The sequence below is a fragment of the Rutidosis leptorrhynchoides genome, chromosome 8, assembly GCF_046630445.1.
Source record: "Rutidosis leptorrhynchoides isolate AG116_Rl617_1_P2 chromosome 8, CSIRO_AGI_Rlap_v1, whole genome shotgun sequence".
Classification (NCBI taxonomy): Eukaryota; Viridiplantae; Streptophyta; class Magnoliopsida; order Asterales; family Asteraceae; genus Rutidosis; species Rutidosis leptorrhynchoides.
In genome coordinates, this window is record NC_092340.1 from 241,733,010 (window position 1) to 242,886,442 (window position 1,153,433).

The 1,153,433-nt window shown below is 34.3% G+C and overlaps 4 protein-coding genes and 1 long non-coding RNA gene across 5 annotated transcripts; 1 reads left to right on the forward strand and 4 right to left on the reverse strand.

Annotated features, from left to right (window-relative positions):
* Nucleotides 1–713,912: 713,912 nt before the first annotated feature.
* LOC139862465 (cationic amino acid transporter 5-like) lies at nucleotides 713,913–716,271 on the reverse strand. The gene is given in 2 exon segments (XM_071851070.1): nucleotides 713,913–714,984; nucleotides 714,987–716,271. Coding segments are annotated over 2 exon segments (1,770 nt in total). The 5' UTR covers nucleotides 716,242–716,271; the 3' UTR covers nucleotides 713,913–714,469.
* Nucleotides 716,272–718,779: 2,508 nt separating this feature from the next.
* On the reverse strand, nucleotides 718,780–724,155 carry LOC139861137 (DNA polymerase eta-like). Its single transcript, XM_071849436.1, has 15 exons — nucleotides 723,954–724,155; nucleotides 723,314–723,546; nucleotides 723,064–723,231; nucleotides 722,655–722,819; nucleotides 722,436–722,539; nucleotides 722,215–722,334; nucleotides 722,001–722,124; nucleotides 721,773–721,886; nucleotides 721,465–721,668; nucleotides 721,235–721,346; nucleotides 721,033–721,157; nucleotides 719,710–719,752; nucleotides 719,502–719,635; nucleotides 719,253–719,331; nucleotides 718,780–719,150 (listed from the first exon to the last, which is right to left on the reverse strand). The coding sequence occupies exons 1-15, from the start codon at nucleotides 724,027–724,029 to the stop codon at nucleotides 718,930–718,932; spliced, it is 2,022 nt and encodes a 673-aa protein (XP_071705537.1). The 5' UTR covers nucleotides 724,030–724,155; the 3' UTR covers nucleotides 718,780–718,929.
* Nucleotides 724,156–748,312: 24,157 nt separating this feature from the next.
* LOC139864059 (DNA polymerase eta-like) lies at nucleotides 748,313–752,187 on the reverse strand. The gene is given in 10 exon segments (XM_071852645.1): nucleotides 748,313–748,561; nucleotides 748,676–748,799; nucleotides 749,223–749,342; nucleotides 749,431–749,486; nucleotides 749,489–749,536; nucleotides 750,612–750,623; nucleotides 750,721–750,885; nucleotides 751,376–751,543; nucleotides 751,631–751,863; nucleotides 752,090–752,187. Coding segments are annotated over 10 exon segments (1,251 nt in total). The 5' UTR covers nucleotides 752,166–752,187.
* Nucleotides 752,188–919,922: 167,735 nt separating this feature from the next.
* Nucleotides 919,923–920,435, forward strand: LOC139864060 (ras-related protein Rab11B-like). Its single transcript, XM_071852646.1, has 2 exons — nucleotides 919,923–920,122; nucleotides 920,246–920,435. Exons 1-2 carry the CDS (start codon nucleotides 919,923–919,925, stop codon nucleotides 920,433–920,435), a joined length of 390 nt encoding a protein of 129 aa, XP_071708747.1.
* A 74,380-nt stretch (nucleotides 920,436–994,815) lies between these two features.
* Nucleotides 994,816–995,316, reverse strand: LOC139861672 (uncharacterized). The gene is made up of 3 exons (XR_011763873.1): nucleotides 995,275–995,316; nucleotides 994,968–995,109; nucleotides 994,816–994,865 (listed from the first exon to the last, which is right to left on the reverse strand). It is a non-coding gene; the product is annotated as an uncharacterized lncRNA (long non-coding RNA).
* Nucleotides 995,317–1,153,433: the final 158,117 nt, after the last annotated feature.

Consider the following 1,153,433-nt stretch of genomic DNA (forward strand, 5'->3'; position numbering starts at 1 on the left):
TATATATATTAAAATTATTTTTATAATTTATAATTGTAATACGTATATCGATAACTGATAAAAATTTATGTGTTTATAACTTAACTATTTTACACGTGGTGAAACTAACACAAGGAGAAAACATTCTGGCTCAACTGTTAATATATATATATATATATATATATATATATATATATATATATATATATATATATATATATATATATATATATATATATATATATATATATATATATGATCAATGGGGAAGTAATCAATTGGGGGGAAACGGGGGAAGCAATTTTTTTTTTCGTTTTTTGAAAAAACTTTGTTCACGAACATTATAGATTGGATGAAAATATGAACATTTAAAAAAGACACTTTGTGATAAATGTTTTTATTTTGGTGGGAAAACGCTCGAAGAAATAATATATAACGATTATCGTGTTTTTCGAGCGTATTTTGAAGGTTTAGAAATTGGGGTATAGATATTAGGGTTTAGATATTAGGGTTTAAAAATTTAGGGCTTAGGGTTTAGATTTAGGATTTAGATTGAGTTTTTAACACGAACGGTTTAGAGTTTAGGGTTTTGGGTTTAACATTAAACCATAAACTCTAAATCGGGCTAAATTTTGACAAAAAGTACTTCACAAAACATGCAAAAAACAACGTTCGAAGATTAACATCATTCACGATCAATATTATGTTGAATGTTATTTTTGTCGATCGTTTTCCAGCCTAGATAATAACATTCATCACGAAGTGTCTTTTTAAATATTCATATTTTCGTGTGATTTTAATGCATGAAAAAAAAATTAAAAAAAAAACCAAAATTTAAAAAGAAAAAAAGTTTACTTCACCCACTTCCCTCGTTCCCCCAATCTAATAAAAACAAGTACTATTTATGGAAATGTACTTATTTTGAAAAAATAAGGATATTATTCAAAATAACCTGCAAAAATCATAGCGACATGAAAAAAGTTAGTACTTTAAAATCATCATTATGAAAATTATAATAAAATTATAAAAGGTTATTTAAGAAGATAGCATGACTTATTTGTGAGCAAGCACATGACCATAGTTTATGCACCCAATATACACACATGGGTTCACCCATAGCTCAATTGAAGTTGCTCCAACTTTAGCAGTCAAAACGATTCGTAAGGCAAAGATTCAAGCAGATTGAGATGTAACTTTCACAACACTTTGAGTGACATCGACCTGTTTTACTCATTCAACATTCAAATTGAGAGAACTTTCAACAATTCCAGAATTCAGAATCCTTGTTACAATTGTAAGAAAAATATACATACGAAACTGATAATTACAAGTAACATACAAACATGCTATGTACAAACGTAATCACAAATAGAAAACATGAATATAGATATTCAATATTTAAGGATAAACATAAGCGTAAAACGATCAAACCGAATAGAAGAGTTGAACCGGGCTTGTGTTTGACACAATTCCCTTAAACAGATTCGATGTCTGTTTTCAGGGTACATCGGTTCGAAGGAGCGTGTACTGCCGGACGAAAGCACTTGCCTGAAAAAGAGACCAGAAGCGGGGTGACCGAAGTTGTAGTAGAAGAAGCTAGAAAACAAATGTAAGAAGGTTATGATTTTTGTTTGTGTTAGTTGATTCATGTTTCTCAATACCAAAGTTTGGTATTTATAGTTAAAACAAAATCCTTGGTTGATATTGTAAATCTTTTAGGATTTGAAAAAGGAAAGAGAAGATTTACAAAATCACGTTGATATTGTAAATCTTTTAGGATTTGAAAAAGGAAAGAAAAGATTTACAAAATCACAAAAAAGATTTACAAAATCCTTGGTTGATAGCTTCTACTTTGCACTTAAACTAACAACTTTGAGACGCGATATCTCATTCACCATTAACCCATTTTATCATAATATCACTTTTAGTAAATATAAATATTGAAATTTTTATTAATAGAATAATAATTATTATTATTACAAAATAATACAACTTTTACTTACTATTGTTATTATCGATATTATTTATCAAATAAATATGTGATACAAAGATATTTTACTGCGTGTAATATAACTACATTAATAATACCTATCAAATTATTTTTATGATATTAATTGAATTTTATAAATTTTATTATTTAAGATGTATAAAAGTATATTTTTATTACATAAATTTTAATATAAAATTTTATTTATTAATGAATGAATTATATTATTTACTCTATTAAAATCTGTTAAAAATATTTAAATATATTAAACGACTATATTTAAGTTATATAATAATAATGTATAGATTTTTGAAATCATTTAAGATTAAGTTGACTTTTGTTAACTTCTGCATATTAGTCTCGAGCATTAGGATTGTGATACACTACGGTTTAACCTAAATTGTTAGACAAATATTGACCAACATATAAATATATATAATTAATATAGGTTCGTGAATCCAAGGCCAACCTTGCACTTGTTCAATGACGTCATATGTATTTTTACTACGAAATACAGTATTGTGATTTCATTACTCCCTTTTTAAATGCTTTTGCAATATATATTTTTGAGACTGAGAATACATGCGCTGCTTTTATAACTGTTTTACGAAATAGACACAAGTATTCAAAACTACATTATATGGTTGAATGATCGAAGCCGAATATGCCCCTTTTTGCTTGGTAGCCTAAGAATTAGGGAACATCACTAATTTTTGAGAATTAGTGCACCCCTAATTGACGCGAATCCTAAAGATAGATCTATTGGGCCTAACAAACCCCATCCAAAGTACTGGATGTTTTAGTACTTCGATTTTTTATATCATGTCCGATGGATGTCCCGGAATGATGGGGATATTCTTATATGCATCTTGTTAATGTCGGTTACCAGGTGTTCTGAAATGCCTCGTTCATATTAATTGTAAACGTTTCATATTAATGTTCATATTAATTATAAATGTTTCATATTAATTGGTTTCTTTACGAGGTTCTGACCTCTATATGAGACGTTTTTCAAATCTTTCATTCGTTTTTAAAAACAACCATAACCTTTATTATTGAATAAAGGTCTTAATGACATAATTTAGATTGTCTATCAAAGACAATCTCCTCAAATAAATAAGTTTTTACACAACCCATTACAATATGATCAAATATATTACAACAACACTCCGAATGCAAGTTTAAACAATATAAACAATTATGCCGACTCCAAATCTTGACCTTGGGTTGGCATACGACAGCGGAAGCATTTTTAATATTCACCTGAGAATAAACATGCTTAAAAAGTCAACAAAAATGTTGGTGAGTCATAGGTTTAATTTCTATATAATAATCATAATATTTAATAAGCCACAAGATTTCATTTAATTAAATGTGCAGGATCATTACAACTGCAAAAATCATTCATACGATGAGTCGCCTGGTAACCGACCTTAACATGGAGCGCTTAAGATATCTGGCATCATACATTCCACTATTCAAATGTATGACAAGAACCCTTCGAATTACTAAAGCATTTCCACTATTCGAAAATGGGGGGTGTTGGTGCCCGTAGATCTACCTTTAGGGTTCGCGTCAATTAGTGTTTTTCACTAATTCTTAGGTTACCAAGCATAATAATAATAAGTACAGATATCCGGTATAACAAAACAATCGTAGAATGTAGTTTCATGAACTTGTGCTTATTTTGTAAAACATTTATAAATTTGCATGTATTCTCATCTAAAAATAATTTAGATAGTAAAAATGGGACAATAAATCACTTGTGATGATTTCCGAATAGATTTGACAAATTCACGATCCTAGTAATAATATTCTTGTGTCAAGATATATATAGAATTAATATTCCATACTTATGATACTTGTGATAATTTTAATTGTCCATTGTTAGTAGTCCAACGCTCGTAGTCCAATAGTCCGATAGTTCAACATTATAAATATATATATAAATATAAATGCGTATATTGTGTTAGAATTCACTAACACTATAATATATTGTCTTAATATAATAAGACACATAATATGTATATTGTCTGAAGCAATCCGCGACCCATTTTATACATGTCTCAGGCTCGATCACAACTCAAAGTATATATATTATGTTGGAATCCACTTCGACCCACAGCTAACTCGAGATTACTGCCAATGGTGTCTTATAGTTCGTTCCAATAATATATATAGAAGAAGTCAAAATGACATGTCAAAACTTTGTATACGAATCCACGGTGATCAAGTCATATATATATATAGTGCCTTACGATCTTTATTAAGACTATAATATATTGTCGTAGAACTTAATCACGACTATTATAAATTGTATTTCCATAAATTCGGGAACAAGACATGTATAAACATATGTAGGATACAAGTTAAGTTAGCTAGGATAAGGTTAGCATCCATTTTTATGAATCATGTCCGTAGCTAAAAATTAAGAAAAATATCCAATTTTGTTTTACCCATAATTTCTTCGTTACAAATCCGTTTTGAGTTATTCGAGTTGGCATGATTTCGTATCGAACTCAACATTATTAATCTTAACAGAAAAAGTATAGGTTTATAGTCGAAATTACAGCTTAGGTGTCAAATAAGAGAAGATAGTCATATCCGTCGTAAGAACGACATCTTGATGACCCTTTTGAAAAACATACTTCTACTTAGAGTTTAACCATGGATTTTGGATATATTTCATATCCATATAAAATAAGATTTTTCACCAAAGGAAATCATTTAATTCAAAGTTTAAGATAGGTTTTTAAAATTAAACCCAAAATAGCCCCCGTTCGACTAAGACGTCGTATATTCGATTTTAAGGTGTTCTTCGTATTTACAAGTTTTATACCCTTATGTTAGCTTGACATATAGTCATAATACATGTGTTGAAGTATTTTAAAAGTCAAGTTAGAAGGATTTAGTTTATTTGCAAACAAGTTTAGAAATAATTTAAACTATGTTCTTGTTGTTATTAGTTATAACTCAAAATAAGATAGCTATATGAATATGAATCGAACGAGATTTTGAATAAAGCTATTACCTCAACTTACTAGGGTAAAGCTACTAGAAAAAGATAGTAAATAATCTTTAGCTCAAAGATAGCTTTGATGGCTTGAAATTCTTGAAGTAGAATCATAGAATCAACAAAAGTTTCAAGTAAGAAATCTATCTTGATTTAAGATAGTTATGATTATATGAATTGAACCAAAGCTTGAATATGTTTATTACCTTGACTAAGAATTGAAAACCTATTGAAATAAATGAAGGTTTATTGATCCTCAAAGAGTTGTTGGAATGGATTCAAAAGATGGAAAGTATAGACTTGAAATGGATGATCTTCATGAAGTGTTCTTGAAAGGTTTTTCTTATGATGATTATAGATTGGTTTTTGATCTAGTTTTTGGTTTAAATGTTGAAGGTTTGCTGAATGGTTTGAGTATATAATTAGAGAGTGTTTTAGAGATATTAATTTGGAGTTAAAAATCAAAAACATGAAATGATATATAGAGAGATATGGGACGTGATATATGGATGTAAAAACAAGATTCTAATTTGTAATTTTGTATAATTATTGTATGCTAGAGGTTAAAAAGTGTTTCCCTCTCATTTAATACATCTAAATACACTACATGTATATACATTTTAACTGAGTCGTTAAGTCATCATTAGTCATTACATGTAAGTGTTGTTTTGAAACCTTTAAGTTAACGATCTCATTTAATGTTGTTAACCCATTGTTTATTATATATAATGAGATGTTAAATTATTATATTATCATGATATTATGATATATTATTATATCTTAATATGATATATATACATTTAAATGTCGTTACAACGATAATCGTTACATATATGTCTCGTTTCGAAATCCTTAAGTTAGTAGTCTTGTTTTTACATATGTAGTTCATTGTTAACATATATAATTATCATTTTATCATGTTAAATATAGTGTAACAATATCTTAATATGATACATATGTATTTAGTAAGACGTTGTAATAACGATAATCGTTATATATATCGTTTCGACTTTCTTAACTTAGTAGTCTCATTTTTATGAATATAACTCATTGTTAATATACTTATGGAGATACTTACTTATCATAATCTCATGTTAACTATATGTATGTATGTATGTATATATATATATATATATATATATATATATATATATATATATATATATATATATATATATATATATATATATATATCGTCATGTCGTTTTTACAAGTTTTAACGTTCGTGAATCGCCGGTCAACTTGGGTGGTCAATTGTCTACATGAAACTCATTTCAAATAATCAAGTCTTAACAAGTTTGATTGCTTAACATGTTGGAAACACTTAATCATGTAAAAATCAATTTCATTTAATATATATAAACATGAAAAAGTTCGGGTCACTACACAATCGAATGCGAATACGAGTATAGCTATCTTTGTTGAGTATAAGTATGTTTATATATGTATTTAAGTCTTTCAAAAGTGTATTAATACTTCTTAGTACAATACATATATATTCATTTTAATTTAGAAGTTATTACAACGTTAATCGTTATCTATATGTATATAGTCTTGAAGTCTTTAAGTTAGTAATCTCATTTTATGTATATAACCAATTGTTATTATATGTAATGAGATACTTAAATATCATTTTATCAAATCATAAGTATATATATATATCCATATATACATCATTATATAATTATTTTGAGTTATGACGCTCGTGACTCGTCAGACAGACTGGGTGGCCAAACATTTGCATAAAATTCATTTCAAATAACCAAATCTTAATGAGTTTGATTGCTTAACATGTTGGAAACATTAATTATGTAAATATAAATCTTCTATATGTTAGCGGAAAAATCCAGGTCGTTACATTACACACCCGTTAAATTAAATTTCGTCCCGAAATTTAGAATAGTACCTAGTTAACGTGCGATATCGGGAAACAAATGTGGGTACTCCAACTTCATTTGGTCTTCTATTTCCCAAGTAAATTCAGGTCCTCTATGATCATTCCATCGAACCTTAACGATTGGTATCTTACTTTGTTTGAGTCGTTTGACCTCACGATCCATAATTTCGACGGGTTCTTCGACGAAATTTAGTTTCTCTTCAATTTTAATCTCGTCTAAAGGAATAATGAGATCTTCGGTAGCTAGGTATTTGTTTAGGTTTGATACATGAAAGGTGTTGTGAATCTTTTCTAATTGTGGAGGTAGCTCAAGTCGATAGGCCACCGGCCCAATGCGTTTTTCAATCATGAATGGCCCAATGTATCTTGGGCTCAATTTCCCCCGCTTTCCAAAACGAATAACACCTTTCCAAGGTGATACCTTAAGCATAACCATATCACCTTCCTGAAACTCTAAAGTTTTCTTCTAACATCCGCATAGCTCTTTTGTCGACTCCGGGCTGTTTTCAATCGTTGCTGAATCTGAATGATTTTATCGGTGGTTTCTTGGATAATTTCTGGACCTGTAATCTGTTTATCCCCCACATCACTCCAACAAATCGGAGACCTGCACTTCCTACCATAAAGTGCTTCGAATGGTGCCGCCTCAATACTAGAATGATAGCTGTTGTTGTAGGAAAACTCAGCTAACGGTAGATGTTGATCCCAACTGCTTCCAAAATCAATAACACATGCTCGTAGCATGTCTTCGAGTGTCTGAATTATCCTTTCACTCTGCCCATCAGTTTGTGAATGATAGGCAGTACTTAAATCTAGACGAGTTCCCAACGCTTCACGTAATGCCTGCCAGAATCTGGAAGTAAATCTGCTATCACGATCAGAGATAATAGAGATTGGTATACCATGTCTAGAAACAACTTCTTTCAGGTATAATCGTGCTAATTTCTCTATACCATCCTCTTTTTTTATTGGCAGAAAGTGTGCTGACTTAGTAAGACGATCGACTATTACCCAAATCATATCATAACCACATGCGGTTCTCGGTAACTTAGCAATGAAATCCATGCTAATGTTTTCCCATTTCCATTCTGGGATTTCAGGTTGTTGGAGTAGACCCGATGGTTTCTGATGCTCAGCTTTGACTTTAGAACAATTCAAACATGCTCCTACATATGTGGCTATATCGGCCTTCATTCCTGGCCACCAAAAGTTTCTCTTGAGGTCTTGGTACATTTTCCCTGCTCCGGGATGTATTGAATATCTGGTTTTATGTGCTTCATCTAGTACCACTTTTCACAAATCCCCATTCTTTGGTACCCAAATTCTTTCAGCTAAATACCTGATTCCGTCTTCCTGAATATTTAGCTGTTTTTCTAATCCTTTGGGTATTTCCCTTTCAAAACTTCCTTCCTTCAAAACCTCCTGTTGTGCCTCTTTTATTCGAGTAGTAAGATTAGTATGAATAATCATGTTCATAGCTTTTACTCAAATAGGTTCTCTTTCCTTTCAACTCAAGGCATCGGCTACTACATTTGCTTTCCCCGGGTGGTAACGGATTTCACAATCATAATCATTTAGCAGCTCAACCCACCTACGCTGCCTCATATTTAGTTGCTTTTGATTTAAAATATGTTGGAGACTTTTGTGGTCGGTGTATATGATAAACTTGACCCCATATAGATAATGTCTTCCACATCTTTAATGCAAAAATAACGGCACCCAATTCCAGATCATGTATGGTGTAGTTTTGTTCATGAATTTTGAGTTGTCGAAAAGCATATGCAATCACTTTCTTTCGTTGCATAAGAACACACCCAAAACCCATTCTTGATGCGTCGCAGTAGATAACAAAATCTTCCATTCCGTCAGGTAACGATAAAATAGGTGCCGTAGTCAACTTCTTTTTCAACAATTGGAAGGCACCCTCTTGTTCGGAAGTCCATTCATACTTCTTCCCCTTATGTGTCAAGGCAGTTAAAGGTTTGGCTACTCGGGATAAATCTTGAATAAATCTCCTATAATAACCGGCTAAACCCAAAAATTGACGTATTTGCGTTGGATTTTTCGGGGTTTCCCAATTTTTGATGGCTTCGATCTTGGCGGAATCAACTTTGATTCCATTACTACTGACTACGTGGCCAAGAAATTGTACTTCATTTAACCAAAAAGCGCACTTAGAGAATTTTGCATAAAGTTGTTCTTTTCTTAACAACTCTAACACAATTCTCAAGTGTTGTTCGTGTTCTTGGTTATTCTTCGAATAGATAAGAATGTCATCAATAAAGACAATAACAAACTTATCTAAATATGGACTACATACTCGGTGAATGAGATCCATGAAAACTGTGGGTGCATTGGTTAGACCGAATGGCATAACCATGAATTCGTAATGGCCATAACGAGTTCTGAAGGCTGTTTTTGGTATATCGACTTCTTTAACCCTCAGTTGATGATAACCCGACCTTAAGTTGATTTTGGAGTATACGCTCGAACCTTGGAGTTGATCAAATAGGTCATCGATTCGGGGTAAAGGGTATCGGTTTTTGATGGTTACTTTGTTCAGCTCACGGTAATCGATACACATGCGAAAAGACCCATCTTTCTTTTTAACGAACAAAATTGGAGCTCCCCATGGTGACGTACTCGGTCGGATAAAACCATGTTCTAATAATTCTTGTAGCTGACTTTGTAATTCTTTCATTTCGGTGGGCGCAAGTCTATATGGGGCACGAGCTATTGGTGCGGCTCCTGGTACAAGATCTATTTGAAATTCAACGGATCGGTGTGGAGATAGTCCCGGTAATTCGTCCGGAAACACCTCAGGAAATTCTCTTGCAACAGGAACGTCATCGATTTTCTTTTCTTCTTTTTCAACTTTCTCGACGTGTGCTAGTATGGTATAGCAACCTTTTCTTATTAGTTTGCGCGCCTTCAAACTACTAATAAGATTTAATTTGGCATTACCCTTTTCTCCGTACACCATTAAGGGTAACCCATTTTCTCACGGAATGCGAATCGCCTTCTCATGACAAACAACTTCGTCTTTCACCTTGGACATCCAGTTCATTCCAATAATTAGGTCGAAACTTCCCAATTCCACCGGTATTAAATCAATTGCAAACGTTTCGCTAACTAAACTAATTTTTTGATTTCGGCAAATTTTATCAACCTTAATTAGTTTACCGTTTGCTACTTCAACTATACACTTTTTATCCAAAGGCGTTAACGGGCAATTTAATTTGGCACAAAATTCTCTACTCATATAACTTCTATCGGCACCCGAATCAAATAAAACATAAGCAGATGTATTGTTGATAAGAAACGTACCCGTAACAAGCTCCGGGTCTTCCTGTACTTTCTCCTCATTAATGTTGAAGGCTCTCCTACGGCCTTGCCTATTTCCATTCCGGCACTTGTTTATGGTATGGCCCGGTTTTCCACATCCATAGCAAACAACGCCGTTATTATTTGTTCCAGCATTATTTACTCCTCTGTTTCTATTTGGTCCGTAGACTTCACACTTTGCCGCAATATGGCCATTCCTATTGCACTTGGTACATAACTCTCTACAAAACCATTCCGGATGAAACGTATCACACCTTGGGCATATAGTTCTTTGCCTTTTGTTGTCGTTGTCGTTGTTGTTATTGTTGTTGTTGTTGTTGTTAGGGTTATTGTTGTTGAGACGTTTGTTGTTGTTATTGTTGGGATTGGGGTTGTTGTTGTTGTAATTATTATTAGGATGGTTGTTGCGGTTATTGTTGCAGTTGTTGTTGTGATTATTGTTGTTGTTGGGGTGGTTGCGATTCTTGTTGTAGTTGTTGTTTTGATTGTTGTTGTTGTACTGGTAACCCTGGTCACCGCTTTCTTCCCATTTTCTCTTTCCCTGTTTCATTATGGCCTCCTCGGTCGCCTCTTTCTTTATCCTTCCTGTAATTTGACCTATCAATTTGTGGGCTATACTTCTCGCTTTCTGCATTGTTTCAGGGTCGTTAGCACCTACATGCTCTTGGATTCGTTCCGGCAACCCTTTTATGAATGCTTCGATTTTAGCTTCCTCGTCCTCGAAGACTCCAGGACACATTAATGCCAGTTCATTGAAATGTCGCTCGTAGGTAGTGACGTCTAACCCTTGGGTTGTCAGTGCTTTAAGCTCTACCTTGAGCTTGTTGATTTTGGTTCTGGGATGGTACTCTTCCTTCATCATGTGCTTGAAAGCGGACCATGGAAGTGCGTAGGCAGTATTCTGTCCTATGTAGTCTATGTAGGTATTCCACCATGTCAAAGCAGTACCCCTGAAAGTATGTGTGGCATACTTAACTTTATCCTCTTCTGCGTAGTTACTGATTGCGAACACCGCTTCAACCTTCTCTGTCCACCGCTTTAGTCCAACGGGTCCTTCGGTTCCTTCAAACTCATTGGTTTGCAGGCCATAAAAGCTTTGTAGGAACATCCTATCCGGTTGCCATTGTTTCCTCCACCGCTGGAACCCGATTGGTTATTGTTGTTCATTGCATTCACCACTGCAGCCACATTTGCAGCGAAAGTTTGAAGTTCTTCTGTGTTCAATTGTTGTTGTCTAGTAGCTCGAGGAGCCATTTCCTTCAAAAATAGCCGAATGAGTTAATCATATAGAATTTTTAGAAGTAGCAAAAATTATTTTGTAGCTTAATATGAACTTATTATTATAAAAGTCTTTTCTTCATATTAGCGTTTTATAACTGTAATAATGTTCATACTTAGCAGCTAACACACAAATTAACTACTAAAATTCTAATATGAAAAACTATAGTAAATTATTACGTTACTACGTAATAATAAGTTGTAATAATAATAATAAACCTTCCATGCTTATTCTTATTATTATACAATCATAAGGAAAATTACATTGCGGATTTTCTTACAAACTTAAACACACAATATAATACATATTATACAATGCATGGAATATAGGGTAGCTGCCGATGGTTCAAGAACGGCGAGATTTCTTAGATGTTGACGTTGTTTCTTTCTCGGCCAAACGTTTGGATTTTCGTTTGGATTTTCGTTTGGATAGTTCTTTTTCCAATTCCTCCCAATTGGTTCTTTTGGCTAATTGTTTGGGAGCAAAACTAACAGTCGTTATACGAGCGGTCATTTTATAAACTGGTTTCTTAGGTGGTTCAGGTGGATAATCACAAACATTTTGGGTCATAATAGGTTCATCGGGTTTGGGATCGAGTATAACAGCCAAAGATTTTACCAAATCACGTTGTGGTTCGGATATATATATATATATATATATATATATATATATATATATATATATATATATATATATATATATATATATATATATATATATATATATATATATATATATATATATAATTTCCACAACTTCTTCAGGATCCTCTTCTTCGGATTCCTCCTCTGGATCTTCTTCCGGATCCTCTTCTGGAACCTCTTCGGGCAATTGTGAATCTTCCCAATTTTCCCAACAATTTTCCTCTTTAATGGTAGTACCAAAAGTTAACTTTTCCGTTGGTTCATAATTCGTATGCTTTAACTCAGCCTCCGAATCACTTGATAAGTAAATGAAATCTGAATTACTAGAGATGCTTATATGATCGGATGAAGTCATCTATCACATAATAGCAGGCATGTTAAGGGAATAATATATCTTAGAATATTTACATATTAATAATCTAATGTTTCCAACAATTATGTTAAGCAATCATTTTTAAAACAAATACGGTCGAAGTCCAGACTCACTAATGCATAAAAAAATCCGTTAGACACACTAATGAAAAAAAAAAATGTCTGGTTCTAGACCAACGCTCGGATACCAACTGAAATGCCCCGTTCATATTAATTATAAACGTTTCATATTAATTGGTTTCTTTGCGAGGTTCTGACCTCTATATGAGACGTTTTTTAAATCTTGCATTCGTTTTTAAAAACAACCATAACCTTTATTATTGAATAAAGGTCTTAATGACATAATTTAGATTGTCTATCAAAGACAATCTCCTCAAATAAATAAGTTTTTACACAACCCATTACAATATGATTAAATATATTACAACAACACTCCGAATCAAGTTTAAACAATATAAACAATTATGCCGACTCCAAATCTTGACCTTGGGTTGGCATACGACAGCGGAAGCATTTTTAATATTAACCTGAGAATAAACATGCTTAAAAAGTCAACAAAAATGTTGGTGAGTCATAGGTTTAATTTCTATATAATAATCATAATATTTAATAAGCCACAAGATTTCATTTAATTAAATGCGCATGATCATTACAACTGCAAAAATCATTCATACGATGAGTCGCCTGGTAACCAACCTTAACATGGAGCACTTAAGATATCTAGCATCATACATTCTACTATTCAAATGTATGACAAGAACCCTTCGAATTACTAAAGCATTTCCACTATTCGAAAATGGGGGGGTGTTGGTGTAACAACCTAAACCAAACCACGAACAACCCGCGTAAAAATAACAAATAATTTTTTTTTTTTTTTGCTGGAACAGCATATGGCGTTGCGCGCCAGAAGGCCGCACGGCGCGCCATTCTGGTCTGTCCAAAAAGTCTTGAAATGCTAAAAAGATTGGCCACTTCCTGACCTTATTAGGCAAAACGCTTTTAACAACATATTCAAATATGTAAAACTAACACATTCCATTAATAAAAATGAGTTTTACGAAGCGGGGCCCACATCGGCCGTTTTACTAGTTTAATTCAAAATATGAGTTTCGACCATCAAAAGTTTAAGTACCAAACTACACTACGAGCATGGTGTTTGAGATTAAACTACCCAAGTCTCGGTCAATAATCCAAAAGCTAAATAGCCCAAAAGCATTCTCTAGCAACGACGGGATCTCTAATCCAAGATGACGCCCTTACCCTTGTCCACAACCGAACCTATAAAAAGGTAAACAACGAGAGGGTAAGCAAAGCTTAGTGAATGCAATAATTATACACATACATATATAACTTACTTACTTGCAAACACTTACACCAAATCCGCATACATACTAGCTACATATTTAGCATACCCTTCACATGTATAACGCTAAGAACCACGAACACAAAGCTAGTATAACAAAAGCATATAACACAACAATACACTATGCTACAACGCAAATATAACGATGGTGTTCACAACATCCATAGTACTCAAGATCTCAAGGCTAGCCCAACGAATGGTATCGTCAACATCGAACTTTAATCCCATTCGCCTACATTAATGTGGTATCGTCAACACCGAACTTTAAACCCACATATGAGGTATAGTCAACAACGAACTTTAAACCCTCATCAACGTCACTACAATAATCGTATGGCATCGTCAACGTCGAACTTTAATTCCATACGTGAGGTATCATCAAAAACGAACTTTAAACCCTCATCAACAACATAATATACTCTAGGGTATGGTACCGTCAACATCGGACTTCAACCCATACCCCACAAGTAAATAAACTATATACATATATATATAATTATTCCACTAACCTCAACGCCTTGGTGAGAGATAACCGAGCTTTTAACTTCAATGTAACGCACCTATTACATAATACATAATATCAATCACAAAGCCAAGTTGGTTAACCCACTACAACTCCGTTCTAGGGTTATCTTGACCCATGGTGCAATTTTGACCCATTTGCAACCCTAACCCTAATATTTGGGTTAACATCCCCAAAACCCTAATCATTAGCCAAGTTAAGTCCTAAGACGCTTTCCAATACAAGGTTTATGCATCAAACACATACATTAACCCACTTAGGACCATTTTGACCCATTTGACCATTTAAAGTCAATACTCCCATTTCGGGTCATCCACTAACCCACTTAACACCCCTTTACATATATTTAAGTGTGCTAGTGATTTAACTAACTAATTTAAGCTCATAAACATAATTTGATACTTTGAAAACCCTAATTAGTCATCTTTGGATCTACATGACCCAAATTCACCCAAAACCCCCAAATTACTAGTAAATGGGTTTTAATGTTCATCACTTACACAAACCCTAACTCTTATACAATTAAAATAAGGAAGTTAGGTTTAGGGCTTACCACAACTATCAAAACGTAGCAAAAGAGGAGATGAACAACTTTAATACCCGAGCTCTAACCCGAAATGAGCTTCTTCTTCCTTAAATGGAGCTTTCTCACTCTTGAATCACTCTCTCTCACTAGAATTAATGGATGATGATAAAGTAGATGGAAATGGAGTAAAGGAGACTCCAACAACTGATTTGGGGCCTTAAAGTCGGACCTCAAAGTGATTTTACCAAATTGCCCCCAAAATATCTAATTTGAAAAGAAGGAAGAATCCGTCAGCCCATAATGGCGCGGCGCGCCATTAGGCTGCGCGGCACGCCAAATGCCCAGTTCAGCTTCTTTTGCATTTTAATCATGTACAACAAAACTTCCACTATAATAATCTTAAACACACGTATGTACAAGGAAAAATACACGGGTCTTACAACTCTCCCCCACTTATTCGGATTGCGTCCTCGCGATCCAAGCCGCATGACAAGAAGGAAGATAAACTAACACAAACTCTTCGGTCTCCCGGGTAAACTCGGAACCCTTACTCCGTCGCCATTGAACTTTAAAGTTCCTAACCTCTTTATGCCTCAACCTTTTGACCTTCTCATCGAGTATAGCAATCGGCTCCTCAATATACTCTAACTTATTGTTTAGCTCAATCTCGTCTAATGGCACCCAAGATGAATCATCCGCAAGACACTTACGGAGATGGGAAACATGAAATGTATTATGAATCTCCGCAAGCTCTTCGGGTAATTCCAAACGATACGCGACCTCACCAACACGAGCTAAAACCTTAAATGGCCCAATAAACCGAGTAGCTAACTTTCCCCATTTTCGAAATCGAATAATACCTTTCCATGGCGAAACCTTAAGCATCACCATGTCACCTTCTTGAAATTCGATCGTTCGTCTACGTTTGTCGGCATACAACTTTTGCCTATCTTGAGCCTTTTTCAAATGCTCTCGAATCACATCAATTTTGCTATTCGTCTCCAATACCAAATCGGTATCCCGCTCTCTCTTTGACCCACTTCACCCCAACAAATTGGAGTTCGACACCTTCGACCATAAAGCATCTCATAAGGTGGCATCCCGATACTAGTATGATAACTATTATTGTACGAGAATTCCACCAAAGGTAAGTGCTCGTCCCAACTACCACCAAAATCAATAATACACGCCCGTAACATATCCTCCAAAGTTTGATTCGTACGTTCGGTTTGACCGTCCGTTTGAGGATGATACGCCGTGCTCAATTTCAATTGCGTACCCATATCTTCATGAAACTTTTCCCAAAATCGAGATGTAAAACGGGTATCTCGATCCGAAATAATAGATATAGGAACACCGTGTCGAGAGATGACTTCCTTGATAAACAACTTAGCCAAAGTCTCCGACGATATCGCTTCTTTAATGGGAAGAAGCAAAGCACTCTTCGTCAATCGATCAACTATCACCCAAATCGAATCAAATTGGGTTCTCGCCGTTTTAGGTAACTTTGTGATGAAATCCATGATAATGTGCTTCCATTTCCATTTCGGGATTTCTAACGGTTGTAACTTACCATACGGCTTTTGGTGCTCGGCCTTAACTTGCAAACACGTGACACGTTGCTCAACATACTTCACAACATCACGTTTCATGCCCGGCCACCAATAATCCTTCCTCAAGTCAAGATACATCTTCGTCGCGCCCGGATGAATGGAATACTTTGACTTATGTGCTTCATCAAGTAGTACTTGTCGATAATCACCCATCTTAGGCACCCACACCCTTCCTTGAAAATACAACAAACCACGTGAGCCCATAGTGATGAATTCCGATTGCCCCACAATTCGCTCCGCATGCTTGTTGTGAACGTAAGCCTCTATTTGAATCGCACCAAGTTTTTCAAGAAAATCGTTAGTAATAATCATACGTAACAATCCCAATCGTAAAGCCGGGTGATGACTCTTTCGACTTAACGCATCCGCGACCACATTCGCCTTGCCCGGATGATAAAGTATTTCACAATCATAATCTTTCACCACATCCATCCACCTACGTTGACGATAATTCAAATCTCGTTGATTAAAGAGGTGTTTCAAACTCTTATGATCCGAATAAATCGTACTCTTGACACCATACAAATAATGGCGCCAAATTTTCAACGCATGCACAACTGCCGCCAACTCAAGATCATGAGTCGGATATTTCGTCTCGTGTTCCTTTAATTGTCGCGAGGCATAAGCGATGACTTTACCTCTTTGCATTAGAACACACCCGAGCCCATTTAACGATGCATCACAATAAATCGTCATGTCTTCCACTCCTTCCGACAACACTAACACCGGAGCTTGACACAACTTCTCTTTTAACAATTGAAAAGCAATTTCTTGCTCGTTCTCCCAATTAAACCTCGCGTTCTTCCTTATCAACTTCGTCAATGAAGAAGCGATCTTAGAAAAGTCTTGGATAAACAGACGATAATAACCGGCCAATCCGAGAAAACTTCGGACCTCCGTAGGCATAGTCGGTTGTCTCCAACTCTTCACCGTCTCTATCTTCCCCGGATCTACTTGAATGTCGTCTTTGTTCACAATGTGGCCAAGGAATTGAACCTCCCTTAGCCAAAATTCGCATTTGGAGAACTTATCATACAACTTATCCTTTCGTAAAGTGTTCAATACTTCACGCAAATTACGTTCATGTTCATTCATACTTTTCAAGTAGACTAGTATGTCGTTAATGAACACAATTACCGACTTGTCCAACATAGGTTGGTACACTCGGTTCATAAGATCCATGAATGCCGCCGGTGAATTCGTAAGACCAAAAGGCATAACTACGAATTCAAAATGCCCATAACGTGTTCGAAAAGCCGTTTTCTCGATATCTTCCTCACGGACCCGCATTTGGTGATAGCCGGACCGTAGGTCAATCTTTGAGAAATACGTCGCACCTTGGAGTTGATCAAACAAATCATCAATCCGAGGCAATGGATAACGATTCTTGATCGTCACCTTATTCAACTCCCGATAATCGATGCACATCTGCATACTTCCATCTTTCTTTTTCACGAATAAAACCGGAGCGCCCCATGGCGAAGCACTCGGTCGAATAAAACCCTTCTCAAGTAACTCTTGGGTTTGATTTAACAACTCTTTCATTTCCGTCGGCGCTAAACGATAAGGAGTTTTAGCAATGGGAATAGCTCCCGGAACCAACTCAATGCGAAATTCAACTTGTCTTTCTGCCGGAACACCCGGTAACTCGTCCTGAAAAACGTCTTCGAATTCACTAACAACTAAAATTTCACGAATGGGTGGTGGCTCATCACGAGTATCAACAACATGGGCAAGAAAAGCCATGCCACCACTAACAAGGAAACGACGTGCCCGTGCAAAAGTGCATATCGGCACAAGTCTTCTACGCTTATCACCGTGAATAATTAAATCTCCCCCACTTGGGGTCTTCACACGAATAAATTTTTCATGGCATGCAATATCGGCTCTATTATGATCGAGCCAATCCATACCCACAACAATATCAAAGTCGCCCAAAGTCATCGGAATGAGATCTATCTTAAAGTTTTCGGCACCAAACACAACATCACAATTTTTGCACACATTGACCAATAGCACCGTCTTGCCGTCCGCTATTTCGACTTCTACCGGATGACTTAACTTTGCTAACGGTCTATTAAGTTTTATCACAAATTTAGGAGACACAAATGACAAATTTGCACCGCTATCGAAAAGAATCCTTGCCGGATTAGAATTAACCATGAAAGTACCTAAGACAACTTCGTTCGATTGTTTGGCTTCATCATTCGTCATCAAATAGTTGCGACCCCTAGCCGTGCCCGCCGCTTTCTCTAGACGCTTAACATTATTGTTTCGCAAATCGGGACACTCCGACTTTCGGTGTCCTTCTTTGTTGCAATTAAAACAAGTGAGCTTGTTTGTTGAAATTGGCTTCGAACAATCTCGAACCATATGTCCACGTACCCCATAATTGTAGCAAGTAGGGACAAAGTTCCCAAAACCACCGGTAGCGCCCTTCTTCACACTATTGACACTTTCGGAACCCTTCTTGTTCTTGTTCTTCTTGTTTGAAAAGTTAGAATGACTAGAACCTTTAAATTTTCTTTTGGAAAACGTGAAATCGCTCTTTCTTGGAACTTCCGACTCAAAACCCCGAGCCAATTTGAATAACTCATCAAAAGACTTAGCCATACCCCGGCTAATCTTACCCTTGAACTCATCATTCAAAGTACGGTAGAAATCCTTCATTAGCTTGTGATCATCACCCACATATTCCGCGCAAAAACGAGTCTTTGCCAAGAAGGTAGACTTGAGAGTGACCAAGTCCATTGACCCTTGTTGCAAATTGTGCAATTCGTCACGGATTCTATCAAGATCGGAAGAAGTTCGGTATTCTTGGAAAAATTCCTTCTTAAACTCCTCCCATGTCAAGCTCATTCATTGCTCTTCACCATATAAGTTGATCTTATCGTCCCACCACAACTTGCCCTCCTCGCGCAACATGCTAGACCCATACCTTGTATTTTTCTCGGGAGGACACTCCGCTGTGCGAAAAGCCCCCTCGATATCAGAAATCTAACACGTGCTTTTCAACGGATCTCTCACCCCATTAAACATCGAAGGTTGAGTATCCTTGAAATTTTTGTAGTGGAAGTCCCGCCTTCCACCCCCACCATTACCTTCACCCCCTTCGCCTCGAGGATAAATGTTTCTAGCCTCTAAAGCCCCCTCTAATGCGGCTTTCATTCGATCATTGATCATTTCGGTCACTTGTCCATCGACCGACTCTTGTAAGACCTTTCGAACATCGTCAAGAAAATCCCTATTTAGCCTTTTAAAGATGGCCTCAACCTTGGCCGTGAGTTCAACGTCCTCACTCGTACCTCCGTCATTGGTGTCGTGTCCATTTCTCATCTTCATTCTATAAAACAAAGTAAATTAAGCAAAAAAACAAAAGGACTTAACCCATAAGTATATACATATACACCACACTACCCCGTCTTGCTCAACAATCGTCGTACATCACTTGTTTGACACGATTTGAACCCGTAACAATGGTAGCTAATCATTGTTACGCGAGCACATCGCATTAACTCACTAGTACCATGTCTATCTCGCTTGACGATTTCAAATACCACACAAAACAATAGCGCATGATTAGTTCACATAAACCTATGCACTAACCAAGACCCGATCCTACCCAAAGTCCTACAAGTCCCGCATAACGCGCATACATAAAAGTCTAAGTCTAGGCGCCTATCTCAAGTCACCTAAATCCCTTAGACCATTCTCTGATACCACTTGTAACAACCCAAACCAAACCACGAACAACCCGCGTAAAAATAACAAATAAAATTTTTTTTTTTTTGCTGGAACAGCATATGGCGCGGCGCGCCATTCTGGTCTGTCCAAAAAGTCTTGAAATGCTAAAAAGATTGGCCACTTCCCGACCTAATTAGGCAAAACGCTTTTAACAACATATTCAAATATGTAAAACTAACACATTCCATTAATAAAAATGAGTTTTACGAAGCGGGGCCCACATCGGCCGTTTTACGAGTTTAATTCAAAATATGAGTTTCGACCATCAAAAATTTAAGTACCAAACTACACTACGAGCATGGTGTTTGGGATTAAACTACCCAAGTCTCGGTCAATACTCCAAAAGCTAAATAGCCCAAAAGTATTCTCTAGCAACGACGGGATCTCTAATCCAAGATGATGTCCTTACCCTTGTCCACAACCGAACCTATAAAAAGGTAAACAACGAGAGGGTAAGCAAAGCTTAGTGAATGCAATATTTATACACATACATATATAACTTACTTACTTGCAAACACTTACACCAAATCCGCATACATACTAGCTACATATTTAGCATATCCTTCACATGTATAACGCTAAGAACCACGAACACAAAGCTAGTATAACAAAATCATATAACACAACAATACACTATGCTACAACACAAATATAACGATGGTGTTCACAACATCCATAGTACTCAAGATCTCAAGGCTAGCCCAACGAATGGTATCGTCAACATCGAACTTTAATTCCATTCGCCTACATTAATGTGGTATCGTCAACACCGAACTTTAAACCCACATATGAGGTATCGTCAACAACGAACTTTAAACCCTCATCAACGTCACTACAATAATCGTATGGCATCGTCAACATCGAACTTTAATTCCATACGTGAGGTATCGTCAATAACGAACTTTAAACCCTCATCAACAACACAATATACTCTAGGGTATGGTACCGTCAACATAGGACTTCAACCCATACCCCACAAGTAAATAAACTATATACATACATATATAATTATTCCACTTACCTCAATGCCTTGGTGAGAGATAACCGAGCTTTCAACTTCAATGTAACGCACCTATTACATAATACATAATATCAATCACAAAGCCAAGTTGGTTAACCCACTAAAACTCCATTCTAGGGTTATCTTGACCCATGGTGCAATTTTGACCCATTTGCAACCCTTGTAGTGACCCGAACTTTTCCATGTTTATATATATATTAAATGAAATTGTTATTTACATGATTAAGTGTTTCCAACATGTTAAGCAATCAAACTTGTTAAGACTTGATTAATTGAAACAGGTTTCATATAGACAATTGACCACCCATGTTGACCGGTGATTTACGAACGTTAAAACTTGTAAAAACTATACGATGACATATATATGGTTATATATATAGTTAACATGATTTTATTATAAGTATGTATCTCATTAGGTATTTTAACAATGAGTTATATACATAAAAATGAGACTATTAATTTAAGAAACTCAAAAACGATATATATAACGATTATCGTTATAACAACGTCTTACTAGGTACATATGAATAATATTAAGATATTGATACACTTGGTTAATTATGTTAAATGATAAGTAAATATATTATTAAGTGTATTAACAATGAAATACATATGTAAAAATAAGACTACTAACTTAATGATTTTGAAACGAGACATATATGTAACGATTATCGTTGTAACGACATTTAACTGTATATATATCATACTAAGATATATTATATATCATAATATCATGATAATATAACAATTTAACATCTCATTTGTTATAATAAACAATGGGTTAACAACATTCAACAAGATCGTTAACCTAAAGGTTTCGAAACAACATTTACATGTAACGACTAGCGATGACTTAACGACTCAGTTAAAATGTATATACATGTAGTGTTTTAATATGTATTCATACACTTTTGAAAGACTTCAAGACACTTATCAAAATACTTCTACTTAACAAAAATACTTACAATTACATCCTCGTTCAGTTTCATCAACAATTCTACTCGTATGCACCCGTATTCGTACTCGTACAATACACAGCTTTTAGATGTATGTACTATTGGTATATACACTCCAATGATCAGCTCTTAGAACCCCATGTGAGTCACCTAACACATGTGGGAACCATCATTTGGCAACTAGCATGAAATATCTCATAAAATTACAAAAATATGAGTAATCATTCATGACTTATTTATATGAAAACAAAATTACATATCCTTTATATCTAATCCATACACCAACGACCAAAAACACCTACAAACACTTTCATTCTTCAATTTTCTTCATCTAATTGATCTCTCTCAAGTTCTATCTTCAAGTTCTAAGTGTTCTTCATAAATTCCAAAAGTTCTAGTTTCATAAAATCAAGAATACTTCCAAGATTGCAAGTTTACTTCCAAGTTTTCTAAATCCATTCCAAGTAATCATCTAAGATCAAGAAACCTTTGTTACTTACAGTAGGTTATCTTTCTAATACAAGGTAATAATCATATTCAAAATTTAATTCAATTTCTATAACTATAACAATCTTATTTCGAGTGGAAATCTTACTTGAAATTGTTTTCGTGTCATGATTCTGCTTCAAGAACTTTCAAGCCATCCAAGGATCCTTTGAAGCTAGATCTATTTTTCTCATTTCCAGTAGGTTTATCCAAGGAACTTGAGGTAGTAATGATGTTCATAACATCATTCGATTCATACATATAAAGCTATCTTATTCGAAGGTTTAAACTTGTAATCACTAGAACATAGTTTAGTTAATTCTAAACTTGTTCGCAAATAAAAGTTAATCCTTCTAACTTGACTTTTAAAATCAACTAAACACATGTTCTATATCTATATGATATTCTAACTTAATGATTTAAAACCTGGAAACACGAAAAACACCGTAAAACCGGATTTACGCCGTCGTAGTAACACCGCGGGCTGTTTTGGGTTAGTTAATTAAAAACTATGATAAACTTTGATTTAAAAGTTGTTATTCTGGGAAAATGATTTTTATTATGAACATGAAACTATATCCAAAAATTATGGTTAAACTCAAAGTGGAAGTATGTTTTCTAAAATGGTCATCTAGACGTCGTTCTTTCGACTGAAATGACTACCTTTACAAAAACGACTTGTAACTTATTTTTCCGACTATAAACCTATACTTTTTCTGTTTAGATTCAAAAAATAGAGTTCAATATGAAACCATAGCAATTTGGTTCACTCAAAACGGATTTAAAATGAAGAAGTTATGGGTAAAACAAGATTGAATAATTTTTCTCATTTTAGCTACGTGAAAATTGGTAACAAATCTATTCCAACCATAACTTAATCAACTTGTATTGTATATTATGTAATCTTGAGATACCATAGACACGTATACAATGTTTCGACCTATCATGTCGACACATCTATATATATTTCGGAACAACCATAGACACTCTATATGTGAATGTTGGAGTTAGCTATACAGGGTTGAGGTTGATTCCAAAATATATATAGTTTGAGTTGTGATCAATACTGAGATACGTATACACTGGGTCGTGGATTGATTCAAGATAATATTTATCGATTTATTTCTGTACATCTAACTGTGGACAACTAGTTGTAGGTTACTAACGAGGACAGCTGACTTAATAAACTTAAAACATCAAAATATATTAAAAGTGTTCTAAATATATTTTGAACATACTTTGATATATATGTATATATTGTTATAGGTTCGTGAATCAACCAGTGGCCAAGTCTTACTTCCCGACGAAGTAAAAATCTGTGAAAGTGAGTTATAGTCACACTTTTAAAATCTAATATTTTGGGATAAGAATACATGCATGTTTTATAAATGATTTACAAAATAGACACAAGTACGTGAAACTACATTCTATGGTTGAATTATCGAAATCGAATATGCCCCTTTTTATTAAGTCTGGTAATCTAAGAATTAGGGAACAGACACCCTAATTGATGCGAATCCTAAAGATAGATCTATTGGGCCTAACAAACCCCATCCAAAGTACCGGATGCTTTAGTACTTCGAAATTTATATCATATCCGAAGGGTGTCCCGGAATGATGGGGATATTCTTATATATGCATCTTGTTAATGTCGGTTACCAGGTGTTCACCATATGAATGATTTTTATCTCTATGTATGGGATGTGTATTGAAATATGAAATCTTGTGGTCTATTGTTACGATTTGATATATATAGGTTAAACCTATAACTCACCAACATTTTTGTTGACGGTTAAAGCATGTTTATTCTCAGGTGAATACTAAGAGCTTCCGCTGTTGCATACTAAAATAAGGACAAGATTTGGAGTCCATGTTTGTATGATATTGTGTAAAAACTGCATTCAAGAAACTGATTTCGATGTAACATATTTGTATTGTAAACCATTATGTAACAGTCGTGTGTAAACAGGATATTTTAGATTATCATTATTTGATAATCTACGTAAAGCTTTTTAAACCTTTATTAATGAAATAAAGGTTATGGTTTGTTTTAAAAATGAATGCAGTCTTTGAAAAACGTCTCATATAGAGGTCAAAACCTCGCAACGAAATCAATTAATATGGAACGTTTTTAATCAATAAGAACGGGACATTTCAGTTGGTATCAGAGCATTGGTCTTAGAGAACCAGAAAAATTTGCATTAGTGTGTCTTATCGAGTTTGTTAGGATGCATTAGTGAGTCTGGACTTCGACCGTGTTTTCTTTAAAAATGATTGCTTAACATTTTTGTTGGAAACTATATATTATTAACATGTAAATATTATGTGATATATTAATCTCTTAACATGGTTGATATTATGTGATAGATGTCTACCTCTAGAACAAGTCCCATTGACTCACCTAATAATAATGAAGAGTCAAATGTAAATTGGAATAATTCGTGAACTGATTCACAAGTTCCCGAAGAGCAACCGGAAGAAGAGTCGGAACCGGAAGAAGAATCGGAACCGGAAGAAGAAATAGAACCAGTGGGGGAAATAATAAAACGGTTAAGTAGAAGAAAATCCTCAACCAACCGACCAAAGTTAATTATGGTCAATGGTGTTTCCGTCAAGGAAGCAAAGTATTGGAAGGATTACCAATTCTCCGATGAATCGGATCCCGACAAGGAATCCGATGATGTTATAGAAATTACCCCAACACAATTTAATAAGGCAAAAGAGAACAATAAGGGAAAGGGCATAAAAATAGAGAAATTTGATTCCAAACCCGATGAACTTTATATGTATCATCAACACCCGTATTTCTTAAGTTGTGACAATAACCCGGGAACCTCTAAACCACCAGGTTTTTCTAAACCAATGTGGAAAACGATGGCTCGTATTAGGGGAACATCATATATCCCTAGAAACTTGTCAAAACGAACCAAAACCGAAGAAGAAGAAACGAGCGAGTCGGAATAAGATAGTTGTATTCGTGTGGTGTAATATATGTAATATAGTGTGCTTATGTTTTATGATATATGTAAAAATTGCTTGTATTAATAAGTATTTTTTTTATGAATCTAACTCTTGTCTATTTTACAGTTTAAAAACACAAAATGGATAGACAACCCAATATTTTAAGAGACCTACCCGGAGACATGATTGATGAAATCTTGTCTAGAGTCGGTCAGAATTCCTCGGCACAACTATTTAAGGCAAGATCAGTTTGTAAGACATTCGAAGAACGTTCCAAGAATGCCTTGGTTTATAAAAGGCTTTCGTTTGAAAGATGGGGGATATCACATTGGAAAATCCATAAGTTACGATGTGTTTACTTTGACGCATATATTGCGGGGAACCCAAATGCTATTTTACGCAACGGGTTAAGAAATTATTTTGACTCAATATATCCGAATATAGGACTTCGTGATTTAGAAAAAGCGGCTAACATGCAACATAAAGAAGCATGTTATGCTTACGGGTTAGTAATGTTCGCTTCTCACCAAAGTGAGAACAAGAACATCGGGCTACAACTATTAAACAAAACGTTCCCACAAGTGACGGAGTCAGTAATTGGGGTAAGAAATGAGGTTTTTAGATTTTTACGGGACTGTTGGACATTACGTAACCTTCATCCTTTCGACGACGTTACAACACGTTGTCATACTATCGGTCACAACGGTTACGTTCCACAAGACCAAGGATGGGAAGTAGTATTAGTAAAACCAGAATGCATGACTTGTTTCTGGACGTATGAATTACGTGTCTTTGTTGCCTTTGCTGAGCGCCTTATTTATTAACTAGAATTATCTTCGCAACTACTTTGTATCAAAGTTTTATGTGCTATATTTCATGCTATATGTAAAATAGCAGTATTGTAAGTTTGCAAGTTATTGTATAAAGGTTTGAATATGATATATTTTTTTTTTTGTGATTAGTTTTTCATATAGAATTGTAGTAGTTGAAATGGTATGTTAGCTACTAAGTATAAACTTAACGGGTAGGTACTACCCGAATTAAAGAGTATAAAATGCTAATATGAAGAAAGAGCTTTTATAAATAAGTTCATATTACGCTACGAAATACTATTGACTACTCTTGATATTCTATATGATTAACTCATTTCATTTGACTATTTTGAAGGAAATGGCACCGACTAATCGACACACCTTGAATATGAGTGAAGAGGAATTTCGTGCCTTTCTTGCTTCAAACATAGCCGCAGTACAGGCCGCGCTACATACCAACAATAACCTTGGATCTAGCAGTATAGGAAATCGTGTAGGATGCACCTACAAAGAATTTACTGCCTGCAAACCTTTAGAATTTGATGGAACAGAAGGACCGATCGGATTGAAACGGTGGACCGAGAAGGGCGAATCGGTGTTTGCCATAAGTAAGTGTACTGAAGAGGACAAAGTGAAGTACGCTACGCATACCTTCACAGGTTCTGCGTTAACATGGTGGAATACCTATCTAGAGCAAGTGGGACAAGATGATGCTTACGCACTACCGTGGTCAGCATTCAAGCACTTGATGAACGAGAAGTACCGTCCTAGAACTGAGGTCAATAAGCTCAAGACAGAACTTAGAGGGTTACGAACCCAAGGATTTGATATTACCACGTATGAAAGACGATTCACAGAATTGTGCCTATTGTGTCCGGGAGCATTCGAAGATGAGGAAGAGAAGATCGACGCATTTGTGAAAGGATTACCGGAAAGAATCCAAGAAGATATAAGTTCACACGAGCCCGCCTCCATACAACAGGCATGTAGAATGGCTCACAAACTAGTGAACCAGATTGAAGAAAGAATTAAAGAACAGACTGCTAAAGAGGCCAATGTGAAGCAAGTCAAAAGAAAGTGGGAGGAAAACGGTGATAAGAATCACCAATACAACAACAACAGCAATTACAACAATAATCGCAACAACTATCCCAACAATCGCAACATCAATCGCAACTACAACAAACGGCCCAACAACAACAACAACAACAACAGCAACTACAACAATCATTCCAACAACAATAATAACCGCAACAACAACAACAATCAGAATCAGCTATGCTAAAGGTGTGAAAAGTATCACTCGGGGTTCTGCACCAAATTTTGTAACAAGTGTAAAAGAAATGGTCATAGCGCGGTGAAGTGTGAGGTCTACGGACCAGGGGTTAACAGAACGAAAGGAACAAATGGTGTCGGAACGAGTAATGGCGGAGCAAGTAGTGTCGGAGCAAGTTATGCCAATGTAGTTTGTTATAAATGTGGAAAACCGGGCCATATTATTAGAAATTGCCCGAACCAGGAGAACACGAATGGACAAGGCCGCGGAATAGTTTTCAATATTAATGCGGCAGAGGCACAGGAAGACCCGGAGCTTGTTACGGGTACGTTTCTTATTGACAATAAATATGCTTACGTTTTATTTGATTCGGGTGCGGATAGAAGCTATATGAGTAAAGATTTTTGTGCTAAATTAAGTTGGCCATTGACGCCTTTGGATAGTAAATTTTTACTCGAATTAGCAAATGGTAAATTAATTTCAGCAGATAATATATGTCGGAATCGAGAAATTAAACTGGTTAGCGAAACATTTAAGATTGACTTGATACCAGTAGAGTTAGGGAGTTTTGATGTGATAATCTGTATGGACTGATTGAGAGAAGTGAAAGCAGATATCGTTTGTTACAAAAATGCAATTCGCATTATACGAGAAAAAGGAAAACCCTTAATGGTGTACGGAGAAAAGAGCAACGCAAAGTTAAATCTTATTAGTAACCTGAAGGCATAAAAAACTAATAAGAAAAGGTTGCTATGTTGTTCTAGCGCACGTCGAGAAAGTACAAACTGAAGAAAAGAGCATCAATGATGTTCCCGTCGCAAAAGAATTTCCCGATGTATTTCCGAAAGAATTACTGGGATTACCCCCACATCGATCCATTGAATTTCAAATAGATCTTGTACCAGGAGCTGCACCAATAGCTCGTGCTCCTTACAGACTCGCACACAGCAAGATGAAAGAACTGCAAAGCCAATTACAAGAACTTTTAGAGCGTGGTTTCACTCGACCAAGCACATCACCGTGGGGAGCTCCTGTTTTGTTTGTCAAGAAGAAAGATGGTACATTCAGGTTGTGTATCGACTACCGAGAGTTGAACAAACTTACCATTATGAACCGGTACCCACTACCGAGAATCGACGACTTATTTGATCAACTACAAGGCTCGTCTGTTTATTTAAAGATTGACTTACGTTCCGGGTATCATCAAATGCGGGTGAAAGAAGATGATATTCCAAAGACTGCTTTCAGAACACGTTACAGTCATTACGAGTTTATGGTCATGCCGTTTGGTTTAACTAATGCACCAGCTATGTTCATGGACTTTATGAACCGAGTGTGTGGACCATACCTTGACAAGTTTGTCATTGTTTTCATTGATGACATACTTATTTACTCAAAGAATGACCAAGAACACGGTGAACATTTGAGAAAGGTGTTAGAAGTATTGAGGAAGGAAGAATTGTACGCTAAGTTTTCAAAGTGTGCATTTTGGTTGGAAGAAGTTCAATTCCTCGGTCACATAGTGAACAAAGAAGGTATTAAGGTGGATCCGTCAAAGATAGAAACTGTTGAAAAGTAGGAAACCCCGAAAGCTCCGAAACACATATGCTAGTTTTTAGGACTAGCTGGTTACTACAGAAGGTTCATCCAACACTTTTCCAGAATAGCAAAACCCTTGACTACATTAACGCATAAAGGGAAGAAATTTGAATGGAAGGATGAACAAGAGAAAGCGTTCCAGTTATTGAAGAAAAAGCTAACTACAGCACCTATATTGTCATTGCCTGAAGGGAATGATGATTTTGTGATTTATTGTGACGCATCAAAGCAAGGTCTCGGTTGTGTATTAATGCAACGAACGAAGGTGATTGCTTATGCGTCTAGACAATTGAAGATTCATGAACAAAATTATACGACGCATGATTTGGAATTAGGCGCAGTTGTTTTTGCATTAAAGACTTGGAGGCACTACTTATATGGGGTCAAAAGTATTATATATACCGACCACAAAAGTCTTCAACACATATTTAATCAGAAACAACTGAATATGAGGCAGTGTAGGTGGATTGAATTGTTGAATGATTATGACTTTGAGATTCGTTACCACCCGGGGAAGGCAAATGTGGTAGCCGACGCCTTGAGCAGAAAGGACAGAGAACCCATTCGAGTAAAATCTATGAATATAATGATTCACACTAACCTTACTACTCAAATAAAGGAGGCGCAACAAGGAGTTTTAAAAGAGGGAAATTTAAAGGATGAAATACCCAAAGGATCGGAGAAGCATCTTAATATTCGGGAAGACGGAACCCGGTATAGGGCTGAAAGAATTTGGGTACCAAAATTTGGAGATATGAGAGAAATGGTACTTAGAGAAGCTCATAAAACCAGATACTCAATACATCCTGGAACGAGGAAGATGTACAAGGATCTTAAGAAACATTTTTGGTGGCCAGGTATGAAAGCCAATATTGCTAAATATGTAGGAGAATGTTTGACGTGTTCTAAGGTCAAAGCTGAACATCAGAAACCATCAGGTCTACTACAACAACCTGAAATCCCGGAATGGAAATGGGAAAACATTACCATGGATTTCATTACTAAATTGCCAAGGACTGCAAGTGGCTATGATACTATTTGGGTAATAGTTGATCGTCTCACCAAGTCAGCACACTTCCTGCCAATAAGAGAAGATGACAAGATGGAGAAGTTAGCACGACTGTATTTGAAGGAAGTTATCTCCAGACATGGAATACCAATCTCTATTATCTCTGATAGGGATGGCAGATTTATTTCAAGATTCTGGCAGACATTACAGCAAGCATTAGGAACTCGTCTAGACATGAGTACTGCCTATCATCCACAAACTGATGGACAGAGCGAAAGGATGATATAAACGCTTGAAGACATGCTACGAGCATGTGTTATTGATTTCGGAAACAGTTGGGATCGACATCTACCGTTAGCAGAATTTTCCTACAACAACAGCTACCATTCAAGCATTGAGATGGCGCCGTTTGAAGCACTTTATGGTAGAAAGTGCAGGTCTCCGATTTGTTTGAGTGAAGTGGGGGATAGACAGATTACGGGTCCGGAGATAATACAAGAAACTACCGAGAAAATCATCCAAATTCAACAAAGATTGAAAACCGCTCAGAGTCGACAAAAGAGCTACGCGGACAGTAAAAGAAAAGATATAGAGTTTGAAATTGGAGAAATGGTCGTGCTTAAGGTTTCACCTTGGAAAGGCGTTGTTCGATTTGGTAAACGGGGGAAACTAAATCCAAGGTACATTGGACCATTCAAGATTACAGATCGTGTCGGACCAGTAGCTTACCAACTGGAGCTACCTCAACAACTCGCGGCTGTACATAACACTTTCCACGTCTCAAATTTCAAGAAATGTTTTGCTAAAGAAGATCTCACTATTCCATTGGACGAAATCCAAATCAATGAAAAACTTCAATTCATTGAAGAACCCGTCGAAATAATGGATCGTGAGGTTAAGAGACTTAAACAAAACAAGATACCGATTGTTAAGGTTCGATGGAATGCTTGTAGAGGATCCGAGTTCACCTGGGAGCATCAAGATTAGATGAAGAAGAAATACCCGCATTTATTTCCAGAAGATACGTCAACACCTCCAACTGCTTAAAATTTCGGGACAAAATTTATTTAACGGGTAGGTACTGTAGTGACCCGAACTTTTCCATGTTTATATATATATTAAATGAAATTGTTATTTACATGATTAAGTGTTTCCAACATGTTAAGCAATCAAACTTGTTAAGACTTGATTAATTGAAATAGGTTTCATACAAACAATTGACCACCCATGTTGACCGGTGATTCACGAACGTTAAAACTTGTAAAAACTATACGATGACATATATATGGTTATATATATAGTTAACATGATTTTATTATAAGTATGTATCTCATTAGGTATTTTAACAATGAGTTATATACATAAAAATGAGACTATTAATTTAAGAAACTCGAAAACGATATATATAACGATTATCGTTATAACAACGTCTTACTAGGTACATATGAATCATATTAAGATATTGATATTTGATACACTTGGTTAATTATGTTAAATGATAAGTAAATATATTATTAAGTGTATTAACAATGAAATACGTATGTAAAAATAAGACTACTAACTTAATGATTTTGAAACGAGACATATATGTAACTATTATCGTTGTAACGACATTTAACTGTATATATATCATACTAAGATATATTATATATCATAATATCATGATAATATAACAATTTAACATCTCATTTGTTATAATAAACAATGGGTTAACAACATTCAACAAGATCGTTAACCTAAAGGTTTCAAAACAACATTTACATGTAACGACTAACGATGACTTAACGACTCAGTTAAAATGTATATACATGTAGTGTTTTAATATGTATTCATACACTTTTGAAAGACTTCAAGACACTTATCAAAATACTTCTACTTAACAAAAATGCTTACAATTACATCCTCGTTCAGTTTCATCAACAATTCTACTCGTATGCACCCGTATTCGTACTCGTACAATACACAGCTTTTAGATGTATGTACTATTGGTATATACACTCCAATGATCAGCTATTAGCAGCCCATGTGAGTCACCTAACACATGTGGGAACCATAATTTGGCAACTAGCATGAAATATCTCATAAAATTACAAAAATATGAGTAATCATTCATGACTTATTTACATGAAAACAAAATTACATATCCTTTATATCTAATCCATACACCAACGACCAAAAACACCTACAAACACTTTCATTCTTCAGTTTCCTTCATCTAATTGATCTCTCTCAAGTTCTATCTTCAATTTCTAAGTGTTCTTCATAAATTCCAAAAGTTCTAGTTTCATAAAATCAAGAATACTTCCAAGATTGCAAGTTTACTTCCAAGTTTTCTAAATCCATTCCAAGTAATCATCCAAGATCAAGAAACCTTTGTTACTTACAGTAGGTTATCTTTCTAATACAAGGTAATAATCATATTCAAACTTTAATTCAATTTCTATAACTATAACAATCTTATTTCGAGTGGAAATCTTACTTGAAATTGTTTTCGTGTCATGATTCTGCTTCAAGAACTTTCAAGCCATCCAAGGATCCTTTGAAGCTAGATCTATTTTTCTCATTTCCAGTAGGTTTATCCAAGGAACTTGAGGTAGTAATGTTGTTCATAACATCATTCGATTCATACATATAAAGCTATCTTATTCGAAGGTTTAAACTTGTAATCACTAGAACATAGTTTAGTTAATTCTAAACTTGTTCACAAATAAAAGTTAATCCTTCTAACTTGACTTTTAAAATCAACTAAACACTTTTTCTATATCTATATGATATGCTAACTTAATGATTTAAAACCTGGAAACGCGAAAAATACCGTAAAACCGGATTTACGCCATCGTAGTAACACCGCGGGCTGTTTTGGGTTAGTTAATTAAAAACTATGATAAACTTTGATTTAAAAGTTGTTATTCTGGGAAAATTATTTTTATTATGAACATGAAACTATATCCAAAAATTATGGTTAAACTCAAAGTGGAAGTATGTTTTCTAAAATGGTCATCTAGACGTCGTTCTTTCGACTGAAATGACTACCTTTACAAAAATGACTTGTAACTTATTTTTACGACTATAAATGTATACTTTTTCTGTTTAGATTCATAAAATAGAGTTCAATATGAAACAATAGCAATTTGATTCACTCAAAACGGATTTAAAATGAAGAAGTTATGGGTAAAACAAGATTGGATAATTTTTCTCATTTTAGCTACGTGAAAATTGGTAACAAATCTATTCCAACCATAACTTAATCAACTTGTATTGTATATTATGTAATCTTGAGATACCATAGACACGTATACAATGTTTCGATCTATCATGTCGACACATCTATATATATTTCGGAACAACCATAGACACTCTATATGTGAATGTTGGAGTTAGCTATACAGGGTTGAGGTTGATTCCAAAATATATATAGTTTGAGTTGTGATCAATACTGAGATACGTATACACTGGTTCATGGATTGATACAAGATAATATTTATCGATTTATTTCTGTACATCTAACTGTGGACAACTAGTTGTAGGTTACTAACGAGGACAGCTGACTTAATAAACTTAAAACATCAAAATATATTAAAAGTGTTGTAAATATATTTTGAACATACTTTGATATATATGTATATATTGTTATAGGTTCGTGAATCAACCAGTGGCCAAGTCTTACTTCCCGACGAAGTAAAAATATGTGAAAGTGAGTTATAGTCCCACTTTTAAAATCTAATATTTTTGGGATGAGAATACATGCAGGTTTTATAAATGATTTACAAAATAGACACAAGTACGTGAAACTACATTCTATGGTTGAATTATCGAAATCGAATATGCCCCTTTTTATTAAGTCTGGTAATCTAAGAATTAGGGAACAGACACCCTAAATGACGCGAATCCTAAAGAAAGATCTATTGGGCCTAACAAACCCCATCCAAAGTACCGGATGCTTTAGTACTTCGAAATTTATATCATATCCGAAGGGTGTTCCTGAATGATGGGGATATTCTTATATATGCTTCTTGTTAATGTCAGTTACCAGGTGTTCACCATATGAATGATTTTTATCTCTATGTATGGGATGTGTATTGAAATATGAAATCTTGTGGTCTATTGTTACGATTTGATATATATAGGTTAAACCTATAACTCACCAACATTTTTGTTGACGTTTAAAGCATGTTTATTCTCAGGTGAATACTAAGAGCTTCCGCTGTTGCGTACTAAAATAAGGACAAGATTTGGAGTCCATGTTTGTATGATATTGTGTAAAAACTGCATTCAAGAAACTGATTTCGATGTAACATATTTGTATTGTAAACCATTATGTAATAGTCGTGTGTAAACAGGATATTTTAGATTATCATTATTTGATAATCTACGTAAAGCTTTTTAAACCTTTATTTATGAAATAAAGGTTATGGTTTGTTTTAAAAATGAATGCAGTCTTTGAAAAACGTCTCATATAGAGGTCAAAACCTCGCAACGAAATCAATTAATATGGAACGTTTTTAATCAATAAGAACGGGACATTTCAACCCTAACCCTAATATTTGGGTTAACATCCCCAAAACCCTAATCATTAGCCAAGTTAAGTCCTAAGACGCTTTCCAATACAAGGTTTATGCATCAAACACATACATTAACCCACTTAGGACCATTTTGACCCATTTGACCATTTAAAGTCAATACTCCCATTTCGGGTCATCCATTAACCCACTTAACACCCCTTTACATATATTTAAGTGTGCTAGTGATTTAACTAACTAATTTAAGCTCATAAACATAATTTGATACTTTGAAAACCCTAATTAGTCATCTTTGGATCTACATGACCCAAATTCACCCAAAACCCCCAAATTACTAGCAAATGGGTTTTAATGTTCATCACTTACACAAACCCTAACTCTTATACAATTAAAATAAGGAAGTTAGGTTTAGGGCTTACCACAACTATCAAAACGTAGCAAAAGAGGAGATGAACAACTTTAATACCCGAGCTCTAACCCGAAATGAGCTTCTTCTTCCTTAAATGGAGCTTTCTCACTCTTGAATCACTCTCTCTCACTAGAATTAATGGATGATGATAAAGTAGATGGAAATGGAGTAAAGGAGACTCCAACAACTGATTTGGGGCCTTAAAGTCGGACCCCAAAGTGATTTTACCAAATTGCCCCCAAAATATCTAATTTGAAAAGAAGGAAGAATCTGTCAGCCCGTAATGGCGCGGCGCGCCATTAGGCTGCGCGGCACGCCAAATGCCCAGTTCAGCTTCTTTTGCATTTTAATCATGTACAACAAAACTTCCACTACAAGAATCTTAAACACACGTATGTATAAGGAAAAATACACGGGTCTTACAGTTGGTGCCCGTAGATCTACCTTTAGGGTTCGCGTCAATTAGTGTTTTTCACTAATTCTTAGGTTACCAAGCATAATAATAATAAGTACAGATATCCGGTATAACAAAACAATTGTAGAATGTAGTTTCATGAACTTGTGCTTATTTTATAAAACATTTATAAATTTGCATGTATTCTCATCCCAAAATAATTTAGATAGTAAAAATTGGACTATAACTCACTTGTGATGATTTCCGAATAGATGGTGATAAGACTTGGCCTTTTGACAAATTCACGAACCTAGTAATAATATTCTTGTGTCAAGATACATATAGAATTAATATTTCGTACTTATGATACTTGTGATAATTTTAATTGTCCATTGTTAGTAGTCCAACGTTCGTAGTCCAATAGTCCGATAGTCCAACAGTATAAATATATATATAAATATAAATGTGTATATTGTGTTAGAATTCACTAACACTATAATATATTGTCTTAATATAATAAGACACATAATATGTATATTTCCTGAAGCAATCCGCGACCCATTGTATACATGTCTCAGGCTTGATCACAACTCAAAGTATATATATTATGTTGGAATCCACTTCGACCCACAGCTAACTCGAGATTACTGCCAATGGTGTCTTATAGTTCGTTCCAATAATATATATAGAAGAAGTCAAAATGATATGTCAAAACTTTGTATGCGAATCCACGGTGATCAAGTCATATATATATATATATATATATGGTGCCTTACGATCTTTATTAAGACTATAATATATTGTCGTAGAACTTAATCACGACTATTATAAATTGTATTTCCATAAGTTCAGGAACAAGACATGTATAAATACATGTAGGATACAAGGTAAGTTAGCTAGGATAAGGTTAGTATCCATTTTTATGAATCATGTCCGTAGCTAAAAATTAAGAAAAATATCCAATTTTGTTTTACCCATAATTTCTTCGTTACAAATCCGTTTTGAGTGATTCGAGTTGCCATAGTTTCGTATCGAACTCAAAATTATTAATATTAACAGAAAAAGTATAGGTTTATAGTTGAAATTACAGATTAGGTGTCAAATAAGAGAAGATAGTCATATCTGTCGTAAGAACGACATCTTGATGACCCTTTTGAAAAACATACTTCTACTTAGAGTTTAACCATGGATTTTGGATATATTTCATATACATATAAAAAAAGATTTTTCACCAAAGGAAATCTTTTAATTCAAAGTTTAAGATTGGTTTTTAAAATTAAACCCAAAACAACCCCCGTTCGACTAAGACGGCGTATATTCGATTTTAAGGTGTTCTTCGTGTTTACAAGTTTTATATCCTTATGTTAGCTTGAAATATAGTCATAATACATGTGTTGAAGTATTTTAAAAGTCAAGTTAGAAGGATTAAGTTTATTTGCAAACAAGTTTAGAAATAATCTAAACTATGTTCTTGTTGTTATTAGTTATAACTCAAAATAAGATAGCTATATGAATATGAATCGAACGAGATTTTGAACAAAGCTATTGCCTCAACTTACTAGGGTAAAGCTACTGGAAAAAGATAGTAAATAATCTTTAGCTCAAAGGTAGCTTTGATGGCTTGAAATTCTTGAAGTGGAATCATGGAATCAACAAAAGTTTCAAGTAAGAAATCTATCTTCATTTAAGATAGTTATGATTATATGAATTGAACCAAAGCTTAAATATGTTTATTACCTTGATTAAGAAGTGAAAACCTATTGAAATAAATGAAGGTTTATTGATCCTCAAAGAGTTGTTGGAATGGATTCAAAAGATGGAATGTATAGACTTGAAATGGATGATCTTCATGAAGTGTTCTTGAAAGGTTTTTCTTATAATGATTATAGACTGGTTTTTGATCTAGTTTTGGGTTTAAATGTTGAAGGTTTGCTGAATGGTTTGAGTATATAATTAGAGAGTGTTTTAGAGATATAAAATTGGAGTTAAAAATCAAAAACATGGAATGATATATAGATAGATATGGGACGTGATATATGGATGTAAAAACAAGATTCTAATTTGTAATTTTGTATAATTATTGAATGCTAGAGGTTAAAAAGTGTTTCCCTCTCATTTAGGGCAGTACTTTTGGTGATTAAAATTTTGATTTGATGTGTATATACCAATAGTAAATACGTATAGAAGCTGGGTATAATACGAGTATGAATACCGTATGAATACGAGTAGAATTCTTGATGGAATCTGAAATGTCCCGTTCATATTGATTATAAACGTTCCATATTAATTGATTTCGTCGCGAGGTTTTGACCTCTATATGAGACGTTTTTCAAAGACTGCATTCATTTTTAAAACAACCATAACCTTTATTTTATATATAAAGGTTTAAAAAGCATTACGTAGATTATCAAATAATGATAATCTAAAATATACCGTTTACACACGACCATTACATAATGGTTTACAATAAGAATATATTACATCAAAAATAAGTTTCTTGAATGCAGTTTTTATCATACAAGCATGGACTCCAAATCTTGTCCTTATTTTAGTATGCAATGGTGGAAGCTCTTAATAATCACCTGAGAATAAACATGCTTAAAAAGTCAACAAAAATGTTGGTGAGTTATAGGTTTAACATGTATATTATCAAATCATAATAATAGACCACAAGATTTCATATTTCAATATACATCCCATACATAGAGATAAAAATCATTCATATGGTGAACACCTGGTAACCGACATTAACAAGATTCATATAAGAATATCCCCTATCATTTCGGGAAATCCCTCAGACATGATAAAAACAACATCGAAGTACTAAAGCATCCGGTACTTTGGATGGGGTTCGTTAGGCCCAATAGATCTATCTTTAGGATTTGCGTCAATTAGTAGATCGGTTTACTAATTCTTAGGTTACCAAGCAAAAGGGGCATATTCGGCTTCGATCATTCACCCATATAATGTAGTTTCAATTACTTGTGTCTATTTCGTAAAACATTTATAAAACTGCATGTATTCTCATCCCAAAATATTAGATTTTAAAAGTGGGACTATAACTCACTTTCACAGATTTTTACTTCGTCGGGAAGTAAGACTTGGCCACTAGACGATTCACGAACCTATAACAAATATGTACATATATATCAAAGTATGTTCAAAATATATTTACAACATTTTTAATACGTTTTAATGTTTTAAGTTTATTAAGTCAGCTGTCCTCGTTAGTAACCTACAACTTCCACAATTAGATGTACAGAAATAAATCAATATAAATTATCTTGGATCAATCCACGACCCAGTGTATACAAGCCTCAGGCTAGATCACAACTCAAACTATATATATTATTTTGGAATCAACCTCAACCCTGTATAGCTAACTCCAACATTACTGCATATAGAGTGTCTATGGTTGTTCCAAAATATATTATATAGATGGGTCGATATGATATGTCAAAACATTGTATACGTGTCTATGGTATCCCAAGATTACATAATATATATTAGAATACATGAATAATACAATATAAGTTTGTTAAGTTATGATTTGTATAGAATTGTTACAATATTTCCTGTAGCTACAACAATCAGATAATAATAGTATTATGATGATAACTAAAGATTATGATGATGACTTAATGAGGTCGATGATCTTATGATGATGATAATAGCAATAAACGATGAAGGTTACGGGTATGATTATGATTGAGGATTATGATTCGTTAATGATAGGTGATATAGGTGATATAATGAGAATAATAATTATGGTTAAGGATATTATCGGGTTAGCGGGACGTCGCGGGTTCAAACCCGGACTTGGGCATTTTCTTTTAGGACTACATCCTTGAGGTAGTTGCCTAATACTCATTATTATTATTATTATTATTATTATTATTATTATTATTATTATTATTATTATTATTATTATTATTATTATTATTATTATTATTATTAATATTATTATTATTATTGTTATTATTATTATTATTATTATTATTATTATTATTATAATTATAATTATAATTATAATTATAATTATAATTATTATTATTATTATTATTAAGAAGAAAAAAAACATTCTTATTATAGATATTATAACTATTATTATAAATATTTCATTATCATTAAAATTATCAACATTATTAAAATTACCATGATTTTTATCACAATTAGTGTTATTTTTTATCATTTTTATTAGCATATTAAATAAAGATTTTCTATATTCAAATATATTTATGACATAAAATATAACTATAGTAATATTTTTGTAATAAATATTAATTAGTAATTTAAAGTATATATAAAAAAATAAATAAATAAATGTATCTAATTAAGTCACTAATGAAACGTATAATTTATTAAAATAACATTTATATCACTAAATTTGTTCGATCACAATTATATGTGTTAATCTATATATAATTAATATAGGTTCGTAAATTCGAGGCCAATCCTACACTTGTTAAATGACGTTATATGTATTTTTACTACAAAATACAGTATGGTGAGTTTCATTTGCTCCCTTTTTAATTGCTTTTGCAATATATATTTTTGGGCTGAGAATACATGCGCTGCTTTTATAACTGTTTTACGAAATAGACACAAGTACTTAAAAATATATTCTACGTTGAGTTAAGTTGCTGGCATACTTCCCTGTAGCTTGGTAACTACTATTTACACGGGGTAGTGTATACGCGAATCCTGTTGATAGATCTATCGGGCCTGACAACCCCAACCGGACTGGACGACCAGTATTCAACGGTTGCACAGTACTTCGTTTCGGTGACTACACTTGGTACGGTGTAGTGAGATTTCATAATAAAGGGAATATGCGACGTTGATTAATAGTTAAGTATGGTTACCAAGTGCTCAACCACTTAGAATGCTTTACATACACTTACGAGTGTATTATGTTTATAAATAATGAAATCTTGTGGTCTATTAATATATTGAAATGATTGTTATGATAAACCTATGAACTCACCAACCTTTTGGTTGACACTTTTAAGCATGTTTATTCTCAGGTACGAATTAAGTCTTCCGCTGTGCATTAGCTCATTTTAAGGACATTACTTGGAGTCGATCATCGCAATGGGACCAAATGTTGATGACTTCGTCCAGGTGGATAAGGACGGGTCTTTACAAGTTAATAGTATTTCGTAGCATAATATGAACTCATTTATAAAAGCTTTTTCTTCATATTAGCGTTTTATAAGTTTAAATGCGGGTAGTACCTACCCGTTAAGTTCATACTTAGTAGCTAATATACAATTCAACTACTACAATTCTATATGAAAAACTGATTATAATAATATTTCGCGTTCAAACTTTTATACAATATTTTACAAACTTACAATACCGCTTATTTTACATAAAGCATGAAATATAGCACACAATAACTTTGATACAAGATAGTTGTCAAGATAATTCTAGCTAGTACACAAGTCGTTCAGCAAAGGCAATAAAGACACGTAATTCATACGTCCAGAAACAAGTCATGCATTCTGGTTTTACTAGGACTACTTCCCATCCTTGGTCTTGTGGAACATAACCGTTATAGCCGTTGATAAGATAGCGTGTTGTAACGTCGTCAAAGGGACGAGGGTTACGTAATGACCAACAGTCTCGTAATAACCTAAAAACCTCATTTCTTACCCCAATTACCGACTCCGTCACTTGTGGGAACGTTTTGTTTAATAGTTGTAGCCCGATGTTCTTTTTCTCACTTTGGTGAGAAGCGAACATTACTAACCCGTAAGCATAGCATGCTTCTTTATGTTGCATGTTAGCCGCTTTTTCTAAATCATGAAGTCCTATATTTGGATACATTGAGTCAAAATAATTTCTTAACCCGTTGCGTAAAATAGAATTTGGGTTCCCCGCAATATATACGTCAAAGTAAACACATCGTAACTTATGGGTTTCCCAATGTGATATCCCCCATCTTTCAAACGAAAGTCTCTTATAAACCAAGACATTCTTGGAACGTTCTTCAAATGTCTTACAAACTGATTTTGCCGTAAATAGTTGTGCCGAAGAATTCTGACCGACTCTAGACAAGATTTCATCAATCATGTCTCCGGGTAGGTCTCTTAAAATATTGGGTTGTCTATCCATTTTGTGTTTTTATACTGTAAAATAGACAAGAGTTAGATTCAGAAAAAAAAAATACTTATTAATGCAAGCAATTTTTACATATATCATAAAGCATAAGCACACTATATTACATATATTACACCACACGAATAAAACTATCTTATTCTGACTCGCTCGTTTCTTCTTCTTCGGTTTTGGTTCGTTTTGCCAAGTTTCTATGGATATATGATGTTCCCCTAATACGAGCTATCGTTTTCCACAACGGTTTAGAAAAACCTGGTGGTTTAAAGGTTCCCGGGTCATTGTTACAACTTAAGGGCTTCGGGGGTTGACGATACATATAAAGTTCATCGGGGTTGGAATTAGATTTCTCTATTTTTATGCCCTTTCCCTTATTATTTTCTTTTGCCTTTTTAAATTCAGTTGGGGTAATTTCTATAACATCATCAGAATTCTCGTCGGAATCCGATTCATCGGAGAATTGGTAATCCTCCCAATATTTTGCTTCCTTGGCGGAAACACCATTGACCATAATTAACCTTGGTCGGTTGGTTGAGGATTTTCTTTTACTTAACCGTTTTATTATTTCCCCCACCGGTTCTATTTCCTCCTCCGATTCCTCCTCTTCCGGTTCTGATTCTTCTTCCGGTTCTGATTCTTCTTCCGGTTCTTCTTCAGGAACTTGTGAATCAGTCCAATATATATTCGACTCTTCGTTATTATTAGGTGAGTCAATGGGATTTGTGCTAGAGGTAGACATCTATCACACAATATCAAACATGTTAAGAGATTAATATATCACATAATATATACATGTTAATAATATATAGTTTCCAACAAAAATGTTAAGCAATCATTTTTAAAGAAAACACGGTCGAAGTCCAGACTCACTAATGCATCCTAACAAACTCGATAAGACACACTAATGCAAATTTTCTAGTTCTCTAAGACCAACGCTCGGATACCAACTGAAATGTCCCGTTCATATTGATTATAAATGTTCCATATTAATTGATTTCGTTGCTAGGTTTTGACCTCTATATGAGACGTTTTTCAAAGACTGCATTCATTTTTAAAACAACCATAACCTTTATTTTATCAATAAAGGTTTCAAAAGCATTACGTAGATTATCAAATAATGATAATCTAAAATATACTGTTTACACACGACCATTACATAATGGTTTACAATAGAAATATATTACATCGACATATGTTTCTTGAATGCAGTTTTTACATAATATCATACAAACATGGACTCCAACTCTTGTCCTTATTTTAGTATGCAACAGCGGAAGCTCTTAATATTCACCTGAGAATAAACATGCTTTAAACGTCAACAAAAATGTTGGTGAGTTATAGGTTTAACCTATATATATAAAATCATAACAATAGACCACAAGATTTCATATTTCAATATACATCCCATACATAGAGATAAAAATCATTCATATGGTGAACACCTGGTAACCGACATTAACAAGATGCATATATAAGAATATCCCCATCATTCCGGGACACCCTTCGGATATGATATAAATTTCAAAGTACTAAAGCATCCGGTACTTTGGATGGGGTTTGTTAGGCCCAATAGATCTATCTTTAGGATTCGCGTCAATTAGGGTGTCTGTTCCCTAATTCTTAGATTACCAGACTTAATAAATAGGGGCATATTCAATTTCGATAATTCAACCATAGAATGTAGTTTCACGTACTTGTGTCTATTTTGTAAATCATTTATAAAACCTGCATGTATTCTCATCCCAAAAATATTAGATTTTAAAAGTGGGACTATAACTCACTTTCACAGATTTTTACTTCGTCGGGAAGTAAGACTTGGCCACTGGTCGATTCACGAACCTATAACAAATATGTACATATATATCAAAGTGTATTCAAAATATATTTACAACACTTTTAATACATTTTGATGTTTTAAGTTTATTAAGTCAGCTGTCCTCGTTAGTAACCTACAACTAGTTGTCCAACGTTAGATGTACAGAAAAAAATTGATATATATTATCTTGAATCAATCCACGACCCAGTGTATACACGTCTCAGGCTAGATCACAACTCAAAGTATATATATTTTTGAAATCAACCTCAACCCTGTATAGCTAACTCCCACATTACTGCATATAGAGTGTCTATGGTTGTTCCAAATAATATATACACATGGGTCGATATGATATGTCAAAACATTTGCATACGTGTCTATGTTATCCCAAGATTACATAATATATTAGAATACATTTATAATACAATATAAGTTAGCTAGGATATGATTAATATAGATTTGTTACCAATTTTCACGTTGCTACAACAAGAAAAATTATCCAATCTTGTTTTACCCATAACTTCTTCATTTTAAATCCGTTTTGAGTGAATCAAATTGCTATGGTTTTATATTGAACTCTATTTTATGAATCTAAATAGAAAATGTATAGGTTTATAGTCGGAAATATAAGTTACAAGTATTTTTTGTAAAGGTAGTCATTTCAGTCGAAAGAACGACGTCCAGATGACCATTTTAGAAAACATACTTCCACTTTGAGTTTAACCATGATTTTTGGATATAGTTTCATGTTCATAAGAAAAATCATTTTCCTAGAAGAACAACTTTTAAATAAAAGTTTATCATAGTTTTTAATTAACTAACCCAAAACAGCCCGCGGTGTTACTACGACGGCGTAAATTCGATTTTACGGTGTTTTTCGTGTTTCCAGGTTTTAAATCCTTAAGTTAGCATATCATATAGATATTGAACATGTGTTTATTTGATTTTAAAAGTCAAGTTAGAAGGATTAACTTTTATTTGCGAACAAGTTTAGAATTAACTAAACTATGTTCTAGTGATTACAAGTTTAAACCTTCGAATAAGATAGCTTTATATGTATGAATCGAATGATGTTATGAACATCATTACTACCTCAAGTTCCTTGGATAAACCTACTGGAAATGAGAAAAATAGATCTAGCTTCAAAGGATCCTTGGATGGCTTGAAAGTTCTTGAAGCAGAATCATGACACGAAAACAATTTCAAGTAAGATTTCCACTCGAAATAAGATTGTTATAGTTATAGAAATTGAATTAAAGTTTGAATATGATTATTACCTTGTATTAGAAAGATAACCTACTGTAAGTAACAAAGGTTTCTTGATCTTAGATGATTACTTGGAATGGATTTAGAAAACTTGGAAGTAAACTTGCAATCTTGGAAGTATTCTTGATTTTATGAAACTAGAACTTTTGGAATTTATGAAGAACACTTAGAACTTGAAGATAGAACTTTAGAGAGATCAATTAGATGAAGAAAATTGAAGAATGAAAGTGTTTGTAGGTGTTTTTAGTCGTTGGTGTATGGATTAGATATAAAGGATATGTAATTTTGTTTTCATGTAAATAAGTCATGAATGATTACTCATATTTTTTGTAATTTTATGAGATATTTCATGCTAGTTGCCAAATGATGGTTCCCACATGTGTTAGGTGACTCACATGGGCTGCTAAGAGCTGATCATTGGAGTGTATATACCAATAGTACATACATCTAAAAGCTGTGTATTGTACGAGTACGAATACGGGTGCGTACGAGTAGAATTGTTGATGAAACTGAACGAGGATGTAATTGTAAGCATTTTTGTTAAGTAGAAGTATTTTGATAAGTGTCTTGAAGTCTTTCAAAAGTGTATGAATACATATTAAAACACTATATGTATATACATTTTAACTGAGTCGTTAAGTCATCGTTAGTCGTTACATGTAAATGTTGTTTTGAAACCTTTAGGTTAACGATCTTGTTGAATGTTGTTAACCCATTGTTTATTATAACAAATGAGATGTTAAATTGTTATATTATCATGATATTATGATATATAATATATCTTAGTATGATATATATATAGTTAAATGTCGTTACAACGATAATCTTTACATATATGTCTCGTTTCGAAATCATTAAGTTAGTAGTCTTATTTTTACATATGTATTTCATTGTTAATACACTTAATAATATATTTACTTATCATTTAACATAATTAACCAAGTGTATCAATATCTTAATATGATTCATATGTACCTAGTAAGACGTTGTTATAACGATAATCGTTATATATATCGTTTTCGAGTTTCTTAAATTAATAGTCTCATTTTTATGTATATAACTCATTGTTAAAATACCTAATGAGATACATACTTATAATAAAATCATGTTAACTATATATATAACCATATATATGTCATCGTATAGTTTTTACAAGTTTTAATGTTCGTGAATCACCGGTCAACTTGGGTGGTCAATTGTCTATATGAAACCTATTTCAATTAATCAAGTCTTAACAATTTTGATTGCTTAACATGTTGGAAACACTTAATCATGTAAATAACAATTTCATTTAATATATATATAAACATGGAAAAGTTCGGGTCACTACATCTTCATCTGTCAACTTTTCGGGTAGATGTTCTCTCCCTTTCAAAGCTAACAAATAACCTTGTTGGCTCAGTAGAGCCCGCATCTTCATTCGCCAAAGGCCAAAATCGTTCTGGCCATTAAATTTCTCTACGTCGGACCTTATTATTGTCATCTTGAATATTTAATCACAGCTACGCTCTGATACCAGTTTGTTGTGATTTAGCGCACTTTCAAGACTCAAGAAATTAATAGAACAATTAAGCAATAAATAAAGACACGAGGATTTACGTGGTTCGGCGTGAGGCCTAGTCTACGGGCGGAAGCAGAGATGGATTTTACTAGAAAATATGGCAAACCCGAGGTTACAATGTATCACTCAAATCTAGGCTCCGAAAATACTAATGAAGTATTTGGACCACTCATTAGATTATTACACTTCCCTCACTCTATAATGTTTCTCACAAGAACAAGAGTAATCAACTCTTTCTTTTAATACTTTTACAAGAGTTCTTTAAACTCTTTCAAGTATTGGGATATTTTGGATGATTTCTAAATACAATACATGACATCCTTTTATAGTTGAAGTAATGGCATGCATGGAAATAAGAATTGTCAGTAACCTACTCTCATTCATTTTTCACATACGTTGGATGAAATTTGAGCCACAATAAACATGTGGTCAACAATCATGGTAGGTGGCCTCCAAAGCAATAGTGAAGTAGACTTTTAATTCATCCATGGAACATGTGTTTTATTCCACCGTCCAACACTTCTGACAAACCGTAACAGCTTCGTCGCAACTCCGAACAGATTGTAGTGCAATTTCAGGCTGATCATGACGCCTTCGTGCCTATCTCAACGACATACGGCTTTGAACCTACTCGAAATACACATCACCAACGATATCTAGTTGATATGCGATTGGACTGAATGTCATTGAAAAATCGAATAATGCGTACGAATAACAAAAGATATATCGTATCACGCACTTTTATGACTTCCTGTTGGGGGAGTGATTTTATGGGATTGACTTGCACTTTTGGCAAGTGTATAAAATCCCTACATAACATTAGCAACTAGTGAAATGACCCGTGAGATCATGGGTTTGTTTAAACGTAACAATTAATTGATATGTTTTAGGTATTACGTGAATGTAAATGCTAAATTCATTTAATTTAATAACATGTGGAACCACAGATTCCGACAAAAAAACTTGATAATCAAATTATTGAAGTTTATAAAATGCATATAGCAAATAATGACAACGAAAGTGTACCATAAATATTTTTCCTGTAACATATGATCCGAAATAATCGAAGATTTTGAAAGAGAGAATGCTAAACAATTAATACGAAGATATGTGATATTGTTTTGAAATTTTGACTAAATAATATGCAGGAGAAAATTTTTTAAAATTAGAAACAGAATAATTGTTTAAGCTATCTCTTTTGCATTTATTTTTCATTATTATCATTTTACCTTTTATTGTTATTAATTAAGTGTATATAATTAAGATTAATTGTTATTTATGACATCATCATGGTGTTCTAAGAATTTTTCAATTTCTTTTTGAATTTTTTTTAAGCTTGAAAAATGTTTATTTATAATATCATCATTTTAGAATTTTAATTGAAACTATAGATACTAATGTGATTATTCCATAATACGATTGGAGCTGGTTTGTACGAAACGTGGAGCGTAAGGTACAATGTGGCACCAACATTTATGGAATGTATGTCACAAATAAAGAAACCGGATAAACCCGAAGTACGAATTTTACGATGTCATGGAAAGTGTATGCCGGTGCTTTCGATGGAAAGTGTATGAAATCTTTAATCGGATATTATTTATTCCTTAAATCACGTGCAGACTTGGCTCCAACATACAAGTTTACATCTAGAATATATACCATACATACTTTACGTATGTATAAATTAATCAGAATGCAATTAGGACGATTATGTAACCAAGATGTTGCACCGTCAGCCAAATCGTTTAACCAAGATGTTGCACCGTCAAGTGGTTATATTTAAATAAATTGAGTTGAGGCTTGCATTTAACATGTGATCAACCCAATATGATAGTGTTCAGACGATTATGTCATTATAATATCTAATATCTAGATTTCAATTTATAATGACTATACTTTAATCTGAGGGTCCAACTCATGGTTGATATACCTAACGCAAAGCTTGACTAGAGAAACTTATGTGACTCAATTTTTCAAAGCTTAATTCGCGAAGCTTATATTGTAATACATTATTATGCGAATTTGATTTGTATATAACTAACGTACCAAGTAAATTTCAACACAACTAAATACGGAGTATTCTAGTTATATTGAAATGGGGCAAGTATGGTAGTAGGGTATCGGTAATAAGAAAGAAGTGTTTTCTAACGTCGTGAGTAGTCACAATCAGTAAAACCTCTTGGGTTGAAAGGTAGGAATATGTCTTCCTGAGATGCTAAAATTTCGCAATGCTACTCTAAAGTGCCGCTACGTAATGTCCCCAGGCAGTGTCAATCACGTGATATCACATTCTGCACTATTTGCGTACTATATTAAGTCTATGGCTGCAACGCGTAAGACCATGGACAATTATTTAAAGACCATGGTCGCGTACGCGCGCCCATGGCATATTCATTAAATCCATGGCTGCAACGCGTAAGACCAGGGACAATTATTTAAAGACCATGGTCGCGTACGCGCGCCCATGGCATATTCATTAAATCCATGGCTGCAACGCGTAAGACCATGGACAATTATCTAAAGACCATGGTCGCGTACGCGCGCCCATGGCATATTCATTAAATCCATGGCTGCAACGCGTAAGACCAGGGACAATTATTTAAAGACCATGGTCGCGTACGCGCGCCCATGGCATATTCATTAAATCCATGGCTGCAACGCGTAAGACCATGGACAATTATTTAAAGACCACGGTCGCGTACGCGTGCCCATGGCATATTCATTAAATCCATGGCTGCAATGCGTAAGCCAATGGACAATTATTTAAAGACCATGGTCGCTTACGCGCGCCCATGGCATATTCATTAAATCCATGGCTGCAACGCGTAAGACCATGGACAATTATTTAAAGACCATGGTCGCGTACGCGCGCCCATGGCGTATTCATTAAATCCATGGCGGCAACGCGTAAGCCCATGGACAATTATTTAAAGACCATGGTCGCGTACACGTGCCCATGGCATATTCATTAAATCCATGGCTGCAACGCGTAAGACCATGGTCAATTGTTTAAAGACCATGGTCGCGTACGCACGCCCATGACATATTTATTAAGTCCAAGGCGACAACGCGTAAGACCATGGACAATTGTTTAAAGACCATGGTCGTGTACGCGCGCCGATGGCATATTTATTAAGTCCATGGCGGCAACGCGTAAGACCATGGACAATTGTTTAAAAACCATGGTCGCGTACGCACGCCCATGGCATATTTATTAAGTCCATGGCGGAAACGCGCAAGACCATGTTGGTGCAAGACCATGGACAATTGTTTAAAAACCATGGTTGCGTACGCGCACCCATGGCATATTTATTAAGTCCATGGCGGCAACGCGTAAGACCATGGACAATTGTTTAAAGACCATGGTCGCGTACGCGCGCCCATGGCATATTTATTAAGTCCATGTCGGCAACGCGTAAGATCGTGGACAGTTGTTTAAAGATCATGGTCGCGTACGCACGCCCATAGCATATTTATTAAGTCCATGGTGACAACGCGTAAGACCATGGACAATTGTTTAAAGACCATGGTCGCGTTATGCGCTCCCATGGCATCTTTAGTATAATCTGATGACTGCAACGCATAAGACCATGGACACTTATTATAATCTCATGGCAGCATTGCGTAAGTCCATGAGATCACTTTATTTGCTCATGGTCACATACGTACTTTTGCACTTCCCTTCTAAAAGTGGTTTAAGTTCCATTCTAGATTTCAACACCACTAAGTATTTTAGTACTATTGAAATGGGGGCTACCATGATATGAGCATAAATATTAGAAAGGATTATTTTCCTTTCAGTGGTTAACGGTTGCATGCAAAAAATCCTTTAAACAGGTAGGATAGACCCGCATACGCATCACATACCCGTAAAGAAAACACACTTATCGAGGGAATTGATCCACCCTCTGCAGTGTTTCTTATTTAGTGCGTCCAAAACACTATAAACATTAAGTATGTTGATTGCACGCACCGCTGCACAGGGAACGCTCCAAATCCCAAGTGGCATAGTTTAGTTTGGCTACTAAAACTATAAATAATGGTGACAATAGTAAAACATTGGTATGTTTCAAACACTTGTACACCGCGCAGGACGGAGATCTGCAAAGTCATGATGTGACGCCCCGTACAAAACCATCGTGTACGGATCATCAACAATAGGATCATTACAAGGTCAAACACTATATGCTGTTTGAAAACCGGTTTTGCATTCATGAAAATATAGCGTTTTACAAAAGATAACGTGCTTCCTATGAATAGAAACATAAACATAAGTACGTGACCCAAAGGTCGTTACAAAGCCATTGTTTGAAAATAACGTAATGTCATAACCCGTCCTTAACCATAAGAACGCGTTAGATAACGTATGATTTCATTGCGAGGTATTGACCTCTATATGAGACATTTTTGAAAGAAAACTGCATATATTATACATTACAAACCATAACCATTATTTTTGTTACAAGCTTAAGACAATAAAAAGAAGATTAACGTTTAGCGATAATCTTCGACTTACAAACTTTACAAATGATGACAACAACACGGTTTCTAGCATATTTTACAATACAACATCTTGGATATGCAGTTTTATTTTTGACACAAACATGCGTACGCAAGATCCTGGTTAGATCCAACATGATGCAGCGGAAGCTTTAGAAATCACCTGAGAATAGACATGTTTTAAAAGGTCAACATAAAGTTGGTGAGATATAGGTTTAATGCCGGCAGCAATATATATATAGACCACAAGATTTCGTATATAAACAGTTTAATAAAAGTATTCTAAGTGGTTGAGCACTTGGTAACCATACTTAACATTTTCACGTCGCATATTCCCTTTAATATGAAATCTTACTACACCGTACCAAGTGTAGTCACAAAACGAAGTACTGTGCAACCGTTGAATACTGGTCGTCCAGTCCGGTTGGGGTTGTCAAGCCCGATAGATCTATCAACAGGATTCGCGTTTACAATACCGCTGTAAATATTAGTTACCAAGCTACAGGGAAGTATGCCAGTGGTACAACTCAACGTAGAATATATTTTTCAGTTATTTGTGTCCATATTGTAAAACATAAAATACATGTATTCTCATCCCGAAATATTTAGAGTTTAAAAGTGGGACTATATACTCACTCTTGTCTTGATGATATATATAATTTGACTCGGTCTTCCGGTTGATATCACGAACCTATCCATATATAATATATCAATATGTTTTCATTTTAAAACAAACGTTATATATATATATACTTGTTATACTTTTAATACTTAGAATAATTCCTTAGTCCGTAGTTAGCATTTCTTTGTTAGTAACTCAATTTTAATGGTTCATTTTTAGATGTTTAATATACCCGCAATGAAATAAATAAAACCCCCAACGAAATCAATAAAACCCCATCGTATATGTGTTGGTCGAGATTAATCTTGACCCATGGTACCGGTGTTGTCAAATGACGTGTTGCGTACATAAAGTACCGGTGTTGTCAAATGACGTGTTGCGTACAATCATGGGATCTTATGATTAATCTTCTCGTGTTGCTTACGGGTGATCCTGAACCATATAAAATTGAATTATAAGTACATATATATAAAATATCATGTTATCTTAGAAATATGTGATTTATATCATTTTTTTCCAATTGATCCCGTAGTTGAAATGATCTAGGATAACCAATTTTGTTTCGGTCATAGTTTCTTCGTTACAAATCCGTTTTCGTTGATTCAAATTGCCATCTTCTTGGATCGAGTTCTTCTTTAAGACTATGAACTGTAAATACCTTGGTTTGTATTCAAAATCATACGGCATAAGTGAAACATTAGTGAAACATATGAAGTTAAACATTTTTGTTACAACAAAATCATTTAATGACCATTTTTCTAAAAATACTTATACTTTGAAAAACCAAGTTTTACCTTGTTAAATTAGCATATACATAAGTTATATTACAGGTCTTGAAGTATTTTAAAAGTCAAGTTAGAAGGATCTATTTAGTTTGCAAACAAGTTTGAAAACATTCAAACTATGTTCTTGTTGTTAAACTTTTGTACCACAAAATAAGATAGCTATATATATATGAATCGAATAAGGTTATGAACATAGATTCTACCTCAAGTTCCTTGGATGAAGTTGCTGTAAAAGAGAAGTAAGAAGCTAGAATCAAAAGGGTACTAGAGGTGGATGAAAGATTGGAAGTAAGTTGGTGTTCTTGGAGGGTTTTCTTGAAGTGTTTTTGTAAGAGTTTTCTTATGGTGTTTTAGTATGGTTTTTATGGCTAGATCTTCTTGGTAAGTTGCTGAAGTGTTATGGAGTTTAGAGTTCTTGAAAGAGTGTGTGTTTTTGCTAAGATAATTGAAGTGAAAGTGAATCAAAAATGGGAAATGAATGGAAGTATTTAAGGTGGTGATGGTGGCGTTTTTGATGGTGTACAAGGACAAAAGTTTTAGTTGTTTTCTTGTATAATTAGTCAAGTAATCATCCAAAAGTAATTACCTAGCTCTAAGGGCATGAATAATGGCTGGTTAGGTGGTGATTTTGATGTGTATTTACTATTAGTAAATACGTATAGGAGCTAGGTATGATACGAGTACAAATACTCTAGGTATACGTATAGAAATTTTGTGAAAAATGAAATGAGGATTCAAATATAGCTATCTTTTGTGAATACACTTATATGGTTTTATGTATTTAAGTCTTTAAAAGTGATTAAATACATTACTTATACAATATATGTATAACATTATAAGTCTTAAGTATTTATGTCAAATAACGTTACGTATAGTTATCGTTTTGAAAACTTAAGTTAGTAGTTTCAAAATACACATATAACTTGTTGTTATTAATACAAAATGAGATATTAAAACATTTATTAATCATGTTAAATATGTATATATACATTTATATACACAAACGTATAATTATCATATATTGTATAGTTCGTGATATCATCGGTCAAACTAGACGGTCAAACGTTGTGTAAAACTCTTTTCGGAAATATAAGTCTCGACAAATTTGGATTGCTTATCATGTTGGCAAGGTTTAATTTATGTAAATATTAATCTTATAAGTATAGTATGATCGAAAAGGTGCGGGTCGTTACATTACCTCCCCGTTAAATAAATTTCGTCCCGAAATTTTAAAATTGTACCTATTTTGCGTTATCGAGAAACAAGTGTGGATACTTTCGTTTCATCTGATCCTCGCGTTCCCAAGTAAACTCGGGACCTCTTCTAGCATTCCAGCGAACCTTAACAATCGGTATATTACTCTGTTTGAGCTGTTTAACTTCACGGTCCATGATTTCGATTGGTTCTTCGACGAATTGTAGTTTCTCGTCGACATGGATTTCTTCAAGAGGAATGGTGAGGTCTTCCTTTGCAAGACACTTCTTAAGGTTTGAGACGTGAAAGGTATTATGTACTCCGGCGAGTTGTTGCGGTAACTCGAGTCGATAAGCTACCGGTCCAATGCGTTCGATGATCTTGAACGGGCCTACGTACCTTGGGTTCAGTTTACCCCTTTTTCCAAAACGTATCACACCTTTCCAAGGTGACACCTTTAGCATAACCATGTCCCCGACCTGAAACTCTAATGATTTCCTTCGGACATCGGCGTAGCTCTTTTGGCGACTGCGGGCTGTTTTCAATCTCTCCTTGATTTGCACTATCTTCTCAGTCGTTTCATGTATGATCTCGGGACCAGTTAATTGTCGATCTCCTACTTCATTCCAACAGATAGGAGATCTACACTTCCTTCCATACAATGCTTCGAATGGTGCAGCTCCAATGCTCGCATGATAACTATTATTATACGAGAATTCTGCTAACGGTAGATACTTATCCCATCCGTTTCCAAAATCGATCACACATGCCCTGAGCATATCTTCAAGAGTCTGAATTGTTCTTTCACTCTGCCCATCGGTCTGCGGATGATATGCGGTACTCATATCCAAACGAGTTCCTAGTGCCTCCTGTAGTGATTGCCAAAACTTTGAGGTAAATCTACTATCACGATCGGATATAATGGAAATAGGTATTCCATGCCTTGAAACAACTTCCTTTATATACAATCGTAATAGTTTCTCCATTCTATCTGTTTCCTTTATAGGCAAGAAATGTGCAGATTTGGTAAGACGATCAACAATTACCCAAATGGTGTCGTATCCCCAGGCAGTCTTTGGTAACTTCGTGATGAAATCCATGGTAATACCGTCCCATTTCCATTCTGGAATTTCTGGTTGTTGAAGTAACCCTGACGGCTTCTGGTGTTCTGCTTTGACCTTAGAACAAGTTAAACATTCCCCAACATATGTTGCAACGTCGGTCTTTAAGTTAGGCCACCAATAACGTATCTTAAGATCTTGATACATCTTTCCAACTCCAGGATGTATCGAGTATCTTGTCTTATGTGCCTCGTTCAATATCAACTTCCTTAATCCACCCAACTTCGGTACCCAAATACGATTTGCAAAATATCTAATTCCGTCTTCCCGTATAACGAGTTGCTTCTCATACTTCTTCATTATTTCATTCTTTATGTTTTCTTTATTGAGTGCTTCTTGTTGAACTTCTTTGATTTGTGAGTTGAGATTCATGCGAATTTTTATATTCATTGCTCGAACTCGAATTGGTTCTCGTTCCTTTCTGCTTAAAGCATCGGCCACCACGTTCGCCTTTCCGGGATGATAACGAATTTCACAATCATAGTCGTTTATTAACTCGACCCACCTACGTTGCCTCATGTTCAATTGTTTCTGATCAAAAATATGTTGAAGGCTTTTATGATCAGTAAACACAGTGAATTTAACCCCATACAAGTAGTGCCTCCACATCTTCAATGCAAACACGACTGCTCCCAATTCTAGATCATGCGTCGTATAATTTCGCTCATGAATCTTCAATTGTCGGGATGCAAATGCAATAACTTTCTTCCGTTGCATAAGAACACAACCAAAACCTTGTCGCGAAGCGTCACAATATATTTCAAAATCATCGTTCCCTTCTGGTAACGATAATATAGGCGCCGTAGTTAACTTCTTCTTCAGTATTTGAAATGCGTTCTCCTGCTCCGAGGTCCATTCATATTTCTTCCCTTTTTGCGTTAACGCTGTCAACGGCTTAGCTATTCGGGAAAAATCTTGAATAAACCTTCTATAATAACCGGCTAAACCCAAAAATTGGCGTATCTGTGTTGGTGTCTTAGGAGTCTCCCATTTTTCAATAGCTTCAGTTTTTGCTGGATCAACCTGAATTCCTTCGCTATTAACAACATGGCCAAGAAATTGCACTTCTTTCAACCAAAAAGCACACTTAGAAAATTTAGCATATAGCTGTTCTTTTCTTAACAACTCCAATATCAACCTTAAATGCTCTTCATGCTCTTGCTCACTCTTGGAATAGATAAGAATATCATCAATGAAAACGATAACAAACTTATCTAAATACGGACTACAAACTCGATTCATGAGGTCCATGAATACAGCTGGCGCATTCGTCAATCCAAACGGCATAACCAAAAATTCGTAATGACCATAACGTGTCCGAAAAGCAGTTTTCGGAATGTCCTCTTCTTTGACGCGTAGTTGATGATAGCCCGATCTTAAGTCGATTTTCGAATAAACACATGATCCTTGCAATTGATCAAATAAGTCATCAATTCTCGGTAGTGGATATCGATTCTTGATAGTTAACTTATTTAATTCACGATAGTCTATACACATCCTAAAAGATCCATCTTTCTTCTTAACAAACAAAATTGGAGCTCCCCACGGTGAAGTACTCGGTCGTATGAATCCACGGTCCAGTAATTCTTTTAACTGACTTTGAAGTTCTTTTAACTCGGACGGTGCAAGTCTATATGGAGCACGAGCCACTGGTGCAGCTCCTGGTACTAAATCTATTTGAAATTCTACCGATCTAAATGGAGGTAATCCCGGCAATTCTTCCGGAAAAACTTCAGGAAAATCTCTTGCCACCGGCACGTCGTTGATGCACTTTTCTTTCTTTTCGACTTTATTAACATGTGCTAAAATAGCGTAACATCCCTTTTCTAAACACTTCTTGGCTTTCAAACAGCTAATGAGTTTTAGCTTTGAATTACCCTTCTCTCCATAAATCATCACCGGTATTTTATCCTTACCAGGAATACGAATTGCCTTCTTAGCACAAACAACTTCCGCTCCTATTTTGGACATCCAGTCCATGCCGACTATTACATCAAAACCTCCTAATTCTACGGGTATTAAGTCGATTTTAAACGTTTCTCCGGCTAGATTTATTTCACAATCACGACAAATTTTATCGGCTTTGATTAGTTTACCATTAGCTAACTCAATCAAGTACTTAGCATCTAGAGGTAATGATGAACAATTCAATTTAGTGTAAAAATTTATACACACGTAACTTCTATCGGCGCCAGTATCAAATAAAATAGATGCTGATAAGTTATTGATGGTAAACGTACCCGTAACAAGCTCCGGGTCTTCTCGTGCCTCTCTAGCATTAATAACAAACGCTCTTCCACGTGCAGGTCCGCCATTCTGATTCGGGCACTGGCTCTTATAATGACCTTGTTTTCCACACCCAAAACAAGTAATGTTAGCCAAAGCAGTTCTATTTGCGTTGGTGGCAGGAGTCTTGTTACCATTTGCATTTGTAACGAGAGCCTTACAATCTTCAGCAAGATGTCCCTGTCGATTGCATTTGGTGCACAACACACTACAGTAACCAAAGTGATGTTTGTGACAACGGTTGCATAAAGGACTTTGTCCTTTGTAACCAAAGCCTGAACCGCTACCCGCACCTTTCGGGGTTTCTGGTTTCTTAAAAGATTGCTGTTGGTAACCTCGATCATAATTTCCGTTCCACTTCCTTTTGTTACTCGATACCTTCACCTCAGTAGTGAATGCTTTCTTATCCAGAATGACCTGATCCATTAACTCGTTCGCCATGGTTATAGCTTCATGAATTGTCTTAGGTTTCGACGCCGTAACGTTTGCCTTGACCTTTTTGGGCAAACCACCTTTGTACATTTCAATCTTCCGTGCTTCGGTTGAAACCAATTCAGGACATAGTAAAACCAATTCCATGAATCGCTGATTGTAGTTGGTGATTTCAGTACCAACCACCTTCAAACTTCGTAACTCATCTTCTAACTTAATAACCTCATTCCTTGGACAATACTCGGTGATTATCATTGCTTTGAATTCTTCCCATGGAGTATCATAAGCTACATCTCCTCCTACCGCCTTCACATAATTCTTCCACCATGTGAGTGCACTATCTTGTAAAGTGCACGATGCAAACTTGGTCATGTCTTTTTCATCACAACCACTGATTTTGAACACCGTCTCCATCTTTTCTATCCATCGGGTTAAACCGATCGGTCCTTCCGTTCCACTGAATGATGATGGCTTGCAAGCTTGAAACGTCTTGTAGGAGCATCCTACACGAGGATTTGGATTAACTGCAGCAGCTCTTGCAGCCTCAACCCATAACATTCTGTCGTTCACTCGCTGGTTGATGAGTTCCTCGAGTTCTTGTTCCGTCATTCGATTCAATCGCGCCATTTCCTAATGAAAGAAAATAATTATTCACATGGATTATTATAGATGTAGTGTGTATTTATAGTACATTATAGCTTGTTAATAATATGAACCAGGTATTATTATAAAAGCCTTTTCTTCTTATTAGCGTTTTATAATTATATCTAGGGTAGTACCTACCCGTTAATGTTCATACTTAATAGCTTAGTACAGAACCAATTACTACAATCTAAATAATACTTAACCATGGAAAATTATTGCATTTCATACTTCGCTATTTTACATATGCTTATCTTACATCAAACTTTAAGCAAACCACACTAATAATATTATACAAAACATTATATGATTCCATGGCTTAATACGGTAGTGCATCGTTCGGTCTATTTTCTAGGGCGTTTAGTTCCAATGAATGGCCTAACGCTTATCCTAGCTGTCTGCCTACGTTTTGGCTGAGGAGCTGAAGAACTAGATGCGGGGATAGCACTAATAGGAATATCGGGAATAGGGGTGGTAGTGTTGAGTGGAATTGGTGCCACGTCATTCTTACTAAGTTCGGGATTTGAATTTTCTAATTCATTCGCTTTTCGTTTCTTTCCTTGATCGAATTTTTCTTTCGTAATTTCTAGTATTTCTTCCTCGGGTTCACTTTCTTCTTCGGGTTCACTTTCCTCTTCGGGTTCACTTTCCTCCTCGGGTTCACTTTCCTCCTCGGGTTCACTTTCCAATATTTCTATAGTTGGTTCATCCGGAAATTGTGAGTCTTCCCCAAAAATACCACTTTCGTCATCGGATATGTTAATGACTGAAACACCATCTGAAGGTTCTGATTCGGAGTCGCTGAATGTGATAATAAGTTTCGAGCCCGACATCTATCACATAACAACTAACCCATTAGTACTTACATAATATTTACCTATAAATTTTTAACCAACAGTGATAAGCAATGGTTTTTAAAATCAGACCCGGTCAAAGTCCAGACTTTACTAATGTATCCTAACGACTTCTCGGTTAGACACACTAATGCAAACCTGGTTCGCTAAGACCAACGCTCTGATACCACATGTCATAACCCGTCCTTAACCATAAGAACGCGTTAGATAACGTATGATTTCATTGCGAGGTATTGACCTCTATATGAGACATTTTTGAAAGAAAACTGCATATATTATACATTACAAACCATAACCATTATTTTTGTTACAAGCTTAAGACAATAAAAAGAAGATTAACGTTTAGCGATAATCTTCGACTTACAAACTTTACAAATGATGACAACAACACGGTTTCTAGCATATTTTACAATACAACATCTTGGATATGTAGTTTTATTTTTGACACAAACATGCGTACGCAAGATCCTGGTTAGATCCAACATGATGCAGCGGAAGCTTTAGAAATCACCTGAGAATAGACATGTTTTAAAAGGTCAACATAAAGTTGGTGAGATATAGGTTTAATGCCGGCAGCAATATATATATAGACCACAAGATTTCGTATATAAACAGTTTAATAAAAGTATTCTAAGTGGTTGAGCACTTGGTAACCATACTTAACATTTTCACGTCGCATATTCCCTTTAATATGAAATCTTACTACACCGTACCAAGTGTAGTCACAAAACGAAGTACTGTGCAACCGTTGAATACTGGTCATCCAGTCCGGTTGGGGTTGTCAAGCCCGATAGATCTATCAACAGGATTCGCGTTTACAATACCGCTGTAAATATTAGTTACCAAGCTACAGGGAAGTATGCCAGTGGTACAACTCAACGTAGAATATATTTTTCAGTTATTTGTGTCCATATTGTAAAACATAAAATACATGTATTCTCATCCCGAAATATTTAGAGTTTAAAAGTGGGACTATATACTCACTCTTGTCTTGATGATATATATAATTTGACTCGGTCTTCCGGTTGATATCACGAACCTATCCATATATAATATATCAATATGTTTTCATTTTAAAACAAACGTTATATATATATATACTTGTTATACTTTTAATACTTAGAATAATTCCTTAGTCCGTAGTTAGCATTTCTTTGTTAGTAACTCAATTTTAATGGTTCATTTTTAGATGTTTAATATACCCGCAATGAAATAAATAAAACCCCCAACGAAATCAATAAAACCCCATCGTATATGTGTTGGTCGAGATTAATCTTGACCCATGGTACCGGTGTTGTCAAATGACGTGTTGCGTACATAAAGTACCGGTGTTGTCAAATGACGTGTTGCGTACAATCATGGGATCTTATGATTAATCTTCTCGTGTTGCTTACGGGTGATCCTGAACCATATAAAATTGAATTATAAGTACATATATATAAAATATCATGTTATCTTAGAAATATGTGATTTATATCATTTTTTTCCAATTGATCCCGTAGTTGAAATGATCTAGGATAACCAATTTTGTTTCGGTCATAGTTTCTTCGTTACAAATCCGTTTTCGTTGATTCAAATTGCCATCTTCTTGGATCGAGTTCTTCTTTAAGACTATGAACTGTAAATACCTTGGTTTGTATTCAAAATCATACGGCATAAGTGAAACATTAGTGAAACATATGAAGTTAAACATTTTTGTTACAACAAAATCATTTAATGACCATTTTTCTAAAAATACTTATACTTTGAAAAACCAAGTTTTACCTTGTTAAATTAGCATATACATAAGTTATATTACAGGTCTTGAAGTATTTTAAAAGTCAAGTTAGAAGGATCTATTTAGTTTGCAAACAAGTTTGAAAACATTCAAACTATGTTCTTGTTGTTAAACTTTTGTACCACAAAATAAGATAGCTATATATATATGAATCGAATAAGGTTATGAACATAGATTCTACCTCAAGTTCCTTGGATGAAGTTGCTGTAAAAGAGAAGTAAGAAGCTAGAATCAAAAGGGTACTAGAGGTGGATGAAAGATTGGAAGTAAGTTGGTGTTCTTGGAGGGTTTTCTTGAAGTGTTTTTGTAAGAGTTTTCTTATGGTGTTTTAGTATGGTTTTTATGGCTAGATCTTCTTGGTAAGTTGCTGAAGTGTTATGGAGTTTAGAGTTCTTGAAAGAGTGTGTGTTTTTGCTAAGATAATTGAAGTGAAAGTGAATCAAAAATGGGAAATGAATGGAAGTATTTAAGGTGGTGATGGTGGCGTTTTTGATGGTGTACAAGGACAAAAGTTTTAGTTGTTTTCTTGTATAATTAGTCAAGTAATCATCCAAAAGTAATTACCTAGCTCTAAGGGCATGAATAATGGCTGGTTAGGTGGTGATTTTGATGTGTATTTACTATTAGTAAATACGTATAGGAGCTAGGTATGATACGAGTACAAATACTCTAGGTATACGTATAGAAATTTTGTGAAAAATGAAATGAGGATTCAAATATAGCTATCTTTTGTGAATACACTTATATGGTTTTATGTATTTAAGTCTTTAAAAGTGATTAAATACATTACTTATACAATATATGTATAACATTATAAGTCTTAAGTATTTATGTCAAATAACGTTACGTATAGTTATCGTTTTGAAAACTTAAGTTAGTAGTTTCAAAATACACATATAACTTGTTGTTATTAATACAAAATGAGATATTAAAACATTTATTAATCATGTTAAATATGTATATATACATTTATATACACAAACGTATAATTATCATATATTGTATAGTTCGTGATATCATCGGTCAAACTAGACGGTCAAACGTTGTGTAAAACTCTTTTCGGAAATATAAGTCTCGACAATTTGGATTGCTTATCATGTTGGCAAGGTTTAATTTATGTAAATATTAATCTTATAAGTATAGTATGATCGAAAAGGTGCGGGTCGTTACACGTAAGTTACGAATACAAAATAAAAGTTCCATGATTGAGACATCTCTAAGTAATGCAGCGTAAGTCTAACACAGTAAGTCTGTAACACCAAGACAGCAAGTCTAACAGCGGAAGCAACAACGTCTAAGCACCTGAGAAATACATGCTTAAAAAGTCAACACGAATGTTGGTGAGCTATAGTTTGTTTATAACCAGTAATGTAATGTAGGCTACGAGATTTCAGTGCTTCAACCGGCAGTTTAAGTCAGTAATTCAAATCAGTATGATAAAGTATATGCTTAACCGTGGGCACTTGGTAACTAACTTAACGTAAATATCACCCCGTAAAAGTACACTTGGCGAGTGCGTAAGTTTACGAAGTATTAAACACCCGTTAAATGCTAGCGCGACTAGCCTGAGTGGGGATGTCAAACCCTATGGATCCATATTTAAGATTCGCCTTCACCGGTTCAAAGACCAATGACTAAACGTTATCGAGCTAAGGGGAAATTTTATGCCGTTGTATAACCCACACATATATAAAGTTTAAGTACCCGTGCCTAGTATGTAAAACGTAAAACGCGCATGTATTCTCAGTTCCCAAAATAGTTAAAGTAAAAAGGGATGCTATAACTCACAGTGAAAAGTAGTAAAGTTGGTACGAGACAAGTAAGCAAGTAGTTGGTCCGAAAGGTACTCAACCTAAGTCAAAAGTTACTAAGTCAGTAAATCGTTCCCAAAGGTTTAAAAGTATGTAAATTAGGTCTTAAGTATCATCATCATTCATCATTAATCAAAAAGTGTAAAGTAAGTTTCAATCAAGAATAGAGTTCGAAACAAAGGCTGACGTCATTCAGTCGCCACGACCTCTATACAAACTGAAATGAGGTTAGACTAATGGCCATAGCTCCGTTTATGAGTCCCCTGGTTGCTGACCAATTTACAGAACCAAACTCGTCTTCGTTTGACCGTGGCGATGGTTTAAGTGCGAGTAGGTCAGAAATTTCATCACAACGTTAAAAGGGTGTAGTAACTTTCGGAAGGCTATAAATCCTAAACTGTAAGTTGGATTAAGGCGAGGCCTAAATGGAAAATCATATAATTGAACCGAACTAACTGGAAATAAACTTTCCAGTAGCCTAGGTGACCTGATCAGACCCATAAAACAGTAAGCAAAGTGTTCCGGTGGGTTCTTGGTGCTTGATGCTCATCACGGTTCTCATTCTTGATGCTTATAGCTTCAAGTGTACAACTCGTTGATGTGTTTGCATCATCTTTACCAAATTTTGACTATCATGACACTAGTGTATGTCTAAGATATGTAGCACAACTCATTTAAGGGTTGTATGAAGGTTGATAAACCAAAGTTACATCAAGATCTTAGATCCGACACATACATGAGTTCTAGTAGTAATATTAAGCTATAAACTTGAATGTAAACTAAATAAACAAGATCTTAAGTTGTAGAACTTAGTTCTTAGTTAGATCTTGAAGATACTAGACTAAAAGTTGTCATAACCCGACCTTAACCATAAGGACGAATACAATAACATATGATTTCATCGCGAGGTATTGACCTCTATATGCGACATTTTTCAAAAACTGCATTCGTTTTTACAATACAAACCATAGATTTTATTACAAATACAAGTTTTAAACAACTTTATAATGATTATCGTTTAGCGATAATCTTAGACTTACAAACTTTACATGTGATAATAACAATACGACCTCCAACATATTTTACATTACAAATCCTCCGATATGCAGTTTTATTTTTGACACAAATATGCATACTCAAGATCTTGCTTAAATTCAACATGTTGCAGCGAAAGCTTTTAGTTATCACCTGAGAATAAACATGCTTAAAACGTCAACATAAAGTTGGTGAGATATAGGTTTAATGCCGGCAGCGTTATTAATATAGAGACCACAAGATTTCATATATAAACATTTTAATAAAAATATTCTAAGTTGTTGAGCACTTGATAACCATACTTAACATTTAATCAACGTCGCATATTCCCTTTATTATGAAATCTTACTACACCGTACCAAGTGTAGTTACCGAAACGAAGTACTGTGCAATCGTTGAATACTGGTCGTCCAGTCCGGTTGGGGTTGTCAGGCCTGATAGATCTATCAACAGGATTCGCGTTTACAATACCTCATGTAAATAATAGTTACCAAGTTACAGGGAAGTATGCCAGTGGTACAACTCAATGTAGAATATATATTTTTAATCACTTGTGTCCATAACGTAAATCATAAAATGCATGTATTCTCATCCCGAAATATTTAGAGTTTAAAAGTGGGACTATATACTCACTTTTGTCTTGAAGGTATTTAACTCGACTTGGTCTCCGATAGATATCACGAACCTAACCATATATATAATATATCAACATATTTTCTTTTCAAGTAATCGTTACATATATATATATACTTATAATACTTTTAATATTTTCTTAGTCCGTAGTTAGCAGTCCGATGTTAGTGGTCCACAATTAGTTGCTTAAATAAAATAAATAAAGACCCCATCGTATTCGTGTTGATCAGAATTAATCTTGACCCATGGTACCATGTTGTCAAATGACGTGTTGCGTACATAAAGTACTGTGTTGTCAAATGACGTGTTGCGTACAATCATGAGGTCTTATGATTAATCTTCTCGTGTTGTTTACGGGTGGTCCTGAAATATATAAAATAAAATCATAAGTAAATTTATATTAAATATTATGTTAATTAGCCAAGATATGATTAATCCGATTTTGTCATAATATGATATATTACAGGTCTTGAAGTGTTTTAAAAATCAAATTAGAAGGATCTATTTAGTTTGCGAACAGGTTTGAAATCATTCAAACTATGTTCTTGTTGTTAAAAATTTTATAACACAAAATAAGATAGCTATATAAATATGAATCGAATAAGATTATGAATAAGGTTACTACCTCAAGTTACTTGGATAAAGCTACTGGAAAAGATAGAAAATAATCTTGGAATCAAAAGATTGGTGGAGTGGGATTGAAAGATTGGAAGTAATCTCCTTGAAATCGGATGACTATATTGATACGTTCTTGAGTAGGTAAATGAAGAGAGATTAGGGAGTGAATTAACTTGAAAGAAAATTGTAAATGAAATTGTATATGTGTGTGTGTGCAAAATAGCATGATTATGGGATGGATATATAGGAGATTTAGTTTGTTTTCTTGCACAAAAGTCACACATGAGGTTAAATGGCTGGTTCCCACATGTAACATCATGTCTAGTGGCTGATCATTGAAGTTTATTGTTGGTATATACCAATAGTAAATACGTATAGAAGCTGGGTATGATACGGTTACATATACCCTAGATATACTTGTAGAAATTTTGAGGAATCGGAACGAGAATTCAAATATGGACGGGTTTATAACTGTAAAAGAGGCTCAAAACTGGGCTTTTATTTTTGGGTCAAACCGGGCCAAAATAAAATTTTAAGACATTTTTAATAAAGCAATGTTAGCCCAACCCCAGCCAGGGGCTCTGCCCCTTGAACCCCGCCAGGGGTTGCCACCCCTTGGACCCCGCTTATCGGGGGCGCTGCCCCCGAACCCCCATCATAATCAAGATAAGTTCAAACAAGTGTGCACTCCACACTTCCCCAAACTTGTTCGATATTTATCAAGATTATTTTGGTTACAAATTAATCCTATTACACTTAAATCATATTGGTGACATAAATCACAACACATTATAGATTGTAAGTATATATGTCAAAAAACGTTACATATAGTTATCGTTTTGAAAACTTAAGTTAGTGGTCACAAAGTATACTTATAACTCATTGTTGTTAGTTCACAATGAAATGTTAAACCATTCTTAAATCATGTTAAATATGTATAGATATGTACATATACATAATTGTATAATTATCGTGTGTTATATAGTTCGTGATATCATCGGTCAAATTGGACGGTCAAACGTTGTGTAAAACTCTTTTCAAAAATATAAGTCTCAACAGTTTGGATTGCTTATCATGTTGGTAAGGTTTAATTTATGTAAATATTAATCTCATAAGTATAGAATGATCGGAAAATTCCGGGTCGTTACAGTACCTACCCGTTAAATAAATTTCGTCCCGAAATTTTAAAGTTGTACCTATTTTGCGTTGTCCGGAAACAAATGTGGATACTTTTGTTTCATCTGATCCTCTCGTTCCCAAGTAAACTCGGGACCCCTTCGAGCATTCCAACGAACCTTAATGATTGGTATGTTGCTCTGCTTGAGCCTTTTAACTTCACGGTCCATGATTTCGACTGGTTCTTCTATGAATTGTAGTTTCTCATCGACTTGGATTTCTTCAAGAGGAATGGTGAGATCTTCCTTTGCAAGACATTTCTTGAGGTTTGAGACGTGAAATGAATTATGTACCCCGGTGAGTTTTTGTGGTAACTCGAGTCGATAAGCTACCGGTCCGATGCGTTCGATGATCTTGAACGGGCCTACATACCTTGGGTTCAGTTTACCCCTTTTTCCAAAACGTATTACACCTTTCCAAGGTGACACCTTTAGCATAACCATGTCACCGATCTGAAACTCTAATGGTTTCCTTCGAACATCCGCGTAGCTCTTTTGGCGACTACGGGCTGTTTTCAATCTCTCCTTGATTTGCACTATCTTCTCAGTTGTTTCATGGATGATCTCGGGACCAGTTAATTGTCGATCTCCTACTTCATTCCAACAGATAGGGGATCTACACTTCCTTCCATACAGTGCTTCGAATGGTGCAGCTTTAATGCTCGCATGATAACTATTATTATACGAGAATTCTGCTAATGGTAGATATTTATCCCATCCATTTCCAAAATCGATCACACATGCCCTGAGCATGTCTTCAAGAGTCTGAATTGTTCTTTCACTCTGCCCGTCAGTTTGTAGATGGTATGCGGTGCTCATATCCAAACGGGTTCCCAGGGCCTCCTGTAGTGATTGCCAAAACTTTGATGTAAATCTACTATCATGATCGGATATAATGGAAATAGGTATTCCATGCATTGAAACAATTTCCTTTATGTATAATCGTAATAGTTTCTCCATTCTATCCGTTTCCTTTATAGGCAAGAAATGTGCAGATTTGGTGAGACGATCAACTATTACCCAAATGGTGTCATAACCCCAGGCAGTCTTAGGTAACTTTGTGATGAAATCCATGGTAATACCATCCCATTTCCATTCTGGGATTTCTGGTTGTTGAAGTAACCCTGACGGCTTCTGATGTTCTGCTTTGACTTCGGAACAAGTTAAACATTCCCCAACATATGTTGCAACATCTGTCTTTAAATTAGGCCACCAATAATGCGTCTTAAGATCTTGATACATCTTTCCAACTCCAGGATGTATCGAGTATCTTGTCTTATGTGCCTCATTCAATATCAACTTCCTTAATCCACCCAACTTCGGTACCCAAATACGGTTTGCAAAATATCGAATTCCGTCTTCCCGCATAACGAGTTGCTTCTCATACTTCTTCATTATTTCATTTCCTATGTTTTCTTTAGTAAGAGCTTCTCGTTGAGCCTCTTTGATTTGTGAGTTGAGATTCATGCGAATTTTTATGTTCATTGCTCGTACTCGAATTGGTTCCCGTTCCTTTCTGCTTAGAGCGTCGGCTACTACATTCGCTTTCCCGGGATGATAGCGAATCTCACAATCATAGTCGTTTATCAGCTCGACCCACCTACGTTGCCTCATGTTCAGCTGTTTCTGATCGAAAATATGTTGAAGGCTTTTATGATCAGTAAACACAGTGCATTTAACTCCATATAAATAGTGTCTCCATATCTTCAATGCAAACACTACTGCCCCCAATTCTAGATCATGCGTCGTATAATTCCGCTCGTGAATCTTCAATTGTCGAGATGCGTATGCAATAACTTTCTTTCGTTGCATAAGGACGCAACCAAAACCTTGTCGCGAAGCGTCACAATATATCTCAAAATCATCGTTCCCTTCAGGTAACGATAAAATAGGTGCCGTGGTCAACTTCTTCTTGAGTAATTGAAATGCACTCTCCTGCTCAACGGTCCATTCGTACTTCTTCCCTTTTTGTGTTAACGCTGTCAATGGTTTAGCTATTCGGGAAAAATCTTGAATAAACCTTCTATAATAACCGGCTAAACCCAAAAATTGGCGTATCTGCGTTGGTGTCTTAGGAGTCTCCCATTTTTCAATGGCCTCAATTTTAGCTGGATCAACCTGAATTCCTTTGCTACTAACAACGTGGCCAAGAAATTGCACTTCTTTTAACCAAAATGCACACTTAGAAAATTTGGCGTATAACTGTTCTTTTCTTAACAATTCTAATACCAACCTTAAATGCTGCTCATGCTCTTGCTCACTCTTGGAATAGATAAGAATATCGTCAATGAAAACGATAACAAACTTATCTAAATACGGACTACAAACTCGATTCATGAGGTCCATGAATACAGCTGGCGCATTAGTCAACCCAAACGGCATGACCAAAAATTCATAATGACCGTAGCGTGTCCGAAAAGCAGTTTTCGGAATATCTTCTTCTTTGACACGTAATTGATGATAGCCCGATCTTAAGTCGATTTTCGAGTACACACATGATCCTTGTAATTGATCAAATAAGTCATCAATTCTCGGTAGTGGATACCGATTCTTGATAGTTAACTTATTTAATTCACGGTAATCTATACACATTCGGAAAGATCCATCTTTCTTCTTGACGAATAAAATCGGAGCTCCCCACGGTGAAGTGCTCGGTCGAATGAAACCGCGGTCCAGTAATTCTTGTAACTGGCTTTGTAACTCTTTCATCTCAGATGGTGCAAGTCTATATGGAGCACGAGCCACTGGTGTAGCTCCTGGTACTAGATCTATTTGAAATTCTACAGATCTAAATGGAGGTAATCCCGGCAACTCTTCCGGAAATACTTCAGGAAAATCTCTTGCCACAGGCACGTCGTTGATGCTCTTCACTTTTTCCTTCGTTTTGACTTTATTAACATGTGCTAGGATAGCATAGCACCCTTTCTTCAAGCACTTTTGAGCTTTCAAACAACTAATGAGTTTTAGCTTTGAGTTACCCTTCTCTCCATAAATCATTAATGGCGTTCTATCCTTACGAGGAATGTGAATTGCCTTCTTGGCGCACACAACTTCAGCTCCTATTTTGGACATCCAGTCCATGCCGACTATTACATCAAAACTTCCTAATTCTACGGGTATCAAATCAATCTTAAATGTTTCTCCGGCTAAATTTATTTTACAATCACGGCAAATTTTATCAGCTTTAATTAGTTTACCATTAGCTAACTCAATCATGTACTTAGCATCTAGAGGTAATGATGAACAATTCAATTTAGCGTGAAAGTCTCTACACACATAACTTCTATCGGCACCAGTATCAAATATAATAGATGCGGATAAGTTATTAATGGTAAACGTACCCGTAACAATCTCCGGGTCTTCATACGCCTCTCTAGCATTAATAACAAATGCTCTTCCACGTGCAGATCCTTTATTCTTCTCTGGATTTGGGCACTGACTCTTATAATGACCCTGTTTCCCACACCCATAACAAGTAACAGTGGCCAAGGCAGTTCTATTTGCATTGGTGGCAGGAGTCTTGGTACCGTTTGTATTTGTAGCGGGAACCCTACAATCTTCAGCAAGATGACCTTTTCGATTACAATTGTTGCACACCACATTACAATAACCAGAGTGATGTTTGTGGCATCTGTTACATAAAGGATTTCGTCCCTTGTAACCTGAGTTCGAACCGCTACCGTCACCTTACGTGGTTTCTTGTTTCTTGTTGGATTGTTGATGATTACCTTCCCACTTTCTTTTGTTTCCCGATGTCTTGACATCGGTGTTCTTATCCAGAATAATCTGGTCCATCAACTCGTTCGCCATGGTGATAGCTTCATGAATAGTCTTGGGTTTGGATGCTGTAACATTTACCTTGACCTTTTTAGGCAAACCGTCTTTGTACAGTTCAATCTTCCGTTCTTCGGTTGGTACCAATTCGGGACATAGCAAAGCTAATTCCATGAATCGCTGATTGTAGGTGGTGAGTTCAGTACCAACAGCTTTCAGGCTTCGTAATTCAGCTTCCAACTTCCTAACCTCATTCCTTGGACAATATTCGTTGATTAGCATTGTTTTGAATTCTTCCCAAGGAGTATCATAAGCTACATCTCCTCCTACGGCCTTCACATAGTTTTTCCACCACGTGAGTGCATTATCTTGTAGGGTGCACGATGCATACTTGGTCATGTCCTTCTCAATACAACCACTGATTTTAAACACAGACTCAATCTTTTCGATCCACCAGGTTAAACCAACCGGTCCTTCTGTTCCACTGAATGATGAGGGCTTGCAACCTTGAAAAGTTTTGTAAGTGCACCCCACACGAGGATTTGGGTTAACTGCAACACCTCTTGCAGCCTCGACCCATAACATTCTGTCGTTCACTCGCTGATTGATGAGTTCCTGGATTTCTTGTTCCGTCATTCGGTTCAATCGCACCATAATCTTCAACAAGAATGAAAAAAAATAATTATTCACATGGAATATTATAGATGTAGTATGTATTTACAGTACATCATAGCTTATTAATAATATGAACCAGTTATTATTATAAAAGCCTTTTCTTCTTATTAGCGTTTTATAATTATATCTAGGGTAGTACCTACCCGTTAAAGTTCATACTTAATAGCTTAGTACGAAAATCAATTACTACCACCCAAATAATACTTAACCATGGAAAATTATTGCATTTCACACTTCACTATTTTACATATGCTTATCTTACATCAAACATTAAGCAAACCACACTAGTAATATTATACAAAACATTATATGATCCCATGGTTTAAAACAACAGCGCATCATTTAACCCAAAGCGTTTGTGTTTAAAGAAATCGCTTAAAGGTTATCCTGGTTGTTTCCCTGCGTTTTGGCTGAGGAACCGAAGAGCTGGATGTCGGGATAGAACTAATAGGAATAGCGGGAATAGGTGTGGAAGTATCTGGTGGAGTTGGTGCCACACCATGCTCTCTAGACTCGGGATTTAGATTTTCCATTTCAGTAGCTTTTCGTTTCTTTCCTCGTTCGAACTTGTCTTTCGTAATTTCCTGTATTTCTTCCTCCTCAGGATCACTTTCCGGTTCCTCTTCAATTGATTCATCCGGAACTTGTGAGTCTTCCCCAAAGGTATCGTTTTCATCATCAGCTAGATTAATGACTGGAACACCATCTGAAGAGTCTGGTTCGGAGTCGCTGAATGTGATAATAAGTTCTAAGCCAGACATCTATCACATTACAACTAGCACGTTAATAGCACATAATATTTACATATTAATTTTTAACCAACAAGGATAAGCAATAGTTTTCGAAATCAAACACGGTCAAAGTCCAGACTCACTAATGCATCCTAACAAACTCGATAAGACACACTAATGCAAATTCTCTGGTTCTCTAAGACCAACGCTCTGATACCACATGTCATAACCCGACCTTAACCATAAGGATGAATACAATAACATATGATTTCATCGCGAGGTATTGACCTCTATATGCGACATTTTTCAAAAACTGCATTCGTTTTTACAATACAAACCATAGCTTTTATTACAAATACAAGTTTTAAACAACTTTATAATGATTATCGTTTAGCGATAATCTTAGACTTACAAACTTTACATGTGATAATAACAATACGACCTCCAACATATTTTACATTACAAATCCTCCGATATGCAGTTTTATTTTTGACACAAATATGCATACTCAAGATCTTGCTTAAATTCAACATGTTGTAGCGAAAGCTTTTAGTTATCTCCTGAGAATAAACATGCTTAAAACGTCAACATAAAGTTGGTGAGATATAGGTTTAATGCCGGCAGCGTTATAAATATAGAGACCACAAGATTTCATATATAAACGTTTTAATAAAAATATTCTAAGTTGTGAGCACTTGATAACCATACTTAACATTTAATCAACGTCGCATATTCCCTTTATTTTGAAATCTTACTACACCGTACCAAGTGTAGTTACCGAAATGAAGTACTGTGCAACCGTTAAATACTGGTCATCTAGTCCGGTTGGGGTTGTCAGGCCCGATAGATCTATCAACAGGATTCGCGTTTACAATACCTCATGTAAATAATAGTTACCAAGTTACAGGGAAGTATGCCAGTGGTACAACTCAACGTAGAATATATATTTTTAATCACTTGTGTCCATAACGTAAATCATAAAATGCATGTATTCTCATCCCGAAATATTTAGAGTTTAAAAGTGGGACTATATACTCACTTTTGTCTTGAAGGTATTTAACTCGACTTGGTCTCCGATAGATATCACGAACCTAACCAAATATATAATATATCAACATATTTTCTTTTCAAGTAATCGTTACATATATATATATACTTATAATACTTTTAATATTTTCTTAGTCCGTAGTTAGCAATCCGATGTTAGTGGTCCACAATTAGTTGCTTAAATAAAATAAATAAAGACCCCATCGTATTCGTGTTGATAAGAATTAATCTTGACCCATGGTACTATGTTGTCAAATGACGTGTTGCATACATAAAGTATTGTGTTGTCAAATGACGTGTTGCGTACAATCATGAGGTCTTATGATTAATCTTCTCGTGTTGTTTACGGGTGGTCCTGAAATATATAAAATAAAATCATAAGTAAATTTATATTAAATATTATGTTAATTAGCCAAGATATGATTAATCCGATTTTGTCATAATATGATATATTACAGGTCTTGAAGTGTTTTAAAAATCAAATTAGAAGGATCTATTTAGTTTGAGAACAGGTTTGAAATCATTCAAACTTTGTTCTTGTTGTTAAAAATTTTATAACACAAAATAAGATAGCTATATAAATATGAATCGAATAAGATTATGAATAAGGTTACTACCTCAAGTTACTTGGATAAAGCTACTGGAAAAGATAGAAAATAATATTGGAATCAAAAGAGTGGTGGAGTGGGATTGAAAGATTGGAAGTAATCTCCTTGAAATCGGATGACTATATTGATACGTTCTTGAGTAGGTAAATGAAGAGAGATTAGGGAGTGAATTAACTTGAAAGAAAATTGGAAATGAAATTGTATGTGTGTGTGTGTGCAAAATAGCATGATTATGGGATGGATATATAGGAGATTTAGTTTGTTTTCTTGCACAAAAGTCACACATGAGGTTAAATGGCTGGTTCCCACATGTAACATCATGTCTAGTGGCTGATCATTGAAGTTTATTGTTGGTATATACCAATAGTAAATACGTATAGAAGCTGGGTATGATACGGTTACATATACCCTAGATATACTTGTAGAAATTTTGAGGAATCGGAACGAGAATTCAAATATGGACGGGTTTATAACTGTAAAAGAGGCTCAAAACTGGGCTTTTATTTTTGGGTCAAACCGGGCCAAAATAAAATTTTAAGACATTTTTAATAAAGCAATGTTAGCCCAACCCCAGCCAGGGGCTCTGCCCCTTGAACCCCGCCAGGGGTTGCCACCCCTTGGACCCCGCTTATCGGGGGCGCTGCCCCCGAACCCCCGTCATAATCAAGATAAGTTCAAACAAGTGTGCACTCCACACTTCCCCAACTTGTTCGATATTTATCAAGATTATTTTGGTTACAAATTAATCCTATTACACTTAAATCATATTGGTGACATAAATCACAACACATTATAGATTGTAAGTATATATGTCAAAGAACGTTACATATAGTTATCGTTTTGAAAACTTAAGTTAGTGGTCTCAAAGTATACTTATAACTCATTGTTGTTAGTTCACAATGAAATGTTAAACCATTCTTAAATCATGTTAAATATGTATAGATATGTACATATACATAATCGTATAATTATCGTGTGTTATATAGTTCGTGATATCATCGGTCAAATTGGACGGTCAAACGTTGTGTAAAACTCTTTTCAAAAATATAAGTCTCAACAGTTTGGATTGCTTATCATGTTGGTAAGGTTTAATTTATGTAAATATTAATCTCATAAGTATAGAACGATCGGAAAATTCCGGGTCGTTACAAAAGTCTAGATCTAGTGTTCTTAAGTTAAACCCTAAGTTATGGAACTTGGATCTTTACTTTAATGAAACCATAAGTTATGAAACTTAGATTTTAATCTTGTAAAATGTATATATGCTTATGAGCTTTTGTTTTAGACAAAATTGGAAGACCATAAGCTATAGAAACTTAGATCCAATATAAGTGTATGAAGTTATAACTAGAAATTTTAACTTCTATGTTCTTGAACTTACAAAGTTTAACTTTAGTTTCAAGAAAAATGAGATCAAGTTTAACTAGTAATACTTGACCAAAATAATAACATCACAAATTTAAAATACTTACAAAAGAAAGAAATAAACCAAAGTTACAAGTAACAAGTTCATGTTTGTTTCATACTTAAGAAGATTCAAGTCAAAGCTTGGATCTTAAGAAAATAAACTTTAAGTTTACAAAACATGAACACAAGTAAGATTTTAAAGCTTATGAACTTTAGATCTTTATAATACTTCAAGTGCAGAACCATAAGCTAACAAGCTTAGATTCTCGTTCTTGACTTCTCATCAAACAAAGGATGGAAGAAGCAAGATTCATGAAGATACAAACTAGAAAGTTTGATATTTAACAACAACAACAAACAAGTAAGTAACATGATGATGATGATACATGGGGATTTTAAAGGAAAAAGAAGAAAGAAAAAATAATGTTTCTTACTTACAATGTAGAGAGAAAAGATGAGAGAAAGAGTGGTGTAAGTATGTGTGTGTGAAAAATGAAATTCAAACTAGTAAATAAGTAACAAAAAAAAAAAAGAAATGGAACTCACCCTCCTAGCTTCCCAATGCCGACGGTTTTGGGTCCAAAAGGGGAAGTCAAAATGGTGCTTTCATGTGTGGGAAGGTGTTGTATGCTAGGAAGAAGTATAAGTCAAATTCATGGGAAAGAGGTGCTTGAATGCTTGAGACATCTTTCTCTCCAACTTAACTTAATTAATCTATGTTTAACCTTAAAGAATCATTAGCATAATAGTGGGCTTACTAGTTAGTCCATTAAGAAATGTAGGATGGGCTTCCAAGTCCAATAATATAAGCCCAAGTATAAGTAAGCAACAAATTAATAAAAAGCCCAAGTAATTAACTACATATATTAGTTAATTAAATATACTTAATAATAATTAATTATGTACGTAAATAATATTCGAAATATTATTCGTGAAAAGCGCGTGTCGAAAAGACAAGTCGGGACATGGAAAGTCAATTAAGGTGTTAAGTCCATTAAGGTAACTAGTAAGCATTAGTAAACACTAAGCTTAATTAAATAAGCCCTCAAGCCGAGTAATTGTTATAATAAATAACAATCAAGTCTACGCAGTCATAATATTCTAATTACGACAAAAGTTTAACGTGTACACAGTACGTATCTCGTTTAAAATGATAAGTGACACCAACGGTCGTAAAAGCATTCGGGGATAAAGTTAAGTGACTACAAACTTAACGAGAGTAATTAATCATGATTGAAGATCCCAGAGCATAAGCTAGCTCAGTACGCACAAATACGCAGTTTCGTGAAAGCACAAAGCACAAAAGCAAGTCAAAAAAGCCGGGTCGTTACATTACCCACCTGTTAAAGAAAATTTCGTCCCGAAATTTGAGGAGTGACCAACAATGGTACTGTATTTGAATAAGAAGGAGCGTATCAAAGTTCCGTGAGACTCGTAGGCTCAGAAGTGAGTTATTTACCTTGAAAGGTACTTCGGCGTATGAAAGTAAGAATAGGTATATGCCATTAATTAAGTCTCTTGTCCTATGAGATCAACAAATTGATTTCATTTTTGATTAACATGAGTATGTCATCTGAATAAATATCCATAAAAGGAAAGATGGTGTTTTTAGCCTTACAGGCATCTTCAGTAAGCTGGATGCGTGAAATGCATCATGAATGTTTCTAAACTCATCTAAAACATTGAGCGCTCATGTCGCAATACAAAGCTGACAGGTAGAATGGAAAACATGGTGATCACGACCATGCAATTTGATGTCTGGATAGTGTTAGCCACGGATTTTACTAACCCCTTGATTTCGGAAGGAGCCCCTAGGCATAAACAATCCGATATTTAAGAACGTTTCATTTGAATAAATGAATTGAAATTTTAGCTGGAAGTGACTGATCGAACTTATATGTAATGCAAGCCATAATTATTTATAGTGTCTTCAGGACGGTCTGAACGAACAATGAAGGATATCACCTAGTTTACCATACTGCAGGTGAACTTATCCTTAGATGTGATGAAAGCACAGTTCCGTAATGCAACTTCATCCTTTCAGTTACAGGTTGAAGTTAGGGTTAACATTAACTAGGACAACAGATAGTTGCAACCAACGAAGGAAGGAATATGTAGAGTATCCACATCAGTGTCGTAAGTGTTTTAAGTAGTCCCCTCCCAAAGGGATAACAAGATTTATAGGTTCTCAAAGTATCTTATATTACATTTCTGAAAGAAAGTCGCACGAAAGGTGTGATCTTTTAACGAGAGTGAACTTGTCGAGCGGTTCGTTCTGAATTTATCCGTGTACTTAACGGGATGTGTGGATGAGAAGATACGTGAACCCTTGGTCATAAAGAATGGTTTACTCTAAGTGAAAAGAATCTCAAAAATGATTTCTTGTACCTCTACATACAGATTCATATAGATGAGGTTTATGAGGGTGTTGCGATTTGCCGTGAAGTATTGAGAACAGAAACCCACCTAGTGCCTTTCCTACAATAGAGTGACCACTGAGTGTACCTCAGAAAACTGATTTATTGGCCCGCGTTTTTGTCATGTCTAACTTTAAAAGGAACATTTTATGGGTGCAAAGATTTTCTAACAAATTTTATAAAACTACCATCCAAAGTGGCTCAAGAGTTTTTAACAAAAATCTTAATAGTAAGCTTCATCCTTAACGGAGGGCGAGAAGAAGTGTGATCCATACATGGTGTAGTCTAATATGAAAACCTTTAATAAAATCAACCAAGGAAGTTTTGAAAAACCCTTAAACGTTTGATGCGACAACATAAACGGGACGAAGTTCCTGGTAAGTTTAGAAGTAGGTACAACGTGTACCATTTTGCACAAAACTATTTGACTTAAGTTAAATAACTCGATAAAGGAGCGATTTTTAAATAATTTAAAGATATAACTTAGTATGTACTAACCAAAATAAGTAAAGGTAAATTTATTAACTTAATTATATACATACATATATGATTTTATAACAAAAGTGACAGAAAATTTTTTATTACTTTCATTTGTCCATAAACCCATGAGGACCGCACGAATAATCAACGTGTAAAAATCAACGTCTAAATTTTTTGTTAAACATAGCTTTTCATATTTCAGAGGTTGCGATTTGAAAAAGATTGAGTGGAAAATATTTAAATCATAGGGTGACAAGTTACTAGGTAATGAAAAATAATGAATTAAATGTAGTTTTGATATTTTTTAGGACACAAGTTTTTGGGTCAAAAATGTTCACAAGCGAAGCCGTTGCTAAAAAGTGAGGTATGAAGGATAGAGCATGAGGACGAGAAGTTAATCGCTTCTTGACTTTGCAAAATGTCAAACAGGTTATGACTAATAATAAAGTCGTAATACTGATGGTGTTAATATCACTAAATGAGAGTTTCTTGGAATGAGTCAGGACTTAGAGTTATGTAAGAAAGAGCATTGTTCCAACAGGTGTGGCGAATAAGATCCATGGGATAACACAATAATTTTGAATGGTTTAAGTGTTAGTGAATGCCCAAAGGCCTTGCATGACGTGGTAGTTGAAGTGACCCGTCCCAATCCATAAGGACGAATACAATAACATATGGATATATTGCGAGGTATTTGACCTCTATATGATACATTTTACAAACATTGCGTTCATTTTTAAAAGACAAATTTTATTACATCGAAAGATGATAGGCATGCATACCATTTCATAATATCCAATCTATAAATGACCTAATCTGTCATTTGCTTAACAATAATCTTTATCGAACTCAACAACTTGAATGCAACGTCTTTTGAAATATGCCATGAAAGACACCAAGTAATATCTTTAAAATAAGCAAATGCACAGTGAAAGATTTCTTTCAAACCTGAGAATAAACATGCTTTTAAGTGTCAACCAAAAGGTTGGCGAGTTCATTAATTTATCGTAATCAATCATTTCTATAATTTTAATAGACCACAAGATTTCATTTATTCAATAATCATACACTCGCAAGTGTTTAAAATTCATTCATATGGATTGAACACCTGGTAACTGACATTAACAACATGCATCTAGAATATCTCCAAAAATAAAAGCGAAGTACTAAAGCAGTTCAAATTCTCTGACTAGGGCTTGTCAAGGCCCATAGATCTATCTTTAGGATTCGCGTCAATTGGTGGCAATTATAATAAACACCAATTCTTTGGCTACCAAGTTCAACAAGGGCGATATCCGGTATAACGATTCAACCATAGAATGTAGTTTTGATTACTTGTGTCTATTTCGTAAAGCATTTATAAAAGCGCATGTATTCTCAGTCCCAAAAATATATATATTGCAAAAGCATTTAAAAAGGGAGCAAATGAAACTCACAATACTGTATTTCGTAGTAAAATACATATGACGTCATTGAACAAGTGCAAGGTTGGCCTCGGATTCACGAACCTATATTAATTATATATATTCATATATTGGTCAATATTTGTCTAACAATTTAGGTCAAGTCATAGTGTACCACAATCCTAATGCTCGAGACTAATATGCAAAAGTCAACAAAAGTCAACTTGACCAAAATGACTTCTAAAATCTATACATATTTATAATATAATTTAAATATAGTCATTATATGAATTTACATATATTTATCAGATTTTATTAGAGTAATTAATACATGTCATTTATTAATAAAATTTATATTAAAATTTATATATGATAAAAATATATTTTTATATATCTCAAGTAATAAAATTTATTAAGTTCAATTAATATCACAAAATATAGTTGTATGTATTATTAATGTAATTATATAACGTGTGGTAAAAATGTCTTTGTATCACTTATTTATTCGATAAAATAATATTGATAATAATAATAATGAGTAAAAGTTGTATTGTTTTGTAATAATAATAATAATTATTATTATTATTCTACTAATAATAACAATAACAATATTTATATTTACTAATGATGATATTAATTATAATAAAATGATTATTCTAATCATGATAATTTTAATAATAACGATACTTTTTATTATTAACTGTAATAATAATAATATTTTATAAAAATAATAATTCTATTCAAAATGATAATTTTTAATAATGATAATAATAATGATATTTAATAATAACAATGATATTTCTATTAAAATCATAAAAAATGATAGTTTTAATATTAATGATTCTTTTAATAATAATAATAACGATAAAAATAATAAAATGATAGTTTTGATAAAAATATTGATTATTTTAATAATAATAATAATAATAATAATAATAATAATAATAATAATAATAATAATAATAATAATAATAATAATACTAATATTGATTATTAGATTATAATAATAATGACGATAATAACGATGATAACGATTACGATAACGATAATGATAACGATAACGATAGTAATAATAATAATCATTTTAACAATAGTACATAAAATTATAGATAATTCAATTAACTATATCTTTTAATCCGTTCATCGAAACCATTCGAGTTCTAAATGAAAAGTTCTTAATTTTTCCCTAGCTTTCCAATGACATGCATATCATATACCTTATCTCAGTAGCATATGTATCTAATTTAGGATTCAACATAACCTATCTAACGACAATATCAAATGTACAAGTCATGCATAATCCTATATACTCGAGCACTAGTCAGGGATACACTATTTATATATAAAAGTTAAGTTATGAGTGCTCACGTATCAATATTGAGATTCAATATTGCAGGAAAGTACGTAGACGCAATGAAAATGATAAACATTAGGTTGACCTCACGAGCAATACCCTCGAACAATACCCATAACCTCCATAGCTATAACCCATAATTTCCTTAGCTCTAACCCGTTTGAAAACTTATTTTGAAATCGCCTGAACATAACTTCGTCGTAGTATTTTATGTATACTAATAATATCTTGAAATAATACTGAGTAAATATATATATGTAAATCAATTGAGAGAGTTTAGAGAAATATATTTTCAAGTTTCTATGAAATAATGAAACCTATTGAATTCTATTTATAATAGATTTTTGAATTATAAAAGTATGAATTATTAAAGTGAATTATTAAAGTATGTCTTATTAAAGTGAATTATTAAAGTATGAATTATTAAAATGAATTATTAAAGTTAAAGTAAAGTAAAAGGTAAAGTTAAAGTATAGTAAAAGTATAAAGCTATGTACGTATAATACGCGTATAAATATATATAATATTAATTTAAATCGTTATATATACTTAATAAAATAATATATAAATATCGTTATCTTTATCATACTGGTTAAGAAATGAGTTGTCAAAAGTGGTTCTAGATATTTATAAAAGTTATATACGTTTTAATAATAAAGTTCTTTTTAAACTGAAAACGTTTTTGTACGTTTGGAACTAAATCAAATAAATATGATAATTTTGTTTTCCAAAACTATATATATTTAAGAATCATTTCGTTAAAAGGTTAAAATAATGAAAATCGTTATATCATAAAATGTTTTAGAAAAATAGAATTATATATATTCATAATAGGTTTCAAGTTTTAGATTACAGTCTGTTGGTGAAGCATGGGATAAAGTCCAAAGGTTAAATAAACGTATGAAATCATCTTAATGAAAAATGTCGAGTTACTTAACTTGTCGATATCCAACCTCTAAGTTATTTACACTCCACGTTCTTACTTTCACATTAAATAAAATGAAAGTTAACATAGTTATCTTATCAAGGTCACGAGAAAAATATTATAAAACATGAATTGGAAATTAATCAGGAATTTCCACTAACCCTTATCTAGTTTCCGTTAATTGACACATTTGTTCTTACTTATAAACCACTTTACTATTTTCCGAATGTTGTCAAAAAGAATAGATTTCTTAAATCACAGTGGACCTCATAACATAGACTCGTAATCATATCACAATGTATCTAATAATTCAATCATTTAATATTATCTTTTAATTCCGTCGATAAATATATTAAACATATATTGAAACAAATACGTTTATGTAAAGTATTATACATCTAATACTTTGTTAACGTTTTCAATTAATATAACTATATTTTATATATCTATATACACATAAATGTTCGTGAATCGTCGAGCACAGTTAAACGGTAATTGATTACATGAACACAGTTCAAAGTTTTTGAGATTTCAACATTACAGACCTTGCTTATCGTGTCGGAAACATTACATTATTTAAAGATAAAGTTTAAATTTGATCGGAAATTTCTGGGTTGTCACAGTACCTACCCGTTAAAGAAATTTCATCCCGAAATTTGATTGAGATCGTCATGGCTGACAATAAGTATGTTTTCATGACACATACAAGCTAAAAATTAGAGTTTTATCATCATCGAGTAATATAGATAAAACATTTTAATTTTTTGAAGAGTACGAGTGAAGTTATCACAAAAGAGTGAAATGAATAAATGTAGATTCGTCATATCTTTTGACGTAGATAGGATTGATTTTCGGAGTTCAAGGGATTTAGAGAAAATCTTCATAATAAGATTTGATTCTTCGGTAATTAAGAAAATTAGGATCTTCTTTGATTAAATGCGATAACCTGTCACGATTGCTCTGTCAGATTTTTCTCTATAAATCCACTCCCTTCGTTTCTTTATTTCCACAGCTCACCTTCTATTCTTCCTCCCTCAATTCATACTTTAAAGCATTCATCAATATGCTTCATCCAGTTCTGCTTCTCGATATATTTCTAACTTTCATATCTGTTATTCTTCTTTTTCATCTACCGCCAGAAGAATCTATTTACTTCTACTATACTCTTGGTTTTATAGTGTTTTTAGTTCTCCCGTGTCTTTATATTGCTATATGCATTGATATATATGGTTTGTAATTTTTGGGTTTTTGTTGGGTTTTATATCTTCCCTTATATTTCAAAGTCCCTGCTTCTGTCTTCAATAATCATTGTCATCCACAGTTAATGCTCTCTCCTATTTGCTGCGATTTATACTCCAATTTCTATTTCGGAGCTTTATTCTTTTGTTTTCTCTTCTTGCCATTAAGCACCGCATGTAATGGTCCAGAATTTGTAGATATGAATTTCGTAATGAACATAGTTAATGTTCTAAGAAGGAAATTGTAATGGCACGATCTTGATTTGTCAAATTACCAGAATACCTCGGAAAAGACCGAATCATGAAGAAAAATATTTTCTTGATATGTTTAGAGGTTAAGTAGAATACAAGAATCGTGTAATCATGGCACATGATGACGTTATGATCTGTGAATCATCACGTTCCATTTAAAAACTCAGCATGACTTACTGTAATATAATCACGTTTATCAAGTGTCATTATATTATACTAACTCATGCTTCAGTTCTCAACACTACTTCAAAAACATTCATATTTTAAGTTCAAATTTTTCAGAATTTAGAAACTAAAACAGTTTCCTTTATGATGTAATACAAATAGCGCGAAGAGATAATTGATTTCAGATAAGAAGGGTTATGAAAATATCTTCATAAATATCTAAGATATTTATAATGAAAGATATGATGATATCTTAGAATATCCAAGATCAGAGGATGATGAAGAATATTGTCCGCAAGGGTTTAGAGTCAGGAGCAAGGTATTCGTTAATGACTGCAGTAGACACTGAATCATTTGGATTCTTTAAAGGCAGGTTTAGTCTTTGTGATTTGTCCACAGCCTCCTTCATAGTTTGCTCAATCCGTTTTCCATTTCCAAACCTTATCTTTTTCTGAGCTTTGCCAACACACTATTCTTTATCATCAAATTTTGTTTTTTTTACTGTTAAGGTTGTTTATGGTTTTTGCTGCTTCATCAGCATTTTTCAAAATTACGAGAACTAAATCGTAGATTGCGGTGTTTTTTCAGAAACTTCACATTCGAAGTATGTAAGTTCAAGAGATACACGTTATATGTACACATATAACTGTTGGCGTAGACATGCTGCGAGATTTCAAAATACTGATTGCTGATTCTCAGTAATTGGTATGGCAATTATCGTTACAAAATGCAGATGAGTATATACTAGGGTTTTAATGAATAAATATAGATATTTTTCGGAGAGACTTTAGTCAAAGAGTAACGAAGTTGCTGATACATTTACTGATAATGTGGTGGAATATAAAAGGTTCTCCGGTAACAAAAAGATAATCGTATATATCAGGGTTATAATAAGGCTATTCCGGATGAAAAATCGAAGTTGACTTGCTGAAGCTGTTACAGAATTTGCTACTTTGAAAAGGAATTGTAAAGTTATTTTTGCTAATAAATGCCAAAGGATCTGACACGAATACGTGTTAAACTATGACTTTGGTTTCGAGAGTTTTTTTTAGGTACAAGACTGCGGGTAACATGTTGTTGGATCATCATCTCAATTGTTCTTATTTGAAGTGTCTTCATGAATTTTCGAAGGGTTTGAACACAGATTGTAATCGTTAATATACATATGATGTTTTAGAATGTTACGAATATTTTTCGGAGTAGAAGTGATGTTCTAGCACAATTTTGAAGTCAAAGTATAGCTTTGAAAGATGTAGAGATTTAAGAGTGATGTCTCCTGTTGAGTCTTGACTTGGATTCTGATTAGAATATGAAATTGAATTTGGATGAGAATTGTTGTTTTGATTTCTATAAAAGAATGTATATCGTTGTGAAAGTAGTGAGTATAGTTGATGATTTGCTGAATCAGAATCAAGGATTGTAACATATTAATTGTGAATTTATATATGTCTCGGGTATTACCTACCCGTTAAAAAAAATTTCACAGTTAATATTTTGTAAGAAAATTTTTATTACAGTCTTTATGAAAATATATATGTGTATATTTTCTTCAGATGTAACATAGATTTAATGAGTTAATATTAAATTAAACTCATTTGATTTACGGTTGAAATTAGAATTGAATAATCCCTAAAACTTTAGAAATTACATAAGTATTTCTTCAATGATATTGAAATTATGAATCAATACTTCGTTATTTGTTAATGCATGATGTTGGTTTTCGTGAAATTCTTGTGAACTTCGCAAGGTACGAATGATGTTATTTGAAAAGTTTCGAGTACATCGATGATGAAAGTGTAAAATCAAACATATATAAAATCAAACATATATTTGAATAATACACTTGATTTAATATGAGATGGAATTCATTGAATTAAAACAAAGTTTGTAGTTAACGATGGTTAAGTTGCTGACGAAGAATGTACATCACAGCATATTAGTAATATGAATTAACCGAGTAGTTAAGATTCTCACATAATAGCTTAGTACGAGAAGATTTATTATGGTTTAAAATTTTTTATATATAAGATATACATATAAATCCTTCAGTGAAAATGAGTTAATACTTCATAACTCGTTGATATGACATACTTGTTGTTGATTTATAATGATATCCACAGTGATTCTTGAACTGTCGGAGCTTGTGATGTTATAGGTGCTGCTAGTGTTGATGATGCTGATGGTACTGACGGTGTTGGTGACGCTAACGGTACTGTTGATGCTGCTGATAAAACAAGTCTAGCTCGTAAATCACGCACCATTCTTATCAGGATTTCTATTCTTCCCCTGTCATTTTGGTTCATTCATCTGATTTATGCTTAGGGCTAGAATAGATAATCTCTAAGACTTTGGAGATTACATAATAGCCATGGAGAGTTTCTCCAATGGAGTTATGAATCAATACTTCATCGTTTGTTGTTGTTGGTATTCCTTGGTATCTACAGAGCGTATGACATTGGTGCTCGTGGGACAGATTGTAAAGTTGAGATTTATGACGTGGTTGTGGTTGGGGGTGGTAATGGTACTATTGGCATTGATGATGCTGATACTGGTTATGCTGCTGGTGCTGCTGCTGGTGTTTGTAACCTTCGCACCATATTCTCCAAAGCCACTACCCAGCGTGAAGCTCGTTGACTTCTTCTATTACACCGGGGTGATTGTCGGTTCGAATGAGCGGATAAATAAGATCTAGAATTTGGTATAGTATATAATCGTGACGAGATACTCTGGAAATGAGAGAGAAAATGGTGTTTTCGACAGGTTCACGGGTAAGTGCTTCAGGTTCTTCGCCAAGAGGGCAATGTGGTGGATGGAAAGGATCGCCTTCTTCTTGTCTCCAAATATTAAGGAGACTAAGAACCCATCCCCAATTCATCCAGAATAGATGATGGCTGATTGGTTGATCCATTCCAGTTACACTGCTTTCGGAGCTTGAGTGGGATTCCATTTTGGAATTCGAGGGACTTGAACTAGTGGAGAGTTCCATTTGGTATGATTGAATAAAGGATTTTTCGATATGAAATGATTTATGTCTATCGGATGGTATTCTATATATATATATATATATATATATATATATATATATATATATATATATATAGAACAAAAGATTTAGTAGATTACTGAGGGATTTACGGGATATGTCAGGCAAAGTTTACAGTAACAGATACGCTAAGATATAAGTTAGCAGATACGCTAAGATATGAATTTTGTCTATACACTATCTATGCAATGAATTCAGTAAGACGCGTTTAGACTTAAGATGATAAGCAAATAATTTCCTACAAAAATGATAAGCAAAACTTTTGACATGCAGACACGGTCGAAGTCCAGACTCATTAATGAATCTTAATATCTATCAGTTAGACACACTAATGCAAGACCTGGTTCGCTAAGACCACCGCTCTGATACCACATGAAGCGACCCATCCCAATCCATAAGGACGAATACAATAACATATGGATACATTTCGAGGTATTTGACCTCTATATGATACATTTTACAAACATTGCATTCGTTTTTAAAAGACAACTTTTATTACATCGAAAGATGACAGACATGCATACCATTTCATAATATCCAATCTATAAATGACCTAATCTGTCATTTACTTAACAATAATCTTTATCGAACTCAACAACTTGAATGCAACGTCTTTTGAAATATGCGATGAAAGACACCAAGTAATATCTTTAAAATGAGTAAATGCACAGCGGAAGATTTCTTTCAAACCTGAGAATAAACACGCTTTCAAGTGTCAACCAAAGGTTGGTGAGTTCATTAGTTTATCGTAATCAATCATTTCCATAATTTTAATTGTGACGATCGCTCCAAATCCATATGGACGAACACATCATTCATCGATTTTATTGCGAGATATTTGACCTCTATATGATACGTTTTGTAAACATTGCATTCTTTTGAAAAGGCATACCATAAATGAATATAAAGGTTTTCGACATCTGATGATTTCTACATATAGGAAATCACCGTAAATAATAGTTTACAATAGTACTTCCATTGACAATGCAGTCAAAATAAGATACATGGTGATGATTTGGTGAATGCAACGTTTCCTTGGAAAAATATGCCATGTAAGACTCCATGCACATAGCTTGTCTAACATATAAGCAAACAGCGGAACACTTCTAGGGAACCTGAGAATAAACATGCTAATAAGTGTCAACACAAAGGTTGGTGAGTTCATAGTTTTAATGTTGCCCATAATCTGTATATAAAGGTGGATTACAAGATTTTCAGTTGTTTCATCCAGAAACGTTTATCAAAATATTCTACAAGATTGAGCACCCTGGTAACTAAGCTTTAACGTTATAATAAGTACCCCTGTTTTAACATACATGCAACCAACAAGAACAATACACGCAATCCAACGTGTACTAACCTCAAATAGCATACGTCTGTTTTATAGTTCAGGCTAAGTTTCTATACCTGGAACAGACGGGGATGTCAAGCCCTATGGATCCATATACAACTACTCGCGCCCACCAGTTCTTATAACTGGCAGTTACTAGTTACCAAAGCTAAGGAATTTTTGGTTTAAACTCAGTGTAAAATTTAGTATGTACTTGTATCCATTGCGTTTAAAATAAATTGCATGTATTCTCAGCCCAAAAATATAGATTGCAAAAGCAATTAAAAAGGGAGCAAATGAAACTCACCTTAGCAGCATATAAAGTTGTTCACCAAAATGTAACTGAAACTCAGATTAGCAAATAACCGTAGATCTCAACCTAGAGAACATATGTTGGTCAATAAATGTCTATAAAGCTAGGTCTGGTCATAGTGTATCACAATCCTAATGCTCGAGATCGACATAAAAAAGTTATCCAAAGTCGTTTCAAAAATTCATTTTATCAATCTCGTAAACAAGTTGTTTAAATCTTAATTGCAGATTCAAAAGCAATTTCAATTAACGTCAATCACTAGGTTTGACACAACGGAGATGATAAACACTAGGTTTGACTTGCGATAAACACTAGGTTTGACTTGCGAATAGTACCCATGAATATTACCCATAACCTTTATAGCTATAACCCAAAGTTTCCTTAGCTCTATCCCGCTTGAAAACCCATTTTGAAAGTGACACGCTTATGACCTCGTCGTAGTATTTTTTGTATAATACTAATTAATATTACTACTAATATTTCTAATAATAATATTAGAATTAATAATAATAATAATAATAATAATAATAATAATAATAATAATAATAATAATAATAATAATAATAATAATAATAATAATAATAATAATAATAATAATATTAATAATAATTATATAAATATAGAGAGTATAGATACAGATGTGTGTGAAAAACATTCGCAGAAAACTGGAGAATTTATAGTACATTTGCAGAATCTGAACCCCATGCGATCGCATGGGTTTTATGCCTATTTCTCATACGATCGCATGGCTCCAAAATCCAGCTCACAATTTTTTAACTTTTAGCTTGTCGACATATTTTTATATAATATATTTAATTTAAATAATTAATTACATATTATATTAAATTCACGTGCATAGTTGACTTGTAATTTTTGTTCCGATAAGTCGTACGTCATCACTCGACTCATGTCCCGGTTCCGGTTTCTCGAACGCATTTTCGTACGCTTAGAAAACTTGCATTTTACGTTTCGTGTCACGTACCTTTGTCAAAATATAGCCTTAAATTATCCCTAACCTATACTACTCAAAGTATATATTAAACTTTCGAGTGTTTTGGTCATTTACTTCTATAAATCATTGTCTCGCTATTTGTTAATATATATATATATAATAACAATTCGTTTTATGACTAGTTTAATATTATATTTTATATATTTTCAATATTAATATATACGTTTTAAAATACATATAACAAGTTATTCATATATCTAATTCCAACAGTTAATATTCCTTATTATTGTATGTCTCCAAATTACGTTATTTTAACAAACACTTTACCATTTATTTCGAATATCGTTAAAAATGAACGATTTCTCAAATCAACGTGGACCTCACAACAGAGACTCGTAATAATATCATAATCTTTAAGGGACTCAGTAAATATCTTTTAATTCAATCGTTTGGCATAATCTTTTAACTCTGTAGTTAAATATATCAATCAGATAATCAAACCAATAAGGTTAATGCACAGTATCGTTTTCATAACACTTTGTTACGTTTTCAAGTTATAGTATATATATGTATCTATTTACATATATTTGTTCGTGAATCGTTGAGAACAATCGAAGGGTATTTGAATAGTTCAAGAATTTTAGGATTCAACTTCATAGACTATGCTTATCGTGTCGGAAACGTTAAAGATTAAGTTTAAATTTGGTCAGAAATTTCCGGGTCATCACAGTACCTCCTCGTTAAAGAAATTTCGTCCCGAAATTTGAGTGAGGTCGTCATGGCTAACTGTGATGCCCCGTACAAAACCATCGTGTACGAATCATCAACAACAGGATCATTACAAGGTTAAGTACTATATGCTGTAATAAAAGAAGTTGCATTCACGATAAAAAGATGACGTCATAGCCGACGTCAATTGTTTTACACCAACAGTATGCTTCTACGAATAGCAAGCATGAATAAAAATATGTGACCCTTAGGTCGTTACAAAACATAGTTTCAAATGTATTAAAGTTTGAATGCAAGATAAACAGTTCATGCGGTGATAACACTAGAGCAGCGGGTGTCTACGGCAAGACTAGCACGACAGCGGAAGCAAATAACCTTAAGCAACTGAGAAAAACATGCTTAAAAACGTCAACACAAAGGTTGGTGAGCTATAGTTTAAGTATAACAGTAATGTAAGGTAGGCCACTAGATTTCAGTGCTACAAAGAGCGTTTCGAAACAGTAATCCAAATCAGTATGTTTAAGTATATGCTCAACCGTGGACACTCGGTAACTAACTTAACGTGTAATAAAAATATCACCCCCTGAAAGTACACTTGGTAAGTGTGTATGTTTACGAAGTATTAAATACTCATTGACTGCTAGCGCGACTAGCCCGAGTGGGGATGTCAAACCCTATGGATCCATATCTAAGATTCGCGTTCACGGTTCAAAAACCAATGATTAAACGTTACCGAGTTAAAGGGAATGTTTATGCCGTTGTATAACCCACACATACATAAGTTTAAGTACTCGTGCCTAGTATTTAAAACATAAAATCCGCATGTATTCTCAGTTCCCAAAATAAGTTAAAGTAAAAAGGGAATGCTATAACTCACAATGATAAAGTAGCGGTAATGTATGACTCGGAAAGTAAGCAAGTAATGAAGGTTGTCCAAACGGGTCCTCAACCTAAGTCAAATAGTACTAAGTCAGTAAATCGTCCGAAAAGGTTTAAAAGTATGTAAATTAGGTCTTAAAAGTCATCATCATTCATCATTAAACAAAAGGTGTAAAGTAAGTTTCTTTCAAGTATAGAGTTTAAAACAAAGGCTGAGTTTGGTCAGTCACCACGGCCTCTATACCTACTGAAATAAGGTGAGACCAGTGGCCATGGCTCTGTATATGAGTCCTTCAGTTGTGGTAAAAATTACAGAAGCAAACTCGTCTTCGTTTGACCGTGACGACGGTCTAAGTGCGAGTAGGTCAGAATTTTCAGCACAACGTTAAATGGACCTAGTGACGATCGGAGGGCCATAAATCCTAAACCGTAACTCGGATTAAGACGTGTCCTATATGAAAAGTTATCTACTCGAACAGAGCTATCTGAAAATCATAATTACAGTAGCCCAGGTCATACAGGTCAGACACAGAAACAGTAGAACAGTAGGGTCAGTAGGTTCCGGTGGTTCTTGGTGCTCGATGCTTATCATGGTTCTCATCCTTGATGCATATAGCTTCAAGTGTACAACTCGTTGATGTGTTTGCATCATTTTCACCAAGGTTTGACCATAATAACCCAAGTGTAAGTCTAAGACATGAAGCACAACTCACTTAAGTGTTGTAAGTGTTTTGATGAACCAAAGTTACATCAAAGTCTTAGATCTAACACATACATGAACTTTAAAACTAATAATAAGTTACAAACTTGAAAGTGAACTTATGAAATAAAGATCTTAGGTTGTAGAACATAGTTCTTAGTTTGATCTTGAAGATCCAAGACTCAAAAGTCTAGATCTAACATAAGTGTACAAAGTTATAATTAAAGAAAACTTACTTACATGTTCTTGAACTTTTAAAGTTAACTTTTAGTTCAAGATTAATGAGATCAAAGTTAACTAGTAACACTTGACCAATCTTAACCAACAAACATGAATTTAAAGTGCATACTATGAAGAAGTAAACTACGTAAACAAGTAAATAATTCATGGTGGTTCATACTTTAAAGATTCAAACCAAAGTTTGATCTTTAAGAAAGTAAACCTTAAAGTTTACTAACATGAATTACAAGTATGCTTTCACAACACATGAACTTAAATGTTTTTAAAACAACAGGTGTAGAACATAACTAGAAAGCTTATGTTCTTGATTGTTTTTGTAAATACAAGATAGAATGAAGAATTAAACTAAAAAGTTTGATTCTTGATAACTAGTAAGTAAGTAACAACAAATAAGTAAACAACTACAACAAGTAACAACAATCAAAGACAAGTGATGATGATGATTATGTATGTATGTAATTCGGTTTTGGGACAAAGAAAGAGGAGAGAAAAGTCTCAAGTCACTTACAAAATTGAGAGAGAAAAGAGAGAGAAGTATTTGCAATTAAGAATGTGTGTGAGAAATGAAATGAGCTAGTGAAAGAAATAATAAGTAAAATGAAAAGAACCCTCCCATTTACCCCTCTAAGTTGACGGTTTGCTTCAAAAAAAAGGGAAGGGAGTTGTCCACAAGATCATGCATGGTAAAGTCTTTAAAAGGTGGTTAATGGAGGTGTTTACATGGGAACTAGTTGTAAATATTATGTAACTTGATTCCTTTACACTAAACTAACTAGTTCCATATAAAAGTGATACTTACATGTGGTGATGGGCTAACTAGTCCACTTAAGGGTGTAGGGTGGGCTTATAAGCCCATGTTCAATCATAAAGCCCAAGTATGTATTAATTAACAAATTAATCCAAGTAAAAGCCCATTAACACTAATAAAGGCCCAAGTAATTAACTAATAACCTTAGTTAATTAAAATAATTAATAAAATTAATCATGAATGTAAATAATATTCTAAAAATATTATTCGTGAAAGTTTCGTGTGTCACAAAGACGTTTCGGGCATTTAAAGTCAAGTACGGGCATTCATGGCAACATGTAAATGTAATAACATACATTCGTTTAATCATAAGTATTAATAATATTAATTATTAATAAATAACATTGGAAAATCTAGGGTCGTTACATTACCCACCTGTTAAAGAAAATTTCGTTCCGAAATTTTAAGGAGTGACCAACAATGGTACCGCATTTAAATAAGAAGGAGCGTATCAAATTTCCGCGAGACTTGTGGTTCAGAAGTGAGTTATTTACCTTGAAAGGTACTTCGGTGTACGAAAGTAAGAATAGGTACATGCCATTAATTAAGTCTCTTGTCCTAAGAGGTCAACAAATTGTTTTCGTTTCTGATCAACAGGAGTATGTCATCTGAATGTATATCCACAAAAGGAAAGATGGTGTGTTTAGCCTTACAGGCATCTTCAGTAAGTTGGATGCGTGAAATGCATCACGAATGATTCTAAGCTCATCTAAAACATTGAGCGTGTATGTCGTAATATAAGCTGACAGGTAGAATGGAAAACATAGTGATTACAACCATGCGATTTGATGTCTGGATAACGTTAGCCACGGGTTTTACCAACCCCTTGATTTCGGAAGGAGACCATAGGCATAGGGAACCTCATATTTAAGAACGTTTCATTCGAGTAAGTGAATCGAAGTTTTAGCTCAAAGTGACCAACCGGACTTGCAAGCCATAATTATTTGTAGTGTCTTCAGGATGGCCGGAACGGAAAATGAAGGGTATCACCCATTTTACCACACTGTAGGTGAACTTATCCTTAGATGAAATGAAAGCACAGTTATGTAATGTAACATCATCCTTTCAGTTAAATGTTGAAGTTAGGGTTAACGTTAACTAGAGCAACATACAGTTGTAACCAATGAAGGAAGGAATGTGTAGAGTAACTACATCAGTGTCGTAGATGTTCTAAGTAGTCCCCTCCCAAGGGGTAACAAGATTCATAGGTTCTCAAAGTATCTTATATTACATTTCTGAAAGAAAGTCTCACGAAAGGCATGAGAGTGAACACTTCAAGTGGTTCGTTCTGAATTTATCCGCGTATTTAAGGGGATGTGCGGATGAGAGGATACGTGAACTCTTGGTCCTAACGAATGGTTTACTCCGAGTGAAAAGAATCTCCAAAAATGATTTTTTTTGTGTCATACTGATTCATAGAGATGAGGTTTACGAGGGTGTTGTGATTAGCCGTGGAACATTGAGAGTAGAAACCCGTCTAGAGCCTTTCCTACGGTAGGGTGACCACTAGGTGTACCTCAGAAAATTGATTTATCGGCCCGCATTTTTGTCATGTCTAGCTTTAAAAGAACATTTTTATGGGTGCAAAGATTTTCCAACAAATTTTATAAGACTGCCATCCAAAGTGGCTCAAGAGTTTTTCACATAAGATCTTAATAGTAAGTTTCATCTCTTAACAGAGGGCGAGAAAAAGTGTGGTCCACACATGGTGTAGTCTGATACGAAAACCTTTAATAAAATCAACTAAGGGAGTTTTGAAAAACAAAACCTTTAAACGTTTGTTGTGACAACATAAAAGGAACGAAGTTTCTAGTAAATTTAGAAGTAGGTACAACGTGTACCATTTTGCACAAAACTATTTGAATTAAGTTGAATAACTCGGTAAAGGAGCGGTTTTTAAATAATTTGAAGATATAACTTAGTATCAAAATAAGTAAGTATAATTTATACATATATGATTTTATAAATCGTATAAGGGACCGAAAAGTTTTTAGTATTTTCATTGTCTGTAAATCTTGTGAGGACCGCACAAATAAACAACGTATAAAATTTTTGATAAACATAGTTTTTTTTCGTATTTCAAAGGTTACGAGTTGGAAAAGATTGATTGGAAAAGCTTTGAATCATCGGGTGGCCAGTTACTAGGTAATGAAAACTAATGACATAAATGTAGTTTTGGTAATTATCAGGACACAAGTCTTTGGGCCAAAAATATTCACGTGCGAAGCCGTTGCTAACAAGTGAGTTACGAAGGATAGAGCACAGGGATGAGAAGTTAATCGCTTCTTGAATTTGCAAAGTGCCAAACAGGTTATGACTAGTATTAAAGCCGGAATAATGATGGTTTTAATACCACTAAATGAGAATCCCTTGGAATGAGTTAGGACTTAGAGCCATGTAAGAAAGAGCATTGTTCCAACAGGTGTGGTGAAATAAATCCATGGGGTAACGCAATAGTTTTGAATGGTTTGAGTGTTAGTGGATGCCCGAAGGCCTTGCATGACGTGGTAGTCAGTGTCTTTATCACATACACACGAATCTCTCGATTTCGACGGTTATAAGGCCTTTATGATGACTTGGATACGAATAACACGAAAAGTTTTATATAATAAGCAACAAAAGTTTTATAGAAATTGTTTATGTTGACAATGTAAGAGAAGAAACGAAGTTCTTAGTAGATTAGGGTTATGTACAACACTTACCGTTCAAAGTATAATATCTTTTAAATGAAAGATTTGATTTGTAAAAGTGAAAGTAAAGTTTCATATGTATTTGTCAAAAGTAATCATTTACTTTATTTTATATAACGGGTACGATTTCAAAAATTCGTATGAATGGCAAACAGAATAAATTTATTTTTATAAAGCCTTGAGAGGATAGCACAGTAAAATAAGGTGTGTAAAATTTTGGCTAACAAAATCTTCATATTTCGGAGGTTACAAGTTGGAAAAGGTTGATGAGAATTGAGTAAAAGACTTTTGAAAATTTCAAGTGATATTTGAGGTAATAAAAACCATTGAGTTTATATGTGTTTGACGACTATTAGTAGGGTATAAGTCCTTGACCAAAAATGTTTAAGTGTGAAGTTGTTGCTTATAAGTGAGATACGAATGGGAGAGTATGAGGATGAGAGTTAACCAATCATTGATTTTAGGAAAATTTTGAACTGGTATGACTAATATCAAAGTAAGAAGGATGATGTTGTGGTTATCATCGAATAAGCAATCTCTAGAAATAGGTGAGGGTTTAGAGTCGCGTAAGAATAAGTATCAAATGAGATTCTTGGATAATATTTAATATAGAATTTGAACTGCTGAAGTAACGGAATAGGATTTCCTTTAAGTATCGTTGTGCAAGTTTGTTCATTGTATCGGTTTCCTTCATGGCTGGAAAGTAAGCAGTTTTTGTGAGATGTTCAATAATAACCCAGATGATGTTCTAACCGCCTTACCGTCTTTGGTAGTTTAGTGATGAATTTCTTCCCATTTCCATTGTGGGATCTCGGGTTGTTGTTATGTAAATAATAAGGTTCAGTTTTCGGGCTACCTCTCTTTCCATAATAGTTTCACCTTTCTTGCGAGGTATACGAATAAATTTTCCTCATTATAAATAAATTCCGCTTTCATCCTTGAAAGTCAATTCGTTTCAACCAATCTTATCATACTGCTGTGAAAATTTTATCAATCTTCTCAAATAACATATGCCTGTACGTAGGTAACTAATCCTTTTCAACTACTACATTAAAACTCCCAAGTTTGGTTAATATGAGGTCAGCTCCAAATGACCCACCTGTTAATCTTAAAGTACTATCTTAAATTATTCCTCTATCTCTGCCAGCTTACCATTTACTGGTCCTATAGAATACTTAACTCTCATGGTTGTTAATGGCTTATTATTCATAACGCTAAGGTGCTTAGATATAAGGTTTCTATCATTCTAGTATTTAACAACTCCGAAAAAATAAAACGTTGTGATGAAACATTCCCTAACTAAAATCAGGATCCATGCGAGTTTCCATAACTGAGATAACGATTGCTCTACCGCAAGTCAGTACAAAGCTTTTCCTATATGAGAACTTTTTCCTTAAATGTCCAGGGTGTCGATATCTATAGCAAATTTTTGGGTTATCAATTCTGCAATCAAGGCCCTTCTTGTACAGTATTTTTGGCTACGTGGTTATTCTTTCTCTACCTTTATCAGGCTACAATGTGTATGCTCAAGTGATTCCTAACAAAATTTTCCCTGGATCACCCCATATTCCTCATGTAGTAACATTGAAACTTCTGCATGATCTACTTCAATATAATCACGCTGGCCTGGCGTCACTATATTGTACTAAATCGTACGTTCATTCCAATATCATTTCATATGGTCAATGTAACGTGATCACTTCCAATAATACACAATTCCATCCAACGGTGCTTTATCTATGTTATCTCAAAACAAAATCTACATACCTAATCTCACAGTTTCTTGATGTGGGTGCGTAGGTTCCGTAGATCATGTATTAATGCCTAAATGTCTCGAAGTTTCTTCAAAGGTTCAGATTCAGGTACGTTGTTAGGCTCCTTCTAGATATTCAATCCGGGTCTCGCGTTGGGTTGTACGTGTAGCAAGTAGTAATACGATGTGTCTCGAGGCGACTCCCAAGTCTTTGAGTATGGTTGAGCATCAGTAGAAGACACTACGACCTTGTTAAAGGGAATGCCTTCCCGACTTCTACAATGTCTAGGAGTGTTAGGGACCTAAGTCCAGAGGTGTCATTAGATCGTCGAGCAGTGGTGAAGCATGAAAGAGATAAGTGACGGTCATGAAAGTGTACAGGGTATGTATCAACTGAACAATCTTCTAGATTGCGTGAGATATTGTTTCAATCTCTGGAACGGTGGAGCAGTAGTAACAGGTGGAATACATTACTAGTTCTTAGGGTTAGACGAGTAGGAAAGTAGTTCAGGAAAACATCTGAACTGGGAAGGATAAGTTCTCCACGTCGGTACAGCGAATAATAGACATGTAGCAAGCGCGTAATCAGGCATAACAACTACAGCAGCCTAGATCATTTACAACAGCACGTAGCATGGAAATAGTAACAGTACCATACCGAAGTAACATGCTAAAAGCAGGTAGTAGCATGCAGTAACAAGAGTAAGCAAATGCATACAACGAGTTTACATAGCAGTAAAAGGAAACGGTAGCATGCAGTAAGTTCATACATCAGTAGGAGTAAGCAGTGACTTGCAGTAGTAGTAAACAGTAACATGCAGTAATATAACACAGTAGCATGTAGCAGGTTTCGCAGAAACAAGTAAACTAGCAAGTTGTAGATTAGTCCTATTAGTGAATCCTATTCGGGTCGGTCTTAGACTCACTAATGCAACCTAATTCCCTACAACCAATGCTCTATTACCAAATGTGATGCCCCATACAAAACCATCGTGTACGAATCATCAACAACAGGATCATTACAAGGTTAAGTACTTTATGCTGTAATAAAAGAAGTTGCATTAACGATAAAAAGATGACGTCATAGCCGACGTCAATTGTTTTACACCAACAGTATGCTTCTACGAATATCAGGCATGAATAAATGTATGTGACCCTTAGGTCGTTACAAAACATAGTTTCAAATGTATTAAAGTTTGAATGCAAGATAAACAGTTCATGCGGTGATAATACTAGAGCAGCGGGTGTCTAGGCAAGACTAGCACGACAGCGGAAGCAAATAACCTTAAGCACCTAAGAAAAACATGCTTAAAAATGTCTACACAAAGGTTGGTGAGCTATAGTTTAAGTATAACAGTAATGTAAGGTAGGCTACGAGATTTCAGTGCTACAAAGAGCGTTTCAAAACAGTAATCCAAATCAGTATGTTTAGGTATATGCTCAACCGTGGGCACTCGGTAACTAACTTAACATTTAATAGAAATATCACCCCCTGAAAGTACACTTGGAAAGTGCGTATGTTTATGAAGTATTAAACACTCATTGGCTGCTAGCGCGACTAGCCCGAGTGGGGATGTCAAACTCTATGGATCCATATCTAAGATTCGCGTTCACGGTTCAAAAACCAATGATTAAACGTTAACGAGCTAAAGGGAATGTTTATGCCGTTGTATAACCCACACACATATAAGTTTAAGTACTCGTGCCTAGTATGTAAAACATAAAATCCGCATGTATTCTCAGTTCCCAAAATAAGTTAAAGTAAAAAGGGAATGCTATAACTCACAATGATAAAGTAGCGGTAAAGTATGACTCGGAAAGTAAGCAAGTAATGAAGGTTGTCCAAACGGGTCCTCAACCTAAGTCAGATAGTACTAAGTTAGTAAATCGTCTGAAAAGGTTTAAAAGTATGTAAATTAGGTCTTAAAGGTCATCATCATTCATCATTAAACAAAAGGTGTAAAGTAAGTTTCGTTCAAGTATAGAGTTTAAAACAAAGGCTGAGTTCGGTCAGTCACCACGACCTCTATACCTACTGGAATAAGGTGAGACCAGTGCCCATGGCTCTGTATATGAGTCCTTCAGTTGTGGTAAAAATTACAGAAGCAAACTCGTCTTCGTTTGACCGTGGCGACGGTCTAAGTGCGAGTAGGTCAGAATTTTCAGCACAACGTTAAATGGACCTAGTGACGATCGGAGAGCCATAAATCCTAAACCGTAACTCGGATTAAGACATGTCCTATATGAAAAGTTATCTAATCGAACAGAGCTATCTGAAAATCATAATTACAGTAGCCCAGGTCGCACGGGTTAGACACAGAAACAGTAGAACAGTAGGGTTAGTAGGTTCCGGTGGTTCTTGGTGCTCGATGCTTATCATGGTTCTCATCCTTGATGCATATAGCTTCAAGTGTACAACTCGTTGATGTGTTTGCATCATTTTCACCAAGGTTTGACCACTATAACCCAAGTATAAGTCTAAGACATGAAGCACAACTCACTTAAGTGTTGTAAGTGTTTTGATGAACCAAAGTTACATCAAAGTCTTAGATCTAACACATACATGAACTTTAAAACTAATAATAAGTTACAAACTTGAAAGTGAACTTATGAAATCAAGATCTTAGGTTGTAGAACATAGTTCTTAGTTTGATCTTGAAGATCCAAGACTCAAAAGTCTAGATCTAACATAAGTGTACAAAGTTATAATTAAAGAAAACTTACTTACATGTTCTTGAACTTTTAAAGTTAACTTTTAGTTCAAGATTAATGAGATCAAAGTTAACTAGTAACATTTGAACAATCTTAACCAACAAACATGAATTTAAAGTGCATACTATGAAGAAGTAAACTAAGTAAACAAGTAAATAATTCATGGTGGTTCATACTTTAAAGATTCAAAACAAAGTTTGATCTTTAAGAAAGTAAACCTTAAAGTTTACTAACATGAATAACAAGTATGCTTTCACAACACATGAACTTAAATCTTTTTAAAGCAACAAGTGTAGAACATAACTAGAAAGCTTATGTTCTTGTTTGTTCTTGTAAATACAAGATAGAATGAAGAATTAAACTAAAAAGTTTGATTCTTGATAACTAGTAAGTAAGTAACAACAAATAAGTAAACAACTACAACAAGTAACAACAATCAAAGACAAGTGATGATGATGATTATGTATGTATGTAATTCAGTTTTGGGACAAAGAAAGAGGAGAGAAAAGTCTCAAGTCACTTACAAAATTGAGAGAGAAAAGAGAGAGAAGTATTTGCAATTAAGAATGTGTGTGAGAAATGAAATGAGCTAGTGAAAGAAATAACAAGTAAAATGAAAAGAACCCTCCCATTTACCCCTCTAAGTTGACGGTTTGCTTCAAAAAAAAGGGAAGGGAGTTGCCCACAAGATCATGCATGGTAAAGTCTTTAAAAGGTGGTTAATGGAGGTGTTTACATGGGAACTAGTTGTAAGTATTATGTAACTTGATTCCTTTACACTAAACTAACTAGTTCCATATAAAAGTGATACTTACATGTGGTGATGGGCTAACTAGTCCACTTAAGGGTGTAGGGTGGGCTTATAAGCCCATGTTCAATCATAAAGTCCAAGTATGTATTAATTAACAAATTAATCCAAGTAAAAGCCCATTAACACTAATAAAGGCCCAAGTAATTAACTAATAACCTTAGTTAATTAAAATGATTAATAAAATTAATCATGAATGTAAATAATATTCTAAAAATATTATTCGTGAAAGTTTCGTGTGTCACAAAGATGTTTCGGGCATTTAAAGTCAAGTATGGGCATTCATGGCAACATGTAAATGTAATAACATACATTCTTTTAATCACAAGTATTAATAATATTAATTATTAATAAATAACGTTGGAAAATCCAGGGTCGTTACACTAACAATAAAAATGTTTTCATGACGAATATGTGTTGATAAATAGAATTTTTATCACCGTTGAATAATATGGATAAAAAAAAATCCAATTACTCGAAGCGTATCAGGGAAGTTATCGTAATAGAGTGAAATGGAGATTAGAGATTCGTCTTATCTCTTGACGTAGTAACGATTGATTTTCGGAATTTAAGGAATAGAAAATTGTCATAACCCGTCCTTAACCATAAGAACGTGTTAGATAACGTATGATTTCATTGCGAGGTATTGACCTCTATATGCGACATTTTTAAAAGAACAACTGCATATATTTTACATTACAAACCATAATTCTTATTTTGATACAAGCTTTAGACAAAATAAAGATGATTATCGTTTAGCGATAATCTTAGACTTACAAACTTTACAAATGATGATAACAACACGATTTCTAGCATATTTTACAATACAAATCCTCGGATATGCAGTTTTATTTTTGACACAAATATGAGTACGCAAGATCCTGCTTAAATTCAACATGTTGCAGCGGAAGCTTCTAATTATCACCTGAGAATAGACATGCTTAAAATGTCAACATAAAGTTGGTGAGATATAGGTTTAATGCCGGCAGCAATATATATATATAGACCACAAGATTTCATATATAAACGTTTTAATAAAAATATTCTAAGTGGTTGAGCACTTGGTAACCATACTTAACATTTAATCACGTCGCATATTCCCTTTATTATGAAATCTTACTACACCGTACCAAGTGTAGTCACAAAACGAAGTACTGTGCAACCGTTGAATACTGGTCGTCCAGTCCTGTTGGGGTTGTCAGGCCCGATAGATCTATCAACAGGATTCGCGTTTACAATACCGCTGTAAATAACAGTTACCAAGCTACAGGGAAGTATGCCAGTGGTACAACTCAACGTAGAATATATTTTTCAGTTACTTGTGTCCATAACGTAAAACATAAAATACATGTATTCTCATCCCGAAATACTTAGAGTTTTAAAAGTGGGACTATATACTCACTTTCGTCTTGAAGATATGTAATTTTGACTTGGTCTCCGATTGATATCACGAACCTATCCATATATAATATATCAATACCTTTTCTTTTTAAACAATCGTCACATATATATACTTATAATACTTTTAATACTTTTAATAATTCCTTAGTCCGTAGTTAGCAGTCCGATGTTAGTAATTCAATTTTAAATGGTTCATTTTTAGGTGTTTAATAAACCCCCAACGAAATAAATAAAACCCCCATCGTATATGTATTGGTTGAGATTAATCTTGACCCACGGTACCGGTGTTGTCAAATGACGTGTTGCGTACATAAAGTACCGGTGTTGTCAAATGACGTGTTGCGTACAATCATGGGAATCTTATGATTAATCTTCTCGTATTGTTTACGGGTGATCCTGAACCATATAAAATTAAATTATGAGTACATATATATGAAATATCATGTTATTTTAAAAATATGTGATTTATTTAATTTTCTCCAATTATTTTCGTAGCTAAACTAGTCTTAGATATCCGATCTCGTTTTGGTCATAGTTTCTTCGTTACAACTCCGTTTTCGTTGGTTCAACTTGCCACTTCCTTGGATCGAGTCCCTCTTTAAGAATATGAACTGTAAATACCTTAGTTTGTATTCGAAATCACAGGTCATAGGTCAAACTTTAGTGAAACTTATGAAGTTAATCATTTTTGTTACAAAAATATCATTTAATGACCATTTTTCTAAAAACACTTATACTTTGAATTAAATCATGAAATTTTTATGTATTAACATATTCATAAGAAATATCATTTTTCCAGAATATAAACCTCTAATTCAAAGTTCAAGATGGTTTTTAATTATCCAACCCCAAACAGCCCCCGGTTGCACTCCGACGTCGTAAAAACAGTTTTTAAGGTGTTCTTTGAAAAACCAAGTTATACCTTGTTAAATTAGCATATATTTATGTTATATTACAGGTCTTGAAGTATTTTAAAAGTTAAGTGAGAAGGATCTATTTAGTTTGCAAACAAGTTTGAAAACATTCAAACTATGTTCTTGTTGTTAAAATTTTATACCACAAAATAAGATAGCTATATATATATGAATCGAATAAGGTTATGAACAAAGTTACTACCTCAAGTTACTTGGACAAGATTGCTGTAAAAGAGAAGTAAAAATCTAGAACAAAAAGTGTGATGGAATTGGATGAAAGATTGGAAGTAAACTTGTGTTCTTGGAAAGGATTCTTGAAGTGTTTTTGTAAAGGTTTTCTTATGGTGTTTAAGGCTTGTTTCTATGGCTAGATCTTCATGGTTTCTTGCTGAATGGTTATGGAGTTTAAGGCTCTTGAGAGTGTGTGTGTTTTTAGCTAAAGATTTGAAGTAAAAGTGAATCAAAAATGGAGTACTTCTTACTCCTTAAAAACGTGATCAAGGGGGGGACATGGACAAATTTCAAGCTTGTAATCTTATGTATTTAGTCAAGCAATCATACAAAGTAATTACCTTATACATAATGCATTGAACAAGGGCTGGTTGGTGGTGATTTGATGTGTATATACCAATAGTAAATACGTATAGAAGCTAGGTATGATACGAGTACATCTACTCTAGATATACGTATAGAAATTTTGTGAAAAATGGAATGAGAATTCAAATATAGCTATCTTTTGTGAATATACTTATATTGTTTTATGTATTTAAGTCTTTAAAAAGTGATTAAATACATTATATATACGATATATGTATAAACATTATAGGTTATAAGTATTTATATCAAATAACGTTACGTATGGTTATTGTTTTGAAAACTTAAGTTAGTAGTTTCAAAATATACTTATAACTTACTGTTATTAATACAAAATGAGGTATTAAAACATCCTTAGATCATGTTAAATATGTATATATACATATATATACACAAACGTATAATTATCATATGTTATATAGTTCGTGATATCATCGGTCAAACTAGACGGTCAAACGTTGTGTAAATCTCTTTTCAAAAACATAAGTCTCAACAATTTGGGTTGCTTATCATGTTGGTAAGGTTTAATTTATGTAAATATTAATCTTATAAGTATAGAACGATCGAAAAAGTGCGGGTCATTACATTACCTACCCGTTAAATAAATTTCGTCCCGAAATTTTAAAATTGTACCTATTTTGCGTCATCGAGAAACAAGTGTGGATACTTTTGTTTCATCTGATCCTCTCGTTCCCAAGTAAACTCAGGACCCCTTCGAGCATTCCAACGAACCTTAACAATCGGTATGTTGCTCTGCTTGAGCTGTTTAACTTCACGGTCCATGATTTCGATTGGTTCTTCGACGAATTGTAGTTTCTCGTCGACATGGATTTCTTCAAGAGGAATGGTGAGATCTTCCTTTGCAAGACACTTCTTAAGGTTTAAGACGTGAAAGGTATTATGTACTCCGGTGAGTTGTTGCGGTAACTCGAGTTGATAAGCTACCGGTCGAATGCGTTCGATGATCTTGAACGGGCCTACGTACCTTGGGTTCAGTTTACCCCTTTTGCCGAAACGTATTACACCTTTCCATGGTGACACCTTTAACATAACCATGTCACCGATCTGAAACTCTAATGGTTTCCTTCGAACATCGGCGTAGCTCTTTTGGCGACTACGGGCTGTTTTCAATTTCTCCTTAATTTGTACTATCTTTTCAGTAGTTTCATGTATGATCTCGGGACCAGTTAATTGTCGATCTCCTACTTCATTCCAACAGATAGGAGATCTACACTTCCTTCCGTACAATGCTTCGAATGGTGCAGCTTTAATGCTCGCATGATAACTATTATTATACGAGAATTCTGCTAATGGTAGATACTTATCCCATCCGTTTCCAAAATCGATCACACATGCCCTGAGCATGTCTTCAAGAGTCTGAATTATTCTTTCACTCTGCCCGTCCGTTTGCGGATGATATGCGGTACTCATATCCAAATGAGTTCCTAGTGCCTCCTGTAGTGATTGCCAGAACTTTGAGGTAAATCTACTATCACGATCAGATATAATGGAAATAGGTATTCCATGACTTGAAACAATTTCCTTTATATACAATCGTAATAGTTTCTCCATCCTATCCGTTTCCTTTATAGGCAAGAAATGTGCAGACTTGGTGAGACGATCAACAATCACCCAAATGGTGTCGTATCCCCAGGCAGTCTTTGGTAACTTCGTGATGAAATCCATGGTAATACCATCCCATTTCCATTCTGGGATTTCTGGTTGTTGAAGTAACCCTGACGGCTTCTGGTGTTCTGCTTTGACCTTAGAACAAGTTAAACACTCCCCAACATATGTTGCAACGTCTGTCTTTAAAATTAGGCCACCAATAACGTGTTTTAAGATCTTGGTACATCTTTCCAACTCCAGGATGTATCGAGTATCTTGTCTTATGTGCCTCGTTCAATATCAACTTCCTTAATCCACCCAACTTCGGTACCCAAATACGATTTGCAAAATATCGAATTCCATCTTCCCGTATAACGAGTTGCTTCTCATACTTCTTCATTATTTCATTTCTTATGTTTTCTTTAGTAAGTGCTTCTCGTTGAACTTCTTTGATTTGTGAGTTGAGATTCATGCGAATTTTTATGTTCATCGCTCGTACTCGAATTGGTTCTCGTTCCTTTCTGCTTAATGCGTCAGCCACCACATTCGCTTTCCCGGGATGATAACGAATTTCACAATCATAGTCGTTTATTAACTCGACCCACCTACGTTGCCTCATGTTCAGCTGTTTCTGATCAAAAATATGTTGAAGGCTTTTATGATCAGTAAACACAGTGCATTTAACTCCATACAAGTAGTGTCTCCACATCTTCAATGCAAACACGACTGCTCCCAATTCTAGATCATGCGTCGTATAATTTCGCTCGTGAATCTTCAATTGTCGGGATGCGTATGCAATAACTTTCTTCCGTTGCATAAGAACGCAACCAAAACCTTGTCGCGAAGCGTCACAATATATTTCAAAATCATCGTTCCCTTCTGGTAACGATAAAATAGGCGCCGTAGTTAACTTCTTCTTCAGTAATTGAAATGCACTCTCCTGCTCAGAGGTCCATTCATATTTCTTCCCTTTTTGCGTTAACGCTGTCAACGGCTTAGCTATTCGGGAAAAATCTTGAATAAACCTTCTATAATAACCGGCTAAACCCAAAAATTGGCGTATCTGCATTGATGTTTTAGGAGTCTCCCATTTTTCAATGGCCTCAATTTTAGCTGGATCAACCTGAATTCCTTTGCTACTAACAACGTGACCAAGAAATTGCACTTCTTTCAACCAGAAAGCACACTTAGAAAATTTAGCGTATAGCTGTTCTTTTCTCAACAACTCTAATATTAACCTTAAATGCTGCTCATGCTCTTGCTCACTCTTGGAATAGATAAGAATATCATCAATGAAAACGATAACAAACTTATCTAAATATGGACTACAAACTCGATTCATGAGGTCCATGAATACAGCTGGCGCATTCGTCAATCCAAACGGCATGACCAAAAATTCGTAATGACCGTAGCGTGTCCGAAAAGCAATTTTTGGTATATCTTCTTCTTTAACGCGTAGTTGATGATAGCCCGATCTTAGGTCGATTTTTGAATAAACACATGATCCTTGCAGTTGATCAAATAAGTCGTCAATTCTCGGTAGTGGATACCGATTCTTGATAGTTAACTTATTTAATTCACGATAATCTATACACATCCTAAAAGATCCATCTTTCTTCTTAACAAAAAAAATTGGAGCTCCCCACGGTGAAGTGCTTGGTCATATGAATCCACGGTCTAGTAATTCTTTTAACTGACTTTGAAGTTCTTTTAATTCGGACGGTGCAAGTCTATATGGAGCACGAGCCACTGGTGCAGCTCTTGGTACTAAATCTATTTGAAATTCTACAGATCTAAATGGAGGTAATCCCGGCAACTCTTCTGGAAAAACTTCAGGAAAATCTCTTGCCACAGGCACATCGTTGATGCACTTCTCTTTTTCTTTCTTTTCGACTTTATTAACATGTGCTAGAATAGCATAACATCCCTTTTCTAAACACTTCTTGGCTTTCAAACAGCTAATGAGTTTTAGCTTTGAATTACCCTTCTCTCCATAAATCATCACCGACATTTTATCCTTACTAGGAATGCGAATTGCCTTCTTGGCACACACAACTTCAGCTCCTACTTTGGACATCCAGTCCATGCCGACTATTACATCAAAACTTCCTAATTCTACGGGTATTAAGTCAATTTTAAACGTTTCTCCGGCTAAATTTATTTCACAATCACGACAAATTTTATCGGCTTTAATTAGTTAACCATTAGCTAACTCAATCATGTAGTTAGCATCTAGAGGTAATGATGAACAATTCAATTTAGTGTAAAAATTTCTACACACGTAACTTCTATCTGCACCAGTATCAAATATAATAGACGCTGATAAGTTATTAATGGTAAACGTACCCGTAACAAGCTCCGGGTCTTCACGTGCCTCTCTAGCATTAATAATAAATGCTCTCCCACGTGCAGGTCCGACATTCTTCTCTGGATTCGGGCACTGGCTCTTATAGTGACCTTGTTTTCCACACCCAAAACAAGTAACGGTAGCCAAAGCAGTTCTATTTGCATTGGTGGCAGGAGTCTTGGTACCATTTGTATTTGTAACGAGAGCCCTACAATCTTCAGCAAGATGACCCTTTCGATTACATTTGTTGCATACCACATTACAGTAACCAGAGTGATGTTTGTGGCATCGGTTACATAAAGGATTTTGTCCTTTGTAACCAAAGCTTAAACCACTACCCGTACCTTGCGTGATTTCTTGTTTCTTAAAAGATTGTTGTTGATTACCTCGATCATAACTTCCATTCCACTTTCTTTTGTTACCTGATACCTTCACATCAGTATTGAATGCTTTCTTATCCAAGATGACCTGATCCATTAGCTCGTTTGCTATGGTTATAGCTTCATGAATTGTCTTAGGTTTCGATGCTGTAACATTTGCCTTGACCTTTTTGGGCAAACCATCTTTGTACATTTCAATCTTCCGTTCTTCGGTTGGAACCAATTCAGGACATAGCAAAACTAATTCCATGAATCGCTGATTGTAGTTGGTGATTTCAGTACCAACAACCTTCAGGCGTCGTAATTCATCTTCCAACTTCCTAACCTCGTTCCTTGGACAATACTCGTTGATTAACATTGTTTTGAATTCTTCCCAAGGAGTATCATAAGCTACATCTCCTCCTACAGCCTTCACAAAATTTTTCCACCACGTGAGTGCACTATCTTGTAAAGTGCACGATGCATACTTGGTCATGTCCTTTTCAACACAACCACTGATTTTAAACACAGTCTCCATCTTTTCTATCCACCGGGTTAAACCGATCGGTCCTTCCGTTCCACTGAATGATGAGGGCTTGCAAGCTTGAAAAGTTTTGTAAGTGCACCCCACACGAGGATTTGGGTTAACTGCAGCACCTCTTGCAGCCTCGACCCATAACATTCTGTCGTTCACTCGCTGATTGATGAGTTCCTGGATTTCTTGTTCCGCCATTCGGTTCAATCGCGCCATAATCTTCAATAAGAATGAAAAAAAATAATTATTCACATGGAATATTATAGATGTAGTATGTATTTACAGTACATCGTAGCTTATTAATAATATGAACCAGTTATTATTATAAAAGCCTTTTCTTCTTATTAGCATTTTATAATTATATCTAGGGTAGTACCTACCCGTTAAAGTTCATACTTAATAGCTTAGTACGAAAATCAATTACTACCACCCAAATAATACTTAACCATGGAAAATTATTGCATTTCATACTTCACTATTTTACATATGCTTATCTTACATCGAACATTAAGCAAACCACTCTAATAATATTATACAAAACATTATATGATCTCATGGTTTAATACGGCAGCGCATCGTTTGGTCTATTTTCTAGGACGTTTAGGTTCAAGGAATGGCCTAACGCTTATCCTAGCTGTCTGCCTATATTTTGGCGGTGGGGCTGAAGAACTGGATGCCGGGATAGAACGAATAGGAATAGCGGGAATAGGGGTGGTAGTGTCTAGTGGAGTTGGTGCCACATCATCCTCACTAAACTCGGGATTTGAATTTTCTAATTCATTAGCCTTTCGTTTCTTTCCTAATTCGAACTTGTCTTTCGTAATTTCCTGTATTTCTTCCTCGGGTTCACTTTCCTCCTCGGGTTCACTTTCCTCCTCGGGTTCACTTTTCGGGTTCCCTATAGTTGGTTCATCCGGAATTTGTGAGTCTTCCCCAAAGATATCATTTTCGTCATCGGATAGGTTAATGACTGAAACGCCATCTGAAGATTCTGATTCGGAGTCGCTGAATGTGATAATAAGTTTCGAGCCCGACATCTATCACATAACAACTAACCCATTAGTACTACATAATATTTACATATAAATTTTAACCAACAATGATAAGCAATGGTTTTTAAATCAGACCCGGTCAAAGTCCAGACTTACTAATGTATCCTAACGACTTATCAGTTAGACACACTAATGCAAACCTGGTTCGCTAAGACCACCACTCTGATACCACATGTCATAACCCGTCCTTAACCATAAGAACGTGTTAGATAACGTATGATTTCATTGCAAGGTATTGACCTCTATATGCGACATTTTTAAAAGAACAACTGCATATATTTTACATTACAAACCATAATTCTTATTTTGATACAAGCTTTAGACAAAATAAAGATGATTATCGTTTAGCGATAATCTTAGACTTACAAACTTTACAAATGATGATAACAACACGATTTCTAGCATATTTTACAATACAAATCCTCGGATATGCAGTTTTATTTTTGACACAAATATGAGTACGCAAGATCCTGCTTAAATTCAACATGTTGCAGCGGAAGCTTCTAATTATCACCTGAGAATAGACATGCTTAAAACATCAACATAAAGTTGGTGAGATATAGGTTTAATGCCGGCAGCAATATATATATATAGACCACAAGATTTCATATATAAACGTTTTAATAAAAATATTCTAAGTGGTTGAGCACTTGGTAACCATACTTAACATTTAATCACGTCGCATATTCCCTTTATTATGAAATCTTACTACACCGTACCAAGTGTAGTCACAAAACGAAGTACTGTGAAACCGTTGAATACTGGCCGTCCAGTCCGGTTGGGGTTGTCAGGCCCGATAGATCTATCAACAGGATTCGCGTTTACAATACCGCTGTAAATAACAGTTACCAAGCTACAGGGAAGTATGCCAGTGGTACAACTCAACGTAGAATATATTTTTCAGTTACTTGTGTCCATAACGTAAAACATAAAATACATGTATTCTCATCCCGAAATACTTAGAGTTTTAAAAGTGGGACTATATACTCACTTTCGTCTTGAAGATATGTAATTTTGACTTGGTCTCCGATTGATATCACGAACCTATCCATATATAATATATCAATACCTTTTCTTTTTAAACAATCATCACATATATATACTTATAATACTTTTAATACTTTTAATAATTCCTTAGTGCGTAGTTAGCAGTCCGATATTAGTAATTCAATTTTAAATGGTTCATTTTTAGGTGTTTAATAAACCCCCAATGAAATAAATAAAACCCCCATCGTATATGTATTGGTTGAGATTAATCTTGACCCACGGTACCGGTGTTGTCAAATGACGTGTTGCGTACATAAAGTACCGGTGTTGTCAAATGACGTGTTGCGTACAATCATGGGAATCTTATGATTAATCTTCTCGTATTGTTTACGGGTGATCCTGAACCATATAAAATTAAATTATGAGTACATATATATGAAATATCATGTTATTTTAAAAATATGTGATTTATTTAATTTTCTCCAATTATTTTCGTAGCTAAACTAGTCTTAGATATCCGATCTCGTTTTGGTCATAGTTTCTTCGTTACAACTCCGTTTTCGTTGGTTCAACTTGCCACTTCCTTGGATCGAGTCCCTCTTTAAGAATATGAACTGTAAATACCTTAGTTTGTATTCGAAATCACAGGTCATAGGTCAAACTTTAGTGAAACTTATGAAGTTAATCATTTTTGTTACAAAAATATCATTTAATGACCATTTTTCTAAAAACACTTATACTTTGAATTAAATCATGAAATTTTTATGTATTAACATATTCATAAGAAATATCATTTTTCCAGAATATAAACCTCCAATTCAAAGTTCAAGATGGTTTTTAATTATCCAACCCCAAACAGCCCCCGGTTGCACTCCGACGTCGTAAAAACAGTTTTTAAGGTGTTCTTTGAAAAACCAAGTTATACCTTGTTAAATTAGCATATATTTATGTTATATTATAGGTCTTGAAGTATTTTAAAAGTTAAGTGAGAAGGATCTATTTAGTTTGCAAACAAGTTTGAAAACATTCAAACTATGTTCTTGTTGTTAAAATTTTATACCACAAAATAAGATAGCTATATATATATGAATCGAATAAGGTTATGAACAAAGTTACTACCTCAAGTTACTTGGACAAGATTGCTGTAAAAGAGAAGTAAAAATCTAGAACCAAAAGAGTGATGGAATTGGATGAAAGATTGGAAGTAAACTTGTGTTCTTGGAAAGGATTCTTGAAGTGTTTTTGTAAAGGTTTTCTTATGGTGTTTAAGGCTTGTTTCTATGGCTAGATCTTCATGGTTTCTTGCTGAATGGTTATGGAGTTTAAGGCTCTTGAGAGTGTGTGTGTTTTTAGCTAAAGATTTGAAGTAAAAGTGAATCAAAAATGGAGTACTTCTTACTCCTTAAAAACGTGATCAAGGGGGGGGGGGACATGGACAAATTTCAAGCTTGTAATCTTATGTATTTAGTCAAGCAATCATACAAAGTAATTACCTTATACATAAGGCATTGAACAAGGGCTGGTTGGTGGTGATTTGATGTGTATATACTGTAGTGACCCGAACTTTTCCATGTTTATATATATTAATTGAGATTGATATTTACATGATTAAATGTTTCCAACATGTTAAGCAATCAAACTTGTTAAGACTTGATTAATTGAAATATGTTTCATATAGACAATTGACCACCCAAGTTGACCGTTGATTCACGAACGTTAAAACTTGTAAAAACTATACAATGACATATATATGGTTATATATATAGTTAACATGATTTAATTATAAGTATGTATCTCATTAGGTATTTTAACAATGAGTTATATATATAAAAATGAGACTATTAATTTAAGAAACTCGAAAACGATATATATAACGATTATCGTTATAACAACGTCTTACTAGGTACATATGAATCATATTAAGATATTGATACACTTGGTTAATTATGTTAAATGATAAGTAAATATATTATTAAGTGTATTAACAATGAAATACATATGTAAAAATAAGACTACTAACTTAATGATTTCGAAACGAGACATATATGTAACGATTATCGTTGTAACGACATTTAACTGTATATATATCATACTAAGATATATTATATATCATAATATCATGATAATATAATAATTTAAAATCTCATTTGATATTATAAACATTGGATTAACAACATTTAACAAGATCGTTAACCTAAAGGTTTCAAAACAACACTTACATGTAACGACTAACGATGACTTAACGACTCAGTTAAAATGTATATACATGTAGTGTTTTAATATGTATTTATACACTTTTGAAAGACTTCAATATACTTATCAAAACACTTCTACTTAACAAAAATGCTTACAATTACATCCTCGTTCAGTTTCATCAACAATTCTACTCGTATGCACCCGTATTCGTACTCGTACAATACACAGCTTTTAGATGTATGTGCTATTGGTATATACACTCCAATGATCAGCTCTTAGCAGCCCATGTGAGTCACCTAACACATGTGGGAACCATCATTTGGCAACTAGCATGAAATATCTCATAAAATTACAAAAATATGAGTAATCATTCATGACTTATTTACATGAAAATAAAATTACATATCCTTTATATCTAATCCATACACCAACGACCAAAAACACATACAAACACTTTCATTCTTCAATTTTCTTCATCTAATTGATCTCTCTCAAGTTCTATCTTCAAGTTCTAAGTGTTCTTCATAAATTCCAAAAGTTCTAGTTTCATAAAATCAAGAATACTTTCAAGTTTGCTAGCTCACTTCCAATCTTGTAAGGTGATCATCCAACCTCAAGAAATCTTTGTTTCTTACAGTAGGTTATCATTCTAATACAAGGTAATAATCATATTCAAACTTTGGTTCAATTTCTATAACTATAACAATCTTATTTCAAGTGATGATCTTACTTGAACTTGTTTTCGTGTCATGATTCTGCTTCAAGAACTTCGAGCCATCCAAGGATCCATTGAAGCTAGATCCATTTTTCTATTTTCCAGTAGGTTTATCCAAGGAACTTAAGGTAGTAATGATGTTCATAACATCATTCGATTCATACATATAAAGCTATCTTATTCGAAGGTTTAAACTTGTAATCACTAGAACATAGTTTAGTTAATTCTAAACTTGTTCGCAAACAAAAGTTAATCCTTCTAACTTGACTTTTAAAATCAACTAAACACATGTTCTATATCTATATGATATGCTAACTTAATGATTTAAAACCTGGAAACACGAAAAACACCGTGAAACCGGATTTACGCCGTCGTAGTAACACCGCGGGCTGTTTTGGGTTAGTTAATTAAAAACTATGATAAACTTTGATTTTAAAGTTGTTATTCTGAGAAAATAATTTTTATTATGAACATGAAACTATATCCAAAAATTATGATTAAACTCAAAGTGGAAGTATGTTTTCTAAAATGGTCATCTAGACGTCGTTCTTTCGACTGAAATGACTACCTTTACAAAAACGACTTGTAACTTATTTTTCTGACTATAAACCTATACTTTTCTGTTTAGATTCATAAAATAGAGTTCAATATGAAACCATAGCAATTTGATTCACTCAAAACGGATTTAAAATGAAGAAGTTATGGGTAAAACAAGATTGGATAATTTTTTCTCATTTTAGCTACGTGAAAATTGGTAACAAATCTATTCCAACCATAACTTAATCAACTTGTATTGTATATTATGTAATCTTGAGATACCATAGACACGTATACAATGTTTCGACCTATCATGTCGACACATCTATATATATTTCGGAACAACCATAGACACTCTATATGTGAATGTTGGAGTTAGCTATACAGGGTTGAGGTTGATTCCAAAATATATATAGTTTGAGTTGTGATCAATACTGAGATACGTATACACTGGGTCGTGGATTGTTTCAAGATAATATTTATCGATTTATTTCTGTACATCTAACTGTGGACAACTAGTTGTAGGTTACTAACAAGGACAGCTGACTTAATAAACTTAAAACATCAAAATATATTAAAAGTGTTGTAAATATATTTTGAACATACTTTGATATATATGTATATATTGTTATAGGTTCGTGAATCAACCAGTGGCCAAGTCTTACTTCCCGACGAAGTAAAAATATGTGAAAGTGAGTTATAGTCCCACTTTTAAAATCTAATATTTTTGGGATGAGAATACATGCAGGTTTTATAAATGATTTACAAAATAGACACAAGTACGTGAAACTACATTCTATGGTTGAATTATCGAAATCGAATATGCCCCTTTTTATTAAGTCTGGTAATCTAAGAATTAGGGAACAGACACCCTAATTGACGCGAATCCTAAAGATAGATCTATTGGGCCTAACAAACCCCATCCAAAGTACCGGATGCTTTAGTACTTCGAAATTTATATCATATCCGAAGGGTGTCCCAGAATGATGGGGATATTCTTATATATGCATCTTGTTAATGTCGGTTACCAGGTGTTCACCATATGAATGATTTTTATCTCTATGTATGGGATGTGTATTGAAATATGAAATCTTGTGGTCTATTGTTACGATTTGATATATATAGGTTAAACCTATAACTCACCAACATTTTTGTTGACGTTTAAAGCATGTTTATTCTCAGGTGAATATTAAGAGTTTCCGCTGTTGCATACTAAAATAAGGACAAGATTTGGAGTCCATGTTTGTATGATATTGTGTAAAAACTGCATTCAAGAAACTGATTTTGATGTAACATATTTGTATTGTAAACCATTATGTAATGGTCGTGTGTAAACAGGATATTTTAGATTATCATTATTTGATAATCTACGTAAAGCTTTTTAAACCTTTAATTATGAAATAAAGGTTATGGTTTGTTTTAAAAATGAATGCAGTCTTTGAAAAACGTCTCATATAGAGGTCAAAACCTCGCAACGAAATCAATTAATATGGAACGTTTTTAATCAATAAGAACGGGACATTTCAGTTGGTATCCGAGCGTTGGTCTTAGAGAACCAGAATTTTGCATTAGTGTGTCTTATCGAGTTTGTTAGGATGCATTAGTGAGTCTGGACTTCGACCGTGTTTACTTGAAAAATGATTGCTTAACAAATTTTGTTGGAAACTATATATTTTTAACATGTGAATATTATGTGATATATTAATCTCTTAACGCGTTTGATATTATGTGATAGATGTCTACCTCTAGAACAAGTCCCATTGACTCACCTAATAATAATGAAGAGTCAAATGTAAATTGGAATGATTCATGGACTGATTCACAAGTTCCCGAAGAGGAACCGGAAGGAGAGTCGGAACCGGAAGAAGAATCGGAACCGGAAGAAGAATCGGAACCGGATGAAGAAGTAGAACCGGTGGGGGAAATAATAAAACGGTTAAGTAAAAGAAAATCCTCAACCAACCGACCAAGGTTAATTATGGTCAATGGTGTTTCCGCCAAGGAAGCAAAATATTGGGAGGATTACCAATTCTCCGATGAATCGGATTCCGACGAGAATTCCGATGATGTTATAGAAATTACCCCAACTGAATTTAAAAAGGCAAAAGAAAATAATAAGGGAAAGGGCATAAAAATAGAGAAATCTAATTCCAACCCCGATGAACTTTATATGTATCGTCAACCCCCGAAGTCCTTAAGTTGTAACAATGACCCGGGAACCTCTAAACCACCAGGTTTTTCTAAACCAATGTGGAAAATTACGGCTCGTATTAGGGGAACATCATATATCCCTAGAAACTTGGCAAAACGAACCAAAACCGAAGAAGAAGAAACAAGCGAGTTGGAATAAGATAGTTGTATTTGTGTGGTGTAATATATGTAATATAGTGTGCTTATGCTTTATGATATATGTAAAAATTGCTTGTATTAAATAAGTATTTTTTTTTATGAAGCTAACTCTTGTCTATTTTACAGTATAAAAACACAAAATGGATAGACAACCCAATATTTTAAGAGACCTACCCGGAGACATGATTGATGAAATCTTGTCTAGAGTCGGTCAGAATTCTTCAGCACAACTATTTAAGGCGAGATCAGTTTGTAAGACATTCGAAGAACGTTCCAAGAATGCCTTGGTTTATAAAAGGCTTTCGTTCGAAAGATGGGGGATATCACATTGGGAAATCCATAAGTTACGATGTGTTTACTTTGACGCATATATTGCGGGGAACCCAAATGCTATTTTACGCAATGGGTTAAGAAATTATTTTGACTCAATATATCCGAATATTGGACTTCGTGATTTAGAAAAAGCGGCTAACATGCAACATAAAGAAGCATGTTATGCTTACGGATTAGTAATGTTCGCTTCTCACCAAAGTGAGAACAAGAACATCGGCCTACAACTATTAAACAAAACGTTCCCACAAGTGACGGAGTCGGTAATTGGGGTAAGAAATGAGGTTTTTAGATTGTTACGGGACTGTTGGACATTACGTAACCCTCGTTCCTTTGATGACGTTACAACACGATGTCTTATCAACAGCCATAACGGTTATGTTCCACAAAACCAAGGATGGGAAGTAATCCTAGTAAAACCAGAATGCATGACTTGTTTCTGGATGTATGAATTACGTGTCTTTATTGCCTTTGCTGAACGACTTGTGTACTAGCTAGAATTATCTTCACAACCATCTTGTATCAAATTTATTGTGTGCTATACTTCATGCTATATGTAAAATAAGCGGTATTGTAAGTTTGTAAAATATTGTGTAAAAGTTTGAACGCGAAATATTATTATAATCAGTTTTTCATATAGAATTGTAGTAGTTGAATTGTATATTAGCTACTAAGTATGAACTTAACGGGTAGGTACTACCCGAATTTAAACTTATAAAATGCTAATATGAAGAAAAAGCTTTTATAAATGAGTTCATATTATGCTACGAAATACTATTAACTACTCTTAATATTCTGTATGATTAACTTGTTCCATTTGACTATTTTGAAGGAAATGGCACCGACTACTCGACACACCGTGAATATGAATGAAGAGGAATTCCGTACTTTTCTAGCTTCAAACATAGCCGCAGTACAGGCTGCGCTACATACCAACAATAACCTTAGATCTAGCAGTACAGGAAATCGTGTAGGATGCACCTACAAAGAATTCACTGCCTGCAAACCTTTGGAATTTGATGGAACCGAAGGACCGATCGGATTGAAACGGTGGACCGAGAAGGTCAAATCGGTGTTTGCCATAAGTAAGTGTACTGAAGAGGACAAAGTAAAGTACGCTACGCATACCTTCACAGGTTCTGCGTTAACATGGTGGAATACCTATCTAGAGCAAGTGGGACAAGACGATGCGTACGCACTACCGTGGTCAGCATTCAAGCACTTGATGAACGAGAAGTACCGTCCCAGAACCGAGGTCAATAAGCTCAAGACAGAACTTAGAGGGTTACGAACCCAAGGATTTGATATTACCACGTATGAAAGACGATTCACAGAATTGTGCCTATTGTGTCCGGGAGCATTCGAAGATGAGGAAGAGAAGATCGACGCGTTTGTGAAAGGATTACCGGAAAGAATCCAAGAAGATATAAGTTCACACGAGCCCGCCTCCATACAACAGGCATGTAGAATGGCTCACAAACTCGTGAACCAAATTGAAGAAAGAATTAAAGAACAGACTGCTGAAGAGGCCAATGTGAAGCAAGTCAAAAGAAAGTGGGAGGAAAACGGTGATAAGAATCACCAATACAACAACAACAGCAATTACAACAATAATCGCAACAATTATCCCAACAATCGCAACATCAATCGCAACTACAACAAACGGCCCAACAACAACAACAACAACAACAACAGCAACTACAACAATCATCCCAACAACAATAATAACCGCAACAACAACAACAATCAGAAGCAGCTATGCCAAAGGTGTGAAAAGAATCACTCGGGGTTCTGCACCAAATTTTGCAACAAGTGTAAAAGAAATGGTCATAGCGCGGCGAAGTGTGAGGTCTACGGACCAGGGGTTAATAGAACGAAAGGAACAAATGGTGTCGGAACGAGTAATGGCGGAGCAAGTAGTGTCGGAGCAAGTTATGCCAATGTAGTTTGTTATAAATGTGGAAAACCGGGCCACATTATTAGAAATTGCCCGAACCAGGAGAACACGAATGGACAAGGCCGTGGAAGAGTTTTCAATATTAATGCGGCAGAGGCACAGGAAGACCCGGAGCTTGTTACGGGTACGTTTCTTATTGACAATAAATCTGCTTACGTTTTATTTGATTCGGGTGCGAATAGAAGCTATATGAGTAGAGATTTTTGTGCTAAATTAAGTTGTCCATTGACGCCTTTGGATAGTAAATTTTTACTCGAATTAGCAAATGGTAAATTAATTTCAGCAGATAATATATGTCGGAATCGAGAAATTAAACTGGTTAGCGAAACATTTAAGATTGATTTGATACCAGTAGAGTTAGGGAGTTTTGATGTGATAATCGGTATGGACTGGTTGAAAGAAGTGAAAGCGGAGATCGTTTGTTACAAAAATGCAATTCGCATTATACGAGAAAAAGGAAAACCCTTAATGGTGTACGGAGAAAAGGGCAACACGAAGCTACATCTTATTAGTAATTTGAAGGCACAAAAACTAATAAGAAAAGGTTTCTATGCTGTTCTAGCACACGTCGAGAAAGTACAAACTGAAGAAAAGAGCATCAATGATGTTCCCGTCGCAAAAGAATTTCCCGATGTATTTCCGAAAGAATTACCGGGATTACCCCCACATCGATCCGTTGAATTTCAAATAGATCTTGTACCAGGAGCTGCACCAATAGCTCGTGCTCCTTACAGACTCGCACCCAGCGAGATGAAAGAACTACAAAGCCAATTACAAGAACTTTTAGAGCGTGGTTTCATTCGACCAAGCACATCACCGTGGGGAGCTCCTGTTTTGTTTGTCAAGAAGAAAGATGGTACATTCAGGTTGTGTATCGACTACCGAGAGTTGAACAAACTTACCATCAAGAACCGCTACCCACTACCGAGAATCGATGACTTATTTGATCAACTACAAGGCTCGTCTGTTTATTCAAAGATTGACTTACGTTCCGGGTATCATCAAATGCGGGTGAAAGAAGATGATATTCCAAAGACTGCTTTCAGAACACGTTACGGTCATTACGAGTTTATGGTCATGCCGTTTGGTTTAACTAATGCACCAGCTGTGTTCATGGACCTTATGAACCGAGTGTGTGGACCATAGCTTGACAAGTTTGTCATTGTTTTCATTGATGACATACTTATTTACTCAAAGAATGACCAAGAACACGGTGAACATTTGAGAAAGGTGTTAGAAGTATTGAGAAAGGAAAAATTGTACGCTAAGTTTTCAAAGTGTGCATTTTGGTTGGAAGAAGTTCAATTCCTCGGTCACATAGTGAACAAAGAAGGTATTAAGGTGGATCCGGCAAAGATAGAAACTGTTGAAAAGTGGGAAACCCCGAAAACTCCGAAACACATACGCCAGTTTTTAGGACTAGCTGGTTACTACAGAAGGTTCATCCAAGACTTTTCCAGAATAGCAAAACCCTTGACTGCATTAACGCATAAAGGGAAGAAATTTGAATGGAAGGATGAACAAGAGAAAGCGTTTCAGTTATTGAAGAAAAAGCTAACTACGGCACCTATATTGTCATTGCCTGAAGGGAATGATGATTTTGTGATTTATTGTGATGCATCAAAGCAAGGTCTCGGTTATGTATTAATGCAACGAACGAAGGTGATTGCTTATGCCTCTAGACAATTGAAGATTCACGAGCAAAATTATACGACGCATGATTTGGAATTAGGCGCGGTTGTTTTTGCATTAAAGACTTGGAGGCACTACTTATATGGGGTCAAAAGTATTATATATACCGACCACAAAAGTCTTCAACACATATTTAATCAGAAACAACTGAATATGAGGCAGCGTAGGTAGATTGAATTGTTGAATGATTACGACTTTGAGATTCGTTACCACCCGGGGAAGGCAAATGAGGTAGCCGATGCTTTGAGCAGGAAGGACAGAGAACCCATTCGAGTAAAATCTATGAATATAATGATTCATAATAACCTTACTACTCAAATAAAGGAGGCGCAACAAGGAGTTTTAAAAGAGGGAAATTTAAAGGATGAAATACCCAAAGGATCGGAGAAGCATCTTAATATTCGGGAAGACGGAACCCGGTATAGGGCTGAAAGGATTTGGCTACCAAAATTTGGAGATATGAGAGAAATGGTACTTAGAGAAGCTCATAAAACCAGATACTCAATACATCCTGGAACGGGGAAGATGTACAAGGATCTCAAGAAACATTTTTGGTGGCCAGGTATGAAAGCCGATGTTGCTAAATACGTAGGAGAATGTTTGACGTGTTCTAAGGTCAAAGCTGAGCATCAGAAACCATCAGGTCTATTTCAACAACCCGAAATCCCGGAATGGAAATGGGAAAATATTACCATGGATTTCATCACTAAATTGCCAAGGACTGCAAGTGGTTTTGATACTATTTGGGTAATAGTTGATCGTCTCACCAAATCAGCACACTTCCTACCAATAAGAGAAGATGACAAGATGGAGAAGTTAGCACGACTGTATTTGAAGGAAGTCATCTCCAGACATGGAATACCAATCTCTATTATCTCTGATAGGGATGGCAGATTTATTTCAAGATTCTGGCAGACATTACAGCAAGCATTAGGAACTCGTCTAGATATGAGTACTGCCTATCATCCACAAACTGGTGGGCAGAGCGAAAGGATGATACAAACGCTTGAAGACATGCTACGAGCATGTGTTATTGATTTCGGAAACAGTTGGGATCGACATCTACCGTTAGCAGAATTTTCCTACAACAACAGCTACCATTCAAGCATTGAGATGGCGCCGTTTGAAGCACTTTATGGTAGAAAGTGCAGGTCTCCGATTTGTTGGAGTGAAGTGGGGGACAGACAAATTACGGGTCCGGAGATTATACAAGAAACTACCGAGAAGATAATCCAAATTCAACAACAGTTGAAAACCGCCCAAAGTCGACAAAAGAGCTACGCTGACATTAAAAGAAAAGATATAGAATTTGAAATTAGAGAGATGGTCATGCTTAAAGTTGCACCTTGGAAAGGCGTTGTTTGATTTGGTAAACGAGGGAAATTAAATCAAAGGTATATTGGACCATTCAAGATTATTGATCGTGTCGGACCAGTAGCTTACCGACTTGAGTTACCTCAATAACTCGCGGCTGTACATAACACTTTCCACGTCTCGAATTTGAAGAAATGTTTTGCTAAAGAAGATCTCACTATTCCGTTAGATGAAATTCAAATCAACGAAAAACTTCAATTCATCGAAGAACCCGTCGAAATAATGGATCGTGAGGTTAAAAGACTTAAGCAAAACAAGATACCAATTGTTAAGGTTCGATGGAATGCTCGTAGAGGACCCGAGTTCACCTGGGAGCGTGAAGATCAGATGAAGAAGAAATATCCGCATCTATTTCCAGAAGATTCGTCAACACCTTCAACAGCTTAAAATTTCGGGACGAAATTTATTTAACGGGTAGGTACTGTAGTGACCCGAACTTTTCCATGTTTATATATATTAATTGAGATTGATATTTACATGATTAAATGTTTCCAACATGTTAAGCAATCAAACTTATTAAGACTTGATTAATTGAAATATGTTTCATATAGACAATTGACCACCCAAGTTGACCGGTGATTCACGAACGTTAAAACTTGTAAAAACTATACAATGACATATATATGGTTATATATATAGTTAACATGATTTAATTATAAGTATGTATCTCATTAGGTATTTTAACAATGAGTTATATATATAAAAATGAGACTATTAATTTAAGAAACTCGAAAACGATATATATAACGATTATCGTTATAACAACGTCTTACTAGGTACATATGAATCATATTAAGATATTGATACACTTGGTTAATTATGTTAAATGATAAGTAAATATATTATTAAGTGTATTAACAATGAAATACATATGTAAAAATAAGACTACTAACTTAATGATTTCGAAACGAGACATATATGTAACGATTATCGTTGTAACGACATTTAACTGTATATATATCATACTAAGATATATTATATATCATAATATCATGATAATATAATAATTTAAAATCTCATTTGATATTATAAACATTGGGTTAACAACATTTAACAAGATCGTTAACCTAAAGGTTTCAAAACAACACTTACATGTAACGACTAACGATGACTTAACGACTCAGTTAAAATGTATATACATGTAGTGTTTTAATATGTATTTATACACTTTTGAAAGACTTCAATATACTTATCAAAACACTTCTACTTAACAAAAATGCTTACAATTACATCCTCGTTCAGTTTCATCAACAATTCTACTCGTATGCACCCGTATTCGTACTCGTACAATACACCGCTTTTAGATGTATGTACTATTGGTATATACACTCCAATGATCAGCTCTTAGCAGCCCATGTGAGTCACCTAACACATGTGGGAACCATCATTTGGCAACTAGCATGAAATATCTCATAAAATTACAAAAATATGAGTAATCATTCATGACTTATTTACATGAAAACAAAATTACATATCCTTTATATCTAATCCATACACCAACGACAAAAAACACCTACAAAAACTTTCATTCTTCAATTTTCTTCATCTAATTGATCTCTCTCAAGTTCTATCTTCAAGTTCTAAGTGTTCTTCATAAATTCCAAAAGTTCTAGTTTCATAAAATCAAGAATACTTTCAAGTTTGCTAGCTCACTTCCAATCTTGTAAGGTGATCATCCAACCTCAAGAAATCTTTGTTTCTTACAGTAGGTTATCATTCTAATACAAGGTTATAATCATATTCAAACTTTGGTTCAATTTCTATAACTATAACAATCTTATTTCAAGTGATGATCTTACTTGAACTTGTTTTCGTGTCATGATTCTACTTCAAGAACTTCGAGCCATCCAAGGATCCATTGAAGCTAGATCCATTTTTCTCTTTTCCAGTAGGTTTATCCAAGGAATTTAAGGTAGTAATGATGTTCATAACATCATTCGATTCATACATATAAAGCTATCTTATTCGAAGGTTTAAACTTGTAATCACTAGAACATAGTTTAGTTAATTCTAAACTTGTTCGCAAACAAAAGTTAATCCTTCTAACTTGACTTTTAAAATCAACTAAACACATGTTCTATATCTATATGATATGCTAACTTAATGATTTAAAACCTGGAAACACGAAAAACACCGTAAAACCGGATTTACGCCGTCGTAGTAACAACGCGGGCTGTTTTGGGTTAGTTAATTAAAAACTATGATAAACTTTGATTTTAAAGTTGTTATTCTGAGAAAATGATTTTTATTATGAACATGAAACTATATCCAAAAATTATGATTAAACTCAAAGTGGAAGTATGTTTTCTAAAATTGTCATCTAGACGTCGTTCTTTCGACTGAAATGACTACCTTTACAAAAACGACTTGTAACTTATTTTCCGACTATAAACCTATACTTTTCTGTTTAGATTCATAAAATAGAGTTCAATATGAAACCATAGCAATTTGATTCACTCAAAACGGATTTAAAATGAAGAAGTTATGGGTAAAACAAGATTGGATAATTTTTTCTCATTTTAGCTACGTGAAAATTGGTAACAAATCTATTCCAACCATAACTTAATCAACTTGTATTGTATATTATGTAATCTTGAGATACCATAGACACGTATACAATGTTTCGACCTATCATGTTGACACATCTATATATATTTCGGAACAACCATAGACACTCTATATGTGAATGTTGGAGTTAGCTATACAGGGTTGAGGTTGATTCCAAAATATATATAGTTTGAGTTGTGATCAATACTGAGATACGTATACACTGGGTCGTGGATTGATTCAAGATAATATTTATCGATTTATTTCTGTACATCTAACTGTGGACAACTAGTTGTAGGTTACTAACAAGGACAGCTGACTTAATAAACTTAAAACATCAAAATATATTAAAAGTGTTGTAAATATATTTTGAACATACTTTGATATATATGTATATATTGTTATAGGTTCGTGAATCAACCAGTGGCCAAGTCTTACTTCCCGACGAAGTAAAAATCTGTGAAAGTGAGTTATAGTCCCACTTTTAAAATCTAATATTTTTGGGATGAGAATACATGCAGGTTTTATAAATGATTTACAAAATAGACACAAGTACGTGAAACTACATTCTATGGTTGAATTATCGAAATCGAATATGCCCCTTTTTATTAAGTCTGGTAATCTAAGAATTAGGGAACAGACACCCTAATTGACGCGAATCCTAAAGATAGATCTATTGGGCCTAACAAACCTCATCCAAAGTACCGGATGCTTTAGTACTTCGAAATTTATATCATATCCGAAGGGTGTCCCGGAATGATGGGGATATTCTTATATATGCATCTTGTTAATGTCGGTTACCAGGTGTTCACCATATGAATGATTTTTATCTCTATGTATGGGATGTGTATTGAAATATGAAATCTTGTGGTCTATTGTTACGATTTGATATATATAGGTTAAACCTATAACTCACCAACATTTTTGTTGACGTTTAAAGCATGTTTATTCTCAGGTGAATATTAAGAGCTTCCGCTGTTGCATACTAAAATAAGGACAAGATTTGGAGTCCATGTTTGTATGATATTGTGTAAAAACTGCATTCAAGAAACTGATTTTGATGTAACATATTTGTATTGTAAACCATTATGTAATGGTCGTGTGTAAACAGGATATTTTAGATTATCATTATTTGATAATCTACGTAAAGCTTTTTAAACCTTTATTTATGAAATAAAGGTTATGGTTTGTTTTAAAAATGAATGCAGTCTTTGAAAAACGTCTCATATAGAGGTCAAAACCTCGCAACGAAATCAATTAATATGGAACGTTTTTAATCAATAAGAACGGGACATTTCATATACCAATAGTAAATACGTATAGAAGCTAGGTATGATACGAGTACATGTACTCTAGATATACGTATAGAAATTTTGTGAAAAATGGAATGAGAATTCAAATATAGCTATCTTTTGTGAATATACTTATATTGTTTTATGTATTTAAGTCTTTAAAAAGTGATTAAATACATTATATATACGATATATGTATAAACATTATAGGTTATAAGTATTTATATCAAATAACGTTACGTATGGTTATTGTTTTGAAAACTTAAGTTAGTAGTTTCAAAATATACTTATAACTTATTGTTATTAATACAAAATGAGGTATTAAAACATCCTTAGATCATGTTAAATATGTATATATACATATATATACACAAACGTATAATTATCATATGTTATATAGTTAGTGATATCATCGGTCAAACTAGACGGTCAAACGTTGTGTAAATCTCTTTTCAAAAACATAAGTCTCAACAATTTGGGTTGCTTATCATGTTGGTAAGGTTTAATTTATGTAAATATTAATCTTATAAGTATAGAACGATCGAAAAAGTGCGGGTCATTACAAAAATCTTTATAATTTAAATAAGATTTGATTCTTCAGAATTTAAGTAAATTAGGATTTCCTTTGATTAAATACGTAATCTGCCTCGATTGCTATATCTGATATTTTGCTATAAATTGACCTCTTCCGTTTCATTTATTTTCACCACTCCTATAATCTTTTTCCTTATTTCATACTTACAAAAGATTTGTGAAAATGCTTCATCTAGTTCTGATTCTTGATATTTTCTTGGCTATCATATCATTCATTCTTCTTTTTCATCTGCCACCAGAGGAGGTTATTTTCTTCTACTATTACCTTGAGGTTATATTGTTTTTCATTCTCCCGTGTCTTTATATTGCTATACGCATTGATATACACGGTTTGTAATTTCGGTGTTGTTTTCGGGCTTTATAATTTTCCATTATATTTCGGAGCTTCATGCTTTCATTTTCTCTTCCTGACTTTAAGTCAAGCGAATAATGGTCCAGAATTCGTAGGTATGAATTTCGGAATGAACATAATTAATATTCTAAGAAAGAAACGGTAATGGCACAATCTGACTTGTCAAATTACCAGAATACCTCAAAAAAGACCGAATCATCAAGAAAAATATTTTCTTGATATGTTTAGAGGTTAAATAGAATGAAAGAGTTATGTAACATGGTTCATGATGAGGGTATGATCTGTGAACCTTTATCACGTTCCATTAGAAACTCAGCATGACTTACTGTAATATAATCACGTTGATCAAGTGTCATTATATTATACTAACTCATGCTTCAATTCCCAACACTACTTCAAAAACATCCATTTTTTTGAAATTTTCAGAAATTAGAAACTAAAATAGTTTCTTTTATGATGTAACACAGATAGCGTGAAGAGATAAATAATTTCGGATGATAATAGTTATGAAGATATCTTTAGAAATATCGAAGATATTTATAATGAAAGATATGATAATATCTTAGAATTTCTAATATCGAAGGATGATGAAGAAGATTTGTTCGTAATGGATTTTGAGTCAGGAGCAAGGTATTCGTTAATGACTTCAGCAGATACTGAATCATTTATATTCTTTGAAGGCAGGTTTAGTCTTTGTGATTTGTCCACAGCCTCCTTCATGGTCTGCTCAATCCGTTTTCAGTTCCAAACCTTCTCTTTTTCTCAGCTTTACCACCATACTATTCTTTATCATCAAACTTTTGACTGTTAAGGTCGTTTACAGTTTTTGCTGCTTCATCTGCATTTTTAAAAAAATTCGGAGAACTAGTTTCGCAGTTTAGGTGTTTTTAGAAACTTCACCTTTGAAGTAAATAAGTCTAGGAGATAGACATTATATGTATATATATAACTGTTGGCGTAGAATTGCTGCGAAATTCGAAATACTGATTGCTAATTCCCGGTAGTTGGTATGGCAATTACCGTTACAAGATGTGGATGAGTACATGATAGGGTTTCAATGAACAATTATAATGGTTTTTCGGAGAGACTTTAAGTCACAGATTAATGAATTTGCTGGTACATTTACTGTTAATGTGGTGGAACATGAAAGGTTCCCCAGTAACAAAAACGTATATGCCAAAGTTACAAGGCTGAAAGGTCGTCGTTGACTGTTTGAACGGTTGATAATACTGGATACTTTGAAAAGGAATTGCAAGGTTATTTTCGGTAAAAACAATGCTAATAGATCTTGCACAGATTTAAAATCAAAGTATAGCTTTGAAAGATGTAGAGATCTAAGAATGATGTCACCGGTTCAGAGTTATGACTTGGATTCTGATCCGTCAATATCAGAATATGTAATTGAATTTGTATGAAAACGATTGTATATCGTTGTGAGCATTGTTAATAATTTTTGAATCAAAGTTGAAGAATGTACAGTGTAACATATTAATTGCGAACTTATATATTTCCCGGGTGTTACCTACCCGTTAAAGATTTCACAATTAATACTTTGTACAAAAGAATTTTTATTACCGTCTTTATGAAAATATATGTATGTATATTTTCTTCAGATGTAACACAGATTTAATGAGTTAATAACATATTAAGCTCATTTAATTTTTGGCTGGATTAGAAATGAATAATCTCTAAAACATTAAAGATTTCATAATCTTCGTGGAGTATTTTACTAATTTAATCAATACTTCGTTATTCAGTTTTATTGATATTTCCTCAGTGTATCATGTTGGTGCTTATGGAACTCTTGCTAACTTCGCAAGGTAAAAAAGATGTTTTCTGGAAAGTTTCGAGTATATCGAAAATGAAAATGTAAAATCAATTATGTAATTGAATAATACACTTGGTTTATTATGTAATGGAATTCATTAAGTTGAAACAGAGATTGTAGTTAACAATGGTTAAGTTGTTAAGGAAGGATGTACATCATTGCATATTAGTAATATGAACTAACCGAGTAGTATCTACCAGTTAAGATTCACACGTAATAGCTTAGTACGAAAAGATTTATTTTGATTTCAAAATTCATATATATTAAATATACATAAAATTTCTTCAGGGGAAATGAGTTAATACTTCGTCGGTTATTGTTACTGGTATTTCTTGGTAACTACGGTGCGTATGACGTTGATGCTCGTGGGACAGATTGTGAAGTTGAGGTTTGCGATGCGGATGTTGTTGGTGGTGGTAATGGTACTGTTGGTGTTGTTGTCGGTGGTACTGTTGATGCCAGTGATGCTGCTGGTGCTTGTAACCTTTGCACCATATTCTCTAAAGCCACTACCCGAGCGCGAAGCTTGTTGACTTCTTCAACTACACCGGGATGATTGGCGGTTCGAACGAGCGGATGAATAAGATCTAGAATTTGAGATAGTATATTATCGTGACGAGATACTCTGGAAATGAGAGAGAAAATGGTGTCTCGAACAGGTTCGCCGGTAAGTGCTTCAGGTTCTTCGCCAAGAGGGCAATGTGGTGGATGGAAGAGATCGCCTTCTTCTTGTCTCCAATAATTAAGTAGGCTACGAACCCATCCCCAATTCATCCAGAATAGATGATGGCTAATTGGTTGATCCATTCCGGTTACACTGTCTTCGGAATTCAGGTGAATATCCATATCGGAATAGCTGTCAGAGTTTAAGGAATTTGAACTAGATACGGGATCCATCTTGTATATTTAGGGATATGATTTTTGATATAAATTAGATTATAGAATTTAGTTTGGTATTCTTTAATACATAATTTACATATGTATATATAATACCAAATTCCATAAATCACGGAGAAATTTTTGAAAGATGTTAAGAAAAGTTTACAGTAACAGATACGCTAAGATATGAATTTTTGTCTATACACTATTTATGCAATAAATGCAAGAAAACGTGTCTAGACTTAAGAATGATAAGCATGTAATTTTCGACAAGAAGTGATAAGCAAAACTTTTAACATGCAGACACGGTCGAAGTCCAGACTTACTGATGCATCCTAACAACTATCAGTTAGACACACTCATGCAAGACCTGGTTCACTAGGACCAATGCTCCGATACCAACTGTGACGATCGCTCCAAATCCATATGGACGAACACGTCATTCATCGATTTTATTGCGAGGTATTTGACCTCTATATGAAACGTTTTGCAAACATTGCATTCTTTTGAAAAGGCATACCATAAATGAATATATAAATTAAAGGTTTTCGACATCTGATGATTTCTACATATAGACAATCACCGTAAATAATAGTTTACAATAGTACTTCTGTTGACAATGCAGTCAAAATAAGATACATGTTGATGATTTGGTGAATGCAACGTTTCCTTGGAAAAATATGCCATGTAAGACTCCATGCACATAGCTTGTCTAACATTTAAGCAAACAGCGGAAGACTTCTAGGGATCCTGAGAATAAACATGCTAACAAGTGTCAACACAATGGTTGGTGAGTTCATAGTTTTAATGTTGCGCATAATCTGTATATAAAGGTGGATTACAAGATTTTCAGTTGTTTCATCCATAAACGTTTATCAAAATATTCTACAAGATTGAGCACCCTGATAACTAAGCTTTAACGTTATAATAAGTACCCCTGTTTTAACATACATGCAACCAACATGTACAATACACGCAATCCAACGTGTACTAACCTCAAATAGAATACGTCTATTTTATAGTTCAGGCTAGGGTTTCTATACCTGGAACAGACGGGGATGTCAAGCCCTATGGATCCATATATAACTACTCGGGCCCACCAGTTCTTATAACTGGCAGTTACTAGTTACCAAAGCTAAGGGATTTTCGGTTTAAACTCAGTGTAAAATTTAGTATGTACTTGTATCCATTGCGTTTAAAATAAATTGCATGTATTCTCTGCCCAAAAATATAGATTGCAAAAGCAATTAAAAAGGGAGCAAATGAAACTCACCTTAGCAGCATATAAAGTTGTTCACCAAAATGTGACTGAAACTCGGATTACCAAATAACCGTAGATCTCAACCTAGAGAACATATGTTGGTCAATAAATGTCTATCAAACTAGGTCTGGTCATTGTGTATCACAATCCTAATGCTCGAGATCGACATAAAAAAGTTATCCAAAGTCGTTTCAAAAATTCATTTTATCAATCTCGTAAACAAGTTGTTTAAATCTTAATTGCAGATTCAAAAGCAATTTCAATTAACGTCAATCATAATTCAGTTGATCATATCTCTTAATCCGTTCATCGAAACTATTCGATATCTAAATGAAAAGTCATTGATTTTTCGCCAGCTTTCCAAAAACATACATATCATATACCTTTTACCAGTAACATATGTATTTAATTCGTGATTCATCATAAACTATTTAACGACGAAATTTAGCATACATAAATATATATACTCAAGCACTAGACATGGATACACAATTAATATATAAAAGATATAATATGAGTGCTTACGTATCAATATTGAGACTCAATATTGTAGGAAAGTACGTAGACACAACGGAGATGATAAACACTAGGTTTGACTTGCGAATAGTACCCATGAATATTACCCATAACCTTCATAGCTATAACCCAAAGTTTCCTTAGCTCTATCCCGCTTGAAAACCCATTTTGAAAGTGACACGCTTATGACCTCATCGTAGTATTTTTTGTATAATACTAATTAATATTACTACTAATATTTCTAATAATAATATTAGAATTAATAATAATAATAATAATAATAATAATAATAATAATAATAATAATAATAATAATAATAATAATAATAATAATAATAATAATATTAATAATAATAATAATAATAATAATAATAATAATAATAATAATATAAATATAGAGAGTAGAGATACAGATGTGTGTGAAAAACATTAGCAGAAAACTGGAGAATTTATAGTACATTTGCAGAAACTGAACCCCATGCGATCGCATTGGTTTTATGCCTATTTCTCATGCGATCGCATGGCTCCAAAATCCAGCTCACAATTTTTTAACTTTAGCTTGTCGACATATTTTTATATAATATATATACTATATTTAATTTAAATAATTAATTATATATTATATTAAATTCACGTGCATAGTTGACTTGTAATTTTTGTTCCGGTAAGTCGTACGTCATCACTCGACTCATGTCCTGGTTCCGGTTTCTCGAAAGCATTTTCGTACGCTTAGAAAACTTGCATTTTACGTTTCGTGTCATGTACCTTTGTCAAAATATAGCCTTAAATTATCCCTAAACTATACTACTCAAAGTATATATTAAACTTTCGAGTGTTTTGGTCATTTACTTCTATAAATCATTGTCTCACTATTTGTTAATATATATATAATAACAATTCATTTTATGACCAGTTTAATATTATATTTTATATATTTTCAATATTAATATATACGTTTTAAAATACATATCACAAGTTATTCATATATCTAATTCCAACAGTCAATATTCCTTATTATTGTATGTCTCCAAATTACGTTATTTAAACAAACACTTTACCATTTATTTCGAATATCGTTAAAAATGAACGATTTCCCAAATCAACGTGGACCTCACAACAGAGACTCGTAATAATATCATAAACTTTAAGGAACTCAATAAATATCTTTTAATTCAATCTTTTGTCATAATCTTTTAACTCTGTAGTTAAATATATCAATCAGATAATCAAACCAATAAGGTTAATGCACAGTATCGTTTTCATAACACTTTGTTACGTTTTCAAGTTATAGTATATATATGTATCTATTTACATATATTTGTTCACGAATCATTGAAAACAATCGAAGGGTATTTGAATAGTTCAAGAATTTTAGGATTCAACTTCATAGACTTTGCTTATCGTGTCGGAAACGTTAAAGATTAAGTTTAAATTTGGTCAGAAATTTCCGGGTCATCACATTAATAGACCACAAGATTTCACTTATTCAATAATCATACACTCGCAAGTGTTTAAAATTCATTCATATGGATTGAACACCTAGTAACCGACATTAACAAAATGCATCTAGAATATCCCCAAAAATAAAATCGAAGTACTAAAGCAGTTCAAATTCTCTGACTGGGGCTTGTCAAGGCCCATAGATCTATCTTTAGGATTCGCGTCAATTGGTGACAATTATAATAAACACCAATTCCTAGGCTACCAAGTTCAACACGGGCGATATCTGGTATAACGATTCAATCATAGAATATAGTTTCAATTACTTGTGTCTATTTAGTAAAGCATTTATAAAAGCGCATGTATTCTCAGTCCCAAAAATATATATATATTGCAAAAGCATTTAAAAAGGGAGCAAATAAAACTCACAATATTTGTCTAACAATTTAGGTCAAGTCATAGTGTACCACAATCCTAATGCTCGAGACTAATATGCAAAAGTCAACAAAAGTCAACTTGACCAAAATGACTTCTAAAATCTATACATGTTTATAATATAACTTAAATATAGTCATTATATGAATTTACCTATATTTATCAGATTTTATTAGAGTAATTAATACATGTCATTTATCAATAAATTTATATTAAAATTTATATATGATAAAAATATATTTTTATATATCTCAAGTAATAAAATTTATTAAGTTAAATTAATATCACAAAAATATAGTGGTATGTATTATTAATGTAATTATATAACGTATGGTAAAAATGTCTTTGTATCACTTATTTATTAGATAAAATAATATTGATAATAATAATAATGAGTAAAAGTTGTATTATTTTGTAATAATAATAATAATTATTATTATTCTTCTAATAATAACAATAACAATATTTATATTTACTAATGATGATATTAATTATAATAAAATGATTATTCTAATCATGATAATTTTAATAATAACGATACTTTTTATTATTAACTGTAATAATAATAATATTTTATAAAAATAATAATTCTATTCAAAATGATAATTTTTAATAATGAAAATAATAATGATATTTAATAATAACAATGATATTTCTATTAAAATCATAAAAAAATGATAGTTTTAATATTAATGATTCTTTTAATAATAATAACGATAAAAATAATAAAATGATAGTTTTGATAAAAATATTGATTATTTTAATAATAATAATAAGAATAATAATAATAATAATAATAATAATAATAATAATAATAATAATAATAATAATACTAACAATAATAATAATAATAATAATACTAATAATAATACTAACATTGATTTTTAGATTATAATAATAATTACGATAATAACGATGATAACGATTACGATAACGATAACTATAACGATAACGATAACGATAACGATAGTAATAATAATAATCATTTTAACAATAATACATAAAATTCTAGATAATTCAATTGACTATATCTTTTAATCCGTTCATCGAAACCATTCGAGTTCTAAATGAAAAGTTCTTAATTTTTCGCTAGCTTTCCAATGACATGCATATCATATACCTTATCTCAGTAGCATATGTATCTAATTTTGGATTCAACATAACCTATCTAACGACAATATCAAACGTACAAGTCATGCATAATCCTATATACCCGAACAATAGTCAGGGATACACTATTTATATATAAAAGTTAAGTTATGAGTGCTCACGTATCAATATTGAGATTCAATATTGCAGGAAAGTACGTAGACGCAACGAAAATGATAAACGTTAGGTTGACCTCAAGAGCAATACTCTCGAACAATACCCATAACCTCCATAGCTATAACCCATAATTTCCTTAGCTCTAACCCGTTTGAAAACTTATTTTGAAATCGCCTGAACATAACTCCGTCGTAGTATTTTATGTATACTAATAATATCTTGAAATAATACTGAGTAAATATATATATGTAAATCGATTAAGAGAGTTTGGAGAAATATATTTTTAAGTTTCTATGAAATAATGAAACCTATTGAATTTTATTTATAATAGATTTTTGAATTATTAAAGTATGAATTATTAAAGTTAATTATTAAAGTATGAATTATTAAAGTGAATTATTAAAGTATGAATTATTAAAGTGAATTATTAAAGTTAAAGTAAAGTAAAAGTAAAGTAAAAGGTAAAGTTAAAGTATAGTAAAAGTATAAAGCTATGTACGTATAATACGCGTATAAATATATATAATATTAATTTAAATCGTTATATATACTTAATAAAATAATATATAAATATCGTTATCTTTATTATACTGGTTAAGAAATGAGTTGTCAAAAGTGGTTCTAGATATTTATAAAAGTTATATACGTTTTAATAATAAAGTTCTTTTTAAACTGAAAACGTTTTTGTACGTTTGGAACTAAATCAAATAAATATGATAATTTTGTTTTCCAAAACTATATATATTTAAGAATCATTTTGTTAAAAGGTTAAAATAATGGAAATCGTTATATCATAAAATGTTTTAGAAAAATAGAATTATATATATTCATAATAGGTTTCAAGTTTTTAAATTACAGTCTGTTGGTGAAGCATGGGATAAAGTCCAAAGGTTAAATAAACGTATGAAATCATCTTAATGAAAAATGTCGAGTTACTTAACTTGTCGATATCCAACCTCTAAGTTATTTACACTCCACGTTCTTACTTTTACATTAAATAAAATGAAAGTTAACATAGTTATCTTATCAAGGTCACGAGAAAAATATTATAAAACATGAACTGGAAATTAAACAGAAATTTCCACGAACCCTTGTCTAGTTCCCGTTAATTGACACATTTGTTCTTAGTTATAAATCACTTTATTATTTACCGAATGTTGTCAAAAAGAATAGATTTCTTAAATCACAGTGGACCTCACAACATAGACTCGTAATCATATCACAATGTATCTAATAATTCAATCATTTAATATTATCTTTTAATTCCGTTGATAAATATATTAAACATATATTGAAACATATACGTTTATGTAAAGTATTATACATCTAATACTTTGTTAACGTTTTCAATTAATATAACTATATTTTATATATCTATATACACATAAATGTTCGTGAATCGTCGAGCACAGTCAAATGGTAATTGATTACATGAACACAGTTCAAAGTTTTTGAGATTTCAACATTACAGACCTTGCTTATCATGTCGGAAACATTACATTATTTAAAGATAAAGTTTAAATTGGATCGGAAATTTCCAGGTTGTCACAGTAGTAAGTGCCTTCATTACATACACATGAATCTTTCGTTTTCGACGGTTGTAAAGTCTTCATGATGACTTGGATACGGACAAGCAACGAATAATTTTATAGAAATCGTTTAAGGTGACAATGTAAGAAAAGAAATGAAGTTCTTAGTAAATATAGGCTATTCCAAGTAAAATGTCTTTTGATTAAAAGAGTTGATTTGTGAAAGTGAAAGTAAAATTTCACATGTACTAGTCAAAAGTAAGTAATCATTTACTTTATTATATTTAACATATACGGCTTGTAAAATTCGTACGAATGGCAATAAAATAAATTTATTTTTATAAAACTTTGAAAGGATCGCACGGTAAAATAGTGTGTGTAAAATTTTGGCAAACAAAATTTTCATATTTCGAAGGTTACAAGTTGAAAAAAGATTGATGATGATTGAGTAAAAGATTTTTGAAAATTTCGAGTGATATTTGAGGTAATGAAAACTATTGAATTTAAATGTGGTTGATGACTATTAGTAGGGCATAAGTCCTTTGATCAAAAATGCTTAAGTGTGAAGTTGTTGCTTATAAGTGAGATACGAAAGGGAGAGTATGAGGATGGGAATTAACTACCCATTGATTTTGGAAATTTCGAACTGGTATGACTACGGTCGAAGTAAGAAGGATGATGGTGTGGTTATCATCGAATAAGGAATCTCTCGGAATAAGTGAGGATTTAGAGTCGCGTAAGAATGAGTATCAAATATGATTCTTGGGTAGTCTTTAATATAGAATCTGAATCGCTGAAATGACGGGATACAATTTCCTTTATGTATTATTGTGCAAGTTTGTCCATTGTATCGGTTTCTCACATGGCTAGAAAGTGAGCAGATTTGGTGAGATGGTCAATAATAACCCAGATAATGTTCTAACCGCCTACCGTTTTCGGTAGCTTCGTGATGAAATCCATTATTATTCCTTCCCATTTCCATTGTGGGACTTCGGATTGTTGTCGTGCAACTAATAAGGTTCAGCTTCGAGCTACTTCTCTCCTCGTAAACTATTAATGGCTCACCATTTTCGCTAGGTATATAAAAAAAAATTCCTCTCTATAAATAACTTTCGCTTCCATCCTTGAAAGCCAGTCCATCCAAACTATTACATCAAAGCTTCCTAACTTGATGAGTATTAGGTAAATCCTAAATTCCATTCCAACCAAATCTTATTATACTGTCGTGAAAAGTTCTATCAATCTTCTCAAATAACACCTGCTTGTGCGTAGGTGACTAATCCTTTCCGCTTCTACTTTAAAACTTCCAAGTTTTGTTGATATGGGGTCATCTCCAAATGACCCACCTATTAATTTTAAGGTACTACCTCAAATTATTCCTTTTATCTCACTCAGCTTACCATTAGCTTGTCCTATAGAATATTTAACCCTCATGGTTGTTAATGGCTTATTAGTCCTAACGCTAGGATTCTTAGATATAAGGCTTCTATCGCTCTAGTATTAAACAACTTCGAGAAAATAAAACGTTGTGATGAATCGTCTCCTAACTAAAATCAGGATCGATGCGAATCTCCATAACGATTGCCCTACCGCAAGTAAGTACAAAGTGTTTCTTATTTGAGAACTTTTTCCTTAAGTGTCCAGGGTGTTTATATCTATAACAGAATTTTGGGTTATCAATTCTGCAATCAAGGCCTTTCTTGTACAGTACCTGGGCTAAGTGGTTATTCCTACCTCTAACGGACCATAATGCGTGTACTCAAGTGATCCCTTCTAAAAATTTTCTGGATTACCTCATATTCCTCATGTAGTAACATTTGAACTTCTGCATGATTTACTTCAATATAATCACACTGGCCTGGCGTCATTATATTGTTCTAAATCGTACGTTCGTTCCAATATCATTTCATATGGTCAATGTAACATGATCACTTCCAGTTATACTCAATTTCATCTAACAGTGCTTTATCTATACCATCACAAAATAGAATCTACATAATTAATCTCACAGTTTCTCGATGTGGGTACGTAGGTTCTGTAGGTCATGCATCAATGCCTAAATGTCCTGAAATTTCTTCAAATTTGGGTTCAGGTAATGTCGTTAGGTTCCTTTCTAGAAATTCAATCTGGGTCTCATGTCGAGATGTACGTGTAACAAGTAGTAATATGATATGTCTTGAGGCGACTCCCAAGTCTTTAGGTATGGCTGAGCATCAGTAGAGGACACTATGAGCTTGTGAAAGGAGATGCCTTCCCGACTTCTCTAATGCCTAAGTACAGAAGTGTCGTTAGGTCGTCGAGTAGTGGTGAAGAATGAAAGAGATAAGTGACGGTCATGAAAGCGTACGGGATACAAGTCAAATTGCAGAAAATGAACATCCTTCTAATGTTCATATGATGTACGTGGCTAATTAAGGTGAGCTCGGGGTGCGGTTATTTCGATAAGTCCTCACATATCTCCTCCTTCGAGGATCAACTTTAGTGGGCGTGTAATCCGAGGGGTACTCCTCCTAGATTGCGTGAAGTAATGTTTCGATCTCCGAAACGGTGGAACGGCAGTTACAGGTGAATTACAATACAAATCCTTAGGTCTAGACGTGTGGGGAAAGGGTTCAGAAAAACATCTGAACTAGGAAGGATAAGTTTTTCCAAGTCGGTACATCAAAAAGCAGACGAGTAGCAAGCATGTAATCAGGCATATTAACTACAGCAGCCTAGATTGTCTACAGCAGCACATAGCAAGGCAGTAATAACAGTACCATCAGAAGTATCGTGCAAAACGCAGGTAGTAGCATGCAGTAGCAAGAATAAGCAAAAGCATGTAGCTCTGATACCAAATGTGATGCCCCGTACAAAACCATCGTGTACGGATCATCAATAACAGGATCATTACAAGGTCAAAAACTATATGCTGTTTGAAAACCAGTTTTGCATTCTTGAAAATATAGCATTTTACAAAAGATAACGTGCTTCCTTTGAATAGAAATATAAACATAAGTACGTGACCCAAAGGTCGTTACAAAGTCATTGTTTGAAAATAACGTAAGTTACGAATGCAAAATAAAAGTTCCATGATTGAGACATCTCCAAGTAATGCAACGGAAGTCTAACACAGTAAGTCTGTAACACCAAGACAGCAAGTCTAACAGCAGTAGAAGTAAGCAATGGCATGCAATAGTAGTAACCAGTAACATGCAGTAATAAAATACAGTAGCATGCAGTAGTTCGCAGAAACAAGTAAACAAGCAAGTTGTAGATTAGTCCTATTAGTGAATCCTACTCGGTCCAGTCTAGACTCACTAATGCAACCTAATTCCCTACAACCAATGCTCTGATACCAAATGTGACGCCCCGTACAAAACCATCGTGTACGGATCATCAACAACAGGATCATTACAAGGTCAAACACTATATGCTGTTTGAAAACCAGTTTTGCATTCATGAAAATATAGCGTTTTACAAAAGATAATGTGCTTCCTATGAATAGAAATATAAACATAAGTACGTAACCCAAAGGTCATTACAAAGCCATTATTTGAAAATAACGTAAGTTACGAATGCAAAATAAAATTTCCATAATTGAGACATCTCTAAGTAATGCAGCGGAAGTCTAACACAGCAAGTCTGTAACACCAAGACAACAAGTCTAACAGCGGAAGTAACAACGTCTAAGCACCTGAGAAATACATGCTTAAAAAGTCAACAAGAATGTTGGTGAGCTATAGTTTGTTTGTAATCAGTAATGTAATGTAGGCCATGAGATTTCAGTGCTTCAACCGGCAGTTTAAATCAGTAATTCAAATTAGTATGATAAAGTATATGCTTAACCGTGGGCACTTGGTAACTAACTTAACATAAATATCACCCCCTAAAAGTACACTTGGCGAGTGCGTAAGTTTACGAAGTATTAAACACCCGTTAAATGCTAGCGCGACTAGCCCGATTGGGGATGTCAAACCCTATGGATCCATATCTAAGATTCGCGTTCATCGGTTCAAAGACCAATGACTAAACGTTACCGAGCTAAGGGGAAAGTTTATGCCGTTGTATAACCCACACATATATAAAGTTTAAGTACTCGTGCCTAGTATGTAAAATGTAAAACGCGCATGTATTCCCAGTTCCCAAAATAGTTAAAGTAAAAAGGGATGCTATAACTCACAGTGAAAAGTAGTAAAGTCAGTGCGAGATAAGTAAGCAAGTAGTTGGTCCGAAAGGTCCTCAACCTAAGTTAAAAGTATGTAAATTAGGTCTTAAGTATCATCATCATTCATCATTAATCAAAAAGTGTAAAGTAAGTTTCAATCAAGAATAGAGTTCGAAACAAAGGCTGACTTCTTTCAGTCGCCACGACCTCTATACAAACTGAAATGAGGTGAGACCAGTGGCCATGGCTCCATTTATGAATCCCCTGGTTGCTGACCAATTTCCAGAACCAAACTCATCTTCGTTTGACCGTGGTGACGGTTTAAGTGCGAGTAGGTCAGAAATTTCAGCACAACGTTAAAAGGGTGTAGTGACTTTCGGAAGGCTATAAATCCTAAACCGTAAGTCGGATTAAGGCGAGGCCTAAATGGAAAATCATCTACTCGAACCGAACTAACTGAAAATAAACTTTTAAGTAGCCCAGGTGACCTGATTAGACCCAGAAAACATTAAGCAAAGTGTTCCGGTGGGTTCTTGGTACTTGATGCTCATCACGGTTCTCATCCTTGATGCTTATAGCTTCAAGTGTACAACTCGTTGATGTGTTTGCATCATCTTTACTAAATTTTGACCATCATGACACTAGTGTAAGTCTAAGATATGTAGCACAACTCATTTAAGGGTTGTATGAATGTTGATGAACCAAAGTTACATCAAGATCTTAGATCCGACACATACATGAGTTCTAGTAGTAATATTAAGCTATAAACTTGAATGTAAACTAAATAAACAAGATCTTAAGTTGTAGAACTTAGTTCTTAGTTAGATCTTGAAGATCCTAGATTAAAAGTCTAGATCTAGTGTTCTTAAGTTAAACCCTAAGTTATGGAACTTGGATCTTTACTTTAATGAAACCATAAGTTATGAAACTTAGATTTTAATCTTGTAAAATGTATATAAGCTTATGAGCTTTTGTTTTAGACAAAATTGGAAGACCATAAGCTATAGAAACTTAGATCCAACATAAGTGGATGAAGTTATAACTAGAAAGTTTAACTTCCATGTTCTTGAACTTACAAAGTTTAACTTTAGTTTCAAGAAAAATGAGATCAAGTTTAACTAGTAATACTTGACCAAAATAATAACATCACAAATTTAAAATACTTACAAAAGAAAGAAATAAACCAAAGTTACAAGTAACAAGTTCATGTTTGTTTCATACTTAAGAAGATTCAAGCCAAAGCTTGGATCTTAAGAAAATAAACCTTAAGTTTACAAAACATGAACACAAGTAAGATTTTAAAGCTAATGAACTTTAGATCTTTATAATACTTCAAGTGTAGAACCATAAGCTAACAAGCTTAGATTCTTGTTCTTGACTACTCATCAAACAAAGGATGGAAGAAGCAAGATTCATGAAGATACAAACTAGAAAGTTTGATCTTTAACAACAACAACAAATAAGTAAGTAACATGATGATGATACATGGTGATTTTAAAGGAAAAAGAAGAAAGAAAAAATAATGTTTCTTACTTACAATGTAGAGAGAAAAGATGAGAGAAAGAGTGGTGTAAGTATGTGTGTGTGAAAAATGAAATTCAAACTAGTAAATAAGTAACAAAAAAAGAAATGGAACTCACCCTCCTAGCCTCCCAATGCCGACGGTTTTGGGTCCAAAAGGGGAAGTCAAAATGGTGCTTTCATGTGTGGGAAGGTGGTGTATGCTAGGAAGAAGTATAAGTCAAATTCATGGGAAAGAGGTGCTTGCATGCTTGAGACATCTTTGTCTCCAACTTAACTTAATTAATCTATGTTTAACCTTAAAGAATCATTAGCATAATAGTGGGCTTACTAGTTAGTCCATTAAGAAATGTAGGGTGGGCTTCCAAGTCCAATAATATAAGCCCAAGTATAAGGAAGCAACAAATTAATAAAAAGCCTAAGTAATTAACTACATACATTAGTTAATTAAATATACTTAATAATAATTAATTATGTACGTAAATAATATTCGAAATATTATTCGTGAAAAGCGCGTGTCGAAAAGACAAGTCAGGACATGGAAAGTCAATTAAGGTGTTAAGTCCATTAAGGTAACTATTAAGCATTAGTAAACACTAAGCTTAATTAAATAAGCCCTCAAGCCGAGTAATTGTTATAATAAATAATAATCAAGTCTAGCAGTCATAATATTCCAATTACGACAACAACTACCATTCAAGCATTGAGATGGCGCCGTTTGAAGCACTTTATGGTAGAAAGTGCAGGTCTCCGATTTGTGGGAGTGAAGTGGTGGATAGACAGATTACGGGTCTGGAGATAATACAAGAAACTACCGAGAAGATCATCCAAATTCAACAACGGTTGAAAACCGCCCAAAGTCGACAAAAGAGCTACGTCGACATTAAAAGAAAAGATATAGAATTTGAAATTGGAGAGATGGTCATGCTTAAGGTTACACCTTGGAAAGGCATTGTTCGATTTGGTAAACGAGGGAAATTAAATCCAAGGTATATTGGACCATTCAAGATTATTAAGCGTGTCAGACCAGTAGGTTACCGACTTGAGTTACCTCAACAACTCGCGGCTGTACATAACACTTTCCACGTCTCGGATTTGAAGAAATATTTTGCTAAAGAAGATCTCACTATTCCGTTAGACAAAATCCAAATCAACGAAAAACTTCAATTCATCGAAGAACCCGTCGAAATAATGGATCGTGAGGTTAAAAGACTTAAATAAAACAAGATACCAATTTTTAAGGTTTGATGGAATGCTCGTAGAGGACCTGAGTTCACCTGGGAACGAGAAGATCAGATGAAGAAGAAATACCCGTACTTATTTCCAGAAGATACGTCAACACCTCCAACTGCTTAAAATTTCGGGACGAAATTTATTTAACGGGTAGGTACTGTAGTGACCCGAACTTTTCCATGTTTATATATATTAAATGAAATTGATATTTACATGATTAAGTGTTTCCAACATGTTAAGCTATCAAACTTGTTAAGACTTGATTAATTGAAATAGGTTTCATATAGACAACTGACCACCCAAGTTGACCGGTGATTCACGAACGTTAAAACTTGTAAAAACTATATGATGACATATATATGATTATATATATAGTTAAAATATATAATGATAAGTAAGTATCTCATTAGGTATTTTAACAATGAGTTATATACATAAAATTGTGTTTATTGAGTTAAGAAACTCGAAACGATATATATAACGATTATCGTTATAACAACGTCTTACTATTTACATATGAATCATATTAAGATATTGTTACACTATGTTTAATCATGATAAATGATAAGTAAACATGTCATTATGTATATTAACAATGAACTACATATGTAAAAACAAGACTACTAACATAAGGATTTCGAAACGAGACATATATGTAACGATTATCGTTGTAACGACATTTAAATGTATATATATCATATTAAGATATATTAATATATTATAATATCATGATAATATAATAATTTAACATCTCATTAGATATAATAAACATTGGGTTAACAACATTTAACAAGATCGTTAACTTAAAGGTTTCAAATCAACATTTACATGTAACGACTAACGATGACTTAACGACTCAGTTAAAATGTATATACATGTAGTGTTTTAATATGTATTTATACACTTTTGAAAGACTTCAAGACACTTATCAAAATACTTCTACTTAACAAAAATGCTTAAAATTACATCCTCGTTCAGTTTCATCAACAATTCTACTCGTATGCACCCGTATTCGTACTCGTACAATACGCAGCTTTTAGATGTATGTACTATTGGTATATGCACTCCAATGATAAGCTCTTAGTAGCCCATGTGAGTCACCTAACACATGTGAGAACCATCATTTGGCAACTAGCATGAAATATCTCATAAAATTACAAAAATATTAGTAATCATTCATGACTTATTTACAAGTAAACAAAATTACACATCCTTTATATCTAATCCATATACCAACGACCAAAAACACCTACAAACACTTTCATTCTTCAATTTTTTTGATCTAAATGATCTCTCTCAAGTTCTATCTTCAAGTTCTAAGTGTTCTTCATAAATTCTATAAGTTCTAGTTTCATAAAATCAAGAATACTTCCAAGTTTGCTAGCTTACTTCCAATCTTGTAAAGTGATCATTCAACCTCAAAAAATCTTTCTTTTTTACAGTAAGATATCTTTCTAATACAAGGTAATACTCATATTCAAACTTTGATTCAATTTCTATAACTATAACAATCTTATTTCGAGTGGACATCTTACTTGAACGTGTTTTCGTGTCATGATTCTACTTCAAGAACTTTCAAGTCATCCAAGGATCCTTTAAAGCTAGATCTATTTTTCCCATTTCCAGTAGGTTTATCCAAAAAAACCTGAGGTAGTAATGATGTTCATAACATCATTCGATTCATATATATAAAACTACCTTATTCGAAGGTTTAAACTTGAAATCACTAGAACATAGTTTAGTTAATTCTAAACTTGTTCGCAAATAAAAGTTAATCCTTCTAACTTGACTTTTAAAATCAACTAAACAAATGTTCTATATCTATATGATATGCTAACTTAATGATTTAAAATCGAAAATCACGAAAAACACCGTAAAATCGGATATACGCCGTTGTAGTAACACCGCGGGCTGTTTTGGGTTAGTTACTTAAAAACTATGATAAACTTTGATTTAAAAGTTGTTCTTCTGAGAAAATGATTTTTATTATGAACATGAAACTATATCCAAAAATCATGGTTAAACTCAAAGTGGAAGTATGTTTTCCAAAATGGTCATCTAGACGTCGTTCTTTCGACTGAAATGACTACCTTTACAAAAATGACTTGTAACCTGTATTTTCGACTATAAACTTATACTTTTTATGTTTAGATTCATAAACTTAAGTTCAATATGAAACCATAGAAACTTGAAACACTCAAAACGGATTTAAAACGAAGAAGTTATGGGTAAAACAAGATTGGATATTTTTGCTTGTTGTAGCTACGTGAAAATTGGTAACAAATTTATATTAATCATATCCTAGCTAACTTATATTGTATTATACATGTATTCTAATATATTATGTAATCTTGGGATACCATTGACACGTATGCAAATGTTTTGACATATCATATCGACCCATCTATATATATTATTTGGAACAACCATAGACACTCTATATGCAGTAATGTTGGAGTTAGCTATACAGGGTTGAGGTTAATTCCAAAAATATATATACTTTGAGTTGTGATTTAGCCTGAGACGTGTATACACTGGGTCGTGGATTGATTCAAGATAATATATATCGATTTATTTCTGTACATCTAATTGTGGACAACTAGTTGTAGGTTACTAACTAGGACAGCTGACTTAATAAACTTAAAACATTAAAACGTATTAAAAATGTTGTAAATATATTTTGAACATACTCTGATATATATATGTACATATTTTTTATAGGTTCGTGAATTGACCAGTGGCCAAGTCTTACTTCCCGACGAAGTAAAAATCTGTGAAAGTGAGTTATAGTCCCACTTTTAAAATCTAATATTTTGGGATGAGAATACATGCAGTTTTATAAATGTTTTACGAAATAGACACAAGTAATTGAAACTACAATATATGGGTGAATGATCGAAGCTGAGTATGCCCCTTTTGCTTGGTAACCTAAGAATTAGTAAACCGATCTACTAATTGATGCGAATCCTAAAGATAGATCTATTAGGCCTAACGAACCCCATCCAAAGTATCGGATGCTTTAGTACTTCGAATTCATTTTTATCATGTCTGAAGGATTTCCCGGAATGATAGGGGATATTCTTATATGCATCTTGTTAATGTCGGTTACCAGGTGTTCACCATATGAATGAATTTTATCTCTATGTATGGGATGTATATTGAAATATGAAATCTTGTGGTCTATTATTATGATTTGATAATATATAGGTTAAACCTATAACTCACCAATATTTTTGTTGACGTTTTAAGCATGTTTATTCTCAGGTGATTATTAAGAGCTTCCGCTGTTGCATACTAAAATAAGGACAAGATTTGGAGTCCATGCTTGTATGATATTATGTAAAAACTGCAATCAAGAAACTTATTTTTAATGTAATATATTCTTATTGTAAACCATTATGTAATGGTCGTGTGTAAACGGTATATTTTAGATTATCATTATTTGATAATCTACGTAATGCTTTTTAAACCTTAATCGATAAAATAAAGGTTATGGTTGTTTTAAAAATGAATGCAGTCTTTGAAAAACATCTCATATAGAGGTCAAAACCTCGCGACGAAATCAATTAATATGGAACGTTTATAATCAATATGAATGGGACATTTCAGTTGGTATCCGAGCGTTGGTCTTAGAGAACCAGAAAATTGCATTAGTGTGTCTTACCGAGTTTGTTAGGATGCATTAGTGAGCCTGGACTTCGACCGTATTTTTCTTCAAAAACGATTGCTTAACATTTTTTTTTGGAAACTATATATTATTAACATGTAAATATTATGTGATATATTAATCTCTTAACGTGTTTGATATTGTGTAATAGATGTCTACCTCTAGTACAAATCCCATTGATTCACCTAATAATAATGAAGAGTCGAATATATTTTGGAAAGATTCACAAATTCCCGAAGAGGAACCGGAAGAGGAGGAACCAGAAGAGGAGGAACCGGAAGAAGAGGAACCAGAAGAGGAGGAATCAGAAGAGGAGGAACCAGAAGAAGTAGAGGTTCCGGAGGAAGAAATATTGATACCTATAGTAAATCGATTAAATAAAAGAAAATCTTCAACCAACGGACCAAAGTTAATAATGGTCAATGTTGTTTCCGCCGAGGAAGCAAAATATTGGGAAGATTACCAATTTTTTGATGAATCGGATCCCGATGAGGATTCCGATGATTTTATAGAAATTACCTCGACCCAATTTAATAAAGCGAAAAAAATAATAAGGGAAAAGGTATAAAAATAGAGAAACCCGATTCCAACCCCGATGAACTTTATATGTATCGACAATATACGTATTTCCTAAAATGTAACAATGACCCGAGAACCTCTAAACCACCAGGTTTTTCTAAACCATTATGGAAAACGATGGCTCGTATTAGAGGAACACCATATATTCCTAGAAAATTAGGAAAATGAACCAAGTCCGAAGAAGAAGAAACCAGTGATTCAGATTAGAGGGTTGTAATCATGTTGTGTATTATATGTATTGTAGTGTGCTTGTACTTTTATGTTCTATGTAAAAATTGCTTGTATTGTTTGTTAATTATCTTTTACGAATCTAATCCTTGTCTATTTTACAGTATAAAAAAATGGACGTTAAGGGTAGACAGCCAAATATTTTAGAAGACCTACCAGAGGATATGATTGAGGAAATCTTGTCTAGAGTCGGTCAGAATTCATCAGCACATTTAGTTATGGCAAAATTAACTTGTCAAACATTTGAAAGACTTTCCAGAAATGCCTTAGTTTATTAAAGGCTTTCCTTTGATAGGTGGGGTATATCACATTGGGGAGACCGTAAGTTACGCCGTGTTTTCTTTAAAGCATTAAATGTGGGGAACCCAAATGCAATTTTACGCTACGGGTTAAGAACCTATTTTGACTCAACATATCCCAACATAGGATTTCGTGAATTAGAAAGTGCTTCTAACATGCAACATAAAGAAGCATGTTATGCTTACGGGTTAGTGATGTTCGCTTCTTACCAAAGTGAGAAAAAGAACATCGGATTGTAACTTTTAAATAAAACCTTCCCACAAGTGACGGATTCAGTAGTTGGGGTGAGAAACAAGGTTTTTAGATTATTACGGGGCTATTGGACATTACGAAACCCTCGTCCTTTTGACGACATTACAACATGCTGCCTAGCCAATGGTCATAACGGTTATTTTCCACAAGACCAAGGATGGTAAGTCGTCTTAGTAAAACCAGAATGCATGACTTGTTTCTGGACTTATGAATTACGTGTCTTTATTTCCTTTGCTGAACAACTTGCGTATTAACTAGATTTATCTTCAAAACTGTCCTGTATCATAGTGTACTATATTTCATGTTATATGTAATATAGAGAAGTTGTAAGTTTGAAGAATATTTGTATGTGATATATTATTATAATCAGTTTTTCATATGGAATTGTAGTAGTTGAATTGTATATTAGCTACTAAGTATGAACTTATCGGGTAGGTAGTACCCGAATTTAAACTTATAAAACGCTAATATGAAGAAAAAGCTTTTATAAATGAGTTCATATTATGCTACGAAATACTATTGACTACTCTTAATATTCTGTATGATTAACTCGATTCAGTTGGCTATTTTGAAGAAAATGGCACCGACTACTCGACACACCATGAATATGAGTGAAGAGGAATTTCGTACCTTTTTTGCTGCAAACATAGCCACAGTACAGGCTGCGCTACATACCAACAATAACTCTGAATCTAGCAATGCAGCTAACGGTGCAAGAAATCGTGTAGGATGCTCATACAAAGAATTCACTGCCTGCAAACCTTTGGAATTTGATGGAACCGAAGGACCAATTGGATTGAAACGGTGGACCGAGAAAGTCGAATCGGTGTTTGCCATAAGTAAGTGTACTGAAGAGGACAAAGTTAAGTACGCTACGCATACCTTCACAGGTACTACGTTAACGTGGTGGAACACCTATCTTGAACATGTAGGACAAAATGCTGCTTACGCACTACCATGGTCGGCATTTAAGCAATTGATGAACGAGCAGTACCGTCCTAGAAATGAAGTTAATAAACTCAAGGCAGAACTTAGAGAGTTACGAACACAAGGGTTCGACGTTACCACATATGAACGACGATTCACAGAGTTGTGCCTATTGTGTGAGGGAGCATTCGAAGATGAAGAAGAGAAGATCGACGCGTTTGTAAAAGGGTTACCAGTAAGGATTCAAGAAGATGTGAGTTCACACGAGCCCGCTTCTATATAGAAGGCAAGTCGAATGGCTCATAAACTCATAAATCAGATTGAGGGAAGAATTAAAGAGCAGGCGGCTGAAGAAGCCAACACGAAATAACTCAAGAGGAAGTAGGAGGAAAACGGTGACAAGAGTCACCAGTACAACAACAACAACAACAATTACAACCACAATCGCAACAACTATCTCAACAACCGCAACAACAATCGCAACAAGAACCGTAATCCTAACAATAACTACAACAAACATCCCAACAACAACAACAACAACTACAACAACCGTTTCAACAACAATAACAATACCAACAACAACCTCAATAACAACAACGGCAACAAAAACCAAAAACAGCCATGTCATAGGTGTGAAGTAAATCATCAGGGGTTTTGCACGACATTTTGCAACAGGTGTAAAAGAAATGGTCATAGCACGACAAAGTGTGAGGTCTACGGACCAAAGTTTAACAGAACTAAAGGAACAAATAATGTCGGAACAAGTAATGCCGAAACGAATAGTGTCGGAGCAAGTAATACCAACGCTTTTTGTTATAAATGTGGAAAACCGGGCCACATTATTAGAAATTTCCCGAATCAGGGGAATACTAATGGGCAGGGCCGTGGAAGAGTTTTCAATATTAATGCAGCAGAAGCACGGGAAGACCCGGAGCTTGTTACGGGTACGTTTCTTATTGACGATAAATCTGCTTATGTTTTATTTGATTTGGGTGCGGATAGAAGCTATATGAGTAGAGAATTTTGTGCTAAATTAAGTTGCCCATTGACACCTTTGGATAGTAAATTTTTACTCGAATTAGCAAACGGTAAATTAATTTCAGCAGATAATATATGTCGGGAGAGAGAAATTAAACTGGGGGATGAAACGTTTAAAATTGATTTAATACCAGTCGAGTTAGGGAGTTTTGATGTAATAATTGGCATGGACTGGTTGAAAAAGGTGAGAGCAGAGGTCGTTTGTTACAAAAATGCGATTCGCATTATGCGTGAAAAAGGAAAACCTTTAATGGTGTACGGAGAAAAGAACAACGCGAAATTAAATCTTATTAGTAGTTTGAAGGTGCAAAAACTAATAAGAAAAGGTTGTTACGTCATTCTAGCACACATCGAGGAAGTTAAACCTGAAGAAAAGAACATCAGTGATGTTCCCGTCGCAAAAGAATTTCCTGATGTGTTTCCGAAAGAATTACCGGGATTACCCCCACATCGATCCATTGAATTTCAAATAGACCTTGTACCAGGAGCTGCACCAATAGCTCGTGCTCCATACAGACTCGCACCCAGCGAAATGAAAGAATTACAAAGTCAGTTACAGGAACTTTTAGAGCGTGGTTTCATTCGACCAAGCACATCACCATCGGGAGCTCCTGTTTTGTTTGTCAAGAAGAAAGATGGTACATTCGGGTTGTGTATCGACTACCGAGAGTTGAACAAACTTACCATCAACAACCGCTACCCACTACCAAGAATCGACGACTTATTTGATCAACTACAAGGCTCGTCTGTTTATTCGAAGATCGATTTACGTTCTGGATATCATCAAATGCGGGTGAAGGAGGATGATATTCCAAAGACTACTTTTAGGACTCGTTACGGTCATTACGAGTTTATGGTTATGCTGTTTGGATTGACTAACGCACCAGCTGTGTTCATGGACCTCATAAACCGTGTGTGTGGGCCATATCTTGACAAGTTTGTCATTGTTTTAATCGATGACATACTTATTTACTCGAAGAATGATCAAGAGCACGAAGAACATTTGAGAAAAGTGCTAGAGTTGCTAAGAAAAGAAAAACTGTATGCTAAGTTTTCAAAGTGTGCATTTTGGTTGGAAGAAGTTTAATTCCTCGGTCACATAGTGAACAAATAAGGTATTCAGGTGGATCCAGCAAAGATTGAAACCGTTGAAAAGTGGGAAACCCCGAATACTCCGAAACACATACGGCAGTTTTTAGGACTAGCTGGTTACTACAGAAGGTTCATTCAAGATTTTTCCAGAATAGCAAAACCCTTGACTGCATTAACGCATAAAGGGAAGAAATTTGAATGGAAAGATGAACAAGAGAAAGCGTTTCAATTGTTAAAGAAAAAGTTAACTACGGCACCTATATTGTCATTACCTGAAGGGAATGATGATTTTTTGATATATTGTGACGCCTCAAAGCAAGGTCTCGGTTGTGTATTAATGCAACGAACGAAAGTAATTGCTTATGCGTCTAGACAATTGAAGATTCACGAACAGAATTATACGACGCATGATTTGGAATTAGGCGCAGTTGTTTTTGTATTAAAGACTTGGAGGCACTACTTATATGGGGTCAAAAGTATTATATATACCGACCACAAAAGTCTTCAACACATATTTAATCAGAAACAACTGAATATGAGGCAGCGTAGGTGGATTGAATTGTTGAATGATTATGACTTTGAGATTCGTTACCACCCGGGGAAGGTAAATGTGGTAGCCGACGCCTTGAGCAGAAAGGACAGAGAACCCATTCGAGTAAAAGCTATGAATATAATGATTCACGCTAACCTTACTACTCAAATAAAGGAGGCGCAACAAGGAGTTTTAAAAGAGGGAAATTTAAAGGATGAAATACCCAAAGGATCGGAGAAGCATCTTAATATGCGGGAAGACGGAACCCGGTATAGGGCTGAAAGAATTTGGGTACCAAAATTTGGAGATATGAGAGAAATGGTACTTAGAGAAGCTCATAAAACCAGATACTCAATACATCCTGGAACGGGGAAGATGTACAAGGATCTCAAGAAACATTTTTGGTGGCCAGGTATGAAAGCCGATGTTGCTAAATACGTAGGAGAATGTTTGATGTGTTCTAAGGTCAAAGCGGAGCATCAGAAACTATCAGGTCTACTTCAACAACCCGAAATCCCGGAATGGAAATGGGAAAACATTACCATGGATTTCATCACTAAATTGCCAAGGACTGCAAGTGGTTTTGATACTATTTGGGTAATAGTTGATCGTCTCACCAAATCAGCACACTTCCTGCCAATAAGAGAAGATGACAAGATGGAGAAGTTAGCATGACTGTATTTGAAGGAAGTCGTCTCCAGACATGGAATACCAATCTCTATTATCTCTGATAGGGATGGCAGATTTATTTCAAGATTCTGGAAGACATTACAGCAAGTATTAGAAACTCGTCTAGACATGAGTACTTCCTATCATCTACAAACTGATGGGCAGAGCAAAAGGACGATACAAACGCTTGAAGACATGCTACGAGCATATGTTATTGATTTCGAAAACAGTTGGGATCGACATCTACCGTTAGCAGAATTTTCCTACAACAACAGCTACCATTCAAGCATTGAGATGGCGCCGTTTGAAGCACTTTATGGTAGAAAGTGCAGGTCTCCAATTTGTTGGAGTGAAGTGGGGGATAGACAGATTACGGGTCCGGAGATAATACAAGAAACCACCAAGAAGATCATCCAAATTCAATAACGGTTGAAAACCGCCCAAAGTCGACAAAAGAGCTACGCCGACATTAAAAGAAAAGATATAGAATTTGAAATTGGAGAGATGGTCATGCTTAAGGTTGCACCTTGGAAAGGCATTTTTCGATTTGGTAAACGAGGGAAATTAAATCCAAGGTATATTGGACCATTCAAAATTATTGATCGTGTCGGACCAGTAGCTTACCGACTTGAGTTACCTCAACAACTCACGGCTGTACATAACACTTTCCACGTCTCGAATTTGAAGAAATATTTTGCTAAAGAAGATTTCACTATTCCGTTAGACGAAATCCAAATCAACGAAAAACTTCAATTCATCGAATAACCCGTCGAAATAATGGATCGTGAGGTTAAAAGACTTAAATAAAACAAGATACCAATTGTTAAGGTTTGATGGAATGCTCGTAGAGGACCCGAGTTCACCTGGGAACGAGAAGATCAGATGAAGAAGAAATACCCGCACTTATTTCCAGAAGATACGTCAACACCTCCAACTGCTTAAAATTTCGGGATAAAATTTATTTAACGGGTAGGTACTGTAGTGACCCGAACTTTTCTATGTTTATATTTATATATATATTAAATGAAATTGATATTTACATGATTAAGTGTTTCCAACATGTTAAGCAATCAAACTTGTTAAGACTTGATTAATTGAAATAGGTTTCATATAGACAATTGTCCACCCAAGTTGACTGGTGATTCACGAACGTTAAAACTTGTAAAAACTATATGATGACATATATATGATTATATATATAGTTAACATGATATTATGATAAGTAAGTATCTCATTAGGTATTTTAACAATGAGTTATATACATAAAATTGTGTTTATTGAATTAAGAAACTCGAAACGATATATATTACAATTATCGTTATAACAACGTCTTACTAATTACATATGAATCATATTAAGATATTATTACACTATGTTTAATCATGATAAATGATAAGTAATAATGTCATTGTGTATATTAACAATGAACTACATATGTAAAAACAAGACTACTAACTTAAGGATTTCGAAACGAGACATATATGTAACGATTATCGTTGTAACGACATTTAAATGTATATATATCATATTAAGATATATTAATATATCATAATATCATGATAATATAATAATCTAACATCTCATTAGATATAATAAACATTGGGTTAACAACATTTAACAAGATCGTTAACTTAAAGGTTTCAAATTAACATTTACATGTAACGACTAACGATGACTTAACGACTCAGTTAAAATGTATATACATGTAGTGTTTTAATATGTATTCAAACACTTTTAAAAGACTTCAAGACACTTATCAAAATACTTCTACTTAACAAAAATTCTTACAATTATATCCTCGTTCAGTTTCATCAACAATTCTACTCGTATGCACCCGTATTCGTACTCGTACAATACACAGCTTTTAGATGTATGTACTATTGGTATATACACTCTAATGATCAGCTCTTAGCAGCCCATATGAGTCACCTAACACATGTGGGAACCATCATTTGGCAACTAGCATGAAATATCTCATAAAATTACAAAAATATTAGTAATCATTCATGACTTATTTACAAGTAAACAAAATTACACATCCTTTATATCTAATCCATATACCAACGACCAAAAACACCTACAAACACTTTCATTCTTCAATTTTCTTAATCTAAATGATCTCTCTCAAGTTCTATCTTCAAGTTCTAAGTGTTCTTCATAAATTCTATAAGTTCTAGTTTCATAAAATCAAGAATACTTCCAAGTTTGCTAGCTTACTTCCAATCTTGTAAAGTGATCATTCAACCTCAAGAAATCTTTCTTATTTACAGTAAGATATCTTTCTATTACAAGGTAATAGTCATATTCAAACTTTGATTCAATTTCTATAACTATAACAATCTTATTTCGAGTGGAAATCTTACTTGAACTTGTTTTCGTGTCATGATTCTACTTCAAGAACTTTCAAGTCATCCAAGGATCCTTTAAAGCTAGATCTATTTTTCTCATTTCCTTTAGGTTTATCCACAAAACTTGAGGTTGTAATGATGTTCATAACATCATTCGATTCATATATATATAACTACCTTATTCGAAGGTTTAAACTTGAAATCACTAGAACATAGTTTAGTTAATTCTGAACTTGTTCGCAAACAAAAGTTAATCCTTCTAACTTGACTTTTAAAATCAACTAAACAAATGTTCTATATCTATATGATATGCTAACTTAATGATTTAAAACCGGAAAACACGAAAAACACCGTAAAACCGGATATACGCCGTCGTAGTAACACCGCGGGCTGTTTTGGGTTAGTTAATTAAAAACTATGATAAACTTTGATTTAAAAGTTGTTCTTCTGGGAAAATTATTTTTCTTATGAACATGAAACTATATCCAAAAATCATGGTTAAACTCAAAGTGGAAGTATGTTTTCCAAAATGGTCATCTAGACGTCGTTCTTTCGACTGAAATGACTACCTTTACAAAAACCACTTGTAACCTGTATTTTTGACTATAAACTTATACTTTTTATGTTTAGATTCATAAACTTAAGTTCAATATTAAACCATAGCAACTTGAAACACCCAAAACGGATTTAAAACGAAGAAGTTATGGGTAAAACAAGATTGGATATTTTTGCTTGTTGTAGCTACGTGAAAATTGGTAACAAATTTATATTAATCATATCGTAGCTAACTTATATTGTATTATACATGTATTCTAATATATTATGTAATCTTAGGATACCATAGACACGTATGCAAATGTTTTGACATATCATATCGACCCATCTATATATATTATTTGGAACAACCATAGACACTCTATATCCAGTAATGTTGGAGTTAGCTATACAGGGTTGAGGTTGATTCCAAAAATATATATACTTTGAGTTGTGATCTAGCCTGAGACGTGTATACACTGGGTCGTGGATTGATTCAAGATAATATATATATCGATTTATTTCTGTACATCTAATTGTGGACAACTAGTTGTAGGTTACTAACGAGGACAGCTGACTTAATAAACTTAAAACATTAAAACGTATTAAAAATGCTGTAAATATATTTTGAACATACTTTGATATATATATATATATATATATATATGTACATATTTGTTATAGGTTCGTGAATTGACCAGTGGCCAAGTCTTACTTCCCGACGAAGTAAAAATCTGTGAAAGTGAGTTATAGTCCCACTTTTAAAATCTAATATTTTGGGATGAGAATACATGCAATTTTATAAATGTTTTACGAAATAGACACAAGTAATTGAAACTACAATATATGGGTGAATGATCGAAGCCGAATATGCCCCTTTTGCTTGGTAACCTAAGAATTAGTAAACCGATCGACTAATTGATGCGAATCCTAAAGATAGATCTATTGGGCCTAACGAACCCCATCTAAAGTACCGGATGCTTTAGTACTTCGAATTTGTTTTTATCATGTTCGAAGGTTTTCCCGGAATGATAGGGGATATCATTATATACAACTTGTTAATGTCGGTTATCAGGTGTTCACCATATGAATGAATTTTATCTCTATGTATGGGATGTATATTGAAATATGGAATCTTGTGGTCTATTATTATGATTTGAAAATATATAGGTTAAACCTATAACTCACCAACATTTTTGTTGACTTTTTAAGCATGTTTATTCTCAGGTGATTATTAAGAGCTTCCGCTGTTGCATACTAAAATAAGGACAAGATTTGGAGTCCATGCTTGTATGATATTATGTAAAAACTGCATTCAAGAAACTTATTTTTGATGTAATATATTTTTATTGAAAACCATTATGTAATGGTCGTGTGTAAACGGTATATTTTCGATTATCATTATTTGATAATCTACGTAATACTTTTTAAACCTTTATCGACAAAATAAAGGTTATGGTTGTTTTAAAAATGAATGCAGTCTTTGAAAAACATCTCATATAGAGGTCAAAACCTCGCGACGAAATCAATTAATATGGAACGTTTATAATCAATATGAACGGGACATTTCAGTTACCGCAAGAATAAAAAGATTATGTCAGACATAGAGGGGTCGCTCCCGTCATGCAGCATAACATTTATTCTACGGTATTGTGCAAATAATGAAAGCTGGCTTTTTAATTTGCTATTTTGAAAATATTAAGGAACTAAGTTTTTTCTTTGCTCTAGCATATGCCAGAATAAACACTAAATGCAGAATAACGACGCGCGCATAAAAATACTATCAAAAATAAAAAAGGCATTAGTTTGCCTGCGTAAATATACGCAAATATAAGCAAATTTTGGCATTGAATTGCCCGCACAATTAAATACCCCTCACCTTTTGGTTGGGATGCCTCAAAATGACTGAGTACAGAGCTTGCAAGTCAGAGATGCCTTGAATGCAACATCGATCTCTGATTTATCGCATTGTTGCATCAAGAAGGCTCCTATGCGAATAGCTGAAGAAGCCTCGACGTGGCCTTGAGATTTGGAACTCAAAGTCACTAACGAGATGTCTTGAATGCAAACGGAAATTCCGAATAATGTTTGCTTCAGGAAAGCCTTACTTTACGATAAAACGTTTTATGAGTAGACCATGACTTTGTGCTATGGACCACTCTTTACTAAGTCCATGGTCGCATAAGAGCGCTCATGGCATATCTTTACTAAGTCCACTGTCGCGTAAGCGCGCCCATGGCATATCTTACTAAGTCCATGGTCGCGTAAGTGCGTCCATGGCATATCTTCACTAAGACTATGGTCGCGTAGGCGCTCATGGCATATTTTCATAAGTCCTTAGTCGCGAAATGCCCTTGGCCGTTATGCGTAAGACTATGGACGCATGTCAGTACTTTGTAAATCCATGATCGCGAAATGCTCATGGCCATTATCATAGTTGAACACAACTAAATACTTTAGTTATATTGAACAGGCGGAGTAACAATATACTAATATACTATTAGTATACTTTATCGGCATTAATATATTGGGTTTATGTTCCGTAATTGTCTCGCATAGACATAATTTTCTAAATCACACCTAAAGTATATCATTCATAAGTATAGGTGTTCGACATTGGAGCTGTCATGATCACAACGTCACTTGGCGCAATAGATGCTCATTACGCATCATTACTTGGTGCACAAGATGTGCATCAAATGCTTATTGCCACTTTATTAAACGTGATAGTTCTTTCAAGTTACATGTGATGGCATATATAATAAGTTCGATATAATACATTTGCTATATATCATACCGAACTTGGGGGACTTAGTGATACACATAGCGCATCAGGCTAATAATTGGTTTTATGCTTGAGCCTGGCCTGTTAGCGGTCCATTGACCTTTTCCCTTAAAACCCTAATATTGCCTTTATAAATAAAGGGCAGGACTTCTACCCTAAAGACACATACATCCTGGAAGCTAAAATGCTCTCCTCTCCCCTCTAGGTTTTTACCAACACAAGTGTAGGGCTTTCCCCTAAAATAGCCATAACCACCCTCCCGAATCATCATCTCGGCTAGGGTTATCACGGTAACTGGACTGGAGGTTAACGCCGCTGTATATAACAAATTCTCCTCTATTACACTCAAGCGTATCTCTAGCATTCGATGGAAATATGCTTGATCACTACTACAAGTTGTTCGTTATACTGTTTAGTATAAGCATTATGAACAATAGCACAAGCAGTTTCAGGTGGGGCCTCAGGTAAAGGATTTTCCAGATGGTGCAACTTCCTTTCAGACCTCAAGAAAATCTGAAGGTTTCGATACCAGTCAATGAAGTTGTTTCAATTCAATTTTTCCTTCTCGAGGATTGACCTTATGGTCATGTTGTTTACGGATTGAATTGTGTTTAATGTCATCTACAAAATAAACAAGGTTCTTTTAGTATCTTTAATAATTATCCTTTTATAAATTAACTACCCATGTTTTAAAAACTTTTAAAACTATTAATTTCGTAAAAGGCTAAGATCCACATTGTGCTTCCACCATCACATCAGTTGATTAGCTAGCAATGTTGGATTCAATCAGTTGATTAGTGTCTAACACTAGTGTCATGTTGACATGTTTAGTCACATCCTTTCCTCGGGTTGCGGTCTCACCTCTCAACTTGATTAAGTCATACAAGTGTGAAACGTGTAAAAAATAATCTAGATCTCACTCATAGATAATGATCACCTCATGGTTATAATTCAACTAGGTCTCACGCTTAGTCAAAAAATAACGAAAAGTGTTTTAAACGAATTGGGCTGCACGACATAAATTTCGACGGGTATATGATACAATTTTAATAATGCTTTAGAAAAATTGTGTTACGAATACTACATGCATAATATTCACCTCACAAGTTAAAAATGTTTTAACTTGATTTTAATTATGTTTTAATTTTAGTTGTCACATGGCAAATTATACACAATTACATAACATATAGCCCCAAAAAATAAAACATACTAACTATGTGCATAGCCTCAACCGATGAAAATCCTATCCTTGGTCTCACGAGCCATAATGAGAACCAAGCGATCAACTAAAGGGACAATCACAAAAGTAAACCATAGAAACTCCCACTTTCGTCAAGATCCCATGATGACCAAATGTGCTCCTTCACCGCATATCTCACAGCTTATGTCCAGCGACTTTACTGCAAGTGTGTCTTGATGGCCAAATTTTGTTCACTTCAAGTCTTTAATCCCATCATGGAGATTACATTTAATTATAAAATAAAATACCACTAATCTAGAATTGTAAATTACATAATTGGCTCAAAACGGCCTCCCAAAATAAAAGATTAAATTACATCAATAAATGGCCACAAAACAATGGCATCCATACAACCACAAACATTCAAGATTACAACACATACACACGGTCTAGGTTTTCATCGGCTATGTAAAATTAAATCATCACAATAATAACATGATCATGACAATAACTATGGCTTGCTCCATGGCACAAGATGCATGTCTTGGCCATGGATATAAAAAAAAATAAAGCATGTAAATTTATAAACAAGCCATTAACAAAACAACAACGCATGAATATTATTAACCGTATGAAAACATAAGAGGCTTTTGATACCACTGTTGGCGATTTGAATATTACTAACCGTATAAAAACATAAGAGACTCTTGATACCACTGTTGGTGATTTAGGGTTTTAGGAAAATGATTTTCTAATTAATTATTATCATGTACCTTCATATAATGATAACAATAATTTAAGCATAAGCATATTAATTAAATTAATAATAAATCACCAAAATGGATCCATATAACTTATACGGTTAAATAAATAAATGCAACAAGAGTTTAAAAGTTATATGCCTTTCTTGTAGAACCAAATTGATGGAAGAGAAACTAACAATCAAAAGTATGATTGCCGATATGGTAGTTTATACTACACTTCAAACATCGTTAAACTGATATGCTACTCCCGTCAAGTAACAATAAATAATCACTAGGATTATTTATTTAAATGTATAGACCTATATATATATATATATATATATATATATATATATATATATATATATATATATATATATATATATATATATATATATATATATATATATATATATATATATGTGTGTGTGTGTGTGTGTGTGTGTGTGTGTGTGTGAGTGTGTGTGTGTGTGTGTGTGTCAATATCGGTTGTAAATATGGAGTATCCATCCATAATATAAATCACGATACAAATGTGATTCTAAGTTATCAAATTTGTTTATTTTTCTTGTAGCATAAGTAATTTAATTTATTAATTAAATAACTATTAATTAATTAATTAATTTATATTTATTACTTGAATAATATATATCACATACATATTATTATATGACGTATAGGTGTATATGTGTGTCCCGAAGGCTCAAATGAATTCAGCTATATTGTTATGTATTGTATCGTACGTATTAATCCTACAGACTCTCACTTGTGCACGACACAACACCGAATAACTATACAAACAATGGTTAGCATCTAGCAACACACCATCGTCCCCAAATTCACGTGAGAATAGTTTCTCAGAATCTCTCATAGTAAGTGTTAAATGTCATTTATCCCTTTGTTTTAGATACTTTAGTTAAACTTGAGACATGGATCATCAGTCATGCTCATTTATTAAACAATTTTGTTTCTCGATTCTCAGAACTGAACTAGATCACCAAAATAATTAAGTATCATCTCAATTACATTTCGGTGTGACCACACAAATATCTTATTCATTCATTGAGGAGCTCAATAGTATCTAACTCCAAACTGGCTGGAGGAACAAATCTTATCTTGCCTACACGTGTCTATCACGAACTTTACATTACTCCTAATAATGGCCTTTATAATAGCCTTATTCAGGACAACATTTAACCATAAAAAGTATAATGCTTCACACATCAAAACCTGCGTGCATCTCAAGTCGAAGGACATTATGACATAACCACTTGCGAGTTTCACTATTGACGTCGATCCATGCAGTGAAATCTCGAAGGTTGGGTCATTCTAATATGCATTATATGGATACATGTGAGTTTGATAGTAACACATTACACCATATCAAACACTCAAATTTGTCTTAGTTTGATGTTAATCCCGTATCATCAATCGATAATGGAAAATTAAGAATAAGTCATTATTCACGGATTTAAACACGCAAATATAGAACACAATAATTATGAAGAAAACGATCATAACACATTATATCACTTCATTACAATTAAAAACTATTTTCATGTTCCAATTATCCAAATACTAAAATTACATAAGACCATTAGCTGGTCTAAGCCCAATGTTCCTAGAATGCTCAACATGCTTGGTACAAGACATTGGTTTTGTGAACGGTTCAGCTAGATTGTCTTCTGTTGGAACCTTTTGAATACGAACTTCACCTCTTTCTATAACTTCACAAATGGAGTGAAATTTATGAAGGATGTGTATGGCACCACATAGAACTCCTGGTTCATTTGCTATTACTATAGCACCAGTATTGTCGCAATACATATCCAACAGATTTTCAATGCTGGGGACAACACCAGGCCCAGATATGAATTTTCTGATCTGAACAGCTTCCTGAGCAGCTTCCTGAGCAGCTTCCTGAGCAGCTTCAGATGCGGCAATGTATTCTGATTCTATTGAGATAGACTATCATCTCCAGTCAACCGCGCCTCCATTCATAATGAAAATGTAGCCAGATTGTGATCGACTATCATCTCTAGTCAATCGCGCCTCCGTTCGAAACTAGCATCAGTGTAACACTTTATGCTTAGTTCATCGAAATCTCCGTAAACAAAGAACATATCTTTAGTGTTTCGAAAATACTTCAATATATTCTTTACAGCGGTCCAGTGACTATCACCTGGATTCTGTTGGTATCGGCTCGTCATATTGAGAGCGAAATAAACATCTGGTCTAGTGCACCTCATAGCATACATGATGGCTCCAATAGTTGAAGCATATGGAACTACAGTCATTCGCTTTACCACTTCGGGTGTAGAGGGTGCTTGAATCTTACAGAACACCACATTCGATTGCATCGGAGGACTACCACGCTTGGAATCTTCCATCTTAAATCGCTTTAATATTTTGTCAACATATGCACTTTGACTTTGACCTATTAACCTCTTAGATCTGTCTCTATAGATCTTGATTCCTAGGATGTACGTTGCATCTCCCAGATCTTTCATAGAGAAACATTTTCCAAGCCAGGACTTAACATCTTGTAGTGTTGGAATATGATTTCCCATGAGTAATACGTCATCAACATATAAGATCAGAAAGAATTTAACACTCCCACTAGCTCTCATGTACACTGTAACACCCTGTTAGAATACACTAACGGTGTATTAACTCCTGGTCCCACAGTTAGCGGTCTCGCCCTCTATATGAGACGTTTTTCGAAAAGCATTCGCATTAATTTCAAAAGACGTTGTAATTAATTGTAAAATAATTCAAAACAATTTAACATAAATGACAGAAGTAAATAATCCCCATATTATTTGAAAGAAATAGTTTCCAATGCGAATGTAATAATCTTGATAAAAGTCATGCTGGACTCCAATCTAGTGTATGCACCAACGAAGCACATAGTAATCAAAATTGTGGAAGAAAATACCTCTAAGAACCTGAGATAAAGCATGAAAATGGTCAACAAAATTGTTGAGTGAATCTACAGGTTTAGTAAATTAGTTATCGTTTGTTAGACCACGAGATTTCGTTCTAAGCAGTAAAAATTATACATCTTGTAACACCCTGAATTTTAATACATCAAAAAGTGTCACCAAAAAGTGTCGCCAGAAAGTGTCCTCAGAAAGTGTGAGGAAAAGTCTACTTATACTTATGCATTTTTAGATTTTACATCAGAATCAGAAAACCTCAGTCCCTGAACTTCAAATGAGAATCTATTACCAGTTAGGCTGCATCGCAGGGGTTTTGGGGTGTGCTGCGGCTAGCCTACGTTCAGGTGTTTTAAGTTTGGAAAAGTTCTGTTCGCGATTTTGCCTTAAGGCCGCGCCGCGGGCCCATATAGCCGTGCCACGCCATGTACTGGGCCAGACTCGATTTTCAGCCACTTTTAAGGGTTTTAATGAGGGGCAGTTTTGTCTTTTCATATGTGGACAAATTTTGGCCGCAAAAACTGATCCAACCCTATCCATAACTTCATTTCTTCTCATCTTCTTCTCCTCCTTCTCTTCCATCTCTCTAAAAAGAGAAAAACCATTTTAGAGTGAGAATGCTCCGATCTAGGAGGAAGGAGCTCGGTTCTCACCAAAGCTCGAGAGTTAAAGTTGTTCACCTCGTTCCTAGCTTCGTTTTGGTGGTAGTGGTAAGTCTTGAATCCGAGTTTCATTGTTATGATTATTGTTCAAATTAGGGTTTTGAACTTGCATGTTCTTGAGTAAACCCACTAGTTAATAAATGGGTAATTTAGGCTAGTGGCGGGTGTGGTTGACCCTCGTTGGTGGATTTTAGATTGGTTGATGATTTGGCCATGTTAGGGCTAGTAAATTGAAGTATAATCACTAGGATTATTGATTATGGAAGTATTGGAACCCATTTGGGTGTATTTGGAAGGCTAATTTTGAAATGGGTCAAAATTAGGGTTTATGGGTCAAATTGGGGAAGACAAGTATTTATTACTTTTGTTTTGGTTTAATTGGCATTTTATGTCCATTTTCACTAGTGTTAAGTGATTATTGGTTAGTTTGGGCATTGGTTGTGCTTGGAAGTGCAATTGGGTCAAAATTACACTAAGTGTTAATTTGGGTTGGTTTGTAATCCACCCTAATTGTGTTGTTTGTTATGTGATAAATGAAATAGGAACTTTCTATTGGCTGTTGCGGATTATTTGGTTTGCATTCTTCAAGGCGACAAGGTGATTGTAAATGTATTATATGTGTATGTATGCATAGGATGGGTGCGGGTGGGGTAGAGTGATCCTTGGGCGTTCGGGATCACTTTACATGTGCGTGGGATGATAGACTCTATTAGTTTTGGGGTCCATGTGGCACGTTTGTGCGATTTGGGTTACCATCCTTGGGGTAGTGAATCTCGGGCGTATCGGATTCACATTGACAAGTAGGTCAACCCCGTTGAGGTTGTTGAGGTGATTTGGGTAGTGATTCTCGTGTAGTTCGGCTTCACTAGTGAATCTCGTGTAGTTCGGATTTACAACGTCGCGTGTAGTTCGAACATTCCCATTGTTGTTGTTGCCCCTAGGGTAGTGACTCTCGTGTAGTTCGGCTTCACTAGTGAATCCCGTGTAGTTCGGATTCACAATGTCGCGTGTAGTTCAGACATCCCTATTGTCGTGTGGCTTGAAGTAGTGTATCACGTGAGTTTTTGGATACACTAGGACGCGTGAGGTTTTGGCCAACTTTTATGCGTTTAAGGTTAAGGGGTTAACCTTGTGGTTTTTGGGAATTTCGGATATCTATATATTATTGTGTTGTAGCTAATCTTGCGGATTGACTTGGTGGTACGATTATGTATAGCTTGCTATTTATACGTGGATGCGGTATGTGTTTATTACTTGTGTTGGTGATACGTATTCATTTTATGCATATGTATGTATATAATATGTTTATCCTCACTAAGCTTTATAGATTACCCGCTCGTTGTTTATATTTTTATAGATTCGCGTGGAAGAAGTGGCAAGGGTAAGCGCGGGGACTAGTGAACTATTGCGGGTTGCTTTAGAAAACGTGCTTTTAGATTGGACTTAGGATTGGGTAATGCAATCCCAATCACCATGTTCGGCTTTATATAGAATTTAAACGCTTTGGGTTGAAAGTATCTTTTGGGCTATGTTAAAACGGGTCATTATGTTCCCGGGGTCGTCGTACCCATGTCGTTAATTTAAAGTAATTAAAATTATGAATTTATGTTGTTGAACATGTCATGGGGTCAAATGATGTTTTGGTGGATGTTAAAACTTGGACTTGTGCATTTAAATTGAAAATAGCTTCAGATCTCGCCTTCGGCCGCGCCGCGGGTTATTTCTGCTGCGTCGCGATTTGCAGTGTAAATTGGTAACAGAATCTTTGAAGTTGTTGACCTTCTGTATCTGTTGGGGGCCGCGCCGCGGCTTGACCAGGCGCGCCGCGCCTTAATGCTGACAGAAGTGGTCAGGTATTTTTTTTTTTTAAAAAAGTTTACGTTTTAAATAACGGGTTGGGTCGTTTCACATCTGTTATGAGCACTTGAGTATAAAGCTTTAACCTGCGGATAGATTTTTAGCTACACGACTTCCGTTACCCTATATAGCATACACTGATCAAGCATATGGTTACGAAGTAATAAGCACTCGTTCGTTGAGTGAGGTTTGTCAGACCTAACGGATACGTCCCTATGCTTCGAGCTTACGTATGTAATTAATATATTCAAGCTAAGGTTTTTTCGATCAAACTCAAATGTATATTCAGTTTAGTACTTGTGTCTAATTCGTATAATAGTTTAAAAACTGCATGTTATCTCATCCCAAAACGTAAAAGTGTATGGGACTGTAAACTCACCTTGAGTGCACTTAAATAGAGTACAAGTAATGAGTAGTCGGATTACTATGACCGAGTAATGTAACTTAAATATTCCAATATAGTTACATAAGTCTATTTCAATAGAGTGACTCATAGTACAATTGTCCTATTGCTCAGACCGACGCACTTGTAAAGTAAAAGTCAACTAGTCATGCAAGTAGAACAAAAGTCAAACTTGGTCAAGTTGGTCAACCTAAGTCCACTACATCAGTAGGTCATGTCAATGATGTCACAAAGTCAAACCAAGGTCAACTCATAGGTTTCACACATTCGTTTAGCAATTTAACATTTACTAGTTTGGTTACCGTACGTGTTCACAAAAGTCATGCAATCGGACAAGCATTGTTCACAAATGACACATCAAGAAATTATGATAAACTCCATATCACAATTACATGTCATAAGATTTCTAAAAAGACCAATCACGCTATCATACGATTTCTAGAACTCATGTAGCATGCAAATCTTTCTAGTTCAGTTTTTGTTCGCACATTGGTTTCATAAAAATTCTCATTTAATCTAGAAAATAGTAAATCACAAACGGCCAAGTGGAGATGGTCACAAAAATCCCAAAGTACCAGTGGTCAAATGTTCTAAGCGTTCCATGTAGCCAATTTGTACAGTTTTGCCAGCTAAGCTGGACTTTCTGATTGAGACAGAATCCAGACCTTTGGTTTCAGCACACATATAACAGATAGAAATTAGAGTTTTCAGAAGCTCAAGCTCCAAAACAATTTCTACTTCATGCTAGACCATTATATGTACAACCGAGACAGATTCGACTCAGTTTAAGTAACGTTTTTCGGGTTCATTATCCGGACATCTAGAGACAATTAACACATGAGGTCTACATGAAAGATTAAGTACTAATCATGAAATTTTCAAAATATTAAAGCTTATATTCCAGACATTATGTTAAGTGGTCGTTTAACGAAAGATAAAATTGTTGTTTAGCAAGTTTTACCGTAATCGGTTAATCAATCATAAAATAAGTTTTACAAATTCAATCAACATGATATCTTAGTCCATGTTGAGTGTTTTTTAATTATCTATTCAATAGACATCAATTCATGCATCAATTCCAAACACAAAAATCTCAGTTTTTCAGAATAGAGCATAATTACACGTCAAAAATTCAATTAAGCATAACTAGAGCTATACATAACGAAATCGCGTGATTCTTGCGATCAAAGTTATTAATTTTTCGATTGCTTTTCATCTAGACACTTTTTATTTACAGATTATTTAGTCACCATATCAATAGCATAGCAATTAAATTCTTGATTTAACCCTAGCTTGTAAACAGAGCATTATAACGACTAGTAACGCATACAATCGCAATCAATTGAGCAATAAGACATCTAGAACTATGGTAATCATAATAGAATTCAGAATTTAACAATTAGGGTTTGAGAGATTTTACCACCAATCAAGCAATTACTTGTATCCACGCGTAGAGGAGAACGAAAGGAACACGAATCCGAAAGTAATTTAATGATCAAGCAATTTTTGAGAATGGTTGAGAGTGAGGAAGATATCGATGGTATGGTGTTTAGGGCTATATTAGGTCGTGGTTGGGATGGAGGAAAAGAAGTTGTTCCCTTTTTTTATTGTATTAGTGGACTAGGTTATCAATTTAAGTGAATTACCAAGTGGGTTAAGCTAGTAGGCCAAAGTTAATCAAGAGTTGACCATGGATGGAGGAAATTTCGACCAAAAGGACCTATAAGGCAGTCCATGGACTTATTTTGGATAGCTAGATAAATTCCTAGGCTCGTTCCCATAAATCGTTAACTGAAAACGCGAACCGAAGCACTAAACGTTAAATCCTTCGAATTCTTGAATTAAATTAAATTCTTTTAATTATAAAAGAATTATAATTTAATAAAATACTTGGAATAATTATTTTACTTAATAATTATTTATTCAGTTGCTTAGTGTCGTTAACCGAATACCGATAGCTGGAACGTTAACCGAGCGTTTTAGCGAATTCTACGCGTTTTAAATTTATAAAACTTATAATAAATTTAATGTATTTTAAAAACTTAATAATTATATAAAATAATTATTAAAAGTGAATTATCTTTCGTTTCGTTGCCTTAAAGACATTTTTTCGGTTTTCACTAACCGTATATTTTTCTTGCGTTTTCTAAGTCTCTCGCATACTTCTGAACCAAAGTATGAAATAAAGTAATATGTAGCACATACTAAAAATAGTATTTTTAAAAATAAAAAAAAAAGTTCTGGCGTATAAATTCATAGAATTTAACTAACGGTCGTTAAGTATTTAACAAAAGTAAACGAAAGTTAACGAAAAATAGTCGGGTTGTTATAATATTTCACCTACTTGTCTTCCTTTTTACGAGTAAGTGGTAAGTATAACTTAGGTTCGTATTTTTGTACGTTTGCTCAGTAATGTGGAATAAAAGTGCCTTGAAAGTCAACCCTAATGACAAGTGGTGATAGAACAAACTTTAACTAAGATGGTATGAAATTATAAATAAAAAGGGATAGGTATGTGAAATATTATACTAACCAGAAAGTTGTTAAAATAGTTTAACTTCCTAGAATGAACACTAAACCTCAATCAATTGGGTCATGAACCTAATCAATTTGTCACTAAGAGTTTAGCCTTTGAAAATTCTGGCTAAGACGAGTATACCTACCCGCAACGTTAACCTTAAAGGGTTTAAACGACCTTAAGGATGAAATCCTAGGAACATGAATAAAGTGGTATATCCCTAAAGGAAGGTCTCAACTTTTCTTAATTCTAGTTGGTTTAACTATAGTAACGCTTCTCCACTTGATACTGGGCTATGCCTTTACATTTACAGATGTTCAATCTTAGATATCCTAAGGTATTGCTAATTGGGTTAAAGGTCTCTCCTTTGTGATCACTTACTCAACTCCGCATCATCTTACAATATCTCTAGGACATTGCTTCTGATGTGAACCATGCTTTTGAGTAAGTTAGTGTTCACTAAACTCTTTGTTACCTACTCTAGTCACAACCTAAGTGGGCAGCTCTTCTTTGATGGATAAGTGATTATCCGTACGTAGGTACTATTCCCTATTGTGACGTTAAGCACATAAAACTACTTACCTTGTATCCTAGGGTTGATCAGGTACTAACACTAGGTTATATCCATGTGAGTAAATGGAAAGGGTGGTCCGTAAATTAGACTTCTAAACCCGACAAGGTTTTAGCAGAACAACAGTATAACTTTCAGATAAAATATTCAACATATAATAAACATTTGTAAAAGATAGTCAAGCATGCAAGATCAAAGCAAATTAAAATAATAAAGCAACTTTATTAAGTTAAGGAAGGCGTTCACCGTTTACAGACGAGATCTGGACCATTACAAGTGCTGACATGCTCTAGACCGCTCCTAGTACAATCTTTGGTGTTCGCCTCCGGGTAATTAATTTCCCGCTCGGAGGTGAGGCCTTGAAAGCTTCCAGTGAGAGAAAGTGTATTGTAGTGAGAGAGAGAGAGAGAGAGAGAAGAGATGTGTGTGGAAATGGGATGCCAAATGGTCCTTAAATAGAATTATTTTTGCTGGAAACGGCTGGTAAGTCAGCGTGGCAAGCCAGCGCTATAGCCCCGCGTGGGTACCTGATATGGGCCAAAAAGTCACGCTTTTACCCCTGATATTGAGCCCTAAATCCATAAAGTTCCAAACTTTATCTCCAAAATAATCGCTTTTTCGGTTAATTTTTTAGATCAAGTAATTACAAAGGCGATGCAAAAAGAATCAAGTAAAATGGAGCTAAAACGAAGAATCTAGAGCGAAAACGGTGAAAGACAAGTTACGACCAAGGAAATCAAGTTACGATCCAGGAAACAAGGCTGACCAGGGCAGGCCATCCGGCTTGCCATACGGCATGTCAGTGTAAAAAACAGCCTGCCATACGGCCATTGTAAATGGGCATGCAATCCAGCTTGCCAGACCAAACGGCCTGGTCAAACGGCCTGCCATACAGCCTGCCATACGGCCTGCCAGCCATATGCAGGCAATTTCCAAGTCTATTTAAAGGGATTTTTGCATTCATTTTTTACACACTCAATTTGTACTTCAATTTAGATTTTCAAGCTTTTTAATTAGTTTTTAGTAGTAGCTAGCTTAGCTTTTATTTTCCGGAGGATATCCAGGCGAGTCCCTGCGATCTTGGGCAGATTTCTTCAGCCTTTTCAGGTTTTTATCTGAAACGCTTGTCTTTTTAATTAAACATGTATTGTTATCATTTATGTTTAATAATGCATTTCGATATTACCATGTTAGCTTAATTAATCTGTATGTTGCCATGATAGAAGTTTGGGTTAGCGTAGTTATGTTAAATTAGTACGGTTACCGTTGTTATGCTGAACTTGTGAGTCCGATAGTTTTGTATGCTAGCATTTTAGGATTAACCAACCTAGGTTGTGATCAGGACTTGTCCACCTATATGAACTTAGCTACTTCATAGTATTAAGACCCCCGGTTATACTGTATCTGAAGATTCTATGAACTCGATATGGCCGGAGTTCCCGAGAGGCATCTAATGCACTTTTAGGACACGAAACTTAGGAATTGAGACATGAATGACCTAGTATGCCTATTGACTGTTCTGATGAGACCTCTTAGGAGCTGTTAAGATCTAGTTAGTGCCTAACTGTATGTCCCAAACCAATTGCATGTTCTTGTTTAATTGTTGCCCTAGTATTAAGTCATATCAACTATTTAGGTATCTATTAGGTTTCTATCTGCTTTACTTTCAGTATATCAACTGTAATGATGTATAATGTTTGGATTGGTATGATCTCATTAGTATGATGAAATGGTTGTTAGTTTTCATTTAAGGTTTTGTCAACTTAACTTGACGGACTCCTTCCGTTTGTGATCAGTGTTCAATCAACACGGCACGTTGTTATTCAGTTAACTAAACTGATAACAAGGGTTAGGATTAGAACTCAACTCACTAATAAACCTAGTGCTTTACTAAGGATAACCTCCAAGGTATAGTTACCTTTCAATTATACAACCAAGTGAAATACTTTTCATTACTTAACGAGAACTCTGAGAGTCTAGAGATAAGTAGGTCGGTATAATTGGCTCATCCAACTAGATCTACACCATTCTAATCTAATCTTTAACATAAACATAATTACCTTTCCCTAGCCCAAACTGATATCTTGGTTAACATTTCCCTGATCTGCATACACCGGATATCCTTCCATCATCTTTACTTTTCCGTAATTAGGACTATTAGCTTAAAACTAACTGCTATCCTTTATCTAGGTAATTTAACCAAAGACAATTATCCACTTGATCTTCAATTCATTAAACCATTCAAAAGTACGACCCTAGGTTAACTTACACCTTCTACCTTAGAAAGTTAAAAGTGAATTTAGGCCCCGCAAAATATAAATAATAAATCGCTGTCCTCTATCGCGATCGGCTGATCCTGACGCCTTGCGGCCTAAATGACACCGCATAAATAAAACCGTCCGTTTCGGTTATATCGATAGAGACGAGTTTTTGGCACCGCTGCCGGGGATCGAATATTTTTATTGAGAAAGATTTTAAACAGACAAAAGTATTGTTTGGTGGTGTCTAAGAAAGACAATTATACACGGACTTAGTTGTTGGATTTTCTGAACAGTCTCCAATTATATTGGAACCAAAAGGATCCTACCTCTCCGTAGTCGATCTGGCCACTTAGGTACGAAGTAATCTGTAAGAAGTCCTATTAATTAGAATATTCGATAAGGTTAGCGACCGAATTTCAAGAATAATTGTTCTAATTAAATTATCGATCCTTTTAGTTAATTAATATTTTCTAAAAGTTACTTTTAAGTCTTTTTAAACATAAAATCAAAAAAATGGAACAACAAAACACCCTTGCTTCTATGCGAAATTCATGCTTAGAAGAAAGAAGAGGACCAATCACCTTAGGAACCGAAGGAATTACTGAAATCAGTTCACACGTGATCAAACTGGTCAGTATGATCTGTAAATTTCAAGGATTACCGACTGACGATCCAAACATTCACTTAAATAAATTTATCATTCTGGTTTTAAGAAGGAAGAAAACTAGAAAAATATTTTAAAACTTCATCTTTTTCAATATTCTTTGTCTACACGCGATTTAACATAGTTTGATGAGCTTCAACCGAATTCAATACATTCATGGGAGGAATTAGCCACCAAGTTTTTAAACAAATTTTATCCACCCTCCCTGCAAACCTATTTAAGAAATGACATCACAAACTTTTCTCAAAAAGAAAACGAGTCATTATTTCTAGCATGGAATAGAGTCAAGGTGATGCTTAAAAGATGTCTGAATCATTCGTTAAGTAGGGCAGACATAATCTGCATGCTTTACAATGGTTTGACCAAGGATGATAAGTCCCTCCTATACATGCCCTAGCAAGGCAATTTCATGTTATGACCAGCAGATGAAGCATGGAATCTCTTAGAAACAATAGCTGCACAACAGGGAGATTGGAGTAATGAAGCTGCTGAGAAGGATGACGTCTTCGCTCAGACGATAAAAATGCTAGAAACCAGGTTACAAGATCTTACCCTCACTCTTCAAAGTTTACCAATTCCTAAAAGTTTCGATACTACTAGAACCAACCTAAGGTATCCTTACCCTAGATGGGAATATAAACAGCAAAATAGCTCAGACTCTAATATAATTTCCCACTACACCAACCCACTCTCCACTCTAAGGAAACTTAAGTCGAATTTATGAAAAAGCAGTACATGATAAACCTTCAAGTCATAGAATGCCAAAATAAGTTTGATACTTTGATAAAGACTTTTGAAGAATTAATAACTAATTTTCAGCTTATGCTTAAACGATTAACCACTAAAGTTGAAATAGAGTGTAATAAGTTTGATGCCCTAGTAGTTACTAGAGGTGGGAAGGAAACAACTGTTTACATACCCATACAAGATTTTTCCAATATGGAACCTGTGCCAATTGACCTAGTTGTCAATCCACCGGAACCTATCTCTCCTAAAGCTCCAAAAATTATTCCGCGAGCCCGGATACCTTTCCCGGGTAAGCTTAGGAAGGAAAAAACAGGAAGCGTAATTCGCTAAGTATTAGGATATTATTAAGAATCTGCATTTGAATGTACGACTAGTAGATGCTTTAGTAGAAATGCCAAACTATGCTAAATTTTTCAAAGAATTGCTTTCAAACAAAGGGAGATTAAGAGAGATAGTTAGCTTACCCTTAAGTGAGGAATGTTCATTAGTGTTACAACATGGTATTCCCCCTAAGGTAGGAGATATAGGAAGATTTAAGGTACCTTACTACTTACAAGATGTCCAAATCAGCACTGCGTTAGCAGACTTAGGAGCCAGTGTAATCCTAATGCCCTATTCATTATTCAAAAAGCTAGGACTTAATGACTTAAGACCTACCAAAATGACTATCCAACTCGCGGAAAGATTAGTTAAGATTCCTCAAAGAATAGCTGAGGATGTCCAAGTCAAAGTGGATAAGTTTGCATTTCCCGTTGATTTCGTCATTATGGATATTGAGGAAGACACGAAGGTCCCACTCATACTTGGGAGACCATTCTTGAATACTGCCAAAGCTATAATTGATGTACACGGGAAATCTCTGGAAATGAAGAAGTCACATTTAATGTCGACCAAGTCATGAGTCATCCTCGCGAGGAAGATCTCAATCTCGCTGATTCTTTTCAAGAACTAGTCAACAAATATCTGGAGGATACTATGGCTATATGCAGTCAAGATAAAATTTCTAAGGATCTGTTCTTTACACCTCCTGAAGGAAATGTCGACATCCATTCAATCATAGATCTTGGTCAACATACATCTCCCTTCTCCGAAAGTAACTTTCTCGGCAAGACTATCCAAATAGCACCGCTAGGTCAAGGCATTCCCCTACCTCTGTTAAGGAGAAGACCGAATGAAGAAACAGATTTCATTCCAGTATTTCAGGAACCATAGTTAAATGAGGATTGTGCTGAAATTCCTGAACCGACCTTCGAAACTATAGAAGACGTTTCTGAAGACGAAGCATTAAGAAGGACAATTTCCAAAACCAAAGAACAGGTAGCATCAGTGACTGCTATTAAGGAAGAAGAATCAGATTTCTAGGAGAGATATGACTCGTTAGATAGAGAGGAGGTAGCTAGAATAAAGCCATATATCGAGGAATCTCCGGAATTGGAATTGAAGAAGTTACCCGAACATCTGGAGTATGCATTCTTAGAAGGAGAATCTCAACTCCCTATTATCATTTCTAAGGACCTCAAGCCATATGAGAAGGCGAAATTGATTAAGGTTCTGAAATCACATAAGAAAGCAATTGCTTGGAAGATTTCCGATATAAAAGGAATCAGTCCATATTATTGCACCCACAAGATCTTCATGGAATCCAATGATTCAAGAAGTCATCAAGAAAGAAGTAATCAAACTTCAGGACGCCGGTCTAATCTATCCTATTTCCAATTCGCCATGGGTCAGTCCTGTTCAAGTGGTACCCAAGAAGAGAGGAATGACCGTAATCAAAAATGAGAATAATGAACTTATTCCAACACGAGAGGTCACCGGTTGGAGGGTTTGCATAGATTATCGTAAACTAAATGATGCAACCCGAAAAGATCATTTTCCATTACCATTCATTGATCAAATGTTTTAACGCCTATCAGGAAATGAGTTCTATTGTTTCCTTGACAAATTTTCCGACTACTTTCAAATTCTCCTCTATCCAAAGGACCAAGAAAAGACAACCTTTACCTATCGTTATAGAAAATTTTCCTATCAACGCATGCCTTTTGGGTTATGTAATGCACCTGCTACATTTCAGCGATGCATGGTAGCAATATTCCACGACATGATCGAACGTTGTATAGAAGTCTTAATGGATGACTTTTCCATCTTCGGTAGTACCTTTGAGTCATTCCTTTCAAACCATGAAAAGATGCTCACCCGGTGTGAAGATTCAAATTTAGTTCTACATTAGGAAAAATGTCACTTCATGGTAAAAGAAGGCATAGTTTTAGGACATAAGATATCAAAGTCAGGAATAGAAGTCGATGTAGCGACCCCGACAAATCGTCAAGTGACGGCGTCGGCTACGTGGGTCCCATTACCTGATTATAAGTCTTTAAGATAACGTTTGACCAAAATATGTCGCCTTCATTTCAAAATAAAGATTGTTTCAAAGTTTACAAGAATTGTTCAACCAAAAGTTAAGTTACAACGTTATAAGTACGATTGAAATCTAGGCGACACGGTTTAAAGTAAAGTCAAAAGACGCTCCATGAAAAGCATGTATACTCGACATCCAAAGCAAGTATCAAATAATGAGCGGAAGCATGTATCACATATCGTGCAAGACCTGAGAAAAACATAGAAATCTGTCAACGAAAAACGTTGGTGAAATCATAGGTTTAGTAAGTAAATTGTATTGAACCACAAGGTTCTTTAAGAATTGCTCAACCCGAATCATTCACATTCCAAAATAGTATTTGTATCACGAGCACCCAATTATCAAGGCTTAACCGAATCTTCCCTATGAATTTTTGAATTTAGTGTTAGAACTTACACTATACATTGTTGAAATTATATTTCATTCACTAACGGTAGCGAACCGTCTGAATGAGGGTTTGTTAAACCCGTATGGCCACACAACATAATTACACGCTTACACTTACACCCTGCAAGTGGAACTAATGATAATTGGATTGAGGACTTTTGTTCAAACTCGTATGCATCTTTGTATTCGTATTTGTTCACAATGTAAAAGCATGAAAAGTAAATAAGTATGAAATGTATGTGTTTCTCAGCCCACGATGTAAAGAATAAAAGTGATTGAAAAAGTGGGACTATGATCTCACCTTGAGTGCAAGAGTTAATAAAGTACTTCGACAAGTAAACGCGTGCAAAGACAAAGCTAGTCTTGACCTAAACATATAGGTTATATCAATAACGGTAAACACAAAACAGTCAAAGATGTTCAATTAGTCCTATGGCTCAATACGACTCGATTAATATAGCATGTGAAGCAAATTGTCAAGTTTCATGCAAGATACAAGTATAAAAGCATGTTAGGAAGATTGCATAATTAATTGGTTAAGTTTGACAAAAAGTCAAACTTGGTCGGGTCAAAGTCAACGAAAAAGTCAACATGTTCGGGTCGGGTCCCGGACTATTTTTCTATGCTAATTATTCATATACAAGTATATTAGAACAAGTTTCATGTGAATCGGAGGTCGGTAGCTAGTCAAACATTTCACGTGAAATGGGACAAAGTGGTCAGAATCTGACCAGGCCAATCCGCGCGCCGCGCGGGGATGGGGCGCGCCGCGCCACCATCTGGGCAGAGAATTCTGGTCAGTTTTTCAAAGTATGCACGAACCAAAACCTTTTCCAACCCAACTCTTGACCCGCAAACACTTATAATGCCTATCATATATCGTTGGAAAGGTATTTTGACGAGGAATACAACTAAGCACTTATGGTCCAACAATAACATCATTTACAATAGCCGAAATCTCGTCAATTGATCAAGAAAGGTTTATTTTCAAAGTTTCAAGTTCGTAAAACGTATTTTATGATTCGGGAATCCAATTTACACATACGATATGCCGTTTCGAAGGTAATTAAGCATACATTGCATCTAAACACTTACTAACAACATTAACAAGCATTCAACGCATCAAAAGTTCATTTCAAAGTCTAACAAACCCTAACCAAAATTCACAAAAATCAATAATCGGGTTTTTGAAGTTTTCTTAATCAACCTACGCATCAAAACGAAGCTAGTGATACTAGTAACACAATTAAAACATGAACTTTAACAATCAAACAACATTTAATCTTCCAAAATGCAAGATTAAGCAAACCCATTTCAAATGTTCAAACTAGTTACTCAAAACAACAAATCGAGCAAGTAAATCATATATTCATGCTAGACACGAGCCATAGACACTAACTAACACCATTTCAAATCAAAAACACGAATTTAGAGAAATCTAGAGTTTTAGAAATGTTACCCAAACGAGATGAAGTTGGTATCAAATTGTAGAGGATGAAGAGAGGATTCCAAATATGTAATTTGTTTTGTTGTAAGCCTCCTAGATCGAATTTAGATGATGAATGATTGAATTGGGTGTTTGTGTGTGTGTTCTTGCTAGAGAGAAAGAGAGAGAGATGGAGGTGATTGAATGGTGGTGATTGGGGTGGACTAGTTGACCTAGTCAACTAGTTTGCCCCGTGTCAATTTTAGTCCCTCGAGTTTAGAAGCGGGTGCGGAAAATACCTAAACGGAATATTCTAAAACGCGTATTAAAATCCGATAACGAGAATATTTAGAATGTTAGCTAACGGAGGTTACGAATCTAGATACGAGGAATATTATCTAAAAAGAAAAAGACGGCGTTAAAAAAATAATTTAACGGAAAAATGCGGAATGTTACATTATCCACACCTCAAAAGAAATTTCGTCCCGAAATTTAGTTGGAAGTAGTAGTCGATATCTCTTACTCGAGACTTAGAGTAGTAACTCTACGAATGAGTGAAGGTACTTTCTTGGACATTCCACGAATCCGGATAGTCGGGGTGTTACGTTGTATTGAGGTTCGATTTCACGATCCATGATTTCAACCAGTTTTCCCATGAAGAGGAGTTTGTCATCAATAGTTGGTGCATCTAAAAGGATTGCACATTCCTGTTCCGCATGACACGTTTCTAAGTTTGTTACACGAAATGTAGGATAAATGGAAACTTAATTGAGTCGGAAGTTCTAAACGGTAGGAAGCGGTTCTAATACGCCCCAAGGTTTCAAAAGGTTCAATATTGCGGTTATAACCTTCCTCGATTTCTCAAAATGGATTACACCTTTCCAAGGTGCGGGTTCTCAATATTACGCGATTACACACTGGGATTTGTGAGGTTTTCATCTAAGTTTGGTATAACTCTTCTGGCGACCATGGGTTGTCTCTAGCCCGCCTCGGACTCGAACGATCTCAATTGTTGTTTCTTGATGGAGTTCAGATTTGGCGATTTGCTTGCCGCATGCTTTGGTTAAATGAACAGGGGTATGACATTTGCGGTCATATAGGGTTTCGGAAGTGCTGCGTTAATATACGAGTGATAGCTGTCGTAGTAAGGGGAACTACTAAAGGTGACAATACCAGTCTGTAACATGTCTTTCCAAGATTGAATCTTACGTTTTCTCGGTTCGTCGGTTGTGGGAGATACGCGGTACATATGTCTAAGCGGGTTCCCAAGGTCTCTTGCAACGCTAGAGGTGAAACGAGTATTTCAATACAGGATAAATGACGAAGATACACCGTGTTGGAATAGAATTTCTTAAGATATGTTTGAACAAGTCAGTTAGGGTTCGAAAAATGTTCGTTAGGACTATTCACCCTCGTGGCGAATACTAATGTAATATGAGGAGTTTCTCTATCCATGGAGAAATGTTACAAGGAGTTTCCTTAACGGAAATGCGAGCGATGAGGATAGGAGTGAAATGAGGACTTTGAATAGGATGAGCTTACATCTCGAGGTTGCCATAACGTGCCTCTAGTTGAAAAAAAAAAATGAAGCCTGAAAGAGAAACGAGATAGTATACGTAATTGTATAGTTCGGGGTTGAATAATGGTTGGACAATTATCAGCAACGCAAGGGCGTTAAGTCAAAGAAGAGTGAAGTATCGTTGGATTGTGTCCTATCTTAAATTCCAGTAATATCAGACGGTGACGGTGAAATAACAGAGGTATGTAGTGTGGTACGTGATGACGAGAAGATTGATCGGATCCACAATTTAGTATTCGAATTCTTCGTGTAAAATAACGAATTTTAGTTATGTTGATTTTTGAGTCGAGAGAGTATGCCTTTCGGCGTCCAAGTAGAAATATTTCCATATTTGAGTCCCACCTGGTGCTATACGAATTAAGCTAGCAAGGTTGGTGTGAATAATCACGTTCAAGATTCGGGCACATAGAGGTTTAGATTTCTACCTTAATGAGTTATCGAGGGTAAAGAACGAGCATCACGAGAAAAAGTCGAAAATGAATCTGCGGTAAGTCTGAGTCATGAGAGTTTCCTGATTACATGTGGCTTGATTTGGAGATTGATTGTAATGCCTCGACCATTAACATCATGGTCTAGAAAATTGGACTTCGTTCAACAGAAATTCTCACTCGGAGAATTTGGTATAAAGTTGCTCTTTTCTCAAAAGTTCGAGCGTAAGATGGTGATGTTGTTCGTTTTCCTTCTTTACTTAAATAAGTTAAGACGTCATCTATAAATACGATAACAGATTTGTCTAGATAAGTTTGCATACGTGGTTTAGGAGGTTTATGGATACGGACGAGCCTTGGATAAATCGAATGGTACTAAGAGAGATTTACAACTAACGTTGCGAGTTCGGAAAAGACTCAGGAGACATCGTCTCCCTTAACCCCCAATTGATAATAACCGGAACGGAGGTCGATTTGGAACCTACGGGGTTCGTGCAAATAATCATGAGGTAATGGATACGAGGGAGAGGGTATCGGTTTCCAACCGAAAATTACTCAGTTCACAACAATCTATACAAGATGATGGGGAAACATTTTTTTTTTTTTTTTTTTTTTTTACGAATAGGTTTCGAGCTCCCTAGTTCTATAGGTGTCAAGTCAAAAGTCTTAACGTATATCCTCCAATAAAATTTATAGGCACACAATATTTTTCGTTGGTCACTTAAATCGTCTAAGTAATATCTAGGGGAAAAAAGTGGAATGTAAAGAGCACGAGTCAAAGACTTGGTTAATAAACATCTAGCGGTAATCGAATCGAATAAGTATGAAATATACTGTTTGTTGTGAAGAAACGTACCCGTGACTAGTCCATCGTCGTCTCGGGCATCCTAGGTGTCGATGTTGAAAGTTCAACGGCGTGCGTTGGGGTTGATTTTCTTGTTTGGGCACGCACTCCTAAAATGACCCGGTTGGCCACATTCAAAACAAACACCCGTCTTGGGTGCATTGTGCTCCTTTTGGGCGACGGGAGCGGTATTCCTACAATCGTGGGCTACATGGCCACTTCTTTGACACTTCAAGCAAAATGGTTTGCCACATTCACCTAAATGATGTTTGTAGCACTCGTTACAATACGGTAGGTGTCCGGTATAACCTTTCTTGCCGTTGGGGATGAAGGGCTTCTTGACGGGGTTGTTGTAATTGCTTGATTGGGGGGCTTCCCATTTTCTTTTGTTGTCACCCGACTTATCCTCGGCTTTACGTGCCGGCACTTCAATCTCGTCCACTGTTTCAATCAATTGGCGGGCCATATTCAAAGCCTCTTGGTGGTTAGCGGGTTTGGATGACATTACTCCTTGTTTGATGCTCTTGGGGAGACCATCCATGTAAAGTTCAACCCTTAAAGATTCGGGGTTCACAAGATTTGGGCACATCAAAGCAAGTTCGGAGAATCGTTGATTATAGGCCTTAAGGTCGTTCCCGACCGCTTTCAGAGCTCTTAGTTCTTGTTCGAGCCTTCGGGTTTCTTCGCGAGGAAAATATTCGGTGATCATCTTTCCTCTTAAGTCGGCCCAAGAGAGAGCGTGGGCTTCGTGGATACCCACCGATTGTACATACGAATTCCACCATGTGAGAGCGATACCGGCGAAGGTGTGAGTGAAATATCTAACCTTGTCTTGGTCTCGACAACCGCTTATGCTAAAGACGGCTTCCGTTTGCTCAAACCATCGGGTGAGCACAACCGGTCCCCCGGTTCCATCGAAAGTGTGAGGTTTGCACCCTATGAAATTCTTATAGGAGCATCCTTCGTTGGAATTTCTGGCTCCATTGTTGTTGTTATGATGATTGTTGTTATTGTTGTTGTTGGAGGAGTGACCGGCCATGGCCGCATCCACGGCAGTGGCTATCATACGTTGGAGGGCTTGTTCGGGAGTTTCGGGAGGAGCGCGTCGACGAGCCATTGTTCCTTCATGACACAAGAATATCGTTGGTTAGTATTTTCAACAATACTAACCGGAGTATGGATTAAGGATAGAGAGAAAATTTTCCTTGACTCGCCCTAAATTCTTTATGTCATAATGTCGGAACGTCCATGTGAATCACCGTAATATAATCCCGGAAATTATATTACCCTGATTCTCATGTGCATTTAACATTACTTCATAAAGTCAAGGTGGCGCATCAACAAAATTTATCAACGTAAGATCAAGATCGAATACGAGTTAGATATGATAGAAGAGTTCGAGTATAAATGCACAAATAGTCAAGTAATTCCTAATTCAGTCTATATGCCGGTTGTAGTCTAGATTCACCTATGTACCTTATGACTCGGGGTGGACACAAATGAACTCTAAATCCCTACAACCAAGGCTCTGATACCACTTGTAACGACCCCGACAAATCGTCAAGTGACGGCGTCAGCTACGTGGGTCCCATTACCTGATTATAAGTCTTTAAGATAACGTTTGACCAAAATATGTCGCCTTCATTTCAAAATAAAGATTGTTTCAAAGTTTACAAGAATTGTTCAACCAAAAGTTAAGTTACAACGTTATAAGTACGATTGAAATCTAGGCGACACGGTTTAAAGTAAAGTCAAAAGACGCTCCATGAAAAGCATGTATACTCGACATCCAAAGCAAGTATCAAATAATGAGCGGAAGCATGTATCACATATCGTGCAAGACCTGAGAAAAACATAGAAATCTGTCAACGAAAAACGTTGGTGAAATCATAGGTTTAGTAAGTAAATTGTATTGAACCACAAGGTTCTTTAAGAATTGCTCAACCCGAATCATTCACATTCCAAAATAGTATTTGTATCACGAGCACCCAATTATCAAGGCTTAACCGAATCTTCCCTCTGAATTTTTGAATTTAGTGTTAGAACTTACACTATACATTGTTGAAATTATATTTCATTCACTAACGGTAGCGAACCGTCTGAATGAGGGTTTGTTAAACCCGTATGGCCACACAACATAATTACACGCTTACACTTACACCCTGCAAGTGGAACTAATGATAATTGGATTGAGGACTTTTGTTCAAACTCGTATGCATCTTTGTATTCGTATTTGTTCACAATGTAAAAGCATGAAAAGTAAATAAGTATGAAATGTATGTGTTTCTCAGCCCACGATGTAAAGAATAAAAGTGATTGAAAAAGTGGGACTATGATCTCACCTTGAGTGCAAGAGTTAATAAAGTACTTCGACAAGTAAACGCGTGCAAAGACAAAGCTAGTCTTGACCTAAACATATAGGTTATATCAATAACGGTAAACACAAAACGGTCAAAGATGTTCAATTAGTCCTATGGCTCAATACGACTCGATTAATATAGCATGTGAAGCAAATTGTCAAGTTTCATGCAAGATACAAGTATAAAAGCATGTTAGGAAGATTGCATAATTAATTGGTTAAGTTTGACAAAAAGTCAAACTTGGTCGGGTCAAAGTCAACGAAAAAGTCAACATGTTCGGGTCGGGTCCCGGACTATTTTTCTATGCTAATTATTCATATACAAGTATATTAGAACAAGTTTCATGTGAATCGGAGGTCGGTAGCTAGTCAAACATTTCACGTGAAATGGGACAAAGTGGCCAGAATCTGACCAGGCCAATCCGCGCGCCGCGCGGGGATTGGGCGCGCCGCGCCACCATCTGGGCAGAGAATTCTGGTCAGTTTTTCAAAGTATGCACGAACCAAAACCTTTTCCAACCCAACTCTTGACCCGCAAACACTTATAATGCCTATCATATATCGTTGGAAAGGTATTTTGACGAGGAATACAACTAAGCACTTATGGTCCAACAATAACATCATTTACAATAGCCGAAATCTCGTCAATTGATCAAGAAAGGTTTATTTTCAAAGTTTCAAGTTCGTAAAACGTATTTTATGATTCGGGAATCCAATTTACACATACGATATGCCATTTCGAAGGTAATTAAGCATACATTGCATCTAAACACTTACTAACAACATTAACAAGCATTCAACGCATCAAAAGTTCATTTCAAAGTCTAACAAACCCTAACCAAAATTCACAAAAATCAATAATCGGGTTTTTGAAGTTTTCTTAATCAACCTACGCATCAAAACGAAGCTAGTGATACTAGTAACACAATTAAAACATGAACTTTAACAATCAAACAACATTTAATCTTCCAAAATGCAAGATTAAGCAAACCCATTTCAAATGTTCAAACTAGTTACTCAAAACAATAAATCGAGCAAGTAAATCATATATTCATGCTAGACACGAGCCATAGACACTAACTAACACCATTTCAAATCAAAAACACGAATTTAGAGAAATCTAGAGTTTTAGAAATGTTACCCAAACGAGATGAAGTTGGTATCAAATTGTAGAGGATGAAGAGAGGATTCCAAATATGTAATTTGTTTTGTTGTAAGCCTCCTAGATCGAATTTAGATGATGAATGATTGAATTGGGTGTTTGTGTGTGTGTTCTTGCTAGAGAGAAAGAGAGAGAGATGGAGGTGATTGAATGGTGGTGATTGGGGTGGACTAGTTGACCTAGTCAACTAGTTTGCCCCGTGTCAATTTTAGTCCCTCGAGTTTAGAAGCGGGTGCGGAAAATACCTAAACGGAATATTCTAAAACGCGTATTAAAATCCGATAACGAGAATATTTAGAATGTTAGCTAACGGAGGTTACGAATCTAGATACGAGGAATATTATCTAAAAAGAAAAAGACGGCGTTAAAAAAATAATTTAACGGAAAAATGCGGGATGTTACAGTCGACAAGGCTAAGATTGAAACCATAACAAAGCTTCCAGAACCTACCACAGTAAAACCGGTGAGGAGTTTCCTTAGACACACTGGTTTCTACTGACGTTTTATTAAAGATTTTTCAAAGGTCACACGACCTATTACTCATCTCATCGAAAATAAAGTTCCGTTTGTCTTCAATGAAGAATGTATTCAAGCATTCAACTATCTAAAGGAACAACTCACACATGCACCCACATGATAGCTCCTGATTGGAGCTTACCATTCGAAATCATGTGTGATGCGAGTGACTTCGCGGTTGGAGCCATACTAGGACAATGGAAAATAAGCACTTTCATCCAATCTATTACGCCAGCAAAACCTTAGCCGGAGCTCATGGGAATTACTCCACTACGGAAAATAAGCTGCTAGTAATAGTTTTCGCCTTCGACAAATTCCGTTCCTATCTCATCCTGTCCAAAACTACGGTTTACACAGATCATTCAGCCCTGAAATTTCTATTCACTAAGCAAGATGCTAAACCAAGACTCTTACGATGGATATTACTCCTTTAGGAATTCGATATTGAGATCAAAGATAAGAAAGGAGTAGAGAACGTCACAGCAGATCATCTTAGTCGTTTGGAGAACCCAGCGATGGAATAACTTTTTGAGCAAGATATTAGAGACAAATTTCCGGAAGAACAACTTATGAGCTTAGGACAAGCCAACATAGGATCACAATTCACTGTTACCCCTTGGTACACTGACATAGCCAACTACCTAGTTGCGGGAGTAGTACAAAAAGGAATGAGCACATCCCGAAGAAGGAAGTTCTTCAGGGATGCTAAGTACTAATACTGGGAAGACCCGTACCTGTTTAGAATTTGCCTTGATCAAATAATCAGATAATCAGGAGTTGCATAGATGAGAAACAAGCAACAGGGATTCTTCATCAATGTCACCACGAACCAACTGGAGGTCATCATGGAGCAAACTCAACCGCAAGAAAAGTCTACGAATCAGGATTTTATTGGCCATCTATATTTCAAGATGCGCAAGAGTTTGTAAGGCGTTGCGACACTTGCCAAAGACAAGGTATTATCTCTATGAAGAATGAGATGCCTCAGACTAATATCTTAGCTTACAAAAAATATATATGGGGATTAGACTTTATGGGACCGTTCCCCAAGTCTAATGGGAAAGAATATGTCCTCGTAGCAGTAGATTACGTCTCCAGATGGGTCGAAGCCCGATAATTTCTAACCAATGATTCCATGACCGTCACCAACTTCCTGAAGAGACTCTTCTGCCGATTCGTAGCTCCCCGCGCCATAATAAGTGATAGAGGCACATACTTCTGTAATACCCAATTTATGAAGGTGATGCAACAATATGGAGTTACCCACAAGATTTCCACTGCCTATCATCCACAGACTAACGGACAGGCAGAAGTCACTAAGAGAGCACTCAAAACAATTCTAGAATGCACCGTCGGCCATTATGAGAATAAATGGGCCAAAAAACTAGATGATGCTCTGTGGGCATTCCGGACTGCTTACAAGAATCCTCTAGGAACTACACCCTACAGTAGGATCTCCGGGAAAGCCTGTCATCTTCCACTGGAACTAGAGTATAAAGCTCTCTGGGCATTGAAAACCTGTAACCTTGATCCTTTAGTAACCGCTAGGCATTGGAAGATGCAGATGATGTAGCGACCCGACAAAATCGTCATTGACGGCGCTGTATACTTAGGTCCCGTTACAAGGTCATAAGTCTATAAAATGACGTTTGACCGAAAATATGTCGCATTCATTTCAAATGTAAAGATGTTTCAAAGTTTACATGGTAGTTCAATAACTAGTTACGTTACACGTTTTAAGTACAAATGAAACCTATGCGACACAGTTTAAAGTAAAGTCAAAAGATGCTCCATGTATGCATGTATACTCGACATCCAAGCAAGTATCAAAATAGAGTGTAGAAGCATGTATCACATAGCGTTCAAGGACCTGAGAAAAACATATAGAAAACTGTCAACGAAAATGTTGGTGAATTCATAGGTGTTGTAATAAACGTTGTTTTTGAACCACAAGATTTAATATAGTTAATTTTCCAAATCGTTTGCATTCCAAAAATACTTTCGCGAGCACCCAATTATCAAGACTTTAATGTTTGGTACCCTGTTACGTAGTGTTAGAACATACACTAAAATCGAAAATATATTTCATCCCTGACTGTAGCGAACCGTCTGAATGAGGGCACGTCTAGCCCGCATGGATCCACACAACATAAGTTCATGCTCACACTTACACCCTGCAAGTGTAACTAATGATAATTGAATTGAGAATTTTTGTTCAAACTCGCTGTGGAATGTTTGTTTTCGTACTTGTGTTCAAAGCAAAAAAAGTAAGTAGTACAAGATGTAACAAAGTATATGTTTCTCAGCACACGATTTAAAAGTATAAATGTTGTTGAAAAGGTGGGACTATGATCTCACCTTGAGTGCACGAATATAAATGTACTTCACAAGTAACCGTGTGCAAGAACGGATACTAGTCTTGACCTAAACAATTAGGTTGTATCAATATCGGTAAAAACGGTCAGTCAAAGTATTCAACTAGTCCTATGGCTCGTTACGACTCGATTATATATGACATGTGAATCACGTTGTCAAGTTTCATGCAAGATATAAGTATAAAAGCATGTTAGAATGATTGCATAAGTGTTTGGTTAAGTTTGAATAAAAGTCAACTTTGGTCAAGTCAAAGTCAACGAAAAAGTCAACACGTTCGGGTCGGGTCCTGAACTATTTTTCTGAGGTTTTTCATCATATATAAGCATGTTGGCCAAGTTTCGTGTTAATCGGAGGTGCGTAGCATAGTTAGAATTAAACGAACAAGTGAAATTTTGGACAGCCGGGTTTGGAGCGCCGCTCAAGGTATTGGAGCGCCGCTCCATGTATCTGTTCAGCAATCTGGGCAGTTTGAACACTTAATGCACGAATCCAACTTCAAACAACCAAAACTAATGAACCGTAAACATTCAAAATACGTATCTTATATCGTTGGAAAGGTAATTTAACGAGGAATACAACTAAACACTTTTCATCACACAAAAATATCATTTACAATAACCGAATTCTCGTCAAGTGATCATTAAAGGTTCATTATCAAGGTTTCAAGTTCACAAAATGCATAAGATGATTCGGGAACTTAATACACACATATAATACGCTGTTTCATAGGTAATTACGCATACAATACTACTAAACACTTACAAAAAAAATTGCAAGGCTTTTAATGCATCAAAGATCACATTTAAGGCCACCAAACCCTAACTAACAATCATAAAATCCTTAATCATGTTAACGAGGCTTTTCCAAGTCAACTTACATACAAAATTGAAGCTAGTGATGCTAGTAACACATTTAATACATGCGCTTTTAACATCTAACAACATATGATCAATCCAAACTCAAGATCAAACACACCCATTTCAAGTTTAAGCTAGTTACATCAAAATGACAAGAACAAGCATGCAAATCATATATTCATGTTAGACTTGAGCCATAGACACTAATTAACACTTTTTTAAGTTAAAAATATCAAGAACAAAGAATCTAGTGATTTTAGAAAGTTACCCAAACTAGATAAAATCGGTATGGAATCGAAGAGGAAGTTGGAAGGATTCTAAATATGTAATTTGTTTTGAAGAACACTTGCTAGATTGAGAATAGATGATGATTCTTTGATTTAGTGTTTGAGAGAAAAAGTTGAAAGTAGTAGAAATGGGGAAGATGAAATGAATGGAGGAGGGTGAAGGTTGACTAGTTGACCTAGTGAATTCTTTGCCCACTTTGCAAGTTTAGTTCCTCAAGTTTCAAAGTAGGTGCGTGAATTAACAGAACGAATTATTTTTAAATACACGAGATTAAACGGAAGATGTTATAATCCAATAACGAAAATATTAAGAATGTTAGCTAATGGAGGATACGAATCTAGATACGAACGATATTATCAAAATAAAAAGACGGGCGTTAAAATAATTTAACGAAAAAATGCGGGATGTTACATTACCCACACCTTAAAAGAAATTTCGTCCCGAAATTTAGCTGGAAGTAGTAGTCGATGTCTCTTCCTCGAGACCTTGCGTTGTCAATTCTACGAATAAGTGAAGGTACGTCCTTGGGCATTCCCACGAACTTTGACAGTCGGGATTTTACATTGTCTTAAGGTTTGTTTTTACGATCTATAATTTCAACCGATTCTCCTATGAAGTGGAGTTTGTCGTCAATGGTAAGCTCATCTAAAAGAATAACAAGTTCCTGTTCCGCAGGACACTTCTCAAAGTTTGATACCTGAAATGTAGGATAAACGGGAATTTAATTGAGTTGGATGATCTAAACGGTTTGCGGCGGGTCCATTACGCCCCAAGGTTTCAAAAGGATCAATATCGCGGATTTAACTTTCCCAGATCCCGAAACGAATTACACCTTTCCAAGGTGCGACTTTTCAATATTACACGGTCACTCACTTGGAGTTCGAGAGGTTTACGTCTAACATTGGCATAGTCCTTTTGGCGACTACGGGTCGTCTTGAGCCTTTCTCGGACTTGAACGATCTTAATGGTTATTTCGTGAATGAGTTCGGGTCCGATGATTTTCTTGTCACCTACTTCGGCCTAACGAAAAGGGGAATGATATTTGCGGCCATATAAAGTTTCGAAAAGGTGCGGCGCTAATACTAGAATGATAATTATCATTGTAAAAGGGATCAGGTAAAGGTAACAATACAAGTTTGTAACATGTCCTTCCAAGGTTTAAATCGTATATTTGCTTGGTCCGTCGGGTTGTGGATGGTACGCGGTACTCATGTCTAAACGTGTTCCCAAAGCTTCTTGTGAAACTAGAAGTGAAATGAGTATTTTGATCTAAGATAATTGACAATGGTACACCGTGTTGGAATAGAATTCTTTAAGATATGTTTGAACAAGTTAGTTAGAGCTCGAAAATGTTTGCTGGAACAAGTTTCTTATCGGCTACTGAAAACGTTCGTCAGGGCTACTCACCCTCGTGGTGAATACTAGTAATACGTGAAGAGTCTCTCTCTCTATTGAGAATTTAGATAAAAGGTTTCCTTATACGGAAGTACGAGCGAAAAAGATAGGAGTGAAATGATGATTTAAAATAGGATGAGTTTTCACCTCGATGTAGCCATATCGCGCATCTTGTGGCCAAATGTTGAGACTTGGTGTGAACGAGATAGTACACGTAGTTGTATAGTTCGGAGTTGAGTAGTAGTTGGCCGTATATCAGAAGCGTAAGGACGATAAGTCGAAGAAGAAAGAGGTATCCTTGGATTGTGTGTTATCTTGGGTCCCAATAATATCAGACGGTAATAGTGAAATAACAGAGTTATGTAACGTGGTAAGTGGTGATGAGAAAAATTGATCGGGTCCATAATTAAGTATTCAAATTCTTCGTGCAAAGTAGCGAATTTCAGTTTTCTTGATTTCGAGTTGAGAGAGTATGCCTTTTAGGCGTTCACGTAGAAATATTTCCATATTTGAGTTCCACCTTGTGCTACACGAATTTAGCTATTCAGGTTAGTGTGTATAATCACGTTTGAGGTTCGGACATGAAGAGATTTAAGGACGAACGATACGGGGAAAGTCGGAAATGAATCTTTAGTAATTACAGGCGAGATCCAAGATTTTACGAATACAAGTCGGAGTAGTGAGGGTTTCCCGATTACGTGTGACATCGATCTTTATGAGATCTACTTTAATACCTTGACCACTAATAACATGGTTTAGAAAATGGACTTCGTTTAACCGAAATTCCCACTTGGATAGTTTGGCATAGAGTTGTTCTTTTCTCAAGAGTTCGAGCGTAAGACGAAGATGTTGTTCATTTTTCTTCTTCACTTGAATTGAATAGGTAAGGACATCACCTATGGATATGAGGACGAATTTGTCTAGATAAGTTTACATACGCGATTCATAAGGCCCATGGATACGAACGGAGCCTTAGTTAAATTGAATGACACTAAAAGAAATTCATAACTATCGTAACGAGTTTGGAAAGCGGTTTTGGAGACATCTTCTCCCTTAACCCTCAATTGATGATAAACGGAATGGAGGTCGATTTTGGAATACACACGGAATCCTTGTAATTGATCAAGAGGTCATCGATACAGGGAAGAGGATATTGGTTCTTAACCGGAAGTTATTTAGTTCACGATAATCCGTACACCTTCGTAGGGAATAGTATTCTTCTTAACGAATAGGTTTTGAGCTCCCTAGTACTATAGGTTTTAAGTCAATTTCAAACTTCTTACCCCAAAAGTCTAACGTACACCCTCCGATAAAATTTGTCGGCACACAATAGTTTTCCGTTGGTCACTTGAATGCCATAAGTAGTCTTTAAGGAAAATGGTGGAGTGCAAGGATTAGGAGTCAAAGCCTTGGATACAAAACATTCATCGGCACTCGAATCGAATAAATAGGAAATATAAGAGTTGTTAGGAAGAAACGTACCCGTGACTAGTCCATTGTCATCTCGGGCATCCTTGGCATTAGTGTTGAAAGCTCAACGGCGTGCGTTGGTTTTAGCTTTATTCTTTGGACATGCATTTCTAAAATGACCCGGTTGGCCACATTTATAACAAACACCCGTTTTCGGTATATTGGGTCCCTTTTTAGTGACGGGGGCGGCACTTCTACAATCGTTGACCATATGACCACTTCCTTAGCACCGGTGGCAAATTAGCTTGTCACATTTACCAAAGTGATGCTTGTGGCATTTGTTGCAAAAAGGTAGGTATCCAGCATAACCTTTTTTGTCGTCGGAGGTGAAGGGCTTCTTGGTGAAGTTGTTGTTGTAGTTGATCGATTGGGGGGCTTCCCACTTCCTTTTGTTGCCACCCGATTGATACTCGGCCGTTGGTGCCGGCGCTTCAAATTCATCCACCGTTTCTATAAATTGGCGGGCCATCGTTAAAGCCTCTTGTAGGTTTGTGGGTCTTGATGGCATTACCCCTTGTTGAATGCTCTTCGGGAGGCCCTCCATGTAAAGTTCTACTCTTAGGGACTCAAAAGTCATGAGGTTTGGACACATTAAGGCTAGTTCAGCAAACCGTTGATTATAAGCTTCGAGATCATTCCTGATCATTTTTAAATTTCTTAACCCCTGTTCGAGCCTTCGAGTCTCTTCGCGCGGGAAGTATTCGGTGATCATTCTTTCTCTTAATTCGGTCCAAGAGAGTGTGTGGGCTTCATCGGTACCCACCGATTGTACATGCGTGTTCCACCATGAGAGAGCAATACCGGTGAAAGTGAGGGTGGAAAACTTGACCTTATCTTGGTCCCGACAGTCGCTTATGCTAAAAACGGCTTTCGTTTGTTCGAACCATCAGGTGAGAGCAACCAGTCCCCCGGTTCCATCGAAAGTGGGAGGTTTGTACCCCATGAAGTTCTTGTAGGAGCACCCCTCGTTTGGATTTCCGTCTCTATGATTGTTGTTGTTGTTGTTGGAGGAGTGACCGACCATGGCCGCATCTACGGCGGTGGTTATCATTTGTTGAAGAGCTCGTTCGAGAGTTTCAGGAGGAGTATTGTGTTGACCTTGGTGAGCCATTGTTCCTTGAAAACACAAGAATATCGTTGATTAGTATTCTCAATAATACTAACCGTGATATGGAATATGGATAGAGAGAAAATTTTCCTTGACTCGTCTTAAATTCTTTATGTCATAAAGTCGGAACGTTCATATGAGTCACCGTAATATAATCCCGACAATTATATTACCCTAATTCATATGTGCATTCGACATTATTTCACTAAGTCAAGGTGGGGTGTCAATCAAATTTAAACAACGTGGGATTAAGATGGAATAAGAGTTAGAGATGAATAGAAGAGTTCGAGTATAAATGCACAAGTAGTCAAGTAATTCCTACTTCAAGTCTATATGCCGGTTGTAGTCTAGACTCACTAATGTACCCTATGACTCGGGGTGGACACCAATGAAAACTAAATCCCTACAACCAACGCTCTGATACCATCTGTAGCGACCCGACAAAATTGTCATTGACGGCGCCGTCTCCTTAGGTCCCGTTACGCGGTCATAAGTTTTTTAAAATGACGTTTGACCGAAAATATGTCGCATTCATTTCAAATGTAAAGATGTTTCAAAGTTTACATGGTAGTTCAACAACTAGTTACGTTACACGTTTTAAGTACAAATGAAACCTATGCGACACGATTTAAAGTAAAGTCAAAAGACGCTCCATGTATGCATGTATACTCGACATCCAAGCAAGTATCAAAATAGAGTGCGGAAGCATGTATCACAGAGCGTTCAAGGACCTGAGAAAAACATATAGAAAACTGTCAACGAAAACGTTGGTGAAATCATAGGTGTTGTAATAAACGTTGTTTTTGAACCACAAGATTTAATATAGTTGATTTTCCAAATCGTTTGCATTCCAAAAATACGTTCGCGAGCACCCAATTATCAAGACTTTAATGTTTGGTACCCTATTACGTAGTGTTAGAACATACACTAAAATCGAAAATATATTTCATCCCTGACGGTAGCGAACCGTCTGAATGAGGGCACGTCTAGCCCGCATGGATCCACACAACATAAGTTCACGCTCACACTTACACCCTGTAAGTGTAACTAATGATAATTGAATTGAGGATTTTTATTCAAACTCGCTGTGGAATGTTTGTTTTCGTACTTGTGTTCAAAGCATAAAAGTAAGTAGTACAAGATGTAACAAACTATATGTTTCTCAGCCCACGATTTAAAAGTATAAATGTTGTTGAAAAGGTGGGACTATGATCTCACCTTGAGTGCACGAATATAAATGTACTTCACAAGTAACCTTGTGCAAGAACAGATGCTAGTCTTGACCTAAACAATTAGGTTGTATCAATATCGGTAAACACGGTCAGTCAAAGTGTTCAATCAGTCCTATGGCTCGTTACGACTCGATTATATATGATATGTGAATCACGTTGTCAAGTTTCATGCAAGATATAAGTATAAAAGCATGTTAGAACGATTGCATAAGTATTTGGTTAAGTTTGAATAAAAGTCAACTTTGGTCAAGTCAAAGTCAACGAAAAAGTCAACACATTCGGGTCGGGTCCCGAACTATTTTTCTGAGGTTTTTCATCATATATAAGCATGTTGGCCAAGTTTCATGTTAATCGGAGGTGCATAGCATAGTTAGAATTAAACGAAAAAGTGAAACTTTGGACAGCCGGGTTTGGAGCGCCGCTCAAGGTATTGGAGCACCGCTCTATGTATCTGTTCAGCAATCTGGGCAATTTGAACACTTAATGCACGAATCCAACTTCAAATATCCATAACTAATGAATCGTAAACATTCAAAACACGTACCTTATATCATTGGAAAAGGTAATTTAACGAGGAATACAACTAAACACTTTTCATCACACAAAAATATCATTTACAATAATCGAATTCTCGTCAAGTGATCGTTAAAGGTTCATTATCAAGGTTTCAAGTTCACTAAATGCATAAGATGATTCGGGAACTTAATACACACATATAATACGCCGTTTTGTAGGTAATTACGCATACAATACTACTAAACACTTACAAACAAATTACAAGGCTTTTAATGCATCAAAGATCACATTTAAGGCCACCAAACCCTAACTAACAATCATAAAATCCTTAATCATGTTAATGAGGCTTTTCCAAGTCAACTTGCATACAAAATTGAAGCTAGTGATGCTAGTAACACATTTAATACATGCACTTTTAACATCTAACAACATATGATCAACCCAAACTCAAGATCAAGCACACCCATTTCAAGTTTAAGCTAGTTACATCAAAATGATAAGAACAAGCATACAAATGGTATATTCATGTTAGACTTGAGCCATAGACACTAATTAACACTTTTATAAGTTAAAAACATCAAGAACAAAGAATCTAGTGATTTTAGTAAGTTACCTAAACTAGATGAAATCGGTATGGAATCGAAGAGGAAGTTGCAAGGATTCCAAATATGTAATTTGTTTTGAAGAACACTTGCTAGATTGAGAATAGATGATGATTCTTTGATTTGGTGTTTAAGAGAAAAAGTTGAAGGTAGTAGAAATGGGGAAGATGAAATGAATAGAGGAGGGTGAAGGTTGACTAGTTGACCTAGTCAATTCTTTACCCACTTGGCAAGTTTAGTCCCTCAAGTTTCAAAGCGGGTGCGTGAATTAACCGAACGAATTATTTTTAAATAAACGAGAGTAAACAGAAGATGTTATAATCCTATAACGAAAATATTAAGAACGTTAGCTAATGGAGGATATGAATCTAGATACGAACGATATTATCAAAATAAAAAGACGGGCGTTAAAATAATTTAACGAAAAAATGCGGGATGTTACAGATGAATGAACTCGCTGAATTAAGAGACCAAGCGTACGAAACGACATATATCTACAAGGAACGAACGAAGCTGACACACGATGCAAAACTGATACCTACAAAGTTTGCTCCTGGAGATAAAGTTCTACTCTTTAATTCTCGATTCAAGAAATTTACTGGTAAATTTAGATCACGATGGAGTGGACCATACAAAGTAATACATGCTTTTCTGCACGGAGCCGTAGAATTAGAAGGACCTACTGGTAACTTCAAAGTCAACGGCCACCGATTGAAAGCTTATCTAGAAGACCATGACGAGGAGGAGAATCTCTTCTCCTTTGATCCATTCTGAAGACACACCAGAAAAAGTCGAGTTGTAACGACTTGATAAACAAAGCGCTCTTGGGAGGCACCCCTTGCTTATCCTTTTAATTTCCTAATTATTATTTCAATTTATTTTTAGTCTACAAAATATTTTACTGTGCAATAACCCTAAGCGCCGTACTTGCACTTAGTACTTACTAGTTTGTTCAAATGTATCCAGGAAAAATGCCACGTTCAGGAGCTTCCTATTGCATTCCCATTCATAGGAGAAGTACTCCCCGGGTTTACCTATCGGAGAGCAGTACAGATCAGCACAAGCTATCTACGGGACAGCTAGGCCCTAGACGTTTGATTCTAGAGAGTGTTGAGGAGGATATCAGCACGACAGCGCCAGCTCCTCCAGTACGACGCTCTAGGTGTTTAGCTTCGAGACCCACTAAGTATCCAGAGCCGTTAGAGCCACGTGAGCCGCAGATTGTGATTCACCATGGATCCACCATGAGTGACCTGAATGTCACATGGGTGTTACTTAGAGATCATCAGAGACTCTATAGAGCTTTCAGAGCATATCTTCAGCGTGAAGGAATGCCCCGGAGCACTCTAGGCCCGTCATCATTCAGACTAGCATTTCACGTTCCACCAACACGACAAGCTACTCCCAGGCGCTCTACTCTAGTATCAGTTCATTCAATAGCCTCAGCCGCCATTCCAGTTCGTGCTACTCCTATCATGCCCGCTTTTCGCCTGCTCCAGTCATTGAGACAGTCCCTACTCATGAGCTATCCGAGGGCTGCCACTTAGTCACATTCCCTATTTCAGTTGAGCCACATATGGCCCAGGTCTTTGAGATCACCGGGAGCATCCCTGATAAGGTGCCATTCCCGAACATATCACACATGGAGATACCATCGGACCTTTGTCTAGACACACTATTGGGCCCTGAGTTAGATGCATGACAGCCGCTTGAGTATTTGCCGAGACTTGAGGATGATGATGATCTCTTCAGACCTAATGGATACTTTGCAAACACCGCGCTACAAACTGGCCAGGAGAGTATTTCGTACACTACTTTATTTTCTTCTACTATTATCTTTTAAAAGCATTGTATTAAAAAGTATACATATCTAGTGGAAATGCTACTCTATTTTGTTCTTCATGCAGAATGTTATCAAAGAGACTGGTCCTTTCTAGCATTAGGAGATGACCATAGGAAAGCCCAGCACTAGGAGAGTAACCTGACCGTAGGGAAGTAATCTTTCCTCAAACCTCTTTCAATCATTACACACTAAAATCTCTAAGTGTGGGGTCATCCCCTCAAATAACTTAGAGATTCTAGAAGATATTGTCCTTAATTAATCAAAGTATTAAAATATTCTATTTCAGAGAACATTAGGGATAATGTTCTTCTAAGTGTAGGGTATTGGGTAAAGGTTTAAGAACAAGTAACCGTAAACACCAAAATTTTGAAAAATTCAAAAAATTATTAAATTGTTTTACCCAAAAGTTTCTATAAAATTGCTAGAAATTAGTTTTTGGAACATTCACTAGAACGGAACGATTAAACTAAAACTCATGATTTGTGTCAAAAGATTTCTTTCGAAGAAATATGTAAAAGGCTACGCATGACCAAGCACGACCACTACTCCCAAAAAGTGAGGACTCTTGGACCCAAAGTATCTGTATGGCCCATCAAACCTATAGTACTTTGTCAATTCATTTGATGAGCGTGCCAGTGTACGGTTTAAATTATAACTTGGTTTTGACATACGTTTCAAAACTAATGGTTAGTAAAAACCACATGTGCTGTAGGTACGATCCACTTTCCGAAATCATTCTGAATAGAAAAGACAAAAGCCATCCGTTTTCGTTTCCACTCCACGCTTTTAAAACCGACCAACTCACACCAAAGAGTTGATGAATCAGAAAATACTCACCCAAAATTCACTCCCCAAAATACACTACCCATTCACCTTCATTCATTTACCACCTTTTAAAAGATCCAGAGATCAATGAAGAAATAGATCAAGCAAATTCGCTTCAAAAGCACTTGTTAAAAGATTTCGAACACCCGATTGTTTTTGATAGGTCAAAGACCTATTTTTGGTGAATTATCACTTCCTCTCTGGGAACCAGGAACAAATGATAAAAGTTAAAAAGAAAAGGGTATGCCAAAAAAAATTGATGAAAGAGCAAAGTCTCTAGAATAAAGGCAAAGAAAAACCCGAGAAGTTTCCCAAAGAAGGATTGACGGAAGAGTCGAAAAATATTCTAGACAAAAGTCTTAGCGAACTCCACATATTCCGAAGAAACTTATCGTGGAATTCAAGCTGTTCTCTATCTAAAATGGATGCTCTGAAGAATCAAAATATATCAATTCTCTTTAAAAATCAAAAGATCTGGATAACTTTCACCTTTCCACAAACTTCTCAACCAACCCTACAACCGTCTTCCTCTTGAAAGAATGCATAGGAAGAAGATCAGTGTCGTCGATATCTATGCTTTACCAAGCCTATGATGACAACTGTTACACGACTGACTTCTAATCGACAATACAACTAGATTAGGGCACCCTAAACACTTAAGTGATATGAGTGATCCGCTAGTGAGAAGCCTGGTCATGTATACTCTGCATCTGAGAGTTGAAAAGTACGCCTTTTTCACTATGGACGCGTTTGAAATCTAGCGACTAAAACCATCGAAGTCCGAAGATTTTTCTACTACTTTCAAAAGATGTGACGACTTCTGATGAAGGCATAATAAAAGAATCTAAGGGTGGGTGAGAGAGAATCTATTAGAAAAGAACCTAATATTCCCGCTTTTTGCTTGAGGACAAGCAAAGCTAAGTGCAGAGTATTTGATATCGGCCAAAAATTCACGTTTTTACCCCCGATATTGAGCCCTAAATCCATAAAATTCCAAACTTTGTTGTCAAAATAATCGTTTTTTCGGTTAATTTTTTAGATTAAGTAATTACAAAGGCGATGCAAAAAGAATCAAGTAAAATGAAGAATCTAGAGCGAAAACGAAGAAAGACAAGTTACGACTAAGGAAATCACGATCCAGGAAACAAGGATGACCAGGGCAGGCCATACGGCTTGCCATCCGGCTTGCCATACGGCCTACCAATGTGAAAAATAGCCTGCCATACGGCCATTGTAAACGAGCATGCAATCCGGCTTACCAGACCAAACGGCCTGGTCAAACGGCCTACCAGCAGTATGCAGGCAATTTCCAAGTCTATTTAAAGGGATTTTTATTTTTACACACACTCAATTTGTACTTCAATTTAGATTTTCAAGCTTTTTAATTAGGTTTTAGTAGTAGCTAGCTTAGCTTTTATTTTCAAACTTCGGTACTTCATAGGATTAAGACCCCTGGTTATACTGTATCTGAAGATTCTCTGACCTCGATATGGCCGGAGTTCCCGAGAGGCATCTAATGCGCTTTTAGGACACGGAACTTAGGAATTGAGACATGAATGACCTAGTATGCCTATTGACTATTCCGAAGAGACCTCTTAGGAGCTGTTAAGATCTAGTTAGTGTCTTAACCGTATGTCCCAAACCTATTGCATGTTCTTGTTTAATTGTTGCCCTAGGATTAAGTCATATCAACTGTTTAGGTATCTATTAGGTTTCTATCTGCTTTACTTTCAGTATATCAACTGTAATGGTGTATAATGTTTCAATTGGTATGATCTCATTAGTATGATGAAATGGTTGTTAGTTTTTATTTAAGGTTTTGTCAAATTAACCCGACGGACTCCTTCCGTTTGTGATCATTGTTCGATCAACACGGCACGTTGTTATTCAGTTAACTAAACTGATAACGAGAGTTAGGATTAGAACGTAACTCACTAATAAACCTAGTGCTTTACTGAGGATAGCCTCCGAGGTATAGTTACCTTTCAATTATACAACCAAGTGACATACTTTTCACTACTCAACGAGAACTCTGAGAGTCTAGAGATAAGTAGGTCTGTGTAATTGGTTCATCCAACCTGATCTACACCATTCTAATCTTAGCTTTAACATAAACATAATTACCTTTCCCTAGCCCAAACTGATATCTTGGTCAACATTTCCCTGATCTGCATACTCTGGATATCCTTCCATCATCTTTACTTTTTCGTAATTAGGACTATTAGCTTAAACCAACTGCTATCCTTTATCTAGGTAATTTAACCAACGAAAATTATCCACTTGATCTTCAATTCGTTTAACCATTCAAAAGTACGACCCTAGGTTAACTTACAACTTCTACCTTAGAAAGTTAAAAGTGAATTTAGGCCCTACAAAATATATAATTAATAAACCGCTGTCCTCTCTCGCGATCGGCTGATCCTGACGCCTTGCGGCTTAAACGAAACTGCATAAATAAAACGTCTGTTTCGGTCATATGAGTGCCCGGTTCAGGTCAAGCCGGCGTGTGTGCCTGATGCACTTGCCCGTTTTCTGTTTGATCTGGAAAGATGGCCCAGATGGCAAGCCGGCCTGGCAGGCCGTTTCTGGTGCTGGTTTGCTGTTTTGCTTGGATCGTCTTGCTTGTTCCCGGGATCGTAACTTGGTTTCCGAGATCATAACTTGTCTTTCACCGTTTTCGCTCTAGAATCTTCGTTTTAACCCCGTTTTATTTGATTCTTTTTGCATTGCCTTTGTAATTACTAAATCTACAAAATTAACCGATAAAGAGATTACTTTGGCGATAAATTTTGGAACTTTATTATTTTTGAGACTTAATATCGAGGTAAAAACGTGACTTTTTAGCCGATATCAGGTACGATGCCCTTCGTTTGGTATGTTCCATTTAGATTTCAGTTTCTTTTTACCACCATCGCCGACAACCATCTTCGCCATCTCCGATTGATTGATTATACGCCTTTTGCCTTCTTTGGAACCCAAAATTCGGTTTTCATCCATCGCAGCTTCACTACTTAGATTTTGCAATTGGTACGTGCGCGTTTCAATTGAAATTCACTTTATATGATATGTTCCTAATTCCTCTATAGCTTAAACATGTATGTACATGTTTAAATTCTTTTACTTTGCTTGCTTTAAACACTTTGGGTAATAATTATTTCTAATGTCATTTTTTGTAGGTTGTCTATGAAGATGAGTTTAATAGAACCCAAAATATCAATCATTTGTTTCACTTCTGTTGAACAAAACGATTCCAGTTACATGGAAGCTTCTTTGTGTTTCCTCACAAGTTAAAGTCGAGGTATATAATTTCTTTAACCAAGGATATGAGATGATGTTGGAAGTATAATTACTTCGTTAGGTGTTTATATGTACCCATTACTACGTATTCACTTATAAAATTGGTTGATTTAGGCGTATTTTTGTTTTTAGTAATCATTTTTTAAGGATTCGGGCCTAATTTACTTAAATGAAAGTTGTATCTAACTGTTATTTGGATGTACTCATTGGATTTGATCACTACTGACATAGTATTGTAATAAAAATTGACACATTAACTATACATATAGAAGATGGTTAAAAAATGGTACGTGGTTAAATACTTTTACCCAACTAAATGCAGCTTGCCCCATACTTTGTTCCACACATATTTTGCACTCTACTCACATATTGTTTTGTGAAGATAGTTGTTATGATATTGACACTCGTTTGGATACCTATATCAGGATATAGGCCAAGAGCAAGTGGTCATTCCTTCATTTCGACCGCCTTTAACAAATAAATGTATTAATCTGCATATTTTAATAAGCATTTAGTAATAGTATCTATTCTTTACGATCTGTATTCCCAGCGGGTATTTTGTTTTTTAGAATAGTATTTACGTTATGTATTTATCATACCAAATTTGTTTAAATTTAATATCTGGCACTATCTGTAGATATACGTGGCAATGGCTGGTCCTTCTCAAACAACTACGCAACTCTTAGGTGCCAATATGGGCAACCATCATCCACTCAGATATGAAACCTGATGATGGTAAGGTTGGTGAATCCGGCTATGTATAGGTAGATATTGTGTATTTTAGAGGTTTAACGTTTGACGTATTCTTAACATGTTAGTTTTTTTAGAAAATTAGCTTTAAAGAAAACTTTTTAGCTTTAAAATAAACATGATTTAAATAAACCTGATGATTTAAATATATTTTGAACAGCAAGTGTCGATTTATTGGCGACTTGACTGACTTTTAGAGTCTAAATTAAATTTCAGGCAGGATTTAAAACTCATGAAAATTTGATTTTACCATTTTCATGGCGTCTCAATTTTATTTTATTTTATCTTAAATTAAGAACTCTGTGTTGTTGCTTGCTCGGCGTAGTTGCTTCACTGATACTGATTTTTAGTCATCCCAGACTGTTTTCATACGAATTTCTTTTTCACTTTGCAGATAGTTAAATGCATTTGTGTAAAGGTTTTTTCGTGATTTATTTTATTAAAAACTAAGTTTTCGCTCAATCGTTGCTTAGTGTTAGTAAGTTGATTTGTAATGGCAAGTAGAAAATGGCAAAGAAAAATAAACGTGATGAGTGTGTGTCGGGTGATGTTTCTATTAGCAATTTTCCTACTTTTGGAATTGGCTACGCTTTTATGTCTTCGAGTATGTATCAGGTGATGTGCTTCGATTGTCCACTATAAGTGTTTTCGTATTTGTTTTATATTCCGTTTAACATATTTTTCCTTCATACGGATTGAATATTGTATTTCTTCTGGATTTATACATTTGTCCCCTATATAATTGTACTTATAATACCCAAGTCCGAATGGTACATATTTATGTATATAATAAAAAGCTGGCGGCTTCTGTTTCAACTTGGGGCCGCGGCGCGGCCCTTTAGAGCGCACGTCAGGTGGAAACTCTTTGTTTATTTAGATTGAAGAGGGGCATTTTGGTATTTTTCACGCGGTGGACGACTTTAAGGCCCCAAGAGCAGTTGGTGGGTGTCATTACTTCCTTTTCATCCACTTTTTCCTTTCTACTTCAAGTTTAGATAGAGCGAGAGATTTCTAGTGTGAGAAACCTCAAATCAAGAAGGAAGAAGTTCGATTCGGGTTTAAGCACAAGTATTAAAGTTGTTCATCTAGTCACTATCTACGTTGTGATTGTGGTGGTAAGCTCTAGTCTTAATTTCCTTAATTAATTAGTGATAAGGGTTAGGATTTGGGGTTAGTGATGAACATGAAACCCATTTGTTGGTGATTTATGGGATTTTGGGTGTGATTGAGTCATGAGGACTCAAAGATGACTAACTTATGGTTTTGAAATGAAAAATGAGTTTATGTGTCTTAATTTGGTTAGTTAATTACTAGCACACCTAGATATTAAGTAAGTGGGTGTTAATTGGGTACGTTGGTGACCCAAATGGGTGTGCTAACCTTGAAATGGGTCGAATGAGCCTTGGGTGACCTAAGTTGCTAAATGTGTATGAAAACACACTAACCTTGCGTTAATAAGTTTAAGGCCATGTTTGGCTAGTGTTAGGGTTTTGGTAAAGTTAACCTAATATTACGGTTAAGAGTGTAAATGGGTCAAAATTGCACTATGGGTCAAATAACACTAGGATGATGAGTAAGTTGGTTGACCAACTTGATTGTATGATTGATTACCCGTGTATTGAAATAGGTACGCTACATTGAAGGTTCCGAGCTTGATTATCTTTCACCAAAAGGCGTTAAGGTGAGTGGAATAAATATGCATTTATGAATATAATGTATTTGTTTGTGTGGCGTGAAATGTGGGGTAGTCGCGGTGTTAAGACACTACATAATACGTAACGAGTGGGTTAGTCGAGGTGTTAAGACACCACTTCGGGATTTAGTGAAACGTGGGGTAGTCGCGGTGTTAAGACACCACGTAATACGTAACAAGTAGGTTAGTCGCTGTGTTAAGACACCACTCCGGGGTTTAATGACATGTGGGTTAGTCGCGGTGTTAAGACACCACATTGTCATAGAGGATGGGATAGTCGCGGTGTTAAGACACCACCCGGGGGTTAGTGATACACGGTGTTAAGTACACTAATGGATGTTGTGAACTCCGATGGTCTTTTGCGAGCACCATCTCCTTGAATGATTGGTTAACCATGGTATTGTGTAGTGGTATAGCATATTATATTGTTTGGATTATATGCTAATAATTGTGCTAGTTCGTGGTTTGGGAACTTAGCGTTATACTTGCGATGATATGCTATTAGTTTGCTAGCGTGTATGGAATAATAAGTAAGTGTTTGCAAGTAGGTATATTATATATGTATGTGTATAATTATTTCATTCACTAAGCGTTATGCTTACCCTCTCGTTGTTTACCTTTTTAGGCTCCGGCGTGGATAATGGCAAGGGTATTTTCTTGGACTAGCGGACTCCTTAACGATTATACTAGTGTATTGCTTTTGAAGTTCGACCTAGGTTTGGGTAGTTTAACCCCAAACACCACTCTCGGGTTTTTGTTTGGTATTTAAACTTGTGGGTCGAAACTCTTATTTTTGAATTGTAATGGGCAAATGATGCCCGATGGTCGTTTACTCGAAAGGGAGTCTTAAAACTTGTAAAACTTGATTAAGTTATTTGGCGAGAGCCTTTTGATATGATGTTTGATGTTTAGCTTATCTTTCGGGACTTGTATAAATCTTTTACGTCGTAATCAGCAACCCAGGGGAGCCGCGCCGCGGCCCTATAGGGGCGCGCCGCGGGAAACAGTGTATCTTGGTAACAGTCTAATTGTAACGGACTGACCTTCAGCATATCTGAGGAGCCGCGCCGCGGCCAAAGAAGGCGTGCCGCGCCTTGGTCCTGACAGCTTGTCTGTTTTGAAAAAAACAAATTTGTGTCGATTTTCGGGTTGGGTTGTTACAAGTGGTATCAGAGCATGGTTTAAGGGATTTTGGCGACATGAGATATGTACCAAGACTTAGACTTTATTGTGTATGCGTTTTATGCAGGGCTTGTAGGAGACGGGTCGGACTGGGATTGGTTAGTGCCTAGGTTTGTGTGAACTAACCTTGCATTAATTGTTTTGTATTGTATTTGCAATCATCAAGCGAGATAGACGTTGTACTAGCGAGTTAATGCGGGGTGCTCGTGTAACAATGACTAGCTACCATTGTTATGGGTTCAAATCGTGTCGAACGAGAAATGTACGACGATTGTTGAGCAAGATGGGGCGGTGCGTGTCATACCCCGTCCTAATCCATCTAGACGAAGTCACCAACATCTGGTCCCAATGCGATGATCTACTCCAAATAATGTCTTTCAAATGAGCAAATGCACAGCGAAATGTTTCTTTCATACCTGAGAATAAACATGCTTTCAAGTGTCAACCAAAAGGTTGGTGAGTTCATAGGTTTATCTTAAAACAATAAAATTCATCATTTTGATAGACCACAAGATTTAAATGCTGCATGGTACAAATGGGCCCGAATCCTATACCCACCTGTAATGTACATGCGATATCTTTTAAATACATTACACCTTTCTCGTGTACGAAATCATCTTTTATAAATCTTAGTAACCGTACTCATATCTCGTGCACAAAAAAATAACATACACATAACTTGTTTATAAAATCATTCTCTCGATACATAACATTCACTTTTCATTGCTTTCATAGCTTGGCTTGGTAACCGACCTTAACATATAATGTGCATAATAATATCCCCAAAACAGAACAACTCGTCTGTATAATAATAATATAAACTTCGAAGTACTAAACACCATGCCCACTAGCCCTTCCGTCTAGTGAACATTCTGGGTGGGGGTGTTAAACCCGGTAGCTACCTTTAGGATTCGCGCCAATTAGGCGTGCACTAATTCTCAAAATTAGTGATCTTCCCTAATTCTTAGGTTACCAAGCAATAATAATCAGGGAAAAAATATGCATATCAATTGTAGCAATTATCACGTCCACATAATTCAATGGTGGCAATTATCACGTCCATATAATTCATTCGAGGAATGTTTTGCTTGTGTCTATCTCGTCAAACATTTATAAAAGCATTTCATGTATTCGCAGTTCAAAATGTATTTCAAAATCATTTAATAAAGCAGTTGTAAAAGTATCGCATGTATTCTCAGTCCCAAAAATGTAAAGAGTAAAAGGGAATCAAATGAACTCACCTAATGTATTTTGTAGTAAAAATACATATGACTATATTGAACAATGCAGGATTGGCCTAGGATTCACGAACCTATATCATTTGTATATTCATTAATACATATAATCGTAATCGATTAAATATATATATAATTGTTGAGAGAGTTAAGTTAAATATATTTTTATATGGGAATTACTTGTTTGTAATTAATAATTATGATAATACTAATATTAGTAATAATATTGATACTTTATAATATTGATAAAAGTGATAATAATAATGTTAATAATGATATTAGTAATAATATTAAATTGTATTAAAGTAACTATGATAATATTTATTATACTAATTCTTTTAAAACATACTTTAATTAAGATCTTAATAATTTTCATATTTTTAATCTTAACAATATTATTAGACTTGTATATTCATAGTTATAATAATCATAACTTTCGTGTTTAATTTATAAACTAATGACTATAGTTTCTTTTAATATTAATTTGTATTCATAATCATAATTTACATGTGTTCATATAATTATAATCAATCTCCTAATCTTTATCATAATACTTTTTATCATAAATTAACCTATTTAGTGTTCTTGAAATCCCAACGTTATTACTGGCAAAAATAACACAAATAATATTATAAATAATAATATTAGTGATGATAATACTAAATGATGGTACTAATATAGTTAATAAATATAACTAACTTAATAATACAAATGATATAACATGTATTAATATTACTAATAATAACAATTTACTTATCATAATAAATACATAATTAGTATTAGCAAAAATAATAATAATAATAATAATAATAATAATAATAATAATAATAATAATAATAATAATAATAATAATAATAATAATAATAATAATAATAATAATAATGATGAAAATAAAAGAGTTCAACCTTGAAGAAAAACTCAAAAAGAATGCCACCACCGGGACTCGAACCCATGACCTCCCGCTCCCCGCTAACACTCTTAACCATTGAGCTATTGCCCCTTTATCCGAAATATCCCAGAAACGTTTTATATTTAACCCGTATTGCCAGTGTTCATCTTCTTCATTTATATTTCAGGAAAAAATCGACCAGGGATTTTTAGAATCAGAATAACGAATTTTAATTTCATTTAAAACTTATAAACAACCAATATTAATCCTTTACTTCACTTAAAACGAAAAAAAAATAAAAAACAAATAGCAGCGGCTGTCGCTGATTATAAGAAAAAAAATTAAATGATTTTGAATTTAAGGCCGTTTTAGGCAAAAATTATAACACGAAATAGTTTGCTAATCATATCTAGAAACAATTAGAATCGTTAATTGAACTTGAAACACCAAAAAAAACTCAAATTTCACCAAGAACAAATCTGTTGACTTTTGAATTTTAAACTTTGACCTCAAAATTCGAATTCGATATCAAAAATTGGAACTTGAAACTTTGCAGATAGTTTAAACACATGATTTCTAGCTAAACTGCATTTTTAGATTTTTAAATGTTATTCGAATTCGTGATTTGGCTAAAAAGATGAACATACAGAGTATTGAGCTTTTTGTTCTTGATAATTTTGTTTAATTCATTTGAACTGAAGTAATTAAACTTGATAATTGACAATGTTGATAAAAGACTTGAATGAAAGTGTGAATAACAGCTAATACTTGTTTGCTTTATAATCAATTGGCATCGACAATTTTTTTCAATCAGGAGCAGGAGATAATAAAATATATATATATATATATATATATATATATATATATATATATATATATATATATATATATATATATATATATATATATATATATATATATATATATATATAATCTGAATAAGACCCTCAACTGATTTTGTCTGTATCTATGAATTGGAGATCGACTGGTACAAGATTACAGACAGGAATATATGATTTGATTATGATGCTTAACAAATTGTACGAATTTTCCTATTTTATAGGTTAAATTCCATTAATATAAATAATTAAATAATATATTAACATTAATTCTAATAATATTTATAATAATAAATAATAATAACAAATAAATAATTTTAATACTGTTATTAATAATTATTAATAATATTGTTCTTAGTGATGTTAAAAATAATAATAAAAATAATAATAGAAGTAGTAATCAAAATAATACTAATAATACTATTAATAATGAATAAAATAATAAATAATGATAATGATAGTATTAAATAAAAATGATACTTTTTAGTAATAATAATAATAATAATAATAAGCATAATAATAATTAAAATTATAATCTTTCTACAAAAAAAAATAGTAATAATAATGTTAGAATTTTAACACATTATTTGTATCAATTTCATATCTAGTAGTTTTAATAATACTGATATTAATATTAACATTAATATTATATTATTAATAATAATAATGGAGTAATAATAATATATTATAATATCAACTATATTTTTATCTTGTAATCACATTTAATATACTAATGTACAATTTATTAATTATCTAATATTTAGTAATTATATAATATATATTATATGATAACACTCATTGAATATTTAATGTTTATACATTTAATACTTTGTTAATCGTTGACCAATTACGTCCGAAATCCTTTATATTTAATTTACAAATAACAAGTTTTAGTTATTTTATGTTATCTTTCATAATAACTAAATCTTATAATAGTTGATTAATATAATACATTTAATTTATTATATAATTATTTACATATATATACATCCCTGTTTATAATTAAAGGTTCGTGAATCGTCGGGAATAGTCAATGGCCAAATGATTTCATGAATATAGTTCACAACTATTGAGATTCAATTAAATAGACTTTGCTCATCGTGTCGACAACATATAAAGATTAAGTTTAAATTTGGTCGGAAATTCCCGGGTCGTCACAGTGCGGTGTATGTGTATATTTATGTCATGTCTTTTCGTCTCGTTGTTTGACCTATTCCGTTTTATAGAATGAAGATGAGAAAAGGACACGACACCATTGACGGAGGTACGAGCGAGGACTCCGAGTTCATGTCCAAGGTTGAGTCCATTATGCAAAGGCGTCACACGACCTTTCTAGAGGACGTTAGGAAGATGTTCCTAGATTCGATTGACGAGCAAGTAGTCAATCTAGTCAAGAAACAAGTTAAGGTTGTTCTCCACGAAGATAATGTGGGAAGGCGAGACTTCTACTACAAGAATTTCAAGGATGCTCAACCTCCCACTTTTGATGGTGAACGGGATCCACTAAAGAACAATCGTTGGATCTCCGATATGGAGGGGGCTTTACATACGTGTGAATGCCCTCTCGATAAGAAGACAAGGTACAGAAGTAGCATGTTAAGGGGTAATGCCAAAATGTGGTGGGACGAAAAGATTCGACTTTATGGTGAGGAGCAATGTATGGAATTCACGTGGGATGAATTTAAGGCGAAATTTTTCAAAGAGTACCGAACTTCGGCCGATCTTTCTAGGCTTAAGGACGAGTTGCGTGCTTTGAGGCAAGGGTCGATGGATTTGAACACTCTCAAATCCACTTTCTTATCAAAGATCCAATTTTGCCGAGTATGTCGGGAATGATCATATGTTGAAAGAAGATTTCTATCGAACCTTGAACGACAACTACCAAGAGAAGATTAGTAGGAACTCGGTGAAAACTTTTGATGAGTTGTTTGACATGGCTAAGGGTTTTGAGTTGCTCAATTCGAAAAAAGTGGCTTTACTGTGACGCCCCGTACAAAACCAACGTGTAGTGATCATCAACAATAGGATCTTTACAAGATCAAACACTATATGCTGTTTAAAAACGAGTTTTGCATTCATGAAAGAGATAACTTCAAATGTTTTACAAAAGATAACGTGACACAAAAGTCATTACAAAACCAGTAATCCAAAATAACATAAGTTACGAATGTAAAATATAAGTTCCATGATTGAAACATCTCTAAGTAATGCAGCGGAAATCTAGCACAACAGGTCCTTAACAGCAAGTCTATAACAGCAAGTTTATAACACCAAGGCAGCAAGTCTAATAGTGGAAGCAACAACATCTAAGCACCTGAGAAATACATGCTTAAAAAGTCAACACAAATGTTGGTGAGCTATAGTTTGTCTGTAATCAGTAATGTAATGTAGGCCACGAGATTTCAGTGCTTCAACCAGCGTTTCAAATCAGTATTTCAAATTAGTATGATAAAGTATATGCTTATCCGTGGACACCCGGTAACTAACTTAACGTAATATTACCCCCTAAAAGTACACTTGGCGAGTGCGTAAGTTTACGAAGTATTAAACACCCGTTAAATGCTAGCGCGACTAGCTCGAGTGGGAATGTCAAACCCTATGGATCCATATCTAAGATTCGCGTTCACCGATTCAAAAACCAATGACTAAACGTTACCGAGCTAAGGGGAAAGTTTATGCCGTTGTATAACCCACACATATATAAAGTTTAGGTACTCGTGCCTAGTATGTAAAACATAAAAAAAAGCGCATGTATTCTCAGTCCCAAAATAGTTAAAGTAAAAAGGGATGCTATAACTCACGGTGATAAGAGCGGTAAAGTCGATAATGAAAGTATGCAAGTAGTAAGTCGGTTCGAAAGGTCGTCAACCTAAGTCAAAGGTTACTAGGTCAGTATGTTATCCTCATAAGTTCTAATAGTGCATAAAAGAAGTTTAAGTGTCATCATCATCATCATTCATCATCATAAAAGCTAAGTAAGTTTGACAAGAATAAAGATCGAAACAATAGGCTAACTTCGGTCAGCTGCTATGACCTCTACGTAAATCGAAAAGACGCGTAATCAGTGGCTATGGCTCCGTATATGAGTCCCCTAGTTGCTGACCAATTTCAAGAATCAAACTCATCTTTGTTTGACCGTGGCAATGGTTTAAGTGCGAGTAGGTCAGAAATTTCAGCACAACGGTAATAGGGTGTAGTGACTTTCGGAAGGCCATAAATCCTAAACCGTAACTAGGATTAAGACGAGGTCTAAATGGAAAATCATCTACTCGAACCGAAATAACTTAAAATCAACTTTCCAGTAGCCCAGGTTGTCTGATAAGATCCAGAAAACAGTAAGCAATGTGCTCAGGTGGGGTTCTTAGTGCTTGATGCTCATCACGGTTCTCATCCTTGATGCTTGTAGCTTCAAGTGTACAACTCGTTGATGGGTTAGCATCACCTTGACCAAGATTCTACCATCAACACACAATATGTTAAGACCAAGTAAGAATACAACTCATTTAAGAGTCTTATCTGGATGATGAACCAAGGTTACATCATATCCTTAGTCTTAACACAATTACAAGTTACATTTACAACTAAAGCTACAAACTTTACCTCAATCAAACAAGTATGAACATAATCTAAGTCAAATGAAGTGATGGAACCCTAAGCTAGAGAGCTTGGATCCTTTTCACACAAGTTATAAGGTCACAAAGCTAGAAAGCTTGAACCTTTAGTGTTCTTGAAGAACTTGAAGCATAAAGCTTAGATCTTTAAGTTATATGAAGACCATAAACACAAGTTTTGATCTTTATAACAAAATAATGAGATCATAAGTTAGAAAACTTAGATCCAACAAAATATATGAAGATTCAAGTTAGAAAGCTTGCATCTTGGTTGTTCTTGAAGATCTTGAAGCATAAAGCTTGGATCTTTAAGTTACATGAAGATTACAAACACAAGTTTGAATCTTTATAACAAAATAGCAAGATTAAAGTTAAAAAAATATAGATCTATAAAGTGGGTGAAGATTCAAAGCTAGAAAGCTTGAATCTTCCATGTTCTTGAAGGATTCAAATCCATGTTTGAATCTACAAGATGTAATCAAGATCAAAAGCTAAAAAGCTAGGCCCATGATGATGATGATGATGAATTCGTGATGATGAGAAGAGGAAGAAGAAGAGAAATTCAAAATACTTACACTTTTTAGAGAGAGAAGGACTAGAGAGAGAATTAGAGAGTGAGTGTGTGTGAATTACAAATGAAAGCAAGTGTAAAATGGATGGAATAAGGCTAGTATTTATAGGTGAATGGGGTGTGGGAGGGGTGTCATGGCCGTTGGAATAAGGGGGGACAAAAGTTTGCTTTTTGGTTAATGGTTGTCTAAAGTTGGTGCTTATGTTAGGATCCCATGCAACATTAAGGATAATACTTGACATAAATGCTAGTATGTTCCCTCTAATAAATGGGCATTTGTCTTACATATTAATGGGTCACTAGTTACTTATAATTGGGCTAATTAAATGGTCCACTAACTAGTGTAGGGTGGGCTAAAGTCCAACAAGGTAGAAAGTCCAACAAGACTAACTATTAAGCATAAGTAAATTACTAAGCGTAATTAAGCATCCAAAAACCCAAGTAATTGTTATTATAAAATAACAATTAATATTTCATAGTCATAATATTCCGATTACAACAAAAGTTAAACGTGTACGCAATACGCAGTTTGTTCGAAACTCAAGTGACACTAACGGTCATAAAGGCTTCCAGTGATCAAGTTAAGTAACCTACGTACTCAAAGGCATGTTTTAACATATAAACAAAAGTAATCCACGTGTAGTAAGATTCCAGAGTATAAGATAGCACAGTACGCACAAATACGCAGTTTCGCAAAAACAAAAGGCACAAAAGCAAGTCGAAAAAGTCGGGTCGTTACATTACCCACCTGTTAATGGAAATTTCATCCCGAAATTTGAGGAGTGACTAGGAGTGGTACCGTATTTAATTAAGAAGTAGCGTATTAAAGTTCCGTGAGACTCGTGGGCTCAGAAGTGAGTTATTTACCTTGAAGGGTACTTCGGCGTATAAAAGTAAGAATAGGTATATGCCATTAATTAAGTCTCTTGTCCTAAGAGACCAACAAGTTGATTTCGTTTCTTGCTAACATGAATATGTCATCCGAATATATATACCCACAAAAGGAAATAAGATGTTTTTAGCCCTACAGGCATCTTCAGTAAGCCGGATACATGAAATACATCATGAATGTTTCTAAACTTACCTAAAACATTGAGCGCTTGTGTCGCAATACAAAGCTAACAGATAGAATAGAAAACATGATGATCACAACATACTACGTGTGAACTTATCCTTGGATGGAATGAAAGCACAGTTCCATATTTTTACTTTATCCATTCAGTTACATGTTGAAGTTATGGTTATTATTAACTAGAACAACATAAAGTTGCAATCAACGAAGGAAGAAATGTGTATCTGTGTTATAGACGTTTTAAGCCGTCCCTTCCAAGAGGATAACAAGATTCATAGATTCTTAAAGTATTTAATATTACATTTCCGAAAGAAAATCGCACGAAAGGTGTGATCCTTAAACCAGAGTGAACTCTTCGAGTGGATTGATCCGAATTTATCCTTATACTTATGGGGATGCGCAGATGAGAGGATATGTGAACCCTTGGTCATAAAGAACTGTTTACTCTAAGTGAAAAGAATCTCAAAAATGATTCCTTGTACCTCAACCTACTGATTCATAGAGATGACGTTTACGAGGGTGCTGCGATTTAGCCGTGAAACATTGAGAGTAGAAACCCGCCTAGTGCTTTCCCTACGATAGGGTGACCACTAAGTGTACCCCAGAAAACTGATTTATCGGCCCGCATTTTTGCCATGTCTAACCTTAAAAGGAACATTTTACGAGCGCAGAGACTTCCTAACAAATTTTGTAAATCTGCCATCCAAAGTGGCTCAAGAGTTTTTAACAAAGATCTTGATGGTAAGTTTCATCCCTAACGGAGGGTGAGGAGAAGTGTGATCCATACATGGTGTAGTCTAATACGAAAACTTTTAATAAAATCAACCAAGGAAGTTTTGAAAAACCTTTAAACGTTTGATGTGATAACATAAACGGAACGAAGTTCTTAGTAAATTCAGAAGTATGTACAACGTGTACCATTTTGCACAAACTATTTGACTTAAGTTAAATAACTCAATAAAAGAGCGACTTTTAAATATCTTGAAGGTATAACTTAGTATGTACTAACCCAAAATAAGTAAGGGTAAATTTATTCATATGTGATTTTATAAATCGCATAAGTGATAGAAAAGTTTTTAGTACTTTCATTTGTCCATAAATCTCATGAGGACGGCACAAATAAGCAACGTGTAAAATCAACGTGTAAAATTTTTGATAAACATAGTTTTGTCGTATTTTAGAGGTTACGATTTGAAAAAGATTGAGTGAAAAATCTTTAAATCATCGGTTGACATGTTACTAGGTAATGAAAACTAATGAATTAAATGTAGTTTTGATGATTATCAGGGACTTAAGTCTTTGGCCCAAAGTTCACGTGCGAAGCAGTTGCTAAAAAGTGAGGTATGAAGGATAGAGCATGAGGATGAGAAGTTATGAAATGTCTCGTTCATATTGATTATAAACGTTCCATATTAATTGATTTCGTCGCGATGCTTTGACCTCTATATGAGACGTTTTTCAAAGACTGCATTCATTTTTAAAACAACCATAACCTTTATTTTATCGATAAAGATTTAAAAAACATTACGTAGATTATCAAATAATGATAATCTAAAATATACCGTTTACACACGACCATTATATAATGGTTTACAATATGAATATATTACATCAAAAATAAGTTTCTTGAATGCAGTTTTACATAATATCATACAAGCATGGACTCCAAATCTTGTCCTTATTGTAGTATGCAACAGCGGAAGCTCTTAATAGTCACCTGAGAATAAACATGCTTAAAACGTCAACAAAAATGTTGGTGAGTTATAGATTTAACCTATATATTATCAAATCATAATAATAGACCACGAGATTTCATATTTCAATACAGCCCATACATAGAGATAAAAAATCATTCATACGGTGAACACCTGGTAACCGACATTAACAAGATGCATATAAGAATATCCCCATCATTCCGGGACATCCATCGGACATGATTTAAAAACTCGAAGTACTAAAGCATCCACTACAACGGATGAGGTTTGTTGGGCCCAATAGATCTATCTTTAGAATTCGCGTCAATTAGTAGACTGGTTTACTAATCCTTAGGTTATCAAGTAAAAGGGGCATATTCGGATTCAATCGTTCAACCATAGAAAGTAGTTTCATGTACTTGTGTCTATTTTGTAAAACATTTATAAAGCTGCATGTATTCTCATCCCAGAAATATTAGATTTTAAAAGTGGGACTATAACTCAGATTTTTACTTCATCGGGAAGTAAGACTTGGCCACTGGTCAATTCACGAACCTATAACAAATATGCACATATATATCAAAGTATGTTCAAAATATATTTACAACATTTCTAATACGTTTTAATGTTTTAAGTTTATTAAGTCAGCTATCCTCGTTAGTAACCTACAACTAGTTGTCCATAGTTAGATGTATAGAAATAAATTGATATATATTATCTTGACCCAATCCACGACCCAGTGTATACACGTCTCAGGCTAGATCATAACTCAAAGTATATATATTTTTGGAATCAACCTCAACCCTGTATAGCTAACTCCAACATTACTGCATATAGAGTGTCTATGATTGTTCCAAATAATATATATAGATGGGTCAATATGATATGTCAAAACATTTGCATACGTGTCTATGGTATCCCAAGATTACATAATATATTAGAATATATGTATTATACAATATAAGTTAGCTAGGATATGATTAATATAGATTTGTTACCAATTTTCACGTAGCTACAACAAGTAAAAATATCCAATCTTGTTTTACCCATAACTTCTTCGTTTTAAATACGTTTTGAGTGAATCTAATTGCTATGGTTTCATATTGAACTTAAGTTTATGAATATATACAGAAAAAGTATAAGTTTTTAGTCAGAAATATAGGTTACAAGTCATTTTTGTAAAGGTAGTCATTTCAGTCGAAAGAACGACGTCTAGATGACCATTTTGGAAAACATACTTCCACTTTGAGTTTAATCATGATTTTTGGATATAGTTTCATATTCATAAGAAAAATAATTTTCCCATAAGAATAACTTTTAAATCAAAGTTTATCATAGTTTTTAATTAACTAATCCAAAACAGCCCGCGGTGTTACTACGACGGCGTACATCCAGTTTTACGTTGTTTTTCATATTTTCAGGTTTTAAATCATTAAGTTAGCATATCATATAGATATAGAACATGTGTCTAGTTGATTTTAAAAGTCAAGTTAGAAGGATTAACTTTTGTTTGCGAACAAGTTTAGAATTAACTAAACTATGTTCTAGTGATTTCAAGTTTAAACCTTCGAATAAGGTAGTTTTATATATATGAATCGAATGATGTTATGAACATCATTACTACCTCAAGTTTTGTGGATAAACCTACTGGAAATGAAAAAAATAGATCTAGCTTCAAAGGATCCTTGGATATCTTGAAAGTTCTTGAAGCAGAATCATGACACGAAAATATGTTCAAGTAAGATTTCCACTCGAAATAAGATTGTTATAGTTATAGAAATTGAATCAAAGTTTGAATATGAGTATTACCTTGTATTAGAAAGATATCTTACTGTAAATAAGAAAGATATTTTGAGGTTGGATGATCACTTTACAAGATTGAAAGTAAGCTAGAAAACTTGGAAGTATTCTTGATTTTATGAAACTAGAATTTATAGAATTTATGAAGAACACTTAGAACTTGAAGATAGAACTTGAGAGAGATCAATTTGATGAAGAAAATTGAAGAATGAAAGTGTTTGTAGGTGTTTTTGGTCATTGGTATATGGATTAGATATAAAGGATGTGTAATTTTGTTTACTTGTAAATAAGTCATGAATGATTACTAATATTTTTGTAATTTTATGAGATATTTCATGCTAGTTGCCAAATGATGGTTCCCACATGTGTTACGTGAATAACATGGGCTGCTAAGAGCTGATCATTGGAGTGTATATACCAATAGTACATACATCTAAAAGCTGTGTATTGTACGAGTACGAATACGGGTGCATACGAGTAGAATTGTTGATGAAACTGAACGAGGATGTAATTGTAAGTATTTTTGTAAGTATAAGTATTTTGATAAGTGTCTTGAAGTCTTTCAAAAGTGTATGAATATATATTAAAACACTACATGTATATACATTTTAACTGAGCCGTTAAATCATCGTTAGTCGTTACATGTAAATGTTGTTTTGAAACCTTTAGGTTAACGATCTTGTTAAATGTTGTTAACCCATTGTTTATTATATCTAAAGAGATGTTAAATTATTACATTATCATGATATTATGATATATTAATATATCTTAGTGTGATATATATATAGTTAAATGTTGTTACAACGATAATCGTTACATTTATGTCTTGTTTCGAAATCATTAAGTTAGTAGTCTTGTTTTTACATATGTAGTTCATTGTTAATACACTTAATGACATGTTTAATTATCATTTATCATGATTAAACATAGTGTATCAATATCTTAATATGATTCATATGTATTTAGTAAGACGTTGTTATAACGATAATCGTTATATATATCGTTTCGAGTTTCTTAATTCAATAAACTCAATTTTATGTATATAACTCATTGTTAAAATACCTAATGAGATACTTACTTATCATAATATCATGTTAACTATATATATAATCATATATATGTCATCATATAGTTTTTACAAGTTTTAACGTTCGTGAATCACCAGTCAACTTGGGTGGTCAATTGTCTATATGAAACCTATTTCAATTAATCAAGTCTTAACAAGTTTGATTGCTTAACATGTTGGAAACACTTAATCATGTAAATAACAATTTCATTTAATATATATAAACATGGAAAAGTTCAGGTCACTATAAGTTAATCGCTTCTTGACTTTGCAAAATGCCAAACAAGTTATGGATAATATTAAAGTCGGAGTACTGATGGTGTTAATATCACTAAATGAGAATCCCTCGGAATAAGTCAGGACTTAGGGTTACGTAAGAAAGAGCATTGCTCCGACTGGTGTGACAAATGAGATTTCTGGGTAACGCAGTAATTTTGAATGGTTTGAGTGTTAGTGGATGTCCGAAGTCTCTGCGTGACGTGGTAGTAAGTGCCTTCATCACATACACACACATACACATGAATCCTTCAATTTCGACGGTTGTAAAGTCTTTAGGATGACTTGGATACGAATAAGCAATGAAAATTTTTATATAATAAGCAATAAATTTTTTTTTATTATATAAAAACTGTTTAAGGCGACAATGTAAGAAAAGAAACGAAGTTCTTAGTAAACTAGGGTTATGTACAACATGCACTATTTAAAGTAAAATATCCTTTGAATAAAAGATTTGATTTGTAAAAGTAATAGTAAAATTTCATATGTATTTGTCAAAAATAAGTAATCATTTACTTTATTTTATATAAGATATACGATTTCAAAAATTTGCACGAATGGCAAGTAAAATAATATAAAACTTTGAGAGGATCGCACAGTAAAATAGTGTGTGAGAAATTTTGACAAACAAAATTTTCATGTTTCGGAGATTAAAAGTTGGAAAAAGCTTGATGAGGATTGAGTAAAAGATTTTGAAAATTTCGGGTGATATTTGAGGTAATAAAACTATTGAATTTAAATGTGGTTGATGACTATTAGTAGGGCATAAGTCCTTTAACCAGAAATGCTTAAGTGTAAAGTTGTTGCTTATAAGTGAGATACGAAAGGGAGAGTGTGAGGATGGAAATTAACTACCCATTGATTTTGGAAAATTTTGAACTGGTATGACTAATATCGAAGTAAGAAGGATGATGGTGTGATTATCATCAAATAAGAAATCTCTCGAAATAAGTTAGGATTCAGAGTCGCGTAAGAATGAGTATCAAATAAGATTCCTGGCTAGTCCTTAAGATAGAATCTAAATCATCGAAGTGACAGGATACAATTTCCTTTATGTATCGTCGTGTAAGTTTATCCATTGTATCGGTTTCTTTCATGGCTAGAAAGTGAGCAGATTTGGTGAGATGGTCAACAATAACCTAGATAGTGTCCTAACTGCCTACCGTTTTCGATAGCTTCGTGATAAAATCCATTGTTATTCCTTCCCATTTCCATTGTGGAATTTTGGGTTGTTGTCATGCAACTAATAAGGTTCAGTTTCGGGCTACTTCTCTCTCCGTAAACTATTAACGGCTCACCATTCTCGAGAGGTACACGAATGACCTTCTCACTATAAATAACTTTCGCTTTCATCCTTGAAAGCCAGTCCATTCAAACTATTTCATCAAAGCTTCCTAACTTGATGAGTATTAGGTTAATCTTTAGGTTCATTCCAACCAAATCTTATTATACTACCGTGAAAAATTCTATCATTCTCCCCAAATAACATCCGCTTGTGCGTAGGTAACTAATCCTTTCCACTACTACTTTAAACTTCCAAGTTTTGTTGACATGAGGTCATCTCCAAATGACCCACCTGTTAATTTTAAGGTACTACCTTAAATCATTCCTCTATCTCTGCCAGCTTACCATTAGCTTGTCCTATAGAATACTTAACTCTCATGGTTGTTAATGGCTTATTAGTCATAACACTAAGGTTCTTAGATATAAGGTTTCTATCGCTCTAGTATTAAACAACTCCGAGACAATAAAACGTCGTGATGAAACGTACCCTAACTAAAAATCAGGATCCATGCGAGTCTCCATAGATGAGATAATGATTGCTCTACAGTAAGTAAGTCCAAAGTTTTTCCAATTTAAGAACTTTGTCCTTAAGTGTCCAGAGTGTCTATATCCATAACAAATTTTCGGGTTATCAATTCCGCAATCAAGGCCCTCCTTGTACAGTATCTAGGCTACGTGGTTATTCTTTCCCTACCTCTAATAGACCATAATGCGTATACTCAAGTGGTTCCTACCAAGATTTTATCTGAATCACTTCATATTCCTTATATAGTAACATTGGGACTTCTGCATGATTCACTTCAGTATAATTACGCTGGCCTGGCATCATTATATTGTACTAAATCATACGTTCATTCCTATATCACTCCATGTAGTGACCCGAACTTTTCCATGTTTATATATATTAATTGAGATTGATATTTACATGATTAAATGTTTCCAACATATTAAGCAATCAAACTTGTTAAGACTTGATTAATTGAAATAGGTTTCATATAGACAATTGACTACCCAAGTTGACCGGTGATTCACGAACGTTAAAACTTGTAAAAACTATATGATGACATATATATGGTTATATATATAGTTAACATGATATTATGATAAGTAAACATATCATTAAGTATATTAACAATGAACTACATATGTAAAAACAAGACTACTAACTTAATGATTTTGAAACGAGACATATATGTAACGATTATCGTTGTAACGACATTTAATGTATATATATCATATTAAGAGATATTTGTACATCATAATATCATGATAATATAATAATTTAAAATCTCTTTTGATATTATAAACATTGGGTTAACAACATTTAACAAGATCGTTAACCTAAAGGTTTCAAAACAACATTTACATGTAACGACTAACGATGACTTAACGACTCAGTTAAAATGTATATACATGTAGTGTTTTAATATGTATTCATACACTTTTGAAAGACTTCAAGACACTTATCAAAATACTTCTACTTAACAAAAATGCTTACAATTACATCCTCGTTCAGTTTCATCAACAATTCTACTCGTATGCACCCGTATTCGTACTCGTACAATACACAGCTTTTAGATGTATGTACTATTGGTATATACACTCCAATGATCAGCTCTTAGCAGCCCATGTGAGTCACCTAACACATGTGGGAACCATCATTTGGCAACTAGCATGAAATATCTCATAAAATTACAAAAATATGAGTAATCATTCATGACTTATTTACATGAAAACAAAATTACATATCCTTTATATCTAATCCATACACCAACGACCAAAAACACCTACAAACACTTTCATTCTTCAATTTTCTTCATCTAATTGATCTCTCTCAAGTTCTATCTTCAAGTTCTAAGTGTTCTTCATAAATTCCAAAAGTTCTAGTTTCATAAAATCAAGAATACTTTCAAGTTTGCTAGCTCACTTCCAATCTTGTAAGGTGATCATCCAACCTCAAGAAATCTTTGTTTCTTACAGTAGGTTATCATTCTAATACAAGGTAATAATCATATTCAAACTTTGGTTCAATTTCTATAACTATAACAATCTTATTTCAAGTGATGATCTTACTTGAACTTGTTTTCGTGTCATGATTCTGCTTCAAGAACTTCGAGCCATCCAAGGATCCGTTGAAGCTAGATCCATTTTTCTCTTTTCCAGTAGGTTTATCCAAGGAACTTAAGGTAGTAATGATGTTCATAAAATCATTCGATTCATACATATAAAGCTATCTTATTCGAAGGTTTAAACTTGTAATCACTAGAACATAGTTTAGTTAATTCTAAACTTGTTCGCAAACAAAAGTTAATCCTTCTAACTTGACTTTTAAAATCAACTAAACACATGTTCTATATCTATATGATATGCTAACTTAATGATTTAAAACCTGAAAACACGAAAAACACCGTAAAATCGGATTTACGCCGTCGTAGTAACACCGCGGGCTGTTTTGGGTTAGTTAATTAAAAACTATGATAAACTTTGATTTAAAAGTTGTTATTCTGAGAAAATGATTTTTATTATGAACATGAAACTATATCCAAAAATTATGGTTAAACTCAAAGTGGAAGTATGTTTTCTAAAATGGTCATCTAGACGTCGTTCTTTCGACTGAAATGACTACCTTTACAAAAACGACTTGTAACTTATTTCTCTGACTATAAAACTATACTTTTCTGTTTAGATTCATAAAATAGAGTTCAATATGAAACCATAGCAATTTGATTCACTCAAAACGGATTTAAAATGAAGAAGTTATGGGTAAAACAAGATTGGATAATTTTTCTCATTTTAGCTACGTGAAAATTGGTAACAAATCTATTCCAACCATAACTTAATCAACTTGTATTGTATATTATGTAATCTTGAGATACCATAGACACGTATACAATGTTTCGACCTATCATGTCGACACATCTATATATATTTCGGAACAACCATAGACACTCTATATGTGAATGTTGGAGTTAGCTATACAGGGTTGAGGTTGATTCCAAAATATATATAGTTTGAGTTGTGATCAATACTGAGATACGTATACACTGGGTCGTGGATTGATTCAAGATAATATTTATCGATTTATTTCTGTACATCTAACTGTGGACAACTAGTTGTAGGTTACTAACGAGGACAGCTGACTTAATAAACTTAAAACATCAAAATATATTAAAAGTGTCGTAAATATATTTTAAACATACTTCGATATATATGTATATATTGTTATAGGTTCGTGAATCAACCGGTGGTCAAGTCTTACTTCCCGACGAAGTAAAAATCTGTGAAAGTGAGTTATAGTCCCACTTTTAAAATCTAATATTTTTGGGATGAGAATACATGCAGGTTTTATAAATGATTTACAAAGTAGACACAAGTACGTGAAACTACATTCTATGGTTGAATTATCGAAATCGAATATGCCCCTTTTTATTAAGTCTGGTAATCTAAGAATTAGGGAACAGACACCCTAATTGACGCGAATCCTAAAGATAGATCTATTGGGCCTAACAAACCCCATCCAAAGAATCGGATGCTTTAGTACTTCGAAATTTATATCATATCCGAAGGGTGTCCCGGAATGATGGGGATATTCTTATATATGCATCTTGTTAATGTCGGTTACCAGGTGTTCACCATATGAATGATTTTTATCTCTATGTATGGGATGTGTATTGAAATATGAAATCTTGTGGTCTATTATTATGATTTGATATATATAGGTTAAACCTATAACTCACCAACATTTTTGTTGACGTTTTAAGCATGTTTATTCTCAGGTGATTATTAAGAGCTTTCGCTGTCGCATACTTAAATAAGGACGAGATTTGGAGTCCATGTTTGTATGATATTGTGTAAAAACTGCATTCAAGAAACTGATTTCGATGTAACATATTTGTATTGTAAACCATTATGTAATGGTCGTGTGTAAACAGGATATTTTAGATTATCATTATTTGATAATCTACGTAAAGCTTTTTAAACCTTTATTTATGAAATAAAGGTTATGGTTTGTTTTAAAATGAATGCAGTCTTTGAAAAACGTCTCATATAGAGGTCAAAACCTCGCAACGAAATCAATTAATATGGAACGTTTTTAATCAATAAGAACGGGACATTTCAGTTGGTATCCGAGCGTTGGTCTTAGAGAACCAGAATTTTGCATTAGTGTGTCTTATCGAGTTTGTTAGGATGCATTAGTGAGTCTGGACTTCGACCGTGTTTACTTGAAAAATGATTGCTTAATAAATTTTGTTGGAAACTATATATTTTTAACATGTGAATATTATGTGATATATTAATCTCTTAACGCGTTTGATATTATGTGATAGATGTCTACCTCTAGAACAAGTTCCATTGACTCACCTAATAATAATGAAGAGTCAAATGTAAATTGGAATGATTCGTGGACTGATTCACAAGTTCCCGAAGAGGAACCGGAAGAAGAGTCGGAACCGGAGGCAGAATCGGAACCGGAAGAAGAATCGGAACCGGATGAAGAAATAGAACCGGTGGGGGAAATAATAAAATGGTTAAGTAAAAGAAAATCCTCAACCAACCGACCAAGGTTAATTATGGTCAATGGTGTTTCCGCCAAGGAAGCAAAATATTGGGAGGATTACCAATTCTCCGATGAATCGGATTCCGACGAGAATTCCGATGATGTTATAGAAATTACCCCAACTGAATTTAAAAAGGCAAAAGAAAATAATAAGGGAAAGGGCATAAAAATAGAGAAATCTAATTTCAACCCCGATGAACTTTATATGTATCGTCAACCCCCGAAGTCCTTAAGTTGTAACAATGACCCGGGAACCTCTAAACCACCAGGTTTTTCTAAACCAATGTGGATCACGACGGCTCGTATTAGGGGAACATCATATATCCCTAGAAACTTGGCAAAACGAACCAAAACCGAAGAAGAAGAAACAAGCGAGTCGGAATAAGATAGTTGTATTCGTGTGGTGTAATATATGTAATATAGTGTGCTTATGCTTTATGATATATGTAAAAATTGCTTGTATTAATAAGTATATTTTTTTTATGAATCTAACTCTTGTCTATTTTACAGTATAAAAACACAAAATGGATAGACAACCCAATATTTTAAGAGACCTACCCGGAGACATGATTGATGAAATCTTGTCTAGAGTCGGCCAGAATTCCTCGGTACAACTATTTAAGGCGAGATCAGTTTGTAAGACATTCGAAGAACGTTCCAAGAATGTCTTAGTTTATAAGAGACTTTCATTTGAAAGATGGGGGATATCACATTGGGAAACCCATAAGTTACGATGTGTTTACTTTGACGCATATATTGCGGGGAACCCAAATGCTATTTTACGCAACGGGTTAAGAAATTATTTTGACTCAATATATCCAAATATTGGACTTCGTGATTTAGAAAAAGCGGCTAACATGCAACATAAAGAAGCATGTTATGCTTACGGATTAGTAATGTTCGCTTCTCACCAAAGTGAGAACAAGAACATCGGGCTACAACTATTAAACAAAACGTTTCCACAAGTGACGGAGTCGGTAATTGGGGTAAGAAATGAGGTTTTTAGATTGTTACGGGACTGTTGGACATTACGTAACCCTCGTCCTTTTGACGATGTTACAACACGCTGTCTTATCAACGGCCATAACGGTTATGTTCCACAAGACCAAGGATGGGAAGTAATCCTAGTAAAACCAGAATGCATGACTTGTTTCTGGACGTATGAATTACGTGTCTTTATTGTCTTTCCTGAATGACTTGTGTACTAGCTAGAATTATCTTCACAACTATCTTGTATCAAAGTTATTGTGTGCTATATTTCATGTTTTATGTAAAATAAGCGGTATTGTAAGTTTGTAAAATATTGTGTAAAAGTTTGAACGCGAAATATTATTATAATCAGTTTTTCATATAGAATTGAAGTAGTTGAATTGTATATTAGCTACTAAGTATGAACTTAACGGGTAAGTACTACCCGAATTTAAACTTATAAAATGCTAATATGAAGAAAAAGCTTTTATAAATGAGTTCATATTATGCTACGAAATACTATTAACTACTCTTAATATTCTGTATGATTAACTTGTTCCATTTGACTATTTTGAAGGAAATGGCACCGACTACTCGACACACCGTGAATATGAATGAAGAGGAATTCCGTACTTTTCTAGCTTCAAACATAGCCGCAGTACAGGCTGCGCTACATACCAACAATAACCTTGGATCTAGCAGTACAAGAAATCGTGTAGGATGCACCTACAAAGAATTCACTGCCTGCAAACCTTTGGAATTTGATGGAACCAAAGGACCGATCGGATTGAAACGGTGGACCGAGAAGGTTGAATCGGTGTTTGCCATAAGTAAGTGTACTGAAGAGGACAAAGTGAAGTACGCTACGCATACCTTCACAGGTTCTGCGTTAACATGGTGGAATACCTATCTAGAGCAAGTAGGACAAGATGATGCGTACGCACTACCGTGGTCAGCATTCAAGCACTTGATGAACGAGAAGTACCGTCCCAGAACCGAGGTCAATAAGCTCAAGACAGAACTTAGAGGGTTACGAACCCAAGGATTTGATATTACCACGTACGAAAGACGATTCACAGAATTGTGCCTATTGTGTCCGGGAGCATTCGAAGATGAGGAAGAGAAGATCGACGCATTTGTGAAAGGATTACCGGAAAGAATTCAAGAAGATATAAGTTCACACGAGCCCGCCTCTATACAACAGGCATGTAGAATGGCTCACAAACTAGTGAACCAGATTGAAGAAAGAATTAAAGAGCATACTGCTGAAGAGGCCAATGTGAAGCAAGTCAAAAGAAAGTGGGAGGATAACGGTGATAAGAATCACCAATATAGCAACAACAGCAATTACAACAATAATCGCAACAATTATCCCAACAATCGCAACATCAATCGCAACTACAACAAACGGCCCAACAACAACAACAACAACAGCAACAGCAACTACAACAATCATCCCAACAACAATAATAACCGCAACAACAACAACAATCAGAAGCAGCTATGCCAAAGGTGTGAAAAGTATCACTCGGGGTTCTGCACCAAATTTTGCAACAAGTGTAAAAGAAATGGTCATAGCGCGGCGAAGTGTGAGGTTTACGGACCAGGGGTTAATAGAACGAAAGGAACAAATGGTGTCGGAACGAGTAATGGCGGAGCAAGTAGTGTCGGAGCAAGTTATGCCAATGTAGTTTGTTATAAATGTGGAAAACCGGGCCACATTATTAGAAATTGCCCGAACCAGGAGAACACGAATGGACAAGGCCGCGGAAGAGTTTTCAATATTAATGCGGCAGAGGCACAGGAAGACCCGGAGCTTGTTACGGGTACGTTTCTTATTGACAATAAATCTTCTTACGTTTTATTTGATTCGGGTGCGAATAGAAGCTATATGAGTAGAGATTTTTGTGCTAAATTAAGTTGTCCATTGACGCCTTTGGATAGTAAATTTTTACTCGAATTAGCAAATGGTAAATTAATTTCAGCAGATAATATATGTCGGAATCGAGAAATTAAACTGGTTAGCGAAACATTTAAGATTGATTTGATACCAGTAGAGTTAGGGAGTTTTGATGTGATAATCGGTATGGACTGGTTGAAAGAAGTGAAAGCAGAGATCGTCTGTTACAAAAATGCAATTCGCATTATACGAGAAAAAGGAAAACCCTTAATGGTGTACGGAGAAAAGGGCAACACGAAGCTACATCTTATTAGTAATTTGAAGGCACAAAAACTAATAAGAAAAGGTTGCTATGCTGTTCTAGCACACGTCGAGAAAGTACAAACTGAAGAAAAGAGCATCAATGATGTTTCCATTGCAAAAGAATTTCCCGATGTATTTCCGAAAGAATTACCGGGATTACCCCCACATCGATCCGTTGAATTTCAAATAGATCTTGTACTAGGAGCTGCACCAATAGCTCGTGCTCCTTACAGACTTGTACCCAGCGAGATGAAAGAACTGCAAAGCCAATTACAAGAACTTTTAGAGCGTGGTTTCATTCGACCAAGCACATCACCGTGGGGAGTTCCTATTTTGTTTGTCAAGAAGAAAGATGGTACATTCAGGTTGTGTATCGACTACCGAGAGTTGAACAAACTTACCATCAAGAACCGCTACCCACTACCGAGAATCGACGACTTATTTGATCAACTACAAGGCTCGTCTGTTTATTCAAAGATTGACTTACGTTCCGGGTATCATCAAATGCGGGTGAAAGAAGATGATATTCCAAAGACTGCTTTCAGAACACGTTACGGTCATTACGAGTTTATGGTCATGCCGTTTGGTTTAACTAATGCACCAGCTGTGTTCATGGACCTTATGAACCGAGTGTGTGGACCATACCTTGACAAGTTTGTCATTGTGTTTCATTGATGACATACTTATTTACTCAAAGAATGACCAAGAACACGGTGAACATTTGAGAAAGGTGTTAGAAGTATTGAGGAAGGAAGAATTGTACGCTAAGTTTTCAAAGTGTGCATTTTGGTTGGAAGAAGTTCAATTCCTCGGTCACATAGTGAACAAAGAAGGTATTAAGGTGGATCCAGCAAAGATAGAAACTGTTGAAAAGTGGGAAACCCCGAAAACTCCGAAACACGTACGCCAGTTTTTAGGACTAGCTGGTTACTACAGAAGGTTCATCCAAGACTTTTCCAGAATAGCAAAACCCTTGACTGCATTAACGCATAAAGGGAAGAAATTTGAATGGAATGATGAACAAGAGAAAGCGTTTCAGTTATTGAAGAAAAAGCTAACTACAGCACCTATATTGTCATTGCCTGAAGGGAATGATGATTTTGTGATTTATTGTGACGCATCAAAGCAAGGTCTCGGTTGTGTATTAATGCAACGAACGAAGGTGATTGCTTATGCGTCTAGACAATTGAAGATTCACGAACAAAATTATACGACGCATGATTTGGAATTAGGCGCGGTTGTTTTTGCATTAAAGACTTGGAGGCACTACTTATATGGGGTCAAAAGTATTATATATACCGACCACAAAAGTCTTCAACACATATTTAATCAGAAACAACTGAATATGAGGCAGCGTAGGTGGATTGAATTATTGAATGATTACGACTTTGAGATTCGTTACCACCCGGGGAAGGCAAATGTGGTAGCCGATGCCTTGAGCAGGAAGGACAGAGAACCCATTCGAGTAAAATCTATGAATATAATGATTCATAATAACCTTACTACTCAAATAAAGGAGGCGCAACAAGGAGTTTTAAAAGAGGGAAATTTAAAGGATGAAATACCCAAAGGATCGAAGAAGCATCTTAATATTCAGGAAAACGGAACCCGGTATAGGGCTGAAAGGATTTGGGTACCAAAATTTGGAGATATGAGAGAAATGGTACTTAGAGAAGCTCATAAAACCAGATACTCAATACATCCTGGAATGGGGAAGATGTACAAGGATCTCAAGAAACATTTTTGGTGGCCGGGTATGAAAGCCGATGTTGCTAAATATGTAGGAGAATGTTTGACGTGTTCTAAGGTCAAAGCTGAGCATCAGAAACCATCAGGTCTACTTCAACAACCCGAAATCCCGGAATGGAAATGGGAAAACATTACCATGGATTTCATCACTAAATTGCCAAGGACTGCAAGTGGTTTTGATACTATTTGGGTAATAGTTGATCGTCTCACCAAATCAGCACACTTCCTGCCAATAAGAGAAGATGACAAGATGGAGAAGTTAGCACGACTGTATTTGAAGGAAGTCATCTCCAGACATGGAATACCAATCTCTATTATCTCTGATAGGGATGGCAGATTTATTTCAAGATTCTGGCAGACATTACAGCAAGCATTAGGAACTCGTCTAGACATGAGTACTGCCTATCATCCACAAACCGATGGGCAGAGCGAAAGGACGATACAAACGCTTGAAGACATGCTACGAGCATGTGTTATTGATTTCGGAAACAGTTGGGATCGACATCTACCGTTAGCAGAATTTTCCTACAACAACAGCTACCATTCAAGCATTGAGATGGCGCCGTTTGAAGCACTTTATGGTAGAAAGTGCAGGTCTCCGATTTGTTGGAGTGAAGTGGGGGATAAACAGATTACGGGTCTGGAGATTATACAAGAAACTACCGAGAAGATCATCCAAATTCAACAACGGTTGAAAACTGCCCAAAGTCGACAAAAGAGCTACGCTGACATTAAAAGAAAAGATATAGAATTTGAAATTGGAGAGATGGTCATGCTTAAAGTTGCACCTTGGAAAGGCGTTGTTCGATTTGGTAAACGAGGGAAATTAAATCCAAGGTATATTGGACCATTCAAGATTATTGATCGTGTCGGACCAGTAGCTTACCGACTTGAGTTACCTCAACAACTCGCGGCTGTACATAACACTTTCCACGTCTCGAATTTGAAGAAATGTTTTGCTAAAGAAGATCTCACTATTCCGTTAGATGAAATCCAAATCAACGAAAAACTTCAATTCATCGAAGAACCCGTCGAAATAATGGATCGTGAGGTTAAAAGACTTAAGCAAAACAAGATACCAATTGTTAAGGTTTGATGGAATGCTCGTAGAGGACCCGAGTTCACCTGGGAGCGTGAAGATTAGATGAAGAAGAAATACCCGCATCTCTTTCCAGAAGATTCGTCAACACCTTCAACAGCTTAAAATTTCGGGACGAAATTTATTTAACGGGTAGGTACTGTAGTGACCCGAACTTTTCCATGTTTATATATATTAATTGAGATTGATATTTACATGATTAAATGTTTCCAACATATTAAGCAATCAAACTTGTTAAGACTTGATTAATTGAAATAGGTTTCATATAGACAATTGACTACCCAAGTTGACCGGTGATTCACGAACGTTAAAACTTGTAAAAACTATATGATGACATATATATGGTTATATATATAGTTAACATGATATTATGATAAGTAAACATATCATTAAGTATATTAACAATGAACTACATATGTAAAAACAAGACTACTAACTTAATGATTTTGAAACGAGACATATATGTAACGATTATCGTTGTAACGACATTTAATGTATATATATCATATTAAGAGATATTTGTACATCATAATATCATGATAATATAATAATTTAAAATCTCTTTTGATATTATAAACATTGGGTTAACAACATTTAACAAGATCGTTAACCTAAAGGTTTCAAAACAACATTTACATGTAACGACTAACGATGACTTAACGACTCAGTTAAAATGTATATACATGTAGTGTTTTAATATGTATTCATACACTTTTGAAAGACTTCAAGACACTTATCAAAATACTTCTACTTAACAAAAATGCTTACAATTACATCCTCGTTCAGTTTCATCAACAATTCTACTCGTATGCACCCGTATTCGTACTCGTACAATACACAGCTTTTAGATGTATGTACTATTGGTATATACCCTCCAATGATCAGCTCTTAGCAGCCCATGTGAGTCACCTAACACATGTGGGAACCATCATTTGGCAACTAGCATGAAATATCTCATAAAATTACAAAAATATGAGTAATCATTCATGACTTATTTACATGAAAACAAAATTACATATCCTTTATATCTAATCCATACACCAACGAACAAAAACACCTACAAACACTTTCATTCTTCAATTTTCTTCATCTAATTGATCTCTCTCAAGTTCTATCTTCAAGTTCTAAGTGTTCTTCATAAATTCCAAAAGTTCTAGTTTCATAAAATCAAGAATACTTTCAAGTTTGCTAGCTCACTTCCAATCTTGTAAGGTGATCATCCAACCTCAAGAAATCTTTATTTCTTACAGTAGGTTATCATTCTAATACAAGGTAATAATCATATTCAAACTTTGGTTCAATTTCTATAACTATAACAATCTTATTTCAAGTGATGATCTTACTTGAACTTGTTTTCGTGTCATGATTCTGCTTCAAGAACTTCGAGCCATCCAAGGATCCGTTGAAGCTAGATCCATTTTTCTCTTTTCCAGTAGGTTTATCCAAGGAACTTAAGGTAGTAATGATGTTCATAACATCATTCGATTCATACATATAAAGCTATCTTATTCGAAGGTTTAAACTTGTAATCACTAGAACATAGTTTAGTTAATTCTAAACTTGTTCGCAAACAAAAGTTAATCCTTCTAACTTGACTTTTAAAATCAACTAAACACATGTTCTATATCTATATGATATGCTAACTTAATGATTTAAAACCTGAAAACACGAAAAACACCGTAAAACCGGATTTACGCCGTCGTAGTAACACCGCGGGCTGTTTTGGGTTAGATAATTAAAAACTATGATAAACTTTGATTTAAAAGTTGTTATTCTGAGAAAATGATTTTTATTATGAACATGAAACTATATTCAAAAATTATGGTTAAACTCAAAGTGGAAGTATGTTTTCTTAAATGGTCATCTAGACGTCGTTCTTTCGACTGAAATGACTACCTTTACAAAAACGACTTGTAACTTATTTCTCCATCTATAAACCTATACTTTTCTGTTTAGATTCATAAAATAGAGTTCAATATGAAACCATAGCAATTTGATTCACTCAAAACGGATTTAAAATGAAGAAGTTATGGGTAAAACAAGATTGGATAATTTTTCTCATTTTAGCTACGTGAAAATTTGTAACAAATCTATTCCAACCATAACTTAATCAACTTGTATTGTATATTATGTAATCTTGAGATACCATAGACACGTATACAATGTTTCGACCTATCATGTCGACACATCTATATATATTTCGGAACAACCATAGACACTCTATATGTGAATGTTGGAGTTAGCTATACAGGGTTGAGGTTGATTCCAAAATATATATAGTTTGAGTTGTGATCAATACTGAGATACGTATACACTGGGTCGTGGATTGATTCAAGATAATATTTATCGATTTATTTCTATACATCTAACTGTGGACAACTAGTTGTAGGTTACTAACGAGGACAGCTGACTTAATAAACTTAAAACATCAAAATATATTAAAAGTGTCGTAAATATATTTTAAACATACTTTGATATATATGTATATATTGTTATAGGTTCGTGAATCAACCGGTGGTCAAGTCTTACTTCCCGACGAAGTAAAAATCTGTGAAAGTGAGTTATAGTCCCACTTTTAAAATCTAATATTTTTGGGATGAGAATACATGCAGGTTTTATAAATGATTTACAAAGTAGACACAAGTACGTGAAACTACATTCTATGGTTGAATTATTAAAATCGAATATGCCCCTTTTTATTAAGTCTGGTAATCTAAGAATTAGGGAACAGACACCCTAATTGACGCGAATCCTAAAGATAGATCTATTGGGCCTAACAAACCCCATCCAAAGAATCGGATGCTTTAGTACTTCGAAATTTATATCATATCCGAAGGGTGTCCCGGAATGATGGGGATATTCTTATATATGCATCTTGTTAATGTCGGTTACCAGGTGTTCACCATATGAATGATTTTTATCTCTATGTATGGGATGTGTATTGAAATATGAAATCTTGTGGTCTATTATTATGATTTGATATATATAGGTTAAACCTATAACTCACCAACATTTTTGTTGACGTTTTAAGCATGTTTATTCTCAGGTGATTATTAAGAGCTTCCGCTGTCGCATACTTAAATAAGGACGAGATTTGGAGTCCATGTTTGTATGATATTGTGTAAAAACTGCATTCAAGAAACTGATTTCGATGTAACATATTTGTATTATAAACCATTATGTAATGGTCGTGTGTAAACAGGATATTTTAGATTATCATTATTTGATAATCTACGTAAAGCTTTTTAAACCTTTATTTATGAAATAAAGGTTATGGTTTGTTTTAAAATGAATGCAGTCTTTGAAAAATGTCTCATATAGAGGTCAAAACCTCGCAACGAAATCAATTAATATGGAACGTTTTTAATCAATAAGAACGGGACATTTCACTCCATATGGTCCATGTAACGTGATCACTTCCAGTTCTACTCAATTTCATCCAACGGTGCTTTATCTATGCTATCTCAAAACAAAATCTACATAATTAATCTCACGGTTTCTCGGTGTGGGTGTGTAGGTTTCGTAGGTCAGGCACCAATGCCTAAATGTCCCGAAATTTCTTCAAAATGTTCGGGTTCAGGTAACGTTGTTAGGTTCCTTTCTAGAAATTAAATTTGGGTCTTGCGTCGAGTTGTACGTGTAGCAAGTAGTAATACGATATGTATTGAGGTGACTCCCAAGTCTTTGGGTATGGCTGAGCATCAGTAGAAGGCACTCTGACCTTGTGAAAGGAGATGTCCTCCCGACTTCCCCAATGCCTAAGAGTGTTAGGGTCCTAAATTCAGAAGTGTCGTTAGATCGTCGAGTAGTGGTGGAGAATGGAAGAGATAAGTGACGGTCATAAAAGTGTACGGGATACAAGTCATCTTGCAGAAACTGAACATCCTTCTAATGTTCATACGTTGTACATGGCTAATCAGGGTGAGCTCGGGGTGCGGTTACTCCGACAAGTCCTCGCATGTCTCCTTCTCCGAGGATCATCCTTAGTGGGCGTGTAATCCGAGGGGTAGTCTTCGTACATTGCGTAAAGTAATGTTTCGTTCTCCGAAACGGTGGAACAGTAGTAACAGGTGGATTACAATACTAGTCCTTAGGGTTAGACGAGTGGGAAAAGGGTTCAGAAAAACATATGAACTAGGAAAGATAAGTTCTCCAAGTCGGTATAGCGAATAGCAGACATGTAAAAAGAGCGTAATCAGGCATAACAACTAGAGCAGCCTAGATCGTCTACAGCAGTATGTAGCATGGCAATAGTAATAGTATCATACTGAAGTAACATGCTAAAAGCAGATAGTAGTATGCAGTAGCGAGAATAAGCAAAAGCATACAGCAAGTTTACATAGCAGTAAAAGGAAACGGTAGCATGCAGTAAGTTCATACAGCAGTGGCATAAAATAGTAGTAAGCATTAACATGCAGTAATATAACACAGTAGCATGCAGCAGGTTCCGTAGAAACAAGTAAACGAGCAAGTTGTAGATTAGTCCTATTAGCGAATCCTACTCGACTGGTCTAAACTCACTAATGTAACCTAATTCCCTACAACCAATGCTCTAATACCAAATGTGACTCCCCGTACAAAACCAAGGTGTACGGATCATCAACAACAGGATCTTTACAAGGTCAAACACTATATGCTGTTTAAAAAACTAGTTTTACATTCATGAAAAAGATAACTTCAAATGTTTTACAAAAGATAACATGACACAAAAGTCATTACAAAACCAGTAATCCAAAATAACATAAGTTACGAATGCAAAATATAAGTTTCATGATTGAGACATCTCTAAGTAATGCAGCGGAAATCTAGCACAGCAGGTCCGTAACAGCAAGTCTATAACAGCAAGTTTATAACACCAAGGCAGCAAGTCTAATAGCGAAAGCAACAACGTCTAAGCACCTGAGAAATACATGCTTAAAAAGTCAACACGAATGTTGGTGAGCTATAGTTTGTCTGTAATCAGTAATGTAATGTAGGCCACGACATTTCAGTGCTTCAACCAGCGTTTCAAATCAGTATTTCAAATCAGTATGTTAAAGTATATGCTTATCCGTGGGCACCCGGTAACTAACTTAACGTAATATTACCCCCTAAAAGTACACTTGGCGAGTGCGTAAGTTTACGAAGTATTAAACACCCGTTAAATGCTAGTGCGACTAGCCCGAGTGGGGATGTCAAACCCTATGGATCCATATCTAAGATTCGCGTTCACCGGTTCAAAAACCAATGACTAAACGTTACCGAGCTAAGAGGAAAGTTTATGCTGTTGTATAACCCACACATATATAAAGTTTAGGTACTCATGCCTAGTATGCAAAACGTAAAAAAAAAGCGCATGTATTCTCAGTCCCAAAATAGTTAAAGTAAAAAGGGATGCTATAACTCACATTGATAAGAGCGGTAAAGTCGATAATGAAAGTATGCAAGTAGTAAGTCGGTCTGAAAGATCGTTAACCTAAGTCAAAGGTTACTAGGTTAGTATGTTATCCTCATAAGTTCTAATAGTGCATAAAAGAAGTTTAAGTGTCATCATCATCATCATTCATCATCATAAAAGCTAAGTAAGTTTGACAAGAATAGAGATCAAAACAATAGGCTAACTTTGGTCAGCTTCTACGACCTCTACGTAAATTGAAAAGATGCGTAATCAGTGGCTATGGCTCTGTATATGAGTCCCCTAGTTGCTGACCAATTTCAAGAACCAAACTCATCTTCGTTTGACGTGGCAACGGTTTAAGTGCGAGTAGGTCAGAAATTTCAGCACAACGGTAATAGGGTGTAGTGACTTTCGGAAGGCCATAAATCCTAAACCGTAACTCGGATTAAGATGAGGTCTAAATGGAAAATCATCTACTCGAACCGAACTAACTGAAAATCAACTTTCCAGTAGCCTAGGTTGTAGTGACCCAAACTTTTCCATGTTTATATATATTAAATGAAATTGATTTTTACATGATTAAGTGTTTCCAACATGTTAAGCAATCAAACTTGTTAAGAATTGATTATTTGAAATGAGTTTCATGTAGACAATTGACCACCCAAGTTGACCGGAAATTCACGAACGTTAAAACTTGTAAATGACATGACGATATATATATGGATATACATATAGTTAACATGAGATTATGATAAGTAAGTATCTCTATAAGTATATTAACAATGAGTTATATACATAAAAATGAGACTACTAAGTTAAGAAACTCGAAACGATATATATAACGATTATCGTTATTACAACGTCTTACTTAATACATATGTATCATATTAAGATATTCTTACACTATATTTAACATGATAAAATGATAATTATATATATCATTAAGTATGTTAACAATGAACTACATATATAAAAACAAGACAACTAACTTAAGGATTTTGAAACGAGACATATATGTAACGATTATCGTTGTAACGACATTTAAATGTATATATATCATATTAAGATATATTAATATATCATAATATCATGATACTATAATAATTTAACATCTCATTAGATATAATGAACAATGGGTTAACAACATTAAATAAGATCGTTAACTTAAAGGTTTCAAAACAACACTTGCATGTAACGACTAACGATGACTTAACGACTCAGTTAAAATGTATATACATGTAGTGTATTTAGATGTATTAATATACTTTTGGAAGACTTCAATACATATATCAAAACACTAATACTTAACGAAAATGGGTACAATTACATTCCCATTCTTTTTTCATCAAGTATTCTAGTCGTATTCATACCCGTATTATACACAGCTTCTAGACGTACAAACTGTAGGTATATACCAATAGGAACTAGCATGTGACTCCACTCTTGATTATGTCATGTACGACTAATCAATTTTAACTTCTACCATGAACTAGTCAACTAACTAGAACTCCTTTTAACCCCACTCACCACTCACCACTTACCACTCATCATTCACTCTATTTCACTTCCAATTCTCTTTCTAATTCTCTCTCAACACACACACACACTTATGAATGAATTTTTCCAGTAACTAATCAACATCTTCAAAAAAAATTACTTCATGAATCAAGCTATAATCATCTTAGGAAGAACACTTCAAGAACACTTCGAAAATCCTTTCAAGTTTACTAGTTTACATCCAAGCTTTCTAATCCATTCCAAGTAATCATCTAAGATCAAGAAACCTTTGTTATTTATAGTAGGTTATCTTTCTTATTCAAGGTAATAATCATATTCAAACTTTGATTCAATTTCTATAACTATAAACTATCTTAATTCGAGTAAAAATCTTACTTGAACTTGTTTTTGTGTCATGATCCTACTTGAAGAACTTTCAAGCCATCCAATATCCTTTAAAGCTAGATCATTTCTTGTCACTTCCAGTAGGTTTACCTACAAAACTTAAGGAAGTAATGATGTTCATAACATCATTCGATTCATACATATAAAACTATCTTATTCGAAGATTTAAACTTGTAATCACTAGAACATAGTTTAGTTAATTCTAAACTTGTTTGCAAATAAAGTTAATCCTTCTAAATTGACTTTTAAAATCAACTAAACACATGTTCTATATCTATATGATATGCTAACTTAATGATTTAAAACCTGGAAACACGAAAAATACCGTAAAACCGGACATACGCCGTCGTAGTAACACCACGGGCTGTTTTGGGTTTGATAATTAAAAATTATGATAAACTTTGATTTAAAAGTTGTTCTTCTGAGAAAATGATTTTTCTTATGAACATGAAATTATATCCAAAAATCATGGTTAAACTCAAAGTGGAAGTATGTTTTTCAAAATGGTCATCAAGACGTCGTTCTTTCGACTGAAATGACTACCTCTTAGAAAAACGACTTGTAACTTATATTTATGACTATAAACCTATAATTTTTCTGTATAGATTAATAAAATAGAGTTTAATATGAAACCATAGCAATTTTATTCACTCAAAACGGATTTAAAACGAAGAAGTTATGGGTAAATCAAGATTGGATATTTTTTTGATTGTTGTAGCTACGGGAAATATTGTAACAATTCTATACAAATCATAACTTAACAAACTTATATTGTATTATTCAGGTATTCTAATATATATTATGTAATCTTGGGATACCATAGACAAGTATACAATATTTTGACATATCATACCGACCCATCTATATAATATATTTTGGAACAACCGTAGACAATCTATATGCAGTAATGTTGGAGTTAGCTATACAGGGTTGAGGTTGATTCCAAAATAATATATATAGTTTGAGTTGTGATCTAGCCTAAGGCTTGTATACACTGGGTCGTAGATTGATCCAAGATAATTTATATTTATTTATTTCTGTACATCTAACTATGAACAACTAGTTCTAGGTTATTAACGAGGACAGCTGACTTAATAAGCTTAAAACATTAAAACGTATTACAAAATGTTGTAAATATATTTTGAACATACTTTGATATATATGTACATATTTGTATAGGTTCGTGAATCGACCAGTGGCCAAGTCTTACTTCCCGACGAAGTAAAAATCTGTGAAAGTGAGTTATAGTCCCACTTTTAAAATCTAATATTTTGGGATGAGAATACATGCAGTTTTATAAATGTTTTACGAAATATAGAGGTCAAAACCTCGCGATGAAATCAATTAATATGGAACGTCTCATATAGAGGTCAAAACCTCACGATGAAATCAATTAATATGGAACGTTTATAATCAATATGAACGGGAAATTTCAGTTGGTATTCGAGCGTTGGTCTTAGAGAACCAGAAATTTGCATTAGTGTGTTTTATCGAGTTTGTTAGGATACATTAGTGAGTCTGGACTTTGACCGTGTTTTCTTTAAAAACGATTGCTTAACACTTTTGTTGGAAACTATATATTATTAACATGTAAATATTATGTGATATATTAACATCTTAATGTGTTTGATATTGTGTGATAGATGTCTACCTCTAGTACAAATCCCATTGATTCACCTAATAATAATGAAGAGCCGAATATATTTTGGGAAGATTCACAAATTCCCGAAGAGGAACTGGAAGAGGAGGAACCGGAAGAAGAGGAACTAGAAGAGGATGAATTGGAAGAGGAGGAACCAGAAGAAGAAGAGGTTCCGGAGGAAGAAATAGTGATACCTACTGTAAATCGTTTAAATAAAAGAAAATCCTCAATCAACGGACCAAAGTTAAAAATGGTCAATGGTGTTTCTGCCGAGGAAGCAAAATATTGGGAAGATTAGCAATTTTTCGATGAATCGGATCCCGATGATGATTCCGCTGATGTTATAGAAATCACCTCGACCCAATTTAATATAGCAAAAGAAAATAATAAGGGAAAAGGTATAAAAAAAGAGAAACCCGATTCCAACCCCGATGAGCTTTACATGTATCGGCAACATCCGTATTTCCTAAAGTGTAACAATAACCCGGGAACCTCTAAACCACCAGGTTTTTCTAAACCATTGTGGAAAACGATGGCTTGTATTAGAGGAACACCATATATCCCTGGAAAATTAGGAAAGAGAACCAAGTCCGAAGAAGAAGAAACCAGTGATTCAGATTAGGAAGTTGTAATCATGTTGTGTATTATATATATTATAGTGTGCTTGTACATTTATGTTCTATGTAAAAATTGCTTGTATTGTTTGTTAATTATCTTTTATGAATCTAATCCTTGTCTATTTTACAGTATAAAAACAAAATGGACGTTAAGGGTAGACAACCGAATATTTTAGAAGACCTACCAGAGGATATGATTGAGGAAATCTTGTCTAGAGTCGGTCAGAGTTCATCAGCACATTTAGTTATGGCGAAATTAACTTGTCAAACATTTGAAAGACTTTCCAGAAATTCCTTAGTTTATAAAAGGCTTTCCTTTGATAGGTGGGGTATATCACATTGGGGAGACCGTAAGTTACGCCGTGTTTTCTTTAAAGCATTAAATGCGGGGAACCCAAATGCAATTTTACGCTACAGGTTAAGAACCTATTTTGACTCAACATATCCCAACATAGGATTTCAAGAGTTAGAAAGAGCTTCTAACATGCAACATAAAGAAGCATGTTATACTTACGGGTTAGTGATGTTCGCTTCTTACCAAAGTGAGAAAAAGAATATCGGGTTACAACTTTTAAATAAAACCTTTCCACAAGTGACGGATTCAGTAGTTGGGGTGAGAAACAAGGTTTTTAGATTATTACGCGGCTGTTGGACATTACGAAACCCTCGTCCTTTTGACGACATTACAACATGCTGCCTAGCCAATGGTTATAACGGTTACTTTCCACAAGACCAAGGATGGGAAGTTGTCTTAGTAAAACCGGAATGCATGACTTGTTTCTGGACTTATGAATTACGTGTCTTTATTTCCTTTGCTGAACAACTTGCGTATTAACTAGATTTATCTTCAAAACTGTCCTGTATCAAAGTGTAATATATTTCATGTTATTTGTGATATAGCGAAGTTGTATGTTTGAAGAATATTTGTATGTGATATATTATTATAATCAGTTTTTCATATGGAATTGTAGTAGTTGAATTGTATATTAGCTACTAAGTATGAACTTAACGGGTAGGTAGTACCCTAATTTAAACTTATAAAACGCTAATATGAAGAAAAAGCTTTTATAAATGAGTTCATATTATGCTACGAAATACTATTGACTACTCTTAATATTCTGTATGATTAACTCGATTCAGTTGACTATTTTGAAGGAAATGGCACCGACTACTCGACAAACCATGAATATGAGCGAAGAGGAATTTCGTACTATTCTTGCTGCAATCATAGCTACAGTACAGGCTGCGCTACATACCAACAATAACTCTGAATCTAGCAATGCAGCTAACGGCGCAGGAAATCATGTAGGATGCACCGACAAAGAATTCACTTCCTGCAAACCTTTGGAATTTGATGGAACCGAAGGACCAATTGGATTGAAACGGTGGACCGAGAAGGTCGAATCGGTGTTTGCCATAAGTAAGTGTACTGAAGAGGACAAAGTTAAGTACGCTACACATACCTTCACAGGTATTGCATTAACGTGGTGGAACACCTATCTTGAACAGGTAGGACAAAATGCTGCTTACGCAATACCATGGTCGGCATTCAAGCAATTGATGAACGAGCAGTACCGTCCTAGAAACGAAGTCAATAAACTCAAGGCAGAACTTAGAGAGTTACGAACACAAGGGTGCGATGTTACCACATATGAACGACGATTCACAGAGTTGTGCCTATTGTGTCCAGGAGCATTCAAAGATGAAGAAGAGAAGATCGACGCGTTTGTAAAAGGGTTACCAGTAAGGATTCAAGAAGATGTAAGTTCACACGAGCCCGCTTCTATACAGAAGGCAAGTCGAATGGCTCATAAACTCATAAATCAGATTGAGGGAAGAATTAAAGAGCAGGCGGCCAAAGAAGCCAACACGAAACAACTCAAGAGGAAGTGGGAGGAAAACGGTGACAAGAGTCACCAGTACAACAACAACAATAATTAAAACAACAATCGCAACAACTATCCCAACAACCGCAACAACAATCCCAACAATAACTGCAATCCTAACAATAACTACAACAAACATCCCAACAACAACAACTACAACAACTATTTCAACAACAATAACAATCCCAACAACAACCTCAATAACAATAACGGCAACAAAAACCAAAAACAGCCATGTCATAAGTGTGAAGAAAATCATCAGGGGTTTTGCACGACATTTTGCAACAGGTGTAAAAGAAATGGTCATAGCGCGACAAAGTGTGAGGTCTATGAACCAAAGTTTAACAGAACTAAAGGAACAAATAATGTCGGAACAAGTAATGCCAAAATGAATAGTGTCGGAGCAAGTAATACCAACGCTGTTTGTTATAAATGTGCAAAATCGGGCCACAATATTAGAAATTGCCCGAATCAGGGGAATACTAATGGGCAGGGCCGTGGAAGATTTTTCAATATTAATGCAGCAGAAGCACAGAAAGACCCGGAGCTTGTTACAGGTACGTTTCTTATTGACGATAAATCTGCTTATGTTTTATTTGATTCGGGTGCGGATAGAAGCTATATGAGTAGAAAATTTTGTGCTAAATTAAGTTGCCCATTGACGCCTTTGGATAGTAAATTTTTACTCGAATTAGCAAACGGTAAATTAATTTCAGCAGATAATATATGTCGGGAGAGAGAAATAAAACTGGGGGATGAAACGTTTAAAATTGATTTAATACCAGTCGAGTTAGGAAGTTTTGATGTAATAATTGGCATGGACTGGTTGAAAAAGGTGAGAGCAGAATTCGTTTGTTACAAAAATGCGATTCGCATTATGCGTGAAAATAGAAAAGCTTTAATGGTGTACGGAGAAAAGAACAAAGCGAAATTAAATCTTATTAGTAGTTTGAAGGCGCAAAAACTAATAAGAAAAGGTTGTTACGTCATTCTAGCACACATCGAGGAAGTTAAATCTGAAGAAAAGAACATCAGTGACGTTCCCGTCGCAAAAGAATTTCCCGATGTATTTCCGAAAGAATTATCGGGATTACCCCCACATCGATCCGTTGAATTTCAAATAGACCTTGTACCAGGAGCTACACCAATAGCTCGTGCTCCATACAGACTCGCACCCAGTGAAATGAAAGAATTACAAAGTCAGCTACAGGAACTTTTAGAGCGTGGTTTCATTCAACCAAGTACATCACCATGGGGAGCTCCTGTTCTGTTTGTCAAGAAGAAAGATGGTACATTCAGGTTGTGTATCGACTACCGAGAGTTGAACAAACTTACCATCAAGAATCGTTACCCATTAACAAGAATTGATGACTTATTTGATCAGCTACAAGGCTCGTCGGTTTATTCGAAGATCGATTTACGTTCTGAATATCACCAAATGCGGGTGAAAGAGGATGACATTCCGAAGACTGCTTTTAGGATGCGTTACGGTCATTACGAGTTTATGGTTATGTCGTTTGGATTGACTAACGCACCAGCTGTGTTCATGGACCTCATGAACTGAGTGTATGGGCCATATCTTGACAAGTTTGTCATTGTTTTCATCGATGACATACTTATTTACTCAAAGAATGACCAAGAGCACGAAGAACATTTGAGAAAAGTGCTAGAGTTGTTAAGAAAGGAAAAACTGTACGCTAAGTTTTCAAAGTGTGCATTTTGGTTGGAAGAAGTTCAATTCCTAAGTCACATAGTGAACAAAGAAGGTATTCAGGTGGATCCAGCAAAGATTGAAACCGTTGAAAAGTGGGTAACCCCAAAAACTCCAAAACGCATACGCCAGTTTTTAGGACTAGCTGGTTACTACAGAAGGTTCATCCAAGACTTTTCCAGAATAGCAAAACCCTTAACTGCATTAACGCATAAAGGGAGGAAATTTGAATGGAAAGATGAACAAGAAAAATCGTTTCAATTATTGAAAAAAAGTTAACTACGGCACCTATATTGTCATTACCTGAAAGGAATGATGATTTTGTGATATATTGAGACGCCTCAAAGCAAGGTCTCGGTTGTGTATTAATGCAACAAACGAAAGTAATTGCTTATGCATCTAGACAATTGAAGATTCACGAACAGAATTATACGACGCATGATTTGGAATTAGGCGCGGCTGTTTTTGCATTAAAGACTTGGAGGCACTACTTATATGGGGTCAAAAATATTATATATACCGACCACAAATCAGAAACAACTGAACATGAGGCAGCGCAGGTGGATTGAATTGTTGAATGATTACGACTTTGAGATTCGTTACCACCCAGGGAAGGCAAATGTGGTAGCCGACGCCTTGAGCAGAAAGGACAGAGAACCAATTCATGTAAAATCTATGAATATAATGATTCACACTAACCTTACTACTCAAATAAAGGAGGCGCAACAAGGAGTTTTAAAAGAGGGAAATTTAAAGGATGAAATACCCAAAGGATCGAAGAAACATCTTAATATTCGGGAAGACGGAACCCGGTATAGGGTTGAAAGAATTTGGGTGCCAAAATTTGGAGATATGAGAGAAATGGTACTTAGAGAAGCTCATAAAACCAGATACTCAATACATCCTGGAACGGGGAAGATGTACAAGGATCTCAAGAAACATTTTTGGTGGCCAGGTATGAAAGCCGACGTTGCTAAATACGTAGGAGAATGTTTGACGTGTTCTAAGGTCAAAGCTGATCATCAGAAACCATCAGGTCTACTTCAACAACCCGAAATCCCGGAATGGAAATGGAAAAACATTACCATGGATTTCATCACTAAATTGCCAAGGACTGCAAGTGGTTTTGATACTATTTAGGTAATAGTTGATCGTCTCACCAAATCAGCACACTTCCTGCCAATAAGAGAAGATGACAAGATGGAGAACTTAGCACGACTGTATTTGAAGGAAGTCGTCTCCAGACATGGAATACCAATCTCTATTATCTCTGATAGGGATGGAAGATTTATTTCACGATTCTGGCAAACATTACAGCAAGCATTAGGAACTCGTCTAGACATGAGTACTGCCTATCATCTACAAACTGATGGGCAGAGCGAAAGGACGATACAAACGCTTGAAGACATGCTACGAGCATGTGTTATTGATTTCGGAAACAGTTGGGATCGACATCTACCGTTAGCAGAATTTTCCTACAACAACAGCTACCATTCAAGCATTGAGATGGCGCCGTTTGAAGTACTTTATGGTAGAAAGTGCAGGTCTCCGATTTGTTAGAATGAAGTGGGGGATAGACAGATTACGGGTCCGGAGATAATACAAGAAACTACCGAGAAGATCATCCAAATTCAACAACGGTTGAAAACCGCCCAAAGTCGACAAAAGAGCTACGCCGACATTAAAAGAAAAGATATAGAATTTGAAATTGGAGATATGGTCATGCTTAAAGTTGCACCTTGGAAAGGCGTTGTTCGATTTGGTAAACGAGGGAAATTAAATCCAAGGTATATTGGACCATTCAAGATTATTGATCGTGTCGGACCAGTAGATTACCGACTTGAGTTACCTCAACAACTCACTGCTGTACATAACACTTTCCACGTCTCGAATTTGAAAAAATGTTTTGCTAAAGAAGATCTCACTATTTCGTTAGACGAAATTCAAATCAACGAAAAACTTCAATTCATCGAAGAACCCGTCGAAATAATGGATCGTGAGGTTAAAAGACTTAAGCAAAACAGGATACCAATTATTAAGGTTCAATGGAATGCTCATAGAGGACCCGAGTTCACCTGGGAACGAGAAGACCAGATGAAGAAGAAATACCCGCACTTATTTCCAGAAGATATGACAACACCTCCAACTGCTTAAAATTTCGGGACGAAATTTATTTAACGGGTAGGTACTGTAGTGACCCGAACTTTTCCATGTTTATATATATTAAATGAAATTGATTTTTACATGATTAAGGGTTTCCAACATGTTAAGCAATCAAACTTGTTAAGAATTGATTATTTGAAATTAGTTTCATGTAGACATTTGACCACCCAAGTTGACCGGCGATTCACGAACGTTAAAACTTGTAAACAATATGACGATATATATGGATATACATATAGTTAACATGAGATTATAATAAGTAAGTATCTCCATAAGTATATTAACATTGAGTTATATACATAAAAATGAGACTACTAAGTTAAGAAACTCAAAACGATATATATAACGATTATCGTTATTACAACGTCTTACTAAATACATATGTATCATATTAAGATATTGTTACACTATATTTAACATGATAAAATGATAATTATATATATTATTAAGTATGTTAACAATGAACTACATATATAAAAACAAGACTACTAACTTAAGGATTTCGAAACGAGACATATATGTAACGATTATCGTTGTAACGACATTTAAATGTATATATATCATATTAAGATATATAAATATATCATAATATCATGATAATATAAGAATTTAACATCTCATTAGATATAATAAACAATGGGTTAACAACATTAAATAAGATCGTTAACTTAAAGGTTTCAAAACAACACTTGCATGTAACGACTAACGATGACTTAACGACTCAGTTAAAATGTATATACATGTAGTGTATTTAGATGTATTAATATACTTTTGGAAGATTTTAATACATATATCAAAACACTAATACTTAACGAAAATGGGTACAATTACATTCCCATTCTTTTTTTCATCAAGAATTCTAGTCGTATTCATACCCGTATTATACACAGCTTCTAGACGTACTTACTGTGGGTATATACCAATAGGAACTAGCATGGGATTCCACTCTTGATTATGTCATGTATGACTAATCAATTTTAACTTCTACCATGAACTAGTCAACTAACTAGAACTCCTTTTAACCCCACTCACCACTCACCACTTACCACTCATCATTCACTCCATTTCACTTCCAATTCTCTTTCTAATTCTCTCTCAACACACACACACACACATACACACACTTATGAACGGATTTTTCCAGTAGCTAATCATCATCTTAATAAAAAATTACTTCAAGAATCAAGTTATAATCAACTTAGGAAGAACACTTCAAGAACACTTCGAAAATCCTTTCAAGTTTACTAGTTTACATCCAAGCTTTCTAATCCATTCCAAGTAATCATCTAAGATCAAGAAACCTTTGTTATTTATAGTAGGTTATCTTTCTTATTCAAGGTAATAATCATATTCAAACTTTGATTCAATTTCTATAACTATAAACTATCTTAATTCGAGTAAAAATCTTATTTGAACTTGTTTTTGTGTCATGATCCTACTTGAAGAACTTTCAAGCCATCCAAGATCCTTTGAAGCTAGATCATTTATTATCACTTCCAGTAGGTTTACCTACTAAACTTAAGGTAGTAATGATGGTCATAACATCATTCGATTCATACATATAAAACTATCTTATTCGAAGATTTAAACTTGTAATCACTAGAACATAGTTTAGTTAATTCTAAACTTGTTCGCAAATAAAGTTAATCCTTATAACTTGGCTTTTAAAATCAACTAAACACATGTTCTATATCTATATGATATGCTAACTTAATGATTTAAAACCTGGAAACACGAAAAACACCGTAAAACCGGACATATGCCGTCATAGTAACACCGCGGGCTGTTTTGGGTTTGATAATTAAAAACTATGATAAACTTTGATTTAAAAGTTTTTCTTCTGGAAAAATGATTTTTCTTATGAACATGAAACTATATCCAAAAATCATGGTTAAACTCAAAGTGGAAGTATGTTTTTCAAAATGGTCATCAAGACGTCGTTCTTTCGACTGAAATGACTACCTCTTACAAAAATGACATGTAACTTATATTTCTGACTATAAACCTATACTGTTTCTATATAGATTCATAAAATAGAGTTCAATATGAAACCATAACAATTTGATTCACTCAAAACGGATTTAAAACGAAGAAGTTATGGGAAATATTGTAACAATTCTATACAAATCATAAGTTAACAAACTTATGTTGTATTATTCATGTATTCTAATATATATTATGTAATCTTGGGATACCATAGACACGTATACAATGTTTTGACATATCGTATCGACCCATCTATATAATATATTTTGGAACAACCGTAGACAATCTATATGCAGTAATGTTGGAGTTAGCTATACAGGGTTGAGGTTGATTCCAAAATAATATATATAGTTTGAGTTGTGATCTAGCCTGAGGCTTGTATACACTGGGTCGTGGATTGATCCAAGATAATTTATATTTGTTTGTTTCTGTACATCTAACTATAGCCAACTAGTTGTAGGTTATTAACGAAGACAGTTGACTTAATAAGCTTAAAACATTAAAACGTATTAAAAAATGTTGTAAATATATTTTGAACATACTTTGATATATATGTACATATTTGTATAGGTTCGTGAATCGACCAGTGGCCAAGTCTTACTTCCCGACGAAGTAAAAATCTGTGAAAGTGAGTTATAGTCCCACTTTTAAAATCTAATATTTTGGGATGAGAATACATGCAGTTTTATAAATGTTTTACGAAATAGACACAAGTAAATAAAACTACATTATATGGGTGAATGATCGAAGCCGAATATGCCCCTTTTGCTTGGTAGCCTAAGAATTAGTAAACCGATCTACTAATTGACGCGATTCCTAAAGATAGATCTATTGGGCCTAACGAACCCCATCCAAAGTACCAGATGCTTTAGTACTTCGAATTCATTTTTATCATGTCCGAAGGATTCCCCGGAATGATAGGGGATATTCTTATATGCATCTTGTTAATGTCGGTTACCAGGTGTTCACCATATGAAGGATTTTTATCTCTATGTATGGGAAGTATATTGAAATATGAAATCTTGTGGTCTATTATTACGATTTGATAAATATATAGGTTAAACCTATAACTCACCAACATTTTTGTTGACTTTTTAAGTATGTTTATTCTCAGGTGACTATTAAGAGCTTCTGCTGTTGCATACTAAAATAAGGACAAGATTTGGAGTCCATGCTTGTATGATATTGTGTAAAAACTGCATTCAAGAAACTTATTTTTGATGTAATATATTCTTATTGTAAACCATTATGTAATGGTCGTGTGTAAACAGTATACTTTAGATTATCATTATTTGATAATCAACGTAATGCTTTTTAAACCTTTATCAATAAAATAAAGGTTATGCTTGTTTTAAAAATGAATGCAGTCTTTGAAAAACGTCTCATATAGAGGTCAAAACCTCACGACGAAATCAATTAATATGGAACGTTTATAATCAATATGAACGGACATTTCACAGGTGGTCTGATCAGATCCCGAAAACAGTAAGCAAGGTGCTCCGGTGGGGTTCTTAGTGCTTGATGCTCATCACGGTTCTCATCCTTGATGCTTGTAGCTTAAAGTGTACAACTCGTTGATGGGTTAGCATCACCTTGACCAAGATTATACCATCAACACACAATATGTTAAGACCAAGTAAGAATACAACTCATTTAAGTGTCTTAGATGGATGATGAACCAAGGTTACATCATATCCTTAGTCTTAACACAATTACAAGTTACATTTACAACTAAAGCTACAAACTTTACCTCAATCAAACAAGTATGAACATAATCTAAGTCAAATGAAGTGATAGAACCCTAAGCTAGAGAGCTTGGATCCTTTTCACACAAGTTATAAGGTCACAAAGCTAGAAAGCTTGAACCTTTAGTGTTCTTGAAGAACTTGAAGCATAAAGCTTAGATCTTTAAGTTATATGAAGACCATAAACACAAGTTTTGATCTTTATAACAAAATAATGAGATCATAAGTTAGAAAACTTAGATCCAACAAAAGATATGAAGATTCAAGCTAGAAAGCTTGCATCTTGGTTGTTCTTGAAGATCTTGAAGCATAAAGCTTGGATCTTTAAGTTACATGAAGATTACAAACACAAGTTTGAATCTTTATAACAAAATAGCAAGATTAAAGTTAAAAAAATATAGATCTATAAAGTGGGTGAAGATTCAAAGCTAGAAAGCTTGAATCTTCCATGTTCTTGAAGGATTCAAATCCATGTTTGAATCTACAAGATGTAATCAAGATCAAAAGCTAAAAAGCTAGGCCCATGATGATGATGATGATGAATTCGTGATGATGAGAAGAGGAAGAAGAAGAGAAATTCAAAATACTTACACTTTTTAGAGAGAGAAGGACTAGAGAGAGAATTAGAGAGTGAGTGTGTGTGAATTACAAATGAAAGCAAGTGTAAAATGGATGGAATAAGGCTAGTATTTATAGGTGAATGGGGTGTGGGAGGGGTGTCATGGCCGTTGGAATAAGGGGGGACAAAAGTTTGCTTTTTGGTTAATGGTTGTCTAAAGTTGGTGCTTATGTTAGGATCCCATGCAACATTAAGGATAATACTTGACATAAATGCTAGTATGTTCCCTCTAATAAATGGGCATTTGTCTTACATATTAATGGGTCACTAGTTACTTATAATTGGGCTAATTAAATGGTCCACTAACTAGTGTAGGGTGGGCTAAAGTCCAACAAGGTAGAAAGTCCAACAAGACTAACTATTAAGCATAAGTAAATTACTAAGATTAATTAAGCATCCAAAAAGCCAAGTAATTGTTATTATAAAATAACAATTAATATTTCGTAGTCATAATATTCCGATTACGACAAAAGTTAAACGTATACGCAGTACGCAGTTTGTTCGAAACGTCAAGTGACACTAACGGTCATAAAGACTTCCGGTGATCAAGTTAAGTAACCTACGTACTCAAAGGCACCTTTTAACATATAAACGAAAGTAATCCATGTGTAGTAAGATTCCATAGTATAAGATAGCACAGTACGCACAAATACGCAGTTTCACAAAAAACACAAGGCACAAAAGCAAGTCGAAAAAGTCGGGTCGTTACATTTACTTTTGGCAAAAGAAAGTTTGAAGCTACTAGTCATTCAAACAAAAGGAGTAGGGGTGCAACCGGAAGTGTCGGTAGTGTGAAGAAGAGCATTTCCGGAAGTTTTCCTTATTCTTGTCACAATTGTGGGCAAAAGGGACATATGGCTCGTGATTGCCCGAAACCATCTTCAACAACCAAACTCACTTGTTTTAATTGTAATAAAGAAGGACACCGAAAGTATGAGTGTCCTGATTTGTGCACCGATCAAGTTAAAAGACTAGAGAAAGCGGCGGGTACGGCTAGGGGATGAAATTATTTGATGATGAATGATAAAGCCAAGCAATCCAATAAAGTTGTCTTAGGTACTTTCATGGTTTACTCTAATCCGGCATGGATACTATTTGATAGCGGTGCTAATTTATCATTTGTGTCTCCAATTTTTTGTGCCTAAGTTAAATAAACCACTAGCTAAGTTAATTCATCTGGTAGATGTCGAGATAGCGGATGGTAAGACGGTGCTAGGGGTTGATGTTTGTAAAAATTGTAATGTTGTGTTTGGTATCGAAACGTTCGAAATCGATCTTATCTAGATAACTTTGGGTGAATTTGATATAGTTGTGGGTATGGATTGGCTCGATCGTTATAGAGCCGATATTGCATGCCATGAAAAGATTATTCGTGTGAAGACCCCTAGTGGAGGAGAGTTAATTATTCATGGTGATAGGCGGAGAAGACTTATGCCATTATGCACCTCTGTATGGGCACATCATTTTCTTAGTACTGGTGACATGACTTTTCTTGCCCATGTAGTTGATACTCCGGAAGAGCCACCGTCCATTCGTGAAATTTCGGTGGTTAATGAATTCGAAGATGTTTTTCTGGATGAATTAACGGTGTTCCGGCGAAAAGACAAGTTGAATTTTGCATTGAGCTGGTTCCGGGGGCTACTCCCATCGCTAAAACTCCTTATCGTTTAGCATCAATGGAAATGCAAGAGTTGTTAAATCAAACCCAAGAGTTGCTCGAAAAGAGTTTTATCCGAACGAGTGCTTCGTCATGGGGCGCTCCGGTTTTATTCGTGAACAAGAAGGACCGTAGTATGCAGATGTGCATCGATTATCGGGAGTTGAACAAGGTGACGATTAAGAATCGTTATCCATTGCCTCGGATTGATGATTTGTTTGATCAACTCCAAGGCGCGACTTATTTTTCTAAAATTGACTTACGGTCCGGTTATCACCAAATGCGGGTCCGTGAGGAAGATATTGAGAAAATGGTCTTTCGAACTCGCTACGAGCATTTTGAATTCGTAGTTATGCCTTTTGGTCTTACAAATGCACCTGCGACATTCATGGATCTTATAAACCGAGTGTGCCAACCTATGTTGGACAAGTCAGTAATTGTGTTCATTGACGACATACTTGTATATTCGAAGAGTATGAAGGAACATGAGTAGATCGATTTACTAATTGACGCGAATCCTAAAGATAGATCTATTGGGCCTAACGAACCCCATCCAAAGTACCGGATGCTTTAGTAATTCGAATTCATTTTTATCATGTCCGAAGGATTTCCCGGAATGATAGGGGATATTTTATATGCATCTTGTTAATGTCGGTTACCAGGTGTTCACCATATGAATGAATTTTATCTCTATGTATGGGATGTATATTAAAATATGAAATCTTGTGGTCTATTATTATGATTTGATAATATATAGGTTAAACCTATAACTCACCAACATTTTTGTTGACGTTTTAAGCATGTTTATTCTCAGGTGATTATTAAGAGCATCCGCCGTTGCATACTAAAATAAGGACAAGATTTGGAGTCCATGCTTGTATGATATTATGTAAAATCTGCATTCAAGAAACTTATTTTTTTGGTGTAATATATTCTTATTGTAAACCATTATGTAATGGTCGTGTGTAAACGGTATATTTTAGATTATCATTACTTGATAATCTACGTAATGCTTTTTAAACCTTTATCGATAAAATAAAGGTTATGGTTATTTTTAAAAATGAATGCGATCTTTGAAAAACGTCTCATATAGAGGTTAAAACCTCGCGATGAAATCAATTAATATGGAACGCTTATAATCAATATGAACCGGACATTTCAGTTGGTATCCGAGCGTTGGTCTTAGAGAACCAGAAATTTTCATTAGTGTGTCTTATCGAGTTTGTTAGGATATTTTAGTGAGTCTGGACTTCGACCGTGTTTTCTTTAAAAACGATTGCTTAACACTTTTGTTGGAAACTATATATTATTAACATGTAAATATTATGTGATATATTAACCTCTTAATGTGTTTGATATTGTGTGATAGATGTCTACCACTTGTACAAATCCCATTGATTCACCTAATAATAATGAAGAGTCGAATATATTTTGGGAAGATTCACAAATTCCCGAAGAAGAATCGGAAGAGGAGGAACCGGAAGAGGAGGAACCGGAAGAAGAAGAACCGGAAGAGGAGGAACCGGATGAGGAGGAACCGGAAGAAGAAGCGGTTCCGGAGGAAGAAATATTAATACCTACAGTAATTCGATTAAATAAAAGAAAATCCTCAACCAACGGACCAAAGTTAATAATGGTCAATGGTGTTTCCGCTGAGGAAGCAAAATATTGGGAAGATTACCAATTTTCCGATGAATCGGATCCCGATGAGGATTCCGATGATGTTATAGAAATTACATCGACCCAATTTAATAAAGCGAAAGAAAATAATAAGGGAAAAGGTATAAAAATAGAGAAACCCGATTCCAATCCCGATGAACTTTATATGTATCGGCAACATCCGCATTTCCTAAAATGTAACAATGACCCGGGAACCTCTAAACCACCAGGTTTTTCTAAACCATTGTGGAAAATGACGGCTCGTATTAGAGGAACACCATATATTCCTAGAAAATTAGGAAAACGAACCAAGTTTGAAGAAGAAGAAACTAGTGATTCAGATTAGATGTTGTAATCATGTTGTGTATTATATGTATTGTAGTGTGCTTGTACTTTTATGTTCTATATAAAAATTGCTTGTATTGTTTGTTAATTATCTTTTACGAATCTAATCCTTGTCTATTTTACAGTATAAAAACAAAATGGACGCTAAGGGTAGACAACCGAATATTTTAGAAGATCCACCAGAGGATATGATTGAGGAAATCTTATCTAGAGTCGGTCAGAATTTACCAGCACAATTAATTATGGTAGGGTATATCACATTGGGGAGACCGTAAGTTACGCCATGTTTTCTTTAAAGCGTTAAATGCGGGGAACCCAAATGCAATTTTACACTACGGGTTAAGAACCTATTTTTACTCAACATATCCCAACATAGGATTTCGTGAATTAGAAAGAGCTTCTAACATGCAACATAAAGAAGCATGTTATGCTTACGGGTTAGTGATGTTTCGCTTCTTACCAAAGTGAGAAAAAGAACATCGGATTGCAACTTTTAAATAGAACCTTCCCACAAGTGACGGATTCAGTAGTTGGGGTGAGAAACAAGGTTTTTAGATTATTACGGGGCTGTTGGACATTACGGAACCCTCGTCCTTTTGATGACATTACAACATGCTGCCTAGCCAATGGTCATAACGGTTATTTTCCACAAGACTAAGGATGGGAAGTCGTCTTAGTAAAACCAGAATGCATGACTTGTTTCTGGACTTATGAATTACGTGTCTTTATTTCCTTTGCTGAACAACTTGTGTATTAACTAGATTTATCTTCAAAACTGTCCTGTATCAAAGTGTACTATATTTCATGTTATATGTAATATAGCGAAGTTGTAAGTTTGAAGAATATTTGTATGTGATATATTATTATAATCAGTTTTTCATATGGAATTGTAGTAGTTGAATTGTATATTAGCTACAAAGTATGAACTTAACGGGTAGGTAGTACCCGAATTTAAACTTATAAAACGCTAATATGAAGAAAAAGCTTTTATAAATGAGTTCATATTATGCTACGAAATACTATTGACTACTCTTAATATTCTGTATGATTAACTCGATTCAGTTGGCTATTTTGAAGGAAATGGCACCGACTACTCGACACACCATGAAAATGAGCGAAGAGGAATTTCGTACCTTTCTTGCAACAAACATAGCCGCAGTACAAGCTGTGCTACATACCAACAATAACTCTGAATCTAGCAATGTAGCTAACGGCGCAAGAAATCGTGTAGGATGCTCCTACAAAGATTTCACTGCCTGCAAACCTTTGAAATTTGATGGAACCGAAGGACCAATTGGATTGAAACGGTGGACCCAGAAAGTCGAATCGGTGTTTGCCATAAGTAAGTGTACTGAAGAGGACAAAGTTAAGTACGCTATGCATACCTTCACAGGTACTGCGTTAACGTAGTGGAACACCTATCTTGAATAGGTAGGACAAAATGCTGCTTACGTACTACCGTGTTCGGCATTCAAGCAATTGATGAATGAGCAGTACCGTCCGAGAAACGAAGTCAATAAACTCAAGGCAGAACTTAGAGAGTTACGAACACAAGGGTTCAACATTACCACATATGAACGAAGATTCACAGAGTTGTGCCTATTGTGTCCGGGAGCATTAGAAGATGAAGAAGAGAAGATCGACGCATTTGTAAAAGGGTTACCAGTAAGGATTCAAGAAGATGTGAGTTCACACGAGCCCGCTTCTATACAGAAGGCAAGTCGAATGGTTCATAAACTCATAAATCAGATTGAGGGAAGAATTAAAGAGCAGGCGGCCGAAGAAGCCAACACGAAACAACTCAAGAGGAAGTGGGAGGAAAACGGTGACAAGAGTCACCAGCACAACAACAACAACAATTACAACCACAATCGCAAAAACTATCCCAACAACCGCAACAACAATCACAACAATAACCGCAATCCTAACAATAACTACAACAAACATCCCAACAACAACAACAACAACAACAACTACAACAACCATTTCAACAACAATAACAATCCCAACAACAACCTCAATAACAACAACGGCAACAAAAACCAAAAACAGCCATGTCATAGGTGTGAAGAAAATCATCAGGGGTTTTGCACGACATTTTGCAACAGGTGTAAAAGAAATGGTCATAGCGTGACAAAGTGTGAGGTCTACGGACCAAAGTTTAACAGAACTAAAGGAACAAATAATGTCGGAACAAGTAATGCCGAAACAAATTGAAATGTCCCGTTCTTATTGATTAAAAACGTTCCATATTAATTGATTTCGTTGCGAGGTTTTGAACTCTATATGAGACGTTTTTCAAAGACTGCATTCATTTTAAAACAAACCATAACCATTATTTCATCAATAAAGGTTTAAAAAGCTTTACGTAGATTATCAAATAATGATAATCTAAAATATCCTGTTTACACACGACCATTACATAATGGTTTACAATACAAATATGTTACAACAAAATAAGTTTCTTGAATGCAGTTTTTACACAATATCATACAAGCATGGACTCCAAATCTCGTCCTTATTTAAGTATGCGACAGCGGAAGCTCTTAATAATCACCTGAGAATAAATATGCTTAAAACGTCAACAAAAATGTTGGTGAGTTATAGGTTTAACCTATATATATCAAATCATAATAATAGACCACAAGATTTCATATTTCAATACTCATCCCATACATAGAGATAAAAATCATTCATATGGTGAACACCTGGTAACCAACATTAACAAAATGCATATATAAGAATATCCCCATCATTCCGGGACACCCTTCGGATATGATATAAATTTCGAAGTACTAAAGCATCCGGCACTTTGGATGGGGTTTGTTAGGCCTAATAGATCTATCTTTAGGATTCGCGTCAATTAGGGTGTCTGTTCCCTAATTCTTAGATTACCAGACTTAATAAAAAGGGGCATATTCGATTTCGATAATTCAACCATAGAATGTAGTTTCACGTACTTGTGTCTATTTTGTAAATCATTTATAAAACCTGCATGTATTCTCATCCCAAAAATATTAGATTTTAAAAGTGGGACTATAACTCACTTTCACAGATTTTTACTTCGTCGGAAAGTAAGACTTGGCCACTGGTTGATTCACGAACCTATAACAATATATACATATATATCAAAGTATGTTCAAAATATATTTACAACACTTTTAATATATTTTGATATTTTAAATTTATTAAGTCAGTTGTCCTTGTTAGTAACCTACAACTAGTTGTCCACAGTTAGATGTACAGAAATAAATCGATAAATATTATCTTGAATCAATCCGCGACACAGTGTATACATATCCCAGTATTGATCACAACTCAAACTATATATATTTTGGAATCAACCTCAACCCTGTATAGCTAACTCCAACATTCACATATAGAGTGTCTATGGTTGTTCCGAAATATATATAGATGTATCGACATGATAGGTCGAAACATTGTATACGTGTCTATGGTATCTCAAGATTACATAATATACAATACAAGTTGATTAAGTTATGGTTGGAATAGATTTGTTACCAATTTTCACGTAGCTAAAATGAGAAAAATTATCCAATCTTGTTTTACCCATAACTTCTTCATTTTAAATCCGTTTTGAGTGAATCAAATTGCTATGGTTTCATATTGAACTCTATTTTATGAATATAAACAGAAAAAGTATAGGTTTATTGTCAGAAAAATAAGTTACAAGTCGTTTTTGTAAAGGTAGTCATTTCAGTCGAAAGAACGACGTCTAGATGACCATTTTAGAAAACATACTTCCACTTTGAGTTTAACCATAATTTTTGGATATAGTTTCATGTTCATAATAAAAATCATTTTCTCAGAATAAACACTTTTAAATCAAAGTTTATCATAGTTTTTAATTAACTAACCCAAAACAGCCCGCGGTGTTACTACGACGGCGTAAATTCGGTTTTACGGCGTTTTTCGTGTTTCCAGGTTTTAAATCATTAAGTTAGCATATCATATAGATATAGAACATGTGTTTAGTTGATTTTAAAAGTCAAGTTAGAAGGATTAACTTTTGTTTGCGAACAAGTTTAGAATTAACTAAACTATGTTCTAGTGATTACAAGTTTAAACCTTCGAATAAGATAGCTTTATATGTATGAATCGAATGATGTTATGAACATCATTACTACCTTAAGTTCCTTGGATAAACCTACTGGAAAAGAGAAAAATGGATCTAGCTTCAACGGATCCTTGGATGGCTCGAAGTTCTTGAAGTAGAATCATGACACGAAAACAAGTTCAAGTAAGATCATCACTTGAAATAAGATTGTTATAGTTACAGAAATTGAACCAAAGTTTGAATATGATTATTACCTTGTATTAGAATGATAACCTACTGTAAGAAACAAAGATTTCTTGAGGTTGGATGATCACCTTACAAGATTGGAAGTGAGCTAGCAAACTTGAAAGTATTCTTGATTTTATGTAACTAGAACTTGTAAAATATATGAAGAACACTTAGAACTTGAAGATAGAACTTGAGAGAGATCAATTAGATGAAGAAAATTGAAGAATGAAAGTGTTTGTAGGTGTTTTTGGTCGTTGGTGTATGGATTAGATATAAAGGATATGTAATTTTGTTTTCATGTAAATAAGTCATGAATGATTACTCATATTTTTGTAATTTTATGAGATATTTCATGCTAGTTGCCAAATGATGGTTCCTACATATGTTAGGTGACACACATGGGCTGCTAAGAGCTGATCATTGGAGTGTATATACCAATAGTACATACATCTAAAAGCTGTGTATTGTACGAGTACGAATACGGGTGCATACGAGTAGAATTGTTGATGAAACTGAACGAGGATGTAATTATAAGTATTTTTGTTAAGTAGAAGTATTTTGATAAGTGTATTGAAGTCTTTCAAAAGTGTTTAAATTCATATTAAAACACTACATGTATATACATTTTAACTGAGTCGTTAAGTCAACGTTAGTCGTTACATGTAAGTGTTGTTTTGAAACCTTTAGGTTAACGATCTTGTTAAATGTTGTTAACCCAATGTTTATAATATCAAATGAGATTTTAAATTATTATATTATCATGATATTATCATGTATGAATATCTCTTAATATGATATATATACATTAAATGTCTTTACAACGATAATCATTACATATATGTCTCGTTTAAAAATCATTAAGTTAGTAGTCTTGTTTTTACATATGTAGTTCATTGTTAATATACTTAATGATATGTTTACTTATCATAGTATCATGTTAACTATATATATATATATATATATATATATATATATATATATATATATATATATATATATATATATATATATATATATCCATATATATGTCATCATATAGTTTTTACAAGTTTTAACGTTCGTGAATCACCGGTCAACTTGGGTGGTCAATTGTCTATATGAAACATATTTCAATTAATGAAGTCTTAACAAGTTTGATTGCTTAACATGTTGGAAACATTTAATCATGTAAATATCAATCTCAATTAATATATATAAACATGAAAAAGTTCCGATCACTACAGTACCTACCCGTTAAATAAATTTCGTCCCGAAATTTTAAGCTGTTGAAGGTGTTGACGAATCTTCTGGAAATAGATGCAGATATTTCTTCTTCATCTGATCTTCACGCTCCCAGGTGAACTCGGGTCCTCTACGAGCATTCCATCGAACCTTAACAATTGGTATCTTGTTTTTCTTAAGTCTTTTAACCTCACGATCCATTATTTCGACGGGTTCTTCGATGAATTGAAGTTTTTCGTTGATTTGGATTTCATCTAATGGAATAGTGAGATCTTCTTTAGCAAAACATTTCTTCAAATTCGAGACGTGGAAAGTGTTATGTACAGCCGCGAGTTGTTGAGGTAACTCAAGTCGGTAAGCTACTGGTCCGATACGATCAATAATCTTGAATGGTCCAATATACCTTGGATTTAATTTCCCTCGTTTACCAAATCGAACAACACCTTTCCAAGGTGCAACTTTAAGCATGACCATCTCTCCAATTTCAAATTCTATATCTTTTCTTTTAATGTCAGCGTAGCTCTTTTGTCGACTTTGGGCGGTTTTCAACCGTTGTTGAATTTGGATGATCTTCTCGGTAGTTTCTTGTATAATCTCTGGACCCGTAATCTGTCTATCCCCCACTTCACTCCAACAAATCAGAGACCTGCACTTTCTACCATAAAGTGCTTCAAATGGCACCATCTCAATGCTTGAATGGTAGCTGTTTTTGTAGGAAAATTCTGCTAACGGTAGATGTTGATCCCAACTGTTTCCGAAATCAATAACACATGCTCGTAGCAGGTCTTCAAGCGTTTGTATCGTCCTTTCGCTCTGCCCATCAGTTTGTGGATGATAGGCAGTACTCATGTCTAGACGAGTTCCTAATGCTTGCTGTAATGTCTGCCAGAATCTTGAAATAAATCTGCCATCCCTATCAGAGATAATAGAGATTGGTATTCCATGTCTGGAGACGACTTCCTTCAAATACAGTCGTGCTAACTTCTCCATCTTGTCATCTTCTCTTATTGGCAGGAAGTGTGCTGATTTGGTGAGATGATCAACTATTACCCAAATAGTATCAAAACCACTTGCAGTCCTTGGCAATTTAGTTATGAAATCCATGGTAATGTTTTCCCATTTCCATTTCGGGATTTCGGGTTGTTGAAGTAGACCTGATGGTTTCTGATGCTCAGCTTTGACCTTAGAACACGTCAAACATTCTCCTACGTATTTAGCAACATCAGCTTTCATACCCGGCCACCAAAAATGTTTCTTGAGATCCTTGTACATATTCCCCGTTCCAGGATGTATTGAGTATCTGGTTTTATGAGCTTCTCTAAGTACCATTTCTCTCATATCTCCAAATTTTGGTACCCAAATCCTTTCAGCCCTATACCGGGTTCCGTCTTCCCGAATATTAAGATGCTTCTCCGATCCTTTGGGTATTTCATCCTTTAAATTTCCCTCTTTTAAAACTCCTTGTTGCGCCTCCTTTATTTGAGTAGTAAGGTTATTATGAATCATTATATTCATAGATTTTACTCGAATGGGTTCTCTGTCCTTCCTGCTCAAGGCATCGGCTACCACATTTGAAATGTCCCGTTCTTATTGATTAAAAAACGTTCCATATTAATTGATTTCGTTGCGAGGCTTTGACCTCTATATGAGACGTTTTTCAAAGACTGCATTCATTTTTAAAACAAACCATAACCTTTATTTCATAGAAAAAGGTTTTAAAAAACTTTACGTAGATTATCAAATAATGATAATCTAAAATATCCTGTTTACACACGACCATTACATAATGGTTTACAATACAAATACGTTACAATAAAATAAGTTTCTTGAATGCAGTTTTTACACAATATCATACAAGCATGGACTCCAAATCTCGTCCTTATTTAAGTATGCGACAGCGGAAGCTCTTAATAATCACCTGAGAATAAACATGCTTAAAACGTCAACAAAAATGTTGGTGAGTTATAGGTTTAACCTATATATATCAAATCATAATAATAGACCACAAGATTTTATATTTCAATACACATCCCATACATAGAGATAAAAATCATTCATATGGTGAACACCTGGTAACCGACATTAACAAGATGCATATATAAGAATATCCCCATCATTCCGGGACACCCTTCGGATATGATATAAATTTCGAAGTACTAAAGCATCCGGTACTTTGGATGGGGTTTGTTAAGCCCAATAGATCTATCTTTAGGATTCGCGTCAATTAGGGTGTCTGTTCCCTAATTCTTAGATTACCAGACTTAATAAAAAGGGGCATATTCGATTTCGATAATTCAACCATAGAATGTAGTTTCACGTACTTGTGTCTATTTTGTAAATCATTTATAAAACCTGCATGTATTCTCATCCCAAAAATATTAGATTTTAAAAGTGGGACTATAACTCACTTTTACAGATTTTTACTTCGTCGGGAAGTAAGATTTGGCCACTGGTTGATTCACGAACCTATAACAATATATACATATATATCAAAGTATGTTCAAAATATATTTACAACACTTTTAATATATTTTGATGTTTTAAGTTTATTAAGTCAGCTGTCCTCATTAGTAACCTACAACTAGTTGTCCACAGTTAGATGTACAGAAATAAATCGATAAATATTATCTTGAATCAATCCACGACCCAGTGTATACGTATCTCAGTATTGATCACAACTCAAACTATATATATTTTGGAATCAACCTCAACCCTGTATAGCTAACTCCAACATTCACATATAGAGTGTCTATGGTTGTTCCGAAATATATATAGATGTGTCGACATGATAGGTCGAAACATTGTATACGTGTCTATGGTATCTCAAGATTACATAATATACAATACAAGTTGATTAAGTTATGGTTGGAATAGATTTGTTACCAATTTTCACGTAGCTAAAATGAGAAAAATTATCCAATCTTGTTTTACCCATAACTTCTTCATTTTAAATCCGTTTTGAGTGAATCAAATTGCTATGGTTTCATATTGAACTCTATTTTATGAATCTAAACAGAAAAAGTATAGGTTTATAGTCGGAAAAATAAGTTACAAGTCGTTTTTATAAAGGTAGTCATTTCAGTCGAAAGAACGACGTCTAGATGACCATTTTAGAAAACATACTTCCACTTTGAGTTTAACCATAATTTTTGGATATAGTTTCATGTTCATAATAAAAATCATTTTCTCAAAATAACAACTTTTAAATCAAAGTTTATCATAGTTTTTAATTAACTAACCCAAAACAGCCCGCGGTGTTACTACGACGGCGTAAATCCGGTTTTACGGTGTTTTTCGTGTTTTCAGGTTTTAAATCATTAAGTTAGCATATCATTTAGATATAGAATATGTGTTTAGTTGATTTTAAAAGTCAAGTTAGAAGGATTAACTTTTGTTTGCGAACAAGTTTAGAATTAACTAAACTATGTTCTAGTGATTACAAGTTTAAACCTTCGAATAAGATAGCTTTATATGTATGAATCGAATGATGTTATGAACATCATTACTACCTTAAGTTCCTTGGATAAACCTACTGGAAAAGAGAAAAATGGATCTAGCTTCAACGGATCCTTGGATGGCTCGAAGTTCTTGAAGCAGAATCATGACACGAAAACAAGTTCAAGTAAGATCATCACTTGAAATAAGATTGTTATAGTTATAGAAATTGAACCAAAGTTTGAATATGATTATTACCTTGTATTAGAATGATAACCTACTGTAAGAAACAAAGATTTCTTGAGGTTGGATGATCACCTTACAAGATTGGAAGTGAGCTAGCAAACTTGAAAGTATTCTTGATTTTATGAAACTAGAACTTTTGGAATTTATGAAGAACACTTAGAACTTGAAGATAGAACTTGAGAGAGATCAATTAGATGAAGAAAATTGAAGAATGAAAGTGTTTATAGGTGTTTTTGGTCGTTGGTGTATGGATTAGATATAAAGGATATGTTATTTTGTTTTCATGTAAATAAGTCATGAATGATTACTCATATTTTTGTAATTTTATGAGATATTTCATGCTAGTTGCCAAATGATGGTTCCCACATGTGTTAGGTGACTCAAATGGGCTGCTAAGATCTGATCATTGGAGTGTATATACCAATAGTACATACATCTAAAAGCTGTGTATTGTACGAGTACGAATACGGGTGCATACGAGTAGAATTGTTGATGAAACTGAACGAGGATGTAATTGTAAGCATTTTTGTTAAGTAGAAGTATTTCGATAAGTGTATTGAAGTCTTTCAAAAGTGTATAAATACATATTAAAACACTACATGTATATACATTTTAACTGAGTCGTTAAGTCATCGTTAGTCGTTACATGTAAGTGTTGTTTTGAAACCTTTAGGTTAACGATCTTGTTAAATGTTGTTAACCCAATGTTTATAATATCAAATGAGATTTTAAATTATTATATTATCATGATATTATCATGTATGAATATCTCTTAATATGATATATATACATTAAATGTCTTTACAACGATAATCGTTACATATATGTCTCGTTTAAAAATCATTAAGTTAGTAGTCTTGTTTTTACATATGTAGTTCATTGTTAATATACTTAATGATATGTTTACTTATCATAGTATCATGTTAACTATATATATATCCATATATATGTCATCATATAGTTTTTACAAGTTTTAACGTTCGTGAATCACCGGTCAACTTGGGTGGTCAATTGTCTATATGAAACATATTTTAATTAATCAAGTATTAACAAGTTTGATTGCTTAACATGTTGGAAACATTTAATCATGTAAATATCAATCTCAATTAATATATATAAACATGGAAAAGTTCGGGTCACTACAGTACCTACCCGTTAAATAAATTTCGTCCCGAAATTTTAAGCTGTTGAAGGTGTTGACGAATCTTCTGAAAATAGATGCGGGTATTTCTTCTTCATCTGATCTTCACGCTCCCAGGTGAACTCGGGTCCTCTACGAGCATTCCATCGAACCTTAACAATTGGTATCTTGTTTTGCTTAAGTCTTTTAACCTCACGATCCATTATTTCGACGGGTTCTTCGATGAATTGAAGTTTTTCGTTGATTTGGATTTCATCTAACGGAATAGTAAGATCTTCTTTAGCAAAACATTTCTTCAAATTCGAGACGTGGAAAGTGTTATGTACAGCCGCGAGTTGTTGAGGTAACTCAAGTCGGTAAGCTACTGGTCCAACACGATCAATAATCTTGAATGGTCCAATATACCTTGGATTTAATTTCCCTCGTTTACCAAATCGAACAACGCCTTTCCAAGGTGCAACTTTAAGCATGACCATCTCTCCAATTTTAAATTCTATATCTTTTCTTTTAATGTCAGCGTAGCTCTTTTGTCGACTTTGGGCGGTTTTCAACCGTTGTTGAATTTGGATGATCTTCTCGGTAGTTTCTTGTATAATCTCCGGACCCGTAATCTGTCTATCCCCCACTTCACTCCAAAAAATCGGAGACCTGCACTTTCTACCATAAAGTGCTTCGCGCCATCTCAATGCTTGAATGGTAGCTGTTGTTGTAGGAAAATTCTGCTAACGGTAGATGTCGATCCCAACTGTTTCCGAAATCAATAACACATGCTCGTAGCATGTCTTCAAGCGTTTGTATCGTCCTTTCGCTCTGCCCATCAGTTTGTGGATGATAGGCAGTACTCATGTCTAGACGAGTTCCTAATGCTTGCTGTAATGTCTGCCAGAATCTTGAAATAAATCTGCCATCCCTATCAGAGATAATAGAGATTGGTATTCCATGTCTGGAGACGACTTCCTTCAAATACAGTCGTGCTAACTTCTCCATCTTGTCATCTTCTCTTATTGGCAGGAAGTGTGCTGATTTGGTGAGACGATCAACTATTACCCAAATAGTATCAAAACCACTTGCAGTCCTTGGCAATTTAGTGATGAAATCCATGGTAATGTTTTCCCATTTCCATTCTGGGATTTCAGGTTGTTGAAGTAGACCTGATGGTTTCTGATGCTCAGATTTGACCTTAGAACACGTCAAACATTCTCCTACGTATCTAGCAACATCGGCTTTCATACCCGGCCACCAAAAATGTTTCTTGAGATCCTTGTACATCTTCCCCGTTCCAGGATGTATTGAGTATCTGGTTTTATGAGCTTCTCTAAGTACCATTTCTCTCATATCTCCAAATTTTGGTACCCAAATCCTTTCAGCCCTATACCGGGTTCCGTCTTCCCGAATATTAAGATGCTTCTCCGATCCTTTGGGTATTTCATCCTTTAAATTTCCCTCTTTTAAAACTCCTTGTTGCGCCTCCTTTATTTGAGTAGTAAGGTTATTATGAATCATTATATTCATAGATTTTACTCGAATGGGTTCTCTGTCCTTCCTGCTCAAGGCATCGGCTACCACATTTGCCTTCCCCGGGTGGTAACGAATCTCAAAGTCGTAATCATTCAATAATTCAATCCACCTACGCTGCCTCATATTCAGTTGTTTCTGATTAAATATGTGTTGAAGACTTTTGTGGTCGGTATATATAATACTTTTGACCCCATATAAGTAGTGCCTCCAAGTCTTTAATGCAAAAACAACCGTGCCTAATTCCAAATCATGCGTCGTATAATTTTGTTCGTGAATCTTCAATTGTCTAGACGCATAAGCAATCACCTTCGTTCGTTGCATTAATACACAACCGAGACCTTGCTTTGATGCGTCACAATAAATCACAAAATCATCATTCCCTTCAGGCAATGACAATATAAGTGCCGTAGTTAGCTTTTTCTTCAATAACTGAAACGCTTTCTCTTGTTCATCATTCCATTCAAATTTCTTCCCTTTATGCGTTAATGCAGTCAAGGGTTTTGCTATTCTGGAAAAGTCTTGGATGAACCTTCTGTAGTAACCAGCTAGTCCTAAAAACTGGCGTATGTGTTTCGGAGTTTTCGGGGTTTCCCACTTTTCAACAGTTTCTATCTTTACCGGATCCACCTTAATACCTTCTTTGTTCACTATGTGACCGAGGAATTGAACTTCTTCCAACCAAAATGCACACTTTGAAAACTTAGCGTACAATTCTTCCTTCCTCAATACTTCTAACACCTTTCTCAAATGTTCACCGTGTTCTTGGTCATTCTTTGAGTAAATAAGTATGTCATCAATGAAAACAATGACAAACTTGTCAAGGTATGGTCCACACACTCGGTTCATAAGGTCCATGAACACAGCTGGTGCATTAGTTAAACCAAACGGCATGACCATAAACTCGTAATGACCGTAACGTGTTCTGAAAGCAGTCTTTGGAATATCATCTTCTTTCACCCGCATTTGATGATACCCGGAACGTAAGTCAATCTTTGAATAAACAGACGAGCCTTGTAGTTGATCAAATAAGTCGTCGATTCTCGGTAGTGGGTAGCGGTTCTTGATGGTAAGTTTGTTCAACTCTCGGTAGTCGATACACAACCTGAATGTACCATCTTTCTTCTTGACAAACAAAACAGGAGCTCCCCACGGTGATGTGCTTGGTCGAATGAAACCACGCTCTAAAAGTTCTTGTAATTGGCTTTGCAGTTCTTTCATCTCGCTGGGTGCGAGTCTGTAAGGAGCACGAGCTATTGGTGCAGCTCCTGGTACAAGATCTATTTGAAATTCAACAGATCGATGTGGGGGTAATCCCGGTAATTCTTTCGAAAATACATCGGGAAATTCTTTTGCAATGGGAACATCATTGATGCTCTTTTCTTCAGTTTGTACTTTCTCGACGTGTGCTAGAACAGCATAGCAACCTTTTCTTATTAGTTTTTGTGCCTTCAAATTACTAATAAGATGTAGCTTCGTGTTGCCCTTTTCTCTGTACACCATTAAGGGTTTTCCTTTTTCTCGTATAATGCGAATTGCATTTTTGTAACAGACGATCTCTGCTTTCACTTCTTTCAATCAGTCCATACCGATTATCACATCAAAACTCCCTAACTCTACTGGTATCAAATCAATCTTAAATGTTTCGCTAACCAGTTTAATTTCTCGATTCCGACATATATTATCTGCTGAAATTAATTTACCATTTGCTAATTCGAGTAAAAATTTACTATCCAAAGGCATCAATGGACAACTTAATTTAGCACAAAAATCTCTACTCATATAGCTTCTATCCGCACCCGAATCAAATAAAAAGTAAGCAGATTTATTGTCAATAAGAAACGTACCCGTAACAAGCTCCGGGTCTTCCTGTGCCTCTGCCGCATTAATATTGAAAACTCTTCCGCGGCCTTGTCCATTCGTGTTCTCCTGGTTCGGGCAATTTCTAATAATGTGGCCCGGTTTTCCACATTTATAACAAACTACATTGGCATAACTTTCTCCGACACTACTTGCTCCGCCATTACTCATTCCGACACCATTTGTTCCTTTCGTTCTATTAACCCCTGGTCCGTAGACCTCACACTTCACCGCGCTATGACCATTTCTTTTACACTTGTTGCAAAATTTGGTGCAGAACCCCGAGTGATACTTTTCACACCTTTGGCATAGCTGCTTCTGATTGTTGTTGTTGTTGTTGTTGCGATTATTATTGTTGTTGGGATGATTGTTGTAGTTGCTATTGTTGTTGTTGTTGTTGTTGTTGGGCCATTTGTTGTAGTTGCGATTGATGTTGCGATTGTTGGGATAATTGTTGCGATTATTGTTGTAATTGCTGTTGTTGTTGTATTGGTGATTCTTATCACCATTTTCCTCCCACTTTCTTTTGACTTGCTTCACATTGGCCTCTTCAGCAGTCTGTTCTTTAATTCTTTCTTCAATTTGGTTCACGAGTTTGTGAGCCATTCTACATGCCTGTTGTATGGAGGCGGGCTCGTGTGAACTTATATCTTCTTGGATTCTTTCCGGTAATCCTTTCACAAACGCGTCGATCTTCTCTTCCTCATCTTCGAATGCTCCCGGACACAATAGGCACAATTCTGCGAATCGTCTTTCGTACGTGGTAATATCAAATCCTTGGGTTCGTAACCCTCTAAGTTCTGTCTTGAGCTTATTGACCTCGGTTCTGGGACGGTACTTCTCGTTCATCAAGTGCTTGAATGCTGACCACGGTAGTGCGTACGCATCGCCTTGTCCCACTTGCTCTAGATAGGTATTCCACCATGTTAACGCAGAACCTGTGAAGGTATGCGTAGCGTACTTCACTTTGTCCTCTTCAGTACACTTACTAATGGCAAACACCGATTCGACCTTCTCGGTCCACCGTTTCAATCCGATCGGTCCTTCGGTTCCATCAAATTCCAAAGGTTTGCAGGCAGTGAATTCTTTGTAGGTGCATCCTACACGATTTCCTGTACTGCTAGATCCAAGGTTATTGTTGGTATGTAGCGCAGCCTGTACTGCGGCTATGTTTGAAGCTAGAAAAGTACGGAATTCCTCTTCATTCATATTCATGGTGTGTCGAGTAGTCGGTGCCATTTCCTTCAAAATAGTTAAATGGAAAAAGTTAATCATACAGAATATTAAGAGTAGTTAATAGTATTTTGTAGCATAATATGAACTCATTTATAAAAGCTTTTTCTTCATATTAGCGTTTTATAAGTTTAAATTCGGGTAGTACCTACCCGTTAAGTTCATACTTAGTAGCTAATATACAATTCAACTACTACAATTCTATATGAAAAACTGATTATAATAATATTTTGCGTTCAAACTTTTACACAATATTTTACAAACTTACAATACCGCTTATTTTACATATAGCATGAAATATAGCACACAATAAATTTGATACAAGATGGTTGTGAAGATAATTCTAGCTAGTACACAAGTCGTTCAGCAAAGGCAATAAAGACACGTAATTCATACGTCCAGAAACAAGTCATGCATTCTGGTTTTACTAGGACTACTTCCCATCCTTGGTCTTGTGGAACATAACCGTTATGGCCGTTGATAAGACAGCGTGTTGTAACGTCGTCAAAGGGACGAGGGTTACGTAATGTCCAACAGTCCCGCAACAATCTAAAAACCTCATTTCTTAGCCCAATTACCGACTCCGTCACTTGTGGGAACGTTTTGTTTAATAGTTGTAGCCCGATGTTCTTGTTCTCACTTTGGTGAGAAGCGAACATTACTAATCCGTAAGCATAACATGCTTCTTTATGTTGCATGTTAGCCGCTTTTTCTAAATCACGAAGTCCAATATTCGGATATATAGAGTCAAAATAATTTCTTAACCCATTGCGTAAAATAGCATTTGGGTTCCCCGCAATATATGCGTCAAAGTAAACACATCGTAACTTATTGGTTTCCCAATGTGATATCCCCCATCTTTCAAACGAAAGTCTCTTATAAACCAAGACATTCTTGGAACGTTCTTCGAATGTCTTACAAACTGATCTCGCCTTAAATAGTTGTGCCGAGGAATTCTGACCGACTCTAGACAAGATTTCATCAATCATGTCTCCGGGTAGGTCTCTTAAAATATTGGGTTGTCTATCCATTTTGTGTTTTTATACTGTAAAATAGACAAGAGTTAGATTCATAAAAAAAATACTTATTAATACAAGCAATTTTTACATATATCATAAAGCATAAGCACACTATATTACATATATTACACCACACGAATACAACTATCTTATTCCGACTCGCTTGTTTCTTCTTCTTCGGTTTTAGTTCGTTTTGCCAAGTTTCTAGGGATATATGATGTTCCCCTAATACGAGCCGTCGTGATCCACATTGGTTTAGAAAAACCTGGTGGTTTAGAGGTTCCCGGGTCATTGTTACAACTTAAGGACTTCGGGGGTTGACGATACATATAAAGTTCATCGGGGTTGGAATTAGATTTCTCTATTTTTATGCCCTTTCCCTTATTATTTTCTTTTGCCTTTTTAAATTCAGTTGGGGTAATTTCTATAACATCATCGGAATTCTCGTCGGAATCCGATTCATCGGAGAATTGGTAATCCTCCCAATATTTTGCTTCCTTGGCGGAAACACCATTGACCATAATTAACCTTGGTCGGTTGGTTGAGGATTTTCTTTTACTTAACCGTTTTATTATTTCCCCCACCGGTTCTATTTCTTCATCCGGTTCCGATTCTTCTTCCGGTTCCGATTCTTCTTCCGGTTCCGACTCTTCTTCCGGTTCCTCTTCGGGAACTTGTGAATCAGTCCACGAATCATTCCAATTTACATTTGACTCTTCATTATTATTAGGTGAGTCAATGGGACTTGTTCTAGAGGTAGACATCTATCACATAATATCAAACGCGTTAAGAGATTAATATATCACATAATATTCACATGTTAAAAATATATAGTTTCCAACAAAATTTGTTAAGCAATCATTTTTCAAGTAAACACGGTCGAAGTCCAGACTCACTAATGCATCCTAACAAACTCGATAAGACACACTAATGAAAAATTCAGGTTCTCTAAGACCAACGCTCGGATACCAACTGAAATGTCCCGTTCTTATTGATTAAAAAACGTTCCATATTAATTGATTTCGTTGCGAGGCTTTGACCTCTATATGAGACGTTTTTCAAAGACTGCATTCATTTTTAAAACAAACCATAACCTTTATTTCATAGAAAAAGGTTTTAAAAAGCTTTACGTAGATTATCAAATAATGATAATCTAAAATATCCTGTTTACACACGACCATTACATAATGGTTTACAATACAAATACGTTACAACAAAATAAGTTTCTTGAATGCAGTTTTTACACAATATCATACAAGCATGGACTCCAAATCTCGTCCTTATTTAAGTATGCGATAGCAGAAGCTCTTAATAATCACCTGAGAATAAACATGCTTAAAACGTCAACAAAAATGTTGGTGAGTTATAGGTTTAACCTATATATATCAAATCATAATAATAGACCACAAGATTTCATATTTCAATACACATCCCATACATAGAGATAAAAATCATTCATATGGTGAACACCTGGTAACCGACATTAACAAGATGCATATATAAGAATATCCCCATCATTCCGGGACACCCTTCGGATATGATATAAATTTCGAAGTACTAAAGCATCCGGTACTTTGGATGGGGTTTGTTAAGCCCAATAGATCTATCTTTAGGATTCGCGTCAATTAGGGTGTCTGTTCCCTAATTCTTAGATTACCAGACTTAATAAAAAGGGGCATATTCGATTTTGATAATTCAACCATAGAATGTAGTTTCACGTACTTGTGTCTATTTTGTAAATCATTTATAAAACCTGCATGTATTCTCATCCCAAAAATATTAGATTTTAAAAGTGGGATTATAACTCACTTTCACAGATTTTTACTTCGTCGGGAAGTAAGATTTGGCCACTGGTTGATTCACGAACCTATAACAATATATACATATATATCAAAGTATGTTCAAAATATATTTACAACACTTTTAATATATTTTGATGTTTTAAGTTTATTAAGTCAGCTGTCCTCGTTAGTAACCTACAACTAGTTGTCCACAGTTAGATGTACAGAAATAAATCGATAAATATTATCTTGAATCAATCCACGACCCAGTGTATACGTATCTCAGTATTGATCACAACTCAAACTATATATATTTTGGAATCAACCTCAACCCTGTATAGCTAACTCCAACATTCACATATAGAGTGTCTATGGTTGTTCCGAAATATATATAGATGTGTCGACATGATAGGTCGAAACATTGTATACGTGTCTATGGTATCTCAAGATTACATAATATACAACACAAGTTGATTAAGTTATGGTTGGAATAGATTTGTTACCAATTTTCACGTAGCTAAAATGAGAAAAATTATCCAATCTTGTTTTACCCATAACTTCTTCATTTTAAATCCGTTTTGAGTGAATCAAATTGCTATGGTTTCATATTGAACTCTATTTTATGAATCTAAACAGAAAAAGTATAGGTTTATAGTCGGGAAAATAAGTTACAAGTCGTTTTTATAAAGGTAGTCATTTCAGTCGAAAGAACGACGTCTAGATGACCATTTTAGAAAACATACTTCCACTTTGAGTTTAACCATAATTTTTGGATATAGTTTCATGTTCATAATAAAAATCATTTTCTCAGAATAACAACTTTTAAATCAAAGTTTATCATAGTTTTTAATTAACTAACCCAAAACAGCCCGCGGTGTTACTACGACGGCGTAAATCCGGTTTTACGGTGTTTTTCGTGTTTACAGGTTTTAAATCATTAAGTTAGCATATCATATAGATATAGAACATGTGTTTAGTTGATTTTAAAAGTCAAGTTAGAAGGATTAACTTTTGTTTGCGAACAAGTTTAGAATTAACTTAACTATGTTCTAGTGATTACAAGTTTAAACCTTCGAATAAGATAGCTTTATATGTACGAATCGAATGATGTTATGAACATCATTACTACCTTAAGTTCCTTGGATAAACCTACTGGAAAAGAGAAAAATGGATCTAGCTTCAACGGATCCTTGGATGGCTCGAAGTTCTTGAAGCAGAATCATGACACGAAAACAAGTTCAAGTAAGATCATCACTTGAAATAAGATTGTTATAGTTATAGAAATTGAACCAAAGTTTGAATATGATTATTACCTTGTATTAGAATGATAACCTACTGTAAGAAACAAAGATTTCTTGAGGTTGGATGATCACCTTACAAGATTGGAAGTGAGCTAGCAAACTTGAAAGTATTCTTGATTTTATGAAACTAGAACTTTTGGAATTTATGAAGAACACTTAGAACTTGAAGATAGAACTTGAGAGAGATCAATTAGATGAAGAAAATTGAAGAATGAAAGTGTTTGTAGGTGTTTTTGGTCGTTGGTGTATGGATTAGATATAAAGGATATGTTATTTTGTTTTCATGTAAATAAGTCATGAATGATTACTCATATTTTTGTAATTTTATGAGATATTTCATGCTAGTTGCCAAATGATGGTTCCCACATGTGTTAGGTGACTCACATGGGCTGCTAAGAGCTGATCATTGGAGTGTATATACCAATAGTACATACATCTAAAAGCTGTGTATTGTACGAGTACGAATACGGGTGCATACGAGTAGAATTGTTGATGAAACTGAACGAGGATGTAATTGTAAGCATTTTTGTTAAGTAGAAGTATTTCGATAAGTGTATTGAAGTCTTTCAAAAGTGTATAAATACATATTAAAACACTACATGTATATACATTTTAACTGAGTCGTTAAGTCATCGTTAGTCGTTACATGTAAGTGTTGTTTTGAAACCTTTAGGTTAACGATCTTGTTAAATGTTGTTAACCCAATGTTTATAATATCAAATGAGATTTTAAATTATTATATTATCATGATATTATCATGTATGAATATCTCTTAATATGATATATATATACATTAAATGTCTTTACAACGATAATCGTTACATATATGTCTCGTTTAAAAATCATTAAGTTAGTAGTCTTGTTTTTACATATGTAGTTCATTGTTAATATACTTAATGATATGTTTACTTATCATAGTATCATGTTAACTATATATATATCCATATATATGTCATCATATATTTTTTACAAGTTTTAACGTTCGTGAATCACCGGTCAACTTGGGTGGTCAATTGTCTATATGAAACATATTTTAATTAATCAAGTATTAACAAGTTTGATTGCTTAACATGTTGGAAACATTTAATCATGTAAATATCAATCTCAATTAATATATATAAACATGGAAAAGTTCGGGTCACTACAACATTTGCCTTCCCCGGGTGGTAACGAATCTCAAAGTCGTAATCATTCAATAATTCAATCCACCTACGCTGCCTCATATTCAGTTGTTTCTGATTAAATATGTGTTGAAGACTTTTGTGGTCGGTATATATAATACTTTTGAAGCCATATAAGTAGTGCCTCCAAGTCTTTAATGCAAAAACAACCGCGCCTAATTCCAAATCATGCGTCGTATGATTTTGTTCGTGAATCTTCAATTGTCTAGACGCATAAGCAATCACCTTCGTTCATTGAATTAATACACAACCGAGACCTTGCTTTGATGCGTCACAATAAATCACAAAATCATCATTCCCTTCAGGCAATGACAATATAGGTGCCGTAGTTAGCTTTTTCTTCAATAACTGAAACGCTTTCTCTTGTTCATCCTTCCATTCAAATTTCTTCCCTTTATGCGTTAATGCAGTCAAGGGTTTGGTATTCTAGAAAAGTCTTGGATGAACCTTCTGTAGTAACCAGCTAGTCCTAAAAACTGGCGTATGTGTTTCGGTGTTTTCGGGGTTTCCCACTTTTCAACAGTTTCTATCTTTGCCGGATCCACCTTAATACCTTCTTTGTTCACTATGTGACCGAGGAATTGAACTTCTTCCAACCAAAATGCACACTTTGAAAACTTAGCGTACAATTCTTCCTTCCTCAATACTTCTAACACCTTTCTCAAATGTTCACCATGTTCTTGGTCATTCTTTGAGTAAATAAGTATGTCATCAATGAAAACAATGACAAACTTGTCAAGGTATGGTCCACACACTCGGTTCATAAGGTCCATGAACACAGCTGGTGCATTAGTTAAACCAAACGGCATGACCATAAACTCGTAATGACCGTAACGTGTTCTGAAAGCAGTCTTTGGAATATCATCTTCTTTCACCCGCATTTGATGATACCCGGAATGTAAGTCAATCTTTGAATAAACAGACGAGCCTTGTAGTTGATCAAATAAGTCGTCGATTCTCGGTAGTGGGTAGCAGTTCTTGATGGTAAGTTTGTTCAACTCTCGGTAGTCGATACACAACCTGAATGTACCATCTTTTTTTTCTTGACAAACAAAACAGGAGCTCCCCACGGTGATGTGCTTGGTCGAATGAAACCACGGTCTAAAAGTTCTTGTAATTGGCTTTGTAGTTCTTTCATTTCGCTGGGTGCGAGTCTGTAAGGAGCACGAGCTATTGGTGCAGCTCCTGGTACAAGATCTATTTGAAATTCAACGGATCGATGTGGGGGTAATCCCGGTAATTCTTTCGGAAATACATCGGGAAATTCTTTTGCGACGGGAACATCATTGATGCTCTTTTCTTCAGTTTGTACTTTCTCGACGTGTGCTAGAATAGCATAGCAACCTTTTCTTATTAGTTTTTGTTCCTTCAAATTACTAATAAGATGTAGCTTCGTGTTGCCCTTTTCTCCGTACACCATTAAGGGTTTTCCTTTTTCTCGTATAATGCGAATTGCATTTTTGTAACAAACGATCTCTGCTTTCACTTCTTTCAACCAGTCCATACCAATTATCACATCAAAACTCCCTAACTCTACTGGTATCAAATCAATCTTAAATGTTTCGCTAACCAGTTTAATTTCTCGATTCCGACATATATTATCTGCTGAAATTAATTTACCATTTGCTAATTCGAGTAAAAATTTACTATCCAAAGGCGTCAATGGACAACTTAATTTAGCATAAAAATCTCTACTCGTATAGCTTCTATCCGCACCCGAATCAAATAAAACGTAAGCAGATTTATTGTCAATAAGAAACGTACCCGTAACAAGCTCCGGGTCTTCCTGTGCCTCTACCGCATTAATATTGAAAACTCTTCCACGGCCTTGTCCATTTGTGTTCTCTTGGTTCGGGCAATTTCTAATAATGTGGCCCGGTTTTCCACATTTATAACAAACTACATTGGCATAACTTGCTCTGACACTACTTGCTCCGCCATTACTCGTTCCGACATCATTTGTTCCTTTTGTTCTATTAACCCCTGGTCCGTAGACCTCACACTTCGCCGCGCTATGACTATTTCTTTTACACTTGTTGCAAAATTTGGTGCAGAACCCCGAGTGATACTTTTCACACCTTTGGCATAGCTGCTTCTGATTGTTGTTGTTGTTGCGGTTATTATTGTTGTTGGGATGATTGTTGTAGTTGCTGTTGTTGTTGTTGTTGTTGTTGTTGTTGTTGTTGTTGTTGTTGTTGTTGTTGTTGTTGTTGGGCCGTTTGTTGTAGTTGCGATTGATGTTGCGATTGTTGGGATAATTGTTGCGATTATTGTTGTAATTGCTGTTGTTGTTGTATTGGTGATTCTTATCACCGTTTTCCTCCCACTTTCTTTTGACTTGCTTCACATTGGCCTCTTCAGCAGTCTGTTCTTTAATTCTTTCTTCAATCTGGTTCACTAGTTTGTGAGCCATTCTACATGCCTGTTGTATGGAGGCGGGCTCGTGTGAACTTATATCTTCTTGGATTCTTTCCGGTAATCCTTTCACAAACGCGTCGATCTTCTCTTCCTCATCTTCGAATGCTCCCGGACACAATAGGCACAATTCTGTGAATCGTCTTTCGTACGTGGTAATATCAAATCCTTGGGTTCGTAACCCTCTAAGTTCTGTCTTGAGCTTATTGACCTCGGTTCTGGGACGGTATTTCTCGTTCATCAAGTGCTTGAATGCTGACCACGGTAGTGCGTACGCATCGTCTTGTCCCACTTGCTCTAGATAGGTATTCCACCATGTTAACGCAGAACCTGTGAAGGTATGCGTAGCGTACTTTACTTTATCCTCTTCAGTACACTTACTTATGGCAAACACCGATTCGACCTTCTCGGTTCACCGTTTCAATCCGATCGATCCTTCGGTTCCATCAAATTCCAAAGGTTTGCAGGCAGTGAATTCTTTGTAGGTGCATCCTACACGATTTCCTGTACTGCTAGATCCAAGGTTATTGTTGGTATGTAGCGCAGCCTGTACTGCGGCTATGTTTGAAGCTAGAAAAGTACGGAATTCCTCTTCATTCATATTCACGGTGTGTCGAGTAGTCGGTGCGATTTCCTTCAAAATAGTCAAATGGAACAAGTTAATCATACAGAATATTAAGAGTAGTTAATAGTATTTCGCAGCATAATATGAACTCATTTATAAAAGCTTTTTCTTCATATTAGCGTTTTATAAGTTTAAATTCGGGTAGTACCTACCCGTTAAGTTCATACTTAGTAGCTAATATACAATTCAACTACTACAATTCTATATGAAAAACTGATTATAATAATATTTCGCGTTCAAACTTTTATACAATATTTTACAAACTTACAATACCGCTTATTTTACATATAGCATGAAATATAGCATACAATAAATTTGATACAAGATGGTTGTGAAGATAATTCTAGCTAGTACACAAGTCGTTCAGCAAAGGCAATAAAGACACGTAATTCATACGTCCAGAAACAAGTCATGCATTCTGGTTTTACTAGGATTACTTCCCATCCTTGGTCTTGTGGAACATAACTGTTATGGCCGTTGATAAGACAGCGTGTTTTAACGTCGTCAAAGGGACGAGGGTTACGTAATGTCCAACAGTCCCGTAACAATCTAAAAACCTCATTTCTTACCCCAATTACCGACTCCGTCACTTGTGGGAACATTTTGTTTAATAGTTGTAGCCCGATGTTCTTGTTCTCACTTTGGTGAGAAGCGAACATTACTAATCCGTAAGCATAACATGCTTCTTTATGTTGCATGTTAGCCGCTTTTTCTAAATCACGAAGTCCAATATTCGGATATATTGAGTCAAAATAATTTCTTAACCCATTGCGTAAAATAGCATTTGGGTTCCCCGCAATATATGCGTCAAAGTAAACACATCGTAACTTATTGCTTTCCCAATGTGATATCCCCCATCTTTCGAACGAAAGCCTTTTATAAACCAAGGCATTCTTGGAACGTTCTTCGAATGTCTTACAAACTGATCTCGCCTTAAATAGTTGTGTCGAAGAATTCTGACCGACTCTAGACAAGATTTCATCAATCATGTCTCCGGGTAGGTCTCTTAAAATATTGGGTTGTCTATCCATTTTTTGTTTTTATACTGTAAAATAGACAAGAGTTAGATTCATAAAAAAAATACTTATTAATACAAGCAATTTTTACATATATCATAAAGCATAAGCACACTATATTACATATATTACACCACACAAATACAACTATCTTATTCCGACTCGCTTGTTTCTTCTTCTTCGGTTTTGGTTCGTTTTGCCAAGTTTCTAGGGATATATGATGTTCCCCTAATACTAGCTGTTATTTTCCACAACGGTTTAGAAAAACCTGGTGGTTTAGAGGTTCCTGGGTCATTGTTACAACTTAAGGACTTCGGGGGTTGACGATACATATAAAGTTCATCGGGGTTGGAATTAGATTTCTCTATTTTTATGCCCTTTCCCTTATTATTTTCTTTTGCCTTTTTAAATTCAGTTGGGGTAATTTCTATAACATCATCGGAATAGTCGTCGGAATCCGATTCATCGGAGAATTGGTAATCCTCCCAATATTTTGCTTCCTTGGCGGAAACACCATGGACCATAATTAACCTTGGTCGGTTGGTTGAGGATTTTCTTTTACTTAACCGTTTTATTATTTCCCCCACCGGTTCTATTTCTTCATCCGGTTCCGATTCTTCTTCCGGTTCCGATTCTTCTTCCGGTTCTGACTCTTCTTCCGGTTCCTCTTCGGGAACTTGTGAATCAGTCCACGAATCATTCCAATTTACATTTGACTCTTCATTATTATTAGGTGAGTCAATGGGACTTGTTCTAGAGGTAGACATCTATCACATAATATCAAACGCGTTAAGAGATTAATATATCACATAATATTCACATGTTAAAAATATATAGTTTCCAACAAAATTTGTTAAGCAATCATTTTTCAAGTAAACACGGTCGAAGTCCAGACTCACTAATGCATCCTAACAAACTCGATAAGACACACTAATGCAAAATTCTGGTTCTCTAAGACCAACGCTCGGATACCAACTGAAATGTCCCGTTCTTATCGATTAAAAACGTTCCATATTAATTGATTTCGTTGCGAGATTTTGACCTCTATATGAGACGTTTTTCAAAGACTGCATTCATTTTAAAACAAACCATAACCTTTATTTCATCAATAAAGGTTTAAAAATCTTTACGTAGATTATCAAATAATGATAATCTAAAATATCCTGTTTACACACGACCATTACATAATGGTTTACAATACAAATATGTTACAACAAAATAAGTTTCTTGAATGCAGTTTTTACACAATATCATACAAGCATGGACTCCAAATCTCGTTCTTATTTAAGTATGCGACAGCGGAAGCTCTTAATAATCACCTGAGAATAAACATGCTTAAAACGTCAACAAAAATGTTGGTGAGTTATAGGTTTAACCTATATATATCAAATCATAATAATAGACCACAAGATTTCATATTTCTATACTCATCCCATACATAGAGATAAAAATCATTCATATGGTGAACACCTGGTAACCGACATTAACAAAATGCATATATAAGAATATCCCCATCATTTCGGGACACCCTTCGGATATGATATAAATTTCGAAGTACTAAAGCATACGGTACTTTGGATGGGGTTTGTTAGGCCCAATAGATCTATCTTTAGGATTCGCGTCAATTAGGGTGTCTGTTCCCTAATTCTTAGATTACCAGACTTAATAAAAAGGGGCATATTCGATTTCGATAATTCAACCATAGAATGTAGGTTCACGTACTTGTGTCTATTTTGTAAATCATTTATAAAACCTGCATGTATTCTCATCCCAAAAATATTAGATTTTAAAAGTGGGACTATAACTCACTTTCACAGATTTTTACTTCGTCGGGATGTAAGACTTGGCCACTGGTTGATTCACGAACCTATAACAATATATACATATATATCAAAGTATGTTCAAAATATATTTACAACACTTTTAATATATTTTGATATTTTAAATTTATTAAGTCAGTTGTCCTTGTTAGTAACCTACAACTAGTTGTCCACAGTTAGATGTACAGAAATAAATCGATAAATATTATCTTGAATTAATCCACGACCCAGTGTATACGTATCTCAGTATTGATCACAACTCAAACTATATATATTTTGGAATCAACCTCAACCCTGTATAGCTAACTCCAACATTCACATATAGAGTGTCTATGGTTGTTCCGAAATATATATAGATGTGTCGACATGATAGGTCGAAACATTGTATACGTGTCTATGGTATCTCAAGATTACATAATATACAATACAAGTTGATTAAGTTATGGTTGGAATAGATTTGTTACCAATTTTCACGTAGCTAAAATGAGAAAAATTATCCAATCTTGTTTTACCCATAACTTCTTCATTTTAAATCCGTTTTGAGTGAATCAAATTGCTATGGTTTCATATTGAACTCTATTTTATGAATCTAAACAGAAAAAGTATAGGTTTATAGTTGGAAAAATAAGTTACAAGTCATTTTTGTAAAGGTAGTCATTTCAGTCGAAAGAACGACGTCTAGATGACCATTTTAAAAAACATACTTCCACTTTGAGTTTAACCATAATTTTTGGATATAGTTTCATGTTCATAATAAAAATCATTTTCTCAGAATAAAAACTTTTAAATCAAAGTTTATCATAGTTTTTAATTAACTAACCCAAAACAGCCCGCGGTGTTACTACGACGGCGTAAATCCGGTTTTACGGTGTTTTTCGTGTTTCCAGGTTTTAAATCATTAAGTTAGCATATCATATAGATATAGAACATGTGTTTAGTTGATTTTAAAAGTCAAGTTAGAAGGATTAACTTTTGTTTGCGAACAAGTTTAGAATTAACTAAACTATGTTCTAGTGATTACAAGTTTAAACCTTCGAATAAGATAGCTTTATATGTATGAATCGAATGATGTTATGAACATCATTACTACCTTAAGTTCCTTGGATAAACCTACTGGAAAATAGAAAAATGGATCTAGCTTCAACGGATCCTTGGATGGCTCGAAGTTCTTGAAGCAGAATCATGACACGAAAACAAGTTCAAGTAAGATCATCACTTGAAATAAGATTGTTATAGTTACAGAAATTGAACCAAAGTTTGAATATGATTATTACCTTGTATTAGAATGATAACCTACTGTAAGAAACAAAGATTTCTTGAGGTTGGATGATCACCTTACAAGATTGGAAGTGAGCTAGCAAACTTGAAAGTATTCTTGATTTTATGTAACTAGAACTTGTAAAATATATGAAGAACACTTAGAACTTGAAGATAGAACTTGAGAGAGATCAATTAGATGAAGAAAATTGAAGAATGAAAGTGTTTGTAGGTGTTTTTGGTCGTTGGTGTATGGATTAGATATAAAGGATATGTAATTTTGTTTTCATGTAAATAAGTCATGAATGATTACTCATATTTTTGTAATTTTATGAGATATTTCATGCTAGTTGCCAAATGATGGTTCCCACATGTGTTAGGTGACTCACATGGGCTGCTAAGAGCTGATCATTGGAGTGTATATACCAATAGTACATACATATAAAAGCTGTGTATTGTACGAGTACGAATACGGGTGCATACGAGTAGAATTGTTGATGAAACTGAATGAGGATGTAATTGTAAGTATTTTTGTTAAGTAGAAGTATTTTGATAAGTGTATTGAAGTCTTTCAAAAGTTTATAAATTCATATTAAAACACTACATGTATATACATTTTAACTGAGTCGTTAAGTCATCGTTAGTCGTTACATGTAAGTGTTGTTTTGAAACCTTTAGGTTAACGATCTTGTTAAATGTTGTTAACCCAATGTTTATAATATCAAATGAGATTTTAAATTATTATATTATCATGATATTATCATGTATGAATATCTCTTAATATGATATATATACATTAAATGTCTTTACAACGATAATCGTTAAATATATGTCTCGTTTAAAAATCATTAAGTTAGTAGTCTTGTTTTTACATATGTAGTTCATTGTTAATATACTTAATGATATGTTTACTTATCATAGTATCATGTTAACTATATATATATATATATATATATATATATATATATATATATATATATATATATATATATCCATATATATGTCATCATATAGTTTTTACAAGTTTTAACGTTCGTGAATCACCGGTCAACTTGGGTGGTCAATTGTCTATATGAAACATATTTCAATTAATCAAGTCTTAACAAGTTTGATTGCTTAACATGTTGGAAACATTTAATCATGTAAATATCAATCTCAATTAATATATATAAACATGGAAAATTTCGGGTCACTACACAAATAGTGTCGGAGCAAGTAATACCAACGCTGTTTGTTATAAATGTCAGGCCACATTATTAGAAATTGCCCGAATCAGGGGAATACTAATGGGCAGGGCCGTAGAAGAGTTTTCAATATTAATGCGGTAGAAGCACAGGAAGACCCGGAGCTTATTACGGGTAATTTTCTTATTGACGATAAATCTGCTTATGTTTTATTTGATTCGGGTGCGGATAGAAGCTATATGAAAAGAGAATTTTGTGCTAAATTAAGTTGCCTATTGACGCCTTTGGATAGTAAATTTTTACTCGAATTAGCAAACGGTAAATTAATTTCAGCAGATAATATATGTCGGGAGAGAGAAATTAAACTGGGGGATGAAACGTTTAAAATTGATTTAAAACCAGTCGAGTTAGGGAGTTTTGACATAATAATTGGCATGGACTGGTTGAAAAAGGTGAGAGCAGAGGTCGTTTGTTACAAAAATGCGATTCGCATTATGCGTGAAAAAGGAAAACCTTTAATGGTGTACGGAGAAAAGAACAACACGAAATTAAATGTTATTAGTAATTTGAAGGTACAAAAACTAATAAGAAAAGGTTGTTACGTCATTCTAGCACACATCGAGGAAGTTAAACTTGAAGAAAAGAACATCAGTGATGTTCCCGTCGCAAAAGAATTTTCCGATGTATTTCCGAAAGAATTATCGAGATTACCCCCACATCGATCCTTTGAATTTCAAATAGACCTTGTACCAGGAGCTGCACCAATAGCTCGTGCTCCTTACAGACTCGCACCCAGCAAAATGAAAGAATTACAAAGTCAGTTACAGGAACTTTTAGAGCGTGGTTTCATTCGACCAAGTACATCACCACGGGGAGCTCCTATTTTATTTGTCAAGAAGAAAGATGGTACATTCAGGTTGTGTATCGACTACCGAGAGTTGAACAAACTTACCATCAAGAACCGCTACCCACTACCAAGAGTCGACGACTTATTTGATCAACTACAAGGCTCGTCTGTTTATTCGAAGATCGATTTAGGTTCTAGATATCATCAAATGCGGGTGAAGGAGGATGATATTCCAAAGACTGCTTTTAGGACGCGTTACGGTCATTACGAGTTTATGGTTATGCCGTTTGGATTGACTAACGCACCAGCTGTGTTCATGGACCTCATGAACCGAGTGTGTGGGCCATATCTTGACAAGTTTTTCATTGTTTTCATCGATGACATACTTATTTACTCGAAGAATGATCAAGAGCACGAAGAATATTTAAGAAAAGTGCTAGAGTTGCTGAGAAAAGAAAAACTGTACGCTAAGTTTTCAAAGTGTGCATTTTGGTTGGAAGAAGTTCAATTCCTCGGTCACATAGTGAACAAATAAGGTATTCGGGTGGATCCAGCAAAGATTGAAACCGTTGAAAAGTGGGAAACCCCGAAAACTCCAAAACACATACGCCAGTTTTTAGGACTAGCTGGTTACTACAGAAGGTTCATCCAAGACTTTTCCATAATAGCAAAACCCTTGACTGCATTAACGTATAAAGGGAAGAAATTTGAATGGAAATATGAACAAGAGAAAGTGTTTCAATTGTTAAAGAAAAAGTTAACTACGTCACCTATATTGTCATTACCTGAAGGGAATGATGATTTTGTGATATATTGGGACACCTCAAAGCAAGGTCTCGGTTGTGTATTAATGCAACGAACGAAAGTAATTGCTTATGCGTCTAGACAATTGAAGATTCACGAACAGAGTTATACGACGCATGATTTGGATTTAGGCATAGTTGTTTTTGCATTAAAGACTTGGAGGCACTACTTATATGGGGTTAAAAGTATTATATATACCGACCACAAAAGTCTTCAACACATATTCAATCAAAAATAACTGAACATGAGGCAGCGCAGGTGGATTGAATTGTTGAATGATTATGACTTTGAGATTTGTTACCACCCAGGGAAGGCAAATGTGGTAGCCGATGCCTTGAGCAGAAATTACACAGAACCCATTCGTGTAAAATCTATGAATATAATGATTCACACTACCCGTACTACTCAAATAAAGGAGGGGCAACAAGGAGTTTTAAAAAAGGGTAACTTAAAGGATGAAATACCCAAAGGATCGGAGAAGCATCTTAATATTCGGGAAGATGGAACCCGGTATAGGGCTGAAAGAATTTGGGTACCAAAATTTGGAGATATGAGAGAAATGGTACTTAGAGAAGCTCATAAATCCAGATACTCAATACATCCTGGAACGGGAAAGATGTACAAGGATCTCAAGAAACATTTTTGGTGGCCAGGTATGAAAGCTGATGTTGCTAAATACGTAGGGGAATGTTTTACGTGTTCTAAGGTCAAAGCGGAGCATCAGAAACCATCAGGTCTACTTCAACAATCCGAAATCCCGGAATGAAAATGGGAAAACATTACTATGGATTTCATCACTAAATTGCCAAGGACTGCAAGTGGTTTTGATACTATTTGGGTAATAGTTGATTGTCTCACCAAATCAGCACACTTCCTACCAATAAGAGAAGATGACAAGATGAAGAACTTAGCACGACTGTATTTGAAGGAAGTCGTCTCCAGACATGGAATACCAATCTCTATTATCTCTGACAGGAATGGCAGATTTATTTCAAGATTCTGGCGGACATTACATCAAGCATTGGGAACTCGTCTAGACATGAGTACTGCCTATCATCCACAAACTGATGGGCAGGGCGAAAGGATGATACAAACGCTTGAAGACATGCTACGAGCATGTGTTATTGATTTCAGAAACAGTTGGGATCGACATCTACCGTTAGCAGAATTTTCCTACAACAACAGCTACCATTCAAGCATTGAGATGGCGCCGTTTGAAGCACTTTATGGTAGAAAGTGCAGGTCTCCGATTTGTTGGAGTGAAGTGGGGGATAGACAGATTACGAGTCCGGAGATAATACAAGAAACTACCAAGAAGATCATCCAAATTCAACAACGGTTGAAAACTGCTCAAAGTCGACAAAAGAGCTACACCGACATTAAAAGAAAAGATATAGAATTTGAAATTGAAGAGATGGTCATGCTTAAGGTTGCACCTTGGAAAGGTGTTGTTCGATTTGGTGAAGGAGGGAAATTAAATCCAAGGTATATAGGACCATTCAAGATTATTGATCATGTCAGACCAGTAGCTTACCGACTTGAGTTACCTCAACAACTCGCGGCTGTACATAAGACTTTCCATGTCTCGAATTTGAAGAAATATTTTGCTAAAGAAGATCTCACTCTTCCGTTAGATGAAATCCAAATCAACGAAAAACTTCAATTCATCGAAGAACCCGTCGAAATAATGGATCGTGAGGTTAAAAGACTTAAACAAAACAAGATACCAATTGTTAAAGTTCAATGGAATGATTGTATAGGACCCGAGTTCACCTGGGAAAGAGAAGATCAGATGAATAAGAAATACCCGCACTTATTTCCAGAAGATACGTCAACACCTCCAACTGCTTAAAATTTCGGGACGAAATTTATTTAACGGGTAGGTACTGTTGTGACCCAAACTTTTCCATGTTTTTATATATTAAATGAAATTTTTTTTTTACATGATTAAGTGTTTCCAACATGTTAAGCAATCAAACTTGTTAAGACTTGATTAATTGAAATAGGTTTCATATAGACAATTGACCACCCAAGTTGACCGGTGATTCACGAACGTTAATACTTGTAAAAACTATATGATGACATATATATGATTATATATATAGTTAACATGATATTATGATATGTAAGTATCTCATTAGGTATTTTAACAATGAGTTATATACATAAAATTGAGTTTATTGAATTAAGAAACTCGAAACGATATATATAACGATTATCGTTATAACAACGTCTTACTAAATACATATGAATCATATTAAGATATTGATACAATATGTTTAATCATGATAAATGATAAGTAAACATGTCATTAAGTGTATTAACAATGAACTACATATGTAAAAACAAGACTACTAACTTAATGATTTCGAAACGAGACATATATGTAACGATTATCATTGTAACAACATTTAACTATATATATCATACTAAGATATATTAATATATCATAATATCATGATAATGTAAAAATTTAATATCTCTTTAGATATAATAAACAATAGGTTAACAACATTTAACAAGATCGTTAACCTAAAGGTTTCAAAACAACATTTACATGTAACGACTAACGATGACTTAACGACTCAGTTAAAATGTATATACATGTAGTGTTTTAATATGTATACTTACACTTATGAAAGACTTCAATACACTTATCAAAATACTTCTACTTAATAAAAATGCCTACAATTACATCCTCGTTCAGTTTCATCAACAATTCTACTCGTATGCATCCGTATTCGTACTCGTACAATACACAGCTTTTAGATGTATGTACTATTGGTATATACACTCTAATGATCAACTTTTAGCAGCCCATGTGAGTCACCTAACACATGAGGGAACCATCATTTGGCAACTAGCATGAAATATCTCATAAAATTACAAAAATATTAGTAATCATTCATGACTTATTTACAAGTAACAAAATTACACATCCTTTATATCTAATCCATATACCAATGACCAAAAACACCTACAAACACTTTCATTCTTCAGTTTTCTTCATCTAATTAATCTCTCTCAAGTTCTATCTTCACATTCTAAGTGTTCTTCATAAATTCTATAAGTTCTAGTTTCATAAAATCAAGAATACTTCCAAGTTTGCTAGCTTACTTCCAATCTTGTAAATTGATCATTCAGCCTCAAGAAATCTTTCTTATTTACAGTTAGATATCTTTCTAATACAAGGTAATACTCATATTCAAACTTTGATTCAATTTCTATAACTATAACAATCTTATTTCGAGTGGAAATCTTACTTGAACTTGTTTTCCTGTCATGATTCTGCTTCAAGAACTTTCAAGCCATCCAAGAATCCTTTGAAGCTAGATCTATTTTTTCTCATTTCTAGTAGGTTTATGTACTAAAATTAAGGTAGTAATGATGTTCATAACATCATTCGATTCATACATATAAAACTATCTTATTCGAAGATTTAAACTTGTAATCAGTAGAACATAGTTTAGTTAATTCTAAACTTGTTCGCAAATAAAGTTAATCCTTCTAACTTGACTTTTAAAATCAACTAAACACATGTTCTATATCTATATGATATGCTAACTTAATGATTTAAAACCTAGAAACACGAAAAACACCGTAAAACCGGACATACGCCGTCGTAGTAACACCGCGGGCTGTTTTGGGTTTGATAATTAAAAACTATGATAAACTTTGATTTAAAAGTTGTTCTTATGAGAAAATGATTTTTCTTATGAACATGAAACTATATCCAAAAATCATGATTAAACTCAAAGTGAAAGTATGTTTTTTCAAAATGGTCATCAAGACGTCGTTCTTTCGACTGAAATGACTACCTCTTACAAAAATGACTTATAACTTATATTTCTGACTATAAACCTATACTTTTTCTATTTATATTCATAACATAGAGTTCAATATGAAACCATAGCAATTTGATTCACTCAAAACGGATTTAAAACGAAGAAGTTATGGGTAAAACAAGATTGGATATTTTTTGATTGTTGTAGCTACGGGAAATATTGTAACAATTCTATACAAATCATATCCTAGCTAACTTATATTGTATTATACATGTATTCTAATATATTATGTAATCTTGGGATACCATAGACATGTATGCAAATGTTTTGACATATCATATCGACCCATATATATATTATTTGGAACAACTATAGACACTCTATATGCAGTAATGTTGGAGTTAGCTATACAGGGTTGAGTTGATTCCAAAAATATATATACTTTGAGTTGTGATCTAGCCTGAGTCGTGTATACACTGGATCGTGGATTGATTCAAGATAATATATATCAATTTATTTCTGTACATCTAACTATGGACAACCAGTTGTAGGTTACTAACGAGGACAGCTGACTTAATAAACTTAAAACATCAAAATGTATTAAAAAGTGTTGTAAATATATTTTGAACATACTTTGATATATATGTACATATTTGTTATAGGTTCATGAATTGACCAGTGGCCAAGTCTTACTTCCCGGCGAAGTAAAAATCTGTGAAAGTGAGTTATAGTCCCACTTTTAAAATCTAATATTTTGGGATGTGAATACATGCAGTTTTATAAATGTTTTACGAAATAGACACAAGTAAATGAAACTACATTATATGGGTGAATGATCGAAGCCGAATATGCCCCTTTTACTTGGTAGCCTAAGAATTAGTAAACCGATCTACTAATTGACGCGAATCCTAAAGATAGATCTATTGGGCCTAACGAACCCCATCCAAAGTACCGGATGCTTTAGTACTTCGAATTCATTTTTATCATCTCCGAAGGATTTCCCGGAATGATAGGGGATATTCTTGTATGCATCTTGTTAATGTCGGTTACTAGGTGTTCACCATATGAATGAATTTCATCTCTATGTATGGGATGTATATTGAAATATAAAATCTTGTAGTCTATTATTATGATTTGATAATATATAGGTTAAACCTATAACTCACCAACATTTTTGTTGATGTTTTAAGCATGTTTATTTTCAGGTGATTATTAAGAGCTTCCGCTGTTGCATACTAAAATAAGGACAAGATTTGGAGTCCATGCTTGTATGATACTATGTAAAAACTGCATTCAAGAAACTTATTTTTTTGATGTAATATATTCTTATTGTAAACCATTATGTAATGGTCGTGTGTAAACGATATATTTTAGATTATCATTACTTGATAATCTACGTATTGCTTTTTAAACCTTTATCGATAAAATAAAGGTTGTGGTTATTTTTAAAAATGAATGCAGTCTTTGAAAAATGTCTCATATAGAGGTCAAAACCTCGCGACGAAATCAATTAATATGGAACGTTTATAATCAATATGAACGGGACATTTCACCTATACCCGGGTAATCTTCTGGACGGCTTAAGTGTCCGGGGGCATATTACCGGGTAGACGGCATTGTTATTCGGGTGGAAGGTCTAACATGTAAACCTGGCTTGAACTCTTCTCAAGTGTATGGGGTTGTTATTCGGGTGGAAGGTCTAACATGTAAACATGTAAACACGGCATACAAGAATATCCCCTATCATTCTGGGAAATCCTTCGGACATGATAAAAACGAATTCGAAGTACTAAAGCATCTGGTGCTTTGGATGGGGTTCGTTAGGTCCAATAGATCTATCTTTAGGATTCGCGTCAATTAGTAGATCGGTTTACTAATTCTTAGGTTACCAAGCAAAAGGGGCATATTCGGCTTCGATCATTCACCCATATAATGTAGTTTCAATTACTTGTGTCTATTTCGTAAAACATTTATAAAACTGCATGTATTCTCATCCCAAAATATTAGATTTTAAAAGTGAGACTATAACTCACTTTCACAGATTTTTACTTCGTCGGGAAGTAAGACTTGGCCACTGGTCGATTCACGAACCTATAAGAAATATGTACATATATATCAAAGTATGTTCAAAATATATTTAAAACATTTTTAATACATTTTAATGTTTTAAGTTTATTAAGTCAGCTGTCCTCATTAGTAACCTACAACTAGTTGTCCATAGTTAGATGTACATAAAATAAATTGATATATATTATCTTGACCCAATCCACGACCCAGTGTATACACATCTCAGGCTAGATCACAACTCAAAGTATATATATTTTTGGAATCAACCTCAACCCTGTATAGCTAACTCCAACATTACTGCATATAGAGTGTCTATGGTTGTTCCAAATAATATCTATAGATGGGTCGATATGATATGTCAAAACATTTGCATACGTGTCTATGATATCCCATGATTATATAATATATTAGAATACATGTATAATACAATATAAGTTAGCTAGGATATGATTTGTATAGAATTGTTACAATATTTTCCGTAGCTACAACAATCAAAAAATATCCAATCTTGTTTTACCCATAACTTCTTCGTTTTAAATCCGTTTTGAGTGAATCAATTTGCTATGGTTTCATATTGAACTGTATTTTATGAATCTAAACAGAAAAAGTATAGGTTTATAGTCGGAACTATAAGTTACAAGTCATTTTTGTAAGAGGTAGTCATTTCAGTCGAAAGAACGACGTCTTGATGACCATTTTGAAAAACATACTTCCACTTTGAGTTTAACCATGATTTTTAGATATAGGTTCATGTTCATAAGAAAAATCATTTTCCTATAAGAACAACTTTTAAATCAAAGTTTATCAAAGTTTTTAATTATCAAACCCAAAACAGCCCGCGGTGTTACTACGACGGCGTATGTCCGGTTTTACGGTGTTTTTCGTGTTTCCAGGTTTTAAATCCTTAAGTTAGCATATCATATAGATATAGAACATGTTTCTAGTTGATTTTAAAAGTCAATTTAGAAGGATTAACTTTTGTTTGCGAACAAGTTTAGAATTAACTAAACTACGTTCTAGTGATTACAAGTTTAAACCTTCGAATAAGGTAGTTTTATATATACGAATTGAATGATGTTATGAACATCATTACTACCTCAGGTTTTGTGGATAAACCTACTAGAAATGAGAAAAATAGATCTAGCTTCAAAGGATCCTTGGATGGCTTGAAAGTTCTTGAAGCAGAATCATGACACGAAAACAAGTTCAAGTAAGATTTCCACTCGAAATAAGATTGTTATAGTTATAGAAATTGAATCAAAGTTTGAATATGAGTATTACCTTGTATTAGAAAGATATCTTACTATAAATAAAAAAGATTTCTTGAGGTTGGATGATCACTTTACAAGATTGGAAGTAAGCTAGCAAACTTGGAAGTATTCTTGATTGTATGAAACTAGAACTTATAGAATTTATGAAGAACACTTAGAACTTGAAGATAGAACTTGAGAGAGATCAATTAGATGAAGAAAATTGAAGAATGAAAGTGTTTGTAGGTGTTTTTGGTCATTGGTATATGAATTAGATATTTCATGCTAGTTGCCAAATAATGGTTCCCACATGTGTTAGGTGTCTCACATGGGCTGCTAAGAGCTAATCATTGGAGTGTATATACCAATAGTAGTTGTGTATTGTAACACCCCAGCTTAACATGACCACAATATTGTCCGCTTTGCCTGCAGGCGCAAGGCTTTTTCTTGGCGACCACACACGAGAAGCACCTTCCCAGGAGGTCACCCATCCTGGTAGTGCTCTCGCCCGAGCACGCTTAACCACAACGTACTCACACTTCTGCTCAACCTGTGGTCCCAAAACGCGTTGTGTCATTTAAGCGTGAGTATTACCGTATAATCCCATGATCACTCATGTCTGTGGGCGATATGGGATTTGCCTAGGGTGTTACATTCACCCCCCCTTAGGGACTCATCGTCCTCGATGAGGTTTGCCCCACCACCCCCAACATCACATGAGTGGCTCAGATACCATTCTGTAACACCCCAGCTTAACATGACCACAATATTGTCCGCTTTGCCCGCAGGCGCACGGATTTTTCTTGGCGACTACACACGAGAAGCACCTTCCCAGGAGGTCACCCATCCTGGTAGTGCTCTCGCCCGAGCACGCTTAACCACAACGTACTCACACTTCTGCTCAGCTTGTGGTCCCAAAACGCGTTGTGTCATTTAAGCGTGAGTATTACCGTATAATCCCATGATCACTCATGTCTGTGGGCGATGTGGGATTTGCCTAGGGTGTTACATGTATTGTACGAGTACGAATACGGGTGCATACGAGTAGAATTGTTGATGAAACTGAACGAGGATGTAAATGTAAGAATTTTTGTTAAGTAGAAGTATTTTGATAAGTGTCTTGAAGTCTTTCAAAAGTGTATGAATACATATTAAAACACTATATGTATATACATTTTAACTGAGTCGTTAAGTCATCGTTAGTCGTTACATGTAAATGTTGTTTTGAAACCTTTAGGTTAACGATCTTGTTAAATGTTGTTAACCCATTGTTTATTATATCAAATGAGATGTTAAGTTATTATATTATTATGATACATGATGTATTAATATATCTTAATATGATATATATAAAGGTAAATATTGTTACAACGATAATCGTTACATATATGTCTCGTTTCGAAATCATTAAGTTAGTAGTCTTGTTTTTACATATGTAGTTCATTGTTAATACACTTAATGACATGTTTACTTATCACTTCATGATTAAACATAGTGTATCAATATCTTATTATGATTCATATGTATTTAGTAAGACGTTGTTATAACGATAATCATTATATATATCGTTTTTGAGTTTTCTTAATTCAATAGTCTCATTTTTATGTATATACACATTGTTAAAATACCTAATGAGATACTTACTTATCATAATATCATGTTAACTATATATGTAACCATATATATGTCATCATATAGTTTTTACAAGTTTTAACGTTCGTGAATCACCGGTCAACTTGGGTGGTCAATTGTTTATATGAAACCTATTTCAATTAATCACGTCTTAACAAGTTTGATTGCTCAACATGTTGGAAACACATAATCATGTAATTATCAAATTCAATTAATATAAATAAACATGGAAAAGTTCGGGTCACTACAGTACCTACCCGTTAAATAAATTTCGTCCCGAAATTTTAAGCAGTTGGAAGTGTTAACGTATCTTCTGGAAATAAGTATGGGTTTTTCTTCTTCATCTGATCTTCTCATTCCCAGGTGAACTCAGGTCATCTACGAGCATTCCATCGAACCTTAACAATTGGTATCTTGTTTTGCTTAAGTCTTTTAACCTCACGATCCATTATTTCGACGGGTTCTTCGATAAATTGAAGTTTTTTGTTAATTTAGATTTTGTCTAACAGAATAGTGAGATCTTCTTTAGCAAAATATTTCTTCAAATTCGAGACATGGAAAGTGTTATGTACAGCCGCGAGTTGTTGAGGTAACTCAAGTCGGTAAGCTACTGGTCCGACGCTGTGAAGACCCGTCCTAATCCACCTGGACGAAGTCATCAACATGTGGTCCCTTTGCGAGGTACTGACCTAAATATGCCATGAATGACTCCAAGTAATATCTTTAAAATGAGCAAATGCACAGCGGAAGATTTCTTTCATACCTGAGAATAAACATACTTAAAAGTGTCAACCAAAAGGTTGGTGAGTTCATAGGTTTATCATAACAATCATTTCAATATGTTAATAGACCACAAGATTTCTGTTTATAAATATATGTACACTCGCAAGTGTATAAAAGTATTCTATAAGTTGTAGGCACCCGGTAACAAGCCTTAACGTTCATGTCTTACCCTCTGAAGTACACCAGATCAGGTGTGTTTAAAATAACCTCGAAGTACTAAAGCATCCTATAGTCAGGATGGGGTTTGTCAGGCCCAATAGATCTATCTTTAGGATTCGCGCCTACCGTACATAGGCAAGTAGTTTAATGTTACCAAGCTAAGGGTATATATCTGGTTTAAACCCACATAGAATTAGTTTTAGTACTTGTGCCTATTTTGTAAAACATTTATAAAACAGCGCATGTATTCTCAGCCCAAAAATATATATAAAAAGGGAGTAATGAAACTCACCATACTGTATTTTGTAGTAAAAATACATATGACGTCATTGAACAAGTATAGGATTGGTCTCGGATTCACGAACCTATATCATTTATATATATATATTAACACACATAATGGTAATCGAACAAATTTATATATTATTAGTTATATACTTGTTATTTAATAAACTATGTGCTTCATTAGTAACTTAATTAAATATATTTATTTTATATTCTTTACATAAATAAAAATGTTAATATAGTTTAGTTAAACATATTTATATATGACTAATTTTTATTGTAGTAATGATAACAATATTAGTAGTAATATTGATAATAATAATAATATGGTTTTTATAAAAATAATAATGATACTAGTAATAATAAAAATTATAATAATGTAAAAATAATAACATTAATGTTAAAAATAATAATAATAATAATAATAATAATAATAATAATAATAATAATAATAATAATAATAATAATAATAATAATAATAATAATAATAATAATAATAGGGATAAAATAATGATAATGTTAATTCTAATAATAATAATGATACTTAATAATAATAATAATAATAATAATAATAATAATAATAATAAGTAAATAGTAAACTACCTCAAAGAAGTTGTCCTAAAAAAAATGCCCAAGTCCGGTTTTGAACCCGCGACGTCCCGCTAACCCGATAACATCCTTAACCATCGATCTGCTTATTGTTTTGCTGTTATTATTATTACCTTAAATATATTTAACCCGTCTAACAGTCTTTTTAATAAAACCATTTAACATCTTCATCATTATAATCCTAAAAACTATAATCATACATCATCATCATTTAATTACCATCATCATTCATCTTTTGTCAATATCATCTATCATCTATCATCCTTAAACCCATCGGGATTATTATAATCAACATTCCATGATCATAATCATTTATGATCATCATCATTTTCGTGATCATGATCATCACCCATCCACCACCATCATACTTACACGACATCAAATATAACACATAAAAATCACAATCATAATAATATCAACTCTTCTTTATTATCATAATCGATCATCATTCTCAACAACCCCATATTCATCGTCTATATTTATATCGTTTTGTATATCCTCGTAAACATCTTGATTGTTTTTAACAGAACCCACGGACGAGTCATGGCCCAACATTGCACAGGTTTTTACGAGCCAAACTTTCCTAGTCCAAAAAGACCACCTTCGGCCCATACAACAAATTAATTAATCAGCCCACTAGATTAAATTGTAAATCTCGGCCCAAGCAATAATATGTGGTTTTTGTTTGTTAAAAAAAATTGGATGGCAGCACAATTACAACATGGATACAGTATTATAATAAAAGGCAAAAGTCCTTCATGTACCTTTTGTCCCCCACTAACTTCATTAACAATAGAGTAACAACAAAATAAAATGCCTTTTTCTTCTTTTCCATAACTAAGTGGTTAAAACTAATGATGAATAAAAAAATGAGTTTTCAGTAATAGGAGAGATAGGTGGATGTTTAAATGGGTTGTTTAAAAGAAATAAGACAATTGGTGGGGTGATTCTAGGGTGCATGGCGTATGGTGAGGATTGGAAGGTGGTTGTGATTATTGTAACTAAACAAGAAATAAATCGAGCAAGTGGCTTACGGTTGCTTGTGATGATCCTTGTGGTTGAAACTGAAAATGAATGGAACATAAAATGGAGTTGGTGATTGAATAGTTGTGGTTTCGAACATCATCAAGCGGGAGAGAGATACGGAAAGAAGGAGAAAGTAGTAACTTGTTGTGATGGGTGGCGGCAGAGGGTGGTTAAAGGATATGGTGGTGGCGGATATGGTAAGTTCAAGAAGTGGAAGTGAGTTTTGATGAGCACGTTTAATTAAGAAGAAAAAGGAACGAAGAAGGAACTCAAGATTAGGAGAGGGAGTGAGTGAGGTAGTTTCCTGGTTACTAGTCTCCTGATTACATGTATACATATATACAAATTAAGATGAATCATGCATTATCATATAATCATATAATATTATAATATCAGAATATTAATTGATTTTAACAAACGTGTAATAAAGGAAATAGACTTCTGCCGACACCATTACTAACACTGGGTTTCGTGCTCCGTTGATATTTAGTAGCAGATAAAACTTTTTGGAAAATTTCCAAGTTTTTAAATTATCTATAATTATTTATTTTATTAATTTTTAATGACAACAATATATAATACTTCAATTTATATTTCGAATTATTATTTATATATACATACACTCATATCTATTTACAATTAATTGTTCGTGAATCGTCGAGAGCAGTTGAATGTCAATTGAATATATGAAACAGTTCAAAATTTTTGAGACTCAACCTAACAGACTTTGCTTATCGTGTCTAAATCATATAAAGATTAAGTTTAAATTTGATCGGAAATTTCCGGGTCATGACAGTACCTACCCGTTAAAGAAATTTCGTCTCGAAATTTGAGTGAGGTGGTCATGTCTAACAATAAAAATGTTTTCATGACGAATATGAGTTGAGAAATAGAGTTTTATCATTATTGAGTAATACAGATAAAACAAATCGATTATTCGAAACGTATGAGTGAAGTTATCACAAAAGATTGAGATAGAGATTTAACTTTTGATGTAGTCACGGTGGATTTCCGAAATTTAAGGAATTTAAAGAAAATCTTCGAAATCTATAAGATTTGATTCTTCGGCGAATAAGGAATTTAGGATCTCTTTAATTAAATGCGAAGATCTATCTTGATTACTCTGTCTGGTATTTCCATTATAAATTAAACATTTCCGTTCCATTATTCTCACCATTCCTATACTCTCTTTCTTAGTTCGTACTTTTAAAAGATTGTGAAAATGCTTAATCCAATTCTGATCCTTGTTCTTATCCTGACTATCGCCACAATCATTCTCCTCTTCCAACTTCCACTGGAGGAATCTGTTTTCTTCTACTTCGCCCTTGGGGTTATAGTGTTTTTAATTCTCCCGTGTCTTTATGTTGAGATAAACATTGACATACACGGTTTGTAATTTATGTGTTGTTATCGGGCTTTATATTCTCCCTTATATTTCGAAACTCTATGCTTTTGTTTTCTCTTCCTGACTTCAAGTCAAACAAATAATGGTCCAGAATTTGTAGATATAGAGTTTCGAATGATTATAATGTTCTAAGTAGGAATGAACGTGATAGCACGATTTGATTTTCAAATTTATCAAAATTACAGAAGATAGAACTATCAAGAATACATTTTCTTGATATGTTCAAAAGTTAAGTAGAATGAAAGAGTTATGTAACATGGTACATGATGACGTTATAATCTGTGAATCATCATGTTCCAATAGAAACTCAGCATGACTTACTGTTATATAATCACGTTGGCCGGGCGTAATTATATTATACTAATCCATGCTTCAATTCCCAACCCTTCTCCATACTTCATTCATAATTTATACTTAGATTTTACAGAAGTTTCCAATATAATGAATTACAGAAAACACGAAGAGGTAGATAATTTCGGACAAGAATATATATGAAAATATCCTCAGAAATATTGAAGATATTTATGATGATATTTTGGAATTTCTAAGATCGAAGGTAGATGAAGGAAGATTTTCCGCAAGATTTTAACATGAATCTGGAGCAAGATATTCTCTAAAGATTTCATTGGATCCAGAATTATTTGGGTTCTTTGAATATAGGGTATGTTCCTGATATTTGTCCTTGTTCTCCTTCATGGTGTGCTCAATCCGTTTTTCAGTATCAAATTTTCTATCGAGCATTCCTAACACTCCTTTCTTTATTATCAAACTTTTGGCCGTTTAGATCATCTGCCATTTTTCTGTTTCCTCTGCATTTAATGCTACAATATCTAAATCATCGGTTATCAATCCGAGGTGATTTCAGGAGAATTGTGTTTTTAGATGATTAAACGCTGATGGTAATATGGTGAAATATGAAAGGTTCTCTGGTAACAATAAAGTGCACGCATATATATCAAAGTTATAATAAGATTGTTTCGAACGAAATGTCGATGTTGATTGTGCTGAAGCTGTGACAAAATTTGCTATTTTGAAAGGGATTACCAAGTTATTTTGGGTAATAATAACACTAAAGGAATTGGCACTGCTACAGGTTAAATGTTCACTCAGTTTCTGAGAGTTTTTCAGGTGCATAACTATGTGCATCAATCTCTTCTTCCGTAGATGGAGTGCGGTTGGTTTATCCTCTCGATTGAGGTGTTTTCAAGAATCATGATAGATTTGAACGCTGATTGTAATCGTCAAGATACAAATGAGGTTTAAAATGAAATCAAGTGACAAACTTAAAGAATTGTTTAGTTTCATATGTTATAATCAATATTTTAATTCATTTTAAATTGTCCAATCTTATTAGTCCACAGTCAGTAGTCCACAGTTGACAGTCCAATAATTCATATATAGTTTAATATACAATATTCGAATTAATTAATACGTATCGTGACCCGTGTACATGTCTCAGACTCGATCACAACTCAAACTATATATATTATTGTAGAATCAACCTCAACCCTGTATAGCTAACTCCAGCATTACTGCATATAGAGTGTCTATGGTTATTCTAAATAATATATATAGATGTGTCGATATGATATGTCAAAACCTTGTATACGTGTCCCGATATTTAAAGTGCGTAAAATAAATACAGAAATTGAATGACGATAAATAAAATTGTGATAATTAAATTGCGATAAATAAACTGATATAAATAAAATGTAACCAGCTAGCTAGGAACAGTTAGCTAGGAACAGTTAGCGTGGATACTTAACAAAATTCTTGTCATAGTTAAATTATTTGTTTCTAACAAATTTTATTTTATCCAATGTTTTCTTCATTATGCCACTTGTTGGATTCTGATAGATCAAAATTCAAATATGAATTTGAATGAAAATGGTTATTCTGTGGTGAACGGATACGTATATCTGTGGATGTAAGTAAGATAGTAAATGACTGCTGAATCAGATTGGAAGAATGTACTGTGTAACTTATTAATGTGAAATTTAAATATTCCTCGGGTATTACCTACCTGTTAAAATATTTTCACCATTAACAGTTTGTACAAAAGAATTTTTAATTACAATCTTTATGAAAATATACTTACATATATATTTTCTTCAGATGTAATCATAGATTTAATGAGTTAATATAATATTAATCTCATTTGATTTACCGTTAGAACTAGAATACATAATCTCTAAAACATTAGAGTTTACATAATCGCCATGAAGAACGAAGATAAATGATGTAGAACGTCATGTAGAATGATTATTACGCTCGAGGTACATAATGAGATGTTGAGGTGTGAGATGTTGAACTTGGGTTGTTGGTGGTACTGGTATTGAAATTGATGGTACTGTTGGTGCCGTTGATGTTGTTGAAGCTGGTTCCTTTTTGCACCATATTTTTCAAGGTTACAAATCGGGCGCGTAGTTCGTTGACTTATTACTCCGGGATAATTTTCTGTAAGAACGGGCGAATGAATAAGGTTTAGAATCTGAGTTATCATATAGTCATGGCGAGATATTTGGGAAATGAGGGTGAAAATGGTGTTACGAACAGGTTCGCCGGTAAGTGCTTCAGGTTCTTCATCAAGAGGTGAATTCGATTAGTGGAAGGGATCGCCTTCTGTGCGTCTCCATTGATTAAGTCGATTACGAACTCATCAGATGAATTGAAGATGACTAGTTAGTTGATTCATTCTGGTGACGCTGCTTCCGGAGCTTAGGTGAACATCCATGTCAGAATAGCTATCGGAATAACTATTAGAATAGCTATTGGAATCTGAGGGACTCGAACTGGCTGAGGGATTCATCTCGTATGATCAGATGAAAGATTTTCGATAAGAAATAGATTATAGGATGTAGATTAGTACCCTGCAATACATAGTTTACATATGCATATATAACACTAAAATCCCATAAGTTACGGAGGAATCTACGGAAGCTGTCAGGTAAAGGTAACAATAATAGATACGCTAAGATATGAATTTATCTATACACTGTCTATGCAATAGAGGCAGTAAGACGTGTCTAGACTTTAGATGATAATCAAGTGATTCCCTAAGAATGATAAGCAGGTAATTTTCGACACGAAATGATAAGCAAAACTTTTGACATGTAGACACGGTCGAAGTCCAGACTCACTAATGCATCTTAACAACTATCAGTTAGACACACTAATGCAAGACCTGGTTCGCTAAGACCATCGCTCTGATACCACCTGTGAAGACCCGTCCTAATCCACCTGGACGAAGTCATCAACATGTGGTCCCTTTGCGAGGTACTGACCTAAATATGCCATGAATGACTCCAAGTAATATCTTTAAAATGAGCAAATGCACAGTGGAAGATTTCTTTCATACCTGAGAATAAACATACTTAAAAGTGTCAACCAAAAGGTTGGTGAGTTCATAGGTTTATCATAACAATCATTTCAATATGTTAATAGACCACAAGATTTCTGTTTATAAATATATGTACACTCGCAAGTGTATAAAAGTATTCTATAAGTTGTAGGCACCCGGTAACAAGCCTTAACGTTCATGTCTTACCCTCTGAAGTACACCAGATCAGGTGTGTTTAAAATAACCTCGAAGTACTAAAGCATCCTATAGTCAGGATGGGGTTTGTCAGGCCCAATAGATCTATCTTTAGGATTCGCGCCTACCGTACATAGACAAGTAGTTTAATGTTACCAAGCTAAGGGTATATATCTGGTTTAAACCCACATAGAATTAGTTTTAGTACTTGTGCCTATTTTGTAAAACATTTATAAAACAGCGCATGTATTCTCAGCCCAAAAATATATATAAAAAGGGAGTAATGAAACTCACCATACTGTATTTTGTAGTAAAAATACATATGACGTCATTGAACAAGTATAGGATTGGTCTCGGATTCACGAACCTATATCATTTATATATATATATTAACACACATAATGGTAATCGAACAAATTTATATATTATTAGTTATATACTTGTTATTTAATAAATTATGTGCTTCATTAGTAACTTAATTAATTATATTTATTTTATATTCTTTACATAAATAAAAATGTTAATATAGTTTAGTTAAACATATTTATATATGACTAATTTTTATTGTAGTAATGATAACAATATTAGTAGTAATATTGATAATAATAATAATATGGTTTTTATAAAAATAATAATGATACTAGTAATAATAAAAATGATAATAATGTAAAAATAATAATATTAATGTTAAAAATAATAATAATAATAATAATAATAATAATAATAATAATAATAATAATAATAATAATAATAATAATAATAATAATAATAATAATAATAATAATAATAATAATAATAATAATAATAATAATAATAATAATAATAATAATAATAGGGATAAAATAATGATAATGTTAATTCTAATAATAATAATGATACTTAATAATAATAATAATAATAATAATAATAATAATAATAAGTAAATAGTAAACTACCTCAAAGAAGTTGTCCTAAAAAAAATGCCCAAGTCCGGGTTTGAACCCGCGACGTCCTGCTAACCCGATAACATCCTTAACCATCGATCTGCTTATTGTTTTGCTGTTATTATTATTACCTTAAATATATTTAACCCGTCTAACAGTCTTTTTAATAAAACCATTTAACATCTTCATCATTATAATCCTAAAAACTATAATCATACATCATCATCATTTAATTACCATCATCATTCATCTTTTGTCAATATCATCTATCATCTATCATCCTTAAACCCATCGGGATTATTATAATCAACATTCCATGATCATAATCATTTATGATCATCATCATTTTCGTGATCATGATCATCACCCATCCACCACCATCATACTTACACGACATCAAATATAACACATAAAAATCACAATCATAATAATATCAACTCTTCTTTATTATCATAATCGATCATCATTCTCAACAACCCCATATTCATCGTCTATATTTATATCGTTTTGTATATCCTCGTAAACATCTTGATTGTTTTTAACAGAACCCACGGACGAGTCATGGCCCAACATTGCACAGGTTTTTACGAGCCAAACTTTCCTAGTCCAAAAAGACCACCTTCGGCCCATACAACAAATTAATTAATCAGCCCACTAGATTAAATTGTAAATCTCGGCCCAAGCAATAATATGTGGTTTTTGTTTGTTAAAAAAAATTGGATGGCAGCACAATTACAACATGGATACAGTATTATAATAAAAGGCAAAAGTCCTTCATGTACCTTTTGTCCCCCACTAACTTCATTAACAATAGAGTAACAACAAAATAAAATGCCTTTTTCTTCTTTTCCATAACTAAGTGGTTAAAACTAATGATGAATAAAAAAATGAGTTTTCAGTAATAGGAGAGATAGGTGGATGTTTAAATGGGTTGTTTAAAAGAAATAAGACAATTGGTGGGGTGATTCTAGGGTGCATGGCGTATGGTGAGGATTGGAAGGTGGTTGTGATTATCGTAACTAAACAAGAAATAAATCGAGCAAGTGGCTTACGGTTGCTTGTGATGATCCTTGTGGTTGAAACTGAAAATGAATGGAACATAAAATGGAGTTGGTGATTGAATAGTTGTGGTTTCGAACATCATCAAGCGGGAGAGAGATACGGAAAGAAGGAGAAAGTAGTAACTTGTTGTGATGGGTGGCGGCAGAGGGTGGTTAAAGGATATGGTGGTGGCGGATATGGTAAGTTCAAGAAGTGGAAGTGAGTTTTGATGAGCTCGTTTAATTAAGAAGAAAAAGGAACGAAGAAGGAACTCAAGATTAGGAGAGGGAGTGAGTGAGGTAGTTTCCTGGTTACTAGTCTCCTGATTACATGTATACATATATACAAATTAAGATGAATCATGCATTATCATATAATCATATAATATTATAATATCAGAATATTAATTGATTTTAACAAACGTGTAATAAAGGAAATAGACTTCTGCCGACACCATTACTAACACTGGGTTTCGTGCTCCGTTGATATTTAGTAGCGGATAAAACTTTTTGGAAAATTTCCAAGTTTTAAAATTATCTATAATTATTTATTTTATTAATTTTTAATGACAACAATATATAATACTTCAATTTATATTTCGAATTATTATTTATATATACATACACTCATATCTATTTACAATTAATTGTTCGTGAATCGTCGAGAGCAGTTGAATGTCAATTGAATTTATGAAACAGTTCAAAATTTTTGAGACTCAACCTAACAGACTTTGCTTATCGTGTCTAAATCATATAAAGATTAAGTTTAAATTTGGTCGGAAATTTCCGGGTCATGACAGTCGCGATCAATAACCTTGAATGGTCCTATATACCTTGGATTTAATTTCCCTCATTTACCAAATCGAACAACGCCTTTCCAAGGTGCAACCTTAAGCATGACCATCTCTCCAATATCAAATTCTATATCGTTTCTTTTAATGTCAGCGTAGCTCTTTTGTCGACTTTGGGCGGTTTTCAACCGTTGTTGAATTTGGATGATCTTCTCGGTAGTTTCTTGTATTATCTCCGGACCCGTAATCTGTCTATCCCCTACTTCACTCCAACAAATCGGAGACCTACACTTTCTACCATAAAGTGTTCAAACGGCGCCATCTCAATGCTTGAATGGTAGCTGTTGTTGTAGGAAAATTCTGCTAACGGTAGATGTCGATCCTAACTATTTCCAAAATCAATAACACATGCTCGTAGCATGTCTTCAAGTGTTTGTATCATCCTTCCACTCTACCCATCAGTTTGTGGATGATAAACAGTACTCATGTCTAGACGAGTTCCTAATGCTTGCTGTAATGTCTGCCAGAATCTTGAAATAAATCTGTCATCCCTATCAGAGATAATAGAGATTGGTATTCCATGTCTGGAGACGACTTCCTTCAAATACAGTCGTGCTAACTTCTCCATCTTGTCATCTTCTCTTATTGGCAGGAAGTGTGCTAATTTGGTAAGATGATCAACTATTACCCAAATAGTATCAAAACCACTTGCAGTCCTTGGAAATTTAGTGATGAAATCCATAGTAATGTTTTCCCATTTCCATTCCAGGATTTTGGGTTGTTGAAGTAGACCTGATGGTTTCTGATGCTCAGCTTTGACCTTAGAACACGTCAAACATTCTCCTACGTATTTAGCAACATCGGCTTTCATACCCGGCCACCAAAAATGTTTCTTGAGATCCTTGTACATCTTCCCCGTTCCAGGATGTATTGAGTATCTGGTTTTATGAGCTTCTCTAAGTACCATTTCTCTCATATCTTGAAATTTTGGTTACCAAATCCTTTCAGCCCTATACCGGGTTCCGTCTTCCCGAATATTAAGACGCTTCTCCGATCCTTTGGGTATTTCATCCTTTAAATTTTCCTCTTTTAAAACTCCTTGTTGCGCCTCCTTTATTTGAGTAGTAAGGTTAGTGTAAATCATTATATTCATAGCTTTTACTCGAATGGGTTCTCTGTCCTTTCTGCTCAAGGCGTCGGCTACCACATTTGCCTTCCCCGGGTGATAACGAATCTCAAAGTCGTAATCATTCAACAATTCAATCCATCTGCGCTGCCTCATGTTCAGTTGTTTATGATTAAATATGTGTTGAAGACTTTTATGGTCGGTATATATAATACTTTTGACCCCATATAAGTAGTGCCTCCAAGTCTTTAATGCAAAAACAACCGTGCCTAATTCCAAATCATGCGTCGTATAATTCTGTTCGTGAATCTTCAATTGTCTAGACGCATAAGCCATTATTTTCGTTCGTTGCATTAATACACAACCGAGACCTTGCTTTGAGGCGTCCCAATATATCACAAAATCATCATTCCCTTCAGGTAATGACAATATAGGTGCCGTAGTTAACTTTTTCTTCAACAATTGAAACGCTTTCTCTTGTTCATCTTTCCATTCAAATTTCTTCCCTTTATGCGTTAATGCAGTCAAGGGTTTTGCTATTCTGGAAAAGTCTTGGATTAACCTTCTGTAGTAACCAGCTAGTCCTAAAAACTGGCATATGTGTTTCGGAGTTTTCAGGGTTTCCCACTTTTCAACAGTTTCAATCTTTGCTAGATTCACCTTAATACCTTCTTTGTTCACTATATGACCGAAGAATTGAACTTCTTCCAACCAAAATGCACACTTTGAAAACTTAGCGTACAGTTTTTCTTTTCTCAGTAACTCTTGCACTTTTCTCAAATGTTCTTCGTGCTCTTGATCATTCTTCGAGTAAATAAGTATGTCATCGATGAAAACAATGACAAACTTGTCAAGATATGGCCCACACACTCGGTTCATGAGGTCCATGAACACAGCTGGTGCGTTAGTTAATTAAAACGACATAACCATAAACTCGTAATGACCGTAACGCGTCCTAAAAGCAGTCTTCGAAATGTCATCCACTTTCACCCGCATTTGATGATATCTAGAACCTAAATCGATCTTCGAATAAACAGACGAGCCTTGTATTTGATCAAATAAGTTGTCGATTCTCGATAGTGGGTAGCGGTTCTTGATGGTAAGTTTGTTCAACTCTAGGTAGTCGATACACAACCTGAATGTACCATCTTTCTTCTTGACAAACAAAATAGGAGCTCCCCATGGTGATGTGCTTGGTCGAATGAAACCACGCTCTAAAAGTTGCTGTAACTGACTTTGTAATTCTTTCATTTCACTGGGTGCGAGTCTGTATGGAGCACGAGCTATTAGTGCAGCTCCTGGTACAAGGTCTATTTGAAATTCAACGGATCGATGTGGGGGTAATCCCGGTAATTCTTTCAGAAATACATCGGAAAATTCTTTTGCGACGGGAACATCACTGATGTTCTTTTCTTCAGGTTTAACTTCCTCGATGTGTGCTAGAATGACGTAACAACCTTTTCTTATTAGTTTTTGCGCCTTCAAACTACTAATAAGATTTAAGTTCGCATTGTTCTTTTCTCCGTACACCATTAAAGGTTTTCCTTTTTCACGCATAATGCGAATCGCATTTTTGTAACAAACGACCTCTGCTCTCACCTTTTTCAACCAGTCCTTTCCAATTATTACGTCAAAACTCCCTAACTCGACTGGTATTAAATCAATTTTAAACGTTTCATCCCCCAGTTTAATTTCTCTCTCTCGACATATATTATCTGCTGAAATTAGTTTACCGTTTGCTAATTCGAGTAAAAATTTACTATCCAAAGGCGTCAATGGGAAACTTAAATTAGCATAAAATTCTCTACTCATATAGCTTCTATCCGCACCCGAATCAAATAAAACATAAGCATATTTATCATCAATAAGAAACGTACCCGTAACAAGCTCCGGGTCTTCCTGTGCTTTTGCCGCATTAATATTGAAAACTCTTCCACAGCCCTACCCATTAGTATTCATATGATTCGGGCAATTTCTAATAATGTGGCCCGATTTTCCACATTTATAACAAACAGCGTTGGTATTACTTGCTCCGACACTATTCGTTTCGGCATTACTTGTTCCGACATTATTTGTTCCTTTAGTTCTGTTCTGTTAAACTTTGGTCTGTAGACCAACTTTGTCGCGCTATGACCATTTCTTTTACACATGTTGCAAAATGTCGTGCAAAACCCCTGATGATTTTATTCACACCTATGACATGGCTATTTTTGGTTTTTGTTGCCGTTGTTTTTATTGAGGTTGTTGTTGGGATTTTTATCGTTGTTGAAACGGTTGTTGTAGTTGTTGTTGTTGTTGGGATGTTTGTTGTAGTTATTGTTAGGATTGCGGTTATTGTTGCGATTGTTGTTGCGGTTTTTGAGATAGTTGTTGCGATTGTGGTTGTAATTGTTATTGTTGCTGTACTAGTAACTCTTGTCACCGTTTTCCTCCCACTTCCTCTTGAGTTATTTCGTGTTGGCTTCTTCTGCCGCCTGCTCTTTAATTCTTCCCTCAATCTGATTTATGAGTTTATGAGCCATTCGACTTGCCTTCTGTATAGAAGCGAGCTCGTGTGAACTTACATCTTCTTGAATCCTTACTGGTAACCCTTTTACAAATGCGTCAATCTTCTCTTCTTCATCTTCGAATGCTCCCGGACACAATAGACACAACTCTATGAATCGTCGTTCATATGTGGTAACGTCGAACCCTTGTGTTCGTAACTCTCTAAGTTCTTCCTTGAGTTTATTGACTTCGTTTCTAGGACGGTACTGCTCGTTCATCAATTGCTTGAATGCCGACCACGGTAGTGCGTAAGTAGCATTTTGTCCTACCTGTTCAAGATAGGTGTTCCACCACGTTAACGCAGTACCTGTGAAGGTATGCGTAGCCTACTTAACTTTGTACTCTTCAGTACACTTACTTATGGCAAACACTGATTCAACTTTTTCGGTCCACCGTTTCAATCCAATTGGTCCTTCGGTTCCATCAAATTCCAAAGGTTTGCAGGCAGTGAATTCTTTGTAGGAGCATCCTACACGATTTCTTGCGCCGTTAGCTGCATTGCTAGATTCAGAGTTATTGTTGGTATGTAGCGCAGCCTGTACTGCGGCTATGTTTGCAGCAAGAAAGGTATGAAATTCCTCTTCGCTCATATTCATGGTGTGTCGAGTAGTCGGTGCCATTTCCTTCAAAATAGCCAACTGAATCGAGTTAATCATACAGAATATTAAGAGTAGTTAATAGTATTTCGTAGCATAATATGAACTCATTTATAAAAGTTTTTTCTTCATATTAGCGTTTTATAAGTTTAAATTTGGGTACTACCTACCCGTTAAGTTCATACTTAGTAGCTAATATACAATTCAACTACTACAATTCCATATGAAAAACTGATTATAATAATATATCACATACAAATATTCTTCAAACTTACAACTTCGCTATATTACATATAACATGAAATATAGTACACTTTGATACAGGACAGTTTTGAAGATAAACCTAGTTAATACGCAAGTTGTTCAGCAAAGGAAATAAAGACACGTAATTCATAAGTCCAGAAACAAGGCATGCATTCTGGTTTTACTAAGACGACTTCCCATCCTTGGTCTTGTGGAAAATAACTGTTATGACCATTGGCTAGGCAGCATGTTGTAATGTCGTCAAAAGGATGAGGGTTTCGTAATGTCCAACAGCCCTGTAATAATCTAAAAACCTTGTTTCTCACCCCAACTACTAAATCCGTCACTTGTGGGAAGGTTTTATTTAAAAGCTGTAATCCGATGTTCTTTTTCTCACTTTGGTAAGAAGCGAACATCACTAACCCGTAAGCATAACATGCTTCTTTATGTTTCATGTTAGAAGCTCTTTCTAATTCACTAAATCCTATATTCAGATATGTTGAGTCAAAATAGGTTCTTAACCCGTAGCGTAAAATTACATTTGGGTTCCCCGCATTTAACACTTTAAAGAAAACACGGTGTAACTTACGATCTCCCCAATGTGATATATCCCACCTATTAAAGGAAAGCCTTTTATAAACTAAGGCATTTCTGGAAAGTCTTTCAAATGTTTGATAAGTTAATTTCACCATAACTAAATGTGCTGATAAATTCTGACCGACTCTAGACAAGATTTCCTCAATCATATCCTCTGGTAGATCTTCTAAAATATTCGGTTGTCTACCCTTAATGTCCATTTTGTTTTTATACTGTAAAATAGACAATCATTAGATTCGTCAAAGATAATTAACAAACAATACAAGTAATTTTTTACATAGAACATAAAAGTACAAGCACACTACAATACATATAATACACAACATGATTACAACCCTCTAATCTGAATCACTGGTTTCTTCTTCTTCGGACTTGGTTCGTTTTCCTAATTTTCTAGAGATATATGGTGTTCCTCTAATACGAGCTGTCGTTTTCCATAATGGTTTAGAAAAACCTGGTGGTTTAGAGGTTTTCGGGTTATTGTTACAATTTAAGAAGTACGGACATTGCCGATACATATAAAGTTCATCGGGGTTGGAATCAGGTTTCTCTATTTTTATAACTTTTCCCTTATTATTTTCTTTTGCTTTATTAAATTGGGTCGAGGTATTTTCTATAACATCATCAGAATCCTCTTCGGTATCCGATTCATCGAAAAATTGGTAATCTTCCCAATAATTTGCTTCCTCGGCGTAAACACCATTGACCATTTTTAACGTTGGTCCGTTGGTTGAGGATTTTCTTTTATTTAATCGATTTACTGTACGTATCAATATTTCTTCCTCCGAAACCTCTTCTTCTTCCGGTTCCTCCTCTTTCGGTTCCTCCTCTTCCTGTTCCTCCTCTTCCGGTTCCTCCTCTTCCGGTTCCTCCTCTTCCGGTTCCTCTTCTTCCGGTTCCTCTTCGGGAATTTGTGAATCTTCCCAAAATATATTCGACTCTTTATTATTATTAAGTGAATCGATGTGATTTGTACTAGTGGTAGACATCTATCACACAAAATCAAACACATTAAGAGGTTAATATATCACATAATATTTACATGTTAATAATATATAGTTTCCAACAAAAGTGTTAAGAAATCGTTTTTAAAGAAAACACGGTCGAAGTCCAGACTCACTAATGTATCCTAACAAACTCGATAAGACACACTAATGCAAATTTCTGGTTCTCTAAGACCAACGCTCGGATACCAACTGAAATGTCCCGTTCATATTGATTATAAACGTTCCATATTAATTGATTTCAAAGCGAGGTTTTGACCTCTATATGAGACATTTTTCAAAGACTGCATTCATTTTTAAAATAACCATAACTTTTATTTTATCGATAAAGGTTTAAAAAGCATTACATAGATTATCAAGTAATGATAATCTAAAATATACCGTTTACACACGACCATTACATAATGGTTTACAATAAGAATATATTACATAAAAAAAAACAAAAGTTTCTAGAATACAGTTTTTACATAATATCATACAAGCATGGACTCCAAATCTTGTCCTTATTTTAGTATGCAACAACGGAAGCTCTTAATAATCACCTGAGAATAAACATGCTTAAAACGTCAACAAAAAAATGTTGGTGAGTTATAGGTTGAACCTATATATTATCAAATCATAATAATAGACCACAAGATTTCATATTTCAATATACATCCCATATATAGAGATAAAATTCATTCATATGGTGAACACCTGGTAACCGACATTAACAAGATGCATATAAGAATATCCCCTATCATTCCGGGAAATCCTTCGGACATGATAAAAATGAATTCGAAGTACTAAAGCATCCGGTACTTTGGATGGGGTTCGTTAGGCCCAATAGATCTATCTTTAGGATTCGCGTCAATTAGTAGATCGGTTTACTAATTCTTAGGTTACCAAGCAAAAGGGGCATATTCGGCTTCGATCATTCACCCATATAATGTAGTTTCAATTACTTGTGTCTATTTCGTAAAACATTTATAAAACTGCATGTATTCTCATCCCAAAATATTAGATTTTAAAAGTGGGACTATAACTCACTTTCACAGAGTTTTACTTCGTCGGGAAGTAAGACTTGGCCACTGGTCGATTCACGAACCTATAAGAAATATGTACATATATATCAAAGTATTTTCAAAATATATTTACAACATTTTTAATACATTTTAATATTTTAAGTTTATTAAGTCAGCTGTCCTCATTAGTAACCTACAACTATTTGTCCATAGTTAGATGTGTAGTGACCCGAACTTTTCCATGTTTATATATATATTAAATGAAATTGTTATTTACATGATTAAGTGTTTTCAACATGTTAAGCAATCAAACTTGTTAAGACTTGATTAATTGAAATAGGTTTCATATAGACAATTGACCACCCAAGTTGACCAGTGATTCACGAACGTTAAAACTTGTAAAAACTATATGATGACATATATATGGATATATATATAGTTAACATGATATTATGATAAGTAAACATATCATTAGGTATATTAACAATGAACTACATATGTAAAAGCAAGACTACTAACTTAATGATTTTGAAACGAGACATATATGTAACGATTATCGTTGTAACGACATTTAATGTATATAGATCATATTAAGAGATATTCATACATCATATTATCATTATAATATAATAATTTAAAATCTCATTTGATATTATAAACATTGGGTTAACAACATTTAACAAGATCGTTAACCTAAAGGTTTCAAAACAACACTTACATGTAACGACTAACTATGACTTAACGACTCAGTTAAAATGTATATACATGTAGTGTTTTAATATGTATTCATACACTTTTGAAAGGCTTCAAGACACTTATCAAAATACTTCTACTTAACAAAAATTCTTACAATTACATCCTCGTTCAGTTTCATCAACAATTCTACTCGTATGTACCCGTATTCGTACTCGTACAATACACAGCTTTTAGATGTATGTACTATTGGTATATACACTACAATTATTAGCTCTTAGCAGCCCATGTGAGTCACCTAACACATGTGCATCATTTGGCAACTAGCATGAAATATCTCATAAAATTACAAAAATATGAGTAATCATTCATGACTTATTTACATGAAAACAAAATTACATATCCTTTATATCTAATCCATACACCAACGACCAAAAACACCTACAAACACTTTCATTCTTCAATTTTCTCTTCAATTTTCTTCATCTAATTGATCTCTCTCAAGTTCTATCTTCAAGTTCTAAGTGTTCTTTATAAATTCTACAAGTTCTAGTTTCATAAAATCAAGAATACTTCCAAGTTTGCTATCTTACTTCCAATCTTGTAGAGTGATCATCCAACCTCAAGAAATCTTTCTTGTTTACAGTAAGATATCTTTATAATACAAGGTAATACTCATATTCAAACTTTGATTCAATTTCTATAACTATAACAATCTTATTTTGAGTGGAAATCTTACTTGAACTTGTTTTTCGTGTCATGATTCTGCTTCAAGAACTTTCAAGCCATCCAAGGATCCTTTGAATCTAGATCCATTTTTCTCATTTCCAGTAGCTTTATCCAGAAAACTTGAGGTAGTAATGATGTTCATAACATCATTCGATTCATACATATAAAGCTATCTTATTCGAAGGTTTAAACTTGTAATCACTAGAACATAGTTTAGTTAATTCTAAAATTGTTCGCAAACAAAAGTTAATCCTTCTAACTTGACTTTTAAAATCAACTAAACACATGTTCTATATCTATATGATATGCTAACTTAATGATTTAAAACCTGGAAACATGAAGAACACTGTAAAACCGGACATACGCCGTCGTAGTAACACCGCGGGCCATTTTGGGTTAGTTAATTAAAAACTATGATAAACTTTGATTTAAAAGTGATTCTTCTAGAAAAATGATTTTTCTTATGAACATGAAACTATATCCAAAAATCATGGTTAAACTCAAAGTGGAAGTTTGTTTTCCAAAATGGTCATCTAGACGTCGTTCTTTCGACTGAAATGACTACCTTTACAAAAACGACTTGTAACTTATATTTCTGACTATAAACCTATACTTTTTATATTTAGATTCATAAAATAGAGTTCAATATGAAACCATAGCAATTTGATTCACTCAAAACAGATTTAAAATGAAGAAGTTATGGGTAAAACAAGATTGGATAATTTTTCTTGTTGTAGCAACGTGAAAATTGGTAACAAATCTATATTAATCATATCCTAGCTAACTTATATTGTATTATACATGTATTCTAATATATTATGTAATCTTGGGATACCATAGACACGTATGCAAATGTTTTGACATATCATATCGACCCATGTGTATATATTATTTGGAACAACCATAGACACTCTATATGCAGTAATGTGGGAGTTAGCTATACAGGGTTGAGGTTGATTCCAAAAATATATATACTTTGAGTTGTGATCTAGCCTGAGACGTGTATACACTGGGTCGTGGATTGATTCAAGATAATATATATCAATTTTTTTTCTGTACATCTAACTTTGGACAACTAGTTGTAGGTTACTAACGAGGACAGCTGACTTAATGAACTTAAAACATCAAAATGTATTAAAAGTGTTGTAAATATATTTTTAACATACTTTGATATATATGTACATATTTGTTATAGGTTCGTGAATCGACCAGTGGCCAAGTCTTACTTCCCGACGAAGTAAAAATCTGTGAAAGTGAGTTATAGTCCCACTTTTAAAATCTAATATTTTTGGGATGAGAATACATGCAGGTTTTATAAATGATTTACAAAATAGACACAAGTACGTGAAACTACATTCTATGGTTGAATTATCAAAATCGAATATGCCCCTTTTTATTAAGTCTGGTAATCTAAGAATTAGGGAACAGACACCCTAATTGACGCGAATCCTAAAGATAGATCTATTGGGCCTAACAAACCCCATCCAAAGTACCGGATGCTTTAGTACTTCGAAATTTATATCATATTCGAAGGGTGTCCCGGAATGATGGGGATATTCATATATATGCATCTTGTTAATGTCGGTTACCAGGTGTTCACCATATGAATGATTTTTATCTCTATGTATGGGATGTATATTGAAATATGAAATATTATGGTCTATTGTTACGATTTGATATATATAGGTTAAACCTATAACTCACCAACATTTTTGTTGACGTTTTAAGCATGTTTATTCTCAGGTAATTATTAAGAGCTTCCGTTTATTGCATACTTAAATAAGGACAAGATTTGGAGTCCATGCTTGTATGATATTGTGTAAAAACTCCATTCAAGAAACTTATTTCGTTGTAACATATTTGTATTGTAAACTATTATGTAATAGTCGTGTGTAAACAAGATATTTAAGATTATCATTATTTGATAATCTACATAAAGCTTTTTAAACCTTTATTGATGAAATAAAGGTTATGGTTTGTTTTAAAATGAATGCAGTCTTTGAAAAACGTCTCATATAGAGGTCAAAACCTCGCAACGAAATCAATTAATATGGAACGTTTTTAATCAATAAGAACGGGACATTTCAGTTGGTATCCGAGCGTTGGTCTTAGAGAACTAGAATTTTGCATTAGTGTGTCTTATCGAGTTTGTTAGGATGCATTAGTGAGTCTGGACTTCGACCGTGTTTACTTGAAAAATGATTGCTTAACAAATTTTGTTGGAAACTATATATTTTTAACATGTGAATATTATGTGATATATTAATCTCTTATCGCATTTGATATTATGTGATAGATGTCTACCTCTAGAACAAGTCCCATTAACTCACCTAATAATAATGAAGAGTCAAATGTAAATTGGAATGATTCGTGGACTGATTCACAAGTTCCAGAAGAGGAACCGGAAGAAGAGTCGGAACCGGAAGAAGAATCGGAACCAGAAGAAGAACTAGAACTAGTGGGGGAAATAATAAAACGGTTAAGTAGAAGAAAATCCTCAACCAACCGACCAAAGTTAATTATGGTCAATGGTGTTTCCGCCAAGGAAGCAAAGTATTGGGAGGATTACCAATTCTCCGATGAATCGGATCCCGACAAGGATTCCGATGATGTTATAGAAATTACCCCAACACAATTTAATAAGGCAAAAGAGAACAATAAGGGAAAGGGCATAAAAATAGAGAAATTTGATTCCAAACCCGATGAACTTTATATGTATCGTCAACACCTGTATTTCTTAAGTTGTGACAATAACCCGGGAACCTCTAAACCACCAGGTTTTTCTAAACCAATGTGGAAAACGACAGCTCGTATTAGGGGAACATCATATATCCCTAGAAACTAGGCAAAACGAACCAAAACCGAAGAAGAAGAAACGAGCGAGTCGGAATAAGATAGTTGTATTCGTGTGGTGTAATATATGTAATATAGTGTGCTTATGCTTTATGATATATGTAAAAATTGCTTGTATTAATAAGTATTTTTTTTTGTGAATCTAACTCTTGTCTATTTTACAGTATAAAAACACAAAATGAATAGACAACCCAATATTTTAAGAGACCTACCCGGAGACATGATTGATGAAATCTTGTCTAGAGTCGGTCAGAATTCCTCGGCACAACTATTTAAGGCGAGATCAGTTTGTAAGACATTCGAAGAATGTTCCAAGAATGCCTTGATTTATAAAAGGCTTTCGTTCGAAAGATGGGGGATATCACATTGGGAAATCCATAAGTTACGATGTGTTTACTTTGACGCATATATTGCGGGGAACCCAAATGCTATTTTACACAACGGGTTAAGAAATTATTTTGACTCAATATATCCGAATATAGGACTTCGTGATTTAGAAAAAGCGGCTAACATGCAACATAAAGAAGCATGTTATGCTTACGGGTTAGTAATGTTCACTTCTCACCAAAGTGAGAACAAGAACATCGGGCTGCAACTATTAAACAAAACGTTCCCACAAGTGACGGAGTCAGTAATTGGGGTAAGAAATGAGGTTTTTAGGTTATTACGAGACTGTTGGTCATTACGTAACCTTCATCCTTTTAACGATGTTACAACACATTGTCTTACTATCGGTCACAACGGTTATGTTCCACAAAACCAAGGATGGGAAGTGGTATTAGTAAAACCAGAATGCATGACTTGTTTCTGGACGTATGAATTACGTGTCTTTATTGCCTTTGCTGAACGCCTTATTTATTAACTAGAATTATCTTCGCAACTACTTTGTATCAAAGTTTTATGTGCTATATTTCATGCTTTATGTAAAAAAAAAGCGGTATTGTAAGTTTGCAAGTTATTGTATAAAGGTTTGAATATGATATTTTTTTATTTTTTTTTTATTAGTTTTTCATATAGAATTGTAGTAGTTGAAATGGTATGTTAGCTACTAAGTATGAACTTAACGGGTAGGTACTACCCGAATTAAAGAGTATAAAACGCTAATATGAAGAAAGAGATTTTATAAATAAGTTCATATTACGCTACGAAATACTATTGACTACTCTTGATATTCTATATGATTAACTCGTTTCATTTGACTATTTTGAAGGAAATGGAACCGACTACTCGACACACCTTGAATATGAGTGAAGAGGAATTTCGTGCCTTTCTTGCTTCAAACATAGCCGCAGTACAGGCTGCGCTACATACCAACAATAACCTTGGATCTAGCAGTACAGGAAATCGTGTAGGATGCACCTACAAAGAATTCACTGCCTGCAAACCTTTGGAATTTGATTGAACCGAAGGACCGATCGGATTGAAACGGTGGACCGAGAAGGTCGAATTGGTGTTTGCCATAAGTAAGTGTACTGAAGAGGACAAAGTGAAGTACGCTATGCATACCTTCACAGGTTCTGCGTTAACATGGTGGAATACCTATCTAGAGCAAGTGGGACAAGATGATGCTTACGCAGTACCGTGGTCAGCATTCAAGCACTTGATGAACGAGAAGTACCGTCCCAGAACCGAGGTCAATAAGCTCAAGACAGAACTTAGAGGGTTACGAACCCAAGGATTTGATATTACCACGTACGAAAGACGATTCACAGAATTATGCCTATTGTGTTCGGGAGCATTCGAAGATGAGGAAGAGAAGATCGACGCGTTTGTGAAAGGATTACCGGAAAGAATCCAAGAAGATATAAGTTCACACGAGCCCACCTCCATACAACAGGCATGTAGAATGGCTCACAAACTAGTGAACCAAATTGAAGAAAGAATTAAAGAACAGACTGCTGAAGAGGCCAATGTGAAGCAAGTCAAAAGAAAGTGGGAGGAAAACGGTGATAAGAATCACCAATACAACAACAACAGCAATTACAACAATAATCGCAACAACTATCCCAACAATCGCAACATCAATCGCAACTATAACAAATGGCCTAACAATAACAACAACAACAACAACAACAACAACAACAACAACAACAACAACAACAACAACAACAACAACAACAATCATCCCAACAACAATAATAACCGCAAAAACGACAACAATCAGAAGCAGCTATGCCAAAGGTGTGAAAAGTATCACTCGGGGTTCTGCACCAAATTTTGCAACAAGTGTAAAAGAAATGGTCATAGCGCGGCGAAGTGTGAGGTCTACGGACCAGGGGTTAACAGAACAAAAGGAACAAATGATGTCGGAACGAGTAATGGCGGAGCAAGTAGTGTCGGAGCAAGTTATGCCAATGTAGTTTGTTATAAATGTGGAAAACCGGGCCACATTATTAGAAATTGCACGAACCAGGAGAACACGAATGGATAAGGCCGCGGAAGAGTTTTCAATATTAATGCGGCAGAGGCACAGGAAGACCCGGAGCTTGTTACGGGTACGTTTCTTATTGACAATAAATATGCTTACGTTTTATTTGATTCAGGTGCGGATAGAAACTATATGAGTAGAGATTTTTGTGCTAAATTAAGTTGTCCATTGACGCCTTTGGATAGTAAATTTTTACTCGAATTAGAAAATGGTAAATTAATTTCAGCAGATAATATATGTCGGAATCGAGAAATTAAACTGGTTAGCGAAACATTTAAGATTGACTTGATACCAGTAGAGTTAGGGAGTTTTGATGTAATAATCGGTATGGACTGGTTGAAAGAAGTGAAAGCAGAGATCGTTTGTTATAAAAATGCAATTCGCATTATACGAGAAAAAGGAAAACCCTTAATGGTGTACGGAGAAAAGGGCAACACAAAGCTACATCTTATTAGTAATTTGAAGGCACAAAAACTAATAAGAAAAGGTTGTTATGCTGTTCTAGCACACGACGAGAAAGTACAATCTGAAGAAAAGAGCATCAATGATGTTCCCGTCGCAAAATAATTTCCGATGTATTTCCGAAAGAATTACCGGGATTACCCCCACATCGATCCGTTGAATTTCAAATAGATCTTGTACCAGGAGCTGCACCAATAGCTCGTGCTCCTTACAGACTCGCACCGAGCGAGATGAAAGAACTGTAAAGCCAATTACAAGAACTTTTAGAGCGTGGTTTCATTTGACCAAGCACATCACCGTGGGGAGCTCCTGTTTTGTTTGTCAAGAAGAAAGATGGTACATTCCGGTTGTGTATCGACTACCAAGAGTTGAACAAACTTACCATCAAGAACCGCTACCCACTACCGAGAATTGACGACTTATTTGATCAACTACAAGGCTCGTCTGTTTATTCAAAGATTGACTTACATTCCGGGTATCATCAAATGCGGGTGAAAGAAGATGATATTCCAAAGACTGCTTTCAGAACACGTTACGGTCATTACGAGTTTATGGTCATGCTTTTTGGTTTAACTAATGCACCAGCTGTGTTCATGGACCTTATGAACCGAGTGTGTGGACCATACCTTGACAAGTTTGTCATTGTTTTCATTGATGACATACTTATTTACTCAAAGAATGACCAAGAACACGGTGAACATTTGAGAAAGGTGTTAGAAGTATTGAGGAAGGAAGAATTGTACGCAAAGTTTTCAAAGTGTGCATTTTGGTTGGAAGAAGTTCAATTCCTCGGTCACATAGTGAACAAAGAAGGTATTAAGGTGGATCCGGCAAAGATAGAAACTGTTGAAAAGTGGAAAACCCCAAAAACTCCGAAACACATACGCCAGTTTTTAGGACTAGCTGGTTACTACAGAAGGTTCATCCAAGACTTTTCCAGAATAGCAAAACCCTTGACTGCATTAACGCATAAAGGGAAGAAATTTGAATGGAAGGATGAACAAGAGAAAGCGTTTCAGTTATTGAAGAAAAAGTTAACTATGGCACCTATATTGTCATTGCCTGAAGGGAATGCTGATTTTGTGATTTATTATGACGCATCAAAGCAAGGTCTCGGTTTTGTATTATTTCAACGAACGAAGGTGATTGCTTATGCGTCTAGATAATTGAAGATTCACGAACAAAATTATACGACGCATGATTTGGAATTAGGCGCGGTTGTTTTTGCATTAAAGACTTGGAGGCACTACTTATATGGGGTTAAAAGTATTATATATACCGACCACAAAAGTCTTCAACACATATTTAATCAGAAACAACTGAATATGAGGCAGCGTAGGTGGATTGAATTGTTGAATGATTATGACTTTGAGATTCGTTACCACCCGAGGAAGGCAAATGTGGTAGCTGACGCCTAAAGTAGGAAGGACAGAGAACCCATTCGAGTAAAATCTATGAATATAATGATTCACAATAACCTTACTACTCAAATAAAGGAGGCGCAACAAGGAGTTTTAAAAGAGGGAAATTTAGAGGATGAAATACCCAAAGGATCGGAGAAGCATCTTAATATTGGGGAAGACGGAACCTGGTATAGGGCTGAAAGGATTTGGGTACCAAAATTTGGAGATATGAGAGAAATGGTACTTAGAGAAGCTCATAAAACCAGATACTCAATACATCCTGGAACGGGGAAGATGTACAAGGATCTCAAGAAACATTTTTGGTGGCCGGGTATGAAAGCCGATGTTGCTAAATACGTATGAGAATGTTTGACATGTTCTAAGGTCAAAGCTGAGCATCAGAAACCATCAGGCCTACTTCAACAACCCGAAATCCCGGAATGAAAATGGGAAAACATTACCATGGATTTCATCACTAAATTTCCAAGGACTGCAAGTGGTTTTGATACTATTTGGGTAATAGTTGATCGTCTCACCAAATCAGCACACTACCTGCCAATAAGAGAAGATGACAAGATGGAGAAGTTAGCACGACTGTATTTGAAGGAAGTCGTCTCCAGACATGGAATACCAATCTCTATTATCTCTGATAGGGATGGCAGATTTATTTCAAGATTCTGGCAGACATTACAGCAAGCATTAGGAACTCGTCTAGACATGAGTACTGCCTATCATCCACAAACTGATGGACAGAGTGAAAGGACGATACAAACACTTGAAGACATGCTACAAGCATGTGTTATTGATTTCAGAAACAGTTGGGATCGACATCTATCGTTAGCATAATTTTCCTATAACAACAGCTATCATTCAAGTATTGAGATGGCGCCATTTGAAGCACTTTGTGGTAGAAAGTGCAGGTCTCCAATTTGTTAGAGTGAAGTGGGGATAGACAGATTACGGGTCCGGAGATAATACAAGAAACTACCGAGAAGATCATCCAAATTCAACAACGGCTGAAAACCGCCCAAAGTCGACAAAAGAGCTACGCCGACATTAAAAGAAAATATATAGAATTTGAAATTAGAGAGATGGTCATGCTTAAGGTTGCATCTTGGAAAGGCATTGTTCGATTTGGTAAACGAGGTAAATTAAATCCAAGGTAAATTGGACCATTCAAGATTATTGATTGTGTCGGACCAGTAGCTTACCTCCTTGAGTTACCTCAACAACTCGCGGTTGTACATAACACTTTCCACGTCTCGAATTTGAAGAAATATTTTGCTAAAGAAGATCTCACTATTCCGTTAGACGAAATCCAAATCAACGAAAAACTTCAATTCATCGAAGAACCCGTCGAAATAATGGATCGTGAGGTTAAAAGACTTAAACAAACCAAGATACCAATTGTTAAGGTTCGATGGAATGCTTGTAGAGGACCCGAGTTCACCTGGGAACAAGAAGATCAGATGAAGAAGAAATACCCGCACTTATTTCCAGAAGATACGTCAACACCTCCAACTGCTTAAAATTTCGGGACGAAATTTATTTAACGGGTAGGTACTGTAGTGACCCGAACTTTTCCATATTTATATATATATTAAATGAAATTGTTATTTACATGATTAAGTGTTTCCAGCATGTTAAGCAATCAAACTTGTTAAGACTTGATTAATTGAAATAGGTTTCATATAGACAATTGACCACCCTAGTTGACCGGTGATTCACAAACGTTAAAACTTGTAAAAACTATATGATGACATATATATGGATATATATATAGTTAACATGATATTATGATAAGTAAACATATCATTAAGTATATTAACAATGAACTACATATGTAAAAGCAAGACTACTAACTTAATGATTTTGAAACGAGACATATATGTAACGATTATCGTTGTAACGACATTTAATGTATATATATCATATTAAGAGATATTCATATATCATATTATCATGATAATATAATAATTTAAAATCTCATTTGATATTATAAACATTGGGTAAACAACATTTAACAAGATCGTTAACCTAAAAGTTTCAAAACAACACTTACATGTAACGACTAACGATGACTTAACGACTCAGTTAAAATGTATATACATGTAGTGTTTTAATATGTATTCATACACTTTTGAAAGACTTCAAGACACTTATCAAAATACTTCTACTTAACAAAAATGCTTACAATTACATCCTCGTTCAGTTTCATCAACAATTCTACTCGTATGTACCCGTATTCGTCTCGTACAATACACAACTTTTAGATGTATGTACTATTGGTATATACACTCCAATGATTAGCTATTAGCAGCCAATGTGAGTCACCTAACACATGTGAGAACCATCAATTGGCAACTAGCATGAAATATCTCATAAAATTACAAAAATATGAGTAATCATTCATGACTTATTTACATGAAAACAAAATTACATATCCTTTATATCTAATCCATACACCAACGACCAAAAACACCTACAAACACTTTTATTCTTCAATTTTATTCATATAATAGATCTTTCAAGTTCTATCTTCAAGTTCTAAGTGTTCTTCATAAATTCTACAAGTTCTAGTTTCATAAAATCAAGAATACTTCCAAGTTTGCTATCTTACTTCCAATCTTGTAGAGTGATCATTCAACCTCAAGAAATCTTTCTTATTTACAGTAATATATCTTTCTAATACAAGGTAATACTCATATTCAAACTTTTATTCAATTTCTATAACTATAACAATCTTATTTCGAGTGGAAATCTTACTTGAACTTGTTTTTCGTGTCATTATTCTGCTTCAAGAACTTTCAAGCCATCCAAGGATCCTTTGAATCTAGATCTATTTTTCTCATTTCTAGTAGCTTTATCCAGAAAACTTGAGGTAGTAATGATGTTCATAACATCATTCGATTCATACATATAAAGCTATCTTATTCGAAGGTTTAAACTTGTAATCACTAGAACATAGTTTAGTTAATTCTAAACTTGTTCGCAAACAAAAGTTAATCCTTCTAACTTGACTTTTAAAATAAACTAAACACATGTTCTATATCTATATGATATGCTAACTTAATGATTTAAAACCTGGAAACACGAAGAACACTGTAAAACCGGACATACGCCGTCGTAGTAATACCGCCGGCTGTTTTGGGTTAGTTAATTAAAAACTATGATAAACTTTGATTTAAAAGTGGTTCTTCTGGAAAAATGATTTTTCTTATGAACATGAAACTATATCCAAAAATCATGGTTAAACTCAAAGTGGAAGTTTGTTTTCTATAATGGTCATCTAGACGTCGTTCTTTCGATTGAAATGACTACCTTTACAAAAACGACTTGTAACTTATATTTCTGACTATAAACCTATACTTTTTCTGTTTAGATTCATAAAATAGAGTTCAATATGAAACCATAGCAATTTGATTCACTCAAAACGGATTTAAAATGAAGAAGTTATGGGTAAAACAAGATTGGATAATTTTTCTTGTTGTAGCAACGTGAAAATTGGTAACAAATCTATATTAATCATATCCTAGCTAACTTATATTGTATTATACATGTATTCTAATATATTTTGTAATCTTGGGATACCATAGACACGTATGCAAATGTTTTGACCTATCATATCGACTCATGTGTAAATATTATTTGGAACAACCATAGACACTCTATATGCAGTAATGTGGGAGTTAGCTATACAGGGTTGAGGTTGATTCCAAAAATATATATACTTTGAGTTCTGATCTAGCCTGAGACGTGTATACACTGGGTCGTGGATTGATTCAAGATAATATATATCAAATTTTTTTCTGTACATCTAACTTTGGACAACTAGTTGTAGGTTACTAACGAGGACAGCTGACTTAATGAACTTAAAACATCAAAATGTATTAAAAGTGTTGTAAATATATTTTGAACATACTTTGATATATATGTACATATTTGTTATAGGTTCGTGAATCGACCAGTGGCCAAGTCTTACTTTCCGATGAAGTAAAAATCTATGAAAGTGAGTTATAGTCCCACTTTTAAAATCTAATATTTTTGGGATGAGAATACATGCAGGTTTTATAAATGATTTACAAAATATACACAAGTACGTGAAACTACATTCTATGGTTGAATTATCGAAATCGAATATGCCCCTTTTTATTAAGTCTGGTAATCTAAGAATTAGGAAACAGACACCCTAATTGACGCGAATCCTAAAGATAGATCTATTAGGCCTAACAAACCCCATCCAAAGTACCGGATGCTTTAGTACTTCGAAATTTATATCATATCCGAAGGGTGTCTCGGAATGATGGGGATATTCATATATATGCATTTTGTTAATGTCGGTTACCAGGTGTTCACCATATGAATGATTTTTATCTATATGTATGGGATGTATATTGAAATATGAAATCTTGTGGTCTATTGTTACAATTTGATATATATAGGTTAAACCTATAACTCACCAACATTTTTGTTGACGTTTTAAGCATGTTTATTCTCAGGTGATTATTAAGAGCTTCCGCTGTTGCATACTTAAATAAGGACAAGATTTGGAGTCCATGCTTGTATGATATTGTGTAAAAACTGCATTCAAGAAACTTATTTCGTTGTAACATATTTGTATTGTAAACCATTATGTAATAGTCATGTGTAAACAGGATATTTTAGATTATCATTATTTGATAATCTACGTAAAGCTTTTTAAAACTTTATTGATGAAATAAAGGTTATGGTTTTTTTTTTAAAATGAATGCAGTCTTTGAAAAACGTCTCATATAGAGGTCAAAACCTCGCAACGAAATCGATTAATATGGAACGTTTTTAATCAATAAGAACGGGACATTTCAAGATGTACATAAAATAAATTGATATATATTATCTTGACCCAATCCACGACCCAGTGTATATACGTCTCAGGCTAGATCACAACTCAAAGTATATATATTTTTGGAATCAACCCCAACCCTGTATAGCTAACTCCAACATTACTGCATATAGAGTGTCTATGGTTGTTCCAAATAATATACATAGATTGGTCGATATGATATGTCAAAACATTTGCATACGTGTCTATGGTATCCCAAGATTACATAATATATTAGAATACATGTATAATACAATATAAGTTAGCTAGGATATGATTTCTATAGAATTGTTACAATATTTCCCGTAGCTACAACAATAAAAAAATATTCAATCTTGTTTTACCCATAACTTCTTCGTTTTAAATCCGTTTTGAGTGAATCAAATTGCTATAGTTTCATATTGAACTCTATTTTATGTATATAAACAGAAAAAGTATAGGTTTATTGTCAGAAATATAAGTTACAAGTCATTTTTGTAAGAGGTAGTCATTTCAGTCGAAAGAACGACGTCTTGATGACCATTTTGAAAAATATACTTCCACTTTGAGTTTAACCATGATTTTTGGATATAGTTTCATGTTCATAAGAAAAATCATTTTCCCAGAAGAACAACTTTTAAATCAAAGTTTATCATAGTTTTTAATTGTCAAACCCAAAACTGCCCGCGGTGTTACTACCACGGCGTATGCCCAGTTTTACGGTGTTTTTCGTGTTTCCAGGTTTTAAATCATTAAGTTAGTATATCATATAGATATAGAACATGTATCTAGTTGATTTTAAAAGTCAAGTTAGAAGGATTATGTCATAACCCGTCCTTAACCATAAGAACGCGTTAGATAACGTATGATTTCATTGCGAGGTATTGACCTCTATATGAGACATTTTTGAAAGAAAACTGCATATATTATACATTACAAACCATAACCATTATTTTTGTTACAAGCTTAAGACAATAAAAAGAAGATTAACGTTTAGCGATAATCTTCGACTTACAAACTTTACAAATGATGACAACAACACGGTTTCTAGCATATTTTACAATACAACATCTCGGATATGCAGTTTTATTTTTGACACAAACATGCGTACGCAAGATCCTGGTTAGATCCAACATGATGCAGCGGAAGCTTTAGAAATCACCTGAGAATAGACATGTTTTAAAAGGTCAACATAAAGTTGGTGAGATATAGGTTTAATGCCGGCAGCAATATATATATAGACCACAAGATTTCGTATATAAACAGTTTAATAAAAGTATTCTAAGTGGTTGAGCACTTGGTAACCATACTTAACATTTTCACGTCGCATATTCCCTTTAATATGAAATCTTACTACACCGTACCAAGTGTAGTCACAAAACGAAGTACTGTGCAACCGTTGAATACTGGTCGTCCAGTCCGGTTGGGGTTGTCAGGCCCGATAGATCTATCAACAGGATTCGCGTTTACAATACCGCTGTAAATATTAGTTACCAAGCTACAGGGAAGTATGCCAGTGGTACAACTCAACGTAGAACATATTTTTCAATTACTTGTGTCCATATCGTAAAACATAAAATACATGTATTCTCATCCCGAAATATTTAGAGTTTAAAAGTGGGACTATATACTCACCCTTGTCTTGATGATATATATATTTTGACTCGGTCTTCCGGTTGATATCACGAACCTATCCATATATAATATATCAATATGTTTTCATTTTAAAACAACGTTATATATATATATATATACTTGTTATACTTTTAATATTTTGAATATTTCCTTAGTCCGTAGTTAGCATTCCGATGTTAGTAATTCAATTTTAATGGTTCATTTTTAGATGTTTAATATACCCGCAAAACAAAACCCCCAACGAAATAAATAAAACCCCATCGTATATGTATTGGTAGAGATTAATCTTGACCCACGGTACCGGTGTTGTCAAATGACGTATTGCGTACATAAAGTACCGGTGTTGTCAAATGACGTTACGTATAGTTATCGTTTTGAAAACTTAAGTTAGTAGTTTCAAAATACACATATAACTTGTTGTTATTAATACAAAATGAGATATTAAAACATTTATTAATCATGTTAAATATGTATATATACATTTATATACACAAACGTATAATTATCATATATTGTATAGTTCGTGATATCATCGGTCAAACTAGACGGTCAAACGTTGTGTAAAACTCTTTTCGGAAATATAAGTCTCGACAATTTGGATTGCTTATCATGTTGGCAAGGTTTAATTTATGTAAATATTAATCTTATAAGTATAGTATGATCGAAAAAGTGCGGGTCGTTACATTACCTCCCCGTTAAATAAATTTCGTCCCGAAATTTTAAAATTGTACCTATTTTGCGTCATCGAGAAACAAGTGTGGATACTTTTGCTTCATCTGATCCTCTCGTTCCCAAGTAAACTCGGGACCTCTTCTAGCATTCCAACGAACCTTAACAATCGGTATATTGCTCTGTTTGAGCTTTTTAACTTCACGGTCCATGATTTCGATTGGTTCTTCGACGAATTGTAGTTTCTCGTCGACATGGATTTCTTCAAGAGGAATGGTAAGGTCTTCATTTGCAAGACACTTCTTAAGGTTCGAGATGTGAAAGGTATTATGTACTCCGGCGAGTTGTTGCGGTAACTCGAGTCGATAAGCTACCGGTCCAATGCGTTCGATGATCTTGAACGGGCCTACGTACCTTGGGTTCAGTTTACCCCTTTTGCCGAAACGTATTACACCTTTCCAAGGTGACACCTTTAGCATAACCATGTCCCCGACCTGAAACTCTAATGGTTTCCTTCGAACATCGGCGTAGCTCTTTTGGCGACTACGAGCTGTTTTCAATCTCTCCTTGATTTGTACTATCTTCTCGGTCGTTTCGTGTATGATTTCGGGACCAGTTAAATGTCGATCTCCTACTTCATTCCAACAGATAGGAGATCTACACTTCCTTCCGTACAATGCTTCAAATGGCGCAGCTCCAATGCTCGCATGATAACTATTATTATACGAGAATTCTGCTAACGGTAGATATTTATCCCATCCGTTTCCAAAATCGATCACACATGCCCTAAGCATGTCTTCGAGAGTCTGAATCGTTCTCTCACTCTGTCCATCGGTTTGTGGATGATATGCGGTACTCATATCCAACCGAGTTCCTAGTGCCTCCTGTAGTGATTGCCAGAATTTTGAGGTAAATCTACTATCACGATCGGATATAATGGAAATAGGTATTCCATGCCTTGAAACAACTTCCTTTATATACAATCGTAATAGTTTCTCCATTCTATCCGTTTCCTTTATAGGTAAGAAATGTGCAGACTTGGTGAGACGATCAACAATCACCCAAATGGTGTCGTATCCCCAGGCAGTCTTTGGTAACTTTGTGATGAAATCCATGGTAATACCATCCCATTTCCATTCTGGGATTTCTGGTTGTTGAAGTAACCCTGACGGCTTCTGGTGTTCTGCTTTGACCTTAGAACAAGTTAAACACTCCCCAACATATGTTGCAACGTCGGTCTTTAAATTAGGCCACCAATAACGTGTCTTAAGATCTTGATACATCTTTCCAACTCCAGGATGTATCGAGTATCTTGTCTTATGTGCCTCGTTCAATATTAACTTCCTTAATCCACCCAACTTCGGTACCCAAATACGATTTGCAAAATACCGAATTCCATCTTCCCGTACAACAAGTTGTTTCTCGTACTTTTTCATTATTTCATTCTTTATGTTTTCTTCATTGAGTGCTTCTCGTTGAACTTCTTTGATTTGTGAGTTGAGATTCATACGAATTTTTATGTTCATTGCTCGAACTCGAATTGGTTCTCGTTCTTTTCTGCTTAAAGCATCAGCCACCACATTCGCCTTCCCGGGATGATAACGAATTTCACAATCATAGTCGTTTATTAACTCGACCCACCTACGTTGCCTCATGTTCAATTGTTTCTGATCAAAAATATGTTGAAGGCTTTTATGATCAGTAAACACAGTGAATTTAACCCCATACAAGTAGTGTCTCCACATCTTCAATGCAAACACGACTGCTCCCAATTCTAGATCATGCGTCGTATAATTCCGCTCGTGAATCTTCAATTGTCGGGATGCAAATGCAATTACTTTCTTTCGTTGCATAAGAACACAACCAAAACCTTGTCGCGAAGCGTCACAATATATTTCAAAATCATCGTTCCCTTCTGGTAACGATAAAATAGGCGCCGTAGTTAACTTCTTTTTCAGTATTTGAAATGCGTTCTCCTGCTCCGAGGTCCATTCATATTTCTTCCCTTTTTGCGTTAACGCTGTCAACGGCTTAGCTATTCGGGAAAAATCTTGAATAAACCTTCTATAATAACCGGCTAAACCCAAAAATTGACGTATCTGCGTTGGTGTCTTAGGAGTCTCCCATTTTTCAATAGCTTCAGTTTTTGCTGGATCAACCTGAATTCCTTCACTATTAACAACGTGACCAAGAAATTGCACTTCTTTCAACCAGAAAGCACACTTAGAAAATTTAGCATAAAGTTGTTCTTTTCTCAACAACTCCAGTATCAACCTTAAATGCTCTTCATGCTCTTGCTCACTCTTGGAATAGATAAGAATATCATCAATGAAAACGATAACAAACTTATCTAAATACGGACTACAAACTCGATTCATGAGGTCCATGAATACAGCTGGCGCATTCGTCAATCCAAACGGCATAACCAAAAATTCGTAATGACCATAACGTGTCCGAAAAGCAGTTTTCGGAATATCCTCTTCTTTGACGCGTAGTTGATGATAGCCCGATCTTAAGTCGATTTTCGAATAAACACATGATCCTTGCAATTGATCAAATAAGTCATCAATTCTCGGTAGTGGATACCGATTCTTGATAGTTAACTTATTTAATTCACGATAGTCTATACACATCCTAAAAGATCCATCTTTCTTCTTAACAAACAAAATTGGAGCTCCCCACGGTGAAGTACTCGGTCGTATGAATCCACGGTCCAGTAATTCTTTTAACTGACTTTGAAGTTCTTTTAACTCGGACGGTGCAAGTCTATATGGAGCACGAGCCACTGGTGCAGCTCCTGGTACTAAATCTATTTGAAATTCTACCGATCTAAATGGAGGTAATCCCGGCAATTCTTCCGGAAAAACTTCAGGAAAATCTCTTGCCACAGGCACGTCGTTGATGCACTTTTCTTTCTTTTCGACTTTATTAACATGTGCTAAAATAGCGTAACATCCCTTTTCTAAACACTTCTTGGCTTTCAAACAGCTAATGAGTTTTAGCTTTGAATTACCCTTCTCTCCATAAATCATCACTGGCATTTTATCCTTACCAGGAATACGAATTGCCTTCTTGGCACAAACAACTTCCGCTCCTATTTTGGACATCCAGTCCATGCCGACTATTACATCAAAACCTCCTAATTCTACGGGTATTAAGTCGATTTTAAACGTTTCTCCGGCTAGATTTATTTCACAATCACGACAAATTCTATCGGCTTTAATTAGTTTACCATTAGCTAACTCAATCAAGTACTTAGCATCTAGAGGTAATGATGAACAATTCAATTTAGTGTAAAAATTTATACACACGTAACTTCTATCGGCGCCAGTATCAAATAAAATAGATGCTGATAAGTTATTGATGGTAAACGTACCCGTAACAAGCTCCGGGTCTTCTCGTGCCTCTCTAGCATTAATAACAAACGCTCTTCCACGTGCAGGTCCGCCATTCTGATTCGGGCACTGGCTCTTATAGTGACCTTGTTTTCCACACCCAAAACAAGTAATGTTAGCCAAAGCAGTTCTATTTGCGTTGGTGGCAGGAGTCTTGTTACCATTTGCATTTGTAACGAGAGCCTTACAATCTTCAGCAAGATGTCCCTGTCTATTGCATTTAGTGCACAACACACTACAGTAACCAAAATGATGTTTGTGACAACGGTTGCATAAAGGACTTTGTCCTTTGTAAGCAAAGCCTGAACCACTACCCGCACCTTTCGTGGTTTCTTGTTTCTTATAAGGTTGTTGTTGGTTACCTCGATCATAACCTCCATTCCACTTTTTCTTGTTCCCCAATACCTTCACCTCAGTATTGAATGCTTTCTTGTCCAAAATGACCTGATCCATTAGCTCGTTCGCCATGGTTATAGCTTCATGAATTGTTTTAGGTTTCGATGCCGTAACGTTTGCCTTGACCTTGCCGGGCAAACCACCTTTGTACATTTCAATCTTCCGTGCTTCGGTTGGAACCAATTCAGGACATAGTAAAACCAATTCCATGAATCGCTGATTGTAGTTGGTGATTTCAGTACCAACCACCTTCAAACTTCGTAACTCATCTTCTAACTTAATAACCTCATTCCTTGGACAATACTCGGTGATTATCATCGCTTTGAATTCTTCCCATGGAGTATCATAAGCTACATCTCCTCCTACCGCCTTCACATAATTCTTCCACCATGTGAGTGCACTATCTTGTAAAGTGCACGATGCAAACTTGGTCATGTCTTTTTCATCACAACCACTGATTTTGAACACTGTCTCCATCTTTTCTATCCATCGGGTTAAACCGATCGGTCCTTCCGTTCCACTGAATGATGATGGCTTGCAAGCTTGAAACGTCTTGTAGGAGCATCCTACACGAGGATTTGGGTTAACTGCAGCAGCTCTTGCAGCTTCGACCCATAGCATTCTATCGTTCACTCGCTGGTTGATGAGTTCCTCGAGTTCTTGTTCCGTCATTCGATTCAATCGCGCCATTTCCTAATGAAAGAAAATAATTATTCACATGGAATATTATAGATGTAGTGTGTATTTATAGTACATTTATAGCTTGTTAATAATATGAACCAGGTATTATTATAAAAGCCTTTTCTTCTTATTAGCGTTTTATAATTATATCTTGGGTAGTACCTACCCGTTAATGTTCATACTTAATAGCTTAGTACAGAATCAATTACTACAATCTAAATAATACTTAACCATGGAAAATTATTGCATTTCATACTTCGCTATTTTACATATGCTTACATCAAACTTTAAACAAACCACACTAATAATATTATACAAACATTATGTGATTCCATGGTTTAATACGGCAGCGCATCATTTGGTCTATTTCCCAAAACATTTATGTCCAGGGAATCCCCCAACGCGAATCCTAGCTGTCTCCCTACGTTTTGGCTGAGGTGCCGAAGAACTAGATGCGGGGATAGCACTAATAGCAATAGCGGGGATAGGGGTGGTAGTGTTGAGTGGAATTGGTGCCACTTCATTCTCATTAAACTCGGGATTTGGATTTTCTAATTCACTAGCTTTTCGTTTCTTTCCTTGATCATATTTTTCTTTTGTAATTTCCTCGGGTTCACTTTCCTCTTCGGGTTCACTTTCCTCCTCGGGTTCACTTTCCTCTTCGGGTTCACTTTCCTCCTCGGGTTCACTTTCCGATATTTCAATAGTTGGTTCATCCGGAAATTGTGAGTCTTCCCCAAAAATACCACTTTCGTCATCGGATATGTTAATGACTGAAACACAATCTGAAGGTTCTGATTCGGAGTCGCTGAATGTGATAATAAGTTTCGAGCCCGTCATCTAACACATAACAACTAACCCATTAGTACTTACATAATATTTACATATAAATTTTTAACCAACAGTGATAAGCAATGGTTTTTAAAATCAGACCCGGTCAAAGTCCAGACTTTACTAATGTATCCTAACGACTTCTCGGTTAGACACACTAATGCAAACCTGGTTCGCTAAGACCAACGCTCTGATACCACATGTCATAACCCGTCCTTAACCATAAGAACGCGTTAGATAACGTATGATTTCATTGCGAGGTATTGACCTCTATATGAGACATTTTTGAAAGAAAACTGCATATATTATACATTACAAACCATAACCATTATTTTTGTTACAAGCTTAAGACAATAAAAAGAAGATTAACGTTTAGCGATAATCTTCGACTTACAAACTTTACAAATGATGACAACAACACGGTTTCTAGCATATTTTACAATACAACATCTCGGATATGCAGTTTTATTTTTGACACAAACATGCGTACGCAAGATCCTGGTTAGATCCAACATGATGCAGCGGAAGCTTTAGAAATCACCTGAGAATAGACATGTTTTAAAAGGTCAACATAAAGTTGGTGAGATATAGGTTTAATGCCGGCAGCAATATATATATAGACCACAAGATTTCGTATATAAACAGTTTAATAAAAGTATTCTAAGTGGTTGAGCACTTGGTAACCATACTTAACATTTTCACGTCGCATATTCCCTTTAATATGAAATCTTACTACACCGTACCAAGTGTAGTCACAAAACGAAGTACTGTGCAACCGTTGAATACTGGTCGTCCAGTCCGGTTGGGGTTGTCAGGCCCGATAGATCTATCAACAGGATTCGTGTTTACAATACCGCTGTAAATATTAGTTACCAAGCTACAGGGAAGTATGCCAGTGGTACAACTCAACGTAGAACATATTTTTCAATTACTTGTGTCCATATCGTAAAACATAAAATACATGTATTCTCATCCCGAAATATTTAGAGTTTAAAAGTGGGACTATATACTCACCCTTGTCTTGATGATATATATATTTTGACTCGGTCTTCCGGTTGATATCACGAACCTATCCATATATAATATATCAATATGTTTTCATTTTAAAACAACGTTATATATATATATATACTTGTTATACTTTTAATATTTTGAATATTTCCTTAGTCCGTAGTTAGCATTCCGATGTTAGTAATTCAATTTTAATGGTTCATTTTTAGATGTTTAATATACCCGCAAAACAAAACCCCCAACGAAATAAATAAAACCCCATCGTATATGTATTGGTAGAGATTAATCTTGACCCACGGTACCGGTGTTGTCAAATGACGTATTGCGTACATAAAGTACCGGTGTTGTCAAATGACGTTACGTATAGTTATCGTTTTGAAAACTTAAGTTAGTAGTTTCAAAATACACATATAACTTGTTGTTATTAATACAAAATGAGATATTAAAACATTTATTAATCATGTTAAATATGTATATATACATTTATATACACAAACGTATAATTATCATATATTGTATAGTTCGTGATATCATCGGTCAAACTAGACGGTCAAACGTTGTGTAAAACTCTTTTCGGAAATATAAGTCTCGACAATTTGGATTGCTTATCATGTTGGCAAGGTTTAATTTATGTAAATATTAATCTTATAAGTATAGTATGATCGAAAAAGTGCGGGTCGTTACAGATTAACTTTTGTTTGCGAACAAGTTTAGAATTAACTAAACTATGTTCTAGTGATTACAAGTTTAAACCTTCGAATAAGGTAGTTTTATATATACGAATCGAATGATGTTATGAACATCATTACAAATTCAGGTTTTGTAGATAAACCTACTGGAAATGAGAAAAATAGATCTAGCTTCAAAGGATCCTTGGATGGCTTAAAAGTTCTTGAAGCAGAATCATGACACGAAAACAAGTTCAATTAAGATTTCCACTCGAAATAAGATTGTTATAGTTATAGAAATTGAATCAAAGTTTGAATATGAGTATTACCTTGTATTAGAAAGATATATTACTATAAATAAGAAAGATTTCTTGAGGTTGGATGATCAATTTACAAGATTGGAAGTAAGCTAGCAAACTTGGAAGTATTCTTGATTTTATAAAACTACAACTTATAGAATTTATGAAGAACACTTAGAACTTGAAGATAGAACTTGAGAAAGATAAATTAGATGAAGAAAGTTGAAGAATGAAAGTGTTTGTAGGTGTTTTTGATCGTTGGTATATGGATTAGATATTATGGATGTGTAATTTTGTTTACATGTAAATAAGTCATGAATGATTACTAATATTTTTGTAATTTTATGGGATATTTCATGCTAGTTTCCAAATGATGGTTCCCATATGTGTTAGGTGACTCACATGGGCTGCTAAGAGCTGATCATTGGAGTGTATATACCAATAGTACATACATCTAAAAGCTGTGTATTGTACGAGTACGAATACGGGTGCATACGAGTAGAATTGTTGATGAATCTGAACGAGGATGTGATTGTAAGCATTTTTGTTAAGTAGAAGTATTTTGATAAGTGTCTTGAAGTCTTTCAAAAGTGTATGAATACATATTAAAACATGTAAATGTTGTTTTGAAACCTTTAGGTTAATGATCTTGTTAAATGTTGTTAAGCCAATGTTTATTATATCAAATGAGAAGTTAAGTTATTATATTATTATGATACATGATGTATTGATATATCTTAATATGATATATGTACCGTTAAATATTGTTACAACGATAATCGTTACATATATGTCTCGTTTCGAAATCATTAAGTTAGTAGTCTTGTTTTTACATATGTAGTTCATTGTTAATACACTTAATGACATGTTTACTTATCATTTCATGATTAAACATAGTGTATCAATATCTTATTATGATTCATATGTATTTAGTAAGACGTTGTTATAACGATAATCGTTATATATATCGTTTTTGAGTTTTCTTAATTCAATAGTCTCATTTTTATGTATATACACATTGTTAAAATACCTAAAGAGATACTTACTTATCATAATATCATGTTAACTATATATGTAACCATATATATGTCATCATATAGTTTTTACAAGTTTTAACGTTCGTGAATCACTGGTCAACATGGGTGGTCAATTGTCTATATGAAACATATTTCAATTAATCACGTCTTAACAAGTTTGATTGCTTAACATGTTGGAAACACTTAATCATGTAATTATCAAATCCAATTAATATAAATAAACATGGAAAATTTCGGGTCACTACATCAAAGGTCGTATTGTGAACACGTTCTTGTTTTAGGTAATGTTAGTAATAATTGGGACCGTGAGGACCGTGCCCCATCTTTCTTCAGGGCGGAGAGGTATGTGTTATTACTTTATCGTATTTCAGTTTTTCTACGTTTTTCTGACATCTTTCTCTTTGCAGAATTGTCGCTGAACAAGTTCTGTGTGCCGTGAGCTTGAATTTCATGGTTTTATATGTAAATTTCTAGACTGGCTGGACGTGGTACCGGAAAGACGTCGGATTGTTTGCTTCCCTGATGATTCCCAAGTGTCATCGACAGGTGATATTGTCTAGCGCAAGAGGCGTCGCACGGTAGTCCCCACAGTTGGTGAAGGTGTGTCATCATTTATGTCGGGTTTATTCTCTTGTATTTTTATTTATATTGTTCCGTGTCGATTTTAGGTACCTTTTCTGCTACCGGTCACGGAACTCCATTGGTTACTCGAGGCTCTCGGTTACAGTTGGGGTCTAACGTTCAGGAGGATATTGCTACTTCTCCACCAGTTACCGATGTCGAGCATACCAGAAGTACCCGTCTTGGGAAAGAGCTTGATGTTGATAAGTCTGGGCTTACTCCTCGCTACACGACCCGACCAGCGAGGATATTTACATCTTCCCTCCTCTTAATATTGAACCATTTTATTCTCTTATGAAGTGCTCATATTCGGATAACCCATTTTTTAAAGAGTACCTCGATGTTATAAGTGCTCCTTCGATGAGGGATGCATGGATGAACTTCCGAATGCCCAAGCTCGCCGTATACGTGCTCAACTTGATGTATTTGCACAACATGTGGCGTCTAATGAGTTGAGGCGTAATGAGGATGATGCCTCCCGTATTCATGTGCATAGTGAGATAAATGGCAAGAATAACCAGTGAATAGAGGAACTGTCGCCTGATAATGCCCGGTTGAAAAAGGAGTTAGTCGAGGCAAAGGAGTCTGCCATCGCTATCGAGTCATTATTGAAATGTGAGCAATCATCGGTGACGGATTTGAAGGGTAAGATTAATGAACTTACTTATGAGATCAAAAGGCATTCTGATATGGTGTCTGCCACTCTTGGCAGTTTGACTTGTCTGCAATTTGGTATTCCAAGTTTGTTCTCTAGGATTTTAGGCTCTCCGGCTGTTCGTCCACCGTTCTCTCCATATATTGATGCCATGAAGAAGTTGACTACTTTTAAGGTGTTGAGACATTTGTGCCATCATATGCCGGCAGGGAATGCTACCTCGAGGATGCTTGAGAAATTTGGGTCAGGTTGTCGCGAAGAAGCTGAGAGGGTTCATGACGCTCTTGGCCTAAAATTAATTTTGGTGACTTAGAGAGTGTTTGTATGGATGAGAATTCCTCTGTTGATAGCATATTGAACTTTCCAATGTAATTTTGCTTTTCCACTTGTATTGTTTTTACTTTGTTAATCAATGTGTGTTTCGTGTGTATGTTTTATTTGTACTTTGTAAGTGTTGTTGTGAAACTAGTTTCGTTTAGCATTTTACATGTGGTATCATGATGAACGTAGATATCTAGACTACGTGTGAGCTTGGTAGAGATTTTTATATTTGGCCAAACCCCCGTTTTATCCGCATGGTTCTTCAAGGGATATCTCCCTACCAACGAAGGCTAGAAAGCACTTATTAAGGCAGTAGGTCTGTAATATATTCAAAAACTTTGTGCCACTTGTTTTTGGGTTATATTCAGATTGTTATTGTAAGCACAAGAGATAATCTAAAGGTTTATTTGATTATCAACTTGTAATAAATTCTTAAACATAAATTTTTCCATTCAATTGTTGTCGTATGGGTGATCAGTCCTTTCAGCAACGGCTGGTTCTTGCATGATATTTCTTTAAATTGAATGCATGAAATGGTCGTGGCAAAATTGTTCCGTCTGGAATTTCTAGTGCGTAAGCACCAAATTCGTTGATGCCATCAACCTTGTATGGTCCTCCCATCTAGGGCCTAGCTTTCCTATGTCCTCGGCTCTGCTAGCATTATTGCTTCTTAGGACCAGGTCATTCAGTTAAAAAGCCATGAGTTTTACTTTTTTGTTGTAATATTTTGCTATCTTTGGTTTCTTCTCGGCCTGTCGAATTGAGGCTATTATCCTTCGTTCTTCGAGAGAATCCAGATTTTCTCTTAATGCGTTTTCATTCTCATCTTCATTGTAATCGCTAATTCGTAATGTCGGTATATTCACTTTAGCCGGAATTTCTGCCTTCGTGCCTATACGAGACTAAACGGTGTTTCTTTTGTACTATCTTTTGGTGTTGTCCTGTGTGTCGATAGTACCTGTGAGAGCTCATCCACCCAACATTTCCTGCATTTTCCCAACCTTGCTTTTATGCCGGAAAAATGTCTCTGTTTGTGACTTTTACTTGCCCGTTTTCTTGTGGGTGAGCTACTGATGTGAATGTTTGTTTGATATCCATGTTAATACACCAGTTCTTGAATGGATTATAGGCAAACTGGGTACCGTTGTCGCTGACTATCTCTCGTGGTAGGCTGAAACGACAGACGATGTCCTCCCACATAAAAGTTAGAATTTTTCCTCCCAGTAATTGTGCTTAATGGTTTCGCTTCAACCCACTTTAGTATTCGATTGCCACTATTAGGAATTTTCTATTCCATTTTTAAAATGGCCAGGCTGTCAAGACCGGGACCATGTTGTGTCTCGGTGAACTATTTACTAGTGCGTGTATTTGACATGCTTCGTAGTTTTTTATTAGCTCGTATGTGTCTTTGTACATTCCTTTCCAGAACTATCATGTTCTTTTTATTTTGTTGATTATCGTTCTGTAGCCTGAGTGTGTGAACTGATAACCTCATGCATTTCTTGAACTATTTCCTTCGCTTTCTTTAGGCCGACACATCTTAGATCGGGTTCCGTGAAGGATTTTCTATACAATATCCCGTCATAAAAATAGTACATTGGTGCCTGCATTTTGATTTTCCTGGCCTAAAAATTGTCTGTCGGGAGTTTCCCCTCGGTTAGATATTGCGTCAATGGAGTCATCCAGCAATCTTCATCTTATGTGATAACTGCCATGAGTATGTCTTCTTCAGTTGACTTATGTTCGAGAACTTCAACCATTACTCTTTTTGTGAAGTGGTCGTAGAGTAAGGATGCTAAGTTGCTCAAAGCATCTGCTTTTTTGTTTCGATTTCTTGGTATTTGCTTATTTCGAATGTATTGAACTTTTTCACCCAATTTTTTCCAACTCTAGATACTTTTGCATTGATTCGTCTCTTGCTTTAAAACTTCCACTGGGTTGGCTTGCTACTAGCTATGAGTCTACGTATGCGATTAGGCTACTAACTTCAACGCTTTTAGCTAAACGTAGACCTGCTAGTAGGGCCTCGTACTCATCTTCGTTCTTGGATGCTGCAAATTTCATCCTTATTTCGTAAGTGAATTCTTCTCCTTCCGGTCTTACGAGTATAAGACCTATTCCGGCCCCTTCTTCACTGGAGGTTTTGTCCATTTATAACTCACATACTTCATTGCTTCCTGTTTTTTGAGTGGTGTTCTCTTCTTGAGTGACTAGTTTCGTGTGGACTTCTATTAAAAAGTCTACCAGTATTTGCCCCTTCAAGGAACTTCTTGGAGTAAAGCTGATTTCATGCTCTTCCAGTTCTATTGCACATTTTGCCAGTCTTCCAGAGATTTCTGGTCTTGTCAATATTTTCTTTGTTGGTTGATCCGTCAGGACCTTTATTGGGTGTGCTTGGAAGTATCTCCTTAGGCGTCGGGCCGTGTGCACAAGTGCATACACTAACTTTTCTATGGCCGGATAATTAACTTCGTCGTTCTGTAAAATTTTGATCACGAAATATACTGACATTTGTATTTGGTCTCGGTCTGCTACTAACACTGAGCTTATTGCTTCTGATGAGGCTACTAGATAGACCGTCAGGGTTTCCTCGTTTATTGGTGCCGTGAGAGTCGACAATTCTTTCGGGAATTCCTTCATCCCCTTGAAGGCTCTCTCTGCTTCTTTCATCCAGATGAAATCTTTCTTTTTAAACATCCTTTTAGCGTCTGGAAAAATGGCAAAGACGTGTCTGTTTCTCATTACAAGAATCTCGTTAGTGCTGCCATTTTTCCGGTCAGGCTTTATACATCTTTTTTGATTCCCGGAGAATTCATACATTTGATCGTTTGTATCTTTTTGGGGTTTGCTTTGATTCCCCTCGGTGTTACCATGTAACCCAAAATTTTCTAGCCTACACTCCAAATGAGCATTTGGATGGGTTCGGTTTCATATTTATCTTTCTTAGGGAATCGAAGGTTTCTTTAATATCCAACATCATTTTCTCATCTAAATTGCTTTTTATAACAATGTCGTCAACGTATGCTTCGATGTTCCTTACAATTTTTCCCTGGAATGCTTTTGTCGATTACCTTCTGATACGTCGTTCTGACATTCTTCAGTTCGAAAGGAATTTTGGTGTAGCAGAAGATTCCCTTGTTCATGTGAAATGTTGTTCTATCTTCGTCTTCGACCGTCATCATTATTTGGTGATACTCTTTGTAGGCATCCAGGAAGCACTTAAATCTGAACCCTGCCAGAGACTCAACTTTCCAGTTAATTTCCGGCAAGGGATAGTTATCTCTAGGACAGGCTTTGTGATATGGCCGAAACGGACGGTTTTTATTCGCGCGGTGTCGTCGGGCCGCGGCGCGCCAGGATCAGCCACTCGAAGGAGGGGTACTGTTTTAAATTTATATTTAGTAGGAGCTAAATCTTACTACTCCTTATAAGTAAGGGAAGTATGACCTAGAGTCGTATTTTTGAGATATCAGTAGAATCGAACCTATATTTAAGCCTAAGATAGTTAAGACGGAGTAGTGATTACCTATTTCGGATTTTCTAATTTATAAGACAAATAAAGTAAATGCGATAAAATTCGTAATTTAGATAAGGTTAAAGTGAGTGCATATTATGACTTCATCAGTTATTCTGCCTAGATTATGGAATGTTGGCTCATGAATACGCAGAGGCCTTGTATTCATTACACTTGTCCTAAACGCCCCTGTCATAAGACATGTCACTGGGTACTACGTTAGGCTTGAAGATTCTGAATAGACAGCAACGTCCCTTACCCCCGACGCCCGTGCAGTCTGACTACAGGCATACACGTTCAGACGGCTCATCCAATTGAGCGACTCGGTTGGGTGACGTATTAACATTCCACAATGGTCTAAACTTTCTTAAGCATAATAGAATACATGGTTTACCATATCCGAGAGACGTGATGTGTTTCAATGCTTTCGTTAATGATTGGTTTTAAAAGAAAGTTAGGCCCTTAAAAAGAGTTCAACCATAAAGAACACCATGGTCAAGTCAAGCTGACTTCCATGAACACGTTCGGTTATCCTAACGGTCAAATCCTTTATGTTTCTAAACAAACAGATCCTTAATTAACTAAGAATCCCTCAAGCGGGGTGCAATGCTTGAGACCGCGTTATGGTGCAGTGTACTGGTCAACACTAACAAGGTTCCATGGCCTTACTTAGCAGAGATACAGCTTACAACAACCGTTGTGCTTCAGTGTGATCGCACGAAGTTTATATGCTTGGTGACTACACTAGCATGGTCTGGGACCGACAATGTACTAAGGGTCTAGTCAGATGTTTCACTACGAAAGAGTTCTCAGTCGGAATCCAAAGCTTGATAGACTTACTACAACCGGTGTGCCTCAGTCGATCTTACATTGTATCCGATAAACTTCTCTTACCAAGGGGTGACACAGATAGTGTACTCTGAATCGGGGTTCGTGACTTCCCAATAACAGAGCCTATAACTACATTCTATTAGTTGGAAAAGCGATTGAGTTTAAAGCATTATCGGAAAGCATTTCAACAACATACACAAACCATAATATTATTTCGGCATTATAACTGCTTACATCATAGCATACACTAAAGATAACTACTCGCTAATCATGGCAACAATATCACATAACATAATGATAGAAGACATTATATAATGATAAGGGATAGAAGTACCAGTAGATTAAACGAGTTCTGAACACAAAAGTGACAACTTCAAGACTCCAGACCGCTCCTAATACAATCTTCGGCGTTCTTCTCCGGATACTAGGTTTCCCGCACGGAGTCGAAGGCCTTGAGAGTATGACTAATATTGTACAAGAGAGAGAAAGAAGTGAATTGAAGTATGTGTTGGAATGAAAGACAAAGACCCTATAAATAAACAAGAATTTTTCCTGCAAACGGCTGGCAAGCCGTTTGGCAAACCGTTTGGCAGGCCGTATTTGGCAGGCCGTTTGCTAGGCAAGCCGTTTATAAAGCCCGTTTTCCTGACCGTTTGGCAGGCCGTTTGCCATACTGGCAAGCTGTTTGGCAAGACGTATGGCAGGCCGTTTTTGTGCCTGGTCAGCCTTGATTCACTGGATCGTAACTTGATTTCTTGTCTTTCACCGTTTTCGCTCTAGAATCTTCATTTTAGCTCCGATTCTCTTGATTCTTTTTGCACCGTCTTCGTAATTACTTGTTCTTCAATTCTAACCGACGAAGTAGGTATTTTACTGACAAAGTTCGAATCTTTCTTGTTTTTGGACCTTAATACCGGGGTGAAAACGTGACTTTTTAAATGATATCAAATATCCCACACTTAGACTTTGCTTGTCCTCAAGCAAACTCTCATTTCCTTAAGAATCTTTTCGGCATTTCTTTTCTAATAGCCTAAGTGGTTTGCTTTTATTATAAGAGCAAAAAGATAAGGTGAGTCATTTATGTTAGGATTGAAATTATTTATGCAAGCATGCGAGAAGGTTACATGACATAGGCTAGCTTTCACGGGTCACTCAAATCACTCAAGTGTTTAGGGTTCCCTATAGATCTAAGAAATGAAAGGACCCGTTCATATACATTATAAACGATTCACAATAGTTGATTACATCGCGAGGTAGTTGACCTCTATATGATACGTTTTACAAACATTGTATTCGTTTTTAAAAGACAAACTTTCTTTACATCAAAAATTGACGGCATGCATGCCATTTCATATTACATCCAACTATAATTGACTTAATATTAATCTTGATGAACTCAACGACTCGAATGCAACGTCTTTCAAAGTATGTCATGAATGACTCCAAGTAATATCCTTAAAATGAGCTAATGCACAGCGGAAGATTTCTTTAATACCTGAGAATAAACATGCTTTAAAGTGTCAACCAAAAGGTTGGTGAGTTCATTAGTTTATCATAATCAATCATTTCCGTAATAGTAATAGACCACAAGATTTCAGTTTCTATAAATATCCGTACACTCGCGAGTGTATAAAAGTATTCTATAAGTTGTAGGCACCCAGTAACAAGCCTTAACGTTCATGTTTTACCCTCTGAAGTACACCAGATCAGGTGTGTTTAAAATAACCTCGAAGTACTAAAGCATCCCATAGTCAGGATGGGGTTTGTCAGGCCCAATAGATCTATCTTTAGGATTCGCGCCTACCGTACATAGACAAGTAGTTTAATGTTACCAAGCTAAGGGTATATTTCTGGTTTAAACCCACATAGAATTAGTTTTAGTACTTGTGCCTATTTCGTAAAACATTTATAAAACATCGCATGTATTCTCAGCCCAAAAATATATATTGCAAAAGCAATTAAAAAGGGAGCAAATGAAACTCACCATACTGTATTTCGTAGTAAAAATACATATAACGTCATTTAACAAGTGCAAGGTTGGCCTCGGATTCACGAACCTATATTAATTATATATATTTATATGTTGGTCAATATTTGTCTAACAATTTTTGGTCAAGTCATAGTGTACCACAATCCTAATGCTCGAGACTAATATGCAAAAGTCAACAAAAGTCAACTTAACCCAAAATGACTTCTAAAATTTATACGTGTTTATTATATAACTTAACTATAGTCATTTTATATATTTAAATATATTTATTAGATTTTATAATAATAAAAGTCATTTATTAATAAAAATTTATATTAACGTTTATATATGATAAAATATACTTTTATATATCTTAAGTAGTAAAATTTATAAAGTTCACTTAATATCGTAAAACTATAGTGGTAAGTATTATTAATATAATTATATTACGCGTGGTGAAAAATATCTTTGTATCCCCTATTTATTTGATAAAATAATATTGATCATAATAATAATAAGTAAAAGTTGTATTATTTTGTAATAATAATTATTATTATTCTATAAAAAAATAACAATATTTATATTTACTAAAAATGTTATTATGATAAAATGATAATACTAACATAATAGTAATAATGATATTTTATAATAACAATGATATTTCTAAAATAATAACGACGATAGTAATAATAATCATTTTAACAATAATACTAAAATTTAGTTGACTATAACTTCTAATCCGTTCATCGAAACCATTCGATATCTAAATGAAAAGTTCTTAATTTTTCGCTAGGTTTCCAATGACATGCATATCATATACCCTATCTCAGTAGCATATGTATCTAATTCAGGATTCAACAAACCTATCTAAGGACAATATCGAATGTACAAGCATGCATAATCCTATATACTCGAGCACTAGTCAGGGATACACTATTGAAATATAAAAATTAAGCTATGAGTGCTCACGTATCAATATTGAGATTCAATATTGCAGGAAAGTACGTAGACGAAACGAAAATGATAAACGTTAGGTTGACCTCACGAGCAATACCCTCGATCAATACTCATAACCTCCATAGCTATAACCCATAATTTCCTTAGCTCTATCCCGTTTGAAAACTTATTTTAAAATCGTCTGAATATAACTCCGTCGTAGTATTTTATGTATACTAATAATATCTTGAAATAATACAAAGAAAATATATATGTGTAATTCGATTGAGAGAGTTTAGAGAAATATATTTTCAAGTTTCTATGAAATAATAAAACCTATTGAATTCTATTTATAATAGATTTTTGAATTATTAAAGTGAATTATTAAAGTATGAATTATTAAAGTGAATTATTAAAGTATGAATTATTAAAGTATGAATTATTAAAGTGAATTATTAAAGTGAATTATTAAAGTATGAATTATTAAAGTAAATTATTAAAGTATGAATTATTAAAGTATGAATTATTAAAGTTAAAGTAAAGTAAAAGTAAAGTAAAGGTAAAGTTAAAGTATAGTAAAAGTATAAAACTATATACGTATAATACGCGTATAAATATATATAATATTAATTTAAATCGTTATATATATTTAATAAAATAAAATATAAATATCGTTATCTTTATCATACTAGTTAAGTAATGAGTTGTCAAAAGTGGTTCTAGATATTTATAAAAGATATATACGTTTTAATAATAAAGTTCTTTTTAAACTGAAAACCTTTTTTTTGTACTTTTGAAACTAAATCAAATAAATATGATAATTTTCTTTTCCAAAACTAAATATATTTAAGAATCATTTTGTTAAAAGGTTAAAATAATGGAAATCGTTATATCATAAAACATTTTAGAAAAGTAGAATTATATATATTCATAATAGGTTTCAAGTTTTTAAATTACAGTCTGTTGATGAAGCATGGGATAAAGTCCAAAGGTTAAATGAACGTATGAAATCATCTTAATGAAAAATGTCGAGTTACTTAACTTGTCGATATCCAACATCTAAGTCATTTACAATCCACGTTCTTATTTTCATATTAAATAAAATGAAAGTTAACATAGTTATCTTATCAAGGTCACGAGGAAAATATTATAAAACATGCCTTGGAAATTAAACAGGAATTTCCACTAACCCTTGTCTAGTTCCCGTTAATTGACACATTTGTTCTTATTTATAAATCACTTTACCATTTTTCGAATGTTGTCAAAAAGAATAGATTTCTTAAATCACCGTGGACCTCATAACATAGGCCCGTAATCATATCATAATGTATCTGATAATTCAATCATTTGATATTATCTATTAATTCTGTCGATAAATATATCGAAAAAAATACGTTCATGTAAAGTATCATATATCTAATACTTTGTTAATGTTTTTAGTTAATATTATATATTATATATATACATATCTATATACTCATAATTGTTCGTGAATCGTCGAACACGGTCAAAGGGTAATTGATTACATGAATGTAGTTCCAAACTTTTTAAGATTCAACATTACAAATTCTGCTTATCGTGTCGGAAACATATAAAGGTTAAGTTTAAATTTGGTCGGAAATTTCCGGGTCGTCACAGTACCTACCCGTTAAAGAAATTTCGTCCCGAAATTTGATCGAGGTCGTCATGGCTAACAATAAGAATGTTATTATGACAAATATAAGTTGATTCATAGAGTTTTATCATGATTGAGAAATATGGATAAAATAATTCGATTACTCGAAACGTATCAGTGAAGCTATCGTAAAAGAGTGAAATGAGAAAATAGGGATTCGTCTATCTTTTGACGTCATCACGGTTGATCTCCGGATTAAGAAAATCTTTGTAATCTATATAGGATTTGATTCTTCGGTGATTAAGGAAATTATGATCCTCTTCGATTTAATGCGATGATTCATCTCGATTTTTTTTCCGGATATTTCACTATAAATCCACCTCTTTCTTTTCCTTTTAATTCACACCTTCTATTCTTTTTTTCTCCCTCAATTCTTACTTTAAAATTATTCGTCAATATGCTTCATCCAGTGCTGATTCTCGATATACTCCTCACTTTCATATCTGTCGTTCTTCTTTTTCATCTACCTCTAGAAGAATCTATTTACTTCTACTATACTCTTGGTTTTATAGTGTTTTTAAGTCTCCCGTGTCTTTATATTGCTATATGTATCGATATATACAGTTTATAGTTTCTGGGTTGTGGTTGGGTTTTATATCTTCCCTTATATTTCAATGTCCCTGTTTCTGTCTTCTATAATCATTGTCATACCCAATTAATGCTCTCTTTTATTTGCTGCGATTTATACCCCAATTTCTATTTTGGAGTTTTGTCCTTTCGTTTCTTCTTCTTGCGATTAAGCACCGCTTGTAATGGTCCAAAATTCGCATATATGAATTTCGGAATGAACATTGTTAATGTTCTAAGAAGGAAATTGTAATGACACGATCTTGACTTGTCAAATTACTAGAATACCTCGGAAAAGGCCTAATCATCAAGAAATATTTTCTTGATATTTTAGAGGTTAAAGAGAATACAAGAGTCGTGTAACATAGCACATGATGACGTTATGATCTGTGAATCATCACGTTTCATTTAGAAACTCAGCATGACTTACTGTAATATAATCACGTTGATCAAGTGTCATTATATTATACTAGTTCATGCTTCAGTTCCCAACACTACTTCAAAAATATTCCTATTTTAAATTCGAAAGTTTCAGAATTTAGAAACTAAAATATTTTCTTTTATGATGTAATACAGACAGCACGAAGAGGTAAATGATTTCAGATAAGAATAATTATGGAAATATCTTCAGAAATATGGAGGATATTTATAATGAAAGATACGTTGATATCTTAAAATTTCTAATATCAGAGGATGATAAAGAATATTGTCCGTAAGGGTTTAGAGTCAGGAGCAAGGTATTCGATAATGACTTCAGCAGACACGGAATCATTTGGATTCTTTGAAGGTAGATTTCATCCTTGTGATTTATCCACAGCCTTCTTCATGGTTTGCTCAATCCGTATTTTTCAGTACCAAATCTTCTCTTTTTCTGAGCTTTGCCAACACACTACTCTTTATCATCAAACTTTTTACTGTTAAGGTCGTTTATAGTTTTTGCTGCTTCATCAGTATTTCGAGAACTAGTTCGCAGTTTAGGGTGTTTTTCAGAAACTTCACATTCAAAGTATATAAGTCCAGAAGATAGACACATATAATTGTTGGCGTAGACATGCTGCGAGATTTCAAAATACTGATTGCTAATTTCAGATGATTCATTTGACAATTCTCGTTACAAGATGCAGATGAGTAAATGATGGGGTTTTGATAAATATAAAGATTTTTCGGAAAGTCAAAGATCAATGAAGTTGTTAATAAGTTTACTGCTAATGTGGCGAGATATGAAAGGTTCCCCGGTAATAATGATGAAGGGGTAATCATTATAATAAGGCTTATTCGAATGAACAATTGAAGTTGGTTTGCTGGAGCTGTGACAAAGCCGTCTATTTTTAGAAGGGATTGAAAAGTTATTTTAGCTAGTAAATGCCAAAAGGTCTGACATGGATACATGTTAAATTATGACTTTGCTTTCAAGAGTTTTTCAAGTACATAACTGTGGATAACATGTGGTTGGATCATCATCTCGATTGTTCATTATTTGAAGTGTCTTCAGGTATTTAGAAGGGCTTGAACACAGATTATAATCATTAATATACATACGATGTTCTAACACAGTTTTGAAGTTAAAGTATAGCTTTGAAAGATGTAAGAATCTAAGAGTGATGATACCGGTTATAACTTGAATTGAATTCGACGATTTCAAAATCAGAATATGTAACTAGATTTTTGAATGAGTATGGTTGTTTTGATTTCTATAAAAAAATGTATATTGTTGTGAAAGTAGGGAGTATAATGGATGATTTGCTGAATCAGATTCGAAGAATGTAACATATTAATTATGAATTTAAATATCTCTCGGGTATTACCTACCCGTTAAAAAAAATGTCACAATTAATATTTTGTACAAAAGAATTTTATTACAGTCTTTATGGAAATATATGTGTATATTTCTTCAGATGTAATATAGATTTAATGAGTTAATATTCAATTAAACTCACTTGATTTATGGTTAAGGCTAGGATAGATAATTTCTAAACTTTAGAAATTACATAATCGTCGTAGAATGTTTTCCCAATGAAGTTATGAATCAATACTTCATCGTTGTGGTATTCCTTAGTATCTACAGGGCATATGACGTCGATGCTCATGGGACAGATTGTGAAGTTAAGGTTTGCGATGCGGTTGTTGTTGGTGGTGGTAATGGTACTGTTGATGTTGTTGATGATGGTACTGGTTATGTTGCTGGTGCTGCTGCTGGTGTTTGTAACCTTTGCACCATATTCTCCAAAGCCACTACCCGAGCGCGAAGCTCGTTGACTTCTTCTATTACACTGGGGTGATTGTCGGTTTGGACGAGCGGATAAATAAGATCTAGAATTTGGTGTAGTATATAATCATGACGAGATACTCTGGAAATGAGAGAGAAAATGGTATTTCGGACAGGTTTGCCGGTAAGTGCTTCAGGTTCATTGCCAAGAGGGCAATGTGGTGGATGGAAAGGATCGACTTCTTCTTGTCTCCAATGATTAACGAGGCTACGAACCCATCCCCAATTCATCCAGAATAGATGATGGATGGCTGATTGGTTGATCCATTCCAGTCACACTGCTTTCGGAGTTTGAGTGAGATTCCATTTCGGAATCCGAGGAACTTGAACTGATGACGAATTCCATTTCGTACGATTTGATAAAGGATTTTTCGATACGAAATGATTTTCCGGCTATCGGGTGGTATTCTAACTACATAGAATATCTATATATATAGATCAAAAGATTTCATAGATTACAGAGGAATTTACGGAATATGTCAGGCAAAGTTTACGGTAATAGATACGATAAGATATGATTTAGCAGATACGCTAAGATATGAATTTTGTCTATACACTATTCATGCAATCAATGCAGCAAGACGTGTCTAGACTAAGAATGATAAGCAGATAATTTCCTAAGGATGGTAAGTAGATGATTTCCGACTAAAAATGATAAACAAAACTTTTGACATGCAGACACGGTCGAAGTCCAGACTCACTAATGCATCTTAACAACTATCAGTTAGACACACTAATGCAAGACCTGGTTCGCTAAGACCACCGCTCTGATACCAACTGAAAGGACCCGTTCATATACATTATAAACGATTCACAATAGTTGATTACATCGCTAGGTATTTGACCTCTATATGATACGTTTTACAAACATTGTATTCGTTTTTAAAAGACAAACTTTCTTTACATCAAAAATTGACGGCATGCATGCCATTTCATATTACATCCAACTATAATTGACTTAATATTAATCTTGATGAACTCAACGACTCGAATGCAACGTCTTTCAAAGTATGTCATGAATGACTCCAAGTAATATCCTTAAAATGAGCTAATGCACAGCGGAAGATTTCTTTAATACCTGAGAATAAACATGCTTTAAAGTGTCAACCAAAAGGTTGGTGAGTTCATTAGTTTATCATAATCAATCATTTCCGTAATAGTAATAGACCACAAGATTTCAGTTTCTATAAATATCCGTACACTCGCGAGTGTATAAAAGTATTCTATAAGTTGTAGGCACCCAGTAACAAGCCTTAACGTTCATGTTTTACCCTCTGAAGTACACCAGATCAGGTGTGTTTAAAATAACCTCGAAGTACTAAAGCATCCCATAGTCAGGATGGGGTTTGTCAGGCCCAATAGATCTATCTTTAGGATTCGCGCCTACCGTACATAGACAAGTAGTTTAATGTTACCAAGCTAAGGGTATATTTCTGGTTTAAACCCACATAGAATTAGTTTTAGTACTTGTGCCTATTTCGTAAAACATTTATAAAACATCGCATGTATTCTCAGCCCAAAAATATATATTGCAAAAGCAATTAAAAAGGGAGCAAATGAAACTCACCATACTGTATTTCGTAGTAAAAATACATATAACGTCATTTAACAAGTGCAAGGTTGGCCTCGGATTCACGAACCTATATTAATTATATATATTTATATGTTGGTCAATATTTGTCTAACAATTTTTGGTCAAGTCATAGTGTACCACAATCCTAATGCTCGAGACTAATATGCAAAAGTCAACAAAAGTCAACTTAACCCAAAATGACTTCTAAAATTTATACGTGTTTATTATATAACTTAACTATAGTCATTTTATATATTTAAATATATTTATTAGATTTTATAATAATAAAAGTCATTTATTAATAAAAATTTATATTAACGTTTATATATGATAAAATATACTTTTATATATCTTAAGTAGTAAAATTTATAAATTTCACTTAATATCGTAAAACTATAGTGGTAAGTATTATTAATGTAATTATATTACGCGTGGTGAAAAATATCTTTGTATCCCCTATTTATTTGATAAAATAATATTGATCATAATAATAATAAGTAAAAGTTGTATTATTTTGTAATAATAATTATTATTATTCTATAAAAAAATAACAATATTTATATTTACTAAAAATGTTATTATGATAAAATGATAATACTAACATAATAGTAATAATGATATTTTATAATAACAATGATATTTCTATTAAAATAATAACGACGATAGTAATAATAATCATTTTAACAATAATACTAAAATTCAGTTGACTATAACTTCTAATCCGTTCATCGAAACCATTCGATATCTAAATGAAAAGTTCTTAATTTTTCGCTAGCTTTCCAATGACATGCATATCATATACCCTATCTCAGTAGCATATGTATCTAATTCAGGATTCAACAAACCTATCTAAGGACAATATCGAATGTACAAGCATGCATAATCCTATATACTCGAGCACTAGTCAGGGATACACTATTGAAATATAAAAGTTAAGTTATGAGTGCTCACGTATCAATATTGAGATTCAATATTGCAGGAAAGTACGTAGACGAAACGAAAATGATAAACGTTAGGTTGACCTCACGAGCAATACCCTCGATCAATACCCATAACCTCCATAGCTATAACCCATAATTTCCTTAGCTCTATCCCGTTTGAAAACTTATTTTAAAATCGTCTGAATATAACTCCGTCGTAGTATTTTATGTATACTAATAATATCTTGAAATAATACAAAGAAAATATATATGTGTAATTCGATTGAGAGAGTTTAGAGAAATATATTTTCAAGTTTCTATGAAATAATAAAACCTATTGAATTCTATTTATAATAGATTTTTGAATTATTAAAGTGAATTATTAAAGTATGAATTATTAAAGTGAATTATTAAAGTATGAATTATTAAAGTATGAATTATTAAAGTGAATTATTAAAGTGAATTATTAAAGTATGAATTATTAAAGTAAATTATTAAAGTATGAATTATTAAAGTTAAAGTAAAGTAAAAGTAAAGTAAATGTAAAGTTAAAGTATAGTAAAAGTATAAAACTATATACGTATAATACGCGTATAAATATATATAATATTAATTTAAATCGTTATATATATTTAATAAAATAAAATATAAATATCGTTATCTTTATCATACTAGTTAAGTAATGAGTTGTCAAAAGTGGTTCTAGATATTTATAAAAGATATATACGTTTTAATAATAAAGTTCTTTTTAAACTGAAAACGTTTTTTTGTACTTTTGAAACTAAATCAAATAAATATGATAATTTTCTTTTCCAAAACTAAATATATTTAAGAATCATTTTGTTAAAAGGTTAAAATAATGGAAATCGTTATATCATAAAACATTTTAGAAAAGTAGAATTATATATATTCATAATAGGTTTCAAGTTTTTAAATTACAGTCTGTTGATGAAGCATGGGATAAAGTCCAAAGGTTAAATGAACGTATGAAATCATCTTAATGAAAAATGTCGAGTTACTTAACTTGTCGATATCCAACATCTAAGTCATTTACAATCCACGTTCTTATTTTCATATTAAGTAAAATGAAAGTTAACATAGTTATCTTATCAAGGTCACGAGGAAAATATTATAAAACATGCCTTGGAAATTAAACAGGAATTTCCACTAACCCTTGTCTAGTTCCCGTTAATTGACACATTTGTTCTTATTTATAAATCACTTTACCATTTTTCGAATGTTGTCAAAAAGAATAGATTTCTTAAATCACCGTGGACCTCATAACATAGGCCCGTAATCATATCATAATGTATCTGATAATTCAATCATTTGATATTATCTATTAATTCTGTCGATAAATATATCGAAACAAATACGTTCATGTAAAGTATCATATATCTAATACTTTGTTAATGTTTTTAGTTAATATTATATATTATATATATACATATCTATATACTCATAATTGTTCGTGAATCGTCGAACACGGTCAAAGGGTAATTGATTACATGAATGTAGTTCCAAACTTTTTAAGATTCAACATTACAAATTCTGCTTATCGTGTCGGAAACATATAAAGGTTAAGTTTAAATTTAGTCGGAAATTTCCGGGTCATCACAAGAAATGAATGCACTCATATCCAGTCATGCTGCACCCATTGTCATAGGCTTGATAAAGACTCAAATCCTTGCTGCTAATGCGAGAACGGTAGTAATCTCAGCTGTATAGGTCATTTTTCAATGATGGAAAAGGAATTTTGGAGTGGTAGTGAAGTTGTTTTTGAGGGGTGAGATAAAATGGTAATGTAGTCTTCATACAGACTTTTATTCGGATAGATAGGAGTGCTGAAGTATTTTTGAGAAGCACTTTTGAACTTTTCTTTATTTGATAATCATTTTTGGTCGAGTTTTCTTCGGCATTTCTCTTATTAAGTTCTGCTCCTTTTTTCAGAACAATTTTTTTTTTTTTTTTTAGAGACTTCATCTCGAGAAACTTTTTGCCGGTAAAATTTTTTAAGACCTTTTGCCATGATACTTGAGAGGTTCATAACATCGGGTTTTCAGAAGGAATCTCGTTTTCTGGATTTTTCGAGTAAATAGTAAAGATGATGTGGATGTGGCGGTGGAGTAGAAGTAGTGGAGGTGCAGAAGGCTTATTTTTGACAAATGGCTAGCTCTTTTAATTACAACCGAATCACGTTTCGCTGCTTGGAGATGTAGATCTAAACCAAGTTCTGATTCTGAGCACAGAGATCGGCACTCTCAATGAAAAATAGTGAAGCATTAAAGATAATGCTGGTCTTATTTGGGGTGCCTCACCATAATTAATTTAGGTCGATAATGCCTTAGTCATGCAATGCTCTATTAGAGATTTAGTTCAACCTAACAAGATTTCCACCTTACTTAAGCCTTATTTTTATTGACAAATGTTTTAGGTTTACAAAAATACTTTTTCGAAAAGGGTTTCTTTTGCACAAATTTTGAAATTTGACTAAAGGACTTAGAATCTTCGTAATAGGTTATTATAATACAGCATAAAAAGATTATACCAACATCCCACACTTAGACCAACATTGTCCTCAATGTTCCTAGTGTATCACACACTTAGGAGTTTTAGTTAAAGATTTGGGAGTATTTGTCTAGTGTTTTAATCTGGTGTTATCCCACACTTAATGATAAGCAAGGATGTGGCATAGTTTGAATCTTGAGCTAGTAGCGAAAAGAAAGAAATACCCCTAGCAGATGTGGCTGGCTTCCAATCCTTGCGTCTTTATTGAAATGTCCCGTTCATATTGATTATAAACGTTCCATATTAATTGATTTCGTTGCGAGGTTTTGACCTCTATATGAGACGTTTTTCAAAGACTGCATTCGTTTTTAAAATAAACCATAACCTTTATTTTATCGACAAGGTTAAAAGGACACCACCTAGATTATCAGAAATGATAATCTAAAAATATCACACTTACACACTGCCAATACGTATTGGTTTACAATATTAATATGTCACAACAAAGTAAATTTTGAATGCAGTTTTAAACAATATTATACAAGCATGCTGACTTAAAATCTTGTCCATATATTAGCATGTAACAGCGGAAGCTCTTAATAATCACTTGAGAATAAACATGCTTTAAACGTCAACAAAAATGTTGGTGAGTTATAGGTTTAACCTATATATTTATCAAATCGTAATAATAGACCACAAGATTTCATATTTCAATATACATCCCATACATAGAGATAAAAATCATTCATAGGGTGAACACCTGGTAACCGACATTAACAAGATGCATATAAGAATATCCCCATCATTCCGGGACATCCATCGGACATGATATAAAAACTCGAAGTAGTAAAGCATCCGCTACAACGGATGGGGTTTGTTGGGCCCAATAGATCTATCTTTAGGATTCGCGTTAATTAGTAGACTCGTTTACTAATTCTTAGGTTACCAAGTAAAAGGGGCATATTCGGCTTCGATCGTTCAACCATAGAAAGTAGTTTCATGTACTTGTGTCTATTTTGTAAAACATTTATAAAGCTGCATGTATTCTCATCCCAAAAATATTAGATTTTAAAAGTGGGACTATAACTCACTTTCATAGATTTTTACTTCGTCAGGAAGTAAGACTTGGCCACTGGTCGATTCACGAACCTATAACAAATATGTACATATATATCAAAGTATGTTCAAAATATATTTACAACATTTTTAATACGTTTTAATGTTTTAAGTTTATTAAGTCAGCTGTCCTCGTTAGTAACCTACAACTAGTTGTCCACAGTTAGATGTACAGAAATAAAGCAATATATATTATCTCGAATCAATCCACGACCTCGTGTATACAAGCCTCAGGCTAGATCACAACTCAAAGTATATAAAATATATTGGAATCAACCTCAACCCTGTATAGCTAACTCCAACATTACTGCATATAGAGTGTCTATGGTTGTTCCGAAATATATATATAGATGGGTCGATATGATATGTCAAAACATTGTATTCGTGTCTATGGTATCCCAAGATTACATAATATATTATAATACATGTATAATACAATATGAGTTAGCTAGGATATGATTAATATAGATTTTTTACCAATTTTCACGTTGCTACAACAAGAAAAATTATCCAATCTTGTTTTACCCATAACTTCTTCGTTTTAAATCCGTTTTGAGTGATTCAAGTTGCTATGGTTTCATATTGAACTTAAGTTTATGAATCTAAACAGAAAAAATATAAGTTTAGAGTCAGAAATACAGATTACAAGTCATTTTTGTAAAGGTAGTCATTTCAGTCGAAAGAACGACGTTTAGATGACCATTTTAGATAACATACTTCCACTTTGAGTTTAACCATGATTTTTGGATATAGTTTCATGTTCATAAGAAAAATTATTTTCCCAGAAGAATAGCTTTTAAATCAAAGTTTATCATAGTTTTTAATTAACTAACCCAAAACAGCCCGCGGTGTTACTACGACGGCGTATATCCGGTTTTACGGTGTTTTTCGTGTTTTCAGGTTTTAAATCATTAAGTTAGCATATCATATAGATATAGAACATGTGTCTAGTTGATTTTAAAAGTCAATTTAGAAGGATTAACTTTTGTTTGCGAACAAGTTTAGAATTAACTAAACTATGTTCTAGTGATTACAAGTTTAAACCTTCGAATAAGGTAGTTTTATATATATGAATCGAATGATGTTATGAACATCATTACTACCTCAAGTTTTGTGGATAAACCTACTGGAAATGATAAAAATAGATCTAGCTTCAAAGGATCCTTGAATGGCTTGAAAGTTCTTGAAGTAGAATCATGACACGAAAAAAAATTCAAGTAAGATTTCCACTCGAAATAAGATTGTTAAAGTTATAGAAATTGAATCAAAGTTTGAATATGATTATTAACTTATATTAGAAAGATATCTTACTGTAAATAAGAAAGATTTCTTGAGGTTGGATGATCACTCAAAGTGGATTTGCAAGATTGGAAGTAAGCAAGCAAACTTGGAAGTGTGGTTGGTGTGTTCTTTAGTAGTTGTTTTATAACTTGGTTTATGTATGGATTTATGAACTAGATTGAGCTAGATTTTGATGAATATGATGAATAACACTTAGAACAATGGAAGAACACTTGAGAGAGAGTAGTTTGATGCATGTAAGTTGAAAAATGAATGTGTTTGTGGACTCCCTAAATCACGTGAATATGGAGGTATCATATTGGCTCCATTAGTTTGTTATTTTGTGAGATTTTTCATACTAGATGTTAAATGATGGTTCCCACATGGTTAGGTAACTCACATGGGCTGCTAAGAGCTGATCATTGGAGTGTATATACTAATAGTAAATACATTTAGAAGCTGTGTATTATACGAGTACAAATACGAGTAGAATTGTTGATGAAAATGAATGAGGATGTAATTGTAAGCATTTTTTTTTTAAGTAGAAGTACTTTGATAAGTGTCTTGAAGTCTTTCAAAAGTGTATGAATACATATTAAAACACTACATGTATATACATTTTAGAGTCGTTAAGCCATCGTTAGTCGTTACATGTAAGTGTTGTTTTGAAACCTTTAGGCTAACGATCTTGTTAAATGTTGTTAACCCATTATTTATTATATCTAAAGAGATGTTAACTTATTACATTATCATGATAATATGATGTATTAATTTATCTTAATATGATATATATACAGTTAAATATTGTTACAATGATAATCGTTACATATATGTCTCGTTTCGAAATCATTAAGTTAGTAGTCTTATTTTTAGATATGTAGTTCATTCTTAATATACTTAATGACATGTTTACCTATCATTTATCATGATTAAACATAGTGTAACAATATCTTATTATGATTCATATGTAATTAGTAAGACGTTGTTATAACGATAATCGTTATATATATCGTTTTCGAGTTTCTTAAATCAATAGTCTCATTTTTATGTATATATCTCATTATTAAAATACCTGATGAGATACTTACTTATCATAATATCATGTTAACTATATATATAACCATATATATGTCATCATATAGTTTTTACAAGTTTTAACGTTCGTGAATCACCGGTCACTTGGGTGGTCAATTGTCTATATAAAACCTATTTCAATTAATCAAGTCTTAACAAGTTTGATTGCTTAACATGTTGGAAATACTAAATCATGTAAATATCAATTTCATTTAATATATATAAACATGGAAAAGTTCGGGTCACTACATTTATTGGCTCATTTGTCATCCTTTATTCTTCTACTCTACTTTATTGCACGGGTTGCCTCCCGAGAAGCGCTTTTGTTTAAGGTCGTTGGCTCGACCGTAGTGATGCTTTAAAAAGCAAACATTCCTCGCTGATGGTTGTGATCTTGGTCTTCTCAAGGAAATGTGAGTCTTGGCGGATAAATTCTGAGAAAGTGTCGGACTAATAGTGGTAGCAGATCCGGTACTTCTCTTGAAGATCTTCTGAAAGATAAGTAGTGCGCAGTTTTGGCTCTTGATAAGTCTTGAAGTCTGATGAGAATATGATCCATGGCTCTGCTGGTTGACCCATGAATGTCAATCATAGAAGCAGTGCTGGTGGTGATTGTTTCTCTGATGGTATGCTCATTTTGGAGGTCTTCAAACAATGTTAGAAACTGTATCTTTAGAATCTCGAAGTCTTCGGAATGGTGATCTCTATAGTAGGAGTTTGTAGCTTTGCATAGATTAGTTAACAGACAAAGCTGAAAAGAAGTGAACAGCAATCCTGATCCGAGCATTAATGTCACCATCTTTGAGTATATCTCCCGACATCCAGCTTTAAATGTGAAACTAGGATCTGTGGATTCGTGGAAGATACGTGATAGCTGCTTCGTAACATAGGTGGCAATGTTAACTCGATCTGGTTCAAGATGAGAGAACAGATTGTTTTGCCTTACTTCCTCCGTAACAGCGTCTCGTAACTCTTTGATAATCAGATCAGCATGGTGATCAATTGTTACGTAAATCACTAGTCTGTCTGGTGTGCTTTCGAAATTATCTCTTTCTAAGAGAGCGCAAAAGCTGTGATTATCGTCGATCATTTGCAAATCAGAGTGATAAGTTGGGAATCCGGTGGAAAGATACATATGCTTACAGATGAGAGTCAGTAGTGCTCGTTGGTTTTGTGAGAACGGAAGTGCAGATCCGGCTAAGGCGTTATAAACCCTAGAGTAAATGATCTTCTGATCTCGACAGAATCTTGGCTCGAGAATAGTGCGAACCACTGAATTATGCTCTCGTTGCCTTTCTTCTTGGTAAATATGATCGTGAAGAGATTTGATAAAGTCTTGAATGCGTTCTTCTAGGATTTCAACATCATTGTCTTCTCTTCGGAGATAGAGGTTGTGTTCTTCTCGGATAGCCATAATTAGTTCTGTTAAGCATATCGAAAAATCAATGGTTGATTTTCGGATGGCTTCGAGAATGTATCGAATCGGTATCATTGATGAAGGTTATCATGGCTGCGTGTGTAGATATGGCCGGAATCCGATCTGAAGAAGAGTTCGGCTCCCCTTGATCTGGTTCGGTTGGAGAATGTGATTTATTTAGAATGTCTTCACGTTGCTCTCCCTCGTCATCATCGATGTATTTTTCTTCTGAGGATGCGTCTGATGAACGGGTTTCTTCAGTATTCTGATTCTCCACTTTGACACTTGCAGGATCAATTTCTATATCCTTAACCTCAGTCTTGTCGGTCTTCTTCTTGAAGCGAATGATTAAACTGTGATCTTCCGTCTCAAGCCTCATTATTTCTTCATGACGCTCAATGCTTGGAGCGGGCATTGTCTGTAGTGACCCAAACTTTTCCATGTTTATATATATTAATTGAGATTGATATTTACAAGACTAAATGTTTCCAACGTGTTAAGCAATCAAACTTGTTAAGACTTGATTAATTGAAATAGGTTTCATATAGACAATTCACCACCTAAGTTGACCGGTGATTCACGAACGTTAAAACTTGTAAAAACTATACGATGACATATATATGGTTGTTAACATGATTTTATTATAAGTAGGTATCTCATTAGGTATTTTAACAATGTGTTATATACATAAAAATGAGACTATTAAATTAAGAAACTCGAAAACGATATATATAACGATTATCGTTATAACAATGTCTTACTAGGTACATATGAATCATATTAAGATATTGATACACTTGGTTAATTATGTTAAATGATAAGTAAATATATTATTAAGTGTATTAACAATGAACTATATATGTAAAAATAAGACTACTAACTTAATGATTTCGAAACGAGACATATATATATAACGATTATCGTTGTAACGACATTTAACTGTATATATATCATACTAAGGTATATTATATATCATAATATCATGATAATGTAACAATTTAACATCTCATTTGATATAATAAACAATGGGTTAACAACATTTAACAAGATCGTTAACCTAAAGGTTTCAAAACAACATTTACATGTAACGACTAACGATGACTTAACGACTCAGTTAAAATGTATATACATGTAGTGTTTTAATATGTATTCATACACTTTTGAAAGAGTTCAAGACACTTATCAAAATACTTCTACTTAACAAAAATGCTTACAATTACATCCTCGTTCAGTTTCATCAACAATTCTACTCGTATGCACCCGTATTCGTACTCGTCCGATACACAGCTTTTAGATGTATGTACTATTGGTATATACACTCCAATGATCAGCTCTTAGCAGCCCATGTGAGTCACCTAACATATGTGGGAACCATCATTTGGCAACTAGCATGAAATATCTCATAAAATTACAAAAATATGAGTAATCATTCATGACTTATTTACATGAAAACAAAATTACATATCCTTTATATCTAATCCATATACCAACGACCAAAAACACCTACAAACACTTTCATTCTTCAATTTTCTTCATATAATTGATCTCTCTCAAGTTCCATCTTCAAGTTCTAAGTGTTCTTCATAAATTCTATAAGTATAGTTTCATAAAAATCAAGAATACTTCCAAGTTTGCAAGTCAACTTCCAAGCTTTCTAATCCATTTCAAGTAATCATCTAAGATTAAGGAACCTTTGTTATTTACAGTAGGTTATCTTTCTAATTCAAGAACTTTCAAGCCATCCAAGGATCCTTTGAAGCTAGATCCATTTTTCTCATTTCCAGTAGTTTTATCCAGAAAACTTGAGGTTCGTGAATCGATCCGTGGCCAAGTCTTATTTCCGAGGAAGGAAATATCTGTGAAAGTGAGTTATAGTCCCACTTTTAAAAATCTAATATTTTTGGGATGAGAATACATGCAGGTTTTATAAATGATTTACAAAATAGACACAAGTACGTGAAACTACATTCTATGGTTGAATTATCGAAATCGAATATGCCCTTATTATTAAGTCTAGTAATCTAAGAATTAGGGAAAATACACCCTAATTGACGCGAATCCTAAAGATAGATCTATTGGGCCTAACAAACCCCATCCAAAGTACCGGATGCTTTAGTACTTTGAAATTTATATCATATCCGAAGGGTGTCCCGGAATGATGGGGATATTCTTATATATGCATCTTGTTAATGTCGGTTACCAGGTGTTCACCATATGAATGATTTTTATCTCTATGTATGGGATGTGTATTAAAATATGAAATCTTGTGGTCTATTGTTACGATTTGATATATATATATGTTAAACCTATAACTCACCAACATTTTTGTTGACATTTGTAATGACCCGGACTTTTTTGATCAATCTATACTTATAAGATTAATATTTATATAAATTAAACCTTACCAACATGATAAGCAATCCAAATTGTCGAAACTTATGTTTTCGAAAAGAGTTTTACACAACGTTTGACCGTCTAGTTTGACCGATGATATCACGAACTATATAATATATGATAATTATACGTTTGTGTATATATATGTATATATACATATTTAACATGATTTATGGATGTTTTAATATCTCATTTTGTATTAATAACAATAAGTTATAAGTATATTTTGAAACTACTAACTTAAGTTTTCAAAACAATAACCATACGTAACGTTTTTTTTGATATAAATACTTATGACCTAGCTTCTATACGTATTTACTATTAGTATATACACATCAAATCACCACCTAACTAGCCATTATTACTGCCCTAGATGAGAGGTAATTAGAGTTTGGATGCATGCATGAATTATTACACAAAAATACAACAAAGATCATGTCTTTGTTCCTCATCATTCACGCCACCACCACCACCTTAAGTACTCCATCCATCTTCAACTTTGCTACATCATTTTGCTAGTTAGGAACACCCTTTCATAACCCTTAAACACCTTAACCATCTCAGCCTATCACCATGAAAATCTAGCTTCAAGAACATCACTTAAACACCATAAGAAAACCCTTACAAAAACACTTCAAGAATCCTTCCAAGAACACAAGTTTACTTCCAATCTTTCATCCAACTCCACCACTCTTTTGGTTCTAGGTTTTTACTCCTCTTTTACAGCAATCTTGTCCAAGTAACTTGAGGTAGTAACTTTGTTCATAACCTTATTCGATTCATATATATATATATATAGCTATCTTATTTTATGGTATACAATTTTAACAACAAAAACATAGTTTGAATGATTTCAAACTTGTTTGCAAACTAAATAGATCCTTCTAACTTAACTTTTAAAATACTTCAAGACCTGTAATATATCATAAATATATGCTAACTTAACAAGGTAAAACTTGGTTTTTCAAAGAACACCTTAAAAACTGAATTTACGACGTCGGAGTGCAACCGGGGGCTGTTTTGGGTTGGATAATTAAAAACCATCTTGAACTTTGAATTGGAGGTTTATATTCTGGAAAAATGATATTTCTTATGAATATGTTAACACATAAAAATTTCATGATTTAACTCAAAGTATAAATATTTTTAGAAAAATAATCATTTAAGGTTGTTTACATGATGGAAAATGATTAACTTCATAAGTTTCACCAAAGTTTGACCTATGACCTGTGATTTCGAATACAAACTAAGGTATTTACAGTTCATATTCTTAAAGAGGGACTCGATCCAAGGAAGTGGCAAGTTGAACCAACGAAAACGGAGTTGTAACGAAGAAACTATGACCAAAACAAAATCGGATATCCAAAACTAGTTTAGCCACGAAAATAATTGGAGAAAAATTAAATAAATCACATCTTTCTAAAATAACATGATATTTTATATATATGTACTCATAATTTAATTTTATATATTTCAGGGTCACCCGTAAACAATACGAGAAGATTAATCATAAGATCCCATGATTGTACGCAACACGTCATTTGACAACACCGGTACTTTATGTACGCAACACGTCATTTGACAACACCGGTACCGTGGGTCAAGATTAATCCCGACCAATACGAATACGATGGGGTTTTATTTATTTCGAGGGGGGGTTTATTTATTTATTAAACACCTAAATATGAACCATTAAAATTGAATTGCTAATTACGGACTAAGAAGACATTAAAAGTATTATAAGTATATATATATGTGACGATTGTTTAAAATGAAAATATATTGATATATTATATATGGATAGGTTCGTGATATCAATCGGAGACCAAATCAAAATATATATATCTTCAAGGCAAAGTGAGTATATAGTCCCACTTTTAAACTCTAAGTATTTCGGGATGAGAATACATGTATTTTATGTTTTACGTTATGGACACAAGTAACTGAAAAATATATTCTACGTTGAGTTGTACCACTGGCATACTTCCCTGTAGCTTGGTAACTGTTATTTATTAGGCCTGACAACCCCAACCGGACTGGACGACCAGTATTCAACGGTTGCACAGTACTTCGTTTCGTGACTACACTTGGTACGGTGTAGTAAGATTTCATAATAAAGGGAATATGCGACGTGATTAAATGTTAAGTATGGTTACCAAGTGCTCAACCACTTAGAATATTTTTATTAAAATGTTTACATATGAAATCTTGTGGTCTATATTTATATTGCTGCCGACATTAAACCTATATCTCACCAACTTTATGTTGACGTTTTAAACATGTCTATTCTCAGGTGATAACTAAAAGCTTCCGCTGCAACATGTTGAATTTAAACAAGATCTTGAGTATGCATATTTGTGTCAAAAATAAAACTGCATATCGGAGGATTTGTAATGTAAAATATGCTAGAAATCGTATTGTTATCATCACATGTAAAGTTTGTAAGTCTAAGATTATCGCTAAACGATAATCATCTTTTTATTGTCTAAAGCTTGTATTAAAATAAGAGTTATGGTTTGTAATGTAAAATAAATGCAGTTGTTCTTTTAAAAATGTCGCATATAGAGGTCAATACCTCGCAATGAAATCATACGTTATCTAACTCGTTCTTAAGGTTAAGGACGGGTTATGACATGTGGTATCAGAGCGGTGGTCTTAGCGAACCAGGTTTGCATTAGTGTGTCTAACTGATAAGTCGTTAGGATACATTAGTAAGTCTGGACTTTGACCGGGTCTGATTTAAAAACCATTGCTTATCATTGTTGGTTAAAATTTATATGTAAATATTATGTAGTACTAATGGGTTAGTTGTTGTGTGATAGATGTCGGGCTCAAAACTTGTTATCACATTCAGCGACTCCGAACCAGAATCTTCAGATGGTGTTCCAGTCATTAACCTATCCGATGACGAAAATAATATCTTTGGGGAAGACTCACAAATTCCGGATGAACCGACTATAGAGAACCCGAGGAGGAAAGTGAACCCGAGGAGGAAAGTGAACCCGAGGAAGAAATACAGGAAATTACGAAAGACAAGTTCGAACTAGGAAAGAAACGAAAGGCTAATGAATTAGAAAATTCAAATCCCGAGTTTAGTAAGGATGATGTGGCACCAACTCTACTAGACACTACCACCCCTATTCCCGCTATTCCTATTCGTTCTATCCCGGCATCCAGTTCTTCAGCCCCACAGCCAAAATATAGGCAGACAGCCAGGATAAGCGTTAAGCGATTCTTTGAACCTAAACGTCCTAGAAAATAGACCAAACGATGCGCTGCCGTATTAAACCATGGGATCATATAATATTTTGTATAATATTATTAGTGTGGTTTGCTTAATGTTCGATGTAAGATAAGCATATGTAAAATAGTGAAGTATGAAATGCAATAATTTTCCATGGTTAAGTATTATTTAGATAGTAGTAATTGGTTCTGTACTAAGCTATTAAGTATGAACATTAACAGGTAGGTACTACCCTAGATATAATTATAAAACGCTAATAAGAAGAAAAGGCTTTTATAATAATACCTGGTTCATATTATTAATAAGCTATAATGTACTGTAAATATACACTACATCTATAATATTCCATGTGAATAATTATTTTCTTTTCATTCTTATAGAAGAATATGGCGCGATTGAATCGAATGACGGAACAAGAAGTCGAGGAATTCATCAACCAGCGAGTGAACGACAGAATGTTATGGGTCGAGGCTGCAAGAGCTGCTGCAGTTAACCCAAATCCTCGTGTAGGATGCACCTACAAAACTTTTCAAGCTTGCAAGCCCTCATCATTCAGTGGAACAGAAGGACCGATCGGTTTAACCCGGTGGATAGAAAAGATGGAGACTGTGTTTAAAATCAGTGGTTGTGTTGAAAAGGACATGACCAAGTATGCATCGTGCACTTTACAAGATAGTGCACTCACGTGGTGGAAAAATTATGTGAAGGCTGTAGGAGGAGATGTAGCTTATGATACTCCATGGGAAGAATTCAAAATAATGTTAATCAACGAGTATTGTCCAAGGAACGAGGTTAGGAAGTTGGAAGATGAATTACGAAGCCTGAAGGTTGTTGGTACTGAAATCACCAACTACATTCAGCGATTCATGGAATTAGTTTTGCTATGTCCTGAATTGGTTCCAACCGAAGAATGGAAGATTGAAATGTACAAAGATGGTTTGCCCAAAAAGGTCAAGGCAAATGTTACAGCATCGAAACCTAAGACAATTCATGAAGCTATAACCATGGCAAACGAGCTAATGGATCAGGTCATCATGGATAAGAAAGTATCCAATACTGATGTGAAGGTATCAGGTAACAAAAGAAAGTGGAATGGAAATTATGATCGAGGTAACCAACAACAATCTTTTAAGAAACAAGAAATCACGCAAGGTGCGGGTAGTGGTTTAAGCTTTGGTTACAAAGGACAAAATCCTTTATGTAACCGATGCCACAAACATCACTCTGGCTACTGTAATGTGGTATGCAACAAATGTAATCGAAAGGGTCATCTTGCTGAAGATTGTAGGGCTCTCATTACAAATACAAATGGTACCAAGACTCCTGCCACCAATGCAAATAGAACTGCTTTGGCTACCATTACTTGTTATGGGTGTGGAAAACAGGGTCATTATAAGAGCCAGTGTCCGAATCCAGAGAAGAATAATGGATCTGCACAAGGAAGAGCATTTGTTATTAATGCTAGAGAGGCGTGTGAAGACCCGGAGCTTGTTACGGGTACGTTTACCATTAATAACTTATCCGCATCTATTATATTTGATACTGGTGCTGATAGAAGTTACGTGTGTAGAGACTTTCACGCTAAATTGAATTGTTCATCATTACCTCTAGATGCTAAGTACATGATTGAGTTAGCTAATGGTAAACTAATTAAAGCCGATAAAATTTGCCGTGATTGTAAAATAAATTTAGCCGGAGAAACATTTAAGATGGATTTGATACCCGTAGAATTAGGAAGTTTTGATGTAATAGTCGGCATGGACTGGATGTCCAAAGTAGGAGCTGAAGTTGTGTGTGCCAAGAAGGCAATTCGCATTCCTTTTAAGGATAAAATGCCGGTGATGATTTATGGAGAGAAGGGTAACTCAAAGCTAAAACTCATTAGCTGTTTGAAAGCCAAGAAGTGTTTAAAAAAGGGATGTTATGCTATTCTAGCACATGTTAATAAAGTCGAAAAGAAAGAAAAAGAGAAGTGCATCAACGACGTGCCTGTGGCAAGAGATTTTCCTGAAGTTTTTTCGGAAGAGTTGCCGGGATTACCTCCATTTAGATCTGTAGAATTTCAAATAGATTTAGTACCAGGAGCTGCACCAGTTGCTCGTGCTCCATATTGACTTGCACCGTCCGAGTTAAAAGAACTTTAGAGTCAGTTAAAAGAATTACTGGATCGTGGATTCATACGACCAAGTACTTCACCGTGGGGAGCTCCGATTCTATTTGTTAAAAAGAAAGATGGATCTTTTAGGATGTGTATAGATTATCGTGAATTAAATAAGTTAACTATCAAGAATCGGTATCCACTACCGAGAATTGATGACTTATTTGATCAACTGCAAGGATCATGTGTTTATTCGAAAATTGACCTAAGATCGGGTTATCATCAATTACGTGTCAAAGAAGAGGACATTCCGAAAACTGCTTTTCGGACACGTTATGATCATTACGAATTTTTGGTCATGCCGTTTGGATTGACGAATGCGCCAGCTGTATTCATGGACCTCATGAATCGAGTTTGTAGTCCGTATTTAGATAAGTTTGTTATCGTTTTCATTGATGATATTCTTATCTATTCCAAGAGTGAGCAAGAGCATGAGCAGCATTTAAGGTTGATATTAGAGTTGTTGAGAAAAGAACAGCTATATGCAAAATTTTCTAAATGTGCTTTCTGGTTCAAAGAAGTGCAATTTCTTGGCCACGTTGTTAGTAGCAAAGGAATTCAGGTTGATCCAGTAAAAATTGAAGCCATTGAAAAATGGGAGACTCCTAAGACAGCAACGCAGATACGCCAATTTTTGGGTTTAGCCGGTTATTATAGAAGGTTTATTCAAGATTTTTCCCGAATAGCTAAGCCGTTGACAGCGTTAACGCAAAAAGGGAAGAAATATGAATGGACCTCTGGGCAGGAGAGTGCATTTCAATTACTGAAAAAGAAGTTGACTACGGCGCCTATTTTATCGTTACCTGAAGGGAACGATGATTTTGAAATATATTGCGACGCTTCACGACAAGGTTTTGGTTGCGTTCTTATGCAACGGAAGAAAGTTATTGCATACGCATCCCGACAATTGAAGATTCACGAGCGGAATTATACGACGCATGATCTAGAACTGGGAGCAGTCGTGTTTGCATTGAAGAAATGGAGACACTACTTGTATGGGGTTAAATGCACTGTGTTTACTGATCATAAAAGCCTTCAACATATTTTTGATCAGAAACAGCTGAACATGAGGCAACGTAGGTGGGTCGAGTTAATAAATGACTATGATTGTGAAATTCGTTATCATCCCGGGAAAGCGAATGTGGTGGCTGACGCACTAAGTAGAAAGGAACGAGAACCAATTCGAGTACGAGCGATGAACATAAAAATTCGCATGAATCTTAACTCACAAATCAAAGAAGTTCAACGAGAAGCACTTACTAAAGAAAACATAGGAAATGAAATAATGAAGAAGTATGAGAAGAAACTCGTTATACGGGAAGATGGAATTCGATATTTTGCAAATCGTATTTGGGTACCGAAGTTGGATGGATTAAGGAAGTTGATATTGAACGAGGCACATAAGACAAGATACTCGATACATCCTGGAGTTGGAAAGATGTATCAAGATCTTAAGACACATTATTGGTGGCCTAATTTAAAGATAGACATTGCAACATACGTTGGGGAATGTTTAACTTGTTCCAAAGTCAAAGCAGAACACCAGAAGTCGTCAGGGTTACTTCAACAACCAGAAATCCCAGAATGGAAATGGGACGGTATTACCATGGATTTCATCACGAAGTTACCAAAGACTGCCTGGGGATACGACACCATTTGGGTGATTGTTGATCGTCTCACCAAGTCTGCACATTTCTTGCCTATAAAGGAAACGGATAGAATGGAGAAATTATTACGATTATATATAAAGGAAATAGTTTCAAGGCATGGAATACCTATTTCCATTATATCTGATCGTGATAGTAGATTTACCTCAAAGTTCTGGCAATCACTACAGGAGGCACTAGGAACTCGTTTGGATATGAGTACCGCATATCATCCGCAAACCGACGGGCAGAGTGAAAGAACAATTCAGACTCTTGAAGACATGCTCAGGGCATGTGTGATCGATTTTGGAAACGGATGGGATAAACATCTACCATTAGCAGAATTCTCGTATAATAATAGTTATCATGCGAGCATTAAAGTTGCGCCATTCGAAGCATTGTACGGAAGGAAGTGTAGATCTCCTATTTGTTGGAATGAAGTAGGAGATCGACAATTAACTGGTCCCGAGATCATACACGAAACTACTGAAAAGATAGTACAAATCAAGGAGAGATTGAGAACGGCCCGTAGTCGCCAAAAGAGCTACGCCGATGTTCGAAGAAAACCATTAGAGTTTCAGATCGGTGACATGGTTATGTTAAAGGTGACACCATGGAAAGGTGTAATACGTTTCGGCAAAAGGGGTAAACTGAACCCAAGGTACGTAGGCCCGTTCAAGATTATCGAACGCATTGGACCGGTAGGTTATCGACTCGAGTTACCACAACAACTCGTTGGAGTACATAATACATTTCACGTCTCAAACCTTAAGAAGTGTCTTGCAAAGGAAGATCTCACCATTCCTCTTGAAGAAATCCATGTCGACGAGAAACTACAATTCATCGAAGAACCAATCGAAATCATGGATCGTGAAGTTAAACAGCTCAAGCAGAGCAACATACCGATCGTTAAGATTCATTGGAATGCTCGAAGAGGTCCTGAGTTTACTTGGGAACGAGAGGATCAGATGAAACAAAAGTATCCACACTTGTTTCCCGATGACGCAAAATAGGTACAATTTTAAAATTTCGGGACGAAATTTATTTAACGGGTAGGTACTGTAATGACCCGGACTTTTTCGATCAATATATACTTATAAGATTAATATTTACATAAATTAAACCTTACCAACATGATAAGCAATCCAAATTGTCGAAACTTATGTTTTCGAAAAGAGTTTTACACAATGTTTGACCGTCTAGTTTGACCGATGATATCACGAACTATATAATATATGATAATTATACGTTTGTGTATATATATGTATATATACATATTTAACATGATTTATGGATGTTTTAATATCTCATTTTGTATTAATAACAATAAGTTATAAGTATATTTTGAAACTACTAACTTAAGTTTTCAAAACAATAACCATACGTAACGTTTTTTTTGATATAAATACTTATGACCTATAATGTTTATACATATATCGTATATATAATGTATTTAATCACTTTTTAAGGACTTAAATACATAAAACAATATAAGTGTATTCACAAAAGATAGCTATATTTGAATTCTCATTCCATTTTTCACAAGATTTCTATACGTATATCTAGAGTATATGTACTCGTATCATACCTAGCTTCTATACGTATTTACTATTAGTATATACACATCAAATCACCACCTAACTAGCCATTATTACTGCCCTAGATGAGAGGTAATTAGAGTTTGGATGCATGCATGAATTATTACACAAAAATACAACAAAGATCATGTCTTTGTTCCTCATCATTCACGCCACCACCACCACCTTAAGTACTCCATCCATCTTCAACTTTGCTACATCATTTTGCTAGTTAGGAACACCCTTTCATAACCCTTAAACACCTTAAGCATCTCAGCCTATCACCATGAAAATCTAGCTTCAAGAACATCACTTAAACACCATAAGAAAACCCTTACAAAAACACTTCAAGAATCCTTCCAAGAACACAAGTTTACTTCCAATCTTTCATCCAACTCCACCACTCTTTTGGTTCTAGGTTTTTACTCCTCTTTTACAGAAATCTTGTCCAAGTAACTTGAGGTAGTAACTTTGTTCATAACCTTATTCGATTCATATATATATATAGCTATCTTATTTTATGGTATACAATTTTAACAACAAGAACATAGTTTCAATGATTTCAAACTTGTTTGCAAACTAAATAGATCCTTCTAACTTAACTTTTAAAATACTTCAAGACCTGTAATATATCATAAATATATGCTAACTTAACAAGGTAAAATTTGGTTTTTCAAAGAACACCTTAAAAATTGAATTTACGACGTCGGAGTGCAACCGGGGGCTGTTTTGGGTTGGATAATTAAAAACCATCTTGAACTTTGAATTAGAGGTTTATATTCTGGAAAAATGATATTTCTTATGAATATGTTAACACATAAAAATTTCATGATTTAACTCAAAGTATAAGTATTTTTAGAAAAATAATCATTTAAGGTTGTTTACATGATGAAAAATGATTAACTTCATAAGTTTCACCAAAGTTTGACCTATGACCTGTGATTTCGAATACAAACTAAGGTATTTACAGTTCATATTCTTAAAGAGGGACTCGATCCAAGGAAGTGGCAAGTTGAACCAACGAAAACGGAGTTGTAACGAAGAAACTATGACCAAAACAAAATCGGATATCCAAAACTAGTTTAGCCACGAAAATAATTGGAGAAAAATTAAATAAATCACATCTTTCTAAAATAACATGATATTTTATATATATGTACTCATAATTTAATTTTATATATTTCAGGGTCACCCGTAAACAATACGAGAAGATTAATCATAAGATCCCATGATTGTACGCAACACGTCATTTGACAACACCGGTACTTTATGTACGCAACACGTCATTTGACAACACCGGTACCGTGGGTCAAGATTAATCCCGACCAATACGAATACGATGGGGTTTTATTTATTTCGAGGGGGGGTTTATTTATTTATTAAACACCTAAATATGAACCATTAAAATTGAATTGCTAACTACGGACTAAGAAGACATTAAAAGTATTATAAGTATATATATGTGACGATTGTTTAAAATGAAAATATATTGATATATTATATATGGATAGGTTCGTGATATCAATCGGAGACCAAGTCAAAATATATATATCTTCAAAGCAAAGTGAGTATATAGTCCCACTTTTAAACTCTAAGTATTTCGGGATGAGAATACATGTATTTTATGTTTTACGTTATGGACACAAGTAACTGAAAAATATATTCTACGTTGAGTTGTACCACTGGCATACTTCCCTGTAGCTTGGTAACTGTTATTTACAGCGGTATTGTAAACGCGAATCCTGTTGATAGATCTATCGGGCCTGACAACCCCAACCGGACTGGACGACCAGTATTCAACGGTTGCACAGTACTTCGTTTCGTGACTACACTTGGTACGGTGTAGTAAGATTTCATAATAAAGGGAATATGCGACGTGATTAAATGTTAAGTATGGTTACCAAGTGCTCAACCACTTAGAATATTTTTATTAAAATGTTTACATATGAAATCTTGTGGTCTATATTTATATTGCTGCCGGCATTAAACCTATATCTCACCAACTTTATGTTGACGTTTTAAACATGTCTATTCTCAGGTGATAACTAAAAGCTTCCGCTGCAACATGTTGAATTTAAACAAGATCTTGAGTATGCATATTTGTGTCAAAAATAAAATTGCATATCGGAGGATTTGTAATGTAAAATATGCTAGAAATCGTATTGTTATCATCACATGTAAAGTTTGTAAGTCTAAGATTATCGCTAAACGATAATCATCTTTTTATTGTCTAAAGCTTGTATTAAAATAAGAGTTATGGTTTGTAATGTAAAATAAATGCAGTTGTTCTTTTAAAAATGTCGCATATAGAGGTCAATACCTCGCAATGAAATCATACGTTATCTAACTCGTTCTTAAGGTTAAGGACGGGTTATGACAACATTTAAAGCATGTTTATTCTCAGGTGAATGCTAAGAGCTTCCGCTGTTGCATACTAAAATAAGGACAAGATTTGGAGTCCATGTTTGTATGGTATTGTGTAAAAACTGCATTCAAGAAACATATGTCGATGTAATATATTTCTATTGTAAACCATTATGTAATGGTCATGTGTAAACAGTATATTTTAGATTATCATTATTTGATAATCTACGTAATGCTTTTAAAACCTTTATTGATAAAATAAAGGTTATGGTTGTTTTAAAAATGAATGCAGTCTTTGAAAAACGTCTCATATAGAGGTCAAAACCTCGCAACGAAATCAATTAATATGGAACGTTTATAATCAATATGAACGGGACATTTCAGTTGGTATCCGAGCGTTGTTCTTAGAGAACCAGAAAATTTGCATTAGTGTGTCTTATCGAGTTTGTTAGGATGCATTAGTGAGTCTGGACTTCGACCGTGTTTTCTTTAAAAATGATTGCTTAACATTTTTGTTGGAAACTATATATTATTAATATGTAAATATTATGTGATATATTAATCTCTTAACATGTTTGATATTGTGTGATAGATGTCTACCTCTAGCACAAATCCCATTGAATCACCTAATAATAACGAAGAGTCGAATATATATTGGCAAGATTCACAAGTTCCCGAAGAACCGGAAGAAGAGGAAACGGAACCGGAAGAAGAGGAACCGGAAAAAGAGAAACCAGAAGAAGAGGAACCGGAAGAAGAAGAGGTTCCGGAGGGGGGAATAGTAGGAACCACAGAAAACCAGTCAAATAAAAAAAATTCCTCAACCAATGGACCAAAGTTAATAATGGTCAATGGTGTTTCCGCTAAGAAAGCAAAATATTAGAAAAATTACCAATTTTCCGATGAATCGGATCCTGATGAGGATTCCGATGATGTTATAGAAATTACCCCGACCCAATTTAATGAGGCAAAAGAAAATAATAAAGGAAAAGGCATCAAAATAGAGAAATCTGATTCCGACCCCGATGAACTTTATATGTACCGTCAACACCCGTATTTTCAATATCGTGACAATAACCCGGGAACCTCTAAACCACCAGGTTTTTCTAAACCAATGTGGAAAACGACAACTCGTATTAGAGGAACATCATATATCCCTAGAAGATTAGGAAAAAGAACCAAGTCCGAAGAAGAAGAAACCAGTGATTCAGATTAGAGGGGTGTGAGCATGTTGTGTAATAAATGTATTGTAGTGTGCTTGTACTTTTATGTTCTATGTAAAAATTGCTTGTATTGTTTGTTTTTACGAATCTAATCCTTGTCTATTTTACAGTATAAAAACAAAATGGACGTTAAGGTTAGACAACCGAATATTTTAGAAGACCTACCAGAGGATATGATTGAGGAAATCTTGTCTAGAGTCGGTCAGAATTCATCAGCACATTTAGTTATGGCGAAATTAACTTGTCAAACATTTGAAAGACTTTCCAGAAATGCCTTAGTTTATAAAAGGCTTTCCTTTGATAGGTGGGGTATATCACATTGGGGAGACTTTAAGTTACGCCGTGTTTTCTTTAAAGCGTTAAATGCGGGGAACCCAAATGCAATTTTACGCTACGGGTTAAGAACCTATTTTGACTCAACATATCCCAACATAGGATTTCGTGAATTAGAAAGAGCTTCTAACATGCAACATAAAGAAGCATGTTATGCTTACGGGTTAGTGATGTTCGCTTCTTACCAAAGTGAGAAAAAGAACATCGGATTGCAGCTTTTAAATAAAACTTTCCCACAAGTGATGGATTCAGTAGTTGGGGTGAGAAACAAGGTTTTTAGATTATTACGGGGCTGTTGGACATTACAAAACCCTCGTCCTTTTGACGACATTACAACATGCTGCCTAGCCAATGGTCATAACGGTTATTTTCTACAAGACCAAGGATGGGAAGTCGTCTTAGTAAAACCAAAATGCATGACTTGTTTATGGACTTATGAATTACGTGTCTTTATTTCCTTTGCTGAACAACTTGCGTATTAACTAGATTTATCTTCAAAACTGTCCTGTATCATAGTGTACTATATTTCATGTTATATGTAATATAGCGAAGTTGTAAGTTTGAAGAATATTTGTATGTGATATATTATTATAATCAGTTTTTCATATGGAATTGTAGTAGTTGAATTGTATATTAGCTACTAAGTATGAACTTAACGGGTAGGTAGTACCCGAATTTAAACTTATAAAACACTAATATGAAGAAAAAGCTTTTATAAATGAGTTCATATTATGCTACGAGATACTATTAACTACTCTTAATATTCTGTATGATTAAATTGTTTCATTTGACTATTTTGAAGGAAATGGCACCGACTACTCGACACATCTTGAATATGAGCGAAGAGGAATTTCATGCCTTTCTTGCTTCAAACATAGCAGCAGTACAGGCCGCGCTACATACCAACAATAACTCTGAATCTAGCAATACAGCTAACGGCGCAAGAAATCGTGTAGGATGCTCCTACAAGGAATTCACTGCCTGCAAACCTTCAGAATTTGATGGGACCGAAGGACCAATCGGATTGAAACGGTGGATCGAGAAAGTTGAATCGGTGTTTTCCATAAGTAAGTGTGCTGAAGGAGACAAAGTCAAGTACGCTACGCATACCTTCACAGGTATTGCGTTAACATGGTGGAATACCTATCTAGAGCAAGTGGGACAAGATGCTGCTTACGCGCTACCGTGGTCAACATTCAAGCACTTGATGAACGAGAAGTACCGTCCCAGAACCGAGGTCAATAAGCTCAAGTTAGAACGTAGAGAGTTATGAACACATGGATTCGATATTACTTCGTACGAAAGACGATTCACATAATTGTGCCTATTGTGTCCGAGAGCTTTCGAAGATGAGGAAGAGAAGATCGACGCGTTTGTGAAAGGGTTACCGGAGAGAATCTAAGAAGATATAAGTTCACACGAGCCTACCTCCATACAAAAGGCATGTAGAATGGCTCACAAACTAGTGAACCAGATTGAGGGAAGAATTAAAGAACAGGCAGCCGAAGAGGCCAACGTAAAGTTAGTCAAAAGAAAGTGGGAGGAAAACGGTGATAAGAGTCACCAAAACAACAACAACTATCCCAACAATCGCAACATCAATCGCAACTACAACAAACGTTACAACAACAACAACAACTACAACAATCATCCTAACAACAATAACAACTGCAACAACAACAACAATCAGAAGCAGCTATGCCAAAGGTGTGAAAAGTATCACTCGGGGTTCTGCACCAAATTTTGCAACAAGTGTAAAAGATATGGTCATAACGCGGCGAAGTGTGAGGTCTACGGACCAGGGGTTAACAGAACGAAAGGAACAAATGGGGTCGGAACGAGTAATGGCAGAACAGTAGTGTCAGAGCAAGTTATGCCAATATAGTTTGTTATAAATGTGGAAAACCGGGCCACATTATTAGAAATTGCCCGAACCAGGAGAACACGAATGGACAAGGCCGCGGAAGAGTTTTCAATATTAATGCGACAGAGGCACAGGAAGACCCGGAGCTTGTTACGGGTACGTTTCTTATTGACAATAAATCTGCTTACGTTTTATTTGATTCGGGTGCGGATAGAAGCTATATGAGTATAGATTTTTGTGCTAAATTAAGTTGTCCATTGACGCCTTTGGATAGTAAATTTTTACTCGAATTAGCAAACGGTAAATTAATTTCAACAGATTATATATGCCGGAATCGAGAAATTAAACGGGGTAGCGAAATATTTAAGATTGATTTGATACCAGTAGAGTTAGGGAGTTTTGATGTAATAGTTGGCATGGACTGGCTGGAGGAGATGAAAGCAGAGATCGTATGTTACAAAAATGCAATTCGCATTGTACGAGAAGAAGGAGAACCCTTAATGGTGTACGGAGAAAAGGGCAACACGAAGCTACATCTTATTAGTAATTTGAAGGCACAAAAACTAATAAGAAAAGGTTGCTATGTTGTTCTAGCACACGTCGAGAAAGTACAAACTGAAGAAAAGAGCATCAATGATGTTCCCGTCGCAAAAGAATTTCCCGATGTATTTTTGAAAGAATTACCGGGACTACCTCCACATCGATCTGTTGAATTTCAAATAGATCTTGTACCAGGAGCTGCACCAATAGCTCGTGCTCCTTACAGACTCACACCCAGCGAGATGAAAGAACTGCAAAGCCAACCGCAAGAACTATTAGAATGTGGTTTCATTCGACCAAGCACATCACCATGGGGAGCTCCTGTTTTGTTTGTCAAGAAGAAGGATGGTACATTTAGGTTGTGTATTGACTACAGAGAGTTGAATAAACTTATCATCAAAAACCGTTATCCACTGCCGAGAATTGACAACTTATTTGATCAACTACAAGGCTCATCGGTTTATTCGAAAATCGATTTACGTTCTGGATATCATCAAATCTGAGTAAAGGAGGATGATATTTCAAAAACTGCTTTTAGGATGCGTTATGGTCATTACGAGTTTATGGTTATGCCGTTTGGATTGACTAACGCACCAGCTGTGTTCATGGACCTTATGAACCGAGTGTGTGGGCCATATCTTGACAAGTTTGTCATTGTTTTCATCGATGACATACTTATTTACTCAAAGAATGATCAAGAGCATGAAGAACATTTGAGAAAAGTGCTAGAATTATTGAGGAAAGAAAAACTGTACGCTAAGTTTTCAAAGTGTGCATTTTGGTTGGAAGAAGTTCAATTCCTCGGTCACATAGTGAACAAAGAAGGTATCCAGGTGGACCCGGCAAAGATCGAAACCGTTGAAAAGTGGGAAACCCCAAAAACTCCGAAGCATATACGTCAATTTTTAGGATTGGCTGGTTACTACAGAAGATTCATCTAAGATTTCTCCAAAATAGCAAAACCCTTGACTGCATTAACGCATAAAGGGAAGAAATTTGAATGGAAGGATGAACAAGAGAAGGAGTTTCAGTTATTGAAGAAAAATCTAACTATGGCACCTATATTGTCATTGCCTTAAGGGAATGATGATTTTGTGATTTATTGTGACGCATCAAAGCAAGGTCTCGGTTATGTATTAATGCAACGAACGAAGGTGATTGCTTATGCGTCTAGACAATTGAAGATTCACGAGCAAAATTATACAACTCACGATTTGGAATTGGGTGCTGTTGTTTTTGCATTAAAGATTTGGAGGCATTATTTATATGGGGTCAAAAGTATTATATATACCGACCACAAAAGTCTTCAACACATATTTAATCAGAAACAACTGAACATGAGGCAGCGCAGATGGATTGAATTGTTGAATGATTACGACTTTGAGATTTGTTATCACCCAAGGAATGCAAATGTGGTAGCCGACGCCTTGAGCAGAAAGGACAGAGAACCCATTCGTGTAAAATCTATGAATATAATGATTCACACTAACCTTACTACTCAAATAAAGGAGGCACAACAAGGAGTTTTAAAAGAGGGAAATTTAAAGGATGAAATACCCAAAGGATCAGAGAAGCATCTTAATATTCGGGAAGATGGAACCCGGTATAGGGCTGAAAGAATTTGGGTAACAAAATTTGGAGATATGAGAGAAATGTTACTTAGAGAAGCTCATAAAACCAGATACTCAATACATCCTGGAACGGGAAAGATGTACAAGGATCTCAAGAAACATTTTTGGTGGCCAGGTATGAAAGTCGATGTTGCTAAATACGTAGGGGAATGTTTGACATGTTCTAAGGTCAAAGCTGAGCATCAGAAACCATCAGGTCTACTTCAATAATCAGAAATCCCGAAATGGAAATGGGAAAACATTACCATGGATTTCATTACTAAATTGCCAAGGACTGCAAGTGGTTATGATACTATTTGGGTAATAGTTGATCGTTTCACCAAGTCAGCACACTTCCTGCCAATGAGAGAAAATGACAAAATGGAGAAGTTGGCGCGATTGTATTTGAAGGAGGTTGTCTCCAGACATGGAATACCCGTCTCTATTATCTCTGATAGGGATGGTAGATTTGTTTCAAGGTTCTGGCAGACGTTGCAACAAGCATTGGGGACTCGTCTAGACATGAGTACTGCCTATCATCCACAAACTGATGGGCAGAGTGAAAGGACGATACACACTCTTGAAGACATGCTACGGGCATGTGTTATTGATTTCGAAAACAGTTGGGATCGACATCTACCGTTAGCAGAATTTTCCTACAACAACAGCTACCATTCAAGTATTGAGATGGCTCCTTTTGAAGCACTTTATGGTAGAAAGTGCAGGTCTCCGATTTGTTGGAGTGAAGTGGGGGATAGATAGATTACGGGTCCGGAGATAATACAAGAAACTACCGAGAAGATCATCCAAATACAACAACGGTTGAAAATCTCCAAAAGTCGACAAAAGAGCTACGTGGACAGTAAAAGAAAAGATATAGAGTTTGAAATTGGAGAAATGGTCATGCTTAATGTTTCACCTTGGAAAGGCGTTGTTCGATTTGGTAAACGGGGGAAACTAAATCCAAGGTACATTGGACCATTAAAGATTATAGATCGTGTAGAACCAGTAGCTTACCAACTGGAGCTACCTCAACAACTCGCGGCTATACATAACACTTTCCACATCTCGAATTTGAAGAAATGTTTTGCTAAAGAAGATCTCACTATTCTGTTGGACAAAATCCAAATCAATGAAAAACTTCAATTCATTGAAGAACCCGTCGAAATAATGGATCGTGAGGTTAAGAGACTTAAGCAAAACAAGATACCGATTGTTAAGGTTCAGTGGAATGCTCGTAGAAGACCCGAGTTCACCTGGGAGCGTGAAGATCAGATGAAGAAGAAATACCCGCATCTATTTCCAGAAGATTCGTCAACACCTTCAACAGCTTAAAATTTCGGGACGAAATTTATTTAACGGGTAGGTAATGTAGTGACCCAAACTTTTCCATGTTTATATATATTAATTGAGATTGATATTTACATGACTAAATGTTTCCAACATGTTAAGAAATCAAACTTGTTAAGACTTGATTAATTGAAATAGGTTTCATATAGACAATTGACCACCTAAGTTGACCGGTGATTCTCGAACGTTAATACTTGTAAAAACTATAAGATGACATATATATGGTTATATATATAGTTAACATGATTTTATTATAATTAGGTATCTCATTAGGTATTTTAACAATGTGTTATATACATAAAAATGAGACTATTAAATTTAGAAACTCGAAAACGATATATATAACGATTATCGTTATAACAACGTCTTACTAGGTACATATGAATCATATTAAGATATTGATACACTTGGTTAATTATGTTAAATGATAATTAAATATATCATTAAGTGTATTAACAATGAACTACATATGTAAAAATAAGACTACTAACTTAATGATTTCGAAACGAGACATATATGTAACGATTATCGTTGTAACGACATTTAACTGTATATATATCATACTAAGATATATTATATATCATAATATCATGATAATGTAACAATTTAACATCTCATTTGATATAATAAACAATGGGTTAACAACATTTCACAAGATCGTTAACCTAAAGGTTTCAAAACAACATTTACATGTAACGACTAACGATGACTTAACGACTCAGTTAAAATGTATATACATGTAGTGTTTTAATTTGTATTTATACACTTTTGAAAGACTTCAAGACACTTATCAAAATAATTCTACTTAACAAAAATGCTTACAATTACATCCTCGTTCAGTTTCATCAACAATTCTACTTGTATGCACCCGTATTCGTACTCGTACAATACACAGCTTTTAGATGTATGTACTATTGGTATATACACTCCAATGATCAGCTCTTAGCAGCCCATGTGAGTCACCTAACACATGTGGGAACCATCATTTGACAACTAGCATGAAATATCTCATAAAATTACAAAAATATGAGTAATCATTCATGACTTATTTACATGAAAACAAAATTTCATATCCTTTATATATAATCCATATACCAACGACCAAAAACACCTACAAACACTTTCATTCTTCAATTTTCTTCATATAATTGATCTCTCTCAAGTTCCATCTTCAAGTTCTAAGTGTTCTTCATAAATTCCATAAGTATAGTTTCATAAAAATCAAGAATACTTCAAAGTTTGCAAGTCTACTTCTAAGCTTTCTAATCCATTCCAATTAATCATCTAAGATCAAGGAACCTTTGTTATTTACAGTAGGTTATCTTTCTAATTCAAGAACTTTCAAGCCATCCAAGGATCCTTTGAAGCTAGATCCATTTTTCTCATTTCCAGTAGTTTTATCCAGAAAACTTGAGGTTCGTGAATCGATCCGTGGCCAAGTCTTATTTCCGAGGAAGGAAATATCTGTGAAAGTGAGTTATAGTCCCACTTTTAAAAATCTAATATTTTTGGGATGAGAATACATGCAGGTTTTATAAATGATTTACAAAATAGACACAAGTACGTGAAACTACATTCTATGGTTGAATTATCGAAATCGAATATGCCCATTTTTATTAAGTCTGGTAATCTAAGAATTAGGGAACAGACACCCTAATTGACGCGAATCCTAAAGATAGATCTATTGGGCCTAACAAACCCCATCCAAAGTACCGGATGCTTTAGTACTTCGAAATTTATATCATATCCGAAGGGTGTCTCGGAATGATGGGGATATTCATATATATGCATTTTGTTAATGTCGGTTACCAGTTGTTCACCATATGAATGATTTTTATCTCTATGTATGGGATGTGTATTGAAATATGAAATCTTGTGGTCTATTGTTACGATTTTATATACGTAGGTTAAACCTATAACTCACCAACATTTTTGTTGACGTTTAAAGCATGTTTATTCTCAGGTGAATACTAAGAGCTTCCGTTGTTGTATACTAAAATAAGGACAAGATTTGGAGTCCATGTTTGTATGATATTGTGTAAAAACTACATTCAAGAAACATATGTCGATGTAATATATTTCTATTATAAACCTTTATGTAATGGTCATGTGTAAACAGTATATTTTAGATTATCATTATTTGATAATCTACGTAATGCTTTTAAAACCTTTATTTATAAAATAAAGTTTATGGTTGTTTTAAAAATGAATGCAGTCTTTGAAAAATGTCTCATATAGAGGTCAAAACCTCGCAACGAAATCAATTAATATGGAACGTTTATAATCAATATGAACGGGACATTTCAGGTGGTATCCGAGCGTTGGTCTTAGAGAACCAAAAAATTTGCATTAGTGTGTCTTATCGAGTTTGTTAGGATGCATTAGTGAGTCTGGACTTCGACCGTGTTTTCTTTAAAAATGATTGCTTAACATTTTTGTTGGAAACTATATATTATTAATATGTAAATATTATGTGATATATTAATCTCTTAACATGTTAGATATTGTGTGATAGATGTCTACCTCTAGCACAAATCCAATTGACTCACCTAATAATAACGAAGAGTTGAATATATATTGGCAAGATTCACAAGTTCGCGAAGAACCGGAAGAAGAGGAAACGAAACCGAAAGAAGAGGAACCGAAAGAAGAGGAACCGGAAGAAGAAGAGGTTCCGGAGGGGGGAATAGTAGGAACCACAGAAAACCAGTCAAATAAAAAAAAATTCTCAACCAATGGACCAAAGTTAATAATGGTCAATGGTGTTTCCGCTAAGGAAGCAAAATATTGGGAAATTACCAATTTTCCGATGAATCGGATCCTGATGAGGATTCCGATGATGTTATAGAAATTACCCCGACCCAATTTAATGAGGCAAAATAAAATAATAAGGGAAAAGACATCAAAATAGAGAAATCTAATTCCGACCCCGATGAACTTTATATGTACCGTCAACACCTGTATTTTCAATATCGTGATAATAACCCGGGAACCTCTAAACCACCAGGTTTTTCTAAACCAATGTGGAAAACGACGAATCGTATTAGAGGAACATCATATATCCCTAGAAGATTAGTAAAAAGAACCAAGTCCGAAGAAGAAGAAACCAGTGATTCAGATTAGAGGGGTGTGAGCATGTTGTGTAATAAATGTATTGTAGTGTGCTTGTGCTTTTATGTTCTATGTAAAAATTGCTTGTATTGTTTGTTTTTACGAATCTAATCTTTGTCTATTTTACAGTATAAAAACAATATGGACGTTAAGGGTAGACAACCGAATATTTTAGAAGACCTACCAGAGGATATGATTGAGGAAATCTTGTCTAGAGTCGGTCAGAATTCATCAGCACATTTAGTTATGGCGAAATTAACTTGTCAAACATTTGAAAGACTTTCCAAAAATGCCTTAGTTTATAAAAGGCTTTCCTTTGATAGGTGGGGTATATCACATTGGGGAGACTTTAAGTTACGCCGTGTTTTCTTTAAAGCATTAAATGCGGGGAACCCAAATGCAATTTTACGCTACGGGTTAAGAACCTATTTTGACTCAACATATCCCAACATAGGATTTCGTGAATTAGAAAGAGCTTCTAACATGCAACATAAAGAAGCATGTTATGCTTACGGGTTAGTGATGTTCGCTTCTTACCAAAGTGAGAAAAAGAACATCGGATTGCAGCTTTTAAATAAAACTTTCCCACAAGTGACGGATTCAGTAGTTGGGGTGAGAAACAAGGTTTTTAAATTATTACGGGGCTGTTGGACATTACAAAACCCTCGTCCTTTTGATGTCATTACAACCTGCTGCCTAGCTAATGGTCATAACGGTTATTTTCTACAAGACCAAGGATGGGAAGTCATCTTAGTAAAACCAGAATGCATGACTTGTTTCTGGACTTATGAATTACGTGTCTTTATTTCCTTTGCTGAACAACTTGCGTATTAACTAGATTTATCTTCAAAACTGTCCTGTATCATAGTGTACTATATTTCATATTATATGTAATATAGCGAAGTTGTAAGTTTGAAGAATATTTGTATGTGATATATTATTATAATCAGTTTTTCATATGGAATTGTAGTAGTTGAATTGTATATTAGCTACTAAGTATGAACTTAACGGGTAGGTAGTACCCGAATTTAAACTTATAAAACGCTAATATGAAGAAAAAGCTTTTATAAATGAGTTCATATTATGCTACGAGATACTATTAACTACTCTTAATATTCTGTATGATTAAATTGTTTCATTTGACTATTTTGAAGGAAATGGCACCGACTACTCGACACACCTTGAATATGAGCGAAGAGGAATTTCGTGCCTTTCTTGCTTCAAACATAGCCGCAGTACAGGCCGCGCTACATACCAACAATAACTCTGAATCTAGCAATACAGCTAACGGCGCAAGAAATCATGTAGGATGCTCCTACAAGGAATTCACTGCCTGCAAACCTTCAGAATTTGATGGGACTGAAGGACCAATCGGATTGAAACGGTGGATCGAGAAAGTTGAATCAGTGTTTTCCATAAGTAAGTGTGCTGAAGGAGACAAAGTGAAGTACGCTATGCATACCTTCACAAGTATTACGTTAACATGGTGGAATACCTATCTACAACAAGTGGGACAAGATGCTGCTTACGCACTACCGTGGTCAGCATTCAAGCACTTGATGAAAGAGAAGTACCTTCCCAGAACCGAGGTCAATAAGCTCAAGTCAGAACTTAGAGAGTTACGAACACATGGATTCGATATTACTTCGTACGAAAGACGATTCACAGAATTGTGCCTATTGTGTCCGAGAGCTTTCGAAGATGAGGAAGAGAAGATCGACGCGTTTGTGAAAGGGTTACCGGAGAGAATCTAAGAAGATATAAGTTCACACGAGCCTACCTCCATACAAAAGGCATGTAGAATGTAACGACCCGGAATTTTCTGATCATTCTATACTTATGAGATTAATATTTACATAAATTAAACCTTACCAACATAATAAGCAATCCAAACTGTTGAGACTTATATTTTTGAAAAGAGTTTTACACAACGTTTGACCGTCTAATTTGACCAATGATATCACGAACTATATAACACACGATAATTATACGATTATGTATATGTACATATCTATACATATTTAACATGATTTAAGGATGGTTTAACATTTCATTGTGAACTAACAATAATGAGTTATAAATATACTTTGAGACCACTAACTTAAGTTTTCAAAACGATAACTATATGTAACGTTCTTTGACATATATACTTACAATCTATAATGTGTTGTGATTTATGTCACCAATATGATTTAAGTGTAATGAGATTAATTTGTAACCAAAATAATCTTGATAAATATTGAACAAGTTTGGGGAAGTGTGGAGTGCACACTTGTTTGAACTTATCTTGATTATGACGGGGGTTCGGGGGCAGCGCCACCGATAAGCGGGGTCCAAGGGGTGGCAACCCCTGGCGAGGTCCAAGGGGCAGAGCCCCTGGCTGGGGTCGAGCTGCCAGGTCGAGCTGCCCGGTTGGACCCAAAATAAAAGCCCGATTTTGAGCTTCTTTTACTGTATCATACCCATCATCTATACGTATTTACTATTGGTAAATACACATCAAATCAATATCCTTATCAGCCTTAGATCTGCCCTAGATAAGAGGGAATGTTATTTGTAAGCTAGCATACATTATTACTCAAAAATTCAACACAATAATTTGTCCTTGTTCCCTCAACAACCAGACTGTCCTATAAGTATCACCATCACCTTGGTTTTTCATTTCATTCTTACAACCATCTTTCTCTAACCAAAAACACACTCTTAGGAACTCTAAGTGTTCTTCACAATCTCAGCAAATACTCATGAAGAACTAGCTTCATGAACAACCTATAATCATCATAAGAAAGTTTGATCAAGATTATTTTCTATCTTTTCCAGTAGCTTTATCCAAGTAACTTGAGGTAGTAACCTTATTCATAATCTTATTCGATTCATATTTATATAGCTATCTTATTTTGTGTTATAAAATTTTTAACAACAAGAACATAGTTTGAATGATTTCAAACCTGTTCGCAAACTAAATAGATCCTTCTAATTTGATTTTTAAAACACTTCAAAACCTGTAATATATCATATTATGACAAAATCGGATTAATCCTATCTTGGCTAATTAACATAATATTTAATATATATTTACTTATGATTTGATTTTATATATTTCAGGACCACCCGTAAACAACACGAGAAGATTAATCATAAGACCTCATGATTGTACGCAACACGTCATCTGACAACACGGTACTTTATGTATGCAACACGTCATTTGACAACATGGTACCATGGGTCGAGATTAATTCTGATCAATACGAATACGATGGGGTCTTTATTTATTTTATTGAGCAACTAATTGTGGACCATTAACAACAGACTGCTAACTACGGACTAAGAAAATATTAAAAGTATTATAAGTATATATATATGTAACGATTACTTGAAAAGAAAATATGTTGATATATTATATATATGGTTAGGTTCGTGATATCTATCGGAGACCAAGTCGAGTTAAATACCTTCAAGGAAAAGGTGAGTATATAGTCCCACTTTTAAACTCTAAATATTTCGAGATGAGAATACATGCATTTTATGATTTACGTTATAGACACAAGTACTTAAAATATATTATACGTTGAGTTGTACCACTGGCATATCTCCCTGTAACTTGGTAACTACTATTTACATGCGGTATTGTAAACACGAATCCTGTTGATAGATCTATCGGGCCTGACAACCCCAACCGGACTGGACGACCAGTATTCAACGGTTGCACAGTACTTTGTTTTGGTGACTACACTTGGTACGGTGTAGTAAGATTTCATAATAAAGGGAATATGCGACGTTGATTAAATGTTAAGTATGGTTATCAAGTGCTCAACAACTTAGAATATTTTTATTAAAACGTTTATATATGAAATCTTGTGGTCTATATTCATAACGCTGCAGGCATTAAACCTATATCTCACCAACTTTATGTTGACATTTTAAGCATGTTTATTCTCAGGTGATAACTAAAAGCTTCCACTGCAACATGTTGAATTTAAGCAAGATCTTGAGTTTGCATATTTGTGTCAAAAATAAAACTGCATATCGGAGGATTTGTAATGTAAAATATGTTGGAAGTCGTATTGTTATTATCACATGTAAAGTTTGTAAGTCTAAGATTATCGCTAAACGATAATCATTATTATCTTGTTTAAACCTTGTATTTGTAATAAAAGTTATGGTTTGTATTGTAAAAACGAATGCAGTTTTTGAAAAACGTCGCATATAGAGGTCAATACCTCGCGATGAAATCATATGTTATTGTATTCGTCCTTATGGTTAAGGTCGGGTTTTGACATGTGGTATCAGAGCGTTGGTCTTAGAGAACCAGAGAATTTGCATTAGTGTGTCTTATCGAGTTTGTTAGGATGCATTAGTGAGTCTGGACTTTGACTGTGTTTGATTTCGAAAACTATTGCTTATCCTTGTTGGTTAAAAATTAATACGTAAATATTATATGGTATTAACGTGCTAGTTGTTATGTTATACATGTCTGGCTTAGAACTTATTATCACATTCAGCGACTCCGAACCAGACTCTTCAGATGGTGTTCCAGTCATTAATCTATCCGATGATGAAAACGACACCTTTGGGGAAGACTCACAAGTTTCGGATGAATCAATTGAAGAGGAACCGGAAAGTGATCCTGAGGAGGAAGAAATACAGGAAATTACGAAAGACAAGTTCGAACGAGGAAAGAAACGAAAGGCTACTGAAATGGAAAATCTAAATCCGGAGTCTAGAGAGGATGTTGTGGCACCAACTCCACCAGATACTTCCACACCTATTCCCGCTATTCCTATTAGTTCTATCCCGACATCCAGTTCTTCGGTTCCTCAGGCAAAACGCAGGGAGACAACCAGGATAACCTTTAAGCGATTTCTTTGAACACAAACGCTTTGGGTTAAATGATGCGCTGTTGTTTTAAACCATGGGATCATATAATGTTTTGTATAATATTACTAGTGTGGTTTGCTTAATGTTTGATGTAAGATAAGCATATGTAAAATAGTGAAGTGTGAAATGCAATAATTTTCCATGGTTAAGTATTATTTGGGTGGTAGTAATTGATTTTCGTACTAAGCTATTAAATATGAACTTTAACGGGTAGGTACTACCCTAGATATAATTATAAAACGCTAATAAGAAGAAAAGGCTTTTATAATAATAACGGGTTCATATTATTAATAAGCTACGATGTACTGTAAATACATACTACATCTATAATATTCCATGTGAATAATTATTTTTTCATTCTTATTGAAGATTATGGCGCGATTGAACCGAATGACGGAACAAGAAATCCAGGAACTCATCAATCAGCGAGTGAACGATAGAATGTTATGGGTCGAGGCTGCAAGAGGTGCTGCAGTTAACCCAAATCCTCGTGTGGGGTGCACTTACAAAACTTTTCAAGGTTGCAAGCCCTCATCATTCAGTGGAATAGAAGGACCGGTCGGTTTAACCCGGTGGATCGAAAAGATTGAGTCTGTGTTTAAAATCAGTGGTTGTATTGAGAAGGACATGACCAAGTATGCATCGTGCACCTTACAAGATAGTGCACTCACGTGGTGGAAAAACTATGTGAAGGCCGTAGGAGGAGATGTAGCTTATGATACTCCTTGGGAAGAATTCAAAACAATGCTAATCAACGAATATTGTCCAAGGAACGAGGTTAGGAAGTTGGAAGCTGAATTACGAAGCCTGAAAGCTGTTGGAACTGAACTCACCAACTACAATAAGCGATTCATGGAATTAGCTTTGCTATGTCCCGAATTGGTACCAACCGAAGAACAGAAGATTGAACTGTACAAAGACGGTTTGCCTAAAAAGGTCAAGGCAAATGTTACAGCATCCAAACCCAAGACTATTCATGAAGCTATCACCATGGCAAACGAATTGATGGACCAGATTATTCTGGATAAGAACACCGATGTCAATACATCGGGAAACAAAAGAAAGTGGGAAGGTAATCATCAACAATCCAACAAGAAACAAGAAACCACGCAAGGTGCGGGTAGCGGTTCAAACTCAGGTTACAAAGGACGAAATCCTTTATGTAACAGATGCCACAAACATCACTCTGGTTATTGTAATGTGGTGTGCAACAATTGTAATCGAAAAGGTCATCTTGCTGAAGATTGTAGGGTTCCCGCTACAAATACAAACGGTACCAAGACTCCTGCCACCAATGCAAATAGAACTGCCTTGGCCACTGTTACTTGTTATGGGTGTGGGAAACAGGGTCATTATAAGAGCCAGTGTCCGAATCCTGAGAAGAATAATGGATCTGCACGTGGAAGAGCATTTGTTATTAATGCTAGAGAGGCGTGTGAAGACCCGGAGCTTGTTACGGGTACGTTTACCATTAATAACTTATCCGCATCTATTATATTTGATACTGGTGCCGATAGAAGTTACGTGTGTAGAGACTTTTACGCTAAATTGAATTGTTCATCATTACCTCTAGATGCTAAGTACATGATTGAGTTAGCTAATGGTAAACTAATTAAAGCCGATAAAATTTGCCGTGATTGTAAAATTAATTTAGCCTGGAGAAACATTTAAGATTGATTTGATACCCGTAGAATTAGGAAGTTTTGATGTAATAGTCGGCATGGACTGGATGTCCAAAATAGGAGCTGAAGTTGTGTGTGCCAATAAAGCAATTCACATTCCTCGTAAGGATAAAACGCCAGTAATGATTTATGGAGAGAAGGGTAACTCAAAGCTAAAACTCATTAGTTGTTTGAAAGCTCAAAAGTGCTTGAAGAAAGGGTGCTATGCTGTCTTAGCACATGTTAATAAAGTCGAAATGAAGGAGAAAGTGAAGAGCATCAATGACGTGCCTGTGGCAAGAGATTTTCCTGAAGTCTTTCTGGAAGAGTTGCCAGGATTACCTCCATTTAGATCTGTAGAATTTCAAATAGATCTAGTACCAGGAGCTGCACCAGTGGCTCGTGCTCCATATAGACTTGCACCATCTGAGATGAAAGAGTTACAAAGCCAGTTACAAGAATTACTGGACCGTGGTTTCATTCGACCGAGCACTTCACCGTGGGGAGCTCCGATTTTATTCGTCAAGAAGAAAGATGGATCTTTCCGAATGTGTATAGATTATCTTGAATTAAATAAGTTAACTATCAAGAATCGGTATCCACTACCGAGAATTGATGATTTATTTGATCAATTGCAAGGATCATGTGTTTACTCGAAAATCGACCTAAGGTCGGGCTATCATCAACTACGCATCAAAGAAGAAGATATTTCGAAAACTGCTTTTCGGACACGCTACAGTCATTATGAATTTTTGGTCATGCCGTTTGGATTAACGAATGCGCCAGCTGTATTCATGGACCTCATGAATCTAGTTTATAGTCCGTATTTAGATAAGTTTGTTATCGTTTTCATTGACGATATTCTTATCTATTCCAAGAGTGAGCAAGAGCATGAACAATATTTAAGATTGGTATTAGAATTGTTAAGAAAAGAACAATTATACGCCAAATTTTCTAAGTGTGCATTTTGGTTAAAAGAAGTGCAATTTCTTGGTCATGTGGTTAGTAGCAAAGGAATTCAGGTTGACCCAGCTAAAATTGAGGCCATTGAAAAATGGGAGACTCCTAAGACACCAACGCAGATACGCCAATTTTTAGGTTTAGCCGGTTATTATAGAAGGTTTATTCAAGATTTTCCCAAATAGCTAAACCATTGACAGCGTTAACACAAAAAGGGAAGAAGTACGAATGGACCTTTGAGCAGGAGAGTGCATTTCAATTACTCAAGAAGAAGTTGACCACGTCACCTATTTTATCGTTACCTGAAGGGAACGATGATTTTGAGATATATTGTGACGCTTCGGGACAAGGTTTTGGTTGCGTCCTTATGCAATGAAAGAAAGTTATTGCATACGCATCCCGACAATTGAAGATTCATGAGCGGAATTATACGACGCATGATCTAGAATTGGGGGCAGTAGTGTTTGCATTGAAGATATGGAGACACTATTTATATGGAGTTAAATGCACTGTGTTTACTGATCATAAAAGCCTTCAACATATTTTCGATCAGAAACAGCTGAACATGAGGCAATGTAGGTGGGTCGAGCTGATAAACGACTATGATTGTGAGATTCGCTATCATCCTGGGAAAGCGAATGTAGTGGCCAACGCTTTAAGTAGAAAGGAACGAGAACCAATTCGAGTACGAGCGATGAACATAAAAATTCGCATGAATCTCAACTCACAAATCAAAGAGGCTCAACGAGAAGCTCTTACAAAAGAAAACATAGGAAATGAAATAATGAAGAAGTATGCGAAGCAACTCGTTATACGGGAAGATGGAATTCGATATTTTGCAAACCGTATTTGGGTACCGAAGTTGGGTGGATTAAGGAAGTTGATATTGAATGAGACGCACAAGGCAAGATACTCGATACATCCTGGAGTTAGAAAGATGTACCAAGATCTTAAGACGCATTATTGGTGGCCTAATTTAAAGACAGACGTTGCAACGTATGTTGGGGAATGTTTAACTTGTTCTAAAGTTAAAGCAGAACACCAGAAGCCGTCAGGGTTACTTCAACAACCAGAAATCCCAGAATGGAAATGGGATGGTATTACCATGGATTTCATCACAAAGTTACCTAAGACTGCATGGGGTTATGACACCATTTGGGTAATAGTTGATCGACTCACCAAATCTGCACATTTCTTGCCTATAAAGGAAATGGATAGAATGGAGAAACTATTACGACTGTACATAAAGGAAATTGTTTCAAGGCATGGAATACCTATTTCCATTATATTCGATCGTGATAGTAGATTTACATCAAAGTTCTGACAATCACTACAGGAGGCCCTAGGAACTCGTTTGGATATGAGTACCGCATATCATCCGCAAACTGAAGGGCAGAGTGAAAGAACAATTCAGACTCTTGAATACATGCTTAGGGCATGTGTGATCGATTTTGGAAACGGATGGGATAAATATCTACCATTAGCAGAATTCTCGTATAATAATAGTTATCATGCGAGCATTAAAGCTGCACCATTCGAAGCACTGTATGGAAGGAAGTGTAGATCCCCTATCTATTGGAACGAAGTAGGAGATCGACAATTAACTGAACCCGAGATCATCCATGAAACTACTGAGAAGATAGTGCAAATCAAGGAGAGATTTAAAACAGCCCGTAGTCGCCAAAAGAGCTACGCCGATGTCTGAAGGAAACCATTAGAGTTTCAAATCGGTGACATGGTTATGTTAAAGGTGTAACCTTGGAAAGGTGTAATACGTTTTGGAAAAAGAGGTAAACTGAACCCAAGGTATGTAGGCCCGTTCAAGATCATCGAACGCATTGGACCGGTAGCTTATCGACTCGAATTACCACAACAACTCGCCGGAGTACATAATACATTTCACGTTTCAAACCTTAAGAAGTGTCTTGCAAAGGAAGACCTCCCCATTCCTCTTGAAGAAATCCAAGTCGACGAGAAACTACAATTCATAGAAGAACCAGTCGAAATCATGGACCGTGAAGTTAAACAACTCAAACAGAGCAACATACCATTCGTTAAGGTTCGTTGGAATGCTCGAAGGGGTCCTGAGATTACTTGGGAACGAGAGGATCAGATGAAACAAAAGTACCCACATTTGTTTCCCGAGAACGCAAAATAGGTACAATTTTAAAATTTCGGGACGAAATTTATTTAACGGGTAGGTACTGTAACGACCCGGAATTTTCCAATCATTCTATACTTATGAGATTAATATTTACATAAATTAAACCTTACCAACATAATAAGCAATCCAAACTGTTGAGACTTATATTTTTGAAAAGAGTTTTACACAACGTTTGACCGTCCAATTTGACCGATGATATCACGAACTATATAACACACGATAATTATACGATTATGTATATGTACATATCTATACATATTTAACATGATTTAAGGATGGTTTAACATTTCATTGTGAACTAACAACAATGAGTTATAAGTATACTTTGAGACCACTAACTTAAGTTTTCAAAACGATAACTATATGTAACGTTCTTTGACATATATACTTACAATCTATAATGTGTTGTGATTTATGTCACCAATATGATTTAAGTGTAATGAGATTAATTTGTAACCAAAATAATCTTGATAAATATTGAACAAGTTTGGGGAAGTGTGGAGTGCACACTTGTTTGAACTTATCTTGATTATGACGGGGGTTCGGGGGCAGCGCCACCGATAAGCGGGGTCCAAGGGGTGGCAACCCCTGGCGAGGTCCAAGGGGCAGAGCCCCTGGCTGGGGTCGAGCTGCCAGGTCAGCTTGGAAATTTTTTTTTGGGCTAACATTGCTTTATTTTTGGCCCGGTTGGACCCAAAATAAAAGCCCGATTTTGAGCTTCTTTTACTGTATCATACCCATCATCTATACGTATTTACTATTGGTAAATACACATCAAATCAATATCCTTATCAGCCTTAGATCTGCCCTAGATAAGAGGGAATGTTATTTGTAAGTTAGCATACATTATTACTCAAAAATTCAACACAATAATTTGTCCTTGTTCCCTCAACAACCAGACTGTCCTATAAGTATCACCATCACCTTGGTTTTTCATTTCATTCTTACAACCATCTTTCTCTAACCAAAAACACACTCTTAGGAACTCTAAGTGTTCTTCACAATCTCAGCAAATACTCATGAAGAACTAGCTTCATGAACAACCTATAATCATCATAAGAAAGTTTGATCAAGATTATTTTCTATCTTTTCCAGTAGCTTTATCCAAGTAACTTGAGGTAGTAACCTTATTCATAATCTTATTCGATTCATATTTATATAGCTATCTTATTTTGTGTTATAAAATTTTTAACAACAAGAACATAGTTTGAATGATTTCAAACCTGTTCGCAAACTAAATAGATCCTTCTAATTTGATTTTTAAAACACTTCAAAACCTGTAATATATCATATTATGACAAAATCGGATTAATCATATCTTGGCTAATTAACATAATATTTAATATATATTTACTTATGATTTGATTTTATATATTTCAGGACCACCCGTAAACAACACGAGAAGATTAATCATAAGACCTCATGATTGTACACAACACGTCATCTGACAACACGGTACTTTATGTACGCAACACGTCATTTGACAACATGGTACCATGGGTCAAGATTAATTCTGATCAATACGAATACGATGGGGTCTTTATTTATTTTATTGACCAACTAATTGTGGACCATTAACAACAGACTGCTAACTACGGACTAAGAAAATATTAAAAGTATTATAAGTATATATATATATATGTAACTATTACTTGAAAAGAAAATATGTTGATATATTATATATATGGTTAGGTTCGTGATATCTATCGGAGACCAAGTCGAGTTAAATAACTTCAAGGAAAAGGTGAGTATATAGTCCCACTTTTAAACTCTAAATATTTAGAGATGAGAATACATGCATTTTATGATTTACGTTATAGACACAAGTACTTAAAATATATTCTACGTTGAGTTGTACCACTGGCATATCTCCCTGTAACTTGGTAACTACTATTTACATGCGGTATTGTAAACGCGAATCCTGTTGATAGATCTATCGGGCCTGACAACCCCAACCGGACTGGACGACCAGTATTCAACGGTTGCACAGTACTTTGTTTTGGTGACTACACTTGGTACGGTGTAGTAAGATTTCATAATAAAGGGAATATGCGACGTTGATTAAATGTTAAGTATGGTTATCAAGTGCTCAACAACTTAGAATATTTTTATTAAAACGTTTATATATGAAATCTTGTGGTCTATATTCATAACACTGCCGGCATTAAACCTATATCTCACCAACTTTATGTTGACGTTTTAAGCATGTTTATTCTCAGGTGATAACTAAAAGCTTCCGCTGCAACATGTTGAATTTAAGCAAGATCTTGAGTATGCATATTTGTGTCAAAAATAAAACTGCATATCGAAGGATTTGTATTGTAAAATATGTTGGAAGTCGTATTGTTATTATCACATGTAAAGTTTGTAAGTCTAAGATTATCGCTAAACGATAATCATTATTATCTTGTTTAAACCTTGTATTTGTAATAAAAGTTATGGTTTGTATTGTAAAAACGAATGCAATTTTTGAAAAATGTCGCATATAGAGGTCAATACCTCGCGATGAAATCATATGTTATTGTATTCGTCCTTATAGTTAAGGTCGGGTTTTGACATAGAATGGCTCACAAACTAGTGAACCAGATTGAGGGAAGAATTAAAGAACAGGCGGCCGAAGAGGCCAACGTGAAGTTAGTCAAAAGAAAGTGGGAGGAAAACGGTGATAACAGTCACCAAAAAAAACAACTATCCCAACAATCGCAACATCAATCGCAACTACAACAAACAGAACAACAACACCAACAACTACAACCATCATCCCAACAACAATAACAACCGCAACAACAACAGCAATCAGAAGCAGCTATGCCAAAGGTGTGAAAAGTATCACTCGGGGTTCTGCACCAAATTTTGCAACAAGTGTAAAAGAAATGGTCATAGCGCGGCGAAGTGTGAGGTCTACGGACCAGGGGTTAACAAAACGAAAGGAACAAATGGTGTCGGAACGAGTAATGGTGGAACAAGTAGAGTCAGAGCAAGTTATTCCAATGTAGTTTGTTATAAATGTGGAAAACTGGGCCACATTATTAGAAATTGCCCGAACCAGGAGAACACGAATGGACAAGGCCGCGGAAGAGTTTTCAATATTAATGCAGCAGAGGCACAGGAAGACCCGAAGCTTGTTACGGGTACGTTTCTTATTGACAATAAATTTGCTTACGTTTTATTTGATTCGGGTGCGGATAGAAGCTATATGAGTAGAGATTTTTGTGCTAAATTAAGTTGTCCATTGACGCCGTTGGATAGTAAATTTTTACTCGAATTAGCAAACGGTAAATTAATTTCAGCATATTATATATGCTGGAATCGAGAAATTAAACTGGGTAGCAAAATATTTAAGATTGATTTGATACCAGTAGAGTTAGGGAGTTTTGATGTAATAGTTAGCATGGACTGGCTGAAGGAGATGAAAGCAGAGATCGTATGTTACAAAAATGCAATTCGCATTGTACGAGAAGAAGGAGAACCCTTAATGGTGTACGGAGAAAAGGGCAACACGAAGCTACATCTTATTAGTAATTTGAAGGCACAAAAACTAATAAGAAAAGGTTGCTATGCTGTTCTAGCACACGTCGAGAAAGTACAAACTGAAGAAAAGAGCATCAATGATGTTCCCATCGCAAAAGAATTTCCCGATGTATTTTCGAAAGAATTACCGAGACTACCTCCACATCGATCTGTTGAATTTCAAATAGATCTTGTACCAGGAGCTGTACCAATAGATCATGCTCCTTAAAGACTCGCACCCAGCGAGATGAAAGAACTGCAAAGCCAACTGCAAGAACTATTAGAACGTGGTTTCATTCGACCAAGTACATCACCATGGGGAGCTCCTGTTTTGTTTGTCAAGAAGAAGGATGGTACATTTAGGTTGTGTATTGAATACAGAGAGTTGAATAAACTTACCATCAAAAACCGCTATCCACTGCCGAGAATTGACGACTTATTTGATCAACTACAAGGCTCATCGGTTTATTCGAAAATCGATTTACGTTCTGGATATCATCAAATGCGAGTAAAGGAGGATGATATTCCAAAAACTGCTTTTAGGACGCGTTATGGTCATTATGAGTTTATGGTTATGCCGTTTGGATTGACTAACGCACCAGCTGTGTTCATGGACCTTATGAACCGAGTGTGTGGGCCATATCTTGACAAGTTTGTCATTGTATTCATCGATGACATACTTATTTACTCAAAGAATGATCAAGAGCATGAAGAACATTTGAGGAAAGTGCTAGAAGTATTGAGGAAAGAAAAACTGTACGCTAAGTTTTCAAAGTGTGCATTTTGGTTGGAAGAAGTTCAATTCCTCGGTTACATAGTGAACAAAGAAGGTATCCAGGTGGACCCAGCAAAGATCGAAACCATTGAAAAGTGGGAAACCCCAAAAACTCCGAAGCATATACGTCAATTTTTAGGATTGGCTGGTTACTACAGAAGATTCATCCAAGATTTCTCCAAAATAGCAAAACCCTTGACTGCATTAACGCATAAAGGGAAGAAATATGAATGGAAGGATGAACAAGAGAAGGCGTTTCAGTTATTGAAGAAAAAGCTAACTATGGAACCTATATTGTCATTGCCTGAAGGGAATGATGATTTTGTGATTTATTGTGACGCATCAAAGCAAGGTCTCGGTTATGTATTACTGCAACGAATGAAGGTGATTGCTTATGCGTCTAGACAATTGAAGATTCACGAGCAAAATTATAAAACTCACAATTTGGAATTGGGTGCTGTTGTTTTTGCATTAAAGACTTGGAGGCATTATTTATATGGGGTCAAAAGTATTATATATACCGACCACAAAAGTCTTCAACACATATTTAATCAGAAACAACTGAACATGAGGCAGCGCAGATGGATTGAATTGTTGAATGATTACGACTTTGAGATTCGTTATCACCCAGGGAAGGCAAATGTGGTAGTCGACGCCTTGAGCAGAAAGGACAGAGAACCCATTCGTGTAAAATCTATGAATATAATGATTCACACTAACCTTACTACTCAAATAAAGGAGGCACAACAAGGAGTTTTAAAAGAGGGAAATTTAAATGATGAAATACCCAAAGGATCGGAGAAGCATCTTAATATTTGGGAAGATGGAACCTGGTATAGGGCTGAAAGAATTTGGGTACCAAAATTTGGAGATATGAGAGAAATGGTACTTAGAGAAGCTCATAAAACCAGATACTCAATACATCTTGGAACGGGAAAGATGTACAAGGATCTCAAGAAACATTTTTGGTGGCCAGGTATGAAAGCTGATGTTGCTAAATACGTAGGGGAATGTTTGACGTGTTCTAAGGTCAAAGCTGAGCATCAGAAACCATCAGTTCTACTTCAATAATCAGAAATCCCGGAATGGAAATGGGAAAACATTACCATGGATTTCATTACAAAATTGCCAAGAACTGCAAGTGGTTATGATACTATTTGGGTAATAGTTGATCGTCTCACCAAGTCAGCACACTTCCTGCCAATGAGAGAAGATGACAAAATGGAGACGTTGGCGCAGACAGTAACAGAAAAGATATAGAGTTTGAAATTGGAGAAATGGTCATGCTTAATGTTTCACCTTGGAAAGGCGTAGTTCGATTTGGTAAACGGGGGAAACTAAATCCAAGGTACATTGGACCATTCAAGATTATAGATCATCTCGGACCAGTAGCTTACCAACTGGAGCTACCTCAACAACTCGCGGCTGTACATAACACTTTCCACGTCTCGAATTTGAAGAAATGTTTTGCTAAAGAAGAACCCGTCGAAATAATGGATCGTGAGGTTAAGAGACTTAAGCAAAACAAGATACCGATTGTTAAGGTTCGGTGGAATGCTCGTAGAAGATCCGAGTTCACCTAGCAGTGTGAAGATCAGATGAAGAAGAAATACCCGCATCTATTTCCAGAAGATTCGTCAACACCTTCAACAGCTTAAAATTTCGGGACGAAATTTATTTAACGGGTAGGTACTGTAGTGACCCGAACTTTTCCATGTTTATATATATTAATTGAGATTGATATTTACATGACTAAATGTTTCCAATGTGTTAAACAATCAAACTTGTTAAGACTTGATTAATTGAAATAAGTTTCATATAGACAATTGACCACCTAAGTTGACCGGTGATTCTCGAACGTTAAAACTTGTAAAAACTATATGATGACATATATATGGTTATACATATAGTTAACATGATTTTATTATAAGTAGGTATCTCATTAGGTATTTTAACAATGTGTTATATACATAAAAATGAGACTATTAAATTAAGAAACTCGAAAACGATATATATAACGATTATCGTTATAACAACGTCTTACTAGGTACATATGAATCAATTTAAGATATTGATACACTTGGTTAATTATGTTAAATGATAAGTAAATATATCATTAAGTGTATTAACAATGAACTACATATGTAAAAATAAGACTACTAACTTAATGATTTCAAAACGAGACATATATGTAACGATTATCGTTGTAACGACATTTAACTGTATATATATCATACTAAGATATATTATATATCATAATATCATGATAATGTAACAATTTAACATCTCATTTGATATAATAAACAATGGGTTAACAACATTTAACAAGATCGTTAACCTAAAGGTTTCAAAACAACATTTACATGTAACGACTAACGATGACTTAACGACTCAGTTAAAATGTATATACATGTAGTGTTTTAATATGTATTCATACACTTTTTAAAGACTTCAAGAAACTTATCAAAATACTTCTACTTAACAAAAATGCTTACAATTACATCCTCGTTCAGTTTCATCAACAATTCTACTCGTATGCACCCGTATTCGTACTCGTACAATACACAGCTTTTAGATGTATGTACTATTGGTATATACACTCCAATGATTAGCTCTTATTAGCCCATGTGAGTCACCTAACATATGTGGGAACCATCATTTGGCAACTAGCATGAAATATCTCATAAAATTACAAAAATATGAGTAATCATTCATGACTTATTTACATGAAAACAAAATTTCATATCCTTTACATCTAATCCATATGCCAATGACCAAAAACACCTACAAACAATTTCATTCTTCAATTTTCTTCATATAATTGATCTCTCTCAAGTTTCATCTTCAAGTTCTAAGTGTTCTTCATAAATTCCATAAGTATAGTTTCATAAAAATCAAGAATACTTCCAAGTTTGCAAGTCTACTTCCAAGCTTTCTAATCCATTCCAAGTAATTATCTAAGATCAAGGAACCTTTGTTATTTACAGTAGGTTATCTTTCTAATTCAAGAACTTTCAAGCCATCCAAGGATACTTTGAAGCTAGATCCATTTTTCTCATTTCCAGTAGTTTTATCCAGAAAACTTGAGGTTCGTGAATCGATCCGTGGCCAAGTCTTATTTTCGAGGAAGGAAATATCTGTGAAAGTGAGTTATAGTCCCACTTTTAAAAATCTAATATTTTTGGAATGAGAATACATGCAGGTTTTATAAATGATTTACAAAATAGACACAAGTACGTGAAACTACATTCTATGGTTGAATTATCGAAATCGAATATGCCCCTTTTTATTAAGTCTGGTAATCTAAGAATTAGGGAACAGACACCCTAATTGACGCGAATTCTAAAGATAGATCTATTGGGCCTAACAAACCCCATTCAAAGTACCGGATGCTTTAGTACTTTGAAATTTATATCATATCCGAAGGGTGTTCCGGAATGATGGGGATATTCTTATATATGCATCTTGTTAATGTCGGTTACCAGGTGTTCACCATATGAATGATTTTTATCTCTATGTATGGGATGTGTATTGAAATATGAAATCTTGTGGTCTATTGTTACGATTTGATATATGTAGGTTAAACCTATAACTCACCAACGTTTTTGTTGACGTTTAAAGCATGTTTATTCTCAGGTGAATACTAAGAGCTTCCGCTATTGCATACTAAAATAAGGACAAGATTTGGAGTCCTTGTTTGTATGATATTGTGTAAAAACTGCATTCAAGAAACATATGTCGATGTAATATATTTCTATTGTAAACCATTATGTAATGGTCATGTGTAAACAGTATATTTTAGATTATCATTATTTGATAATCTACGTAATGCTTTTAAAACCTTTATTGAGAAAATAAAGGTTATGGTTGTTTTAAAAATGAATGCAGTCTTTGAAAAATGTCTCATATAGAGGTCAAAACCTCGCAACGAAATCAATTAATATGGAACGTTTATAATCAATATGAACGGGACATTTCATTGCCGCAGTCTTTTTTACGTCTTCCATTTCCTCTTCCTCTTCAGATTCCTCCTCTTCCTCTATTTCTTCGCTGGGATCCTCTTCTTCCATTTCTGGGTCGTCTACAGACTGTGATTTGACACCAATCTCGATATCATCAACTGGTGATGAAGACTCGTCATCGGAAGTGATCCGTCTGGTGGAAATAGCAAACATCTCTGCTTGTCCAGAAAGATCAGTTGGTCGGTCAATTTTGAAGGTAACGCTCTTCCCATGTGATCGTAAGATCAAGGTTTGATTGTACACATCAATGACAGTCTTAGTCGTATTCATGAAAGGTCTTCCTAACACTACTGTTGTGTGTAGGTCTTCCTTAATATCCATTACTACGAAAACCGTAGGATACAAGAATTTGTCGACTTTCACCAAGATGTTCTCAAGCCCTTAGGATATCGAATTGTGTAATCGGCAAGTTGGATTGTCATATTAGTTGGTGAAAAGTCTCCTAACTCTAATCTCTTATAGAGAGAGTAGGGGATTAGGTTTATACTTGCTCCTAAATCTGCTAGCGCATGAATGGTTCTAGATTAGTAGATTGAACACGGGAAAACGAATCAGCCCGTATCTCCTAGCTTTGGTGGTAGAGAGTTTCTGAGTAATGCAGAGCATTCTTCACTTAGTGGAATTTTGTTAGAGTCTGTTATCCTCTCCTTTGTAGAAAGAAGCCTTCGGATGTATCTCTTCTGGTTGGGAACTTTGGACATAATGTCCAGGAATCTTCCATTAAGTTTCAAGGAATCAAGCTTGGATGGTTCTTCTTGTAGCCTTCCAGGATAGGGTACACGAACTGGAGTTTCCGGGGTCAGCTTCTGGGTATACGTTGATTTGTTCTTGAGCCTGGCTGACCTTCTCCGTGGTTCTTCCTCTAGTATTACGAAATCCATTTGCTTTGCTTCTTCTATGTGGGGATTTTGGATAGTATTACTTGGCAATCTTCCCTGTGGTCGGGTTTCAAGGCGTTGTGATAACTGTCCGAGCTGCGTTTCCAGACTCTTGAGCAGAGCCAATTGATTTCTCATTAGTATCTCCGTCTGATCTTGCCTGGCTGCAATTCTCTGATTTAACTGTTTTTGTCCTTAAATGAACTGAGTCAACTGATCATCAGCTCCGAGAGTGGGGTTAGTTGCTTTTGTAATCTGGGTGGTAGGGGAATTTTCCTCAACTGGTGAATCAGTGAGTGGAAGTGGTTGATCAGGTCAATTGAGATTGTTGGGCTGGATAAGGTGGATAGCGATAGCGAAAAGGTTGATTGCTTTGCTAAAATTGATTAACCCTAGGTTGTTGATTGAATTCGGGATTTGGTGGACGAGCTGGGTATTGGATGTAACAGACTGAACCGTCAGGGTTTTCGTACTCAACTTGATATTCTTCAGTAGGTTCCGTGAGAGTTTTGATGGCCTCCGTTTGATTGTTAAGTGCTGAGAGTGGGGCAGATGATGAAGTTGTTTCACCACTGTTCCATTGATGATGATGCATTGTCATGTTCTCGAGCAATTCCCATGCTTCGTCTGCGGGTTGGTTGATCAGATTTCCTTGAGCTGTTGCATCGATCGTCGTCCTATGATTTACCGTAAGACCATTGTAGAAGGTACAGATTTGGGCTGACCGTTCTAGCTGGTGATTAGGGCATTTCTTCAGCAGGGTTTTTAATCGCTCCCATGTAGTGTAAAGAGATTTATCATCAATTTGTTTGAAGTTAATGATGTCATTCTTCAGTTTGGTTTGTTTAGAAGGAGGAAAATATTTGATTAGGAATTTGGTAGCCATCTCCGTCCATGATGTGATGGAATCTTTTTCCAGTCCTTCAAACCAGGTTTGAGCATGATGAGTGAGAGAGTAGGGAAACAAGTATAGCCGGACAATATCTTGTCCGATCCCTGCCTATTTGTAGGAGTTCGAAAGAGATATGAATTTATCAAGGTGAGAATTAGGATCGTCATTCGGTAATCCATGAAATTGGCAGCTATTCTGGATGAGCTGGATGATGTGATGTTTTAACTAGAATGAGTGTCCTTGAATCTTTGGAAATCTGATTAGTCCTCCTCGACCTTCAATCGAGGGTTTGGCATTTTCTACTAAAGTAACGCGTAACGCCATTTGATTTCTGATTCGTGCTTCCTTGCGTGATTTAGAGATTATTGCGTCTGGATCAGGTACGAATAACAACGGCCCTGGTCTAGATCGGGTTTGGGTCATACACAGGGTATGCCCTTTTTGTTTTTAATTTTTAGCAAATAAACTAAAATTATCTAAAGTAATCTAAACTAGTCTAAGGTAGTCTAATTCTAATGTAATCTAATTTAATCTAAGGTAGTCTAAAGTGATCTAAGGTAATTAACTAACTATCCTACGGTTGAATATGTTTTTGGTTCTGGCTACTGATTCCCTGGTATTTCGGTAACAGAGCTCCGCACGAACTATTCAACAAACTAAGTGGCCAGGCCGACTACGGAGAGGCAGGATCCTTTTGGTCCCAATATAATTGGCGACTATTCGAAAAATCCAACAACCAAGTCCGTGTATAATTGTCTTTCTTAGACACCACTAAATGCTTGTGAATAAGTTTGATAGAGAGCAGTATTGCCTGATACCAGTTCCCCCGCAGCGGCGCCAAAAACTTAGCTCCACCCGAGATATGGCCGAAACGGACGGTTTTTATTCGCGCGGTGTCGTCGGGCCGCGGCGCGCCAGGATCAGCCACTCGAGGGAGGGGTACTGTTTTAAATTTATATTTAGCAGGGCCTAAATCTTACTACTCCTTATAAGTAAGGAAAGTATGACCTAGAGTCGTATTTTTGAGATATCAGTAGAATCGAACCTATATTTAAGCCTAAGATAGTTAAGACGGAGTAGTGATTACCTATTTGGGATTTTCTAATTTAGAAGACAAATAAAGTAAATGCGATAAAATTCGTAATTCAGATAAGGTTAAAGTGAGTGCATACTATGACGTCATCAGTTATTCTGTCGAGATTATAGAATGCTGGCTCATGAATAGGCAGAGGCCTTGTATTCATTACACTGGTCCTAAACGCCCCTGTCATATGACATGTCACTGGGTACTGCGTTAGGCTTGAAGATTCTGAATAGACAGCAACGTCCCTTACCCCGACGCCCGTGCAGTCTGACTACATGCATACACATTCAGACGGCTCATCCAATTGAGCGACTCAGTTGGGTGACGTATTAACATTCCACAATGGTCTAAACTTTCTTAAGCATAATAGAATACATGGTTTACCATATCCGAGGGACGTGATGTGTTTCAATGCTTTCGTTAATGATTGGTTTTAAAAGATAGTTAGGCCCTTAAAAAGAGGTCAACCATAAAGAACACCATGACCAAGTCAAGCTGACTTCCATGAACACGTTCGGTTATCCTAACGATCCAATTCTTTATGTGTCTAAACAAACAGTTCCTTAATTAACTAAGGATCCGTCAAGTGTGGTGCAATGCTTGAGACCGCGTTATGGTGCAGTGTACTGGTCAACACTAACCGGGTTCCATGGCCTTACTTAGCAGAGGTACAGCTTACAACAACCGCTGTGCTTCAGTGTGCATGTACGAAGTTTATATGCTTGGTGACTACACTAGCATGGTCTGGGACCGACAATGCACTAAGGGTCAAGTCAGATGTTTCACTACGAAAGAGTCCTCAGTCGGAATCCAAAGCTTGATAGACTTACTATAATCGGTGTGCCTCAGTCGATCTTACATTGTATTCGATAGACTTCTCTTACCAAGGGGTGATACAGATAGTGTACTCTGAATCAGGGTTCACGACTTCCCAATAACAGAGCCTATAACTACGTTCTATTAGTTGGAAAAGCGATTGAGTTTAAAGCATAATCGGAAAGCATTTCAACAGCATACACAAACCATAATATTATTTGCATTATAATTACTTACATCATAGCATACACTAAAGATAACCACTCGCTAATCATGGCAACAATATCACATAAAATAATGATAGAAGACATTATATAAAGATAAGGGATAGAAGTACCAGTAGATTAAACGAGTTCTGAATACAAAAGTGACAACTTCAAGACTCCAGACCGCTCCTAATACAATCTTCGGTGTTCTTCTCTGGGTACTAGGTTTCCCGCACAGAGTCGAAGGCCTTGAGAGTATGACTAATATTGTACAAGAGAGAGAAAGACGTGAATTGAAGTGTGTGTTGGAATGAATGACAAAGACCCTTTAAATAAACAACAATTTTGCCGGCAAACGGCTGGCAAGCCATTTGGCAGGACGTATTTGGCAGGCCGTTTGCTAGGCAAGCCGTTTATCGAGCCCGTTTGCCTGACCGTTTGGCAGGCCCCGTTTGTCATACTGGCAAGCTGTATGGCAGGCCGTTTTTGTGCCTGGTCAGCCTTGATTCGCTGGATCGTAACTTGATTTCTTATCTTTCACCGTTTTTGCTCTAGAATCTTCGTTTTAGCTCCGATTCTCTTGATTCTTTTTGCACCATCTTTGTAATTACTTGTTCTTCAATTCTAACCGACGAAGTGGGTATTTTTTCCTACAAAGTTTGAATCTTTCTTGTTTTTGGGCCTTAATACCGGGGTGAAAATGTGACTTTTTAGCCGATATCACTTTGTTTATGTCTTTGTAATATATACGCATCCGCCATGATTCGTCTGCTTTTTTTTACCATTACTATGTTTGCAACCCATGTATCGTATTCAGCTTCTCTCTTTATTCCCGCATTGACCAATTTTTGGACTACTTCGTCTAGAAACTTGCTTCTATCGAATGCCATTTCTCTCTTTTTATGAACTATTGGCATTATGTTAGGATTTATATTTAATTGTGTTATGCTTTTTTACGCGGTACTCCTGTTATATCTGACGCTTCCCAATCAAATACATCTATGCTGGCCGCCAGCAGACTGCATAGCATGTCTTTAGCATCCTTTGTTAATCCTCCACCGATTTGTATTCGTTGTTCCGGGTACTTTTTGTTTGGTGAGACTGATCCGTCTTCATTAACCTTTATTTCTGTTGATTTTTTGAATATCTGCATACATTCAATTGGTTCCAACTCTTGTACCTGGATTATGGCTATGCTTGCTGGAGTCAAAAACTTTGTTATTCCGTGTACTGTTGAAGTGATGGCTCTGAATTTCTGTATAGCAGTTATTCCAAGTATTACGTTGTACCATGAATCTTCTTTTATTATTGCAAATTTAACATCTATTGTACTCTGGAAGGGTAACTTCTCGAGTACAACTACTAACGTTATGCATCCTACCGTCCAGGTTGATTCACTGTCGAATCCAGCTAGAGGGGAGGTTGCTGTTCATTTTAACTTCCTTACTCCCTCTTGTAGCTTTAGAATACAATGTTCGAACATAACCTCTGATCTAACCCTGGTGTTAGTATATATCCGGGCAATTTGACAGTTCGAGATATGTGCTTTGATTATGACAGGGTCGTTCGAAGGGTTAATACCGAATAGAGAAGGAAAAACAACCGGTTCATGTTTCCATTTTTCCATTACACATGCCTTCCTTCTTTCCCTTGTTTTCCATGAGTGGATCATGGATACCTGTTTTTCTTCGTTTGACTCCATAATGTCTGTGTACTCTTCCGTTTCTAACTCGATTGTGAAGAGTTTGTTTACATACGTACCTTTAGATAGCGCCATTTGATCGAATCTAAAACTGGATTTGAATGTAGATATAGGTTTGAGTGCTTAATTTAATAAAAAAAAAGTGATTGATAGATTGTTTTAGCTCAGGCAATTGTGCAAACCCGATCAGAATCTGAGAATTCATGAGGGTGTAAAACAACGAATTGGATTAACTTATTCAATTAGATTGAATAAGTTAATATCTAAGGTGATTGGACTCCAGTGATGGCCCGAATCTAATCGGTTTGACTGTGGTAGTGATATCATAGAGCGATTTTGGCATAGTAGCATTGAGGTAACAACGTTGTGTCTTATGAATTACTCACGGGGTGTATTTATAGAAGTCAGAAGTTTGTTAAAGGGAATGATGACGTGGAACCTGTCCCTTTCATGAGCATAACAGATGAATCCTAACAAACTTTCATGATTTTGTGGGCTGACGTGGCATACACGCTCGTGTGTTTTGTCTTATGCAGTTATCGGTGAGCAGGCTACTGGGTAGGCACCAGGTAGTGACCCGAACTTTTCCATGTTTATATATATATATATATATATATATATATATATATATATATATATATATATATATATATATATATATATTAAATGAAATTGTTATTTACATGATTAAGTGTTTCCAACATGTTAAGCAATCAAACTTGTTAAGACTTGATTAATTGAAATAGGTTTCATATAGACAATTGACCACCCATGTTGACCGGTGATTCACGAACGTTAAAACTTGTAAAAACTATATGATGACATATATATGGATATATATATAGTTAACATGATATTATGATAAGTAAACATATCATTAAGTATATTAACAATGAACTACATATGTAAAAGCAAGACTACTAACTTAATGATTTTGAAACAAAACATATATGTAACGATTATCGTTGTAACGACATTTAATGTATACATATCATATTAAGAGATATTAATACATCATATTATCATGATAATATAATAATTTAAAATCTCATTTGATATTATAAACATTGGGTTAACAACATTTAACAAGATCGTTAACCTAAAGGTTTCAAAACAACACTTACATGTAACGACTAACGATGACTTAACGACTCAGTTAAAATGTATATACATGTAGTGTTTTAATATGTATTCATACACTTTTGAAAGACTTCAAGACACTTATCAAAATACTTCTACTTAACAAAAATGCTTACAATTACATCCTCGTTCAGTTTCATCAACAATTCTACTCGTATGCACCCGTATTCGTACTCGTACAATACATAGCTTTTAGATGTATGTACTATTGGTATATACACTCCAATGATCAGCTCTTAGCAGCCCATGTGAGTCACCTAACACATGTGGGAACCATCATTTGGCAACTAGCATGAAATATCTCATAAAATTACAAAAATATGAGTAATCATTCATGACTTATTTACATGAAAACAAAATTACATATCCTTTATATCTAATCCATACACCAACGACCAAAAACACCTACAAACACTTTCATTCTTCAATTTTCTTCATCTAATTGATCTCTCTCAAGTTCCATCTTCAAGTTCTAAGTGTTCTTCATAAATTCTACAAGTTCTAGTTTCATAAAATCAAGAATACTTCCAAGTTTGCTGGATTACTTCCAATCTTGTAGAGTGATCATCCAACCTCAAGAAATCTTTCTTATTTATAGTAATAAATCTTTCTAATACAAGGTAATACTCATATTCAAACTTTGATTCAATTTCTATAACTATAACAATCTTATTTCGAGTGGAAATCTTACTTGAACTTGTTTTTCGTGTCATGATTCTGCTTCAAGAACTTTCAAGCCATCCAAGGATCCTTTGAAGCTAGATCCATTTTTCTCATTTCCAGTAGCTTTATCCAGAAAACTTGAGGTAGTAATGATGTTCATAACATCATTCAATTCATACATATAAAGCTATCTTATTCGAAGGTTTAAACTTGTAATCACTAGAACATAGTTTAGCTAATTCTAAACTTGTTCGCAAACAAAAGTTAATTCTTCTAACTTGACTTTTAAAATCAACTAAACACATGCTCTATATCTATATGATATGCTAACTTAATGATTTAAAACCTGGAAACACGAAGAACACTGTAAAACCGGACATACGCCGTCGTAGTAACACCGCGGGCTGTTTTGGGTTAGTTAATTAAAAACTATGATAAACTTTGATTTAAAAGTTGTTCTTCTGGAAAAATGATTTTTATTATGAACATGAAACTATATCCAAAAATCATGGTTAAACTCAAAGTGGAAGTATGTTTTCTAAAATGATCATCTAGACGTCGTTCTTTCGAATGAAATGACTACCTTTACAAAAACGACTTGTAAATTATATTTCCGACTATAAACCTATACTTTTTCTATTTAGATTCATAAAATAGAGTTCAATATGAAACTATAGCAATTTGATTCACTCAAAACGGATTTAAAATGAAGAAGTTATGGGTAACACAAGATTGGATAATTTTTCTTGTTGTAGCAACGTGAAAATTTGTAAAAAATCTATATTAATCATATCCTAGCTAACTTATATTGTATTATACATGTATTATAATATATTATATAATCTTGGGATACCATAGACACGTATGCAAATGTTTTGACATATCATATCGACCCATGTGTATATATTATTTGGAACAACCATAGACACTCTATATGCAGTAATGTGGGAGTTAGCTATACAGGGTTGAGGTTGATTCCAAAAATATATATACTTTGAGTTGTGATCTAGACTGAGACGTGTATACACTGGGTCGTGGATTGATTCAAGATAATATACATCAATTTTTTTCTGTACATCTAACGTTGGAGAACTAATTGTAGGTTACTAACGAGGACAGCTGACTTAATAAACTTAAAACATCAAAATGTATTAAAAGTGTTATAAATATATTTTGAATATACTTTGATATATATGTACATATTTTTTATAGGTTCGTGAATCGACCAGTGGCCAAGTCTTACTTCCCGACGAAGTAAAAATCTGTGAAAGTGAGTTATAGTCCCACTTTTAAAATCTAATATTTTTGGGATGAGAATACATGCAGGTTTTATAAATAATTTACAAAATAGACACAAGTATGTGAAACTACATTCTATGGTTGAATTATCGAAATCGAATATCCCCCTTTTTATTAAGTCTGGTAATCTAAGAATTAGGGAACAGACACCCTAATTGACGCGAATCCTAAAGATAGATCTATTGGGCCTAACAAACCCCATCCAAAGTACCGGATGCTTTAGTACTTTGAAATTTATATCATATCCGAAGGTTGTCCCGGAATGATGGGGATATTCTTATATATGTATCTTGTTAATTTCGGTTACCAGGTGTTCACCATATGAATGATTTTTATCTCTATGTATGGGATGTATATTGAAATATGAAATCTTGTGGTCTATTGTTACGATTTGATATATATAGGTTAAACCTATAACTCACCAACATTTTTGTTGACGTTTAAAGCATGTTTATTCTCAGGTGAATATTAAGAGCTTCCGCTATTGCATACTAAAATAAAGACAAGATTTGGAGTCCATGTTTGTATGATATTATGTAAAAACAGCATTCAAGAAACAGATGTCGATGTAATATATTTCTATTGTAAACCATTATGTATTGGTAGTGTGTAAACAGTATATTTTAGATTATCATTATTTGATAATCTACGTAATGCTTTTGAAACCTTTGTTGATAAAATAAAGGTTATGGTTGTTTTAAAAATGAATGAAGTCTTTGAAAAATGTCTCATATAGAGGTCAAAACCTCGCAACGAAATCAATTAATATGGAACGTTTATAATCAATATGAACGGGACATTTCAGTTGGTATCCGAGCGTTGGTCTTAGAGAATCAGAATTTTGCATTAGTGTGTCTTATCGAGTTTGGTAGGATGCATTAGTGAGTCTGGACTTCGACCGTGTTTACTTGAAAAATGATTGCTTAACAAATTTTGTTGGAAACTATATATTTTTAACATGTGAATATTATGGGATATATTAATCTCTTAACGCGTTTGATATTATATGATAGATGTCTACCTCTAGAACAAGTCCCATTGACTCAACTAAAAATAATGAAGAGTCAAATGTAAATTGGAATGATTCATGGACTGATTCACAAGTTCCTGAAGAGGAACCGGAAGAAGAATTGGAACCGGAAGAAGAATCGGAACCGGAAGAAGAAATAGAACTAGTGGGGGAAATAATAAAATGGTTAAGTAGAAGAAAATCCTCAACCAACCGATCAAAGTTAATTATGGTCAATGGTGTTTCCTCCAAGGAAGCAAAGTATTGGGAGGATTACCAATTCTCCGATGAATAGAATCCCGACAAGGATTCCGATGATGTTATAGTAATTACCCCAACACAATTTAATAAGGCAAAAGAGAACAATAAGAGAAAGGGCATAAAAATAGAGAAATTTGATTCCAAACCCGATGAACTTTATATGTATCATCAACACCCGTATTTTTTAAGTTGTGACAATAAACCGGGAACCTCTAAACCACCAGGTTTTTCTAAACCAATGTGGAAAATGACGGCTCGTATTAGGGGAACATCATATATCCCTAGAAACTTGGCAAAACAAACAAAAACAGAAGAAGAAGAAACGAGCGAGTTGGAATAAGATAGTTGTATTCGTGTGGTGTAATATATGTAATATAGTGTGCTTATGCTTTATGATATATGTAAAAATTGCTTGTATTTATAAGTATGTTTTTTTATGAATCTAACTCTTGTCTATTTTACAGTATAAAAACACAAAACGGATAGACAACCCAATATTTTAAGAGATCTACCCGGAGACATGATTGATGAAATCTTGTCTAGAGTCGGTCAGAATTCCTCGGCACAACTATTTAAGGCGAGATCAGCTTGTAAGACATTCGAAGAAAGTTCCAAGAATGCCTTGATTTATAAAAGGCTTTCGTTCGAAAGATGGGGGATATCACATTGGGAAATCCATAAGTTACGATGTGTTACTTTGACGCATATATTGCGGGGAACCCAAATGCTATTTTACGCAACGGGTTAAGAAATTATTTTGACTCAATATATCTGAATATAGGACTTCGTGATTTAGAAAAAGCGGCTAACATGCAACATAAAGAAGCATGTTATGCTTACGGGTTAGTAATGTTCGCTTCTCACCAAAGTGAGAACAAGAACATCGGGCTACAACTATTAAACAAAATGTTCCCACAAGTGACGGAGTCGGTAATTGGGGTAAGAAATGAGGTTTTTAGGTTATTACGAGACTGTTGGTCATTACGTAACCTTCATCCTTTTGACGACATTACAACACATTGTCTTACTATCGGTCACAACGATTATGTTCCACAAAACCAAGGATGGGAAGTGGTATTAGTAAAACCAGAATGCATGACTTGTTTCTGGACGTATGAATTACGTGTCTTTATTGCCTTTGCTGAACGCCTTATTTATTACCTAGAATTATCTTCACAACTACTTTGTATCAAAGTTTTATGTGCTATATTTCATGCTATATGTAAAAAAAAGCGGTATTGTAAGTTTGCAAGTTATTGTATAAAGGTTTGAATATGATATTTTTTTTTTTGTCATTAGTTTTTCTTATAGAATTGTAGTAGTTGAAATGGTATGTTAGCTACTAAGTATGAACTTAACGGGTAGGTACTACCCGAATTAAAGAGTATAAAACGCTAATATGAAGAAAGAGCTTTTATAAATAAGTTCATATTACGCTACGAAATACTATTAACTACTCTTGATATTCTATATGATTAACTCATTTCATTTGACTATTTTGAAGGAAATGGCACCGACTACTCGACACACCTTGAATATGAGCGAAGAGGAATTTCGTGCCTTTCTTGCTTCAAACATAGCCACAGTACAGGTTGCGCTATATACCAACAATAACCTTGGATCTAGAAGTACAGGAAATCGTATAGGATACACCTACAAAGAATTCACTGCCTGCAAACCTTTGGAATTTGATGGAACCGAAGGACCGATCGGATTGAAACGGTGGACCGAGAAGGTCGAATCGGTGTTTGCCATAAGTAAGTGTACTGAAGAGGACAAAGTGAAGTACGCTACGCATACCTTCACAGGTTCTGCGTTAACATGGTGGAATACCTATCTAGAGCAAGTGGGCCAGGATGATGCTTACGCACTACCGTGGTCAGCATTCAAGCACTTGATGAACGAGAAGTACCGTCATAGAACCGAGGTCAATAAGCTCAAGACCTGTAGTGACCCGTCCTAATCCACCTGGATGAAGTCATCAACATTTGGTCCTATTGCGATGATCGACTCCAAGTAATGTCCTTAAAATGAGCAAATGCACAGCGGAAGACTTAATTCGTACCTGAGAATAAATATGCTTTAAAGTGTCAACCAAAAGGTTGGTGAGTTCATAGGTTTATCATAACAATCATTTCAATATTTTAATAGACCACAAGATTTCATAATCATAAACATAATACACTCGCAAGTGTATGTAAAGCGTTCTAAGTGGTTGAGCACTTGGTAACCATACTTAACATTTAATCACGTCACATATTCCCTTTATTATGAAATCTCACTACACCGTACCAAGCGTAGTCACCGAAACGAAGTACTGTGCAACCGTTGAATACTGGTCGTCCAGTTCGATTGGGGTTGTCAGGCCCGATAGATCTATCAACAGGATTCGCGTTTACAATACCGCATGTAAATAGTAGTTACCAAGCTACAGGGAAATATGCCAGTGGTACAACTCAACGTAGAATGTATTTTAAGTACTTGTTTCTATTTCGTAAAGCATTTATAAAAGTAGCGCATGTATTCTCAGCCCAAAAATATATATTGCAAAAGCAATTAAAAAGGGAGCAAATGAAACTCACCATACTGTATTTTGTAGTAAAAATACATATGACGACATTGAACAAGTATAGGGTTGGCCTCGGATTCACGAACCTATATCATTTATATGTATATTAAAACATATAATCACATAATTCCATGTAATACTTATATATATATATATATATATATATATATATATATATATATATATATATATATATATATATATATATATATATATATATATATATATATATATATATATATATATATATATATATATATATATATATTAAGTTTTGTAGTTTTATAATATTCATACCAAATTCTAATTTAAATATATATATATACATTATTTATGTATTAAATTTTTAATTGTCTAATTATTTTGTAAAATGATTAATATTTATACATATAATTATATTGATAACTTTTATAATAATAATATTAATATAATAATAATAAAAATGATAATATAATAAATTAAATAAAAGAACTACCTCAAAAATGGTTTTCTGAAAAGAAAGGTCTCATACGAGACTCGAACTCAAGACCTCTCGTATACCAACACACCCCTTAACCATTACATTACTTCTGTTTTTCACAGTTAAACCCATCTGCATTAATTATAACTCTAATTTAACTGGTCCCTTTTCCTTTATCACCTTCGTTCAGCTAATTCTCCAAAAAATCTCGGCCCAAAAGCAATTTTATGACCTAACAACAATAACCCAAGCCCCATTACGATTTTAAATAGCCTGTGAACAATTTAAATGGCCCGTTTTACAGCTCAAATAAACTAGTGATATATATATATATATATATATATATATATATATATATATATATATATATATATATATATATATATATATATATATATATATATATATATATATATATATATATATCGGGTTTCTTTTTCTTTATTAATTAACAAGTGGGGTTATTAGTTTAAAGGGGTGTCGGTGTATGGCTTTAGAACCAGGTGTAGTGACCCGAACTTTTCCATGTTTATATTTATTAATTGAGATTGATATTTACATGATTAAATTTTTCCAACATGTTAATCAATTAAACTTTTAAGACTTGATTAATTGAAATATGTTTCATATAGACAATTGACCACCCAAGTTGACCGGTGATTCACGAACGTTAAAAACTTGTAAAAACTATATGATGACATATATATGGATATATATATAGTTAACATGATACTATGATAAGTAAACATATCATTAAGTATATTAACAATGAACTACATATGTAAAAACAAGACTACTAACTTAATGATTTTTAAACGAGACATATATGTAACGATTATCGTTGTAAAGACATTTAATGGATATATATCATATTAAGAGATATTCATACATGATAATATCACGATAATATAATAATTTAAAATCTCATTTGATATTATAAACATTGGGTTAACAACATTTAACAAGATCGTTAACCTAAAGGTTTCAAAACAACACTTACATGTAACGACTAACGATGACTTAACGACTCAGTTAAAATGTATATACATGTAGTGTTTTAATATGTATTTATACATTTTTGAAAGACTTCAATACGCTTATCAAAATACTTCTACTTAACAAAAATGCTTACAATTACATCCTCGTTCAGTTTCATCAACAATTCTACTCGTATGCACCCGTATTCGTACTCGTACAATACACAGCTTTTAGATGTATGTACTATTGGTACATACACTCCAATGATCAGCTCTTAGCAGCCCATGTGAGTCACCTAACACATGTGGGAACCATCATTTGGCAACTAGCATGAAATATCTCATAAAATTACAAAAATATGAGTAATCATTCATGACTTATTTACATGAAAACAAAATTACATATCCTTTATATCTAATCCATACACCAACGACCAAAAACACCTACAAACACTTTCATTCTTCAATTTTCTTCATCTAATTGATCTCTCTCAAGTTCTATCTTCAAGTTCTAAGTGTTCTTCATATATTCTACAAGTTCTAGTTATATAAAATCAAGAATACTTTCAAGTTTGCTAGCTCACTTCCAATCTTGTAAGGTGATCATCCAACCTCAAGAAATCTTTGTTTCTTACAGTAGCTTATCATTCTAATACAAAGTAATAATCATATTCAAACTTTGGTTCAAATTCTATAACTATAACAATCTTATTTCAAGTGATGATCTTACTTGAACTTGTTTTCGTGTCATGATTCTGCTTCAAGAACTTCGAGCCATCCAAGGATCCGTTGAAGATAGATCTATTTTTCTCTTTTCCAGTAGGTTTATCCAAGGAACTTAAGGTAGTAATGATGTTCATAACATCATTCGATTCATACATATAAAGCTATCTTATTCGAAGGTTTAAACTTGTAATTACTAGAACATAGTTTAGTTAATTCTAAACTTGTTCGCAAACAAAAGTTAATCCTACTAACTTGACTTTTAAAATCAACTAAACACATGTTCTATATCTATATGATATGCTAACTTAATGATTTAAAACCTGGAAACACGAAAAACGCCGTAAAACCTGATTTACGCCGTCGTAGTAACACCGCGGGCTGTTTTGGGTTAGTTAATTAAAAACTATGATAAAGTTTGATTTAAAAGTTGTTATTCTGAGAAAATGATTTTTATTATGAACATGAAACTATATCCAAAACTTATGGTTAAACTCAAAGTGGAAGTATGTTTTCTAAAATGGTCATCTAGACGTCGTTCTTTCGACTGAAATGACTACCTTTACAAAAACAACTGGTAACTTATTTTTCCGACTATAAACCTATACTTTTTCTATTTAGATTCATAAAATAGAGTTCAATATGAAACCATAGCAATTTGATTCACTCAAAACGGATTTAAAATGAAGAAGTTATGGGTAAAACAAGATTGGATAATTTTTCTCATTTTAGCTACGTGAAAATTGGTAACAAATCTATTCCAACCATAACTTAATCAACTTGTATTGTATATTATGTAATCTTGAGATACCATAGACAAATATACAATGTTTCGACCTATCATGTCGACACATTTATATATATTTCGGAACAACCATAGACACTCTATATGTGAATGTTGGAGTTAGCTATACAGGGTTGAGGTTGATTCCAAAATATATATAGTTTGAGTTGTGATCAATACTGAGATACGTATACACTGGGTCGTGGATTGATTCAAGATAATATTTATCGATTTATTTCTGTACATCTAACTGTGGACAACTAGTTGTAGGTTACTAACGAGGACAGCTGACTTAATAAACTTAAAACATCAAAATATATTAAAAGTGTTGTAAATATATTTTGAACATACTTTGATATATATATGTATATATTGTTATAGGTTCGTGAATCAACCAGTGGCCAAGTCTTACTTCCCGACGAAGTAAAAATCTGTGAAAGTGAGTTATAGTTCCACTTTTAAAATCTAATATTTTTGGGATGAGAATACATGGAGGTTTTATAAATAATTTACAAAATAGACACAAGTACGTGAAACTACATTCTATGGTTGAATTATAGAAATCGAATATGCCCCTTTTTATTAAGTCTGGTAATCTAAGAATTAGGGAACAGACACCCTAATTGACGCGAATCCTAAAGATAGATCTATTGGGTCTAACAAACCCCATCCAAAGTACCGGATGCTTTAGTACTTCGAAATTTATATCATATCCGAAGGGTGTCCCGGAATGATGGGGATATTCTTATATATGCATCTTGTTAATGTCGGTTACCAGGTGTTCACCATATGAATGATTTTTATCTCTATGTATGGGATGTGTATTGAAATATGAAATCTTGTGGTCTATTATTATGATTTGATATATATAGGTTAAACCTATAACTCACCAACATTTTTGTTGACGTTTTAAGCATGTTTATTCTCAGGTGATTATTAAGAGCTTCCGCTGTCGTATACTTAAATAAGGACGAGATTTGGAGTCCATGCTTGTATGATATTGTGTAAAAACTGCATTCAAGAAACTTATTTTGTTGTAACATATTTGTATTGTAAACCATTATGTAATGGTCGTGTATAAACAGGATATTTTAGATTATCATTATTTGATAATCTACGTAAAGCTTTTTAAAACCTTTATCTATGAAATAAAGGTTATGGTTTGTTTTAAAAATGAATGCAGTCTTTGAAAAACGTCTCATATAGAGGTCAAAACCTCGCAACGAAATCAATTAATATGGAACGTTTTTAATCAATAAGAACGGGACATTTCACCAGGAACATAATCACACTTTACAGCCGTAATCAACTCTCCTCATTTACTATATCATCTTTTTTGTTCGCATTAAGACAGTAATAGCAAGGAATTGATGTTTCAATGAGCAAAAACAGGAACCATAAATAAGAAGGAAAAACGGGTGCGGTGGTGTTTATTGTTGATAGTGTCGATAGGATTAAAGAAGAGGGAAGGTGGCGGATACAATGGTGCTTTTGCTTTTGATAGTTACAATATCCGAATGGGTTTTCAACAGAATTAAACGTTCAGCTGTAACAGGAAGAATCGAGTAACAGTGATGAGTTGTGGGAAGTGGGTTTCATGGTTTTCAAAAAAAAAAAATGTAGAGAGAGAGAAGTGAGAGGAAAGAGATGTGTTTATTAATGGTAGTTTAGTTCAAGGTTGAAGATGATGATGGTACTAATCGTAACAGAAAAACTGAAAGGATCGTTTAGTAAGGAAAATAGTTGTGGTGACTGTGGAAACAGAAACAAGAAGATTATAGCAGTAGTTTACGAGCAGAATAATTCCTTGTTCAACAACATACTAACGAGTAGTTTGATGGTGGTGAGAGGAAGGTGTCGAGCTTCTTAAATAAAGATGGTGTTCTCGGTTGCTCAATATGACCCAAAGGAGAAAGTGATGATAGAGTATGGTGAATGATGAGGATTGTGGTGAAATGTAGTTTTGTTTGTTGAATTTCGATTTAATTTTTCATGATGAAGTGATTTATAAGAGGTAATGGATACTGAAGATTTGAATGCCTTTAATAACAATAATAGGTGATTGATGATATACAGAGGGTGTCGACATTTATTCAAGGACAAAGGTAAAACTACAAAAAAAGAAATTATAAACAAATCATGAGTACTATATGCATTTGTCTTATAATATAATTGAGTTTGACAGAAAAATTTTTGAGCAGGAATACACAAATAAAAATACAAAAGTAGTTTTATGATTTACCATTAATTTGTACGAACGATGTGGATGTATAATAATTTAGAAGATAAAAACAAAATCATATAAAGTTAAACAAAATCATATAAAGTTTGTTTAGGATGTGAAATGGATCCTAGCTTCTTTTTCGATTCTTTGAATTCAGTAATATGTAAATAGATATAATATTAATAATATTAATAATAATTAGATTATATAAATAATAATAACAATAATAATTTTAATACAACGATAATAACAAATAAAAAATATATATATATATTACTAATATTATTATTAATAATGAAGGTAATAACATTAATATAACAACTATAGTTTAAGTTATAAAAATTTTCATATTATTAATTTTAATGCTACTAATTCTAATAGTAATAATAATATAATAACTATAATTGAATTTGTAATTTATTAATATTATAATTTATTATTTATGTAATATTATCTTATATTGTGAAGTTTATTTATTATTTATATATATTACAAATAATTATAACTCATATATATTTATTTTAATGGTATCTTAACTATTTTATTTATTATTTTACCTTTTTAATTTCAATTGATTAATATGTATTTTATTAATACGTGTAAATATATATATATATATATATATATATATATATATATATATATATATATATATATATATATATATATATATATATATATATATATATATATATATATATATATATATATATATATATATCTTTACATATTTAATTTACACTCAATTGTTCGTGAATCATTAGACACAGTCAAAGGTCATATGAATCCATAAGAATAGTTCAGAAATTCTTGAGACTCAACTTTACAAACTTTGCTTATCGTATCAAAATTACACTATTGTATCGAGAGTTTGGTTTAAAATTAGTCGAAATTTTACGGGTCGTGACAGTACCTACCCGTTAAAGAAATTTCGTCCTAAAATTTGAGTGAGGTCGTCATGGCTAACAATAAAAAAAATGTTTTCATCACGAACATGAGTTGATAATTGAGTTTTATCATTATGGATAAAACAATTCGATTATTCGAAGAATACGAGTGAAGCTATCACAAAAGAGTGAAATGAATAAATAGAGATTTGTCTTAGCTTTTGATGTAGTCACGTTTGAATTCCGGAATTCAAGAGATTCAAAAGAAAATCATGGAAATCTATAAGATTTGATTCTTCAAGATTTAAGGAAATTAGGATCTCTTTAATTAAATGCGATCACCTGTCTCAATTGCTTTGTCTGGTATCTTCTCTATAAATGAACTTCTTTCGTTCCATTATTTTCACCACTCTAATTCTTTCTTTCTCGATCCATACTTTCAAACGATTGTGAAAATGCTTAATCCAGTTCTGATCCTTGTCCTCATCCTTACTTTCGCAACATTCATTCTCCTTTTCCAACTTCCACCAGAGGAATCTACTTTCTTCTACTTCGCCTTTGGGGTTATAGTGTTTTTAATTCTCCCGTGTCTTTATGTTGCGATAAACATTGACATACACAGTTTGTAATTTATGCGTTGTTATCGGGCTTTATATTCTCCCTTATATTTCGAAGCTCTATGCTTTTGTTTTCTCTTCCCGACTTCAATTCAAGCGAATAATGGTCCATAATTCGTAGATATAGAATTTCGAATGATTATAATGTTTTAAGCAGGAAGGAACGTGATAGCACGATTTGATTTTCAAATTTATCAAAATTACTGAAGATAGAACTATCAAGAATATATTCTTCTTGATATGTTCGGAGGTTATGTAACATGAAAGAGTTATGTAACATGACACATGATGATGGTATAATCTACTGTGAACCATCATCATATTTCATTAGAAACTCAGCATGACTTACTGTAATATAATCACGTTGGCCAAGCGCATTATATTATACTAACTTATGCTTCAATTCTCAACATTACTTCAATAACATTCATATTTTAAGCTCGAAAGTTTACAGAATATAGAATCTAACAGTTTCTATATGATGTAACACCGATAGCACGAAGATATTAATGAGTTCAAATAAGAATAGTTATGAAAATATTTTCAGAAATATGGAGGATATTTATAATGAAAGATACGATGATATCTTGGAATTTCTAATATCGAAGGATGGTGAAGAAAATTTGTCCTCAAGAGTTTGGAGTCAGAAGCAAGGTATTCGCTAAAGATTTCATCAGGCTTTGAATTATTTGGATTCTTTGAAGTCAAACTTATTGTTTGTGATTTGTCCACGGCTTCCTTCATAGTTTCGCATAATCCGCTTTTTGATACTAAATTTCCTATTGAGTGTTTCTAACTTTCCATTCTTTATCATCAAACTCTTGGCCATCAAGACCATCTAAAACATGCTACTTCGTCAGCATTTTTAAAGTTAACTGATCTGGTTCATCGGTTATCAATTCGAGGTGTTTTCAGGTGTATTGTGTTTTGAGATGATTAAACGCTGATGGTAGTATGGTGGAATATAAAAGGGTTCTCTGGTATCAATAAATGAGCACGCAGATATATCAAGATTTTGATAAAGTTGTTTCGAACGAAAAGTCGAAGTTGACTTGCTGGAGCTGTGACAAAATTGGCTACTTTGAAAAGGGATCGCAAAGTTATTTTTTCTAATAAATGCCAAAGGATCTGACGCGGCTACGTGTTAAACTTTTACTCAGTTGCCGAGAGTTTCTCAGGTGCATGACTATATGCATAAATCTGTCCTTCCGTAGATGAAGTGCGGTTGATTCATCCTATCGATTGAGGTGTTTTCAAAAATCATGAAAGGTTTTGAACGCAGATTGTAATCGTCAAGATACAAATGAGGTTTAAGGTAAAATCAAGTGGCAATCTTGAAGAATTGTTTAGTTTCATATGTTATAATCAATATTTTAATTCATTTTTAATTGTCCAATGTTTTTAGTCCACAGTCGATAGTCCACAGTTAACAGTCCAATAATTCATACATATATAGTTTAATATATAATATTAGAATTAATTAATACGTCTCGTGACCCGTGTACATGTCTCAGACTCGATCACAACTCAAAGTATATATATTATTATAGAATCAACCTCAACCCTGTATAGAGAACTCGATCATTACTGCATATAGAGTGTCTATGGTGATTCCAAATAATATATATAGATGCGTCGATATGATATGTCAAAACCTTGTATAGTGTCCCGATATTAAAAGTGCGTAAAATAAATAACAGAAATTAAATGACGATAAATAAAATTGAGAGAATATAAATGGCAATAATTAAATTGCGATAAATAAAATATAACCAGTTAGCTAGGAACAGTTAGCTAGGAACAGTTAGCGTGGATTCTTAACAAATTTTTTTTTCTCGTAGTTAATGTGTTTGTTTCTAACAAATTTTATTTTGTCCAATGTTTTCTTCATTATGCCACTTGTTGGATTCTGAGAAGTTAAAATCCAATATGAAATTGAATGAAAATGGTTATTCCGTGGTAAACGGATTCGTATAGAAGTAGGATAGTAAATGACTGTGGAATCAGATTCGCAGAATGTACCGTGTAACTAATTAATGTGAAATCTAAATATTCCTCGGGTATTACCTACCCGTTAAAATATTCTCATCATTAACAGTTTGCACAAAAGAATTTTTAATTACAATCTTTATGAAAATATACATACATATATATTTTCTTCAGATGTAATCATGGATTTAATGAGTCAATAAGATATTAAACTCATTTGATTTATCATTAATACTAGATTACATAATCTATAAAACTTTAGAAATTACATAATTGCCATGTCGAGCGAAGATAATCGATGTAGAACGATATGTAGAACAAAGATAAAGTAGATAGAACAATTCGTAGAACGATGATTATGCTCGAGGTACAGAATGAGATGTTGAGGCATGGATTGTTGATGATACTGGTGCTGTCACTGATGGTACTGTTGATGCCGGTGATGTTGCTGAAGCCGGTAAGTTTTGCACCGTATTTTCCAAAGCTACTACTCGAGCGCGAAAATCGTTTTCTTCTATTACTCATGGATGATTGTCGGTCGAAACGAGCGGATGAATAAGGTTTAGAATTTTAGCTAGAAGATAATCGTGATGAGATACTCTGGAAATGGGTGTGAAAATGGTGTTTCGAATTGGTTCGCCGGTAAGTGCTTCAGGTTCATCATCAAAAGGTGAATTCGATTAGTGAAAGGGATCGCCTTCTGCGCGTCTCCATTAATTAAGTCGATAACGAATCCATCAGATAAATTGGGGATGGATGATTGGTTGATTCATTCTGGTGACACTACCTTCGGAGTTTAGGTAAAACTCCGTTTCGGAATCCGAGGGATTTGAACTAGTGGTGAGTTTCATTTTGTACGGTTAGATAAAGGGTTTTCGATATGAAATGATTTTCAGATATCTGATGATATTCTAATTACATAGAATATCTATGTATAATATAGAAGATCCCGTAGATTACAGAGAGAAATAAGGAAACGTGTCAGATAAAGTCTACAGTAACAGATACGCTAAGATATAAATTTATCTGTACACTATCTATCAAATAAGTGCAGGAAGTCGTGTCTAGAATTAGGAATGATAAGCAGGTAATTTTCCACTAGGAACGATACACAATACGTATAATATGCAGCTAAGGTCGACTCGCTAATGCATCCTAACAACTATCAGTTAGACACATTAATGTAGGACCTGGTTCACTAGGACCAACGCTCTGATACCACCTGTAGTTACCAGTCCTAATCCACCTGGACGAAGTCATCAACATTTGGTCCCATTGCGATGATCGACTCCAAGTAATGTCCTTAAATGAGCAAATGCACAGCGGAAGACTTAATTCGTACCTGAGAATAAACATGCTTTAAAGTGTCAACCAAAAGGTTGGTGAGTTCATAGGTTTATCATAACAATCATTTCAATATTTTAATAGACCACAAGATTTCATAATCATAAACATAATACACTCGCAAGTGTATGTAAAGCGTTCTAAGTGGTTGAGCACTTGGTAACCATACTTAACATTTAATCACGTCGCATATTCCATTTATTATGAAATCTCACTACACCGTACCAAGTGTAGTCACCGAAACGAAGTACTGTGCAACTGTTGAATACTGGTCGTCCAGTCCGGTTGGGGTTGTCAGGCCCGATAGATCTATCAACGGGATTCGCGTTTACAATACCGCATGTAAATAGTAGTTACCAAGCTACAGGGAAATATGCCAGTGGTACAACTCAACGTAGAATGTATTTTAAGTACTTGTGTCTATTTCGTAAAGCATTTATAAAAGTAGCGCATGTATTCTCAGCCCAAAAATATATATTGCAAAAGCAATTAAAAAGGGAGCAAATGAAACTCACCATACTGTATTTTGTAGTAAAAATACATATGACGACATTGAACAAGTATAGGGTTGGCCTCGGATTCACGAACCTATATCATGTATATATATATTAAAACATATAATCACATAATTCCATGTAATACTTATATATATATATATATATATATATATATATATATATATATATATATATATATATATATATATATATATATATATATATATATATATATATATATATATATATATATATATATATATATATATATATTAAGTTTTGTAGTTTTATAATATTCATACCAAATTCTAATTTAAATATATATATACATTATTTATGTATTAAATTTTTAATTATCTAATTATTTTGTAAAATGATTAATATTTATACATATAATTATATTGATAACTTTTATAATAATAATAATATTAATATAATAATAATAAAAATGATAATATAATAAATTAAATAAAAGAACTACCTCAAAAATGGTTTTTTGAAAAAAGAAAGGTCTCATACGAGACTCGAACTCAAGACCTCTCGTATACCAACACACCCCTTAACCATTACATTACTTCTGTTTTTCACAGTTAAACCCATCTGCATTAATTATAACTCGAATTTAACTGGTCCCTTTTCCTTTATCACCTTTGTTCAGCTAATTTTCCAACAAATCTCGGCCCAAAAGCAATTTTATGACCCAACAGCAATAACCCAAGCCCCATTACGATTTTAAATAGCCTGTTAACAATTTATATGGCCCGTTTTACAGATCAAATAAACTAGTGATATATATATATATATATATATATATATATATATATATATATATATATATATATATATATATATATATATATATATATATATATATATATATATATATATATATATATATATATATATATATATATATATATATATATATATCGAGTTTCTTTTTCTTTATTAATTAACAAGTGGGGTTATTAGTTTAAAGGGGTGTCGGTGTATGGCTTTAGAACCAGGAACATAATCACACTTTACAGCCGTAATCAACTCTCCTCATTTACTATATCATCTTTTTTGTTCGCATTAAGACAGTAATAGAAAGGAATTGATGTTTCAATGAGCAAAAACAGGAACCATAAATAAGAAGGAAAAACGGGTGCGGTGGTGTTTATTGTTGATAGTGTCGATAGGATTAAAGAAGAGGGAAGGTGGCGGATACAATGGTGCTTTTGCTTTTGATAGTTACAATATCTGAATGGGTTTTCAACAAAATTAAACATGCAGCTGTAACAGGAAGAATCGAGTAACAGTGATGAGTTGTGGGAAGTGGGTTTCATGGTTTTCAAAAAAAAAAAAATGTAGAGAGAGAGAAGTGAGAGGAAAGAGATGTGTTTATTAATGGTAGTTTAGTTCAAGGTTGAAGATGATTATGGTACTACTCGTAACAGAGAAACCGAAAGGATCATTTAGTAAGGAAAATAGTTATGGTGACTGTGGAAACAGAAACAAGAAGATTATAGCAGTAGTTTACGAGCAGAATAATTCCTTGTTCAACAACATACTAACGAGTAGTTTGATGGTGGTGAGAGGAAGGTGTCGAGCTTCTTAAATAAAGATGGTGTTCTCGGTTACTCAATATGACCCAAAGGAGAAAGTGATGATAGAGTATGGTGAATGATGAGGATTGTGGTGAAATGTAGTTTTGTTTGTTGAATTTCGATTTAATTTTTCATGATGAAGTGATTTATAAGAGGTAATGGATACTGAAGATTTGAATGCCTTTAATAACAATAATAGGTGATTGATGATATTGATGTCGTAGCGTGAGGTTACGAAATATACTATATTTTTAATACGGAATGCTACAAAATTTAACAAGTTTTAATTAAATATTTACAAAATGGATATACCAAAACCTTGCTACAACACTTATAGGCAGTGTACCTAATCGTATTGCAGTATAGTTTTTAGTAAGTCCGGTTCGTTCCACGGGGAAAACAAGTGAAGTTTAACGCACACAGAAATATAAAAATATAAATATATATATATATATATATATTTATATATATATATATATATATATATATATATATATATATATATATATATATATATATAGTAGTATTATAATTATATAAAGGGGGGTTTTAACCGTTTAATGACCGGTTTGTCGATTTTAACGAAAGCGAAAATATAAATAACGGAAATTAAAGTGCGTAAAATAAATTGCGATAAAGTAAATGACAGAAAATAAATGACAGAAAGTAAATAACGATAATGAAATTGCGAATAATAAAAGTGCGATAAAATAAACTTACGATAATTAAAAAGTACGATAATTAAAAGTGCGATTAAATAACAATAAATAAAAGTGCGATAATTAGAAGTGCAATTAAATATAAAATAAAGGAAATTAAATATGAAATAAAAGAATTATGCTTATTTAAACTTCCGTAATCATGATGTTTGACGTGTTGATTTTAGTTTTATGCCCATGGGTTAATTTTCCTTTGTCCTGGATTATTTAATATGTCCGTCTGGTTTTTATCCATAACAGTCCATCAGTCATAAATATAAAGTGCGAGTGTCCTCATCAAATTATTCTTATACCCGAAGTTAAATATTCCAACTAATTGGGGATTCGAATTGTAACAAGGTTTTAATACTTTGTTTAATGAATACACCAGGTTATCGACTGCGTGTAAACCAAGGTTTTACTACTTTGTTAACAATTACACCAATTACCCTTGAATGTAATTTCACCCCTGTTTTAATTATTCTAGTGGCTATTAATCCATTCCCGTGTCCGGTTAAATGAACGATTATTCGTACATATAAATACCCCGCCCATCGTGTCCGATCGAGTGTATATGGTAATTTATAGGGACGCCCAATTGTAAATCTTTATATTAACATTAACAAACTATCATTTAGTTAAACAAATATAAAGCCCATTAATAGCCCATAGTCTAATTTCCACAAGTGTCGTTCTTTTGTCCAAACCCCAATTATGGTACAAAGCCCAATTACCCAATTTTAGTAATTAGCCCAACATCATGATTACTTCGAATTAAATAAGCATTATAATAACTTAGCTACGAGACATTAATATAAAAAGGAAAGACATAACTTACAGTGGGTATTAATATCGTAGTATTACACGGGCAGAGTCTTGACTTAAAACCCGTAAATCATTTGTTACCATACTAAACTAAATCATAATTATTAAAATTATAATTAAAATTATAATTATTTATTTATTTTATATGTTTACAGAGAAGGAAAAGAAAAAGATGTGTTTGAGTTCGTGCATAAACTGCCTTTTTATAGGCATTTGGCCAGATTTTTACTGCCATGCGACTCGCATGGGTTTATGCCTATTTGCCATGCGACTCGCATGGCCACGCTGGACAGCTCACATATCTTTTGTCTTCTTGTTCGTCGACATATTTATTAAATATATATAAAATATAAATAATTTTAATAATTATTTATATATTATATTATATTTATGTGCATAGTAGACTAGATATTTTTGGTCCATTGCGTCGGGCGTTTCTTTTTGGCTCGGGTCCCGGTTCCGGATTTTCGGACGTCCTTGCGTACTATTTTATATCGTGTACTTTGCGTTTCGTAACTTGTACTCTTTTTATTTTTAGACGTTCCTCATCAATAATTTGAACCATTTTAATTGTATCTTGTACATTTGAGCATTTTGGACCTTTCCGTCTTCAAATCTTCATTTTCGCCTTTTGTCTTCGCACTTATTTAATATAAACGAATATTACTTGAATATGGAACAATTGCAACTAAAATCTTGTCTTTCTTGGGGGATAATGTTATGAAATATATGTTCCTTTTTAGCCTTATCAATATCCCCACACTTGAGCGTTGCTTGTCCTCAAGCAATACAGTCTTGAAATAATATAATACATCACACAAATCACTTCTTTATTCTTCACACTTTATACATTAGTGATTTTGATATGGCGGTATAAACAATGATAGTAACGATGTGGTTTAAAGGTGGGTGTGTCATCCACAGTTGCCTCGGGTTTAGGTCAACGACACTTGCAATCAAATAGCCGATTTACTTTCGGTTTCCAAAGCAAAGTGCACATTTGAAAGGCGGTTTACAGTCCCACATGACTATAAAAATGTAGATCCTTAAGGAAATTGGATCTTTATGAAAACATTTGATCTTTTAAAAATTCAAGCTAGATTTTACCCTAGACAAGTTTTCTGATTTGATCCATCATCGGTGTTGCAAAATATATTTGTGGATCAATATTTTGGCTTAAAACTTTTAGGTTCGTGTAATCCACTGCTATCCCGTTATCGGAAGCACACATTCAGTTTACTTGTTCCGTATATTACCTTTCGGTAAACTACCGTCCGGTTGTAAAGGAAAGCGATGAACAAGAAACTGTTAAGGCAATGTCTAATGACATGCATTTGTTCATGGTCTAATTAACGTGTCGGATGCTAGAACTATCCTTGGTAGGAGCAATAGTAAAGATCATCCTTTGATTTTTCGGTCTGGCACAAGGTCCTGTCTCCGACCATGCTATGCAACCACCGTTCTTACGGTTGACACCCGATTTGGTTCAGGTGACCTAATGAATTCCAGTTGAATTCCTAGGATTTTACGTTCAATGGTAATGAACGCATTGAAAATGGTTTTTCAGAAAACAAATCGGTTTGTATTTTTTATCAAAATATTTTCTCGTTCATGCTCGAGTTTAGATATCATCGAATTCCATGAGTTTGAATTCTCAATCTTTAAGGTCAATCTCTAGGATTGAGTATTATCAGTCTTAAAAGCTGATTTTTAATCTTTAAGGAGATTATCCTTTTCTGGGGATCTGATTCATTAGTCTTATCAAGCTAATTTGCACGGTGCCTCCCCATTGTACGAGATAAATCCTTCTCATGGTTAGGATAAATCTGACCACTTGGCGACCCTGTTTGATGCTGAGGTCCGTGGATTTCCTGCTGATTTTAGTGATGACTTTTCTAGATTTTTCGTCAACCTACAGCTGGTCTGGACGACAACTTCATGACCTAAATCAAGAAGCGTGTGTCTTTTTCGGAAGACTTTACTTCCTTTTAATGATGGAATTGATTCATCGTGTAGATCCATCTTTCTTTCAAATGTATTACAGTAAACCGGGTAAAACTGATTAGTATCGTCCAAAGCAAAAGTACCTGCAATAATCTTGTACAAAAATATGTGATATATGTTTTAAATTGAATAACTTGGTACATTCTTCCCACACTTAGTTTCTTTCTTTGCCTTTTTATTTTCTTCTATTTCATTTTAAATGAATTCAAGCGTTTTAGGGTGTTTCTCAATTTATGTCCTTTTCGAGGTAACGATAATTTCGGTATTATCACCTAGTTTTCATCGTTCATAAATATGTATAAACATGATTTTGAGTTCATTTAATTGAAAATTTTTCAAATTTTCACAAAATTTGGCAAATAAACTAAGTGTAAACCCGAGAGAATTTATAACCCTTCCCCACACTTGAGATCATGCAATGCCCTCATTTGCATGAAATCAGACTATAATTATAAATTCATGAGGGTGATTAGTGTAGAAAAGTGATTAAAAATACCCAGTTTGTAAGCATATTATTTTACATCACATTTGATATTTTGCGCCTTGTCATCAAAATTAGTAGCTTTTTGTTGAACTTAATGACAGTCTTTGAAAGTGCGTTGTTTTACCCTGTTGTGTACATAACATAAAATACAAACATATATACATATTTTTGAAGTTTGGTATATAACCCCTACGTTCAAAAATTAATATAATATTTTTTTTTTTTGCATACTTTAGATCAATAAAATTAAATGATAACAAAAGTTGTCGCCCCGCCCTCGGGTAAAGCAATTTCGGCTCAACGACCTAGTCTTTAACTCACGACGAATTTTAGAAATCATTTTTTAAACTTAATGAAATAAAGTAAATTTTTGTTTTTAAAATCATTCAAAACATAAATTTAAAAAGCATATTAATTTTATATAAAACCTACTAAATAAAAAGATTCAGAATGGAGGGAGAAAACTAGTTCTTTAGTGTCTGCTAGCGGAAAAGACCAATCGGATTCCATTCTCGGAACTACACGAGAACAGAACAACTAACTCTAGATAGCATTTTTTTTTAGAACACTTAAATCTCCCCACACTTAGGTAGCTGTGGTGTTGAAATTGTGATTAACTTCATCGTTAATTTCTTTTGGTCCATAATCAACTTGCGTATCTGTGAATTTTTCTTTAAGCCATTGGTCGGATTCCTGTGTAATATCCACAATTTCAACTAGCTTCGCCTTTTCTTTAGGCGACAAATTGGATACTAACCGGTTACATAACTTGAAGTTCCCCTTACTTCTAGCATCGCGAATCCGTTTAATAAGTTTCTTCATTGAACTATTAATAACGGGATCATTTAATTTCGTATCAACAACGGGGTTCTTTGTTATCAGGTCATCATTAGGTGTTACTTCATTTTCCCCACACTTAGGCGTTTCATTATTGCTAAGCACTACCGTTGGAGTTGGTAAAACCACATGGTTATTACCAATCGTTTTTACCGGTTCAACGGTTTTGGTTGGTGGAGATTTAGACTTTCGAATCATAAAGGTGATCAATTTTTCACCACTTTTAAGTGTCATTCTTCCATTTCCTACATCAAATAACGTCCCGGTGGACGCTAAGAATGGTCGACCTAAAATTAGAGGAATGTTTGGGTCCTCTTCTATGTCAATGACAATGAATTCGACTAGAAAGGTTAAATTGCCTACTTGAATGGGTAGGTTGTCAGCGATTCCAACTGGGTGCTTAATGGTTTGATCAAAGAGTCGAACACTCATATCTGTTGGAGTTAACTCACCTACACCTAATCTCTTATATAAGGAAAGAGGCATAACACTCACACTTGCACCTAAATCTGCTAGTGCATCATACATAACACAATCACTAAGTAGACAAGGAACAATAAATTCACCCGGATCACCTACCCTAGGTGGAGGTTTTGGTGGAAATGTATTCACCGGGTTTATTTCTACGGTTTTTGTTTCTTGTACTTTCTTCTTCTTTTTCTTCTTCTTTTTTCCAGGATTATCACAATCTTTATTTCCTATCACTTGCTCATACTCAACTCCTTTTCTTGGAAATGGGATGGGTGGTTTGTATGGTGACACCACTGGCTTTACATACTCGGGTGGTGGTGATGGTGTAACTTCTTCATTGTTATTCTCATCTAAAACCTCCCCATCTTCTGGAGCTGGTTTTTTAGAATTTGTTGATACCATGTTAACATTCTCATTCCTAAGATTTACTTCAGTATTACTCGGTAGCTTTCCTTGTTCCCTTTCACTTATTAATCTAACAACAGTACCTACTTGTTTTTCTAGATTCAAAATGGAAGCTTGTTGAGTTCTAAGTGACTGATCAACCCTCTCATTCGTTTGGGTTTGAGATGTAATAAATTGTGTTTGAGATTCCACTAGCTTTACCATCATTTCTTCTAGATTTGGCTTTTTCTCTTCGGTTTGTTGTGGTGGTTTATACAAGCTAGGTCTTTGTTGATTGAAAGTGTTGTTTTGAGTCGGTTGGTTATTCGGACCTTGTTGGTTGTACGAGTTATTGTCGGGTCCTTTTGGATTGTAAAGAATGTATTGATTTCGATTAAAGTTTGGCCTTGGCGGTTGATAATTATTCTGGTAATCATTTCCCGGCCTTTGGTTCATATAGGAAACATTCTCTCGTTGTTCCATCGTTGGTTCAATGTGACAATCTTTCAATAAGTGTGGTCCACCGCATTGCTCACAACTGATTCGTATTACGTGAATATCTTTATTCATCTTTTCCATTCGTCTTTCGAAAGCATCTATTTTTGCGGAAACAGAATCAAAGTTATGGCTAGAATCGGCTCTAGCCGCTTTAGATGATCTAACGATATCTTTTTCTTGGTGCCACTCATGTGAGTGGGAGGCTGTGTTATCAATAATTTTGTAAGCTTCAGTTGCGGTTTTCTTCATAATGGAACCACCAGCTGTTATGTCGATGTCTTTTCTTGTAGCAACGTTGACACCTTTATAGAAGATTTGCACTATTTGAAAAGTATCTAGACCGTGTTGAGGACATCCTCTCAACATCCTTCCGAATCTTGTCCACGCCTCATATAATGTTTCATTTGGATTTTGCGCGAACGTAACAATTTCTTCTTGAAGTCTCACGGCTTTGGATGCCGGAAAGAATTGTTTAAGAAATTTTTCAACTAAAACATCCCATGTGTCAATCGCCCCTTCAGGTAACGATTCTAACCAATCTTTGGCTTCTCCCTTTAAAGTCCAGGGAAACAACATGAGATAGATCTGCTCATCTTCCACTTCTCGGATTTTGAATAGTGTACAAATTCTTTTAAACGTACGAAGGTGTTCGTTAGGATCTTCATTCGGTGCACCACTGAATTGGCATTGGTTAGTTACCATGTGTAGAATTTGTCCTTTGATTTCATAATCTGGCGCATTAACTTCTGGCTTAATAATGGCGTGACCTTGGCCCGTGCGTGTGGCTCTCATTCGATCTTCCATACTTACAGGTTCCGTTACTTCCATAATTGAATTTGTTGAATACGAATCACTAGAGGATTCTAATTTAATGGTTTGTGGCTCAGGAGGAATAATTAGTGGTTCAAGATCTTGGAATTGTCCTTGAATATGCTCCGGGTTCTTAATTGTGAAGTCGGGTTCAAAAGATGGATTATCGGAAATTTGAGTTGGAGTTCTTGTTCGACTAGATGACGATTCTAAAGAAAAATCAACGGCGGCAATATTTGCTATATGTCTTGATCGAGTTACAGGTGGTGAACGTATGACCGGCGGCGAACGTCTTGCTCGGTGCATTCACTGAATATCCTATTAGTTTTTAAAAAGGAAAGAAAAATTATAATAAGTTATCCAATTAATAGACTTTTCTGATTTTACCCACGTTTCGAATAGCCAAAAGATGCAGCAGAGGGGCAGGATTCGTTTGGTCTCAATATAATTGAGTACTGTTTGGCTCCAATAACCCGGTCCACGTACAAATCCAACTATTACTACGAACCAGAAAATTTTGATGTCTATCAATTTAACCACTTAAAATAAATTTTCGTAATTTTAAGAAATTTAGAGAAGAAGTAGAAAAAATTCTAAGTCCTAAAAACTAGAATGGCGAGAAATAAGAAAGAAATAGATTGCGCGTCGAAAAATGTTGAAAAATAAAAAGGGTAGAAAAATAGGCGTCGAAAAACAAAAATAAGAAAGTAGCACGAAAAATGGCGTCGCAAAATTCTAAAGCACCTAAATCTTAGTCTAAGGAATAAGCACTTAAGGGATTTTACGGCAATCCTAAAAATTCTAGAAATAAAAATAAAATTACGGCAAAAAAACTAGACTTAAAACTAAGCACGAATGATAAAAATACAAAAATTACGCTTAAAATGACTAAAAGATACAAAATATAAAATAAATAAAAAGTAAAAAAAAAAAATTATTAGTTTTTATAAAAATATTATTTTTATATTTTATATAATAAAAGTATTAATTTAAAACTAATAATAAGTAAATATAACTAATTAAATTAAAAACTAAATATAATAATTAATAATAAACTAGGGTTTAGATTAATAATAACATATATATTCCGTAATTAATGCAAATTTAGGTCAATTATGTGGCATGTCTGTGACACTCATGCGAGTCGCATGGGGTCAAGCGAAAAGGTCATGCGAGTCGCATGACCTGCTGGTTCAGTTCAGATGACAGGTCAAATTGACAGGTTCACGTAATAATTTAATTATTTATTTTTTTATTTTCTGTTTTCTATAAATAAGATATTTATAAATATATAATTTAAATAAAAACTTAATTTTAAAAAAAAACTAAAATAAAATAAAAACACTTTATAATTTTATAACTATATATAAAAAAAAAACTTAAAAATAGATTTTAATATAATTTTTTTTTTTTCGGTTTTAATAGATTTTTAATTTTTTATTAATTTTAATATAAAAATATATATCTTTTAAAAAACTAATTAAAATTTAATAAAATTTTTTTTTTTTTTTTTTTAGTAGTGGCGTTTCGCTTCGGCGTTCCCCGGCAGCGGCGCCAAAAACTTGATGTCGTAGCGTGAGGTTACGAAATATACTATATTTTTAATACGGAATGCTACAAAATTTAACAAGTTTTAATTAAATATTTACAAAATGGATATACCAAAACCTTGCTACAACACTTATAGGCAGTGTACCTAATCGTATTGCAGTATAGTTTTTAGTAAGTCCGGTTCGTTCCACGGGGAAAACAAGTGAAGTTTAACGCACACAGAAATATAAAAATATAAATATATATATATATATATATATATATATATATATATATATATATATATATATATATATATATATATATATATATATATATATATATATATATATATATATATATATATATAGTAGTATTATAATTATATAAAGGGGGGTTTTAACCGTTTAATGACCGGTTTGTCGATTTTAACGAAAGCGAAAATATAAATAACGGAAATTAAAGTGCGTAAAATAAATTGCGATAAAGTAAATGACAGAAAATAAATGACAGAAAGTAAATAACGATAATGAAATTGCGAATAATAAAAGTACGATAAAATAAACTTACGATAATTAAAAAGTACGATAATTAAAAGTGCGATTAAATAACAATAAATAAAAGTGCGATAATTAGAAGTGCAATTAAATATAAAATAAAGGAAATTAAATATGAAATAAAAGAATTATGCTTATTTAAACTTCCGTAATCATGATGTTTGACGTGTTGATTTTAGTTTTATGCCCATGGGTTAATTTTCCTTTGTCCTGGATTATTTAATATGTCCGTCTGGTTTTTGTCCATAACAGTCCATCAGTCATAAATATAAAGTGCGAGTGTCCTCATCAAATTATTCTTATACCCGAAGTTAAATATTCCAACTAATTGGGGATTCGAATTGTAACAAGGTTTTAATACTTTGTTTAATGAATACACCAGGTTATCGACTGCGTGTAAACCAAGGTTTTACTACTTTGTTAACAATTACACCAATTACCCTTGAATGTAATTTCACCCCTGTTTTAATTATTCTAGTGGCTATTAATCCATTCCCGTGTCCGGTTAAATGAACGATTATTCGTACATATAAATACCCCGCCCATCGTGTCCGATCGAGTGTATATGGTAATTTATAGGGACGCCCAATTGTAAATCTTTATATTAACATTAACAAACTATCATTTAGTTAAACAAATATAAAGCCCATTAATAGCCCATAGTCTAATTTCCACAAGTGTCGTTCTTTTGTCCAAACCCCAATTATGGTACAAAGCCCAATTACCCAATTTTAGTAATTAGCCCAACATCATGATTACTTCGGATTAAATAAGCATAATAATAACTTAGCTACGAGACATTAATATAAAAAGGAAAGACATAACTTACAGTGGGTATTAATATCGTAGTATTACACGGGCAGAGTCTTGACTTAAAACCCGTAAATCATTTGTTACCATACTAAACTAAATCATAATTATTAAAATTATAATTAAAATTATAATTATTTATTTATTTTATATGTTTACAGAGAAGGAAAAGAAAAAGATGTGTTTGAGTTCGTGCATAAACTGCCTTTTTATAGGCATTTGGCCAGATTTTTACTGCCATGCGACTCGCATGGGTTTATGCCTATTTGCCATGCGACTCGCATGGCCACGCTGGACAGCTCACATATCTTTTGTCTTCTTGTTCGTCAACATATTTATTAAATATATATAAAATATAAATAATTTTAATAATTATTTATATATTATATTATATTTATGTGCATAGTAGACTAGATATTTTTGGTCCATTGCGTCGGGCGTTTCTTTTTGGCTCGGGTCCCGGTTCCGGATTTTCGGACGTCCTTGCGTACTATTTTATATCGTGTACTTTGCGTTTCGTAACTTGTACTCTTGTTATTTTTAGACGTTCCTCATCAATAATTTGAACCATTTTAATTGTATCTTGTACATTTGAGCATTTTGGACCTTTCCGTCTTCAAATCTTCATTTTCGCCTTTTGTCTTCGCACTTATTTAATATAAACGAATATTACTTGAATATGGAACAATTGCAACTAAAATCTTGTCTTTCTTGGGGGATAATGTTATGAAATATATGTTCCTTTTTAGCCTTATCAGATATACAGAGGGTGTCGACATTTATTCATGGACAAAGGCAAAACTACAAAAAAAGAAATTATAAACAAATCATGAGTACTATCTGCATTTGTCTTATAATATAATTGAGTTTGACAGAAAAATTTTTGAGCAGGAATACACAAATAAAAATACAAAAGTAGTTTTATGATTTACCATTAATTTGTATGAACGATGTGGATGTATAACAATTTAGAAGATAAAAACAAAATCATATAAAGTTTGTTTAGGATGTGAAATGGATCCTAGCTTCCTTTTCGATTCTTTGATTTCAGTAATATGTAAATAGATATAATATTAATAATATTAATAATATTAATAATATTAATAATAATTAGATTATATAAATAATAATAACAATAATAATTTTAATACAACGATAATAACAAATAAAAAAAATATATATTACTAATATTATTATTAATAATGAAGGTAATAACATTAATATAACAACTATAGTTTAAGTTATAAAAATTTTCATATTATTAATTTTAATGCTACTAATTCTAATAGTAATAATAATATAATAACTATAATTGAATTTGTAATTTATTAATATTATAATTTATTATTTATGTAATATTATCTTATATAGTGAAGTTTATTTATTATTTATATATATTACAAATAATTATAACTCATATATATTTATTTTAATGGTATTTTAACTATTTTATTTATTATTTTACCTTTTTAATTTCAATTGATTAATATGTATTTTATTAATACGTGTATATATATATATATATATATATATATCTTTACATATTTAATTTACACTCAATTGTTCGTGAATCATTAGGCACAGTCAAAGGTCATATGAATCCATAAGAATAGTTCAGAAATTCTTGAGACTCAACTTTACAAACTTTGCTTATCGTATCAAAATTACACTATCGTATCGAGAGTTTGGTTTAAAATTAGTCGAAATTTTCCGGGTCGTGACAAGACAGAACTTAGAGGGTTACGAACCCAAGGATTTGATATTACCACGTACGAAAGATGATTCACAGAATTATGCCTATTGTGTCCGGGAGCGTTCGAAGATGAGGAAGAGAAGATCGACGCGTTTGTGAAAGGATTATCGGAAAGAATCCAAGAAGATATAAGTTCACACGAGCCCGCCTCCATACAACAGGCATGTAGAATAGCTCACAAACTAGTGAACCAGATTGAAGAAAGAATTAAAGAACAGACTGCTGAAGAGGTCAATGTAAAGCAAGTCAAAAGAAAGTGGGAGGAAAATGGTGATAAGAATCACCAATACAACAACAACAGCAATTACAACAATAATCGCCACAACTATCCCAACAATCGCAACATCAATCGCAACTACAACAAACGGCACAACAACAACAACAACAACAACAACAACAACAACAACAACTACAACAATCATCCCAACAACAATAATAACCGCAACAACAACAACAACAACAATCAGAAGCAGCTATGCCAAAGGTGTGAAAAGTATCACTCGGGGTTCTGTACCAAATTTTGCAACAAGTGTAAAAGAAATGGTCATAGCGCGGCGAAGTGTGAGGTCTACGGACCAGGGGTTAACAGAACGAAAGGAACAAATGGTGTCGGAACGAGTAATGGCGGAGCAAGTAGTGTCGGAGCAAGTTATGCCAATGTATTTTGTTATAAATGTGGAAAACCAGGCCACATTATTAGAAATTGCCCGAACCAGGAGAACACGAATGGACAAGGCCGCGAAAGAGTTTTCAATATTAATGCGGCAGAGGCACAGGAAGACCCGGAGCTTATTACGGGTACGTTTCTTATTGACAATAAATCTGCTTACGTTTTATTTGATTCGGGTGCGGATAGAAGCTATATGAGTAGAGATTTTTGTGCTAAATTAAGTTGTCCATTGACGCCTTTGGATAGTAAATTTTTACTCGAATTAGAAAATGGTAAATTAATTTCAGCAGATAATATATGTCGGAATCGAGAAATTAAACTGGTTAGCGAAACATTTAAGATTGACTTGATACCAGTAGAGTTAGGGAGTTTTGATGTGATAATCAGTATGGACTGGTTGAAAGAAGTGAAAGCAGAGATCGTTTGTTACAAAAATGCAATTCGCATTATACGAGAAAAAGGAAAACCCTTAATGGTGTACGGAGAAAAGGGCAACACGAAGCTACATCTTATTAGTAATTTGAAGGCACAAAAACTAATAAGAAAAGGTTGCTATGCTGTTCTAGCACACGTCTAGAAAGTACAAACTGAAGAAAAGAGCATCAATGATGTTCCCGTCGCAAAAGAATTTCCCGATGTATTTCCAAAAGAATTACCGGGATTACCCCCACATCAATCTGTTAAATTTCAAATAGATCTTGTACCAGGAGCTGCACCAATAGCTCGTGCTCCTTATAGACTCGCATCCAGCGAGATGAAAGAACTGCAAAGCCAATTACAAGACCTTTTAGAGCGTGGTTTCATTCGACCAAGCACATCACTGTGGGGAGCTCCTGTTTTGTTTGTCAAGAAGAAAGATGGTACATTCAGTTTGTATATCGACTACCGAGAGTTGAACAAACTTACCATCAAGAACCGCTACCCACTATCGAGAATCGACGACTTATTTGATCAATTACAAGGCTCGTCTGTTTATTCAAAGATTGACTTACATTCCGGGTATCATCAAATGCGGGTGAAAGAAGATGATTTTCCAAAGACTGCTTTCAGAACACGTTACGGTCATTACGAGTTTATGGTCATGCCGTTTGGTTTAACTAATGCACCAGCTGTGTTCATGGACCTTATGAACCGAGTGTGTGGACCATACCTTGACAAGTTTGTCATTGTTTTCATTGATGACATACTTATTTACTCAAAGAATGACCAAGAACACGGTGAACATTTGAGAAAGGTGTTAGAAGTATTGAGGAAGGAAGAATTGTAAGCTAAGTTTTCAAAGTGTGCATTTTGGTTGGAAGAAGTTCAATTCCTCGGCCACATAGTGAACAAAGAAGGTATTAAGGTGGATCCGGCAAAGATAGAAACTGTTGAAAAGTGGGAAACCCCGAAAACTCCGAAACACATATGCCAGTTTTTAGGACTAGCTGGTTACTACAGAAGGTTCATCTAAGACTTTTCCAGAATAGCAAAACCCTTGACTGCATTAACGCATAAAGGGAATAAATTTGAATGGAAGGATGAACAAGAGAAAGCGTTTCAGTTATTGAAGAAAAAGCTAACTACGGCACCTATATTGTCATTGCCTGAAGGGAATGATGATTTTGTGATTTATTGTGACGCATCAAAGCAAGGTCTCGGTTGTGTATTAATGCAACGAACGAAGGTGATTGCTTATGCGTCTAGACAATTGAAGATTCATGAACAAAATTATACGACGCATGATTTGGAATTAGGCGCGGTTGTTTTTGCATTAAAGACTTGGAGGCACTACTTATATGGGGTCAAAAGTATTATATATACCGACCACAAAAGTCTTCAACACATATTTAATCGGAAACAACTGAATATGAGACAGCGTAGGTGGATTGAATTGTTGAATGATTATGACTTTGAGATTCGTTACCACCCGGGAAGGCAAATGTGGTAGCTGACGCCTTGAGCAGGAAGGACAGAGAACCCATTCGAGTAAAATCTATGAATATAATGATTCACAATAACCTTACAACTCAAATAAAGGAGGCGCAACAAGGAGTTTTAAAAGAGGGAAATTTAAAGGATGAAATACCCAAAGGATCGGAGAAGCATCTTAATATTCGGGAAGACGGAACCCGGTATAGGGCTGAAAGGATTTGGGTACCAAAATTTGGAGATATGAGAGAAATGGTACTTAGAGAAGCTCATAAAACCAGATACTCAATACATCCTGGAACGGGGAAGATGTACAAGGATCTCAAGAAACATTTTTGGTGGCCGGGTATGAAAGCCGATGTTGCTAAATACGTAGGAGAATGTTTGACGTGTTCTAAGGTCAAAGTTGAGCATCAGAAACCATCAGGTCTACTTCAACAACCCGAAATCCCGGAATGGAAATGGGAAAACATTACCATGGATTTCATCACTAAATTGCCAAGGACTGCAAGTGGTTTTGATACTATTTGGGTAATAGTTGATCGTCTCACCAAATCAGCACACTTCCTGCCAATAAGGGAAGATGACAAGATGGAGAAGTTAGCACGACTGTATTTGAAAGAAGTCGTCTCCAGACATGGAATACCAATCTCTATTATCTCTGATAGGGATGGCAGATTTATTTCAAGATTCTGGCAGACATTACAGCAAGCATTAGGAACTCGTCTAGACATGAGTACTGCCTATCATCCACAAACTGATGGGCAGAGCGAAAGGACGATACAAATGCTTGAAGACATGCTACGAGCATGTGTTGTTGATTTCGGAAACAGTTGGGATCGACATCTACCGTTAGCAGAATTTTCCTACAACAACAGCTACCATTCAAGCATTGAGATGGCGCCGTTTGAAGCACTTTATGGTAGAAAGTGCAGGTCTTCAATTTGTTGGAGTGAAGTGGGGGATAGACAGATTACGGGTCCGGAGATAATACAAGAAACTACCGAGAAGATCATCCAAATTCAACAACGGTTGAAAACCGCCCAAAGTCGACAAAAGAGCTACGCTGACATTAAAAGAAAAGATATAGAATTTGAAATTGGAGAGATGGTCATGCTTAAAGTTGCACCTTGGAAAGGTGTTGTTCGATTTGGTAAACAAGGGAAATTAAATCCAAGGTATATCGGACCATTCAAGATTATTGATCGTGTCGGACAAGTAGCTTACCGACTTGAGTTACCTCAACAACTCGCAGCTGTACATAACACTTTCCACGTCTCGAATTTGAAGAAATGTTTTGCTAAAGAAGATCTCACTATTCCGTTAGATGAAATCCAAATCAATGAAAACTTCAATTCATCGAAGAACCCGTCGAAATAATGGATCGTGAGGTTAAAAGACTTAAGCAAAACAAGATATCAATTGTTAAGGTTCGATGAATGCTCGTAGAGGACCCGAGTTCATCTGGGAACAAGAAGATCAGATGAAGAAGAAATACCCGCATTTATTTCCAGAAGATACGTCAACACCTCCAACTGCTTAAAATTTCGGGACGAAATTTATTTAACTGGTAGGTACTGTAGTGACCCGAACTTTTCCATGTTTATATATATATATATATATATATATATATATATATATATATATATATATATATATATATATATATATATATATATATATATATATATATATATATATATATATATATATATATATATATATATATATATATATATATATATAATGAAATTGTTATTTACATGATTAAGTGTTTCCAACATGTTAAGCAATCAAACTTGTTAAGACTTGATTAATTTAAATAGGTTTCATATAGACAATTGACCACCCAATGTGACCGGTGATTCACGAACGTTAAAACTTGTAAAAACTATATGATGACATATATATGGATATATATATATATAGTTAACATGATATTATGATAAGTAAACATATCATTAAGTATATTAACAATGAACTACATATGTAAAAGCAAGACTACTAACTTAATGATTTTGAAACGAGACATATATGTAACGATTATCGTTGTAACGATATTTAATGTATATATATCATATTAAGAGATATTCATACATCATATTATCATGATAATATAATAATTTAAAATCTCATTTGATATTATAAACATTGGGTTAACAACATTTAACAAGATCGTTAACCTAAAGGTTTCAAAACAACACTTACATGTAACGACTAACGATGACTTAACGACTCAGTTAAAATGTATATACATGTAGTCTTTTAATATGTATTCATACACTTTTGAAAGACTTCAAGACACTTATCAAAATACTTCTACTTAACAAAAATGCTTACAATTACATCCTCGTTCAGTTTCATCAACAATTCTACTCGTATGCACCCGTATTCGTACTCGTACAATACACAGCTTTTAGATGTATGTACTATTGGTATATACACTCTAATGATCAGCTCTTAGCAGCCCATGTGAGTCACCTAACACATGTGGGAACCATCATTTGGCAACTAGCATGAAATATCTCATAAAATTACAAAAATATGAGTAATCATTCATGACTTATTTACATGAAAACAAAATTACATATCTTTTATATCTAATCCATACACCAACGACCAAAAACACCTACAAACACTTTCATTCTTAAATTTTCTTCATCTAATTGATCTCTCTCAAGTTCCATCTTCAAGTTCTAAGTGTTCTTCATAAATTCTACAAGTTCTAGTTTCATAAAATCAAGAATACTTCCAAGTTTGCTGGCTTACTTCCAATCTTGTAAAGTGATCATCCAACCTCAGAAAATCTTTCTTATTTACAGTAAGATATCTTTCTAATACAAGGTAATACTCATATTCAAACTTTGATTCAATTTCTATAACTATAACAATCTTATTTCGAGTGGAAATCGTACTTGAACTTGTTTTTCGTGTCATGATTCTGCTTCAAGAACTTTCAAGTCATCCAAGGATCCTTTGAAGCTAGATACATTTTTCTCATTTCCAGTAGCTTTATCCAGAAAAATTGAGGTAGTAATGATGTTCATAACATCATTCGATTCATACATATAAAGCTATCTTATTCGAAGGTTTAAACTTGTAATCACTAGAACATAGTTTAGGTAATTCTAAACTTGTTCGCAAACAAAAGTTAATCCTTCTAACTTGACTTTTAAAATCAACTAAACACATTTTCTATATCTATATGATATGCTAACTTAATGATTTAAAACCTGGAAACATGAAGAACACTGTAAAACCGGACATACGCCGTCGTAGTAACACCGCGGGCTGTTTTGGGTTAGTTAATTAAAAACTATGTTAACTTTGATTTAAAAGTTGTTCTTCTGGAAAAATGATTTTTCTTATGAACATGAAACTATATCCAAAAATCATGGTTAAACTCAAAGTGAAAGTATGTTTTCTAAAATGATCATCTAGACGTCGTTCTTTCGACTAAAATGACTACCTTTACAAAAATGACTTGTAAATTATATTTCTGACTATAAACCTATACTTTTTCTATTTAGATTCATAAAATAGAGTTCAATATGAAACCATAGCAATTTGATTCACTCAAAACGGATTTAAAATGAAGAAGTTATGCGTAAAACAAGATTGGATAATTTTTCTTGTTGTAGCAACGTGAAAATTGGTAACAAATCTATATTAATCATATCCTAGCTAACTTATATTGTATTATACATGTATTCTAATATATTATATAATCTTGGGATACCATAGACACGTATGCAAATGTTTTGACATATCATATCGACCCATGTGTATATATTATTTGGAACAACCATAGACACACTATATGCAGTAATGTGGGAATTAGCTATACAGGGTTGAGGTTGATTCCAAAAATATATATACTTTGAGTTGTGATCTAGCCTGAGACGTGTATACACTGGGTCGTGGATTGATTCAAGATAATATATATCAATTTTTTTCTGTACATCTAACGTTGGACAACTAGTTGTAGGTTACTAACGAGGACAACTGACTTAATAAACTTAAAACATCAAAATGTATTAAAAGTGTTGAAAATATATTTTGAATATACTTTGATATATATGTACATATTTGTTATAGGTTCGTGAATCGACCAGTGGCCAAGTCTTACTTCCCGACGAAGTAAAAATCTGTGAATGTGAGTTATAGTCCCACTTTTAAAATCTAATATTTTTGGGATGAGAATACATGCAGGTTTTATAAATGATTTACAAAATAGACACAAGTACGTGAAACTAAATTCTATGGTTGAATTATCGAAATCGAATATGCCCCTTTTTATTAAGTCTGGTAATCTAAGAATTAGGGAACAGACACCCTAATTAACGCGAATCCTAAAGATAGATCTATTGGGCCCAACAAGCCCCATCCAAAGTACCGGATGCTTTAGTACTTCAAAATTTATATCCTATCCGAAGGGTGTCCCGGAATGATGGGGATATTCTTATATATGCATCTTGTTAATGTCGGTTACCAGGTGTTCACCATATGAATGATTTTTATCTCTATGTATGGGATGTGTATTGAAATATGAAATCTTGTGGTCTATTGTTACGATTTGATATATATAGGTTAAACCTATAACTCACCAACATTTTTGTTGATGTTTAAAGCATGTTTATTCTCAGGTGAATACTAAGAGCTTCCGCTGTTGCATACTAAAATAAGGACAAGATTTGGAGTCCATGTTTGTATGATATTGTGTAATAACTGCATTCAAGAAACTGATTTCGATGTAACATATTTGTATTGTAAACCATTATGTAATGGTCGTGTGTAAACAGGATATTTTAAATTATCATTATTTGATAATCTACGTAAAGCTTTTTAAACCTTTATTTATGAAATAAAGGTTATGGTTTGTTTTAAAAATGAATGCAGTCTTTGAAAAACGTCTCATATAGAGGTCAAAACCTCGCAACGAAATCAATTAATATGGAACGTTTATAATCAATATGAACGGGACATTTCACACCATACTATGAACCGGGTGGAAAGGGCTTACGCGTGGCCTGGAATCTTCTCAAGTATTTCCTCTCAGTAAGTTGTACCCGGACAACCTTCTAAATAGTTTACATATCCGGGAGCAGGTTGTCGGGTAGGCAATATACTTTCTGGGTCAAAAAGGGTTACAAGTAAACATGGGCTAGTTTCTTCAAGTGTTTCTTCACAGTAACCTATACACGGGTAATCCTCTGGACGGCTTACGCATCCGGGAGCAGATTACCGGGAAGACTACATTATTATCCGGGTGGAAGGTCTTACATGTAAACATGGCCTGAAGTCTTCTCAAGTGTATCCGCACGCTAAACCGTCCCGGATTATATTCTGGACGGCTTACGTGTTCACATTCCAGTTGTCACCCGTCTGGTTATGGTAGTCGCCCGTCTGGTTATGTACCATTTATCTTTTTATACAGATAACCTAGGGAAGAATGTCCAGTAAGTTTGTGTTTTGGAAGATGGTCCACTTAATCTTGCCCCGGACCTTGGTACCGGTCTCGTTTAAAGGCTTTATCCGATATTTTGCTCATAAATCATATTAAGAAATAGGATTTATTTGATACGAATTTATATGCGTATCATCAGTTATTCTATATATATATATATATATATATATATATATATATATATATATATATATATATATATATATATATATATATATATATATATATATATATATATAATAATAATAACTAAATGGTTTGGTTCATGTACGTTTTGTAATTATAAACTACTGAAAAGGTGTTTAAGATATAGGTCGAAATTATTTCTCGTAGCAATGCGTCGACTTTTCTCTGCTTGTTACATTACAATGTTAATAATCAATAAATTGCTCAATAATAATTTAAAAAGGCCTTAAATCTCTAAATTCGCATTCAACAATTAAGAAAATTTCCCTAATAAACCAATAGGTACACAACTAAAAATAAATAATATGATACAAAATAAATAGCTTGATTATACCGAATAAGAAAACATAAAACACGAATTACAGATCTCGAGGATGATGTGACTTATGGACATATTGCAGCTACAGGGATTTTGAAGATTTTTATTACGGAAAGCAATAAAAGAAGGCATTATAAACGGGTAACATCCTTCATACACCAACTTAAGACTTCGGAATAAAATACCTTCGTCACCGAACATATGCACCTGAAACCACAATTAAAACTTCACAAAATGTATACAAATCAACCAAAAAGGATACCTTTGCATCACAAATACCCTCTGAAAATCAAATACAACAAAAGAATTCATGAAGATTATTGGTGGAGAATTGTAACACAGTCCCTTTTTTATTTTAATTACACAGCGAAAACTTATATTACATAATCATGATCCAGTATTACAAATTAATGGGTGTTACGTTAATACAAAAGTATTCTTAACATAATAATATTTATAAACAGACATCAAAGTAGATTCTTCAAACATATCCATCAAAATAGAAAGCTCCTCCTAAAAACTCTGGCATGCAAGTCTACCTGCAGGGGAGGAAGTGAGGGGTTAGCACAAGGCTAAGTGAATGGAACAGTCCTAACAGGTATAAGCATATAGCATTAAGCTAGCCAATATACAAATAAGGTCACGATAACAAGAGGATCGGCGGCCTGGTCAGGCCCTTAACTCCAACTGATCGGGCTGGAGTATACCGATAATTCCAATTACTGTCTCCCTCGCATAGTATCCAGATGCAGGGGGTGCATCATTCAACTATACTACGCGAATAGTAATTCCTGAACCAGAAAGACTCATTCCTGCCTCTTGCCCAACTTACAAATTTGACATAGCTACAAAACCATAGCTGCCCCACATGTAAGCCAGTTGCCGCTACAAAATCCGCAATCGGCAATATAAACTACCGGACTACTAACCCGTAGCCGGCATCCAAGGTGGCCACAACAAATCAAAGAATATAGCACAGTATATCAGATAATAAGTATTCAGGTGAGTAAGTCAAGGTAACAGTAGCATAACTTGCTACTAAATACTTATAAACATTAGGATAGTCCCACTCACCGATTACTAGCAAGAAGGCAGTGGTCTAATGTTACTGAGTCTTCTCCATTCCTTTATCACATGAGAACATCATTTCTCTAGTTAGTACCCATTTTAATCAGGTTACATAATCAGAAGAAATAAACACAACAATATAGTAAATGGGTCAGAATTACACTTGACCCAAACATACAAACACTGTCACTCGCACGGATGAGATCTCACTCGTGCGACTGACTAGTTCATTCGTGCGACTGACTGATAAGTATCCTCACACGCATAATTCACAACCTACTCCCACGAGTGACAATTAAGTCCACTCGCACGATTGAGTAGTTTACTCGCACGCATGGACACTTCACCCGTACGGGTGAGTGCTTCAAGTGCACGGTTGAGTAAGAATAGCAGCAGACCTTCAATTCAAGCTTTTCACATCCAACATAAAGTTTGATTTACTGTATTAAAACCTTATCATTGGAAAGTAGCCCTCAAGATGATTCTAATGATAGTTTATTTGTCAAAAACGGAGTTTCGGTTTAAAAGTTACGACCTTTTCAATTTTACTAAAAGTTGTCAACTGCTCAAGCTCGTGGTTGAGCCCTCAAATGCGTGCTCAACCGCGTGGTTGAGCTGTCAAAAGTGTGGGAGCAGAAGAACAGCTCTAGCTCACTGTTTTCGCGTTTTTAACACCCAAAACTCAATTTCTGCTTGTTTTGGTCGATCCAAAGGCTCAATAATACCAGATAACACATATATAATCTATTACAACTACTAATTCATCAAAACAAAAACTTAGGATCAACAATCAAACCCAAAAATCATCAAAACCCATTTTAACCCAAAACCAACTTTAAATTAACCAGATTCAGTGATGTTTACCTTGTTAGATTACTTGAATCATAGAGAATCAGATACACAAGATCACAAGGCTTGATTTTCACTTTTTTATTTCAAAGATTAAGAGAGCATAGGGTGTTTTAGGTTTTAAAGTTTCTAAAAATGGCAAGTTAGAATGTACGGGAGTATATATTAATATAGGGGTTTCTTCGCTATGAGGAAACCTCTTCTGTCCAACACACGAGTATTTTCCAGTTATCTAAAACACAATGTACCTCATTAGGCAGTCCTAACGAGGTCCAATTCACATAACGAAACATGTTCTGTGACCCTTGTCACAAAACGAACTTTATCCCATATACCAACAATTATATACTCATATTTATTAAAATCGCTAATATTAATAAATTAATATTAACTAAGGGTAAAAATGTCATTTACTACTAGGCCCAGTTGAGGGTGTTACAAATCTACCCTCTTAAGAAGATTTCGTCCTCGAAATCTGGTCACGCTTGAACAAATAAGTTTATTTGGTTAATCAAAGTCAATAATCATAGGTGTCACAAATCACTACAACGAGTCACAAAGAGAGCTAAGTCATAATAGGTTTTACGGTCACAAACCTTACTAAATTTAGTTTATTTCTCGTATGTCAAGTAAAAACTCACCGGTTCAAAGTCAAACACAAACTGTCCGATAAAATTACTACCCAATGATCAAAATACGCTATACCCTGTTCTGTAAGTTTCTTTTTTTTTTCGAAACAGAACACTCAGATCATTTAACATGTAGTAGTCTAAGTTATCATCCTTACTGCTTACCAGAGTAATCCAATACCTAAAATCTTCCATTATCCAAAGTCTGAACAAGTCAAATCCCGTCCAAATTCCAAACTAAAAGGTCAACAAGTCATTATTCATTATCAGTCATAACCCATTTGCCCAAGATTATATAACTATTCCCGTCAACTATCTTGTTCTAACATGAATCTTATGGATTTCTACAAAAAAATTCACATCAAATCTATGTTTACACATTAACCTTTCAAATGGCCGCTCGTTATCCACCTCTTTATATTCATCTATTTCATTTTGGAGGTTAACCTCAAGTAATTTGAAAATCAACATAGTCCAAATCACCAGTAAATGGCTATCACTTACCTTCAGATACACAAACTTAGCTAATTACACCCATACTATATTGCTAAGTCAACTCGAATCATACTAAAATTACCTTAATTCTGTAACTCGATACCTGTTTCAAGCCCGATATTATAAGAATTTCATCGTAGTTCAATCAACCATGTCGATACTCACCAATAAGTTGTGGATTAAAATTGTATCTCTAGTCTACTTATCCATAGTAGAAACGATCACTAGCATAATTCCTTTTCAAACTTAATCGTTAAATCTCGAATTTTTGAGTAACGAATAACAACCAATATGTTCTAGAAGTAATTATTTTATTTGTTAATTCCCTCGAATACCATCAATACACGCGTCTGACATTGCTAAAGTTATTTCAAAAGGGTCATCACCTGATTAAAACTCCGTCAGAAATCATAGATCACTCGATTTAACCAAGGATTACTCAAAGTCTTGATACATCACAATCGTTATTACTATGTCAAAAAAGTCAACTCTCTATCAAACTCCTTCGAAAATCGCAATAAACTGTCAATCACATCTAATCTATCACTTGCTAAATCTCCTCCAACTCCTGAAACTATTGTATGATTTACCACGATGTATCTTCGTTGGCAAGACGTAATACATCATTCCAAATCATACTCTCATTTCGTGTATTTTGGAGCAAGACCCTAATTGCGTCTATCAATTCATTGCACTCTATTATTTACTAGTCACTGGTAGTTATATTCTACTAACAACAAATAAATTCTCAAAAACACAATATTTTCCAATATTTTTTTTATCCGATTACGAATATCATGGCATATTTACATCTCCGTTACATTTGCACTGTTCAGATTACCCAAACAATCCCCTTTGACAAACACACTGATAATTCCCGGCATGTTTGTTATCTAAATCCTCTATAGTCACAACTGTCAACTGACGATGTTCTACTACCTTTGGAAAATAGTCATTGTCAAGCCATACCAATTCGTTCTAAGGGAAGACTAGTCACAAATCCCCAATCATGATCTGACACTCGCCCTACTCTTAAGGTCAATGCAGACCCAATACTCATTCCTTGGTTAGGTCAAAGTCCGACTCTATCTTCCCAAGAGACCAATTCAAGAAAGCCACCCACACTTACTTTCTAAGAACCACACAAAAGGTCACGTCAAGTCATAGAAGGAAGGCGGTTCCTTAGGACAACCCTACAAGTCCTATGCAACATGTTGAGTCATATTATGATGCCACTGGGCCAGTCACACCTTACTAGTTCAGTCACAGTCTATAAGCATACAGACTCTACCTCATGCGGCTACTCAATAGAGTTCAAGTCTCTGGTCAAGACATAAGGGGACTACTACCCTAATCAGTCCCTACGGGTCACTATGTGTGTCCCGTCAGTCAACGATAAAGAAAAAGACTTTATACAAGTCTTGGTTCGCACTAACTGAACTTCCATAACAGCATAAACTAAGTTTAGACTAATAGGCCAATCACATTTAGTATATTTAATCAATATCTAAAGCATGGCATTCTAACAATACTAACAAATCTAACATGTTGCACGCAATACAAGTAGCAACCTCAACTACCATGGCAAACACGTTACAGTAATTAAGCCACTATGCATTACTAAACGGGAAACTAGATTAAGGTAATCTAAATAGTTTCCAGTACAATATCACCAACATAATCAAAAAACCGCGGGTAACATATTCGTGAAATGTCAAACACAATCGTTACCCCCCCCCCCCACAATCATTACAATTCAAGTTTACGAAAAACCCAACAATCGCAAAAATCTCGAATATGTTACCAAAGTAGTAATCATGACCCAATTGTACACTGATCATGGCTCCAAATCAGATTTTACCAACATTCATTATAAGCTATTCCAATGCAATTCTTTAGTCAAGTTACAAAAATTCCTTTTCTATCAACCCAAAGGACATATAAAGGAAATTCCTTAGGTCAACGATGTGGTTTCCTACACAACTAGTCCAGTCATGCAAAGGTATAGCAGGGTTAGACGCACATAATAGGTCAATCATTTTCCATATGCAAGCAAATCACATATCACATGGTAGCAACATAGAGTTCAAGTCCGTATGAGTGATCCTGGGGCTTCTACCCAATACTAATTCTTATAGGTCGCCACCTGTGTCTAGCCAGTCAACAATAAGAAAAAAAACGCTTCATAAAGGCCCTATGCCACACTATCAGGTCAAACATATCAATAGGTTAAAACCAGGCTAACCAGCCAAGCACAATTTCAATATTACGCAAATTGCATAAAGCATGGCAAACTCCTCGCATGTAAATAGCATTCAAATCGCAAAAACTTGGAAAATGCACATCATGCATCATACCTAATCAAAGCTCAGAGATCAAAGCAATCAATTAATGAGGAACCTAACAAAAAGACTTAAAGCCTAAGTCCTTTATCACAACACAGGTGAATTACTACCTAACCCCGATCTCTACTGACCATCTTATGTGTCTCCTTAGCTGGAGAAAAATGCATTTTATAGCAGACCTATGCAATACTATCAAGGCATGCATATCACAACATCAGGATAAGCAACAAGCATGACACTCAAGTCATATATAATCAAATCATGAGCATAGTAATCATATTACATGCATCTTATTAAACGAGTCTCAATGAATAGAATGAACAATAGGCAATATGAAAACCAGTCAAAAGGGGTAGCATCCTAATAGTATCGGTGGTAGCTCCAGTCACTAGAGCTAATAAACCACCATCTACTTTTATCTCAAAGGTTGAGAAATCATATCATCATTATACTCAATTTATTACTACATATGGAAAACACAACAAACACATATGCACAATATACGGTACACTATGATTACAATAAAGTAATTAAATCGTACCTTCATATATAAGAAGACACCTTCTTATCTGTCCCATTATCAACACCTTGATCTCACCTGCACCCCTGACCCCGTCATTGCAACCAGATACCCATTTCTGGATCACTTTAGCCGGAACTGGTTGAGTTTGTTGCCATTTCATCTCTTTCATCTGTTCCTTCGTATCTTGTAGTTCATGCTATCACTGAAAAGCGCATTAGGCTTTAGTCAACTCGATATTCAGACCCAACGAGCCTGTCTAGTCAAACTTAATCTTGAAAATCATCCAACTAAGCTCTAAAAATGTTGTGGGTCAATGGGGCATCAGCATGACTTGATCGATTATTAAACCTATCTTATCACAACATCTCACACCAAAGCTTAGTAGATAATCTGTTAGTACCTATAGACTATCAAGCAACCCCTACATTTACTTAGCCTATCCCCCAAGGATATGTTTGACATATTCCGAAGGTCTGGGAACATGACATCCATGTGTACATGTTGCCAAACCTACGCTCTGATACCAAGTTGTAACACCGTCCATTTTTTTTTAATTACACAGTGGAAACTTATATTACATATCCATAATCCAGTATTACAAATTAATGGGTGTTACATTAATACAAAACTATTCTTAACATAATAATATTTATAAACAGACATCAGAGTAGGTTCTTCAAACATATCCATCAAAACAGTAAGCTCCTCTCAAAAACCCTAGCATACAAGTCTACATGCAGGGGAGGAAATGAGGGGTTAGCACAAGGCTAAGTGAACGGCACTGTCCTAACAGGTATAAGCATATAGCATCAAGCTAGCTAAAATACAAATAAGGTCACGATAACAAGAGGATCGGCAGCCTGGTCAGGCCCTTAACTCAAACTGATCAGGCTGGAGTATACCGATAATTCCAATTACTGTCTCCCTCGTATAGTATCCAGATGCAGGGGGTGCATCATTCAACTATACTACGCGAATAGTAATTCCTGAACTAGAAAGACTCATTCCTGCCTCTTGCCCAACTTACAAATTTGACATAGCTACAAAACCATAGCTGCCCCACATGTAAGCCAGTTGCCGCTACAAAATCCGCAATAGGCAATATCAACTACCGGACTACTAACCCGTAGCCGGCATCCAAGGTGGCCACAACAAGTCAAAGAATATAGCACAGTATATCAGATAATAAGTATTCAGGTGAGTAAGTCAAGGTAACAGTAGCATAACTTGCTACTAAATACTTATAAACATTAGGATAGTCCCACTCACCGATTACCAGCACGAAGGCGGTGGTCTAATGTTACTGAGTCTTCTCCATTCCTTTATCACATGAGAACATCATTTCTCTAGTTAGTACCCATTTTAATCAGGTTACATAATCAGAAGAAATAAACACAACAATATAGTAAATGGGTCAGAATTACACTTGACCCAAACATACAAACACTGTCACTCGCACGGATGAGATTTCACTAGTGCGACTGACTAGTTCATTCGTGCGACTGACTGATAAGTATCCTCACATGCACAATTGACAACCTACTCCCACGAGTGACAATTAAGTCCACTCGCATGATTGAGTAGTTTACTCGCACGCATGGACACTTCACCCGTACGGGTGAGTGCTTTACTCGCACGGTTGAGCAAGAATAGCAGTAGACCTGCAATTCAAGCTTTTCACATCCAACATAAATTTGATTTACTGTATTAAAACCTTATCATTGGAAAGTAGCCCTTAAGATGATTCCAATGATAGTTTATTTGTCAAAAACGGAGTTTCGTTTTAAAAGTTACGACCTTTTCAATTTTACCAAAAGCTGTCAACTGCTCAAGCTCGTGGTTGAGCCCTCAAATGCGTGCTCAACCGCGTGGTTGAGCTGTCAAAAGTGTGGGAGCAGAAGAACAGCTCCAGCTCACTGTTTTCGCGTTTTTAACACCTAAAACTCAATTTCTGCTTGTTTTGGTCGATCCAAAGGCTCAATAATACCAGATAACACATATATAATCTATTACAACTACTAATTCATCAAAACAAACACTTAGGATCAACAATCAAACCCAAAAATCATCAAAACCCATTTTAACCCAAAACCGACTTTAAATTAACCAGATTCAGTGATGTTTACCTTGTTAGATTACTTGAATCATAGAGAATCAGATACACAAGATCACAAGGCTTGATTTTCACTTTTTGATTTCAAAGATTAAGAGAGCATAGGGTGTTTTAGGTTTTAAAGTTTCTAAAAATGGCAAGTTAGAATGTACGGGAGTATATATTAATATAGGGGTTTCTTTGCTATGAGGAAACCTCTTCCGTCCAACACACGAGTATTTTCCAGTTATCTAAAATACAATGTACCTCATTAGGCAGTCCTAACGAGGTCCAATTCACATAACGAAACATGTTCTGTGACCCTTGTCACAAAACGAACTTTATCCCATATACCAATAATTATATATTCATATTTGTTAAAATCACTAATATTAATAAATTAATATTAACTAAGGGTAAAAAGGTCATTTACTACTAGGCCCAGTTGAGGGTGTTACAAATCTACCCTCTTAAGAAGATTTCGTCCTCGAAATCTGGTCACGCTTGAACAAATAAGTTTATTTGTTTAATCAAAGTCAATAATCATAGGTGTCACAAATCACTACAATGAGTCACAAAGAGAGCTAAGTTATAATAGGTTTTACGGTCACAAACCTTACTAAATTTAGTTTATTTCTCGTATGTCAAGTAAAAACTCACCGGTTAAAAGTCAAACACAAACTGTCCGATAAAATTACTACCCAATGATCAAAATACGCTATACCCTGTTCTGTAAGTTTCTTTTTTTTTCGAAACAGAACACTCGGATCATTTAACATGTAGTAGTCTAAGTTATCATCCTTACTGCTTACCAGAGTAATCCAATACCTAAAATCTTCCACTATCCAAAGTCTGAACAAGTCAAATCCCGTCCAAATTCCAAACTAAAAGGTCAACAAGTCATTATTCATTATCAGTCATAACCCATTTGCCCAAGATTATATAACTATTCCCGTCAACTATCTTGTTCTAACATGAATCTTATGGATTTCTACAAAAAATTTCACATCAAATCTATGTTTACACATTAACCTTTCAAATGGCCGCTCGTTATCCACCTCTTTATATTCATCTATTTCATTTTGGAGGTTAACCTCAAGTAATTTGAAAATCAACATAGTCCAAATCACCAGTAAATGGCTATCACTTACCTTTAGATACACAAACTTAGCTAATTACACCCATACTATATTGCTAAGTCAACTCGAATCATACTAAAATTACCTTAATTCTGTAACTCGATACCTGTTTCAAGCCCGATATTATAAGAATTTCATCGTAGTTCAATCAACCATGTCGATACTCACCAATAAGTTGTGGATTAAAATTGTATCTCTAGTCTACTTATCCATAGTAGAAACGATCACTAGCATAATTCCTTTTCAAACTTAATCGTTAAATCTCGAATTTTTGAGTAACGAATAACCACCAATATGTTCTAGAAGTAATTATTTTATTTGTTAATTCCCTCGAATACCATCAATACACGCGTCTGACATTGCTAAAGTTATTTCAAAAGGGTCATCACCTGATTTAAACTCCGTCAGAACTCATAGATCACTCGATTTAACCAAGGATTACTCAAAGTCTTGATACATCACAATCATTTTTACTATGTCAAAAAAGTCAACTCTCTATCAAACTCCTTCGAAAATCGCAATAAACTGTCAATCACATCTAATCTATCACTTGCTAAATCTCCTCCAACTCCTGAAACTATTGTATGATTTACCACGATGTATCTTCGTTGGCAAGACGTAATACATCATTCCAAATCATACTCTCATTTCGTGTATTTTGGAGCAAGACCCTAATTGCGTCTATCAATTCATTGCACTCTATTATTTACTAGTCACTGGTAGTTATATTCTACTAACAACAAATAAATTCTCAAAAACACAAGATTTTCCAATATTTTTTTTTACCCGATTACGAATATCATGGCATATTTACATCTCCGTTACATTTGCACTGTTCAGATTACCCAAACAATCCCCTTTGACAAACACACTGATAATTCCCGGCATGTTTGTTATCTAAATCCTCTATAGTCACAACTGTCAACTGACGTTGTTCTACTACCTTTGGAAAATAATCATTGTCAAGCCATACCAATTCGTCCTAAGGGAAGACTAGTCACAAATCCCCAATCATGATCTGACACTCGCCCTACTCTTAAGGTCAATGCAGACCCAATACTCATTCCTTGGTTAGGTCAAAGTCCGACTCTATCTTCCCAAGAGACCAATTCAAGAAAGCCACCCACACTTACTTTCTAAGAACCACACAAAAGGTCACGTCAAGTCATAGAAGGAAGGCGGTTCCTTAGGACAACCCTACAAGTCCTATGCAACATGTTGAGTCATATTATGATGCCACTGGGCCAGTCACACCTTACTAGTTCCGTCACAGTCTATAAGCATACAGACTCTGCCTCATGCGGCTACTCAATAGAGTTCAAGTCTCTGGTCAAGACATAAGGGGACTACTACCCTAATCAGTCCCTACGGGTCACTATGTGTGTCCGCCAGTCAACGATAAAGAAAAAGACTTTATACAAGTCTTGGTTCGCACTAACTGAACTTGCATAACAGCATAAACTAAGTTTAGACTAATAGGCCAATCACATTTAGTATATTTAATCAATATCTAAAGCATGGCATTCTAACAATACTAACAAATCTAACATGTTGCACGCAATACAAGTAGCAACCTCAACTACCATGGCAAACACGTTACAGTAATTAAGCCACTATGCATTACTAAACGGGAAACTAGATTAAGGTAATCTAAATAGTTTCCAGTACAATATCACCAACATAATCAATAAACCGCGGGTAACAGATTCGTGAAATGTCAAACACAATCGTTAGCCCCCCCCCCCACAATCATTACAATTCAAGTTTACGAAAAACTCAACAATCGCAAAAATCTCCAATATGTTACCAAAGTAGTAATCATGACCCAATTGTACACTGATCATGGCTCCAAATCAGATTTTACCAACATTCATTATAAGCTATTCCAATGCAATTCTTTAGTCAAGTTCCAAAAATTCCTTTTCTATCAACCCAAAGGACATATAATGGAAATTCCTTAGGTCAACGATGTGGTTTCCTACACAACTAGTCCAGTCATGCAAAGGTATAGCAGGGTTAGACGCACATAATAGGTCAATCATTTTCCATATGCAAGCAAATCACATATCACATGGCAGCAACATAGAGTTCAAGTTCGTATGAGTGATCCTGGGGCTTCTACCCAATACTAATTCTTATAGGTCGCCACCTGTGTCTAGCCAGTCAACAATAAGAAAAAGAATGCTTCATAAAGGCCCTATGCCACACTATCAGTTCACACATATCAATAGGTTAAAACCAGGCTAACCAGCCAAGCACAATTTCAATATTACGCAAATTGCATAAAGCATGGCAAACACCTCGCATGTAAATAGCATTCAAATCGCAAAAACTTGGAAAATGCACATCATGCATCATACCTAATCAAAGCTCAGAGATCAAAGCAATAAATTAATGAGGAACCTAACAACAAGACTTAAAGCCTAAGTCCTTTATCACAACACAAGTGAATTACTACCTATCCCCGATCTCTACTGACCATCTTATGTGTCTCCTTAGCTGGAGAAAAATGCATTTTATAGCAGACCTATGCAATACTATCAAGGCATGCATATCACAACATCAGGATAAGAAATAAGCATGACACTCAAGTCATATATAATCAAATCATGAGCATAGTAATCATATTACATGCATCTTATTAAACGAGTCTCAATGAATAGAATGAACAATAGGCAACATGAAAACCAGTCAAAAGGGGTAGCATCCTAATAGTATCGGTGGTAGCTCCAGTCACTAGAGCGAATAAACCACCATCTACTTTTATCTCAAAGGTTGAGAAATCATATCATCATTATACTCAATTTATTACTACATATGGAAAACACAACAAACACATATGCACAATATACGGTACACTATGATTACAATAAAGTAATTAAATCGTACCTTCATAGATAAGAAGACACCTTCTTATATGTCCCATTATCAACATCTTGATCTCACCTGCACCCCTGACCCCGTCCTTGCAACCAGATACCCATTTCTGGATCACTTTAGCCGGAACTGGTTGAGTTTGTTGCCATTTCATCTCTTTCATCTATTCCTTCGTATCTTGTAGTTCATGCTATCACTGAAAAGCGCATTAGGCTTTAGCCAACTCGATATTCAGACCCAACGAGCCTGTCTAGTCAAACTTAATCTTGAAAATCATCCAACTAAGCTCTAAAAATTTTGTGGATCAATGGGGCATCAGCAGGACTTGATCGATTATTAAACCTATCTTATCACAACATCTCACATCAAAGCTTAGAAGATAATCTGTTAGTACCTATAGACTATCAAGCAACCCCTACATTTACTTAGCCTATCCCCAAAGGATATTTTTGACATATTCCGAAGGTCTGGGAACATGACATCCATGTGTACATGTTGCCAAACCTACGCTCTGATACCAAGTTGTAACACCGTCCATTTTTTTTTAATTACACAGTGGAAACTTATATTACATATCCATAATCCAGTATTACAAATTAATGGGTGTTACATTAATACAAAACTATTCTTAACATAATAATATTTATAAACAGACATCAGAGTAGGTTCTTCAAACATATCCATCAAAACAGTAAGCTCCTCCCAAAAACCCTAGCATACCAGTCTACATGCAGGGGAGGAAATGAGGGGTTAGCACAAGGCTAAGTGAATGGCACTGTCCTAACAGGTATAAGCATATAGCATCAAGCTAGCTAATATACAAATAAGGTCACGATAACAAGAGGATCGGTAGCCTGGTCAGGCCCTTAACTCAAACTGATCAGGCTGGAGTATACCGATAATTCTAATTACTATCTCCCTCGCATAGTATCCAGATGCAGGGGGTGCATCATTCAACTATACTACGCGAATAGTAATTCCTGAACTAGAAAGACTCATTCCTGCATCTTGCCCAACTTACAAATTTGACATAGCTACAAAACCATAGCTGCCCCACATGTAGGCCAGTTGCCGCTACAAAATCCGCAATAGGCAATATCAACTACCGGACTACTAACCCGTAGCCGGCATCCAAGATGGCCACAACAAGTCAAAGAATATAGCACAGTATATCAGATAATAAGTATTCAGGTGAGTAAGTCAAGGTAACAGTAGCATAACTTGCTACTAAATACTTATAAACATTAGGATAGTTCCACTCACCAATTACCAGCACGAAGGCGGTGGTCTAATGTTACTGAGTCTTCTCCATTCCTTTATCACATGAGAACATCATTTCTCTAGTTAGTACCCATTTTAATCAGGTTACATAATCAGAAGAAATAAACACAACAATATAGTAAATGGGTCAGAATTACACTAGTGCGACTGACTAGTTCATTCGTGCGACTGACTGATAAGTATCCTCACATGCACAATTGACAACTTACTCCCATGAGTGACAATTAAGTCCACTCGCATGATTAAGTAGTTTACTCACACGCATGGACGCTTCACCCGTACGGGTGAGTGCTTCACTCGCACGGTTGAGCAAGAATAGCAGCAGACCTGCAATTCAAGCTTTTCACATCCAACATAAATTTGATTTACTGTATTAAAACCTTATCATTGGAAAGTAGCCCTCAAGATGATTCCAATGATAGTTTATTTGTCAAAAATGGAGTTTCGGTTTAAAAGTTACGACCTTTTCAATTTTACCAAAAGCTGTCAACTGCTCAAGCGCGGGGTTGAGCCCTCAAATGCGTGCTCACCCGCGTGGTTGAGCTGTCAAAAGTGTGGGAGCAGAAGAACAGCTCCAGCTCACTGTTTTCGCGTTTTTAATACCCAAAACTCAATTTCTGCTTGTTTTGGTCGATCCAAAGGCTCAATAATACCAGATAACACATATATAATCTATTACAACTACTAATTCATCAAAACAAACACTTAGGATCAACAATCAAACCCAAAAATCATCAAAACCCATTTTAACCCAAAATCGACTTTAAATTAACCAGATTCAGTGATGTTTACCTTGTTAGATTACTTGAATCATAGAGAATCAGATACACAAGATCACAAGGCTTGATTTTCACTTTTTGATTTCAAAGATTAAGAGAGCATAGGGTGTTTTAGGTTTTAAAGTTTCTAAAAATGGCAAGTTAGAACGTATGGGAGTATATATTAATTTAGGGGTTTCTTCGCTATGAGGAAACCTCTTCCGTCCAACACACGAGTATTTTCCAATTATCTAAAACACAATGTACCTCATTAGGCAGTCCTATCGAGGTCCAATTCACATAACGAAACATGTTCTGTGACCCTTGTCACAAAACGAACTTTATCCCATATACCAATAATTATATACTCATATTTATTAAAATCACTAATATTAATAAATTAATATTAACTAAGGGTAAAAAGATCATTTACTACTAGGCCCAGTTGAGGGTGTTACAAATCTACCCTCTTAAGAAGATTTCGTCCTCGAAATCTGGTCACGCTTGAACAAATAAGTTTATTTGGTTAATCAAAGTCAATAATCATAGGTGTCACAAATCACTACAACGAGTCACAAAGAGAGCTAAGTCATAATAGGTTTTACGGTCACAAACCTTACTAAATTTAGTTTATTTCTCATATGTCAAGTAAAAACTCACCGGTTCAAAGTCAAACACAAACTGTCCGATAAAATTACTACCCAATGATCAAAATACGCTATACCCTGTTCTGTAAGTTTCTTCTTCTTTTTTTTTGAAACAGAACACTCGGATCATTTAACATGTAGTAGTCTAAGTTATCATCCTTACTGCTTACCAGAGTAATCCAATACCTAAAATCTTCCACTATCCAAAGTCTGAACAAGTCAAATCCCGTCCAAATTCCAAACTAAAAGGTCAACAAGTCATTATTCATTATCAGTCACAACCCATATGTCCAAGATTATATAACTATTCCCGTTAACTATCTTGTTCTAACATCAATCTTATGGATTTCTACAAAAAATTTCACATCAAATCTATGTTTACACATTAACCTTTCAAATGGCCGCTCGTTATCCACCTCTTTATATTCATCTATTTCATTTTGGAGGTTAACCTCAAGTAATTTTAAAATCAACATAGTCCAAATCACCAGTAAATCGCTATCATTTACCTTTAGATACACAAACTTAGCTAATTACACCCATACTATATTGCTAAGTCAACTCGAATCATACTAAAATTGCCTTAATTCTGTAACTCGATACCTGTTTCAAGCCCGATATTATAAGAATTTCATCGTAGTTCAATCAACCATGTCGATACTCACCAATAAGTTGTGGATTAAAATTGTATCTCTAGTCTACTTATCCATAGTAGACACGATCACTAGCATAATTCCTTTTCAAACTTAATCGTTAAATCTCGAATTTTTGAGTAACAAATAACCACCAATATGTTCCGGAAGTAATTATTTTATTGGTTAATTCCCTCGAATACCATCAATACACGCATCTGACATTGCTAAAGTTATTTCAAAAGGTTCATCACCTGATTAAAACTCCGTCAGTACTCATAGATCACTCGATTTAACCAAGGATTACTCAAAGTCTTCATACATCACAATCGTTATTACTATGTCAAAAAAGTCAACTCTCTGTCAAACTCCTTCGAAAATCGCAATAAATGTCAATCACATCTAATCTATCACTTGCTAAATCTCCTCCAACTCCCGAAACTATTGTATGATTTACCACGATGTATCTTCGTTGGCAAGACGTAATACATCATTCCAAATCATACTCTCATTTCGTTAATTTTGGAGCAAGACCCTAATTGCGTCTATCAATTCATTGCACTCTATTATTTACTAGTCACTGGTAGTTATATTCTACTAACAACAAATATATTCTCAAAAACACAAGATTTTCCAATATTTTATTTTACCCGATTACGAATATCATGGCATATTTACATCTCTGTTACATTTGCACTGTTCAGATTACCCAAACAATCCCCTTTGACAAACACACTGATAATTCCCTGCATGTTTGTTATCTAAATCCTCTATAGTCACAACTGTCAACTGACGATGTTCTACTACCTTTGGAAAATAGTCATTGTCAAGCCATACCAATTCGTCCTAAGGGAAGACTAGTCACAAATCCCCAATCATGATCTGACACTCGCCCTACTCTTAAGGTCAATGCAGACCCAATACTCATTCCTTGGTTAGGTCAAAGTCCGACTCTATCTTCCCAAGAGACCAATTCAAGAAAGCCACCCACACTTACTTTCTAAGAACCACACAAAAGGTCACGTCAAGTCATAGAAGGAAGGCGGTTCCTTAGGACAACCCTACAAGTCCTATGCAACATGTTGAGTCATATTATGATGCCACTGGGCCAGTCACACCTTACTGGTTCAGTCACAGTCTATAAGCATACAGACTCTGCCTCATGCGGCTACTCAATAGAGTTCAAGTCTCTGGTCAAGACATAAGGGGACTACTACCCTAATCAGTCCCTACGGGTCACTATGTGTGTCCCGTCAGTCAACGATAAAGAAAAAGACTTTATACAAGTCTTGGTTCGCACTAACTGAACTTGCATAACAGCATAAACTAAGTTTGGACTAATAGGCCAATCGCATTAAGTATATTTAATCAATACCTAAAGCATGGCATTCTAACAATACTAACAAATCTAACATGTTGCACGCAATACAAGTAGCAACCTCAACTACCATGGCAAACACGTTACAGTAATTAAGCCACTATGCATTACTAAACGGGAAACTAGATTAAGGTAATCTAAATAGTTTCCAGTACAATATCACCAACATAATCAATAAACCGCGGGTAACAGATTCGTGAAATGTCAAACACAATCGTTACCCCCCCAATCATTACAATTCAAGTTTACGAAAAACTCAACAATCGTAAAAATCTCCAATAAGTTACCAAAGTAGTAATCATGACCCAATTGTACACTGATCATGGCTCCAAATCAGATTTTACCAACATTCATTATAGGCTATTCTAATGCAATTCTTTAGTCAAGTTCCAAAAATTCCTTTTCTATCAACCCAAAGGACAGATAAAGGAAATTCCTTAGGTCAACGATGTGGTTTCCTACACAACTAGTCCAGTCATGCAAAGGTATAGCAGGGCTAGACACACATAATAGGTCAATCATTTTCCATATGCAAGCAAATCACATATCACATGGCAGCAACATAGAGTTCAAGTCCGTATGAGTGATCCTGGGGCTTCTACCCAATACTAATTCTTATAGGTCGCCACCTGTGTCTAGCCAGTCAACAATAAGAAAAAAATGCTTCATAAAGGCCCTATGCCACACTATCAGGTCACACATATCAATAGGTTAAAACCAGGCTAACCAGCCAAGCACAATTTCAATATTACGCAAATTGCATAAAGCATGGCAAACACCTCGCATGTAAATAGCATTCAAATCGCAAAAACTTGGAAAATGCACATCATGCATCATACCTAATCAAAGCTCAGAGATCAAAGCAATCAATTAATGAGGAACCTAACAACAAGACTTAAAGCCTTAGTCCTCTATCACAACACAAGTGAATTACTACCTAACCCCGATCTCTACTGACCATCTTATGTATCTCCTTAGCTGGAGAAAAATGCATTTTATAGCAGACCTATGCAATACTATCAAGGCATGCATATCACAACATCAGGATAAGCAACAAGCATGACACTCAAGTTATATATAATCAAATCATGAGCATAGTAATCATATTACATGCATCTTATTAAACGAGTCTCAATGAATAGAATGAACAATAGGCAACATGAAAACCAGTCAAAAGGGGTAGCATCCTAATAGTATCGGTGGTAGCTCCAGTCACTAGAGCTAATAAACCACCATCTACTTTTATCTCAAAGGTTGAGAAATCATATCATCATTATACTCAATTTATTACTACATATGGAAAACACAACAAACACATATGCACAATATACGGTACACTATGATTACAATAAAGTAATTAAATCGTACCTTCATAGATAAGAAGACACCTTCTTATCTGTCCCATTATCAACACCTTGATCTCACCTGCACCCCTGACCCCGTCCTTGCAACCAGATACCCATTTCTGGATCACTTTAGCCGGAACTGGTTGAGTTTGTTGCCATTTCATCTCTTTCATCTATTCCTTCGTATCTTGTAGTTCATGCTATCACTGAAAAGCGCATTAGTCTTTAGCCAACTCGATATTCAGACCCAACAAGCCTGTCTAGTCAAACTTAATCTTGAAAATCATCCAACTAAGCTCTAAAAATGTTGTGGGTCAATGGGGCATCTGTGATGACCCGGGAATTTCCGACTAAATTTAAACTTAATCTTTATACAAGTTCGACATGATAAGCGAAGTCTGTAATGTTAAAGTCTCAAAATCCTTTGAGCTGCGTTCATGTATACACTTAACCTTTGACTACTCCCAAGGATTCACGAACAACTATTCGTAAATAGATACATACATATTTAAAAAAAAATATATATATATATATATATATATATATATATATATATATATATATATATATATATATATATATATATATATATATATATATATTAAAATATAATATAATTTGAAATATTATATTATTAGTTATTAGAATTAATTTTATAAAATAAAGTAAAATAAGGCTATATGTAAATAGGATTTTTATAAAGGAATATTATTATATGTATAATGGGATATATCGATAAAAGATAAAAACCTCTTATGTAATATGTAATATTAATATATTTACAAGTTAAAATATAATTGCTATCACTTACTATCGATATTAATATCTGTAATATTAATATTATAAATAACTGGATATATTTAATTACTAATGTTATTGATATCATATTTACTTGCATTATTATTAATATTAATATCAAATAATATTAGTAATATTAAATATTAAAATTTTAATAAATTTAAGGTCATGATTATCACAAATTCACAGTAAATACTTAAAATAATAAATGTTACTATTAGAATGATTAAAGTTATTATTTAGTTGTAAGTTAAATATTATTAGTTATTATGATTAATACTATTATTATTATTATTATTCCTTTTATAATTATAATTACCATTATCAAAAATCATTATTTTTAATATTATTAGAAAATAATACAGTTAATTAATTGTATCATTAAGAATAATTTTATTATCATTCTTACAGTTTATTATTTAACAAACTTATTAAAAGGTATCATATTGGTTATCATTAAGAACCTCATATATTTATCATTATTTTTCTTAATTATTATTATAAGTATTTTATATATAATAAATAATATAATTATTATTAAGTAGTATTAATATTAATATTATTATGTTATTACTTTTATTATCATAATAAGTGTAATATTAATACCATTATATAAAAAGATTAATTATAAATACTGATATACGATTATATATATATATATATATATATATATATATATATACAAATTATGATATATAAAAGGACAGATCAATATATATATCGATATTTATAGGATTCAGTTCACATTTTTCCTTCTTACTGTTTTTGTTTCTGTCTCACAAAGTGTTAAACATCACTCTCAGAGAGTACCATTCTGTTATCAATCATTTTTCCCTTTTATTTACTTTATTATTTCTGTATCTGTTATATTTTTTTCTGTCGACTAGGGGAGCATAAAACAAGGGATCGACTATTTTGCTGAATGAATTAATCAGAGTACATAATATAAAATCTTTCTGCTAATTTTTAAAGGGAACGAGAATTAGAAAGAAACAAAAACATATATATATTTTTTTTTCTCCTTCTTCTTTCATTATTCTGTACGAGTATTCTTTTCTACCAAAAGCTCGATTCGAATGAATTTCAAAAAGTGTAAATGCCATTGTGTTAGGAATCCTTTCTTTAATCTTTCTGCAAAAACTCAAATCCCAATTCTTTTTATCAATCGTCAATTGTTGAGTCAAAGTTTATGAAGAAAAAGTCAATCGAATCTTTATAATCCAAATTCGTAAATTAGATGATGTTTCAGGATCAATTGATGTTCCAGAAACTTCATAGAAGTGATTTGAAACATGTTTGATGTTATAAGTTTTGGCTAAAATGTTATGTAATGCGAAATCATTTTTTTTTTTGTTCTTCCCTCGTCGAGCAGCTACTGCTCTGAATTTTTTTTTTTCTCGCGTTCATTAAATGGGTAACTCAACTTACAAATCAATTTATAAAACAATTTCACAAATTTTTTTAAAATGAATGAATTATTGTTCTGTTATTCGATCCCTGGTGAATTGGCTAGGTTGAGAAGAAGAAGAAATAAGGAAAAACAGATAGATATAGGATAAATAAATATTCAGTGGGTATAAATTCAGAAAAAGTAAATACGGAGGAGTGGTTTGGGGGGTGAAGGGTGAACGAGAGGTCTCGGGTTCGAGCCCGGTCCAGGACACTTCTTTTTACACAAAGCTTTTAAGGGTATATTCAATTTCTTTTATTTTTATTATGATTATTATTATTATTATTGATATAATTAATATTATTAGTATTAAGATTATAATTATGATTATACATTGTTATTGTTATTAGTGTTATAATCAAAGTTATTATTATTACTAATATAAGTATAGTTATCATTTACTATTATTATCATGACTATAATTACAATTACGATTATTAATATTATTATTATTATTATTGTTATTACTAGTATTATTATCATAAATGTCACTAGTAGTAAAATTATCATTTTAGTTATTATTTTTATCAGTAGTATTATTATTATTAGTATTAAAATTAGTATTATCATTAAGGTTAACAAATTAGTACTATTATTATTATTATCATCATTAGTAACATAAGTATCATTATAAATATTATCATTACTAGTACTAATATGATTATCATTAATTGTGTTGATATTACTAAAGTTTTTTTTTACATTATTATCATTTTCACTAAAGTTATTATTTTATTATCATTAAAACTACCATTATTATAATTATCAAAATTATCTACATTATCATTATTAAAATAATTATGTTTACTAAATTTAAAAGTTTTAATAACGTTGTTAAGATTATAGGTATAAAAATAAAGATTTTTATATACAGAAATATATAAAAATTACATAACTTAATTATATCAATATATCTACCCACATAAAATGAAAATATAAATAAATAATGAAACTTATAAATTATTATTAATATAACAAATATATCATTAATAATAAATAGAATTAATCGATTACGAGTATATATTTTAATAGATAAACAATTGATATAGGTTCGTGAATCCGAGGTCAACCCTGCATTGTTCAGTTTAATCATATGTATTTTTACTACAAAATACAATACGGTGAGTTTCATTAATCCCTTTTTAAATGCTTTTGCAATATATATTTTTGGGACTGAGAATACATGCGCTTTTATAAATGTTTGACGAAATAGACACAAGTAATGGAAACTACATTCTATGGTTGAATTATCGAAATCGAATATGCCCTTTTTACTAAGTCTGGTAATCTAAGAATTAGGGAAGAGACACCCTAATTGACGCGAACTCTAAAGATAGATCTATCGGGCCCAACAAGCCCCATCCAAAGTACCGGATGCTTTAGTACTTCGAAATTTATATCATGTCCGAAGGAGGATCCTGGAATGATGGGGATATTCTTATATGCATATTGTGAATGTCAGTTACCAGGTGTTCAATCCATATGAATGATATTTTTGTCTCTATGCATGGGACGTATGTTTATGAGAAATGGAAATATGAAATATTGTGGTCTATTAAAATTATGAAATGATTATTTATGTTAAACTAATGAACTCACCAACCTTTTGGTTGACACTTGAAAGCATGTTGATTCTCAGGTATGAAAGAGATCTTCCGCTGTGCATTTGCTCATTTTAAAGATATTACTTGGAGTCATTCATGACATATTTCAAAAGACATTGCATTCGAGTCGTCGAGTTCATCAAGATTATTGTTAAGTCAGTTATAGTTAGATATATTATGAAATGGTATGCATGCCGCCAACTTTCAATGTAATGAAAGATTGTCTTTTCAAAAACGAATGCAATGTTTGTAAAATGTATCATATAGAGGTCAAGTACCTCGTGATGTAATCAATTGTTGTGAATCGTTTATAATTGATATGGACTTCGTCCGGATGGATTAGGGCGGGGTATGACAGTTGGTATCAGAGCAGAGGTCTTAGCGAACCAGGTCTGCATTAGTGTGTCTAACAGATAAGTCGATAGGATGCATTAGTGAGTCTGGACTTCGACCGAGTCTGCATGTCAAAAGTTTTGCTTATCATTTCGTGTCAAAAATTATTTGCTTATCATCCTTAAAGTCTGGACACGTCTTACTGCCTCTATTACATAGACAGTGTATAGATAAATTCAAATCTTAGTGTATCTGTTAGTGTTACCTTTGCCTGACAGCTTCCGTAGATTCCTTCGTAACTTATGGGATTTTTAGTATTATATATGCATATGTAAATTATGTATTGCAGGGTACTAATCTACATCCTATAATCTATATCTTATCGAAAATCCTTCATCTGATTGTACGAGATTAATCCATCAACCAGTTCGAGTCCCTCAGATTTCGATAGTTATTTCGATAGTTATTCCAACATCTATTCCGACATGGATATTCACCTAAGCTCCGAAAGCAGTGTCACCAGAATGAATCAACCCATCATCCATCCTCAATTCATCTGATGAGTTCGTAGTCGACTTAATCAATGGAGACGCGAAAAAGGCGATCCCTTCCACCAACCGAATTCACCTATCGACAATGAACCTGAAGCGTTTACTGGCGAACCTGTTTGAGACACCATTTTCTCTCTCATTTCCAGAGTATCTCGTCACGATCATATACTATCTCAGATTCTAAACCTTATTCATCCGCTCATTCCGACCGACAAACATCCCGGAATAATAGAAGAGGTTAGTGAACTTCGCGCTCGAGTAATCAAATTGGAGGATATGGTGTAAAATCTACCAGCTGCAGCAACATCACCGGCACCAACAGTACCATCAATAACAGTACCAGTACCATCAACAATCCATGCCTCAACATCTCACTCTGTACCTCAAGTATAATCATCGTTCTACGTATCATTCTACATCATTTATCTTCGTTCGACATGGCGATTATGTAATCTCTAATGTTTTAGAGATTATATATTCTTGTTCCAACGGTAAATCCAATGAGTTTAATATCATATTGGCTCATTAAATCCATGATTACATCTGAAGAAAATATATATGTATATATATTTTCATAAAGATTGTAATTAAAAATTCTTGTGTACAAACTGTTAATGGTGAAAATATTTTAATTGGTAGGTAATACCCGAGGAGTATTTAGATTTCACATTAATAAGTTACACTGTACATTCTTCGAATATAATTCAACAGTCGTTTACTATCCTACTTACGTCCACCAATATACAAATTCGTTCACCACAGAATAACCATATTCATCCAATTTAATATTTGGATTTTGATTTATCAAAAATCAAGTGGCATAATGAAGGAAACATTTGACAAAATAAAATTTGTTAGAAACAAACAAGTTAACTATGAGAAATTTTGTTAAGAATCCACGCTAACTGTTCCTAACTAATTGTTCCCAGCTAACTGATTACACTTTATTTATCGCAATTTAATTATCGCAATTTACATTCTCGCAATTTTATTTATCATCATTTAATTTCTGTTATTTACTTTACGCACTTTATTTATCGTCATTTAATTTCTGTTATTTATTTTTACGCATTTTAAATATCGGGACACGTATACAAGGTTTTGACATATCATATAGACCCATCTATATATATTATTTGGAATAACCATAGACACTCTATATGTAGTAATGCGGGAGTTAGCTATATAGGGTTGAGGTTGATTCTATAATAATATATATACTTTGAGTTGTGATCGAGTCTGAGATGTATACGGGTCACGACACGTATTAATTAATTCGAATATTATATAGTAAACTATATATGAATTATTATTTGTACACTGCTAACTGTGGACTATCAACATTAGACAATTAAAATGAATTAAAATATTGATTATAACATATGAAACTAAACATTTCTTCAAGTTTGCCACTTAGTCTCATCTTAAACCTCATTTGTATCTTGACGATTACAGTCTGCGTTCAAACCTTTCATGATTCTTGAAAACACCTCAATCGAGAGGATGAACCAACCACACTTCATCTATGGAAGAAAAGATTTATGCATATAGTTATGCACCTAAGAAACTCTTGGCAATTGAGTAAAAGTTTAACACGTAGCCGCGTCAGATCCTTTGGCATTTATTAGCAAAAATAACTTTGCGATCCCTTTTCAAAGTAGCCTATTTTGTCACAGCTCCAGCAGGTTAACTTCGACTTTTCATTCGAAGTAACCTTACTATAAATCCTGATATATACAATTACCCTTTTGATACCGGAGAATTCTTTTATATTCCACCATATTACCAGCAGACGTACCAGCAACCTTGTTGCTTCTTGGCTTAAATCTCTCTGACAAATCATTATATTTATTCATTGAAACCCTATCATATACTCATCCGCATCATGTAATGAGAACTGCCATACCAATTACCGGGAATCAGCAATCAGTACTTTGAAAACTCACAGCATATCTACATCAACAGTTATATGTATGACATTTATCTCTTAGAATTATGATCTCTCATTCTGAAATTCTGAAAAGCACTCAGTCACAAATCAATACTCTGAATGTTGAAAAAAAAAAAACTGAATGAAGCAGCAGAAACCATAGACAACCATAAACGCCCTTAATCATCGGAAGTTTGATGATAAAGAATAGTATGTTGGAAAAGCTCAGAAAAGTTAGAACTAGAAAACTGATTGAGCAAACTATGAAGGAGTCTTTGAACAAATCACAAGAACTAAGCTTGTATATTAAGAATCCTGATGATTCTGTTTCTGATGAAATCTTTAGCGAATACCTTGCTTCTGACTCCAAACTCTTGCGGATAAATTTTCTTCACCACCCTTCGATATTAGAAATTCCAAGATATCATCGTATCTTTCATTATAAATGTCATAACCCGTCCTTAACTATAAGAACGAGTTAGATAACGTATGATTTCGTTGCTAGGTATTGACCTCTATATGCGACATTTTTAAAAGAACAACTGCATTTATTTTACATTACAAACCATAACTCTTATTTTAATACAAGCTTTAGACAATAAAAAGATGATTATCGTTTAGCGATAATCTTAGACTTACAAACTTTACATGTGATGATAACAATACGATTTCTAGCATATTTTACATTACAAATCCTCCGATATGCAGTTTTATTTTTGACACAAATATGCATACTCAAGATCTTGTTTAAATTCAACATGTTGCAGCGGAAGCTTCTAATTATCACCTGAGAATAGACATGTTTAAAACGTCAACATAAAGTTGGTGAGATATAGGTTTAATGCTGGCAGCAATATATATATATATATATATATATATATATATATAGACCACAAGATTTCATATATAAACGTTTTAATAAAAATATTCTAAGTGGTTGAGCACTTGGTAACCATACTTAACATTTAATCACGTCGCATATTCCCTTTATTATGAAATCTTACTACACCGTACCAAGTGTAGTCACAAAACGAAGTACTGTGCAACCGTTGAATACTGGTCGTCCAGTCCGGTTGGGGTTGTCAGACCCGATAGATCTATCAACAGGATTCGCGTTTACAATACCGCTGTAAATAACAGTTACCAAGCTACAGGGAAGTATGCCAGTGGTACAACTCAACGTAGAATATATTTTTCAGTTACTTGTGTCCATAACGTAAAACATAAAATACATGTATTCTCATCCCAAAATACTTAGAGTTTAAAAGTGGGACTATATACTCACTTTCGTCTTGAAGATATGTAATTTTGACTTGGTCTCCGATTGATATCACGAACCTATCCATATATAATATATCAATACCTTTTCTTTTTAAACAAACGTCACATATATATACTTATAATACTTTTGATACTTTTAATAATTCCTTAGTCCGTAGTTAGCAGTCCGATGTTAGTAATTCAATTTTAATGGTTCATTTTTAGGTGTTTAATAAACCCCCAATGAAATAAATAAAAACCCCCATCGTATATGTATTGGTCGAGATTAATCTTGACCCACGGTACCGGTGTTGTCAAATGACGTGTTGCGTACATAAAGTACCGGTGTTGTCAAATGACGTGTTGCGTACAATCATGGGATCTTATGATTAATCTTCTCGTATTGTTTACGGGTGATCCTGAACCATATAAAATTAAATTATGAGTACATATATATAAAATATCATGTTATTTTAAAAAGATGTGATTTATTTAATTTTCTCCAATTATTTTCGTAGCTAAACTAGTCTTGGATATCCGATTTTGTTTTGGTCGTAGTTTCTTCGTTACAACTCCGTTTTCGTTGGTTCAACTTGCCACTTCCTTGGATCGAGTCCCTCTTTAAGACTATGAACTGTAAATACCTTAGTTTGTATTCGAAATCACAGGTCATAGGTCAAACTTTAGTGAAACTTATGAAGTTAATCATTTTCCATCATGTAAACAACCTTAAATGATTATTTTTCTAAAAATACTTATACTTTGAGTTAAATCATGAAATTTTTATGTGTTATCATATTCATAGTAAAAATCATTTTTCCAGAAAATAAACCTCCAATTCAAAGTTTAAGATGGTTTTTAATTATCCAACCCAAAACAGCCCCCGGTTACACTCCGACGTCGTAAAAACAGTTTTTAAGGTAATCTTTGAAAAACCAAGTTATACCTTGTTAAGTTAACATATATTTAAGTTATATTACAGGTCTTGAAGTATTTTAAAAGTTAATTTAGAAGGATCTATTTAGTTTGCAAACAAGTTTGAAAATATTCAAACTATGTTCTTGTTGTTAAAATCTTATACCACAAAATAAGATAGCTATATATATATGAATCGAATAAGGTTATGAACATAGTTACTACCTCAAGTTACTTGGACAAGATTGCTGTAAAAGAGGAGTAAGAACCTAGAACCAAAAGGGTGATAGAATTGGATGAAAGATTGGAAGTAAGTTTGTGTTCTTGGAAGGATTCTTGAAGTGTTGTTGTAAGAGTTTTCTTATGGTGATTAAGTAAGGTTTTTATGGCTAGATCTTCTTGGTAACTTGCTGGATTGTTATGGAGTTTAAGGTTCTTGAAAGAGTGTGTGTTTTTAGCTAGAAAATGGCAGTTAAAATGAATCAAAATGATGATCCATGGTACTCTTATAAAAACGTGATTAAGGGGGGTATGAAGACAAAATTTTTAGCTTGTAATCTTGTGTATTTGTCAAACAATCATACAAAAGTAATTACCTCTACCTTAGGGCAGTAACAAGGGCTAGTTAGGTGGTGATTTGATGTGTATATACCAATAGTAAATACGTATAGAAGCTAGGTATGATACGAGTACATATACTCTAGATATACGTATAGAAATTTTGTGAAAAATGGAATGAGAATTCAAATATAGCTATCTTTTGTGAATACACTTATATGGTTTTATGTATTTAAGTCCTTAAAAAGTGATTAAATACATTACTTATACGATATATGTATAAACATTATAGGTCATAAGTATTTATGTCAAATAACGTTACGTATGGTTATCGTTTTGAAAACTTAAATTAGTAGTTTCAAAATATACTTATAACTTATTGTTATTAATACAAAATGAGATATTAAAACATCCTTAGATCATGTTAAATATGTATATATACATATATATACACAAACGTATAATTATCATGTGTTATATAGTTCGTGATATCATCGGTCAAACTAGACGGTCAAACGTTGTGTAAAACTCATTTCAAAAACGTAAGTCTCAAAAATTTGGATTGCTTATCATGTTGGTAAGGTTTAATTTATGTAAATATTAATCTTATAAGTATAGAACGATCGAAAAAGTGCGGGTCATTACAGTACCTACCCGTTAAATAAATTTCGTCCCGAAATTTTAAAATTGTACCTATTTTGCGTCATCGAGAAACAAGTGTGGATACTTTTGTTTCATCTGATCCTCTCGTTCCCAAGTAAACTCAGGACCTCTTCGAGCATTCCAACGAACCTTAACGATCGGTATGTTGCTCTGCTTGAGCTGTTTAACTTCACGGTCCATGATTTCGATTGGTTCTTCGATGAATTGTAGTTTTTCGTCGACATGGATTTCTTCAAGAGGAATGGTGAGGTCTTCCTTTGCAAGACACTTCTTAAGGTTCGAGACGTGAAAGGTATTATGTACTCCGGCGAGTTGTTGCGGTAACTCGAGTCGATAAGCTACCGGTCCAATGCGTTCGATGATCTTGAACGGGCCTACATATCTTGGGTTCAGTTTACCCCTTTTTCCAAAATGTATTACACCTTTCCATGGTGACACCTTTAACATAACCATGTCACCGATCTGAAATTCTAATGGTTTCCTTCGGACATCGGCGTAGCTCTTTTGGCGACTACGGGCTGTTTTCAATCTCTCCTTGATTTGTACTATCTTTTCAGTAGTTTCATGTATGATCTCGGGACCAGTTAATTGTCGATCTCCTACTTCATTCCAACAGATAGGAGATCTACACTTCCTTCCGTACAATGCTTCGAATGGTGCAGCTTTAATGCTCGCATGATAACTATTATTATACGAGAATTCTGCTAATGGTAGATACTTATCCCATCCGTTTCCAAAATCGATCACACATGCCCTGAGCATGTCTTCAAGAGTCTGAATTGTTCTTTCACTCTGCCCGTCGGTTTGCGGATGATATGCGGTGCTCATATCCAAACGAGTTCCTAGGGCCTCCTGTAGTGATTGCCAGAACTTTGAGGTAAATCTACTATCACGATCAGATATAATGGAAATAGGTATTCCATGCCTTGAAACTATTTCCTTTATATATAATAGTAATAATTTCTCCATTCTATCTGTTTCCTTTATAGGCAAGAAATGTGCAGATTTGGTAAGACGATCAACAATTACCCAAATGGTGTCGTATCCCCATGCAGTCTTTGGTAACTTCGTGATGAAATCCATGGTAATACCGTCCCATTTCCATTCTGGAATTTCTGGTTGTTGAAGTAACCCTGACGGCTTCTGGTGTTCTGCTTTGACTTTGGAACAAGTTAAACACTCCCCAACATATGTTGCAACGTCTGTCTTTAAATTAGGCCACCAATAATGTGTCTTAAGATCTTGGTACATCTTTCCAACTCCAGGATGTATCGAGTATCTTGTCTTATGTGCCTCATTCAATATCAACTTCCTAAATCCACCCAACTTCGGTACCCAAATACGGTTTGCAAAATATCGAATTCCGTCTTCCCGTATAACGAGTTGCTTCTCATACTTCTTCATTATTTCATTTCTTATGTTTTCTTTAGTAAGTACTTCTCGTTGAACTTCTTTGATTTGTGAGTTGAGATTCATGCGAATTTTTATGTTCATTGCTCGTACTCGAATTGGTTCTCGTTCCTTTCTGCTTAGAGCATCGGCCACCACATTCGCCTTCCCGGGATGATAACGAATTTCACAATCATAGTCGTTTATCAGCTCGACCCACCTACGTTGCCTCATGTTCAGCTGTTTCTGATCAAAAATATGTTGAAGACTTTTATGATCAGTGAACACAGTGCATTTAACCCCATACAAGTAGTGTCTCCATATCTTCAATGCAAACACGACTGCTCCCTGTTCTAGATCATGCGTCGTATAATTCCGCTCGTGAATCTTCAATTGTCGGGATACGTATGCAATAACTTTCTTCCGTTGCATAAGAACGCAACCAAAACCTTGTCGCGAAGCGTCACAATATATTTCAAAATCATCGTTCCCTTCAGGTAACGATAAAATAGGCGCCGTAGTTAACTTCTTCTTTAGTAATTGAAATGCACTCTCCTGCTCAGATGTCCATTCATATTTCTTCCCTTTTTGCGTTAACGCTGTCAACGGCTTAGCTATTCGGGAAAAATCTTGAATAAACCTTCTATAATAACCGGCTAAACCCAAAAATTGGCGTATCTGCGTTGGTGTCTTAGGAGTCTCCCATTTTTCAATGGCTTCAATTTTTGCTGGATCAACCTGAATTCCTTTGCTACTAACAACGTGGCCAAGAAATTGCACTTCTTTCAACCAGAAAGCACACTTAGAAAATTTAGCATATAGCTGTTCTTTTCTCAACAACTCTAATATCAACCTTAAATGCTGCTCATGCTCTTGCTCACTCTTGAAATAGATAAGAATATCATCAATGAAAACGATAACAAACTTATCTAAATATGGACTACAAACTCGATTCATGAGGTCCATGAATACAGCTGGCGCATTTGTCAACCCAAACGGCATGACCAAAAATTCGTAATGACCATAACGTGTCCGAAAAGCAGTTTTCGGAATGTCCTCTTCTTTGACACGTAATTGATGATAACCCGATCTTAGGTCGATTTTCGAATAAACACATGATCCTTGCAGTTGATCAAATAAGTCATCAATTCTCGGTAGTGGATACCGATTCTTGATAGTTAACTTATTTAATTCACGATAATCTATACACATCCTAAAAGATCCATCTTTCTTCTTAACAAACAAAATTGGAGCTCCCCACGGTGAAGTGCTTGGTCGTATGAATCCACGGTCTAGTAATTCTTTTAACTGACTTTGAAGTTCTTTTAATTCGGACGGTGCAAGTCTATATGGAGCACGAGCCACTGGTGCAGCTCCTGGTACTAAATCTATTTGAAATTCTACAGATCTAAATGGAGGTAATCCCGGCAACTCTTCCGGAAAAACTTCAGGAAAATCTCTTGCCACAGGCACGTCGTTGATGCACTTCTCTTTTTCTTTCTTTTAGACTTTATTAACATGTGCTAGAATAGCATAACATCCCTTTTCTAAACACTTCTTGGCTTTCAAACAGCTAATGAGTTTTAGCTTTGAGTTACCCTTCTCTCCATAAATCATCACCGGCATTTTATCCTTACAAGGAATGCGAATTGCCTTCTTGGCACATACAACTTCAGCTCCTACTTTGGACATCCAGTCCATGCCGACTATTACATCAAAACTTCCTAATTCTACGGGTATCAAGTCAATTTTAAACGTTTCTCCGGCTAAATTTATTTTACAATCACGACAAATTTTATCGGCTTTAATTAGTTTACCATTAGCTAACTCAATCATGTACTTAGCATCTAGAGGTAATGATGAACAATTCAATTTAGCGTGAAAGTCTCTACAGACGTAACTTCTATCAGCACCAGTATCAAATATAATAGATGCGGATAAGTTATTAATGGTAAACGTACCCGTAACAAGCTCCGGGTCTTCACACGCCTCTCTAGCATTAATAACAAATGCTCTTCCTCGTGCAGATCCATTATTCTTCTCTGGATTTGGACACTAGCTCTTATAATGACCCTGTTTTCCACACCCATAACAAGTAACGGTAGCCAAAGCAGTTCTATTTGCATTGGTGGCAGGAGTCTTGGTACCATTTGTATTTGTAACGAGAGCCCTACAATCTTCAGCAAGATGACCCTTTCGATTACATTTGTTGCATACCACATTACAGTAACCAGAGTGATGTTTGTGGCATTGGTTACATAAAGGATTTTGTCCTTTGTAACCAAAGCTTAAACCACTACCCGCACCTTGCGTGATTTCTTGTTTCTTAAAAGATTGTTGTTGGTTACCTCGATCATAATTTCCATTCCACTTTCTTTTGTTACCTGATACCTTCACATCAGTATTGGATACTTTCTTATCCATGATGACCTGATCCATTAGCTCGTTTGCCATGGTTATAGCTTCATGAATTGTCTTAGGTTTCGATGCTGTAACATTTGCCTTGACCTTTTTGGGCAAACCATCTTTGTACATTTCAATCTTCCGTTCTTCGGTTGGAACCAATTCAGGACATAGCAAAACTAATTCCATGAATCACTGATTGTAGTTGGTGATTTCAGTACCAACAACCTTCAGGCTTCGTAATTCATCTTCCAACTTCCTAACCTCGTTCCTTGGACAATACTCGTTGATTAACATTGTTTTGAATTCTTCCCAAGGAGTATCATAAGCTACATCTCCTCCTACAGCCTTCACATAATTTTTCCACCACGTGAGTGCACTATCTTGTAAAGTGCACGATGCATACTTGTTCATGTCCTTTTCAACACAACCACTTATTTTAAACACAGTCTCCATCTTTTCTATCCACCGGGTTAAACCGATCGGTCCTTCTGTTCCACTGAATGATGAGGGCTTGCAAGCTTGAAAAGTCTTGTAGTTACATCCTACACGAGGATTTGGGTTAACTGCAGCAGCTCTTGCAGCTTCGACCCATAACATTCTGTCGTTCACTCGCTGGTTGATGAATTCCTCGACTTCTTGTTCCGTCATTTGATTCAATCGCTCCATTTCCTAATGAAAGAAAATAATTATTCACATGGAATATTATAGATGTAGTGTGTATTTATAGTACATTATAGCTTGTTAATAATATGAACTAGGTATTATTATAAAAGCCTTTTCTTCTTATTAGCGTTTTATAATTATATCTAGGGTAGTACCTACCCGTTAATGTCCATACTTAATAGCTTAGTACAGAATCAATTACTACCATCTAAATAATACTTAACCATGGAAAATTATTGCATTTCACACTTCACTATTTTTCATATGCTTATCTTACATCGAACATTAAGCAAACCACACTAATAATATTATACAAAACATTATATGATCCCATGGTTTAATACGGCAGCGCATCGTTTGGTCTATTTTCTAGGACGTTTAGGTTCAAAGAATCGCTTAACGCTTATCCTGGCTGTCTGCCTATATTTTGGCTGTGGGACTGAAGAACTAGATGCCGGGATAGAACGAATAGGAATAGCGGGAATAGGGGTGGTAGTGTCTAGTGGAGTTGGTGCCACATCATCCTTATTAAACTCAAGATTTGAATTTTCTAATTCATTAGCCTTTCGTTTCTTTCCTTGTTCGAACTTGTCTTTCGTAATTTCCTGTATTTCTTCCTCGGGTTCACTTTCCTCCTCTGGTTCACTTTCCTCCTCGGGTTCACTTTCCGGGTTCCCTATAGTTGGTTCATCCGGAATTTGTGAGTCTTCCCCAAAGATATTATTTTCGTCATCGGATAGGTTAATGACTAAAACGCCATCTGAAGATTCTGATTCGGAGTCGCTGAATGTGATAATAAGTTTCGAGCCCGACATCTATCACATAACAACTAACCCATTAGTACTACATAATATTTACATATAAATTTTAACCAACAATGATAAGCAATGGTTTTTAAATCAGACCCGGTCAAAGTCCAGACTTACTAATGTATCCTAACGACTTATCAGTTAGACACACTAATGCAAACCTGGTTCGCTAAGACCACCGCTCTGATACCACATGTCATAACCCGTCCTTAACTATAAGAACGAGTTAGATAACGTATGATTTCATTGCGAGGTATTGACCTCTATATGCGACATTTTTAAAAGAACAACTGCATTTATTTTACATTACAAACCATAACTCTTATTTTAATACAAGCTTTAGACAATAAAAAGATGATTATCGTTTAGCGATAATCTTAGACTTACAAACTTTACATGTGATGATAACAATACGATTTCTAGCATATTTTACATTACAAATCCTCCGATATGCAGTTTTATTTTTGACACAAATATGCATACTCAAGATCTTGTTTAAATTCAACATGTTGCAGCAGAAGCTTCTAATTATCACCTGAGAATAGACATGTTTAAAACGTCAACATAAAGTTGGTGAGATATAGGTTTAATGCCGGCAGCAATATATATATATATATAGACCACAAGATTTCATATATAAACGTTTTAATAAAAATATTCTAAGTGGTTGAGCACTTGGTAACCATACTTAACATTTAATCACGTCGCATATTCCCTTTATTATGAAATCTTACTACACCGTACCAAGTGTAGTCACAAAGCGAAGTACTGTGCAACCGTTGAATACTGGTCGTCCAGTCCGGTTGGGGTTGTCAGGCCCGATAGATCTATCAACAGGATTCGCGTTTACAATACCGCTGTAAATAACAGTTACCAAGCTACAGGGAAGTATGCCAGTGGTACAACTCAACGTAGAATATATTTTTCAGTTACTTGTGTCCATAACGTAAAACATAAAATACATGTATTCTCATCCCGAAATACTTAGAGTTTAAAAGTGGGACTATATACTCACTTTCGTCTTGAAGATATGTAATTTTGACTTGGTCTCCGATTGATATCACGAACCTATCCATATATAATATATCAATACCTTTTCTTTTTAAACAAACGTCACATATATATACTTATAATACTTTTGATACTTTTAATAATTCCTTAGTCCGTAGTTAGCAGTCCGATGTTAGTAATTCAATTTTAATGGTTCATTTTTAGGTGTTTAATAAACCCCCAATGAAATAAATAAAAACCCCCATCGTATATGTATTGGTCGAGATTAATCTTGACCCACGGTACCGGTGTTGTCAAATGACGTGTTGCGTACATAAAGTACCGGTGTTGTCAAATGACGTGTTGCGTACAATCATGGGATCTTATGATTAATCTTCTCGTATTGTTTACGGGTGATCCTGAACCATATAAAATTAAATTATGAGTACATATATATAAAATATCATGTTATTTTAAAAAGATGTGATTTATTTAATTTTCTCCAATTATTTTCGTAGCTAAACTAGTCTTGGATATCCGATTTTGTTTTGGTCGTAGTTTCTTCGTTACAACTCCGTTTTCGTTGGTTCAACTTTCCACTTCCTTGGATCGAGTCCCTCTTTAAGACTATGAACTGTAAATACCTTAGTTTGTATTCGAAATCACAGGTCATAGGTCAAACTTTAGTGAAACTTATGAAGTTAATCATTTTCCATCATGTAAACAACCTTAAATGATTATTTTTCTAAAAATACTTATACTTTGATTTAAATCATGAAATTTTTATGTGTTATCATATTCATAGTAAAAATCATTTTTCCAGAAAATAAACCTCCAATTCAAAGTTTAAGATGGTTTTTAATTATCCAACCCAAAACAGCCTCCGGTTACACTCCGACGTCGTAAAAACAGTTTTTAAGGTAATCTTTGAAAAACCAAGTTATACCTTGTTAAGTTAACATATATTTAAGTTATATTACAGGTCTTGAAGTATTTTAAAAGTTAATTTAGAAGGATCTATTTAGTTTGCAAACAAGTTTGAAAATATTCAAACTATGTTCTTGTTGTTAAAATCTTATACCACAAAATAAGATAGCTATATATATATGAATCGAATAAGGTTATGAACATAGTTACTACCTCAAGTTACTTGGACAAGATTGCTGTAAAAGAGTAGTAAGAACCTAGAACCAAAAGGGTGATGGAATTGGATGAAAGATTGGAAGTAAGTTTGTGTTCTTGGAAGGATTCTTGAAGTGTTGTTGTAAGAGTTTTCTTATGGTGATTAAGTAAGGTTTTTATGGGTAGATCTTCTTGGTAACTTGCTGGATTGTTATGGAGTTTAAGGTTCTTGAAAGAGTGTGTGTTTTTAGCTAGAAAATGGAAGTTAAAATGAATCAAAATGATGATCCATGGTACTCTTATAAAAACGTGATTAAGGGGGGTATGAAGACAAAATTTTTAGCTTGTAATCTTGTGTATTTGTCAAACAATCATACAAAAGTAATTACCTCTACCTTAGGGCAGTAACAAGGGCTAGTTAGGTGGTGATTTGATGTGTATATACCAATAGTAAATACGTATAGAAGCTAGGTATGATACGAGTACATATACTCTAGATATACGTATAGAAATTTTGTGAAAAATGGAATGAGAATTCAAATATAGCTATCTTTTGTGAATACACTTATATGGTTTTATGTATTTAAGTCCTTAAAAAGTGATTAAATACATTACTTATACGATATATGTATAAACATTATAGGTCATAAGTATTTATGTCAAATAACGTTACGTATGGTTATCGTTTTGAAAACTTAAATTAGTAGTTTCAAAATATACTTATAACTTATTGTTATTAATACAAAATGAGATATTAAAACATCCTTAGATCATGTTAAATATGTATATATACATATATATACACAAACGTATAATTATCATGTGTTATATAGTTCGTAATATCATCGGTCAAACTAGACGGTCAAACGTTGTGTAAAACTCATTTCAAAAACGTAAGTCTCAAAAATTTGGATTGCTTATCATGTTGGTAAGGTTTAATTTATGTAAATATTAATATTATAAGTATAGAACGATCGAAAAAGTGCGGGTCATTACAATAAATATCCTCTATATTTCTGAAGATATTTTCATAACTATTCTAATCTGAAATCATTAATCTCTTCGTGCTATCAGTGTTACATCATATAGAAACTGTTAGTTTCTATATTCTGTAAACTTTTGAGCTTAAAATATGAATGTTATTGATGTAATGTTCGAAACCGAAGCATGAGTTAGTATAATATAATGACACTTGATCAACGTGATTATATTACAATAAGTCATGCTGAGTTTCTAAATGGCACAAGATGACGTTCTGTGTAATCTATAAACATATTAAGAACATATTTTTCTTGATAGTTCTATCTTTCCTTGAATTCTGGTAATTTAACAAATCAAATTGTGCAATTACCGTTTCTTTCTTAGGACACTAACAATGTTCATTCTGAAACTTATATCTGCGAATTCTGGACCATTACCAGAGATGCACAATCGCAAGAAGAAGAAGAAACGAAGGGACAAAGCTCCGAAATATAAATTGGAGTATAAATCGCAGCAAATAAGGGGGAAGTATTAACTGTGGATGACAGTGATTATAGGAGACAGGAATAGGGACATTGAAATATAAGGAAGAATATAAAGCCCAACAACAACACCGAAATTACAAACTGTGGATATCCGTGCGTATAGCAATATAAAGACACGGGAGGATTATAAATACAATAATCCCTAGAGCATAATAAAAACAAGCAGATTCTTCAGGTGGGAGTTGGAAAAGAAGAACGATCAGTACGATAGTTAGAATAAGAACAAGGATCAGAACAGGGTTAAGCATTTTCATAAATCTTTTGAATTTGGAAATTGAGTATAGAAGTGGTGAAAACTAATGGAACGGAAAAGGTAAATTTATAATGGAAAAATCAGACGTGGTAATCGAGGCAGATCACCGTATTTAATTATAGAGATCTTAATTTCCTTATTTGCCGAAGAATCAAATCTTTTAGATTTCCAAAGATTTTCTTTAAATCCCTTAAATTCCGGAATTCAACCTTGTTTACGTCAAAAGCTAATGAAAATCTTATTTTCTTCAATTCACTCTTTTGCGATAGCTTCATTCGTATTCTTAGAATAATCGAATTATTTTAGCATTATTATTCAATGCTGATAAACCTCTAATTATCAACTCATATTCGTCATGAAAATATTTTTATTGTTAACCATGACTACCCCACTCAAATTTCGGGACGAAATTTCTTTAACGGGTAGGTACTGTGATGACCCGGGAATTTCCGACTAAATTTAAACTTAATCTTTATACAAGTTCGACATGATAAGCGAAGTCTGTAATGTTAAAGTCTCAAAATCCTTTGAGCTGCGTTCATGTATACACTTAACCTTTGACTACTCCCAAGGATTCACGAACAACTATTCGTAAATAGATACATACATATTTAAAATATATATATATATATATATATATATATATATATATATATATATATATATATATATATATATATATATATATATATATATATATATATATATTAAAATATAATATAATTTGAAATATTATATTATTAGTTATTAGAATTAATTTTATAAAATAAAGTAAAATAAGGCTATATGTAAATAGGATTTTTATAAAGGAATATTATTATATGTATAATGGGATATATCGATAAAAGATAAAAACCTCTTATGTAATATGTAATATTAATATATTTACAAGTTAAAATATAATTGCTATCACTTACTATCGACATTAATATCTGTAATATTAATATTATAAATAACTGGATATATTTAAGTACTAATGTTATTGATATCATATTTACTTGCATTATTATTAATATTAATATCAAATAATATTAGTAATATTAAATATTAAAATTTTAATAAATTTAAGGTCATGATTATCACAAATTCACAGTAAATACTTAAAATAATAAATGTTACTATTAGAATGATTAAAGTTATTATTTAGTTGTAAGTTAAATATTATTAGTTATTATGATTAATACTACTATTATTACTATTATTCCTTTTATAATTATAATTACCATTATCAAAAATCATTATTTTTAATATTATTAGAAAATAATACAGTTAATTAATTGTATCATTAAGAATAATATTATTATCATTCTTACAGTTTATTATTTAACAAACTTATTAAAAGGTATCATATTGGTTATCATTAAGAACCTCATATATTTATCATTATTTTTCTTAATTATTATTATAAGTATTTTATTTATAATAAATAATATAATTATTATTAAGTAGTATTAATATTATTATCATTATGTTATTACTTTTATTATCATAATAAGTGTAATATTAATACCATTATATAAAAAGATTAATTATAAATACTGATATACGATTATATTTATATATATATATATATATATATATATATATATATATATATATATATATATATATATATATATATATATACAAATTATGATATATAAAAGGACAGATCAATATATATATATCGATATTTATAGGATTCAGTTCACATTTTTCCTTCTTACAGTTTTTGTTTCTGTCTCACAAAGTGTTAAACATCACTCTCAGAGAGTACCATTCTGTTATCAATCATTTTTCCCTTTTATTTACTTTATTATTTCTGTATATGTTATATTTTTTTTCTGTCGACTAGGGGAGCATAAAACAAGGGATCGACTATTTTGCTGAATGAATTAATCAGAGTACATAATATAAAATCTTTCTGCTAATTTTTAAAGGGACGAGAATTAGAAAGAAACAAAAACAGATATATTTTTTTTTCTCCTTCTTCTTTCATTATTCTGTACGAGTATTCTTTTCTACCAAAAGCTCGATTCGAATGAATTTTCAAAAAGTGTAAATGCCATTGTGTTAGGAATCCTTTCTTTAATCTTTCTGCAAAAACTCAAATCCCAATTCTTTTTATCAATCGTCAATTGTTGAGTCAAAGTTTATGAAGAAAAAGTCAATCGAATCTTTATAATCCAAATTCGTAAATTAAATGATGTTTCAGGATCAATTGATGTTCCAGAAACTTCATAGAAGTGATTTGAAACATGTTTGATGTTATAAGTTTTGGCTAAAACGTTATGTAATGCGAAATCATTTTTTTTTTTTGTTCTTCCCTCGTCGAGCAGCTACTGCTCTGAATTTTTTTTTTCTCGCGTTCATTAAATGGGTAACTCAACTTACAAATCAATTTATAAAACAATTTCACAAATTTTTTTAAAACGAATGAATTATTGTTCTGTTATTCGATCCCTGGTGAATTGGCTAGGTTGAGAAGAAGAAGAAATAAGGAAAAACAGATAGATATAGGATAAATAAATATTCAGTGGGTATAAATTCAGAAAAAGCAAATACAGAGGAGTGTTTGGGGGGTGAAGGGTGAACGAGAGGTCTCGGGTTCGAGCCCGGTCCAGGACACTTCTTTTTACACAAAGCTTTTAAGGGTATATTCAATTTCTTTTATTTTTATTATGATTATTATTATTATTGATATAATTAATATTATTAGTATTAAGATTATAATTATGATTATAAATTGTTATTGTTATTAGTGTTATAATCATAGTTATTATTATTACTAATATAAGTATAGTTATCATTTACTATTATTATCATGACTATAATTACAATTACGATTATTAATATTATTATTATTATTATTGTTATTACTAGTATTATTATCATAACTGTCACTAGTAGTAAAATTATCATTTTAGTTATTATTTTTATCAGTAGTATTATTATTATTAATATTAAAATTAGTATTATCATTAAGGTTAACAAATTAGTACTATTATTATTATTATCATCATTAGTAACATAAGTATCATTATAAATATTATCATTACTAGTACTAATATGATTATCATTAATTGTGTTGATATTACTAAAGTTTTTTTTTACATTATTATCATTTTCACTAAAGTTATTATTTTATTATCATTAAAACTACCATTATTATAATTATCTACATTATCATTATTAAAATAATTATGTTTACTAAATTTAAAAGTTTTAATAACGTTGTTAAGATTATAGGTATAAACATAAAGATTTTTATATACAGAAATATATTTAAATTACATAACTTAATTATATCAATATATCTACGCACATAAAATGAAAATATAAATAAATAATGAAACTTATAAATTATTATTAATATAACAAATATATCATTAATAATAAATAGAATTAATCGATTACGAGTATATATTTAAATAGATATACAATTGATATAGGTTCGTGAATCCGAGGTCAACCCTGCATTGTTCAGTTTAATCATATGTATTTTTACTACAAAATACAATACGGTGAGTTTCATTAATCCCTTTTTAAATGCTTTTGCAATATATAATTTTGGGACTGAGAATACATGCGCTTTTATAAATGTTTGACGAAATAGACACAAGTAATGGAAACTACATTCTATGGTTGAATTATCGAAATCGAATATGCCCTTTTTACTAAGTCTGGTAATCTAAGAATTAGGGAACAGACACCCTAATTGACGCGAACTCTAAAGATAGATCTATCGGGCCCAACAAGCCCCATCCAAAGTACCGGATGCTTTAGTACTTCGAAATTTATATCATGTCTGAAGGAGGATCCCGGAATGATGGGGATATTCTTATATGCATATTGTGAATGTCGGTTACCAGGTGTTCAATCCATATGAATGATATTTTTGTCTCTATGCATGGGACGTATGTTTATGAGAAATGGAAATATGAAATCTTGTGGTCTATTAAAATTATGAAATGATTATTTATGTTAAACTAATGAACTCACCAACCTTTTGGTTGACACTTGAAAGCATGTTGATTCTCAGGTATGAAAGAGATCTTCCGCTGTGCATTTACTCATTTTAAAGATATTACTTGGAGTCATTCATGACATATTTCAAAAGACGTTGCATTCGAGTCGTCGAGTTCATCAAGATTATTGTTAAGTCAGTTATAGTTAGATATATTATGAAATGGTATGCATGCCGCCAACTTTCAATGTAATGAAAGATTGTCTTTTCAAAAACGAATGTAATGTTTGTAAAATGTATCATATAGAGGTCAAGTACCTCGCGATGTAATCAATTGTTGTGAATCGTTTATAATCGATATGGACTTCGTCCGGATGGATTAGGACGGGGTATGACAGCATTAGCAGGACTTGATCGATTATTAAACCTATCTTATCACAACATCTCACACCAAAGCTTAGTAGATAATCCGTTAATACCTATAGACTATCAAGCAACCGCTACATTTACTTAGCCTATCCCCCAAGGATATGTTTGACACATTCCGAAGGTCTGGGAACATGACATCCATGTGTACATGTTGCCAAACCTATGCTCTGATACCAAGTTGTAACACCGTCCATTTTTTTTTAATTACACAGTGGAAACTTATATTACATATCCATAATCCAGTATTACAAATTAATGGGTGTTACATTAATACAAAACTATTCTTAACATAATAATATTTATAAAAAGACATCAGAGTAGGTTCTTCAAACATATCCATCAAAATAGTAAGCTCCTCCCAAAAACCCTAGCATACAAGTCTACATGCAGGGGAGGAAATGAGGGGTTAGCACAAGGCTAAGTGAACGGCACTGTCCTAACAGGTATAAGCATATAGCATCAAGCTAGCTAATATACAAATAAGGTCACGATAACAAGAGGATCAGCGGCCTGGTCGGGCCCTTAACTCCAACTGATCAGGCTGGAGTATACCGATAATTCCAATTACTGTCTCCCTCGCATAGTATCCAGATGCAGGGGGTGCATCGTTCAACTATACGATGTGAATAGTAATTCCTGAACCAGAAAGACTCATTCCTATCTCTTGCACAACTTACAAACTTAGCATAGCTACAAAACCATAGCTACCCCATATGTAAGCCAGTTGCCGCTACAAAACCCGCAATCGGCAATATCAACTACCGGACTACTAACCCATAGCCGGCATCCAAGGTGGCCATAACAAGTCACAAAATATAGCACAGTATATCAGATAAAAAGTATTCAGGTGAGTAAGCCAATGTAACATTAGAATAACCCGCTACTAAATACTTATAAACATTAGGATACTCCCACTCACCGATTACCAACAAGAACTCAGTGGTCTAATATTACCGAGTCTTCTCCATTCCTTTATCACCTGAGAACATCATTTCTATAGTTAGTACTGTTGAGTTCCCAATGTAATTAAGGATTTAATTATGACAAAACAACAGATATGTACACTAGAATGTTATGTGCAGCCAGCACATGTTTGTTTATGTATAGATAGCAAATACTGCTGTGTCGAGTGTTTAGTTTGATGCCTAGTCTATCAGTACAACGTAGACAATATTCTTCAATTAGCACAGGATGTGTACCCAGCAATTTAAGAATATCAAGTGACTCAGCATAGAAGAACCAGTATGGCTGGAAAGCAGCTTACTACACGAGACATCTATGCTCCATTACAATCATAGTAGTTTCCTGAGTGGTCTACATCAATTGTACTATTCAACAGAAGTCGAAGACAAAGTTGAACAGAAAAGGATACGTATCGGCGGCTGACAAGTGACCCTACAAGATCACGTGGGAATGCAGAAGTTTAACGCATGTGCAGATATGTGTTATTATTTGTCAATGCCTAGGGAATACAACATTCTATTTGTTTAATCAAATAGTGGTGCCAAACTGAATTGGAGTGTTCCTGCAAATAGCTACCAAAGAAGAAAGAAGAGAGCACGCTCTCTGATGCAGTTGTCCCCACAAGTACAGACATCCTATGTACCACTGGACAATAGAATAATTACATGGATAATATGACTACTATAAATAGAAGTATTCACTGTTGTAACAACTAGTGGTGTGGATTTATTTATTTAGAGTCCAAATTTGTAATAGCTTTAAGATATCCTCGATAGCTATAACTTAGGTATAATCTGTATCAACCAACTATCATTCCGCCAAGGATAGTTGTAATTCTTTGTGATTCAATCAATAAAGAATAACCGTTGAAAATTACCTTAGACTCTAATTAAATTACTTGCTTGAATACTAAATTGCTTTAACTGTTAAGTTAATTAAAAAAGAATTGTATTTACCCCCCTACAATACTCTTGTTGTTAATCAAGGAACCAACAATTGGTATCAGAGCTTCAGTCTTGATAATCTCATATCTTAGATCTGAATTCTCTCATGGCTGCATACACAAACTCAGCTTACCTTGAAAATAGGACATACAATAGACCACCTAAGTTTAATGAAGATGAGTATGAAACTTAGAAGGCTAGGTTTCTGCTTCATCTTGAGTCTATTGACCCACCTGAAATGTCCCGTTCTTATTGATTAAAAACGATCCATATTAATTGATTTCGTTGCGAGGTTTTGACCTCTATATGAGACGTTTTTCAAAGACTGCATTCATTTTAAGACAAACCATAACCTTTATTTCATCAATAAAGGTTTAAAAAGCTTTACGTAGATTATCAACTAATGATAATCTAAAATATTCTGTTTACACACGACCATTACATAATGGTTTACAATACAAATATGTTACAACAAAATAAGTTTCTTGAATGCAGTTTTTACACAATATCATACAAGCATGGACTCCAAATCTCGTCCTTATTTAAGTATGCGACAGCGGAAGCTCTTAATAATCACCTGAGAATAAACATGCTTAAAACGTCAACAAAAATGTTGGTGAGTTATAGGTTTAACCTATATATATCAAATCATAATAATAGACCACAAGATTTCATATTTCAATACACATCCCATACATAGAGATAAAAGTCATTCATATGGTGAACACCTGGTAACCGACATTAACAAGATGCATATATAAGAATATCCCCATCATTCCGGGACACCCTTCGGATATGATATAAATTTCGAAGTACTAAAGCATCCGGTACTTTGGATGGGGTTTGTTAGGCCCAATAGATCTATCTTTAGGATTCGCGTCAATTAGGGTGTCTGTTCCCTAATTCTTAGATTACCAGACTTAATAAAAAAGGGCATATTCGATTTCGATAATTCAACCATAGAATGTAGTTTCACGTACTTGTGTCTATTTTGTAAATCATTTATAAAACCTGCATGTATTCTCATCCCAAAAATATTAGATTTTAAAAGTGGGACTATAACTCACTTTCAAAGATTTTTACTTCGTCGGGAAGTAAGACTTGGCCACTGGTCGATTCACGAACCTATAACAAATATGTACATATATATCAAAGTATATTCAAAATATATTTACAACACTTTTAATACATTTTGATGTTTTAAGTTTATTAAGTCAGCTGTCCTCGTTAGTAACCTACAACTAGTTGTCCACAGTTAGATGTACAGAAATAAATCGATAAATATTATCTTGAATCAATCCACGACCCAGTGTATACGTATCTCAGTATTGATCACAACTCAAACTATATATATTTTGGAATCAACCTCAACCCTGTATAGCTAACTCCAACATTCACATATAGAGTGTCTATGGTTGTTCTGAAATATATATAGATGTGTCGACATGATAGGTCGAAACATTGTATACGTGTCTATGGTATCTCAAGATTACATAATATACAATACAAGTTGATTAAGTTATGGTTGGAATAAATTTGTTACCAATTTTCACGTAGCTAAAATGAGAAAAATTATCCAATCTTGTTTTACCCATAACTTCTTCATTTTAAATCCGTTTTGAGTGAATCAAATTGCTATGGTTTCATATTGAACTCTATTTTATGTATCTAAACAGAAAATGTATAGGTTTATAGTCGGAAAAATAAGTTACAAGTCGTTTTTGTAAAGGTAGTCATTTCAGTCGAAAGAACGACGTCTAGATGACCATTTTAGAAAACATACTTCCACTTTGAGTTTAACCATAATTTTTGGATATAGTTTCATGTTCATAATAAAAATCATTTTCTCAGAATAACAACTTTTAAATCAAATTTTATCATAGTTTTTAATTAACTACGACGGCGTAAATCCGGTTTTACGGTGTTTTTCGTGTTTCCAGGTTTTAAATCATTAAGTTAGCATATCATATAGATATAGAACATGTGTTTAGTTGATTTTAAAAGTCAAGTTAGAAGGATTAACTTTTGTTTGCGAACAAGTTTAGAATTAACTAAACTATGTTCTAGTGATTACAAGTTTAAACCTTCGAATAAGATAGCTTTATATGTATGAATCGAATGATGTTATGAACATCATTACTACCTTAAGTTCCTTGGATAAACCTACTGGAAAAGAGAAAAATGGATCTAGCTTCAATGGATCCTTGGATGGCTCGAAGTTCTTGAAGCAGAATCATGACACGAAAACAAGTTCAAGTAAGATCATCACTTGAAATAAGATTGTTATAGTTATAGAAATTGAACCAAAGTTTGAATATGATTATTACCTTGTATTAGAATGATAACCTACTGTAATAAACAAAGATTTCTTGAGGTTGGATGATCACCTTACAAGATTGGAAGTGAGCTAGCAAACTTGAAAGTATTCTTGATTTTATGAAACTAGAACTTTTGGAATTTTTGAAGAACACTTAGAACTTGAAGATAGAACTTGAGAGAGATCAATTAGATGAAGAAAATTAAAGAATGAAAGTGTTTGTAGGTGTTTTTGGTCGTTGGTGTATGGATTAGATATAAAGGATATGTAATTTTGTTTTCATGTAAATAAGTCATGAATGATTACTCATATTTTTGTAATTTTATGAGATATTTCATGCTAGGTGCCAAATGATGGTTCCTACATGTGTTAGGTGACTCACATGGGCTGCTAAGAGCTGATCATTGGAGTGTGTATACCAATAGTACATACATCTAAAAGCTGTGTATTGTACGAGTACGAATACGGGTGCATACGAGTAGAATTGTTGATGAAACTGAACGAGGATGTAATTGTAAGCATTTTTGTTAAGTAGAAGTATTTTGATAAGTGTATTGAAGTCTTTCAAAAGTGTATAAATACATATTAAAACACTACATGTATATACATTTTAACTGAGTCGTTAAGTCATCGTTAGTCGTTACATGTAAGTGTTGTTTTGAAACCTTTAGGTTAACGATCTTGTTAAATGTTGTTAACCCAATGTTTATAATATCAAATGAGATTTTAAATTATTATATTATCATGATATTATCATGATATTATCATGTATGAATATCTCTTAATATGATATATATACATTAAATGTCTTTACAACGATAATCGTTACATATATGTCTCGTTTAAAAATCATTAAGTTAGTAGTCTTGTTTTTACATATGTAGTTCATTGTTAATATACTTAATGATATATTTACTTATCATAGTATCATGTTAACTATATATATATCCATATATATGTCATCATATAGTTTTTACAAGTTTTAACGTTCGTGAATTACCGGTCAACTTGGGTGGTCAATTGTCTATATGAAACATATTTCAATTAATCAAGTCTTAAGAAGTTTGATTGCTTAACATGTTGGAAACATTTAATCATGTAAATATCAATCTCAATTAATATATATAAACATGGAAAAGTTCGGGTCACTACAGTACCTACCCGTTATATAAATTTCGTCCCGAAATTTTAAGCTGTTGAAGGTGTTGACGAATCTTCTGGAAATAGATGCGGGTATTTCTTCTTCATCTGATCTTCACGCTCCCAGGTGAACTCGGGTCCTCTACGAGCATTCCATCAAACCTTAACAATTGGTATCTTGTTTTGCTTAAGTCTTTTAACCTCACGATCCATTATTTCGACGGGTTCTTCGATGAATTGAAGTTTTTCGTTGATTTGGATTTCATCTAACGGAATAGTGAGATCTTCTTTAGCAAAACATTTCTTCAAATTCGAGACGTGGAAAGTGTTATGTACAGCCGCGAGTTGTTGAGGTAACTCTAGTCGGTAAGCTACTGGTCCGACACGATCAATAATCTTGAATGGTCCAATATACCTTGGATTTAATTTCCCTCGTTTACCAAATCGAACAACGCCTTTCCAAGGTGCAACTTTAAGCATGACCATCTCTCCAATTTCAAATTCTATATCTTTTCTTTTAATGTCAGCGTAGCTCTTTTGTCGACTTTGGGCGGTTTTCAACCGTTGTTGAATTTGGATGATCTTCTCGGTAGTTTCTTGTATAATCTCCGGACCCGTAATCTGTCTATCCCCCACTTCACTCCAACAAATCGGAGACCTGCACTTTCTACCATAAAGTGCTTCAAACGGCGCCATCTCAATGCTTGAATGGTAGCTGTTGTTGTAGGAAAATTCTGCTAACGGTAGATGTCGATCCCAACTGTTTCCAAAATCAATAACACATGCTCGTAGCATGTCTTCAAGCGTTTGTATCGTCCTTTCACTCTGCCCATCAGTTTGTGGATGATAGGCAGTACTCATGTCTAGACGAGTTCCTAATGCTTGCTGTAATGTCTGCCAGAATCTTGAAATAAATCTGCCATCCCTATCAGAGATAATAGAGATTGGTATTCCATGTCTGGAGATGACTTCCTTTAAATACAGTCATGCTAACTTCTCCATCTTGTCATCTTCTCTTATTGGCAGGAAGTGTGCTGATTTGGTGAGACGATCAACTATTACCCAAATAGTATCAAAACCACTTGCAGCCCTTGGCAATTTAGTGATGAAATCCATGGTAATGTTTTCCCATTTCCATTCCGGGATTTCGGGTTGTTGAAGTAGACCTGATGGTTTCTGATGCTCAGCTTTGACCTTAGAACACGTCAAACATTCTCCTACGTATTTAGCGACATCGGCTTTCATACCCGGCCACCAAAAATGTTTCTTGAGATCCTTGTACATCTTCCCCGTTCCAGGATGTATTGAGTATCTGGTTTTATGAGCTTCTCTAAGTACCATTTCTCTCATATTTCCAAATTTTGGTACCCAAATCCTTTCAGCCCTATACCGGGTTCCGTCTTCCTCAATATTAAGATGCTTCTCCAATCCTTTGGGTATTTCATCCTTTAAATTTCCCTCTTTTAAAACTCCTTGTTGCGCCTCCTTTATTTGAGTAGTAAGGTTATTATGAATCATTATATTCATAGATTTTACTCGAATGGGTTCTCTGTCCTTCCTGCTCAAGGCATCGGCTACCACATTTGCCTTTCCCGGGTGGTAACGAATCTCAAAGTCGTAATCATTCAACAATTCAATCCACCTACGCTGCCTCATATTCAGTTGTTTCTGATTAAATATGTGTTGAAGACTTTTGTGGTCGGTATATATAATACTTTTGACCCCATATAAGTAGTGCCTCCAAGTCTTTAATGCAAAAACAACCACTCCTAATTCCAAATCATGTGTCGTATAATTTTGTTCGTGAATCTTCAATTGTCTAGACGCATAAGCAATAACCTTCGTTCGTTGCATTAATACACAACCGAGACCTTGCTTTGATGCGTCACAATAAATCACAAAATCATCATTCCCTTCAGGCAATGACAATATAGGTGCCGTAGTTAGCTTTTTCTTCAATAACTGAAACGCTTTCTCTTGTTCATCATTCCATTCAAATTTCTTCCCTTTATGCGTTAATGCAGTCAAGGGTTTTGCTATTCTGGAAAAGTCTTGGATGAACCTTCTGTAGTAACCAGCTAGTCCTAAAAACTGGCGTATGTGTTTCGGAGTTTTCGGGGTTTCCCACTTTTCAACAGTTTCTATCTTTGCCGGATCCACCTTAATACCTTCTTTGTTCACTATGTGACCGAGGAATTGAACTTCTTCCAACCAAAATGCACACTTTGAAAACTTAGCGTACAATTCTTCCTTCCTCAATACTTCTAACACCTTTCTCAAATGTTCACCGTGTTCTTGGTCATTCTTTGAGTAAATAAGTATGTCATCAATGAAAACAATGACAAACTTGTCAAGGTATGGTCCACACACTCGGTTCATAAGGTCCATGAACATAGCTGGTGCATTAGTTAAACCAAACGGCATGACCATAAACTCGTAATGACCGTAACGTGTTCTGAAAGCAGTCTTTGGAATATCATCTTCTTTCACCCGCATTTGATGATACCCGGAACGTAAGTCAATCTTTGAATAAACAGACGAGCCTTGTAGTTGATCAAATAAGTCGTCGATTCTCGGTAGTGGGTAGCGGTTCTTGATGGTAAGTTTGTTCAACTCTCGGTAGTCGATACACAACCTGAATGTACCATCTTTCTTCTTGACAAACAAAACAGGAGCTCCCCACGGTGATGTGCTTGGTCGAATGAAACCACGCTCTAAAAGTTCTTGTAATTGGCTTTGCAGTTCTTTCATCTCGCTGGGTGCGAGTCTGTAAGGAGCACGAGCTATTGGTGCAGCTCCTGGTACAAGATCTATTTGAAATTCAACGGATCGATGTGGGGGTAATCCCGGTAATTCTTTCGGAAATACATCGGGAAATTCTTTTGCAATGGGAACATCATTGATGCTCTTTTCTTCAGTTTGTACTTTCTCGACGTGTGCTAGAACAGCATAGCAACCTTTTCTTATTAGTTTTTGTGCCTTCAAATTACTAATAAGATGTAGCTTTGTGTTGCCCTTTTCTCCGTACACCATTAAGGGTTTTCATTTTTCTCGTATAATGCGAATTGCATTTTTGTAACAAACGATCTCTGCTTTCACTTCTTTCAACCAGTCCATACCGATTATCTCATCAAAACTCCCTAACTCTACTGGTATCAAATCAATCTTAAATGTTTCGCTAACCAGTTTAATTTCTCGATTCCGACATATATTATCTGCTGAAATTAATTTACCATTTGCTAATTCGAGTAAAAATTTACTATCCAAAGGCGTCAATGGACAACTTAATTTAGCACAAAAATCTCTACTCATATAGCTTCTATCCGCACCCAAATCAAATAAAACGTAAGCAGATTTATTGTCAATAAGAAACGTATCCGTAACAAGCTCCGGGTCTTCCTGTGCCTCTGCCGCATTAATATTGAAAACTCTTCCGCGGCCTTGTCCATTCGTGTTATCCTGGTTCGGGCAATTTCTAATAATGTGGCCCGGTTTTCCACATTTATAACAAACTACATTGGCATAACTTGCTCCGACACTACTTGCTCCGCCATTACTCGTTCCGACACCATTTGTTCCTTTCGTTCTGTTAACCCCTGGTCCGTAGACATCACACTTCACCGCGCTATGACCATTTCTTTTACACTTGTTGCAAAATTTGGTGCAGAACCCCGAGTGATACTTTTCACACCTTTGGCATAGCTGCTTCTGATTGTTGTTGTTGTTGCAGTTATTATTGTTGTTAAGATGATTGTTGTGGTTGCTGTTGTTGTTATTGTTGTTGTTGTTGTTGTTGTTGGGCCGTTTGTTGTAGTTGTGATTGATGTTGCGATTGTTAGGATAGTTGTTGCGATTATTGTTATAATTGCTGTTGTTGTTGTATTGGTGATTCTTATCACCGTTTTCCTCCCACTTTCTTTTGACTTGCTTCACATTGGCCTCTTCAGCAGTCTGTTCTTTAATTCTTTCTTCAATTTGGTTCACTAGTTTGTGAGCCATTCTACATGCCTGTTGTATGGAGGCGGGCTCGTGTGAACTTATATCTTCTTGGATTCTTTCCGGTAATCCTTTCACAAACGCGTCGATCTTCTCTTCCTCATCTTCGAATGCTCCCGGACACAATAGGCACAATTCTGTGAATCGTCTTTCGTACGTGGTAATATCAAATCCTTGGGTTCGTAACCCTCTAAGTTCTGTCTTGAGCTTATTGACCTCGGTTCTGGGACGGTACTTCTCGTTCATCAAGTGCTTGAATGCTGACCACGGTAGTGCGTACGCATCGTCTTGTCCCACTTGCTCTAGATAGGTATTCCACCATGTTAACGCAGAACCTGTGAAGGTATGCGTAGCGTACTTCACTTTGTCCTCTTCAGTACACTTACTTATGGCAAACACCGATTCAACCTTCTCGGTCCACCGTTTCAATCCGATCGGTCCTTCGGTTCCATCAAATTCCAAAGGTTTGCAGGCAGTGAATTCTTTGTAGGTGCATCCTATACGATTTCCTGTACTGCTAGATCCAAGGTTATTGTTGGTATGTAGCGTAGCCTGTACTGCGGCTATGTTTGAAGCTAGAAAAGTACGGAATTCCTCTTCATTCATATTCACGGTGTGTCGAGTAGTCGGTGCCATTTCCTTCAAAATAGTTAAATGGAACAAGTTAATCATACAGAATATTAAGAGTAGTTAATAGTATTTCGTAGCATAATATGAACTCATTTATAAAAGCTTTTTCTTCATATTAGCATTTTATAAGTTTAAATTCGGGTAGTACCTACCCGTTAAGTTCATACTTAGTAGCTAATATACAATTCAACTACTACAATTCTATATGAAAAACTGATTATAATAATATTTCGCGTTTAAACTTTTACACAATATTTTACAAACTTACAATACCGCTTATTTTACATATAGCATGAAATATAGCACACAATAAATTTGATACAAGATGGTTGTGAAGATAATTCTAGCTAGTACACAAGTCGTTCAGCAAAGGCAATAAAGACACGTAATTCATACGTCCAGAAACAAGTCATGCATTCTGGTTTTACTAGGACTACTTCCCATCCTTGGTCTTGTGGAACATAACCGTTATGGCCGTTGATAAGACAGCGTGTTGTAACTTCGTCAAAGGGACGAGGGTTACGTAATGTCCAACAGTCCCGTAACAATCTAAAAACCTCATTTCTTACCCCAATTTCCGACTCCGTCACTTGTGGGAACGTTTTATTTAATAGTTGTAGCCCGATGTTCTTGTTCTCACTTTGGTGAGAAGCGAACATTACTAATCCGTAAGCATAACATGCTTCTTTATGTTGCATGTTAGCCACTTTTTCTAAATCACGAAGTCCAATATTAGGATATATTGAGTCAAAATAATTTCTTAACCCATTGCGTAAAATAGCATTTGGGTTCCCCGCAATATATGCGTCAAAGTAAACACATCGTAACTTATGGATTTCCCAATGTGATATCCCCCATCTTCCGAACGAAAGCCTTTTATAAACCAAGGCATTCTTGGAACGTTCTTCGAATGTCTTACAAACTGATCTCGCCTTAAATAGTTGTGCCGAAGAATTCTGACCGACTCTAGACAAGATTTCATCAATCATGTCTCCGGGTAGGTCTCTTAAAATATTGGGTTGTCTATCCATTTTGTGTTTTTATACTGTAAAATAGACAAGAGTTAGATTCATAAAAAAAAATACTTATTAATACAAGCAATTTTTACATATATCATAAAACATAAGCACACTATATTACATATATTACACCACACGAATACAACTATCTTATTCCGACTCGCTTGTTTTTTTCTTCTTCGGTTTTGGTTCTTTTTGCCAAGTTTCTAGGGATATATGATGTTCCCCTAATACGAGCCGTCGTGATCCACATTGGTTTAGAAAAACCTGGTGGTTTAGAGGTTCCCGGGTCATTGTTACAACATAAGGACTTCGGGGGTTGACGATACATATAAAGTTCATCGGGGTTGGAATTAGATTTCTCTATTTTTATGCCCTTTCCCTTATTATTTTCTTTTGCCTTTTTAAATTCAGTTGGGGTAATTTCTATAACATCATCGGAATTCTCGTCGGAATCCGATTCATCGGAGAATTGGTAATCCTCCCAATATTTTGCTTCCTTGGCGGAAACACCATTGACCATAATTAACCTTGGTCGGTTGGTTGAGGATTTTCTCTTACTTAACCGTTTTATTATTTCCCCCACCGGTTCTATTTCTTCATCCGGTTCCGATTCTTCTTCCGGTTCCGATTCTTCTTCCGGTTCCGACTCTTCTTCCGGTTCCTCTTCGGGAACTTGTGAATCAGTCCACGAATCATTCCAATTTACATTTGACTCTTCATTATTATTAGGTGAGTCAATGGGACTTGTTCTAGAGGTAGACATCTATCACATAATATCAAACGCGTTAAGAGATTAATATATCACATAATATTCACATGTTAAAAATATATATTTTCCAACAAAATTTGTTAAGCAATCATTTTTCAAGTAAACACGGTCGAAGTCCAGACTCACTAATGCATCCTAACAAACTCGATAAGACACACTAATGCAAAATTCTGGTTCTCTAAGACCAACGCTCTGATACCAACTGAAATGTCCCGTTCTTATTGATTAAAAACGTTCCATATTAATTGATTTCGTTGCGAGGTTTTGACCTCTATATGAGACGTTTTTCAAAGACTGCATTCATTTTAAGACAAACCATAACCTTTATTTCATCAATAAAGGTTTAAAAAGCTTTACGTAGATTATCAACTAATGATAATCTAAAATATCCTGTTTACACACGACCATTACATAATGGTTTACAATACAAATATGTTACAACAAAATAAGTTTCTTGAATGCAGTTTTTACACAATATCATACAAGCATGGACTCCAAATCTCGTCCTTATTTAAGTATGCGACAGCGGAAGCTCTTAATAATCACCTGAGAATAAACATGCTTAAAACGTCAACAAAAATGTTGGTGAGTTATAGGTTTAACCTATATATATCAAATCATAATAATAGACCACAAGATTTCATATTTCAATACACATCCCATACATAGAGATAAAAGTCATTCATATGGTGAACACCTGGTAACCGACATTAACAAGATGCATATATAAGAATATCCCCATCATTCCGGGACACCCTTCGGATATGATATAAATTTCGAAGTACTAAAGCATCCGGTACTTTGGATGGGGTTTGTTAGGCCCAATAGATCTATCTTTAGGATTCGCGTCAATTAGGGTGTCTGTTCCCTAATTCTTAGATTACCAGACTTAATAAAAAAGGGCATATTCGATTTCGATAATTCAACCATAGAATGTAGTTTCACGTACTTGTGTCTATTTTGTAAATCATTTATAAAACCTGCATGTATTCTCATCCCAAAAATATTAGATTTTAAAAGTGGGACTATAACTCACTTTCAAAGATTTTTACTTCGTCGGGAATTAAGACTTGGCCACTGGTCGATTCACGAACCTATAACAAATATGTACATATATATCAAAGTATATTCAAAATATATTTACAACACTTTTAATACATTTTGATGTTTTAAGTTTATTAAGTCAGCTGTCCTCGTTAGTAACCTACAACTAGTTGTCCACAGTTAGATGTACAGAAATAAATCGATAAATATTATCTTGAATCAATCCACGACCCAGTGTATACGTATCTCAGTATTGATCACAACTCAAACTATATATATTTTGGAATCAACCTCAACCCTGTATAGCTAACTCCAACATTCACATATAGAGTGTCTATGGTTGTTCCGAAATATATATAGATGTGTCGACATGATAGGTCGAAACATTGTATACGTGTCTATGGTATCTCAAGATTACATAATATACAATACAAGTTGATTAAGTTATGGTTGGAATAGATTTGTTACCAATTTTCACGTAGCTAAAATGAGAAAAATTATCCAATCTTGTTTTACCCATAACTTCTTCATTTTAAATCCGTTTTGAGTGAATCAAATTGCTATGGTTTCATATTGAACTCTATTTTATGAATCTAAACAGAAAATGTATAGGTTTATAGTCGGAAAAATAAGTTACAAGTCGTTTTTGTAAAGGTAGTCATTTCAGTCGAAAGAACGACGTCTAGATGACCATTTTAGAAAACATACTTCCACTTTGAGTTTAACCATAATTTTTGGATATAGTTTCATGTTCATAATAAAAATCATTTTCTCAGAATAACAACTTTTAAATCAAATTTTATCATAGTTTTTAATTAACTAACCCAAAACAGCCCGCGGTGTTACTACGACGGCGTAAATCCGGTTTTACGGTGTTTTTCGTGTTTCCAGGTTTTAAATCATTAAGTTAGCATATCATATAGATATAGAACATGTGTTTAGTTGATTTTAAAAGTCAAGTTAGAAGGATTAACTTTTGTTTGCGAACAAGTTTAGAATTAACTAAACTATGTTCTAGTGATTACAAGTTTAAACCTTCGAATAAGATAGCTTTATATGTATGAATCGAATGATGTTATGAACATCATTACTACCTTAAGTTCCTTGGATAAACCTACTGGAAAAGAGAAAAATGGATCTAGCTTCAATGGATCTTTGGATGGCTCGAAGTTCTTGAAGCAGAATCATGACACGAAAACAAGTTCAAGTAAGATCATCACTTGAAATAAGATTGTTATAGTTATAGAAATTGAACCAAAGTTTGAATATGATTATTACCTTGTATTAGAATGATAACCTACTGTAAGAAACAAAGATTTCTTGAGGTTGGATGATCACCTTACAAGATTGGAAGTGAGCTAGCAAACTTGAAAGTATTCTTGATTTTATGAAACTAGAACTTTTGGAATTTATGAAGAACACTTAGAACTTGAAGATAGAACTTGAGAGAGATCAATTAGATGAAGAAAATTAAAGAATGAAAGTGTTTGTAGGTGTTTTTGGTCGTTGGTGTATGGATTAGATATAAAGGATATGTAATTTTGTTTTCATGTAAATAAGTCATGAATGATTACTCATATTTTTGTAATTTTATGAGATATTTCATGCTAGTTGCCAAATGATGGTTCCTACATGTGTTAGGTGACTCACATGGGCTGTTAAGAGCTGATCATTGGAGTGTGTATACCAATAGTACATACATCTAAAAGCTGTGTATTGTACGAGTACGAATACGGGTGCATACGAGTAGAATTGTTGATGAAACTGAACGAGGATGTAATTGTAAGCATTTTTGTTAAGTAGAAGTATTTTGATAAGTGTATTGAAGTCTTTCAAAAGTGTATAAATACATATTAAAACACTACATGTATATACATTTTAACTGAGTCGTTAAGTCATCGTTAGTCGTTACATGTAAGTGTTGTTTTGAAACCTTTAGGTTAACGATCTTGTTAAATGTTGTTAACCCAATGTTTATAATATCAAATGAGATTTTAAATTATTATATTATCATGATATTATCATGTATGAATATCTCTTAATATGATATATATACATTAAATGTCTTTACAACGATAATCGTTACATATATGTCTCGTTTAAAAATCATTAAGTTAGTAGTCTTGTTTTTACATATGTAGTTCATTGTTAATATACTTAATGATATATTTACTTATCATAGTATCATTTTAACTATATATATATCCATATATATGTCATCATATAGTTTTTACAAGTTTTAACGTTCGTGAATCACCGGTCAACTTGGGTGGTCAATTGTCTATATGAAACATATTTCAATTAATCAAGTCTTAAGAAGTTTGATTGCTTAACATGTTGGAAACATTTAATCATGTAAATATCAATCTCAATTAATATATATAAACATGGAAAAGTTCGGGTCACTACACCACCCATGCCTGACATTGCTACAGATGGTCCATTTATCCCTACTAAAACACTTGATAGCGTTCCTGCTATAGCAGACACTCCTACTATCCCAAGCAGAGAAGTTGTTCTTCCCCCATCTAGATGGATGGATGAGGGCAAACGTCGTGTTAGACTTGACCCTAAGATCAGAACCTTGATAGCTATCACATTACCTAACCATTTGTTTAAACTGATTAAGGGAAAATCAAATGCTAAAGCTATGCTAGACTATCTTAATGTTACATATGAGGGTATGGATGAAGTTAGGCAAAATAATATTATAGCTTTAAAAAGAGAATATGAAATGTTCTTTGCCTACACAAGTGAGACCCTTAAGCAAAACTTCATTAGGTTTTATTCCTTAGTTGCTGACTTGCTGTGACGCCCCGTACAAAATCAACGTGTACGGATCATCAACAACAGGTTCATTACACGGTACAATACTACATGCTGTTTTAAAACAAGTTTTGCATTCATGAAAAGGTGACGTCTTTACCAACGTCAAATGTTTTACAAAGATAACGTGCTTCTACGAATAGAAAGTATTAAGATAAGTACGTGACACAAAGGTCATTACAAAGCCATTGTTCAAATGTAACATAAGTTGTGAATGCAAAGTAAAAGTCCCATGATTGAGACATCTCTAAGTAACGCAGCGGAAGTCTAACACAGCTAGTCTGTAACAGCAAGTCTATAACACCAAGACTATAACAGCAAGTCTAACAGCGGAAGCAACAACGTCTAAGCACCTGAGAAATACATGCTTTAAAATGTCAACACGAAAGTTGGTGAGCTATAGTTTGTTTGCAAACAACAATGTAATGTAGACCACGAGATTTCGTATTCAAAACAGTATCTCAAATCCGTATGATAAAGTATATGCTTATCCGTGGGCACCCGGTAACTAACTTAATGTAAAATAAATAACACCCCCTAAAAGTACACTTGGCGAGTGCGTATGTTCTTGAAGTATTAAACACCCATTAAATGCTAGCGCGACTAGCCAGAGTGGGGATGTCAAACTCTATGGATCCATATCTAAGATTCGTGTCTACCGGTTCATAAATCAATAGTTAAACGTTACCGAGCTAAGGGAAAAATTTGTGCCGTTATATCACTCACACACACACATATATATATATATATATATATATATATATATATATATATATATATATATATATATATATATATATATATATATATATATATATATATATATATATATATATATATATATTCTAGTACGTAAAACATAAAAAGTGCATGTATTCTCTGTCCCAAAAATAGTTCAAGTAAAAATGGAGCAATAACTCACAGTGAATGTGCGGTAAAAGTCGCTATGAAAAGTATGCAAGTAGTAAGTCGGTCCGAAAGGTCCTCAACCTAAGTCAAAGGTTACTAGGTCAGTAAATTATCCCCAAAAGTTTAAAAGTGAATAAATTAAGTCTTAAGTATCATCATCATCATCATACGTAAACGATAAAGTAAGTTTTCAGCAAGAATAGAGATCGAAACAAAGGGCTGATTTCGTTCAGCTGGTACGACCTCTATACAAACTAAAATGACACGCGGTCAGTGGCCAAGGCTCCGTATGTGAGTCCTCTTACCGCTGTCCAATTTTAAGATCCTAACTCGATGTCGTTTGACCGTGGAGACGGTTCAAGCGCGATTAGGTCAGAATTTTTCAGCACGTCGTTACAAAGGCGTAGTGATTTTCGGAAGGCTATAAATCCTAAACCGTATATCAGATTTAGGCGAGTCTTAAACAAAAAGTCATCTAATCGAACCGAACTATCTGGAAATTGAATTTTTCAGAAGCCCTGGAGTATGATCAGACCCTGAAAAATAGTAAACAAGTGCTCCGGTGGGTTTATTGGTGTTTGATGCTCTTCACGGTTCTCATACTTGATGGGTATAAGCCTCTAGTGTACAACTCTTGATGTTTTAGCATCACTTTAACCAAGGTTTAACCATCAACACACAAAGTCAAGACTAACAAATAAAATACAACTCTTTTAAGAGTTTGAGCAAGATGATGAACCAAAGTTACATCAAATTCTTAGTTTCGACACAAGTACAAGTTTTATTAAGCTATAACTTTGATTTAAACTAAATAAGCAAGACCTTAATTTATAGAACTTAGATCTTAGCTGATTATTGAAGACCTTAGACTTAAAAGTCTAGATCTTATGTTCTTGGTGAAACCCTAAGTTATAGACTTAGACTTTCAACTTTTACAACACCATAAGTTATGAAACTTAGATTTTGTAAAGTAAAATGAACATAAGCTAATGAGCTTTTATTTAAAAAAATTAGATGACCATAAGTTACATAACTTAGATCAACCTTAGATGAGTGGAAGTTATAAGCTAGGAAGCTTAAACTTTCTTGTTCTTGAACATTCAAAGCTAGATTTTGGTTACAAGATACATGAGATCAAAGTTAACAAGTAAATCTTTGACCAAGGAACATATATAAATCGAAATACATAAGCATAAGAGATAAATTTAAAGTTAGAAGTAAACAAGTTCAAGCTTGGATTCTTTACATAAAGAGATATCAAGTTAGAAGCTTGAATCTTCATAAAATAAACTTTAAAGTTCCAATTCTTGAACAAAAAGAAGATCTTAAAGTAATTGAACTTTAGATCATCACAAGTTTCATGTAGAATCAAAAGCTACAAAGCTTTGATCCTTGTTCTTGCTTCTTCATCATACAAGTGATTGAAGATTGCAAGATAGCATAAGGATTTAAGTTACAAAAACAAAATCCATGAATAATAAAAGATGATGATGGATCACGAATTTAAAGAAGAAAAGAAAGAAGAAATGAAGTTTGAACTTACAATTTTCTCAAGTATTTTAGAGAGAAAACTAAAGAGAAACTTGAGAGAGAAAATGTGTGTGTGTGTGTGTGTGTGTGTGTGTGTGTTTGTGAAATGAAATGAAAATGAAATGAGAGTTTTTTTTTTTTTAATGAAATGGTGGTGATAGCCATAAAGGCCGACGGTTTTAGGAGGGTGTGGGGGGGACCATTTGGCCTCATGTGGTGGTGGCATGGTGTGGTCCATGGTGGTGGTACAAGGTAGTGTTGGTATGTTGGGTGGTATGAGACATAAGGTTAAAACATGTAAGTATTAGTACACAAGGCATGCTAGTTACTTGTCTCATTACTTACATGGGCTAGTCATTAAGTAAATGGGCTAATTAATCCACTAACTAATCCATTATGTTGAGTAGGTTGGGCCATGGAAGTCCATTAAGGTAAAAGTCCATTAAGGCTAACTAGTGAGCATTAGTGAACACTAAGCGTAATTAATAAACCATCAAGCCAAGTAATTGTCATTAATAAATAACAATTATGTTTACGTAGTCATAATATTCCAATTATGACAAAAGTTAAACGTGTACAAAGTACGTAGCTCGTTCAAAATGACAAGTGACACTAATGGTCGTAAAAGCGTTCGAGGATCAAGTTAAGTGATTAAACGCTTAATAACACGTTGTAAGATATTAACGAGAGTATTTAATCATGAATAAAGATCCCAGAGCATAAACTAGCTCAGTACGCACATATACGCAGATTCGTGAAAGTATAGAGCACAAAAATATAAGTCGAAAAAGTCGGGTCGTTACATTACCCACCTGTTAAAGAAAATTTCGTCCCGAAATTTTGAGGAGGGACCAACAACGGTACTGAATTTGAAGAAGAAGGAGCGTATCAAAGTTTCGAGAGACTCGTGGGCTCAGAAGTGAGCTATTTACCTTGAAAGGTACTTGGGCGTATAAAAGTAAGAATAGGTATATGCCATTAATTAAGTCTCTTGACCTTAAGGTTAACAAATTGATTTCGTTTCTTGTTAACCTGAATATGTCATCTAAATATATACCCACAAAAGGAAAAGATGATGTTTTTAGCCTTACAGGCATCTTCAGTAGGCTGGATGCATGAAATGCATCATGGATGTTACCAACTCATCTAAAACATTGAGCGCTTATGTCGCAATACAAAGCTGACAGATAGAATGGAAAACATGGCAATCACAACATACTGCATGTGAACTTTTTCTTGGATGGAATGAAAGCACAGTTTCATAATGTAACTATATCCCTTTCAGTTACATGTTGAAGTTAGGGTTAACATCGACTAGAACAACATATAGTTGCGACCAATGAAGGAAGAAATACATAAAGTAACCACCTTAGTGTTATAGATGTTTTAAGCAGTCCCTTCCAAAAGGATAACATGATTCATAGATTTTAAAGTAATTTACATTACATTTCCGAAAGAGAATCGCACGAAAGATGTGATCTTCGAACGAGATTGAACCCTTCGTACAACGAGCGAGTTGATCTGAATTTATCCTTATACTTAAGGGGATGCGCGAATGAGAAGATACGTGAACCCTTAGTCATAAAGAATGGTTTGCTCCAAGTAAAAAGAATCACAAAAATGATTTCTTGTACCTCAACATACTGATTCATAGAGATGATGTTTACGAGGATGTTGTGATTAGCCGTGAAATATTGAGAGTAGAAATCCACCTAGTGCCTTTCCTACAATGGGGTGACCACTGAGCGTACCTCAGAAAACTGATTTATCGGCCCGCGATTTTGCCATGTCTAACCTTAAAAGGAACATTTTATGAGCACAACGACCTCCTAACAAATTTTATAAAACTGCCATCCAAAGTGGCTCAAGAGTTTTTAACAAAGATCTTAGTGGTAAGCTTCATCCCTAAATGGAGGACAAGAAGAAGTGTGATCCATACATGGTGTAGACTAATACGAAAACCTTTAATAAAATCAACCCGGAAAGTTTTGAAAAACCTTAAAACGTTTGACGTGACAACATAACTGGAACGAAGTTCTTAGTAAATTTGAGAGTATGTATAACATGTACCATTTTACACAAAACTATTTGACTTAAGTTAAATAACTCAATAAAGGAGCAATTTTAAATAATTTGAAGGTATAACTTAGTATGTACTAACCAAAGTAAGTAAAGGTAATTTTATTAACTTAATTATATACATACATATATGATTTTATAAATCGCATAAGTGACAGAAAAATTTTATTAATTTCATTTGTCCATAAATCTTGTGAGGACCGCACAAATAAACAACGTGTAAAAATTTTGATAAATATAGTTTTTCGTATTTCAGAGGTTACGAGTTGAAAAAGATCGAGTGAAAAATCCTTGAATCATCGGGTGACATGTATCTAGGTAATGAAAATGAAGGTTTTTCGTATGCCCGAGAGACATATTTAATTAATGTGGCTGATATGTTATGATCCAAGTCGGGTCATACCCAATAACAAGCTTACCGACACTTTACAAGTATTTAATCTTAACGGTTGGATCGTTAAATAAATACGCGACACTTGGATTTTAGAAAATCGGTTTTCTAAAATAATATCACTTGAGATAAATTATTTGGATAATTTATATATAATTGTTTATAAGTTTAAATAATTATGTTGTGTTATATTTTATAAAAGGTTTATAAAATATAAAAGTAACAAAACTATTACATGTTTATATATATATGTAGATAACATGTTCATATATTTTATTAAGACATGGTTTTATAAAATAAGTAGAGTGCAGAATTTTGGTCTCCAAGACAAGATTCCATACTCCTTTTGTTACTTCCAACATACACAACTACATAGGAGCATGGCATATTACTTGTACCCATGCTTGACCATTTTTTTCAAGTGATATACACATTCTAAGCTAGTAAAAAACTGGATAATTCTGCAGCAAAAGGGCTGCTAGGCCGTGGCCTTTGGAGCTAAAAGGAGTGTTCACAATTTTTTTTTACAAGCTCAATTCAATTGTCATACAAATCCTAACTAAAGGCAAGAGTGTTGGGGTTATAGCTTGGGGTATTACACACTTGAGACTTCAAGTTAGAAGTTGCTATTTCATCATCATCTTCATCATCTTGTAACCTCCTAACTTGGAGTAGGTACATCTCTTTACTTGCTTGTAGTTTGTAAGTATATATCACAACTTGATCCTAATTGGGATTTAACTTTAATTGGTTAAAGATTAACAAGTTTTAAATGATAATATGAACATGCTTCCGCTTTTTCTTAATTCTTAAAATGGTTTAAGTATATTATGAACTTGTTAAATCCCAACAATGGTATCTAGAGCCGAAGTTGTTGAAATATGCTTCGAGATGGTTATTAAACCCACTATAATTTTGCATTCTATGAACATGCATGAAGTAGAATGTAAAATTTTCGGTTTTTGGTGGTTTGTCTTTTTGGCCAAAATCACTTGTGATTCTGCATTCTGTACTGCCAATCACTTGTGATTCTGTACTGCAAATCACTTGTGATTCTGTACTGCCAATCACTTGTGATTCTGTGTTGCCGATCACTTGTGATTCTGTATTGCCAATCACTTGTGATTCTGTGTTGCAGATCACTTGTGATTCTGTGTTTCCAATCACTTGTGATTCTGTATTGCCTATCTCTTGTGTAGTTAATGTTCACAATCTAAGCCTTGACCTTGTGTTTGGTTGCATGCATGGTTGATTGATATTTATTCAATTGGTTTGTAATAATATTTATTCATTTGGCATGTAATAATTCATTTGGTTATGTAATTTATTTTATATTTGGTATGTAAAATAGATTAGGTTGTAATTTCATTTTTTAGACAAAATGTATTAGGATATATTTTGTAAAATGATGAAGAATGATGAAGACTTGAAGAACACATGAAGAAGCATTTGGATGCAAGGTTAAGTGGGAGATTTGAAATCTCCTACTTTGTGTAATTACCCCTTATCCGGTGGCATTTGTTTTCGGCTAAACAAATGTCTACCAATATGGCTTGATTGTGAACATATGATTTTGCATGCGTGGTTGTTTTGTATGATTATGTGGATTGTATGTTTGTATGCTACAAGTTAATCACACAAGTTAACAACAAGCAAAATGGAAATTTAATTGGTTAAATTATACATTAATTAACAACATGCAAAACGACAATTTAATTGGTTAAATTAAAAATGGCTAAAAGGACATTAATAAACGGTTATTAAGATCATGATTAGGATCATATATATAAAATGGTTTATAGACATGAAAATGGATTTTCATAAGAACCATACACTAAATGCATGTTAGTGTATGGCATAAAAGTTTTCTCAAACTAGAATTAATGAAAACTTAAAATCCCTTAACTAAAACAAGGTAAACAAGTTTAACGCCATCCTTTTGTGAGAACACTTGAACATAGTAGGGAACTCATAATGGGATAAAGGTCACCTAACCATTATGAACTAACTAATATGCTTAAGGTAAAATTCGCATGCTTGTGGGATAAAGGTCACCTAACCACTTGTATGTTAATTTTACATGTTTACACAAGTAGGACGACTTGATTTGGGAATCATGAACTTAGGGTCACCGAAGCATGAGGAACAAATAGGCGTTGATGGGATAAATATGCCATGCAAAAGGATTGCATGATCCCATAATTTAGAAGTTGCAAAAGGATTGCAATTGTCATATAAATGACTACCTAGCTAAATCAAATAACGGGATAAAGGTCACCTAACCGAAATTTGATTTACCGTTGGATTCTAATATTTAATAAGAACAATTAATTATAAAAGGGTGTTGTTTATTAAATTTAAAATCGATACTAAAATGAACTTTGTTAAATTTTGTAGATGGCCGCAAATAACAACAACATGCAAAATGCACCACTTAACCTAAACAACCTATCATTAAGGTCTCTCCTCGAGAAAGACAAACTCAACCATACGAACTTTATGGATTGGTTCCGTAATCTTAGGATTGTCCTCAAACTTGAGGACAAAGCGTATGTGTTGGAGGACCCTATTCCCGACCAACCGGATGAGGAAGATATAGAGGGCATGGCTTATTATGACAAGTATTGCGCCGATTCGGTGCAAGTCGCTTGTCTAATGCTTGGGACTATGATACCCGAACTCCAAAAGGATTTCGAACATCATAGTGCATATGACATGATTACACAATTGAAGGAGATGTTCCTTCAACAAGCACGTGTCGAGCGCTTCGAAACGGTTCGAGCGCTACATGCATGTCGTATGGATGACACCCAATCCGTCTCCTCTTATGTCCTTAAAATGAAGAGCCTTATCGATCGTGCTAACCGTCTTAACCTAAACATATCTAATGAGTTAGCCACCGATCTTATCCTTAACTCCCTATCAAAAAGGTTTGATCAATTTGTAATTAATTACAATATGAATGGGATGGATAAGAGCATAGGTGAGCTTCACGGTATGCTTAGAACGGCGGAAACTAGCATGGGTAAAAGGGCTTTACCCGTGTTAGCAATCGATCAAGGTGGGTCCAAAGGTAAGACCTCTAAGCCAAAGATGGCTAAGAGAAAAGGACCCGCTTACCAAGGCAAAGGGAAAGGGAAGATGGTTACCCCAACCATCAACAAGGCTAAGAAGCAAAAGGTAGCCGAGAAGGCAAACCCCAAGGAAGACCCATGTTTCGGTTGCGGTGAAATGGGTCATTGGAAACGAAACTGTCCGATCTATCTTAAGGAGTTGAAGGATAAGAGGGATGCAGGGCAAACCTCAGGTAATATATATATGGTATATATAGAGCTAAGTATTACTTCTTCTAATACATGGGTATTAGACACTGGATGTGGAACTCATATTTGCAATTCTTTGCAGGGGTTCAAAAGAAGTGATCATGAGGCGGGAACATCAAGTCTCTATATGGGCAATGGTGCAAAGGTGCATGTTAAAGCTCAAGGAGATTTTATTTTGAAGCTTCCAAGCGGATTGGAACTTATTTTAGAAAATGTTTTGTATGCTCCGGATTTGTGTAGAAACATTATTTCTATTTCTCGCTTAAAACAATGTGGTTACGTTGTTAATTTTATTGATGATGATATTCATGTTTCTAAAGATAATGTATTCTATTTCAAGGCTTCGCCTTCAAATGGAATTTATGAATTGGTTCATGATGACACATCATCTAGTAGCTCAATGTACCATACAAGCACCAAGAAACTCAAAAGGGATTTGAGTGATTCCTACTTATGGCATTGTCGCCTTGGTCACATAAACAAGAACCGAATACATACACTTCAAAAGAATGGACTTTTGAAATCAAATGAAATGGATTCGTTTGAAGTATGTGAATCTTGTTTACAAGGAAAGATGACTAAAGCACCTTTCAAAGGGACCTATGAAAGGGCTAAAGATTTATTGGGATTAATACATTCGGATGTATGTGGACCCTTTAAACCCATGACTAGGAAAGGTGAAAGATACTTTGTTACTTTCATTGATGACTTTAGTCGTTTCGGATATGTCTACTTATTAAGACACAAGGACGAAACGTTTGAAGCATTCAAAGAATATCAAAACGAAGTACAAAATCAACTCAATAAGACAATTAAGGTACTACGTACCGATAGAGGAGGTGAATACCTAAGCGATGCCTTCCAAGATCATCTTAGGAGTTGCGGGATTATCTCACAACTTACTCCACCCGGAACACCCCAACTTAATGGAGTTTCCGAAAGGAGGAACCGAACCCTAATGGATATGGTTCGATCTATGATGGCAAGAAGCTCGTTGCCTCTATCATTTTGGGGTTATTGTCTAAGCTCCGCTGCTCGTATTTTAAATATGGCCCCAACCAAGAAAGTGGAACGAACTCCTCACGAGATGTGGTTTGGTAAACCTCCATCTCTATCATACTTAAAGGTATGGGGATGTGAAGCTTATCCTAAGCGTTACGTCCCTAATAAGTTGAATGCTCGATCCACAAAGTGTATCTTCATAGGATATCCCAAAGATGACATGGGATATTACTTCTATGATCCATCCGAGCAAACCGTATTTATTGCTCGGAAGGCGGAATTCCTTGAAACTAAGTTCCTAATGGAAGGAAATAGTGAAAGGAAGATAGATCTTGAAGAGGTTCAAGATCAAGTAGATGATACACAATTGGTTGACACTAGCACTCAACATGAAAATGTTGATAGTGATCAAATGGATGATCAAAATACACAAGACATTCGTAGATCTGGTAGGATTAGCAATTCTCCTGAGAGATATGGGTTTCTCATAGATGGTTGCTATACGGTTGATTTGGATGAACCAACAAACTACCAAGATGCTTTATCAAGGATTGATAAAGATAAATGGCAGGAAGCCATGAACGCCGAGATGCAATCCATGTATGAAAACCAAGTGTGGGAACTTGTTGAGCAACCTCCTAGCTCTAAGCTAGTTGATTGCAAATGGCTTTTCAAAATGAAAACCGACATACATGGAAACTTGGATACATATAAAGCTAGACTTGTTGCAAAAGGTTTCACTCAAACTCAAGGGGTTGATTATGATGAAACTTTCTCGCCTGTGGCAATGCTAAAGTCTATTAGGATATTATTTGCCATTGCTGCTCACTACGACTATGAAATATGGCAAATGGATGTCAAAACCGCCTTCCTAAATGGATATCTTATGGAAGATGTCTATATGGTCCAGCCTGAAGGTTTTGTTGATCCAAAATATCCTAAAAGTGTATGCAAGTTAAAGAAGTCAATCTACGGATTGAAACAAGCATCTAGAATGTGGAATCATCGTTTTAATGAGGAAGCCGAGAAATTTGGCTTCATTAAAAATGGTGATGAAGCTTGTGTATATAAGAAAGCTAGTGGGAGCACTATCATGTTCCTTGTACTATATGTGGATGATATATTATTATTTGGGAATGATATTACCACAATGCAAGGAGTCAAAACTTGGCTAAAGAGTTGCTTCTCCATTAAGGATCTTGGAGACGCACAATACATATTGGGGATAGGGATCTATAGGAATAGATCCAAGAGATTGATAGGTTTAAGTCAAAGTACATACATTGATAAAATCTTGAAAAGGTTCAAGATGGAAAACTCTAAGAAAGGTTTGGTACCTATTCAAAGAGGAACCGTTCTCAATTCATCTCAGTGCCCCACCACGAAAGATGAACAAGAGAGAATGAAGAAAGTCCCATATGCGTCTGCCATTGGGTCAATCATGTATGCAATGATATGTACTAGACCGGATGTGTCATGCGCTCTTAGCCTGACAAGCAGATACCAGAATAACCCAGGAAACAGTCATTGGATTGCTGTTAAAAGTATATTGAAATACCTTAGGAGGACTAAGGATATGTTTCTAATATATGGGTCTGGTGAGGAGGAACTCGCTGTAAAAGGTTACGTGGACGCGAGTTTCCAAACTGATCGAGATGATTCTCGATCACAATCCGGTTATGTCTTCACGTTAAATGGAGGTGCAGTCTCTTGGAAGAGTTCAAAACAGGATGTTGTTGCTCTATCCACTACAGATTCAGAGTACATCGCCGCATCATTGGCAGCTCAGGAAGCTGCATGGATGAAGAAATTCATCGACGACTTAGGAGTAGTCCCTTCCATTCAGGACCCTCTTGAGATCTTTTGTGACAACGAAGGTGCGATTGCACAAATCAAGGAACCTCGTGCTCATCAAAAGACCCGTCACATTGAGCGGAGATTCAACTACATAAGGGATGAAGTTGAAAAGGGAAAGATATGTATTCGCAAAGTTCACACAGATCTTAATATAGCGGATCCTCTCACGAAGCTCTTATATGGATCAAAACATGCAGGACATGTTTGTGCATTAGGGCTTCGATATTCTAGTGATTGGTCATGATCTGTTTTAAGTATTGTAACGGAACGAAATTGTTCAAACTCATTAATATAATTATGGTTTAATTTATTTTGAGTTAAGTTCCTATTTTGCATATTTTATCCATGAATAAACTATTATTCTAAATTCCGTAGTTGATCACATTTGTGGGAACAAGTGTGAGGTCTAGACTATTATAAACTTGGATTGGTATACATTCACGGACTGAATGTGGGGCAAGGTTGCAACCAAGGTTCATAGATATTTGTGGGATACAAATATTGGAAGACCCGCCCTCAAGATTTACTAAATGGAGCCTTTGTGGTTGATCACATGTAATCTTGAGTAAAGGCGAATATCATTGTATCCTCTGACCTGAGATACATATTGGGTTCGGATATTTACCAAGTATGGTGCCTTGATTCTTTCCTTCGCTATTCTGAAATATGGTAGTTCATAAGGAAGAGCTCAGGTACAATGCAAGGTACATATTTAGGACGTATGTAGTCAAGATGGAATTTGTCCCTCTTATTCGTTGAGAGTCAGATGTCTAAGGCCTGATAAAGTTAAATCTAGAAGAGAGTGATCAATCTGTGTCTCTTGGATTTAACATGACATCTAGGACGAAAGGAAATAATGAAAGATTCACCTATTCATATTCGAGATGGAAACTCGAAAGGGATGATGTTATTGAATGGCAAAAGTCATAACATATTGGGGGTGATGGACGGTCGTTAGGTGGTATCCATCACTTGCATTAATTTCTTATGTTCCTCGTGCAAGTGGGAGATTGAAGGTTTTTCGTATGCCCGAGAGACATATTTAATTAATGTGGCTGATATGTTATGATCCAAGTCGGGTCATACCCAATAACAAGCTTACCGACACTTTACAAGTATTTAATCTTAACGGTTGGATCGTTAAATAAATACGCGACACTTGGATTTTAGAAAATCGGTTTTCTAAAATAATATCACTTGAGATAAATTATTTGGATAATTTATATATAATTGTTTATAAGTTTAAATAATTATGTTGTGTTATATTTTATAAAAGGTTTATAAAATATAAAAGTAACAAAACTATTACATGTTTATATATATATGTAGATAACATGTTCATATATTTTATTAAGACATGGTTTTATAAAATAAGTAGAGTGCAGAATTTTGGTCTCCAAGACAAGATTCCATACTCCTTTTGTTACTTCCAACATACACAACTACATAGGAGCATGGCATATTACTTGTACCCATGCTTGACCATTTTTTTCAAGTGATATACACATTCTAAGCTAGTAAAAAACTGGATAATTCTGCAGCAAAAGGGCTGCTAGGCCGTGGCCTTTGGAGCTAAAAGGAGTGTTCACAATTTTTTTTTTACAAGCTCAATTCAAGTGTCATACAAATCCTAACTAAAGGCAAGAGTGTTGGGGTTATAGCTTGGGGTATTACACACTTGAGACTTCAAGTTAGAAGTTTCTATTTCATCATCATCTTCATCATCTTGTAACCTCCTAACTTGGAGTAGGTACATCTCTTTACTTGCTTGTAGTTTGTAAGTATATATCACAACTTGATCCTAATTGGGATTTAACTTTAATTGGTTAAAGATTAACAAGTTTTAAATGATAATATGAACATGCTTCCGCTTTTTCTTAATTCTTAAAATGGTTTAAGTATATTATGAACTTGTTAAATCCCAACAGAAAACTAATGAATTAAATGTAGTTTTGATAATTATTAGGATATAAGTCTTTAGGCCAAAAATGTTCACGTGCGAAGCCGTTGCTAAAAGTGAGGTATGAAGGATAGAGCATGAGGACGAGAAGTTAATCGCTTCTTAACTTTGCAAAATGCCAAACAGGTTATGACTAATATTAAAGTCGGAATACTGATGGTGTTAATATCACTAAATGAGAATCTCTTGGAATAAGTCAGGACTTAGAGTTATGTAAGAAAGAGCATCGTTCCAACAGGTGTGGCAAATGAGATCCTTGGGGTAACGCAAAAATTTTGAATGGTTTAAATGTTAGTGGATGCCCGAAGGCTCTGCATGATGTGGTAGTAAGTGCCCTTATTACACACACATGAATCTCTCGATTTCGACGGTTGTAAAGTCTTCATGATGACCTGGATACGGATATGCAACGAAAAATTTTATATAATAAGCAACAAAAATTTTTATAGAAATCGTTTTAGGTGACAATGTAAAAAAAGTGTAAGACCCAAATATTTATTGTACATAATGTATTTATGATGTACGATGCGTGTATGAAGTTTACGTGTTGCTTGCTCGAACGCCGAAGGAAACTGGACGTTGTCTGAAGTGACAAGGTGTGTACGTATCCTTTCAACCCCAAATAAAGTTTATGTTGATGTTCCAAAGCCTTACCATTGGAAAGGAAATCTTATCACGTTTCCAACGATATTTGATTCATCGAAAACGGAGCTACGGTCAAAAAGTTATGGCCAAAACAAGAAACTGAAAACTGACCTGAAGGTTGGAGCGGCGCTCCACCTTTCGGCGCGGCGCGCCGAACCCGTATGATGCAATTTTCAGCCTTTTTAAAAGGTAAATGAGGGGTACTTTGGTCTTTTCACTTGGGGTCAGTTTGGGGTCATCAAAACTGATCCATTAATCAGTTTGGATCACATCTCACTCATCAAACACTCCAATCCTCAAACCCTAGAGAGAGATTGAGTTCTAGTGAGAGAGAACTCCATTTGGAGAAGAAGGAGGTTGTTTCGGGTCAAACCTCAAGCATTAAAGTTGTTCTACTCGTCAACGGCATCGTTTTGGTTGTATTGGTAAGTTCAAACTCCGAATTACATTTGTTAGATTTGATATTCAAGTTAGGGTTTGAGTTTGATTTGTAGTGAAACCCTCTTAGATGATGAAATGGGTTTATGGTGACTAGTTATTCTTGTCACTTGGCGGGTTTTGGGTTGGTTGATGATTTAGCCTTGATTAGGCTTTAATTTTGAGTTTAATCACTAGGTTTAGTGATTATGGAAGTGTTGGAATCACTTTAGGTGAATTTGGGTTGACTAATTTTGACTTGAGTCAAAATTAGGGTTTGTTGATGATTATGACTCAATTGCCGATTTAATAAGGTTTATAAACTTAAAATGGATTAAGTTGAAGTATAAAACCAAGTTAAATATGTTTTGGTGTCAAAACTCGCTAATGGCGCGATGTTGACTTCTTATGGGTCAAATTAGGGTTTAAGTGCCATTTGGGCAAGATAGGTGTTTAGCACCTATGATTGGGTTCGATTGGCATGTTAGGACCATTCTAACTTGTATTAGTGATTATTCGTTAGCTTGGGCGCGGTTTGTGCTTGGAAGTGCATTTGGGTCGAAATTGCACTAGTTGTCAATTTGGGTTGATTTGTATATCCACCCTAATTGTGTTACGTGTTATGTGATAAATGGATTAGGTACACTCCATCGGCGATTGCGGACTTTGTTTTGGCATCCATCAAGACTTCAAGGTGAGTGTTAATATCCTTTGTGCATAAGTATGTGTAGGATGGGTGAGGGTCGGGTGAAGTGATTCTCGGCTATAGAGCTCACTTCACATATAGGTGGATTTGATGGACTTGTGTATGGGTTCAATTGGCACGGTTGTGCGTTTTGGTTGAGCACCTTTGATGAGGTGCACACTTTGTGTGTACGTTATCACATGGGCGTGTGATGTGGATTATATAACCCCAATGGCGAAGGGTTGATATTGTGAGTGGGATAAATATGCGTTCATGTTTATGGCATATTTGTTTGTGGATGTTATGGTATGAACCACGTGCCGGTAGTACCATAACATGTATGTGACGGAAGTAATGGGTGTGAACCACGTGCCGGTAGCATTGAGTGTGGACCACGTGCCGGTAGCACTATGAAATAATTGATGTGAACCACGTGCCGGTAGCATTGAGTGTGAACCACGTGCCGGTAGCACTATAAATTAATTGATGTGAACCACGTGCCGGTAGCATCGAGTGTGAACCACGTTCCGGTAGCACTATAAACGAGTGAGACTCAAATGCGTATGGTGTGAACCACGTGCCGGTAGCACCATAGCGTTATGGTTAACCTTGGGTGTTTTTACGCATTGTTATATATGTATATGGTATACATATAATGTTGTATTGTCGTAATGTAGCTAATCTTATGAGTGTAGCTTATTGGCATTGTTCACATCGTTGCTTGTGAACTTACTATATTGTTGATGTTGTTAGCTTGTGCTTAGTGAACGTGCGGTATGCTAAGATTAGCTTGCCTTATATTTGGACGCTCCGGTATGCGTTAATTGATTATTATTGTGGCGTGTCCATTTTATGCATATATATGTATGTAGTATATTATCACTCACTAAGCTTTAGCTTACCCTCTCGTTGTTGACTTTTCTTTTATAGATTTGCATGGATGCGGTGGCTCGGGTAAGCGCGGGGACTAGTGGACTTGCGTAGTTGCTTTAAAGGCATGCTTTTGGATTCGATTAGGATTGGGTAGCATATCCCCAATCGCCATGCTCGGCCTTTATTTTGTATTACAAATCATGTGGTTGAAAACTTGTATTTTCGTACGAAAGTCGTAAAACGGCCGATGTGGGCCCGGTCTCGTAAAACTTATTTTATGAATGGAACATGTTAGTTTTTCATATATGAATATGTTGTGAATAGCGTTTTGTCTAAATACGTCGGGAAGTGGTCAAACATTTTAGCATTTCAAGACTTTTTGGACAGGCCACTTTGGCGCGCCGCGCAAGGTTATGGCGCGCCGCGCCACCTGCTGAACAAAGAAATTTTTTTTATGTTGGTAAATTTCATGTGGGCGATTGTATATCGGGTTGGGTTGTTACAAAAAGAAACGAAGTTCTTAGTAAACTAGAGTTACGTTCAACATGTACTATTCTAAGTAAAATATCTGTTGAATAAAATTAATTTGTAAAAGTGAAGGTAAAATTTCATATGTACTAGTCAAAAATGAGTAATTATCTACTTTATTATACATAACATATATGGTTTCTAAAATTTGTACGAATGGCAATAAAATAAATTTTTATAACTTTGAGAGGATCGAACAGTAAAATAGTGTGTGTAAAATTTTGCAAACAAAATTTTCATATTTCGGAGGTTACAAGTTGGAAAGATAAAAAAAATGATTGATGAGGATCGAGTAAAAGATTTTTGAAAATTGCGGGTGATATTTGAGCAAAAATGTTACGAGGTAATGAAAACTATTGAATTTAAATTTGGTTGATGACTATTAGTAAGGCATAAGTCCTTTGACCAAAAATGCTTAAGTGTGAAGCTGTTGCTTATAAGTAAGATACAAATGGGAGAGTATGAGGATGAGAATTAACCACCCATTGATTTTGGAAAAATTTCGAACTGGTATGACTAACGTTGAAGTAAGAGGATGATGGTGTGATTATCATCAAATAAGAAATCTCTCGGAATAAGTTAGGATTTAGAGTCGCGTAAGAATGAGTATCGAATAAGATTCTTGGGTAGTCTTTAATATGGAAATTGAATTGCTGAAGTGACGGGATACCATTTCCTTTATGTATCGTTGTGCAAGTTTATCCATTGCATCGGTTTCTTTCATGGCTAGAAAGTGAGCAGATTTGGTGAGGCGGTCAACGATAACCTAGATAGTGTCATAACTGCCTACCATTTTCGGTAGCTTCGTGATGAAATCCGTTGTTATTCCTTACCATTTACATTGTGGGATTTCGGGTTGTTGAAGTAACCCAGATGGCTTTTGGCTCACCATTCTCGCGAGTTATACGAATAATCTTCTTACTATAAATAACTTCCGTTTTCATCCTTGAAAGCCAGTCCGTTCTGACTATTTCATCAAAGCTTCCTAACTTGGTGAGTATTAGGTTAATCCTAAAGTCCATTCCAACTATTGCATCAAGTTTCACAAATTGATGGGTGTTAGGTTAATCTTAAGGTTCATTCCAACCAAATCTTATTATACTACCGTGAAAACTTCTATCAATCTTCACAAATAACATTTGCTTGTGCGTAGGTAACTAATCCTTTCCACTACTACTTTAAAACTTCCAAGTTTTGTTGACATGAGGTCATCTCCAAATGACCCACCTATTAATTTTAAGGTACTACCTTAAATTATTCCTCTATCTCTGCCAGCTTACCATTAGCTTGTCCTATAGAATACTTAACTCTCATGGTTGTTAATGGCTTATTAGTCATAACACTAAGGTTCTTAGATATAAGGTTTCTATCGCCCTAGTATTAAATAACTTTGAGACAATAAAATGTTGTGACGTACCCTAACTAAAATCAGGATCCATGCGAGTCTCCATAGCCGAGATAACGATTGCTCTACCGCAAGTAAGTCCAAAGTTTTTCCTATTTCAGAACTATTTCATTAAGTATCCAGGGTGTCTATATCTATAACAAATTTTTGGGTTATCAATTCTGCAATCAAGGCCCTCCTTGTACAGTATCCGGGCTAAGTGGTTATTCTTTCCCTACCTCTAACAGACCATAATGCGTATACTCAAGTAGTTCCTACCAATTTTTTTTTAATCACTTCATATTCCTTATATAGTAACATTGGAACTTCTGCATGATTTACTTCAATATAATCACGCTGGCCTGGCGTCATTATATTGTACTAAATCGTACGTTCATTCCAATATCACTCCACATGGTCAATGTAACGTAATCACTTCAAGTTCTACTCAATTTCATTTAACAGTGCTTTATCTATGCTATCTCAAAACAAAATCTACATAATTAATCTCACCACTTCTCAGTGTGGGTGCGTAGGTTCCGTAGGTCATGCATCAATGCCTAAATGCCCCGAAATTTTCTTCAAAATGTTCGGGTTCAGGTAATGTCGTTAGGTTCCTTTCTAGAAATTCAATCTGGGTCTCGTGTCGAGTTGTACGTGTAGCAAGTAGTAATACGATATGTCTTGAGGTGACTCTCAAGTCTTTGGGTATGGCTGATCATCAGTAGAAGACACTATGACCTTGTGAAAGGAGATGCCTTCCCAACTTCTCCAATGCCTAAGAGTGTTAGGGACCTAAGTCCAGAAGTGTCATTAGATCGTCGAGTAGTGGTGAAGAATGAAATAGATAAGTGACGATCATGAAAGTGTACGGGATATGGGTTAACTTGTGAAAACTGAACAACCTTCTAATGTTCATACATTGTATGTGGCTAATTAGGGTGAGCTCGGGGGGGGGGGGGGGGGGGGGGTGGTTGGGGGCGAGGTGCGGTTACTCCGACAAGTCCTCACATATCTCCTCCTCTGAGGATCAACTTTAGTTGGCGTGTAATCCGAGGGGTACTCTTCCTAGATTGCGTGAAGTAATGTTTCAATCTCTGGAACCGTGGAACGGTAGTAACAGGTGGATTACATTACTAGTCCTTAGGGTTAGACGAGTGGGAAAATTGTTCAGAAAAACATCTGAACTAGGAAAGATAAATTCTCCAAGTCAGTACAGCGAATAGCTGACATGTAGCAAGAACGTAATCAGGCATAATAACTATAGCAGCCTAGATTGTCTACAGCAGTACATAGCATGGCAATAATAACAGTATCAAACAGAAGTATCATGCAAAAAGCAGATAGTAGTATGCAGTAGCGAGAATAAGCAGTAGCATACAGCAAAATCATATAGCAGTAAAAATAGGCAGTAGCATGCAGCAAGTTCATATAGCAGTAAAAGTAAGCAGTAGCATGCAGCAGTTCCGTAGAAACAAGTAAACGAGCAAGTTGTAGATTAGTCCTATTAGTGAATCCTACTCGACTCGTTCAAGACGCAATAATGCAACCTAATTCCCTACAACCAATGCTCTGATACCAAATGTGACGCCCCGTACAAAATCAACGTGTACGGATCATCAACAACAGATCCATTACACGGTACAATACTACATGCTGTTTTAAAACAAGTTTTGCATTCATGAAAAGGTGACATCTTTACCAACGTCAGATGTTTTACAAAGATAACGTGCTTCTACGAATAGAAAGCATTAACATAAGTACGTGACATAAAGGTCATTACAAAGCCGTTGTTCAAATGTAACATAAGTTGTGAATGCAAAGTAAAAGTCCCATGATTTAGACATCTCTAAGTAATGCAGCGGAAGTCTAACACAGCGAGTCTGTAACAGCAAGTCTATAACACCAAGACTATAACACCAACACTAACAACGGAAGCAACAACGTCTAAGCACCTGAGAAATACATGCTTTAAAATCTCAACACGAATGTTGGTGAGCTATAGTTTGTTTTTAAACAACAATGTAATGTAGACCACGAGATTTCATATTCAAAACAGTATCTCAAATCCGTATGATAAAGTATATGCTTATCTGTGGGCACCCGGTAACTAACCTAACGTAAAATAAATATCACCCCCTAAAAGTACACTTGACGAGTGCGTATATCCTCGAAGTATTAAACACCCGTTAAATTTTAGCGCAACTAGCCCGAGTGGGGATATCAAACCCTATGGATCCATATCTAAGATTCGCGTCTACCGGTTCATAAACTGTAACACCCCAGCTTAACATGACCACAATATTGTCCGCTTTACCCGCAGGCGCATGGCTTTTTCTTGGCGACCACACACGAGAAGCACTTTCCCAGGAGGTCACCCATCCTGGTACTACTCTCGCCCGAGTACGCTTAACTGCAGCGTACTCACACATCTGCTATGCCTGTGGTCCCAAAACGCGTTGTGTCATTTAAGCGTGGGTATTACCTTATAATCCCATGATCACTCATGTCTGTGGGCGATGTGGGATTTGCCTAGGGTGTTACATTCACCCCCCCTTAGGGACTCATTGTCCTCGATGAGGTTTGCCCCACCACCCCCACCGGCACATGAGTGGCTCTGATACCATTCTGTAACGTCCTCCCAATAGGGTTTGGAAGAAACGTTACTAATATCAAATAAACCAACATATTATAATACGAGAACAATACTAAATGAGAAAATTTAACTTTATTGAGTACGCAGCGGAAAATGAAATGTCGTTACAATAATGGAAATAACGATAAAGTAATTGTTCATATGCAGAAGTAATAAATGCGATATCTCTTGATCCTAAGTCCAAGTAGCATCACATAAGTAGTAGATAAGAAAGCTTGAATCAAACAGCACCTGAGACAAAACATGCTAAAGTGTCAACCAAAAAGGTTGAGTGAAGTTCATAGGTTTAACAAAAGTAGTTATCGTTGTTTTTAGACCACAAGATTTAGTTGTAAAGTTGATCTCCCGCAGGATCAAAAAGTAGATCTCGCAGATCCAAAAGTTATGCCAGTGCGTGATATTTAGACTAAACGTTCAAGTTTGCCCCATGACAAGTTGTGTCTGTCCTTGTCGGTTTAAATTTCATTATCAAGTAATACAAAGACTGAGTCAAATGTATCGGGGACGTTACTCCCGATAGGCCTACCCCCAATAAATAAGCATGTTGCAGCACTTAAAAATATCATTGTAGGGACTTAGTCGGACGTAGCCGGGTATAGCATAGTTTAGCAGTTGGTACTTGTGTCTAAATTGTAAATAGTAAAAGCAGCATGTGTCTCACCCCAAATAAGTTAAATAAGTTTGCTAGCAATAAAGAGTGGGGCTATGAATTCACCTTAGTAAGTAGAGAGAGTTATTCCTCGGAATAGAGAGTTGAACGAGTGAGCAGGAAAGTCAACCTATTGACATTTAAGAGTAGTTAAGTGTTTTGCCCATGTTTAAGTTTAAGTATGTGTTTAAGTATAGTTTGTTTTACTAAGTTTCTATTCCTAGTAAGTTACTATTTTTATAAAGTTTCTATTTTTAGAAAGTTTCTTATTTTACTAAGTTTCTATGACTAGAGAGTTTCTACTTTTACGAGTGTTTCCATTTTAGGATACTTGCCGTATTAGATAAGCTTCCAATCACCCCTTTCCCTTTGAATGGCTAATTTAGATCTAGGGGCTTGAGCCATAGGACCCTTTAAATCGGAAATCCAAACCCTCTGCCTAGAATCTCGTAGAAACCATTCGTCAAGAAAGTTCGAAGATCTATACATCTCTAATACATATCCCAAAATGTTTTTGTGCTACAATATAATTAGTAGGTTATAGGTGCTAGTAATAGTAATAGTGTATACATGTTAAGTACTAGTATAAGTAGTATTAGGGTTTCATTAATTAGGGTTAGTTAATTAAAGTAGTAATTAATAACTAGGGTTTAGTAATTAATGTCCTAGGGTTTCATAAATGTTTAAAGTTTAATTAATTAGGGTTTAAGAATTATAGTTTAGGTGTAATTAGGGTTTAAGGTTTTAATATGTATATATATATATAATTCGTATATATATGTATATATATATATATATATAAAAATATTTTTTTTACATGTATATATGTATATATAAATCTAGGTGTGTTTATGTATATACTTATGAATAACAAGTTTATAATATGAATATGAATTATCAAAGATCAAAGTTTATGTAAATAGTTTAGGGTTTATGTTATACCTTTGAAGATTCAAGATAATTAACAAAGAAAAGATGAACACGATGAAGATGGAAGATCAAAGCCTTGAAAATCTTGAAGAACTCCTTGAAGATTCTTGAAGAACACGAAGAACAAGCTTGAAGATCCGAATACCACAAGAGAGGGAGAGGGAGAGATTGTTTTTGAGAGAGGATTTTGGTGTGATTTGTGAATGAGAAACTAGGTGTTTATATAGTGCAAGTATTAGAGTGTTAGTCAACATAAGGATGTTCTAATTAATGATTTTATTTTGTTTTATAATTTTTAGTCAACAATAGGTGGTACTAGTTTATAATTAGTCAACATAAGGATGTACTAGTTTACACTTTATTTTTAGTCAACATAAGGTTGTAAGATTTTTTTAGTCTCATTATTATTACTATTATTTTTACATTTACTACATGATAAGTATTATTTTCTTTTTACTAATTCATGACTTGTATATATTTAGTTCCCAATTGTTTTATTATTTATATAAATGTCACTTTTTATTTATTACTTATAGGTTATTAGTTATAATATTACATAAATGCATAAATTTTAATTAGCAGTGAGTGTCGACTAATAGTTTATTATTTTCATCTTTTATTAACTTGTCAATATTTTCACAAAGTTAATTAATATGTTTTCTAACTCTTAACACTTTACAATTGTTGATTAAAGTTTAATCATTAAGTTTTAATTATATTGTTTGGGCATTTAATATTGGAAAAATATAGAATGGAAAAATGAGGGTCGTTATATAAACCAATAGTTAAACGTTTCTGAGCTAAGGGGAAAATTTGTGCCGTTATATCACCCATACATATATAAAGTTTAAGTACTCGTGTCTAGTATGTAAAACATAAAAAGAGCATGTATTCTCAGTCCCAAAAATAGTTCAAGTAAAAATGGAGCTATAACTCACAGTGAATGTGCGGTAAAAGTCGCTATGAAAAGTATGCAAGTAGTAAGTCGGTCCGAAAGGTTCTCAACCTAAGTCAAAGGTTACTAGGTTAGTAAATTGTCCCCAAAAGTTTAAAATTGAATAAATTAAGTCTTAAGTATCATCATCATCATCATCATCATCATACGTAAACGATAAAGTAAGTTTTCAGCAAGAATAGAGATCGAAACAAAGGGCTGATTTCGTTCAGCTGCTACGACCTCTACACAAAATGAAATGATGCGCGGTCAGTGGTCAAGGCTCCGTATGTGAGTCCTCTTACCTATGTCCAATTTTCAGATCCTAACTCGACGTCGTTTGACCGTGGAGACGGTTCAAGCGCGAGTAGGTCAGAATTTTCAGCACGTCGTTGCAAAGGCGTAGTGATTTTTGGAAGGCTATAAATCCTAAACCGTATATCAAATTTAGGTGAGTCTTAAATGAAAAGTCATATACTCAAACCGAACTATCTGGAAATTGACTTTTCCAGAAGCCCAGGAGTCTGATCAGACCCTAAAAAACAGTAAACATGTGCTCCGGTGGATTTCTTGGTGTTTGATGCTCTTCACGGTTCTCATCCTTGATGCGTATAAGCCTCAAGTGTACAACTCTTGATGTTTTAGCATCACTTTAACCAAGGTTTAACCATCAACACACAAAGTCAAGACTAAGAAATAAAATACAACTCTTTTAAGAGTTTAAGCAAGATAATGAACCAAAGTTACATCAAATTCTTAGTTTCGACACAAGTACAAGTTTTATTAAGCTATAACTTTGATTTAAACTAAATAAGCAGGACCTTAAGTTATAGAACTTAGATCTTAGCTAATTATTGAAGACCTTAGACTAAAAAGTCTAGATCTTTTGTTCTTGGTGAAACCCTAAGTTATAGACTTAGACTTTCAACTTTTACATCACCATAAGTTATGAAACTTAGATTTTGTAAAGTAAAATGAACATAAGCTAATGAGCATTTGTTTAAACAAATTAGATGACCATAAGTTACATAACTTAGATCAACCTTAGATGAGTGGAAGTTATAAGCTAGGAAGCTTAAACTTTCTTGTTCTTGAACATTCAAAGCTAGACTTTGGTTACAAGATACATGAGATCAAAGTTAACAAGTAAATCTTTGACCAAGGAACATATATAAATCGAAATACATAAGCATAAGAGATAAATTTAAAGTTAGAAGTAAACAAGTTCAAGCTTGGATTCTTTACATAAAGAGATATCAAGTTAGAAGCTTGAATCATCATAAAATAAACATTCAAGTTCCAATTCTTGAACAAAAAGAAGATCTTAAAGTAATCAAACTTTAAATCATCACAAGTTTCATGTAGAATCAAAAGCTACAAAGCTTTGATCCTTGTTCTTGCTTCTTCATCATACAAGTGATTAAAGATTGAAAGATAGCATAAGGATTTAAGTTACAAAAACAAAATCCATGAGTAATAAAAGATGATGATGGATCACGAATTTAAAGAAGAAAAGAAAGAAGAAATGAAGTTTGAACTTACAATTTTCTCAAGTATTTTAGAGAGAAAACTAAAGAGAAACTTGAGAGAGAAAATGTGTGTGTGTTTGTGAAATGAAATGAGAATGAAATGAGAGTTTTTTTTAAAAAAAGTGAAGTGGTGGTGATGGCCATAAAGGCCGACGGTTTTAGGAGGGTGTGGGGGGACCATTTGGCCTCATGTGGCGGTGGCATGGTGTGGTCCATGGTGGTGGTACAAGGTAGTGTTGGCATGTTGGGTGGTATGAGACATAAGGTTAAAACATGTAAGTATTAGTACACAAGGCATGCTAGTTACTTGTCTCATTACTTACATGGGCTAGTCATTAAGTAAATGGGCTAATTAATCCACTAACTAATCCATTAAGTTGAGTAGGTTGGGCCATGGAAGTCCAAAGGTAAAAGTCCATTAAGGCTAACTAGTGAGCATTAGTGAACACTAAGCGTAATTAATAAACCATCAAGCCAAGTAATTGTCATTAATAAATAACAATTATGTTTACGTAGTCATAATATTCCAATTATGACAAAAGTTAAACGTGTACAAATTACGTAGCTCGTTCAAAACGACAAGTGACACTAATGGTCGTAAAAGCATTCGAGGATCAAGTTAAGTGATTGAACGTTTAATAACACGTTGTAAGATATTAACGACAGTAATTAATCATGAATAAAGATCCCAGAGCATAAACTAGCTCAGTACGCACATATATACAGATTCGTGAAAGTATAGAGCACAAAAATATAAGTCAAAAAAGTCGGGTCGTTACACTTGCTTACCTTGAAAATCACATATACTGATTTTGAATAAGTTAACAAATTCATTGACTCATTGGCTCATTGCCTACTAAATGGAAACCTGTTACTGGCCCATTAAGAACTACTCAGACCTTAAAGAATTTTAACATGTCTTCTCTGTATGGTACACTTTGGAACCATGAGAAGGCAGATGCCAAACTTGAGCTTAATTTGAAAGAAAACTTTAAGTCTGCTCCCACTACATCAAAATCTACAAAGTCAGATGATACTGCTCTTGTTTCTGCTACTAAAAAGAAAGCTCAAAAGGCTTTACTGGTTTAAAAGCTGATGGCAAAAGAAGAGTCAGTTGGAGAGGAGGATAGTGGTACTGGGTCTGAGGAAAGTAGTGATGATGATGATGTTGAAGGGTTTGCTGAAGGTATGGCATTGCTGGCTGGCAGTTCAAAAGGTTCAATCGTAGTAGAAATAGTAAGCCATACAAAATGAGTAAGAAACCAAGTGCTAGGTATGGTAGTAAGTCATTCAAGGGCCCAAAGCCTGAGTGTTATAATTGTGGAAAGGTAGGACATTTTGCAGCTGAGTGCATGTACAGAAAACCTTCCTCACATGCTAACACATTTTCAAAGGCAGAAAAGTACAAGAACAAGTACAAGACTATGAAGGCCCAAATGAAAGAAAGTTCTAAGGCTGATAAGAAGGAGAAGAAACTAGAAAAAGTGCTAGTTGCTGAACATCATGATTGGGATGAAACCAGCTCATCCTCATCCTCTAATAGTGAAACTGATGAAGATTGTGCTGGTTATGCTTCTGGTAAAAAGCTGTGTTTAATGGCCAGAGAAGGAGGAGTTGGTAGAGGAAGAAAGTGGTAGTACATTTATAGCTGATATGAGGGAAGCTGATCAGAAAAGAGGCTCACCTCACTAGAAATATGAAATACTGTATAAGGATGATAATTTTTGAACTTATACTAATGCTGAAAAAGCTGAAATGTTTGACTACTAGAGAATTGACTTAAGCAGAGGCAGCAAACGTGAAGAAGTTTTCAAAACTGAAATTAAATCTTTAAATGAAAAATTTAAATGCAAATCTGATGAAATTAAGATTTTAAAATATGAAATTTCTAAACTTGAACAATGAAACTATGCTTTAAAATCTCTTCAATCAGATGCAGCAGTAGTCCAAAACCAGCTTACTAACCTTAAAAAGGTAGTAGCCTCTTGGTGTTTGTCTGCTTAACGCACAACAAAATGCATTAATGAGCAGATACATTGTGACGACCCGGGAATTTCCGACCAAATTTAAACTAAATCTTTATATGATTTTGATACGATAAGAAAAGTCTGTTAGGTTGAGTCTCAAGAATTTTGAACTGTTTCATATATGCATTTGACTTTCGACCGTTCTCGACGATTCACGAACAAATAATTATAAATAGATATGTGTGTATGTATATATAAATAAAAATTTGAAATATAATTTGATGTATTATATGTTGCTGTTATTAAAAATTAATAAAATAAAAATGGGATATTATAATAATTATTATTTAAAATATATCTCTATATATAAATAAAGTATATTAAAAATAAATATTAAATGATTGTAATATTCGTTTGATGTTTTGATTGATATTAAGCAAGTTAAATTCAAACTTATATAATTTTAAAATAAACGGTGATACGAAAATGAGTTCTATAAATTTTAGGCTTATTAAAAATGTATTTAGGAACTATTTGTTAAGTTTTAACACTTTTTATATTTCACCCAGAATTGAGAGGGACAGTTGATGTAATTTTTATTTATCAAATTAGGGATCGAATTTTATACCATAATGACTGAAATAAATAAAGATAATTAAGTTAAAAATATGGGATTTTTCGAGAAACATTTATCCGCCACTGATTATTAACGGATCACGAAATCATAACCTTGTTAAAACTGTCAGTGGAAACAATCCAAATTTTCCAATAACTATACTATTTAATCACGTTTGATTATTATATAATTATTATTAATTTTATATTATCACTTTAATCTGTTATTTCTATCCGTGAATTTGAAAATTGACACATACTGTGTCAAAGTGGAAATGGTGTCCTTATTATTGTCAATCATTTCTTTTCAATTCACTAGCCAACTTTTATTTTCCTACTATCTTATTTTATGTACCACTTGAATGTAATAGGTAATATTATATGATCATTATTAATACTGTAAGCATATATGTTTACATATATATGATAACACATTCGACAACCATATCATTCCGTCAGTTTCTGCCATCATCACCTTCAATTAATATAAACCCATTATTCACCATCATCTTCTTTCATGTCAAAGCATCATTAAAACTTCAACTACTCGATTTTAGTTTTTATGGTACTCAACACCCAACAAGGCCCATCGATCGATTAATACTTCTTGTTTTCATTATGTTCGACCGAGAACCAAGAAACCACTTATATAATTATTGTTCAACGAACCCACATCCACTCAACCACCACATCGTTATCCTTGCTCGAACTATTGTTAACTATTGTTCGAACACTATCATTCAAGAACACTTACGATCACCCTTGCTGCTATTTTCTTGATCGAAGACCATCTACACCACCATTCGTAAATCCTTGATCACCACTTGAGCAACCCTACTCTATCTTGTCTCTTCCCTCTCTATAACCAACTCCCTCTCTTGTTTGCTTTCTGTCCCGTTTGCATCACGAATAATCACCATCGTTGCCACCTTACATCTCTCTCTCTAGCCTCTCTCTCTTTATCTCCCTCTCTTCTAAACTTGGTCATCAATCAGACTATGATCAACCACCATCATCTATACAACTACTACCATTTCTGTCACGTTTTACAGCCTAAACCACAAACCATCACCCTATTTGCATTTTTTGTTTGCAAACATCACAGCACCCTTGGTAAACTAACTGCTGCAGTGACGTTTTATTCCTGTCTGCAACCACCTTCGAACTTCATAAAACCAACCAATATTACTGCTACTTTTTCTTGTCGCAAACAAACAGACTCACACTTCTTTTATACTATTTTTCCTTCGATGCTATTGCTATGCTATTTCTATTATCGAACAACAACCCAACCATCTTTTGTTTACTACACTTGTTACTGCATACATACTTCTCGCTACAGCAACCGTTACTTTTAAACTTCCTGGATGCAACCGAGACCTAAATCCCATAATTGCTATAAATTTAATTATGTTTGGATGTAATTCGCCAAGAAAATGAAAAGATGATACTATTGTGTGAAGATGACGATGTGAAAATTAATAATGAAGGTTAAATGTTTTCACAATTTAAAGTTGTGTTAATTTGGAAGTATGTAAGAATCCTATATAATGTGTATCAAAATTTGAGACAACATGATGTGCTTGTGGGACAAACTAGAGCATCATGGACGGCATCAAGGGGTGATGTTTTGATATTATTATATTTTAATTTTTTTTTTTTCATTTTATGAGGTGGTTAATAATGATGATTTCTAAAAACAAAGATAATGACGATTTGTGTTAGAGAATCACGATGATTAAGATGTATTATGATGATAATGAATGATGTAGATGAAAAGATGATACGTAAATTAGAATCATGGTGATAAATGAAGAAGAAGAAGAAAACGATAGATATATGGGCTATATATTTATTTCGTGGTACTAAAACAGAAATAGAGAATCAGAGGGATGGTTAAGCGTGTTGTGTTCATAAACGATAGGTCCTAAGTTCGAACCCAGGCCACTACAATATTCTTTTTATTATTAAGAGAAGATGTTGGGCTTGTGCTTGCTGTTGGGCTGCATTACTAGATTGAGTCCAACTTCAAATATTGATAAGTTGGGCCGTTATGATTTAATGGGTTTTACAATATGGGATTTTGCTTGCTGGGCCGAAATTATTGAATAAGAGATTTAAGTGTGTAAATTAAAATAGAAAATTAGAAACAGTGGGACGGTTAAGAGTGTTTGCGAGTTAGCGGGAGGTCGCGTGTTCGAGCCCAGGCAAGGGTATTTTTTTTTTTGGAACTTATTCTTGAGGTAGTTACTTATCTATTCATTTATTAATATTATCATCTTATTATTATTATTATTATTATTATTATTATTATTATTATTATTATTATTATTATTATTATTGTTACTACTACTACTACTACTACTACTACTACTACTACTACTACTACTACTACTACTACTTTTTTTTACCATTAGGATTATTATTATAACTAAACTAGTATCATAATTAGCATTAGCAGAAAAATTATTAGTTTTATAGTTATTATAATTATCAGTATTATTATTATCAAATATTTTTTTAAGTATTATTATCACTATTATTGTTTTATTGTAAAAATAATACAACTTCTTATTTAGTATTATTATTATTATTATTATTATTTCTACCAAACAAATATTAAGTTATATGTATTATATTTATATATCAATTATCAATAAATTAGTTAATTAAAGTAGTTTAATAAGTATTTGATATATTAATATTAAGAACTTACTTAAGTTAATGATAGATATTAATTATTTATTAACGAGATAGAAAATGAAAATATAAAATACATTACTAATATTAATATATAAACTTATTTGATTACGATTATATGTGTTAATATATATACTTGATATAGGTTCGTGAATCCGAGGCCAACCCTATACTTGTTCAATGTCGTCATATGTATTTTTACTACAAAATACAGTATGGTGAGTTTTATTTGCTCCCTTTTTAAATGCTTTTGCTATATATATTTTTGGGACTGAGAATACATGCGCTGCTTTTATAAATATTTTACGAAATAGACACAAGTACTTAAAATTACATTCTATGGTTGGATTATCAAACCGAATATCGCCCTTCAAGTCTGGTAACCTAAGAATTTAGGGAAATGGCCCCTGATTGACGCGAATCCTAAAGATAGATCTATGGACCTTGACAAGTCTCATTCGGGGTACGAATGCTTTAGTACTTCGAGATTATTATACAGACGAGAGGTTCTGTTTTGGGGATATTCTATGCATTAAGTTAACGTCGGTTACCAGGTGTTCAATCCATATGAATGATTTTTATCTCTATGCAATTTGCGAAATGCCTGATACGAGAATGATGTTTATGAAAATGAAATCTTGTGGTCTATTATACTATCTGAAATGATTATTTATGATAAACTAATGAACTCACCAACCTTTTGGTTGACACTTGAAAGCATGTTTATTCTCAGGTTTGAAAGAAATCTTCCGCTGTACATTTGCTCATATTAGAGATATTATTTGGAGTCAATCATGACATATTTCAAAAGACGTTGCATTCGAGTTGTTGAGTTCATCAAGATTATTATTAAGTCATTTATAGATTGGATATATTATGAAATGGTATGCATGCCGTCAACTTTCGATGTAATGAAAGATTGTCTTTTCAAAAATGAATGCAATGTTTGTAAAATGTATCATATAGAGGTCAAGTACCTCGTGATGTAATCAACTGTTGTGAATCGTTTATAATCGATATGGACTTTGTCCGGATGGATTAGGACGGGTTATGAAATACCTGCCCAAATTGAGGCATTCTTTGCTGGTGACTATGATGCTGCTGCTGCTGCTCATGCTGAAGTCACTTTCATGGACCCTGTGCTTGAAATTGATCCTGATGCTGTCTTGCCAAACACTTTTTCCAAGATAGTTAATGGTAACAAGGTCTTCAGAAATAAATTTGTAAGACCTAATGCTAACCCACCAGCCAGAAAAGAGATAATGGAGGATGAAGAAAGAGGAAGAGAAGCCATTATCTCAATTGATGAGACTACTGACCCCTCTAGCATCTACTCCATGACTCCAAAAGAAAGACGTATTAAAAGGGAAATCACCGAAAACAATCGAAGATAGTTAAAATCAATTGATTCCCCTTCGTGTTCAAATTCCACCAATGTTGAGCCAGCTGATGAAAATCGTACTGGTCAATCAGTAGCTGCAGACAAGCCAGTAAAACTTAAAACTGGCAAGTCCAAGGCAGCAATCGAAATTCATACTGGTCAACCAGTATCAGCTGACAAGCCAGTAACTTGCCACGATGGCTCGTCAAAGGACAAAGACAAAGCAGTAAACCATGATTATGGTACTGTCCAAGAAGAAAGTTGCCCTTAAGGGAAAAGCTAAAGTGGACTAAATTGTGGAATCGTGTGTTGGGTCATCGATCACTGAGATAATGACTGTTAAGCTTGACCAGCTCATAGCTTCTATATCTGAAAGCAGACCAGATCTTACTGCCCCCATTAAGTCTCTGTATGACCAGTCACCAAGACCAAAAGTGAGAAAATACCACAAGTGTGGCAGCAAGTCTCACTTAGTCAACCAGTGTACTCAAACCTAACCCCCATCTGCTGTTGCCTCTTCAAGCAAACCAGCAGACAGGAAGAGATCATCAAAGATGACTCTTTCAGAACCCATCCTTGGATGGATTCCCAAAAAGAACTATTCTCTTAGCTACTGTGTAGGGCATTCAAAACAAGCAAATCTGGTATCTCGATACTGATTGTTCGAGACATATGACCGGATGTAAGTCCCTGCTGATGAAATATCAAGAAAAGGATGGTTCAGTTGTTTCATATGGAGATAATTCGTTGGGTTATACAAAGGGTTTAACAAATGGGAATGTTACATTCTCAAATGTGACATATGTCGTTGGGCTTAAACACAATCTACTCAGCATAAGCCAACTGACAAGCAAAAGTAAGATAGCCCAATTTAGAAGGAAAATTGGCACTATGTTTGACAAGACAGGGAAGCCATTGCTGACAGCAAAAAGACATGAGAACATGTATCAAATTGACATGAACATAGCAGTCACAACAACTAATACTTGTTTTTATTCAAAGGCAGCAGACAACCTAAAGTGGTTATGGCACAAGATTCTCTCACATCTTAACTTCAAAGATATCCACAAGTTATCTAGTAAAAGTTTTGTGTCTAGTGAAATGTCTCGTTCTTATTGATTAAAAACATTCCATATTAATTGATTTCGTTGCGAGGTTTTGACCTCTATATGAGACGTTTTTCAAAGACTGCATTCATTTTAAAACAAACCATAACCTTTATTTCATCAATAAAGGTTTAAAAAGCTTTACGTAGATTATCAAATAATGATAATCTAAAATATCCTGTTTACACATGACCATTACATAATGGTTTACAATATAAATATGTTACAACAAAATAAGTTTCTTGAATGCAGTTTTTACACAATATCATACAAGCATGGACTCCAAATCTCGTCCTTATTTAAGTATGCGACAGCGGAAGCTCTTAATAATCACCTGAGAATAAACATGCTTAAAACGTCAACAAAAATGTTGGTGAGTTATAGGTTTAACCTATATATATCAAATCATAATAATAGACCACAAGATTTCATATTTCAATATACATCCCATACGTAGAGATAAAAATCATTCATATGGTGAACACCTGGTAACCGACATTAACAAGATGCATATATAAGAATATCCCCATCATTCCGGGACACCCTTCAGATATGATATAAATTTCGAAGTACTAAAGCATCCGGTACTTTGGATAGGGCTTGTTGGGCCCGATAGATCTATCTTTAGGATTCGCGTCAATTAGGGTGTCTGTTCCCTAATTCTTAGATTACCAGACTTAATAAAAAGGGGCATATTCGATTTCGATAATTCAACCATAGAATGTAGTTTCACGTACTTGTGTCTATTTTGTAAATCATTTATAAAACCTGCATGTATTCTCATCCCAAAAATATTAGATTTTAAAAGTGGGACTATAACTCACTTTCACAGATTTTTACTTCGTCGGGAAGTAAGACTTGGCCACTGGTTGATTCACGAACCTATAACAATATATACATATATATCAAAGTATGTTCAAAATATATTTACAACACTTTTAATATATTTTGATGTTTTAAGTTTATTAAGTCAGCTGTCCTCGTTAGTAACCTACAACTAGTTGTCCACAGTTAGATGTACAGAAATAAATCGATAAATATTATCTTGAATCAATCCACGACCCAGTGTATACGTATCTCAGTATTGATCACAACTCAAACTATATATATTTTGGAATCAACCTCAACCCTGTATAGCTAACTCCAACATTCACATATAGAGTGTCTATGGTTGTTCCGAAATATATATAGATGTGTCGGCATGATAGGTCGAAACATTGTATACGTGTCTATGGTATCTCAAGATTACATAATATACAATACAAGTTGATTAAGTTGTGGTTGGAATAGATTTGTTACCAATTTTCACGTAGCTAAAATGAGAAAAATTATCCAATCTTGTTTTACCCATAACTTCTTCATTTTAAATCCATTTTGAGTGAATCAAATTGCTATGGTTTCATATTGAACTCTATTTTATGAATCTAAACAGCAAAGTATAGGTTTATCATCGGAAAAATAAGTTACAAGTCGTTTTTGTAAAGGTAGTCATTTCAGTCGAAAGAACGACGTCTAGATGACCATTTTAGAAAACATACTTCCACTTTGAGTTTAACCATAATTTTTGGATATAGTTTCATGTTCATAATAAAAATCATTTTCTCAGAATAACAACTTTTAAATCAAAGTTTATCATAGTTTTTAATTAACTAACCCAAAACAGCCCGCAGTGTTACTACGACGGCGTAAATCCGGTTTTACGGTGTTTTTCGTGTTTCCAGGTTTTAAATCATTAAGTTAGCATATAATATAGATATAGAACATGTGTTTAGTTGATTTTAAAAGTCAAGTTAGAAGGATTAACTTTTGTTTGCGAACAAGTTTAGAATTAACTAAACTATGTTCTAGTGATTACAAGTTTAAACCTTCGAATAAGATAGCTTTATATGTATGAATCGAATGATGTTATGAACATCATTACTACCTTAAGTTCCTTGGATAAACCTACTGGAAAGGATAAAAATGGATCTAGCTTCAATGGATCCTTGGATGGCTCGAAGTTCTTGAAGCAAAATCATGACACGAAAACAAGTTCAAGTAAGATCATCACTTGAAATAAGATTGTTATAGTTATAGAAATTGAACCAAAGTTTGAATATGATTATTACCTTGTATTAGAATGATAACCTACTGTAAGAAACAAAGATTTCTTGAGGTTGGATGATCACCTTACAAGATTGGAAGTGAGCTAGCAAACTTGAAAGTATTCTTGATTTTATGTAACTAGAACTTGTAGAATATATGAAGAACACTTAGAACTTAAAGACAGAACTTGAGAGAGATCAATTAGATGAAGAAAATTGAAGAATTAAAGTGTTTGTAGGTGTTTTTGGTCGTTGGTGTATGGATTAGATATAAAGGATATGTAATTTTGTTTTCATGTAAATAAGTCATGAATGATTACTCATATTTTTGTAATTTTATGAGATATTTCATGCTAGTTGCCAAATGATGGTTCCCACATGTGTTAGGTGACTCACATGGGCTGCTAAGAGCTGATCATTGGAGTGTATAGACTAATAGTACATACATCTAAAAGCTGTGTATTGTACGAGTACGAATACGGGTGCATACGAGTAGAATTGTTGATGAAACTGAACGAGGATGTAATTGTAAGCATTTTTGTTAAGTAGAAGTATTTTGATAAGTGTATTGAAGTCTTTCAAAAGTGCATAAATACATATTAAAACACTACATGTATATACATTTTAACTGAGTCGTTAAGTCATCGTTAGTCGTTACATGTAAGTGTTGTTTTGAAACCTTTAGGTTAACGATCTTGTTAAATGTTGTTAACCCAATGTTTATAATATCAAATGAGATTTTAAATTATTATATTATCATGATATTATCATGTATGAATATCTCTTAATATGATATATATACATTAAATGTCTTTACAACGATAATCGTTACATATATGTCTCGTTTAAAAATCATTAAGTTAATAGTCTTGTTTTTACATATGTAGTTCATTGTTAATATACTTAATGATATGTTTACTTATCATAATATCATGTTAACTATATATATATATCCATATATATGTCATCATATAGTTTTTACAAGTTTTAACGTTCGTGAATCACCGGTCAACTTGGGTGGTCAATTGTCTATATGAAACCTATTTCAATTAATCAAGTCTTAACAAGTTTGATTGCTTAACATGTTGGAAACATTTAATCATGTAAATATCAATCTCAATTAATATATATAAACATGGAAAAGTTCAGGTCACTACAGTACCTACCCGTTAAATAAATTTCGTCCCGAAATTTTAAGCTGTTGAAGGTGTTGACGAATCTTCTGGAAATAGATGCGGGTATTTCTTCTTCATCTGATCTTCACGCTCCCAGGTGAACTCGGGTCCTCTACGAGCATTCCATCGAACCTTAACAATTGGTATCTTGTTTTGCTTAAGTCTTTTAACCTCACGATCCATTATTTCGACGGGTTCTTCGATGAATTGAAGTTTTTCGTTGATTTGGATTTCATCTAACGGAATAGTGACATCTTCTTTAGCAAAACATTTCTTCAAATTTGAGACGTGGAAAGTGTTATGTACAGCCGCGAGTTGTTGAGGTAACTCAAGTCGGTAAGCTACTGGTCCGACACGATCAATAATCTTGAATGGTCCAATATACCTTGGATTTAATTTCCCTCGTTTACCAAATCGAACAACGCCTTTCCAAGGTGCAACTTTAAGCATGACCATCTCTCCAATTTCAAATTCTATATCTTTTCTTTTAATGTCAGCGTAGCTCTTTTGTCGACTTTGGTCGGTTTTCAACCGTTGTTGAATTTGGATGATCTTCTCGGTAGTTTCTTGTATAATCTCCGGACCCGTAATCTGTCTATCCCCCACTTCACTCCAACAAATCGGAGACCTGCACTTTCTACTATAAAGTGCTTCAAACGGTGCCATCTCAATCCTTGAATGGTAGCTGTTGTTGTAGGAAAATTCTGCTAATGGTAGATGTCGATCCCAACTGTTTCCGAAATCAATAACACATGCTCGTAGCATGTCTTCAAGCGTTTGTATCGTCCTTTTGCTCTGCCCATCAGTTTGTGGATGATAGGCAGTACTCATGTCTAGACGAGTTCCTAATACTTGCTGTAATGTCTGCCAGAATCTTGAAATAAATCTGCCATCCCTATCAGAGATAATAGAGATTGGTATTCCATGTCTGGAGACGACTTCCTTCAAATACAGTCGTGCTAACTTCTCCATCTTGTCATCTTCTCTTATTGGCAGGAAGTGTGCTGATTTGGTGAGACGATCAACTATTACCCAAATAGTATCAAAACCACTTGCAGTCCTTGGCAATTTAGTGATGAAATCCATGGTAATGTTTTCCCATTTCCATTCCGGGATTTCGGGTTGTTGAAGCAGACCTGATGGTTTCTGATGCTCAGCTTTGACCTTAGAACACGTCAAACATTCTCCTACGTATTTAGCAACATCGACTTTCATACCCGGCCACCAAAAATGTTTCTTGAAATCCTTGTACATCTTCCCCGTTCCTGGATGTATTGAGTATCTGGTTTTATGAGCTTCTCTAAGTACCATTTCTCTCATATCTCCAAATTTTGGTACCCAAATCCTTTCAGCCCTATACCGGGTTCCGTCTGCCCGAATATTAAGATACTTCTCCGATCCTTTGGGTATTTCATCCTTTAAATTTCCCTCTTTTAAAACTCCTTGTTGCGCCTCCTTTATTTGAGTAGTAATGTTATTATGAATCATTATATTCATAGATTTTACTCGAATGGGTTCTCTGTCCCTCCTGCTCAAGGCATCGGCTACCACATTTGCCTTCCCTGGGTGGTAACGAATCTCAAAGTCGTAATCATTCAATAATTCAATCCACCTACGCTGCCTCATATTCAGTTGTTTCTGATTAAATATGTGTTGAAGACTTTTGTGGTCGGTATATATAATACTTTTGACCCCATATAAGTAGTGCCTCCAAGTCTTTAATGCAAAAACAACCGCGCCTAATTCCAAATCATGCGTCGTATAATTTTGTTCGTGAATCTTCAATTGTCTAGACGCATAAGCAATCACCTTCGTTCGTTGCATTAATACACAACCGAGACCTTGCTTTGATGCGTCACAATAAATCACAAAATCATCATTCCCTTCAGGCAATGACAATATAGGTGCCGTAGTTAGCTTTTTCTTCAATAATTGAAACGCTTTCTCTTGTTCATCATTCCATTCAAATTTCTTCCCTTTATGCGTTAATGCAGTCAAGGGTTTTGCTATTCTGGAAAAGTCTTGGATGAACCTTCTGTAGTAACCAGCTAGTCCTAAAAACTGGCGTATGTGTTTCGGAGTTTTCGGGGTCTCCCACTTTTCAACAGTTTCTATCTTTGCCGGATCCACCTTAATACCTTCTTTGTTCACTATGTGACCGAGGAATTGAACTTCTTCCAACCAAAATGCACACTTTGAAAACTTAGCGTACAATTCTTCCTTCCTCAATACTTCTAACACCTTTCTCAAATGTTCACCGTGTTCTTGGTCATTCTTTGAGTAAATAAGTATGTCATCAATGAAAACAATGACAAACTTGTCAAGGTATGGTCCACACACCCGGTTCATAAGGTCCATGAACACAGCTGGTGCATTAGTTAAACCAAACGGCATGACCATAAACTCGTAATGACCGTAACGTGTTCTGAAAGCAGTCTTTGGAATATCATCTTCTTTCACCCGCATTTGATGATACCCGGAACGTAAGTCAATCTTTGAATAAACAGACGAGCCTTGTAGTTGATCAAATAAGTCGTCGATTCTCGGTAGTGGGTAGCGGTTCTTGATGGTAAGTTTGTTCAACTCTCGGTAGTCGATACACAACCTGAATGTACCATCTTTCTTCTTGACAAACAAAACAGGAGCTCCCCACGGTGATGTGCTTGGTCGAATGAAACCACGCTCTAAAATTTCTTGTAATTGGCTTTGCAGTTCTTTCATCTCGTTGGGTGCGAGTCTGTAAGGAGCACGAGCTATTGGTGCAGCTCCTGGTACAAGATCTATTTGAAATTCAACGGATCGATGTGGGGGTAATCCCGGTAATTCTTTCGGAAATACATCGGAAAATTCTTTTGCAATGGGAACATCATTGTTGCTCTTTTCTTCAGTTTGTACTTTCTCGACGTGTGCTAGAACAGCATAGCAACCTTTTCTTATTAGTTTTTGTGCCTTCAAATTACTAATAAGATGTAGCTTCGTGTTGCCCTTTTCTCCGTACACCATTAAGGGTTTTCCTTTTTCTCGTATAATGCGAATTGTATTTTTGTAACAAACGATCTCTGCTTTCACTTCTTTCAACCAGTCCATACCGATTATCACATCAAAACTCCCTAACTCTACTGGTATCAAATCAATCTTAAATGTTTCGCTAACCAGTTTAATTTCTCGATTCCGACATATATTATCTGCTGAAATTAATTTACCATTTGCTAATTCGAGTAAAAATTTACTATCCAAAGGCGTCAATGGACAACTTAATTTAGCACAAAAATCTCTACTCATATAGCTTCTATCCGCACCCGAATCAAATAAAACGTAAGCAGATTTATTATCAATAAGAAACGTACCCGTAACAAGCTCCGGGTCTTCCTGTGCCTCTGCCGCATTAATATTGAAAACTCTTCCGCGGCCTTGTACATTCGTGTTCTCCTGGTTCGGGCAATTTCTAATAATGTGACCTGGTTTTCCACATTTATAACAAACTACATTGGCATAACTTGCTCCGACACTACTTGCTCCGCCATTACTCATTCCGACACCATTTGTTCCTTTTGTTCTATTAACCCCTGGTCCGTAGACCTCACACTTCACCGCGCTATGACCGTTTCTTTTACACTTGTTGCAAAATTTGGTGCAGAACCCCGAGTGATACTTTTCACACCTTTGGCATAGCTGCTTCTGATTGTTGTTGTTGTTGCGGTTATTATTGTTGTTGAGATGATTGTTGTAGTTGTTGTTGTTGTTGTTGTTGTTGTTGGGCCGTTTGTTGTAGTTGCGATTGATGTTGCGATTGTTGGGATAATTGTTGCGATTATTGTTGTAATTGCTGTTGTTGTTGTATTGGTGATTCTTATCACCGTTTTCCTCCCACTTTCTTTTGACTTGCTTCACATTGGCCTCTTTAGCAGTCTGTTCTTTAATTCTTTCTTCAATCTGGTTCACTAGTTTGTGAGCCATTCTACATGCCTGTTGTATGGAGGCGGGCTCGTGTGAACTTATATCTTCTTGGATTCTTTCAGGTAATCCTTTCACAAACGCGTCGATCTTCTCTTCCTCATCTTCGAATGCTCCCGGACACAATAGGCACAATTCTGTGAATCGTCAATTCTGTGAATCGTCTTTCGTACGTGGTAATATCAAATCCTTGGGTTCGTAACCCTCTAAGTTCTGTCTTGAGCTTATTGACCTCGGTTCTGGGACGGTACTTCTCGTTCATCAAGTGCTTGAATGCTGACCACGGTAGTGTGTACGCATCGTCTTGTCCCACTTGCTCTAGATAGGTATTCCACCATGTTAACGCAGAACCTGTGAAGGTATGCGTAGCGTACTTCACTTTGTCCTCTTCAGTACACTTACTTATGGCAAACACCGATTCGACCTTCTCGGTCTACCGTTTCAATCCGATCGGTCCTTCGGTTCCATCAAATTCCAAAGGTTTGCAGGCAGTGAATTCTTTGTAGGTGCATCCTACACGATTTCCTGTACTGCTAGATCCAAGGTTATTGTTGGTATGTAGCGCAGCCTGTACTGCGGCTATGTTTGAAGCTAGAAAAGTACGGAATTCCTCTTCATTCATATTCACGGTGTGTCGAGTAGTCGGTGCCATTTCTTTCAAAATAGTCAAATGGAACAAGTTAATCATACAGAATATTAAGAGTAGTTAATAGTATTTCGTAGCATAATATGAACTCATTTATAAAAGCTTTTTCTTCATATTTGCGTTTTATAAGTTTAAATTCGGGTAGTACCTACCCATTAAGTTCATACTTAGTAGCTAATATACAATTCAACTACTACAATTCTATATGAAAAACTGATTATAATAATATTTCGCGTTCAAACTTTTATACAATATTTTACAAACTTACAATACCGCTTATTTTACATAAAGCATGAAATATAGCACACAATAACTTTGATACAAGATAGTTGTGAAGATAATTCTAGCTAGTACACAAGTCGTTCAGCAAAGGGAATAAAGACACGTAATTCATACGTCCAGAAACAAGTCATGCATTCTGGTTTTACTAGGACTACTTCCCATCCTTGGTCTTGTGGAACATAACCGTTATGGCCGTTGATAAGACAGCGTGTTGTAACGTCGTCAAAGGGACGAGGGTTACGTAATGTCCAACAGTCCCGTAACAATCTAAAAACCTCATTTCTTACCCCAATTACCGACTCCGTCACTTGTGGAAACGTTTTATTTAATAGTTGTAGCTCGATGTTCTTGTTCTCACTTTGGTGAGAAGCGAACATTACTAATCCGTAAGCATAACATGCTTCTTTATGTTGCATGTTAGCCGATTTTTCTAAATCACGAAGTCCAATATTCGGATATATTGAGTCAAAATAATTTCTTAACCCGTTGCGTAAAATAGCATTTGGGTTCCCCGCAATATATGCGTCAAAGTAAACACATCGTAACTTATGGGTTTCCCAATGTGATATCCCCCATCTTTCAAACGAAAGTCTCTTATAAACCAAGACATTCTTGGAACGTTCTTCGAATGTCTTACAAACTGATCTCGCCTTAAATAGTTGTGCCGAGGAATTCTGACCGACTCTAGACAAGATTTCATCAATCATGTCTCCGGGTAGGTCTCTTAAAATATTAGGTTGTCTATCCATTTTGTGTTTTTAAACTGTAAAATAGACGAAAGTTAGATTCATAAAAAAATACTTATTAATACAAGCAATTTTTACATATATCATAAAGCATAAGCACACTATATTACATATATTACACCACACGAATACAACTATCTTATTCCGACTCGCTCGTTTCTTCTTCTTCGGTTTTGGTTCGTTTTGCCAAGTTTCTAGGGATATATGATGTTCCCCTAATACGAGTCGTCGTTATCCACATTGGTTTAGAAAAACCGGGTGGTTTAGAGGTTCCCGGGTCATTGTTACAACTTAAGGACTTCGGGGGTTGACGATACATATAAAGTTCATCGGGGTTGGAATTAGATTTCTCTATTTTTATGCCCTTTCCCTTATTATTTTCTTTTGCCTTTTTAAATTCAGTTGGGGTAATTTCTATAACATCATCGGAATTCTCGTCGGAATCCGATTCATCGGAGAATTGGTAATCCTCCCAATATTTTGCTTCCTTGGCGGAAACACCATTGACCATAATTAACCTTGGTCGGTTGGTTGAGGATTTTCTTTTACTTAACCGTTTTATTATTTCCCCCACCGGTTCTATTTCTTCATCCGGTTCCTCCTCTTCCGGTTCTGATTCTTCTTCCGGTTCCGACTCTTCTTCCGGTTCCTCTTCGGGAATTTGTGAATCAGTCCACGAATCATTCCAATTTACATTTGACTCTTCATTATTATTAGGTGAGTCAATGGGACTTGTTCTAGAGGTAGACATCTATCACATAATATCAAAAGCATTAAGAGATTAATATATCACATAATATTCACATGTTAAAAATATATAGTTTCCAACAAAATTTGTTAAGCAATCATTTTTCAAGTAAACACGGTCGAAGTCCAGACTCACTAATGCATCCTAACAAACTCGATAAGACACACTAATGCAAAATTCTGGTTCTCTAAGACCAACGCTCGGATACCAACTGAAATGTCCCGTTCTTATTGATTAAAAACGTTCCATATTAATTGATTTCGTTGCGAGGTTTTGACCTCTATATGAGACGTTTTTCAAAGACTGCATTCATTTTAAAACAAACCATAACCTTTATTTCATCAATAAAGGTTTAAAAAGCTTTACGTAGATTATCAAATAATGATAATCTAAAATATCCTGTTTACACACGACCATTACATAATGGTTTACAATACAAATATGTTACAACAAAATAAGTTTCTTGAATGCAGTTTTTACACAATATCATACAAGCATGGACTCCAAATCTCGTCCTTATTTAAGTATGCGACAGCGGAAGCTCTTAATAATTACCTGAGAATAAACATGCTTAAAACGTCAACAAAAATGTTGGTGAGTTATAGGTTTAACCTATATATATCAAATCATAATAATAGACCACAAGATTTCATATTTCAATATACATCCCATACATAGAGATAAAAATCATTCATATGGTGAACACCTGGTAACCGACATTAACAAGATGCATATATAAGAATATCCCCATCATTCCGGGACACCCTTCGGATATGATATAAATTTCGAAGTACTAAAGCATCCGGTACTTTGTATGGGGCTTGTTGGGCCCGATAGATCTATCTTTAGGATTCGCGTCAATTAGGGTGTCTGTTCCATAATTCTTAGATTACCAGACTTAATAAAAAGGGGCATATTCGATTTCGATAATTCAACCATAGAATGTAGTTTCACGTACTTGTGTCTATTTTGTAAATCATTTATAAAACCTGCATGTATTCTCATCCCAAAAATATTAGATTTTAAAAGTGGGACTATAACTCACTTTCACAGATTTTTACTTCGTCGGGAAGTAAGACTTGGCCACTGGTTGATTCACGAACCTATAACAATATATACATATATATCAAAGTATGTTCAAAATATATTTACAACACTTTTAATATATTTTGATGTTTTAAGTTTATTAAGTCAGCTGTCCTCGTTAGTAAACTACAACTAGTTGTCCACAGTTAGATGTACAGAAATAAATCGATAAATATTATCTTGAATTAATCCATGACCCAGTGTATACGTATCTCAGTATTGATCACAACTCAAACTATATATATTTTGGAATCAACCTCAACCCTGTATAGCTAACTCCAACATTCACATATAGAGTGTCTATGGTTGTTCCGAAATATATATAGATGTGTCGACATGATAGGTCGAAACATTGTATACGTGACTATGGTATCTCAAGATTACATAATATACAATACAAGTTGATTAAGTTGTGGTTGGAATAGATTTGTTACCAATTTTCACGTAGCTAAAATGAGAAAAATTATCCAATCTTGTTTTACCCATAACTTCTTCCTTTTAAATCCATTTTGAGTGAATCAAATTGCTATGGTTTCATATTGAACTCTATTTTATGAATCTAAACAGAAAAGTATAGGTTTATCGACGGAAAAATAAGTTACAAGTCGTTTTTGTAAAGGTAGTCATTTCAGTCGAAAGAACGACGTCTAGATGACCATTTTAGAAAACATACTTCCACTTTGACTTTAACCATAATTTTTGGATATAGTTTCATGTTCATAATAAAAATCATTTTCTCAGAATAACAACTTTTAAATCAAAGTTTATCATAGTTTTTAATTAACTAACCCAAAACAGCCCGCGGTGTTACTACGACGGCGTAAATCCGGTTTTACGGTGTTTTTCGTGTTTCCAGGTTTTAAATCATTAAGTTAGCATATAATATAGATATAGAACATGTGTTTAGTTGATTTTAAAAGTCAAGTTAGAAGGATTAACTTTTGTTTGCGAACAAGTTTAGAATTAACTAAACTATGTTCTAGTGATTACAAGTTTAAACCTTCGAATAAGATAGCTTTATATGTATGAATCGAATGATGTTATGAACATAATTACTACCTTAAGTTCCTTGGATAAACCTACTGGAAAGGAGAAAAATGGATCTAGCTTCAATGGATCCTTGGATGGCTCGAAGTTCTTGAAGCAAAATCATGACACGAAAACAAGTTCAAGTAAGATCATCACTTGAAATAAGATTGTTATAGTTATAGAAATTGAACCAAAGTTTGAATATGATTATTACCTTGTATTAGAATGATAACCTACTGTAAGAAACAAAGATTTCTTGAGGTTGGATGATCACCTTACAAGATTGGAAGTGAGCTAGCAAACTTGAAAGTATTCTTGATTTTATGTAACTAGAACTTGTAGAATATATGAAGAACACTTAGAACTTGAAGATAGAACTTGAGAGAGATCAATTAGATAAAGAAAATTGAAGAATGAAAGTGTTTGTAGGTGTTTTTGGTCGTTGGTGTATGGATTAGATATAAAGGATATGTAATTTTGTTTTCATGTAAATAAGTCATGAATGATTACTCATATTTTTGTAATTTTATGAGATATTTCATGCTAGTTGCCAAATGATGGTTCCCACATGTGTTAGGTGACTCACATGGGCTGCTAAGAGCTGATCATTGGAGTGTATAGACCAATAGTACATACATCTAAAAGCTGTGTATTGTACGAGTACGAATACGGGTGCATACGAGTAGAATTGTTGATGAAACTGAACGAGGATGTAATTGTAAGCATTTTTGTTAAGTAGAAGTATTTTGATAAGTGTATTGAAGTCTTTCAAAAGTGTATAAATACATATTAAAACACTACATGTATATACATTTTAACTGAGTCGTTAAGTCATCGTTAGTCGTTACATGTAAGTGTTGTTTTGAAACCTTTAGGTTAACGATCTTGTTAAATGTTGTTAACCCAATGTTTATAATATCAAATGAGATTTTAAATTATTATATTATCATGATATCATCATGTATGAATATCTCTTAATATGATATATATACATTAAATGTCTTTACAACGATAATCGTTACATATATGTCTCGTTTAAAAATCATTAAGTTAATAGTCTTGTTTTTACATATGTAGTTCATTGTTAATATACTTAATGATATGTTTACTTATCATAATATCATGTTAACTATATATATATATCCATATATATGTCATCATATAGTTTTTACAAGTTTTAACGTTCGTGAATCACCGGTCAACTTGGGTGGTCAATTGTCTATATGAAACCTATTTCAATTAATCAAGTCTTAACAAGTTTGATTGCTTAACATGTTGGAAACATTTAATCATGTAAATATCAATCTCAATTAATATATATAAACATGGAAAAGTTCTGGTCACTATATCTAGGCTACCCGCAATGTCTTATGTGAAGGACAGATTGTATCCTGGTTGTGAAAAAGGGAAGCATCACCATGCTTCATTCAAGTCAAAGCAGATTTCATCTGTTGAAAAACCATTTCACCTACTTCATATGGATCGTTTTGGTCCTGTTAATGTAGCCAGCTGTAGTGGGAAGAAGTAGTAGTGGGAAGAAGTATACACTGGTTATTGTTGATGAATATTCCAAATACACTTGGTATTCTTTTTGAAGCAAAAGAGTGAAGCTGCTGATGAAATTATCAATTTTATCAAAAAGGATGGAGCTATTGAATGGACAACTAGTGAAGCAGCTAAGAAGTGATCATGGTGCAGAATTCAGAAATACAATATAGGAAGAATTTTGTGCTGACAAAGGTATTTCATAAAACTTTTCTGTTGTGAGAACACGACAACAAAATGGTGTTGCAGAAAGAAGAAACATAACTCTCATTAAAGCAGCAAGATCTATGTTGGCTGAGTCTGGGTTAAAGAATTCATATTGGGCAGAAGCTGTGAATACTGCCGGTTTTACCCAGAATAGATCTTTAATAGTGAAGAGACATCAGAAAACTGCTTATGAAGTTCTTAAAGGAAGAAGACCCTCAATTTCATTTCTTCATGTATTTGGCACTCCCTGTTTCATTCTAAACAATAGGGACCAGCTTGGTAAGTTTGATGATAAAGCTGATGAAGGTATATTCTTTGGATATTCCAACATGTCAAAGGCATATAGGGTCTTCAACAAGAGAAGGGGCTGTTTTGAAGAATCCATTAATGTCACATTTGATGAAACTGCCCCCACTTCATCTTCTGGTCAAGAAAATGAAGAGTTACTATTTGAAGAGCCTACTCAGCAAGCTCTTGATGATGATGAAGAACCAGTAGCAACTCCCTCACCAATCCATGTTGCTGGGTTCTCTGATGATGAGATGGAATATTCAGTTCCATCTGTGTCTAAACCATGTGGACCTACTGGCTCAACTGAAGTACTACAAATTGAGCAAAGGTCTACTGGTTCTGAAGGATCACAAGCTGGTACTGGTTTCACTCATAATGAACAGTTGTCTTCTACTACTACTCATACTGTTGAACCAGCTGATGATCAAGATGTTGTGTGTTCCACAACAAGCTCACCTGTTCATAACACTAGATGAACAAAGGAGCATCCAATTGAGCAGATTATTGGTAATCTGGCTAGTGGTGTTAAGACAAGGAGACATGCAACCAGCAACTTTTGAATGCATGTAAACTTTGTGTCTACTATTGAACCTACGTGTCCTGAAGAAGCCATGAAAGATTCTAGCTGGTCAGGAGCTATGCAAGAAGAGATCTCCCAGTTTGATAGGAATAAATTTTGGACATTGGTACCTAAACCTGATGATGAATTAAAGAAGATCATTGGTACCAAGTAGGTTTTTAAGAATAAGATGGATGAAGATGGGATTGTGATCAGACACAAAGCTAGATTGGTAGCTCAGGGTTTCAGACAAGAAGAAGGATTGGATTATGGAGAGACATATGCACCAGTGGCTAGGATGGAAGTATCAGATTATTCTTGGCATATACTGCTAAGATGAACTTTAGGGTATTCCAGATGGATGTTAAATCTGTATTTCTAAATGGAAAGCTGCAAGAAGAAGTCTATGTCAAACAGCCTACTGGTTTTGTAAGCAGTAAATATCCAAACCATGTCTACAAGTTAGACAAAGCTCTTTATGGCCTGAACAGGCACCAAGAGCATGGTATGAGACACTTCATATGTACCTCAGTGATTCAGGTTTTAAAGTTGGAACAATTGATACCACTCTTTTCTCATAGGAGATAGATGGTAATCTCTTGCTGGTACAGATATATGTGGATGATATTATTTATGGGTCTAAAAATGAAAAACGTTGTCAAGAGTTTTCAAAACGTATGTCAAAGACATATGAAATGAGTTTACAAAGAGATTTGCAGTACTTCTTAGGATTGCAAATTAAACAACTTGATGAAGGGATTTTTTTAGGTCAAGATAAATATATCAATGATATGTTAAAGAAATTTGGTCTGGCCTGTTTAAAAGACATAGGGACTCCAATGGCAGCATCTATCAAAATTGATGTTGATCCCAATGGTGAACCACTCAATATCACTGAATATAGAGGTATGATTGGGTCCCTACTTTATCTCACAGCCAGCATACCAGATATTATGTTTGCCACATGTCTCTGTGCCAGATATCAAGCTGATCCTTTAGAGTCACATTTGATGTCAATAAAGAAGATATTCAGGTATCTGAAAGGTACTGCCAAACGTTGATCTTTGGTATCCTAAAGACCGGGATTTTGAACTAGTTAGGTATTCAGTTGCTGATTTTGTAGGATGTAAAATAGACAGGAAAAGTACAACTGGTGGTTGCCAGTTACTGGGTGCAGCCTAGTCAGCTAGATGAGCAAAAAGTAAAATACTGTGTCCACATCTACTACTGAGGCTAAATATGTTTCTACTCGGAGCTGTAATGCTCAAGTACTATGGATGCAAAGCCAGCTGAAGGACTATGGTGTTCATGTTACAAAAACTCTAATCTACTATGGCAACACCAGTGCAATTGCCATTCTGTGATGCATTCTAGGACAAAGCACATTGATGTTCGATATCATTTCATAAGGGATCATGTTCAAAAAGGAGATGTGGAGCTTCACTTCATTTCAACAGACCAGCAGTTAGTTAGCAGATCTTTTCACAAAGTGTTGGATCCCTTGCATCACTTGCTAGGATCGTTAGATCAAGGAACAAGCATCGATTAGCAATTTGAGCTTAATATGTGATAAATGAGATGAACATGTGATGAACATAATAAAACTCAGCTGTATTCAATCAATAACAGTCACAATTACATATAATGAAAGAGATAAATGATTACAATAAACAATTACATGAATTAAGATAACTCGATTTAGCATTTCCATGGTGGTTGGAGCATCAATCCACCATGGATCCTCTCCACCATGAAGGTGAAGAGGAGGAGCACACACCTCACACACACTCAGGTGATCTTGGTGGAAAACCTCAAATGACCAAGAACAAGGAAAACTCTATTTATAGTGTCTATCATCTGTCAGCTCACACACACGGTTGAGGTCTCAACCGTATGGCTGATAGTTGTCACCCATACGAGTGACATCAGTCACTCGTATGACAGACCTATATTACACGTTGGTCACATATGCTCCTGCGACATGAATTTTCTAGTTGAATACATCCCTAGGTGTACAACGTAAACCTAAACCATTCTCAGGTTGTTCGATAGCGATGGACAACTCCATTTCGTGCACTAACAACTCCCCCTTGGACATTGCTGGAGAATCTGTTGCTGTCAATAAGTCATTGAAAACACCTCTTGCAATCTTCAGTCAGTCTCTGCAGTGGTATCGGGTCTTCCAAATCTTCAGGTTTCATTAAAGATCTTCTTGAATGCCTATAATACTAAACTTCGTACCTCAATGATTTTTGGTCATTGAGCCAAGATGCACGAATTGCCGTTTGATTTACCGAAACTCCGCCCATCAATGATTTTAGGTCATTGAGTCCGGGTAGACGAATTCCAATTATTCTTGAAGATACTTCAAATCCACTTGCACTTACTCACAGAACCATTTGCAGTAGTACTCCCCCTAAGACTGAAATGAGATCAATCTATGACGAACTCCTCTGATAAAAGACACACCAAAAGTATCTTGACTGTAGAATCTTCTTTCTCAGCGTTCAATGTATCCCATTCTCTCAACACTTTAATTAAGCATAAACGTCTTCACCACGACTTGCCTACTGTAATGGGAAAAATATCAGAGAAATCTGATCCACAGTTTATCTAATTCATCACACGTCGTCAATCTGGTGTCTCAAGATTGCGCATCTTCCTTTGACAGAGTGGAATCATCTCAAACATGCTCTATATCCAGCAGAATTTCCACAACCAGGTTCCTTCAGACAATGGAACTCTCGAAATTGGGAACTTAAAACGTTTCGGCCCATAAATAATCAGATGGTTCTGATTACCCCACAATAACCTCTTCATAACACTCGTGTCTCATGTACTCATCTTACACGAAAGATGCGGAATTAAACACGTCGTTGGCCCATAAACAGTCAGATGCTCCTGGCTGCCCCACTAATCTTCGCATCACACAAGTGCTTTTACATAAACACTTACTCAATCAGTTCAATGCTTCAGTGAATAGTAAATATCCTCTCACTATCAATAACGCTTGAGTAGGTCGATTGTCGATTGTGCATCTTATAAATACTAACACGATTAAAAATCCAAAGTATCTACGCACGAATCAAAATAAGATACGTGTGACACCACAACTGCACACGATATCGCGTTGGTACTTTTGACGTGCAAACCAAGTCAATGCAGAATAATCATGATGCAAGACCTAGTGAGTCACTAAATTCTAAAACGTGTAAGCATAATTCGTATTTCCGGCACAGATCACCTCTCTTACGCTTCTCGATACAATCACATCTCAAATCATCTTTTGATCACATCTCGATCACATCTCAATCACACATCAATCGGTATTACTGACTTTGTTAGTTGACAAACACATAAGCACATGGGTTAATCGAGTTGCAGACCCAAATCCGGAAAGATAATCATGAACTTCCTTTGTTTCAAGGCTATTTTGTTAAATCTTTGAGCATATAGGACCATGGATGAAAAATATAGTCTTACAAGCTTCAAGGACCAGGGTTGAAAAATTCACAAACTTAAGGGACCAAAACTGTAAAGTTTGAAACTTTAGGGACCAAAAGTGTAAATTTTCCAAAGTTCAGGGGCTGAAAATAAAATTTTCAGAAAGTTAAGGGACTAAAAATGAAAATTCAAAACAAGTTCTAAAAATTTTGCATTGGAAGACCCTGGTATTTAACTGCCTTTAACTGACTTAACTGAGAAGGATTAAGAGCGTTAAATATTTGTTGGTAGGCTGTTGGTGGACTGGGTTCGTGAACTGCTCTGATGGGTGGGGGTTCACGAATTGAATGGGTGTGACAGGGGGTTCAAAGGTTGAAGGTGGTTCATGGTTCAAAAAGGTTCATAATGAACCTTGTTCACAAACACGTCCATATTCATTCTGTATTGTTTTATTGGTGACAAGGGAACAAGGAGACAAAGAATATGACAGTGGGGTCCACGGCTATTCCTCTTTCCTCTTTCAGCCGAAAAACACAAAGAATTCAGTGGGACCTGCCATTAAAACTTTCACTTATTTACCAAAATGCCATTGGCTATTTTAAGCTTCATCCCCTTTGTAATATTCAGCCGACAAACAGCAACAATTCAGTGGGACCCGCAACTTAAAGTTTAGTTTATTTACTGTATTGCCACATGATGCTGGTATCTGTTTACATCTTCAACATAAACTAACTCGTACGTTTCATAATTCAACCTTCAAAATTCAAATTTTTTAAGATCAAACGTACGGTTCATATTGTTTACTCGTGTACACAAGACCACACGCGTACGCCTGAGTGTTCTTCATGTTCATCCTCCATTTCCAGAATCCGGCAGCCTTGGTGGTGGTTCACGGTGGTAAGTGGCAGCTCACATGGAAAACCACTCAAAACACAATGAAAATGCCCCAAAATTTGCAGAGAGTAACCTTAGAACCCGCTAAACACAAACTCATTAACGGATTTCACAAACAAACTTCCAATAATCACATATTAATCTAAATCAGTCCACTTTTTCAAAGAACACAAAAATTTTCATAACTCGCTCAAATCAACGAATTAGAACCTGTAATTTTGAGGAAACAATCACTAAATGATTACAAACAATTCCTCATTCTTATTTCTATTCAATTCGGCCTAAATCATCAAAACCCAAAAATAGTCAAGAAAAGTGAAACCGAATTCTAAACTTCAATTTCATCAAATTGAAACAGATAAATCGAATCTTGTTTGATCTTAGGCACTGATACCATTTGTTGGATCCCTTGCATCACTTTCAAGGATCGTTAGTTCAAGGAACAAGCATCGATTAGCAATTTGAGCTTAATATGTGATAAATGAGTTGAACATGTGATGAACATAATAAAACTCAGCTGTATTCAATCAATAACAGTCACAATTACATATAATGAAAGAGATAAATGACTACAATAAACAATTATATGAATTAAGACAACTCGATTTAGCATTTCCATGGTGGTTGGAGCATCAATCCACCATGGATCCTCTCCACATGAAGGTGAAGAGGAGGAGCACACACCTCACACACACTCAAGTGATCTTAGTAGAAAACCTCAAATGACCAAGAACAAGGAAAACTCTATTTATAGTGTCTGTCATCTGTCAGCTCACACGCACGGTTGAGGTCTCAACCGTACGGCTGAAAGTTGTCACCCGTACGAGTGACATCAGTCACTCGTATGACAGACCTATATTACACGTTTGGTGACATATACTCCTGTGACATGAGTTTTCTAGTTCAATACATCCCTAGGTGTACAACGTAGACCTAAACCATTCTCAGGTTGTTCGACAGTGATGGACAACTCCATTTCGTGCACTAACACAAAGCTCTTAGATGAGAAACGCTTTAACTACCTCATTTCTGAGCTGGGTATGCTTGAACTCTAAAATAAAAGACAATTATGTTGGTGTGCTGGTTCTACAGCATGTAGGGCAAACCAGTAAGTCACAAACCTTTACTTACTGCCTATATGCCAAACAATCAGCACAGCAAGGTCTTTTATGTCATGGTTACACAATGTATAAAATGAAGTAATAAATAGCTCACAACATTAAAATGATACCTTAAAACTGAAACTCATTTAATCCCAATGATTTCAATTAAATACATGACATATTAAATGTAACAAAAGAATTTTTGTATTTACTACAAACTTTTATTTTGTGGTCTTTAACTTATATTTTTGAATTAAAACCTACTGCATTTAATGCGTAATGGGAGTGATGAGTGTTCAAACCGATTAAACATCATGTCAACAGTCTGTCTGTCACGTCTGCCCACGCGCCTGCAGTTGACAGTTGCCATTTTCTCTCTCCTATACTTTTTCACCAATCCGAAAGGTTAAATAAGGAGATTCATTTTTCATAATAACCTTCGGTTATTAAAACTTTAAAACTCACATTCTTCTCTCAAAAATCCCCAAATCTTCAAAACATTCATGATGAAACATGATTTGAATCTTCGAATCCAACTGATTTGATACACACAAAGGTGGAATAAGTGAATCAAACCTTCTAGTGAATAGGTTTTGCCTTTTGGGATTGATTTAGTCAAACCACACAATGGATTGTGTGATTAGATCAACACCTTGAGCTATTATTCACCTTTTGTAAGGATTTGGGCTTTAAGCATAGAGAGAGAATCGGACAGGTTACCAGATCTGGGTGATACACAATGAGAGGCTTAACCTAAAATGAAGAACATAACACAATATATACCCCTGCTGTTAAGTCAACTGCGCGTGTCAGGTCTCACTCGTACGAATGTACACAGTTAAGCGTACGGTTGATCACTCACTCGTGTAAGTGTCATCATATTAGGTTTGTGACTCAGCTCATCACACTCGTGCGTATGAGCTTGTCATCCGTATGAGTGAGGCTTCACTCGTACATCTGACTGAGTCTAAGATAGTCAAACATCCATATCTTGTTCCTGCAGTACCTGTATACGCATGTAAACATAGATAGGATAACGATGAGCGATCATGGTAACCCGATAACTGAAGTACTTATCACAAACGTGCGGTAGATGTCTAGGGACTCATGCAAAATGCACTAAAAACTCCTCCTAGGACCTAGTACATCTATTAGAATTAAGTAAACATTTGTGAAATATAGAAGTTCAAAAGTAACATCAGTTTAACATCAATACATATCCATAATCTCTCTCTCACATAAAAACAACACAAACAAAATACAAACACGTAACACAGTATCAGACATGTTTCAGTTGGCTTGAGCTTGATTCGAGCTTTGAGCATCACTTTTCCTATCGAGGTAGGCATAGTAGACATCGATCACATGCTGATATCTCATAGATTCCTCTCTCTTATCTTCTCTGAAAGTAATGTGACGGAGGTGAAGTATCTCCACATCAAATCTCGACAAGTTCCTCAGCCACATAGGATCCAAGATCCTAACATTGTCGAACTGTATGCTTCCATCATCCTTCTCAATTGCAGTAAGAATCACTACATCTTACGATAACTCATCATAGAATCACCATCTGAAGTTTCTGCAATTGTCCTTGAGTAATGGCATCAAAGGAGATTGTTTCATATACTTAGCTGGACGAAACTTAACAACACGAACAGGTCCACCTTTAGAATTCAACTTTGTCGAGTACATGGAAAACCTGGCGGCTATTGACTTGAAGACATCCCATTTCCCTGTTTTGTACTCAATTCTGAGTTTTCTTTGAAACCGTCTGGAAAGGTCACTATCTTCACCATTCAATTTAACGACCCGTCAAAGTACACTTGACGGCCATCGTTATCTTGGTCCCACAGCTTGATCATAACTCTATATGAATTTAATAAATAACCTTGCATTCTTTATTTAAAAATGATTTCCTATAAAGGAAACCTATCAAAATATGTAAGTTTAGAAAAACCATACATTATTACTTAACCAAAAGTTGACCAAAACAAAGTCAACAGCATCCACTATTAAATGTATCAAAATAGAATGCAAGTTATTATTTAACAAAAGCTGCCATCATAAATATGCAGACTCTCTAAGCACAGCAGAAGCAATCAATCATAAACCTGAGAATAAAACATGCGAGTAACTGTCAACAAAAATGTTGAGTGAATTATAGGTTTATTATTGCAAACAATATTTAATTTAAACCATAAAAATTTATGTTTGAAAACATAAAAACTCCTTTTTGGACCACAAAATTATATGCTAGAAAACATATAAAAACATTATTCCATTATCCGTGAGCCACCTGGTAACCACTTAACCATTTATTTACCCTTGCCAAACACAATAAATAATATACACTGAACAAATGTATCTACAACAAAATACGAAGTACTAAACATTCCGATTATAAATTACTAGCGCGACTAGCTCGAAATGGGGTTGTCAAACCCGATAGATCTATCCGTAAGATTCGCGTTCACCAGTAGAAACCAGTGATTACAATTACCAGATTAGGGAATATTTTTGTTCGACTCACAATGAATAATTTAAACCAACTTCCACTTGTGTCCAATATGAAAAATAAAATGCATGTATTCTCATCCCTAAAGATTTAAAATAGAAAAATGGGACTATAACTCACCTTAATAGCAAATGAAGTAACCACACAAATATACGAACAGCAAATGAAGTAAAGTGATCAGGAATGATCACAACGCCGACCTATAAATAAAGCAGGTCGATATAAATAACTAACTTAGGTCAAGTCTTAGTATGATAGCTATTGTATAGGTTGCAAGTAGACATAGAACAACACTCAACATGCATCGGTTTGATCGGAACAACGTACGGACACACACTTTCTATTTTTAGCAGGTTTCCATTTTTGGAAAGTTTCTATTTTTGGAAAGTTTCTATTTTAGGAAAGTTTCTATTTTAGGAAAGTTTCTATTTTAGGAAAGTTTCTATTTTTAGAAAGTTTCCAAATTTAGAAAGTTTCCATATTTAGAAAGTTTTTATTTTTAGAAAGTTTTCAAGTTAGGGAAGTTTCCTTAATTAGAAAGTCAACAAAAGTCAACTGAAAGTCAAAGTCAACCGAAAGTCAACTCAAAAGTCAACCTTGGTCAAACATAGTCAACGTTAATTTTAAAAGTGTAAGTTATAATAATAATGTAAGTTATAATGTTTGTTAAAGTTAAATATGTCTAATTATGTCGTAACATAAGTTTAATTAAATTAAAATGAATTATTCAAGTTAATATAAGTTTAAATGATATAATTAATATAACATAATTATTTAATTAATTAATTAAATATTAGTCATAATATATAAGCATCCCAACCTCATTCCAACAAATATGAGACCTACACTTTCTACCATACAGATCTTCAAACGGTGCGGCTTTAATACTTGCATGATAACTGTTATTATAAGAAAATTCAGCCAACGGCAAGTACCTATCCCACCCATTACCAAAATTAACGATGCATATTTGTAACATGTCTTCCAACGTTTGAATGGTCCTTTCACTCTGACCATCTGACTGTGGATGATAAGTAGTGTTCATATATAATTTAGTTCCCAAAGCATCTTGTAAGGATTGCCAAAACCTCGATGTGAATCGACTATCTCGGTCTAAAATAATAAATACAGGGACACCATGCCTCAAAACAATCTCCTTCAAATACAAACGAGTAAGTTTCTCCATCGAATCTGTTTTCTTAATTGGCAAGGAACGAGCTGACTTTGTGAGTCGGTCAACAATAACCCAAAATGTATCATAACCACCCACAACTCTCGGTAACTTCGTAATAAAATCCATTGTAATGCTTTCCCACTTCCACTCGAGAATTTCAAGTTGCACCAAAAGTCCTGATGGTTCTGATGTTCAGCTTTAACCTTAGCACAGGTCAAACACTTAGCCACATACGTAGCCACATCAGCCTTCAAATGAGGCCACCAATACAGCTCCTTAAGATCATGATATATCTTTCTTGAATCAGGATGAATAGAGTACCTAGACTTATGAGCCTCCTCTAGAACAAGTTGTCGCAGATCACCAAACTTCAGAACCCAGAGGCGTCCCGCAAAATACCGAGTACCATCGGTTCGTACCTCTAACTTTTTACTCAAGCCTCGGACCTTCCCATTACAAAATTCTCCTCCTTCAAGGCTTCTTATTGAGCTGCGAGAATCTGCGTTGCGAGGTTTGTTCGAATGGTCATATTTAAGGCCCTAAACCTATAAGGTTCAGTCCTCTCTTTACGACTTAATGTATCGGCCACAACATTAGCCTTCCCCAGATGATATAAAAGTTCACAATCATAATCGTTCAACATCTCAATCCATCTTCGTTGCCCCATATTCGACTATTTCTGATCAAGGATTTGTTGAAGACTTTTGTGATTAGTGTACACAGTACATTTGACCCTATATAAGTAATGTCTCAAATCTTGAGTGCGAACACAACAGCTCCCAATTCTAAATCATGGGTTGTATAATTCTGTTCATGAATCTTTAACCGTCATGCCGCGTAGGCAATGACTTTCTTTCACTGCATCAAAACACAACCCAAGTCTCGGCACGAAGCATCACTATAGATAACAAAATCATCATTACTCTCAGGTAGTGATAATATTGGTGCAGAAGTTAACTTCTTCTTCAGAGTCTGGAAAGAAGAGTCTTGTTCACTCTTCCACTCGTACTTCTTCCCCTTATGCGTTAAAGCAGTCAGAGGTTTCTCTACTCATGAAAACTCTTGAGTGAACCTTCTAAAATAGCTGCCAAACCTAGGAACTGATGAATCTGAGTAGGAGTTTTCGGAATTTCTCACTTCTCAATTACCTCAATCTTGGCAGGATCAACTTGAATTCCCTGGTTACTAACAATATGTTCAAGGAATTGAACTTCTCTTAATCAGAAATCACACTTAGAGAACTTGGCATACAACTCTTCTTCTCTCAATAAATCAAGCACCAACTTCACATGTTCTTCGTGCTCTTCATCACTCTTAGAATAAATAAGGATGTCGTCGATGAAAACAATAATGAATTTGTCCAGATAGGGTATGCACACACGGTTCATGAGGTCCATGAACACAACAGGTGCATTTGTTAATCCGAACGGCATAACAAGGAATTCGAAGTGACCATAACGGGTACGAAAAGCGGCTTTCGGAATATCACTTTCTTTAACGTGCAATTGGTGATAACCGGAACGAAGACCAATCTTAGAATAAACGGACGATCCTTGAAGTTGATCGAACAGATCATCAATTCTCGGAAGAGGGTAACAGTTTTTAACAGTAATCTTGTTCAATTCACGATAATCAATGCACAAACGAAACGAACCATCTTTTCTCTTAACAGACAAAATAGGAGCTCCCCAAGGAGACGAACTGGGACGAATGAAATATAGTTGCAACCAGGAGTAGTCACATCGGTGGCATAGATATTTAAGGCAATTCTCTCAAAGGATATAACGAGGATCACGGACTTCAAAGTAGATTTTCATTACATTTCTGAAAGGAAGACGTACGAAAGGTGTGATATTTCAACGAGAGTGAATTTCCTTGTACAATGAGCGAGGAAATCTAAGATTCATCCATATTTTTAATTTATGTGCGGATAAAAAGAACGCGAATCATGGGTTATAAAGAATGGCCGACTCTAGGTGAGATGAATCTTCAAAAATAATTTCGTGCACCTCAAAGTATTGAATCCTAGAATTGATGTTTACGAGGGTGTTGCGGTTGACAGCGAATATTGAGAGTAGAAACTCCTCAAACGGTCTAGTGTAATATATATCCATGATACCCACTATAACAACAGTTGGGGTAGAAACCCACCTAGCGCCTTTTCTACAGTAGGGTGACCACCGAGTGTACCCCAGAAAATTGATTTATCAGTTTGCGTTTCGGCCATGTCCAACCATAAGAGGGTAAATTTTACGAGCGCAAGGATTTTCCAACAAATTTTATAAAACCGGCATCCAAAGTGGTGTCAGAGTTTCTATCAATGAACTTAATGGTAAGTTTCATCCTTAAACGGAGGATGAGAGGAACTGTGATCCAAACACTCTGTAGAGTAATGGGAAAATTTGATAAAATCAATCAAAGGAGTTTTGAAAAGCTTTAAATGTTTGATGTGACAACATAAACGGAACGAAGTTCTTAGTAAATTTAGAAGTATGTATAACGTGTACCATTTTATATAAAACAAATTGACTTAGTCAACCAGCTCAATAATTGAGTGGTTTTTAATATAATTTTGAAGGTATGATTTAGTATATACTAGCCAAAATAGGTAAGGTAAATTTATTCATTTGAATCCATACATACATATATGATTTTTTTAAATTGTATACATGACAAACTGTTTAATTACTTCTATTTGCCCATAAATCTCGTGAGAACCGTCCAATTAAACAAATGTGTAAAACTCCCAATGATAAACAGAGTATCTGTATTTTCAGAGGTTACAAGTTGAAGTAAGATCGTGGAAGATCGAGTAAAGGAGTTGAATCGTCGTGCGACATTTGACCAACAAATGTTACGAGGTCATGAAAACCAATGAGTTAAAGTTTGTTTTGACTATTATCAGGACATAAGTCCTTGGGCCAAAACTGTTCCCGAATGAAGCTGTTGCTAACAAGCGAGTTATGAAGGATAGGGCATGAGATAGATAATCTGGTTAAAATGAGCTTCTTGTATATCAACAAATAGGATAATGAGTATTTTCCCTACCCATGTAATACATCGGAATTTCTAAATGAGTAGCGTAAAAATTTTCTTTGACTTACCTTCTATTCCTCATGTCACAATATTGGGACTTCTTTATGAATTAACGTAATATAATCACGTTGGCCTGACGCCATTATATTTCACTAATTCATAGTTCCATTCCAATAGCACTACATAAGGTCAGGACATGCGATCAACCTCGAATTTCCACACAATTTCTCTAAAACAATTTCTTAAACAATGTGTTAAGGATAGCACAAGAGACAAAAACATCGAAAGTAATGAATAGGAGTAACGATGCCATAAAAATGTCTTCGAAGTACCAAGAATCTCTAAAAGTCAAGAATGACGTTTTCCAGTTCAAAAACCAAAGCACATAGGCACAAAGGAACAAAGGCACGTAATATAACAAGAATGTTATATACCTAAACATAATAGCTGACATTGAAATTCCAAGCATTTAGAAGTCAAGAATGACATCTCGCGAAGTATAACTCAAACGTTATATACATAACCATAATAGATGACATAGAAATTTCGACGATCTCGGAAGTCAAGGATGACATCCCTCGGTTTCACTATCCGAGGTGTTCTTATAAAAGATAAACTCGCATGAGTCGGAGAATACGTTTAAATTGGAATGGGAATTCCTCCCGGATTCAAAACATAACAGAGATGTATGTATGATAACAATATACATACCAATACGATACAAATAATCACATATAATAATATGTAATAGGTCGGGCTGTAGACTAGACTCACTAATGCACCCTATTGACTCGGGTAACGACATCAATGCAGCCTAATTCCCTACAACCAGAGCTCTGATACCAACTTTAACGACCCATCAAAGTACACTTGACGACCATCGTTATTTTGGTCCCACAGCTTGATCATAACTCTATATGAATTTAATAAATAACCTTGCATTCTTTATTTAAAAATGATTTCCTATAAAGGAAACCTATCAAAATATGTAAGGTTAGAAAAACCATACATTATTACCTAACCAAAAGTTGACCAAAACAAAGTCAACAGCATCCACTATTAAATGTATCAAAATAGAATGCAAGTTATTGTTTAACAAAAGCTGCCATCATAAATATGCAGAATCTCTAAGCACAGCGGAAGCAATCAATCATGAACCTGAGAATAAAACATGCGAGTAACTGTCAACAAAAATGTTGAGTGAATTATAGGTTTAATATTGCAAACAATATTTAATTTAAACCATAAAAATTTATGTTTGAAAACATAAAAACTCCTTTTTGGACCACAAAATTATATGCTAGAAAACATATAAAAACATTATTCCATTATCTATGAGCCACCTGGTAACCACTTAACCATTTATTTACCCTTGCCAAACACAATAAATAATATACACCGAACAAGTGTATCTACAACAAAATACGAAGTACTAAACATTCTGATTATAAATTGCTAGCGCGACTAGCTCGAAATGGGGTTGTCAAACCCGATAGATCTATACATAGGATTCGCGTTCACCAGTAGAAACCAGTGATTACAATTACCAGATTAGGGAATATTTTTGTTCGACTCAAAATGAATAATTTAAACCAACTTCCACTTGTGTCCAATATGAAAAATAAAATGCATGTATTCTCATCCCAAAAGATTTAAAATAGAAAAATAGGACTATAACTCACCTTAATAGCAAACAAAGTAACCACACAAATATGCGAATAGCAAATGAAGTAAAGTGATCAGGAATGATCACAACGCCGACCTATAAATAAAGCAGGTCGATATAAATAACTAACTTAGGTCAAGTCTTAGTATGATAGCTATTGTATATGTTGCCAGTAGACATAGAACAACACTCAACATGCATCGGTTTGATCGAAACAGCGTACGGACACACACTTTCTATTTTTAGCAGGTTTCCATTTTTGAAAAGTTTCTATTTTTGGAAAGTTTCTATTTTAGGAAAGTTTCTATTTTAGAAAAGTTTCTATTTTAGGAAAGTTTCTATTTTAGAAAAGTTTCTATTTTAGAAAAGTTTCTATTTTTGGAAAGTTTCCAAATTTAGAAAGTTTCCATATTTTGAAATTTTCTATTTTTAGAAAGTTTTTAAGTTAGGGAAGTTTCCTTAATTAGAAAGTCAACAAAAGTCAACTGAAAGTCAAAGTCAACTGAAAGTCAACTCAAAAGTCAACCTTGGTCAAACATAGTCAACGTTAATTTTAAAAGTGTAAGTTAAAATAATAATGTAAGTTATAACGTTTGTTAAAGTTAAATATGTCTAATTATGTCGTAACATAAGTTTAATTAAATTAAAATGAATTATTAAAGTTAATATAAGTTTAAATGATATAATTAATATAACATAATTATTTAATTAATTAATTAAATATTAGTCATAATATATGAGCATCCCAACCTCATTCCAACAGATATGAGACCTACACTTTCTACCAACAGACATAAGTATTTAATTAATTAATTAAATATTAGTCATAATATAAGTATTATTAATTAATAATAAATTTTAATTCATATCATAAGTATTATTAATTAATAATGAATTATTACTCATATCATAAGTTTCTAATTATAATTATTAAATCATAAGTATTTAATAATTAAACTTATAATTAAATAATAACCAAGTCTTATAATAATTAAATAATTAATTAATCCTTATTATAAGTCTTATTATAGTAATATCATAATATAAGTTTAATACTTATCATAAGTATTTTCCATTAATAATAAAAGTATTATTAATCATAAGTTTAATTAATATGTTAATTAAATCATAAGTAATAATTAAATGATATAATAAATATATATATCATAAGTCTTAAAATTTTAATAATTACTTTTTTATCATAAGTAATTAAATAAATGATAATGAAATCCATTATTTATATCATAAGTTTAATAATTAGTCATAAGTTTTAAATCAAAAGTTCATCGGGTCGTATCTTGAGCACCAGGTGACGGTTTTCGGCGAGCCTTACATATATCTCCGCCTAATCAAACCACCCAAAACTTCAGTATACTCAAGAACACACCAAGAACAGCCCATAAGTCATGGTGATCAGCCAAGTCATCACTTGAAACTTTAATTCAATCAAAATCGTGTTTTAGACTCAACGGGTGATTCGTGGCTCTGATTTAGATGACCCGAACATGAAAGTTCGTCCCATCATTGATCCTAACACACTAACACACCCTAAAGTCACCAAATAAGGTCATAAAGTCAGACCAAACCTGGTTCATACCAATATCACATTTCAATCTTAACAAAATACCACTTTGATCATATCTAGGGCTCCGGGAATCGAAACGACATGAATACGGAGTCTAAAATTAATGTCTTAATGAGAGAAACTCATCTAGATACTTTATTTTAACTCTTATAATAGTCACAATATCAGAAATACATGAAATAGCTGCTGTCCCAATTTTATCAAACCGAAAACATGTGTTTATGAGTAATTCTATGCATACAAACACCATTACAACAACAAGTAATCATCATACTATTAAAATATAATCAAAATACAGAAAAATAAAGAAAAATTAAAAATCTAGAGTTAGGGTTTATGCCCTAATCAAGAATCAAATGATGTAGTCGCATAGAGTACGAAGAGATGAATCCGATTATACTAAAAGCCCTTGAGAGATGATGAAGAATCCATGCTATGATGATGTTGGATGATTATGATGATGAAGATGGAGGTTTGGGTCATTCATGGAGAGGAGAGAAAGAAAAAAATAAGGTGCTAGGATAAAATGAGAAGTATTGTTCCTTTTTGTTCAACAAAACACCAAGTTTCCAAGATTGACACATCACCCCCCTCCCCTTCAAAATTTTGGCTGAATATTGACTAGGGTGGGCCCCTTGTGGCCCAAATTTGATAAATGTTCAATAGCTTGTGGCCCAAATGTCCGAACGAAGCCCGAAACGCGAAAACACCGCTACGCGATTGATTTTTCGGAGAGATAACAAATACGCGACGAATAAAATATATAAACACTATATATAATCATATGACATTAAAATATCATATTTAAAATAATTTGGATTTAAAAATCTCAAAAGTTTGACCGTTGGTTTGAAAACTGAAAAGATTCGCCGGATAGAAATCCACGACACGTAGAAACATACAACTTAAAATATGAATACAAATATTCATATGACACATAATAATTAATATATTATTACTAAAATAATAATATATATCATAGAAATGATGTGGCACGAATAACAGTTAACGGTCGTTAAAAAATTAACGGTAAAAGATAACAGAAAGAGTAGGGTCGTTACATTCAACATCTTCATCTTCGCAAGTTGCAAGATCTCAAAGTAAGGTAGAGTCTTGAAGTGAATTGGTCGGGCCATGTAGTCAACTCCTCCTTCCCTTTTGATCGCAAAACAATTAATCTCTTTGAAATAGCCCCAGCTCAGAATCTTACCCTTGGCATACTTCTTGGTTCTTTTTCCTTTCTCATAGAAGCTGACAAAATTTGGCTCGAGTTCAGGCTTATGACTTGATTAGGGTTTACAACATTTTGTTTCCACCAGCTTTGTCGGGTTTCATCTTCCTCAACATTCTGACTCACGTTAACCCTTTCTTCACGATCAAACCAATGCTTAATCTCTTTCCATCCCTCAGCTTTAGCTTGTTCGGCTTGAGTTTTCTTTCTTTTCTTCTCAAATTCCTTCTTCTGTATTTCATCAAGCAGTTTCTTATGTCGGATTCTCTTGTTTTTCTCCATCAAATTATCAACTTCCATAATTTGCCTCTAGTATACCTGCTTCGCCTTTTCTAATTCAATTAAATTCTTTGTTTTCACCTCACTACTCAAATTAAAGAAGTCACTTAAAGTATTGAGTGACGGATTCGATTATGGCTCGAGCGAGGGTATAACAATCTCAACTTCCTATTCTTCTTCTTCTTCTTCTGTCTCAAGTTCATCTTCAGACTCAATAATAACATCTTCTTTCAAACTTTCTTCACCAACAGAGTCTTGACCCTTTTCATCTTCAAACAGATTTTCAAAATCACTTAAATCGATATTTTGGATTGATTCGGGAGTAATTTCATAAACTGGCTCTTCTTGTGGAGCCTTGTCTTTAGCTTTAACTGTATATGCATCCTATGTATCATAATCACTATCGTATGCTAGTGCAGCAAGCTGTTCAGTTAAGAAATCACTTGGTGGAAGATCCCCCTTTTCTACATCATTAAAAACATTTGAATAATTCATATAATATTCAGCAGTAAACACCTCACCATATTCATTGAAACTTTGAATAGGTAGAACTAACGGATATTCAAAAGAGGGTCCTTCAGTCTCAGCATCATGCTCTTCATGACTTCCCAAATCAGAGTCAACTTGTTCTCTAGCATCTGTAATCAATTTTGTTTTTCCTGACGTGAGTTGTTTGATCTTATCATTCACTGCTTTCAATTTGTTTTCATTCTCACTTTTAACTTCAACAAGCTGTTTGCTCATCTTCTCAATCTTTTCTCTCTGACGGTTAACACGCCTCCACAACTTCTTATTATCCTCCTCCAGTAACTCAATCTTATCAGCACTCGCCTTCTTCTCCTCAACAGATTGATTCTCAAGATCAGTTATCTTGGTAATCAACGACATCAAAAGATTTTGCTGTGTCTTGAACTCATATGGTGTAACATGAGGTGGTGTAACAGCAGCTCTAGCATCTTTCATGAAACCGGAAGGTTGGATTGTTGCCTTGAACCTCCGTGTGATGATCTTTGAGGTGAATCATTGTGGTTTTTGGTTCTTCTTTCTTTCTTCTTGGGTTGTTCAGATGAAATCTGTTCCTTCCCCTTTCTCTTCCTTCGAACTAAATTAGTATCTTCCTCAGTAGCTTCATCATCATCATCATTATCACCATGGTTTCCTTCTTGAGTTCCACTGACATTTCTTTGATTATCTCCTTCCTCCTCTTCTACATCAATTACCTCATAGTTAGAATCAGAATCATCATTCCTCCATGCATTTCCTGATGGACACCTATAATTCTCCTTAATCAGATGACAGACAAGTACTTTATTAAAGTCAGGCTTTAGATCTTCATTTCTGGTCTGCCTCATTCGTTTAAAGGTCAAAACATTCATCCATTCTAAAGGAATTACATCAGATTCAAGTTTTGGTAGACTGAGGGCTGCATCATCAATGATCAGCTGAAGAAATCTTGCATAGATGAGGTATTTTTGTGTCGTGCTGAAGTGGTTGGCCTTGAAGTAGTGAAACACAAAACCAGAGAAATCATATGGAGCCTTAAGTACAAGAGCGGTGAACATGCTCTGCATCTTCTCATTCAGCTTATGGAAACCAGCTTTTCTTCCTCCAATACAATGTATCAACACATGAGCCAGATATCTGTATTGAGGTGGCAGAAGTGTCTTCATCTACTCAGAATTACCTATCAAGGCACCGGAATATCCACATCTTTTAAAACATCTGTGGATTCTTTCTCTATTCAGGTTCATAAGGGAGCAGTTTTCATCATTGAAACCCAAAATTCTTCTTATCACAGATTTCGAAACAATAACTTCATTTCCTCCAACTGAACTGATCAATTTAGCTTCAGTATCAGCAACATCAAACTGTACTCTATTCCAGAACTCTCTTTGATGACTGTAGTATACAGTACACGGGGTAGAGATAGCAGTATGAATCCTTGATCGTTTAGGAAACTCGATAATTTCTACAAAGTAGCTTCCTTCTTCCAGTTCGGTATTATACAGAGCAACCTGATTGTTCTGTTTTCCCATCTCCAGAATAATTTCGGGTTTAACAGGTGGATTAACTGGATTAACTAGAGGATTAGGAATTTGCTCCCCCTGAGCTTCTGGATTAACTACCAGAACATTCTGTTGTGGTTCTTCCATCGATGAGAATCTTAACAAACTGAAATTTTAACAGAAAAGTTAGAAACAGAAACCAGATACTTTAAATCATCAGAACATTTGCAACAAAGTGTCATAACCAACAAACATGACAAATCGTGCAAGTAACATAGTCACACGTGCGGTTGACAAGTCAGACGTGCGGTTCATTAGGTCACTCGTGTCACTGTTGACACATTTTAGCAAGAACATACGTCTCAGACAAGGTATATGATTAAAGCAATACTCAGATGAGTGATGGTCAACCGTGTGCTGACTCGTGCAGTTAAACACACGTGTCATCTCAGATGTACGAGTGAGCAACAAGAAAAACACTAAGTATAATTACACGAGTAAGCACAAGTGTTTACACGGTTGAGCCTCAACCTTACACTGACTCATGCGAGTCATGTCTCACGCGTGCGAGTGGAGGTCACTCATGCATATCTGAACAAAACTCATTAAATGCATTTTTCAAAAATATTAGATCACATGTTCGAGTGTTAAACTGCTCGATTTACATCACGATAGCATATACAAGGTTCGTTTAACACAAAACAATAGCAAATATGAAACAAAACACATCACAATTGCATCAAATTTAACTTATAACCCTTTAGGTTTTCGGTTTACTAAAACTAAGAATCAACCAACATAAGCTTGATGAAAACTTACCAAACAAGTGGCACTGGTGTCAGCTAGGTATGATAAACAAAACCTACGGTGGAAATTGTAAATGGTAGCAATCGATTTTGAGAGTAGTTTTGAGTGTGGAGTGAAATAGTGAACGACTGTGTTCATCCTCCCCATATTTATACTCTCAAGCTCAATCGTACGGTTAAGAAAATGATTCGCTATCCAACTGTACATCTCACCTATCACTCGTGCGTTTGACCTAGAAGTTTAAGAGACTACCCTAAGGTTTGGTCATGCGTACTGTTAGCCTCAAACTTGTGCTAACACGTATGATTCACTTATCAGTCGTGCGAGTGAGCCACTTTGGCAATTCCAAATTTTCACAACTTAGGATTTCGACTCATTTGACAATCTTAGAGTTAACTAGCACCTTCAATTTGAGTCATAAATCACTAATTCATCAAGAAATGAACATTAACACTTAGGAAATCCCAACATCTTAACCAAAATGAGGTTATTTCACCAAACACTCTGTTTCACAAAAGGTATATCCTACAGTATAATGTCATCTTAAGATAACTAACTCCTTTAAAACATTAAAACCTCCAAACAATCACAAGCTCAAAAAAGTTTTTTCTTATGGATTTGGTGGCCAGATTTATCTTGGTCTCAACAAGGTTCTTTCAGATGTCATTGCGCTTTCAGAGGATAATCAGAAAAATAAAAGAAATATAAAATATTTATAAATTTTCTGAGATATAATGTCATGCAACTAAAATTATGCAAAAGAAAGACATTCTATCATGAGATGCAATAACATGCACCACCAAATCTTTTTGTTGTTTTACAGTTTTCAATGCAAGCTATTTAACATAAGCATACAACTAGGTAAAACAAAACTTACAAATCCACATTCTTTTTGTGAGCAAGATGATTAGATAATTTAAAAATGGATCAGAACTGACATATTGAATCAACTTCTGTTATTCATTCCCAATTGTTCAGTCTATGTCTATTATCAGGAAATTACTGATATCAATCCTCATTAAACATGATCAAACTTCTTCCGGACACTTCGACAATCATGTTGGCATTAATTACTTGAACACTATAGAGCAGTGATCTTTGAGATCACTCTAAGTTCATTAATCCTTGATTCTTTCATCATTTATGATTGTTCTTTTTTATTAGGTTGTTAATTCATTACACGTAACATTCTGTTATCTCTATCTATGTACTTTAATCAAATTGAACAGGATGGTTCTCATGAAGTTTTGAATAACCATGTCAGCCTTTGTCTTCTACCAATGTGTTGACAATCTTCAATCTAGTTGGTTGGCAGATCTCAGAATATATTGGATTATCCGAATAGATGCATTATTTATAGCGGAGATTGGTCTACAGTTAAAGTAGACTTTCCTGATGACCAGTCATCACACGAAATGAATCTCAGGGCCCTTAACTTCTTTAAGTTCAAGTTGACATGGAAAACGGAATCAAAAGTTAAACTTTCACTTATATGTATTTAGAGTATATCTAGGTAAGTATCTTTCCAACTTACAGTCTTAATGGTTATAACTCTAAATCGTAGACAGCAAGAATTTTGATAGTTCAGTGTGAACATCGTGATTTAAACAATTCAAGTTACGCGGGGGTGTCACACTAAGAATGATCTGAGTTCTTTATGAGCACATCATGAATCAGCATTCTTCATACTTTCAGTACTTTGCCATCTTGATACGCCAATTATTTTTTACATTGATTTTCTTTAGATATTTTAATTTTTCAGCATATCATTGTCTTTTGATATATTGATTTTAAACGCCATCATGAATGGATTTTCCATCTTTATGCTTGTACTCATGTTTCTTTAATGTGTGCTCAGATCACTCGAAGGTGTTCTCCCTAAAATGCTTGAACGGTCTGCAATAAAGAATCATACTTTTCAACTTTAAGCGAGAAGGGACACTTACTTTGACATAAACTAATTTTCTCTGTATTTTTGGGGTTTAGTTTCGATTATTAAGTCTTAGGCCCGTGACAACGTGGTATGCACCAGCCAAACAGATAATCCTCAACCCCTTAATCTAACACCAACCTTTTCTAATGATTATCAATTATGATAGGGGATACCTTCAACCGACTGTTGAGTTCCTCAACAATGATCATTAGATACAGTTTCGGAGATAATTAGGTGACTACCTTCAAACACTACAGATCGTGCATGTCTTCTGAATCTTAGATGATTGTTATTCTTAGTATGATTGTCTAATGCCAAGAATTCATAAGTCACATCTATCAGTACATCACACAACAGATAAACATAAGCATTCAAATCAGTCCTTACTAATCAGTTATATCAATTCTCAGTACAATAATTTCTTCATCTCCAACATATTAATCAAAAAAAGCTCATTTTCAGAATTATTCAACCTTTTAGAGTTTTCTGATGAGGCAGTTTACACTTTTTAGAGTTTTCTGATGAGGCAGTTTACACTTTTTAGATATTCTTTGTTGAAACATATACTCCCTCTAAAATACTAAAACAAAAACTCTTTTTGTCTTTTGGTATTTTAAACAAAAAAAATAGAAAATAGCTACAGACTAGCATGCAAACATGAAGGAAATCATGCAAAGATATGCAGACAGCAAACAAGAATATGCAATACAGATAAACATAATCCAATTATCTATATGTCATGCAACCTACATGCTGTAGTGACCCGAACTTTTCCATGTTTATATATATATATATTAATTGAGATTGATATTTACATGATTAAATGTTTCCAACATGTTAAGCAATCAAACTTGTTAAGACTTGATTAATTGAAATATGTTTCATATAGACAATTGACCACCCAAGTTGACCGGTGATTCACGAACGTTAAAACTTGTAAAAACTATATGATGACATATATATGGATATATATATAGTTAACATGATACTATGATAAGTAAACATATCATTAAGTATATTAACAATGAACTACATATGTAAAAACAAGACTACTAACTTAATGATTTTTAAACAAGACATATATGTAACGATTATCGTTGTAAAGACATTTAATGTATATATATCATATTAAGAGATATTCATACATGATAATATCATGATAATATAATAATTTAAAATCTCATTTGATATTATAAACATTTGTTTAACAACATTTAACAAGATCGTTAACCTAAAGGTTTCAAAACAACACTTACATGTAACGACTAACGATGACTTAACGACTCAGTTAAAATGTATATACATGTAGTGTTTTAATATGTATTTATACACTTTTGAAAGACTTCAATACACATATCAAAATACTTCTACTTAACAAAAATGCTTACAATTACATCCTCGTTCAGTTTCATCAACAATTCTACTCGTATGCACCCGTATTCGTACTCGTACAATACACAGCTTTTAGATGTATGTACTATTGGTATATACACTCCAATGATCAGCTCTTAGCATCCCATGTGAGTTACCTAACATATGTGGGAACCATCATTTGGCAACTAGCATGAAATATCTCATAAAATTACAAAAATATGAGTAATCATTCATGACTTATTTACATGAAAATAAAATTACATATCCTTTATATCTAATCCATACACCAATGACCAAAAACACCTACAAACACTTTCATTCTTCAATTTTCTTCATCTAATTGATCTCTCTCAAGTTCTATCTTCAAGTTCTAAGTGTTCTTCATAAATTCTACAAGTTCTAGTTACATAAAATCAAGAATACTTTCAAGTTTGCTAGCTCACTTCCAATCTTGTAAGGTGATCATCCAACCTCAAGAAATCTTTGTTTCTTACAGTAGGTTATCATTCTAATACAAGGTAATAATCATATTCAAACTTTGGTTCAATTTCTATAACTATAACAATCTTATTTCAAGTGATGATCTTACTTGAACTTGTTTTCGTGTCATGATTCTGCTTCAAGAACTTCGAGCCATCCAAGGATCCGTTGAAGCTAGATCCATTTTTCTCTTTTCCAGTAGGTTTATCCAAGGAACTTAAGGTAGTAATGATGTTCATAACATCATTCGATTCATACATATAAAGCTATCTTATTCGAAGGTTTAAACTTGTAATCACTAGAACATAGTTTAGTTAATTCTAAACTTGTTCGCAAACAAAAGTTAATCCTTTTAACTTGAATTTTAAAATCAACTAAACACATGTTCTATATCTATATGATATGCTAACTTAATGATTTAAAACCTGGAAACACGAAAAACACCATAAAACCGTATTTACGCCGTCGTAGTAACACCGCGGGCTGTTTTGGGTTAGTTAATTAAAAACTATGATAAACTTTGATTTAAAAGTTGTTATTCTGAGAAAATGATTTTTATTATGAACATGAAACTATATCCGAGTTGGTAAGGGGAAAGAGAACTGAATAAATAGGTCTATCTTAGAAAGATGGGCTAGAGTGGAAGTATGTTTTCTAAATGGTCATCTAGACGTCGTTCTTTCGACTGAAATGACTACCTTTACAAAAACAACTTGTAACTTATTTTTCCGACTATAAACCTATCCTTTCTCTGTTTAGATTCATAAAATAGAGTTCAATATGAAACCATAGCAATTTGATTCACTCAAAACGGATTTAAAATGAAGAAGTTATGGGTAAAACAAGATTGGATAATTTTTCTCATTTTAGCTACGTGAAAATTGGTAACAAATCTATTCCAACCATAACTTAATCAACTTGTATTGTATATTATGTAATCTTGAGATACCATAGACACATATACAATGTTTCGACCTATCATGTCGACACATCTATATATATTTCGGAACAACCATAGACACTCTATATGTGAATGTTGGAGTTAGCTATACAGGGTTGAGGTTGATTCCAAAATATATATAGTTTGAGTTGTGATCAATACTGAGATACGTATACACTGGGTCGTGGATTGATTCAAGATAATATTTATCGATTTATTTCTGTACATCTAACTGTGGACAACTAGTTGTAGGTTACTAACGAGGACAGCTGACTTAATAAACTTAAAACATCAAAATATATTAAAAGTGTTGTAACTATATTTTGAACATACATTGATATATATGTATATATTGTTATAGGTTCGTGAATCAATCAGTGGCCAAGTCTTACTTCTCGACGAAGTAAAAATCTGTGAAAGTGAGTTATAGTCCCACTTTTAAAATCAAATATTTTTGGGATGAGAATACATGCAGGTTTTATAAATGATTTACAAAATAGACACAAGTACATGAAACTACATTCTATGGTTGAATTATCGAAATCGAATATGCCCCTTTTAATTAAGTCTGGTAATCTAAGAATTAGAGAACAGACACCCTAATTGATGCGAATCCTAAAGATAGATCTATTGGGCCTAACAAACCCCATCCAAAGTACCGGATGCTTTAGTACTTCGAAATTTATATCATATCTGAAGGGTGTCCCGGAATGATGGGGATATTCTTATATATGCATCTTGTTAATGTCGGTTACCAGGTGTTCACCATATGAATGACTTTTATCTCTATGTATGGGATGTGTATTGAAATATGAAATCTTGTGGTCTATTATTATGATTTGATATATATAGGTTAAACCTATAACTCACCAACATTTTTGTTGACGTTTTAAGTGTGTTTATTCTCAGGTGATTATTAAGAGCTTCCGCTGTCACATACTTAAATAAGGACGAGATTTGAAGTCCATGCTTGTATGATATTGTGTAAAAACTGCATTCAAGAAACTTATTTTGTTGTAACATATTTGTATTGTAAACCATTATGTAATGGTCGTGTGTAAACAGGATATTTTAGATTATCATTATTTGATAATCTACGTAAAGCTTTTTAAACCTTTATTGATGAAATAAAGGTTATGGTTTGTTTTAAAATGAATGCAGTCTTTGAAAAACGTCTCATATAGAGGTCAAAACCTCGCAACGAAATCAATTAATATGGAACATTTTTAATCAATAAGAACGGGACATTTCACATGCAAAGTCTAAAAGTTTGATTAAACCTCACAGACGACATCCGAAGTTACTTTGTCTCGATTAAAAATGTCATTCATCTCTAATAGAAGCAAGAACCTAGGTTTATCAAAAGCCTTAGTGTAAAGGTCAGCCCTCTGGTCCTTAGTACCTATTCTCTTAACCTCAATTATCTTTTTCTCATGGCAATCTCTAATGAGGTGATACTTAACTCCTATGTGCTTAGTTATAGAATGTTGAACAGGATTCTTAGTAACAGCAATAGCAGCAGTATTATCAATATAAAGAGGAGAGAAAGAGATTCTTAGTCCATAATCGCGAAGTTGTTGTTGAATCCAGACAACTTGCGAACAGCAACTAGCAGCAGCAATATATTCAGCTTCACATGTGAAAAGTGCAACTGCAGTTTGTTTCTTGCATTGCCAGGTCACCAGTCTTTCACCTAGAAACTGACATCCTCCTGATGTAGACTTGTTGTTGATTTTGCAACCTGCATAGTCTGAATCACTGTATGCTACAAGATCAAACTTGTCTTCGTTCAAATACCAGATGCCGAGATTTGGAGAATTTAACAGATAATGTAGAATTCTTTTGGCAGCTGTAAGATGAACTGTATTCAGATTGACTTGATAACGTGCACACAGACATGTTGCGAACATAATATTCGGCCTAGATACAGTAAGATACATGAGCGATCCGATGATTGCTCGATATTATGTACGATCAACAGGTTCCCCTTCACAATCTAGCGAAATACCGTGATTTACGACAAGCGGGGTTGAAACTGGACGTTCTTAAGTCATACCGAAATGTTCGAGTATATCATTTACATATTTTGCTTGGTGAAGAAATATTCCGTCATCAGTCTGTTCGAATTGCAAGCCAAGAAAATAATGTAAGAGATCCAATTTGCTCATTTTGAATTCGTCCTTCATAACCTGCTCAAATTCATCAATGTGTTCCTACTTAGTAGAACTGAAAATAATGTTGTCTACATAAATCTGGACCAAGATAATATCGTCATCTTGAACTTTCGTGAATAGAGTACAATCTACTGTGCCCATTTGATATCCTTTTTCGATCAGATAACTTGACAGACGTCCATACCAAGCTCTAGGGGCTTGATGTAAACCATAAAGGGCTCTCCGTAAACGGTAAACTTTGTCAGGATGAAGATGATCTTCAAAACCCAGTGGTTGATTGACATATACTCTTTCATTTAGCTTGCCATAAAGAAAAGCACTCTTTATATCCATTTGATACACTTTAAACTTCATGAATGTTGTAAATGGAAAGAAAATACGAATAGCTTTCAATGTGGAAACAGGAGCAAAAACTTCATCGTAATCGAATTCAGGATCTTACTGATAACCTTTAGCAACCATTCTTGCTTTGTTACGGATAACATTGCCATCTTCGTCAAATTTGCACTTCCAAACCCACTTGAGATCAACAACTTTAGCTCCATGCGGTTTAGTCACTAACTTCTAAACATCCAAACGATGGAACTGTTGAATCTCTTCTTGCATGGCCATAACCCAATCAACATGCTTCAAAGCTTCTTTTGTTGTCTTTGGCTCAATTCTGGAGATATGACATGAGTACTCGAAGTAAGCAGCAGCAGCCCTCATATGAGTATCTACTTAACCATCAAACTGAACTTGTCTTCTTATTCTAACACATGCATTGGGATCACCAATGATATTCTCTCTAGGATGAGCAGCTGTGGTTCTGGGAACTGGTTGTGCAGGAACATGTATCTCGTTATGCAGATTCGTGGTATCTCCAATATCTTCAAGATTATCAGAACTTTCACTTGAAATATCAGATTCGCAAGTATCATACACTGGATCAACATCTTGATCAAATTCCTGAACTGGCTCAGCGGCTGTTGGTAAAGGAGTTGGAGTTGGAGTAGGTGCAGACACTTCAGGTGCAGTCTGTAAATCAAACAGCATTTGTAATTCTACTTAATTCTCTGTCTGATCTGGAGCATGATTGAATGAATCAATCAGCTCATCATAGTTATAGATCCAAGGATGACTCTTAGGAGCACTCTTCATTTGATTCCTTTGGACTTCAACTTCAGACCATTCTTCAACACATCTCGTTTCATTGTTGAAAACTAGGTTTTTAGGAGAACTATACCCAAGAAATACTCCAGTAACAACTTTAGCATCGAACTTACTTCCTGGTTTTCTCTTCAAGATGGTACACAATGCACCAAATGGTTCTAGATGCTTCAAAGAAGGTTTTCTCCCATGCAATAATTCATAGCAAGTTTTACCCAGTCGCTTAATAGTTAGAACTCAATTCATAGTGTAACAGGCATTTGCAACAGCTTCAACCTAAAAATGAACAGGTAACGATGAATCTACCATCATTGTCCTAACTGTCTTGATCAATACCCTATTCTTTATTTCAGCAAAACCATTAATCTGAGGAGCATATGCAGAACTGAACTGCATATTAATACCTTTTTCAATACAGAAACCTGCAAGATACTGATTCTTGAATTCTGTACCATTGTCGCAACGAATCTTTCTCACTTTGAGATTAAAACCTGTCTCTAATCGATTGATTAGCACTTTCAAATTCTCAAAAGTATCGGACTTCTCTTTTAAAAACATTACCCAAGAGAATCTTGAATAATCATCAGTTACAACCAGACAGTACTTACTTCCATCAATGCTTTCAAAACGAATTGGACCAAAAAGATCCATATGTAACAATTCAAGTGGAGCATATGTGACGACCCGGCAATTTCCGACCAAATTTAAACTTAATTCTTATATGATTCCGACACAATAAGCAAAGTCTGTAATGTTGAGTCTCAAAAACTTTGAACTGTTTTGTATATTCAATTGACCTTTGACCATTGTCGACGATTCACGAACAACTATATATAAATAGATACATATACATTAATTTGAAAATATTATTTGAAATAATATATGATTTAATTGTTGAAAATAAATATGAAAAATAATATGCGATGTAATGAAAACTATTATTATAAATATATAGATATATATTTATATATATAAATATGTATATAAATATTACTTGTACATATATAAATTATATTAAATTCAATGGTTTAAAGATATATAATATATTTATTTAGTAGTTAAACTTGCTATTTAAAAAAAAACTCTTTATATATAGAAAGAGAGTATATTAAAAATAAATGATTTCGAGTCTAATTAGTAAATGTCAGTACCACTCGGTTGATGTTTTGTTAGTTTTAATATAGATATTGCATATGTTCATGAAGGATTGAAATAAAAGTTGGACTGTAAATTGATTACGAAGATTTTAGATTTGTCAAAAAAGATTTTTATCTTTTTAGTTTAAATTTTAGTACTCCGTATATGTTAACTGGTACAGAAAATAAATAATTACCGAACCTTTTTGATCAGGTTTCAAACAGTTAATGAGTGAAATAATTAAATATATTTAATCTAAAAATTTAGGATTTTTACGAATACTTTTATATTCTAACTGTTTAGCATTGGTCACGATATAACACAGTTCCTTAAAACTGTCAGTAGATAAGTTAAAACATAGACGGCTCACTGTTCTAAATGATTAATATATTGCTTTAGATATACTGTGCAACTTGTGATTGTTATTCTATATATTAGTATTATTATGTATTATATTATATTACCTATACCTAAACACAGAGAATTGATATAAACTTTCACCACCACCTATCTCTTATTCCCTCCCTCCCTCTCTTGTTTGTGATCACCAACGAACCTACATCCTCTACAATTGCTACTCGTCACTCTTTTTTTTTCTGTTTCAGTCGAGTCTCGAACCAAAACCATGCTCGAACCATCTCATTTTTGCTCAACTATTATCGAGTAACCAACACCGGAAGAACCACCACAACCTTCGGCCTATCATCACCGGCCACCATTCACTTCAACCTCCGAGAACCACCACAGCCCAACCACCAACACCACCCCTCTCTCTCTACATCTCTCTTTCCCTCTCTTCTTCTTGAACCACCGTTAACCACAAGCTCCACCACCACTCGCCACCTCTAACCTCATCAAAATGAAACCCATTTAAGATGATGATGAACAGTAACTCATACGTTGTTGCTTTTGTTTTTAATTCAATTTAAATCTCATAAAACACCACCACTATCCCTTTATTGTTACGGTTGTTCGAAAGGAAAGAAAAGAAGAAAAACCATTTGATGAAACGTTTACGATAACATACTGATTATGTTATGATTATGTTTATGGTGATGGTGAGATGATAACAATGATACAGTGTAATTGTGATGGTGAAACACGATATATTAAGTGATGATGAAAAACGTTGATGGAGATAGATGATTGACGGGATGTATGGATATGGCGTGATTAAAATGATGATGGTGATCATTTGATTACGAGGATGATAATCATGATTATTTAAGATGAGATGTTACAATGAAGATGATAATGATAAAAACCACGAACATACAGCTCTATCGATCTGTTTCTGGATTTGGTTCATCGTTTGGGTTTTAGAAAAAGAAGAAGTATACATATATAGATGTAGGGTATGAAGTAAAACAGAAACGAGAAATAGAATAGATGGTTGTGCATTTGGTCTGGTTACAATGAGGTCACGGGTTCAATCCCCGGTCATGGCAAATTATTTTCTAATTGACAACATAACTTTTGGGCCGTGAGTCTATAAATCTTGGGCTTGTAGTGATATGGACGAGTTATATGTTTATGTTGGGCTTCGGATCCTGTTGGGTCGTGGCTAATTTTTACTTCCTGTTGGGCCGTGGCTAATTTTTACTTCCTGTTGGGCCATGAAGTTTAAACGTTGAGTCGGGCTTATAGTTGTGTCAAGAGATACATGATAAAAAGAATTATTCGGGTAATAAAAACAGAAAAACAAAATGGCTCAAATGGTTTGAGAGGAAGGCGTGTTATTGTGAGGTCTTGGGTTCGAATCTGGGCAGTGGCATTTTGTTTTTAAAAGCTTGTCTTCAAAGGTTGTACTTTGCTATATTATTATTATTATTATTATTATTATTATTATTATTATTATTATTATTATTATTATTATTATTATTATTATTATTATTATTATTATTATTATTATTATTATTATTATTATTATTGTTGTTGTTGTTGTTATTGTTGTTATTAGTTATCATTTATGATTATTATTATGATTATAATTACAAATATAATAATTACTATTATTATTATGACTAATATTTTTATCATTACTAATAATATCATTTTTATTGATATTATTGTTATTATCACATTATTATTATTAATATAAGTATTATTATTATTAATATTATCATTATTAGGGATATAATCATTATTATTATTAGGAGTATCATTATTAGAAAAATTATAATTTTTTTATATTAAAAGTAACATTAATATTTCAAAATTATCATTTTTATTATTATTATTATTATTAAAATTAGTATTATTAATAAAATTATCATTTTTATTAAGTTTATCATTTTTATTTGAATTATCATTAATATTATTATTATCATTGTTTCTGTAATATTATAATAAACAAATGATATTTTTATAAAAAAATATATATTTTTTACATATATCCTAACTATATTAATATTACATTTTGATTTAAATAAAATGTTATTATAAAATGCTAACTAAGTTATATATAATATATAAATACCTTTTAATATAATCATATATATAATTATCCAAAATATATAAAATAGGTATAATTAAACTAGTTATTAATATAACATACAAATTATAAAGTATATTACTATTAATATATAAAACTTGTTTAATTGTTATTATATGTGTTAATATATATATATATATATATATATATATATATATATATATATATATATATATATATATATATATATATATATATATATATATATATATATATATATATATATATATATATATATATATGAATGATATAGGTTCGTGAATCCGAGGCCAACCCTACACTTGTTCAATGTCGCTATATGTATTTTTACTACAAAATACGGAAAGTGAGTTTCATTTGCTCCCTTTTACTCTTTACATTTTTGGGACTGAGAATACATGCGCTGTTTTTACAACTGCTTTATTAAATGCTTTTGAAATATATTTTTGAACTGCGAATACATGAAATACTTTTATAAATGTTTGACGAGATAGACACAAGCAAAACATTCCTCGAATGAATTATTATGCAGACAGCAGTTCTGCGGATTATTGTTGAAATATGTGGACATGATAATTGCCACCATTGAATTATGTGGACATGATAATTGCCACCATTGAATTATGTGGACAGGATAATTGCCACCATTGAATTATGTGGACATGATAATTGCCACCAGTTGATGTGAATGTTATATATCGAGAGAATGATTTTATACATAGGTTATGTGTATGTTATTTTTGTGCACAAGATATGTGTACGGTTACTAGGATTTATCAAAATGGTTTCGTACACGATAAAGATGTACTGTATTTAAAAGATATAGCATGTACATTACAGATGGGTATAGGATTCGGGCCCATTTGTACCATGCAGCATTTAAATTTTGTGGTCTATCAAAATGATGAATTTTATTGTTTACGATAAACCTATGAACTCACCAACCTTTTGGTTGACACTTTAAAGCATGTTTATTCTCAGGTATGAAAGAAATCTTCCGCTGTGCATTTGCTCATATTACATGGAGTCGTTCATGGCATATAGAGGTCAGGACCTCGCAATGGGACCAACTGTTGAAGACTTCGTCCAGATGGATTAGGACGGGTCACTGCAGGTGGTATTAGAGCGGTGGTCTTAGCGAACCAGGTCTTGCATTAGTGTGTCTAACTGATAGTTGTTTAGATGTATTAGTGAGTCTGGACTTCGACCGTGTCTGCATGTCAAAAGTTTTGCTTATCATTTAGTGTCGAAAATTATTTGCTTATCATCCTTAAAGTTTAGACACGTCTTACTGCCTCTATTGCATAGACAGTGTATAGATAAATTCATATCTTAGCGTATCTGTTATTGTTACCTTTGTCTGACAGCTTCCGTAGATTCCTCCGTAACTTTTGGGATTTTAGTATTATATATGCATATGTAAATTATGTATTGCAGGGTACTAATCTACATCCTATAATCTATTTCTTATCAAAAATCCTTCAACTGATCGTACGAGATGAATACCTCAACCAGTTCGAGTCCTCAGATTTCAATAGCTATTCCGATAGTTATTCCGACAGCTATTCCGACATGGATGTTTGTGACGACCCGAAAATTTCCGACCAAATTTAAACTTGATCTTTGTATGATTCTGATATAATAAGCAAAGTCTATAAAGTTGAGTCTCAAAAAGTTGAACTATTTTCATATATTCATGTGACCTTCGACTATTCCCGATGATTCACGAACCATTGCTTGTAAATATGTGGTTATATATAAATATGTGTATATATAAATATATGTATAATATATATAATAACTGAAACATTAATAAACTATTATATACACTTATAGTTATAAATAAATATGTACAATAAAATACATTGTAATAAAAACTATTATTTTATATGTATATTTCTTGTATATATATATTGTTATATTTAATTTAATTATTTAATATATATTTATTTGTGTAGAAAATTTTGTTATTTAAAAATGTTTATATATATACATAACGTATATTGAATATAATTAATTATGAGTTTAAATGGTAAACGTCTGTAGTTTTCGATTGACATTTAATATAGGTCTAATTATATATATATATATATATATATATATATATATATATATATATATATATATATGAAGTTTTAAAATAAAAGTTGTTCCAAAATTTGAATAAAAAGATAATAGTTTTGATAAATATTTTTTTTACCTTTTCAAACTAAGTTTTTGTACTCCGTACATATAAATTGGAACAGAAAATAAATAATTTTCGAACCTTTTTTTATCAGGTTTCAAACAGGCAATGAGTGAAATAATTAAATATGTTTAATCTAAAAATTTGGGATTTTTAGGAACACTTTTATACGTTAACTGTTTAGCAACGGACACGATATAGCCATCCGGGATAAACTGTCGGTAGGATACTCCAAATTCAAAGGCTGCTCACTGTTTTCTTTTTCATCCACACTCTTTCATGATTATTGAACTAATATGCTATAATATTATTATATTTATTATTATTATTATATGATATTACATGAATGAGCTGTATACATGTTAAACTTGTGTGATTCATAAATAAGTACTGTGTAATATAATATATACAACTCTTCTTATGCATAATTGGAGGGACACAAAACAAAACCCACCATTCAATCTTATCTTCACTCATTGATTAATCCATCACCTTATCACATATCTCTCTCTCGTCCATCCTTCTCTCTCTTAACCATGGTCAAACACCATCGGTTTTACCATAACCATAACTCATCGATCATCATCATCATGTTATTATTCGATCACCTCTTGCTAGATCATCACCACCGGTCACCACCTTAACCTCCACCATGAAACCCACTTCCTTCCTGTTCCTTTATCCTAAACCTTTTCATAATCGAACATAACCCATCACCACATATCGTTGCTACTGCTGCATATATAATTTTTCTTTGTTTCAACCAAACAACCACCATCAAAACCCAACTCCATCGATCCCCTAAAATTCTGTTTATTGATTCTGTTTCGTTCAACAAAACATCAAACACCCATCATCATTTTTTTTTATCGAAAATAATCACCACCATCGAACCACTATATATTTGAACCATTAAATTTGCTGCAAATTCATCTCTGTTTACTACTACGCGTTGCTATATCCATGTTCCAGTCTCACTCAAACACCACCATAACTATAACTATCGAAACCCATTTAATTTATGTTTCTCTGTTTATAACTGCTGCAAATGCAGCTGCGTTTTCTACTATCCTTCATTACAACTAACTCCTGCTGCCGTTAGGTTTCTGTGATCAATGACTCAAGACGAACGTATCTTTAACATCACTGTCTTAACAACAATACAATGAAGACGTTGATAATATTTATGATGATGATCATTGTAGGATAACGATGATGATGGTATTGATTGATGATAATACTCCGGTTATATTGATACAGAAAGATAATATGGGATGCTATGAAACGAGAGGAAGAATGATGATGAACGAAGAAGACGATGAATAGTGGAGATTGATGTTGACGAGATGATATACGATCATGATGTTGATCATGATATTCACTATTGATGATGGATAATATGATGATGAACGAAACCCTGATATTGTCTCGTTCCTGTTTCCTATTTTTTTTCTTTTACTTTTATTTTGACGACAACTTTGAAACCCTTTATTTATTTATTAGTTTGCTGTTACCGATTTTTTTTTTAAACCATGACACCCCATGGATTGCTAAATGGGCCGAAGTCTCTCATTCTATGATTGGGCCGAGATCCACTTTGCTGTTGGGCCAAGATGCAGCTTATCTTATTTCTGTTGGTCCGAAAATAATAGGTTAAATCAAACGGGTTTCGTATTATATCAGAAAGACATAAATGGATGAGTGGTTTAGAGGTTGTTTAGGTTATCAACAGGTCACGGGTTCGAGTCCAAGGGAGGGCTGTTCTTTTTGGAATTCTTTTTATGTGAGGTAGTCTCTCTTCATTATATTTATTATTATTATTATTATTATTATTATTATTATTATTATTATTATTATTATTATTATTATTATTATTATTATTATTATTATTATTATTATTATTATTATTATTGTTATTATTATTATTATTATTATTATTATTATTATTATTATTATTGTTGTTGTTGTTGTTGTTGTTGTTGTTGTTATTAATATAATTGTCAATATTAATTATCGTTATTAGTATACTAGTTATTAGTATCATTATTTTTACCAACAAAAATAGTAGTTACTCTTTTAGTAATATTATCAAAAATTATAATTACAAGTAGAATTATTATTATCATTAATATTATTTTTATTATTACTAAAATTATTATCATTATAAGTATTAACCTTAAGTAGTATAATTACTGATAATATCATTAATAAGATTTCTATTATTATTAGTATAAATGTTATTATTGTTATCATTAAAAATTATTATTATTATTATAAAAATAATACAAGTTATCATTATATTCATTAATATTGGTATTAGCATCACCTTTGTAACTATTAATATTATTATTATTATTAAACAAAAGTCTCATTTTTAACAAAATCATCATTATCATTAATATTATCATTTTTAATAAAATTATTATTATTATGAGTAAATCATTAATATCAAAACTATCATTTTTGGAGCAAATAAATATATTGTACATAAAACATACTTATTACATATAATACAATTATATTAATATTACATATAACTATATATAAGTTATATTAACATTACTTATATAAAAATTATATACAACAAATTAAGTATTTTTAATATATAGATATTAATATAACTATATTAATCACTTTAAATATATATACATATATATGTATATATATATATATATATACATATATCATATAATTTAGGTTATAACATAAAGTATATGTTTTTAAATGGAATCTAGTATAATTCTTATTTAACTACAAAAATATATATAAATAATATATATTAATAAATACAATTATGATATCTATATTATATGTTTTAATAGAAGTACGATTAATATAGGTTCGTGAATCCGAGGCCAGCCCTGCATTGTTCAGTTTCGTCGTATGAATATTTTTACTACAAAATATTGTATGGTGAGTTTCATTTGCTCCCTTTTACTCTTTATATTTTTGAGACTGAGAATACATGCGCTGTTTTTACAACTGCTTTATTAAATGCTTTTGAAATATATTTTGAACTGCGAATACATGAAATACTTTTATAAATGTTTGACGAGATAGACACAAGCAAAACATTCCTCGAATGAATTATTATGCAGACAGAAGTTCTGCGGATTATTGTTGAATTATGTGGACATGATAATTTCTACCGTTGAATTATGTGGACATGATAATTGCCACCGTTGAATTATGTGGACATGATAATTATCACCATTGAATTATGTGGACATGATAATTGCCACCATTAAATTATGTGGACATGATAATTGCCACCAATTGATATGAATGTTATGTATCGAGAGAATGATTTTATACACAGGTTATGTGTATGTTATTTTTGTGCACAAGATATGTGTACGGATACTAAGATTTATGAAAGATGATTTTGTTCACGAGAAAGGTGTACTGTATTTAAAAATATCGCATGTACATTACAGGTGGGTATAGGATTCGGCCCATTTATACCATGCATGATTTAAATCTTGTGGTCTATCAAAATGATAAATCTTATTGTTTTATGATAAACCTATGAACTCACCAACCTTTTGGTTGACACTTGAAAGCATGTTTATTCTCAGGTATGAAAGAAATCTTCCGCTGTGCATTTGCTCATTGTAAAGACATTATTTGGAGTCGATCATCGCAATGGAACCAGATGTTGGTGACTTCGTCCTGACGGATTAGGACGGGGTATGACATGTGGTATCAGAGCGGTGGTCTTAGCGAACCAGGTCTTGTATTAGTGTGTCTAACTGATAATCGTTAGGATGCATTAGTGAGTCTGGACTTCGACCGTGTCTGCATGTCAAAAGTTTTGCTTATCATTTTGTCGGAAATCATCTGCCTATCATCCTTAGAAAATTACCTGCTTATCATTCTTAATCTAGACATATCTTACTGCCTGGATTGCATGAATAGTATATAGACAAAATTCATATATTAGCGTATCTGCTACTTCATATCTTAGCGTATCTGTTACTGTAACTTTGCCTGACATATTCCGTAGATTCCACCGTAACTTATGGGATTTTAGTATTATATATGCATATGTAAATTATGTATTGCAGGGTACTAATCTACATCCTATAATCTATTTCGTATCGAAAATCCTTCATCTGATTGTACGAGATAAATCCCTCAACCAGTTCGAGTCCCTCAGATTTCGATAGCTATTCCGATAGTTATTCCGATAACTATTCCTACATGGATATTCACCTAAGCTCCGAAAGAAGTGTCACCAGAATGAATCAACCAATCATCCATCCTCAATTCATCTGATGGGTTCATAGTCGAGTTAATTAATGGAGACGAGTAGAAAGCGATTCTTTCCATCCATCAACCTGCACTCTTGGTAAAGAATCTGAAGCACTTACCTACAAACCAATCCGAAACACTATTTTCACCATCATTTCCTGAATATCTCGCTATGATTATGTACTATCTAAAATTCTAAACCTTTTTCATCCGCTCATTCCGACCGACAATCACCCCGGAATAATAGAAGAAGTTAGCGAACTTCGCGCTCGAGTAATCAATTTGGAGAATATGGTGCAAAATCTACCAGCTTCAGCAACATCACCGGCACCAACAGTACCATCAGTAACAGCACCAGTACTATCAACAATCCATGCCTCAACATCTCATTCTGTACCTCGAGTATAATTATCGTTCCACGAATCGTTCTACATCATTTATCTTCGTTCGACATGGCGATTATATAATCTCTAATGTTTTAGAGATTATATATTCTTATTCTAACGGTAAATCAAATGAGTCTAATATCATATTGACTCATTAAATCTATGATTACATCTGAAGAAAATATATATGTATATATGTTTTCATAAATATTGTAATTAAAAATCCTTTTGTACAAACTGTTAATGATGAAAATATTTTAACGGGTAGGTAACACCTGAGGAATATTTAAGATTCACATTAATAAGTTACACTGTACATTCTTCAAAGCTGATTCAACAGTCATTTACTATCCTACTTACATCCACCGTTATACAAATCCGTTCACCACAGAATAACCATTTTCATCCAATTTCATATTTGGATTTTGATTTATCAGAATCCAACAAGTGGCATAATGAAGAAAACATTTGACGAAATAAAAATTTGATAGAAACAAACAAATTTAACTACGAATAATTTTGTTAAGAATCCATGCTAACTGTTCCTAGCTAATTGTTCCTAGCTAACTGATTACATTTTATTTATCACAATTTAATTATCGCAATTTATATTCTCGCAATTTTATTTATCGTCATTTAATTTCTGTTATTTACTTTACGCACTTTATTTATCGTCATTTAATTTCTGTTATTTATTTTTACGCAGTTTAAATATCGGGACACGTATACAAGGTTTTGACATATCATATCGACGCATCTATATATATTATTTGGAATAACCATAGACACTTTATATGCAGTAATGATCGAGTTCTCTATACAGGGTTGAGGTTTATTCTACAATAATATATATAGTTTGAGTTGTGATCGAGTCTGAGACATGTACACGGGTCACGATACATATTAATTAATTCGAATATTATAAATTAAACTATATATGAATTATTGGACTGTTAACTGTGGACTATCGGATGTGGACTATCAAGATTGGACAATTAAAAATGAATTAAAATATTGATTATAACATATGAAACTAAACAATTCTTCAAGCATGCCACTTGATCTCATCTTAAACCTCATTTGTATCTTGACGATTACAATCTGCGTTCAGACCTTTCATGATTTTTGAAAACACCTCAATCGAAAGGATGAACCAACCGCACTTCATCTACGGAAGAAAAGATTGATGCAAATAGCTATTCACCTGAGAAACACTCGACAACTAAGTAACGTTTAACACGTATCTGTGCTAATTCCTTTAGTATTATTATTACCAAAAATAACTTGGTAATTCCTTTTAAAGTAGCAAATTTTGTCACAGCTCCAGCAAGTCAACTTCGACTTTTCGTTCGAAACGACCTTATTATCACCTTGATTTATATGCATGCTCTTTTATTGTTACCAGGAATTTTTTTTTTATATTAAATTCCACCATATTACCAGCAGATGTACCAGCAACCTCGTCGCTCCTTGGTTTAAATCTCTCCTACAAATCACTAAATTTATCTATTCAAGTCTCATCATGTACTCATCCGCATCTTGTAACGAGAACTGCTATACCAATTATCGGGAGTCAGCAATCAGTACTTTGAAAACGCACAGCATATCTACATCAACAGTTATATGTATAACATTTATCTTTTAAAATTATGGTCTTTCATTCTGAAATTCTGAACAGCACTCAGTCTACAAATCAATACTCTGAATGTTGAAAAGCTAAATGAAGCAGCAGAAACTATAGACAACCGTAAACGACCTCAACAGCCAAAAATTGATGATAAAAAAAATTGTATGTTGGCAAAGCTCATAAAAAGTTTGAAACTGAAAAACTGATTGAGCAAACTACGAAGGAGTCTCTAAACAAATCACAAGGACTAAACTTATACATTAAGAATTCTGATGATTCTGTTTCTGATGAAATTTTTAGCGAATACCTCGCTCCTTAATCTCTCTAAATCATCGTGAATGAATTTCTTCATCACAATTTGATTCTAAAATTCCAAGATATTAATGTATCTTTCGTTATAAATATCCTAGATATTTCTGAAGATATTTTCATAACTATTCTTATCCGAAATCATTTATCTCTTCGCGCTAGCTGTGTTACATCATAAAAGAAACTATTTTAGTTTCTAAATTCTGAAAAATTCAAATTTAAAATATGAATGTTTTAGAAGTAGTGTCAGGAACTGATGCATGAGTTAGTATAATATAATTACACTTGATCAACGTGATTATATTAAAGTAAGTCATGCTGAGTTTCTAATGAAACGTGATGATGGTTCACAGTAAATCATACCATTATCATGTGCCATGTTACATAACTCTTTCATTCTGCTTAACTTCTAAACATATCAAGAAAATATGTTCTTGATAGTTCTATCCTCAGAAATTCTGGTAATTTGACAAGTCAAATCGTGAGAATGCGTTCCTTCGTGCTTAGAACATTGTAATCATTCAAAACTCCATACTTACGAATTTTGGACAATTACTCGCTTTACTAGAGGTCGAGAAGAGATTAAAAAGACAAAGAGCTCAGAAACATAAGGGAAGATATAAAACTCGACAACAACACAGGAATCACAAACCTTGTACATTAATACGAATATTAACATAAAAACACGGTATAATTAAAAATAGTATCACCCCAAGATGATAGTAGAAGTAAACAGATTTTTCTGGTGGAAGATTTAAAAGAAGAATGACAGAATTGATAATTGGGAAATATTAAGGATTAGAACTTGATTAAACATTTTCATAATCTTTTCGATGTATAAACTAAGAAAGAAAGTATAGGAATGGGGGGAATAATGGAACGAAAGAGTTTAATTTATAATGGAAATACCAGACAGAGTAATCAAGGTAGATCTCCGCATTTAATTAGAGAAATCCTAATTTCCTTACTCGCCGAAGAATCAAATCTATTAGATTTTGAAGATTTTCTTTAAATCCCTTAAATTCTGGAAATCCACTGTGACTACGTCAAAAGTTAAATCTATATCTCGATCTTTTTGTGATTGCTTCGCTCATACGCTTCGAGTAAATTGAATTATTATGTCAATATTACGCAATATTGATGAAACTCTATTTATCAGCTCATATGCGTCATGAAAACATACTTATTGTCATCCATGACCATTCCACTCAAATTTCGGGACGAAATTTCTTTAACGGGTAGGTACTGTGACGACCCGAAATTTCCTACCAAATTTAAACTTGATCTTTGTATGATTCCGATATAATAAGCAAAGTCTATAAAGTTGAGTCTCAAAAAGTTGAACTATTTTCATATATTCATGTGACCTTCGACTATTCCCGATGATTCACGAACCATTGCTTGTAAATATGTGGTTATATATAAATATGTGTATATATAAATATATGTATAATATATATAATAACTGAAACATTAATAAACTATTATATACACTTATAGTTATAAATAAATATGTACAATAAAATATATTGTAATAAAAACTATTATTTTATATGTATATTTCTTGTATATATATATTGTTATATTTAATTTAATTATTTAATATATACTTATTTGTGTAGTAAATTTTGTTATTTAAAAATGTTTATATATATACATAACGTATATTGAATATAATTAATTATGAGTTTAAATGGTAAACGTCTGTAGTTTTCGATTGACATTTAATATAGGTCTAATTTATATATATATATATATATATATATATATATATATATATATATATATATATATATATATATATATATATATATATATATATATATATATATATATATATATATATATATATATATATATATATGAAGTTTTAAAATAAAAGTTGTTCCAAAATTTGAATAAAAAGATAATAGTTTTGATAAATATTTTTTTTACCTTTTCAAACTAAGTTTTTGTACTCCGTACATATAAATTGGAACAGAAAATAAATAATTTTCGAACCTTTTTTATCAGGTTTCAAACAGGTAATGAGTGAAATAATTAAATATGTTTAATCTAAAAATTTGGGATTTTTAGGAACACTTTTATACGTTAACTGTTTAGCAACGGACACGATATAGCCATCCGGGATAAACTGTCGGTAGGATACTCCAAATTCAAAGGCTGCTCACTGTTTTCTTTTTCATCCACACTCGTTCATGATTATTGAACTAATATGCTATAATATTATTATATTTATTATTATTATTATTAAATGATATTACATGAATGAGCTGTATACATGTTAAACTTGTGTGATTCATAAATAAGTACTGTGTAATATAATATATACAACTCTTCTTATGCATAATTGGAGGGACACAAAACAAAACCCACCATTCAATCTTATCTTCACTCGTTGATTAATCCATCACTTTATCACATATCTCTCTAGTCCATCCTTCTCTCTCTTAACCATGGTCAAACACCATCGGTTTTACCACAACCATAACTCATCGATCATCATCATCATGTTATTATTCGATCACCTCTTGTTAGATCATCACCACCAGTCACCACCTTAACCTCCACCATGAAACCCACTTCCTTCCTGTTTCCTTTATCCTAAACCTTTTCATAACGAACATAACCCATCACCCCATATCGTTGCTACTTCTGCGTATATAATTTTTCTTTGTTTCAACCAAACAACCACCATCAAAACCCAACTCCATCGATCCCCTAAAATTCTGTTTATTGATTCTGTTTCGTTCAACAAAACATCAAACACCCATCATCATTTTTTTTATTAAAAATAATCACCACCATCGAACCACTATATATTTGAACCATTAAATGTGCTGCAAATTCATCTCTGTTTACTACTACACGTTGCTATATCCATGTTCCTGTCTCACTTAAACACCACCATAACTACAACTATCGAAACCCATTTAATTTATGTTTCTCTATTTATAACTACTGCAAATGCAGCTGCGTTTTCTACTATCCTTCATTACGACTAACTCCTGCTTCCGTTAGGTTTCTGTGATCAATGACTCAAGATGAACGTATCTTTAACGTCACTATCTTAACAACAATACAATGAAGACGTTGATAATATTTATGATGATGATCATTGTAGGATAACGATGATGGTGGTATTGATTGATGATAATACTCCGGTTATATTGAAACAGAAAGATAATACGGGATGTTATGAAACGAGAGGAAGAATGATGATGAACGGAGAAGATGATGAATAGTGGAGATTGATGTTGACGAGATGATATACGATCATGATGTTGATCATGATATTCGCTGTTGATGATGGATAATATGATGATGAACAAAACCCTGATATTGTCTCGTTCCTGTTTCCTATTTTTTTTCTTTTACTTTTATTTTGACGACAACTTTGAAACCCTTTATTTATTTATTAGTTTGCTGTTACCGATTTTTTTTTAAAACCATGACACCCCATGGATTGCTAAACGGGCCGAAGTCTCTCATTCTATGATTGGGCCGAGATCCACTTTGCTGTTGGGTCAAGATGCAGCTTATCTTATTTCTGTTGGTCCGAAAATAAAGGTTAAATCAAACGGGTTTCGTATTATATCAGAAAGACATAAATGGATGAGTGGGTTAGAGGTTGTTTAGGTTATCAACAGGTCACGGGTTTGAGTCCAAGGGAGGGCTGTTCTTTTTGGAATTCTTTTTATGTGAGGTAGTCTCTCTTCATTATATTTATTATTATTATTATTATTATTATTATTATTATTATTATTATTATTATTATTATTATTATTATTATTATTATTATTATTATTATTATTATTATTATTATTATTATTATTATTATTATTGTTGTTGTTGTTGTTGTTGTTGTTGTTAATATAATTGTCATTATTAATTATTGATGTTAAAGAGAAGGGGTACAAAATATACTATATTTTTACTACGAAATACGTTACAAATTACACAAGTTTTAATTATTTATTTATAAATGGGATATACCTAAACCTTGCTACAACACTATAGGCAGTGTACCTAATCGTAGAGTAGTATAATTTTTAGTAAGTCCGGTTCGTTCTACAGGGAGCGGGCTTATTGCACGCTATATTTTTAAACAACTATATTTGTACAAAATATATATAATTATATATAATAATATATAAAAGGAGCGTTTACCGTTTAATGACCGATTTATCGATTTTATATTTTAAGCGAAGCGTATAGTAAATGATGATATTTAACTAACAATATAAAATAAATAACAATAATTAAAATGACAATAAATAAATGTACGAGGAAATATGAAATAAAATATATTATGCTTATTTAAACTTCCGTAATCATGATGTTTGACGTGCTAATTTTAGTTTTATGCCCATGGGTTAATTGTCCTTTGTCCTGGATTATTTAATATGTCCGTCTGGTTTTTGTCCATAACAGTCCATCGGTCATAAATTTAAAGTGCAAGTGTCCTCGTCAAATTATCCTTATACCCGAAGTCAAATATTCCAACTAATTGGGGACTTAAACTGTAACAAGGTTTTAATACTTTGTTATCAATTATGCCAAGTGTCCTTGTACATAATTTCACCCCTGTTTTAATAATTCCATAGACTATTAATCCATTCCCGTATCCGGTTAAATGAACGATTATTCGTACATATAAATATCCCACCCATCGTGTCCGATCGAGTGTATGTGGTTATTTATAGGTACGTCCAATTGTAAATCTTTATATTAAAATTAACAAACTATCATTTAGTTAAACAAATATAAAGCCCATTAATAGCCCATAGTCTAATTTCCATAAGTGTCGTTCTTTTGTCCAAACCCCAATTATGGTACAAAGCCCAATTACCCCGTCTTTAATATTTAGTCCAACATCATGATTACTTTGGCTCAAATAAGCATAATAATAACTTAAGTACGAGACATTAATTTAAAAAGGAGAACATAACTTACATTGAGTATTTATCGCGTAGTGTTACACGGACAGAATTTCGACTTCAAAAACCCGTAAAAATAACTTTTACATAACCCGAACTAATCTAATATAAAACTACCCTATACTATATATATTATATATATATTTATTTATTTATTTATTACAGAGTATTATTATTATTATTTATTATCTTTTTACTCGCAGAATTCGTGACCTTTTATAGGCATTTTGGCCTTCAAACTCCGCGAGTCGTGGAGTTTTTGGCCTTCAAACTCCGCGAGTCGTGGAGTTTGAAAATCCAGCTCACAAACTTTTGGCTCCTAGCTTGTCGATATAATAAACATATAAATATAAAATATAAATAATTAATATAATTATTTATATATTATATTATATTCTTGTGCATAGTTGACTTGTAATTTTTGGTCCGTTGCGTCGGCGTTGATAGTTGACTCATGTCCCGGTTCCGGATTTTCGAACGTCCTTACGTACAATTTAATATCTTGTACTTTCCATTTTGTAACTTGTACTCTTGTCATTTTTAGACGTTTTTCATCAATAAATTGAACCTTTTGAATTGTATCTTGTACATTTGAGCTTTTTGGATGTTTGTGTCTTCAAATCTTCGTTTTCGCCTTTTGTCTTCGCACTTATTTATTTAAACAATTACAATGAAAATATAATACAATTACATATGAAAACCTATTATTTAGGAGGGATATTGCTATGAAATATATGTTCCTTTTTAGCCTTATCAAATATCCCCACACTTGAGCGTTACTTGTCCTCAAGCAATACAGAACTTGAAATAAAAACATACATGAATCACTTTTTTATTCATCATACTTTGTACATCAGTGATTTTGATATGGTGGTATAAACAATGATAGTAACGATAGAACCATGGTTAAAGGTGGGTGTGTCATCCACAGTTGCCTCGGGTTTAGGTCAACGACACTTGCAATCAAATAGCCGATTTACTTTCGGTTTCCAAAGCAAAGTGCACATTTGAATGGCGGTTTACAATCCCACATGACTATGAAAATGTAGATTCTTAAGGAAATTGGATCTTTATGAAAACATTTGATCTTTGAAAATTCAATCTAGCTTTTACCCTAGATAAGTTTTCCGGAATAACCCTTCACAGGTGTTGCAAAATATTTTTGTGGGTTTTGTGGGTTTCAGATTTGAAAATTTTGGCTCAAAACTTATGGTTTTGTGTCACCCACTTGCTAACCTTGTATTAGGAAAGCAACACGTCTAGTATACTTGCTCCGTATATTACCTTTCGGTAAACTACCGTCCGGTTGTAAAGGAAAGCGTTGAACACGCAACTGTTAAGGCAATGTCCCGTGACTTGCTTTTGATTATGGTCTATAAACATGTCGGATGCTAGTACTATCCTTTGTAGGAGCAATAGTAAAGATCATCCTATGATTTTTCGGTCTGGCACAAGGTCCTGTCTTCGACCATGCTATGCAACCACCGTTCTTACGGTTGACACCCGATTTGGTTCAGGTGACCTAATGAATTCCAGGTGAATTCCTAGGATTTTACGTTCAATGGTAATGAACGCATTGAAAATGAGTTTTCAGAAAACAAATCGGTTTATAATTTGATCAAAATATTTTCTCGTTCAAGCTCGAGTTTAGATATCATTGAATTCCATGAGTTTGAATTCTCAATCTTTAAGGTCAATCTCAAGGATTGAGTAATATCAGGCTTAAAAGCTGATTTTTGATCTTTTAAGGAGATTATCCTTTCTGGGGATCTGATTCATTAGTCTTATCAAGCTAATTTGCACGGCGCCCTCCCCATTTTACGAGACAGATCCTCTCATGGTTAGGATAAGTCTGACCACATGGCGACCCTGTTTGATGCTGAGGTCCGTGGATTTCCTGCTGATTTTAGAGATGACTTTTCTAGATTTTTTCGTCAACCTACAGCTGGTCTGGACGACAACTTCTTGACCTAAATCAAGAAGCGCGTGTCTTTTTCGAAAGACTTTACTTCCTTTTAATGATGGAATTGATTCATCGTGTAGATCCATCTTTTCTTTCAAATATATTACAGTAAATCGGGTAAAACTGATTAAAATCGTCCAAAACAAAAGTACCTGCAATAACTTTACAGAAACATGTGATAGATAGTTTTTAATTGAATAACTTGGTACATTCTCCCGACACTTAGTTTCTTTCTTTGCCTTTTTATTCTCCTTTATTCCATTTTAAATGAATTCAAGCATTTTTAGGGTGTTTCTCCATTTATGTCCTTTTCGAGGTAACGATAATTTCGGAATTAACACCTAATTTTCATCGTTCATAAATATGTATAAACATGATTTTGAATTCATTTAGTTTAAAATTTTTCAAATTTTCATAAAATTTAGAAAATAAGCCAAGTGTAAACCCGAGAGAATTTATAACCCTTCCTCACACTTAAGATCATGCAATGCCCTCATTTGCATGAAATCAGACTATAATTATAAATTCATGAGGGTGATTAGTGTAGAAAGTAGTTAAAGATACCACAAAATTGCAGGATGATAGATGGTGCACCTCATCGTTCATTCCTTCTTGTTTTATCACACATGTTTTTCTTCAAAAACGGTTGCTTTTTTGAACTATTTGATAATTTTTGAAAATGCGTCTTTTACCCTAATCATGCATTTTTATTAACGAGTTATGCATTAACCCGAACCCCGAATTTAACGTTAAGTGGGGTTAGAATTCCCCATACTTAGCTGACGACATGTGAAGTCGATAGAATAAGTTCCACGAATTAAAATAGTGAGCCAGTTATTTACATCTCGGGTGGAATAAAATATATCAATGGGTTTAAAGTTTAGACCCACCCGATTGTCACTACTTAATTCGTTTTTAAGTGTAGCTTTTAGTAAATGGATATATCTCTTTTCTGGTTCTTGGTCAAATGGATCGATATACACCGACATACATATTATAGGGCGGACTATTCCTAACATTTCCTTCCGTTCATTCTCGGGATCAAAGGTTTCACCTCTATTACCCAATTGGGTGAAATTTGAGGTGTCATTATCTATTACAGCTCGTAGTTCATTTCCGGTGGATGACTCGTCTATTGAGAATATTGGGTTGGAAGGTTGTGGAATGGTGAATTTCGGGATCAAAGCAAATTCTTCTTTATTAACGGTACTTATCGGTCCCACCACTTTGGTCTTGGGGGTAAAATTTTCAACGTTATCGTTTTCCCAAGAGTACAAATTTGTCTTCCTTACTTCTTCTTCATCCATAGATGGATCGATGATTTCGTCGGTAGAGGCTAATATGTCGATATGTTGTGAAATTGGTAAAGCTGAATAAAAAGTATCATCGGGATAGTTGGTGATTTCGGAGCTCTTGAATTCATCAAAATTCGATGATATGAGATTTTCTTGCACACGACTCCTCAGATCAACAGGTGTGTAGTCTGATAGAGTTTTAGCTTGCCTGTTTACAAACTCTCTCATTTGTTCATTTTGAGCATTGAGTTCTTCGAGTTTGATTTTCATATTGTCTAATAAATTTTCAGACACGTAATTTTCCTCGTCTACTGGTTGTTGAGTTTGGAAATATTCTTGGGAATAATCCCAATTTGAATTGTATTCTTCATAATCATTCCATTCAGCTTCCGTGGGTGCGTAATTTTCCATAGGAACGTAATAATAACATTCCCATGTTGAGTGATAATCTCCACAGATTTCACAATCAGTTATTGTTTCATCATTCGTGATCCAAGATTGACCGAACGAATTGTCATCAACACCCGTTTGAGAGTATCGATTAAATTGATTTCGAATGTCATAAAGAGTTTCCATAGCCTTGTTTTCAAAATTTTCCATTTTATTGCGATGGCCAAATTTTAGCTACAATGTGGTGCATTTACTAATTATCCTATTATTTATAAAAATAGAAAAACTTATATAAGTTGTCCAATTAATAGACTTTTCTGCTTTTGCCCATGTTTCGAATAGCCAAAAGATGCAGCAGGGAGCCAGAACCCTTTAAATCGGAAGCTCACAACTCAGCCACTAACAAATCCAACTATTACTACGAAGCAGAAAATTGTCAACGTCCATTAATTTAACCACTTAAATAATTTTTCTTTCCGTTTGAGATATTAGATAAGAAATAGAGAAAATTTCTAAGTCCTAAAAACTAAAGCGTCGAGAAATAAGAAAGAAAAAGAATGCGCGTCGAAAAACGTCGAAAAATAAAAATAAGAAAATAGCGCGTCGTGACTTAAAAGGCACTAAAATTTTAAAATCGTCGCAAAATTCTAAAACACCTAAATCTTAGTCTAAAGAAATAGCTCTTAAGGGATTTAACGGCAAAGCCTAAAAATCTAAAAATAAAAATAATCTACGGTAAAAACTATGTCTTAAAACTAAATACGAGCGAAAAATACAAATATTACGCTAAAAACAAATAAAAATAAACAAAAAATAAAAATGAACTTAAAGTTGTAAAAAGTACAATTTTTATAAAAATATTATTTTTATATTATTTATTTTATAAAACTATTAATTTTACAATTTAAATAAAACTAATTAAAATTAATTATTACAAATTAATTAAAACTTAAACTAAATAATAAATTAATTAACCCTAAATACTAAATAATTAATAATAATAATTAAAACTCCGTAATAAATGCAAATTTAGGGTTTCTGCAGGCGCGTCAGGGTGGCTCCGCGAGTCGTGGAGTTTTAAGCCTGCAAACTCCGCGAGTCGTGGAGTTTGCATTTTCGGTTTTTTTTTTTTTAAATTTTATATTGTTTTTCTAAAATGATATATAAATATATTTATACAAAAATAAATTAAAAATCTAGCGTTTCGCCAAGTTCCCCAGCAGCGGCGCCAAAAACTTGATGTTAAAGCGAAGGGGTACAAAATATACTATATTTTTACTACGAAATACGTTACAAATTACACAAGTTTTAATTATTTATTTATAAATGGGATATACCTAAACCTTGCTACAACACTATAGGCAGTGTACATAATCGTAGAGTAGTATAGTTTTTAGTAAGTTCGGTTCGTTATACAGGGAGCGGGCTTATTGCATACTATATTTTTAAACAACTATATTTGTACAAAATATATATAATTATATATAATAATATATAAAAGGGGAGTTTACCGTTTAATGACCGATTTGTCGATTTTATATTTTAAGCGAAGCGTATAGTAAATGACGATATTTAACTAACAATATAAAATAAATAACAATAATTAAAATGACAATAAATAAATGTACGAGGAAATATGAAATAAAATATATTATGCTTATTTAAACTTCCGTAATCATGATGTTTGACGTGCTGATTTTAGTTTTATGCCCATGGGTTAATTGTCCTTTGTCCTTGATTATTTAATATGTCCGTCTGATTTTTGTCCATAATAGTCCATTGGTCATAAATTTAAAGTGCGAGTGTCCTCGTCAAATTATCCTTATACCCGAAGTCAAATATTCCAACTAATTGGGGACTTAAACTGTAACAAGGTTTTAATACTTTGTTATCAATTATGCCAAGTGTCCTTGTACATAATTTCACCCCTATTTTAATAATTCCATAGACTATTAATCCATTCCCGTATCCGGTTAAATGAACGATTATTCGTACATATAAATATCCCGCCCATCGTGTCCGATCGAGTGTATGTGGTTATTTATAGGTACGTCCAATTGTAAATCTTTATATTAAAATTAACAAACTATCATTTAGTTAAACAAATATAAAGCCCATTAATAGCCCATAGTCTAATTTCCACAAGTGTCGTTCTTTTGTCCAAACCCCAATTATGGTACAAAGCCCAATTACCCCGTCTTTAATATTTAGTCCAACATCATGATTACTTTGGCTCAAATAAGCATAATAATAACTTAAGTACGAGACATTAATTTAAAAAGGAGAACATAACTTACATTGAGTATTTATCGCGTAGTGTTACACGGACAGAATTTCGACTTCAAAAACCCGTAAAAATAACTTTTACTTAACCCGAACTAATCTAATATAAAACTACCCTATACTATATATATTATATATATATATATATTTATTTATTTATTTATTACAGAGTATTATTATTATTATTTATTATCTTTTTACTCGCAGAATTCGTGACCTTTTATAGGCATTTTGGAATTTGGCAGCTCCGCGAGTCGTGGAGTTTTTGGCCTTCAAACTCCGCGAGTCGTGGAGTTTGAAAATCCAGCTCACAAACTTTTGGCTCCTAGCTTTTCGACATAATAAATATATAAATATAAAATATAAATAATTAATATAATTATTTATACATTATATTATATTCTTGTGCATAGTTGACTTGTAATTTTTGGTCCGTTGCGTCGGGCGTTGATAGTTGACTCATGTCCCGGTTCCGGATTTTCGAACGTCCTTGCGTACAATTTAATATCTTGTACTTTGCGTTTTGTAACTTGTACTCTTGTCATTTTTAGACGTTTTTCATCAATAAATTAAACCTTTTGAATTGTATCTTGTACATTTGAGCTTTTTAGACGTTTGTGTCTTCAAATCTTCGTTTTCGCCTTTTGTCTTCGCACTTATTTATTTAAACAATTACAATGAAAATATAATACAATTACATATGAAAACCTATTATTTAGGAGGGATATTGCTATCAAATATATGTTCCTTTTTAGCCTTATCAATTATCGTTATTAGTATACTAGTTATTAGTATCATTATTTTTACCAAAAAAATAGTAGTTACTCTTTTAGTAATATTATCAAAAATTATAATTACAAGTAGAATTATTATTATCATTAATATTATTTTTATTATTACTAAAATTATTATCATTATAAGTATTAACCTTAAGTAGTATAATTATTGATAATATCATTAATAAGATTTCTATTATTATTAGTATAAATGTTATTATTGTTATCATTAAAAATTATTATTATTATTATAAAAATAATACAAGTTATCATTATATTCATTAATATTGGTATTAGCATCACCTTTGTAACTATTAATATTATTATTATTATTAAACAAAAGTCTCATTTTTAACAAAATCATCATTATCATTAATATTATCATTTTTAATAAAATTATTATTATTATGAGTAAATCATTAATATCAAAACTATCATTTTTGGAGCAAATAAATATATTGTACATAAAACATACTTATTACATATAATACAATTATATTAATATTACATATAACTATATATAAGTTATATTAACATTACTTATATAAAAATTATATACAACAAATTAAGTATTTTTAATATATAGATATTAATATAACTATATTAATCACTTTAAATATATATACATATATATGTATGTATATATATATATATATATATATATACATATATCATATAATTTAGGTTATAACATAAAGTATATGTTTTTAAATGGAATCTAGTATAATTCTTATTTAACTACAAAATATATATAAATAATATATATTAATAAATACAATTATGATATCTATATTATATGTTTTAATAGAAGTACGATTAATATAGGTTCGTGAATCCGAGGCCAGCCCTGCATTGTTCAGTTTCGTCGTATGAATATTTTTACTACAAAATATTGGATTGCGAGTTTCATTTGCTCCCTTTTACTCTTTATATTTTTGAGACTGGGAATACATGCGCTGTTTTTACAACTGCTTTATTAAATGCTTTTGAAATATATTTTGAACTGTGAATACATGAAATGCTTTTATAAATATTTGACGAGATAGACACAAGCAAAACATTCCTCGAATGAATTATTATGCAGACAGAAGTTCTGCGGATTATTGTTGAATTATGTGGACATGATAATTGCCACCGTTGAATTATGTGGACATGATAATTGCCACCGTTGAATTATGTTGACATGATAATTGCCACCATTGAATTATGTGGACATGATAATTGCCACCATTAAATTATGTGGACATGATAATTGCCACCAATTGATATGAATGTTATGTATCGAGAGAATGATTTTATACACAGGTTATGTGTATGCTATTTTTGTGCACAAGATATGTGTACGGATACTAAGATTTATGAAAGATGATTTTGTTCACGAGAAAGGTGTACTGTATTTAAAAATATCGCATGTACATTACAGGTGGGTATAGGATTCGGGCCCATTTGTACCATGCATGATTTAAATCTTGTGGTCTATCAAAATGATAAATCTTATTGTTTTATGATAAACCTATGAACTCACCAACCTTTTGGTTGACACTTGAAAGCATGTTTATTCTCAGGTATGAAAGAAATCTTCCGTTGTGCATTTGCTCATTGTAAAGACATTATTTGGAGTCGATCATCGCAATGGAACCAGATGTTGGTGACTTTGTCCGAACGGATTAGGACGAGGTATGAAAATGTTCACCTAAGCTCCAAAAGCAGCGTCACCAGAATGAATCAACCAATTCATCTGATTGGTTTGTAGTCGACTTAATCGATGGAGACGAGAAGAAGGCGATCCTTTCCACCAACCGAATTCACCACTTGACGGAGAACCCGAAGCACTTACCGGTGAACCTATCCGAAATACCATTTTTAGAGTCCTTTCCAGGGTAGCTCGTCACGATTATATTCTAGACACAATTCTAAACCTTATTCATCCACTCGTTCTGACCGACGATCATCCCGGAATATTGGAAGAATTCAACGAGCTTCACGCTCGAGTAATCAATTTGGAAAATATGGTGCAAAACTTACCAGCTTCAGCAACATCACCAGTACCAACAGTACCACCAATAAACCCAGTTTCAACATCATATGCCTCAATAGCACATTCTGTACCTCGAATATAATCTTCGTTCTACGTATCGCTCTACATCAATTATCTTCGTTCTTCATGGCAATTATATGATCTCTAATGTTATAGAGATTATGTATTCTAGTTTTGACGGTAAATCAAATGAGTTTAATATTATATTAACTCATTAAATCCATGATTACATCTGAAGAAAATATATATGTAAGTATATTTTCACTAAGATTGTAATTAAAAATTCTTTCGTACAAACTGTTAATGGTGAAAATATTTTAACGGGTAGGTAATACCCGAAGAATATTTAGATTTCACATCAATAAGTACACTGTACATTCTTTCAAATCTGATTCAACAGTCATTTACAATCCTACTTACATCCATCGATATACGTATCCGTTCACCACAGAATAACCATTTTCATTCAATTTCATATTTGGATTTTGACCTATCAGAATTCGACAAGTGGCATAATGAAGAAAACATTAGACAAAATAATATCTGTTAGAAACAAACAAATTAACTATGAGAAATTTTGTTAAGAATCCACGCTAACAAAATCCTAGCTAATTGTTCCTAGCTAACTGTTAATTCCTTATTGTACATTTAATTATCGCAATTTATTTTATCGCAATTTAATTCTTGCAATTTTATTTATCGTCATTTAATTTCTGTTATTTACTTTACGAATTTAATTTATCGTCATTTAATTTTCAGTTATTTATTTTACGCACTTTAAATATCGGGACACGTATACAAGGTTTTGACATATCATATCGATGCATCTATATATATTATTTGGAATAACCATAGACACTCTATATGCAGTAATGCGGGAGTTAGCTATACAGGGTTGAGGTTAATTTTATAATAATAAATATAGTTTGAGTTGTGATCGAGTCTGAGACATGTACACGGGTCACGATACGTATTAATAAATTCGAATATTATATATGAATTATTGGACTGATAATTGTGGACTATCGACTGTGGACTAATAATATTGGACAATTAAAATGAATTAAAATATTGATTATAACATATGAAACTAAACAATTCTTCAAGTTTGCCACTTGATTTCATCTTAAACCTCAGTTGTATCTTGACGATTCCAAACTGTGTTCAAACATCTCATTATTCTTGAAAACACCTCAATCGAGAGGATGAACCAACCGCACTTTATCAACGGAAGAAAAGATCGATGCATATGGTTATGCACCTGAAAACACTCTGAACTTGAGTAAACGTTTAACACGTATCTGTGCTAGTTCCTTTGGCATTGTTATTACCGAAAATAACTTTACAAATTCCTTTCTAAAACCGCCCAAAGTCGACAAAAGAGCTACGCTGACATTAAAAGAAAAGATATAGAATTTGAAATTGGAGAGATGGTCATGCTTAAAGTTGCACCTTGGAAAGGCGTTGTTCGATTTGGTAAACGAGGGAAATTAAATCCAAGGTATATTGGACCATTCAAGATTATTGATCGTGTCGGACCAGTAGCTTACCGACTTGAGTTACCTCAACAACTCGCGGCTGTACATAACACTTTCCACGTCTCGAATTTGAAGAAATGTTTTGCTAAAGAAGATCTCACTATTCCGTTAGATGAAATCCAAATCAACGAAAAACTTCAATTCATCGAAGAACCCGTCGAAATAATGGATCGTGAGGTTAAAAGACTTAAGCAAAATAAGATACCAATTGTTAAGGTTCGATGGAATGCTCGTAGAGGACCCGAGTTCACCTGGGAGCGTAAAGATCAGATGAAGAAGAAATACCCGCATCTATTTCCAGAAGATTCGTCAACACCTTCAACAGCTTAAAATTTCGGGACGAAATTTATTTAACGGGTAGGTACTGTAGTGACCCGAACTTTTCCATGTTTATATATATTAATTGAGATTGATATTTAGATGATTAAATGTTTCCAACATGTTAAGCAATCAAACTTGTTAAGACTTGATTAATTGAAATATGTTTCATATAGACAATTGACCACCCAAGTTGACCGGTGATTCACGAACGTTAAAACTTGTAAAAACTATATGATGACATATATATGGATATATATATAGTTAACATGATACTATGATAAGTAAACATATCATTAAGTATATTAACAATGAACTACATATGTAAAAACAAGACTACTAACTTAATGATTTTTAAACGAGACATATATGTAACGATTATCGTTGTAAAGACATTTAATGTATATATATCATATTAAGAGATATTCATACATGATAATATCATGAAAATATAATAATTTAAAATCTCATTTGATATTATAAACATTGGGTTAACAACATTTAACAAGATCGTTAACCTAAAGGTTTCAAAACAACACTTACATGTAACGACTAACGATGACTTAACGACTCAGTTAAAATGTATATACATGTAGTATTTTAATATGTATTTATACACTTTTGAAAGACTTCAAGACACTTATCAAAATACTTCTACTTAACAAAAATGCTTACAATTATATCCTCGTTCAGTTTCATCAACAATTCTACTCGTATGCACCCGTATTCGTACTCGTACAATACACAGCTTTTAGATGTATGTACTATTGGTATATACACTCCAATGATCAGCTCTTAGCAGCCCATGTGAGTCACCTAACATATGTGGGAACCATCATTTGGCAACTAGCATGAAATATCTCATAAAATTACAAAAATATGAGTAATCATTCATGACTTATTTACATGAAAACAAAATTACATATCCTTTATATCTAATCCATACACCAATGACCAAAAACACCTACAAACACTTTCATTCTTCAATTTTCTTCATCTAATTGATCTCTCTCAAGTTCTATCTTCAAGTTCTAAGTGTTCTTCATATATTTTACAAGTTCTAGTTACATAAAATCATGAATACTTTCAAGTTTGCTAGCTCACTTCCAATCTTGTAAGGTGATCATCCAACCTCAAGAAATATTTGTTTCTTACAGTAGGTTATCATTCTAATACAAGGTAATAATCATATTCAAACTTTGGTTCAATTTCTATAACTATAACAATCTTATTTCAAGTGATGATCTTACTTGAACTTGTTTTCGTGTCATGATTCTGCTTCAAGAACTTCGAGCCATCCAAGGATCCGTTGAAGCTAGATCCATTTTTCTCTTTTACAGTAGGTTTATCCAAGGAACTTAAGGTAGTAATGATGTTCATAACATCATTCGATTCATACATATAAAGCTATCTTATTCGAAGGTTTAAACTTGTAATCACTAGAACATAGTTTAGTTAATTCTAAACTTGTTCGCAAACAAAAGTTAATCCTTCTAACTTGACTTTTAAAATCAACTAAACACATGTTCTATATCTATATGATATGCTAACTTAATGATTTAAAACCTGGAAACACGAAAAACACCGTAAAACCGGATTTACGCCGTCGTAGTAACACCGCGGGCTGTTTTGGGTTAGTTAATTAAAAACTATGATAAACTTTGATTTAAAAGTTGTTATTCTGAGAAAATTATTTTCATTATGAACATGAAACTATATCCAAAAATTATGGTTAAACTCAAAGTGGAAGTATGTTTTCTAAAATGGTCGTCTAGACGTCGTTCTTTCGACTGAAATGACTACCTTTAAAAAAATGACTTGTAACTTATTTTTCCGACTATAAACCTATACATTTTCTGTTTAGATTCATAAAATAGAGTTCAATATGAAACCATAGCAATTTGATTCACTCAAAACGGATTTAAAATGAAGAAGTTATGGGTAAAACAAGATTGGATAATTTTTCTCATTTTAGCTACGTGAAAATTGGTAACAAATCTATTCCAACCATAAGTTAATCAATTTGTATTGTATATTATGTAATCTTGAGATACCATAGACACGTATATAATGTTTCGACCTATCATGTCGACACATCTATATATATTTCGGAACAACCATAGACACTCTATATGTGAATGTTGGAGTTAGCTATACAGGGTTGAGGTTGATTCCAAAATATATATAGTTTGAGTTGTGATCAATACTGAGATACGTATACACTGGGTCGTGGATTGATTCAAGATAATATTTATCGATTTATTTCTGTACATCTAACTGTGGACAACTAGTTGTAGGTTACTAACGAGGACAGCTGACTTAATAAACTTAAAACATCAAAATATATTAAAAGTGTTGTAAATATATTTTGAACATACTTTGATATATATGTATATATTGTTATAGGTTCGTGAATCAACCAGTGGCCAAGTCTTACTTCTCGACGAAGTAAAAATCTGTGAAAGTTAGTTATAGTCCCACTTTTAAAATCTAATATTTTTGGGATGAGAATACATGCAGGTTTTATAAATGATTTACAAAATAGACACAAGTACGTGAAACTACATTCTATGGTTGAATTATCGAAATCGAATATGCCCCTTTTTATTAAGTCTGGTAATCTAAGAATTAGGGAACAGACACCCTAATTGACGCGAATCCTAAAGATAGATCTATTGGGCCTAACAAACCCCATCCAAAGTACCGGATGCTTTAGTACTTCGAAATTTATATCATATCCGAAGGGTGTCCCGGAATGATGGGGATATTCTTATATATATGCATCTTGTTAATGTCGGTTACCAGGTGTTCACCATATGAATGATTTTTATCTCTATGTATGGGATGTGTATTGAAATATGAAATCTTGTGGTCTATTATTATGATTTGATATATATAGGTTAAACCTATAACTCACCAACATTTTTGTTGACGTTTTAAGCATGTTTATTCTCAGGTGATTATTAAGAGCTTCCGCTGTAGCATACTTAAATAAGGACGGGATTTGGAGTCCATGCTTGTATGATATTGTGTAAAAACTGCATTCAAGAAACTTATTTTGTTGTAACATATTTGTATTGTAAACCATTATGTAATGGTCGTGTGTAAACAGGATATTTTAGATTATCATTATTTGACAATCTACGTAAAGCTTTTTAAAACCTTTATCTATAAAATAAAGTTTATGGTTTGTTTTAAAAATGAATGTAGTCTTTGAAAAACGTCTCATATAGAGGTCAAAACCTCGCAACGAAATCAATTAATATGGAACGTTTTTAATCAATAAGAACGGGACATTTCAGTTGGTATCCGAGCATTGGTCTTAGAGAACCAGAATTTTGCATTAGTGTGTCTTATCGAGTTTGTTAGGATGCATTAGTGAGTCTGGACTTCGACCGTGTTTACTTGAAAAATGATTGCTTAACAAATTTTGTTGGAAACTATATATTTTTAACATGTGAATAATATGTGATATATTAATCTCTTAACGTGTTTGATATTATGTGATAGATGTCTACCTCTAGAACAAGTTCCATTGACTCACCTAATAATAATGAAGAGTCAAATGTAAATTGGAAGGATTCATGGACTGATTCACAAGTTCACGAAGAGGAACCGGAAGAAGAGTCGAAACCGGAAGAAGAATCGGAACCGGAAGAAGAATCGGAACCGGATGAAGAAGTAGAACCGGTGGGAGAAATAATAAAATGGTTAAGTAAAAGAAAATCCTCAACCAACCGACCAAGGTTAATTATGGTCAATGGTGTTTCCGCCAAGGAAGCAAAATATTGGGAGGATTACCAATTCTCCGATGAATCGGATTCCGACGAGAATTCGGATGATGTTATAGAAATTACCCCAACTGAATTTAAAAAGGCAAAAGAAAATAATAAGGGAAAGGGCATAAAAATAGAGAAATCTAATTCCAACCCCGATGAACTTTATATGTATCGTCAACCCCCGAAGTCCTTAAGTTGTAACAATGACCCGGGAACCTCTAAACCACCAGGTTTTTCTAAACCGTTGTGGAAAACGACAGTTAGTATTAGGGGAACATCATATATCCCTAGAAACTTGTCAAAACGAACCAAAACCGAAGAAGAAGAAACGAGCGAGTCGGAATAAGATAGTTGTATTCGTGTGGTGTAATATATGTAATATAGTGTTCTTATGCTTTATGATATATGTAAAAATTGCTTGTATTAATAAGTATTTTTTTATGAATCTAACTCTTGTCTATTTTACAGTTTAAAAACACAAAATGGATAGACAACCCAATATTTTAAGAGACCTACCCGGAGACATGATTGATGAAATCTTGTCTAGAGTCGGCCAGAATTCCTCGGCACAACTATTTAAGGCGAGATCAGTTTGTAAGACATTCGAAGAACGTTCCAAGAATGTCTTGGTTTATAAGAGACTTTCGTTTGAAAGATGGGGGATATCACATTGGGAAACCCATAAGTTACGATGTGTTTACTTTGACGCATATATTACGGGGAACCCAAATGCTATTTTACGCAACGGGTTAAGAAATTATTTTGACTCAATATATCCGAATATTGGACTTCGTGATTTAGAAAAAGCGGCTAACATGCAACATAAAGAAGCATGTTATGCTTACGGATTAGTAATGTTCGCTTCTCACCAAAGTGAGAACAAGAACATCGGGCTACAACTATTAAACAAAACGTTTCCACAAGTGACGGAGTCGGTAATTGGGGTAAGAAATGAGGTTTTTAGATTATTACGGGACTGTTGGACATTACGTAACCCTCGTCCCTTTGACGATGTTACAACACGCTGTCTTATCAACGGCCATAACGGTTATGTTCCACAAGACCAAGGATGGGAAGTAGTCCTAGTAAAACCAGAATGCATGACTTGTTTCTGGACGTATGAATTACGTGTCTTTATTGCCTTTGCTGAACGACTTGTGTACTAGCTAGAATTATCTTCACAACTATCTTGTATCAAAGTTATTGTGTGCTATATTTCATGCTTTATGTAAAATAAGCGGTATTGTAAGTTTGTAAAATATTGTATAAAAGTTTGAACGCGAAATATTATTATAATCAGTTTTTCATATAGAATTGTAGTAGTTGAATTGTATATTAGCTACTAAGTATGAACTTAACGGGTAGGTACTACCCGAATTTAAACTTATAAAACGCTAATATGAAGAAAAAGCTTTTATAAATGAGTTCATATTATGCTACGAAATACTATTAACTACTCTTAATATTCTGTATGATTAACTTGTTCCATTTGACTATTTTGAAGGAAATGGCACCGACTACTCGACACACCGTGAATATGAATGAAGAGGAATTCCGTACTTTTCTAGCTTCAAACATAGCCGCAGTACAGGCTGCGCTACATACCAACAATAACCTTGGATCTAGCAGTACAGGAAATCGTGTAGGATGCACCTACAAAGAATTCACTGCCTGCAAACCTTTGGAATTTGATGGAACCGAAGGACCGATCGGATTGAAACGGTGGACCGAGAAGGTCGAATCGGTGTTTGCCATAAGTAAGTGTACTGAAGAGGACAAAGTGAAGTACGCTACGCATACCTTCACAGGTTCTGCGTTAACATGGTGGAATACCTATCTAGAGCAAGTGGGACAAGACGATGCGTACGCACTACCGTGGTCAGCATTCAAGCACTTGATGAACGAGAAGTACCGTCCCAGAACCGAGGTCAATAAGCTCAAGACAGAACTTAGAGGGTTACGAACCCAAGGATTTGATATTACCACGTACGAAAGTCGATTCACAGAATTGTGCCTATTGTGTCCGGGAGCATTCGAAGATGAGGAAGAGAAGATCGACGCGTTTGTGAAAGGATTACTGGAAAGAATCCAAGAAGATATAAGTTCACACGAGCCTGCCTCTATACAACAGGCATGTAGAATGGCTCACAAACTAGTGAACCAGATTGAAGAAAGAATTAAAGAACAGACTGCTGAAGAGGCCAATGTGAAGCAAGTCAAAAGAAAGTGGGAGGAAAACGGTGATAAGAATCACCAATACAACAACAACAGCAATTACAACAATAATCGCAACAATTATCCCAACAATCGCAACATCAATCACAACTACAACAAACGGCCCAACAATAACAACAACAACAACAACAACAACAGCAACTACAACAATCATCCCAACAACAATAATAACTGCAACAACAACAACAATCAGAAGCAGCTATGCCAAAGGTGTGAAAAGTATCACTCGGGGTTCTGCACCAAATTTTGCAACAAGTGTAAAAGAAATGGTCATAGCGCGGCGAAGTGTGAGGTCTACGGACCAGGGGTTAATAGAACGAAAGGAACAAATGGTGTCGGAACGAGTAATGGCGTAGCAAGTAGTGTCGGAGCAAGTTATGCCAATGTAGTTTGTTATAAATGTGGAAAACCGGGCCACATTATTAGAAATTGCCCGAACCAGGAGAACACGAATGGACAAGGCCGCGGAAGAGTTTTCAATATTAATGCGGCAGAGGCACAGGAAGACCCGGAGCTTGTTACGGGTACATTTCTTATTGACAATAAATCTGCTTACGTTTTATTTGATTCGGGTGCGGATAGAAGCTATATGAGTAGAGATTTTTGTGCTAAATTAAGTTGTCCATTGATGCCTTTGGATAGTAAATTTTTACTCGAATTAGCAAATGGTAAATTATTTTCAGCAGATAATATATGTCGGAATCGAGAAATTAAACTGGTTAGCGAAACATTTAAGATTGATTTGATACCAGTAGAGTTAGGGAGTTTTGATGTGATAATCGGTATGGACTGGTTGAAAGAAGTGAAAGCAGAGATCGTCTGTTACAAAAATGCAATTCGCATTATACGAGAAAAAGGAAAACCCTTAATGGTGTACGGAGAAAAGGGCAACACGAAGCTACATCTTATTAGTAATTTGAAGGCACAAAAACTAATAAGAAAAGGTTGCTATGCTGTTCTAGCACACGTCGAGAAAGTACAAACTGAAGAAAAGAGCATCAATGATGTTCCCATTGCAAAAGAATTTCCCGATGTATTTCCGAAAGAATTACCGGGATTACCCCCACATCGATCTGTTGAATTTCAAATAGATCTTGTACCAGGAGCTGCACCAATAGCTCGTGCTCCTTACAGACTCGCACCCAGCGAGATGAAAGAACTGCAAAGCCAATTACAAGAACTTTTAGAGCGTGGTTTCATTCGACCAAGCACATCACCGTGGGGAGCTCCTGTTTTGTTTGTCAAGAATAAAGATGGTACATTCAGGTTGTGTATCGACTACCGAGAGTTGAACAAACTTACCATCAAGAACCGCTACCCACTACCGAGAATCGACGACTTATTTGATCAACTACAAGGCTCGTCTGTTTATTCAAAGATTGACTTACGTTCCGGGTATCATCAAATGCGGGTGAAAGAAGATGATATTCCAAAGACTTCTTTCAGAACACGTTACGGTCATTACGAGTTTATGGTCATGCCGTTTGGTTTAACTAATGCACCAGCTGTGTTCATGGACCTTATGAACCGAGTGTGTGGACCATACCTTGACAAGTTTGTCATTGTTTTCATTGATGACATACTTATTTACTCAAAGAATGACCAAGAACACGGTGAACATTTGAGAAAGGTGTTAGAAGTATTGAGGAAAGAAGAATTGTACGCTAAGTTTTCAAAGTGTGCATTTTGGTTGGAAGAAGTTCAATTCCTCGGTCACATAGTGAACAAAGAAGGTATTACGGTGGATCCGGCAAAGATAGAAACTGTTGAAAAGTGGGAAACCCCGAAAACTCCGAAACACATACGCCAGTTTTTAGGACTAGCTGGTTACTACAGAAGGTTCATCCAAGACTTTTCCAGAATAGCAAAACTCTTGACTGCATTAACGCATAAAGGGAAGAAATTTGAATGGAAGGATGAACAAGAGAAAGCGTTTCAGTTATTGAAGAAAAAGCTAACTACGGCACCTATATTGTCATTGCCTGAAGAGAATGATGATTTTGTGATTTATTGTGATGCATCAAAGCAAGGTCTCGGTTGTGTATTAATGCAATGAACGAAGGTGATTGCTTATGCCTCTAGACAATTGAAGATTCACGAACAAAATTATACGACACATGATTTGGAATTAGGCGCGGTTGTTTTTGCATTAAAGACTTGGAGGCACTACTTATATGGGGTCAAAAGTATTATATATACCGACCACAAAAGTCTTCCACACATATTTAATCAGAAACAACTGAATATGAGGCAGCGTAGGTGGATTGAATTATTGAATGATTACGACTTTGAGATTCGTTACCACCCGGGGAAGGCAAATGTGGTAGCCGATGCCTTGAGCAGGAAGGACAGAGAACCCATTCGAGTAAAATCTATGAATATAATGATTCATAATAACCTTACTACTCAAATAAAGGAGGCGCAACAAGGAGTTTTAAAAGAGGGAAATTTAAAGGATGAAATACCCAAAGGATCGGAGAAACATCTTAATATTCGGGAAGACGGAACCCGGTATAGGGCTGAAAGGATTTGGGTACCAAAATTTGGAGATATGAGAGAAATGGTACTTAGAGAAGCTCATAAAACCAGATACTCAATACATCCTGGAACGGGGAAGATGTACAAGGATCTCAGGAAATATTTTTGGTGGCCGGGTATGAAAGCCGATGTTGCTAAATACGTAGGAGAATGTTTGACGTGTTCTAAGGTCAAAGCTGAGCATCAGAAACCATCAGGTCTACTTCAACAACCCGAAATCCCGGAATGGAAATGGGAAAACATTACCATGGATTTCATCACTAAATTGCCAAGGACTGCAAGTAGTTTTGATACTATTTGGGTAATAGTTGATCGTCTCACCAAATCAGCACATTTCCTGCCAATAAGAGAAGATGACAAGATGGAGAAGTTAGCACGACTGTATTTGAAGGAAGTCGTCTCCAGACATGGAATACCAATCTCTATTATCTCTGATAGGGATGGCAGATTTATTTCAAGATTCTGGCAGACATTACAGCAAGCATTAGGAACTCGTCTAGACATGAGTACTGCCTATCATCCACAAACTGATGGGTAGAGCGAAAGGACGATAAAAACGCTTGAAGACATGCTACAAGCATGTGTTATTGATTTCGAAAACAGTTGGGATCGACATCTACCGTTAGCAGAATTTTCCTACAATAACAGCTACCATTCAAGCATTGAGATGGAGCCGTTTGAAGCACTTTATGGTAGAAAGTGCAGGTCTCCGATTTGTTGGAGTGAAGTGGGGGATAGACAGATTACGGGTCCGGAGATTATACAAGAAACTACCGATAAGATCATCCAGATTCAACAACGGTTGAAAACCGCCCAAAGTCGACAAAAGAGCTACGCTGACATTAAAAGAAAAGATATAGAATTTGAAATTGGAGAGATGGTCATGCTTAAAGTTGCACCTTGGAAAGGCGTTGTTCGATTTGGTAAACGAGGGAAATTAAATCCAAGGTATATTGGACCATTCAAGATTATTGATCGTGTCGGACCAGTAGCTTACCGACTTGAGTTACCTCAACAACTCGTGGCTGTACATAACACTTTCCACGTCTCGAATTTGAAGAAATGTTTTGCTAAAGAAGATCTCACTATTCCGTTAGATGAAATCCAAATCAACGAAAAACTTCAATTCATCGAAGAACCCGTCGAAATAATGGATCGTGAGGTTAAAAGACTTAAGCAAAACAAGATACCAATTGTTAAGGTTCGATGGAATGCTCGTAGAGGACCCGAGTTCACCTGGGAGCGTGAAGATCAGATGAAGAAGAAATACCCGCATCTATTTCCAGAAGATTCGTCAACACCTTCAACAGCTTAAAATTTCGGGACGAAATTTATTTAACGGGTAGGTACTGTAGTGACCCGAACTTTTCCATGTTTATATATATTAATTGAGATTGATATTTAGATGATTAAATGTTTCCAACATGTTAAGCAATCAAACTTGTTAAGACTTGATTAATTGAAATATGTTTCCTATAGACAATTGACCACCCAAGTTGACCGGTGATTCACGAACGTTAAAACTTGTAAAAACTATATGATGACATATATATGGATATATATATATAGTTAACATGATACTATGATAAGTAAACATATCATTAAGTATATTAACAATGAACTACATATGTAAAAACAAGACTACTAACTTAATGATTTTTAAACGAGACATATATGTAACGATTATCGTTGTAAAGACATTTAATGTATATATATCATATTAAGAGATATTCATACATGATAATATCATGATAATATAATAATTTAAAATCTCATTTGATATTATAAACATTGGGTTAACAACATTTAACAAGATCGTTAACCTAAAGGTTTCAAAACAACACTTACATGTAACGACTAACGATGACTGAACGACTCAGTTAAAATGTATATACATGTAGTGTTTTAATATGTATTTATACACTTTTGAAAGACTTCAAGACACTTATCAAAATACTTCTACTTAACAAAAATGCTTACAATTATATCCTCGTTCAGTTTCATCAACAATTCTACTCGTATGCACCCGTATTCGTACTCGTACAATACACAGCTTTTAGATGTATGTACTATTAGTATATACACTCCAATGATCAGCTCTTAGCAGCCCATGTGAGTCACCTAACATATGTGGGAACCATCATTTGGCAACTAGCATGAAATATCTCATAAAATTACAAAAATATGAGTAATCATTCATGACTTATTTACATGAAAACAAAATTACATATCCTTTATATCTAATCCATACACCAACGACCAAAAACACCTACAAACACTTTCATTCTTCAATTGTCTTCATCTAATTTATCTCTCTCAAGTTCTATCTTCAAGTTCTAAGTGTTCTTCATATATTTTACAAGTTCTAGTTACATAAAATCAAGAATACTTTCAGGTTTGCTAGCTCACTTTCAATCTTGTAAGGTGATCATCCAACCTCAAGAAATATTTGTTTCTTACAGTAGGTTATCATTCTAATACAAGGTAATAATCATATTCAAACTTTGGTTCAATTTCTATAACTATAACAATCTTATTTCAAGTGATGATCTTACTTGAACTTGTTTTCGTGTCATGATTCTGCTTCAAGAACTTCGAGCCATCCAAGGATCCGTTGAAGCTAGATCCATTTTTCTCTTTTACAGTAGGTTTATCCAAGGAACTTAAGGTAGTAATGATGTTCATAACATCATTCGATTCATACATATAAAACTATCTTATTCGAAGGTTTAAACTTGTAATCACTAGAACATAGTTTAGTTAATTCTAAACTTGTTCGCAAACAAAAGTTAATCCTTCTAACTTGACTTTTAAAATCAACTAAACACATGTTCTATATCTATATGATATGCTAACTTAATGATTTAAAACCTGGAAACACGAAAAACACCGTAAAACCGGATTTACGCCGTCGCAGTAACACCGCGGGCTGTTTTGGGTTAGTTAATTAAAAACTATGATAAACTTTGATTTAAAAGTTGTTATTATGAGAAAATGATTTTCATTATGAACATGAAACTATATCCAAAAGTTATGGTTAAACTCAAAGTGGAAGTATGTTTTCTAAAATGGTCATCTAGACGTCGTTCTTTCGACTGAAATGACTACCTTTACAAAAACGACTTGTAACTTATTTTTCCGACTATAAACCTATACATTTTCTGTTTATATTCATAAAATAGAGTTCAATATGAAACCATAGCAATTTGATTCACTCAAAACGGATTTAAAATGAAGAAGTTATGGGTAAAACAAGATTGGATAATTTTTCTCATTTTAGCTACGTGAAAATTGGTAACAAATCTATTCCAACCATAAGTTAATCAATTTGTATTGTATATTATGTAATCTTGAGATACCATAGACACGTATATAATGTTTCGACCTATCATGTCGACACATCTATATATATTTCGGAACAACCATAGACACTCTATATGTGAATGTTGGAGTTAGCTATACAGGGTTGAGGTTGATTCCAAAATATATATAGTTTGAGTTGTGATCAATACTGAGATACGTATACACTGGGTCGTGGATTGATTCAAGATAATATTTATCGATTTATTTCTGTACATCTAACTGTGGACAACTAGTTGTAGGTTACTAACGAGGACAGCTGACTTAATAAACTTAAAACATCAAAATATATTAAAAGTGTTGTAAATATATTTTGAACATACTTTGATATATATGTATATATTGTTATAGGTTCGTGAATCAACCAGTGGCCAAGTCTTACTTCCCGACGAAGTAAAAATCTGTGAAAGTGAGTTATAGTCCCACTTTTAAAATCTAATATTTTTGGGATGAGAATACATGCAGGTTTTATAAATGATTTACAAAATAGACACAAGTACGTGAAACTACATTCTATGGTTGAATTATCGAAATCGAATATGCCCCTTTTTATTAAGTCTGGTAATCTAAGAATTAGGGAACAGACACCCTAATTGACGCGAATCCTAAAGATAGATCTATTGGGCCTAACAAACCCCATCCAAAGTACCAGATACTTTAGTACTTCGAAATTTATATCATATCCGAAGGGTGTCCCGGAATGATGGGGATATTCTTATATATATGCATCTTGTTAATGTCGGTTACCAGGTGTTCACCATATGAATGATTTTTATCTCTATGTATGGGATGTGTATTGAAATATGAAATCTTGTGGTCTATTATTATGATTTGATATATATAGGTTAAACCTATAACTCACCAACATTTTTGTTGACGTTTTAAGCATGTTTATTCTCAGGTGATTATTATGAGCTTCCGCTGTAGCATACTTAAATAAGGACAAGATTTAGAGTCCATGCTTGTATGATATTGTGTAAAAACTGCATTCAAGAAACTTATTTTGTTGTAACATATTTGTATTGTAAACCATTATGTAATGGTCGTGTGTAAACAGGATATTTTAGATTATCATTATTTGATAATCTACGTAAAGCTTTTTAAAACCTTTATCTATGAAATAAAGGTTATGGTTTGTTTTAAAAATGAATGCAGTCTTTGAAAAACGTCTCATATAGAGGTCAAAACCTCGCAACGAAATCAATTAATATGGAACGTTTTTAATCAATAAGAACGGGACATTTCAATATCCCCCATCTTTCGAACGAAAGCCTTTTATAAACCAAGGCATTCTTGGAACGTTCTTCGAATGTCTTACAAACTGATCTCGCCTTAAATAGTTGTGCCGAGGAATTCTGACCGATTCTAGACAAGATTTCATCAATCATGTCTCCGGGTAGATCTCTTAAAATATTGGGTTGTCTATCCATTTTGTGTTTTTATACTGTAAAATAGACAAGAGTTAGATTCATAAAAAAAATACTTATTAATACAAGCAATTTTTACATATATCATAAAGCATAAGCACACTATATTACATATATTACACCACACGAATACAACTATCTTATTCCGACTCGCTCGTTTCTTCTTGTTCGGTTTTGGTTCGTTTTGCCAAGTTTTTAGGGATATATGATGTTCCCCTAATACGAGCTGTCGTTGTCCACATTGGTTTAGAAAAACCTGGTGGTTTAGAGGTTCCCGGGTCATTGTTACAACTTAAGGACTTCGGGGGTTGACGATACATATAAAGTTCATCGGGGTTGGAATTAGATTTCTCTATTTTTATGCCTTTCCCTTATTATTTTCTTTTGCCTTTTTAAATTCAGTTGGGGTAATTTCTATAACATCATCGGAATTCTCCTCGGAATCCGATTCATCGGAGAATTGGTAATCCTCCCAATATTTTGCTTCCTTGGCGGAAACACCATTGACCATAATTAACCTTGGTCGGTTGGTTGAGGATTCTCTTTTACTTAACCGTTTTATTATTTCCCCCACCGGTTCTCTTTCTTCTTCCGGTTCCGATTCTTCTTCCGGTTTCGATTCTTCTTCCGGTTCTGACTCTTCTTCCGGTTCCTCTTCGGGAACTTGTGAATCAGTCCACGAATCATTCCAATTTACATTTGACTCTTCATTATTATTAGGTGAGTCAATGGGACTTGTTCTAGAGGTAGACATCTATCACATAATATCAAACACGTTAAGAGATTAATATATCACATAATATTCATATGTTAAAAATATATAGTTTCCAACAAAAATGTTAAGCAATCATTTTTAAAGAAAAAACGGTCGAAGTCCAGACTCACTAATGTATCCTAACAAACTCGATAAGACACACTAATACAAATTTTCTGGTTCTCTAAGACCAACGCTCGGATACCAACTGAAATGTCCCGTTCTTATTGATTAAAAACGTTCAATATTAATTGATTTCGTTGCGAGGTTTTGACCTCTATATGAGACGTTTTTCAAAGACTGCATTCATTTTTAAAACAAACCATAACCTTTATTTCATAAATAAAGGTTTAAAAAGCTTTACGTAGATTATCAAATAATGATAATCTAAAATATCCTGTTTACACACGACCATTACATAATGGTTTACAATACAAATATGTTACATCGAAATCAGTTTCTTGAATGCAGTTTTTACACAATATCATACAAACATGGACTCCAAATCTTGTCCATATTTTAGTATGCAACAGCGGAAGCTCTTAGTATTCACCTGAGAATAAACATGCTTTAAACGTCAACAAAAATGTTGGTGAGTTATAGGTTTAACCTATATATATCAAATCGTAACAATAGACCACAAGATTTCATATTTCAATACACATCCCATACATAGAGATAAAAATCATTCATATGGTGAACACCTGGTAACCGACATTAACAAGATGCATATATATAAGAATATCCCCATCATTCCGGGACACCCTTCGGATATGATATAAATTTCGAAGTACTAAAGCATCCGGTACTTTGGATGGGGTTTGTTAGGTCCAATAGATCTATCTTTAGGATTCGCGTCAATTAGGGTGTCTGTTCCCTAATTCTTAGATTACCAGACTTAATAAAAAGGGGCATATTCGATTTCGATAATTCAACCATAGAATGTAGTTTCACGTACTTGTGTCCATTTTGTAAATCATTTATAAAACCTGCATGTATTCTCATCCCAAAAATATTAGATTTTAAAAGTGGGACTATAACTCACTTTCACAGATTTTTACTTCTTCGGGAAGTAAGACTTGGCCACTGGTTGATTCACGAACCTATAACAATATATACATATATATCAAAGTATGTTTAAAATATATTTACAACACTTTTAATATATTTTGATGTTTTAAGTTTATTAAGTCAGCTGTCCTCGTTAGTAACCTACAACTAGTTGTCCACAGTTAGATGTACAGAAATAAATCGATAAATATTATCTTGAATCAATCCACGACCCAGTGTATACGTATCTCAGTATTGATCACAACTCAAACTATATATATTTTGGAATCAACCTCAACCCTGTATAGCTAACTCCAACATTCACATATAGAGTGTCTATGGTTGTTCAGAAATATATATAGATGTGTCAACATGATAGGTCGAAACATTGTATACGTGTCTATGGTATCTCAAGATTACATAATATACAATAGAAATTGATTAAGTTATGGTTGGAATAGATTTGTTACCAATTTTCACGTAGCTAAAATGAGAAAAATTATCCAATCTTGTTTTACCCATAACTTCTTCATTTTAAATCCGTTTTGAGTGAATCAAATTGCTATGGTTTCATATTGAACTCTATTTTATGAATCTAAACAGAAACGTATAGGTTTATAGTCGGAAAAATAAGTTACTAGTCGTTTTTGTAAAGGTAGTCATTTCAGTCGAAAGAACGACGTCTAGATGACCATTTTAGAAAACATACTTCCACTTTGAGTTTAACCATAATTTTTGGATATAGTTTCATGTTCATAATAAAAATCATTTTCTCAGAATAAAAACTTTTAAATCAAAGTTTATCATAGTTTTTAATTAACTAACCCAAAACAGCCCGCGATGTTACTACGACGGCGTAAATCAGGTTTTACGGTGTTTTTCGTGTTTCCAGGTTTTAAATCATTAAGTTAGCATATCATATAGATATAGAACATGTGTGTAGTTAATTTTAAAAGTCAAGTTAGAAGGATTAACTTTTGCTTGCGAACAAGTTTAGAATTAACTAAACTATTGTCTAGTGATTACGAGTTTAAACCTTCGAATAAGATAGTTTTATATATATGAATCGAATGATGTTATGAACATCATTACTACCTCAAGTTTAGTAGGTAAACCTACTGGAAGTGACAAGAAATGATCTAGCTTCAAAGGATCTTGGATGGCTTGAAAGTTCTTGAAGTAGGATCATGACATAAAAACAAGTTCAAGTAAGATTTTTACTCGAATTAAGATAGTTTATAGTTATAGAAATTGAATCAAAGTTTGAATATGAATATTACCTTGAATAAGAAAGATAACCTACTATATATAACAAAGGTTTCTTGATCTTAGATGATTACTTGGAATGGATTAAAAAGCTTGGAAGTAAATTAGTAAACTTGAAGGGATTTTTGAAGTGTTCTTGAAGTGTTCTTCCTATGATGATTATAGCTTGATTCTTGAAGTGATTTTTGATGAAGATGATGATTAACTACTGGAAAAATACGTTCATAATAGTGTGTGTGTGTTGAGAGAGAATTAGAAAGAGAATTGGAAGTGAAATGGAGTGAATGATGAGTGGTAATTGGTGAGTGGTGAGTGAGGTTAAAAGGAGTTCTAGTTAGTTGACTAGCTCATGGTAGAAGTTAAAATTGATTAGTAATACATGACATAATCAAGAGTGGAATCCCATGCTAGTTCCTATTGGTATATACTCATAGTAAGTACGTTTTGAAGCTGTGTATAATACGGGTAAGAATACGACTAGAATTCTTGATGAAAGAAAAGAATGGAAAAGTAACTGTAACCATTTTCGTTAAGTATGAGTGTTTTGATATATGTCTTGAAGTCTTCCAAAAGTATTTTAATACATCTAAATACACTACATGTATATATATTTTAACTGAGTCGTTAAGTCATCGTTAGTCGTTACATGTAAGTGTTGTTTTGAAACCTTTAAGTTAACGATCTCAATTAATGTTGTTAACCCATTGTTTATTATATCTAATGAGATGTTAAATTATTATATTATCATGATATTATGATATCTTAATATATCTTAATATGATATATATACATTTAAATGTCGTTACAACGATAATCGTTACATATATGTCTCGTTTCGAAATCCTTAAGTTAGTAGTCTTGTTTATATGTATATAACTCATTGTTAATATAATTATGGAGATACTTACTTATCTTAATCTCATGTTAACCATATGTATATCCATATATATATCGTCATGTCGTTTTTACAAGTTTTAACGTTCGTGAATCGCCGGTCAACTTGGGTGGTCAATTGTCTATATGAAACATATTTCAATTAATCAAGTCTTAACAAGTTTGATTGATTAACATGTTGGAAATATTTAATCATGTAAATATCAATCTCAATTAATATATATAAACATGGAAAAGTTCGGGTCACTACATTAACCGTCGAAAGTTTGATGATAAAGAATGGAGTATTGGAAACACTCAATAGAAAATTTAGTACCGAAAAGCGGATTATGTGAAACTATGAAGGAAGCCATGGACAAATCACAAAGAATAAGTTTGACTTCAAAGAATCCAAATGATTCAATGCCTGCTGAAGTCTTTAGCGAATATCTTGCTCCTTACTTTAAACCCTTGCGGACAATAGTTTCCATCATCCTCTGATCTTAAATATTCAAAGATATTATCGTATCTTTCATTATAAATATCCTCCATATTTTTGAAGATATTTTCATAACTATTTTTATCTGAAATCATTAATCTCTTCATGATATAAGTGTTACATCATATAGAAACTGTTAGTTTCTATATTCTGTAAACTTTCGAGTTTAAAAATATGAATGTTATTGAAGTAATGTTGGAAACTGATGCATGAGTTAGTATAATATAATGACACTTGATCAACGTGATTATATTACAGTAAGTCATGCTGAGTTTCTAAATGGGACATGATGATTCACAGATTATAACGTCATTATGTGCCATGTTACACGACTCTTACATTTTATCTGATATTTAAACATATCAAGAACATATTTTCTTGATAGTTCTATCTTTCCCAGATATTCTGGTAATTTGACGAATCAAGATCGTGCTATTACCATTTCTTTCTTAGAACATTAACTATGTTCCTTTCGAAATTCATATCTATGAATTCTGGACCGTTGCTCGCTTTACTAGAGGTCGAGAGGATAATGAAAAGGCAAAGAGCTCCGAAATATAAGGGAAAATATAAAACTCGACAACAACACAGAAATCACAAACCGTGTACATTAATACGAATAGCAATATAAATACATGGGAGAATGAGAAATACAATAAACCCTAAAGCATAGTAGACATAAACAGATTCCTCTGATGATAGTTGAAAAAGAAGAGAGATTGATGCGATAATCAAGAAAATATCAAGGACTAGAACTGGATTAAGCATTTTCACAATTCTTGGAATTATGAATTAAGAAAGAAAGTATTGAAGTAGTGAAAGTAAGGGAAACAAAAAGGTAAATTTATAGTGAAAATATCAGACAAAGCACTCGAGGCAGATGGTGGCATTTAATTAAAGAGATCCTAATTTTCTTATTCGCCGAAGAATCAAATCTTTTAGATTTCGAAGATTTTCTTTAAATCCCTTGAATTCCGAAATTCAACCAAGACAACGTCAAAAGTTAAGACGCACCTTATTTTCTAATTTCCACCATGACTACATCAAAAGTTAAATCTCTATCTCAATCTGTTGTGACAGCTTCATTCGTACGCTTCATCTAATCGAATCGTTTTATCTATATTAGTCAATAATGATAAAACACCATTTATCAACTCATATTTGTCATGGAAACATTTTTATGGTTAGCCATGACCACCTCACTCAAATTTCGGGATGAAATTTCTTTAACGGGTAGGTACTGTGACGACCCGACAATTTCCGACCAAATTTAAACTTAATTCTTATATGATTCCGACACGATAAGCAAAGTCTGTAATGTTGAGTCTCAAAAACTTTGAACTGTTTTGTATATTCAATTGACCTTTGACCATTATCGACGATTCACGAACAACTATATATAAATAGATACATATACATTAATTTGAAAATATTATTTGAAATAATATATGATTTAATTGTTGAAAATAAATATGAAAAATAATATGCGATGTAATGAAAACTATTATTATAAATATATAGATATATATTTATATATATAAATATGTATATAAATATTACTTGTACATATATAAATTATATTAAATTTAATGGTTTAAAGATATATAATATATTTATTTAGTAGTTAAACTTGCTATTTAAAAAAAAACTCTTTATATATAGAAAGAGAATATATTAAAAATAAATGATTTCGAGTCTAATTAGTAAACGTCAGTACCACTTGGTTGATGTTTTGTTAGTTCTAATATAGATATTGCATATGTTCATGAAGGATTGAAATAAAAGTTGGACTGTAAATTAATTACGAAGATTTTAGATTTGTCAAAAAAGATTTTTATCTTTTTAGTACTCCGTATATGTTAATTGGTACAGAAAATAAATAATTACCGAACATTTTTGATCAGGTTTCAAACAGTTAATGGGTGAAATAATTAAATATATTTAATCTAAAAATTTAGGATTTTTACGAATACTTTTATATTCTAACTATTTAGCATTGGTCACGATATAACACAGTTCCTTAAAACTGTCGGTAGATAAGTTAAAACACAGATGGCTCACTGTTCTAAATGATTAATATATTGCTTTAGATATACTGTGCAACTTGTGATTGTTATTCTATATATTAGTATTATTATGTATTAAATTATATTACCTATACCTAAACACAGAGAATTGATATAAACTTTCACCACCACCTATCTCTTATTCCCTCCCTCCCTCTCTTATTTGTGATCACCAATGAACCTACATCCTCTACAACTGCTACTCGTTACTCTTTTTTTTTCTGTTTCAGTCGAGTCTCGAACCAAAACCATGCTCGAACCATCTCCTTTTTGCTCAACTATTATCGAGTAACCACCACCGGAAGAACCACCATAACCTTCGGCCTATCATCACCGGCCACCATTCACTTCAACCTCCGAGAACCACCACAGCCCAACCACCAACACCACCCCTCTCTACATCTTTCTTTCCCTCTCTTCTTCTTGAACCACCATTAACCACAAGCTCTACCACCACTCGCCACCTCTAACCTCATCACAACGGAACCCATTTAAGATGATGATGAACAGTAACTCATACGCTGTTGCTTATGTTTTTAATTCAGTTTAAATCTCGCAAAACACCACCACTATCCCTTTATTGTTACTGTTGTTCGAAAGGAAAGAAAAGAAGAAAAACCATTTGATGAAACGTTTATGATAACATACTGATTATGTTATGATTATGTTTATGGTGATGGTGAGATGATAACGATGATACAGTGTAATTGTGATGGTGAAACACGATATATTAAGTGATGATGAAAAACGTTGATGGTGATAGATGATTGACGGGATGTATGGATATGGCGTGATTAAAATGATGATGGTGATCATTTGATTACGAGGATGATAATCACGATTATTTAAGATGAGATGTTACAATGAAGATGATAATGATAAAAACCACGAACATACAGCTCTATCGATCTGTTTCTGGATTTGGTTCATCGTTTGGATTTTAGAAAAAGAAGAAGTATACATATATAGATGTAGGGTATGAAGTAAAACAGAAACGAGAAACAGAATAGCTGGTTGTGCATTTGGTCTGGTTACAATGAGGTCACGGGTTCAATCCCCGGCCATGGCAAATTATTTTCTAATTAACAACATATCTTTTGGACGAGTTATATGTTTATGTTGGGCTTCGGATCCTGTTGGGTCGTGGCTAATTTTTTCTTCCTGTTGGGCCATGGCTAATTTTTACTTCCTGTTGGGCCATGAAGTTTAAACGTTGAGTCGGGCTTATAGTTGGGTCAAGAGATACATGATAAAAAGAATTATTCGGGTAATAAAAACAGAAAAACAAAATGGCTCAAATGGTTTGAGAGGAAGGCGTGTTATTGTGAGGTCTTGGGTTCGAATCTGGGCAATGGCATTTTGTTTTTAAAAGCTTGTCTTCAAAGGTTGTACTTTGCTATATTATTATTATTATTATTATTATTATTATTATTATTATTATTATTATTATTATTATTATTATTATTATTATTATTATTATTTTATTATTATTATTATTATTATTATTATTATTATTATTATTATTATTATTATTATTATTATTGTTATTATTATTATTATTATTATTATTGTTATTATTGTTGTTATTAGTTATCATTTATGATTATTATTATGATTATAATTACAAATATAATAATTACTATTATTATTATGACTAATATTATTATCATTACTAATAATATCATTTTTATTGATATTATTGTTATTATCACATTATTATTATTAATATAAGTATTATTATTATTAATATTATCATTATCAGGGATATAATCATTATTATTATTAGGAGTATCATTATTAGAAAAATTATAATTTTTTTTTATTTTATTAAAAGTAACATTAATATTTCAAAATTATCATTTTTATTATTATTATTATTAAAATTAGTATTATTAATAAAATTATCATTTTTATTAAGTTTATCATTTTTATTTGAATTATCATTAATATTATTATTATCATTGTTTCTGTAATATTATAATAAACAAATGATATTTATATAAAAAATATATATATTTTTTGCATATATCCTAACTATATTAATATTACATTTTGATTTAAATAAAATGTTATTATAAAATGCTAACTAAGTTATATATAATATATAAATACCTTTTAATATAATCATATATATAATTATCCAAAATATATAATATAGGTATAATTAAACTATTTATTAATATAACATACAAATTATAAAGTATATTACTATTAATATATAAAACTTGTTTAATTGTTATTATATGTGTTAATATATATATATATATATATATATATATATATATATATATATATATATATATATATATATATATATATATGAATGATATAGGTTCGTGAATCCGAGGCCAACCCTACACTTGTTCAATGTCGCTATATGTATTTTTACTACAAAATACAGAAAGTGAGTTTCATTTGCTCCCTTTTACTCTTTACATTTTTGGGACTGAGAATACATGCGCTGTTTTTACAACTGCTTTATTAAATGCTTTTGAAATATATTTTTGAACTGCGAATACATGAAATACTTTTATAAATGTTTGACGAGATAGACACAAGCAAAACATTCCTCGAATGAATTATTATGTAGACAGAAGTTCTGCGGATTATTATTGAAATATGTGGACATGATAATTGCCACCATTGAATTATGTGGACATGATAATTGCCACCATTGAATTATGTGGACAGGATAATTGCCACCATTGAATTATGTGGACATGATAATTGCCACCAGTTGATGTGAATGTTATATATCGAGAGAATGATTTTATACATATGTTATGTGTATGTTATTTTTGTGCACAAGATATGTGTACGGTTACTAGGATTTATCAAAATGGTTTCGTACACGATAAAGATGTACTGTATTTAAAAGATATAGCATGTACATTACAGATGGGTATAGGATTCAGGCCCATTTGTACCATGCAGCATTTAAATTTTGTGGTCTATCAAAATGATGAATTTTATTGTTTACGATAAACCTATGAACTCACCAACCTTTTGGTTGACACTTTAAAGCATGTTTATTCTCAGGTATGAAAGAAATCTTCCGCTGTGCATTTGCTCATATTACATGGAGTCGTTCATGGCATATAGAGGTCAGGACCTCGCAATGGGACCAACTGTTGAAGACTTCGTCCAGATGGATTAGGTCGGGTCACTACAGCAGAGATAGGATTGTACTTGATCAGCTTATGAGATTCTTTCGTTGTTTACCCTTCTTACACGAAATACACGTTCCTGGAATCTGAAAAGATCAAAGATTAACACCTTCTACAAGATTATTGTGAATAAGATGATTCATTTTCCAAAAACTTAAATGACCCATGTGTTTGTGCCAAGTAATAGACTCTTGTTCAGTTGCTTTAGAAATAAAAGCTTGATGATGCTCAGCAGTTGAAGTAGCAACATTCATATCTAGCATGTATAGATCAGCTTGTCTAGGAGCCTTCATCAAAACCATTTCTGGAGGAATCACAAACTCTGATTTCAAAATGTAGCTGAATCACAAACTCTGGTTTCACAGATTTACGAAACTGACAACAAATAATTTCAAGCTCTTGACAGTAGTTCACTTTGTCGAAACTAACTTTCTCATTCCTTAGCAATCCCTGAGCTGAAATGTGACCTCCTTTATCTCTAGCAAATGCAACATAACCTCCATTAATTGGGTGTACATCCGAAAGCAGAGATAGTTGTCCTGTCATATGTCTCGAAGTGCCGCTATCCACTATCCAGGTGTTATTTACAGGCACCCTGGTTCCCTCCATATCACATTAAAAGAATTAATTGATAATGGGAACCCACGCCCGGACGGTAGTAGGTTGACCATTAACAGCCATAGCTTGAAATTCCATCCATTTCCCGTTTGAGTCAGGTGGAATCTCATCATTAGAAACCATAATATTAGACAGTTTAGTAGGAGCAATATTGATCTTCTGTTGTTTCACATTCTGCTCAGCTTCGGAGAGATTCAATCGTGGTCTGTTTCGAGAAAAGTATTTTCGACGACTAGCTTTTTGTGAAGGTGATCGTGCCTTTGGTTCAAAGGCTCTACCTTGATCACTTGACTCAGCAACTTTTTCCTCAGTATCCTTTTTAGGAACTTTACTCTTCATAGGGGAAATTGACCTATTGAAGTTCTTTCTCTTATAGTCTCCATAGATAACATTTTTCGTATACCTTCTGGGACAATTAGCCCCAATGTGTCCAAACACACCACAACTAAAACATTGATGAAATTCCCTATATCTTCTATATGGATTTTGATTATTAAAATTTGAAGAAGATGGGTCTTTTGTTTTTACAAACATAGGAGAATCATTTGGTCTTTCTCTGGGTACAGGTTTAGGTGTAATAGGTGGAACAGTTCTACTAGCAAACTTTAGATTTCTCAAAATTCGAAATGGTTCACCAGGTGTTATCACCCTTCTTTTCTTAGAATTGTATCATCGGAAGTTGCATTCTCAGTTGAGCTACATTTCTTATTCTTTTAAACATAATCTTCATAACTAGGAGGAATACAGTCTTCTGGTCGACCGTCAACTACATTTGCATTAATAAATTTGTTTTGAAGAGGTGGAGATGTAGACTTATATCCAATACCCTTATCCTTGGTGTCATTATTTTCCACCATTAATGCATTCCATTGTGACGCACTTGCCCAACATTTCATTTTAATTGAAATAGCTTCTAAATCAGCTTTAACACATTCATTTTCTTTCTTTAGTTCATTGATTGTGTCAACACGTTTAATTAAAGCTTGATTTATGTCAAAGTTATAACATTTAAGATCGTGAATTTTCTTTTTATAAACTTTGATTTGCTCTTTCAACTCGTTTTCAACCTTAGTGGTCACAAGGTTTGCTTGATATTTATCTCGCATCTCCGCATAAGACTTGGTTAAATTATCTATTATTATTTTAAATTCAGCACATTTAACACATTCATTGGGTGTATCAATAGATGGATCAGAAGATACCTGTTGAGCACTATTTGATGAGGAAGTCTCAGCCATAAATGCAAAGAAATTTGTTTTCTTCCAGTCATCGAACTCATCTTATGATTCTGATGAACCTGTAAGAAACTCTGATGTATCAACATCTTTACCCAAATGAATCTATTCAAGTCTGTCCCAAATATCTTTAGCTCTTGTCAACCCAGAAACTTTCTCAAGATCACTCTCTGATAAGCACATCTTTAGTAAGTCTACTGCTTACTTGTTCAATGATTCAAAATCAGTTTGATCTACTCCCGTATGATCATCTTTATCTTTGACCTCTGAATCTGACTTCTTTTCTGATTCAACATCTTCTAAATTTACACTCTCAAGATCTGAACCTTCACCCATAAGAACTAACATCTCCAATTCTACAGCAATCATTCTACCCCAATCGTCTAGTTCTTTTGACCTCTGAATCTGACTTCTTTTCTGATTCAACATCTTCTAAATTTACACTCTCAAGATCTGAACCTTCACCCATAAGAACTAACATCCCCAATTCTACAGCAATCATTCTACCCCATTCGTGTAGTTCTTTATCAGCATCAAACAAAGTTTCTTCTCTTTGTTCAGCTTCAATATTGTCTTCAAACACTGAGGTATCACCATATCTATTCTTCCAGCTGTTGAAGTAGTAGTCCTCTGACGATGTTGGTGAAACACTTCCAGATTCAGGTGTACGAGGAACTGAATCACGTGCCTTCTTGAATTTGTTTTTAACCTGTTTCTGAATCTTCTCTTTCCGAATAGTTCGAGACAATTCTTCAGCTCTTTCAGCACGAGCAGTCAGCTTCTCAATTGAGCTTTGATCAGAAACGCAGTCTATTTCTACTTCAGTGATCTTTGCCATGTTAGCCTTAGATTGTTGATCATCTACATTCAATTTGATTGACCAGTCGTCATCATCTCCATGAATGACAACCAAAGCTTTGTTAGAATTCTCAGCTGTTTCAGCTTCATTTACTTTATCACTAATGTAAATCTCACTCTTTGTTGTTTGACTCTGAGAACTACTTTGATTATAGTTCTGATTCATGAAAGGATTGCGATTACCCTGCTTCTTCTGTTTTGTACACTGTCTTGAAAAATGACCTAATTCTCCACAGTTGTAATAAGTAACAGTATTCATATCAAATCCCAGTTTGGTATCTTTGGTCAGACTAATCGGTTTTCCAGTTCGTTCTTCGTAATCTCTAGCTCTTCTCACAAGATTTGCCATACCCCACATTATATCCATCTTCTCTGCTTCATTCTTATCAAGTTCCTGATAATCTTCAGTTGTCAGATGAATGTTACCCACACGAACATCAAGATAGTTATCATAAGAATTCACAAGACTTGTTTGCAAAGAGATATCTTCACTAATCTTTTCTTTCCCATCTTTTTTTATGTTTTCAATCTTAAGTGCAGATAGAACATCTGATGCAGACGGTGTAGTGACTCTGCATTATTTGAAGTAGGCTGTGATTGAGTGTTGAGTGGACATGGTGAAACTTATTGTGGATACGAAGGTTGTTGAGTATTTGAAGAATTGACACTCAAACCATACATATTTCCTTATTGTTCGTAGCAAAGGCAGTTTGAAACGGTGCATGAGCTGATTTAGCAGGTGTGTATCCATTTGGATAATACAGTTTGGTGTCCTGAACTTGTTTAGACTTCTTCATTTTATTTAACAACTCTAATTCTTCTTCCTGAAGTCTTGCGATAAACGAGTTCACTATAGCAGTAGCAAGTTCTCCACTAGTTTTCATAGTTAATACGAAACCATTCCATTCCAATGATAATGCTCCAGTTAGACATACCACTTTATCCTTCTCTTCAATGGTTACATCATGCTTATGTAATTCAGCTAGCAAATGACGATATCTTTCAACCAAGTCTGTGATAGATTCACCAACTTGCCAATGAAAACGATCAAACTCAGCTTTCAATTCTAAACCTTTTCTAGCTCTGTAAGCTGTATTTCCTTCATTGAATGTACGAAGTACTTCCCATATCTTGAATGAATTATCATGACATAGAAATTGATGGAAAATCGGACCATCAAGGGTACTTGTCAGGTTACAGTACATTTTCTTCTCCAAGTTATACTCATCACGTTCTTCAGAAGGCATATTATGCAGAGTATACAACTCATTCGTAACTGGTGAACGTGGCTATTGAAATTCGAATTCAATGTACTTCCAAAGCTTCGTGTCCTGACCATCATACCAAATCTTAAATATTGACTTCCAAGTAGAGTAGTTATCCATATCCATAACCCTGGACATTTCGTACCACTTCCGGATTCACTCTCAGTAAGGAGTAATCGTTGAGTCATACTCGTGATACTCTGAACTAACGGTGCAGCCAGTGCATAATCGTTCGAATTAAACATCTTGTCAAAAAAAAAATCAAACAAGGTAAACCGTTCGATTTAGTAACTCAACCGTGTGAGTCACTTATATTCTACATTCAATCGTACGAGTCACCAACTCAAACGTGCGTGTGACCTTAACTTCTCAACAGATAACAATACAGAAGCTAAACATGCGTATTAGATCAACCGTATGATCAAACGTATGTGTCACAAACTCAAACGTACGGTACAATGATCAAATGTGTGATCAACCGTGTGATCTTCAACCCAAGCTGTGTTCTTGCTAAACCGTGCGGATGATCTCACTCGTGAGATCAAGCGTGATTGTGACTGTTCTTCAGCTGACTCAACCGTGTGGCCTGCTGTTTACACTCAAATCACCCTAAAACACTAGAAAATGATGTAAAGCACCAATTTCTTCGTCCACAAGCTGGATTAGCACTAAACTAACATAAATACACTCTCAAATCACTATTACAAACGTAAAAATGATAACTTTTTAAGCCAAAAACCCTCAAAAATATAAAAACCCAAAATAACTAGCTCAAATCAATCACAAATCACTAGATGATGTTGTTTTCTCAACCAACGCTCTGATACCACTGAAGAAACATGATTTGAATCTTCGAATCCAACTGATTTGATACACAGAAAGGCGGAATAAGTGAATCAAACCACACAATGGATTATGTGATTAGATCAATACCATGAGCTATTATTCACCTTTTGTAAGGATTTGGGCTTTAAGCACAGAGAGAGAATCGGACAGGTTACCAGATCTGAGTGATACACAATGAGAGGCTTAACCTAAAATGAAGAACATAACACAATATATACCCCTGCTGTTAAGTCAACCGCGCGTGTCAGGTCTCACTCGTACGAGTGGACACAGTTAAGCGTACGGTTGATCACTCACTCCTGTAAGTGTCATCAGATTAGGTTTGTGACTCAGCTCAGCACACTCATGCGTATGAGCTTGTCATCCGTACGAGTGAGGCTTCACTCGTACATCTGACTGAGTCTAATATAGTCAAACATCCATATCTTGTTCCTGCAATACCTATATACACATGTAAACATAGATAGGATAAAAACGAGCGATCATGGTAACCCCATAACTGAAGTACTTATCATAAACGTGCGGTAGATGTCTAGGGACTCATGCAAAATGCACTAACAATTCAAACATTCATTTTCAACATTCATCAATGGCAGACCAACAACAACAACCACAACCCATTGAGAACCAACCAGAGGAACAACAACAGGAACAACAACCACCACCGGCACCGGTGGAGCAAAATGAACCGGCACCGTTGTTTTCTTTGCACCATAGCCTTGTAAAGGCTGATACAGCACCTAATCACGAACTTATTTGCCTATCTAGAGGCAATGCTACTTATGCTCTTTCCATTCCCAAGTCTAAAGCCAACATGGGCTATAACACTTTGATTGATTGCGTTCAGCAATCTCTACTTGCTAGATCTATCACCGGAGTTCCTTCCAGATTCTATCCGGCCTGCGTAGGAAGATTTTGGTACACGACTACGATGGACAACACTCCACAAGGTACCCCATGTTTTCGTGGCATGGTCACTGAAACCCTAAACTGCTCCGTCACCGTTGATTCCATAAGACGAGCTCTACAATTTCCTGGTGGACCATTTGTTGATTCACCTTCAAGTGATGAAGTTAGGAGGGAAGTGTTGGAGATTATTGGCTATGCTGGTGATGTAGCCCGCAGCCCATTTGAGGAAGCATATGCCACTGCTGTGGTACTATTTCTTTGGATTGCTGACACAATGCATAAGCCAGAAGTCCGGAAGTTTTGATCAATGCTCAGATTTTAAGCTTAAGATAGTTCATGGGTTGCTGTTCAACCGAAACATTGACTATGCTGCTGAAATCTACTTGAGGTTAAGGGAAATGGTGCTTGCACCTAAACGAACACACTTGATCCCCTTTTTAAGGTTTTTAAGCCTTGTTTTTTAAAACGAGCTTGGTGATGCCAACAGGCAAATTACTGATTTTTCAATAGACCTACCTTTAAAGTAAGGGGGAATGACAAAGGAGAAACCTACTGCTCCACATGCTAACTTGACGCCAGCAATGCTTGAGTATCTTGCTGCTCTAGGTGGAGCCACCCAATCGATTGCCTCTGGTAGTGCACCAGCTGAGGGGGAGGGACCTCGGCGCAAGCCAGCCATACGCAAGAAAAGGTCAGCTACCACAACTAGAACAGCCACCGTCGCAGATACTGGTAAAGCAGTAGTTGTATTAGAATCTAGTGCTCTCTGATAATAAAGAACATCCCTAGTCTTATATACTAACTACCCACTTCTAGTATTGGAATCCGTTGCTCATCTATTTCTTCGTAACAGGAAAATCTAAATGCGCTAAAGCTAGCTTCAAGAATGCCACATAGGAGATTGCACCAGTCTCAACTGCTGCTTCTGAAAAGGTTGCTGCTATGGAACCTGGTGCGTCTCTAGACCAAACAGCAGAAATAACTAACATAATTCAAAAACTTTCATCTGCTGACTTAAATGTTGCTAAGCTGACTAGTTTTAAAACTAGTGTTAAGAGCAGTAGCAACCCATACTCCTCTAACCAGGCACCTCCACATTTTTCAAAATTGTACTTCAAGAAATATCCTCTGCTGACAGTACAATCAGCAGAGAACATCCTTGACCCCCAAAGCAGACTTGAGCTGGGTTATCATCGTGTTGAACTAGCTCATGCTACTACTCAGCCCACTTATAACTTGGATCATGATAAGAGTCACACTAATAAATCAAAACCAGCTAAAACTCTTACACTATATGAGTCATCATGTGTTGCCAATGAGTCAGCAGAGTTACAGCTGAAATTACAGACACCACACTCTATCTCAATCGAAGGGCTAACTAAAACACATGTTTATCCCCATAGACCAACATCAGATGCAATTGTTGAGTCAAATTTATTTGATTCTACTATTCTTAACAAAACTTATAACTTTGTTTCAGATCTTAGCAGGGCAGCAAGTGTTATTTCCACTGGTTTTGTGGCTGGTACTGGCGAGCCCTCTGTTGCTGCTGGTACTAGTCCTGATACAGCTATTACTGATCCTACTGCTGCTGCTGCTGCTGCTGATACTGGAGATGAAGTGGTTGCTAGTTCCACTGATTCTATTGTTAATGAGGAGACTCTTACTGGTGATACTTTTGTTGCTCCGTCTGTTATCCCTAGTGTGACTGCCCTAACTACTGATTCTAAAGTAGTTAGTGAAGTGGTGATTAAACCTCCTCCTGCTACTCCGGTTATTTTTCCTGAGGAGGTTCTAGTTTCTGAGCTTACTGGTTCAATTGGTATTCTGGATGTTGCTGCTATTGAATCCAGAGAATTCATCACTGTGGATGCTGCTGGTAATCTTAATATCTCTGATACAACACCGGTTACCTTCCTTCAAGGTGTTGTGGACACAGTTACTCCACCTTCTGTACAGACACATATTGCTGCTACTGGTTTACAATAACCACAATTGGATGCTGCCACTGCTGCATCTTCTAAGGCTGATGTTTCTGCTAAAAAGCCTAAATATGTTTTCCAGGTACCAGATCCAGAGGAGGTTGTTCCTAAACCTATTTTTAAAGGAGTATCCATTACTCCTAAAGTTGCTCATCTAGTGAATTAGCTAACTATTGATCCACAAACTGCTCTTGTTGCAGCCAGCTAACTACCTGATGAGGAGCTGACTCAGCTACTTTCACAGTTGGACCAGCCATCCAGAGAAGAAGTTTATGAAAGGCTGGATACACTTGAGAACATTAACGAGCAGCCATACTACCTTGTCTTTGGTATGACTCCTGCTGCTTCTCCATGGCCTGGTACATGGAGGCCTCTCAATTTTGTTCGAGATCCAGATACTGGTAAGTTTATGATGCAGAATATTCCTGATTACCTTCTGATTCATCAGCTTGTTCCTCATCATCTTCTTCATCTGATAGTAATGCTGATAAAGGTACTGATAAGGACGATCCAGTAATTCCTGATAATATTGCTGGCTCCAAGGACAAACCAGTTGATCTTTATGATGATGCAACTGATGATACTGTAAAGGATACCAGTGGTTCTAAACCTTCGGGTGAAGGTAAAAATGATGGTGATCATGGTGATGAGTCAGATTCTGACCTTCCACCTTCACTACCCCACGGCGGTACTCCCATTATTGCTGCTATTGAACAACCATCCACCAGTACACCTGATACTTCTGATATAGCTGGGTTGTATACTCTGGCTATTTACAGAATCGTTGCGAGAATCACACCTGATATCACCAAGACCATCAGGGAAACTCTAGTTGATTGCATGGCTGAAGCTATCCGACGAGCTGGTTGTATTACCACTTCTGTTATTGAAACCCAACTGCGTCAAGTTACTGCCTTTACAGATCTAGTAGTGGATGCCATTCGCTGCCATTATGAAGAAGAAGATCAACTTAAGCAGCGAATCATCTCTCACAATGAATATACTGACCATATCACCCGACTTCAAGCAGAACTGGATGCTGCCAATCAAAGGAATAGATTTTTGAATGAAGAAAATAGGGTGTTGGAAGAGAGATTGGAGTCACGGGAACAACAGATGGCTACCATGATTCTTGCTTATGCCTATGTTACTATAGTGGACATAATGCACCGAATGGCTGCTCTTCAAGCTGATGTTAGAGCCAGTGTAAATCAAATGGCCATGGGTGTTGCTAGGAATGAAGTCAGAACTTCAAATTTATGTCTTAGACAATATGGTGTCGACCCTGGTGCTCACCTATCTCCTGCTGATGCTGACTGGAATAACTTTGCATACTCGGTGCCTGAGTTAGACAGTGATCTTGATGTAAGTGTTCTCCCTGGATCCACTTCTGCCCTTACTGATGACAAAAAAGTGGGAGAAGAAATCTAAAAGATATAAGAAGAGAAAACAATCTGAGGGGGAGCATAAACATGAGAAAGCTCCTAAACAGCAGAGGAGAGATGGTGATGATGGTGGTGATGGTGCTGATTAAGGAAATACTGGCCCTAAGCCCAGCAACGCTCATACTGAAGCAGGTGTCAAGGCTGCTGGTGAATCTCAACCCAGTATGCCTGCCACATCTGTGGATGATATCGGTCCTGGCAGTAAGCACAGTGATGTCTCTGAACTGGCTTTAGCTGAATCTTTTGTTGCCTCTCAAACCATTGAAAGAAAGCTGAAAAGAAAAATGGAGAGGCGTCAGAAGAGACAGCAGGACTTAAATGATGCCTTCAATGCTAGATTTGAGGCCTATGCTGCAAGAAAAAGACACAGAATTGAGCATGGAAGAGGTCTCTCTCCTAAGCAACTTGAAATTCACAATGAACTACTCAGCATTGATCAATACAAGAAAGATGCTAGAAAAAGAAATGCTAAGTTCATGGTGAGATATGATAGTAAGAAGGTAAAATTGTATGTTGGGCGAGTAGAAAGAATCAGAAACATGACACCTGAAGGGATGAAAAAGTACTTATATTCTAACAGGTCAGGGGAGAAAGAGCTGATGTGTTTATGAAATGGCTGGATGGTATGATGAAAAACAACCAATCTTCTCAACCTGCATCTTCTGCTCAGCCAGATGCACCACAACATCCAATAGAGATCATCAACCTTGATGATGATGATGATGATGAAAAGAAGCCAATAAAGACAGATCTATCTGCCGCTGAGGGGGAGTACCTTGCAATAACTCCCCTACTGCCTCCACAATAACCAGTATCTACACAAGAACCACCAGCTGAACCCAAGCCTATTGATAAACAACGGGTAAAATTTGCTCCTAGGGAAAACCAGCCCCTAAGGAAAGAACCCTTATTCGAGGCATCTGGTGAAGGTATAACAACCCATATTTTTCCTTCATGAAATGACAGAAATGCCTTTAGCGTTCATCGTTTGTTTTCACATTATAACTAGGGTTGTTATCCGGAGATAGTAAATGGAGTAATTAATAAAACCCTAATATTATTTAAAACCCTAAACCTAACCATATACATTAATTACTAAACCCTAATACCATTTAATATTAAATATTAAACCCAAACCCTAATAACTATTATTATTATTATGATCAAAATAAAATGTATAAATATTATATTTACAGTAATATATATATATATATATATATATATATATATATATATATATATATATATATATATATATATATATATATATATATATATATATATATATATATATATAACATATAAATAAACTAAAAAGCCGAACATATAAAAAATAAAAAAAATAAATATATGTATTAATAAAAATCGGCTAATTAGAGAAAATAAAGGATAAAGGTAGCTTGATCCCTAAGTCATCCCTAATCCTAGTCTAATCCTAATTACTTACATCCTATTCTAATTCAAGACCTTGATCACTAAGTTTCATGAATCCTAGCTTGATCCCAACTCTTGAAACTAATCTATAAAAGGCTACATGTTATTCCATATTTTTGCACCACAAAAATAATCCCACAAAACTGCATATTAGTCGACCTTGTTCCTCCTGCTTTCCCTCTCAATCTGTCGACCAAAACAAGCAGCCTCACAACACCACCTGCAGTCGATTATAAGCCCACCAAGTAACCTACATATAATCGACACCTTGCAGCCTTTTCTCTTATTTTTCTGTCGACAACAGCAGCCCTTCACAGCCTTCTGTTTTCGCCACCACCAACAGCTATTGCTACTGTATCTGTGCAATGAAAACAGCCCAAGAAACAAGCTAATTGGGTCATGATTGTTGCTGCTATTCATGCTGTGTTGTCGAGCCAAAAACAGTCCAAGAAACTCCCTTGTTGATCGAATCTTGCTGCTGTTGTAATATTTTTCTGTACGTGACCAAGAAGACCCAAAGAAACCTCCTTTTGGGTCGTGTTATCCTACTGCAGTCTGCTTTTGTTTCGCATCACCATCATCATCATATTCTAATCTTAATCTTGTAAGGTAGTCACTAAAAACCCTCGTTTAATTATGCTTTAGAATCAATTACTTTTAAGTTGATATTAAATATTATGAATTGATTATGTTAATAAGATTAAGTTAATGAATAATGATAATAATGGCATGTGTTAGTGAATATATTTATGTATGTAATAAGGTTAAAAGATAAAAGATGTATGACTATGATTATAGATTAATAAGATACTAGGTTGAATGTTATTAGTTAATGATGAATAAAAGTTATGCATTAATGAAAAAGTTAAAAAAAAATATGTTTATGATTTTATGTGTTAAAGTTTAATGAATTAGTGTTGAATAAGAATAAGTGATTGATTTGATCATAAAGCTAGTTAATAATAATAGTTAAGAGATTATGAATCATGATTATGATTATGAATAAGTGATGAAACTAGATTATGATTATGTTAAGTAAAGAATTGATTATGAATATTAAGATTAGGGTTAAAAATTTTGAATAATAATTATGGTTAATAAAGATTAGGTTATGAATATGAATAAAAGGTATGATTTTATGTCCATGAATCTTGATTAGGAAGTAATAATGATCATGATGTACATGCATGCATGCATACGTACGTATGTGCATGTATACATTGTAGGTATATATATGTGTGTGTGTGTGTGTGTAAATATATACATACGTGTATATGTATGTGTATATATGTATGTATATGTACGTGTGTATATATGTATGAGTGTGTATTGTATAAGTTATATAAGGTTAGTAAAACATGAAAAGTAAAGTAGTTATATATATATGTACCACCTTTACATTAATGTATATATAACACTTACATATAGTATATACATATATCATATAGATAAGCATATACATAGTATAATAATTAAAGAGTATATGTATATGTAACAAGTAGGTATATATATATATATATATATATATATATATATATATATATATATATATATATATATATATATATAACACATGTATTAATGGGATTACTAAATAGTTGATTGATTAATGAATAATACTACTATTATTATTATAACTTAGTAAACCTAACTATATAGTAACACTTAATTACACTAAGTATATTACCACCTATATATGTTTATATAACAAATAAGTGTATTAATAACTTGTTAAGTGTATACACTATTAACGTGAAGGTTATAATTAAAGAAAGCGTACAAAGACTACAAACATCACCACTACTTGTGGCCTAGGGTGATCCTTGTTGCCATTATGGGACGCTTGTGGATCTCGAATGCCAAGACTTAGATTCTGGTCAAGAGTCCTGGGCCGCTTGGTAACAACAGATCATTCGAGTGACTTGCATGTTAGCAACGGAGTTTGGGTAAGATTGTACAACATCTTTTTAAGAATTATAACCCAAAATTCTTAAACTAGAAGCTTACTATAAGTGGAAGCTTTCCATAAATAGTAGGTTTCCAAATATAGAAACTTTTGAGAAATAGGAACTTTTCTCGAAAATCATCACTGTTAATATAGTTTGCTATATTAATAAACAAACTTTATGTCTACTAGACATTAACTAATTTAAGGTTATATCTCTAGGTTGAGATCTCTGATTACATACTCCGTTCATACTACTTGCGTGGAATTTCTTACTTACTACTAAGGTGAACTTCATAGCCCCTCTTTCTACTATTTCTTAACTATTTTATAAACTTTGGGGTGAGACACATGCTTTCTTTTAAATGATTTACAATTTAGACGCAAGTACCTAAACTGTTTGATATGCAATTTCGTGAGACTTTTATTAAACATGTATTTATTTTTACATGCAAATCCCTGTCATAATATCGTTAATTGCTGGAATTGGAATTTTGCAAGCTTAATTATTGTGAGTAGGCCTATTGAGAGTGACGTCTCTACCCATTGGAGTAATCATCAAGGGGGAACATAATAATGATTGTCGACACCCGTACAGTGTCTGGGGTTAATGTTTAGTTCGATATTATAACTAATGGCATATTGAACATTTTGATATTCTGAATTAAATCTGGTGGTCTAAAAACTTATTATAATTATTAAACCTATGTTGTTCACTCAACCATTTTTAGTTGACACTTTAAGCATGTTTTGTCTAAGGTGAAGATTGCTAAAGATTATTTGCTAATTGGACTTTGTTGCTTTTGGAGTCCGCACTATTACATTCATATTATTGCATTAAAACATTTATTGTAATGACATTATACTTTCCGCTGCTTTAATACATTAGTTTTAATTAAAACGTCTCATTTAGAGTCGTTCTCGTTTATACATACTTGTGTTGTGATATTGTGAAGTCAAATTTCCCTGGCCCTATTTGGGGGTATGACAGAGTGGTATCAAAGCCAGGCTTATTATAGAGAACCAGGATTGCATTTTATGTGTGCCTTATATGTTAGTTAGGTGCCTTAGCAATCTATAGGACTATAACCTTTCCTACCTTAGTTTAAGCACTTTACTTATTTGTATATATTCTTGCCTTAGTTTAATGTGCGATCTTCATTTGTATGCTTTCCTTACTATGCTCTCCTTATATCTTTTCCGTTATACCGTAGAATCTACTTAGTACTACTTCTCTAGGATATCTAGTCATCACCCAGTCATCGTTTTGGATACCGAAGGATCTGACACTGAAGGATCTATCCGCACACCCACTTACTCACTTGCTTCACCATCATTATCACTAACCAACCTATAATACCTTTTCTTATCCATTGGTGTTGCTACCTAGTGCACCATAAACTCTACAACTAATACTGTTTTGTGTATTGAAGATCAATGGCAACTCGTGGTGCTAACGCTCTTCCAAATGTCACTTTAACTCCCGCACAATTTCAATAACTGCTTGATGCCGCTCAAGGCAACAATAATCAAGGGAACAACCAAGGAAACCCACCTACGTCATGCACCTACAAGGAGTTTATGAACTGTAAGCCTCCATCCATCAATGGAAATGAAGAAGCAGTTGAATTGACCCGTTGGTTCAAAAAACTCGAATCAATCTTTCGCATCTGTAACTGCGCGGAGGTCGACCGAGTGAAGTATGCCACTCATACACTAAGAGGTCTTTCTTTGACTTGGAGGAACGCTTATTCCCAAACCGTAGGGATAGATGCTGCTAATGCTATTCCATGGGCCGTTGTGAAAAGAATGATGACCGATAATTTCTGCCCACGGAACCAAATTCAAAAGCTAGAGGTTGAGTTTTGGGAATTGAAGGTCAATGGTACCAATATTGAAGCTTATACCAATAGGTTTATAGAGTTGGTTTCATTGTGGGCGGACATGGTTCCCACTGAACAAAAGAAGATTTAGCGATACATAGAAGGTCTTCCTGACGAGATTCAAGGAAATGTTATTGCTGCTGGTAAAGAGACCTTAGATGCAGTGATACTTATGGCTCAAAACATGATGATGGCTAAGAGGAGAAAGGCCGCGGCTAATAAATAAGCCGAGGCTAAGACTAGTGAAGGCAAAAGGAAATTTGAGCCTACTCAGGAATCAAACCAAGGTTCAAATAAGAAAGTTACCGAAAATTCAGGAGGAGGTTATTCTGGGAAATGACCTTATTGTAAGCGTTGTGAGAGACACCATTCTGGGTGGTGCAAGGCTGAGTGCACCAAGTGTAAGAAGATTGGTCATATAGCCAATACTTGTAAGGTTGCAGTTCCTTCAACTGGTACACCTGCAACAAAATCCAACGCAATCGTTCCTACATGCTATGACTGTGGTGAAAGAGGGCATTTTTGCAACCAGTGTCCAAAGAAAACGGATAACATGGGAAATGCTAAAGGCCGAGCGTTTATGATGACTGTCGAGGAAGCTCGGGATAATGAGGAAGCTCGGGGTAATGAGAAAGAAGGATGAAGAGGCACAATGAAGAGTTTTTAACAACCACAAGAGTCATTTAAATTTCTCATAGTGTTCTTTATGTTATTATTTAGTACTTCTATATATTGGAAAATTTCGTTAAGTTTCTGTAATACTATGGTTATTTTCTTTAAATGAATGAATGGTGTTATTTTCTTTTCTTTCATTTTCCATTGAATCATTCACCTCAAAGAGGATGAATACTGACTAGATGACATAGTAGTAACTTTATGGAGTGATAAAAGTATGATTTAGTATAATAAAATGACGCTTGATCAACGTAGTTATATTATGATAAGTCATGTAGAAATCCTAATGGATCATGATGGAAATAAGATTTGATCAACCTTAGGACCATTGTGTACCGTTACCTACTCCTTATCTCTATATTGTCAACTAAAAATATCAACCCTATATATTATATATCCTTCACTTGTAAATTATCCACGTCCGGTGCTATACCTATTGCATAGGTATCACACCGCTTAGCTCCATCCAAAATGAAGGAATTATCCAATCAACTCCAAGGATTTTTGGAGAAAGGTTTCATTCGTCCTAGCTCGTCTCCGTGAGGAGCACCTGTTCTATTTGTTAAGAAGAAAGATGGCACGTTAAGAATGTGTATTGATTACAAGAACTCAACAAGCTAACCATCAAGAATCATCATCCACTCCTGTGTATTGATGACCTGTTTGACCAACTGAAAGGGTCAAGTATCTATCCGAAGCTTGATCTTAGGTCGGGTTACCATCAATAATGTTCTAATCTATTCTAAGAGCGAGAAAGAGTATATGAGCAACCTCTGTGATTTATTCTAGAGTTCTTAAAGAAGGAACAACCTTATGCCAAGTATTTCCAAGTATAAATTTTGGCCACGAATCGTACAACTTCTTGGGCATGTAGTTGATAGTGAAGGAATACATGTCGATCCTATAAAAATCACCGTTAATCGGAAATTTTCAAGAACTAGTCTTGGATGAAGTACATAAGACTAGATGTCCTAATCACTCAGGCTCTTTTAGCTGAAATTTCATACAATATTAGCTATCACTCAAGTAGATCCCCACTGTAAATAAGTGTAAACTTTGCTTTAACAAAACGTTGACCGAATGGTAATTTTTAGTCAACACTTCCTATTAATTAAAGTTCATACATTTCACATGTCGAATCTTAAAAAGTGTCTTGTTGATGACATACTCGTTATTTCCTTGAATGATCTTCGCATTAATGATAAATTGCACTTCACCGAAAAACCTATAGAAATTCGGGATCATGAGGTTAAATTTTTGAAACAAAGCTCTATTTCTGTTGTTAAGATCCGTTGGAATTCATGAAGAGGCTCCGAGTATACCTGGGAACGTGAAGACCAGATGAAGCGGAAATATCGTCATATTTTTCTCAAACGTTGATGTATCTTAGAAGTCTTCCTAAAACTTCAGGACCAAGTTTAAATTAATGGGGAGGTACTATAACAACCCATATTTTTCCTTCATGAAATGACAGAAATGCTTTTAGGGTTCATCGTTTGTTTGCACATTATAACTAGGGTTATTATCCGGAGATAGTAAATGGAGTAATTAATAAAACCCTAATATTATTTAAAACCATAAACCTAACCCTATACATTAATTACTAAACCCTAATACCATTTAATATTAAATTTTAAACCCAAACCCTAAAAACTATTATTATTATTATGATCAAAATAAAATGTATAAATATTATATTTAGAGTAATATATATATATATATATATATATATATATATATATATATATATATATATATAACATATAAATAAACTAAAATGCCGAACATATAAAAAAATAAAAAAAAATAAAAATAAAATAAATATATGTATTAATAAAAATCGGCTAATTAGAGAAAATAAAGGAAAAATGTAGCTTGATCCCTAAGTCATTCCTAATCCTAGTCTAATCCTAATTACTTGCATCTTAATCTAATTCAAGACCTTGATCACTAAGTTTCACGAATCCTAGCTTGATCCCAACTCTTGAAACTAATCTATAAACGGCTACATGTTATTCCATATTTTTGCACCACGAAAATAATTCCACAAAACTACATATTAGTCGACCTTGTTCCTCCTGTTTTTCCTCTCAATCTGTCGACCAAAACAAGCAGCCTCACAACACCACCTGCACTCAACTATAAGCCCTCCAAGTAACCTGCATATAATCGACACCTTGCAGCCTTTTTCTCTTATTTTTCTGTCGACAATAGCAGCCCTCCATCACCTTCTGTTTTCGCCACCACCAACAGCTATTCCTGCTGTATCTGTGCAATGAAAACATCCCAAGAAACAAGCTAATTGGGTCATAATTGTTGCTGCTATTCCTACTGTGTTGTTGAGCCAAAAACAGTCCAAGAAACTCCCTTGTTGATCGAATCTTGCTGCTGCTGTAATCTGTTTCTGTACGTGACCAAGAAGACCCAAAGAAACCTCATTTTAGGTCGTGTTATCCTACTGCAGTCTGCTTTTGTTTCACATCACCATCATCATCATATTCTGATCTTAATCTTGTAAGGTAGTAACTAAAAACCCTAGTTTAATTATGCTTTAGAATCAATTACTTTTAAGTTGATATTAAGTTTTATGAATTGATTATGTTAATAAGATTAAGTTAATGAATAATGATAATAATGGCATGTGTTAGTGAATATATTTATGTATGTAATAAGGTTAAAAGATAAAAGATGTATGACTATGATTATAGATTAATAAGATACTAGGTTGAATGTTATTAGTTAATGATGAATAAAAGTTATGCATTAATGAAAAAGTTAAAAAAAAATATGTTTATGATTTTATGTGTTAAAGTTTAATGAATTAGTGTTGAATAAGAATAAGTGATTTATTTAATCATAAACCTAGTTAATAATAATAGTTAAGAGATTATGAATCATGATTCTAATTATGAATAAGTGATGAAACTAGATTATGATTATGTTAATTAAAGACTTGATTATGAATATTAAGATTAGGATTAAAAGTTTTGAATAATAATTATGGTTAATAAAGATTAGGTTATGAATATGAATAAAAGGTATGATTTTATGTGCATGAATCTTCATTTAGAAGTAATAATGATCATGATGTACATGAATGCATGCATGCATGCATGCATACGTATGTATGTGCATGTATACATTGTAGGTATATGTGTGTGTATATGTAAATATATACATACGTGTATATGTATGTGTATATATGTATGTATATGTACGTGTGTATGTATGTATGAGTGTGCATTGTATAAGTTATATAAGGTTAGTAAAACATGAAAAGTAAAGTTGTTATATATATATGTACCACCTTTACATTAATGTATATATAACACTTACATATAGTATATACATATATCATATAGATAAGCATATACATAGTATAATAATTAAAGAGTATATGTATATGTAACATGTAGGTATGGATATATATATATATATATATATATATATATATAACACAGGTATTAATGGGATTATTAAATAGTTGATTGATTAATGAATAATACTACTATTATTATTATAACTTAGTAAACCTAACTATATAGTAACACTTAATTACACTAAGTATATTACCACCTATATATGTATATATAACTAATAAGTATATTAATAACTTGTTAAGTGTATACACTATTAACGTGAAGGTTATAATTAAAGATAGCGTACAAAGACTACAAACATCACCGCTACTTGTGGCCTAGGGTGATCCTTGTTGCCATTATGGGACGCTTGTAGATCTCGAATGCCAAGACTTATATTCTGGTAAAGAGTCCTGTGCCGCTTGGTAACAATAGATCATTCGAGTGACTTGCATGTTAGCAACGAAGTTTGGGCGAGATTGTACAACATCTTTGTTAAGAATTATAACCCGAAATTCTTAAACTAGAAGCTTACTATAAGTGGAAGCTTTCCATAAATAGTAGGTTTCCAAATATAGAAACTTTTGAGAAATAGGAACTTTTCTCGAAAACCGTCACTGTTAATATAGTTTGCTATATAAATAAACAAACTTTATGTCTATTAGACATTAACTAATTTAAGGTTATATCTCTAGGTTGAGATCTCCGATTACATACTCCGTTCATACTACTTGAATTTCTTACTTACTACTAAGGTGAACTTCATAGCCCCTCTTTCTACTATTTCTTAACTGTTTTATAAACTTTGGGGTGAGACACATACTTGCTTTTAAATGATTTACAATTTAGACACAAGTACCTAAACTGTTTGATATGCAATTTCGTAAGACTTTTATTAAACATGTATTTATTTTTACATGCAAATCCCCGCCATAATATCGTTAATTGTTGGAATTGGAATTTTGCAAGCTTAATTATTGTGAGTAGGCCTATTGAGAGTGACGTCTCTACCCATTGGCGTAATCATCAAGGGGGTACATAATAATGATTGCTGACACCCATACAGTGTCTGGGGTTAATGTTTAGTTCGATATTATAACTAATGGCATATTGAACATTTTGATATTCTGAATTAAATCTTGTGGTCTAAAAACTTATTATAAATATTAAACTTATGTTGTTCACTCAACCATTTTTGGTTGACAATTTAAGCATGTTTTGTCTCAGGTGAAGATTGCTAAAGATTATTTGCTAATTGGACTTTGCTGCTTTTGGAGTCCGCATTATTACATTCATATTATTGCATTAAAACATTTATTGTAATGACATTATACTTTTCGCTGCTTTAATACATTGGTTTTAATTAAAACGTCTCATTTAGAGTCGTTCTCGTTTATACATACTTGTGTTGTGATATTGTGAAGTCATATTTCCCCTGCCCTATTTGGGGGCATGACAGAAGGTACTGTGGCAGTTGTACCAGCTGATACTAATCAGTCAGCTGGTACTGAAGACACAGCGAGGAGTGCTGTGATAGAAGACCCAGCCAGAAGTGTGCTGCTGGGTAAAAGAAGAATTGAATACCCAACAAAGGAGGATGAGTTGGGAGTTAATACTGATAACGATTCTGCTGATGCTGCTAATTATACTATTTGTGGCAGTGGCAACTCAACTTTTATCCAATCACCATTACCAGCAGATTCACTTGCCTACTTTGATAGGACACTGGTGATCTTCATTTCTATGAACCAGTGGGTCCTTCAGGCATACCAGAATCACCTTTTGTATATCCTCCATCTTCCCCTAAACCTAATGGTAAACATACCACTTGGGAAGATGATGCAGCTGCATAAGGAAAGCCTGACATAAGAAAGATGAATACAGATGAAAGAGAGGCTTATAGACTTGAGATCACTGTCCCTGAGCTGCTGAATTTAAGAGTAGCAGGGAGACCTGAAAGAATACGCCAAATCAAACTGTTGTATCATCCACTTGACCAGCAATTATACATTGATGCTATGGATTTCAACATTGATATTGGTATGTACTTATATAACAGTGGCCAAAGACTCCACAATGATGAGGAGAAAGTCTCTTTTATGAGGCTGTGCAGCTGGGTATGGACTTAGAGCAATATTGCAATGGCTTGACAACTGATGAAGGCAGGCAATTGATTGCAATAGCAAAATCCCTGAACATCACAGTAAATGAATACATTACAAGTATTCAACTTGAACAGCAAAGAAGGGATGATGCTGAGTATGCTGAAAGGCTGAGGCTTAAGGAAGAAGAAGCTAAACTGACTGCTAACAGAAAATAAGAGGCTGCATCTCTCAAGTTAGCAAAAGCAATAGTTAAAGCTCAGGACAAGGCCTTGGATAAACTGGAATCTGCTGAGAAGGTACCGACTCAAGCTCCTATAGAAACTGCAAGAACAAAAGAGCTATCTGATCATTTCTTCAGGAGTAAATATGTTGATGTGATGATCAGAATATCTAATCCTGGTAAGATCATCAAAGTTCATAAAGGTACAAGAAGGTCCTTCAGTGTCAGCAGGGACAATGATGTCTATGGGAGGGTAGATTACACTAATCTAAGAATCTTTGGATTCGGTGAATGGATGGAGATACTGCATGTCACGACCCGGAAAATTTCGACTAATTTTGAACCAAACACTCGATACGATGTAATATTTTCGACACGATAAGCAAAGTCTGTTAGGTTGGATCCCAAAAATTTTGAACTATTTCATATATTCAAATGACCTTCGACTATTCCCGATGATTCACGAACAACTATTTGTAAATAAATACATAAATAATTAAATGTATATATAAATAATAATTTGAAATATTTTTTTTGAAATATTATATGATTTAATTGTTGGAAATAATGTAAAATAATATATTATGTTATGAGAAATATAAATGTATATATATATATATATATAATGATATGAAATATTGTATATGGTAATTGTTGGAATTATTTAAAATAATAATAACATAATATAATATATATATATATATATATATATATATATATATATATATATATATATATATATATATATATATATATATATATATATATATATATATATATATATATATATATATAATATATAGAATATATAAATAGGGTTTCGAAGCTATTTAGTAAAGAAAGTAACTCTAAATTATCATTTGATTGATAGTAAACAAATTAAAAAGAAACTTATGTGATTTTAAAATAAACAGTAATCCAAAAATGAGTTTTATAAACTATAGACTTATTAAAATATATTTAGGAACCATTTGTTGAAATTTTAAGACTTTTTATATCTTACATAGGGTTGAGAGTGAACAATTAATTTAAATTTTATTTAATATTTAACGACCGAATTTTGTACCATAGTGACTGAAATAATTAAAGAAACTTAATTTAAAATTTTGGAATTTTTCTGAGACTTTTATTCGCCACTAATTAACAAATGGAGTACGAAGTCCAGTCCGTATTATAAAATAGAAAAATTGTGTCGGTAGAATAGTTCAAAAAAAAAATAAATAAATAAATAAATAAAACTCCAACTGGCATTTGACTTACTACCTCTATTATGATATTTGATTTTTATTTTTATATCATTAATAATTATATATCGGTTTATAAATACACACATATATGTACACCATTCATATATACTTCAATCGACACTACCACAGCACACTATCCCACCTACATCACGATGCCACCACCAGCCGCCATAACGCCACCATCGCCGGAGAACACAACACCTTCACCATCCTCACCGACCACCCTACTTCTTCTTTCTTGTAATGAAGACCACCATAGCCTTTTATCACCATCACCGTTTCCTTGCTTCGTTTGTGAACCATATCATCACCATGAAAACCGGCCACCATGACTAACTCCAAGGACACCAACATCGACACTTTATGAAATCCCATTTATGTTTCATCTAAATATCCTATCCATCGAGTCACCACTAACCGACACCCCTAGCACCACCACCTCACACCCATTACCACCATAAACCATCATTTATCATCACTATCATCAAACCATGACACAAAATACGAGAACCATCTTCTTGTTTGATCACCATCATCAACCCACCACGAAAACTACAACCGTTATCACCATGAACCTCCACCGCTAACCCACTATCTCTCTATCCCTTATTTTTTTCCTGTCTTTCTGTTGCTTTCTGTCCGGGACTCAACATATCACCAATATATTCGAATTATCTTGCTATTCGATACCCGATTCCTGTTTTCTGTTTCCCTGACGTGAACACACAACATACAACCACAAACCCATTTAAACCTGCTGCCTATGCACACTATTTTCGTTATGATTGCTACCACTCGTTACCCTCCTGTTTCTAGTTTATCCATCGCAAACCACCACTCTAAACAGCCATCACAAACCACGATTTAATCACTGCTACGATGCTGCTATTTACTTATTGTTACACCTGCAACCTATCGGAGACGGTTACACGATTTTATTATTTTTATCAACTTCTTCAAGCTTATTTTAGACAAGTACTAGAGGTAAAAGTCCATTTGTGAACCTCTATTATTTACCATTATAAAATTATGGGAGCAATAGGAGTAACAAACTTTATGTTACTAAATAAGATTGAATCGAATACTACGTATATCTAAAAGGAAGAGCTGTGGACCAGAAATTATATATGTCCATTTCATGCCACCAACTCGTCACATTTTGTGTATTATGGGCCGGTTTGGTCGGTTTTTGGTGTACCCCATGATTCTAAATTAAAAAACTTTTATAAAGTGGAACATTAATAATGCACTGACATTATAAGGGAGAAAAATGAAAATGGCAATATAGATGATAAGAGTTAATAGGGGTTCGATAAAATGATGATGGTGAGACAATGATAATCGATGTAACAAAAATGATAAGGAAGAAGATGATAATGAATGATGGTTAGGATAGAATTATAAAGCTATGAGCTGTAAAGAAAGATGGCCACTTGTGTTCGTTGTCTTTCCCCATTGAAAATAAATAAATAAATAAAATAACACAAGTTAACTAGGTTGAAACAAATTAGTGGGCATTACAAATGGGATTGTAGATCTTTTTCCTGGCTTGGACTCATCAAATTGCTAGTGGACCGAACTATACAAGCTACTATTGGACCAAATGAATTCCTTTGGGGTTAAATAAGATTTAGGCCGGATGTGGTTTGTGTAGTTGGGCTGAAGAGATAAAAATGGAGTAATGGATTAAGAGTATAATTAAAGAACGAGAGGTTTCAGGTTCGAGCCTGGGCTCAAGCATTTTTTTTAGATAAAGAAGAAGAAGAGGAATGGTTAAGGATTTTATCTGGTTAGCGAGACGTCGCGGGTTAAAACCCGAACTTGGGCATTATATTTAGGGCTACTTCCTAAAGGTTCGTGAATCCGAGGTCAACCCTACACTTGTTCAAAGTCGTTATATGTATTTTTACTACAAAATACAGTATGGTGAGTTTCATTTTCTCCCTTTTTAATTGCTTTTGCAATATATATTTTTGGGCTGAGAATACATGCGCTGTTTTATAAATGTTTTACGAAATAGGCACAAGTACTAAAACCAATTCTATGTGGGTTTAAACCAGAAATATACCCTTTGCTTGGTAACATTAAACTACTTGTCTATGTACGGTAGGCGCGAATCCTAAAGATAGATCTATTGGGCCTGACAAACCCCATCCTGACTATGGGATGCTTTAGTACTTCGAGGTTATTTTACACACACCTGATCTGGTGTACTTCATAGGGTAAAACATGAACGTTAAGGCTTGTTACCAGGTGCCTACAGCTTATAGAATACTTTTATACACTTGCGAGTGTACATATATTTATAAACGGAAATCTTGTGGTCTATTTATATATTGAACTGATTATTATGATAAACTTATGAACTCACCAACCTTTTGGTTGACACTTTTAAGCATGTTTATTCTCAGGTACGAATTAAGTCTTCCGCTGTGCATTTGCTCATTTTAAGGACATTACTTGGAGTCGATCATCGCAATGGGACCAAATATTGATGACTTCATCCAGGTGGATTAGGACGGGTTGTTAAAGTTGGTATCAGAGCGGTGGTCTTAGCGAACCAGGTCTTGCATTAGTGTGTCTAACTGATAGTTGTTTAGATACATTAGTGAGTCTGGACTTCGACCGTGTCTGCATGTCAAAAGTTTTGCTTATCATTTAGTGTCGAAAAATTATTTGCTTATCATCCTTAAAGTCTAGACACGTCTTACTGCCTCTATTACATAGACAGTGTATAGATAAATTCATATCTTAGCGTATCTGTTATTGTTACCTTTACCTGACAGCTTCCGAAGATTCCTCCGTAACTTATGGGATTTTAGTATTATATACGCATATGTAAATTATGTATTGCAGAGTACTAATCTACATTCTATAACCTATTTCTTATCGAATATCCTTCTTCTGATCGTACGAGATGAATCCCTCCACCAGTTCGAGTTCCTCAGATTCTGATAGCTATTCCGATAGTTATTCCGACAGCTATTCCGATGTGGATATTCATCTGAACTCCGAAGACAGTGTAACCGGAATGGATCAACCAATCAGCCATCACATGTTCTGTATGAATTAGGGATGGGTTCGTAGCCTACTTAATCGCTGGAGACAAGAAGAAGGTGATCCCTTCCATCCACCTTATTGCCCTCTTGGTGAAGAACCTGAAGCACTTACCGGCGAACCTGTTCGAAACACCATTTTCTCTCTCATTTCCAGAGTATCTTGCCACGATTACATATTATCTAAAATTCTAGATCTTATTCATCCGCTCGTCCGAACCGACAATCATCCCGGTGTAATAGAAGAATTCAACGAGCTTTGCACCCGAGATGTATCCTTGGAAAATATGTTGCAAAATGTACCAGCTTCAGCAACATCACCGGCACCAAAAGTACCACCAACAATCTAAGTTTCAACAATCCATGCCTCAACATCTCATTCTGTACCTCGAGCATAATCATCGTTCTACGTATCGTTCTATCTACTTTATCTTCGTTCTACATATCGTTCTACATCGATTATCTTCGCTAGACATGGCGATTATGTAATTTCTAAAGTTTTAGAGATTATGTAATCTAGTTCTAACGATAAATCAAATGAGTTTAATATCTTATTGAATCATTAAATCCATGATTACATCTCAAGAAAATATATATGTATATATATTTTCATAAAGATTGTAATTAAAAATTCTTTTGTACAAACTGTTAATGATGAAAATATTTTAACGGGTAGGTAATACCCGAGGAATATTTAGATTTCACATTAATAAGTTACACTGTACATTCTTCGAATCTGATTCAACAGTCATTTACTATCCTACTTACATTCACTGATATACGTATCCGTTCACCGCATAATAACCCTTTTCATTCAATTTCATATTTGGATTTTGACTTATCAAAATCTAACAAGTGGCATAATGAAGAAAACATTGGACAAAATAAAATTTGTTAGAAACAAACGAATTAACTAATTGAAATTTTGTTAAGAATCCACGCTAACTGTTCCAGCTAACTGTTCCTAGCTAACTGATTACATTTTATTTATCGCAATTTAATTATCGCAATTTTATTTATCGTCATTTAAATTCTGTTATTTACTTTATGCATTTAATTTATCGTCATTTAATTTCTGCTATTTATTTTACGCACTTTAAATAACGGGACACGTATACAAGGTTTCGACATATCATATTGACCCATCTATATATCTATCTTGGAACAACCATAGACACTCTATATGCAAATGACGGAGTTAGCTATACAGGGTTGAGGTTGATTCCAAAATATATATATGGTTTGAGTTGTGATCAATACTGAGACCGGTACACGGGTCACGATACGTATTAATTAATTCGAATATTATATATTAAATTATATATGAATATAATGGACTATTGGACAATTGGACTATTGGACAATTGGACTATAGGACTGCTAATTTGGACAATTAAAATGAATTAAAATATTGATTATAACATATGAAACTAAACAATTCTTCAAGTTGCCACTTGATTTCATCTTAAACCTCTTTTGTATCTTGACGATTACAATTTGCGTCCAAACCTTTCGTAATTCTTGAAAACACCTCAATCGAGAGGATGAACCAACCGCACTTCATCTACGTAAGAAGAGATTGATGCATATAGTTACGCACTTGAAAACTCTCGGAACCTGAGTAAACGTTTAACACATACCTGTGCTAGTTCCTTTGGCTTCATTATTACCCAAAATAACTTTGCAATCCCTTTCAAAGTAGCAAATTTTGTCACAGCTTCAGCAAGGCAACTTCGACCTTTCGTTCAAAACAACCTTATCATAACCCTGATATATACACGTGCTCTTTTATTGATATCGAGAAACCTTTTATATTCCACCATATTACCATCAGCGTTTAATCATCTAAAAACACAATTCTCCTGAAACTACCTCGGTTTGATAACCGATGACCCAGATCCGTTAACCTTAAAAAATGCTGACGAAGCAGCATGTTGTAGATGGTCTTAATGGTCAAATGTTGATGATAAAGAAGGAAGTGTTACGAACGATCGATAGAAAAATTTGGTACTGAATATCAGATTGAGCACACCATGAAGGAGACCAAGGATAAATGCAAGGACCAGACCCTATATTCAAAGAATCCAGGTAATTCTGGATTCGATGAAATCTTTAGAGAATATCTTGCTCCGAAGTCATGTTAAAATCTTGCGGAAATTTTTTTTCTTTATCAACCTTCGAACTTAGAAATTCTAAAATATTATCATAAAATATCTTCGATATTCCTGAGGATACCTTCACAGTTATTCTTGTCTGAAATTATTTATCTCTTCGTGCTATCCATATTACATCAAAAAGAAACTGTTTTAGTTTCTATATTCTGTAACAATCGAGTTTAAATTATGAATGATTTTCTAGAGAAGTGTTGGGAATTGAAGCATGAGTTGGTATAATATAATGACGCCGGGCCAACGTGGTTATATTACAGTAAGTCATGCTAAATTTCTAATGGAACGTGATGATTCACAAACAATACCGTCATCATGTGCCATGTTACACGACACATTCATTCTACTTAATCTCTAAGCATATCACGGAAATATTTCCTGGATATTTCTATTCTTCCGTAATTCCAACAGTTGTTAATAAATCGTGTTATTACATTTTCTTACTGATTAGAAGATTTCCTTAAATTCCTTAAATTCCGGAAATTCACCATGACTACGTCAAAAGTTAAGACTAAACTTTTCACTCTTTTGTGATAGCTTCACTCGTACGCTTCACATGATCGAATCGTTATATCTATCAAAAATGATAAAACTCTATTTGTCAACTCATATCGTCATGAAAACATTTTTATAGTTAGCCATAACTATCTCACTCAAATTTCGGGACGAAATTTATTTAACGGGTAGGTACTGTCACGACCCGGAAAATTTCGACTAATTTTAAACCAAACACTCGATACGATGTAATATTTTCGATACGATAAGCAAAGTCTGTTAGGTTGGATCCCAAAAATTTTGAACTATTTCATATATTCAAATGACCTTCGACTATTCCCGACGATTCACGAACAACTATTTGTAAATAAATACATAAATAATTAAATGTATATATAAATAATAATTTGAAATATTTTTTTAAAATATTATATGATTTAATTGTTGGAAATAATGTAAAATAATATATTATGTTATGAGAAATATAAATGTATATATATATATATATATATATATATATAATGATATTAAATATTGTATATGGTAATTGTTGGAATTATTTAAAATAATAATAACATAATATAATTAATATATATATATATATATATATATATATATATATATATATATATATATATATATATATATATATATATATATATAATATATATATATAAATAGGGTTTCGAAGCTATTTAGTAAAGAAAGTAACTCTAAATTATCATTTGATTGATAGTAAACAAATTAAAAAGAAACTTATGTGATTTTAAAATAAACAGTAATCCAAAAATGAGTTTTATAAACTATAGACTTATTAAAATATATTTAGGAACCATTTGTTGAAATTTTAAGACTTTTTATATCTTACATAGGGTTGAGAGTGACCAATTAATTTAAATTTTATTTAATATTTAACGACCGAATTTTGTACCATAGTGACTGAAATAATTAAAGAAACTTAATTTAAAATTTTGGAATTTTTCTGAGACTTTTATTCGCCACTAATTAACAAATGGAGTATGAAGTCCAGTCCGTATTATAAAATAGAAAAATTGTGTCGGTAGAATAGTTCAAAAAAAAAAATAAATAAATAAATAAAACTCCAACTGGCATTTGACTTACTACCTCTATTATGATATTTGATTTTTATTTTTATATCATTAATAATTATATATCGGTTTATAAATACACACATATATGTACACCATTCATATATACTTCAATCGACACTACCACAGCACACTATCCCACCTACATCACGATGCCACCACCAGCCGCCATAAGGCCACCATCGTCGGAGAACACAACACCTTCACCATCCTCACCGACCACCCTACTTCTTCTTTCTTGTAATGAAGACCACCATAACCTTTTATCACCATCACCGTTTCCTTGCTTCGTTTGTGAACCATATCATCACCATGAAAACCGGCCACCATGACTAACTCCAAGGACACCAACATCGACAATTTATGAAATCCCATTTATGTTTCATCTAAATATCCTATCCATCAAGTCACCACTAACCGACACCCCTAGCACCACCACCTCACACCCATTACCACCATAAACCATCATTTATCATCACTATCATCAAACCATGACACAACACACTAGAACCATCTTCTTGTTTGATCACCATCATCAACCCACCATGAAAACTACAACCGTTATCACCATGAACCTCCATCGCTAAACCACTATCTCTCTATCCCTTATTTTTTTTCCTGTCTTTCTGTTGCTTTCTGTCCGGGACTCAACATATCACCAATATGTTCGAATTATCTTGCTATTTGATACCCGATTCCTGTTTTCTGTTTCCCTGACGTGAAAACACAACATACAACCACAAACCCATTTAAACCTGCTGCCTATGCAAACTATTTTCGTTATGATTGCTACCACTCGTTACCCTCTGGTTTCTAGTTTATCCATCTAGAACCACCACTCTAAACAGCCATCACAAACCACGATTTAATCACTGCTACGATGCTGCTATTTACTTGTTGTTACACCTGCAACCTATCGGAGACGGTTACACGATTTTATTATTTTTATCAACTTCTTCAAGCTTATTTTAGACAAGTACTAGAGGTAAAAGTCCATTTGTGAACCTCTATTATTTACCATTATAAAATTATGGGAGCAATAGGAGTAACAAACTTTATGTTACTAAATAAGATTGAATCGCATACTACGTATATCTAAAAGGAAGAGCTGTGGACCAGAAATTATATATGTCCATTTCAAGCCACCAACTCGTCACCTTTTGTGTATTATGGGCCGGTTTGGTTGGTTTTTGGTGTACCCCATGATTCTAAATTAAAAAACTTTTATAAAGTGGAACATTAATAATGCACTGACATTATAACGGAGAAAAATGAAAATGGCAATATAGATGATAAGAGTTAATAGGGGTTCGATAAAATGATGATGGTGAGACAATGATAATCGATGTAACAAAAATGATAAGGAAGAAGATGATAATGAATGATGGTTAGGATAGAATTATAAAGCTATGAGCTGTAAAGAAAGATGGCCACTTGTGTTCGTTGTCTTTCCCCATCGAAAATAATTAAATAAATAAAATAACACAAGGTAACTAGGTTGAAACAAATTAGTGGGAATTACAAATGGGATTGTAGATCTTTTTTCTGGCTTGGACTCATCAAATTGCTAGTGGACCGAACTATACAAGCTACTATTGGACCAAATGAATTCCTTTGGGGTTAAATAAGATTTGGGCCGGATGTGGTTTGTGTAGTTGGGCTGAAGAGATAAAATGGAGTAATGGTTTAAGAGTGTAATTAAAGAATGAGAGGTTTCAGGTTCGAGCCTGGGCTCAAGCATTTTTTTAGATAAAGAAGAAGAAAAGGAATGGTTAAGGATTTTATCGGGTTAGCGGGACATCGCGGGTTAAAACCCGGACTTGGGCATTATATTTAGGGCTACTTCCTTAAGGTTCGTGAATCCGAGGTCAACCCTACACTTGTTCAAAGTAGTTATATGTATTTTTACTACAAAATACAGTATGGTGAGTTTCATTTGCTCCCTTTTTAATTGCTTTTGCAATATATATTTTTGGGCTGAGAATACATGCGCTGTTTTATAAATGTTTTACGAAATAGGCACAAGTACTAAAACCAATTCTATGTGGGTTTAAACCAGAAATATACCCTTTGCTTGGTAACATTAAACTACTTGTCTATGTACGGTAGGCGCGAATCCTAAAGATAGATCTATTGGGCCTGACAAACCCCATCCTGACTATGGGATGCTTTAGTACTTCGAGGTTATTTTACACACACCTGATCTGGTGTACTTCAGAGGGTAAAACATGAACGTTAAGGCTTGTTATCGGGTGCCTACAGCTTATAGAATACTTTTATACACTTACGAGTGTACATATATTTATAAACGGAAATCTTGTGGTCTATTTATATATTGAACTGATTATTATGATAAACTTATGAACTCACCAACCTTTTGGTTGACACTTTTAAGCATGTTTATTCTCAGGTACGAATTAAGTCTTCCGCTGTGCATTTGCTCATTTTAAGGATATTACTTGGAGTCGATCATCACAATGGGACCAAATATTGATGACTTCGTCCAGGTGGATTAGGACGGGTTGTTAAACTGCAGTACTTCATTGGTAAAGGTAAAAGTACTCTCAGATATACACTAAAACCTAAACTACATGAACTTTTTGATAAAGCAGTCAAGTATGGGAATGCACCAGTAGTGAAAGTAGAAGAAGTTCTGACTCTGAAGCCTAAAAGAAAGAAATCTATTAGTGCTGGCCCACACAGAAGAGATCCCATCATTCTACCTCCTCAAATACCAGTATTTGATCCTGCAGACTTGCATGTACTTTTCCCTGAAGCCTGGGCAGCCTTGAAAGTCAAAGAAGAAGAGCTATCTGATGAAGAAAAAGAGAAGGATAAATATAAAGATCGATAGCCTTCTTATGTTAAAACTATATTTTTTGTTATTTCATGATTCATTATACTGTCTTGTAAATTCTGTATATATCTGTTGTAATGAACGTGAAATGAGTTTATCTTGAAAATTATATCAATTTATAAGATATAGATAACTCAGCAAAAGATCCCTAAAACAAACCAAAAAGGGACAAATTTTACGGCCTATTTTCATTAGGTCCTTATAGATGGCTTTAGTGTTTTACTCTTTATGTCATAGGTTTTGTCATCATCAAATAGGGGGATATTGTTGAGTGCCCAATGTAAGTAAGGATTTAATTATGACAAAATAGCAGATATGTACACTAGAATGTTATGTGCAGCCAGTACAGGTTTATTTATGCATAGACAGCAAATACTGATGTGTCGAGTGTTTAGTTTGCTGCCTAGTCTATCAGCACAAGGTAGACAGTATTGTTCAATTAGCACAGGATGTGTACCCAGCAATTTAAGAATATCAAGTGACTCAGCATAGAAGAACCAGCATGGTTGGAAAGCAGCTTACTACACGAGACACCTATGCTCCATTACAAGCATAGTAGTTTCCTGAGTGGTCTACATCAATTCTACTATTCAACAAAAGTCAAAGACAAAGTTGAACAGAAAAGGACACGTGTCGGCGGCTGACAAGTGACCTTACAAGACCACGTGAGAATGCAGAAGTTTAATGCATGTGCAGACATGTGTTATTCTTTGTCAACGCCTACATTCTATTTGTTTAATCAAATAGTGGTGCCAACCAGAATGGGAGTGTTCCTGCAAATAGCTACCAAAGAGGAAAGAAGAGAGCACGCTCTCTGATGCAGTTATCCCCACAAGTACAGACATCCTATGTACCAGTGGACAATAGAAAAATTTCATGGATAATAGGACTACTATAAATAGATGTATTCACTGTTGAAACAACTAGTGGTATGGGTTTATTTATTTAGAGTCCAAACTTGTAATAGCTTTAAGATATCCTCGATAGCTATAACTTAGGTATTGTGACGACCCGGGAATTTCTGACCAAATTTAAACTTTAACTTTATATGATCTCGACAAGATAAGCAAAGTCTGTAAGGTTGATTCTCAAAAATTTGGAACTGTTTATATGAATTCAGATAACCTTTGACCATCATTGACGATTCACGAACAATTGTATTGTATATATATATATATATATATATATATATATATATATATATATATATATATATATATATATATATATATATATATATAAATAAAGGTAAGTATATATAGTATTTTGAAATTATAAAATATAACTTAAACATTAAAATGAAATATGTAAAAATAAGATATAAAATAATTATGTGTATTTTAAAATAAAGCATATATAAACATATATGATTTCTATAGATAATTATTATTATATGTATATCATAAAATATATAAAAATTATAAATAATAAATATTCAATAAAAATTATTATATGATTATTAAATATTACATAATTAATATATGATACAAGTTAAAACATAATTGCTATATTAATATTATTATTATATCTATTATTAATATACTTAGTACAAATTTGATTTTATGATTATTATTAATAGTATTTATATTTCTATTATTATTATTTTTAGTATTTATTATTATTAATAATATTATCAATATTATTATTAATATATTTATTATTAATTATTAATATTTATTAAATCCAATAGCATAAGTCAAAAACCAGTGCAAACATGTTAGATATTTTAAATCTGCTTTTAATCTGCTTTTGATTTCTCACTTGATTGTGATCCTCTGTAGACTAAATTACACTACCATACAACCTAAATCAATTTATGCTACAAGGATTTATCCAACCACTATTTCTTCTTTATATTTACCACTACATACAAATAGATATAGATATCACACACCACCTTCATTTATACCATCAATCTTTCTTGCTATTCCTCTATTACTAGCTTTGTCGATAGACAACCAACAACACTCTTGCTTGCTTTTTATGATCATCAAACAATACCACTTGCTGCTTCAGTTTCAACTTCAAACGTCACCTAAAATCACCATCACTCTTCATCTTCAACTGTCGACTGTAATCACTTCCACCATCTCAATTTAAACAGCCACCACCTTTCTACATTTTTTTGTCGTGAACCCTCAAGACCATCAAATAACCACTGCAACCATCAACTACTATCACCTTTACATTTGAATACGTTTCCTGTTTCTACTTAAAATTACTCAACAACCACTCTTAAACCGTCACCTAGACACCACCCTAATCATCTCTAAACCTTACCTCTGTCACCTTGAAACCCCATCATATTTCACTTCATTAAACAAAGTCACATATATAAACTACTAACTGATACAACGTATACTGTCCATTTGACATATTGAATGATCGATACTTCGGATGAGGTTGCATTTGAAATAGTTAAGGATCTCAAGATCATAGATTAGGAGCCTTCTGATATCGCTGGTATGATTGAAGGCACAATTTCTTGGTCTCATAACCAACTGGATCGACGACTGCTTTAAACTATATCGTATTGAAGATGAAGAAGGTTATCACAACCACTCGTGACACTCTTTGTCGTCGACCTCATCTTCTCACTTATTGTTCTCGGGCATAAATACTTCCCAACTTCATCATATTAAACTGAACACCCATTTGTTCTATTCTTTTTCTGTCGAACAAATCCACAATCATATTCGCTACTGTTTGCTGCATTTTCTTTTCTGTTTTAGCTGGAAATAAACGAATAATGATGATGAATAATAAATGGTGTAAAGATGATATCACGTTCCTCTTTACCTCTTGTTGACCGACAAATACAACTCATGAACAACCCCACTTTTTTTTCATTAGTGGGTTACAAGGAATATTGGCTTATTTAAAGAATTGTGCAAATACTAAAAACAATTAGGAAAGGAATGGACTGCGTGTTATTTTATCTCCTTTCTGCTCTTTACTATGGTTCGAAGGGTACCAGATAAAACCCCTCTAATTATCTCATGGATCACGATTAGTGGAGATATTTTGTTGGACCAAGATTCATGTTGGGCCGACGGTTACACTTTGGGCTGAGAGTTATCATTTTTTTTTTTGCGTTGAAGTTCGAAAATGATGATTAGTTAATAGGTTACATGGTGATGACGTTAGAATCTTGATTTTATGTAAAGATGATAAAGATATTAATATCATGTTAATCAATTAGGATATGAAGTATGATTAAGGTGAGAGTGAATTGATAAATGATGATACAATACATATAATGTTATTGATCGATGATGATATTATGAAGAAAAGAGTATGATTGTGATGATGTTAGATGTGAAGATGATATGTGATTATGATCACGATGTTAAGAATGATGATGATGATGATGTAATAATGATGGTGTTGATAACGATCAGATGATGATAACATGATGTATGATGATGATGGTAAGCGTCGTATTATGATGATGATTAAGATGGTGATGAGTATTAATTGGGTTTTGATAAGAGGAAAATAACAGCAAAATTATAGGGTAAAATAATTAATCGTGCAAGTTAATACAAAAATAAACTAATGGTGTAGTGGTCTGGAGGGTGATTGTTGAGCGTGAGGTCGCGGGTTCAATTCTGGGCAGTGGCATTTTATTTTTAGAGCTCCTTCCTTCAAAGGTTGTACTCTTTTATTATTATTACTTTTATTTTATTAATATGATTATTGTTATTATTATTATTATTATTATTATTATTATTATTATTATTATTATTATTATTATTATTATTATTATTATTAGAGTTATTATTATTATTATTATTATTATATAAGTATTATTATTAGAATTATCAGTATTTTCATTATCTTATTATTGTTTTTATGAATATTATTACTATTAATTTTATGAATATTATAATTATTTTTATTATTATTATTTTTATCATTATTATCACTATTATTATAAAAAAATACAACTTTCTATTATTATTTTACGAAATAAATATTAGTTATATAAATTTATTTAATACATATAAGATAACTATATATCATAACTATATTAATTTTTTTTATTGTAAATACTAATTATTTATCTAAAGTATATGAGATAAATATAGTTAATTAAATTATTAATGAAACATATAATTTACTAATATAACGATTAAAAATAATATATAAATTTGTTTAATTACCATTATATGTTTTAATATATATATTACTGAAATAGGTTCGTGAATCCGAGGTCAACCCTGCATTGTTTAGTTTCGTCATATGTATTTTTACTACAAAATACATTAGGTGAGTTTCATTTGAATCCCTTTTACTCTTTACATTTTTGGGGCTGAGAATACATGCAAATGCTTTATTAACTATTTTACAATAATTATATGCGTGAGTTTCATTTGCTCCCTTTTCACTCTTTACGTTTTTTGGCTGAGAATACATGCAAATGCTTTATTAACTGTTTTACAATATTTATATGCGTGAGTTTCATTTGCCCTTTTTACTCTTTACGTTTTTGGGCTGAGAATACAAGCAAATTCTTTATTAACTGTTTTACAATACTTATATGTGTGAGTTTCATTAATCCCTTTTTAAATGCTTTTGCAATATATATTTTTGGGACTGAGAATACATGCGCTATTTTTATAACTGTTTTACGAAATAGACACAAGTAATTGAAACTACATTATATGGTTGAATGATCGAAATCGAATATGCCCCTTTTTATTAAGTCTGGTAATCTAAGAATTAGAGAACAGACACCCTAATTGACGCGAACTCTAAAGATAGATCTATCAGGCCCAACAAGCCCCATCCAAAGTATCGGATGCTTTAGTACTTCGGAATTTATATCATGTCCGAAGGAGGATCCCGGAATGATGGGGATATTCTTATATGCATCTTGTTAATGTCGGTTACCAGGTGTTCAATCCATATGAATGATTATTTTTGTCTCTATGCATGGGACTTATATTTAAGAGAAGTGAAAATCTTGTGGTCTATTAAAATGATGGAAATGATTATTTATGATAAACTAATGAACTCACCAACCTTTTGGTTGACACTTTAAAGCATGTTTATTCTCAGGTACGAAAGAAATCTTTCGCTGTGCATTTGCTCATTTTAGAGATATTACTTGGAGACATTCATTACATATTTCAAAAGACGTTGCATTCGAGTCGTTGAGTTCATCAAGATTATTATTAAGTCAATTATAGAGGGATATATTATAAAATGGTATGCATGCTGTTAACTGTCGATGTAAATGAAAGTTTTTCTTTTAAAAATGAATGCAATGTTTGTAAAATGTATCATATAGAGGTCAAGTACCTCGCGATGTAATTAACTATTGTGAATCGTTTATAATCAATATGGACTTCGTCCGGATGGATTAGGACGGGTCGCTTCAGTTGGTATCAGAGCGGTGGTCTTAGCGAACCAGGTCTGCATTAGTGTGTATAACTGATAAGTCGTTAAGATGCATTAGTGAGTCTGGACTTCGACCGTGTCTGCATGTCAAAAGTTTTGCTTATCATTTTTGTCGGAAATAGTCTGCTTATCATTCTTAGGGAATCACTTGTTTATTATTCTTAGTCTAGACATATTTTACTGCATCGACTGCATGAATAGTGTATAGACGAAATTCATATCTTATCGTACCTGCTAATTTACATATTAGCATATCTGTTATTGTTACCTTTGCCTGACAGCTTCCGTAGATTCCTCCGTAACTTATAGATTTTAGTATTATATATGCATATGTAAATTATGTATTGCAGTGTACTAATCTACATCCTATAATCTATTTCTTATCGAAAATCCTTTATCTGATCGTACGAGATGAATCCCTCAACCATTTCGAATTCCTCGAATTCCGACAGCTATTCCGATATGGAGTTTCACCTAAGCTCCGAAAGCAGTGTCACCAGAATGAATCAACCAATCATCCATCCCCAAATTCATCTGATGAGTTCGTATTCGACTTAATTAATGGAAACAAGAAGAAGGCGATGCTTTCCATCAACCAAAATTCCCTATTAGCGGTGAACTTGAAACACTCACCGGCGAACCAATCTGAAACACTATCTTCACTCTTATTTCCTGGATACCTCGCAACGACTATATGATATCCAAAAATTTTGAATCTTATTCATTCGCTCGTTCCGACCGACAATCATCCTGGAATAATAGAAGAAGTCAACGAACTACGCGCTCGAGTAATAAATTTGGAGAATATGGTGCAAAACGTACTTGCTTCAGCAACATCACCGGCACCAACAGTACCATCAGAAACAACACCCGTATAATCAACAATTCATGCCTCAACATCTTATTCTGTACCTCGAGTATAATCATCGTTCTACATATCGTTCTACATCAATTATCTTCGTTCTTCATGGTGATTATGTAATCTCTAATGTTTTAGAGATTATGTATTCTAGATATAACGGTAAATCAAATGAGATTAATATTATATTAACTCATTAAATCTATGATTACATCTAAAGGAAATATATATGTAAGTATATTTTCATAAAGATTGTAATTAAAAATTCTTTCGTACGAACTGTTAATGGTGAAAATATTTTAACGGGTAGGTAATACTCGAGGAAATATTTAACTTTCATATTAACATGTTATACTGTACATTCTTCGAATCGGATTCAACAGTCATTTACCATCCTACTTACATCCACAGATATACGTATCCGTTTACAGCAGAATAACCATTTTCCTTCAATTTCATATTTGGATTTTGACCTATCAGAAGCTAACAAGTGGCATAATGAAGAAAACATTTGACAAAATAAAATTTGTTAGAAACAAACGAATTAACTATGAGAAATTTTGTTAAGAATTCACGCTAACTGTTCCTAGCTAACTGGTTACATTTTATTTATCGCAGTTTAATTATCGCAATTTACATTCTCGCAATTTTATTTATCGTCAATTAATTTCTGTTATTTACTTTACGCACTTTATTTATCGTCATTTAATTTCTGTTATTTATTTTTTACACACTTTAAATATCGGGACACGTATACAAGGTTTTGACATATCATATCGACGCATCTATATATATTATTTGGAATCACCATAGACACTCTATATGCAGTAATGATCGAGTTTTCTATACAGGGTTGAGGTTGATTCTATAATAATATATATAATTTGAGTTGTGATCGAGTCTGAGACATGTACACGGGTCACGATACGTATTAATAAATTCGAATATTATATATTAAACTAAATATGAATTATTGGACTGTTAATTGTGGCCTAATAACATTGGACAATTAAAATGAATTAAAATATTGATTATAAAATATGAAACTAAACAATTCTTCAAGTTGCCACTTGATTTCGTCTTAAACATCATTTGTATCTTCACGATTACATTCTGTGTTCAAACCTTTCATGATTCTTGAAAACACCTCAATCTAGAGGATGAACCAACCACACTTCATCTACGGAAGAAAAGATTGATGCATATAGTTATGCACCTGAACACTCGGAACCTGAGTAAACGTTTAACACGTATCTGTACTAGCTCCTTTGACATTATTATTACGGAAAATCACTTTGCAATCCCTCCCAAATTAGCCAATTTTGTCACAGCTCCAGCAAATCAAATTCGACTTTCATTCAGATTAGCCTTATTATAACTTTAGGATAAGTTTATATTCTATCATCATTGCCGAGAAGCCGTTTATATCTCACCACATTAGTAGTAAACTTACCCGCAACATCATTAATCTTTGACTTTCTGAAAAATCATTATATTCATTGAAACCCTATCATATATTCATCCGCACCTTGTAACGAGAATTGCCATATCAATTACCGGGAATTAGCAATCAGTATTTTGAAATCTCGCAGCATGTCTACATCAAAAGTTATAAGTATACATATAATCCTTATCTCCTAGAATTATGATCTCCCATTCTGAAATTCTGAAAAGCACCTAATCTGCGAATCAATACCCTGAATTCTGAAAAAGCTGAATACAGCAGCAAAAACTGTACACGACCTTAACAGTCAAAGGTATAAAGATAAAGAATAAATGTGTAGGAAAAGCTCAGAAAAGTTGGAACTGGAAAACGGATTGAGCAAACCAAGAAAGAGACTGTAGACAAATCACAAAGAATAAATCTGCCTTCAAAGAATCCAAATGATTCAGTATCCACTGAAGTCATTAACGAATACCTTACTCCTGACTCTAAACTCTTGCGGACAGATTTTCTTCATTAACCTTCGAACTTAGAAATTCCAAAATATCATCATAAATATCTTCGATATTTCTGAGGATATTTTCATAAATATTCTTGTCCGAAATTATCTACCTCTTCGTGTTTTATGTATTCCATTATATTGGAAACTTCTGCAAAATCTAAGTATAAATTATGAATAAATTCTGGATAAGTGTAGGGAATTGAAGCATGGGTTAGTATAATATAATGACGCCCGGCCAACGTTATTATATTACAGTAAGTCATGCTGAGTTTCTAATGGGACATGATGATTCACAGATCATAACGTCATCATGTGCCATGTTACATAACTCTTTCATTTTGCTTAACTTCTGAACATAATAAGAAAGTATATTCTTGATAGTTCTATTCTCAGTGAATCTGGTAATTTGACAAATCAACTCGTGCTATTATGTTCTTTCTTATTTAGAACATTAAGTTCATTCGAAACTCCATACTTACGAATTCTGGACCATTACTCGCTTTACCAGAGTTCGAAAGGAGAATAAAAAAGGCAAAGAGTTCCAGAATATAAGAGAAAATATAAAGCCCAATAACAACATGGAGGTCACAAACCGTGGATATTAATACAAATAGCAATATAAAGACACGGGAGAATTAAAAGCATTATAACCCCAAGGGAGAAGTAGAAGTAAACAGATTCCTCCGGTGGTAATTGGAAAAGGAGAATGATTGTTGCGATAGTAAGGATGAGGACAAGGATCAGAACTGGATTAAGCATTTTCACAATCGTTTGGATGTATGAATTAAGAAAGTATAGGAATGATGAGGATAATGGAACGGAAGAATTTTATTTATAATGTGTAGTGACCCGAACTTTTCCATGTTTATATATATTAATTGAGATTGATATTTACAAGATTAAATGTTTCCAACATGTTAAGCAATCAAACTTGTTAAGACTTGATTAATTGAAATATGTTTCATATAGACAATTGACCACCCAAGTTGACCGGTGATTCACGAACGTTAAAACTTGTAAAAACTATATGATGACATATATATGGATATATATATATAGTTAACATGATACTATGATAAGTAAACATATCATTAAGTATATTAACAATGAACTACATATGTAAAAACAAGACTACTAACTTAATGATTTTTAAACGAGACATATATGTAACGATTATCGTTGTAAAGACATTTAATGTATATATATCATATTAAGAGATATTCATACATGATAATATCATGATAATATAATAATTTAAAATCTCATTTGATATTATAAACATTGGGTTAACAACATTTAACAAGATCGTTAACCTAAAGGTTTCAAAATAACACTTACATGTAACGACTAACGATGACTTAACGACTCAGTTAAAATGTATATACATGTAGTGTTTTAATATGTATTTATACACTTTTGAAAGACTTCAATACACTTATCAAAATACTTCTACTTAACAAAAATGCTTACAATTACATCCTCGTTCAGTTTCATCAACAATTCTACTCGTATGCACCCGTATTCGTACTCGTACAATACACAGCTTTTAGATGTATGTACTATTGGTATATACACTCCAATGATCAGCTCTTAGCAGCCCATGTGAGTCACCTAACACAAGTGAGAACCATCATTTGGCAACTAGCATGAAATATCTCATAAAATTACAAAAATATGAGTAATCATTCATGACTTATTTACATGAAAACAAAATTACATATCCTTTATATCTAATCCATACACCAATGACCAAAAACACCTACAAACACTTTCATTCTTAAATTTTCTTCATATAATTGATCTCTCTCAAGTTCTATCTTCAAGTTCTAAGTGTCTTCATATATTCTACAAGTTCTAGTTACATAAAATCAAGAATACTTTCAAGTTTGCTAGCTCACTTCCAATCTTGTAAGGTGATCATCCAACCTCAAGAAATCTTTGTTTTTTACAGTAGGTTATCATTCTAATACAAGGTAATAATCATATTCAAACTTTGGTTCAATTTCTATAACTATAACAATCTTATTTCAAGTGATGATCTTACTTGAACTTGTTTTCGTGTCATGATTCTGCTTCAAGAACTTCGAGCCATCCAAGGATCCGTTGAAGCTAGATCTATTTTTCTCTTTTCCAGTAGGTTTATCCAAGGAACTTAAGGTAGTAATGATGTTCATAACATCATTCTATTCATACATATAAAGCTATCTTATTCGAAGGTTTAAACTTGTAATCACTAGAACATAGTTTAGTTAATTCTAAACTTGTTCGCAAATAAAAGTTAATCCTTCTAACTTGACTTTTAAAATCAACTAAACACATGTTCTATATCTATATGATATGCTAACTTAATGATTTAAAACCTGGAAACACGAAAAACACCGTAAAACCGGATTTACGCCGTCGTAGTAACACCGCGGGCTGTTTTGGGTAAGTTAATTAAAAACTATGATAAACTTTGATTTAAAAGTTGTTATTCTTAGAAAATGATTTTTATTATGAACATGAAACTATATCCAAAAATTATGGTTAAACTCAAAGTGGAAGTATGTTTTCTAAAATGGTCATCTAGACGTCGTTCTTTCGACTGAAATGACTACCTTTACAAAAATGACTTGTAACTTATTTTTCCGACTATAAACCTATACTTTTTCTGTTTAGATTCATAAAATAGAGTTCAATATGAAACCATAGCAATTTGATTCACTCAAAACGGATTTAAAATGAAGAAGTTATGGGTAAAACAAGATTGGATAATTTTTCTCATTTTAGCTACGTGAAAATTGGTAACAAATCTATTCCAACCATAACTTAATCAACTTGTATTATATATTATGTAATCTTGAGATTCCATAGACACGTATACAATGTTTCGACCTATCATTTCGACACATCTATATATATTTCAGAACAACCATAGACACTCTATATGTGAATGTTGGAGTTAGCTATACAGGGTTGAGGTTGATTCCAAAATATATATAGTTTGAGTTGTGATCAATACTGAGATACGTATACACTGGGTCATGGATTGATTCAAGATAATATTTATCGATTTATTTCTGTACATCTAACTGTGGACAACTAGTTGTAGGTTACTAACGAGGACAGCTGACTTAATAAACTTAAAACATCAAAATATATTAAAAGTGTTGTAAATATATTTTGAACATACTTTGATATATATGTATATATTGTTATAGGTTCGTGAATCAACCAGTGACCAAGTCTTACTTCCCGACGAAGTAAAAATCTGTGAAAGTGAGTTATAGTCCCACTTTTAAAATCTAATATTTTTGGGATGAGAATACATGCAGGTTTTATAAATGATTTACAAAATAGACACAAGTACGTGAAACTACATTCTATGGTTGAATTATCGAAATCGAATATGCCCCTTTTTCTTAAGTCTGGTAATCTAAGAATTAGGGAACAGACACCCTAATTGACGCGAATCCTAAAGATAAATCTATTGGGCCTAACAAACCCCATCCAAAGTACCAGATGCTTTAGTACTTCGAAATTTATATCATATCCGAAGGGTGTCCCGGAATGATGGGGATATTCTTATATATGCATCTTGTTAATGTCGGTTACCAGGTGTTCACCATATGAATGATTTTTATCTCTATGTATGGGATGTGTATTGAAATATGAAATCTTTTGGTCTATTATTATGATTTGATATATATAGGTTAAACCTATAACTCACCAACATTTTTGTTGACGTTTTAAGCATGTTTATTCTCAGGTGATTATTAAGAGCTTCCGCTGTCGCATACTTAAATAAGGACGAGATTTGGAGTCCATGCTTGTATGATATTGTGTAAAAACTGTATTCAAGAAACTTATTTTGTTGTAACATATTTGTATTGTAAACCATTATGTAATGGTCGTGTGTAAACAGGATATTTTAGATTATCATTATTTGATAATCTACGTAAAGCTTTTTAAACCTTTATTGATGAAATAAAGGTTATGGTTTGTTTTAAAATGAATGCAGTCTTTGAAAAACATCTCATATAGAGGTCAAAACCTCACAACGAAATCAATTAATATGGAACGTTTTTAATCAATAAGAACGGGACATTTCAGTTGGTATCAGAGCGTTGGTCTTAGAGAACTAGAATTTTGCATTAGTGTGTCTTATCGAGTTTGTTAGGATGCATTAGTGAGTCTGGACTTCGACCGTGTTTACTTGAAAAATGATTGCTTAACAAATTTTGTTGGAAACTATATATTTTTAACATGTTAATATTATGTGATATATTAATCTCTTAACGCGTTTGATATTATGTGATAGATGTCTACCTCTAGAACAAGTCCCATTGACTCACCTAATAATAATGAAGAGTCAAATGTAAATTGGAATGATTCGTGGACTGATTCACAAGTTCCCGAAGAGGAACCGGAAGAAGAGTCGGAACCGGAAGAAGAATCGGAACCGGAAGAAGAATCAGAACCGGATGAAGAAATAGAACCGGTGGGGGAAATAATAAAACGGTTAAGTAAAAGAAAATCCTCAACCAACCGACCAAGGTTAATTATGGTCAATGGTGTTTCCGCCAAGGAAGCAAAATATTGGGAGGATTACCAATTCTCCGATGAATCGGATTCCGACGAGAATTCCGATGATGTTATAGAAATTACCCCAACTGAATTTAAAAAGGCAAAAGAAAATAATAAGGGAAAGGGCATAAAAATAGAGAAATCTAATTCCAACCCCGATGAACTTTATATGTATCGTCAACCCCCGAAGTCCTTAAGTTGTAACAATGACCCGGGAACCACTAAACCACCAGGTTTTTCTAAACCAATGTGGAAAATGACGGCTCGTATTCGGGGAACATCATATATCCCTAGAGAACCAAAACCGAAGAAGAAGAAACAAGCGAGTCGAAATAAGATAGTTGTATTCGTGTGGTGTAATATATGTAATATAGTGTGCTTATGCTTTATGATATATGTAAAAATTGCTTGTATTAATAAGTATTTTTTTTTATGAATCTAACTCTTGTCTATTTTACAGTATAAAAACACAAAATGGATAGACAACCCAATATTTTAAGAGACCTACCCGGAGACATGAGTGATGAAATCTTGTCTAGAGTCGGTCAGAATTCTTCGGCACAACTATTTAAGGCGAGATCAGTTTGTAAGACATTCGAAGAACGTTCTAAGAATGCCTTGGTTTATAAAAGGCTTTCGTTCGAAAGATGGGGGATATCACATTGGGAAATCCATAAGTTACGATGTGTTTACTTTGACGCATATATTGCGGGGAATCCAAATGCTATTTTACGCAATGGGTTAAGAAATTATTTTGACTCAATATATCCGAATATTGGACTTCGTGATTTAGAAAAAGCGGCTAACATGCAACATAAAGAAGCATGTTATGCTTACGGATTAGTAATGTTCGCTTCTCACCAAAGTGAGAACAAGAACATCGGGCTACAACTATTAAACAAAACGTTCCCACAAGTGACGGAGTCGGTAATTGGGGTAAGAAATGAGGTTTTTAGATTGTTACGGGACTGTTGGACATTACGTAACCCTCGTCCCTTTGACGACGTTACAACACGCTGTCTTATCAACGGCCATAACGGTTATGTTCCACAAGACCAAGGATGGGTGGTAATCCTAGTAAAACCAGAATGCATGACTTGTTTCTGGACGTATGAATTACGTGTCTTTATTGCCTTTGCTGAACGACTTGTGTACTAGCTAGAGTTATCTTCACAACCATCTTGTATCAAATTTATTGTGTGCTATATTTCATGCTATATGTAAAATAAGCGGTATTGTAAGTTTGTAAAATATTGTGTAAAAGTTTGAACGCGAAATATTATTATAATCAGTTTTTCATATAGAATTGTAGTAGTTTAATTGTATATTAGCTACTAAGTATGAGCTTAACGGGTAGGTACTACCCGAATTTAAACTTATAAAACGCTAATATGAAGAAAAAGCTTTTATAAATGAGTTCATATTATGCTACGAAATACTATTAACTACTCTTAATATTCTGTATGATTAACTTGTTCCATTTGACTATTTTGAAGGAAATGGCACCGACTACTCGACACACCGTGAATATGAATGAAGAGGAATTCCGTACTTTTCTAGCTTCAAACATAGCCGCAGTACAGGCTGCGCTACATACCAATAATAACCTTGGACCTAGCAGTACAGGAAATCGTGTAGGATGCACCTACAAAGAATTCACTGCCTGCATACCTTTGGAATTTGATGGAACCGAAGGACCGATCGGATTGAAACGGTGGACCGAGAAGGTCGAATCGGTGTTTGCCATAAGTAAGTGTACTGAAGAGGACAAAGTGAAGTACGCTATGCATACCTTCACAGGTTCTGCATTAACATGGTGGAATACCTATCTAGAGCAAGTGGGACAAGACAATGCGTATGCACTACCGTGGTCAGCATTCAAGCACTTGATAAACGAGAAGTACCGTCCCAGAACCGAGGTCAATAAGCTCAAGACAGAACTTAGAGGGTTACGAACCCAAGGATTTGATATTACCACGTACGAAAGACGATTCACAGAATTGTGCCTATTATGTCCGGGAGCATTCGAAGATGAGGAAGAGAAGATCGGCGCGTTTGTGAAAGGATTACCGGAAAGAATCCAAGAAGATATAAGTTCACACGAGCCCGCCTCCATACAACAGGCATGTAGAATGGCTCACAAACTAGTGAACCAGATTGAAGAAAGAATTAAAGAACAGACTGCTGAAGAGGCCAATGTGAATCAAGTCAAAAGAAAGTGAGAGGAAAACGGTGATAAGAATCACCAATGCAACAACAACAGCAATTACAACAATAATCGCAACAATTATCCCAACAATCGCCACATCAATCGCAACTACAACAAACGGCCCAACAACAACAACAACAACAACAACAGCAACTACAACAATCATCCCAACAATAATAATAACCACAACAACAACAATCAGAAGCAGCTATGCCAAAGGTGTGAAAAGTATCACTCGGGGTTCTGCACCAAATTTTGCAACAAGTGTAAAAGAAATGGTCATAGCGCGGCAAAGTGTGAGGTCTACGGACCAGGGGTTAATAGAACGAAAGGAACAAATGGTGTAGGAACGAGTAATGGCGGAGCAAGTAGTGTCGGAGCAAGTTATGCCAATGTAGTTTGTTATAAATGTGGAAAACCGGGCCACATTATTAGAAATTGCCCGAACCAGGAGAACACGAATGGACAAGGCCGCGGAAGAGTTTTCAATATTAATGCGGCAGAGGCACAGGAAGACCCGGAGCTTGTTACGGGTACGTTTCTTATTGACAATAAATCTGCTTACGTTTTATTTGATTCGGGTGCGGATAGAAGCTATATGAGTAGAGATTTTTGTGATAAATTAAGTTGTCCATTGACGCCTTTGGATAGTAAATTTTTACTCGAATTAGCAAATGGTAAATTAATTTCAGCAGATAATATATGTCGGAATCGAGAAATTAAACTGGTTAGCGAAACATTTAAGATTGATTTGATACCAGTAGAGTTAGGGAGTTTTGATGTGATAATCAGTATGGTCTGGTTGAAAGAAGTGAAAGCAGAGATCATTTGTTACAAAAATGCAATTCGCATTATACGAGAAAAAGGAAAACCCTTAATGGTGTACGGAGAAAAGGGCAACACGAAGCTACATCTTATTAGTAATTTGAAGGCACAAAAACTAATAAGAAAAGGTTGCTATGCTGTTCTAGCACACGTCGAGAAAGTACAAACTGAAGAAAAGAGCATCAATGATGTTCCCATTGCAAAAGAATTTCCCGATGTATTTCCGAAAGAATTACCGGGATTACCCCCACATCGATCCGTTGAATTTCTAATAGATCTTGTACCAGGAGCTGCACCAATAGCTCGTGCTCCTTACAGACTCGCACCCAGTGAGATGAAAGAACTGCAAAGCCAATTACAAAAACTTTTAGAGCGTGGTTTCATTCGACCAAGCACATCACCGTGGGGAGCTCCTGTTATGTTTGTCAAGAAGAAAGATGGTACATTCAGGTTGTGTATCGACTACCGAGAGTTGAACAAACTTACCATCAAGAACCGCTACCCACTACCGAGAATCGACGATTTATTTGATCAACTACAAGGCTCGTCTGTTTATTCAAAGATTCACTTACGTTCCGGGTATCATCAAATGCCGGTGAAAGAAGATGATATTCCAAAGACTGCTTTCAGAACACGTTACGGTCATTACGAGTTTATGGTCATGCTGTTTAGTTTAACTAATGCACCAGCTGTGTTCATGGACCTTATGAACCGAGTGTGTGGACCATATCTTGACAAGTTTGTCATTGTTTTCATTGATGACATACTTATTTACTCAAAGAATGACCAAGAACACGGTGAACATTTGAGAAAGGTGTTAGAAGTATTGAGGAAGGAAGAATTGTACGCTAAGTTTTCAAAGTGTGCATTTTGGTTGGAAGAAGTTCAATTCCTCGGTCACATAGTGAACAAAGAAGGTATTAAGGTGGATCCGGCAAAGATAGAAACTGTTGAAAAGTGGGAAACCCCAAAAACTCCGAAACACATACGCCAGTTTTTAGGACTAGCTGGTTACTACAGAAGGTTCATCCAAGACTTTTCCAGAATAGCAAAACCCTTGACTGCATTAACGCATAAAGGGAATAAATTTGAATGGAATGATGAACAAGAGAAAGCGTTTCAGTTATTGAAGAAAAAGCTAACTACAGCACCTATATTGTCATTGCCTGAAGGGAATGATGATTTTGTGATTTATTGTGACGCATCAAAGCAAGGTCTCGGTTGTGTATTAATGCAACGAACGAAGGTGATTGCTTATGCGTCTAGACAATTGAAGATTCACGAACAAAATTATACGACGCATGATTTGGAATTAGGCGCGGTTGTTTTTGCATTAAAGACTTGGAGGCACTACTTATATGGGGTCAAAAGTATTATATATACCGACCACAAAAGTCTTCAACACATATTTAATCAGAAACAACTGAATATGAGGTAGCGTAGGTGGATTGAATTATTGAATGATTACGACTTTGAGATTCGTTACCACCCGGGGAAGGCAAATGTGGTAGCCGATGACTTGAGCAGGAAGGACAGAGAACCCATTCGAGTAAAATCTATGAATATAATGATTCATAATAACCTTACTACTCAAATAAAGGAGGCGCAACAAGGAGTTTTAAAAGAGGGAAATTTAAAGGATGAAATACCCAAAGGATCGGAGAAACATCTAAATATTCGGGAAGACAGAACCCGGTATAGGGCTGAAAGGATTTGGGTACCAAAATTTGGAGATATGAGAGAAATGGTACTTAGAGAAGCTCATAAAACCAGATACTCAATACATCCTGGAATGGGGAAGATGTACAAGGATCTCAAGAAATATTTTTGGTGGCCGGGTATGAAAGCCGATGTTGCTAAATACGTAGGAGAATGTTTGACGTGTTCTAAGGTCAAAGCTGAGCATCAGAAACCATCAGGTCTACTTCAACAACCCAAAATCCCGGAATGGAAATGGGAAAACATTACCATGGATTTCATCACTAAATTGCCAAGGACTGCAAGTGGTTTTGATACTATTTGGGTAATAGTTGATCGTCTCACCAAATCAGCACACTTCCTGCCAATAAGAGAAGATGACAAGATGGAGAAGTTAGCACAACTGTATTTGAAGGAAGTCGTCTCCAGACATGGAATACCAATCTCTATTATCTCTGATAGGGATGGCAGATTTATTTCAAGATTCTGGCAGACATTACAGCAAGCATTAGGAACTCGTCTAGACATGAGTACTGCCTATCATCCACAAACTGATGGGCAGAGCGAAAGGACGATACAAACGCTTGAAGACATGCTACGAGCATGTGTTATTGATTTCGGAAACAGTTGGGATCGACATCTACCGTTAGCAGAATTTTCCTACAACAACAGCTACCATTCAAGCATTGAGATGGCGCCGTTTGAAGCACTTTATGGTAGAAAGTGCAGGTCTCTGATTTGTTGGAGTGAATTGGGGGATAGACAGATTACGGGTCCGGTGATTATACAAGAAACTACCGAGAAGATCATCCAAATTCAACAACGGTTGAAAACCGCCCAAAGTCGACAAAAGAGCTACGCTGACATTAAAAGAAAAGATATAGAATTTGAAATTGGAGAGATGGTCATGCTTAAAGTTGCACCTTGGAAAGGCGTTGTTCGATTTGGTAAACGAGGGAAATTAAATCCAAGGTATATTGGACCATTCAAGATTATTGATCGTGTCGGACCAGTAGCTTACCGACTTGAGTTACCTCAACAACTCGCGGCTGTACATAACACTTTCCACGTCTCGAATTTGAAGAAATGTTTTGCTAAAGAAAATCTCACTATTCCGTTAGATGAAATCCAAATCAACGAAAAACTTCAATTCATCGAAGAACCCGTCAAAATAATGGATCGTGAGGTTAAAAGACTTAAGCAAAACAAGATACCAATTGTTAAGGTTCGATGGAATGCTCGTAGAGGACCCGAGTTCACCTGGGAGCGTGAAGATCAGATGAAGAAGAAATACCCGCATCTATTTCCAGAAGATTCGTCAACACCTTCAACAGCTTAAAATTTCGGGACGAAATTTATTTAACGGGTAGGTACTGTAGTGACCCGAACTTTTCCATGTTTATATATATTAATTGAGATTGATATTTACATGATTAAATGTTTCCAACATGTTAAGCAATCAAACTTGTTAAGACTTAATTAATTGAAATATGTTTCATATAGACAATTGACCACCCAAGTTGACCGTTGATTCACGAACATTAAAACTTGTAAAAACTATATGATGACATATATATGGATATATATATATAGTTAACATGATACTATGATAAGTAAACATATCATTAAGTATATTAACAATGAACTACATATGTAAAAACAAGACTACTAACTTAATGATTTTTAAACGAGACATATATGTAACGATTATCGTTGTAAAGACATTTAATGTATATATATCATATTAAGAGATATTCATACATGATAATATCATGATAATATAATAATTTAAAATCTCATTTGATATTATAAACATTGGGTTAACAACATTTAACAAGATCGTTAACCTAAAGGTTTCAAAACAACACTTACATGTAACGACTAACGATGACTGAACGACTCAGTTAAAATGTATATACATGTAGTGTTTTAATATGTATTTATACACTTTTGAAAGACTTCAATACACTTATCAAAATACTTCTACTTAACAAAAATGCTTACAATTACATCCTCGTTCAGTTTCATCAACAATTCTACTTGTATGCACCCGTATTCGTACTCGTACAATACACAGCTTTTAAATGTATGTACTATTGGTACATACACTCCAATGATCAGCTCTTATCAGTCCATGTGACTCACCTAACACATGTGGGAACCATCATTTGGCAACTAGCATGAAATATCTCATAAAATTACAAAAATATGAGTAATCATTCATGACTTATTTACATGAAAACAAAATTACATATCCTTTATATCTAATCCATACACCAACGACCAAAAACACCTACAAACACTTTCATTCTTCAATTTTCTTCATCTAATTGATCTCTCTCAAGTTCTATCTTCAAGTTCTAAGTGTTCTTCATATATTCTACAAGTTCTAGTTACATAAAATCAAGAATACTTTCAAGTTTGCTAGCTCACTTCCAATCATGTAAGGTGATCATCCAACCTCAAGAAATCTTTGTTTCTTACAGTAGGTTATCATTCTAATACAAGGTAATAATCATATTCAAACTTTGGTTCAATTTCTATAACTATAACAATCTTATTTCAAGTGATGATCTTACTTGAACTTGTTTTCGTGTCATGATTATGCTTCAAGAACTTCGAGCCATCCAAGGATCCGTTGAAGCTAGATCCATTTTTCTCTTTTCCAGTAGGTTTATCCAAGGAACTTAAGGTAGTAATTATGTTCATAACATCATTCGATTCATACATATAAAGCTATCTTATTCGAAGGTTTAAACTTGTAATCACTAGAACATAGTTTAGTTAATTCTAAACTTGTTCGCAAACAAAAGTTAATCCTTCTAACTTGACTTTTAAAATCAACTAAACACATGTTCTATATCTATATGTTATGCTAACTTAATGATTTAAAACCTGGAAACACGAAAAACACCGTAAAACCGGATTTACGCCGTCGTAGTAACACCGCGGGCTGTTTTGGGTTAGTTAATTAAAAACTATGATAAACTTTGATTTAAAAGTTGTTATTCTGAGAAAATGATTTTTATTATGAACATGAAACTATATCCAAAAATTATGGTTAAACTCAAAGTGGAAGTATGTTTTCTAAAATGGTCATCTAGACGTCGTTCTTTCGACTGAAATGACTACCTTTACAAAAACGACTTGTAACTTATTTTTCCGACTATAAACCTATAATTTTTCTGTTTAGATTCATAAAATAGAGTTCAATATGAAACCATAGTAATTTGATTCACTCAAAACGGATTTAAAATGAAGAAGTTATGGGTAAAACAAGATTGGATAATTTTTCTCATTTTAGCTACGTGAAAATTGGTAACAAATATATTCTAACCATAACTTAATCAACTTGTATTGTATATTATGTAATCTTGAGATATCATAGACACGTATACAATGTTTCGACCTATCATGTCGACACTTCTATATATATTTCGGAACAACCATAGACACTTTATATGTGAATGTTAGAGTTAGCTATACAGGGTTGAGGTTGATTCCAAAATATATATAGTTTGAGTTGTGATCAATACTGAGATACGTATACACTGGGTCGTGGATTGATTCAAGATAATATTTATCGATTTATTTCTGTACATCTAACTGTGGACAACTAGTTGTAGGTTACTAACGAGGACAGCTGACTTAATAAACTTAAAACATCAAAATATATTAAAAGTGTTGTAAATATATTTTGAACATACTTTGATATATATGTATATATTGTTATAGGTTCGTGAATCAACCAGTGGCCAAGTCTTACTTCTCGACGAAGTAAAAATCTGTGAAAGTGAGTTATAGTCCCACTTTTAAAATCTAATATTTTTGGGATGAGAATACATGCAAGTTTTATAAATGATTTACAAAATAGACACAAGTACGTGAAACTACATTCTATGGTTAAATTATCGAAATCGAATATGCCCCTTTTTATTAAGTCTGGTAATCTAAGAATTAGGGAACAGACACCCTAATTGACGCGAATCCTAAAGATAGATCTATTGGGCCTAACAAACCCCATCCAAAGTACCGGATGCTTTAGTACTTCGAAATTTATATCATATCCGAAGGGTGTCCCGGAATGATGGGGATATTCTTATATATGCATCTTGTTAATGTCGGTTACCAGGTGTTCACCATATGAATGATTTTTATCTCTATGTATGGGATGTGTATTGAAATATGAAATCTTTTGGTCTATTATTATGATTTGATATATATAGGTTAAACCTATAACTCACCAACATTTTTTTTGACGTTTTAAGCATGTTTATTCTCAGGTGATTATTAAGAGCTTCCGATGTCGCATACTTAAATAAGGACGAGATTTGGAGTCCATGCTTGTATGATATTGTGTAAAAACTGCATTCAAGAAACTTATTTTGTTGTAACATATTTGTATTGTAAACCATTATGTAATGGTCGTGTGTAAACAGGATATTTTAGATTATCATTATTTGATAATCTACGTAAAGCTTTTTAAACCTTTATTGATAAAATAAAGGTTATGGTTTGTTTTAAAATGAATGCAGTCTTTGAAAAACGTCTCATATAGAGGTCAAAATCTCGCAACGAAATCAATTAATATGGAACGTTTTTAATCAATAAGAACGGGACATTTCATAATGGAAATACCAAACAAAGCAATCGAGACAGATAATCGCATTTAATTAAAGAGATCCTAATTTCCTTAAATCTCGAAGAATCAGATCTTATAGATTTCCAAGATTTTCTTTAAATCCTTGGAATTCCGAAAATCAACCGTGACTACGTCACCGGTTAAGACGAACATGCAAATATTCATTTCACCCTTTTGAGATAGCTTCACTCGTACTCTTCGATTAATCAAATTGTTTTATCCATATTACCCAATAATGATAAAACTCTATTTATCAACTCATACTCGTCATGAAAACATTTTTATGGTTAACCATGATGACCTTACTCAAATTTCGGGACGAAATTTCTTTAACGAGTAGGTACTGTGACGACCCGGGAATTTCTGACCAAATTTAAACTTTAACTTTATATGATCTCGACAAGATAAGCAAAGTCTGTAAGGTTGATTCTCAAAAATTTGGAACTGTTTATATGAATTCAGATAACCTTTGACCATCCTTGACGATTCACGAACAATTGTATTGTAATATATATATATATATATATATATATATATATATATATATATATATATATATATATATATATATATATATATATATATATATATATATATATATATATATATATATATATATATATATATATATATATATATATATATATATGTAAATAAAGGTAAGTATATTTAGTATTTTGAAATTATAAAATATAACTTAAACATTAAAATGAAATATGTAAAAATAAGATATAAAATAATTATGTGTATTTTAAAATAAAGCATATATAAACATATGATTTCTATAGATAATTATTATTATATGTATATCATAAAATATATAAAAATTATAAATAATAAATATTCAATAAAAATTATTATATGATTATTAAATATTACATAATTAATATATGATACAAGTTAAAACATAATTGCTATATTAATATTATTATTATATCTATTATTAATATACTTAGTACAAATTTGATTTTATGATTATTATTAATAGTATTTATATTTCTATTATTATTATTTTTAGTATTTATTATTATTAATAATATTATCAATATTATTATTAATATATTTATTATTAATTATTAATATTTATTAAATCCAATAGCATAAGTCAAAAACCAGTGCAAACATGTTAGATATTTTTAATCCGCTTTTGATTTCTCACTTGATTATGATCCTCTGTCGACTAAATTACACTACCATACAACCTAAATCAATTTATGCAACAAGGATTTATCCAACCACTATTTCTTCTTTATATTTACCACTACATACAAATAGATATAGATATCACACACCACCTTCATTTATACCATCAATCTTTCTTGCTATTCCTCTATTACTAGCTTTGTCGATAGACAACCAACAACCCTCTTGCTTGCTTTCTATGATCATCAAACAATACCACTTGCTGCTTCAGTTTCAACTTCAAACGTCACCTAAAATCACCATCACTCTTCATCTTCAAATGTCGACTGTAATCACTTCCACCATCTCAATTTAAACAGCCACCACCTTTCTACATTTTTTGTCATGAACCCTCAAGACCATCAAATAACCACTGCAACCATCAACTACTATCACCTTTACATTTGAGTACGTTTCCTGTTTCTACTTAAAATTACTCAACAACCACTCTTAAATCGTCACCTAGACACCACCCTAATCATCTCTAAACCTTACCTCTATCACCTTGAAACCCCATCATATTTCACTTCATTAAACAAAGTCACATATATAAACTACTAACTGATACAACGTATACTGTCCATTTGACATATTGAATGATCGATACTTCGGATGAGGTTGCAATTGAAATAGTTAAGGATCTCAAGATCATAGATTGGGAGCCTTCTGATATCGCTGGTATGATTGAAGGCACAATTTCTTGGTCTCAGAACCAACTGGATCGACTACCGCTTTAAACTATATCGTATTGAAGATGAAGAAGGTTATCACAACCACTCGTGACACTCTTTGTCGTTGACCTCATCTTCTCACTTATTGTTCTCGAGCATAAATACTTCCCAACTTCATCATATTAAACTGAACACCCATTTGTTCTATTCTTTTTCTGTCGAACAAATCCACAATCATATTCGCTACTGTTTGCTACATTTTCTTTTCTGTTTTAGCTGGAAATAAACGAATAATGATGATGAATAATAAATGGTGTAAAGATGATGTCACGTTCCTCTTTACCTCTTGTTGGCCGACAAATACAACTCATGAACAACCCCACTTTTTTTTTTCATTAGTGGGTTACAAGGAATATTGTCTTATTTAAAGAATTGTGCAAATACTAAAAACAATTAGGAAAGGAATGGTTTGCGTGTTATTTTATCTCCTTTCTGCTCTTTACTATGGTTCAAAGGGTACCAGATAAAACCCCTCTAATTATCTCATGGATCACGATTAGTGGAGATATTTTGTTGGACCAAGATTCCTGTTGGGCCGACGGTTACACTTTGGGCCGAGAGTTATCATTTTTTTTTTTTGCGTTGAAGTTCGAAAATGATGATTAGTTAATAGGTTACATGGTGATGACGTTAGAATCTTGATTTTATGTAAAGAAGATAAAGATATTAATATCATGTTAATCAATTAGGATATGAAGTATGATTAAGGTGAGAGTGAATTGATAAATGATGATACAATACATATAATGATATTGATCGATGATGATATTATGAAGAAAAGAGTATGATTGTGATGATGTTAGATGTGAAGATGATATGTGATTTATGATCACGATGTTAAGGATGATGATGATGATGATGTAATAATGATGGTGTTGATAACGATCAGATGATGATAACATAATGTATGATGATGATGGTAAGCGTCGTATTATGATGATGATTAAGATGGTGATGAGTATTAATTGGGTTTTGATAAGAGGAAAATAACAGCGAAATTATAGGGTAAAATAATTAATCGTGCAAGTTAATACAAAAATAAACTAATGGTGTAGTGGTCTGGAGGGTGATTGTTGAGCGTGAGGTCGCAGGTTCAATTCTGGGCAGTGGCATTTTATTTTTAGAGCAACTTCCTTCAAAGGTTGTACTCTTTTATTATTATTACTTTTATTTTATTAATATGATTATTGTTATTATTATTATTATTAATAATAATATTATTAGAGTTATTATTATTATTATTATTATTATTATTATTATTATTATATAAGTATTATTATTAGAATTATCAGTATTTTTATTATCTTATTATTGTTTTTATGAATATTATTACTATTAATTTTATGAATATTATAATTATTTTTATTATTATTATTTTTATCATTATTATCACTATTATTATAAAAAAAATACAACTTTCTATTATTATTTTATGAAATAAATATTAGTTATATAAATTTATTTAATACATATAAGATAACTATATAACATAACTATATTAATGTTTTTATTGTAAATACTAATTATTTATCTAAAGTATATGAGATAAATATAGTTAATTAAATTATTAATGAAACATATAATTTACTAATATAACGATTAAAAATAATATATAAATTTGTTTAATTACCATTATATGTTTTAATATATATATTACTGAAATAGGTTCGTGAATCCGAGGACAACCCTGCATTGTTTAGTTTCGTCATATGTATTTTTACTACAAAATAAATTAGGTGAGTTTCATTTGAATCCCTTTTACTCTTTACATTTTTGGGGCTGAGAATACATGCAAATGCTTTATTAACTGTTTTACAATAATTATATGCGTGAGTTTCATTTGCTCCCTTTTCACTCTTTACGTTTTTGGGCTGAGAATACATGCAAATGCTTTATTAACTGTTTTACAATATTTATATGCGTGAGTTTCATTTGCCCTTTTTACTCTTTACGTTTTTGGGCTGAGAATACATGCAAATTCTTTATTAACTGTTTTACAATACTTATATGTGTGAGTTTCATTAATCCCTTTTTAAATGCTTTTGCAATATATATTTTTGGAACTGAGAATACATGCACTGTTTTTATAACTGTTTTACGAAATAGACACAAGTAATTGAAACTACATTATATGGTTGAATGATCGAAATCGAATATGCCCCTTTTTATTAAGTCTGGTAAACTAAGAATTAGGGAACAGACACCCTAATTGACGCGAACTCTAAAGATAGATCTATCGGGCCCAACAAGCCCCATCCAAAGTATCGGATGCTTTAGTACTTCGAAATTTATATCATGTCCGAAGGAGGATCCCAGAATGATGGGGATATTCTTATATGCATCTTGTTAATGTCGGTTACCAGGTGTTCAATCCATATGAATGATTATTTTTGTCTCTATGCATGGGACGTATATTTAAGAGAAGTGAAAATCTTGTGGTCTATTAAAATGATGGAAATGATTATTTATGATAAACTAATGAACTCACCAACCTTTTGGTTGACACTTTAAAGCATGTTTATTCTCAGGTATGAAATAAATCTTCCGCTGTGCATTTGCTCATTTTAGAGATATTACTTGGAGTCATTCATTACATATTTCAAAAGACGTTGCATTCGAGTCGTTGAGTTCATCAAGATTATTATTAAGTAAATTATAGAGGGATATATTATAAAATGGTATGCATGCTGTTAACTGTCGATGTAAATGAAAGTTTGTCTTTTAAAAACGAATGCAATGTTTGTAAAATGTATCATATAGAGGTCAAGTACCACGCGATGTAATTAACTATTGTGAATCCTTTGTAATCAATATGGACTTCGTCCGGATGGATTAGGACGGGTCGCTTCAGGTATAATCTGTATTAACCAACTATCATTCCGCCAAGGATAGTTGTAATTCTTTGTGATTCAATCAATAAAGAATAACGGTTGAAAATTACCTTAGACTCTATTTAAATTATTTGCTTGAACACTAAATTGCTTTAACTGTTAAGTTAATTAAAGAGAATTGTATTCACCCCTCCCCCCCCCCCCCCTTTACAATACTCCTGTTGTTAATCAAGGGACCAACAAGTACCCATTTCAATCAGGTTACATAATCAGAAGAAATAAACACAGCAATATAGTAAATGGTTCAAAATTGCACTTGACCCAAACATACAAACACTGTCACTCGCAGGGATGAGATCTCACTCGTGTGACTGACTAGTTCACTCATGTGGATGAGTATCCTCACACGCATGACTGACAACCTACTCCCACGAGTGACATTTAAATCCAGTGGCACGATTGAGTAGTTTACTCGCACGCATGGACACTTCACCCGTACGGGTGAGTGCCTCACTCGCACGGTTGAGCAAGAATAGCAGCAGACCTGCAATTAGATCTTTTTACATCCAACATAAAGTTTGATTTACTATTTTAAAATCATATCATTGGAAATTATCCCTCAAGATAATTCCAACGATAGTTTATTTGTCAAAAACGGAGTTACGGTTTGAAAGTTACGACCTTTTCAATTTTACCAAAAGTTGTCAACTGCTCACCCGCGTGTTTGAGCCCTCACCGTACGGTTGAGCCCTCAAGAATTAATATATATATTATAATATATTTATAATTCGTCGGCAAATAAAGAGCCAAAGCTGGGTGAGCTGTAATTTCAAACTCCGCGACTTGCGGAGTTTGAAGAAGGAAAATGCCGCGAGTCGCGGAGTTCCCCGCGTGGTTGAGCCCTCAAATGTGTGCTCAACCGCATGGTTGAGCTGTCAAAAGTGTGGGAGCTAAAGAACAGCTCCAGCTCACTGTTTTCGCGTTTTTAACACCCAAAACTCGATTTCTGCTTGCTTTGGTCGATCCAAAGGCTTAATAATACCATATAACACATATATAACCTATTACAACTACTAATTCATCAAAACAAACACTTAGGATCAAGAATCAAACCCAAATATCATCAAAACCCATTTTAACCAAAACCCACTTTAAATTTACCAAATTCAGTGATGTTTACCTTGTTAGATTACTTGAATCACAGAGAATCAGATACATAAGATCACAAGGCTTGATTTTCACTTTTTGATTTCAAAGATTAAGAGAGCATAGGGTGTTTTAGGTTTTAAAGTTTCTAAAAATGGCAAGTTAGAACGTACGAGAGTATATATTAATTTAGGGGTTTCTTCACTATCCTTCAATATCGACAACACCAAAGAAAAACGGATACCGAATCAGAAGTCAAGACAGTCCAAAATTATCCTTGGGCATGCTACCATAAGTCAAGCGATATAAATAGAAGATCCCCACCAGGGTATGACAAATGTCTGGCCCTAGCAATTCCACCTTTATGGTAAGAAGCCATAAGATGAGAGAAATGTAATGAATGCCCGTTTAGCACCTCACTCTCGTCTTCAATGGGGTCTGCTCTTTCTTTTTTGGGGGAGGAAACCTCTTCCGTCCAACACATGGGTATTTTTAGTTATCTAAAACACAATGTACCTCATTAGGCAGTCCTAACGAGGTCCAATTCACATAACGAAACATGTTATGTGACCTTTGTCACAAAACGCACTTTATCCCATATACCAATAATTATATACCCATAATTATTAAAATCACAATATTAATAAAGTAATATTAACTAAGGGTAAAAAAGTCATTTACTACTAGGCCCAGTTGAGAGTGTTACAAGAATAGTTGAGACAAAGAATGAATTGATAATAATATGATAAAAACAATGTTTAAGGGAACTTTAGCTATTGTCATAGATACATGTAACTCTATGATTGGATGTAAATAATATAAAAAAAGAAAAAAAAGATAATGATACTTGAGGACAATTGCTACAGTAGCAGCTATATTCAATAGCATATTTATATAATTTAAATTTTATTTGATATAGTACATTTGTATTTGTGGACTTCTCCGCTTCGGAGTTATAGTGATTTAAAACATATTATTTTCTTCGACCTCTTTTCACATATTTTATGGGTGTTTCCTTTGCGTAATAATCTGAATCTTTCAATAAATTTGTTCAATTCATACTAACATCAAACTCACTTTAATTGTGAAATTAAGACATTCCAATTTGATCACGGTGATTACTTTGACAACCACTCACGACACCATGTTTTTCAAAACAATGGCATTTAAATCCGTTCCTCATTCTCACAAACTTACCAACAAAACAGAAAATTCGAACGAATTATCTGAACCATTAACAATCTCAACCATATACGTACATGATTCCCATCTTAAAACCGTGAACAAAAATTCGACCGCCTCTACACACCATCCACTGTTGATCTTAAAGCAAAAATGGCACCCATCATTATGCAACTTCCCAACAAAAGATCAATCTTCTCGTGAGCTTATGAATGAACCTCACGTTCTTCAATATCCACTCATAAACCATGTGTCTTATGGAAAGGTCACCAATTTCGCAACATCTAGTATTCTCCCGTCCGCAACTCGAACCCTACCGAAATACCACCTAAATCTTATCATCTCATTCATGTACGAGATAACATGAAAAAAGGAACCCTAATCGAAAAGCCAGGATTCTTTAAGAAACTCTACATGACTCATCAAAGCATCCTCAATCATCGTCGCTGTATTCTCGCTGTAGTGACCCGAACTTTTCCATGTTTATATATATTAAATGAAATTGATATTTACATGATTAAGTGTTTCCAACATGTTAAGCAATCAAACTTGTTAAGACTTGATTAATTGAAATAGGTTTCATATAGACAATTGACCACCCAAGTTGACCGGTGATTCACGAACGTTAAAACTTGTAAAAACTATATGATGTCATATATATGGATATATATAGTTAACATGATATTATGATAAGTAAACATATCATTAAGTATATTAATAATGAACTAGATATGTAAAAACAAGACTACTAACTTAAGGTTTTCGAAACAAGGCATATATGTAATGATTATCGTTGTAACGATATTTAATGTATATATATCATATTAAGATATATTAATACAACATGATATCATGATAATGTAATAATTTAACATCTCATTAGATATAATAAACAATGGGTTAACAATATTTAACAAGATCGTTAACTTAAAGGTTTCAAAACAACACTTACATGTAACGACTAACGATGACTTAACGACTAAGTTAAAATGTATATACATGTAGTGTTTTAATATGTATTCTGTAGTGACCCAAACTTTGCCATGTTTATACATATTAATTGAGATTGATATTTACATGACTAAATGTTTCCAACATGTTAAGCAATCAAACTTGTTAAGACTTGATTAAATGAAATAAGTTTCATATAGACAATTGATCACCCAAGTTGACCGGCGATTCACGAACGTTACAAATTAGTAAAAACTACATGTTGTGGTATATATAGACATATATATATGGATGACATGAGATTATGATGAGTAAGTATCTCACTAAGTATATTAACAATGTGTGATATACATAAGAAATGAGATTACTAAGTTAAGAAACTCGAAATGATATATATAACGATTATCGTTATGACAACGTCTACTAAATACATATGTATCATATTAAGATATTGATACACTATATTTAACATGATAAAATGATATTTAAATATATCATTAAGTGTGTTAACAATGATCTACATATGTAAAAACAAGACTACTAACTTAATGATTTCGAAACGAGACATATATGTAACGATTATCGCTGTAACGACATTTAAATGTATATATATCATATTAAGATATATTAATATATCATAATATCATGATAATATAATAATTTAACATCTCATTAGATATAATAAACATTGGGTTAACAACATTTAACAAGATCGTTAACTTAAAGGTTTCAAATTAACATTTACATGTAACGACTAACGATGACTTAACGACTCAGTTAAAATGTATATACATGTAGTGTTTTAATATGTATTCATACACTTTGAAAGACTTCAAGACACTTATCAAAATACTTCTACTTAACAAAAATGCTTACAATTACATCCTCGTTCAGCTTCATCAACAATTCTACTCGTATGCACCCGTATTCGTACTCGTACAATACACAGCTTTTAGATGTATGTACTATTGGTATATACACTCCAATGATCAGCTCTTAGCAGCCCATGTGAGTCACCTAATACATGTGGGAACCATCATTTGGCAACTAGCATGAAATATCTCATAAAATTACAAAAATATTAGTAATCATTCATGACTTATTTACATGAAAACAAAAAGTACATATCCTTTATATCTAATCCATATATCAACGACCAAAAACACCTACAAACACTTTCATTCTTCAATTTTCTTCATCTAAGTGATCTCTCTCAAGTTCCATCTTCAAGTTCTAAGTGTTCTTCATAAATTCCGTAAGTATAGTTTCATAAAAATCAAGAATACTTCCAAGTTTGCAAGTCTACTTCCAAGCTTTCTAATCCATTTCAATTAATCATCTAAGATCAAGGAACCTTTGTTATTTATAGTAGGTTATCTTTTTAATTCAAGGTAATATTCATATTCAAACTTTGATTCAATTTCTACAACTATAGCAATCTTATTTCGAGTGAAAATCTTACTTGAACTGTTTTTGTGTCAGGATTCTGCTTCAAGAACTTTCAAGCCATCCAAGGATCCTTTGAAGCTAGATCCAGTTTTCTCATTTCCAGTAGTTTTATCCAGAAAACTTGAGGTAGTAATGATGTTCATAACATCATTCGATTCATACATATAAAGCTATCTTATTCGAAGGTTTAAACTTGTAATCACTAGAACATAGTTTAGTTAATTCTAAACTTGTTCGCAAACAAAAGTTAATCCTTCTAACTTGACTTTTAAAATTAACTAAACACATGTTCTATATCTATATGATATGCTAACTTAATGATTTAAAACCTGAAAACACGAAAAACACCGCAAAATCGGATATACGTCGTCGTAGTAACACCGCGGGCTGTTTTGGGTTAGTTAATTAAAAACTATGATAAACTTTGATTTAAAAGTTGTTCTTCTGGGAAAATGATTTTTCTTATGAACATGAAACTATATCCAAAAATTATGGTTAAACTCAAAGTGAAAGTATGTTTTCCAAAATGGTCATCAAGATGTCGTTTTTTTGACGAAAATGACTACCTCTTTAATAATTGACATGTAACTTAAATTTCCGACTATAAACCAATACTTTTTCTATTTAGATTCTTAAATTAGAGTTCAATATGAAACCATAGCAATTTGATTCACTCAAAACGGATTTAAAATGAAGAAGTTATGGGTAAAACAAGATTGGATATTTTTGATCTTTTTAGCTAAGAGAAATGTTTAAAAAATCTATACAAATCATATCCTAGCTAACTTATATTGTATTATATATGTATTCTAATATATTATGAAATCTTAGGATACCATAGACACGTATGCAAATTTTTTGACATATCATATCGACCCATGTATATATATTATTTGGAACAACCATAGACACTCTATATGCAGTAATGTTGGAGTTAGCTATACAGGGTTGAGGTTGATTCCAAAAATATATATACGTTGAGTTGTGATCTAGCCTGAGACGTGTATACACTGGGTCGTGGATTGATTCAAGATAATATATATCGATTTATTTATGTACATCTAACTGTGGACAACTAGTTGTAGGTTACTAACGAGGACAGCTGACTTAATACACTCAAATCTTTAAAACATAATAAAAAATGGTTGTAATTATATTTTGATCATACTTTGATATATATGTACATATTTGTATAGGTTCGTGAATCGATCCGTGGCCAAGTCTTATTTTCGAGGAAGGAAATATCTGTGAAAGTGAGTTATAGTCCCACTTTTAAAATCTAATATTTTTGGGATGAGAATACATGCAGGTTTTATAAATGATTTACAAAATAGACACAAGTACGTGAAACTACATTCTATGGTTGAATTATCGAAATCGAGTATGCCCCTTTTTATTAAGTTTGGTAATATTAGAATTAGGGAACAGACACCCTAATTGACGCGAATCCTAAAGATAGATCTATTGGGCCTAACAAACCCCATCCAAAGTACCGGATGCTTTAGTACTTCGAAATTTATATCATATCCGAAGGGTGTCCCGGAATGATGGGGATATTCTTATATATGCATCTTGTTAATGTCGGTTACCAGGTGTTCACCATATGAATGATTTTTATCTCTATGTATGGGATGTGTATTGAAATATGAAATCTTTTGGTCTATTATTATGATTTGATATATATAGGTTAAACCTATAACTCACCAACATTTTTGTTGACGTTTTAAGCATGTTTATTCTCAGGTGATTATTAAGAGCTTCCGCTGTCGCATACTTAAATAAGGACGAGATTTGGAGTCCATGCTTGTATGATATTGTGTAAAAACTGCATTCAAGAAACTTATTTTGTTGTAACATATTTGTATTGTAAACCATTATGTAATGGTCGTGTGTAAACGGTATATTTTAGATTATCATTATTTGATAATCTACGTAATGCTTTTTAAACCTTTATAGATAAAATAAAGGTTATGGTTGTTTTAAAAATGAATGCAGTCTTTGAAAAACGTATCATATAGAGGTCAAAACCTCGTAACGAAATCAATTAATATGGAACGTTTATAATCAATATGAACGGGACATTTCAGTTGGTATCAGAGCTGGTATAACGCCGTCCATGTGTGGCGGGTTAGTCGTAAAGGAGGTTCTCACAGTGTTACCTGTGACGAAGCATTGGCTCTTACTCCTTGCAATCCCTTACGAGGGTTGGCAGTTACCGAGAGGCAGGCCCTAAAATCAGTATCTGATGTACACTCAGTGGTCACCAGGCGGTTAGCTGGGAAGGCACTGGGTGGGACGGTGGTTGTTCCCAACTGAATTTCAGTTAGTATCAGAGCGTTGGTCTTAGAGAACCAGAAAATTTGCATTAGTGTGTCTTATCGAGTTTGTTAGGATGCATTAGTGAGTCTGGACTTCGACCGTGTTCTCTTTAAAAAATGATTGCTTAACATTTTTGTTGGAAACTATATATTATTAACATGTAAATATTATGTGATATATTAATCTCTTAACATGTTTGATATTGTGTGATAGATGTCTACCTCTAGCACAAATCCCATTGACTCACCTAATATTAACGAAGAGTCGAATATATATTGGCAAGATTCACAAGTTCCCGAAGAATCGGAAGAAGAGGAAACGGAACCGGAAGAAGAGGAACCAGAAGAAGAGGAACCGGAAGAAGAAGAGGTTCTGGAGGGGGAATAGTAGGAAACACAGAAAACCGGTCAAATAAAAAAAATCCTCAACCAATGGACCAAAGTTAATAATGGTCAATGGTGTTTCCGCTAAGGAAGCAAAATATTGGGAAAATTATCAATTTTTCGATGAATCGGATCCTGATGAGGATTCCGATGATGTTATAGAAATTACCCTGACCCAATTTAATGAGGCAAAAGAAAGTAATAAGGGAAAGGGCATCAAAATAGAGAAATCTGATTCCGACCCCGATGAACTTTATATGTACCGTCAACACCCGTATTTTCAATATCGTGACAATAACCCGGGAACCTCTAAACCACCAGGTTTTTCTAAACCAATGTGGAAAACGATGGCTCGTATTAGAGGAACATCATATATCCCTAGAAAATTAGGGAAAAGAACCAAGTCCGAAGAAGAAGAAACCAGTGATTCAGATTAGAGGGTTGTAATCATGTTGTGTATTATATGTATTGTAGTGTGCTTGTACTTTTATGTTCTATGTAAAAATTGCTTGTATTGTTTGTTAATTATCTTTTACAAATCTAATCCTTGTCTATTTTACAGTATAAAAACAAAATGGACGTTAAGGGTAGACAACCGAATATTTTAGAAGACCTACCAGAGGATATGATTGAGGAAATCTTGTCTAGAGTCGGTCAGAATTCATCAGCACATTTAGTTATGGCGAAATTAACTTGTCAAACATTTGAAAGACTTTCCAGAAATGCCTTAGTTTATAAAAGGCTTTCCTTTGATAGGTGGGGTATATCACATTGGGGAGACCATAAGTTACGCCGTGTTTTCTTTAAAGCGTTAAATGCGGGGAACCCAAATGCAATTTTACGCTACGGGTTAAGAACCTATTTTGACTCAACATATCCCAACATAGGATTTCGTGAATTAGAAAGAGCTTCTAACATGCAACATAAAGAAGCATGTTATGCTTACGGGTTAGTGATGTTCGCTTCTTACCAAAGTGAGAAAAAGAACACCAGATTGCAACTTTTAAATAAAACCTTCCCACAAGTGACGGATTCAGTAGTTGGGGTGAGAAACAAGGTTTTTAGATTATTACGGGGCTGTTGGATATTACGAAACCCTTGTCCTTTTGACGACATTACAAAATGCTGCCTAGCCAATGGTCATAACGGTTATTTTCCACAAGACCAAGGATGGGAAGTCGTCTTAGTAAAACCAGAATGCATGACTTGTTTCTGGACTTATGAATTACGTGTCTTTATTTCCTTTACTGAACAACTTGCGTATTAACTAGATTTATCTTCAAAACTGTCCTGTATCACAGTGTACTATATTTCATGTTATATGTAATATAGCGAAGTTGTAAGTTTGAAGAATATTTGTATGTGATATATTATTATAATCAAGTTTTTCATATGGAATTGTAGTAGTTGAATTGTATATTAGCTACTAAGTATGAACTTAACGGGTAGGTAGTACCCGAATTTAAACTTATAAAACGCTAATATGAAGAAAAAACTTTTATAAATGAGTTCATATTATGCTACGAGATACTATTGACTACTCTTAATATTCTGTATGATTAACTTGTTTCATTTGTCTATTTTGAAGGAAATGGCACCGACTACTCAGCACACCTTGAATATGAGCGAAGAGTAATTTCGTGCCTTTCTTGCTTCAAACATAGCCGCAGTACAGGCCGCGCTACATACCAACAATAACTCTGAATCTTGCAATACAGCTAACGGCGCAAGAAATCGTGTAGGATGCTCCTACAAGGAATTCACTGCCTGCAAACCTTCAGAATTTGATGGGACCGAAGGACCAATCGGATTGAAACGGTGGACCGAGAAAGTTGAATCGGTGTTTGCCATAAGTAAGTGTGCTGAAGGAGACAAAGTGAAGTACGCTACGCATACCTTCACAGGTATTGCGTTAACATGGTGGAATACCTATCTAGAGCAAGTGGGACAAGATGCTGCTTACGCGCTACCGTGGTCAGCATTCAAGCACTTGATGAACGAGAAGTACCGTCCCAGAACCGAAGTCAATAAGCTCAAGTCAGAACTTAGAGGGTTACGAACACAGGGATTCGATATTACTTCGTACGAAAGACGATTCACAGAATTGTGCCTATTGTGTCCGAGAGCGTTCGAAGATGAGGAAGAGAAGATCAACGCGTTTGTGAAAGGGTTACCGGAGAGAATCCAAGAAGATATAAGTTCACACGAGCCTGCCTCCATACAAAAGGCATGTAGAATGGCTCACAAACTAGTGAACCAGATTGAGGGAAGAATTAAAGAACAGGCGGCCGAAGAGGCCAACGTGAAGCTAGTCAAAAGAAAGTGGGAGGAAAAGGTGATAAGAGTCACCAATACAACAACAACTATCCCAACAATCGCAACATCAATCGCAACAACAACAAACGGCACAACAACAACAACAACAACAACAACAACTACAACAATCATCCTAACAACAATAACAACCGCAACAACAACAACAACAACAATCAGAAGCAGCTATGCCAAAGGTGTGAAAAGTATCACTCGGAGTTCTGCACCAAATTTTGCAACAAGTGTAAAAGAAATGGTCATAGCGCGGCGAAGTGTGAGGTCTACGGACCAGGGGTTAACAGAACGAAAGGAACAAATGGTGTCGGAACGAGTAATGGCAGAGCAAGTAGTGTCGGAGCAAGTTATACCAATGTAGTTTGTTATAAATGTGGAAAACCGGGCCACATTATTAGAAATTTCCCGAACTAGGAGAACACGAATGGACAAGGCCGCGGAAGAGTTTTCAATATTAATGCTGCAGAGGCACAGGAAGACCCGGAGCTTGTTACGGGTACGTTTCTTATTGACAATAAATTTACTTACGTTTTATTTGATTCAGGTACGGATAGAAGCTATATGAGTAGAGATTTTTGTGCTAAATTAAGTTGTCCATTGACGCCGTTGGATAGTAAATTTTTACTCGAATTAGCAAACGGTAAATTAATTTCAGCAGATTATATATGCCGGAATCGAGAAATTAAATTGGGTAGCAAAATATTTAAGATTGATTTGATACCAGTAGAGTTAGGGAGTTTTGATGTAATAGTTGGCATGGACTGGCTGAAGGAGATGAAAGCAGAGAACGTATGTTACAAAAATGCAATTCGCATTGTACGAGAAGAAGGAGAACCCTTAATGGTGTACGGAGAAAAGGGCAACACGAAGCTACATCTTATTAGTAATTTGAAGGCACAAAAACTAATAAGAAAAGGTTGCTATGCTGTTCTAGTACACGTCGAGAAAGTACAAACTGAAGAAAAGAGCATCAATGATGTTCCCGTCGAAAAAGAATTTCCAGATGTATTTCCGAAAGAATTATCGGGATTACCACCACATCGATCCGTTGAATTTCAAATAAATCTTGTACCAGGAGCTGCACCAATAGCTCGTGCTCCTTACAGACTCGCACCTAGCGAGATGAAAGAACTGCAAAGCCAACTGCAAGAACTATTAGAACGTGGTTTCATTTGACCAATCACATCACCATGGGGAGCTCCTGTTTTGTTTGTCAAGAAGAAGGATGGTACATTTAGGTTATGTATTGAATACAGAGATTTGAACAAACTTACCATCAAAAACCGTTATCCACTGCCGAGAATTGATGACTTATTTGATCAACTACAAGGCTCATCGGTTTATTTGAAAATCGATTTACGTTCTGGATATCATCAAATGCGAGTAAAGGAGGATGATATTCCAAAAACTGCTTTTAGGACGCGTTATGGTCATTACAAGTTTATGGTTATGCCGTTTGGATTGACTAACGTACCAACTGTGTTCATGGACCTTATGAACCGAGTGTGTGGGCCATATCTTGACAAGTTAGTCATTGTTTTCATCGATGACATACTTATTTACTCAAAGAATGATCAAGAGCACGAAGAACATTTGAGAAAAGTGCTATAAGTATTGAGGAAAGAAAAACTGTACGCTAAGTTTTCAAAGTGTGCATTTTGGTTGGAAGAAGTTCAATTCCTCCGTCACATAGTGAACAAAGAAGGTATCCAGGTGGACCCGGCAAAGATCGAAACCGTTGAAAGGTGGGAAACCCCAAAAACTCCGAAGCATATACGTCAATTTTTAGGATTGGCTGGTTACTACAGAAGATTCATCCAAGATTTCTCCAAAATAGCAAAACCCTTGACTGCATTAACGCATAAAGGGAAGAAATTTGAATGGAAGGATGAATAAGAGAAGGCGTTTTAGTTATTGAAGAAAAAGCTAACTACGGCACCTATATTTTCATTGCCTGAAGGGAATGATGATTTTGTGATTTATTGTGACGCATCAAAGCAAGGTCTCGGTTGTGTATTAATGCAATGAACGAAGGTGATTGCTTATGCTTCTAGACAATTGAAGATTCACGAGCAAAATTATACGACTCACGATTTGGAATTGGGTGCTATTGTTTTTGCATTAAAGACTTGGAGGCATTATTTATATGGGGTCAAAAGTATTATATATACCGACCACAAAAGTCACCAACATATATTTAATCAGAAGCAACTGAATATGAGACAACGCAGGTGGATTGAACTGTTGAATGATTATGATTTTGAGATTCGATACCACCCAGGAAAGGCGAATGTGGTAGCCGATGCTTTGAGTAGAAAGGACAGAGAACCTATACGGGTAAAAGCTATGAATATAATTATTCGTACTAACCTTACTACTCAAATAAAGGAGGCGCAACAGGTGGTTGTAAAAGAAGGAAAGTTGAAGGATGAGATACCCAAAGGATCAGAGAAACATCTTAATATTCGGGAAGACAGAACCCGATATAGGGCTGATAGAATTTGGGTACCAAGGTTTGGAGATGTGAGGGAAATGGTACTTAAAGAAGCACATAAAACCAGATATTCAATACATCCCGGAGCGGGGAAGATGTATAAAGATCTCAAGAAACACTTTTGGTGGCCGGGTATGAAAGCCGATATTGCTAAATATGTAGGAGAATGTTTGACGTGTTCTAAGGTCAAAGCTGAACATCAGAAACCATCAGGTCTACTACAACAACCTGAAATCCCGGAATGGAAATGGGAAAACATTACCATGGATTTCATTACTAAATTGCCAAGGACTGCAAGTGGTTATGATACTATTTGGGTAATAGTTGATCGTCTCACCAAGTCAGCACACTTCCTGCCAATGAGAGAAGATGACAAAATGGAGAAGTTGGCGCGATTGTATTTGAAGGAGGTTGTCTCCAGACATGGAATACCCGTCTCTATTATCTCTGATAGGGATGGTAGATTTGTTTCAAGGTTCTGGCAGACGTTGCAACAAGCATTGGGGACTCGTCTAGACATGAGTACTACCTATCATCTACAAACTGATGGGCAGAGCGAAAGGATGATACAAACTCTTGAAGACATGCTACGAGCATGTGTTATTGATTTCGAAAACAGTTGGGATCGACACCTACCGTTAGCAGAATTTTCCTACAACAACATTTATCATTCTAGTATTAAGATGGCGTCATTTGAGGCACTTTATGGTAGAAATTGCAGGTCTTCGATTTGTTGGAATGAAGTGGGGGATAGACAGATTACGGGTCCGGACATAATACAAGAAACTACCGAGAAAATCATCCAAATTCAACAACGATTGAAAACCGCCCAGAGTCGACAAAAGAGCTACGCGGACAGTAAAAGAAAAGATATAGAGTTTGAAATTGGAGAAATGGTCATGCTTAAGGTTTCACCTTAGAAAGACGTTGTTCGATTTGGTAAACAGGGGAAACTAAATCCAAGGTACATTGGACCATTCAAGATTATAGATCGTGTCGGACCAGTAGCTTACCAACTGGAGCTACCTCAACAACTCACGGCTGTACATAACACTTTCTATGTCTTGAATTTGAAGAAATGTTTTGCTAAAGAAGATCTCACTATTCCGTTGGACGAAATCTAAATCAATGAAAAACTTCAATTCATTGAAGAACCCGTCGAAATAAGGGATCGTGAGGTTAAGAGACTTAAGCAAAACAAGATACCAATTGTTAAGGTTTGATGGAATGCTCGTAGAGGATCCGAGTTCACCTGGGAACGAGAAGATCAGATGAAGAAGAAATACACGCATCTATTTCCAGAAGATTCGTCAACACCTTCAACAGCTTAAAATTTCGGGACGAAATTTATTTAATGGGTAGGTACTGTAGTGACCCGAACTTTTCCATGTTTATATATATTAATTGAGATTGATATTTACATGACTAAATATTTCCAACATGTTAAGCAATCAAACTTGTTAAGACTTGATTAAATGAAATAAGTTTCATATAGACAATTGATCACCCTAGTTGACCGGCGATTCACGAACGTTACAAATTTGTAAAAACTACATGTTGTGGTATATATAGACATATATATATGGTTGACATGAGATTATGATGAGTAAGTATCTCACTAAGTATATTAACAATGTGTGATATACATAAGAAATTAGATTACTAAGTTAAGAAACTCGAAATGATATATATAACGATTATCGTTATGACAACGTCTACTAAATACATATGTATCATATTAAGATATTCATGCACTATATTTAACATGATAAAATAATATTTAAATATATCATTAAGTGTGTTAACAATGAACTACATATGTAAAAACAAGACTACTAACTTAATGATTTCGAAACGAGACATATATGTAACGATTATCGTTGTAACGACATTTAAATATATATATATCATATTAAGATATATTAATATATCATAATATCATGATAATATAATAATTTAACATCTCATTAGATATAATAAACATTGGGTTAACAATATTTAACAAGATCGTTAACTTAAAGGTTTCAAATCAACATTTACATGTAACGACTAACGATGACTTAACGACTCAGTTAAAACGTATATACATGTAGTGTTTTAATATGTATTCATACACTTTTGAAAGACTTCAAGACACTTATCAAAATACTTCTACTTACAAAAATGCTTACAATTACATCCTCGTTCAGTTTCATCAACAATTCTACTCGTATGCACCCGTATTCGTACTCGTACAATACACAGCTTTTAGATGTATGTACTATTGGTAATTACACTCCAATGATCAGATCTTAGCAGCCCATGTGAGTCACCTAACACATTTGGAAACCATCATTTGGAAACTAGCATGAAATATCTCATAAAATTACAAAAATATTAGTAATCATTCATGACTTATTTACATGAAAACAAAATTACATATCCTTTGTGTCTAATCCATATACCAACGACCAAAATCATCTACAAACACTTTCATTCTTTAATTTTCTTCATCTAAGTGATCTCTCTCAAGTTCCATCTTCAAGTTCTAAGTGTTCTTCATAAATTCCATAAGTATAGTTTCATAAAAATCAAGAATACTTCCAAGTTTGCAAGTCTACTTCCAAGCTTTCTAATCCATTTCAAGTAATCATCTAAGATCAAGGAACCTTTGTTATTTACAGTAGGTTATCTTTCTAATTCAAAGTAATATTCATATTCAAACTTTGATTCAATTTCTACAACTATAACAATCTTATTTCGAGTGAAAATCTTACTTGAACTGTTTTCGTGTCATGATTCTGCTTCAAGAACTTTCAAGCCATCCAAGGATCCTTTGAAGCTAGATCCATTTTTTTAATTTCCAGTAGTTTTATCCAGAAAAATTTAGGTAGTAATAATGTTCATAACATCATTCGATTCATACATATAAAGCTATCTTATTCGAAGGTTTAAACTTGTAATCACTAGAACATAGTTTAGTTAATTCTAAACTTGTTCGCAAATAAAAGTTAATCCTTATAAATTGACTTTTAAAATTAACTAAAAACATGTTCTATATCTATATGATATGCTAACTTAATGATTTAAAACCAGAAAACACGAAAAACACCGCAAAACTGGATATACGCCGTCGTAGTAACACCGCGGGCTGTTTTGGGTTAGTTAATTAAAAACCATGATAAACTTTGATTTAAAAGTTTTTCTTCTGAGAAAATGATTTTTCTTATGAACATGAAACTATATCCAAAAATTATGCTTAAACTCAAAGTGAAAGTATGTTTTCCAAAATGGTCATCAAGATGTCGTTTTTCGACGAAAATGACTACCTCTTTAATAATTGACATGTAACTTAAATTTCCGACTATAAACCTATACTTTTTCTGTTTAGATTCTTAAATTAGAGTTCAATATGAAACCATAGCAATTTGATTCAATCAAAATGGATTTAAAATGAAGAAGTTATGGGTAAAACAAGATTGGATATTTTTGATCTTTTTAGCTACGGGAAATGTTTAACAAATCTATACAAATCATATCCTAGCTAACTTATATTGTATTATACATGTATTCTAATATATTATGTAATCTTGGGATACCATAGACACGTATGCAAATGTTTTAACATATCATATCGACCCATGTATATATATAATTTGGAACAACCATAGACACTCTATATGCAGTAATGTTGGAGTTAGCTATACAGGGTTGAGGTTGATTCCAAAAATATATATACTTTGATTTGTGATCTAGCCTGAGACGTGTATACACTGGGTCGTGGATTGATTCAAGATAATATATATCGATTTATTTATGTACATCTAACTGTGGACAACTAGTTGTAGGTTACTAACGAGGACAGCTGACTTAATACACTCAAATCTTTAAAACATAATAAAAAATGTTTGTAATTATATTTTGATCATACTTTGATATATATGTACATATTTGTATAGGTTCGTGAATCGATCCGTAGCCAAGTCTTATTTTCGAGGAAGGAAAAATCTGTGAAAGTGAGTTATAGTCCCACTTTTAAAATCTAATATTTTTGGGATGAGAATACATGCAGGTTTTATAAATGATTTACAAAATAGACACAAGTACGTGAAACTACATTCTATAGTTGAATTATCAAAATCGAATATGCTCCTTTTTATTAAGTCTGGTAATATAAGAATTAGGGAACAGACACCCTAATTGATGCGAATCCTAAAGATAGATCTATTGGGCCTAACAAACCCCATCTAAAGTACCGGATGCTTTAGTACTTCGAAATTTATATCATATCCGAAGGTTGACCCGGAATGATGGGGATATTCTTATATATGCATCTTGTTAATGCCGGTTACCAGGTGTTCACCATATGAATTATTTTTATCTCTATGTATGGGATGTGTATTGAAATATGAAATCTTGTGGTCTAATGTTACGATTTGATATATATAGGTTAAACCTATAACTTACCAACATTTTTGTTGACGTTTAAAGCATGTTTATTCTCAGGTGAATACTAAGAGCTTCCGCTATTGTATACTAAAATAAGGACAAGATTTGGAGTCCATGCTTGTATGATATTATGTAAAACTGCAATCAAGAAACTTATTTTTGATGTAATATATTCTTATTGTAAACCATTATGTAATGGTCGTGTGTAAACGGTATATTTTAGATTATCATTATTTGATAATCTACGTAATACTTTTTAAACCTTTATAGATAAAATAAAGGTTATGGTTGTTTTAAAAATGAATGCAGTCTTTGAAAAACGTCTCATATAGAGGTCAAAACCTCGCAACGAAATCAATTAATATGGAACATTTATAATCAATATGAACGGGACATTTCATATTCTTACACTTTTGAAAGACTTCAAGACACTTATCAAAGTACTTCTACTTAACAAAAATGCTTACAATTACATCCTCATTCATTTTCATCAACAATTCTACTCGTATGCACTCGTATTTGTACTCGTACAATACACAGCTTCTAAATGTATTTACTATTGGTATATACACTCCAATGATCAGACCTTAGCAGCCCATGTGAGTCACCTAACCATGTGGGAACCATAATTTAACATCTAACATGAAATATCTCACAAAATATCAAACTAATGGAGCCTATATGAGGTATGAAAGTTCACATGAATGGAGGAGTACACAAACACATTCATTTTCAATTTTTCTTGAATCAAATTACTCTCTCTAAAGTGTTCTTACTTTGTTCTAAGTGTTATTCATCATCTTCAACAAAATCTAGCTCAATCTAGTTCATAAATCCATACATAAATCAAGTTATAAAACAATTACTCAAGAACACACCAACAACACTTCCAAGTTTGCTAGCTTACTTCCAATCTTGCAAATCCACTTTGAGTGATCATCCAACCTCAAGAAATCTTTCTTATTTACAGTAAGATATCTTTCTAATATAAGGTAATACTCATATTCAAACTTTGATTCGATTTCTATAACTTTAACAATCTTATTTCAAGTGGAAATCTTACTTGAACTTGTTTTCGTGTCATGATTTTGCTTCAAGAACTTTCAAGCTATCCAAGGATCCTTTGAAGCTAGATCTATTTTTCTCATTTCCAGTAGGTTTATCCACAAAACTTGAGGTAGTAATGATGTTCATAACATCATTCAATTCATATATATAAAACTACCTTATTCGAAGGTTTAAACTTGAAATCACTAGAACATAGTTTAGTTAATTCTAAAATTGTTCGCAAACAAAAGTTAATCCTTTTAACTTGACTTTTAAAATCAACTAGTCACATGTTCTATATCTATATGATATGCTAACTTAATGATTTAACACCTGAAAACACGAAAAACACCGTAAAACCGGATATACGCCGTCGTAGTAACACCGCGGGCTGTTTTGGATTAGTTAATTAAAAACTATAATAAACTTAGATTTAAAAGCTACTCTTCTGGGAAAATGATTTTTCTTATGAACATGAAACTATATCCAAAAATCATGGTTAAACTCAAAATGGAAGTATGTTTTCTAAAATGGTCATCTAGTCGTCGTTCTTTCGACTGAAATGACTACCTTTACAAAAATGACTTGTAATCTATATTTTTGACTATAAACTTATACTTTTTCTGTTTAGATTCATAAACTTAAGTTCAATATGAAACCATAGCAACTTGAATCACTCAAAACAGATTTAAAACGAAGAAGTTATGGGTAAAACAAGATTGGATAATTTTTCTTATTGTAGCTACGTGAAAATTGGTAACAAATCTATATTAATCATATCCTAGCTAACTCATATTATATTATACATGTATTCTAATATATTATATAATCTTGGGATACCATAGACACGAATACAATGTTTTGACATATCATATCGACCCATATATATATATATATATATATATATAGATATATATATATATATATATATATATATATATATATATATATATATTTCGGAACAACCATAGACACTCTATATGCAGTAATGTTGGAGTTAGCTATACAGGGTTGAGGTTGATTCCAAAATATTATATATACTTTGAGTTGTGATCTAGCCTGAGGCTTGTATACACGAGGTCGTGGATTGATTCGAGATGATATATATTGCTTTATTTCTGTACATCTAACTGTGGACAACTAGTTGTAGGTTACTAACGAGGACAGCTGACTTGATAATTTTAAAACATTAAAACATATTAAAAATGTTGTAAATATATTTTGAACATACTTTGATATATATGTACATATTTGTTATAGGTTCGTGAATCGACCAGTGGCCAAGTCTTACTTCCCGACGAAGTAAAAATTTGTGAAAGTGAGTTATAGTCCCACTTTTAAAATCTAATATTTTGGGATGAGAATACATGCAGTTTTGAAAATGATTTACAAAATAGACACAAGTATTGAAACTACATTCTATGTTGAATCGTTATACCGGATATCACCCTTGTTGAACTTGGTAACCTAAGAATTGGTGTTTATTAGAATTGCCACCAATTGACACGAATCCTAAAGATAGATCTATGGGCCATTGACAAGCCCCAGTCAGAGAATTTGAACTGCTTTAGTACTTCGATATTTATATATGGGGATATTCTAGATGCATTTGTTAATGTCGGTTACCAGGTGTTCAACCATACGAATGATTTTTATGCAGATTGCATGTTATTGAAAGATGAAATCTTGTGGTCTATTATTACAATTTGATATATATGTTAAACTTATAACTCACCAACATTTTTGTTGACGTTTAAAGCATGTTTATTCTCAGGTAATTATTAAGAGCTTCCGCTGTTGCATACTAAAATAAGGACAAGATTTGGAGTCCATGCTTCTATGATATTGTGTAAAAACTGCATTCAAGAAACTTATTTTTGATGTAATATATTCTGATTGTAAACCATTATGTAATGGTCGTGTGTAAACGGTATATTTTAGATTATCATTATTTGATAATCTATGTAATGTTTTTTTAAACCATTATCGATTAAATAAAGGTTATGGTTGTTTTAAAAATGAATGCAGTCTTTGAAAAACGTCTCATATAGAGGTCAAAACCTCGCGATAAAATCAATTAATATGGAACGTTTATAATCAATATGAACGGGACATTTCAGTTGGTATCAGAGCCAGGTTCTTAGAGAACCAGAAATTTGCATTGGTGTGTCTTATCGAGTTTGTTAGGATACATTAGTGAGTCTGGACTTCGACCGTGTTTTCTTTAAAAAAAACGATTGCTTAACACTTTTGTTGGAAATTATATATTATTAACATGTAAATATTATGTGATATATTAACCTCTTAATGTGTTTGATATTGTGTGATAGATGTCTACCACTAGTACAAATCCAATTGAATCACCTAATAATAATGAAGAGTCGAATATAATTTGGGAAGATTCACAAATTTCCGAAGAAGAACCGGAAGAGGAGGAACCGGAAGAAGAGGAACCAGAAGAGGAGGAACCGAAAGAGGAAGAACCGAAAGAAGAAGATGTTCCGGAGGAAGAAATATTGATACCTACAGTAAATCATTTAAATAAAAGAAAATCCTCAACCAACGGACCAAAGTTAAAAATGGTCAATGGTGTTTCCACCAAGGAAGCAAAATATTGGGAAGATTACCAATTTTCCGATGAATCGAATCCCGATGAGGATTTCGATGATGTTATAGAAATTACCTCGACCCAATTTAATATAGAAAAAGAAAATAATAAGGGAAAAGGTGTAAAAATAGAGAAACCTGATTCCAACCCCGATGAACTTTATATGTATCGGCAACATCCGTATCTCCCAAATTGTAACAATAACCCGGGAACCTCTAAACCACCAGGTTTTTCTAAACCATTGTGGAAAACGAAGGCACGTATTAGAGGAGCACCATATATCTCTAGAAAATTAGGAAAACGAACCAAGTCCGAAGAAGAAGAAACCAGTGATTCAGATTAGAGGGTTGTAATCATGTTGTGTATTATATGTATTGTAGTGTGCTTGTACTTTTATGTTCTATGTAAAAATTGCTTGTATGGTTTGTTAATTATCTTTTACAAATCTAATCCTTGTCTATTTTACAGTATAAAAACACAAAATGAAAGTTAAGGATAGACAACCAAAAATTTTAGAAGACCTACCAGGAGATATGATTGATGAAATCTTGTCTAGAGTCGGGCAGAATTCATCAGCACAATTAGTTACGGCAAAATTAGTTTGTCAAACGTTTGAAAAACATTCCAGGCATGCCTCAGTATATAAAAGGCTTTCCTTTGAAAGATGGGGTATATCACATTGGGGAGACTTTAAGTTACACCAAGTTTTCTTTAAGGCATTTAGTGCGGGAAACCCAGATGCAATTTTACGCTACGGGTTACGAACCTATTTTGACTCAACATATCCTAACATAGGACTCCGTTCTTTAGAAAAAGCTTCTAACATGCAACTTAAAGAAGCATGTTATGTTTACGGATTAATAATGTTCGCTTCTCATCAAATTGAGAAAAAGAACATTGGGTTGCAACTTTTAAATAAAACATTCTCACAAGTGACGGACTCAGTAGTAGGGGTAAGAAACAAGGTTTTTAGATTGCTACGAGGCTGTTGGGCATTACAAAACCCTCATCCTTTTGACGACATTACAGCATGCTGCCTAGCTAATGGTCATAACAGTTACTTTCCACAAGACCAAAGATGGGAAGTCGTCTTAATAAAACCAGAATGCATGACTTGTTTCTGGACTTATGAATTACGTGTCTTTATTTCTTTTGCTGAACAACTTGCGTATTAATTAGAATTGCCTTTATAACTGCCGGGTAGCAAAGTTATTATGTGCTATATTTCATCTTATATGTATAATAGCGGTATTGTAAGTTTGTAATTTTTTGTATAAAGTTTGAACGTGAAATATTATTGTAATAAGTTTTTCATATAGAAGCGTAGTAGTTGAGTTGTATAGTAGCTAGTAAGTATGAACTTAACGGGTAGTTACTACCCGAATTAAAACTATAAAATGCTAATATGAAGAAAAAGCTTTTATAAATAAGTTCATATAATGCTACGAAATACTATTGACTACTCTTAAATTCTATATGATTAACTCAATTCTTTTAGCTATTTTTGAAGGAAATGGCACCGGCGACTCGTCAGAATTTGAACATGAGCAAGGAAGACTTCCGTGTTTTCCTTGCTGTGAACATAGTCGTAGTGCAGGCTGCAATGCAAAATAATAACAATAACTCTGGATCTAGCAGTGGAACTAATTTCACAAGAAATCGTGTAGGATGCTCCTACAAAGAATTCACTGCCTGCAAACCTTTGGAATTTGATGGAACCGAAGGACCAATTGGACTGAAACGGTAGACCGAGAAGGTCGAATCGGTGTTTGCCATAAGTAAGTGTACTGAAGAGGACAAAGTTAAGTACGCTACGCATACCTTCACAGGTACTGCGTTAACGTGGTGGAACACCTATCTTGAACAGGTAGGACAAAATGCTGCTTATACACTACCGTGGTCGGCATTCAAGCAATTCATGAACGAACGGTACCGTCCTAGAAACGAAGTCAATAAGCTCAAGGTAGAGCTTAGAGAGTTACGAACACAAGGGTTCGACATTACCACATATGAATGACGATTCACAGAGTTGTGCCTATTGTGTCCAGGAACGTTCGAAGATGAAGAAGAGAAGATCGACGCGTTTATAAAGGTGTTATCCAAGGTTGTAAAAGTCGCGAGTCGGGGACGCATCGGTCGAGACCTAAAAAGGACGCGTCGACCGAGTCGGGGACGCATCGGTCGTTGACTAACGTTGACTTTATTAATAATTTCTTAAATATATATTTATATATGTATAAAATAGTTGATTATGTACCATAAATTTCTTAAATAAGAACTTGAATTTAAATACAATCAAACTTCAAACTCAATTAATGTTACCGAGTACATAATCAGTAAGGACACAGAGAAAAGAGCGGCCCAAAAAATGAAAACAAACCCTAATTTTAAAACATATCACATCTTGACGAAAATTTGACTGATTTTGACCGTTGTTGACCAACTTTGACCGGCTTTGACAGACTTTGACCGAACTTTTAGCTTTGACCGTCTTTTGAGTCATTTTTAGGAAAAAAACGGGACGGAGAACCCAAAAAAATGACGCATCGACCGACGCGTCGGCCAAGTCGGCTGACTTTTACAACACTGGTGTTACCAGTAAGGATCCAAGAAGATGTGAGTTCACACGAGCCCGCTTCCATACAAAAGGCAAGTGGAATGGCTCATAAACTCATAAATCAGATTGAGGGAAGAATTAAAGAGCAGGAGGCCGAAGAAGCCAACATGAAACAACTCAAGAGGAAGTGGGAGGAAAACGGTGACAAGAATCACCAGTACAACAATAATAACAATTACAACCACAATCGCAACAACTATCCAAACAACTGCAACAACAATCGCAATAATAACAGCAATCCTAACAATAACTACAACAAATGTCCCAACAACAACAACAACAACAACCGTTCCAATAACAATAACAATCCCAACAACAACCAAATCAATAACAACAATGGCAACAACAATCAGAACAATAAATGTCTAAGGTGTGGAGGGTTTCATCCAGATAAGTTCTGTGTAGTAGTGTGTACCAAGTGTAATAGAACCGGACATAGTGTAACGAAGTGTGATGTTTATGGACCAAAGGCATATAAAAATAACAGAACAAATAATTCCATTATTTGTTACGGATGCGGAAAGCCGGGCCATTTTAGTAAAGCATGCCCTAATCAAAGGAATAATAATGGGCAAGGCCGTGGATGAGTCTTCAACATTAATTCGGTAGAAGCGCGGGAAGACCCGGAGCTTGTTACGGGTACGTTTCTTATTGACGATAAATCTGCTTATGTTTTATTTGATTCGGGTGCGGATAAGAAGCTATATGAGTAGAGATTTTTGTGCTAAATTAAGTTTCCCATTGACGCCTTTGGATAGTAAATTTTTACTCGAATTAGCAAACGGTAAACTAATTACAGCAGATAAAGTATGTCGGGATAGAGAAATTAAACTGGTTGACGAAACATTTAAAATTGATTTAATACCAGTCGAGTTAGGGAGTTTTGATGTAATAATTGGCATGGACAGGTTGAAAAAGGTGAGAGCAGAAGTCATTTGTTACAAAAATGCTATTCGCATTGTGCGTGAAAAAGGAAAACCTTTAATGGTGTACGGAGAAAAGAATAATGCGAAATTAAATCTTATTAGTAGTATGAAGGCGCAAAAACTAATAAGAAAAGGTTGTTACGTCATTCTAGCACACATCGAGGAAGTTAAACCTGAAGAAAAGAACATCAGTGATGTTCCCGTCACAAAAGAATTTCCCGATGTATTTACGAAAGAATTACCGGGATTACCCCCACATCGATCCGTTGAATTTCAAATAGACCTTGTACCAGGAGCTACACCAATAGCTCGTGCTCCATACAGACTCGCACCCAGCAAAATGAAAGAATTACAAAGTCAGTTACAGGAACTTTTAGAGCGTGGTTTCATTCGACCAAGTACATCACCGTGGGGAGCTCCTGTTTTGTTTGTCAACAAGAAGGATGGTACATTTAGGTTGTGTATCGACTACCGAGAGTTGAACAAACTTACCATCAATAACCGCTACCCACTACCGAGAATGGATGACTTATTTGATCAACTACAAGGCTCGTCGATTTATTCGAAGATTAATTTACGTTCTGGGTATCATCAAATGCGGGTGAAGGAGGATGATATTCCGAAGACTGCTTTTAGGACGCGTTACGGTCATTACAAGTTTATGGTTATGCCTTTTGGATTGACTAACGCACCAGCTGTGTTCATGGACCTCATGAACCGAGTGTGTGGGCCATATCTTGACAAGTTTGTCATTGTTTTCATTAATGACATACTTATTTACTCGAAGAATGATCAAGAGCACGAAGAACATTTGAGAAAAGTGCTAGAATTGCTGAGAAAAGAAAAACTGTACGCTAAGTTTTCAAAGTGTGCATTTTGGTTGGAAGAAGTTCAATTCCTCGGTCACATAGTGAACAAAGAAGGTATTCAGGTGGATCCAGCAAAGATTGAGACCGTTGAAAAGTGGGAAACCCCAAAAACTCCGAAGCACATACGCCAATTTTTAGGGCTGGCTGGTTATTACAGGAGATTCATCCAGGATTTTTCCAAAATAGCAAAACCCTTGACTGCATTAACGCATAAAGGGAAGAAATTTGAATGGAAAGATGAACAAGAGAAAGCATTTCAATTGTTGAAGAAAAAGTTAACTACGACACCTATATTGTCATTACCTGAAGGGAATGATGATTTTGTGATATATTGTGACGCCTCAAAGCAAGGTCTCAGTTGTGTATTAATGCAACGAACGAAAGTAATTACTTATGCGTCTAGACAATTGAAGATTCACAAGCAGAATTATACGACGCATGATTTGGAATTAGGCGTGGTTGTTTTTTCATTAAAGACTTGGAGGCACTACTTATATGGGGTCAAAAGTATTATATATACCGACCACAAAAGTCTTCAACACATATTTAATCAGAAACAACTGAACATGAGGCAGCGCAGGTGGATTGAATTGTTGAATGATTACGACTTTGAGATTCATTACCACCCGGGGAAGGCAAATGTGGTAGCCGACGCCTTGAGCAGAAAGGACAGAGAACCCATTCGAGTAAAAGCTATGAATATAATGATTTACAATAACCTTACTACTCAAATAAAGGAGGCGCAACAAGGAGTTTTAAAAGAGGGAAATTTAAAGAATGAAATACCCAAAGGATCGGAGAAGCATCTTAATATTCGGGAAGACAGAATCCGGTATAGGGCTGAAAGAATTTGGGTACAAAAATTTGGAGATATGAGAGAAATGGTACTTAGAGAAGCTCATAAAACCAGATACTCAATACATCCTGGAACGGGAAAGATGTACAAGGATCTCAAGAAACATTTTTGGTGGCCATGTATGAAAGCCGATGTTGCAAAATACGTAGGGGAATGTTTGACGTGTTCTAAGGTCAAAGCGGAGCATCAGAAACCATCAGGTCTACTTCAACAACCCGAAATCCCGGAATGGAAATGGGAAAATATTACCATGGATTTTATCACTAAATTGCCAAGGACTACAAGTGGTTTTGATACTATTTGGGTAATAGTTGATCGTCTCACCAAATCGGCACACTTCCTGCCAATAAGAGAAGATGAAAAGATGGAGAAGTTAGCACGATTGTATTTGAAGGAAGTCGTCTACAGACATGGAATACTAATCTCTATTATCTCTGATAGGGATGGCAGATTTATTTCAAGATTCTGGCAGACATTACAGCAAGCATTAGGAACTCGTCTAGACATGAGTACTGCCTATCATCCACAAACTGATGGGCAGAGTGAAAGGACGATACAAACGCTTGAAGACATACTACGAGCATGTGTTATTGATTTCGAAAACGGTTGGGATCGACACCTTCCGTTAGCAGAATTTTCCTACAACAACAGCTACCATTCAAGCATTGAGATGGCGCCGTTTGAAGCACTTTATGGTAGAAAGTTTAGGTCTCTGATTTTTTGGAGTGAAGTGGGGTATAGACAGATTACGGGCCCGGAGATAATACAAGAAACTACCGAGAAGATCATCCAAATTCAACAACGGTTGAAAACCGCCCAAAGTCGACAAAAGAGCTACGCTGACATTAAAAGAAAAGATATAGAATTTGAAATTGGAGAGATGGTCATGCTTAAAGTTGCACCTTAGAAAGGCGTTGTTCGATTTGGTAAACGAGGGAAATTAAATCCAAGGTATATTGGAAAATTCAAGATTATTGATCGGGTCGGACCAGTAGCTTACCGACTTGAGTTACCTCAACAACTCGCGGCTGTACATAACACTTTCCACGTCTCAAATTTGAAGAAATGTTTTGCTAAAGAAGATCTCACTATTCCGTTAGACGAAATCCAAATCAACGAAAAACTTCAATTCATCGAAGAACCCGTCGAAATAATGGATCGTGAGGTTAAAAGACTTAAGCAAAACAAAATACCAATTGTTAAAGTTCGATGGAGTGCTCGTAGAGGACCTGAGTTCACCTGGGAACGAGAAGATCAGATGAATAAGAAATACCCGCACTTATTTCCAGAAGATACGTCAACACCTCCAACTGCTTAAAATTTTGGGGCGAAATTTATTTGACGGGTAGGTACTGTAGTGACCCGAACTTTTTCATGTTTATATATATTAAATTAAATTGATATTTACATGATTAAGTGTTTCCAACATGTTAAGCAATCAAACTTGTTAAGACTTGATTAATTGAAATAGGTTTCATATAGATAATTGACCACCCAAGTTGACAGGTGATTCACGAACGTTAAAACTTGTAAAAACTATATGATGTCATATATATGGATATATATATATATAGTTAATATGATATTATGATAAGTAAACATATCATTAAGTATATTAATAATGAACTACATATGTAAAAACAAGACTACTAACTTAAGGTTTTCGAAACAAGGCATATATGTAACGATTATCGTTGTAACGACATTTAATGTATATATATATATCATATTAAGATATATTAATACATCATGATATCATGATAATGTAATAATTTAACATCTCAATAGATATAATAAACAATTGGTTAACAACATTTAACAAGATCGTTAACTTAAAGGTTTCAAAACAACACTTACGTGTAACGACTAACGATGACTTAACGACTTAGTTAAAATGTATATACATGTAGTGTTTTAATATGTATTCTTACACTTTTGAAAGACTTCAAGACACTTATCAAAGTACTTCTACTTAACAAAAATGCTTACAATTACATCCTCATTCATTTTCATCAACAATTCTACTCGTATGCACTCGTATTTGTACTCGTACAATACACAGCTTCTAAATGTATTTACTATTGGTATATACACTCCAATGATCAGGTCTTAGCAGCCCATGTGAGTCACCTAACCATGTGGGAACCATCATTTAAGATCTAGCATGAAATATCTCACAAAATAACTAACTAATGGATCCTATATGATGTATGAAAGTTCACGTGAATGGAGGAGTACACAAACACATTCATTTTCAATTTTTCTTGAATCAAATTACTCTCTCTCAAGTGTTTTTACTTTGTTCTAAGTGTTCTTCATCATCTTCAACAAAATCTAGCTCAATCTAGTTCATAAATCCATACATAAACCAAGTTATAAAATAACTACTCAAGAACACACCAACAACACTTCCAAGTTTGCTAGCTTACTTCCAATCTTGCAAATTCACTTTGAGTGATCATCCAACCTCAATAAATCTTTCTTATTTACAGTAAGATATCTTTCTAATATAAGGTAATACTCATATTCAAACTTTGATTCAATTTCTATAACTTTAACAATCTTATTTCAAGTGGAAATCTTACTTGAACTTGTTTTCGTGTCATGATTTTGCTTCAAGAAATTTTAAGCCATCCAAAGATCCTTTGAAGCTAGATCTATTTTTCTCATTTCCAGTAGGTTTATCCACAAAACCTGAGGTAGTAATGATGTTCATAACATCATTCGATTCATATATATAAAACTGCCTTATTCGAAGGTTTAAACTTAAATCACTAGAACATAGTTTAGTTAATTCTAAACTTGTTCGCAAACAAAAGTTAATCCTTCTAACTTGAATTTTAAAATCAACTAGACACATGTTCTATATCTATATGATATGCTAACTTAATGATTTAAAATCTGAAAACACGAAAAACACCGTAAAACCGGATATACGCCGTCGTAGTAACACCGCGGGCTGTTTTGGGTTAGTTAATTAAAAACTATGATAAAATTTGATTTAAAAGCTATTCTTCTAGGAAAATGATTGTTCTTATGAACATGAAACTATATCCAAAAATCATGGTTAAACTCAAAGTGGAAGTATCTTTTCTAAAATGGTCATCTAGACGTCGTTCTTTCGACTGAAATGACTACCTTTACAAAAATAACTTGTAATCTGTATTTCCAACTATAAACTTATACTTTTTCTGTTTAGATTCATAAACTTAAGTTCAATATGAAACCATAGCAACTTGAATCACTCAAAACGGATTTAAAACGAAGAAGTTATGGGTAAAACAAGATTGGATAATTTTTCTTGTTGTAGCTACGTGAAAATTGGTAACAAATCTATATTAATCATATCCTAGCTAACTCATATTGTATTATACATGTATTCTAATATATTATGTAATCTTGGGATACCATAGATACGAATACAATGTTTTGACATATCATATCGACCCACCTATATATATATATATATATATATATATATATATATATATATATATATATATATATATATATATATATATATATATATATATATATATATATATATATATATATTTCAGAACAACCATAGACACTCTATATGCAGTAATGTTGTAGTTAGCTATACAGGGTTGAGGTTGATTTCAAAATATTATATATACTTTGAGTTGTGATCTAGCCTGAGGCTTGTATACAAGAGGTCGTGGATTGATTCGAGATAATATATATTGCTTTATTTATGTACATCTAACTGTGGACAACTAGTTGTAGGTTACTAACGAGGACAGCTGACTTAATAAACTTAAAACATTAAAATGTATTAAGAATGTTGTAAATATATTTTGAACATACTTTGATATATATGTACATATTTGTTATAGGTTCGTGAATCAACCAGTGGCCAATTCTTACTTCCCGACGAAGTAAAAATCTGTGAAAGTGGGTTATAGTCCCACTTTTAAAATCTAATATTTTGGGATGAGAATACATGCAGTTTTGAAAATGATTTACAAAATAGACACAAGTATTGAAACTACATTCTATGTTGAATCGTTATACCGTATATCGCCCTTGTTGAACTTGGTAACCTAAGAATTGGTGTTTATTATAATTGCCACCAATTGACGCGAATCCTAAAGATAGATCTATGGGCCATTGACAAGCCCCAGTCAGAGAATTTGAACTACTTTAGTACTTCGATATTTATATATGGGGATATTCTAGATGCATTTGTTAATGTCGGTTACCAGGTGTTCAACCATACGAATGATTTTTATGCAGATTGCATGTTATTGAAAGATGAAATCTTGTGGTCTATTATTACAATTTGATATATAGGTTAAACCTATAACTCACCAACATTTTTGTTGACGTTTAAAGCATGTTTATTCTCATGTGATTATTAAGAGCTTCCGCTGTTGCATACTAAAATAAGGACAAGATTTGGAGTCCATGCTTGTATGATATTGTGTAAAAACTGCATTCAAGAAACTTATTTTTGATGTAATATATTCTGATTGTAAACCATTATGTAATGGTCGTGTGTAAACGGTATATTTTAGATTATCATTATTTGATAATCTATGTAATGTTTTTTTTTAAACCTTTATCGATAAAACAAAGGTTATGGTTGTTTTAAAAATGAATGCAGTCTTTAAAAAACGTCTCATTTAGAGGTCAAAACCTCGCGACGAAATCAATTAATATGGAACGTTTATAATCAATATGAACGGGACATTTCACTCGCTCACCTTCTCAGTCAGGCAATGTGGTCTAAAGTGACCAACTTGCTGACAACTCCATCAAAAAATGTTTCTAACCTGTGATGATTCTCTCTTTGATCATGTCCTGTTTCAACTTCTACTTCTACCCCTACCTCTACTTGCAATACTCAAAAGCGACCCCTATGTCGCAACCGAATCCTTCCTCTTGATTCCTTCACTTAGAATTAGATCTCAGATCCCTTTAGCAGTTAAGTTAGTAGTTCCAGATAAACCACTAACCGCTGTAAATCGTGCCAGACCAACTCTCGGGTAACGAAGACAAAAGAAACAATGCCTCAAGCTCATCCTCAAACTTATCCCCAACTGATTTTAACATAGTCAAAATCTGGTAAAACTCGTTCACATTATCTACTACCGAAGCCCCTTCCTTCATCTTCGCGTTAACTAACTGCATGATCAAGAAGACTTTATTCAGAGTCAAGGGTTTCTCGTACATGTTAGACATAACATACAACACACCTCCAATCGTGGTTTCTTCCACGATGTTGACGGCGACTAAATGCCTGCCTGATCAAGAAGACTTTATTCAAAGTCAAGGGTTTTTTATACATGTTAGACAGAGCAGACAACACACCTCCAATCATAGTTTCTTCCATGATGTTGTCGACGACATTCTTGGCCAGATAAAGCCAGACTACCGTAAGTGCCTTCTGATATTGCTCGATTTATACATATTTTAGCTCCCAATATATTCCTCGTTTCAATCGTTTTTTAGGCTTATATCCAGCCTAGATAGTGAACCAAAGTGTAAGGCAAGTGAAAGCACAAAGCAAAATGAAATGTACAAGCTTAGTTTGAAAAGTTGAAGTATTTTGGAAGTGCAGAGTAAAGGAGCGGCGCTCTGACCCATGGTGTGGCGCACCATATCAAAGAAATTAGAAGAAATCATATCGGAAGTTTGGGATCAAGTTTCATATGCAATAGTGCGGCCCACCACCTTAAAGGTGTGGTGCACCTGTCTCTTGTACAATGGTGCGGCGCACCATATAACTGGTTTGGCACACGTACGCTGTTTTGGGTGCAGATTTTTACACCTATAAAAGGAAAAAGATATGGTTTGGAATAAGAGAGCTGCAGTTTTAGACTACGAATTTCACCCAAAAACATCATCTCCATCTTAGATTGAGGTTTGGAGGTGCTATTTGATTGCTAGCTCAAGGATTCAACTAGATTCATCAAGATCTTCATCTTCTTCATCACTTCTAGTAGTTTTAGATCTAAATTTGGTACAATCTTTCCTAAATTGTAATAATGTTGTTTGTTTGCTCAATTACTTTTTTGATTAGTGTTTGTTTAGCCATGATTGGCTAATTTCATTGTGTTTACTAGTATGTGATTCTCTAAAACATGATGTTGTCCTAAATTATGAATGAAATTGATGTTTCGATGAAATATTGAGTCTAGTTGTCGAGTTTGGCTATTGATCTATTGTTATAATTGTTGTGATCTTGAATTTGATTACATAGAATGTGTAGTTATCTTAGTGATTCAATTGATGAAACAATTTATGCATCAACACCTTTGGTGATCTAGAAAACCAAATTTGGGGTTTCAAGTAATTGTGCTTTGGGTTTCGTTGGTTTTCAAATGGGTCTATAGTCAATTATGAAAGTATTAGTCATTCATAAGTGATTGTGTTGATTAAAGGACTTTATCTGAATTTAGTCTTAAGTCAAATCTAAATGATTACTCAAAGCTTAACTTGGTCATTTGAATCCACTTATGTGAGTTTATGAATTTGAATTGGCTAGGAATTAGTGGTGACGCTAAATTATTAATAATCCAACATCAAAAGTGAATAAAACACAAAGGACAGCCGATTGTAAAGGGTGGATCATACAAGTGGACACTTCTTAGTTATTTGATATCTTATTTCGCTATTACGTTATTTGCTCTTATTGCAAGTGTTAGTTGTTAGTCAAAATTACTCAAAACCCCCTAATCAAAACTTGAGGCGATTATTAGTTTTCGACATCCAATTAAACATACTCTCTTGGGACGAACTTTAATTGAATACTTACATGAAAATTTCTATGATGATCGGGTTTTAGTTGCTCGTGACTTGTGTGCTTAATTGTGGTATTTGATATTAGTTTTTATAAAGTGTTAGCAACACATCACCTTCCTATCCAACAAATCCCAATCCTCCTACTTTATCTCATCCGATTTAATACCAGCTAACGACTGATATAAACGCTTTTGATATAGCACATCTTCGATTTGCATCTTCCAGAAGCCAAAATCTGAATCATCGAACTTATCGATCTGAAGTGTTATTATCTACCATCGTTCCACATAAACAATTCGCGATGCGGGCTCTTATACCACTTCTGAGAAATTTAGCGAGCCTCAACAAGAACTTGATAACCTTAGTTATCACCCACCACACAACAAATAGATAATATGATCAAACACACAAAGATAATGAACAAAGAAACGTAAATAACATAGGAATTTAACGTAGTTATATCTGATCGTTTAATTTAACGATTGATTTTGTCCACGGCCAAAACGGAGAGAGTTTTCTTATTAACTTTTCGTACATGTTATAGATACAATGAGAATAGTGTTACATTTTATAATGGAAAAAACAACTCATTTCCTAAACCCAAAAACTTGATGCTCACGAACGTCGCATTTCGTGAGCCCAAGGTCGCATTTCGCGAGACCATAATCTGACTTGAGGGCTTGCTTTCAAACCTGAAAAATGTGACATGGTTTCGAAACGGGACAAACGTAAGCCTCGCATTTTGCGTGCTCTTTCTCGCGATCCGCAAGATAACGTAACAACAGTTTTCATTTTGTTCGATTCTATAAGTTTACTACAATGGAAAAAGATCCACTGTACATGAGATAGATTTGTACTAAACCGTAAATTCAATGAAATGAAAATGTAAATAACTGTTTTTTATATAGTATGATAATTATAACTACATATTTTATAAAGGCTAATATTTGGAATCACTAAGGGGGAATAACCCACCCACCGATCATTTTTCACGCATACAAGTGCTTTCCGGCATTATAGAGATCTGATCCTTAAACCATCTTGAGGGGCAGGCGGGGCGGACTGAAATTCTGAAATACGGTTCGGTAAAACCTTCTTAAGGTCACTCCATAAATCGAGTAAATATCCTGAAATGTTTTAAGATAGATGACTCGAAATTGAGACCTCTCACCCCCTTCCAACACACAAAGTGTTGAGTGTACCACTAGGCGAGTGGGAACACAATAATAACTACATATACTCTCTAATTTTGTGATTTAGCATTGATCAATATGTCTAATGTCTAATTAGTGAGTTAATGATGGGCTAAAAATACTAATGGTACGCAAAGAAACTCAATAAGTGACAATACACGGAGAAAAACAAATCGATAAACATTTTGTTTCATTAGATTACTGCAATACTAAAACCATCAAACTCCTATGGGGAAATTGTATCTACGGTTTACTTATAGCATTATTCGTCTTGTTGACGGGTTTGTACCCGACCCATATCTCCTTATCTACGGGTTATGCCTACCATCTTCCTCCAAAACATTCTGTTTCAATTCTGACTCGTGATGCGCCATATCATACGTAGCATGTAGTCCAAAGAACACATAATAGAGCAGCATAATCCCCGTGCAAATTCCAAATCGAATAAACGCCATATAACCCAATGACCCCATTAGAAACAAATTTGTTGCTATCGAAAGCGAGGGTAGCCACGGAACAAGTGGCACTCCCCAAGTTTTCGGTGTTCGTTGTTGTGGCAAAATTAACGAGATTCCCAGTGTCCCTAAAAACCATAAAGGAACTGTCACCGTGTAACCCACCCAACCCGTTTCTAACCCCCAACAAGCCGAAATCCCTATTGATGACCCGATTATAACCGACAAAAACCCGACTAGTTTAACTAAGTCGGGTCGTGGAGTAACCCCTTTTACGTAATATCTTCTTACAATTAGGGCTACCGCCATCATCATGAACACGAAAAGTGTACTTACGGATAATAAACTAGCTAAAATGTCCAAACTCGAAAAAAAGCAATACACGCGCTAGAAATTGTCACTAGTAATGTCGCGTTTATTGGTGTTTTGGTCTTCGGGTGGACTAAAGCGAACCATGGTGGAATCATATGGGCTCGCGCGATATGAGTTATGTATCGGGCTTGACCAAGTGCACCGACTAATAGAACCGTGGTCATACCTTTAAGTGCACCTAAAGCCACAAGATACTTGGCCCATTTCAACCCAACTCTCTCAAACGCAACCGAATAGGCCGCGTTTGGGTCAATTTCCGTGTACTTTTGCATCATGGTTAACGAAAGCGCCATTAGGCAATAAATTACTGTGATGATTGACATTGACCCGAGCATCCCTAACGGTATGTCTCGAGACGGGTTTTTCGTTTCTTCTGCCATTGTTGCAATCGTGTCAAACCCTCCGTATGCAAAATAAACAATAGCTGCAGCTCGAAAGACACCTTCGACCCCATAAGGGGCGAACGGCTTCATATTTGAAGCGTCCGCGTTTAAAAACCCTACGATTATCACAAATATAATCACTAGGGTATTAATCGCGGACGCAATCCAATTTAGTAGAGAAGTTTTTCGTGTACTACTCATGGCGATTGTGGCCGCAATCGCCAGTACAACAACCGCAATCGGGTCTAAAAGATTGTACCCTTCAGTAAGATTTGTGCTGATTCGTAAAGAATTCGGTTCACGGTTTAAAAGACTCGTGAAATATGACGTCCATGATCGTGCAACGGCTGCACCACCTAGAATACATTCAAGAAGAATATTGCCAGCTGTAACGAAAGCGGCGAAATCGCCTAATTCTACTCTGAGGTACGCGAACGAGCCCCCAGCAACTGGGATCTCGATCGCAAACTCTGTGTAGCAAAAAACGGAAAGCATAGCTGAAAAACCGGATGCTACGTACGAAAGTACAATAGCGGGTCCCGCGTTTTTATTGGCTTCTTGGCCAGTAAGAACAAAAATTCCAGCACCAATGACTGCACCAAAACCGAACCACATTAAGTCCCACCAATTTAGACAACGTTTCATGTCGTTTTCGCTTTGTTTACGAAGTATTTCGATCTCATCGGAGTCTTGTGATCGAGTTAGTAATCGATCTTTGAATCGAGAATAGGTGTGGGATAAAGCGTAACGATAAGTAGCCCAGTTTTGGAATGATTGTTCAGGGAAGAAATCTTGTTTGCTGCATCTCCAATATGATTGTAACTGGACTTGATTACGATCATTGTCATTTATGGTTTGTGATAAATCCATAAATTGGAATTTGGTTTTGTTGTAAAATATGTGAATTATTGGTTGGTTAGTTGGGTTGGGTGGCGTTAAATTTCATAGGTGTTGTTGGACACAAAATAAGTACAGTAATTGTTTTTATTTCATAAGATGGGATAAGAAATATATACTGCATCACTATTGTAGAATATTTCTTGGGATCATTGTTTTTTGGTTTTCAAAGAGATTGTGTGTCAGGTTGAAATCATCGGTTTTGGGCGGCCCAAAATCTTTGGAAGACTTTAAAAATGTATTCTACGATAACTTTGAATACTTCGCCAAAATAAAACCGTCTTGACATAATACATACGTATAAGTTGTTTTTTTAGTTATTAGTGTAAACACGAGTCGCGATCCTGGGGTTAAAAAAAAAAAAAAAAGGAAAATTGGAGAGCAGCGCAATGAATATTATTATGCTTGTGACAAATGATATTACCCTTAAAGGGAAAACGAGTCAGAAACTCAGACTTGAAGGGAAAAAATATGTAACATATGAAAATACTATCACTAAAACTAATCTTGTATCGTCTCAATTTAATAGACCTGAGTTGACTTTTTTTCTCATCTTTAATTTTAAATAACTTTTTTTATATTATATAATACACGATGAAATTGGTATGAATGAATAAAGTTTTCATATGTGCTTTCATTTTTTATATAACTTTTATCAAGTAATGTATAACAAAAAAAAAAAAATTATTTATAGTCAAGATTATGAGAAACGAATCAACTCACACTATTAAATTGAGACTGTGGGAGTAATTTTTAACACTTTTGAATGCGTTTTTCACGCCTAAAAAATGTGAATATAAGTTAGAAACGTGAAATAATATCGCGTTAAAAACTGTGAAGCGTGAAAAAATATGGTGTCAAAAACTCAAAATTTTAAGTGTAATTAACTTTTTGACATTTTCAAGTGTCATTAGGTTTTTCTGTATGACGTTTTTAAGGGTCTAAAACTTTGTGACACTTACATAATGTCAAAAACATATCAAGTTATCACGTTTTAAAGCGTAAAAAGTAATGAAAGCGTCGAAAATGAAACTTTTTTTTTTTGTAGTGGAGCTTATTGGTATGAGTTGTATTATGTGAAATGCACGAGACAATGAGTAGTAACGATATCACGGACAACATTCAACTAAAACTTTGTTGTTGAATAAGTAGAGGATTAGAGAAAAGTGTTCAGAAGTTAAAAACATATTCTTAGTATTTTAGATATAGCTTTTAATTGATAAAAAAAAGAGAAAAATAAAGTAATGAGTATCAAGAGAGAGATGCAGTCTTGAAACGTTGTCCCGAAGTAGCCAAACGGCAAGGAACAACGTTTCGGAAGCGAAACACCGTTTGGAACTGCTCTAATTCCCACATATCTTCTTTCTCCATATAATATGTACATCACAGTGAAAGTATTATCTTATCGAATATAATTTAAAAAGCACGAAACATATTCAGAAGTGTTTAGATCTAACAAACAGTTATAAGTTCGATGCAATGAAGTCATGAAACTGGCTAAGCATAACTGTGACAACACACCCACATGATGTTCCTTTTTTTAGCAAAAATAATGCAAACTCGTATAGAAATGAAAGCGTTTTTCCAAAAGAAAATGTCATCAACCAAAAGATACAACAAGAGAACGAAAAGACTCGAACCTACAAAACGACACCAAACTATAACTAACTAATACCGAGCCTCAACTACGCGAAACAAAACAAAACTAAACCAAAACCAAACACTAAAAAAAATCTCGACCGAAACACGTCCAAACATATACTACGAAACTCACACACTCCAAAACAACAAACCGATGAAACCATATGACCTCGAAACTATGGAATGTACTTCTTCATTTTACCAGTTGTCGAAGAGGGAGCAATAATACCACGTTGTTCAGGATCTTGAAAAAACCATTCTCAACTAATGAGATTCGGCTGGTTATTATAAAAGCAAGGGCTTTCCAACTCAAGAGACCTCGTACCAATATTTCAATGAATGAACAAAAACGTGCAATATGGGCTAAAGCTAAAGTAAAGTGAACTATACGTCTCTTCTTTTACATTTCATCTTCAATGACCTTCAACTCTTCAGAATTTATGTGCATGACAAAAACACGAGTCTTTTTCTGATTTGAATAAGTTTGGTAATTTGTCCATTATAGAAATAAGTACACATGACTATTATTTTCAAAGTTGGGCAGTTGATTTTCCCATGTTTTGGTTGATCATTTCCATTATGTAGTAGTCACTCCATCCCAATTTAATACTTCATCGACAAAAAAAACATAGTTTTAAAAAAAATCACTATTATACTACTTTTTTCATTTTACAGTTTACCTCTTATTTTTTATCAACTTTTTTTGTTTTAGATACATAAAATAAGAGTATCCAAAGAATATCACATTATTCTTATCTATTTATGTAACTGGACTATTAATTAGTGACGCATCAAAAAAGAAAATATACACTATTAAATAGGGAAAGATGGAGTATATGTTCAACAAGAGTCACATTAACAATGCTAAACTAACTGTAATTTTGATCAAATTGACTAAAACCAAATGATAAATATATAATTGTTAAACATTTTAATATGTACATATTTTAAACCAGGTAGGTAAATCAAGGAATGTTTAGATAGGTACATAAATGAGTACAAGGATAAGTTAGGATATATCTACTTGTTCTTGGCAGGGCTGAAGTAATTAGCTATGCTAGAACTGTCTTTTGACATGTTGGCTCGCTTTTTTGGCCGAAGCAAAGAACGAAGTTCTTCTTGTATTTCAGGTGGTAACTCGTTAACCACTGATTGGTCGATTTCATCTACCTTGTAACTCCATATATCTGTTCTGTTGCTAGTTTGAGTTGTAGTCACCATATCCAACTGATCTTGTCCTCCTTCCATTTTAATATTTATTGAAACACATACAACATGAGGAATGAAATGAAGTATCCACAGGTTTATTGAATAAAGTTTGAGTTGAAAATGTAACTTGATACCTAATGATGAACACTTTGTGTCTTGCTTTGATGAAGAACATGAGTTACTTTGGAGAAATTTCAAGATAGAAGATGTTCCCTATGACAAGTAGAATATCGAGATTAGATCTAGATCATTAACTGCTAAGATTTTTCTAACGACAACCTTATAGAACCACTATGTACAAGAATTTTAAGCACGTTAATGAGAGTACTGAGAGCTGTCGTTAGATAAATCCATAGCTATATCAATGTAATTAATAAACATACCTTTTCTTTTGTTGTTATCTTCCTTTTACGATCATTGGATCTTATTACATCATTAGGGCACTTCATCTTCATTTCTTTGGCAGGTAAGCTTGTTTTCATCTCATTGTGCTTTGAAGTCGGGCAGCTTTCGGCTCCTGCATAAACGTTGCGTATAAAAAACAGGTACAACAAAACAGAGCATCAAACATAAAGCATACAAAAGGGGAACCTGTTGATAACCGGAAAGCTTCTCCAGCAAAATCACCACGAGCCTATTTGAAAGCGAAAAAAAAATTAGTATCTTTAATCTCTAATATACTCATATAGATAACAAATTTCATATCAGAATGCATTTAGGGCATGTTTACCTTTTTTCCAAGTAAGTCACATATGGATAAAGATGACAATATGGATATTGAATAACTATATGTGGTACTCTATTAATGGATAATCTTGTTAACTTATTGTGCTGGATAAACAGACTATATAATGACAATTTCACCCCTAAACTAAATAATTAAAGTAATTATTTTTTAACTATATAATAATCTTACATCAAGTTAAAATATTAATTATGTTTACATTAATGAATCAAGAATATCAGTTACACACCATTACCTCTTTCATCACCAAAAGCAACTTGTAGGCTTCTCTATTAAATCATATCAGCTTCGTTTCAAAAGAAAATTTTATTTGATGATTAATAATTGATGTAATTGCGATAATAAATTGGTACATAACCAGAATGTGCTATCGCGACAAAAGAATTGTGATGATGAATCGACGGTCGACATCAGGATGATGAATTGTGATGATGAATTGCAGAAAGCGTCAACTCAACTCCAACTAAGAAACTAGCATTAGCATCGGGACTTTTATTAAAGAAACGATGATGAAATCTAAGGTCGAGATCTAGATGATGAATTTCGTATTGAAATGGTGATGATGAATTGATGAGATGACAAATTATAAAAGTAGCGCTTAGGTTATTTTTGGAAAATGTGAGATTAAAATGGCTTTATGGATAGGACACTAGTTTTACTGTTGACCGAATAAGTTAAAAGTGAACAAGCACAAGTAATGACCGAATAAGCTTTCTAGCCTACTAATCTCAAAAAGTCCTATATAAATAGCCCCTTAGATATCGAAAACATGATATTTACTAGACCTTTTTGCTTCGTTGGTCCCTGTATTATACCCCATATTGTTAACAGCGTCCCTCGAGTTTTTTTTTTTTTTCGCCTTTAGAATCCTTTGTTTTTCAGAGATGTTGATTTGTCTATTTTTAAAAAACAAAGGATTCTAAAGGCAAAAGAAAAAACCCAAGAGATGCTGTTAGCAATATGGGATATAATACAGGGACCAACAGAGCAAAAAAGTCTTTACTACATGTACTTCCATTTACATCTTAGAGATTCCGAACTTCCAATTACAACCATTGCATCTTTGTTCATTATGATAATAACTACATATAAAAGACATCAATGGGCTACTTTTTTGCATCATAGTGTCATAAGTAATAACGGGTTTGAAAGATATAAGAAAATCAGACCTCTTCTTTAGATTCAGGCTCGTATTGATCAAAACCGGAGGTATCGTTTACGGTTGGAACCCCTTCGCCACCACACTCGTCTTTCTGTTCAGTTTGATGCAAGGGTGAATGACGGCTTTCAGCTCCTAAATAGAGAGTGAAAGCCAATTAATACTATAACATGTAAAGAAAAATATCTAGAACCATAACGAGATATATTTACCAATTATTGGGGATGAAAGATCATCTTCGACTGGCAAATTTTCATTCTGTGGTTCTGATGAAGACTGTAATTGATCTCGACAATGAAAGTATTTTGTGATCGAAGAAGTTCCCTGCCAAAAAAAAAAAAAAAAAAAAAAAAAAACATCCGATATCATCATATACACATCCCACTATTAATTAATATTTATATTTATTTAATGAAAAAAAAAAAAGAACATGTGAGCTTACAGATGGAATAGCAATAATTTTACTAGCTGAAACAGAAAGATTTGTAATTCCCCATCCACCGCACTCATTTCCCATATACGACCCGAGATATTCACGTAATCCACCTTGGAAAAGATTTAAAGCATCTTCTTGAATCTTTACAGCACCATATCTTAAAGGACATGATTTCGAAGGGAACTTTTTATGTGAATCCGCATCGGTAGACTGCCAAAAACAATTTGGCTCAGTGAAACAAAATCATGTCAAAGTTAAAAAAAAAATAAATAAAAAAAAAATTGACATAGAGTTTTGATAAAGAAAATATTGACCTTGTATGCATTAGCGTGTAGAGTAAGCGTATGTGCAATGCGTTTATTCTTCTCGAGGTCAGACTGAAGTCGTTCACTTAATTCTTCACACAGTTCTTTCAGCCATTTTTCAACCTGAAAGAGTATCATTATTAAATGTTTTATGTTTGAAATTACTATATTATATAACCACCACAAATATACGATGTGGTTTTTATGCCAGTCATATATTATAAAATATATACTCACAGCAGTGAGAGTTTTTAAGGCACTCGGTCCAGGAAACGTCTTCCCGGACCCATGGCTCTTAGGGAGCAAACGACCCTCAACTTCTTCACCACTAATACCCCTTGCAATATTCCATAACCATGTACTGCAACATATTTAATAAAAAAATAATTAAAAAAATGATTTAAAAGGATTGAGAAATTTATGAATATTACTAACGAAAATTACTAATTACCCAGTATTTACACCGTAAAAATCTTGCAGTTTTCCTTCAGAAAATTGCAACAAGTCTCCAACAGTATTAACACCATGATCAGTTTGCAATGAGCTCCCTAGCTTCCCACCAAGCTGTTTCCTGATAATAGTAACATGTTATGACACCTACGTATGTTAAAATAAAAATAAAAAAATAAAAAAAGTCCAATTATGTCATAAATAATAAAATAAATAACTTACATTTTCTTTATAGGCAAAGTTTCAAGAAGCCCTTTTACGGATGAAGAAGTGACTATAGTTTGTTGTGCAGGTTTATTCATACCACTAGCTAACTTAGCCAGCATCTGCAACAAATCAAATTACCTCTTATGTAATCAGCTTAGAAATCGTATTACTGTCAACTATTTACTGATAAGACTTTTCTTTCCCAAACAAAATTTTTTTAAAAAATAATGTTACTTTGTTATGAGCAATGCCTGCAGAACATGTAAATTCAGTCTCCTTTAAAACTTGTAGTCTGAGTTCGGCGACAATAAGTGCTCCGCACGCTAAAAGTTTATCACGGTGATCAGCATCTCCCTGCTGTAACCATTCTCTCACAGTTTCTTTCTCATCTTTTCCATTCTGAAAGTATTTTAGAAATAAATGCAATATTAAAAAAAAAACATATAATAATACATGCTTCGTTATCGATTAATAAATAGCTAAATATCTGCTACTGTAAGATGAAAAACTGAAAGCTTGAACAGTGTAACACTATCATATATCTTAGATGAAAAACTTAAAGGTTAAATCACATAATGCATGTGTAATGACAATAACATTAATTTAAAAAAGAACAAAATGTTGAAAAAGGGACGTTTCTCACCGAATTAAGCCCCAAAACATGTGATTTTAGAACTTCCTCATCGATACTTTCCAAACTTTCAGGTGGGGTCTCTTTCAGCATTAATTCAGCAGCATCAGTAAGATCAAGATACACTTCATCAATTGATGCACGCTCACATCGCCCTTTTCTTGCTAGAATTGAAACAACCTATAACAATCAAACTAATTTCACCCAAAATAGATGCAACTTGAGAAAAAATAAAAATAAAAATAAAATAAAATTTATGTACCTCTGAACCTGCATTCCGATATATGGTCAAGTCAGCTTTACCACGAGCGACAGGGACTTGAACCAAGTGAATTTGTGGACAAACTTTCTTTGCCTCGTCACCTCGCATTGACCGTTTGACCCCATCTTTCCTAGCTTCGTAACCGACAGCAATCAAGCCTCCACCTTTCCAAGAATTATATTGTACCACAGCTGCTGGTTTACCTCTCAAATGAGGTTGTTTCCGTTGCTCCACTAATCAAAAAAATTAAAAATCACACATAATGAGCTAATTATACATATAAGATTCTATAAATGCGTTTACAGCACAACACATATTCTCAAAACTAATACCCCTAAAAGTCCTGTTTAGAGGACCCGAAATAAACAAACTTCACTTGGGCAAAATAAATTATAAAAAACTGAAAAGGTTGACTGATTTAAACTGTGTAAAAACGAGATTTTCACAATAAAATTCCGCACTTTAAACTTGTTAAAAATACTAAATAAATACAGTGATAAAAAAAATGTTTATTTAATTTCAGGGAAGAAAAAATGGTGCAAACCTAAAGAGTAACAATATAAAATTGTAATTGTAAGTAACTATGTATATGTGTACCTACAGAAAAGCAATTAGAAATAGAGTAATAAGTTAAGAAAACCTTGAACATAGAAGCAGTCAATATCGACATGAGCAATGATCCTGGAATCAGACGTTTCTGGTCGCGCAATCGGCATCTGATTTTCCCTCCAATTCAAATGTTTCAGAAAGGGTTTTTTATGATCAAAAATGGGTAACCCGCCCACGGCCCAGTAGTTTGTACCCGGATGATTTGGACCGTCTTGGATTTATCGAAAAGTAAAGACAAATTACCATATTAACTATTAGACAATAGTACCATAGATATTTTCGTCTTCTCACCTTTTTTTTTCCCTTTTCACTTATTTCTTTCAAGTAACACCACAAAAGCCCCGACACTATGTTCAAAAATTAAAATCGGCCCCCAACACAGGGGGTTAAAGCGTCAAATCAAAATTTTCATAAAATATTTTAAATAAACTCCACTCAAATATTCAACATGTCATATCTTCTAGCTCGCAACGAGTTAAATTTTTCCGACACCATCCTTAAACTCGAAATAATTTTATGAACACAATATCACTAACTATACGCAAAACGGACACTTTTAAAAAAAACGCTAAATATTTAGGGTACTTTTCATATATGTTGATTTTTCACTCGCAGGCTCCGTAACTAAACACAATAAAATACATTAAAAATCGAACCCCCGGCGCGAAACGAGGGTTCGAAAACTAGTTTACGCTATTAGTCCTAACTAGTTATTGAACCCTCGCTTCGCGCCGGGGGTTCGATTTTTAATGTATTTTATTGCGTTTATTAAAATTATTTTGTGGCTAACGATGATGTCGTTGAAGCGCAACTCGAGTCGAACTAAAAGGTATAACCCGTGAGAGATTTAAATGTTATTTTAAATTAACAATATATGTGCATCTCCGCGTTTCGCTATGGAATTGTCGACTTTTAAAAATTTAACGCAAAATCAACGTGTATGAAAAGTACCTCAAATATTTAGCGTTTTTTAAAAAGCGTCTGTTTTGCGTATAGCTGGTGACATTGTGTTCCTAAAATTATTTCGAGTTAACGATGGTGTCGGAAAAATTTAACGCGTTGCGAGCGAGAATATATGACCCGTTGAATATTTGGGTGGAGTTTATTTAAGATTTTTGAGGGCCTTTGTTGGTGAAATGAAATTTAGCTAAAATTAAAAAAAAAATTGATTAGTCGAAAATGCACCTGAAACTATTCATAACTTTTGTATTAGTTAGTATGTAAATGTAAATGTAAATGTAAATGTAAATGTTTGACTAAAATCTTTTTGATGGATCTAAAGAATTTTTTTAACGGGAATGACCCTTCATGGAATGACCTAAAGAATTTTGTTGACATCAACAACTCTTCATGGATGGACCTAAAGAATTTTATTGATGATAATGTCTAATATGGACTTGTGATCTTTTATAAGTGACTTGATACGCAGCTGATGTCGTTTTCAGTTAACTTATAAATTTCATCATTTTATATTTGGAGTCTAAGGTTTTTATAAAACGGTAGTCATTAACACCTGTTTTAAATTTAAACGACGAATATCTTTCACTTTATTCATGGTCGAAGCTTATTCTCAACTGTTCAAATTAACCATTACCAACTTAGTTCGGTAGAAATAATATTCCTATTTCTGACCGGTGTTGTCAACGGATCTAATCTTTCTTGTTACACCCTCGCGGTAGTTTCCATAAGAGAATTAAGATTCGGGGGTGGTTGTTGGGTTGGTCTATTTTATTATAACGGAAACTCTCTTTTATAATAAACCCTATATTTTTATCACATGACACATTAATTATTTATGCTTTGATAGAATAAAAGTGATAGTATTCCACAAAACAATAGTATCGTAATCCGAAATGCAACTTACATATTTAATAAACACGCTTTTATCCTATAGAATACCTCTCTATTAGTTTAATTTAGTATTTTAGTTACTGTCTTTAATAATTACAAAACAACCAATACTGTGATGACCCGGTAAATTCTGACCAAATTTTAAACTTAATCTTTATTGATTTCGACACGATAAGCAAAGTCTGTAATGTTGTGTTTATATAATCAATTACCTTTTGACTGTTCCCGATGATTCACGAACCATTGCTTGTAAATATATGGATATATGTAAATATATGTATATATAAATATATGAATATATATATAATAACATGAACATTAATAAACTATTAAATATATTTATTATTATAAACAAATATGTAAAATAAAATACATTGTAATAAAAACTATTATTTTATATAATATATATATATATATATATATATATATATATATATATATATATATATATATATATATATATATATAATCTAATTATTTAATATATATTTATTTGCGTAGTAAATTTTGGTATTTAAAACTGTTTATATATATACATAGTGTATATTAAATATAATTAATTTTGAACTTAAATTGTAAATGTCTGTAACTTTCGGTTGACGTTTATATATATGAAGTTTTAAAATAAAAATTGGTACATAATTGGATTAAAAAGATAATAGTTTTGATAAATATTTTTTGTACCTTTTCAACTTAAGTTTTTGTACTCCGTACATAATAATTGGAACAGAAAATAAATAATTATAGAACCTTTTTGATCAGGTTTCATACAGCTAATGAGTGAAATAATTAAATGTATTTAATCTAAAATTTTGGGATTTTTAGGAGCACTTTTATACGATAACTGTTTATCAATGGACACACCCCGTGAAAACTGTCGGTAGATACAACCAAATAACTTGGCTGCTCTACTGTGTCATCACATGCACATTTGAATTAGGGAATTATTATTATATTATCACGAGTTATTATTATTGTATTATGTTTACCAGTTGTCAAATAATAATAATATAAGTAACTGTTTTTACTTTGCTTCCTAATCACTTGATTTATATCTGTATGTGAGAGAGTTAAAAATCATTTACACTCACCATCTTCACATGTAAGCCACCACCACCAACTCCAAAACCGAGCACTTTATCACAACCCACCGGCCACCACCACTACTACAACCGTTTTATTTTCTGGTTTAATCATACCCGTCACCATGATCCGCCATTCATGTAACGACCCGTCAAAATCGCTATTGACGCGGCACGTTAATCATTGATTCCACAGTGAGGTTTTGACCTCTATATGATACGTTTTGATAAAATATTGCATTCATTAAAATAAGTGACTTTCTAAACATAGAAAGTTATAAACATGTGGGCGAGTGCTTAGGTATAAGCAAAACCCCAAAATACATAAGTCTTTAATTTACAGGTTGACATCACAGTCCAATTATTTATTACACAACGCAGTTTTATTTTGAATGCAATAAACTTTGTACAAAGCATGAGAGACTCCATGCAGGCAACAAGCACATCACAGCGGAAGCATTCTAAGGACCTGAGAATAAAACATGCTAAAAAGTCAACACGGATGTTGGTGAGTTATAGGTTTAATTGCTCGAGTCATAAACATATATAAAGATAGACCACAAGATTTCATCAAAAGTTTATCAATAGATTCTACGTAACAGAGCACCCTGGTAACTAAACTTAACGCTATAGTGATAATTACCCCATTCGTTTTAATACGCGCAAACCAACGTGTCTTAAACTCAAATAACATACGTCCGTTAAAAGGCTAGCGCTCTAGCTCGGACGGGGATGTCAAGCCCTATGGATCCATATACAATTATTCGCGCCCACCAGTCCATATCCTATGTACTGGCAGCTACTAGTTACCAAAGCTAAGGGATTTTCGGTTTAACTCAGTGTAGAATTTTGTATGTACTTGTGTCTTATTGCGTTTAAAATAAATTGCATGTATTCTCAGCCCAAAAATATTTAAAGTATTTAAAAAGGGAGACTATAACTCACAGTTCAATATTGCGATTCAATATTGTAGGCAAATTGCGTAGACGTAATGATGGTAGACGACTGTATGGTTGGTCTTGGATTCAAGAACAATACCCCGAACAATACCCAATATTTCCTTATTTTAAAACAGTTTGAAACCCGAATTAAAAATACCCTCGAATATACTTTATTATTATTAAACTTAAAATTAAAATTATAATTATAATTATAAATATAAAATTTACGTACATAAATATTTATGAAAAACTTCATCGAGCAAAACTGACCTTTTATAGTACTTTTCGATTTACTGTAGCTCATGCGATCGCATGAGTTTTCAGTGTTTTTGCCATGCGATCGCATGGCCGCCTTTTCTGTTTTTGTTTGCTAGTTCGTCGACATCAAATAGTGTTACTGTAGCAAATAGTGTTCACTGTAGAAAATAGTGTTTTACCGTAGCAAATAGTGTTTTACTGTAGCAAATAGTGTTTTACTGTAGCAAATCACTGTAGAAAAGTCGTTTTCACTGTAGCACTGTAGCAAAATACGGTTTCACTGTAGCAAATTAATTTTTACTGTAGAAAAGTCGTTTTTACTTGTACATATATATATACATACATATAATTGTTCATGAATCGTCGAGAGTAGTCAAAGGTAATTGTATATATGTAACAGTTCTAAAATTTTGAGACTCAATCTAACAGACTTTGTTTAACGTGTTAAAATAATAAATCGTAGAGAGAATTGGTTTAAATAAGTCAAAAATTTTCGGGTCATCACAGTACCTCCCCGTTAAAGAAAATTTCGTCCCGAAATTTTGAGTAGTACCTGTTTCATGAGCGATATCAGTGAACAAATGTGGATACTTTTGCTTCATCTGATCTTCACGTTCCCAAGTAAACTCGGGTCCTCGTCTTGCGTTCCAACGAACCCTAACTATCGGTATTTTGCTTTGTTTTAATTGTTTGACCTCACGGTCCATGATTTCAACAGGTTCTTCGATAAAATGGAGTTTATCATTGATTCGTATTTCGTCAAGAGGAATTACGACATCCTTTTCAGCTAAACATTTCTTCAAATTTGACACGTGAAATGTGTTGTGAACACTACTAAGTTCTTGCGGTAGCTTTAATCGATAAGCAACTGTTCCAATTCTTTCGGTGATTTCAAAGGGTCCTACGTACCTAGGACTTAGCTTTCCTCGTTTACCGAATCGTACAACGCCTTTCCAGGGTGACACTTTCAACATGACTTTGTCGCCCACTTGAAATTCTAGCGATTTTCTTCTTACATCAGCATAACTCTTTTGGCGACTCATGGCCGTTTTCAATCGCTGTTGTATTTGAATGATCTTTTCGGTGGTTTCATGAATAATTTCTGGTCCAGTAAGTTGTCTTTCTCCTACTTCACTCCAACAGATAGGAGATCTGCACTTTCTACCGTAAAGTGCTTCAAATGGCGCTGCGTTGATGCTCGTATGATAGCTGTTATTGTATGAAAATTCTGCCAACGGTAAGTGTCGATCCCAACTGGTTCCAAAGTCAATCACGCATGCCCGTAACATGTCTTCCAATGTTTGTATTATTCTTTCACTTTGACCATCTGTCTGTGGGTGATAAGCGGTGCTCATATCTAATCGAGTTCCCAATGCTTTTTGTAATGACTGCCAGAAACTTGATGTGAATCGGGTGTCGCGATCAGATATGATAGAGATGGGTACACCATGCCTGAAAACTACTTCCTTCAAATATAGGCGTGCTAGTTTCTCCATACTGTCTGTCTCCTTTATTGGTAGAAAGTGAGCTGATTTAGTTAGACGATCAACTATCACCCAAATAGTATCATGACTACTTGCAGTCCTTGGCAATTTCGTAATGAAATCCATGGTTATTCTTTCCCATTTCCACTGTGGAATTTCTGGTTGTTGCAGTAATCCTGACGGCTTTTGGTGCTCAGCTTTGACCTTTGCACACGTTAAACATTTGCTTACATAAGTAGCAATTTCTGTTTTCATATTAGGCCACCAATAAAACTTCTTGAGATCGTGGTACATTTTTTCGTTTCCTGGGTGAATTGAGTACCTCGTTTTATGTGCTTCATCCAGTACTAGTTGCCTTAGGTTACCATGTTTTGGTACCCATATCCTACCAGCAAAATACAGGGTTCCATCGTCTTTTTCTTCAAGTTGTTTTTCTAACCCTTTGCTTATTTCGCCTTTTTCGTTTTCTTCTTTTAAAGCTTCTAACTGTGCTGCTTGAATTTGCTTTGTGAGATCAGTACGAATTGTAATATTCAAAGCTCGGACCCTACGAGGTTTTACTCTTTCTTTTCGACTTAGGGCATCAGCTACAACATTAGCCTTTCCGGGGTGGTAACGGATTTCACAATCGTAATCGTTTAACAACTCTACCCAGCGACGTTGCCTCATATTGAGTTGTTTTTGATCAAAAATATGCTGAAGACTCTTATGGTCGGTGTACACTGTACACTTGGTGCCATATAGATAGTGTCTCCATATTTTGAGTGCAAAAACTACTGCTCCAAGTTCTAAATCGTGCGTCGTATAGTTCTTTTCATGAATTTTTAGTTGTCGTGAAGCATATGCGATGACTTTTGTGCGTTGCATTAATACACATCCTAAACCTTGGCGTGAAGCATCACAATAGATCACGAAATCATCATTTCCTTCCGGTAATGACAAAATGGGTGCAGACGTTAACTTCTTCTTTAATAACTGGAATGAGGATTTCTGTTCTGTGGACCAATCATACTTCTTTCCCTTTTGAGTCAATGCAGTTAAGGGTTTGGCGATTCTAGAGAAATCTTGAATGAATCTTCGGTAGTAACCAGCAAGACCTAAGAATTGGCGAATTTGTGTTGGAGTCTTCGGGGTTTCCCATTTACTAATGGCTTCGATCTTGGCGGGGTCAACTTTAATTCCATGTTTACTGACAACATGGCCCAAAAATTGTACTTCTTGTAACCAGAAATCACACTTCGAAAATTTTGCGTACAATTCTTCTTTCTTGAGTATCTCCAGTACTAGTCTTAAGTGTTGCTCATGTTCTTCCTTGTTCTTCGAGTAAATCAATATGTCGTCGATAAAAACAATGACAAATTTGTCTAAATACGGTCTACAGATGCGATTCATTAGATCCATGAATACTGCTGGAGCATTAGTTAATCCAAAAGGCATGACTAGAAACTCATAGTGACCGTAACGGGTTCTGAACGCGGTTTTAGGAACATCTTCTTCCTTCACTCTCAGTTGATGATATCCGGAGCGTAGATCAATCTTAGAATAAACACTTGATCCTTACAATTGATCAAACAAATCATCAATCCTCGGTAATGGGTACCGATTCTTGATCGTTAATTTGTTTAATTCTCGGTAATCTATGCACATTCTTATAGATCCATCCTTCTTCTTGACGAACAGAATAGGAACACCCCAAGGTGAAAAACTAGGACGAATAAATCCACGGTCCGATAATTCTTGCAACTGGTCTTATAATTCTTGCATTTTTGAAGGTGCAAGTCTATATGGAGATCGGGCTACAGGTGCAGCTCCTGGTATGAGATCAATCTGGAATTCTACGCATCTGTGTGGAGGTAGCCCCGGTAATTCTTCTGGAAATACTCTGGGATATTCTCTTACAACCGGCATGTCATTAATGCTTCTTTCTTCAGTATCGATCTTCTTTACATGTGCCAGAATAGCATAACAACCTTTTCTTATAAGTTTCTGGGCCTTCATACAGCTGATAAAGTTCAGCTTTGAGTTGCTCTTCTCCCCATAAATCATTAATGACGTTTCATCCTTACGAGGGATGCGGATTGCTTTCTTAGCGCAAAAAACTTCCGCTCTTGTTTTGGACATCCAGTCCATGCCAACGATTACGTCAAAACTTCCTAATTCTACGGGTATCAAATCGATTTTGAAGGTTTCACCAGCGAGATTCATTTTGCAACCATGGCAAATTTTATCGGCTTTTATCAGTTTACCATTAGCTAATTCAATAGTATATTTATCGTCTAGAGGTAATGATGCACATTTTAGTTTAAAACTAAAGTCTTTACACATATAACTTCTATCAGCACCCGTATCAAACATAATAGAAGCTAGTTGATTATTAACGGTAAACGTACCCGTGACAAGATTAGGATCCTCACGTGCTTTACTGGCACTAACATTAAATGCCCTCCCACGTGCGGGTTCTTTGTTCTTCTCCTTATCAGGGCATTGATTTATAAAGTGACCAGACTTCTCGCATCCAAAACATTTCTTGACATCGGTCAGTTTTGTCTTTACTTCAGAAACGGTGGCATAACAATCTTTCGCCACATGTCCTTTCTTGTTGCACTTATCACAGACCACTTGACAATAACCTGCATGATGTGTGTAACATCTTTTGCAGAACGGATGGGGTCCCTTATAGTTTGGACTTGCAGTTGCCCCATCTTGTTTACCTTTAAAAGTTTCTTGTTTCTTCAGGTGAGTACTTTTGCCCTTATAGTCTTCCCATTTCCTCTTTCCTTCAGTTGTCTTGACTTCGGTAATTGGTGCCTTAACCGAACTCTCTGTGATCTGGTCCATGAGTTGGTGTGCCATTGTCATGGCTTCCTGCATCGTATTCGGTTTGGACGATGTAACATTTCCTTTGATATTGATCGATAAACCGTCAATATACATTTCTATCTTTCGTTTCTCATTTGGCACCAATTCGGGACACAACAAGGCTAGTTCCATGAAACGCTTTTCATAGTTATTGAGATTCGCGCCGATAACCTTCAGATTACGTAACTCATATTCCATTTTTCTGATCTCGTTTCGAGGACAGTACTCCTCGATTAGCATCTTTTTCAGTTCTTCCCAAGAGATATCATATGCCGTATCTATTCCTTCTGCTTTAGCATAATTGTTCCACCAAGTAAGTGCACCATCTTGCAACGTGCACGAAGCATACTTTGACTTGTCTCCGTTCGCACAATTACTGATTTTGAAAACAGACTCCATCTTTTCAAACCATTGGGTTAGACCGACTGGTCCCTCAGTTCCACTAAACGTCTGTGGTTTGCATCCTTGAAAAGTTTTGTATGAGCATCCGTTTCGTGAATTTGTGTTTACGGCTGCTGCTTTAGCTGCTGCTTCGGCTGTTGCTTTTGCTGCTTCGGTTGCATCAATTCTTTCATTCACACGTTTCTCGACTAGTTGCTCAAACTCAGCATCCGACATTTGAGACATGTTTCTTCAATAAACACAACAGATATAATTTAATCATATAGAATATTATAGGTAAAATGAGTTGTCAATAGTTAACCGTAGCATATTAATAATATGAACCGATTATTATAAAAGCCTTTTCTTCTTATTAGCATTTAATAATTATTTCTAGGGTATTACCTACCCGTTAAGTTCATACATAATAGCTAGTACAAGGAATTAACTACTAAAATCCTAATAATATTCCACTATGAAAATTATAGAGAGTTACTACATTATTATGTAATAATAATAATAAGAAGTAGTAATAATACAAATAATCATTCCATGCATTTATTATTAATAAACCAAAATAATACAATACCATACAATACTGATATTTTACATATGCTTATTTTACATAACAAGATAGAGTAGCACACATAAGCAATAAAATAGCGCATGGAAGATTTATGGTTGCGAGGTCGTTCATTCAGAACTATCAGAAACTTCTTCCCATTTGGTTCTCTCTGCCAATTGTTTGTGTGCACATGGTCCGACAGACATTCTGGCAGTGTATTTTATTTTTAGTTGGGGTTTTGAGGTACCCGTTGCCTCAGTGGGTTTAATACAATAAGGGTGGTTACGGATCGAATGGTCCTGTTCTTTTTTAATAATTAAGGACATTTTATTATTGTGGTTGTTTTTATTATCTATAGCAAGTTGGAATTTCTCCTTAGTGATCTCTTTTATTTCATTAGCGAAATCCTCCTCCTTACTGATCTCGTCTGATGACGAACTGTCTGAGTCATGTGTAGGAGAATATGATGACGAACTGCAAGAATATGTACCGGTGGTCATGAACCGAAATCTGCCAGGTGTAATCGGCACAACCCGCCCGTCGGCGGTATATCTGGACCAATGTCCATATTTGTTTAGAAATGGACGATCCTCGTTTACTCCAGGGATCATGGGTCCATGCCAACGATACTGTGGCTCCGGAAAACTAAAGCTGGGTGGAGCTGGAACCTCCTCTGGGTTTACCGGGAGTTGAGATTCCCCGGCTAACACAATTTCTTCTTTAATAGGTATTGGAACGCCCTTTTTAGTTGTGGATAGAATAGATTCAGTGTCCGATTCCGAGTCGTACAAAATGATAGGATTAGAGGAAGTCATCTATCACATAATTGAAACAACAATTACGTTAGCATATAAATATATCACATATAATGTTTTTGACCAAATAATAAGCAAAAATCAGTAACAACAGATATGGTCATAGTCCAGACTCACTAATGCATCCTAACAATTACCAGTTAAACACACTAATGTAATTTCTGGTTCCCTATGACCTCAAGCTCGGATACCAACTGTAACGACCCGTCAAAATCGCTATTGACGAGGCACATTAATCATTGATTCCACAGTGAGGTTTTGACCTCTATATGATACGTTTTGATAAAATATTGCATTCATTAAAATAAGTGACTTTCTAAACATAGAAAGTTATAAACATGTGGGCGAGTGCTTAGGTATAAGCAAAACCCCAAAATACATAAGTCTTTAATTTACAGGTTGACATCACAGTCCAATTATTTATTACACAACGCAGTTTTATTTTGAATGCAATAAACTTTGTACAAAGCATGAGAGACTCCATGCAGGCAACAAGCACATCACAGCGGAAGCATTCTAAGGACCTGAGAATAAAACATGCTAAAAAGTCAACACGGATGTTGGTGAGTTATAGGTTTAATTGCTCGAGTCATAAACATATATAAAGATAGACCACAAGATTTCATCAAAAGTTTATCAATAGATTCTACGTAACAGAGCACCCTGGTAACTAAACTTAACGCTATAGTGATAATTACCCCATTCGTTTTAATACGCGCAAACCAACGTGTCTTAAACTCAAATAACATACGTCCGTTAAAAGGCTAGCGCTCTAGCTCGGACGGGGATGTCAAGCCCTATGGATCCATATACAATTATTCGCGCCCACCAGTCCATATCCTATGTACTGGCAGCTACTAGTTACCAAAGCTAAGGGATTTTCGGTTTAACTCAGTGTAGAATTTTGTATGTACTTGTGTCTTATTGCGTTTAAAATAAATTGCATGTATTCTCAGCCCAAAAATATTTAAAGTATTTAAAAAGGGAGACTATAACTCACAGTTCAATATTGCGATTCAATATTGTAGGCAAATTGCGTAGACGTAATGATGGTAGACGACTGTATGGTTGGTCTTGGATTCAAGAACAATACCCCGAACAATACCCAATATTTCCTTATTTTAAAACAGTTTGAAACCCGAATTAAAAATACCCTCGAATATGCTTTATTATTATTAAACTTAAAATTAAAATTATAATTATAATTATAAATATAAAATTTACGTACATAAATATTTATGAAAAACTTCATCGAGCAAAACTGACCTTTTATAGTACTTTTCGATTTACTGTAGCTCATGCGATCGCATGAGTTTTCAGTGTTTTTGCCATGCGATCGCATGGCCGCCTTTTCTGTTTTTGTTTGCTAGTTCGTCGACATCAAATAGTGTTACTGTAGCAAATAGTGTTCACTGTAGAAAATAGTGTTTTACCGTAGCAAATAGTGTTTTACTGTAGCAAATAGTGTTTTACTGTAGCAAATCACTGTAGAAAAGTCGTTTTCACTGTAGCAATGTAGCAAAATACGGTTTCACTGTAGCAAATTAATTTTTACTGTAGAAAAGTCGTTTTTACTTGTACATATATATATACATACATATAATTGTTCATGAATCGTCGAGAGTAGTCAAAGGTAATTGTATATATGTAACAGTTCTAAAATTTTGAGACTCAATCTAACAGACTTTGTTTAACGTGTTAAAATAATAAATCGTAGAGAGAATTGGTTTAAATAAGTCAAAAATTTTCGGGTCATCACAGTACCTCCCCGTTAAAGAAAATTTCGTCCCGAAATTTTGAGTAGTACCTGTTTCATGAGCGATATCAGTGAACAAATGTGGATACTTTTGCTTCATCTGATCTTCACGTTCCCAAGTAAACTCGGGTCCTCGTCTTGCGTTCCAACGAACCCTAACTATCGGTATTTTGCTTTGTTTTAATTGTTTGACCTCACGGTCCATGATTTCAACAGGTTCTTCGATAAAATGGAGTTTATCATTGATTCGTATTTCGTCAAGAGGAATTACGACATCCTCTTCAGCTAAACATTTCTTCAAATTTGACACGTGAAATGTGTTGTGAACACTACTAAGTTCTTGCGGTAGCTTTAATCGATAAGCAACTGTTCCAATTCTTTCGGTGATTTCAAAGGGTCCTACGTACCTAGGACTTAGCTTTCCTCGTTTACCGAATCGTACAACGCCTTTCCAGGGTGACACTTTCAACATGACTTTGTCGCCCACTTGAAATTCTAGCGGTTTTCTTCTTACATCAGCATAACTCTTTTGGCGACTCATGACCGTTTTCAATCGCTGTTGTATTTGAATGATCTTTTCGGTGGTTTCATGAATAATTTCTGGCCCAGTAAGTTGTCTTTCTCCTACTTCACTCCAACAGATAGGAGATCTGCACTTTCTACCGTAAAGTGCTTCAAATACGGTTTCACTGTAGCAAAATACGGTTTCACTGTAGCAAATTAATTTTTACTGTAGAAAAGTCGTTTTTACTTGTACATATATATATATACATACATATAATTGTTCATGAATCGTCAAGAGTAGTCAAAAGTAATTGTATATATGTAACAGTTCTAAAATTTTGAGACTCAATCTAACAGACTTTGTTTAACGTGTTAAAATAATAAATCGTAGAGAGAATTGGTTTAAATAAGTCAAAAAATTTCGGGTCATCACAATTCACCACCACTTACTCTATATATTTCGGTTGAAGAAACAAGCCACCACCACCGAAACTAATCACCATCCTTTATATTTTTGTTCTTTCTTCTAAACCGCGATCACCTACACCAACTTGCAACTAAGTTCGGTTCTTTCTTTTATCAGCAACTCATTATTCGATCAACATAAACCTATCATTGACATCATCATCATTCGGCTCATTAGTTTAGTCGAGGATCATCATTTTCATCACTTTTGGAATTCGCCATTTTTGCTCAGATCAAGACTCGCGTATGTTTTTCTTCTTCTTCACTTATATTACATACTCCGTACGATGTATTACCCTTCACCATGATATCTATCAGTTAATTGTAAGAATCCATAAATAATGTTCGATCACCTTCACGATGAAACTAAAAATTGTTTTCTGTTTTCTTGAACCCATCGACCACCATTTCATCACCCACACTAAACCATGGTTCGTTCACCATTAAACTCGCCACCCATTTGAAACCACCATTTAAGACCCATCACAACCATTCACCACCACCGAGACTCTATCGTCACCTTCATCATTTGATAACCTATGCCACCATCTTCTTCTTACTCGTAACATCATTGCTCACCATAAACTATCACCACCTTTGAAGTTTGATCAACCATTAACAACCATTTAACCTTCATCTCTCTTCTCTCTATATCTTACCCTTTCTCTCTCTCTGATCAAAAACATCACCACCGGAACCACCCTGTTAAATTGCTATATTCATGTTTCTGTTTTACATTTACACAACACCACCACCATTACTGTCATTCAGCTGTAACTATTGCTGCTACTGCCATCTATCTTCTGTCTGATTGAAACTAACCCAAAGCGAGAAAAACGATACAGTGAGAAGAAGAAGAAGACGTTAACACAGTAAATTTGTTACGTTGAAAGGAAATTACGCTTAATTTAGAATGAAGATGATATGGTTTACGCTGCTACTGCAACTAACTGCCGTGATTATGTTTCTGTTTTGATAATGATGATGAAACAATAATAATATTATGATGATGAGATAAATTAAGTTGATGATTTAAATGGGATCCAATGTATAACTTTGTTTCAATTTTGTCGAACAAAAAGGGGCCACCTTAGGACCCAAATCACTCATCTTATCAAAATATTAATTGTAATGATAAATGGTGGGGTTTAGATAACAAGCTGGACATTTATTCTTTTAACAGCAAAATACTTAACAACTTCAAATTGAAGTTAGGCCTGGTACCGTATTATTGGACCTATAACCGAGAATTGTTGGGCTGAGTTTCTTGTTAAGTTAATTGGGCCGAAAAGTGTTATTGGGTCGTGTAATTTCTGGTGTGCCAAAACAAAATACGGGATATATAGATTAATGTAGGAATAAAATAAAAAAAGCTGGGACAGTTAGATGGTTTGGAGTGTTGTGTATAACCGAGAGGTCTCGGGTTCAAGCCTGATCTGATGCATTTTTTAAGGAAAAGCTTTTAAAGGTACCTCTCTTATTATTATTAGTATCATTATTATTAAATAAGTATTATTATTAGTATTATGATTATGATTATTATTAGCATTACTATTATCATTATTACTATCATTATTATTATTATTTTCATTAACCTGATTTTTATATAATTTTATTTACATTATATTTATTATCATTATTATTATCATTAATATTATTATTAGTATTTCAGTATTACTACAAATAAAATGGCTATTACTATTATCAAATTTTTATTTTTATTATCACTATTAAGATTATTATCATTAATTTACTACATAAATAAATATGATATATATATAAGAAAATATATTACATAACTACATTGATATTTTTTTTTATAATAAATACTAAATATTTATCTAAAGTATATAAAATAAATAGAGTTAATTAAGTTATTAATGAAACACATAAGCCACTAAAATAACAAGTAGATCAATAATATATATAAATTTGTTCGGTTACCATTATATGTGTTAATATATATATATATATATATATATATATATATATATATATATATATATATATATATATATATATATATATATATATATATATATATATATATATATATAAATGATATAGGTTCGTGAATCCGAGGTCAACCCTGCATTGTTTCCGTTGTTCAATAACGTCATATGTATTTTTACTACAAAATACATTATGGTGAGTTTCACTTGCCTTTTTACCCTTTATATTTTTGGGCTGAGAATACATGCGCTGTTTTTATAAATGTTTTACGAAATAGACACAAGTAATCGAAACTACATTCTATGGTTGGATTATTGAATCGAATATGCCCCTTTTTAGCTTGGTAGCTTAAGAATTAGGGAAATGGCCCCTAATTGACGCGAATCCTAAAGATAGATCTATGGACCTTGACACGTCCCATTCGGGTTACGAATGCTTTAGTACTTCGATTATCATGTCCGATGAGAGTCCCGGAATGATGGGGATATTCTATATGCATCCTGTTAGTTCGGTTATCAAGCGTTCACCGTATGAATAATTTTTATCTCTATGTAGTTTGCGAAATGCCTGTTATGAGATGTATATTTATGAGAAATAAAAATCTTGTGGTCTATTAAAATGATGGAAATGAAATGATTACTATAAACTAATGAACTCACCAACCTTTTGGTTGACACTTTAAAGCATGTTTATTCTCAGGTTTGAAAGAAATCTTCCGCTGTGCATTAGCTCATATTTAAGGATATTACTTGGAGTCATTCATGACATATTTCAAAAGACGTTGCATTCGAGTCGTTGAAGTTCATTAGAGATTATTATTAAGTAAATGTCAGATTAGGTCATTTATAGTTGGATATTATGAAATGGTATGCATACCTGTCAACTTTCAATGTAATGAAAGATTGTCTTATAAAAACGAATGCAATGTTTGTAAAAATGTATCATATAGAGGTCAATACCTCGCGATGTAATCATATGTTATTGTATTCGTCCTTATGGATTAGGACGGGTCTTTACATGTGGTATCTGAGCGGTGGTCTTAGCGAACCAGGTCTGCATTAGTGTGTATAACTGATAAGTCGTTAGGATGCATTAGTGAGTCTGGACTTCGACCGTGTCTGCATGTCAAAAGTTTTGCTTATCATTAGTGTCAAAAATTATTTGCTTATCATCCTTAAATTCTAGACACGTCTTACTGCCTCTATTGCATAGATAGTGTATAGATAAATTCATATCTTAGCGTATCTGTTATTGTTGCCTTTGCCTGACAGCTTCCGTAGATTCCTCCGTAACTTATGGGATTTTAGTATTATATATGCATATGTAAATTATGTATTGCAGGGTACTAATCTACATCCTATTCTATTCCTTATCGAAAACCCTTCATCTGATCGTACGAGATGAGTCCCTCAACCAGTTCGAGTCCCTTAGATTCCGATAACTATTCCGATAGTTATTCCGACAGCTATTCTGACATAGAGTTTCACTCAAGCTCCGAAAGCATTGTCACCAGAATGAATCAACCAATCAGCCATCCCCAATTTATCTGATGGGATCATAGTCGACTTAATCAATGGAGACGAGTAGAAAGCGATTCTTTCCACCCACCAACCTGCACTCTTGGCAAAGAATCTGAAGCACTTACCGACAAACCAATCCGAAACACCATTTTCACCATCATTTCCTGAATATCTCGCTATGAATATGTAATATCTAAAATTCTAAACCTTTTTCATCCGCTCGTTCCGACCGACAATCATCTCGGAATAATAGAAGAAGTTAGCGAACTTCGCGCTCGAGTAATCAATTTGGAGAATATGGTGCAAAATCTACCAGCTTTAGCAACATCACCGGCACCAAAAGTACCATCAGTAACAGCACCAGTACTATCAACAATCCATGCCTCAACATCTCATTCTATACCTCGAGTATAATTATCGTTCCACGAATCGTTCTACATCATTTATCTTCGTTCGACGTGGCGATTATATAATCTCTAATGTTTTAGAGATTATATATTCTTATTCTAACGGTAAATCAAATGAGTCTAATATCATAATGACTCATTAAATCCATGATTACATCTGAAGAAAATATATATGTATATATGTTTTCATAAAGATTGTAATTAAAAATCCTTTTGTACAAACTGTTAACGATGAAAATATTTTAACGGGTAGGTAATACCCGAGGAATATTTAAGATTCACATTAATAAGTTACACTGTACATTCTTCAAAGCTGATTCAACAGTCGTTTACTATCTTACTTACATCCATCGATATACAAATCCGTTCACCACAGAATAACCATTTTCATCCAATTTCATATTTGGATTTTGATCTATCAGAATCCAACAAGTGGCATAGTGAAGAAAATATTTGACAAAATAAAATTTGTTAGAAACAAACAAATTAACTATGAGAAATTTTGTTAAGAATCCACGCTAACTGTTCCTAGCTAACTGTTCCTAGCTAACTGATTACATTTTATTTATCGCAATTTACATTCTCGCAATTTTATTTATCGTCATTTAATTTCTGTTATTTACTTTACGCACTTTATTTATCATCATTTAATTTCTGTTATTTATTTTTACGCACTTTAAATATCGGGACACGTATACAAGGTTTTGACATATCATATCGACGCATATATATATTATTTGGAATAACCATAGACACTCTATATGCAGTAATGATCGAGTTCTCTATACAGGGTTGAGGTTGATGCTATAATAATATATATACTTTGAGTTGTGATCGAGTCTGAGATGAATACGGATCACGACACATATTAATTAATTCGAATATTATATATTGCTAACTGTGGACTATCAACTGAGGACTACCAACATTGGACAATTAAAATGAATTAAAATATTGATTATAACATATGAAACTAAACATTCCTTCAAGTTTGCCACTTGATTTCATCTTAAAACCTCATTTGTATCTTGACGATTACAATCTGCGTTCAAACCTTTCATGATTCTTGAAAACACCTCAATCGAAAGGATGAACCGACCGCACTTTACCTACGGAAGAAAAGAATGATGCATATAGTTATGCACCTGAAAAACTCTCGGGAACTGAGCAAACGTTTAAAACGTAGCTATGCTAATTTCTTAGTGTTATTATTACCCAAAATAACTTTGCAATCTCTTTCCAAATTAGCAAATTTTGTCACAGCTCCAGCAAGTCAACTTTGACTTTTCGTTCGAAACAACCTTATTATAACCTTGATTTATATGTGTGCTCTTTTATTGTTACCGGGGAACCTTTTATTATATTCCACCATATTACCAGCAGATGTACCAGCAACCTCGTCGCTCCTTGGTTTAAATCTCTCCGACAAATCACTAAATTTATCTATTGAAGTCTCATCATGTACTCATCCGCATCTTATAACGAGAATTACTATACCAACTACCGGGAATTAGCAATCAGTATTTTGAAATCTCGCAGCATGTCTACATCAACAGTTATATGTAAACATATAACATTTATCTCTTAGAATTAGGATCTTCCATTCTGAAATTCTGAAAAGCACCCAGTCTACAAATCAATACCACAAATTCTGAAAAAGCTGAATACAGCAGCAAAAACTATACACGACCTTAACCGTCGAAAGTTTGATAATAAAGAATGGAGTATTGGAAACACTCAGTAGAAAATTTAGTACCGAAAAGCGGATTATGCGAAACTATGAAGGAAGCCGTGGATAAATCACCAAGAATAAGTTTGACTTCAAAGGATCCAAATGATTCAATGCCTGCTGAAGTCTTTAGCGAATATCTTGCTCCTTACTCTAAACCATTGTGGACAATAGTTTCCATCATCCTCTGATCTTAGATATTCAAAGATATTATCGTATCTTTCATTATAAATATCCTCGATATTTCTGAATACATTTTCATAACTAATCTTATCTGAAATCATTTATCTCTTTGAGCTATCAGTGTTACATCATATGAGAAACTATTAGTTTCTATATTCTGTAAACTTTCGAGTTTAAAATACGAATGTTTTGAAGTAGTGTTGGGAATTGATGCATGAGTTAGTATAATATAATGACACTTGATCAACGTGATTATATTACAGTAAGTCATGCTGAGTTTCTAATGGGCCATGATGATTCACAGATCATAACGTCATCATGTGCCATGTTACATAACTCTTTCATTCTGCTTAACTTCTGAACATATCAAGAAAATATATTCTTGATAGTTCTATTCTCAGTGGTTCAGGTAATTTGACAAAACAAATCGTGCTACTACCTTTCCTTTCTACCTTGTATATTATGATAATTCGAAACTCCATACCTATGAATTCTGGACCATTACTTGCGAAAAGTAAACAAAAGCATGAAGTTCCGAAATAGAAAAGGGGTATAAATTGCAGCAAATAAGAGAGCGCATTAACTGTGAATGACAATAATTATAGGAGACAGAAGCAGGGACATTGAAATATAAGGGAAGATATAAAATCCAACAACAACGCAGAAATTATAAACCATGGATATTAATACGAATAGCAATATAAAGACACGGTATAATTAAGAATAGTATCACCCCAAGGTAATAGTAGAAGTAAACAGATTCTTCTGATGGAAGATTGAAAAGAAGGATGACAGAAATAATAATTAGGAAAATATTAGGGATTAGAAATGGACTAAGCATTTTTACAATCTTTTGGATGTATGAACTAAGAAAGAAAGTATAGGAATGGTGAGAATAATGGAACAGAAGAGCTTAATTTATAATGGAAATATCAGACAGAGTAATCAAGGCAGATCACCGTATTTAATTATAGAGATCTTAATTTCCTTACTCGCCGAAGAATCAAATCTTTTAGATTTCGAAGATTTTCTTTAAATTCCTTGAATTCCGAAATTCAACCATGACTCTGTCAAAAGTTAAGATGAATCTTTACTTTCCTATTACACTCTTTGGTGATAGCTTCATTCGTACTCTTCGAATAATCGAATTATTTTTATCCATATTACTCAATGATGATAAAACTCAAGTTATCAACTCATATTCGTCATGAATTTTTTTTTTTATTGTTAGCCATGACCACCTCACTCAAATTTCGGGACGAAATTTCTTTAACGGGTAGGTACTGTGATGACCCGGGAAATTCTGACCAAATTTTAAACTTAATCTTTATTGATTTTGAAACGATAAGTAAAGTCTGTAATGCTGTGTTTATATATTCAATTACCTTTTGACTGTTCTCGATGATTCACAAACCATTGCTTGTAAATATATGGATATATGTAAATATGTGTATATATAAATATATGAATATATATATAATAACATGAACATTAATAAACTATTAAATATATTTATTATTATAAATAAATATGTAAAATAAAATACATTGTAATAAAAACTATTATTTTATATATAATATATGTATATTACTTGTATATATATATATATATATATATATATATATATATATATATATATTGTTATATTTAATCTAATTATTTAATATATATTTATTTGCGTAGTAAATTTTGTTATTTAAAACTGTTTATATATATACATAGTGTATATTAAATATAATTAATTTTGAACTTAAATTGTAAATGTCTGTAACTTTCGGTTGACGTTTAATTATTTTTAAAATAGGTCTAATATATATATATATATATATATATATATATATATATATATATATATATATATATATATATATATGAAGTTTTAAAATAAAAATTGGTACATAATTTGATTAAAAAGATAATAGTTTTGATAAATATTTTTTGTACCTTTTCAACTTAAGTTTTTGTACTCCGTACATAATAATTGGAACAGAAAATAAATAATTATAGAACCTTTTTGATCAGGTTTCATACAGCTAATGAGTGAAATAATTAAATATATTTAATCTAAAAATTTGGGATTTTTAGGAGCACTTTTATACGATAACTATTTAGCAATGGACACACCCCGTGAAAACTGTCGGTAGATACAACCAAATAACTTGGCTGCTCTACTGTGTCATCACATGCACATTTGAATTAGGGAATTATTATTATATTATCACGAGTTATTATTATTGTATTATGTTTACCAGTTGTCAAATAATAATAATATAAGTAACTGTTTTTACTTTGCTTCCTAATCACTTGATTTATATCTGTATGTGAGAGAGTTAAAAATCATTTACACTCACCATCTTCACATGTAAGCCACCACCACCAACTCCAAAACCGAGCACTTTATCATAACCCACCGGCCACCACCACTACTACAACCGTTTTATTTTATGGTTTAATCATACCCGCCACCATGATCCGCCATTCACCACCACTTACTCTATATATTTCGGTTGAAGAAACAAGCCACCACCACCGAAACTAATCACCATCCTTTATATTTTTGTTCTTTCTTCTAAACCGCGATCACCTACACCAACTTGCAACTAAGTTCGATTCTTTCTTTTATCAGCAACTCATTGTTCGATCAACATAAACCCATCATTGACATCATCATCATTCGGCTCATTAGTTTAGTTGAGGATCATCATTTTCATCACTTTTGGAATTCGCCATTTTTGCTCAGATCAAGACTCGCGTATGTTTTTCTTCTTCTTCACTTATATTACATACTCCGTATGATGTATTACCCTTCACCATGATATCTATCTGTTAATTGTAAGAATCCATAAATAATGTTCGATCACCTTCACGATGAAACTAAAAATTGTTTTCCGTTTTCTTGAACCCATCGACCACCATTTCATCACCCACACTAAACCATGGTTCGTTCACCATTAAACTCGCCACCCATTTGAAACCACCATTTAAGACCCATCACAACCATTCACCACCACCGAGACTCTATCGTCACCTTCATCATTTGATAACCTATGCCACCATCTTCTTCTTACTCGTAACATCATTGCTCACCATAAACTATCACCACCTTTGAAGTTTGATCAACCATTAACAACCATTTAACCTTCATCTCTCCTCTCTCTCTCTCTTACCCTTTATCTCTCTCTGATCAAAAACATCACCATCGGAACCACCCTGTTAAATTGCTATATTCATGTTTCTGTTTTACATTTACACAACACCACCACCATTACTGTCATTCAGCTGTAACTATTGCTGCTACTGCCATCTGTCTTCTGTCCGATTGAAACTAACCCAAAGCGAGAGAAACGATACAGTGAGAAGAAGAAGAAGAAGAAGACGTTAACACAGTAAATTTGTTACGTTGAAAGGAAATTACGCGTAATTTAGAATGAAGATGATATGGTTTACGCTGCTACTGCAGCTAACTGCCGTGATTATGTTTCTGTTTCGATAATGATGATGAAACAATAATAATATTATGATGATGAGATAAATTAAGTTGATGATTTAAATGGGATCCAATGTATAAGTTTGTTTCAATTTTGTCGAACAAAAAGGGGCCACCTTAGGACCCAAATCACTCATCTTATCAAAATATTAATTGTAATGATAAATGATGGGGTTTAGATAACAAGCTGGACATTTATTCTTTTAACAGCAAAATACTTAACAACTTCAAATTGAAGTTAGGCCTGGTACCGTATTATTGGACCTATAACCGAGAATTGTTGGGCCGAGTTTCTTGTTAAGTTAAATGGGCCGAAAAGTGTTATTGGGTCGTGTAATTTCTGGTGTGCCAAAACAAAATACGGGATATATAGATTAATGTAGGAATAAAATCAGAAAAGCTGGGACAGCTAGATGGTTTGGAGTGTTGTGTATAACCGAGAGGCCTCGGGTTCAAGCCTGATCTGATGCATTTTTTTAGGAAAAGCTTTTAAAGGTAGTCCTCTCTTATTATTATTAACATCATTATTATTAAATAAGTATTATTATTAGTATTATGATTATGATTATTATTAGCATTACTATTATCACTATTACTATCATTATTATTATTTTCATTAACCTGATTTTTATATAATTTTATTTACATTATATTTATTATCATTATCATTATTATTATCATTAATATTATTATTAGTATTTCAGTATTACTACAAATAAAACGGCTATTACTATTATCAAATTTTTATTTTTATTATCACTATTAAGATTATTATCATTAATTTACTACATAAATAAATATGATATATATAAGAAAATATATTACATAACTACATTGATATTTTTTTATAATAAATACTAAATATTTATCTAAAGCATATAAAATAAATGGAGTTAATTAAGTTATTAATGAAACACATAAGTCACTAAAATAACAAGTAGATCAATAATATATATAAATTTGTTCAGTTACTATTATATGTGTTAATATATATATATATATATATATATATATGTATATATATATATATATATATATATATATACATATATATATATATATATATACATATATATATATATATATATACATATATATATATATATATATATATATATATATATATACATATATATATATATATAAATGATATAGGTTCGTGAATCCGAGGTCAACCCTGCATTGTTTCCGTTGTTCAATATCGTCATATGTATTTTTACTACAAAATACATTATGATGAGTTTCATTTGCCTTTTTACCCTTTATATTTTTGGGCTGAGAATACATGCGCTGTTTTTATAAATGTTTTACGAAATAGACAAAATAATCGAAACTACATTCTATGGTTGGATTATCGAATCGAATATGCCCCTTTTTAGCTTGGTAGCCTAAGAATTAGGGAAATGGCCCCTAATTGACGCGAATCCTAAAGATAGATCTATGGACCTTGACACGTCCCATTCGGGTTACGAATGCTTTAGTACTTCGATTATCATGTCCGATGAGAGTCCCGGAATGATGGGGATATTCTATATGCATCCTGTTAGTTCGGTTATCAAGCGTTCACCGTATGAATGATTTTTATCTCTATGCAGTTTGCGAAATGCCTGTTATGAGATGTATATTTATGAGAAATAAAAATCTTGTGGTCTATTAAAATGATGGAAATGAAATGATTACTATAAACTAATGAACTCACCAACCTTTTGGTTGACACTTTAAAGCATGTTTATTCTCAGGTTTGAAAGAAATCTTCCGCTGTGCATTAGCTCATTTTAAGGATATTACTTGGAGTCATTCATGACATATTTCAAAAGACGTTGCATTCGAGTCGTTGAAGTTCATTAGAGATTATTATTAAGTAAATGACAGATTAGGTCATTTATAGTTGGATATTATGAAACGGTATGCATACCTGTCAACTTTCAATGTAATGAAAGATTGTCTTATAAAAACGAATGCAATGTTTGTAAAAATGTATCATATAGAGGTCAATACCTCGCGATGTAATCATATGTTATCGTATTCTTCCTTATGGATTAGGACGGGTCTTTACAAATACCAAAAGATATAAACTTATAATAATATAAAAATATAAAAAGTAATCATGTTGGTTTATGGTCAATGGAATGGTAACACAAGAGAAGTCTTTATACTCCACTAACTAGAGCCACTAACACTAGAAAAGTCTTTATACTTAATATATATGGTCCCCAAAGCTCATCCAGTAAGAAAACTTTATGGGATGAGATACCTAACTTAATCTTTAAGAAAACTTTATTGACCTTGTATGCATTAGCGTGTAGAGTAAGCGTATGTGCAATTCGTTTATTCTTCTCGAGGTCAGACTGAAGTCGTTCACTTAATTCTTCACAAAGTTCTTTCAGCCATTTTTCAACCTGAAAGAGTATTTATTAAATGTTTTATGTTTGAAATTAATATATTATATAACCACAAATATATAATGCGGTTTGTATGCAGTCATATATTTAAAAAAAAATACATATACTCACGGCAGTGAGAGTTTTTAAGGCACTGGGTACCGGGAATGTTTTCCCGGACTCATGGCTCTTAGGGAGCAAACGACCCTCAACTTCTTCCCCACTTATACCCCTTGCAATATTCCATAACCATGTAGTGCAACATATTTAATTTAATAAATAAATAAATAAAAGGACAAAAACTAGTAAAAATAAAAAAAGATTATACAAGTATTTTAAGGGCTATCGTTAAGACGCATAAAACACTTGTACAATCAGCTTACTATCATCAAAACGTTAATAACCAACTGATATATGCAAGTATTTTAAGCGTGTTAACGATAGCCCTAAGGGCTATCATTAAGATGCATTAAACATTTGTACAATCAGGTAACTCTCACCAAAAGTTAAAAACCAAATATATACAAGTGCTTTAAACGTGTTGATGATAGCCCAAAAAGGTTGTCGTTACCAAAATCCTAAAAAAGATACTTGCTCGAAGACTGAAACCTATAACTGGTCAGAAGTAAAAAGGATTACGATATTAATAAAATATAACTTAACGATGAGTACTAATTACCCAGTATTAACACCATAAAAATCTTGCAGTTTTCCTTCAGAAAATTGCAATAACTCTCCAACAGTATTAACACCAAGATCAGTTTGCAAAGAACTCCCTAGCTTCCCACCAAGCTGTTTCCTGATAATAATAATAACATGTCACCTACGTATTTTAAATAAAACGAAAAAAAAAATCCAATTATATCATAAATAATAAAATAAATAACTTGCATTTTCTTTTTATAGGCAAAGTTTCAAGAAGCCCTTTTACAGATGAAGAAGTGAGTCAGTGACTATAGTTTGTTGTGTAGGTTTATTCATACCACTAGCTAGGAGTTTTTAGGGAGAAATTGGAAGTTGAGAACATCATCAACAAACTAAGGGAATGACGACTTAGATGGTTTGGGCATGTTAGGAGGCGCCCACTTTTAGCCCCGGTTAGGAGAGTCGAGACCCTCGCCGTTGGCAGCATAAGGAGAAGGGGTAGACCTAGACGTAGAATGGAGGATAGATTGAAGCTTGACATGAAGGAGCTTCTACTGACGGAGGACATGACTTCTGATAGGAGTCTGTGGAGGAGTAGAATTAGTATAATTGAGTAGGATGTTTTTTTTTTTTTTAATGTGTTAGATACATTTATTATACAACTACATATATAGCTATAGCTAGTTATTCTATAGCTACACTATATATATCCCTCTACATGGTATATGTTTCTATGTATATGTATTTAGACTATATATGTATCGATGTATATGCTTGTATCTATATATGTATCTGTGTATCTAAGTGCATGTATTCTTGGTGTATGTATGTTGGCCTGTCTTGTATCTGTAACTAGGTATATATATCTACGAATGCATCTATATGTATATATGTTTAAGCATGTGTATTATCCATGCTTATATATATATATATATATATATATATATATATATATATATATATATATATATATATATATATATATATATATATATATATATATATATATATATATATATATTGTTTTTATTTTGTTTGCATGTATGTCTACTTGAAATTAAATGGTTATGTGCACTATATTATCCATGCTATATGCTTTATTGTTGTGCATTATTGTTATATGTGCTATCTTTTATGGTTACTGTATATGGTTACATCTTTCTAGACGCACATAACTCTTACAGGTACGTATCATTTGCCCTCTCTTTTTCGTTTTTATGAGCATTTTCTGGCCGGAGGTCCTTAGGAAGCAATCTCTTTTGCTCTAGAGTAGAGGGAGGGACGACCTTATCTAGTAGCGGGTTCTATACCCGCGGGTGGAGTAGTAACTTCCTTCAAATCTAGGGTACGAAGAATGATTGTCTACACCCACCTCTCCCATACCTCACTTTCGTGGGATTGGGTATTGTTGTTGTGTAGCTAGTTTAGCCAGCATCTGCAACATAACAAATTTCATCTTATGTAAGCAGCAAAGAAATTGCCGGTTTACTGGTAAGACAACATTTAAGAGAGCAAAATAATGATAATGTTACTTTGTTATGAGCAATGCCTGCGGAACATGTAAATTCAGTCTCCTTTAAAACTTGCAGCCTGAGTTCGGCAACAATAATCGCTCCACATGCTAACAGTTTATCACGATGATCAGCATCTGCCTGCTGAAGCCATTCTCTCACAGTTTCTTTGTCATCTTTTCCATTCTGAACTTATTTTAGAAATACATGCAATTTTTAAAACATATATATTTTATATAATACAAGCATTGTTATCAACTTAAAATATATCTACATATAATTAGTATAGAACTATCTCCTACAATCAAGGTTGCAAAAATGCTACTTGGAAGTACTCGGTCAGGACATTTAGAGAGTACTCGGTAACTCAGGTCGGGTAGTACTCGAATGTTGACCAAGTTTGACTTTGACTGATTTTGACCTAGTTTTGACCGAAAACGAACTCCGAGTTTAACCAAGTACTCGCCGAGTAATTCCGAGTTATACAACACTGGTACAATAAGATGAAAAGCTGAAAGCATGAACACTGTAACACTCTCATGTATTTAAAATGTAAAACTTGAAGGTTACATCTACATATCATCGGTTAACGCACATAATGCAACGTGTGATATCAATAACATCCATTTAAAATAGAACCAATTTTTGGAAGAAGAAAAAAAGGATATTTTCTCACCAAAGCCAGCCCCAAAACATGCGATTTAAGAACTTCATCATCGATACTTTCCAAACTTTCAGGTGGTGTCTTTTTCAGCATTAATTTAGCAGCATCGGTAAGATCAAGATACACTTCGTCAATTGATGCACGCTCACATCGCCCTTTTCTTGCAAGAATCGAAACAACCTATAACAATCAAACTAATTTCACCACATTTTTCACCCAAAATAGATGCAACTTGAAAAAAATTAAAAAAAAAAAAAATTTATGTACCTCTGAACCTGCATTCCGATATATGGTCAAATCCGCTTTACCACGAGCCACCGGGACTTGAACCAAGTGAATTTGCGGACAAACTTTTTTTGCCTCGTCACCTCGCATTGACCGTTTGACCCCGTCTTTACGAGCCTCGTAACCGACAGCAATCAAGCCTCCACATTTCCAAGAATTATATTGTACCACAGCTGCTGGTTTACCTCTCAAATGAGGTTGTTTCCGTTGCTCCACTAATCAAAAAAATTAAAAATCACACATAATGAGCTAATTATACAAATAAGGTTCTATATAAATGCTTTTACAGCACAACACAGTCCTGTTTATGAGAAAGTCGAGTGATTTAATATTTAAATTGAATTGAATAAAAGCGAGCTTTTCATTATAGAATTTCCCCCTTAAACTAGTAAATATTAATAATTTAATAATAAATGTTTAAATCAGACGTTTAATATTAACCTTGAACGTAAAAGCAGTCCATATCGACATGAGCAATGATCCTGGAATCAGACGTTTCTGGTCGCGCAATCGGCATCTGATTTTCCCTCCAATTCAAATGTTTCAGAAAGGGTTTTTTATGATCAAAAATGGGTAACCCGCAGTTTGTACCCGGATAATTTGGACCGTCTTGGATGTTCGAAAAGTAAAGACAAAATTACGCTATTAGTTCTAACTAGTGTAGTAACCATTGCGTTGCGCCGGATCTCTGAAAAGTTTGTGAGTTTTCGATTACAGTAAACGTTTGATTTTGCGAATTCATTAGTAAGATGTTTTTTGATCACATTAATACGGAGTAATACAGAAAACATTACATACTGATCACAGTTTTTTTGAAAATGCGAAGTTAAGACGCGACTATTCAACGAAAAGTTTGCTTCACCTACAGTTGTTGGAATTCACGTTCACCAAGTGTGTAAGCGAACGTGCAGTCGTCACCTTCCTTTAATCCGTGTGCTTTCAAATAAGTGCCCCAGCCAGCAGATAAAACCAAATTTTTCCTGCCTTTAGTGCCCTCGTTAATCAGCTTCCATGTCCAAGCGTCTCCATACATATCAATACAACGAACTTTTGTTCCAGCTTTGGGTTTACGGATTTTGTTAAATTCTTTTGGAAGGCGTTGTGACAAAATCAAAAACGTACGTTTAGAACTTAAAGTTATAAATTAACTGTATGTAGCAGTTTATACTGCATATTGGATAAATGTACTTGTTAAGTTAATAATCTAGTAATAGATTTGATTTGTACCCAAATGTATGCTTTTGGGATTGAAAAGTCAACATATATGTGTACACCGTTAATAGAGACATCACAGTATTTTCCACTGTGATTCAGCAATGGGTTAGAGTGTATGTCGTCACCGTCTTCAGTCTTCCGTTCTATTACCGCGTCGACGTCGATTGGTTGAAATTGTGTGCCGGACATATCTTAATTACCTTTTGATGACATTTTTTGTTATGTATCTGCCAAAATTTGCCAAATCAAACACGAAAAAAGATTTTTTTTTTTAATGAAATACGTACTGTTGAAAAGCCTTTAATCATGAAATACGTACCAATACATTCATTCCCAATTACTCCAATCTCAAAACATAGAGAATACTATTACTCCTAAAGAAAAGCCTTTAATCGTGACTGTTGAAAACTTCACTCCACTAAACTTCATTACCGACCAGATTAACGACTTGAAGATATGCTTAGAGTTCATATCAATTGGAAGAAGACTTATTGGAAGAATCCCAATAATGCATCATTATTGGAAATGATCCTGGTTGACCAACAGGTAATTTTAAGATTTTTGAAACAGCTGTTAATTAGACTTTTGCATAGTGATACTACTATCTTAAATACTACTACTATTAAACTTCCAGTCCTCCTCATTGTTGATTTGTGATACTGGCAGGGAAATAAAATAAGGGCAACTACTGATAAGCAAGCAGGGAATGACATTCTTTGGAGACACCTTGAAGGAAGGTGACTATTTTGTTTTCTGTCCAATTTTTATGTGGACAAACATGAGGATGATGTGAAACTCATTCTACATAATTTTAAGATCCACCCTTCACGTACAACAAAGGTATGTAAAAGTCCTGGTTTCATGATTGAACGAGATGTTTTTAGGGTTGTCAGCTATGATGATATTTGACAAATATGGAAATCAAAGTATGATGATATCGTTGGTAAGCTGTACTTATAATATGAACATGCTTTAACTACACTATCTGTTATACAATATGTATCTGTATATTTAACTTCTCACAATTATACTGTGTGCTAGATTATAACTTCTCACAACTTTAATGATATTGGTGTTTATCACAATAATTGTTTTGGAAAATTATTATGACACGGTATTTAACTAACAGGATCCGTCTAACTATACGCCCTGGAGACAAGACTGGAAATGTTGATTGTGTTCTCTTTGATTCTCAACTAGCAAACATGTTGAATAAAAGTGTTAACTGGATAAACACTTGTGCGAAAAATGTAAAATGTTAATATACACCCGCTATTGTTGAGAAGAGAGGATCGCCTGGACGTTGGGAGATACAAATTTGAGAGAAAATAACTCTATTACTTACAAGAATAGATTTACATAGTATTACAAAACTCTTACAAAAAAACTCTCAAACTCACACACACTCTCTAGGTTGTGATTACACTTCTCTGAGTGATTTTGGGATGATTTACAATTGAGGTTTGCACCTCTATTTATAGTAAAAATTCTATGGTGGTGGAATGGTGTGAACGGAGAAGGTTGGCGGCCGTCATCGTTATCAACTTTGCTACTTCCATATGAGTTGTCAAGGTTGCCTACTTTGAATATCTAGAAGGTGGGCTTCTAGATTGTAGGCTGGAAATCTTCAATTCTCCCCCTCCAGCCGAATCCACAAACATTCCAGTTATGTCTCTGCATAACTCCAACTTATCTCGAGTCACCACCTTTGTTAACATATCCGCAGGATTCTCCTTTGTATGGATCTTCACTAGTCTCAACAGTTGTCGATCAATTACCTCGCGTATCCAATGATAGCGAATATCAATATGTTTTGTACGGGAATGGTACATGGAGTTCTTGCTCAAATCTAGAGCACTCTGACTATCACAATGTACCCTGTACTCCTTTTGCTTGATTCCAAATTCTTGGAGATAACGCTTTAACCACAACATCTCTTTTCCAGCTTCTACGGCAGTAATATACTCTGCTTCAGTTGTGGATAATGCAACACACTTCTGTAGTCTTGACTGCCATGAAACAGCTCCCCCTGCAAAAGTGTAAATGAATCCTGAAGTAGATTTTCTACTATCAGGATCTCCGGCCATATCCGCATCTGTATAGCCTTCCAAGATTGGATCAGCTCCCCCGTAACAAAGACATAGATTCTTTGTACCTTTAAGATATCTGAGAATCTATTTTACCGCCTCCCAATGCTCTTTCCCAGGGTTGGAGAGAAAACGACTCACTGTTCCCACTGCGTGAGCAATATCGGGCCTTGTACACACCATTGCATACATCAAACTTCCAACTGCTGAAGAATATGGTACTGAAGACATCTCCCCGATCTCTTCCTTGGATGAGGGACAAGAACTCTTGCTTAACTTGAAATGGTTAGCTAATGGAATGCTAACAGGTTTGGCATTGTTCATATTGAAACGTGAAAGCACTCGTTCAATATACTTCTCCTGAGATAGCCATAACCTTTTATTCTTCCTGTCTCGAGTTATCTGCATTCCCAAAATCTGTTGAGCCTGTCCTAAGTCTTTCATGTCAAAAGACTTCGAGAGTTCCTTCTTTAGCTGGTTGATCTTCGTTGCATCTTTCCCTACGATCAAAATATCGTCTACATATAGTAGAAGAGCAACGAAATTTCCTTCAGAAAACTTCTGAATGTAGACACACTCATCTGCTGCAGTTTTCTTGAACCCTTGACTCACCATGCACGAGTCAAATTTCTTGTACCACTGCCTAGGTGCCTGCTTCAAACCATATAAACTTTTATTCAGTTTGCATACGAGGTTATCTCCTGAAACCTCAAAACCTTCCGGCTGCTCCATGTAAATGTCTTCGTGTAAATCTCCATGAAGAAAAGCTGTCTTTACATCCATCTGTTCAAGCTCCAAGTTCATACTTGCGACCAATCCAAGTATGCCTCTAATTGAAGTTATCTTGACTACTGGTGAAAATATCTCGTCAAAATCAATCCCTTTCTTCTGTTGGAATCCTTTGACTACAAGCCATGCTTTGTATTTCACCACTTTTCCACTACCATCCTTTTTCAGCTTGAACACCCATTTGTTTTTCAGTGCCTTCTTCCCACGTGGAAGTTCTACAATCTCATAAGTTTGATTTTTCTGCAGAGAATCCATCTCATCCTGCATTGCGAGCAACCATTTTTCTTTATCCTTATGAGTTACTGCTTCATGAAAACTCTCTGGTTCTCCATCTTCAGTAAGTAGATGGTACTCGGATTCTGGATATCTACTCGATGGAATCCGACCTCGTTCAGATCTACGAACTTCTGGAACATTATGAGGAGATCTACCATCATCTTGAGCTTGTGATGGTCCTGGAACGTCTGGCAGATGGGGTTGTGGCTCCCCCTGCTCAGCACCGTCATTTTCCTCATTATCTTCTACTTTCGGCATTTCATCTTGCACTGTATATTCATTTCTCATGAATGATTCCATTGTTGCCTCTGGTACCTGAGCAGCAACATTTGATTTCTGAGATATTATGAGCTTTTCAATATCTTCTATTGTCTGGCTTTCATGGAACACCACGTCCCTACTTCTGATCACCTTTTTCTCCTTTGGATCCCATAATCTGTATCCAAATTCTTCATCTCCATAGCCTATGAATATGCATGGAGTGGTCCTTGCATCCAGCTTCTGCCTGAGCTCCTTGGATACATGTGCGTACGCCAAACATCCAAATACTCTTAAGTGAGAGTATGATGGATCCTTTCCAGACCAAAGTTTTTTCGAAACTTCAAAATTCAGTGGTACTGATGGAGATCGGTTGATCAAGTAACATGCGGCTCTGACTGCTTCTCCCCAGAATGGCTTTGGCAGCTTAGCCATACTGAGCATGCTCCGAACACGTTCCATGATTATTCGGTTCATTCTTTCTGCTATACCATTATGTTGAGGGGTACGTGGGACCGTCTTCTCATGTCGGATGCCATATGATCTGCAATAGGCATCGAACTGCCTGGAAGAGTATTCACCGCCGTTGTCGGATCGAAGACACTTTAACTTCTTTCCTATCTCACGTTCTACCATGACATGGAACTGTTTGAAGTAATCGAACACCTGGTCCTTCGTCCGCAAGAAATATACCCACACCTTTTGAGAAGTATCATCGATAAATGTCAGAAAGTATCAATTGCCGCCAATTGATTCAACCTCCAAGGGACCGCAAAGATCAGATTGTACCAGACTGAGTAACTCTTATCTTCTCGTTGAAGAGGAATTAAATAAGACTCTATGCTGCTTACCAAACAGGCAATGATTGCAAGGATCTAGTGCAGCGTCCTTGTCTACATTGATAAGCTTCTTCTTTATTAGGGTAGACAACCCTTTCTCACTCATGTGACCAAGTCTCTGGTGCATTAAATTTTGTGAAGTCTCATTTTCTGCAACATTAATGCTGTCTGTGCAGATCTTCACATGAGTCTTGTACAGTGTGCCACAAATGTGTCCTCAAGCGACTATCATAGCGCCTCTCGACAATTTCCATGTACCTTTACTGAAATGACTATCATAGCCCTATTTGACAAGAGCTACTCCGGAAAGTAAATTCAGCCGAAGATCTGGCACATGGCGGACATCCTTTAAAGTGATTGTGCTCCCGGAACTTGTCTTTATCTTGACATCACCAATTCTGACAATCTCAGAGGAACTGGAATTTCCCATCTTCACAGCTCCAAAGTCACCTGCTTTGTATGTTGTGAAGTATTCCTTATATGGAGTCACGTGGTAGGAAGCTGCAGTATCTACCACCCATTCTGTTTCTTCTCGTGAGACGTGAAGGCATGTCTCATCATGGGTTGAACAATAAGCTACATCACCAGTGATAGTAACTAATGTTTCTCCACCCTTATTCTTCGGCTGTGAACTGCTTTGACCTTGTCCCTCTTTCAATCTATAGCAGTTCTTCTTCATATGTCCCTCTAATCCACAATGATGGCATTTATATGTTGGTTTTCTGCCATCAGCTGACCTGCCCCTGCTCTTGCTTCTGCCTCTACATTTATTTTTGCTACTCATTCGCTATCTCCCCTGATTCTCTGTGACAAAGGCATGGGTCTGATCTGTGCCCATGTCCTTTCTCCTTGCCTCTTCACTGAATAGGGCATCCTTGACCATTGACATGGTAAGTTTGCCATTCGGGGCTGAGTTGCTGAGTGTTACTACCAGCATTTCCCAGCTATCGGGAAGAGAACTAAGTAGCAATAGCGCTTGAACTTCATCGCCAAGCGGCATCTCTACAGACGATAACTGGTTAACCAAGCTCTGGAACTCACTGGTATGCTTGGCAACTGAAGTTCCACTTTTGAGCTTCATGTTGACTAAACGCCTCATCAGTAGGGCTTTATTCCAAGCAGTCTTGGCCTGGTACATGTCCTCCAACTTTTTCCAGAGGACATATGCGTCTGTCTCTTGTGCAACATGGTGGAAGACACTATGATCAATCCATTGACGGATCTGACCAATAGTTTTTCGGTTTGATTTCTTCCACTCTTTCTCTTTGGCAGAATCAGGGTTTATACCCTTCAATTCAATTGAATCGAACAAATCCTTACAGCTGAGGAGATCTTCCATTCGAGGTTTCCACAGCGTGTAGTTTGTGGCTGTGAGCATAATCATAGCTCCGGAAGATGATGTTGACTCTTCTGTGAACATTATCACCTTACAAATAATTTTCAACACAAACGGGGTTGAATTGTAGAAAACAGAGATCACCATTACGTCCGAAACGGTTGAAAATGGTGGAATAGACACTTCGCGGCTTAAATTCCACTTACGGGGCAAAATTATAATTTTTATAAACTTCAGGGACCAAAAATGAAATTCTAAAAATTTCAGGGACCAAATTGTAAAATTTCAGAATTGCTACAGTACTGCTACAGAAACTTGCTACATTACTGCTACAGTAACTTGCTACAGTGCCGCCAGCTGCTACAGTGAATTGCTGCAGGGCTTACTGCATTGGATCATAAACTTAGGGTCAAGGAAGCTGAGTACATGTTGCTTGATTCTCCCCCTGTTTACTCAACACCAGTAACATTAAAGGTAATATTTAGTGCATTTTCTGTGTTGACTAACAATTGGTGACTGATCACGAATTTTAACTTTCAACTTAGACAATAACTATTGTTGTACTGGTTACTAATTGACGTGTTATCAGTTATCAAAGGTGGAGCCACTGTCCGATGTTGAAGCAAATAATAGTACATGTACACCAAGTACTGTTGATAACCAAAGAAAGAGTGAGTCTCCTATTGAAGATGGCAATTCTAAAACTCCATTTGGTGGTACTGCAAGTGTGATAGGATCGTTGAAGATACCGAGCTTGGAGGATTTCTAAAGAGGCCGTTTTCATGTTGGATCGTGTTTTTCAAATTTTCATTTAAAATTGAAATTTTATTAAATAAGTTTGGTGCTATTGTCTTTTTGCCATTTGGTTGATGAAACATCACTTTTGTTTATGTTTTTTTATTTATATAATATTCATACGTCGTTTGGTTATTCTAATAGTATTTAAGTTGGAATTATGATTATTATGTTCATCTGCTTTATTTTATTTTTAACCCTAAGATTCATAATACGGTTGAGAATACATGTTATCTTTGCAAGTCATATGTCATCTTTAACAGAAAAATTCACCATTTTCTAAGATTTAATTAAGAAGGTAAACCAAACAATATACACTTTATAACTACAATATATGCATTTGCAATACTTTGATATGTATTTTTCTTATGTCTATTATGTAGGGTGATCGACTACGTGAAAAGACTCAAAAAGAGATGCGAAGTATACTTAAGAAAAAATAACAAGCAGCTTCAATTTTAACAATAAGTGACTACTTCAATCGATTTGTTGCTTTAACTAACCTTTTGGAAAACTCGTCACAATACAATTTATCAATATCCAAAATTAGTCTATCAATTGTCTTTTTTTTATTATTCGCTTGAACATTAATTATATTCAGTATGTTTTCACTACTCTATTTACCTCGCTTATTTCGTTCTACTACATAAATTGCATCATTTGAATCTTATAAAAATTCTGTCAATACAATTTATGTGATCATTACTAATATACTACATTTTAAATGTTTATTGTCATAACCCGCAAATTTTGCGGGTCTTAAGCTAGTTTCCACTACATAAACATTTCTAAAATCCTGATAAAAATATACTACACATGGTCAGATGTTTCATCCTCAAATTTACAACATGTCCTTTCGTCAATTGCTTGAACTGATAATGAACAACATCTATAGATGACTATCGATTATCAGTATTAGTATAAATTTTGGACATGCATGATAGTTCATATAAGTATTGTCATCAATTACTGTTGTCTAATGTTGATAAGGTCAAATGGCTCAATTGTTGCTTAGTATAGCAATTTGGTAACTTTAAGTTGGGATTTTATGATTTATGTTAGATGAAAAATTAATATAAAACAGCAAAAGGTACTGCATATATTAAAATTAATTGCCGAGTATGTAAGAACACATAAGAAACTAAAACAACTACGTATGATATCGATTAGAAAAAATTGCAACATATTTCACGGAGTAAGTTTAGGTATGATGTTATACTTAAATAAATCACATAGAGGTAGATAAAAAAAGTGTTTACGTGTTAGTGTTTAAACGAAAGAGATGATAGATGTGACCGATAGATTTTAGAGAATTGCGTAAATGAGTTAGGTAAAGGTGGATGTAGTTTATATGTCTCCTTTGGCCGGTGTAAAAACCTAGTTATCCTTGAGCGGTCTTATATGTGAACTGTGTTTAGGTTGTACTTTGGTTGCTTCTTCGGCTGATGGTTTGAACTTGTTGGCTAATTTTTTTTTTCTTTTTGTCAATCTATCTCAAACTATTTAAGTGATACAAATCTTTTAGTTGTTGTATTGGATCTCATTATAACCTGCTTTTGTAAATCATTATAGTTGTTAACACACAAATATAAGAGTGAAGTAACTAAACGATAGAAAGTTAGACGATTAGTCTGCACATATGCGTAGATACAATTTCTGATAGTTACATGTTCTTACGAAGTTTTTAACATGTACAAAAGATTAGCTAACGTGTTACAAAAGCTTAATATCCGAATAAAGTCTGCACGTAAAAGCATATTTGCAGACTTAAGAAACCCTGATAAAAAGTAACGAAAAAGGGGTGGATCATGAACGTCTAGCTGCTCAAATTCGCATTCACCGAGTATGTATGCAATACAACATTCGTCACCAGCCTTGAGTGCACGACCTTTTAGATACTTGTCCCATCCAGCTAAAACAGCTAATTTCCTTCTTCTCTTGGTGCCTTCGTTTATTAGCTTCCAGTTCCATATGTCTGCTTCCTGGTCATAACAATGAACTTTCATTCCAGGTCTTAGTTCTGCAAGGTTATTCAACTCTTGTGGAAGGCGCTGAATTAAAAAAACAAATATAAATTTAAAAAGGGAACGTGTAAATAAACTGTAATAAATGTATTTGATGATACTAAATTTATTACATAGGTTGTAACTGTACCCAGATGCGTGCTCTTGGGATTGTGAAGCTGATGTATATGTAAGCATTGTCACGGGTAACATGATAGTATTGTGGTTTGTGATTATCATACTGCTGTTTGGGTTCAGGAAGTGGGTCAAGATCGATTGGTTCAGCTTTTATGCCGGCTGACTGTCGGTTGAACTCGTTTGACATGGTTGGTATATGTCTGTTAGTCAAAAACAGGGTTAGAAAATGTATATGAAAAAATGTATTTCACATTTTTTTTAGTTACTTCTTCTATACGAAGTGAATCATATTTGATATACCTTTTCTACCTTTAACATTAGATATATTGATTTTTATCAGTGCAAAAAGAACTAAAATTTAGTTTAAAGGCTGCCGAAAATGACAGCGATGATTATTTGACAACTTTTTTTGACAAATTCGAAAGTTTATATATGCAGTACCTGCAAGGTGCTGAATTATTTTTTTTTAAACAAACATGGAAGCTGGTATATGGTGTACGTATAATGTGTGGTATGTGTAGCAACGCATAATGTTTCTTTTTTAGTATCAATGTATAATGGTTAATATTGCAAGTAAGAAACCTTAAATTTACAACTTGTATTTTCTATTGGAAGAAAAACTGACAAAAAACCCTAAAAAATTTAAATATTGCTAACTTGTAAATGAATCCTAAATCTTGTTGACTATATATATAACTACCCGTCCTAATCCACCTGGATGAAGTCTTCAACAGATGGTCCATTGCGAGGTTCTGACCTCTATATGCCATGAACGACTCCAGTAATATCTTTAAAATGAGCAAATGCACAGCGAAAGATTTCTTTCAGACCTGAGAATAAACTCATTGTTAAAATACCTAATGAGATACATACTTATAATAAAATCATGTTAACTATATATATAACCATATATATGTCATCGTATAGTTTTTACAAGTTTTAACGTTCGTGAATCACCGGTCAACTTGGGTGGTCATTTGTCTATATGAAACCTATTCCAATTAATCAAGTCTTAATAAGTTTGATTGCTTAACATTTTGGAAACACTTAATCATGTAAATATCAATTTCATTTAATATATATAAACATGGAAAAGTTCGGGTCACTACAAAATCCATATCGAAAGAGTTTTCGGAATCCGAGGAATTTGAACTGGTTGTAGAATTCATCTTGCACGGTTAGATAAAGGATTTTCGATATGAAATGATTTTCGGACATCGGATGATATTCTAATTACATAGAATACCTAATACCTATATATAGAACAGAGTATCCCGTAGATTACGGAGGAAATTAAGGAAACGTGTCAGACAAGGTCTAATGTGATGGGGCATGAATTCGTCTGTACACCATCTATGCAATAATTACGATAAGACGTGTCGAGACTGAGAATGATAAGTAGATATTTTTTGGCAAGGAATGATATGCAAAACTTTTGACATGCAGACAAGGTCCAAGTCTAGACTCATTAATTATCCTAACAACTACTAGGTCGAAGTCCAGACTAACTAATGCAAGACCTGATTAACTAAGACCACCGCTCTGATACCACCTATAACGACCCGTCCTAATCCACCTGGACGAAGTCTTCAACAGATGATCCCATTTCGAGGTTCTGACCTCTATATGCCATGAACGACTCCAGTAATATCTTTAAAATGAGCAAATGCACCGCGGAAGATTTCTTTCAGACCTGAGAATAAACATGTTTTAAAAGTGTCAACCAAAAGGTTGGTGAGTTCATAGGTTTATCATAAACAATATAATTCATAATTTTGATAGACCACAAGATTTAAATACAGTACACCTATCTCGTGTACTAAACCATTTTTCATAATGCTTAGCAGAGTATGTAACGACCCGGCTTTTTCGACTTGCTTTTGTGCCTTGTATTTTTGCGAAACTGCGTATTTGTGCGTACTGTGTTACTTTATACTCTGGAAACTTGATTTACGTGGTTTACTTCCATTTATATGTTAAAACGTGCCTTAGAGTACGTAGGATACATAACTTGATCTTTGGAAGCCTTTATAACCATTAGTGTTATTTGACGTTTCGAATATACCGCGAACTGCGCGCACGTTTAACTTTTGTCGTAATCGGAATATTATGACTGCGAAATATTAATTATTATTTTATAATAATAATTACCTGGGTTTTTGGATGCTTAATTACGCGTAGTAATTTAATTATGCATAATAGTTAGTCTTGTTGGACTTTCTACCTTGTTGGGCTCAAGCCCACCCTACTCTAGCTAGTGACCCAATTAATTAGCCCTTGTCCATGTCATCAATCCTTGTCAAATTCCTTGCTTATAAATACTAGCCCTTGTCCATGTCATCAATCCTTGTCAAATTCCTTGCTTATAAATACTAGCCCTTATCCATGTCATCAATCCTTGTCAAATTCATTGCTTATAAATACTAGCCATTTACCTCTCATTCAAATCACTTGCTTATTTGGTTTTCACACACACTTGTTCTTTCTTACTTTCCTTTCTAGTATTGCTTGTAAGTCTTCTTTTTCTTCTTCTTTTCCTTTCATTTTCGTGGCCATCATCATCATATTATGGAGATCAAAGTTCCTTTTAGCTTTGATCTTGCTTATATCTTGTTGATTCAAGCATGAATCTTTCAAGAACATGGAAGATTCAAGCTTTCTAGCTTTGAATCTTCACCAACTTTGTAGATTCATCTTTCTTTTACTTTAATCTTGTTATTTTGTGATAAAGATTTAAACTTTTGTTTGTTATCTTCATATATCTTAAAGATCCAAGCTTTATGCTTCAAAGATCTTCAAGAACACTAAAGGTTCAAGCTTTCTAGCTTTGTGACCTTATAAATTGTGTGAAAGGGATCCAAGCTCTCTAGCTTAGGGTTCCATCATCTCTTTTGACTTGGATCATGTTCATACTTGTTTGATTGATGTAAAGTTTGTAACTTTGTTTGTAAATAGGACTTGTAATTGTGTTAAGACTAAGGATATGATGTAACCTTGGTTCATCATCCATCTAAGACTCTTAAATGAGTTGTGTTACCACTTGGTCTTAACATATTGTGTATTGATGGTAGAATCTTGGTCAAAAGTGATGCTAAACCATCAACGAGTTGTACACTTGAAGCTACAAGCATCAAGGATGAGAACCGTGATGAGCATCAAGCACCAAGAACCTCACCGGAGCAATTGTCCACTGATTTTTGTATCTGATCAGACCACCTGGGCTACTAGAAAGTTTATTTTCAGTTAGTTCGGTTCGAGTAGATGATTTTCCATTTAGTCCTCATCTTAATCTGAGTTACGGTTTAGGATTTATGGCCCTCCGAGAGTCACTACACCCTATTAACGTTGTGCTGAAATTTCTGACCTACTCGCACTTAAACCGTCGCCACGGTCAAACGAAGATGAGTTAGATTCTGAAAATTGGTCAGAGGTTAGGGGACTCACATATGGAGCCATAGCCACTGACTATGCATCTTTTCAATTTACGTAGAGGTCTCAGCAGCTGACCGAAATCAGCCTATTGTTTCGATCTCTATTCTTGTCGAACTTACTTAGCTTTTATGATGATGAATGATGATGATGATGACACTTAAACTTATTTTATGCACTATTAGAATTTATAAAAACAACCTACTGACCTAGTAACCCTTTATTTAGGTTGACGACCTTTCGGACCGACTTACTACTTGCGTACTTTCATTACCGACTTTACCGCTTTTATCACTGTGAGTTATAGCATTCCCTTTTTACTTTAACTTATTTTGGGAACTGAGAATACATGCGGATTTTATGTTTTACATACTAGGCACGAGTACTTAAACTTATATATGTGTGGGTTATACAACGGCATAAACATTCCCTTTAGCTCGGTAACGTTTAATCATTGGTTTTTGAACCGTGAACGCGAATCTTAGATATGGATCCATAGGGTTTGACATCCCCACTTGGGCTAGTCACGCTAGCATTTAACGGGTGTTTAATACTTCGTGAACATACGCACTCGCCAAGTGTACTTTCAGGGGGTTATAAATGTTAAGTCTAGTTATTGGGTGCCCACGGCTATACATATACTTTATCATACTGATTTGAATTACTGATTTGAAACGCTTGTTTGAAGCACTGAAATCTCGTGGCCTACATTACATTACTGAATACAAACAAACTATAGCTCACCAACATTCGTGTTGACTTTTTAAGCATGTATTTCTCAGGTGTTTAGACGTTGTTGCTTCTACTGTTAGCCTTGCTGTTCTAGTCTCGGTGTATAGACTTGCTGTTTGCTGTGTTAGACTTCCGCTGCATTACTTTGAGATGTCTCAAGCATGAAACTTTTACTTTGCATTCCCAACTTATGTTATTTTCAAAACAATAGCTTTGTAATGACCTTAGTATCATGTACTCATGTTAATGTTTCCTATTCATCTTTTGTAAAACGTTATCTGTTCATGAATGCAAAACTGATTTTCAAACAGCATATAGTGTTTGACCTTGTAATGATCATGTTGTTGATGTACCGTAGACAATGATTTTGTATGGGGCATCACAGTTGGTATCAGAGCATTGGTTGTAGGGAATTAGGTTGCATTAGTGAGTCTAGGACCGACCCGAGTAGGATTCACTAATAGGACTAATCTACAACTTGCTAGTTTACTTGTTTCTGCGGAACCTGTTGCATGCTACTGTGTTATATTACTACATGTTACTGCTTACTACTACTGCATGCCACTGCTTACTTTTACTATCATATGAACTTGCTGCATGCTACCGTTTCCTTTTACTGCTATGTAAACTCGCTGCATGCTTTTGCTTATTCTAGCTACTGCATGCTACTATCTGCTTTCGATTGCATGTTACTTCTGTTTAGTACTGTTAATATTGCCATGCTATATATTGCTGTAAACGAGCTAGGTTGCTGTAGTGCCTGATTAAGTGCTTGCTTCATGCCTACTATTTGCTGCACCGACTTGGAAAAACTTACCTTTCCTAGTTCAGATGTTCTTCTGAACCCATTTCCCATACGTCTAACCCTAAGGATTAGTATTGTAATCCACCTGTTACTACTGTTCCACCGTTCCAGAGATCAAAACGATTCTTCACGCAATCTAGGAGGAGTACCCCTCGGATTATAGGCCCACTAAAGTCGATCCTCGGAGGAGGAGATATTGGAGGATTTGTCGGAGTAACCGCACCCCGAGCTCACTCTAAATAGCCACGTACGACGTGTAAACATTCGAAGGTTGTTCAGTTCCTGCAAGAAGGCTCGTATCTCGTACGCTTTCATGACCGTCACTTATCTCTTTCGTTCTTCACCACTACTCGACGATCTGACGACATTTCTGGATTTACTACCCTAACACACTTAGGCATTGGGGAAGTCGGGAGGACATCTCCTTTCACAAGGTCAGAGTGCCTTCTACTGATGCTCAACCATACCCAAAGACTTGGGAGTCGCCTCAAGACATATCGTATTACTACTTGCTACACATACAACTCGACGCGAGACCCAGATTGAATTTCTAGAAAGGAACCTAACGATGTTACCTGAACCTGAACATTTTGAAGAAATTTCGGGACATTTAGGCATTGTTGCATGACCTACGGAACTTACGCACCCACACCAAGAAACCGTGAGATTAATTATGTAGATTTTGTTTTGAGATAGCATAGATAAAGCACCGTTGGATGAAATTGAGTAGAACTGAAAGTGATCACGTTACATTGACCATATGGAGTGATATTGGAATGAACGTACGATTTAGTACAATATAATGACGCCAGGCCAGCGTAATTATATTGAAGTGAATCATGGAGAAGTCCCAATGTTACTACATAAGGAATATGAAGCGATTCAAAGGAAATTTTGGTAGGAACCACTTGAGTATACGCATTATGGTCTGATAAAGGCAGGAATAACCACTTAGTCTAGATACTGTACGAGAAGGGCCTGGACTGCAGAATTAATAACCCGAAGATTTGTTATAGATATAGACACCCTGGATACTTAAGGAAAAAGTTCTCAAATAGGAAAAAAAACTTTGGACTCACATACGATAGAGCAATCATTATCTCAGCTATGGAGACTCGCATGGATCCTGATTTTAGTTAGGGTACGTTTCTTCACAACGATTTATCGTCTCGGAATTGTTTAATACTAGAGTGATAGAAACCTTATATCTAAGAATCCTAGTGTGATGACTAATAAGCCATTAACAACCATGAGAGGTAAGTATTCTATAGGACAAGCTAATGGTAAGTTGGCAGAGATAGAGGAGTAATTTAAGATAGTACCTTAAAAATTAACAGGTGGGTCATTTGGAGATGACCTCATGCCAACAAAACTTGGAAGTTTTATAGTAGTAGTTGGAAAGGATTAGTTACCTGCGCACAAGAAGATGTTATTTGAGAAGGTTGATAAAAATTTTCACGGCAGTATAATAAGATTTGGTTGGAATGGACCTTAAAATTAACCTAATACTCATCGAGTTAGAAAGCTTTGAGGAAATAGTTGGAACGGACTGACTTTCAAGGATGAAAGCGAAAGTTATTTATAGTAAGAAGATTATTTGTATACCTCGCGAGAATGGTGAGCCAAAATCCATCTGGATTACTTCAACAACCCGAGATCCCACAATGGAAATGGAAAGGGATGACGATGGATTTCATTCTGAAACTACCGAAAACAGTCGGCAGTTATGACACTATCGGGGTTATCGTTGATCGCCTCACCAAATCTGCTCACTTTCTAGCCATGAAAGAAATCGATACAATGGACAAAGATACATAAAGGAAATTGTATCCCGTCACTTCAGCAATTCAAATTCTATACTACCCAAGAATCGTATTTGATGCTCATTCTTATGCGACACTGAATCCTAACTTATTCCGAGAGAATTCTTAATCAATGATAATCACACCATCACCCTTCTTACTTCGATATTAGTCATACCAGTTCGGAATTTCCAAAATCAATGGGTAGTTAATCCCCGTCCTCATACTCTCCCTTTCGTGTCTCACTTATAAGCAACAACTTTATACTTAAGCATTTTTGGTCGAAGGACTTATGCCCTACTAATAGTCATCAACCACATTAATATTCAACAGTTTTCATTACCTCGTAACATTTTTGCTCAAATATCACCCGAGATTTTCAAAAGTCTTTTACTCGATTCTCATCAATCTTTTTCCAACTTGTAACCTCCAAAATATGAAAATTTTGTTTTCCAAAATTTTACTTACACTATTTTACTGTGCGATCCTCTCAAAACTTAATAAAAATAAATTTATTTTATTTTCCATTCGTGCAAATTTTTGAAATCGTATACGTTATATAAAATAAAGTAAATAATTACTTCTTTTTGACAAATACATATGAAATTTTACTTTCACTTTTACAAATCAAATCTTTTATTCAAAGGATATTTTACTTTGAATGGTACGTGTTGTACATAACCCTAGTTTGCTAAGAACTTAATTTCTTTTCTTACATCGTCACCTTAAACGAATTCTATAAAATTTTCGTTGCTTGTCAATATAAAACTTTTCGTTGCTTATTCGTATCCAAGTCATCATGAAGACAGACAACTGTCGAAACTAAGAGATTCATGTGTGTGTATGTGATGAAGGCACTTACTACCACATCATGCAGAGCCTTCGGGCATCCACAAACACTTAAACCATTCAAAATTACTGCGTTACCCCAGAGATCTTATTCTTCACACCTGACGGAGCGATGCTCTATCTTACATAACTCAAAGTCCTGACCTATTCCAAGGAAATTCTCATCTAGCGATATTTACATCATTAGTATTCCGACTTTAATATTAGCCATAACCTGTGTGGCATTCTGCAAAGTCAAGAAGCGATTAACTTCTCATCCTCATGCTCTATCCTTCATACCTCACTTTTTAGCAACGGCTTCGCACGTAAATATTTTTGGGCCAAAGACTTAAGTTCGGATAATCATCAAAACTACATTTAATTCATTAGTTTTCATTACCTAGTAACATGTCAACCAATGATTCAAAGATTTTTCACTCGACCTTTTTCAACTCGTAACCTCTGAAATACGAAAAACTATGTTTATCAAAATTTTTACACGTTGATTTACACGTTGCTTATTTGTGCGGTCCTCACGAGATTTATGGACAAATGAAAGTACTAAAAACTTTTCTATCACTTACGCGATTTATAAAATCATATATGTATAAATTTACCCTTACTTATTTTGGGTTAGTACATACTAAGTTATACCTTCAAGATGATTAAAAATCGCTCATTTATTGAGTTGTTTTAAGTCAAATAATTTTGTGCAAATGGTACTCGTTATACATAGTTCTAAATTTACCAAGAACTTCGTTCCATTTATGTTGTCGCATCAAACGTTTAAAGGTTTTTCAAAACTTCCTCGGTTGATTTTATTAAAGGTTTCCGTATTAGACTACACCATGTAGGGATCACACTTCTTATCTCCCTCCGTTAGGGATGAAGCTTACTATTAAAATCCTTATTAAAAACGCTTGAGCCACTTTGGGTGGCAGATTTATAAAAAAAAAAATTTGTTAGGAAGTCTTTGTACTCGAAAAATGTTCCTTTTAAGGTTAAACATGGCAAAATCGCGGGTCGATAAATCAATTTTCTGAGGTACACTCAATGGTCACCCCATTGTAGGAAGGGCACTAGGTGGGTTTCTATTCTCAATATTTCACGGCTAATCGCAACATCCTCGTAAAAATCATCTCTATGAATTAGTAGGTTGAGGTACAAGGAATCATTTTGAGATTCTTTTCACTTAGAGTAAACCGTTCTTTACGACCAAGGGTCCACGTATCTTCTTGTCCGCGCATCTCCTTAAGTATAAGGATAAATTCAGAACAAACCGCTCGAAGAGTTCACCCTGGTTCAAAGAGCACACCTTTCGTGCGATTCTCTTTTGGAAATGTAAAGTAACATACTTTAGGAATCTATGAATCTTGTTATCCTCTTGGAAGGGACTGCTTAAAACATATGTAATACGGATATGGTTACTCTACACATTCCTTTCTTCATTGGTTGCAACTATATGTTGTTCTAGTTAATGTTAACCCTAACTTCAACATGTAACTGAAAGGATAAAGTTACATTATGGAACTGTTCTTTCATTCCATCTAAGGATAAGTTCACCTGCAGTATGGTAAACTGGGTGATATCCTTCATTGTTCGTTCAGACCGTCCTGAAGGCACTATAGATAATTATGGCTTGCATTGCATATAAGTCCGATTATTCACTTTCAGCAAAAGTTTTAATTCATATAGTCAAATGAAACGTTCTTAAATACCGAGTTCTTTATGCCTATGGTCTCTTTCCGAAATCAAGGGGTTAGTAAAATCCGTGGCTAACACTATCCAGACATCAAATCGCATGGTTATGATCACCATGTTTTCCATCCTACCTGTCAGCTTTGTATTGCGACATAAGCGCTCAATGTTTTAGATGAGTTTAGTAACATTCATGATGTATTTCATGCATCCAGCTTACTAAAGATGTCTGTAAGGCTAAAAACATCATCTTTCCTTTTGTGGATATATTCAGACAACATACTCATGTTAACCAGAAACGAAATCAATTTGTTGATCTCCTAAGAGACTTAATTAATAGCATATACCTATTCTTACTTTTATAAGCCCGAGTACCTTTCAAGGTAAATAGCTCACTTTTTAGCCCACGAATCTTTCAGAACTTTGATACGCTACTTCTTATTTAATTACGGTACCAATTTTTTTTTGTGTCACTCCTCAAATTTCGGGACGAAATTTCCATTAACAGGTGGGTAATGTAACGACCCGGCTTTTTCGACTTGCTTTTGTGCCTTGTATTTTTGCGAAACTGCGTATTTGTGCGTACTGTGTTACTTTATACTCTGGAAACTTGATTTACGTGGTTTACTTCCATTTATATGTTAAAACGTGCCTTAGAGTACGTAGGATACATAACTTGATCTTTGGAAGCCTTTATAACCATTAGTGTTATTTGACGTTTCGAATAAACCGCGAACTGCGCGCACGTTTAACTTTTGTCGTAATCGGAATATTATGACTGCGAAATATTAATTATTATTTTATAATAATAATTACCTGGGTTTTTGGATGCTTAATTACGCGTAGTAATTTAATTATGCACAATAGTTAGTCTTGTTGGACTTTCTACCTTGTTGGGCTCAAGCCCACCCTACTCTAGCTAGTGACCCAATTAATTAGCCCTTGTCCATGTCATCAATCCTTGTCAAATTCCTTGCTTATAAATACTAGCCCTTGTCCATGTCATCAATCCTTGTCAAATTCCTTGCTTATAAATACTAGCCCTTATCCATGTCATCAATCCTTGTCAAATTCCTTGCTTATAAATACTAGCCATTTACCTCTCATTCAAATCACTTGCTTATTTGGTTTTCACACACACTTGTTCTTTCTTACTTTCCTTTCTAGTATTGCTTGTAAGTCTTCTTTTTCTTCTTCTTTTCCTTTCATTTTCGTGGCCATCATCATCATATTATGGAGATCAAAGTTCCTTTTAGCTTTGATCTTGCTTATATCTTGTTGATTCAAGCATGAATCTTGTTGATTCAAGCATGAATCTTTCAAGAACATGGAAGATTCAAGCTTTCTAGCTTTGAATCTTCACCAACTTTGTAGATTCATCTTTCTTTTACTTTAATCTTGTTATTTTGTGATAAAGATTTAAACTTTTGTTTGTTATCTTCATATATCTTAAAGATCCAAGCTTTATGCTTCAAAGATCTTCAAGAACACTAAAGGTTCAAGCTTTCTAGCTTTGTGACCTTATAAATTGTGTGAAAGGGATCCAAGCTCTCTAGCTTAGGGTTCCATCACCTCTTTTAACTTGGATCATGTTCATACTTGTTTGATTGATGTAAAGTTTGTAACTTTGTTTGTAAATAGGACTTGTAATTGTGTTAAGACTAAGGATATGATGTAACCTTGGTTCATCATCCATCTAAGACTCTTAAATGAGTTGTGTTACCACTTGGTCTTAGTATATTGTGTATTGATGGTAGAATCTTGGTCAAAAGTGATGCTAAACCATCAACGAGTTGTACACTTGAAGCTACAAGCATCAAGGATAAGAACCGTGATGAGCATCAAGCACCAAGAACCTCACCGGAGCAATTGTCCACTGATTTTTGTATCTGATCAGACCACCTGGGCTACTAGAAAGTTTATTTTCAGTTAGTTCGGTTCGAGTAGATGATTTTCCATTTAGTCCTCGTCTTAATCCGAGTTACGGTTTAGGATTTATGGCCCTCCGAGAGTCACTACACCTATTAACGTTGTGCTGAAATTTCTGACCTACTCGCACTTAAACCGTCGCCACGGTCAAACGAAGACGAGTTAGATTCTGAAAATTGGTCAGAGGTTAGGGGACTCACATATGGAGCCATATCCACTGACTATGCATCTTTTCAATTTACGTAGAGGTCTCAGTAGCTGACCGAAGTCATCCTATTGTTTCGATCTCTATTCTTGTCGAACTTACTTAGCTTTTATGATGATGAATGATGATGATGATGACACTTAAACTTATTTTATGCACTATTAGAATTTATAAAAACAACCTACTGACCTAGTAACCCTTTATTTAGGTTGACGACCTTTCGGACCGACTTACTACTTGCGTACTTTCATTACCGACTTTACCGCTTTTATCACTGTGAGTTATAGCATTCCCTTTTTACTTTAACTTATTTTGGGAACTGAGAATACATGCGGATTTTATGTTTTACATACTAGGCACGAGTACTTAAACTTATATATGTGTGGGTTATACAACGGCATAAACATTCCCTTTAGCTCGGTAACGTTTAATCATTGGTTTTTGAACCGTGAACGCGAATCTTAGATATGGATCCATAGGGTTTGACATCCCCACTTGGGCTAGTCACGCTAGCATTTAACGGGTGTTTAATACTTCGTGAACATACGCACTCTCCAAGTGTACTTTCAGGGGGTTATAAATGTTAAGTCTAGTTACTGGGTGCCCACGGCTATACATATACTTTATCATACTGATTTGAATTACTGATTTGAAACGCTTGTTTGAAGCACTGAAATCTAGTGGCCTACATTACATTACTGAATACAAACAAACTATAGCTCACCAACATTCGTGTTGACTTTTTAAGCATGTATTTCTCAGGTGTTTAGACGTTGTTGCTTCTGCTGTTAGCCTTGCTGTTCTCGTCTCGGTGTATAGACTTGCTGTTTGCTGTGTTAGACTTCCGCTGCATTACTTTGAGATGTCTCAAGCATGAAACTTTTACTTTGCATTCCCAACTTATGTTATTTTCAAAACAATAGCTTTGTAATGACCTTAGTATCATGTACTCATGTTAATGTTTCCTATTCATCTTTTGTAAAACGTTATCTGTTCATGAATGCAAAACTGATTTTCAAACAGCATATAGTGTTTGACCTTGTAATGATCCTGTTGTTGATGTACCGTAGACGATGATTTTGTATGGGGCGTCATATAGTAGGTTCGTATCCTTTTCTCCCCCGTAGGTTGCCTCGCAATTTTTAATAATCGTACGCATATCTCGTGCACAAAACTAATACACATAACCTGTGTATAAAAATCATTCTCTCGATACATAACATTCATTTTGATTTCATTGCTCAACATGGTAACCGACCTTAACATATAATGCGCATCAATAATATCCCCAAAACAGAACATCTCGTCTGTATAATATATAAACTTCGAAGTACTAAACACCACGCCCACTAACCCTTCCGTTTAGTGAACATTCTGGGTGGAGGTGTTAAACCCGGTAGCTACCTTTAGGATTCGCGTGAATTAGGGCCATACCCGTTTCTAATTCTTAGGTTACCAAGTAATAATAATCAGGGGAAAATATTCACAATAATTAGTGGCAATTATCACGTCCAACTAATTCAATAATAATCCACAGAACTTCTGTCTGCATAATAATTCATTCGAGGAATGTTTTTCTTGTGTCTATCTCGTCAAATATTTATAAAAGCATTTCATGTATTCTCAGTTCAAAATATATTTTAAAAGCATTTAATAAAGCAGTTGTAAAACATCGCATGTATTCCCAATCCTAAAAATGTAAAGAGTAAAAGGGAGCAAATGAACTCACGATACGATATTTTGTAGTAAAAATATGCATACGACTGAACTGAACAATGCAAGGTTGGCCTCAGATTCACGAACCTATATTCAATTATGTATATTGATACATGTAAAGGAAATCGAACAAATTTATATCTTGTTAGTGATTTTAATTGTTATTTTAAATCATGCGTTTCATTAATAACTTAATTAATTACATTTATTAATATTTATTATGTAAATATTACTATAGTTATGTTACATGTAATAATTATATTTTATATAAATAATATTTGTTGTAATAATAATGATAATACCAATGGTAATATTAGTAATACAAATGATGATAATAGTAATAATAATGTTAAAAATAATAATTTTAATGTTGAAATAATAATGATTTTAATAATAATAATAATAATAATAATAATAATAATAATAATAATAATAATAATAATAATATAATAATAATAATAATAATGGTAATGGTAATAGTAATACTACCTTAAGGAAGTAGCCCTTAAAAAATGCCCAAGTCCGGGTTTGAACCAGCGACCTCCCGCTAACCAGATAACATCCTTAACCATTACTCCGTATCAGTTTTTCTGTTATAATCTCTAACTTAAATCTATATAACCCGTTTCTGTTTCGTTTATCTTTCTATTCACAAAACCAAATCATATAGCCCAACCAAAGTCACGGCCCAAATAAAAAGTAAGTTTGCCCTCGGCCCAACAATAAAATGAAGCTTCATGGCCCAATCAATCTAAAAGCTTAAGCCCGTTACTTTAATATGTGAATTATATAGAGTAATATTTCCTTCGGTGGATTAGGTTAAAATAAAAAAAACGTCTTCTTTTACTCATGTGGCTACCCCTCATCATTCATCTTCACTGTTGTAGGTTTCAAAAGAATGTACGAGTAGTAGCAACCAAACAGGAATTGAGAATAGGAAAAAGCAGCGTAATCTTTTTCTTTTCATTTATCATCATTCCACTACTAATCTTTGATATCATTACTATGGCCATCATTCTTAAAATAATTAAACGTTATGGCCCTTCTTGTTGGCCATGAAGTGGTATTTTTGTTCCACTAGTATATTTTGTGAAGCTTTATTTTATATATATATATATATATATATATATATATATATATATATATATATATATATATATATATATATATATATATATATATATATATATATATATATATATCCAAGTTAATTGTGAACCCATCCTATCCTTTACAACCACTCACGTTCCCTTTTTATTCCCTTCCTTATTTCACGAAACAGTAAAAATAATGCAGCAACAGATGGGGTTTTTCAGTGGCAATATGGGTGACTTTTGGTGGCGGGTTTGGACATAAAATAGCTGCAGAAGTTGCTGTCTGACCAGGAAACAGAATAGAATGCAATAGAAACAATAATGAGTTGAAACAGAAGGTGTAAGCGTAGCAGGTGCAGTTCTTGGTGGTGGTTTCACGAAAACAGTAGCAGGTGTTGTTGTTATTCAAAGTGTTGGTGGGTTGGATTTGTTCAAGTAATTCACAAAGTGGTGATTGGTTTTATGATGGGTTGTGCATGATCATATGTACATGTGTATATAAATATAACAAAAGGAGGTAGTGTATGAGGTCGAGGTGGCCTCATCATGGCTCAAACAAAAGTAATAAGCGACAAGTTGCAGTACCGTGTGCAAGTGGTGGTAATGGAGGTTGTTTGGTGGGTTGCTGTAAATGAATCCCGAAATTAGATGGTAGTAGTAACAAGTGGGGTTCATGGTGGTCTTATCAACGGTCAATAGTACCATCGACAAGTTATCAAGGTGACGGTTTTATTTGTTAAGGTGAAGTGGGTATTGGTTGTTCTCGGCAAGAACCATGAAAGAGAGAGTAAGATAATGGTTTAAGGTGATTGCAACAGGAAAGGATAGCAAGAGTGGTGGATGGTTTTATCGAGCAGAAGAATTAAGCAGTAGCACAAGACGAGCAAAAAGATTCGATGGTGGTGAAGGTTTCATCAAGAAGGTGATGGTGATCGAGAAGAAAGACAATATAACAATAGGGTTTGATAAAACCGAAAATGAAAATGGTGAGTGTATATCTATAACTCTCTCTCCCTCTATATGTCTCATTAATTTCTGTTTGCCTTTTACATATTGCAGTCAGTGGTACATATAATGTGTAAGTGTACGATATATACACACAAGATTCGATTACAGTTTGTTTTGTAGCTTTAATTGGGTTGACAGAAGAATCAATCGGGTACAGATAAAAATATATATATATACAAGTTGAATATAACTGGTAACAAATTCGTACACCTATTTATATTTATTTCTAACAAATTTTGTTTTGTATCTGTGATTGAATTCGACGTGTTTATTCTTATCAGACAAGAAGGTAAATTGAATCGTTGTAAAATAGATTCCCAAATTTTTATTGATTTTTCTTCTTCTGTCTCTTTCTGAATTGTATCAATTAAAAAGAGAGAGTAATACAGTAACAAGATTCGATAGATGGTTGTTTGTAGTGGAGATATTGGATTCGACAAGATTTCTATCAGGGGCACAGAATATAAAAATATAAAAGCTGCAATTGATGTAATATAAAAGCTGCAATTACTGTTAAACTGATTTCGTCTGTATTGTGAAATAATCTGACATGTAATAATGTTAAAGACAGGAAACAAAATTTTGAAAGTGATGGAAAATGGATTCAGATTCATTCGATTACAGATAACAGAAAAAATAAAAGTTGATTTAGATGGCTATCGGATTCGTACCATTTGTTTACCTTTTTAATCCATTTATTTTAAACTAATAAATATATTAATTATAATAATAATAATAATAATTATTAATAATGATATCACTACTAATAATATTTTTGATGAAGATTCTAATAATAATAAATGATAATAATATGATAATATTAATAATAAAAATTATGATTTTTAATGATAATTATTGAAATGTCCCGTTCTTATTGATTAAAAACGTTCCATATTAATTGATTTCGTTGCGAGGTTTTGACCTCTATATGAGACGTTTTTCAAAGACTGCATTCATTTTTAAAACAAACCATAACCTTTATTTCATAAATAAAGGTTTAAAAAGCTTTACATAGATTATCAAATAATGATAATCTAAAATATCCTGTTTACACACGACCATTACATAATGGTTTACAATACAAATATGTTACATCGAAATCAGTTTCTTGAATGCAGTTTTTACACAATATCATACAAACATGGACTCCAAATCTTGTCCTTATTTTAGTATGCAACAGCGGAAGCTCTTAGTATTCACCTGAGAATAAACATGCTTTAAACGTCAACAAAAATGTTGGTGACTTATAGGTTTAACCTATATATATCAAATCGTAACAATAGACCACAAGATTTCATATTTCAATACACATCCCATACATAGAGATAAAAATCATTCATATGGTGAACACCTGGTAACCGATAATAACAAGATGCATATATAAGAATATACCCATCATTCCGGGACACCCTTCGGATATGATATAAATTTCGAAGTACTAAAGCATCCGGTACTTTGGATGGGGTTTGTTAGGCCCAATAGATCTATCTTTAGGATTCGCGTCAATTAGGGTGTCTGTTCCCTAATTCTTAGATTACCAGACTTAATAAAAAGGGGCATATTCGATTTCGATAATTCAACCATAGAATGTAGTTTCACGTACTTGTGTCTATTTTGTAAATCATTTATAAAACCTGCATGTATTCTCATCCCAAAAATATTAGATTTTAAAAGTGGGACTATAACTCACTTTCACAGATTTTTACTTCGTCGGGAAGTAAGACTTGGCCACTGGTTGATTCACGAACCTATAACAATATATACATATATATCAAAGTATGTTCAAAATATATTTACAACACTTTTAATATATTTTGATGTTTTAAGTTTATTAAGTCAGCTGTCCTCGTTAGTAACCTACAACTAGTTGTCCACAGTTAGATGTACAGAAATAAATCGATAAATATTATCTTGAATCAATCCACGACCCAGCGTATACGTATCTCAGTATTGATCACAACTCAAACTATATATATTTTGGAATCAACCTCAACCCTGTATAGCTAACTCCAACATTCACATATAGAGTGTCTATGGTTGTTCCGAAATATATATAGATGTGTCGACATGATAGGTCGAAACATTGTATACGTGTCTATGGTATCTCAAGATTACATAATATACAATACAAGTTGATTAAGTTATGGTTGGAATAGATTTGTTACCAATTTTCACGTAGCTAAAATGAGAAAAATTATCCAATCTTGTTTTACCCATAACTTCTTCATTTTAAATCCGTTTTGAGTGAATCAAATTGCTATGGTTTCATATTGAACTCTATTTTATGAATCTAAACAGAAAAAGTATAGGTTTATAGTCGGAAAAATAAGTTACAAGTCGTTTTTGTAAAGGTAGTCATTTCAGTCGAAAGAACGACGTCTAGATGACCATTTTAGAAAACATACTTCCACTTTGAGTTTAACCATAATTTTTGGATATAGTTTCATTTTCATAATAAAAATCATTTTCTCAGAATAACAACTTTTAAATCAAAGTTTATCATAGTTTTTAATTAACTAACCCAAAACAGCCCGCGGTGTTACTACGACGGCGTAAATCCGGTTTTACGGTGTTTTTCGTGTTTCCAGGTTTTAAATCATTAAGTTAGCATATCATATAGATATAGAACATGTATTTAGTTGATTTTAAAAGTCAATTTAGAAGGATTAACTTTTGTTTGCGAACAAGTTTAGAATTAACTAAACTATGTTCTAGTGATTACAAGTTTAAACCTTCGAATAAAATAGCTTTATATGTATGAATCGAATGATGTTATGAACATCATTACTACCTTAATTTTCTTGGATAAACCTACTGGAAAAGAGAAAAATGGATCTAGCTTCAATGGATCCTTGGATGGCTCGAAGTTCTTGAAGCAGAATCATGACACGAAAACAAGTTCAAGTAAGATCATCACTTGAAATAAGATTGTTATAGTTATAGAAATTGAACCAAAGTTTGAATATGATTATTACCTTGTATTAGAATGATAACCTACTGTAAGAAACAAAGATTTCTTGAGGTTGGATGATCACCTTACAAGATTGGAAGTGAGCTAGCAAACTTGAAAGTATTCTTGATTTTATGAAACTAGAACTTTTGGAATTTATGAAGAACACTTAGAACTTGAAGATAGAACTTGAGAGAGATCAATTAGATGAAGAAAATTGAAGAATGAAAGTGTTTGTAGGTGTTTTTGGTCGTTGGTGTATGGATTAGATATAAAGGATATGTAATTTTGTTTTCATGTAAATAAGTCATGAATGATTACTCATATTTTTGTAATTTTATGAGATATTTCATGCTAGTTGCCAAATGATGGTTCCCACATGTGTTAGGTGACTCACATGGGCTGCTAAGAGCTGATCATTGGAGTGTATATACCAATAGTACATACATCTAAAAGCTGTGTATTGTACGAGTACGAATACGGGTGCATACGAGTAGAATTGTTGATGAAACTGAACGAGGATGTAATTGTAAGCATTTTTGTTAAGTAGAAGTATTTTGATAAGTGTATTGAAGTCTTTCAAAAGTGTATAAATACATATTAAAACACTACATGTATATACATTTTAACTGAGTCGTTAAGTCATCGTTAGTCGTTACATGTAAATGTTGTTTTGAAACCTTTAGGTTAACGATCTTGTTAAATGTTGTTAACCCAATGTTTATAATATCAAAAGAGATTTTAAATTATTATATTATCATGATATTATGATGTACAAATATCTCTTAATATGATATATATACATTAAATGTCGTTACAACGATAATCGTTACATATATGTCTCGTTTCAAAATCATTAAGTTAGTAGTCTTGTTTTTACATATGTAGTTCATTGTTAATATACTTAATGATATGTTTAATTATCATAATATAATGTTAACTATATATATAACCATATATATGTCATCATATAGTTTTTACAAGTTTTAACGTTCGTGAATCACCGGTCAACTTGGGTAGTCAATTGTCTATATGAAACCTATTTCAATTAATCAAGTCTTAACAAGTTTGATTGCTTAATATGTTGGAAACATTTAATCATGTAAATATCAATCTCAATTAATATATATAAACATGGAAAAGTTCAGGTCACTACAGTACCTACCCGTTAAATAAATTTCGTCCCGAAATTTTAAGCTGTTGAAGGTGTTGACGAATCTTCTGGAAAGAGATGCGGGTATTTCTTCTTCATCTGATCTTCACGCTCCCAGGTGAACTCGGGTCCTCTACGAGCATTCCATCGAACCTTAACAATTGGTATCTTGTTTTGCTTAAGTCTTTTAACCTCACGATCCATTATTTCGACGGGTTCTTCGATGAATTGAAGTTTTTCGTTGATTTGGATTTCATCTAACGGAATAGTGAGATCTTCTTTAGCAAAACATTTCTTCAAATTCGAGACGTGGAAAGTGTTATGTACAGCCGCGAGTTGTTGAGGTAACTCAAGTCGGTAAGCTACTGGTCCGACACGATCAATAATCTTGAATGGTCCAATATACCTTGGATTTAATTTCCCTCGTTTACCAAATCGAACAACGCCTTTCCAAGGTGCAACTTTAAGCATGACCATCTCTCCAATTTCAAATTCTATATCTTTTCTTTTAATGTCAGCGTAGCTCTTTTGTCGACTTTGGGCGGTTTTCAACCGTTGTTGAATTTGGATGATCTTCTCGGTAGTTTCTTGTATAATCTCCGGACCCGTAATCTGTCTATCCCCCACTTCACTCCAACAAATAGGAGACCTGCACTTTCTACCATAAAGTGCTTCAAACGGCGCCATCTCAATGCTTGAATGGTAGCTGTTGTTGTAGGAAAATTCTGCTAACAGGAGATGTCGATCCCAACTGTTTCCAAAATCAATAACACATGCTCGTAGCATGTCTTCAAGCGTTTGTATCGTCCTTTCACTCTGCCCATCAGTTTGTGGATGATAGGCAGTACTCATGTCTAGACGAGTTCCTAATGCTTGCTGTAATGTCTGCCAGAATCTTGAAATAAATCTGCCATCCCTATCAGAGATAATAGAGATTGGTATTCCATGTCTGGAGATGACTTCCTTCAAATACAGTCGTGCTAACTTCTCCATCTTGTCATCTTCTCTTATTGGCAGGAAGTGTGCTGATTTGGTGAGACGATCAATTATTACCCAAATAGTATCAAAACCTCTTGCAGTCCTTGGCAATTTAGTGATGAAATCCATGGTAATGTTTTCCCATTTCCATTCTGGGATTTCGGGTTGTTGAAGTAGACCTGATGGTTTCTGATGCTCAGCTTTGACCTTAGAACACGTCAAACATTCTCCTACGTATTTAGCAACATCGGCTTTCATACCCGGCCACCAAAAATGTTTCTTGAGATCCTTGTACATCTTCCCCGTTCCAGGATGTATTGAGTATCTGGTTTTATGAGCTTCTCTAAGTACCATTTCTCTCATATCTCCAAATTTTGGTACCCAAATCCTTTCAGCCCTATACCGGGTTCTGTCTTTCCGAATATTAAGATGCTTCTCCGATCCTTTGGGTATTTCATCCTTTAAATTTCCCTCTTTTAAAACTCCTTGTTGCGCCTCCTTTATTTGAGTAGTAAGGTTATTATGAATCATTATATTCATAGATTTTACTCGAATGGGTTCTCTGTCCTTCCTGCTCAAGGCATCGGCTACCACATTTGCCTTCCCCGGGTGGTAACGAATCTCAAAGTCGTAATCATTCAATAATTCAATCCACCTACGCTGCCTCATATTCAGTTGTTTCTGATTAAATATGTGTTGAAGACTTTTGTGGTCGGTATATATAATACTTTTGACCCCATATAAGTAGTGCCTCCAAGTCTTTAATGCAAAAACAACCGCGCCTAATTCCAAATCATGCGTCGTATAATTTTGTTCGTGAATCTTCAATTGTCTAGACGCATAAGCAATCACCTTCGTTCGTTGCATTAATACACAACCGAGACCTTGCTTTGATGTGTCACAATAAATCACAAAATCATCATTCCCTTCAGGCAATGACAATATAGGTGCCGTAGTTAGCTTTTTCTTCAATAACTGAAACGCTTTCTCTTGTTCATCATTCCATTCAAATTTCTTCCCTTTATGCGTTAATGCAGTCAAGGGTTTTGCTATTCTGGAAAAGTCTTGGATGAACCTTCTGTAGTAACCAGCTAGTCCTAAAAACTGGCGTATGTGTTTCGGAGTTTTCGGGGTTTCCCACTTTTCAACAGTTTCTATCTTTGCCGGATCCACCTTAATACCTTCTTTGTTCACTATGTGACCGAGGAATTGAACTTCTTCCAACCAAAATGCACACTTTGAAAACTTAGCGTACAATTCTTCCTTCCTCAATACTTCTAACACCTTTCTCAAATGTTCACCGTGTTCTTGGTCATTCTTTGAGTAAATAAGTATGTCATCAATGAAAACAATGACAAACTTGTCAAGGTATGGTCCACACACTCGGTTCATAAGGTCCATGAACACAGCTGGTGCATTAGTTAAACCAAACGGCATGACCATAAACTCGTAATGACCGTAACGTGTTCTGAAAGCAGTCTTTGGAATATCATCTTCTTTCACCCGCATTTGATGATACCCGGAACGTAAGTCAATCTTTGAATAAACAGACGAGCCTTGTAGTTGATCAAATAAGTCGTCGATTCTCGGTAGTGGGTAGCGATTCTTGATGGTAAGTTTGTTCAACTCTCGGTAGTCGATACACAACCTGAATGTACCATCTTTCTTCTTGACAAACAAAACAGGAGCTCCCCACGGTGATGTGCTTGGTCGAATGAAACCACGCTCTAAAAGTTCTTGTAATTGGCTTTGCAGTTCTTTCATTTTGCTGGGTGCGAGTCTGTAAGGAGCACGAGCTATTGGTGCAGCTCCTGGTACAAGATCTATTTGAAATTCAACGGATCGATGTGGGGGTAATCCCGGTAATTCTTTCGGAAATACATCGGGAAATTCTTTTGCAATGGGAACATCATTGATGCTCTTTTCTTCAGTTTGTACTTTCTCGACGTGTGCTAGAACAGCATAGCAACCTTTTCTTATTAGTTTTTGTGCCTTCAAATTACTAATAAGATGTAGCTTCGTGTTGCCCTTTTCTCCGTACACCATTAAGGGTTTTCCTTTTTCTCGTATAATGCGAATTGCATTTTTGTAACAGACGATCTCTGCTTTCACTTCTTTCAACCAGTCCATACCGATTATCACATCAAAACTCCCTAACTCTACTGGTATCAAATCAATCTTAAATGTTTCGCTAACCAGTTTAATTTCTCGATTCCGACATATATTATCTGCTGAAATTAATTTACCATTTGCTAATTCGAGTAAAAATTTACTATCCAAAGGCGTCAATGGACAACTTAATTTAGCACAAAAATCTCTACTCATATAGCTTCTATCCGCACCCGAATCAAATAAAACGTAAGCAGATTTATTGTCAATAAGAAACGTACCCGTAACAAGCTCCGGGTCTTCCTGTGCCTCTGCCGCATTAATATTGAAAACTCTTCCGCGGCCTTGTCCATTCGTGTTCTCCTGGTTCGGGCAATTTTTAATAATGTGGCCCGGTTTTCCACATTTATAACAAACTACATTGGCATAACTTGCTCCGACACTACTTGCTCCGCCATTACTCGTTCCGACACCATTTGTTCCTTTCGTTCTATTAACCCCTGGTCCGTAAACCTCACACTTCGCCGCGCTATGACCATTTCTTTTAAACTTGTTGCAAAATTTGGTGCAGAACCCCGAGTGATACTTTTCACACCTTTGGAATAGCTGCTTCTGATTGTTGTTGTTGTTGCGGTTATTATTGTTGTTGGGATGATTGTTGTAGTTGCTGTTGCTGTTGCTGTTGTTGTTGTTGTTGTTGGGCCGTTTGTTGTAGTTGCGATTGATGTTGCGATTGTTGGGATAATTGTTGCGATTATTGTTGTAATTGCTGTTGTTGTTGTATTGGTGATTCTTATCACCGTTATCCTCCCACTTTCTTTTGACTTGCTTCATGATGTCAAAGCGAGGGGTATATAAAATAGTTATTAAATTTTAGCAGGAAATACTATTAAATACGATACAATTTTACACAAGATATTTATTTATTTATAGAATGGATATACTTAAACCTTGCTACAACACTTATAGGCAGTGTACCTAATCGTACAGTAGTGTAGTTTTTAGTAAGTCCGGTTCGTTCCACAGGGAAATCTTTAAACAAAGCTCAACGCTATATTAGTTTATTTTTATAAAAATACAAATATATATATAGGTAATATTATTATTATAAAGGGGGGTTTTTACCGTTTAATGACCGGTTTGTCGATTTTAAAACTTTAGTCGCAGTTAAAACCTAATGTAAAATATTAAATAAATACAAGACTTAAATTAAAGCGTAAAGTAAATAACGATAATGAAATTGCGAATAATAAAAATGCGATAAAATAAAATTGCGATAATTAAAAAATACGATAATTAAAAGTGCGATTAAATAAAATAACAATAAATAAAAGTGCGATAATTAGAAGTGCAATTAAATATAAAATAAAGGAAATTAAATATGAAATAAAAGAATTATGCTTATTTAAACTTCCGTAATCATGATGTTTGACGTGTTGATTTTAGTTTTATGCCCATGGGTTAATTGTCCTTTGTCCTGGATTATTCAATATGTCCGTCTGGTTTTTGTCCATAACAGTCCATCAGTCATAAATATAAATTGCAAGTGTCCTTGTCAAATTATTATTATACCCGAAGTTAAATATTCCAACTAATTGGGGATTCGAATTGTAACAAGGTTTTAATACTTTGTTTAATGAATACACCAGGTTATCGACTGCGTGTAAAACAAGGTTTTACTACTTTGTTAACAATTACACCAATTACCCTTGAATGTAATTTCACCCCTGTTTTAATTATTCTAGTGGCTATTAATTCATTCCCGTGTCCGGTTAAATGAACGATTATTCGTACATATAAATACCCCGCCCATCGTGTCCGATCGAGTGTATATGGTAATTTATAGGGACGCCCAATTGTAAATCTTTATATTAACATTAACAAACTTCCATTTTGTTAAACAAATATAAAGCCCATTAATAGCCCATAGTCTAATTTCCACAAGTGTCGTTCTTTTGTCCAAACCCCAATTATGGTACAAAACCCAATTACCCAATTTTAGTAATTAGCCCAACATCATGATTACTTCGTTTTAAATAAGCATAATAATAACTTAGCTACGAGACATTAATATAAAAAGGTTGAACATAACTTACAATGATTTAAAAATAGCGTAGCGTTACACGGACAGAATTTCGACTTACACCCTTACAACATTCGCTAACATACCCTTATTATTAGAATTATAATTAAAATTAAAATATAAATTATAAATATAAATATATTTACGTATGAAGAGGAAGAAAAAAGATGATGATATTTTGATCAGAATTCGGTTGGCTTTATAGCCAGAGTTGAAAATTGGGGCTCCGCGACTCGCGGCAAAATGCCCTTAAAACTCCGCGAGTCGCGGAGATGTATTTACAGCTCACACCCTTGGAGTTTCTTGCTGCCGACGGTTTTTAATATATATATATAATATATATATAATTAATATAATTAATTATATATTATATTATATTTATATACATAGTTAACTTGTAATTTTTAGTCCGTTGCGTCGAGCGTTAAGAGTTGACTCTGGTCCCGGTTCCGGATTTTCGAACGTCCTTGCGTACAATTTTATATTTTGTACTTTGCGTTTTGAATCTTGTACTCTTGTGATTTCGAGACGTTTCTTATCAATAATTGGAACCTTTTCGATTGTCTTTTGTACTTTTGAGCTTTTTGGTCGTTTGCGTCTTCAATTCGTCGAATCTGTCTTTTGTCTTCACCTTTTATTATTTAAACGAATATCACTTGTAAATAGAACAATTGCAACTAAAAGCTTGTCTTTCTTGAGGAATAATGCTATGAAATATATGTTCGTTTTTAGCATTATCAAATATTCCCACACTTGAGCGTTGCTTGTCCTCAAGCAATATTGTCTTGAAATACTAGAATCACTTCTTTATTCTTCACACTTTGTACATCAGTGATTTCTATACGGCGGTATAAACAATGGTAGTAACGATATGGTTTACAGTCCCACATGACTATAAAAATTTAGATCCATTAAGGAAATTGGATCTTTATGAAAACATTTGATCTTTTGAAAATTAAATCTAGTTTTTACCCTAGATAAGTTTTCCGGAATAACCCTTTACCGGTGTTTGCAAAATATTTTTGTGGGTTTGGTGGGTTTCAGATTTGAAAATTTTAGCTTAAAACTTGCGGTTTTGTGTCACCCACTTGCTAACCTTGTATTTGGAAAGCAACACGTCCAGTTTACTTGTTCCGTATATTACCTTTCGGCAAACTACCGTTCGGTTGTAAAGGAAAGCGTTGAACAAGCAACTGTTAAGGCAATGTCCCGTGACATGCTTTTGATTATGGTCTATAACGTGTCGGACGCAATTACTATCCTTGGTAGGAGCAATAGTAAAGCTCACCCTTATAATTTGTCGGTTTGGCACAAAGTCCTGTCTTTGACCACTATGCAACCACCGTTCTTACGGTTGACACCCGATTTAGTTCAGGTGACCTAATGAATTCCAGGTGAATTCCTAGGATTTTACGTTCAATGGTAATGAACGCATTGAAAATAGGGTTTTCAGAAAACAAATCGGTTTGTAATTTTGATCAAAATATTTTCTCGTTTAAGCTCGAGTTTAGATATCATTGAATTCCATGAGTTTGAATTCTCAATCTTTAAGGTCAATCTCTAGGATTGAGTAATATCAGTCTTAAAAGCTGATTTTTAATCTTTAAGGAGATTATCCTTTCTGGGGATCTGATTCATTAGTCTTATCCAGCTAATTTGCATGGTGCCCCCCTATTGTACAAGATAAATCCTTCTCATGGTTAGGATAAATCTGACCACTTGGCGACCCTGTTTAATGCTGAGGTCCGTGGATTTCCTGCTGATTTTAGTGATGACTTTTCTAGATATTTCGTCAACCTACAGCTGGTCTGGACGACAACTTCATGACATAAATCAAGAAGCGCGTGTCTTTTTCGGAAGACTTTACTTCCTTTTAATGATGGAATTGATTCATCGTGTAGATCCATCTCTTCTTTTCTTTCATTGGGTAAAACAGTTTAGTTTAGTCCAAAGCAAAAGTATTTTCAGTTATTTGTTACAAATATATGTGGCATATGTTTAAAATAACTTGGTAAATTTTCCCACACTTGGCTTTTATTTTCCTTTTTATCGTCCTCTATTCCATTTTAAATGAATTTTAACATTTTAGTTTGTTTCTCAATTTATGTCCTTTCCGAGGTAACAATAATTTCGGTGTTAAAACCTAGTTTTATCATTCATAAATATGTATAAACATGATTTGAATTCATTTAATTGAAAATTTTTACTAGAATTGGGTAGTCAGTATATAAGACTAGGGCTGTTCTTTTTTATCAGAGAGCACTAGATTCTAATACAACTACTGCTTTACTAGTATTTTTAATGGTAACCAAGTGTTTAATATAAAAATTTTAAAATCCGAAAGAATTTAATCCCTTCCCACACTTAAGATCTTGCAATGCCCTCATTTGCAAGAAATCAGTAACAATTTAAATTATTGAGGGTGATTTGTGTGAAAATGATTAAATTTTTACCAAAGTTTCCAAATATATTGGCGTTTGTTTGCTGAATGATAAATGGTGCACATCATTTGTTCATTCCGTCTTGTTGTTATTTCACATATATTTTGCATCTTGTCGTCAAAATTAGTTGCTTTTGCTGAACTTAATGCCAGTCTTTGAAAATGCGTTGTTTTACCCTGTTGTGTACATAAGATAAACTGCAAACATATATACATATTTTTGAAGTTTGGTATATTACCCCACATTCAAAAATTATTAAAATCTAAGAATAAAAGTTAGATAATTATAAAAATGATTACAATATTAACAAAAGTATTAAACATATCAATAATTACAAATTACAAAATAAAAAAAAATAATAAGTAAACTAAGGATGATATTGGTACCAATAGGGGTTCCACGCATAACCATAAGTGCTATAGAATGCTTCGGCAGGGTCATACGTAGGATATGGTGGCTGCATCTCTATCGACCAAGGAGGGAAGACGGGTTTTGGTGTAGGAATATAGTTTCTACCTATATGTTGGCAATGCGCTATGATCTGGTTCTGATGAACTTGCCAATCTTCAAATGCTCTCTGTCTAGCATTTTCGTATTCCTGAGAAGCTATAAACCTATGCATTTCTTGCATCTCATTCCCCCCTCCTACATTACCTTGTTCCTGGTTTCTCTCCACCTGTGGATGTCTACCATGGTATCGTACTGCGGCGTTATTTCGCCGCTTCAAAACTTTCGCACCATGGTATACATTTAAACCTATAGTGTCGCGGGGTTCCGGCTCTTCTAGTAATAATCCCCCCCGACTTATATCCACACCGAGATATTCACCAATCAAAGTAATAAAAATACCACCTCCTATTATGCTATGTGGACGCATCCCCCGAACCATAGCTGATAAATAATAACCCACACAATATGGTATACTTACAGCGCTGTGTGGGTCTCGAATACACATATGGTAAAACAAATCTTGTTCATTTACCTTTTCTTTGTTCTTACCCCTTTGTGTAATCGAATTGGCTAAAAACCTATGTATCACTCTTAATTCGGCTCTATCTATATCCAAATAAGAGTAGTTTCCCCCTTTGAAACGGTGATGGCTTGTCATTTGACTCCACACACCGTGTGTATCAAAATTCTCATCTATCTTTCTACCGTTTAGTATCAATCCTCTACAATCGGCAGACGCTAATTCCTCAGGCGTATATATACGTAAAGCCTGAGCCATGTCCAGTAAAGACATGTGGCGCATCGAACCGCCTAACAAAAATCTAATAAAAGAACGATCGGTTAAACTAGCTACCCGATCATTCAACTCTATACTACATAACAGCTCTTCACACCATACTTTATATACAGGTCTGCGTATGGTGAATAAACATATCCAGTCATTAAAAGAAGAATTACCATACCTCTGTACCAGTAATTCCCTAATTGGCCCGGCCAATTCTACAGCTTCTAAGGGTCCCCATTCTATGACCCTCGGTACCTCAACAACCTTGGAATGAAGAGTATGCAAACCCCGTTGATATTTTGGATAATCTATCCAAAGTCTGTCAAATCTCAGGTTCGGGTGCAACTGTTCCAAGTGCATATCTGAAAAGGTCATGACTGGATGAGGTACATCCTGCTTGTAGTAGTTATCTACCTCCTGTTGTTCCAAGTTCTCAGCAGGAGCATGGCGGGCTTGGGATGAAGATTCACCCCTTTCATTCTGCAAAACACATCAAACACAAATTTTGTGCATCCAAATATGCATTAGTGTCAGCAAAATCATCAATCAAAATAATTACAATGACATTATCAATTTATATCAAACTTAAGCTCATTTTCACATTTTTATCAAATCTATACTTTTTCAAATAAGCATATACGAAAATTTTCGCCAAGTTCATAAGCATTCAACTCAAATAACATGTCAAAATAATCATTACTAGCAATTAAACAAGTCTCAAATGGCATTATCTTTCAAAAATCAAGTTCATGAATTTTAGACTTGAAAAAGTCCACTTTAATTCTCAAAATCATGTTTAGGCTCAAAGTTTGGATCATTTAACTACCTAGACATGTTACACTACTCAATTTAGCAACAATTCATGACAAAAATCGGCCATAACCTGTTTATATCAAAAAGCCCCAAATTGCTCAAGAACACAAACCCTAGATTATTCAAAATTTGAAGTTTAAGGCTTCTAATCATGTTAAACAACATCAATCTAGGTTATACAAGCATAATACATAAACAATTTAAGTCTAATTACACTAAAAAGCATCAAAATCAAATTGGGGAAAAAAATAGCTCAAGAACACTAAAATTCGAATTAAATGGTGTTTAGGTGTAGAAATTTACCGTTTTTCTTGAGTAATTCTTAGATATCATCCTTCTCAACATGATTTTAGCAAAAAATTTGGTGATTAACGGTTAAAAATTGAGATTTTTGGGGGTGATTTTCGGTGGTTTTCGGGTTCTTTTTCGCTGTTATTTTGGGGTGTTTTTGTGTTTTTGAGTATACTGATCGTTCAGCTATTTTTATTTTTTTTCTGTGTTTTGGTCCCTCCGCGAGTCGCGGAGGTTTGCACTTCAAACTCCGCGAGTCGCGGAGTTTGCTTTCTTTTTTTTTTTTTTTTTTTATAATCTTTAACTTATAACACAATTAAGAAATTAATTTTAAAATTTTGTTTCCCTTGTTATTTAGGACGAGGTCGTTTCGGATCGATGTCCTAGTCCGTCCCTCGACAAAATTTTAAAATTTGTCTTTTTGTAGCGATTGTTTTAAAAGCTAAGATTTTTTGGGTTTTTTCAATGTTTTTGGCATACTTTAAATCAATAAGATTAAAAATAATGATAATAAAAGTTCTCGTCCCTCCCTTGGGTAAAGCAATTTCGGTTCAAAGACCTAGTCTTCAACTTACGACGAATTTTAAAAATCATATTCTTAACTTAATGAGATAAAGTAAATTTTTGTTTTTAAATTCACACAACTTAAATATAAAATTCAAAATTAAAAATTAAAAATTCACACCAAACTTAAAATTTGAAATGCATAAAATTAAAAATTCATATTTTAAAAATTAAAAATTCACACCAAACTTAATTTAAAAATTCATAAATTCATACCAAACTTATATTAATTTTTCAAATATTTACAATTTTAAAAATATTGTTTTTACAAAGTTTACAATATTAATTTAAGATTTAAATATTAATTTTTAAAAATATGGTAAAAATAAAATTAAAAATCTTTTTGTCTTTTTATCCCACTTTAATCAATCAAATATTATCAAAAATATGCGCCCCTCTTTTCGGTAAAGTAATTTCGGTTCCAAGACCTAATTTAACTCATGACGAATTTTTGAAATATTTTGGTTTGATTGTTTAAAGATATTTATACCTTAAGAATAAACGTTAAATTTCGCAGTGATGTAATAAATTTTTGAATGATATCAATAATTTCGGTCGCCAAACCTAATTTTATTTAATACCAATTTAATACTTTTTAGCGAACAAATTAGCGTTTATTATTAAAAGGTTAAAAATAAAAATAAAAATAAAAACTGTACAGACATACCTGTGAAATAGATTTCTTAGTTATATGATCTATTATATTCATAAGATAGTCGGTTTAATTGGTTTTCCATGGCTGCATAGGCGTAACCTCGAGCATTCATTGTCTTTTCTTCTAAACATATGAACGGTCCGTCTCTGCATAAAGTAACAAATTCGGTATTTGAATAGGTTTGATTATTTGAACATTTACCTCCATGTGACCATTTTCCGCATTTGTGACATCGTTTTAGGTGTCGTGCTCTTCTTTTCGCTGCCGATTTTGATTTTCCTTTACCAAATTGTAACTTATTATCTTCGCATCTGGATCCTTTTCTAACTCCGTCCATTCTTTCTCTGATTACTGATACTAATTCACTTGGTAGTATATCATTATTTCTTTTAGTGATCAAAGCGTGTAGCATTAGACCATGGTTTAGTTCACAGGCAGTCTTCATTTCGTAAAAACCTAAAAAAATAAAAATTCAGAATGGGGGGAGAAGACTAGTTCTTTAGGGTCTGCTAGGGAAAGACCATACGTGTTCCATTTTCGAGAACTACACGAAAACAGACAATCTAACTCTACAGAAATATATATTATCCTTTAAAGACTTGATTCTCCCCACACTTAGTTAGCTGTGGTATCGAAATTGTGATTAACTTCGTTGTCGACTTCCATCGGACCATGTATGTAATGTTTAACTCTGTGACCATTAACTTTAAATTCAATCCCATTTGAATTTATTAATTCTATCGTTCCGTATGGGAAAACTCTTTTGACTATGAATGGTCCAGACCATCTTGATTTCAATTTTCCAGGAAATAGCTTGAATCGTGAATTGAAAAGAAGAACTCTGTCTCCTTCTTTAAATTCTTTTGAACTTCTGATTCTTTTATCATGCCATTTCTTCGTTCTTTCTTTATAGATTAACGAATTTTCGTATGCTTCATGTCTTAATTCTTCTAATTCGTTTAGTTGACTTAATCGTAGACGTCCGGCTTCATTTAAATCAAGATTACATGTTTTCAAAGCCCAAAATGCTTTGTGTTCAATTTCTACTGGAAGATGACATGCTTTTCCATACACAAGTCTAAAAGGTGTGGTTCCAATTGGAGTTTTGTAGGCTGTTCTAAAAGCCCAGAGTGCATCCTCCAATTTAATGGACCATTCCTTCGGATTTGATCCTACGGTTTTCTCTAGAATACGTTTTAAAGCTCGGTTGGTATTTTCAACTTGTCCACTTGTTTGTGGATGATATGCGGTGGAGATTTTATGAGTTACTCCATATCTTTTAAGAACTTTCTCAAGTTGATTATTACAGAAATGAGTACCCCGATCACTTATTAAAGCTTTCGGTGTTCCAAACCTTGCAAAAAGACGTTTTAAAAAGTTGACTACAACTCGTGCATCGTTAGTTGGGAGAGCTTGTGCTTCCGCCCATTTAGATACATAATCAATGGCTACGAGTATATATAGATTATTATGAGATTTTGGAAATGGACCCATAAAGTCAATACCCCAAATGTCAAATACTTCACATACTTGGATGACATTTTGTGGCATTTCATCACGTTGACTTATTCTTCCGGCCCTTTGACATGCATCACAGGATTTGCAAAGAAGGTGTGCGTCTTTGTAAATTGTAGGCCAATAGAATCCAGCTTCATAAACTTTTCTTGCTGTTAGTTGAGGCCCATAATGCCCTCCTGTTGGTCCTGTGTGACAATGGTTTAATATTTTACTAGCTTCATCTCCAAATACACATCGGCGTATTATTCCATCGGGACAACTTTTAAACAGATGTGGATCTTCCCAGAAATAGTGTTTTATATCACTGAAGAATTTCTTTCGTCTTTGGTACGATAATCCTTTTTCAAGGAATCCACAAACTAAGTAGTTTGCATAGTCTGCAAACCATGGGATTTCTTTATAATCTATCTTCAATAGATATTCATCAGGAAAGTTGTCTTGTATGGCCGATTCATTTAGAACTTCTAATTCGGGATTTTCAAGACGAGAAAGATGATCAGCGGCGAGATTTTCTGCTCCTCTTTTATCTCGGATTTCAATATCAAACTCTTGTAAGAGTAAGATCCAACGGATTAATCTTGGTTTAGCATCTTGTTTTGAAAATAGGTATCTAAGAGCAGAATGGTCGGTATAGACCACCGTTTTTGCTAGAACGAGATATGATCGAAATTTATCAAAAGCAAAGACAATAGCAAGGAGTTCTTTTTCAGTAGTTGTATAGTTCGTTTGTGCTCCTTGTAATGTCTTACTAGCATAATATATAGGTTGAAATCGTTTTTCAATCCTTTGTCCTAAAACGGCTCCCATTGCAAAATCACTTGCATCGCACATTAGTTCAAATGGTAGATTCCAATTTGGTGTTATCATGATCGGTGCATTAGTGAGTTTTTCTTTAAGAATATTAAAAGATTTGATACACTCATCTGAAAAGATGAATGGCGCATCCTTTTCTAGGAGTTTATTCATAGGAGTGGCAATTTTAGAAAAATCTTTTATAAAACGTCGGTAAAAACCGGCATGCCCTAGAAAACTCCTAACTCCTCTAACATTGGTGGGATGTGGAAGTTTAGCAATTACATCTACTTTAGCTCTATCCACTTCAATTCCTTCTTTTGAAATTTTATGTCCAAGAACGATGCCTTCTTTAACCATGAAATGGCATTTCTCCCAATTAAGTACTAGATTTGATTTTTCGCATCTAATTAGCATTCGTTCCAGATTAACTAGACATGATTTAAATGTATCACCGAAGACTGAAAAGTCATCCATGAATACTTCCATGCATTCTTCTATCATGTCGTGAAAAATCGCCATCATACACCTTTGAAAGGTTGCAGGGGCGTTACAAAGTCCAAATGGCATTCTTTTGTAAGCAAAAGTACCATAAGGGCACGTGAATGTGGTTTTCTCTTGATCTTCGGGTGCTATTGGAATTTGAAAATATTCGGAAAATCCATCTAGGAAACAATAGTAACTATTTCCGGCTAATCTTTCCAACATTTGATCTATGAAAGGTAAGGGAAAGTGATCTTTTCTGGTGGCGTCGTTTAATTTTCTATAATCAATACATACACGCCATCCTGTTACAGTCCTAGTAGGAATAAGCTCATTTTTCTCATTTGTGATGACAGTCATGCCACCCTTCTTAGGTACACATTGAACTGGGCTTACCCATGGACTATCAGAGATTGGATATATCAAACCTGCATCTAGCAGTTTAATAATCTCTTTCTTAACTACATCTTGCATATTAGGATTTAGTCTTCGTTGGCGTTGCACATACGTTTTATGACCTTCTTCCATAAGGATTTTATGTGTGCAATACGAAGGACTTATTCCTTTAATATCATGAATCTTCCATGCAATGGCTGGTTTATGAGCTTTCAACACAGAAATGAGTTGTGATTTCTCATTTTCAGTAAGAGAAGACGATATTATTACAGGTAATTCAGATTCACCATGTAAATAAGCGTATTCCAAATGGTTTGGAAGTGGCTTTAACTCTAATTTCGGAGGTTCTTCTATCGATGATTTATATCGATATCTGTCTTCTTCTTTTAGCATTTGAATTTCTTCTGTTGTTGGTTCATATCCATTAGCTATAAGTGTAGCTAACATTTCAGCTTCATCAATTGGTTCATTACCTTCTCCTAAAGAACATTCTCCTGTTCCTTGTAATTCTGGAAATTCTTCTAATAATTCTGCAAGTGCATCTATAGTTTGAATATAATAACATGTATCATCTGCAGATTGTGGTTGTTGCATTGCTCTATCAACTGAAAAGGTAACACTCTCATCCTCTATACTTAGGGTCAATTTCTTACCGAACACGTCTATCATTGCTTTAGCCGTGTTTAAGAATGGTCTTCCTAATATGAGAGGAACTTGAGAATCTTCTTCCATGTCCAAAACAACAAAATCTACTGGAAATACTAAAGTACCAACTTTAACTAGCATGTTCTCCATTATCCCTCTAGGATATTTTATTGATCTATCGGCTAGTTGTATGCTTATTCTGGTTGGTTTCAATTCTCCAAGGTCTAGTTTAGCGTATAGTGAATACGGCATTAGATTTATACTAGCACCTAAGTCTGCCAATGCTTCTATTGAACTAAGACTACCCAGAAAACATGGAATTGTGAAACTTCCTGGATCAGATAGTTTTTCTGGTATCTTATTCAACAGTACTGCTGAACAATTAGCATTCATAGTAACAGCCGAGAGTTCTTCCATTTTCTTTCTATTTGTGATTAGATCTTTCAAGAATTTAGCATATCTTGGCATTCCTGAAATCACATCAATGAAAGGAAGATTTACATTTATCTGTTTAAACATATCCAAGAATTTGGATTGCTCGGCTTCAAGTTTTTCTTTCTTCATTTTACTCGGGTAAGGAAGTGGTGGTTGGTATGGTTTAACATAAGGTTTATCCTTAACTGTGTTATCTTCATTAACCTTTTCAACTACCGGTTCTTTTTCCTTATCTTGATCAGGTTGTGGTTCTTGTGGAGTAGGAATAGTTTCATCAGAAGTTACTGGTATTTCAGGTGGTTTAAGTGTTGTACCACTTCTTGTGGTAATAGCTTTAGCTGTTTCATTCCGGGGGTTAGCATTTGTATCACTAGGTAGACTTCCCGGTTTTCTTTCACCTATTAACCTTGCTAGGTTACTCACTTCTTGTTCCAGATTTTGAATAGAAGCTTGTTGATTTCTAAATGCTTGAGCATTTTGTTCATTGGTTTGTTTTTGAGATGTGAAAAACTGCGTTTGAGTTTCAACTAGCTTCGTCATCATATCTTCTAAATTCGGCTTTTTATCATCGGTTTGTTGTGGTGGTTTGTTTTGAAAATTCGGTCTTTGCTGATTGTAAGTATTATTGGATACTTGTTGATTGCTAGGACCTTGTTGGTTGTTGTATGGAATATTTCGGTTATAATTCTGGTTTTGATTGTAAATTGGTCTTGGCGGTTGATAATTATTCTGATAATTATTTCCAGGCCTTTGGTTTATGTATGAAATATTCTCTCTTTGTTCCATTGTTAATTCAATACTGAGACAATCTTTTGTCAAATGTGGTCCTCCACACTGCTCACAAATAATTCGTATAGCATGAATATCTTTAGTCATCTTTTCCGTTCGTCTCTCGAAAGCATCTATCTTTGCGGAAATGGAATCTAAGTCATGGCTAGAATCGGCTCTAGCTGCTTTAGATGATCTAATGATATCTTTTTCTTGGTGCCACTCATGTGAGTGGGAAGCAGTATTATCAATAATTTTGTAAGCATCAGTTTCGGTTTTCTTCATAATAGAACCACCAGCTGCTATATCTATGTCTTTTCTTGTAGTGATGTCGCATCCTCGGTAGAATATTTGTACTATTTGACAGGTGTCTAAACCATGTTGCGGACATCCTCTTAACAACTTTCCATATCTTGTCCACGCCTCATATAGAGTTTCATTTGGCTTCTGTGTGAACGTAACAATTTCTGCTTGAAGTCTTACGGCTTTAGATGCAGGAAAGAATTGTTTAAGAAATTTGTCAATTAAAACGTCCCATGTATCGATCGCCCCTTCAGGTAACGATTCCAACCAATCTTTGGCTTCTCCCTTTAAAGTCCAGGGAAATAACATGAGATATATCTGTTCATCCTCCACTTCTCGTATTTTAAATAGTGTGCAGATCCTATTAAAGGTACGTAGATGTTCATTTGGATCTTCCTTCGGCGCACCACTAAATTGGCATTGATTAGTCACCATGTGTAGAATTTGTCCTTTGATTTCATAATCTGGCGCATTAATGTCTGGATGAGTAATTGCGTGACCTTGGCCAGTGCGTTTAGCTCTCATTCGGTCTTCCATACTTAAAGGTTCCAGATTCTCCATAATTGAATTTGTTGAATCGGAATCACTAGATGATTCTGATTTAATGGTTCGTTCCTCAACAATCTCTGTTTGAATGATTGGTTGTTCCGGGGGAAAGTTTAGTGGTTCAGGATCTATGAACCGTTCCTGAATATTTTCCGGATTCTCAATTGTGAGGTTGGGTTCAAAAAATGGATTATCGGAAATTTGAACTGAAGTACTTGGTCGACTGGATGACGATTCTAAAGAAAAATCAACGGTGGTTATATTTGTTAAACGATGTCTTGATCGAGTTACAGGTGGTGAACGTACAAAAGGTGATGAACGTCTTGCTCGGTGCATTCACTGAATATCCTATTAGTTTTTAAAAGGAAAGAAAAATTATAATAAGTTATCCAATCAATAGACTTTTCTGATTTTGCCCACGTTTCGAATAGCCAAAAGATGCAGCAGAGGGGCAGGATTCGTTTGGTCTCAATATAATTGAGGACTGTTTGGCTCCAATAACCCGGTCCACGTACAAATCCAACTATTACTACGAACCAGAAAATTTTGATGTCTATCAATTTAACTACTTAAAATAAATTTTCGTAATTTTAAGAAATTTAGATAAGAAGTAGAAAAAATTCTAAGTCCTAAAAACTAGAATGGCGAGAAATAAGAGAGAAAAAGAGTTCGTCGAAAAAGGTTGAAAAAGAAAAAATGGTTGAAAAATAAAAGGTGACGGAAAAATAAAAGAAACTTTATAAAAACTTAAAAATACTTGACTAACCTAACCTTATTACTACAACTAACTTAAAATTATAATCGCAAATTGAAATTACTAATTGGAATGATAATTGGTACATAGTAAAAGGTGTCTAAAAATATTAAAGCTTACAAGAAAAACTAAATCCCAAATGGAAATAACTTAAAAAGAAACTAAAACTTAAAAAGGCGTCGCAAAATTCTAAAGCACCTAAATCTTAGTCTAAAGAAAAAGCACTTAAGGAATTCTACGGCAAAGCCTAAAAATCTAGGAGTAAAAATAACTATAGCAAAAACTAAGTTTAAGATTAAATATGAGCTAAAAATACAAATATTACGCTACAACGATTAAAAAGGTACAAAATATAAAAATATACAAAAAGTTGTAAAAAGTACAATTTTTATAAAAATATTATTTTTATATTATTTATTTTATAAAACTACTAATTTTACAATTTAATAAAACTAATTTAACTAAAATATATAAATAAAAAGTAAAAGTAAAATTAAAACTAATAATAATAATAATAATAATTAGGTTTTAATAATAATAATAATTAAAAATAACCCGTAATCAATGCTTGATTAGGGTTTTTGTCCGTGTGTCAGATGGCCTCCGCGAGTCGCGGTGATTAATGAGGAAAACCCCGCGAGTCGCGGGGTTCAGAATTTGAGCTGACAGATTTATCTTTTTACGCGTTTTTCTTTTTTTTTTTTTTTTATTTTATGTTTTCTGTTTTTTAAATAAATAAAAGATTTTAAAATAAAACTTATATTTTTATAAACTAAAATAGAAATAAAGAAACTTATAAAACTTAAATATTTAACAAAATCTTAAAAATGCTTATATTTTTGTTTTTCTTTTTATATTTTCAAAACGTATTTTTACAAAAACGACTTTTAATAAAAGTAACTAAAAAAAATCTTTTTTTTTTTTTTTTTATATTAGCGTTGCGCTTCCGGCTTTTAAGATGAAGATCCCCGGCAGCGGCGCCAAAAATACTTGATGTCAAAGCGAGGGGTATATAAAATAGTTATTAAATTTTAGCAGGAAATACTATTAAATACGATACAATTTTACACAAGATATTTATTTATTTATAGAATGGATATACTTAAACCTTGCTACAACACTTATAGGCAGTGTACCTAATCGTACAGTAGTGTAGTTTTTAGTAAGTCCGGTTCGTTCCACAGGGAAATCTTTAAACAAAGCTCAACGCTATATTAGTTTATTTTTATAAAAATACAAATATATATATAGGTAATATTATTATTATAAAGGGGGGTTTTTACCGTTTAATGACCGGTTTGTCGATTTTAAAACTTTAGTCGCAGTTAAAACCTAATGTAAAATATTAAATAAATACAAGACTTAAATTAAAGCGTAAAGTAAATAACGATAATGAAATTGCGAATAATAAAAATGCGATAAAATAAAATTGCGATAATTAAAAAATACGATAATTAAAAGTGCGATTAAATAAAATAACAATAAATAAAAGTGCGATAATTAGAAGTGCAATTAAATATAAAATAAAGGAAATTAAATATGAAATAAAAGAATTATGCTTATTTAAACTTCCGTAATCATGAACGTGTTGATTTTAGTTTTATGCCCATGGGTTAATTGTCCTTTGTCCTGGATTATTCAATATGTCCGTCTGGTTTTTGTCCATAACAGTCCATCAGTCATAAATATAAATTGCAAGTGTCCTTGTCAAATTATTATTATACCCGAAGTTAAATATTCCAACTAATTGGGGATTCGAATTGTAACAAGGTTTTAATACTTTGTTTAATGAATACACCAGGTTATCGACTGCGTGTAAAACAAGGTTTTACTACTTTGTTAACAATTACACCAATTACCCTTGAATGTAATTTCACCCCTGTTTTAATTATTCTAGTGGCTATTAATTCATTCCCGTGTCCGGTTAAATGAACGATTATTCGTACATATAAATACCCCGCCCATCGTGTCCGATCGAGTGTATATGGTAATTTATAGGGATGCCCAATTGTAAATCTTTATATTAACATTAACAAACTTCAATTTAGTTAAACAAATATAAAGCCCATTAATAGCCCATAGTCTAATTTCCACTAGTGTCGTTCTTTTGTCCAAACCCCAATTATGGTACAAAACCCAATTACCCAATTTTAGTAATTAGCCCAACATCATGATTACTTCGTTTTAAATAAGCATAATAATAACTTAGCTACGAGACATTAATATAAAAAGGTTGAACATAACTTACAATGATTTAAAAATAGCGTAGCGTTACACGGACAGAATTTCGACTTACACCCTTACAACATTCGCTAACATACCCTTATTATTAGAATTATAATTAAAATTAAAATATAAATTATAAATATAAATATATTTACGTATGAAGAGGAAGAAAAAAGATGATGATATTTTGATCAGAATTCGGTTGGCTTTATAGCCAGAGTTGAAAATTGGGGCTCCGCGACTCGCGGCAAAATGCCCTTAAAACTCCGCGAGTCGCGGAGATGTATTTACAGCTCACACCCTTGGAGTTTCTTGCTGCCGACGGTTTTTAATATATATATATAATATATATATAATTAATATAATTAATTATATATTATATTATATTTATATACATAGTTAACTTGTAATTTTTAGTCCGTTGCGTCGAGCGTTAAGAGTTGACTCTGGTCCCGGTTCCGGATTTTCGAACGTCCTTGCGTACAATTTTATATTTTGTACTTTGCGTTTTGAATCTTGTACTCTTGTGATTTCGAGACGTTTCTTATCAATAATTGGAACCTTTTCGATTGTCTTTTGTACTTTTGAGCTTTTTGGTCGTTTGCGTCTTCAATTCGTCGAATCTGTCTTTTGTCTTCACCTTTTATTATTTAAACGAATATCACTTGTAAATAGAACAATTGCAACTAAAAGCTTGTCTTTCTTGAGGAATAATGCTATGAAATATATGTTCGTTTTTAGCATTATCACTTCACATTGGCCTCTTCAGCAGTCTGTTCTTTAATTCTTTCTTCAATCTGGTTCACTAGTTTGTGAGCCATTCTACATGCCTGTTGTATAGAGGCGGGCTCGTGTGAACTTATATCTTCTTGGATTCTTTTCGGTAATCCTTTCACAAATGCGTCGATCTTCTCTTCCTCATCTTCGAATGCTCCCGGACACAATAGGCACAATTCTGTGAATCGTCTTTCGTACGTGGTAATATCAAATCCTTGGGTTCGTAACCCTCTAAGTTCTGTCTTGAGCTTATTGACCTCAGTTCTGGGACGGTACTTCTCGTTCATCAAGTGCTTGAATACTGACCACGGTAGTGCGTACGCATCGTCTTGTCCCACTTGCTCTAGATAGGTATTCCACCATGTTAACGCAGAACCTGTGAAGGTATGCGTAGCGTACTTCACTTTGTCCTCTTCAGTACACTTACTTATGGCAAATACCGATTCGACCTTCTCGGTCCACCGTTTCAATCCGATCGGTCCTTCGGTTCCATCAAATTCCAAAGGTTTGCAGGCAGTGAATTCTTTGTAGGTGCATCCTACACGATTTCCTGTACTACTAGATCCAAGGTTATTGTTGGTATGTAGCGCAGCCTGTACTGCGGCTATGTTTGAAGCTAGAAAAGTACGGAATTCCTCTTCATTCATATTCACGGTGTGTCGAGTAGTCGGTGCCATTTCCTTCAAAATAGTCAAATGGAACAAGTTAATCATACAGAATATTAAGAGTAGTTAATAGTATTTCGTAGCATAATATGAACTCATTTATAAAAGCTTTTTCTTCATATTAGCGTTTTATAAGTTTAAATTCGGGTAGTACCTACCCGTTAAGTTCATACTTAGTAGCTAATATACAATTCAACTACTACAATTCTATATGAAAAACTGATTATAATAATATTTCGTGTTCAAACTTTTATACAATATTTTACAAACTTACAATACCGCTTATTTTACATAAAGCATGAAATATAGCACACAATAACTTTGATACAAGATAGTTGTGAAGATAATTCTAGCTAGTACACAAGTCGTTCAGCAAAGGCAATAAAGACACGTAATTCATACGTCCAGAAACAAGTCATGCATTCTGGTTTTACTAGGACTACTTCCCATCCTTGGTCTTGTGGAACATAACCGTTATGGCTGTTGATAAGACAGCGTGTTGTAACATCGTCAAAGGGACGAGGGTTACGTAATGTCCAACAGTCCCGTAACATTCTAAAAACCTCATTTCTTACCCCAATTACCGACTCCGTCACTTGTGGAAACATTTTGTTTAATAGTTGTAGCCCGATGTTCTTGTTCTCACTTTGGTGAGAAGCGAACATTACTAATCCGTAAGCATAACATGCTTCTTTATGTTGCATGTTAGCCGCTTTTTCTAAATCACGAAGTCCAATATTCGGATATATTGAGTCAAAATAATTTCTTAACCCGTTGCGTAAAATAGCATTTGGGTTCCCCGCAATATATGCGTCAAAGTAAACACATCGTAACTTATGGGTTTCCCAATGTGCTATCCCCCATCTTTCAAACGAAAGTCTCTTATAAACCAAGACATTCTTGGAACGTTCTTCGAATGTCTTACAAACTGATCTCGCCTTAAATAGTTGTGCCGAGGAATTCTGGCCGACTCTAGACAAGATTTCATCAATCATGTCTCCGGGTAGGTCTCTTAAAATATTGGGTTGTCTATCCATTTTGTGTTTTTAAACTGTAAAATAGACAAGAGTTAGATTCATAAAAAAATACTTATTAATACAAGCAATTTTTACATATATCATAAAGCATAAGAACACTATATTACATATATTACACCACACGAATACAACTATCTTATTCCGACTTGCTCGTTTCTTCTTCTTCGGTTTTGGTTCGTTTTGCCAAGTTTCTAGGGATATACGATGTTCCCCTAATACGAGCCGTCGTTGTCCACATTGGTTTAGAAAAACCTGGTGGTTTAGAGGTTCCCGGGTCATTGTTACAACTTAAGGACTTCGGGGGTTGACGATACATATAAAGTTCATCGGGGTTGGAATTAGATTTCTCTATTTTTATGCCCTTTCCCTTATTATTTTCTTTTGCCTTTTTAAATTCAGTTGGGGTAATTTCTATAACATCATTGGAATTCTCGTCAGAATCCGATTCATCGGAGAATTGGTAATCCTCCCAATATTTTGCTTCCTTGGCGGAAACACCATTGACCATAATTAACCTTGGTCGGTTGGTTGAGGATTCTCTTTTACTTAACCGTTTTATTATTTCCCCCACCGGTTCCGATTCTTCTTCCGGTTCCGATTCTTCTTCCGGTTCCGATTCTTCTTCCGGTTCCGACTCTTCTTCCGGTTCCTCTTCGGGAACTTGTGAATCAGTCCACGAATCATTCCAATTTACATTTGACTCTTCATTATTATTAGGTGAGTCAATGGGACTTGTTCTAGAGGTAGACATCTATCACATAATATCAAACACGTTAAGAGATTAATATATCACATAATATTCATATGTTAAAAATATATAGTTTCCAACAAAAATGTTAAGCAATCATTTTTAAAGAAAACACGGTCGAAGTCCAGACTCACTAATGCATCCTAACAAACTCGATAAGACAAACTAATGCAAATTTTCTGGTTCTCTAAGACCAACGCTCGGATACCAACTGAAATGTCCCGTTCTTATTGATTAAAAACGTTCCATATTAATTGATTTCGTTGCGAGGTTTTGACCTCTATATGAGACGTTTTTCAAAGACTGCATTCATTTTTAAAACAAACCATAACCTTTATTTCATAAATAAAGGTTTAAAAAGCTTTACGTAGATTATCAAATAATGATAATCTAAAATATCCTGTTTACACACGACCATTACATAATGGTTTACAATACAAATATGTTACATCGAAATCAGTTTCTTGAATGCAGTTTTTACACAATATCATACAAACATGGACTCCAAATCTTGTCCTTATTTTAGTATGCAACAGCGGAAGCTCTTAGTATTCACCTGAGAATAAACATGCTTTAAACGTCAACAAAAATTTTGGTGAGTTATAGGTTTAACCTATATATATCAAATCGTAACAATAGACCACAAGATTTCATATTTCAATACACATCCCATACATAGAGATAAAAATCATTCATATGGTGAACACCTGGTAACCGATAATAACAAGATGCATATATAAGAATATCCCCATCATTCCGGGACACCCTTCGGATATGATATAAATTTCGAAGTACTAAAGCATCCGGTACTTTGGATGGGGTTTGTTAGGCCCAATAGATCTATCTTTAGGATTCGCGTCAATTAGGGTGTCTGTTCCCTAATTCTTAGATTACCAGACTTAATAAAAAGGGGCATATTCGATTTCGATAATTCAACCATAGAATGTAGTTTCACGTACTTGTGTCTATTTTGTAAATCATTTATAAAACCTGCATGTATCCTCATCCCAAAAATATTAGATTTTAAAAGTGGGACTATAACTCACTTTCACAGATTTTTACTTCGTCGGGAAGTAAGACTTGGCCACTAGTTGATTCACGAACCTATAACAATATATACATATATATCAAAGTATGTTCAAAATATATTTACAACACTTTTAATATATTTTGATGTTTTAAGTTTATTAAGTCAGCTGTCCTCGTTAGTAACCTATAACTAGTTGTCCACAGTTATATGTACAGAAATAAATCGATAAATATTATCTTGAATCAATCCACGACCCAGCGTATACGTATCTCAGTATTGATCACAACTCAAACTATATATATTTTGGAATCAACCTCAACCCTGTATAGCTAACTCCAACATTCACATATAGAGTGTCTATGGTTGTTCCGAAATATATATAGATGTGTCGACATGATAGGTCGAAACATTGTATACGTGTCTATGGTATCTCAAGATTACATAATATACAATACAAGTTGATTAAGTTATGGTTGGAATAGATTTGTTACCAATTTTCACGTAGCTAAAATGAGAAAAATTATCCAATCTTGTTTTACCCATAACTTCTTCATTTAAATCCGTTTTGAGTGAATCAAATTGCTATGGTTTCATATTGAACTCTATTTTATGAATCTAAACAGAAAAAGTATAGGTTTATTGTCGGAAAAATAAGTTACAAGTCGTTTTTGTAAAGGTAGTCATTTCAGTCGAAAGAACGACGTCTAGATGACCATTTTAGAAAACATACTTCCACTTTGAGTTTAACCATAATTTTTGGATATAGTTTCATGTTCATAATAAAAATCATTTTCTTAGAATAACAACTTTTAAATCAAAGTTTATCATAATTTTTAATTAACTAACCCAAAACAGCCCGCGGTGTTACTACGACGACGTAAATCTGGTTTTACGGTGTTTTTCGTGTTTCCAGGTTTTAAATCATTAAGTTAGCATATCATATAGATATAGAACATGTGTTTAGTTGATTTTAAAAGTCAAGTTAGAAGGATTAACTTTTGTTTGCGAACAAGTTTAGAATTAACTAAACTATGTTCTAGTGATTACAAGTTTAAACCTTCGAATAAGATAGCTTTATATGTATGAATCGAATGATGTTATGAACATCATTACTACCTTAATTTTCTTGGATAAACCTACTGGAAAAGAGAAAAATGGATCTAGCTTCAATGGATCCTTGGATGGCTCGAAGTTCTTGAAGCAGAATCATGACACGAAAACAAGTTCAAGTAAGATCATCACTTGAAATAAGATTGTTATAGTTATAGAAATTGAACCAAAGTTTGAATATGATTATTACCATGTATTAGAATGATAACCTACTGTAAGAAACAAAGATTTCTTGAGGTTGGATGATCACCTTACAAGATTGGAAGTGAGCTAGCAAACTTGAAAGTATTCTTGATTTTATGAAACTAGAACTTTTAGAATTTATGAAGAACACTTAGAACTTGAAGATAGAACTTGAGAGAGATCAATTAGATGAAGAAAATTGAAGAATGAAAGTGTTTGTAGGTGTTTTTGGTCGTTGGTGTATGGATTAGATATAAAGGATATGTAATTTTGTTTTCATGTAAATAAGTCATGAATGATTACTCATATTTTTGTAATTTTATGAGATATTTCATGCTAGTTGCCAAATGATGGTTCCCACATGTGTTAGGTGACTCACATGGGCTGCTAAGAGCTGATCATTGGAGTGTATATACCAATATTACATACATCTAAAAGCTGTGTATTGTACGAGTACGAATACGGGTGCATACGAGTAGAATTGTTGATGAAACTGAATGAGGATGTAATTGTAAGCATTTTTGTTAAGTAGAAGTATTTTGATAAGTGTATTGAAGTCTTTCAAAAGTTTATAAATACATATTAAAACACTACATGTATATACATTTTAACTGAGTCGTTAAGTCATCGTTAGTCGTTACATGTAAATGTTGTTTTGAAACCTTTAGGTTAACGATCTTGTTAAATGTTGTTAACCCAATGTTTATAATATCAAAAGAGATTTTAAATTATTATATTATCATGATATTATGATGTACGAATATCTCTTAATATGATATATATACATTAAATGTCATTACAACGATAATCGTTACATATATGTCTCGTTTCAAAATCATTAAGTTAGTAGTCTTGTTTTTACATATGTAGTTCATTGTTAATATACTTAATGATATGTTTAATTATCATAATATAATGTTAACTATATATATAACCATATATATGTCATCATATAGTTTTTACAAGTTTTAACGTTCGTGAATCACCGGTCAACTTGGGTAGTCAATTGTCTATATGAAACCTATTTCAATTAATCAAGTCTTAACAAGTTTGATTGCTTAATATGTTGGAAACATTTAATCATGTAAATATCAATCTCAATTAATATATATAAACATGGAAAAGTTCGGGTCACTACAATTATAATATTTATAAAAGTAATAATAATAATAATAATAATAATAATAATAATAATGTAACAATTTACATTTATCAAACTTTATATTTATTAATAATACTAATATTATTATTTATTTCAATGAAAGTAATAACTATATTTTAATTTGTAATTACATATATTAATATTGCAATTTATTAATTATATTTAGCATATATTGAATATTCGATATTCATACATTACAATATCCATATATTATTAATTATGTATAGTAACCATATATATATATATATATATATATATATATATATATATATATATATATATATATATATATATATATATATATATATATATATATATATATATATATATATATATATATTTTAATAGCAACTTCAATACTCTGTATATTATTTTATATTTTTAAATTCTGATAATTAAGTTTACATTTTATTATTTACATTATTATATATACTTATTTATGTTTAAATATATATATATACATATATTTATACATATCAGTTTACACACAATTGTTCGTGAATCATCGGGAACAGTCAAAAGTTAAATGAATGCAAGAAAACGGTTCAAAAATTTTGAGACTCAACCTAACAGACTTTTCTTATCGTGTCAAAAATATTAAATCGCATCGAGAGTTTGGTTTAAAATTAGTCGAAAATTTCCGGGTCATTACATTACCTACCCGTTAAAGAAATTTCGTCCCGAAATTTGAGTGGTGACTGTTGAAATTGAAATCGGGAATGTTTTGGTACCAGATTTGAACTCAGATTCTTATTAGAAAGAATTTTAGTCGTCAAGAAATGTTTCATTGAGGAAGAAAATGATAAGATTAGAGATTTTCTTCGAGATTGATACGCAGATAGATTTATGAATGCCTTTCTCGATTCGAGTCCGATTTCATGATGAATTCGAATCAAGTAACATGGTTCATGATGAATACAAGTCAAGTAACATGGTTTGTGGTGATAATAAGGTTGATTAAGCATTATCATCATCACAATCCATTAGAACTTCCGTATGACTTACTGTAATATAATTACGTTGATCAAGTGTCATTATATTACATTAACTCATGCTTTCATTCCAATATTACTCAAGAATATCCAAGGATTTAAAACTTCTAGGGTTTCACTAGAATTTAGAAGTCAAAACAGTTTTCGATATGATGTACTAAGGATAGAATGATAGGGAAGATAATTATGAACAAAAACGATATAAAGATACCTTCGAAAATGTTGAGGATATTTATGACTAAGGAAGATATAACGATATCATCTAAATATTGAAGATATAATGATGAGGAAAGAAGATTTCGATGTTGTTCCGAGTTTTTCCAGCGTACCATTCTTTTATTATCAAACTTTTGACCATTAAGACCATCTATAGCTTTTGCTGCTTCATCGGTATTCTCATATCTGAATCATTGGTTATCGATCCGAGGTGTTTTCAAGGATTTTAAATGAAGATTGTAATTGTCAAGATATATATGATCTTTTAGAATTTTGAATAATATGAATATTTATCTGAGTTTATGAATAGAAGTGGTGTTCTAACACAGTTTTGAAGTCAAAGCATAGCTTTGAAAGATATAGGGATATAAGAGTGGTGTCACCTGTTAAATCTTGACTTGAATTCTGATCGGTCAAAATCCGAATATGAAATTGAATTTGAGTGAAAATAGTTGTTCTTTGGTGAACAGATATGTATATGTGTGGATTTGGGCAGTATTGTTAATGACTGCTGAATCTGAATTAAAGAATGTACAGTGTAACTTATTAATGTGAAAACTAAATATTCCTCGGGTATTACCTACCCGTTAAAATATTTTCTCCATTAACAGTTTGTACAAAAGAACTTTTAATTACAATTTTTATGAAAATATATATACATATATATTTTCTTCAGATAAATCATGGATTTAATGAGTCAATATAATATTAAACTCATTTGATTTACCGTTAGAACTAGAATGCATAATCTCTAAAACATTAGAGATTACATAATCGCCATGTAGAACGAAGATATATGATGTATAACGATATGTAGAGCCAAAATAATCGAGGTAGAACAAGGAAGATTGATGTAGAACAAGATGTAGAACGAAAATAATTGATGTAGAACATGATGTAGATTGAAGATTATGCTCGAGGTATAGTTTGTGATGTTGAGGCTTGTGCTGTTGGTGGTACAGCTACTGATGCTGGTGGTACTGTTGGTGCCGGTGATGCTGCTGGTGCTTGTAAGTTGTGCACCATATTCTCCAAAGTTGTTACTCGGGCGCGAAGCTTGTTGACTTCTTCTATTATTTCGGGATGATTGACGGTTAGAACGAGCGGATGAATAAGGTTTTGAATTTGAGATAGTATATAATCATGGCGAGATATTCGGGATATGAGGGTGAAAATGGTGTTTCGGACTGGTTCGCCGATAAGTGCTTCGGGTTCTTCGTGAAGAGGTGAATTTGGTTGATGGAAAGGATTACCTTCTTCTAGTCTCCATTGATTAAGTCGACTACGAACCCATTCTCAATTCATCCAGAATTGATGATGGCTAATTGATTGCTCCATCCTGGTTACACTGCTTTCGGAGTTCGAGTGGAAATCTGAAATGTCCCGTTCTTATTGATTAAAAACGTTCCATATTAATTGATTTCGTTGCGAGGTTTTGACCTCCATATGAGACGTTTTTCAAAGACTGCATTCATTTTAAAACAAACCATAACCTTTATTTCATCAATAAAGGTTTAAAAAGCTTTACGTAGATTATCAAATAATGATAATCTAAAATATCCCGTTTACACACGACTATTACATAATGGTTTACAATACAAATATGTTACAACGAAATAAGTTTCTTGAATGCAGTTTTTACACAATATCATACAAGCATGGACTCCAAATCTTGTCCTTATTTAAGTATGCGACAGCGGAAGCTCTTAATAATCACCTTAGAATAAACATGCTTAAAACGTCAACAAAAATGTTGGTGAGTTATAGGTTTAACATATATATATATCAAATCGTAACAATAGACCACAAGATTTCATATTTCAATATACATCCCATACATAGATATAAAAATCATTCATATGGTAAACACCTGGTAACCGACATTAACAAGATGCATATATAAGAATATCCCCATCATTCCGGGACACCCTTCGGATATGATATAAATTTCGAAGTACTAAAGCATCCGGTACTTTGGATGGGGTTTGTTAGGCCCAATAGATCTATCTTTAGGATTCGCGTCAATTAGGATGTCTGTTCCCTAATTCTTAGATTACCAGACTTAATAAAAAGGGGCATATTCGATTTCGATAATTCAACCATAGAATGTATTTTTACGTACTTGTGTCTATTTTGTAAATCATTTATAAAACCTGCATGTATTCTCATCCCAAAAATATTAGATTTTAAAAGTGGGACTATAACTCACTTTCACAGATTTTTACTTCGTCGGGAAGTAAGACTTGGCCACTGGTCGATTCACGAACCTATAACAAATATGCACATATATATCAAAGTATGTTCAAAATATATTTACAACATTTTTAATACGTTTTAATGTTTTAAGTTTATTAAGTCAGCTGTCCTCGTTAGTAACCTACAACTAGTTGTCCACAATTAGATGTACAGAAATAAATCAATATATATTATCTTGAATCAATCCATGACCCAGTGTATACACGTCTCAGGCTAGATCACAACTCAAACTATATATATTTTTGGAATCAACCTCAATCCTGTATAGCTAACTCTGACATTACTGCATATAGAGTGTCTATGGTTGTTCCAAATAATATATATAGATGGGTCGATATGATATGTCAAAACATTTGCATACGTGTCTATGGTATCCCAAGATTACATAATATATTAGAATACATGTATAATACAATATAAGTTAGCTAGGATATGATTTGTATAGAATTGTTAATATTTCCCGTAGCTACTAAAATCAAAAAATATCCAATCTTGTTTTACCCATAACTTCTTCATTTTAAATCCGTTTTGAGTGAATCAAATTGCTATGGTTTCATATTGAACTGTATTTTATGAATCTAAATAGAAAAAGTAAAGGTTTATAGTAAGAAATATAAGTTACAAGTCGTTTTTGTAAGAGGTAGTCATTTCAGTCGAAAGAACGACGTCTTGATGACCATTTTGAAGAATATATTTCCACTTTGAGTTTAACCATGATTTTTGGATATAGTTTCATGTTCATAAGAAAAATCATTTTCCCAAAAGAACAACTTTTAAATCAAAGTTTATCATAGTTTTTAATTATCAAACCCAAAATAGCCCCCGGTTTCACTATGACGGCGTATGTTCGGTTTTACGGTGTTCTTCGTGTTTTCAGGTTTTAAATCATTAAGTTAGCATATCATATAGATATAGAACATGTGTTTAGTTGATTTTAAAAGTCAAGTTAGAAGGATTAACTTTTGTTTGCGAACAAGTTTAGAATCAACTAAACTATGTTCTAGTGATTTCAAGTTTAAACCTTCGAATAAGATAGCTTTATATGTATGAATCGAATGATGTTATGAACATCATTACTACCTCAAGTTTTCTGGATAAAACTACTGGAAATGAGAAAAATGGATCTAGCTTCAAAGGATCCATGGATGGCTTGAAAGTTCTTGAAGCAGAATCATGACACGAAAACAAGTTCAAGTAAGATTTCCACTCGAAATAAGATTGTTATAGTTATAGAAATTGAATCAAAGTTTGAATATGAGTATTACCTTATATTAGAAAGATATTTTACTATAAATAAGAAAGATTTCTTGAGGTTGGATGATCACTCTACAAGATTGGAAGTAAGCTAGCAAACTTGAAAGTATTCTTGATTTTATGAAACTAGAACTTGTAGAATTTATGAAGAACACTTAGAACTTGAAGATAGAACTTGAGAGAGATCAATTAGATGAAGAAAATTGAAGAATGAAAGTGTTTGTAGGTGTTTTTGGTCGTTGGTGTATGGATTAGATATAAAGGATATGTAATTTTGTTTTCATGTAAATAAGTCATGAATGATTACTCATATTTTTATAATTTTATGAGATATTTCATGCTAGTTGCCAAATGATGGTTCCCACATGTGTTAGGTGACTCACATTGTAGTGACCCGAACTTTTCCATGTTTATATATATTAATTGAGATTGATATTTACATGATTAAATGTTTCCAACATGTTAAGCAATCAAACTTGTTAAGACTTGATTAATTGAAATAGGTTTCATATAGACAATTGACTACCCAAGTTGACCGGTGATTCACGAACGTTAAAACTTGTAAAAACTATATGATGACATATATATGGTTATATATATAGTTAACATGATATTATGATAAGTAAACATATCATTAAGTATATTAACAATGAACTACATATGTAAAAACAAGACTACTAACTTAATGATTTTGAAACGAGACATATATGTAACGATTATCGTTGTAACGACATTTAATGTATATATATCATATTAAGAGATATTCGTACATCATAATATCATGATAATATAATAATTTAAAATCTCTTTTGATATTATAAACATTGGGTTAACAACATTTAACAAGATCGTTAACCTAAAGGTTTCAAAACAACATTTACATGTAACGACTAACGATGACTTAACGACTCAGTTAAAATGTATATACATGTAGTGTTTTAATATGTATTCATACACTTTTGAAAGACTTCAAGACACTTATCAAAATACTTCTACTTAACAAAAATGCTTACAATTACATCCTCGTTCAGTTTCATCAACAATTCTACTCGTATGCACCCGTATTCGTACTCGTACAATACACAGCTTTTAGATGTATGTACTATTGGTATATACACTCCAATGATCAGCTCTTAGCAGCCCATGTGAGTCACCTAACACATGTGGGAACCATCATTTGGCAACTAGCATGAAATATCTCATAAAATTACAAAAATATGAGTAATCATTCATGACTTATTTACATGAAAACAAAATTACATATCCTTTATATCTAATCCATACACCAACGACCAAAAACACCTACAAACACTTTCATTCTTCAATTTTCTTCATCTAATTGATCTCTCTCAAGTTCTATCTTCAAGTTCTAAGTGTTCTTCATAAATTCCAAAAGTTCTAGTTTCATAAAATCAAGAATACTTTCAAGTTTGCTAGCTCACTTCCAATCTTGTAAGGTGATCATCCAACCTCAAGAAATCTTTGTTTCTTACAGTAGGTTATCATTCTAATACAAGGTAATAATCATATTCAAACTTTGGTTCAATTTCTATAACTATAACAATCTTATTTCAAGTGATGATCTTACTTGAACTTGTTTTCGTGTCATGATTTTGCTTCAAGAACTTCGAGCCATCCAAGGATCCATTGAAGCTAGATCCATTTTTCTCTATTCCAGTAGGTTTATCCAAGGAACTTAAGGTAGTAATGATGTTCATAACATCATTCGATTCATACATATAAAGCTATCTTATTCGAAGGTTTAAACTTGTAATCACTAGAACATAGTTTAGTTAATTCTAAACTTGTTCGCAAACAAAAGTTAATCCTTCTAACTTGACTTTTAAAATCAACTAAACACATGTTCTATATCTATATGATATGCTAACTTAATGATTTAAAACCTGGAAACACGAAAGACACCGTAAAACCGGATTTACGCCGTCGTAGTAACACCGCGGGCTGTTTTGGGTTAGTTAATTAAAAACTATGATAAACTTTGATTTAAAAGTTGTTATTCTGAGAAAATGATTTTTATTATGAATATGAAACTATATCCAAAAATTATGGTTAAACTCAAAGTGGAAGTATGTTTTCTAAAATGGTCATCTAGACGTCGTTCTTTCGACTGAAATGACTACCTTTACAAAAATGACTTGTAACTTATTTTTCCGACTATAAACCTATACTTTTTCTGTTTAGATTCATAAAATAGAGTTCAATATGAAACCATAGCAATTTGATTCACTCAAAACGGATTTAAAATGAAGAAGTTATGGGTAAAACAAGATTGGATAATTTTTCTCATTTTAGCTACGTGAAAATTGGTAACAAATCTATTCCAACCATAACTTAATCAACTTGTATTGTATATTATGTAATCTTGAGATACCATAGACACGTATACAATGTTTCGACCTATCATGTCGACACATCTATATATATTTCGGAACAACCATAGACAATCTATATGTGAATGTTGGAGTTAGCTATACAGGGTTGAGGTTGATTCCAAAATATATATAGTTTGAGTTGTGATCAATACTGAGATACGTATACACTGGGTCGTGGATTGATTCAAGATAATATTTATCGATTTATTTCTGTACATCTAACTGTGGACAACTAGTTGTAGGTTACTAACGAGGACAGCTGACTTAATAAACTTAAAACATCAAAATATATTAAAAGTGTTGTAAATATATTTTAAACATACTTTGATATATATGTATATATTGTTATAGGTTCGTGAATCAACCAGTGGCCAAGTCTTACTTCCCGACGAAGTAAAAATCTGTGAAAGTGAGTTATAGTCCCACTTTTAAAATCTAATATTTTTGGGATGAGAATACATGCAGGTTTTATAAATGATTTACAAAATAGACACAAGTACGTGAAACTACATTCTATGGTTGAATTATTGAAATCGAATATGCCCCTTTTTATTAAGTCCGGTAATCTAAGAATTAGGGAACAGACACCCTAATTGACGCGAATCCTAAAGATAGATCTATTGGGCCTAATAAACCCCATCCAAAGTACCGGATGCTTTAGTACTTCGAAATTTATATCATATCCGAAGGGTGTCCCGGAATGATGGGGATATTCTTATATATGCATCTTGTTATTGTCGGTTACCAGGTGTTCACCATATGAATGATTTTTATCTCTATGTATGGGATGTGTATTGAAATATGAAATCTTGTGGTCTATTATTATGATTTGATATATATAGGTTAAACCTATAACTCACCAACATTTTTGTTGACGTTTAAAGCATGTTTATTCTCAGGTGAATATTAAGAGCTTCCGCTGTTGCATACTAAAATAAGGACAAGATTTGGAGTCCATGTTTGTATGATATTGTGTAAAAACTGCATTCAAGAAACTGATTTCGATGTAACATATTTGTATTGTAAACCATTATGTAATGGTCGTGTGTAAACAGGATATTTTAGATTATCATTATTTGATAATCTACGTAAAGCTTTTTAAACCTTTATTTATGAAATAAAGGTTATGGTTTGTTTTAAAAATGAATGCAGTCTTTGAAAAACGTCTCATATAGAGGTCAAAACCTCGCAACGAAATCAATTAATATGGAACGTTTTTAATCAATAAGAACGGGACATTTCAGTTGGTATCCGAGCGTTGGTCTTAGAGAACCAGAAAATTTGCATTAGTGTGTCTTATCGAGTTTGTTAGGATGCATTAGTGAGTCTGGACTTCGACCGTGTTTTCTTTAAAAATGATTGCTTAACATTTTTGTTGGAAACTATATATTTTTAACATATGAATATTATGTGATATATTAATCTCTTAACGTGTTTGATATTATGTGATAGATGTCTACCTCTAGAACAAGTCCCATTGACTCACCTAATAATAATGAAGAGTCAAATGTAAATTGGAATGATTCGTGGACTGATTCACAAGTTCCCGAAGAGGAACCGGAAGAAGAGTCAGAACCGTAAGAAGAATCGGAACCGGAAGAAGAAATAGAACCGGTGGGGGAAATAATAAAACGGTTAAGTAAAAGAGAATCCTCAACCAACCGACCAAGGTTAATTATGGTCAATGGTGTTTCCGCCAAGGAAGCAAAATATTGGGAGGATTACCAATTCTCCGATGAATCGGATTCCGACGAGAATTCCGATGATGTTATAGAAATTACCCCAACTGAATTTAAAAAGGCAAAAGAAAATAATAAGGGAAAGGGCATAAAAATAGAGAAATCTAATTCCAACCCCGATGAACTTTATATGTATCGTCAACCCCCGAAGTCCTTAAGTTGTAACAATGACTCGGGAACCTCTAAACCACCAGGTTTTTCTAAACCAATGTGGACAACGACGGCTCGTATTAGGGGAACATCATATATCCCTAGAAACTTGGCAAAACGAACCAAAATCGAAGAAGAAGAAACAAGCGAGTCGGAATAAGATAGTTGTATTCGTATGGTGTAATATATGTAATATAGTGTGCTTATGCTTTATGATATATGTAAAAATTGCTTGTATTAATAAGTATATTTTTTTTATGAATCTAACTCTTGTCTATTTTACAGTATAAAAACACAAAATGGATAGACAACCCAATATTTTAAGAGACCTACCCGAAGACATGATTGATGAAATCTTGTCTAGAGTCGGCCAGAATTCCTCGGCACAACTATTTAAGGCGAGATCAGTTTGTAAGACATTCGAAGAACGTTCCAAGAATGTCTTGGTTTATAAGAGACTTTCGTTTGAAAGATGGGGGATATCACATTGGGAAACCCATAAGTTACGATGTGTTTACTTTGACGCATATATTGTGGGGAACCCAAATGCTATTTTACGCAACGGGTTAAGAAATTATTTTGACTCAATATATCCGAATATTGGACTTCGTGATTTAGAAAAAGCGGCTAACATGCAACATAAAGAAGCATGTTATGCTTATGGATTAGTAATGTTCGCTTCTCACCAAAGGGAGAACAAGAACATCGGGCTACAACTATTAAACAAAACGTTTCCACAAGTGACAGAGTCGGTAATTGGGGTAAGAAATGAGGTTTTTAGATTGTTACGGGACTGTTGGACATTACGTAACCCTCGTCCCTTTGACGACGTTACAACACGCTGTCTTATCAACGGCCATAACGGTTATGTTGCACAAGACCAAGGATGGGAAGTGGTCCTAGTAAAACCAGAATGCATGACTTGTTTCTGGACGTATGAATTACGTGTCTTTATTGCCTTTGCTGAACGACTTGTGTACTAGCTAGAATTATCTTCACAACTATCTTGTATCAAAGTTATTGTGTGCTATATTTCATGCTTTATGTAAAATAAGCGGTATTGTAAGTTTGTAAAATATTGTGTAAAAGTTTGAACGCGAAATATTATTATAATCAGTTTTTCATATAGAATTGTAGTAGTTGAATTGTATATTAGCTACTAAGTATGAACTTAACGGGTAGGTACTACCCGAATTTAAACTTATAAAACACTAATATGAAGAAAAAGCTTTTATAAATGAGTTCATATTATGCTACGAAATACTATTAACTACTCTTAATATTCTGTATGATTAACTTGTTCCATTTAACTATTTTGAAGGAAATGGCACCGACTACTCGACACACCGTGAATATGAATGAAGAGGAATTCCGTACTTTTCTAGCTTCAAACATAGCCGCAGTACAGGCTGCGCTACATACCAACAATAACCTTGGATCTAGCAGTACAGGAAATCGTGTAGGATGCACCTACAAAGAATTCACTGCCTGCAAACCTTTGGAATTTGATGGAACCGAAGGACCGATCGGATTGAAACGGTGGACCGAGAAGGTCGAATCGGTGTTTGCCATAAGTAAGTGTACTGAAGAGGACAAAGTGAAGTACGCTACGCATACCTTCACAGGTTCAGCGTTAACATGGTGGAATACCTATCTAGAGCAAGTGGGACAAGACGATGCGTACGCACTACCATGGTCAGCATTCAAGCACTTGATGAACGAGAAGTACCGTCCCAGAACCGAGGTCAATAAGCTCAAGACAGAACTTAGAGGGTTACGAACCCAAGGATTTGATATTACCACGTACGAAAGACGATTCACAGAATTGTGCCTATTGTGTCCGGGAGCATTCGAAGATGAGGAAGAGAAGATTGACGCATTTGTGAAAGGATTACCAGAAAGAATCCAAGAAGATATAAGTTCACACGAGCCCGCCTCCATACAACAGGCATGTAGAATGGCTCACAAACTAGTGAACCAGATTGAAGAAAGAATTAAAGAACAGACTGCTGAAGAGGCCAATGTGAAGCAAGTCAAAAGAAAGTGGGAGGAAAACGGTGATAAGAATCACCAATACAACAACAACAGCAATTATAACAATAATCGCAACAACTATCCTAACAATCGCAACATCAATCGCAACTACAACAAACGGCCCAACAACAACAACAACAACAACAACAACAACAACAACAGCAACCATAACAATCATCTTAACAACAATAATAATCACAACAACAACAACAATCAGAAGCAGCTATGCCAAAGGTGTGAAAAGTATCACTCGGGGTTCTGCACCAAATTTTGCAACAAGTGTAAAAGAAATGGTCATAGCGCGGCGAAGTGTGATGTCTACGGACCAGGGGTTAACAGAACGAAAGGAACAAATGGTGTTGGAACGAGTAATGGCGGGGCAAGTAGTGTCGGAGCAAGTTATGCCAATGTAGTTTGTTATAAATGTGGAAAACCGGGCCACATTATTAGAAATTGCCCGAACCAGGAGAACACGAATGGACAAGGCCGTGGAAGAGTTTTCAATATTAATGCGGCAGAGGCACAGGAAGACCCGGAGCTTGTTACGGGTACGTTTCTTATTGACAATAAATCTGCTTACGTTTTATTTGATTCGGGTGCGGATAGAAGCTATATGAGTAGAGATTTTTGTGCTAAATTAAGTTGTCCATTGACGCCTTTGGATAGTAAATTTTTACTCGAATTAGCAAATGGTAAATTAATTTCAGCAGATAATATATGTCGGAATCGAGAAATTAAACTGGTTAGCAAAACATTTAAGATTGATTTGATACCAGTAGAGTTAGGGAGTTTTGATGTGATAATCGGTATGGACTGGTTGAAAGAAGTGAAAGCAGAGATCGTCTGTTACAAAAATGCAATTCGCATTATACGAGAAAAAGGAAAACCCTTAATGGTGTACGGAGAAAAGGGCAACACGAAGCTACATCTTATTAGTAATTTGAAGGCACAAAAACTAATAAGAAAATGTTGCTATGCTGTTCTAGCACACGTCGAGAAAGTACAAACTGAAGAAAAGAGCATCAATGATGTTCCCATTGCAAAAGAATTTCCCGATGTATTTTCGAAAGAATTACCGGGATTACCCCCACATCGATCCGTAGAATTTCAAATAGATCTTGTACCAGGAGCTGCACCAATAGCTCGTGCTCCTTACAGACTCGCACCCAACGAGATGAAAGAACTGCAAAGCCAATTACAAGAACTTTTAGAGCGTGGTTTCATTCAACCAAGCACATCACCGTGGGGAGCTCCTGTTTTGTTTGTCAAGAAGAAAGATGGTACATTCAGGTTGTGTATCGACTACCGAGAGTTGAACAAACTTACCATCAAGAATCGCTACCCACTACCGAGAATCGACGACTTATTTGATCAACTACAAGGCTCGTCTGTTTATTCAAAGATTGACTTACGTTCCGGGTATCATCAAATGCGGGTGAAAGAAGATGATATTCCAAAGACTGCTTTCAGAACACGTTACGGTCATTACGAGTTTATGGTCATGCCGTTTGGTTTAACTAATGCACCAGCTGTGTTCATGGACCTTATGAACCGAGTGTGTGGACCATACCTTGACAAGTTTGTCATTGTTTTCATTGATGACATACTTATTTACTCAAAGAATGACCAAGAACACGGTGAACATTTGAGAAAGGTGTTAGAAGTATTGAGGAAGGAAGAATTGTATGCTAAGTTTTCAAAGTGTGCATTTTGGTTGGAAGAAGTTCAATTCCTCGGTCACATAGTGAACAAAGAAGGTATTAAGGTGGATCCGGCAAAGATAGAAACTGTTGAAAAGTGGGAAACCCCGAAAACTCCGAAACACATACGCCAGTTTTTAGGACTAGCTGGTTACTACAGAAGGTTCATCCAAGACTTTTCCAGAATAGCAAAACCCTTGACTGCATTAACGCATAAAGGGAAGAAATTTGAATGGAATGATGAACAAGAGAAAGCGTTTCAGTTATTGAAGAAAAAGCTAACTACGGCACCTATATTGTCATTGCCTGAAGGGAATGATGATTTTGTGATTTATTGTGACGCATCAAAGCAAGGTCTCGGTTGTGTATTAATGCAACGAACGAAGGTGATTGCTTATGCGTCTAGACAATTGAAGATTCACGAACAAAATTATACGACGCATGATTTGGAATTAGGCGCGGTTGTTTTTGCATTAAAGACTTGGAGGCACTACTTATATGGGGTCAAAAGTATTATATATACCGACCACAAAAGTCTCCAACACATATTTAATCAGAAACAACTGAATATGAGGCAGCGTAGGTGGATTGAATTATTGAATGATTACGACTTTGAGATTCGTTACCACCCGGGGAAGGCAAATGTGGTAGCCGATGCCTTGAGCAGGAAGGACAGAGAACCCATTCGAGTAAAATCTATGAATATAATGATTCATAATAACATTACTACTCAAATAAAGGAGGCGCAACAAGGAGTTTTAAAAGAGGGAAATTTAAAGGATGAAATACCCAAAGGATCGGAGAAGCATCTTAATATTCGGGAAGACGGAACCCGGTATAGGGCTGAAAGGATTTGGGTACCAAAATTTGGAGATATGAGAGAAATGGTACTTAAAGAAGCTCATAAAACCAGATACTCAATACATCCTGGAACGGGGAAGATGTACAAGGATCTCAAGAAACATTTTTGGTGGTCGGGTATGAAAGCCGATGTTGCTAAATACGTAGGAGAATGTTTGACGTGTTCTAAGGTCAAAGCTGAGCATCAGAAACCATCAGGTCTACTTCAACAACCCGAAATCCCGAAATGGAAATGGGAAAACATTACCATGGATTTCATCACTAAATTGCAAAGGACTGCAAGTGGTTTTGATACTATTTGGGTAATAGTTGATCGTCTCACCAAATCAGCACATTTCCTGCCAATAAGAGAAGATGACAAGATGGAGAAGTTAGCACGACTGTATTTGAAGGAAGTCGTCTCCAGACATGGAATACCAATCTCTATTATCTCTGATAGGGATGGCAGATTTATTTCAAGATTCTAGCAGACATTACAGCAAGCATTAGGAACTCGTCTAGACATGAGTACTGCCTATCATCCACAAACTGATGGGCAGAGTGAAAGGACGATACAAACGCTTGAAGACATGCTACGAGCATGTGTTATTGATTTCGGAAATAGTTGGGATCGACATCTACCGTTAGCAGAATTTTCCTACAACAACAGCTACCATTCAAGCATTGAGATGGCACCGTTTGAAGCACTTTATGGTAGAAAGTGCAGGTCTCCTATTTGTTGGAGTGAAGTGGGGGATAGACAGATTACGGGTCCGGAGATTATACAAGAAACTACCGAGAAGATCATCCAAATTCAACAACGGTTGAAAACTGCCCAAAGTCGACAAAAGAGCTATGCTGACATTAAAAGAAAAGATATAGAATTTGAAATTGGAGAGATGGTCCTTCTTAAAGTTGCACCTTGGAAAGGCGTTGTTCGATTTGGTAAACGAGGGAAATTAAATCCAAGGTATATTGGACCATTCAAGATTATTGATCGTGTCGGACCAGTAGCTTACCGACTAGAGTTACCTCAACAACTCGCGGCTGTACATAACACTTTCCACGTCTCGAATTTGAAGAAATGTTTTGCTAAAGAAGATCTCACTATTCCGTTAGATGAAATCCAAATCAACGAAAAACTTCAATTCATCGAAGAACCCGTCGAAATAATGGATCGTGAGGTTAAAAGACTTAAGCAAAACAAGATACCAATTGTTAAGGTTCGATGGAATGCTCGTAGAGGACCTGAGTTCACCTGGGAGCGTGAAGATCAGATGAAGAAGAAATACCCGCATCTATTTCCAGAAGATTCGTCAACACTTTCAACAGCTTAAAATTTCGGGACGAAATTTATTTAACGGGTAGGTACTGTAGTGACCCGAACTTTTCCATGTTTATATATATTAATTGAGATTGATATTTACATGATTAAATGTTTCCAACATGTTAAGCAATCAAACTTGTTAAGACTTGATTAATTGAAATAGGTTTCATATAGACAATTGACTACCCAAGTTGACCGGTGATTCACGAACGTTAAAACTTGTAAAAACTATATGATGACATATATATGGTTATATATATAGTTAACATGATATTATGATAAGTAAACATATCATTAAGTATATTAACAATGAACTACATATGTAAAAACAAGACTACTAACTTAATGATTTTGAAACGAGACATATATGTAACGATTATCGTTGTAACGACATTTAATGTATATATATCATATTAAGAGATATTCGTACATCATAATATCATGATAATATAATAATTTAAAATCTCATTTGATATTATAAACATTGGGTTAACAACATTTAACAAGATCGTTAACCTAAAGGTTTCAAAACAACATTTACATGTAACGACTAACGATGACTTAACGACTCAGTTAAAATGTATATACATGTAGTGTTTTAATATGTATTCATACACTTTTGAAAGACTTCAAGACACTTATCAAAATACTTCTACTTAACAAAAATGCTTACAATTACATCCTCGTTCAGTTTCATCAACAATTCTACTCGTATGCACCCGTATTCGTACTCGTACAATACACAGCTTTTAGATGTATGTACTATTGGTATATACACTCCAATGATCAGCTCTTAGCAGCCCATGTGAGTCACCTAACACATGTGGGAACCATCATTTGGCAAATAGCATGAAATATCTCATAAAATTACAAAAATATGAGTAATCATTCATGACTTATTTACATGAAAACAAAATTACATATCCTTTATATCTAATCCATACACCAACGACCAAAAACACCTACAAACACTTTCATTCTTCAATTTTCTTCATCTAATTGATCTCTCTCAAGTTCTATCTTCAAGTTCTAAGTGTTCTTCATAAATTCCAAAAGTTCTAGTTTCATAAAATCAAGAATACTTTCAAGTTTGCTAGCTCACTTCCAATCTTGTAAGGTGATCATCCAACCTCAAGAAATCTTTGTTTATTACAGTAGGTTATCATTCTAATACAAGGTAATAATCATATTCAAACTTTGGTTCAATTTCTATAACTATAACAATCTTATTTCAAGTGATGATCTTACTTGAACTTGTTTTCGTGTCATGATTTTGCTTCAAGAACTTCGAGCCATCCAAGGATCCATTGAAGCTAGATCCATTTTTCTCTCTTCTAGTAGGTTTATCCAAGGAACTTAAGGTAGTAATGATGTTCATAACATCATTCGATTCATACATATAAAGCTATCTTATTCGAAGGTTTAAACTTGTAATCACTAGAACATAGTTTAGTTAATTCTAAACTTGTTCGCAAACAAAAGTTAATCCTTCTAACTTGACTTTTAAAATCAACTAAACACATGTTCTATATCTATATGATATGCTAACTTAATGATTTAAAACCTGGAAACACGAAAAACACCGTAAAACCGGATTTACGCCGTCGTAGTAACACCGCGGGCTGTTTTGGGTTAGTTAATTAAAAACTATGATAAACTTTGATTTAAAAGTTGTTATTCTGAGAAAATGATTTTTATTATGAATATGAAACTATATCCAAAAATTATGGTTAAACTCAAAGTGGAAGTATGTTTTCTAAAATGGTCATCTAGACGTCGTTCTTTCGACTGAAATGACTACCTTTACAAAAATGACTTGTAACTTATTTTTCCGACTATAAACCTATACTTTTTCTGTTTAGATTCATAAAATAGAGTTCAATATGAAACCATAGCAATTTGATTCACTCAAAACGGATTTAAAATGAAGAAGTTATGGGTAAAACAAGATTGGATAATTTTTCTCATTTTAGCTACGTGAAAATTGGTAACAAATCTATTCCAACCATAACTTAATCAACTTGTATTGTATATTATGTAATCTTGAGATACCATAGACACGTATACAATGTTTCGACCTATCATGTCGACACATCTATATATATTTCGGAACAACCATAGACACTCTATATGTGAATGTTGGAGTTAGCTATACAGGGTTGAGGTTGATTCCAAAATATATATAGTTTGAGTTGTGATCAATACTGAGATACGTATACACTGGGTCGTGGATTGATTCAAGATAATATTTATCGATTTATTTCTGTACATCTAACTGTGGACAACTAGTTGTAGGTTACTAACGAGGACAGCTGACTTAATAAACTTAAAACATCAAAATATATTAAAAGTGTTGTAAATATATTTTAAACATACTTTGATATATATGTATATATTGTTATAGGTTCGTGAATCAACCAGTGGCTAAGTCTTACTTCCCGACGAAGTAAAAATCTGTGAAAGTGAGTTATAGTCCCACTTTTAAAATCTAATATTTTTGGGATGAGAATACATGCAGGTTTTATAAATGATTTACAAAATAGACACAAGTACGTGAAACTACATTCTATGGTTGAATTATTGAAATCGAATATGCCCCTTTTTATTAAGTCTGGTAATCTAAGAATTAGGGAACAGACACCCTAATTGACGCGAATCCTAAAGATAGATCTATTGGGCCTAATAAACCCCATCCAAAGTACCGGATGCTTTAGTACTTCGAAATTTATATCATATCCGAAGGGTGTCCCGGAATGATGGGGATATTCTTATATATGCATCTTGTTATTGTCGGTTACCAGGTGTTCACCATATGAATGATTTTTATCTCTATGTATGGGATGTGTATTGAAATATGAAATCTTGTGGTCTATTATTATGATTTGATATATATAGGTTAAACCTATAACTCACCAACATTTTTGTTGACGTTTAAAGCATGTTTATTCTCAGGTGAATATTAAGAGCTTCCGCTGTTGCATACTAAAATAAGGACAAGATTTGGAGTCCATGTTTGTATGATATTGTGTAAAAACTGCATTCAAGAAACTGATTTCGATGTAACATATTTGTATTGTAAACCATTATGTAATGGTCGTGTGTAAACAGGATATTTTAGATTATCATTATTTGATAATCTACGTAAAGCTTTTTAAACCTTTATTTATGAAATAAAGGTTATGGTTTGTTTTAAAAATGAATGCAGTCTTTGAAAAACGTCTCATATAGAGGTCAAAACCTCGCAACGAAATCAATTAATATGGAACGTTTTTAATCAATAAGAACGGGACATTTCACACATGGGCTGCTAAGAGCTGATCATTGGAGTGTATATACCAATAGTACATACATCTAAAAGCTGTGTATTGTATGAGTACGAATACGGGTGCATACGAGTAGAATTGTTGATGAAACTGAACAAGGATGTAATTGTAAGCATTTTTGTTAAGTAGAAGTATTTTGATAAGTGTCTTGAAGTCTTTCAAAAGTGTATGAATACATATTAAAACACTACATGTATATACATTTTAACTGAGTCGTTAAGTCATCGTTAGTCGTTACATGTAAATGTTGTTTTGAAACCTTTAGGTTAACGATATTGTTAAATGTTGTTAACCCAATGTTTATAATCTCAAATGAGATTTTAAATTATTATATTATCATGATATTATCATGTACGAATATCTCTTAATATGATCTATATACATTAAATGTTGTTACAACGATAATCGTTACATATATGTCTCGTTTCAAAATCATTAAGTTAGTAGTCTTATTTTTACATATGTAGTTCATTGTTAATACACTTAATGATATATTTACTTATCATTTAACATAATTAACCAAGTGTATCAATATCTTAATAGTTTTTCATATGTACCTAGTAAGACGTTATAACGATAATCGTTATATATATCGTTTTCGAGTTTCTTAATTTAATAGTCTCATTTTTATGTATATAACTCATTGTTAAAATACCTAACAAGATTTAAATACAGTACACCTATCTCGTGTACTAAACCATTTTTCATAATGCTTGATAGAGTAGGTTCGTATCCTTTTCTCCCCCGTAGGTTGCCTCGCAATTTTTAATAATCGTACGCATATCTCGTGCACAAAACTAATACACATAACCTGTGTATAAAAATCATTCTCTCGATACATAACATTCATTTTGATTTCATTGCTCAACATGATAACCGACCTTAACATATAATGCGCATCAATAATATCCCGAAAACAGAACATCTCGTCTGTATAATATATAAACTTCGAAGTACTAAACACCACGCCCACTAGCCCTTCCGTCTAGTGAACATTCTGCGTGGGGGTGTTAAACCCTGTAGCTACCTTTAGGATTCGCGTGAATTAGGGCCATACCCGTTTCTAATTCTTATATTACCAAGTAATAATAATCAGGGGAAAATATTCACAATAATTAGTGGCAATTATCACGTCCAACTATTTCAATAATAATCCACAGAACTTCTGTCTGCATAATAATTCATTCGAGGAATGTTTTTCTTGTGTTTATCCCGTCAAACATTTATAAAAGCATTTCATATATTCTCAGTTCAAAATATATTTTAAAAGCATTTAATAAAGCAGTTGTAAAACATCGCATGTATTCCCAGTCCCAAAAATGTAAAGAGTAAAAGGGAGCAAATGAACTCACGATACGATATTTTGTAGTAAAAATATGCATACGACTGAACTGAACAATGCAAGGTTGGCCTCGGATTCAAGAACCTATATTCAATTATGTATATTGATACATGTAATGGAAATCGAACAAATTTATATCTTGTTAGTGATTTTAATTGTTATTTTAAATCATGCGTTTCATTAATAACTTAATTAATTACATTTATTAATATTTATTATGTAAATATTACTATAGTTATGTTACATGTAATAATTATATTTTATATAAATAATATTTATTGTAATAATAATGATAATATCAATGGTAATATTAGTAATACAAATGATGATAATAGTAATAATAATGTTAAAAATAATAATTTTAATGTTGAAATAATAATGATTTTAATAATAATAATAATAATAATAATAATAATAATAATAATAATAATAATAATAATAATAATAATAATAATAATAATAATAATAATGGTAATGGTAATAGTAATATTACCTTAAGGAAGTAGCCCTTAAAAAATGCCCAAGTCCGGGTTTGAACCAGCGACCTCCCGCTAACCAGATAACATCCTTAACCATTACTCCGTATCAGTTTTTCTGTTATAATCTCTAACTTAAATCCATATAACCCGTTTCTATTTCGTTTATCTTTCTATTCACAAAACCAAATCATATAGCCCAACCAAAGTCACGGCCCAAATAAAAAGTAAGTTTGCCCTCGGCCCAACAGTAAAATGAAGCTTCACGGCCCAATCAATCCAAAAGCTTAAGCCCGTTACTTTGATCTGTGAATTATATGGAGTAATATTTCCTTCGGTGGATTAGGTTAAAATAAAATAAAAACGTCTTCTTTTACTCATGTGGCTACCCCTCGTCATTCATCTTCACTGTTGTAGGTTTCAAAAGAATGTACGAGTAGTAGCAACCGAACAGGAATTGAGAATAGGAAAAAGCAGCGTAATCTTTTTCTTTTCATTTATCATCAATCCACTACTAATCTTTGATATCATTACTATGGCCATCATTCTTAAAATAATTAAACGTTATGGCCCTTCTTGTCAGCCATGAAGTGGTATTTTTGTTCCACTAGTATATTTTGTGAAGCTTTATATATATATATATATATATATATATATATATATATATATATATATATATATATATATATATATATATATATATATATATATATATATATATACATATCCAAGTTAATTGTGAACCCATCATATCCTTTACAACCACTCACTTTCCCTTTTTATTCCCTTCCTTATTTCATGAAACAGGAAAAAAAATGCAGCAATAGATGGGGTTTTTCAGTGGCAATATAGGTGACTTTTGGCGGCGGGTTTGGACATAAAATAGCTGCAGAAGTTGCTGTCTGGCCAGGAAACAAAATAGAATGCAATAGCAACAATAATGAGTTTAAACAGAAGGTGTAAGTGTAGCATGTGCAGTTCTTGGTGGTGGTTTCACGAAAACAGTAGCAGGTGTTGTTGTTATTCAAAGTGTTGGTGGGTTGGATTTGTTCAAGTAATTCACAAAGTGGTGATTGGTTTTAGGATGGGTTGTGCATGATCATATGTACATGTATATATAAATATAACAAAAAGAGGTGGTGTATGAGGTTGAGGTGGCCTCATCATGGCTCAAACAAAAGTAATAAGCGACAAGTTGCAGTACTGTGTGCAAGTGTTGGTAATGGAGGTTGTTTGGTGGGTTGCTGCAAATGAATCCTGAAATTAGATGGTAGTAGTAACAAGTGGGGTTCATGGTGGTCTTATCAACGGTCAATAGTACCACCGACAAGTTATCAAGGTGACGGTTTTATTTGTTAAGGTGAAGTGGGTATTGGTTGTTCTCGGCAAGAACCATGAAAGAGAGAGTAAGATAATGGTTTAAGGTGATTGTAACAGGAAGGGATAGCAAGAGTGGTGGATGGTTTTATCGAGCAAAAGAATTAAGCAGTAGCACAAGACGAGCAAAAAGATTCGATGGTGGTGAAGGTTTCATCAAGAAGGTGATGGTGATCGAGAAGAAAGACAATATAACAATAGGGTTTGATAAAACTGAAAATGAAAATGGTGAGTGTATAACTATAACTCTCTCTCCCTTTATATGTTTTGTTAATTTCTGTTTGCCTTTTACATATTGCAGTCAGTGGTATATATAATGTGTAAGTGTACGATATATACAGCACAATATTCGATTACAGTTTGTTTTGTAGCTTTGATTGGGTCGACAGAAGAATCAATCAGGTACAGATAAATATATATATATATATATATATATATATATATATATATATATATATATATATATATATATATATATATATATATATATATATATATATAAGTTGAATATGACTGGTAACAAATTCGTACACCTATTTATATTTATTTCTAACAAATTTTGTTTTGTATCTGTGATTGAATTCGACTTGTTTATTCTTATCAGACAAGAAGGACAATTGAATCGTTGTAAAACAAATTCCCTAATTTTTATTGATTTTTCTTCTTCTGTCTCTTTCTGAATTGTATCAATTATAGAATGTAAAAGAGAGAGTAATACAGTAACAAGATTCAATAGATGGTTGTTTGTAGTGGAGATATTGGACCCGACAAGATTTCTATCAGGGGCACAGAATATAAAAATATAAAAGCTGCAATTGATGTAATATAAAAGTTGAAATTACTATTAAACTGATTTCGTATGTATTGTGAAATAATCTCTGACATGTAATAATGTTAAAGACAGGAAACAAAATTTTGAAAGTGATGGAAAATGGATTCAGATTCATTCGATTACAGACAACAGAAAAAATAAAAGTTGATTAAGATGGCTATCAGATTCGTACCATTTGTTTACCTTTTTAATCCATTTATTTTAAATTAATAAATATATTAATTATAATAATAATAATAATAATAATAATAATAATAATAATAATAATAATAATAATAATAATAATTATTATTATTATTATTATTATTATTATTATTATTATTATTATTATTATTATTATTATTAATGATATCACTACTAATAATATTTTTGATGAAGATTCTAATAATAATAAATGATAATAATATGATAATATTAATAATAAAAGTTATGATTTTTAATGATATTTATAATATTTATAAAAGTAGTAATAATAATAATAATAATAATAATAATAATAATAATAATAATAATAATAATAATGATGTAACAATTTACATTTATCAAACTTTATATTTATTAATAATACTAATATTATTATTTATTTTAATAAATGTAATAACTATATTTTAATTTGTAATTACATATACTAATATTGCAATTTATTAGTTATGTAACATTTACTAATTATATTTAGCATACATTGAATATTCGATATTCATACATTACAATATCCATATATTATTAATTATGTATAGTAACCATATATATATATATATATATATATATATATATATATATATATATATATATATATATATATATATATTTTAATAGCAACTTCATTACTCTGTATATTATTTTATATTTTTAAATTCTGATAATTAAGTTTACATTTTATTATTTACATTATTATATTTACTTATTTATGTTTAAATATATATATATATACATATATTTATACATATCAGTTTACAGACAATTGTTCGTGAATCGCTGGGAACAGTCGAAAGTTAAATGAATGCAAGAAAACGGTTCAAAAATTTTGAGACTCAACCTAACAGACTTTTCTTATCGTGTCAAAAATATTAAATCACATCGAGAGTTTGGTTTAAAATTAGTCGAAAATTTCTGGGTCATTACAATATACTTTACTGGAGTATAAGAATTTTCTAACAAAAATGTTAGGGTTAATTAGGGATATCAGTATCGAGTAGAAAAGATTATTGCATGTAACAGTTACAATCACTAATTTATTATTCTGTAGCAAAAATTTAGAGGTAGATAAGATATATGTCACAATCCAACAATTTTATTGCCCAACCCACTAAGTGTGTGGCCCAATATGTCAAAATCAAAGAAGGCCCAAGAACCTCATGGAAGTTCACTAGAACTTTCCCATGAGTTCTTCTATGGAATGGTATAGAATGTCTATGGAAATATCTAGACACATGAAGCTTCTAGTTCTTAGATCTTAGCCATCCATTGTATTTAATCCTAGCCATCCATTTTGTGATATGATTAGTATAAATAGGGGTTGCCTCATTTGGCACACCACATCTCAAATCTCAAACATTCTCTCTTGTAAAGCATTCTCAAGCAATATAAGTATTTTCTTCAATTCCACTTGTTCTATAATATTTTCTCTTTTGGTTACTTGAATCGTTATAAGGTCCAAGTAAGGCTGACTTAGTAGAGACTAAGTGCCGCACGTGAGCTTATCAAGATAAGTCCATGCCATTTGGTATCAGAGCTAGGTTGATTTAAGGAGATGGCAACCGAGACCGAGAAGAATGTGAGCACAACAAGTGGTGTGATGGGTGATGAGACTCGTGGTCGGGTAGAGACTCGCCAAGGAGCCAAGAAGAACCGAGGTACGTCCAAAGACTTTGTCGCAAACTTGGACAAGAGGATCATGGATGTAGAGACATCCATGGACGACGTGAAAGCAAAGGTCGAAGATGTCCACCAATGTTTGGATGGTTTAGACGGGGACTTTGACTAATTGAAAGATGATTGCAAAAGTGCAATAAACGTGCTAGACGTTGACATGCGACGTGAGATCCATGACTTAAGGGGTATGCTCATGGGTGAGATTACGAAGTTACGAGGCGAAATGGAGGGGGAGGTCTCCAATATTCACCAACACCTCGTGGATTTACAAACCAACATGAACTCTTGTTTGAGATTCATGGCTAGTGGGGGTGGCAACACTGGATGCAATGCTCTGAAGGTGGACGTTCCCAAGCCGTCACCGTTCGTGAGGAAGTGGGAAGCCCGAGCAGTTGATGATTTTATATGGGAGATGGAACAATACTTGGAGGGAGTCAACATAGTGGATGATGCAATGAAGATCAAGACGGCAACCCGTTACCTGAAGGATACCGCAGCATTATGGTGGCATCGTCGATATGGAGATATCGAGAAAGGTACGGTTACTATTGATACTTGGGATGATTTCCTTACTGAACTTAAGAATCAATTCTACCCCAAGAATGCTCAAAAGGATGCGATGAGTCGTCTACGTAAATTACATCATTCCGGGATGATTAGGTAGTATATTAAAGAATTCACGAACCTTAGCCTGGAGGTCCCAGATATTCCCGATGATATTATTCTCTTCTATTTTCTCGATGGTTTGCAACCTTGGGCTAAAACGGAGTTGGAGAGACGAGGAGTCCAAGACCTTACCACCGCAATTACTCAAGCGGAGGCACTAGTTGACCATGCTAATAGGAAAGATTCGTTCAAGTCAAAAGATAAGAAGGTGAGCCATGAGAAAGGTGGGGGAGATAAGTGAAATGTCCCGTTCATATTGATTATAAACGTTCCATATTAATTGATTTCGTCGCGAGGTTTTGACCTCTATATGAGACGTTTTTCAAAGACTGCATTCATTTTTAAAACAACCATAACCTTTATTTTATCTATAAAGGTTTAAAAAGCATTACGTAGATTATCAAATAATGATAATCTAAAATATACCGTTTACACACGACCATTACATAATGGTTTACAATAAGAATATATTACATCAAAAATAAGTTTCTTGAATGCAGTTTTTACATAATATCATACAAGCATGGACTCCAAATCTTGTCCTTATTTTAGTATGCAATAGCGGAAGCTCTTAATAATCACCTGAGAATAAACATGCTTAAAACGTCAACAAAAATGTTGGTGAGTTATAGGTTTAACCTATATATTATCAAATCATAATAATAGACCACACGATTTCATATTTCAATATACATCCCATACATAGAGATAAAAATCATTCATATGGATTGAACACCTGGTAACCGACATTAACAAGATGCATATAAGAATATCCCCTATCATTCCGGGAAATCCTTCGGACATGATAAAAACGAATTCGAAGTACTAAAGCATCCGGTACTTTGGATGGGGTTCGTTAGGCCTAATAGATCTATCTTTAGGATTCGCGTCAATTAGTAGATCGGTTTACTAATTCTTAGGCTACCAAGCAAAAGGGGCATATTCTGCTTCGATCATTCACCCATATAATGTAGTTTCATTTACTTGTGTCTATTTCGTAAAACATTTATAAAACTGCATGTATTCTCATCCCAAAATATTAGATTTTAAAAGTGGGACTATAACTCACTTTCACATATTTTTACTTCGTCGGGAGTAATACTTGGCCACTGGTCGATTCACGAACCTATAAAAAATATATACATATATATATATCAAAGTATGTTCAAAATATATTTACAACATTTTTAATACATTTTGATGTTTTAAGTTTATTAAGTCAGCTGTCATCGTTAGTAACCTACAACTAGTTGTCCAAGATTAGATGTACAGAAATAAATTGATATATATTATCTTGAATTAATCCACGACCCAGTGTATACACGTCTCAGGCTAGATCACAACTCAAAGTATATATATTTTTGGAATCAACCTCAACCCTGTATAGCTAACTCAAACATTAGTGCATATAGAGTGTCTATGGTTGTTTCAAATAATATATATACATGGGTCGATATGATATGTCAAAACATTTTTATACGTGTCTATGGTATTCCAAGATTAAATAATATATTAGAATACATGTATAATACAATATAAGTTAGCTAGGATATGATTTGTATAGAATTGTTACAATATTTCCCGTAGCTACAACAATTAAAAAAATCCAATCTTGTTTTACCCATAACTTCTTCGTTTTAAATCCGTTTCGAGTGAATCAAATTGCTATGGTTTCATGTTGAACTCTATTTTATGAATCTAAATAGAAAAAGTATAGGTTTATAGTCGGAAATATAAGTTACAAGTCATTTTTGTAAGAGGTAGTCATTTCAGTTGAAAGAATGACGTCTTGATGACCATTTTGAAAAACATACTTCCACTTTGAGTTTAACCATGATTTTTGGATATAGTTTCATGTTCATAAGAAAAATCATTTTCCCATAAGAAAAACTTTTAAATCAAAGTTTATCATAGTTTTTAATTATCAAACCCAAAACAGCCTGCGGTGTTACTACGACGGCGTATGTCCGGTTTTACGGTGTTTTTTGTGTTTCCAGGTTTTAAATCATTAAGTTAACATATCATATATATATAGAACATGTATTTAGTTGATTTTAAAAGTCAAGTTAGAAGGATTAACTTTTGTTTGCGAACAAGTTTAGAATTAACTAAACTATGTTCTAGTAATTTCAAGTTTAAACCTTCGAATAAGGTAGTTTTATATATATGAATCGAATGATGTTATGAACATCATTACTACCTCAGGTTTTGAGGATAAACCTACTGGAAATGAGAAAAATAGATCTAGCTTTAAAAGATCCTTGGATGGCTTGAAAGTTCTTGAAGCAGAATCATGACACGAAAACAAGTTCAAGTAAGATTTCCACTCGAAATAAGATTGTTATAGTTATAGATATTGAATTAAAGTTTGAATATGAGTATTACCTTGTATTAGAAAGATATATTACTGTAAATAAGAAAGATTTCTTGAGGTTGGATGATCACTTTATAAGATTGGAAGTAAGCTAGTAAACTTGGAAGTATTCTTGATTTTATGAAACTAGAACTTATAGAATTTATGAAGAACACGTAGAACTTGAAGATAGAACTTGAGAGAGATCAATTAGATGAAGAAAATTGAAGAATGAAAGTGTTTGTAGGTATTTTTGGTCGTTGGTATATGGATTAGATATAAAGGATGTGTAATTTTGTTTACATGTAACTAAGTCATGAATGATTACTAATATTTTTGTAATTTTATGAGATATTTGATGCTAGTTGCCAAATGATGGTTTCCACATATATTAGGTGACTCACATGGGCTGCTAAGAGCTGATCATTTGAGTGTATATACCAATAGTACATACATCTAAAAGCTGTGTATTATACGAGTACGAATACGGGTGCATACGAGTAGAATTGTTGATGAAACTAAACGAGGATGTAATTGTAAGCATTTTTGTTAAGTAGAAGTATTTTGATAAGTGTCTTGAAGTCTTTCAAAAGTGTATGAATACATATTAAAACACTACATGTATATACATTTTAACTGAGTTGTTAAGTCATCTTTAGTCGTTACATGTAAATGTTGTTTTGAAACCTTTAGGTTAACGATCTTGTTAAATGTTATTAACCCATTTTTTATTATATCTAAAGAGATGTTAAATTATTACATTATCATGATATTATGATATATTAATATATCTTAGTATGATATATATACAGTTAAATGTTGTTACAACGATAATCGTTACATATATGTCTCGTTTCGAAATCATTAAGTTAGTAGTCTTGTTTTTACATATGTAGTTCATTGTTAATACACTTAATGACATGTTTACTTATCATTTATCATGATTAAACATAGTGTATCAATATCTTAATATGATTCATATGTATTTAGTAAGACGTTGTTATAATGATAATCGTTATATATATCGTTTCGAGTTTCTTAATTCAATAAACTCAATTTTATGTATATAACTCATTGTTAAAATACCTAATGAGATACTTACTTATCATAATATCATGTTAACTATATATAATCATATATATGTCATCATATAGTTTTTACAAGTTTTAACGTTCGTGAATCACCGGTCAACTTGGGTGGTCAATTGTCTATATGAAACCTATTTCAATTAATCAAGTCTTAACAAGTTTGATTGCTTAACATGTTGGAAACACTTAGGGCCTGTTTACATATGACTTATTGGGCTGGATTGAACTACTGAATTATTCGGTCAAAAGTCCATGCTGTTTACTTTCAACTTTATAATTAATTTTGACTGACCGAAAAGCATTATGGGACATTCCAAAAACCTCACTACTATCCATATAGCCACTCCTATTCTCAAAACTACCCTCATCATCTCTTTTGTACGGTATTTCCTTCATCTACTTTTTATAAATAATACTCCGTAATATGCATCGTGAAACAATCAGCAAACATTACCTCCACCTATGACTCCGGCGACTACCACCACTACAGTTTCGGCCACCACCACCACCACAATTCTGACACCGCCGCTGCTGCTCGGGGAACGACCGCATGATGTTCAATGACGTTGTGCTAAAGTTAGTTATTGCACTTACCATTATAAATATTAACAAACCTTTTCCCATCTTTAATTGATTCATCATTAATCTGTGAAATTTATTTGATTTATTTTTTTATACTTTTTTGTCATCGTATGACCAAGAACTAAAGCCAAGATATGTAACTGTTGACCAAAAGGAAGTTAAATGAAATTGAAATACTGGTTTAATAAATTACTCCGTAACTTTTTATATTTTTATAGAATGTGGAATTTGTTGGTTACTTGGAACATACAGAAATTGAATCTGTTTGTTAATTAAAAAGAAAATGATTTTTTAGCTCAAGGTCAAATAAGTAATTTTAATCATTCAGACTTTTTATTCATCATAAAAAATTAAACAACTTTATTCATTTGTTGATTATGCCATATAGTCATTCTTATCCATACTGCCATCCATATCCATAAAGAACTTAATAAGAAAAAAAAGTAAACAGCCCCTTAATCATGTAAATAACAATTTCATTTAATATATATAAACATGGAAAAGTTCGGGTCACAACAATAAGCCCGCCCAATCAAGGAATGATAATACACGTAAGCCACCAACCGGGAATAACAAGAGCATAAAAACTTCTTACAAGAATGATGGATGTTTCATATGTGATAGACCTCATAGAGCCCGAGATTATCCGAAGAAATCTAGCCTTCATGCTATGGAAGTTCAAAAGGAGGGTTGTCAAGATGAGGAGCGGTGCATAGGATCAATGCATATCCTCAACGCAATCAAGGCCAAGACTAAGCTACCTAAGGTAGTGGCTAAAGGACTCTAATTCATAGATATTAACATTTGTGGAGATCGGGTACGAGCTTTGGTGGATACGGGAGCAACTCATAACTTTATCTCCACCGATGAAGCCAAAAGGCTAGGACTCAAGGAAACAAAAGAGAGTGGCATGATGAAGACGGTGAACACGAGTGCCAAACCGATTAGTGGGGTGGCTAAAGACGTGTATGTGAAGATTTGAGAATGGGAAGGAATGATTGATCTCTCAGTCGTGCCTATAGACAACTTCAAGTTGGTACTTGGGATGGAGTTCCTAGATAAGGTACGTGGTTTCCCTATGTCGTTTGCTAATTCACTGTGTATCTTGGATAGTGAGAAGACTTGTATGGTGTCAACTGAACGTGGAAGAAAGAGTGCATCCAAGTCACTTTCGACCATGCAATTCAAGAAAGGGTACAACAAGAATGAGACATGCTATTTAGCAGTATCAAAGCAAGAGACGGTCGAAGATAAGGGAAAACTAGAGGTACTCAAGGAAATTGAGAAGGTCCTTGATGAGTTCAAGGATGTCATGCACAAGGAGTTACCAAAGAAGTTACCACCTAGGAGGAAGGTTGACCATGTGATCGAGTTGGAACCGGGATCAAAACCACCTTCCAAAGCCCCATATCGAATGCCACCACCCGAGTTGGAGGAATTGCGAAGACAACTCAAGGAGTTGCTGGATGCGGGATACATTCGGCCGTCAAAATCCCTGTATGGTGCTCCGGTGCTATTTCAAAGAAAGAAGGATGGGTCCTTGCGGATGTGTATAGATTACCGGGCACTCAACAAGGTAACTATCAAGAACAAATACCCAATCCCGCTTATTGCTGATTTGTTCGATCAACTTGGGAAGGCGAGATACTTCTCCAAGTTAGACTTGAGATCGGGATATTATCAAGTCCGAATTGCCGAAGGAGATGAGGCTAAGACCACATGCGTGATGAGGTATGGCACTTATGAATTCCTAGTCATGCCCTTTGGTTTAACCAATGCCCCTGCCACATTTTGTACTTTGATGAACAAATTATTTCATCACTTCCTCGACAAGTTCGTCGTGGTGTACTTGGATGACATAGTCGTGTATAGCGACACCATGAAAGATAATGTGAGGCACTTGAAGCAAGTATTCCAAGTACTAAGGGACAACGAGTTGTATGTGAAGCTAGAGAAATGTTCATTCGGATTAGAGGAGGTGGATTTTCTTGGACATCGAATTAAAAATGGGAAGTTACTCATGGACGGGGCTAAGGTCAAGGCAATTCAAGAGTGGGAAGCACCAACGAAGGTGACTGATTTACGATCTTTCCTTGGTTTAGTAAACTATTATCATCGTTTTATCAAGGGATACTCGGCGAAAGCGGCTCCGTTGACAGAATTGTTAAAGAAGAACAAAGCTTGGTTGTGGGATGAGAAATGTCAAGCAGCATTCCAAGAGTTGAAAGGAGCGGTCATGGAAGAACCGGTGTTGAGACTTCCGAATGTGACCATTCCGTTCGAGTTACACACAGACGCATCGGAATTTGCTATTGGAGGAGTTCTAATGCAAGAGGGTCACCCGATTGCGTTCGAAAGCCGGAAACTTAACGAGGCGGAAAGGAAGTACACTGTGCAGGAAAGGGAGATGACAGCGGTGGTTCATTGTTTGAGAACATGGAGGCATTATATTTGTTAGCCCCAATTCGAGGGTCCGATCGGTTTATATTATGTGTTTATGGGTTTTGGTAGTGAAGATGTACAAGAACTAGCATGAGAGATAATTGAGAGAATAATATTAAGATTACACACACTAGTTAACTCAACTTCTTACAAATGAGAGTGGGAGGTTGCTTTTATACTAGCAACCTCCAAGTGGTAACTTGACATGGTAAGTTACATTTACCATGGTTAAACAAACTAATAACATAACAAGTAAACTACCTATTACATTAATTAAGACTAAAACCGCATGCCACAAATAATAGACAATATTCATTGTCAACAATCTCCCCCTTGGCATGGGGTTTTCAAAATAGTATTGATTGTCAACAGTCTTCCCGTTGTCAACGGTCTTCTTCTTAATTGTCAACCATTAGTTCTTTGCATGGAGTTTTCAATAGATGTAACCCTCCTTTGATCATTCTCTTGTAGTTTCTTGTGCAGCCTTCTTCTGGGCATTGATTTCGGTTTGAAGCTATGACGCTTTTGGTGCTATCAGCTTTGAACATGAACTTGCTCATAGGATGAACTGATCTAGGAGTGTTATGGTTGATTTGTTTTGTCTTCCTCTTTGGTTCGGGCGATGAGGACTTGATCTTTGACTTTCGACCATCTTTGTGTTTTGAAAGTAGCTTGAATTGATCTGGTGTAAACCTCTTTTGCTCCCCCTCAAATGTTGAGTCGTCTTTTTCATGATCATGATTGGTTTGTTTTTTGACTCGAGTTTCATTCTCCCCGTATGATGAATATGGTGTACCGTGTTCAGCTCATGCAGCATGAATATGGCATCCCGTGTTCATCGCAAAATAGCGGAGTGAGCATATATGATTATCATTATAGAGGGAATGTGTACCTGCTAAGAAGAGACAAAGTGGTTAAGGTAAAAGTTTGATCCTTGGGGAAAACAGGATCTTCAGAAACCATTTTTGGTTTTGTAAAAATCAAGCTAGTTGTTATACTAGACAGGTTTAAATCAGGCATGCTAGTTGTTACACTAGACAAGTTTTCTAAAACCAAAACTGTTTTCGAATTTGGTGACCTCACCGGTATTGGTAGGTCCAAGTTTAACCTCGGTGGATGTTGAGGATGACTGGTCACCGAAGTTCCAGTCGGCGTTAGCAAGCTATCCACCTCCATGATTAAAGTATCATGGGACTTTTGTGCGACTATACCGCTCTTGGTTATACCAAGTCTTCCAACTGTACCTAACACCGAATTGGTGTCGGTAGAAATCAATGTAATGTAGGAAGATGTTACATCGCGTCCTGAATTCATTGATATGTCATGAGGTGACACATCTCTTTCAGTTGTTGCACTCTCTAAGGAGTGTGTGTGGTCAGGCTTAAATGCTAACTAATCGTTAAGGTGATCATCCTTCCGGAGGTCTGATAAATCTACCAAGGTAAGCCTAAGTATTGTCATATTGCCTCTCCTTTGAACTAGACAGATTTCCCTCATCAAGATAAGTCTGACCTCTGGACCCTGTTTGAGGTCCCACCTTCTAAAATAAGGTGTTGATAGAGGATTTCCAGCTGATACGCAGGGTTCCTATTCATGGTTTTTCGAAACCCCTTCAGCAGTTCGAGACTCCAAACACTTAATTTGCATCAAGTTGTTGGGTCATTCCACATTTGAGGCAGTCATCTAGACACATCCTCCCGAGGCAGTCACTGGGACACATCCTCCGTCATTTGATGACTATTTTGTTTGAGGCAGTCATCTAGACACATCCTCCCGAGGCAGTCACTAGGACATATCCTCCGTCATTACTGACATTTGAATCTTTAAACTCCCCTTGATATTTGCACGTTTTAGCTTTGGTTTATTGGGAGAGTTATGTATGAAAATACGGGTTTTACACTGTTATTTGTGCAAAAGCCATTTTGATGTTTAACACCACATTGAAGTGTGTTTGACACCACTTTGAGATGTGGGTTCTACACAGAAGTATGTAGAAGCCATTTTGGATGGAACTCATGTTGGTTTTAATCCTTTTACCCTCCCCCTCAATATATGACGTGTCATGTTTTGATAAAACCTTTATTTTCTTGGTCTTTTTCTCCCCCTCAAAATATGATTTATTTGGAACTAAAACATATTTTGCCAAATTGCTACACAGAAAATATGGGTTTTTATGAGAAAGGTTGTAAGGCAGTTGAGACGCGGACCATATAAGGTTTTGGTGAAAATCTTCGTTGCAGGTCCATTTGGATAAAACCTTCTTTGCAGTGCAGTTCCCATACAGATCTATTATGGGAACCATCATGATCTATATGGGAACCCACATTCCCCCCTTCTCCCCCTAAAAAAAATTTGACGTTTCCATTGAAATGTTTCTAAGAGAAAGAGTGGAAGACAATTGAGGCGTTGGGTATACACGAATATATGAGCATACACCATATAAGGTTTGGATGAAAACCTTCTTTGATTTGCGGGTCCCTTAGAGATCTATTATGAGAACCATCATTCCTAGGGACTTCTTTAGTTTGCGGGTCCCATAGGATCTATTATGGGAACCATCATGATCTCTATGGGAACTCTCATTCCCCCCTTCTCCCCCTAAAAAAAATTTGACGTTTCTCCATTGTAATGTTTTTAAAAGAAAGAAATAGAGACATTCGAGATGCGAGGCATACACTGAAATGTGTGCATACACCGTATAAGGTTTTGGTGAAAACCTTCTTTGAAGTACGGGTTCCATATAGATCTATTATGGGAACCATCATGATCTATATGGGAACCAACATTCCCCCCTTCTCCCCCTAAAAAAATTTTGACATTTCAGATTTTGAAAATCATCATTTCATTGCGGGTCTCATTGCTCCCCCTAGGCACATGCATTACTCCCCCTAGGAATATGCATTGCTCCCCCTAGACACATGCAGTTGTCAAGTTCATCCAGGAGAAGAAACTCAGATGAGTCGTTTTCAATGGATGGTGATTCGCCTATAACTACTGAAGTAGGTGTACCAAAGGATATGGATTCGGGCGGGGATTGGATGAGGTTGGAGGAAAGAAAGCTTCAAGCAGCACATCAGGTCATCTGAGGTTACGAGTGGGACATGCCTGAGTGGATAGTCAGGTGTTAGCGGTTTAAGTCCGGGTCTTGAAACGATGTGTCCAAGAACCATTTTGCATTCAATTCACTTTTTGAAAGTCAGATTTGAATACCATTTATAAGCATTGTCGATCTGACTTATGGATGTTGAATTCCACTTAGGTTTGATACATGGCGTATCCTTAGAAAGTTGATTTTGTGGAATTAGGGATGGTTGAAAATCTTTTGATATAGCCAGAGAAACGGATCTCGACTTAAGTTTAAGTAACTCAGACAAAGAGTACTTAATTGGTTTTGAAGAAGAGATGGATCTTGGTGTTGAAAATGGTTTGGTTGTCCACTTCTTATTTGACACTTGTTTAGCAAGATTATTCTTTGAGTGTTTAGAAACAAGGTCAATTTTGGTGCGCAGGGTATTTTTCGGACCTATGGATGGCTTCATGGGTTTGTGTGGAAGCCAACCATATTGATCGCGAAGCCCCGTAATCTCCCCATTTTCCCCATAAGTTGTTTCCAGAAACGGACGGTTGATGTTGGTATGGTAACTGGAGTAAATCTTTTTGCTTGGGAACTTGGATGCTACGGGTAGGACAACGTTAGGTTCCTTTGGTTTGGGTTGAGTAACTTTGGGTTCGTTTGGTTTCGAGGATGTTTTTCTCAGAGTCACCATTGACTTTGGAGAACCTCGTTCGTTTGTTTTGGGGTTAGATAACCTTTTGGGTGGCGTATCCATGTGGACTTTTGGATTCATGGGGGATTTCCTCGTTGTCTGTGTAGACTTAGGAGGACTGTTGACTTTCGGTTTTAGAGCCTCCAGGGTCTTTGGTGTTATACGCAAAACACTATTCGAGTAGATTGAGGATTGGTACACTATGGGTTTGGGATTGGTCTTGGCAAAGGTCACCTTCTTTTTCTTAGTCTTGGGTGTAGACGTTGAAGCATTAGACAACTCAGATCTAGTGACTTGGGAACCAACTAACACTTTTGGTTTTGGAGTGTCAGTGGAGGTTAGCATGGTCTCAGTGCCAGGACAAATCTTGTATGATCCAGGTTTTGAATATATGATCTTGGTTGCGAAGTCCATACTTTCCAGTGAATAACATTGGTCATACAAGGTCTCATTCTCTTCCTTAAGTAGATTCACGTGAGCTTTTAACTCCTGAATTTCTAAGACAAGGTCATCAATAGAAACTACAACAGAGTCTTTAAACTCATAAGTGGGTTCTACTTTGGGAATTACAGACATCTTCTCAATTGTTGCTAGAGTTTTCTTGTAGGTCTCACATTTAACCTGAAGATCTATGTTTTCTCGTTCTAGCTTGTCAACAAATTGAGTAAGGTCAGTCTCTACATCCTGAGCTCCTAAAGAGATAGGTTCTTTCTCGGGTTGTGGTTCTACCTTAACTTCTGGAATCTTGGGTTGAGATTCTAAGAAGTGATCTAGAGATTTGGACCTAGATGATTCTAACCTACGTTCAATAGTGTCAAACTTGGTCAAAAGAGAATCACTAAAGTCTTTGAGTTCTTGTGCTAGACCTACACAATCGATGGAGTCATTCACGGATTTTGGGTTTGAGTTCCGTGATTCAGTGTTCTTTGAAATCAATTCACAAAAATTAACAACTTGATTTGCAATTTGATTTTCAAGTTTATGAACATTGGAGAACAGTTTGTCGTTTTAGGATACAATGACACAGATTTGGTGTTGTAAAGCCTTAATGATCATTTGAAATTTGAGTTCGTTGTCAAAATAGTTGATTTTGTTTTGATCAAGTTCGTCCTCCAGACTGATGATGTATCTTTCTAAAACCAAGGTTGGTAAATAGATTATACGCTTTTTAGGACTATTTTGAGCATTCAAACTTTCAAAATCATTGAATAAATCGAGAGGTGTGTTATAATATGAACCATCTTTTCTCATGTAATTTGCATTTATTTTGTCATAAATTAATGACACCTCACGTTTCATTTTTGTTGATCGATTGGCTATTCTCTCCTCAATCTCACTTTCATTTGCAAAAGTGAGTCTCTCTGGCAAACCTATCTTAATGTATCTACCATCATATAAACAAGGTTCGGCTTTGGAGATCTTGGACTGTGTTTGAGGATTTTCAAACCCTAACCCCTGGTGTTTTTGGTAGGAGTTTTTGGGTCGATTCAAGAACAGAGCTTGTTTAGAAATGTGGCCATCTAAGACTACTTTAGCTTGGTCAGTTCTGTAAAGTTTTTCTTCAAGTAAACTTAGTTGGGTTTTCAAGTCTAAGTTTTCTGTAACTAACTTAGAGCATTCAGAAGTTTTCTCGTCCAGGTCACTCAAAGGCTTTCTAGTGTTCTGTTCTACAGTCTCTAGGAAAAGTTTCTTAGAATCATTAAGCTTCTTAAGTTCTTTTTTAGCGTTGTTAACTTTTTCCGTGAGAACTGCATTCCTCAGTTTAAAATCTGTCCTTTCTATCCGTAGGGGTTTCACACTACTTTCTAGCTCTCTTAATTCACTTACTTTGTCAGCTAGATCTTGTTTTACTTTCAGATAAGTATGATTTGACACTTTTATTTCCAATTCTGATTTCAACGTAGAGTTCTCATTTTTTAGTTCGCTAATTTGACTAGCAAATGATCTAAGGTCTCTATTCATCTTGGCAAAGTCGTCTACATACATATCAGGTAGTATAGGAAACACACATTCATCATTAAAAGGCACAAATTCACGTTTAATGGGCAGTTTCATTTGGACAGGTGGGAGTGGGGTATGACAAGCAGAGCTACATGCAATTGTATCATTTTGATTAAGAGGTGTTTCACGACAAGTTTGCAATACATCAGATATAAGCACAGAATTATTATGCACAGAGTTGTAATATTCATGAGTAATTTCAGTGTATAATTGTACCTCTTCCTCAACATTAGAGTACACGTGATCATCATTATTTGCCATGTTAACAGAACGGGTGTTCAACAAGTAGGTCAGGACAGATAAGGTTTATGAGCAAACCAAGAAACGACAAATAAGCTTAAGAAATATCACTTTTCTCCCCCTCAAAATATGATTCAGATGAATCAAATTTTGAAAATGAGGTTTCGTTGGTTTTCGTTAACTTTCCGTTAAGTGTCTGTTAAGTATCAGTTAAATGCACGATTTGGATTTCCCTCCAAAATTTTTCAACAAAAATTAATGTCGTAAACTTTTGGGATATGAACTAATACGTGACCGAGGGGTTTGAGGAAAAAATTTGACTTTTTCCGAAATTTTCTGGCAAATTTCGTTCAAAATCGTGCGTTTTCGGGTGGTTTTTGGGGCCGAAAAAGTTTCTGTCGTGAAAATTTAAATCTCGCGTAAAAATGAGCTTTTGAATCCAAGGAAAAATTTAAATTTTACTCACGTTTTCCCGCCCTTTTACTCGCGTAAAAATGAGCTTTTTTTTTTTTTTTTCCGAACTCTATAAGGGTTTCAGGCAGGGTTTTTGAGCAGAAGTTTTCGAGCACCAGGTTTTCGGGCACGTTTCTCAGACAGGTGGTTTTCGAGCAAGGGGTTTTCGAGCAAGAGTTTTTGGCCAAGTTTTCGAGCAACTTCACTAAATTTTCGTGCAGGTTAAATTTTCGTGCAGGTTAAATTTTCGAGCAGTATGATTTCGAGCAGGTTTCAAAACAAGTTTTTGAGCAGGGGATTTTCGAGCACCAGGCTGTCTGTCTGTCAACTTTTTGTACTTTTTGTTCTTTTGTCCCGTGTACTTTTGTGACACCAAAAGGTCAAAGATGCCTTTTCGGTGGGTAATATCCACAAAATAAAAGATTTTCGGTGGGTATTATCCAATGGACAAAATTATGGAGCCAAAATAAAGTCAAATTTGGAGCCAAAAATTCAAGGTTTTCGGCACAAACACAGATTTTTGAGCAAAAATACAGTATTTCGAGCAGTAATCTGGACAGATCCAGGTTTTCGAGCACTTAATTTTTCTCAAAAATAAGTTTTCGAGCAAGACTATTCGGGTTTTAAGGCACTATATTCAGGTTTTAGAGCACAAATTGCAGGTTTTCGAGCATGCAATGGATGTTTTCGGGCAGTTTGAATTTAGGAAGAACACATTAATTGACGAACACAAGCAGAATTCTAATGTTCTTACAACATATTCTTCACAAGCAGATTAAATGAAAACGGGGTTTACATATGCAATTTTCAAGTTCACACCATAAGAATAACATACAATTAAATGAATCTGTTGGTATCTTAAAGTGTAAAAATCATTTCAAGTAGTTTTAATAACACATAAATGATATGATAAGCACTAAAACTAACAAGAATAAAATAGTGAGTTGAGTTTTCGAGTTACCTAAACCGAAATCGAGCACGAACACTTTAAAAACACGATGGAGACCTTCAAGCAACGGATCTTCTATGCAAAGAGCTTGGACCCGCTCTGATACCAATTTTTAGGCCCAATTCGAGGGTCCGATCTGTTTTTATTAAGTGTTTATGGGTTTTGGTAGTGAAGATGTACAAGAACTAGCATGAGAGATAATTGAGAGAATAATATTAAGATTACACACACTAGTTAACTCAACTTCTTACAAATGAGAGTGGGAGGTTGCTTTTATACTACCAACCTCCAAGTGGTAACTTGACATGGTAAGTTACATTTACCATGGTTAAACAAACTAAAAACAAAACAAGTAAACTACCTATTACATTAATTAAGACTAAAACCGCATGCCACAAATAATAGACAATATTCATTGTCAACAATATTTTGGGATCAAGGTTCGTGATCAAGACGGATAATGTGGCAACGAGTTATTTTCAAACCCAAAAGAAGTTGAGTCCCAAACAAGCTCGTTGGCAAGATTTCCTAGCCGAATTTGACTATGTATTAGAGTATAAGCCTGGGAAAGCCAATGTGGTAGCTGATGCCCTAAGTCATAAGGCAGAGTTTGCAGCGATCACAAAACCACAATTCTTCCTTCAAGATCGTATAAAGGAGAGATTAGAGCATGATCTTATAGCTAAAAACCTTATTGGATTGGCTCGAGATGGGAAAACGCGAAGGTTTTGGCTCAAGGGTGATCTATTATTCACCAAAGGAGACCGGTTATATGTGCCTAAGTGGGGTGATCTTAGACGGACAATCTTGAAAGAGTATCATGATTCAAAGTGGGCAGGTCATCCAGGTATCAAGAGGATGTTGGCATTGGTGGAAAGCGCTTACTATTGGTCAAGGATGGAAGACGACGTAGAGACGTACGTGCGGACATGCCTAATATGCCAACAAGACAAGATAGAGCAACGCCAACCAGGAGAACTATTACAGCCGCTACCTACACCGAAAGGACCATGGGAGAGTGTTTCCATGGACTTCATCACTTGCTTACCAAAGTCGGAAGGGTGTGGGAGTATTATAGTCGTGGTGGACCGGTTCTCTAAGTATGGAACCTTTATAGCCGCATCATCCAAAGTTACCGCGGATGAGACGGCAAAACTATTTTTAAAGAATGTGGTAAAGTATTGGGGGATACCGCACGTGATAGTAAGTGATCGAGATCCGAGGTTCACGGGGCATTTTTGGACGGAGTTGCTCAAGATCATAGGGACAGACTTGAATTTCTCCAAGAGTTTTCATCCCCAAACGGATGGACAAACGAAAAGGGTGAATGCACTATTGAAGCTCTATCTTCGACACTATGTAAGTGCAAATCAACATGATTGGACTAAGCTTCTTGATATTGCTCAGTTCTCTTATAACATGCAGAGGAGTGAGTCCACGGGGAAAAGTATTTTTGAGTTGGTAACAGGGCATCAACCATTGACCCTGAATGCCTTGGCCGCTTCATACAATGGAAGCAGCCCAACCGCTTATAGGACGATGAAGGAGTGGCACGAACAGGGCGACTTGGCACGAGCATCACTAGATAAGGCGGCTAAGAAAATGAAGAAATGGGTGGATGAGAAAAGACGGCATGTTGAGTTCAAAGTTGGGGACCAAGTAATTGTGAAATATCTACCTCAACAATTCAAAACATTTAGGAAAGTGCATAAGGGATTGATTCGGAGATATGAAGGCCCATTTCTGGTGATTGGACGTGTTGGGAATGTATCTTATCGAGTTCAACTACCGCCAAAATTAAAGATTCATCCAGTCTTCCACGTAAGTTTTCTAAAACCTTATCATGGAGACGAGGAAAACCCAGAACGAGGAGTTTCCAAACGTTCACCAATGGCAGTTGCGACTTCGTTTGATCGTGAGGTGGAAGATATCTTGTTGCATCGAACGGTATGAAGACGAGGTGTGCTGAGCTAAAGAGAATACCTAGTTAAGTGGCGTAACTTACTCGATAGTGAAGCAAGCTGGGAGGCCGAAGACTTATTGTGGCAGTTCATAGACAAAATCAAGAAGTATCACGAGGGTCACACGACGAGGACGTCGTGAGCTTAGGTGGGGGAGAATGTCACAATCCAACAATTTTATTGCCCAACCCACTAATTTTGTGGCCCAATATGTCAAAATAAAAGAAGGCCCAAGTGAAATGTCCCGTTCATATTGATTATAAACGTTCCATATTAATTGATTTCGTTGCGAGGTTTTGACCTCTATATGAGACGTTTTTCAAAGACTGCATTCATTTTTAAAACAACCATAACCTTTATTTTATCAATAAAGGTTTTAAAAACATTACGTAGATTATCAAATAATGATAATCTAAAATATACTGTTTATACACGACCATTATATAATGGTTTACAATAGAAATATATTACATCGACATATGTATCTTGAATGCAGTTTTTACACAATATCATACAAACATGGACTCCAAATCTTGTCCTTATTTTAGTATGCAACAGCGGAAGCTCTTAGTATTTACCTGAGAATAAACATGCTTTAAACGTCAACAAAAATGTTGGTGAGTTATAGGTTTAACCTATATATATCAAATCGTAACAATAGACCACAAGATTTCATATTTCAATACACATCCCATAAATAGAGATAAAAAACATTCATATGGTGAACACCGGGTAACCGACATTAACAAGATGCATATATAAGAATATCCCCATCATTCCGGGACACCCTTCGGATATGATATAAATTTTGAAGTACTAAAGCATCCGGTACTTTGAAAGGGGTTTGTTAGGCCCAATAGATCTATCTTTAGGATTCGCGTCAATTAGGGTGTGTGTTCCCTAATTCTTAGATTACCAGACTTAATAAAAAGGGGCATATTCGATTTCAATAATTCAACCACAGAATGTAGTTTCACGTACTTGTGTCTATTTGGTAAATCATTTATAAAACCTGCATGTATTCTCATCCCAAAAATATTAGATTTTAAAAGTGGGACTATAACTCACTTTCATAGATATTTCCTTCCTCAGAAATAAGACTTGGCCACGGATCGATTCACGAACCTATACAAATATGTACATATATATCAAAGTATGATCAAAATATAATTACAACCAATTTTATTATGTTTTACAGATTTAAGTGTATTAAGTCAGCTGTCCTCGTTAGTAACCTACAACTAGTTGTACACAGTTAGATGTACAGAAATAAATCGATATATATTATCTTGAATCAATCCACGACCCAGTGTATACACGTCTCAGGCTAGATCACAACTCAAAGTATATATATTTTTGGAATCAACCTCAACCCTGTATAGCTAACTCCAACATTACTGCATATAGAGTGTCTATGGTTGTTCCAAATAATATATATACATGGGTCGATATGATATGTCAAAACATTTGCATACATGTCTATGGTATCCCAAGATTACATAATATATTAGAATACATGTATAATACAATATAAGTTAGTTAGGATATGATTTGTATAGATTTGTTAAACATTTCCCGTAGCTAAAAAGATAAAAAATATCCAATCTTGTTTTACCCATAACTTCTTCATTTTAAATCCGTTTTGAGTGAATCAAATTGCTATGGTTTCATATTGAACTCTAATTTAAGAATCCAAATAGAAAAAGTATAGGTTTATAGTCGGAAATTTAAGTTACATGTCAATTACTAAAGAGGTAGTCATTTCCGTCGAAAGAACGACATCTTGATGACCATTTTGAAAAATATACTTTCACTTTGAGTTTAACCAAGATTTTTGGATATTGTTTCATGTTCATATGAAAAATCATTTTCCCAGAAGAATAACTTTTAAATCAAAGTTTATCATAGTTTTTAATTATCCAAACCAAAACAGCCCCCGATTTCACTACGACGGCGTATATCCGATTTTATGGTGTTCATCGTGTTTCCAGGTTTTAAATCATTAAGTTAGCATATCATATAGATATAGAACATGTGTTTAGTTGATTTTAAAGGTCAAGTTAGAAGGATTAACTTTTGTTTGCGAACAAGTTTAGAATTAACTAAACTATGTTCTAGTGATTACAAGTTTAAACCTTCGAATAAGATAGCTTTATATGTATGAATTGAATGATGTTATGAATATCATTACTACCTCAAGTTTTCTGGATAAAACTACTGGAAATAAGAAAAATGGATCTAGCTTCAAAGGATCCTTGGATGGCTTGAAAGTTCTTGAAGCAGAATCATGACACGAAAACAGTTCAAGTAAGATTTTCACTCGAAATAAGATTGTTATAGTTGTAGAAATTGAATCAAAGTTTGAATATGAATATTACCTTGAATTAGAAAGATAACCTACTGTAAATAACAAAGGTTCCTTGGTCTTAGATGATTACTTGGAATGGATTAGAAAGCTTGGAAGTAGACTTGCAAACTTGGAAGTATTCTTGATTTTTATGAAACTATACTTATGAAATTTATGAAGAACACTTAGAATTTGAAGATGGAACTTGAGAGAGATCAATTAGATGAAGAAAATTGAAGAATTAAAGTATTTGTAGGTGTGTTTTTGGTCGTTGGTATATGGATTAGATATAAAGGATATGTAATTTTGTTTTCATGTAAATAAGTCATGAATGATTACTAATATTTTTGTAATTTTATGAGATATTTCATGCTAGTTGCCAAATGATGGTTCCCACATGTGTTAGGTGACTCACATGGGCTGCTAAGAGCTGATCATTGGAGTGTATTTACCAATAGTACATACATCTAAAAGTTGTGTATTGTACGAGTACGAATACGGGTGCATACGAGTAGAATTATTGATGAAACTGAACGAGGATGTAATTGTAAGCATTTTTGTTAAGTAGAAGTATTTTGATAAGCGTCTTGAAGTCTTTCAAAAGTGTATGAATACATATTAAAACACTACATGTATATACATTTTAACTGAGTCGTTAAGTCATCGTTAGTCGTTACATGTAAATGTTGTTTTGAAACCTTTAGGTTAACGATCTTGTTAAATGTTGTTAACCCATTGTTTATTATATCAAATGAGATGTTAAATTATTACATTTTCATGATATTATGATATATAATATATCTTAGTATGATATATATACAGTTAAATGTCGTTACAACGATAATCGTTACATATATGTCTCGTTTTGAAATCATTAAGTTAGTCGTCTTATTTTTACATATGTAGTTCATTGTTAATACACTTAATGATATATTTACTTATCATTTAACATAATTAACCAAGTGTATCAATATCTTAATATGATTCATATGTACCTAGTAAGACGTTATTATAACGATAATCGTTATATATATCGTTTTCGAGTTTCTTAATTTAATAGTCTCATTTTTTTTGTATATAACTCATTGTTAAAATACCTAATGAGATACTTACTTATAATAAAATCATGTTAACTATATATATAATCATATATATGTCATCGTATAGTTTTTACAATTTTAACGTTCGTGAATCACCGGTCAACTTGGGTGGTCAATTTTCTATATGAAACCTATTTCAATTAATCAAGTCTTAACAAGTTTGATTTCTTAACACGTTGGAAACATTTAGTCATGTAAATATCAATCTCAATTAATATATATAAACATGGAAAAGTTCGGGTCACTACAGTACCTACCCGTTAAATAAATTTCGTCCCGAAATTTTAAGCTGTTGAAGGTGTTGACGAATCTTCTGGAAATAGATGCGGGTATTTCTTCTTCATCTGATCTTCATGCTCCCAGGTGAACTCGGGTCCTCTACGAGCATTCCATCGAACCTTAACAATCGGTATCTTGTTTTGCTTAAGTCTCTTAACCTCACGATCCATTATTTTGACGGGTTCTTCAATGAATTGAAGTTTTTCATTGATTTGGATTTCATCCAACAGAATAGTGAGATCTTCTTTAGCAAAACATTTCTTCAAATTCGAGACGTGGAAAGTGTTATGTACATCCGTGAGTTGTTGAGGTAGCTCAAGTTGGTAAGCTACTGGTCCGACACGATCTATAATCTTGAATGGTCCAATGTACCTTGGATTTAGTTTCCCCCGTTTACCAAATCGAACAACGCCTTTCCAAGGTGAAACCTTAAGCATGACCATTTCTCCAATTTCAAACTCTATATCTTTTCTTTTACTGTCCGCGTAGCTCTTTTGTCGACTCTGGGCGGTTTCCAATCGTTGTTGAATTTGGATGATTTTCTCGGTAGTTTCTTGTATTATCTCTGGTCCCGTAATCTGTCTATCCCCTAATTCATTCCAACAAATCGGAGACCTGCACTTTCTACCATAAAGTGCCTCAAACGGTGCCATCTCAATACTAGAATGATAACTGTTGTTGTAGGAAAATTCTGCTAACGGTAGGTGTCGATCCCAACTGTTTCTAAAATCAATAACACATACTCGTAGCATGACTTCAAGCGTTTGTATCGTCCTTTCGCTCTGCCCATTAGTTTATGGATGATAAGCAGTACTCATGTCTAGACGAGTCCCCAATGCTTGTTGCAACGCCTGCCAGAACCTTGAAACAAATCTACCATCCCTATCAGAGATAATAGAGACGGGTATTCCATGTCTGGAGACAACCTCCTTCAAATACAATCGCGCCAACTTCTCCATTTTGTCATCTCCTCTCATTGGCAGGAAGTGTGCTGACTTGGTGAGATGATCAACTATTACCCAAATAGTATCATAACCACTTGTAGTCCTTGGCAATTTAGTAATGAAATCCATGGTAATGTTTTCCCATTTCCATTCTGGGATTTCAGGTTGTTGTAGTAGACCTGATGGTTTCTGATGTTCAGCTTTGACCTTAGAACACGTCAAACATTCTCCTACATATTTAGCAATATCGGCTTTCATACCCGGCCACCAAAAGTGTTTCTTGAGATCTTTGTACATCTTCCCCGCTCCGGGATGCATTGAATATCTAGTTTTATGTGCTTCTTTAAGTACCATTTCTCTCACATCTCCAAACCTTGGTACCCAAATTCTATCAGCCCTATATCGGGTTCCGTCTTCCCGAATATTAAGATGTTTCTCTGATCCTTTGGGTATCTCATTCTTCAACTTTCCTTCTTTTACAACCCCCTGTTGCGCCTCCTTTATTTGAGTAGTAAGGTTAGTACGAATAATTATATTCATAGCTTTTACCCGTATAGGTTCTCTGTCCTTTCTACTCAAAGCGTCGGCTACCACATTCGCCTTCCCCGCATGGTAACGAATCTCAAAGTCGTAATCATTCAGCAATTCAATCCACCTGCACTGCCTCATGTTCAGTTGTTTCTGATTAAATATGTATTGAAGACTTTTGTGGTCAGTATATATAATACTTTTGACCCCATATAAATAATGCCTCCAAGTCTTTAATGCAAAAACAACAGCACCCAATTCCAAATCGTGAGTTGTATAATTTTGCTCGTGAATCTTCAATTGTCTAGACGCATAAGCAATCACCTTCGTTCGTTGCATTAATACACAACCGAGACCTTGCTTTGATGCGTCACAATAAATCACAAAATCATCATTCCCTTCAGGCAATGACAATATAGGTGCCGTAGTTAGCTTTTTATTCAATAACTGAAACGCCTTCTCTTGTTCATCCTTCCATTCAAATTTCTTCCCTTTATGCGTTAATGCAGTGAAGGGTTTTGCTATTTTGGAGAAATCTTGGATAAATCTTCTATAGTAACCAGCCAATCCTAAAAATTGATGTATATGCTTCGGAGTTTTTGGGGTTTCCCACTTTTTAACGGTTTCGATCTTTGCTAGGTCCACCTGAATACCTTCTTTGTTCACTATGTGACCGAGGAATTGAACTTCTTCCAACCAAAATGCACACTTTGAAAACTTAGCGTACAGTTTTTCTTTCCTCAATACTTCTAGCACTTTTCTCAAATGTTCTTCGTGCTCTTGATCATTCTTTGAGTAAATAAGTATGTCATAGATGAAAACAATGATAAACTTGTCAAGATATGGCCCACACACTCGGTTCATAAGGTCCATGAACACAGCTGGTGCGTTAGTCAATCTAAACGGCATAACCATAAACTCGTAATGAACATAACGCGTCCTAAAAGCAGTTTTTGGAATATCATCCTCCTTTACTCGCATTTGATGATATCCAGAACGTAAATCGATTTTCGAATAAACTGACGAGCCTTGTAGTTGATCAAATAAGTCGTCAATTCTCAGCAGTGGATAACGGTTTTTGATGGTTGTAGTCAATACACAACCTAAATGTACCATCCTTCTTCTTGACAAACAAAATAGGAGCTCCCCATAGTGATATGCTTGGTCGAATGAAACCACGTTCTAATAGTTCATGCAGTTGGCTTTGCAGTTCTTTCATCTCGCTGGGTGCGAGTCTGTAAGGAGCACGAGCTATTGGTGCAGCTCCTGGTACAAGATCTATTTGAAATTCAACAGATCGATGTGGAGGTAGTCCCGGTAATTCTTTCAGAAATACATCGGGAAATTCTTTTGCGACGGGAACATCATTGATGCTCTTTTCTTCAGTTTGTACTTTCTCGACGTGTGCTAGAACAGCATAGCAACCTTTTCTTATTAGTTTTTATGCCTTCAAATTACTAATAAGATGTAGCTTCGTGTTGCCCTTTTCTCCGTACACCATTAAGGGTTCTCCTTCTTCTCGTACAATGCGAATTGCATTTTTGTAACATACGATCTCTGCTTTCATCTCCTTCAGCCAGTCCATGCCAACTATTACATCAAAACTCCCTAACTCTACTGGTATCAAATCAATCTTAAATATTTCGCTACCCAGTTTAATTTCTCGATTCCGGCATATATAATCTGCTGAAATTAATTTACCGTTTGCTAATTCGAGTAAAAATTTACTATCCAACGGCGTCAATGGACAACTTAATTTAGCACAAAAATCTCTACTCATATAGCTTCTATCCGCACCCGAATCAAATAAAACATAAGCAGATTTATTGTCAATAAGAAACGTACCCGTAACAAGCTCCGGGTCTTCCTGTGCCTCGGTCGCATTAATATTGAAAACTCTTCCGCGACCTTGTCCATTCGTGTTCTCCTGGTTCGGGAAATTTCTAATAATGTGGCCCGGTTTTCCATTCGTGTTCTCCCACTTTCTTTTCACTAACTTCACGTTGGCCTCTTCGGCCGCCTGTTCTTTAATTCTTCCCTCAATCTGGTTCACTAGTTTGTGAGCCATTCTACATGCCTTTTGTATGGAGGCAGGCTCGTGTGAACTTATATCTTATTGGATTCTCTTCGGTAACCCTTTCAAAAACGCGTCGATCTTCTCTTCCTCATCTTCGAACGCTCTCGGACACAATAGGCACAATTCTGTGAATCGTCTTTCGTACGAAGTAATATCGAATCCCTGTGTTCGTAACCCTCTAAGTTCTGACTTGAGCTTATTGACCTCGGTTCTGGGACGGTACTTCTCATTCATCAAGTGCTTGAATGGTGACCACTGTAGCGCGTAAGCAGCATCTTGTCCCACTTGCTCTAGATAGGTATTCCACCATGTTAACGCAATACATGTGAAGGTATGCGTAGCGTACTTCACTTTGTCTCCTTCAGCACACTTACTTATGGCAAACACCGATTCAGCTTTCTCGGTCCACCGTTTTAATCCGATTGGTCCTTCGGTCCCATCAAATTCTGAAGGTTTGCAGGCAGTGAATTCCTTGTAGGAGCATCCTACACGATTTCTTGCGCCGTTAGCTGTATTGCTAGATTCAGAGTTATTTTTGGTATGTAGCGCGGCCTGTACTGCGGCTATGTTTGAAGCAAGAAAGGCACGAAATTCCTCTTCGCTCATATTCAAGGTGTGTCGAGTAGTCGGTGCCATTTCCTTCAAAATAGTCAAATGAAACAAGTTAATCATATAGAATATTAAGAGTAGTCAATAGTATCTCGTAGCATAATATGAACTCATTTATAAAAGCTTTTTCTTCATATTAGCGTTTTATAAGTTTAAATTCGGGTACTACCTACCCGTTAAGTTCATACTTAGTAGCTAATATACAATTCAACTACTACAATTCCATATGAAAAACTGATTATAATAATATATCACATACAAATATTCTTCAAACTTACAACTTCGCTATATTACATATAACATGAAATATAGTACACTATGATACATGACAGTTTTGAAGATAAATCTAGTTAATACGCAAGTTGTTCAGCAAAGGAAATAAAGACACGTAATTCATAAGTCCAGAAACAAGTCATGCATTCTGGTTTTACTAAGATGACTTCCCATCCTTGGTCTTGTGGAAAATAACCGTTATGACCATTGTCTAGGCAGCATGTTGTAATGTCGTCAAAAGGACGAGGGTTTCGTAATGTCCAACAGCCCCGTAATAATCTAAAAACCTTGTTTCTCACCCCAACTACTGAATCCGTCACTTGTGGGAAAGTTTTATTTAAAAGCTGTAATCCGATGTTCTTTTTCTCACTTTGGTAAGAAGTGAACATCACTAACCCGTAAGCATAACATGCTTCTTTATGTTGCATGTTAGAAGCTCTTTCTAATTCACGAAATCCTATGTTGGGATATGTTGAGTCAAAATAGGTTCTTAACTCGTAGCGTAAAATTGCATTTGGGTTCCCCGCATTTAACGCTTTAAAGAAAACACGGCGTAACTTAAAGTCTCCCCAATGTGATATACCCTACCTATCAAAGGAAAGCCTTTTATAAACTAAGGCATTTCTGGAAAGTCTTTCAAATGTTTGACAAGTTAATTTTGCCATAACTAAATGTGCTGATGAATTCTGACCGACTCTAGACAAGATTTCCTCAATCATATCCTCTGGTCGGTCTTCTTAAATATTCTGTTGTCTACCCTTAACATCCATTTTGTTTTTATACTGTAAAATAGACAAGGATTAGATTCGTAATAACAAACAATACAAACAATTTTTACATAGAACATAAAAGTACAAGCACACTACAATACATTTATTAAACAACATGCTCACACCCCTCTAATCTGAATAACTGGTTTCTTCTTCTTCGGACTTGGTTCTTTTTCCTAATCTTCTAGGGATATATGATGTTCTTCTAATACGAGTCGTCGTTTTCCACATTGGTTTAGAAGAACCTGGTGGTTTAGAGGTTCCTGGGTTATTGTCACGATATTGAAAATACGGGTGTTGACAGTACATATAAAGTTCATCGGGGTCGGAATCAGATTTCTCTATTTTGATGCCTTTTCCCTTATTATTTTCTTTTGCTTCATTAAATTGGGTCGGGGTAATTTCTATAACATCATCGGAATTCTCATCAGGATCCGATTCATCGAAAAATTGGTAATTTTCCCAATATTTTGCTTCCTTAGCGGAAACACCATTGACCATTATTAACTTTGGTCCATTGGTTGAGGATTTTCTTTTATTTGACCGGTTTTCTGTGGTTCCTACTATTCCCCCCTCCGGAACCTCTTCTTCTTCCAGTTCCTCTTCTTCTGGTTCCTCTTCTTCCGATTCCTCTTCTTCCGGTTCCGTTTCCTCTTCTTCCGGTTCTTCGGGAACTTGTGAATCTTGCCAATATATATTCGACTCTTCGTTATTATTAGGTGAGTCAATGGAATTTGTGCTAGAGGTAGACATCTATCACACAATATCAAACATGTTAAGAGATTAATATATAACATAATATTTACATGTTAATAATATATAGTTTCCAACAAAAATGTTAAGCAATCATTTTTAAAGAAAACACGGTCGAAGTCCAGACTCACTAATGTATCCTAACAAACTCGATAAGACACATGAATGCAAATTTTCTGGTTCTCTAAGACCAACGCTCGGATAATGTGATGACCCAGAAATTTCTGACCAAATTTAAACTTAATCTTTAACGTTTCCGACACGATAAGCAAAGTCTGTAAAGTTGAATCTCAAAATTTTTGAACTATTTAATTAACTTTCGATTGTTCTCAACAATCCGTGAACAATTTTATGTAAATAGATACATATATATACCATAACTTGAAAACGTAACAAAGTGTTGAGTATATTATACTGTGCATTAAACTTATTGGTTTGATTATCTGATTGATATATTTAGATACAGAGTTAAAAGATTATGCCAAAAGATTGAATTAAAAGATAATTATTGAGTCCCTTAAGGATTATGATATTATTACGGGTCTCTGTTGTAAGGTCCACGTTGATTTGGGAAATCATTCATTATTAACGGTATTCGGAATAAATGGTAAAGTGTTTGTTTAAATAACGTAATTTGGACACATACAATATTAAGGAATATCAACTGTTGGAATTAGATATATGAATAACTTGCGATATGTATTTTAAAATGTGTTTATTAATATTGAAAATATATATTTAACAATACGATAAAATATAATATTAACTTGGTCATAAAAACAAATTGTTATTATATATATTAACAAATAGTGAGACGATGATTTATAGAAGTAAATGATCAAAATACTCGAAAGTTTAAGATATACTTTGAGTGGTATAGTTTAGGGATAATTTAAGGCTATATTTTGACAAAGGTACGTGACACGAAATGTAAAATACAAATTTTCTCAGCGTACAAAAGGACATTTGAAAAACCGGAACCGGGACATAAGTCGAGTGATGACGTACGACTTATCGGAACAAAAATTACAAGTCAACTATGCATGTAAATTTAATATAATATATAATTAATTATATAAATTAAATATATTATATATATTATATAAAATTATGTCGACAAACAAAAAGTTAAAAGTTTGTGAGCTGGATCAGAGGGCCATGCGATCGCATGGCCTTGAAGCACAAATCCCATGCGATCGCATGGGGTACTTTTTCAGAAAAGGTTCTATAAATTGCACGATTTCAGTTCTGTTTTCTCACACTATTAATATTACTCCGTAAGTGTTTATTATTATTATTTATATTATTATTATTATTATTATTATTATTATTATTATTATTATTAAGATTAATAATATTATTATTAATATTATTAATTAGTATTATACATAAAATACTACGACGAGGTCTTGAGCGTGTCACTTTCAAAATGGTTTTCAAGCGAGATAGAGCTAAGAAAATTATGGGTAATGTTCGGGGGTATATTTATGAATCAAACCTAGTGTTTATCATCTCCGTTACGTCTACGTACTTTCCTACAATATTGAATCTCAATATTGATACGTAAGCACTCATATTTTATCTTTTATATATTAATTGCGTATCCATGTCTGGTGCTCGAGTATATATATTTATACATACGTGTATGCTAAATTTTGTCGTTAAACAGTTTATAATGAATCACGAATTAATTACATATATTACTGGTAAAAGGTATATGATATACATGTTTTTGGAAAGCTGGCGAAAAATCAATAACTTTTCAGTTAGATATCGAATAATTTCGATGAACGGATTAAAAGATATGATCAACTGAATTGTGATTAACGTTAATTGAAATTGCTTTTGAATTTACAATTAAGATTTAAACAACTTGTTTACGAGATTGATAAATTGGATTTTTTAACATTACCAACCTAGTAAATGAATCCTTATATAAGGTACGTCTCGTTTTGTTAAACAACTGTCAAAATTGACTTTTTGAAACGACTTTGGATAACTTTTGTATGTCGATATCGAGCATTAGGATTGTGATACACTATGACCTGACCTGGCTTGATAAACATTTATTGACCAACATATGTTCTCTAGGTTGAGATCTACGGTTATTTAGTAATCCGAGTTTCGGTCACATTTTGGTGAACGACTTTATATGCTGCTAAGGTGAGTTTCATTTGCTCCCTTTTTAAATGATTTTGCAATATATATTTTTGGGCTGAGAATGCATGCACTTTATTTTAAAAACAATGGACACAAGTACATACTAAATTCTATACTGAGTTTGAACAGAAAATCCCTTAGCTTTGGTAACTAGTAACTGCCGGTTATAAGAACTGGTGGGCGCGAGTAGTAGTATATGGATCCATAGGGCTTGATATCCCCGTCCGAGCTAGAGCGCTAGCCTTTTAACAAACGTATGCTATTTGAGAAGCGTACACGTTGGTTTGCGTGTATTATGAAGATGATTATACAAAGGGTATAAATTATATATACGTTAAGTTTAGTTACCAGGGTGCTCAATTTCGTAGAATATTTTGATAAACGTTTTTGGATGAAACAACTGAAATCTTGTGATCCACTTTTATATAATCTATTGATAAATGTTTCTGGATGAAACAACTGAAATCTTGTGATCCATTTTTATATACAGATTATGCGAAACACTAAAACTATGAACTCACCAACCTTTGTGTTGACACTTGTTAGCATGTTTATTCTCAGGTTCCCTAGAAGTCTTCCGCTGTTTGCTTACATGTTATACAAGCTATGTGCATGGAGTCTTGCATGCTTTATTCAAGAAAATGTTGCATTCACAAAATCATCACCATGTATCTTATTTTGACTGCATTGTCAACGGAATTAATATTGTAAACTATTATTTACGGTGATTGTCTATATATAGAAATCATCAGATGTCGAGAACCTTTGATTTAAATATTCATTGATGGTGTGCCTTTTCAAAAGAATGCAATATTTACAAAACGTATCATATAGAGGTCAAATACCTTGCAATGAAATCGATGAATGACGTGTTCGTCCATATGGATTTGGAGCGATCGTCACAGTTGGTATCAGAGCGTTGGTCCTAGTGAACCAGGTCTTGCATGAGTGTGTGATGTCGTGCGAGGTGTACGTGAAATACTATATATTTTTGATACGAAAAGCGATACAAATTACACAAGTTTTAATTATTTACAGATGGGATATACCTAAACCTTGCTACAACACTATAGGCAGTGTACCTAATCGTAGAGTAGTATAGTTTTTAATAAGTCCGGTTCGTTCCACAGGGAGAAGACTTATTTTACACTATATTTTAAATAACTATATTTGTACAAAATATATATTTTTATATATAATAATAATATAAAAGGGGGTTTACCGTTTAATGACCGGTTTGTCGATTTTATATTTTAAGTCACAATTAAAACCTAATGAAAAATATAAATGACGATAATTTAAGTGCGATAATTAAAAGTGCAATAAATAAAATGATAGTAAATAAAAATGCGATAATTAAAAGTGCAATTAAATATGAAATAAAGGAATTATGCTTATTTAAACTTTCATAATCATGATGTTTGACGTGTTGATTTTAGTTTATTCCCATGGGTTAATTGTTCTTTGTCCTGTATTATTTAATATGTCCGTCTGGTTTTTGTCCATAACAGTCCATCAGTCATAAATATATAGTGCGAGTGTCCTCGTCAAATTATCCTTATACCCGAAGTCAAATATTCCAACTAATTGGGGACTTAAACTGTAACAAGGTTTTAATACTTTGTTTAATAATTACACCAGGATATCGACTGCGTGTAACCCAAGGTTTTAATACTTTGTTAACAATTACGCCAAGTGTCCTTGTACATAATTTCACCCTTGTTTTAATAAATCTATTAGCTATTAATCCATTCCCGTGTCTGGTTAAATGAACGATTATTCGTACATATAAATATCCAGCTCATCGTGTCTGATCGAGTGTATATGGTTATTTATAGGTACGTCCAATTGTAAATCTTTATATTAAAATTAACAAACTATCATTTAGTTAAACAAATATAAAGCCCATTAATAGCCCATAGTCTAATTTCCCCAAGTGTCGTTCTTTTGTCCAAACCTCAATTATGGTACAAAGCCCAATTACCCAAATTTAAATATTTTTAGTCCAACATCATGATTACTTCGGCTTAAATAAGCATAATAATAATTTAGCTACGAGACATTAATGTAAAAAGGTTGAACATAACTTACAATGATTAAAAATAGCGTAGTGTTACACGGACAGAACTTCGACTTCAAAACCAGTATAATAACTTTTACATAACCCAAACTGACGGGCAAGAAGCCATGGGAACTCGTCTTGACATAAGTACTGCTTATCATCCTCTGACTGACGGGCAAAGTGAACGAACGATTCAGACGTTGGAAGACATGTTACGTGCATGTGTCATTGATTTTGGAAAGGCCTGGGAAAGGCATTTGCCACTAGCCGAATTCTCGTACAACAACAGTTATCACTCGAGCATTAATGCCGCACCTTTCGAGGCATTGTATGGCTGTAAGTGTCGATCTCCTATTTGCTGGGCCGAAGTAGGCGAAAAGCAAATCACCGGACCCGAGGTAGTCCACGAAACAACGGAGAAGATTGCTCAGATTCAAGCGAGACTTAAGACTGCCCGCGATCGTCAAAAGAGTTATGCCGATCTTAAACGTAAAGACTTTGAATTCAACGTTGGTGATCATGTAATGTTGAAGGTTGCACCCTGGAAAGGTGTGATCCGTTTTGGAAAACGTGGAAAGTTGAACCCACGATACATTGGTCCTTTCGAAATCTTGGAACGTGTTGGACCCGTTGCATACCGTTTGGATCTACCAGCACAATTGAGCTCAGTTCATCCTACCTTCCACGTGTCAAACTTGAAGAAGTGTCTTGCTGCACCAGAACTTATCATACCACTGGAAGAACTTATAATTGATGACAAACTCCACTTTGTGGAGGAACCTGTTGAAATTATGGATCGTGATATCAAAACTTTGAAATGCAACAAGATTTTGATCGTCCGAGTACGGTGGAATGCCAAACGAGGACCTGAGTTTACTTGGGAACGAGAGGATCAAATTGCGGAAGTATCCTCACATTTTTCCGACTCCTCCATCACCTACAGCTTAAATTTCGGGAAGAAATTTTCTTTAACAGGTGGGTAATGTAACGACCCTGGTTTTTCCAATGTTATTTATTAATAATTATTATTATTAATACGTGTGATTAAACGAATGTATGTTATTACATTTACATGTTACAATGATTGCCCGTACTTGACTTTTAAGTGCCCGAAACGTCTTTGTGACACCCGGAACTTTCATGAATAATATTTTCAAGTATTATTTACATTCATGATTAAGTTTATTAATCATTTTAATTAACTAAAGTTGTTAGTTAGTTACTTGGGCTTTTAATTGGATTTACTTGTTAATTACATACATACTTGGGCTTTTATTTGAACTTGGGCCTTTACTAGTGTTATTGGACTTTAGAAGCCCACCCTACTTTTTAAGTGGACTAATTAGCCCAACACTACTTGTAAGTATCATGTTAGATGGTAACTAGCTAGTTTTAGGCACTTGGAATCTTGTTACACATCATCCCCATGCACATACCACCTTGTGTCCAACTTTAATGAACTTTACAAGCTAGTAACCAAAGAACAAACCTCCCCCTCCCTTTTTCTGCTGAATGCCGAAGCCCATGGTGACCATATGGTGGTGTTTTAATTTTTTTGTACACTACATACTCACTAGTTACCTCACATCTCTCTCATTCTCAAACACACACAAAGAATACTTGTAACTTTTCTCTCAAATTCTCTCTAAACTTGTAAGCAACTTGAACTACTTTTCTCTTCCTCTTCTCTTTGTAAAACCGAATCCTAACACCCTTAAATCATCATCATTCTTTGATTGTTATAATCTTTTGTTAGTTGTAATTGTTTACTTGATTATTGTTACTTACTTACTAGTTGTTTTTCTTTCTTTACTTACATGTTTTCAAGAATCAAACTACCTAGTTTATTCTTCTTTATCTTGTATTAACAAGAACATTCAAGAACTAAACTCTCTAGTTTAGGTTCTACATATAATGTCTCAAAGATTAAAGTTCTTGTGTTGTAACTCATACTTGTAGTTCTTGAAGTAAACTTAAAGTTTACTTTACTTAAAGATCAAACCTTGGTTGAATCTTTAAAAGTATGAACAACCCATGAACTTATTTACTTGTTTATTTAGTTATTTGCACTTTAATTTTATGTTGGTTGGTTATTATTGGTCAAGTGTTACTAGTTAACCTTGATCTCATTAATCTTGAACTTAAAGTTAACTTTAAAGTTCAAGAACATATAAAGGAAACTTTTTAATTATAACTTTGTATACTTATGCTTGATCTAGACTTTTGAGTCTTGGATCTTCAAGATCTAACTAAGAACTATGTTCTACATTTTAAGATCTTGATTTCATAAGTTCATTTACAAGTTTGTAACTTATTATTAGTCTTATAGTTCATGTAAGTGTCAAATCTAAGACTTTGATGTAACTTTGGTTCATCAAACTACATGCAACTCGTAAGTGAGTTGTGCTTCATGTCTTAGACTTGCACTAGGGTTATGATGGTCAAGACTTGGTTAAGATGATGTATATACATCAATGAGTTGTACACTTGAAGCTATATGCATCAAGAATGAGAACCATGATGAACATCAAGCACCAAGACCACCGGAACTCACTTAAACTTACTGTTTCTGTCCAAACCCTACTGACCTGCTGTTTCTGTAACAGACCAGTAGACTTGGGCTACTGAGACCATGATTTTTAGATAGATCTTTTCGAGTAGATAACTTTTCATATAGGACTCATCTTAATCCGAGTTACGCTTTAGGATTTATGGCCCTCCGATCGTCACTATGTCCTTTAACGTTGTGCAGAAATTTCTGACCTACTCGCACTTAGACCGTCGCCACAGTCAAACGAAGATGAGTTTGCTTCTGGAATTTTTACCACACTTAAGGGACTCATAGACGGAGCCATGGCCACTGGTCTCACCTTAATTCAGTAAGGGTAGAGGCCGTGGTGACTGACTGAATTCAGACTTTGTTTTAAACTACTTTCATAAACGAAACCTACTTTACGCCTTTTGTTTAATGACGAATGATGATGACCCTTAAGACCTTAATTACATACTTTTAAGCCTATTAAGATGATTTACTGACTTAGTACTATTTGACTTAGGTTGAGGACCTCGGACCGTTTACTTGCACACCTTTCCCGACTACTACTTTACCGCTACATATCATTGTGAGTTATAGCATTCCCTTTTTACTTTAAACTTATTTTGGGAACTGAGAATACATGCGGATTTTATGTTTTACATACTAGGCACGAGTACTTAAACTTATATATGTGTGGGTTATACAACGGCATAAACATTCCCTTTAGCTCGGTAACGTTTAATCATTGGTTTTTGAACCGTGAACGCGAATCTTAGATATGGATCCATAGGGTTTGACATCCCCACTCGGGCTAGTAGCGCTAGCATTTAACAGGTGTTTAATATTTCGTAAACATACACACTTACCAAGTGTACTTTCAGGGGGTATAAACGTTAAGTTAGTTACCAAGTGCCCACGGTTAACATATACTTTATCATACTGTTTTGAAACGCTCTTTGTAGCACTGAAATCTCGTGGCCTACCTTACATACTGTTATACTTAAACTATAGCTCACCAACCTTTGTGTTGACGTTTTCAAGCATGTTTTTCTCAGGTGCTTGAGGTTAGCTTCCGCTGTGTACTAGTCGTGCTGTAGACACCCGCTGCTTAGAGTTGCTATCGCATGAACTACTTTATTTTGCATTCAAACATTCGTACTTTTGAACTATGACTTGTAACGACCATTGTGGTCACATACACTTATTATTTGCTTCTACTTAGTGAAGCATGCTTTTGAAATGTAAAACATTTGATGTCGGTTATGACATCACCTTTTTATCGTGAATGCAACTTCTTTAATTACAGCATATAGTACTTAACCTTGTAATGATCCTGTTGTTGATGATTCGTACACGATGGTTTTATACGGGGCATCACATTTGGTATCAGAGCATTGGTTGTAGGGAATTAGGTTGCATTAGTGAGTCTAAGACCGACCCGGGTAGGATTCACTAATAGGACTAATCTACAACTTGCTAGTTTACGTGTTTCTGCTGAACTTACTGCATGCTGCTGCTTACTTTTACTTCTATATGCCGTATGCTACTACATGATTTCACTACTGCATGATATTACTTGCTTTCGATTGCATGCTACTTCTGTACGATTCGTTATTATTGCCATGCTACTTATTGTTATACATGATTTAAACTGTTGGCCTAATACGTGCTTGCTTATGACTTACTGACATGGAAAATTTATTTTTCCTTGTTCAGATGTCGGATGTTCCACCTGCTGGCATTTCGGGCAGTACAGACTCAGACCCCGTCGCCCTACCTACTGCTACTGCCGATACACCGGCCCCGACACCCACTAGTGATCCCGACGCTTCCACTTCCGGAGCTGGTACTCGTGCACCTGCCCCAGTGTCTGCTCCCGGACCCTCGAGGTCACAGCCCTGCATTGGTGGTATTGAGATCCCCGCGGAGTTCGGGGAACGGCCGTTTCGTAACCACATGCGCACGCCTTGCCGACGCACTCCCGACGGACGTTTAGTCGTGATTCCGCCAGGCAGACACATACAGATGTTGGCCGCCTTCGGACGCTTCGGATTACCAGCTCAGCCACCAGTGTCACCACCACACGATTCGGATGACTCATCATCCGCCGATTCTTCATCATCAGACGACTCCAGCGATGATGAGGATCCTGCTGATAGACCTATTCAGGAACCCTCCACCCCGCCGAAGAAGCGGTACCGTTTCGACGGCACCGTCATTCCAGGGGTGAATGGAGGTCGTGCTTTTACTGACGCTTTTGGCCATCGTTGTAGGGTTACTACTCGTAAACGAGTTGTGCCATACCCTGTCGACCCACAGATACGTAAGGTTCCCCGTTACGTATTGACTATTCCTGGAACCGTACCACCTAGATTTAGTTACGGACCACTTACATCTAGGGACGTACCGTCTACATCCGGAGCCAGACCATCTACATCAGCACCACCGGCACCACCCGCCCCACCTGCACCGCCTGCCCCACCAGCTCCCTCTAACGAGGAACTGATGAGGGAGGTTGAGATCCTCCGAGCTCGAGTCACTGAGCTCGAGGAGCAGTTGGCTCGAGGAGCAGTTCACCCGCCTTCACCGTAGGACCTTGTATTTAGATTTCATGATGTAATCTAGATATAGTTTCATGTATTTCATATGTATTGTACGAACTTATTCAGATGTATGAAACTTATTATTATTAATGAATGGAACTTTGCGTTATTTAATTCTTGCACGATGTTCTATTTACATTGCTGTACGATGATTCTCTGGTATTTGTACCTAGATGCATTATTTAATAACATGTGATGTTTTGATTCCATGTTGGTTAATATATACTATATTACTACATATCGAATGCTGGATTTTGACTTGAGTCAAAATTTTTGTTTAGAATACCATGGCTAACGAAAGATCCACACCTACCGCCGCCCAGATTGAGGACATGATCAGCGAACGGGTCGCTGCAGCCCTAGCAGAATGAAATCTCCAAGCTCCACCGCCACCACCACCAGTTATCCCACCCGTTCGAAATGGGTGTACATAGAAGGAATTCCAGAGCTGCAAACCGCATAACTTCAGCGGCACCGAGGGACCAGTTGGTCTCACCAGATGGTTCGAGAAACTTGAATCAGTATTCTGAGTTAGCAACTGTTCGGAGGACAATAAGACCAAGTTTGCATCTTGCACGCTATCTGACGGCACGCTAATGTGGTGGAACACGTTAGCTCAATCGAAAGGTATCGATGAGGCGTATGCTACGCCATGGGAGGAATTCAAGGCGACTATGATTGATGAGTATTGTCCGAGAACCGAAATTCAGAAGATGGAAATTGAATTCATGCAGTTGAAGGCCGTAGGGAACGACCTTAACAGTTACAATCGTAGGTTTTTGGAGTTAGCACTGATGTGTACAACCATGGTCACCCCCGAATTCAAGCGCATGGAGAAATACTTCTCGGGACTCCCTAAGTCCATCAAAGGAAATGTCACCTCATCCAAACCACCGAATGTTCCCGAAGCAATGCGCATGGCGCATACTCTCATGAATCAGATTCTTATTGATGAGCCGGAGAAGGCTAAGTTTGAGGCTGGTAGTAGAGAAAAGAGGAAATGGGACAACAACCACAACAACCACAACAACCACAACAACAACAATAACAACAACAACAACAACAACAACAACAACAACAACAACAACAACAACAACAGGGGGAGAAACTACGATCAAACCCCCGCCAAGAGGCACAACAATGGTGGATACCTTAATCCCAACAACAACACCAACACCAACCCGAACTACAAAGGAACCTTACCACAATGCAAACGGTGCTACAAACACCACACTGGGTATTGCAATGTTGTCTGCGAGAGGTGCCAACGGGCTGGGCATATCGGGAAAGACTACAAGGACACCACTTTGAATGGGAAGCCGAACACCAATGGACCTAAGAAGTGCTACGAATGTGGACAGACGGGCCATTTCAGAAACGCATGCCCCAACAAGCGAAAAGATGGCGGGCCACCCCGTGGTAGAGCTTTTAATGTTAATGCAAGGGATGCACGCGATAACCCCGAATTGGTGACAGGTATATTAAAAATCAACAATCTTTTAGCTTCTGTCTTGTTTGATACTGGTGCGGATAGAAGTTATGTATGTAGACATTTTTGCGATAAGATTAATTGGTCATTAGTCCCGTTAAAAGAGAGTATGCTTGTCGAGGTCGCCAATGGAAAACTTGAAAAGGTTGACCATATTAGTCGTGGAGCTATTATCAACATAGCTGGTGCAGATTTCGAAATTGATTTGATACCTATCAAACTGGGAAGCTTTGACGTGATCGTTGGTATGGATTGGTTGAGCAAGATAAAGGCCGATATTATCTGTAGAGATAAAGCACTTCGCATACCACAAGGAGATGGTGAACCACTGGTTATCTATGGAGAGAGATGTACCTCGAAGTTGAACCTCATTAGTTGCGTGAAAGCGCAAAAGATTATGAAGAAGGGACGTTTTGCTGTCCTAGCACATGTCAAAGCGGTAGAAACTGAGGTGAAGAGCGTGAATGACGTTCGAATTGTGAACGAATCTTCCGATGTCTTCCCAGAGGAATTGCCTGGATTACCGCCGCAGAGAGCAGTAGAGTTTCAGATTGATTTAGTGCCAGGAGCAGCACCTGTAGCTAGCGCACCTTATAGACTCGCACCTTCCGAGATGCAAGAATTACAGAGTCAACTACAAGAGCTGTTAGACCGAGGATTTAGTCAACCAAGTTTCTCACCTTGGGGCGCACCTGTGTTGTTTGTGAAGAAGAAGGATGGATCCTTCCGTATGTATATCGACTACCGTGAACTCAACAAATTGACTATCAAGAATCGGTATCCTCTTCCACGAATTGACGATCTTTTTGATCAACTACAAAGATCGAGCGTTTATTCAAAGATCAATTTGCGATCTGGATATCACCAGCTGAGGGTGAAGGATAGTGACGTGATGAAAACTGCATTCAGGACCCGTTATGGTCATTATGAGTTTCTCGTAATGCCATTCGGTTTGACAAATGCACCTGCCGTGTTCATGGACCTCATGAATCGTGTCTGCAAGCCTTACTTGGACAAGTTTGTTATCGTCTTCATATATGATATCTTCATCTACTCTAAGAGCGAAGAAGAACATGAGCAACACCTCTTATTAGTGCTTGAACTCTCAAGACAAGAGCAACTTTACGCCAAATTCTCCAAGTGTGAATTTTGGTTGAAGGAAGTACAGTTTCTGGGTCATGTTGTGAGCGACCAGGGTATCAAAGTTGATCCCTCCAAGATTGAAGCCATCAGGAAGTGGGAGACCCCCACTACTCTGACGCATATTAGCCAATTCCTAGGTCTCGCCGGTTATTACCGAAGATTCATCGAAGGATTTTCTCTGATTGCGCGTCCTTTGACCGCACTGACTCACAAGGGCAAGAAGTTCATTTGGGAACCCGCACACGAATCAGCATTTCAAACTTTGAAGAAGAAGTTAACCACCGCACCTATCCTATCACTTCCTGAAGGCAGTGACGACTTCGTTGTTTATTGTGATGCATCGAAGAGTGGTTTTGGTTGTGTACTGATGCAAAGATCAAAGGTTATTGCCTATACCTCCCGCCAATTGAAGATTCACGAGCGAAACTACACTACACATGATCTTGAACTTGGAGCCGTTGTCTTTACGCTTAAATTGTGGAGACATTATTTGTATGGAACTAAGAGCACTATCTTCACCGATCACAAGAGTCTCCAGCACATCTTTGATCAGAAGCAACTGAATATGAGACAGCATCGATGGATCGAGACGCTCAACGACTATGATTGTGAACTCCGTTATCACCCTGGCAGGGCCAATGTTGTAGCTGACGCTTTAAGCCGAAAGGAGAGGACGACACCTCTTCGTGTTAGGGCTCTGAACATCACCATACATTCGAACCTTAACAGCCAGATCAGAGTAGCCCAAGATGAGGCTCTCAAGGAGGAGAACATATCTCGTGAACATTTGAACATACTTGTCTCTCGATTCGAGGTTAGGGAGTCTGGACTTCGATGTTATGCCGGAAGAATTTGGGTACCTTTTTATGGAGATATACGAAACCTGATACTTGATGAAGCACACAAATCGAGATATTCGATTCACCCTGGAGCAGGCAAAATGTACCACGACCTTAAAGAACAGTATTGGTGGCCGAATCTTAAGAAGGACGTTGCAACTTATGTTGGGAAGTGTTTGACTTGTTCGAAAGTTAAGGCCGAACATCAGAGACCTTCTGGGTTACTTCAACAGCCGGAAATCCCACAATGGAAGTGGGAAAGGATCACAATGGATTTCTTTACTAAGCTGCTGAAGACGGTGGGCGGATACGATACTATTTGGGTTATTGTTGACCGCCTTACCAAATCTGCACACTTCCTAGCGATGAAGGAAACTGATACAATGGAAAGACTTGCTCAGCTGTACATCAAAGAGGTTGTATCTCGTCATGGTGTACCTTTATCGATCATCTCCGATCGCGATCCCCGTTTTGCCTCTAGATTTTGGCGTTCTTTGCAAGAAGCCATGGGAACTCTTCTTGACCTAAGTACTGCTTATCATCCTCAGACTGACGGGAAAAGTGAACGAACGATTCAGACGTTGGAAGACATGTTACGTGCATGTGTCATTGATTTTGGAAAGGCCTGGGAAAGGCATTTGCCACTAGCTGAATTCTCGTACAACAGCAGTTATCACTCGAGCATTAATGCCGCACCTTTCGAGGCATTGTATGGCCGTAAGTGTCGATCTCCTATTTGCTGGGCCGAAGTAGGCGAAAAGCAAATCACCGAACCCGAGGTAGTCCACGAAACAACGGAGAAGATTGCTCAAATTCAAGTGAGACTTAACACTGCCCGCGATCGTCAAAAGAGTTATGCCGATCTTAAACGTAAAGACTTTGAATTCAACGTTGGTGATCGTGTAATGTTGAAGGTTGCACCTTGGAAAGGTGTGATCCGTTTTGGAAAACATGGAAAGTTGAACCCACGATACATTGGTCCTTTCGAAATCTTGGAACGTGTTGGACTCGTTGCATACCGTTTGGATCTACCAGCACAATTGAGCTCAGTTCATCCTACCTTCCACGTGTCAAACTTGAAGAAGTGTCTTGCTGCACCAGAACTTATCATACCACTGGAAGAACTTACAATTGATGACAAACTCCACTTTGTGGAGGAACCTGTTAAAATTATGGATCGTGAGATCAAAACTTTGAAATGCAACAAGATTCCGATCGTCCGAGTACGGTGGAATGCCAAACGAGGACCTGATTTTACTTGGGAACGAGAGGATCAAATGATGCGGAAGTATCCTCACCTTTTTCCGACTCCTCCATCACCTGCAGCTTAAATTTCGGGATGAAATTTTCTTTAACAGGTGGGTAATGTAACGACCCTGGTTTTTCCAATGTTATTTATTAATAATTATTATTATTAATACGTGTGATTAAACGAATGTATGTTATTACATTTACATGTTACCATGATTGCCCGTACTTGACTTTTAAGTGCCCGAAACGTCTTTGTGACACCCGGAACTTTCACGAATAATATTTTCAAGTATTATTTACATTCATGATTAAGTTTATTAATCATTTTAATTAACTAAAGTTGTTAGTTAGTTACTCGAGCTTTTAATTGGATTTACTTGTTAATTACATACATACTTGGGCTTTTATTTGAACTTGGGCCTTTACTAGTGTTATTGGACTTTAGAAGCCCACCCTACTTTTTAAGTGGACTAATTAGCCCAACACTACTTGTAAGTATCATGTTAGATGGTAACTAGCTAGTTTAAGGCACTTGGAATCTTGTTACACATCATCCCCATGCACATACCACCTTGTGTCAAAATTTAATGAACTTTACAAGCTAGTAACCAAAGAACAAACCTCCCCCTCCCTTTTTCTGCTGAATGCCGAAGCCCATGGTGACCATATGGTGGTGTTTTAATTTTTTTGTACACTACATACTCACTAGTTACCTCACATCTCTCTCATTCTCAAACACACACAAAGAATACTTGTAACTTTTCTCTCAAATTCTCTCTAAACTTGTAAGCAACTTGAACTACTTTTCTCTTCATCTTCTCTTTCTAAAACCGAATCCTAACACCCTTAAATCATCATCATTCTTTGATTTTTATAATCTTTTGTTAGTTGTAATTGTTTACTTGATTATTGTTACTTACTTACTAGTTGTTTTTCTTTCTTTACTTACATGTTTTCAAGAATCAAACTACCTAGTTTATTCTTCTTTATCTTGTATTAACAAGAACATTCAAGAACTAAACTCTCTAGTTTAGGTTCTACATATAATGTCTCAAAGATTAAAGTTCTTGTGTTGTAACTCATACTTGTAGTTCTTGAAGTAAACTTAAAGTTTACTTTACTTAAAGATCAAACCTTGGTTGAATCTTTAAAAGTATGAACAACCCATGAACTTATTTACTTGTTTATTTAGTTATTTACACTTTAATTTTATGTTGGTTGGTTATTATTGGTCAAGTGTTACTAGTTAACCTTGATCTCATTAATCGTGAACTTAAAGTTAACTTTAAAGTTCAAGAACATATAAAGGAAACTTTTTAATTATAACTTTGTATACTTATGCTTGATCTAGACTTTTGAGTCTTGGATCTTCAAGATCTAACTAAGAAGTATGTTCTACATTTTAAGATCTTGATTTTATAAGTTCATTTTCAAGTTTGTAACTTATTATTAGTCTTATAGTTCATGTAAGTGTCAAACCTAAGACTTTGATGTAACTTTGGTTCATCAAACTACATGCAACTCTTAAGTGAGTTGTGCTTCATGTCTTAGACTTGCACTAGGGTTATGATGGTCAAGACTTGGTTAAGATGATGTAGATACATCAATGAGTTGTACACTTGAAGCTATATGCATCAAGGATGAGAACCATGATGAACATCAAGCACCAAGACCACCGGAACTCACTAGACAAATAGACCTGGGCTACTGAGACCATGATTTTTAGATAGATCTTTTCGAGTAGATAACTTTTCATATAGGACTCGTCTTAATCCGAGTTACGGTTTAGGATTTATGGCCCTCCGATCGTCACTATGTCCTTTAACGTTGTTTAGAAATTTCTGACCTACTCGCACTTAGACCGTCGCCACGGTCAAACAAAGAAGAGTTTGCTTCTGGAATTTTTACCACACTTAAGGGACTCATAGAAAGATCCATGGCCACTGGTCTCACCTTAATTCAGTAAGGGTAGAGGCCGTGGTGACTGACTGAAGTCAGACTTTGTTTTAAACTACTTTCATAAACGAAACCTACTTTACGCCTTTTGTTTAATGACGAATGATGATGACCCTTAAGACCTTAATTACATACTTTTAAACCTATTAAGACGATTTACTGACTTAGTACTATTTGACTTAGGTTGAGGACCTCGGACCATTTACTTGCACACATTTCCCGACTACTACTTTACCGCTACATATCATTGTGAGTTATAGCATTCCCTTTTTACTTTAAACTTATTTTGGGAACTGAGAATACATGCCGATTTTATGTTTTACATACTAGGCACGAGTACTTAAACTTATATATGTGTGGGTTATACAACGGCATAAACATTCCCTTTAGCTCGGTAACGTTTAATCATTGGTTTTTGAACCGTGAACGCGAATCTTAGATATGGATCCATAGGGTTTGACATCCCCACTCGGGCTAGTAGCGCTAGCATTTAACGGGTGTTTAATACTTCATAAACATACGCACTTGCCAAGTGTACTTTCAGGGGGTATAAACGTTAAGTTAGTTACCAAGTGCCCACGGTTAACATATACTTTATCATACTATTTTGAAACGCTCTTTGTAGCACTGAAATCTCGTGGCCTACCTTACATACTGTTATACTTAAACTATAGCTCACCAACCTTTGTGTTGACGTTGTCAAGCATGTTTTTCTCAGGTGCTTGAGGTTAGCTTCCGCTGTGTACTAGTCGTGCTGTAGACACCCGCTGCTTAGAGTTGCTATCGCATGAACTACTTTATTTTGCATTAAAACATTCGTACTTTTGAACTATGACTTGTAACGACCATTGTGGTAACATACACTTATTATTTGCTTTTACTTAGTGAAGCATGCTTTTGAAATGTAAAACATTTGATGTCGGTTATGACATCACCTTTTTATTGTGAATGCAACTTCTTTAATTACAGCATATAGTACTTAACCTTGTAATGATCCTGTTGTTGATGATTCATACACGATGGTTTTATACGGGGCATCACACAATTACCCAAATTTAAATATTTTTAGTCCAACATCATGATTACTTCGGCTTAAATAAGCATAATAATAATTTAGCTACGAGACATTAATGTAAAAAGGTTGAACATAACTTACAATGATTAAAAATAGCGTAGTGTTACACGGACAGAACTTCGACTTCAAAACCCGTAAAATAACTTTTACATAACCCAAACTAATCTAATATAAAACTACCACCCAAACTAATCTAATATAAAACTACCATATACTATATATATATATATATATATATATATATATATATATATATATATATATATATATATATATATATATATATATATATATTATATTACAGAGGGATATTGATATATATATATATTTTTTTCTGGCCAAAACTCGTTGCCTTTTATAGATGTGGTCTGATCCTGAGGCTCATGCGATCGCATGAGTTCTCGGTGTTAATCTCATGCGATCGCATGGCCAGCCTGGCCATGTCCAATTGCTTTGTTTGCTAGCTTGTCGACGTTGTATTTAATTAAATATATAATAAATAAATAATTTATATAATTATTTAAATATTATATTATATTCTTGTGCATAGTAGACTCATAATTTTTGGTCCGTTGCGTCGGGCGTTGATAGTTGGCTCAGGTCCCGGTTCCGGATTTTCGAACGTCCTTTCGTATAATTTAATATCTTGTACTTTGCGTTCCGCAACTTGTACTTTTGTCATTTTTAGACGTTTCTCATCAATAAATTGAAACACTTGGATTGTATCTTGTACATTTGATCTTTTTGGTCATTTGCGTCTTCAAATCGTCATTTTCGCCTTTTGTGTTCGCACTTATTTAATATAAATGATTACAACTTAAAATAGGACAATTATAACTAAATAATTTACATATTGGGAGGATATTGCTACTAAATATATGTTCATTTAGAGCACTATCAAATATCCCCACACTTGAACGTTGCTTGTCCTCAAGCAATACATAACTTGAAATAAAATCACACTTCACTCGAATCACTTTTTTTATTCTCACACTTTATACATCAGTGATTTTGATACAGTGGTATAAAAATGATAGTAACGACATGGTTTACAGTCCCACATGACTATGAAAATTTAGATCCTTTAAGGAAATTGGATCTTTATGAAAACATTTGATCTTTTGAAAATTCAATCTAGCTTTTACCCTAGATAAGTTTTTCGGAATAACCCTTCACCGGTGTTTGCAATACATAACTTGAAACATTTTTGTAGGTTTGGTGGGTTTCAGATTTGAAAATTTTAGCTCAAAACTTGCGGTTTTGTGTCACCCACTTGCTAACCTTGTATTGGGAAAGTAACACGTCCAGTATACTTGCTCCGAATATTACCTTTCGGTAAACTACCGTCCGGTTGTAAAGGAAAGCGTTGAACAAGCAATTGTTAAGGCAATGTCCCATGACATGCTTTTAATTATGGTCTATAACGCGTCGGATGCAATTACTATCCTTGGTAGGAGCAATAGTAAAGCTCACCCTATAGTTTTTTGGTCTGGCACAAGGTCCTGTCTTTGACCATGCTATGCAACCACCGTTCTTACGGTTGACACCCGATTTGGTTCAGGTGACCTAATGAATTCTAGGTGAATTCCTAGGATTTTACGTTCAATGGTAATGAACGCATTAAAAATGGATTTTCAGAAAACAAATCGGTTTTAATTTGATCAAAATATTTTCTCGTTCAAGCTCGAGTTTACATATCATCGAATTCCATGAGTTTGTAATTCTTAATCTTTAAGGTCAATCTCTAGAATTGAGTAATATCAGTCTTAAAAGCTGATTTTTAATCTTTAAGGAAATCCTTTCTGGGGATCTGATTCATTAGTCTTATCAAGCTAATTTGCACGGCGCCCTCCCCATTTTACAAGACAGATCCTCTCATGGTTAGGATAAGTCTGACCACTTGGCGACCCTGTTTGATGCTGAGGTCCGTGGATTTCCTGCTAATTTTAGAGATGACTTTTCTAGATTTTTCGTCAACCTACAGTTGGTCTGGACGACAACTTCTTGACGTAAATCAAGAAGCGCGTGTCTTTTTCGGAAGACTTTACTTCCTTTTAATGATGGAATTGATTCATCGTGTAGATCCATCTTTTCTTTTATTTTTATTATAATATTGCGGGTAAAACAGTCAATTTAGTCCAAAACAAAAGCACATGCAATAAACTTTACAGAAACATGTGATAGATAGTTTTTAATTGAATAACTTGATACATTCTCCCCACACTTGGCTTTTTTCATGCGTCTTTTTATATCTTAATAAATAAATTCAAGCGTTTTAGTTGTTTCTCAATTTATGTCCTTTCCGAGGTAACGATAATTTCGGTATTAACACATAGTTTTCATCGTTCATAAATATGTATAAACATGATTTTGAATTCATTTAGTTGAATTTTTTTTTTAAAATTTTCACAAAATTTAGAAAATAAACCAAGTATAAACCCGAGAGAATTTATAACTCTTCCCCACACTTGAGATCATGCAATGCCCTCATTTGCATGAAATCTGACTCTAATTAGAAATTCATGAGGGTGATTAGTGTAGAAAAGTGATTGAAAATACCCAGTTTGTAATTACAAAGCTCGTCGAATGATAGATGGCGCGCCTCATCGTTCATTCCTTCTTGTTTTATCACACATGTTTTTTCTTCTTCAAAAACGGCTGATTTTCTGAGCTGTTTGTTAATATTTGAAAATGCGTCTTTTACCCTTACTTATTATGCATGTTTATTAACGAGTTATGCACTAACCCGAACCCCTAATTTAACGTTAAGTGGGGTTAGACTTCCCCACACTTAGCTGACGATATGTGAAGTCGGTAGAATAAGTTTCACGAATTAGAATAGTGAGCCAGTTATTTACATCTCGGGTGGTATAAAATATACCAATGGGTTTAAAGTTTAGACCCACCCGATCGTCACTACTTGATTCTTTTTTAAGTGTAGCTTTTAGTAAATGGATATGTCTCTTTTCTGGTTCTTGGTCAAATGGATCGATATACACCGACATACATATTTCTATAGGGTGGACAATTCCTAACATTTCCTTTCGTTTATTCTCGGGATTAAAGTTTTCACCTCTATTGCCCAATTGGGTGAAATTCAAGGTGTCAATATCTATTACAGCTTGTAGTTCATCTTTGGTAGATGACTCGTCTATTGAGAATATTGGGTTGGAAGGTTGTGGAATGGTGAATTTCGGGATCGAAGCAAATTCTTCTTCATTAATGGTACTTATTGGTCTCACCATTTTGGTCTCGGGGGTAAAATTTTCAACGTTATCATTTTCCCAAGAGTACCAATTTGTCACCCTTACTTCTTCTTCATTCATTGATGGATCGTTGATTTCGTCGGTAGAGGCTAATGTGTCGATATGTTGTGAAATCGGTAAAGCTGAATAAAAAGTATCGTCGGGATAATTGGTGATTTCGGAGCTCTCGAATTCATCAAAATTCGATGATATGAGATTTTCTTGCACAATACTCCTCAGATCAACAGGTGTGTAATCTGATAGAGTTTCAGCTTGCCGATTTACAAACTCTCTCATTTGTTCATTTTGAGCATCGAGTTCTTCGAGTTTGATTTTCATATTGTCTAAAAGATTTTCAGACACATAATTTTTCTCGCCTTCTGGTTGTTGAGTTTGGATATATTCTTGGTAATAATCCCAATTTGAATTGTATTTTTCATAATCGTTCCATTCAGGTTCCGTGGGTGCGTAATTTTCCATAGGAACGTAATAATAACATTCCCATGTTGAGTGATAATCTCCACAGATTTCACAACCAGTTATTGTTTCGTCATTCGTGATCCAAGATTGACCGAACAAATTGTCATCAACATCCGTTTGAGAGTATTGATTAAATTGATTTCGGATGTCATAAAGAGTTTCCAAAATATTCTCGAGATTTTCCATAATGCGCTTATTACCAAATTTTAGCTACAATGTGGTGCATTTACTTAATTATCCTATTAGTTATAAAAATAAAAATTATATAAGTTATCAAATTAATAAACTTTTCTGCTTTTGCCCACGTTTCGAATAGCCAATCGATGCAGCAGGGAGCCAGAACCCTTTAAATCGGAAGCTCACAACTCAGCCACTAACAAATCCAACTATTACTACGAAGCAGAAAATTTGGATGTCTATCAATTTAACCGCTTAAAATAATTTTTCGTTTTTGAAATTTTAGAGAAGAAATAGAAAATTCTATGTCCTAAAAACTAGATCGTCGAGAAATAAGAAAGAAAAAGAAGTGCGTCGGAAAACGTCGAAATATAAATGGCGGAAAACAAAAATAAGAAAGTAACGCGTCGAAACTTAAAAGGAACTAAAAACTAAGAATTAAAAGTTGCGACAAAAAATATAAAAGCTTAAAAGAAATACTATATCCCAAAATGACAATAATTTAAAAAGGTACTAAAAAACGGCGTCGCAAAACTCTAAAGCACCTAAATCTTAGTCTAAAGAAAAAGCACTTAAGGGATTTTACGGCAAAGCCTAAAAATCTAGAAATAAAAATAACTATGGCAAAAACTAAGTTCAAAACTAAGTACGAGCGATAAAATACAAATATTACGCTAAAATAAATAAAAAGTTACAAAATATAAAAATAATCTTAAAGTTGTAAAATGTACAATTTTTATAAAAATATTATTTTTATATTATTTATTTTATAAAAGTATTAATTTTATAATTTATTAAAACTAAATAAACTAAATATACAAATTAATTAATATCTAAAATTAATTAATATAATAACTAACCCTAATTAGGGTTTAATATTAATAATAATTAATAATAATCCGTAATTAATGCTGTCGGCAGGTTCAGTAGGGCGTGTCAGGTCAGGCCATGCGATCGCATGGTTTTACAACACCCGGCTCATGCGATCGCATAGGCCTGGGTTCCAGTTTTTTTTTTTTTTTTTTTTATAAGAATTTTATATTGTTTTTCTAAAAAATAATATACAAATATATTTATACAAATATATTTTAAAAATATAGCGTTTCGCCGGTTCCCCGGCAGCTGCGCCAAAAACTTGATGTCGTGCGAGGTGTACGTGAAATACTATATATTTTTGATACGAAAAGCGATACAAATTACACAAGTTTTAATTATTTACAGATGGGATATACCTAAACCTTGCTACAACACTATAGGCAGTGTACCTAATCGTAGAGTAGTATAGTTTTTAGTAAGTCCGGTTCGTTCCACAGGGAGATGACTTATTTTACACTATATTTTAAACAACTATATTTGTACAAAATATATATTTTTATATATAATAATAATAATATAAAAGGGGGTTTACCGTTTAATGACCGGTTTGTCGATTTTATATTTTAAGTCACAATTAAAACCTAATGAAAAATATAAATGACGATAATTTAAGTGCGATAATTAAAAGTGCAATAAATAAAATGATAGTAAATAAAAATGCGATAATTAAAAGTGAAATTAAATATGAAATAAAGGAATTATGCTTATTTAAACTTTCGTAATCATGATGTTTGACGTGTTGATTTTAGTTTATTCCCATGGGTTAATTGTTCTTTGTCCTGGATTATTTAATATGTCCGTCTGGTTTTTGTCCATAACAGTCCATCAGTCATAAATATAAAGTGCAAGTGTCCTCGTCAAATTATCCTTATACCCGAAGTCAAATATTCCAACTAATTGGGGACTTAAACTGTAACAAGGTTTTAATACTTTGTTTAATAATTACACCAGGATATCGACTGCGTGTAACCCAAGGTTTTAATACTTTGTTAACAATTACGCCAAGTGTCCTTGTACATAATTTCACCCTTGTTTTAATAAATCTATTAGCTATTAATCCATTCCTGTGTCCGGTTAAATGAACGATTATTCGTACATATAAATATCCCGCCCATCGTGTTCGATCGAGTGTATATGGTTATTTATAGGTACGTCCAATTGTAAATCTTTATATTAAAATTAACAAACTATCATTTAGTTAAACAAATATAAAGCCCATTAATAGCCCATAGTCTAATTTCCACAAGTGTCGTTCTTTTGTCCAAACCTCAATTATGGTACAAAGCCCAATTACCCAAATTTAAATATTTTTAGTCCAACATCATGATTACTTCGGCTTAAATAAGTATAATAATAATTTAGCTACGAGACATTAATGTAAAAAGGTTGAACATAACTTACAATGATTAAAAATAGCGTAGTTTTACACGGACAGAACTTCGACTTCAAAACCCGTAAAATAACTTTTACATAACCCAAACTAATCTAATATAAAACTACCCTATACTATATATATATATATATATATATATATATATATATATATATATATATATATATATATATATATATATATATATATATATATATATATATATATATATATATATATATATATATATATATATATATATATATATATATATATTATATTTATTATATATTACAGAGGGATATTGATATATATATATTTTTTTCTGGCCAAAACTCGTTGCCTTTTATAGATGTGGTCTGATCCTGAGGCTCATGCGATCGCATGAGTTCTCAGTGTTAATCTCATGCGATCGCATGGCCAGCCTGGCCATGCCCAATTGCTTTGTTTGCAAGCTTGTCGACGTTATATTTAATTAAATATATAATAAATAAATAATTTATATAATTATTTAAATATTATATTATATTCTTGTGCATAGTAGACTCATAATTTTTGGTCCGTTGCGTCGGGCATTGATAGTTGGCTCAGGTCCCGGTTCCGGATTTTCGAACGTCCTTTCGTATAATTTAATATCTTGTACTTTGCGTTTCGCAACTTGTACTTTTGTCATTTTTAGACGTTTCTCATCAATAAATTGAACCACTTGGATTGTATCTTGTACATTTGATCTTTTTGGTCATTTGCGTCTTCAAATCATCATTTTCGCCTTTTGTCTTCGTACTTATTGAATATAAACGATTACAACTTAAAATAAGACAATTATAACTAAATAATTTACATATTGGGAGGATATTGCTACTAAATATATGTTCATTTGGAGCACTATCAGTGTGTCTAACTGATAGTTGTTATGTAACGACCCTGGTTTTTCCAACGTTATTTATTAATAATTATTATTATTAATACGTGTGATTAAACGAATGTAAGTAATTACATTTACATGTTTTCATGATTGCCCGTACTTGACTTTTAAGTGCCTGGAACGTCTTTGTGACACACGAAACTTCACGAATAATATTTTTAGAATATTATTTACATTCATGATTATTTATTATTAATCATTTTAATTAACTAAGGTTTTTAGTTAATTACTTGGGCTTTATCTATTTAATTGCATCTTAAATTGGACTTGGGCTTTATCTATTTAATTGCATCTTAAATTGGACTTGGGCTTTTAATTAATAAACTTGGACTAGTAAGCCCACCCTACACATCTAAATGGACTTGTAAGCCCATGGATTATGTTAATATTACATTAGGAACAAGCTTGGTTAATTAAGCTAATTAGGAGACAAAGCTTGTAAGCATGCTACTCCATACTCCCATGCTTTTAACCTTATTACTTAACCTAGCATACACTAAGCTCCAACACCTTAAAGCAAGCAAGTTGACTTCCTCTTTAAGCCTACCAAAACCGGCCACCTTAAGCCTCATGGGGATTCCATTTTCAAATTTTTTTTTTTGGTACTTATACACTAGCACACTTCACATTTCATTACACACACATACTTCTCAAGTTTTTCTCTCATATTCTCTCTAAGAACTAGTAAGTAACAAGTTCAAAATCCTTTTCTTTTTCTTCTTATATTCGTGGCATAACATCATCATTATCATCTTGTTTTGTTAATTGTTACTTGTCATTGTTAAAGATCAAACTTAGTAGTTTGTATCTTCATGTAATCTTGCTACTTCCATTATGTTTAAGGAAGTCAAGAACAAAGAATCTAAGTTCTTTCATAACTTATGGTTCTACTTTACTTGTTTTCAAGATTTAAAGTTTATAATCTTCATGTTGTTACTTGTGTTCTTGTTTGTGGACTTAAACTCTTAAGATCCAAATTTTGATTTGAATCTTCTTAAGTATGAAACAAGCATAAACACACTACTTGTAACTTTAATCATTTCTTTCTTTTATAAGTATTTAATTTGTTACTATGGTCAAGTATTTACTAGTTAAAGACTTGATTATTATTCTTGAAATTTTGTAAGTTCAAGACATAGAAGTGTAACTTGCTAGTTACAACTTCACATACTTGTGTTGATTTAACTTAAGTACTAGATCTAGACTTTTGATACTAGGATCTTCAAGATCTACTAAGAACTAAGTTCTACAACCTAAGATCTTGTGTACTTAAGTTTATTTTCAAGTTTGTAGATTATTACTAGTTTTAAAGTTGATGTATGTGTTAGATCTAAGACCTTGATGAAACTTTGGTTCATCAAACATCATACAACTCTTAAGTGAGTTGATCTACATGTCTTAGACTCACACTTGTGTTGCTAGTGTCAAAACTTAGTTAGTATTACTTTCATAGTTCATGTGTGTGTAGATCTAGGACTTGATGTAACTTTGGTTCATCAAATTAATGTCTTAGACTTGCACTAGGGTTATGATGGACAAATCTTGGTTAAGATGATTTAGACACATCCATGAGTTGTACACTTGAAGCTATATGCATCAAGGATGAGAGCCATGATGAACATCAAGCACCAAGACCACCGGAACTCTCCAAACTTCCTGCTTTCTGTCCCAAAGTTTCTGACCTACTGTTTCTGGGTCAGACCAGTAGGTCTGGGCTGATCCCATCTTGATTTTTGGATAGAACTTTTCGAGTAGATAACTTTTCATATAAGACTCGTCTTAATCCGAGTTACGGTTTAGAGTCTACGGCCCTCCGAGCGTCACTATGTCCATTTACTTTTCTGTTTTCTGTGTACAGTTTCTGTTTTTCTGGTTTCTGTAACAGACCAGTACACCTGGGCTAGTGTAACCTTGATTTTCAGATAGCTCAGTTCGTGTAGATAACTTTTCATTTAAGACTCGTCTTAATCCGAATTACGGTTTAGGATTTATGGCCCTCCGATCGTCACTATGTCCTTTAACGTTGTGCAGAAATTTCTGACCTACTCGCACTTAGACCGTCGCCACGGTCAAACCAAGACGAGTTTGCTTCTGTAAATTTTACCACACTTAAGGGACTCATAGACGGAGTCATGACCACTGGTCTCACCTTAATTCAGTAAGGGTAGAGACCTTGGTGACTGACTGAAGTCAGACTTTGTTGAAAACTACTTTCATAAACGAAACTTACTTTATGCCTTATGTTTGATGATGAATGATGATGACCCTTAAGACCTTAAATACATACTTTTAAACCTATTAAGATGATTTACTGACTTAGTATTATTTGACTTAGGTTGAGGACTTCGGACCATTTACTTACACACCTTTCCCGACTACTACTTTACCGCTACTACTATCATTGTGAGTTATAGCATTCCCTTTTTACTTTAACTTATTTTGGGAACTGAGAATACATGCGGATTTTATGTTTTACATACTAGGCACGAGTACTTAAACTTATATATGTGTGGGTTATACAACGGCATAAACATTCCCTTTAGCTCGGTAACGTTTAATCATTGGTTTTTGAACCGTGAACGCGAATCTTAGATATGGATCCATAGGGTTTGACATCCCCACTCGGGCTAGTAGCGCTAGCATTTAACGGGTGTTTAATACTTCGAGGTTATACGCATTTGCCAAGTGCACTTTAAGGGGGTACATTAAACGTTAAGTTAGTTATCGAGTGCCCACGGTTAAGCATATACTTTTACATACTTTTGAACGCTCGTTGTAGCACTGAAATCTCGTGGCCTACTTACATTACTGTTATACTTAAACTATAGCTCACCAACCTTTGTGTTGACCTTTTTAAGCATGTATTTCTCAGGTGCTTGAAGTCGCTTCCGCTATCTTACTAGTCGTGCTGTAGAACCCGCTGCCTAGAGTTGTTATCGCATGACTACTTATCTTGCATTCAAACTTATTTACTTTTGAAACTATGTTATGTAATGACCATTGGGGTCACGTACACTTATGTAATGCTTCTACTTAGTGAAGTATACTTTTGGATTGTAAAACATTCGACGTTTGTTATGACGTCACTTTTATTAATGAATGCAAACTCTGTTTTGAAAACGCATATAGTACTTAACCTTGTAATGATCCTGTTGATGATGGTCCGTACATGATGATTTAGTACGGGGCGTCACATTTGGTATCAGAGCATTGGTTGTAGGGAATTAGGTTGCATTAGTGAGTCTAAGACCGACCCGAGTAGGATTCACTAATAGGACTAATCTACAACTTGCTAGTTTACTTGTTTCCGCTGAATTTACTGCATGCTACTGCTTACTGTTACTGCTATATGCCGTATGCTACTACATGATATCACTACTGCATGATATTACTTGCTTTCGATTGCATGCTACTTTCATACGAATTACTGTTATTGCCATGCTAGTTACTGTTATACATGATTTAAATTGTTGGCCTATTATTTGCTTGCTTTATGACATACTGACATGGAAAATTTATTTTTCCTTGTTCAGATGTTGGATGTTCCACCTGCTGGCATTTCGGGCAGTACAGACTCAGACCCCGTCGCCCTACCTACTGCTACACCTGCTGCTGCTACTGCCGATAAACCGGCCCCGACACCCACTAGTGATCCCGGCACTTCTACTTCCGGAGTTGGTACTAGTGCACCTGCCCCAGTGACTGCTCCCGGACCCTCGAGGTCACAGCCTCGCATTGGTGGTATTGAGATCCCCGCGGAGTTCGGGGAAGGGCCGTTTCGTAACCACATGCGCACGCCTTGCCGACGCACTCCCGACGGACGTTTAGTCGTGATTCCGCCAGGCAGACACAGACAGATGTTGGCCGCCTTCGGACGCTTCGGATTACCAGCTCAGCCACCAGTGTCACCGCCACATGATTCGAATGACTCATCATCCGCCGATTCTTCAGCATCAGACGACTCCAGCGATGATGAGGATCCTGCCGATAGACCTATTCAGGCACCCTCCACCCCGCCGAAGAAGCGGTACCGTTTCGATGGCACCGTCATTCCAGGGGTGAATGGAGGTCGTGCTTTTACTGACGCTTTTGGCCATCGTCGTAGGGTTACTGCTCGTAAACGAGTTGTGCCATACCTTGACGACCCACAGATATGTAAGGTTCCCCGTTATGTATTGACCATTCCTGGAACCGTACCACCTAGATTCAGATTCGTACCACTTACATCTAGGGACGTACCGTCTACACCCGGAGCCGAACCATCTACATCAGCACCACTGGCACCACCCGCACCAGCCGCCCCACCTGCACTGCCTGCCCCACCAGTTCCCTCTAACGAGGAACTGATGAGGGAGGTTGAGACTCTCCGAGCTCGAGTCACTGAGCTCGAGGAGCAGTTGGCTCGAGGAGCAGTTCACCCACCTTCACCGTAGGACTTTGTATTTAGATTTCATGATGTAATCTAGTTATAGTTTCATGTATTTCATATGTATTGTACGAACTTATTCAGATGTATGAAACTTATTATCATTAACAAATGGAACTTTGCGTTATTTAATTCTTGCACGATGTTCTAATGACAATGCTGTACGATGATTCTGTGGTATTTGTACCTAGAAGCATTATTTAATAACATGTGATGTTTTGATTCCATGTTAGTCACTATATACTGTATTACTACTACTTGCATGCTGGATTTTGACTTGGGTCAAAATTTTTGTTTAGAATACCATGGCTAATGGAAGAACCACACCTACCGCCGCCCAGATTGAGGACATGATTAATGAACGTGTTGCTGCTGCTCTAGCAGAAAGGAACCCTCCAATTGTACCACCGCCTGTCGTTCCACTCGTCCGAGATGGGTGTACTTACAAGGAATTCCAGAGCTGCAAACCGCATAACTTCAGCGGCACCGAGGGACCAGTTGGTCTCACCAGATGGTTCGAAAAGTTGGAATCGGTATTCAGGGTTAGCAATTGTTCGGAAGCTAACAAAACGAAATTTGCATCTTGCACGCTTTCTGATGGCGCGCTTACATGGTGGAATACCATGGCCCAAGCGCAAGGAATTGATGAGGCGTATGCTACGCCTTGGGAAGAATTTAAATGTGCTATGATCGAGGAATACTGTCTGAGAACCGAAATTCAGAAGATGGAAATCGAATTTATGCAGTTAAAGGCCGTAGGGAACGACCTTAACAGTTACAACCGTAGGTTTTTGGAGTTGGCTCTTATGTGTCCGACCATGGTCACCCCCGAATTTAAGCGCTTGGAAAAATACTTCTCGGGACTTCCTAAGTCCATCAAGGGTAATGTTACCTCATCCAAGCCACCAAGCGTTCCCGAAGCAATGCGCATGTCGCATACTCTCTTGAATCAAATCATCCTTGACGAGCCGGAGAAGGCTAAGTTTGAAACTGGTAGTGGCGAGAAGAGGAAATGGGACAACAACCACAACAACAACAGGGGTAAGAACTATGATCAAAACCCGGCGAAGCGACATGAAGGGTTCAGGCAAAACAACAACAACACCAACCCCAATAACAACAGCTCCAATCCGAACTACAAGGGAACTTTACCACAATGCAAGAGGTGTTATAAGCACCACACCGGGTATTGCAATGTTGTCTGTGAGAAATGCCAACGGACTGGGCATGTTGGTAAGGATTGTAAGGTTACTACTTTGAACGTGAAGCCAAACCACAACAACAATGGGCCTAGGAAATGTTATGAGTGTGGAAAGACGGGCCATTTCAGAAACGAGTGCCCAAACAAGCGTAAGGATGGCGGACCACCACGTGCTAGAGCCTTCAATGTTAATGCAAGGGACGCACGCGACAACCCCGACTTGGTGACAGGTATATTCAAAATCAACAATTTTTTAGCTTATGTCCTATTTGATACTGGTGCCGATAGGAGCTATGTGTGTAGACATTTTTGTGATAAGTTAGATTGGTCGTTAGTTCCTTTAAAGGAAAGTATGCTTGTCGAGGTCGCCAATGGAAAACTTGAAAAGGTTGACCATATTAGTCGTGGAGCTATTATCAACATAGCTGGTGCAGATTTCGAAATTGATTTGATACCTATCAAACTGGGAAGTTTTGACGTGATCGTCGGTATGGATTGGTTGAGCAAGATAAAGGCCGATGTTATCTGTGGAGATAAAGCACTTCGCATACCACAAGGAGATGGCGAACCACTGGTTATCTATGGAGAGAGATGTACCTCGAAGTTGAACCTCATTAGTTGCGTGAAAGCGCAAAAGATTATGAAGAAGGGACGCTTTGCTGTCCTAGCACATGTGAAAGCAGTAGAAACTGAGGTGAAGAACGTGAACGACGTTCGAATTGTGAACGAATTTTCTGATGTCTTCCCAGAGGAATTGCCTGGATTACCACCGCAGAGAGCAGTAGAGTTTCAGATTGACTTAGTGCCAGGAGCTGCACCTGTAGCTCGCGCACCTTATAGACTCGCACCTTCCGAGATGCAAGAATTACAGAGTCAACTACAAGAGCTATTAGATCGAGGGTTTATCCAACCAAGCTTCTCGCCTTGGGGCGCACCGGTGTTGTTTGTGAAGAAGAAGGATGGATCCTTCCGTATGTGTATCGACTACCGTGAACTCAACAAATTGACTATCAAGAATCAGTATCCTCTTCCACGAATTGACGATCTTTTTGATCAACTACAAGGATCGAGCGTTTATTCAAAGATCGATTTGTGATATGGATATCACCAGCTGAGGGTGAAGGAAAGTGACGTGATGAAAACTGCATTCAGGACCCGTTATGGTCATTATGAGTTCCTCGTGATGCCATTCGGTTTAACAAATGCACCTGCCGTGTTCATGGATCTCATGAATCGTGTCTGCAAGCCTTACTTGGATAAGTTTGTTATCGTCTTCATAGATGATATCCTCATCTACTCTAAGAGCGAAGAATAACATGAGCAACACCTTCGGCTAGTGCTTGAACTCTTAAGACAAGAGCAACTTTACGCCAAATTCTCCAAGTGATAATTTTGGTTGAAGGAAGTACAGTTTTTGGGTCATGTTGTGAGCGACCAGGGTATCAAAGTTGATCCCGCCAAGATTGAAGCCATTAGCAAGTGGGAGACCCCCACTACTCCAACGCATATTCGCCAATTTCTAGGTCTCGCCGGTTATTACCGAAGATTCATCGAAGGATTTTCTCTGATTGCGCGTCCTTTGACCGCGCTGACTCACAAGGGCAAGAAGTTCATTTGGGAACCCACTCACGAATCAGCATTTCAAACTTTGAAGAAGAAGTTAACCACTGCACCTATCCTATCACTTCCTGAAGGCAGTGACGACTTTGTTGTTTATTGCGATGCTTCGAAGAGTGGTTTTGGTTGTGTACTGATGCAACGATCAAAGGTTATTGCCTATGCCTCCCGCCAATTGAAGATTCACGAGCGGAACTACACTACACATGATCTTGAACTTGGAGCCGTTGTCTTTGCGCTCAAATTGTGGAGACACTATTTGTATGGAACTAAGAGCACTATCTTCACCGATCACAAGAGTCTCCAGCACATATTTGATCAGAAGCAATTGAATATGAGACAGCGTCGATGGATCGAGACGCTCAACGACTACGATTGTGAACTCCGTTATCACCCTGGCAAGGCCAATTTTGTAGCTGACGCTTTAAGCTGAAAGGAGAGGACGGCACCTCTTCGTGTTAGGGCTCTGAACATCACCATCCATTCGAACCTCAACAGCCAGATCAGAGTAGCCCAAGTTGAGGCTCTCAAGGAGGAGAACATATCTCACGAGCATTTGAACATACTTGTCTCTCGATTCGAGGTTAGAGAGTCTGGACTCCGATGTTATGCCGGAAGAATTTGGGTACCTTATTATGGAGATCTACGAAACCTGATACTTGATGAAGCACACAAATCGAGATATTCGATTCACCCCGGTGCGGGTAAGATGTACCACGACCTTAAAGAACAGTATTGGTGGCCGAATCTTAAGAAGGACGTTGCGACTTATGTTGGTAAGTGTTTGACTTGCTCGAAGGTTAAAGCCGAGCATCAGAGACCTTCTGGGTTACTTCAACAGCCGGAAATCCCACAATGGAAGTGGGAAAGGATCACAATGGATTTCATTACTAAGCTGCCGAAGACGGTGGGCGGATACGATACTATTTGGGTTATTATTGACCGCCTTACCAAATCTGCACACTTCCTAGCGATGAAGGAAACCGATACAATGGAGAGGCTTGCTCAACTCTACATTAAGGAAGTTGTATCACGACACGGTGTACCCTTATCGATCATCTCCGATCGCGATCCTCGATTTGCTTCTAGATTTTGGCGTTCCTTACAAGAAGCCATGGGAACTCGTCTCAACATGAGCACTGCATATCACCCTCAGACTGACGGGCAAAGTGAACGAACGATTCAAACCTTGGAGGACATGTTGCGCGCATGTGTTATCGATTTTGGAAAGGCCTGGGAAAGGCATTTGCCACTCGCTGAATTCTCATACAACAACAGTTATCACTCGAGCATTAAAGCTGCACCATTTGAAGCGTTGTATGGCCGCAAGTGCCGTTCTCCTCTTTGTTGGGCCGAGCTAGGTGAAGTTCAACTCACCGGGCCCAAGATAGTCCACGAAACCTCAGAAAAGATTGCTCAGATTCAAAACAGACTCAAGGTAGCTCGTGATCGCCAAAAGAGTTATGCTGATAGTAAACGTAAAGACTTCGAATTCAACATCGGTGATCGTGTTATGTTGAAGGTTGCACCTTGGAAGGGTGTGATCCGTTTTGGAAAACGCGGAAAGTTAAATCCGCGGTACATTGGTCCATTTGAAATTTTGGAGCGTGTTGGACCCGTTGCTTATCGTCTTGATCTTCCAGAACAACTGAGCTCAGTTCATCCTACCTTCCACGTATCAAACTTGAAGAAGTGTCTTGCTCCACCTGAACTTATTATACCATTGGAGGAACTTACTATTGATGACAAACTCCACTTTGTGGAAGAGCCTGTTGAAATCATGGAAAAAGAAGTCAAGGAGTTGAAACACAATAGGATTCCGATCGTCCGAGTTCGATGGAATTCCAAACGAGGACCTGAGTTTACTTGGGAACGAGAGGACCGCATGAGGCAGAAGTATCCTCACCTTTTCCCACCTCCTCCATCACCTTCAGATTCAGCTTAAAATTTCGGGACGAAATTTTTTTTAACAGGTGGGTAATGTAACGACCCTGGTTTTTCCAACGTTATTTATTAATAATTATTATTATTAATACGTGTGATTAAACGAATGTAAGTAATTACATTTACATGTTTTCATGATTGCCCGTACTTGACTTTTAAGTGCCCGGAACGTCTTTGTGACACACGAAACTTCACGAATAATATTTTTAGAATATTATTTACATTCATGATTATTTATTATTAATCATTTTAATTAACTAAGGTTTTTAGTTAATTACTTGGGCTTTATCTATTTAATTGCATCTTAAATTGGACTTGGGCTTTTAATTAATAAACTTGGACTAGTAAGCCCACCCTACACATCTAAATGGACTTGTAAGCCCATGGATTATGTTAATATTACATTAGGAACAAGCTTGGTTAATTAAGCTAATTAGGTGACAAAGCTTGTAAGCATGCTATTCCATACTCCCATGCTTTTAACCTTATTACTTAACCTACCATACACCAAGCTCCAACACCTTAAAGCAAGCAAGTTGACTTCCTCTTTAAGCCTACCAAAACCGGCCACCTTAAGCCTCATGGGGATTCCATTTTCAATTTTTTTTTTTTTGGTACTTATACACTAGCACACTTCACATTTCATTACACACACATACTTCTCAAGTTTTTCTCTCATATTCTCTCTAAGAACTAGTAAGTAACAAGTTCAAAATCCTTTTCTTTTTCTTCTTATATTTGTGGCATAACATCATCATTATCATCTTGTTTTGTTAATTGTTACTTGTCATTGTTAAAGATCAAACTTAGTAGTTTGTATCTTCATGTAATCTTGCTACTTCCATTATGTTTAAGGAAGTCAAGAACAAAGAATCTAAGTTCTTTCATAACTTATGGTTCTACTTTACTTGTTTTCAAGATTTAAAGTTTATAATCTTCATGTTGTTACTTGTGTTCTTGTTTGTGGACTTAAACTCTTAAGATCCAAATTTTGATTTGAATCTTCTTAAGTATGAAACAAGCATAAACACACTACTTGTAACTTTAATCATTTCTTTCTTTTATAAGTATTTAATTTGTTACTATGGTCAAGTATTTACTAGTTAAAGACTTGATTATTATTCTTGAAATTTTGTAAGTTCAAGACATAGAAGTGTAACTTGCTAGTTACAATTTCACATACTTGTGTTGATTTAACTTAAGTACTAGATCTAGACTTTTGATACTAGGATCTTCAAGATCTACTAAGAACTAAGTTCTACAACCTAAGATCTTGTGTACTTAAGTTTATTTTCAAGTTTGTAGATTATTACTAGTTTTAAAGTTGATGTATGTGTTAGATCTAAGACCTTGATGAAACTTTGGTTCATCAAACATCATACAACTCTTAAGTGAGTTGATCTACATGTCTTAGACTCACACTTGTGTTGCTAGTGTCAAAACTTAGTTAGTATTACTTTCGTAGTTCATGTGTGTGTAGATCTAGGACTTGATGTAACTTTGGTTCATCAAATTAATGTCTTAGACTTGCACTAGGGTTATGATGGACAAATCTTGGTTAAGATGATGTAGACACATCCATGAGTTGTACACTTGAAGCTATATGCATCAAGGATGAGAGCCATGATGAACATCAAGCACCAAGACCACCGGAACTCTCCAAACTTCCTGCTTTCTGTCCCAAAGTTTCTGACCTACTGTTTCTGGACCAGACCAGTAGGTCTGGGCAGATCCCATCTTGATTTTTGGATAGAACTTTTTTAGTAGATAACTTTTCATATGAGACTCGTCTTAATCCGAGTTACGGTTTAGAGTCTACGGCCCTCCGAGCGTCACTATGTCCATTTACTTTTCTGTTTTCTGTGTACAGTTTCTGTTTTTCTGGTTTCTGTAACAGACCAGTACACCTGGGCTACTGTAACCTAGATTTTCAGATAGCTCAGTTCGTTTAGATAACTTTTCATATAAGACTCGTCTTAATCCGAATTACGGTTTAGGATTTATGGCCCTCCGATCGTCACTATGTCCTTTAACGTTGTGCAGAAATTTCTGACCTACTCGCACTTAGACCGTCGCCACGGTCAAACCAAGACGAGTTTGCTTCTGTAAATTTTACCACACTTAAGGGGCTCATAGACGGAGTCATGGCCACTGATCTCACCTTAATTCAGTAAGGGTAGAGACCGTGGTGACTGACTGAAGTCAGACTTTGTTGAAAACTACTTTCATAAACGAAACTTACTTTACGCCTTATGTTTGATGATGAATGATGATGACCCTTAAGACCTTAAATAAATACTTTTAAACCTATTAAGACGATTTACTGACTTAGTATTATTTGACTTAGGTTGAGGACTTCGGACCATTTACTTGCACACCTTTCCCGACTACTACTTTACCGCTACTACTATCATTGTGAGTTATAGCATTCCCTTTTTACTTTAACTTATTTTGGGAACTGAGAATACATGCGGATTTATGTTTTACATACTAGGCACGAGTACTTAAACTTATATATGTGTGGGTTATACAACGGCATAAACATTCCCTTTAGCTCGGTAACGTTTAATCATTGGTTTTTGAACCGTGAACGCGAATCTTAGATATGGATCCATAGGGTTTGACATCCCCACTCGGGCTAGTAGCGCTAGCATTTAACGGGTGTTTAATACTTCGAGGTTATACACACTTGCCAAGTGCACTTTAAGGGGGTACATTAAACGTTAAGTTAGTTATCGAGTGCCCACGGTTAAGCATATACTTTTACATACTTTTGAACGCTCGTTGTAGCACTGAAATCTCGTGGCCTACTTACATTACTGTTATACTTAAACTATAGCTCACCAACCTTTGTGTTGACCTTTTTAAGCATGTATTTCTTAGGTGCTTGAAGTCGCTTCCGCTATCTTACTAGTCGTGCTGTAGAACCCGCTGCCTAGAGTTGTTATCGCATGACTACTTATCTTGCATTCAAACTTATTTACTTTTGAAACTATGTTATGTAATGACCATTGGGGTCACGTACACTTATGTAATGCTTCTACTTAGTGAAGTATACTTTTGGATTGTAAAACATTCGACGTTTGTTATGACGTCACTTTTATTAATGAATGCAAACTCTGTTTTGAAAACGCATATAGTACTTAACCTTGTAATGATCCTGTTGATGATGGTCCGTACATGATGATTTAGTACGGGGCGTCACATGTTACGATGCATTAGTAAGTCTGGACTTTGACCGTGTCTGCATGTTAAAAGTTTTGCTTATCATTTCTTGTCGGAAATTACCTGCTTATCATTCCTAGTCTAGACACGTTTTGCTGCATTGATTGCATGAATAGTGTATAGACAAAATTCATATCTTAGCGTATCTGTTACTGTAAACTTTTCCTGACATCTTCCGAAAATTTCTCCGTAATTTATGGAATTTGGTATTATATATACATATGTAAATTATGTATTGAAGAATACCAAACTAAATTCTATAATCTAATTCATATCAAAAATCATCTTCCTAATTATACAAGATGGATCCCGTATCTAGTTCAAATTCCTTAAACTCTGACAGCTATTCCGATATGGATATTCACCTGAATTCCGAAGACAGTGTAACTGGAATGGATCAACCAATTAGCCATCATCTATTCCGAATGAATTGGGGATGGGTTCATAGCTTACTTAATTATTGGAGACAAGAAGAAGGCGATCCCTTCCATCCGCCACATTGCCCTCTTGGCGAAGAACCTGAAGCACTTACCGGCGAACCTGTTCGAGACACCATTTTCTCACTCATTTCCAGAGTATCTCATCACGATAATATACTATCTCAAATTCTGGATCTTGTTCATCCGCTCGTCCGAACCGCCAATCATCTCGGTGTAGTAGAAGAAGTCAACGAGCTTCGCGCTTGGGTAGTGGCTTTAGAGAATATGGTACAAAGGTTACAAGCACCAGCAGCATCACCGGCATCAACAATACCACCGATAACAACACCAACAGTACCATTACCACCACCAACAACATCCGCATCGCAAACCTCAACTTCACAATCTGTTCCACGAGCATCAACGTCATACGCACTATAGTTACCAAGAAATACCAGTAACAATAACCGATGAAGTATTAACTCATTTTTTTCCCTGAAGAAATTTTATGTATATTTAATATATATGAATTTTGAAATCAAAATAAATCTTTTCGTACTAAGCTATTACGTGTGAATCTTAACTGGTAGGTACTACTCGGTTAGTTCATATTACTAATATGCAATGATGTACATCCTTCCTTAACAACTTAACCATTGTTAACTACAATCTCTGTTTCAACCCAATGAATTCCATTTCATAATAAACCAAGTGTATTAATCAATTATATAATTGATTTTACATTTTCAATTTCGATATACTCGAAACTTTTCAGAAAACATTATCTGTGCCTTGTAAGGTTCACAAAAATTCCACGAGCACCAACATCCTTCACCGAGGAATATCAATAAGAATAAATAATGAAATATCGATTACATTAGCGAAATACTCTGCAAAGATTTTGTAATCTTTAATGTTTTAGAGATTAATCATTTCTAAGTCAAGCCGAAAATTAAATGAGCTTAATATGATATTAACTCATTAAATCTGTGTTACATCTGAAGAAAATATACATACATATATTTTCATAAAGACGGTAATAAAAATTCTTTTGTACAAAGTATTAATTGTGAAATCTTTAACGGGTAGGTAATACCCGGGAAATATATAAGTTCACAATTAATATGTTACACTGTACATTCTTCAACTTTGATTCAAAAATTATTAACTATGCTCACAGCGATATGCAATCATTTCCATACAAATTCAATTACATATTCTGATATTGATAGAGCAGAATCCAAGTCAAGATTTAACAAGTGACATCATTCTTAGATCTCTACATCTTTCAAAGCTATACTTTGACTTCAAAACGGTGAAAGATCCTTTAGCATTGTTATTACCGAAAATAATCTTGCAATTTCTTTTCAAAGTATCCAGTTTTATCACACTTCCAACCAGACAACTTCAACTTTTGAGATTAAGCCTTATTGTAACCTTGATATATACGTTTTGTTACTGGGGAACCTTTCATGTTCCACCACATTAGCAGTAAATTTACCAAACAACTTTATTAATCCTTGACCTTTTGAAAAATCCTTATACTCATTGAAACCCTATCATGTACTCATCCATATTTTGTAACAATAATTTCCATACCAACCACCGGGAATTAGCAATCAGTATTTTGAATCTCGCAGTATTTTCTACGACAACAGTTATATATATATATATATATATATATATATATATATATATATATATATATATATATATATATATATATATATATATATATATATATATATATATATATATATATATATATATATATATATAACATCTATCTTCTAGACTTACATACTTCGAATGTGAAGTTTCTGAAAAACACCCCAAACTACGAAACTAGTTCTCCGAATTTTGGAAAAATGCTGATGAAGCAGCAAAAACTGTAAATGACTTTAACAGTCGAAAGTTTGATGATAAAGAGTAGTGTGTTGGAAAAGCACAGAAAAAGAGAAGGTTTGGAACTGGAAAACGGGTTGAGCAAAGTATGAAGGAAGCTGTAGACAAATCACAAGGACGAAATCTACCTTCAAAGAATCCAAATGATTCAGTGTCTGCTGAAACCATTAGTAAGAACCTTACTTCTTATTCTAAACCTTCACAGACAGATTTTCCGCATCATCCTCTGATATTAGAAATTCTAAGATATCATCGTATCTTCCATTATAAATATCCTCCATATTTCTGAAGATATTTTCATAACTATTCTTATCTGAAATCATTTATTTCTTCACGCTATCTGTGTTACATCATAAAAGAAACTATTTTAGTTTCTAATTTCTGAAAATTTCGAAAAATGGATGTTTTTGAAGTGGTGTTGGGAAATGAAGCATGAGTTAGTATAATATAATGACACTTGATCAATGTGATTATATTACAGTAAGTCATGCTGAGTTTCTAATGGAACGTGATAAAGGTTCACAGATCATACCCTCATCATGAACCATGTTACATAACTCTTTCATTCTATTTAACCTCTAAACATATCAAGAAAATATTTTTCTTGATGATTCGGTCTTTTTCGAGGTATTCTGGTAATTTGACAAGTCAGATTGTGCCATTACCGTTTCTTTCTTAGAACATTAATTATGTTCATTTCAAAATTCATACCTACGAATTTTGCACCATTATTCGCTTGACTTAAATTCGGGAAGAGAAAACGAAAGCATGAAGCTCCGAAATATAATGGAAAATATAAAGCCCGAAAACAACCCCGAAATTACAAACCGTGTATATCAATGCGTATAGCAATATAAAGATACGGGAGAATGAAAAACCATATAACCCCAAGGTAATAGTAGAAGAAAATAACCTCCTCTGGTCGCAGATGAAAAAGAAGAATGAATGATATGATAAACAAGAAAATATCAAGAATCAGAACTGGATGAAGCATTTTCACAAATCTTTTGTAACTATGAAATAAGAAAGAAGTTTATATGAGTGGTAAAAATAAATGAAACGGAAGAGGTTAATTTATAGCAAAATATCAGACATAGCAATCGAGGCAGATTACGCATTTAATCAAAGAAAATCTTAATTTTCTTAAATTTCGAAGAATCAAATCTTATTTAAATTATGAAGATTTTATATTCCTTAAATTCCGGAAATCAATCGTTACTACATCAAGAGATAAGACGAATCTCTATTCTCCATTTCACTCTATTATGATAACTTCTCTCATACGCTTCGAGTAATCAAATTGTTTAATTCGTATTATTCAATGGTGATAAAATTCTATTTACCAACTCATATTCGTCATGAAAACATTTTTATTGTCAGCCATGACGACATCACTCAAATTTCGGGACGAAATTTCTTTAACGGGTAGGTACTGTGATGACCCAGAAATTTCTGACCAAATTTAAACTTAATCTTTAACGTTTCCGACACGATAAGCAAAGTCTGTAAAGTTGAATCTCAAAATTTTTGAACTATTCAATTACCTTTCGATTGTTCTCAACGATTCGCGAACAATTTTATGTAAATAGATACATATATATACCATAACTTGAAAACGTAACAAAGTGTTGAGTATATGATACTGTGCATTAAACTTATTAGTTTGATTATCTGATTGATATATTTAGATACAGAGTTAAAAGATTATACCAAACGATTGAATTAAAAGATAATTATTGAGTCCCTTAAGGATTATGATATTATTACGGGTCTCTGTTGTAAGGTCCACGTTGATTTGGGAAATCATTCATTATTAACGGTATTCGGAATAAATGGTAAAGTGTTTGTTTAAATAACGTAATTTGGACACATACAATAATACGGAATATCAACTGTTGGAATTAGATATATGAATAACTTGCGATATGTATTTTAAAATGTGTTTATTAATATTGAAAATATATATTTAACAATACGATAAAATATAATATTAACTTGGTCATAAAAACGAATTGTTATTATATATATATTAACAAATAGCGAGAAGATGATTAATAGAAGTAAATGATCAAAATACTCGAAAGTTTAAGATATACTTTGAGTGGTATAGTTTAGGGATAATTTAAGGCTATATTTTGACAAAGGTACGTGACACGAAATGTAAAATACAAGTTTTCTCAGCGTACGAAAGGACATTTGAAAAACCGGAACGGGGACATAAGTCGAGTGATGACGTACGACTTATCGGAACAAAAATTACAAGTCAACTATGCATGTGAATTTAATATAATATATAATTAATTATATAAATTAAATATATTATATATATTATATAAAATTATGTCGACAAACAAAAAGTTAAAAGTTTGTGAGCTGGATTAGAGGGCCATGCGATCGCATGGCCTTGAAGCACAAATTCCATGCGATCGCATGGGGTACTTTTTCAGAAAAGGTTCTATAAATTGCACGATTTCAGTTCTGTTTTCTCACACTTTTAATATTACTCCGTAAGTATTTATTATTATTTATATTATTATTATTATTATTATTATTATTATTATTACTATTATTATTATTAAGATTAATAATATTATTATTAATCTTATTATTATTAATATTATTAATTAGTATTATACATAAAATACTACGACGAGATCTTGAGCGTGTCACTTTCAAAATGATTTTCAAGCGAGATAGAGCTAAGAAAATTATGGGTAATGTTCAGGGGTATATTTATGAATCAAACCTAGTGTTTATCATCTCCGTTACGTCTACGTACTTTCCTACAATATTGAATCTCAATATTGATACGTAAGCACTCATATTTTATCTTTTATATATTAATTGCGTATCCATTTCTAGTGCTCGAGTATATATATTTATACATATGTGTATGCTAAATTTCGTCGTTAAACAGTTTATAATGAATCACGAATTAATTACATATATTACTGGTAAAAGGTATATGATATACATGTTTTTGGAAAGCTGGCGAAAAATCAATAACTTTTCAGTTAGATATCGAATAATTTTGATGAACGGATTAAAAGATATGATCAACTGAATTATGATTAACGTTAATTGAAATTGCTTTTGAATTTACAATTAAGATTTAAACAACTTGTTTACGAGATTGATAAATTGGATTTTTGAACATTACCAACCTAGTAAATGAATCCTTATATAAGGTACGTCTCGTTTTGTTAAACAATTGTCAAAATTGACTTTTTGAAACGACTTTGGATAACTTTTGTATGTCGATATTGAGCATTAGGATTGTGATACACTATGACCTGACCTAGCTTGATAAACATTTATTGACCAACATATGTTCTCTAGGTTGAGATCTACGGTTATTTAGTAATCCGAGTTTCGGTCACATTTTGGTGAACGACTTTATATGCTACTAAGGTGAGTTTCATTTGCTCCCTTTTTAAATGATTTTGCAATATATATTTTTGGGCTGAGAATGCATGCACTTTATTTTAAAAACAATGGACACAAGTACATACTAAATTCTATACTGAGTTTGAACAGAAAATCCCTTAGCTTTGGTAACTAGTAACTGCCGGTTATAAGAACTGGTGGGCGCGAGTAGTAGTATATGGATCCATAGGGCTTGATATCCCCGTCCGAGCTAGAGCGCTAGCCTTTTAACGAACGTATGCTATTTGAGAAGCGTACACGTTGGTTTGCATGTATTATTAAGATGATTATACAAAGGGTATAAATTATATATACGTTAAGTTTAGTTACCAGGGTGCTCAATTTCGTAGAATATTTTGATAAACATTTCTGGATAAAACAACTGAAATCTTGTGATCCACTTTTATATAATCTATTGATAAACGTTTCTGGATGAAACAACTGAAATCTTGTGATCCATTTTTATATACAGATTATGCGAAACACTAAAACTATGAACTCACCAACCTTTGTGTTGACACTTGTTAGCATGTTTATTCTCAGGTTCCCTAGAAGTCTTCCGCTGTTTGTGTGACACCGCTGATTTTTTTTTTTTAAATACGTGGCGGAAGCATTTATATTAATTGAACCATTATAATAACATAAACATATAATATTTACATATCCAAAACATTTGACAGCTAGCATTAAACTAATACATCTGGTGTCACGTGACATTACAACCAAATTTAGTTTTAACAGAAAAGACACATCAGAGTTTCTTCATTGTCAAACACAACATCGCAAGCCCGTCTTCTCCCCAAAAGCATAATCTACAAAAGCTAATAACCTGCAGGGAGGAGATGGAGGGGAATTAGCACGAAGCTAAGTGAGTACGACTAACTACAGGCCATAGCATACATAAGTGTTATACTAATCATGTCACATAGTCTAACACACAAACATCACCCAGTAGTGCAGTCTACAGAGACTCCGACGGTTCGGCCAAACCATTAACCTCCAGTTGATCGGGCTGGGGTTTACCGGAAGTTCCTCCTACATACCGTGCTGCATAAATCATCCACACGCGACGTACGCGTCATTCAAACATATACTACACGGATGCAAATAGGCTACCACATGAGGAACCCAACCCGCAGGTTGATCTCTCCTATCGAATTAGGCTACCACAAGATAGGGACGCACTGGGCTCCAGCAGACAAGCATCAACTAACATGCGGTCATCACAAGGTACTAACTAATCACAACAATAAGTATATCTAGCAAGCATGACAATCATAATATAACATGCTACAATATACTATATTCTCAAGTTAGTCCCACTCACCAAATACCAGCAAGCGAGAAGGTATTCAGCTATCTAATCACTGAACCTTCTCTTTCTCCTTTTCTCCTGAGAAAACATATACACAAGTTAGTTTCTGTCTGTTAACACCAAATAACACAATATAAAAATTTTTGTCAGAAAAACTGTCTGCTAAAATTTTTCTCCTTAACACTTGTGCACTTTCAAAATTTACATCAAAATCATCAAAATACAAACGGGCAGCATAACGGCTAAAACTCAACACTATGGTAAAATATTCTGCCCTGGACACTCAGTCGGTCGACTGACACTGACAGTCGGTCGACTGTCTACACAATCGGTCGACTGACCTTCTCAGTCGGTCGACTCACTTGGTATTACATCAATCGGCCGAATGTAATTATCAGTCGGTCGGTTGTCTTCGTTAATCGGTCGGTTCAACCCTCAGTCGGTCGACTGTCGACCGACAGTCGGCCGACTGTGTTCATCTTCTTCAGAAGTTGAACACAAGTTACGGACTTCAAGCTAAAATCGCCAAAACTCGATCTAGAGCTCATTTTCGACACCAAAACTTACCACAACTCAATCACTACATGTTATAGACTATAAACCCACAAAGTTTGGACTATAACAACATCAAATTCATGGGTTTTGACACAAAATCAAGCTTTTGAACAAATACACTTAAAAACACCATTTTAACACCAAATTGATCATGAAAGCTCATGATTCATACCTTAAAAGAATCAGTAGAGTGTAAAGAACGTGATTCCAAGACCAATTCGAGCTCAAGATCAACAATGGAAAATTAGGGTTTTGGTAGTTGGAGAAGATGAAGAACGGGGTGGTTTGGGAAAATTATGGAAAATGCAAGAAAGGGATAGACACAAGTCTATTATTTGGGATTAAATCCCATACTGTGTGACACACGGGTATTTATCAGTTATCTGATATCTTTCGTACATCATTTGGCAACCCAAACGAAGTCCAAATTAGATAAACAAACCTGTTTTGTGACCCTTGTCACAAACTGGTCCTAACCACATCATTATTTAATAATAAATATTAAATAAAAATAAAAGCATATAATAACACAATACTAACTTAAGGGCAATCTAGTAATCTTACATCTAGGCCCGATTGAGGATGTTACAAATCTACCCCCTTAAGAAGATTCCGTCCTCGGAATCTGGTCAAGGTCAAACAAATGGGGATAGCGCGCTCTCATTAACTCCTCGGTTTCCCACGTCAAGTTAGAACCTAAATTGTGCCGCCATTCCACTAACACCATTGGAATCTGTTTCTTTCTCAACTTTGTGACCTTCTTGTCCACTATTCTAACCGGCTCTTCTACTAGTTTCTTAGTCAAGTCGACTTTCAAATCTTTCAATGGAAGAATCTGACTTTCATCGTCTATTTTGCACTTTCTCAGATAGCACACGTTGAACGTGTTATGAATTCCTGCTAACTCTGATGGAAGATCTAAAACAACAGTTTGATCATTCAGAATTTCTATGATTGGAAATGGCCCAATAAACCTCGGAGCTAGTTTACCACGTTTGCCAAATCTGATCACCCCTTTCCACGGTGATACCTTCAAGTATACACGATCACCTACATGAAATGTTACCGGACGTCTGCGCGGATCAGCATACATCTTTTGTCGATCTCTAGCTGCCTTTAATTTCTCACGTGCAATTTCAACTTTTTCTGCAATTATCTGAACAATCTCGGGACCTTTAAATTGTTTCTCACCTGCTTCTAACCAACATGTCGGAGTTCTACACTTACGACCATACAACATTTCATACGGTGGCATTCCGATACTCGAATGATATGAATTGTTGTAAGCAAACTCTATCAATGGAAGATGTGAATCTCAAGAACCACCATATTCTAAGACACATGCTCTTAACATATCTTCTAATGTCTGAATTTTCCGTTCACTCTGACCGTCTGTCTGTGGATGATATGCTGTACTCAGATTTATGCGTGTACCCAAATTTTGTTGTAAACTGTTCCAGAAGTTCGATACAAACCTAGTATCTCTGTCGGAAACTATAGACAATGGTACACCATGTCGACTAACGATCTCTTTCAAGTACAATTCTGACAAATCACTCAACGAGGCTGTTTCACGAGTAGCTAAAAAGTGAGCACTCTTTGTTAAACGATCCACAATCACCCAGATCATATCGTGTCCTTTCTGGGTTCGGGGTAACTTGGTTACAAAATCCATCGTTATATGATCCCATTTCCACTGAGGAATTTCTAACTGTCTTAGAGATCTATACGGTTTCTGATGTTCTGCCTTAACTTGCGCACAAATATGACATTTTTCGACAAAATTTGCAACATCTGTCTTCATTGTTGGCCACCAATACAATGTTTTCAAGTCTCTATACATCTTTGTACTACCTGGATGCACTGCTAATCTCGATTTATGTGCTTCAGTAAGGATTAAATCCCTCAAATCTCCAAGCATAGGCACCCAAATTCGGTCATTATAGGTCTTTAATCCTCTAGAATCATTGCATAGGTCAAATTTTATTTTAGTCATTTGTTCAGTCTTTAGGTTTTCGTCATTCAAAGCTACTAACTGAACGGTTTTCAATCGATCAATCAGGTCTGAAACTATCTCAATTCTCATAAATCTAACATTTTCGACTGTTTTCTTGCGACTCAGAGCATCTGCGACCACATTTGCTTTACCCGGATGGTATTTAATCTCACAGTCATAGTCTTTAATCAATTCTAAACATCGACGTTGACGCATATTTAATTCTTTCTGCGAAAATATATATTGAAGACTCTTATGATCTGTATAGATTTCACAATGTGTACCATACAAATAATGTCTCCAAAGCTTCAAAGCAAACACAACTGCAGTTAACTCTAAATCATCAGTAGGGTAGTTTCGTTCATGATTCTTCAACTGTCATGAAGCATATGCTATAACTTTATTTCTCTGCATCAAAACACAACCCAGACCTGTATGTGACGCATCGCAATAAACCACAAAATCTTCTGTTCCCTCTGGTAAAGCTAAAACCGGCGCTTGACATAACAACTGCTTAAGGGTCTGAAAAGCCTTTTCTTGTTCATCAGTCCATCGAAAGGCTACATCTTTTTTGGTTAACTTATTTAATGGACCTGCTATTTTAGAAAAGTCTTTGATAAACCGGCGGTAATAACCTGCTAAACCCAGAAAACTTTTAATTTCTGTTGGCGTTTTCGGCGAGTTCCAGTTCATTACAGCTTCTAGCTTAGACTGATCTACTTTAATACCCTGTTCACAAATCACATGACCCAGAAACTGTACTTCCCGCAACCAAAATTCACACTTAGAAAACTTACCGTACAACTGTTCCTGTTTCAAAAGTTCTAACACCAATCTCAGATGTGTAGCATGATCTTTCTCGGTTTTTGAATATATCAAGATATCATCTATGAAGACAATCACAAACTTGTGAAGATACTGACGACACACCCTGTTCATGAGATCCATAAACACTGCTGGCGTGTTGGTTAACCCGAATGGCATAACTAAAAATTCATAATGACCATATCTAGTTCTAAACGCTGTTTTCGGTATATCGATCTCTGCAACACGTACCTGATGATACCCTGAACGTAAATCAATTTTTGAAAAGTAGGAAGCACCCTGTAACTGATCAAATAAGTCATCTATTCTTGGTAACGGATACTTATTCTTGATTGTTCTCTTATTTAAGTCGCGGTAATCTATACACATACGAAGCGACCCATCTTTCTTTTTCACAAACAAAACAGGAGCACCCCACGGTGAAGAACTTGGCCGGATAAACCCCTTATCTAACAGTTCCTGAATTTGAGACATCATTTCTCGGATTTCTGACGGAGCTAATCTGTAAGGAGCTTTTGCAACTGGCGTAGCACCTGGAACCAAATCAATTTTATACTCTACTTCACGTACTGGAGGTAATCCTGGTAAATCATCTGGAAATACTTCTGGAAATTCTGACACAACGGGAATATCGGTCACCTGCTTCTTCTCTTTCTTAACATCAATCACGTAGGCTAAGAATGAATACACCCTTTCGTTATTGCCTTCTGAGCTTTCATTAGGGAAACCATAGGGAAGTTAAATCCACTGCGCTTTCCCCTAGCTATCACTCGGGATCCGTCGGCCAAACGGAAAGAAATCATCTTCTTATAACACTTAATATTAGCCCTATTAGCTCTTAACCAATTCATGCCTATGACTACATCAAAGCTAGGTATAGGCATCAACAAACAGGTTAAAGGAAAGGAATGGCCGTCAATTTCGATGGTAATTCCAGACACAGATGATGTGCATGGAACCATTTTACCATCAGCTACTTCTATTCCCAAAGGCGCATCTAACATTCTAACAGGCAACTTCAACTTATCACAGAAGCCTAAGGACATAAAAGATCGATTCGCTCCTGAGTCAAATAACACACGAGCTGGCAAGGAATTAACCAAGAACATACCGATAATGACGTCATCGGTAGCGGTTGCAGCGTCTACCGTTATCTGAAACGCCCTTGCCTCTGCTGTTGGAGGATTCTTCCTCTTCTGCCCGGCAGAAGAAGCAGAAGATCCCCCGGAAGTAACTGACCTCGCCCCTGACCCTGCCCCAGAACCAGCTCATGACGCAGATGGACAATCTGCCGATCTATGACCTTCCTTATGGCAACTCCAACAAACATTTGTCTTAAAAGAACAAGTTGTTGATTCATGACCTTTCACTCCACATTTCAAACATCTTCGGGTCATTGGAGAACACGGTCCGGCATGAGTCGACTTACAAACATTACACCAATCAGGCTGACTTGAACCCGATCCGCTTATACCGGACTTACTCTTCTGTTTAAACCCACCTGACTTCTTCCCACGAAATCCTGATTGCTTACTTGATTGCTGACCAGACTGACCACCAGTTTGACTTTCTGATTTTCCCCCAAAAGATCCACTTTTTGAACTTTCTCTTTTCGCTGCCAAAATATCACCTTCAGTAATCTTCGCCATCTCATGAGCCTGTGCCAACGTGGTTGCAAATCTCGCAACTGTTCTATATTCTGGCTTAATCACCCGCATAAAATGTTGAATCTTATCCTTTTCAGTCGGTACCCACTGTTGAACAAACCTTAACTTCGATGTAAAATCTCTGAAAACTTCATCAATCGTCATACTTTCTGTCATCTTCATACTCAGAAACTCAGTTTTCAATCTTTCCATCTCATACTCAGAACAATACTGCTCCCGAACCTTAGCAGCGAACTGTTCCCAAGTTATCTGACTGATCTGTTCTTTGGGTAAATATGCAGTAATAGAATCCCACCACTCCATTGCTTCACCTTTGAGAAGCCTACTAGCAAACAGTACCATAGATTCAGGCTCACAAAAACATGCTTCTAATGCTCGTTCTACTTCTCTTAACCAATTGAGCGTCGCTGTAGGGTTTGTGTGACCACTGTACTCAGGAGGTTTGCAGTCCATAAACTGTTTATAGGTACACTTCCTTCTTGTCTCAGGGACTTGAAATGGGTACATCATTTGATTAGGAAAAGTTTGGTTAAACGGAAATGGCATTTGATAGTTTTGATAGGTATTTTGTGGAAATTGTGACTGAGAACTGCCACTGGCTTGATTATAAAAATTAGGAGGAAAGGTTGTGTTCAACGCAGTGGTATTTGGGTTCCATTGCGCCCGTTCTTGTTCTAATTCCTTAATTTTCTCCTGAGCTTCTAGTAACCGACTTTGAAGTTCTATTACTTCTTGAGAAGTTTCTTCTTCTGAAGACACATGTCCATCTTCGTCAGGGGCTCTAAAAGTACCAGTTCCAGGGACAGTGGGGCCAGTAGCGTTAGCTTCGTTATCTGCCATTACTACACTACCACAACACTCACACCAAAGCTTAGTATAAACTCTGTTAGTACTAACAACTAACACATAACCTGTCCTAATACTCACTTAACCCATCCCCAGCATGTTATGTTTGACATGACTCTTCTAAGTTTGGGAACATGACATGTAGATCACAATGCACATGCTGCCAAACTCAGCTCTGATACCAACTTGTGACACCGCTGATTTTTTTTTTTAAATACGTGGCGGAAGCATTTATATTAATTGAACCATTATAATAATATAAACATATAATATTTACATATCCAAAACATTTGACAGCTAGCATTAAACTAATACATCTGGTGTCACGTGACATTACAACCAAATTTAGTTTTAACAGAAAAGACACATCAGAGTTTCTTCATTGTCAAACACAACATCGCAAGCCCGTCTTCTCCCCAAAAGCATAATCTACAAAAGCTAATAACCTGCAGGGAGGAGATGGAGGGGAATTAGCACGAAGCTAAGTGAGTACGACTAACTACAGGCCATAGCATACATAAGTGTTATACTAATCATGTCACATAGTCTAACACACAAACATCACCCAGTAGTGCAGTCTACAGAGACTCCGGCGATTCGGCCAAACCATTAACCTCCAGTTGATCGGGCTGGGGTTTACCGGAAGTTCCTCCTACATACCGTGCTGCATAAATCATCCACACGCGACGTACGCGTCATTCAAACATATACTACACGGATGCAAATAGGCTACCACATGAGGAACCCAACCCGCAGGTTGATCTCTCCTATCGAATTAGGCTACCACAAGATAGGGACGCACTGGGCTCCAGCAGACAAGCATCAACTAACATACGGTCATCACAAGGTACTAACTAATCACAACAATAAGTATATCTAGCAAGCATGACAATCATAATATAACATGCTACAATATACTATATTCTCAAGTTAGTCCCACTCACCAAATACCAGCAAGCGAGAAGGTATTCAGCTATCTAATCACTGAACCTTCTCTTTCTCCTTTTCTCCTGAGAAAACATATACACAAGTTAGTTTCTGTCCGTTAACACCAAATAACACAATATAAAAATTTTTGTCAGAAAAACTGTTCGCTAAAATTTTTCTCCTTAACACTTGTGCACTTTCAAAATTTACATCAAAATCATCAAAATACAAACGGGCAGCATAACGGCTAAAACTCAACACTTTGGTAAAATATTCTGCCCTGGACACTCAGTCGGTCGACTGACACTGACAGTCGGTCGACTGTCTACACAATCGGTCGACTGACCTTCTCAGTCGGTCGACTCACTTGGTATTACATCAATCAGCCGAATGTAATTATCAGTCGGTCGGTTGTCTTCGTTAATCGGTCGGTTCAACCCTCAGTCGGTCGACTGTCGACCGACAGTCGGCCGACTGTGTTCATCTTCTTCAGAAGCTGAACACAAGTTACGGACTTCAAGCTAAAATCACCAAAACTCGATCTAGAGCTCATTTTCGACACCAAAACTTACCACAACTCAATCACTACATGTTATAGACTATAAACCCACAAAGTTTGGACTATAACAACATCAAATTCATGGGTTTTGACACAAAATCAAGCTTTTGAACAAATACACTTAAAAACACCATTTTAACACCAAATTGATCATGAAAGCTCATGATTCATATCTTAAAAGAATCAGTAGAGTGTAAAGAACGTGATTCCAAGACCAATTCGAGCTCAAGATCAACAATGGAGAATTAGGGTTTTGGTAGTTGGAGAAGATGAAGAACGGGGTGGTTTGGGAAAATTCTGGAAAATGCAAGAAAGGGATAGACACAAGTCTATTATTTGGGATTAAATCCCATACTGTGTGACACACGGGTATTTATCAGTTATCTGATATCTTTCGTACATCATTTGGCAACCCAAACGAAGTCCAAATTAGATAAACAAACCTGTTCTGTGACCCTTGTCACAAACTGGTCCTAACCACATCATTATTTAATAATAAATATTAAATAAAAATAAAAGCATATAATAACACAATACTAACTTAAGGGCAATCTAGTAATCTTACATCTAGGCCCGATTGAGGATGTTACAGTTTGCTTATATGTTATACAAGCTATGTGCATGGAGTCTTGCATGCTTTATTCAAGAAAACTTTGCATTCACAAAATCATCACCATGTATCTTATTTTGACTGCATTGTCAACGAAATTACTATTGTAAACTATTATTTACGGTGATTGTCTATATATAGAAATCATCAGATGTCGAGAACCTTTGATTTAAATATTCATTGATGGTGTGCCTTTTCAAAAGAATGCAATATTTACAAAACGTATCATATAGAGGTCAAATACCTCGCAATGAAATCGATGAATGACGTGTTCGTCCATATGGATTTGGAGCGATCGTCACAGATACCAACTGAAATGTCCCGTTCATATTGATTATAAACGTTCCATATTAATTGATTTTGTTGCGAGGATTTGACCTCTATATGAGACGTTTTACAAAGACTGCATTCATTTTTAAAACAACCATAACCTTTATTTTATCAATAAAGGTTTTAAAAACATTACGTAGATTATCAAATAATGATAATCTAAAATATACTATTTACACACGACCATTATATAATGGTTTACAATAGAAATATATTACATCGACATATGTTTCTTGAATGCAGTTTTTACACAATATCATACAAACATGGACTCCAAATCTTGTCCTTATTTTAGTATGCAACAGCGGAAGCTCTTAGTATTCACCTGAGAATAAACATGCTTTAAACGTCAACAAAAATGTTGGTGAGTTATAGGTTTAACCTATATATATCAAATCGTAACAATAGACCACAAGATTTCATATTTCAATACACATCCCATACATAGAGATAAAAATCATTCATATGGTGAACACCTGGTAACCGACATTAACAAGATGCATATATAAGAATATCCCCATCATTCCGGGACACCCTTCGGATATGATATAAATTTCGAAGTACTAAAGCATCCAGTACTTTGGATGGGATTTGTTAGGCCCAATAGATCTATCTTTAGGATTCGCATCAATTAGGGTGTCTGTTCCCTAATTCTTAGATTACCAGACTTAATAAAAAGGGGCATATTCGATTTCGATAATTCAACCATAGAATGTAGTTTCACGTACTTGTGTCTATTTTGTAAATCATTTATAAAACCTGCATGTATTCTCATCCCAAAAATATTAGATTTTAAAAGTGGGACTATAACTCACTTTCACAGATATTTCCTTCCTCGGAAATAAGACTTGGCCACGGATCGATTCACGAACCTATACAAATATGTACATATATATCAAAGTATGATCAAAATATAATTACAACCATTTTTATTATGTTTTAAAGATTTGAGTGTATTAAGTCAGCTGTCCTCGTTAGTAACCTACAACTAGTTGTCCACAGTTAGATGTACAGAAATAAATCGATATATATTATCTTGAATCAATCCACGACCCAGTGTATACATGTCTCAGGCTAGATCACAACTCAAAGTATATATATTTTTGGAATCAACCTCAACCCTGTATAGCTAACTCCAACATTACTGCATATAGAGTGTCTATGGTTGTTCCAAATAATATATATACATGGGTCGATATGATATGTCAAAACATTTGCATACGTGTCTATGGTATCCCAAGATTACATATTATATTAGAATACATTTATAATACAATATAAGTTAGCTAGGATATGATTTGTATAGATTTGTTAAACATTTCCCGTAGCTAAAAAGATCAAAAATATCCAATCTTGTTTTACCCATAACTTCTTCATTTTAAATCCGTTTTGAGTGAATCAAATTGCTATGGTTTCATATTGAACTCTAATTTAAGAATCTAAACAGAAAAAGTATAGGTTTATAGTCAGAAACTTAAGTTACATGTCAATTACTAAAGAGGTAGTCATTTCCGTCGAAAGAACGACATCTTGATGACCATTTTGAAAAACATACTTTCACTTTGAGTTTAACCAAGATTTTTGGATAAAGTTTCATGTTCATATGAAAAATCATTTTCCCAGAAGAATAACTTTTAAATCAAAGTTTATCATAGTTTTTAATTATCCAAACCAAAACAGCCCCCGGTTTCACTACGACGGCGTATATCCGATTTTATGGTGTTCATCGTGTTTCCAGGTTTTAAATCATTAAGTTAGCATATCATATAGATATAGAACATGTGTTTAGTTGATTTTAAAAGTCAAGTTAGAAGGATTAACTTTTTTTTGCGAACAAGTTTAGAATTAACTAAACTATGTTCTAGTGATTACAAGTTTAAACCTTCGAATAAGATAGCTTTATATGTATGAATCGAATGATGTTATGAACATCATTACTACCTCAAGTTTTTTGGATAAAACTACTGGAAATAAGAAAAATGGATCTAGCTTCAAAGGATCCTTGGATGGCTTGAAAGTTCTTGAAGCAGAATCATGACACGAAAACAGTTCAAGTAAGATTTTCACTCAAAATAAGATTGTTATAGTTGTAGAAATTGAATCAAAGTTTGAATATGAATATTACCTTCAATTAGAAAGATAACCTACTGTAAATAACAAAGGTTCCTTGATCTTAGATGATTACTTGGAATGGATTAGAAAGCTTGGAAGTAGACTTGCAAACTTGGAAGTATTCTTGATTTTTATGAAACTATACTTATGGAATTTATGAAGAACACTTAGAACTTGAAGATGGAACTTGAGAGAGATCAATTATATGAAGAAAATTGAAGAATGAAAGTGTTTGTAGGTGTTTTTGATCGTTGGTATATGGATTAGATATAAAGGATATGTAATTTTGTTTTCATGTAAATTAGTCATGAATGCTTACTAATATTTTTGTAATTTTATGAGATATTTCATGCTAGTTGCCAAATTATGGTTCTCACATGTGTTAGGTGACTCACATGGGCTGCTAAAAGCTGATCATTGGAGTGTATATACCAATAGTACATACATCTAAAAGTTGTGTATTGTACGAGTACAAATACGGGTGCATACGAGTAGAATTGTTGATGAAACTGAACAAGGATGTAATTGTAAGCATTTTTGTTAAGTAGAAGTATTTTGATAAGTATCTTGAATTCTTTCAAAAGTGTATGAATACATATTAAAACACTACATGCATATACATTTTAACTGATTTGTTAAGTCATCGTTAGTCGTTACATGTAAATGTTGTTTTGAAACCTTTAGGTTAACGATCTTGTTAAATGTTGTTAACCCATTGTTTATTATATCAAATGAGATGTTAAATTGTTACATTATCATGATATTATGATATATAATATATCTTAGTATGATATATATACAGTTAAATGTCGTTACAACAATAATCGTTACATATATGTCTCGTTTCGAAATCATTAAGTTAGTAGTCTTATTTTTACATATGTAGTTCATTGTTAATACACTTAATGATATATTTACTTATCATTTAACATAACTAACCAAGTGTATCAATATCTTAATATGATTCATATGTACCTAGTAAGACGTTATTATAACGATAATCGTTATATATATCGTTTTTGAGTTTCTTAATTTAATAGTCTCATTTTTTATGTATATAACTCATTATTAAAATACCTAATGAGATACTTACTTATAATAAAATCATGTTAACTATATATATAACCATATATATGTCATCTTATAGTTTTTACAAGTTTTAACGTTCGTGAATCACCGGTCAACTTGGGTGGTCAATTTTCTATATGAAACCTATTTCAATTAATCAAGTATTAACAAGTTTGATTGCTTAACACGTTGGAAACATTTAGTCATGTAAATATCAATCTCAATTAATATATATAAACATGGAAAAGTTCGGGTCACTACACCAAGAACCTCATGGAAGTTCACTAGAACTTTCCCATGAGTTCTTCCATTGAATGGTATAGAATGTCCATGGAAATATCTAGACACATGAAGCTTCTAGTTCTTAGATCTTAGCCATCCATTGTATTTAATCCTAGCCATCCATTTTGTGATATGATTAGTATAAATAGGGGTGGCCTCATTTGGTACACCACACCTCAAATCTCAAACATTCTCTCTTGTAAAGCATTCTCAAGCAATATAAGTATTTTCTTCAATTCCACTTGTTCTATAATATTTTCTCTTTTGGTTACTTGAATCGTTATAAGGTCCGAGTAACGCTGACTTAGTAGAGACTAAGTGCCGCACGTGAGCTTATCAAGATAAGTTCGTGACATATAAGTGTTGCAAAACCCTAAAGCTGACTATGATATTATACTGACAGCAATTGATAAACGATTTACATAACAGAGGTTGATGTAAGTTAAATGAAAGAATTATTTACCTGTTCTTGTTTGAAGGATATGGACAACGAAAATGATCGGTCACTTGAACTTGTGTGCACGAATGGGGCAAGAAAGGTTGGTGAGAGTTTTATATGACAGGAAGTACAATGACTTAATTACCCCTGAATAAACTGTTAATAGAAAGCTACATAAAATTGTTTATAGGATTATTTTCTGGTTCGATGATTTTATAACTGTATACCAAAATATATTTTTTTGTTAAATACGTGTATAAGAATAGAAAATAATAAATTATGTGTTTGTTATATCATTAAGTTTTTTTGTATCTTTTTTTAAAGTGTTTCTTTAGGTATACTAAAATTTCGTAATTTTTTAGCACTGAAAATACTGTAATTTTAATTTGTTACATAGCAGATTATGAAGCAGTTACATGTAATAAAACACAAAACTACTAAAAACTGCAAAAAAAAAAAAAAAAAACAAATGACAGATCCTACGCTAACGGCTAAACGGTAAAATTTGTGGATGTTAATATGTTCTTGTCTGAGAGTTTCTGTCACACCAATATTGTCATTAGCCCTATCTTCAGTCTGTTGTCATTGGATGATAAATATAAGATACACATGTACTTTGTTAAGGTATGAGGGTAAAACAAATGTGTAGATGTGAGTAAAAACATTTAAATTATAGTTGAAATAATTGCATATGAAACAGAAAAGTAGGATATAAAATAATACATGATGTAACAAAAGTAAACTATGTACTGCTAGAACACAAAATATTGCTAACGACATTCATGTACCTGTGATGAAACATTATATTCTTATGGTGTTGATATGATTTGTTATTGTTTTACATATGTACTCCAAAAAACTTAATAGGAGTTCAGCTATTCTGATATAGTAGAGTAGCAGTTTTAGACATGATATATACACTAAATGTTTGAATATATGATATGCATATCATGTTTATAAGAAATGTATATGTAACTGTTACTTACAATGTTGATGTAAATCAAAAGTCGTACCTTAGTTAACTTCCGTCTTCCTGAAATGAAAAATAAAAAATATGCAATACATATGTTATAATAGTTGCAAGTAAAAATGGTTGTTAAAAAGTAGTATCTAAGATATAAATACGGGTAATCACAAACCAGATAATCTGCTATTCCACGCAAGAAATCTTTATATACAATATTTTTCGTAACGTGTGGTCCGTGATTTTCTTGTTGTTTTATATGTATTTTTAAACCATTTGGACTTGTTGCTCTTAACAAAGCGACATATAGCTGCCCATGACCGAAAACGGGTTAGGAACGTAGACTCCTATTTTATTCAAAGATTGAACTTGACTTTTGTTAATGGTCATAGCGTACAATACTTTCAAAGGAAACTGTTTCCTTTTTAAAATATACGGCAGAATATTATCTTTGTAATTCAGAGTCATTCGTGGTATGAAAACTTTCTCGCCAATCCTTATTCCAGTTATAATTTCTGCTGCCACTAAATTCGGTAACAGTTGCTTTACGATCATTCGTGTCCCATTAAATAGACCGCCTTTAACACTTATGTTTCGCAACAGAATTATGCGGACACCTACCTTTAGATGCAATTCATTTGTTGAATAATTCGGAAAGTTTAGTGTGTTTAAGTATTCAGTTGGGTATAGAAGTTCCGATTCACCTCCATCATTAACGTACGGTGTTGCTATGTCTTCGCTTCTATAACTGGTTAAATCTGTTGTTACCATTGTCAGCCTCATCGTTCTTAGGACACACAATAACTTGTTGTTGCAATTTTGTAGCAGTTGGTCTTTGAAGTGCATCTTCGTCATGAATATAAGAAATAAGTTGAGAAAGACCATTATCTTCATTGCTAATGCAGTACTGCTGGGGGATCTGAAGCCCATGAACAACTTTGAGGATCGTAATCGTCTTGTACCCCGATATTACCATTACCAATATCCAAAATCCATTAGGAAAAATTTTCAATTGAAACTTGCTCTTGATCGGTTAGGTTAGGACGGGATAGCCTCATATTTTCAATCAACCTAAAAACTTTGAATGACGACCATAAGTATGAGTTAACAATTGAGGCATCTAATATCTGAGATCTGGAACCGTTTTTGACTACTGGTAATGTCTGCCGAAAATCGCCTCTTAAGATAATTGATTTGCCACCAAATGGGACATTTTCATTGTTGGATAAGTCCCTCAACGTTCTTTCCAGTGCTTCAAAATAATGTTTATCATTCATCGGTGCTTCGTCCCACATTATAAGATCTGCTTGCTGCAACAGTATTCCGAGATTAGTCTTTTATCGTACATTGCACATAGATTCATCAGTGATTTGAAGAGGTAACTTAAAGCATGAATGTGCAGTTTGATCAGATGGTAGTAGCAAGGATGCATGTTATTCCAGAATATGCGACAGCTAAAACAATTTTACCATCTAAACGTAAAGGTGTTATAACAGCTTTCCAAAAGAACGTCTTCCCAGTACCTCCATGTCCGTACACAAATAGAAGTTCCTGAAGGTTATTGGAAGAAGCAGACAAAATGATATCATATATGCGCTTTTGCTGTGGATTTAGTTTGCTTTCAAGTGCTTGTTTTTCAGCCATTTGTGCGTCACGATCGTAGTTTCTCTCTTCCATTATTAGTCAGTTCTGAAGATCTTGTATTAACTCTTGTGGTACAGCAGGTAATCCGAAATCACATAATGTCCTAGAGAATTCACGAAGCAGTACATCTATTTCATAAAGGACCAGGTACTGCAATTCAGGCTGGTTGACGTGCAAGTTATTAATATTTAACATCCTCGATGCTCTCATAGGGATATCAACTGACATTATCTTCCATTGTTGCTGCCATAACTGCAATGGGTTTCCTACTTCACAATATAATAAGAAGTGGACAATGTACGCAGTTGGGAAGCGGTCACAACGACACTCGCTTCTTCTAATGTTTTACCCCATTCTCTGTCATCACCCAACAGACCCATTGCCTCGCAAGCAAGACGATAAATAGGGTAAACATTACTGTTCACTGTTCGTAAGTCTATAAAAGATGTTGACCCTTTTTCATGACAGAGCAGCATGCACAAGTAGAAAACCTCTCCAGCAGAAGGGTACATATAGGACAACCTTTCGATTGCGAACTTTGTGGTTACTTTCCTCCTTTTTCATAATTTCTTATTCGACTCCCAACTGTAAGACAACAGAAAGTCTAAGTAAGTGAGATTTCTTCCATCAGCACTATTCCTATTATATGACATCCATTCAGTCAAAGTCGTTTTCTTCCCTGCTGGATTATTGATAACTGACTATAAGCTCTGATTATCTCTAAAAGTCTTGGTCTGCATGTGTTCCAGATGCACTGCAAGTATCTGCACCAGTGGCTCACGATGATGAATAGGAAAATTAAATATACGCCAGCAAGCTTCATGTGCACATATGAACCGTGCGTCGACAAAATTTTGTATCTCATTGATGTTATTTTCTTCAACGTTTGTAGAGGAACTTTCAATTATAGGCCTTGAAACCTTTGCGGCAACACGATCAGTCCCTTTAGATATATATTTAAATAGATATTTAATTAACATCGACCCAAAACCCTAAGCCCTAAACCCTAAACTCTAAATCGGGCTAAATTTTACTTCACAAAACATGAAAAAAACCGTTAACATTCTTCACGATCAATATTATCTTGAATGTTATTTTTGTCGATCTTTGTCGATCGTTTTCCCGCATAAATAATAACATTCATCACGAAGTGTCTTTTCTAAATGTTCATATTTTCGTGTGATCTTGATGCCTGAAAAAAAAATTCAAAAAAAAACAAAAAATTTTTTGCTTTCCCCGCTTTCCCCGATTGGTTACTTCCCCATTAATCATGCCCTTATATAGTGGTAAGATCAAGGGGTAAGTAACCAATCGGGGGGAAGCGGGGGGAAGCAAATTTTTTTTTTCGTTTTTTGAAAAAACTTTGTTCCCGAACATTATAGATTGAAAATATGAACATTTAATAAAGACACTTTGTGATAAATGTTTTTATTTTGGAAGAAAAACGCTCGAAGAAGTAATATATAACAATTATCGTGTTTTTCAAACGTATGTTGAGGTTTTAGATATTAGGGTTTAGATATTAGGGTTTATAGGGTTTAGATAGTAGGGTTTAGAAATTTAGAGTTTAGAATTTAGATTTAGGATTTAGATTGAGTTTTTAACACGAACGGTTTGGAGTTTAGGGTTTAGAGTTTGGTGTTTTGGGTTTAGGGACTAAACCCAAACCACCAAACCCTAAACCCAAAACTCTAAATCGGGCTAAATTTTACTTCACAAAACATGAAGAAAAAAAAACGTTAACATTCTTCACGATCAATATTATCTTGAATGTTATTTTTTTCGATCGTTTTTCCGTCTAAATAATAACATTCATCACGAAGTGTCTTTTTTAAATGTTCATATTTTCGTGTGATCTTGATGTCTGAAAAAAAATTTCAAAAAAACGAATTTTTTTTTTGCTTCCCCCTATTGATTACTTCCCCATTGATTATATATATATATATATATATATATATATATATATATATATATATATATATATATATATATATATATAGGGGCATGATCAATGGGGAAGTAACCAATCGGGGGGAAGCGGGGGGAAGAATTATTTTTTCTTCGTTTTTTTGGAATTTTTTTCCCGGCATCAAGATCACACGAAAATATGAACATTTAGAAAAGACACTTCGTGATGAATGTTATTATTTAGGCGGGAAAACGATCGATAAAAATAACATTCAAGATAATATTTTTCGTGAAGAATATGAACGCTTTTTTTCTCATGTTTTGTGAAGTAAAATTTAGCCCGATTTAGAGTTTAGGGTTTAGGGTTTGGTGTTTTGGGTTTATTCCATAAACCCAAAACACCAAACCCTAAACCCTAAACCCTAAACCTTAAACTCTAAAGCGTTCGTGTTAAAAACTCAATCTAAATCCTAAATCTAAACCCTAAACCCTAAATTTCTAAACCCTAATATCTAAACCCTAAAAACCCTAATATCTAAACCCTAATAGCTAAAACCTCAGATAATTGTTATATATTACTTCTTCGAGCGTTTTCCCGCCAAAATAAAAACATTTATCACAAAGTGTCTTTATTAAATGTTCATATTTTCATCTCATCTATAATGTTCGTGAACAAAGTTTTTTCAAAAAACGAAAAGAAAAAAAAAAGTTTTTGCTTCCCCCGATTGGTTACTTTCCTCTTGATACTACCACTATATATATATATATATATATATATATATATATATATATATATATATATATATATATATATATATATATATATATATATATATATATATATATATATAATCAAGAGGGAAGTAACCAATCGGGGGGAAGCGGGGGGAAGCACATTTTTTTTTTCCTTCGTTTTTTGAAAAAACTTTGTTCACGAACATTATAGATGAGATGAAAATATGAACATTTAGTAGAGACACTTTGTGATAAATGTTTTTATTTTGGCGGAAAAACACTCGAAGAAGTAATATATAACAATTATCGTGTTTTTCGAGCGTATTTTGAGGTTTTAGCTATTGGGGTTTAGATATTAGGGTTTATATGGTTTAGATATTAGGGTTTAGAAATTTAGGGTTTAGGGTTTAGATTTAGGGTTTAGATTTAGGATTTAGATTTAGTTTCTAACACGAACGGTTTAGAGTTTAGGGTTTAGGGTTTAGGGTTTGGTGTTTTGGGTTTATGGAATAATCCCCAAACACCAAACCCTAAACCCTAAACCGTTAACCCTAAACTCTAAATCGGGCTAAATTTTACTTCACAAAACATGGAAAAAAAACCTTCATATTCTTCACGAACAATATTATCTTGAATGTTATTTTTGTCGATCGTTTTCCCGCCTAAATAATAACATTCATCACGAAGTGTCTCTTCTAAATGTTCATATTTTCGTGTGATCTTGATGCCGGAAAAAAAATTTTCAAAAAAACGAAAAAAAAAAAAAATTTCGCTTCCCCCCGCTTCCCCCCGATTGGTTACTTCCCCATTGATCCTGCCCCTATATATATATATATATATATATATATATATATATATATATATATATATATATATATATATATATATATATATATATATATATATATATATATATATATATATATATATATATATATATATATATATATTCCTTGCAACACAAATTTTCAATTATCTCCATTTAACAAGAAGAGATAAAAGATATGGACTTCGATGAATTGTACAAGCTTATTTTGATGGGTGATCCTTGTGTCGGTAAAACCAATCTTCTTTCACGATTTTCCCAAAACAAATTCATCCACGAACATAAAAGTACCATTGGTGTTGAATTTGCAACACGTGACGTTGATATCGATAACAAGATTATCAGGCTCCAAATCTGGGAAACGGGAGGTTATGAGAGGTATATATATTTCAATTCGTATTAATTAATCATTGAAATTGAAAAGTTTGTAGCAATTAATTTTCACCACCTTAATTCAACAATGTGATCTTTTTATGTCATATATATCAATAACATATACAGGTATCGTGCTATTCCTAGTTCTATGTATCGAAATGCGATAGGTGCTTTTATTGTTTATGACATTACAAGTATTCGTACATTTGAAAATGCTATTGAAAAATGGATCAAGGAGCTTCGAGATTACACCAAGGATCGGGACGTTGTTATCATGCTCGTGGGGAATAAAACTGATCTATCTCAACAACGATGACCTAGACAAAGATCAATACGGTGATGATGGATTGGACTGAGTTACGGTTGTGAAAGTTTAGATATTTTGTACACATTTTCATTTATACCATTTTGGACATTATCGTTTTATTTGTTTTGAAATACATCATGATTTGGTAGTATATATGTAGATGTTGTTTCTATATGTTGTCGAGTTTTTTGTTGTTGAAAAAGCAGGTTTGAAACATGTTTCGTTAGCGCAAACTGCAAAGTATTCTTAGAAAATTCCGGGCGGGTAGCAGGAAATACAGCAGGTTGTTGTCACTTTCTGTAATATTTACTTTTTAGCAGCAACATGTCACCACGAAAACATCAAACTGGAAAATACAAAAAGGTAATTCGATCCCATACTCTGATGTACGCAATCTAACATGATTACTTCCTGGCTGTTTTCATCCCTCCCTGTCTACCACTAAATATTCGTCCCAGACGGGATTCGAACCTGAGACCTCTTGCAAGGAACTCAGGTCCTCAATCATACGGAAAATAAAATACAAATAATAAAGATTTTTGTTACAAAATATTATTTTGGTTCAAGAATAGAGGTGGAGCAACATAGAGCCAATGGTTGCCCGTACTATCAATCAATTTAGTCGACAAAGTATTTATTTATTAAAAAAAAAAAAAAAAACAGAGCTGGTTTCATAAGCTTAAAAACTGGTCAAGCACACTAGTACTGAATTCACGATGACCCATTATTTCATTTGGCATACAAAACCAACCCAAATGAACTCATTCATAGGTCAACATTGCCACACATAACTACCTAAGCATGGGTACATTTGAATTTTGTAATGCAAGTTCAGAAGATACCCAGTACTATAACTGTGACAGTTCAGATACGCAATTAACTGAGTATTTTTTTTCCAATTAGAATTACGTTTTGTCCAGTAATATAATCAACTAAACGATATCAAAACATAATCCGAAATTAGCCAACCTAAATGAGTAACTGCTATTCGGTATTACATATGATATGCAAAAATGACTTACTGTTAACACTTCACCTCCATCTTTGTTGCTTTATTCTTTATTTATTAAATCTTTTAAACTGTCTTGCTTGCAATCTCATCTACAGCCCTAGCATCGACTTAACCCGTTTGTTCTTCAACATTTTGATCTCGAGGACTTTAAGATGCCCGATAACATCTTTTAATGAACGGGCATGAAGGTTTTCTTTTTGTGAGATAACAGACACCATGAAATCCCATTCGTGAGGAGGAGCAGTTAAAAACGTTTCAACACATCTCTTGTTAGGAATTCGGTAGGCCCTAACAAGACAGGTGATTCATCAAACCACCAAACCCACAAATGACAAACGATTAATAAAGCTAGAACGATAAATAAAAACGATAAACGGCACAGGGTATTTAACGTGGTTATATCCCAACTCCAAAACACGGAGAAGGGTTTACTCCACGAGCGCAAACCAGAGATTTTCTTATTATTTTGTGCACACATTACAGAGGCTAGGGGTTACAATTTATAGGAAGAGTTAAACTTGTCCACCAAGTTATACTTGTCCTTCAAGCAAAAGACATTCCATAAATATCTATTACTTGCTCCATACTATATTCCTACTAGAAGATTTAATTAAGGCAACAAAATCTCTACGACTTGTTCACCGAGTCAAACTCCCTACAACTTGTTCACCAAGTCAAGCTCCCTACGACTTGTTCACCAAGTCAAGCTCTCTTCGACTTGTTCATTTGATCAAATTCTTCACACCTTCAACAATCTCCCACTTGAAGACTTTGAGCAAACTCTTCACTACTCAACAATCTCCCACTTGAAGATTTTGAACAAACCCCGAACATCAATCTCCATTCCAACCAAGAACGTCAAACCACCATTATACCGCCAAACTCCATTTGGGACATGCACACTCATCTCATACGTCGAATGAGTAGACTTTCGATACAAGGTCTTCAACACTACTTGTCGGAACTACAAACCAATAACCGCCTCAACTGTCAATGTTGTTCAAACACCCAGAGCAACTCCCGATCTCCTCTCAGCTACGACTTTTGATACCGCCGAAATCAAATATTCGGGTCACGCCTGTGACGACCCGGAAATTTCCGACCAAATTTAAACTTAATCTTTATATGGTTTCGATACGATAAGCAAATTCTGTAATGTTGAAGTCTCAAAAACTTTGAATGGTGTTCATATATTCAATTACCCTTCGACTGTTCTCGACTATTCACGAACAATTAATTGTAAATAGATATGTGTATGTAGATATAAATAATAATTCAGAATATAATTTGAAGTATTATATGTTGTTGTTATTAAAAATTAATAATATAAAAATAAGATATTATAATAATCTCTATATATAAATAAAGTATATTAAAAATAAATATTAAATGCTTGTAATACTCGTTTGATATTCCGATTGATATTAAGCAGGTTAAATTCGAACTTATGTAATTTTAAAATAAAAGGTGATCCGAAAATGAGTTATATAAGTTATAGGCTTATTAAAAGTATATTTAGGATCTAATTAGTTAATTTTAACACTTTTTATATTTTACCCATAAATGAGATGGACAGTTGATGTAATTTTTATTTAACAAAGTAATGATCGAATTCTATACCATAATGACCAAAATAAATAAATAAAATTAATTTAAAAATATGGAATTTTTCTGAACACTTTTATCCGCCCCTGAATTACCAACGGAGCACGATATACACTAAGTGTTAAAACTGTCGGCAGTCTAACAGTACATATGCCCGTGAAGATTTGAATTGGGAATACTGTTTGTCACTTTTTACTTTTTTAATTTTCTTGTAATCTGCATTATATATGAAGTATAGGTATATAATTATATATATACTTAAAACATCTAAACACATATAAGGCAACCACACTTGCCTTCTTCTTCATTGAACATCCACCACTGTCACCCGACAATAGGGTCGCCACCACCGCCACCCTTAATCTCCACTCTCGCCGGAACAACCATGAACAACGAACCCTCTCTCTACTCTCTCGTCTCTTTCTCTCTCTGTCCGAACCCACATAACCGGCAACCACCTCGGTCACCCCATCACCACGTTGCACCACCTTATAACACCATATGCAACCGCCACTTCTACCACCTTGGCTCACACTTTCTCCTTCACCACTGACAACCATCAACCATCCTCCTTCCACCACCCTACAACACCACCACTACCATGAATCACCATCACCGTGATCATTAAACATAACCGAAACCCTCCTCAAATCATATCAAATTAACACCACCCTTTTTACTTCGATTATTTCCTGTTAACACTTCATCATCTCTCAACCCTCTTGCGATCATGACAACCACCACTAGACCACCATCTCGCCACCCTTTTATCCCTCAATGACAGCCCAACCGCCACCCCATAACTGCAGCTCCTTCAGTTCTTTGACTGACTAATGACCGCCACACACCACCGATGTAAATTGCAGCTGCTACTGTTTTAATGTGAATGAGAAGATGATGATGAATTGATGATGCTCTATGATGATAGGACTGATAAGGTTAAACGAGGAAGACGATGAATAAGGTTGATGATGATAGTTGATAGTGACGGATATGATGATGGAAATAATGATGATGATTACGATATGATAATAACGATGATGATTATCGTTATGTTTAAGATCATTCTGAAATGATGATAAAAGGATGATGATGTTAAGATTAGATAAAAATGATGATGATGATACAATAGTAAATAACGATGATGAATAATATAAGTAGGATATAGATAAACTGATTCATACTTAGTAAATAAATAATCAAGAGAGTTTAATCAAAAACGAACGAATGGCTCAGTGGATTAGAAGGGTGCTCATTAAGCAAGAGGTTACGAGTTCGAACCTAGGCGGGTGCAGTTTATTCTTTTTATCAATAAATAGCTGTACAAGTTGGGCCAAATTGAAATGTCCCGTTCTTATTGATTAAAAACGTTCCATATTAATTGATTTCGTTGAGAGGTTTTGACCTCTATATGAGACGTTTTTCAAAGACTGCATTCATTTTAAAACAAACCATAACCTTTATTTCATCAATAAAGGTTTAAAAAGCTTTACGTAGATTATCAAATAATGATAATCTAAAATATCCTGTTTACACACGACTATTACATAATGGTTTACAATACAAATATGTTACAACGAAATAAGTTTCTTGAATGCAGTTTTTACACAATATCATACAAGCATGGACTCCAAATCTTGTCCTTATTTAAGTATGCGACAGCGGAAGCTCTTAATAATCACCTGAGAATAAACATGCTTAAAACGTCAACAAAAATGTTGGTGAGCTATAGGTTTAACCTATATATATCAAATCGTAACAATAGACCACAAGATTTCATATTTCAATATACATCCCATACATAGAGATAAAAAATCATTCATATGGTGAACACCTGGTAACCGACATTAACAAGATGCATATTTAAGAATATCCCCATCATTCCGGGACACCCTTCGGATATGATATAAATTTCGAAGTACTAAAGCATCCGGTACTTTGGATGGGGTTTGTTAGGCCCAATAGATCTATCTTTAGGATTCGCGTCGATTAGGGTGTCTGTTCCCTAATTCTTAGATTACCAGACTTAATAAAAAGGAGCATATTCGATTTCGATAATTCAACCATAGAATGTAGTTTCACGTACTTGTGTCTATTTTGTAAATTATTTATAAAACCTGCATGTATTCTCATCCCAAAAATATTAGATTTTTAAAGTGGGACTATAACTCACTTTCACATATTTTTACTTCGTAGGGAAGTAAGACTTGGCCACTGGTCGATTCACGAACCTATAACAAATATGTACATATATATCAAAGTATGTTCAAAATATATTTACAACACTTTTAATACATTTTGATGTTTTAAGTTCATTAAGTCAGCTGTCCTCGTTAGTAACCTACAACTAGTTGTCCAAAGTTAGATGTACAGAAAAAAATTGATATATATTATCTTGAATCAATCCATGACCCAGTGTATACACGTCTCAGGCTAGATCACAACTCAAAGTATATATATTTTTGGAATCAACCTCAACCCTGTATAGCTAACTCCCACATTACTGCATATAGAGTGTCTATGGTTGTTCCAAATAATATATACACATGGGTCGATATGATATGTCAAAACATTTGCATACGTGTCTATGGTATCCCAAGATTACATAATATATTAGAATACATGTATAATACAATATAAGTTAGCTAGGATATGATTAATATAGATTTGTTACCAATTTTCACGTTGCCACAATAAGAAAAATTATCCAATCTTGTTTTACCCATAACTTCTTCATTTTAAATCCGTTTTGAGTGAATCAAATTGCTATGATTTTATATTGAACTATATTTTATGAATCTAAACAGAAAAAGTATAGTTTTATAGTCGGAAATATAAGTTACAAGTCGTTTTTGTAAAGGTAGTCATTTCAGTCGAAAGAACGACGTCTAGATGACCATTTTAGAAAACAAACTTCCACTATGAGTTTAACCATGATTTTTGGATATAGTTTCATGTTCATAAGAAAAATCATTTTTCCAGAAGAACCACTTTTAAATTAAAGTTTATCATAGTTTTTAATTAACTAACCCAAAACAGCCCGCGGTGTTACTACGACGGCGTATGTCCGGTTTTACAGTGTTCTTCGTGTTTCCAGGTTTTAAACCATTAAGTTAGCATATCATATAGATATAGAACATGTGTTTAGTTGATTTTAAAAGTCAAGTTAGAAGGATTAACTTTTGTTTGCGAATAAGTTTAGAATTAACTAAACTATGTTCTAGTGATTACAAGTTTAAACCTTCGAATAAGATAGCTTTATATGTATGAATCGAATGATGTTATGAACATCATTACTACCTCAAGTTTTCTGGATAAAGCTACTGGAAATGATAAAAATGGATCTAGCTTCAAAGGATCCTTGGATGGCTTGAAAGTTCTTGAAGCAGAATCATGACACGAAAAACAAGTTCAAGTAAGATTTTCACTCGAAATAAGATTGTTATAGTTATAGAAATTGAATCAAAGTTTGAATATGAGTATTACCTTGTATTAGAAATATATCTTACTGTAAATAAGAAAGATTTCTTGAGGTTGGATGATCACTCTACAAGATTGGAAGTAAGATAGCAAACTTGGAAGTATTCTTGATTTTATGAAACTAGAACTTGTAGAATTTATGAAGAACACTTAGAACTTGAAGATAGAACTTGAGAGAGATCAATTAGATGAAGAAAATTGAAGAATGAAAGTGTTTGTAGGTATTTTTGGTCGTTGGTGTATGGATTAGATATAAAGGATATGTAATTTTATTTTCATGTAAATAAGTCATGAATGATTACTCATATTTTTGTAATTTTATGAGATATTTCATGCTAGTTGCCAAATGATGGTTCCCACATGTGTTAGGTGACTCACATGGGCTGCTAAGAGCTGATCATTGGAGTGTATATACTAATAGTACATACATCTAAGAGATGTGTATTGTACGAGTACGAATACGGGTACATACGAGTAGAATTGTTGATCAAACTGAACGAGGATGTAATTGTAAGCATTTTTGTTAAGTAGAAGTATATACACTACATGTATATACATTTTAACTGAGTCGTTAAGTCATCGTTAGTCGTTACATGTAAGTGTTGTTTTGAAACCTTTAGGTTAACGATCTTGTTAAATGTTGTTAACCCAATGTTTATAATATCAAATTAGATTTTAAATTATTATATTATCATGATAATATGATGTATTAATATCTCTTAATATGATATATATACATTAAATGTCATTACAACGATAATCGTTACATATATGTCTCGTTTCAAAATCATTAAGTTAGTAGTCTTGCTTTTACATATGTAGTTCATTGTTAATATACTTAATGATATGTTTACTTATCATAATATCATGTTAACTATATATATATCCATATATATGTCATCATATAGTTTTTACAAGTTTTAACGTTCGTGAATCACCGGTCAACTTGGGTGGTCAATTGTCTATATGAAACCTATTTCAATTAATCAAGTCTTAACAAGTTTAATTGATTAACATGTTGGAAACACTTAATCATGTAAATAACAATTTCATTTAATATATATATAAACATGGAAAAGTTCGGGTCACTACAGTACCTACCCGTTAAATAAATTTCGTCCCGAAATTTTAAGCAGTTGGAGGTGTTGAAGTATCTTCTAGAAATAAGTGCGGGTATTTCTTCTTCATCTGATCTTCTCGTTCCCAGGTGAACTCAGGTCCTCTACGAGCATTCCATCGAACCTTAACAATTGGTATCTTGTTTTGTTTAAGTCTTTTAACCTCACGATCCATTATTTCGACGGGTTCTTCGATGAATTGAAGTTTTTCGTTGATTTGGATTTCGTCTAACGGAATAGTGAGATCTTCTTTAGCAAAACATTTCTTCAAATTCGAGACTTGGAAAGTGTTATGTACAGCCGCGAGTTGTTGAGGTAACTCAAGTCGGTAAGCTACTAGTCCGACACGATCAATAATCTTGAATGGTCCAATATACCTTGGATTTAATTTACCTCGTTTACCAAATCGAACAACGCCTTTCCAAGGTGCAACCTTAAGCATGACCATCTCTCTAATTTCAAATTCTATATCTTTTCTTTTAATGTCGGCGTAGCTCTTTTGTCGACTTTGGGCGGTTTTCAACCGTTGTTGAATTTGGATGATCTTCTCGGTAGTTTCTTGTATTATCTCTGGACCCGTAATCTGTCTATCCCCCACTTCACTCCAACAAATTGGAGACCTTCACTTTCTACCATAAAGTGCTTCAAATGGCGCCATCTCAATACTTGAATGATAGCTGTTGTTGTAGGAAAATTCTGCTAACGGTAGATGTCGATCCCAACTGTTTCCGAAATCAATAACACATGCTCGTAGCATATCTTTAAGCGTTTGTATCGTCCTTTCGCTCTGCCCATCAGTTTGTGGATGATAGGCAGTACTCATGTCTAAACGAGTTCCTAATGCTTGCTGTAATGTCTGCCAGAATCTTGAAATAAATCTGCCATCCCTATCAGAGATAATAGAGATTGGTATTCCATGTTTGGAGACGACTTCCTTCAAATATAGTCGTGATAACTTCTCCATCTTGTCATCTTCTCTTATTGGCAGGAAGTGTGCTGATTTGGTGAGACGATCAACTATTACCCAAATAGTATCAAAACCACTTGCAGTCCTTGGCAATTTAGTGATGAAATCCATGGTAATGTTTTCCCATTTCCATTCTGGGATTTCGGGTTGTTGAAGTAGACCTGATGGTTTCTGATGCTCAGCTTTGACCTTAGAACACGTCAAACATTCTCCTACGTATTTAGCAACATCGGCTTTCATACCCGACCACCAAAAATGTTTCTTGAGATCCTTGTACATCTTCCTCGTTCCAGGATATATTGAGTATCTAGTTTTATGAGCTTCTCTAAGTACCATTTCTCTCATATCTCCAAATTTTGGTACCCAAATCCTTTCAGCCCTATACCGGGTTCTGTCTTCCCGAATATTAAGATGCTTCTCCGATCCTTTGGGTATTTCATCCTTTAAATTTCCCTCTTTTAAAACTCCTTGTTGCGCCTCCTTTATTTGAGTAGTAAGGTTATTGTGAATCATTATATTCATAGATTTTACTCGAATGGGTTCTCTGTCCTTCCTGCTTAAGGCGTTGGCTACCACATTTGCCTTCCCTGGGTGGTAACGAATCTCAAAGTCGTAATCATTCAACAATTCAATCCACCTACGCTGCCGCATATTCAGTTGTTTCTGATTAAATATGTGTTGAAGACTTTTGTGGTCGGTATATATAATACTTTTGACCCCATATAAGTAGTGCCTCCAAGTCTTTAATGCAAAAACAACCGCGCCTAATTCCAAATCATGCGTCGTATAATTTTGTTCGTGAATCTTCAATTGTCTAGATGCATAAGCAATCACCTTCGTTCATTGCATTAATACACAACCGGGACCTTGCTTTGATGCGTCACAATAAATCACAAAATTATCATTCCCTTCAGGCAATGACAATATAGGTGCCGTAGTTAGCTTTTTCTTTAATAACTGGAACGCTTTCTCTTGTTCATCCTTCCATTAAAATTTCTTCCCTTTATGCGTTAATGCAGTCAAGGGTTTTGCTATTCTGGAAAAGTCTTCGATGAACCTTCTGTAGTAACCAGCTAGTCCTAAAAACTGGCGTATGTGTTTCGGAGTTTTCGGGGTTTCCCACTTTACAACAGTTTCTATCTTTGCCAGATCCACCTTAATACCTTCTTTGTTCACTATGTGACCGAGGAATTGAACTTCTTCCAACCAAAATGCACACTTTGAAAACTTAGCGTACAATTCTTCCTTCCTCAATACTTCTAACACCTTTCTCAAATGTTCACCGTGTTCTTGGTCATTCTTTGACTAAATAAGTATGTCATCAATGAAAACCATGACAAACTTGTCAAGGTATGGTCCACACACTCGGTTCATAAGGTCCATGAACACAGCTGGTGCATTAGTTAAACCAAACGGCATGACCATAAACTCGTAATGACCGTAACATGTTCTGAAAGCAGTCTTTGGAATATCATCTTCTTTCACCCGCATTTGATGATACCCGAAACGTAAGTCAATCTTTGAATAAACAGACGAGCCTTATAGTTGATCAAATAAGTCGTCGATTCTCGGTAGTGGGTAGCGGTTCTTGATGGTAAGTTTGTTCAACTCTCGGTAGTCGATACACAACCTGAATGTACCATCTTTCTTCTTGACAAACAAAACAGGATCTCCCCACGGTGATGTGCTTGGTCGAATGAAACCACGCTCTAAAAGTTCTTGTAATTGGCTTTGCAGTTCTTTCATCTCGCTGGGTGCGAGTCTGTAAGGAGCACGAGCTATTGGTGCAGCTCCTGGTACAAGATCTATTTGAAATTCAACGGATCGATGTGGGGGTAATCCCGGTAATTCTTTAGGAAATACATCGGGAAATTCTTTTGCGACGGGAACATCATTGATGCTCTTTTCTTCAGTTTATACTTTCTCGACGTGTGCTAGAACAGCATAGCAACCTTTTCTTATTAGTTTTTGTGCCTTCAAATTACTAATAAGATGTAGCTTCGTGTTGCCCTTTTCTCCGTACACCATTAAGGGTTTTCCTTTTTCTCGTATAATGCGAATTGCATTTTTGTAACAAACGATCTCTGCTTTCACTTCTTTCAACCAGTCCATACCGATTATCACATAAAAACTCCCTAACTCTACTGGTATCAAGTCAATCTTAAATGTTTCGCTAACCAGTTTAATTTCTCGATTCTGACATATATTATCTGCTGAAATTAATTTACCATTTGTTAATTCGAGTAAAAATTTACTATCCAAAGGCGTCAATGGACAACTTAATTTAGCACAAAAATCTCTACTCATATAGCTTCTATCCGCACCCGAATCAAATAAAACGTAAGCAGATTTATTGTCAATAAGAAACGTACCCGTAACAAGCAGATTTATTGGCATTGCTGCTTCTGATTGTTGTTGTTGTTGCAGTTATTATTGTTGTTGGGATGATTGTTGTAGTTGCTGTTGTTGTTGTTGTTGTTGTTGTTGTTGTTGTTGTTGTTGTTGTTGTTGTTGTTGTTGTTGTTGTTGTTGTTGTTGTTGTTGTTGTTGTTGTTGTTGTTGTTGTTGTTGTTGTTGTTGTTGTTGTTGTTGTTGTTGGGCCGTTTGTTGTAGTTGCGATTGATGTTGCGATTGTTGGGATAGTTGTTGCGATTATTGTTGTAATTGCTGTTGTTGTTGTATTGGTGATTCTTATCACCGTTTTCCTCCCACTTTCTTTTGACTTGCTTCACATTGGCCTCTTCAGCAGTCTGTTCTTTAATTCTTTCTTCAATCTGGTTCACTAGTTTGTAAGCCATTCTACATGCCTGTTGTATGGAGGCGGGCTCGTGTGAACTTATATCTTCTTGGATTCTTTCCGGTAATCCTTTCACAAACGCGTCGATCTTCTCTTCCTCATCTTCGAACTCTCCCGGACACAATAGGCACAATTCTGTGAATGGTCTTTCGTACGTGGTAATATCAAATCCTTGGGTTCGTAACCCTCTAAGTTCTGTCTTGAGCTTATTGACCTCGGTTCTGGGACGGTACTTCTCGTTCATCAAGTGCTCGCGCTTTGGGTTACACAATATAAAAAAATAGAAATATGAAGGAATGAAGTTGACACAATCCCATTTCTTTCCGTTGGTCAACAACCAACAAAAGTTCTCATTTAGTTCTTCACTACTCGTACAGGAAAAAGTAACTTTCTGTCTGGAGGGAATAATTTGATTATCAATCCAGAATGTCTCCATATTTTTTTGATGAGCGTCTCTCTTATTATGATTTTGGGTTTCTCAATGGATTTTGTTTATTTAGAGTCTAGAGTCGCAAGGGCATAATCTGACAATTGAGAATTACGAGGAAAAAGTGACTGATTCTGTAGTAGATAGTATGAAGGCCCTCATTGATGACCGCCTATAAAACAGTTATTTTCTTTTGAATGGTACAGCATCTTTTTTCTTACTATCTGCTAAAAGGTAAGTAGCTTGATTGGTTCGAATCAACCAGAAGAAAGGTCCGTGTAGAGAAGCATCGAGAAATGTTATTAACATTGATCATCTTGTCCCACTTGCTCTAGATAGGTATTCCACCATGTTAACACAGAACCTGTGAAGGTATGCGTAGCGTACTTCACTTTGTCCTCTTCAGTACACTTACTTATGGCAAACACCGATTCGACCTTCTCGGTCCACCGTTTCAATCCGATCGGTCCTTCGGTTCCATCAAATTCCAAAGGTTTGCAAGCAGTGAATTCTTTGTAGGTGCATCCTACACGATTTCCTGTACTGCTAGATCCAAGGTTATTGTTGGTATGTAGCGCAGCCTGTACTGCGGCTATGTTTGAAGCAAGAAAGACACGAAATTCCTCTTCGCTCATATTCAAGGTTTGTCGAGTAGTCGGTGCCATTTCCTTCAAATAGTCAAATGAAACAAGTTAATCATACAGAATATTAAGAGTAGTCAATAGTATCTCGTAGCATAATATGAACTCATTTATAAAAGCTTTTTCTTCATATTAGCGTTTTATAAGTTTAAATTCGGGTAGTACATACCCGTTAAGTTCATACTTAGTAGCTAATATACAATTCAACTACTACAATTCTATATAAAAAACTGATTATAATAATATTTCGCGTTCAAACTTTTACACAATATTTTACAAACTTACAATACCACTTATTTTACATATAGCATGAAATATAGCACACAATAACTTTGATACAAGATAGTTGTGAAGATAATTCTAGCTAGTACACAAGTCGTTCAGTAAAGGCAATAAAGACACGTAATTCATACATCCAGAAACAAGTCATGCATTCTGGTTTTACAAGGACTACTTCCCATCCTTGGTCTTGTGGAACATAACCGTTATGGCCGTTGATAAGACAGCGTGTTCTAACGTCGTCAAAGGGACGAGTGTTACGTAATATCCAACAGTCCCTTAACAATCTAAAAACCTCATTTCTTACCCCAATTACCGACTCCGTCACTTGTGGGAACGTTTTGTTTAATAGTTGTAGCCCGATGTTCTTGTTCTCACTTTGGTGAGGAGCGAACATTACTAAGCCGTAAGCATAACATGCTTCTTTATGTTGCATGTTAGCCGCTTTTTCTAAATCACGAAGTCCTATATTCGGATATATTGAGTCAAAATAATTTCTTAATCCGTTGCGTAAAATAGCATTTGGGTTCCCCGCAATATATGCTTCAAAGTAAACACATCGTAACTTATGGATTTCCCAATGTGATATCCCCCATCTTTCGAACGAAAGCCTTTTATAAACCAAGGAATTCTTGAAACGTTCTTCGAATGTCTTACAAACTGATCTCGCCTTAAATAGTTGTGCCGAGGAATTCTGACCGACTCTAGACAAGATTTCATCAATCATGTCTCCGGGTAGGTCTCTTAAAATATTGGGTTGTCTATCCATTTTGTGTTTTTATACTGTAAAATAGACAAGAGTTAAATTCATAATAAAAAAATACTTATTAATACAAGCAATTTTTACATATATCATAAAGCATAAGCACACTATATTACATATATTACACCACACGAATACAACTATCTTATTCCGACTCGCTCGTTTCTTCTTCTTCGGTTTTGGTTCGTTTTGACAAGTTTCTAGAGATATATGATGTTCCCCTAATATGAGCCGTTGTTTTCCACATTGGTTTAGAAAAACCTGGTGGACGATACATATAAAGTTCATCGGGTTTGGAATCAAATTTCTCTATTTTTATGCCCTTTCCCTTATTGTTCTCTTTTGCCTTATTAAATTGTGTTGGGGTAATTTCTATAACATCATCGGATTCCTTGTCGGGATCCGATTCATCGGAGAATTGGTAATCCTCTCAATACTTTGCTTCCTTGGCGGAAACACCATTGACCGTAATTAACTTTGGTCGGTTGGTTGAGGATTTTCTTCTACTTAACCGTTTTATTATTTCCCCCACTGGTTCTATTTCTTCTTCCGGTTCCGACTCTTCTTCCGGTTCCGATTCTTCTTTCGGTTCCGACTCTTCTTCCGGTTCCTCTTCGGGAACTTGTGAATCAGTCCACGAATTATTCCAATTTACATTTGACTCTTCATTATGATTAGGTGAGTCAATGGGACTTGTTCTAGAGGTAGACATCTATCACATAATATCAAACACGTTAAGAGATTAATATATCACATAATATTTACATGTTAATAATATATAGTTTCCAACAAAAATGTTAAGCAATCATTTTTAAAAAAAACACGGTCGAAGTCCAGACTCACTAATGCATCCTAACAAACTCGATAAGACACACAAATGCAAATTTTTCTGGTTCTCTAAGACCAACGCTCGGATACCAACTGAAATGTCCCGTTCTTATTGATTAAAAACGTTCCATATTAATTGATTTCGTTGCGAGGTTTTGACCTCTATATGAGACGTTTTTCAAAGACTGCATTCATTTTAAAACAAACCATAACCTTTATTTCATCAATAAAGGTTTAAAAAGCTTTACGTAGATTATCAAATAATGATAATCTAAAATATCCTGTTTACACACGACTATTACATAATGGTTTATAATACAAATATGTTACAACGAAATAAGTTTCTTGAATGCAGTTTTTACACAATATCATACAAGCATGGACTCCAAATCTTGTCCTTATTTAAGTATGCGACAGCGAAAGCTCTTAATAATCACCTGAGAATAAACATGCTTAAAACGTCAACAAAAATGTTGGTGAGTTATAGGTTTAACCTATATATATCAAATCGTAACAATAGACCACAAGATTTAATATTTCAATATACATCCCATACATAGAGATAAAAATCATTCATATGGTGAACACCTGGTAACCGACATTAACAAGATGCATATTTAAGAATATCCCCATCATTCCGGGACACCCTTCAGATATGATATAAATTTCGAAGTACTAAAGCATCCGGTACTTTGGATGGGGTTTGTTAGGCCCAATAGATCTATCTTTAGGATTCACGTCAATTAGGGTGTCTGTTCCCTAATTCTTAGATTACCAGACTTAATAAAAAGGGGCATATTCGATTTCGATAATTCAACCATAGAATGTAGTTTCACGTACTTGTGTCTATTTTTTAAATTATTTATAAAACCTACATGTATTCTCATCCCAAAAATATTAGATTTTAAAAGTGGGACTATAACTCACTTTCACAGATTTTTTACTTCGTCGGGAAGTAAGACTTGGCCACTGGTCGATTCACGAACCTATAACAAATATGTACATATATATCAAAGTATGTTCAAAATATATTTACAACACTTTTAATACATTTTGATGTTTTAAGTTCATTAAGTCAGCTGTCCTCGTTAGTAACCTACAACTAGTTGTCCAAAGTTAGATGTACAGAAAAAAATTGATATATATTATCTTGAATCAATCCACGACCCAGTGTATACACGTCTCAGGCTAGATCACAACTCAAAGTATATATTTTTTTGGAATCAACCTCAATCCTGTATAGCTAACTCCCACATTACTGCATATAGAGTGTCTATGGTTGTTCCAAATAATATATACACATGGGTCTATATGATATGTCAAAATATTTGCATACGTGTCTATGGTATCCCAAGATTACATAATATATTAGAATACATGTATAATACAATATAAGTTAGCTAGGATATGATTAATATAGATTTGTTACCAATTTTCACGTTGCTACAACAAGAAAAATTATCCAATCTTGTTTTACCCATAACTTCTTCATTTTAAATCCGTTTTGAGTGAATCAAATTGCTATGGTTTTATATTGAACTATATTTTATGAATCTAAACAGAAAAAGTATAGTTTTATAGTCGGAAATATAAGTTACAAGTCGTTTTTGTAAAGGTAGTCATTTCAGTCGAAAGAACGACGTCTAGATGACCATTTTAGAAAACAAACTTCCACTTTGAGTTTAACCATGATTTTTGGATATAGTTTCATGTTCATAAGAAAAATCATTTTTCCAGAAGAACCACTTTTAAATCAAAGTTTATCATAGTTTTTAATTAACTAACCCAAAACAGCCCGCGGTGTTACTACGACGGCGTATGTCCGGTTTTACAGTGTTCTTCGTGTTTCCAGGTTTTAAACCATTAAGTTAGCATATCATATAGATATAGAACATGTGTTTAGTTGATTTTAAAATTCAAGTTAGAAGGATTAACTTTTGTTTGCGAACAAGTTTAGAATTAACTAAACTATGTTCTAGTGATTACAAGTTTAAACCTTCGAATAAGATAGCTTTATATGTATGAATCGAATGATGTTATGAACATCATTACTACCTCAAGTTTTCTTGATAAATCTACTGGAAATGAGAAAAATGGATCTAGCTTCAAAGGATCCTTGGATGGCTTGAAAGTTCTTGAAGCAGAATCATGACACGAAAAACAAGTTCAAGTAAGATTTCCACTCGAAATAAGATTGTTATAGTTATAGAAATTAAATCAAAGTTTGAATATGAGTATTACCTTGTATTAGAAAGATATCTTACTGTAAATAAGAAAGATTTTTTGAGGTTGGATGATCACTCTACAAGATTGGAAGTAAGATAGCAAACTTGGAAGTATTCTTGATTTTATGAAACTAGAACTTGTAGAATTTATGAAGAACACTTAGAACTTGAAGATAGAACTTGAGAGAGATCAATTAGATGAAGAAAATTGAAGAATGAAAGTGTTTGTAGGTGTTTTTGGTCATTGGTGTATGGATTAGATATAAAGGATATGTAATTTTGTTTTCATGTAAATAAATCATGAATGATTACTCATATTTTTGTAATTTTATGAGATATTTCATGCTAGTTGCCAAATGATGGTTCCCACATATGTTAGGTGACTCACATGGGCTGCTAAGAGCTGATCATTGGAGTGTATATACCAATAGTACATACATCTAAAAGCTGTGTATTGTACGAGTACGAATACGGGTACATACGAGTAGAATTATTGATGAAACTGAACGAGGATGTAATTGTAAGCATTTTTGTTAAGTAGAAGTATTTTGATAAGTGTCTTGAAGTCTTTAAAAAGTGTATGAATACATATTAAAACACTACATGTATATACATTTTAACTGAGTCGTTAAGTCATCGTTAGTCGTTACATGTAAGTGTAATAGAAGAAGTCAACGAGCTTCGCGCTCGGGTGGTGGCTTTGGAGAGTATGGTGCAAAGGTTGCAAACACCAGCAGCAGCACCAGCAGCATAAATAGTACCACCATCAGCAACACCAACAGTACCATCACCACCATCAACAGCAACATCCGCATCCCATGCCTCAACATCTCATTCTGTACCTCGAGTATAATCATCGTTCTACGTGATGTTCTACATTATTTATCTTCGTTCGACATGATGATTATGTAATCTCTAACGTTTTAGAGATTATGTACTCTAATTTTAACCGAAAAGCAAAAGAGTTTAATGTTATATTAACTCATTAAATCCATAATTACATCTGAAGAAAATATATATGTATATATGTTTTAATAAAGATTGTAATTAAAAATTCTTTTGTACAAATTGTTAATGGTGAAAATATTTTAACGGGTAGGTAATACCCAAGGAATATTTAGATTTCATATTAATAAATTACACTGTACATTATTCGAAGCTGATTCAACAGTCATTCAATATCCTACTTACCACCACCGATATACGTATCCGTTCACTGCAGAATAACCATTTTCATCCAATTTCATATTTGGATTTTGATTTACCAGAATCCAACAAGTGGCATAATGAAGAAAACATTGGACAAAATAAAACTTGTTAGAAACAAACAAATTAACTATGAGAAATTTTGTTAAGAATCCACGCTAACTGTTCCTAGCTAACTGATTACATTTTATTTATCGCAATTTAATTATCGTAATTTATATTCTTGCAATTTTATTTATCGTCATTTAATTTCTGTTATTTATTTTACGCACTTTATTTATCGTCATTTAAATACTGTTATTTACGCATTTTAAATATCGGGACACGTATACAATGTTTTGACATATCATATCGACGCATCTATATATATTATTTGGAATAACCATAGACACTCTATATGCAGTAATGATCGAGTTAGCTATACAGGGTTGAGGTTGATTCTAAAATAATATATATAGCTTGAGTTGTGATCGAGTCTAAGACATGTATATAACGGGTCACGACACATATTAATTAATTTGAATATTATATATTAAACTATATATGAATTGTTGTACTACTAATTGTGGACTACGAACTGTGGACTAATGACATTGGACAATTAAAATGAATTAAAATATTAATTATAACATATGAAACTAAACATCTCTTCAAGTTTGCCACTTGATTTCAACTTAAACCTCATTTGTATCTTGACGATTACAATCTGCGTTCAAACCTTTCATGATTCTTAAAAACACCTCAATCGAGAGGATGAACCAACCGCACTTCATCTACAGAAGGAAAGATTTATGCATATAATTATGCACCTGAAAAACTTTCGAAACCTGAGTAAACGTTTAACACGTATATGTGCTAGCTCCTTTAGCATTGTTATTTCCAAAAATAACAATGCAATTTCTTTCCAAATTAGCCAATTTTATCACAGCTCCAGCAAGTCAACTTCGACTTTTCGTTCGAAACAACCTTATTATAACCTTGATATATATATATGCGTGCTCTTTTATCGTTACCGGAGAACCGTTTATATTAGACCAAATTAGCAGTAATATTACCAGCAACTTCATTGATCTTTGATTTTTCAAAAAATCATTAGATTCATTGAAACCCTATCATGTACTCATCTGTATCTTGTAACGATAATTTTCATACCAAAAAGCTTCAATCATTACTCTCAAATTTCGTAGCTAATCCAAGCCAACAGTTATATGTATACATATAAAATTTATCTCTTGGAATTATGATCTTTCATTCTAAAATCCTGGAAAGCACCCAGTCTACGAATCAATACTCTGAATGTTGAAAAAGCTGAATGAAGTAACAAAAACTGTAAATGATCTTAACAGCCAAAAGTTGATGATAAAGAATAGTATGTTGGCAAAGCTCAGAAAAGTTGGAACTGAAATATGGATTGAGCAAACCATGAAGGAGGCCGTGGACAAATTACAAAGACTAAACCTGTCTTCAAGGAATCCAAATGATTCAGTGTCTGCTGAAGTCATTAGCGAATATCTTGCTCCTGACTCTAAATCCTTACGAACAAATCTTCTTTAACATTCTTCGATATTAGAAATTCTAAGATATCATCGTATCTTTCATTATAAATATCCTTCATATTTCTGAAGATATTTTCATAACTATTCTTATCTAAAATTATTTATCTCTTCACAATATCAGTGTTACATCAGAAAGGGAACTGTGTTAGTTTCTAAATTCTGAAAAATTCGAACTTAATATATGAATATTATTGAAGTAGTGTTGGGAACTGAAGCATAAGTTAGTATAATATAATGACACTTGATCAACGTGATTATATTACAGTAAGTCATGCTGAGTTTCTAATGGGAATGATTCACAAATCATAACGTCATCATATGCCATGTTACATAACTATTTCATTCTGCTTAACTTCTGAACATATCAAGAAAGTATATTCTTGATAGTTCTATTCTCAGTGATTCAGGTAATTTGACAAATTAAATCGTGCGATTACGTTCTTTCTTGTTTAGAACATTAAGTTCATTCGAAACTCCATCCTTATGAATTCTGGACCATTACTCGCTTTACTAGAGGTCGAGAAGAAAATAAAAAAAAAACAAGGAGCTCCAAAATATAAGAGAAAATATAAAGCCCAATAATAACATGGAGGTTACAAACCGTGGATATTAATACGAATAGCAATATAAAGACACGGTATAATCAAGGATAGTATCACCCCAAGGTAATAGTTGAAGAAAACAGATTTTTCTGGTGGAAGATTGAAAAGAAGGATGGCAGAAATGATAATTAGAAAAATATCAAGAATTAGAACGGGATTAAGCATTTTCACAATCTTTTGGATGTATGAACTAAGAAAGAAAGTATAGGAATTGTGAGAATAATGGAACGGAAGAGCTTAATTTATAATAGGAATATTAGACAGAGTAATCAAGGCAGATCACCGTATTTAATTATAGAGATCTTAATTTCCTTTTTCGCCGAAGAATTAAATCTTTTAGATTTCGAAGATTTCTTCAAATCCCTTGAATTCTGGAATTCAACCGAGACAATGTCAAAAGATAAGACGAATCTTATTTTCTAAATTCAACCCGGACTCTGTCAAAAGTTAAGACGAATCTTTACTATTCCTATTTCAATCTTTTGTGATAACTTCACTCGTACGCTTCGAATAATCGAGTTGTTTTATTCAAATCACCTGATGGTGTTAAAACTTTAATTATTGACTCATATTCGTCATGAAAACATTTTTATTGTTAACCATGACGACTTCACTCAAATTTCGGGACGAAATTTCTTTAACGGGTAGGTACTGTGACGACCCGGAAATTTCCGACCAAATTTAAACTTAATCTTTATATGGTTTCGATACGATAAGCAAAGTCTGTAATGTTGAAGTCTCAAAAACTTTGAATGGTGTTCATATATTCAATTACCCTTCGACTGTTCTCGACGATTCACGAACAATTAATTGTAAATAACTATGTGTATGTAGATATAAATAATAATTCAGAATATAATTTGAAGTATTATATGTTGTTGTTATTAAAAATTAATAATATAAAAATAAGATATTATAATAATCTCTATATATAAATAAAGTATATTAAAAATAAATATTAAATGCTTGTAATACTCGTTTGATATTCCGATTGATATTAAGCAGGTTAAATACGAACTTATGTAATTTTAAAATAAAAGGTGATCCGAAAATGAGTTATATAAGTTATAGGCTTATTAAAAGTATATTTAGGATCTAATTAGTTAATTTTAACACTTTTTATATTTTACCCATAAATGAGAGGGACAGTTGATGTAATTTTTATTTAACAAATTAAAGATCGAATTTTATACCATAATGACCAAAATAAATAAATAAAATTAATTTAAAATATGGAATTTTTCTGAACACTTTTATCCGCCCCTAAATTACCAACGGAGCACAATATACGCTAAGTGTTAAAACTGTCGGTAGTCTAACAGTACATATCCCGTGAAGATTTGAATTGGGAATACTGTTTGTCACTTTTTACTTTTTTAATTTTCTTGTAATATGCATTATATATGAAGTATAGGTATATAATTATATATATACTTAAAACATCTAAACACATATATGGCAACCACACTTGCCTTCTTCTTCATTGAACATCCACCACCGTCACCCGACAATAGGGTCGCCACCACCGCCACCCTTAATCTCCACTCTCGCCAGAACAACCCCAAACAACCATGAACAACGAACCCTCTCTCCACTCCCTCGTCTCTTTCTCTCTCTATCCGAACCCACATAACCGGCAACCACCTCGGTCACCCCATCACCACGTTGTACCACCTTATAACACCATATGCAACCGCCACTTCTACCACCTTGGCTCACACTTTCTCCTTCACCACCGACAACCATCAACCATCCTCCTTCCACCACCCTGCAACACCACCACTACATGAATCACCATCACCATGATCATTAAACATAATCAAAACCCTCCTCAAATCACATCAAATTAACACCACCCTTTTTACTTCGATTATTTCCTGTTATCACTTCATCATCTCTCAACCCTCTTGCGATCATGATAACCACCACTAGACCACCATCTCGCCACCCTTTTATCCCTCAATGACAGCCCAACTGCCACTGAAATTTCCCGTTCATATTGATTATAAATGTTCCATATTAATTGATTTCGTTGCGAGGTTTTGACCTCTATATGAGACATTTTTCAAAGACTGCATTCGTTTTTAAAAAAAACCATAACCTTTATTTTATTGACAAGGTTAAAAGGACACCACCTAGATTATCAGAAATGATAATCTAAAAATATCACACTTACACACCACCAATACATATTGGTTTACAATATTAATATGTTACAACAAAGTAAATCTCGAATGCAGTTTTAAACAATATTATACAAGCATGCTGACACCAAATCTTATCCATATATTAGCATGCAACAGCGGAAGCTCTTAATAATCACCTGAGAATAAACATGCTTTAAATGTCAACAAAAATGTTGGTGAGTTATAGGTTTAACCTATATATCAAATTGTAATAATAGACCACAAGATTTCATCTTTCAATAACATGCAATCTGCATAAAAATCATTCGTATGGTTGAACACCTGGTAACCGACATTAACAAATGCATCTAGAATATCCCCATATATAAATATGGAAGTACTAAAGCAGTTCAAATTCTCTGACTGGGGCTTGTCAATGGCCCATAGATCTATCTTTAGGATTCGCATCAATTGGTGGCAATTATAATAAACACCAATTCTTAGGTTACCAAGTTCAACAAGGGCGATATCCGGTATAACGATTCAACATAGAATGTAGTTTCAATACTTGTGTCTATTTTGTAAATCATTTTCAAAACTGCATGTATTCTCATCCCAAAATATTAGATTTTAAAAGTGGGACTATAACTCACTTTCACAGATTTTTACTTCTTCGGGAAGTAAGACTTGGCCACTGGTCGATTCACGAACCTATAACAAATATGTACATATATATCAAAGTATGCTCAAAATATAATTACAACATTTTTAATACATTTTGATGTTTTAAGTTTATTAAGTCAGCTGTCCTCGTTAGTAACCTACAACTAGTTGTCCAAAGTTAGATGTACAGAAATAAATTGATATATATTATCTTGAATCAATCCACGACCCAGTGTATACACGTCTCAGGCTAGATCACAACTCAAAGTATATATATTTTTGGAATCAACCTCAACCCTGTATAGCTAACTCCAACATTACTTCATATAGAGTGTCTATGGTTGTTCCAAATAATATATATACATGGGTCGATATGATATGTCAAAACATTTGCATACGTGTCTATGGTATCCCAAGATTACATAATATATTAGAATACATGTAAAATAATATGATTTAGCTAGGATATGATTTGTATAGAATTGTTACAATATTTCCCGTAGCTACAACAATAAAAAAATATTCAATCTTGTTTTACCCATAACTTCTGCGTTTTAAATCCGTTTTGAGTGAATAAAATTGTTGTGGTTTCATATTGAACTCTATTTTATAAATATAAATAGAAAAAGTATAGGTTTATAGTCAGAAATATAAGTTACAAGTCATTTTTGTAAGAGGTAATCATTTCAGTCGAAAGAACGATGTCTTGATGACCATTTTGAAAAACATACTTTCACTTTGAGTTTAACCATGATTTTTGGATATAGTTTCATGTTCATAAGAAAAATCATTTTCTCAGAAGTACAACTTTAAATCAAAGTTTATCATAGTTTTTAATTATCAAACCCAAAACAGCCCGCGGTATTACTACGACGGCGTATGTCCGGTTTACGCTGTTTTTCGTGTTTCCAGGTTTTATATCATTAAGTTAGCATATCATATAGATATAGAACATGTGTTTAGTTGATTTTAAAAATCAAGTTAGAAGGATTAACTTTATTTGCGAATAAGTTTAGAATTAACTAAACCATGTTCTTGTGATTACAATTTTAAATTTTCTAATAAGATAGTTTTATATTTATGAATCGAATGATGTTATGAACATAATTACTACCTTAATTTTAGTAGGTAAACCTACTGGAAATGAGAAAATAGATCTAGCTTCAAAGGATCCTTGGATGGCTTGAAAGTTCTTGAAGCAGAATCATGACACGAAAACAAGTTCAAGTAAGATTTCCACTCGAAATAAGATTGTTATAGTTATATAAATTGAATCAAAGTTTGAATATGAGTATTACCTTGTATTAGAAAGATATCTTACTATAAATAAGAAAGATTTCTTAAGGTTGGATGATCACTTTACAAGATTGGAAGTAAGCTAGCAAACTTGGAAGTATTCTTCATTTTATGAAACTAGAACTTATAGAATTTATGAAAAACACTTGGAACTTGAAGATAGAACTTGAGAGAGATCAATTAGATGAATAAAATTGAAGAATGAAAGTGTTTGTAGGTGTTTTTGGTCATTGGTATATGGATTAGATATAAAAGATGTGTAATTTTGTTTACTTGTAAATAAGTCATAAATGATTACTAATATTTTTGTAATTTTATGAGATATTTCATGCTAGTTACCAAATGATGGTTCTCACATGTGTTAAGTGACTCACATGATCTGCTAAGAGCTGATCATTGGAGTGTATATACCAATAGTACATACATCTAAAAGCTGTGTATTGTACGAGTACGGATACGGGTGCATACGAGTAGAATTGTTGATGAAACTGAACGAGGATGTAATTGTAATCATTTTTGTTAAGTAGAAGTATTTTGATATGTGTCTTGAAGTCTTTCAAAAGTGTATAAATACATAGTAAAATACTACATGTATATACATTTTAACTGAGTTGTTAAGTCATCGTTAGTCGTTACATGTAAGTGTTGTTTTGAAACCTTTAGGTTAACGATCTTGTTAAATGTTGTTAATTCATTGTTTATTATATTAAATGAGATGTTAAATTATTACATTATCATGATATCATGATGTATTAATATATCTTAATATGATATATATACATTAAATTTCGTTACAACGATAATCGTTACAGATATGCCTCGTTTCGAAATCATTAAGTTAGTAGTCTTGTTTTTACATATGTAGTTCATTGTTAATATACTTAATGATATGTTTACTTATCATAATATCATGTTAACTATATATATATATATATATATATATATATATATATATATATATATATATATATATATATATATATATATCCATATATATGACATCATATAGTTTTTACAAGTTTTAACGTTCGTGAATCACAGGTCAACTTGGGTGGTCAACTGTCTATATTAAACCTATTTCAATTAATCAAGTCTTAACAAGTTTGATTGCTTAACATGTTGGAAACACTTAATCATGTAAATATCAAATTCATTAAATATATATAAACATGGAAAAGTTCGGGTCACTATAGTACCTACCCGTTAAATAAATTTCGTCTCGAAATTTTTAAGCAGTTGGAGGTGTTGACGTATCTTCTGGAAATAAGTGCGGGTATTTCTTCTTCATCTGATCTTCTCATTCCCAGGTGAACTCAAGTCCTCTACGAGCATTCCATCGAACCTTAACAATTGGTATCTTGTTTTGCTTAAGTCTTTTAACCTCACGATCCATTATTTCGACAGGTTCTTCGATGAATTGAAGTTTTTCGTTGATTTGGATTTCGTCTAACGGAATAGTGAGATCTTCTTTAGCAAAACATTTCTTCAAATTTGAGACGTGGAAAGTGTTATGTATAGCCGCGAGTTGTTGAGGTAACTCAACTCGGTAAGCTACTGGTCCGACACGATCAATAATCTTGAATGGTCCAATATACCTTGGATTTAATTTCCCTCGTTTAACAAATCGAACAACGCCTTTCCAAGGTGCAACTTTAAGCATGACCATCTCTCCAATTTCAAATTCTATATCTTTTCTTTTAATGTCAGTGTAGCTCTTTTGTCGACTTTGGGCGGTTTTCAATCGTTGTTGAATTTGGATGATCTTCTCGGTAGTTTCTTGTATTATCTCCGGACCCGTAATATGTATGTCCCCCACTTCACTCCAACAAATAGGAGACCTGCACTTTCTACCATAAAGTGCTTCAAACGGTGCCATCTCAATGCTTGAATGGTAGCTGTTGTTGTAGGAAAATTTTGCTAACGGAAGGTGTCAATCCGAACTATTTCCGAAATCAATAACACATGCTCGTAGCATGTCTTCAAGTGTTTGTATCGTCCTTTCGCTCTACCCATCAGTTTGTGGATGATAGGCAGTACTCATGTCTAGACGAGTTCCTAATGCTTACTGTAATGTCTGCCAGAATCTTGAAATAAATTTGCCATCCCTATCAGAGATAATAGAGATGGGTATTCCATGTCTGGAGACGACTTCCTTCAAATATAGTCATGCTAACTTCTCCATCTTGTCATCTTCTCTTATTGGCAGGAAGTGTGCTGATTTGGTGAGACGATCAACTATTACCCTAATAGTATCAAAACCACTTGCAGTCCTTGGCAATTTAGTGATGAAATCCATGGTAATGTTTTCCCATTTCCATTCCGGGATTTCGGGTTGTTGAAGTAGACCTGATGGTTTTTGATGCTTCGCTTTGACCTTAGAACATGTCAAACATTCCCCTACGTATTTAGCAACATCGGCTTTCATACCCGGCCACCAAACATGTTTCTTGAGATCCTTGTACATCTTCCCCGTTCCAGGATGTATTGAGTATCTAGTTTTATGAGCTTCTCTAAGTATCATTTCTCTCATATCTCCAAATTTTGGTACCCAAATTCTTTCAGCCCTATACCAGGTTCCGTCTTCCTGAATATTAAGATGCTTCTCCGATCCTTTGGGTATTTCATCCTTTAAATTTCCCTCTTTTAAAACTCCTTGTTGCGCCTCCTTTATTTGAGTAGTAAGGTTATGGTGAATCATTATATTCATAGCTTTTACTCGAATGGGTTCTCTGTCCTTTCTGCTCAAGGCATCAGCTACCACATTTGCCTTCCCCGGGTGGTAACGAATCTCAAAGTCGTAATCATTCAACAATTCAATCCACCTGCGCTGCCTCATGTTCAGTTGTTTCTGATTAAATATGTGTTGAAGACTTTTGTGGTCAGTATATATAATACTTTTGACCCCATATAAGTAGTGCCTCCAAGTATTTAATGCAAAAACAACCGCGCCTAATTCCAAATCATGCGTCGTATAATTTTGCTCGTGAATCTTTAATTGTCTAGACGCATAAGCAATTACCTTCGTTCGTTGCATTAATACACAACCGAGACCTTGCTTTGAGGCGTCACAATATATCACAAAATCATCATTCCCTTCAGGTAATGACAATATAGGTGCCGTAGTTAACTTTTTTCTTCAACAATTGAAATGCTTTCTCTTGTTCATCCTTCCATTCAAATTTCTTCCCTTTATGCGTTAATGCAGTCAAGGGTTTTGCTATTTTGGAAAAATCTTGGATGAATCTCCTGTAATAACCAGCCAACCCTAAAAATTGGCGTATGTGCTTCGGAGTTTTCGGGGTTTCCCACTTTTCAACGGTTTCAATCTTTGCTGGATCCACCTGAATACCTTCTTTGTTCACTATGTGACCGAGGAATTGAACTTCTTCCAACCAAAATGCACACTTTGAAAACTTAGCGTACAGTTTTTCCTTTTTTAATAACTCTAGCACTTTTCTCAAATGTTCTTCATGCTCTTGGTCATTCTTTGAGTAAATAAGTATGTCATCGATGAAAACAATGACAAACTTGTCAACGTATGGTCCACACACTCGGTTCATGAGGTCCATGAACACAGCTGGTGCATTAGTCAACCTAAATGGCATAACCATAAACTCGTAATAACCGTAACGCATCCTAAAAGCAGTCTTTGGAATATCATCCTCCTTCACCCGCATTTGATGATACCCAGAACGTAAATCAATCTTCGAATAAATCGACGAGCCTTGTAGTTGATCAAATAAGTCATCGATTCTCGGTAATGGGTAACGGTTCTTGATGGTAAGTTTGTTCAACTCTCGGTAGTCGATACACAACCTGAATGTACCATCTTTCTTCTTGACAAACAGAACAGGAGCTCCCCATGGTGATGTACTTGGTCGAATGAAACCACGCTCTAAAAGTTCCTGTAACTGACTTTGTAATTCTTTCATTTCGTTGGGTGTGAGTCTGTATGGAGCACGAGCTATTGGTGCAGCTCCTGGTACAAGGTCTATTTGAAATTCAATGGATCGATGTGGGGGTAATCCCGGTAATTCTTTCGGAAATACATCGGGAAATTCTTTTGCGACGGGAACATCATTGATGTTCTTTTCTTCAGGTTTAACTTCCTCTAGAATAACGTAACAACCTTTTCTTATTAGTTTTTGCGCCTTCAAACTACTAATAAGATTTAGTTTCACGTTGTTCTTTTCTCCGTACACCATTAAAGGTTTTCCTTTTTCACGCACAATGCGAATCGCATTTTTGTAACAAACGACTTCTGCTCTCACCATTTTCAACCAGTTCATGCCAATTATTACATCAAAACTCCTAACTCGACTGGTATTAAATCAATTTTAAATGTTTCGTCAACCAGTTTAATTTCTCTATCCCGACATACTTTATCTGCTGTAATTATTTTACCGTTTGCTAATTCGAGTAAAAATTTACTATCCAAAGGCGTCAATGGGCAACTTAATTTAGCACAAAAATCTCTACTCATAAAGCTTTTATCCGCACCCAAATCAAATAAAACATAAGCAAATTTATCGTCAATAAGAAATGTACCCGTAACAAGCTCCGGGTTTTCCTGCGCTTCTGCCGAATTAATGTTGAAGACTCGTCCACGGCCTTGCCCATTATTATTCCCTTGATTAGGACATGCTTTGCTGAAATGGCCCGACTTTCCGCATCCGTAACAAATAATGGAATTATTTGTTCTGTTATTTTTTTATGCCTTTGGTCCATAGACATCACACTTCATTACACTATGTCCAGTTCTATTACACTTGGTACACACTACTACACAGAACTTATCTAGATGAAACCCTCCACACTTTAGACATTTATTGTTCTGATTGTTGTTGCCATTGTTGTTATTGATTTGGTTGTTGTTGGGATTGTTATTGTTGTTGGAACGGTTGTTGTAGTTGTTGTTGGGACGTTTGTTGTAGTTATTGTTAGGATTGCGGTTATTATTGCGATTGTTGTTGCGGTTGTTGGGATAGTTGTTGCGATTGTTATTGTTGTTGTACTGGTGATTCTTGTCACCGTATTCCTCCCACTTCCTCTTGAGTTGTTTCATGTTGGCTTCTTCGGCTGCCTGTTCTTTAATTCTTCCCTCAATCTGATTTATGAGTTTATGAGCCATTAGACTCGCCTTTTGTATGGAAGCGGGCTCGTGTGAACTCACATCTTCTTGAATCCTTACTGGTAATCCTTTTATAAACGCGTCGATCTTCTCCTCTTCATCTTCGAACGTTCCTGGACATAATAGGCACAACTCTGTGAATCGTCGTTCATATGTGGTTATGTCGAACCCTTGTGTTCGTAACTCTCTAAGCTCTACCTTGAGCTTATTGACTTCGTTTCTAGGACGATACTGCTCGTTCATCAGTTGCTTAAATGCTGACCACGGTAGTGCGTAAGCAGCATTTTGTCCTACCTGTTCCAGATAGGTGTTCCACCACGTTAACGCAGTACCTGTGAAGGTATGCGTAGCGTACTTAACTTTGTCCTCTTCAGTACACTTACTTATGGCAAACACCGATTTGACTTTCTCGGTCCACCGTTTCAATCCAATTGGTCATTCGGTTCCATCGAATTCTAAAGGTTTGCAGGCAGTGAATTCTTTGTAGGAGCATCCTACACGATTTCTTGTGGAATTAGTTTCACTACTAAAACCAGAGTTATTGTTGTTATTTTGCATTGCAGCCTGCACTGCGGCTATCAATACTCAATTTTTAAGCAAACTTTATTACGTAGTATTATTATTATTATTATTATTATTATTATTATTATTATTATTATTATTATTATTATTATTATTATTATTATTATATATTTATTATAATTATAATAGTAATAATAATAATTATTATTATATTATATTATTATTATTTAAATATGAGTTCCTTTACAGGATTAATTATGTTATATATGTATGCGAAATACATGTCTCATTAAAATGTTGTGTGTAGGCTTTATGGCAAAGAAAATAGTAAGTTTGATGAAAATTGAAAGAAAATGCTATTTATTCTGACCAAATTAAGTACGTCAATATGTTTTAAAAGAATGAGAAGTTTTATAGCCCTCAAGTATGTCAAAGCCGTAGTTCCACGAGTCATTTCACTATTTTTATATTCTTAGTTGTTTTTAAAAAAAATAATAATTTTATAGAAAAGAAAAAAAACCCCGAGGATCTTGTGGATTCTTTCCCGGTTACTTAAACACAAAAATAAAACCTTGGGGGCTATAAAGGAGCGATGAACACGTGAAACCCTAACCAGCCATTCGACATTTTTCTTATTCTAATCGAGCTCCCTCTTCACAAAATAGCGAATACAGGTATTGATAATTGCTTGATATATTTTTTAATTAGTAGATTAGTAGAAGTTTTGTAAATTTTTGCTTGATCTTTGGATCCAAAGTTTGAACCTGAACAATGTGTGCTTGCGTCAATTGTGCTTGATGATGAAATTACATTATAAGCTCTAGAAAAGTACTGTTGAAGTTTAAAAAATAGAAATACACTTTGTATGTATGTATGTATGTATGTATGTATGTATGTATGTATGTATGTATGTATGTATGTATATATATATATATATATATATATATATATATATACATATTTTAAATGCATATTATGTTTTCTGAATGTTCCTTGAAATTTTTGTATAGACAACATCTTGATTGTAATCAGGTACAAGTTCTAGCACATGATTAAAACAGGGTATTCGTTGCCTAGAGGAGAAGATTATAGGGAGATAGCATATGAATCTATGAATGTTGTTGAACAAAGGAAGAAATATGAGGCGAAAGCGTATGCTCATATCGTTCAAGCACTGCCAGAAGATATTTATCATCAATTCAAACATAACCCAACTTCCAAAACACTATAGGATGCGCTAGAGATCACAATTGAAGTTAGTGCATCGTACAGAATGATGAAGGGTAAAGCTTTGAAGGATGAGTTTAAATATAATTTTGCCTGCATGAAGAATGAGAGTCTTCAAGCTATGATTGAACGTTTCTACCATTTGCTGACCGAGATGCACAATCACGACATCGTGAAAACCGAAGCTGAGGTTGTTCAGTGTCTATCTGATGCCTTGCCACTGAATTGGGATTCGTTCACCACAATGGTACTGAATAACACTGGTGGTGGCCTATCCAGAATCACTCTCAACCAGTTTGTCGCAATGCTTAAAGAACATGAGTTGGACATCGAGAAAAGGCGAATTAAGAGAAATCAGATACAAGATCCGGCTCCACTACAGACAGATTTTGTGTTAACTACTCATAGAAAGGTCATTCATACATGATACATGTTTATTCATATGCATCTTAGTTACCTGAATCATTACTACTTTCTGGGTTAGTTAGTATTTAGTTATATTCCAACTATACCTGGAAATTGAAACCCGTTCTCTCAAATTTGGGTCAAATGGGTCAATCTTTTAGGTCAATTGGGTCTTGAAAAGAATTAGGTCTGACAATGTAAACTAAAACTTTAAAAAAGGTCCAATGAATTTTTCTTCAATCTATTGAGCCTTATACAAAATATAAAAGAAATGAGTATCACATCCTAAGTTCAACAAATAGAGAACATGTCTAATGAGTCTTGTGAATAAGTCAAATGGGTCGAGTATAACAAGATTCATCCGTCAATATTTTATGAAGGCATTAATGGTTATATCAATTTATATGTATATTAATATTTTCTTATCTATATATATATATATATATATATATATATATATATATATATATATATATATATATATATATATATATATATAGTGGTAGGATCAAGAGGGAAGTAACCAATCGGGGGTAGGGGTGGTCAGTATTTGGTTTGAAACCGTGGAACCCGAAAACCAAACCGAAACCAAACCGGAAAAAACCAAACCGAATTTGAAAAACGGTTTTCGGATCAAGTCAAACCGAAACCGAATTTGAATTCGGTTTTCGGTTCGGTTTTCGGTTTTGAAAATTCTGAATTCGGTTTAATTCAAAACCGAATTCAAAATTTTTATATATTTAATTTGTATATTTATGTTTTAATGTCATTATAATTTGGGACCCAATCAATAAAATATGTTCTCACCCATATAACGATTTGGTAACTCACATTATAATTAAGTTACTCAAATTATTATGTTCTTCTTCTTAATAACAGAAGTGGTAAACGTCATAATTAAGCTGTAAATATTAATAAATCATCGAATTCTTGATAATTTAATAGTACGTCATTGTTTTAGGATACAAATAACTAAGATATCAGTAACGCCACAATTAAACTACCATCGTTCTCAGTTTTTTCATAATATTCTGTTTTAACCGAAAATCGTACCGAATCCGAATTTGAATTCGGTTTTCGGTTCGGTTCGGTTTTAACTTTGAATTCGGTTTTCGGTTCGGTTTTCGATTTTGTGCAAAAAAATTTCAAAACCGAATACACCGAACCGAATAAACCGAAAACCGAACCGATGAACACCCCTAATCGGGGGGAAGCGGGGGGAAGCAAAAACTTTTTTTTTGTTTTTGAAAAAAACTTTGTTCACGAACATTATAGATGGGATGAAAATATGAACATTTAGTAGAGACACTTTGTGATAAATGTTTTTATTTTGGCGGTAAAACACTCGAAGAAGTAATATATAACAATTATCGTGTTTTTCGAGCGTATGTTGAGGTTTTAGCTATTGGGTTTAGATATTAGGGTTTATAGGGTTTAGATATTAGGGTTTAGAAATTTAGGGTTTAGGGTTTAGATTTAGGATTTAGATTGAGTTTTTAACACGAACGGTTTAGAATTTAGGGTTTAGGGTTTAGGGTTTGGTGTTTTGGGTTTATGGAATAAACCCAAAACCCTAAACTCTAAATCGGGCTAAATTTTACTTCACAAAACATGAAGAAAAAAACGTTCATATTCTTCACGAACAATATTATCTTGAATGTTATTTTTATCGATCGTTTTCCCGCCTAAATAATAACATTCATCACGAAGTGTCTCTTCTAAATGTTCATATTTTCGTGTGATCTTGATGCCGGAAAAAAAAATTCCAAAAAAACGAAAAAAAAAATTTTGCTTCCCCCCGATTGGTTACTTCCCCATTGATCCTGCCCCTATATATATATATATATATATATATATATATATATATATATATATATATATATATATATATATATATATATATATATATATATATATATATATATATATATATATATATATATATATATATGTGTGTGTGTGTGTGTGTGTGTGTGTGTGTGTGTGATGCCCCGTACAAAACCATCGTGTACGAATCATCAACAACAGGATCATTACAAGGTTAAGTACTATATGCTGTAATTAAAGAAGTTGCATTCACGATAAAAAGGTGATGTCATAACCGACATCAAATGTTTTACATTTCAAAAGCATGATTCACTAAGTAGAAGCAAATAATAAGTGTACGTGACCCCAATGGTCATTACATAACATAGTTTCAAAAGTACGAATGTTTGAATGCAAAATAAAGTAGTTCATGCGATGACAACTCTAAGCAGCGGGTGTCTACAGCACGACTAGTACACAGCGGAAGCTAACCTCAAGCACCTGAGAAAAACATGCTTAAAAACGTCAACACAAAGGTTGGTGAGCTATAGTTTAAGTATAACAGTATGTAAGGTAGGCCACGAGATTTCAGTGCTACAGCGAGCGTTTCAAAAGTATGTAAAAGTATATGCTAACCGTGGGCACTTGGTAACTAACTTAACGTTTATACCCCCTGAAAGTACACTTGGCAAGTGCGTATGTCTACGAAGTATTAAACACTCGTTAAATGCTAGCGCTACTAGCCCGAGTGGGGATGTCAAACTCTATGGATCCATATCTAAGATTCGCGTTCACGGTTCAAAAACCAATGATTAAATGTTACCGAGCTAAAGGGAATGTTTATGCCGTTGTATAACCCACACATATATAAGTTTAAGTACTCATGCCTAGTATGTAAAACATAAAATCCGCATGTATTCTCAGTTCCCAAAATAAGTTAAAGTAAAAAGGGAATGCTATAACTCACAATGATAATGTAGTCGTAAAGTCGGTTCGGAAAAGGTGTGCAAGTAAACGGTCCGAAGGTCCTCAATCTAAGGCAAATAGTACTAAGTCAGTAAATCGTCTTAATAGGTTTAAAAGTATGTAATTAAGGTCTTAAGGGTCATCATCAATCATCATTAAACAAAAGGCGTAAAGTAGATTTCGTTTATGAAAGTACTTTAAAACAAAGGCTGACTTCGATCAGTCACCACGGCCTCTACCCTTACTGAATTAAGGTGAGACCAGTGGACATGGCTCCGTGTATGAGTCCCTTAAGTGTGGTAAAATTTACAGAAGCAAACTCGTCTTCGTTTGACTGTGGCGACGGTCTAAGTGCGAGTAGGTCAGAAATTTCTGCACAACGTTAAAGGACATAGTAACGATCGGAGGGCCATAAATCCTAAACCGTAACTCGGATTAAGACGAGTCCTATATGAAAAGTTATCTACTCGAAAAGATATATCTAAAAATCAAGGTTAGAACAGCCTAGGTCTACTTTTCTGTTACAGAATCACCAGACCAGTAGCTTTTGGACAGAACAGTGAGTTTAAAAAGGTTCCGGTGGTCTTGGTGCTTGATGTTCACCATGGTTCTCATCCTTGATGCATATAGCTTCAAGTGTACAACTCATTGATGTATCTACATCATCTTAACCAAGTCTTGACCATCATAACCCATGTGCAAGTCTAAGACATGAAGCACAACTCACTTAAGAGTTGTATGAAGTTTGATGAACCAAAGTTGCATCAAAGTCTTAGATCTAACACATACATGGACTTTAAAGCCAATAACAAGTTACAAACTTGACAATAAACTAACTAATCAAGATCTTAAGATGTAGAACATAGTTCTTTAGTTAGATCTTGAAGATCCAAGACCTAAAAGTCTAGATCAAGCATAAGTATACAAAGTTATTTTTAAAGAAAACTTATTTACATGTTCTTGAATCTTTAAGTTATCTTTTAGTTCCAAGAGATATGAGATCAAGACTAACTAGTAGTACTTGACCAACAACAACCAAAATTATACAATTAAAGTGCATAAATTGAAGAAGTAAACTTAAATAAACAAGAAAGGTTCATGGTTGTTCATACTTTAAAGATTCAAAACAAAGTTTGATCTTTAGAAAGTAAACTTTATAGTTTACTTCACGAGCTTCAAGTATGTCTTTAATCAACACATGGAACTTGTAACTTTTGAAACAATTGAAGTAGAATCATAAACTAGTGAGTTTATGTTCTTGTGTTCTTGAACTTACAAGATAATAGAAGAACCAAAACTAGAAAGTTAGGTTCTTGAAAGCTAGTAAGTAACTACAACAACAAGATAAAACAAGTAACAACAACAAACAAGAAATCAAACAACAAATGATGATGATGATTATGTGGTGTTAGTATTTGGTTTTACAAAGAGAAAAAGAAGAGAAAAGAAGTTCATAATACTTACAATCTTTAGAGAAAAATGAAAGTGAAAAGAGAGAAAAAAAAAGTATGCAAGTAAGTGTGTGAGATGAATGAGGTTTACTAGTGAACAAGTAATACAAAAAAAAAAATGTTGAATACCCTTACCCATGCTAGCCCACGGCCAGCAGCAAAAAGAAGAGGGGGAGGGGATTAATTCAATGGTTTCTAGCATGTAATTGTCCTTAAAGGTGGTTACTTGAGGTGCATGCATGGGGATAACAAGCAACTAGATTCCTTTTGTAAATGACTAACTAGTTACACTTTGAAACTAGTACTTACATGTAGTATGGGCTAACTAAGTCCACTAGTAGTGTAGGGTGGGCTTATAAGCCCAAGTTCAAGAGTCCATTAGCTTTAAACAAGCCCAAGTCCAATAATTCACAAGTTAATCCAATTAAAGCCCAAGTAACTAACTAATAGTCTTAGTTAATTAAAATGATTAATAAATTTAATCATGAATGTAAATAATACTTGAAAATATTATTCGTGAAAGTTCCGGGTGTCACAAAGACGTTTCGGGCACTTAAAAGTCAAGTACGAGCAATCATAGCAACATGTAAATGTAATAACATACATTCGTTTAATCACACGTATTAATAATAGTAATTATTAATAAATAAATGTTGGAAATTCCAGGGTCGTTACATTACCCACCTGTTAAAGAAAATTTCGTCTCGAAATTTAAGCTGAGGTAGATGGAGGAGTCGGGAAAAGGTGAGGATACTTTCGCATCATTTGATCCTCTCGCTCCCAAGTAAACTCAGGTCCTCGTTTGGCATTCCATCGTACTCGAACGATCGGAATCTTGTTGCGTTTCAAAGTTTTGATCTCACGATCCATAATTTCAACAGGTTCCTCCACAAAGTGGAGTTTGTCATCAATTGTAAGTTCTTCCAGTGGTATGATAAGTTCAGGTGCAGCAAGACACTTCTTCAAGTTTGACACATGGAAGGTAGGATGAACTGAGCTCAATTGTGCTGGTAGATCTAAACGGTAAGCAACGGGTCCAACACGTTCCAAGATTTCAAAAGGACCAATGTATCGTGGGTTTAACTTTCCACGTTTTTCAAAACGAATCACACCTTTCCAAGGTGCAACCTTTAACATTACATGATCACCAACGTTGAATTCAAAGTCCTTACGTTTAAGATCGGCATAACTCTTTTGGCGGTCACGGGCAGTCTTAAGTCTAGCTTGAATCTGAGCAATCTTCTCCGTGGTTTCGTGGACTACCTCGGGTTCGGTGATTTTCTTTTTGCCTACTTCGGCCCAACAAATAGGAGATCGGCACTTACGGCCATACAATGCTTCGAAAGGTGCAGCATTAATGCTAGAGTGATAACTGTTGTTGTACAAGAATTCGACGAGTGGCAAATGCCTTTCCCAGGCCTTTCCGAAATCAATGACACATGCACGCAGCATGTCTTCCAAGGTCTGAATCGTTCGCTCACTTTGCCCGTCAGTCTGAGGATGATAAGCAGTACTCATGTCAAGACGAGTTCCCATGGCTTCTTGCAAAGAACGCCAAAATCTAGAAGCAAAACGGGGATCGCGATCTGAGATGATCGATAAAGGTACACCATGACGAGATACAACCTCTTTGATGTATAACTAAGCAAGTCTCTCCATTGTATCAGTTTCCTTCATCGCTAGAAAGTGTGCAGATTTGGTAAGGCGGTCAACAATAACCCAAATAATATCGTATCCGCCCACCGTCTTCGGCAGCTTAGTAATGAAGTCCATTATTATCCTTTCCCACTTCCATTGTGGGATTTCCGGTTGTTGAAGTAAACCAGAAGGTCTCTGATGCTCGGCTTTAACCTTCGAGCAAGTTAAACACTTACCAACATAAGTCGCAACGTCCTTCTTAAGATTCGGCCACCAATACTGTTCTTTAAGGTCGTGGTACATTTTTCCCGCTCCAGGATGAATCGAATATCTCGATTTGTGTGCTTCATCAAGTATAAGATTCCGTAAATCTCCATACAGAGGTACCCAAATTCTTCCGGCATAACATCGGAGTCCAGACTCCCTAACCTCGAATCGAGAGACAAGTATGTTCAAATGTTCGTGAGATATGTTCTCCTCTTTGAGAGCCTCATCTTGGGCTACTCTGATCTAGCTGTTGAGGTTCGAATGGATGGTGATGTTCAGAGCCCTAACACGAAGAGGTGCCATCCTCTCCTTTCGGCTTAAAGCATCAGCTACAACATTGGCCTTGCCAGGGTGATAGTGGAGTTCACAATCGTAGTTGTTGAGCGTCTCGATCCATCGACGTTGTCTCATATTCAGTTGCTTCTGATCAAAGATGTGCCGGAGAATCTTGTGATCAGTGAAGATAGTGCTCTTAGTTCCATACAAATAGTGTCTCCACAATTTAAGTGCAAAGACAACGGCTCCAAGTTCAAGATCATGTGTAGTGTAGTTCCGCTCGTGAATCTTCAATTGGCGGGAGGCATAGGCAATAACCTTTGATCGTTGCATCAGTACACAACCAAAACCACTCTTCGATGCATCACAATAAACAACAAAGTCATCACTGCCTTCAGGAAGTGATAGGATAGGTACGGTGGTTAACTTCTTCTTCAAAGTTTGAAATGCTGATTCGTGTGCGGGTTCCCAAATGAACTTCTTGCCCTTGTGAGTCAGTGCGGTCAAAGGACGCGCAATCAGAGAAAATCCTTCGATGAATCTTTGGTAATAACCAGCGAGACCTAGGAATTGGCGAATATGCGTCGGAGTAGTGGGGGTCTCCCACTTGCTGATGGCTTCAATCTTGGCGGGGTCAACTTTGATACCCTGGTCGCTCACAACATGACCCAGAAACTGGACTTCCTTCAACCAAAATTCACACTTGGAGAATTTGGCGTAGAGTTGCTCTTGTCTTAAGAGTTCAAGCACTAATCGGAGGTGTTGCTCATGTTCTTCTTCGCTCTTAGAGTAGATGAGGATATCATCTATGAAGACGATAACAAACTTGTCCAAGTACGGCTTGCAGACACGATTCATGAGGTCCATAAATACGGCAGGTGCATTGGTCAATCCGAACGGCATTACGAGAAATTCATAATGACCATAGCATGTCCTAAATGCAGTCTTCATCACGTCACTCTATTTCACCCTCAACTGGTGATAACCGGATCGCAAATCGATCTTAGAGTAAACGCTAGATCCTTGCAGCTGATCGAAAAGATCGTCAATTCGTGGAAGAGGATACCGATTCTTGAGAGTCAATTTGTTGAGTTCACGGTAGTCGATACACATACGGAAGGATCCATCCTTCTTCTTCACAAACAACACAGGTGCGCCCCAAGGCGAGAAACTTGGTTGGATAAATCCACGGTCTAACAGCTCTTGTAGTTGACTCTGTAATTCTTGCATCTCGGAAGGTGCGAGTCTATAAGGTGTGCGAGCTACAGGTGCAGCTCCTGGCACTAAATCAATCTGAAACTCTACTGCTCTCTGCGGCGGCAATCCAGGCAATTCCTCTGGAAAGACATCGGAAAATTCGTTCACAATTCGAACGTCATTCACGCTCTTCACCTCAGTTTCTACCGCTTTTACATGTGCTAGGACAGCAAAACGTCCCTTCTTCATAATCTTTTGCGCTTTCACGCAACTAATGAGGTTCAACTTCGAGGTACATCTCTCTCCATAGATAACCAGTGGTTCGCCATCTCCTTGTGGTATGCGAAGTGCTTTATCTCCGCAGATTATATCGGCCTTTATCTTGCTCAACCAATCCATACCGACGATCACGTCAAAACTTCCCAGTTTGATAGGTATCAAATCAATTTCGAAATCTGCACCAGCTATGTTGATAATTGCTCCACGACTAATGTGGTCAACTTTTTCAAGTTTACCTTTGGCGACCTCGACAAGCATACTTTCTTTTAACGGGACTAATGACCAATTAATCTTATCGCAAAAATGTCTACATACATAACTTCTATCCGCACCAGTATCAAACAAGACAGAAGCTAAAAGATTATTGATTGTGAATATACCTGTCACCAAGTCGGGGTTATCGCGTGCATCCCTTGCATTAATATTAAAAGCTCTACCACGGGGTGGCCCGCCATCTTTTCGCTTGTTTGGGCACGCATTTCTGAAATGGCCCATCTGCCCGCATTCGTAACACTTCTTCGGCCCTGTGGGGTTCGGCTTCCCATTCAAAGTGGTGACCTTGCAGTCTTTCCCGATATGCCCAGCCCGTTGACACTTCTCACAGACAACATTGCAATATCCAGTATGGTGTTTGTAACACCTCTTGCATTGTGGTAAGGTTCCTTTGTAGTTCGGGTTGGTGTTGGTGTTGTTGTTGGGATTAGGGTTTCCACCGTTGTTGTGCCTCTTGGCGGGGGTCTGATCGTAGTTTCTCCCCCTGTTATTGTTGTTGTTGTTGTTGTTGTTGTTGTTGTTGTTGTTGTTGTTGTTGTTGTTGTTGTGGTTGTTATCCCATTTCCTCTTTTCGCTACTACCAGCTTCAAACTTAGCCTTCTCCGGCTCATCAATAAGAATCTGATTCATGAGAGTATGCGCCATGCGCATTGCTTCGGGAACATTCGGTGGTTTGGATGAGGTGACATTTCCTTTGATGGACTTAGGGAGTCCCGAGAAGTATTTCTCCATGCGCTTGAATTCGGGGGTGACCATGGTCGGACACATTAATGCTAACTCCAAAAACCTACGATTGTAACTGTTAAGGTCATTCCCTACGGCCTTTAACTACATAAATTCGATCTCCATCTTTTGTATTTCGGTCCTTGGACAGTATTCCTCAATCATAGCACACTTAAACTCTTCCCAAGGCGTAGCATACGCCTCATCAATCCCTTTTGCTTGAGCTAACGTGTTCCACCACGTTAGCGCGCCGTCAAATAGCGTGCAAGATGCAAACTTGGTCTTATTGTCCTCCGAACAGTTGCTAACTCGGAATACCGATTCAAGTTTCTCGAACCATCTGGTGAGACCAACTGGTCCCTCGGTGCCGCTGAATTTATGCGGTTTGCAGCTCTGGAATTCCTTGTATGTACACCCATTTCGAACGGGTGGAATAACCGGTGGTGGTGGCGGTGGAGCTTCGAGATTTCTTTCTGCTAGGGCTGCAGCGACCCGTTCGCTGATCATGTCCTCAATCTGGGCTGCGGTAGGTGTGGTTCTTCCGTTGGCCATGGTATTCTAAACAAAAATTTTGACTCAAGTCAAAATCCAGCATTCGATATGTAGTAATATAGTATATAGTAACCAACATGGAATCAAAACATCACATGTTATTAAATAATGCATCTAGGTACAAATACCACAGAATCATCGTACAGCAATGTAAATAGAACATCGTGCAAGAATTAAATAATGCAAAGTTCCATTCATTAATAATAATAAGTTTCATACATCTGAATAAGTTCGTACAATACATATGAAATACATGAAACTATATCTAGATTACATCATGAAATCTAAATACAAGGTCCTACGGTGAAGGCGGGTGAACTGCTCCTCGAGCCAACTGCTCCTCGAGCTCAGTGACTCGAGCTCGGAGGATCTCAACCTCCCTCATCAGTTCCTCGTTAGAGGGAACTGGTGGGGCAGGCGGTGCAGGTGGGGCAGGTGGTGCGGATGGTGCCGGTGGTGCTGATGTAGATGGTCCGGCTCCGGATGTAGACGGTACGTCCCTAGATGTAAGTGGTCCGTATCTAAATCTAGGTGGTACGGTTCCAGGAATAGTCAATACGTAACGGGGAACCTTACGTATCTGTGGATCGGCAGGGTATGGCACAACTCGTTTACGAGCAGTAACCCTACGACGATGGCCAAATGCGTCAGTAAAAGCACGACCTCCATTCACCCCTGGAATGACGGTACCGTCGAAACGGTACCGCTTCTTCGGCGGGGTGGAGGGTGCCTGAATAGGTCTATCAGCAGGATCCTCATCATTGCTCGAGTCGTCTGATGATGAAGAATCGGCGGATGATGAGTCATCCGAATCGTGTGGTGGTGACACTGGTGGCTGAGCTGGTAATCCGAAGCGTCCGAAGGCGGCCAACATCTGTCTGTGTCTGCCTGGCGGAATCACGACTAAACGTCCGTCGGGAGTGCGTCGGCAAGGCGCATGTGGTTACAAAACGGCCCTTCCCCGAACTCCGCGGGGATCTCAATACCACCAATGCGGGGCTGTGACCTCGAGGGTCCGGGAGCAGACACTGGGGCAGGTGCACTAGTATCAGCTCCGGAAGTAGAAACGCCGGGATCACTAGTGGGTGTCGGGGCCGGTGTATCGGCAGTAGCAGCAGCAGGTGTAGCAGTAGGTAGGGCGACGCGGTCTGAGTCTGTACTGCCCGAAATGCCAGCAGGTGGAACATCCGACATCTGAACAAGGAAAAATAAATTTTCCATGTTAGTATGTCATAAAGCAAGCAAATAATAGGCCAACAGTTTAAATCATGTATAACGGTAACTGGCATGGCAATAACAGTAATTCGTATGAAAGTAGCATGCAATCGAAAGCAAGTAGCATCATGCAGTAGTGAAATCAGGTAGTAGCATACGGCATATAGCGGAAAAAGTAAGCAGCAGCATGCAGTAAGTTCAGCGGAAATAAGTAAATTAGCAAGTTGTAGATTAGTCCTATTAGTGAATCCTACTCGGGTCGGTCTTAGACTCACTAATGCAACCTAATTCCCTACAACCAATGCTCTGATACCAAATGTGATGCCCCGTACAAAACCATCGTGTACGAATCATCAACAACAGGATCATTACAAGGTTAAGTACTATATGCTGTAATTAAAGAAGTTGCATTCACGATAAAAAGGTGATGTCATAACCGACATCAAATGTTTTACATTTCAAAAGCATGCTTCACTAAGTAGAAGCAAATAATAAGTGTACGTGACCCCAATGGTCATTACATAACATAGTTTCAAAAGTACGAATGTTTGAATGCAAAATAAAGTAGTTCATGCGATGACAACTCTAAGCAGCGGGTGTCTACAGCACGACTAGTACACAGCGGAAGCTAACCTCAAGCACCTGAGAAAAACATGCTTAAAAATGTCAACACAAAGGTTGGTGAGCTATATTTTAAGTATAACAGTATGTAAGGTAGGTCACGAGATTTCAGTGCTACAACGAGCGTTTCAAAAGTATGTAAAAGTATATGCTAACCGTGGGCACTTGGTAACTAACTTAACGTTTATACCCCCTGAAAGTACACTTGGCAAGTGCGTATGTCTACGAAGTATTAAACACTCGTTAAATGCTAGCGCTACTAGCCCGAGTGGGGATGTCAAACCCTATGGATCCATATCTAAGATTCGCGTTCACGGTTCAAAAACCAATGATTAAACGTTACCGAGCTAAAGGGAATGTTTATGCCGTTGTATAACCCACACATATATAAGTTTAAGTACTCGTGCCTAGTATGTAAAACATAAAATCCGCATGTATTCTCAGTTCCCAAAATAAGTTAAAGTAAAAAGGGAATGCTATAACTCACAATGATAATGTAGTCGTAAAGTCGGTTCGGAAAAGGTGTGCAAGTAAACGGTCCGAAGGTCCTCAACCTAAGGCAAATAGTACTAAGTCAGTAAATCATCTTAATAGGTTTAAAAGTATGTAATTAAGGTCTTAAGGGTCATCATCAATCATCATTAAACAAAAGGCGTAAAGTAGGTTTCGTTTATGAAAGTACTTTAAAACAAAGGCTGACTTCGATCAGTCACCATGGCCACTACCCTTACTGAATTAAGGTGAGACCAGTGGCCATGGCTCCGTATATGAGTCCCTTAAGTGTGGTAAAATTTACAGAAGCAAACTCGTCTTCGTTTGACCGTGGCGACGGTCTAAGTGCGAGTAGGTCAGAAATTTCTGCACAACGTTAAAGGACATAGTAACGATCGGAGGGCCATAAATCTGTAACTCGGATTAAGACGAGTCCTATATGAAAAGTTATCTACTCGAAAAGATCTATCTAAAAATAAAGGTTAGAACAGCCCAGGTCTACTGGTCTGTTACAGAAACACCAGACCAGTAGCTTTTGGACAGAACAGTGAGTTTAAAAAGGTTCCGGTGGTCTTGGTGCTTGATGTTCATCATGGTTCTCATCCTTGATGCATATAGCTTCAAGTGTACAACTCATTGATGTATCTACATCATCTTAACCAAGTCTTGACCATCATAACCCATGTGCAAGTATAAGACATGAAGCACAACTCACTTAAGAGTTGTATGAAGTTTGATGAACCAAAGTTGCATCAAAGTCTTAGATCTAACACATACATGGACTTTAAAGCCAATAACAAGTTACAAACTTGAAAGTAAACTAACTAATCAAGATCTTAAGATGTAGAACATAGTTCTTTAGTTAGATCTTGAAGATCCAAGACCCAAAAGTCTAGATCAAGCATAAGTATACAAAGTTATTTTTAAAGAAAACTTATTTACATGTTCTTGAACCTTTAAGTTATCTTTTAGTTCCAAGAGATATGAGATCAAGACTAACTAGTAGTACTTGACCAACAACAACCAAAATCATACAATTAAAGTGCATAAATTGAAGAAGTAAACTTAAATAAACAAGAAAGGTTCATGGTTGTTCATACTTTAAAGATTCAAACCAAAGTTTGATCTTTAGAAAGTAAACTTTAAAGTTTACTTCATGAGCTTCAAGTATGTCTTTAATCAACACATGGAACTTGTAACTTTTGAAACAATTGAAGTAGAATCATAAACTAGTGAGTTTATGTTCTTGTGTTCTTGAACTTACAAGATAATAGAAGAACCAAAACTAGAAAGTTAGGTTCTTGAAAGCTAGTATGTAACTACAACAACAAGATGAAACTAGTAACAACAACAAACAAGAAATCAAACAACAAATGATGATGATGATTATGTGGTGTTAGTATTTGGTTTTACAAAGAGAAAAAGAAGAGAAAAGAAGTTCATAATACTTACAATCTTTAGAGAAAAATGAAAGTGAAAAGAGAGAGAAAAAAAAAGTATGCAAGTAAGTGTGTGAGATGAATGAGGTTTACTAGTGAACAAGTAATACAAAAAAAAAAATAAAAAATGTTGAACACCCTTACCCATGCTAGCCCAAGGCCAGCTGCAAAAAGAAGAGGGGGAGGGGATTAATTCAATGGTTTCTAGCATGTAATTGTCCTTAAAGGTGGTTACTTGAGGTGCATGCATGGGGATAACAAGCAACTAGATTCCTTTTGTAAATGACTATCTAGTTACACTTTGAAACTAGTACTTACATGTAGTATGGGCTAACTAAGTCCACTAGTAGTGTAGGGTGAGCTTATAAGCCCAAGTTCAAGAGTCCATTAGCTTTAAACAAGCCCAAGTTCAATAATTCACAAGTTAATCCAATTAAAGCCCAAGTAACTAACTAATAGTCTTAGTTAATTAAAATGATTAATAAATTTAATCATGAATGTAAATAATACTTGAAAATATTATTCGTGAAAGTTCCGGGTGTCACAAAGACGTTTCGGACACTTAAAAGTCAAGTACGGGCAATCATAGCAACATGTAAATGTAATAACATACATTCGTTTAATCACACGTATTAATAATAGTAATAATTAATAAATAAATGTTGAAAATTCCAGGGTCGTTACAATATATATATATAGTGGTAGGATCAAGAGGGAAGTAACCAATCGGGGGAAGCAAAATCTTTTTTATTTTTATTTTTTTTATTTTTTGAAAAAACTTTGTTCACGAACATTATAGATTGGATGAAAATATGAACATTTAATAAAGACACTTTGTGATAAATATTTTTATTTTGGCTGAAAAACGCTCGAAGAACTAACATATAACAATTATCGTGTTTTTCGAGCGTATGTTGAGGTTTTAGATATTAGGGTTTATAGGGTTTAGATATTAGGGTTTAGAAATTTAGGGTTTAGGGTTTAGATTTAGGATTTAGATTGAGTTTTTAACACGAACGGTTTAGAGTTTAGGGTTTAGGGTTTGGTGTTTTGGGTTTATGGAATAAACCCAAAACACCAAACCCTAAACTCAAAACTCTAAATCGGGCTAAATTTTACTTCACAAAACATGAAGAAAAAAAACGTTAACATTCTTCACGAACAATATTATCTTGAATGTTATTTTTGTCGATCGTTTTCCCGCCTAAATAATAACATTCATCACGAAGTGTCTTATCTAAATGTTCATATTTTCATGTGATCTTGATGCCTGGAAAAAAAATTCCAAAAAAACGAATTTTTTTTTTCTTCCCCCGCTTCCCCCCGATTGGTTACTTCCCCATTGATCCTGCCCCTATATATATATATATATATATATATATATATATATATATATATATATATATATATATATATATATATATATATATATATATATAATAAATATTAATAATAACTAAAACAATATAATAAATGTAAAAAATCAAGTGTAAAAGTATATGACCTGTTTGAACCTATTTGACCCATATGACCCGTTACCCAAACTGACCCAACCAGGCTCGTTTGGACCCGTTTAAATTTTTTACCGGTTTGACCCATGACCCATTTCAACCCAAAACTATTTTGATTAGTTACCCAAACCGACCCAACCTGACCCGTTTGCCAGGTATAATTCCAACCAAATTTATCAGTTGCAACAAACTACAGCCATTTTTTTCGTGTATCTGCAGCTTCACAAATAAATTAGAGCATTATACTCCTAACCAATTGATTATATGATTAGTGTATATCAAATTTTAATGAAATGTTAAACACACCCTAAAGGCTTAATGTACCTGAAACTTTGTCATGAGATGATGTAACAGCAAAGCTATATCTATACCTTAGCAATATGTTTATATTTAGTTGAATGTTTTATCATTACTAACATGAATTTATGACTTTTGAAACGATTTTCATTGATAGATGGCTGCAAAGGGTGCGTTTTTAAATATACCGCCTCCGCTCATGGACCTTAATTTTATTAACTACAAAATTTGGAAGAAACGTTTTAAAGTTTTTATCAAGGCAACAAATCCACGTCTATAGAATAGAAATATGTAATTGATGTATTATATATATAGAATATAAATATAAATATGTAAGTAGTATATAGAATAGAAATATGTAATTGATGGATACTTATAATGTTTGCTAACTAAACTCAATCTATTCGTTTTTACCCACACATAAAAACAACTAATTCCAATGTGACCCTAATTATTTCTTGCACTCCCTGAGATCCCCTGAGATTCGATATCTCCACAAAAATGTTTAAACGAGATCTCCGCGAGATTCGAGTTCTTCAACTTTGCATAAGTGCAATATGTGTATTCAAAATTTAGCATATTAGATAAATTTGATTGATTTTGTAACAATGATTGTATTGTTTGGTAGCAAGTTCTAGTCTGTGTTTTGTAAATTTGTTGAAGGTAAAATTTTGGGTTTTATTTTATTAGATAGATTTTAATTTTATGAAATCTGATTTTAATTTCAGTAATCGATCACTCAATCATGAATAATGTCGTCGTACGTAAACATATTATTGTTAGACTATAAGTAAGTCGTATCAGAGCCTTATCAAGTGTTGTTCTTAAACTTATTTAATTATCTATATATTTAATAGACAAAACATGTAACACTATTCATCAATGGTAATTAGGAGTATTTTCGTTATTTTCCTTTTTTTTTCTCCAACGATAAAAGAATCAAATCTCATAAAAGAACCAACCCTTCAATGTTACCAAAAGATGTCGAAAAAAATTCTTTTTTACCAAAAAAATCAACTAACTTTTTTTTTCCCCCTTTTCTTCCTCAACGATAAAGGAGACAACTTTCATAAAAGGAACAACCCTTCAATGCTACCAAAAGATGTCGAAAAACATTCTTTTTTACAAAATAGATCAACTAACTTTTAAAAAAAAAATGAACGTTAAAAGAAGCAACTTTCACAAAAGGAACAACCCTTCAATGTTAGATGTCGAAAAAAAAATTCTTTTTTACAAAATAGATCAAGACTTTTTTTTTAACTCGCATTTAAAACGGAGCCCCCGGCGCGAAGCGAGAGCTCCACAACTAGTTAGAACTATTAACGACTTCGGTTGAAGTCTGTCTCTTATTTTAATTTTTATTTGATACCAAACTCATCATTAAGTACTACTTGAAGTCTGTCTCTTCTTTTCTCGACGAATTCCTTCACATCGTCTGTGTGAATAGTTAGTTGTTGAGATAGATCAGCTTTATTCCCCATGAGCAAGACCTCAACGTTTCGATCTTTAGCATAATTTTGAGATTTAACATGCTGTCCAAGTTTTAGTAAAATACGGAATGATTATTCCCGAAACCACTTATGCTATATTGTGGAAAAGATAATTCTTGTTTATGAAAAAAATTATTATATGACCATTTTAAATATTATGGGAAATATTTATAGAGTCAATTGATTCGAATATATCTTCTTTCATTATTACGTGTTCCTATATATACATAGACAATTATTCATGAGAGATACATAATACGAAACCTAAACAAGAAGATAATTTCCATCTTATCTCAAAGTGATATTCGTGTAATCCAGACATAAGGGTTGAATAATTATTTTCGAAAAGTGATACCTCGATTCAGTGATGTATCCAGTCATCGATTATTTTACCCTACACGGATGTTTTTTAAAACCTCCAATAGTTATATGTTCTCAAATTATTTTTTGCTACATTTTGAAAAAAATGGTGAATGCTAGACTTACACATAAATGTTGGTGGGTTTTTGGTTGAGGCATGCTAGCGAGCAGCACTGAGGGAATCGGTAGCGTGTTTGCTACGTGGCATTGTTTGTGGCATTGTTTGGTTAATTATGGTATCAATTTTTGAACATTTAATTTCAATAGATATATAATTATAATTATATAATTAAAATAGAATAGTGTACTATAAATATGAGACGGATGGAGTAATAATGATAATTTTATGGGAGGTGATTCTCACACACTACTTTTTATCTATGTACACCTAATTACTTAATTTACCCTTAATTATACTTACAATAATAATATAAACTCAACTCCCTAGATTAATCCAGGGGCATAACTATAAATTTATGAGACAAAAATGTACATGGATCAAAAAGTGTTGTGTGAGGATTAACTCCCTAATTTTATACAATTTCAACTACAAATACAATACAATTAAACACAATGTTAAACAACTCAACTCTCTTTTCTCTCATTTTTCTCTAAACTTTATACAACTTCTCAAACACAATAACTTTTAAAACACTATCTATGACTTTGATTACGGACTTCTGGAAAACTACTTAGAGTTGAAATAAGTGTGAAAAAAGTTCTTAGCGCTCTTACCCCCGAATGAAATAAGTGTGAAAAAGTTCTTCGTGCTCTTACTCCCGAATCGAATGATCTGGTATGCACACAAAAAGGATTATGCTCCTTCCCTAAACGCTCTCGGGATAAGTTTCAACCATGCCCTTTTAATTATTGAAATTAAATATTAGAAATTGCTCCGACCATATCAATTTAATTGTTTTCAGACAAATAACACATAAAAGTAAATATTTCTATTATAATACTGTACTTTTTATTTATTTTATAGTTTTAACTTTTTTTTTTTTTCTGTTTACATATATAAAAAGTAATTACTATTACTATATTTTTATTTTATGTATATTTAAAATTGAACTAATAATTTGAAACAACTCAAAATAAATACGTATTTTAAATTTATTATTAATCTATTAAAAAAAATTACTTTGGAGAAGGGAAAACAAAAATCGAGTGTGAAACCCTAACTAGCCATTCAACGTTTTACTTATTTTAATCGTGCTCGACTTCACCAATTAACGAATACGGGTATTAACTTTTGTTTGATTTTTTTATTATTATTGTTCGTAGAAGTTTCGTTTTATAAGTTTAGTAGATTGCTTGTTGATGTTATAAATAATAGAGGTCGTTTGGTTTGATGATGCTATGTTTTACTCCTCAATTTAGTTGGGATTTGGAGCCAAACTGTGAATCTGAACAATCAACAATGTGTGCTTGTTTATTAAAGAACACCATTTTGTAATTAGGTTTAAGTTCTAGTCTTTATTCTGTATACAACTAGTAGGTAAACAGATTGTAGGAGAGTATTTAGGAATGCTAATTAATTGTAAAATAAGCAATAAGCGTATACGCACTTGAATAACCAATCTTAAAACACGCCCTTAGAGCACGAGGTGTCCGTGTCAATTTTTCAGTGTCAATTTCAGTGTTCATTTTTTACACTGAAATTGACTGATGGTGTGTAAGGTGGATGTGTCAACAGTATCCATTTCAGTGTCAATTTCAGTGTCGATTTTTGTTATTTAATTTTTTTAATTGATTTTTAAATATTGTATTTAATTGTTAAAAAAACTCAAATAATAATAAACATAAAACAAACATAATTCATTGATTAAAAAAATGTACATTCCTAAAATACAAATTAAAAAAACACTAAGATCACGCTTATTCAAACAAAGACACAAAAGAAACAAACTACTCCTCGTCCGTATCCGTAGACAACTCTTGGACCTCCTCGAACCTCTTCAACGCATTGCGTCTAATCAACGCCTTCTGCCTCTCGATGATCATCTTGTCTTCCTCGTTCATATCAATTGCTAGCACCCTCATTTCGACTTCTACTTTCTTTGATTCTGTGACAACCAGGAAATTTCCAACCAAATTTAAACTTTAATCTTTATATGTTTCCGATACGATAAGCAATATTTGTTAAGTTAAATTTCAAGAATTTTAAACTATGTTCATACATTCATTCAACCTCGACCAAGTTCCAACGATTCACGAACCATTAAACGAATATGATTATATATGTATATGTGTATATATATTATAACTTGAAACGTAAACAAAATATTAGATTAAATACTTTATATGATTGTATCTATTTCAAAATGTTTATAAATGGAATTAGAAGATAAGATCAAATGATTGAATTATCAGATATATTGAATTATGATTACAAGTCTCTATTGAAAGGCCCACGTTGATTTGAAGAAATCTTTCCATTTTAACAATATTCAGAAAATGGTAAAGTGATTTATAAATAAGAACAAATTGTCAATCATTGAGAACTAGACAAAGGATAGTGGAAGATTGAATCTCATAAAGACTCGATTGATCTATTTTGTTCAAACGTATAAAAACGTTTTTAGTTTAAAAAGAACTTTATTATTAAAACGTATATAACTTTTATAAAAATCTAGAACCACTTTTGACAACTCATTACTTAACTAGTATGATAAAGATAACGATATTTATATTTTATTTTATTAAATATATATAACGATTTAAATTAATATTATATATATTTATACGCGTATTATACGTACATAGTTTTATACTTTTACTATACTTAAACTTTACCTTTACTTTATTTTTACTTTACTTTACCTTTAATAATTCACTTTAATAATTCATACTTTAATAATTCACTTTAATAATTCATACTTTAAAAATTCACTTTAATAATTCACTTTAATAATTCATACTTTAATAATTCACTTTAATAATTCATACTTTAATAATTCACTTTAATAATTCAAAAATCTATTATAAATAGAATTCAATAGGTTTCATTATTTCATAGAAACTTGAAAATATTTTTCTCTAAACTCTCTCAATCGATTTACATATATATATTTACTCCGTATTATTTCAAGATATTATTAGTATACATAAAATATTACGACGGAGTGCTGTCCGAGTGATTTCGAAATTGTTTTTCGAGTAGGATAGGATTAAGGAAATTATGGGTTATAGCTATGGAGGTGATTGAGTATGGTTCATGGGTATGCTCGTGAGGTCAATATAGTGTTTATCATTTCCGTTGCGTCTACGTACCTTTCCTGCAATATTGAATCTCAATATTGATACGTGAGTACTCATAATTTAACTTTTACATATTAATAGTGTATCCCTGACTAGTGCTCGAGTATTTAGGATTATGCATACTTGTACTTTTGATATTGCCCTTAGACAGGTTAGGTTGAATCTTGAATTAGTTACACTTGCGGTTGAGATAAGGTATAAGATATGCATGTCCTTGGAAAGCTAGCGAAAAATTAAGAACTTTTCCTTTAGATATCGAATGGTTTCGATGAACGGATTAGAAGTTATAATCAATTGAATTTTTGATATTTTTATTAAAAATGATTATTATTATCGTCGTTTTTATCGTCGTTCTAGTTTTATCTTATTATTATCATTATTATTATCTTTATCAATAAAAGGGATTTATCATTAAAAATTGTTATTTTTTTATTATTATTATCGTTATTATCGTTAAAGTTATAATTAGTATTATTATTATTATTATTATTATCCAATTATTATTATTATTATTATTATTATTATTATTATTATTATTATTAGTATTATTATTATTATTATTATCATTATTAATATATATATCATTATTTAAAAATGGTTATTGTTATTGTTATTATTATTATTACTATTATTACTATATTATCATTAAGATAATTATTAGTATTATCATTAATAATGTTATAGTAACTATCATTATTAATATTAGTGTAATTAAAATAAATATTTGTAACACCTAACTATTTTGATTACTATTATTATCATTATTATGAACACGATATAAAAGATGATTAAAAGCTATTAAACGAAACGATTAGGAAATAATGAGTAAGAGTATCATGATGAAATTAAAATATTATAAGATATTGATTTAGATAAAATTATAGTTCTTATTATTTTTATCATTACTATTATTATTAAAAGTATCGTTAGTATTAAAACTATCATTTTAACAAAAATTATCATTTTAATAGAAATGTCATTGTTACTATAAAATATTATTATTATTATTATTATTTTAAATAGAATTATTATTTTAAAGATAATATTAAAAATTATCGTAAATATTAAAGTTATCATAATTAGAATTATCGTATTATCATAATGTCATCTTAGTAATTATAAATATTGATATTTTTATAATAATAATTATTATTACAAAATAATACAACTTTTACTTACTATCATTATAGATATTATTTTATCAAATAAATATGTGATACAAACATATTTTACTACGTGTAATAACTTACTTTAATAATACCTATCATATTATCTTTATGATATTAAATGAACCCTATAAATTTTATTACTTAATATATATAAAAGTATATTTTATTATATAAATTTAATATAAAATTTTATTTATTAATAAATAAATTATATTATTTACTCTAATAAATCTTTTAAAAATATTTAAAAATATAAAACGACGATATTTAAACTATATATTAATCATGTATAGATTTTTGGAAATTATTTTGAGTCAAAATTTACTTTTGTTGACTTTTGCATATTAGTCTCGAGCATTAGGATTGTGGTACACTATGACTTGACCTAATTTGTTAGACAAATATTGACCAACACATAAATATATATAATTAATTTAGGTTCGTGAATCCGAGGCCAACCTTGCACTTGTTCAATGACGTTATATGTATTTTTACTACGAAATACAGTATGGTGAGTTTCATTGCCCCTTTTACTCTTTACATTTTTGGGCTGAGAATACATGCAAATCCTTTATTAACTGTTTTACAATAATTATATTCGTGATTTTCATTTGCCTTTTTACCCTTTATATTTTTGGGACTGAGAATACATGCGCTTTTATAAATGTTTGACGAAATAGACACAAGTAATTGAAACTACATTCTATGGTTGAATTATCGAAATCGAATATGCCCCTTTTTATTAAAGTCTGGTAATCTAAGAATTAGGGAACAGACACCCTAATTGACGTGAATCCTAAAGATAGATCTGTTGGGCCTAACAAACCCCATCCAAAGTACCAGATGCTTTAGTACTTCGAAATTTATATCATGTCCGAAGGAGGATCCCGGAATGATAGGGGATATTCTTATATGTATCTAGTTAATGTCGGTTACCAGGTATTCACCATATGAATGATTATTTTTGTCTCTATGCATGGGACGTATATTTATGAGAACTGGAAATGAAATTCTTGTGGTCTATTAAAATGATGGAAATAAATGATTATGATAAACTAATGAACTCACTAACCTTTTGGTTGACACTTTAAAGCATGTTTATTCTCAGGTGTTAAAGAAATCTTCCGCTGTGCATTTGCTCATTTTAAAGATATTACTTGGAGTCATTTATGGCATATTTCAAAAGACGTTGCATTCAAGTCGTTGAGTTCAATAGAGATTATTATTAAGTAAATGACAGATTAGGTCATTTATAGTCGAATCTTATTAAATGGTATGCATGTCTGTCAATTTTCGATGTAAAAAGAGTTTATCTTTTAAAAACGAATGCAATGTCTGAAAAATGTATCATATAGAGGTCAAATACCTTGCGATGTAATCAGCTATTGAGAATCGTTTATAATGTATATGAACGGGTCCTTTCTGTTGGTATCAGAGCGGTGGTCTTAGCGAACCAGGTCTGCATTAGTGTGTCTAACTGATAAGTGGATAGGATGCATTAGTGAGTCTGGACTTCGACCGTGTCTGCATGTCAAAAGTTTTGCTTATCATTTTGTGTCGAAAATTAACTACTTATCATCCTCAGAAAATTACCTGCTTATCATTTTTAGTCTAAGACACGTCTTGCTGCATTGATTGCATGAATAGTGTATAGACAAAAATTCATATCTTAGCATATCTGCTAAATCATATCTTATCGTATCTGTTACTTTAAACTTTGCCTGACATATCCCGCAAAGTCCTCCGTAATCTACGAAATCTTTTGATCTATATATATATATATATATATATATATATATATATATATATATATATATATATATATATATATATATATATATATATATATATTCTATGTAATTAGGATACCATCCGTTAGCCAAAATCATTTCATATCGAAAAAAAAATCTTTTATCCAATCGTACGAAATGGAATTCGTCATTAGTTCAAGTCCCTAGAATTCCGATATGGAATCCCACTCAAGCTCCGAAAGCAGTGTGACTGGAATGGATCAACCAATCAGCCATCATCTATTTTGGATGAATTGGGGATGGGTTCGTAGCCTCCTCAATCATTGGACACTAGAAGAAGGCGATCCTTTCCATCCACCACATTGCCCTCTTGGCGAAGAACCTGAAGCACTTACCGGCGAACCTGTCCGAAACACCATTTTCTCTCTCATTTCCAGAGTATCTTGCCACGATTATATACTACATCAAATTCTAGATTTTATTTATCCGCTCGTCCGAACCGACAATCACCCCGGTGTAATAGAATAAGCCAACGAGCTTCGCGCTCGGGTAGTGGCTTTGGAGAATATGGTGCAGAGATTATAAACACCAGCAGCAGCATCAGCAGCATAACCAGTACCACCATCATCAACGCCAACAGTACCATTACTACCTCCAACCACAACCGCGTCGTAAACCTCAACATCACAATCTGTCCCACGAGCATCAACGTCATACGGACCATAGATACCAAGGAGTACCAACAATAATAACTGATGAAGTATTAATTCATAACTTCATTGGAGAAACATTCCGCGGCGATTATGTAATCTCTAAAGTCTTAGAGATTATCTAATCTAGCCCTAACCATAAATCAATTAAGCGAACCAAAATGATAGAAGGAAGAGTAGAAACCCTGACAAAAATGGTGTGTGATTAACAAGCTAAACTTGCTTTACCAACAGCATCAACAGTACCGTCAGCGTTACCAGCATCGTCAGTACAGTCAACATCCGAATCAACAACACCGATAACATCACAAACTCCGTTAGTTCAAGAATCACTGTGGACATCATTACGAATCAATAACGTATATATTATATTAACGAGTTATGAAGAATTAACTCATTCCCTCTGAAGAAATTATATGTATATTATATATATATATATATATATATATATATATATATATATATATATATATATATATATATATATATATATATATATATATATATATATATATTGAAATAAATCTTTCTGTGCTAAGCTATTGTGTATGAATCTTAACTACTCGGTTAATTCATATTACAAATATGCAATAATGTACGTCCTTCGGCCGCAACTTAACCAGCGTTAACTACAATCTATGTCGCAATTCAACAAATTCCAATTCATAATAAATCAAGTATATATTTGATTTTACACTTTCATCATCGATGTACCCGAAACTTTTCAGATAACATCATTCGTACTTTGCGAAATTCACAAGAATTCCACGAACCGAACATCATACATCAACAAATAACGAAGTATTGATTCATAATTTCAATGTCATTAGAGAAATACTGCGTAAAAGTTATGTACTTTTTAAAGCCTTTAGGGATTATTCAATTCTAGTTTCAACCGTAAATCAAATGAGTTTAATTTAACATTAACTCATTAAATATATGTTACATCTGACGAAAATATACATATATATATATATATATATATATATTTTCATAAAGACTGTAATAAAATTCTTTTGTACAAAATATTAATTGTGAATTTTTTTTAACGGGTAGGTAATACCCGAGAGATATATAAATTCACAATTAATATGTTACATTCTTCGAATCTGATTCAGCAAATCATCCATTATACTCCCTACTTTCACAACAATATACATTCTTTTATAGAAATCAAAACAACCATACTCATTCAAAATTTAATTACATATTCTGATTTTGAAATCTCAAAATTCAACTTGAGATATGACCAAAATCATCACTCTTAGATCCTTACATCTTTCACAAGCTATATTTTGACTTCAAAACTGTGTTAGAACATCAAATGTATGTTAACGATTACAATCTGTGTTCAAACCCTTAGAAAATTTTGGAAGACACTTCGAATGATGAGCAATCGAGATGATGATCCAACCACATGTTACCCACAGTTATGTACCCGAAAAACTCTTGAAACCAGAGTAAAAGTTTAAACAACGTATCCGCGTCAGATTCTTTGGCATTTATTAGCAAAAATAACTTTGCGACTCCTATTCAAAGTAGCCAGTTTTGTCACAGCTCCAGCAAGTCAACTTCGACTTTTCAGTCAAACTAACCTTATTATAACCTTGAGATATACACCATCGTTACCAGGAAACCATTTACATTCCACCACATTATTAGCAGATGTACCAACGACTTCATTACCCTTTGACTTTAGCCTCTCCAAAAAGTCATTATAATTATTCATTGAAATCCCATCATTTACTCATTCGCATCTTGTAATTAGAATTGCCATACGAATCATTGGGAATTAGCAATCAGTATTTTGAAATCTCGCAGCATGTCTACGCCAACAGTTATATGTGTATATATTACGTCTATCTTCTGGACTTAATTTGAATGTGAAGTTTCTGAAAAACACTCCGAACTACGAATTGGTTCTCCGAAAATGGAAAAAATGCTGATGAAGCAGCAAAAACTATAAACGACTTTAAACGATAAAAGCTGGATGATAATGATGAAGTGTGCTGGCAAAGCGCAGAAAAAGAGAAGCTTTGGAACTGGAAAACGGATTGAGCAAAGTAGGAAGGAGGCTGTGGACTAATTACAAAGACTGAACCTGACTTCAAAGGATCCAAATGATTCAGTACATGCTGAAGTCATTAACGAATACCTTGCTCCTGACTCTAAACCCCTGCGGACAATATTCTTCATCATCCTCTGATATTAGAAATTCTAAAATATCATCATATCTTTCATTATAAATATCCTCCATATTTCTGAAGATATTTTCTTAATTTTTCTTATTTGAAATCATTTACCTCTTCGCGCTATTTGTATTACATCATAAAAGAAACTATTTTAGTTTCTAAATTCTGAAACATTCAAGTTTAAAATAGGAATATTTTGAAGTAGTGTTGGGAACTGAAGCATGAATTAGTATAATATAATGACACTTGATCAATGTGATTATATTACAGTAAGTCATGCTGAGTTTCTAAATGGAAAGTGATGATTCACAGATCATAACATCATCATGTGCCATGTTATACGACTCTTGTATTCTATTTAACCTCTAAAATATCAAGAAAATATTTCTTGATGATTCGGCCTTTTTCAAGGTATTCTAGTAATTTGACAAGTCAAGATCGTGCCATCACAATTTCCTTCCTAGAACATTAACAATGTTCATTCCGAAATTCATATCTGTAAATTCTGGACCATTACAAGCGGTGCTTAATCGTAAGAAGAAAAACGAAAGGACAAAACTCCGAAATAGAAATTGGGGTATAAATTGCAGCAAATAAAAGAGAGCATTAACTGTGAATGATAATGATTATAGAAGACAGAAGCAGAGACTTTGAAATATAAGGGAACATATAAAGCCCAACGACAAACCAGAAATTATAAACCATATATATCGATGCATATAGCAATATAAAGACACGGGAGAACTAGAAACACTATAAACCCAAGAGTATAGTAGAAGTAAATAGATTCTTCCGGTGGTAGATGAAAAAGAAGAATGACCGATATGAAAGTTAGAAGTATATCGAGAATCAGAACTGGATGGAGCATATTGATGAATACTTTAAAATATGAGTTGAGGGGGAAAGAATAGAAGGTGATGAAACATGACTAGGAACTTAGAAATCAACAGATTTAACCCACACAATGGCGGAACAAGTGAATCAAACCCTCTAGTGAATAGGTTAAGTTTTTTTTTGATTAATTTAGTTAAACCACAACTAAATCAAGTGTGATTAAATCAACACCTAGAGCTATTATTCACCACCTGGGTGATTTGGACTGAAAGAGAATCGGAGGAGCTCACTAGATCTGAGTGTGTGTAACAAATGAGAGGCTTAACCTAAAATGAAGAACATAAGACTTTATATACCCCTGCTGTTGACTCACCCATACGATTCATTCATCACACGTACGAGTTGGCTTCATCAGCCGTACGGGTGATCACTCACTCGTGTCTTCTCATTTAGGTTGTAATTGTGACTTAGCTCAGCATCAACCGTGCGTATGAGCCTGTCAGCCGTACTAGTGAGGCTTCACTCGTATGTCTGACTAAGTCTAACATAGTCAAACATCTAAATCTCGTTCCTGCAGTTCCTGTAACCACATACAAACACGGATAGGATAATAACGAGCAATCATGGTGGCCTGTAAACTGTTGTACCTGCAATGGACGCGGGTAGATGTCTAGGGACTTGCATAAAATGCATCAACAGAAGGTGTGAGTTGTAAGGAAACGAAGGAGGTGAATTTATAAGAAAATCTCTGACAGAACAATTAAAATGGACGATCGCATTTAAAGCGAATCCTAATTCCCTTGATTACCGGAGAGTCAAATCTTATTAAGAAGATTTTCTTCAAATCCCTTGAAATCTGGGAATCAGTCATATCTACGTCAAATGATAAGATGAATCTACACTTACTCATTTCACTCTTCTATGTTAGCTTCATTCGTACTCTTCATATAAATGGATTGTTTATCCAAATTATTCGCTGATGATAAAACTCTAATTTTCAGCCCGTATGCATCATGAAAACATACTTATTATCATTCACGACCTTTCCACTCAAATTTCAGGACGAAATTTCTTTAACGGGTAGGTACTGTGACAACCCGGAAATTTCCAACCAAATTTAAACTTTAATCTTTATATGTTTCCGACACGATAAGCAATATTTGTTAAGTTAAATTTCAAGAATTTTAAACTATGTTCATACATTCATTCAACCTCGACCAAGTTCCAACGATTCACGAACCATTAAACGAATATGATTATATATGTATATGTGTATATATATTATAACTTGAAACGTAAACAAAATATTAGATTAAATACTTTATATGATTGTATCTATTTCAAAATATTTATCAATGGAATTAGAAGATAAGATCAAATGATTGAATTATCAGATATATTGAATTATGATTACAAGTCTCTATTGAAAGGCCCACGTTGATTTGAAGAAATCTTTCCATTTTAACAATATTCAGAAAATGGTAAAGTGATTTATAAATAAGAACAAATTGTCAATCATTGAGAACTAGACAAATGATAGTGGAAGATTGAATCTCATAAAGACTCGATTGATCTATTTTGTTCAAACGTACAAAAACGTTTTCAGTTTAAAAAGAACTTTATTATTAAAACGTATATAACTTTTATAAAAATCTAGAACCACTTTTGACAACTCATTACTTAACTAGTATGATAAAGATAACGATATTTATATTTTATTTTTTTAAATATATATAATGATTTAAATTAATATTATATATATTTATACGCGTATTATACGTACATAGTTTTATACTTTTACTATACTTAAACTTTACCTTTACTTTATTTTTACTTTACTTTACCTTTAATAATTCACTTTAATAATTCATACTTTAATAATTCACTTTAATAATTCATACTTTAATAATTCACTTTAATAATTCATACTTTAAAAATTCACTTTAATAATTCACTTTAATAATTCATACTTTAATAATTCACTTTAATAATTCATACTTTAATAATTCAAAAATCTATTATAAATAGAATTCAATAGATTTCATTATTTCATAAAAACTTGAAAATATTTTTCTCTAAACTCTCTCAATCGATTTACATATATATATTTACTCCGTATTATTTCAAGATATTATTAGTATACATAAAATATTACGACGGAGTGCTGTTCGAGTGATTTCGAAATTGTTTTTCGATTAGGATAGGATTAAGGAAATTATGGGTTATAGCTTTGGAGGTAATTGAGTATGGTTCATGGGTATGCTCGTGAGGTCAATATAGTGTTTATCATTTCCTGTAACAACCCAACCCGTTAACCAACCAATAACGCAGAAGAAGAAAAAAATATTTTGCTGGTACAGCACATGGCGCGGCGCGCCATATGGCCGCGCAGCGCGCCAAAGTGGCCTGTCCAAAAAGTCATGAAATGCGAAAATGTTTGACCACTTCCCGACGTATTTAGACAAAACGCTTTTCACAACCTATTCATATATGAAAAACTAACACGTTCCATTCATAAAATAAGTTTTACGAGGCCGGGCCCACATCGGCCGTTTTACGACTTTCATACGAAAATACAAGTTTTCAATCACACGACTATTAACACAAAATAAAGCCGAGCATGGCGATTGGGGATACGCTACCCCATCCTAATCAATCCAAAAGCAAGCCTTCTAAAGCAACTACGCGAGTCCACTAGTCCCACGCTTACCCGAGCCACCGAATCCATGCAAATCTATAAAAAGGTAAACAACGAGAGGGTAAGCTAACGCTTAGTGAGTGAGAATATACTACATACATATATATGCATAAAGTGGACACGCCACATAAATAAACAAATACCGCATACCGAAGCATCCAAGCATAAAGGCAAGCTAATCTAAGCATACCGTACGATCACTAAGCAACAAGCTAACAACATCAACAATGAGTAAGTTCACCAACGACAATGTGAACAAATGCCAATAAGCTACACCCGGAGGGTTAGCTACATCATGACGATACAACATTATACGTATACAATATTTAACATGCTAAACAATCACAAACACAATATGGTTAACCATAACGCTATGGTGCTACCGGCTCGTGGTTCACACCATACGTATTTGAGTCATACTCTTTTATAGTGCTACCGGCTCGTGGTTCACGCCTCGTTTTATAGTGCTACCGGCTCGTGGTTCACACTCGATGCTACCGGCTCGTGGTTCACATCTATTTTTATAGTGCTACCGGCTCGTGGTTCACACTCGATGCTACCGGCTCGTGGTTCACATCTATTTTTATAGTGCTACCGGCTCGTGGTTCACACTCGATGCTACCGGCTCGTGGTTCACATCTATTTTTATAGTGCTACCGGCTCGTGGTTCACACTCGATGCTACCATAACATCCACAAACAAATACGCCTTAAACATGAACGCATAATTATTCCACTCACAATATTAACCCTTCGCCATTGGGGTTATATAATCCATATCACCCGCCCATGTGATAACGTACACACAAAGTGTGCACCTCGTCAAAGTGGTCAACCAAAACGCACGACCGTGTCAATTGGACCTATACACAAGTCCAACAATTCCACCTATACGAGAAGCAAGCTCTACAAGCGAGAACCCCTTCACCCGACCCGCACCCATCCTACACATACATATGCATATAGGATATTAACACTCACCTTGTCGCCTTGAAGAATGCCACTGAATAATCCGCAACTCGTCAATGGAAAGTACCTATTCCATTTTCACAAATACATCAACACACTTAGAGTGGATTTACAAACTAACCCAAAACAACACTTAGTGCAATTTCGACCCAAATGCACTTCCAAGCATAACCGTGCCCAAACTAACCAATTATCACTAACACAAGTGAGAATGGTCTTAATATGCCAATTAAACCCAATCATAGGTGTTAAACACCTATCTTGCCCATAATGACACTTAAACCCTAATTTTGACCCAAAGGAGTCAACATCGCGCCATTAGCGAGTTTTGACACCAAAACATATTTAACTTGGTTTTATACTTCAACTTAATCCATTTTAAGTTTATAAACCTTATTAAATCGACAATTGGGTCATAATCATCATCAAACCCTAATTTTGACTCTAGTCAAAATTAGTCAACCCAAATTCACCTAAAATGGTTCCAACACTTCCATAATCACTAAACCTAGTGATTAAACTCAAGATTAAAGCCTAATCAAGGCCAAATCATCAACCAACCCAAAACCCGCCAAGTGACAAGAATAACTAGTCACCATAAACCCATTTCATCATCTAAGAGGGTTTCACAACAAATCAAACTCAAACCCTAACTTGAATATCAAATCTAACAAATGAAATTCGGAGTTTGAGCTTACCAATACTATCACCGCGTAGCCAAGAACGAGAGGAACAACTTTAGAACCCGTGCTTTTGATCCAAACGGTCTCCTTCTTCTCCAAAACCCCAAATCTCTCTCTAGAATCTCTCTCTCTCTCTCTCTCTAGATAGTTGGGAGTGATGAATGGATGTGAAAATGATCCAAAACTGATCCAAACCAGCTAATATGGCTCACAAATCCGGCCCCATGTGAAATTACCCAAATACCCTTCATTTAAACCAATTTAAAACAAAGGATTCTGTCAGCGCCAAATGGCGCGGCGCGCCCCAAACCCGCGCTGCGCGCGATCCTACTGAAACAGTTTCTTTTGCATTTTAATATATATACAATAAAACCCACACCCTTGAACACCATAATACACAAGTAAGTAAGATAATTATTCGGGTCTTACAACTCTCCCCCACTTAAACTCGATCACGTCCTCGTGATCCTCGTCACTTAACCAAACGGACCACACTCCACGGTCCTCAAACATACGTCCCAATCCGACTTTCCTAGGCAACTCTTCCCAATGAATCACCTCTAACAACCAAAATCGTCACACGCGATTTAACAAATCACAATCCGAGCACTAAAACCATGCTCAATCCCTCACATCGGGAAACTCAACCAATCTCGAACCGAGATATCAACCCTCTAGCGTAACATTACCAAGTACAATGCTAAAAGAAACCAAGTTTAAATCCTAAAGTCAACAATCCGAAACGATGAAGACCGAACCAAACGAACCCTTACGGATTACACCAATCACTAAACATCCCTTGTAGTGCGCCATACGACCAATACACAACTACCGTAACATCATAATCCAACATCTAGAACCGATAGCGCCCAAAACGACTATGGAAACGCAAAACCCATGGTGTACGAAATCAACCATCGTCACACCCGTAACAACATGTGAGCGAAACACGGCTATCGCCCTACTAATCACACAACATGGTCCTCACGATCCCACCATCGGTGAATAAAACAACTGATAGATCACTCAACACCGGATGAAGTCAGCGGACCCCAAAGGTCATACTCCACCAATCTCAACACCGGATGAAGTCAGCGGACCCGAAGATCATGCTTCACCGATATAACACCACGCTCATGATGAAGTCAGCGGACCCCGAAAGTCATGCTCCACCAATCACGTATTTCCATGATGAAGTCAGCGGACCCTAAAGATCATGCTTCATCAAACAACCATACCATAATCGAGCAAGAACCACCTATACCAAACATAGGTACAAAACAATAATTCTCTAAAAGAGAATCCGACACACACATCCCTTAACCGAGGGATTTCACCTTGCTTGCCAAACACGTCCATTATCTCTCAATGAGATTTACCACATTACCACCTTGGTGATAATTCAAATCCAAAATCATAAGTATAATTTAACCGAAATTGTACTCTACCACAATCGACCAAATCTAGGTCCCGACACAAATTTCGGATCTACCAAAAGCATTGTCCGAAATCTCACACTAAAACCACCTCGTGCAGGAGTGTAACTCCCCCACTTGGAACTACGTTCCATGACCGCATCTTGTACACCCGCACAATGCTACCAAAGGTAGACTTTACTAATAATTGGGTTCACACGGCCCATCACCATGTCTTGTTTCAACTTTGAGCATACCAAGGATCCTAACCTATCCTTAAACACTTCGAACAAAAAGTGTACCACAATTTACACGAACTATACACTCGCAATCATCCAATTGCTTTAGTTTTTCGAATTTCACCTGATCGCTCATGTACCTAAGGGTTTCACTTCGGTACCCTAAGTACAATGTAACCACAACACAATCGGAGTCGAACACCACGCTAGTAGGTATAAAAAGGCACCTAATGTCGCGTCACGTAGACTCCTTTACCAACATACATCGAGATCAACACTCGATTTCAAGAATTTCAATCCACCCGACGAACCTCATGGTTCATCAACTTCAACGCGAAAGCGAACACGCTCTAACATCCGAACACCAAAACTCATTTCCATGGCTTGGTAGAGACATTTCCCAAATACTAAGGAATGCTTGGTTACGCCAAGTCTTACGGCCTTCGCCCGACAATCCAAAGTCACCATAGGGTACTTCCATTAGGAACGTCACCCATATCAATAACATGCACAACACAATTGAGACCTTAAGGGTCTCACTTGAACGAGCTAAACAACCCGATACCAACCAAAATGCCTAAGCCCCCAAGGATTCACACCATAGAGTCAAGGCACAACACATCACTTATACGCTCTGCTGAGAGCAAACCGGAACCATAAACGTAAACTGCCCGCTTGCTACAAATTATCTCCAACGGAGAATAAAGTTTAGCTAAGACTTACGCACATACCGCATGTTATTACAAACGAATGACATATGATTTCGTACTAAAAGTACCTGATGTAGCGCTTTGGGCTTCCGTGCTCCACTTCCCATCATATATTCGCGCTCTAACCTCCTAACCCGATCGTCATGCGATTCGGAACACTCTGACTTCCGGTGTCCCTCCATCCGGCAAATGAAACACCTGATTGAGCCTAAAGGCACTACCGTACAATCTTGTGCCAAATGACCCCGTTCCCCACACTTAAAGCACGTAAGCTTGTAACCCTTCTTACTCTTCTTCTTCACATTCCCGACGCCTTCAGGCGTACTTCGTGCCCTCTTACCATGAGCACCGTGTAATCCTAACCTTGCAAGTACATCTTCATCATCGCTACCTCGAGGTTTGGGAAACCTCTTTTCAAACTCTTCCTTTACAACTTTAGTCACTTGGTCTCGGACCACTTTCGTCATTTGTCCTTCGACCAACTCCTTGGTTACTTCTCTAACTCTGCCGGTGAAAATCGAGACATATCGTTCAAACACAGCCTCAATCTTTAACGTTAACTCATCCTTCCCTTCATGAATAGGCTCACTCGTTCCGCATCCATCTTCCGTTTTCATTCTAAGGAATGCAAACGATTAGATCACGGACGTATAAACCACACGCACAACACCGTCCCATCTTGCTAAACACTCGTCGTACATCACTTGCTAGACACGATTTGCACCCGTAATAAGGTTTGCAAGTCCTTATTACGCATACACGCCGTATCGGATCGTTAGTACAACGACCGCCTCGCTCGATGATATATGCAACCGCAACATAAACAAAGCACAAACAAAATCCTACGCGATATAAACACACGCGAGAATTATTATCACATCACAATAATATATTAATAATATCCGCATTACTAATATACACGTTAGTCAATCTATAAACAAGGCACTAACCAAACCCATTCCGACCCGTAATCCTACAAGTCCCGCAACAAATTTAGCACACACAAAAGTCTAAGTCTAGGCACCTATCTCAAGTCACCTAAATCCCTTAGACCATGCTCTGATACCACTTGTAACAACCCAACCCGTTAACCAACCAATAACGCAGAAAAAAAAAATTTTTTTTGCTGGTACAGCACATGGCGCGGCGCGCCATATGGCCGCGCGGCGCGCCAAAGTGGCCTGTCCAAAAAGTCATGAAATGCGAAAATGTTTGACCACTTCCCGACGTATTTAGACAAAACGCTTTTCACAACCTATTCATATATGAAAAACTAACACGTTCCATTCATAAAATAAGTTTTACGAGGCCGGGCCCACATCGGCCGTTTTACGACTTTCATACGAAAATACAAGTTTTCAATCACACGACTATTAACACAAAATAAAGCCGAGCATGGCGATTGGGGATACGCTACCCCATCCTAATCAATCCAAAAGCAAGCCTTCTAAAGCAACTACGCGAGTCCACTAGTCCCACGCTTACCCGAGCCACCGAATCCATGCAAATCTATAAAAAGGTAAACAACGAGAGGGTAAGCTAACGCTTAGTGAGTGAGAATATACTACATACATATATATGCATAAAATGGACACGCCACATAAATAAACAAATACCGCATACCGAAGCATCCAAGCATAAAGGCAAGCTAATCTAAGCATACCGTACGATCACTAAGCAACAAGCTAACAACATCAACAATGAGTAAGTTCACCAACGACAATGTGAACAAATGCCAATAAGCTACACCCGGAGGGTTAGCTACATCATGACGATACAACATTATACGTATACAATATTTAACATGCTAAACAATCACAAACACAATATGGTTAACCATAACGCTATGGTGCTACCAGCTCGTGGTTCACACCATACGTATTTGAGTCATACTCTTTTATAGTGCTACCGGCTCGTGGTTCACACTTCGACGCTACCGGCTCGTGGTTCACGCCTCGTTTTATAGTGCTACCGGCTCGTGGTTCACACTCGATGCTACCGGCTCGTGGTTCACATCTATTTTTATAGTGCTACCGGCTCGTGGTTCACACTCGATGCTACCGGCTCGTGGTTCACATCTATTTTTATAGTGCTACCGGCTCGTGGTTCACACTCGATGCTACCGGCTCGTGGTTCACATCTATTTTTATAGTGCTACCGGCTCGTGGTTCACACTCGATGCTACCATAACATCCACAAACAAATACGCCATAAACATGAACGCATAATTATTCCACTCACAATATTAACCCTTCGCCATTGGGGTTATATAATCCATATCACCCGCCCATGTGATAACGTACACAAAAAGTGTGCACCTCATCAAAGTGGTCAACTAAAACGCACGACTGTGTCAATTGGACCTATACACAAGTCCAACAATTCCACCTATACGAGAAGCGAGCTCTACAAGCGAGAACCCCTTCACCCGACCCGCACCCATCCTACACATACATATGCATATAGGATATTAACACTCACCTTGTCGCCTTGAAGAATGCCACCGAATAATCCGCAACTCGTCAATGGAAAGTACCTATTCCATTTTCACAAATACATCAACACACTTAGAGTGGATTTACAAACTAACCCAAAACAACACTTAGTGCAATTTCGACCCAAATGCACTTCCAAGCATAACCGTGCCCAAACTAACCAATTATCACTAACACAAGTGAGAATGGTCTTAATATGCCAATTAAACCCAATCATAGGTGTTAAACACCTATCTTGCCCATAATGACACTTAAACCCTAATTTTGACCCAAAGGAGTCAACATCGCGCCATTAGCGAGTTTTGACACCAAAACATATTTAACTTGGTTTTATACTTCAACTTAATCCATTTTAAGTTTATAAACCTTATTAAATCGACAATTGGGTCATAATCATCACCAAACCCTAATTTTGACTCTAGTCAAAATTAGTCAACCCAAATTCACCTAAAATGGTTCCAACACTTCCATAATCACTAAACCTAGTGATTAAACTCAAGATTAAAGCCTAATCAAGGCTAAATCATCAACCAACCAAAAACCCGCCAAGTGACAAGAATAACTAGTCACCATAAACCCATTTCATCATCTAAGAGGGTTTCACAACAAATCAAACTCAAACCCTAACTTGAATATCAAATCTAACAAATGAAATTCGGAGTTTGAGCTTACCAATACTATCACCGCGTAGCCAAGAACGAGAGGAACAACTTTAGAACCCGAGCTTTTGATCCAAACGGCCTCCTTCTTCTCCAAAACCCCAAATCTCTCTCTAGAATCTCTCTCTCTCTCTCTCTAGATAGTTGGGAGTGATGAATGGATGTGAAAATGATCCAAAACTGATCCAAACCAACTAATATGGCTCACAAATCCGGCCCTAAGTGAAATTACCCAAATACCCTTCATTTAAACCAATTTAAAACAAAGGATTCTGTCAGCGCCAAATGGAGCGGCGCGCCCCAAACCCGCGCGGCGCGCGATCCTACTGAAACAGTTTCTTTTGCATTTTAATATATATACAATAAAACCCACACCCTTGAACACCATAATACACAAGTAAGTAAGATAATTATTCGGGTCTTACATTTCCGTTGCGTCTACGTACCTTTCCTGCAATATTGAATCTCAATATTGATACGTGAGTACTCATAATTTAATTTTTACATATTAATAGTGTATCCCTGACTAGTGCTCGAGTATTTAGGATTATGCATACTTGTACTTTTGATATTGCCCTTAGACAGGTTAGGTTGAATCTTGAATTAGTTACACTTGCGGTTGAGATAAGGTATAAGATATGCATGTCCTTGGAAAGCTAGCGAAAAATTAAGAACTTTTCCTTTAGATATCGAATGGTTTCGATGAACGGATTAGAAGTTATAATCAATTGAATTTTCGATATTTTTATTAAAAATGATTATTATTATCGTCTTTTTTATCGTCGTTCTAGTTTTATCTTATTATTATCATTATTATTATCTTTATCAATAAAAGGGATTTATCATTAAAAATTGTTATTTTTTTATTATTACTATCGTTATTATCGTTAAAGTTATAATTAGTATTATTATTATTATCCAATTATTATTATTATTATTATTATTAGTATTATTATTATTATTATTATTATCATTATTAATATATATATATATCATTATTTAAAAATGGCTATTGTTATTGTTATTATTATTATTACTATTATTACTATATTATCATTAAGATAATTATTAGTATTATCGTTAATAATGTTATAGTAACTATCATTATTAATATTAGTGTAATTAAAATAAATATTTGTAACACCTAATTATTTTGATTACTATTATTATCATTATTATGAACACGATATAAAAGACGATTAAAAGCTATTAAACGAAACGATTAGGAAATAATGAGTAAGAGTATCATGATGAAATTAAAATATTATAAGATATTGATTTAGATAAAATTATAGTTCTTATTATTTTTATCATTACTATTATTATTAAAAGTATCGTTAGTATTAAAACTATCATTTTAACAAAAATTATCATTTTAATAGAAATGTCATTGTTACTATAAAATATCATTATTATTATTATTATTTTAAATAGAATTATTATTTTAAAGATAATATTAAAAATTATCGTAAATATTAAAGTTATCATAATTAGAATTATCGTATTATCATAATGTCATCTTAGTAATTATAAATATTGATATTTTTATAATAATAATTATTATTACAAAATAATACAACTTTTACTTACTATCATTATAGATATTATTTTATCAAATAAATATGTGATACAAACATATTTTACTACGTGTAATAACTTACTTTAATAATACCTATCATATTATCTTTATGATATTAAATGAACCCTATAAATTTTATTACTTAATATATATAAAAGTATATTTTATTATATAAATTTAATATAAAATTTTATTTATTAATAAATAAATTATATTATTTACTCTAATAAATCTTTTAAAAATATTTAAAAATATAAAACGACGATATTTAAACTATATATTAATCATGTATAGATTTTTGGAAATTATTTTGAGTCAAAATTTACTTTTGTTGACTTTTGCATATTAGTCTCGAGCATTAGGATTGTGGTACACTATGACTTGACCTAATTTGTTAGACAAATATTGACCAACACATAAATATATATAATTAATTTAGGTTCGTGAATCCGAGGCCAACCTTGCACTTGTTCAATGACGTTATATGTATTTTTACTACGAAATACAGTATGGTGAGTTTCATTGCCCCTTTTACTCTTTACATTTTTGGGCTGAGAATACATGCAAATGCTTTATTAACTGTTTTACAATAATTATATGCGTGATTTTCATTTGCCTTTTTACCCTTTATATTTTTGGGACTGAGAATACATGCGCTTTTATAAATGTTTGACGAAATAGACACAAGTAATTGAAACTACATTCTATGGTTGAATTATCGAAATCGAATATGCCCCTTTTTATTAAAGTCTGGTAATCTAAGAATTAGGGAACAGACACCCTAATTGACGCGAATCCTAAAGATAGATCTATTGGGCCTAACAAACCCCATCCAAAGTACCGGATGCTTTAGTACTTCGAAATTTATATCATGTCCGAAGGAGGATCCCGGAATGATAGGGGATATTCTTATATGTATCTAGTTAATGTCGGTTACCAGGTATTCACCATATGAATGATTATTTTTGTCTCTGTGCATGGGACGTATATTTATGAGAACTGGAAATGAAATTCTTGTGGTCTATTAAAATGATGGAAATAAATGATTATGATAAACTAATGAACTCACCAACCTTTTGGTTGACACTTTAAAGCATGTTTATTCTCAGGTGTTAAAGAAATCTTCCGCTGTGCATTTGCTCATTTTAAAGATATTACTTGGAGTCATTTATGGCATATTTCAAAAGACGTTGCATTCAAGTCGTTGAGTTCAATAGAGATTATTATTAAGTAAATGACAGATTAGGTCATTTATAGTCGAATCTTATTAAATGGTATGCATGTCTGTCAATTTTCGATGTAAAGAGAGTTTATCTTTTAAAAACGAATGCAATGTCTGAAAAATGTATCATATAGAGGTCAAATACCTTGCGATGTAGTCAGCTATTGAGAATCGTTTATAATGTATATGAACGGGTCCTTTCAGATTCATAATACTGTTTTTTCCGGTCCGCAACCTCATCATGATTTTCCTTGATCGACAAATGCAACGACTCACGCGAAGATCTCGAAGGTGTAGAATCACTTGATTTTTTCCTTGACTTTCTCGGTTTACCCGGTGGACGGGGTATTGGATCACGACCATACATTTCTTTGTTTGGGGCTTCAACATCTTCATCCAAGTTAACCGAACTATTTCCAACCTCTTCTTCAACCGTCGGCATAAATTTCCTGTTTCGAGTACCGATTACCACCGGATCCGGATGTAGCCACTTTGGCTTGGTTTTCAAAATACTCCAAGTCCGATGACTAGTGAACTTTTTGTGCTCTTCAATTCTATATTGTGTGTCACACCGATCACGAAAATCAAGATCATTCTCACCACTTCTTCGATCATTCTTCAAACGATTATAAACACCATTATATTTATTGCATTCCGCATTCAACTTTGTCCATTTGGAAGACAAAGCGTCCTTTGATCGATCAAATGGCGGTTTCCGTGTGTGATACTCATGCCACACCATTTGCCAAAAACTTTGCCCTACAACGAATCAAATAAATATAAATAATATATAAACTTAAATAATATATATGCATAGATAATATATATGTACAAATAATATATATGTATACAAATAGATATATAAACGCGAATATGTATAAAAAGTATATATATATATATATACGCGAATATGTATAAATAATATATATACCTGTCCGTGCGTTTCCTTCAAACGAATCTTCGGAAACCAAAAGCCAACTTTCCGCCAAACGTAACTCATCCCATTCGTTCCAAGTGTTTTGAGTGATGTTTACGGGTGTGTTTCTTGGCCTTTTTTCGACTTCTTTAGCCTTTCCTTTGCCCTTTGCCTTTGCCTTTGCTCGTGCCCTCTCGGATGTGGGTGTCGGAACCTCGTCTTCAAAAGATCGAGTGAATGATTGTTGAGATCGTTGCAAACTTTTTTCCTTTTGCCACTCCATCCAACTAGCATAATCTTCGGGTGACATTTGTGGTATTCGGGTTTGTGTGTTTTCGGGTTCGGGATGAGCTACGTTAAATTCGTGCCAATTAAAATTAGAACCCATCGGGTTTGATTCGTCGTAAACGTAGTTGGGTGAATTTGGGTCGGAAGAATTGAAATTCATTTTGTTGAAGATGGTTTGTGAAGAAGATTTGTAGTGAATGTGTGTATATATAGAAAAAGAAATAAATACAAAAAAAAAAAAACTGAAAAAAAACTGAAAAAGAAAAACAAAGGAAACTAGCCGTTTCCAACGGCTATTTTTTTAAAAAAATTTCCAACGGATCCTTTTTTGTCACCGTCGGTTTTGGGAGGTTGGGGATCGACGGTGAGATCGACGCCGTCACGGTGTCGACCGACTGTCGATCTCGCCGTCGATTTTAGATGGACGGTGAAAAATTTTTCGGGCACCGAGTGCTCTTAGTATCGTAATTATGCTTAGTTTATCAATGTTATGTTTCCCGGGTCCATGTACAACGACTCTCATTGATATTGATATTGATATTGATATTGATATTGGTGTTCTTTGTTATTATTTTTATACGTGTTTAGTGTTGGTGATTTTAGCATGATCCAACATATCATTTTAGTGATTGGATTACTAAGTTGAAAGTGTTTTCGAACTGTTGATACGTTACACGAATTAGGAGAGTGTGGAGTACACGTTCGTAAAACGTCAGATGGTTTAATGTGTCCTTTGGACTTGGAAATAATGCATGGAACTTGAGGAATGCGAAACGAGAATTGAAAAGGCCATACGCTCGGAGAACCTTAAGCACGAATTTGAGGTGCTGGACGCAGGGTTAAGCCGCGGCGCGGCTAGGAAGCCCGCGGCGCAGCTCATAAGGCGTTTTGAAGGTCGAGCGTTTGTCAAAACAAGATGGCTGGAGGCTTCATTAGGCCGCGGGGCGGCCTCGCCACCCGCGCTGCTGTAAGACCCAAATATTTCATTTTACATATGTGTATTTAAGTTATTCAAGTTGTGTGGGTTTTCGTTGTGTATTTTAAAATAGAGAAGAATCTGGACTGGGCGATCTGCGCGCCGCGCGGGCCAGTGGCGCGCCGCGCCATTACGGGCTGACAGCTCATCTCTTGCTTAAGGGCTTTTTGGTAAATTCACATGGGACCCGACTTTAAGGCTTGGAATCAGTTGTTGGAGTCTCATTTACTCCTTTTCCATCTACCTTATCATTTTCCATTTAATCCTAGAGAGAGAGGAAGTTCTAGAGTGAGAGAGCTCCATTAAAGGAAGAAGGAAGTTGAATCGGGTCTTAGTGCGAGTTCTAAAGTCGTTCATCTAGTCGCTAACTACGTGGTGATTGTGTTGGTAAGTTATAAAACCTAATTTCTTACTTTAATTGTATTAAGGGTTAGGGTTTGGGTAGTGTTGCACATAAAACCCATTTGTTAGTGAATTAGGGGTTTTTGGGTGAATTTGAGTCATGTAGACTCAAAGTTGACTAACTCGGGTTTTCAAAGTATTAATTTATGTTTATGAGCTTAAATTTGGTTAGTCAAATTACTAGCACACTTATATATATGTAAAGGGGTGTTAAGTGGGTTAGTGGATGACCCGAAATGGGTGTGTAGACCTTAAATTGGTCAAATGGGTCAAAGTGGACCTAAGTTAGTTAATGTTTGTGATTAATGCCTAAACCTTGTTTTGAAATGTGTTTTAAACCTATCTTGGCTAATGTTAGGGTTTTGGTATGAGTTGACCCAAAATTAGGGTTAAATGTGCAAATGGGTTGAAATTGCACTTTGGGTCAAAATGGCTTTAGAATGGTGAAAGAATTGGTTGACCAACTTGAGTTTTTGATTGATAATATGTATAATGTGATAGGTACGTTACATTGAGGTTTTGCAAGCTCGGGTATCTTTTCACAAGAGATTTTGAAGTGAGTGGAATAATTATATGTGTAGGTATATAATGTATCTATTTGTTGTAGCGTGAAATGTGTAGTGTCGAGGTGCTAAGACACCACGTTTCACGTGATGAGTGAAGCATCGAGGTGTTAAGATGCCACTCGGGGTGAAGCATCGAGGTGTTAAGATGCCACCTAGGGGTGTAGTGTCGAGGTGTTAAGACACCACTCGGTAAAATAATGAGTGAAGCATCGAGGTGTTAAGGTGCCACTCGGGGTAAAGTACCGAGGTGTTAAGATGCCACCCTAGGGGTTAGTGATACGAGGTGTTAAGTACCTTAACGGATGTTATGAACACTGATGGCGTTTTCGCGAGCGCCATTCCCTTGTACGATTGGTTAACCATGGTTATTGTGTTGTAAGTGTGTGTAAGCATATTATATTATCCATACATTTGCTTGTAGATAAACCAATTATCCATACATAGATAAACAATTATCCATTGCACATCCCTTGACCCATTTGTTAAACCAAAGGTTTTATGGTACCCAACTCACCATTAAACACTATTTAAGATTTCTGCAACGACCTTGAAACATTTTCAGCTTCCCAACAACTTCTAATTTCCTTCTTACATATGTATTTGATTGATTAGCTTCTCATATGACCACAAATTATTAGATTTCCACACAAGAGGTAGAAAATCATTACAATGATAGAAGTAAGTCACATATATATATATATATATATATATATATATATATATATATATATATATATATATATATAATATAATATATCTAATATCTATAGAGTAGCACATCAATCCAAGCAAAAGTTTGGTTTGTAATGGATACAATAAAAAATAGTCTTTGTAAATCTAAAACCAAAACAATTCATGTGCAACAATGCATTTATACAGAAATAAAAAGCTAACTGATAAAAAAAATGTTAATTAAGACACTATAATTACCTTTTTGACAACGTTGCGAACTGGTTCCACAGTGTTGCGAGCTTCAACTGTCACAACAACTCAACATCATTCAGTTCTTGGCAGAAGTTAAAGACACAAAGATCACAAAAAGAATCATTAGACCACATCATCAAAGATAAAAATATTACCTTCAAATGAGCAGCAGCCTTGTCGTTGTGGTTGTCGGTAAAAACTCCAGTACTACTGGGCCCATATTATTTCTGTCCCGTGCATATGCAAGCTAAAACTTGCCCGTCTTTCAACCCCCGAACATCCAAATTCCAAGAAAGCCTGTATAAGAAAGAATACCAATTAAATGAAAATTTTTGTTTTCCCAGCCTATTGTTTCTTTCTTTCTCTGTTAATAAATTAATAACAACATTAATAATAATAATTAATAATTAATAGCAATAACAATAATAATAATTAAATAATGGTATAAGGAGCTCTGTTTACTGAATGTTATCTTTGTTATCTTCATGAATTGCTAGAAAAAGGATCTCCAAAATTTTTCACTTGCTGCAAAAGTATTACAGGTACTTTCAATACATGACTCACATAAAACAATCTAGAAAGCAGCATGCTTAATCACTATTATAATTAATAAGATATCCAAACACATAAATAAAAGGAAATTCAAGCACGTTCCTGTGTTCATGACATTGGCTGCAATAGTTATACCATCATATGTTAGAGGGTTAGAGGAGCCAAAACGGGTTGGATATTGGATCAAGCAAAAAAAAAAAAAAAAAAAAAAAAAAAAAACCTATGATTGCCAAATCTAAAGAATACCTGGGATTAAAACCACAAAATATAGAATCCAAGATAAGATTAAAATGTAAAGTTTTACTCACAAACTCACGAATTTGAATCCTAAAGTTGAATCCTAAAGTCTCTGTATAATTACTTTACATAATACATGTTTGATGTTTGATTCGATAAGTATTTACGCTTAGTATCAGCAGCATCATCGCTTTTAATTTAGATATCATTAGTTAAGCATAAATAATATTTTCTTAATAATTTATATATTATCCTAGTGGTTTGGTTAAATATATTGTTGACTGTTTTTTTGATACAGATGACGGACGAAGGTTACTCTTTCGATTTACCCGTGCCACTGCTTGACGAGCCTGAAAAGTTGTTAAATTTCATATCCTGGAAGCGTCGTTTTGAAATTATTGTTACCGCAAAAAGTCTAAGTTTATGGGAAGTCATAAAATTCGGAAATTACATTCCAAAAAAAGTTTCACCAGACGGAAATAGTCTGGTTGTTAAACCGGAAATTGAATGGTCCGAAGAGGATAAAACCAAAGTTCATGAAAATTCTTTAGCAATTCATATGTTCTATTGTGCCTTACACGATAGCACGATGGAGCTAATTTACAAGTGTGATACGGCTCACGATATTTGGGAAACACTGTGTTTGATATATGAAGGAAACGCCCAACTTAAGAAATGCAAAATTGATATTCTTGTCAAAGAATTTGATAGTTTTAAGATGATTGATGGTGAATCTATTCATGATATGTATGGGAGATTTGTGGGTATTGACACATCATTAAGGACACTTGGAAAATCACTTTCAGATGAGATATGTGTGGAAAAAGTTCTTAGTGCGCTTACTCCCGAATGGAATGATCTCGTGAAAAACGAGTATGCTCCTTCCCTAAATGCTCTCATCGGTAATCTTTATGTCTTGCGAAACATGTCAAAATTATGGGAGAGACGAAGATAGGATGGCAAGACATATGAAGAACTTGTTTTGCTCTAACTGTAAGTCGTTATGACATAATTTCAGATTATGTTAAGGTTCCACTGTAGATTAATTACATTTTCTTTTGATTGCATCCTTAGTTGTTTAATTCATATGTCCTTATCTTTTTCTTATATATGAACTGTTGTCGTAACTACCAAAAAGATTGATAAATTGCATATCTAAAGTGTGTTAATTATATCGGTTAGATCGGCCACCTAAACATACATCTAGGTAATAAGAAGAAAAAGCATGTGAAATTTGCCTTAAAATGATCCTGATGAACAGAATCTCTTCCATTATGAGCTAATATATTTTATAGATCGAGCTTATATATGTATAGACTTCAAATGTGTGCGTTTTTATTAGGTGTTATCGTGTTTCTCTGTTTAATAGCTTTCAAATGTATGTGTTTTACGTCAAACCAGATAAGCGGGTCAAAAATATGAAAATATGGCTAGAAGTTAAATGGATAGTATTTTATCGGTCAATCCAACTCAACACTTAATATTTTTGACACATCTACTAAGACCAATCCCAACCATGACGCTGTCATGGGCATTTCCTCAGCGCCACATCAGCTTTCTCTCTCCTCCTTTCTCACCACTTCCTCTCATAACACACAATTGCCAACCATAACATACTATTTTTTTTTTTTTTTTTTGAAAAGCAAGAAAGATTATATTCCACCACCAAATTACATCAAGAGTACAAATCAGAGGATGAGAATCATCCTTTATACACAATCATACATACTACATACACAATACACATCCAAACTTGAAAAAAGAAGGTTGCAAAGGTGGCAACCAAAACCTTAAAACATGGACCTAAATACTATGAAAGAAGGTACGTGCCCGGATTTGTTAACCAAGATAGCCACTCGAATTTCTTCCCCTTTGATCTAAGGGATATCCATTCAAATGATTTGCTTTGAATCTCGGCAACAATAACCGGCGATGACCACGACTTTCCTTTGAACACCATGTTGTTTCGGTTCCTCCAAATGTAATAAACGCAAATCCACTCGATCGCTTGCCACACCTTGCTTCCAAAGCTTGACATCGTCGCGGAAGAATTACCCCTAAGAATTTCATTTGAACTAAAGTTACCAAAATTGCCAAGCCCCCACCACCGATATATTTTACTCCATACCTCCATAGCCTCTTTGCAAAAAATGAAGGTATGATCTATAGATTCCGTGTCATCATCACAAAGGGGGCAACGAACACTATGAAGGTCTATCCCCCGCTTATCTAACTCTAAACGAACCGGAAGTCTCTTTTTCACAAGTCGCCATACAAAAATTTCAACTTTCTTAGGAACAAGGCTATTACGCATAGTAGGTATTACCGATGTATGTCCCGATCCCATTAATTTAATATCAATTAAACTCGATAAAATTTTGACAGTAAATTTGTTGTTACCCGACAGCTCCCACTTCCATGAGTCTGGTACTGAATGCCTCAGCGAGATCTCGGCCAGCAGCCCAGCAAGTCCCTGCAAATCAGAATCTGTCCGGCCCGATGGTCTTCTAGCCCAATTCCCTTCCTGGATCAGCCCCGGCCCATCTTGTCGAATTCTGTCACACACCTTCGCATCTTTTTCCATCTCTAATCGAAACAGCCTGGGAAACAGTTCGCTCAGTTTTGAATCTCCAATCCATTTGTCCGTCCAGAAACATGTTGAAGTTCCGTCGCCTATTATCTTCACAAAAGAATTCCTAAACGGAATGTCTAAGTCGTCAATTAAAGTACCTGCAACCACAATGTTATACCATGTCCCTAAGCGTGGACCATGTCTATTGACATTACCCACACTTAAGCCACCATCCGCACCATGTATGCTACGAATAACCTTAGCCCAAAGCGAATTGGTTTCGGTTTTGAACCTCCACCACCACTTTCCCAAGAGTGCTAGGTTTTTACTTTTAAGTGACCCGATATTTAACCCCCCGTTTTCATAAGAAGCAAGAATAGAATCCCATTTAACCCATGACATTTTAGACCCGAAACCCGACCCACCCCAAAAAAAAGAGCGTCTCACACTTTCTAAGAGTTTAATCACACAAGGCGGGGCACGATAGAGCGAGAAAAAATACAACGGAAGACTAGATAGAACCGACTTAATAAGCACTAAACTACCTCCAAAAGACATCGATCGCATTTTCCAATTAGAAAGCCTACTTTTGACTTTTTCAATAACCGGTAACCAATCCTTTAGCTTTTTCATTCTCGAACCAATTGGAAGACCAAGGTAAATGAAGGGGAAAGATCCAACTTGACAACCAATATCATTTGCAACCGATCCTACTTCATCATCATTTACACCTATTCCATATAAGTAGCTTTTTTGAAAATTAACCTTTAACCCCGAAGCAAGCTCAAAGCAACTTAAAAGCTTATGAAGGCTAGTAACATTTTCCAGGTTCCACTCCCCGACAAAGATGGTGTCATCCGCATATTGGAGATGCGAGATTAAGATTTTGTCACAACCTACCTCAATTCCTTTAAAGAGCCCCTTATCAATAGCCGCTTTTGTCAAGATGTTCAAACCTTCCGCCGCTAAAATGAAAAGGAAGGGTGAAAGAGGATCACCCTGCCGAACTCCCCTTTCAATCAAAAATTCATTTGTCGGGGACCCATTCACAAGTATCGAAATCGAAGCCGAACTAAGACACGAATAAATCCATTTACACCATTTCTCACCAAATCCCATACACCTCATGACCTCCATTAGAAATTCCCAATTTATACAATCAAACGCCTTTTCAAAGTCCACTTTGAATAGTAATCCTTTAGCCTTTTTCGATTTGAGAAAATCAATGCATTCATTCACAATGAGGGCACCGTCCAAAATGAATCTCCCTTTAAGGAATGCACTTTGCTCGGAACCTACCACCGAAGGTATTACTTTCCTAAGACGATTCGAGAGGATCTTGGCAATTATTTTATAGTAACTACCGATGAGACTTACCGGTCGAAAATCACTAATTTTAAGTGGATCCGATCTCTTAGGAATTAAGGTAACAAACGAGGCGTTACATCCTTTTGAAAATTCACCACTCTCCCAAAACCAAGTGATAGCATTGATGAGATCACCTTTCAACACTTCCCAATATTTCTTGAAAAATCGAAAATTGAACCCGTCCGGACCCGGCGCCTTTGAACTTCCACAATCAAGAATTGCTTCATGAATTTCCTTTTCCTCAAATTTTTCCTCTAAAGATTTAGACTCATAATCAGAGAGCACCGGATAATGTAAGTCTTTTAGACTAGGCCTATCCAATACCGGTTGCTTATATCTGTTACAAAAGTGGTTGTAAGTCTCCAATTTTATATCCTCGGGTAAATCGTTCCAAATACCGTCGATTGACAACCCCCGAATATTATTAGCATTATTTCTCCTACGAATCACCGAATGAAAAAATTTTGTATTTTCGTCCCCTTCCATAACCCATTTAATTCGCGCCTTCTGTTTAAGCATGTCGCCTTTTATTTTCTCCTTTTCGAACCATAATTTTCTAGAGTTCCTCCACCTATCTAGCTCCTCCTCATCCAATGTACATAGTTCGGCTTTTAGTTCCAGATTATTTGCTGTCTCTTTTAATTTCTCAATCTCCTCATCCAACTGGTCGACTTTGCCCCGACTCCATTCTTTCAAAGCAGCTTTAACGTTTTTCAATCTATTTCTGAATACACAGTCCTTTCGAGCAATATCAGGAACCGAGGAGTGCCATGCTTCTTTGATAACCTGATCGACCTCTTCATTCTCGAGCCACACATCGAAAATTTTGAACGGCTTTGGCCCGAAATTTCTCTCTTCGTCCTTTAAAACAATTGCACAATGGTCTGATAGATGTCTATCCAACACAACCGCCGTCAAATCCTTCCACAAATTAATAAATCTTTCTGTCACCAGGAATCGGTCCAGCTTGCTATATTTTATCCCATCATCACTTACTCTTGTGAAGTTCCTGCCTCCCAGGGGGATTTCTACCAAGTTGCATTCATCGATGAACTCGTTGAATTTTTTTGCCCTGTATTCCAAAAACTCACAATTAAATCTTTCGGATGCATTTCTCACTTCATTAAAATCCCCACAAAGTATCCAGGCATCACTGGACACGATATTAGTCATATCATCCCAAAATTTTTGTTTACTACAATCATCATGTGGCCCGTAAACGTTCAATAAATTAAAAATACAGCCGTTGGATTTCCAATTCCCTGTTACCCCAATCCCAAAATCAAATCGAATCCCTTGTTCTGCATCAAACAGATTCGTATCCCAAACCAACAATTGACCACCCGACTTTCCGACTTTTTCAATTTGTAGGAATTCAAAATCATCCGATCCCCATAGTTTATTGACCCACGATCTATCTACCACATTGAGTTTGGTTTCTTGCAGAGCCAAAAAAGACGATTTTTCCTTAAGAATGAGTTTCCTGACCCACCCCATTTTATCCAGCTCTTTACGAGCCCCGAACCCTCTAATATTTAAGGAGATTATCTTCATAAAAGTAAAACTAAAAACGAGTTACAGGAGCAGACATAGCTTACTAAGTTGGAAGCTTTTGCTTCCATTTAAGGCCAAGTTTGCACCCATATTCTCTAACCCCCGCTGATTCAGAGGTTGCGCAATTAGCTTCACTTGGACAAGGAATGCAGGAATTGAATCTTTCTCCCTCCCCGTTATCATCCATAGCCAGATACTCCTCAATCGAATGTCTGCAATACGAACTACAGACCGATTTAAGGGGTTGATCTGCTCTCGATTTTCTAGCAGCTTTTTTGAGGTTAATCATTCTTGAAGACGTCTTCCACCGACAAATGTTTGACCAGTAACAGTCCTTCTTATCCACTCCACCGTTTTTGTTTTTGTGATTGAGGTTACCTGTACGATGTTGACCAGATCCCATCGATTTATTCTGCATAATCCTACCCGAGTTTTTGTTATTATTTCGATTAACAATGGACTCAGGGTCATCAGGCCCAATACCCTTTTGTCCCAAACACCCCTTTTTCACTTCAGGCCCAACATCCATCTTACCGTTATTGGGCCCAAACTGATTTACAGGCCCGTTTAACTTTTGTTCGCCTTTCTTGGAACCGCCCGATTCACGTGAAGAAGATTTACACGACTTTTTAGAGGATACAGAATAACCTGGGGACAAGGAGTAGTTATTATTAGGGCTATTGATTTTTTCGGCGCCTGTTGGGAAACCCAATGCCTCCACGTCATTCTTTTCTTGGAAAAAATTACGAGTACCAGACCCTTCATCTTCTGCAACCCTATCCTGCCGGCGATGATGACTTCCGGCGACCCTACAGTTACCATCAGGATTGAGAGCCTCGAATGGATTTTCCATAATGATTTCTTCATCTACCTCTTCATCATCACTTTCAAGATCATCATCATCTTCTTCGTCAGTATTATCAAAGGTGTCTTGTACAAATTCATCATCCCCTTCTGAATCCGAGATGTCATCGTGTTCAATATCATCCTTCCTATCTTCAATCATCATGTGGCATGGACAAAATGGTTTCTCTTTGACATAGGCTGTGAATGATTGTTCTCCCACACACGCTTTAATTTCCCCTTCGATGTGATTTGAGACGTATACCTGAATTAAGACACTACCAGAAATCAAATTCTGATGACCCTCCTTTATAGAGCAATTTTCAGTTTCCAGAATATCACCCCATGATCTAGCAATCGATCGAAATGTCTCCTCATTCCAACACCCAACCGGGACCCCTCTAATCTCGACCCAAGTCAGTCTTCTACTTAACATTAGTGGATTTTTAAGCATGTAAGTAGCCGAACACCATTTATGAATGGCATGGTCACGGTTGTTCAGAATATTCTCTGCCTCCACCGTCGAATTAAACATGAGTAGCACCTCAAGGCCACCCAAATATTTGAAAGCACAATTGTTTAGACCTTCTGCCTTGCATAACTCCACGAATTGGGGTAAGATTTTCCAATCTCTAACCGACCCTACCAAGGTACGCTTGATACTAAAATGAGTGTTTCTAGTAGCTTGAACCTCCATTACTTTCTGTTTATCAGACGCCGCCACCTTAATCTTCCTGTTTAGAAACACCCTTAAGTCTCTATTTCGAATACTTTCCCTTAAATCACCATGCTGCTGATCAGCCACATCCCGATAATTCCTATCGTCCCTGAAAGTGTTCATGAGTTCTCTTTTGCACCCTGTGTTATAGTACCCACCGTCGGAACTACCTCTTTTGTGCTCTTCATTTGCTTTTCTATCTGTTGCTTTGTATATCCTAATCGGATGCCCATCAAATACAATGTTGCTTAGAGATTTCAGCATACGGTCAGCATCATCCACCTTGAAGAATCTCACAAATCCAAACCTTTTCCCATTTCTAAGTCTTTTGCTCGCCATGTATACATCACGAATGTCACCATGAATCTTGAAAGTTTTCCATAGTTTCTCCACATTCCAATCATCGGGAAAATTGAAAAACATGAAAGATGTTAGATGAACGCCGAATAGACTTGTTAGTCGTTCTTGAAATCCACCGTTGTATCGATCTCTATCCCTATACGTGCCTGCCCTCAAAATCTCACCGGAAACTCTCTCTCTCCTCACTGTTTTCTCTCTCTCTCCCCTCATTTTAACGTGGTTCCGTCTCATTTCCATAACATACTTCCTCAATTTTTTTTATTTTTATCATTGTTATAATTAATAATAATAATAATAATAATAATAATAATAATAATAATAATAATAATAATAATAATAATAATATTATTATTATTATTATTATTATTATTATTATTATTATTATTATTATTATTATTATTATAAATAATTGTTTTTGAACATCACATTTATTAAATAACAATGATACGGTTACATTTTTTTTTATAAAAAAAAAAGACATAATTGAAAACAAACACAAGTACATAAAACAATTAAAACTACTCGTCATCGTCGTCGTCGGATAACTGAAACGCTTTTTGGTATTTCTTGGTGATTCTTGTTCGGGCTCTAATTACCAAATGCTTCAACCCCCTCGAATGTTAGAAATTTAGGAAAATCTTTGAGAACTCGCCACGATATCGGCATCGTTGTTCCCACTTTGCCAAAATGCTTCAAGCTTCGTGTAATTGCTGATAAAAATCTTGACATCTTTCGACATCTTGCTCCATTTTCCCGTTATTTGATCGGCTCGACGTTTTTCATGCACTTGGCATTGTAATTTTCTCGGATATAACCCCAAAAAGACTTTTTTTGTTTGGCCCGTTCCCGTTAGTTCGGATGCTTGCATCCAAACCTTTGCCAAAATCACACTTTCTTCATCCGTCCACGCCACTTTTTTGCATGTGACTTTCTTTTTTCCTTTTGATCTCGGGTCACTTTCACCCTCGTCTTCAACATCTTCGGGTTGAGTTTCGGGAACGGCTTCAACATCTTCATCACCGGATTCGGTATCCGTTGGAATTTGAGTAGGAACTTGATTTGGAAAGATAGGTTGTCGTATTATTGGACGAGTTTGTTGTTGATGAAATTGTTGTTGATGAAATTGTTGTTGACGAAATTGTTGTTGATCATATTGTAGTTGTTGAAGGTGATAATTGTGGTATTGTTGATTAGGACTAAAAATAGGTGAAGATGATGCATATTTGGCAAACCCCATGTCTTGAGCCGGGATGGAAGATGACCCGTATGGTGAATTGAAAGACATTTGGTTTTCAAGTAGAGTTTGAAAAAAATCATGACTTCGTTGAGTGTCGTTTATTTGCTCGTTGGGTTTGTTTTGGTTTTTTTTGGATGATGATTTTTTTGGCATTTTGATGAATGAAATTGTTGGATGAAAGAGTTGGAAGTGTTGTAGTTGTTTAGAATTTTTGGAAGTGTTGTGTTGTGTGTGTTTTAAGCAAGGTTGTAAAAGTCGCGAGTCGGGGAAGCATCGGTCGATACCTAAAAAGGACGAGTCGGCCGAGTCGAGGACGCGTCGGGGACGCATCGGTCGTTGACCAACGTTGACTTTATTAATAATTTCTTAAATATATATTTATATATGTATAAAATTATTGATTCTGTACCATAAATTTCTTAAATAAGAACTCGAATTTAAATACAATCAAACTTCAAACTCAATTAATGTTACCGAGTAAATACTCAGTAAGGACACGGAGAAAAGAGCGGCCCAAAAAATGAAAACAAACTCTAATTTTAAAACATATCACATCTTGACGAAAATTTGACTGATTTTGACCGTTTTGACCAACATTGACCGTCTTTGACAGACTTTGACCGAACTTTTAGCTTTGACCGTCTTTTGAGTCGTTTTCAGAAAAAACGGGACGAAGAACCCAAAAAAACGACGCATCGGCCGACCCGTTGGGAATGGTCTAATAAGTGAGTTAATATTGACACATCTACTATTAGAGGTACTTCATGCAAGCACACATACTACAGTAAAATTTAACAATCAAACCATTGTTTTAAACTAACCATGAAATAGCATCTCACATTAACATCATGTGATTAAATTGAATCGTTATTCCTTTGTAGTTTTATTGATAAGAGGCTTGTGAATGTGAGGAATAACACCACCACCACCGGCAATGGTACCTTTGATTAGTGTGTCAAATTCTTCATCACCATGAATAGCGAGCTGCAAATGACGTGGCGTGATCCTCTTCACCTTCGAATCTTTGCTAGCGTTCCCAGCCAATTCAAGCACCTCGGCTGTTAGGTATTCCAGTAAGGCAGCCGAGTAAACTGCAGCGGTTGCACGGATGTTCTTGTCTTCAGATGACGGTGGATTCTCCCAACTGAAAACTGAAATTCATAAATATCAAGTTATTATTAACACAAACTCAAAACAAAAACAAAATCACCTATATATAACTATACCCTGAAGTGATAAACTCATGACAACAAAAATAATATATATCTGATACATTTCAAATTAGTTAACATTTTGTTTTACGTATTTGACACATTACCAATGGAATACATGTTAAACTATTTTTACATATATTGTAAACTTATAGTCTACGCTTTTTTTTTCCCCGAAAATAACGAATACTCATATAGAAATGAGGTCGTTTTTATCAATAGGAGATACAAAAGGACATGGAAAAACGGGGAAGCTCGTACCTAGAAAGCATCAGCTAAACAAAATTTATCTATAAAAAGCCTCCCCTAACGTCACGAAAAAATCATGCAAACGAAATAATCCAAACTAAAACTGGAAAATACATGAAGAAACAAGGAACAAGAGCAACCGAAGAAAGCGAGACAGAACACAAACATCAACCTCGTGGACCCGCCCTCTTTAATTTACCATTGACCGTCTCTTTCAAAGAGTTTGTTGGTTGAATGTTGGTTAATGAACTAAACGACAAAGTTAAGTATGATGATTAACCAAAGAATATGTTTTGATAATGACACATACATATGCATAAGTGATGACCGACATCTTAACATAAAACACGCAAGGTCACTAATCCATACTTTATCTTGCAAATGACCAAGTCAAATAAAACTTAAAGAATGGAAATAAAGATCAGCAAAATACATGGTCAAGGTACGGTCGACCGCATACCCAGCCGTAGAAGCCCAAACTGAATTGCAACGCAGTTTTGTGAAAACAAGTTGCACGGTCGCCACCACAGTCAGCCGTAGAAGACCACCGCTCTGATACCACACGTAAATAGTGGGGACGCATCCCACTCAGTGCCTTCCTAGCTAACCGCCTGGTGACCACTGAGCGTACCTCAGACATTAATTTTACGGCCATGCCTCTCGGCAAAGCCAACCATATTCGGACCGCGAGGAGTAAGAGCCAATGCTTCGTCACAGGTAACACTGCGAGAACCCCCTCTACGATTAAGCCGAAGACACAGCTTAAACCAGCTCTGATACCACATGAGACGACCCGTCCAAATCCATAAGAACGAATACAATAACATATGGTTATATCGCGAGATATTTGACCTCTATATGATAAATTTTACAAACATTGCATTCGTTTTTAAAAGACAAACTTTCATCACATCGAAAGTTGACTAGCTTGCATACCATTTCATAATATCCAAACTATAAATGACCTAATCTGTCATTTACTTAATAAAAATCCTTATTGAACTCAACGACTTGAATGCAACATCTTTTGAAATATGCCATGAAAGACTCCATGTAATATCTCTAAAATGAGCAAATGCACAGCGGAAGATTTCTTTCAAACCTGAGAATAAACATGCTTTCAAGTGTCAACCAAAAGGTTGGTGAGTTCATTAGTTTATCGTAATTAATCATTTCCATAAATTTAATAGACCACAAGATTTCATTTAATCAATAATCATACACTTGTAAGTGTTTTAAATTCATTCATATGGATTGAACACCTGGTAACCGACATTAACAAAATGCATCTAGAATATCCCCAAACATATAAACATCGAAGTACTAAAGTAGTTCAAATTCTCTAACTAGGGCGTGTCAAAGCCCATAGATCTATCTTTAGGATTCGCGTCAATTGGTAGCAATTATAATAAACACCAATTCTTAGGCTACCAAGATCAACAAGGGCGATATCCGGTATAACAATTCAACCATAGAATGTAGTTTCAATTACTTGTGACTATTTCGTAAAACATTTATAAAAGCAGCGCATGTGATGCCCCGTACTAAATCATCATGTACGGACCATCAACAACAGGATCATTACAAGGTTAAGTACTATATGCTGTAATTAAAGAAGTTGCATTCACGATAAAAAGGTGATGTCATAACCGACATCAAATGTTTTACATTTCAAAAGCATGCTTCACTAAGTAGAAGCAAATAATAAGTGTATGTGACCACAATGGTCGTTACAAGTCATAGTTCAAAAGTACGAATGTTTGAATGCAAAGTAAAGTAGTTCATGCGTGGACAACTCTAAGCAGCGGGTGTCTACAGCACAACAAGTAAGACAGCGGAAGCAACCTCAAGCACCTGAGAAATACATGCTTAAAAATGTCAACACAAAGGTTGGTGAGCTATAGTTTAAGTATAACAGTAAGTAAGGTAGGCCACGAGATTTCAGTGCTACAAAGAGCGTTTTAAAACAGTATGATAAAGTATATGTTAACCGTGGGCACTTGGTAACTAACTTAACGTTTATACCCCCTGAAAGTACACTTGGCAAGTGCGTATGTTTACGAAGTATTAAACACTCGTTAAATGCTAGCGCGACTAGCCCGAGTGGGGATGTCAAACCCTATGGATCCATATCTAAGATTCGCGTTCACGGTTCAAAAACCAATGATTAAACGTTACCGAGCTAAAGGGAATGTTTATGCCGTTGTATAACCCACACATATATAAGTTTAAGTACTCGTTCCTAGTATGTAAAACATAAAATCCGCATGTATTCTCAGTTCCCAAAATAAGTTTAAAGTAAAAAGGAAATGCTATAACTCACAATGATATGTAGCGGTAAGGTAGTAGTCGGGAAAGGTGTGCAAGTAAATGGTCCGAAGGTCCTCAACCTAAGGCAAATAATACTAAGTCAGTAAATCGTCTAATAGGTTTAAAAGTATGTATTTAAGGTCTTAAGGGTCATCATCAATCATCATCAAACAAAAGGCGTAAAGTAGGTTTCGTTTATGAAAGTAGTTTAAAATAAAGTCTGACTTCAGTCAGTCACCACGGCCTCTACCCTTACTGAATTAAGGTGAGACCAGTGGCCATGGCTCCGTCAATGAGTCCTATAAGTGTGGTAAAATTTACAGAAGCAAACTCGTCTTGGTTTGACCGTGGCAACGGTCTAAGTGCGAGTAGGTCAGAAATTTCTGCACAACGTTAAAGGACATAGTGACGATCGGAAGGGCCATAAATCCTAAACCGTAACTCGGATTAAGACGAGTCCTATATGAAAAGTTATCTACTCGAAAAGTTCTATCTAAAAATCAAGGTTAGAACAGCCCAGGTCTAATGGTCTGTTACAGAAACATCAGGTCAGTAGGTTTTGGACAGAAACAGTAAGTTTAAGTGGGTTCCGGTGGTCTTGGTGCTTGATGTTCATCATGGTTCTCGTCCTTGATGCATATAGCTTCAAGTGTACAACTCATTGATGTATCTAAATCATCTTAACCAAGTCTTGACCATCATAACCCTAGTGCAAGTCTAAGACATGAAGCACAACTCACTTAAGAGTTGTATGAAGTTTGATGAACCAAAGTTACATCAAAGTCTTAGATCTAACACCTATATGAACTTTAAAGCCAATAACAAGTTACAAACTTGAAAGTAAACTAACTAATCAAGATCTTAAGATGTAGAACATAGTTCTTTAGTTAGATCTTGAAGATCCAAGAACCAAAAGTCTAGATCAAGCATAAGTATACAAAGTTATTTTTAAAGGAAACTCATTTATATGTTCTTGAACTTTTAAGTTAACTTTAAGTTCCAAGAGATATGAGATCAAGACTAACTTGTAGTACTTGACCAACAACAACCAAAATCATAAAATTAAAGTGCAAGTAAAACTAAATAATCAAGTAAATAAGTTCATGAGTTTCATACTTTAAAGATTTAGAAAGTAAACATTAAGTTCACTTCATGTACTTCAAGTATAAGTTACAACACAAGAACTTTAAATCTTTTGACATAATGTATGTAGAACATAACTAGGTAGTTTGTTCTTGTATGTTCTTGAAAATACAAGATATTATGAAGAATCAAACTAGTAAGTTTGATTCTTGAAAGCTAGTAATTAAGTAACAAGTAACTACAAAGTAAGTAATTAATAACAACTAATAAGTAACTAACAAGACAAGTATCAAACAACAACAAATGATGATGATGATTAAGAGTGCTTTAGGTTTGGTTTTGTAAAGAAAAGAAGAAGAGAAAAAAACTTCATAATACTTACAAGTATGAAGAGAAAAGAGAGAAAGTAAAGAGAGAAAATAAGATGCAAGTAATGTGTGTGTGAAGTGTAAATGAAACTAGTGAATGAAGTAGTCAAAAAAAAGATTTGAATCCCTCTTGAGCTCACACCAAATCACGGCTGCAGCAGATTTTTGGGGGGAGGGAGAAGTGTTCAATGGTTACTTAGATGCTAAAGCTTAAAAGTGTGGATATTAAGGGTACATGCATGGGGAAGGTGTGCAACTAGATTCCTTCAAGTATTAAACTAAGTAGTCTCCATCTAATTGATAATTACAAGTGTAGGACATGGGCTAACTAAGTCCATTAATAATGTAGGGTGGGCTTGGAAGTCCAATAACATGAGTCCATTACACTAACAAAGCCCAAGTTCAAATAAATCACAAGTTAAACCAATTAAAGCCCAAGTAACTAACTAATAGCCTTAATTAATTAAAATGATTAATAAATTTAATCATGAATGTAAATAATATCTAAAAATATTATTCGTGAAAGTTCCGGCTGTCACAAAGACGTTTTGGGCCATTAAAGTCAAGTTCGGGCAATCATGGCAACATGTAAATGTAATAACGTACATTCGTTTAATCACACACATTAATAATAATAATTATTAATAAATAAATGTTGGAAATTCCAGGGTCGTTACATTACCCACCTGTTAAAGAAAATTTCGTCCCAAAATTTAAGCTGAGGTAGATGGAGGAGTCGGGAAAAGGTGAGGATACTTTCGCATCATTTGATCCTCTCGTTCCCAAGTAAACTCAGGTCCTCGTTTGGCATTCCAACGTACCCGTACAATCAGAATCTTGTTGCGTTTCAAAGTTTTGATCTCACGATCCATAATTTCAATAGGTTCCTCCACAAAGTGGAGTTTGTCGTCAATTGTAAGTTCTTCCAGTGGTATAATAAGTTCTGGTGCAGCCAGACACTTCTTCAAGTTTGACACATGGAAGGTAGGATAAACTGAGCTCAATTGTGCTGGTATATCCAAACGGTATGCAACGGGTCCAACACGTTCCAAGATTTCAAAAGGACCAATGTATCGTGGGTTTAACTTTCCACGTTTTCCAAAACGGATCACACCTTTCCAAGGTGAAACCTTCAACATTACACGATCACCAAGGTTGAATTCAAAGTCTTTACGTTTAAGATCGGCATAACTCTTTTGACGATCACGGGCAGTCTTAAGTCTAGCTTGGATCTGAGCAATCTTCTCCGTGGTTTCGTAGACTACCTCGGATCCGGTGATTTGCTTTTCGCCTACTTTGGCCCAACAAATAGGAGATCGGCACTTACGGCCATACAATGCTTCAAAAGGTGCAACATTAATGCTTGCGTGATAACTGTTGTTGTATGAGAATTCGGCGAGTGGCAAATGTCTTTCCCAGGCCTTTCCAAAATCAATGACACATGCACGCAACATGTCCTCCAAGGTCTGAATCGTTCGCTCACTTTGCCCGTCAGTCTGGGGATGATAAGCAGTGCTCATGTCGAGACGAGTTCCCATGGCTTCTTGCAAAGAACGCCAAAATCTAGAAGCAAAACGGGGATCGCGATCGGAGATGATCGATAAAGGTACACCGTGTCATGATACAACCTCCTTAATGTATAATTGAGCAAGTCTTTCCATTGTATCAGTTTCCTTCATCGCTAGAAAGTGTGCAGATTTGGTAAGGCGGTCAACAATAACCCAAATAGTATCGCATCCGCCCACCGTCTTTGGCAGTTTAGTAATGAAGTCCATTGTGATCCTTTCCCACTTCCATTGTGGGATTTCCGGCTGTTGAAGTAACCCAGAAGGTCTCTGATTTTCGGCCTTAACTTTCGAACAAGTCCAACACTTCCCAACATAAGTTGCAACGTCCTTCTTAAGATTCGGCCACCAATACTGTTCTTTAAGGTCGTGGTACATTTTACCCGCTCCAGGATGAATCGAATATCTCGAATTGTGTGCTTCATCAAGTATCAGGTTCCGTAGATCTCCATAAAGAGGTACCCAAATTCTTCCGGCATAACATCAGAGTCCAGACTCCCTAACCTCGAATCGAGAGACAAGTATGTTCAAATGTTCGTGAGATATATTCTCCTCCTTGAGAGCCTCAACTTGGGCTACTCTGATCTGGCTGTTGAGGTTCGAATGGATGGTGATGTTCAGAGCCCTAACACGGAGAGGTGCCGTCCTCTCCTTTCGGCTTAAAGCGTCAGCTACAACATTGGCATTGCCAGGGTGATAACGGAGTTCACAATCGTAGTCGTTGAGCGTCTCGATCCATCGACGCTGTCTCATATTCAGTTGCTTCTGATCAAAGATGTGCTGGAGACTCTTGTGATCGGTGAAAATAGTGCTCTTAGTTCCATACAAATAATGTCTCCACAATTTGAGCGCAAAGACAACAGCTCCAAGTTCAAGATCATGCATAGTGTAGTTCCGCTCGTGAATCTTCAATTGGCGGGAGGCATAGGCAATAACCTTTGATCATTGCATCAGTACACAACTAAAACCACTCTTCGATGCATCACAATAAACAACAAAGTCGTCACTGCCTTCAGGAAGTGATAGGATAGGTGCGGAGGTTAACTTCTTCTTCAAAGTTTGGAATGCTGATTCGTATGCGGGTTCCCAAATGAACTTCTTGCCCTTGTGAGTCAGCGCGGTCAAAGGACGCGCAATCAGAGAAAATCCTTCAATGAACCTTCGGTAGTAACCGGCGAGACCTAGGAATTGGTGAATATGCGTTGGAGTAGTGGGGGTCTCCCACTTGCTGATAGCTTCAATCTTGGCGGGATCAACTTTGATACCCTGGTCGCTTACAACATAACCCAAAAATTGTACTTCCTTCAACCAAAATTCACACTTGGAGAATTTAGCGTAAAGTTGCTCTTGTCAAAAGAGTTCAAGCACTAATCGGAGGTGCTGCTCATGTTCTTCTTCGCTCTTAGAGTAGATGAAGATATCATCTATGAAGACGATAACAAACTTGTCCAAGTAAGGCTTGCAGACACGATTCATGAGATCCATGAACACGGCAGGTGCATTTGTCAAACTGAATGGCATCACGAGGAACTCATAATGACCATAACGGGTTCTGAATGCAGTCTTCATCACGTCATTTTCCTTCACCCTCAACTGGTGATAGCCGAATCGCAAATTGATCTTTGAATAAATGCTCGATCCTTGTAGTTGATCAAAAAGATCGTCAATTCGTGGAAGAGGATACCGATTCTTGATTGTCAATTTGTTGAGCTCACGGTAGTCGATACACATACGAAAGGATCCATCCTTCTTCTTCACAAACAGAACAGGTGCGCCCCAAGGCGAGAAACTTGGTTGGATAAATCCTCGGTCAAGTAGCTCTTGTAGTTGACTCTGTAATTCTTGCATCTCGGAAGGTGCGAGTCTATAAGGTGCGCGAGCTACAGGTGCAGCTCCTGGCACTAAATCAATCTGAAATTCTACGGCTCTCTGCGGCGGCAATCCAGGCAATTCCTCTGGGAAGACATCGGAAAATTCGTTCACAATTCGAACGTCGTTCACGCACTTCACCTCAGTTTCTACCGCTTTCACATGTGCTAGGACAGCAAAACGTCCATTCTTCATAATCTTTTGCGCTTTCACGCAATTAATGAGGTTCAACTTCGAGGTACATCTCTCTCCATAGATAACCAGTGGTTCGCCATCTCCTCGTGGTATGCGAAGTGCTTTATCTCCACAGATAATATCGGCCTTTATCTTGCTCAACCAATCCATACCAATGATCACGTCAAAGCTTTCCAGTTTGATAGGTATCAAATCAATTTTGAAATCTGCACCAGCTATGTTGATAATAGCTCCACGACTAATATGGTCCACCTTTTCAAGTTTTCCATTTGTGACCTCGACAAGCATACTTTCTTTTAACGGGACTAATGACCAATTAATCTTATCGCAAAAATGTCTACATACATAACTTCTATCCGCACCAGTATCAAACAAGACAGAAGCTAAAAGATTGTTGATTGTGAATATACCTGTCACCAAGTCGGGGTTATCGCGTGCATCCCTTGCATTAACATTGAAGGCTCTACCTCGGGGTGGTCCTCCGTCTTTTCGCTTGTTTGGGCACGCGTTTCTGAAATGGCCCGTCTGTCCACATTCGTAGCACTTCTTCAGTCCATTGGTGTTCGGTTTCCCATTCAAAGTGGTGACCTTGCAGTCCTTTCCGATATGCCCAGCCCGTTGGCACTTCTCACAGACAACATTGCAATATCCAGTATGGTGCTTGTAGCACCGCTTGCATTGTGGTAAGGTTCCTTTGTAGTTCGGGTTGGTGTTGGTGTTGTTGTTGGGATTAGGGTTTCCATCGTTGTTGTGCCTCTTGGCGGGGGTTTGATCGTAGTTTCTCCCCCTGTTGTTGTTGTTGTTGTTGTTGTTGTTGTTGTTATTGTTGTTGTTGTTGTTGTTGTGGTTGTTGTGGTTGTTGTGGTTGTTGTCCCATTTCCTCTTTTCACTACTACCGGCTTCAAACTTAGCCTTTTCCGGCTCGTCAAGGATGATTTGATTCAGGAGAGTATGCGCCATGCGCATTGCTTCGGGGACATTCGGTGGCTTGGATGAGGTGACATTACCCTTGATGGACTTAGGAAGTCCCGAGAAGTATTTCTCCATGCGCTTGAATTCGGGGGTGACCATGGTCGGACACATTAATGCTAACTCCAAAAACCTACGATTGTAACTGTTAAGGTCGTTCCCTACGGCCTTCAACTGCATGAATTCAATTTCCATCTTCTGAATTCCGGTCCTTGGACAGTATTCCTCAATCATAGCACACTTAAACTCTTTCCAAGGCGTAGCATACGCCTCATCAATCCCTTTTGCTTGAGCTAACGTGTTCCACCACGTTAGCGCGCCGTCAGATAGCGTGCAAGATGCAAACTTGGTCTTATTATCCTCCGAACAGTTGCTAACTCGGAATACTGATTCAAGTTTCTCGAACCATCTGGTGAGACCAACTGGTCCCTCAGTGCCGCTGAAGTTATGCGGTTTGCAGCTCTGGAATTCCTTGTATGTACACCCATTTCGAACGGGTGGAATAACCGGTGGTGGTGGCGGTGGAGCTTCGAGATTTCTTTCTGCTAGGGCTGCAGCGACTCGTTCGTTGATCATGTCCTCAATCTGGGTAGCGGTAGGTGTGGATCTTCCGTTAGCCATGGTATTCTAAACAAAAATTTTGACCCAAGTCAAAATCCAGCATGCAAGTAGTAATAATACAGTATATAGTGACCAACATGGAATCAAAACATCACATGTTATTAAATAATGCATCTAGGTACAAATACCACAGAATCATCGTACAGCAATGTAAATAGAACATCGTGCAAGAATTAAATAACGCAAAGTTCCATTCATTAATAATAATAAGTTTCATACATCTGAATAAGTTCGTACAATACATATGAAATACATGAAACTATAGCTAGATTACATCATGAAATCTAAATACAAAGTCCTACGGTGAAGGCGGGTGAACTGCTCCTCGAGCCAACTGCTCCTCGAGCTCAGTGACTCGAGCTCGGAGAGTCTCAATCTCCCTCATCAGTTCCTCGTTAGAGAGAGCTGGTGGGGCAGGCGGTGCAGGTGGGGCGGGTGGTGCGGGTGGTACCGGTGGTGCTGATGTAGATGGTCCGGCTCCGGATGTAGACGGTGCGTCCCTAGATGTAAGTGGTCCGTATCTAAATCTAGGTGGTACGGTTCCAGGAATAGTCAATACGTAACGGGGAACCTTACGTATCTGTGGGTCGGCAGGGTATGGCACAACTCGTTTACGAGCAGTAACCCTACGACGATGGCCAAAAGCGTCAGTAAAAGCACGACCTCCATTCACCCCTGGAATGACGGTGCCGTCGAAACGGTACCGCTTTTTCGGCGGGGTGGAGGGTGCCTGAATAGGTCTATCAGCAGGATCCTCATCATCGCTGGAGTCGTCTGATGATGAAGAATCATCGGATGATGAGTCGTCCGAATCGTGTGGTGGTGACACTGGTGGCTGAGCTGGTAATCCGAAGCGTCCGAAGGCGGCCAACATCTGTCTGTGTCTGCCTGGCGGAATCACGACTAAACGTCCGTCGGGAGTGCGTCGGCAAGGCGTGCGCATGTGGTTACGAAACGGCCCTTCCCCGAACTCTGCGGGGATCTCAATACCACCAATGCGGGGCTGTGACCTCGAGGGTCCGGGAGCAGACACTGGGGCAGGTGCACTAGTACCAGCTCCGAAAGTAGAAGCGCCGGGATCACTAGTGGGTGTCGGGGCCGGTGTATCGGCAGTAGCAGCAGCAGGTGTAGCAGTAGGTAGGGCGACGGGGTCTGAGTCTGTACTGCCCGAAATGCCAGCAGGTGGAACATCCGACATCTGAACAAGGAAAAATAAATTTTCCATGTCAGTATGTCATAAAGCAAGCAAATAATAGGCCAACAGTTTAAATCATGTATAACAGTAACTATCATGGCAATAACAGCAATTCGTATGAAAGTAGCATGCAATCAAAAGCAAGTAGCATCATGCAGTAGTGAAATCATGTAGTAGCATACGGCATATAGCAGAAAAAGTAAGCAGTAGCATGCAGTAAATTCAGCGGAAACAAGTAAACTAGCAAGTTGTAGATTAGTCCTATTAGTGAATCCTACTCGGGTCGGTCTTAGACTCACTAATGCAATCTAATTCCCTACAACCAATGCTCCGATACCAAATGTGATGCCCCGTACTAAATCATCATTTACGGACCATCAACAACAGGATCATTACAAGGTTAAGTACTATATGCTGTAATTAAAGAAGTTGCATTCACGATAAAAAGGTGATGTCATAACCGACATCAAATGTTTTACATTTCAAAAGCATGCTTCACTAAGTAGAAGCAAATAATAAGTGTATGTGACCACAATGGTCGTTACAAGTCATAGTTCAAAAGTACGAATGTTTGAATGCAAAGTAAAGTAGTTCATGCGTGGACAACTCTAAGCAGCGGGTGTCTACAGCACAACAAGTAAGACAGCGGAAGCAACCTCAAGCACCTGAGAAATACATGCTTAAAAACGTCAACACAAAGGTTGGTGAGCTATAGTTTAAGTATAATAGTAAGTAAGGTAGGCCACGAGATTTCAGTGCTACAAAGAGCGTTTCAAAACAGTATGATAAAGTATATGTTAACCGTGGGCACTTGGTAACTAACTTAACGTTTATACCCCCTGAAAGTACACTTGGCAAGTGCGTATGTTTACGAAGTATTAAACACTCGTTAAATGCTAGCGCGACTAGCCCGAGTGGGGATGTCAAACCCTATGGATCCATATCTAAGATTCGCGTTCACGGTTCAAAAACCAATGATTAAACGTTACCGAGCTAAAGGGAATGTTTATACCGTTGTATAACCCACACATATATAAGTTTAAGTACTCGTGCCTAGTATGTAAAACATAAAATCGGCATGTATTCTCAGTTCCCAAAATAAGTTTAAAGTAAAAAGGGAATGCTATAACTCACAATGATATGTAGCGGTAGGGTAGTAGTCGGGAAAGGTGTGCAAGTAAATGGTCCGAAGGTCCTCAAACTAAGGCAAATAATACTAAGTCAGTAAATCGTCTTAATAGGTTTAAAAGTATGTATTTAAGGTCTTAAGGGTCATCATCAATCATCATCAAACAAAAGGCGTAAAGTAGGTTTCGTTTATGAAAGTAGTTTAAAATAAAGTCTGACTTCAGTCAGTCACCACGGCCTCTACCCTTACTGAATTAAGGTGATACCAGTGGCCATGGGTCCGTCTATGAGTCCCTTAAGTGTGGTAATATTTACAGAAGCAAACTCGTCTTGGTTTGACCGTGGCAACGGTCTAAGTGCGAGTAGGTCAGAAATTTCTGCACAACGTTAAAGGACATAGTGACGATCGGAGGGCCATAAATCCTAAAACGTAACTCGGATTAAGACGAGTCCTATATGAAAAGTTATCTAATCGAAAAGTTATATCTAAAAATTAAGGTTAGAACAGCCCAGGTCTACTGTTATGTTACAGAAACATCAGGTCAGTAGGTTTTGGACAGAAACAGTAAGTTTAAGTGGGTTCCGGTGGTCTTGGTGCTTGATGTTCATCATGGTTCTCGTCCTTGATGCATATAGCTTCAAGTGTACAACTCATTGATGTATCTACATCATCTTAACCAAGTCTTGACCATCATAACCCTAGTGCAAACTCTAAGACATGAAGCACAACTCACTTAAGAGTTGTATGAAGTTTGATGAACCAAAGTTACATCAAAGTCTTAGATCTAACACCTACATGAACTTTAAAGCCAATAACAAGTTACAAACTTGAAAGTAAACTAACTAATCAAGATCTTAAGATGTAGAACATAGTTATTTAGTTAGATCTTGAAGATCCAAGACCCAAAAGTCTAGATCAAGCATAAGTATACAAAGTTATTTTTAAAGGAAACTCATTTATATGTTCTTGAACTTTTAAGTTAACTTTAAGTTCCAAGAGATATGAGATCAAGACTAACTTGTAGTACTTGACCAACAACAACCAAAATCATAAAATTAAAGTGCAAGTAAAACTAAATAATCAAGTAAATAAGTTCATGAGTTTCATACTTTAAAGATTTAGAAAGTAAACATTAAGTTCACTTCATGTACTTCAAGTATAAGTTACAACACAAGAACTTTAAATCTTTTGACATAATGTATGTAGAACATAACTAGGTAGTTTGTTCTTGTATGTTCTTGAAAATACAAGATATTATGAAGAATCAAACTAGTAAGTTTGATTCTTGAAAGCTAGTAATTAAGTAACAAGTAACTACAAAGTAAGTAATTAATAACAACTAATAAGTAACTAACAAGACAAGTATCAAACAACAACAAATGATGATGATGATTAAGAGTGCTTTAGGTTTGGTTTTGTAAAGAAAAGAAGAAGAGAAAAGAACTTCATAATACTTACAAGTATGAAGAGAAAAGAGAGAAAGTAAAGAGAGAAAATAAGATGCAAGTAATGTGTGTGTGAAGTGTAAATGAAACTAGTGAATGAAGTAGTCAAAAAAAAGATTTGAATCCCTCTTGAGCTCACACCAAATCACGGCTGCGGCAGATTTTTGGGGGGAGGGAGAAGTGTTCAATGGTTACTTAGATGCTAAAGCTTAAAAGTGTGGATATTAAGGGTGCATGCATGGGGAAGGTGTGCAACTAGATTCCTTCAAGTATTAAACTAAGTAGTCTCCATCTAATTGATACTTACAAGTGTAGGACATGGGCTAACTAAGTCCATTAATAATGTAGGGTGGGCTTGGAAGTCCAATAACATGAGTCCATTACACTAACAAAGCCCAAGTTCAAATAAATCACAAGTTAAACCAATTAAAGCCCAAGTAACTAACTAATAGCCTTAATTAATTAAAATAATTAATAAATTTAATCATGAATGTAAATAATATCTAAAAATATTATTCGTGAAAGTTCCGGGTGTCACAAAGACGTTTCGGGCCATTAAAGTCAAGTTCGGGCAATCATGGCAACATGTAAATGTAATAACGTACATTCGTTTAATCACACGTATTAATAATAATAATTATTAATAAATAAATGTTGGAAATTCCAGGGTCGTTACAGCGCATATATTCTTAGTCCCAAAAATATATTTTGCGAAAGCATTTAAAAACGGAGCAAATGAAACTCACAATACTGTATTTCGTCGTAAAAATACATATGGCATCATTGAACAAGTGCAAGGTGGGCCTTGGATTCACGAACCTATATTAATTAATTATATATATATATATATATATATATATATATATATATATATATATATATATATATATATATATATATATATATATATATATATATATATATATATATGTTGGTCAATAACTGTCTAACAATTTAGGTCAGGTCGTAGCGTATCACAATCCTAGTGCTCGAGATCGATATGTAAAAGTTAACAAAAGTCGATTTGACCCAAAATGATTTACAAGATCCATACATGTTCAATATGAAATTTAAATAATCGTTTTATATATTTAAATATATTTATCAGATTTTATTAGAGAAAATAATATAAGTCATTTATTAATAATAAAAATTTATATTACAATTTATATATGATAAAAATATACTTTTATATATCTTAAATAATAAAATTTATAAAGTTCACTTAATATCATAAAAATATAGTGATATGTAATATTAATGTAATTATATTACGTGTGGTAAAAAATGTCTCTGTATTACATATTTATTTGATAAAATAATATTGATAGTAATAATAATGAGTAAAAGTTGTATTATTTTGTAATAATAATAATAATTATCATTATTCTACTAATAAAAATAACAATATTTATATTTACTAAAAATGATATTAAGTATGATAAATGATAATTCTATTCATGATAATAGTAACGATACTTTTTAATATTAATAGTAATAATAATAATATTTTATAAAGATAATAATTCTATTCAAAATGATAATTAATAATAATACTAAATGATAATAATAATGATATCTTATAATAACAATGATATTTCTATTAAAAATGATGATCTTAGTAAGATGATAGTTTTAATATTAATAATACTTTTAATAGTAAAAATAATGAAAACGATATTTTTATCTAAATCAATGTCTTTCAATATTTTAATTTCATCTTGATACTTATACTCATTATTTCCTAATTAATTTGTTAATAGCTTTTAGTCGTCTTTTATATCACGTTGATAATAATGATAATAATAGTAATCATAATAATTAGATGTTATTAATATTAGTTTTAATTATAATAATACTAATAATAATAAATATTATGATAATGATAATACTAATAACTATTTTAATGATAATAATAATAATGATAATAATACTAATTATAACTTCAACGATAATAACGATAGTAATAATAATAAAAATAACAATTTTTGATGATAATACATTTTATTAATAACGATAATGATAATAATAATAATAATAATAATAATAATAATAATAATAATAATAATAATAATAATAATAATAATAATAATAATAATAATAATAATAATAATAATAATAATAATAATAATAATTAGATAGTAATTATAACGACGATAATAACGACGATAGTAATAATAATCATTTTAACAATAAATATACTAAAAGTAATAATAATCCAGTTGACTATATCTTTTAATCCGTTCATCGAAATCACACGAGTTCTAAATGAAAAGTTATTAATTTTTGCCAGCTTTCCAACGACATGCATATCATATACCTTATCTCAGTAGCATATGTATCTAAATCAGGATTCAACATAACCTATCTAACAACAATAATAAACGTATAAGCATGTATAACCCTATCTACTCGAGCACTAGTCAGGGATACACTAATAATATATAAAAGTTAAAATTTGAATGCTCACGTATCAATATTGTGATTCAATATTGCAGGAAAGTACGTAGACGCAACGAAAATGATAAACGTTAGGTTGACCTCACGAGCAATACCCTCGAACAATACCCATAACCTCCATAGCTATAACCCATAATTTCCTTAGCTCTATCCCGTTTAAAAACTTATTTTGAAATCGCCTGAACATAACTCCGTCGTAGTATTTTATGTATACTAATAATATCTTGAAATAATACTAGCAAATATATATATGTAAATCGATTGAAATAATACTAGCAAATAATACTAGCAAATAACTCCGTCGTAGTATTTTATAATAGATTTTTGAATTATTAAAGTGAATTATTAAAGTATGAATTATTAAAGTGAATTATTAAAGTATGAATTATTAAAGTATGAATTATTAAAGTGAATTATTAAAGTATGAATTATTAAAGTGAAAAAGTAAAGTAAAAGTAAAGTAAAAGTAAAGTAAAAGGTAAAGTTAAAGTATAGTAAAAGTATAAAATATGTACGTATAATACGCGTATAAATATATATAATATTAATTTAAATCGTTATTTATATTTAATAAAATAATATATAAATATCGTTATCTTTATCATACTAGTTAAGAAATGAGTTGTCAAAAGTGGTTCTAGATATTTATAAAAGTTATATACGTTTTAATAATAAAGTTCTTTTTAAGCTGAAAACGTTTTTATACGTTTGGAACTAAATCAAATAAATATGATAATTTTGTTTTCCAAAACTAAATATATTTAAGAATCATTTTGTTAAAAGGTTAAAATAATGGAAATCGTTATATCATAAAATGTTTTAGAAAAATAGAATTATATATATTCATAATAGGTTTCAAGTTTTTAAATTACAGTCTGTTGGTGAAGCATGGGATAAAGTCCAAAGGTTAAATAAACGTATGAAATCATCTTAATGAAAAATGTCGAGTTACTTAACTTGTCAATATCCAACATCTAGGTTATTTACACTCCACATTCTTACTTTCACATTAAATAAAATGAAAGTTAACATAGTTATCTTATCAAGGTCACGAGGAAAATATTATAAAACATGAATTGGAAATTAATCAGGAATTTTCACTAACCCTTGTCTAGTTCCCGTTAATTGACACATTTGTTCTTACTTATAAATCACTTTACCATTTTTCGAATGTTGTCAAAAAGAATAGATTTCTTAAATTACAGTGGACCTCATAACATAGACTCGTAATCATATCACAATGTATCTGATAATTCAATCATTTAATATTATCTTTTAATTCCGTCGATAAATATATTAAACATATATTGAAAGAAATACGTTTATGTAAAGTATTATACATCTAATACTTTGTTAACGTTTTCAATTAATATAACTATATTATATATATTTATATTCACATAAATGTTCGTGAATCGTCGAGCACAGTCAAAGGGTAATTGATTAGATGAACACAGTTCAAAGTTTTTGAGATTTCAACATTACAGACCTTGCTTATCGTGTCGGAAACATATAAAGATCAAGTTTAAATTTGATCGGAAATTTCCGGGTTGTCACAGCAAACATAAATTTTGTAATCAAAGTCCATTGTCTATTATTAGGAGAATTGAGAACATAGGGAAAATGGACCAAACTAGTAATTCAATGGAAGGGATAAGTCAAGGATTAGGTAACCTTAAAATCAATCAAAACCAATGATCAAAATGCTAATGAAAATAACTTTTTCAAAAGACTTTAAATTAATAAAAAGTTTTTTCATACAAATGCAAAATTGATTTTTGAAAATTGATTTTAAAAGGATTGTTGAAGGAAGTCTACTTGTATTAAGATTGTGTGTTGTGCATGCTAAATACAAGATTGATGCGTTCTGTGTATACTATGTGTATAATTGAATATAGATACATATATACATATGAATATAGTATATTACGTGTCATTGATGATGAAACATCGGAAGGATGTGATCATTCAATGTTAGGAAAAGAAAACTTGTCCTCAAGTATTCTATAGAACCTAAGAATCGTCAAAACGCGCTCAAGAGAAGAAGAAGTGAAGAAATTGGTGATCGGAAGAATCCACGGCTGAACCACGGCTGACCGCAGACTCGACCGCATACTTCTGTTTCACACGTCTGGAAATTCTCTTATGGCTAACACCACAGTCGACCGTGCTTCGACCGTGCGTGGTCTGATTCTGTTTTAAAACCAATAAAACCCTCACTTCTTATTTCATTCAAACTCACATCAAAACACACACTCTCTACACGTCTGAGGAGATCGACCGCACAAAGAAGAACACACATTCCTTCCATCTCAATTCCTACTTTCGGTATGATTAATCCTTACTTTCCTAGCATTCAATTGTGTTTGTATAATGAATTAGGGCTATGAAGAAACCCTAACTAGAGTGTACCAAAACTGAAATTGATGCAAACAATCAAAATTGTTCTTGGGAAGAACAATTTAGAAATGATTGTAGTAATGATTGTGGTATATCTATGCATTGATTTAACTTTGAACAATTCTAGAGTTCATTATACATCTAGGTTAGATTTTCATAGAATCATTATTCATATGATATAAACAACATTGTTGCAAATTGAGTGTGATAAGGTTAGATGTCAAAACATGTGTTGATGATGATCTTAAAAGTCTAGAACACATATGAAGTTTGTGAAAATCATAATCTAGTTGCAAACTCATTAACACTAATGAAGAAGTGGAAATGTGAAAAATGTTAACATCAAAATATCTAACTATTGATGATAATAAAAGTTTGCAAAACTTGTTGCCTACAATTGAATTATACACTCTGAATTAATTTGACATATAATTGTGTAGAAAATGGCAAGAACCCTGGATGCTCAATCAAGAGGTGGTGAAGAAAGATATAACCCACCAGCTGATGCAAGAAAACGCACACTCTAAAACAAGAAGTGGCTTCAATCAAGAACAATCGTAGAAGGAAGGATTATCAATATTGAAGCATTGCCTTAAATAATCGACAAACTATTCCAAAGAAATCTAGCTTCATTTGTCCTAATCAACGGACCCGTATATCTTGAACTAATGCAAGAATTCTATGCTAACTTCAATTTTAACTCCGAAACAAAGGTCGTGAGGTTTCATCTCAACAAAAAATTGTGGGAATATTCCCTCGAGACATTTGGTGAAATTCTGGGTGTACCTACTGTAGTGACCCGAACTTTTCCATGTTTATATATATTAATTGAGATTGATATTTACATGATTAAATGTTTCCAATATGTTAAGCAATCAAACTTGTTAAGACTTGATTAATTGAAATATGTTTCATATAGACAATTGACCACCCAAGTTGACCGGTGATTCACGAACGTTAAAACTTGTAAAAACTATATGATGACATATATATGGATATATATATATAGTTAACATGATACTATGATAAGTAAACATATCATTAAGTATATTAACAATGAACTACATATGTAAAAACAAGACTACTAACTTAATGATTTTTTAAACGAGACATATATGTAACGATTATCGTTGTAAAGACATTTAATGTATATATATATCATATTAAGAGATATTCATACATGATAATATCATGATAATATAATAATTTAAAATCTCATTTGATATTATAAACATTGGGTTAACAACATTTAACAAGATCGTTAACCTAAAGGTTTCAAAACAACACTTACATGTAACGACTAACGATGACTTAACGACTCAGTTAAAATGTATATACATGTAGTGTTTTAATATGTATTTATACACTTTTGAAAGACTTCAATACACTTATCAAAATACTTCTACTTAACAAAAATGCTTACAATTACATCCTCGTTCAGTTTCATCAACAATTCTACTCGTATGCACCCGTATTCGTACTCGTACAATACACAGCTTTTAGATGTATGTACTATTGGTATATACACTCCAATGATCAGCTCTTAGCAGCCCATGTGAGTCACCTAACACATGTGGGAACCATCATTTGGCAACTACCATGAAATATCTCATAAAATTACAAAAATATGAGTAATCATTCATGACTTATTTACATGAAAACAAAATTACATATCCTTTATATCTAATCCATACACCAACGACCAAAAACACCTACAAACACTTTCATTCTTCAATTTTCTTCATCTAATTGATCTCTCTCAAGTTCTATCTTCAAGTTCTAAGTGTTCTTCATAAATTCCAAAAGTTCTAGTTTCATAAAATCAAGAATACTTTCAAGTTTGCTAGCTCACTTCCAATCTTGTAAGGTGATCATCCAACCTCAAGAAATCTTTGTTTATTACAGTAGGTTATCATTCTAATACAAGGTAATAATCATATTCAAACTTTGGTTCAATTTCTATAACTATAACAATCTTATTTCAAGTGATGATCTTACTTGAACTTGTTTTCGTGTCATGATTCTGCTTCAAGAACTTCGAGCCATCCAAGGATTCATTGAAGCTAGATCCATTTTTCTCTTTTCCAGTAGGTTTATCCAAGGAACTTAAGGTAGTAATGATGTTCATAACATCATTCGATTCATACATATAAAGCTATCTTATTCGAAGGTTTAAACTTGTAATCACTAGAACATAGTTTAGTTAATTCTAAACTTGTTCGCAAACAAAAGTTAATCCTTCTAACTTGACTTTTAAAATCAACTAAACACATGTTCTATATCTATATGATATGCTAACTTAATGATTTAAAATCTGGAAACACGAAAAACACCGTAAAACCGGATTTACGCCGTCGTAGTAACACCGCGGGCTGTTTTGGGTTAGTTAATTAAAAACTATGATAAACTTTGATTTAAAAGTTGTTATTCTGAGAAAATGATTTTTATTATGAACATGAAACTATATCCAAAAATTATGGTTAAACTCAAAGTGGAAGTATGTTTTCTAAAATGGTCAGCTAGACGTCGTTCTTTCGACTGAAATGACTACCTTTACAAAAACGACTTGTAACTTATTTTTCCGACTATAAACCTATACTTTTTCTGTTTAGATTCATAAAATAGAGTTCAATATGAAACCATAGCAATTTGATTCACTAAAACGGATTTAAAATGAAGAAGTTATGGGTAAAACAAGATTGGATAATTTTTCTCATTTTAGCTACGTGAAAATTAGTAACAAATCTATCCCAACCATAACTTAATCAACTTGTATTATATATTATGTAATCTTGAGATACCATAGACACGTATACAATGTTTCGACCTATCATGTCGACACATCTATATATATTTCGGAACAACCATAGACACTCTATATGTGAATGTTGGAGTTAGCTATACAGGGTTGAGGTTGATTCCAAAATATATATAGTTTGAGTTGTGATCAATACTGAGATACGTATACACTGGGTCGTGGATTGATTCAAGATAATATTTATCGATTTATTTCTGTACATCTAACTGTGGACAACTAGTTGTAGGTTACTAACGAGGACAGCTGACTTAATAAACTTAAAACATCAAAATATATTAAAAGTGTTGTAAATATATTTTGAACATACTTTGATATATATGTATATATTGTTATAGGTTCGTGAATCAACCAGTGGCCAAGTCTTACTTCCCGACGAAGTAAAAATCTGTGAAAGTGAGTTATAGTCCCACTTTTAAAATCTAATATTTTTGGGATGAGAATACATGCAGGTTTTATAAATGATTTACAAAATAGACACAAGTACGTGAAACTACATTCTATGGTTGAATTATCAAAATCGAATATGCCCCTTTTTATTAAGTCTGGTAATCTAAGAATTAGGGAACAGACACCCTAATTGACGCGAATCCTAAAGATAGATCTATTGGGCCTCACAAACCCCATCCAAAGTACCGGATGCTTTAGTACTTCGAAATTTATATCATATCCGAAGGGTGTCCCGGAATGATGGGGATATTCTTATATATGCATCTTGTTAATGTCGGTTACCAGGTGTTCACCATATGAATGATTTTTATCTCTATGTATGGGATGTGTATTGAAATATGAAATCTTGTGGTCTATTGTTATGATTTGATATATATAGGTTAAACCTATAACTCACCAACATTTTTGTTGACGTTTAAAGCATGTTTATTCTCAGGTGAATTTTAAGAGCTTCCGCTGTTGCATACTAAAATAAGGACAAGATTTGGAGTCCATGTTTGTATGATATTGTGTAAAAACTGCATTCAAGAAACTGATTTCGATGTAACATAATTGTATTGTAAACCATTATGTAATGGTCGTGTGTAAACAGGATATTTTAGATTATCATTATTTGATAATCTACGTAAAGCTTTTTAAACCTTTATTTATGAAATAAAGGTTATGGTTTGTTTTAAAATGAATGCAGTCTTTGAAAAAGTCTCATATAGAGGTCAAAACCTCGCAACGAAATCAATTAATATGGAACGTTTTTAATCAATAAGAACGGGACATTTCAGTTGGTATCCGAGCGTTGGTCTTAGAGAACCAGAATTTTGCATTAGTGTGTCTTATCGAGTTTGTTAGGATGCATTAGTGAGTCTGGACTTCGACCGTGTTTACTTGAAAAATGATTGCTTAACAAATTTTGTTGGAAACTATATATTTTTAACATGTGAATATTATGTGATATATTAATCTCTTAACGCGTTTGATATTATGTGATAGATGTCTACCTCTAGAACAAGTCCCATTGACTCACCTAATAATAATGAAGAGTCAAATGTAAATTGGAATGATTCGTGGACTGATTCACAAGTTCCTGAAGAGGAACCGGAAGAAGAGTCGGAACCGGAAGAAGAGTCGGAACCGGAAGAAGAATCGGAACCGGAAGAAGAATCGGAACCAGATGAAGAAATAGAACCGGTGGGGGAAATAATAAAACGGTTAAGTAAAAGAAAATCCTCAACCAACCGACCAAGGTTAATTATGGTAAATGGTGTTTCCGCCAAGGAAGCAAAATATTGGGAGGATTACCAATTCTTCGATGAATCGGATTCCGACGAGAATTCCGATGATGTTATAGAAATTACCCCAACTGAATTTAAAAAGGCAAAAGAAAATAATAAGGGAAAGGGCATAAAAATAGAGAAATCTAATTCCAACCCCGATGAACTTTATATGTATCGTCAACCCCCGAAGTCCTTAAGTTGTAACAATGACCCGGGAACCTCTAAACCACCAGGTTTTTCTAAACCAATGTGGATTACGACGGCTCGTATTAGGGGAACATCATATATCCCTAGAAACTTGGCAAAACGAACCAAAACCGAAGAAGAAGAAACAAGCGAGTCGGAATAAGATAGTTGTATTCGTGTGGTGTAATATATGTAATATAGTGTGCTTATGCTTTATGATATATGTAAAAATTGCTTGAATTAATAAGTATTTTTTTTATGAATCTAACTCTTGTCTATTTTACAGTATAAAAACACAAAATGGATAGACAACCCAATATTTTAAGAGACCTACCCGGAGACATGATTGATGAAATCTTGTCTAGAGTCGGTCAGAATTCTTCGGCACAACTATTTAAGGCGAGATCAGTTTGTAAGACATTCGAAGAACGTTCCAAGAATGTCTTGGTTTATAAGAGACTTTCGTTTGAAAGATGGGGGATATCACATTGGGAAACCAATAAGTTACGATGTATTTACTTTGACGCATATATTGCGGGGAACCCAAATGCTATTTTACGCAATGGGTTAAGAAATTATTTTGACTCAATATATCCGAATATTGGACTTCGTGATTTAGAAAAAGCGGCTAACATGCAACATAAAGAAGCATGTTATGCTTACGGATTAGTAATGTTCACTTCTCACCAAAGTGAGAACAAGAACATCGGACTACAACTATTAAACAAAACGTTCCCACAAGTGACGGAGTCGGTAATTGGGGTAAGAAATGAGGTTTTTAGATTGTTACGGGACTGTTGGACATTACGTAACCCTCGTCCCTTTGACGACGTTACAACACGCTGTCTTATCAACGGCCATAACGGTTATGTTCCACAAGACCAAGGATGGGAAGTAATCCTAGTAAAACCAGAATGCATGACTTGTTTCTGGACGTATGAATTACGTGTCTTTATTGCCTTTGCTGAACGACTTGTGTACTAGATAGAATTATCTTCATAACCATCTTGTATCAAATTTATTGTGTGCTATATTTCATGCTATATGTAAAATAAGCGGTATTGTAAGTTTGTAAAATATTGTGTAAAAGTTTGAACGCGAAATATTATTATAATCAATTTTTCATATAGAATTGTAGTAGTTGAATTGTATATTAGCTACTAAGTATGAACTTAACGGGTAGGTACTACCCGAATTTAAACTTATAAAACGCTAATATGAAGAAAAAGCTTTTATAAATGAGTTCATATTATGCTACGAAATACTATTAACTACTCTTAATATTCTGTATGATTAACTTGTTCCATTTGACTATTTTGAAGGAAATGGCACCGACTACTCGACACACCGTGAATATGAATGAAGAGGAATTCCGTACTTTTCTAGCTTCAAACATAGCCGCAGTACAGGCTGCGCTACATACCAACAATAACCTTGGATCTAGCAGTACAGGAAATCGTGTAGGATGCACCTACAAAGAATTCACTGTCTGCAAACCTTTGGAATTTGATGGAACCGAAGGACCGATCGGATTGAAACGGTGGACCGAGAAGGTCGAATCGGTGTTTGCCATAAGTAAGTGTACTGAAGAGGACAAAGTGAAGTACGCTATGCATACCTTCACAGGTTCTGCGTTAACATGGTGGAATACCTATCTAGAGCAAGTGGGACAAGACGATGCGTACGCACTACCGTGGTCAGCATTCAAGCACTTGATGAACGAGAAGTACCATCCCAGAACCGAGGTCAATAAGCTCAAGACAGAACTTAGAGGGTTACGAACCCAAGGATTTGATATTACCACGTACGAAAGACGATTCACAGAATTGTGCCTATTGTGTCCGGGAGCATTCGAAGATGAGGAAGAGAAGATCGACGCGTTTGTGAAAGGATTACCGGAAAGAATCCAAGAAGATATAAGTTCACACGAGCCAGCCTCCATACAACAGGCATGTAGAATGGCTCACAAACTAGTGAACCAGATTGAAGAAAGAATTAAAGAACAGACTGCTGAAGAGGCCAATGTGAAGCAAGTCAAAAGAAAGTGGGAGGAAAACGGTGATAAGAATCACCAATACAATAACAACAGCAATTACAACAATAATCGCAACAATTATCCCAACAATCGCAACATCAATCGCAACTACAACAAACGGCCCAACAACAACAACAACAACAACAGCAACTACAACAATCATCCCAACAACAATAATAACCGCAACAACAACAACAATCAGAAGCAGCTATGCCAAAGGTGTGAAAAGAATCACTCGGGGTTCTGCACCAAATTTTGCAATAAGTGTAAAAGAAATGGTCATAGCGCGGCCAAGTGTGAGGTTTACGGACCAGGGGTTAATAGAACGAAAGGAACAAATGGTGTAGGAACGAGTAATGGCGGAGCAAGTAGTGTCGGAGCAAGTTATGCAAATGTAGTTTGTTATAAATGTGGAAAACCGGGCCACATTATTAGAAATTGCCCGAACCAGGAGAAAACGAATGGACAAGGCCACGGAAGAGTTTTCAATATTAATGCGGCAGAGGCACAGGAAGACCCGGAGCTTGTTACGGGTATGTTTCTTATTGACAATAAACCTGCTTACGTTTTATTTGATTCGGGTGCGGATAGAAGCTATATGAGTAGAGATTTTTGTGCTAAATTAAGTTGTCCATTGACGCCTTTGGATAGTAAATTTTTACTCGAATTAGCAAATGGTAAAGTAATTTCAGCAGATAATATATGTCGGAATCGAGAAATTAAACTGGTTAGCGAAACATTTAAGATTGATTTGATACCAGTAGAGTTAGGGAGTTTTGATGTGATAATCGGTATGGACTGGTTGAAAGAAGTGAAAGCGGAGATCGTTTGTTACAAAAATGCAATTCGCATTATACGAGAAAAAGGAAAACCCTTAATGGTGTACGGAGAAAAGGGCAACACGAAGCTACATCTTATTAGTAATTTGAAGGCACAAAAACTAATAAGAAAAGGTTGCTATGATGTTCTAGCACACTTCGAGAAAGTACAAACTGAAGAAAAGAGCATCAATGATGTTCCCGTCGCAAAAGAATTTCCTGATGTATTTCCGAAAGAATTACCGGGATTACCCCCACATCGATCCGTTGAATTTCAAATAGATCTTGTACCAGGAGCTGCACCAATAGCTCGTGCTCCTTACAGACTCGCACCCAGCGAGATGAAAGAACTACAAAGCCAATTACAAGAACTTTTAGAGCGTGGTTTCATTCGACCAAGCACATCACCGTGGGGAGCTCCTGTTTTGTTTGTCAAGAAGAAAGATGGTACATTCAGGTTGTGTATCGACTACCGAGAGTTGAACAAACTTACCATCAAGAACCGCTACCCACTACCGAGAATCGACGACTTATTTGATCAACTACAAGGCTCGTCTGTTTATTCAAAGATTGACTTACGTTCCGGGTATCATCAAATGCGGCTGAAAGAAGATGATATTCCAAAGACTGCTTTCAGAACACGTTACGGTCATTACGAGTTTATGGTCATGCCGGTTGGTTTAACTAATGCACCAGCTGTGTTCATGGACCTTATGAACCGAGTGTGTGGACCATACCTTGACAAGTTTGTCATTGTTTTCATTGATGACATACTTATTTACTCAAAGAATGACCAAGAACACGGTGAACATTTGAGAAAGGTGTTAGAAGTATTGAGGAAGGAAGAATTGTACGCTAAGTTTTCAAAGTGTGCATTTTAGTTGGAAGAAGTTCAATTCCTCGGTCACATAGTGAACAAAGAAGGTACTAAGGTGGATCCGGCAAAGATAGAAACTGTTGAAAAGTGGGAAACCCCGAAAACTCCGAAACACATACGCCAGTTTTTAGGACTAGCTGGTTACTACAGAAGGTTCATCCAAGACTTTTCCAAAATAGCAAAACCCTTGACTGCATTAACGCATAAAGGGAAGAAATTTGAATGGAATGATGAACAAGAGAAAGCGTTTCAGTTATTGAAGAAAAAGCTAACTACGGCACCTATATTGTCATTGCCTGAAGGGAATGATGATTTTGTGATTTATTGTGACGTATCAAAGCAAGGTCTCGGTTGTGTATTAATGCAACGAACGAAGGTGATTGCTTATGCGTCTAGACAATTGAAGATTCACGAACAAAATTATACGACGCATGATTTGGAATTAGGCGCGGTTGTTTTTGCATTAAAGACTTGGAGGCACTACTTATATGGGGTCAAAAGTATTATATATACCGACCACAAAAGTCTTCAACACATATTTAATCAGAAACAACTGAATATGAGGCAGCGTAGGTGGATTGAATTATTGAATGATTACGACTTTAAGATTCGTTACCACCCGGGGAAGGCAAATGTGGTAGCCGATGCCTTGAGCAGGAAGGACAGAGAACCCATTCGAGTAAAATCTATGAATATAATGATTCATAATAACCTTACTACTCAAATAAAGGAGGCGCAACAAGGAGTTTTAAAAGAGGGAAATTTAAAGGATGAAATACCCAAAGGATCGGAGAAGCATCTTAATATTCGGGAAGACGGAACCCGGTATAGGGCTGAAAGGATTTGGGTACCAAAATTTGGAGATATGAGAGAAATGGTACTTAGAGAAGCTCATAAAACCAGATACTCAATACATCCTAGAACGGGGAAGATGTACAAGGATCTCAAGAAACATTTTTGGTGGCCGGGTATGAAAGCCGATGTTGCTAAATACGTAGGAGAATGTTTGACGTGTTCTAAGGTCAAAGCTGAGCATCAGAAACCATCAGGTCTACTTCAACAACCCGAAATCCCAGAATGGAAATGGGAAAACATTACCATGGATTTCATCACTAAATTGCCAAGGACTGCAAGTGGTTTTGATACTATTTGGGTAATAGTTGATCGTCTCACCAAATCAGCACACTTCCTGCCAATAAGAGAAGATGACAAGATGGAGAAGTTAGCACGACTGTATTTGAAGGAAGTCGTCTCCAGACATGGAATACCAATCTCTATTATCTCGGATAGGGATGGCAGATTTATTTCAAGATTCTGGCAGACATTACAGCAAGCATTAGGAACTCGTCTAGACATGAGTACTGCCTATCATCCACAAACTGATGGGCAGAGCGAAAGGACGATACAAACGCTTGAAGACATGCTACGAGCATGTGTTATTGATTTCGGAAACAGTTGGGATCGACATCTACCGTTAGCAGAATTTTCCTACAACAACAGCTACCATTCAAGCATTGAGATGGCGCCGTTTGAAGCACTTTATGGTAGAAAGTGCAGGTCTCCGATTTTTTGGAGTGAAGTGGGGGATAGACAGATTACAGGTCCGGAGATTATACAAGAAACTACCGAGAAGATCATCCAAATTCAACAACGGTTGAAAACCGCCCAAAGTCGACAAAAGAGCTACGCTGACATTAAAAGAAAAGATATAGAATTTGAAATTGGAGAGATGGTCATGCTTAAAGTTGCACCTTGGAAAGGCGTTGTTCGATTTGGTAAACGAGGGAAATTAAATCCAAGGTATATTGGACCATTCAAGATTATTGATCGTGTCGGACCAGTAGCTTACCGACTTGAGTTACCTCAACAACTCGCGGCTGTACATAACACTTTCCACGTCTCGAATTTGAAGAAATGTTTTGCTAAAGAAGATCTCACTATTCCGTTAGATGAAATCCAAATCAATGAAAAACTCCAATTCATCGAAGAACCCGTCGAAATAATGGATCGTGAGGTTAAAAGACTTAAGCAAAACAAGATACCAATTGTTAAGGTTCGATGGAATGCTCGTAGAGGACCCGAGTTCACCTGGGAGCGTGAAGATCAGATGAAGAAGAAATACCCGCATCTATTTCCAGAAGATTCGTCAACACCTTCAACAGCTTAAAATTTCGGGACGAAATTTATTTAACGGGTAGGTACTGTAGTGACCCGAACTTTTCCATGTTTATATATATTAATTGAGATTGATATTTACATGATTAAATGTTTCCAATATGTTAAGCAATCAAACTTGTTAAGACTTGATTAATTGAAATATGTTTCATATAGACAATTGACCACCCAAGTTGACCGGTGATTCACGAACGTTAAAACTTGTAAAAAATATATGATGACATATATATGGATATATATATATAGTTAACATGATACTATGATAAGTAAACATATCATTAAGTATATTAACAATGAACTACATATGTAAAAACAAGACTACTAACTTAATGATTTTTTAAACGAGACATATATGTAACGATTATCGTTGTAAAGACATTTAATGTATATATATCATATTAAGAGATATTCATACATGATAATATCATGATAATATAATAATTTAAAATCTCATTTGATATTATAAACATTGGGTTAACAACATTTAACAAGATCGTTAACCTAAAGGTTTCAAAACAACACTTACATGTAACGACTAACGATGACTTAACGACTCAGTTAAAATGTATATACATGTAGTGTTTTAATATGTATTTATACACTTTTGAAAGACTTCAATACACTTATCAAAATACTTCTACTTAACAAAAATACTTACAATTACATCCTCGTTCAGTTTCATCAACAATTCTACTCGTATGCACCCGTATTCGTACTCGTACAATACACAGCTTTTAGATGTATGTACTATTGGTATATACACTCCAATGATCAGCTCTTAGTAGCCCATGTGAGTCACCTAACACATGTGGGAACCATCATTTGGCAACTAGCATGAAATATCTCATAAAATTACAAAAATATGAGTAATCATTCATGACTTATTTACATGAAAACAAAATTACATATCCTTTATATCTAATCCATACACCAACGACCAAAAACACCTACAAACACTTTCATTCTTCAATTTTCTTCATCTAATTGATCTCTCTCAAGTTCTATCTTCAAGTTCTAAGTGTTCTTCATAAATTCCAAAAGTTCTAGTTTCATAAAATCAAGAATACTTTCAAGTTTGCTAGCTCACTTCCAATCTTGTAAGGTGATCATCCAACCTCAAGAAATCTTTGTTTCTTATAGTAGGTTATCATTCTAATACAAGGTAATAATCATATTCAAACTTTGGTTCAATTTCTATAACTATAACAATCTTATTTCAAGTGATGATCTTACTTGAACTTGTTTTCGTGTCATGATTCTGCTTCAAGAACTTCGAGCCATCCAAGGATCCATTGAAGCTAGATCCATTTTTCTATTTTCCAGTAGGTTTATCCAAGGAACTTAAGGTAGTAATGATGTTCATATCATCATTCGATTCATACATATAAAGCTATCTTATTCGAAGGTTTAAACTTGTAATCACTAGAACATAGTTTAGTTAATTCTAAACTTGTTCGCAAACAAAAGTTAATCCTTCTAACTTGACTTTTAAAATCAACTAAACACATGTTATATATCTATATGATATGCTAACTTAATGATTTAAAATCTGGAAACACGAAAAACACCGTAAAACCGGATTTACGCCGTCGTAGTAACACCGCGGGCTGTTTTGGGTTAGTTAATTAAAAACTATGATAAACTTTGATTTAAAAGTTGTTATTCTGAGAAAATGATTTTTATTATGAACATGAAACTATATCCAAAAATTATGGTTAAACTCAAAGTGGAAGTATGTTTTCTAAAATGGTCATCTAGACGTCGTTCTTTCGACTGAAATGACTACCTTTACAAAAACGACTTGTAACTTATTTTTCCGACTATAAACCTATACTTTTTCTGTTTAGATTCATAAAATAGAGTTCAATATGAAACCATAGCAATTTGATTCACTCAAAACGGATTTAAAATGAAGAAGTTATGGGTAAAACAAGATTGGATAATTTTTCTCATTTTAGCTACGTGAAAATTAGTAACAAATCTATCCCAACCATAACTTAATCAACTTGTATTATATATTATGTAATCTTGAGATACCATAGACACGTATACAATGTTTCGACCTATCATGTCGACACATCTATATATATTTCGGAACAACCATAGACACTCTATATGTGAATGTTGGAGTTAGCTATACAGGGTTGAGGTTGATTCCAAAATATATATAGTTTGAGTTGTGATCAATACTGAGATACGTATACACTGGGTCGTGGATTGATTCAAGATAATATTTATCGATTTATTTCTGTACATCTAACTGTGGACAACTAGTTGTAGGTTACTAACGAGGACAGCTGACTTAATAAACTTAAAACATCAAAATATATTAAAAGTGTTGTAAATATATTTTGAACATACTTTGATATATATGTATATATTGTTATAGGTTCGTGAATCAACCAGTGGCCAAGTCTTACTTCCCGACGAAGTAAAAATCTGTGAAAGTGAGTTATAGTCCCACTTTTAAAATCTAATATTTTTGGGATGAGAATACATGCAGGTTTTATAAATGATTTACAAAATAGACACAAGTACGTGAAACTACATTCTATGGTTGAATTATCAAAATCGAATATGCCCCTTTTTATTAAGTCTGGTAATCTAAGAATTAGGGAACAGACACCCTAATTGACGCGAATCCGAAAGATAGATCTATTGGGCCTCACAAACCCCATCCAAAGTACCGGATGCTTTAGTACTTCGAAATTTATATCATATCCGAAGGGTGTCCCGGAATGATGGGGATATTCTTATATATGCATCTTGTTAATGTCGGTTACCAGGTGTTCACCATATGAATGATTTTTATCTCTATGTATGGGATGTGTATTGAAATATGAAATCTTGTGGTCTATTGTTATGATTTGATATATATAGGTTAAACCTATAACTCACCAACATTTTTGTTGACGTTTAAAGCATGTTTATTCTCAGGTGAATATTAAGAGCTTCCGCTGTTGCATACTAAAATAAGGACAAGATTTGGAGTCCATGTTTGTATGATATTGTGTAAAAACTGCATTCAAGAAACTGATTTTGATGTAACATAATTGTATTGTAAACCATTATGTAATGGTCGTGTGTAAACAGGATATTTTAGATTAACATTATTTGATAATCTACGTAAAGCTTTTTAAACCTTTATTTATGAAATAAAGGTTATGGTTTGTTTTAAAATGAATGCAGTCTTTGAAAAACGTCTCATATAGAGGTCAAAACCTCGCAACGAAATCAATTAATATGGAACGTTTTTAATCAATAAGAACGGGACATTTCACCTACCGGGGGAAGGGAGTTCTACAGCAGAAGACACAAGCTTGAATATCTTCCTGAGTTCATTCAAGCCACTGATGTATTAACCTTGCTCTACAAACCTGAAGCAAATCACTCCGAAATTCTATCTAAGGGACTGACAGCAAAGGATCTCCGTTCAGATCTTGATATTCTAAACAAAATTATTGATCATAATATCTACTGCAGGCTAGGAAACCACTCTCACATACATGTTACTCAAATTTATGTTATGTGGGCAATTGAACTCAATGAAGATATCAATGTGGCTTTTCTTATGGCATCCCGAATGAACAATTTAATGACTGAATCAACTATATCTCTTCCATATGGCATGCATCTGAACAGTTTATTCAACCATTTCAAACTCTCCCACCCCGTCATTTAACAACCCTCATTCGAACCAATCGACAAGCTGACCGTCATTAGAAGTGGTCATCTACCAGAAACCTCTCGTGGAAGAAGATCAAATCTTCAAGAAGATCTAGATGAGATCGAAAATTATCAACCAGAGGAGGAATCTGATGAAGAAGAAGTGGAAGATGAGATAGCAAACTTGCATGAGTATCAAGAATTCATGAACTCAAACTTTGAAACCAAAGTGGACAGAATTCTTAAGTGAGAAGAGGAAATTGGTGAAAATCACTCCAAGTTCAAAAAGGCATTGAAGGACTTTGTGAAGACAATCACATGCAGGAGGACGTAATTTGCATGTTTAGATTAATGATGAAAACTTGGTTAAATATTTTTTTTTTTTTTTTGTATTTCGAGTGCTTGAATGTTGGTATTGAACGATTATGTGTAAAAAAATTTAGGATGCTATGCTTACAATGTGTTTAAATTAATCTCTCTTACATGCTTATGTAAAAGGATAAATCTGTGTCTATACGGCTGCCCCTACGGTCGACCGTGATTCAACCACAGAATGTCTGAAAAAAGTGTTTTGTCCCAACTTTCTTACACAAGTTCAATAATCAATAAACTCCAAAATACAAATTGACATTTCAGTCAAAGAACTTTCAATCCCTCCACCTACCCCACCAAGTTTGCTAGAAATCAATAAAGAGTGATATCCTCATTATTTGTCTATAAAGACAATCAACAAACTCACACACTCATCACTTATTGTAAAAACTTCTCTGCAAACTAAAATTCATTACATGAGGTTCATTGTTAAAGGAAGAGAATTCCTCACACATCATCTAACTGCCTACTCTCTTGAAAATCTCTCAAGCATCAAGTGGGATGCTTTTTTAAACCTAAGAGGACCACTTTACCCACTTCACATTAATGAACTCTATGAGAATTTTTAATTCTCACAAAATAATGAGAAAATCTCATTTTCTCTTTATGGAAGAAGTTACTCATTAACTCTTAAAGAATTTTGAAATATTATGGTTGTTCCGAATGAAGGACGAACATTCTTCTTAAAAACAAATTCAGTTAATGAATTTCCTGAATGGGTTAAAAGAGACAGTGTTTTAGACATTCTATGCAACGGAACACTCAAACCCGAATATATAAAAAAGGATGGATTTCTTTGTAAAAATATTGCATCAACGTATGATCTCTGGCAACAGATCATCAGTGCAAATGTTTATGGAAAATGGGAATTACTGGATCGACTTGATGCCAATGAAATCACCTTTTTATGGTGTCTTCTAAACTCGTCTAAAGTAAATGTTGCATACTTCATGGCATCAAGAATGCAACATGTAGCTCAACATTCCCATATGTCTCTTCCGTATGGTCTTCACCTGACCAAACTATTCACATATGTTGGAATAACATCTCCATTCCATCATTCCACTCAAGCCTCTTTGTACCCGATATGCAGAGCCTCAACCAAACATGTTCAAGAACCTCCTCTTAAAAATCCGCCAAACTTTTGCTCTCTCTCTCGACGCAAGGGCAAAATAGTGTGATTCATGGAAATATTCTAAAACTCGATCGAAGATTGTCCCGACTTGAAGACAAGGATAAGGGTCACTCCTATCATCATGATGATTGAACTTATTTGACATTCATGTAAAATTTCACTTGAGAAATGTACTACATGAATTATCTATGTTTAGTGCTTGCTATGAATAAAATGTGTGTTTGTTATGTTTTAATGAATATTCTCCATCATGCACAATTTAAGGGGGAGCTTTGTTCTAAGGGCGAGCATAGCTCTAGGGGGAGCTAACTGAAAGGACTCGTTCATATACATTATAAACGATTCACAATAGTTGATTACATCGCGAGGTATTTGACCTCTATATGATACATTTTACAAACATTGTATTCGTTTTTAAAAGACAAACTTTCTTTACAATGAAAGTTGACGGCATGCATACCATTTCATAATACATCCAACTATAATTGACTTAATAATAATCTTGATGAACTCAACGACTCGAATGCAACGTCTTTCGAAATATGTCATGAATGACTCCAAGTAATATCTCTAAAATGAGCAAATGCACAGCGGAAGATTTCTTTCATACCTGAGAATAAACATGCTTTAAAGTGTCAACCAAAAGGTTGGTGAGTTCATTAGTTTATCATAATCATTCATTTCCATCATTTTAATAGACCACAAGATCTCATATATTGTCATGCGTAACTCGCGAATTAAAAATTCATTCATATGGTGAACATCTGGTAACCGACCTTAACAAGATGCATATAGAATATCCCCATCATTCCGGGACTCTCATCGGACATGATAAATCGAACTACTAAAGCATCCGTAACCCGGATGGGGCTTGTTGGGCCCGATAGATCTATCTTTAGGATTCGCGTCAATTGGTGGCAATTATAATAAACACCAATTCTTAGGCTACCAATCTAAAAAGGGGCATATTCGATTCGATAATCCAACCATAGAATGTAGTTTCGATCACTTGTGTCTATTTCGTAAAACATTTATAAAAGTTGCGCATGTATTCTCAGCCCAAAAATATAAAGGGTAAAAAGGCAAATGAAACTCACCATACTGTATTTCGTAGTAAAAATACATATAACATCATTGAACAAGTGCAGGGTTGGCCTTGGATTAACGAACCTATATAAATTATATATATTTATATGTTGGTCAATATTTGTCTAACAAATTAGGTCAAGTCATAGTGTACCACAATCCTAATGCTCGAGACTAATATGCAAAAGTCAACAAAAGTCAATTTGACTCAAAATAATTTCCAAAAATCTATACATGATTAATATATAGTTTAAATATCGTCGTTTTATATTTTTAAAAGATTTATTAGAGTAAATAATATAATGCATTTATTATTAAAATTTATATAATAAAAATATACTTTTATATATCTTAAGTAATAAAATTTATAAAGTTCATTTAATATAATATGATAGGTAGTATTAACGTAATTATATCACACGCAGTAAAATAACTTTGTATTATATATTTATTTGAAAACAAATAACATTGATAATAATAATAAGGAAAAGTTGTATTATTTTGTATTAATAATAATTATTATTATTCTATTAATAAAATATCAATATTTATATTTACTAAAAATGATATTTCGATAAAATGATAATTCTGTTTATAATGACTTTAATATTTACTATACTTTTTAATATTAACTTTAAAATAATAATTTTAATTAAAATGATAATAATAATGATATTTTATAATAACAATGACATTTCTATTAAAATGATAATTTTTGTTAAAATGATAGTTTTAATGCTAATGATACTTCTAATAATAATAGTAATGATAAAAAAAATAATAAGAACGATAATTTTACTAAATTAATATCTTACAATATTTTAATTTCATCATGATACTCATACTCATTATTTCCTAATCGATTCGTTTAATAGCTTTTAATCGTCTTTTATATCGCGTTCATGATAATAATAATAATCATGATAATTAGGTGTTACCAGTATTAGTTTTAATTATAATAATACTAATAATAATAAATATTATAATAATATTAATGATAATACTAATAATTATTTTAATGATAATAATAATACTAATTATAAATTTAACAATAGTAATAATAATAAAAATAATAATTTTTAATGATAATACCTTTTATTGATAATAATAATAATAATAATAATAATAATAATAATAATAATAATAATAATAATAATAATAATAATAATAATAATAATAATAATAATTAGATAAAAACTAGAACGACGATAATAACGACGATAATAATAATCATATTTTTTTTATAATAATACCAAATTTCAATTGACTATAACTTCAAATCCGTTCATCGAAACCATTCGATATCTAAATGAAAAGTTCTTAATTTTTGCTAGCTTTCCAACGACATGCATATCTTATACCTTATCTCAACCGCATATGTAACTAATTCAGGATTCAACATAACCTAACTAAAGGCAATATCACAAGTACAAGCATGCATAATCCTATATACTCGAGCACTAGTCAGGGATACACTATTAGTATGTAAAAATTAAATTATGAGCGCTTACATATCAATATTGAGATTCAATATTGCAGGAAAGGTACATAGACGCAACGGAGATGATAAACACTAGATTGACCTCACGAGCATAACCTCAAACATTACCCATCACCTTCATAGCTATAACCCATAATTTCCTTAGCTCTATCCCGCTCATAAAACCCGTTTTGAAATGGCTCGCTCATGACCTCGTCGTAATATTTTATGTATAAAAATACTAATAACAATAATACTAATTCTTAATAATAATAATATGATTAATAATAATTATAATAATAAATAAATAAATAAATATAATACGGAGTAAGATAGAGTGCAGAGAGATAGATGAAATGAATTCGAGCAGAACACGATCGAGCTTTATAGCCCAGTTCTGGAACCCACAGCTCCGCGAGTGCGGAGTTGTGTAGTGCTTTTGCTCCGCGAGTGCGGAGTCCCCAGATGCAGCTCACATTTGTTTAACCTCTTCCTGCCGACGGTTTTAAATAATAATAATAATAATAATAATAATAATAATAATAATATTTTTAATTTATATAATTAATTATATATTATATTATATTTATGTTCATGGTAAAAATATAATTTTTACTCAAATGACACGGACGTTGTCACTTGACTCATGTACCACTTTTGATTTTTTGAACACACTTTAGTATGTTTAGAAAACTAACCCTTTATGTTTAGTGACTCATACCATTATCAAAATATAGTATTAAATCAATAGTAAACAATACTACACGAAGTGTAACTTATGCATTTGAGTGTTATGGTCATTTGCTTCTATAAATCGACTTCTCATTTGTTTATTAAAATATATTATTTTAAATCATCCGTTAAATATTATATTTTTTCACTTGTAATATATATATATATATATATATATATATATATATATATATATATATATATATATATATATATATATATATATATATATATATATATATATTTTACAAGTGACAAAATATAAATTTATTCATATGAAATATGTAATAATACAATATTTAGTTTTTCAAAACTAATTATATCTTTAAAGTTTATTTTGGAATCGTTTAGATAATTGAAAAATATTATATCAAATTACGTTTACGTTTTTGAAACGCTTTATATATTTATAATATAAACTTTATTTAATTTCTTCAAAAGTCATATACAAATTATCTTATAAAATGTACTAATTAATAAAATTCTTTTTAACTGAAACGTTTTTATACGTTTAAATCAAATATGATAACTTTATTTTCTAAAACTAAATATATAAAAATAAACGTTTTATTAGACGTTGTCATATGGTAAATTGTTTTAGAAAAATAAGATTAAATACACTTTTTAATAAATTTCAAGTTTTTAAACGTTTGTTGGTGCAACGTGTTATAAAGTCTGAAGGTTAGATAAACGTACGAAATCATCTCAATGTAAAATGTTGATGTCCAATATTTAAGTTATTTACATTCCACATCCCAACTTTAAGATGAAGATTAAAATAGTTATCTTATTAAAAAATCACTAGGAAAAATGTTGTAAAGTATGAATTGAAAATCAAATAGGAATCTTCACTAACCCTTGTCTAGTTTTCGTTAATTGTCACTTTGTTCTTATTTGTAAAAATCATTTTACCATTTTCCGAATATGGTTAAAAGGGAAAAGGTTTCCTAAATCAAAGTGGACCTCCTAACAGGGACTTGCAGCCATAATTCAATGTATCTAATAATTCAATCATTTAATATTATCTTTTAATTCCGTCGATAATTATTTTAAATATATTTTAAAACAACAACGTTCATGTAAAGTATTATAATGTTTTCAAGTTATAATATATACATATATAATCATATCCGTTCCTATAATGGTTCGTGAATCTTTGGAATTTGGTCGAGGTTAAATGAATGTATGAACACAGTTTAAAATTCTTGAGATTCAACTTACAAACTTTTCTTATCGTGTCGGGAATATAAAAAGATTAAAGTTTAAATTTGGTCAGAAATTTTTGGGTTGTCACAGTACCTACCCGTTAAAGGTATTTCGTCCCCAAATTTGATTGGGATGGTCATGGCAGACAATAAGTATGTTTTCATGATGCATATAAGCTGGAGATTAGGGTTTTATCATCATTGAGTAATATGGATAAAATCATTTGATTTTGTGAAGAGTACGAGTGAAGCTATTACCAAAAGAGTGAAATGAGTAGGTATAGATTTGTTATATCTTTTGACGTAGATAAGGTGGATTTTCAAGTTCAATAGGTTTGGAGAAAATCTTCGTAATAGGATTTGATTAAGGAAATTTAGGATCCGCTTTAAATGTGATCATCCATTTTGATTGCTCTGTCAGATATTTTGCTATAAATCCATTCTCTTCGTTTCCTTACAACTCACACCTTCTCTTCTTTCTCCCTCAGCTCATACTTTAAAGTATTTGTCAATATGCTTCATCCAGTTCTGATTCTTGATATACTCCTTACCTTCATATCTGTCATTCTTCTTTTTCATCTGTCGCCGGAAGAATCTATTTACTTTTATCATACCCTTGGGTTTATAGTGTTTTTAGTACTCCCGTGTCTTTATATTGCTATTTGCATCGATATATATGGTATGTAATTTCTACATTGTTGTTGGGTTTTATATCTTCCCTTATACTTCGATGTCCCTGCTTCTATCTTCTATAATCATTGTCATCCCCAGTTAATGCTTTCTTTTATTTGCTGCGATTTTTACCCCAATTTCTATTTTGGAGCTTTGTCCTTTCGTTTCTTCTTCTTGCGAGTAAGTTCCACTTATAATGGTCCATAATTCGCAGATATGAATTTCAGAATGAACATTGTTAATGTTCTAAGAATGAAATTGTAATGGCACGATCTTGACTTGTCAAATTACTAGAATACCTCAGAAAAGGCCGAATCATCAAGAAATATTTTCTTGATATTTTAGAGGTTAAATAGAATACAAAAGTCGTGTAACATGACACATGATGATGTTATGATCTGTGAATCATCACGTTCCATTTAGAAACTTAGCATGAATTACTGTAATATAATCACGTTGATCAAGTGTCATTATATTATACTAACTCATGCTTCAGTTCCCAACACTACTTTAAAAACATTCTTATTTTAAACTTGAGGGTTTCAGAATTCAGAAACTAAAATAGTTTCTTTTATGATGTAATACAGATGATTTCAGATAAGAATAATTATGGAAATATCTTCAGAAATATGGAGGATATTTATAATGAAAGATACGATGATATCTTATAATTTCTAATATCAGAGGATGATGAAGGGTATTGTTTGCAGGGGTTTAGAGTCAGGAGCAAGGTATTTGTTAATGACTTCAGCAAATACTGAATCATTTAGATTCTTTGAATGTAGGTTTCGTCCTTGTGATTTGTCCACAGTCTCCTTCATACTTTGCTCAATCCGGTTTCCAGTTCCAAGACTTCTCTTTTTCTGCGCTTTGCCAGCACACTTATTCATTATCATCAATCTTTTACTGTCAAAGTCGTTTATAGTTTTATTCTGCTTCATCAGCATTTTTCCATTTTCGGAGAACAAATTCGTAGTTCGGAGTGTTTTTCAGAAACTTCACATTCAAATTAAGTCCAGAAGATAGACGTTATATATACACATATAACTGTTGACGTAGACATGCTGCGTGATTTCAAAATACAGATTGCTTAATTCCTGATGATTCGTATGGCAATTTCTCGTTACAAGATGCGAATGAGTAAATGATGGGGTTTCGGTAAACATAATGATTCTTCGGAAGGTCAAAGATCAGTGAAGTTGTGAATAAGTTTATTGCTTATGTGGTGGAACATGAGAGGTTCTCCGGTAACAAAAGGATAATCATATATATCAAGATTATGATAAGGCTACTCCGAATGAAAAAATCGAAGTTGTCATGCTGGAGCTGTGATAGAATTTGCTACTTTGAAAAGGAATTGCAAGGTTATTTTTGTTTTTTGCTAATAAATGCCAAAGGATCTGACACAGATATGTGTTGAATTTTGACTTTGGTTTCGAGAGCTTTTTAAGTACATAACTGTGGGTAATATGTGGTTAGATCATCATCTCGATTGCTCATTATTTGAAGTGTCTTCAGAAATTTTCGAAGGGTTTGTACAAAGATTGTAATCTTTAATATACATTTGATGTTCTAACACAGTTTTGAAGTCAAAGTATAGCTTTGAAAGATGTAGGAATCTAAAAATGATGGTACCGGTTATATTTCGTATTGAATTCTGAGGTTTCAAAATCAGAATATGTAATTGAGTTTGAATGAGTATGGTTGTTTTGATATGAAAAAAATGTATATTATTGTGAAAGTAGAAAGTATGATTGATAATTTGCTTAATCAGATTCAAAGAATGTAACATATTAATTGTGAGTATAAATATATATATATATATATATATATATATATATATATATATATATATATATATATATATATATATATATATATATATATATATATATATATATATATATATATATATATATATATCTCGAGTATTACCTACCCGTTAAAAAAAATTTCACAATTAATATTTTGTACAAAAGAATTTTGTACAAAAGAATTTTGTACAAAAGAATTTTGTACAAAAGAATTCTGTACAAAAGAATTCTGTACTAAATTAAGCTCATTCGATTTATGGTTGAAACCAGAATTGAATAATCCCTTGAAGGCTTTAGAGATTACATAAGTATTTCTTCAATAATATTGAAATTATGAATCAATACTTCGTTATTTGTTGAGATGTGATGTTGGTTTTCGTTAAATTCTTGTGAACTTCGCAAAGTACGAATGATGTTATCTGAAAAGTTTCGGTTACATCAATGATGAAGTGTAAAATCAAATATATACTTGATTTATTAGGAATTGAAATTTGTTGAATTGAGACAGAGATTGTAGTTAACGATGGTTAAGTCGAGGGCGAGGGACGTACATTATTGCATATTTTAATATGAATTAACCGAGTAGTTAAGATTCACACACAATAGCTTAGCACGGAAAGATTTATTTTTATTTCAATATATATATATATATATATATATATATATATATATATATATATATATATATATATATATACATATATATATATATACATATATATATATATATATATATATATATATATATATATATATATATATATATATATATATATATATATATATATATATATATATATATATAATATACATATAATTTCTTCAGAGGGAATGGGTTAATTCTTCATAACTCATTGATACAATATACGCGTTATTGATTCGTAATGATGTCCACAGTGATTCTTGAACTGATGGAGTTTGTGATGGTATAGATGTTGTTGATTCTGATGCTGACTGCAATATGCTGGTGATGCTGACGGTACTGATGATGCTGTTAGTAAAACAAGTTTAGCTGGTTAATCACACACTATTTTTGTCAGGGTTTGTACTCTTCCTTCTATCATTTTGGTTCGCTTAACTGATTTATGGTTAGGGCTAGATTAGATAATCTTTAAGACTTTAGAGATTACATAATCGCCGCGGAATGTTTCACCAATGAAGTTATGAATTAATACTTCATCAGTTATTGTTGTTGGTACTCCTTGGTATCTATGGTGCGTATGACGTTGATGCTCGTGGGACAGATTGTAAAGTTGTGGTTTACGACGCAGTTGTGGTTGGAGGTGGTAATGGTACTGTTGGCGTTGATGATGGTGGTACTGATTATGCTGCTGGTGCTGCTGCTGGTGTTTGTAATTTCTGCACCATATTCTCCAAAGCCACTACCCGAGCGCGAAGCTCGTTGACTTCTTCTATTACACCGGGGTGATTGTCGGTTCGGACGAGCGGATAAATAAAATCTAAAATTTGATGTAATATATAATCATGATGAGATTGATGCTATGCGAGGTGTATATGAAATAGCTTTATTTTTACAACTAAATACTATTAAATATGCTACAATTTTACACAAGTTATTTATTTATTTATCGAGTGGATATACTTAAACCTTGCTACAACACTTATAGGCAGTGTACCTAATCGTACAGTAGTGTAGTTTTTAGTAAGTCCGGTTCGTCCACAGGGAATCTTTTAAACAAAGCTTAACGCTATATTAGTTTTAATTTATAAAAATACAAATATATATATAAGTAATATTATTATTATAAAGGGGGGTTTTTACCGTTTAATGACCGGTTTGTCGATTTTTAAAACTTTAATCGCAGTTAAAACCTAATGTAAAATATTAAATAAATAAAATATTCAATTTAAAGCGTAAAGTAAATAACGATTATGAAATTGCGATAAATATAAGTGCAATAAAATAAAATTGCGATAATTAAAAATACGATAATTAAAAGTGCAATTAAATACAATGACAATAAATAAAAGTGCGATAATTAGAAGTGCAATTAAATATAAAATAAAGGAAATTAAATATGAAATAAAATAATTATGCTTATTTAAACTTTCGTAATCATGATGTTTGACGTGTTGATTTTAGTTTTATGCCCATGGGTTAATTGTCCTTTGTCCTGGATTATTTAATATGTCCGTCTGGTTTTTGTCCATAATAGTCCATCAGTCATAAATATAAAGTGTGAGTGTCCTCGTCAAATTATCCTTATACCCGAAGTTAAATATTCCAACTAATTGGGGACTTAAACTGTAACAAGATTTTAATACTTTGTTTAATAATTACACCAGGTTATCGACTGCGTGTAACCCAAGTTTTTAATACTTTGTTATCAATTATGCCAAGTGTCCTTGTACATAATTTTACCCCTGTTTTAATAATTCCATAGACTATTAATCCATTCCCGTGTCCGGTTAAATGAACGATTATTCGTACATATAAATACCCCGCCCATCGTGTCCGATCGAGTGTATATGGTTATTTATAGGGACGTCCAATTGTAAATCTTTATATTAAAATTAACAAACTATCATTTAGTTAAACAAATATAAAGCCCATTAATAGCCCATAGTCTAATTTTCACAAGTGTCGTTCTTTTGTCCAAACCCCAATTATGGTACAAAGCCCAATTACCCAATTTTAGTAATTAGCCCAACATCATGATTACTTCGGATTAACTAAGCATAATAATAATTTAGCTACGAGATATTAATGTAAAAAGGTTGAACATAACTTACAATGATTAAAAATAGCGTAGCGTTACACGGACAGAATTTCGACTTACACCCTTACAACATTCGCTAACATAACCATATTGTTGGAAATTAAAATTAAAATATAAATATATATACATATACTACGTTGATGAATGAAGAAAAAGATGTATCAAACGTTCAGAATGCGTGAGCTTTTATAGGCATTTTTGTCCAGGACAGCTCCGCGAGTCGCGGTATTTTTGCACTACAAACTCCGCAAGTCGCGGAGTTCGTAAATCCAGCTCACACAAGCTTGGATCCTAGTCTGCCGACGGTTTTAATATATAAATATAATATATATAATTTATATAATTAATTATATATTATATTATATTTATATACATAGTTAACTTGTAATTTTTAGTCCATTGCGTCGAGCGTTGAGAGTTGACTCTGGTCCCGGTTCCAGATTTTCGAACGTCCTTGCGTACTATTTTATATCGTGTACTTTGAGTTTTGCGTCTTGTACTCTTGTCATTTTTAGACGTTTCTCATCAATAATTTGAACCTTTTTGATTGTATCTTGTACTTTTTAGTTTTGTGGACCTTTGCGTCTTCAATTCGTCGAATCTGCCTTTTGTCTTCACCTTTTAATATTTAAACGAATATCACTTGTAAATAGAACAATTGCAACTAAAAGCTTGTCTTTCTTGAGGGATAATGCTATGAAATATATGTTCGTTTTTAGTATTATCAGAGATACTCTGGAAATGAGAGAGAAAATGGTGTTTCGGACAGGTTCGCCGGTAAGTGCTTCAGGTTCTTCGTTAAGAGGGCAATGTGGTTGATGGAAATGATCGCCTTCTTCTTGTCTCCAATGATTGAGGAGGCTACGAACCCATCCCCAATTCATCCAGAATAGGTGATGACTAATTGGTTGATCCATTCCGGTCACGCTGCTTTCGGAGCTCGAGTGGGATTCCATTTCAGAATCCGAAGAACTTGAACTAATGGCGAATTCCATTTCGTACGATTGAATAAAGAATTTTTCGATATGAAATGATCTTCCAGCTATCGGATGGTATTCTAATTACATAGAATATCTATATATATAGAGCAAAAGATTTCGTAAATTACGGAGGAATTTACGGAATATACCAGACAAAGTTTAAAGTAACAGATACGATAAGATATGATTTAGCAGATACGCTAGGATATTAATTTTGTCTATACACTACTCATGCAATTAATGTAGCAATACGTGTCTAGACTAATAATAATAAGCAGGTAATTTCCTAAGGATGATAAGCAGATGATTCCCGACTAGAAATGATAAGCAAAACTTTTGACATGCAGACACGGTCGAAGTCCAGACTCACTAATGCATCCTAACGACTTATCAGTTAGACACGCTAATGTAGACCTGGTTCGCTAAAACCACCGCTCTGATACCAACTGAAAGGACCCGTTCCTATACATTATAAACGATTCACAATAGTTGATTACATGGCGATGTATTTGACCTCTATATGATACATTTTATAAACATTGCATTCATTTTTAAAAGACAAACTTTCTTTACAACGAAAGTTGATGGCATGCATACCATTTCATAATACATCCAACTATAATTGACTTAATAATAATCTTGATGAACTCAATGACACGAATGCAACGTCTTTCGAAATATGTCATGAATGACTCCAAGTAATATCTCTAAAATGAGCAAATGCACAGCGAAAGATTTCTTTCATACCTGAGAATAAACATGCTTTAAAGTGTCAACCAAAAGGTTGGTGAGTTCATTAGCTTATCATAATCATTCATTTCCATCATTTTAATAGACCACAAGATCTCATATATTGTCATGCGTAACTCGCGAATTAAAAATTCATTCATATGGTGAACACCTGGTAACCGACCTTAACAAGATACATATAGAATATCCCCATCATTCCAGGACTCTCATCGGACATGATAAATTGAAGTACTAAAGCATCCGTAACCCGGATGGGGCTTGTTGGGCCCGATAGATATATCTTTAGGATTCGCGTCAATTGGTGGCAATTATAATAAACACCAATTCTTAGGCTACCAAGCTAAATAGGGGCATATTCGATTCGATAATCCAACCATAGAATGTAGTTTCGATCACTTGTGTCTATTTTGTAAAACATTTATAAAAGTTGCGCATGTATTCTCAGCCCAAAAATATAAAGGGTAAAAAGGCAAATGAAACTCACCATACTGTATTTCGTAGTAAAAATACATATAACATCATTGAACAAGTGCAGGGTTGGCCTTGGATTCACGAACCTATATTAATTATATATATTTATATGTTGGTCAATATTTGTCTAACAAATTAGGTCAAGTCATAGTGTACCACAATCCTAATGCTCGAGACTAATATGCAAAAGTCAACAAAAGTCAATTTGACTCAAAATAATTTCCAAAAATCTATACATGATTAATATATAGTTTAAATATCATCGTTTTATATTTTTAAATATTTTTAAAAGATTTATTAGAGTAAATAATATAATTCATTTATTATTAAAATTTATATAATAAAAATATACTTTTATATATCTTAAGTAATAAAATTTATAAAGTTCATTTAATATAATATGATAGGTAGTATTAACGTAATTATCTCACACGTAGTAAAATATCTTTGTATTACATATTTATTTGAAAAAAATAACATTGATAATAATAATAAGCAAAAGTTGTATTATTTTGTAATAATAATTATTATTATTCTATTAATAAAATATCAATATTTATATTTACTAAAAATGATATTACGCTAAAATGATAATTCTGTTTATAATGACTTTAATATTTACGATACTTTTTAATATTAACTTTAAAATAATAATTTTATTTAAAATGATAATAATAATGATATTTTATAATAACAATGACATTTCTATTAAAATGATAATTTTTGTTAAAATGATAGTTTTAATGCTAATGATACTTTTAATAATAAGAGTAATGATAAAAAAAAATAAGAACGATAATTTTATCTAAATTAATATCTTACAATATTTTAATTTCATCATGATACTCATACTCATTATTTCCTAATCGATTCGTTTAATAGCTTTTAATCATATTATATATCGCGTTCATGATAATAATAATAATCATGATAATTAGGTGTTACCAGTATTAGTTTTAATTATAATAATACTAATAATAATAAATATTATGATAATATTAATGATAATACTAATAATTATTTTAATGATACTAATAATACTAATTATAACTTTAACAATAGTAATAATAATAAAAATAACAATTTTTAATGATAATACCTTTTATTGATAATAATAATAATAATAATAATAATAATAATAATAATAATAATAATAATAATAATAACAACAACAACAACAACAACAACAACAACAACAACAACAACAACAACAACAATAATAATAATAATAATAATAATAATAATAATAATAATAATAATAATAATAATAATAATAATAATAATAATAATAATAATAATAATAATAATAATAATTAGATAAAAAGTAGAACGACGATAATAACGACGATAATAATAATCATTTTTTTTATAATAATACCAAATTTCAATTGACTATAACTTCAAATCCGTTCATCGAAACCATTCGATATCTAAATGAAAAGTTCTTAACTTTTCGCTAGCTTTCCAATGACATGCATATCTTATACCTTATCTCAAACGCATATGTAACTAATTCAGGATTCAACATAACCTAACTAAAGGCAATATCACAAGTACAAGCATGCATAATCCTATATACTCGAGCACTAGTCAGGGATACACTATTAGTATGTAAAAATTAAATTATGAGCGCTTACGTATCAATATTGAGATTCAATATTGCAGGAAAGGTACATAGACGCAACGAAGATGATAAACACTAGATTGACCTCACGAGCATAACCTCGAACATTACCCATCACCTCCATAGCTATAACCCATAATTTCCTTAGCTCTATCCCGCTCATAAAACCCGTTTTGAAATGGCTCACTCATGACCTCGTCGTAATATTTTATGTATAAAAATACTAATAACAATAATACTAATTCCTAATAATAATAATATGATTAATAATAATAATAATAATAAATAAATAAATAAATAAATATAATATGGAGTAAGATAGAGTGCAGATAGATAGATGAAATGAATTCGAGCAGAACACGATCGAGCTTTATAGCCCAGTTCTGGAACCCACAGCTTCGCGAGTGCGGAGTTGTGTAATGCTTTTGCTCCGTGAGTGCGGAGTCCCCAGATCCAGCTCACATTTGTTTAACCTCTTCCTGCCGACAGTTTTAAATAATAATAATATATATAATATTTTTAATTTATATAATTAATTATATATTATATTATATTTATGTTCATGGTAAAAATATAATTTTTACTCAAATGACACGTACGTTGTCACTTGACTCATGTACCACTTTAGGTTTTTCGAACGCACTTTCGTATATTTAGAAAACTAACCCTTTATGTTTAGTGACTCGTACCCTTATCAAAATATAGTCTTAAATCATTAGTAAACAATATTACACGAAGTGTAACTTATGCATTTGAGTGTTATGGTCATTTGCTTCTATAAATCAACTTCTCGTTTGTTTATTAAAATATATTATTTTAAATCATCCGTTAAATATTATATTTTGTCACTTGTAAAATATATATATATATATATATATATATATATATATATATATATATATATATATATATATATATATATATATATATATATATATATATATATATATATATATATATATATATATATATATATATATATATAAATTTATTCATATGAAATATGTAATAATACAATATTTAGTTTTTCAAAACTAATTATATCTTTAAAGTTTATTTTGGAATTGTTTAGATAATAGAAAAATATTATATCAAATTACGTTTACGTTTTTGAAACGCTTTATATATTTATAATATAAACTTTATTTAATTTCTTCAAAAGTCATATACAAATTATCTTATAAAACATCCTAATTAATAAAGTTCTTTTTAACTGAAACGTTTTTATACGTTTAAATCAAATATGATAACTTTATTTTCTAAAACTAAATATATAAAAATAAATGTTTTATTAGACGTTGTCATATGGTAAATTGTTTTAGAAAAATAAGATTAAATATACTTTTTAATAAATTTCAAGTTTTTAAACGTTTGTTGGTGCAACGTGTTATAAAGTCTGAAGGTTAGATAAACGTACGAAATCATCTCAATGTAAAATGTTGATGTCCAATATTTAAGTTATTTACATTCCACATCTCAACTTCAAGATGAAGATTAAAATAGTTATCTTATTAAAAAATCACTAGGAAAAATGTTGTAAAGTATGAATTGAAAATCAAATAGGAATCTTCACTAACCCTTATCTAGTTTTCGTTAATTGTCACTTTGTTCTTATTTTTAAAAATCATTTTACCATTTTCCGAATATGGTTAAAAGGGAAAAGGTTTCCTTAAATCAAAGTGGACCTCCTAACAGGGACTTGCAGCCATAATTCAATGTATCTAATAATTCAATTATTTAATATTATCTTTTAATTCCGTCGATAATTATTTTAAATATATTTTATAACAACAGCGTTCATGTAAAGTATTATATGCCTAATACTTGTTAACGTTTTTAAGTTATAATATATACATATATACATATATAATCATATCCGTTCCTATAATGGTTCGTGAATCTTTGGAATTTGGTCGAGGTTAAATGAATGTATGAACACAGTTTAAAATTCTTGAGATTCAACTTACAAACTTTGCTTATCGTGTCGGGAATATATAAAGATTAAAGTTTAAATTTGGTCAGAAATTTCTGGGTTGTCACACTAACCTTTTTGCTTCGACAAAGGGGGAGAAAGATGGATACAAGTGATTGTTAACACTTGCATATTTATAGCAAAATGTCTCTCATCACCTGTATGTTTGTCATCATCAAAAAGGGGGGAATGTTGGTTGAATGTTGGTTAATGAACTAAACGACAAAGTTAAGTATGATGATTAACCAAAGAATATGTTTTGATGATGACACATACATATGCATAAGTGATGACCGGCATCTTAACATAAAACACGCAATATCACTAATCCATACTTTATCTTGCAAATGACCAAGTCAAACAAAACTTAAAGAATGGAAATAAAGATCAGCAAAATACACGGTCAAGGTACGGTCGACCTCATACCCAGCCGTGGAAGCCCAAACTGAATTGCAACGCAGTTTTGTGAAAACAAGTTGCACGGTCGCCACCAAGGTCAACCGTAGTGCGACCGCAGTTTTCTCTGTCACCGTTTTTGACCAAATTTAGTTTGACTAGTTCCCAATATCTATAATTCATGAAACCTTGTTCAACACACTTAGAATAGATGTCCTTTCCATAATCAATTGAGTATTGGTCATAAAAACACTAACTTGACTAATTACGCTTAATTACTTCTTAATGACAAATTAACCATGATTAGGCATAACACATAAGTGTTAATCAATAACTTGTGATCTTAAAACTTATCTAGATTGAAATGTCCCGTTCTTATTGATTAAAAACGTTCCATATTAATTGATTTCGTTGCGAGGTTTTGACCTCTATATGAGACGTTTTTCAAAGACTGCATTCATTTTAAAACAAACCATAACCTTTATTTCATCAATAAAGGTTTAAAAAGCTTTACGTAGATTATCAAATAATGATAATCTAAAATATCCTGTTTACACACGACCATTACATAATGGTTTACAATACAAATATGTTACAACAAAATAAGTTTCTTGAATGCAGTTTTTACACAATATCATACAAGCATGGACTCCAAATCTCGTCCTTATTTAAGTATGCGACAGCGGAAGCTCTTAATAATCACCTGAGAATAAACATGCTTAAAACGTCAACAAAAATGTTGGTGAGTTATAGGTTTAACCTATATATATCAAATCATAATAATAGACCACAAGATTTCATATTTCAATACACATCCCATACATAGAGATAAAAATCATTCATATGGTGAACACCTGGTAACCGACATTAACAAGATGCATATATAAGAATATCCCCATCATTCCGGGACACCCTTCGGATATGATATAAATTTCGAAGTACTAAAGCATCCGGTACTTTGGATGGGGTTTGTTAGGCCCAATAGATCTATCTTTAGGATTCGCGTCAATTAGGGTGTCTGTTCCCTAATTCATAGATTACCAGACTTAATAAAAAGGGGCATATTCGATTTCGATAATTCAACCATAGAATGTAGTTTCACGTACTTGTGTCTATTTTGTAAATCATTTATAAAACCTGCATGTATTCTCATCCCAAAAATATTAGATTTTAAAAGTGGGACTATAACTCACTTTCACTGATTTTTACTTCGTCGGGAAGTAAGACTTGGCCACTGGTTGATTCACGAACCTATAACAATATATACATATATATCAAAGTATGTTCAAAATATATTTACAACACTTTTAATATATTTTGATGTTTTAAGTTTATTAAGTCAGCTGTCCTCGTTAGTAACCTACAACTAGTTGTCCACAGTTAGATGTACAGAAATAAATCGATAAATATTATCTTGAATCAATCCACGACCCAGTGTATACGTATCTCAGTATTGATCACAACTCAAACTATATATATTTTGGAATCAACCTCAACCCTGTATAGCTAACTCCAACATTCACATATAGAGTGTCTATGGTTGTTCCGAAATATATATATAGATGTGTCGACATGATAGGTCGAAACATTGTATACGTGTCTATGGTATCTCAAGATTATATAATATACAATACAAGTTGATTAAGTTATGGTTGGAATAGATTTGTTACCAATTTTCACGTAGCTAAAATGAGAAAAATTATCCAATCTTGTTTTACCCATAACTTCTTCATTTTAAATCCGTTTTGAGTGAATCAAATTGCTATGATTTCATATTGAACTCTATTTTATGAATCTAAACAGAAAAAATATAGGTTTATAGTCGGAAAAATAAGTTACAAGTCATTTTTGTAAAGGTAGTCATTTCAGTCGAAAGAACGACGTCTAGATGACCATTTTAGAAAACATACTTCCACTTTGAGTTTAACCATAATTTTTGGATATAGTTTCATGTTCATAATAAAAATCATTTTCTCAGAATAACAACTTTTAAATCAAAGTTTATCATAGTTTTTAATTAACTAACCCAAAACAGCCCGCGGTGTTACTACGACGGCGTAAATCCGGTTTTACGGTGTTTTTCGTGTTTCCAGGTTTTAAATCATTAAGTTAGCATATCAAATAGATATAGAACATGTGTTTAGTTGATTTTAAAAGTCAAGTTAGAAGGATTAACTTTTGTTTGCGAACAAGTTTAGAATTAACTAAACTATGTTCTAGTGATTACAAGTTTAAACCTTCGAATAAGATAGCTTTATATGTATGAATCGAATGATGTTATGAACATCATTACTACCTTAATTTCCTTGGATAAACCTACTGGAAAATAGAAAAATGGATCTAGCTTCAATGGATCCTTGGATGGCTCGAAGTTCTTGAAGCAGAATCATGACACGAAAACAAGTTCAAGTAAGATCATCACTTGAAATAAGATTGTTATAGTTATAGAAATTGAACCAAAGTTTGAATATGATTATTACCTTGTATTAGAATGATAACCTACTGTAAGAAACAAAGATTTCTTGAGGTTGGATGATCACCTTACAAGATTGGAAGTGAGCTAGCAAACTTGAAAGTATTCTTGATTTTATGAAACTAGAACTTTTGGAATTTATGAAGAACACTTAGAACTTGAAGATAGAACTTGAGAGAGATCAATTAGATGAAGAAAATTGAAGAATGAAAGTGTTTGTAGGTGTTTTTGGTCGTTGGTGTATGGATTAGATATAAAGGATATGTAATTTTGTTTTCATGTAAATAAGTCATGAATGATTACTCATATTTTTGTAATTTTATGAGATATTTCATGCTAGTTGCCAAATGATGGTTCCCACATGTGTTAGGTGACTCACATGGGCTGCTAAGAGCTGATCATTGGAGTGTATATACCAATAGTACATACATCTAAAAGCTGTGTATTGTACGAGTACGAATACGGGTGCATACGAGTAGAATTGTTGATGAAACTGAACGAGGATGTAATTGTAAGCATTTTTGTTAAGTAGAAGTATTTTGATAAGTGTATTGAAGTCTTTCAAAAGTGTATAAATACATATTAAAACACTACATGTATATACATTTTAACTGAGTCGTTAAGTCATCGTTAGTCGTTACATGTAAGTGTTGTTTTGAAACCTTTAGGTTAACGATCTTGTTAAATGTTGTTAACCCAATGTTTATAATATCAAATGAGATTTTAAATTATTATATTATCATGATATTATCATGTATGAATATCTCTTAATATGATATATATACATTAAATGTCTTTACAACGATAATCGTTACATATATGTCTCGTTTAAAAATCATTAAGTTAGTAGTCTTGTTTTTACATATGTAGTTCATTGTTAATATACTTTATGATATGTTTTCTTATCATAGTATCATGTTAACTATATATATATATCCATATATATGTCATCATATAGTTTTTACAAGTTTTAACGTTCGTGAATCACCGATCAACTTGGGTGGTCAATTGTCTATATGAAACATATTTCAATTAATCAAGTCTTAACAAGTTTGATTGCTTAACATGTTGGAAACATTTAATCATGTAAATATCAATCTCAATTAATATATATAAACATGGAAAAGTTCGGGTCACTACAGTACCTACCCGTTAAATAAATTTCGTCCCGAAATTTTAAGCTGTTGAAGGTGTTGACGAATCTTCTGGAAATAGATGCGGGTATTTCTTCTTCATCTGATCTTCACGCTCCCAGGTGAACTCGGGTCCTCTACGAGCATTCCATCGAACCTTAACAATTGGTATCTTGTTTTGCTTAAGTCTTTTAACCTCACGATCCATTATTTCGACGGGTTCTTCGATGAATTGAAGTTTTTCGTTGATTTGGATTTCATCTAACGGAATAGTGAGATCTTCTTTAGCAAAACATTTCTTTAAATTCGAGACGTGGAAAGTGTTATGTACAGCCGCGAGTTGTTGAGGTAACTCTAGTCGGTAAGCTACTGGTCCGACACGATCAATAATCTTGAATGGTCCAATATACCTTGGATTTAATTTCCCTCGTTTACCAAATCGAACAACGCCTTTCCAAGGTGCAACTTTAAGCATGACCATCTCTCCAATTTCAAATTCTATATCTTTTCTTTTAATGTCAGCGTAGCTCTTTTGTCGACTTTGGGCGGTTTTCAACCGTTGTTGAATTTGGATGATCTTCTCGGTAGTTTCTTGTATAATCTCCGGACCCGTAATCTGTCTATCCCCCACTTCACTCCAACAAATCAGAGACCTGCACTTTCAACCATAAAGTGCTTCAAACGGCGCCATCTCAATGCTTGAATGGTAGCTGTTATTGTAGGAAAATTCTGCTAACGGTAGATGTCGATCCCAACTGTTTCCGAAATCAATAACACATGCTCGTAGCATGTCTTCAAGCGTTTGTATCGTCCTTTCGCTCTGCCCATCAGTTTGTGGATGATAGGCAGTACTCATGTCTAGACGAGTTCCTAATGCTTGCTGTAATGTCTGCCAGAATCTTGAAATAAATCTGCCATCCCTATCAGAGATAATAGAGATTGGTATTCCATGTCTGGAGACGACTTCCTTCAAATACAGTCGTGCTAACTTCTCCATCTTGTCATCTTCTCTTATTGGTAGGAAGTGTGCTGATTTGGTGAGACGATCAACTATTACCCAAATAGTATCAAAACCACTTGCAGTCCTTGGCAATTTAGTGATGAAATCCATGGTAATGTTTTCCCATTTCCATTCCGGGATTTCAGGTTGTTGAAGTAGACCTGATGGTTTCTGATGCTCAGCTTTGACCTTAGAACACGTCAAACATTCTCCTACGTATTTAGCAACATCGGCTTTCATACCCGACCACCAAAAATGTTTCTTGAGATCCTTGTACATCTTCCCCGTTCCAGGATGTATTGAGTATCTGGTTTTATGAGCTTCTCTAAGTACCATTTCTCTCATATCTCAAATTTTGGTACCCAAATCCTTTCAGCCCTATACCGGGTTCCGTCTTCCCGAATATTAAGATGCTTCTCTGATCCTTTGGGTATTTCATCCTTTAAATTTCCCTCTTTTAAAACTCCTTGTTGCGCCTCCTTTATTTGAGTAGTAAGGTTATTATGAATCATTATATTCATAGATTTTACTCGAATGGGTTCTCTGTCCTTCCTGCTCAAGGCATCGGCTACCACATTTGCCTTCCCCGGGTGGTAACGAATCTCAAAGTCGTAATCATTCAATAATTCAATCCACCTACGTTGCCTCATATTCAGTTGTTTCTGATTAAATATGTGTTGAAGACTTTTGTGGTCGGTATATATAATACTTTTGACCCCATATAAGTAGTGCCTCCAAGTCTTTAATGCAAAAACAACTGCGCCTAATTCCAAATCATGCGTCGTATAATTTTGTTCGTGAATCTTCAATTGTCTAGACGCATAAGCAATCACCTTCGTTCATTGCATTAATACACAACCGAGACCTTGCTTTAATGCATCACAATAAATCACAAAATCATCATTCCCTTCAGGCAATGACAATATAGGTGCCGTAGTTAGCTTTTTCTTCAATAACTGAAACGCTTTCTCTTGTTCATCATTCCATTCAAATTTCTTCCCTTTATGCGTTAATGCAGTCAAGGGTTTTGCTATTCTGGAAAAGTCTTGGATGAACCTTCTGTAGTAACCAGCTAGTCCTAAAAACTGGCGTATGTGTTTCGGAGTTTTTGGGGTTTCCCACTTTTCAACAGTTTCTATCTTTGCCGGATCCACCTTAATACCTTCTTTGTTCACTATGTGACCGAGGAATTGAACTTCTTCCAACCAAAATGCACACTTTGAAAACTTAGCGTACAATTCTTCCTTCCTCAATACTTCTAACACCTTTCTCAAATGTTCACCGTGTTCTTGGTCATTCTTTGAGTAAATAAGTATGTCATCAATGAAAACAATGACAAACTTGTCAAGGTATGGTCCACACACTCGGTTCATAAGGTCCATGAACACAGCTGGTGCATTAGTTAAACCAAATGGCATGACCATAAACTCGTAATGACCGTAACGTGTTCTGAAAGCAGTCTTTGGAATATCATCTTCTTTCACCCGCATTTGATGATACCCGGAACGTAAGTCAATCTTTGAATAAACAGACGAGCCTTGTAGTTGATCAAATAAGTCGTCGATTCTCGGTAGTGGGTAGCGGTTCTTGATGGTAAGTTTGTTCAACTCTCGGTAGTCGATACACAACCTGAATGTACCATCTTTCTTCTTGACAAACAAAACAGGAGCTCCCCACGGTGATGTGCTTGGTCGAATGAAACCACGCCTAAAAGTTCTTGTAATTGGCTTTGCAGTTCTTTCATCTCGCTGGGTGCGAGTCTGTAAGGAGCACGAGCTATTGGTGCAGCTCCTGGTACAAGATCTATTTGAAATTCAACGGATCGATGTGGGGGTAATCCCGGTAATTCTTTCGGAAATACATCGGAAAATTCTTTTGCAATGGGAACATCATTGATGCTCTTTTCTTCAGTTTGTACTTTCTCGACGTGTGCTAGAATAGCATAGCAACCTTTTCTTATTAGTTTTTGTGCCTTCAAATTACTAATAAGATGTAGCTTCGTGTTGCCCTTTTCTCCGTACACCATTAAGGGTTTTCCTTTTTCTCGTATAATGCGAATTGCATTTTTGTAACAGACGATCTCTGCTTTCACTTCCTTCAACCAGTCCATATCGATTATCACATCAAAACTCCCTAACTCTACTGGTATCAAATCAATCTTAAATGTTTCGCTAACCAGTTTAATTTCTCGATTCCGACATATATTATCTGCTGAAATTAATTTACCATTTGCTAATTCGAGTAAAAATTTACTATCCAAAGGCGTCAATGGACAACTTAATTTAGCACAAAAATCTCTACTCATATAGCTTCTATCCGCACCCGAATCAAATAAAACGTAAGCAGATTTATTGTCAATAAGAAACGTACCCGTAACACGCTCCGGGTCTTCCTGTGCCTCTGCAGCATTAATATTGAAAACTCTTCCGCGGCCTTGTCCATTCGTGTTCTCCTGGTTCGGGCAATTTCTAATAATGTGGCCCGGTTTTCCACATTTATAACAAACTACATTGGCATAACTTGCTCCGACACTACTTGCTCCGCCATTACTCGTTCCGACACCATTTGTTCCTTTCGTTCTATTAACCCCTGGTCCATAGACCTCACACTTCGCCGCGCTATGACCATTTCTTTTACAATTGTTGCAAAATTTGGTGCAGAACCCCGAGTGATTCTTTTCACACCTTTGGCATAGCTGCTTCTGATTGTTGTTGTTGTTGCGGTTATTATTGTTGTTGGGATGATTGTTGTAGTTGCTGTTGTTGTTGTTGTTGTTGTTGTTGGGCCGTTTGTTGCAGTTGCGATTGATATTGCGATTGTTGGGATAATTGTTGCGATTATTGTTGTAATTGCTGTTGTTGTTGTATTGGTGATTCTTATCACCGTTTTCCTCCCACTTTCTTTTGACTTGCTTCACATTGGCCTCTTCAGCAGTCTGTTCTTTAATTCTTACTTCAATCTGGTTCACTAGTTTGTGAGCCATTCTACATGCCTGTTGTATGGAGGCGGGCTCGTGTGAACTTATATCTTCTTGGATTCTTTCCAGTAATCCTTTCACAAACGCGTCGATCTTCTCTTCCTCATCTTCGAATGCTCCCGGACACAATAGGCACAATTCTGTGAATCGTCTTTCGTACGTGGTAATATCAAATCCTTGGGTTCGTAACCCTCTAAGTTCTGTCTTGAGCTTATTGACCTCGGTTCTGGGACGGTACTTCTCGTTCATTAAGTGCTTGAATGCTGACCACGGTAGTGCGTACGCATCGTCTTGTCCCACTTGCTCTAGATAGGTATTCCACCATGTTAACGCAGAACCTGTGAAGGTATGCGTAGCGTACTTCACTTTGTCCTCTTCAGTACACTTACTTATGGCAAATACCGATTCGACCTTCTCGGTCCCCCGTTTCAATCCGATCGGTCCTTCAGTTCCATCAAATTCCAAAGGTTTGCAGGCAGTGAATTCTTTGCAGGTGCATCCTACACGATTTCCTGTACTGCTAGATCCAAGGTTATTGTTGGTATGTAGCGCAGCCTGTACTGCGGCTATGTTTGAAGCTAGAAAAGTACGGAATTCCTCTTCATTCATATTCACGGTGTGTCGAGTAGTCGGTGCCATTTCCTTCAAAATAGTCAAATGGAACAAGTTAATCATACAGAATATTAAGAGTAGTTAATAGTATTTCGTAGCATAATATGAACTCATTTATAAAAGCTTTTTCTTCATATTAGCGTTTTATAAGTTTAAATTCGGGTAGTACCTACCCGTTAAGTTCATACTTAGTAGCTAATATACAATTCAACTACTACAATTCTATATGAAAAACTGATTATAATAATATTTCGCGTTCAAACTTTTATACAATATTTTACAAACTTACAATACCGCTTATTTTACATAAAGCATGAAATATAGCACACAATAACTTTGATACAAGATAGTTGTGAAGATAATTCTAGCTAGTACACAAGTCGTTCAGCAAAGGCAATAAAGACACGTAATTCATACGTCCAGAAACAAGTCATGCATTCTGGTTTTACTAGGACTACTTCCCATCCTTGGTCTTGTGCAACATAACCGTTATGGCCGTTGATAAGACAGCGTGTTGTAACGTCGTCAAAGGGACGAGGGTTACGTAATGTCCAACAGTCCCGTAACAATCTAAAAACCTCATTTCTTACTCCAATTACCGACTCCGTCACTTGTGGGAAAGTTTTGTTTAATAGTTGTAGCCCGATGTTCTTGTTCTCACTTTGGTGAGAAGCAAACATTACTAATCCGTAAGCATAACATGCTTCTTTATGTTGCATGTTAGCCGCTTTTTCTAAATCACGAAGTCCAATATTCGGATATATTGAGTCAAAATAATTTCTTAACCCGTTGCGTAAAATAGCATTTGGGTTCCCCGCAATATATGCGTCAAAGTAAACACATCGTAACTTATGGGTTTCCCAATGTGATATCCCCCATCTTTCAAACGAAAGTCTCTTATAAACCAAGACATTCTTGGAACGTTCTTCGAATGTCTTACAAACTGATCTCGCCTTAAATAGTTGTGCCGAAGAATTCTGACCGACTCTAGACAAGATTTCATCAATCATGTCTCCGGGTAGGTCTCTTAAAATATTGGGTTGTCTATCCATTTTGTGTTTTTATACTGTAAAATAGACAAGAGTTAGATTCATAAAAAAAATACTTATTAATACAAGCAATTTTTACATATATCATAAAGCATAAGCATACTATATTACATATATTACACCACACGAATACAACTATCTTATTCCGACTCGCTTGTTTCTTCTTCTTTGGTTTTGGTTCGTTTTGCCAAGTTTCTAGGGATATATGATGTTCCCCTAATACGAGTCGTCGTTTTCCACATTGGTTTAGAAAAACCTGGTGGTTTAGAGGTTCCCGGGTCATTGTTACAACTTAAGGACTTCGGGGGTTGACGATACATATAAAGTTCATCAGGGTTGGAATTAGATTTCTCTATTTTTATGCCCTTTCCCTTATTATTTTCTTTTGCCTTTTTAAATTCAGTTGGGGTAATTTCTATAACATCATCGAAATTCTCGTCGGAATCCGATTCATCGAAGAATTGGTAATCCTCCCAATATTTTGCTTCCTTGGCGGAAACACCATTGACCATAATTAACCTTGGTCGGTTGGTTGAGGATTCTCTTTTACTTAACCGTTTTATTATTTCCCCCACCGGTTCTATTTCTTCTTCCGGTTCCGATTCTTCTTCCGGTTCCGATTCTTCTTCCGGTTCCGACTCCTCTTCCGGTTCCTCTTCGGGAACTTGTGAATCAGTCCACGAATCATTCCAATTTACATTTAACTCTTCATTATTATTAGGTGAGTCAATGGGACTTGTTCTAGAGGTAGACATCTATCACATAATATCAAACACGTTAAGAGATTAATATATCACATAATATTCATATGTTAAAAATATATAGTTTCCAACAAAAATGTTAAGCAATCATTTTTAAAGAAAACACGGTCGAAGTCCAGACTCACTAATGCATCCTAACAAACTCGATAAGACACACTAATGTAAATTTTCTGGTTCTCTAAGACCAACGCTCTGATACTAACTGAAATGTCCCGTTCTTATTGATTAAAAACGTTCCATATTAATTGATTTCGTTGCGAGGTTTTGACCTCTATATGAGACGTTTTTCAAAGACTGCATTCATTTTAAAACAAACCATAACCTTTATTTCATCAATAAAGGTTTAAAAAGCTTTACGTAGATTATCAAATAATGATAATCTAAAATATCCTGTTTACACACGACCATTACATAATGGTTTACAATACAAATATGTTACAACAAAATAAGTTTCTTGAATGCAGTTTTTACACAATATCATACAAGCATGGACTCCAAATCTCGTCCTTATTTAAGTATGCGACAGTGGAAGCTCTTAATAATCACCTGAGAATAAACATGCTTAAAACGTCAACAAAAATGTTGGTGAGTTATAGGTTTAACCTATATATATCAAATCATAATAATAGACCACAAGATTTCATATTTCAATACACATCCCATACATAGAGATAAAAATCATTCATATGGTGAACACCTGGTAACCGACATTAACAAGATGCATATATAAGAATATCCCCATCATTCCGGGACACCCTTCGGATATGATATAAATTTCGAAGTACTAAAGCATCCGGTACTTTGGATGGGGTTTGTTAGGCCCAATAGATCTATCTTTAGGATTCGCGTCAATTAGGGTGTCTGTTCCCTAATTCATAGATTACCAGACTTAATAAAAAGGGGCATATTCGATTTCGATAATTCAACCATAGAATGTAGTTTCACGTACTTGTGTCTATTTTGTAAATCATTTATAAAACCTGCATGTATTCTCATCCCAAAAATATTAGATTTTAAAAGTGGGACTATAACTCACTTTCACTGATTTTTACTTCGTCGGGAAGTAAGACTTGGCCACTGGTTGATTCACGAACCTATAACAATATATACATATATATCAAAGTATGTTCAAAATATATTTACAACACTTTTAATATATTTTGATGTTTTAAGTTTATTAAGTCAGCTGTCCTCGTTAGTAACCTACAACTAGTTGTCCACAGTTAGATGTACAGAAATAAATCGATAAATATTATCTTGAATCAATCCACGACCCAGTGTATACGTATCTCAGTATTGATCACAACTCAAACTATATATATTTTGGAATCAACCTCAACCCTGTATAGCTAACTCCAACATTCACATATAGAGTGTCTATGGTTGTTCCGAAATATATATAGATGTGTCGACATGATAGGTCGAAACATTGTATACGTGTCTATGGTATCTCAAGATTACATAATATACAATACAAGTTGATTAAGTTATGGTTGGAATAGATTTGTTACCAATTTTCACGTAGCTAAAATGAGAAAAATTATCCAATCTTGTTTTACCCATAACTTCTTCATTTTAAATCCGTTTTGAGTGAATCAAATTGCTATGATTTCATATTGAACTCTATTTTATGAATCTAAACAGAAAAAATATAGGTTTATAGTCGGAAAAATAAGTTACAAGTCATTTTTGTAAAGGTAGTCATTTCAGTCGAAAGAACGACGTCTAGATGACCATTTTAGAAAACATACTTCCACTTTGAGTTTAACCATAATTTTTGGATATAGTTTCATGTTCATAATAAAAATCATTTTCTCAGAATAACAACTTTTAAATCAAAGTTTATCATAGTTTTTAATTAACTAACCCAAAACAGCCCGCGGTGTTACTACGACGGCGTAAATCCGGTTTTACGGTATTTTTCGTGTTTCCAGGTTTTAAATCATTAAGTTAGCATATCAAATAGATATAGAACATGTGTTTAGTTGATTTTAAAAGTCAAGTTAGAAGGATTAACTTTTGTTTGCGAACAAGTTTAGAATTAACTAAACTATGTTCTAGTGATTACAAGTTTAAACCTTCGAATAAGATAGCTTTATATGTATGAATCGAATGATGTTATGAACATCATTACTACCTTAATTTCCTTGGATAAACCTACTGGAAAATAGAAAAATGGATCTAGCTTCAATGGATCCTTGGATGGCTCGAAGTTCTTGAAGCAGAATCATGACACGAAAACAAGTTCAAGTAAGATCATCACTTGAAATAAGATTGTTATAGTTATAGAAATTGAACCAAAGTTTGAATATGATTATTACCTTGTATTAGAATGATAACCTACTGTAAGAAACAAAGATTTTTTGAGGTTGGATGATCACCTTACAAGATTGGAAGTGAGCTAGCAAACTTGAAAGTATTCTTGATTTTATGAAACTAGAACTTTTGGAATTTATGAAGAACACTTAGAACTTGAAGATAGAACTTGAGAGAGATCAATTAGATGAAGAAAATTGAAGAATGAAAGTGTTTGTAGGTGTTTTTGGTCGTTGGTGTATGGATTAGATATAAAGGATATGTAATTTTGTTTTCATGTAAATAAGTCATGAATGATTACTCATATTTTTGTAATTTTATGAGATATTTCATGCTAGTTGCCAAATGATGGTTCCCACATGTGTTAGGTGACTCACATGGGCTGCTAAGAGCTGATCATTGGAGTGTATATACCAATAGTACATACATCTAAAAGCTGTGTATTGTACGAGTACGAATACGGGTGCATACGAGTAGAATTGTTGATGAAACTGAACGAGGATGTAATTGTAAGCATTTTTGTTAAGTAGAAGTATTTTGATAAGTGTATTGAAGTCTTTCAAAAGTGTATAAATACATATTAAAACACTACATGTATATACATTTTAACTGAGTCGTTAAGTCATCGTTAGTCGTTACATGTAAGTGTTGTTTTGAAACCTTTAGGTTAACGATCTTGTTAAATGTTGTTAACCCAATGTTTATAATATCAAATGAGATTTTAAATTATTATATTATCATGATATTATCATGTATGAATATCTCTTAATATGATATATATACATTAAATGTCTTTACAACGATAATCGTTACATATATGTCTCGTTTAAAAATCATTAAGTTAGTAGTCTTGTTTTTACATATGTAGTTCATTGTTAATATACTTTATGATATGTTTTCTTATCATAGTATCATGTTAACTATATATATATATCCATATATATGTCATCATATAGTTTTTACAAGTTTTAACGTTCGTGAATCACCGATCAACTTGGGTGGTCAATTGTCTATATGAAACATATTTCAATTAATTAAGTCTTAACAAGTTTGATTGCTTAACATGTTGGAAACATTTAATCATGTAAATATCAATCTCAATTAATATATATAAACATGGAAAAGTTCGGGTCACTACATAGATATCTTTAATATGATCACCAAGTACCAACACACTTAAGCTAATGTCACTAGGATTTTAATTTCAATTAAATATGACTTAGTGATTAATTAAGGCTAAATGAAGAAAAATGCTTTCAAGTGTAACTAGCAAAGACTTGTAATCCTAAAATACACTTAGATACATTTAGGATGGTCAACAAGTCCCAACTAGAGATTGCTCTTACCTTGTGTATGTGTTGGACATTAATGTGTGCTTACACATTAATCATGCAATATGCTATATTGCAAGTAAGCTTGCCAAAAGCTTAGATTATAATGTTGTGCAAATATCTATATGATTGATTTTAGAATAACTATCTCTTGCTATATGTGAGTATTACTTGCTACATGCTAATATGTTTAATACTCATCAATTTGCCAACTTGATTAATATGCTTGCTATGTGCTCACTAGTTAGAATACTAGAATTCTATCAACTAGTCTACTCCAATAAATTAAGTGTAAAATGGTTTACAAAGGAATAATGGTCAATTGTCTATTTGGTCTTGTCTAAGTAACAAGTTGTGATTACTTATTCATGTATGACTTGTTATTGATGTCTTTACACACTTAGTGATTACCTTAGAAAGACATCATTCAATTAATCTCTATTTAACCTTGAAATGAATATAATTTGTGATTAATTAAAACTAGGAAGTTAATGACATATTGACTAGTCTTTAAGATTGAACCAAATGCATTAATGTGACTAACTAAGTCTTGACCAAACTAAGATTTCCCAAAATATCAATCAAGATACTTCTCCAAGAATGTTGGGTTTGCCACTCTTGGAGTGTTATGTCACTTTCACTCAATAAGACCAAATTCCACACACTTAATGCATATAGTACTTGTATAGGATGTTGGGTTTCTTTTGCAGGTGCTAGATGGAGTAAAGGTTCCAAAATGTGGTGTTCAAATCTGAGTCAAACGTTTATACAACGGATACATATTTTGGACTGGAGCACGCACGGTCAAACACGGTCGACCGTGCTGGCAATCGTTTGACAACGGCTATTTTTTGAATCTCACTATAAAAGGCAAGCATTGAAGAGCATTTGAAGCTGACCCTCTTGCATATTTCAAAGGCTTATTTCCAGCGATCACAAATGTATTAATTACTACTCAAATGTGATCAAGCAAGAGAAGATTCTATGATCTTATAGATATAGAATTGGGTTGTTGTAAACTTACTAATCAAAATCATTTATCTTGTGAGTTTACTTAGTGTAATGTATGTCCTAGTATTGTCTTAGGATCATCATTGCAAAGTGTATGAGTCTTGTAACTTCAATTAGTAGAAGTATAGGCTAGCTTAGTGATTTAATTCCATAAAGGGACTTATGAAGTTGATTAATCTCATTTGTAGATTAATACTTGTCCAAGGTGAAGACAAGTTGATGTAGGTTGGAATTGGTCTTTCAAAGGGATAGGAAGATTAGGTTTGTTGTCTACTAAAGAAGTTGAAGACTTGTAAATCGGATCTCCACCGGGTTTGGAGAAAAGTGCTTAGTGAAGCAAGAAATCTCGATTAGTGTAATCGGGGAGTGGATTAAGGTGGATTAGTTAATACCCACCCGAACCACTATAAATCCTTGTGTTTACGTTTTTTACATTACTTCATTCATCATATTGAACATACAAATCGTACACATCAAGTTTGAGTTAAATTGGTTGATCATAGTTAATCGAATTTAGTGATCAATCGAAAAAGTATTAAAAATGTATCAAGTAACTATTCACCCCCCCCTCTAGTTACTTACAGAGTTATTTTCGGATCGATTCTCAATCTTGTAAGATAAAACATTAGCGGAACCATCACCCAACACGCTCTCCTCGGTCAAACATGTTATCATAATATCGAATGCGCTAAATCCTCCACGGACAAATTTTCTCTCCCGTTTGTCGATGAGTCGCCATCTCTTCCAACTTGGGGGTCCAAAAACAATTTTTGGGGATCTGATGAATGATTTTGGTCTCGAATTGTAAAGGGTAGTTCGTGAGGACACGAACAGTCCAACGGGGGGAGAGTTGTAACAACCCAGTTTCAGTTACATTGCATGTAACAACCCTGGATTTTCCAACGTTTAATTATTAATAATTTATTATTAATGCTTGCACTTTAATGAATGTATTGTTATACATTTACTTGTTACCGTACATGACTTTGCATGTCCCGACTTGTCTCTGTGACACACGAACTTTTCACGAATAATATTTTTGAGTATTATTTGCATTCATGATTAATTAATATTAATCATTTTTAATTAACTAGTGTTTGTAGTTAATTACTTGGGCTTATTTATTTAATTTGTTACATACTTGGTCTTTTATTAATGGACTCATGATTAATGAACTTGGAAGCCCACCCTACACACTTAATGGACTAATTAGCCCATCTTTTATGCAAGTATTACATTAAGGTAAAACTAGATTGGTTAGTGAAGTAAGGAGGCTAGTTACATGCACATTTACACATCTTTCCCATGCCAATTTGCTTTATTACCATTTCAAGCTAACACCATTCTCCCATGTAAGAAAGTTGAAGACTTGACTTGCCCCATTTGGCCCTTGTAAACCATCGGCCTAGGGAGGAGTATGAGGGAGTTCAAAATCTTTTTTTTTTGGTTACTTATTCACTAGTTCACTTCACTTTTTCACACACTTCATTTTACTTCTCATTTTTCTCATTTTTCTCTCAACTTGTAAGTAACATGAACTACTTCTCTTCCTCTTTTTCCTTAACAAAACCGAACCATAAATCATCATCATTACTTGTTCTTGTTTGTTGATTACATGTTTGATTGTTTGTAGTTGTTAAAGATCAAGTTCTCTAACTTGTATCTTCATGAAATCTTGTTACTTCCATCTTTATTTGATGAAGTCAAGAACAAGGAATCTAAACTTCCTAGTTTATGGTTCTATACTTAATGTTTTAAAAGATTTAAAGTTCATAAGTTTCATATTCATACTTGTGTTCATGTTTGTAGACTTAAATCCTAAGATTCAAACTTTGATTTGAATCTTCCTAAGTATGAAACAAAACATGAACATAATACTTGTACTATAGTTTATTTCCTTCTTTTATAAGTACTTTAAAGTTTGTGATGTTGTTATTTTGGTCAAGTGTTACTAGTTAATCTTGATCTCATTTTTCTTGAACCAAAGTTAACTTTGTAAGTTCATGAACATGGAAGTATAACTTTCTAGTTATAACTTCATATACTTGTGATGGATCTAAGTTTCTATAGCTTATGGTCTTCTAATTTTGTTGTAAACAAGAGCTTATGAGCTTACATACACTTTTCAAGATGAAAATCTAAGTTTCATAACTTATGGTTTCATTAAAGTAAAGATCCAAGTATTATAACTTAGGATCTAACTTAAGAACTTTAGATCTAGACTTTTGGGTCTAGGATCTTCAAGATCTAACTAAGAACTATGTTCTACAACTTAAGATCTTGTTTATTTAGTTTACTTTCAAGTTTATAGCTTAATATTACTTTTGTAACTCATGTATGTGTCGGATCTAAGATCTTGATGTAACTTTAGTTCATCAAACTACATGTAGTGACCCGAACTTTTCCATGTTTATATATATTAATTGAGATTGATATTTACATGATTAAATGTTTCCAACATGTTAAGCAATCAAACTTGTTAAGACTTGATTAATTGAAATATGTTTCATATAGACAATTGACCACCCAAGTTGATCGGTGATTCACGAACGTTAAAACTTGTAAAAACTATATGATGACATATATATGGATATATATATAGTTAACATGATACTATGATAAGTAAACATATCATTAAATATATTAACAATGAACTACATATGTAAAAACAAGACTACTAACTTAATGATTTTTAAACGAGACATATATGTAACGATTATCGTTGTAAAGACATTTAATGTATATATATCATATTAAGAGATATTCATACATGATAATATCATGATAATATAATAATTTAAAATCTCATTTGATATTATAAACATTGGGTTAACAACATTTAACAAGATCGTTAACCTAAAGGTTTCAAAACAACACTTACATGTAACGACTAACGATGACTTAACGACTCAGTTAAAATGTATATACATGTAGTGTTTTAATATGTATTTATACACTTTTGAAAGACTTCAATACACTTATCAAAATACTTCTACTTAACAAAAATGCTTACAATTACATCCTCGTTCAGTTTCATCAATAATTCTACTCGTATGCACCCGTATTCGTACGCGTACAATACACAGCTTTTAGATGTATGTACTATTGGTATATACACTCCAATGCTCAGCTCTTAGTAGCCCATGTGAGTCACCTAACACATGTGGGAACCATCATTTGGCAACTAGCATGAAATATCTCATAAAATTACAAAAATATGAGTAATCATTCATGACTTATTTACATGAAAACAAAATTACATATCCTTTATATCTAATCCATACACCAACGACCAAAAACACCTACAAACACTTTCATTCTTCAATTTTCTTCATATAATTGATCTCTCTCAAGTTCTATCTTCAAGTTCTAAGTGTTCTTCATAAATTCCAAAAGTTCTAGTTTCATAAAATCAAGAATACTTTCAAGTTTGCTAGCTCACTTCCAATCTTGTAAGGTGATCATCCAACCTCAAGAAATCTTTGTTTCTTACAGTAGGTTATCATTCTAATACAAGGTAATAATCATATTCAAACTTTGGTTCAATTTCTATAACTATAACAATCTTATTTCAAGTGATGATCTTACTTGAACTTATTTTCGTGTCATGATTTTGCTTCAAGAACTTCGAGCCATCCAAGGATCCATTGAAGCTAGATCCATTTTTCTCTTTTCCAGTAGGTTTATCCAAGGAACTTAAGGTAGTAATGATGTTCATAACATCATTCGATTCATACATATAAAGCTATCTTATTCGAAGGTTTAAACTTGTAATCACTAGAACATAGTTTAGTTAATTCTAAACTTGTTCGCAAACAAAAGTTAATCCTTCTAACTTGACTTTTAAAATCAACTAAACACATGTTCTATATCTATATGATATGCTAACTTAATGATTTAAAACCTGGAAACACGAAAAACACCGTAAAACCGGATTTACGCCGTCGTAGTAACACCGCGGGCTGTTTTGGGTTAGTTAATTAAAAACTATGATAAACTTTGATTTTAAAGTTGTTATTCTGAGAAAATGATTTTTATTATGAACATGAAACTATATCCAAAAATTATGATTAAACTCAAAGTGGAAGTATGTTTTCTAAAATGGTCATCTAGACGTCGTTCTTTCGACTGAAATGACCACCTTTACAAAAAAGACTTGTAACTTATTTTTCCGACTATAAACCTATACTTTTCTGTTTAGATTCATAAAATAGAGTTCAATATGAAACCATAGCAATTTGATTCACTCAAAACGGATTTAAAATGAAGAAGTTATGGGTAAAAAAAGATTGGATAATTTTTCTCATTTTAGCTACGTGAAAATTGGTAACAAATCTATTCCAACCATAACTTAATCAACTTGTATTGTATATTATGTAATCTTGAGATACCATAGACACGTATACAATGTTTCGACCTATCATGTCGACACATCTATATATATTTCGGAACAACCATAGACACTCTATATGTGAATGTTGGAGTTAGCTATACAGGGTTGAGGTTGATTCCAAAATATATATAGTTTGAGTTGTGATCAATACTGAGATACGTATACACTGGGTCGTGGATTGATTCAAGATAATATTTATCGATTTATTTCTGTACATCTAACTGTGGACAACTAGTTGTAGGTTACTAACGAGGACAGCTGACTTAATAAACTTAAAACATCAAAATATATTAAAAGTGTTGTAAATATATTTTGAACATACTTTGTTATATATGTATATATTGTTATAGGATCGTGAATCAACCAGTGGCCAAGTCTTACTTCCCGACGAAGTAAAAATCTGTGAAAGTGAGTTATAGTCCCACTTTTAAAATCTAATATTTTTGGGATGAGAATACATGCAGGTTTTATAAATGATTTACAAAATAGACACAAGTACGTGAAACTACATTCTATGGTTGAATTATCGAAATCGAATATGCCCCTTTTTATTAAGTCTGGTAATCTAAGAATTAGGGAACAGACACCCTAATTGACGCGAATCCTAAAGATAGATCTATTGGGCCTAACAAACCCCATCCAAAGTACCGGATGCTTTAGTACTTCGAAATTTATATCATATCCGAAGGGTGTCCCGGAATGATGGGGATATTCTTATATATGCATCTTGTTAATGTCGGTTACCAGGTGTTCACCATATGAATGATTTTTATCTCTATGTATGGGATGTGTATTGAAATATGAAATCTTGTGGTCTATAGTTACGATTTGATATATATAGGTTAAACCTATAACTCACCAACATTTTTGTTGACGTTTAAAGCATGTTTATTCTCAGGTGAATATTAAGAGCTTCCGCTGTTGCATACTAAAATAAGGACAAGATTTGGAGTCCATGTTTGCATGATATTGTGTAAAAACTGCATTCAAGAAACTGATTTCGATGTAACATATTTGTATTGTAAACCATTATGTAATGGTCGTGTGTAAACAGGATATTTTAGATTATCATTATTTGATAATCTACGTAAAGCTTTTTAAACCTTTATTTATGAAATAAAGGTTATGGTTTTTTTTAAAATGAATGCAGCCTTTGAAAAACGTCTCATATAGAGGTCAAAACCTCGCAACGAAATCAATTAATATGGAACGTTTTTAATCAATAAGAACGGGACATTTCAGTTGGTATCCGAGCGTTGGTCTTAGAGAACCAGAATTTTGCATTAGTGTGTCTTATCGAGTTTGTTAGGATGCATTAGTGAGTCTGGACTTCGACCGTGTTTACTTGAAAAATGATTGCTTAACAAATTTTGTTGGAAACTATATATTTTTAACATGTGAATATTATGTGATATATTAATCTCTTAACGCGTTTGATATTATGTGATAGATGTCTACCTCTAGAACAAGTCCCATTGACTCACCTAATAATAATGAAGAGTCAAATGTAAATTGGAATGATTCGTGGACTGATTCACAAGTTCCCGAAGAGGAACTGGAAGAAGAGTCGGAACCGGAAGAAGAATCGGAACCGGAAGAAGAATCGGAACCGGATGAAGAAATAGAACCGGTGGGGGAAATAATAAAACGGTTAAGTAAAAGAAAATCCTCAACCAACCGACCAAGGTTAATTATGGTCAATGGTGTTTCCGCCAAGGAAGCAAAATATTGGGAGGATTACCAATTCTCCGATGAATCCGATTCCGACGAGAATTCCGATGATGTTATAGAAATTACCCCAACTGAATTTAAAAAGGCAAAAGAAAATAATAAGGGAAAGGGCATAAAAATAGATAAATCTAATTCCAACCCCGATGAACTTTATATGTATCGTCAACCCCCGAAGTCCTTAAGTTGTAACAATGACCCGGGAACCTCTAAACCACCAGGTTTTTCTAAACCAATGTGGATCACGACGGCTCGTATTAGGGGAACATCATATATCCCTAGAAACTTGGCAAAACAAACCAAAATCGAAGAAGAAGAAACAAGCGAGTCGGAATAAGATAGTTGTATTCGTGTGGTGTAATATATGTAATATAGTGTGCTTATGCTTTATGATATATGTAAAAATTGCTTGTATTAATAAGTATTTTTTTTTTATGAATCTAACTCTTGTCTATTTTACAGTATAAACACACAAAATGGATAGACAACCCAATATTTTAAGAGACCTACCCGGAGACATGATTGATGAAATCTTGTCTAGAGTCGGTCAGAATTCTTCGGCACAACTATTTAAGGCGAGATCAGTTTGTAAGACATTCGGAGAACGTTCCAAGAATGCCTTGGTTTATAAAAGGCTTTCGTTCGGAAGATGGGGGATATCACATTGGGAAATCCATAAGTTACGATGTGTTTACTTTGACGCATATATTGCGGGGAACCCAAATGCTATTTTACGCAATGGGTTAAGAAATTATTTTGACTCAATATATCCGAATATTGGACTTCGTGATTTAGAAAAAGCGGCTAACATGCAACATAAAGAAGCATGTTATGCTTACGGATTAGTAATGTTCGCTTCTCACCAAAGTGAGAACAAGAACATCGGGCTACAACTATTAAACAAAACGTTCCCACAAGTGACGGAGTCGGTAATTGGGGTAAGAAATGAGGTTTTTAGATTGTTACGGGACTGTTGGACATTACGTAACCCTCGTCCCTTTGATGACGTTACAACACGCTGTCTTATCAACGGCCATAATGGTTATGTTCCACAAGACCAAGGATGGGAAGTAGTCCTAGTAAAACCAGAATGCATGACTTGTTTCTGGACGTATGAATTACGTGTCTTTATTGCCTTTGCTGAACGACTTGTGTACTAGCTAGAATTATCTTCACAACCATCTTGTATCAAATTTATTGTGTGCTATATTTCATGCTATATGTAAAATAAGCGGTATTGTAAGTTTGTAAAATATTGTGTAAAAGTTTGAACGCGAAATATTATTATAATCAGTTTTTCATATAGAATTGTAGTAGTTGAATTGTATATTAGCTACTAAGTATAAACTTAACGGGTAGGTACTACCCGAATTTAAACTTATAAAACGCTAATATGAAGAAAAAGCTTTTATAAATGAGTTCATATTATGCTACGAAATACTATTAACTACTCTTAATATTCTGTATGATTAACTTGTTCCATTTAACTATTTTGAAGGAAATGGCACCGACTACTCGACACACCGTGAATATGAATGAAGAGGAATTCCGTACTTTTCTAGCTTCAAACATAGCCGCAGTACAGGCTGCGCTACATACCAACAATAACCTTGGATCTAGCAGCACAGGAAATCGTGTAGGATGCACCTACATAGAATTCACTGCCTGCAAACCTTTGGAATTTGATGGAACCGAAGGACCGATCGAATTGAAACGGTGGACCGAGAAGGTCGAATCGGTGTTTGCCATAAGTAAGTGTACTGAAGAGGACAAAGTAAAGTACGCTACGCATACCTTCACAGGTTCTGCGTTAACATGGTGGAATACCTATCTAGAGCAAGTGGGACAAGACGATGCGTACGCACTACCGTGGTCAGCATTCAAGCACTTGATGAACGAGAAGTACCGTCCCAGAACCGAGGTCAATAAGCTCAAGACAGAACTTAGAGGGTTACGAACCCAAGGATTTGATATTACCACGTACGAAAGACGATTCACATAATTGTGCCTATTGTGTTCGGGAGCATTCGAAGATGAGGAAGAGAAGATCGACGCGTTTGTGAAAGGATTACCGGAAAGAATCCAAGAAGATATAAGTTCACACGAGCCCGCCTCCATACAACAGGCATGTAGAATGGCTCACAAACTCGTGAACCAGATTGAAGAAAGAATTAAAGAACAGACTGCTGAAGAGGCCAATGTGAAGCAAGTCAAAAGAAAGTGGGAGGAAAACGGTGATAAGAATCACCAATACAACAACAGCAATTACAACAATAATCGCAACAATTATCCCAACAATCGCAACATCAATCGCAACTACAACAAACGGCCCAACAACAACAACAGCAGCAACAGCAACTACAACAATCATCCCAACAACAATAATAACCGCAACAACAACAACAATCAGAAGCAGCTATGCCAAAGGTGTGAAAAGAATCACTCGGGGTTCTGCACCAAATTTTGCAACAAGTGTAAAAGAAATGGTCATAGCGCGGCGAAGTGTGAGGTCTACGGACCAGGGGTTAATAGAACGAAAGGAACAAATGGTGTCGGAACGAGTAATGGCGGAGCAAGTAGTGTCGGAGCAAGTAGTGTCGGAGCAAGTTATGCCAATGTAGTTTGTTATAAATGTGGAAAACCGGGCCACATTATTAGAAATTGCCCGAACCAGGAGAACACGAATGGACAAGGTCGTGGAAGAGTTTTCAATATTAATGCGGCAGAGGCACAGGAAGACCCGGAGCTTGTTACGGGTACGTTTCTTATTGACAATAAATCTGCTTACATTTTATTTGATTCGGGTGCGGATAGAAGCTATATGAGTAGAGATTTTTGTGCTAAATTAAGTTGTCCATTGACGCCTTTGGATAGTAAATTTTTACTCGAATTAGCAAATGGTAAATTAATTTCAGCAGATAATATATGTCGGAATCGAGAAATTAAACTGGTTAGCGAAACATTTAAGATTGATTTGATACCAGTAGAGTTAGGGAGTTTTGATGTGATAATCGGTATGGACTGGTTGAAAGAAGTGAAAGCGGAGATCGTTTGTTACAAAAATGCAATTCGCATTATACGAGAAAAAGGAAAACCCTTAATGGTGTACGGAGAAAAGGGCAACACGAAGCTACATCTTATTAGTAATTTGAAGGCACAAAAACTAATAAGAAAAGGTTGCGATGCTGTTCTAGCACACGTCGAGAAAGTACAAACTGAAGAAAAGAGCATCAATGATCTTCCCGTCACAAAAGAATTTCCTGATGTATTTCCGAAAGAATTACCGGGATTACCCCCACATCGATCCGTTGAATTTCAAATAGATCTTGTACCAGGAGCTGCACCAATAGCTCGTGCTCCTTACAGACTCGCACCCAGTGAGATGAAAGAACTACAAAGCCAATTACAAGAACTTTTAGAGCGTGGTTTCATTCGACCAAGCACATCACCGTGGGGAGCTCCTGTTTTGTTTGTCAAGAAGAAAGATGGTACATTCAGGTTGTGTATCGACTACCGAGAGTTGAACAAACTTACCATCAAGAACCGCTACCCACTACCGAGAATCGATGACTTATTTGATCAACTACAAGGCTCGTCTGTTTATTCAAAGATTGACTTACGTTCCGGGTATCATCAAATGCGGGTGAAAGAAGATGATATTCTAAAGACTGCTTTCAGAACACGTTACGGTCATTACGAGTTTATGGTCATGCCGTTTGGTTTAACTAATGCACCAGCTGTGTTCATGGACCTTATGAACCGAGTGTGTGGACCATACCTTGACAAGTTTGTCATTGTTTTCATTGATGACATACTTATTTACTCAAAGAATGACCAAGAACACGGTGAACATTTGAGAAAGGTGTTAGAAGTATTGAGGAAGGAAGAATTGTACGCTAAGTTTTCAAAGTGTGCATTTTGGTTGGAAGAAGTTCAATTCCTCGGTCACATAGTGAACAAAGAAGGTATTAAGGTGGATCCGGCAAAGATAGAAACTGTTGAAAAGTGGGAAACCCCGAAAACTCCGAAACACATACGCCAGTTTTTAGGACTAGCTGGTTACTACAGAAGGTTCATCCAAGACTTTTCCAGAATAGCAAAACCCTTGACTGCATTAACGCATAAAGGGAAGAAATTTGAATGGAATGATGAACAAGAGAAAGTGTTTCAGTTATTGAAGAAAAAGCTAACTACGGCACCTATATTGTCATTGCCTGAAGGGAATGATGATTTTGTGATTTATTGTGATGCATCAAAGCAAGGTCTCGGTTGTGTATTAATGCAACGAACGAAGGTGATTGCTTATGCGTCTAGACAATTGAAGATTCACGAACAAAATTATACGACGCATGATTTGGAATTAGGTGCGGTTGTTTTTGCATTAAAGACTTGGAGGCACTACTTATATGGGGTCAAAAGTATTATATATACCGACCACAAAAGTCTTCAACACATATTTAATCAGAAACAACTGAATATGAGGCAGCGTAGGTGGATTGAATTATTGAATGATTACGACTTTGAGATTCGTTACCACCCGGGGAAGGCAAATGTGGTAGCCGATGCCTTGAGCAGGAAGGACAGAGAACCCATTCGAGTAAAATCTATGAATATAATGATTCATAATAACATTACTACTCAAATAAAGGAGGCGCAACAAGGAGTTTTAAAAGAGGGAAATTTAAAGGATGAAATACCCAAAGGATCGGAGAAGCATCTTAATATTCGGGAAGACGAAATCCGGTATAGGGCTGAAAGGATTTGGGTACCAAAATTTGGAGATATGAGAGAAATGGTACTTAGAGAAGCTCATAAAACCAGATACTCAATACATCCTGGAACGGGGAAGATGTACAAGGATCTCAAGAAACATTTTTGGTGGCCGGGTATGAAAGCCGATGTTGCTAAATACGTAGGAGAATGTTTGACGTGTTCTAAGGTCAAAGCTGAGTATCAGAAACCATCAGGTCTACTTCAACAACCCGAAATCCCGGAATGGAAATGGGAAAACATTACCATGGATTTCATCACTAAATTGCCAAGGACTGCAAGTGGTTTTGATACTATTTGGGTAATAGTTGATCGTCTCACCAAATCAGCACACTTCCTGCCAATAAGAGAAGATGACAAGATGGAGAAGTTAGCACGACTGTATTTGAAGGAAGTCATCTCCAGACATGGAATACCAATCTCTATTATCTCTGATAGGGATGGCAGATTTATTTCAAGATTCTGGCAGACATTACAGCAAGCATTAGGAACTCGTCTAGACATGAGTACTGCCTATCATCCACAAACTGATGGGCAGAGCGAAAGGACGATACAAACGCTTGAAGACATGCTACGAGCATGTGTTATTGATTTCGGAAAAAGTTGGGATCGACATCTACCGTTAGCAGAATTTTCCTACAACACCAGCTACCATTCAAGCATTGAGATGGCGCCGTTTGAAGCACTTTATGGTAGAAAGTGCAGGTATCCGATTTGTTGGAGTGAAGTGGGGGATAGACAGATTACGGGTCCGGAGATTATACAAGAAACTACCGAGAAGATCATCCAAATTCAACAACGGTTGAAAACCGCCCAAAGTCGACAAAAGAGCTACGCTGACATTAAAAGAAAAGATATAGAATTTGAAATTGGAGAGATGGTCATGCTTAAAGTTGCACCTTGGAAAGGCGTTGTTCGATTTGGTAAACGAGGGAAATTAAATCCAAGGTATATTGGACCATTCAAGATTATTGATCGTGTCGGACCAGTAGCTTACCGACTTGAGTTACCTCAACAACTTGCGGCTGTACATAACACTTTCCACGTCTCGAATTTGAAGAAATGTTTTGCTAAATAAGATCTCACTATTCCGTTAGATGAAATCCAAATCAACGAAAAACTTCAATTCATCGAAGAACCCGTCGAAATAATGGATCGTGAGGTTAAAAGACTTAAGCAAAACAAGATACCAATTGTTAAGGTTCGATGGAATGCTCGTAGAGGACCCGAGTTCACCTGGGAGTGTGAAGATCAGATGAAGAAGAAATACCCGCATCTATTTCCAGAAGATTTGTCAACACCTTCAACAGCTTAAAATTTCGGGTCGAAATTTATTTAACGGGTAGGTACTGTAGTGACCCGAACTTTTCCATGTTTATATATATTAATTGAGATTGATATTTACATGATTAAATGTTTCCAACATATTAAGCAATCAAACTTGTTAAGACTTGATTAATTGAAATATGTTTCATATAGACAATTGACCACCCAAGTTGACCGGTGATTCACGAACGTTAAAACTTGTAAAAACTATATGATGACATATATATGGATATATATATATAGTTAACATGATACTATGATAAGTAAACATATCATTAAATATATTAACAATGAACTACATATGTAAAAACAAGACTACTAACTTAATGATTTTTAAACGAGACATATATGTAACGATTATCGTTGTAAAGACATTTAATGTATATATATCATATTAAGAGATATTCATACATGATAATATCATGATAATATAATAATTTAAAATCTCATTTGATATTATAAACATTGGGTTAACAACATTTAACAAGATCGTTAACCTAAAGGTTTCAAAACAACACTTACATGTAACGACTAACGATGACTTAACGACTCAGTTAAAATGTATATACATGTAGTGTTTTAATATGTATTTATACACTTTTGAAAGACTTCAATACACTTATCAAAATACTTCTACTTAACAAAAATGCTTACAATTACATCCTCGTTCAGTTTCATCAACAATTCTACTCGTATGCACCCGTATTCGTACTCGTACAATACACAGCTTTTAGATGTATGTACTATTGGTATATACACTCCAATGATCAGCTCTTAGTAGCCCATGTGAGTCACCTAACACATGTGGGAACCATCATTTGGCAACTAGCATGAAATATCTCATAAAATTACAAAAATATGAGTAATCATTCATGACTTATTTACATGAAAACAAAATTACATATCCTTTATATCTAATCCATACACCAACGACCAAAAACACCTACAAACACTTTCATTCTTCAATTTTCTTCATATAATTGATCTCTCTCAAGTTCTATCTTCAAGTTCTAAGTGTTCTTCATAAATTCCAAAAGTTCTAGTTTCATAAAATCAAGAATACTTTCAAGTTTGCTAGCTCACTTCCAATCTTGTAAGGTGATCATCCAACCTCAAGAAATCTTTGTTTCTTACAGTAGGTTATCATTCTAATACAAGGTAATAATCATATTCAAACTTTGGTTCAATTTCTATAACTATAACAATCTTATTTCAAGTGATGATCTTACTTGAACTTGTTTTCGTGTCATGATTTTGCTTTAAGAACTTCGAGCCATCCAAGGATCCATTGAAGCTAGATCCATTTTTCTCTTTTCCAGTAGTTTTATCCAAGGAACTTAAGGTAGTAATGATGTTCATAACATCATTCGATTCATACATATAAAGCTATCTTATTCGAAGGTTTAAACTTGTAATCACTAGAATATAGTTTAGTTAATTCTAAACTTGTTCGCAAAAAAAAGTTAATCCTTCTAACTTGACTTTTAAAATCAACTAAACACATGTTCTATATCTATATGATATGCTAACTTAATGATTTAAAACCTGGAAACACGAAAAACACCGTAAAACCGGATTTACGCCGTCGTAGTAACACCGCGGGCTGTTTTGGGTTAGTTAATTAAAAACTATGATAAACTTTGATTTTAAAGTTGTTATTATGAGAAAATGATTTTTATTATGAACATGAAACTATATCCAAAAATTATGATTAAACTCAAAGTGGAAGTATGTTTTCTAAAATGGTCATCTAGACGTCGTTCTTTCGACTGAAATGACTACCTTTACAAAAATGACTTGTAACTTATTTTTCTGACTATAAACCTATACTTTTCTGTTTAGATTCATAAAATAGAGTTCGATATGAAACCAAAGCAATTTGATTCACTCAAAACGGATTTAAAATGAAGAAGTTATGGGTAAAACAAGATTGGATAATTTTTCTCATTTTAGCTACGTGAAAATTGGTAACAAATCTATTCCAACCATAACTTAATCAACTTGTATTGTATATTATGTAATCTTGAGATACCATAGACACGTATACAATGTTTTGACCTATCATGTCGACACATCTATATATATTTCGGAACAACCATAGACACTCTATATGTGAATGTTGGAGTTAGCTATACAGGGTTGAGGTTGATTCCAAAATATATATAGTTTGAGTTGTGATCAATACTGAGATACGTATACACTGGGTCGTGGATTGATTCAAGATAATATTTATCGATTTATTTTTGTACATCTAACTGTGGACAACTAGTTGTAGGTTACTAACGAGGACAGCTGACTTAATAAACTTAAAACATCAAAATATATTAAAAGTGTTGTAAATATATTTTGAACATACTTTGATATATATGTATATATTGTTATAGGTTCGTGAATCAACCAGTGGCCAAGTCTTACTTCCCGACGAAGTAAAAATCTGTGAAAGTGAGTTATAGTCCCACTTTTAAAATCTAATATTTTTGGGATGAGAATACATGCAGGTTTTATAAATGATTTACAAAATAGACACAAGTACGTGAAACTACATTCTATGGTTGAATTATCGAAATCGAATATGCCCCTTTTTATTAAGTCTGGTAATCTAAGAATTAGGGAACAGACACCCTAATTGACGCGAATCCTAAAGATAGATCTATTGGGCCTAACAAACCCCATCCAAAGTACCGGATGCTTTAGTACTTCGAAATTTATATCATATCCGAAGGGTGTCCCGGAATGATGGGGATATTCTTATATATGCATCTTGTTAATGTCAGTTACCAGGTGTTCACCATATGAATGATTTTAATCTCTATGTATGGGATGTGTATTGAAATATGAAATCTTGTGGTCTATTGTTACGATTTGATATATATAGGTTAAACCTATAACTCACCAACATTTTTGTTGACGTTTAAAGCATGTTTATTCTCAGGTGAATATTAAGAGCTTCTGCTGTTGCATACTAAAATAAGGACAAGATTTGGAGTCCATGTTTGTATGATATTGTGTAAAAACTGCATTCAAGAAACTGATTTCGATGTAACATATTTGTATTGTAAACCATTATGTAATGGTCGTGTGTAAACAGGATATTTTAGATTATCATTATTTGATAATCTACGTAAAGCTTTTTAAACCTTTATTTATGAAATAAAGGTTATGGTTTGTTTTAAAATGAATGCAGTCTTTGAAAAACGTCTCATATAGAGGTCAAAACCTCGCAACGAAATCAATTAATATGGAACGTTTTTAATCAATAAGAACGGGACATTTCACTACATACGACTCTTAAGTGAGTTGTGCTACTTATCTTAGACTTACACTAGTTTTATGATGGTCAAACCTTGGTTAAGATGATGCAAACCCATCAACGAGTTGTACACTTGAAGCTATACGCATCAAGGATGAGAACCGTGATGAGCATCAAGCACCAAGAACCCACTGGAACACCTTTAGCTACTGTTTCTGGAACTTATCAGACTACCTGGTGTGATGACCCGGGAATTTCCGACCAAATTTAAACTTAATCTTTATATATTTCCGACACGATAAGCAAAGTCTACTAGACCGAGTCTCAAAATTTTAGAACTGTTTACATGAATACATTTGACCTTTAACTATTCTCGACGATTCACGAACGATTGTTTGTAAATAGAAATGTATATATATATATATATATATATATATATATATATATATATATATATATATATATATATATATATATAATGTTAATTTGCAATATTTCAAAATTTAGTTATCTGAATTAATCATGTAAAATAAAGTAGTATATATAATATTATAACTTAGGATGTATCTACATGTATAAATAAAGTATATTAAATATATATCATTAAGTATAATTCACAATATATTTATATATATAACTATGATTTCTATATAATAAGAATTCAATAAAAGTTATTATGTAATATAATATATGATGTTACATAGTTAATAATATATAATACAAATAAAAAAATAGAGTTATTAATATTATTATTAGTATTTCAATATTATTATAAATATTAATATTAATATTAGTATTAATAATATTATGAAATCAGATATCTATGTTATTGTTAAGACTATTAATATTATATTAATATTAATTATTATTATTAGTACTATTAATTATTATTAATATATATTATATTCATCATTCAATATTATCAGATTCAACTAATACAGGACGAATTCTATTTGAATTTTCCCATCAAACTTTTTATATTTTTGTTTTCTTATATGAAATAGTTATATATTCAAATCATTCGTACGAAGTTGTTAGTCATCAACATCTAGCTTTATTTTTTTTCTTTCTTCTTTTGTTTTCTGTCTCTAATCCTGTTGCAAAAGAAACGAATTCAATCACAAGAAGCAAACAAAATCTGTTTGAGGTCGCTTTCTATTTTATTTTTATATTATCTGATTGAAGAACGATTGGTACTTTCTGTCTGCATTTTGTTATATGATGACTTCACAGATCAATTATGATTGAATTTAGCTAATACATCATGTACTCGATCACATTATACATAAAACCTCCTGTAATTTGTAAAATAAGAAAGAGAGGACAGAAAGCAAACTCAGCACCATCTTCTTTAATCTCTTCTGCAAATCATGATTATGATTCGGTTCAAGAACCAAGCTCCACCACTATCTCCACGATTAACCACCATCACCATAAAACTCGTACCATTCTCAAATCCACTCCACGTTCTTCAAACCATGAAACCACCACTTCATTGCATGTTTTCTTCGAAAAACATCACTACCCTTATCTCTACGTCTCTCTAACCTTTCTACAAAAATTGAACCAACACCTTCATTTAGTTACTAGGAACAAACATCCATATTGTATCCTTCTTCTTCAAAGCCAACATGAAACCCAATTTACTGCTATACTAAAACGATACTTCTATTACAGTTATTTAAAAAAAAAAAACATAGGGAACCACTCCCCAAAACAAACGGCCAACCATCTTCAAATAAACTGCTGCTATACTCTTCACGTTTCTATTTTTCTACAATCACGAAGATCACCATCAAAGCTTGTATTACTACTGCAACCAATTCGGTTTAGCTTTTAACCATGAACCACATATATTTATTGTTATTATATATAAGTATATTTCTAGGAAGTTTATGCGTACGGGATGGTTTAGGTATTGCTTAATAAATTGCCTTATATGCAAAGAAAAAGGAAATTGAGACAAATGATTGTGGGACAAAGAAATAATCGACCCATTTTAGCAAAGTAAGTATTGGATACTAATGATTTGCGGTTTATACTAATCAAGTGGGAATGGAAGTTTGCCGACACCAACTAACTCCTTCTCAAATATATAATCTAGAATTGATGTTAATGGAATATGAGGTAACCATGATGAGTGATGAGGTGATGCAGGCGATATTTTTTTTTTGTTTTGATTCATTACGGTCGAGCATAATCAAAAAGGGATTGGAACAAACCCCAAATACAACCTGGATCCTTTTAATTAATAGATTGGGCCACGTTACATTTGGGCCGTAAGTTTTGTTGTTGGGCCAAGGATTTTATTCTTCTGATGGGCCGTATTCTGTGTATGCTGTTGGGCCCAAGATCCGGCCTATATTGCTGTATGTTAGATTAGTTTGGCTAGGATCAATTTGTTAGGGAAGAAGAACAAGGAGTCAGAAATAAAGGTTATATACATATATTTAGGTCGCACATAACTACAGAAAGAAACAAATAGCATGTTGGTTAAAGGTGTGGGTTGTTAAGCAAGAGGTCGCGGGTTCGAGTCCCCTCTTGGGCAGCTTATTTATTTTTAATACTTCTAAGGTATAACCTGATTTTTTTCTATTATTATTATTATTATTATTATTATTATTATTATTATTATTATTATTATTATTATTATTATTATTATTATTATTATTATTATTATTATTATTATTATTATTATTATTATTATTATTATTATTACTACGTATTGTTATTATTATTATTTAGTATTATTATAAAATTTAATGTTATTATAGTTAAGATTAATTGTATAAGATGAGAAATTGTTAATATATAAGTATGGTTTTTATTGTTATAATTAAGAAGTAGTAATTATTAGTATTATCATTACTTTTATCATTAACATTGTTAGTGTTAAGATTATTACAAATATTATGATTTTTGTAAATATCATCATTAATATTAATATTATTATCATTATTATTATCATTACTAATATTATTATTATTACAAAGTATTAATATTTAGGGTTACTACTACTACTACTATTATTATTATTATTATTATTATTATTATTATTATTATTATTATTATTATTATTATTATTATTATTATTATTATTATTATTATTATTGATATTGATATATTTAGTATTATAATTATCACCAATACCATAACTATAACTATAAGTGTTAGGAACATTACTTATCATCAATATATTTTTATAAGTAAGATTATTATAAATTGTATCATTTTAGTATTATTATTATGATTATTATCATTATTAGCATTATAACATAATTATCATTATTACTATTGGTATTATTATTATCATTATGATTATCACTAAAATTATTATTTTGATTTCATTAAAACTGTCATTATTAATATTATCAGTATTGCCTATATCATTATTATTAAAAATAATTTCGTTTATGAAAGTAAAAGTTTTGAAGATATTGTTAAGGTTATAAGTATATTTTAATCATATTAACAATATTTATATAAATATTCTTATATAACGAGCTAGGTATTTCTATTAAAGTATTAATCAAAAATATATTAATATAACTAAATAAATATTAAACATCTTGAATATATACACAAATTAAATACATATAATATATAAATTAAGATATAATATATATACTTATTTAATCTCAGTTATATGTATTAATAAACATCCAAATGATATAGGTTCGTGAATCCGAGGCCAACCCTACATTGTTCAGTTGTTCAATATAGTCATATGTATTTTACTACAAAATACATTAGGTGAGTTTCATTATTCCCTTTTTATATACATTTTTGGGCTGAGAATACATGCAAATGCTTTATTAACTATTTTACACTATTTACATGCGTGAGTTTCATTTGCTCCCTTTTTAAATGCTTTTGCAATATATATTTTTGGGACTGAGAATACATGCACTGTTTTATAAATATTTTACGAAATAGACACAAGTAATTGAAACTACATTCTATGGCTGGATTATTAAACCGAATATGCCCCTTTTTAGTCTGGTAATCTAAGAATTAGGGAACAGACACCCTAATTGACGCGAATCCTAAAGATAGATCTATCGGGCCCAACAAGCCCCATCCAAAGTACCGGATGCTTTAGTACTTCGAAAATTATATCATGTTTGAAGGAGGATCCCGGAATGATGGGGATATTCTTATATACATATTGTGAATGTCGGTTACCAGGTGTTTAATCCATATGAATGATATTTTTGTCTCTATGCATGGGACGTATGATTATGAGAAATGGATATATGAAATCTTGTGGTCTATTAAAATTATGAAATGTTTATTTATGTTAAACTAATGAACTCACCAACCTTTTGGTTGACACTTTAAAGCATGTTTAATCTCAGGTACGAAAGAAATCTTTCGCTGTGTAATTGCTCATTTTAAAGATATTACTTGGAGTCATTCATGGCATATTTTAAAAGACGTTGCATTCAAGTCGTTGAGTTCATCAAGATTATTATTAAATTAGTTATAGTTAGATATATTATAAAATGGTATGCATGCCGTCAACTTTCATTATAATGAAATATTGTCTTTTCAAAAACGAATGCAATGTTTGTAAAATGTATCATATAGAGGTAAAATACCTCACGATGTAATCAACTGTTGTGAATCGTTTATAATCGATATGGACTTCGTTCGGATGGATTAGGACGGGTCCTTTCACTTGGGCTACTGTAAAGTTGATTTTCAGTTATTTAGGTTCGAGTATATGATTTTCTGTTTAGACCTCGTCTTAATCCGAGTTATGGTTTAGGATCTATGGCCTCCCAAATGTCACTACACCCTATTAACGTTGTGTTGAAATTTCTGACCTACTCGCACTTAAACCGTCACCACGGTCAAAATAAGACGTGTTTGGTTCTGGAAATTGGTCAATATCTAGGGGACTCATATACGGATCCATGGCCACTGGTCTCACCTCATTTAAGTTTGTATAGAGGCCGTGGCGACTGAACGAAATCAGCCTTTGTTTTAAACCCTAGTCTTGACTTAAAACTTACTTTACACTTTTTATTTAATGATGAATGATGATGGTACTTAAGACCTAATTTACATACTTTTAAACCTTTGGGAACGATTTACTGACTTAGTACTTTTGACTTAGGTTGAGGACTTTCCGGACCAACATACTTGCTTACTATTCCTGCTTATCGACTTTTACTACTTTATCACTGTGAGTTATAGCATCCCTTTTTACTTTAACTATTTTGGGAACTGAGAATACATGCGCATTTTACGTTTTACATACTAGGTACGAGTACTTAAACTTTATATATGTGTGGGTTATACAACGTCATACACTTTCCCCTTAGCTCGGTAACTTTTAGTCATTGGTCTTTGAACCGGTGAACGCGAATCTTTGATATGGATTCATAGGGTTTGACATCCCTACTCGGGCTAGTAGCGCTAGCATTTAACGGGTGTTTAATACTTCGTAAACATACGTACTCACCAAGTGTACTTTTAGGGGGTGATAAATGTTAAGTTAGTTCCCAAGTGCCCACGGTTATACATATACTTTTCATACTATTTTGAAACGCTGTTGAAGCATTGAAATCTCATGGCCTACCTTACATTACTGTTATACTTAAACTATAGCTCACCAAACTTTGTGTTGATGTTTTTAAGCATGTTTTTCTCAGGTGCTTAAGGTTTGCTTGCTTCCGCTGTACTAGTCATGCTTTGTAGACACCCGCTGCGCTTATTAGAGATGTCACCGCATGAAACGTTTATTTTGCATTTAAACAATGTTACCTTTGAAATGATGTATTTGTAACGACCTATGGGTCACGTACTATTATTGCTTGCTATTCGTAGAAGCATACTTTTGGTTGTTAAACATTTGACGTTGGTTAAAACGTCACCTTTATTCATGAATGCAAACTTATTTTGAAACTGCATATAGTATTTGACCTTGTAATGATCCTGTTGTTGATGATTCGTATGATGGTTTTGTACGGGGCATCACATTTGGTATCAGAGCATTGGTTGTAGGGAATTAGGTTGCATTAGTGAGTCTAGATCAACCCGAGTAGGATTCACTAATAGGACTAATCTACAACTTGCTAGTTTTCTTGTTTTTGCGGAACTTGCTGCATGCTGCTGCTTACTTTTGCTACTATATGCCGTATACTGCTACATGTTTACTCTACTACATGCTACTATCTGCTTCGATTGCATGATACTTCTGTATGATTTGTTATTATTGCCATGCTACTTACTGCTATACATGATCTAGATTGTCGTAGTTACTTTGCCTAATACATGCTTGCTTTATGACTTACTGACATGGAAAAAGTTATTTTTCCTTGTTCAGATGTCGGATGCCTCGCCCACTATCATTCACTTGGAGAGCGAATCGGACTCATCGGCCACCACACCTACCGCTGTTGCTGACTCGATCCCGTCATCTACACCTTCCAGCGACTCCGGCGATTCATCCTCCGGAGCCAGTAGCCATGCGCCCAGCCCAGTGATCACCTCTGACAGAGCAGAGGACCTACAGGAGATTCCAGCTCCACTTGCCCCAGGACCCTCAGAGCCACAGCATCATTCTGGTGGTGCTGTGATTCTCGCGGAACTTGAGGAAGGTTCGTTCTGTAACGAGCATAATCATTGGTGTAGACGCCTTCCTGATGGACATTTAGTGCCGATCCCGCCTTTTAGATACCGACTGATGATGGCCGCCCGAGGAGAGCCACCAGTGCAGCCACCCCTAGATGATTCCGATGACTCATCATCCGATGACTCATCCTCTAATGACTCCAGTGACGAGGATTCCGACGAGGATCCCGAGGAAGCACCCGTGCAGCCACCCTCTACCCCGCCGAAGAAGCGGTATCGTTTTGACGGTACTGTGATTCCTGGGGTTAACGGAGGGAGATCATCCGTTAACGCACATGGACTGAGGACTAGAGTTACCACCCGTAAGCGGCTTGTGCCGTATCCTGCTGATGCATTCATACGTAAGGCTCTCTGTTATGCAGCATCTACTTCTGGAGCCGGACCATCTGCACTACCAGCACCACCCGTACCGACTGCACCGCCTGCTCTACCAGTCTCTCCCTCTGTCGAGGAACTGACGAGGGAGGTGGATATCCTTCATGCTCGGGTAACTGAGCTCGAGGACTAGGTGTCCCACATGATGGACATCCTTTACCCACCATCACCTTAGGGTTATTGTAGTAGATCTCATTATGTAATCTTATTTGTAGTTTTATGTATTACTTATGTATTGTACGAACCTATGCGGATGTATGCAACTTATTATTAATGAATGGAACTTTGTGTTGTTAAATTCTTGCACAGTGTTCTATTTACATTACTGTGTGATGACTTTGTGGTATCTGAATCTATTTACGTTACTTAATTAGCGTGTGTTGTGTTGATTCCATGCTAGATACCATATACTGTATTATTACTATTTGAATACTGGATTTTGACTTGAGTCAAAATTTTTGTTTAGGACATCAATGGCCAACGGAAGATCAATGCCAACCGCAGCACGGATCGAGGAAATGATCACTGAACGTATGGCCGCAGATTTAGCAGAAAGGAACCCCCAAGCTCCACCAGTTAACCAGCCCATTCGTAATGGGTGCACATACAAAGAGTTTCAAAGCTGCAAGCCCCACATCTTTAGTGGTACTGAGGGTCCAGTTGGTCTCACTAGGTGGTTTGAGAAATTAGAATCTGTGTTCCGTGTTAGTAACTGCTCAGAGACGGACAAAACCAAGTATGCCTCGTGTACGCTGTCAGACGACGCACTAACCTGGTGGAACACACCGTGGGAAGAATTTAAAGGGGCCCTGATTGAAGAGTATTGCCCTAGGACAGAGATCCAGAAAATGGAGATTGAGTTTGGGCAGTTGAAGGTTGTGGGAAACGATCTCGATGGTTATAATCGTTGGTACTTGGAACTAGACCTGATGTGTCCTAACATGGTTACCCCAGAGTTTAAGCATATGGAAAGGTACTTGTGGGGATTTCCTAAGTCCATTAAGGGAAATGTCACCTCATCTAAGCCACCAAATGTCCCGGAAGCAATGCGCATGGCGCACACCTTAGTGAACCAAATTATCAGCGATGAACCGGAGAAGGCAAAATCCGAAGCGGGTAGTAGTGATAAGCGTAAGTGGGACAACAACAAGGGGAGAGCCTATGATCAAACCCCCGCTAAGAGGCACAACAATGGTGGAAATCCCAATCCGAACACCAACTCAAACCCCAACTACAAGGGCAGTCTACCACAGTGCAAGAGGTGCTACAAGCACCATACCGGGTACTGTAATGTTGTCTGTGAAAAGTGCAAAAGGATCGGGCATATTGGCAAGGACTGCAAGATCACCACCATGACTGGGAAGCCGAATCGAGAAAGTGTTATGAATGCGAACAGACGGACCACTTCAGAAATGAGTGTCCCAACAAGCGAAAGGACGGCGGACCACCGCGTGGCAGAGCTTTCAATGTAAATGCAAGGGATGCTCGTGAGAACCCCGACTTGGTGACATGTATATTCACTATCAACAATCTATTAGCTTCTGTCTTATTTGATACTGGTGCCGATAGAAGTTATGTATGTAGACACTTTTGCTCTAAGATAAATTGGTCGTTAGTTCCTTTAAAGGAGAGTATGCTTGTAGAAGTAGCCAATGGAAAACTTGAGAAAGTTGACCAGATTAGCCGAGGAGCTATTATCAATATAGCTGGTGTGGATTTCAATATTGACTTGATACCCATTAAGTTGGGAAGCTTTGATGTTATTGTCGGTATGGATTGGTTGACAAAGATAAAGGCTGACATTATCTGTGGAGATAAAGCTCTTCGTATACCGCACGGAGACGGTGAGCCACTGATTATTTACAGAGAGAGATATAGCTCGAAACTGAATCTCATTAGTTGCATGAAAGCGCAAAAGATCATGAAGAAAGGACGTCTTGCTGTTTTAGCACATGTGAAAACGTTAGAAACTGAGGTGAAGAACGTGGATGACGTACGAATTGTGAACGAATTTTCCGATATCTTTTTGGAAGAATTACCTGGATTACCGCCACCAAGAGCAGTGGAGTTTCAGATCGATTTAGTGCCAGGAGCTGCACCTATAGCTCGCGCACCTTATCGACTCGCACCTTTCGAAATGCAAGAGTTGCAGAGCCAATTACAAGAACTGCTAGACCGTGGATTTATCCAACCAAGTTTCTCGCCTTGGGATGCACCTGTTTTATTTGTGAAGAAGAAGGACGGATCATTCCGCATGTGTATCGACTACCGTGAACTCAACAAATTGACAATCAAGAATTGGTATCCTCTTCCCCGAATTGACGATCTTTTTGATCAACTACAAGGATCGAGCGTTTACTCTAAGATCGATTTGCGATCCGGTTATCACCAGTTGAGGGTGAAAGAAAGCGATGTGATGAAGACTGCGTTCAGGACTCGTTATAGTCATTATGAGTTTCTCATGATGCCATTCGGTTTAACCAACGCACCTACCGTATTCATGGACCTCATGAATCGTGAATGCAAGCCATACCTGGATAAGTTCGTTATCATCTTCATAGATGATATCCTCATCTACTCCAAAAGCAAAGAAGAACATGAACAACATCTTCGTCTAGTGTTGGAACTCTTGAGACAAGAGCAACTTTACGCCAAATTCTCCAAGTGTGAATTTTGGTTGAAGGAAGTCCAATTTCTGGGTCACGTTGTGAGTGATTAAGGTATCAAAGTTGATCCCGCAAAGATTGAAGCTATCAGCAAGTGGGAGACCCCCACTACTCCGACTCATATCCGCCAATTTTTAGGCCTCGCCGGTTACTACCGAAGATTTAGTGAAGATTTCTATCTGATTACGCGTCCTTTGACCGCGCTGACTCACAAAGGGAAGAAGTTCATTTGAGAACCCGAACAGGAATCTGCATTTCAAACTGAAAAAGAAGTTAACCACCGTACCTATCTTATCACTTGCTGAAGGCAGTGACGATTTCGTCGTTTATTGCGATGCTTCGAAAAGTGATTTTGGTTGTGTACTGATGCAACGCACAAAGGTTATCGCTTACGCCTCTCGTCAATTGAAGATTCACGAACGAAATTACACTACGCACGATCTCGAGCTGGGAGCCGTTGTTTTTGCATTAAAATTGTGGAGACACTATCTTTATGGAACTAAGAGCATTATTTTCACCGATCATAAAAGCCTCCAACACATCTTTGATCAGAAGCAACTGAATATGAGACAACGTCGATGGATTGAGACGCTAAATGACTATGATTGTAAACTTCGTTATCACCCTGGCAAGGCCAATGTTGTAGCTGACGCTTTGAGCCAAAAGGAGAGGATGTCACCTCTTCGTGTTCGGGCACTGAACATCACCATTCATTCGAACCTCAATAGCCATATTCAAATAGCCCAAGATGAGGCTCTCAAGGAGGAGAATATATCTCTTGAATACTTGAACATTCTCGTCTCTCGATTCGAAGTTAAGGAGACTTGACTCCGATGTTATGCCGGAAGAATTTGGGTACCCCGTTATGGAGATCTACGGAACCTTATATTGGATGAAGCCCATAAGTCGAGATATTCGATTCATCCTGGAGCCGGTAAAATGTACCACGATCTTAAGGAACAGTACTGGTGGCCTAATCTTAAGAAGGACATTGCAACTTATGTTGGTAAGTGTTTGACTTGCTCGAAAGTTAAGGTCGAACATCAGAAGCCTTCTGGGTTACTTCAACAACTGAAAATCCCGCAATGGAAGTGGGAAAGGATAACAATGGATTTCATTACAAAGTTACCAAAGTCGGTGGGCGGATACGATACCATCTGGGTTATCGTTGATCGTCTTACCAAATCTGCACACTTCTTAGCTATGAAGGAAACAGATACGATGGAGAGACTCGCTCAACTATACATAAAAGAGGTTGTATCTCATCATGGTGTGCCCTTATCGATCATCTCAGATTGTGATCCCCGTTTTGCTTCCAGATTTTGGCGTTCTTTGCAACAAGCCTTGGGGACTCGTCTCGACATGAGTACCGCGTATCATCCACAGACCGACGGGCAAAGCAAACACATGATTCAGACTTTAGAAGACATGTTGCATGCATGTGTCATTGATTTCGGAAAGGCTTGGGAAAGGCATTTGCCACTAGCCGAATTCGCTTACAACAACAGTTATCATTCGAGTATTAATGCCGCACCTTTTGAAGGGTTGTGTAACGACCCTGGATTTTCCAACATTTAATTAATAATATTTATTATTAATGCTTGTGTTAAATGAATGTATTTTTATGCATTTACTTGTTACCGCGATTGACTTTACGTGCCTCAATTCGTCTTTGTGACACACGAACTTTTCACGAATAATATTTAGAATATTATTTGCATTCATGATTAATTTTTATTAATTATTTTTAATTAACTAAGGTTACTAGTTAATTACTTGGGCTTATTTATTAAATTTGTTACATACTTACATACTTGGGCCTTTTATTAATGGATTCTTGTTAATGGACTTAGAAGCCCACCCTACTTACCTTAATGGATTAATTAAGAGCCCAACATTATGTTAATGACTTATTAATACATAAGCAAGATTAATTAAGTGAATGGAATCTAGTTGCTTACACATTTACACCTTGTTCCCATGACACTTAGCTTTAATACCATTTCAAGCATACACCATCTCCCAATATATGAAAGTATCAAGTTGACCCTTCCCTTTTTGGCCATAAAAGCTGTAGGTTTTGATGGGTGGGAGGTGGTTTTGTTTTCAAATTTTGTTACTTATTCATTTGTGATACTTCCTCATTTCACACACACTCTTACTTGCATTCTTTTTCTCTCCTTTTTCTCTCAAAGATTGTAAGTAACATGAACAATTTCTCTCTTCTTTTTCTCTTCCAAAAACTGAAATTATATACATACATATCATCATCATTTGTTTGTTTTGATACTTGTTCCTTGTTATTGTTTAGTTACTTGTAGTTGTTGTTGTATCTTTACTAGTAATTAAGAATCAAACTTTTTAGTTTGTTCTTCATTTTATCTTGTTCATACAAGAACATAGAAGGACCTAAGCTTTCTAGTTATGGTTCTACACTTAATGTTTCAAAGATTTAAAGTTCATGAGTTGTAAAAACCATACTTGAAGTTCATGTTGTAAACTTAAAGTTTACTTTCTTATAGATCAAAGCCTTGGCTTGAATCTTTAAAAGTATGAACAACCATGAACTTGTTACTTGTTTATTTAGTTTATTTCTTCATATTATGCACTTTAAATTCGTGTTTGTTGGTTTAATGGTCAAGTATTACAAGTTAATCTTGATCTCATACTTCTTGAAACTAAAAGTTAACTTTATAAGTTCAAGAACATGGAAGTATAAATTTCTAGTTATAACTTCATATACTTGTATTGGATCTAAGTTTATATAACTTATGGTCTACTTATTTTGTTGTAAACAAGAGCTTACAAGCTTACATACACTTTACTAGTTGAAAATCTAAGTTTCATAACTTATGGTTTCATTAAAGTAAAGATTCAAGTGTTATGACTTAGGATTTAACTTAGTAACTTTAGATCTAGACTTTTGGGTCTTGGATCTTCAAGATCTAACTAAGAACTATGTTCTACAACTTAAAGATCTTGATTATTTAGTTTACCTTCAAGTTTGTAGTTTAATATTACTTTTAGAGTTCATGTATGTGTCGGATCTAAGATCTTGATGTAACTTTGGTTCATCAAACTACTTGCAACACTTAATTGAGTTGTGCTACTTATCTTAGACTTACAATTGTGTTATGATGGTCAAAAATTGGTAAAGATGATGTAAACACATCAACGAGTTGTACACTTGAAGCTATATGCATCAAGGATGAGAACCGTGATGAACATCAAGCACCAAGAACCCACCGGAACACACTGTTTACTGTTTTCTAGAACTGATCAGAATACCTGGGATACTGAAAAGTTTATTTTCAGTTAGTTCTGTTCGAGTAGATAATTTTTCGTTCAAGACTCGTCTTGATCCGAGTTACAGTTTAGGATCTATGGCCCTCTGAACGTCACTATGTCCTTTTAACGTTGTGCTGAAAATTCTGACCTACTCTCACTTAAACAGTAGTCACGGTCAAACCAAGATGAGTTTGCTTCTGGAATTTTTACAGAAACTAAAAGACTCATATACGGAGCCATGGCCACTGGTCTCACCTCATTTCATTTGGTATAGAGGCTGTGGCGACTGATCGATATCAGCCTTTGTTTTAAACTCTTTTCTAGAATTAAACTTACTTTATACTTTTTGTTTGATGATGAATGATGATGATACTTAAGACCTAATTTACATACATTTAAACCTATTGGGACAAATTACTGACTTAGTAACTTTTGACTTAGGTTGAGGACTTTCCGGACCTACATACTTGCTTACTTTCCCGAATCAACTTTACTACTACTTTACACTGTGAGTTATAGCATCCCTTTTTACTTTAACTATTTTGGGAACTGAGAATACATGCGCATTTTACATTTTACATACTAGGCACGAGTACTTAAACTTTATATATGTGTGGGTTATACAACGGCATAAACATTCCCTTTAGCTCGGTAACGTTTAGTCATTGGTTTTTGAACCGGTGAACGCGAATCTTAGATATGGATCCATAGGGTTTGACATCCCCACTCGGGGTAGTAGCGCTAGCATTTAACGGGTGTTTAATACTTCGTAAATATACGCACTCGCCAAGTGTACTTTTAGGGGGTGATAAACGTTAAGTTAGTTACCAAGTGCCCACGGTTAAACATATACTTTACATACTGTTTTGAAACGCTCTTTGAAGCACTGAAATCTCATGGCCTACCTTACATACTGTTATACTTAAACTATAGCTCACCAACCTTTGTTTTGATGTTTTTAAGCATGTTTTTCTCAGGTGCTTAAGGTTGCTTGCTTCCGCTGTTGTACTAGTCATGCCTTGTAGACACCCGCTGCGCTTGTTAGAGTTGTCACCGCATGAAACGTTTTATTTGCATTCAAACTATGTTACCTTTTGAAACAATGATTTGTAACGACCATCGGGTCACGTACTATTACTAATTATTTCTGTTCATTGAAGCATACTTTTGTTATAAGACATTTGATGTTGGTTAAGACATCACCTTTATTCACAAATGCAAACTTGTTTTGAAACCGCATATAGTATTTGACCTTGTAATGATCCTGTTGTTGATGATTCGTACATTTGGTTTTGTACGGGCATCACTTTTCCTAATACGTGCTTGCCTTATGACTTACTGACATGGAAAAAGTTATTTTTCCTTGTTCAGATGTCAGATATTCCACCTGTCATAATTTTGGACAGCGACACAGACTCATCAGCCACCTCACCGACCATTGTTGCCGATTCTCAGATGCCATCGTCGACACCCTCCAATGACTCAGGCGCTTCGTCCTCCGGAGCTAGTAGCCATACGCCCGACCCAATGGTTACCTTAGACGGACACGTGGACCCACCGAAGATTCCAGCTCCACTTGCCCCAGGACCTCCGGACCCACAGCACCATCCTGGTGGTGCTGTGATTCCCGCGAAACTTGGGGAAGGTCCGATCCGTAATGAGCATAACCATTGGTGTCAATGCCTTCCTGATGGACGTCTTGTGGCGATCGGACCTGCTAGATACCGACAGATGATGGCCGCCCGAGGAGAGCCACCCGTGCAGCCACCCCCAGCCGATCTAGACGACCCATCATCCACCGATTCTTCATCCGACGACTCATCCTCTGATGACTCTAGTGACGAGGATTCAGATGAGGACCCTGATGATGCACCTGTACAGCCACCCTCCACCCCGCCGAAGAAGCGGTACCGTTTCGATGGTACCGTCATTCCAGGGATTAATGGAGGTCGATCGTTCATTGACGCTCATGGTCGGCGTCGTAGGGTTACCGCCCGAAAGCCGCTTGTGCCGTATCCTGCTGATCCGTTCATCCGTAAGCCTTACCGCTTCGCAGCCTCTACTTCTGGAGTCGGACCGTCTGCACCACCAGCTCCACCAGCACCACCCGTACCGACTGCACCACCTGCCCCACCATCTCCCTCTGTCGAGGAACTGATGAGGGAGGTGGAGATCCTCCATGCTCGGGTAACTGAGCTCGAGGACCAGATGTCCCACGTATTGGACATCCTACACCCACCATCACCGTAGGGCTTTTGTAGTAGATTTCATTATGTAATCTAGTTGTAGTTTCATGTTTCACTTATGTATTGTACGAACCTATGCAGATGTATGCAACTTATTATTAATGAATGGAAATTTGTGTTGTTTAATTCTTGCACAGTGTTCTATTTACGTTACTGTATGATGATTCTGTGGTATCTGAATCTATTTGCGTTACTTAATAAACATGTGATGTGTTGATTCCATGTTGGTTACCATATACTGTATTATTACTATTTGAATACTGGATTTTGACTTGAGTCAAAATGTTTGTTTAGAACATCAATGGCCAACGGAAGATCAACACCACCACAGCCCAAATCGAGGAAATGATCAATGAACGAGTCGCCACAGCTTTAGCGGAAATGAACCCCCAAGCTCCACCGCCACCGGTTATCCAGCCCATTCGTAATGGGTGTACATACAAAGAGTTTCAAAGCTGCAAGCTCCACAACTTTAGTGGAACTGAGGGACCGATTGGTCTCACTAGGTGGTTTGAGAAATTAGAATCTGTGTTTCGAGTTAGTAACTGCTCAGAGGTGAACAAAACCAAGTATGCTTCATGTACGCTATCAGACGGCGCACTAACTTGGTGGAACACTCTGGCCCAAGCAAAGGGTATTGACGAGGCATATGCTATGCCGTGGGAAGATTTCAAGGGGGCCATGATTGAAGAATATTACCCTAGGACAGAGATCCAGAAGATGGAGATTGAGTTTATGCAGTTGAAGGTCGTGGGGAATGATCTCGATGGTTATAATCGTAGGTATTTGGAACTAGCTCTGATGTGTCCTACCATGGTTACCCTGGAGTTTAAGCGTATGGAAAGGTACTTGTAGGGACTTCCTAAGTCCATTAAGGGAAATGTCACCTCGTCTAAGCTACCCAATGTCCCGGAAGCAATGCGCATGGCGCATACCTTAATGAACCAAATCATCATCGATAAACCGGAAAAGGCTAAGTGTGACGACCCAGAAATTTCCGACTAAATTTAAACTTTATCTTTATATTATTCTAACACGATAAGCAATGTTTGTTAAGTTAAATCTCAAGGATTTTAAACTATGTTTATACATTCATTTAAACCTCGACCAAATTTCAATGATTCACGAACCATTAAATGAACATATATGAATATGTATGTATATGTGTATATGTTATAAATTGAAAATGTCAACAAAGTATTTAAAAGTATAATGCTTTATATGAACGTATTTGTTTCAACATGATTATCGATGAAATTAAAAAAAATATATATTAAATGATTGAATTATCAGAAACATTGAATTATGATTACAAGTCTCTGTTGAGAGGTCCACTATGATTTGAGAAATCTTTTCCTCTTAACGATATTCGGAATAATTTGTAAAGCTATTTATAAATAAAAATAAAAAGTGTCATTTACGAAAGTTAGACAAAAGCTAGTGGAGAATTGGTTTCCATAATATTCTATTAATCTATTTTCAAACGTACAAAAACGTTTTCAGTTTAAAAAGAACTTTATTATTAAAATGTATATAACTTTTATAAATATCTAGAATCACTTTTGACAACTCATTACTTAACCAGTATAATAAATATAACGATATTTATATTTTATTTCATTAAATATATATAACAATTTAAATTAATATTATATATATTTATACGCGTATTATACATACATAGTTTTTATACTTTTACAATATACTTTAACTTTACCTTTACTTTACTTTTACTTTACTTTAACTTTAATAATTTACTTTAATAATTTATACTTTAATAATTCACTTTAATAATTCACTTTAATAATTCATACTTTAATAATTCACTTTAATAATTCATACTTTAATAATTCACTTTAATAATTCATACTTTAATAATTCACTTTAATAATTCAAAAATCTATTATAAATAGAATTCAATAGGTTTCATTATTTCATAGAAACTTGAAAATATATTTCTCTAAACTCTCTCAATCGATTTACATATATATATATATATATATATATTTACTCTGTATTATTTCAAGATATTATTAGTATACATAAAATATTACGATAGAGTGATGTCCGAGTGATTTCAAAATAGTTTTTTGAATGAGTCGAAGCTAAGGAAATTATGGGTTATAGCTATGGAGGTGATGGGTATGGTTCATGGGTATGCTCGTGAGGTCAATCTAGTGTTTATCATCTCCGTTGCGTCTACGTACTTTCCTGCAATATTGAATCTCAATATTGATATGTGAGCACTCATAACTTAACTTTTATATATCAATAGTGTATCCCTGACTAGTGCTCGAGTATATAGAATTATGCATGCTTGTACATTCGATATTGTCCTTAGATAGGTTTGTTGAATCCTGAATTAGATACATATGCTACTGAGATAGGGTATATGATATGCATGTCATTGGAAAGCTAGCGAAAAATTAAAAAATTTTCATTTAGATATCGAATGGTTTCGATGAATGGATTTGAAGTTATAGTCAACTGAATTTTAGTATTATTGTTAAAATGATTATTATTACTATCGTCGTTATTATTTTAATAGAAATATCATTGTTATTATAAAATATCATTATTACTATTATGTTAGTATTATAATTTTATTATAATAACATTTTTAGTAAATATAAATATTGTTATTTTTTTATAGAATAATAATAATTATTATTACAAAATAATACAACTTTTACTTATTATTATTATGATCAATATTATTTTATCAAATAAATAGGGGATACAAATATATTTTTCACCACGCGTAATATAATTACATTAATAATACTTACCACTATAGTTTTAAGATATTAAGTGAACTTTATAAATTTTACTACTTAAGATATATAAAAGTATATTTTATCATATATAAACGTTAATATAAATTTTTATTAATAAATGACTTTTATTATTATAAAATCTAATAAATATATTTAAATATATAAAACGACTATAGTTAAGTTATATAATAAACACGTATAAATTTTAGAAGTCATTTTGGGTCAAGTTGACTTTTGTTGACTTTTGCATATTAGTCTCGAGCATTAGGATTGTGGTACACTATGACTTGACCAAAAATTGTTAGACAAATATTGACCAACATATAAATATATATAATTAATATAGGTTCGTGAATCCGAGGCCAACCTTGCACTTGTTAAATGACGTTATATGTATTTTTACTACGAAATACAGTATGGTGAGTTTCATTTGCTCCCTTTTATATATATTTTTGGGACTGAGAATACATGCGCTGTTTTTTATAAATGTTTTACGAAATAGGCACAAGTACTAAAACTAATTCTACGTGGGTTTAAACCAGAAATATACCCTTAGCTTGGTAACATTAAACTACTTGTCTATGTACGGTAGGCGCGAATCCTAAAGATAGATCTATTAGGCCTGACAAACCCCATCCTGACTATGGGATGCTTTAGTACTTCGAGGTTATTTTAAACACACCTGATCTGGTGTACTTCAGAGGGTAAAACATGAACGTTAAGGCTTGTTACCGGGTGCCTACAATTTATAGAATACTCTTATACACTTGCGAGTGTACATATAATTATAAATGGAAATCTTGTGGTCTATTAATATATTGAAATGATTGTTATGATAAACCTATGAACTCACCAACCTTTTGGTTGACACTTTAAAGCATGTTTATTCTCAGGTATTAAAGAAATCTTCCGCTGTGCATTAACTCATTTTAAGGATATTACTTGGAGTCATTCATGGTGTATTTTGAAAGACGTTGTATTCGAGTCATTGAGTTCATCATGATTATTATTATGTCAATTATAGTTGGATGTATTATGAAATGGTGTGCATGCCGTCAACTTTCATTGTAAAGAAAGTTTGTCTTTTAAAAACGAATGCAATGTTTGTAAAATGTATCATATAGAGGTCAAAATACCTCGCGATGTAATCAACTATTGTGAATCGTTTATAATGTATATGAACGAGTCCTTTCAGTTGGTATCAGAGTGGTGGTCTTAGTGAACCAGGTCTGCATTAGTGTGTCTAATTGATAGTCGTTAGGATGCATTAATGAGCCTGGACTTCGACCGTGTCTGCATGTCAAAAGTTTTGCTTATCATTTTTGTCAGAAATTGTCTGCTTATCATTCTTAGTCTAGACACGTCTTACTGCATTGATTGCATGAATAGTATATAGACAAAATTCATATCTTAGCGTATCTGCTAATCCATATCTTAGCGTATCTGTTACTGTAAACTTTGCCTGACATATCCCTTAATTTCCTCCGTAATCTACGAAATCTTTTGCGCTATATATATAGATATTCTATGTAATTAGAATACCACCCGATAGCCGAAAAATCATTTCATATCGAAAAATTCTTTATTCAATCGAACGAAATGGAATTCGTCATTAGTTCAAGTCCCTCGAATTCCGATATGGAATCCCACTCAAGCTCCGAAAGCAGTGTGACCGGAATGGATCAACCAATTAGCCATCATGTATTCTGGATGAATTGGGGATAGGTTCGTAGCCTCCTCAATAATTGGAGACAAGAAGAAGGTGATCCCTTCCATCCACCACATTGCCCTCTTGGCGATGAACCTGAAGCACTTACCGGCGAACCGGTCCGAAACACCATTTTCTCTCTCATTTTCAGAGTATCTCGTCACGATTATATACTACATCAAATTCTAGATTTTATTTATCCGTTCGTCCGAACCGACAATCACCTCGGTGTAATAGAAGAAGTCAACGAGCTTCGCGCTCGAGTAGTGGCTTTAGAGAATATGGTGCAAGGGTTACAAACACCAACAAATAATGAAGTATTAATTCATAATTTCAATTTTATTGAATAAATACTCCGTAAAAGTTATGTAATTTCTAAAGTCTTTAGGGATTATTCAGTTCTAGTTTCAACCGTAAATCAAATGAGTTTAATTTAATATTAACTCATTAAATCTATGTTACATCTGAAGAAAATATGCACATATATATTTTCATAAAGACTGTAATAAAATTCTGTTGTACAAAATATTAATTGTGAATTTTTTTTAACGGGTAGGTAATACCCGAGAGATATATAAATTCACAATTAATATATTACATTTTTCGAATCCGATTAAGCAAATCATCAACTATACTCCCAAAATCTCACAACAATATACATTCTTGTATAGAAATCAAAGCAACCATTCTCATCCAAATTTGATTACGCATTCTGAATTTTGATAAATCAAAATCCAAGTCATAATTTAACAGAAGAGATCACTCTTAGATTCCTACATCTTTCAAAGCTATACTTTGACTTCAAAACCGTGTTAGAACATCATATGTATATTAATGATTACAAACTGTGTTCAAACTCTCCGAAGTTTTCGAAGACACTTCAAACAATGAACAATCGAGATGATGATCCAACCACATATTACCCACATTTATGTACCTAAAAAGCTCTCTAAGCCAAAGTCATAGTTCGACGTGTATCCGTGTCAGACCCTTTGGCATTTATTAGCTAAAATGACTTTTCAATTCCTTTTCAAAGTAGACAGTTTTGTCACAGCTCCAGCAAGTCAACTTCGACTTTTCAGTTGGACTAGTCTTATTATAACCTCGATAGATACGTTGCCCTTTTGTCATCGTTACTGGGGACCTTTCATATCTCGCCACCTTAGCAATAAACTTACCAACAACTTCAATTATCTTTGACTTTTTGAAAAATCATTATATTTATTGAAATCACATCATTTACTCATTCGCATCTTGTAACGAGAATTGTCATATGAATCATCGAAAAACAGTAACCAGTATTTTGAAATCTCGCAGCATGTCTACGCCAACAGTTATATGTGTACGTAAAACGTCTATCTCCTAGACTTACATACTTTGAATGTGAAGTTCTAAAAAATATTTTGAACTGCAAACTAGTTCTTGAAATGCTGACGAAGCATCAAAAACTCTAAACGATCTTAACAGTAAAAAGTTTGATGACAAAGAATAGTAAGGTGGAAAAGCTGAGAAAAAGAGAAGGTTTGGAACTGGAAAAAGGATTGAACAGACTATGAAGGAGGCTGTGGACAAATCACAAAGACTAAATCTGCCTTCAAAGAATCCAAATGATTCAGTGCCTGCTAAAGTCATTAACGAATACCTTACTCTTTATTCTAAACCTTTACAGACAAATCTTCATCATCATCCATCAATATTAGAAATTCTAAGATATTATCATATCTTTCATTATAAATATCCGCGATATTTTTGAAGATATTTTCACAACTAATCTTATCTGAAGTCATTTATCTCTTTGCGCTATCAGTGTTACATCATATAAGAAACTATTAGTTTCTATATTCTATAAACTTTCGAGTTTAAATTATGAATGTTTTGAAGTAGTGTTGGGAACTGAAGCATGAGTTAGTATAATATAATGACACTTGATCAACGTGATTATATTACAGTAAGTCATGCTGAGTTTCTAATGGGACATGACGATTCACAGACCATGCCGTCATCATGTTCCATGTTACACGACTCTTGTATTCTATTTAATCTCTAAAAATATCAAGAATATATTTTCTTGATGATTCGGTCTTTTCAGGGTATTCTGGTAAATTAACAAATCAAGATCGTGCAATTACCATTTCCTTCTTAGAACATTAACTATGTTCATTCTGAAATTCATATCTGCGAATACTGGACCATTACAAATGTTGCTTAATCGCAAGAAGAAGAAACGAAAGGACAAAACTCCAAAATAGAAATTGGAGTATAAATCGCAGCAAATAGAAGGGAGCATTAACTGTGGATGTCAATGATTATAGAAGACAAAAGCAGGGGCTTTGAAATATAAGGGAAGATATAAAACCCAACAACCACCCAAAAATTATAAACCGTATATATCGATACATATAGCAATATAAAGACACGGAAGAATTAAAAACACTATAAAACCGAGAGTATAGTAGAAGTAAATAGATTCTTCCGGAGGCAGATGAAATTTAAGAACGACAGATATGAAAGTGAGGAGTATATCGAGAATCAGTACTGGATGAAGCATATTGACAAATACTTTAAAATATGAGTTGAGGGAGAAAGAATAGAAGGTGTGAGTTGTAAGGAAACGAAGGAGGTGGATTTATAGTGAAATACTCGACAGAGAAATCAAGATGGATTATCGTATTAATTCGAAGAGAATCATAATCTCCTTAATCACCGAAGCATCAAATCTAACATAGATTATAAAGATTTTCTTTAAATTCAGAGATCAATTGTGATGACGTCAAAAGATAGGACGAATCACTATAATCTTATTTCCTTCATTTACGATAACTTCCCTCATACGCTTTGAGTAATCGAATTATTTTATCCATACTTCTTAGACATGATAAAACTTTATAATCGTCATAATAACATTCTCATTGTTAGCCATAACGACCTCTATCAAATTTCGGGGACGAAATTTCTTTAACGGGTAGGTACTGTGACGACCCAGAAATTTCCGACTAAATTTAAACTTTATCTTTATATTATTCTAACACGATAAGCAATGTTTGTTAAGTTAAATCTCAAGGATTTTAAACTATGTTTATACATTCATTTAAACCTCGACCAAATTTCAATGATTCACGAACCATTAAATGAACATATATGAATATGTATGTATATGTGTATATGTTATAAATTGAAAATGTCAACAAAGTATTTAAAAGTATAATGCTTTATATGAACGTATTTGTTTCAACATGATTATCGATGAAATTAAAAAATATATATATTAAATGATTGAATTATCAGAAACATTGAATTATGATTACAAGTCTCTGTTGAGAGGTCCACTATGATTTGAGAAATCTATTCCTCTTAACGATATTCGGAATAATTTGTAAAGCTATTTATAAATAAAAATAAAAAGTGTCATTTACGAAAGTTAGACAAAAGCTAGTGGAGAATTGGTTTCCATAATATTCTATTAATTTATTTTCAAACGTACAAAAACGTTTTCAGTTTAAAAAGAACTTTATTATTAAAATGTATATAACTTTTATAAATATCTAGAATCACTTTTGACAACTCATTACTTAACCAGTATAATAAATATAACGATATTTATATTTTATTTCATTAAATATATATAACAATTTAAATTAATATTATATATATTTATACGCGTATTATACATACATAGTTTTTATACTTTTACAATATACTTTAACTTTACCTTTACTTTACTTTTACTTTACTTTAACTTTAATAATTTACTTTAATAATTCATACTTTAATAATTCACTTTAATAATTCATACTTTAATAATTCACTTTAATAATTCATACTTTAATAATTCACTTTAATAATTCATACTTTAATAATTCACTTTAATAATTCATACTTTAATAATTCACTTTAATAATTCAAAAATCTATTATAAATAGAATTCAATAGGTTTCATTATTTCATAGAAACTTGAAAATATATTTCTCTAAACTCTCTCAATCGATTTACATATATATATATATTTACTCTGTATTATTTCAAGATATTATTAGTATACATAAAATATTACGACAGAGTGATGTCCGAGTGATTTCAAAATAGTTTTTTGAATGAGTCGAAGCTAAGGAAATTATGGGTTATAGCTATGGAGGTGATGGGTATGGTTCATGGGTATGCTCGTGAGGTCAATCTAGTGTTTATCATCTCCGTTGTGTCTACGTACTTTCCTGCAATATTGAATCTCAATATTGATACGTGAGCACTCATAACTTAACTTTTATATATCAATAGTGTATCCCTGACTAGTGCTCGAGTATATAGAATTATGCATGCTTGTACATTCGATATTGTCCTTAGATAGGTTTGTTGAATCCTGAATTAGATACATATGCTACTGAGATAGGGTATATGATATGCATGTCATTGGAAAGCTAGCGAAAAATTAAAAACTTTTCATTTAGATATCGAATGGTTTCGATGAATGGATTTGAAGTTATAGTCAACTGAATTTTAGTATTATTGTTAAAATGATTATTATTACTATCGTCGTTATTATTTTAATAGAAATATCATTGTTATTATAAAATATCATTATTACTATTATGTTAGTATTATAATTTTATCATAATAACATTTTTAGTAAATATAAATATTGTTATTTTTTTATAGAATAATAATAATTATTATTACAAAATAATACAACTTTTACTTATTATTATTATGATCAATATTATTTTATCAAATAAATAGGGGATACAAATATATTTTTCACCACGCGTAATATAATTACATTAATAATACTTACCACTATAGTTTTAAGATATTAAGTGAACTTTATAAATTTTATTACTTAAGAAATATAAAAGTATATTTTATCATATATAAACGTTAATATAAATTTTTATTAATAAATGACTTTTATTATTATAAAATCTAATAAATATATTTAAATATATAAAACGACTGTAGTTAAGTTATATAATAAACACGTATAAATTTTAGAAGTCATTTTGGGTCAAGTTGACTTTTGTTGACTTTTGCATATTAGTCTCGAGCATTAGGATTGTGGTACACTATGACTTGACCAAAAATTGTTAGACAAATATTGACCAACATATAAATATATATAATTAATATAGGTTCGTGAATCCGAGGCCAACCTTGCACTTGTTAAATGACGTTATATGTATTTTTACTACGAAATACAGTATGGTGAGTTTCATTTGCTCCCTTTTATATATATTTTTGGGACTGAGAATACATGCGCTGTTTTTTATAAATGTTTTACGAAATAGGCACAAGTACTAAAACTAATTCTACGTGGGTTTAAACCAGAAATATACCCTTAGCTTGGTAACATTAAACTACTTGTCTATGTACGGTAGGCGCGAATCCTAAAGATAGATCTATTGGACCTGACAAACCCCATCCTGACTATGGGATGCTTTAGTACTTCGAGGTTATTTTAAACACACCTGATCTGGTGTACTTCAGAGGGTAAAACATGAACGTTAAGGCTTGTTACCGGGTGCCTACAATTTATAGAATACTCTTATACACTTGCGAGTGTACATATAATTATAAACGGAAATCTTGTGGTCTATTAATATATTGAAATGATTGTTATGATAAACCTATGAACTCACCAACCTTTTGGTTGACACTTTAAAGCATGTTTATTCTCAGGTATTAAAGAAATCTTCCGCTGTGCATTAGCTCATTTTAAGGATATTACTTGGAGTCATTCATGGTGTATTTTGAAAGACGTTGTATTCGAGTCATTGAGTTCATCAAGATTATTATTATGTCAATTATAGTTGGATGTATTATGAAATGGTGTGCATTCCGTCAACTTTCATTGTAAAGAAAGTTTGTCTTTTAAAAACGAATGCAATGTTTGTAAAATGTATCATATAGAGGTCAAAATACCTCGCGATGTAATCAACTATTGTGAATCGTTTATAATGTATATGAATGAGTCCTTTCACTAAGTATGAATCGGGTAGTAGTGATAAGAGAAAGTGGGATAACAACAAGGGTAGAGCCTATGATCAAAACCCAGCGAAGCGACATGAGGGTTTCAAAGGAAATAACAACGGTGGAAACCCCAACCCGAACACTGGCTCAAACCCCAACTACAAGGGTACTCTACCACAGTGCAAGAGGTGCTACAAGCACCATACCGGGTACTGTAATGTTGTTTGTGAAAAATGCAAAAAGACCGGGCATAATGGCAGGGACTGCAAGATCACCACCATGACTGGGAAGCCGAACCCCAATGGATCGAGAAAGTGTTATGAATGCGGACAGACGGGCCACTTCAGAAATGAGTGTCCCAACAAGCGAAAGGACGACGGACCACCGCGTAGACGAGCTTTCAATGTAAATGCAGCGATGCTCGTGAGAACCCCGACATGGTCACATGTATATTCACTATCAACAATCTGGTAGCTTCTGTCCTATTTGATACTGGTACCGATAGAAGTTATGTATGTAGACACTTTTGCGATAAGATAAATTGGTCGTTAGTTCCTTTAAAGGAGAGTATGCTTGTAGAGGTAGCCAATGGAAAACTTGAGAAAGTTGACCAAATTAGCCGAGGAGCTATAATTAACATAGCTGGTGTAGATTTCAAAATTGACTTGATACCCATCAAGTTGGGAAGCTTTGATGTTATTGTCGGTATGGACTGGTTGACCAAGATAAGGGCCGACATTATCTGTGGAGATAAAGCTCTTCGTATACAACACGGAGACGGTGAGCCATTGATTATTTACGGAGAGAGATGTAGCTCAAAACTGAATCTCATTAATTGCATTAAAGCGCAAAAGATCATGAAGAAAGGACGTCTTGCTGTTTTGGCACATGTAAAAACATTAGAAACCGAAGTGAAGGGCGTGGATGACGTACGAATTATGAACTAATTTTCCGATGTCTTTCCACAGGAATTTCCTGGATTACCGCCACCGAGAGCAGTAGAGTTTCAGATTGACTTAGTGCCAGGAGCTGCACCTGTAGCTCGCGCACCTTATCGACTCGCACCTTTCGAAATGCAAGAGTTGCAGAGCCAATTATAAGAACTGCTAGACCGTGGATTTATCCAACCAAGTTTCTCGCCTTGGGGTGCACCTGTTTTATTTGTGAAGAAGAAGGACGGATCATTCCACATGTGTATCGACTACCGTGAACTCAACAAAATGACGATCAAGAATCGGTATCCTCTTCCCCGCATTGACGATCTTTTTGATCAACTACAAGGATCGATCATTTACTCTAAGATCAATTTGCGATCCGGTTATCACCAGTTGAGGGTGAAAGAGAGCGATGTGATGAAGACTGCATTCAGAACTCGTTATCGTCATTACGAGTTTCTCGTGATGCCATTCGGATTAACCAACGCACCTGCCGTATTCATGGATCTCATGAATCGTGTCTGCAAGCCATACCTGGATGATGAGGTGTATTATGATGAATATTGTGTATATTGATATGAATATTGAGAGAATTAGTCAAATATACAATATTGACTAATTCCACAACTCTCTTGAACTCACTTAGGTACTTTGGCTATGTGTGAAGTGCTTACTTCTAAGGTTGCCTTGTGAGATATATATAGCCCTCATCTATATCCCACCATTACAAGGCTTAGCACACAATCTATGCAATTCCCGTGGTTCTAACAATTTCCCCCTTTGCATTGATTGTGTGCAAAAATTTAGCAACCTTACAAATTACATACAAAAAATCTAAAACTACAAGTCTAGTCTTCGATTCATGTATGTAGCCGTTGTTGACGAACTTGAATTTCTTGAATTCTCATGTTGGATCATAAGATCAACATGAACACGATGAATGGAACGAATAGCCAAAAGTAATCAAGGAAGTTGAGAGAAAACGAGATTTTCTATTCCACGGCTTCCTTGATCTCATTACATAACATTGGCTATTGTTAACTTCTATGAAGTTTCTAGATCCTTTATATAGCCCTCATCTAAAGGATCTCTTGGGAGTATGATTGGCTCATTCTCGGGTACCTAACAATCTCCCCTCATGAGGTAATCATACTTCCAAACGAACACTCCATAGGATATACATACAAAATTACAATGAAAGAAACACACTATTGCTAACTAGCTCCCCTCACGAATCTTGCATGGCCGTTGAAGTAGATCTTTGAAGTTGGAATTCTTCTACCTTCAATGGTCTTAGTGTTTGCACAGCAGAAATGCGCAACCACGTGACATTCATCGTAGCATAACTTCACGTCGTTGAAGAATATAACTCCCCTCCAACACTTGCCTTGATTAGTAAGCTCGAAAAACTAGAGAAACTCCCCTCACAAAGAATATGGGGCACGGCCGATCAAGTTTGATTTCAATCAAACACATGATCGTCTCATAAAGCGTGTAGATCGTTGGCTCCTTCGAAGTTCCTAACGTCTCAAATACTCCCCCAAGGATGTGGAAGTCGCTTTTCGTTTTCCTTTGCTCAATCGTCAAAGTAGTAACGCAACAATTTTGTCTTCTTTAAAGTCTGAGTCCAATACCGTACGTGTATTGAAGTCACACGCACATCAACCATATCTATATCTCCCCCACAATGATGCTCGCATGAAATAAGAGCGTCATTATTTAAAATGGTTGACGTGCTCGGAAAATCTCCAAAATATCATAAAGAATGCGTATGAGAAAAGCCGTGTGAATCCTAGCCTTGAAAATAGTTAAAAAATACGCTTTGGAGGTCAAGATTCGGTAAAGGACCCTCCTTGAAAATCTGACATTCTGTAAGGGGCCAAAAGTGTCAAAAATTGAGGCAGATTCGGTAGTAGGACTGTCCTTGTAAAATTCAGAAACCATTCAGGGACTGAAAGTGTAACAATCACATAAAATCCATCAGATTCGGTAGTTGGGCTTAGTTGAAGTTAAAGGCCCAAAATAAGTCAGATTCGATAGGCCATTTGAGACTTGGTGGCCCAACAACAACATAAAGTCCAATTTCAGATTCTGTACAGTACCACTGTTGTAACCTGTACATACCGAATAGAATACTAAGAGAATATAACTCCACATACCGAGTCTTCATCAGTATGCCAATACCGAATCAAAGTCAAAATCAATCTACCGAATCATCAATGATCAATACCAAATCATAAAAAGATTTAAGATCCATACCGAATCCGTAACTGCCATCATCATGACTATCGAATGTAATTCATCAATTTATAACAGTCGTTCACCTTCATCTTCATATGATGAACATCAAAATCGCAATTCGAATAAATTGAAGCAGCAATTCGATGGAAAAACATTCCATAGGTAGCGACTAAGGGATTTTGTGAAGCAATTTCAATCAAAAACACATCAAGTCCAGGAATCAGTCGATGAACAGGAACCGGATGTTCATATGAACTTTGAAAATTAAAAACGAGATTCATTGAGTTTTTGAGGATGAGATCTTCATGAAACATGTTGCAATTCCATTACAAAACACTCGAAAATCGTTATTAGTTCCTGAAAATCGATGAATCATCTTAATTAAAATGTTGACCGTATGAACATCTATGTTGACTTCGAAATTATCAATCCATGATCAATCTCCATATGAATTGAAGCTCCACGAAGCTTCATTGATGTATGAGGAATCAAAATCTATCCTCAATTCGACTTGAGAATATGTAGATTACTCCAGAGATCAAACCGAGGACCGGTTTCGGTTAAGGTGAACTTGAATCAAATATATATGAACTTGTTGTTGTTGATGAAGATTAATTAATCACGAAGCATCGGAATCATGTTATGAACGAATTTCTATAAAAGATATGGATGAAGAACAATTGTTGAATTCATAATTTGTGAAGTATATATTTGAAGTTTCGGTCACGAGCACTGTAGTTGTAAGAATAAGAACAGGAAATCTGAATTTCGTTATTTTCTGATTTGAAGTTGTAATGAAAAATGAAAATGATATTTGATAATCAGATATGTGTTTGTTGTTTGTGAAATTTGAGTAAGTGTTATGGAGTTTAGATTTGAATAAGTGTCGATGTATATTCGGTAAATGAGATTCGGTTTCGGATGAATCTCATTCGGTTGTGTTTGTGTTTGGATTGGATTCGGTAAAGTGTTTGGAGTAATTTTGTGTTTTCGTAAAATTTTTGGTTGAAGGTATGAAGATCTTCATGAAGATATGAAGATCTTCATGATGAAGGTTTGAAGATATGAATATCTTCAAGTTGAAGATTTGAAGGTGTAAGGTGTCGGATATGAACATTCATCGATATTCATGCGGATCATCTTCGTTTCGTTGAAGATCCCGCTCTGATACCACATGTTGAGGTGTATTATGATGAATATCGTGTATATTGATATGAATATTGAGAGAATTAGTCAAATATATAATATTGACTAATTCCACAACTCTCTTGAACTCACTTAGGTACTTTGGTTATGTGTGAAGTGCTTACTTCTAAGGTTGCCTTGTGGGATACATATAGCCCTCGTCTATATCCCACCATTACAAGGCTTAGCACACAATCTATGCAATTCCCAGGTTCTAACACTGGATAAGTTTGTTATCGTCTTCATAGATGATATCCTCATCTACTCCAAAAGCGAAGAAGAACTTGAGCAACATCTTCGTCTAGTGTTGAAACTCTTGAGACAAGAGAAACTTTATGTAAAATTCTCCAAGTGTGAGTTTTGGTTGAAGGAAGTCCAATTTCTGGGTCACATTGTGAGTGATCTAGGTATCAAAGTTGATCCCGCAAAGATTGAAGATATCAGCAAGTGGGAAACCCCCACTACTCCGACGCATATTCGCCAATTTTTAGGTCTCGCCTGTTACTACCGAAGATTTATTGAAGGTTTTTCTCTGATTGCGCGTCCTTTGACCGCGCTGACTCACAAAGGGAAGAAGTTCATTTGGGAACCCGAACAGGAATCAGCATTTCAAACCTTGAAGAAGAAGTTAACCACCGCACCTATCTTGTCACTTCCTGAAGGCAGTGATGATTTCATCGTTTATTACAATGCTTCGAAAAGTGGTTTTGATTGTGTACTGATGCAACGCACAAAGGTTATCGCTTATGCCTCTCGTCAGCTGAAGATCCACGAACGGAACTACACTACTCACGATCTCGAGCTTGGAGCCGTTGTCTTTGTGCTCAAATTATGGAGACACTATTTGTATGGAACTAAGAGTACTATCTTCACCGACCACAAAAGCCTCCAGCACATCTTTGATCAGAAGCAACTGAATATGAGACAGCGTTGATGGATCGAGACGCTAAACGACTATGATTGTGAACTTCGTTATCACCCTGGCAAGGCCAATGTTGTAGCTGACGCTTTGAGCCGCAAGGAGAGGATGACACCTCTTCGTGTCCAAGCCCTGAACATCACCATTCATTCAAACCTCAATAGACAGATCCGAGCAGCCCAAGATGAGGCTCTCAAGGAAGAGAATATATCTCATGAACGCTTGAACATACTCGTGTCTCGATTCGAGGTTAAGGTGACTGGACTTCGATATTTTGCCGGAAGGATTTGAGTACCTCTTTACGGAGATCTACGGAACCTTAATCTAGATGAAGCCCACAAGTCGAGATATTCGATTCACCCTGGAGCGGGCAAAATGTGAACAGTACTGGGGGCCGAATCTTAAGAAGGATGTTGCAACTTATGTTGGGAAATGTTTGACTTGCTCGAAAGTTAAGGCCGAGCATCAGAGGCCCTCTGGACTACTTCAACAATCGGAAATCCCGCAATGGAAGTGGGAAAGGATAACAATGGATTTCATTACGAAGTTACCAAAGACGGTGGGCAGATATGATACCATTTGGGTTATCGTTGACCGTCTTACCAAATCTGCACACTTCCTAACTATGAAGGAAACGGATACGATGGAGAGACTCGCTCAACTATACATCAAAGAGGTTGTATCTCGTCATGGTGTACCTTTATCGATCATCTCAGATCGCGATCCCCATTTTGCTTCTAGATTTTGGCGTTCTTTATAAGAAGCCATGGGAACCCGTCTCGACATGAGCACCGCATATCATCCACAGACCGACGGTCAGAGCGAACGAATGATTCAGACTTTGGAAGACATGTTGCGTGCATGTGTCATTGATTTCAGAAAGGCCTGGGAAAGGCATTTGCCACAAGCTGAATTCTCTTACAACAACAGTTATCACTCGAGCATTAATGCTGCACCTTTTAAAGCGTTGTATGGCCGCAAGTGCCGATCTCCTATTTATTGGGTTGAAGTAGGAAAAAAACAGATCACAGGACCCGAGGTAGTCCATGAAACAACGGAGAAGGTTGCTCAGATTCAAGCGAGACTTAAGACGGCCCGTGATCGTCAAAAGAGTTATGCAGACCTCAAACGTAAAGACTTTGAATTCAACGTGGGCGACCGTGTAATGTTGAAGGTTTCACCTTGGAAAGGTGTGATTCGTTTTGGAAAGCGCGGAAAGTTAAACCCGCGATATATTGGTCCTTTCAAAATCTTGGAACGTGTTGGACACGTTGCTTACCGTTTGGATCTTCCAACTCAGTTGAGCTCAGTTCATCCTACTTTTCACATATCGAATTTGAAAAAGTGTCTTGCTGCACCAGAACTTGTCATACCACTGGAAGAACTTACGATTGATGACAAACTCCACTTCGTGGAAGAGCCTGTTGAAATTATGGACCGTGAGGTCAAAACTTTGAAACGCAACAAGATTCCGATCGTCCGAGTACGATGGAATGCCAAGCGAGGACCTGAGTTTACCTGGAAACGAGAGGATCAAATGATGCAGAAGTATCCTCACCTTTTCCCGACTCCTCCATCTACCTCAGCTTAAAATTTTGGGACGAAATTTTCTTTAACAGGTGGGTAATGTAACGACCCTGGATTTTCCAACGTTTAATTAATAATATTTATTATTAATGCTTGTGTTTAATGAATGTATTTTTATGCATTTACTTGTTACCGCGATTGACTTTATGTGCCCCGATGCGTCTTTGTGACACGAACTTTTCACGAATAATATTTAGAATATTATTTGCATTCATGATTAATTTTTATTAATCATTTTTAATTAACTAAAGTTACTAGTTAATTACTTGGGCTTATTTATTAAATTTGTTACATACTTACATACTTGGGCCTTTTATTAATGGATTCTTATTAATGGACTTAAAAGTCCACCCTACTTACCTTAATGGATTAATTAAGAGCCCAACATTATGTTAATGACTTATTAATACATAAGCAACATTAATTAAGTGAATGGAATCTAGTTACTTACACATTTACACCTTGTTCCCATGACACTTAGCTTTTATACCATTTCAAGCATACACCATCTCCCAATATATGAAAGTAGCAAGTTGACCCTTCCTTTCTTGGCCATAAAAGCTGTAGGTTTTGATGGGTGGGAGGTGGTTTTGTTTTCAAATTTTGTTACTTATTCATTTGTGATACTTCCTCATTTCACACACACTCTTACTTGCATTCTTTTTCTCTCCTTTTTCTCTCAAAGATTGTAAGTAACATGAACAATTTCTATCTTTTTTTTCTCTTCCAAAAACCAAAATTATATACATACATATCATTATCATTTGTTTGTTTTGATACTTGTTCCTTGTTATTGTTTAATTCAAGTGTTATGACTTAGGATTTAACTTAGTAACTTTAGATCTAGACTTTTGGGTCTTGGATCTTCAAGATCTAACTAAGAACCATGTTCTACAACTTAAAGATCTTGATTATTTAGTTTACCTTCAAGTTTGTAGTTTAATATTACTTTTAGAGTTCATGTATGTGTCGGATCTAAGATCTTGATGTAACTTTGGTTCATCAAACTACTTGCAACACTTAATTGAGTTGTGCTACTTATCTTAGACTTACACTTGTGTTATGATGGTCAAAACTTTGTAAATATGATGTAAACACATCAACGAGTTGTACACTTGAAGCTATATGCATCAAGGATGAGAACCGTGATGAACATCAAGCACCAAGAACCCACAGAAACACATTGTTTACTGTTTTATGGAACTGATTAGAATACCTGGGCTACTGTAAAGTTTATTTTCAGTTAGATCTGTTCGAGTAGATAATTTTTTGTTCAAGACTCATCTTAATCCGAGTTACGGTTTAGGATCTATGGCCCTCCGAACGTCACTATGTCCTTTTAACGTTGTGCTGAAAATTCTGACCTACTCGCACTTAAACCGTCGCCACGGTCAAAAAAAGACGAGTTTGCTTATGGAATTTTTACAGCAACTAAAGGACTCATATACGGAGCCATGGCCACTGGTCTCACTTCATTTCAGTAGGTATAGAGGCCGTGGCGACTGATTGAATTCAGCCTTTGTTTTAAACTCTTTTCTAGAATGAAACTTACTTTATACTTTTTGTTTGATGATGAATGATGATGATACTTAAGACCTAATTTACATACATTCAAACCTATTGGGACGAATTACTGACTTAGTAACTTTTGACTTATTTTGAGGACTTTCCGAACCTACATACTTGCTTACTTTCCCGAATCAACTTTACTACTACTTTACACTGTAAGTTATAGCATCCCTTTTTACTTTAACTATTTTGGGAACTGAGAATACATGCGCATTTTACGTTTTACATACTAGGCACAAGTACTTAAACTTTATATATGTGTGGGTTATACAATGGCATAAACATTTCATTTAGCTCGGTAACGTTTAGTCATTGGTTTTTGAACTGGTGAACGCGAATCTTAGATATGGATCAATAGGGTTTGACATCCCCACTCGGGCTAGTAGTGCTAGCATTTAACGGGTGTTTAATACTTCATAAACATATGCACTCGCCAAGTGTACTTTTAGGGGGTGATAAACGTTAACTTAGTTACCAAGTGCCCACGTTTAAACATATACTTTACATACTGTTTTGAAACGCTCTTTGAAGCACTGAAATCTCGTGGCCTACCTTACATACTATTATACTTAAACTATAGCTCACCAACCTTTGTGTTGAAGTTTTTAAGCATGTTTTTCTCAGGTGCTTAAGGTTGCTTGCTTCCGCTGTTGTACTAGTCATGCCTTGTAGACACCCGCTGCGCTTGTTAGAGTTGTCACCGCATGAAACGTTTTATTTGCATTCAAACTATGTTACCTTTTGAAACAATGATTTGTAACGACCATCGGGTCACGTACTATTACTAATTGCTTCTGTTCATTGAAGCATACTTTTGTTATAAGACATTTGATGTTGGTTAAGACATCACCTTTATTCACAAATGCAAACTTGTTTTGAAACCGCATATAGTATTTGACCTTGTAATGATCCTGTTGTTGATGATTCGTACACGATGATTTTGTACGAGGCATCACACGTTGTATGACCACAAGTGCCGATCCCCTATTTGTTGGGCCGAAGTAGGTGAAATGCAAATCACCGGACCCGAGATAGTCCATGAAACAACTGAGAAGATTGTCCAAATTCAAGCGAGACTCAAGACGGCTCGTGATCGCCAAAAGAGTTATGCCGACCTTAAACGTAAGGACTTTGAATTCAACGTGGGTGACCGTGTAATGTTGAAGGTCGTGCCTTGGAAAGGTGTGATCCGTTTTGGAAAGCACGGAAAGTTAAACCCGCGATACATTGGTCCTTTTGAAATCTTGGAGCGTGTTGGACCTGTTGCTTACCGTTTAGATCTTCCAACTCAATTGAGCTCAGTTCATCCTACCTTTCATGTATCGAATTTGAAGAAGTGTCTTGCTGAACCGGAACATGTCATATCATTGGAGGAACTTACAATTGATGACAAACTCCACTTCGTGGAAGAGCCTGTCAAAATTATGGACCGTGAGGTCAAAACTTTGAAACACAACAAGATTCTGATCGTCCGAGTACGATGGAATGCCAAACGAGGACCTGAGTTTACCTGGGAACGAGAGGATCAAATGATACAGAAGTATCCTCACCTTTTACCAACTCCTCCAGCTACCTCAACTTAAAATTGACGAAATTTTCTTTAACAGGTAGGTAATGTAACAACCCTGAATTTTCCAACGTTTAATTATTAATAATTTATTATTAATGCTTGCACTTTAATGAATGTATTGTTATACATTTACTTGTTACCGTACATGACTTTGCATGTCCCGACTTGTCTTTGTGACACACGAATTTTTCACGAATAATATTTTCGAGTATTATTTGCATTCATGATTAATTAATATTAATCATTTTTTATTAACTAGTGTTTGTAGTTAATTACTTGGGCTTATTTATTTAATTTGTTACATACTTGGTCTTTTATTAATGGACTCATGATTAATGGACTTGGAAGCCCACCCTACACACTTAATGGACTAATTAGCCCATCTTTTTTGCAAGTATTACATTAAGGTAAAACTAGATTGGTTAGTGAAATAAGGAGGCTAGTTACATGCACATTTACACATCTTTCCCATGCCAATTTGCTTTATTACTATTTCAAGCTAACACCATTCTCCCATGTAAGAAAGTTGAAGACTTGACTTGTCCCATTTGGCCCTTGTAAACTGTCGGCCTAGGGAGGAGTATGAGGGAGTTCAAAATCTTTTTTTTTTTAGTTATTATTCCCTAGTTCACTTCACTTTTTCACACACTTCATTTTACTTCTCATTTTTCTCATTTTTCTCTCAACTTGTAAGTAACATGAACTACTTCTCTTCCTCTTTTTCCTTAACAAAACCGAACCATAAATCATCATCATTACTTGTTCTTGTTTATTGATTACTTATTTGATTGTTTGTAGTTGTTAAAGATCAAGTTCTCTAACTTGTATCTTCATGAAATCTTGTTACTTCCATCTTTATTTGATGAAGTCAAGAACAAGGAATCTAAACTTCCTAGTTTATGGTTCTACACTTAATGTTTTAAAAGATTTAAAGTTCATAAGTTTCATATTCATACTTGTGTTCATGTTTGTAGACTTAAATCCTAAGATTCAAACTTTGATTTGAATCTTCCTAAGTATAAAACAAAACATGAACATAATACTTGTACTTTAGTTTATTTCCTTCTTTTGTAAGTACTTTAAAGTTTGTGATGTTGTTATTTTGGTCAAGTGTTACTAGTTAATCTTGATCTCATTTTTCTTGAACCAAAGTTAACTTTGTAAGTTCAAGAACATGGAAGTATAACTTCTAGTTATAACTTCATATACTTGTGATGGATCTAAGTTTCTATAGCTTATGGTCTTCTAATTTTGTTGTAAACAAGAGCTTATGAGCTTACATACACTTTTCAAGATGAAAATCTAAGTTTCATAACTTATGGTTTCATTGAAGTAAAGATCAAAGTATTATAACTTAGGATCTAACTTAAGAACTTTAGATCTAGACTTTTGGGTCTAGGATCTTTAAGATCTAACTAAGAACTATGTTCTACAACTTAAGATCTTTTTTATTTAGTTTACTTTCAAGTTTATAGCTTAATATTACTTTTGTAACTCATGTATGTGTCGGATCTAAGATCTTGATGTAACTTTGGTTCATCAAACTACATACGACTCTTAAGTGAGTTGTGCTACTTATCTTAGACTTACACTAGTGTTATGATGGTCAAACCTTAGTTAAGATGATGCAAACCCATCAATGAGTTGTACACTTGAAGCTATACGCATCAAAGATGAGAACCGTGATGAGCATCAAGCACCAAGAACCCACCGGAACAACTTTAGCTACTGTTTCTGGAACTGATCAGACTACCTGGGCTACTGTAAAGTTTATTTTCAGTTAGTTTGGTTCGAGTAGATGATTTTCTGTTTAGACCTCGTCTTAATCCGAGTTACGGTTTAGGATCTATGTTCTCCCGAAAGTCACTACACCCTATTAACGTTGTGCTGAAATTTCTGACCTACTCGGACTTAAACCATCACCACGGTCAAACGAAGATGAGTTTCATTCTGGAGATTGGTCAGTACCTAGGGGACTCATATACGGAGACATGGCCACTGGTCTCACCTCATTTCAGTTTGTATAGAGGCGGTGGCGACTGAACGAAATCAGCCTTTGTTTTAAACCCTAGTCTTGACTTAAAACTTACTTTACACTTTTTGTTTAATGATGAATGATGATGGTACTTAAGACATAATTTACATACTTTTAAACCTTTGGGAATGATTTACTGACTTAGTACTTTTGACTTAGGTTGAGGACTTTCCGGACCAACATACTTGCTTACTATTCCCACTTATCGACTTTTACTACTTTATCACTGTGAGTTATAGCATCCCTTTTTACTTTAACTATTTTGGGAACTAAGAATACATGCACATTTTACGTTTTACATACTAGGCACTAGTACTTAAACTTTATATATGTGTGGGTTATACAACGTCATAAACTTTCCCCTTAGCTCGGTAACGTTTAGTCATTGGTCTTTGAACCGGTGAACGCGAATCTTAGATATGGATCCATAGGGTTTGACATCCCCACTCGGGCTAGTAGCGCTAGCATTTAACGGGTGTTTAATACTTCGTAAACATACGCACTCACCAAGTGTACTTTTAGGGGGTGATAAACGTTAAGTTAGTTACCAAGTGCCCACAGTTATACATATACTTTTCATATTGTTTTGAAACGCTGTTGAAGCATTGAAATCTCGTGGCCTACCTTACATTAATGTTATACTTAAACTATAGCTCACCAACCTCTGTGTTGACATTTTTAAGCATGTTTTTCTCAGGTGCTTAAGGTTTGCTTGCTTCCGCTGTACTAGTCATGCTTTGTAGACACCCGCTGTGCTTATTAGAGATGTCACCGCATGAAACGTTTATTTTGCATTCAAACAATGTTACCTTTGAAACGATGTATTTGTAACGACTTATGGGTCACGTACTATTATTGCTTGCTATTCGTAAAAGCATACTTTTGGTTGTTAAACATTTGACGTTGGTTAAAACATCACCTTTATTCATGAATGCAAACTTATTTTGAAACTGCATATAGTATTTGACCTTGTAATGATCCTGTTGTTGATGATTCGTACGATGGTTTTGTATGGGGCATCACATTGCGTGACGCGCAGTCTTCTTGTGCTTCGCGCAGATAGTCGGCCAACAGTGCAGTTTTGTAATATTTCAAATAGTGAAGGAATATTTTGGGTATTGCTTTTGGAACGATTTTTAACCCTAAAATAGCTCTGGAAACTTCATTTGAAGGTCTTGGATATTCTAGAGACTCTCTCCTTAGAGAGAGAGAGAGTTTAGAGGGAGGAAGGGATGGATAATGATGTCTAGAAGCAAGAAGAGTTTAAAGCTAGGGTTTGGTGTTTACAGACAATTGATGTAACCATCAACCAAGAGGAGGATAATTTTCAGTTACTATCATCTTCATCTTCTTCAATTATAAACGATTGGTAAGAACCCTAATTTCTTTCTTTGTGATTTTTAGGGTTTTGATAATTAGGTGTAGGAATGGGTTGGGGTTTTGTTAAGATATGGTGTAATGAGTCATTTTGACTATCATTGTTCATGTATATGTTTTGAAAACAGATTTTGAAGTTGAAACCCTAACTTGAAGATTAGAAGTCAAGATTTTGGCTAGTTATAAATTGATGATATTAATTGGGTAAGTGAGTTTTGTATAAAGAAGATTATTTTAATTATTTTATCTCTTATGTTAGGTTGTAACTTGTCAAGATATGTCTTGTAGTATTGTATGTAAAAGACGAATGTTGAAGTGAAGAAAACATAAAATTTCGTAAGTTGTAGTCAAAATCTCAATTGTGTTAATTTGGGTAAGCATTATGGGTCAGTAGGAGTTTAGTAGAGAATAACTGTGGTTCGACACACTTATCGACTTTAAAATGTAGAAATTAAGCTAGAAGTGTGGCTAGTGTGTAATGTAAGTGTTGTATGTTGTATTTATGATTGTAAGTTACTAAGGAAGCTTGTATGATTGTATCATCATTTTGGACGCTAATTGCAAGGTGAGTATATGGGTTGTAAATGGGTCACATGTTAATGATTTGCACATGACCAAATGATGACATGAGATTTTTAATGAGAATTATATCCCAACTCTGCTTAGTTGACTAGCATAAGCTAGTGTGCTTAGGTGACAATAAGGCATAGTGCGATTGTCACAAATTGATTTGGCTTCGGATCCGTTAGCAATAATGTAGTAATTGTTACTACATATGTATGTATGTTAGCTTTGCTTAGTTATGTTGTATATTGTTTACACTTGTATATTAACTAAGCTTTATGCTTATTCCGTTTAGTTGATTATGTTTGTTTAGGTAAAGTTAGAGCTAGCACGAAGGGTAAAGAGAAACTTTGACTAGCTAGTGGGAAGAATCTACTTTTTGGTAAGTGGATGTTCGATGCCGCATCCCCGCAAGGACATGAACCGCTTGAAATGTAAACGCCATCTTTTGATGTCATATGAACATATGTTGTGGTTTATGTATAGTGTTTGTTACTAAGTGTTCAATGCTGGTCTTTTGATAAAAACTTGTTATAGCAATTGTAAACAATGTTGTTTGTTGTATGATGACCTTTTGCAGAAATTCAATGAACTTGGAGTCTTAGTTTTATGTATTGTGGGTCAAAAGCTGATTTGAAATGTGCAGTTTCAAAATCAGACTTACTACGCGCCGCACAGTGAAACTTGAATTGAAATCAGATGCTTTAACTTTTTGAGATACTAGTTTTAGTTATACTGCGCGCCGCGCTGTTTGTTAGGGCGCCATACAATATAACCTGGTTTAGTGTTTGTTTATAAAAAATCACCGAGTCAAGGGCGTTTCAAGTTGACCGAGTCAAGGCGTTTCACAAATAATGATTTATGACAATTAATTTGATATATCTCGAAAGAGAATATTCATAATAAAAAGAGGAAAAAATATATATAGGTTTTGTACGATCGTCGATATGCGTATTACTTTTATAAATTATTGAAAATTTGTTTAAAGTATAGATCGAAATTATATCCACAACAATGCGCCTGCACTATACAACTTCCCGCAAAATGAAGGTAAAAAATATATATAACAAGCCCAACAAGTGCAACAAATACCACCAAGTAGGAAGAACTTGAAATCAAGCCAAGTGCAAAAAAGAATGTTGTCTCCAGAAAATGAAGACAAAGTTCTGGAAAAAAAAATTAGTCATAAAACATTCCCTATATATGTAACAAAATAAACAATTGTGTTCATGTAAATAAGTAATGCTTCGCAACAAACAAACACTAATCGTTCCTATACTCGTTTATGTAACATGTCCCCTATAATAATCATGTCCCCTATATTAAAATTAAAAGGTGATGTATTCATAATTCAAGTTTATTGATTATTTATGTTAAAGATCAATAAAAATAATAACATAATACTTACTTTTGGAAGATTACCATTTATGGTAATTGAACTTTGGATCAGAAGAAATATGTCTACATCATATCAGGTTTAGAAGGTCAAAGGCAGCATCAGAAGTCAGAATCAGTAGCATATACAAACAAGTCAAACGGCTACAACAACTAGCATCATACCCTTTATGTTAAAGTGGTTCCAAAGTGTGTTTGGATCCACACTCTAATAGGAAAAGAGCTGTTAGAGCAATTGCATATATATACATGTTCATATACCTTGTAATACTCACTTTTCAGTTTGAAATAACTGATTTACTAATCAAAAATAGTTTCCAATTCTTGAAATCAATTGAAAACATGGTATCAGAGAGGGTGTGCTGATCTAGGATCATAGCAACATGTTTTTGGTCTCATCATTTACCTATTGAGTGGCAGAGGCTGTCATGTCTTCCGACGGTAGCCAAACTCAATCTAACCCAACCCACAAAATATCAAGCCAACTAGTTCATCTTTTAAAGAACGGTTTTCAATCACAGCCCAAATTATCTGATAGTTTGAAAATTAATATTAGCTTGTCAAGCCAAAATTATGCTTTAAAGTGGCCATAGGAGGTAAATCAAAAAACCTCCTAAAACACTTAACATCAAGTCCACCGGTAGAAAACAGTGACGACTTTGGTCAATGGGAACAAGAAGACTTAATAGTCTTCTCATGGTTAATCCAAAATATTGAGCCCAACCTAGCCAGCAACTTGACCAAATTTCCTACAGCCAAGTCCCTGCGGGATGCACTTGTGTGATGACCCAGATTTTTCCGACTACTTGATTATACTATTTACATGATTTAAAAATTTTGACTTGATAAGCAATGAATTTTAATAAGTCATGAACCTCCGAAAAGAATTTTACATAAGTAGTTGACCACCCTTTTATTCTTACGATTCACGAACGTCATAACTTGTATCAATTTTATATATATATATATATATATATATATATATATATATATATATATATATATATATATATATATATATATATATATGTGTGTGTGTGTGTGTGTGTGTGTGTGTGTGTGTGTGTGTGTGTCTATATATAACTTGAAAATATGATAATTAAATATCTCATTAAGTATATTAACAAAGTAATATATATATATATATATATATATATATATATATATATATATATATATATATATATATATATATATATATATATATATATATATATATATATATATATATATATATATATATATATATGTATATATATATATGTATATATATATATATATATATCTTGAAAATATGATAATTAAATATCTCATTAAGTATATTAACAAAGTATTATATATATATTTTCATACTACTAATTTAAAGAGTTTTTGAACAATATATATGTTACTATTTAAACGACGTAATTAACTTAAGTTAAAATGTATTTACATATAAAGTATTACGAGCGTAAATACATCCTTACAAGTATTAAATACACTTTATAATATACCAATACATATAAAGGATAGCTATACTCGTATTTTCGTTCAATTTCCTCAAGAATTCTACTCGCATTCATACGGTATTTTTACCCGCATTATGCACAACTTCTAGAAGTATTTACTATTGGTATATACTAATAGAAATCTGCAATTTTTTGTGTAATATGTCATCCATGACCTAATCAATTTAATATGTCATCCATGACTTAATACATTTTAATTTATCTTAGATATTTTCACTAAAAACCAAATTTTCAAGCCTATAAATAACCACCATTTCTAACTCATTTTTACACATTCATTTTCCATATTTTACTTCCAATTTTCACACACACTTGCAAGAACTCTCTCAAGTTTTGTTCTACTACTTCTTTCCAGCAACTTTACATTCTAAACTTGAGGTAAAAACTCTACTTCAACTCTTGTTCAATTCATATGTCTATAGCTATCTATATAAGAGTTTATAAACTAGAACATAGTTTAGTTAATTTTAAACTTGTTCGCAAACAAAGTTAATCCTTCTAACTTGACTTTTAAAAATAACTTAACACATGTTTTATATCTATATGATATACTAACTTAATGAGTTAAAACTTGGAAACACGAAGAACACCGTAAAACTGGACATACGCCGTCGTAGTAAAACCGGGGGCTGTTTTGGGTTGGATAATTAAAAACTATCATAATCTTTGATTTAAAAGTTGTTCTTCTCGTAAAATGATATTTCATATGAACGGAAATCGGGGTTAAACTCAAAATTGAAGTATGTTTTTCAAAATGGTCATCAAGATGTCGTTCTTTCGACGGAATTGACTACCTCTTTCAAATATGGATTATAACTTGTAACTCCCACTATAAACCACCACTTTTTCAGTTTAGTTTCACAAATTACAGTTCGTTATGAAACCATAGCAATTTGATTCACTCAAAACGGATTTATAACGAAGAAATTATGGGCAAAACAATATTAGTTAAAAATGGATAATTTGATTACGGGATTAATTCATTAAAATCTATACTAACCATATCCTAGCTAACTTTTCTTGTATTGTACATGTATTCTAACATGTCATGGTTACACAATACGTCGGATAAATCAAAAGACACCACATACACAATACGTGTAGCTACAATAGCGATATTGTGGGTCATGATTGAGTCTTATACAACACGTGTATACTATGTACTACTAATTGTGGACTACTAACTGTGGACTACTAATTGTGGAGTACTAACGTTGGACTGCTAACTTGACAACTTAAACAATCACACGTGATTGAAAATATAAACTTAAACAATCACACGTGATTGAAAATATAAACTTAAACAATCACATGTGATTGAAGATATGATATGAATAATAGTTGTATTACATTTTGATATACATATATATTTGTTACAGATTCGTGAATCCAAGGACAACAGCCATATTTTTAATAAGTTGAAAACTTATTATTAATATACTTTTACTACCGTGAGTCTATAGTCCCATTTTTAAACTCTAAAAATATTTTGGGATGAGAATACATGCATTTTATGTTTTACATCATGGACACAAGTACTTAAAATATATTCTACGTTGAGTTGTACCACCTTACATATCTTCCCTATTAGCTTGGTAACTAATATTTACATGTTGTAAGAACATGTAATCGCGAATCCTATTGATAGATCTATCGGGTTTGACAACCCCAACCGGGCTAGTCGCTCTAGTATCGTAAACGGTCGCATAGTACTTCATTTTTACTACACTTGGTACAGTGTAGGGAGATTTCATAATAAAGGGAATATGCTACATTTATGGTTAAGTATGGTTACCGAAGCGCTCAACAACTTATAGAATATCTTTATTGAAATGTTTGTAACTATGAAATCTTGTGGTCTATATTTATATCGATGCTAGATTTAAACCTATATATCTCACCAACCTTTGTGTTGACTGTTTAAGCATGTTTATTCTCTGGTCCTTAAGAAAGTCTTTCGCTGTTGTATTATCTGAGTAAGCTGTGCATGGAGTCTCATGCTTTTATTTAAATAAAGTGTTGCATTCAATAAAACCTTTGTCATGTATTATATTCGACTGTTATGTCACGTGTGTAGTATTTGGAAACTGATGTATCATAGGGATTATTTCTTAAATAATCACCCACTTGTTTAAAAACATGCATTATGTATAATAATATTGTGCTTTTTATGAAACGAATGCAATATTTTTTTTCTAAAACATATCATATAGAGGTCAAATACCTCGCTATGGGACCAATGAATAACGTACTGCGTTTATAGTAATATGGACAGGTCGTTTTAGTTGGTATCAGAGCTGGTTTAAGCTGTTTAATCGGCTTAATCGTAGAGGGGGTTCTCACAGTGTTACCTGTGACGAAACATTGGCTCTTACTCCTCGTGGTCCGATTATGGTTGGCTTTGCCGAGAGGCAGGGTTGTAAAATCAGTGTCTGAGGTACGCTCAGTGGTCACCAGGCAGTTAGCTGGGAAGGCACTGAGTAGGATGCGTCCCCACTGTATTTCAGTTGGCATCAGATCAAAGGTCTTAGCGAACCAGAAATTGCATTAGTATATCAGACCGGTATTTGTTAGGATGCATTAGTGAGTCTGGACTTTGATCGAACTTGTTTTTGAAAACCATTACTTATCATTTTTGGTCAGAAATTAAATATTATAACATGTAAATATTATGTGGTATATTACAAATGTGGTAGTTAATGTGTGATAGATGTCTACTTCTATCACCAATCTCATTATCACATTCAGCGACTCCGAAGTTGAATCTCCAGTAAAAGTACCAATCATCGACTTATCTGATAATGACGATGACCCAAAGAAAGGTGTATCAATCATCTATATAACTGATGACGATGATGACCTGGAGTCAGATGCATTTTTAGAAGACTCGCAATTCCCAGAGGAACCAGAAGAGGAACCTGAGGGGTACGAAGTAAAAGAAATTACCGAGGTAGAATTTAATAAGGGAAAGAAACCTATAATCGTCAACCCAGAAATTCTAAAAGCAGAAACTAATAAAACAATTATTGTACCAAGTGCTCCCGATACTACCACATCTAGTCAACCATGTCTTACCAATACTACAGAAATGTCATCTACTGAACCCCGACTAAAACCTAGACTTATCGCTGAAATACGCACTCTGATAGTAGGGAAGCGAAAATTCTATGATTTCCCAGATTTCTTTGAATTCCCAAGGAAGCCTCGTCGTTTCTAATATGTTTTTTGCAGATATTCGACTTCACGCCTTATATAATAATATATCGTGTGCTATATTTCATCTTACATATGTTTTATGTAAAATAGTGGTATTGAATTATTGTAAAATATTGTACCAAAAGAATAAGCGTGAAGTATTAATGCATTAAGTTTTTCATGATATAATATTATCATGAATGTAGTAGTTAATTTGTGTACTAGCTATTAAGTATGAACTTTAACGGGTAGATACTACCCGAGCTACAATTATAAAACGCTAATAAGAAGAAAAGGCTTTTATAATAATTGGTTCATATTATTAATATGCCACGATGTACCATTAATTACTCACTACATCTATAATATTCTATGTGATTAATTATCTTATATGTTTTATTGAAGAAACATGGCTCGATTAAATCGAATGACGGAATAAGAAATTGAGGAGCTTATCAACCAACGCATAAACGACCGAATGCTTTGGGTCGAAGCAGCAAGGGCAGCAGCAAACAACACAAACCCTCGTGTTGGATGCTCATATAAAGTTTTTCAATGTTGCAAACCTTCATCATTTAGCGGAACAGAAGGACCAATCGGTTTAACCCGATGGTTCAAAAATCTGCAGTCCGTATTTAAAATTAGTGGTTGCGCGGAAGGGGATAGGACGAAGTATACTTCATGCACATTACAAGATGGTGCACTTACATGGTGGAAAAAATATGTAAAAGCTGTAGGGGCGATGAAGCATATGATACTCCTTGGGAGGAGTTGAAACATATGCTAATCACTGAATACTGCCTAAGAAATGAGGTCAGGAAGATGGAAACTGAGCTACGAAATCTGAAAGTTGTTGGCATGGAACTTACTAACTACAATAGGCGATTAATGAAATTAGCCTTTTTATGTCCTGAATTGGTACCAACTGAAGAACGAAAGATTGAATTATACAAAGATGGTTTGCCAAAAAACATCAAGGCCAATGTTGCAGCATCAAAACCCAAAACAATTCATGAAGCTATCACCATGGCAAATGAGCTAATGGATCAGATCATCCTGGATAAGAACGCATCAAATACCGGGATAACAAAAGAAAGTAGGATGGAAACCGTGATCGAGGTCACCAACAACAATCTCTCAAGAAACAGGAAACCACACAAGGTGCGGGTAGTGGTTCAAGTTCAGGTTACAAAGGACGAAATCCCTTATGTAACAGATGCCACAAACATCACACTGGTTTTTGCAATGTGGTGTGCAGTAAATGTAATCGAAGGGGTCATCTTGCTGAAGATTGTTGGGTTCCCGTTGCAAATACAAATGGCACCAAGACTCCTGCCACCAATACAAATAGAACTGCCTTGGCTACTGTTACTTGTTACGGGTGTGGGAAACCGGGTCACATTAAGAACCAGTGCCCGAATCCAGAGAAGAACAACGGACCTGCACGTGGAAGAGCGTTTAATATTAATACTAGAGAGGCGTGTGAAGACCCGGAGCTTGTTACGGGTACCTTTACCATTAATAACTTTTCAGCATCTATTATATTTGATACTGGTGCCGATAGAAGTTACATGTGTAGAGACTTTTACGCTAAATTGAATTGTTCATCATTACCTCTAGATGCTAAGTACATGATTGAGTTAGCTAATGGTAAACTAATTAAAGCCGATAAAATTAACGTGATTGTAAAATAAAGTTAGCCGGAGAAACATTTAAAATTGATTTGATACTCGTAGAATTAGGAAATTTTGATGTAATAGTCGGTATGGACTGGATGTCCAAAATAGGAGCTGAGGTTGTGTGTGCCAAGAAGGCAATTCGCATTCCTCGTAAGGATAAAACGACAATAATGATATATGGAGAAAAGGGTAACTCAAAGCTAAAACTCATTAGCTGCTTGAAAGTCCAAAAGTGCTTGAAGAAAGGGTGCTATGCTATCTTAACACATGTTAATAAAGTCAAAACGAAGGAAAAAGAGAAGAGAATCAACGACGTGCCTGTGGTAAGAGATTTTCCTGAAGTCTTTCCGGAAGAGTTGCCGGGATTACCTCCATTTAGATCTGTAAAATTTCAAATATATCTAGTACTAGGAGCTGTACCAGTGGCTCGTGCTCCATACAGACTTGCACCGTCTGAGATGAAAGAGTTACAAAGCCAGTTACAAGAATTACTGGACCGTGGATTCATTCGACCGAACACTTCACTGTGGGGAGCTCCGATTTTATTCGTCAAGAAGAAAGATGGATCCTTCCAAATGTGTATAGATTACCATGAATTAAACAAGTTAACTATCAAGAATCAGTACCCATTACCGAGAATTGATGACTTGTTTGATCAGCTGCAAGGATCACGTGTTTACTCCAAAATCGATCTAAGATCAGGTTATCATCAGTTGCGTGTCAAAGAAGAAGATATTCCGAAAACCGCATTTCGGACATGCTACGGTCATTATGAATTTTTAGTCATACCGTTCAGGCTGACAAACGCACCAGCTGTATTCATGGACCTCATGAATAGGGTATGCAGTCCATACTTAGATAAGTTTGTTATCGTCTTTATTAATGACATTCTTATTTATTCTAAGAATGAAGTAGAACATGAACAAAATTTAAGGTTGGTGCTGGAACTGTTAAAGAAAGAACAGTTATACGCAAAGTTTTTCAAGTGCGCCTTTTGGCTGAAGGAAGTACAGTTCCTTGGTCACATTGTCAGCAGTGAAGGAATTCAGGTTGATCCAGTCAAGATTGAAGCCATTGAAAAGTGGGAGACCCCAAAGACTCCAATGCAAATACGCCAATTTTTGGGTCTTGCTGGCTATTACAGAAGGTTTATTCAAGATTTTTCTCGGATAGCCAAACCATTGATAGCATTAACACACAAAGGGAAGAAGTACAAATGGACTTCTGAGCAAGAAGCCGCATTTCAGTTATTGAAGAAGAAGTTGACTACATCGCCTATTCTATCATTACCTGAAGGAAACGATAATTTTGCAATTTATTGTGACGCTTCGCGACAAGGTTTTGGTTGTGTCCTCATGCAACGAAAGAAGGTTATTGCATATGCATCCCGACAACTGAAGGTTCATGAACAAAATTATACAACTTATGATCTAGAATTGGGAGCAGTGGTGTTTGCATTAAAGATTTGGAGACACTACTTGTACGGGGTTAAATGTACTGTGTATACCGACCATAAAAGCCTTCAACATATCTTCAACCAAAAACAACTGAACATGAGGCAACGTAGGTGGGTCGAACTGATAAACGACTATGATTGTGAAATTCGCTATCATCTCGGGAAAGCAAATGTAGTAGCAGATGCTTTAAGCAGGAAGGAAAGAGAGCCGATTTGAGTACGAGCAATGAATATGAAGATTCGTACAAACCTCACTACACAAATAAAGGAGGCTCAACGAGGAGCTCTTAATGAAGAAAACTTTGGAAATGAGATGCTCAAGGGTTTAGACAAGCAACTTGAGATACGAGAAGACGGAACCCGGTATTTTAATGGACGCATTTGGGTACCGAAGTTTAAAGGGTTAAGTAAATTGGTTTTGGATGAGGCACATAAGACGAGATACTCGATACATCCCGGAGCTGGAAAGATGTATCAAGATCTTAAGGCACACTTTTGGTGGTCAAATTTGAAAGCTGATATTGCAACGTACATCGGAGAATGTTTGACTTGCTCCAAAGTCAAGGCGGAACATCAGAAACCGTCAGGTCTGCTTCAATAACCAGAAATCCCAGAATGGAAATGGGAATGTATTACCATGGATTTCATCACAAAGCTACCAAAGACTGCATGGGGTTACGACACCATTTGGGTAATTGTCGATCATCTCACCAAATCTGCACATTTCCTACCTATGAAGGAAATGGATAAGATAGAGAAGTTGGTACGATTATACATGAAGAAAGTTGTTTCAAGACATGGAGTACCTATCTCCATTATATCCGATTGCGACAGTAGGTTTACGTCAAGGTTTTGGCAATCACTACATGAAGTTCTAGGGACTCGTCTGGATATGAGCACTGCATATCATCCTTAGACCGATGGGCAAAGTGAAAGGACCATTCAGACTCTTGAAGACATGCTTAGAGCATGTGTGATCGATTTCGGAAACGGATGGGATAAATATTTACCATTGGTAGAATTCTCGTATAACAACAGTTATCAGACGAGTATTAATGCTGCACCATTCGAAGCACTTTATGGAAGCAAGTGTAGATCCCCTATCTGTTGAAACGAAGTAGGTGACAGACAACTGACTGGTCCCGAGATCATACATGAGACTACTGATAAGATTGTGCAAATCAAGGAGAGATTGAAGACCGCCCAAAGTCGTCAAAAGAGCTATGCTGATGTTCGAAGGAAGCCGTTAGAATTTCAGGTTGATGACCCGGATTTTTCCGACTACTTGATTATACTATTTACATGATTTAATAATTTTGACTTGATAAGCAATGAATTTTAATAAGTCTTGAACCTCCGGAAAGAATTTTACATAAGCAGTTGACCACTCTTTTATTCTTACGATTCACGAACGTCATAACTTGTATTAATTATATATATATGTGTGTGTGTGTGTATATATATATATATATATATATATATATATATATATATAACTTGAAAATATGATAATTAAATATCTCATTAAGTATATTAACAAAGTATTATATATATATTTTCATACTACTAATTTAAAGAGTTTTTGAACAATATATATGTTACTATTTAAACGCCGTAATTAACTTATGTTAAAATGTATTTACATATAAAGTATTACGAGCGTAAATACATCCTTACAAGTATTAAATACACTTTATAATATACCAATACATATAAAGGATAGCTATACTCGTATTTTCGTTCAATTTTCTCAAGAATTCTACTCGCATTCATACGGTATTTTTACCCGTATTATACACAGCTTCTAGAAGTATTTACTATTGGTATATACCAATAGAAATCTGCAATTATTTGTGTAATATGTCATCCATGACCTAATAAATTTAATATGTAATCCATGACTTAATACATTTTAACTTATCTTAGATATTTTCACTAAAAACCAAATTTTCAAGCCTATAAATAAGCACCATTTCTAACTCATTTTTACACATTCATTTTCCATATTTTACTTCCAATTTTCACAAACACTTGCAAGAACTCTCTCAAGTTTTGTTCTACTACTTCTTCACAGCAACTTTACATTCTAAACTTGAGGTAAAAACTCTACTTCAACTCTTGTTCAATTCATATGTCTATAGCTATCTATATAAGAGTTTATAAACTAGAACATAGTTTAGTTAATTCTAAACTTGTTCGCAAACAAAGTTAATCCTTCTAACTTGACTTTTAAAAGCAACTTAACACATGTTTTATATCTATATGATATACTAAATGAGTTAAAACTTGGAAACACGAAGAACACCGTAAAACCGGACATACGCCGTCGTAGTAAAATCGGGGGCTGTTTTGGGTTGGATAATTAAAAACTATCATAATCTTTGATTTAAAAGTTGTTATTCTTAGAAAATGATATTTCATATGAACATGATACTATATCCAAAAATTATGGTTAAACTCAAAATTGAAGTATGTTTTTCAAAATGGTCATCAAGATGTCGTTCTTTCGACGAAAGTGACTACCTCTTTCAAATATGGATTATAACTTGTAACTCCGACTATAAACCACCAATTTTTCAGTTTAATTTCACAAATTACAGTTCGTTATGAAACCATAGCAATTTGATTCACTCAAAACGGATTTATAACGAAGAAATTATGGGCAAAACAATATTAGTTAAAAATGGATAATTTGATTACGGGATTAATTCATTAAAATCTATACTAACCATATCCTAGCTAACTTTTCTTGTATTATACATGTATTCTAACATGTCATGGTTACACAATACGTCGGATAAATCAAAAGACACCACATACACAATACGTGTAACTACAATAGCGGTATTGTGGGTCATGATTGAGTCTTATACAACACGTGTATACTATGTACTACTAATTGTGGACTACTAACTGTGGACTACTAACTGTGGACTACTAATTGTGGACTACTAACGTTGGACTGCTAACTTGATAACTTAAACAATCACACGTGATTGAAAATATAAACTTAAACAATCATACGTGATTGAAAATATAAACTTAAACAATCACATGTGATTGAAGATATGATATGAATAATAGTTGTATTACATTTTGATATACATATATATTTGTTACAGATTCGTGAATCCAAGGACGACGGCCATATTTTTAATAAGTTGAAAACTTATTATTAATATACTTTTACTACCGTGAGTATATAGTCCCATTTTTAAACTCTAAAAATATTTTGGGATGAGAATACATGCATTTTATGTTTTACACCATGTACACAAGTACTTAAAATATATTCTACTTTGAGTTGTACCACCTTGCATATCTTCCCTATTAGCTTGGTAACTAATATTTACATGTTGTAAGAACATGTAAGCGAATCCTATTGATAGATCTATCGGGTTTGACAACCCCAACCGGGCTAGTCGCTCTAGTATCGTAAACGGTTGCATAGTACTTTATTTTTACTACACTTGGTACAGTGTAGGGAGATTTCATAATAAAGGGAATATGCTACATTTATGGTTAAGTATGGTTACCGAAGCGCTCAATAACTTATAGAATATCTTTATTGAAATATTTGTAACTATGAAATCTTGTGGACTATATTTATATCGATGCTAGCTTTAAACCTATATATCTCACCAACCTTTGTGTTGACTGTTTAAGCATGTTTATTCTCAGGTCCTTTAGAAAGTCTTCCGCAGTTGCATTATCTGAGCAAGCTGTGCATGGAGTCTCATGCTTTTGTTTAAATAAAGTGTTGCATTCAATAAAACCTTTTTCATGTATTATATTCGACTGTTATGTTACGTGTGTAGTATTCGGAAACTGATGTATCATGGGGATTATTTCTTAAATAATCGCCCACTTGTTTAAAAACATGCATTATGTATAATAATGTTGTGATTTTTATGAAACGAATGCAATATTTTTTTTCTAAAACGTATCATATGGAGGTCAAATACCTAGCTATGGGACCAATGAATAATGTACTGCAATTATAGTAATATGGACGGGTCGTTTCATCTTGTTACCACTTATAGCAGTGGCAAAGATAAACTCTAGAATTTCGATTTACATGTGAAAGCTAATGATATCAAACAAGCTAACATGTCACTTGAAGATTTATGGATCACGATGCAGGGAATATGAGGAGAAATCGATAGACGAGATCCAAACCTCATGAAATGTTCCACTGACATCATAATCTATAACAAAATACGAAGTGAATAGAATCTCTTTCGGTTCTTAAATTCTCTTGATCGAAAATATGATGCAATTAAAAGAGAAATTTTAAGATTAGACCCGTTACCAACATCAGAGGAAGCTTACGCAGCTGTGAGAAATGAGGTGGCTCACCAACACATTTTAGGGCAAACCAAATCCGATTCAAATCAAGGAATTGCCTCGGGCTTGGTTGCAGCAAATAAATTTGGGCAAATCTCCAATTCCTTTTCCCATCGTGCCAAATCTTCATCATCCAGGGTTGACAAATCGAAACTTGTATGTACTGAATGTGGAAAAACAAGGCACACGAAGGAGTAATGTTTCAAACTCAAAGGATTCCCTGAATGGTGCACCAAACCGGGAAAAGCAGCGGCAGTTGTAACTGAACCACCACCGACCACCTCCGAATCTGAGCTAGGGTTTGGAGGCATGGCCACACACACAACCGAACAAGGTAATTTTTCAAGGACCTTTTCCTCTTTATTTGAACACTGTAACCCTAATAGGATTATTAGTCACGAGGTGTTTCTAGGGAAGAGAAAGAAGAGTCACGAGATGTGTAAGGAAACGAGTCAGTCAAAAAGCTTTTTAGGTAATACAATTAAAAATAAAAATAAATACCTTGACAGCTATCTGGGGAATACAATTAAAAGTAAAAATCTTGGAAACGTATTTAGACTTGAAACAGTATCTAGACTTAATACAACTAGTCGGCTTGATAGATTAGATAGGAAGTTTAATGGGCCTAATATTACTAGATTAAATAATAAGTGTATTGGGCCGAATAAGATTAGAACTGCTGGGCCTAATGGAAACAATAAGTTTGCTGTAAATAAATATGGGCCAAATTTAAGAAAACTAAAAGTTGGGCCAGATAGAAATAAAAACAGGCCAAGTTAATTTAGTAAAACTAGACTCGAAACAAAACCAAAAATTAAAAGTCTCGAACCTTTTATTTCTTGCCATAATAGTTATTCCATCTTGAATAAAATACAAAACGATGAAGTATTCCAATCCGAAGCAAATATAGTCTCAGAAAATTTTAAAACTAAGTCATGGATACTTGATTGTAGGGCAACGGATACTATAACTTTTGATAAAAACGATACTATTTTTAAAACGAAACCTAAAAAGGACAAAATTCAAACTGCTAATGGCAAAATTATTCAAGTCAAGAGTGGTGGAACTATTGAAATTTCACCAACGATTAAATTACCTAATTGTCTATATATACCAGCTTTGTCTCATAAGCTGTTATCGGTAAGTCATGTAACAAAAGAATTGAATTGTAAAGTCCTAATGTATCCAACGTTCTGCATCTTGCAGGATATCCGGACGGGACAGGTGATTGGACGTGGCACTGAAAAAGTGGGACTATATTATATTGACGAAGTTTCCCAACAAGGTACCATGTGTCTTGCTCACGGAACACCTACGAGGGAAGCTTGGTCATGGCATTGAAGATTGGGATACCCTTCGGTCGACTACCTGCATTTTTTATTTCCTAGTTTATTTCCGTCTAATGTTACTTTGTGTTGTGAAACTTATATTTTGGCAAAAAGCCAACGAAGTACTTTTAAACCTTCTAATATTCGAAAGAATGTACCCTTTGCTTTAATTCATTCTGATATTTGGGGACCAGCTTCGATTAATGGGGGGAAAAACTTTAGATACTTCGTTATTTTTATTGATGATTGTACTCGGATGACGTGAATTTATTTTTTAACAAACAAATCAGAAGTATTTGGAAAATTTTGTCATTTTTATAAAATGGTTCAAACCCAATTTAACAAAAATATACAAGTTTTAAGATCCGATAATGGGGGGAATTTGTTAACACATCCATGAAACATTTTTGCGAAGAAAAATGGATTATTCATCAAACAACATGTGCTCATACCCCGGAACAAAATGGTGTAGCCGAACAAAAAAAATCGAATACTTCTAGAAATGACTAGAGCCTTAATAATTGAATCTAAGGTTCTGAAAAGTTTCTGGCCTGAAGCTCTTGCTACTGCAACCTACCTTATAAATCGGTTACCCACTAAGATTCTTGGCACATAAACCCCTCGGGATGTTTTATCTCAATTTTTCACTCTCCCGTCCTCACTTAATCTTGAACCTTGAGTTTTTGTATGCTCGGTCTTCGTTCACATTCCAAAACATGAGCGTACAAAACTCGATCCATGTTCCGAGAAGTGTGTTATGGTTGTTATGGTGTTAACCAAAAAGAATATCGGTGTTATAATCCCAAAAGACGAAACATCATTACTACAATTAACTGTGATTTTATTGAAACTGAATATTTTTACAATAACGCCCAACTCATGAGTGAGGGGGAGAATGAAAGTAATGACACTCTAAGTTAGATGACATGGGTACCACCTCAAACACAAGACCTCGAACCAATACAAAACACAATAAACACAACACCAAACCTTGAGCCAATATAAAATCCCGAACCTATACAAACCATGACACCAAACCATGAGTCAACACAAAACCATGAACCTACCAAAACTATCCCACCAAATCATGAGACCGTTGAAACCTCCTCGAGTAATGAACATCAAACTCAAGAGGAACAAAATAACTTAAATTCGAATGAAACCACCCAACGTTATGTCTTACCTCAAAGAACCAATAGAGGTGTCCCACCAAAATGATACTCTCCAGAAAAAGAAGCTCGAAAATCTAGATATCCTATGGCCAATATAGCACAAGGAAATCTGTCAAAAGAAGCTCAACAATTTAACTCCGCAATTTATTTTAAAAATATTCCAACTTTCGTTGAACAAGCGTTAAAATCAAAAAATTGGAAAAAAGCAATGGAAGTTGAAATGGAAGCTTTAAATGATAATGACACGTGGGAAAATGTGTCATACCTCAAGGAAATAAACCAGTGGGATGTCGATGGGTATTTACGATAAAACACAAACCAGATGGTACTATTGAAAGGTATAAAGCTTGACTGGTTGCAAAAGGGTACACTCAGACATATGGAAGTGATTACTCCGAAACCTTCTCACCAGTCGCAAAAATTGATACCATCAGAGTTCTCCTCTCGATTGATGCTAATATGAAATGGCCACTGCATCAGTTTGATGTGAAAATGCATTCCTACATGGTGAACTGAAAGAAAGTTTATATGGAAGCACCACCAGGATTTGCCGACAACTTCAAAAACAAGGAAGTTTGTCGACTTAAAAAGGATTTATATGGGTTAAAACAAACTCCGTGGGCTTGGTTTGAGAGGCTTACATTAGCTATGAAAACTTATGATTTTAAACAAAGTAATTCAGACCATACCCTATTTCTTAAACAAAGAAAAAATCTTATTACATGCTTGATTATTTATGTTGATGACATGATAATTACCGGAAATGATAAAGAAGAAATTTCAAAGCTAAAAACAAACTTATTTAACGAATTTGAAATGAAAGATTTGGGCAGACTTAATTATTTTTTAGGGATTGAGGTATTACGGTCCAAACAGGGAATATTTATTTGTCAAAAGAAGTATATTCTTGATTTTCTTGCAGAAATAGGTGTGATGACCCGTGAATTTCCGATCAAATTTAAACTTAATCTTACTATGATTCCGACACGATAACCAAGATTTGAAAAGTTGAGTTTTAAGAATTTTTGAACTGTTTACATAGATTCATTTGACATCGACCATTTCCAACGATTCATGAACCATTGTGTGCAAATAAATAAATATAGAAATATATATATATATATCTATATATATATATATATATATATATATATATATATATATATATATATATATATAAATATAAATATAAGTGTATATATAATATTTTGAAATAATGAAATACACTTTAATCAATTTGAACTAAATATAAAATAAAATACAGAATAATTAAGTTGCTATTAAAATGAATATATATATATATATATATATATATATATATATATATATATATATATATATATATATATATATATGTGTGTGTGTGTGTGTGTGTGTGTGTGTGTGTAAAATCTAAACATAAGTGATATTATACATTGTAAACTATAAAAATTAAATATTTAATACAAGTTATCATATAATATATATAATTAGTAAATATGATCAAATTTATAAAATTGTAATACATTAAACTTAATATAACTGTTATATTAATATTAACATCATTACTTTCATTATTATTACTAATATTAATAATAGTATTGATATTTGTATTACTAACATTATTATTTTTAAATATAAAATATATATATATATATATATATATATATATATATATATATATATAATGAGAAATTGAATAAAAATAACTTGTTATATCCTTTATGTTACTTGTATTATCATTATATATTATTATTACCTTGAACATTAAAAATCATTATTTTATTACCCTTAATAATATGACCATTTTCAGTTTATAGTTATTATTATAATAATATTATTATTATTATTATTACTATTATTATTATTATTATTATTATTATTATTATTATTATTATTATTATTATTATTATTATTATTATTATTATTATTATTAGTGTTATTGTTAATATTTAGTGGAATATAATACATTTTATTATTCTTAACATTAATAATAGAATTATCACATTTTTTATTATTATTAGTTTCATTATTATTATTAAAGTTAATATTAATGTTGGTATATAAATATTATTATGTTCCTTATATATTTAACATATATATATATACATATATATATATATATATATATATATATATATATATAATAAATTGAATATATATATAGTTATGCAAATACTGATACATATATATATATATAAATACGTATACCTATATATATAAATTTCAGTTATAAATATGAATAAATACATATATTTCGATATATAAATATAAGTACAATATTAATTAAGTAATTAAAATATAAATAAAATAAAGGGATATAAAATACGCATAATATAGGATCAGATCAGAATTATAAGAATCAGATCCAGTCTTTATCTGCTTTAAGTCTTTTATTTTTTTCTGTTTGTTTTTTTCCCTCTTCGTGATACCTCTGGTCGACTACAAAAATATATAGATACATTTGTGATGTATGGCTGTGATTCAGACTTTAGATTTATTGTTATTACCAAAAACAAATACAACAACCAATTTTTTTTTTATCAACCCAATCTATTTTATTAAATTTTTTAACAACCCGTCCCCTGTTCTTGTTCATAAAATAAAAACTTCAAATTTGTATTTAATTTCAAAATCTGTAAATGTAGATAGGTTAGGATTATATTACTCAAACAATCTGTGAAATTTGAGTCTCCAGTTCTTTTTCTTGATGTCGAATTTTGGAAGTCAAACTTCGAAATACAAAAGTCAACAGATTTGTTCTTGGTTAAATTCGAGTTGTATTTGATGTTTCGAGTTAAATTGACGGTTCCAATAGTTTGTAGGATTGATTTAAAATACACTTCGTGTTATAAACTTTGTCTATTACGTTCTAAATTTCAAAATCATTTTTTTTTTTGATACTCGACGAGCAGAAGCAGACTTTGAATATATATATTTTTTATTTTTTTTATTTTTTTTTATTAATCAAGAACACTCTTCCTTGCTCTATGATTGGTTACGAGTCCTTGATTGAGATCATGAATTTTGTTTTGATTCAATCCCTGGTCGACCTCATTATGATGATGAAGAAGATTTAGAAACAGAAACGCGTGTTATATAGAATGGGTTAGGATATAATTCAGAAAGACAGAAGTGCAGAAACGGTTAAAGGGTGTCACTGGTTAGCGGGAGGTCTTGGGTTCGATTCTCGTTTGAGGCATTTCTTTTTAGAAAAACTTTCAAAGGGTATATACATTTTAATTTTATTTCCATTATTAATGTTATCATTCCTATTATTATTAATATTGTTATTAATATTATTGTTGTTTTTGTTAATGTTATTATTACTAATTATTAATATTATTATAATTATTATTGTTATTATACATGCTAAGATTAATAATATAATTAGTATTATTATTAATATCATTATCATTATCATTACTAGATTATCATTAAATATTATTAGTATCATCATTAATATTAGTATTAGTTTAAGTATGATTTATATAATTATTACTACTAATTTTATCATTTCAAGTATCGTTATTAAGATTAAGATTAATTATTATTATTGTTGATATTGTTAGTATTATAGTTATTAGTAATAAAATTATATTTAAATTTATAAGTATTAGACATGTTACTAACATTAGTAATATTAAGATTATTATAAATTATATCATTTAAGTATTATTATTGTTGGTATTATCAATATATATTAACATTAAGATTTTATTGAAAATAAAAGTTAAGGATATTAATAAGATTATAAATATGTATTAATCGTATAACAATTTGTATATAAATATTCATAAATGACAAGTTAGATATTTTCAAAATAATACTAAAATGAGATAAATATAATTATATATATATATATATTAAACATTTTGGATAGATACACAATCTAAATAAGTATAATATATAATTTAATATATAATATATAATTTTGTCCGATTACGATTATATATATTAATATAATTATCTAAACACTAATCATGTTTGTATACACAAATTAAATATACATAATATATAACATAAGTTATAATACATGAATTTGTTCAACTTCGATTATACGTTCTAATACATACACAAATGATATAGGTTCGTGAATCTGAGGCCAACCCTGCATTGTTCAATATAGTCATATGTAATTTTTACTACAAAATACATTAGGTGAGTTTCATTACTCCCTTTTTAAATGCTTTTGCAATATATATTTTTGGGACTGAGAATACATGCACTGCTTTTATAAATGTTTTACGAAATAGACACAAGTGATCAAAAACTACATTATATGGTTGGATTATTAAACCGAATATCGCCCTTCAAGTCTGGTAACCTAAGAATTTAGGGAAATGGCCCCTGATTGACGCGAATCCTAAAGATAGATCTATGGACCTTGACAAGTCCCATTCGGGGTACGAATGCTTTAGTACTTCGAGATTATTATACAGACGAGAGGTTCTGTTTTGGGGATATTCTATGCATTAAGTTAACGTCAGTTACCAGGTGTTCAATCCATATGAATGATATTTTTGTTTCTATGCATGGGACGTTTATTTATTGGAACTGAAAAATAAAATTCTTGTGGTCTATTAAAATGATGGAAATGATCATTTATGATAAACTAATGAACTCACCAACCTTTTGGTTGACACTTTAAAACATGTTTATTCTCAGGTACGAAAGAAATCTTCCGTTGTGCATTTGCTCATTTTAGAGATATTACTTGGAGTCATTCATGACATATTTCGAAAGACGTTGCATTCAAGTCGTTGAGTTCATCAAGATTATTATTAAGTCAATTATGGTTGGTTATATTATGAAATGGTATGCATGCCATCAACTTTTGATGAAATGAAAGTTTGTTTTTTCAAAAACGAATGCAATGTTTGTAAAATGTATCATATAGAGGTCAAGTACCTCGAGATGTAATCAACTATTGTGAATCGTTTGTAATCAATATGGACTTCGTCTAGATGGATTAGGACGGGTCGCTTCAACAAGGATGATCGATTGTAAACCAACTGACACTCCTATGATTCCAAACCAAAAGTTATACATGAAAGACGAAGCTGACCTTGCTGATAAAGGACGATATCAAAGACTTGTAGGAAAACTCATCTAACTTTCTCACACTCGACCAGATATAGCACATGCAGTTGGGGTGATGAGTCAATTCATGCACCAACCACAAGTTCATCATATGGAAGCAGTAATCAGGATCATCGGATATCTAAAGAAAACAGCGAATCAGGAGTTGTCTCTAAGAAGAATGGACATCTAGAAACCATAATTTATACAGATGCTAGTTGGGCTGGAGAAAAAGGAGATAGAAGATCTACATCAGTATTTTTTACATTTGTGGGAGGTAATCTAGTTGCATGGAGAAGTAAGAAACACAAGGTTGTCTCACTCTCAAGTGCCGAATCAGAATTCAGAGGGATAGTGAAAGGAGTTGTTGAAGCCTTATGGATCAAAAAGTTACTAACAGAGATTGGGTTCCCACCAAAAGAAACAATTCGAATCATGTGCGATAATGAAGCTGCGATAGCTATATCAGAAAATCCAGTTCAACATGACCGAACAAAACATGTTGAAGTGGATAGACACTTTATCAGAGAAAAAATAGATGCTGAGATAATCTCTCTTCCCTACATCAGATCCGAAGACCAACTGGCTGACATTCTAACAAAGTCAGTAAACGGAAGACTTTTTAGCGAAGTCCTTGTCAAGTTGAACATTGGCAATCCCACTATTCAACTTGAGGAGAGTGTTAAAGATCAATAAAAATAATAACATAATACTTACTTTTGGAAGATTACCATTTATGGTAATTGGACTTTGGATCAGAAGAAATATGTCTTCATCATATCGAGGTTTAGAAGGTCAAAGGCAGCATCAGAAGTCAGAATCAGCAGCATATGCAAACAAGTCAAACGGCTACAACAACTAGCATCTTACCCTTTATGTTAAAGTGGTTCCAAAGTGTGTTTGGATCCATACTCTAATAGGAAAAGAGCTGTTAGAGCAATTGCATATATATACATGTTCATATACCTTGTAATACTCACTTTTCAGTTTGAAATAACTGATTTACTAATCAAAAATAGTTTCCAATTCTTGAAATCAATTGAAAACAATTTATTCCACGTCTTATGTTCATTTGTCGTTGCAAGTATATTTCAGGAGTCAAAATACTTATGGTTGAAACTTGGAGGGTTGCTGTGCTTTTCTATACATTCTTATACATGTTATCAAAGGTTGATGGTCAAAATACTTATGGTTGAAATATAAATGTTAGTGAAGTTAATAATAGTTAGATTACAGAAATATAATTCAGGCGGTATAACCGACCATATATAACATAAATATAAATGTTAGTTATGATGATAATAATATTTACCTTACTAATAAATAATAGAAGATATCGTTAAAGAATTTTTTTTTTTATATAATTACCTTGATTAGTGACTTGTGCTTGCTTAGATAAACCTTGATTATACGGAGCACTTCATGCTGATAACGTGTTATAATTCAGTAGGCTTATAACTACCTTTAGTGGTTTGATTGTGTTATAATTCAGTAGGCTTATAACTACCTTTAGTGGTTTGATTCTTGATTAAGAATACTAATAATGAAGTGTAAGAACAAAGATGATAATGGAGAGAAAAAAGGAAACACTTTGTAAGTGTGAGAAATGGTGCAAGTTTAATGCTTGCATTCATAAGTATTTATAGCCTAAAATCTCAATATAAAAATACATACTTTATGTACCAAAATTGACTATATGTATACACCAAAATTGACTATACATATCTATATTATTATTATTATTATTATTATTATTATTATTATTATTATTATTATTATTGAGGAATATTCAAATGAGACCAAACTTTAAGTTGAGATTCAAGGGACCAATCAGATTGCGACACGTGGTGCGATAATCACATGTGATTGAAAAAAAATTAAAAAAAAAAATTTCGAAAAAAAAAAATTTCAAAATTTTTTTTTTTAATTTTTTTGAAATTTTTTTTTGAAATTTTTTTTTTCAATCACATGTGATTAAATTTAACATGCAGTAAATCACATGTGATTGAGCATGCCAATCACATGTGATTGTAAAACCAAATCACATGTGATTGCTGCATGTCAAATCTAATCACATGTGATTGAAAAATAAAATTCAGTAAAATGACGAATAATAACGAATTTCACTAAATTTGTGCTAAAACCTTCAAACACCAAGTTTTGGATCAAAACTTGGTTAAATCACCGAATTAAAGTCTAAAATTTTGAAGATATGATCACGAAACGCTAACAAACTTGATCAAATCACCGAATTAAAGTATGTTTTCGGTTGAATTTTTTTTAAAAAAATTGTAATTTTTTTAATCACATGTGATTGGATTTGATATGCAGAATCACATGTGATTGGGTTTTACAATCACATGTGATTGGGTTTTACAATCACATGTGATTGAATTTGACATGCTAAATTTAAAAAAAAAAATTCATAAACAAAAAATTTTCGAAATTTTTTTTTTTAAAATTTAAAAAAAAAAAATTTAAAAATTTTTAATTTTTTTTCCAATCACATGTGATTGTCGCGCCACATGTCGCGCTCTGATTGGTCCATTGAATTTCAAGCAAATGTTTGGTTTCAAGGGAATACAACTCTATTATTATTATAACACTCCCCCTTGGATAGCAATTTTGTTTTGTTGAAGATCAACTATAAATTACTGCATCGTTAAAAACCTTGCTAAAGAAAATCCAGTGGGAAAAAACTTTAGCTAAGGGAAAAAGAGTGCAGCTGGGAGTTGACTCCCCCTCAAGTAGACATCGCTTCAGCTGTTACATCTTTTGAACATGTCTCATGCCAATGTTATGAACGTGTGTTCTGAAAATAGCAGTTGGAAGTGCTTTCGTGAAAAGATTAGCAAAGCTTTTGCTGGATTGCACATATCTCATTTCAATCTGGTTGTCCTTAATGAGATTTTGAGTGTATGAGAAGAATCTATGAGGTATGTGTTTTGTTTGGTCACTTTTGATGTACCCTTCTTTCATCTGTGCTATACGAGCTTCATTATCTTCATAGATAGTTGTTGGATTTTTATCGCGTTCTAGTCCACAAGAATCAGTAATGAGTTGTGTCATTGATCTCAACCAAAAATATTCCCGAGTAGCTTCATGTAATGCAATCACTTCGACATGATTTGATGATGTAGTAACAAGTGTTTGTTTTTTAGAACGCCATGATATTACAGTACCTCCATTTAGGAATACATATCCAGTTTGAGATTTAGCTTTATGTGGATTAGATAAATAACCTGCATCTGCATAACCAACCAAATCTTATTTTGATTTGTTAGAATAAAATAATTCTAAATCAGTAGTTCCTCGAAGGTATCAAAATATGTGTTTGATCCCATTCCAATGTCTTTTGGTAGGAGCAGAGCTGAACCTTGCCAAAATATTAACTGCAAAAGAAATGTTAGGTCTTGTACAATTTGTAAGATACATAAGAGCTCCAATTACACTAAGATATGGTACTTCTGGTCCAAGAATATCTTCATGATCTTCACATGGATGAAAAGAATCAGCTTCAACATTGAGTGATCTAACAACCATAGGAGTACTTAATGGTTTTGCGTCGTCCATATTGAAACGTTTCAAAATCTTTTCAGTATATGTTGTTTGGTGTACAAGTAAACCATTAGGCATATGCTTAATTTGCAAACCAAGGCAATGCTTGGTTTTTCCGAGATCTTTTATTTCAAATTCTTTCTTTAGAAGTTGAATGGCTTCATGGATCTCTTTATTTGTACCTATGATGTTTAGATCATCAACATAAACAACTATGATCACATATACAGATGTTGTTTTCTTAATGAAAACATATGGGCAAATAAGATTATTGGTATACCCTTTGCTTATCAAGTAATCACTTAATCGTTTATACCACATGCGATCCGATTGTTTCAACCCATATAAAGACCTTTGTAACTTGATTGAGTACATTTCTTTGGATTTTGCATTGGTTGCTTCTGATACCTTAATTCCTTCAGGTATCTTCATATATATATATATATATATATATATATATATATATATATATATATATATATATATATATATATATATATATATATCACTATCAAGTGATCCATATAGATAAGCAGTCACAACATCCATGAGATACATTTTTAAATTTTTAGAAACTGCCAGGCTGATTAAGTATCTAGAAGTAATTGCATCCATAACAGGAGAATAAGTTTTCTCATAATCAATTCTTGGTCTTTGAGAAAAACCTTGAGCTACAAGTCTAGCTTTGTACCTTGTAACTTCATTTTTCTCATTTCTTTTTCGCACAAAAATCCATCTATACTCCACATGTTTCACATCTTTAGGTGTGAGAACGATAGATCCGAAAACTTTTCTTTTATTGAGCGATTCAAATTCAGCTCGTATTGCTCTTTTCCAATGATCCCAATCATGTCTATTTTTTCATAACATATTTTGGTTCTGAATCATCATCATCATTCATGATGTCATATGCAACATTATATGAAAATATTTCATCAAGATTTTTCATGTCATTTCGGTTCCATAATATTTTTTGAATGTGAATAATTGATTGCAATTTCCCTATTGACATCATCAATCTCCTCTGCAGAAGGAGTATTGATTTGTGGTTCTTCTTGAACACTTTCTTTTACCTCATTATCAGCTGATTTTCTTTTTCGAGGATTTTTATCTTTGAAACCAATTGGTCTCCCACGTTTCTGGCGTGGCAAAGACTCATGAGTGACATTATTGCCAGCTTTTAGAATTTCAATTCTAGCTGAAGCATTTACTGCTAGTATATATGATTTAGTCAATACTTTTTGTATCTGTAAATACATCAGGTAATTTATTTGCAAGTTCTTGCATATGTATTATTTTTGAACTTTCTTTTCGCATTCTTTTGTGCGATGATCAAGATACATTAATTTATGTTCACTTAATGAAACATCTTTTTCTTTATTTTTCATTTCTCTCCTAATATAGGGAACAATTTTTCATTATAATGACAATCAGCAAAATGTGATGTAAAAACATCACCCGTCATGGGTTCAATATATCTTATACTTGAATATGTTTCATATCCAATATATATTCTCATCCTCATTTGAACACCCATTTTAGTGCGTTGTGGTTGTGCAACTAGAACATACACTGCACAATCAAATGTCTTAATGGTGTGAAATATTTGGCTCTTAGCCAAGATCAAGTTGTAGAGGAGAATATTTATGAGTCGCGCTTTATTTAATGTGAAATAAAGTCGCAGCATGTAAATTTGCATGTCCTCATATAAATTCTGAGAGTTATGTACTCATTTTTAATGGTCTAGCTATTAGTTGTATGCTTTTAATTATTGATTCAGCTATACCAATTTTTTTTATGCACATGAGCAACTGGATGTTCAATAACAATCCCTTTAGACATATAATAATCATAAAATGCATGAGATGTTGACTCACCAACACTATCAAGTCTCACCCTTTTAATGGTGTAATCGAGAAATGTGTTCTTAATTTAATAATTCAAACAAGAAACTTTCCTAATGCCACATTTCGATTTGATAATAAACAAATATGAGACCATCTGTTAGATGTGTCTATTAGAACCATGAAATATCAAAATGGTCCACATGATGGATGTATTGATCCATATATATCACCTTGAATTCTTTCAAGAAACATTTGTGATTCCTTTTCACAATATACTTTTCATTAATCACCATATGTGCTTTTCATTAATTACCATATGTATTTTTTCATTAATCATCATATGTACTTTTTCATTAATCACCATATGTGCTTTTCATTAATCACCATATGTGCTTTTTCATTAATCACCATATGCGCTTTTCATCGTATATCCTTTTCACCATATCCAATTTTAATCATATGCGCTGCGCTTTTCATCATATGCGCTTTTAATCATATGCGTTGCGCTTTTAATCATATGCGCTGCGCTTTTAATCATATGTGCTGCGCTTTTAATCATATGCGCTGCGCTTTTCATCATATGCGCTTTTAATCATATGCGCTGCGCTTTTCATCATATGCGCTTTTAATCATATGCGCTGCACTTTTCATCATATGCGCTTTTCATCATATGCGATTTTAATCATATGCGCTTTTCGGTGCTACATAGGTATTTTTCATTTCCGGTTATCATTGACTGATAATCATATCCATTATGATATATCAGAGAAACTTAACAAATTTCTCTTTGATTTGGGAGAAAACAAAGCATTGTTTATCAGAAAATTCGTACCATTTGGTAATATGAATTTTTGCCTTTTCCGTTCCTTATATCAAGTTTGCAATACTTGATATAGTATTTATAATTTCTTTATTTGATTTAAATCAATGAAATATTTCTTAAATTTGATCATAGTGTGTATGTTACCACTATCTGCAATACATAGGTCTTTACCATTTAATTTATGTTTTATTTCAGCAGGATTCATATTAAAACTTCAAATAAGATAAGCAAATAATGAGTTATATTTCAGCAAGATAATCAAATTATATTACCTGCAAACAAGTTACAATCTGAAGTACGTAAAAGATAACACTTAATAAATATATGCGTTATGGTCTAAAACCATTTATTTATGATTGATACATAACAAGCTAGGTATTATAGAAAATTCAAACCAATTAAGTCTCAAGGTAGCTCAGGGTTTATTTAATCAAGATTTTTCAACAGATTCACTCTCGTTTTCTTTTCTTTTGGGACTTATTTGTAGAGATAAACAAGAAGTTCATGTAATCAAGAAATACTAGACTGATGATCCACGTTACCAGATCATTAATAAGAATCTCCGGGATTCTTATAAGAGCGTCTACTAACATCTTCAATTTTATTCTTTCATGGATCACCGTTATTTCTTGATAATTAATATCGTATCTATCTTTGAGTATTTTCCATAATCACTTGGATCTTCGATCATATAATATGTAGATTCTAAGGACTCGTCAATATGTTTACTAAGAAAAATACTTGTTATTGCTTTCTCTTGTTCGGAACAATTGTTATTTTCATTCAGGGTTTCTAAAATACCGATTGATTCGAGATGTTTTTCTACATTCATAACCCATGTTAAGTAGTTGTTCTCACTTGATTCTAAAGGAGCAAATTTAAGCTTTTTCAAATTCGACATTTTCTATTATCAAAAGATGAATAACATAAATCATAATCATAATCAACTTCTATTCATAGACAAATAATAAAATGAAATTAGAATCATTTTAAATTCATAAGTAGCAAACAACAGAATAATGGCATGATTAAAAATGATAAAAACACAAGAGCAGGATAGAATATAGGTTCATCCAGTGGTATATTAGCAACAATGATGATAGTTAGTAAGACCAATACAATAGGAAAAATCATCCTTGTGTGAATCATTTTTACAAAAAAAAACTTTTTGAGAGTGGTAATCTGAGAAAATGAAGATTGATTTGTGAAAATGTGAAAACGGAGATGTTAATTTTATATTTGAAAAA

Excerpts from the sequence above, each read along its gene's own strand:
- LOC139861137 (XM_071849436.1), bottom strand. The coding sequence starts at position 724,029 with ATGCCGATTGCGCGACCAGAAACGTCTGATTCCAGGATCATTGCTCAT. Across the intron at positions 722,820-723,063 it reads ATGTTTTGGGGCTTAATTCG|AATGGAAAAGATGAGAAAGA; the intron begins GTGAGAAACGTC and ends AAATACTTTCAG. Across the intron at positions 722,335-722,435 it reads ACTTTGCCTATAAAGAAAAT|GAAACAGCTTGGTGGGAAGC; the intron begins GTAAGTTATTTA and ends TACTATTATCAG.
- LOC139864060 (XM_071852646.1), top strand. The coding sequence starts at position 919,923 with ATGGACTTCGATGAATTGTACAAGCTTATTTTGATGGGTGATCCTTGT. Across the intron at positions 920,123-920,245 it reads GAAACGGGAGGTTATGAGAG|GTATCGTGCTATTCCTAGTT; the intron begins GTATATATATTT and ends TAACATATACAG.